This window comes from Ambystoma mexicanum, chromosome 1p (assembly GCF_040938575.1).
Source record: "Ambystoma mexicanum isolate Mex_15411 chromosome 1p, UKY_AmexF1_1, whole genome shotgun sequence".
NCBI lineage: Eukaryota > Metazoa > Chordata > Amphibia > Caudata > Ambystomatidae > Ambystoma > Ambystoma mexicanum.
This window is the reverse complement of record NC_090921.1, coordinates 1,175,254,363-1,176,407,795: the sequence shown is the minus strand read 5'-3', so window position 1 is coordinate 1,176,407,795 and position 1,153,433 is coordinate 1,175,254,363. Positions and strand designations below refer to the sequence as shown.

Below are 1,153,433 nucleotides of genomic sequence, written 5' to 3'. Positions count from 1 at the left end.
CCAGGTCCTGGAGAAGCAGACCCGTCTGGAGTCGAGAGGTGAGTGTACATGCATCCTGATTGTGAGCAGTGCGTGTGGTGATTATTCGGTATTGTGCAGGTTGCACATCTGTTTGTATGGGGTCGAGTATGGGTGGGGGTGTACATGGCCGTGGGGCTGACACATGCGAGGGCTGTAATGTGTGAGACATGGATGGTGCTTGTGTGTGTAGGCTTGCATGGCAAATGCAGTTGTGCGTGCACACATGTTTGTATGTATGTGTATGTAAGTAGACATGTCCGTGATGTCACACATGTATGTTGTATTGGGCTGCATGTATGAGCACTGTGTACATGTGCATGTGTGTGTATTTGACAAGGGTGCAACAGTGATGCAACATGGATGCATGTGACTGCGGTATGTGTAAGCCTGATTGGCAGATGTGACATGGATGCACGTCTGAACAGTGCAACACTTGGCAGAGGTGTAGACATGCATGCAAGTGTGGTGGTGTGTGTACATGTGTGGTGCACTTCTAGTGTTGCATGTGATGTCTGGGTCACCTTTGGCTGCTCATGCTGTTGTATGTGTATGGATGGTGGTGGCAGTTGCGATATGGCTGTGGTATGGCTCATGTGTGCGAGTTGCAATGACATGTGTGTTGGGGATTGTGATGACATGTCTGAGGTTTGCCAATGCCACTCATGTGCAACTGTCATGTGTGTATGTGTCCATTGTACAGTGCCCTGATGCCTGTGTTTTGTTTCTCCCTGTCTGCAGCGTCAACTGATGAAGAGGGCGGAGAAGGTGCTGTGGAGCACAGCGGCGGGGATCCGACCGCCAGCCGGAGACGCAAGGCCCGGCTCCCCTCCCGTGTTGTCATCTCGTCGGGGAGTGAGGAGTCCGGTGCCGCGTCCCAGGCCGCAGCTGCCGGGGGGAGGTCCAAGAGGCGGAGGTTGGAGTTGGACTCCTCGGCAGCAGAAGGGGCAGCTGGGACCCCACAGGGCCCAACAGGGGAAGATGGCACGGAGTCATCCAGGTTGGTGGGGGATCTGGTGGAGGAGGAGGCCGTGCAAGCACCAGAGACGGGGTCTGGAGGTGGGGATCCCACTGGTGCTAGTGGTGCAGTCCAGGACCAGGGACAGGAGGCAGCACAGGCCGCCGCGGAGGTGCCTGTGTGCAATCCTGTCCCCGATCCTGTCCCTGCATCATCTTGCACCAGCAGGGATGCCTACGTCCAGACCCGTTTCCAGGCAGGGGATGAGCTGACGTCAACTGGCCTTCCTCTGCCTGCGGACGTGGCTATCCAGGTCCGGGTTGAGCCTGTCCTGGCTGGTGTGGCGTTGCGTCAACGGGCCATGCGAGGTGACCTGCAGTCTTTTCATGGAGAGACTGCACGTCATCTCGAATGGCTCGTTGACCACGTCAGCCTGCTGGGACAGGTCACCCAGACCGGATTCCTCCGTCTGATGGGGCTTGTTCCGACCCCCTCCTCAACTGGACCCCCTACGCGCCAGTCGTCCTCTGTGCCATCTTCCCACCCATCAGTCACCTGGGTGCCCTGTGGAGCTGCCTCTGACAGTGCGGCCAGGCTGGTGGAGGAGGCATCCCTGCCACAGTCGGGAGTCGGACGTCCAGCAGGGGTGGCCACATCAACAACTGCACCCCAGCCGGCGGAGGATGTGCAGGCAGCAGGAGGCAGTGCACGGGCAGAGGCAGAGCAGCAGCAGCAACATGGTGGGAGCCATGAAGGCTCGGGGCCTTCGACATCGGAGGGGCAGGCATCGGCCGGAGGGCAGGAGGACCCAGGACAGAGAGTGTCTTCCGTGTGGCAGCGGTTGGGCCACGCCATAGGTGCGGAGCGGCGGCGGGCGGAAGAGGCGCGGCTCACAATGGTCAGGGCGGAGAACTCCATGCGGAGGGCCCTGAGGCGGGCCGAGTGCCTCGAGGCAATCCGCAGGGGGTTGGAGCAGGACACGGCGTCGTCCCTGCAGACCCTCGGGGCCATGGAACTGGACCGCCTCCGGGACATCGAACAGGAGTTCGATGATGCCCTGGCCCGGAACACCACGGAGTGAGCCGCTGGACTTGCCCGCCGCCTTTGTATATAGTTCTTTAGTTTTAGGTTTCCTTTGTTTTTTCTTATGATTTGGAGTCGACGGACACTGCTCCACCTTTTGTATATAGTTGATATTTAGGTAGGTTTTTTAGGAGGTTTCCTTAGTTCAGTTGTGATGATGGACCCGTGTTATTTTTGTACATAGTTCTTTGTTGCATGGAGAGTTTTTACATTTCACTTTGGACAAAATTTTATGGATTTGATTTTCTACTTTTGTGTTTTTATGCGGACATGCAGCTTATTTTTTCACATTTACATTGTAGTTATTTTTCTTTCTTTACCATTCGTATTTTTGTCCAATACATTTTTTTTTCCATTGTTCACTGTGTGGTTTCATCTCATTGGTTTCATGCATGTCATGTTGTGTGTTTTCCCATTCAATTAGAAAATCTGTGTGTGACGGACATGGGTTCATTTGCTTCATGAACATTGGGGGTGTAACATGTGTTTTCATTTCCATGTGGGTGAATGGGTTACTTGGTAGGGCTTTTTGGCTGTGGAGGCTGACCATTACGCACATGATTGGGGATTGTGAGGACCTGGTGGGGGCTGCACATGGTGGCAGGGGGGTGGGGGTGGTGGGAGACATGAGTGGGGGCCTGGTGGAGGGTGACCCTGCACTGCTGGGGGGTGGGGGTGCAGGGGGACATGAGTGGGGGCCTGGTGGAGGGTGACCCTGCACTGCTGGGGGGTGGGGGTGCAGGGGGACATGAGTGGGGGCCTGGTGGAGGTTGACCCTGCACTGCTGGGGGGTGGGGGTGGTGGGAGACATGAGTGGGGGCCTGGTGGGGGCTGCCCATGGTGGCAGGGGGATGGGGGTGGTGGGAGACATGAGTGGGGGCCTGGTGGAGGGTGACCCTGCACTGCTGGGGGGTGGGGGTGCAGGGGGACATGAGTGGGGGCCTGGTGGAGGTTGCCCCTGCACTGCTGGGGGGTGGGGGTGGTGGGAGACATGAGTGGGGGCCTGGTGGAGGGTGACCCTGCACTGCTGGGGGGTGGGGGTGCAGGGGGACATGAGTGGGGGCCTGGTGGAGGTTGACCCTGCACTGCTGGGGGGTGGGGGTGGTGGGAGACATGAGTGGGGGCCTGGTGGAGGGTGACCCTGCACTGCTGGGGGGTGGGGGCGGTGGGAGACATGAGTGGGGGCCTGGTGGAGGGTGACCCTGCACTGCTGGGGGGTGGGGGTGCAGGGGGACATGAGTGGGGGCCTGGTGGAGGGTGACCCTGCACTGCTGGGGGGTGGGGGTGCAGGGGGACATGAGTGGGGGCCTGGTGGAGGTTGACCCTGCACTGCTGGGGGGTGGGGTGGTGGGAGACATGAGTGGGGGCCTGGTGGAGGGTGACCCTGCACTGCTGGGGGGTGGGGGTGCAGGGGGACATGAGTGGGGGCCTGGTGGAGGTTGACCCTGCACTGCTGGGGGGTGGGGGTGGTGGGAGACATGAGTGGGGGCCTGGTGGGGGCTGCCCATGGTGGCAGGGGGGTGGGGGTGGTGGGAGACATGAGTGGGGGCCTGGTGGAGGGTGACCCTGCACTGCTGGGGGGTGGGGGTGCAGGGGGACATGAGTGGAGACCTGGTGGAGGTTGACCCTGCACTGCTGGGGGGTGGGGGTGGTGGGAGACATGAGTGGGGGCCTGGTGGAGGGTGACCCTGCACTGCTGGGAGGTGGGGGTGCAGGGGGACATGAGTGGGGGCCTGGTGGAGGTTGACCCTGCACTGCTGGGGGGTGGGGGTGGTGGAAGACATGAGTGGGGGCCTGGTGGAGGGTGACCCTGCACTGCTGGGGGGTGGGGGTGGTGGGAGACATGAGTGGGGGCCTGGTGGAGGGTGACCCTGCACTGCTGGGGGGTGGGGGTGCAGGGGGACATGAGTGGGGGCCTGGTGGAGGTTGACCCTGCACTGCTGGGGGGTGGGGGTGGTGGGAGACATGAGTGGGGGCCTGGTGGAGGGTGACCCTGCACTGCTGGGGGGTGGGGGTGCAGGGGGACATGAGTGGGGGCCTGGTGGTGGTTGACCCTGCACTGCTGGGGGGTGGGGGTGCAGGGGGACATGAGTGGGGGCCTGGTGGAGGGTGACCCTGCACTGCTGGGGGGTGGGGGTGCAGGGGGACATGAGTGGGGGCCTGGTGGAGGTTGACCCTGCACTGCTGGGGGGTGGGGGTGGTGGGAGACATGAGTGGGGGCCTGGTGGAGGGTGACCCTGCACTGCTGGGGGGTGGGGGTGGTGGGAGACATGAGTGGGGGCCTGGTGGGGGCTGCCCATGGTGGCAGGGGGGTAGGGGTGGTGGGAGACATGAGTGGGGGCCTGGTGGAGGGTGACCCTGCACTGCTGGGGGGTGGGGGTGGTGGGAGACATGAGTGGGGGCCTGGTGGGGGCTGCCCATGGTGGCAGGGGGTTGGGGGTGGTGGGAGACATGAGTGGGGGCCTGGTGGAGGGTGACCCTGCACTGCTGGGGGGTGGGGGTGCAGGGGGACATGAGTGGGGGCCTGGTGGAGGTTGACCCTGCACTGCTGGGGGGTGGGGGTGGTGGGAGACATGAGTGGGGGCCTGGTGGAGGGTGCCCCTGCACTGCTGGGGGGTGGGGGTGGTGGGAGACATGAGTGGGGGCCTGGTGGAGGGTGACCCTGCACTGCTGGGGGGTGGGGGTGGTGGGAGACATGAGTGGGGGCCTGGTGGGGGCTGCCCATGGTGGCAGGGGGGTGGGGGTGCAGGGGGACATGAGTGGGGGCCTGGTGGAGGGTGACCCTGCACTGCTGGGGGGTGGGGGTGGTGGGAGACATGAGTGGGGGCCTGGTGGAGGGTGACCCTGCACTGCTGGGGGGTGGGGGTGGTGGGAGACATGAGTGGGGGCCTGGTGGAGGGTGACCCTGCACTGCTGGGGGGTGGGGGTGCAGGGGGACATGAGTGGGGGCCTGGTGGAGGGTGACCCTGCACTGCTGGGGGGTGGGGGTGGTGGGAGACATGAGTGGGGGCCTGGTGGAGGGTGACCCTGCACTGCTGGGGGGTGGGAGACATGAGTGGGGGCCTGGTGGAGGGTGACCCTGCACTGCTGGGGGGTGGGGGTGGTGGGAGACATGAGTGGGGGCCTGGTGGAGGGTGCCCCTGCACTGCTGGGGGGTGGGGGTGGTGGGAGACATGAGTGGGGGCCTGGTGGAGGGTGACCCTGCACTGCTGGGGGGTGGGGGTGCAGGGGGACATGAGTGGGGGCCTGGTGGAGGTTGACCCTGCACTGCTGGGGGGTGGGGGTGGTGGGAGACATGAGTGGGGGCCTGGTGGGGGCTGCTCATGGTGGCAGGGGGGTGGGGGTGGTGGGAGACATGAGTGGGGGCCTGGTGGGGGCTGCCCATGGTGGCAGGGGGGTGGGGGTGGTGGGAGACATGAGTGGGGGCCTGGTGGAGGGTGCCCCTGCACTGCTGGGGGCTGGGGGTGCAGGGGGACATGAGCAGGTGTGCAGGGTAGTCCCCTGTTTTGTGGGCTGCCTGCTGGGGCCGTGGAGGGTGTACAGGGAACACCTGTGAGGACCCACCCAGCGTAATTGCGTGTGATAATTCCCGCACACCCCTGTAATACACGTACCTGGCCAAATCGCATGTGAGAATTCCCGCGCACCCCTGTAATACACGTACCCAGCCGAATCGCGTGTAGAACTTCCCGTGTACCCCTGTAATACACGTACCCAGCCAAATCGCGTGTGATAACTCCCACGTACCCCTGTAATACACGTACCCTGGCCAATCGCATGTAGAACTTCCCACGCACCCCTGTAATACACGTACCAAGCCAAATCGCGTCTGATCATTACCACGCACCCCTGTAATACACGTACCAAGCCAAATCGCATGTGATCATTCCCGCGCACCCCTGTAATACACGTACCCAGCCGATTCGCGTGTAGAACTTCCCGTGTACCCCTGTAACACACGTACCCAGCCAAATCGCGTGTGATAATTCCCACGTACCCCTGTATTACACGTGCCCTGGCTAATCGCATGTAAGACTTCCCGCGTACCCCTGTAATACACGTTCCGTGGACAATCGCGTATTGAACTTCCCGCGTACCCCTGTAATACACGTTCCCTGGACAATCGCTTGTTGAACTTCCCGCGTACCCCTGTAATACACGTTCCCTGGACTATCGCGTGTTGAACTTCCCGCGCACCCCGGAAATACACGTACCCTGGCAGCCTGGCTAATCGCGTGTATAACTTCACGCGTACCCCTGATATGCACGTTACCCGCTTTGCGTTCCTTGTTTGGCAGCCCTGTAAACTGGTCCAGGGTTAGCGCAGCCCTTTGCGATGATTTAGCAATTTTGATGGCTTTTCCTTGCGCCAGGGCGTTCTTGGGGGCGTTACTGGCGCTGCTGCAGGGTCGCTGCGATACTCTGCGCCACGGCTGGTTTGGGAGCCTAAAATCCATGAATACGCTGTGCGCGGAAATCGGTTTTAGCGCACGTGCCTGGCGCAGACAATCGCACGCGGACACTCACACTCTGCGCCAGCCGCTTGCGACACTTTTCTGCGAAATTCTATGAATTACCCTCATAGTCTGTTCCACAAAAAGTAACACATTGTAAAAGAAAACTAAATCAAACAGAAATGCAACAGGATGTCACTGCAAATCCTCCAAAGAGAGTAAAAGAAACTAAAACTTCATCAAGTACCACAAGCATAAAAGAACCAATTAGAGAAAGTAAACCAGGTACTCTGTCAAAGAAGGAAGACAAACTAACAAAAAATCAATCAGATACAGAACTACCTGGTCCATTTAAACTCTCAAATATAGTTGGAGTAAGTTGCTATGCAAATGTAGCAATGAATATTCTATTTCAATTACCACCAATTGTTGACAACATTTACTTACACAGTACAGACCAATTGTGTTTGCAAATGTTAGTACTTCACAGAAATGCAACAAACAATCCTGATAACACGTATAGTGTTTATGGAATAAGACAACAATTGGACTACTGTGCTGGAATGGTGAAATTCACTATAAACTCATAGGAAGATCCACAAGAATTTCTAATGTACTTACTACAAGTACTGGAAAATAAAAACATACCTATAAATGAAATCTTTCAGATTTCATACATGTGGAAACATACATGCACTCTCTGCAACAATGTGACACAAGAACAAATCCCCAATGAATGCTTCATATATATATATCAATACCTAATTGTGAATCCATTCCATTTCAGCAACTTGTACAAAATGCAAACCATGGTAGATTATGTACTACCTGCAATTCAGATAATCGCTCCACCTTACTAATACAAACACATAGTAAATACTTAATACTAATGCTTCTACGTTATAATGCATATGGTACCAAAAACAAATGCAAGCTGACTGGATTCACACATGGTCAAGTATCACTTGGTAAGAAAACCTTCACAACAATAGGTATAATCCACCAGGCAGGAGCCACAACCAATTCAGGTCACTACACTGCATATATAAAAAAGAAATGTGGATGGTTTGAATGTAATGATAGTACCAATACTCTAAAGCAGAGAATACCTGCAAATCTTACAAACGCTTATTTAATGTTCTTAAAACCAAAATGTATTAACTAAACTGTACTTAAACCTTAACTAAACTTGCAGTAAAAAAATATAAACTGTTACAATATTCCAACAAGTATCTAACTGTCCAAAGATTCTACAACAACTAATCAGATGAATGAATACTACTAAATTAGAGCAAAAAATAGATAGCTAGAATACACCAACTGGTATCTAACTAACCCACAATTTTACAATATCCAAACTGATAAATCAATACCACCAAAATATATAAAAGAATAGACAGTTAGAATACGCCAACATTTTACAATATCCAAACAGATAAATCAATACCACTAAATTAGATTAAAACATAGACAGTTAGAATACGCCAATTGGTATCTAACTGCTCCAAAATTTTACAATATCCAAACAAATAAATGATATCTAACTGCTCCAAAAATCTACAACAAGCAAATATATAGAGCATTAGCCAGAAACAACAAGTACAACCATCGCAGCATATCACACCCATATTTGCTTATAACTTTGTTCCTTATAAATTTGTTTTGGATCCCAAAGTTATAAGCCACTATGTATGCTGCGGTGGTTGTGGCCAGGGCATAGAGTCTTGGGAGCATGGCCATATGCCCTGGCCACAACCACTGCAGCATATCACACCCATAGAGTCAAACATTTTAACTATGCCTTATGGGTACTTTTAATGTCCGGGGACATGATGAGTGCTCTTAGAACACTTTCAACTTCCCAGCGAACAATACGGACAGAGTCCTCGGGACACCGCCATTTTCTTTATTTACGAAAATTTCAGGACACCGCGAGTGTTCTTAGAACAGTTTCAGCTTGCTTGCGAACAACACGGACAGCGTCCTCAGGAAACACCCTTTCGTTTATTTACAGACATTTCAGGACACCGCGTGTGTTCTTAGAACACTTTCAGCTTGCCAGCGAACAATACGGACAGCGTCCTCAGGACACTCCCATTTTGTTTATTTATGAACATTTAGGGGACACCTCGAGTGTTCTTAGAACACTTTCAACTTGCCAGCAAACAATACGGACAGCGTCCTCAGTACACCCCCATTTTGTTTATTTACGAACATTTCGGGACACCACAAGTGTTCTTAGAACACTTTCAACTTGCCAGCGAACAATACGGACAGCGTCCTTAGGACACCCCCATTTTGTTTATTTACGAACATTTAGGGGACACCCCGAGTGTTCGTAGAACACTTTCAACTTGCCAACGAACAATACGGACAGCGTCCTCAGGACACCCCCATTTTGTTTATTTACGAACATTTAGGGGACACCACAAACGTTCTTAGAACACTTTCAACTTGCCAGCAAACAAACTTGCCAACGAACAATACGGACAGCGTCCTCAGGACACCCCCATTTTGTTTATTTACGAACATTTCAGGACACCGCGAGTATTCGTAGAACACTTTTAACTTGCTAGCTAACAATACGGACAGCGTCCTCAGGACACCCCCATTTTGTTTATTTACGAACATTTCAGGACACCGCGAGTGTTCATAGAACACTTTCAACCTGCCAGCGAACAATACGGACAGCGTCCTCAGGACACCCCTATTTTGTTTATTTACGAACATTTCAGGACAACGTGAGTGTTCGTAGAACACTTTTAACTTGCCAGTGAACAATACGGACAGCGTCCTCAGGACACCCCCATTTTGTTTATTTACGAACATTTCAGGACACCGCGAGTGTTCTTAGAACACTTTCAACTTGCCAGCGAACAATACGGACAGCGTCCTCAGGACACCCCCATTTTGTTTATTGACGAACATCCCAGAACACATGATATATTCTTAGAACAGTTTCAACTTATCTGCGAACAAAACGGACAGGCATACCGTTCTCAGGACACCCCCATTTGATTTATTTACGAACATTTCAGGACACCGCGTTCTCAGGACACCCCCATTAGAACACTTTCAACTTACCAGCGAACAATACGGACAGCGTCCTCAGGACACCTCCAACTTGTTTATTTAAGGACATTTCAGGACACCGCAAGTGTTCCTAGAACAGTTTCAGCTTGCTTGCGAATAACACGGACACATATTGCATCCTCAGAACACCCCCATTTAGTTTATTTAGAACATTTCAGAACAGCCGTGTTGCCTGCAGACAAATCGAACACAACAAGAGGGTCTACCACATAAATAAATACAACATTTAACCCATCTCATACCCTCCCACCCTCCCCAAACACTCTTACACACCAACACATTCTACTAAGTACAATTTTTCAACCACGTTTCACCGCGCTGTCCGCAGACGTCCGCGAATCCAAGATGGCAGGCGCTACCGAAAATCTGACACGCTTCATGCTCTACGCCGTCCAATCAGCGAACACGTCGCATGTCCGCAGACATGACATAAGCCGATTGGCCAATCAAGACACTGTCCGCGGAGCGAACAGGGAAGTGTGTGCGCAGACCGAACACAGATATCACTAATTTATTGTGACCTACTTTTTGGTCATTTTAAAAAAAACACAGGACGGATTTTCACCAAATTTGCAAAAGCACGCTTTCGGGACCAAGCCGCTACTCCTGGTCCAAATTTTGTGAAAATCCGTCCAGTAGTTTGGGCTGTAGGCGTGAGCAAAGTTTTTTCCCCATTCAGTCTATGGGGAAAAAAAAAGGTTTTGGTACCCCTCTTATAACTTTGCCCCTCCTGGACCAATCCTCACCAAACTTTGCAAAGAAATTCAGAGTGGGCCATATACTTTTTTTGCAAAGTTTGGTGAGGATTCGTCCAGGAGGAGCGAAGTTATAAGCCGCCCACAAAGTGCTCTTCCTACGGAAACAGCAACTTATCCATAACTACATGGCCACTACCGTGGCCACGTAATATATGTATATATATATATAAAATTCTATGTAGCCAATCCCCCCAAGATTAAAGATGACGAACCACGATCGGTATATACTCCATTGGTCATCGAAGACATGAATGTATTACGAGATCTCATACATCTAGAAAACGAATGGCAAGAAAATGAAGACATAAGTGATCCCCAATGGGAACTTATGAATATCAGCACTGATTGGCCTTGTAAGAGTAATCTCAAACTCAAATCCCGCTTTAATCCCATGTTCAATCCTGGTGGCAATTTAGAGGCCTTGCAAGATCTGGTTATAAATGATCTCAAGAAGTTCAGGAAAACTAAGATCAACATTTCTAACAATTTAACACAACGAGAGCAGGAGGTCCTATCCAGCATGAGAACATTGGAAGATTATATCATTAAACCTTCGGACAAAGGCACAAACATTGTCATTATGAATAGGTCTGATTACATCATTGAAGCTAACAGACAGCTAAGGGACCACACGTGTTACAAATTGCTGGACATGGACCCAACAGTAGAAATGAATAATAAACTTTTTGAGCTATTGATGAAATGGAGGGAGAAAGGCTTATTGGAGGAAGAAATGTGTAAATATCTGCATCCTAGGTTTCCAATGATGCCCACAATTTACTTCTTGCCAAAAGTCCACAAAAACAAAACTAGACCACCGGGGAGACCTATTGTAACCCTATTTGGGGCACTATTAGAAAACGTGTCTAAACTAGTAGACGAAACATTGATAAAATTTGTCACAAGCCTGCCGTCATATTTACAAGATGCAAAGGATTTCCTGAATAAAATAGGCGGCATACCTTGGGAAAAGACATATCTACTAGCCTCACTAGACGTTGTATCTTTGTATACTTCAATCAAACACAAAGATGGACTACAGTCTTGCAAGTACTTCCTCAAAACCAGATCGTTGAACTACCTTGAGCATGGAAAAATGATTTTAGAAATGACCAACCTCTGCCTAACGTACAATAGTTTCTTATTTGATATCAGTTTTATATCCAGTTGCAAGGAACAGCCATGGGGACAATGTTTGCTCCTGCATATGCAAATTTAATGATGGGATGGTGGGAGAAGTTCGCAGTGTGGGTCCCCTAAAACAGCCACCAAACGGACAAAGTGGTCCTGTGGCTGCATTACATAGATGATCTATTTGTAATTTGGGATGGTCCCACCAACGAATGGTTGATTTTGTCAAGTCGCTAAACATAAATGAGTACAATCTCCAATTTACTGAGTGCCACAGTAAGACTAGTATTGTGTATCTAGACATACTTGTAACCGTGGCACAAGATAGTCTAGTGACTGAAATGTATTGGAAACCCACAAGTTCCAACACACCATTACATGCTAAAAGCAATCATCCCACGTCTTTAAAGTGGAGCATCCCCTATGGAGAATGTATCCGCATTAGACGGAACTGTTCCTTATTGGAAACTTTTGATAAGGAATCTAGACTTGTGGCCCTCAGGTTTCAACAAAGAGGCTATCCGAAAAAAGTATTGGAGAGAGCTTATCTTAAAGCTCGACAAAAGGATCGTTTGATGTTGCTGATGCCTAGGGTTCAAACAGAAAATGAAACAGAAGAAAAAGATACACGACTCATCTTGACATTTAGCAAGGCCTCACAGCACATTCGCCACATAATACACAAACATTGGCATGTACTTAAGCAGGATGAGCATTTGGGGCGTACCTTGGGGCAAACATCAACATCACCTACAGACGTTCCACCTCTCTGAAGGACAGCCTAGTGTCCAGTTAGAGTCCCACAACTACACCAATGGTCCGGAACTGGTTAGGTGCCAATCCTGAAGGTTTCCACAAATGTACCAAGTGTAAGGCTTGCAAATTTGCAAAAAATATCAAAAACTACCAACATCCGGTACTAAAAAATAATGTGACCATAAAGTCTAGGATCACATGTGAGACTGAGTATGTTGTGTATGTCCTTACCTGCCCGTGTAACCAGTGGTATGTTGGGAGTACGATCGGCAAACTAAAACTCAGAATACACATAAGAGCGATAAAAAATGTCGATCCAACATATCCGATGGCCCTACATTTCCAAGAGAAACACGGAGGGAAACTGGATGGTTTTGGGTACTTTGGAATACATGCCATTAAAAAACCAGCAAGAGGTGGAAACAGGGAACTTTTACTGAGACAAACGGAAACCAGATATATTCTGGATTATGAGACCAAGAAACCACAGGGCCACAATCTAGATGAAGAATTATATACATTTATAGGCAGCTGATTTTCTACAACAACATTTGAAATAAGTACAAGTATGAACTGCCTAAGTAAATCCCAGATACCAGCAAAGACTGTGTAGTTCCTGTCTCCTCGAATAACATGTGTTTTAATGATGTCTTTCACAATTAATTTTATCATTAGCCTTGTGCCAATGTAAATCCTAATACCTTTTGTTGATTATAAGTTTGTTTGAGTCCAGATAGAAAACTGGTTATCTATTAGTATAAACGTTAGAGGGTCTTTTAAATTAATTTCTTTCTATCAATGTAGGACTGAATATATTTTAGATCTTCCTTTCCCTTGTTATTGCTTTTCCTTTTTAATATATATTTTTTTCACTATTTTCTTCACTTCTTTCTCTTGTCAGGGCAAGCAACTCATTTTTTGTTGAAGTATTAATTAGCAGAGGTACACAATTTTTTGTATACATACATTGTTCCCTTCCTGTCTCTTTCCATCGTTGATCATAATTTTTGGGTTGGCAATATTATTTATGGTTTAATTTGCTACCAAGGCTTTCTTATATGCAGGCAATTGACTTGTGGACTGTTGAGAATGTATAATGGTTGCGGTAATTAATGACGTCTGTGTATTTTTATAGTACAAAATAACTGTTTATGCACTAAGCACTTTATTTTATTCTCATACAGATAATAATATTGTAAGGCTGCTAAATGCACATTGCACTTTACTTATTATGAGTTGTACTCGTGGCTGCTGATTGCACATAGCACTTTAACAACATTTTGTTGGATATGGCATATTTTGCACAGCAAGTCTAAACAGGTACTTGCATTAAAACAAGCAATTTTAATACACATGAGTCTTAAAGTAGTGCACTAGGCACTTAAATTTGAAATACCGTACCGCTTATTACATAGGAATTTTTTTAAATAAAATGTCTACTATTCTGTAATATGTCATTGCCGGCTTTTTAGAATGCTTTATTTCCAAAAAATCAAAAAAACAAATAAGCATGTTTTGTTTTTTGTTTTACAATTGCGTGTGGCTTAGCTTTTTAACCCAATCAAAGATGGCCGATTTGTGCAATATAATCAGAGGAAGTGTGTGTGACTCTCTCTACTATGATCATAGAGTGTAAATCTGTATAAATAGTCCTTCCTTTGAGTCTCTCACCCTTAACGTGAGCAAGCGGTTTGTTACCACGAAACGCGTCGTTTTTGTGCTGTTTTTTTCTTTCTGTCCTGGACATTTAATGTATTAAAGAAGACATTTTGGCTGATATAAATGGTCTGCTGCTTCTGTGTTTTTCCGTGATTTCTGCACGCAAGACCGCTTCCTGGAGTGCCTTCCAATTCCCCTGCACTCAGGTAAAGGGTCTACAACATATATATATATATATATATTCAATGAAAAAACTTTCTTAAAGGGACGTTATGGTTCCAAGTAAAACCAAAAAACCGCTGAAATTCTGCAGTTATGGTAAGCTAAGCAACCATAACTTGCGCTACCACAGTGCACTGCTAAGACTAACACCCAGGAATTCAAAGATGACATCACAAATGTTTCTTCCTACAGATGGCCACCATGCAAAAGGAAGGCAGGGGTTCCATACAGGGCCCCTCTTCGCTTTCCATGGAAACCTGCAGAAGGAAAAAAGAGAACCCTATGACCATATTACCACAAGCACATTTTTCTTCCCTTTCAAATCTATCCTAATTTCGAATAACTTTACCACAAAGCCAGTCCCAGGTGGACATGGCCATTTTAATCCTATGTTTTGTCCCTTGTGGTAATGGCCAGTAGCCAGATTGTCCAGATCATGACCTTATTCCATGACCCAGACAATCGGACCACTGCCCATGTCCACAGGCTACCCCTCAGTCTCTAAAGGTATACCAATATTTTTTGTAGCTACATTATGACACTTGTCAAAAAATAAAACACTGACACATTTCCAAAACCATGCTTGTAGGTACTTGCCAATGCTCCTTATGCAGGTTTGCTGGAAAGCCACCCAGGTTTTATTTTTTCAAAAGTGTCAAATGTATGCACATACAATTGTCATATAACCTAGCCCCCACTTGACAAAATCCATTCAGACTTTACGAAAACATCTATATCTAGATCTATAATCTTTTTGCAAACCTTTGTGTAGATTTGTCAGATGACACCACATTTCTAAGCCTTTACAATATTTCGGGACCCCCCTCTAATATTGCCCCATCTTGACAGAATCCAGCCAAACTTTATAGACTCATTCGGAATCAGGTCAGAAATATCCCATCCCATCCTCATCACCCCTCACCTCCCCAGAGATTATTTGATAAGTTTGACAAGTGCAATGCTCAGAAAATATTATTGTCCCGAGGGTTCGGACATGTGTTTTTATGCACCTTACCTTAGTTTTCCTCTTTTGTACGCATGCAAAATCTAGCAGCAGGGCTCGGCCATCTTGTGCTGATCTTATCCGCTGCTGCATCGCCCTAAGGTGAACTGCCCTGGTGGCACTAAATCATATGCCCCGCCCCTGAGCCTGACATCACCAAACCTAGTGATATTCTCTGCCTTTCTCAGTGACGTTACTGGGCAGTGTAGCCAAACACTCCCAGTCATCACCTACATGACGTGACGCAGAACCCCGAAATCAACACACATCTTCTCACAACACAGCACATCCCAATTCGGAATATGAAACCGTACTTTAAAAGGAAACAGCAAGACTGTGCAATTTGTAAAGTACTTTTATTTCACAATAAACGCTACGAGAACATCTGGCTATTGCCATATTCAATCAAATTGGAAATTTGTTTCTTCGCTCGCGATCCAAAAATGTTCATCGTGAGTCACACGTTGTTCCTTTTGGGTACACAAGGTGTTCGTTTTGGGTAAAAGAAGGGCTTGGGTCGCACAGTGAATTGCAGGGCTTGTGCATCAACTTGGGGCTGGACCACCGTAAAGGATGTTAGGTTGCTCCTAATCGCTAGTACAGCGTAAGGGCATATCGGCCCTTGGCTATCTTCCCAAAAAAGAGCGAAATATATCCAGTTGTTTACAAGTATCTGCAGCTGCCGGTTGAAGAAACCGTCAGTTGGCATCTGGAATCTATGAAAATCGCAGAATGGCAGGATGTATCTGTTTCGATAAAACATAATACAAATGTGTCTCAGTAGCCGATCTTTATTACAAATTATCTATTGACTTATTAATTTGGCATAGAGTTTAAACTAACGATTAGCACAGACATGAAACAATGTCAACAGAGAGAAAACAACATGGAAAGTACTACACAATTTGCTTCCGAGGATAGTGCTATGTAGTATGTTCAACTCTAAACGGGATACGGAAGCTGACGCTACAATTCGAGGTGCACATAGATGGCATTTTAATGAAATATTAGCGTTGAACATGGGAGAACCGATTAGTGCTCTACATGCATCTCAATGCTGGACTGCCCATGTGGGCAGTAGAAAGAACATTACACACAAAGGTTATACTTGCGTTTAATTGCAATATGCCACACAGAACAAACAAGTAGAATGTAGCCCAGCAATAATGGTCAGCTAATGATAAGTTGATGCTCGTTCGGGTATAAAATCGTCGAAAGTCAAACTTACATTATATTCGGCATTTCCATTCTCTTGGCATAACACAGAATTTACATGTTCCTTGGTCCAGTTTTGGAATACATAACCTTATCATATATTACATTATTACACCCTCCTTTCATTCAATTCCTTTCGGAATGGTCCCTTTCTCTCAAGATCAAGAAACAATTGAACCTTATACTGTGTGTCCGATGCGTGGGCTTCCTTAGCTCGCAAGCAAAAATTCAAAGCTGGTGACCTTCACTCAGAATGAACATACATCCTTAGTTTGCTACATCTTGGCTCACCGCATCCATGAGAACTGTAATTGTGATGCAAGGGCACAGGAGGAAAAATGTGGGGGCTGTCCATGCTCGATGATCGTGGCGCTGGTAGGGGAAACTTTGCAATGACAGAATGTGCCCTACTCCAAAATTGGAGTAGAGGGTAAACAAAAAGGAGTCACTTATGTTGCCTAGGTATCATCCCTTTTGTGGGATTGTAAGGCAATTGTAAAAACTGCAGTAGTTGAAAAAAAATTTTTACAAAGAGGATATATTTTAACAGATAAATTGGATGCTTTATTTGGACACTTCTTAATAAAAAATTTTAATAAAAAAAACAGATGGTAATCATTTGTACCCGGATTTTAACTGTTCCGCAAGTTCTGTTTTAGGTGGACAGGGCACGTTGGCAATGTTTTCTGACAGGGTATGTGTACTTGGAACAAAATCGCACGCAATTCCATGATTATACATCTCCAAAACATTAATAATAAGATCTTTCACAAAATCAAATTGCATTTCATCTTATACTGGTTTGACCACCCATTTTTTGCTTCTTTTTGTAAAGGCCATATTGTAGCAAAGCATCCCAAGGTTTCCCGCAGTCCTTGATTGGTCACGGCCTACATTCTCGTTATGCGCTAATACCGCTAGTAATATCCTATATTTCATCCCTTGAATGCCGAAATGCAATCTGTTTGGCTTGTACTTTTGGCACATATTGTGGAACACCTCCAAATCTACTGTGTTCCAGAATGCTGTGAGTCCCGTCAGATCTCTTGATAGAGTTTTATCAAACACAATCTTCTCAAGTGCTTTGTGTGGAGGCGAAGATGGAATCAACCACTTCTTCTTCCGTTCCTGCACAGGACTGTTCACAAACATCCAAACTGTTCGGACTTTTGCGGCAAAAAAACACCAGTTTTTTGCTTCTTGCAGCCATATCCCATCCCATCCTCATCACCCCTCACCTCCCCAGAGATTATTTGATAAGTTTGACAAGTGCAATGTTGTGTTTTTTAATATGTTTTTACTGCGATGTCCGCGGACATAAGACGCGAACCAAAGACGGCGGGCGTCTCCAAAAATCTGACGCACTTCACGCTTCACCCCAGCCAATCAGAGAGCACGTCACATGTCCGCAGACATGACATGAGCCGATTAACCAATCGGTGTATTGTCCGCCGAGCGAACAGAGAAGTGCATCCACGGATTGGACATAGATATCACACATTTTTTGTGAGCTACTTTTTGGTCGTTTTAGAAAAAACTACTGGATGGATTTTCACCAAATTTACAAAAGCACGCTTTCGGGACCAAGGCGCTGCTCCTGCAGCAAATTTGGTGAACATCCAGCGGTTTGGGCTGTAGGCGTGATCAAAGGTTTTTCCCCATTCAGTCTATGGGAAAAAAAGGAAATTTTGGGACCCCCCTATAATTTTGGCCCCCCTGGACTAAACCTCACAAACTTTGCAACAAAAATCAGAGTGGGCCATACAGTGGTGAGGATTTGTCCAGGGAGAGTGAAGTTATAAGCCACCCAAAAAGTGCTATTCCTATGGGATTAGCAACTTAACCATAACTACACAGCCACCTGTGTGGCTGTGTAATATATATATAAATAAATAAATAAATATATATATATATATATATATATATATATATATATATATATATATATATATATATATATATATTATTTTTGGTGTAAAATATGCACAGTAAAAAAAAATGTAAAACTTTTTTATATGATTTTTTTACTTATAAAAAAATGATTTATACCCTAAATACAAAGGCATTTTATAGACCACAACACTTCATTTGAATCTTGATGTCAAATTTTCTGCATTTTCACCTTTTTGGAGGATGACCCACATTAGCAATGGTCTTTGGTATAGAATAGACTGCCCCCTGGAAACATAATCTGTTGTCTGTTGGTGGATTTGCATGGCCAGCACAGTCACAGTCAAATCTTTCACAAAGTCAAATTGCACTGTTCTATTATTGGCTTAGCCACCCATTGCTTCTTTCTTTTGGTAAACGCCATGGTGTAATGAAGCATACCAAAAGCACGTGATGTTCTTCCTTGCTCCCTAAGAACATTCTCATCGTACGCAAGTACATCCAGCCTTGTTCTGGCCTCCACATCCTCTATGCTGAAATGCAACCTTTTAGGCCTGTACTTTGGGCACATAGTATGGAAAGCCTCAAAATCACCAGTGTGGCAACATTCAGTTAGGTCCTTCAAATCTTTGGTAAGCAATTTGTCACACACAATCATTTGAATGGCTATGTGAGTAGTGAAGCAGTGCACCAACCACTTTTTCTTATGATCCTGCCCTTCATTCAAAGGTAAAAATGCTTGGAATCCACCCATGAGTGTATGTTTGAACTATGATGGAGCATTGGACACCACTTTTCAACCAGAATCTGAACTGAACCCTCACAAGATTTTGGACACTACCATAGATGGTTGCTGATGGACTGTGACCATTTAAAAACAATTCAGACCCTTTTTTATTTATAACGTTTTATTAACAATTGTGCATTATATCCACCAGTCAAACAATGTGCAGGATAATACATGCCAATACCAGTGAACATTCCCTCCCTCTTAGCTACTGAGTCCCCTCCCTCCTCCTTTCCTTTCAACTACTGTCCAACCCTTTTTTGTACAGCGTAATCGGATAATGCATATTGCAGCTGCGTGGGCCATGTTCCCATTCCCCTTACCCTCTCCAATTGTTACCAAGCTACCATCAGTCCCAATCCCTCCAAATTCTGTCAAAGTTATGAGTGCAACCTCTACTTCTATGTACCAGTCGGTCTAATTTTTTAATGGTGTCCATCTGCCTGTTCACTTTTTTGATACATGGATCCTCTAGTGCCATCCATTTCTCAGCAATCCCTCTCTTTGCTAAAAGTAATGCAGTGTCAGAAAGATCTTTTGATATCTGGAGAGATCCTTTTTAGACCCCTTTCTTAGTAATGTCCCCCTGGGCTTGATGCCCACCGTCCTATCCATCACTGCTTCCATTTCTTGTTTCACACATCCCCATAGGGTAAAACGTGATTACCCCCTGCACACATTTAGGGCATCTATGGTTCTTTCCTCTGCCCATTTTTCTTAACTGGTATTTAGGGTAATAAACCCTGTGTAAGATCTTAAATTGTACCAATCTCAATTTGGCTGATATGGCTACTTCCCCGTGTTGCTGCAATGCATCCCTCCATTAATTTCCCTCTATTTCCCCAAGGTCAGTGTCCCACTTTAGTCTTAAAACTTCCAGTTGGCTGGTCAAGTGGAATGCTATAGCTTTATAGATGGTTGAGATCTGTTTTGTTTCTATCCCTCCATCTATAATATTCTGCTCCAGGAGGGAAGCTTGTGGTATCAGTTCTCCCCCCCCCGTAAGTGTTAATCCAAGGCGTGCCGTATCTGCAAATATGTATATTGGTCGCTGTTATTCAATCCCCATTCCTCCCTCAGTTCCTAGAAGGTTTGCATTAGCGTGCCGTTAAGCACCATCCCCACCTTCGAAATTCCCTTATTTTTCCATTCCATTACCCAATCCAGGTGTTGGTTTCCCTTTATCAGCCCATTGTCCCATATAGGCGACAGCAGCAACATTGATTGACAAAGAGTAGTCTGCTCAATAATCAGACATACTCTTGGAAAACACCCACATGCACCCAGGAAAGACCAGTCAGGTAACGCATCAAATCAAAGCATCATCCCAACATTTGCCCACCGAAATTACTAGGGTCGCCAGTTGAGCACCACTTCCCCAATTTATTATTATACCAACTGTGCACCCTTTCAGCACCCAACCGCACAGCAGGTCCAACCCAAACCACCATGACTAAATCTCGACTGAGTAACCTGGAACACACTAGATAGAACCAACCCTCTGCCCTCAAACCCGTAGGGGAGGTTAGCCTCGATGCTTGGAAAAAAGGCAGGATTGGCTGACGGACCACAACCAAGAACGTTAGATGGTACCATTGAGCAGCAACTGAAGACGCACATCAGAAGTTTTGTCAAACTAACCAATTTACTAACCAACTTCCCCCTTTCCTGCTTCTCCAACATAACCAATACATGACTAGGGGCTATCCACACTTTAGATAGGCACAGCAAGAACTGATCTACTGCTCGCACCCAACCAACTCTCTGAGACTCTGGAAATAGCATTAGAGGGAACACCCTCACACAAGTCCATAATTCCACTGACACTACACAAATGCACACCAACACAATACAATCAAACAACAAACAATTAATCCGCGACTCTGGGCACCTTATGGATACAACTAACCAGTGCACAAACCCCTCCCTACCAGCATATGACAGACACACCCACCACAAACACTAGCACACATATGAGGCACTGAGTCCGACCCATCTGGTTAAAACATGCTGGGCCTTCGATCCAATTCCCACATACAAGACAACACTCACAGATTACAGTACCCCCTGGTTCTGAACCTATCCTATCCTCACTAATACCCCGCCCTCTTCTCTTGCAGAGCCACATGAGCACCTGGAGACTGCCATTGGGTAGTAGCGGTGCGCTGTATAAATCAACATAACATAACATCCTAAATGTAAATGAGCTTGGTAAAGCCAGGCCCTGGCTACTGCTTTCGTAATCAGGGGTGGTTAGATACTTTGGGCTTGCTGTATAAAAGAGATTTCTACCCATGTGACCAGTCAAGTTGCATTTCCCTGACCACCTCGATATACATGCCCCTTTGGTATTTCCATCCATTTGCCATTGCCAATTGTGATGCCCAATAGTACCACTGAAGATTTGGTAATCCTATACTCCTTTCCAATTGTGAGTTATATAGGGTTTCTAGTATTACTCTTAGCACCTTATTTTGCTATAGAAACGTCCTTAGGAGCCTAGCAATGTTGTCAAAGAAACTCTGTGATACCCCCTTTTGAGCAGGCTGTACCACATACACCATTCTTGGGAGTGTGACCATCTTATAAACTGCTACCCTGCCTAATAGTGATAGGGGCAGTGAGCTCCAGTGCTGGATATGTGTCTCGAATCTCCTCTTTGCTGGTGTCAAGTTCCACTCCTCAAACTGGGATACTTTCTTTTGGACAAATATCCCCAAGGACCTAAATTCTGGCATTACCATTTCCACCTCAAGCAGGGGTCTAGTCGCCTCCCCATCCCACATCATTGGGTAATGATGGATTTTTCCCAGTTGATTTTTAACCCAGCATAACTTCCAAATTTCTCCAGGATGTTCATCATCCTGCGTATATATCCTTCCGGCTCTGTTAGGTATAAGAGGATGCCATCCACTTCTAGAGAGATTCTTTCCTCCATTCCTCATAACCCTGTTTATCCTTGCAGTTCCTGGTCTGTAGAATCTTTCTGCTAACGGCTCCAGCGCTATTGAAAACTGTAAGGGGACAGAGGGCATCACTGCCTTGTACCTCTCTCTAGGGGAAAATCATCCAAATCATCCAAAAGAGAGCCCTTCACCATTACCTTTCGTTCTTGGTTGAAAATAGAGTAAGAGTACCCACTTCATGAAACCCTCCCCAAATCCCATCTTGGCCAACAATATAAACAAGTAATTCCATTGAATAGAATCAAAAGCCTTGTGGGCTTCCAGGGATAGGACATGCACCTCCCTTTGGGACCGTTTGGTATCCGCCATGAAGAGATGAAGTCTCAAAATGTTTTTTTTTCTGGGCCTATTTGGGATAAATCGACATGAACTATGTCTGGTATGATGTCACATAGTCTATTCGCTAACACCTTGGCTAGGATTGTGCTTCCACATTAATACGCAACATGGGCCTATACGATCCACAATGGTTTGGCAGATCCCCTGGTTTTGTTATCACCACTAAAATTGCCTCCCATAGTTCCAATGGAAGGGCCCCTTCTATCTCTGCTCACTAGAAACATGTACTTCATGGCCTCAGTGGGTTCCTCCCTTAGGGTAGCCCATAGATTCAGCGGTCGTACATTAATCCCTGCCGCTTTCCTCTTTGAGAGTTGCCCTATTGCCAATCCAATTTGTTCCACCGTAATCTCCCCTTCCAAGGTGCCACAGTGATTGTCAGTTAACCGCTTTATAGGGAGGCCCTGCAAGAAGGACTGTATATCGCCCTCATTCGTACATGTCCTTGATGAGTACAGTTGTCTGTAGAAAGGAGAAAAAGCTTGTGCCACTTCTCTCGGCTCCCTAACTCCTGTCCCATCCTCACCTATTCGAATCTCGGCCAGTGTCCTCCCCTGATCTTCTCTCTGGGCCAACCATGCCAGCAATTACCCAGTCTTGTCCCCCCATTCATATATCTTTGCCCCTCTATGCCACCTACCCACCTTTGCTCTCTCCACTTCTCTGAGTTTAACTTCTGCCATTGCTCTCTTAAGTTCCTGCATTACCTCTTCAGTGCGCGATTCCCACCAACGTGCTTCCAACCTACAGGCCTCCTCTTCTGCTTCTTCATGACATCACCTATTCTCCTTCTCCTTTGCAGAGAATGCCACCATTAACCTACCCTTCATAACCGCTTTGCATGCTTCCCACATTGCTTATCTGGCTTTCCCTGATCCTTGATTAATCTGTATTACTTAGTTTCCTCCTTCAGTTCTGCCACTAGATTATCATCCATCATCATCATCTTGTTCCCTTCGTGTACCTGAGCATATCATACTACAATGGAGAGTGGTCAGAGGCCCCCTAGCTAGCTAGATACTCCACCCCTCCACCCTGTTCACCTAATGTCCCTCTAGCCTTGGACGTATCAAATGATCGAGTCATGAGAATGAGGCATGTGCGGCTGAGAAAAATGTGTCTTCTCTGCCCCCCCCCCGGATGTCACTCCCGCCATATGTCCGTAAAACCTATCACCCCAAAAACTTCCCTCAGTTGCAAGTATTCCCTTCTGCAATGCTCTCCCCTTCACCACCTATCTAATGCTGGGTTTACCACCACATTAAAATCCTCCCAGAAACAATGAGCTAACAGGAGTTTTTAATAATACTATTTTTAGCCATACCAGTGTCTCTGTCAAAAGTTTAGGTGGGGCATAAATGCTACTAAACATGTAAACGTCTACCCCCAACATACTCGAAATCCCCATCCATCTACCACTTGGGTCCCACGTCACTGTAGAGATCTATAGTTTGAATGAACGCTTTACCAGAATGTCTTCCCATATGGAATACCTGGAGACACCTGAATGTGGCACACATTTTTCCCTAGCAGGTTACATACCTCACCCATGAGGTGTGTCTCTTGAAGCATAAGTACATCAGGTGTATGACTCCTGATATTTTGGAAAACTGCCCCCCTTTTAATAGCGTAATTCAGACCGTTGATGTTCCATGATATACATTTGATCACTTGGTCACCCATAGCCATCTCTGAATATCCACCTCACCACCCTGTCCATGTTTCGGAAGGTACATCCCTGTCTACTTTGTGTTGTCCTGCATGCTGTATCATGTCCCCCTACACTACCTCCTGTAAACATTTGAAACCCCCAACACCCCTCCTTTCCCCTTCGCAACTTCCCCCAAACCCCCGCCCCATTCTTGACACCTCAACTTTGAAGTATCTGTTGCCCCACAAAGAACCCTTGAACATTTCCTTCTGCCTACCTTTCTCAAATCAGTACCCCATATTCTCTGGTAAGGCTCCTGACCCAGCCCATGTCGAGTGTGCTCAATATCGTTGTGTTTTCCCACACAATTAATACCCGATCCCCGTTGCACATCCTCCTCCCACTCAGTGGCTCAGTGAAACCACAGGCCCTGCCCACAACACTGCAGTCCCATTCCGTATCCCTTACAACTTGTCATCTCCTTCAAGACATCAAATGTCCAATTCCTCCATGTTGTAAGCTCAGGTCCAGTGTACCTTCAACCAGGTCTTTTGGCTTTTCAGTTCTATCAACTGGTCCTTCTGCTGTGACTGCTATTCTATAATCCTCTTGGGAATGACCAGTGAGTTCCCTGTTCTTCCAATTTTTCCGCCTGCTCACTTCCTGCCATCCTCCACTTTCTCCTCTACCCTTCTTAGATGTTCTGGAACTCATTCCATATGCCGCTTAAATGCCTTTACCTTTCATCCAATCCCAGACTTCTCCTGGATCTTGGAATATCTCGGCCTAATCAGCTTGAATGACCTTTCATTTGGCAGAATGAAGCAGCATATATTCTATTTTGTTAACGCAGGGTTGCCGTTTCACCTTCTCAAACGATCGTCTGAATCAATGTACTTGCATGGTGTAATCCGGGAATATTGTGACCTTTGTCTGATCCACTAGTATCGTGCCTCTATTCCTGGCAGCCTGCAGTATGTTGTCCCTATCTCTGTACATGAAAGGTTTTGCAATCACTGGCCTTGATGGTGCCCCCGCAGGGGACAGTCTACCTGGGACCCTATGTGCTCTTTCAATGGAAAAGAAAGTGGTTAGGCTCTTCAGACACAGGTCGTTGCTGATCCACATTTCAAGGAATAAGTCCATAGCTATTTCAGGGAGACCTATAATTCTGATGTTGGCTCTTCGGTTCTCCCTTCCACATCCTCAGCCTTGACCTCTAGCATGGCAGTTTTTCAATGAAGGTCCTGAATCTTAGTTTGAAGAGTGCACACTCCATCTTTCAACTGGCTTACCCTTTCTTCTGCTTCACCCACCTTCAAGCAGATAGCCCTCAAGTCCTGTTGGAGCAGAAAAACGTCTGCACCTACGTACCCAATCTTGTCCTCCAAGACTGTTCTTTACTCTTGCACACCCTTCACCACCACCACAAAGGAGTGTTCCCGTCAGTTCTTGGCCCAACCGTATCATCAATATTGGTAACTGCTCCCCACCTTGTAGCATTTTAATCTCTGTGTGGTCTTTTGTAAATGTGTCCATTTGGCTTTGGGGTGATTTTCCTCCTTATCTTTAACCATTTTATTGTGCATGAAGGCCTTCCGTGCAGTCACAGCCAGTAGTCACCAGGCCAATAGCCCCCAATGGAGTGTAATGGGGATCTAGCGCCGTCTCCTGCACCCGTCCGCTCTGGGCCCTATTGCTTCCATTTCTACTGAATAGATATAGTGGAGTCACAGAGCTCTTCTCCACAGCACACCAGTATTCAATGTTCCCAATGACTTGTTGCCCTCGATCAGTCAGTCTGCTCCACTCTTCGTGTCTGAGCTATAAGGGTCCGAAATGTGAGGCCGACAACATTGTAAGGAGTTTTCAAAATTGTCCATTTTTTTAAATCAAAAAGGTTGGATAAATGCCTCACTATCCAAACCCTAATGATAATTTCACTGCCTAAAGTAACGGAAACACTCAAACAAAGGATATCTGTCCCACACACTTATTCAACAAATCAATAAGGAAAAGAATTGCAGTTCAATGCAACAAAATTAATATCACAATTGGACTAATATAACCACACTCTTCGCTTATGATCTGGGTGAATTCCCCTCGCCCAGATTCAACCAGGGTTCTTGCTCCACAGTTCAAAATAAAATAAGAAAGTCCTGATTTGTAACAAAGTTCCCACAGTTCTTTGTAACCTCCACTGAACAATAGAAAGTTCCAACACTTCAAAGATATATCGAAGAAAATAGAATGTTCTTTCTCTTGTTTGCTTAATAATGAACCTCACAATTATCTTCTACACAAAGCAACAAGAATTGTCTTTGTCAGGATGTTTTGCCAGAACGTAATGCTTTGAAAGAAATGTAGGTCCTCCACAGCAGGATTGAATAGCTCTTCCTCCAGCACCATAAATGATATAAAAATGATTGTCAGGACCACAGATCCACACTTCATCAACTGTTACCTGGTCTACACCCATGCAAGGCCTGCTACTTCAAATGTTTGCCATTCAGTTATACTCCCCTGCCTAAACAGCTATCCACAAGCATAGTGTGCTTCAGTGGTAACCTTCAGCTTGAACAACTTTACAACTTCACAATGTTCCTTGTTATAGCAGCATTCAACTTTTATCAGCCTTTCATGGAAACAAGATTCACATTGGTGCTCTTTAAGGCTCCTCTGAAAATGATGCTCCTCTCCCACTGAATAAACTTTAGCATAAGGGCAGCCTCTTTGCCACTTTTGTTTCCTTACTACACAAGTAACCAACTATTGACAAGGATACCGTTTTGTTCTGCTTCTTTCTTGGCTTTGGCAATATGTGTTTATATGAGATGTTGTTATATAGTTCATTAAACATGAATAACAATGTTTGTGACCCATGGGTCTTCCATTACTCTCCTTCGCCTTTGGCAATATCTGTTGGACTTATATTGCTTAGTGTTCAGTTTCTCTTGGCTTGGGTAATGGTTGTAGGCATTGGCTTTTAACAATGTTGCCTCACCGGATTGCTGGATTTTCCATAAACTGACAAGCTTAGATTTACAGTCACTTTGTTTCTTAAAATACCCCTTTCACTGCTTTCTGATAGTTTGGTAGTCAAAAGTACTAACACTTATTTCACTCACATGCAAGTGAAAGTGCCTGCCTGGAACACAAAAGCAGTCTCAGAGCGTCTCGGAGTCACTTTCACTCTGTGAACTCACTGGGTAGGTTGCATGCTTCCGATCCTCTCTGCGTTTGCAGGGCTTCTGCTGCAGTGGCCCCCTGTGACCTGGCAAATAGTTTCTCTTGGTCTGCATTCACCCGCGCTACTCATTCTTTGCTCCTGAGAGTTCCTGGTGTACGCCAGTCAACTGAAATCTCTCGAGAGGGAAAACGTCCCTTGCTGCTTTTGCTTTCCACTGCGTAGTCTCTGTAAAATGAACCTTCAAAGGGCAAGTGTTCCCTCGGCATGCTTCATACTGCTTGACCACTGCACCTGGGACATCTGGAGACATAGACCCTCTCCGGACCAGCCACAGGCTTTGGCTTCCCAATGGTCTCAGCGTCTTCCTTCTCCAGTCCTGACCTCCACTCCATACAAAGTGTGCATGGCTCCTTCTGCTCACACTGTGTTCTTCCTTCTCCGTCTACTTTAGCCGCTGTCTCTGCTTCTTTTCTCTCTAATGCCTGCACCTGAGGGGGCCTTTTAAGCCTCTAAGTCTCCCTCAGGTGTGGGTCATTTACATGAATTAGTTGACGACTCCTGCATTGTTCCTCTTCAGCCCTCTTCCTCGTCCCAGTACTTAAGGAATGATGGGACTTGAAGTCCCTAGTAACAAGGTTAGTTTTTTTGATATTTGTAACATTTTCTAAAGTAGTATCATAAGGGTCAGTCATCAGGTTTGATTGATAAGAGGAATACAGTTCTTTACAATGTAGACGGTTATTATTCACACACTTCCTTTCACTATACTTTTGGGAGTTTGTGGAGCTTTAAGTTGTATGAGTTCCTCTGGTTTGAGAAGGGTTTTTATTTCTCTTTATGCCATAGGGTTGCAGACAATTTTTACCCACAGTAAGTTGTTCAACTTGTGGAATAGACAGATTATTACGACAACAAGCCTTTATATACTTTGGCATGTGTGATATATCATCCCTAGAGGAAGATAAATACTACGTCTGACCCCATAGATTCCTCTCACTCCTCTGGGCCTTTTCTCCCCCAGTTCATCCTCCTACAGAACACCATGCCCCCAGGTCAAGATCAGGAAGTGTCTGCCTTTCCTTGGCCACCTGCTTGCTAGCGCCCCAGCAACAATGACATTTTTGGCTATTGCTTTGGTCACGTGCCATACATCAAAGTGATGTGTTTTGTGCGGAAACTGCTCTCGATTGACATTTGCTATTCCCACATGCCTGTCCATGGCTATCTATTCTAGATTCCAGGCCTGACTAAAAGCTGGGAACAAGAACGGTCTCTGCAATTTGTATTATGCGGTTTTAGCAATGACCTTACATTGTCCTAACAATTTACACAAACTCAAGGTCTTACCAAACGTTGATCCACTGAACAACAGAGCTCAAGAACTAAGTACATTTCCAGATGGTACATTTCCAAGAATGGGTTGAGAGGTTCATGGAAATGTTGAATGATTGTGCACACAGCTCCCCTTAATCTTCAGGTTGGTGCCTTTGACTTCGAGTAACCTTGACCAATGGCTCTCCACAAATCATCCCACGTTTCCAATAGTTGCATATAATCAGTTTCATAATCTCAAGCAGGCATCTGTCAAAAAAATGTATTTTGGTTGCCTCAATAGCCAATCTTTCTGCGATATAGTGGTTTCAGATTCACTGGTGTTGGATAATTCCTCTGCACTACCCATGGTGTAGTGAGGGTCATGCCCACTTTCGTCGATTAATTCCAAATATGCCTCAGTGATTTCAATCTGTTATATTTTTAGATTTTCAGAATATATTGGAGAAACGGGGAAGGTGATGTTTTTCTTTGACAGAAGCAGATTGGGTGAGAGGATTGGCAACTAATGAAGAAGCATCTTCTGTGTTGTGCATCAGTGCCAGTGGATGTTCTGTGCTGTAACAATGATGCATTGTTACTTTCCATAGCTCGCTGGCGATATTCAATTCAAATTCTGGCCACTGCACATCAGTATCCCGATTTTGAAACTTGCAGGGAAATTTCAACCTCAAACAATAGTTGCTCCCAAGTGACATCAGCTCCCAAGTGACAAGCAACATCATTTGTTAGTGGTGTGGTCTGAGGTCCTCCTGTTCTTCTTCCTAGGCCTCGAATAGATTTAAAAAATAAGCATTATTGCTTTCCCACTTTAAAAATATGAATATCAACCTTACAATCTAATACCAATGAACACATTTCCAAAAAACTCCTTTGACATTTTTTAAAAGCCTTAATCGAATTTACCATAGTTTTCCTAGTGCATTTTGATATGGCGAATCTTGATGTGTTAAGTTCATCACCCATCTGTAACAGAACATTTACAATAAGTTATAAATAACGTAAATTGAATTGTTGGTACTTTTCCTCCTTATGTTGGTTGACAGTCTACTACAAGAGTGTTTAAATCCATTTGCATTCTAATGCATGAATGTATTTGTCATTGTATTAGTATTTCTCATATTTAATTGGAATATACTACTAGTGATCATTTGTTATGTTATGATGAAGATTGGGAATAATCCTGATCTATATATCATAGCTATGTACACAGACACCTCCATAATTTGCTGCTTATCCTTTTAATCAAGTGCATCAAGTCAATCCAAAAGATACAAGTTTATAACTCACTTTTATGAAAGTATAATTTATTAGCAAATACATTTACTATGCCGCTATTATATTACAAATACTAAACCACAATGAGGATCAGACAATGTTTTTCAGTAGAAAGGATATTTTCTGCTATACCTTGCAATACATTTACCTTTGGTTATACATTTACAAACCTGGTGACCTTTAGTAGTGTCATGGGTAATGGATGGAACAGATTCCAACAATGTCCCCTCCTGAGAATCATAAAATGAGATGAGTGGAACCCAAATAAGAAATCAAAACATACTAATTCTTAATTTTGCTTCATTCAATCAATACTTTAAAAAGTAATATCGTCAGTGGCAAGAAACAAATACAATGACAAGTACACTATTTCACTTTGATTAACACTTTACACAATGAAAGGGACATTATCAATCAAATGGATGATAAATGATGACTGTCACTATTATTTTTATAGCTGTGGTCCTTGTGTCTCTTCCGTGGCAAACACTTACAGTAGTAGACTCCTTGCACATAAAAACACATGCAATAAACATTGGATAAAAAATACAAAGCTTAATGTTAACTTGTTTGATAACATAAAATACATCCTGATAAGTGACATTGTATGCATGATGAATTTCAACAACATGTGATGCAAAGACAAGGTAATGATATTGAAAAAGATGCACATTTTTATAATTGAAATAAACATTTATGTTTTATAAAGAGAAAGTCAACCATTATAACTAATTAAAATGTTCAACAATAATTCATTATGAAATGTACCTGTGGAACTTCTCTGGTGTCACAGGGAATTGATGTTAGTGTTAGTCCAATACTGTCCTACTTTAAATAAAATGAAAATTAATTATTTACACCAAAAATATGTAGTATATTATCGACATTTTAATTTCTTGCTCTTTAGGTCTACTATATATAAATACATACATAGAGCATTTAGAGAATAAAAAAATCCATGAAATTGATCTACAATTCATACTTTAATGTTAGAATTACTGTCAATGTTGCATGTTGGAAGGTGCACGACTCCACATTGACGATTGCAAGTATTCATATTTTTTTAAAAAGTTATTCATTGTAAACAACATGTTGAGCTTTCAATTATTTCCACAATCCAAGATAACCATGATTAATTTCTCATACTGAAGATCCCACGCCCCAGATACCGTTTACAGGGGCGATATATGCCTTTTGAACTCTGGAACTCCTTGCCCCTAGACATTATCAGCATTGACCTCTTTGCGCTGTTTCGTAAGGCCTTAAAGACATATTTGTTTATGTAAAACAAAAAAGGTGATGTCTGGAAGGTTTAGAATTAATCTTAACCTCTGTCATTGCTCTGGGCAACCCTCCAGACCATCGTTCTTCACCTGCCAAGCCATTACAAAAGGGGAAAGACCATATGCAAATCAGACTTTGTCCCACCAAAATAGGGGCAGTCCAACCCAAACTTGTTGGTCACATCCCTTCTGCACGAGACCACAAGCATCCACAGGCATGTTTTGGCCTTGATGGACCATATCAGTGAGGTGTAGCTTGCCTCGCTAGGCCCAGGAGGCATGGGATCCACGTCTGGGCATGCCCATCCCACTCAGGGTGACTATAGCAAAACACAAGATTTGATGGCTGGAAGGTTTCAAATGAATCCTAACTTCTGGCATTGGTCTGGGCAAGCTTCCAGACTATTGTTCTTCACCTGCCAAGACATTACAAAAGGGAGAAGACCATATGCAAATCAGGTACTTGTTTATGTAATCAGCTCTGTTTGACTTCCAGCCATTAGTATGGTTGATCTTGGTGTGATTGAGCATCTTTTGAGCATCTGCGCTCGGATGCAGTTCATTCTGTCAGGTACGTGTTACAAATCACACATTTTATTATTATGAAATAAAATAATTCTGATTTGTCTGAATATCAATCAATAATGTATCACGTTTCATACCTCCTCTGCCTGACCAAATCCAAATGAAGAGTATGTTGCTGAATTACCCGCATCCTCCTGCATATACAATTTGGTTATTTACAATTATAATGTTTGAAGAGAAGTATCGCAATATACATTAAATTAAAAAGAAAATAAATACTGTCAAAACATTCTAAATTCAAAATATTGACAAAACGACAAATAATACTGATACATTTCTTAAAGGTTTAACTTGACCATAGACATCCATAGTATATTTGCATACACATTTTGAGGTGAAAAAAGATCACTTGAAAAGGAAGTGATCTTTCTGTTAATTCCAGAATAGTTGTCGATAATGAAGCTTGATCCTTTATTCAATTGATATATTCATGACAGTAGTCAATAGAAACAATATATTTCTAAAACAGACAATTTAATACACTATATAGCAGTTCCTGTGCATGTCAGTAGGGCCCACGGTTTGGTTATTGGAAGTGTCTTTCGTTTCTTCAGAGGTAACAGTCTGGAATTCCATCAGTGTGGGTTAAGTAATTACAAACATTTTCATCAATAAACTAGAAAATTAAGACAAAGTACAGATACTGCTATTAACCATGACAGAAAAGTGCAACTTTGCTCTTCCATGCATATCATCTGAGAAGTACATGCTAGAGACATGGAACCAATTGCCCCCCATGTCCTGCAACAGACCCTTGGCTCTGCTGTCAATCTCAGGTACTGGAAAGCCACAGTTGTGCAACGACATATCATTATGGATAATCTGCATCATTGTACCAAGAGTCTTATCATGGCTGATATTAGGGCAACCCAAAACAACACATGAAGGCATTGTTGATTGATCAGAAAGATCTATTAAAAAAAATTCAAAAAGAACATCATTATTAAAATATGACAGTGATTTATTCAACAATACATCCCTCTTAAACACAAAGCACTTTTAGAGTTTGATAACTGCCCTGTAATCAAGTCTTACATACCAGGCTAACCAACCGCTTATATGTCAATGGTCTTTCACACGAAGAAAAGTATTTTTGGTTCTTTGATCATCCATAATGCCACAAAAAGATAAAGAGCAATAAACAAAACATTAAATCTTCAAAAAAGACCCTATAATGTAATGCAAGTACTTCAAGATAGAATAGTACATTGACAGGTTGATAATGGGGGAGTAATTGAGATATATGAAAAGAAAATGTGGATTCAAATGGGCTTAAACACACTATCAGTGTGCAAAGTTGAAAACGAAAACACTGTAATAACCAATAGATCAATTACCTGTAGTTGGAAAAATCTATGAGGTGATTCAGAAATGAAGATAACAAGCTGTGCGATGATGATATCCGTAGTAGACTGCAGAGATGTTTTTCTTGCTGACTATTTGAGGTCCTTTATAAACACTTGGAAAAGTAAGTGTGTATTTGAATTTGTCGTGTGGAAGGACTGCTCAGAAATGTCTATGGCCTTTCTTTATGGGCATAATATATTGTATTGTATTTGTATTTATTATGTTTATATAGCGCTTTACTCCAATACGTTGTACATTTTAACAACTGGATACATATAACATTATAACAATAGAAGCAATTTACAATTATGAATCAAACCAACAAAACAGTAAGTAGAGCAATTAAACTGAGAGGGAAGAGGGAAGGGTGAGAAGGGGACGGAGGAGGGAAACAGAAGGGGTATAAGGGCGAGAATGGGGTGGGTGGAGGGAAGGGTCGATAGAGGATCGTAGGGAAGAGACAAAGGAAGGAGCGGGAGCAAGAAGTGGGGAGGGTACTATCAGGACATACCCGAATATGGCTATGTGTAAAGATTGAGGAAGCTGAAGGATTGATGATGGTCACATTTCATTAAATAACAGGGACACATACCAACAACCATTATGAGTGCATGGCCCAAGTGAGAACTGCCTTTTGATAAGGGTGGGGGTGGATAAGGATGAAGCAAGCAGAACAAGATATGCTTCTTGTCAAAGGACAAACAGATCTGTTGACTGCAGGGATGGGGTCTTCAAAGGGGAGTATAGAGACAACAGATCTGGGGTGGCCATGTGGCCAATCGTCGCCATGCAAAAGAACCCTTTGAGTTGGACATGGTATTCAGCACCTTGTTTGTTCCCATCCACCCACCCCCATTGAGAGGACATGGCCCAAGTAAGAACTGCCTTTTGATAAGGGCAGGGGTGGATAAGTAAGAAACAAGTGGAATTGGCCCGGCAGCTTGTCAAGTGGCAGTCAGATATGTGGATTGCAGTGACGGCGTCTTCAAAGGGTAGTATGGAAACAGCAGGTCTGGGGTGACCATGTGGCCATTGGTCCCTTGAGGCAAGACCCCTTTCAGTACTAAATGGTATTTGGCACATTGTGCATGCCCAGCCAACCACCCCTATTGAGAGCGCATGGCCCAAGTGAGAACTACCTTTTGATAGGGCGGGGTGGTGAAGGATGAAGCAAGTGGAATAGGCTTGACACCTTGTCAAAGGACATACAGATATGTTGATTGCATGGATGCAGTGTTCAAAGGTGAGTATTGAGACACCAGGTATGGGGTAGCCATGTGGCCATTGGTCCCTAGAGGTAAGACCCCTTTGAGTTGTACATGGTATTCGGCACCTTGTTTGTTCCTATCCATCCAGCCAGCCCCATTTGTGAGTGCATGGCCCAAATGAGAACTACCTTTGATAAGGGAGGGGAATCTATCTGGACATAGCAAGCAGAATCGGCCCAGTACCTTGTCAAAGGACATACAGATATGTTGATTGCAGGGATGGGGTCTTTAAAAGGGAGTATGGAGACACCGGATCTTAGGTGGACAAGTGTCGATATATGCTAAATCACGCTGAGTTGCACATTCATTTACGCTTTGATGTACCTGCAGGCCCAAAACCAGACAAAGTGATAACAGTGAATTGATAAGGGAGAAGTGTTTGGATAGATTAGATCTATTGTGATTCATATTGAAAACGTGTTCAGGGGCGTGCCAAAAAATGCTGTTTATCTTTTTATTGGTAGACTTGGCGGTGTTGGTGACTTGGACAAACACTTGTTTACTTGTCATCATATTACTTCATTGCTTTTATTTCCTATGACTGACAAAGTGCAAGGATTGTTAACATTTAACAAAAGACTTGTGTATTCCTAAATACAATTGAATGAAATTTAGAGTATTTCAAACAATGAAGTAACATAATAAATAATAAGAATAAGAAATGCAATCCCCCTTATAATGCAAGTAGTGAGCATTTGGCATTGTGACTTTAGGGTTTGTGCCTTGTTGCATGCTGTTTTGGAACATATGAGAAAAACCTAAAAGTTGTTAGGAAAACTAGAAATGTGAAGTTAAATACACTAACTTAAAATAATTAGAAACTAAACAATCCCAGGTTATTAATGACAAATTTACTATTGAAAGTAACATATTTTAATAAATACTGCAGTTTTGTACATTTATTTGAAGGTATATACAAACTTTAAATTATACTGATATGGTAGTGGTATTGTCTGTAAAAATCCAGTGCATCATCCAGAGGTACTGGGAAATTGTTCATGGATGGCGCGAACGGCACAGATGGTTATGACACATCAAATGTGGAGTCCTAGCCTTACATTAATTCACCAGGAAAACTCTTGATAGGCCACAAGCCTTTAGCATCTGTGTAAAAGATAACAAAATAATTTTGTTGAATAGATAGAATAATTGCATTTATCTTTTTTGGCCTATCTTCGAAAAGAGAAGGCATAGTTAGGAATTCAAAGGAGTAAAGGAGACACAGGCCAATATATTTGAAATAATGAGATTATAAAAAATATGCACACTTTGGATAAAAGAAATATAGGAAGATCATTTGGTCATAGCGTGTAACCCACAAAAAGTAATTTTGTTGACTCTCAAAATAGAAGATGGATTCATTTAGCCTGAACAAAGAACAGTACATTTTTAAATATAACAAAATGTATATTGTGATTGAACCCATCATAACACAGTGGCATTGCAGAACAATGTAAAAGGCTATGGTGCAAGGTTGGCACAGATAAAACGGATAGACAGAATACGTACTCCTTATTAGGAACCTGAGGGCGAACAGTTGCTACAAATGTGTGCCTCTGCACCATCAGCATTCTCAACATGGATCTTGTGAGGCAGGCTGCCCTGAAGTCTTGCTGCTGGGTCATGCTAAATGGTGGAGGTTCTTTTTTGGCTAAGTAGGCCAAGCAACCAGTGTTTTCTCAGCAACTACTGTTCTCCAGCAAAGTTGGCATTACCTCACAATGATGGCACGTGCAGCATGTGGAAACATCTTCCATACGACGAGGCTAAGGATCCTCTGAGCAATCATCACCACTTTCTCTCGATTCACCATCTTTTCAGTGATTTTCTGTCTCACGCATTTCCTTTTCAGTATACTCAGGCTAAGGTATGGCTGAATTGATGCCATAATTATTGAGGATTGAAGAAGTAGAAAATCCACTGTGGGAAAAACATTATTTAGTAATGTGGATAAAAGAATGCATTGATTTCTGATTTTAAAATGGCATGTGTAACAAAATTATGAGAAGACACAGACATGTTATGAAAGCCCATATTGCAAAAACAACAGATGTAAATATACAATTTAAATCTTCTTTAGCAAAGACATTTGTCAATTATATAATAATTATGGAAAGTCAAAGCATTTGTGGAGAAAGTCATTAGAGCTAGTCCAAGTACTTTTTTTGGTTCTATTCATCGTAGTTGTTAGGTAGCTAAACAGAGCAAAAAGGAGTAGTGGATGCAAGGAATTAAATAGATGGACACGAAGGCAGGAGAAACTCCAATGTTGTCTTATCAGAAAGGGTTTGTTGATATTTGTAGAGCAAAGAGGCATCTTGGATTTTCCATGGAGACACGTCAATAGATTGCCCACAGAGGGCGTTCGAATGAGACGTGCACTGCAGTAGTAACAAGGGGCGTAAGCTCAAAGTTAGCATCTGGTGATGTCAGCTTGAGGGGCTTGTGCTATGATTTACTGCACCAGGGACCTTGAACTTAGGGTGATTGATCACAGATATGATTATCACACAATGGCAGTGTCCAACCCATGCGGTTTGTGTGTATAAATGTGAGAAAACCGAAAGTAAGATGCACTGGAAATAAAATGTGATCCATCGATTTATGATCAAAAATACATGCCCTATCCATCGGGCCAATACAATTTCTGAAAGAACTTCTCCATTAATTCAAGGGGAAATTAGGATGTTGGAAGGGAGGAAGACTTAAGAGATTCGGTGCACTGCATGAGAAAGCTAGCCCTTTGATATTCAAGCAATTTAAACATACCGTCACTCTTTCAGAATTTAATTGCTTTTGATAAGACATCAAAACACAAGACGTCAATTATATATTGTACACCCAATCACAGAGCATCTTGGAGCGGATGAGTCCTCATCTATCACACTTCATGAAATCCTGGTATCAGGGGTACCCAGAAGATGGGGTAACATTCTTATATAGAGCCCAGAGGCAGGATTAGCCTGGACCAAACAAACAAATGTGCATAAATTGGGGTCCTGCAGGGTGAGATTCGTAGCAAAGTATCTGAGCCTGAGCCAAAACATCAGCATCGCCAAACCCATTTTAAAGAAGTGATAGATAGACTTTTTCCAGTGGTATCTGACACCGATGAGACTTCATGCTATTTTTCCGGATTCTTCAGATCCATGCTTATGGGACTGTGGGCACACCTTTAGCCCTGATTAAGTAAATAGCAGTGATAGTGCTACTCTATAGAGAGGATTATCCTTCTTGGGGACACAGGTAACAATGTAAGTTGGTTAGGCTCCCACGCAGTTACAGCAGGTTAACTTACCCTGGCATGTATATTATATTGTATTGGTGCTTTAGATCATGCTTAATGCTGGACTTCTGTGACTTCTTAGTGCCAGAAATGGAAATGGCGAGCAACCCCTCCCTTAACATTCTGATGGAGCAACTGTTGGCTCCTGTGTGTAATGGAGACAATTACAGCATCTGTGAATACTGAGTATCACACATTTCTAAATCTGTGGTCCCCCTTTTTAGATTTTACCAACTTATTTGATGTGGGACAATTGAAGAAGACTAAATATGTGAAACATTTCGATCCGTTGTAATATCTCTGAACATTACGACTGCCAGCTTTTATGGGGCTTTGTCCCAATATTCTGTGTGTTTCTTATATGCTCGACATGAATGAGTTGGGGATTCCCTCGAGGCATACACTTAATAAATGGTGATGAAGCATTGGATGGGTGTACTTGTGAAGCAAATTATTGTCATTGTGACTTAATCTACCCTGTAACTTTCAATCACCATGTGGACCAACCATAACGTAACCTGACCTAAGGCAGTTTCTATATATGGGGGTGTTAGGAAAGATTTTCTTTTTGAAACTTTTCCTCCATCATGTTCTATGAGACCACATTCTTTCTGCTTTGATTTTGATCCTGTCCTGACTTTTTGAAGGGAAGCATAGCCTTCAGATTCACTTTTGCTCATTGTTATGGGGAAACTGACTGTCAGTATTGAGAGACTTTGTTTCTCTTTTGAATTCGTGTATCTTTAAAAATTGCACACATCACCTTACAGTGCATTGCTATGGGGATACTTTGTATCCCCCTAACATTTTATATTCTGGGTTTTTGGTTACTTGTATATGTGCCTAAAGACAGGCTGGTGGCAGCAATGACATTTTCTGAAGGATTTTACTTGTGCACTTTCAAGATCACTGCAAAGGGCTACTAAAGGTGGTTAGAACCCTAAGAGGGCAGTGTCACAAGATGTTTTGCTTGTTCTTTAGCCATGTTGTAGTTTGGCCTTCTTTGTGCCCTCACAGGTCAGGAAATCTCATACTAGATCATGCACTTGTCCGGGAAAGCTGCTGCTTTCGTGGGCTAGTACGGCTTTGTGTGCGTTAACCTAAGGGAGAGGTCAGAGACTTTCGGATCCCAGTCCACATCCCTTAGTGATGTAAAACCAGTAGTTTTCCCAGATTGGACACTACTGGCTGTTTGAATGGGCAGCGAATATGGATAAGAGGAGGACTCCTTCAGCCATTCTTCAGATCTATTATAACAGTTTACCCCAGACAACAATGCACATGAAGAGGGTATATAATGCAACCAAGAAATATGTTTAATGTGAAGTCACAAACAAAGAAAAGTCAAAAATAATGTCCATGCAGGATCCTTCCACTGATGGAAGGATCACACTGGTCACACAGTCTCATGCATCATTAATAATATTTGTTTCTGTGCTATCATGTATCAAATGAGGCATTGAACTGATTGTTCTTCTCTTTTGCTTCCCTCTCCCCCTTGTTTTCTGCCCTATACCCATAGATGATATATTTGGGTACATGTTTTTCAATTTCGAATTTTCATTTGTTTGACTCACATACTGTGGTGCATTGTATTACTCGTATGCTCACAACATGACAAATATCATGTCTTTAAGTGAATTAACTTTTTGGGTTATGAATTCATAAATGATTGCTTTTGGGTTGATATTCTAAATGCAATATAGTTACACCCTTGATAAAGACCTGAAGGAAGGTCGAAACACGTGTCAGCTGTCCATTGTCATGCAAATGTGGTTTTATGCAGACAGCACCTACATAGACAATATTTATGACTGCTTTTTGATTGTGACTTCACATTAAACACATTTCTTGTTTACATTATGTACCCTCTCCACACACATTGTTGTCTTAGGTAAACCGTTATCGCAGTTTTACCATGTTGGATCATTAGGGCTTGGGTCCATTACCCTGACAAAGGCTGCGGGAGACATCACTTATACTCGGATTACTTATCAAGGACGTAAGGCAGGAAATTCTTCAGTTCTCAGCCCTCCTCCTTGTAATACATATTCTCCAGATCTGTGTTGGAGCCAAGAATCCTGCAATGACCTGCCCGGTGAAGCCCTTTTCCCCCTGCAAGATCTCAGAAGAGCCTTGTTGGTGCTCAGCCCTTGGACTAGTGGGACCAACAAGTCGCAATGCCTTCTTGAGGTTGCATGCCCAATGGACTCACCAGCACCTTCGTGATCTACCTCACAAAGATGTTGACATTCCAAGTTTAAGCTAAAAACATAGGTGGTTACCAGCTTGTGTCATAAGCCGCCTTCTGCTTCTACCGAAATTCTAGCTTCATAGCATCAATGGGACCTGTTCTGGAGCAGCTTCTGTACCACAACTGGAATGATGCCTTTCTTTGTCTGCAAAGAGTGATTGTCTCTGGAACTTGCATTCCTCCATTCCGTGAAGTGTCCTAGAAAGGTCTGCATTCTTCTTCACCTGGGCTTGCAGCTTGAAGTTGCACTGACTGGAAGAAACTCTCAAACCTGCATGCCACTCACCCAAACAAAGGATGAAAAATAGTGTCCCCAGTTACCCCCACACGATCCATCATGTGACCTGGGAAAATCGGAGAAAGGAGGGTAAGTAAGCAATCCTGCTACTGTTAAGCCCTTTGTCTGCTAACTCCTTCTTTACTTACCTTTAGTCGTTGAACCTGGGTCAAGTCTCCTACCCCTGGGCTAGCCTGGAAACTGGATAAGAGAGTACAACTCACCTGTCTTTGGGCACATGCTTATTACACTTTAAATAGTTTTGAACTGTTTGAAATCACCACCACAGCCTATTGCATCATTTTAGAGAACACCGACCATCCCTGCAGAAACCTGTGACGTTTGGGCGCTATGCCCCATAGATCTTAGGGCTGGACTTCTTAAGTACAGGAAATTGTGCTTGTGATTGGTTCTATGCATTATATCTTCATCTAAGTACTTACCTGGCTTACCTTGTTAATTATTTATTGATGCATTGCAAGTAAACCTACTGGTGAATGTATGTATTTGTGATATATGGCTTTGTGTGATAATACTACCTGCTAGTTTCATGTCTTAATGTGTTCTTAAAAGCCTACCAAATAACTGTATTTGTATACATACTGTTTAAGCAAAATTATTGTGCATTATTCTGTGGACTCATTGGAGCCCTAGACCACTCTTACGTACTCCTGAGACTAAGCCTTGACTGTTCTTCCACAAATCCTGATTGGGTTTTGACTAAACTTTCAAAGCTCCATATTTACCATACCTAAGGTGGCCTCCTAAAATCTTCCCGCCAGTGTTGTGTGATAAATCTGACAATGTCCTCACTTCTTTTCCAGAGGAAACCCCCTCCTATATGGCAAGGGGGCGGCAGCCTCTACCTGATCCTGACCCTGGAGGTGACTGAATGAGGGAGGACTTTCTGGGTGGATGTACACCTCAGAAGAATGACAAGACATTGTCAGAGAAAAATAAATACCCCCCTTTTCCCTTTAAGGATGTTTCCTTAGACCTCCATGCCATAATGACTTATTGTTACACTCATACCCCACTGACTAATAGATCTATTGTGACTAATCCGCAAAATTCCACTAGATGCTGTAGGCTGGTCCTCCCAGATAAGGGCGCCAGGGGGGCTGGATAGCCGATCATTGGCCGGGTCCGGCGAGTTCGTTGCGTGCAAGCGTTCTCGGAAATCCGTGGGAGGACCAGCCTACAGCATCTTGAAGCCCACCCCCTAACTCAATTGGCCTTGAAAAAGACTTAGGTTGAAACGCGCGTTGGCTGTGTAGCAATTTACCATGTCAAAAATTGTCATTCATTTCTACAATGATGTTTTCTTTGGTGCTAACTAACCAAAAATAAACAACCAAATTAATGACTAAGACTTGACTGGACCATATATTTGATTAATTCGCTCAACAGCGACCACTGGACCATCATACCCTACCAACGCCCAACTAATCCATAGTTTGTCATCCCCATAAATCTTCTAAATAAATGGGAACCCCAGAGTTGGTTCCCCGACAAACCAGGATCCAGGCTGCTGGTCTGATTCAGAAACAAGAAAAGAGGAGGTGCGCAGGAGAAAGGGAGCCCCGTCACTAATAACTCCACCATTGCTAAAACTACTTTTCAATGTCTAATCAAGACTCCTGTGTGACCTCCTTTTTGCCATGGGCATATATTTTGCAAATGATGCCGACGACACACAGATCGTCATTAGGCTATCTGGTGTGCACATTGATGATCTGGAGCTCATTAATCATATCTTCACTCAAATTCAAAACTGGATGGCATTGAACTCATTTAGCAACGCCAAGACAGAGTTTCTTATCCTGAATACTCAACAAAAACTCAAAAAGCTTGACCCCAGCTATGACACATTTATGATCACCCTGTCTCCAAGCTTGTTAAGACCTTGGGAGTTTTTTTATCCCCAACTGTCGTTTAATCGTCAGGTCAGCTACTTAAAATCATCCTGCTGCTACTTTACACTGTTACTCTGGCAGATGTGTCGCTTTCTGTCTACTGAAAATCTTGCTATGATAGCAGATGCTATCATAAATTGCAAGTTAGATTATTGTAATAGCCTCTTAATCGGCACTTCACAGGCCAATATAAAAAAAATACAAGTAATTCAGAATGATGCTGTAGGTGCTGTGTGGACTTAAACGCAATGCACATGTCACAGAAGCCAGAAGGAGCCTACACTGGCTGCCCTTTCAACAAAGATTACAGCACAAGGGCTTAGCTCCTGTGTTTAACTGCCTTCATGGTGAAGCTTCATCTTATCTCATCTCCAGGCTTAAAAAGAAATCAATTGGACGTATTTTCTGTCCCAATGACACCATTCGCCTGTATACAACCACGTTCCTCTTTGAAGAACATTGGTGGTGTCGGTTTCAATCTCTGGGCACCCTCCTTATGAAACACCTTGCTGACAGTGACTCAAAGGCTCTTTTCAAGATGTGTCTGAAAACGTGCTAGTTTGACGCTGGGCATGCATAATTGATCTCATTGTTTTCCACATCTACCCCATGAACATGCTTGTTCCATAATAACATCTTCTGCCAGTCTTGGCTTGTTCTGGGGTGGTGTTCTGATCTTGGTGATCCGCCGTGATGGTCGTGCAGCTATAAACTACCTCCGTCCCCAAGTACCGCTCGAGCAGGTAAAGAAAACTGCCCTAGCAATCTTTGAGGCCACAGGTGATGAGTGGCGTCGTCAATCAGATACCAGGAACACCGGAAGGACCCCTGAGTGCTGTAAAGCAAAGGTTAGGGTCAGGTATACTTTGAACAATAATGGCAGTGCAAGCAAACAAGGAAAAGCGACAAAGCTTACCCTGGGGATGATAGGACAGGTAGTAAACCTGAATAGACAACGAGGGAAGACCAACAGCAGGCTGGGATGTACAGCACTTCCTCCAACTCACACCGGTAGCCAGAGCGGGACCAGATAGCAAGTCCATCCAAGGTCCAGGTGGTGAACCCCAAATGACTCAGGAGACAAAACGTGATCGACAGGAATTGCGTGGGTAGAAGTTCGCCAAAACAGAAGGGTAATCCAGAGCAATTCCAGGGCCAGAAAAGGGGGGTCAAGAGTTCCAAGGGTCCAGAAGATGCGTTGAAACAAAAGGGAAATCCAAGACAAGTCCAAGTAACGGTCCGTGGTCGAGTTCCAAAGTGTATCAAGAAGAACGAGGGTAATGCCGAACAGGTCTCTGGTGGAAACAGCTGTGAAGCACTGAGTGTTTCCTCTCAGCTCTTTTTGAAGGAAAGTTAGATCACGTGACAGGGCACGTGACCGCACAGCAGCGTCACGTGATGGTCGGACGCCATCAGTGATTGGTGGTCGTCCGATGTGGACGCTAGCGTCGGCTACAGATGATCCCGTGACCAGTCACGTGATCGTCTGAGCGGGACGCGATCAGGTTGCCCCGTGCGCGGGAGCTGGAGCCGACGACGCTGGAGCCGTCGGGCATGGATGAGACGCCATGGCAAGCGCCAGCACGGAAATGGGCGGAAAGAGGTGGTTCTGCCCCCTCGGACATCCCGCCTGCCGTGTCTTCCCCGTTGGTGTGGGTGGTGGGTACGGGAACGGATGGTGCCTGGTGAGTGACGGGAGGAGGGCTGGACCGGGGACGTGACAGAGCCCCCCCCAAAGGCCCACGACCGCGTGGGCTCGAAGGATTGTCATGATGAAAACGGGCCAACAAACGGGGGGCATGAACATCCCGGGAAGCCACCCACGAACGATCCTCCGGGCCATAACCCAACCAGTCCACCAAGTACTGCAGGACACCCCGATGGACACGAGAACCCAATATAGCCCGGACCTCAAATACATCAGGAGAAGAGACAGAGATGGGAGCAGGAGGATAAACCAAGTGGGTAGGGCCAAGGCAAGGCTTAAGGAGAGAAACGTGGAAAACTGGGTGGATCCGCCAGGCGGGGGGAACCGCCAGACGCAACACCACCGGGTTCAGAACCTTGACTACTTTATAAGGACCCACAAAATGAGGCAACAGCTTGCGGCAGCCAGGGATATGTAGATGACGAGTGGACAGCCAAACCCTATCCCCCACCCCGTAAACGGGCGGAACAGCCCTCTTTTTGTCAGCAGCCACCTTCATAGAAGCCTGTGCCTCACGTAAGTGGACCAAGGTCTGCGCATGTACAGATACGATGTCTCGGGCACAAGCCGATGCAGCTGGGGTGTCGGAAGAGGAAAAGTCTGGAATGGGGAGGGCACGAGGATGCTGACCGTAGAGTGAAAAGAAAGGTGAGTAACCGGTAGCCGAGTGCAGAGCATTGTTGTAGGCAAACTCCGCAATTTGTAGCAGATTGAGCCATGTGTCCTGGTATTGTAGTGTCAGGCAGCGTAGATACTGTTCCATCGTTTGGTTGACCCTTTCAGTCTGACCGTCACTCTCCGGGTGATACGAAGAGGAAAACCGGGCATCTATGCCCAACAGAGCGGTTAGGGCCCACCAAAAGCGGGAAGTGAACTGGGAACCACGATCAGAGACCAACACATGGGGCAATCCGAAAAGGCAGAATACATGTTTGAAGAAATGTTTGGCCAAGATAGGGGCTGAAGGTATTCCCTTACAGGGTATAAAACGTGCAAACTTGGTATATGAGTCAACTATGAACCAAATAGAGTCAAACCCATGAGTGCGGGGGAGATCAGTGACCAAATCCATGGAGATCGTATGCCAGGGTCGTGGAGGGATTGGGAGAGGAAGGAGTAGACCCAAGGGCCGACCCCTGCGCGATTTGCCCTGGGCACACACCGCACAGGTATTGACATAGTCCCGTACGTCACGCTTCATCGTAGGCCACCAGCACCAACGCTTAAGGAGATCTAAGGTGCGAAGCTGTCCGGGGTGACCGTTGATGGCAGCGTCGTGGGACCAGGTCAGCGCTTGGTTCCGGGTTTCACTTGTGGGTAGAAGGAGTTTACCCCCCTGAACGAAAGGCAACCCATCTTGTATGACTGGGTCCCATTCCGCCAGTGATTGCAGATACTGAGAGGCCCATTGGCGGATAGTGGACAACAAGGAGGGAGTTGGCGTGCATAGACAGATTACATGATTCTTTCCCAACAGGGTGTCCGGAAAAAAGGGAAGGGTCTCCCCCCCAGGTGAACGGGACAGGGCATCGGCTTTACCGTGTCCAACACCGGGCCTGTGTTTGACCACAAAATCATAAGCGGCAAAGAAAAGATGCCACCTAACCTGGCGACTGTTTGTACACTTCAAGGAAGCAAGGTCCTGGAGATTTTTATGATCGGAGAACACTGTGGTTTGATGTTTGGCACCTAGAAGGTGGTGTCTCCAGACCTGTAGTGCATCCTTAATAGCCAGTAGTTCCTTTTCTGTAACCGTGTAGTGTAGTTCAGTAGTCGTGAACTTGCGGGAGTGGAATGCTACCGGATGCAAACGGTTGGTGGTAGGACAGGTCTGGGACAACACCGCACCTAATGCATAGGACGAGGCATCTGCTTCCAGAATATACGGAAGGTCGGGATCAGGGTGCTGTAATACCGGAGCGGTGGTGAACAGGGTTTTCAGTGTATCGAAAGCAGATTGCTGAGCCGTGGACCATACATAGGGGACAGAAGGGCTAGTGAGTGCCGTAAGTGGAGCCGCAACCGAAGAAAACCCTGATATGAATCTCCGATAGAAGTTCGCGAATCCTAGGAACGACTGCAGCTGCTTGAGATTGGTCGGAGTGGGCCATTCATCGATCGCCCGTACCTTGGATTGATTCATAGAGAGCCCCTTGGGCGTGATATGGAACCCCAGGAATTCGATTTGATTGACATGGAACGTACATTTCTCGGGTTTGGCGTAAAGGGCGTTGCTTTGTAGACGCGACAGTACTTCTCTGACATGTGTTATGTGTTCATCGAGGGAAGTGGAGAACACCAGAATGTCATCTAGATAAACAATTACATAAGTGTTCAGGATGTTGTTGAAAACGTCGTCCATAAAGTGTTGGAAGGTAGCCGGGGCGTTACATAGACCAAAAGGCATGACAGTGTACTCGAATAGGCCTTGTCGTGAGCAGAAGGCCGTTTTCCATTCATCACCGTCACGCATGCGAATAAGATTGTATGCCCCGCGGAGGTCAAGTTTGGTGTATATAGTGGCATGGGTGAGTTTGTCCAGCAAGGGAGTGATCAGAGGTATGGGGTAGCGGTTCTTCACTGTGACGGCGTTCAAGCGCCTATAATCGACACAGGGACGAAGGTCCCCTTCCTTCTTTGGAACGAAGAATATAGGGCTTGCAGCCGGAGAAGTTGATGGACGAATATGTCCTAGCCGTAAAGCCTGTTGGACATACTCCTGCAAGGTCCGCTCTTCCACCTGAGTAAGGGAGTAGATACGACCCTTCGGGCTAGATGCGCCAGGTATCAGGTCGATAGGACAGTCGTAAGGTCGATGCGGGGGTAGGCCTTCTGCCGAACCTTTGTCGAATACCGCCTGGAAATCGTGGTAAACAGCAGGTATCCCACCCGTGACAGCCCCTACTGTGTGCGTATCATGGTGGTCTGTATTGTCCCCTATAGCCATGGACGTGACGCTTCCCAGGATGCCCGCGGGACTGGAGAACTGAGGTGTTGCCAGTAGGCAGTAGTGTTGGCATGTTTCGGATTCGAATGAAACCTGACCCGTCCCCCAGTTAATGAGGGGATTGTGCAGCCTTAGCCAAGGAATGCCTAATATTACTCCGAACTGAGGGGTAGCAATGAGATCGAATGATATCGTCTCTTTGTGGTTTTCCTGAACAACCAGCTCTAAGGGAGCGGTCTGTTGCCGGATCGGGCCAGAGGCAAGAGATGTACCATCCACCGCCTGGACCGGTTCGGGACATTCCTTTGTGACCAAAGGCAGGTTCAGTGAACCGGCCAAGGCTATGTCGATGAAGCAGCCTGTAGCACCTGAGTCTATCACCATTGACACGGCGTGAGAACCAGTAGCATGGTTCAGAAAGGCCTGTACTATAATGGGTCGCACAGGACCAAAGGTAGGTTCAGAGGTATTCCGGATAGTACTCGCTCCCACCTCTGATCTTAGGGGCGAGCCTTCTGAAAACCCGGGTTCCTGTTTTTTGGACGGTGAGGACACTCTTTTATGAAATGTCCGTTAAGACCGCAGTAAAAACAGGCATTGTCCGTTCTCCTGCGCTCTCGTTCGACGTGAGAGATAGGGCTGCGGATCCCGCCTATCTGCATGGGTTCGGGGGTAGCAACGGCCGTGGATAGAAGTGGGAACGAGGAAGTACCTTCTCCGCGTCGCTCCGATCGTCTGGCATCGACTTGCAATGTTAAATCCACCAAGTCAGGATATACTGTGGGAAGTGTAGGCACTACGGATAAGGCGTCTTTCATGGCCCCAGATGTAGTGATAAGCTGCTAGGCGCTTGCATTAACCTGCATTTGCACTAACCCACTGAGCTATCTTGTGTGTATTAGAGCCTATTCGAAGCGTGGAGGAAAATGCTGACATCAACCAGGACTCTCAAACTGGGTGAGCCTGCATGCTTGCAAGGGGTTAATTGCAAAGGCCTTTTTTGAAGACATAAAACATCGTGCTTTAGCAAGAGGCTCCATGCAGTTCGTGGGAGCCAGGCATTGCTTTGCCCGTCTTCGCTCTGCAAGTCAGGTGCACTGATAAGACAAGAATGCAAAGAAACAGTGCCCGAAGCCTGGGAGCCAAGACTGGCTGTTTCCAGTCTTGTAACTTTCCAAGCAAAAAACATGTTTACTGCCAGGAGGGAAGAGCCTAGAAGCTTCTCGAAGAGCTGACACGTCATGATGATTGACGTGCAGCTCCTAATAAGAGAACTATACTTGGACCAGGGAGGGGGGACTCATCCTGGACTGTTGGAAAGACGTGCGTATCAAGGACAGTGCCTGGACGACCAGCTGTGCGCTATCAGGGCCGAGGCTCCTAACATCACATCCCTGCTCTGGTGTAGGACTGTGGGGGCTTGGCCAGTCCTCCCCTCCTCTGCTGAGGAGTGCCGGGCACCAGATAGCGGCGAGGGTCCTGGATGTGATCAGATCGTATCTTCATCTACATTTCATTAGGAGCGTAAGACCAAATAATTGCATATTCATCTGTGATTGATAATTGGCATTATATAGCTTGCACTCTCTATTTCCACATTATTATAAATTGCTGCTTAGTTTTCATTAGTCATTGTAGATAATAAATGCAAGCATCATATTCTGTGTGATTGGCTTTTTTCCAGACTGAGTTCATCGTGCTTCTTAAACCTTATTTGTGTGGGAAGGTAATTAGGAGTGATTTACTTTGCACAAAGGGCTGGATCCCAGGGAGGTGCGGGTACTGTTTATCACTACATTTGGCGCTGTGAGCAGGGTTTTCGAGCACGATGCCCTTCTGGAAAAGAAATACAAAAGATGAATGCAATGGGGAAGATAGTGCACTCTGTCACATTCCAGGATGGCCGGCATCAAATGCTTGGTCGGGTGTGGCAGATATTTTGCATCGGTACTCGGCACCGATGGCATGGGACATGCTTGAAAATGATGTTTCCCCGGCGGTAATTAGTAAGTGCTTGGAGAATTTACCGCTTGAGAAATGCAGAAAGGAGCTCAAGGCAGCAGGAAATATAGGCTGGTTATTCCTGCAGGCGCTCAGAAAGGTGCATGAGAATGAATTGCTTAAAGATGCTAAAATTAGTAAATTAACAGACGAGATATCCCTGCTCCAAGAGCAACAAATTATTATGAGAGAGACCCTTGAATCGTCCGTTAAACGGGCTGATCAGATGGAGGACAGGTGTGCCTCTTTAGCTGTGCGTGTAGCCACGCACAAGCGCAGACAGCAGCGGGGCAATCCATCAAAGATAAGGATTCGCGCGCTAATTAGGAAAGATAACTGGGACCCAAATTTATGGTCGGGTGAAGTCAGTGATAGTGAAACTGAGCAAGCACATGACTGGAATGAGTCTGTTGAGATTAGACTTGCTGAATTAAATTGGTCTGATGGAGAAGAGCTGGAATGTGTTCCAGAGAAATGTGTTTATCCAGCACGGCCATTAATCACTAACAAATCAAAGGGCCAAGCTGGCGGTGCAAATATTCAAAATACAAGGATTGTCCGTGATTATACACAGACAGAGCTTTTAGAGATTGCTAAGTTATTTAGACAGAAGCTAGGTGAAGCACTTTTGACTTGGTTCCTTCGCATCTGGGACACGGGTGCCGATAGTATCTTCTTAACCCCAGAGGAACTGTTAAAGATGGGTTCACTCACTACTAATGTGATGTTGGGACAGATAGTGCGCGGTGCGCTCGGACAGCAAGGTTCTCATTCCTTGTTTAATTGGCTTCAGACTGCCCTAATGAATCTGTATGGGAGTCCAATGGATATGGAAGAGAGTTGGGGCTGTTGGCAGTCACTAACTGAAGCAACAAACCAGCTTAGAGAGATGGGTTTGCAGTGTGCACTGTACAGTGCAAATTTTGCAGGGCCTGACATGGAGTTGTTTACAGCTGGCATGCGCGCACGTTTGTTAAGAAATGCACCGAGTCACATGAAGGGCGCATTGCTTTCATTGCTGGGTCCAGCGCAGGGCAAAGCCATTGGTGAAGTGGCACTTCTGTTAGGGCAACTAGAAGGGCTGGATGTACGCAAAGCAGCACGTCTAGTGGCTGCAAACAATGATTCAGAAAAAAAGCGTGGTAAAAATGTAAAGTATAAAGAGAAAGCTGATACTGTTGAGATCACACGCAAACAAATGTGGGTGGACCTGCTAAAGGCAGGAATTCCAAGAGATGAGATAGATGGTAAACCCACATCTGAGCTGCTTGAGAAATGGAAAAAAATTAAAAGACAGGGACGGGAAAAAACTAAGCCCTCTGCACCCTCTGAAGAGGAGGTGTTAAAGCCCAAAGTGCGAGCAAAGGGTTACCCTGATTTGGCAAAGAACAAGTGGGAGGTCCCAGACCCCATTTTTGATTGAAGGGCTGGCTCTGTCTTTGAGGTACGGTTAATAAAGAGAACTAGCCCCAGAGACAGACGCCCTTTTGTGCCACTTACCTTGTACTTGGATGAGAAAGTAAAACATGTTTTGGCTCTATTAGACACAGGAGCTGAGGTAACCATTCTGAATGGCAATCCCAGTAAATTGTCTGGTCCCAAAGTTTTGGTCAATGGTTATGGGGGAGCAGAAACTGTTGCAAAAGCCTTTAATGTAAAAATGTCAATTGGTGAGGGATTGCCTTTCACAGCAAATGTTTTGATTGCAGATATACCAGAGTACATCCTTGGCATGGATGTGTTGTTGGGCAAAAGTGTGACTACAGATTTAGGCGAATTTGTTTTTGGCAATCGGAAAATCCATGTGAGAGTTGTTAACCCTGTTGTGGTTGGGCATGCCAAATGGTCCCCCTTGCATTTACCTCCTCCTGCTGACCCAGTGTGTGTGAAACAGTACCGGTTGCCAGGAGGACATAAAGAGATTGGTGAAACTATTGAGTCATTGGTGAAAGCTGGCATAATGAGGCCGGCAGTCAGTCCATTCAACTCGCCGATCTGGCCTGTCCGCCGCCCGGATGGGGCATGGCGTCTGACAATTGATTACCGCATTTTGAACAAGAAGGTGCCGCCCTTAGCTACGGCGGTGCCAGACATCATTACTCTGATTGAAAACCTTACAAGAGAAGTGGGTGAATGGCATGTGGTCCTTGACCTGGCCAATGCATTTTTCTCCATTGATATTGACACTGAATCACAAGACCAATTTGCTATCACTTGGGGAGACAGACAGTTTACCTTTACTAAATTGCCCCAGGGGTATGTGCATAGTCCCACTCTGTGTCATGGATTGATTGCCAGGGACTTAAAGATGATGCAATTGGATGATGTATTTATTGCTCATTACATTGATGACATCATGCTGACCAGTGTTGAGAAAGAACATGTAGAAAATGCTGCTGAAAAGTTGATCACACACATGCAAAATCGGGGGTGGGCCATAAATCCCAAAAAGGTACAGGGGCCTGCTCAAGAGGTGAAATTTCTAGGTGCAATCTGGTCTGGGTCAGTTAAGAAAATTCCCGACCCGGTAATTGATATGGTTCAGCAGATGGCTCCACCAGCAGATAAAAAAGAGGCACAAAGATTCATTGGGTTAATGGGGTTTTGGAGAAATCACATACCTCATTTAAGCCTGATACTGAAACCCATTTACAAAGTCACCAGAAAGAAACATGACTTTACATGGGGCCTAGAGCAACAGACTTCCTTCCAACAGGCTAAAGATGCATTGCAAAATTACATCACGCTGGGGCCCCTGACAAAAACTGATCCTTTTGAATTGGAAATTCTTGTCTACAATGACGTGGCTGTGTGGAGCTTGTGGCAAAAGCAAGGACATAAAAGAGTGCCACAGGGGTTCTGGTCAAGGAAACTCACAGATCCTATGACAAGATACACTCCTCTTGAGAAACAAGTTGCTGCAGTGTACTGGGCTCTAGTTGAAACTGAAAGAATCACAGGCGAGCAACCAGTGACAATTTGCACAGAAATTCCAATCATGGGCTGGGTGCGTGACACTGCTGCAAATGGGAAAAGTGGCAGAGCACAAGACGCCACTCATGTCAAATGGAAATGGTATTTACAGCAACGTGCAAAAGCTGGCCGCACAGGGGTTTCCAGACTGCAAGAACAAATGCTGGAGGCAGTAGATCTGGATGCGATGCCTGAACCAAACACCCATGTGGCGTTGCCAGAATCTCCCTTCAAAGTCGCACCAGCCTATGATACATTGACAGAAGAAGAACAAAAGTCTGCATGGTTCACGGACGGCACGGCAAAGTATGATAAAGGGCAAAGACACTGGCAAGCTGTCGCATTCCAGCCCCATCGAGAAACACTGCTAATGAGAGAAGGTGTGGGAGGATCAAGTCAGTATGCTGAACTGCAAGCAGTGGCCTCCGTGATTGAACAGGTGAAGGAAACAGAGACTGCATACATATACACAGACAGTTGGGCCACATATCAAGGCCTGACACATTGGGCACCGGCATGGAGAAGAGATGGTTGGCAAATCAAGAACACGCCGATCTGGGGAGGGCCAGACATCTGGGAAGAGATGTGGTGCAAAGGTGAGAGGTGCAAAATCTGCATTGGGCATGTCGATGCACACATGCCCCCTGACACCTCACTGGCTGCCCTGTTCAACAATGAAGTGGATCAAATGGCAAAGATTCGCCCAGTGACAACACCGCAAGAAGCTGAGGTGCTGCAAGGGATGGCGGATTGGGCACACCAAACCTCAGGGCATCTAGGGCAAACAGGAACTTATCAATGGGCAAAAAAGAGACAATTGCCCATTACCATGGATCAAGCCAGACAAGCTGCCTCCCAATGTTCCGTGTGCAGTGAAGTGAAGCACTACCCTCTGGAGAGGAAGCCACAAGGCCCTTTGAGAAGAGGTGAAAGAGCTGCTAGCGTATGGCAAGTTGACTACATTGGCCCTTTACCGCCCGAGAATGGAAAGCATTATGTGTTGACCATGGTAGACACATACTCTGGACTGTTATTAGCTTATCCAGCCGCCCATGCAGATCAAAGGGCTACCTTGCAAGGCATGGAATACCTCATCAGACACTATGGCATCCCGGATGAAATCCAATCAGACCAAGGCAGCCATTTTGCTGGACACAATGTGCAAGACTGGGCACTAGAGCAAGGCATAAAGTGGACACTGCACATCAGCCGATACCCAGAATCCTCTGCTCTGGTGGAACGTAGCAATGGGCTGCTCAAGCAACAAATAAAGAAGCTGACTAAGACTCACACTCTCAAGGGGTGGTCCAAACATCTGGCAGATGCACTGTTTGAACTGAACAATCGTCCACTGGGAAATCGCCAGACACCCTTTGTGAGACTGACAAGTGAGAAAGTGGAATCTACAAAGACTCTTGTTGTGTGGAAAACTGACAAAGAAGCTAAGCTGCCTGTACAAGCCACTGCAGGCAGCATTGGACTTGATCTATCTACCTGTGAAGATGGTGTTATACCGGCGGGGCAAACCAAATCCATCTCGCTGGGTATTGGCATCAAATTGCCGGCTGGCACTTATGGACGCATTGCTGCACGATCCAGCCTGGCAAAACAAGGCATTGACATATTAGGAGGTGTGATTGATCCTGATTATAGAGGGACTGTTTCGGTACTTTTACATAATGCTGGTGCATCTGCAGTACCATTAACCAAATATGACCGAATTGCACAATTGATTTGTGAACAAGCAGTTGTCCCCCTAGTAGTAGAAAGCAAGCAATCTCCAGACACTACATTGAGGGGGGAAGGAGGCTTCGGTAGCACAGGAAAAAAGGTGTGGGTGCACCATCCTAACAAAAAGCCTGAGGCTGGGGAAGTGTTAAGTCAAGGTGTTGGAAGTACTTATGTTGTACTTTTGCATAATTCTGATGTGCCTGTTTATATTCCCGCTACTAGGCTCACACCACGAACGTAGAGCAGTATGAAGGGGATGGGACTTGCCTTGCTGTGGGTGCTCCTGGCCTGCCAAACCAACGCTTTCTCTGTAAAGAGTGGGTTATTGCAAGACACTACATGGACTCTGAGAATCGCATGCACTACACCTGATGCTCCAGTCCTGCGTGATAACTACAACCGCACCGTAACCTGTGAGAAAAGTGTTACAAATGAGTATCCACATGGAACTGCAAGAGTTCTAGATTGGCACATTGTTGGACACCTTTTATCACTAACTCATATGACTGGCGCCTACGAGATTTTAGGTCCAAAAGTTTCAGTGAATGGATCAAATAATTTGTTTGATGTTTCATGTTTCTTTTGTCCCAAGAACTGCAACGAGTGTACTCGCCAAGATTTTCTGGACTATAACTTAGCCACATGTTCTTCATATAATTGTACGTTGAAACAGCCTATACCAGATGGTAGTATGGTGTTTGTATCAAAAACCAATATTGTACTTGGTAGGCATCCCACTTGGAGGATGGTGTTTTTCAAATCTCACAAAGAGGAGTTGGTAAAACTGCTAGATTTTCCAATAGTAAGACAACATTTAAATTGCAGACATGTGATGCACGCTTCCATTATTTCAGAGGTACACTTAGACATAGACTTGTCACGGGGCAATGTCTCCTTAGTACTACCAAGCTGCTATAAATGGAGTCAATTTCTATGGCCCATCACCAAATTGCGCGTAGCTAGGGGTTTAGATTCCTTGATTGCGGGTGCAGCGGGAGTGGGAACGGGGGCTTTAAATGCTTTTGACATAGAAACTGTGCGCAACAAGTTAGCCACTATGGGTTCTGATGCCAGCGGCGCTATAAAACTTCTGGCTCAGTGGGGCCCATTGATAAGTCCTACCCTGCGCAACACTGCTACAAGTATTGGCAACCATTGGAAGTGGCAGAATTTCAGCTATGAAGACATTTTCTCTGCCATAGGACAGGTCAACAAAACTGCTAAAGACACACGATGTATTTTATGGCAAACTTTGCTAAATCAGCAGGTGTTAGCTTTCCGCTCCGAATGGGGGCGACTATCTTCAACCCACTGGCACACAGAGCTACAGTTACCAGCAGACATATGGATTAAGCCGCTTGCTTTTGATTGCATGAATAACACCTGCCATGCGTTAATGCAAGTGAGTAGGACCGCTTATGCTCTAGAAATATGGTGCCCTTTTATAGTACTGCCTATGAAAATCAATGGTTCCTGGTGGGTTCCGCAAATACGAGGGGAATGGTTAGACAGCCAAAACTACACCATCCACAGTCACACCTGCATGCCCTGGGATCAGGGGTGGGTGTGTCCCCTAACTGGGAGGGTTCCGGACCCATGTATACATCCCGTAGCAGGGGAGTGCACCTGGATGCAATACCACATAAATGGGACTGACATCTTTCAGATAGATCAGCATACAGCTTGCGTAGTTACTAATCATTCCTTGCTTATTAACAATTATAGGTTATTAGGGAATCCTCAAGTATTTTGTGTAGATCAAGTTGTGACTATCCTAGACATTGTTACTCATACCCTATATTCTCTAACCCAGTGGTCTCACACTACTCTGCATGCTGAGCTCACGCATTTGCTTAACTGGACTCTATCCTATGGAGTGATTACTGCCCGGCTTCAAGCTATTAGACAATTTGCTCAAACTGCTTGGAAAGATTTCCAGACGCTAGCTACCTCAGTTATTTCTGCAGAGTACAAGCTAATAATAGACAGAAACCAATTAATCAAAACTGCTGACCATCTGCAATCTGTTACTACTCACCACTGGTGGGATATATTCACTGGATGGTCTCCCTCCTCCACTAAACTGCTTAATATAATACTGCACCCATTGCTGTGGTTGCTGATTTCCCTAATATTCATACTTATCGTCTTCATTGGACTCTTGCGCAGAATGTCTTTCCTTTATACTAGAATGTCTGCGCTAGAGAAACGCTTAATTGGCCTACAGCACACTGTGCATGCTTCCAGATCATGGAACTGAGTCAGCATTTTCAGGCCTCACTTCGAAAGGGGTGGAATGTAGTGATAAGCTGCTAGGCGCTTGCAGTAACCTGCATTTGCACTAACCCACTGAGCTATCTTGTGTGTATTAGAGCCTATTCGAAGCGTGGAGGAAAATGCTGACATCAACCAGGACTCTCAAACTGGGTGAGCCTGCATGCTTGCAAGGGGTTAATTGCAAAGGCCTTTTTTGAAGACATAAAACATCGTGCTTTAGCAAGAGGCTCCATGCAGTTCGTGGGAGCCAGGCATTGCTTTGCCCGTCTTCGCTCTGCAAGTCAGGTGCACTGATAAGACAAGAATGCAAAGAAACAGTGCCCGAAGCCTGGGAGCCAAGACTGGCTGTTTCCAGTCTTGTAACTTTCCAAGCAAAAAACATGTTTACTGCCAGGAGGGAAGAGCCTAGAAGCTTCTCGAAGAGCTGACACGTCATGATGATTGACGTGCAGCTCCTAATAAGAGAACTATACTTGGACCAGGGAGGGGGGACTCATCCTGGACTGTTGGAAAGACGTGCGTATCAAGGACAGTGCCTGGACGACCAGCTGTGCGCTATCAGGGCCGAGGCTCCTAACATCACATCCCTGCTCTGGTGTAGGACTGTGGGGGCTTGGCCAGTCCTCCCCTCCTCTGCTGAGGAGTGCCGGGCACCAGATAGCGGCGAGGGTCCTGGATGTGATCAGATCGTATCTTCATCTACATTTCATTAGGAGCGTAAGACCAAATAATTGCATATTCATCTGTGATTGATAATTGGCATTATATAGCTTGCACTCTCTATTTCCACATTATTATAAATTGCTGCTTAGTTTTCATTAGTCATTGTAGATAATAAATGCAAGCATCATATTCTGTGTGATTGGCTTTTTTCCAGACTGAGTTCATCGTGCTTCTTAAACCTTATTTGTGTGGGAAGGTAATTAGGAGTGATTTACTTTGCACAAAGGGCTGGATCCCAGGGAGGTGCGGGTACTGTTTATCACTACACCAGATAAACCCCGGTAATACACCACAGCCTTTTTATTTTCTGGCCAGGAGGTCTCAGCAGACAACTGATTGAACCTGGTGATGTACTCTATGAGGGTTGAACGACCCTGTGTGAGATCTAGGAATTCCATGTCTCTAGACTGCGCTTTGTGCCTGGTGTCGAATACTTTTGCCATCTCTTGGGTCAGTAATTCGAAATCGTACAACGCAGGGTGGTTGTTTTCCAGCAATGGATTGGCCCATGTGGCGGCTACCCCAGATAGATGGGAGAGAAGAAAGGCTGCTTTTGATACGGAATCGGGGAAAGCCTGAGGGCGACACATGAAATGAAGTTTACAGTGATTGATGAAAGTACAGTATTTCTTTGGGTCGCCCTGGTATCTTTCGGGAGTAGCCAAGGGGAAAGGGCTTTGGATCACCACAGGGGCTTTGGATCACCACAGGAGCGGTCGGGAAGGAAGGGGGTATGACAGGAGGAGGGTTTTGGGGAGGAATGGTTTCATCAAATTCGGCTTCTGCAGGTAAGGGATAGCGTGCACTTAGTACCGTGTCGAGGCGGTGGTGTAATGCGGTGGTGGCGGCGGTCATATCAGCGCGTAGGGTTGCAGTAGCGGTTGCCATGTCGACCCTGAGTGCTGTCACTGCCTGCATTAAAGCCGTCACGGGGTCCCCGGCTGAGGTGTCCATAGCTCGACGACCAGTAGGCTTCACAGTCTGTTCTGATCTTGGTGATCCGCCTTGATGGTCGTGCAGCTATAAACTACCTCCGTCCCCAAGTACCGCTCGAGCAGGTAAAGAAAACTGCCCTAGCAATCTTTGAGGCCACAGGTGATGAGTGGCGTCGTCAATCAGATACCAGGAACACCGGAAGGACCCCTGAGTGCTGTAAGGCAAAGGTTAGGGTCAGGTATACTTTGAACAATAATGGCAGTGCAAGCAAACAAGGAAAAGCGACAAAGCTTACCCTGGGGATGATAGGACAGGTAGTAAACCTGAATAGACAACGAGGGAAGACCAACAGCAGGCTGGGATGTACAGCACTTCCTCCAACTCACACCGGTAGCCAGAGCGGGACCAGATAGCAAGTCCATCCAAGGTCCAGGTGGTGAACCCCAAATGACTCAGGAGACAAAACGTGATCGACAGGAATTGCGTGGGTAGAAGTTCGCCAAAACAGAAGGGTAATCCAGAGCAATTCCAGGGCCAGAAAAGGGGGGTCAAGAGTTCCAAGGGTCCAGAAGATGCGTTGAAATAAAAGGGAAATCCAAGACAAGTCCAAGTAACGGTCCGTGGTCGAGTTCCAAAGTGTATCAAGAAGAACGAGGGTAATGCCGAACAGGTCTCTGGTGGAAACAGCTGTGAAGCACTGAGTGTTTCCTCTCAGCTCTTTTTGAAGGAAAGTTAGATCACGTGACAGGGCACGTGACCGCACAGGAGCGTCACGTGATGGTCGGACGCCATCAGTGATTGGTGGTCGTCCGATGTGGACGCTAGCGTCGGCTACAGACGATCCCGTGACCAGTCACGTGATCGTCTGAGCGGGACGCGATCAGGTTCCCCCGTGCGCGGGAGCTGGAGCCGACGACGCCGGAGCCGTCGGGCATGGATGAGATGCCATGGCAAGCGCCAGCACGGAAATGGGCGGAAAGAGGTGGTTCTGCCCCCTCGGACATCCCGCCTGCCGTGTCTTCCCCGTTGGTGTGGGTGGTGGGTACGGGAACGGATGGTGCCTGGTGAGTGACGGGAGGAGGGCAGGACCGGGGACGTGACAGGTGGTCTTTTCTTTTATCTTTCTTTGTTGGTTCTTTTTCACTGTGTCTGAATGTGTTTCTCTTGTGAGTGGCCTGATGCCTATGGGTTAATGGTGCAATAGAAAAACATAGATAGATAGATAGATAGATAGATAGATAGATAGATAGATAGATAGATAGATAGATAGATAGATAGATAGATAGATAGATAGATAGATAGCCCGACGGACGGGGAGACGGACTAAGGCGGCTCCTTGTGCCATCGGGCGTGCCATGTCCTCGGTGTCTGTACCCTGCTCACATTTTACTTTTTCAATTGCTTGCGGTTGTTGCTGCCTTCTTACCATTTAACAGTTTGACGACTAAGGGACCATCGGACACTTTTGGGCACTGGGCATGGAGGATAAAATTCTTGTTTTCAAGCTTGCCTGGGGGGCTGTGAGAACCCTCTCCCCTCTGCAGCTGGATTGGTTGGCGGCTAGAGGATTTTATCTGCAGAACAATTTTGAGCTTGCTGCCGTTTTGTTCTGTTCTTGATTCTGTGGCTGGCCCTCTATTGTTGAGACTGAGTTTGCATCAAGACATCGAGACAGCCTACATCAAACAACCTAGTAGTCTGTACTTATTTACTTATAATTTAGTTGGTAGTCAGTCAGACAGCTAATTCTAGCTACTGCTAGTGTTTTGGTGGTGAATGTCGGCACTTGGGCCTGTTTAAATTTTGTGCTTTCGACAGTTTTATCATTTTTACATCCTTATAACCAAGGATTGCATCATCACTTCTTTTTATATTTTTACTTTTTCAAGCATATGCTAAACTTTGTACTTACATCATGTTTAATGGTTTTAAACTGCATGTATTTTACTCTGTATTTTATTTGAGAGGTATTAGGCCAAGTAGAGCTTTTATTGTGTGGTAACCGTCTGTCTGCACTTGCACTTTTTTAGTAGTTGGGTTATATTTACTGAGCACTATGTCTAAGCGTGAAGCCATGGATCTACCTCTGGGGGCGAATGCAACAAAACAAAGTAAGCCCAGCCAGGCAGTTGTTGGGTTGGATGGTATCTCAGTTGTAAGTAAACCTAAGAAAGGTAAAAATAGCCAGATGCCCCTAAACCAACCAACTTTAAACGATTATTTAAAACAGATGGCTGGTAAATTAGAAGAACGTAACCAGAACACGGAAAGGGCAATTGAGGTCGCCATATCTCACGACTGTGAAAACAATTTTGCGCCTTCCCTTCCCAAATAATAGCTCCCCTAGTATATCTCAATGTCTCAATGCAAGTTTTAATGCTAGTGATCAAGCATAGTGGGATCCTTCCCTGGTGCTGGGCAACTTGGGTTTGGAACCCCAATCTGAGGGGCAGAGACTGCTATTACAGAGTACGAGGGGCACAGGGTTAAATCCCCCAGTACCAAGCCCTGCTGATGATACCCTGGATTCAGCCTCTAGTGATTTTAAAATACTGGATGAGGTGCTAGATAGAAAGCTGGTTCCTGTCCTCTCTAGAATCACTTCCCTCAAATACTCTCTGAGCACGTCACTTTGTATTATTAATGACTTAATTAGGGGGTTAAAAAGTGATATCCAGGAACTTAATGGGATGGTGGAAACAAGAAATAGCTCAATGGTGATAGGGTCTGTTTTACCGGAAATAAATAACACCACTAATATACCCGAGAAGGGGAGTTGTGAAATGAAACAACCGGTGCCGCTGTTAGTCCCTGTTCACATTCACCAGAATGGGATTCCCTTAGAAGGTTCCACTCTGACAGGAGCTAATGGTTTAAAACTGGTCCCCACCCTGGGTTCACACTCAATCCGGAAATACATTAGTCAGGTTATAAAACAAGTAGTCATAGATCTCCCCCTGGAAGCCATACCTCTGGTGGGAGACATCACAGGTTTGCCCTGTTTAGATAATGGTATTACAGAATCAACAACTTCCCTCATAAATAAAACCTCCCATTGGATCAACTCTCAATTACAAGGGATGAAGATTAACCCTAGAGGTATATTAATGGCAAGAAGGGTTGGCAAGGTGAAAAAAAGGGTGGAGGGGGACTGTGTGTTAGTTTCAATGACTACCCTGGCTATGCTGGAATACTTGGTCTCTTCCCTCAACCCAGAGTGGTGGTCTAGGAAGCTCATTGCTCATAATAGTGAATGTTTTCCCTTAGTAGCTTTCTATCTGCCACAGATAGCCCCTTGTACAATTCAACAAGAGGGGGAGGATCTTAATTTACAAAGGGGAACAAGGGTTGCGTTAGGAAGGGGTTAGGACAAACCATGGGAAAGGAGGGGGGGATATTGTAACAGCAAACCGTTTTGAGGTTTTATCGGACATTGAGGAGTTGGATTGACCTGTCTCCCTGGGGGAGAGGGGGGGGGGGCTCGGACTCTGAAGGGTCTGTAAAAGACTGTTTGTGGCACCGCAATACTAGTGAACATGTGGTCTCCCCCCCACAGGGTTAGATTTGCCAGTTCTGTGCTGGAATATTGCTGGCGCAGGGAAACAATTACTGAATAAGGAAGCAGTGTCATTCCTGACGCCCTATGACATTATTCTTTGTCAGGAAACTTGGGCACTGACCTCAGTATGTTTAGCTGGTTATGTTTCAAAATGTATTGCAGCTAAGAAGGGTGGGAGAGACCATTGCTATGGGGGTATAGCAATCTTGCTTAAGTCTTCCCTAAATTATGGTGAATTTTTACAACAGCCCACATGTGCTTAACAAGGGGTGTCCAGGGGCGTTGAAGGAACTCTTCGAATCCAATTGTATACCACTGGGTATAAACACGATTGTGATTTTGGGTGGGGATTTTAATGCCAAATTAGGTAAGGAGATGTTTAGTGAATTGGTGGACCCAGGCGAAGATTTTGCCTACGGGATTCCAACACCCCAACTGACAAATGAGAGAATTTGTGCTAGGGGCCTTACTTTTTAACACATGGTTTTTGGACTGGGGTATCCGACCCCTAAATGGTTGTATGGGCTTAGATCTACCTCGGAAGCCCACATTTGCAGGCACCAAATGCACATCTATTATAGATTATTTTTGTATCCATTTAAAGCACTGGCCCCTAATTATGGACTTCCAAGTGTTACATAAACTGCATAGTGACCATTTTCCTTTGAGGTTAGTATAGAGGGTGGGTTATTCTGGGGTGCCATCCATTAATCACCCACATTTGAACCGTTGTGAAGTTAATCCCTTTTGCAAACGGTTACCCTGATCAAGGTGGTTCAATCAAACATGGAGCACATTGTTTCTATCTTTTCCCAGGATGAGGACATTAGGGGAATTATTCTGGCCTCACAAAAAATATGGAAATCCCTTACAGATCTTCCAGCATGATTTTAAACCTCGGAGGAATAATACTCAAAGCTGGTTTGATGAGTCATGTAGAGCAGCCCAGAACAACCTGAAGGGGCTATTGTGTCATAGTGCTAGTAGCATAGCAGAGATAATCAGTGCCCAGGCTCAGTACAAAACTGCTTTGGCTAAGAGGGAACGCTGTCTAGAAGAACAGGCATGGGAAGAACTGCTCCAGGCCATTTTGGCAAGGGACTCAACAAAATTATGGGAATCTGTAGCAGATGGTCCGGTTCATAAAAGAGTCAGAACTCATAGAAAGAACAATGTGAGTGTGAAGGCTTGGTCTGACCAATTTTGGTCTCTATTTAAAACACAAGCATTTAGTACGTATGATGGGGTGCGAGGAACTACACTTCACTTAACTGTGAAGGAAGTTCAAATGGATGTTAACTGACGACTGCATAACCGGGTGCCGGGCCCGGATGCAATTCCAGCAGATTTATTTAGGGAGGAATTAGAATTGTGGGCCTCTGTATTAACCAACTGTTTTAATGCTTATCTTGTACTTTTGGAATACCCATAGTCTTGGAGCAAAGCCATAATATACCCTATTTTTTAAAAGGGTGATCCGTGTTGCCTGTATCTTATAGGCCAATTTCTTTATTAGATACCTCTTTTAAGATCTTTGGACGTGCAGTCCTGGAAAGTCTGGAACGGTGGATTGCTGACAGTGAGGTCCTTGTGCCATTCAGTATGGCTTCCACCCAGGTCTGGGGACCCGAGATCAAGCACTTAACTGTACCTGGTGGGATCATCTTCTATTTTTCTGAGGGGTGAACCACTCTCCTTGGCGTTCATGGACCTGAGCACAGCATTCGATAAAGTGGACTGAGCAATGTTGTGGAGGGTGCTCAGGTCCATGGGGTGCCCAGAGGAGTTGGTAAAGCTGATACAAATCATCCATGAACATACCACTGCCTGTATGAGATTTGGTGAACAAGGACAATGTACAGGTTTTTTTAGGTGGATTTGGGAGTGTGCCAGGGGTGTGTGGTAGCTCCAGTGCTATTTGCCCTTTATATTAATGGCCTTTATCGGGCACTGGTGGAAACTAATGTTGATTTCCTCAGGCTGGGTGGATTCCTGCTCCCTGTGTTGGCCTATGCGAACGACACGGTGTTGATCGCCCACACCCCTATTGCCTAACAACATCTAGTAGATGCTTATACCACATTTATGTCAAACCTCAAGTTAGCAGTAAATTCTAAACAATCTGCAGTAATGGTTTGTTCAAGCCTAGATGGTAGATCGATAAAGTTAAAAAAAATGTGGAGTTGTGGCGAAATAATCCCTAGGGTAGATACATTTGATTATCTTGGAGTGACCTTCAGCGAAAACTAGTGGGGGATCTCACGTATAGAGAAGCAGTGCTCCAAAATGAGGCAAGCTCTGGGGCCTATCTCGTTTTAAGAATATGTGCTCAGGGCAACCGATCAAAATGATTTTGGATGTATATAGAGACCAAACGAGGGACGCAATAAATTATGGGATGGCTCTGTGGGGTATGGAGAAAGTCATCCCAATCAAAATAATAGAAAACACTTTCTTAAAAAAAACTGCTTGGTTTACCTAGTTCAACACCTAACTTTGCCGTACATATTGAACTTGGAATCCGCCATAATGATGATGAGTGGCAAATGGTTTCTTTCTTACATTAGTTGGCGGCTTGGTCTAATCCAAAAGCTACATTAACGCATATGATCATTAAAACTTTGACCACTAGTTTGGCAAGACGTAAAATACCATGGCTGACTTATATTTATAAGTGTACATCTCAGCTGAATCCTCAGAGTTTGCAACATCCACCTGCCCTTCTAATACATGCTACTGTGTACAAATATTAGCAATTGTTTTCTTCTATTATTGTGTCCAATAGAGAAACATCTGGGCTCCAAGTGGAGTCAAGTAGAAAACAAATGCTCGTTTCAGGTTTAGAGGCACTCAGCCATATCTTCTGCACAGCCACAAGCTCATAGACCATTGGGTATTGACCAGGGCATGTATTCATTCTTTATGGCTCAGGACGAGAATGAAAAACTGGCTTAGCATGGAACAGTCCACAGTTTGCCCGGGGTGTAACTGGCCAGAAGAAGATCTCCTACATTTTATTTTGTTTTGTTTTGTCCTGTCTACCAAGACATTAGAAAGAGGACTTTTGTACCTCTGCTCAAAGATGAAGGCTTTATTCAAGCCGGACTTGCCCTGATATTCTTTCTTGCTGCGTGCTGAAACTAGCCCAGTAGCCTGGGATTGTCTAGAATTCTTGAGAAAAGCCTGGTATCAGCAGAAGAAATTGTTTGACAGAAGAAATAGTACATGCATTTTATATCAATCCAATGTTTTTAACACATATGATGTATACATTGTGTTTGTACATGGTTTTCAAAATTGCTTTATGGATTTTATGGATTTTTGTATCCGAATAAACTTTATTGATGATGATGAAAGTCAGAAAAACTGCGATATTCCGAAACCTGACACCAAAAGTAACCAATGCACACATCGCTGCCAAAAGTCATTGAAGGGTCCCAGGGGTCTTACTCTCATATGCCAAGCCTTTGAGGAGGGCACAGCAAGTTTCATCTTCACAGGACTTCTGCAGTCAGAGAAATCATTGACCAAAGGATAGCAGTGTGAAGAGTAAAACTGCTGCACTTCAGAAAGACTTTGGTTCAATTTCTCTTCTTGGATTCAGCATCCCAGTGGCTCCTTCCTCCAAGAGTGGGCCATCCTCGGAGGGAATCGTCGAGTGAAAATGAGAAACTCTGCCACTTCGCCTGCCAAGGCACCAAATGTACTGTGATGAGGAAAAGCACCTTGTAGCCTCAGAAGTCATCTAGGGGTCCCAGGTTCGTCTTGGATTCTGTTCTCCTGTGCCCTCTCAGGTACTTTGGGGTGGTAGAACCTTTTAAAGAAAGAATAGGTTTTTTTAACATTATTGGACAGGGCTGTAAAAGACAAGATAAATGATTCCCTAATGTTTCCATTACAGGTTGCCCAGGTTGGGAAATGTTCACACAGAATTGTTTATCTAGTCTACAGAAAGCATTCTGCCATTGTTCAGAACTAACCTGCCTTTCTTCCCTATTATTTGCCGATACATCTCACTTAAGAACTCACATGCCTATTTAAAACTGTCTGCAGTTATTGCAACTATTACTGTATTTAAGTATTGTGTGGTACCACGAAGAGTGTATATATTTGCCATTATTTCCAAGTAGAAAGTGTTATTATTAAATTGAATATATATTCTTGAATCTTATTTTATATAAAGAAGCTGTGTTATATCCTAACATAGTGTGTGAACATTCCTTTGTGGGGGCTTTGGGAATTCACTGTACTTATGAGCCAGCCTGCATCAACCCCTGAAAGCTTAAGCCTGGCTACTCGTCCATTGCTAGCAAATTGAGAGCCAGGGATGGAGTGTTTTGTGCCTTTACCCTACCATATAGAGGGCAGAAGTACAGATACCCGCCTCCAGTCTTTACAGTTCTAAAGAACCTTATTTTTCTTCTGAACTTTGCTACATGTGTACTTTTCTAATACTGCTCCAATGTGATGTTATGACTGTTTTTTGTAGTTTCTATTTTTCGCATTGTAGTGGTCAGCATCCCGTTTTGATTATACCAACCATAAGATGTCATACAGACATTGGACAGCTCTTCTACTTCAAATTCCTTATTGAAAAGAACATTTGGCTTAGCCAACCCTTGCTTTTTGGTCAGATATCTTCTTCTTTGTCCTCTATCTTGTCTCAAAGGGAGTCTTGAGTGTATTTATGTATATGACTCAAGTTTATAAAGGGGGCATGCCCATACATATAGGCCGATTCATTTATTCATGGTGGCGGCCTTCTTCTTCCTTATCCTCAATCCAAGAGAGGCTGTTCTTGGAGCCCGCACTCTGTGTCGTGTACCCTTAATTCCTTTACTATATGTCCAGGTAAGAAATGTAGTGTTCACCTATAACAGAGGCGTGTACCTGGTTCTGATGGTACAGCTTGATTTTTACTCTACAATAAGCAGTTGTATTATTTCAACAGCCAACAATGTTTCTTCTGCTCTCATTCCAATAAGGGCTCGGTAGGGGGCACTTTTTCAATATTGGTATATGCCGATATTTTCCTACGAATATCCAATGGCCGAGCCACTGATACAAAACCCATAACTGTCTGCATACTTTTTGGGAATACTTTCTTCACTTGCTTGTTTGTGCATTGATCTATCAGCACATGTGGCAGAACACACAGGGCCTCATCACAAGTTGGGCAGTATCCCACTGATAATTGCACTGGGATACCAACCAGCGCAATTACCGTTACTCGGTCCGGTGCAATTTGTGCCAGATCACGAGTAGTGGTAAGGTGGTAAATCCCCATTTCCCATTGGGTCCACTGGACCCAATGGGGATGGCTGGCGGAATTACCGCTGGAACAAATACCACCGGTGGTAATAGCACCCAAAATGTCCATACTGCCGGCACATTCAGGTCCCGCTCAGATTGGGCGGAGCAGAAAATGCAGCGGTAAAATCATTACCACTGCATTTTCCCACTCGGCCCAACTCCTGATGAGGCCAACAGTCTCTAACGAGATGCTGCTATGATACTTCATGCCATAGTCAAGCTTCTCAGGTCATTAGTATAGCTCTTGTAGTTTAGCTAAGAAATTCAACTTTCTTTATGGCTGCTTGTTTACAATTGTGTTCACATAGCTTAATTTCTATATTTGCTTTCAGTATGCATAGTTTCTATGAGGGGTTTAAATACCAGATCCTTCTCCATTGAAAAGGGTGTTCACTGGGGATGTATCCTCGCCCCAACAATCCTTTCCATCTGTTTAGCTGGGTTTGTGTGGAAAGAGCAACATTAGAAGCCAATACACCCTTCTTTGGAGGAGGTAAAATAGGCACCTTGCTGTTTCCTGATTTTGACTTTTCGCATCCCTAGTAGATTGGTGAAACAAAGCGAGGTTTGTCCATCAATGGCACCACTAGCGTGGGGCAAAGAGGGGCCAGGGCCTCCCTTTATCAAAATGCCTCCTAGAGTTTTGACACCCCAAGATGTTCAGGCTACCCCTATGAAACATGTCTGCGGCCACCACTGTTGTCCATCTGGGCCACTACAAAGGTAGAGTATTAAACTGTTATCACATTGCACAGATTTGGATTTACAGAGCAGAGTGTTCACTGAAGCACCGGCAACGTTATTAACGGTACAAGTGTTTCCGTGGTCCCCACTCCCATGCAAATGGGAACTCACAATTAAGCGGCGCCTGACTTTTTCGGTTCACCAGGGTTGTAATCCCCTGGTGTTACCGGGAAGTCAGGCAGGCCTCTAGGTCTATGTTCTTCCAGTTTCTTTTCTTGCTGGCATGGAACAACTCCTTTCCGTCCAGTAGGCGGGTTTGGTGCTGAATCTATGTGACTTTGCTGAGTTCTTTTTTTCAGAGCCGATTCTTAAACCCATTTCACAGCATATTGATGCAGAGGGAAACCCCCCACGTCTCCCCATCTTCATTATAACCCCAGCCCATCCCCCATCTATTTTTCAGGCAAAATGCAGTAAAAGAAGTTCATTTAAATTGGCTGTGAAAAAAAGCTGCGCAATAGACTACCTTTACGCTTTAGCCAATGGGTTGCAGGCTGCCTCTCCCCTTTTTCTTCTTTTTTCTATTGCCATGTAATGTTAATTTTCTTTCATAATTCTGCACTAATTTGTCTTTATTTTGAGATAACTACCACTACTTGAGAATAACTTGTAACTAATGATGAATAATACCTGTTTGAGCCCTGAATGTGATTACATGACAACTGAGCTATACGAAGTTATCCTTTTATTTTATTGTTGTTTCCTGCCCTCTAGTGGACAAATATAATTTCTATACCTCTAAACCTATTTTGACTCTGCCTACAATTCACCTAAAACGTTTTTTAAGCTTCCATTCTTTATCATCTTTCGCAAAATTATTTCTTTCCTTTTTCTATCTACATTTGTATGGTTGTATGGTAGTTGTTTACAGAATACAAATCTTTCCTGTTGGAGATGCCTAAATGACAATGAAACACGTGTTGGGGAATATGTAACCTATGAGGTTGTTACACAAAATGGTTAAATCCAAAACAAGAAGAAAAAAACAAGAATTGAATGGTCACTTCTTAATAAGCATCTGGCACGTTACAATTAAATTCCATAATTTGAAGTTTGTTTCACATTTAAGCATGAAGGCTTCTTTGCTTTGCACACTGCGTATGTTCCAATTCTCTTCTTCCATACCCCTTCACTGAAATCGCTGACAAAGCTCACTACAGTCAACTCTTGAATGTTTCACCCTTATCACCCTAATCTTAGCCGTTACTTTGGCCAAACGAAAAATATAAAAGCATCGCACACAACAGTTCACTTTAAACGCCTTATGTCATAAGGACCATATACAGGGGCAAGAGGCAAACACTCCCTGCCTCATTCTGAGATACACAGAGAGCATGCTAGTAGCCATTTTAGATCAGATTGCTTTCAAAAGCAAAGTTATGTTTCATAGGAAAGTAGGCCTCCCCTGTGACTGCTCCACATGTGCCCAGGCTCTTACTCTGGGACTTCAGCCAATTCGTTTGCAGCCACTATGAATGGTCGCTGGATTATACCACAGATCTCCTAGCTGCAGTCTTCTAGTTAGGTCTTGTACATGGCTAAACCAGGGAAGCAGGGCACCTCCTTGGTTGCTCCCCACGTCCATCATGGTGTATCCATAGTTACTCAAGTGGGTGTTAGACGATATCCTCTCCCAGTGGAGTAAAGGTTTTAATGCTATGGAATCCCCCACAGTGAAAATCCCAAATTTTAGATACACCAATACATGTGGGTACTCCGTGCGAGTAGCAATAGCTTTGTGAGAAATGTGCTTTATGTATTGACCAATTTTGTTACATTACAATGCCCCCAAAGTTCGGCGCCATACAGATCTACAGCCACTGTTTGCATTCTATAAACCTTCCAAAAAGGGGCAAGTACATTTTTTTCCAAAAGAATTGGAAAAGAACAAAACAGTGCAAGACTGTCTTGTTAAGATCCTACCCTCTTTTTTCAATGTGTCTACCCCACTTCCCGTTGACACTCAGCCCTTTGCCCAAACAATCAAAGTATCCATTGTCCTCTATTGTTAACCCAATAATCTGCACGTTTGTCAGGGTACAGGACCTGAATCTCCTGTAAATCCAAATATGTGCAATGTGACAACAGTTTAATGCTCTACCTTTGCAGTGGCCCAGATGGACAAAAGTGGCATCCCCAGAAATTTTAGGGGTGGCCTGAAAATCTTGGGGTGGCAAAACTCTAAGAGGCAACTGGGCCAGTGGCGGTGGAGGGGGGGGCAGCGTTTTTAGTATGGTGGCCGTGGCCCCCCTTGGCCCCTGGCGGTGCCACTGATGGACAACCCTTGCTCCGTTTCACCAACCCACTTCGGATGCGAGAACTCAAAATCGCACTATCAGGAAACAGCAAGGTGGCTATTTTACCTCCTCCCACGAAGGGTGCATTGGCTTTTAATGTTGCTTTTTGACCCCAAACCCAGCTAAAAAGAGGGAAAAGAGTGTTGGGGCAAGGAAACATCCCCAGTGAACACCCTTTTCAATGGAGCAGCATGTGCTATTTACACCCCTCGCCACCCCCACCCACCCAGCCGTCCAGCCCCATCTCACTGAGATTATATTATATTGTTGCTCTCAAGTGGGATTTGGGTATATCTTTCTAAAGGAGAGTCTTCCGCACCTCACATCTTTGTATTCCATCAAATGCTGTTTATATGAGGATTTTTTAATGTTTATGTTGACGTTTAAAAATGTGTAATGTGCCTTAGGCCCAAAGGCAAACGGGCGCACAAACAACAAAAAACACAGACACATAAAAGCAGACAAAACAATAAAAAAAATACACAAAAGAAAAAGCACAAAAAATCCAGCGAAAACAGTAAAATCACAAAAATCAATCTACACATCAAATATGCAAAGCCATACAATCAGCAGGTTAAACGACGAGCCCAGGCCAAGCCAAAACACTTCAAGGAACAAAGAAGGTCTTCAAAGCTTTCTTTCTTAAAGCAAGAAAATTAATAATCCATTCTTAACGTTTAAGGGATGGAGATATAAAGTTAAAAGAGCATTTCCCCGCCCTCTCCAATTTCACCTGGGGCACCATCAACAGATTAATTTGATTAGATCTCAGCAATCGTATGGATTGCTTCTCTTGAATCCTCCTTTCAAAGTAAGCTAGACTTTGGCCAAAAATACATTTATGTGTAGTGGAAAGGATTCTAAAATTCTGTCGTTCCTTCGCAGGTAAGCCAATGTAATGCCCTTCGCGCAGGTGTAATGTGTGCTCTTCTGTTAAGGTTGGAAGCTATTCTTACCACACTATTCTGTAGCACTTGAATCGTAGTAATATTTTTCTGAACAGTACCAATTAGAAGACTGCCGCAGTAATCAATGTTAGCGCTAATTATGGACCGGGAAATAATATCATAGTTCTCCTAATGCGGCAGAGTAAGTTCAAGTAATAAGTTGATGATGAGATGACTGCGCTTACTTGATTCCAAAGTGGAATCTAAAAAAACACCAAGGGTTTTAACCTCAACTGAAGAACTGGAATACAACTACCAGCAATGAGAACATTCCTATCCAGATCAGAAAGCCTGGAAAGTCCTTGCTGGGAGCCCACCAGAAGGAGCTCAGTTTTAGCATCATTTAGGGCCGGGCAGTTATGAGCCGTCCAGCTTTCATCAAGTTGGTGTTCACTGTCGCAGAATCTGCGGAATAATCGCCTCTCAGCAGAATCAAAATGTGTGTGTCATCAGCGTAATTTGTATATAAAATATCCTCATCATCTAAAATGTCAAATAAGTGTTTCATAAAAAGATTAAAAAGAGGGGGTGACAGACAAGATCCCTGAGGGACACCACAGAGGAGCTCAACAGGGGGCTCCATACATGTTTTATTAAAAATTCTTGCTGATCTGCCCGATAAAAACTATAAAACCCAATTGGCTGCTTTTTCGGAAAAAGAAACGGTGGATTGAACTAGTTTTAAAATCTACAAGATTGAATGCAGCCGGTAAATCCAAAAGGACAATAAGAGACATCTGTCCCTTGTCCAATCTGCCTCTGGAGCTGGTTTTCACTGCATTTGGGACACTCACTTTCAAATGCAGAAGTGCGGATTCAGTCCCATGAGAGGGTCTGAATCCAGACTGTCTACATCGTAGCAGATCATGCTCTTCCAGGTGAGCCTGTATCTGTACAGATGCCAAGTGGTCTTCTATCTTTGGCATGAATGAGACACTTGTAATAGATCTGTCATTAGTAGGAATGTTTTGGTCAAGCACGTTTATGTCTTATCAGGGGCGAGACCCAGGTTTGTTTAATACAAGCAGGCATGGAGGCCCACAAAAAAGAGGAATTCATGAAATCAGCAATGATGGGTGCTAGAACAGTCACCCAAGCCTTCATAATCATGGAAGGACAATTCATAGGTTTTAGAGAGACTGTATCACTGTTTCTACCTCAGGCACAGCCATCTCGCTAGCATTGAAGGATAATGAAGACAAGCTAGAAGATGACAAGGGAACTGAAGGTAACTGCTCTACTTATGTTATATATTTGTTCATTAGAAGAGAAAGCCTGAAAGCTTGATCTACTGTGTGAACCCCTCTGAGAAGCCTGCTTGTTAATGACTAGTACTATTACAATTATCTTTCCAATCTTCTAGTTGGGCGATAGTTTGCTGAGCACAGCACTCGGCCAAGGTACCAGAACTGTGCCAAACGTATAAATCGTGTTATAGACCGTCCATAAATTTCGCTCATATTTAAATAGATCTGTTGGGATTATATTGGGATCTGGAGCCTTTCCCTCCTAGTTTGGTTCATGAATGCCTCCAGAGCCTTTTTTTAATGTGAGAACATAGGACTCACTTGTATCTGTTTCTATCAGTGCATTTAGCATTAACAGCAGAAACAAAATTCTATCTTCTATAATTTTGAGAAATTATGAAACCAGAGATCTTCAGTCATTGCTTGTTGTTAGCTGCTCCCTTCGACAATCGTCCCAGATTGGACATCATTACACGATGTAGCAGATATAAGGGCTTCGCATCTTTCCGCCACTTTGGCATGCTATATGTTTTATCAAAGCCTTATATATATTTTGTAGAATTGAATTTATTATTGATAGGTCATGTTGATTTTAAAGCCTTCAATAGGTCCTCTTTTTTCTCTTTCTAATTATAATGAAAGTAAGTAGTCTTTTTTATTTGTGTTTGGTGAAATATAATTCTGTGACCTTAACTGTTTTTGCTCCAGTGCCCCAGACTAGCTGAGGGTGTTTTTCTTTACATCCCGCAAGACAGACTGCAAAAAAGGCAAAGTGGCTAGGAACATTTGGGGGACTATGATGTCTAGGTCCAAGTCTGATCATTTAAACCACTTCTGCCATTAATGCTACTCTGTGATATACTCCTCTGCGTATTATCAGGGATACTGCACTATGGCCTCTTCTGATAGCTCATCTATTTTCCATTAGTTGTTTAAGAGTCCATTTTGGATCACGTCTGTCAACTGAAAAATTACAGAATAATACAAGGTTGGAGGACGAAGTTGGTGCATCAAGACACAACAATGAGCCTGGGGAATCAGGAGAGGACCCCAGTAGGCAGGGTTTGGGGCCAACGTGGAAGTGAACAGCACAAAGGCTGGGGCAATGGGTGGGGGAAAAATATTGAAATATTCTTTCCCCCAATACATATTGCTGCCAACTCATCCATCTGTGTCCGCAGTCCTGGGACATGCCAACAAGCTGGTGGAGCACAGGAACTAGAGGGGTGTGACTTGGCAAGAGAGGGGAGACGGAGGGGTAACGGATGTGGGTATGCTTAGCTGCTGTCCCTTGTCCAGCTGCTAAATCTGCCTCTGGAGCTGGTTTTCACTGCATGCAGCTGGGCTACTGTACCTCTATTAACCCCCAGTGATCAAGCAGCAGAAACCGCCAGAATGACATGTGTACTCACATATGGTAACAAAACACCACAGTTAAAATCTTTAGTAAAGAAATTCTGGCCTCTAATCCAAGCGGCATTGCCAAATGAGCCAAAACCTAGAATGGCCCTCAAGAGATACAAGAACCTAAGGGAGTATCTAACACACTAAGGGATTTAGACAGCAGTGTGCCTAGAGACCCTTGTGGACCCCAGTGCAGTAACTTTGCTAAAAATGTTGGGGGGGACATGACATCTGAAGGAAGAAAAGGTGCCCAAGCCAAATGAATGGGGACAATATGGTGTGCCATGAAAGTTGGGAGGGGGACAAACACCCCTGCCCCCCTAAAATGACACCCATGGTGGACCCTGAGACAGGTGATCGGCCACTACCCGTATGGATCATGCACGGTGTGCCGGTGCACGAGAAAAATTAAATTGTTTTCCATTGAAGGTAAAAGCTGGGAACTCAGACATTACTCTCATTGCAAGACACAAACGCAATTTACTGCATACAATGCCCATGTGGTAAGAGATACATGGGCCAAACCAGCAGTCCCCTGCACAAGAGGATCATTGAACACCGATCACGGATTAGGTGTCGCAACATGACAGCCTCATTGTTGGCACATTATGTGGAACAACACCACACCCAAGAGGGCATCATATGGTGGGTGGTGGACATAGGTAATACATCTTTGAATAGTGGCAATGCCCTCAACCACAAATAATCTTGGTGGATTTACAAACTTGGGACACATTGAAGGGGCCCCTGAGGGACCCTCGAATGTGGAAACAAGGCAAAGTCACCACACACGAATAGATACACCAAACACGAGGTTCCGTTCCCAAAATCTAGGATTTATTGCAATACAAAAATAGTCCCAATTGGCCAAGTGGTCTCATGCCCCGCGACGTGTGTCTAAACAGACCTCAGGGGATGCAAGCAAGCGAGAGACGTACATCAGTTACATATATACAAAAGGAGCACCTTACAATCAGCAATGACACAGTATGACACATTTGATGCTGCCCCAATTCATTTCCCTTTGAATTAGAGGCAATGATTGACCAGTGTGACAAATATGACACCTTAGACCACCATATTTAGTAACAGGTTGCAATCTCCAGTTTTACAGACACCATTCTTTGTTTGCGAGAACACAGCGTTTCTGTTTCTCATAGGCAAGCTGTGCGTAGGAGACTGGCGCATACCAGGTCTCCCAATCTCTAAGTTTCGATTCTCGCTCTGGAGGTCAGCCCGCTTTCCAGGGCCTCACTGGGCTTAGGAAGGGGGGCCGTAAAGAAGAACATAATTATAATCTTTAAATGATAGTTTCGTACATTGCTATTCTTTCAAGAGACTCGCTGGCATTCATGTACTGATTAAATGCCTTGCTCCCTGTCTTCAAGGGTACGTGAGGGAGGGAATCGGGCATTTCTGTCTGGCTCTCCAGTGTAATGTTTCAACATGTTTTCGTAGCCTTGCACCATTGAAACGAAATAATATCTACAGCAAAGCAGTTTTACATGAGGCAAAGAGGCAACGTTAAAGAGAACAGAGAGAAAACAAAATGGCGATTCTAGTCATCTTAAAATGGCCGCACTCGAGCTGGGCCAATAGCTAATAACTAATGAGCATGTATTCTTAACACTTTAAATGAGGCGGCTGGCCATCGGCCAACCAATTATCATGCATTTATTTCCACCCAGGGATGTCTAGATTTTCTGGACTGACAAACCCTCCTTTTGGCTGTATGCCAAACGCCTCATCCGTACATTATGTTTCACTTTTTGTTCCATTTCGCATAATCTAGGCTGCATAGAGAGGCATAGCATCAGAAATCAATAGCTGTCTTTCTATGTACTACGTTCAATTCTCTGTCAGCTTTGGTGCAGGAGGGGGCATTCATCGATTCCGACATTCTTCCCTCGTCCTTCTTCTTCGTTGTATTCGTCGCAAATATCTTTTGTTCTTCTGCTTCTCCGGATGTTAAAACAGTTCAATTAATGTTTACAATATTTTATGTCAGTTGCTACCTGCCTTGGTTGCTTTTTCATTTCGGCAAGGCCTCTGTGCATTTGCACATTGCTCTTGAGTTTCAGAGCAGTGAACTTTGGGCCACGTGCGCCCCGCTTGTTCGCTCGGGTTCCTGACACATGGACTTAACACCGAGGAGTTGCGTTTCGTGAGCTGTCTAACTTGCACAACTCTTACGCCACCCTCCTCTAAGCCTCCGGTTCCCACTTCATCCGAAAATAGGAAACAGAGGCAACAAAGAGATGAAAATGTGATCACTCCTTTCTGCTCCGCAGGTTGTACCGATTTGCTCCTGGTACCGTGTGATCAATGAACAGTGTGGATGCACTTCCATTTTCAAGCTTCGAGTCAGCCTGGGGCACAGTGGCAGATGATGATGGGTGCCCAGGCGACAATGCAGGCTGTGGCACAACAGGAGATGGTGGGTGCCACAGATGTATGCGCTCGATGTTCGCAAGCAGTGATGCGCAATCTGCTGGATAACGTTGCGGCACTCTTTGTCCTTCCGCTCTTATGGCAATCTCATCAGGCTCTGTGCTTCGATCAGGCAGCTTTCGTGGCACAGGACTGGCAATGGCATTTTTCGTTTCTGGAACCTTTGCTGTCTCTTTCTTGTCTTTGTCTTGATGAGTTGACGAGCCAAATGGCGATGGCACTTTCTTGGCGCCTTGCGTCCATCCACACGAAGTGCTGTGTGCGTAGTTAAGAGAACTTCGTAGGGCCCACGCCACCTAGCTTTAATGCATGTCCTGGGCCCATATCATACCGGTAATGCCTCCTGCATCTGCTGATGAATCAAACGTAGTTTTTTGACTAATAAATTACAATAAATGCTGAGTACAAGGTCTTTAACCTTTGTCTTTCTCCTTGACTGAGGTGCGTACCACACATTCATTTGTTTCCCCACTTTTTTTTTATTTTAATGAGTGGAAGAGACCCAGTGCTGGCCCATACTAACATTCACATGCCCTACCCTAACCTAATTTTCTAAATGCACTTCCCGCTGGAGTGACTATTTCTTTTCCCATATTGTGCTGTATTGACAATATCCTGTTCACCCAACTACTCGATTCTGCATAGCCCTAGGCCCATTCCTGTATTTCGTCGGGAGTGCCCCCACCTGTATTTCTTTAACCATCATAATTCTATCATTTATTATGCAGGTCACTTCCTCCGATCGTACTGTCAACATTTCTGTATTTAAATCAGTGGTAGTTTGTTTCAATGTCTGAAAATATGTTTCCTTTTCCCACATTACATGTCACTTTTTATGTGCCTCGCATTTCATTATTGCCACGTGATTTGGACACGTAAGTGCAGACAGTAATCGCACAATCATAGGGCCATGTTGTATTCTAGCCCCCATGCGATGTTAAGAACCCTCTCTCGGCCCATAATCGTTATGGACTACGCCAAAGGCATACTGGCTATCAGTATAAATATTTACACTTAAGTTCTCTGAACTTTCACAGGCTCTTGTTAAGGCAATTATCTCTGCTGCTTGGGTGGAATTCTATTACTCTCCACAACACTTTTTTAATGTGGTGACAGCGTATGCAGCAGTTGATATGCCGTCAGGTAATTTAAAACAGGAGCCATCACAAAACAGTTCCGCTTTTGATTCTTTTAGGGGTGTATTACTTAAATCAATTCTCCCCTTCGTTTCTTCCTCTGTAACCATCAAACAATCGTGGGGAGGCAATTCAGTCCCATAAATGTCTTCTCCGGGTATGGGCATTAGTTCTGCTGAATTCAAAAGCGCTACACCTCATTATTTGGATGTGGGGCGTGACTAAGACAATTTCATATCTAGTCAATCTGGCAGAGGTGAGGTGTTGCGTTTGTTTTTCTATTGAGTAGAACATCTACGGCATGTGGGACCATCAAAATTAAGGTGTGCCCCAATACCATTCCTTCTGTTTGTTTCACCGACGCAGCAGCCGCTGCCACAGCTCGCAAACGTCGGGGTAGTGCGCACGCTACAGGGTCCAGCGCAGAAGAAAAATAGCCGCACGGCCTATTTCTTCCACCTTGTTCCTGTGTTAAAACAGATAACGCGCAGCCTTCATTTCTCATGCATTAATAGCCTAAAAACCCTTCCATCATTCGGTGCGCTCAACACTAGAGCAGAACTCAAAATGGTTTTTAGCGAATGAAATGCTTTCTGACATTCTTCATTCCACTACTAAATCACCACTGCATCCTTCTTCGTTAATCTCACCATCGCTTCCATAGCTAAAACGAAAGTCACAATTCACTTTCAACCATATAAAGCCATGCCTATCATAGCTCTCACATCTTTCTGTATCATTGGAATAGGCATACCAGAAATGCTTTTTATTTTGACAATACACATGATTTCTTTATACTTACTTTATGGCCCTCTACAGCAGCTAGATGAGTTAGTAATAAAATAATACCTTTCGTCTGCCAACATTTTGTACTGCTCAATTTGCGGTAGCATTATTCCTCTTCTTTTGCATTATTTGTTTTCAAGCATTTTGCATCATTGATATTCGCGGCCCAAATATAAGTTGCCATTGTACTCAATTCTACTTTTCTTTTTACATGTTTTTAATCCTAAAATATTCTCTTTACAATACTCTGTTAATGGAAATAGACAATGTTCAGTAAAAGACCCTATTCTGCTTTACTGAAATGAACCCCTCGTTCCGACCCCTATTCTGGGCTGCTCTACTGGGGTTACAACTACAGTGGTAACAACCCATCATCTGATGTGTAATCACCACTGTTATTGCAGTATGCACCTGTCTGAGTACCAACAATGTTCCCCCTTCCTTCTCTGTTTCCCATTTGTGCACCCTGCTCATTTTCACTCCAAGTAGTTACATTGAACGCCTGGCCTCCATTTTGTACTTCATTCCCTTGATCATTCTGATGCTGCTGCATACAATTTCTGTTATGACCATTTGTTCCCCCGTGACCTCTATAAGGCCTTCTCTGACCATAACCGCCTCTATTTTGTAAGTGCGGGCATTGTGCCCGCCAGTGTCCTTCCTCCCTGCAATATTCACATTGGTTTAGTCCCAAAGGCCATCCATATGTATTTGAATTTCCCCTGTTCTCTGTATTTCCCCTTCCCCTGTTGTGTCCTGCTACCTGCTGAAGTAATACCCGCGTTTTCAAGTTTGATCTATCCTTTACTTCTCTTTCATTTTCAGTATTTACCCCGTTTTCATAATATTGAGCAATGTGTAATACTTCTCAGAGCGTTTTTGCTTGCAATGCACTTCCTGATGTCATTATCAAATTTTGAATTGGAAGTATTAATCTGCTCACATATTTATCCACAAACAACCTTTTCCCTGCTTCTGTACTCACATCCTGTCCACTAAAATCTGTAAATACTTCTTCAAATCTGTTAAAATAATCTGTGGCCACCTCATCTTTTCCTTGCACACACGTTGTCATCTTGTCCCATTGAATTCTTTTCTCCGGGACCAATTCTTTTAACTTATGTATTATTCGTGCCGGTAGTACTAACATATTTGCCCCCGGCTGTGCACCCACCGCTTTATTTCTATCCTCCAGTGTTAAATTCGCCCACGTGGCGCCATAGGCCGTCTCATCATCCACCTTTCTTATTTGTTTCCATATCTCTGCTGGCAAAATCACTGGGAATATTAAGTCTGTATCACTCATTGTGAGCAGCGCTGATTTCAATAAAGACTCTACTTCTTTATAAAAACCTGATGGATTTTTTCATATGTCAGGGATTGTCTGTTTTATATTATTCACTTCCTGTCTAGAGAAGGGACATGCACAAATTGAGCTGCGTAATGCGCTAGGATTACCACAGCCGGCGTTTCGCCTACTGTGGAAGTCTCTACCTTCGGTACAAAAGTAGGGGGCACTTCTCTCATGGGGAAGGCCTCACTCAAAAATCCTCCCCATTCCCTCTTATGTAACAATATTCCCAGGTCGAGGGATAAGGCTGTTTCTCCTGTCCCCCGTTCCACCACTCTCTTATACACCGCCAATACTTCGGGGGGCTCACCTTTTTATCGTTTCTATCTTTAGCTGTCAAATATTCTACCATTGTTTGTAACGCTCTCCTCTTCATTGCTAAAGTGTATTAATCAAATATTCCATGTATTTCCATTATGGGAATACTGGGATCTGAAATCCATTTTTGTGCCTCCCGCATGGACGCCTTCAGCTCCGCACTAGTTTGCGGTACTGGCGACGAGAATCGCTGCTGTCTACCCCTCTGAATATTCTTTCTCCTATTCCCCGGTGTGGCCAACATTTCAGAATATTCTTCATCCAATTCATTCTTTATCTCGAACAGTCGCTCTACATGTTCTTTTATTTCCTCATCTCTCCCTCTACCACGGGCTAATGCATTTAAATCCAACAATCGTTGCGGTGGTAGCTTTCCAATAAACTTTTTCCATTCTCCCAATAAATATTCCCCCATGTATTCCAACAATACCTGTCTTTCATTGTTCCCTCTGAAGTTGTGCAGCGACGCTAGCGTGGATGCCTCATCATTGTCATCTATATACATTTCCCCCTGTTCTTGCAGCTCGCGCTTTTTCTCCTTGCTGATCGTGCTGCGAGTTACTCTCATACATTCATTCTGCTCGATTCCGATCATGAGAGGGGCAGTTGGAATAGTGACACTCTCTGGATCAGGAGGTGCGAAGGGATACGCCCGCTGAGGCTGTGATAATCGCGAAACACTCAGGGCTTGCTGGCTAGTGGGTAGTGCAGTGCCTGATACAACCTGTGGTTGTGCTGGCGTTGGGAGGGGCTGAGCAACGGGAGGGGTTTGAGCGACAGCTACTGACGTATTCCGTTTGGTTCCACTCCTCAGACCCTGCTTTGTTTCAGTCAAAATTTTGTTTATTAATTCGTCTGACGTGTGTAGCTCTCTTTGTGGATATATTTTTTCTATGTTTAATTCATCGCGCCGTCTTGCCTTTTGCAAGCTATTACTCCACTCCTCCTCCTCCTTCTCCTCAGCTTTCTCCGTCTTTGCCTTATGCCTGCGCGCATTCTTCTCTCTTCTTCTAAATCTGAGCATCGCTTCCCTCCTCCAGTCCCTAAGGATGTCTGGTGCCCCAGGGGATGCTCTTTTACTTATCAACACCTTTTCCAGGTTATCTATATATCCCATCTCAAAACTCCCATGACTCGGCCACTGAAGGTCTGCCTGTTTTCTGGTTTGCTTATGCCAAGTCTCACACAACATTATCGCTCCCACGCCATACTTTATGTACATCTCATAAGCCGGCGTTCCTCCCGGGGGTGCTTTCTGGCCAGTTTCGAAAGATTGTTCACCGCAGCGGAAAAATCCTGCTAAGGTAGTCAATACCCCAGGCATGTTTTAACCTTACCCTTGGCTAATCAAACTTACTCTGGGTGTTTGATTTTGCAAAATCAACTCTCAGCCAATATCAGGATTACTTACTAATCGGGGCACGACTCACCTGATCGATCAATTTGTCTTCTTCAAGACACAATTCATCCGTATACTGACGCAACCAATGACGTTGTGTCTGTGTATCTCAGCTCTGCCTTGTTTTCGGGACCCTTACCTCCTTCTTCGCTGGCCAGGGGCGTCTATCAGAGATCAGCGGTGTGCAGATCTGCAAAGGAGTCTCTCACCGCTTTCGTAGGGGCGCCCCGTACACCTCTGGATCCCGGCTCGATCACTCCTGTCCTTGCTGTTCTTGTCCCCTTCCTTATGTCACAACGTACACGATGGAACAAGTGGGGTAGGGTCCCAATTCGGACGCCATCTTGAAGGGGCCCCTGAGGGACCCTCGAATGTGGAAACAAAGCAAAGTCACCACACACAAATAGATACGCCAAACACAAGGTTCCATTCCCAAAATCTAGGGTTTATTGCAATACAAAAATAGTCCCAATTGGCCAAGTGGTCTCACGCCCCGCGACGTGTGTCTAAACAGACCTCAGGGGACGCAAGCAAGCGAGAGACGTACATCAGTTACATATATACAAAAGGAGCACCTTACAATCAGCAATGACACAGTATGACACATTTGATGCCGCCCCCAATTCATTTCCCTTTGAATTAGAGGCGATGATTGACCAGTGTGACCCAATCTCTAAGTTTCGATTCTCGCTTTGGAGGTCAGCCCGCTCTCCAGAGCCTCACTGGGCTTAGGAAGGGGGGGCCGTAAAGAAGAACATAATTCTACTCTTTAAATGCTATTTTCGTACATTGGCTCAGCTGCCCCCCATTGGAGGCAGTCAATTCCATTACGTTACGATATTTATATAACATGGCTCGGATATCCTGTGGCGGTGTAGCCTTCATTTTCCCAGAGTGGATCCATGTGTTTATCATTCCAATGCAGAACTACTGAATGGCTGGTCTGCAGGCTCTCTATCTCTCCTGGCCTCTCTCTCAATATGGCCACTATCTACAGGCCGCCTGGCCAGGTTGCCCTCTTCCTCTCTGAGTGGGCTGAGTGGGCTGACCTCTCCTTCTTGCTCCTTGCCTCTACCTCTCAACCTCTCCTCCTCAGAGACTTGAACATCCACCTGGATGCATGGATGCTCCCAGCCCTTCTTCAGGACTCTTTCTGATCCTCTGAGATTCTCTCTCTGTCTCTCTCTATTCTTTTATCTCCTGACTCACTCTGCAGGGCACACCCAGGATGTTCTGATCTCCTCAGAAATCACTTCTCTAACACTCTCACCAATCATCTCTCTGAGTGATCACTTTCTCCTTTCTTCCCACTTCTCACCCTACCATCTCAGGCATCCGACCTATGAAGCGTGTGTCAGTTGAGGCTCTCACCACTACTTTCTCTCCTCCTCCTGCACCTTTGGCTGGCCCACACCCTGACACAGCCCTCTCTAACCTAACTCTCTCTATCTCTAACACTCCGGATGTCCTTGCACCTGCCATGAGGATCTGCTTGACACCCAAATCCAAGTGCAACTCTTGGTACGATTCCGACCTCGCCGCCCTTGAACGCAAGTGTAGGGCGGCAGAGAGGAAGTGGAGGACATCGGACACACCCCATGACTAACTCGCCTGCCGCCTGTTCCAAAGGCAATACAGAGACTCTGTCCTCTCTAAAAAGAGAGCCTACATGCAAGTCAGCATCTCTGCAACATTTAACAACTCAACCAAATTTTTCAAAATCTGCAAGGAGCTGGCCAATCCTGCTGCAGTCTCTAGCTCTCCTGTTCCCTCCCTGTCCCTCTGCACGCCCTTGGCCTCTCATTTCACTACTAAAACTCATGACATCCTGTCCACTGTCTCTTCCTCTACCCTTCTAAATCCTACTCTACCACTCCTAGCCCGTCTGAGGCTGTCTCTCCTGTTCCTTTCTCCTCCTTTCCCCTGTTCAGCCCTAATGATGTTTCTAGACAAGTCCGATCTATGAGAGTCTCGTCAAAGCAGTTTCTCCCCTGCTCATCCAGAACCATCAATGACCACATCAACACCCTTGATCCAGCCTTGGCCGATTTCTGCAATCACTCCTTTGCCACTGGAACTTCCCCTCCCACTTAAGCACTTGCTTGGCTGATCCTTCCTCTCTGGCTAATTATTGCCCGATCTCCATCACTCCTTTTCTATGCAAACTCTTGGAAAAGCTGGCCATCTCCCAGCTTAATCTACATACTGAATCTGTTGGTTCCCTCCATGACCACCAGTCTGGATTCAGAGCTGCCAGAAACTGCTCTCCTGAACACCTGTGAAGACTTGCTTTCCAATCTTGACTCTAATTTCCCTTCTGTCCTTATTCTCCTCAATCTATCCTCTGATTTTGACATGGTCAACCATGCCATCCTGCTCAATTGCCTCCGTGACAACCTTGGTATTACTGATTAGGCCCTGGCCTGGTTGACCTCCTTTCTCACTGACCCCCTAGTGTCCAACTGGGGTAGTTCCTCTCTTCTATCCCCCTCTATATTTGTGGTGTCACCCAGTGGCCTAACCTCTCCCCTGGCTCTTCAACAAGTACCTGGTACCACTTGCCCACTGCATCGCTACTTCCAGCTCCAATTTTCAATGTTATGCGGATGACAGTCAGCTCTCTTTCAGGCTCCTCTCAGCCACCTCTGCTTCTTCTCTCATACCATACTGTCTGGCTGCAATTCAGGAATGGTGTGCCACCAATGATCTCTTCCTTAATGGCAGTAAGACTGAGATCCTCCTCGTTGGCACACCCACTCCCTCCTTTCCTCTCTCTCTCTGGCTGCCCACTCTGGGCCCTCTTCCTGCTCCTTCCTGTGAGACTAGGAACCTTGGTGTCATCTTCAACTCCACCCATTCCTTCTCTCCTCACATCTCTGACATCTCTAAGAAGTCAAACTATCAGCTGCACCTCCCCAGAAGTATTCTTTCTTTTCTCACTTTTCCCCAGAAGCTCACTGTCTCCAGAGCTCTGGTTTTCTCTAGGCTGAACTATTGCAACAGCCTCTTTCTAAATGTTCCTGCCTCTACTATTTGACCTTTAGAACTTATCTAGAACAGGACTGGGAGACTTGTCCTTGGCCTCTGAAATCTCTTCACTGGCTCCCCATGCTGCAAGGATCAAGTTCAAGACCCTCTGCATCGTCCACAAGGCTTCAGGGGGCCTGGAAGCACTCTACCTCCAACTTTCTCTTCCAAAACATGTTCCTTCTTGAGCTCTCTGGTTATTCAAATCCAAATCTCTGAGGGTCTGACGCTTCTCCAGCAGAGAGTTGGGGGCAGATCTATCTCCTCAGCTGGTGCCTCCCCCCTGAACAACCTCCCTGCCTCTCTCAAAATTGAGCAGATCAACCTCTGGTTCCAAAAGCAACTCAAGACTTTCCTTTTTGCTTCCACTTTCTCTCTCCATTTCCCGTGCTGATGCACCTGACTGCTCCACGCACTGGTCACCCTCTGAACTCGGGCCCAGGCTCCTGCAAGTCCAGTTGCCCTCTCACTGCCTTCCCAGCACTTAAGGGCCTGTATTTGCAACCACACAGTCCCTTCTCTCTGCACCTATGAGCCCTCTGCTGGCTGCACTTGTGAGTTAACTGCATTTCCCCATTCCCCTCCCCCTGGCACTTCTCCCCTTCCCTCTTCCCCGCACTTGCACGATCTGAATGACACAAGGCCTAGTGAGATTGTTATTTTGTCCTCCCTTTATTTCCCCCTTCCTTGCCTCACCTACAAAGACTTGTGCACAGGCACGTTATAAATGCCACATCATATCATATCATATCGGGAGTCATGGCAATACAAAAGCAGTGCAACACATCAGAGTAATGGCGCACCACACCAGCTTTGAGCATTCACCTCCATATTTGTGACCCAGCCGCTATTCCATGAGATGGTGAGGTCACGCGCAACGAGAGATAGACATATATCCACTAGACTGCACATCCTACCAGCGTGGCTTTGCTCAACTAAAGATGCATTACTTTTCCATGCAGGAGATAGACAGCACGCAGACGAGACAGGCTAGAACAAAGTTCAGAGATGGTGGGATTTCTGGTTTTCTGGTTTACTTGGGCCCTGCTCATATAGTATTTGTGTTAATGAGGCTATGTTTCTTTGTCCTCAGGCACGCAGACACACTGGAGAATCCATTAAGACCTAATATGACCAACAGCCTCATCCAATGCTACCCCAGTTCGTAATGTGGCACAACAGCATGTTCTTCACTGTGCAGTCCTCTTTTTACACCTAGCCATTTTATTATTTCAAGCATCATATTGCAATACTTTTGCGAGCACCTGTTTGGACAGATGACATATTCTGCGCCATTTTACATAGTGAGGATCGACCTACTTTTGCCCATTCTTCAAGGCACAGGGTACACAATTAATCCAGAAGTATCCCATCACATGTGTCATTTCAGATCTTTCAGAACCGCAACAAATGAAATACATTTTTGCAGATTAGTTGAGTCAATGTATGGAATGAACCTACCCCTTAATGTCTCGTGGTAGAAAACCAGGCCTTTCACCAGTACCCCTGAAGGGAGCAATGCTGCTCACCGAAACCGTAGGACTCGTAGACGATGAGTTATTTCCACCAATGTACCTCTTGGTTGTTCAAATGTGACAATCCAAGGTGTCCATTGGTTGAAAGACTGGGGACCCAACCTCGCTTCCACTGGCTGCAAAGGAAAAGACACACAATTAATACTGTGATGAGAAGCCCCAAATCTGATTCCTATCTGCATAGACAATAGGCTAACCTTAGAGTCAAAGCATTATGCTTAGACCATACGTGAGACAGCTCAGGTTGATGGGACGAAGGAGAACGGCCAGGGCAGGTGTATGACCAGGAACCACTAACACACAGAAGGAAGGTCCCTTACCAGAAATAAGTCCAATGGTAATTCAATGGGAATCCAGGCAAAGAAGGAACAAGGAACAAAGATGGTCGGTGAAGATGCAATGCACCTACCCCGACAGCACGAGGATACCTATTAAGTATGTACCAAACAGTCTCTAGTCCATGTAGAAGAATTCGCAAAGTTCATAAATCCAGATGGAGGACAGAGTTCAACAAGGAGAGAAGCCAAGGGAGTCCGTGGAACAGGCAAAAAGGTTGGCGTTGTGCGAGCGGAGACTGTAATGAAACATAGAGAGTTACAGTTTGTAGAACAAGCAAAATGGTCTGGCAATGAGCGGGCATAGAGTTACAAAATCTTAAGTTCAAACAGAAATCCGTGTAACAGGTAGGGTTCAGTGTTAGTCCAGGGCGCGGTACAGAAGAGGGTTGAAGCATAATACAGTCCGTGAGCAGGAAAGGGTCGTAACTGAAGAAATCATGGTAAACAGTAAACCAAGAACGAACACTGCGACTTCATTCAGATGTACCGTTCATCTGAAAGGGGTGTGTTTTATGCCCAGCAAATCATAATACTCGGATACGCCGCATCTGCTTGCGCGAGCCACGTGTTATCTGACCTCCCTTCCCTAGTTTCCAGGGCAACAAATAGCGAGCAAGGAATGGAGCCCTTCGTGACCGCAGGGGGAGACGGAAACGGTTGAGAGAGGAGCCATTTCACATCAGGGAAGTGTTCCCATTGCCTTTCAAGGTACTCATGCTTGTATCATGGCTGATAGCTGAACGCCATGTACACACACATGGTTTAAGCACCTGTGATTGAGGCATACATGGAAACCGTGTCCTGACAGTCAGCAGTTGAATACTCGGAAGACCGACCCAGAGGAACAGATGTAAATGGTAAACTATCAGGATTAAGACAATGCTTAGCACCAGGTAGTACAGAACCAGGTAGATAGTATGGAATATGTAAATGGTAAATTTCTATGTTTGCACACAGGATCCACATGCGGTCATGAAGATGGCAGTGACTTAATAAAAACTGCCAAAATGTCAAACCATTTGGTTGGCAGACAGGGAAATAGTTGCATACATCATGCCACCACCAATGTAGACCCTGAATTTATGGGAACTGTTGGAGTGGTAGTTCCTGGCCCGACAAGGGGATTTCAGCATTTTTCCAGCACATAAACACTCTAGATTGCACTGATTACTTTAGAGCATGTCAGCGCTTTAGATAGTTGTATGTATTAAGGTTGCCAATATGCGGCATGTATTGCTGCTTTTTTGTTGTTTCATTATTGTTTATTTGTGGAAAGAAAATGATTATTATTTGTGAATGATGTACTATGTGTAAATATGTGTATTATTGCTTAATGAAAAAGAAAAAAATTATATAAAACAAAATATGTTATACATTCAAAGAACATTTGGATCACTACTTCCTGACAAGCATATATTGCATTCAATGCTAGAACATAATTACGTCATAAAGTGTCATAGGTTTGTCAGGAACACCCTTTGTGTCACAGGGTTACTTTACATCTAGCCAGGACTATGGATAGGCAAAATAAACTTGAATACTGCAAGACTAAGGCCCAGAGAATGTGGTGTATAGACAGAAAGTGCCTCTTAAAGCATATGTGTCATTGCCTCCTACCTGGTGAATCCTTCCTAAAATATATTTAGTATTTTTAGCTCTCAATAGTAGCTTTACACACCGAAGGCACTGATGTGACAAGCGTCAAGCTTTTAATGATGAATTTTCATTGGCACTGGAAGAAGTGAAGTCTTTTATTCTTGTTGCACTGAATACATTTACCAAAACCAGTGTTTGAATTTCAGCTGATGTGGATGGTTGAAATGCAGAAGTATATTTATGGGCATTCCTGGTCCCAGTTCTGTCCAGAGGCCTGTGTGGTTTTTCCCAGTAAAATTGAAGAGGCATGTGGAAAAGGGACCTACCTGTCACTACCAAAGGAAAAGCAGCATTTTAATTCACAAAAGAAGGAGGAATCAAAGATCCCTTTCACATGGAAAACAAGATTTTTAAACAGTGACACAAAAACAACTTGCGTAGGTGTGTGCAAGTAAAAGCAGTTTAAAAGTGAAACTCTATCACTGCTAACAGCAAAATGTCAGGGAAAAGACACGATGTGCGGGTTGACAAAAAACGATGTATATTATGTTTCACATACAAAATACCAGTGACATCTGAAAAGGCACTTTGATTTCATGGAAAAATGTCAGCCCAAGGCAAACTTCACAAGGAAATCTTCCAGTGCCAGTCTGGATGTTACATCTCCCATCTAATTACCAACTGCAATAAAGTGTCCTACTAAAGGTGTCAAAATAACAATGTTCCTTAAACTGGCTGGCTCTTAAGGCAGTAACTCCAGGACAAGTTCACCTTGGCGAAGGCATGACCATTATGTGTGGAAATGAGGGCAACAACTTCAAAGAGAAAGCTTCCAACACAAAGAGACTGATAAAAACATCTCTTGGTACAAGCTGATCCAGTGAAAACAAATGGCCTGACGGAAGGAAAATGGCCATTTGTCCCACATGAAGATTTGCAATTAATTTAAAAGATCATTTAGACCTTTTTCTCAGCAACCATAAGTAGTACTGATTTAATTTATATACCATTTTTAATGTATTTCCAGGTGATTGTAGTGATATAAAATTCCTCCCCCTCAAATCAAGGAACTATAATGGGCAGTTAAACCAGCTTTCTGGCTGATCTGAACCTGTTCCAAATGTGAGAGTTTGTGAACGGGTGGAGAATGAAATTGGGGATATGGGTAATTACTTACATATTCATAACTGTTGTGCCTTTTATGGAAATGGCAGAAAAGTGCCACACGGCCGTGCAACATGGAACAGACCTGGTGGTCGACTCATCTAATTCCCCTTGATTTGCGGAATCAGAAAATATGTATATTATGGCAGTTGCTAGTAAAATTATAAAGTTTTTATACATAAGTAGTTTTTGCCAGAAATATGAATGGAGAACAAATGGCGATTACAAATGGGAATTACTATATGTTGCTCGAGACCCCTAGGCCAATCCTAACTGGGAGGCTGGGTTTGGGAGGAGAGAGAAGGGTAACTGTCCAATCCTAGTTGCAAGAACTATGGCAGGGTTTTTCCCCAAGATTGTAAAATTGGTGGTGTTATTGCTGCTATATAAGGGGGACTGCACTAGGAGGAGGACACACACAGACAGAGCTGGTGGAATGTGCCATCAGCGGGGCTGCCAGCTGTAAAGAAACACCAGATGAGATTGCTGATAGTGCTTCTGGGTGGAGAGTGGCAGGCCATTTTTGAGAGTGGAGTGACCAGACCCCTTCCCTATCTTTCCAGAGTGTCCTGAGATGCAGCTGCCTTTCCTGAACTTTAAACAGAGGCTTTCTATGTATGTAGAACTGAGCAATGGCAAACCAAAAGGTGGGGGAGTCTGCTTGCCTTAAATCTCTTCCCTTTATAGTAGGCAGGGGGAAAAACTGTGTAGATCCTTAGCCTATTTAACTAAAAATATTAATTTAATTAATTTCCCATTTGTCAGAACATTTGGTTTGAGTTTTGTTAAAATTTGAAATTAACAAAGCTCACTTCCCAGTGCGCGCTGAAAACTATAGCCTATAATTTAATTGGGTAATCCGTTTTTGTCCTGCTGACCTCGACTTCTTTAAGGAAGAGGGGTGTCTTTGTTCTTAAATCAGTCCAACCTTTTTATTCAGCATCCCCAAGCACAGGCCTTTCAGTGGAGGGGAGTCTGAAATCCAGAAATCCCGAAATTATTCACATTTTTCTGTCTGACTTCCCCAACAAAGACCAATGTAGGGGGGGGGGGTCTGAAAAACAAACCGCTAAATCACCCTGTGTTTATTTTAAACCAAAAGTGTGGGGAACATCATAATTGCCATATGTATTTGTACCAAACTGAAATCCTACTGCTGGCCTTTTAAGCCAGCAGGAAAATCAAAATCGCACAACACTACATGATAATTATTTTGCTTATTGATCAGTTTAATTATTTTTTATTTAGTGAAATTTGTACAAAGTGAAGAATTGTGGTTACGTTCTTTTCAACTTTATTTATCCAGAGAGAAGTTGATTGTGTTGTACCACAGAAAAAGTGCTGTTTGACATTTTCATGCAAATTTCTATTCTGTTTAATTTAAATAAATACCAATATATTTCCAGTACACCGGCCTGGTTCTTGGCTCGTTGTTAGCTCAGGAGGAGGGATCCAAGGGACATGATATGTGTCTGAAGTAGGGCTGAATAAAAGAATCTGTTAAACAGTTTGTTGCTTCACACCTTAAGTGGGGAAGGAAGGAAATCCGTGTGTTGCGGATGGATTCTCAATAAACCGTTAAAAAGTATTGCCACTGTAAAGCATATGTTCATGATGCTTGTGTTCACTATACATGCCAGCACTGCCATGTAAAACACTGTCATGCTGCCTGTGCCAAATGTATGCATGTATTACCACTGTAAAACATTTAAGGGTGGTGCCTAGAATATACACCAATATGCAAATATAATTCCTATTCATGGTGTTGGTCCACACATTCATGGCGCTGGTGCTTCTCCCCTCAACACACATGTGCAAACAGGCATAAACAGACGCACACACACACACATTCAAACTCTCTTGCACACCCACACACGCACGCACGCACGCACACACACACACACACACTCTCTCTCTCTCTCTCTCTCTCTCTCTCTCTCTCTCTGAAATCACGGCTTGAAGTAAACAAACTACTTTTTTGCCCCTTTGCTAAATGCACCTGTTGGATGTGGTGAGCCAGTGTCTTTGTTCCCTCTACTCGAGGGACCAGCCAGTCCACACCAGTAAGACAGACAGTGGAGGAGGCTGTGACATGAGACCCCACGAGGTTTGGGGGGTGAAGGCGTATAAAAAAATAACAGCATCTACGCCATGTCCCGGTTTTGAGATACACATGTTATTGGGTATTTACAGAAAGTAAATGGATACACATAAATAAAGATGTAGCAATTCGGTGCACACGTTTCAACGTGCTGCCACTAATCACTGCTCGACTCTAGGATCCAACCCCAATAAAAGAGATTGGCAAAGGGAAGCAGCATATCACAAAGCTACACTGACCATGCCTGGGTTGCATGCACTGCAGTGTGCACTATCGCTTCGGACCTTCCTGCATATAATTGCAGACTTCAATGTCAAAGCAAGTCATGGGCTAAGCAGGTAGTAAGAGGTGCACGAGAAACATGGAAAGAGCTTTTCCCATTTGCTCGGCCACTGCTCCTCTGACAGGCTCTATATGTTCCCTATAAAAAGAGAAAAAAACACATCAAGAAGTACCTAAAGACTTCATGTTGCTTCTTCATGGTACATGTACAGCTGCATTGTTCCATAACCCCATATGCGCTTGAATGGGGCTTCTGTTGATGTGCCTTTGAGGTGTCAATGGGTCAACAGAAGGGAGATCTTAAGCAATTTACTACAAATTATAGGTCCTGAATTTGTGACTGGCATAGTATAACCTGAAATAGAACTATTTAACCTAACGTTGTTTAATATAACAATAACAGGGCATAGAAGCTGTAGAGATACTGATTTGCATGCATATTATCAAATAAATGCAGACTCCTTTGATGTTTCCAACGTCAAACTGATTCTCTGGTGTTATTAGCTAGCCTGCTAAGCAAGCTATGGCACAATAACGATTTCTCTAAATCAGTTTGTCTTCCACCCTAACCGGCAACCCATCACAACACATAACTCAAATACCAACAATACACAGGATACCACAATGGAATATACACCACTCCAAGATATGTTTGGATAATACATTTCTCTAACCAACACACTGACCAGCATATACACTTTTCTAAAATTAAGTTCAAAAGTGAGACACAATGTGTTTACACCTCATTTTACACATAACTTACAAATTCTGCTTTACAAAAGTTGGAAATTGCATCTAGAAAACTTAAATATAACATTGGTGTTCCCTTCCACGCAATTTATACCATTTACACAAAGTAGCTCAGAGATATTACATTATTTGCCAAGGATTACATCATTTAGTTAAGCAGAAAGATGGGATTTGAACCCACACTGAAATGTAAGCACTAGACCACATACCTTCTGTACTTTTGGTGGTACAAATCTTACACTTTTTGTGTTCAAGAATTGCACAACTACTGAGTTTTAGAGGCTGCTTGTAAAGTGTGCAAAACCGCAATCTGACAAAATGCAAGTCCTTCTATTAAGCAAAAAGATATGTTTTTATAAGATACATCAAGAATATGCACCAACCTTTTAAAAGCCCCTGTATTCACTAGTCCTGGAAGAAGGCATGGCATTTTTTAACTGGAGCTCTTCTGTGCTGCCTTTCAAATACAAATGCCCCATTGTCCTGGTATTTTGTTGATAACAGAAGGGTGTTGGCTAAGTATTTGCCAGGCACTTGTTAAGTGGCTGCTAGACACACTGCTTATCTTCATCCTTAAGCCATTATAAAAGCTGTGGAAGCTGCAAGGTCTGGCACTGCAGACAGTTTAACTTCATCTCCCACTGCGGCTATGAATAGGGTGCGTATTTGGGTTCTATGTTCATTCATCCCCAGTTTTTTTTCCTACTGCTTTTTTTAGTCCCCCCCAACACTCCCTAGCCTATTATGTATTCCCTATGCACCACCCTACCCCTTATATACCCTTCCCCCATATTGTTCAATGTTTTTTTTTTATCAGCAAAACATTTTCGTCTTAAAGTTCAGCTGAAAAAAAAAACGGGCGATGAATGAATGTTGTACCGTTATTTGGGGCCATAAAGTGCCCAAATTAAATGAAAGGTGCAACACGTGTTGCACCTGGAGTGACTCTACTCCATAGGAGTACCTATAACTCCACAGTATATTTGTTTTTATAGACCTAAAACTTGTTCTGCAACCCTAGAATAAATAGGGAATTTTCAGAAATGATGTTTTCAAGCTAGATATTTTTCCTAAGGGAAGTATGGAAGTGGGGCACTTCAGTTTGTGACTATAGAAGAAAAAGGTATCCTTTCGATAAACTTTATTGTGAAAATGGAATGCCATTTGAACATATATATATATATATATATATATATATATTTATTTCTTTCTTATCATGGTAGCCATGTTTGTTGACACAGAGAAGCAGCAAGGCCCATAATACATTAGAATGAAGAGGCAGGGCCCATATGGCGTTGCGAGGAGACAGTGTAGATAGTGGTGGATATAGAAAAAAAATGTAAAGGGAAATCACACAAGGGCCGGGCTGGGGGCAGAGTTTGGAGTAGCGGCCGGAGTTGCAAGGAGGCCGAATTCAGAAGGGCGGTGCTGGAAACTGAACTCCACTCAAAACGCTGGGTAGAAACATAATTCGAATTGTTCCTTGACGCTTCATTGATAGCTGCTCCTTTCAACCGATGTGGCTCAATTAGTTCGGATGGATGAATGACTCAGGTGGCATAATTAGAACCCGTGACTTCCAAGTCCTAGGGTTGTGTTCAGTAGACGCCCATTAATTTGATTTTTTTTGTCAGCACTGTGCTTTTCTTGCCATTGTTTATTAGTGTTGGAAGTGCCGGGCTGGGTTCTCTAAGTGTGCATCATCACACACACCCAGCTGGCCGGTTCACAACGACAATTCGTGATGATGGCAGCCAGGGGTTCCTCTGGAATCCACTAGAGGGAGCCAGACTCCACGGAGAGTTTTCTGGCCGCTGGTCGCGCAGCTTTTCAAGTGTGGCACAGAAACGGAGAATAAAGCCTTGTCTGGGCGGAGGTAGCCGGGTCGGAGATCCAGGGTGGCATATGATGACGGATCTCGGATCCGGCAAGAGCCGGCCCAGGGACCACTGCCGAGTGTGGAGTGATTTATAAACACGTAACGCAGTAGAGCAAGGATGTGTAAGGGGGGTTTCTCTCCCCAGGTAAGAGAAAAATGTGCAAAGTCAAGAGAACAAAAACACGTCTGCTTCAAGGGGGCCGGAAGGTATGGCAGGAGACTGCTTTCTGTGCAGGGGATTTTAAGCAGGGGATCCTGCGCCAAATTGTTTCCTTGCATTGCAATGCGTGCACTAAGCATGCACAGGCAACCAAAACCGACATCCCAAAACTGGTGCCTGCCCAATCTTATACAAAGAAGCACACATTCCAAAATAGACACTCAATCAAACCTTCATACAATCCTTTCCCTAAGAGTACACTGACATTAACTGGGTCACTCATCAACGCCAGATCCATGGTAGCCCATGCCACCGAAATTTCGGACATCCTATGCAATGGCAGCCTGGACATACTTGCCATAACAGAGACTTGGCTCCATGAGGCGGCAGGACCTACCCTGATGTTAGCTGTACATGACAGCTACCACATCCTCAGAGTAGATAGACCTAATGCTAAAGGCGGTGGCCTAGCCATCATCTCTAAAATTACCTTGCCCATTAGGCGTGCCACCTCACCTCCTTGCTCATCCTGTGAAATACTCACAGCTAAATTGTTGTTATCCAACAACCACACACTGGCCATCCATTTGATCTATAGGCCCCCAGGACCACTAGGAACCTTCGAAGACAATCTTACCACAGCCTAATAGCGAATAATACGCAAAAGCACTCCCAAACCTTGCTGATGGGCGATTTCAACATCGGCCTCAATGACCCAGACAACAAGCATGCCCACTCAATAACAGCCCTACTTAATGACCACGGGTTTACCCAAAAAGTCCTCTCACCTACCCACATCAAAGGCAGAACCCTTGACTGGGTATCCGAACTTAACTGCAACATTGCCATCACCGACATCGTCCCACAACCTTGGAAGGACCACTACTTAACCAACTTCACCGCCACACTCGATCTCCTCACCCCCAAAACTATCAGTATGATACCCCCCCCTACTTACTAGAAGTAAAAAAGATATAACTGCTGAAAAACTCATCCCACTCCTCCTCTCCGCCATCAATGGCCTGGAGATCAACACTGACCCAGACACCTTAGTGGAGACCTTCAACAAAGCTTTGACCATGGCACTGGATAGCATTGCTCCAACTAAACTGTGCAAAGGTAAACAGGAAGCACACTTGAATGCCTGGTTCACACCCCAACTTAATGATCTTAGAAAGCAGAAAAGAAAGCTGCAGGCTATCTGGCGCAACTCGCCTACCGACACCAATAAAGCCAAATTGGCCCAACTATCCAAACGCTATAAGAAAGAAATTAACACAAAAAAAAACCTTATTTGACGATAGAATCACAAAAGCCAAATCAAACACGAAGGAACTCTTTTCCTTCCTCCAGGAAATGGAATCCCCCTACAACCAATAGACACTGTCCCAAAGGACAAGATATGGTGTTCTAACATACAAAACGCCCCATCGAATAAAATCTCCTTCCTTCAAATCAAAATAACCAAAACAAAAGACTCTCTGCCCCTCTCTGATCAACAAACACCACCAACCACTGAGCATAATACTATTCCGCTTTTCAGTTTCAAAACCATCTCAAACATTGATACTGAAAAGGTTATTCTCTCGTTGAAACCTTCCAACTGCAAGGGTGACAGTTGCCCAGCTCAAATAATAAAGGATGCAGCCAGAGACTTAGCCCCTTTTATCTCAAAGCTCATAAACTCCTCCTTTAAATCAAACACAGTGCCCACCAACCTGAAAGAATCTTGGGTCCTCCCCTTACTCAAAAAACAAACCCTCGATCCTTCCATCCCCACTAACTATAGACCCATCACTACTGTACCTTTCCTACTTAAAATTATCGACAGAGTAGCCAATTTACAAATTCAAGACTACCTGGAAGCTAATCACCTGCTAGGCTCTCGACAATCGGGATTCCGCCCTCTCCATGGTACCGAAACAGCCTTGATAGACCTTAAAGGAATGGTTTGGTCAACATTTTTTATTGTCCCTACGGGTCGGCCATGTTTTTTTAAGCCTAAGTCGCACGATTTTAGAAAAATTTCTTATGGACCTTACCCGGGTTTTCGTCCATTAAACACACGCGAAAACAGGCACCAGGGCGCTGCCATTTTGTGATAATCCTATCACTTGCCCCATCGCCCTGGCTGACCTGCTTTTGCGGCACTAGATCATATCTTCCGCCCCTGAGCCTGTCATCAGCAGACGCGTACCACCCATTTCACAACGCCAAAGCACGTCTCGTGTCAACAATCGCTGCGCTTGAGCTAATGACGTGTCACCATGGAAACGGCAGGAAGCCTCTCTACTCAATAAGTATAAACAGACAGTTTCACAACACACAGCAGCAGATTTTCAATTCCATTCCTCTCTCTGTGTTACTTTCAGTATTCTGTGACTCGTTTCTGTGCTCTGGTCAGCTACCTTCGTTGCTTGTAGCCCGTGTGAACGGATACCAGTACCACCGCTATACATTAATTTCATTTGTTTACCCCACAATGGCTACAATAATGCCCTACATGTACGTGCCCGAGTATACCGAGGAGGAACTACTGCAAAAGGAAACATGCAAAAACGATGGTGCTTCGGAAGGCAGTTGGCAGGACGAATCAACGGATGAAGACACTGGACCTAGTCGCATGGACGGTGTTTCCACCTGGTGCACATGCAATCGGTGCGAGCTAATGCCAACCGAGGACGAGAACTGCTGCTGCTGTGAAAACTCGGGATGCGTGGCCTACATTTTGGAAGTCGAGCCACGGCCGCAATGCATCACCGAGCTGCCAGACTTCAGGGCACCTTGCCTCACACGGTCCGTGTTGAGGATAATGATGGTGCTTATGCACGAACTTCGCGCAACTGTTCGTCCTCGTAATCCGAGTAACGAGTAAGTATACTCTGCTTGTGATGCCACTCCTATTTCATGGTCTTCTACTATATCCAAATTTACATATACATATCATGTTGTTAACGCATGAAAGTCGTTCAATAGTGTGCAGTCTCTAGATAGCATTTGTCCAAGCAGAATGCCATTAGTTACAAGAATTGTCATTGACAACAAATGTTTAATAAACTTATCTTGTTCATTTAAAAACAGTTTGTATCATTCTTTTTCACAGGTGGTACCGGCTGGTGGCCTATCGTTCCTTTACATGGTGGCTTCACGGGAGGCTTGGACACCGCGTTCGAAGAGTAATACCCGCCTGTGCCGTTCGTGCCATAAGAGAAACTTTCCCGAGTGACAGCGGTCAGTACAGGGGATTTTCCCTCGCTGTGCTGCAACCTGACCTGTACAATGTGTAAAGTCTTGTATTTTTGTGCCATCAAAATAAGATACAAAATAAAACACCACATATATTTCAACAACGGTTGTTTCGATTTTTTTAAATCAATGAAGTGTGTCTCCATTCAAGGATGGACGTCAGACATCTGTGCTCCGAATGGGTGAAGGTCAGGTTGCTGTGAAGCGGGGTGGTCACTATCTAAGCTAACATAATATATTCTCAATAATGCATGCACTAAATAACACTTGTTCAAAGTCTTTCAGTAGGTTATGTCTCTATAAAGGTCACACATATATCTATACTATCAATTAACATTGGATTATACAGGCCTTAGGTTAAGGGTCTTGACCACTATAATACACTGGTTGAAGTGTGGGTCTGTGCTCACAAGAATCTCCGGTATGTCATTTGTTATTGATAGGCAATGATATACTGTGGTAGGGGTCTAATGTTAGTTGAGGATCTGCTAGGTGGGCATCATGGCGTGGTCAGTGGTCTGGCACATGAAGAGAATACCTTGCAGGGACACAGGGTCAGAATGGCAGTAAGTTTCCACTGGCGAGGGTGCGTGGTCAAGGACACGTTTGTGGAGATGAACGAGCTATGTGCTTAGTTCAGTCTGGTTCACATGCAGGACAGTGATCTCAGAGGAAGAGTGATGTGTTACATTTATTAGCTGTTGTAAATACCTCCGGAGTTTTCCAGTCAGAGTGGGAACGAGGGTGGGGGCCATGTGCTCTGCGTGCTTACTATCGCAGTGAGGCCTGGTCACCAAGATGGAGTCGAAAGGGGGTACAAAAATGGATGCCCCGTGTCCTGCTCAGTGGTCCCATCTACGCGAATGTCAACCAAAGTTAACATCACATGAGGGCAAGGGGCGAACCCACTACTGGAGGCACTTGGTCCGAGTTTCTACAGAGAAGTAAAGGATGAGAGGGGCCTGATGGCCCCTCGCTCCCACACACTTGCCTGTACGCCCACCGTCCCATCCCCCCCTATCAAAGGCATTTCGCACCCGTGGATGAGCGCTGCCATGGTGTGCTGTCAGGGGCGATAATGGCCAAGGTGCCAAACACCATGTACACTTCAAAAGGTATCCCATGCCCAGGGGCAATCGCTCACATGGCCTCCTCAGACCCCGTGTCTCCAGGCAGGCCTCCCTTGAGGCAGACTGCCCCCCTGCAATCCACATAAGTGTGTCTCCATTCAGCAGTCTTCCTGTGCCTTGTCTGCACGCCCACCGGCCCATCCATCCACCCCCCCCATCAAAGTCATTTCGCACCCGTGGATGAGCGCTGCCATGGTGTGCTGTCAGGGGCGATAACGGCCAAGGTGCCAAACACCATGTACACTTCATAAGGTATCCCACACCGAGGGGCAATCGCTCACATGGCCTCCTCAGACCCCGTGTCTCCAGGCAGGCCAAGCCTGACGCTGGCCGCCCCCCTGCAAACCACATAATACCACGACATACACACGTCATTCATTCACAAACACACCCCTGTTTCTAATACTTTATAAACCACTTGATATGTCTCATGAGAACATCTTTGTGCTTTGCAAGTCAACTCCTGAACGTTCTACCTGAGAAGCACTGAGAGCTATGCTAATCTGCTCGTCGTCTTGCCATCTGTGACCGCTTCGAGCAAACTCGTCAGTGTGCTACCTGTGGTCATCTACCTGTTCTCCTGCAACATACTGCTCGGCCTGCTGAATCCAACTGTTTGTTGGTCAAGGTAAGGCCATGTATCCTAGTCATATTTCGGTCATTTTTAAATTTCTATCTATTTGCGATTAGAGTACCCAATAGTGCTATGTCCATTTGGCTCATTGCTATTGACTTGAGTTTCAATTGTTATGCTATCGATAGATCTATTTATTTTCATCTGTGTCAATTGTCATCGAATTGCATCCTTCGGGGGTCCATTCTATAATGTAAGCATGTTTCCTTCTCGTGCAAGACAGAACATCCAAGGGACGAGTCACATGTTCAGAGTTTAGTCACATCATTTATACATTTCTGCAACTTATGCAAATACTGAGCCGCACATGATGAACTGGTATAGTTTCGGCGAGTAAAACAAACTTTGCATTGAACATTGTATGGTTCATTTACTTTTGTATCACATTTTTATTCATCAAGATTGTTTAATATTGTCGATATTTACTTTTCAGAATTGTCAACAATGCCTGCCTGTTCGATTAGCGGTTGCCCTTCGAAGACCCATGCTAAATCTGAAGGCACTACAATGCATGTACTCCCGAAAACTGTTGATCGAATAAGAGAATGGGTCAGACATTGCGGATATCCACTGGATGAGCTAGAAAGTAGAGTCCAAGAAGTCTTCCAGGACAAGAGGGGTGATCGATACCGCATCTGCAGCCGGCACTTTTCCTCGAACATGTACGCCACATCTTGGGTAACAAAGAAGAATAAACGGCGAACGACACGAAAATTGCTCGCAAACGATATTCCCACTCTATTCGTCCACATTCCGACACTGGTGAGTCAAATGTCTGTTTTTAGCTTTAGGCCTTGCGGTAGTGTGTAAGGTAGCCAAATGGATTAATTGATATTTTAGGTGTTGTTTCCAATTTGTAATACTTTCGACATTGATATGAGTGAGAGATATGTAGCTTTTCGAATAATGACATTTATCAATATATTATTTGTAGATTTAATAACCCACAAACAAAATCTATATATGGGCACAGGGAACTGTGCTATATTGCACATTTTCAATAGCATTACTCTCAAGTATTCTGTCTCCTTACATGGCATTTTTAAAAATTGGCATTTCATTATCAAACAATAATTTACCTTTACAACTGCTTGACTATCCCTTGAATCTGAAGCAAGGACAGTTATCAACCACTTCTAGCGCGTATCAGGTAATCTTACTTGGCTATTCCGCTACAGACTTGTTTTATGCATTTCAAGTAATAGTTTTTATGTATCGTGTGATTATTTTACCAATTGTTTGGTTAGTGCTTTCCAATTGATATACACCTTAGTTGTCATCCCCTGGTGTTTGTTTTCAGTTATAATTAGTGTTATCCATACTAATGCAAGTACTGTCTTTCAGGGAGATGCTGAAGCATCCACCACATTGACAACAGCCCTAGACGTTCTTCAGCAGCACGAGGTATGGATACTGACAGCTCCATCGACCGTGATCATCAGGACTGGAACACTTGTCGTTTGTTCTACACCATGTTTCATTCATGGTTAGCCATTGATATGTACCTGTGTGGTCGATCCCAAGTGTGTGTTATGTTTTCAATATTGTAATCCTTACTAATGCAAATACTATGTTTCAGGCAGTTGTTGAAGCGTCAACCCACACACTTGATGCGGAGCCAGACATTCAAGTAATTCCAGGGGAAGTGGAAGCGGGACCACGCGGATACGAATCGGCGCAACATCCTTAGATATTCTTCAGCAGCACGAGGTATGGATACTGACAGCTCCATCGAGCGTGATCATATAACGTGATTCCATTTGCTATACTTTCTTCCCTATTAACGCAAGTACTGTGTTTCAGGGAAACGATGGAGCTTGCACTAGAATCACAACATCCCATTTAGATGATGCAGATGTAAAGAAATCGGAGAAATAAGTCGATTAAATCTGATCATATTTAAATATTCCTTGATTCTTTTAGACAAAGCATCATTTGTGGTTATCTCTTAATATGTACCTGTGCCGTTGACCCCAAGTGTGTGCATGTTTACAATATTGAAAACCATACTAACGCAAGTACTGTGTTTCAGGGGAGTTGCTGATGCATCCTCTCCAATACAATCATTCATGGCAGTCCATGCAGAGCCAGAGGTATGGATACTGATAGTTCCATCGAACTAGGTCATAATAGCTCGAATACTTGTCGTTTGATTGTTCTACACAATGTTTAAATCGTGTTTAGCTATTGAGATGTACCTGTGTGTTCGTCCTCACGTATGTTTTATGCTAAGTACTGTGTTGCAGGGAGTCGATGGAGCTTCATTCCGTGCTGTCTATCCGGATACCGAAAATATAGTCGTTGCAGCGCAACAGGAAGGGAAGAGATGCGGAAACTAATCGGAGCTACAGCGTGCAGATGTTGAAGGTCGAGTCAAAAAAATTGCAAAGAAAAGAAACAAAAATAAGGTTAGTTACAAACAGTTCATAACTTTAGACATTTTTTTGTGCTGGGGACTATTTTATGTTTTTTCCAGTCAATTGAACTATACTTTATCTTGTGTTTAAACTGAACATCCCTTTTCAAATCTGTCCTCTAGTTACCCGTGGGTGTACAAACTTATACATATACAGACAGTGAAGCGAATGAGAGATGTTGCTTGCCAGACCATTTACACTATGGAGGAACTATTAATTCAGACGCTGCGTGTTGAGACTAGAGATGCTTATGTCCAATGGCCAGAACATGAAATGAATGTGTCCGGAGAATCCAGTAAAGTTGTAAAGGACCATTGCTACAGTGCGACTGCAACACCACAAGAAGATGATACTGAATGTATTGAAGATAGCTCTGAAGTAGTCACAGATCAATTCACACAATCTACACCCACCAAAAAATTGCCACCAAAAAAGCTGTCGACAGTGTTGTGTTCTCCCATCAATGTTGAAGTAACAGATGGTGAAATGACAGAGAATGAACCAGCAAGAGCATGCACCGACGCATCAGAACCTGATATCGGCGATATTTCTTTCAATTCTGCTGATATGTCCTCACCGGCACAGTCCGAAACAACTTTCACGACGGATGACAGTCTAATGAAAGAGGGCAAATACATAGTATTCGACAGTTGTTTCATGGATATTATAAGTAGGCTGAAATGTGGGCATTCTGTCAGAGGGAAAGTATGTGGGAAGCCATTGATTCATGTGACTCGTCAAAAACAAGTCAGTAAGGTCACAATACATGCCGCCTGTGGATTAAATCATACGTTCTCATGGTCTGCACAAACGATGCAGGGGAAACTGCCAGGAGGCTATCTACTGTGTGCAGCTGCATCACTGTTTTGTGGCTCCAGTTTTAGAAAGTTAGAGTCTTTCTTTCAGTTTGTGGGACTCCATTTCATTTCTAAAACGCAGTACTACAAATTCCAACATGATTACCTATTTCCGGCCATTAGTGATGCTTGGAAAATTGAACAATTGTCTCTAGCAAGTACATTCGAAGGCAAACGATTCAGGCTAGCCGGCGATGGAGAGTGCGACAGCCAAGGATTTTCTGCCAAGTACTGCACCTACCACTTTCAGGACATGGATAGTAAGAAAATTGTGAGTTCGGTGGTCGTGCAGGTGTCCCAATGTAAATCCTCACTGGCCATGGAGAAACTAGGATTTATAAAATCAGTGGAATATCTACAATCAAGGGGAATGCAGATTGACCTCATAGCCACGGACAGACACGTTTCAATTGCCAAGACAATGAGAGAGCAGTTCCCACATATTAAACATCAATTTGATGTATGGCATCTTGCTAAATCAATCAATAATAAATTCTCGGCTGCAGGGAAAAAAAAAGGTTTGGAAAATATTTCACATGGTCCCAGTCTATCAGCAACCATCTTTGGTGGAGATCCAAAACTTGTGAAGGGTCAGTTGAAATCCTACTTGAAAAATGGCAGTCACTGATGCACCACCAATGTTCACCGCTGGACAGAAAACCTACATTTCCACCAATGTGAACATGGCCCTTTGTCCCCAGAGGAGGCACGGAAGAAGAAGTGGTTGGTTCCATCTTCACCCACACACAAAGCCATTGAGAAGATTGTTTTCGATAAAACTCTATCAAGAGATTTGAGGGGGCTGACACATAGGAGGTTTGAAAGTGTTCCACAATATGTGCCTAAAGTACAGGCCAAAGCGCTTGCATTTCAGCATGCAGGGCATGAAACATAGGACTCTACTTGCGGTCTTGGCCCATAACGAGAATGTGTGCCATGAACTATCTAGAACTACAGGTAATGTAGAGATGCTTCGCTACACTACGGCCTTTGCAAAAAGAAGTAAGCAATGGGTGATCAAACCAGTCTATGAGGAAATGGAGTTCGACTTTGTTAAAGGCCTTATTGTTGCTGTACTCGAGAAGCACAGATATGGAATTTTGAGCGTTTCTGTGCAGAGCACTGATGCATTGCCACCAAACATTGCCACTCTGCCATGTGCAGCCAAAGAAGAACTTGTTGAGAAGTACAAATCCTGGTTTAAATCATTATAATCTGATTGTCTTTTGTAAAAAAAAATGTATTGTACAGTGTACATACAAAGTATGCAAACCCTAACCCCTACCTTCACCATCCTGGGAGGCGAACAACCTGGGTGTCATCTTTGACTTCTCTCTCTATTCACCTCATAATGCTGACCTTGTCAATATGTGTATGTATATATTTTTGTTGATGTAACTAAGTTTCGCAATCTCATATAAATGCTGCGCACTGTTAACCGAGGGGAGGCTTGCGTATTGCAAATAATAAAACAAACAAACAATAAATCTCACTTTCAACTCAACTCCTCGGGTACTTTATACTTTCCCTGACCTTCCCCCAAAAAGTCAATATCCCCATAGTTATGGTTCTCTAGGGCTGCAAAGCACGAGGACAAAATTGGGGGCCTTAGACCGCGCCAAGCGAGCCGTTGCAGATGGGAGAGAAGCCAGTTCGCATTTGCACATTGAGGCCCAGTACATAGATGGATTCGAAAATTCAAGTTCTCACAGATGGCTTTACTACGGGATGTTGCAAAGTAAGAATGTATGCTCATTTTGAGTGAAGGTCAGCGGCTTTGATTTTCAGCTCGCGGCCTGAAGAGGCCCACAACTCACACTGGCAGTATAAGGTTCTATTGTTTTTTGACCTTGAGAGACAGGGACCATGCCGAAAGGACTTCATTTAAAGGAGGGGTGCAATAACGTAAGAGACGATAAGGCAGAAAATTAGGAAACTAGACAGAGTTTCATGTTAGTTCAGTATACGAAAAATCGTTGTCACGAGCACAGTGGGATTTACGGACTGCATTACGCAGAGACACAATGGAAATTGCAAATATAATGTAAGTAACTCTTTAGAGGCTATTATACCGGAATGAAGAATTAATGAATGGATGAATGAATGAAGAGCAAGTAAAACGTTTGTGGGATCGTCTTTGTACCGGGGACATGGGAATGCAGGTCCACATTCCACACGCATGTAGACAAGCAGTCGTTTCTCATTGTGTGTTAACCTCGATTTATTTCGTTAGTTTTCGCATTGATTTTAGAGCCGAACATTCTCCATTGCACTATCCTTGCAAGCAAATAGTTTCTGATCGGCCGTAATAAATAAAATGAATAATGGTAATAAATATCGGCTGGCGAGACTATTTATAATTTTTATGTTTTCAAAACAGGTATATCCTACCCTACTGCTACTGCCACCAGTTTCAGACCCCGGCAGATGGTTTTTTCAACCGCCAGCTGCAGCTTCTCGTAAACAACTGCACCACTTTGACGATCTTATGGGACGATCGCCAATGGCCCATATGCCCTTACGCGGTACTAGCGGCTAGAAGCAACTTATCAACCTTTATGCTGGCCTAGTGCCTAGTTGATGGAACAGCCTTGCGGTTCACCGTGTGACCAAAGTGCTTCTTTTAACGAAAACCAACACCCTGTGTACCATAAAGGAACAGTGCGTGACTCACGATAAAATGGAACAGCATTTGCGGATAGAGCGAAAAGAAAACAAAAAATCACATTCCGATTTAATATGCCAATTGCTGAATATTCTATAAACATTTAATGTCAAATAGATGTACTTTATTGTGGCGCGCTGTGTTGTGAGTTGATGATCTGTGTTGGTTTCCGGGTTCTGTGTGAAGTCGCATAGAAGACGACTGGGCGCGTTTGCCTACACAGCTGTAACGCTCACCTGGTTCCCCCGGAGGTGCAGGTCTTGATCTGGCGAGGATACTGTCTTCAGTGTTAGGCGCAGGGTTCGTTTTGCTCCCGGACTGGGCCCCCTTCCCACCGACAGTTTAAGCTGAAGAGAGAGATGTCTGCAAGGGTAAACCAAGGTATTAGCGTTTGGAAGGTTCGGAAAGTTCCTAGCCCCTCTCGCCCTTTCTTTCCCCGTGGAACTGGGTTGATATTGCGCTTACCTTATATAGGTAAATGCCGGGCTCTCCATCCTGCGTCTTATGCAGGGGCGCTGGATCCAGTTGCTTCACTGGATGCGAGCTCTGCCTCTTGATAGCAGAGGATTTGCTGAGAGCGAAGACGCCGTTAATGCACGAGCGTGCCTTGTAAGTATTAAAGTTCCTTTTGCCTTGTTTTCTTCTCTTTCAAAAGTCTTAAGTCTGTAAAGTCTATGTCTTTCCCTTTTCAGATGCTGTGACGATGAAGATTATCCTTCTAATGGCACGTAAGTAGAAAGACTGCACTTGCGCTGGAGAATGCTCCGTAATGTCTCTTTTGTCTTTGCAGGTGCTGAGGTGCAGCGCGAACAGATTGAAAGCGAGTATAACACAGGTAAGCAGTCTTGTAACTAAGCGTTACTAACCGATGTATCTTGCCTTGCAGGTGCCGGAATGCAGCGCGAGCTGAGTTGGAACGGACGTAACACAGGTAAGCTGAACTTGTAGTTGAATATTACTGACCGATGTTCTCTCTCTTTGCAGATGTCGGATGCCGGAAGAGAAAGGCAGAAAAAGGCGCCTTGGATGCTGCCGTTGGATTAGGTAAGTAGATTCACTGCCTTTACTTTAGCCTAACCTGTGTCTTTGTTTTGCAGGAGCTGCAGAAGGCTGAAGAAGACTGAAGATTGGATTCCAGCAGGTTATTTCGTGTTCACAGGATCTGGAGCTGGAGGTTTCCTGGAGCTGACACGGTGAGCGTCCTGCTGCAGATGCAGAATAACGCGAAGCACGTGAAACCAATCGGGTGTGGTTTAAATAGCCTTCTGTAGTGCTTAGGCGTCTCCTTCCACGGCCCCACCCAGGTAAGAAAAGAGTTCCAGATTTCTAAAAGAGTTCCTGTGTTCTGCTTCCAGGGAGTGGCTCCTGCTCCACCCAGACAGAAAAAGTAGTTCCAGGCAGAGAAAGATCAGGAGACCAGTTAGCTGGTAAGTAAGCAGCATGGTCTGCTACAGGTAGGTCCACCAAGCACTCTTATCCAATATGAGCCCGGCGCTTCCTGTGCCGGGACCAGTCACCATCATGAGCCTGGCGCCACTGGCGCCAGGACAAGGTCCAGAGGGTCCCTATAGGGACTGGCTGGTTCCTGGGATCAGAGTCATAGGCCTGCTTCCAAGGTCGTGGGGCAAGTCCTGACCCCTTGGAAGCAGGGATCATGACAGCACCCCCCCTCAAGGCCCCTCCCAAGGTTGACTTCTCCGGAGGTCTTGGTTTGTTAGGAAATGTCCGATGAAATTTCTTGATTAGTCGGGGAGCGTGTACATGTTCTGCAGGTTCCCAAGATCTTTCTTGGGGGCCGTAGCCTTTCCAGTCAATCAGGTAGTGTAGTTTTGATTTGGAGATCTTGGAATCCAGGATATTTTTGATTTCAAACTCAAGTTCTCCGTCAACTAGGATAGATTCAGGAGATTTAGTCAATCGGGTTTCTGGTTGAACAGGTTTTAGTAGTGAAACATGGAAGACTGGGTGCATTTTCATGCGAGGGGGTAAATCCAACTTGACCGCTACTGGATTTATTATGGCAGTAACAGAGTAGGGTCCCAGGTATCTTGGGTTAAAGGTGCGTGGTCCCTTTAGGGGTAAATATTTAGTGGATAACCAGACTTGATCTCCTATTTGGTATTGAGGGGCTTCCTTTCGATGTTGATCTGCTCCTTTCTTGTATTGTTCCTTGGCCCTTTGAAGGTGGGTAGTAGCTTCCTTGAAGGCTTGGGTGATGGTTGAATGTAGGTGGTCAACTGCTGGTGTTCCAAGATCCTGAGGTGGATCCAGGTTTGAGGTTCGAGGATGATTACCATACAAAAGAAAAAACGGGGTCTTTCCGGTTCCAGAGTGGACTGAGTTATTGTAAGCGTACTCGGCTATCCAAAGGATGTCCTTCCAAATTCCTCCTGTCTGTTGCAGCATGCAGCGTAGGTACTGTTCCAAAGTCTGATTGGTCCTTTCGGTCTGACCATCGGTTTGTGGGTGGTGAGTGGTGGAAAGCCTCACATCAATTTCAGCTAACCGACAGCAACTCCGCCAGAAGTGAGAGATGAATTGACTTCCTCTGTCTGAGATTAAAACTGAAGGAAAGCCGTGCAACCGAACGATGTTTTCAAGAAATTCTCGAGCCAGGATTGCTGCTGACGGTAACCCCTTTAGTGGGATGAAATGTGCCATTTTTGAAAATAAGTCTACGATTACCAGGATTGTATTGTATCCGGAACAGGGAGGTAAGTCGGTGATAAAGTCCATGGAAAGGGTATGCCAGGGATGAGGTGGAATTTCAAGTGGTTGTAAGAGGCCTGCTGGTTTTTCCTTAGGACTCTTGTTCTGGGTGCACACTCCACAGGACATGACAAAGTTTCTGATGTTTTTTCTCCAAGATGGCCACCAAAAGTGACGCTTGACCTTTTCCGAGGTCTTGGCCATACCCGGGTGTCCTTCCATTAAGGAGTCGTGATAACAAGAGATGACTTGAGTTTGTAAACTGGTACAGGGTAGATAAAGTCGTTCCTTGAAGTATAATAAGTCGTTCTTTACTGTGAAGTCTTCCCCCCGAAGTTGCCATTTTTGTATGTCCGTTGGAGTTACAAGTTGTTTAACCTGGGTTTCAATTTCTTCAATGGATTGCATGCTAATCAAACCCAGGATTCTTTGGTCAGGAATAATAGGTACGAGCTCGGGGTTAACCATGTGTTCCTCTACTCCGATTCGAGAGAGGGCATCCGCTTTACCATTCTTATTGCCTGGTCGGTAGGTGATTATAAAATCAAATTCGGCAAAAAATAATGCCCAGCGAAGTTGTCTGGAGGATTGAGCTTTGGCTGATTTAAGATACTGTAGATTACGATGGTCAGTAATGACAGTGACTGTGTGTCGGGCTCCTAAGAGATAATGCCGCCAGGCCTTAAAGGCGGACTTAATAGCCAACAGTTCCTTATCGGTAATGGTGTAATTGATTTCTGGGGCTGATAATTTGCGAGACCAAGACGCCACGGGGTGCAACTGGTTGGTTTCTGGATCTCTTTGCGAAAGCACTGCTCCCATAGCAAGGCTGGAGGCATCGGTCTCGACGATGTAAGGTAGTTCCGGGCGGGGATGTTTTAAAATCGGGGCGGAGGTAAATTTAGTCTTTAGCTCCTGAAAGGCTTGTTCTGCCTCGGTAGACCATTCAAAACGTTTGTTTTTTCTGAGGAGAGCTGTAATGGGTTGGACTACCCGAGAAAAGTCTGGAATAAACCTGCGATAGAAGTTGGCGAAGCCCAACATACTTTGAACCCCTTTTACAGATGATGGTGAGGGCCACTTGATTATTGCATCTACTTTCCTCGAGTCCATGTGAACTCCGTTAGGTGACAAAATAAATCCCAGAAATTCGACCTCAGTAACATGAAAGACGCACTTCTCTAATTTTGCAAAAAGTTTGTGTTTGCGGAGCCTCTCCAGTACTGCGGTTACATGTTTTCGGTGTTCTGCCTCAGAGGATGAATAAACCAGAATGTCGTCAATGTATACAACTACACACACATCAATGAGTTCACGGAGCACGTCATTCATAAAGAACTGGAATGCGGCCGGTGCGTTACACAACCGGAAGGGCATCACTTGATACTCGAACAGTCCATACTTGGTACGAAAGGCCGTCTTCCATTCATCGCCCTCCTTTATTCGCACCAAATGGTAGGCTCCTCTGAGGTCTAACTTAGTATATATGCAGGCGTTTTTGACTTGGTCAAGTAGTTCTGGGATCAATGGCAATGGATACCTGTTCTTAATTGTAATCTGGTTCAGGGCACGGTAGTCTATACACGTTCTTAAGTCTCCTTCCTTTTTTGGCACGAAGAACAGAGCTGAGGAGGCCGGGGACTTCGAAGGACGGATGAATCCGTTAGCCAGGTACTGGTCCAAATATTGCCTTAGGTGGAGATTTTCAGGTTCAGTAAGGGCATAAATCCGACTGCACAGAGTGGATCCGGGAATCAGGTCTATCTGACAGTCGTATGATCTGTGGGGAGGCAAAGAATTAGCTTGGTCTTTCCGAAAGACATCTTGGAATTCCTGGTATTCAGGAGGCAGTTGCGGACTCTCCGAAACAGTTGCAGCTAGTTTGGTGGAGAGCTGAGGGTAGCAGGTAGCAGCGCATTCTGGAAACCGGATTGTCTTTGCTCGCCAATCAATTTGAGGATTGTGTTTCTCCAACCAAGGAACTCCCAAGATGACTTGAAACTGAGGGGCCTTGATCACATCAAACACGATCTTCTCTTGATGCCCATCTTGGCTTACTAACGTTACTTCCATGGTGGTGTGAGTTACGGGTCCGGAAGCTATTTCCGTCCCATCCACGGTGGTAATGACGTCTTTCACCGTCTTTGGACAAAGAGATAGATTCATCCTGGCGGCCAGCTCACAGTCCAAGTAATTCCCGATTGCGCCACTATCAATGTATGCTTTAATGGCATGCATACGATTAGGTTGTTCAGGACTCACGAGGACCATGGGCATGATGAAATGCGAGGTCAAAGAACTGGTTTTAACGCTCGGCAAGCGGACCTCTACACTTGCCGGGCGAGGTCGTTTCCCGGCTCAGAATTCTCGGTACCTTTATCAGACGCCCCTACTATCTTCTTCTTGGGCTTCACTGGACAATCTCGAAGAAAGTGCCCTGAGTTTCCGCAATAGAGGCATAATTGCAGTTGTCTCCTCCTTTCCCTCTCCTTTTGGGTTAAAGGTCCTTTTACACCCCCTATTTGCATGGGTTCCACGGAATCAGTTCCTTTCGTAGAACTTTGCGGCCTTGAAAAAAGTCGGGTTTCAAATCTGGATCGATCGGCTTTCCGATTCTGTAGTCGATGATCCAATTGCACTACCAGATCGATATATTCGGAACAGTCTTGTGGAGGATTTACCACTTGAGCCAGAACGTCTTTTAATTCCCCACGCAGACCTCTGTAAAACAGTGTGATCCTCTTATCCTCCGGCCATCCGGTTTCCACCACTAGTCTGTTAAATGATGCAAGATAAGTCAGAAGATCTTGATTGCCCTGTCGTAGTGAAAGAAGTTCATTGTCCAAGGCCTGTCCCTGATAGTGCCTTGCGAACAGTTTCTCCATACTGGCTTGGAAGTCCTGGAAGTTATGGAGAATGGGGTCATCTTGAGACACTAAAGGAACAGACCAATCTGCGGCACTGCCACTGAGATAAGAGAGCACGAAGGCCACTTTAGCCTGGTCCGTTGGAAAAGCGGCGGGTCTGCACAAAAAGTGCAAGCGACATTGATTGAAGAACACAGCAAACCTTTTTGAATCACCTGAAAAGCGTTCGGGCGGAGCCAAAAGGTATATTTCCTGGTAGATTGATTTGTACCGGATTCGAGGAAGCTGGAGGAGCGTGGCCCCCACTTGGGGTTAGTAGAGGAGTTTGTCCAGCTTGGGCTTGCAGCAATTGTCTAGCCAAATCGTCTGTTCGCTCTTTGGAGACCACTAACTCCCTCCTTAGGGCATTTGTTTCCTGACGTGCAGCGTGTACTTCCGCCCTCAACTCCCCGAGTAATTGGGCCAACTGGTCTGTGTCTGAGGTTTCCATTGCGCCTGGGCGGGAATTTTGTGGTAAGGCTTCGCGTTCTGTAACGCTCACCTGGTTCCCCCGGAGGCGCAGGTCTTGATCTGGCGAGGATACTGTCTTCAGTGTTAGGTGCAGGGTTCGTTTTGCTCCCGGACTGGGCCCCCTTCCCACCGACAGTTTAAGCTGAAGAGAGAGATGTCTGCAAGGGTAAACCAAGGTATTAGTGTTTGGAAGGTTTGGAAAGTTCCTAGCCCCTCTCGCCCTTTCTTTCCCCGTGGAACTGGGTTGATATTGCGCTTACCTTATATAGGCAAATGCCGGGCTCTCCATCCTGCGTCTTATGCAGGGGCGCTGGATCCAGTTGCTTCACTGGATGCGAGCTCTGCCTCTTGATAGCAGAGGATTTGCTGAGAGCGAAGACGCCGTTAATGCACGAGCGTGCCTTGTAAGTATTAAAGTTCCTTTTGCCTTGTTTTCTTCTCTTTCAAAAGTCTTAAGTCTGTAAAGTCTATGTCTTTCCCTTTTCAGATGCTGTGACGATGAAGATTATCCTTCTAATGGCACGTAAGTAGAAAGACTGCACTTGCGCTGGAGAATGCTCCGTAATGTCTCTTTTGTCTTTGCAGGTGCTGAGGTGCAGCGCGAACAGATTGAAAGCGAGTATAACACAGGTAAGCAGTCTTGTAACTAAGCGTTACTAACCGATGTATCTTGCCTTGCAGGTGCCGGAATGCAGCGCGAGCTGAGTTGGAACGGACGTAACACAGGTAAGCTGAACTTGTAGTTGAATATTACTGACCGATGTTCTCTCTCTTTGCAGATGTCGGATGCCGGAAGAGAAAGGCAGAAAAAGGCGCCTTGGATGCTGCCGTTGGATTAGGTAAGTAGATTCACTGCCTTTACTTTAGCCTAACCTGTGTCTTTGTTTTGCAGGAGCTGCAGAAGGCTGAAGAAGACTGAAGATTGGATTCCAGCAGGTTATTTCGTGTTCACAGGATCTGGAGCTGGAGGTTTCCTGGAGCTGACACGGTGAGCGTCCTGCTGCAGATGCAGAATAACGCGAAGCACGTGAAACCAATCGGGTGTGGTTTAAATAGCCTTCTGTAGTGCTTAGGCGTCTCCTTCCACGGCCCCACCCAGGTAAGAAAAGAGTTCCAGATTTCTAAAAGAGTTCCTGTGTTCTGCTTCCAGGGAGTGGCTCCTGCTCCACCCAGACAGAAAAAGTAGTTCCAGGCAGAGAAGGATCAGGAGACCAGTTAGCTGGTACGTAAGCAGCATGGTCTGCTACAGGTAGGTCCACCAAGCACTCTTATCCAATATGAGCCCGGCGCTTCCTGTGCCGGGACCAGTCACCATCATGAGCCTGGCGCCACTGGCGCCAGGACAAGGTCCAGAGGGTCCCTATAGGGACTGGCTGGTTCCTGGGATCAGAGTCATAGGCCTGCTTCCAAGGTCGTGGGGCAAGTCCTGACCCCTTGGAAGCAGGGATCATGACAGCACCCCCCCTCAAGGCCCCTCCCAAGGTTGACTTCTCCGGAGGTCTTGGTTTGTTAGGAAATGTCCGATGAAATTTCTTGATTAGTCGGGGAGCGTGTACATGTTCTGCAGGTTCCCAAGATCTTTCTTGGGGGCCGTAGCCTTTCCAGTCAATCAGGTAGTGTAGTTTTGATTTGGAGATCTTGGAATCCAGGATATTTTTGATTTCAAACTCAAGTTCTCCGTCAACTAGGATAGATTCAGGAGATTTAGTCAATCGGGTTTCTGGTTGAACAGGTTTTAGTAGTGAAACATGGAAGACTGGGTGCATTTTCATGCGAGGGGGTAAATCCAACTTGACCGCTACTGGATTTATTATGGCAGTAACAGAGTAGGGTCCCAGGTATCTTGGGTTAAAGGTGCGTGGTCCCTTTAGGGGTAAATATTTAGTGGATAACCAGACTTGATCTCCTATTTGGTATTGAGGGGCTTCCTTTCGATGTTGATCTGCTCCTTTCTTGTATTGTTCCTTGGCCCTTTGAAGGTGGGTAGTAGCTTCCTTGAAGGCTTGGGTGATGGTTGAATGTAGGTGGTCAACTGCTGGTGTTCCAAGATCCTGAGGTGGATCCAGGTTTGAGGTTCGAGGATGATTACCATACAAAAGAAAAAACGGGGTCTTTCCGGTTCCAGAGTGGACTGAGTTATTGTAAGCGTACTCGGCTATCCAAAGGATGTCCTTCCAAATTCCTCCTGTCTGTTGCAGCATGCAGCGTAGGTACTGTTCCAAAGTCTGATTGGTCCTTTCGGTCTGACCATCGGTTTGTGGGTGGTGAGTGGTGGAAAGCCTCACATCAATTTCAGCTAACCGACAGCAACTCCGCCAGAAGTGGGAGATGAATTGACTTCCTCTGTCTGAGATTAAAACTGAAGGAAAGCCGTGCAACCGAACGATGTTTTCAAGAAATTCTCAAGCCAGGATTGCTGCTGACGGTAACCCCTTTAGTGGGATGAAATGTGCCATTTTTGAAAATAAGTCTACGATTACCAGGATTGTATTGTATCCGGAACAGGGAGGTAAGTCGGTGATAAAGTCCATGGAAAGGGTATGCCAGGGATGAGGTGGAATTTCAAGTGGTTGTAAGAGGCCTGCTGGTTTTTCCTTAGGACTCTTGTTCTGGGTGCACACTCCACAGGACATGACAAAGTTTCTGATGTTTTTTCTCCAAGATGGCCACCAAAAGTGACGCTTGACCTTTTCCGAGGTCTTGGCCATACCCGGGTGTCCTTCCATTAAGGAGTCGTGATAACAAGAGATGACTTGAGTTTGTAAACTGGTACAGGGTAGATAAAGTCGTTCCTTGAAGTATAATAAGTCGTTCTTTACTGTGAAGTCTTCCCCCCGAAGTTGCCATTTTTGTATGTCCGTTGGAGTTACAAGTTGTTTAACCTGGGTTTCAATTTCTTCAATGGATTGCATGCTAATCAAACCCAGGATTCTTTGGTCAGGAATAATAGGTACGAGCTCGGGGTTAACCATGTGTTCCTCTACTCCGATTCGAGAGAGGGCATCCGCTTTACCATTCTTATTGCCTGGTCGGTAGGTGATTATAAAATCAAATTCGGCAAAAAATAATGCCCAGCGAAGTTGTCTGGAGGATTGAGCTTTGGCTGATTTAAGATACTGTAGATTACGATGGTCAGTAATGACAGTGACTGTGTGTCGGGCTCCTAAGAGATAATGCCGCCAGGCCTTAAAGGCGGACTTAATAGCCAACAGTTCCTTATCGGTAATGGTGTAATTGATTTCTGGGGCTGATAATTTGCGAGACCAAGACGCCACGGGGTGCAACTGGTTGGTTTCTGGATCTCTTTGCGAAAGCACTGCTCCCATAGCAAGGCTGGAGGCATCGGTCTCGACGATGTAAGGTAGTTCCGGGCGGGGATGTTTTAAAATCGGGGCGGAGGTAAATTTAGTCTTTAGCTCCTGAAAGGCTTGTTCTGCCTCGGTAGACCATTCAAAACGTTTGTTTTTTCTGAGGAGAGCTGTAATGGGTTGGACTACCCGAGAAAAGTCTGGAATAAACCTGCGATAGAAGTTGGCGAAGCCCAACATACTTTGAACCCCTTTTACAGATGATGGTGAGGGCCACTTGATTATTGCATCTACTTTCCTCGAGTCCATGTGAACTCCGTTAGGTGACAAAATAAATCCCAGAAATTCGACCTCAGTAACATGAAAGACGCACTTCTCTAATTTTGCAAAAAGTTTGTGTTTGCGGAGCCTCTCCAGTACTGCGGTTACATGTTTTCGGTGTTCTGCCTCAGAGGATGAATAAACCAGAATGTCGTCAATGTATACAACTACACACACATCAATGAGTTCACGGAGCACGTCATTCATAAAGAACTGGAATGCGGCCGGTGCGTTACACAACCGGAAGGGCATCACTTGATACTCGAACAGTCCATACTTGGTACGAAAGGCCGTCTTCCATTCATCGCCCTCCTTTATTCGCACCAAATGGTAGGCTCCTCTGAGGTCTAACTTAGTATATATGCAGGCGTTTTTGACTTGGTCAAGTAGTTCTGGGATCAATGGCAATGGATACCTGTTCTTAATTGTAATCTGGTTCAGGGCACGGTAGTCTATACACGTTCTTAAGTCTCCTTCCTTTTTTGGCACGAAGAACAGAGCTGAGGAGGCCGGGGACTTCGAAGGACGGATGAATCCGTTAGCCAGGTACTGGTCCAAATATTGCCTTAGGTGGAGATTTTCAGGTTCAGTAAGGGCATAAATCCGACTGCACAGAGGAGTGGATCCGGGAATCAGGTCTATCTGACAGTCGTATGATCTGTGGGGAGGCAAAGAATTAGCTTGGTCTTTCCGAAAGACATCTTGGAATTCCTGGTATTCAGGAGGCAGTTGCGGACTCTCCGAAACAGTTGCAGCTAGTTTGGTGGAGAGCTGAGGGTAGCAGGTAGCAGCGCATTCTGGAAACCGGATTGTCTTTGCTCGCCAATCAATTTGAGGATTGTGTTTCTCCAACCAAGGAACTCCCAAGATGACTTGAAACTGAGGGGCCTTGATCACATCAAACACGATCTTCTCTTGATGCCCATCTTGGCTTACTAACGTTACTTCCATGGTGGTGTGAGTTACGGGTCCGGAAGCTATTTCCGTCCCATCCACGGTGGTAATGACGTCTTTCACCGTCTTTGGACAAAGAGATAGATTCATCCTGGCGGCCAGCTCACAGTCCAAGTAATTCCCGATTGCGCCACTATCAATGTATGCTTTAATGGCATGCATACGATTAGGTTGTTCAGGACTCACGAGGACCATAGGCATGATGAAATGCGAGGTCAAAGAACTGGTTTTAACGCTCGGCAAGCGGACCTCTACACTTGCCGGGCGAGGTCGTTTCCCAGCTCAGAATTCTCGGTACCTTTATCAGACGCCCCTACTATCTTCTTCTTGGGCTTCACTGGACAATCTCGAAGAAAGTGCCCTGAGTTTCCGCAATAGAGGCATAATTGCAGTTGTCTCCTCCTTTCCCTCTCCTTTTGGGTTAAAGGTCCTTTTACACCCCCTATTTGCATGGGTTCCACGGAATCAGTTCCTTTCGTAGAACTTTGCGGCCTTGAAAAAAGTCGGGTTTCAAATCTGGATCGATCGGCTTTCCGATTCTGTAGTCGATGATCCAATTGCACTACCAGATCGATATATTCGGAACAGTCTTGTGGAGGATTTACCACTTGAGCCAGAACGTCTTTTAATTCCCCACGCAGACCTCTGTAAAACAGTGTGATCCTCTTATCCTCCGGCCATCCGGTTTCCACCACTAGTCTGTTAAATGATGCAAGATAAGTCAGAAGATCTTGATTGCCCTGTCGTAGTGAAAGAAGTTCATTGTCCAAGGCCTGTCCCTGATAGTGCCTTGCGAACAGTTTCTCCATACTGGCTTGGAAGTCCTGGAAGTTATGGAGAATGGGGTCATCTTGAGACACTAAAGGAACAGACCAATCTGCGGCACTGCCACTGAGATAAGAGAGCACGAAGGCCACTTTAGCCTGGTCCGTTGGAAAAGCGGCGGGTCTGCACAAAAAGTGCAAGCGACATTGATTGAAGAACACAGCAAACCTTTTTGAATCACCTGAAAAGCGTTCGGGCGGAGCCAAAAGGTATATTTCCTGGTAGATTGATTTGTACCGGATTCGAGGAAGCTGGAGGAGCGTGGCCCCCACTTGGGGTTAGTAGAGGAGTTTGTCCAGCTTGGGCTTGCAGCAATTGTCTAGCCAAATCGTCTGTTCGCTCTTTGGAGACCACTAACTCCCTCCTTAGGGCATTTGTTTCCTGACGTGCAGCGTGTACTTCCGCCCTCAACTCCCCGAGTAATTGGGCCAACTGGTCTGTGTCTGAGGTTTCCATTGCGCCTGGGCGGGAATTTTGTGGTAAGGCTTCGCGTTCTGTAACGCTCACCTGGTTCCCCCGGAGGCGCAGGTCTTGATCTGGCGAGGATACTGTCTTCAGTGTTAGGCGCAGGGTTCGTTTTGCTCCCGGACTGGGCCCCCTTCCCACCGACAGTTTAAGCTGAAGAGAGAGATGTCTGCAAGGGTAAACCAAGGTATTAGTGTTTGGAAGGTTCGGAAAGTTCCTAGCCCCTCTCGCCCTTTCTTTCCCCGTGGAACTGGGTTGATATTGCGCTTACCTTATATAGGCAAATGCTGGGCTCTCCATCCTGCGTCTTATGCAGGGGCGCTGGATCCAGTTGCTTCACTGGATGCGAGCTCTGCCTCTTGATAGCAGAGGATTTGCTGAGAGCGAAGACGCCGTTAATGCACGAGCGTGCCTTGTAAGTATTAAAGTTCCTTTTGCCTTGTTTTCTTCTCTTTCAAAAGTCTTAAGTCTGTAAAGTCTATGTCTTTCCCTTTTCAGATGCTGTGACGATGAAGATTATCCTTCTAATGGCACGTAAGTAGAAAGACTGCACTTGCGCTGGAGAATGCTCCGTAATGTCTCTTTTGTCTTTGCAGGTGCTGAGGTGCAGCGCGAACAGATTGAAAGCGAGTATAACACAGGTAAGCAGTCTTGTAACTAAGCGTTACTAACCGATGTATCTTGCCTTGCAGGTGCCGGAATGCAGCGCGAGCTGAGTTGGAACGGACGTAACACAGGTAAGCTGAACTTGTAGTTGAATATTACTGACCGATGTTCTCTCTCTTTGCAGATGTCGGATGCCGGAAGAGAAAGGCAGAAAAAGGCGCCTTGGATGCTGCCGTTGGATTAGGTAAGTAGATTCACTGCCTTTACTTTAGCCTAACCTGTGTCTTTGTTTTGCAGGAGCTGCAGAAGGCTGAAGAAGACTGAAGATTGGATTCCAGCAGGTTATTTCGTGTTCACAGGATCTGGAGCTGGAGGTTTCCTGGAGCTGACACGGTGAGCGTCCTGCTGCAGATGCAGAATAACGCGAAGCACGTGAAACCAATCGGGTGTGGTTTAAATAGCCTTCTGTAGTGCTTAGGCGTCTCCTTCCACGGCCCCACCCAGGTAAGAAAAGAGTTCCAGATTTCTAAAAGAGTTCCTGTGTTCTGCTTCCAGGGAGTGGCTCCTGCTCCACCCAGACAGAAAAAGTAGTTCCAGGCAGAGAAGGATCAGGAGACCAGTTAGCTGGTACGTAAGCAGCATGGTCTGCTACAGGTAGGTCCACCAAGCACTCTTATCCAATATGAGCCTGGCGCTTCCTGTGCCGGGACCAGTCACCATCATGAGCCTGGCGCCACTGGCGCCAGGACAAGGTCCAGAGGGTCCCTATAGGGACTGGCTGGTTCCTGGGATCAGAGTCATAGGCCTGCTTCCAAGGTCGTGGGGCAAGTCCTGACCCCTTGGAAGCAGGGATCATGACAGCAGCACAGTAACGTCACGGAGAGAGGCGGGGAATATGAATGTTTTGATAATGTCAGGCACAGGGGCGGGGGATATGATTTAGTGCCGCAAAAGCAGGTCAGCCAGGGCGATGGGGCAAGTGATAGGATTATCACAAAATGGCAGCGCCCTGGCGCCTGTTTTCGCATGCGTTTAATGGACGAAAACTCGGGTAAGGTCCATAGGAAATGTTTCTAAAATTGAGCAACTTAGGCTTAAAAAAACATGGCCGACACGTAGGGGCAATAAAAAATGTTGACCGAACCATTCCTTTAAGACTACAACTGAGGAGCTAAAGGATACTGGCAAAACAGCTTTGCTACTGCTACTGGACTTGTCAGCAGCATTTGACCTGGTGGACCATGCAGTTTTATGCAGCCACCCCAGGCTCACAGCCAATTTCACAGGAGATGCCATAGCCTGGGTCCAATCCTTTCTAAACAACCGGCGATGAGAGTTTTCTCTACTTCCACCTGTGCTGATCCTCTCCAAATAACATGCAGAATCCCACAGGGATCCTGTGTCTCACCCACCATGTACAACATTTTCACCAAGCCACTATTTGACAAGTTGGACAGACTGGGTGTCTGTATTGCTCTTCCCCAAAAAGTGCACGGAACAACCAAAAATCACCAATGCAATTATAGAGCAAATACTTTGAACCATAAACAGACAGACACAATAACTCACAGCCACGCACTCTTTAGAAGATAATCAGCTCTTAACGGCTATTTATTCAAAGATTACAAGTACTTAGAAATAACTCATAAAAATAATAAGGGCATAGATCACAGAAGAAGTAAAGAAGTCAAAAAGAAATACATCACCGTGAGCATAACAGGATTCCTCATCTCGTCCAGAAGCGGCTGGATGTCAAGAATCCTACTCATGTGCGAGTAGCTGGGGTATATACTGTTGTCAAACTGCCTAACAGACATAAATGCCTTTATTTCAGGGCCCTCCTGTGTCCAAAGTGCAGGCAAATGACTTGGGACCAGCCCTTCTGGCATAGAAGTCCTCAAACACTTGAAAACAAACAGAAGACTACATTTCCCAGAGGCCCCGCGCGACCACGAGCCTCTGGGAAGCTTTGGGACCACGCCCGCTCAATCGCGCATGCGCGCAGAACCCACACGGATCCCCGCTTGCGCTACAGACTCTCCGCCAGAGAAGACGTGTCTCCGCGGGCTCCTGCAGGCTGCTGTCAGCGGGGCCATTCCCCGCCTGCGAACACTGCAGGCCCCGCTGCTTGCTTGAGATAAGTGCTTTCACTCATTGGTTGGGAACGAGGGCGTGTGGGGAGTTTTTGTGCTACTAACCCACCCCGACTCGGGGCCTTGAAACACCGCGGATTGGGCTCCGGCACCGGCACCATTAACCCTTGGTTGGCAGACTTGCATGCCGGACTCCAATATAGTAGTGAACCGAGGCACCCAGCATCGTTAACCCTTGCTTGGCAGAGCTGCATGCTGGATTCTATGTTGTAGCGAACCGGCACCATTAACCCTTGATTCTTAAAGTTGCACGCCGCATGCTATGTCTAACGCTGTTAAGCACCAAGCTCATAGGTGTTTTATTTCTTGTAGTGGCAGAACGCCGACTACGCGGCCTCGTTAAGAGACATTGGAGTGATCGGTCCATGACAGAATCCCGTACTTCTGAAGCTAAGTGCTTAAACCTTTTGTGTGGTCAAAATGCTCTCGTGTTAATGTTTTGGGGGCATTTACCTGTGTATCTGAATCCATAGGAGCTCTCTGAGTAATGCGCCATGGTAAAATCTATGAATCTATGAATGTATGAATGTGATATGGTATTGTCTAATGCATCCAAGCCTAGAGAAGTAATCTGGGTGTTGGAATTGGTAAGCACGAGAAAGTGCAAGGTGCATGAGTCTGGCAGTATCTGAGAGTCCACGGATAGCCCAGGAGGGCTGAACATTATTTTCCCTGAACTTCCCCAACCCTATCCAAAACCTCTCCCTTTCCCTCAACCCGGTTTACCAAATACCCCCTACCCATCAAAACCAGCGGACCCTAACCCTCTTTCCCCGGCGGGTCGCGGATACCTGAGTGCTGAATATCTCAGGCGCCAAGACCCAACGGGGAGGCAGGTGTACGTGCTACCTCCGCGCAAGACAACGTTCCTGACACTGGAAGACCCCGGGAACAGCCAGGCCGAGAGCACCACAGCTCACAGGAAGGCCGGACGTAAGCGTCCTTCTCCGGCTGAAGTCTCACCTGACCACCTCTGGGTTTCCGCATATATACACACTCAACAAAGGGGAGTTAATTCTCGAACATTCTGGAAATTGCACTTGCGCTGTTGAGGAACAGCCGTTGGTTGCCAGCTGGGTCAATCGAGAGCTCCCCCCAAGAAGCGCAGTGCCTCCCTTCTCTAAAAACACGCTCCACAGAGAACAGTAGCAAGCCATAACAACGTTAGCTTTCCCAGCAGAAATGGCCTTGACCGCATACCAGGTTTGGAAAAGCATGTTTGTCTCAGCACTGTGAATCTAACACTCAGCAAAATGTGTGCAGCGTTTCACGGCGGTATGAAGTAAATATCCAACATGGCTCAGAGCGCTCCCAGAATGCATTGCGCACTCGTGCCATTTTGGATCAAGCATAACAATTCCACCCTTTGGATATTTATCTTCCATATCTCGGTGGCACAGGAACCGGTCTCTGAAACCTACGAAATGTTAAGACTAAATTGGGAATACACTGAATGCAACAACAACAAGCAATTATAATAGACAATATAATAAAAATCCAAGCAAAAATGTAACGTAGTGTACCCCCAATATCAGGTATTCATGAAAATAACCAATCCCACCAATTTCTATCACGATCTTGAGACACTAATGAAAGGGTTAATGCTAGAACCTCAGCTTCTGATGACAAATGTACATATGAATCAGTCAGGAGAGAGCCCTACAGATTTGAAAGTTGACCTTTTACCTCGAGTTATCGCTGAGTGTAAAGGAAACATCATTAGTCCTAATCGAGTTAAAGCACATGGACCTCCAGAAATGTTAGCTGGAATATAAGTATATGTAATGTTACCACATGAAAAGAGCCATCCTGTTGGAAGTTTCACATGATTCAAATGACTAGCAGTTACCACTGTATGATCGCTATTAGCAGGACATAGTGTTATTTACACTGGTGCATTTGCGTGACATTCGCGAACATAGTCGTCTCTCGAACATGGTGTTATTGTACTGATTGGTCAACTCTATTTGTCGGCATTTTGCCAATTTCTTGTGCTTTGCACGTCATAATGTAACACACATCACCTTGAGTTATATTGTAAGTAATAACACGTGTCAAATTTCTCCATTTTCTGTCAGTCTCTTGGCAGAACTGACAATACTCGTAAACTGAAAAAGGTTGTCTAATGTCTGAGTCTTGAACTAAAGAATCATTATGTGTGACGCCGAAGATATGCTTTAAAACTGGAACAGGCGTCGGCACCGCTACTAAACACGTAGTCAATAAAGTTTCAGCATTGGGCACATCAGTAAGACAAAAGTGTGATATGTTCAGTACTTGCTGTGCCAGATATATCCACATATTCTCTTCTTGGGTAATCATAGGAGAGTGTTTGTCTTCCTACAACCGACTCTTGCACGGCTGGCATCAAGGTTGTTTTCACTTGCTCCTGATGTGTTTGTCGCATTTCACAAATCCATGTCTTCGGTCTGGCGGGCTTTTCGGCACTGGCATAGGGCTGCTTGGGGACAACATTATTCATCACTATCAGTATCCCCTTGATCACGGGCACAGATGTGACATTTTTTGGTTGTAACAGCAGATTGTTTAATTCGCCCAAATGGAGTCCATTTAGTGCCACAGTTACACCAACCAGACCCAGGATCTAAAAAGCAAACCCAGAAAAGAGATATCAGTGTTGCACATCACTCTCTCAGGTAACATTTGTCTGTGGGTACATATTGCCATTTCTTTCTACCAGGCTCCATAACTAAAACAACTTGATCTTTGCCTGATGCAATGACATCTGCGGGTACTGGTGGGCCACTTGGCTTTTCCACCCACACCTTTGCACCCGGTACCATACTGTCTGAAGAGCCAAAACCGCAATCCCCACGGGTAGTTAACACAGTAGGAGGCTCCCCTTTCTTAATCATGGACAACTTAATAGGAATGACAATCAATTGGGCCACTCGATCACCCTTGTGGATTGACAACAATTGCTCCCCACTATTCATTAGGATGACTTTAATCTCGCCTTGGTAATCAGCATCAATTACCCCTCCCAACACTTGAACTCCCTTCAATGCTAGGCCAGATTTAAGGGCAATCCATCCCATATGCTCTGGGGGAATCTGTATTCCAATCCCTGTTTCAATTACAACTATTCCTCTTGGATCTAATCTTATTTCTTCATTAGAATGCAAGTCTACCCTGGCTGACTCTGGAGTTGCTCGATAGGGAGCTAAAGAACCTGGAGTAATTTTCCAGTATAATAATGTTTCTTTGACTGAATTGGGTTGAACCTGTAAAGTAGGAGTCATTAGTCTCATCAAAGGAGTTTCATGTTCATACACAGGCCTATTGTTTAACACTTGCACCGCATCAAACACACGATCACGCCAGCCTGCCAAACTGCCGTCTCCAGATTTGCGCAACTGTTCTTTCAGTAACCCATTCATTCGTTCAATTAGCCCTGCTGCAGCTGAATGGTAGGGCACGTGATAGATCCACTCAATGCTCTTTTCCTGACAAAATTCTTGGATTAATTTGCCTTTGAAATGTGACCCATTGTCACTTTGAATCTGCAAAGGCACTCCATAATGTAATATGATCTGATCTAACAACCTGATGGTGTTCAATTGGGTTGCACGTTTGCACGGCAAAACCATCAAATATCCCGAGTAGGTATCCACAATAGTGCATGCATACTGACAACCTCTGCTGATTGGCATAGGACCGATATAATCAATCTGCCAAATTTGACCTGGTAATTTTCCTCTTCTCAATGTGCCTCGAACAGTTTGAGGTATCGGTCTATGTAATTGGTGTTGGCACACAGGACATTGCAAAATAATGGTTTTCACTACTTCTAAAGGAAGACTGATGCCTCAAGCTTGTTCCCACCTGATAGTAGCCGTTTCTCCAAGGTGCCCACATTTCTGATTTCCCTGCGGGGAGCCCGAGAGCCCCAAATGGGAAAGCAGATTCAGGCAGAAACAACGCAGTTGTTTTGGAAAACGCTGCAGTTTTTCTTTCTGTGTTTCTCAGGCTCCTCCGAGCCAGAGGAGCCTGAGAAACTTGGAAAGAAAAACCGCAGCGTTTCCCAACACAATAACATTGTATTTATGTTTGCGGTCGCTTCAAAAGCAACCGCAAACATAAACACAACGTTTTTAAAGCTGCAGTTTCCTCCTCCAGCCCGGAAAACTTAGAAAAAAAACCCAGCTGGTGCTTATTTTTTAAAAAAAATAAATAGCACTTACCGAGATTCAGCTGCAGCTTTCCTTCTCTGGTCTCCGGTCCCCGTCCTCCGCGTACAGCACTAATGAAGGGAAAGCCACCCAGCGGTAGCTTTTGTTTACTACAGCTGGCTGGCTTTTCCTTCATTAGTGCCGCAAAAGCAATAGCCAGCACAGGAGGGCATCCATTTCACAAAATAGATGCGCCCATGTGCTTGCTTTTGCAAATTTGAGCTTGAATAGCTCAAAATTTTACATAGGAAGTTTTAAAAAAGAGAATGCTAGTATTTTTTTTTTTTATGTTGCCTATCTATTTTTTAAATCATTTTTTTTACTAGACCATGCTTTTAAATGTGTCTGTGCAAGACAATTATGCTAACTGGAGTGTGTGGCAGAAACAAGACAGGAAACGTGTGCCATTAGGGTTTTGGAGTCGTAAGTTGCCCGATGCTGGTAACTCATATACTCCGTTTGAGAAGCAATTGCTGGCATGTTATTGGGCTCTTGATACCGAGCAGATGACAGTGGGTCATGATGTATTTATGAGACCTGAAATACCAATCATGCAGTGGGTACTGAGCTCTCCTAAAACGCATCGTATAGGACATGCTCAAGAAGCCAGCATAATTAAGTGGAAATGGTATATTCAAGACAGAGCCAAATCAGGAAAGGGTGGAGTAGCAAAACTACATGAGCAAGTAGCCAACATATCGCCTTCAGATTACATACTACCGGAGATGCCTGAAAAACGTGAGTCTCCCGTGAAATGGGGAGTACCTTACAGCGATTTGACGGTGGAGCAAACAGAGCATGCTTGGTTCATGGATGGTTCAGCCCGATACGTGGGAACTGAGCGGTACTGGAAAGCAGTGTCGTACAATCGCAAAACAAAGAAGATGTTGACAACAACAGGGAAAGGGAAGAGCAGTCAGTTTGCAGAACTTTACACGGTTTACCAAGCGTTGAAACAAGAGACCCGTGGTCAATGTTATGTGTACACAGATTCATGGTCAGTGGCGAATGGATTGGCAGTGTGGTTGCCAACTTGGCAAAAGAATGGATGGAACATTCATTCAAAATAGTTGTGGGGAAAGGAACTGTAGCAGGATATTGCTGAAATGTTGTTACAAAGTGAAGTCACTGTATATCATGTGGACACGCATTGTGCCACAGATTCATTAGAACGTTGGTTTAATTCTGTTGCAGATGAACACACCAAGATTTCCTCAGTGGGTGCAGAGGCTCGGGAAGATGATATGGAGGGTTTGGCCAAATGGGCCCATCAGAAATGTGGGCACCTTGGAGAAAATGTGGGCACGGGGAGCCCGAGAGCCCCAAATGGGAAAGCAGATTCAGGCAGAAACAACGCACATTTAGCATTTCCCATTTGGGGCTTTGGGGCTCTCGGGCCCCCCGTGGGGAGCCCGACAGCCCCAAATGGGAAATCAGCTGTAGGCAGAAACACCGCGGCATGTAAACACAACCGTGTTGTGTTTCTGCCTGCCTTGTCTTTCACAAAGTGATAGCCACAGCAGGCAGAAACACAACGCGGTTGTGTTGGAAAACGCTGCGGTTTTTCTTTCCGAGTTTCTCAGGCTCCTCCGAGCCGGAGCAGCCTGAGAAACTTGGAAAGAAAAACCACAGCGTTTTCCAACACAATAACGTTGTATTTATGTTTGCGGTCGCTTTAAAAGTGACCGCAAACATAAATACAATGTTTTTAAAGCTGATGTTTTATTTCTAAGTTTTCCAGGCTCCTCCAGCCCGGAAAACTTAGAAAAAAAAACCCAGCTAGTGCTTATTTTTTTTTTAAATAAATAGCACTTACCGAGATTCAGCTGCAGCTTTCCTGCTCTGGTCTCCGGTCCCCATCCTCCGCGTTCAGCACTAATGAAGGGAAAGCCACCCAGCAGTAGCTTTTGTTTACTACAGCTGGCTGGCTTTTCCTTCATTAGTGCTGCAAAAGCAAAAGCCAGCACAGGAGGGCATCCATTTCACAAAATGGATGCGCCCATGTGCTTGCTTTTGCGAATTTTGAGCTTGAATAGCTCAAAATTTTACATAGGAAGTTTTAAAAAAGAGAATGCTAGTATTTTTCTTTTATGTTGCCTATCTATTTTTTAAATAAAAGTTTTTACTAGACCATGCCTTTAATTCCACTTCCCTTCCTTCAAGGGCCATAAATCAAGCACCTGTTGCACCGTGTCTTTCGCCATCTCAAAGGCTTTCTGCTGCTCTTCCCCCCACTGAAACTCATATTTATTTCGTGTCACTTTGTAGAGGGGGGCCAATATCTGCCCTAAATGCGGAATGTGCTGTCTCCAAAAGCCGAACAGTCCTATAAACTGCTGAGCTTGCTTTTTGTTCTTGGAGTGGTGAATTCAAGTATTTTCTGATGGGCTTTTGGCACCATTTCTCGATGCCCATGATGCCACTGAATCCCTAGAAATATCACTGTTTCAGCTGGACCTTGAATTTTACTCGGATTAATTTCCCACACTTCCTTTTTTAATCCTTCCATAAGGACATCTAGCTGACTTTGCACACTGTGTTCATCCTTGCCTTGGATCAAAATATCATCAATGTAATGAGAGATTTGTATGTCAGGTTTACACGGTATCTTGTCTAAGTGCTCTGCCACCAGCCAGTGATAGTTAGTCGGGCTGTGCATGTACCCCATGGGTAGTCTCGTGAAAGTGTACTGACGTCCACCCCACGTAAATGCAAACTGTTCTTGACACTCATCAGCAATTGGCACGGAGAAAAATGCATTAGCTAAATCGATCACTGCATACCAAGTCCCCTCAAACTTTTGGACATTTCCAATCAATGTAATAGCATCTGGGACTGCGGGCACTACGGGAGGAGTATGTTTATTCAACTCCCTGTAATCCACCGTCATCCTCCACGACCCATCTCCCTTTTTAATAGGCCAGAGCGGATTGTTCCATGAGGTGGTAATAGGGCGTAATACACCCACCTCCACGTACTCTTTAATGGTGTCTGAGATTTCCTTGTGCCCCCCAGGAATGCAGTATCGTTTCATTGCTACCCGCTTGGTTGCCACGGGCACTTGCACTGGGGGTATCTTCAATTTGCCTACGGTAATGGGTGTACAAATCAATGCACTCACCCCAAACTGTTACGTTTTACCGCCAAGTCCCAAGGTTAGCCCTTCCAAAATGTCAAAGCCAATTATATATTCAGGTATCGGGACAATCAACACTTGGTATTTCTGCCTCTTTAAATTGCCTATTTTCATTTCCACTCGAGTTTGCACTGCGGGGGTCTCCTTTCCCCCTAAACATGTAATCGTAAACTCTTTGCCTTTAAATCGTGTCGGATTACCATGAATCAAAGAGGCCTCCGCCCCGGTGTCTATCAATGCTCGCACCCCTTGTGTATTTCCTGGCCCCCAAAAAATCTTAACATCAACATGAGGCCGCCTATCCACTTTTATGCGGGCAGACGCTGCCGGAGCTTGGCCGAAGCCCTAGTCAAACTTCGAATGAGTGTGACTCGACTCTGCCTCTAGCATCGCACTCACCACCTTTCTCAAATCAGCGTATGTCGGCTGGTACGGGGAAGGTGTCCCCATAGACCCTTCGTCTTGTTCTTCCGCAGGGGGAGCAGAAGGTGAGGTGTCCCCCTGTGGCGTGGCGACTACTTGTTTCTTAACCTGTTTATAGCGCTCTTTGGCTGCAAGTCCTCATTTTTTGTATAATTCATACATTACTCTGGTTTCAATGCCATCAATTTCTTTGTGTGGCACGCCATCATTTAACAAAGCCAAGAACATGTCTTTTCGGGACACTCGGGAGTCTCTGCTATCTTGCTGCCTTCCTTCAGTTCTTCTCTCACTACGCCCCTCTCTCTCTCATGGCTTGTTATCGCTCTTATCCGACTCTCCCAAATCTGCAAGTTGCCGAATGGTATCTGCTACCTCATCAGTAGCCTTGCCCGTCATACCTACGAGCAAAGTCATAATGACACTTTTGTATGCGGGTGGCGGAGTTCTAATCACCATGTTTCAAGTTGAAACTGAGAGCGGCACGGCTCCCATGTGATCTGGCGCATCTATGTGAATCGCCTCTTTCATAGTATGCTCTCTGACTTTTTTAATTGCTTCTCTCAACGTATACCACTTCGTTTCTTCACTGGGCCAATCTGTGGTAATAGGGTATTTACGGTTACATGCTTGGGCTACCAGGTGCAACAAAGACGCCTGCGTATCTTGACCATTTGCGTCAGGGGGCGGTCCTGCTCTTAAGACCTCCTGTACATTGGTGTCAATTGACAGGGGTAAAAAACGCGGTGAATCAGTGGAATCTACCAACAACCCTGCACCACCCCCATCTAGTAATCTCACAATCCAGGTCAGGAAAGCTTCCCCTGATTTTTGCCTCAAACGGGTAATAATTTCCCCAACCTCCTGTTGTTTGTAATCCTCCAGCGTGGTTAAATCCACCATTCCACCAGCAGGATTCTGCGGGTGTGGTCCAGCTCGCCGTCTTCTAACAGGCTTTGCCGCCACGGTTTTCTGTTTCGTCTCTGTTTTGGGGTCAGACTCATCTGCGGAACTACTTTCTAGACTGGTCGAATCAAAAATATCACCATCCCACTTGTCCGGATCCCAGTCTATGCCAGCGGTAGCGATTACAGTTGCCACCTTTCTTTTGTTGACCCCTCCCCGTCTTTTCCTATACTTATACCGGGCTACTCGTACTGCTGCCCTCTCGGCCACCGCCCGATATGTGTCGGCCTTAGCTTTAAACAGTTTCATTTGAATCTGCTGCATTAACGCAGTCTGCCGTTCTGCAGCTAGCTCTCTCTCTAATCGAAAAACCTCATTTTTCATTTCCACCTTCATTTGATGTATTTTCCTATAAGCATGCAAAGGAACCCAACCTTGCCTACCTAATGCTGCACATTCTTTGCCACGTTCTACTGGAACTTGTTGCAAGCATGCAATTACATCAGTCGGATCGGCATCTCCCAATCCTTGAACCCAAGTTTCACTTACCCGGCACCACATGCCCATGCCTGAGCCAACTTATCATGTGGACTCTTAGTCCAACATGGGATAACAACATCAGAACAGTCACTGCCAGAGGTAAAGTTCTTCTTCTTGAACAAACTACTCATTATCGCAAACAAAGCAAAACCTTGTTGAACCTATATATTTTCTTCTCCACACTGCAATCACTCCCACAGGCACTCACACACTTACACAAGAGAGAAAAAAAAACTTCACTATTCAAAACTTCACTCACACGACAACCAAATCCTATCTACGTTTCAACAGATTCTTGGACACTCGGAACAACTCATCACGAGCATCCTGTTCGTGACGCCAAAAATGTATTGCTCTTCACCCGAAAAGTGCACGGAACAACCATAAATCACCAATACAATTATAGAGCAAATACTTTGAACCATAAACAGAGAGACACAATACCTCACAGCCACGCACTCTTTAGAAGATAATCAGCTCTTTACGGCTATTTATTTAAAGATTACAAGTACATAGAAATAACTCATAAAAATAATAAGGACATAGATCACAGAAGAAGTAAAGAAGTCAAAAAGAAATACATCACTGTGAGCGTAACAGGATTCCTCATCTCGTCCAGAAGCGGCTGGAAGACCCCGGGAACAGCCAGGCCGAGAGCACCACAGCTCACAGGAAGCATCCTTCTCCGGCTGAAGTCTCACCTGACCACCTCCGGGTTTCCGCATATATACACACTCCACAAAGGGGAGTTAATTCTCGAACATTCTGGAAATTGCACTTGCGCAGTTGAGGAACAGCCGTCGGTTGCCAGCTGGGTCAATCGAGAGCTCACCCCAAGAAGCGCAGTGCCTCCCTTCTCTAAAAACACGCTCCACAGAGAACAGTAGCAAGCCATAACAACGTTAGCTTTCCCAGCAGAAATGGCCTTGACCGCATACCAGGTTTGGAAAAGCATGTTTGTCTCAGCACTGTGAATCTAACACTCAGCAAAATGTGTGCAGCGTTTCACGGCGGTATGAAGTAAATATCCAGCATGGCTCCGAGCGCTCCCAGAATGCATTGCGCACCCGCGCCATTTTGGAACAAGCATAAATCAAGCATAACAGTGTCACCTAAACTAATTATGCAGATGACACCCAGATCCTCATACCCCTTTCGGGCAACTATGAAGCGGACCTGGCACTGGTGAATAAAGTATACATCCTCTTTCAGGCATGGATGGCGACCCACGGCCTCTGCCTGAATGATGATAAAACTGAGATTCTGCTCCTCGGATCCGACTCTAACCTAAAAAAATTGTACCCCAAACTACGCATCCTTCAATATTGACAACAATATCATCAAGGTTATGCCCGAGGTTAAAAACTCTAGGATTCTATCTGGACTCCTCTCTCACCCTGAAAAAGCAGGTGAATGCTCTCTCCTCCACAACAGCTTACACTTGTAAATTAATCTGAGCTGCCAGACCATTTGTCTCCTGTGCTAGCTGTATCACCCTGGCTAATGCTCTTATAATGTCTAGACTAGACTATTGCAACACCCTGTACTCAGGAGTCAACAAGTATGTCACCGACAAACTCCAAAGATTGCAAAACAACACCCTACGAGCAGCGTTAAACATCCCATATAGAGAGCACATCTCTAAATTCCACAACCCGACCTTTGAGATCTGCCAACACATTCTTGCTCGAAATCCCTAGATTTAAACTGACCACGGCTGGAGGAACTAGCTTCCCAGTCAAAGCCGCGCAAGTATGGAATACACTCCCTATAGATCTTAGACGTCCCCTACTCTACGCTAGATTCAGAATCAACGCTCTCAAATGGCTTTTCTCCAATGACCCATAACCACTGGATCCCCCCATTACCACTACACCCTGACAACCACCGCACCTAACATCACTACTGCGACCTACACACTGGACCTACTTGTCCATAGCCGTAGCCGTAGGCACTCACTAACTTACGTAATGTTAAGTCTGACCCTTGTTCCTATATCTGATCAGCTATACCATTCCATGTTCCACAAACACCAAATGTCTATATTGCTTCACTTACTGTACTGACATTGTATTCACCTGTAGCCACGAATGACAAATGTCTGTACTGTTTCATTTACTGTACTACATACTGTATTCACATGTATGCACTAGCCTGCAACAGGCACTGTAACTAAGCTTTGAGAATTCTTGTACTGCTGCGCCTGCTGCCCAAAGGCTTGGTGCGCATTATCAAATTAATAAACAAACAACAAACAAACAAACAAAATAAACTGGCGTTCTTCCTGCTGCAACACCTACATTGCAGAGTGCAGTTTGCTTGCTTCGACAGTTTGGTGTCATGCCCCAGATGACGATGCCTGGTTAAGGCTTAGCTCAGCTAAGGCAACAGCAATATTGCGCCCCACTTCTGGCTGAAACTTTGGGACCAAACCCGAGAAGTGAAAGACCTTTTGAGGTCTTCTGGGTGTATCAGAGAGGGGCTGATCCCAAGGTTGATGTATCTTTTGGGTTTACAACATTCCTGTATCTTACTAAGCAGCAAGGGTCAGATGCAGATTAGCTGGGAGCCGGGGTGTTCTGGCTCTTATACTGATAATAAGTCAGGTCATATATGAATATAGATCGATATATTATACTGCATCCCGATGACACGTGTTAGGGAGAATTCTCCAGAATGGCTAATTTCCCTTACCTACTGAGTCCCTCATCAGCTTTGCTGCATTTCTAGGATTTCTTTTTTCACCTGGTAAGAGTGTGAGCTTTTTTTCCCACTCTTGCATGTGTTTTGCTATGTGTTTTACATTTTTGTGTTCATAGACTGTGGAGCCTCACCTACTCCCTAGGCATCATCATTTTACTGTGTGTCACACAGCACCTTTAGTGCAGTGACACAGGTTGTCTTTTTCAGACTTCCCACTTTAAAACTCCATTTTCTGGGCCTGACTACTGTCTCCCAGAACATGTAAAGTTGCCATTAACTTAATTAGTCTTTTTAAATCCACAGACCCAGCACAAACTATCTTCTATATAGTACTGGAAAGGATTAATAGTTATCCCTTTTTGTCTGTTTCTCATGGAACATTATGTTGTTCCCCTTTGTTTAAGATTTGACTGGTGACAGTGGTATCTACCATATTTTTCCTACCACAGTCTATGAAAATAGCCTTGGTACTGTTTTAGGCTACGTTAGTAGCCTTGAACTTTAATCCGCTGGACCCTGTTTACTTTTATTTGGTTCTGGCTGGGTTTATTCACCATTTCTTTTTCTAAAGGTCTTTCTCGTGCTTTACACTGCGTGCCAAACCAGGTTTGGTTCCTTTGTTCACAGTCCTTTGGCGGGCTTCTGCACAGAAGCCCTCCTTAGGCGCCTGAATGTGTGAGGGGGACAGGATGTGAGGGAGGGGTTTGAGACTCCCTGCACAGGGTCTCCTTCGAGACCAATGTCACACTCTGTATGATTGGCTGTGGAGAATGACCCGCCAGGATAGCCACCCTGCTGTGTGATTGACAGCCAGGCTGTGTGAATGGGGGAAAACTGCATAAAAAGCAGGTCTCTGGGACTTGGAAGGCAGAGTCACCACTGGATTGAGAGAACCAAAGAGAAGCTGAAGGAAGAGGACCACTACCATGACTGAACTTCCCGGTGAAGCCATGCTGCGGGTCCGAATCTCCAAACTTTGACGACAGAGAACATCTACAAGGAATCTTCTTCCCTTGAGCTGGTTGGACCAACCAGTTTGCCGAACACCAAGCAAGGCCTCACTCCCCAGGTCGAATTTGCTGTGCACAACTGCAGCGCACCGGATAGCCAGGAGGACCGGACTCTGGGTTTTAAGGAGCGCACCTTTTATTCGTCGCTTTGCTCTGCTGCTGGTTTCTTCCCTGGGCAGTGCAGGACCTCCAGTCTTCCTTCTTCGTGTCGGTCCGACAGTCGCTTCAGGAACCGTTAGCCTGCAGAATCTGCCAGGAACTTCTGCCTCAGCTACAGCATTCTTCTGCTATAAAGGTATAGTTCAATCCCGATCGTTCGTTCCGTTCGACCGCAGTGAAAGAGTTTTAAATCTTTCGCCAATCCGAGGGCTTGTCCTTCTCTACTCTTTTAAATAACTTTTCTTCTGACCAACTTCCCTGGGCAGTGCAGGACCTCCAGTCTTCCTTCTTCGTGTCGGTCCGACAGTCGCTTCAGGAACCGTTAGCCTGCAGAATCTGCCAGGAACTTCTGCCTCAGCTACAGCATTCTTCTGCTATAAAGGTATAGTTCAATCCCGATCGTTCGTTCCGTCCGACCGCAGTGAAAGAGTTTTAAATCTTTCGCCAATCCGAGGGCTTGTCCTTCTCTACTCTTTTAAATAACTTTTCTTCTGACCAACTTCGTTTCGAACTCTTGGTAAAGACTTAACCGCAAACTACTCTGAAATGTGTGATCCTCTGCAAAGACTCTGAACCATTAACATTGGCCCAAGCCTATTGATTTGAATCCTCATTGTAGCAAGCCTTTTCTAGATTGCCCTGCCTACTTACTTGTTGGTGCTCCTTAATTTTGTATAACCTTGTCTTTCCCTCCCTTTTTAAATTGCTGGAGTGCCATTTTGCTCACACTTCATTTTGAGCTTAACTTGTCCAGAATTCATTGGATGTTGTGTAGTATATTAAGAGTGTGATTTTTCTGCTGCTTTACTTAGTGAACTGTTTTACAAATGAATGTGTAGATAAATGTATATTCTTTTACTCAGAAACCTTGAGTCAGTGTTTGTTTGAACCATAGTAATTGCTGTCCATTGTGTAACTTCTGATACTGCTCACTTTACTCTTGAGATAAGTCTGGCTGCTCAGCCATTGTTACCACTTTACTGTGTAGTACAGGCTTGCACCAAAGGTAAATTTGTAGTGTCACTTGTAGTCTTAATTGTGTGTGGTGTTCCCAAAGGGTACTGCATATGATTCTGCTTAAGACCGGGCAAAATGAGATAAGTAAATAAGGAAACCAGAAAGAAAGCCCAAACTAGAGATAGTGGGATACACCAGCAGAGTGCATTGGGATGTATAGGGGGATCAAGCTGCACCCAACCACAGCAAGGCCGTGCGTAGCATGTGAGAAGGTTCTAAAACCTTGCAACCCAGTATTAGAATGAAACCTTTCCCAGCTCCGGCCACAGTCTGCAGAGTTTGCCTTTGGTATGAATGAAAGTTTTTCCTTCCTTGGGCTGCATTCTTAGCACAGCTTTAATGTTGGCCGAGTGAGAAATGTGTCACTTCTACCAAAGTGCACTCCTTAACATTTTATGTAGTAGATTATAGTCCCACAACAAGCACATTTTTACATAAATGGAACTCCTTTACATTGAATAATAGATGTAGATAATTCCTGGTTGCAGGTACCTTCGATGTTAACTAATGAGTGCACTTAACAGTGAGCGCATGAATCCAAGCAATGTCAAATTTGTCCGGAACAATGGGCATGTTATCCTGATTTGCAGGAAGAAACCTTTAAAAAGACTTCACAAAAAGGTAGCCTAAAAGATTTCAATGATAAGTAATGTTCAAAAGTGAATATCATAATGCATATCTATGGACTGTCTGAATGTAAACACTGTCCTATAATGTAAACACCGAGTATTCCCCTCAGCTGCCTTTTGAAGTTAAGAGAGTGCTCCTCTGCTGGCTTGAACTGTTAAAGGAAAACTTGCTTTCCGTTTGACAGTTCTGTTCCCCAGCCTTGCATATCCAATGAGCCATGCAAATTCGGAGGTGTTTTGCTTTCCCAATTTTGCATGGCCCATTGGGGATGCTGGCTGAGGAACTGTATGTCTGTATGTGCGAAGCAGGTGCGCCTGGGCCTCCTTGCACATTCAAATGGAGCAGGCCACTTTATCATCAGTGCTCCAGAAACCCTGCGCGCATGTGCTTGAACCAGGAAGCTCTCTTTGCTTCCTGGTTCCTGTTCATGCTATGCAGGAGCTGGAGTGCTAGGAGGAAAGGTTTTTACTTTAAAAATGTTTATGTATGTGTGTATGCTTGTGTTGTGCGTAATGAGTGAGTGTATGATGATGGGTGTGCATGTGAATGAGCAAGTGCATGCTGTGTGTGAAGGTCATAGGCTCCCCACACTGACTCAAAAACCTAGACCCAACTTTTGCCTTTTTCTCCATTAATGGAAACATCATCCATGTATCGAGCTTCGTCAAAAGCCTCGGAGTCCACCTTGACTCTCAACTCACCATGCACAAGCATGATAAAGCCGTTCCTTCCTCCGCAGCATACACCACTAAACCTATTAACCACTCCAGAAAAGTCCTGTCCCGGGACAGCTGCCTTACACTGGTGAGGGCCTTTATCGGCAGCAAGCTGGACTATTGTAATGGCATCCTCGCAGGAATCTCTACCAAAAATTGAACTAAATTACAACTAATCCAAAAAACGCCCTTTGGGCTGTCTGGGGCCTATAAAGATCAGATCATATCTCTCTAGTGAGTCGGAAAGCTCACAGGTTGCACAATAAGGCTTGCATTGAGTTTCAAATCCTATCTATCAATCACTGCTGCATCCACAACACCGCTCCTACATACCTCATCAAGCGCATCTCCAAATAAAAAACAATCCCGGCAGCCTGCGCTCATCCACGCCCACCACCCTTGCAACACCCAGATTCACCAGACAGAGCAGGAGGAGCTAGCATGACCTTCATTGCTCCCTCTCTCTGGAATGCTCTCCTGACATGTATCCAAGAAGAACCATCCTACCTGATCTTCTGTAAAAAATTCAAAACTATTCTATTCAACAAATATGCCTAACGGCTGTCTTACTACTCTTACTGTATTATATGTACTACTATCTACTGCCAATTCTAACTACTGTCAATGCAATCCACTCTTACTGTATTGCATGTACCACAACGTAATGTAGGCCAGCAACTGTCTTCACCAACAGTTTTTCCTACCAATGTAACCTAGCACTGTGATACTTCTGGGTTTGGATGCTATCAACAAATTAAATAAATAAATAATATGTGTATGCGTGTGTTTGTACTGGAAACTTGGGTCTGATTTTGGCAGGAGGGGGGTTGTCCATCAGTCAAAATCGGCTCCCAGGGCGAGGCGCTGGGGAGGCTCAGGGGGGCAGTACAATATTTTTGTACAGGTCATCTATATTAGATGCCTATTAAAAAATACGATTCCTACTCTTTGGGCCCACGCAGCAGCTCCCATACACACATAATCACATTGTGTGCGTGCAAGCTGCTGGGGGGCCCAGAGGGCAGGCACGCCATTTTTTACTGGCCAGCTATGATAAAGCAAGTATGGTAAGTGTTATGTAGCTAGACTGATATGCAGCCAGTCTAACCATTTCTTACTGTGGCATGCCTTTTTGTATTGGGCATCTTTCATAAAGCAAGCATGATAAGTGTTATTACATGGCTAGACTGGCATGTTGGTGCAGCCGGTGTAGCCATTTCTTACTGTGACATGATATTTTGTATTGGTCATCTTTGATAAAAGCAAGCATGAAAAGTGTTATTTTATAGCTAAAATGGTATTTTAATGCGCCATTCTAACCACGATTTACTGTGGCATGCTATTTTGTAGTTGGCATCTTTGATAAAACAATCATGATAAGTGTTATTACATGGCTCAACTGGCATTTTGATGCAGCCAGTTTGGACATATTTTCATGCATTGGCAAGGCATTCTATGGTAAAGCCAACTGGAGTATCTTCTTACATGGGTATACTGCAATAATTTGGCAGAACAAGCGTGGACATCTTATAGTATCATTATTGGCATTATGCGAAAAGCAAACATGAATATGTGCTTATATGAGAATACTGGAATATATTGGTGCAGCCAGCATGGAAATGCATGGCCGTAGCCAGTGTGAAAATGTTTTTATACTGTCATGTATTGTGGACAAAGGCAACCAGAAAATGTTTTGCGAAATGCTCCCCCATACTGTTGGTCAATTGCAAACTGCTTTTGTGTATTTTTGTGCTGTAAAATGCACCATTTTAAGCCAGTATTTAAAAATATTGCCTTGGGGGTGGGGCCTCAACATCTCCTGATTAGTTCGAGCTCCCTCGCTACGCTGCGTTACACTGCCATATTTGGTGGAAATATTCACATCACTCCAATAAAAAAATCAACAGCCGCCACTTGGATGTACAGCCAAAAACGGACAACTGAACAATTCTATAGAACAAAGTGAAATTCCTGCCACCATTGCTAAAAAAACAAGGGAGGAAGGGAGCATTTGCCTCCTTTCCCCCTGTATTCTGCGTCTTTATGTGATGTTTAATCTGTTAAACTATTTTGAGGGGCCAGAAACGTGAGGCGGACAACTAGGTTTAAGTTTTATCACCAAATGCCATTTCATTATAAGATAAAGTTGGATGAGCGCCTCACTATCCCTACCCTGACGAGGATTTCCCTGCTTAAAATAAACTAAAGGAAACACTCTAATAAAGGATATTTGTCCCTCACACGTACACATACAGAAATAAACAAGGAAATGTATAGCAATTCTCAACAAACAATAATGATTGGATTTGAAATGTCACCACAGTCTCTCTTTGTAACTTGAGCAAATTCCTCTTCCCCAAGTTTAAATGAAATTCTGTTTCACAGTTCAAGAAATGAAATCAAGAAAATCCTGGTTTGCAATAATGTTCAACCACAGTTTGTTTCCACTTCACTTTGTCAATACTAAGTTCCAACTTAATTTCATTTAGTTCCACTTTGTCAATAGTTCCAACTCCACTTAGTATAACTTCAATTTGTCAACGGAAAGTTTCAAGTCAGTTTGGTGTAACTTCAACTTGTTAACTCATAAAATAGAAGGTTGCTTTCCTTCCTTGAGCAATTCTTTAGTTCATCAATAGCAACAATAAGTGTCTTGATCAGGATGAGTTTTGCACACAAATAATTGAAGGTTCCTGTCCTTCTGTGAACCCTTGTTCAGTTCATCAATTACAACAATAATTGTCTTGGTCAGGATGAATTTTGCCACTAATAATTTGACTCTCACCTTCAGCATAAATTGTATTCATCAGCACCCATTTTAAGACCACCTTCAATTTCCACCTAGTTTACTCTCCCACAAGGCCCACTTCTTCACCAGCTAGCAATTCAGGTATACTCCCCTGCCTGAACAGCAATTCACAACAGTGCTTTGGGGGGTAAATATTATTTGATGTATGTTATACCACAACTTCAAATTGTTCAACCAATTGTAGCTTCACAACTTCCAACAACTCTTAAGGGAAAACAAGATTTTTATTAGTGCTCTTTAACACTCTTCTCACAATAACATTCCTCTCCCTCTGGATCCCTTCCTCCCAGAAGGGCAGTCTTTGTGACTATCTTGTTTCCCCACTACACAAGTAACCAATAACAGATATGCAAATGGTCTTTTAATTATCTTCCTTTGACTTGGATAATACAAATTCATACCAATTTTCACCACAGGTTGTATAACATATGAGTCGCAATTGCCTTGGTCTATGAATCTTTCAATGGCCCTTTGCTGTTGTTGGCAATATCTGTTATTTTGTAAGGCACCTTGGTTTAGCTCTCTTGGCTTGGGCAATGCGTGTATGTGTTCTCATTTAACCATGTTGCCCTTTTACTTTGTTGGTGATTCCATAGACTCACATTCACAAGATTACAGTCTGTTGGCTTTTGTATAATATAGTTTTGCTGCTTTCTAGGTCTTTGGTATTCAAGAGTACTTTGTAAATCAATCTCGTTCACTCGCAAGTGCTGCTTCTGCTTTGGTTTAGTAGTACGAGTTTGAAAAGTGATTTTCCAGTCACATTCAGTCACACGCGAGTTTCTTTCACTCGCCCTACACTTTCCTTGCATACGTGAGCAGGTAAGGAAAGCTCCAAGGTCACACAGGTTGCAAACTCACCGGGTAAGACTTTCTCATCTCTTCCTCTCGCCACTTGCAGGATTCTTCTTCTTTTGGTTTCTCTTGATGCGGCAAACCTCTTCTTCTAGCTCGCCACCGCCCACGCTTCTTTGTGTTGGAGCCTTTATAGCTCAAGAGGGTCTCTGGTGCACGTCGGCCACCACAGACCTCAAGGTCCTCGGGTGCATGCCAACCACCTCAGACGGCCTCCGGGAAGGGAAAACTTCCTTTGTTTTCACTTTCCACTGTGTAGGCTCTGCAGTCCTCTCTGCCACGCAACGGTCCTGCTTGGTGTTGTCTCTTTCCTCCAGCAGTTTGGACAGTCTGCATACACCACGCTGCTTCTGCTACCTGCTGCTGCTTGTTCTTTTTCTCCCACCACAACTAACTGCCTGCAACTGAGGGGCTATTTTAAGCCTCACAGTCTCCCTCAGGTATGGGCAATCTACATTAATTGACTGACCACTCCTATAATGCTGCACCTCTTCAGTCATCTTCCTCGTCCCAGTACTTAGAGGATTATGGGACTTGAAGTACCTAATGACAAAATTAGGGTTCTTATTTCATTTTCACTTCCTTCTTTATAACAAGTTTTAAAGAAATACCATGAAGATTAGTAGATAAACCTGATTAAAAAGGAAAAGGCAATTCCTTTTAGGCTATTATCCATGAATTCCTTCTCACTATACCTTTGGGTGTAACAGAGGACTTGCATTTTCCACATCTCTTGGGTTTTTAAAAGGCCTTTGTTTCCTCTAAGGTCTAGGGTTTTGTGAGTGTTTTTACCTGTGTCTACATGTGGATTTTGTGGTACCACAAGATGGTTGTTACATCAAGCCATTACGCACTTTGACATTACATAGATATCCTCTTCAGGGGAAGACAAATACTGCATCTCATCCCACGGAATCCTCTCACTCCCCTGAGACTTTTCTCCTCCAAGATGATCCTCCTGCAGAACACCACCCAAAGGTCAGGATCAGGAAGCGTCTTCCTTTCCCTGGCCACCTGGGAGGAGACTTTAGGCAGAGAATTAGTGAGGGATCCGTAGAATTAATCAAACTATCCTTGACTATCATTTAAAAGTGAGGTATGAGTGATATCTCATCTGTTAAACTGACTATTCTTGACTGGCTATTATTTAAATATGAGCTGGAAGTGATATCTCTTCTTCTATATACCATCTCTAACTACACATTATTTGAAGATGTGATGGGAATTATGTCAGCCTGGCAACAGAGAAACAAGAGCTGTATATCCCTTCTCAGCAATTCCTCCTCATCATTGATGTATCGCAGATGTAAGAAGCGCTACTCACTCAGACAACTGTTCAGACCATACCCGGATGAAAGTATTTAAGCGATACAGCTGTCATCAATTGAACAAGTTGACTAACTGCAACCTCGAAGAACGCTGAAGATGTCACAACTGACATCATGACATAGATACATTAGACATGAAGTACATAGACATCCCTGCACAATGTTACGCAGACATGTAGCTTTATTGCTGATAGACACAAAGAATATGATTATGACTCACATAGCTAGAGGACTGACACACGTATACCTTTTTCTACAAGGAAACTGCAAGACGATAAGAATACATGTGAACTGCTTGCTGACGCCTAACCACAATTAACATGGATGGTCATGTGAATAAAGATGGAAGCCATAGGTATGTTGAAGTGAATAGAAAAAGCAGGACGAACTCCAGAACACAGAAAAAGGCTGACAGACTGATTGCCGTATCCAAAGGTTCATCAATAAAGAGTCAGGATCATTATGCTGATATAAAGATGTTTATTCTTCAAGAAGACCCCAACACCACTATGCACAGTGTGCTGAGGGAGGGCAGCAAACTGTCAATATTTAGAATGGCACCCAACTGTCAAAGATTAGAACGCTGGTGCGTGCACAATGACGCTCCAATGAGGGAGACCGGGGTGTCATTGCGCGCTCACCGCTATGACACAATAATGACAATATGCCTGTACAGCAAGATGCACACACAAGACAATACAGGTGCAGGATGGATATCACATATGCCCCGTCTTTCACATTGGCAGGTGAACATTTGTGCAAAACATTTAGTATGGGTAATGCAAATGTCACTATATATTCTATTGACACAAGATATTTGCCATCTCATAGTCAAACAATTTTCTTGGTACTCTTCTGGTCTGTGTCCACCTTGTACTTCCCACCTTCTCCTCTGTCTCTTCCTCCTCTTCTGCCCTTTCCCCTTGCCATTCTCTCTCATTCCCCTCCCTGTGTTGCGTGGGGTATCCTCTGACATAGTGTCCTCATTGTTTTGTACTTGATACCACTCAGTACCCACACTGTTTTCTGCTGGATAACAGCTTTCATCCTTATCAAGTGTCAAATCGTCTGCCCCACAATACAAAGCAACTCTGTCTAAACTCCATTGTTTTCCATCACTCGTTACAATGTTTTTTTCCCACCTTTATTACTCTTATGGGATCAAAGAAACACAAACATCCCTTAGGAACCTTGAATGGTTTTTTGATACATATTAGACCCCCAACACACACCTGACCTGTACATTTGTGTCTATCAGGAATGGAATTTTCCTCTACATGTAGCCACTGAGGAAACATCATACAATACGTCTTTCTTTCTCTCATTTTCTCAAAAGGTTATACACCGGTAAGTACATGAGGAGTGTCCCTATTCGCTGTCAATATTTCCAGTATAAAGTCTTTCCACTCCATGCCATTCACAAATGCTAGTTGGACTAACTCTTTAATTATGCCATTCACCCTCTCCACTAAACCATTCACTTTAGGGTTGTATAGTGCAGTACAATGGTTTTCTATAGGATGACTCTCTAAGTAATTACTCATTTCATGCGACACCAATTGTACCCCATCGTCCGAAACAATTATCTTTGGGTATCCCTTCCTTAAAAATACACTTTCCATGAATTCAATCACTGATTTAGAGGAGATTGCATTTACAAATGCAACATCAAACCATCTGGATGCATATTCTACTATTAAAATAGCAAATGTGTGTTCTGGGCCAAGAATACTCACAGGGCCCATGAAGTCAGTGCCCACCTTTTCCCATGCACATTCAGGAATTCCCACTTTACCTGGCTCTACTTTCTGGGTTTTAAGTGATTTATCGCTGGAAGAACATGGAACACAATGTCCAATTTCATTCTCAACCATTGAGTCCATGTCCTGCAGCCAACGTTTTGCTCATAACCTCCTTTTAGTTAAACACTTTCCCAGATGTTCTGTATGAGCTCGATTGACCATTTTGCTGCACAACGATAGGTGAGGAATCAATCTCTCCCCTCTCGTTACACCCCATTGTGAACTTCAAAATTCCTCTCTTATTATGTAAAAAGGCAATGTCATCACATCGCATTTATGTCAACCTCCTTCAGTTTTCTTTATGGCCTCCTTTAAAGTGTCATCTTCCTCAATTCCCTTCAACCAGAATTCCTTTGAAAATGCATCTTTTATCATGTCACCAATTTGAGCTACCCATTCCTCACTGATGTCATTGCTACCTTTTAACGCTTCGTTTGGAGATCTGGATAAGCAATCTGCGAAGGGATTGCACCTTCCTGGAATAAACTTACCACAAAATAGAACCATTGTAATGCAGATAACCAGCTTGCAATTCTGGGGGTGGCTAACCCCAAACCTCTTATAGTGAACAAATGTGCCAGTGGTTTATGATCACTTTTAATAATGTATGGCATGCACCAAACATATGTTTTGAAATAATTTGATGCCAAGTAACATGCTATGCTCTCCCTTTCTATAGTAGAGTACCCAACCGGGGATAAAGTCCTAGAAGCAAAAGCTACAGGTACTTCCACACCTAGCCTGTTCTGAAATAATACCACTCCAATTCCTCTTGAACAAGCATCTACTGTGATAGTGGTCTCATATGCTGGATCAAACTTATAAAGAGTAGGAGCATTTGCTAGTTCCCTTTTTTATCATATAGAAGGTATCCTCTTCCCTACTGCTCCATGCAAATTATTTCCAACCTCTCAATAAGTCTCTCAAAGGTTCACACTTTGAAGAAAAGTTCTCAACAAACTTAGAGTAAAACTCCACCACTCCCAGAAATTATCTTAACTCCTCTCTGCGCATAGGGGATTTGATTTTGAGATTGGCATCTACCATTTCCGAGGCGTGTCTCTACACCCTTTGTTACGCTCACCTGGTTCCCACAGGGGCGTCGATCGGACCCGGACAGCTGCGGTCTCCACCAATGTGATGCGTAGTGAAGAGATGACAGTCTGGACTAGCCCGCCTAATCTTGTCTGCTGGACTCGTAGAAGTATTCTCCTGCAAGTGGAGAAAGGGATTTAGCCACCCGTGGACTTTAGTGATGGCCCCCCCAACTGTTCTCGTTCTCCCCATTAATCACCTCTGATATCCCCTCTTGGTAACCTCACCTTATGTTTTTAAATGATGAGCTCTCCATCCTGTATGGCATGCAGGGGCGCGTAGATATCGGTTACTTCACTGGTTTGAAGGTACTGGAGGAGTTCCGGAGGAATATTGACTCCAGTGTCTACAAAGTTCAAAGAGTTCAATATGTCCGATGTTCACTCTTGTTCCATTCCCTCGTTAGGTTGCAGCTGGGTCCAAAAGAATATTGCCTGGAGGCAGCTGATGGTGTTCAGGTAAGAGTCTGTATTACCAAACACTGTCCGATAAAAGTTGCATGAGTTTAACTTGCTGTTTTCTCTCCCTTTATAGGTGCGGCATAGAAATATGCGGAAAATTAAAGTATAATACCTCCGGTGGTAAAGCAGGTAAGCCTATGGTGGCAAAGAGATTGTCTTTGTCGGTTTTCTCGGCTCACCTTGTTATTCCTTTTGTTTTCCCCCCAGGTGCTGGGATTCGACAAAGAAAATGATGGAGGCAGCGCCGAGTTGAAAGATGCGGTGGACTGGTGAGTATAACGCGGCGCTGCGGCTGGTGAAGCGACGCGTGCTGAAAAAATGTCCTTTCCAGGCTCGGAGATGTGCTGGGTCCGGAATCAGGTAAGGAATCAAATAATGTCCGTGAGCTAACCTCTTCTCCTTTCTTTTCCTTTTGTCTAGGAGCTCCCGATTCGAGGCAGGCGTGGCAGAAGACTGGATGCTGACTTGCAGACACGGTGAGCGTTACGCTGCTGGATGCAGAATAACACGAAGCATGAGCTGCTGTTCGGGCGTGGTTTAAATAGCCTGCAAAGTAGTCCCAGGTAAGAAGTTCCCCAGAACCACACCCGAGTAAAAAATAGTCCCTGTAATAAAATAGTCCCATCAGGCCTCACGTTGGCTTGGACTCATTTGCAGCATGGTCTGCATAAGGTAAGTAAAGTCTATGAGCCTGGCGCCTATGGCACCAGGACTGATTTCTTTGATGAGCCTGGCACCAGCCGGGGCTGTTGGGGTTTTAATGAGTATCCCGGGGCTGATGGACTCGATCCGGATGCCCGGGGGTAAGCATCATGACACCCTTGTGTATCAGAGATGTGTATCAGAGATGTGTTCCCACGATGGGGGGTCTGCTAGGTCCTGTGTTCAGACAACGGTCTTCACTTTGTAAACAGAACTTTTGAGCACATAAGAGCTCTGCTGGGGATTAAGCATATGTTCTCCTGTGCTTATCACCCGCAAGTGAATGGAATTTGTGAATGCCTCAATGGCTTGCTGAAAGAAAATATAGCCAAGATAAAAGCAAATTTAAAGAAGGGATGGTTGCATTGCCTGCCCTTAGCCATGTTTGCATTGTGCAAACAACCTGGATCCGACCACCATTTAACCCCTCATTAGGTGGTGACAGGATGATCCATGCAACTCCTGCTTGCTCCTCTCACTAGAGTGTTGACAGATGCCAAAAGTACAGCCACTGACCTAGGTGATGAAATACACACATTTCTCGCTTCAATGATGGCTAGTGCTTCTTTTATTTCTCGATAGCTTCAATCCTGGTGGGGGATGTCAAAGAAGGATGAGGAAGATAATGCACCAGTAACAGACTCTGAAATGCTTAAGCAACCACCTCTTTATCCGGGGATCAAGTGTAATTACGTATTATTATCAGGTTTTGGTACAAGCCCAGGTTCGAGGGCCCCTATTCTGTTAAACGAGCAACAAACAAGGCAGTCAAGCTCGTGGGAAAGAAGGCATGGAACTATCTTGGAGACGTCAACCCTGCAGAGGTGAGACCCGCTCCGGCCCAACACGTTGATGATTTGATGTAAGAAGAAGAACACTTTGGCAAATACAAACCCAGTCAAAGACTAGAGCTAGACAAGAACAAAATGAAAAGTTAGATTTGGCACACTGTTCTTTTCTTACCCCAGGGGCTCATTGTTAAAGTTTGGACTGATTTTGACTAATTAATCTATACGTGCACAAACTTTGAGAAGCACTTTTCCAAACGTGTAGCCACATCCAGACAAATGATACCACCTAAGGTGTTCTGTTATGCTTTTCTTCTTTATGTGGCACACACTTTTCCCATATTAACTAGAGGTGATTCCCCTGTCGTTTCCTTGCTTAGTATTACAAAGCTGTGGTTTGTCTGGGAGCTCTTGTTTATTGCTGCACTGTATTTCTACAGGAGAGCTTGACTAACAAAACAAAATAATAGTGATGCATTTCAAAGACTTTTTCAAATGGTCTCATGAACTCTATGTACAATATAAAAGACATCCGACATTACAGAACATGGAAGCTGTGGCGAGATCTACTGTGTTTATATTTTTTGCTGTCTGCTATCTTTATTTCTTTACCCTCTGTGACCTACAAAAGGTTGCACTGTCTCATGCACACAACCTCAATTCCTCCTCTTACTAAAGCCTTATTTGGGTAACAAGCTCTGCCGAGAAGTAAAAAGACTGATGAAGCGCAGATATAGATTTTGAACACGCAAACTCATACCTAGCTGAATCGGTCCACGTGTCTAACAATGTGTAGTATCAGCACATGATCAAGGTGTGCTCTCTCATCCCTTATGCCATGAGTACTTCCAGAACATTCATAGCAACATAAATTCCAACAGCCAGAGCACAATGCCTTATGCACCTGCCGCTCTGAACAACCAGAGGCCGATTCCAAGGAAGATGGGCCACACTAAGATGGATGTCACAAAAGACATTAACGTATGAAGATAGCTATGCAAGACTCAGGAAATGATAGATGACTACTGGAGCATGGACAAGACAACAGAGTATGTTCCTGAAAGCCCAAAAAAAGAGAGGCCAGAATAGTGACACAAATGTACTTGCAATGCCCAAAGAGAAATGGGGGGATGCCAGGATGCTGGGAAAGACCTCCGCTACTAATATACAGACAAATATTCACAGGAGAAGGATGGAAGGAAGGAATGGTAGGCTGTAAGGCACACACACTCCTGACAGTTCCAGTAGAAGTGGTGCAGAAGGAAATGACGATTGCCTCAAGGAGTGGGACGCATGTGCAAAACTGCGCACCTGGGTAGAGAATGAAGCAGGTCCCATGCCAATCATACCACTCAAGAATGCTTCCTTGTGTTTCCAATATGATGGTCCAATAAAGGTTGGAGAGAACATAGGGTGCAAACAAATGTCAAAAATACCAGGAAAGAGTGTCGGTACTGCAGTGCTAATGGATCACTACTGGGCCTGCAGATCCAAAGCATACATTAAATTACCGCCAAACTGGGGAGGGATATGCTCTCTGGTGCAACTGAACACACCAGCCTTGGTAGTGCCACGAAATTACATGCAAGTACATGGATTCCACAAAATGGATGCACACCAGAGGAAGAGAAGATCCATGGAGTTGACCAGAGAGAAGAGAGGAAATTATATTTTGACAAAGATGGAAGAAGCACTCGATGCAATTCCACCAGAGCACAGACTGTTCAGTAGAACTGAAATGTTTTTCTCTTTAGTTATCCCAGGGGTCCATACTAACATGAATGCCAAATGGCTCCAGATCAGAAGATGGGAACTGTTGCAGACAATCAATTCAATGGTTAAAAGGTTCAACGCTATCAAAAAGAATTATGAGCGGTCAGACTCATGACCCTTAAAAACAGATATGTCTTGGATCATCTCACCACTATGGAGGGGGGCGTGTGCACAAGGATCAGGCTGTCCTGTTGCACCTATGTGCTCACCATGGCAGATATAATGGAACCCTCACAGAAGCCACAATGCAGTTATCAGACCGGCATGCCGAGATGGAGGCAATAACGAGCCCAGAAGAGGAAGATGAAGATTGGCTGGCATGCATCTTCCCCTGGATACCATCTTGGATGGCCAATGGGCTGAAAGCACTTGCAGCAGCCTTAGTACTAGTACTACTCACCTTCTGTGTCATTAGAATTGTATATCTCTGTGCAGGAAGACCAACCAGAAGATAATAGGGATGAAAATATTGCTGGATGTAGAGACAAAGACAGGCGAGGGGACACAAACATTCAAAGTGCTACAGTCACACCTGAAGCAATGTCCCCTTTTCCCTCCAGGCACAAGGTTCATATTTCCCCCAGTGCCATGCATCTACATGGGCCCTTTGGTATGGTGCAAACCAGACTGAGATTGCTGACACGCTGATTTAGCAGAGAAGCACAGACCAGGCAGTCAGTGCAGCCAGCACACATGTTCTTGCCAAGGACACCCGGGGAGAGAAAAGTATCACAGAAGCAGAAGAGATAGGACACCTGCATGTGTCAAAGCTAAAAATCCTCAGAAATGTGAACAGGAAGATTAAGTTTGTGGTCGCTGCACACATGATCTGAACCTGGAAGACAATGCCTATTCATTTGAGCCAGAGAGAGCACTGTTCCCATCCAACTGAAGACCAGCGATAAAAAAGTAATACCAGATTAAAAGCTAAATGTTCTGTCTCAAGGCCTGGAGGATCGGAAATGGTAACTTAATTGGGTACAGACAGCATCTTTGGGCTGTTCCCACCACCTTATTTATTTATTTATTTTGGTATTTGTAGAGCACGTTAAACCCAGGGGCATCAAGGCGCTTTGATACAATCAATATCTCAGTTTGACATGAAAATAAATCATTGACAGATCTTGGGTGGTACAGGATACAGTCTTATGGGCTATGGTCTGAAATGCTTGAGGAAGAACATCACTGTGGGTCCTGTGAGAAAAGCAGGATTTTAAGTTGCTTACGAAATACCCAGTAAGAGTGTTCAAGTCTCAAGGAAGGTGGGAGATTGTTCCAGCTCTTAATGACGATGATCGGGAAACTGGCTCCCCCTGGTCTTTGGAGGCAGAATAAAGATGTGTTGAGTCGATTCGTGTAGGTTGAGCGAGTACGTCTGGAGTTTGAGGTTTAAGTGAACTTGGATGCGAGGTATCTTTAGCCAGAGTTTTGAATCGGATGCGCTCTTTGATGGCAAGCCAGTGTACATTTCTCCTAGCAGGTGAAATGTGCTCTTTTTAGCAATGTTCAAGGCAGCACTTAGAGCATTATTTTGCATGACTTGCAACTTGTTGATATTCCCAGCTGAGGTGCCTGCAAAAAGGGCATTGCAGTAATCCAACCTGGATCCTATCAGCGCCCTTGCGATGGTGAGGCAACTTTCTGAGGAGAGGAACGGACAAGTGCAGATACATTTTGTGATGTAAGCTTCTGACGAGGCGATGGCATTGACTTGCCTGGATAGTGTTAAGGTGGAGTCTAGATATACTCTGAGGGTTTTGACACTGCTGGCTACTTGGATAGTGATGCTGTCAATATCGAAGGATTTGTATGCTGGGTCGAGTCTGTTTAGGAGGGTTGGATAGGTGCTCATGTGCTGTAACTTTCCAAGGCGCCAATGCTGAGAAGATCCTCACAAACCAAACCCTACTCGGCGTTCAAGCTAGCTCACACTTTGTTGCACAATCCAATACTAATGTACCAACCTGACATGCCTGTAGTTGCAACATTTAGGAAGTTGTCAAAGAAGGTGCCACCAGTCATTGTTTATGCAATGAAATTAGTAACCGTATAGATCTTCCATATGTAGCCTACCATACTAACCAATCCCATCCCACGTTAGGTTGTTGCAATGCATCATTTGTTTGTGATGTCACTTTGTATTAAAATTCCACGAGAAGCCTGTAGCCAGCGAGAGAGTATTGGAAATCATGAGATGTCCATATCTTGCTCGGGAGGACAGCTCAGGGGCAACTTGCTTGTCTTGGAAGCAAGGCCCGCACTTAGAAACCTCTGGGTATTAAGCGCGTTAGAAATAACCAATCAATCATATCATCTTGATCCCTGTTTCGAAAGCTTTCAACAAACAGTGAGTTTTGTCACATTTTTTTACTTTTGGCTGCAGGGACTTTCCCCTGAACCAGTTCCACTTGCTGGTATTTGGGGAAATGAACAGCCACTGTTTTACTTCACATGTCTGAAGGGCAGCCACATGGGTCTGACCCAACACTTTCATAACACACTACAGACAATGCATGGGCTCTTTAGAGACCAATTTAAGGTCTGCTGTATTAGACTATGTAAAGAAATAATCTATTTTGTTTTGCTTCATGAATTATCAATTACACCACTTTGCAGAGCAGTTGCATCCCTCAACGTAGTAGCTGTGTTAGGAGGCCAGATGCCTCAATGAATGTGGACTGACAACGAAGAGTAGGACTTTTCTGTGGTCTATGTATTATTTTCATAGAATAACCAGATAAACACAAATGGTAAATTTAAATGCAAAACCTTATAAGATCCCAGATAAGTGACACATTTTTTTAGCCAGTTAACAACACACTCAGAGTGTATTCAACTGGGAAGGACAGGTCAGGAGCAATGCTCTGGTCTTGTAAACAAGACAACACTAAGCAGCATAGGTTCGGTACCCAGTTGCGGCATGAAGCGCAATATAAGAAACTGATTCAAGTTTGTATTCTTTAAGAAAACTTTAAACAGCGTGAAAGAGAGAATGAGAGAGAGAGGGAGAAAGAGAAAGAGAGCTAAAGAGAAAGTAAGAAGGATAACCTGGAAGAGGGTAGCAACATACAGAGAAGGCTGCTCTTTCCCACAGGCTCGTGTCTGCCATCTTCCATAAGAAGGGTAATATATATAGTGCAAGTCCAGAAGAAAGGATGAAATGGGAGAGGGTGGCCACACCTTGACAGATTAGAGATATAAGAAGTAAATGTAGAACATGAGGCAAATATCCGGAGACATGAGACTCCCAGTGACTGCTTGCCTATTGCAAGATACTCCTGGACAAGGTACTAAGGGTTTTGGGACGTTTGAGTCCTGCTTTCAATAGGCATTCATTGCATCTGATTCAAAAACATATTTGGGCCCGCCATTTGCTATAGTTTGTTACTTTACGCTTTCAAGCCATCAGCAGTCGTTTTGATGGCAGTGGTTGGCAGAATGTTCAGGATTTCCTTTATGGTGGGAATCTCTAGACAGTGGACTTCAAACTCTGGGGCTCGCCCCCCCCACCCTTCTCCAGTGGGGCCAAAGGATGTGGGATGTGACTTTGTATAAAGGGATAACAGGGACGGTTTTTAATAGAATATATTAAGCATTCACTAGAAAACATATGCAGTTATAGCTCACGGGGGAGCCCTGTAAAAATATTTTTACACAAGGGAGACTCAGTATAAAAAAAAGGTTGAATACCAATTGTCTAGATGAAGAGGCAGTGCATATCATCCTAAAATAGGTACAGTGGAGGAGAGATCAATTAGTATTTGATTTTTGGTCTGATCATAATCCAGACAGAACCGATGAATGGGCATTCGCATAGCATACGGGGAACTGTGGCCGCTTTGGTGTTTCAGTGCTAAGAAATGTGATGTTCTGAAAGTCTGTGTTCTTGCAGGCAATCAGGGGTCCAAAATGCCCTCTGACCAGTATTGTTGATTGTGTAATTGCAGCAGCCGAGGTACTCGAGGTATTAGATAGCCATATATGTCCCCAACCTGCTTGAGAGAAGTACATTTTAAAATGCCTGACCCACACATGCCCAGCTTTTGATGGCCAGATTTTTAGTTTTAATATTGTTTTGTTGAGAAAGGACAATCCACGTTTTGGCTTCTGGATGGAGGGAAGTGATAACACATTGTTCAGCATTAGTTGGTTTCAGGTTTTGTGCTTTTTAGATGTCGAAAGTCAGCACGTCTCTGCTAAAATTATGAAAATGTGCCTCATCAAAAAGACAACAGTGCAGCTGTGCTCTTCATTTTCACAGGACGAATTGAGCGACTACCAGGAACTGAGGCCCACTACTTTTACAATTCCATTATTTTTAATTACCCTTTTCGCCATTACAGAATGCTGCTTTTTTAAGTTAAAGCATACCTCTCGGTTCAGCACCCTAAAGCAGTTTCACCTAAAGTAAATATGGTTCAGCATAGTTTCGCGAAGCCTGCATGGACTCATAATATAGCCAGTGGTCGAAGTGAGCGTAGCTGTCGGGAGCGATGCTCCTCTACTTTTTTAAATGACCTTTTACGGCTCCTATATTTTTATTTTAAAAAGAAACTGTTCTAGAATGGTTTAGTTTTAAAATACATGTTTAGGAAGAAGTTGAAAATTGCACTTTCAGTGCACTGCACTGAACGTTCCCTTAAACAGCAGCTGCAACTAGAGCTCCATACTCTAACATGCTCACAGTATCCCTAATCAGGCGAGTCAGAGCGGCCCTGCAATGGAATGCCCTTCCACAGTCCCTAAAATCTGAAACCTCTCATATAGTCTTCCACAAAGCTATCAAGACACTGCTTTTCGCCTAATCCTGAATATTTGCCATCTGTATACTCTATATTGTGTAATCTGTATACAACGCTATCATTATGCCTGCCTATAATATTTGTATTAAGTTTGTAATTATGTTTAAATGTCATTCACATGCTTCTTGTAACCAAGCTCATCACATGTAAAAGCGCCTCGATGCCCAAGGGCTGTTTGCACGCTCTATACCTTTAAATAAATAACTTAAATAAATAAATAATTCAGAGCAAGAAATGAAAGTTATTTTCCTAGTGACAACCAGCTTGACAGGTTTACAATGGGTGGGCAAGCAATCCACCATGCCAACTGTTTACAAATGAGTGCAGTCTGGTCAAATTAAGGTTCTTTTCTCGGATTATGGAAGCTGTGAATTTCTTCGTGTGGATGCTGGGCATTTTGCTGTTGCATACGAACCTCCTAATTTGGCTATTATAGAAGCATGCAGGTTATTTTAAGGGGGCGAAGAAGCAGATACTATGGGTTTACTGGACTACCGGTGTGATCATTTTAGTTGTCTACATTCTCCATTACCAGGAAACAGTTTTCGGAGACCACTTATTTAAAAGAGTTTGAAAACTAGAATATTGGATCCACGAATAATTGAATCCACAAACATGTAGGGGAGGGTTCTTTTTTACAGGGAAGGCCAAAGCTCGCTACAGAGTGTGCCTAAGTGCAACGAGTAAGCAAACTAGTAATTGAATTGCCTTTATAACCAAGGCACGGGAGATGGCGCTATTTCCCCTTCAAGCGGGTGAAGTAGTTCGCCTGAATGTTTATAATCTAAACTCAACACACCTCTCTCTATTCGTTGCCACATTATCTTAAACACCTGGGGGGGGGCCTCTACTCCCCACCCGTCTGGGTGGCTGCAGCTTCCTGCAGGTGCTTCCTCCCCCAGTATGGGAGCGGAGGGGTACAGTGGTAGCGTGCTTTAATTTACGCTCGCCTCAGACAACCCTCAGTTCATGAGCTGGCAGCATGGGGGATATCCGCAGCTGACAGAAATAATAGCATTGCTGGTGTGGAGGGTTGCTACCCTTTAGAAAAAAGTAGCGGCCTTTTCTTCCTATTTTAATATTCTGCAAAAGGTGGGCATTGATACTTAGGAAAAAATTGCAAATTCCGTGCGTCATTTATCTTTGGGAAACTACAATACAAGGCGAACTGCTTACATTTGCACCCCCGGTCCCGTCCGTGCAATGTTCTTCCTATCCCATAGGAGCTCATAGAGTATCCAAGTCAGTGCTCCAGATAAGATTTGGAAGTGAGAGTATTTTACTCACTATTTTGTAAAGTTGGGAGTAAAACTATTTTTTGGGGAGTAAAAATGTAAAATCCAATCCCCAATGAGAGTATTTTATAAGCAAGTAAAAATATGTTTGAACTGAAAAACGGACATGTTTTTGTAATAGTTGTTTCTTTGCAATTATTCTTGCACAATAAAAGATGCACATTTACTTCTTCCAATCAGGCAGATAAGATAGTGGTTTCTACCTGTGGTACTGCATGCACTACTTGTCGAAACATATCCATGGAGCTGTGAGGATGAAAACCAAGTCACGAGATTCTACATGTCTTTTTCCTATTTTTTGTTGTATTTTGACTCCCTATTTTAATTTTTTTGAAAGTAATTGCCACTTTTTTGTAAAAGTGCCCAATACACCCTTTATCTGTAGGACTTGTGAGAAACCTTAAGGTGTCTCACCCGCTGGTCCCCGGGGATCTGTAATCCAGGTGGCCAGGACATGGCCATTCTTTTTGGATCAAGTTCCTGGGGGTGGACCAGTGGGGGAGGATCACCTGGGTAAAGGGTCTTCGGGGAGTGGAATTGGGACACTGGATGGCGAGTCGCAGTATCTCCTTCCCTGTAACACTGTGGCCCACCCTACAGGTAGGATACTTAGGAATTCAACCTCCACCCTTTTCCAACACTTTCTCACGGACAGCTCACTGTGGGAGAAAATAGACTAACACCCGAGTTGCATACCTGACATGTCCCAATACAATGGTCAGGCAGGGTCAGGCAATTACTGATCATTACACACACCTGACTTCCATCACACTTCCCCACACGGATAAAAGGCAGAGAACTAAAGCACACTCTGAGCAAGGCAAAGCACACGAGAAAGCAGCAGTTCCAAGATGGCAGTTTAATACAAGGGCATTGATAGCGTGCCGCTGAGCCAGTTCCTCCGATAGACGTAACATCTCGGAACCATCTGAACATACACAGCAATCTTCACTACTGCAATCTAAGTTCAAGGCAAGAGGCTATGACCCCACATTGATCGAGGGGATTAAGGAGAGAGTCAGCACCATAGAGAGAGAAACACTTCTTACACCCAAGAGTGGAAAATCCCTAGTCTATGTGACTACACACTCAACCCAGAGTGGGAGAATCAAGAGGATCATTCAGAAGAACTGGCCGCTGCTGCAAATGGACCCTCAATTACTACAACTGTTTCCTTAGACAACCACATTTGCATATAGAAAAAACAAAGTGTTACGCAACAGCTTGGTCAAAGCTGAAATACTGACACACCGACAACAAGAAAGAACATATTCAAGGGCACCACACCCTGCCAGAACTGCCAGCATTGTTCCAACATAATTAAGGGCAACGGCATCAGACACCCTCATTCAGGCAAACCCATCTGGTTGAAGCACTCTTGTACCCGCAATGGCATGAATGTTATTTATGGCCTGAAGTGTCCTTGCAGCTATTACTATGTAGCCATGACTACAAGGAAGGTTAAAACACGATGAACAGAGCACAAATCCAACATCCGCACCAACAGCCAGAAATCCCCTGTAGCCATGCACTTCTCTGAGGCAAGACATACTGCAGCACAATTGAAATGCGTTATACTTGAGCAAATCAAACTTGGGCCCTGGGGGTTGGGGGGGGGGCATACAAAGGATACTCCTACAAAGAGAGATCCTATGGATTGACTTGTTGGACTCGCTTAGCCCGAGAGGAATGAACTGCAAATTCAATCTGATGTGCTTTGTTTGATATGTGCGGTACTGCCCTGCAGAATTTGACCAATAATTGAACTTTGAGGTTAGCCTAACTCCTGTTGTGTCGTGTCTAACATGGGATACAGTGGGTGGGCTTCGCTTGACTGTTCATCCGGATAGTCCTCAAAATGTAATCTGGACAATACTGGGATATTGATGTATATATATATATGATGTGTTTTAGACTAAGATCCCACAAAACAAGTACATGCTATATAAATTAATGATTGTCCTTATGCTAAGGAGTTTAATCCGAATGTGAGCGGGGCAGTCCCGAGAGTTCTGATATATGGTGATCACTACTTGTGTTGGTCCTCATAAACCAGGTGTGTACAGACTTGTATTGAACTGACCATATGAATGCCATTGATACGGTTAACTCTCTTTTGATGTCTGGCCTTAGGAGCCGAATGTGAACGGGGAACGGCCCCGTGGTGTGTTTTTAAATATTAAGTGCACGGCATGTGAACACTTCTTGCACTGCTTACTCCTTCTCGGAATCTTGCAATAAGGAGTTTGATTAGAGTGTGAACGGGTCTGGTCCCGTGGGCCTTGTATACATGGCGACGGCTCGACTTTATGATACCCTTCTCTGAATGAGTTTAGCACGGGCTATCCTATTTTAAATTCTAGCAGACCTTTGGCACTTTGGGGTCCTCACCCTGTGCTACATGTCTGCTTTCTTGGTACTCCGAACTGGGCTGGCATGGGGGCTAGTGCAGATTTTTTATCTGCACTTCCCCTATGCCCGCCGATACACTATGGCTAGTTTGGCCTCCAACCTGAATGGGCTCCATTCAGCTCATCAACCATAATCGTTATAGGCAGCTCTGGCTCCTTACCAGCTTGACCCCATGGCTCATTTAGAATTACATTATTCTTTCCTTAAGGCACACACTTGAGGTCCCTTCCTTTAAGAAATGCCGTACACTAGAATAGCATTAACCTTTGAGGTAGGGGTGTGGCTTGGCAGCCATGGAGCAGGCTGTGTTTCCAGTGAGCTCCTGTATATCCTGCAGTGATCCTGATGCATGCGACGTGCACGAGTTGTGATCAGAAGCTAAACTTTGCCTGACAGTTGTAGGGAACATGCGGAGCACATGCTGAGCGCTCGTCGGCTCAAAAAGAGGCGAGTATACAGAAGATACGAGAACCCAAAATGTAGAATGGTCCCGCGGTGCTGAAACAAGATGGCGGACCCCTGAAGACAAAGGAGGACATTGCGAAGCAGATTGGGACCGTCACTAAGGCTGCAACACACTCCAGAGAAGAAGGAGCTGACTGATGGGACACCGCTGTGCCCACGGAGAGGAGGAGCAGACTGTCTCCAACGGACGAACCCGCTGAAAGCCCGGGGCAACACTTTGTTGCAGGCTGGGCATGCGGCTCGAAGTCAGGAACTGCTATGAGAGAGAGAATCAGCAGGGCATTCTTGCACGAAGCCTGGCCTGGTGCCGACGGGGTACAGAGGGCACAGGCACACTGAAGCCTTCAGCCTTTGAGGAGGAGCCAGCGGATGCCGAGGACGCGCCGTGGAGAGCACCCCCACTGGAATGAAATGGCAGTCCAACCAGACCCCGGTGCCCGCACGGCAAAAGAGAGACCTGAGGCGTAAGAGCACCGACCAGAGCTGCGGCCCATTAGCATTGGAAATAGGTGCCTAGAAACACTGATACGGGCTAATGACACGCATCAGCCACAAAAGCCAGGGCAGCGCAGTGATGGTGAGGCTAGCCGGACTGGCATTATTCGGCGAGGAGTGAGCAACGCTGCGGAGGGCTCTCCCCCAGAACATGCCCAGTGGGCTCTGGTGTGCATAAAAGGGGGGCCGCAGGGCAGCACAACTGAGGCCAGGCCTTGAGGCCTGTTATATCGCGATATGGAAACAACCAAGACATGGGGACCGAGGATCATGATACAGTAAGTGGGCCTGCAAGCCATGGACCAGGCAGAGGGCCCTGGGACGGCACGTCAGGCAAAGGAGCGCCCTGCAGGCCCAATCAGATGGCCGCTCTGGGCAGGCAGCACTGTGGGGACACACACATGTGCATTTGGAAGTGCCCAGGTGTAGCGCCCTATTGGTACCGTGGCAGTGGATAGGAATTGGCCGGGAGGGAGCAGGAGGCCCCTGCTTGTGAATACATGACAGCACGGACCAGCAGGCTGCTGGAGGAGTGACACAGATCCCCATACACAGTCGACCCCTCCTCCCCCTAGAGAAAAAACAAATAAGACACTGTGCCATTGAAAGTCCCACACGCCCGCTGCGTGTGGACTGAAGCCCAGCACAAGAACTTTACTGCAGTAGTGGCACGCGACTCAGAGCAAGCCGGCTGACGACGACTGGGGAAATGGCGCGCAAGGGTGGTAGGGTCAAAGGTAAACAGCCAATGATGGACATTTTTGCCAAACCACTGCAATCCCCAAACACAACCGCACAGGCGAAAACTAGCCCACAGGACACGTCGGCCTTGCCACGGGAAGACCATTTGATCCTAGACGCCATCACAGAGTTGAAATCCTTGTGGGTGACCACGCTAGCAGAACTGAAAGCAGCATTGGAATTCAAGATCGACGCGGGGGGTGTGGATTTCAACCTCCTGAGACAGGACGTGAGGGTGCTGGCGGAACGCTCAAGCGAACTGGTAAGCGCGGTGAAAACTAATGCTGAGGTCAGCACTACCAACGCCAAGGAGTTCCACATATTGAAACAACAAGTGCGTAACTTGGAAAACCGAGCGGAGGAGGCAGAAGGGCGAGCAAGATGCAACAACATCCGCGTGGTGGGGCTGCCTGAAGGGGAAGAGGGCACGGACCCTACAGATTCTGTGGAGAACATGCTGATTCAGGAAATACGGGCTGGTAAGCTCTCCCAGGGGTTTGCGATTGAATGGGCACATAGGGCTCTAACGAGGAGGCCGCAACCTGGGGCTCCCCCCCGTGCAATTATTGCAAAGATCTTAAACTACAGGGAAAGGGAGCCGATCCTGGAATACTTTCGGAAGGGTGGAACGATAACCCGAGCGTCGGCGACAGTCAGCGTGTACCCGGATTACACCATGTTGGTGCAGAGACAATGCTTTAGCTATGTGGCAATGAAGAGACGATTGAGAGCAGCAGGCTTCAAATATATGCTGTTGTATCCTGCAAAGCTAAAGGTCCTATACAAGGCACACATCTTCGAAGAGCCAAAGGAGAAGACAAACTGGTTGAACGCTCAAGACTGCCCCGAGGACTGGAGCGAGGCGGACAGGATGAGTGAACTAATGCTGCATTATTGACTGCTAAGATTAAGGGCGGCTGTAGTAGCGATATCTAGGGGAATTGCATGGGGCACGTCAGTAGGGTGCAGAGATTAGCGACATGGCACACTCAACATGTGGACTAGTTTGGACTGGAATATAAAGGTGTGCAACGTCAGTCAAGTATGGGAAATACACGGCATACCATAGCTTAATGGGAGAGACACAAGGGAGAGCACGACCTACCCTCAGTAGTTAAGAGTAGTTGAATCGCCAGTATGGCGATACCACCCGCTGTGTCCAGAGTACTGGCAACAGCCAAGAAAAGGGCTAGATGCAGGGCAGCCTGAGATCCAGGGAGTTGATAGTGGGGGAGTTTGAGTTTGAGGTGGGTAGGGCGGGGGTGGGAAGTTAAGTGTTATATGGTTTGGGCAGGAGTTAGAGAGGTTAAAAGGGGGTGGGAGAGCTTACACCGATACCGTACTGCGGATGGACAAGGAAGTGAAGGGCGGAACAGGATATGGATAAGATGGTGACATGGAATGTGAGGGGGCTCAACAGCTACCTAAAAAGGAATAAGATTATGATGTAACTGAAGAGACAGAGAATTGACATTGCCTTATTGCAAGAGACTCACTTAACTAAAGAGAAACAGGGGTTGGTGGAAAGGAAATGGAAGGGAATCACTGTTGAGTCAATGTACTCAGCGTATGCTAGAGGGGTTATCACGTGGGTGGTGCCGCATGTCCCCTTTAAACTGTTAAAGTCCACCATAGAGCCCGACGGGAGGACAGTCTTGATTAAGGGCTTACTGGAAAAAAGAGAATTGAGCATTGTCAATACCTACACCCCCAATCAAGATGCTACGGGTTACTTCAGGACCTTATACAACAGAATTGGTCCATATTTGGGGGAGCAGTCATATGGGAAGGAGATTTTAATTGTTCACTCGACACGAAGAACAACAAACCCACCCCAGCAGCCAGGAACTTGCTGTCCCTACTGAAAGACATCAATCTGGTTGATATGTGGAGGACACACTACCCACAAGACAGGCAGTACTCACATTATTCTGTCCCACATGATCTATACACAAGACTGGATTATATATTTGTTGCATCAGAGCTGATGGGGGAGGTGGCAGGGTCGGAATATAAAGCTAGAGTTCTCTCTGACCACTTCCCTCTCATTATCACGTGGCAATACACGCCGCCCAGAGCGCGGATCCCCACTTGGAAACTGAGGGCCGAGGCCCTGAAAGATACCATATTTAGGAAGGATATGGGGCATGAAATAGTGGAATATTTTGAACATATCACGGGTAGTGTGGACTCAGCAGGCACAGTATGGGAGGCGTTTAAGGTTGTGATGAGGGTGGCGGCAATATCTAGATCCAAAGACCTGCTAGGCGGAATAGTATAAAAGCTGCAAGACACAGAGAAGAAAATGTAGGCAGTCATGTGAAAGGGCGAGCACTCCCCCGAGGAGGCCAGGAAGGTTAGACAGTGGCAACAGGAATGCAGGAAACATTGGTTGAGATTATGTAACTTGAGCCATAAAAAATACGTAGAGAGACAACACACGGAAGGGGAAAACCTGGCAGGCTACTAGCCTGGCTCTATAAGAGGGAGGCACCTAAACAATCAATTTGGGCAATATAGGGAACGGAGGGACAAATGCTAGATACCCAGGAAGGGGTTAATAGGGGATTCCTAGAGTTCTACCGGCAACTATACAAGGACCTTGGGCAGGGGGGATGGAGAGGAGGTGATCAAAACGTTGGCAGATATTGGCCTTCCCAAGCTGGGGACTGCGGATGTCAGGATGCAGGCCCTGGGATTGTGTGCAATGAGGCTAGCTGGGGGCTTTAGACATAGCCCAGTAACAAACACCAAGAAAAAGAAGCACACACAGAAAGGAATCCAGCCTTATAAAAAGGCTTTTGTGTCCTTTTTGCAGGAAAAGGAGCCTACAGACTACCTCTCCCAGCAGTCACCGGGCCAAGAACTACAAAACTCCACCCACGTTGGGTGGGGCACGCACACACATGCGCGCACAAGCAGAAGCACAGGGCTTGTGCTCAGATGTCCGACTGAAGCAGACGTGTTTTCCGAAGCTTCGAGCAAGGGGAGCAGGATGAGGAGCCATGCCCCAGACAACCTTCCTTCAGGCCCCTCACATGCCTAAACTAAGTAGCGCCAGCGCTGGGGAGCCCAAACAAGCATTGGATAGAGACGTGTTTATTGCAGCAAAGCCGCATTGAGGAGCGAACGCTCAGGACGATTACCAAGCGGCCAGGGGCACACACAGTGGGCGTTGCCCATATTCTCTAGTCCCCCCCCTGCTCCGGAGAAGCTAAGTCACCCACGCAGTAGCATTCCTAGCAACAAATCAAAACCGCGCGAGGGGGCATCCCGGGGCGCAACAACTCCTATAGCAGTGCATGTTATTTGCATATATAATTAGCCACGTGTGTTGTTTAAAGGAAACCATGGTCGGCATTAGGCGACTCGTACAGAAGTCGCACCTCGCCACGTGCAGCTAAGCAGCAAGTCAATGACCCGTACTATCGTGTGATTTTTAACACAAGAGCCACTTTTTACAGCAGAGCCACCTGCGGCTTTATTTCCGCATAAACAGTATTTAAACCCATCACAGGTACATGCAAATTAATACGGACAAAACCTGAGACAAGTGGGGTTGCCTGGGGAGGTCACTAATTTGCTGCATGAGCATTGTTATGTGTGCGTAAGGAAACACCCGTAGGATAATAACTCACGCTCTCTTTGCGGCATTCAACTGCTCCTGATACCGGACCTGAGAGTGCACAGGCAGGAGGCCAGCACTCACCCCAGAGATAAGTCTCTCTTTGGCTCGCTTTTGAGCCGGTTGGACTATGTGCATGCATTGCATGGTTTTTCTGACTGAGTGTGTTTAACTGTGAATTGTTTTGTTTATCCTATGTTCCCTTGCCTATCCACCTCCCCTCTCCTGACCCTCTTTTCGGTTACCCTAAAATTCCAGTTCCTGTCCAACTAACGGTTCCCTAACCCTCTTTCCCCGCCGGGGTCTCGATGGCCTGTGTAAGCCTTGCCTTGCAGGCACCCAGACCGCAGAGGGAATGGTTGGTTTGTGCCACTCCTGCGCCTGGAGACCGGAGCTGTGACAGAAGCACAAGCCCAAGTGTAGCATGCGCCCAAGTGGTACAGGCCAGCCATGGAAGAACTTAGCAGGGTCCTACAGGACCTACAGGCTGAGCTTGCTGCCACTAGGTAAGATTATGCAGTTTTAGCAACCCAAGTGTGTAGTTTGACTGCCCAGGCATCCCCCCTCCCTAGGGAGACCTCACTCCCTACTCCTGTTCAAGTACAGGTAACCCCAGAACCCGTAGTGCATTAAGCCCCACCTGAAAGATATGCAGGCGACCCCCAGAAATACCAGACCTTCATGACCCAGTGTCAACTTCATTTTCTTACCAAACAGGCGGCGTTTAACACTACTCAAGCTAGAACAGCTTTTGTAATTTCTTACCTTACTAGGCAAACCCCTGGGTGCATAGAGATGACAGGGTGTTGTACGACTGGGAGGAATTCCAGTCGGCGTTTGGCAACATTTTCAACCGTAGAGTGGCAGCCATGTGCAAGGACAGAGAATTGTTGACTTTACACCAAGGCAGCGAAGAGTTAGTGACGTATTTCACTCAGTTCAATCGGCTGGTAGCAGAGTCCGAGTGGCCACGTGAGAAGAGGATGTCTCTGTTCTACCAAGGGTTACGAGATGACCTAAAGGACCTTATAGCCCAAGCAGACCCTCAACCTCAGGACTGTCCCACGATGATTGATCTGGCGTTAAGGTTAGATCATAGACAGGCTGAATGTCGAGGGGATAAGAGGCGTGGGGATTCACAGCCTATAGCCAGACTAGATCGCTTTGGGGCTTCCCGCCCCACTGGTTCTGCTGATAAATCGGCAGGAGAGGAGGGTCTGTTCGAGGTCCGCTTACTAGAGAAGAAAGGGAGCGCAGACGTAAAGAAGGGCTCTGCTTATACTGTGGCACCACGGGACACTTTGTGAAAGAGTGCCCTACCAAGCCTAAGTCGCAGGGAAACGCCTCGGCTCGGCAGTAGTAGGGGTGGTACAGTCGAGCCAGGTGGTGGAGATTACCCCAGCCGTTGGTTTCAATAACTATGCTTTGCATGTCACGTTGTCCGGACTATTAGGTTTTCTGGGTCAAGAAGTTAGAGTTACTCTACTCTTGGATTCTGGGGCCACGGGCAATTTCATAGATACCGCATATGCTACCAAGCTGGGAGTACCCTTGTGTAGAAAACTAACTCCAGAAACCATCAGGGCAGTTGATGGCACAATGCTATGTTCTGGACCAATCACATAGAGCACGCAAGTTGTAACGCTGCGCTGCCAGCGGAATCACCTGGAAGACATCCAGTTTGATTTGATAGCAGCACCGCAATTCGGGATTATTTTAGGTCTCCCTTGGTTTTATAAAACACAACCCTTATGTGGTATGGTCGGAAGGCAAGGTGTGTTTGTCATCAAAGAACTGCCTCGAACACTGTACAAGGTCTTAAGAGGAGTCTTGTGTTGCCATAGTGGAACCCTTAGATATCAACGCTCTGCCTTCTGAGTATGCTGATTACAAAGATTTATTCAGTAAACAGGCTGCAGACACCCTGCTGCCTCACCAACAGTTTGATTGACGGATAGATCTGGAGCCTGGTGCAGTACTACCCTGCAGTAGGGTGTATGCCCTTACTGAAGCTGAAACTGCACACCTAAAGGAATATATTGACAGTAATTTGCGGAGTCGTTTCATAAAACACTCTAATTCCCCTGTCTAATCGCCTCTCTTCTTCATACCAAAGAAGACTGGAGATTTAAGGACGTGTATCGATTACCGAGGGGTCAACCCAATCACAATCAAAAATCGGTACCCTCTGCCCCTGATCCCGGTACTATTGGACCAGGTGCGTAATGTAGCTATCTACACGAAATTAGATCTCCGAGGGGCATATCATCTGGTACGAGTATGGGCTGGGGACGAGTGGAAAACGGCATTTCTGACTAAATTCGGCCTGTACGAGTACCAGGTGATGCCATTTGGCCTGTGCAATGCTCCAGCTACCTTTCAGCACTTCTTAGATGAAGTGTTATGATATGATATGATATGATATGCATTTGTAACGCACCTATACACAAGTGTTTCAAGGCGCGACGAGGCAGGGAGGGGGGAACAAGGGGAAGACAGACAACAATCCTACTAGGCCAGGTGTCATTCAGAACGCGCAAGTGCAGGGGTAGGAGGAAGGGAAAAAGTGAAAGGGGAGGGGGGAAGTGCAGTACAAAGTAAGTAGAATAAAAATAAATAAATAGGGCCAGCTAGTGGCAAGTGCAAGGTAAGTGCAGACATGTGCTGGGAAGGGGGGGCTGTAGGGATACAGAGACAATCCCGCAGTGCAGGGGTTGCCAGGGAGGCAGTGCAAGTGGAGAGTGGCTGGGCCCAGGACCGAGGTCGGTGAGAGTGGCCCAGTTGCAGATTCAGTGCAGTTTCAGTGAAGAATTTAGCAGGGGAGAGGGAGAGAGAAAGCAGAAGCAAAGAGGAAGGTTTTGAGGTGCTTCCGGAACCGGAGATGGTTCTCCTCAAGTTTCAGGGAGGCAGGAAGGCTGTTCCAGAGGGAGGCCCCTGCCGCGGAGAGAGATCTACCCCCAGCTCGTTGCTTCCAGAAGCGGCTGACCCTGAGGGAGTTGGAGACGGATGAGCTAAGGGCTCGGGAAGGAAGATATTTAGGAAGAGAGAGTTGAAGGTATTTAGGCCCCAGGCCCCAGAAGGCCTTGTGGACAATGCAGAGGGTTTTGAACTTAATCCTCGCAGCCACTGGGAGCCAGTGTAGAGATTTCAGTCCTGGAGAGATACGGTCCCTGGGCTTGAGGCCAAGGACAAGTCTCGCAGTTCTGTTCTGGATGAGTTGCAGAGGGCGGAGAGTGGAGGCAGGCAGATTAAGATAGAGGCTGTTACAGTAGTCCAGCTTCGAGAGAACCAGGGCTCGGGAGACAGTGAGCTTCTGGGGGAAGGAGAGGAAGGGAAGAATACCGCTGAGGAGGTGCAGCTGGTAGTGTGACTTCTTAGAGACGTCAGATATATGAGGAGAGAAGGAGAGTGTGGAGTCGAAGATGACTCCGAGGTTTTTTGCCTTGCAGGTAAGCGCAGGAAGAGGGCCAAGAGAGGCTGGCCAGAGAGCTGCAGGGAAGGAGGGAGTGGGTGTGCCGATGAGTAGAATCTCAGTCTTACTGGCATTAAGGCAGAGGTCATTGGTGGCACACCATTCCTGGATAGCAGACAGACAGTCAGAGATGAGGGAAGGAGAGGAGGAGGCCGAGGGTAGCCTAAAAATGAGCTGGGTATCGTCCGCATTGCACTGAAAGTTGGGGCAGAGAGTGGCGATGCGGTGGGCAAGTAGTGCCAGATACTGGTTGAACAGCCAGGGAGAGAGATTAGATCCCTGGGGAACACCACAGGTGGAGAAAAACATGTCAGAGAGGGAGGACCCAAGTTGGACCTGGGAGGGTCGATTGGAAAGGAAAGAGGTCAGCCACGCCAGAGCCTGACCAGTGATACCCAGGTTATCACGGAGACGGTTGAGCAGGATGGCATGGTTGACAGTGTCAAAGGCAGAAGAGAGATCGAGCAGAATGAGAACACACAGAGTGTTGGAGTCAAGGTTCAAGAGCAGGTCCTCACAGATGTTCAGGAGAGCAGTGTCCGTGTTTCTGGCCGCTCTGAAGCCAGATTGATGGTCATGAAGACTACCAACAGTTTCAGCATGGAGGTTAAGCTGGGAGATGGCCAGTTCCTCCAGGAGCTTGCCCAGGAAGGGAGTGATGGAGATTGGGCGATAGTTAGCCAGGCAGGAGGGGTCGGAGGAGGGTTTCTTAAGAAGAGTGTGCACAAGGGAGTGCTTGAGGGGGGATGGGAAGACTCCAGAGACGAAGGAGTGGTTGCAAAAGTCAGCCAGGGCAGGAGCCAGGGAGTCAATGTGGTCCTTGATAGTTTTGGAGGAACAGGGGTGAACCTGTTTAGACTAGACTTTCATAGATCGGACTTGTCTGGAAACCTCTTCAGCAGAAAAAAGGGGAAAGGCAGAGAAGGAGGGAGGAGGGGTGGCTGCAGAAGGGCCAGAGGAAGAGCCAGGAAGAGAGGGAGGGAGGTGATAGGAGGAGAGTGAGGACAGGATGTCCTGAGTTTCAGAGTTGAAGTGAGAGGCCAGTGGAGTGCAGAGGGCCTGGGAGGGGACAGGAGAGGTAGAGACTGCAGCAGGGTTGGTAAGCTCCTTGCAGATTTTAAAGAGTTCAGCTGAGTTGTTAGATGCCGCAGAGATGCGGGCTTGGATAAGGGCTCTCTTCTTGGTGAGAACAGAGAGACGGTATTGCCTTTGGAGCAGGCGGCAGGCCAGTTTGTCAGAGGATGAACATGAAGCACGCCATTTCCTCTCTGCCACCCTGCACTTGCGTTTTAGGGTGACGAGATCCGAGACATACCAGGAGTTACATTTGGCTTTGGGCTTCAGGCGGATTCTCACGACAGGGGCAAGGATATCAAGAGTATCAGATATAGCAGAGTGGAGCATGGAGAGGGCTGTGTCAGGGTGTGAGTCAGCCGAAGGGGGAGGGGGGGCGAGAAGGTGGCAACGAAAGCCTCAACTGACATGCGCTTCATGGGTCGGATGACCGAGAAGGTGAGTGGCAATGATGAGGGTGGCTTTGCCTGTGGGGTACGGAGGGTGAGGTGGGAGGATAGGAGAAAGTGATCACTCCAGGAGAGAGGAGTGGAGAGAGGGACAGAGAGGGGAAGGTCAGAAGAGATCAGAGCATCAAGAGTGTGCCCTGCAGAATGAGTAGGCCCAGACGGGAGAATAGAGAGTGAGAGAGAGTCGCAGAGCTCATGAAAGAGTCCAGTGGGGAGACAGGAGGCATCCAGGTGGATGTTGAAGTCACCAAGAAAGAGGAGTTGAGTGGTTGAGGACAGGAGTGAGGAGGAGAGGTCAGCCCACTCAGAGAGGAAGGAGGAAATTTGACCAGGTGGCCGATAGATAGTAGCCACGGTAAGGGAATGGCTAGGAGAGAGAGAGAGAGTCGGCAGACAAGACATTCAAAAGAGGAGTAGGTCTGCGTAGGAGTGACAGTGGCAGGAATCCACTAAGGGAAGATAAGGGCAACACCCCCCCTGCACGGTTGGGCCTGGGCACGCAGAGGATCTTGTAACCGTCAGGTAGGAGTGTGTCAAAGCTGGTGACAGAGCTGGCTGTGAACCATGTTTCAGTGAGACCGAGGACGTCAAGGTCTAGTTCCTCAAGAAGGCGACAGATATCAGAGGAATGCTTGATGGCAGAGCGAGAGTTAGGAGTGGCAATGTGGAGAAGGTTGCCATCCTTGAAGGACTTCCGGGGAGGGGTGCAGATCAGAGGTATGCCCTGAAGAGGTGTGGAAGAAGGAGGTGAAGAAGGAGCACGAGAGGGGGCAGGGAGGGAGGGTAGAGGCAAGATAGCCGAGGAAAGAGGAGGGGGGACAGCAGGAGAGGAAAGGAAGTTGATGAGGCGTGGGAAGCGTCTATCAAAGTGTTGGGCAAGTATCTTGATATTTTCGTGGTCGTGTGCATCGACGATATCCTAATTTACTCTTGGGATATGCACGATCATGTCAAACACATTAAGGCAGTAATCCAGCGATTGCGAGAGCACAATTTATTTGCCAAATTAGAGAAATGTGAGTTTCACTGTACTACAGTGGAGGTTTTGGGGTACTTTCTGACCACATCTAGGGTACAGATGGACCAGCAAAAGGTGCAAGCAATTCTGGATTGGCCGGCGCCCAAGTCAGTGAAAGAAGTGCAATCCTTCTTGGGTTTTGCAAACTTTTACCGGCGATTTATTTAAAATTTATCAGAGTTGGTGACCCCTATCACTTCCTTACTCAAAAAGGGAAAAACATATCTATGGAATTAATGCGCCGAACAAGGTTTTCGACAGTTAAAGCAAGCCTTTACATGAGCTCCGGTGTTAAAACATCCTGATCTTGCTCTGCTCTTTGTGGTGGAAAAGGACGCCTCCAGTTATGCCTTAGGGGCAGTGCTTTCACAACGGGATTCAAAAACCGGATTACTCCATCCGGTAGCCTACTACTCGCGCAAATTTCACCCAGCACAGGCTAATGACACCATAGCTGATCGGGAGCTATTAGCGGTGAAAGCAGCATTTGAGGAATGGAGAAATTACCTTATGGGGGCTCGTCATACCGTAACCGTGATAACGGATCAGAGAAATGTACAGTTCATCAAAACGGCTAAGAAGCTCCGTCCACGCCAATTGTGTTGGGCAATATTCTTCGCCGATTATGATTTCCTTATTACCTACCGGCCAGGAACAGACAATAAGAAAGCAGATATTTTATCTCGGTACCCTGATTCTGACTGCAAGGAAGACATAGGGGCTCGAGCTATTATACCTCCACTGCAAGTAATAGGGGTAGTAGGGCGGCCTAACATATTTGAAGATGTACACAAGGCTATGTCAGTGCAAGAATTACAAGATTGGTGTTCTAGAGGATCACAACATTCCTTTGTGAATGGTCTTCCCTATTACATTAAGGCATTATATTTGCCCACAGTAACGCTTCAAAAGGAAGTCATGCAATGGTGTCATAATGCTGCTACCGCAGGTCATCTGGGTATAGCCAAAACCCAGCGAAATCTAGATCAGCATTTTTGATGGCCTACCTTGTTCCGTGATGTCAGAAAATATGTATCAGAGTGTAATGTTTGTGGGAGACAAAAGACCAGCCAATAAATACCAGCTAGATTATTACAACCCTTGCCTACTCCCCTTACTCCTTGTCACACAATCACCACGGACTTAATTGTGGACTTACCACCTGTTCAGAAATTCTCATCCATTCTGGTAGTGGTTGACTCACTTACAAAAATGGGTCATTTCATTCCATACAAGGGTGTACCTACAGCGGGGGAATTAACAGAATTATTTTTACAACATGTAGTACGGTTAGATGGACTCCCAACATGCCTATTCACAGATCGTGGGCCACTATTTACCTCTCGCTTCTGGCACGCTTTTTGCCAATTGATTGGTGTGGAGGTAAGCTTATCCTCGGGGTACGACCCAGAAACCGACAGACAAACCGAGAAGGTAAACCAAGGCTGGAACAGTATTTACGCTGCTACACTACTGACACTAAGACATCTTGGGTTCAGTATGTATGGTTAGCAGAGATTGCATATAATAATGCTTTACATAGCTCCACGAAACATACTGCGTTCTTTGGGGTCTATGGTTTCCATCCTAGGGTTTTGCCCACGGCCCCTAGTCCATCCCTGGAAGATCTACCCACCTTAAGGGGTCATCATGCTTATGCTCAGCAAGTCTTGTCTAGTATACAAAAGAATTTGGACATAGCAAAACAAATGTATAAACTTTACGCCGATAAGAAAAGGAAAAAAAATCCACCACACAAACAGGAAGACCACGTTTGGCTATCCACACGCAATATTAGGATGTCTGGTCCACGTAAACTACAGCCACGTTCTTTGGGTCCATTCACAATCTCTGCAGTAATTAATCCAGTGGCAGTGAGGCTGGCCTTACCCCAGCAAATGAAAATCCATCCCACTTTCCACTTGTCCTTACTTAAACCCGCGCCACCCTCTGTCCCTGCAGAAAAGCCGCCCCCCATATTGGTACAAGGACACCCAGAATATGAGGTGAAAGCAATTTTAAATTCCCAGCAACGCAAAAAAGGTTTGTACTATTTTATTGATTGGGTTGGATATGGTCCTGAAGACCGGTCATGGGAACCGACACAAAATGTACATGCACCCAGGTTAATTAAAGCATTCCATCAAAACTACCCGAACAAGCCTAAACCCAAGTCCTTCCGTGCGGGGGTGGGTGGAGTACTGTCAGGGTGCAGGCCCTGGGATTGTGTGTAAGGAGGCCAGCTGGGGCTTTAGACATAGCCCAGCAACAAACACCAGGAAAAAGTAGCACACACAGAAAGGAACCAAGCCTTATAAAAGGCTTTTATGTCCTTTCTGCAGGAAAAGGAGCCTACAGACTACCTCTCCCAGCAGTCACCGGGCCAAGAACTACAAAACTCAACCCATGTTGGGTAGGGCACGCAAGCGCATGCGCGCGCGCGCGCAAGCAGAAGCACTGGGCTTGTGCTCAGACGTCCGACTGAAGCAGATGTGTTTTCCGGAGCTCCGAGCAGGGGGAGCAGCACGAGGGGTCACACCCCAGACAACCTTCCTTCAGGCCCCTTGCACACCTAAGCTAAGTAGCGCCAGCGCTGGGGAGCCCAAGCAAGCGTTGGGAGAGATGCGTTTATTGCAGCAAAGCCGCAATGAGGAGCGAACGCTCAGGAAGCCTACCAAGCGGCCAGGGGCACACGCAGAGGGTGTCGCCCATATTCTGTAGTCCCCCCTGCTCCAGAGAAGCTAAGTCACCCATGCAGTAGCGATCCTAGCAACAAATCAAAACCGCGCGAGGGGGTATCCCAGAGTACAACTCCTAGAACAGTGCATGTTATTTGCATATATAATTAGCCACGTGTGTTGAATAAAGGAAACCGTGGTCGGCATTAGGCGACTCGTACAGAAGTCGCACCTCGCCATGTGCGACTAGCAGCACGTCAATGACATGTACTATTATGTGTGATTTTTAACACAAGAGTCATTTTTTTACCGCGGAGCCACGGGCGGCTATATTTCCACATAAATAGTGTTTTAACCCATCACGGGTGCATGCAAACTAATACGAACAAAACCTGAGACAAGTGGGCTTGCATGGGGAGGTGTCACTAAGTCGCTGCATGAGCATTGTTGTGTGTGTGTGTGAGGAAACACCCGCAGGATAATAACTCACGCTCTCTTTGCAGCATTGAACTGCTCCTGATACCAGACCTGAGAGTGCGCAGGCAGGAGGCCAGCACTCACCCCAGAGATAAGTCTCTCTTTGGCTCGCTGTTGAGCCTGGTTGTACTATGTGCAAGCAGTGCATGGTTTTTCTGACTGAGTGTGTTTAACTGTGAATTGTTTTGTTTATCCTATGTTCCCTTGCCTATCCACCACCCCTCTCTTGACCCTCTTTCCGGTTACCCTAAAATACCAGTTCATGTCCAACCAACGGTTCCCGGGCCTAACCCTCTTTCCCCGCTGGGGTCTCGGAGGACTGTGTAAGCCTTGCCTTGCAGGCACCCAGACCGCGGAAGGGGGTGGTTGGTTCATGCCACTCCTGCACCTGGAGACCAGAGCTGTGACAGCGGAGAAGGAGGCCCTGGAGACTCTGATCATGGAGGAGGAACTAGAAGCAGTGATTAAGCTGTTGCCCACTAGTAAGGCACCAGGCGCGGATGGTCTCCCGAGTGAGTTCTACAAAACATACAGAGTGGAAGTGATCCCCCCACTGTTGGTAATGCTTAATGAAGCCTTAGACAGGGGTACACTGCCGGAATCTCCGAGGGAAGCAATTATCGTTCCACTGCTCAAGCCCAAAAAAACCTTGCAGACTGTGGGTCATACCGACCCCTATCCCTGTTAAATCAAGATAGCAAGATACTCACGGCAGTGTTGGGGAACAGATTGAAACAGGTAATTGGTAAACTCATTTACTCTAATCAGACCGGCTATGTACCACATAGGAACGTATCGGATAATCTGAGGAGAATACACCATGTTATAGACCAGACACAGAAAGACCCACAGGAGGTTTCTATTGTCTCGCTAGATGCAGTTAAGGCCTTTGACTCGGTCAGGTGGCCCTGGCTGCTGGCCGCCTTGAGGAAATATGGGGTTGGGCCCACGTACTTGAGATGGGCACAGCTGTTATACAGTGCGCCCGTGGCCCGGGTCAAGACGGGAGCGACGATCTCAGAGCGATGGCAGCTTTGAAGGGGCACTAGGCAGGGCTTCCTGTGGTCCCCAATGCTGATTATTTTGGCTTTGGAGCCTCTGGAGATATACCCAAGACAGCAATATGGAGAGGTAGGGATCAGCACAAAGGAAGGGCAGCATCTGATATCACTGTATGCTGATGATAAGCTGCTATACCTAAGATACCCGGAGTAGAACTTACAATACATACTAGAAGTGATGGAAAGGTATGCAGCGCTATCAAGCATAACGGTGAACCCTAGAAAGTCAAGTATATTTCCAATAGGCGGATACAGAGGGATACATAGGGAGAAGCTGCCGGTACTACAGATACAATGGGAGACCAGAACCTTCAGGTACCTGGGGATTGATGTATATCATACAGTGGAATCTGAATATAAGCATAACACTGAGAAAGCACTGGCTAACAGAGAATAGTATGAGGTTTTGGGCTAAGCTCCCCCTGGCAATGATGGGGAGAGTAGCGTTGCTGAAGATGGTAGTTTTGCCCAGATTGTTGCATTTTTTTGGGAACATACCATACATGATAACGAGTCGTTTCTTCATCAAGCTTGAAAGCATGTGCAGAGGGTTTATATGGCACAACACTAGAAACAGGATAGCCTTGTGGAAGCTTCAGGACACATACGACCAAGGTGGCATTACATTTCCCAACTTCGGGGTTTAGAATCTGGCCAGTAAGTTGCAATACGTGGTCAGATGGTTATCGGAAGACTCCACAGCGGACTCCAGACTACTGCGAACTGAGTGTGGCCTGTACTTTTTGAAAGAATGGATATGGGTGTCGAAGCCACAGCAGGGCAGAGAGGTGAGACTATTAGATCTGGGATGGAAGATTTGGCAAAGGGCAGGTCGTGTCATGGGGAACCAGGTCCGGTGCTCCCCACAGGTGCCATTAGTGGCCTTGAAAGGAGTTGACAAGCAACTGAGAACGGTGGTGGTGCGCAAACTGTGGGAACCGCTCGGGATAGCAATGCTAGGGACATCTGGCATGAGGGTAAGGCAGTGGGATTTGATGCACTAATAGCAGACACTGGCCTACATCAGGGATAATACATCGCCTATACTAGGTGTCACAGTACTTGTCCCCAGACAGGGGAAGCAGACCAAACTTCCCCAGGTACCAAAGACTATGGGGACCTTTAAGGCCCCAAAGGACTACCAGAGGGCTTCCTGGTCTCAGTACTGGTTCTGTTGGCACCAGGCTCATACTGCCCTCTCAGGCAAAACAGTCTGCAGGAAAAGAGGGACAATGTGCAGCCTAGTCTGAGGCATACTGGAGGGACTACTTTACCTGGAACACCTTTGCAAGGGTGTGGTTAGAGGGACTACTTTTTAGGCTATTTAAAACACACCCTTGGAATAGAACACGCTTCGCGTTATTCTGCACTGCTGCAGCGTAACGCTCACCGTGTCTGCAAGCTCCAGTCCTGTCCTCAGCCACACCCATCCTGGTCACCGCGATCCATGCCTGCAAAGGAAGAGAGAGTAGAGAATAGAACAAGACCCTTACCTGATCCTCCATCTCGATCGTCCGGGAGTCTCCCCATCTGCAGAAAAGGAACACCAGGTCAATGATGGATTGTGGATGAGGGTTCAGAGGTACCACAAGAAAGTATCTAGAAACACACAGCTGCAACAAATCCAGCTATACATCACACATAGGGCGTACTTGACCCCCCCAAAGCATTGCCATGTTTAAGAATGCTGGAATACAAACCTGCCACAAATGCGGGAAGGCAGATGCAGGAATGATACACATGTTCTGGGCGTGTCCTGAAATAAGGAAATTCTGGGGGGAGGCAGCCCACCTCTTGTATGAGAAAGGGATTGAATTAGATGTGGAATCAGTGTGGGCATGCATGCTGGGGGGTTTCGCTAGACCACGTAAACTGGCACATGTCAGCAATCTCAAGGACCTGGTCTACATACTGGCCAAGTGCAGAATCACTATGGGGTGGAAAGCAACCATTAGACCGAGAGTGGACGTATGGTGGCAGGAACTTTGGAAATGGGCAGATGCGGAAACAGTGGTATGGAGTGAGGTGGCCAATAGGGGAGGGGGATGAAGAAGTGGATGGGTAACAGTGGTAAACATGGTATGATACATATTAAGAATGGAATTCACTGTTTGGTTTGTTTTGGTTGTTGTGTTTGTTTAAAATCAATAAAAAATATTTTAATAATAAAGAAGAAAAAACCTTTGAGGTACTTAACTTCTTGTGGATCAGGATTCGGAATGCTTTCTGTCAGCAGCTCCTTATCCGATCTACACTTAAAGGATAGTTCTGGGACTTTTTTTTTATTGTTCCTACGGTTCGCCCATGTGTTTTTAAGCATAAATCGGTAGATCGTAGAAAACTTTCCTATGGACCTTACCTGACTTTTCGTCCATTAACGCACTCGAAATCAGCCGCCATTTTGTGATAATCCTATAATTTCCCCCCATCGACCTGGCTCACCTGCGTTTGCGGCACTAAATCATATCCCCCGCCCCTGAGCCTGACATCAGCAGACGCGTACCGCCCATTTCCCAACGCCAAAGCACGTTTCGTGTCAACAATCGCTGCGCCTCAGCTAATGAAGTGTCGCCATGGAAATGGCAGGACGCCTCTTTCCTCAATAAGTATAAACACACCGTTTCACAACACACAGCAGCAGATTTTCGATTCCATTACTCTCTCTGTGTTACTTTGAGTATTCTGTGACTCGTTTCTGTGCTCTGGTCAGCTACCTTCGCCGCTTCTAGGCCTTGTGAACACCTCTACCATCTCTGTAAATTATTTTACTTTCTTTACCACACAATGGCTACAATAATGCCGTATATGTACGAGCCCGAGTACATCGAGGAGGAACTACTGGAAAGGCAAGCACGCGAAAACGATGGGGATTCGGACGGCAGTTGGGAGGACCAGTCAACGGATGAAGAGCCTGGACCATGTCGCACGGACGGCGTCTCCACCTGGTGCACGTGCAATCGGTGCGAGCTAATGCCAACTGAGGAGGAGAACTGCTGCTGCCGTGAAAATTCCGGGTGCTTGGCCTACATTTCGGAAGGCGAGCCAAGTCCGCAATGCATCACCGAGCTGCCAGAGTTCAGGGAAGCCTGCCTCTCACGGACCGTGTTGAGGATGATGATGGTGCTTACGCACGAACTTCGCGGCACTGTTCGTCCGCGTAATCCGAGTAACGAGTAAGTATACTCTGGTTGTGATGTCAGTGATGCCACTACTATTTCATGGTCGTCTCCCACATATAAAATTACATCTACATATCATTCGAACGCATGTAAACTGGTTCCATATTGTGCATTTTCTAGATAGAATTTTTTTCAAAGCAGAATGACATTTTTTACCTTCATCGACATTGATAAGAAAGTTTTGTCATTTTAATACCGTTTGCATCTTTCTTTTTCACCGGTGGTACAGGCTGGTGGCCTATCGTTGCTTCACTTGGTGGCTTCACGGGAGGCTCGGACACCGCGTTCGGAGAGTAATACCTGCCTGTGCGGTACTTGCCATTAGACAAAATTTCCCCAGCGACAGTGGACAATACCGCGGATTTTCCATGGATGTGCTGCAACCGGAACTTTACAATGTGTAATGTTTATTATTTATGATCAATTGAAATTAAGATCTAAAATAAAACCCAACATATATTTTAACAATGGTTGTTTTGATTTTTTAAATGAATCTAGTGTGTCTCCATTGAATAGTCTTCCTGTGCCTTGTCTTGTCACACCACATGTCTCCGGCCAGCATCCTCCCTCACGCTGGCCGCCCACCTTCAATCCACATAACCGTTGAACCCATATGCAGCAGACATACATATGTTATTTTGCAGGTTGGCATCAAGCCTCCCGGCCTTGCCTCCTCCCCCAAAAATACTTACCACACCACTTTGTTCAAGCGTTGGCAATAAAAGGCCGTTGGATTTTATTGATACAAAACATGGTTATAGGTAAATAATCAATATGGTTGATCATAATAAATCATCCTTTTGGGCACCGGGTAGAGAGATGACCCCCTCTGGCCCGTGCCGCCTTGCCACCACAGGCCAGCCTGCTGCTGACTAACTGCCTAGGCATCCAGGGTCTCCAGGGTGAACTGCACCCATATATTCTCCTGGGAGGGTGAGGTATTTATAAACTCACCCCCCTGCCTTCCATGTACTAGATCCTGCAGCCTGCCTCTTACATGCAGTTAGATGGCCTCTCCTTGGTGAGGCCCTGCGGCAAACGAGTCTTGTCTGCACGACCACCGCCCCAATCCACCCCCCGCCCTATCAAAGGCAGTTCGCACCGGGGTACTTGCGCTGGCAAGTGGAGCTGTCAGGGAGCGATAAAGGCCAAGAGGTGCCAAAGACCATGTACACTTCAAAGTGGTCTATAGAGCATGGGTTGTTGTTCCCATGTCTACCTCCAGACCCCGTGTCTCCTGCCAAGCATCCCCCCTCACGCTGGACGCCCCCCTGCAATCCACATAAGTGTGTCTCCATTCACGAGTCTTCCTGTGTCTTGTCTGCACGACCACCGCCCCAATCCACCCCCCCGCCCTATCAAAGGCAGTTCGCACCGGGGTACTTGCGCTGGCAAGTGGAGCTGTCAGGGAGCGATAAAGGCCAAGAGGTGCCAAAGACCATGTACACTTCAAAGTGGTCTATAGAGCATGGGTTGTTGTTCCCATGTCTACCTCCAAACCCTGTGTCTCCTGCCAAGCATCCCCCCTCACGCTGGACGCCCCCCTGCAAACCGCATAATGCCACGACATATTCACGTCATTCATTCACAAACACACCCCTGTTTCGAATTCTTTATAACCCACTTCATATTTCTAATGAGAACTTCTTTGCGCTTTGCTAGTCAACCCGTGAAGGTGCTGGTTATCTGCTCTTCGTCTCTGTGAACTTCCGTGACCACTTCGTGCAAACTCGTCAGTTTGCAACCTGTGAACTGCTCCCTGTTCTACGACAAGAAACTACTCTGATCCCTGCATCTAACTGTTTGTTCGTCAAGGTAAGGCCATGTACCATAATCATTTTGCGTCCATTTTTTTAATTTATATCTATTTGCTAGTAGTCATCAAATTGCATCCATGTTTTCTTTTCGTTCAAGACAGTACATGCAAGGAACTAGTCACATGTTCTGAGTTTAGTCAAATTATTTTTCTATTTTTTTAAAGTTATTCAAATACTTATCCGCATGTGAATAACGTGTATAGTTCCAAGAACCAAAACGAACCTTGCATTGAACCTTTTATGTGTCATTTAATTTTTTAACACATTGGTATTCATAGAGAATTGTTGATCTTTACTTTTCAGAACTTTCCACAATGCCTGCCTGTTCCATTGGCGGTTGCCCTTCGAAGACCCATAAAAAATCTGAAGGTACTATAATGCATGTTTTCCCTAAGACAATAGATCAGATAAGAGAATGGGTCCGATATTGCGGATATCCACCGTCTGAGCTTGAAAGTAGAGTCCTAGAAGTCTTTCCGGACAAGAGGGGTGATCGATACCGCATCTGCAGCAGGCACTTTAGCTCAGACATGTACTCCACATCATTGCTAATAAAGAAGAACACACCGCGAGCGAAGCGAAAATTGCTCTCAACTGCTATTCCCACTCTATTCGTCCACATCCCTCCACTGGTGAGTCAAGTTTACGGATTTAGCTCTCGGCCTTGCGGTAGTGTGTAGCATTAGCTAACAATAATTTCCCCATTTATGTATCCACTCAATATGAAGGCGGAAGATTCTCCATCCGTGTCGTTATTGCAATCATCAGCCACTTCAAGCGCCTATCGGGAAATCTTACTTAGCTATTCTGCCACTGACTTGTTTTAGGCATGTAAATCAATAGTTTTAATTTATCGTGTAATTATTTTACCTAATGGTACACCCTAGTACTCGTCCTCTAGTCTTTGTTTTCAGTTATAATTATTGTTATCCAAAATAATGCAAGTACTGTCTTTCAGGGAGATGCTGAGGAGTCCAACGCATTGACGACAACCGTTGATGTCACTCAGATGCTCGAGGTACGTTTCCGGACAGTTCCATCGATGGAGATCATCAGATCTTGCATTCTTGTAGCGTGATTGTTACACACAATGTTTCTTTCGTTTTTAGCCATTGATATGTCCTTCTGTCGTTGCCCTCCTATGTGTTCTCTTTTTTCAATATTGTGTTCATTACTAATGAAAGTCCTATATTTCAGGGAGTCGATGGAGCATTAGTCCAAGAAGAAGGGGGAGCATGCAGTTACGGGTCGGCGCAATGTTCTACAAGAACATCACCCCTAGTAGTTGATGCAGATCTCTGGGTGGTGACACTTCCAACGATCGAGCAAATCGAATCATATTTAGATGTCCATTACTTATTTTAGACAACTGATCATTTGTGCAGGTCTATTTAGATGAGCCGTTGACGCCTGCACAAAGTTTATGTTCTTTTTAACAAAATAGAAAACCATACTTATGCAATTACTGTGTTTCAGGGAGTTGCTGAAGCGTCATCTTCAATAATATCATCAATGGAAGTCTATGCGGAGCCCGAGGTATGGATCTTGACAGTTCCATCTAACTAGATCAACAATGCGTGAATAATTGTCGTTTGAATGTTCTACACAATGCGTTCATTCGTGTTTTGCTATTGAGATGTACGTGGGTATTGGTCCCCAAGTACATTTTGTGTTTTCAATATTATTATACATACTAATGAAAGTTCTATGTTTCAGGGAGTCGATGAAGCGTCAGTGCGTGATGGATGTGCTTATCATGAAAATATAGTCGTTGCAGCGCAAGAGGAAGTGGAGACATGCACACACGAGTCGGAGCAACAGCGTCCTGATGTTGAAGTTCGAGGCAAGAAAGTTTCAAAGAAAAGAAAGCAAAAGAAGGTTAGTGTCCTGGTCACTATATTATGTTGTTTTTCACTGTTAATAGTTCAATACTGTAAGTTGTGTTTAAACTGAACATCCCTTTTCCAATCTGTCCTCTAGTTGCGAGTGGGTGTACGAACTAGATCTACACAGACAGTGAAGCGAACGAGAGATGTTGCTTGTCAAACCTTTTGGCAGGGACTTGAGACTGGAGATGCATCGTGCCAATGGGAAGAATATGAAGTGATTGACAACGGAGCTATACCACCACCAGCCATTGATAGTGAATGTCCTCCTGGTAGTTAGGATGCAGTCGGAGATCAATTCACAGAATCCACACCCGCAAAAACTAAGACCGCGAGAAAGTTGAAGAAATTGTTTTATTCACCCATCGCCGGAGAAGGAACAGATGTTGCAATGGAAGAGAATGAAGTGGACGACAATGAAACACCATCAATATCACTGAACATAGCGGAAGACGATATCAGAGATTCTACCTTTCATGTGAGTGACATGTCCTCAACGTTACAGGCCGAACCAGCTGGGATGCAGAGTGACAGTATAAGGAAAGAGGCCAAATTCATTGTATTCGATAGTTGTTTGATTGATATTATTATTAGGATGAAATGTGGGCATTCGGTTGGTGGGGAAGTATGTGGGGAGCCATTGATTAATGTGACTCGTGCAATTCGAGGCACTAACCTTAAAATACATGCCACCTGTACAAAATATCATCCTTTCTCATGGTCTGCACAACCCATGCTGGGGCAACTGCCAGCAGGCAATCTACTTTGTGCAGCGGCCGCACTTTTTAGTGGTTCAAGTTTTAAAAAGTTAGAGTATTTCTTTCAGTTTGTGGGAATCCATTTCATTGCGAAAACTCAGTTCTACAAATACCAAATCGATTATCTATTTCCAGCCATTAGCGAAGCTTGGAGAATGGAAAAAATGTCTATTGATAGTACATTCGCGGGCAAACGGTTCAGGCTAGCCGGTGATGGACAGTGCGACAGCCCAGGATTTTCAGCCAAGTACTGCACCTACCACTTTCAGGACATGGAAAGTAAGAAAATTGTGAGTTCGGTGGTCGTGCAGGTGTCACAAAGTACATCCTCAGTGGCCATGGAGAAAGTTGGCTTTGTAGCATCATTGCAAGAACTACAATCGCGGGGAATGGTGATCGACCTGATAGCCACGGACAGACACGTTTCAATTGCCAAGACAATGAGAGAAGAGTACAAAAATATAAATCTCCAATTTGACGTATGGCATCTTGCAAAAACAATCAATAAAAAAATGTCGGCTGCAGGTAAAAAAAAAGATATGCAAGGTATTTCACAGTGGTCCAAGTCAATCAGCAACCATCTTTGGTGGAGCTCAAAAACATGTGGAGGGTCATTGGAAATTCTACTGGCAAAATGGCGGTCAGTAATGCTACACTGTAGCAACGTTCACCGCTGGACCACAAACCAACATTTCCACAATTGTGAACATGGCCATTTGTCCACAGAGGAGGCACGGAAGAAGAAGTGGTTGATTCCTTCATCACCCACTCACAAAGCCATTGAAAAGATTGTATTTGATAAAACTATAACAAGAGATTTGAGGGGACTCACGGAATTCTGCCACACAGGAGATTTGGAGGTGTTCCACAATATGTGCCTAAAGTACAGGCCAAAACGATTGCATTTTGGCATGGAGGGCATGATAAATCGGACTCTTCTAGCGGTCTTGGCACATAACCATAATGTTGGCCGTCAACAAAGTAGGACGACCGGAACTTTAGTGACGCTTCGCTACAATAAGGCCTTCACTAAAAGAAGTAAACAATGGGTGATCAAACCAGTGTTTCAGGATATGCAATATGAGTTTATTGAGAGACTTATTTTTGATGTCCTAGAGAGGCACATACATGGAGTTGTGAACGAACCTGTGCAGGGGACAACTGCATTGCCACCCAACATTGCCTCTGTTCCATGTCCACCTAAAGCAGAGCTCATTGAGAAATACACATCACGGTTTAAATGATTGTAATTTGATTGTCTGTTCTCTCGAGTCTCCTCATGTTGCAGGCCCATTGAATATGTGTATCCATGTAATGTGTAAATAAAAGTGATTGCTCAGTGTACATGCAATGTGTCTCTCCACCGTTGCCCCTCCCTTCACCGTGCAGTTGTGCGAACCACCCGGGTGTCACCTGTGACTTTGCTCTGGAGTCTCCTCATGTCGCAGGCCCATTGAATATGTGTAGCTATGTATTGTGTAAATAAAAGTGATTGCTCAATGTACATGCAATGTGTCTATCCAACCTTGTTCATTTGCGCATTAAATTAAACCAAACAGTAATATAAATCATTTTTCAAAAAATATAGAATGTCTCCGTATTTATGGTTTTCTGGGGCTGCAAATGCACGCAGACAAAATGCATGGATAGAGTGTAAATTTCAAGTCCTGTGAGATGGCCTTACACTGAATGTAGCTAACTAGGAATGTGTGCTCGTTCAAAGTGAAGGGTGGGGGTGTGGTGCAATAACGTAAACGATAATGAATATAATTTCAGAAACGAAAGCCATTTAATGTTCGTTCATTAGAAGAAATAACGTCGGCATAGAAGGAGTGGTATTTCGGGGCTGCCCTACGCACAGACACAATGGAAAATGCAAATATAATGTAAGTAACTCTTTATATGAGTTTATATCGCAATTTAATTACTATAAAAAAGCTTTAAAGACGGGTTAAGTTGTACTTGTTCGTTCTATGTGGCATATTGTTTTGTACCGCGCACTATCTTGAGGAGAACCATCTCCTTTTACGGAAGCACCTCAAAACCTTCCTCTTTGCTTCTGCTTTCTCTCTCCCTCTCCCCTGCTACAACTGGTCCACTGTCTGCGACCTCGGTCCTGGGCCCTTCCACTCTCCACCTGCACTGCCTCCCTGTCAACCCCTGCACTGGGGGACTGTCTCAGTATCCTACAGCCCCCCCTTCCCAGCACTTGTTCTGCACTTACCTTGCACTCGCCACCAGTTGGCCTTATGTATTTATTATTTTATGCTACTTACCTTGTACTCCACTTCCCCCCTCCCCTTCCCCTTGCACTTTTACCTTCCCCCTACCCCTGCACTTGCGCGATCTGAATGACACCTGGCCTAGTAGGATCGTTGTCTGTCTTCTCCTTGTTCCCCCCCCTCCCTGCCTCGCCACACCTTGAAACACTTGTGTATAGGCGCGTTGCAAATGCCATATTATATCATATCAGTGACGAAGTGGTCCACTGGCGCTCAGGCGGCTCTGAAAAAGGCAGAGGAGAGGGGGTGGGTTACTGGAAATGACGTATAATACCCAGTTGCACTGTCCTAGCTATGAAATAATTTCCCGACCTAATATATAAAATGAATAATTTTAATAAAGATCTGATGGTGAGACTAATTTCATTTTTTATGTTTTTAAAACAGGTACATCCTTCATTATTGTATGTGTCACGAGTACCAGACACCGGCGGATGGCTTTCACAACCGCCAGTTGCTTCTCCGCGTGAACAACGTTATGTCACGCCCCTTCGGAGACGCTGGGCTTTGTGGCATCGATGGACCATAGGACGGCGGGTGTCAGCCATTTCTACTACCAAGATGGCCGCCGTAACTGGAGTTGCGAGTCTAGCCTCAGCACACCTTGATTTCCCGGAAGTACTGCCTCCCTACCCGAGGGTGGGTATATCAGTCCCGGAGATCAACACGGCATTGCGTTGCTACTCCTCATTAACAACGCTACGTAAGTTCGTTCCTAGGTCTTAGAATTTGACTTGCGAAATACTGTCTTCAGCTTCTAAACTTCCTGTTTTCAAATTCTAGCGTCTCTCCAACTACCTCTTTGTTTTCCGAGTTCGCGGTCTCCTCCTCTTCATCAACCAAGTTTGCCATCCGGTCCCATTCCGGACCGTGGTAAGCCTCATCCCAATCCCATATAACCAATTACCTCCAATCCCGCTTATTCTAACATTCACAACTCACTATTATCCTCTTCTTCGCTTAGTAACAGGCACATCACGCACCGGCATTTCAAACACACTGGCAAGACTCTGCACCATCAAAACAGATCTTAGCTCCGCCTCGATTGCTTCTCAGAGGTTTTCGGAAGATTCTGACTACCATCATCTTCCCCCTATTGTTCCGGTTTAAGGGTAATCCACATTCCTCTTACCTTACATTCTATCCCTCTGTTACACTCTGATACTTACCAGTCTCTTTCTTCTTCTCAAAGACGAACGCCCTCCTGACTTCGCCGAAATCCCCGACTGCAACGGAGGACAACACACCGCTACCTTCGGAACAGGGTTTTCTTCCCCAGAGGGTTTCCCTGGGACTTCTTCTTCTACCTGGTTTATCCGGGAGGGGGAAGAGGTACTTGGGAGGCTTTCATTATCTTCTCTCCATTTGGAACAAGAAGAGCCTTCCACTACCGAAAGGGGGTCTGTCGGAGGAAGAGGTAACGGTGAGTCCTTGGGATAACCTGCCAATTGATTGATTGGATATGCATATAACTTGTCTCATTTATTAATATATGACAGTTAGCAACGCCCAAAAATATAAAGTATATCTGAGCAGGTTGTCTCAGGGATTCAGGGTTACTAAGAAACATGGACGCCTCACAACAACAGCAATTAGTCACTGCAGTACAGGCTCTGACAGATGAAGTGCATTCTTTAAAACAAGAGAATGCTTACCTCCGACAACAGGCAGGCAGAGTCCCTAGCTGGTCCGAAGTGCCTCCTGGCCCTATCCCAGGAGGTTTATACGATGGTAATCCTCATAAACTCAAGACTTTTATCGAGGCTTGTACCGTTCAGTTCTCTTTCAAGACAGCCTTTTTTCAAAGCGACCGTGATAAGGTAGGACACATGATTGCAAACTTGACGGGGTCCGCGTTAGCATGGGCCACGCCTCTTGTTACTACCAATAATGTCTTATTAGATTCTTATCCTGCCTTTTTGAATAGTCTTCGAGCCATGTTCAGCCGTCAGGAGATCACGATTTCAGCCCAAGAGCAGTTATTAGATTACAAACAAGGATCTCAAGATCTATTGTCTTATATCACCAATTTCAAGCAGTTAGCAGCTGGTACGTCATGGGCGGACGATGCTCTAATCACAATATTCCGCAGAGGATTAAACGAAGAGCTAAAGGATGAGATCTCCCGAGTACCCAGACCTCCGAATTTGGCAGAGATGATCACCATGGTTATGCAGATGGATTACCGACTGCAAGAAAGAGTGAAGGAACGTCGTCGTGGCCGCTCCATGAGACCACCTATGACATACCCTCCTAGTGTAGGAAGATCACAAACAGATGAACCTATGCAGATAGGGACTACCAGAGGTCGCCTTACTCCAGAGGAGCGTCATAGACGTCGAGTCAAGGGCCTGTGTATGTATTGTGGTTCCAAAGAACACGCAATTCGAGATTGTCCTCTCATCCCAGCCAAAAGTCAGGGAAACGCCATCTCCCAACCGCCAGGGGAACCGCGGCTAGGGAGTCAGTAAACGGTTCCTCATCTTATCTGATACCTTCCCAAGTTACGGAGATCCCCGATCTTACTATGTTGGCCTTACATGTCCAGATCAAATGGGGAGATACAGACCCCATTCCGGTCACGGCCTTAATAGATTGTGGGGCCGCAGGGAACTTTGTTGATACCCTCTGGAAGACCGCTCATAATATACCATGTTCAGTCAAGACAATGGCAATCCCAGTTGAGTCCGTGGATGGTAGTCCGTTAACATCAGGTCCCATAAAGGAACAAACTATACCTTTGCGGATGAATATCTCCTCCCATCAAGAATCCATTATCTTTGATGTAATCCGTACAGCCCACTATCCAGTTATTCTAGGACTACCCTGGCTTCGTGCTCATAACCCATACATCAATTGGAAGGCGGGCACGGTTTTTCTGGGATCTGAACATTGTTTGACGCACTGTCTTTCGGACGGTGCGGTTGGGTTTCGTCCCACTATCTCCATGTTGGAAAATCCGGGTTCCATCTCTGTATTGAACCATATCCAGGAATTACCCATTGAATACAAACAGTATCAGACAGTGTTCTCCGAATCTCAATATGCTGAACTACCCCCACATCGGAGAGACGACTGCGCCCTGGAACTAGTTCCAGATGCACCGATTCCTTTCGGTCGCATGTATGTCCTATCTGGACGGGAACGTGAAGTTCTTAAAGAATATCTTCAAAAGAATCTTTGCAATGGACTTATTCAAGAATCCACCTCACCAGCGGGGGCTTCTTTGTTCTTCATCCCAAAGAAAGACTCTACGGAACTCAGACCGTGTATAGATTACCGAGGCTTAAATAAGATCACCATCCCGGATCGCTATCCTATGCCTCTCATCCCAGATATACTAGAAGCCGTTAAAGGAGCTACCATCTTTACAAAACTGGACCTCCGCGGGGCTTATCATCTCATTCGTATACGAGCTGGCGATGAATGGAAGACAGCTTTCCGTACTCCTTTGGGACACTATGAATATAAAGTAATGCCTTTCGGCCTATCCAACGCCCCCGCAGTCTTCCAACGCTTTATGGACCACCTCTTTTCAGACATTCTTCTTCACACAGTTATTGTCTATTTAGATGATATTCTGGTCTTTTCTTCATCACCATCAGAACACTGTCAGCACGTGAAAGAAGTACTACGGAGACTATTCAACAACCACCTTTATTGCAAACTAGAGAAATGTGAGTTTCACAGAAACCAGGTTGCCTACCTAGGGTACATAATCTCTGCAAATGGGGTATCCATGGACCCTAAAAAAGTATCAGCTATTACAGATTGGCCTATACCATTCTGCATTAAGGTTCTGCAGAGATTTCTGGGGTTCTCCAATTTCTACAGACGTTTCATCCCACACTATTCGCAAGAGATACTTCCACTGACGACACTTCTTAAAAAGAATGTAAAATTCCTTTGGTCCGGGGAGGCACACATTGCCTTTGAGAACCTGAAGAAACATTTTCTCACAGGACCCATACTGATTACTCCAGATCAAACCAAGAAGTTCATTGTGGAATCGGATGCGTCTCATCAGGCCCTTGGGGCCGTTTTGCTTCAAGAAAATGATCAAGGAATAGAATGTCCTATAGCTTACCTTTCTAAAACACTGTCTCCCTCTGAAATCAATTATTCAGTGCTAGAAAAAGAACTATTAGCTATAAAAAAGGCATTCGAAGAGTGGAGACATCTTCTCCTGGGGGCAAGACACCCAGTTGAGGTCAGGACTGATCACAGTAATTTACGCGTCCTACAGTATGCTCAGACCCGAAATAGCAGGCAGGCACGTTGGGCACACTTCTTTTCACCGTATGAGATTGTTTTCACCTTCATTCCCGGGAGAGTCAATCTCAAGGCTGATGCATTGTCCAGAAAGGATTATACCTCTTCTACGCCTTTTCGATCGGAACCTCTGTTTCCCAGAGCCACATTCGTGCAAGTAGTTACCACGTTTTTACAGAACGTGGCTAACTCCACTTTGCAATTTATTCAGTTGAATCCACAGTTACTGGCGACCTGGAAACTCAACTTGGTCCAAGGATGTGCTTATAAGGACAAGAAGCTCTTCCTCCCTTCGAGTGAACTGCAAAAGACAGTTCTAAATCTCTGTCACGACTCATACCTAGCGGGTCACCGAGGTGTGGCTAATACTAAAGAGTTGATCCAACGTAACTTCTGGTGGCCGAAAATGACTCAAGACATCATAGACTATGTGTCCGCTTGTGCTATCTGTTTGCAGTCAAAATGCCCTCGAAACGCCCCTTCAGGACTCCTCTCAGTAATGCCGATCCCGGACCGTCCTTGGCAAATGATTTCCACTGATTTCATAGTTGATTTGCCACCATCAGACGGTTGTACAGTAATCATGGTCACAATCGATTACTTCACAAAATTGGCACATTTCGTTCCGCTTCCGCGGATTCCCACCGCAGCTCAGATGGCAAGAGTTTTTCTTTCACGGATTTTTTCCCTTCATGGATTACCTGAGACCATTGTTTCTGATCGAGGTTCACAATATACATCTCGCTATTGGCAGCAAGTCTGCAAGAGTTTGCATATCTCCCGGGCATTGAGTTCAGGTTTCCATCCGCAGACAAATGGTCAGACGGAACGCCTAAATCAGACCCTTGAGGGATATTTGCGTTGTTACATCTCCTCCTCACAAGATAACTGGTGTTCCTTGTTGCCTTTGGCTGAATTCGCGTATAATAACTCTCGACATTCAGCCTTGGGATTCAGCCCTTTTTTTTGCTCCTACGGATACCATCCTCAGTGTTTTCCCAGCGGACCGGTCTCCACTTCAAAATTTCCCGATGTGGATCTTCTCGTTGATGCCATCCAGTTGGGACATCGAACAGCCAAGACCTCTCTTCGGGAGGCCCAGATCCGGGTCAAACGCTCTGCTGACAGACATCGTACTCCGGCTCCGCGGTTGGTACCAGGAGACTTGGTTTGGTTGGCATCTCGATTTCTGCCTCGTCATCTGGTACCATCCAAATTGTCCCCGAAATATTTCGGCCCTTTCTGCGTTTTGAAGCGTATAGGGTCATCAGCTTTCAAGCTCAATCTCCCTTCATCCTGGTCCAGGATTCATCCTGTGTTTCATGTCTCGCAGTTGAAGAAAGACGTGGCGGATCGTTTCTCCCGTGCACGGAAAGGATTACCCTCTCCTGTCATCACCCCGACAGGTCCCGAGTATGAAGTGGCGGGGATTTGCGATTCACGCATTTTCCGGGGTCGTCTACAGTTCTTGATTGACTGGAAGGGTTATTCTCCGGCGGATCGCTCTTGGGAACCGGCATCGGCGGTTCATGCTCCTACTTTGGTCCGCCGGTTCTTTTTGTCCCATCCGTCCAAACCGGGAGGCCCGGGGCATTTGAGGGGGCATACTGTCACGCCCCTTCGGAGACGCTGGGCTTTGTGGCATCGATGGACCATAGGACGGCGGGTGTCAGCCATTTCTACTACCAAGATGGCCGCCGTAACTGGAGTTGCGAGTCTAGCCTCAGCACACCTTGATTTCCCGGAAGTACTGCCTCCCTACCCGAGGGTGGGTATATCAGTCCCGGAGATCAACACGGCATTGCGTTGCTACTCCTCATTAACAACGCTACGTAAGTTCGTTCCTAGGTCTTAGAATTTGACTTGCGAAATACTGTCTTCAGCTTCTAAACTTCCTGTTTTCAAATTCTAGCGTCTCTCCAACTACCTCTTTGTTTTCCGAGTTCGCGGTCTCCTCCTCTTCATCAACCAAGTTTGCCATCCGGTCCCATTCCGGACCGTGGTAAGCCTCATCCCAATCCCATATAACCAATTACCTCCAATCCCGCTTATTCTAACATTCACAACTCACTATTATCCTCTTCTTCGCTTAGTAACAGGCACATCACGCACCGGCATTTCAAACACACTGGCAAGACTCTGCACCATCAAAACAGATCTTAGCTCCGCCTCGATTGCTTCTCAGAGGTTTTCGGAAGATTCTGACTACCATCATCTTCCCCCTATTGTTCCGGTTTAAGGGTAATCCACATTCCTCTTACCTTACATTCTATCCCTCTGTTACACTCTGATACTTACCAGTCTCTTTCTTCTTCTCAAAGACGAACGCCCTCCTGACTTCGCCGAAATCCCCGACTGCAACGGAGGACAACACACCGCTACCTTCGGAACAGGGTTTTCTTCCCCAGAGGGTTTCCCTGGGACTTCTTCTTCTACCTGGTTTATCCGGGAGGGGGAAGAGGTACTTGGGAGGCTTTCATTATCTTCTCTCCATTTGGAACAAGAAGAGCCTTCCACTACCGAAAGGGGGTCTGTCGGAGGAAGAGGTAACGGTGAGTCCTTGGGATAACCTGCCAATTGATTGATTGGATATGCATATAACTTGTCTCATTTATTAATATATGACACGTTACCACCCTGACCATTTTATGGGACGATCGCCAAGTACAAGTATGCCCTAACGCGGTACTAATGGCTAGATGCAACATACATACCGTTGTGGTGGCCTAGTGCCTCGTTGTTGGAACAGCCATGCGATTATCAGTGCGACCGAAGAGCTTATTTTATCGTAAACCAACACCCTGTGTACTGCACACGAACATCGCTTGCCTCAAGACGAACTATTTTGGATCGAGAGCAAAGAAAAATGCAAATCGCTGAATATTCTCTGAACATTTGATGTCAAATAAATGTACTTTACCAAATTTACAATCTTGCGGTTTGATTTAAAAGTACAGTTTCATATTCCGAATCGTGGCGCGCTGTGTTGTGAGCTGATCTGTGTTGGTTTCCGGGTTCTGTGTAGAGTCGCGTAGAAGACGCCTGGGCGCGTTTGCCTACGCAGCACAGTCACGTCACGGATAGAGGCGGGGAATATGAATGTTTTGATAAAGTCTGTTTCAGGGGCGGGGGATATGATTTAGTGCCGCAAACGCAGGTGAGCCAGGTCGATGGGGGGAAATGATAGGATTATCACAAAATGGCGGCTGATTTCGAGTGCGTTAATGGACGAAAAGTCGGGTAAGGTCCATAGGAAAGTTTTCTACGATCTACCGATTTATGCTTAAAAACACATGGCCGAATCGTAGGGACAATAAAAAAAAAGTCCCGGAACTATCCTTTAATGTTGTTTATCTTATACGGACCCCTCGTGGGTCCACATAGCGATGCAGGAATCAGGTTCCCACACCAGATTCCCACAACAAGATGGTCGGACCCCGACCGGGCACCAGAGCCAATGAGCGTGGTTGCCATGGTTACGGATAGAACAACCTAGACACAGCCGCACACGTTCGCGTCAGATGTCTGTCTCTTTCCCCGAACTTCTTTGTGGTAAGCATCGACTTATGGGTGTAATCTCAACACGCGGATGAACTTTAAACTGTTAATATTCTTACAGCTATCTCCCTGATATGGGTCACGTTATCTACTTTGACATAGCGCATTTTATATTTCGCCCACGGCAATGCGTCTTCAGTTGCTGTGTGCGCTGATTCTTCTATCAGATCCTTTGCCGGAGGCATTACCATGTCCTGGCATTAGGCTTTTTCCATACGCCAACACTGTAATTACCCAAGTTGCAGGCTCACAGCATTTGTATGCTGTTGACCTGATGTTTGATGCTTGAACTAGAAGTATATGCCCCGTATTCTTCATTAGTATTTTATATGTGTACGATTTCGATTACAGTTAAGTCCTCTCTCCCCTGCTTTTTAGGTAACACATCATTTATGAAAACCGCCTATAATGTTTCTCTATCCTGCTGCAGTGGGATACTTCACTCCAGCATGGTGAGTACTAATCTACACTGGAATACCCAATGACTTACTAGCTAATTAAGATGTGTTCATGATGACAGTTATAAGGATTTTGAGTTTACATGAGATTTATTCTCATTTTACAGGTTTGACCCTGTGTATGGGCCTGAAGGTCAGTAATTCAGTTCCTCAGCAGCTGCAGTTGAATAGCTATGTTCTTATATTGACCCCTTGGTAACAATCTCCTTTATAACTTTCTAGGTATCCACATAATGAACACTATGAGTAAATAGAACAAATAGCTACCGCAGCACCGATGATGGATTATTAGGAATCAGAAACACGTTGGCAATACACCAACTCTTAAGGAACTATTTTGGATTATTTGTACAAATCTACAGTGTGTTCTGACCGACTTTGTGTGAATGTTGTCAACACAAGTCGACACATCTTTGTAATATATATTCCTTGTTGAATTTTTCGTTGAAATCTCTCTTCAATTTGATTTATTTTTTCCAAGTTGAATTGATGAACACTGGTATAAGGGTTCTACCTATGTCTTCCATGATATGAATATGATGCATTTGAACATGCTTCTTATTTTAATTACGTTTGATGCGATAAAGGTTTGACTCCTTATCTACCTATATAGTGTTTGAAGTAACTCTTCTCGATTGGCTTAACCCGCATGATTAACATGATGGTATACTGAATATGAGTGGACATATGTATTAAAATTCTTGATTATTTGATCTACTCAATGTTGAAGTTCGTACTCCTGGGCGCACCTCGTTTATGAGACAACCAGGAATATAGACTACCCTATTATACCTGGGACATATTGTCCCCCGAGGAGTGCATCTAAGGGCTACCGTGTGGCAACATACGGGTACGTTCTGCTTAGCTCTGTGCTGTCCCGAGCGGCCTCGTCACATTTGCCCTTTTGCACCTGAAATTATGTTTTAAAACTGGAATTAACATCATCATTACTTTGCTTTGTAAAAACTAGAATAGTTAGTGCCTCCCACTCCCTTTCTATCTTTGAGTTTAATACAAAGCGACAGATGGCAAGACCGAAGAGGATTGCAAAGAGGGAAGAGCCCTTGACCTTTTCAACAAAAGACTGTTACTTTCATGAACCTTCGAGAATAGGAAACATAGGACCAGGAATCAAAGCTGAAGCATCCTGCCTTGTGTATTAGAGGTACCTGGGGCTCTCCTGCGTCGATAGTCAAGGCGGGAGAATCGTTAGCCGCTGTGGTACTGTCCTTGGCTCTGACAACAAAGCAGCGCCGGTGAAGTCAGCACAGCTGGTGAGTTTGGGAGACTGATACCAGACCGGTATGTGTTGAAGCCAAGGTTGCAAGCAGTAACATTATACAGTGAAAACTGAAGAGAACAGTGTATGAAACTTATGTGGCAAGTGAAGTGAACATAATTAAACAGCAGATAAGTGATTGAACTTTGAAGCCAAGATAAGATACCGTAGACAGAGTGGTCCCGTACCACGTGTGTGCTCATTCAAAAGTCTGTTAGGTATCCAGCTGAAAGGTGGCAAATGTGAAAAGTGATAAAGAATTGTGAAATTAAAGTGGTCCTGCAACGGGTCAAGCAAAACCCCACGCACATTTGAAAGTCTTTGATAATTGATGAAAAAGTATATGAAGTTGATCTGAGCCCGACTGAGGGGGATCCGAGATCTAAGGCCGGCTGATGGGAATCTGGGATCTGAGCCCGGCTGAGGGGGATCTGAGGTGGACAGAGGCACCCGAGATTGAAATCATTCTTATAAGAGAAGCATCTGAGCCCGGATGAGAACGATTTTTCCCAAATCTGGCTAATAATGCCAGCTTCACTGATTCAAAATCCTTTCTCTCCATGGCACCCAACTCCATTACAGCATCACAGCCATTCAGAGGGAGCCTAGACACAAGACAAGGTATTAAATCATTCCCACTGATTCCTTGAAGGACATAGGTGTATTCAAAAGTACTCAGTCAATCCAATACATCAAGATTTGCATCATAAATACTCACTGCTTTTTTGGGCAGGCAAACCCTCTTGGGTCTGGAAGACCTAGAGGACCCTGGGAGGAAAGCAGATTCAAGAGACAATCTTTTCACATCAATTTCATGTTGCATTTGCAACTTCCTGAATTTGATGTCTTGGTGTTTGGCTTCAGCTTGAGCTTTCAACCTTTTGAACTACAACTCTAATCTCATTGTCTCAAGAGAAACATATTCTGGGCTTAATGTTGGACCTTTTGGGGTCCCAATGGAAACAGGCTGAGGCAGAAGGGCAGGCTGTGGTGAAGAGAGGCCCTCTTCCATGGACTCCTCTACTTCTTCAAACCCTATACTGTCATCCTCATCACTACTTTCCACATTACTTGGGATAGTAGGTGTTACAGGCCTACTACCCAAACTTTGGTGATTCAGAAACCTTGTAATCAATTCATTTTTCTTTCCCTGACTTTACACATTTCTTTCAGTCGATCTACTGTGAGAATGATCAGGGCTTCCTGACTGAAGTTATCCATATCTGGCATGTTACAATTGCTTTTTACTTCCTGATGGAGCTTAGCCTTGTGGGGGTTTAGTTGAACACCAGCACAGCAAAATACTCAATGTAACAACTCTACACAAATCCCCACCGCCTGCCACCAGTGTTAGGCAAGATTGTATGTAGTAACCCTGCGGGTGACTACACCAGCCTTGTTCTCTTGGCAATAGCTAACCCAACTATTGGTATAGGTCTGTACTACACAAGTTGGTAGAGTGACTGAGAAGCCAGACGTATCTCAAGAGGGGTAAATGTGAGCTGTAGGGATGTTACATAGAGATTCTCAGTTACAAGTATTCAAATAACACTTATGCTGAAGGTTTTCTATTAAAATAATAATTTATTTAACAGTCAGTTTTAAATAAGCCTTCTTTAGAAAGGGGCAGTATGCAACAATAAAAAAATACACTTCAAAAACACTTCCACAGATTTAAGTTAAGCAAGTAGATACCTTTTGGCATGTCACACACACACCTCCTACACCCTGAGGTGACTTCAATTGCTAGCACACTGTGGACATTTATATATCACTTTTGACACTTAATGCAATACTGAGGTTGTGGAAACGGAAAAGTGAATACTTTGCATTCTTCCCAAGGTAGTGTAGGTTAACTCTTTCCCTGCAATACAAGTAACTTATGCACCACCTATGAGGGACAGTTAAACACAGAGTCAATGGGTCAGAAGAGTCTGCAGGGAGCCAGGACAGTCAAAGTCAATTGGGACAATATCTAGGGAGCTGAGGCACTTCTTCAGATAGGACAAAAGTCTTTCACAATGTTATCAAAAGAGTTTGTAGAAATAGAATCACTGTAGGGCCACAAGCTGTAAGGCTTGTGAAGGCAAAGCTGCAAGCAACTGCTGCAAGTCTCCAGTGAGACAAACAAGCTACAGACCAAAAATGTTAAGTACCCCTTTAGTCAAGACAGTACCTTAGGTTGGAAGAAGAGATCCAGCAGGCTTCTCTTCAGTTTGCAGTCCTGCAGTTCCTAGGCCTCAGTTGTGGGGACAAGAGGGAGGACTGCAGTTTGAAGGTCGGCAGCGACAATGGGCCCTTTCCAAATCAGCAGCACTTTGCGGTTTCAGCTACCGGTCAATGGCACCACGTGGTTCTTGGACATCTTGTGGGCTCCCCTTTCTTCTGGGGTCCAGCACTCTGTTGCAGTGGCTCGGGCTAGTGTCGTCCTGCTTCGGGAGGGTCCTCAAGATCTTCCTGGAGCTCGTGTCTGGCTTAAAGATGATGCACTCGATTCTGGTGTTCCTGACCGCTGGCATTCGGTTCCAGCAGCAGCAAGGACGTACAGCCAGCAGAGAAAGGGTTTCCAGGCAAGTTCGTCTTGGGGGTCGATTGGTCCCACCAACCCAATGGGAGAAGTTGTCAGTTCCGGGCTTCTGTAGTTGATATGAAGTTGGGGCTTCAGCACTGCAGCAGGGCTTCACCGGACAACGGTCCAGGGGTGTACAGCAAACGTCTCACAGTTTCTTTCTTCAGATTCTTCGTCCAGTGGTCGACTCTGTCTTCTGCTCAAGAGACCTCGCCTTTTATGCAGGTTTCTCCCATTCAGGCAAAGCCTAGCTGTCACTCTCACAGCAGGGTGGCTGTCCTACAAGGACAGCCAGCCAGCCAGCCAATCTCCTTTGGGTGCATTCAGGTAACCAAGGAGACTAAGGGCATGGAGTTTCAGGAACCTCCCTCACTTCCTGCCCTGCCAGACACACTGGAGTTGGAGGCGGGTTTCAGCAGTGAAGCCCGCCAAAGGCTAAATGAACAAAGGGGTTACACCTGGTTTAGCGTGCAGAGTAAAACCCAAGAAAGGCCTTACAAGCAAGAAATGGCAAAAAAAGAAGACCGGCCCATTTTGACAAAATGGACACCCATAGGTGCAATACTGCAGCTGAGGATTCAGCCAGCGGTAAAAACTAACAATGGTAGGGAAATTAAACCACTGCCAACAGCCAATACATGTAGTGAGGGTAACAAAACAAATGTTTCAAGAGAAAGTAGGTAAAGGTGAAACTAAGTAACCCCTCAGTACTTCCACATAAGATGGGGGGTACTGGACCTACGTAGGAAAAACAGGTAAGTAAATCACATTTCACTTTACTACTCTTGGGAATAATAGTTTACCCAAGAGAAGGTATATAAACCTTAAAGAGACATCCAAAGGACATCTCTGTGACACTGCACTGAGTGTGCTAGGTGTCACACTGCAAAAGGTAGATGCCCATGGAGTTTGTTAGACTCCGAAACCAAAAGAAACACAGAGTCCAAATCAGATCAAAAATACATGGGAGAGTGAGAAAAAGATCTCACTCACTCCATCGTAGAAATAAAAAGTCCTAAAGTCCAGCAAACGAGCGTGGGGTCTCTAAGGTTGAAGGGAATTAGAAAAGAAATGAGAACTCTCCCTAACAGCCCTTACCCAAGCTTTATTCACATTCTTTAGGGGTTGCCTTCCCCTAACTTATTTCATGTTTCCGGCCTCCCTCAGCTGGGCTCGGGCCTTTCACTGATGTCGAAGACTTTCAAATGTGCAAGGCTTTTACCATAGACCTCTGCAGGACCACTTCGACTTTCACTTCAGCTTTCCCTTAATGTTATTTGCTGCAATGTCTCTTGGTATTGATAGTTCTATACCTCAATCAGAAATGTTCAAAGAAATCTTCCTCTTCAAGCAATCGCCTTTTAACTTCCCCGTTTGTCGGGGTTAATCTTGACCATTGTGCATTTCAGAGTTTGTTAACTTTTGCCACTTTATAAAAAGACAAACATTTTGCAGAGACTTTCAAATGGGCTATTTACTTTTGCCGGACCACTCGGCTACTCTGTATCACTGGCTTCACAGTTACCGGTAACTTACAAGTTCATTACTTTGCTTTCTTTCGCGTCTCATCAGCATGTGTGCAACCTTCAATCATGAGATACACTGTTGCGGCTTTAATCTTTTCTTGACACCAACTGTTCTTTCATTTCTTTCACTAACTCACTGGTTGTGTGCATTCCTTTCTTGTCTTTGAAGCTGGAGATTCCTACAAAATAGGATGGGGTATGGGCACGGGAAAGGGGGGATACCCCGTCTCACCATCAGTTGCCTCACCCCCACTACCTGAAGATCCCCCACCCAGGTGACCCTCCCTCACTGGTCCACCCCCAGGGTCTGGATCCAAAGGCGATAGCCATGTCCTGGCCACCCAATAGAGAGTTCCCCAGGGACTAGCAGGTGAGACACCCTTTGGTTTCTCACAGTGCCCAAAGGCAAGAGCTGTGGGAAGGCAGAAGGCTAAAGGCGATTGGGTGGAAGGCCAGGACCCAGAAGGACACAGGCTACCAATCTCAATGACTGTGGGGTTTAGCAAGGGAGGGAGAGGGGGGAAGGAGGTGAAGAGGAAAGTCTTGAGGAGCTTCAAGAATTTGAGGAGCTCTGGCTCAAGATGGTGAGGAAGGGGGAGGCTGTTCCAGAGGAGGGAGCCAGCCAAGGAAAGAGATTGGCCACCAGCTCGCATCTTAGAGAAGCGCTTGACCAGCAGAGAGTTGAAGCCAGAGGAGCATAAAGATCTGGAGAGTATTTGGTGAGAGCAAGTTGTACATAGTATGCTCCCGGGCCCCAGACAGCCTTATGGATGATTTGAATTTGATCCTTGCAGCAACCTGGAGCCAGTGGAGAGATTTTAGGTCTGGAGAGATACAGTCCCTGGGCTTGAGGACAAGAATAAGTCATGGAGCTCTATTCTGGATAAGCTGGAGGGGGCGGAGAGAGGAAGAGGGTAGATTAAAGAAGAAGCAGTTGCAGTAGTCCAGCCAAGAGAGTACCAGTGCTCTAGAACATTGAGCTTCTGGGGAAAAGTGAGGAAAGGAATCATACCTCTGAGGAGGTGGAGTTCAAAACGGGCCTTCTTTGCAAGGTCCAGGGTGTGAGGGAGGAAAGAGAGGGGGGAGTTGAAGAGGACTCCGAGGTTTCTGGCTTCAGATGAAGGAGACTGGGAAGAGCCCATAGAGGGTGGCTAGAGTGAAGGGAGGAAAGAGGGAGCAGGAGTCCCAATAGGAAGGATCTCAGTCTTGCTGGCATTGAGGCAGAGATCATTAGAGGCACATCAGGACTGTATAACAAATGGGCAGTCAGGAACAGGAGAAGGGGTAAGGAGAGGACCAGAGGGAAGTTTGAATAAGAGTTGTGTGTCATCTGCGTAACACTGGAAGTGAGGCAAGAAAGTAGAAATAAGATGAGAAAGCAGAGTCAGGGTGAAAGGTTGGAGTCCTGAGGGACGCCACAGATAGAGGTGGGAGAGGAAAAAGAGCCCACGATAACCGGGGAGGGACGGTCAGTGAGGAAGGAGGTCAGTCAGTCCAGTGCCCGCTCCGAGATACCAAGGGTACTGTCATGCCTGCTCCTGTCCCAAGCTCTGTGTCCACTTCCGCTAACACCAAAGTTAAGTTGTCTGCCTCACGTGAGTGCAGGCAGTATGCTCAGAGAACAGCAGCCAGCCATTCTATTCACGTTGGCGACTTGTGGGAAGGTTGCCATGGAGACGTGCGTTTTGGTGAGGCCGTTACGTTATTGAAACGTCTCGATACAGTGGTTTAGGGCTTCTGATTGATTTCCTCCCAAAGCTCTGTCCATTTGTGCTGCACTTTGTTTCATCTCTGCTCTTCGTCCCTGGACCTCCTTGACTATTCTGCTTTAAAGTCTTCGTCCACAGACCTGTGCTGTTTTGATAACTGAACGGTGTCTGCTTTAAGGACAGCCTTGTTCCACGTGTTCCCTATTTTCCCAGTGTTCCTACCTGGCCAGCTACATGGAATACTCTTGACTCCGCAACCTGCTAACTTTCCAATATTCCGATTTCAGTCAACTACACGTTTGCAATTGTCTCCGCCCACTTCATACTTCAGGGTCTGTGAGATGAACCGTTTGCAGTCACAGCCTTCTGCCCTGTGATAATCATGGCAGGTTTTTTCTTTTGTCTGGGTTTAGACCACGGAAAGGGCACATAATCCTACTTTACCGTGGTCATATGATTTACATGTCTGCCCAGTTCGCCAGCTACACATGTTATGACTTTGGGTGTTTATTTTGCACACAAGCAATTTTTGAATCCAGAGAGTTCTGTTTTCTTGATGTCTTCCACACACTAAGGAATCTCCAAGAGATTATTTGTTTCCCTTCGTTAAAGACACGTGCACAGGTAACTTTAGACGCTATCCGTAACAACAACGTACACCAACCCGACACTAGTGCGTCCCTCATGCCGTTCGGGTGTCAGCTCCCTTACTAACCTCCCCGTCCTCAATTGGTTACGTTTTACTTGTTCCTTTGGATATTAATTGAACTGTCCCGGACTTCCTGTGAAAAGAAGATAGTGTATCCTAGCCACCCAGACTTCTGGAGTGTTACGCTCAGGTTAGTCTTGTTATTTGTGGGTTGTGGCCAAGGGTTGGCGCTTTTGGGAACTGTGGATCTCTGTGCTATTGTTGAGATTGCTCTCGTGCTTGTATGGACTTCCTCTGTTGTTAGTCTGCCACCTGTATGGGGATCTGAGAAGGACACAGCTCCTGCTGTCCCAGTGTTAATGAATACTTGTTTTGCTAACTGAGATCCAAAAGTCATACTTGGGCGCTGATGAAGTGATACTTGATATTTAATAAGTTTTAATTTCCACACTTGGTAAGAGTTTGCAATAAATATCATGTGCTTCATACAATGGTTGCCATTCTTGTGACATACATTCTACTGATCTTTTTTGTATGAATATGTACGCCATGGTCTCGCTTCCTGCACTATTTCGTGTAAACAATTTGTCACCTCAACTTTATCTAACACTTGGCACAATGTCACCCATATCACCATTATGCAGCCTTGAGAAAAACCTTAAGGTTGAAACACGTCTCAGCACTAGTGAAACCCAAGTAATTGCTTTTTTGGTATACTATGGAAGTCTTGACAAACTAGAATGTATGTCACAAGAATGACAAACATTGTATGAAGCACATAACAAACAATAAATCAATATTTATTGCAAACACTTACCAAGTGTGGAAATTAAAACTTATTAAATATCAAGTATCACTTGGTCAGCGCTCAAGTATGACTTTTGGATCTCAGTTACCAAAACAAGTATTGCTATTTGTGGGGTTTACAACATCCTGGTTTTGTTAGAGGTATATTGATTAGTTTTTTTTGTTTTCTCAGCCTGGTGAATTCCTGTTATTGTGTGTTTGTGCCCTTTCCAGTGATTCACTCCTCTAGCTTGATATTTTATCAGCTAGCGTGGTACATCATTAGGAAGGTCTTTTTTCTACAGCAGTATCAAGAACGGTCAGCCAGGAGCATCAAAGTAATTCTGTATCCTTTTTTCAGCACCTTGGTGAGTTGTTACATATATACATTCGCCTCAGTGATAAACCTGACAGGTATCATGGAGCCGTTTTATGAAGATGGTGTCATGATGCCTGCCCCCGGGAAGCCAGACCAGGCCCAGCAACCCCGGAAGCAGGCATCCTGCCATTTGGAGCATGCCCAAAAACCCCAGTTGGGGACTGTTTGGGTGCAGTCCTGGCGCCTGTGGCGCCAGGCTCATTTCAGAAAACTTACCTAATGCAGACCATGCTGCATACTCACCTGGTGCAGACCATGCTGCACAAAGCCACAAGCCAAATGGGGCTTAGGAGGGACTACTTTACCTAAGAGACTACTTTTTTCTCGGGTGGGGGCTGTGGAAGAATACTTACCTGGGACTTCTTCCTAGGCTATTTAAACCACGCCCGGACAGCCACACGTGCTTCGCGTTATTCTGCATTCAGCAGCGTAACGCTCACCGTGCCTCCAGCATCTTCCAGTCTTCAGCCACTCCCGCTTCAGTCCTGGACCACCTGGAAACGAAAAGAAAGAAGGAGAAGAGGTTCAAACTTGAAACCTTACCTGAATTCTTGATCCATCGCGCCGTCGATCTTGAAGAAGGAGTCATTGCACGCGCATCGTCACGCACCTCGCAGCGCCGCGCTGTACTCACCATCCAGTGCAGCTTTTCCTCACTCCATCGCAGACTCTGCTTTTCCAAACCGCTCTCCGATATCTAAGGGGACAAGAAAAGTCAGGTGAGCATGGGAATGCAAAAGGGCAATACAAGCTACCCCCAAAGATTTACCGGATTACCACGGGGGGTACTCACCTCATCTCGGGTCGGCGCAGTTAACTCTGCATCACCGCCGCACCCCGGCCTCTAAGGGGAAACCACTGGACATTACAAGCTACCCCCCAAAGACTTACCGGATTACCACGGGGGGTACTCACCTCATCTCGGGTCGGCGCAGTTAACTCTGCATCATCGCCGTACCCCGGCCCCTAAGGGGAAAACCACTATAGACTTACCTGACTCTCATCAACTGCCCTTTGGACTCTTCTTGGTGGTTAAGTTGGCAACCTACAAGGAATCGGAAAGAGTGAAGATCAGACATTTGAACTCTTACAAACTATTGGATCCTAGAGTCAATACTGGAACTCACCAATTCCTCCACGCCAGTGAAGTAACTGGTCATCTACGCGCCTCTGTGCTCGATGCAGGATGGAGAGCTCACCTTTCTAAACCATCAGAAAGATATTCATACGAGCCGACAAACGAAGTAAGTGGGGGTGTCCAGTCAGTCATCTCGGCTCTACGTGGCACCAGGCCGGTCCAGATCGACGTCCCCGTGGGAACCAGGTGAGCGTAACAGATGGAGTGGTTGACCATATAAAATGCAGAAGAGAGATCAAGTAGAATGAGAACAGCGGGAGAGTTAGAGTTAAGAGATGTGAGCAGTTCTTCACGGGTGTCCAGAAGAGCAGTTTCCATGCCTCTGGATGCTCGGAATCCAGATTAATGGTCATTTAGGCAACCAATGATCTCAGTATGCTGTGTCAGTTGGGGGGAAGACGAGCTTCTCTAGGAGTTTCCCAAGGAAAGGAGTGATAGAGATGGGGTGGTAGTTAGCAGGCCACAAGGGGGTCGGCAGAAGACTTTTTAAGTAGGGGCGCACAACAGTGCGCCCCTACTTAAAAAGTGCTTGAAGGAAGAGGGGAAAGACCTGAGAGTGATTGCAGAAATTAGCAAGTACAGGGGCAAGGGAGCCAATGTTGTCCTTGATAGTTCTAGAAGAACAGGGGGAGACATGTCTGGAGGAGACCTTCATAGATGGACAACTCTAGTGACCTCGTCTGATGTGATAGGAGAGAAAGTGGTGAGAAAGGCTATGGTAGGGTTGGCAGGGTAGGGTATACATGAAGTACATATGCATCCATTCATGAAGTTACACAAACGTGCACTAGTTTATTGCATATAGGCACAAAGCAAATACTTGTTACCCACGTAGGCAGAGGACAGATACACACACATCTCTATATATTCATTTCTTTCAGTAAAGCTGAAACCGCAAGATGCCAACTATTTATATATTTAGCTTGCACATGCTTGACTGTCACTAACATGGAGAAGCCATAAGGAACAATATGGAAGGTATAGGTCTCTGAAATGAATGACAAAGGAGAGACAGGCTTTGGGTACATGGACAGGCTGACATGATCTCTGCAGCCAGAGGCATGCCGAAATGATGCACACAGCCAAGGGCAAGTGGCGACAGGAAATTTCCAGTTACCAAGACAATGATCCACCTGCAGAAAATCCTCATAATTACAAGCAGGACAGCTTAATTTCACTGTCTCAACACACGTGACCCAGCTGAACAGGACAATGCCCATTCAGGCAAGGTAGACGGAGAAGGCTGTTCCCAACAAACCAATGGAGAATAGTTACAAGTATTGTCTGCAAACTGCCAACTGAAAGCACTTTCTCAGGCTTAGGTGATCAGAGATAGCAACATTAGAGAATGCATCGCACCTCCATGCTCATTCCCATTGCCTTGAAAAAGTACAGATGGGGCCTCATCACGAGTTGGGCGGAGCAGTAAAATGTGGTGCTAACGCTATTACCGCCACATTTACTGCTCCGCCCAGTCATGAGTTTGGCCCTGGTATAGCTCATTCACTTCCAGCTCCGAGCTGGTGGTAATAGCGCCGAAAAGCCCCATAGAATCCTATGGCCTCTTAAGGACTCTAAAAGAATTGCCACTAACAGCGCCACCACAACTTGTGATATGGTGCAAATTGCACAGGACCGAGTGCAGTAATCCTATTAGTGTTGGGCAGTATCCCAGTGGTATTACCACCGGGATACCACCCAACTCGTGATGAGGCCCACACTCTGGTAACTGTCCAGGGTCCCAGGGATGGGGAGGGACACATTCTACCCAATCCAGAGTCACCTTTCACGTGGAGATATCATTTGTTGCAAGGCCAATGGTCTCTCTGCAACCCTGCAACATTGTAGATTGATACTAGCAGAGGTGGTTCCGGGGGGAGCCAACAGATATGGCTATCCAATAGTAGAACTAACCCTTATAGCTCCTATATGTAGCTCACCCAAACTGACCAATGTGAATATCGGATGGGTTTCTGGGATGGAATCTGAATTTGAAACGTCAAAACGAGATAAAATCAGGTCACACATGCTTAGAAGCTGAGAGCTCCGGAGGATACTTTTCTGGTGTGATCCCTGTCATTTTGTTTGCTAATAAAAGACAGTAACCTCACCCCATGGCGGAATCTACCGCTCTTGTGGTAGAGAGTCTTTGATGAGCCCAAGCGGTCTCTGCTTAAAAGAGGGGTGACTGCTAGAGAGTCCTGACCACGCATATACTCCTATACAGTTGGCAGTCTAAGGGGATGTCTCAACAATCACGAAGGTGTTACCTTGGGCATGTGCACATATCAAACCCTTGTTGTGGCACCTTTTGTGCCACTGGTCCCCCTCTTCACTCCAATTCGACCATCCAGTCCCTTGGTCATCTCCTCTCAGGAAACAGATGGGGTGGTAGTTACGGCAGAAGAATTTACGCAAGGGGGTTCTGCTGGCTACGCCATCTCCATGCGTTCTGAAAATTGATGCCAGCTGTTTCAGTTGGGGGTGACTCTTGTCTGACTTCTCTCTGGTACTTTAGGGGAGGAGAGATTTGATTCACATCGACAAACAGGTCACCAAGTCGTACCTGGACCATCATGGGAGGAACTCATTGTCCATCCCTGGGGTTGTTTGCAGAGCAGATATTTAGGCTGGCAGGTGGGACCCTGGAATCTGTCCACACCGTTATCTTCCAGGGAGGGAGAATACACTTGCTGATTGGCTGAGCAGGCAGCTCCCTTCCTTGGTGCAGTACACTCCCAGCAGGGCAACCTTTTGCGTTCTCGGTCACTAGTTTGGAACTCCTGCAATAGACTTGTTCACATCAGACCTCGATCACCAGGTCTGATTTTTGTGCCAGCGGTACGTTCCACTCTGGCATGGAGGGTGGACACATTCTCATTCCAGTGGCCTCTGTATGCCTTCCCCCAATCCCATTAATCTCAAGGTACCTGGTGTAGAAAAGCTGGGACACAACCTCAGTCTTGGTGGTTCCCCCACTTTGCCCTCGCCAGCCTTGGTACCCCTTTATGCTACAGTTTACAGTGGAAGCCCCTTGTGCTCTGCCTCTAATCCCTTCTCCCCTCTCCTACCCCCACCTGCCCCTGCAGACACTACTGAATCTTCATCTATCAGTTTGGTGGTTGAGAGATTAGCGTTACAACCCCTTGGTTGTTCGAAAGGGGTGGCCTTGTGTATACAAGAGGCTAGGAGTCCATCCACTGGCAGGGCTTATCAGCGCCAATGGCAATCTTTTTCCTCTTGGTGTGCCAAGAAGGGTTTTTCCCCAGTCAACACTTCCTTTCAGATCCTCGATTTCTTACAGGATCGGTTCTTGTTGGGTCTTTCTCTTTCCTCTCGTTCCTCACTCCTGTGTAAGTGGGTGGCGACAGCGTGGCCCACTTCAACTGGGTGTGTTTGCAACTGGTGGCGTGTTAGGCAGAAACCTGTGCAGTTCCCTTGGGGAACACTGCAAAAGATTTAAGACTACAGGTATAGCAGTAAACCCACTTGGTAGCAGTCTGCACCACCCAGGTTTACCTGGTAGCTGTGGCTGAGCAGTCAGACTTCCCTCAAGAAGAGTTAGGCAGTATGCAAAGTATACACAATATGTACTCAGACACAATAGCACAAACAAACACTGACCAGAGCTTGGTTTCAAAAGTATATAGTTATTTATTTTCAAGAACACATAAGTTGAAGACACTCTAGCAAAGTATGGTAAAAACACTTCAAACACAGTTATAATGAAAGCAGTTTCAACCCTTACTCCTATCTAGACAACTCTAGGTTAACACCACATAATTAAAACAGAGGTGAGCGCTTAACGTTAGATGACACTCTAGTAGGTTCAAGAAAGGGGTAAAAAGAAACAGAAATGGGTTAAACACACCACTCTAAGGTCCAGGACACTTGCAATAGACTCAAAGAAGCACAAAGTCACAGGTGAGCAAAAGTCACTAGGCAGGGCCCACTCTTAGAGTAGCCGGAGCGAAAATGTGCCCAAGATCACACTGTTATTAGGGATTCAAAGTCTTGCAAAGAGTTAGAAAGAGTTTAGAGTGGCTTAGAAAGTTTAGCCAGGGTGTTCCAGGCACTCCCAGGTTCGAAGGCCGGGGGCTAAATCTACCCCGTACAGTCGGTGGCAAGGGAAGCCAGGCGGAACACGGTACCTTAAGCGGAAAGGGTCCTCCAGCGGTGGCAGTTGTTCCAGGCAGTGGCAGCAAGGCTCGACGTCGGTCAGGGGAGAAGAAGTTCTCGCTGAAGAGCAGAAGAAGAAGGTCGTTGCACTGCCCGGGAAGAAACCAGCCGCGGAGTCCTCCGGTTAAAGGGTTGTACCGACTTTCGTGGTTGGGGTAAAAGTGGTGGGGTTCCGGTTGCCGGGGTGCTTGGCACTGGCAAGGCGGCCACGAGATACCTCGAGAAGCGAAAAGAAGGCGAAAAACTGGTTGTCCCCACCAGTCACGGGAAGGAGCCACTCCGTTAAGAGTTCTCCTCGGTCGTCGGGAAAAGTGGTGAGACGGTTCAGCAGGGCTCCACCGGGTGGTGTCGTCGAAGCAGGTCGGCTCAGCTCTTCCCTCGTCGGATTCTTGGTCCTGTGGCGACTTCTGAAGTTCCAGTCCCCAAAGCCCTGCTTTTATGCAGCAAACCCCCATTCACCCAGCCTAGCTGTCACTCAAACATGCTAAGTGGTGAGCCGGCCGGCTCACCACTTGGGCCAATCAGGACGGAGTGCGACTTGAGTTACCAAGGTAACTCAGTCCAGGGTGCCTAAATCCCCCTCCACCCCTCCTAAGTACCCCAGACAGAGTGGCACCACTTTGGAGGGCTTCTGTCGAGAAGCCCGCCAAAAGTGGAACAAAGGGCTCCACTTTGGGTCAGAGTTACAGAGGCGAACGCCAACGCCATTTTAGAATCAAGTTTTGGCAAAAAGTCCCAACCGGAGTTATAATAATAAATATATAAACCGGCGGTATGTTTAAGGCTACCGTAAATAAATAATTAAATGTGTTAGCCTAAAACAATGGGAAATCCCATAGGGAAATATTCGCGGTCGAATATAAAAAGTAGTTTCCACTGCCACCAGCCAAAACTCGATCAGGGGGGACGGAGACGTGCCCCCTCGACTAACAGACCCTGGGGCAATCGAATTGCCCCAGCCAGTACGTCCACAATATGATGGTTTGTACTGGTTCTGTTCAGGATTCAAGACTAGCAAAGTCTTTGGTGACTTTACATGCCCTGGGAGACAGTAGTCAGTCCCAGGGTACGGAGTCTATGTTGGGGAGTCCCTAGGACACCCCTGGGTCATGGCACAGAGGGTGCTGTGTAACCCACATCACAAAAATACATGAGGCCCTATGGAGTAAAAGACCCCATAGCCCATTCAACACAAGGTTTAACCAAGAAAACACACTTCAACATGTCCAAGAGTGAGGGTAAAAGAGTCTCACTCTTGGCAGGGGAGAAAAAATAAACCCAGAAATCCAGCAAAGCTGCTGGGGGACTCACTAGGTAGGGAAATTCAGCCTAAACAGAGAATTCTCCCTAACACTCGCCCCCCCCAGACTAAGGGACAGGAGGATTTAATCCACTCCTGGATGAACCTCATACCTCTAGTCGATGATATACATCCTAGAGAGTCCATCAGCATTTTGATGGTGACACCCTGACCTGTGCTCAATGGTGAAATCAAACCCTTGCAGGCAGATTGACCATCTCAATAGTTTTGGATTTTCCCCTTTCATTTGCATTAACCATCTCAAGGGTTGGTGGTCAGTCTGAATAACAAAAGTAGAACCATACAAGTATGGCCTAAACTTCTTCAGTGCCCACACAATAGCAAAGCAATCTCTTTCGATAGTTGCCCACCTTGTCTCAGGATCCTTCAGTTTCCTACTGATGAAGCAAATGGGGTGCTCCCTACCCTTCTCATCCAGTTGGCTTAGAACTGCACCTATACCTACATTGGAAGCATCAGTTTGTACAATGAAAGGTTGGTGGTAGTCAGGAGCTCTCAATACTGGAGCTTGGCAAAGAGCTCTCTTCAGTTTTTCAAAGGCCTGATTGCACTCCTCATTCCATTTTACCTTTTTAGGGAATTTGGGAGAAGAGATTACATTCAGTGGAGAAGCTATGGTCCCATAGTTCTCAATGAAATTCCTGTAATATCCAGTGAGGCCTAGAAAAGCTCTCACTTGGGTTTGAGTAGTTGGTGTTGTCCAATTTTGCACAGCTTCAATCTTGCTGGGCAAAGGCCTTATTTCTCCACCTCCTACCTCATGTCCAAGGTAGACCACTTTACTTTGACCAATCTGGCACTTACTGGCTTTGATTGTCAAATGGGCCTGTTCCAGAGCCTGCAACACATGTCCTAGGTGGTTCACATGTTCTTCCCAGGAGTGGCTGAAGACTGCAATGTCATCCAAGTATGCCATGCAGAAATCTTCCATCCCAGCCAGAACTTGGTTCACCATCCTTTGGAATGTGGCAGGTGCATTTTTTAGTCCAAAAGGCATGACCTTAAACTGGTACAAGCCAACTGGGGTTGAAAATGCAGTTTTCTCCTTGGCATGGTCTGTCAGGGCTATTTGCCAATAGCCTGACGTCAGGTCAAATGTGCTGAGGTACTTGGCTGCACCAAGTTTGTCCACCAACTCATCTGTCCTGGGCAAAGGGTGGGCATCAGTCTTGGTGACTGCATTTAGAGCTCTATAGTCCACACAGAATCTCAAGTCTTTGGATCCTGCCTTTGGTACTAACACAACTGGGCTAGACCATGGACTAGTAGAGGGCTCTATTACCCCGAGATCAAGCATCTTCTTGACCTCTCCTTTGATGTGGGTTCTGACATGTTCTGACATTCTGTATCCTCTGCTTTTGACTGGCAGACAGTCACCAGTGAGTATCTCATGCTGACCCCAAGGGGTCAAGCCTGGTGACAGTGAGAACAGGGAGGCAAACTGATTTAACATAGATTTGCACTCCTCTTGTTGTTCAGGTGTCAGGTCTGAAGAGAGATTGACTCCTTCAACTTTTTCATCTAAAGGCACACCTCTGAGGAGATCAGGGAGAGATTCACTCTCTTCTTCCTCTGCAGCTGAAGCTAGAAGCAAGGCTCCTACATCAGGTCTGGAGATGTATGCTTTTAGTCGGTTGGTGTGGAAGACTCTAGGAGCTTCCCTGGGTCTGCCCAGATCCACCAGATAGTTGACCTCTCCAAGTTTTCCCACAATCTTGAAGGGTCCCATCCATTTGTCTTGCAAGGCCCTCTGCCTTGTTGGGAGCATAACTAGAACTAGCTGGTCTTGAGTAAACTCAACCATGTTAGCCTTCTGGTCGTGCCAATGTTTGACCAGAGCTTGACCAGCTTTCAAGTTGTCACTTGCTTCTGCCATCATGTGTGACATTCTCCTCCGGAGACCTATCACATAGTCAGTCACTCTGACTGGCTTGAGGGGAGGAGTACCTTCCAATCCCTCCTTAATCAGGGCCAAGGGACCTCTGACTGGATGGCCATAGAGAAGCTCAAAGGGAGAATAACCTACTCCCTCCTGAGGGACTTCTCTATAAGCAAAGAGAAGGCATGGCAGTAGAAGGTCCCACTTTTTCTTAAGGGGTTCTTCTAAAGCACCTATCATGCTCTTCATGGTTCTGTTAAACCTTTCAACCAACCCGTTTGTCTGAGGGTGGTATGCGGTTGAGAACTTGTAGGTAACTCCACAGGTTTTCCACATGGCTTTCATGTAGTGGGACATAAAGTTTGACCCCCTGTCAGAGATTACCTCCTTAGGAAACCCAACCCTGGTAAAAATACCAAGGAGGGCCTTAGCCACAGCCGGAGCTGTAACAGTCCTCATAGGAATTGCCTCAGGGTACCTAGTAGCATGGTCTACTACAACAAGGATAAACCTGTTGCCTGAGGAGGTTGGGGGATCAAGGGGACCAACAATGTCAATCCCTACCCTCTCAAATGGGACTCCCACAACTGGGAGAGGCACTAAAGGTGCCACATTCTTGGAACCAACCTTACCAGAAGTCTGGCAGGTGTGGCAGCTCTTACAATATCTGTCTACTTCAGCCCCCATCTTTGGCCAATAAAAGTAGAGTGAGAGCCTTTCCTTGGTCTTCTTGAAACTCAAGTGACCAGCCAAAGGTATCTCATGGGCTAGTTGTAAGAACTGTTGTCTGTTCTCTTGTGGGACTACAAGACGTTTGTAGTCTCCGGGTTCAGACTCAGTGGGTTCACTGTAGAAGAGGCCATCTTCCCAGTGCAACCTATACTTCCCAGGCTCTTGCCCATCAGCCTGAGAAGCTGCCTGGTGGCGGAGACCTTCCAGAGTTGGACATTCTCTTTGTCCCTTACGAAAAGCTGCCCTGCTAGGCCCACCTTCTGCCAGTAAAGACTGCAGCTCAGGATGGTCCTCAGGGTCCAAATCTCCAATAAGGTTGGGGCCTCCTTCTAGCTCTTCCTCAGAGTCTAGCTCAACCACACAGGGTTGTACCTCCCTCTCAGCCTCAGCTGGAGGTGGAGTTACAGGTGTAACTTTGGACAACCTAGGGGAAGTCCTTGTTGGAAGCACTGGAGTGCTGGCTGCTGGCTTTTTCCTGGGAGTCTTGGGTTGCCCTTTTGCTCCTGATCTGGTAGTTACTGCAGTAAGTTGCTCCAGTGGGAGAGGAGTGATTTCTGTCATCATCTCCTGAGATAACCCTCTCAGGGTTTTCTCTCTTGCAGGTTTTGTGAGTTCCTGGAACCTTTTGCTAGGGGGTCTGGGGGTATGAGATACAACTCCAAGAGCTTTGAGGTCATTACCCAACAGAACCCTACCTGGCACTTCACATTGTACACTGACAGGTATTTTTACAGCCATATCATTACATTGGATGAGAACTGGTAACTGGGGACACATCTGCACAGGCCCACCAGCTAACTTGGTGAGGCATTTGGGTGCCTTAGCAACATCCTCTGCCTTGAAAAATGATTCATCCACCACAGTTATGCTGGCTCCAGTGTCCCTAATGGCAGGAGTCTCCTGACCATTCACCTGGACACTGTCCTTATAATACTCTTTAGTATTATCTGGGATAGAGTTATAGACATCTAAATTCTGTTGTTCCCACAACCCCAGAGAGACTAAAGAAACACTAGCTGAGACTCCAGTGGGTTCATCAGCTAGTAATAGAAAGTTTCCACTTGCCATATGTACTTCCTCTTCTGGAGCGAAGGCTAAGGAGGCAAGCTGGACCCCTGAAGGTTTACCCTTACATCTGGGATCTCCTTTCACATGGTCAGTAGCCTTACAAACAAAGCATGAGCCAAAGGCTCGCTGGAATGGAGGCTTGTTCTGACCTCCTTCTGATCTGGGACCAGGAGGTACACTAGCCTGATTTGGTTTCCCTTGTGGCTTACCCTTATAGTTTTGTTTGGGGCCCTCTTTGGAATTTGTAGTATTAGAATTCTCTTTGGAGTCCTTTTTAGGCTGTTTCTCCCCATCCTTCTTCTGAGTGACCCCAGAATCCTTGTGAGTGGCCCTGTTGGCAACCCACAAGTCAGCAGCCTTAGCTAGTTTCCGGGAATCTAATTCCCTGGAATCAGCCAAGTGTTGTCTGAGCTCAGGAGAGCAGGCATCATAAATAGTCTCCAACATAAACAAATTCTTCATACCTTCATAAGTGTTCACCTTGTAACCCTTAATCCATCCCTCTAAGTTTTTCAAACATTCATTCACCCAGGTAGCCCAAGGGGTACCATCATGCTTTTTGAGGCTCCTAAACCTCTTAAGATACTGGGAAGGGGTCTTCCCAAACCTAGCTATCAAAGCTAGTTTCACACATTCATAGTCCTTCCTATCCTCCTCCCCCATCTCCATTACCACATCAGTTGCAACAGGGGGAAGCCTAGAGAACAACCAGGTGAGTAAGTCATTTCCTGTGATGTTCTGGAGCCCATGATTATATTCAAACAGAGACAACCAATCCAACACATCCAACTTAGGCTCATACATACCAACCAATTCTTTAGGCATCCGGGGTCTTTTAGGACTGGAACTTCTAGAGGAGCCAGAGAGAGAAGCATTCTCAACAGATAATTTCTTCATTTCTAAGTCATACTTGAGCTCCATTTCCCTTAGCCTTAGTTCTTTGTCAGTTTGAGCATTAAGTTTCTTATACTCCAATTCTAGTTTCATTTTCTCCAGTTCAAAGTACTGAGGACTAAATGTGGGACCTGGTAAAGGTCCAGTAGGTACAGCAGGTAGAGCAGGCAGAGGCCTAGGGGGGACAGTCATAACAGCCTCACCCTCCTCTTCTGACTCTTCCTCAGAATCATCAACATTTTGCTCCATGTTAACTTCAATACTGTCATCTACAGTTGCTGGAGTGGTAGGTTCCTCTGAACCATCACCCAGACTTTGGTTAGCTAACAATCTTTCAATCAGCTCCATTTTCTTGCCCTTAGTCAGGAGATCCTTATGTTTACAGAGCACTCTTAGACAATCAGCAGTTTTGGCTGCAAGGGACTCTTGACTATAGCTTTCTATAACTGACATGTTAGAGGATTACTTTTACAGTGCTAAGCTTTGTGGTTAGTTGCACTAAGGTATCTAAAGCACAATAAAATGTATACTCAATACAAATCCCACCGCTGTACACCAGTGTTAGGCAGAAACCTGTGCAGTTCCCTTGGGGAACACTGCAAAAGATTTAAGACTACAGGTATAGCAGTAAACCCACTTGGTAGCAGTCTGCACCACCCAGGTTTACCTGGTAGCTGTGGCTGAGCAGTCAGACTTCCCTCAAGAAGAGTTAGGCAGTATGCAAAGTATACACAATATGTACTCAGACACAATAGCACAAACAAACACTGACCAGAGCTTGGTTTCAAAAGTATATAGTTATTTATTTTCAAGAACACATAAGTTGAAGACACTCTAGCAAAGTATGGTAAAAACACTTCAAACACAGTTATAATGAAAGCAGTTTCAACCCTTACTCCTATGTAGACAACTCTAGGTTAACACCACATAATTAAAACAGAGGTGAGCGCTTAACGTTAGATGACACTCTAGTAGGTTCAAGAAAGGGGTAAAAAGAAACAGAAATGGGTTAAACACACCACTCTAAGGTCCAGGACACTTGCAATAGACTCAAAGAAGCACAAAGTCACAGGTGAGCAAAAGTCACTAGGCAGGGCCCACTCTTAGAGTAGCCGGAGCGAAAATGTGCCCAAGATCACACTGTTATTAGGGATTCAAAGTCTTGCAAAGAGTTAGAAAGAGTTTAGAGTGGCTTAGAAGGTTTAGCCAGGGTGTTCCAGGCACTCCCAGGTTCGAAAGCCGGGGGCTAAATCTACCCCGTACAGTCGGTGGCAAGGGAAGCCAGGCGGAACACGGTACCTTAAGCGGAAAGGGTCCTCCAGCGGTGGCAGTTGTTCCAGGCAGTGGCAGCAAGGCTCGACGTCGGTCAGGGGAGAAGAAGTTCTCGCTGAAGAGCAGAAGAAGAAGGTCGTTGCACTGCCCGGGAAGAAACCAGCCGCGGAGTCCTCCGGTTAAAGGGTTGTACCGACTTTCGTGGTTGGGGTAAAAGTGGTGGGGTTCCGGTTGCCGGGGTGCTTGGCACTGGCAAGGCGGCCACGAGATACCTCGAGAAGCGAAAAGAAGGCGAAAAACTGGTTGTCCCCACCAGTCACGGGAAGGAGCCACTCCGTTAAGAGTTCTCCTCGGTCGTCGGGAAAAGTGGTGAGACGGTTCAGCAGGGCTCCACCGGGTGGTGTCGTCGAAGCAGGTCGGCTCAGCTCTTCCCTCGTCGGATTCTTGGTCCTGTGGCGACTTCTGAAGTTCCAGTCCCCAAAGCCCTGCTTTTATGCAGCAAACCCCCATTCACCCAGCCTAGCTGTCACTCAAACATGCTAAGTGGTGAGCCGGCCGGCTCACCACTTGGGCCAATCAGGACGGAGTGCGACTTGAGTTACCAAGGTAACTCAGTCCAGGGTGCCTAAATCCCCCTCCACCCCTCCTAAGTACCCCAGACAGAGTGGCACCACTTTGGAGGGCTTCTGTCGAGAAGCCCGCCAAAAGTGGAACAAAGGGCTCCACTTTGGGTCAGAGTTACAGAGGCGAACGCCAACGCCATTTTAGAATCAAGTTTTGGCAAAAAGTCCCAACCGGAGTTATAATAATAAATATATAAACCGGCGGTATGTTTAAGGCTACCGTAAATAAATAATTAAATGTGTTAGCCTAAAACAATGGGAAATCCCATAGGGAAATATTCGCGGTCGAATATAAAAAGTAGTTTCCACTGCCACCAGCCAAAACTCGATCAGGGGGGACGGAGACGTGCCCCCTCGACTAACAGACCCTGGGGCAATCGAATTGCCCCAGCCAGTACGTCCACAATATGATGGTTTGTACTGGTTCTGTTCAGGATTCAAGACTAGCAAAGTCTTTGGTGACTTTACATGCCCTGGGAGACAGTAGTCAGTCCCAGGGTACGGAGTCTATGTTGGGGAGTCCCTAGGACACCCCTGGGTCACGGCACAGAGGGTGCTGTGTAACCCACATCACAAAAATACATGAGGCCCTATGGAGTAAAAGACCCCATAGCCCATTCAACACAAGGTTTAACCAAGAAAACACACTTCAACATGTCCAAGAGTGAGAGTAAAAGAGTCTCACTCTTGGCAGGGGAGAAAAAATAAACCCAGAAATCCAGCAAAGCTGCTGGGGGACTCACTTGGTAGGGAAATTCAGCCTAAACAGAGAATTCTCCCTAACATGGCGATATTAATCCCAAAGCGGTTTCAGAGTTTCCAGAATATACACCCTTAGGTCAGGTCACTGATTCCGCCCTGGGACTTGCCGTTCGTGCTCAGGGCAGTTTTGCTTGAGCCCTTGAAAACTGCCATCTTAGATTCATTTCGGCTAAGGTTCTGTTTCTGGTGGTGATCACATCTGGCAGGAGGATTGAGGAGCTGGGTGTCTCCTGTGTCATGCATGCGCTGTATGTGGTTTTCTCTGCTGATAAGGTAGTCCTGTGTTTCCTTTCCTCTCTACAGCTGAAGGTGGCTTCCCTCTTCCCCAGGATCTCATCCTTCTGGTCCTGCGGTACGTGTAGGGGGATCTGGATTCTCTGGATTTAGCTAGGGCACTTACGATCTATCTGGCTCATACATCTTCCTTCCACCAGGTGGATGTCCTTTTTGTTGCACATCTAAACAGGGGATTAAGCCCTCTCCTTGCATGCTTGGTAAATGGATAATATTGGCAATCTCCGCAGCATGTACGGCAGCAGGGCTGGCTCTGCCGGAGTTGATCCAAGGAAGTCCACTTGGGGTTTTGTGGCATCCTGGGCAGAGCTGCAGGAGTGCTTCTATTGAGATCTGCAGGGCAGCTACTTGGGCAACTCCCTCTGCATTCATCAGACATTATGAAGTTTTGGTGGTTTCATTCCCGGATTCTAATTTTGGTTTGGCAGTTCTGACTGCAGTCTCACATTGAGGGGATGAATTCTCGTAAAATGTAATAAAATGTTTTCCTTTTCACGGTCTGATCTGGCTGTGTCTGGTGGCGTTTTCTACGCGTGATGAATGGAGTGTGCCTCAGTGTACGCTTGGTATCTCCTCAATGAAGTAAGGACTGTGATGAGGAAGCTGGACGATGGGGTAATGTACCGATTACTTACTAGTGATCTTCATTACTCAGAGTCTGGATCTTCCAGTCAGGATTCCCTCCCCCTCTACTCGTTTTTTCCGGAGAGCTTGGCTAAAACCAGACCGAAGGTAGGGGTGGTAGGGACCTTATAGAAATAACTAAATGAAAGCACCAAACATGCATAAACATGCAGGTAGGGCTAAAGAACTCCTGAGAATCATCCATGTTTGTAAAGACTGGAGAGGGGTTTCTGTACTCCTGCCCTCTATATGGCACAGTAGCAGAACAGAGCACCCCAGCGAAGATTCTCTATAGAGTAGCTACGGATGAGCAATCAAGGCTTAAGCTCTCAGGAGGTGATGCGGGCTAGTTCTTAAGTACTGTGTAGTCCCCAAGCACCCACAAAGGAATGTCCGTACACTATGTTAGTGAAAACACACAGCTCTTTATATAAATAAGGTTCAAGTTATACACACACACTTGGGCCCTACTTCCAGGGAGCCTTGGTGAAGATTAGCTGGCGCACGATGGTCCCTCGTAGCTCGGGAAGAGGTCTCCTAGCCAGGTCCTCCCTTGGATCAGTTCCTTGACAGTCACGCAGCTTTCAGATTAATGAAGGATAGCAGCATCAATTCTTCTTCTTCCAGCGGGCCTCAAGGTTAAGCATCAAGTTTCGACTTCAGCATCGATTTCAGAATCTGAACGATTTACTTCAGTGAGAGGTCTCCAGATATACTGTTGGTCTCACATTCACTCTGCTGGGTCACACTCAGGTGACCAATCACACTATGTTAGTGAAAACACACCTCTTTATATAAATAAGGTTCCAGCTATGCACATACAATAACACACTTTGTGCTCAGGCAATTCTAGAATGATAAATATACTGTGGTACCACAATTCAGTCTTGACTCCTTTAAATATTACGAACTGGCGACAGTTGCAATAACATACAAGTCTAATAGTAATGCAAACCAACACCGGACATAAGAGAGAAACAAGTAGTCAATCAGTTGGCAGAATACGGGGTCGCTACCACCCGACACCATTCTGTGTGAGGATCCCCCCCACCTGGGCAACCTGCAAATAAGATATACTGACAAGCCCAGTCTATATATTGTTTGGCAGAGTCTTGTTCCCTTCTAAATGTTCTACTACCCCAATGTACCTGGTGTAGCAGAGTTTGTCGATGTGTCGTCGACAGATCCTTCTTGAGTGAACTCCCTTTAAGGCAGGAGCCATGGATCATCGGGAATTCGTGAAGAAGGGTGAACACTGTCATTGAGGTAGCAGCTTCGGTCCTTGTGGTGCTCGTTGATTATCGGTCGAAAACTTCCTGCAACAGAGGAGGTGTGCGGTGCACCTCGATGACAGGTAATCAGTGCCACAAAGGGAAGCAAATGAAGAACTGTATGCCCAGCAAGGGCGTCAGGTCACTGGCGACCTGGCGTCAGCGATCGGGACTCGACCACGGTGGCTCCTGGATTTTCCTTGGCATCTTTGAGGTCTTTGGGTGGAAACCCACTGGCGGATTCTCCTCGGTTGCCAGTGGCCTCTACTTTCTCCGGCAGGACAAAAGCGGTCGACAGTGATGAACAAGGGAGTCCTTGATTCAAAGTGTTCTTAGGCAATGGAGCGTTGCAGCTCCAGTCGACTAGATTACAAATATACCTCGGTCGACTTTAGTGTCCGGGCGCTTCACTTCAGTCTCCTAGGCGGTCCCCGTCTCCGGGCGGCTGCCTTTCGAGGGTCTAACTTCCAGGGAGCCTTAGTGAAGATTAGCTGGTGCACGATGGTCCCTCGTAGCTCAGGAAGAGGTCTCCTAGCCAGGTCCTCCCTTAGATCAGTTCCTTGACAGTCAAGCAGCTTTCAGATTAATGAAGGACAGCAGCATCAATTCTTCTTCTTCCAGCGGGCCTCAAGGTGCCATCTTGTTTCCCATAAGGAATCCACTGATTCCAATGACAGGGCCTGGGTATCCCAAAATGGAGGATACGCAAGGCACCTTTCAAATCAGTACGGAGCTGCCACCAGCCCATATCCTGCTCTGTGGGCCACACACAGGTGCCCAAAAAGATACACTAGGAGTACAGGGTTGTACTCCCACCCATGGGTGCCACAAGGGTATCCCAAGGGTTTGTTCACCAAACCAAAAATAGGAAGAGCCGCACAGCCAGAAGTCTCACATGAACTCCTGCATGGAAAACAAGACAGAACATACATGATAAAAGCATAAAGGACAAGGATACAGAGGCCCTGTCCCTCTGATGCATTTCCAGCATCACAGTCACCCCACCCGCAGACTGAGGCTCGGGTGGTCTAATCTCCCACGAGATTGACACCCTCCTCCAGACAGACAGTCAACATACCTTCTGGAAAGGCCATCTGCATTATCATCATTCTTCTCTGGTCTATGCTCAATGGTGAAGTCTAGCCCTTGCAGGCCAATGGACCACCTGAGCAGTTTCGGGTTTTCACCTTTCATCTGCATAAGCCATTTTAAGGGCTTATAGTCTGTTTGGACCTTGAAGGTGGACCCCGTAAGGTAGGGTCTAAAATGCCTAAGGCTCCAAACTATACTAAAACATTCCTTTTCAACAGTAGCCCACCTACGTTCTCTATCATTGAGTTGTCTACTGATGAATATGATCGGATGTTCTCTTCCTTTGACATCTAACTGGGACAATTCAGCTCCAATTCCGGTGTCGCCGCCATCAGTTTGCACGATAAAGGGCTTCCTTAATCAGGCGCACAACACAAGTGCCCTACACAAACTTTCCTTCAAGCCAGTAAAGGCCTTCTGACAGTCTTCCATCCAATTTACCTTCCTCGGTTATTTGGGCGAAGTCAGGGCTGTCAGAGGGGCAGCTATGGTTCCATAGTCCGCCATGATGTTGCAATAATATCCAGTGAGGCCCAAAAAAGCTCTCACCTGGGTTTGAGTAGTTGGAATCTCCCAGTCATGTACATCCTATACCTTACTGGGGAGAGGTTGGATTCGACCCCCTCCTACCTCACGACCAAGATACGTGACTTTCCCCTGAGCTATCTGTCACTTGTTGGCCTTGATAGTGAGGTTAGCCCTTTTCAAGGCCTGCAACACCTTATCCAAATGAGTCAAATACTCCTCCGAGGTGGAACTGTATGCCACACAAAAGGCCTCCAGCCCACTGAGCGCATGGTTGACTAATCTTTGGAAGGTGGCAGGTGTGTTGTTCAACCGAAAAGGCATAACTCTAAACTGGTAGAGTCCCTCCGGCATTGAGAACGCTGTATTTTCCTTGGCATGGTCCGTCAGAGCTATTTGCCAATAGCCTGGGGGAAGGTCAAATGTGCTCACAAATTTGGCAACACCTATGGTGTCCATGAGCTCATCAGCCCTGGGAAAAGGGTGCGCATCAGTTTTGGTGACAGCATTGACTCCTCTGTAGTCCACACAGAACAATCCTTGGTACCTGCCTGGGAACTTGCCTTGGGGACAAGGACCACTGGACTGGACCAGGGGCTGATTGAGGGTTCAATAACACCCAGATCTAACCTCTTGGCGACCTCAGCCTGGATTTGGTTCTTAACCGTGTCTGACATAAGGTAGCACCTGCTTTTGATACGTACGCTGTCACCAGTGTCAATTTTGTGCCTGAACCACAGGGTGAGGCCTCGTGTCAGCGAGAACAGAGGAGCATACTGCCGGAGCAAAGCCCTGCAGGCCCTCTGCTGCTCTGTCTTCAGATCTGGAGAGAGATGCACTCCCTCCACAGAACCATCCTGAGGGTTGCTATTCAGCAAATCAGGAAAGGGCTCACTCTCATCCTCTTCTTGCTCTGAAGCTAGCAAGAGACATGAGACTTCTGCTCGCCTGTGGAAAGGCTTGAGCCTGTTGACGTGGAACACCTGAGGGGCTACCCCAGGGACTCCCATGTCAACCAGATAATTGACTTGACCCATCTTGGAGATTATCTTGAAGGGTCCAGTCCATTTGTCTGCCATAGCGCAGGGCTTGGTAGGCTCCATCACAAGGATCTCCTGTCCTGGAGTCCAATCCACTTGTGATGCATTAAGGTCATGCCAGTACTTATTCAATTCCTGGCTTGCCTTAAGATTTGCTGTTGTCTGGCCCATCATCTGTGCCATCCTACGTCTGAGGCCTAGCACATAGTCCCCCACTTGCTTGGAACACCCTGGATGGGTGGCTTCCAAATATTCTCTGATTAAGGCAAGGGGCCCCCTCACGGGATGTCCAAAGAGCAACTCAAAGGGGCTGAAACCAACACCCTCTTGAGGTACTTCTCTTTTAAGCTAACAGCAGGCATGGCAGGAGGAGATCCCATTTCCTCCTTAGGGGCTCTCTCAAAGCACTCAGCATGCCTTTGAGAGTTTTGTTAAATCTCTCAACCGTCCCATTGGTCTGGGGATAGTAAGAGGTGGAGAACTTGTAGGTTACTCTGCACTCTTTCCATCGCTTTCAAGTAACTCAACATGAAGTTGGTTCCTCTGTCGCAGACAACCTCTTTAGGGAATCCAACTCTGGTGAAAATGCCCAGGAGAGCCCTGGCAACCACCTTGGCTGTAACCGTCGGAAGGGGTATAGCCTCAGGGTACCTGGTGGCATGATCTACCAAGACCAGGGTGAAACGATGTCCACCAGAAGTGGAGGGTCAAGGGGACCAACAATGTTGAGGCCCACCCGCTCAAATGGTGTGCCAACCACTGGCAACGGCTACAGTGGGGCAATGACACTGCCTCCAGTCTTGGAAAGGGCCTGTAAACCTGGGGTACCACCAACCTTTTGAGGGCACCAGGTTCAGGCTTAGTGGGCTCACTACAAAGGAGCTCACTCTCCCAATAAAATATGGGAGGTCCTAGGCACTTCTCCTTATGCCTGTGCCCGTTTCCTCAGACCCTCAAGAGAGTGGCAGTCTCTATGTCCCTTACAGATGTCACCCCCAGAGGGCCCCCTTCAGCCAGTAGGCATTGAAGGTCAGGGTGATCTTCCAGGTTGAGCACCTCTCCCTCAGGAGGGTCATCTAGCACTTCTCCCACATGAGTTGAGTTCGGGGTTACCACTGGACCCAGCCCATCTGGAGCATGAATCACAGTTGGTGCTGCTGAAGCAGCAGGAAGAGAAGGAGCCCCCTTCGCCGAGTTGGCCTTCTTACTCTTCCTTCTTCGTGCCTTGGGTCTCCCCGTCGGATTGGGTACTTGACTCACAGTCAGACCCGGTGTTACCTGTGACCTAGTGACTGCAGCAGGAGTAAGGGGGAAACCGTCCGAGATCAACCCCAACGCCACTAGATCATTGCCTACCAAAATTTAGGCAGGTACTTTGTCCTGAACCAGGACAGGAAGCTTAACTGTCTTGTCTCCAATCATGATTTTGACTAAGGCTACAGGTGATCATTTGGGAGGTCGACTAACGCTCACCTTGTTTCTGTGGGAGCGCTGATCCGTCAGGAGGGCTACTTCTGCTGAGGCATCTGGAATTCCCTGCTACTATTGTTCCCCTAGCAGAGGAAGTTGTACCTGCAATGAGAGGGTTCCTGATCAGTTCAAGCCACTGCTGTAACCTTGGGCCCGCCTCCCTTGTGCCCTTGTATGTGACTTTATTGCTCGAAATACTCTTCTTACCTTCTTAAGAGTGAAGGCGAGCTCTCCATCCTGCTTAATTCAACAAGGGTGCTGTTTGTCCAGTTACATCACTGGCGCTTCGTGCCGTGTAAGGTGCCCAGACCTGCTGTGACTCCTCTCAGGTATTCGTTTTTTGAGCTTGTAAAGTCTTTCTTGTATTGTCTTTCTCACTTCCACGTTCCTCTCACGTGTTGTGTTTTATGAGTCTTTTCTCTGCCAGTCTTTATTGTACTAATATCTTTCTCCTTTCCTTTGACAGTTGTTACTGTGGGACCGACACGTATGACTGCTGCTGCTGTGATGCTATATCGGGAGACACTGGGAAGTTGATCCAGATTGTGAAGTTGTTGCGGTCGTGCAGCGGAGTTCCTGATCAAGACAAGCTGGTCTGGGTTGGTGACGAGATGATGGTCGTTGCAGCGGGCGTTCACGATCAAGGTATGCTGGTCCGGAGTTGCTGAATCTTGGATGCTGAGTGGCGGTGAGCGTGTGCTGCTGTTTGGAACCAGAACAACGCAAAGCACGGATTGCTGGAAGCGTGTGGCTTATATAGACGGCCCCGCCCAAGGATGCAGCCACACCCTGAACACTGGACCGCATGAAGGAATTTATGCAACTCACTACCTGCCATGTTGGATCACCAAGTGGGTAGTGCTGAAACACCTGAGCATTTTGTATGAGCCTGTCGCCAAAGGCGCCAGGACTGGGTCCAGGTGGGCCCTTTTCCATTCCTAAAGCGGCTTATACCGTGGCCATATTCCTGATCTCATGCCATGACCCCTAGTGTTGTCTTGGGGCAGCACTGAGTCGTGACACCCACCAGCTAACCTGGTAGTTCTCAGAGGAGCACCTACATAGTCCTCTGGTCTGAGCAGGGTCCTGTCCACCACTGTCATGCTTGCCCCAGTGTCTCTGAAACCAGTAGAAGGCTGGCCATTCAAGAGGACACTTCTCAAAACCCTACGGGTGTTCTGTGGGATTGTAGCCAGTACTTCTGAGTACTGGTCCCAAGCCCCAAGGGATACTAGAGAAATCTCTACAGGAGCACTGAATGCGATTTCTGTAGAGGAGGGGAGGACGGTGGCCTCCACCTCAGGTAAGGAATAAGGGTAGGTCAAGCTGACAGCCTGGACTCCAAGTGCCTTACCTTTACACTTGGGGTCGCCCTTCTTGAGGGCCAGAGCCCCACAGTCGCAACAAGTGCCAGGAATGCAGGGTACGGTACTGGAGCCACTGAGACCCTGCTTTACAGTAGGCGGACCACTATTCTTACTCCCACCCACATAGGATTTATCCCCACTAGATTTTTGGGTCTTGGGAGAGGAAGGTTTTGATTTACTTTACTGTGACTGCTTTTGGGACTCCTCTGACTTCTGAGAGGCCCCCTTTTCTTTGTCCTTCCTACTGGGCTCCTTAGGGGACACCCGGTGGGAGACCCACTTGTCCGCCAGCCTGGCCAGCTTAAAGGGATCTAAAATGTTCTGGCCAGCAACATACTGACGCAGCTCTGGTGAACAGGCCTCCGAAAAATGCTCAAAAAACAAAAAGGTGTGACAATTCAACAAATGTTTTCACTTTGTAACCATCAATCAACCCCATCATGTTCATGTGCGCAGCACTCACCCAGTCAATCCAAGACACATTCCCTCGTTTCTTAAATTCCTTGAACCTTTTAAGGTATTTGGGTCGGTGTCTTGCCAAACTTGGCAATCAAAGCGGATTTCATGCAATCGCATTGACCCCTTTATTCCACACTCAGTTTCAGAATACAGTCATAACCAGTCTGAGGCACTCTGCTTAACAAACACTTAGCTCAATCTCTCTCGTCAACATCATGGATTCCACAAGCCATTTCAAATGCTTCAATCCATTGGATATCCGAACCCTCCGCATACACATGAACCAAATCTTTCATAAACTTGGTGGCAGGGGACCGGCCATTCTGAACTGGTTAAGGTGAAGTCTACACTCTAGCTTTCTCTAGTTGGATTTTCTGACATTCAGTGTCCTTGTCTTTGAGTTCAAGATCCCTATTCTTGAGTATCACTTGTCTTTGAGTTCAAGATCCCTATTCTTGAGTATCACTTGCTGTGCCAACTCCTCTTTCTTAAGTTCAGCTTCAGTTTCAGTTCATCCTCAATAAATCAAGTTCCAAGGCATTCCCTGAAGAAACATTGCTGGGTTTTGGAATAGAGGCTGCAGGAATGGTGACACTCCCATAAAGAGATTCAGTAACAACCCCAGGGGCAGGGTCCTCATTGGTTGCACCCCCCCCATCTTCAAGAGTTTTACATTCGGTCAGGTAGTCCACCAGGGCAGCTATCAGCTCAGCCCTAGACGTATCCTCAAAGTCTAACTCCCTGGCTTCACAGGGACTCTGGAGAGCCTCTAAGCTCATCCGAGTCAATTTACCATTCGCAATAGGTTCCATTGCTTGTTATGTCGTTATCTAGTACACAACTAAAAACCTCAAATTCACAAAAATGTGGATATTTTGTAAGTGCCAAGGTTAAACACTGATTCCTAAAACTATTAGCATCCACCCTACCACCAGTGTAAAGACCGGAGGGGGGTTTCTGTACTCCTGCCCTCTATATGGCAGAGTGGAAGCATAGAGCACCCCAGCCAAGATTCTCTATAGGGTAGCTATGGATGAGCAATCAAGGCTTAAGCTCTCAGGAGGTTATGCAGCCTGGTTCTTAAGTACAGTGTAGTCCCCAAGCACCCACAAAGGAATGTCCATACACTATGTTAGTGAAAACATAGCTCTTTATATAAATAAGGTTCAAGTTATACACACACAATAACACACTTTGTGCTGCTCAGGCAATTCTATAATGATAAATATATACAATATCCATGTGGTACCATAATTCACACTTCACTCCTTTAAAATGTAAGAACTGGCAGAAGTTGTGATAACATACAATCTAATAGCAATGCTAACCAACACCAGACATAAGAGACACAAGTAGTCAAACAGTTCGCAGAATATGGAGTCGCTACCCACCCAACACCATTCTGTGTGAGGATCCCCCCACCTGGGCAACCTGCAAATATGATACACTGACAAGCCCAGTCCATATATTGTTTGGCAGAGTCTTTTTCCCTTCTAAATGTTCTACTACCCCAATGTACCTGGTTTAGCAGAGTTCTTCGATGAGTCATCGACGGATCCTTCTTGAGTGAACTCCTTTTAAGGCAGGAGCCACGGATCGTCGGGATTTTGTGAAGAAGGGTGAACACTGTCATTGAGGCAGCAGCTTTGGTCCTTGCGGTGCTCGTTGATTATCGGTCGAAAACGTCCTGCAACAGACATGGCTTGCGGTGCACCTCGATGCTGCAAAGGGAAGCAAATGAAGAACTGTATGCCCAGCTAGGGCGATGAGTCATCTGTGTCTGGCGTCGGCGATCAAGACTCAACCACGCTGGCTTCTGGATCTTTCTTGGTGTCTTTGAGGTCTTCGGGTGGAGGGAAACCCACCAGCGGATTCTCCTCGGTCGTCGGCGGCCTTGACTTTCTCCGGCAGGATGAAAGCGGTCAACAGTGATGAGCAAGGGAGTCCCTGATTTAAAGTGTTCTTAGGCAATGGAGCGTTGCGGCACTGGTCGACGAGATTACAACGATACCTCGGTCGACGGTGGACTTCAAGGTCTGGGCACTTCACTTCAGTCTCCTAGGCGGTCCCCGTCTCTGGTCGGCAGCCTTTGGAGGGTCTAACTTCCAAGGAGCCTTGGTGAAGATTAGCTGGTGCACAATGGTCCCTCGTAACTCGGGAAGAGGTCTCCTAGCCAGGTCCTGCCTTGGATCAGTTCCTTGACAGTCACGCAGCTTTCAGATTAATGAAGGACAGCAGCATCAATTCTTCTTCTTCCAGCGGGCCCCAAGGTTAGGTATCAAGTTTCAACTTCAACATCTGAACAATTTCCATCAGTGAGAGGTCCCCAGATATACTGTTGGTGTCGCATTCACTCTGCTGGGTAACACTCAGGTGACCAATCACTCAGAAGGGCATTCAGGCAGGTTGCCAATCAGGCTTGTAGTGCATTCAGGCCATTCTTCTCCATCCAGACACTCACAACACAGAATGTGGATTCGGACAAGCACCCAGCCATTCAGCACTCCACACTGCAGGGCTGTCTCAGTCTTTGCGTCATACACCAGGTCTGGTGTATGACGCAAAGACTGAGACTGAGCAAAGACTAAGACTGTCCCATAACATGAAATGCATATTCGTCATACACTCCATTCACCCAGGTCCCACCCCACGGTCGCACCCACAACATTCAGTCATTGGGAAGGCTCCAGCCAATCTGGCCTGGACTTCCCCACAACACCATATACAGAACTTCCACCCAACAGCCAGTCAGGGGAAGGGACAGAGTCAGGGCTTCTCGGGACTTCGGGAAAACAAGGTAACAGGCGCTGAAGGCAAGATGCCACGGGTGCCATCTTGTCTCCCATCAGGAATCCACCGATTCCAATGACAGGGCCTGGGTATCCCAAAATGGAGGATACTCAGGGCACCTGTCAATTCAGCACAGAGCTGCCACCAACCCATACCCTGCTCTGTGGGCCACACAAAGGTGCCCAAAAACATACACTAGGAGTACAGGGTTGTACTCCCACCCATGGGTGCCACAAGGGTATCCCATGGGTTTGTTCACCAAACCAAAAAGAGGAAGATCTGCATGGCCAGGAGTCCCACATTAACTTGTGCATGGAAAACAAGACAGAACATACATGATAAAAGCATAAAGGACAAGCATACAGAGGTGAAAGCACCAAACATGAATAAACATGCAGGTAGGGCTAAATAACTCCTGAGAATCATCGATGTTGATGTGGGAAAGGGTGGTTTGGAGAGTGTGTCTGGAGAGGCGACGCCTCAATGAAGTAAGGACTGTGACTTTCCAATTTCCGTCCTATCTTACTTCTCTCATTTTCTATGAAGCTCCTTGAATCTTTGGTCTCTCCTCTTCTTGGCTCCTTTCTAGAATCTTCTCTTTTCTTTAACACTTTCAGTCTGGTTTTTCGCCCTGGCAGGGGCACTGAATCAGTTATTTTCTTAGTGATGGACAACCTTTTATGTCTTGCGGGCCAGGGTGGGGTAGGAGCGCTTATTTTATTAGAACTCTGCTCCATTTGACACTATGGACCACCTGACCCTGGTCACCCGACGTTCACTTGCAGGTCTGTCTGGCTAGGTGCTTACCTGGTTCCTCTCATTTCTGTCAGGTCGTGCACAATCTAATTTTCTTTCTACTTTTTCCTCTCAACCAGTTTCTCTGTCCTGCAGAGTCCCTCAAGGCTCTGTCAGCCACCTTGTTCAACATTTAGATCCAGCCACTCCTTGGTCTCATCCATTCCTACGGCTTTCTGTGCTATTTCTATGCCGACAATACACAGATCATTTTGTGGCTTGATCTGTCTTAGCATGAGATGGCTGCTTGGCTTAGGGACTGCTTGGAGGCCGTAGGTGGATGAATGACCAAGAACTGGCTTAAGTTGAATGTGAAAAGACAGAGGTACTGGTGGTAGCCTCTACTCATCCTTCATCCTTCTGGATGTCTGATTTCTGCCCCCACCCCGCCCCGTCTTGGCCCCTTGCCGTCACCTGAAATTGTCGTGAAAGAACTGGGCATTCAAATCTCGGCCTCGCTGTCACTGTCTGATCAAGTGGCTTCTGTTTCTCAAACTGGTCATTTCAAGTTAAGGACCCCTTGCTATGTTCTACCCTTTATTCCTTCTAATTTCCGTGACCCTGTTGTGTCTTCTTTGGTGATGAGCGGTATTGATTACTGCAATGCACTTTATCTGGCTCCACCGGGTCATCTGACCCATCAGCTCCAACTCTTGCAGAAAATGGCTGCACAAGCGGTTCTTCATTCTCCTTATGGTGCTCACATGAGTCCATCCTAGGTCAGCTACACTGGCTCCCTTTTGAGAAACATGTGCTGTTTAAATCCTTGTGCATTGTACACAAAGTTTTTTATAAGCTGGGCGCTGAATTTATTCGGACAAAATTTTGCCCTTACGTTCCTCCGAGAGCACTCCGCTCCTAATCCTCACTAACCACTCAGATCCCTTGCATACGTTATTCTCGTTTTGGTGGATGGTCTTTTTCAGTGGCTGCTGCAAAGGCTTGAAATTCTCTCCCTTTCACCCTCCGTGGAACGGATAATCATGTGTCCTGCCGTCACACCCTGAAGACTCTTTTACTCTGCTTTCTCCACATGTTACCTCTGGTTCCTAGCACCTTGATGCCTTCGGGTGGCTGTTGCGCTTTACAAGTTCTGTTAACATAACATAACAAGGAAGATACAGACTCGGAGTAATGAAGATTACTGGTAAGAAATCAGGACATTTTCACTGTCATGACAATGCGCTGGTCGTCTCATCTCGGTTCCGCACCTTGCATGCTGGCTTGAGCCGACAGGGTGCCTATTGTATTAGCTCCATGGTTTGCTTGCAGCCATTTTCTGTACAGATAAAACTTGGCAATATTCACTCTTGTGTCATTGCCCGTATGCATGAACGAAACATTTCTTTGCTCTGCTAAAGGGAGGCGAAGGCAGATCAGGGGGATATAAAGTGGGCCATCTTTCGTGTGCATTAAAATAATTACTGTAAATATGCAGATCACTGCATTTATTTCATCTTACATCGCACATGTTATGAAGTAACTCCTTGTGCACTTGTGTTTTGCAGTGAAATGCAAGTGTACAAAGCACTTTATCCTTTAAATCCCACTAGACAGCCATATCTACACAGTGCATTTTGGTTATCCTGGCAGAAGTAGAACATCATGGAATGTTCGCTTTGAAGGTGTAATAGTGCTCCATTTGCTTGGCAATATATTCGTATATACATGTCAGTTCTGGCTGGGAGGGGAGACATGGGTTCCTTGGGCCTGCAAGAAGTGGCCACGGTTTGCTCTCCTTAAAGCCTGCACTTGGCGAGCTGTAAGGATTCAGCCATGTCTGTTTTTTTGTGCTCTAATGTGGCCTATGCAATGTCTATTACATGGAGGAAGCGACACACACACACACTGTTATTGGAGTATTGCCCCTGTATCGGGGATCTCTGGACACACAGTGAGCAAGGAGATAACAGGCACGGTGTGTCTCTCTCTCTCCCACACGCCTACATCTTAGATTGTTTTGGAGAGGTCAATGATAAGCAGTCTCATTACTGAGCATTAGTAGCCGGCATGCCATATTATCTCCCACATCTAAGCACCAATTGGTGCATTTCCAAGTCTTACCGATCAGTAATCCCACTTGCATATTTGCATCACCGGCACGCTGGTCCCCAGCATTCCTTCCCATTTCTTATGAACTCGCTCAGGCTGCCATGGAAAGGCAGAACGGACTACACATAGTCCCTTTTCCCTTTCCATGGTGGACATTTTCTTTGTTTACTATAGCTGACACGGAAAGGGAGAATGGACTAAGTTTCCCAGTCCGCTGCTGCTATTTTTATTTTTGCGTAGCATATCACAACCGGAAAATAAACACCATTAGTAACCCTGTCCAACGGGCCGGGGTACTAATGGTAAGAAGTCCCAAGCTGGAGGGTATTACCGCATTAGGTAAGGCTCCCGGGGCCTTCATTAAGGCCCTCACTACACTTGGGCCTGTAACTATGGGCCCCAGGGGCATTACTTGACACAGTAATGTCCCCCCAGCTCGGAGCATATTGCCTAAATAATTGGTGGTGTCAGGCATATTAATTATTCCCGATAGCTGTGCTGCATTAAAGAGCATCAAGCATCTCAGTATACTTGCATAGTCATGTTTTCTCTTATTTAGAGTCTGTTTCTTCATTTTCTGAGCACATGGGCCACGATCAAGGAAATGTGTGTCTAATTCAAGGCCACCATCAACACGTTAAGATTATTGGGATTTATACCATGCCCCACTGTCATTTCTGTGGTCTCCGGGTGCTCTGGCAGACCTGAATGAGAAAGGAGTGGGTTAGCTTAATGGGGCGAGAGATAAAATGCAAGAACAGTTTGCTGTTATGTTGACACATGCTGACAAGCGACCTCTGCGTGCAGGTCAGTTCCTAGGTGTCATGTAACAAGAGGATGTAACGATTTTTGCATGAGCGCAGCCTTGCATGCCCCTGGTACTAGAAAGCATTGGCCGGGACTGTGATGTGTGAGTGGATTGCAGAGGTGCAGCCTCTCGTCTGATGTCAGTTGGAAGGCTTATCCTAGCACCTTAAAATGACTGGGTATGCGTGCTGTTTTTGAGTGTAGAGGTTGAGAAAGTTAGTGCAAGCAGGTTAGTGGAATGCTCAGCGGGCAACTCAGAGCATCAATCCGCTATGCCCATGGCCCTGGGGTGATGTCTCGGCAGTGGTGGCATTCAGGTAAGGTACTTGTGAGATTATGTTCTGAGGCAACCTTGAGAGGGCTGGGATCTCTGACAGTAGACAGTGGCTGGCTCTGGATGAGAGGGGGAGGAGCATAAAACATAGGGAACATGCAGCGCTGGGTACCAAGCAGAGTGAGGGTGAGAATAGCTTCAGAGTCAAGTTCAGAGGTATCCCTACATGTTATCCCCACCAAAAATATTGCTGTATATATGGTCGTGTGGAACGCCATAGGCAATATTTTTGGGGGGGATAATTTGTGGGAGCGGGAGTGTCCCCCGCACATTTAAAAATAATGCAGGGGTTGCGGAGGTGTCCCCCACAGGGTCCATGCCTCAATATCGCCGCAAAATTATGGCAATATTTTTGTGGGGATATTAACACATGGAACCAGTTCAGAGTAGGTATTCTAAATAGCAAAGAGTCTTGCTGAGGTCCCTAGGTAGAACTAAGTATGCTATGAGGTCAAAGTGCGATATCTCGGAGCCAATCACTCGAATTACATTGGGCAGAGAGCAAAAACATGGCAGGCACAAATGCATTGGGCACCGAGGACCCAACCAGTGGGAGACCAGGAAAGAAATCCCAGCAGGCAGAATCACAGTGGGATATCTGGGAGCCGTATAATATAAGGGAGGAAGTAGTAGGTTGAGCAGGACAGCAAGGGGAACAAACACTCATGTCACAAATAGCAAGGCATAACATGTCCTAGCAAGGTGTGATAAAGGCATGACAAGGAACAACAAATCAGTAGAAGTCCAGGCAAAGCACATAAAGGCTTAGCATTCCCAAGTACCCCGGTCTGCTCCCCTACGCTCCTGTGTCTATGACTCAATCTCTCTTGCTCCCTATATCCCCACCGCTCTCTAATAATCTGGGAAATGGCAGATGAGGGGAGGGGGCAGTTTGCTGACTTACTCTTTACCGTAAGAAGTGTGATAAGGGCTATGGGAGGCACAGAACGGGCTTATGTGCATCCAAGGATGGCCAGAGAATCTGCTGATCTGGAGGCTCTTTGGAGGTTGGGGCGCAAATTTGAGAGAATGATCCCTGCGGGTGAAAGTTTAGATGGTTTTCTGTAGACGGTCATGCAGTATGTCCCCATCTGGCGATCCCCTGTATGCCCTTAGGTGAAGTTCAGTCTTCAGGCCATATCCTGGACTTACAAAAGCTCTGTACTTGGACTGTCTTGGCAGCCAGGTGGAATGGGAGCAGGGCACTCGTCCGATATTTGAAGTTGCAGCTGGTGTCCCAGTTTTCCATCTCTCGCCAAGAAATAGGGGTCTGACGCATGAGTCCCCCAGACCATCTTCCAGCGAGCAGGTTACCAGCCTTAGATCCTCGAGTCACAGATCAAACAGTTTGGGTGGTGATTTTACAGGGGTGCAGGCACACCATGTAGTTCTGACAGCAGAACACGGAGCTCCCTCGCTATCGTGGGCCTTGTCCACGAGGTTGTGGCTTTGTGATCACTGAATGTAGACGGGACTATGGATGCGGGGAGCTCTTGGCCTCCTGGGTCTGGAAGAAGTTAGGAACTGGGTTTGCTTCCTCTGGCATCGTTTTCTTCTCTGCTTTACGCTGTTCGCCCCACTAGGTATTCTGTTACCTAGGGTGGTCTGGATGTTATCCCTCTGCAGTGGTGTTTGGGTTGGTAGTTTTCAGCCCTCACCTGGCTTCCCTTCCTCCCCCTAACCCCGGTGGCTCCTTCAAGGCGTTGGCACAGTTCTTTGCGCTGCTGGCTATTTCGTTTGTTTCCGGGACGATCTTTAGTCTTTGCCACACTTCCTAAGTACTGGGAAGAGGGACATGGTGGTAATGCTCTGATTACTTATGGGAAACTTCATTATTCTTAGTTCTACTCTTCGACATGGCAGTACTGCAGCTGTGCACTCACTCCCCAGTTGCAACATTCTCCAAGTCCTTTTGGCAAGGGCAGGGACCAGTCAGGTGTTTGATACACATGCTAAGAGGTAGAAGAATTCAAAAACAAGGGCAAATATATCGCATTTTGGGGAAAGGGTTCTGTTGGAAGACAGATCACCTCCATCAAGAAGTACTGTGACAAGGACGAGTAGTATGCATGTAGATTACAGCTAAGGAATCAGAGCATTCACTTTTACTTTGCATTTGTTTCTCACTATGATTCACTGTACAGTAGCAGTCTCACTCTGGCAGTGTGGCATAGTGCAGACAGTTAGTGTCCCCGTCCCTGGTTACTCCCTAAACCGCAGGGTGCGTCTTCTTTCTCTTCTCTATAGAACAGTGCCTGCGCCGATGCCTCTCTGGGGCTCAGTGAACACGTCTCTGCCAGCGGCGAGGCGGTTCCGTGCTTGCTGTGACAGCAGCTCTCCCCGAGGGGTGGAGCCAATCAGTTCCTCTCTTGATAAGCTCAGGGATCCCCTCAGCTGTTTCTAGAGAACGCCTGAGAGCAGCCAGTCCGCGTCACAACCTCAGCATCCTCCAAGAAGCACCCCGGTACCCACGGGCGTCCAAGGATACCAGCAGCTGTGGAGGGTGGCGGAGCAGGACAGGGCATCCCAATGCCTAAAGGTGAGCTGACAGGTGTCCTCTAGCCCCGGCTGGAGAATAATGAATACCCCATGCTGCTCGGGGGGCGGAGGGAGAAGGGGGGAGTGGGGGGGAAGGCATTAGGAGGCAGTATCATAGGTGCGGATGATCCGAAGATGGGGGCCTTATATTTGAGGAATTCGATGCACCTGTAAACTCTGATGGAGTATTTGCGGAGGTAGGTGTGCAAGTTGGAGAGAGCGGGGAATAACGTGTGCGCTTGAGAAACCAGCCATCATTTTACCGCATAGTGGAAGCAGGGCCTGCCAGTCAGTTTGCTAGAGGCGGCTAAGCTAGGCAAAATTGACAAATCAAACATAAACGAATAGAAGCACCTCCAGAATACAGCATCTCTGCCTCGCATAACTTTTGAGGTGTCGCGACCTTAAATTTCACCTCGGAGAAGGCCAAGTGGAAATGTCCTGCTACAGCCAGATGGCGGTGAGAAGGAAGGACAGAAAGCAAAGACTCCATCTCCCATTGCCATATGTGCGGTTATGATTGGAGTGGGTATTGTGGGAGGTACTGGGGAATTTTACCCTGAGGCAGCAACAACTCTAGGGGGCGCGTTACGTGTTTGGCACCGCTAGTAAAAACAGGGAGTAATATTGTTACTGCCTTTTTTTTACCACTCTTCCAGGTTATGGGTTAAGCAAAAAAATGCCTGCTTGTGAGTCAAAATGGAAGTAATAGTGCCACTCCGCAATGAATTTGTAAGATCTCATTGAGTGTTTTAAGGCTCTGCCCAACTATGGTTATGTAACCCAAACCGCCTGTTTTCACATGGCGGTAATACCTCCATGAAAAGCAGCGGTATCTGTCCAGGCAAAAAGTGATAATTCCACCTAACCCCAACGAAGTCATACGGGACTCCATAATAGGGAAAATCACAAACCCTTAACGTGGCAGAAAAATATTGATACCACTTGTGGTATTGGCACATCATTTTAGCAGTATTAGAAAAACTAATACCGCCAAACTCATAATCCAGCCACTACTGATCTTCAGAATAGGAAGTCGCCAAAACTGCCGTGAAGCTGTGGATTGTCATTTCCACTGGCGGTAACAGTAATCCAGTGCGATGGCACTTGCTGGCAATGCAGCCTGGGCTGGAACTCCCATGGAATGAAGGACTGATTCTATACTAGCCTTTAGAAATGAAGGGGCATCTACTCTGTAAAAATGCGCACGGATAAAGGGCATATTTAAAAAGAGACCACTGCATTAGTATATGTGATTTCTTGCACCGTAGCAGCGGGTGGGGTGCGCCTTACCAACTCTACGGTGCAGCACTACAACCCCCTTCCCAATATACGAGTAGGTTTAAGATTCAGCGCCCATTATTTCACACAAATCCTTCTGGAATAATCAGCCGATCACCCATAGATATTCTTCGGGAATAACGAGGAACAGCGCCATCTTCTGGAACTGTATTTTGTGGGGATTTCACGGAAGCAAACATTCGCGAGCGAGTCTTCAGTAATTGAACATTCTTTTGGCCAGGCAGAGTACACTGAGCCCTTGAAGAATAATAGCACGGATGCCCAATTCGAGTAAACCGACCAACCAGCAACAAAGACTATGCATGTATGAGGACAAGACCCTGTATCACTACAGAGCTATCCAACCAATACACAGGAGTTCGTGGGAACACCGAGGTCCTCTCCCAACAGGTGGGCAGGGAGGTCTCCTCCCCAGTGGCTTAGATCCTTCAGGCGCAGAGCACCTATTCCCCCATACCCAGAGTGTACACTGTGACGCAGTACTGCGGGTTTTTGGCCTTCGGCCCCTGCGCCGCCGTGTTCTGCAGAAGAGGAAGGGGGGCAGAGCCCGGCGTGGGCGGTAGCACCGCAGCACATCTCGGACTTAACGCCGTGGGAGGATGTCCCCCGGGTGACGCCAGGGATTTCCCAGGCGTCGAGACTGGCACTGGGGATTCCGCCGCATGTAAAAAAGGTCCTTCCTCGTTCGTGACGAGCCGGAGCCTCCCCACCGTTCACAGGCGGAAGCCCAGGGCTGCCCTCCCATCTGCCCGCGCTATCACACGTAACTTCGCTGCGCACTTTCTGCTACCCCTCTGCCTTCTTCCCTCGCCCCCCTACAGCTCACCTCTTGCATTATACCTAATCTCTAATATGCGTACAACTTTCTTTCCCGCCCGACCTCAACTCTGCACCCACACGGCACTCGCAGCACCGTGCTTTCTTCCTCCCCCCTCCCGAATCTGCATTCGCTGTACTCTCTCGCCTCTGCACTGCCTCCGTTATCTACTTTCCGCCGTCGATACCTTCACCACGCAAACACCCCTTCATTCTGCGTGACTTATCCAGGTACAGAGATTCTGGGAAAGTGGGGGGCGGGGGCTCTAACAAGACAGGGCGCAAACACCTGATTCATTACGGATGTGTCACTGCCAGAGCGAAGCCCCCATGCCTGCGTAGTCCCCCATACCCCTCCCAGGAATTATAACTACTCTCAGACAATGACGCATCGGCTGCCTTCCATTCTCTTCACACCCTTGGTCTTTGGAGGGTTATGTGTGAGTTTACCGAAGTAAAATTCCCAGTGGTAAATTTCGCCGAGGAACAAAATACCGATGTTCTTAATTTTAACCCCTTACCCCACTTTTCGGTATTTTCTACCTCGGTGAAACTTGTCACTAAATTGTTTTAGGGAGGATGTGAAAGTACTGCCCCCTTGTGGCTGGGATATATATTCTGTATAAGGCACGGGCGGTGTTCAGACAAGCCCGTGCCATTCAGGAGAGGCTCACGTTAGCCTGGTTTTTCCTTTGCATTGCAAGGGTTGTATTTTTGCGCTTTCAATTACTAATCCAGGATTACAAAACGCACAATGCAAATTGAGGAGTGCTTTGAATTTGGCGGTTCCTCCTGGTCCTCAGGACCTGCCCTTCACATTTTTGAGGACCTTAACTTCTCCAAGCTGATAGACAGTACCAGTACCCAAGTATATAGTGATGAGTACGATGCCAACCAGGTGAGTTGCTAGGTCTTGAAAAGACCCCGGGCTAAGCTGATGTTGGAACTGTTGGGACTGGGGGCTAGCTAGTCTTTTGGGTGTAGCTCCTGAGATTCTATCCGGGCTATCACCAAACGATCAGTGGCCCCTTGCCCCACCCCTAGCAACGCCCCTGATGCCAACACTTTATGCAAACGTACAAGAATGCAGGAAAAGGCGCATGCAGCCTGCTGGACTCTGCTCGCTCGCTTCTTTCCGTCTCGACCAAACGGCGTCCCATCCTGCACCCCAGCCACCACTGCCCAATAAAAAGGGAGAACAGCCTGACCTGCACCTTTACAGCCAATGCGTGAGTACCTAACGGCCCACCAGAAGGCCCCTTATTGCACACCTACTTTGAATGAAGAGGGCGGGACGCGGGAGCGAGGCTTCTACAGCATTTGCCTCAAAGTATTTCTATGATTATCTCCCCAGCTGCTGGTTCCAATGAGCAGGATTACAGCCGCATTATAACCTTTTTTTTTTCAGCGCGCCGCCTCATGCAGCTATCTTGCGATTATTATTATTTTTTTAGTGTGCTGTACTCAACCTTGGATAACCAGAAGGAATAGCGCAGAGAGATAAACAATGGCTTGGAACAGAATTGAGGAAGTGAGAGAGAGAAAGCGAGGGTTGATGTCAGGGGCGTAGCTTCGTCGGTATTATATGGGGGTGATTCTGGGACTTCCCAACAAACAGAGCATTGTACCCAACTAAATATTGTGCACAAGGGTGCATTGCTTGGAGTATTTGGGAAAATGAGTACATGGAGCATTGTTGACACCATCAAGACAAATTGTCCCGACGTGGCCCAGAGACCATCTTATTTTGAAGTCTCTGTCACCCGCTGCACCAAATGCAGCTCTGCAACAATAACCCACACAGTGTGCTCCCTCCGACCTACTAAAGCTGGATGCCCCGTGTGGCATATCAACTATTTCATTGAAGTTACCCACAATCACAACTAGGCCCATTAACTCTGACACTGACCAGCATTCTGTCTGCAAGATGTTGGGTTTCCTACCACTGACCATCATCGTCTACTACTACATGTCTGCCACTGCCTGCTTCTCATGCTGCTTGCACGCTCGCCCATGCCTCTGAAGCCAGTATTGTGCCTGCGCCTGTACCCATTAGTGCGCCTATGCCATTACCGGCTTGTGATGCTGATATCATGCCTACTATACCTGCGCCTATTGCTCAGCCTATGCCACTACTTGCCTGTGATACTAAGAATGTGCCCACTGTACCTATGCTTATTCCCATTAGTGCACCCATGCCCTTACCTCGTGTCCCCTTACACATGTAAAGGGGACATCTGTCCATCGACAATCATCAAAGAATGCGCAGACTCACTCATCCCTATCATCACAGCATACATTAATGCCTCATTCTCTTCATGAGTCGTACCACAATGCCTAAAAGAAGCCTAGGTTTGCCCACTCTTAAAGAAACCCTCCCTAGACCCCACCTGCCCCAACAACTATCACCCCATTACCACTGTCCCCTTCCTCCTCAAAATCCTAGACAATGCCGCCCATAACCAAATCCAACACTATCTGGAAACTAATGTCATCTTGGGCAGAAGACAATCAGGCTTCCGCAAGGCCCATGGCACAGAAACCACCCTCTTAGACTTAAAGAATCAAATCACCAAAATAATGGACAATGGCAAACCTGCCCGGCTGCTCCTCCTCAATCTCTCCACCATGTTTCATTTGGTTGACAATGACATCCTCACCTCCCACCTATTCAACGCAGCACACTTCTCCCACTTGGATAACCTCCTTCTTAGAAGGAAGGACCATGAAAGTGTACTCAGACCAGGCCAATGCAGCCCCTACCACTGTCAACTGTGGAGTCCCCCAGGGGTGATGCACGGCACCCACCCTCGATAACCTGTTCACCAAATCTCTCTGACATGTTGGACGCGCTCGGTATAGCATACACAAACTATGCCGACGATACCCAAGTCCTCCTCCCTCTCACCGGAGACTATGACTAAGACACAGAAGCTCTCCTCTAGATTTATGCCACCATCCAAACCTGGATTGCTATTAATCTTTGTATTAACAGTTATAAAACCGAGATCATCATCCTAGCCCCCAAAGAAATTCTATCCAAACTCGGCCCTAACCACACTCATGTCACCATCGGCAATACTAACATGTCTCCACTTCCGTGAAGACACTAGGAGTCGACACTCTCAATGACAAGACAGGTGAGCGCCATCTCCTTCGCCTCTGCACTCACCACAACTTATATATGCCATAAAACCCTTCCTAACCTCTCAAAACTGCCTCTCCATTGCCAGAGCCACGATAGGAGCTAGACTCGACTGCTGCAACGCCCTCCTGGCAGGCACCTCAACTAAAAACATGAACAGGCTTCAAATAGTGCAAAACAATGCGCTCTGCGCTGCCCTTCACATCCCCAAAACTGACCATGTATCTCAGGCCAGACGTAAAGCCCACTGGCTCCCAGTCAAGGAAAGAATTCACTTCAAAATCCTCACCCTCACACACAAATGCATTAATCTCGCCGCACCTTCCTACTTATCTGAAACCATAACCAAGAACTCCTCCGACCGCCCCAAAAGAAGCCACCATGCGAACCAACTCAGCATACCCATCATGAAAAGAGACAAAACCGGCGGCATTGACTTCCCCGACATAGCACCTAAGCTTTGGAACGCTCAACTCACTCAGAGCGGAACCCTCCCTGTACTCCTTTTGCTAATCCCTCAAAACCACAATATTCACATAACCTTACCACACCCACCCTGCACCCTAGCTCCTCTCTTCACTTTCAACTTTAAGCTGTATTATAATGCAACCTGTCTGTAATGCAATTTCTTTGTAACCGAAATATGATCTTCAAATGCAAGTTTACATTGTAACTACTAAGCCTTCCTCTGTAACCAGCAATGTATTTCTGTAACAGCAGCACTATGCCCAAAGGCTGCTGTGCGCTTTAAAAATATAAATAAATGAATAAATACCCACGTATGATGCTGTTACTATGCCTACTGTATTGGCGCCTATGCCATTACCTGCTTGTGATGCTGATATGCCTACTATGCCTACACCTGTACCAATTGCTCAGCCTATGCCACTGCGTGCCTGTGATATTGAAATTATGCCTGCGGCACCTGCACCTGTGGCTGCGCATATGCCACTATCTGCCGGTGATGTTGATATCTCACACCCTGACCGACCACCACACTCAATTGTGCACTGATCAACGCCCGATTGCTACCAGCCCATGCCCTAGATGTTCATGACCTAATTATTAAGGATAACATTGACCTCCTGATAATTACAGAAACTTGGCTTAATGATGCTTCAGGCCCTGCCCTCTCACTTGCCATCCCAGCTGGGTATACAAACTTTAGACAGGACCGCACTCACCAGAGAGGTGGTGGAGTAGCCCTTATTGCCAGATAAATCTTCGCTATTAGGGAGGTCGCAGGAGAGCACGGTCACAACTATGACTACCTCCTACTCAAAATCAACTTCTCCCACAACTGCACCATGACCGTACATATTGTCTACCGACCACCGGGTCCCATCGCTGAATTCCACGAGACCCTCATCCTCTCCCTGTCTGACAACCTGAAAAAGAACTCTCGTCCTGCTTCTGGGTGATCTTAATCTAGGCCTTAATGACCCGAAGGATCACCAGGCCACTACCCTAAACAAAGCCCTATCCACTTTAGGGTTCTCTCAAATCATTTCAGAACATACTCGCATCAAAGGACGTATCTTGGATTGGATTAGTCATCACAACTGTGCTGTTCGAATCACTGCTAACACTCCTATTCCATGGTCTGATCACCACTATATTCAATTTGACCTTAACACTAAAAGTGCCCACTATGCCCACCCCCTTGGTAGTGCTTTTAAACTCACTATCACCCAAGCTGTAGACACCATCGCCCCTCTCACCCTAAAGAAAGCAAAAAAAGTTAAACATTCCAATGCATGGTTCTCCCAGGAGCTGCTTGAACTACGTACCAAGAAGAGGCTTCCACTCTCAGCCTGGAAAATGAACCCCTCTGATGCCACCAGGAGGGCCTTTAAAGCGATCTCTAAAGATTACAAAGACAACATAATCTAGGCTAAAGCCACCTCATTAAATTCAAGGATTGACGATGCTAAATCTGTGTCCAGAGAAATCTTTGCCGTCTTTAGGGAGTTGGAAAAACCGTTCACCCCCCCCCACTCTACTAAAGGACGAAAAGTGGTGCAACAGCATTCAATCTGCCATGCTACACAAGCTGAACACCCTACAAACAAAAATCCTAGGCCATCAAAAGGCGTTGACGCACCTCATAGCCAACTTGCCTATGGCCACCAAGCCAAATCCTTCTACGCCTTTCAACTTCAAAGATATGAGTGAAGAAGTCATTGCCTTGCTCAAATCAATTAAACTCTCCAACTGCAAAGGCAATGCCTGGCCAGCCCAACTTATCAAAACTCGGCCCCATCCTTGCCCCCTTCCTAACAGCATTTATCAATGCCTCCTTCCAGTCTGGCCATGTCCCAACTGGACTTAAGGAAGCTTGGCTACGCCCGCTCCTTAAAAAACCATCCCATGACCCAACGGTTCCGGGGAACTACATGCCCATTACACTGTCCCATTTCGACAAAAAATTCTGGACAAAGCAGCCTACCTGCCTGTCCAAAAATTCCTAAAAGACAATAGTCTCCTCAGCCTTCAGCAGTCTGGTTTCCGACCATGACATGGCACTGAAACAGCTCTCCTAGACCTTAAAAACCAAATGGACGACATCAGATGCAGGCAAACTAGCGCTCCTCGACTTATCCGCAGCATTTGACCTGGTGGATCACAACACTCTTTGCCACCATCTCTCTATTGCGGCTAACTTCTCCCCTAATACATGTGCCTGGATCACATACTTTCTTCAAGAGAGGGCCATGAAAGTCTTCTCCGACTCTGCATGTGCCACGCCAAGCCACATCAAATGGAGTTCCTCAGGGCTCCTGCATTGCACCCACTCTCTATAATCTGTTCACAGGGCACCTGTTCAGCATTCTTGATGCCCTGTGTATCTTATACCGAATACGCGGATGACACACAGGTGCTCATTCCGCTCACGGGTCACTACAATGCAGACATGAACACCCTCACTACTATTTACTCCACAATCCAGTCCTGGATGGCAGATAACTTGCTATGCCTTAACAGTGAGAAAACCAAACTACTGTTAATCGGATCACCCACTACACTGGGCAATCTGGACAAGCAATACATGTCCGTCACCATTGACAATATACCTATCACAGTATTCCATAATGTCAAGACCCTGGGAGTCTACTTTGACTCTAATCTGACTATACATAGACAGGTCAATGCTATTACCTCCTCATCGGCTTATTACTCCAAAGTACTCCATGCAGCAGACCCTTCTTATCTCGACAGAACTGCCTCACCGTTGCTAGGGCAATTATCGGATCAAGACTTGACTACTGCAATGCCTTCCTCATAGGGACATCATGTAAAAACTTGGCTAAACTCAACTTGTTCAGAACAATGCCCTCAGGGTGGCCACAGGAACTTCAAGAAAAGACCACATCTCTGAAGTAAGAAGGCAGGGGCATGGCTCCCTGTCGAAGAGAGAATTGTTTTTAAAACCCCATCCCTCACGCATAAATGCCTCCATGATCTGGCACCCCCATGCATTGTCCAATGAATTGCCAAGAATACTTCCTCTAGGCCTCTGAGAAAAGACTACACCAACCTGATCACCATGCCCAAGACACAAAGAATCCGTGCTGGGGGCACTAGCTTCCCCGCTATGGCCGCTTCACACTGGAATGCTCTTCCCACTCACCTACGGATGATTGAATCCCACTTAGCATTCCGAAAAGCTATCAAAATTAAGCACTTTGTTTAATGGTGTACTTTGTACTCTCTACATCTAGCCGTTCTGTGCCCGGATGCTAGCCCCTTTTCTGAACGCCTTCATGCATGAGTGTAATGTTGCCTTATCTGTATGCTATCTTGTAACGCCTCTTCAATAATGTGACTAATGTATGTGCATTCAAGAGACCACCCGTATCTTATGCAGCCACTAAATCAAACTTACTTACAATTACCATGTAACAGTGCCTCTGAGCTGCAAGAGCACTATACAAATGCAAATAAATAAAAATAAGATCTCTGCACCACCATCAAGTGGGTGGCATCTCCACCAAAACTGGATTTCTTGTCATCATTCACTTATTATATGGTTTTCTCTGTTTCACTCCTATATGCTGTCCTCTCCTTGTTTACAAATAAGCTACCTGTAGGGCTCACAGTGATTGTCTTTCAAGTACGCACATATTTATCGTAAGTAATTGCAGTTGTGTGGTGGCTTTCAGTTAGACACGTCTCTTTCACTGTTCAATTGGCTAAATATTAATGCATACGAAAAGCACAGCTGTTAACAATGAAACATGTTACCAGGGGAGTATCCAGCATTGCAAGAGTGGAGGGGCAGCCACGAAGAAAAGGTCCTGCTATTCTCCCACCTACCCCGTGGTGTCACCCCTCCAGGAAGCATGGTATCTCGCAGGGCTCGTGCTGTCTGTGACCATGTGACCAAACTAATACAAGTAATGAGTGGATTCCCGCTTGTTAGTCTTGGAACTAGCCGACTTCGGTGTGGTTTGTCTTTTATTACCAGCGCCATGCTGGCACTGCGTAGTTGGCTGAGGGCCTGCCCTGCAGGGCCTTTGACCAGGACAGTGCCCCTGCCGGGCAACGCTGTCCACGAATGTCTCCCCACCCCATGCCAGTAGAGCCCCTGCCTGACAACCCTACTGGTATGGGCCTGCAGAGCCCCTGCTGGGCAACTGTGCATGTGGACACCGGTGGCCCTGAGGGCAACACCAGAGCTGTCCTTGGTGCTGGCCTGGGTGCCCCGCCCAGACCATGGAGGAGCTTGTCTGCTCACAGGCTAACCGGGTGCTCACAGTCCTGAGATGTTCGCTAGGTGCCCCAGCCTTGATGCCATATCAGGTGATCGTGACATAAGTGGGGGGACCCCTTTCTGGAATCGGACTGCGTGACCGCAGTCTCTGTCTGCTGGTTGCCCCCAGCCTTGGTCTGCCTGGCCTGCATGACCACAGGCCAGGACATTACAATGGTGATGAGGAGTGAGGGGAGCCCCCATGACCCCTGCTGTGCAGTTGCGTGTTCGCCACGAGGGAAGGCGGAGGCACCCACCTGACCGCCGTGGCTGTCTGGCGCCTGTTTGCTGGCCCTGTTAGGGTAATGTGTGGTGCTTTTGTACCTCCCTGAGGAATTACAATGCTAAGCGAAGAAGGTGGGTGTGCAGCCCGATCCGGTGGCCACATGGAGAGCGGCATGTTTGGCTGTGCGGCAGCGTGTCTGCCTGGAGAGGAGAAAAGGAAGATGCTCCCTCGCTCTGTGACTGAGCGGACTACGCCAGTGAATCCCACCCCACAAGAGGCAGTGCAGGCCTGAATGTGGCCACCTCGCCGAAGCTCCGGTATGTTCCCGGGCTAGGCGGGCGGCGAATGAGGGAGTGTTCCGAGTCAGAGCGTTGAAAGAAAGAACCCGGGTCCCTCCAGCGGTGAGAGAAAGGAAGCACTGAGCGTGGCGCAATGTAAATGAAAGATATGGGCCACTTTTCAGATCCTGGGCCCAATTTGCGGTGATGTGTGCAGTGCTGCATGGTAGAGCAAATGGAAATGAGTGCTCCGATGCTGGGAGTTAAGAAATGAGAGGCCCCAATCCCTAATAAAGATCCTGGGCTCATAGGCAGAGAAGTTGAGTAGTGACAAAGTACATGGCTAAAAGAACAAAAAAATGCCACTGCCGCATCGGCAGTGTAGATGGAACCAATCTGTGTGGGCAATTAGCCTCAAGGCCTGTTGAAATTTCCGGTCCCAGTGTTGGTGACTAGCAGAGAAAAAAAAGGAAGAATGAAAAGGAAAGGGGGGACAGCATGGGAGGGTTGTAGTTCTCATGATTGCTTGTGCACCCTCCGAGGCCTATGGCCCAGACACCCTGCCACTAGTGTCTCCCTGGCAGCCGCCCCTAAGTGGAAAGGGAAGTGTAAGGGGTGGCCGATCATCCCTCCACCAGTGCCCTGCCACGTACACCCCCCAAATGCAATGCGTGTAATTCCATACTGTCAAATTCGCGCCCTCAAATCGCCCACCCATGCCCAAACCTACTTTTTTGGTAACATTAGTGGCAGATGGCATTTTAACATAAAAATGTAGAATCATTACAGATGCAGGAAACTGATCTATTAGAGCTCCGTCTAGGCCCTCTGGTGGCAAAATACATTCAAACCTCTTAATTTGCATATCGATTGCACCAACAGAAATGACTTCACAGAAAAGGACATTGCAAGGAGCATCATCAGTCTTTGATACTTGGAGGCACCATGGAAGTGACTTTAGAATAAGTTGCAATGAGTAAGCTAAGTGGCAAATAACTTTGTGGTGCAAAATACATAAATTGCACTATTATTATATATGGAGCAACTTTATAGTCATTAGGCTTTAAAAAAACCAGCATGATATATTAACATAAACTATGAAGTGAATCATTTACAGCGCTGCAGATAAGACAGTGTGTGATTAAATAATTTGCCCAGGATCATACACTTTGGTTACATGGTGAAACCAGGATGTGGACAATTTAAGCAACTGAGCACAGTTCCCAAAGTTTAGTTGATAGAGATATTAAGGTTTTGCTTTGCTTTTCTGTCCTTAAATACTTTATAGCAATGCCTTGGAAGCATGCCACATTATCTAATAAACTAGCCTTTCTTAGTAAACTAACTATACACTACATACATAGTCTAGAAATATGTTGAGCAATAAGAGTATGGCTTTAGTTGTATTCTCCCCATCCTGAATGCAAAGTCAGAATACCATCATGCAGATTAATCAGAGCTGAACAAATCCCCCTTGGGATTTAAAGCAATAGTCCTTATTGCATAAAGCATGCAGCATTATGCACCCTTCTCACTTCTGAGCATTCCCTCCATTTCCATTTCAAAGGGGACAAAAGTCCCTGCTAATAGTCACCCCCCCACACCCACCTCCCATCAGTCGCTAATGGCTCACAATGAAATGCTCTGTTGACACAGAGCAACGTGAGATCCCCTCTGCTGCCAGGACCTCTTTGGGACATTTGTCCTGGGACTTGGAAATCTCTCCCGTTCAGAAAGGGTAAAAAGGGTAAGGTGTCCTGAGCGTGCTGCGCAGGAATTGCTCAGCACTCATTGTCCTGCCAGCTGGACACCTTTACCATTGGGCACCCCCATTGAGGTGCCGAACGAGAGAGGTGTCCTTCTGACAAATGTCCTGTTGAGACTCTCAAAAGAGCCTCTGGGGGCCCTCTCACTCAGTACGCCACTGCGTGTTACATAAGTACTGTCCAGGCCTTTGTTAACAGTGCAGCCCCAGCCACCTTTTATCACCCGTCTCCCTGCTCACAAAGGCACTGAAGGTGAGAGAGGTCCAGCCTGCAATATCCCAGAATTTCAGGGGTTTGGGGCAGGACCCCCATTAGCCCAATGGTAGTTGCCCGTCTGGTGCATGCACACACTCAGTTAGGCTCTTGGGATTATTAATTAGTAGCAAGTTGTTCACATTGCAATTCCTTCGAGGATTAAAGACCTGCTCGATTTGGCACAGGTGTTGGAATTGGCTGAGAAGATGCATTGCATTAGGCTCCAGTGAGGGGAGTGGGCAGTGAGGGAAGCTCAAACTCACTGACTTTGAGGTTTGCTGATGTAGAAGATAGGCTCTGGTGTACAGTATGGGCAGTGAGGGAATCACCCTCCCATTGAGGTTTGTTTTAGCAGACACACTGCATTAGGCTCTGGTAAAGAACATGGATCGAGAAACTCCCTACCTTTTTAAAGTTGGCAGACACACTGCATTAGAGCTGGGGGGTCAAAACATAAGGCTGGCGCGCTGCATCCGGGCACTTCGGACCCTCCATCAAACCCAACATCCTCAATGAATATTGCAGAGGAATGTGCTCTGGCAGAAGAGAACAAAGGCAAGGCTCTTCGACTCAGAAGCTTCAGGTTCCTTAACATGAGAGAACCCCGCCCCCATTGACCAGTAAACGATTCTCGGCAGAGCAATCGGCATGAAAAGCAGCACAGTAGTGAAGCAAAACAGCCTAAGAAAATTATATTGAAGAAAGGTAAACAGTGCAATGACAAGCACAAATGAAACCAATGTAAGAACCGCATAGAAATGGACAGCCTCCTTCCTGTCAATTGTGGTTTTCTTATAGGCATGCTCGGAATGACATTTTTCTGCAGCCAACATAAAAGACTTTGGGATTATGCATAAAGAAGAATGCAATTACTGTGTGCTCAATAAAGTACACAAACGCCTATAAAGCAACACTCGTGCCTGGAACATCTATTACCAGAACGCCATGCATTACTTTGTTCATTATTTATAAACAAAGTTTTATCTATAATTAAACTGCCAGCTCATGTTCATTCAGGAGTCTCCCTTAATGTCACTGAGCAGCATAATGTTGCCACCTGTGACGAACCAACTTCCAGGGCACCAATGGTCCAGGGATGTATAAAGGTTTCTAAACCATCAATCAGCCCCACACCTCTAGTACACCAGAAAGGATCTGAACAGATTGGAAACACAAGCAAATTATAAACATCCTTGTCCAATTTGGTAACGTTTATGGAACGGCAGGCTTATCTCCGCTAGGTCGTGGATCGTTGGTTAGTTGCAACAGAGAGAAAACAGAGTGATTACGCAATGATAAAAGGGCCTGTCCAGTCAAGGTTGTATACAAATATCTACTTTATTTTTATCACAACAGGCAGTTCTAGCAAGCTACAAAATACAACCCACCCTGTAAAGGAATGCAGAGGACAGACATTTTCAAGAAGGAAAAGGGATGCACTCTTAATACTGACAGGAGGGTAGCCAGTAAAGCAATTAATCGCAATAGTTCAAGGATACTTGGTTTCAGCACAAAAGGAGCAATGGGTCGTAAAATGTCACTAGGGACCTTTGGAGAAGGACCAGAGGGACAGAACCACAATGTACTTTGTGCTTGTAGAAGTTCTTGGTGCTCGACAGCGTTGAGTCTGTTTCAGGGTGCTTTGCAGATTCTGCGACAAGAGTTCAAGATGGGGGCAACTGCGGGTATTAGGGGACAGGCAGTTTGGCGAGCGAGGCTGGACAGATGGCTGTAGGCTGGCCTACACGGCGGCTCAGGGTAAGCAGTCGTTGTTTCAGTGTAGGTCGGCATTTCTGAAGCTCTGGTCGAGGCATCTCAGATGACGTTAGTGACTGTGGCATTACAACAGTCAGCAGTGTAGTCAGTTGCAGCTCGAGGGGCTCGACTGTCCTTTAAGGCGGAAGCTGGTTGCTGCTTGTCAAGGCACTCCTAGCTTCTTCACTGGGCTTGTCGTTCTTTAAGGCGGATGGCCCAATGCTGAGGAGTGTTGCAGACACTGGCCTTGTCCTTAGTTTGGTTGAGACTCTCTGGCACTTCCCACCTAGAAAGCTTGCCTGCAGAGCCTAGCAGAGCACAATGTGTGCTCGTTGGGCACCAGTTCTGGAGCTGCTGGAGGGTCCTCTGGATTCAGTATCTCCCTTTGTTCCCTGGGAGATGTTTAGGGACGGGATCTTGCTTCCCTCTTGAAAATCCTGGCTTTCCTTCACTAGTGGAAGCTGTAAGGCAGGCTCTACCTTCAGCCAGGGTCCAAATGAGTTCTTCTGGTTACTCCTTGCAAAGTCTTTAGATAATCTGCAGAAGGGGGGCTCAACCCTCTTTTAAAACCAAATCTGCCCCAGTTATTGGTTCATTAAGGTAGACTAAACCTACACCAATCCTGGGCCCCCACCAATAATCTTCTGTTATGCGTGAGTTCATAACCAGAGTGCTTTGCAACAGGAAAAGTAAAGGGGTGAATACATGTACTACTAAGTTCCACCCATCTTCATGTCTGTTGTGGATCAAAGGGTCTCTCTGGTTAATTGAGCTCTGTAGTTCCTGATTAAAGGCAGGTCTCCCTTGAAGTTTCTGTCTCCATCAAACACCATACACCTACCCTCTGAATGGGGTCTCCCGGTGGGGGTTGCCTACTGTAAACAGCTGTCACAGGCATGACCTTTCATTGCCCTTGGTACTAAGAGGCAGGAGTTGGCTTTAGGATGACACAAATGCATATCAAAGGTGTTGGGGTTTCCGGTCTCATTTGTCAGTTCTGCAACCAGGCTTCCCATGGGCCTGCTTGAATTAACGGTTTAGTATGCAAGGCTGCCACCAGCAGCACTGGCAATGGACAGGGCAGATGCATGGAGCCTTTGATAGCTAATTAGGCTGGCCATGGCAGGAGGAAGGCTTTTTCCTCCCCCTTCTGAGAGACAAGGTGGAATCCTGACTTGTATCCCAACTAAATATGAAAGGGGGACCGCGCATATAGGCTTTGTCCACCCAGATTATGTCGTGCAGTGAGCATTGCAAAATGTGTGCAGATTAGCCCCACACATTTTCCTGGTGGATGATCTACCATTATTCAATTTCATTTCAAATCTAAAAAAGCACAGGCAAATGCACACCCACTGTGTGGATGGTCGAATTCCTCATGCCACTATTTTTATCCTGCAGTTTTCATAAGTCTGCAGGTGAACACGACATATGTAGATGTAACCAGCTCTCTGTTCACACTGAATGAAAGAGGAAGGTGCTGCAGAAAGTCTCGCAGCCCTTTAGTTATGCTAACCTGTTTAATTGTTTTATCTCATTGAGGAAGTCCTATGCTTGAAAGGGGAGCGTGAGGGGTGTGATCAAATGCAGGCAGGAAACCCTAAACCATCAAGGGAGCAGTCCAGAGTCTTTGATGCTGCTGCCAACTGGGCAACCACCTGGACTGTTCATTTGACAGTCCGCCCCTAGCTCTCGTCGAGATAATGGACAGAGAGAGAAGCTCACTGCCTTTGAAGTTTGCAGACAAATTGCATTAGGTCCAGGTAAAGTGAACGTACCTGGACAATACATAGGTAATGGATTTAGTTAATCAAGTAGCGCTTGTTCAGCTCTGTGGATTGTACCTTGGAGACCCGGAGGCTGTAATCGCAGATTTCTTTTTTACTTGGTTGGAGATTGGGATGCCATCTATATCAATAGAGGTCTAGTCTTGGGGCAACTTTTTTTAGTTGAGCTGGTGGACCCACAATAAGAATCTCTGTCTTTTCACCATTCAAACAGAGGCTATATAGTTGTCATCCAGTTCTGGACGAGGGAGCAGATGTTTATGATAATGGGGTCATTATCTTTATTCCCTGTGATTGGGATAAATATTTGCGTGTCGTCTGCAAAATTGGTGTATATTACTCCCATGGCGTCCAAAACTGCTAAGAGCAGCTTAGTGTAAGCATTGTATAATGTAGGGGAGAGGCAGGATCCTTGTGGTACGCCCAAAGGGACATGTATAGAGTCAGCTATCTCATCACCTATAGCTACCCTGGAGGTTTGTTCTGATAGGAACAATTTGATCCAGGTGGTTGCCTTTTGTGAAAAGTGAAAGTTGTTGGAAAGGGCTAGGCATAGTTTGTCGTAGTCCACCAAGTTAAATGCAGCGGAGAGGTCGAGTAATAACAAAATGCAGAGTTTGCCTGAGTCTCTAAGAACAGCCATCCGATTTTTTTTTTTTTTTTAAATCGAGGAGAGTTGTCTCAGTGCTATGTTTAGGCCTAAATCCGGATTGTCTGTCACTTTCGAGGTGGGATTGTACTTGGGTGGATGCTATATTATCTATTATTTTTAAGGAGAAAGGGAACTGTTGTGAGGGGTCTATAGTTGGTGGGAATGGTGGGGTATAGGGAGTTTTTTTAATGTTTGTTTTAGTAGTGGCGTTACCCAGACTTTTTTAATAACTGATGGGACCGAGTTGGTGCTGAAAGAGGCATTCATAAAATTGGTGATAACTGGGACTAAAGTAGGGGAACACATTTTGACTAATTTGGCCGGAAAGCTGTCACCTTTGCAATATGAAGGTTTGAGTGCAGCGATAATATTAGATACTTGGTCCTGAGTGACAATAGTGAAGTTGAATTGGGATATTAAGGTTAAGGTTGTCAGTGGGACGATAGGGTTGATGAGATTTGTCACAGGAAGTGGTTGGAAAAGCCTTTCCTTTCTGGTGTTATCCATGAACGCATGGTAAACATCAACAAGGCAGTTTCCCCCTAGATATAACATTCATCTTGTATCAATCTGATAAAGCAATCAATGTAAAGCAATATGTATGTGACCTCATATTTAAATTTCTACTTTCTTCTTAAGTTGTATGTTTCTTTTTATTTTTTTTTTTATTTATTTTTTTGGATGCATCACCAATATGTCTGAATTAGATCATGGAATATGCACTTCATTGTGATCAATTCTATATGCATGTACAACAGCCTTGTTGATGTTTACCTAGTTTGGCCCCAGTTTCCCCTAACGTAGGGGCTTTCTTTCTCTTATGTATTAGCTATGCTGAAGGAGCCACCTATGGTCAGTATTATGTTACTCTATTAAATCGCGGTTTTATATAGCACAAAAACCATATCCCAAAAGACAGCATATTCAGGATGCTTAAAACTCCAAAGTAAGGATTTTTTGTGTTAGCACTGAGAATATTTGAGTCCAAATGCGACGAAAGCCGCTTCTAAGATGAGCATGGGGGTGCAGATGTTCGAAAAGGCACACAGAGGAGGAAGAATCCTCTGAAAGGGACAGTTATGCCATAAAAGAGCCTGTCCTGTGATCATACCGATAGAGAAAAGGAGTGTCGCAAAGATGTCTGCCCAGTTAGGGGGAGGGACGTGGGAGGGTATGGGTTAAGGAACAGACTTGAATATAGCAACGATTTATTGAATGATGAGAATCCAATGCTGTTCCTCAAATGAAAAACATATGCTAACAGTGATGTAACAAGTGAAATACTTCAACTGCTCTTTCTTTTTTTTCCGTTTTGTTTTTGTTGTTGTTTCAAAACCAATAAAACCAAATTTAAAAAAAAAAAAAAAAGAGCCTGTCCTGTCTAAAGAAGGGCACTTAGTAAATCCAACAATGTGGTTTGACACTTGTGACGGAGAGTGAGGTAACTGGTGATATGCTTGGCAGCTGATATTGACATCGTCATGGCTAGCGAGTGAACCTCTATTGGAGAGACGTGTCCTCATTTTACCTTTTTGGAAATTCCAGCCAAACAGTTATAAATGGTATTTACCTGAGCCAAATGGCATGTGGGTTTTGGTCTTTTACGCTACTATGGAGATTCAAAGAATTGATCCATTTCCCCTATGAACTGATTATTGGTGTAAAATTATTGATTGACATGTCTATGCAAATGGTAGACTGTCCCGCGATAATTGCCTTGGTCACGGATTTGTATTTTATTTGCAGTAAGAACTCCATGGAGCGCATTCTATCTCTTGTTAGTGGTGTGGTGCTGACGCTGGGCCAGAGAAAAAATGTGTTTGGGGCCTTACCAAATTGTTGTGCCTGGGTCTCACTGACTCCAACAACGGCCCTGATCATGTGGACACTGCACAACTAGGCTAGATATGTGCTTTATCAGGGACGTCATTTGGGGGTCGCCGGTTTCTCTTGCTACGAAAATTCTTTTTTTATTTTACTTTTTTTAATAATTTCTTTTAAAAAAAAATCTCCTGGGCTGTGGCCAGTGTCATGTGGCTCTTTATTTTTGGAGTGGTTGACCTTCTTGTTCAGACCTCTTAAAAAAAAAATGGGATTCCACAGGTGTATCACTTTGAGCAGTGGCGCTAAATAAGAAAGACTAGGATTAACACATAAGGTGTCTTTCTGGAATGCTATCCAATAATTGCTAGACACATAAAGGTTTATTTCCAGGCACACTTCAGGGGGTGAGGTCCCTGATTTAGCCTGTTCTTAAACACCTCAACTCAGCCTTTCACACTTCTGAGGTCAATAAATGAGTATCAACACAGGTTGGGTGATATTGTATGTATATTTGATCTATATAAAGTGCTTAAAGTGCTACATAATAACATATCATTATCATTGGGACTTGGACGTTTGCTAGCATTCACAGTAATTTGGTAATATTGTCCTATACACACTGATATTAACGATACATATGTGGATCCATTCTTGTATGAAATGTATATAACATTATAGTGATATCGCAACCATATTTTTTGTATTGTATTTAGGAACAATATGTGATGTCCCTTCCTGTTTTGTCAAGGGGTAAAAGGTCGTGTTCCATTGCTTCCCCTGATGTCACTTCGAGGTGTCGGGTCACATGACATCACTTCCTGTGGTGTCATCAGAGGTCAAAGGTCATGCGGTGTCACTTCCGCTACCCCTGACATTTTGGTGAAATGACGTCCCTGTGCTTTATGCGCCTGTAATTCAAAAATGTTCTGTGCATACATGCCAACATTATCCTTTCGGGACACACTAGTCCAGTCCTGGTCTTAACTTTGCATTCTGGGAATTGGGGTCCTGTCGATATAATGGGGAAATTGAGGACTACAAGTACCAGAAAACTTGGTCTGCAATCGTCTCCTCTATGGATGTTGGACTGTACGTGCATGGTGGGTTAATTTTGGCTGATGGGGTAAATAGTCAATACCTCAGGCGTACATATGAAGCAATTTTCGCACCCTGGCATTATGAGTGAACTGGATGTGAACCTGTTCTGAGAAACTGACATTTTCTGCTTCTCGGCAAAAACATTAACTCCCCACTTTGTTAGTACCTGCACTCTGTTTTCCATTTAAAGAACTGAGAGAAGCACACCATCTGTGTAAGAGCATATGCTAAGTTGAATCGCCAGAGGTGTCTACGAGAAACCACGACTTGCTGTTGGAGTTCCTGCGCCACAAAAGAAACGCTGACATGAGGGCGATGCAGCCCTCGCCGCGGTTTAACAGGTTCGTGTTCAACGCTGCGCCTCTTCCGATTTTGAAGGTGGCGTTACAGCGACTTTGCCACCGCTGTGACGCTGTCACGTTGGCCTTTACATTAATGACGTACCTCAACCAACCTACGTTTTACGTTCCTATGCGTATGACGTTTTCCACAACACTGCTAGGCCCCCACCGTGGCCATACGTGGAGCTCGTTCGTGCTGTTTTGTTTGATGCGTTTCCGACCATACTGCTTCCTTTACCGCACGTTAACCTTTTCCACTATTCTTTTGTGACCAGGCGAGTCTGCAATGGAACAGTCGGAGGGAGGCTGCTTCCCCCGAGTTTCTTATTGTGGGTAAAGGACCCTTGACCAACGCCGCCGCTCCCGAGAGTGTGGCGGTGTGCTCCTTATTACTGTGTGCCGTCAGAGATGTCTATTGTACTACTGTACTCAGTGAAGACCGACTCCTTGGGGAGGGCAGGGGGGTGCTGGTAGATGAGAGGAAAATCAGCCACCACCCCAGAACTATTGCACACTTTTATTCCGGCTCGTATTGCATTTTTGTGTCGTATGCTTTGCTCGCTGGGGGGGGGGGGGGGGGGTAATTGTTTATTTCAGCCCCTGCAACAAATGCTGGGGAAAGTAGAGCTGTTACCAGTGGGTTGGTATTAGCAGTGCATAAAGCACCTACTCCAGCCCACATTTCTACTGAAGACATCTTTTAGAAAGGTAGATGATCACGGATGTCATTTCACTAAAATGCCAGGGGTAGCAGAAGTGAACATCACACAACCCTTGACCTCTGACATCCTAGAATAGGGGAGCAGTACTGCCCATGTTGCTCTGGGATGATCGAGGGAACAGGCTTGCTTCTTTCTTGGAAGTATTTGTCTTCACGTCTATAGAAGCAGACTTTGGGTCAGATTCCCCCAACAAAGTTCCAGGTGAAATCCTTCTATAGTCCAAAGATGATGCAACAAAGGGGGGCAGTCTCGCCTTTTTAAGCAATCTGCTGCAGCAGATTGGTCCCCTTCTAGCCTTCTGTAAAGGGCCCAATCCTGGCTGCTTTAGAGTCCTTTGCCTGATGATATAATTCCAAGAGTGCTTTGTCTACAGGAAGTGGGGAGAGGACACGGGAAGTGTGAGTCCTGAGGGAATCTGAGATAGTGGGACTGTTCTGTGAACTGGCACCTTCTGACTAATCTAACTCTGTGCCGCTACCTTGTCTGCATTGCCTCAAAGAGTCTCTGACCAGCCTAGTGTGAGCTCTCCATTGTCCTGATATTGCTTGCCTTAGAACCAGTTGTTCCCTCATAACCCCCTGAGGAGGGCACCTGTTCTCTTGTGAAGGTGACCATCCCTTACAGAGAGAGATCAAAAAAGGCTTTCTTGGGCTAGGCCCAAATGGCCGCTTTGGGTGAAACCCCATCCTAAGCGCTCATACACAAGGCCTTGTCAGAGAAACGAGTCACTAGCAACCAAGCTGACAATAATGTGACAGCAAAAGGTTTTGACCAGTATCATTTTATATTCCCAGAGGCCCTCTTGTCAAAAGTAGGCATGGATTTATTTGGAGTTTAGGCTGCCACCAGACACTGGTCGGCCACAATTCTAGAATAGGGGAGCAGTACTGCCCATGGCTAAATGCATTCTTGGCTGCTGGAACTATCGGTTCCATCAGGCTGTTGCCAGGAATGCACATGTCACTGCATGTTGCCAAACTAAAAGGCAGTTGCTTGGAGTTGTTAGTAGATGGGCTCAGCAAAGTTACATATTTGCACTATACTTTTCAGCATTGAGCATTTTGTTAGTGGAGTCTGATTAGTAGAACTCATGTTCAGAGACCTATTTACTTACGTCATTTTCTAATAAAAATGAACTCTGGCTAGTCCTCCCTCACAAATGGCATCGTCTCACACTAACAATTCCAACCTATTGGAAAAATCAACTCTGTTGCAAACTACAACTTTTTTTTCTTAAACTGAAAACCATTTGCATTTCCATAGTTTACAGTATTTTTTAGCTTTTTTGGGGAAATGCAACTTGAATTCACATCATGAGTAACAAAAACATGCATTACTGTATAAAACAACTTAATAGCAGCTGACTATTGCATGTGCATAGCCAGAGGGTGTAAAGACCTCTCATGCCCATGTCAAGTTATGTAACTTTTTATTTTTTATACTGTGCCAAATCCCCATTGTAGTGGTTTTACAACAAATTGCGCAATACTCCACCAGTCTTGGTGTTTAGGCCCCCATCACATTACATTCTGGTACTTCTTGATCAGTATTCTAGTGGTACGTGTTAGGAAGAATTCTCATAAATGTGTTAACTTCCTTCACCTTAGGGACCCCCAGCAACTTTGCTGGATTTTGGGGACTTGTTTTTTTTTACCTGGAGAGAGTGTGAGCCTTTTTTTTCCCACCCTCTCATATATTTTGAATGTGTTTTACTCTTGTGCTTTCTTTGGTTATGGAGTTTTAGACCACTCATAGGCATCATTTTACAGGGAAACCTTTCCAGGATTTCCCAAGGTTTAAATACCTTCTCTGGGATAAACTACCTTTTCCCAGAGAAAGTAAAGTGAAATGGATTTTTACTAGTCTTTCCAAATTCCTAGATTCAGCACACCTTATCTTACTATAGAGTGCTGGAGGGGTTACCTAGTATCCCATGTTTCTAGATACTCCTGTAGCAGTCAAATGCTACCCTTTCCTCCCGAAATGGCTTGTGTCAGTGGTTTTACAACATACTACCATGATGTTTCCCGACCGCGAACACTGCTAGCGTTAAACCGCGGGAGCCATGTTTTTCAAGAGGGTGTCTGAGCCCCCTTTGTTTAAACAGGTCCCGGTCTTCTTTTTTCACCATTTCTTTTTGGAAAGGTTCTTCTAGAGTTTGTCTCTGTGCGCCAAACCCAGTTTGGTCCCTTTGTTCCATCGCCTTTGGCGGGCTTCAGGACTGAAGACCACCTCTGGCGTTCGAGTGTCTGGGGTGGGCAGGAAGTGAGGGAGGTGCCCGAAACTCCCTGTGCTTAGTCTCTTAGGAGACCCAAATGCACTCTGGCCTGATCCCGCAAGGACAGCCACCCTGCTGGGTGAGTGACAGCTAGGCTGGAATGAATGGGAGGAAACTGGATAAAAGATGAGTCTCTTGGCTTGGAAGGCAAAGTCGACCAATGGAACGCAAGAACCGAAGACGAGCTTGAAGAAGCCGGCTGCTGGAACTCCTGGACCATTGGTTTGCCCGGTGAAGCCCTGCTGCAGGTCCGAATCACCAAGTTCATGTCGACAGAGAAGCCCTGCAAGGACGACGTCTCCCTTTGAGTTGTTGGGACCAATCAAATCGAAACCACCTGGATACCATTCTCGGAGCTGGTTGTATTTTCCTCAGAGTGCTGCAGAAAACTGAATAACCAGGGAGACAGACACCAGTTTGTGTGCCTGACTACAGCTACCGGAATTGAGGATTTGCCATTTTCCAGCTTTGTGACCAGCCCCAGTGCAAGAGTCCCCCGATATCCTCCCTCTTGTCCCCACGACTGAGGCTCAGGAACAGCGAGATCTGCAGGAACTGCTAGGAACAGAAGTCTTCAGCTGCATCTGTTTCTTCATTGTAAGGTACTGTGAAAACCCGACAGAGAACTTACCTCTCACTGCGAAAGTGCTTGGAACTTTTCAGCAGGCCTAGTCAGCTTGTGACCCAACATTGAATCTTTCTTTTACGAACTACTTGTGAGAACTTTGGCAAAGACATTTCCGTTTAATTACCAGAAATGCTTTATCCTATACAAGACTTTAGCCCATTGAGTTTGGCCTAAACTTTTGCATTGGCTCCTCTGGCAAACTCAAACTATTTGCACTGTCTAAGAGTAACTGTAATATTCTTTTTATTAACCTATGCCTTTTTGCTCCTACTTCAAAGTTCTCTGACATTTTGCTCCCCTTCAAAGTAGTTTAAATGCCTCTGACCGTCTAAAGTACTAAGTATATTTTTGTGTGGTATAGATTGCCTCCTTCTATTGAACATTTTATTACTGACTGTGAAATAAATTGTTTTACCAAGAAACCTAGAGTGTAAGAGTCTATTTGAATGTTTGTGATTGTAGACCTCTGTGTAACATCATTACAGCTGACGTCTCTTGAGATAAGCCTGGATGCTGAGCAACGCTACCAAAACTGTGTAGCACAGACGTATACCAAAGGTTGGTTTTGCTTACACCTGTAGTTCTAGTTGTGCGTAGTGGTCCCAAAGGGTACTGCATACAAACTTTGCCTAACAGGGCAGATCAGGGTTTCCTGTGATGTTACTTCGGCTCAGTGAAAGGTTGTGCTTTCTTCATCCAGCATGGGCAGTCTAAATGTTGGTATATGAGCATTGAGTACTAGTTATCTCCTGCCCAGGCAACCAGGCAGACATTTCTTGTTGGGGCACATGTAAAGATGCATAGGAAGAATTTGTAATCAGAAGCCAACAAAATTGCAAACTGCATCTACAACGTGTATATAGCCAGACTTACATCCCCGCACAAACCCCCCACAATTGTCCAAACCTTGTGTTTTTTAGCCGAATCGGTCTAATCAAATGGTTATTTTCTGTGACTGTCACAATTGGATTGCCCAAAACACATCATTCCTACATGATTTAGTAGCCCTAGCAGCCTACATTATTTGTTCAATGTGTAATAATATTGATAATTTTATATAGTATACATCACATTCTGACTTTTGCTTTAGCTTCCTTTATTGCTTGTGCACTATCGCTTGTGAGCCATGGTTTTCTCTAAATGGAAAGCATCAAGGAAGCTCCACAGCCTTTGCTGCCTGCAACTGTAAGCTGAACTTTCTCCCACTGCTTCTGCTGCTGGCCCCTCTCAGGTGTGACGTTACAAGCTTTCCTTCACAAATTGCTCTTCCTTAGGGCCTTCTCAAGCCAACCTCCATCCTTGGAAGCCAAATCCTATGCTGAGGATGACGATGGAACTCTCCATTGCTGCATACCTCCAACCACAGCTTCTTTGCTTTTCAGCTACTCTGCCTCAAACTCTCGACCCAGGAAACCGGGCGCCATCAATATTTGTCCTTAACAAGCTTATTTGTGCCCCTCCTGCACCAGTGTGTCCCTGCTGGAACCCAAGGTGGTCACCAAACGTGCAGAGTGACCACCCTTGGAAACCCCAAGCCTCCTCGGGCAGAACTGATTTGTCAGACCCAGGGCATTGCTCTCCCAACTCTGGTGCTGCTGGCCAGACTTGTCTGTGCTTTAATCTTCTTCTGTGGCTGCCCTCTTCATCGCCAAGGGCCCTCTATTGCTTCAAATCCACTGGGACTCCAGAAGCTGCTCTTTTATGCAGGAGGTATCTCTTTCCCAACGAAGAATGCCGCAGTCCGTAAGAATGGTCCTCTTTGGACTCTGCACAAAGTATCTGTCCTAGAGAGGAACAGTATTTTTAATTACCTGCGATTGCATTTTCATTCTAGGAATGCTTCTTTATTGAACACCCCAGAACTCTTTTACTTACTGTTTTTTACAAGGTTTTGCTTACCTATTACTGTAGCGTTTTATCACTTGCCTTTTCATATACATAAAGATTATATTTTTATATAGAATAAAGTGTGTATTGTACAAGTTTACCACGCTACATCCTGAGAGTTAGGCCTGGGCTCCTCTGTCACGCTACTACTTGGAGAGCCTGAGTTTGAGGGCATTGCTGGTACAAGTCAGGAAGATATACCCGAAGACACTAACCACATGGTTTAAGAGAAAACTCCCTAATATGCCTCTCTGCGCTTGCAATGTTCCACTCCATGAGGAACATTAAGCACATCTGGCATAGTGGACCCACCAGCAAGGTGGACTTTGCTGGACTTAAAAAGCCAATAAAAACGAGCCTGTAAATCTGATTAGCAGTCTTGTGTTGGCGGTCCAGTGTGACACGAGTGTGGTATGCTGTGGGCAGGCACACAATATAACAATGTGTGCACTATCAAATGCATGACACGGGCTATATGTATCAATACCAAAGAATATGCACCCATCCCTGTCTATTTACCACCACCCAAAGGAACCAAAACCAAAGAGTTCAATGTCTCCCATTAGTCCTCGTCCAACACTCTAGCCTTGTCTGCAGACTCTGGCCCTGTGCACCTGCAGTGTAAAATCTCGTGCCTGCACCGCAGTGGATTGATTATAGCTCCACCACACACACACACAATTTCTCACATTGCATCAAAATACCCTGAGAGTTAGTGGCCCAAATGCACAGGTGTTTAGAAACCGAAAACCTGTAGGGACTGTTATGTCAAAGTTTCTGCGTAACATAGTGCACGATTTGGAGGTTTAAACAGAGCTCTGAAAGTGAAAACCTTTCGCAATCACTTGATTAACCATAGTGCAACTGAATCCATTCAGATGTGAACATTTTGTCAGAGTGTGAAAGCAAAGCAGGCAAAGTGTGTGGGGTGGGACAGGCCCTGAATGCGACTCATTGAAAAATCCAAGCTTTCATTTTCGTTTTGAATGACTTTCTGTTGTGAGTAAGGTTTATTCTGTGATAGTGTAAAACGTCATAATTCCCAGTTGAGTAGCCAAGCGTAACGAGGGGGGTCAAACTGGATGTTTAATGCCAGACTTCAGATATAAGGCTAATTGACTGAACCAAAAACCCAGCAATTATTCTCTTTTAAAGGCACCGCAGTACTTGATTTAGTTAACCTGCCCTTCATGGATTTGAACTCCTGTTCAGCCAGGCAAGATGGCCATCTGCATTTGTAAAGGAAATGGGTTGAATCTGTTAGTTAACGCCATTGGCATTTTTGTTGTGGTTGAGGGTATGCACAGAGCATAAGAAACGGGTAAAAAAATAAATTCTACGAATGTATTACAAGTACCTTGTAATTGGTTATTTATAAGGCGCTTAATACCCAGAGGTTTCTAAGCACGGACCCGGGTATCAAACCTATGTTGGTGTGCATCATCTTGCTTCCAAGGCGAGCACGTTGCCCCTGAGCTATCCTCCCGAGACAAACCTTGCAAATTACATGGATTTGTGTTATGGTGTGATGGATGCACCGGAATGACTGATTCTGCCGTACCCATCTGCTCTATCAGACAAATCCTAGAGCACCTCTGCCTGTTTTTGATTTGCGATTGGATACTTGGGACGCCTCTAGAATCCGTATGCCTTTTACACCTGTGTAAAGCAGGCGAATTCCATAGAAATCCACGTAAATTCCTCCTGCCATGCATGGACATGGTGGGTGGCATTTGCCATTGCTTTCGTGTTTAGGTGTACATTTGTATGGGAAACCATGATCCCAAGGCCCAGTTTCATTAAAGGGAAGCCCACATTACAGCATTTCAGGGACAATGACGTGGGCAGGCAGATATTCACTAAAGAGCAGTACTAATCCCTGCTACAAGACCGCCACTCGAGTGCCCTCTCTCACCTTTCCTGGCAGAGATGCAAAGCGCTCAAGCTCAGGTTTCAAAATAAAATCCACAGGCCATGTCTCCTGGAATTCTAGGCTATCACGTCCGCCGATATATGGGTTAGCCTTCGTAGGTCATCCAGTCTACCTTCAAACCCAGCTATATTCCAGGAAGGTAATTCGCTATCTGAGGAGCAATAGTACATGGTTCCAAAGAGCCAGCAGGATTAGAAGGCAGAGTGGGCTTGTGTTGTCAATAAAATTGGCGGAGATCCCAGTGCATGGGGTTCCTATGACTCGGGACCCCCTTACTTTATTGGCGGAAGAAAAGAATTGGAGACATTTTCAATGGATGTAGACGATGCAGGTGCCTTTTTTGAATACCTGAAACCGAAGCAAAAAACAAGCAACAGCTACGAATTGAGGATTGACATCATTTGGTATGTCTGATCCAATCAATACCTAAGCAATATTACCTGAGATGGGCACCATTTCCGGGCCATTAGTTAGCAAGGGTTTTAATGATAGCCCGAGCATTACCTGCCCCAGTAATTCCAGTCCCCCCTGCAAGGGTAATATTGCTTTTAGATCCCAGCACGTTGCACCGGGGAACTAATAGTGTTTTTTTTTTTTTTTTTTAAATTGAGAAACATGTTCGCAATTTCTCAACTTAAAATAAAACTACAAAATAAGATGGCCACCATGGATCGGGGTGAAGGGAACTACACGTAGTCCCTTTCCTCTTTCCATGGTGACTAGTCACGCTTCGGCATCTCGCCGGGAACACAACTGTTCCCAACGCTTGAGAGTAAGTGGCGCAGGATTGGGGGGGTAAACATGTGGAGGAGGGGGCACAGGGGAGCACTTATGTGTTAGCCGGCGGGGGTGGATAGTTACCATGTGGTAAACCCCCGTTCTGAGCCTCCTCATTGGCTGGGAGTCCGAACACACGCCCCAGCTGGGTACTAGTTTTAACAAGACCTCATAATCTGTGACCCCTTAGAACGTTTAGCACCCCCTTAAGATAAGTGACAGTCCTCCCCATCCGTTTCCTGTGTCCCACTGTTTCCCATTTGAGTAACAGTGGAAACCACAGGTAATATCAACATCCCCCATTTCATCAGTACGTTTGGCTTCCTGACTAATAGCCCTAGACAATGTAGCTCTAATGGCTGGCTCATTTTGAGATGGTGAGTGGCATGCTGTGCGTTGTGCTATTACATTCAGCAGATTGCCTTGCACCACGTTTGAGCTACTGAGGATGGGAGTATGCAAGGATAAGGTGGGTTGGACCCTTAGTATTCAGACTACAGTTACCCCAAGATAAAGAACTTGAATAATTATTAGCTATTTATTTCAGGGGGTGGTCTTTAGGCTGCTTCAGGTTGATATTAGTTCTCTTAGGAGCAAGAGAACAGTAGACCCATTTAGTTACTAACTTAAAACCAAGTCAAGCTTGCACGTATGACAGGCAGCGTGTAATTGTAAACGTGCCTGCCGTGTGAACATGTCGGGCATCACATACAATGAATCCCTATGAAGTCTGCCTGCTTTATGCTGGAGAATAAAGATGGTGGGCTCCATAGGGATCCCCAGCGTTTGCACTGGCATTAAAAAGCTGTAAGGAATAAGAGGGGAAGGGAGGCGTCTCTCTGCCATGCAAATAGATGTAAATGAGCTGTGACATTAATGCATGGCATTAAAAAAAAAAAGCCTTACGCAAGACTTCTACGTCATACATTTACATGATGGTTCATTTGAAAATGAGCTCTTGAATGCACCTGTTCTGTTTCTGAAGCTGAAATGTTTTTGCTTAGACATCCGCTCAGAATTTTAAGATGGCCGGGCATTTAAAAAAAAAAAAACTTTTTCGAGGTGCCTCGCTGCTATGGTGTGGGGGTGGCTGGATATATATACATGCCTGCACACTTGTTTCAACAGCTTTACACAGACACTTTTTTTACCCTCTCTAGTCCCCTTTGTTTATGATGTCTATGCGCGGTCGCTTTTTATCAATTCTTTGGTACCGTCGTCTTAACCTTGGTGAGGGATCTGGCAGCAGCTTTGCTTGATTTCTTTAATGCAGGCACCATTATCCCATGTGACCATGTGTTGGATGTTCATACTTGGGACGTAACCTCTTTCACTGCAAGTGATGGACCCTTGAAATATTACTAGTCTATCCCTAGCCCTCCCTTTACTCTTGCTCTTTCTTGCTACAAGTGGTAGAAGCTGACCCTCGTGAAGTTTATTCATCAGCTTGCGTTGATTGAGAAGTGTCTGGGATGCTTGCAAAGGCAGTCTGTCCCATAGGAAAATCTGGAGATTTGGTACCCGCTGAGTACCTCGGACGGGCATGTGACCATTTTCTGTCCCAGTCTAACAGACCTTTAGAGGCACTGGGTAGAATTGCTTTCTCGCAATGTCCCTAGTGTCAGCCTGCCTTGATAGTATGAGGATGATCATGGGTCAGCACTTGTATTTGTCTAGATCATCCATTAGATGCTTAGGGCAAGTAACTGCCTGCAGGCAATTGACGGGAAAGGTCCTGCAGTGTCCTGTACAATCATACAGTGAATGATCTTCTATGACCTTCTAACGGATACTAGAAATCCCACTCTGCTTAGATTTTACAGTACTGGTACTTTTCTTGTAAGAATACATCCGGCTACAAAAGGTTTTTATATGCAGCGGAATAATTCCAGATAGTACAAGCACATGAGGCAATGTTGGTTTCTCTATGCAACCACTTTTCAATGCATTGCCCATGCCTACTCTGTAGGGATTTTGATTTGTATTGCACTGTTTTGTTGAGTAGATAGGACAAAGGATAGGGCCATTTACACCACCCCTTCTCTAAAACTTATACAAAGCTTCTAGAAGATATTTTAGGTTTTATTGTGTTCCTGTTGTAAGACCACGGGCCAAGGCACAAAGGCACACTGCCACAAGGCTGTAGATCGAGTGCACGAGATTAGTAATGTCAGAATTTGACGTAGCACCTGTTGCAATATTGAGAACTGCCAGTGTGCCGCCCCCCACCCCCCACCACAGCCACCCCCAAACACTCTGTCAGCATGATTCACTGGGTACTCATCTGAACCATGAAGCTACTGACTCAACCTTGTTGAGTCACTGAATGAAGGGGGCTGGTGAGACATGTTTGCTGGTAGTGGTACCCCAGGAGGCCCTGGGCTCATCTTAGGCTTCACATCAATAATTGTGTGTAAGTTCTGTGGGTTTGAAGCCTTGGATTAATCTACAGATCCATTAGAGTGCAACACACGTATTTGGTCTTATTTTGGGGGCAGTGACTAGAACAGGTTGGCTCCTATCCTACTTAATCACATGTGCCATAACGTTTTGGAGAGGCTCTTTAATGAACCGCGTAGTTAAATAATTATTGAACCGTATTATCACGAGCCCCACATGATGAGTGCTGCCTTGCCTCCCTCCAGGCTTCAACAGATGCAGCAATCTCCTGTTTCCTAAATCAACATTCAAATGACATACACGATTGTGTATCGTCTATGATTAACCTTTTGAGTGTTCACTTACAACTGTTGAATAGGGTATATTATTGGCTCCTTGAGACGTTGGCTGTGCAGTGATAATAGTTCAGTGAAAACTTTGGTTAAAGGCAGTGGCCGAGTTATGGTTGCTTTTAGTGTTGGTGCCACAGATATGGCTGCTTAAGAATCCATAACTTGATTTCTTCTGGGGTTTTGTTTTGTGTTGCTAACATAATGTCCCATTCAGAAAAGTCTTTCACTGACTTTTTTTAAGGGAAACCTAGCCATAACTTCCATTTAGCCAAAGAGGTTTCACCGTTTTTTGTTGCTTTTTTAAATAACATAATTATACTTAGCATGGCGGTGTGTTCATGAACAATAGTCGGACCATGCCAGTCGGTACATTTGGAGACATACTGTATCCCTCAACGCTAACAGGGCTACCTTTCATATTATTTTACTGCACATGGGCTTATTGGACCCCATTAGAAGTCTGTGGTGGCCCCTTCAATAATGTTACCTCCCTGGCAACAAGCCAGAATGTCTCCTTTGTAAGAACTAGTATGTTTACCTCTTGCTGTGTCCAGAGGCCCAGTTCCCTGCCCACGAGAGAGCCCATTTATACGTAATTGGGTTTTAACACAATTTAGGCAGATTTTAAAGAAAACACTGTATGGGTTTGCAACATATTTGTGAATGCATGCGTTCGGGGCTAAATGCATGCTTCAAATGGTGGAAGCATTATCGATCTATAAGGTTGGTAGTTGGCAAGATTGCTTTAGGAACCATAACTTGTGAATTTCTAGGCTCCTTTTTGTACTGCAAACGTAACGCCACTTTAATAAAAGGATTATTCACTAAATGTTTTTTTTAAGGTAAACCTAACCATACCAACCACTTGCAACTAGTTTTGTCTTTGTCCACTAATATATATAATAGCTATACCACAATTGGGTATTTTCCCTATTTTTGTTTTGGGGGGGATCAAGTTCCCAAACGAGAAACAGTTCAAAAATATACATAGAAAGGTGGAGAAATTGATTACCCCTCTCTCCGTTGATATCACATAGATTGGTGATGCTTTTACAACAACATTAATGTACATATTTGATTCATATAGAGAGGAACTTCTCACCACGAAGCCACACATATATATTAAGAAAAAGATTTTAAATTGTTCACAGTGAATAAAAAATTGTAAACTAGACAACCTGACTTCTTTTTTTGTCATAGTTAACAATTACTAAAAACATTACAATTTCAACAAACACAAAATGCATAAAAACCAATTCGATGGGTGTTGATAACAAATGTCATAGAAAAATCATTTATATTCGAAGACTTCTGTTATTTGCAGTCTTACTGATCGTTGACATGTTTCGGCCTCAATTTAAATGACACTATCTCTAGTGTCCTTTTCAGAACAAGTATAGGGGCCTTCTTCAGGACAAAGTATTTCTTCTACTGAATGATTAAAGCTTGTGTACCCCATTTTTTGATGGTCGGCAAAGATTGCAATGTGATATAAATGTGAGAACATCTACTTCCAACCCTGTAAATCGGGGATTCACATTTCTTTGAACAGGGCACCCGTAAATGTTGGCAATGACTCTTTTGCTTCAAAACTGTCAGTTTTTCAAAGAAGAGACTTATCTTTTCTCTTTAGACGAGATGATTACTTCAGAATGCGTGTTTAATTCACACCAGGGCGGCTTATTGTCACTTTTAATACCAGCCGTGCCCCACCGGGTCGCGTAAACATTTCTCCTCAGAAAGGCAATTTTTTTCAGGATTCGTGTTGGTTCTTCAAACGCAGTGGAACAATCCCCTCGTTGTAAGGGAGGCCAAATAGTTGGCTTCCTTTTTCGTGCCGCCACTATCGCAACCGCCAGGTGGCACGAAAAAGGAAGCTAACTATTTGGCCTCCCTTAACACGAATCCTGAAATGATTGCCTTTCTGAGGAGAAATGTTTACGCAACACAGTGAGTCAATTGTATTTCTAATTATATACCACTCCGGCTAATGTTCACGATTTCATCTATAAGTGTGGGACATGCTAACCTCTATACATTCCAGCAAAGTGTGGCACTTGCTACCGTTAACAATTCCATCTCAGAGTTAGGCATGCTGCCAATTCACAATTCTGTGAGGGACATGCTAACATTCACAGTTCTATCTCCGTGCTCTATTCCCCATCCATGCCACACTTACTTGGGTGGTTGATGCTGGTTGACTGCTGGTACCTGGCTTCATGTAGACACTGCCAGGAGCCGCCTCAGTATGGGCCATCCTTTGCCTTGGGTCCTTAGCCGCAGGGGCAGCACGGGCAGAGGGCTGCCCTGGCGTGGTTTGTGATGGTTTAGGGGCGAGCCAATCACGGGAGCAGGGCACATATTCCAAGGCTCAAGGGGGGCAGGTACCCACGAGCTTACCTGGAATGGTGCAGGGAGAAACGGGCCAGGCTCGAACAATGCCGCTGCCTAGGTCTTACGTGGGATTTAGCTTCAGCTAATCGCGGGTAGCGAGGAGCCCGATACCAGGAAGGGAGAGGGGAGATTGCTGCGCTGCACGTGGGGTCAGTGGGCCCAAGTATAAAATATCAGGCACATATTCCAAGGCCCAAGGGGGTCAAGGACCCACAAGCTTACCTGGAATGGCGCAGGGAGAAACCGGTCGGGCTCGAATAGTGCTGCTACCTAGGCCCTAGGTGGGATTTAGCTCCAGCCAATCACGGGAACAGGGAGGCCCAGGAGGTGGGAGGAGGGAGGCCAGAAGCCCGATACCAGGAAGGGAGAGGGGAGAGTGCCGTGCTGCACGTGGGGTCAGTGGGCCCAAGTACAAAATATCAGGCACATATTCCAAGGCCCAAGGGGGGCGGGACGCCATGAGCTTACCTGGAATCTGCTTGGGCTAAGCCAATGTGCTGCTCCTTAGAGCCCACTCTCATCTCCTGCGTGTTCAGAACACAGCAGCAAGACTGCTCCTACAACTAGGACTGAGGGAATCGCATCTCACCTGCACTCCACGTACTACACTGACTCCCAATTGCTCGGCATGTTACTGTCAAAGCCATGTGCATTACTCATCACACCTTACACCGTAAAGGTCCTGAATACTTGCAAAAGAAGATCTCTCGATACCTGCCCACCAGACCCCTCAGATCAGCCTTTGCATCTCTACTTGTCATTCCTGTGGCAAAATATGAACGAATTGGCAGCTCCTCCTTCTCAGTTCAAGCACCTACAATCTGGAACTCACTCCAACTAAACATCTGCAGCATAGAGAACCATCTCCTCTTCAGGACATTTCTGAATGCCTGGTTGTTCCTGCCATCCCTTAGAGCCATACCTTTCTCACCCCTAACTTGGATCTGCCCCATCATCTACCTTGGCAATTCACATAAGCTCCGATTCTCGCCTACCTCTCTAAGCCTCCTGTTCTGCCCCTCTTTCATCCCTCCCTTAGTGAACACATACCTGCCCCCACCCAGATTGCCCCTCATTCCTTCCACACTTTCAAGGCCTACTGCACTGATTTCCTAAATGCTTTCACCAATGTCATTCCATGACCGCCTGCACACACAGTCATTGACAAACTACCAATCCCCACCTCCAAGCATACTGTCAACTCTTCACCTCACAATTTTTCATCACGTTGGATCTGTACGTGACCTTGATTCTCATTCCACATTAATCTCTCCTACATCTTTTTCTTGAGACCTGATAGCCCACTCATATGATAAATCTAACCAAGATGACCTAGGATTTTTCCTGAGCCAACATCTCACTGTTAACACTCCCCCCCCCTCCTTAAAATGTGCTCCACTTCAGTAATCACCTCTATGTACAACGTCAACCAGACCAACCCTTTAACCACCCCCTCCTCTTCTGGAAGGATCCTAGTTAATCGGAGACTACCTCTGACCTCGCTCACCCTACAACTTCTATGGCTGAACTCCTCTCAACTCCAAATCTTACTTGCCACTTTGACAGCGATGTCATTATATGACCACCAGGAACGGCAGGTCAGACGAGTTAACTAATTTGTTCCATTGAATGCCACACCTCAAGAAATCAGTGATATATTGTATGACCTCCCTTCTTGAATTCAGTGGCAAAATAACCGGTGCAAGGAACACTGCTCCTTTGGCTCGACTTACACATCGCTGTTGCTGTTTCTTTCTCCTGTGCTGCGTCCCATAGAATACAGCTGAGTCCCACAATAAATTCGGTTCATCTGTCCACATATTTCTTTAAGTTCTTCGGTCTTCTTTCTTCTCCCCTTTTCAGCCTTTCGGTCTTTCCTTCCTTCTCCGGGCTCCTTTTACTCTTCTATTTATCCTCCTACCCAATTAGAAATGTACACAATGTTTGGCTATCCTCTACTGTCACAAGCTCCCTCCTGTTGGGGGTCTCTGGGTGCCCCCAATGCGTGCCCGCGAGCCCCTCCACCCACAGACTCCACACGGACACGTCTGTGTGCTTCGGGCTCCCCGGTCGCTCTAACGCGGCCGGGAACGCCCCGTTTATTTAAGGCGCACGCGGCGACGTGCAACGTCACGCCGCCACGTGCGTATCCCCTCACGGGGCAACGCCACACTCCTCCTTTTTCCGGGAGGAACAATAACAAACAGACACGTCAAAACATAGCACTGCACACAATGTCACTTGCGAACTTACAAGGCCCATGCCCCCTTTTATTATCAGCCTCCCAGGTCCCCTTCACTCCGGAACACAGTCAATCGGCCCCAGCACGTAGTCTCCGAGGTAGGCAGGTCTCCCTCGCCCAGCCCTCTGGGGGTACCTCCCACCTACCTCAGCCGCCGGACTCCCCGCTGCTCCAGTGCCTCGTTCTGGTGACCCCACGAGTTCCCCCCGGGGGGTATCTTCATCCGGGAGGACAGTCTCATCCGGGTCAGGCGGGAGTTCAGTTCGAGAGTCCCCCAGTTTCTTGAAGAAACTCACATTTCGAGTGACGGCCGACTTCCCGTCCGAGGCCGTTACCATCGATCCCTTTACTGCCACTACGTCCAGCGGCTCGGGTTCATATGGGAGCGAGAGCTTTCCGTGGGGATGCCGATTCCTGATCAGCACTTCGTCGCCCGGTTCCAGCCGCTGCGGACGAAGACCCCGCCGTATGTTTTCTTGATGTGTCCTTGCCTGTCGCTCCGCTTCCACCCGTTGGTCATCTATTACGCCGGGTACCTTTTCCTGTACCTCCGGGAGGAGACCTCGGGGGCACCTTCGGAATAGTGCTTCAGCCGGGGCTACCCCAGTCGAGGCGTGTGGGGTGGTGCGGTACACTCTTAGAAACTGGTATAGCGCCCGCTGGAGAGGCTGGCCTTGTCCCTGGGCTATCCGGAACGTTTTGTTTAATGTCCTCATCAGCCTCTCGGCATCCCCGTTCGCGCGGGGCCACAGCGGGGACACCTTCCGGTGGGCCACTCCACAGCTCTCGAGAAACTCCGAGAACCTCGCGCTCTGGAATGGGGACCCATTATCCGAGCACAGGGTCACGGGAAACCCATGGGTGGCAAAGATTTTCTCCACAGCGCCGACCACGTGCTCAAATGCCACCGACTCGACGAATTCCACCTCCGGGTATCGCGAGTATTCATCGACGATGGCTAGGAAGTGAGTACCCACGGCCGTGGATCCGAAGTCCGCATGTACGACCTCCCACGGGCGGGTCCCCCGTGGCATTACTTCAATTTCAGGCTCCCGCTGTACTGGGGAGGCCGCCTGGCACCATACACAGGCCGCTACAAAGTCGTCCACTTTTCTTTCCAGCTCGGGAAACCACACCTTCAGCCTCAATCTCGCCTTCGTTTTGGCGGCCCCTTGGTGTCCCTGGTGTGCCAGGTTGATGACTTTGTGGACCTTGGAGCCCGGCACCACCAGGCGATCGCCCCGCAGCAGCAGGCCCGACTCCGTGAAGGACAGTTCGTCCTTCACCTTCCAGAGTTGCTCGAGGGTCACTTTAGCCTCTTGAGTGCGCCCTGCCACCAACTCCAGCACGGCCTTCCAAGACCCCGACTGCATCGAGCTCCTCAGGATGCGGAAGCATTCGTCGTTGGCCGCAGCACTCTCCAGCTCGGGTAGCGGCATTGCATTGGGGGTGGCGCTCTCGACCACCATGCTGACGTGATCATCGGCTTCCTCCGCACACGACTCTTGTGCGGGTCCGCCCCTGCCCACCGGATGCCTGGACAGGTAGTCAGCCGCATTGTTGGCCCCCGGCCGGTAGATTAGGGTGACGCCATATTCCAGGAGGGCCAGCATCCATCGCTCGATCCTGGCTGGTGGTTTGGAAGAGGATCCGGCCATAATCGGAATCAGTGGTTTATGGTCTGTTACCACTGTCACGGGTCTCCCCAGCACATAGAGCCGAAAATGCCGACAGCCCCACAGAACCGCCAGGGCCTCCCGTTCAATCTGTGAGTATCTCTGTTCGGTCTCGGAGAGGGCCTTGCTCGCGTATGCCACGGGCCTCATTCCCCCATCTTTGCCCACCTGGGTGAGGACCGCCCCGAGGCCAAACGGGCTGGCGTCCACAACAATCTCCGACTCCAGGGCGGGGTCAAAGAAAGCCACTGTGTCATCTGCTGTCAGGGCACCCTTGATGTCCTCGAATGCCGACTGTTCTAACGGGCCCCACTGCCAGATGGTATCCTTTTTCGTCAGGGCCCTCAGAGGTTCCGACCTCGAGGCGAGATTCTTGATGAAACGCCCACAGTACGTCACCATTCCCAGGAAGCTCCGCACCTCTGATGCCGACTCAGGGGGGCGTGCCGTCTTGATGTCTTGGACCTTCTTGGGGTCAGGAGATACCCCGCCCTCCTTGAAGATGAAACCAAAGAACTCAATGGTCGGGCGGAGGAACTCACACTTGTCCTTGTGGAGGGTGAGCCCCAGCGACTGCAGCCTTTCGAGGGTCTTGGCTAGGCGTTTCAAATGGTCAGGTTCAGTCCTAGCAAAGACCAGAATGTCGTCGCTAATGTTTAGGACGCCCTCCAGGTCTGCGAGAGCGCCACGGATTAAGTTCTGAAACACCTCGGCTGCAGACGACACTCCGAAGCTCAGCCGCTTGTATCTATAGAGTCCCCTGTGGGTGGTAAAAGTCATGATGTAACGGGACTCTGGGTGAAGAACAACTTGGTGATACCCAGCTCGTAAGTCCAACTTCGAGAAAAACCGGGCCCCTTGCACTTCAGCAATGATGTCATCGATCGTCGGGGTCAGGTGTCGTTCTCTCCTGATGGCCTTATTGGGCAGCCGCATGTCCACACAGATTCGGACGGAGTCCGGTTGTTTAGGTTTCCTCGCCACTACGATGGGGGATACCCATGGTGTGGGGCCCTCCACCTTTTCAATTACGTCCAAGTTCACCAGGTTATCGAGTTCCCTGTCCACCTGGTCCCTTAGATGAAATGGGATCCGCCTGTGCTTCAGGGCTATGGGCTGTACCGACTCGTCAATGTGGAGCCTCACGGGGTCACCGTTCATCCTCCCAATCCCTTTGAAGATGTCAGCATACTTGTCCAGCAGGTCGTTGATGTCCTCCAAGTATACTGAATAGGCGAAGCTGACTATGCCAAGGGCCTCCGCTGCCACACAGCTAAGCAGGGTGTTGCTGCTCACCGGAGTCACATAGAAACGGGCCCTGATCTTCGACCCGTCATGTTCCACCTTGGCGACAAACGCCCCGTCAAGTGGCAGGGGCTCACGCCCACCAAATGCGAAGATGCGGGCTCTTGGCGTCGCCAGCCTCGGGGGTGGGTTGAGCGCAGCATAGTGTCCTCTCGCCATTACATTGACAGAGGCCCCCGTGTCGACTAACACCGGGACCGGCGAGCAGTTTACCTCTACGACACTTCTCGGCTGTCTTCTGCTCCTCCCCTTGAGGACCTCCATGCTGGAGACGAAGAAGATGTTCTCCTCATCCTCCTCCTCCACTTCTTCCGCCAGCGCCTCCTCGGGTTCCGCTTGTTCCACCTGAGCTACATTCGGCGGGCGGTATTGCCGCGGGGCCCATAGACGAGGCTGTCCTCTCGGAATGAGTACAGGCAGGGTCGCCCTGCACACCCTCGAGAAGTGGTCAGGCACCCCACAGCGTCCACAGATCTTTCCTTTTGCCATGCACTCCGATGAGTGGGGGAGGTCATAGCCGCACTTCTGGCACGACTCCACCGGCTTCCCCGCTCTGTCTCTGGGAGGTACACCGGGTTTTCGCACCCCTCTGCCGCCCCGCCAGACAGCGCACACCTCCTCCGGTCTCGCCGCGCGGGATCCGGCCTCCATCTTGTTGGCACGAGCCTCCGCCACCTCATGGCACCTCCCGAGCTCCAGGATTCTGGGCAGAGTGAGTCCGGGCTCTCTTAGAACTTGTCGCCTCAGCTTGCCAGATGAGCATGCCTGGATCAGCATGGTCCTTATCATGTCCTCCGCATCCCCCCACGCACACCCTTGTGACAGGCGGCGCAGGCGGCCATAGAAGGTGTCAAGCGTCTCATCCTCCTTCTGTTTGGCCGACAGCATGACGAACCTTTCAAAGTCCACGTTGGCAAGGGGGATGAAATGCGCGAGGAGGGCGGCTTTGGCTTGATCATAGGAGTTATCCGTTGGAGTTAATGATTCAAAGATCTCCTGCATGGTCGCTCCTGCGGAATACAGCATCGTGGCCACCCTGCTGTCATTGTCCGTGACCTGGGCGGCCCGAAAGTACATGTCTAGCCGTCCGATCCATCTCCTCCATCGGGGCCCCAGGCTGGATGGGTGGCCCGTAGCATCAAACTCCGGAATAGGCTGTAGGGCCGCTTGCGCCCTGGCTTGGGCCATGGCCAGGGGTGGTGGTTGAATCGGAGGGGGAGCGGCACCAACCGGGCGCGCAGGCAGTCCAGACGTCGTAGGACGCGGGGTTAGCTGTGGGGGGTCCTGCTGAAACAGGTCTGCTAGGCCTTCATCCTGCGAATCTTCCGAGGCTGTGGCAGTCGCACCCTCCAGGGCACCGGGATCACTCATAGGCGCAAGCGCACAGGCACCCTCGTTCCAATCCTGAGGGCCGCAACTTGCACTTCTCCCCACACTGCCACCACCCACGTGATGATGAAAGGGTTAAAGGAGAGTACCTCGAGGCGCCTTGTGTCCACGTGGGCCGCAGAAGCGGGAGCGTCATCCCCCCGTGATGATGATGAGGGGGTTGAAGAGGGTCCTGAAGAGGATCCGTGGATAAATGTTCCCAAAAATTGAGCTTTGAAAAGGAATGGGCTGCGAAGGCCCAGCCACCTCAGTCCATCTTCCAGCTACAGCACGACGTCATCGTCTGAAAAATGGCCAAAATATCAAAATTCTGGCATGGGCCTGCGGGTTGTACTGCCCGCAGTCAGTAAATCCAACAATTAGGCTTGGATGGCCTTCCTACTCCAAACCGGAGCTTTCGGAAGATCCTCCACCTCGTGCGCAAGATGGCCGCCAGCCGCGTGTGGTCCGCGGCCTCAGCGTGATGCGAAACATCCGCGGATGTTTCCTTCGTTGAAGAAAAAATTGTCCGGGATCGCGCTCACCGCCGGGCCCGGGCATCCGACACTCGTCGCCACTGTTGGGGGTCTCTGGGTGCCCCCAATGCGTGCCCGCGAGCCCCTCCACCCACAGACTCCACACGGACACGTCTGTGTGCTTCGGGCTCCCCGGTCGCTCTAACGCGGCCGGGAACGCCCCGTTTATTTAAGGCGCACGCGGCGACGTGCAACGTCACGCCGCCGCGTGCGTATCCCCTCACGGGGCAACGCCACACCTCCCACTCCTTCGCTTACCTCTGGGACACACACCGCGCTTCAACGCCATGAATTATGGCACAAGGCGCTATACAAATGCAAGTTGACATAACGTGAATATTGTCTTTAAAGGCTCGACTCCTCCTTTTTTTCTTTAATATTATTTGAACGTGTACAAATTCTGTAATAAGTAAATCATGTTGTATTTGCAACAACTTTTTTGGAAAGGTGAAAAACGTAGGTTAAATGGGTTGCAAGTTTCCTTCAATAATGACCCAATTTGCATTTGGGGAAAATTCGCTCATCTCTAATTCCCATAAATTGTTCCCTTATACCGGGGTTCTGCAGCACGTGGCTCTCCAGATGTTTCGGACTAGAACGCGCAGGATTCCGCACCATGACCATGCTGATGGGAGGTGCAGTCCAGAATATATGGAGACCCCTGACTTATACAATCAAGTGAAAACTAAACAAAAAATGACAAATGCAATTACATATTTCTGTTCATAAACACAAACCTTATTTCACCATTCAGCAATCTGTTTTTCACCTTGTTGTGAGGATATTTCTGAATGATAGCATTGTTTGCACCGTGATTACTTCTGCTGCCTAAACCGGTTTCAACAGGTTGTTTACAAAACTCCTCCTTTATTGAATGCCATTTTCACCGCCACGTATCCTTTTTCCTTTATAACTCAACCCTCGTTCCAGAGTTACACCAACATATGTGCTTCCACTTATTTCTTTAGCATTACTTACTCCCTCCTTAATATTCACCACTTGACCACATTTCAATGTTCTTCTCTATTAAATTACCTAAACCCACAGTCTTTCCTTTGCAAGGGTCAGCAAATACTGACAACCTTTTGGCCATCAAGGTGCTGTTCTTTATCTTGATACAATCACCTGGTCTCACCTCCACATTATTTCTTCTACCAAATTCTTGCCTTTACTTATTCTGATTTACCTCAACTCTGCTGACTTCAGATTAGCCCCAGGTTTCATACATTGCATCGTTCTAAAAGGTGCACAGCTAGCAACCTCATTAGGTGCCATATAGTTAGTCCATGCCATGACCTCACACTCCTTCATGCCACTTCTGATTGTTGATCAATTGAAACTTCTTGCTAGTTCACTGCCATTGTTCAACTGATCAATTCACAAATTCATCCTATTGGCTGGCCTGAGGATCCTTCAATGAGATAAGTCTGTGCCTTAATAGCGATCACTTGTGAAACAACTTCACATTCAGTGACCCAAACTGGTGACCTTTGTCCGTAAGCTATGCCTTAGGTGTGCCATCAAACTTTAAAACATTCTCCACAAATGTAATGACCACATTTCGTGGTAATCGCAGTCATTCACAAACTCATCGTGAAAGCACATGTTGTTAGAGGTTACAAAACCAACATATGAGCCGTTCATCTTTCAACCATGAAATTCAGGGGGCGTGGCCAGCGGGCGTAAAATGAGGACGTGATCCCTCGCCGCTCCCGGCCGCCAGCCCAATCCTTCACTCATCCTGCTCGTAAAATACTACTGCGGAGTCCCAAAACTATTGCAGAGACGTCCGAAACTTTGCTGCTTCGATCCAGAACATCCCGGATCAGAATCGGTGTGAGCTGTGAGAGATATAACCTGCGGAGATCACAGTCAACGGACCGTGGTGGGTGACCAAGATGGCCGCCTGAGGACACGAGAGGCGGAGACCACGAGGCCTGGAGCTGCATCAGGCCCAGGAGAGAACGAGCGACGCGCAATCACCCACCCATCGGCTCCGGAAAGGGAATCAACTGCTTCGAGCCGGCGGTCGCCCGCCTCCCCAGCTGCCGGACTACACCGACTATCTGAGGCGGTGTCGGGCACTCCCGCGCGCACAACTGCGAGGGGAGACCCTCCCGCCGCACCTAGACAGCAACGGACCCAGGCGGCTGCCGGCGGACGTGCGGAACACACAGCCTGGTGCCCATCACGTCGGAAGGAGCCTGAGGTGAATCGAGCTGTCACCCTATCGGGCACGCGGGAAAGCGCCGGAGAGCCCCCCCCCCCCATCCCCACTTCCCCGGAGGGGGCCAACGCGAGGCAGAATCCGGCCCCTGTGCTGCGGATGCAGGTGCTCCGCTCCTCGTAGAGCGCCCGCACGTCCTCCCCGACTGCCTTGCTGCGGACAACCCTATGCCGGTAAGGAGAGGGGAGGGAAGGAGAACTGATCCATGTCCCGTAGCGGGTGGCATTGGACCAACGCGGCTCGAGGCCGACCCCGATGTTCCCCACATAGGCCGCAGGAATCCCATCGCCACGAGACACGTGGAGAGTTCAGCACGGCAGTGAAGCTGCAAAACAACGCGGGTGCTCCGTGCCGCTGGGAGCACCCCAACAGCTCCTACGCCAACTCCTGCCCATCTCGCCGTCGTCCCTGGTGGCGCTGAGAGCTTCGAGGACGTGAGATAGAACCCGGTCATCCTGTGTGACACTGCCCAGACGTACATGAACAAAGACCACGTTCTGAATGGCACTAACCCAGCTCACAGCCCCAAAAAGTTACCAATGTAGCGCGTATTGCCAGCAAGCAGCGGCGAGAAAGTCCAAGCTATCTTGACTATACATCAGAAGGCGTTCAACAAAACAACCACGCTATTGCTGCGGGGCCCTGAGCGACGGCCACCCCTGTGCCTCCTCAGCTTGGACAGCACCGTTTTTCCCACCCGATAAGCGCAACTGTGGGAAACTAAGCACCATTGTCCTCCCTGTGCGCACTCATAGGGCTCCCATTCACCATTGTGAGAGGCACTGGAAGCAACTCCCACGGAATCGCAGTGCGTAAAATTGTCCCCGACACGCACACAGGAACTGTAAACATCCCTACTGCATAGAGTTGAAAGAGTGGACCTACCATACCGGAATCTCCCTCCCATTCAGAAATACTTGTCTCCCTGCCCTACAGCGGGCCCCCTCTTCCAGGTAGGTCTTGGACCTGCACAGCCACTTCACCTGCAATGGGGAAAGATAAGCCCAGAAAGACCATCACACAAAGCAGGATTGAACAATATGCAACTACACCAATGTCTCGTTCCCCAGAGAGACCACTACAACAAGACTCGGATAGCATGGAAGAGAATATCTCCCTCAGAGACATCATGGGTGCCATTGCCAGCTCTAGAACTTCCTTGGAGAAAAAGATGGACAGTATAGGTGCAGACCTATCCTTGCTAAGACATGACCTCCAGAAGCTAACATCACGCACCGGGGAGGCGGAGATGCGGATCTCCGAAACTGAAGACAACCTCCGTGGAGTTAACCGTCAGATGGCTGGCATGATGGCAAGAATAAAGCTCCTGGAAGCAAGAGCAGATGATACTGAGGGCAGTTCAAGGCGCAACAATGTCCGTATTCTCTGCCTTCCAGAAAAGGCAGAGGGAGACTGTATGGAGCTCTTCCTGGAGAGGTGGCTCTCGGACATATATGACGCACAGTCCTTCTCCAAGTTCTTTTCCATTGAGCGTGCCCATCGTATTCCCACCGGCAAGATCACACCGGGAGCACCGCCTCGTACAATTATAGCAAGGTTCCTAAACTATAGAGATACAGTACTGCAGCTGGCAAGGTCTAAAGGAACTATCACGTACAATGGATCAAGAATTGCCTTTTTCCCTGACTTCACCAGGGAAGTTCAGAAAGCGCGTCAATCCTTTGACCCCCTCAAAAAACGCCTCCAAGCAATGGGAGTTAAATATGGGCTCGTATTCCCCACCCAACTTAAGATTTTTCACAAAAATACAACAGTACACTTCACTGATCCAAGGGAGGCGTGGAGCTGGGCTGAAGGGCATATAGAAGGCGACTGGAGTGCCGACGAGAGATGGAGAGGAGAACAGAATAGGCCTCGTCCTGAGTGACCACCTGAACATATACCGCAACAACAACAGCAGATAGGAATCCCACAACAGGTGGAGGATTAGTAAACATCGCCAATATCCTGGACGTCCACATCACTACAAATATACCGCAAAATGCTGCATCGCACACTGCAAGAGTGTCGACGTCGGCAACCCCGGCTGGCGGCCACCCACACGGCGGTCCCCCCCCCACCGGCCATAAAGTAAACTCGGAGCGCCCATAGCGGAGCTCCACTGCCCTGCCCTGTGTTGCTCTCAGTGACAACACCTGGCACACCTGTTCTCTAGACTCGGACTGTCACAGGGCAGATTGATGTAGTTTACAGTTAAGTTGTTTAAAAGTTAAACAATGGATCGACAGATGCTTCAGTTGTGGGTGGAGTATGGGGAGGGGGGAGTTGGATTTATTATATGTATTCAATGTTCAGCATACAGAGGCAAGAGGGATATGATATGTAGACTAAGCGGGATGGGTATGCGACCGAAGAGATCCACCTGTGAAAACAAATCCCAGAACAACAATGGCAGCTGAGAACACTCCAAACCAAAGAAAACTCAAACTCCTGGTATGGAATGTGAACGGATTAGGTAATAGCATCAAAAGACGCCTGGTCCTCCAGCATCTAAACAGACACTCCCCAGATATAGCCATGTTGACCGAAATGCACCTACCCGGAAACATATGCAAATTCTTCCAAAGATCAAACTACCGCACCGCGGTACATGCTGGCTTCTCTATGGGTGCGAGAGGGGTCCTTATACTAATTCACAAGAAGCTCCCTCTGGCAATCACGAACACATTGCAAGACACAGGAGGCCGATATGTGTACATTCAAGCAACACTATGGAATCAAACACTGGCACTCATGGCAGTATACTCCCCGCCAGCTCTCCTTAGTGACCTGCTAAACGAAATTACCCCCATCGTGGCAACGGGATTTGCAGACACAATGGTGATTGGGGGTGACTTCAATGAGGTCATGGATTATACCCTGGACCGTACACACCTGAGGGCCAGGAACCCGGCCACCACGACTAGATTGGCTTCCTTTGTGTCAGCAATGGGCATATGTGATGCGTGGAGAGCCCTTCATGCTCAGACACGACAGTACTCCTTCGGGGGCCCATGCCTCGATGTCTAGGATAGATTACTTCTTCCTCCCACATCAATCTATCCACAAACTAAGCAGTGCATACTTCCTCCCGCGTGGAATCTCCGACCATTCCCCACTCCTGCTTGAATTGGAATCGGCAAGACCACGACCGCCACCCTCATGGCGGTTGAACTCCTACTACCTAAAATTCTCAGAATTTCAGGAGATGACGGAGACAACTACCTCCGATTATTTTGAACTTAATGCAGATTCGGTGGATAATCCCAATACATTGTGGGAGGCGTATAAACCGGTTCTCCGCGGAGAAATTATATCATGGACATCCCATTAAAAAAAAGAAGCACCGTGAAAAACTCATCGAGGCGGAGAGTGTGGTCGTATCCAAAGAGATGGAACACATAGCCAGTGTGACGAATAGGGCCCTATTGTTGGCACGGAAAAAGCTGCACAATCTGTCTCTGGACTGTGCTAGGAAAGCACATGCTGCAAGGAAGGCACGTGTATATGAGACAGGAGACAAGGCAGGCAAAATGCTTGCGTGGCTCGAAAAGCGAGACGAAGGACAACAGAAGGTGAACCATATTAGAACTTTAGACGCAAACTTAGTTTACACTGATGTAGAGATTGCAGAACGCTTTGCCGAGTTCTATGAAGACCTATACAAACCCCCCACCATTGCCATAGATACTACTATACTACCCAATATTGCCCTCCCAACACTCACCACTGATCAAATCTCCGCTCTAGACAGCAAAATCACTACTACTGAAATATCAACTGCCATCGGGCAACTCCAAGCAGGCAAGACCCCTGGCCCGAACGGGTTTCCGGTGGACATCTGGAAAAAGCTAAACCATCTAGATATACCCGCTCACCTGCTCAATGTGTTTGAATACTCCCTAAAACATGGCGAGCTCCCAACAGATCTCCGCAAGGCCAGCATCATAGTAATTTCCAAAAAGGATAAGCCCCCAGAAGAATGCACCTCCTATCGGCCCATATCCCTCATTAATAGTGAAGCTAAAATACTAGCTAAAATACTAGCTAATAGATTACAAGTAGTCATTACATCTCTGATCCATCCGGACCAATGTGGCTTCATGCCCCAGAGGTCGACCAGAATGAACATTCGTAGATTGCATCTCGCACTAGAGAGAGCACCGGCCCTACAACAATCCCTGGCTCTGTTGGCCATAGACTTTGAAAAAGCATTCGATTCTGTTCATTGGGAGGCACTATGGGCCATAATGCGCAAGATGCAATTCGGGGAACCGTTCAACTCCTGTATAATAACCCACTGGCCGAAGTTAGAGTAAATGGGTGGCCGTCGCGCATCATCCGATTAGGCAAGGGAACCAGACAAGGTTGCCCACTTTCAGCAATGCTATTTGCACTAATAATAGAACCATTAGCAGCCCTCCTGCGAGACACCAACACGTGGACTGGCTTCAGATGGGCCCCGAATTGGGAAGATAGAGTATCCCTCTATGCAGACGATCTCCTAATATACTTGGGCGACCCAGCGGCCTCCTGCTCTGTGGTCACACAACTCCTAATAGATTATGGAACCGTCAGCGGACTCAAAGTAAATTGGTCTAAATCTGTGCTGTTCCCAGTTAAAGGGGTAGACTGTATACCGACATCTGGCTCCCCATATAAGGTTGAAACCAATCAGTTCCGATACTTGGGTATTTTAATAACCAACGGGCTGGATAGCTACATAAAACAAAACTTACATCCAGTTATCAGAAGATATGAGCAAGACGTAGTCCACTGGCAGGCGCTACCACTGACACTGTTAGGAAGGGCGGCACTCTTCAAGATGTTGACCCTACCCCGCTTCTTATACATTCTCCAGAACGCCCCCCTACATGTTCCCACTGCGGAATTCCACAGAATAGATACCACAACACGTACACTCCTGTGGGGTGGGAAACGCCCGAGAATTGCCCTCTCAACTCTCCAGCGCTCGATATGGGAGGGGGGAATCGGACTCCCGAATATCCAGATCTATTATTGGGCGACTCAGATGGCAACAGTCAATGACATACTACACGGAGACCCGACCATCCCACACATAAGAGCAGAACTAGCGGCGAGACACTGTATGTCCCCACTTGAAAGCCTCTACTGTAAACAAACCCGCCCGCCCGAATGCACAATAGAAGTACAGACAGCCTTGGTATGGAAAGAAGTGCATAAACATTTAGGTTGGGACAACAAAATTACCCCAGTCCAACCCATATGGAACAATGCTAGGCTCCCAAACCTTGTTGATCTCCCGAAATGGCCAAACTGGGCCGCAGCTGATGTACAGACAATCCAACAGATAATCGTGACCAACTAATACAGTTCCCTGAGCTCGCTACTGCATATGGCCTCCCAGAGACTGAACAATATAACTATGGGCAATTGCAGCATGCACTAGCTTTGCACAGGACCCAACTTGTGGACATGCCAGAATGCACGCCAATAGAAAGAAATATAGTTGTTGACAGTGTGAGTAACAAAATTACATCTACCATGTACAATGCCATTTCTTCATTTGCCACAAAGGAACTGCTGAATCTGAAGGCGAAATGGGAAATTGATATTGGCCCTATATTACCTGAAGACTGGATTGAAATCCTGATGTACCCTAGAGAATGCGCAATCTCAGCACGCATTAGGTTAGTACAACCTAAGATACTCCACAGAATACACTATCCTCAAATAGCTCTGTTCAATTGGGGCAGAACATCCGATCCCAATTGCCTACGGTGCAAACAAACAGAAGGATCCTTCTATCATATCCTCTGGCAATGCGCACGCATACAACGGTTCTGGCACAAATGCAGCGCGAGACTCTCCAGGGCCATATGCCGCCCGATTCCAACGGAGCCCAAACTCCTTCTATTGGGCATCGCTGATACAGTAGAATTGTCACGATTTGGAAAACTACTTGTTTCAACAGCCACAGGAATTGCTAAAAGGAACATCGCACAATTTTGGGGCTCAGAAAACACCCCAAAATATGGACACTGGATAACGGACGTGGATTCAGTCATCCTGATGGAACGCCGAGTCTACCAAGCTAGAGGCTGCCCGGGCAAAGCAGATAAGATCTGGGGAAAATGGGAACAGACTATGTAACTCTGCTATAATGTCGTCAAATTGTATTGTTGTGAAAGTGTATAAGGCCTACACCCGCTAATACCATCCTCTCAGAAGTCTTGAACAGTACCAGGACGCACAAACTGCCAGCTATCTTACCGTCCAATGTATTTACACTACTGGTATCTCTGCGATTGCTTATATCTAAATGTATTTATCCGTGCTACTCTTGTCACTTGTATGCGAAGTCTTCCAATTAAGGTTTGGTATGATGTTGTTTCATTGCATAAAATACAATAAAATGTGTTATCAAAAAAAAAAAAACATGAAATTCAGATTCTGAATTTCTAATGCAACAATTTCCAACACACAGAGTGGTACCTGCAGTGGTGCCTTCTGGGATTAAAACAAGTTATAGCTCAGATCAGCGGCAACACCTCCCTTGACTAGTACCTCCACATCCCTCTATATTGCAGTCCACAAGTATACACTTGTCCTTGTGGAAAACCTTCTTCATTAAACAATTTGGTTATCCTTCTCCTCAAGCCCCTTAGTGGACCTACACATTCAACTGTCCATATGCCTAGTGGTCCAACAGACCACTCCTCCTTGATCAGTCATTATAATTCTGCTTCTGTATAGCTTGTTTGCCAAACATGTACTAGCAGTCCATCAAGACTATTAAGCTAACTGGTCTTTCCATTCACTAGCACTAATGGTCACATCTGTAACCCTAAATATGATGAAGCCACCCCAAACGTTTCATGCCTGCGATGCCTTTACCACCCTAAAGCACAGAGAAGAACCCTACGTACATTGCACCATTTCTCATACTATAATAAAATCAAGGATCTCTGTCCTTAAGTGCTCCTCCAGCATGTGCATTAATTAACTCCTCACAATTCTGTCCTAATTTGCACCCCCAACCCCAAATTAGCACATGTATAGTCACTGAATCCACCAACATTTCCTAATCCTCTCACACACATGCTTTCTACAACTAACACCAATGTTATGTACCCACTCTGCATGTTCCTCCCACAGTGAATTGTCCAACCACAGTTTCTTCACACACTGCAGTGCTGCGCACTCTCATTGACCACATGCCCTTAAGCAGCATACATTCGTTTTAAATCACTTTTACACATTCTCACTCTTTTACTTATGGTATTCATGTCTGCATCACTGTCAGGGGCATGCAGGCAGAGACATGGCCACAAAGCCGAGGGAAGAAAAGTGCACAAGAGACAGGAAAGGATAGGCAATAACTTCAGACAAGCAACGAAGGCAGTGAACCAAAGGGGCAGGGATACAGGTAAGACAAACACGTTAGGTTCCCACTTGAGGTGTACACAGAATGGGTGAAGAGTTTCCCACGATGTAAGGAGCAAACTCTAGCCTTCTGAGCTGGATACTACAGGGCCCCACTCTGCATGTTCATGGAAAGAAGCAGCTAGATTGGCTGTCTGTGTCTGGACCCTAAGGCAAGAACAAGGAAACCGTACTCGCAAGACTGAAGCCTGTACAAATCCAGCAGGATTTGAACTGACTGCCTCCCGAAACAGGAATCAGCACACTGTTTGCATGGTACAATACTGAAACACAATGAAGGAAGGGGCAGAGATTGCTTGCTGGGAACCACAGCAGCCAAACTCCGAAAAAAGGAATTAAAGCACAACTCAGGACAAGAATAGTAACATACATTTCCAGGGAAAGAATAGGAAGTCAAAGTGAGCAAGGTTCAGGACAGAGAACCAGAAGAAAAAGGAAAAGCAAGAAGACCAGAATCTTAGTGCAAGGGTACGGGAGAATGGAACTGCAGACTAGAAACTAAGGACCGAAATCAAGGAACAGCGGACTGAACTATAGACCAGGAACAAGAGAACTCGGGACCGAAACTCTGGACTTGTATACCAAGGACTGAACTGCAGACTGATAACAAAGAATTCAAGGAACTGCAACTCTGGACTGGAATAACAAGGGCAGGACTGCAGACAGATAACAATGAAACTCAGGACTGGAATCTAGGACGTTAAAGCCTGGTACCATGGACTATGAGCACAGGGCAAGGAACTACAGGGAGGGTACAAAATAATTGGTGGTAGAGAGAAAAGGGCTGAAGACACGAACAGAGGACTGCAATCTGGGAATCAGGGCTGCAATACAGGATTCACAGAGAGAAGGGCAGAAGACAGGGGAATTAAGGCAGAGTAGCAGTACCGGCTGCAAGGCAAGGAGTACAGTTCACTGGAACAGGAGCAGGGTCTGGAAGCAACAGGACACCACAGAAATCCACGAATCAAGGCACAAGGGACCGGGAGAAACTCCATGCAAGAGCCTTGTTCAATCAGACAGCTACTTAAATGGTGACCTGACCTGGAGCATCACACTTGAAGATATCTGCCTCTCCTGTCTCTCGTCCTGGGAAAGTGAAAGGACCACTGATGACAAAGGCTTCTGGGGATTGAAGTGCTAAGACAGCTGCATAGAAATAACCAGGAAATGAGAACTGCCACAAGATGCTTTATGCGATATGTAGTTTGTGAAATTAAATAAGGAAGTTCCCAAATTTTGCAAACAGAAAGTAAAGACAAAAATATGAACAGGTATTGTCCAGGGAGGATTATGGAGATGTCCCAAATAGCCCACGATGGGTGCCAATTGGTGCTCCAATGGCACAGTTGTGACAATCACTGACTGTACAGCTCTACTCAACTAAATTCCCTTACCATTGACATAAGGTACACACTTTGAAGTCATGGCTCCCCTTCAGACAGTTATTTTGGCTTCTTGCTGCATTTTTATTTTGCTTACTATGGTTTCTTGCACCTTCGGGGATAATCCTTTTTTATTCTGCCTCATTCTCATTCTGCACAACCCATTAATCAAAACAAACAGCAACTGGTGCACACACTTGGGTTCCTGTTTGAATCTATGGGAACCCATGTTGGATTTACTCAGAGCTCCCATTTGTTTGCCTTCCCGCCTTATGAGTTCAAATTGAGTTATTTTAAAAATTATTTTCCAATCCTGTCCAGGCAGAATTTCGTTTTTGGGAGAACTATACTCCTTTTTTAGAGAAACTTAACTTTTTTGCTTCCCCCCCCCCCTCTTGTTTCTGAAAACCGTTTTTGGCCGTTTGTGAGTATGTAGTCCCCTGTGAGCTCCTGGTACAGGGGTGCTTTCCTAGCCCCACACTGCAGCCTTAGGGTGGTTATATTGGTTTTACAGCGTAGGCTGGTGGCAGCTATAATTTAGTTTGAGCTTCACCAAAAGTGCAAGTCGAATTATCACATTGGTAGCTCCATATACATTTTTGGTAACCATTAGGGTACCAATGCATTTTTTGTTCTGCTCCTGGCCATTTTGTTTTAGTGGCCTTTGGCTTGTCTAAGAAAACCACAAGGCAGGCCTAAAATGTCCGTTGTGCAGCATGGGCTCTTTGTGAGCCCAGAAAAGCACCATCTATGGATGTTTGAACTGGCCAAGATTAGTAACTTACCCTGGGCCGGCCATTTCAGATTCTGTGTGGGTTGTCTGGGGTGATTGGTTTCAACCAGTTTGGCTGGCCACTGTACCATTTTTTTATTTTATTTAACCCCTTAGTGTGATTTGTAGGCTGTCTACATCCAGGGATTCTGCAAGTAGGCTCTGGAGCACTGGACATTACAGTGTCTGAGAATATTAAACTCAGAGGATTGGTTCCACCTGTTATCAGAAATTGGTTTTATATATCAAAACGAATCCCATCAGTAGCAAAGGCAAATGCACTAATACCCACCTTGTTAGCCCTGCCTCTTCCTTCCTGCTCTTAACACTTAGATCAAGGGCATCTCTCACCCAGGCATCCGAAGGGCAGACAAAGGGCAATTTCCGTTTGGACCTGTTAAGACCAAGAGGATCCAAGCCCCAACCCCCTGCTCAAACAGCAGATAAGCATGCACCAACATGTGTTTACTCCCTCTGTCCCCACAGGCCATCCCCACCCCCTGTAGTCCCCCCCCCCGTGATGTTGCCTTGTGCACACAGGTGTTGTCTGTTTTGCTTGATTCTTCTACCTTGCTCCCCCTCCTCCAGCCTACTTCTGCAGGAGTCTGTCCTGATACATTCTGGTTTCACCATCACCGTTTTGTGGCCAATGCTGGATTTGACTTTTATGGACTTTATTGATTCACTGTGCGTCACCCTTTTTCAACTCTCATGCTGGACTTCCTTTACATCTTGTACTCATGGTGGCCCTGAATCATGCTGTTCCCATCTTCATCTTGTATGCTGGCTTGCAACATTATGTGTTACTACTGACTTCTGCAATTGTATTTGCTCTCCCCTCTTGCTTCTCCACTCTTTTTGACTGCTTACTCTGTTCTCTCCTCTCTTTCTCCCTTTTCCTATCTCCTCCCCTTACTTTCTTCTATGCACTTACTCTACCCCACCCCCTCCAGCACTATCTGAAATGTCATCAGGCCTAGTACGATAGTCGCTTGTTTCGTTCCTCCCCTCCCTTTCTGCACCCCTCTCCCTCACCTTTTTGTTTTCTCCGGCTCTACCAGAAATGTCGTCCGGACTAGTTCGGTAGTTGCCTGTCTGTTTCCATTTCCTTCCCACTCTCCCCCTCCCATTCTTATCTATGTCTTAGCTCTTACACTATCTGAAATGTTGTCAGGCCGAGTACGATAGTTAATTTCACATCCTTACTGTTCATGGCCTGTAAGAATGTAATTGTATTTTCCCTTGTTCCCTCCCTTGCCTTGAAGTGCTTTGAAGCACATGTGTATAGGCGCTATATAAATAAACTTTCATATCATATTTGCCAGAGTTAGGCAACTGGTTAAGGAGGCCCAGGATAGGAACCCATGCTTCTCACCTCAACACATCCTTGCAATCGTTCCCATTTTAGACCATGGTTCAACTTGTTCTCCCAATTACATGGCTCCACCAATTGCCTCAGCGGGTGCAAACTCTTCACAGGGAGAAATGGTTCCAACGCATTCTTCTATAATGCATGTATATTTTAAAAAACAATATTTGATCTTGCTAGCATATTCTATCAACACCCTTTACTCACTACATGCCAGTCAAGCGCCCAGCTCCTCCTGCCGATGGTCTTACCTAGAGCTGCTGGATTCTTGATCAGGTACGGGTTAAGGAGTGTGCAGTCACGCCTGCGCCCAGCTCCTCCTGCTGATGGTCTTACCTGGAGCTATACGCTGGCCTCATGAGCAAGTGCCTCCTCTGCCCTAGTCTTCTGATGAAGTCCCCATGCAGTGCTACCCACTCTTTGCGCCTTGGCAGGACTGCTAGCTCCTTCTCGGTGGAGCTTCTCATCCGGGACCAGCTCGCCCACCCTGTCTTGGAAGTCTGACCACCAGTCTCGAGCTCCATTTAAACAGGTGAGTGTCACTGTATGTGTGTCTGTTAAGCTCACTTTAAGATGCAGCAAGAAAGCGGGGGTAGGCGCTGAAGGTCTCGGAATAGAGGGCATAGAAAATCCAGGAGTAGGGATCCCTCTTAGAGGAGGCACCATTCTCCCCCAGCTCATAGAGTGGTGCCTAGAGATCCTCGCTCTACTGTAGCTCCTGCTTCTCCAGCTGTGTCCATCAATCTCTTGGCGGTAGAGTTGAATGGTTCTATGTTATTTGATCAAATTTAATTACTTTGTTTTACTTAATTTCAAAGAAATTACTTGGCGCCTTTTTTATATAATTAGGGTTACACCCTTCCGTACACAATTCCCACCCATCCTCTACCCTTCCCACACCCAATGTCCCCATAACCTCAAACATACCTATCGAAATTACTTCACCATGAAGTAATTGCAGTGAAGTGAATTTACTTTGATGAAACAATGGTATACAAGTTGGAGGCCCTCATTAGAAAGAATGTTAATGCTGCTATTGATGCTCGGCTAATCCTACTTTGTCCGGACTCTGCAACAGGTCTGGATCCCAAACAAATGGGGCCTCCAGAGAGACTGGGTGGTGCAGAGAATGCAGAGTCTGGATGGGACATGACTGGTACATTCCTGAGAGAACATTTGAAGGAGGTCACTGCTCACCTCTCACAGAACCTGGACCTCCGAGATGAGAATGCTCCTCAGATGCAGGAGGTAGCACAGGACGCTTGCAGCTGTTACTTTATGATCCCTCATTGGGTTGCCCTTTCTTCAGAGCATGAGACCCATCCAGGGGAGCTGGATAAGGCAACTATCCCCAGAAGTTGGGCCTGGCTCTCTCATTCATGGTTCTGGCACTGAATTCCCTGATACATTCAACATTGTTTGTCTTAATCCTTGTTTTGCAGGACACACATGTCTGTAGCCACTCAGGGTGCTGCCCCTTCTGATGACACCTACAAGAAGGTTCAGTGTACCCTTGATCATATGAGGCCTCTAATTTCACTCTCGGATCCTTCACATACTTGATGTGCTTCTCAGTCCTTGTCTAGTATTCCCTCTTCTAGTTGCCCTCTTAGAGGAAGGGACTGAAAAAGGAAATTGTTTTCTTCAGACATGTGTCATGAGCCATCACCCTCCTACATGTGTGTCGGAGATCATGGCTAGGAGACAATTTTGTTTTTTGAACATGAAAGGGTGAGTCATCTCAGGCAGTCATTTTCATTCTGTTGCCCTTTCTGGAACAACTCCTGTTTTGCCCACAGTTAGGGAACTGGGTAAGGAGGCCCATGATAGGAACACACTTTGTACCTCCGTCAGGTCTAAAACCTTGATTTTCCCCCTCTGACCACCCCAGGGGCGGTAACACATACCAGTCTGGGGGAATATTCCAGTATACCAGAGGCCCACTGAGGAGTCTGAAGTATCTTTACGCCTATCTTCCCCAGAGCCAAGCCAACTCCTGCTCCGCATCTTTTTTGAGAGTCATCAGGTTGCAGATTCCCTTCTCCCACATTTGTCAGAGAAGGGGGGGTTGCTTGTGGGAATTCAACCATATCTGGGAAAGCGCGATCTCCGGCGCTAGGGAATGGGACATTGTTTGAGTGAGCTACTGCATGGAGTTACATTTCGTTCCAAACCCCCGGACTCCGGGTTGGCAGTCACTCCTTAGCCCCAGAGCCTTGTGGAAAGCGGGGTGCTACTGGAGGGTATCCAAGACCTCCTCAAAAAGGGGGGAGTGATTTCACTCTCGCAGAAAGAAGAACATGGGGTCTTTTCCATCTTATTCCTTGGGCAGAAACCGTGAGGGGCTTGGAGACGATGAAAAACCTCAAGAGAGTGAATGGATTAACTAAGAATATTCCTTTCTGGTTGGAGACCCTTCAGTCTATTATTCCCTTGGAAACCCCAGGAGAATTTCTGACTTCCTTAGATCTGGAAGATGCCTATTTTCATGTTCGCCATCATGTGGTGCACCAATGTTTTTCCACTTTATCGTGGGGTGAGCACAACTCCAGTTTCATGTTCTTCCCGGTTAAAGTTAGGATCGTCACCACAGGTGTTCTCCAAGTCCTGGACCCTCTTGCCTGTCTCATCTGGATGATTGTCTGATCCATGCCTCCTCCCTGTATACAGGATGCAAAGTTGATCTGCACCACTCTGGCTTACTTTGGGTGGCTTCTGAAACCCAAGAAGCTGCCAACCCAGACCTGGAGTTTGAGAGTGGCCTGTTAAACATATTGAAGGTTACGGTTTCGCTCCTGCCGGCCAGAGCCATCAAGCTACAGAAAGATTATCGGCTATCCTGGCCTCCAGGGGGGCTTTCTTTAAATGGCTGACCATTCAGGGGTACCTGGTGGTGATGGTGTTCGTCGTCCCATCCACGCACCTCTGAAGGGTTATCCTTTGGACCATTGTCGTGCTTCCTCACAGGATTTCAGGATTACAGCATTTTGGTTCCCATGACAATGGAATTGGAGAGGAAGATGTAATTGTGGCTTTCGACTCCTGTCAGGTTATCTTCTCTCCTCCTCTGCCAGCCCTTCTCACAATGGATGCAAGTCAAATGGTCTGGGAAGCCACCTGCATGTAGCTGACTTCCCAGGTCCTCCAATTGTAGGTAGCTCTCAGTGATTTGAGTCACTTCTCCCTGGTCCAACACCTCCAGGGGAAAACTGTCCTGATTTGGACGGACCATCAGGTCGCCATGACCTACATCGATAGACGGGAGGTGGGTGGAGGCAGCCCCATTCTTTTCAGGAAGCGTAATGCCTGTTCATGGACTGGGCAGAGACAGATGTCTTCATAAAGGCAGCATTTCTTCTATGCATCCTAAACACCAGGGTATAGGCACTCTTTCTCGGTCCAGATCTTCCAGCTCGTCTGCATCCAGGTGTGATTCCCCTCTGTGTATCCTTTTGCCTATCACACAGATGGTGTCCTTTCTCTGTTCTTCTCCCTGGTATGGGATGCAAGAGCTATGAGGGTGGGTGCTATGAGCTGGCATCGGGCTCATCTCCATGCCTTCCCTCTCCTCCAGAGGCTTTCTGCACATTGGGTGGAAAAGGCTGTAGAATATTCTCATAGCACCCTAATGTCAGAGGAAGATGTGGTTCCCCTCCTTTAGCTATCATTGGCCGGTTTTTCCCACCCTCTCAGCCCACATCACCTGAGGTTGCCCATTCTTCCCCTTCCAAGAATCTGGCATCTTCACCTGAGGGCCTGGCTCTTGAAAGATTAGAGCTTGAAAAAAAGGGACTCTCCTCAGACCTTGCAGTTGTTGTCGAGGGGTCCAAGAGGTACTCCACTCTGACTTTCTGTGTTCGACACTGGAGATCCTTCAACAGGTATCTACAGGCTCAGCTTGACCCTCTATCTTGTGACCCCCATCCCTGTTCCTAAATTCCTTAAACAGGGTTTCACTTGGGTTGGCCATCTCATGAGTGCAGCCGGTGGCCATCTGTAAGGTGCACAAAATCCTCATCGACATAAAGGCCTTGACGAGGGGTTTGAGATCGCCCCTTCCCATGTCAGGTCTCCCTTTCCCAACTGGGACCTCCTACTGGTGCTTAGGTCCCTCTTGTGTGACCTCTTCAAGCCTCTGGAATTGATCACCATTGCCCTACTTTCCAACGGTATCCGTATACAATTACAAGAAAAAAAAACAAACGTAAGAAAATGCTGAATGCGGTATAGAAAAAAAAACGAATCCTGAAAATGTAGATCAAGGGGAGCGAGGGATGCGGAAGTATCCCCTACTCCCCTTGATCGACATTCTGGTGTCCCCCGCATCCATAAAAATGAAAGTCGGGGACAAGCTAAGGTATTTTCTTTTTTAAAAGGAAAGGACCCTGTGATGCCGGTTACCTTCCATGTGCATAAAGGAACCAACGTCAGAGGGATGGCGAGGCAGCGGCTGTGTGCCGCCAGAAGGTAAGTAAGGGTGTGGGGAGAGCAAATTGTCTGAAATGACAGCGGGAGGAAAAAAACGAAAGTTATTTTCAAAAAAATTACTTTCGGTTATTTCTCCCTCAGTCATTTCGGATTCAATCGTATCATGTTAATCCCTGTCCTACACGTGTCCCTTTTTGGTGGTCATTGCTTCTGCGATGTCGCTATGTGAATTGTGGGCCTGCATCTGTATGTAGAACTCCCTTCCTTAGGTTTGTACCTGAAGGGTTTATTCCGTAGCCCTCTCCTCTATTTCACCCTAGGGTTGTCTGACATTCGCCTACACAAGGATCTGATCCTTTCCACCTTAGTCTCGTTTTTTCCACCGGCCCTTCTCCACACCAAAAGGTTGAGTCCAGGTTTGCATTGATCAAACTTCAGATTTTATAAAGTAGGATCATCTCTTTGTCTGTTTTGGCCCCAGCCATGTGGAAAAACATTTTTACTGCTGCCCTAAGTAGATGGATCAGAAGTATCATCCAGCTTGCCTACCAAGGAGTTGAGGGTTTCGTGTCAGGCAGAGTGTTCGGGTGCTCGGCGAGAACTACGACTGCATCCTGGGCAGTCTTCAAGGGGGTTTCCATCCCTTTTCTTAGAGCAGTGTTGTCTTGCATGAATTATTAATTTGGCTCTATAACAAAGGTGCTTTTGCAGTCCTCCCTGTTTAAAGTTTTATTTGGGAAATATCCGATGTACTGCTTTTAAGCTCTCATTAGGTTAGGACTGGGACAAGCTAGAGGGATAGAGGTAATTCATAGATTGATTACCATTAATCCCATTAAATTGTGTGTTCTCTCTCGTCACGGTCCTGCAATCCACTCTCCCTACCCAGGATGGATATTCAGTGATTACTGCTTGGAATGACAGGAGGGACTGAGGGTACTGCCTACTGTTATGCCCCATCCCATGGAGGTGGGGCCAGTACGTCCTGTTTTTTGTTTTGTTTGCCGTTAGTGTTCCTGTCCCTGAGGCGGGACCGGGACGAGGAATAGAAGGACTCTTTGTAATGGGATTACCAGTAAGTAATCTAGACATTTCTCTGGTTTAAGTATACTTTTCATGGGGGGGGGCGGTCCAGCTTGCCAAAGTTTACTGGTGCAACATGAGTCATTGATGTCTGATCCCTCGTCCAGGCTCACTATCCATTCAAGATATTCCTTACCCTTTTAAAGAGCTCCTCATGCCCTCCGCTCCTGGTCATACCTAAGCCTTCAAATTGGTGTCTTGATATAGCATAACCAGGCGGTGGGAAGGGGCGGCAGGTTTGTAAGTAATGGGACAAGGACAAGTTGGTGTAATGGAGATTAAAATACGTAATCCAATCATTCTTCAGTGTGGCTGATCCTTGTCCCTTTACTTGTATAAGCTACACCAAAGCAGTGAGTAATATGCTGTATTAGGGACCACAATTTACCACAAAGTGGTGCAAAAAATAACCAATGTATTCAGTACACAAACATTCAAGTACTTCATGGGAGGATGGACCTCAAAGAACACTCCCCAATGAAGTGCCTGGCTCTACCGCAACTCTCAATTTATGAGTGATGAAAGATTTGAGAAAGGCCCAAGACGCTGCTCTTTACTCATTCTGCAATGGTGTCCTTTTCAAAACATCCCAGGCGTTACCCACACCCCTTTTACACCCCACTGAATCGAAGCTGGTTAAATGACGTTAACAGTCTTTTAAGCTTTCAGGATTGCAAATTTGAGCCACCTATTCGGAGGTTAAGAAAGGCAGAAAGCACACATGTCTGTGGTCGCAAAAGTCACAAAAACAAAATCCTATTTTCTGGCCTCAAACTTTGCACCTACCACATGCTATTGGCTACTGCTAATTGACTCTTCAAGTTAGAAATTGTGCGCAGTGCATGTGGCAAATTGAGGGGCGAATGACATTTTTGACTGCAAGTAGCTTTCAATTTGACATTTTTGCCCATGCTATTTGCATAATGGAGTGATCCTACTCTAAGTCAAATCAGCCAAGCATGTGTGTAGCACATGAAAGCTATCTTCCATGGTGACACTGAAGATGTGGGCATCGTTTCAGTAAGAACTGTTGAGTATTATGTGACGCTGTTAAAACTGAACTTGAGCTCCTGAGCATTTCTTGCGGCCCAGTTTGCCATGCCATTTATACCTCAGCAAACGCCATTCCCAATCAGCCTAGATTTGACAGAACATTTTCAGCAGATCCTCTGCCTTATTTACATTAGGGTGTGCGTCTTGCGGCTTATCCGCATAATCTAATTGGTGTTGGGTTTGCAGAGTCTGAGAGCAGCCATAGCTGCCTTGTAGTTCAGCCGAACTACATTACCCAGCACTGACCGGGCATTAAAGAAAGGTCTCTGCCCCGTTTGTCAGGCCGGTTTGTGTTGGATAGTTCTCAATACATTTTTGCCAGTCTGTTACCTGCTTCCCTGTCTTCTCCTAAAGCTACATGTAAGGTAAGCTACATCGCCTTCTACACCATTATGCTGCTGTCCTTGGTCATTCCGTTAGCATATCTGCAATGCTCAAAACTCTGTACAAGTACAAACGCACTGAAATCCTGGTCAAATATACTGCACTAGGACTTCGCCCTGTTGGAATCACGAGAAATTGGGATCACCCGACATTCAAGTCTGACTTCTGCTTCACCCAATGTCAGTAATATTGACAGGGACGAAGCAGCACATCGTCTACTCCAAATTTGACTTCTCATACTCCGCAAATTATCCAAGGTGATGACGAGCTTATTTTAGCTACCGGAGAGGGCAATAACTCACAGCCTTGTCCCACACCTAATATTGACAACTTTCATGGTACTCCCCCCTGCTGGGAAAGACGTTAAAATCCAACCATCCACTACTTGCACCCCTCCTCCCCAGATGCGCCAGAGTTTGCACAGTAACATAAAACTGCATCCAGAAGGAAATTCATTGACAATTTCATTTCTTAACACACGCTCTTTAGTGCATCATGGAACAGAGGTTGCAGACAATGTTGCCATGCACACCCCAGACCTGGTCGCAATTGCAGAAACATCGCCCAGTCATCTGCAGACGACTCAGTTGCAATTGGATACAAAATGTATCATACAGACCGCCACAGGCAACGAGGAGGTGGAGTTGCTCTCATGGCGAAAGATTGTCTTGATTGCCACACCATAAATTCACAGCCTATTGCTGGTTCTGAAACGTTACATGTAAAACTAAAAATCAATGCTAATGTCTCTCTGTCCATGCTCACTTTGTACAAACCTTCTCATAAACTACCCTTGTTTGAAGAACAGCTAATTTAATTACTAAATGGTGTGACAAAATCCAACTCACCAATGGTTGCGGTAGGAGACTAACCTCTGGGCGGAAGACCCTTCCGATCTACAAACCACATCAATATTATCCTCACTGGAGGCTATCTGTTTTACACAAATGATACAGCACCCCACCCATCAAGGGGGACACACCTTGGATTGGATCCTGACCCACAACGTACACAGCACGGCCATATATATCCAACTTTGTCCTTGATCAGACCAACGTTGCGTGAACATGACTATATGGTTACCCGTCGTCCCACTTAGACTCAATTCAAGCGTCGGGACTGAGACAAAATGCGGGGATGTTAAAAATGTCTCGGCACTTCTCCACCTTACTGTCCTCTAAGTTGAACAACACCACAACAATTGATAATTAATCTGAACTAGTGTCATACCTTTCGCAATCAAAGCTTCTATTGATAGACTAGCTCCTGAAAGAATAAAAATGATTAAAACAGAAACTAAAAAGAAATGTTGGTTCAGTGATAACTTTATCAAGGCTATAAAATTAAAAAGCTCACTTAAACGACTATAGAGAATAAACCCTTGCCCCTCTACATTGATTAAAAAGACTCAGTTCACGCCTTCAAAAAAATGATCATCAAACCAAAAATGGAAAAATACAACACTCATATTGACAATGCCAGATCTAGTCCTAATGAATTGTTTACAATTATTAATTTGAGATTCATACCTCTACCTTCCCACCCAGCGTTAAAGATTTGTCCTGGTGTCAGACTATAGAAAATTAGTCATCACTACAACCACAGGGAACGCCGATCTTTCTATCTCCAAATTTGAATTCCTTTACTGTTCAGAGGCAGAAGTTCTTGACATTCTTACCAAACGTAAATCAGTTTCTGATGTTTGTTAATCTGCTTAGAATCACATGCTGTGCATAGGTCCGACATCCAGTGGTCACTGCGGAGTATTGCATTTTGTTTTTCGTAGTCGAAAAGGGGACGTCGACAAGGCATGTCTGTAACACTATCCCTATAGTGACGTGCGTTGTACCCACAATCCCTCACGCGTCGAGGTCCCTCAGATTGTTTTTTTCCGCCCAGCTTATGGTCGCCTTACGCGGAGCTCCTAGAGAGACATTGCTAAACAAGTACTACGGACCTCGGTCCTTAATATATACTTACTGTTTAAAGATCCCTCCCCTCGACGTTAGCTGTGAAGCTGTTTCTCCGCCGAGCAAGTTTTCGACGGAGAGGAAGAGACGGAGGAGATCCTTCGGTGCTGCCGAACACGTGGCCAGGCCTCGCCGGCCAACATACAGTAGGGAGAGTGGGGGTTCAAACTTTTCTCTTCTCGTCGAGAATGTCTTTCTTTCTCCCCTATCTTTCCCTTGGGGTTGTTATCACCAGTTTTTATTGCCTCCGCTATGGAGAGGACACCTTTTAAGTTTTGCCCACGCTGTAGGGGCAAATGCACTTGGAAGGACAAACACAAGCTCTGTAATCGTTGCTTGCCCCTCGATCATAAAGAGGACAGCTGTGCGGCCTGTAAGCTCTTAAAACCAAGAACCCTTAAAGAACGGAAAGTTAAGAGGTGGGCGGACTACGCTATGTCTAAGTCAGTTTCCTCACCCGCCACTGCTGTTACAGAAAGTGACGAGGAGGGTGATAACTCGACGTCCGTTACGGAAGTCATTAACCCCCAGAAGGAGCGCTCGCGCTCCTCGACGTCCGTCCCCGGCCCCGACGGGCTCGGCTCACGCCCTGCTTATGGGGATGAACACCCCGGCGACAAGGACGCACACAGACCCCATAGGCCTAAGCACACAACCCACGGCTCTTCTTCGTCGAGGACGAAGGATCCACCAGCGCCGAAGGGGACGCAGGGCACTCCGGCGTCGACCTTAGACCGTAAGGGTCATAAGCCCCACCCGCAAACGCAGCCGCGACCAGCGATTGGGCTTTCATCTAACACGGGCGCTACCTCAAAGACACCCGACGTAACGCTCCATAGAGCGGCCGTCGAAAAACAGCGCGTAACGCAGACAACGCCGACTCCAGAACCCTCTACCGACGAACTCGTCGTCGGGAGCCTGGCGAGAATTGTTTCCGAGGACAAACGCAAGCGGACGACGAAACAGACGTCGAATACCGCACCCAAGGAAATACAAACGCCGAAAAAGCACAAAAGTAGCCAGGAACTGCCCCATTCATCTAAAGGCACTTCTGAACTACCGGAGGGCTTTTCTGAGGGCGACGGAAACCTTTCGTCGACGTTGTGGGAGCGTTCGAAGCGTTTTGAAGGTGACAACACTGATTTCCCCCCTCTAGACTATTCAGGGGTTCCCCATGAGACCATGGAAAGACTCCATTCTTGTATGGAAAAGATGGAGAGGTTTTTGGGTAGCCAAAACCCACCCACACCCAAAAGACCAAGAGAATGGACCCAGGATGACCCTAGGGTCAAGATTCCTAGGCTGTTTCCCCCTTCTACAGATGCATATGACCTCACGGAAGAGGAGCAATACCTCCAGGAAGATGAGGAGTGTTTAGGTGGAGAAGAAGAACATGAGGAGGAGAGGTTTGAGGAAGACCCTTACACTAGCACAGGAGCTTTTGAGGAAGATACAGCTACCTCACAGCCCTGGCACTCCCCATCAGTGCAGCCTTGGCAATCCCCATCAGTGCACTCAGACCCTGATGTCTTTCACCCTTCTCCTCCCAAGGACTCACCTATTGGCAACACCTCCCCCATAGATGACCAGCCCTCACTTAATGCACTATTGCGCAAGGCAGCAGCGCATTTTGAAATAGACACAGGGGAGACTCTCCCGGACATAGACTTTGTAGAAAAAGTTATTAAAGAAAAAGCCCCGGTCAGTCAGTCCATTCTGCTCCTGGCTTCTATAAAGAGAAGAATAACTCCTTCCCTTTCCAATCCGGCCTTAGTCAGAGGGGTCAACCCTCGGATAGAAAAGCTCTTCAGCCCTTCGTCTTCTGACCCTTTGTACATCAGGGGACATTCTATTCCGGACTCTCTGGTAGTTACTAACGCAAGGAAGAGAGCGGGGGTACCACTATCTACTAGTGAGGCACCACCTGACAAAGAGGGCAAGAAGCTCTATGCACTTGGGAAGAGAATCACAACCTCCGCCGCCTTCTCAACTAGGATTGCGAATAACAATTCCCTATTAGCTAGCTACGCAGATGCACAGTGGAGCAAGCTGCGCAGCGAAGCAGAGGACGCACCAGAACCCCTGCGTTCACGCCTGTTGGCTACTATATCAGAGGGAACTCTTGTAAACCAGGGCATCGTAAAGAACTCCCTGGATGCGGCAGAGACAGCTGGACATTCCCTGGTTCAGGGAATACTTCTCAAAAGCCATGTCTGGCTGCGCAATTCGGGATTTAAGCCAGAAACCCAGGCTTCCCTAATAAATAAGCCCATAGAGCAAACACATCTGTTTGGGAAAGCAGTTGATGAGGCCCTAGAACATGCGAAGAAGGAGTTTGATACCATCAAAACTCTTGACCAAATTTCTAGGCCACCTAACAGACGCAGCTATGGCAATAGACGCTCCTTTCGTGGCCAACGCCAGCAGCAAAGCCAACAACAATTTTACTCTGCTACCAACTGGCCCTCTAACCAAAGCACCCAGTTCAGTCAAAGAGGCCAACGTCGTGGCAAAGGAAGAGGGCGCGGCTCCAGTCCAAAAGGCCCCACGCCCAATACCAACAAATGACCCAAAGATTCGGGTCCCCTCCCATGCATCACCGGTCGGGGGCGGCTAACATCGTTCCTTTCAGCATGGGAGGGAATAACGTCAGACCGCTGGGTATTATCCACTATAGCCCACGGATACTGCATCGAATTCAACGGTTCCCCAAAATACAGACCCCCACGGAACCGGCGCATGACACCGGAACACCTCACTATTCTTCTTCAAGAAGTAGAAGAGCTACTGAAAAAAGAAGCTATAGAGGCTGTCCCCCTATCGCAGGTAACAGAAGGTATTTATTCAGTGTACTTCCTTGTACCCAAAAAGGATTTAACCATGCGCCCTGTATTAGATCTGCGTCCAGCAAACAATTTTGTCAAACCCCAAAAGTTTCGTATGGTAACCTTGCAGGATGTAATCCCACTGTTATCACAGGGGGATTACATGACAACACTAGACATGAAAGATGCATACTTTCATATTTTAATGTTGCCAGCGCACAGAAAATACCTCAGGTTCAAGATAGGGAACAAACACTACCAGTTCAGAGTACTACCCTTCGGGATAGCATCTGCACCAAGGGTATTTACGAAAGTACTGGCAGTGGCAGCGGCCCACCTGCGCAGATTATCCATCCCGGTTTACCCGTACCTCGACGACTGGCTCATAACAGGGGATTCTTACGAAACATGCTTCTCCAATACCCAAAAGACCGTAGACCTTTTGTCCCGACTGGGCTTCTCCATCAACGAAAAGAAGTCCAGCTTAGACCCCAGCCAAATCAAACAATTCCTAGGGGCTCTAATTCGAACAAAGGACGGCCTCGTCTTCCCCTCCAACGAGAGGGTCCAAAACATGCTGTTTCAGATCCCCCATTATGTGGCAGGTCGAGAGGTGACGGTACGCAAAGCAATGCGTTTGCTAGGGATGATGGCGTCATGTATTTATTTGGTACCTCACGCGCGCCTGCGCATGCGCCCAATGCAAGAGTGGCTCTACAGCCAGTGGTGTCAGGCCAGCGGACAATGGGACGACCTAGTGGTGGTCTCGCAGGCCTTGGTTCTCTCGCTACGGTGGTGGACAAAGGAAAACCTGTTATTAGGGAAAACTTTTGCCACACCCGCAGTGGAAGCCACTCTAACCACAGACGCATCCCTTGCAGGATGGGGGGCTCACCTATCCCATCAGACTGCTCACGGAGTGTGGACTCCGAGCTTAGCTTCCAAACATATAAACCTGCTGGAACTATTAGCAGTGTTCAAAGCACTGAAAGCCTTTCAGGAACACTTACAAGGAAAGACCGTGATGGTCCTCACAGACAGCACCACAGCCATGTACTATCTCAACAAGCAAGGGGGCACTCACTCTCCAGGACTGTCCAAGCTGTCCCAGAATATATGGAAGTGGGCTCTCAAACACAACATGTTCCTACTATCACAACATGTACCAGGGGAACTCAATCTACTAGCAGACAAACTCAGCAGAGACTTCCCCCTACCCAAAGAGTACGAATGGCAATTGCAAGAAGACATCGTCTTAAACGTCTTCACGCAATGGGGTTTCCCGGAAATAGACCTGTTCGCAACCCTGGAGAACTCACAATGCCAAAGTTACGCCTCCAGGTACCCCCAGAACCAGTCCAAGGGGAACGGTCTGTTGATTCAATGGTCAGGGAAATTTGTTTACGCCTTTCCCCCGACTCCCCTCCTCAACAAGGTGGTGCACAAGATGCACCAAGAGCAGGTGACCATGATACTAGTGGCCCCAATGTGGGCCCGGCAGCCATGGTTCGCTCACTTGATGGAGATGTCCCTATCTCCCCCAATCAAACTTCCTTGCCCGTACAACATGCTGTCACAAGACAAGGGCAGGACACTGCATCCATGCCCTCAGACCATGAACTTAGCAGCCTGGCTCCTGAGATCATAGAATTTGGACATTTACATCTCCCTCAGAGATGTATGGACATCCTCAGGGAAGCCAGAAAACCTAATACTCGCCACTGCTATTCTAGCAAGTGGAAAAGATTTGTCATCTGGTGTAGAAGTAAGAACATCAACCCGGTTGACTGCTCTGCCACTAACATTATTCTGTACTTGACCCATTTACTGGATTCAGGTCTAGTGTTTAATTCCATTAAAGTCCACCTAGCGGCACTTTCTGCATACACCACTTCCCAACTTAAAGTGTTGTGGTAGAAGATACCAGTTATAAAGGCCTTCATGGAAGGGGTAAAGAGAATACACCCCCCAATAGCTAGCCCAGCTCCCGGATGGGACTTAAACGTGGTACTTTCTAGACTCATGGGCACTCCTTTCGAACCCATGCACAAGGCAACTCTTAAATACCTCACTCTTAAGACTGCTTTCCTAATAGCTATCACCTCCATTAGGAGAGTAAGTGAACTACAGGCTCTTTCTGTATTAGACCCCTTCGTATCAGTTCACAAGGATAAGGTGGTTCTTCGCACACACCCAAGGTTTGCACCAAAATTCATCTCTAAATTTCATGTAAACCAATCTATAGAACTACCAACGTTCTTTCAAAACCCTTCCAACTTGGGAGAAAAAAGTCTGCATACACTAGATGTACGCAGAGCTGTCATGTTCTACATGGAAAGAACCAGATCACTGAGAAAAACTAATCAGTTCTTTGTCTCGGTGGCAGCAGGAAGAGAAGGAGATGCAGTCTCTAAGTCCACTATATCTAGATGGATTGTACAATGCATCACTCTCTGTTACACTCTTGCTAAGAGAGAACTACCCTTCAAGCCAAGAGCACATTCCACTCGAGGCACTGGGGCATCCATAGCATTCATTGCAAATGTTCCCCTTGAGTCCATCTGCAAAGCGGCTACCTGGAGTTCTGTGCACACCTTTACAAAACACTACTGTCTAGATCCACACTCAAGATCTGACTCCCAGGTGGGACAGGCAGTATTAAGACATCTTTTCTCTACTGTTCCTTCTCATAACCCACCGCCAACTCCGGGTACTGCTCGCTAGTCTATGCACAGCATGTGATTCTAAGCAGATTAACAAACATCAGAAGACAATGCATTACTTACCGTAAAAGCATTTCTGATGGTTGTATCTGCTTAGATTCACATGCGCCCACCCTTCCTCCCCGCTCGGATGGAAGGAACATAGACTTCCTTTTATATCTCTCTTTTCTGTACTCACTCACGTCTAGAAGGCTCCCTCAGGGCAGAAAAATACAAACAGAGGGACCTCGACGCGTGAGGGATTGTGGGTACTACGCACGTCACTATAGGGATAGTGTTACAGACACGCCTTGTCGACGTCCCCTTTTCGACTATGAAAAACAAAATGCAATACTCCGCAGTGACCACTGGATGTCGGACCTATGCACAACATGTGAATCTGAGCAGATACAACCATCAGAAATGCTTTTACGGTAAATAATGCATTGTCATCATGTTAAGGTGATTCATATCCTCCGGATATCTTGAGTCCCTGAGCCTCCTAACCCCCTGGTTCACCAGGATGATCAACATGTCCTTTACGGAAGGCATTGTGCCAGCCTCTTTAAAAGACACTTCAATAACTCCCTTGCTAAAGACAGCCACCCTGGACCCAGCACTTGCCAAGAACTATCGGCCAATAACTAATGTCACGTTTCTTTTACAAATCATCGATAAAGTGGCCTACTTACAGCTTCAGAAGTACATTGAAGAAAATAAAGTCTTAGGTACCCATCAGTCTGGGTTTAGAGCCCAACACAGAAACGAGACTGGACTACAAGATCTCAAGTCCAACATTTCAGTGATCATAGAACAAGGGCCACACTGCATTGCTACTGCTGTTGGATCTCTCCGCAGCATTTGACCTCATCAACCATAAAATGCTGCAAGAAAGACTAATGAACATCAACAATTGCTTTGAAATGGCCACGCAATGGATTACATTTTTTTTTGGGCCCTAGAACATCTAAAGTGGCTGTTAAGAATGCCCAGGCACGAGCTGTCCTCTCAACATGCAGAGTACCACAGGGACCATGTTTATTGACACTCTTATTAATATCTATGTAAAGCCTCTTCTCGACCTCCTGGACACGCTGAGCGTCAAATACCCCAACTACGCAGATGATACCCATTTATTCATAAATTCAGAGCTGGATTAACTCCCTGGCCCTGAACAACGAGAAGATGCCATTTCCTCCAGCCCTTGTCTGAAAAAGCTTAACCAGCTATATTCCCACTTCTCCATTGCAGGCCTTCAAATCCCAGTTAGCAAATCTGTACAAAACTTAGGTTTTCATCCTTGATCAACCATTTGTCCATGAAACAACACGTCTTACATACCCGCTCTTCATGTGGCTAAGTTGTGAAATTACTTCATCAGATCTTCTCTTTCTCTAAGGAACAGATCCTTAGTGGCTACGGCACTCGCCAACTCTCAGCTAGATTACTGAAATAGCTTGCTTTCGGGCACTTCACTAGCGTACCTGCAATGACTGGAAACCACCCAGAATGGCGCTATTCAGGCCATTTCTGGTCTTGGAAAATGGGATCACATCTCTTCTTTCAGAAGGAAACTTCACTGGCTGCCCATTCAGCAAAGAATGACACATACAATTCTTTCACTTACTTACAAATGTAAGAACCAGGGCGCCCGGTCCCCGAGTACTTAATTGACAGACTCTCCTGTAAACAACCTGCTCGGATCTTGTGTTCCAACACGAACCATGCCTTAGTTCACCCATGCTTTCGGCTAGAAGAATTTGGCAATACAACCTTTGAAATTCAAGCCCTCTGGAAGTGGAATGCCTTACCTTCCAATGTATAAAGGATAACTTCTCTGAGAACCTTTAAAATGACAATAAAAACCCTTCTCTTTTCAGTAGAATGGTCTTGCTCTAGCTTTCTCTTCTTGATCCCATTCTCCTTCCATGCGCTCTGAGGCCCATGGGCGTGCAGCACTTTATACAAATTAAAATAAATAAATACTTTCTAGCAAAGTAATTTCCTGTCGGACACGAAATACAGATACAACTTTCAGGAGAACAGAAGGCTCAAGCCACAACACAAAGATGACCTCACTTCCCCAATCGACAGGCAGAAGTAATAACTATCAAGAAGACACACATATCCAACATTCTCTCTTGCAGATTTGACGAAAGGAAGATGGAAGACAACAGGAGAGACCATGGTATCCTCCTATCTCACGGCCCCGAACTAAATTTAGGGCACCATGCAAAAGGTTGCTAAATAAGACTTTTAAAGAGCTGATCACTGCTTACGTTGAAGCACATCAGAAAAGAGTAAGTGCCATGCATGAGAAGAGAACACCCGGCTTTCTATTAAGGGTCTCTTCAATTACCTAATGCTTGTCATAGTCTTGTTAAAATACTCAACAGAGAATGGAGATACTAATAGTTACGCCACTCGCATCACATTTTATGTAGGCCAGGGGTCTGCAACCTGCAGCTCTACAGATGTGTTGAACTATGACTCCTATGATTCCTCACCGTTGACACTGTTGCCTAGGTCTGATGTGAGTTATTCAAAACATCTAGATAACCAAAGTTTCGGATCAATGCTGTCGTCATAGATGAAGTCAGAGACTGCCTTCTACAGGAGGACTCCTTTGGGGAAACTCCTAAGGGGACACTGGCTACTACTGAAACAGCCATCTGCTGAGGAGCACCGCTCCTGCATTGTGTGCTGTGTGGTTTATAGTGACTATTTTGAATGCCATTTTGTCGAACCCAAAATGCTGGGGGAAAAAAAGCACATTTTCTTTTGTTAAATGGGGGCGGGAGGGGGGTTCCCCCTCAACCTCCCGTTTTTTATTTACACTTTTTTTTACTACCTAAACAAAAAAAACATAAAATAAAAAAAATACATTCGAATTCTTTTTTTTTTTTGACGAAATGGCATTCGAAAAAAAGTTTTCCACAATTTAACTGGATACCGTGCTGTGTAGCCCACTACAGCAAGTTTGTACTTGGCAGAAAGAGATGGTTCCCGGAGAAAGCCTCTGACCATCTGAACCCTCTGAAATGGCACTCCTTTGACCAGAAATGTTACTAGAGATGCTCTGTTGTGCATCTTTGTTTCATGGATGCTGCAGATTTTCTGCACTGCTACGCCCATCAGAGTCAAACAGAAGTGGGGAATGGCTGTCCACTGTCTTCTTCAGGCCACTGAAGCAGGGAGTTTCTTTGACATTGGGACACCACCTGCCATCGTGTTTACTGTTTTGTAAACCAGCCCATCTTCCCAGTAAAAGTCTTGGCAACTCAGGGGCATATCCCTTGCCTAATGGGCCAATGTTCTATACTTTCCATAGTGGCACAGTAAAGCTGTCGCAAGAAAATATCTCCTTGTTATGATCTCTGGAAGGTAGCAGTCGCAAAGCTTGCCATGTTAATTGATACAGTTTTAATGGAACTCGCACAAATTAAGTACCCTATTTCCTACAACGGAGTTTACGTATTATCAGCATTCCACTAGCATTTTTTTCTATTGATAGTATGAATTCATATCTTTTTCCAGACTTGGTTCCCCTGCTGCAGTTGGTTCCCCTAGTCAGAGTCTATGTGAGTTGCTGAGAACTTGTAATCTTTTGATCGAGAACCTTTATGTGTCAAAACCTCCATGGAATGGTCTGCGGACTAAAAATCCTGTTCCATGGACATATTCTGTTGATCTGGTTTGATGTGCCTGCATTGTTTTGCCTGTTACGTTTCATCCTAGTTATGTTCAGTTTGTTGTGGAATGTGACATCAACTGTGTGGCTCTTGGTATCAGTTCTACGTGAACATTTCTCCAGGAAATGGTGCCATGTGAAAAAGTGCCAGCAAAAAGTTGTTGGCGCAATGCAAAGTGTGAAAAGGTTGCCAGTAATAAGGCTGCCAAAAAAGCTTTTTTTAAATCACAAAGGTACAAGGCTCGAACCTCAACAATTACACAAACCTGTAACACCTCCACAATCACCTTAACTCCATTCCTATCCCATACTCCATCTCTAATTTTAAACACTTTTTCCTCCCTGAACACTTACCGTGCTCTAAACCATTATGTTTGCATGTGGCTCAATACAAAACACCAAATGAATAGAAAATGACCAGTGAGCATAATTCTAACCCCATCATCAGCTCTCCACAAATTCCAAGTCCTTGCCCTTCCCCAAACACTTGCTCTAGTCCTAGCCTTACCCTAACCGCAATTCTAACACTTACCCTAATGCTTACTCTAGCCTAACCCCTATGTTTACGCCTGTCCTATGCCAACACCAGCAGGCCTCTCCATATCCCTTTCTTTAGCATTTAGCCAAACCATTACTCTATTACCCCTATTCTTTAATCCCTACTCCAACACTTACCCTAACACTTAATCTACCCTAACCACACCCCAACATCCCTCCCACAACCACCCTTACGGTACCCCTTACCCTAATTCTAACTAAACGCATTTTACTCTAAGCCTAATCCCTATCCTTACCCTAAACCCTATCGTAACCCTAAACCAGGCAATCCCAAGCAAACTAAACCCTCCTTAACCCTAACACCGTAGCAGCACTGCCTTTTTAGCAACTTTGCAGGGTACATTGTTTAACTATTTTTTTGCTTGGTGACTTTCACTGTGGAGCTATTTTCACCATGATCTTTTCACTGACTACATCTTTGCCAGCAACATTTTCACTGGACTCCTTCATTTCCAGTTGGGGAATAGGAAGACCCAGGCATAAGGGACCCGATTATCTAACATTTGCATCTTTGTAAAAAGATGGAGAAAGGGGTGTTGGCCCCGGTTTTGCATTTTAGGTCATACAGAATGAAGTACACAGATTTTGCTCCACTCCAGATCACCTAAAGATTTTTCCACTGGGTTACAAAATTAAGCAGTCCGATGTGTGTACTATTATTACTGCATGAAACAAAAAGAAACGGATTTTGTCTCAAAGTCAATATTTCACAGTAGGAAAAGTGGAGGAGAATGTGTTATTCTCTTTTGCAGAAACAAAATGTTGTGCTCCGTTTTCATGGTGTGATTCCAGAAGCTACTGAATTGGATGCCAGCAAAATTTGGAGCGAGCCATATGTTCTATTCCCTGTCACAATGGCAGAAAATAATGAGCAAAAACTATTTCTCTATTGCAAAAATATTTGTATTGGGGCAAAACCTGCGAGCTCTATTCTGTATAAAATCAGCCTCAGCATTGGTGCTAAGTGTGGCAGCAAAGTCCCCTACTTGACTGTGGGAAGATCTAGCGTTGCCATGGGAGCCAGGTGCCTCGCTGAGCTAGTGTATGCTTGATATGGACATCTATGGTCACATCCACTTAGTCGCTGTCATTCGATAGGGGACTATCACTTTTGTCATCCTGTCCTGTTCTCCAGCGGGATCCCCTTGATCAAACCCAAAGCTCTCGCCCAAAACCATCTTGGCTGTGGCACATAACCTAAACAGACCCCGACCCAGGATGGGCGAAGAACGAAACCCCCAGAAGTAATGACATCTTCTAAATTGTTAAAGTTTTGTATGAAACTAAATACAATTTAAAACAAATCTTAAAATTACATACTTCCCCTTTGTCCAAAGGACATTCATTTGGGTTGTCTGGAGGTTGGGGACTCCCTAGCCATGCACCCCTTAAGAAGGAATACCCTGTTCATTTGAGAAACTAGAAGAACTGGGATATAGTCCAAGGAAACTCTCCACAGTCCCAAGGAGAAGTAAGGAGTCTGGTTCTGGGGCACTGATCTCAGCAAGCACTTTCCCTTTAGGGTCTCAAACACTGCAAGTGAAGGAACAAGCAGAATGAAGTAAATACATATCTGCAGCAACAAGATGAAATACACATTACATGTTTCCCTGATGCTCCCATTGCCAGTCCGTTCAGGAAGAGGCACTCGCCGTGCCCATGCCAAGCATTCCTGGATGACGCCAAGCATATCAAAAGCTTAGCCTAGGTTATAGTCACAAAATTCCCTCGGCTGAACTAATCGTGGAACCCAATCAGATCTTCTGACCCATTTCCATCCTCCGGTGCAGATCCTCAGAGGAAGGCCAGTCTTTGCTGGGAAGAGACAGGGCTATGGGTTGCAGTCACTGAGTGAGTGTTTGTTTGGAGGAGAAGATGGTAGAATGAGTACAAGAGTACCAGGATGTGGGTGGCAGTGTGTTGATGTTCCTGGCCTTGAATTTAGTCTGCTGACCACAAGCCAAGTGACTCAGGAAGTCGTGTACCAATCCAAGCTAATTAGAGAAAATTACATTTCCCATAATACCCCTCAAGCAAACCCCAGACCAGATCTGGGAAGCAGAATTGGGGTCCAATCGGAGGGTAAACTTGGAACAAAAACCCAATCGGGTCACTTAAGCCAGGGAGGACATCGGGAAACGTGTATCGGGGCATAAACAGCAATATTTTCCGAGGAAACCATACTAGATGGTCAACATTGCCCACAATGCCCTTCTCTCCCACCTGGAATCACCGGAATGGATCAGTTAAATGAAATGATCCCTTCGAGGACAGGAAGACACTGGGGAAACCTGAACACCAATATAATGCCCCTAGCACACTTACATTCCCAACAGCAGTGCAGCAAGAGCTCCTCCACACAAGCACCGTGTTCAACCTCTACATGCAAACCGTTTCAAAATGCCCATCAGAACTTGACAAAAGTCTGACCTTTCAGCTTCGTCGAGGTTTAAGTCCAGTCCGATGACACACACCTTTTCAAAGATAACTTGTTTGCTCTGCTATTCAGTGTACCTCCCTACCAAGTTTCCCAGTTCGACACCTCAAGCCAGTCCTGTTTTTTACTTCCAACTGCATGCTGGAACTTGTAGTTTCGTTTTTCCCATCCAAGGGTGGGCCTACAAGTCCCAGCATGCAGTGCAGAATAAAACCCACACGACTGGCTCAAAGATTCTGCATGGAACTGGGAAACTTGGCAGCTACGAGTGTACAGTATTTGCTTGGCATTGTGTGTGGTTGATAATGTTCGCTGTTTTTGAGGTTCGTGAGTCAGAGGGGTGCAGGCTGGTCAGGGGAGGCGGGTATAAACATGGGTAGACACGAGCCCAGGCAGAGGACCTTTTATTGCAGGATGTCATTGATGAGTCTGTGTGTGAACTCTCAGCAGAGGCTGGTGGCAGTTTTCCGCGTATTCGTAGAAAGCAGGAGCGGAAACTGTGAGCAAAGAAAGCCGCACGTGGCAAAGGGTAGAACAGGATGGAGGGTGTCGCTCCTTCAAAAGTGCCATGGCGTACGCACCCTCCTCCTGCCGCAGATTGTCCTCCGCCAGCCACATTTCACTAACCACAGCCGCATTCTTTTGCTCCAGGCACTTGAAAGACTTTCCACCACAGCCGTGAGACTAAAAGGAGTAGGTGCTACCTTCCCCACTCAGGGTAGGTGCCAAGACAAAGGCTGCTTTCTAACGGGGAAAGGACTGGGCAGTGACATTTGAGACCTGTCAGACTCGGAATTTTCCTTGACTTTATTTAACAGAGCCTGTCGTAACATTCCATTAAGGTAGCTCATTAGAATAGCATTCGTCTATTACATTTCCGTTAGCAAAATAGTAATGGAAATGGCAGCAGAGCCTACTAAACTCTTCATACATCAGAGGTACATCAAATTCCTCAATAAAATACCACGTACAAATAAAGCGCTAAGAAGCCGATTGAATTTGGGATTAGCTGGTGGAGCACTCTATCAAACGTCATATATTAGTATAATCAGTAACTATCATGAGAAAGCTTTACTAACAGGAACTTCCATGGCTATCCACGACACTAAAATATGCTTATTTCCAACAAAAAAAAGGCTCCTACAGAGCCTGCCATAAGAGCATTCAACCAGCTGAGTCTGTCTCGGGTACATTTCACTTGCAGAGGTTATCGCAAACATTCCACGGTCGTCGCCTGTTGGAGAAAATTCCATCTGTCATAGATTCTCATCAACGGAGCCAGCTACAAGAACATTCCACTTTCAGAGGCTACCTGTGGCGAAATGACTACTGCTCTGCAGCGATACAGGGATGAGTAGTGCCTGAAGCACCTTCTCAGGCTCACACTAACAAACCAGCAATGATCCCAATCATAAAGGTGAAAGAGGCACAGGCCGAAAGGTAGTCTCCTTCGCATTCTGTGGTAGCGCAGGCCGAGGACGTGCTAAATCTTCAGGAGGGGTGTGAGCTGATAACAACCCAAATAACTTAAGGGCAAGGATTTCAAAAAATAAAAAATGTCCAGTCAAGATTCTATAAAACAGACTTTTAATAAAATACAAACAACTAATCTAAAAACAGTAGAAAAAACTACCTCTGTACCAGAAACAGACTTTTTGGATGGTGCACTCTGGGTAGATGAACAGGGGTGTTCAGGCAATAGATGGTCAACAATGTCAATGTTCAAGGATATATCTTTTGAAGAACAAGGTAGAGAAAGTGGGATTAAAAGTCAATATGGTACCAAAAGTGAAGCAGGGGGCCTGGGCCTCTTCACAGAATCCTTTGTCTTGTCTTTGGTGCGCGACAGCATTGAGGCAATCTTTTCAGCATCGTACCAGAAGTTTGAGCACTTTCTGCACTAGGCTAGTGTCTAGTCGGGGAGCATAATATCAACAAATGAATGAGCAAGGTCAGGTCGATCTCTGCTGAAGAGTAACCACTGCTACACCCTGAGTGGGTAACCCCTTGTGTGGGTGGTCACAGAATTCTCATGAAACTGTTCTTCTGCACAAAAGGGTTTTATTTTGAAGTGCTGTGGTGTAGTAATACACTGGTATTTTTCAAAAACGTAGGACATTCACATTTGAGGACATACAAAGTGTAGAACCTAGTATGAATGATCAAGTAGTCAATATTTGAGACATCTACTTGTACAGTTTGTTCATTCTCTATAGGTTCCTTGGGAAGGAAGCTTAGAGAATTCAGTGGAATCATAGACGGGTAGAGGGCCCATAGAGTGTTGGCACAATTAAGAGTTGAACAACAACATATAATGCATGTCAACATGACAGTGTTTCGGCCATTTTGTGTGGAGCTAGGTGAGCTCTAATGGTGTAGGGCTTCATCAGGACAGTGTCTTTAGGAGTGGAGGGTCCTATGTGGTCGAATCCGAGGAGCTTGGTGGCTCAGATTAAGAGGTGGAAGGATCCACTTCTTTGGGATGCAGTCGTCATCTTGTCAACGGGCACGGTCACGCCTATTGCCAGTGCATTCACCTGCCAGGATCATTGAAGCAGCAGTGTGTCGTCTCGGATGTCGAGGATGCAAGTGTGGGGGGTTCAATGATGCACTGCTGTTCAGCAGCAACAGCAGCTTTTAGGTTGAACATGCTAGGGACAGCAGGCAATGTTGGGTCAATGGTGCTGGAACACTTGGTAGTTTCAGGTGCAGAGAAGTAAAGACTGGCCTTTGCCAGTGAACAGGCTCTGCTGGCTCAACACGGCATTGAGGTGCTGAATCGTGTTGGCTTGAAGCTTGAAGCAGCGGTGTTGTGTTGGGACACTAGAATACTTGGCTGGTGTGAGAAACGTGAAGGTGTCTCCCAGACTAGTCCCCAGGGATCGATTTCCCCCAGGTGGCTAGGGCACGGCCATCGCTATTGGATCCAGTTCCTGGGGGTGAGGGAGGATCACCTGGATGGGGATCCCTCAGTGAGGGGAAGTGGGACACCGACAGGTGAGATGCGGTATCCCCCTTCTTGTAACACCCTGTCCCCTCCTACCATGTAGGATACGCAAACACTCTACCCCCCACACATCCTCTTTTCCAACAGGAACACTTTTGTACATCAGGAAAGACGACAGACAAACACCAGAGCCATTTACCTGACATGTCCCAACACAAGGGTCAGGCAAAGTCAAGCAACTGACCAGAATCACACCCACCTGACGGCCCTTTCCCATCCCCACAGGGATAAAAGGTGGAGTACGACAGAACAATTGGAGAAAGACAGATCGCACAATGAGATGGTTAACCCAGCACGGTAGTTCAAGAGGAGAAAGTTGGCGAGAACCAAAAGGGTGACAAGGAGAGAAGTGTCCTTAGCTTTGCAACCCAGACCCGCGAAACCTCCAGAGAAGGAATCGGAAGACTGCAAACAATAGCCAGCATATGTTAACAGTACACAGGGCCCTCCTCTGCTGATAAACAAGCCAGGCAGTGATGCTTGCCACCGTGGTACCGTCCTTGACTCCAGAGACAAGAAAGCCAAGTGGTTCATCACAACCAGTGAGTCGGGGGGAGAGCCGATAAGAAACCAAACTGTTTTGAACAAAAGTACCGAATGGTATATTGAAGAAAGTACTAAGAACTGTTAATTCGTGAATGGAAAAGCAGCTACAGAGGAGTCCAGCACCACGTGGGTGCTCTCTCGAGAAACTCTGGCCGATTACCCTATGGTTACTACCATTACTAGAAGGCCTTGGGGAAAGGTGCGCAAAAGGTGTCAAAGTGGTCATACAGGGGTCTATCAAAATCCTCTGTACAGTCGAAAGTCTTTGACTGGTAGATTGCATCGTAGGAAAGTAGAAGGAATTGTGTGAATGGCAAAAGTTGCCAAGAGTAAACCTGATGGAGGAGTGCCGAAGGAAAGGGGCAAAGCCTAAAGTCCCAATGGCTCTGGCGGTCCCTTGCAGCAGCTTGGATAGTATTGAAGGTGCCCTAACCGCTGCTATCATTTGGAGATGTAGGCTGAGCCAGGGGTCACTTCCTTGGTTCTGCAGCTACTGCGAGTCCTAATCAAGTGGCTTCTGGACAGGATGAGCTTTCTTGTACTGCACTACATCTACAGGGAGCTTGTCTGGCACCTACAGGGGATCATTGACCTCCAGTGACCAGTGTTGTGGTTCCAGTGAGGTCTTGTGTTGACAAAGGTGAACCGATGGAGGGATGTCCACAGTGAACTGTTTAAAAAGACATTAAGATTTGTGAAAGCCATAAGTGAAATGACAAAGGCCATAGTAAACTCGATGGAGGGAGGCAGACTTTTGAGAAAGATCTGAGCCCGGAAGTGGGAGATCCAGGGGTGAAAAGCAATCACTCACTGGAAAAAACTGTAGTGAACCAGGCGGAGGTAGGCAAATATGCGAGAAGGGTCTGAGCACAGAAGAACATCACCACACCGACAGTTGAATGCAACTGAAGAAATCTTTTGAATACAAGTCAGAGTGAACCTGACGGAGGGAGGCTGATATTCGAGAGGGGTCTGAGCCCGGAAGAGGGGGAACCAGGGGTGAAGAATCATCATCCAACGTACAAGCAGGAAGGAACTTTGGTTTATTATTTTGAGACATATTAGGTCCTTGGAGGCAAGTGACTTTTTGTACAAAAGAGACTTAACCACCAAAGGTCCTGATACCTGAAAAGCGTAACTGTCGTCTCTTGCTGGAGAAGCTCGAGCGTGTGCACTGCTCAAGAGTGCCTACCTTGTCCTGTGCTCAAAACGTGGGGAAGGGAGACCCCCGGCTACCACATCCTGATTTATCATTTGTGAACACATCTTTCTTTCTTGTGAATATTATCCCACGCTCTTTTGTATTTAGTTGTAAAGACTGGCAATAGGTTTGTTCTTAGTATAGGCCCTTTTATTTGACAAGACGCCACTAGGACTGCCCTATTATTATTTGATGGTCGTAGCATGCTCCCATCTTAGATTTGTATTTAGATTTGGGGTTTTTCCAACCTGCATATACAGGTTGAGCTGTGATCATTTGTTTCTGTCTTTACTGTTGCCACCATGAGTTCCTTACGCTGGTCAGATGGTCTTAAGTTATACAATCATTTAATAACAAACAATTGGAAAAAAAGACTGATTAGAAAGACCGCTCTGTGCCTGCACAGAGCGGTCTTTCTAACTCAAACTGTCACGCCTCTGCTGCACAAGAGTGCACGCAGGCGCTGACTAGGACCCTGAAGCAGTGTTGGGGGAGAATGTATGTGGGTGCATGCATTTGTGTGTGTTGTGTGTCTGTGTGTGATTTTTGTTTAGGGGGAGTCTTGGGTGGGAAGGAAGGGGTGGGGCTGAGGGAGGAGGCTTGGGGGGGGTGAAACCCCCCCAATTTTGCACAAATCCTGCCAGTGCAGGTGACGGCTAGTGTGGGGGAGCCAAGGCAACGTTCTCTTTTTGTAGGCAGCCTAAATTTGCCCAAAAAAGTGGTCTTTTTGTTAGGCAACCTACAAAAATGAAGACATAGAACTGGTCAGATATGTGGAGATGGTGGTGCATCACCATTGGCACAGAGTAAGATGGGAGATGCAGAGGCTTTTGGGTATTGGGTCAAGGATGGCTCTGGCGGTCCCTTGCAGCAGCTTCGATAGTATTGAAGGTGCCCTAACCGCTGCTATGGTTTGGAGATGTAGGCTGAGCCAGGGGTCACTTCCTTGGTTCTGCAGCTGCTGTGAGTCCCAATCCAGTGGCTTCTGGACAGGATGAGCTTTCTTGTACTGCACTTCAACTCCAGGGAGCTTGGCTGGCACCTCCAGGGATCACTGACGTCCAGTGACCAGTGTTGCGGCTCCAATGCAGCCAGCAGTGATGTCTTGGTCCAAGAGCAGTCACCCCCACTGTTACCCTGGGATGTTTAGGGGACAGAGCGTGCCTATTCCTTGGATGCCTTCAGTCTTCCCCTCCATGGCAGAGGAATAAGTAGACAGTACTTCCAACAGAGGTCCAGGGAATCCTTGTCCTTTAAGTGTCCAAAGATTAATTAAAGGGGGAGAGGAATTCCTGTCCTTATAAAAACAAAATGACACAGGGGATTGTTCCAAAGCAAGCCTACTGTAAGTGGTCACATCCAGGCTTTCGTAACATGGGCCCTTTAACATATGACATCACAAATAGAGTGCCTTGCCTGCAGGAAATGGGGCAGGGAAGAGGTAGAGAGCTAAGAAAGAAACCAAGAGTGATGCAACCTCTCTCAGACCACCTTCCCTTCCTGGCCACTCTAACTTGACCCCCCCCTTCCACATAACTGCTGATTTCAAGGGGATTCAATTTGTCAGCACCCTGACATAGAGTGGCTTCTGAAATGCCAGTGCTGCCTTTGAAACACTGGCTCCCAGAAGTCCTCCTAGGGGAAGTGTATGTGCCCTGAAGGAAGTTGTTGCCCTTCCTCTATGGAATCAATGTGAAAGACACATAACAGTATTATGCCACCCACTCCCTCAGGATCTTCCATTCAAGTGGTCGGGGAAGGGCCATTGCTTTTGGATCCCGACACTGGGGGTGGAAAAGCGAGGGAGGATCACCCGGATGGAGGGTTACGGGCGATTAGGAGGAGGATACCCGACAGTGAGACATGGTATTTTCCCAATCCTTAAAACACCTTAACCTACTTTCCCTCCGCTTTTGTCGGGTGTTTACAATCTCACCTCATCTCCCCCTACCCATTTCCTATAAATACTGAGACGAGAAGGCTGCTGGGATCAGTAGAGCTTACCCATAGCAATAAAATGGGGAAAGTAAGGAAAAACTACTTTAGGAAAGAAATGACTGTCCCACTAATAAAGTCAGGCATTGGTAGGTAACCATTCACACCTGACTCCACTTGACTGTGTATTCAGCTATGAAAGTTGTGGTCAGTCACAGAGACATGAACGAGATGGGGATGTAGTCCAGACTGGTGGAGCCCAGGAGTTGCAGGCACGAGGAAGACGGCATGCAGAGACGCTGGCCCTGTGTGTGTGGGCTGCAGTGTGGTGAGGGAGCCATGCCTCCAGGAAGCTAGAAAAGCACTGCCTGCATTCTGCAGGCTTGGTCCAGCGGAGTGCTTGTGGCCAGTGCTGATCCCTAGGGTGGGTGAGGAGCATGTGGTGGGACCCTGACCTCAACCCCACATTGTCTAGAGGAACCGTCTCTCCACGCGATTCTGCCCAGTGAGTTTCATCAGGGACGTAAGAGAAACTCGGGAGCGTGCTTTTAAATGAGGGCAGAGCGGGAGAAGGGCACGAACAGGAAGTGTGAAAGTTAAAAGTGAAAGCAAAGCGAAAAGGCCGAAAGTGCAGTGCAGAGACAGAGCAAGAGAAGAGCAGTGAGAAAAGCAGATCGGAGCGAAAGGCGGGTAAGCGAGAGTAAGTGGAAAGAAGCAACGAGTGACCGAAGAGAGAAAGGGGCATGAGAAAGGCAAAGAAAAGTGCCTGGGGCACACAGAAAAGGGTGCAAGTGTACACGGAAAGGAAAACAGCAGAAAAGGGGTGCAGGAAGAACCTGAAGGGGGGGAAAAAAAGGTAACAGAAGAACGTGAGCAAAAGAGGGTAGGAGTGGTCACGCCTTGGAAAAGCAAACAGCCTGGCGTTTTTGTAAGCATCTGATTCTACCCCATGAAAGAATGGTTTATGAATTCAAGAAAGACTAAATCATGTGTTGTGTTTGAAAGCTGGAAGAGGCCTAGAGCTTAGGGAGAGAGCCCCTGAGAGGCCTATTTAAGAAATTACATCCCGATAAAGAACTGATTTTGTGTTTTTTAAGTTGAAAGGGGCCTGAGCTGGGGCAGGGAACACTAAGAGGCCTAACCAAGTTAGACTTATTAGTTTTTGTTGAACTGGTGAGAGGATTGAAGCATGGGGAAGGGAACCCCGAGATGCTTACAAAAGGAACTGTTACCATTTTCCATGGTGTTTTGAAACTTGATGAAGCTGAAGCTTGGGGGAAGGGAACCCCCAAATGGCTTAAAGACACTGAAGATATTTAGAATAACTACAAGGGACCTGTGGAGAAGGTCTAACAGCTATGTGGATTGAACTTATTTGTGTGACATTGACGCAGCAGCACCTGGTAAGAAGACCACCTGTAACTAATCCAGTTTTCCATTTTGGTTAAACCACTATTCTTATTTCTGAAAAGACTTCCTATCACATTTTTGTATAGAGTGAGGCCAAGCATAGGCTTAGATACAGCCAGACCTTTATTTTGGACTCTTAGACAATGACGGGCATTAGGAACATCAGTTGAGGGAATTATCCCTACAGTTGGGGTCAGTCAGGTATTACACCAACCCAGGAACCTTAGTAAATAAAGGTTTTCAAAGGGACCCATTTGAGTCTGTGTATCTCATGATGCCATGCCTGTCTCACAAGAGAGACCATCCTAGCCATTGTTCCCCTTGTCAGTACTGGAGACGGGCAGATCAGACGCCAATTTTCATCAGTCCTGTCATAGGGGCCTCTGCTCACAGAACTGACACTAATGTGACATTAAATTGATGTGGCTGTTTGATTGTGTGCTCTTATCATTCATCACGCCATAACTAAGCATGATTTACTAAAGATGTATGTCACCAGACTGACTAAGTTATGTCTTCGGTGTAAATATCTTACCACATTGTGCATAGTTCATCTTACTCTTGCAGGTGGAATTCTGCCATCAATCTTTGAGGTCATAGAATGTTAAGTGGGTGGAATGTTATGCTATGAACCAGAAGCAGTTAGAGGCTGGCAGAGGATGGAGGGAGACTGCAGCCCTTTACATGTTTAGCCTAATAAAACCTTTACCGGGTATGAGGTCTTATGTTCTTCATTATATAATGCAATTATTATAATTTAAATTAGAGGTGCAGAAGATTAAAAAAACACTTTTGCCTGCAGAAACCTTGTGTTCCAGCAGCTGTCGGGGATGCACAGGTGACCTTTGAACCTGTAATGTGCCATGACCGAGCTGGGGCTGTGGGTACCTGTAGTTGCATTTGCAGGTACAACATTTTGTTTCACACTAGAAACGTTTTTGCTATTTATATATTTGCATTGCTTACACACTACATAGGAATTACTGAAAGAGGGGAACAGAAGTATTTGTTCCACAACATTGAACGTATAATGTTGGATGCAATTAACGTGCAGCGGATTCATGCAAGCCTGTTTCCTTCCAGGACAAAGTACAAAGGAATACCTAAAATAAAATGGCAAATGTGCCAACCGCTTAGTTGACCTTAGTAAATTGTGGGCAATTTCTGGAGGTTTAGCACCTGAGAGTTTTCAGAAAATTGCATCCCTAACTCTAGACAGGCCTACTCTGATCTCGCAGCTGTCTTGTGCCCTACAATATTTCATAAACCAAACACAATCGACAAGCTTAACAATCGCCTTGATAATTGCCAGCTGTGTGGTCAACCATGATTAAGAAATGCATGATTTCATCGGGGACCATAGTATTTAAGTGCTCCTCATCACAGAATTCTTTTTTAAAGACAGTTCTACCCCTATTCCGGATTTACATGCTCCCCATTTCAAAATTATTACAGCAAACCGAGCACTTGGATGAGGTGGAATTCTTACAGTGATTCACTCTGCGCCAATAACAGCTACACCGCTTCCATAAACAGCACTAAGTTAATGCGAACATTTATTAATTTCAAGTGCTCCTAATCCCTAAAAGCAGGATACCGTTTTCGTATCTCTCATCGTCTGAAACCGAACAACACACTTTCCCTGTAATATCTACCAGATTTAACTCCAGAACTCTTAGCAAACTCTAAAAATCTTCCGGTCCTGAACAACTTCAACATTAAGGCCGGCTTGATTTCCAACAATATTTTAGCGAACCTTGGAGATCTAGATCTTATCTACAGAGTTCAGTAGTGAGAAAGGCCACACATTAGATCAAATATTCAGTGAAAATGGCTGCTTGGATTCTTTATCCACAGTTGCCTTTTGCCTGGTCAGAGCACATGGAAATGATATAGTCATAACTAGTGGTACCAAGTTCTGTAGCTGACATGCACATGGGGGTCTGCTATAGAATTTTTGATTTTCGCTTTGCATCAGATGGATCCTTTCCAAGTGATTTTCGTTTTTTGTGCTGCATGTTTCAGTCACTCAATGGCTTCAGCACATTTGAGAAAATGTCCAAGAAAGATTGATTGTGCTCTCTTCTCGTGAATGAACTTAAGTAAACTGTAACCTTGCCACTTCCCATATTTGGAGTTATGTGATAAAATATTTTATTTTAATTCCCTTCAAAAATGCTTTAATAAACACTATCGAACTGTATACAGTAGTAATACATTTTCACAGGAATAACCAACACATCGAACATTTTAGTTCAGACACTTTTGCAAATGTTACCTCCTTCTAGTACCTACTGTAGTGAATGGGGGTGAGCATCAGTAAATGAGGGTGTCTATGGAGTGAATCTTTTGCATCCAAACATAAACTACAATCTTGCCCCAGACAAATGAGGAATCCATGCAAAATATGGTAGACATGGGTTCAACAGTGTGGATTTGTATAGCCGGACAAAAATACACACACATACATTCAGCTTTATATATTAGATAAATGCATGTAGCAACAGATCAGATGAATGTCTCAAAACAAGTTAGATTAGGGCAGAAGTACAAAGTTCCTAGAAAAGCAGTCAGAGATGGAAACCAGCAAAGATAACACAGATAATATAGATGTGCTGTTTCTAGCTTTTAACAGTCGGGTGAATGCTTGCTTGGATAGGCATGTACCTCTGATGTAAGAGACGTAGTAAACCACAGACTAAAGGGTTTCAGTGCATTGGAAGGAGTTAACGGTCACAAACAGATATTAGGATGTAAATGGAGAAAGCCTTATAATATAGAAGACTCTTTGACACACTTTTGGGACTAACGAACTGAAACCTGTCCAGCGACGGCCATTGTTATACTGCAATGGCATAAACCCTTGGCACTATATTGAGTAACTAAACTCCATGTGATCTGATATTGGTTTACAGACCAGTCTACCTTATTCAGGTTATATTAAAACCAGCTAGTCCTAACTTTGTTAGTACGAGAGTCACTAAAGCACTTTATTTACATGTTGTTTATGTCTGCAGTTTATTTCTATAACCTTTGAACAGTTGGAATTCTGGAAGTCTCTGTGATTGTGTATATATGCCTGTGTGTTATATGTATTTAACCACATAGTGTTTTTTAAAATATTTATTGATTAAATATTTTCTTAATTTCTAACTTCTCTACTTCTTGCACCTTTTTCCCCCTTTTGGGGGGCATTAGGCAACCATTCTTGCATTTCTCCATGACTGCCGATACGGAGTTCCCTCCTTACAAGCAAACTATCCACCATGCTAAAAGGATGCCATTACTTAGAACGGTTAGTTCAATCTCCCTCAGTTGAAAGGTCACTTTTTCGCATTCTGGATGAATTCCACAACCCAAGCGCCCTGAAGATCAATATAGCGCCCTCCAAGAGCTTTTGCAACACCATTGCAACTTATTTAACAACAAAATTCAAGCCATCCAAGATGAAATTAGATCTAAAACTTCTTCTGTGTGGCACTGTCTGTTGCAGGTATTAGCATCCTGCCAAAGCAAGCTATTAACTATCCCAAACTCACTTGCCCAATAGCAATGCTTCCGCACTAGCTGCAAGTAGCCTACTTCCAGGGTCTCCAGAAGGCTGTTCTCTATTTAAAAAATAAAGAAATCTCCACACAGGTTATTTTCGATGTTTCGTTCCTCATTTGTACTTTATTTGTACAGTTTTCCTTGTCGCTTTCCTGGAATTATTTTATGCATGTTGTGTGTGTGGGAGCATAGGGGGTTGGCAGGTGGTGGCCGGCAAAAAGAACCTCCCTGTTTAATAATACAAAACTGCACAAATAAAGAGCAAACCAGGAAAGTGACATTGAAAATAACACATAGAACCAAAAAATGAGCCTGCTTAGAACCAGTTGCAAAGCAGCTAAAACCTCATCAACCACTTTTGTACCTCATGCAATGTCCCAGAAGCTTTCACTTTAGCTTATGTGACCCCCCATGCAGATAGAAATGGACAAACGTATACGACTTATCCTATTGAAGAGTGGTTTCTAAATCCCCTGCATTTCCAGTGAAACTATTTGAAAAACCACAACACTTGCAGAATTAGGTTACCTACTACTTGATATAGCTCAAGCAGGCTTCCAACCCTACATATCACTGAGGCAGTGGTATTTTGTGTCAATAGTGTTGGAATATCCTTAGCAATTTCATTGTGATTGCTGTTCCCAAGGTAATCTTGTCAACTACTTCTAGGTCCAGCACTGATTGCAAAACACTTTAAACACTTTAAACACTTTAAACTGGTTTATGACCAGAATCTAATACATTCCGATCTCTTTTCTTTGTTTCTGGCAAATGCAGTAGCTCCTTTGTGCAATCCATTATGAATAGCAGAGGTTAAGGTTAGTCTCATCTGTAAGGAACTCATGGTGGCAACAGTAAAGACAGAAGGAAGTGATAACAGCTCAAGGGTGATTATTGAACTTTATAATGGGTGAGATAAATGCCTCATCTAAACCTAAATCTAAGATGGGAGCAAGCTACGACCATCAAATAGTAATAAGGCAGTCCTAGTGGCGTCTTGTCAAATACAAAAAAGGGCCTATACTGAAACATCCTTTGCCAATCCTTACCACTAAGTTACAAAAAGAGTGTGGGAGTATGTTCACCAGAAAAGAAAGAAGTGTTTGCAAAATAAGTCAGGATGGTATGGCTGGGTGTCCCGTCCCCACGTTTTTAGCACAGGAAAAGGCAGGACTTCTGAGCCGGGCACACTCCTGGGCCTCCTGAGCACGAGGTTCACAATTCCAATTCAACGATACCAGAACCTTCAGCAGTCAAGTCTGTTATACAAAGTATCTTGCCTTGGAATGCCTGGTCAATCAAAACAGAGTTCCTTCTGTAATCTTGCACCTTGGGCGATTGCTCTTCGCCTCTTGGATCGCCCTCCGGCAGGCTCGGATCCTTCTTGCAACTTGGGCCTCCTTCCTTTGGGTTCAATCCGGCCTTGCAAATGCAGCTTGCAACTTTCTACTGCGGACAACCCTCAACCGGATTCACTCTGGTTTACACTGTGTTCACGAGTGTATTACTCTTCACCCCAACCCCTAGGCATCCCTCAAATTGGATTCAAGTTTGCCACATATACAGTTCACTATCTTCTCAGAAAGTGGGTTTCCCTTCCCCTAGCTTTCTCTCAACCATGAGCCAGAGGCCTTCGATTGTACAAAGGATTTGATGTGACCTTTGTAGGACCACTCAGATCACGTCACCCTTTCCTAGGGCCTTCTGGTACTTGCAGTTTTCAGCACTCAAGGGGCCAGCGAGAGTCCTTTGACTGAGCACTCATATGGCCCTTCTCGGGGCTTTCACAAAAGTTTGCATATACACAACTTCTTTGTTTCATGTTCCTGCTTACATCAAATGTTGCCACTTGCAACCTTGGGCTCAACACACGTCGGTTTGGTATCGGCTTCCTCCGACTCACTGGCTGTGTTGAACCCATTGCCTGGTCTTGCCTCTGAACTCAATGATGGTACCAGGGTAGCCAGCACGTCACCCCGCCTGTGCTATCAATACAGGGGGCCCCCATGTACCATTAACATCTGCTCCTCCACACGCAAGCTGTCACTCCCGGTCATCTGATTTCCTTTTCGGAGGCTTCGCGGGTCTGAGTTGAAAAGGGCAAGGGTATTTCTACCCTTCGTCATCCTTCCAGGTCTTGCCGCCTTTCTTCTCCGTTTGAACTGCCGGTTCGGTGTAGCTGTTTCCTCGTGTGTTCGTCCTTTCTCTGAGTCTGCTCCCGTGCTCCACCTTTTTTCCCTGTGAGTAAAGTAAAGGGCCGTCAAGTGAGTGAGATTGTCAGTTGCTTGACTCTTATGTTGGATATGCCAGGTAAACGACTCTGGTGTCCGTTCATTTTATGTTATGGTGTAAAGTGTTGGAAAAGGTGTGGTGGGAGGGGTAGAGCTTCAAAATATTCTAAAGGGTAGGAAGGGGAAAAGGTGTTAGAAGGAAAGGGATACCGCATCTCACCTGTCGGTCTCGCACTCCCTGAGGACCCCCCTCTCCAGGAGATCCTCCCGCACTAGTCCACCCCCAATAGCGATGGCTGTGTCCTGGCCACCTGGATGACAGATCCTCAGGGAATAGTTAGGGAGACACCTTCATGTTTCTCACACTTCGAATCGTGAAGAGATCAGAAGAGATCAGAATTAGATAGAATAACTGAGGCTATTGATATTGAATTTAGTTTTTTTTTTTAAATCATGAACTGCTCGTGTATGAGTGGTGTCACACACAAAGGGACAAACCTCATTGACCTCACCATTTGTAGGTTTAAAAAAACAAAAGTACATAAAAATACATTTTTAAATTGATACAAAAAGTAAGCAATTTTCCAGAAACACACACACAACAGTAAAAATGTTGTGGGTGCATTGAATAATAAGCAAACATTATTTTTTCGATTTTGTAAAAATGACCTCAAAACAATTCTCTACACATTTGTAGATCTTTTTGCTTCTTCAGGATGTGACTAATGTATGAAGAATTCTTATTTGTAAATGTTAAAAATGTTTCTAATAAAACTTCCATAATGTTGGGTACTAACCTGGGTTTTGAATGTTGCAAAAATGTTAGCCCTCTATTATGAGGGGAAATATTTCAAAGGTTTTGTACCAATGCTTCCATAAGAAATGACAAGACATTTAACAAAAACATCAAGGGAATGGTATCATCTTAGATTTGTCCTCAATAAGTTATTTTGCAAATGTAACATTAATCTGTGTATTTACCTGAAAGAGGAACATTCTTATAGAGATTATTAGTGTTAACAAATTAATTCCTAGTTTTTGTGTTTGGGTTGACCTCAAACTGATTGTATTTTGTTTTCTCAAATTTCTCTGCCACCAAAAGGTAGATGGTGGGTAAGGGTCTGGTAATATTGGTTGGGTTCGGCCTGGGGTATGAGGAAGGTTGTGGTTGGATCATGGTCCTCACCCCTCACATCTTGTGGTAAAAAACATTCAAAAGAAATTTACTTACTTACAATTTGATTAAAACATACGGAACTGAAATTCCACTAGAGATTTTGGACTTGACAGGGGACACATTTTCTTTTTTAGTCCTATTAATTACTAGTGATTTAAATATAATGTAAAGGGTCTGAATAGTTAATAGATGTATTATAAGCATTACTCCAGTTCATTTATTAATTTGGTTGTCGTGTTCTGTGTGCCTCTTCAAGAAAAGAGTAGAGGTTAAGCAGGTGCGAAACCAGACATGTTGATTAGTGCAGACCGTAAGTGCCTGAGTCCAGGGCATTAGTATGGTTGTGTTTTGTTTGCAGTGAACCTGGATATGTTTTTTTCCTGAAGGGGAAAGACCTAGATTTGATTAAATTGCAGAGTTTCGAGACTGCTCCTTGTGGGGAGAGTATGCGAGAGCTTTGACATAGCAATGTCAAGTTAAGGTGGTTTTGGTTGGCTGAAATCGCATAGGGCGAGGTGGTCTTAGTGTGTATTGTAAGATGGTATGTGAGTTGGTGGCATTTAGGATTAGTGAGGACTACTGTTGAGTCTTAGTACTACATTGAACCGTTAGAGTTCTAGTCTGTTGACCTGTGAGTGGGTTTTTAGTCCTGCTGTTCTCCATCCGTGGGCAGGCTTCTTCTTTTTCCTGGTTCCATTTCTGGCAAGCGCATGAGGCAGACCTGACTGAGTCTGATATACTAAGTTGCATTGATTGCAGCATTGTGTGAAGGTGTAGGACATATCTTGACAAGACTAACTCAAAGGGATCCATGATCAGTGGTGCTGTTCTTTGCCAGGATTGTTGTGCCATTTGTTTATTTCCTCTGGGGGCATATGGCAGAGAGTGATGGCCAACCCTTTTGTCATTCACATTATTAACCCTCAAAATTCCTGCCTGAATGGATGGAGTAGTTAATCTAAATATTAGAAATGTCCCTGCTTCGTCATGAAATACTTATTTGTGTGGGCCAGTTGGAGTTGACAGTTCTTGTCTCTCTCTGTGATTTGTATACATATATCTGCAAAACCCTTTGCGAATGGTCTGCAGGTTTTGACACCATCACAGCAGGAGGGATATACCAGGTGTGGTATTAGGGAAGATGAGATGTTGAAACCAAGTGACAGCCTGGAATGCATATCAGAATAAAAAGGCTGACTGAAGAATGGATTTGTATATAAATCTATTACAATCGGTTCAGTAAGTGTTCATAAATGACTTTGGCATTGCTGTTATGAGGAACTGGAAGCCAAACCTAGGACTGCTTTAAGAGAAATGAGGGACTGAATTGAAAAGATGGTTCTATCTTAAAATAAATGTGGGGTGAGGGTACCACACACTGAAAAAATGAAGAAATAAAAATATCAATTTTACATTGTAATTGAAATTGGTCTTATATTTTTTGTTTGTGCCTTTAGTTTATATTCTGTTAAGAACAAACTTTTGTACGTTTAATATACAAAAAAATACCAAATCGCATTTATAAATATAAATAATTAAAATAGGTCATCAATCATCACAATAATAAGCATACAAATGAAATGTTCTTATATTTAAAACATGTGATCCTGTGTCTGTCTATCAAGAGTTGCCAATTTCCAAATGCTATAGGCCGTTGCGTTGACCACAATGGAGTCGCCGCTTATTAAGGCTGCCCATAATTGGTCCCTGCTAATATATGATCTATTATAATAGATGATCTATTAAGCCGACAAATAACCTATATCGTTTGCTATACAGTACGTTCAAAGCTGGGCAAGATGTCAATAAGTGTCTGCTGGTCTTCACTTCCCTAGCACAATGCCTGCACATGTCACCTTGTTCAACTTTGGGCCACTTGTTCTTCTAATCCTTTGTCTCAAGTATGTTGAACCTGAGTTGCATTGTAAATCTTCAGAGGGCAGGGTTGGACAGTTTTGATAAATAGCTTCGAATTTGACCCTTCTTGAAGACCTGCTGAGAATTTTCTCTGTATCTACTGAGACTGCTCAGTCTGTCTATTGCCTTAACCATGTCTGACTCAGACATTTTCCTTTTTATAATGATAAACAGTCTGGTCGCTCATGTATTATGTCCATGGTAAGGCCTAGTTCAGATAACCAGTCTTCCGCAAAGGTATCAAGGTCTTTAATAAAGGTGTTAGGACAGTTTTTGGTCAAATCTTTGCCCAGAAATTGAAGTAGGTGGTTTGTACCCAATGCCATCTTGTATTTTTAATATTAAAATGTTAAAGTACAATATTCCATTTGAGCCAAGTTCACACATTCCACAGAGTCACCTAGTAACCATCACTGGAAGTTCACCTCCATTTTAGAACCACATCAGCAAGGTATTGTGGGTATGCAAATTACCTCAAATGCAAGCCTTTTGTTCCAGAACATTGTCTTTGTCTTACAGGGCAGTGTTACTTTATACATAGCTTAATCAACCTAAGACAGACATTTCTCAAGATTGCAGGCAACTATACACTTAGTTTCACCCTTATTAGGGATAATCAGTGTAGTATAGTCTAGCAGCCTTGTGGTTGGAGTGTTGGGGCATGTTTAACACCAGTAAAAGTTTTGGTGGGTTTCAAAAGGCTTGAAAAAAACCCTTCCACCCAAAATCCAGTTGTGCCAAATCACACATGCCACAATGACGCCTAGTAACCATTGATGGAGGTGCACCTCAAGTTCAGCACTGCATCAGCAAGGCATTGTGGGTATGAACATTAGCACAACTGGTGACCTTCCAGCTATCGTTGCTAGGTGGCATTGTGACACATGTGATTTGGCTCAAATTGAATATTCTAAACTTGACATTTCAGATGGAAGGGTTTTTTCAAGCCTTTTAAACCCACCATAATTTTATTAATTGAAATATTTATGTGCAAATCATTGTAAAGTTTTTCTTTAAAGAAATGCAAATATCCATTCAAAATTGACATATTAAAACAGGTGCCAGCAATTCCATGTGTTCCCAGCATAATAAAGCTGTGTTAGACAACTCATTATCAAATAATATATGTTTACTTGGAAAATATGGGTAACATTCCCTTAGCCCACAAAACTCTGTTACGTTAGCATTAGATAATGGACTGCCCCAGGTTTGTCAATTTTTTAAGTTGCACTCTATGCACTTCTTTGCTCCCTTTCTCCTCTAAAGAGCTAAGTAAACTGACAACTGTACTCTCCAGACTAATTGTGGCTTCTTTTATGACCCTTACAAATGTTCAAATGGTAAATGATGTCACAAGGTGACACAAATCAAGAAGCATGTCGACAAACTTTCACAAATCTATATAATCTATATATTTAGTAAAAGTGTTTCGTGAAAGTATGTTTGTATGTTCTGGGATGGCTCAGCCCCATAACAGTTTTGGCCCAAAGTCGGCATGCCAGTCTGGGGTGTACTGGAGATGGTGAAAACTGACCAACCCCACTCGTTTGCCCTGCACATGGCAGGGGCTGGCCCAGTGCTATCAGTATAGGCCATTTCAATAGGTTGGTGATTTTGCGACTTTTTCAAAAATAGGAAGTTATGAAACAAAACATACACCAGGTTATAGCAGACCCCCGCGTGCATTTCAGCTACAGACCCATGCAATGCTGGGTGGTACTGCTAGTTGGGTAATCAACTTAAAAAGGGGCCAACATAATAAAACGGATGACTCTCAGTCCCTGAAGTTTTGGTTCGGGCTTTTGTCCCACAGTCCTGCTAGATGAGGGCCAAGTTGCTTTGGGAAATTAATGGGACTCTTCCCAGTCCTGGGTTTGCTAGAGAAAGGGGATTCTTGCCCTTTTTGTCCAGTGCACATTTGAGAAGGTTTTTTTCCCCTCCAATGTTGATTCTCAAACCCTTTTTTTTTCTCTTTGTCTTTCACTTTTTATGAAGGGCTTTCTGATTCCTGCTGTCTCAAGATCATGACCTCTACAGGCGTCTCCCTTTTTGTAATTTCCCACCGCCTTTGTGTAGATGGCTACCATGACAGGCAGACCTACGAAGGAGGATCACCATTCCTTCTAGGCTTGTTTTCTGGAAGTGCCTATCTTTCCTCCCCATGGTTTAGGTCCTGCGCCAGCTCTAATTCGTCTATGCACTTGGCAGGCTCCCTGCTGGGTGCTCGACCCTCCTCCCACATCTGTCACCTGCCTAGGGTCAACCTGGCCTCCTAGAACCTTCCTTGGCTTTCTGCTGGTAGAGGTTCTTCCCAACAACCGATTTTTCTGTTTTCAACCTCCTCCTCCTGCTGTTGTACCACCACCACCACCACCTCCTGGTGTTACTACACCTACTTTCTTCTCCAACCACCCCCTGATCTCACCATTATCTCTTTTCTTAATTGGCCCACCTTCTCAGTTTTCTCCAAACCCCTTAGTGCACAATCTTTCTTCTCCAACTCTTCTTACCGGCTTTTTTTTTCAAAACCTCCACACCAACAGATCTATATATATTTTATTAATGTGTTTATTGGTGATATTGTTCCAGCTTCATCACATAGTAAAATAGTAATTAACAACGTGATAGACGGCTTCAATGTACGGTGGTGCATTCGGCAATTCAATCAATGTATTTAAACTAGACATTTCTAACAAATACGCAGTGCTTGTATGTCTAAGACAAATAATATTGGTCATTGAGTGTCATGACAGAACTAGTGTATACCAAGTGGGTATTTCGCATGGTTGCATCTATGGAGAAGTCCAGGATCTATGTACTCCTTGTATTTAATAGTGAGAGGTAAAACAGGAAGTATGTAAAAGCCACTGTAAAGCATTAGGGGTGGTTTATCATCAGATGCATAAAAATAAAGAATCAATTGGGGCTTAGGTTCGCAGCCATATCTTCATCCTGCACCTGTACCACACTGATCCATGCTTTTGTTTCGGCCTCACACCAAGATGCAAGTTCCCTGAACTATACATCAAATTGTAGGCCCTTTTTACATTTCCATGACATTGCTGAACATCTTTACGCTAGTATACATGCTAAATCTCTGAATTTAGTAACATGTTTGTGCTTACGCAATCTAGATTATATACCCAAGAGGGCATACAAGCGGGGTCCAGTGGTACCTGTCAATTCCTGCATCTTCGCAGGTCTGTTTGATTCTAGACCAGAAGTGCTGTACCACCGTGCATGTCCATAGCATATGCATAAAATGGGCCTCGTCTTGGTGGCACCAGGGGCAGGTGGAAGGTGCACCCTGTTTAAACTTGGCACCTTGGCAACTCTAGAGGCGGGGGGGGGGGTCATGTAAGTACAATGGAGCACATAGATTTGTATTAGCCTGAATCTGGCGTTAGAGGACACATTCTTAACAAAGCTTCACGCCAATTCCCATTGCGTGTCCGTGATTTCGGAACCAAAATCTGTCTCAGTGTGCTTTCAGTTTAATGAGTTTAACACTACCCGCATCCAGTGAACGCTAAACGCTTATATAATCTAGATACAGGCCTCCAGCCATCTTCTAGTGCATACATTCGAACTAGGAAAGCGTTTCCTTGCGGCTCCAGAGACCATTCACACCAATTGCGCCTGGCAGCCTTATCCACCATCATATATCTCAAGAATTGTCCGCTAGGTAATCCTTCCTGTTGCATAAGGCTGGTCATCTCTCTGAAAAACCCATGTTCATACCTATCACCAGAGGTAGTTATATCTGCCCGTTACCAGCATCGAATATCCTTTATCTCGTCTGGATTAACACCTGTACCAACAAGAATCTGGACATTAGGGGAGTAAGGGTATTGAAGTTGCAGTAGCTTTAGTGCCCTAGTCCAAATCTGTCTACCCGCTTGCAGTGCCAAAGATTGAGGGTCTATGTGATTTAACGGCAGCTACAAGACCACCAGTGCATTGAGTAGCTCATGTTCAGATGTAAATTCGTCTGACAGCCATTTTGCAATAAAACTTAATTGAGCAGCCAGATAGTAAAATTCCAGGCGAGGTGAATTGTGCCCCTCCCTCACTACAAGTCAGGGATAAGACATTAAGTGCCAACCTGTGTCTTTTCAGGCCCCACACAAAATCCCAGAGTATCCCTTCAAGATTATAAAAAAGGCAACTTCTATGTAAAAGTGTACATTGGTAAAACCATATAAAAGCCTGGGAAGGATAATCATTTTGGTGATAGCCACCCAACCCATAAGTTAGAGAGGTAGCTGAGACCAGAATGTTTTTGACTTCTTGACACCCTCCATTATCCTTTGTCTGAATACGTGCATGTCTCTGGGGTTATGTGCTATTTGTATTCCTAGATACTTGAAGGAGTGTGCTTCACGTTTGAATTCCCAATCCTGTAGTGCTGCTATGTCCTCACTGTGTAGTCCTGCCAGAGAGAAAAGGCATGATTTTTGCTTATTGAAGGACATCTCTGGAAACCTGGTGAAGTCATCTAGGACATTTAATACTATTGATAGGTTGTGCTATGGTTCACATAAATAAAGCAGCACATCATCTGCATATAGGCAGATAAGGTGTATAGATCCATTCATTTTAATGCCTGCCTCCAAATATTCCTGCCTCAAATACACAGCCAGTGGTTCTAAAGCTGGTATATATAGAGCATGGGTGAAGTGGGCATCCTTGCCGCAGTTCCCCTTTGTATAGTCCATTGCCCTGATATCTGTCTACCAGACCATGCCCTGGCTGTTGGGGAAGTGTATAACAGTTTAACCCAACAAATGAAGTTCCTCCAGAACCCAAAACCCTGTAGTATTGCAATTATCCAGTCCCAGAATACTGAGTCAAAAGTTTTAAGAGCATTTAACAACGCCACTACATAGTGTTCAGTGTATGAATTGGTTTGATCAATGACATGCTGCAACCTATGCAGATTCAGAATGGTATTGCGTCCAGGCACAAACCCACTTTGATCGATGTTTATCAGGTTAGAGTTGCATTTACGTAGACATAGGTAGCATTGTGGTGAGTAATTTCACATCATAATTCAGCAGGCTTTCCAGGTTTAAGGATAGGTATTACCGACGTTTACCTCATGGTGGCCAGAAATATACCTTTGTCAAAGGCCTCTTCGTATACCTTTAATAATGTATGGGCCAAGATGAGTTGGGAAGTTTTATAAAATTCTGCCGGGAGGCCGTCGCTTCCCGCTGTTTTACCTGTGGAAAGGGAAGCCATTGCTACTACCCAGCTCTTCCAGAGTGAAGGGTTGATCTGGAAGGTCTTCATGGCTGATAGTACGTTTCAGAAGTCGGTTCATTGCAAAGACCTTGGCTATTTCTTCAGGAGGTATTTGTGACTCATGTCTGTATAATTTGGCATAATAATCGGTAAATATGCCATTTATTATCCCCTGGGCCCACCATGGAGCCCCACACTCGTCATATAATAATGTAGTTAGAGGTCTTGTCTGCACAGCCAGGCTAATCATTTGCCAGATGTGTCTCCTTCAGTATGTGCCCGAGACGTTCAGGTAGCATAATCAAACCTTGACAATCTTTCCCACTCAATTAGACATTAGGACCTGGTCTCTTAGCTCTCTTTCAACTGGCTGCTGGCCAGGGAGCAATGTTTCAAATACCTATCTTACCCTCCAAGGTCTCCAATTCCTCTCTCAGCTGCCTTTGAATGCCTGCAGCACTGGCAATGATTTGTCCATGGGTTACTACTTTCATTGTCTCCCAAACAGTCCCCCAACTGTCTACATTACCAATGTTGTCTTCCAGAAAATAGACCACTGTAGAGCAGAGTTGCTTTTTTAAAAAGGGGACCAAAAAGGGCTTCTGTGGGCATTCGCCACGCAGAGATAGGGGTTCTGGATGTCCCATTGTCCCATGCAACCATCAAGGGGGAGTGGTCAGACACTGCGTGGCCCATGTATTCTCCATTGACAATTTCGGCCAGCTGTCTCACCCGCCACAAAAATAAAATCTATTCTGGTGTGTATCTTATGTGGGGGTGAATAAAAAGAATACCCTCTAATCCATGGATTTAATGCCTTCCAAACATCCACTAAGTCAAAATTAGTGATTGCATTATTCAGGGGATTTGTGGCTGAGGACGGGTAACCCCGAGGGGACACAGATCTGTCCAGCGTCACATCTAGTAGATAATAAAAATCAATCCCATATAAAAAAGCGTCTTTTTGAAACAATGCGAGTGCACAGTACTCAAATATGGGATGGTACCATATATGGTTCGAGAAGCAGGAGTTTACAATGGATATTACTTTATTACCCAGATAGCCCCTAAGGATTATGTATCGGCCTTCTGTAACCCTATCTAGATCCAATAGTTGCAATAGCAGGTAATCCGCTATCCATACAAGTACTCCCCTAGCGAATTTAGAGTATGTAGCCCCATAGGCAGTTCCACCCCCAACAGTTTGTGACAGCCTCCTGATCTTCTGCAGTCAAATGGGTTTCCTGAAGGAGACCCATAGATATCTTTTTACGGTGTAGATAAGATTTCACCCTGTTCCAAGACCCCTCACATTCCAAGTCCATAATTTAATTTGTCATACCTAATTATGTTCATCGCTATACACCCATAATACAAGACACCGTAGATGCAATTTACTATCCATTAGCATACTTGTGGCACCCACCCATGCGTAACCAGCCCGCATGACACTACCACATTTGTAAGGACAAGGTGTTTCTTCCATCTCAGGGTCCCACTGTGATCTATAATGTACAATACAAGCATCTTGTCTCAGAGTGGGTATTTTGAACAAATAAAATAACAACAAACCCCTGAACACGGGGTACAAACAGTGCCCAACAGAATTATTCCATTCAGGCACACTGGTACCTACCAAGTATGGCAACATCATTAGGTACCAGTGCAATGAGCCGGCAGCGATTTGGTGCCAACAGTCCATTTGGACCGGGGCTGTCCAGACGTCACTCAGTGGACTAAAATGCTGCTCCCACTGGAAGACAAAATATCCCTGCAGAACTAGCAATGTCATCGCAGATCCATACCCTAATATCCAGGCTTGTAATGTTAATGCATTCAGGTGTCTCTCAGAATTAGCTATGCAGCATAACTGATCAGCTCACAGTCCATTCTAATAATGGTCAGGTTCGTAACAGGATCTAGTAATCAACCATCGATCTGTCTCCGGGCCGGTCGAGATCCCATTTCCTTTAGTTTCCAAGTTATGATGTTCCAGCCACATGTTCACTGCTTCTGGACTTACAAAGAAAAGTGTCTTCCCATTACTTAATACCTTCAATTGTGCTGGATACGTGAGTGTGTATTTGAGTCCTATTTGCTGGAGCCTTGCTTTGATTGGTACAAACCTATTCCTCTGTTGTACCAAGAGAGTGTAGACCGGATACATAGCAACATTAGAACTGTCTTGCTGTATTTTACCTCCTTTTCACGAGAATTGGAGAATATCCTCCCGGTCTCTGAAATTTAGTATACTTGCTATGATTGGCCATGGGTGTGATCTGGGTGGGGACCTCTTTTGGAGCGTTTGGTGGGCTCGCTTGACCGCAAAACCCTGTGACAGTTTCCCAGGGCCCAGTTCCTGTAGGAATAGGTTCTCAACGTAGGTTGTTGCATCCCAGGCCTCTGCGCTTTCCAGAATACCCAGCACCCATACGTTGTTTCTACGGGAACATCCCTCTGAGTGCTCGGCTCTCCGCTGCAACTTGGCATTCCTTGACTCCAATGTGTTCATCTGGGTGGCCAGATCCTGGGTGGTAGCAGCAGTGTCCTTTAATAATGTTTCCATAGTTGTTACTCTCTCTGCAAGTGAACACACATCCTGACAAAGAAGTTGCACGTCAACCTTCACCTCCTCTATCTTATCCTCCAGAAATGACTGCAGAGCCGCTATGGCCGCATGCACTTTGTCCTCCTGTGAGTCAGGTTGCGCTGTTGACTCCCCTGCTTGTATTGTTTCTCTGCTTGGATCTGGAATTCATGGTTTCCACTGGCTAACAAAGGATTCCAGGATTGAGCCCTTACGTTTATTCTTGGAGGGAGACCTCTCCAGGGTCATGTGTTCAGGCTCGTGCCACTCCAGTTGGTGCTGTTTGTCAATCGGTCCAAGGTAAACAGTTCTGGTAGCTTCAGTGGTGTACAGTGCACATACGGTCTCCCGTTCACAGGGAATGCAATGGCTGGTCCACATAAAAGGCCCCCCACTAAATGCACCTATGTCTGCCTAGTTGACCTTGGCACATGTGTTAAGGTGTCAGAGTGAGCTCAAGAGGGGTGACTTTGCAATTGGCCCCAAGCGGGATCCAAGTGTGTGCAAGTAAGGACCAGCACCAGCAGTATTCAGGTGCGTGCGAGCACCACTCAGGACAACTCCCAAAACGCCTCTGGCCTGTAGGCGAATAAACAAGGCTATTATGCCTTATTTACAAGATGCAATAGAATAATTAGCTGGCTTCGGATTTTAGTGAATGCATCTGAATGCCACAAATCTCTCTAACATCATGTAAATACGACCATTCCATGGTGCAGCTACTCCAGGGTCTCCTCATTAACGTTATACTGTACGTTGTGAATTGTTACGTCAGCGCTCGTGGAATCAACACGTTCAGTTATGCCTATCAACACCTATGATGAAGGCGCCGCTCCCAGCATATGTCGCTCAAAGTTTATAGTGCACATCTCTGCGTGTGTGGTGGGGGTCCTCCACATCCATCCCTGCTATAGTGTAAATCCATTGCGGCACGCTTAACTTGGTGAATCCCAATCCGGATTCACAGCTGTGCCACGGTAGGCGCTGTCCTGCTTCCGCCGGCTGCTGTGAGGCACAGTCACGCCAACTCCCAGTCTCAGCGGTTCCTGCTGCAAAGCACTGTGCGGGCTTTGCCGCAAGTTAGGCAAGCAGTCTATGCCCCCAGCACACTTATGAGTCGCTTGCAGTCACGCCAGCCATCCGTATACCTCCGGTCACCAGTGTGCCTCACCTCACAGGTGCGAACCGGAACAAACTTCCAGTTCAACGTTGCTGGGACAATTCAGCCGCCATCTTGGAGCCCACACTCTGAGCCCGATATGACTTTGGGGGTGAACGGGAACCAAATTTCACCAGGCAAAAGGCACAAATGTTATGTCAGCTGTGCCCCTCAAGGAGGGATCTGCAATAGCGTTGATTTCATTCCTAAAACACTGCATAAAGGATCATGTAGAAGGATCTCAGTGGGAGCTAAAGCAGACCACATCCTCACTGCATGAGCCCATGCCACGCCCCCCTCCACACCAACAGATATAACCTGTGGGATTGTATAGCCTTGTACCCCTCCCCCCCTGTGCTGGGCTGGGCTGATATTCTGCACCGATGCCCTATATTTATTAAAGGGCTGGGATTGGTTCCCTCCCCCCGGCCCCCTCCCTCACCAGCTCGCCTAAACTTACTTTCAGCATCAGGAGTTTGATCAAGCCTTCATTTGGCCTGTCTGCCAGATTTCAACCCACTTCCACTTTGTTGTTACTGCAACATGCTGTTCAGGAGGGATGCCCCATTGGCTTCCCCAGCGGATGACACTGATCTTGATAATTGCTTTGATCTTTGAAACCCACTGAAATTGAAAGGAAGGTTTGTCCAGGATAAAAGTGAAAGTTTTAATCTCTTCCAAAGGAAGACTCTTGTCTGTAAACAAGGAACTAGTACTTTTGTATTGTTCATAGGTAGCAAGGCTACCAGAAAACCATTGAACTGTAAACATAGTCATTGTGTCCTGAGTGGGAAATCAAGGGCTGGTGAGAATCTCTCTGGGCATTTGGAGTGTGTCATTCTCTGTCATAGGATGTTTCTTATAAGTACCAGTGTGAGTTTCTGGATTACACTGCTTACAAAGATGTCTGTCAATGAATTGGTGAATTATTTCCCTTGGGGATTTTGGGGCTGGCTGTTGGGAGCTTTTTTTTCTCTTAGCTGGAGAAGGGGTCTATAGGAATTTCTCCTGTGACAGTCCCATGACACACGACGGTCCCAAGGGAGGGTGACCAGGGGGTCTCCCCTGCCCCCAATACTGCCCGCATGTCGTCATCCTCTGACTTGGGGGTGCACCCAGTCCCTGAGTCACCCTCTTGTTGTTCCCCCAGAGCCAGTCTGGAAACGTGTCACAGACCTTTAGAATTATTTGTTTACTTCGTTCAAGTAGTATCATGTTAAAACTGCATTATCCGCTTTACTGACTGCTTTAAATAAACGTTATTGTCCGTGTGTTATTTTTCTGTGGGTTATTTGACCTCTTAGTTTATAACTGCTTGACTAGTAAAGAAAGAGGTAAACAACAGTAAAAGATTCATTCTGGCTCCTTATTCATAACCCTGGAACTTTAGTAAATAGAACTCTTCGGTTTCTGCAATCTACTATCGTTTATATAAAATTATCTAAGAATATTTTCCCCATTGTTTTATTATTATAAATTATGTGGGCACACAGTCTTAGACATTTTTTTAAATAAATCTTAGAAAATGTCTGTGCAAGTAGGATAACTTTTTGAACAATTTATGGGTGCAACTACTTCAGGACTTCATCGTGTTCCCTAAATAATAACTCGTACTGTGGTCACTACAGACACACTATCATGACAACCCTCTAATGACTGGAGCAGATAGTACTTTCATCCCTCACTATCCCAGGGTGGCGCTAGACTTCCCACCAGATGAACCAGCACGGTCCAGCAACTCCCAAAGGATGCATCACTTGGATATTAACAACATAATAGCCATCACAAATGTGGACACACAGATTGATCCGAGCAGCACCCCTGCAAACACTACAAAATAAAAACGGACCCATTTGGGTCAGGCTTACTGACATCTGCAATACGCCTGTTCACAACACTTAAATCAAGAATGCCTTGGAGATTGACACCCAATCAAGTCAGTCTCCCCAATTTATTGTCTCCATCACTCATAAGACACTGACACCACCCCACAAACATCATAACATGGAACCCAGAACAGTAAAATACTTAATCTAGATGGATAGGACTAATATTTGAACTCTTCCACTTTAGTATAACCCTGCAATCATAAAAGGGCTCATCAGGAACCCCAAACCACCTCCTACAAACCCAACTTTTCCATCTACACACAAGGACTATAATACACAAAGCAGATGTATGCCTGTTAGCACTGACCAGACACCTTGGGGAGCAGCTCAGAGTTCATCACACTGCCTGCCACATCTTTAGTTCTTTCACATACTGGGCCCTGCCGGGGGCTCCTCCTGAGTCCCAGTGCTGTCATCTACTCGATCTTGATGTGTTCTCTTTAGGAAGAACAAACACCCAAGGGCCAATGACACAAACCACAAAGAACCATAGCAGCACTCGGGACTCTTGTAGCTGCAGCCTTCACCCAAGGCTGTCTGTTAAGTACCTGCCTCTCCCTTGGAACCACCCCTCTGTTTTGGCACAGCCACACATCACAACACCACGAAACATTTCAGAGATGTGCTATACAAGATTACTTTACTACATTACCATTCATTTGGGTAATAACACTTATTGCAGTACTTGGAGGAGGGAGATGTCCGCCATGAAATGCTAAATAAAAGTGTGATATTTTTATTATTATTGTTAAACTTGAAATAATGCGCCAGGTTTAGATGCAACCTTTTTTCTGGTGTAGCTGATTAAAACACTGAGTGGACACTTTAAGGAAGATAGTTGAGCTGTCGTGTTGCAGTTGTAATGAGTACATGTGATGGGGTGAGATCCAGGGTGCTGTGGGTTGGGCCTCGCAGGCACTTGATGAAGGTGAAGAGTGGAGGATGATTGCAGACTGTTATTTATTTTATAGTTTTTAAAAAATGATTTACAAGTGAGAGCAACAAATGATAATAAAATGTGTTCAATGAAATATACCCAGAAAAAACATTTCTAACACTAAAACGTTTTTTTAGGTACTTTTTGCAACTATTAAACAAGAGTTTTAACTTTTTAGGGTGTATATCAACTTGAGTGTCTTAAACCTTCTATGAATTCACATAATGTCACTTTTTTAACCAGCTTGGTAAATATGTTTACTTAAATCATTTTGGCCTGCTGACCCTTTTTTATGTGCCACTCCCCACCCTCTTTTGCTCCTCCCCTGCTATGCCCCCCCCAAATTGTTTTCTAGTGATGCGACTGCTAATACATGCCGCCCTTCTCAAATAATCCACCTGCTTGAAGCGTTCAATCCTTGTACATTTTGTCGAAATGGAATGAAAATGGAAAGCTATTTTTAGTTTTTTACATTCATTTGGTTGAAAATGATTCTGTTCATAATAGCATTTTTTTAAATGGTGGATGCTGCTGGGAAGCGTCCAAAATCGGTGGTTTCTTTACTCGGTCGTGTTGCTGGGAGAGTACAATCAATGAGTGTGTGTGTGAGAATGAAAAGGGTTGTGGAAGCATGTGCCTTTCCCTTGTCTGTGTGTGCTGGAACACCCGGCACAGCGAAGCAAACAGTAGTTCAAGTAATGCGTGATTTAAAAAAAAAGATTTGATATTAATCTGCATCGTTCCAGGCGAGTACTTTTTCAATGAGTCCTTTTAAACGTGAAACCTTTTTATGAAACGTCAAAAGCTTTTAAAAATTCTCAGCTGTGGTTGTTTTATTCTGAAAGGTAATATTGAAAGTGGTTGAAGAAGCGCATACCTGGCCTCGTCCACATTTATATTTGGGGCCTCATCAGGAGTTGGGCGTTAAGCCTTAAAAGTGACCTTCACGGAATTAGCTCCGGCAATAACACTTCGCCGGATAATGAGCTGGTGCAAATACCGCTGGCGCTATTACAGCCGGCGGGCTCTGTGCTCATACCATGGAACGCAATCACTGCTGCATCACAAGTATGGCAGTATTTGCGCTGGAAACCAGTGCTAATACCACCAAACACACAGCGCAATTAGCCCCAGCCTCCAGGTGGAGGTAAATGAACACAGATGGCAGAAATTAAGCCACAGTTGATGTCAATCCACCCCTGGAGGGCTACATAAGGCACACACCTTCCCCAAATACAGTTACAAACACCATGCTGCCACTTTTGTTTGTGAGATGGAACATGCAGCTACTCATGCTGCACCTGGAATTCAGAGGCAGGGCAACCAGCCCCGGGCACAGGGAGTACAGGGGAGGAGAAGAGGCCAAGCAAGTTGTGCACCAAGCCCGAGGGTCAGCCCTCACCCTTACTGACAGCCAATTGGTCACTCTGTACCGCCTCAACAGGGAGACTTTGAGCTGCTCACCACAATCCAGGGGAACATAGGGAGCAGGATTAACATCCAGACAGCTGTGCCCCCACTGCTAAAGCTAGTGTCTGTCCTACAATTCGTCGGAACCGTCAACTGGTGGCCATGATGCACAGCATGAAACAGCCTACATTTTGTGAAGTGTGTGCCCAGGTGCTGGATGATCTCATACGGCATATTCCACACCGCATCTCACAGTGCCCCACCCCAGCAAAGGTTCACGCCATGAAGGCACAGTTCTATGCCGTTGCTCTAATGTCATGGCAGTGTTGAACTGTACCTATGTTGTGTTGGTGTCCCCCCGGGCCCACAAAGCAGTTTATCGCAACAGGAATCACTACCACTTTCTGTGCAGGTGACCTGTGACCCCAACCTGTGCATCACCCACTGCTGTGTCCGCTACTCTGGTTCCACACATGATGCCATGGTCCTACGGAACAGTACATTGCCTGGACACATGGAGAGGCACAGAGGACAACAAACGTGGATAGTGGGTGAGTAAAACTGTCAGCACACTGGCACTGCAAGGAATTCAAAAGTTGGACCTACCCACCACCCGCACCAACGTCACAGTAGCCCAGGCAACATGCACATGTTGGACATAACTGGACGGAGAAGCTGATGAACAAATAGAGTAGCAACTCCAAACACGCACTTGAATACAGGTACCAAAATGCAACTTGCATCATTTGAACCAATGTCAAAGTGCCACACTGCATCACACATCAACCCTGCCAGTACCAAAGCCATGTACCTGTTTACACCCGGCCCGCAATGCTGACCTGCTGCTCCGAGAAGCCTAGGAAGGGCAGATGAGAAACCCATCAGGCCACATGCACGAGAGTAATACACTGCCACAAGATAGCCACCATGTCAGCTTGGCATGGCACCGTCAGACATATAAAGTAACATATGCTGCAAAGGAACAGCGTGCATGTTAAGCAAATACATTGCATGATATAAGTGAGGCAACATTCACAAACATCGCAAAGACACAAGCCATGCAATGAAGCCCCATATGGTTGCACATGATGTCCAATGCCTTGATGCCATAAAATGTCCCTCCCCCACAATACACTGTGAGTCATGGCTGTGCCTCTCTCCATGCAGGTGACTCTGAATACCTGCAGCTGCCTTAGCTCATGACACCTGTGCGTGATCCACAAATACCACAGGATATTGCCCACAACCACACTCCCAGCAAGACCCCTGTGTGCATAGAGCGAACCTTTGGCCTCCCATGGGCAAAATAGTGCTTGTGTGTACCATTCTGGACAATATCTGCCTCAAGCGGAATGTCCCTCTACCCCCTGATGTGGATATGACACCGCCAGAGGATGAGTATGCAGTGCCTGTGGCAGAGGGGTCTGCACGCATTGCCAGAGACGATGCCATGGATGGTCAACTGGCTTGCCAGGGACTGATGGATAATTTATTTTGAGGCGTTCACATGACACATACCACTAACACTCGCGTCAATTGATAAACACAACCATGACACACTGAGGAATATCCTTGCATTGATGGAGTTCAACTATTCTAATGACATTAAGTGCACTAACTAACCCCCTAGCCCCTCCCACTACCAACACCCCAGCACACTATCCCCATACCCCTCCCCCACCACTAACACCCCACCACGCCCACTGTGGGCAACAGGTGCCACTGTCACTTTCGTGCCCTCTTCCCCCTCAGGGCTTCCACTAGTGATTTTGGCCTCAAATGGTGCTCAGACCGGTGTCTGGGTGCGCTGGGCTGTGACCCCTAAGGTGGGGGCGGCCAAACTTGAGGGTATTTACCCTGGATGTCCTGCAGAGTGAGTTATATGCTTTGTCACATCGGCTCTACAAAGTTCCAAATCCCCTCTTCACCTCCCTGACCCGCTGCCCATACATGGTCAAAGCGGCAGTACTAGCAGCCGCCTGCGCCCAGTTCCTCCCCATTGTCCTCACGATCCTGTGGATGGCCCCTTGCAAGCAATCACATATGGCCTGGAGGTCTCCATTCCCTGTTGCCGCCTTTCCATTTCGTCCAGCCTCTGGAGTATGGATTGGCTCGGTGGTGTGTGGTGAATGGGAGGCGGGCTCTGAAGAGTGTCAGGGCTGAATGCCGGTGAGCCATATGATGGGGTTTACACATCTGGCTCGGGTGTCTGGGCTCGCTGATGGCAGGGAAGGCTTTCAGGGGTGTGTGACCCTTCATCACTGTATGGCACCTGGCTTGTGTCCACAGAGGCCCTGCCAGCAGGTGTGCTCTCCATGTCGGCAACTGCAGCTTTCCGAGTGGGTGCAGTGGGTGTGGAGTTTGTCCTGGTGTCATGGTCGGTTGGCACAGGGCCTGTGCTGCCACCTGCATGCTTGGACTTGCCAGGTCCAGATGTAGCATGTTGGCCCTTGCGCCTTGGTGTGGCATGTGGCCGTCCTTGAGGGCTTGGAGGTGTCACATCCTGACGGGCTTGCCCCCTCATCCTCCTCAGATGCTTCCAGAGATGCGCGAGTGCCGGTAGGGATCATGTGAAATGTAATCAGGTATGGTTCTTTCAAGTGTGTTGCCATGCAAGACACATATGCTATGGTACAGAGTGGCACCCCACACATTTGGCCAGATGGGCATGGCTGCTCAGGGGACATTGCATTTGTGCACAGCATTGTGGGAATGGTTGCAGCCATGTGTGTGTGTGACACATGGCCAGGTGACCTTTGGCCTGTTTGCTGTAAAGGCAGGATATCCATGCAGGGGGAGCAGAGGTATCACATGCATGCTTGTGGTCCTGCAGAGTCACCCATGTTGTGGCATGCTCTCATGGTCAGGTGATGGCATACAGGCACAACCTTGGTTATGGCTGACATGGGAAGGTTGTATGTATTCATGCCCCACATCCCCTCCTCGGGTGATGCACGCCTTATGGGAGTGGGTGTGGTGGCTTTGTCTATGGCACTGCCATGGCTCTATGGGATGCTGCTGTGCAGCCAGCAGCGTTGCACTGTTGTGTTTGGCTAAACTGCACCCATGTCAGTGTTTGGGGACATGTACTTCCATGGGAGGAGTCTGCCATGCCAACATGGGGCAGGCCAACTGGGCCCAGAACATTTTGCTGTGACTGCTGCGTGGTGTTGTGGTTACTCACATACCACAATCCTGCTGGCACAGAGTGCACCAGCAGGGGTGTGGTGTGCATTGCACTTCGATTGGTCACTGGCCACCCCTTCACACTGCAGTGCCACGCAGGAGTGCACTTGGTGCCCTGCACTCTGGCTGATGTGGCACCCTGTCACTTCACCCTGATTGGCAAGCCCAGCTGCTCAGTCTGCTGGCATGTCCCTGTCCACTACGGCGTCTTGTACTATGCTGACATTTATGCATGGTGTTTGCTGCGTGTAGAGGTTGGGTTAACTCGCCTCCTGGCTGCAGGCACCCCCCTCCGCTCGACCGACTCCCTCTGTGCCCTCCATTTCGAGGATGGTGCTGAATTTCTCCTCCCATGGCGGAGGGATTAGTGGCTCGATGGTACCGCCCCCAGTTGCCAAGGACTCCTTTGGGTGTTGGGGGAGCAGTCCCCGCACCCTGACCCTGAGGTCCTTCCACCTCTTCCAGCAGTCCTCTGCATCACAAGGGATGCTGCCCATCAGTCACTTTCTGGCTGATGGCAAGTCAGATGGCAGCCTTGCGCTGGCCTGTTGTCTGCTGCCATACAGCTTATCACAGTGGGCCACTACCTAATCAGTGAGGACTACCAACCGTCCAACACTGAATTTGGGTGTTCTCAGCTGTTTCTTCGGCACCTTCCCTCGGGTCTGCTTTTGAGACATGCTGCCAGTGTGTTTCGGGTTCAGATGGCTGCAGGAAGTGGGTGAGTCAGATTGGATTGAGTTTTTAAAGATGGCCGCTGCCATGCTTCGTGTTCTGGAGATTTCAATATTTTTGCTGGTGCTAACTGCGTCCTGGGATGCAACGGTAGCGCTATTGGTGCCGATATTTCGGCAGAATGCCTTGTTTCGGTGCAATTTCCACCGGGCGGCATTAGCGTTAACACCAGAGTGTGGCACGCGTTCATGCCAGGTCGTGATTCGGTGCTAATACCACCGCTCTTCCCGGTGGTCATGCTAATTCTGCTCAGCAGAAAGTGCGCTGGAATTCCGCCCAACTCTTGATGAGACCCTCGGTTTCTTAGATACACATGTTCAATGTCTCTTTGAATTTATCTGTGTGTTCCTATGAAATATCGATATTAGAATTATTTCAAGACAGAGGGCTGTGGTGAACTTCAGGATTACCATCACGATGGCTCAATGTAGGGGCTTGGCACCCATTCAGTCATAGGCTGCACTACAGTTATTTTGATGTGCTATACTAATTGTGCAGTGCTCGTGCAATGGATTATTAAATGCTTCCAAGCACGTGTTGCTAAGTAGAGAGGGGTAAGACGAATAGGCAAAGGGAGGACATCCAGAGGGGAGAGAGTGAGACAAATAAGTAAAATCGGGGACTTGGTACTTGAAAGCTTGCTTGAAGAGATTTGCCACCACTGCCTTTTGTGCAAACCATAGATTTCTTCCTTAGTGAGCCATTAATACCTACCTCCATTCCTTGTACTGTTAAGTGGTCTGCTCTCAAGTACTTAATTTCAAATGTATATTATGATAGTATTTGTTTCAAGCATTCTGATGTACTATTTGTATTATATTTATAGCGCAAATCTAGCTCGGAAGCAACAGAGCAATGTACAGGCCATGAAGAAACACATTGGTAGTGAGAATTTAGCACTGAAGTAGCTTAGCATGGTAATGCTGCACTGCTGGAGCTGCTCTGTCTGTGTTGTGTGGAGCTGCAGGCGGAGTATGACCTGAGCATTGGAGCAGAGTGGCGCAAGGGATTGCTAGTACATTGTTGATATAGGGAGTCGATTGTAGCGGTGACCAGTTGCAGTGGAGTAGGGGGATGCCTGTGAGCCAGCAGCAGGAGCACATGTGGAGGAACCGGGTTTTGTTCCTCCACATTGTTTTTCTTTTTTTCACTGTGGGAGCAGCTGTGGGTGCGTAAGTTTGCAAGTCTGACACCCTGTCAGCCACCACCTGAAGCATTCAGAGGTAGTACGATCCATAGACCTGCACAGAAGCACCAACCAATTCAGGTAAGTCATGTAAGGCTAAAAACCTTGGGGTCATCTTCGACTCCTCACTCTCCTTCTGTCCTCACATCTCGGACATCTCTAAGAAGTCCCACTACCAGCTGCACCTCCTCAGAAGTATTATTCCCTTCCTCTCCTTCCCCCCAGAAGCTCACTGTCTCCAGAGCTCTGGTTCTCTCTAGGCTGGACTATTGCAACAGCCTCCTTCTAAATCTGCCTGCTTCTACTCTCCACCCTCTGCAACTTATCCAAAACAGGACCGCAAGACTTGTCCTTGGCCTCAAGCCCGGGGATCGTATCTCTCCAGGACTGAAATCTCTGCACTGGCTCCCAGTGGCTGCGAGGATTAAGTTCAAAACTCTCTGCATCATCCATAAGGCCTTCTGGGGCCTGGGTCCTCAATACCTTCAACTCTCTCTTCCTTCTCGAGCTCTTAGCTCATCCTCCACCAACTTCCTCACGGCCAGCCGCTTCTCCAAGCAACGAGTTGGTGGTAGATATCTTTCTCCGGCTGGTGGCTCCCTCTGGAACAGCCTCCCCCCCCCCCTTAAACTTGAGAACCATCTCTGGTTCCGGAAGCACCTCAAAACCTTTCTCTCTGCTTCTGCCTTTTCTCCTCCGCTGACCTCCCGGCTGAAACCTAAACTACACTGGCTACCTGGACACCCTCTGATCTCAAGCCCAGGTCCCTCCCCTGCCAGCATCTCACACCTGCACTGCCCCCCCTGGTGACGCCCAGACTTGGGGACTGTTTCTGTATCCCTACAGTCCCCCTACCAGCCCCTGACGTCCGCACTTAGCCTTGCACTTGTCTCTTGCTGGCTGCTACTTACCTATTATCTTCTTGTATTGCACTGTCCCCCCCTTCCCACGCACTTGCGCAATATGAATGACACCTGGCCTAGTAGGATCGTTGTCTGTCCTCCCTTTGTTCCCCTCCCTTGCCTCGTCAAGCCTTGAAGCACTTGTGCATAGGCGCGTTATATGTGCCATATCGTATGGAGGTAGCACAGGTGACCGGTGAGCCCTCCCAATGAGGGTTTGTTGAGATGTTGGTGTACCCTTCATGGAAAAGCCGCCGGCACTGGTGTTTGGAGTGGTTTGGAAAGTGTAGCACCCCCCACTGAATGTTAAGAGTCTGTCTATCTAGCAACATCTAGTTATTCCAACCTGGCCTTCCTTCTCAGTGACCCTTGCCTTTTAGAACCTTTTGGACTTGGCCTCCCAACTTTTTTTTTTCTTCTAATTTGATATGGTGCCATGTGGCTTGACTTTGTCCAGCAATGTTCGTACTATTGCTGGGCCTTCGCCATGATCTGTTCTCCTAATTTGTGAGATAATATTCTTGCTGTTTCGTTTCTTTGCTCTTTGTTCTGGCATCTCCAGTCCTCTTCTGTGTATTGTTTGTCATCATTGCTATGTACCTTTTTTCAGGCACGTTGGCACACAGCTCTACAAAAGACAAACAAATCATCAACTAAATATTAATAATAATTCTTAACTTTATTCTCGCTCCATAAAAGTTTACAACATAAACAAAATGCAACATATGGTCATTTAAAATACGAATTCTATAGTGTGAATATAGCAACAAATCATTCGAAAGAATGCAAAAAGGCTATACAAATTCCACATATAAACAGATAAGATACATATACAAAATATAACCACAGCCGTGGTTGTAACAATGAGATACAAGTTCAGAGGCTACCCCAAAATATTATCAACTTGGCAACAACTCTTTATGCAGCTTTTAGACATGTAATAAGACTGAAATCAACTAAACATGGGAACCGATACAATTAGAACACTCAAATAACGATACAAATTTTTAAAATGTGCTTTACAAAAAGTAAAACTGTGAGGAATTCGACCATCCGCATTGTGGGTGTGCACTCACCTTGGCTTTTTTAAGCTTTTAAATGAAATTGAATGATAGATCAATCTCCGGAAGTTGTGTGGGGCTAATCTGCACACATTTTTCCTATGCTCACTGCACGACATACATACTGACCAATGTATTCTGGGTGGACACAGCCTACAGGCGCTGTCCCTCCTGTCATATTTAGTTGGAATATGACAGCCAAGAGTACATCAAGGCATCTCAGAAGGGGGAAGGCAAATCCCTCCTCCTGCCATGACCAGCCCAATAAACTAACAAAGGGTCCATGGATCTACCTTTCCTTTGTTTGCTGCTGGTGGAAGCCTCACATATTCAAACAGGCCCACGGGAGGCCTGGTTGCAGGGCTATCAAAGGACAGGAAAACCCCAGCAACCTTTCATATGCACTGTGTCAACCTGAAGCCATCTCCCACCTCTCGGTATCAAGGACAGTGACCTGTCATGTCTTGAACTATGTATTTACAGTAGTCATCCCCGTAGGGGGACCCCATTCAGAAGGTATGAGTATGTGGTTTGGCGGAGACCAAAAGTCTGGTCCCATCGCAGCTTCAAGGGAAACCTGCAGCTTTAATCGGGAACCACAGAGAGCTCAATCAACCAGAGGAGACCCTTTGATCCACAAAGGACAGGAAGATGGGTGCGACTTACATGTTTTCACCCCTTTACCTTTTCTTTTGCAAAGCACTCCAGTTATGACCTCACGCATACAGGAGATTGTTGGTCGGGACCCAGGATTGGTTCATTAAGGTAGGTATAACCTACACCAATAACTGTGGCCCATTTGGCTTTAAAAGAGGGTTGAGCTCCTCTTTTGGCAGATCATCTGAAGACTTTGGAAGGACGAATAACTCATTTGGACCCTGGCTGAAGGTACAGTCTGCCCTACAGCTTCTGCCAGTGAAGTAAGGCCAGGATTTCCAAAGAGGGAGGCAAGATCCATCCCCTAAACATCTTTCAGGAAACAGAGTGAGATACTGAATCCAGAGGACCCTCCAGCAGCTCCAGAACCGGTACCAAGCCAGCACACAGCGTGCCCTGATAGACTCTGAAAGCAAGCTTCTTGGGTGGGAAGTGAGAGCCTCTAAACCAAGCCAAGGACAAGGTATTGCCTGCAACACTCCTCAGCTTTGGGCCGTCTGCCTTAAAGGACGACACAAGTTCAGTTAAGAAGCTAGGAGTGCATCGACAAGCATCAACCACCACCAGCCTTAAAGGACATTTTTGAGCCAGTCGAGCCTCTCCAGCACCAACCGACTGCACTGCTAAATATTATTATGATGCAGTCGCCAATGACATCAGAACTGGCGACCAGCAGTGAGACGATTCCTGACCCTGAGCCGCCGTGTAGGCCAGCCTTCAGCCATCCATCAATCCTCGCTCGCTGAACTGCCTTCCGCCTGATACCTGTAAGCTGTCTCCCATCTTGAACTCTGTCGCAGGAGCTGCAAAGCACCCTAAAACCGACTCGACCCTATCGAGCAACAACAACTTCTGCAAGCACACGATACATTGTGATTCTGACCTCCTGGGAAGGCCCCTAGTGACATTTCATGACCCATTGCTCCCTTTGTGCTGAAACCAAGCATCCGTTAAATATTGTGATTAATTACTTTACTGACTACCCTCCTGTCAGTATCCTGAGTGCATCCTTTTTCTTTCTTGAAACTGTCTGTCCTCTGCTTTCCTTTACACGGTGGTTTGTATTTTGTAGTGTGCTAGAACTGTCCATTGAATAATGATAAAGTAAATATTTTCGCTGTCTTACAACTAACCAACAATCCATGACCTTTAGGAGATAAGCCTGCGTTTCTGTCCATGTTACCGAAATTGGACAAGGAGGTTTATAATTGACTTGAGTTTCCAATCTGTTCAGATCTCTTCTGGTGTACTAGAGGTGTGGGGCTGATTGCTGGTTTAGAAACTGATTTTCGTCCCTGGACCACCTGTACCGTGGCAGTTGATTAGTCACAAAAACAAATAAGAAACCATTACTGATACAGGAATTTAGTCAATACAGATGTGTTGCCTATTGCCACTTTCCTAATAAAGATAGCCCGCCTTAAAAAGCTTTAAAAAAAACAGGTACCATATGGGTGCTCTTCAAAAAGAAGGAAAAAATAGAGCTCGTCGGCTTTGAGTAAAGTTGCTTAGAACAGGAAGGATTGTGACTTGTCTAACCTGATGATATGCTTAATAATAATTGTCACAGAACAGTAAACAGATGGGTTTGTGTACTAGATGTATGATTGACTTGAATACCATGCCATGCGCCTTTATTTGATGCTGTACAGGGCCTTCAGTGATGTTAGTTGTGGTATTTTGGCTGCCTATAGTCGATGAGCTGGGCTGTTTGGTTTTGAGGGTGTCGTAGTTTTGTATACTGCTCCTTCCCTCGATGTTGTACTTAGCTTCTTTCTCCTCTCTTGCCCCCCCTTTCACGTGTAGTTTTCAAGCAGGAGCGGTCGAGCTGCTACCCCCCTCAGACGGTGAAGAAGCTGCTGGAACAGAAACGAAGGCGAGAGACTGGGAATGGACAAGCGACGACCTCTGAGGTGAGGAATGACCGTCCGTTTCATTGGCAATGCCTTGCACATTCACACACAGACTCTGAGCCCCCCCACCCCCACCCACACACATGCAGCTTGAAGCTACAATACACGTTGGCCTTAAAAACATATGCAAACCACACTACAACACAAGAGAAAGAACGGAACAACACAATGTAGCAGATATAATGGATCAGTAAGCAATGTGTGCCTGGTGTCCAGAGTTTATAGTTCCAAGTTGATGACATGACCGCATCTGCCACAGCTCCGTCCATTAAATATAAAAGCAAAAAGTACACCTGGCTGTGGTCGGGGGCTGGAGGGAGCCCCGTAATGGCGTGCCAGGGTTTCCCATGTCCGGTTGTATTGATGATGCGAAGGAAATAAGAGGAAAAGCACCATACTGCTGCCTGTTTCCAAGCAGTTTCAGTCGCTTTTTGCTCATCCTGAGATGTACCTTTTCTCAGATGAGCCCGGCTAGATAGCCAGATTTCCCAGGATGCACAGTGTTTCTTGCTAGTGAAAGCAAAGAAGCTGTGTGCAATTTTATTTTATTTATGATTTTATGCCACAGAATAAAAAGCTCCTGCCTTAGCCTGCGACAATCAGCAAGCTGGGATAGTTAGCTGGGAGTGATTGTTCGATCTTAGGCTATATTTACTCGTCTTTAGCATTAGCTCTTCATTAAGGTAGCTAGGACCCGAGTTTTGCATGCAATTAAATTAAATAGACAAGAGCCGGAAGAGAATTCTTTCTTTAATAGGGAGCCAATGTAGCTCCCTTCTAGCCTTAGATATGTGATCTGATCTCTTCCAGTCCATAACAGCCCTGACAGAGTTGTTTTGCACCACTTGCAATCTATTCAATTCACAATTGGGAAGATCGATCAAAGAGGCTACTGCAGTAATCTATCCTTGAATTTATCAGTGCTCTCACTAGGGTTTCCCTACTTGTTTGTGAGAGAAAGGGACAAGCATGAGATAGCAATTTAATATAGTAAGCAGACGAGGGCACAAGGCTGTTGACTTGTGCCTTCATATTGAGATTTCAGTCAAGATATATCCCTAGCGTCTTAACCTTTTTCTTGACTTTTAAAGAGCAGTCGTCAATCAGGAGTTGGGAGTACTGATCTTCCAGTTTGTGTATTTTAGGATCCGTACCAACAAGCGTGAGTTCAGCCTTACTTGTGTTAAGGGCCAGTCCATTGAAACACATCCATCTTTGGATGAGATTGTAGATCCTATTGATGTTTATTTCATCTTCCAGGAAGACACCCGTAATAGGGATAACACAATGGGTGTCATCACCATAGTTTGCAAATTCTATGTTATTGATATCCAGGAAGTCCAGGAAAGGCACCATAAAGATGTTAGAAAGACAGACTCCTTGTGGGAATCCCTAGGTCAACTCCTTGGTGTTTGCATCTGCAAGATTACTACTCGCACTCCATTGGCGATCTTTCAAGATAGAGGTGACCCAGTTGGCTGCCGATGCTGAGAAACCTGCCACCTCCCTCAACCTGGAGACCAACGCTGTATGGTCCACCAGGTCCAAGGCGGCAGACAGGTCCAACAGCATCAACATGCTGGAGTCACCTTGATCCATATGACGAAGGAGCCTGGATTTTAAATTTAGCGAAGCAGACTCAGTACCGTGCTTTTCCCGGAAGCCGGATTGTCTCTTATTCAAGAGTGTTAGTATTTCTAAGAAGAGCCAATAGTTGAGTGTATGCAACTCTATCAAGTATCTTCAGTAAAAATTGAGAATTAGAGATTGGGCGGTAATTAAGCGGGTCATCAGGGGAGAGGCTGGGTTTTTTCAATGATGGGGTCCCCCATGAGTGTTTGATGCAGCTAGGTACAGAGCAGTCTCTGAAAGAAGCATTAACAAATTTACAAAGGGTAGAAATGAGCGAGGTGGCACAAGCTTTATAGTTAGAGTGGGGCAGACATCTCCCTTACGGTTAGATGGTTTAAGATTTTGTATTATCACTGTGAGGTCTGCCTCCGAGATAGGTTTAAAGGAAAGAAGTTGATCTTCTTTCCAGCATTTGGATGGTACAGTAGTGTGATTATGAGCCTTGTGCTATAGGGTTGCTCTAGCTTCTAAGATACCTTTTATTAAGTTTAGCATCCATAGCCTCTTGTACTTGATAACACCATTTGGTGTCTCTGATGATGGTGTCCTGAGTAATATTCTTTTTTGTTTCTAATTCTTTAAATACTTTAAATAGATCCTTGGGTTTTAACTGGGCTGTGGCTATCCGGTCGTCAATGAAAATTCTTTTTGCCGTAATAACAGCTTTTTTGTAGATACTGACTTGTCTTTTGTAAGTTTTTATTTTTTTTTTTGTCAACGTCAGATAGGGACTTTTTCCAGGTGTAGAGAGCCTTGGTTTTAACTTTTGCAAATCACAGATAAACCAACAATTGGCTTCTCTTTTTGTTTGAAATAGGGGCTAAGGTGTTAACTGCCTTTTGGAGAGTGACTTGGTAAGCAGTAGTAATATCCTCTACTGAGTTGTCATCATTAATCAAGCTTTTCGTAGCGGAATTCCATGGATCAAGGGTTGCTGGGGGTCAGCTTTTTAAAGTTTCTACAGCGTGTAATACCAAGAGGGAGTTTCTTGTTGTGGACAACTTTTTCAGATATAATCTTGAAGTGAATGAAAAAGTGGATCGACCATGGGCAGGGACTCATCTATGCTAGTTGGTATGGTGTGGAGGCAACCAAGCCAGTCAATGGAATGTCCCTTCTCATGCGTTGGTACGTCAATAAATTGGGAAAAGCCTAAGTTTGTGACTTGGCTTGAGGGTCATCATTGTCCCCTAACCAATAATTAAGATCACCCAATAGTAAAACGTTAGATAAGGGTTTTAAAAATGTTAATAGCAAGTCAGATAGCTGAGCGCTAAAGTCCTTCATAAGAACTGGTGGCCGCTAGATAAGAATGATGTTCAGAGTGTTTTCTGAATGCATTCTAATTTTAGCATGGAGGATATCAGTTAACTATATTGAGTATATCAACTTTCCAAACATCCAGAGAGTCTTTAAAAATCGGTGCCACTCCACCCCCTATTCTTTCTTTTCTGTCTTGGCAGAAGATATTATATCCAAGGCTAGGGAGGGGCCTGATGCTGGATGGTTCCAGGTCTCTGTAATAGCACATATATCTGTGTTGTGGTAAGAGATATATATATGTATATATATATATGACACCTCTAACGCGTGTTTTAACAGAGAGTGGGTATTAAGGAGTAAGCATTGGTGTACTTTTACAGTTGGCATTAGTCTCGTATAGAATAAGGTCGAGCCGTGAGGTATAGAAATGTTATCCTGCACCGTGTTATTTTGTTCAGTTAGACTGGAGACAATGAGGTCAACGCTCGTTGCGGTCAGAGAGCTATTAATGTTAGCATCTATGGCTGAATTCTGAGTTACATTTACTGGCGCACCTCCGCTCTTCAGAGGTGCATCAGCTAAATTAGCAGGCGGGTGGAGTGTCAGTGATTGTTTTGCCTGAACATGCGGGTTAGTGGCAGTACTGGCAGACATCATATTAAGAAAGCAGACAGACCTCAGTTTTGAGTCCGTTCTTTCTTTAGCAATAATGGCAACAACATCTGAGAGGCCCATAGTGCTTAACTTAGTAAAAGGTTGTCAGCAGAGCGTCCCCTCAGCCCCGCAGCGCCACAGCGCGCCGAGATGGGAAATAAGTAGGCTGACAAACTACGACGGATGCTGGGTAATGTAGTTTACTTTACCCATGAAGGCGTGCAGAAACGCACCGTTTCTGTTTTTAAACGCTTTCGTGCACCTTCTATGTAGCAAATGAAACTGTGCAGATCAGAAGGCACGAGGGATAAAATAACAGTGCCAAGTAGCCCCTGGAATAATTAAAAACAGATAAACTAAAAACACAAAGCTACAGTGAAATCACAAAGCGGCTGTAAATGAGTGGGTGGGCAGAAAAGACAGTGAAGTATTCTTTTATAGCCAGCACAGACCGGCTAAACCCGTTCGTTCGCGCCGAGATGGGAAATAAGTAAGCTAACAGAAACACTGCGATGGCAGTGTTCATATAAAAGTACGGGTAAGTGATTAATTAAATTGTTGTTGCACACATTTGAAATGTTGTACCATGAAATGGGTTGTACTTGTTTTCAAAGTTTTTTTTTAAATTAAACATTTTATCTTTGGGTCTCCTTGGGGGGGGGGGGTTGTTTCCCTTGTGCATTCTCGCTGTATAATGAAGCACAGCATAGGTCAAGTGTCAAGTCCAGGACACCGGCCTTGTCGAGAGAGGGCGAGAGCCCATCTCAGTTAAGGGTAGCAAGTGTAGGGGGAGGTCCATATCCAGTCCTTCCCACAAGGTGGACGGTATCGGCAAACAGGGACCCAATTTCCATGCCGACTACCGCCCCCCCCCACTTCAGTCTGCAAAAAAACACGAAACTTGCCAGTCTTTTTCCATTTTGCGTAGAACTCCTGCATCAAAAGGCCAGAATATGGCACCAATAAAGGCAATACCAGTACTGTCGTTGGGAGAAGACCGACGTCAACCATTGGCGAACAGCAGGCCGCCAAGGGGAGATGAAAGAGCAACGCAAACCAACAAAACATGATAGAGGCATTGATGATGCAGGAGAAAGAGAGAGCAGCCACGTTTCTGCATGGCAGAGAGGAAGGCCTCACAGGGCTCTAAAAGTGAGCCAGCAAGCTTGCACTTGAACCAAAAGGCTCACCTAGACGACCAGGGACCAACTAAGGAGAAGTACCCACCCTCCCTTGATGAACTTACCCAGAGACCCCATGGAGCGGGGCACATAAAACACAAATATAAGCACTGGTCCTCCTAGGTTGTCATCCGCCATACTCGGCAAGCCCGCGCAGAGAAAGGTGTGGGGTGGGCTTAGCCCTCTTCTTACGCATCTTCATTACAGATACACACACCAAGTGGGGAAGACATGGCCAGCGAGAGTTATCCAATCCTTACAGGAGGAGTAGAATTTAAGAAGGAGGTAAGAAGTATTTTTTTTTTTTTTGGGTTAGGCAGAGGAGCAGGACGACCCAAAGAACAGCAGGAGGAAGGACTGAGCAACAGGTGAGCTATTGGCTAAGGAGTGGAAGCGATTCTGCAGTGTGTGTGTGTGTGTGTGTGTGTATGTGTGACGAGTAAGAGAGGTTAGTGTAAGGCTAGTTAATGTGAATTGAATGGTGCTGGGTGAAACGAGGGTGTTTGAATAATTGAGAAGAGGAGAGTAGTAGTGGGAGGGGGATCCGAGTAGTAGGAGGAGAGTAGTAGTGTGGAGTAAGGAAGTAGTAGTGGAGGAGAAGGAGGAGGACGAGTGGAGTGAGAGGAGAAATGACATCAACCAGTGTGAGGCATGATCAGGAGGAGTAAAGCATTGCAGGGAGGTCAGAAAGGAGGAATAAGTGTGCAGGAAGTTGTTTGAGAAGAGAGGGAAAGGTGAGGGTGGACGTGCGAGGATAGCCTGACTCAAAGCAGAGTAAGTGAAAGGCAATATCAAATTTCCTGTTGGAACACTTACCCTTGAATAGATTAGGGATAGTTAAGAAGTCTCTGAGGGAGGTTAGACAGCAAGTGTCTTAGTTTAGCATCTGTAGCATAGGACAGCTTATATACAGTAGGGGGTCAACATTCACTAGCAGTAAACAGTGATGGCGGATTCCTGGTTTAGGGAGGAGGGTCAATTACAGATGAAACGGAGGCATGGCCCTATGCCAACTAAAGAAAAGAAAAACCCTTGAACTGTACCTGTCACTCATAGGGATGTCTGTGCCATCTGTGACAGTCAAACATTTTGATGAACTTGGCCTGTGTTTAAATAGGTACAAGATTTGGAGATTGTCTAGCTCGAGTTAAGGACCCACTTACACAGAATATATTACCTGTCTAAAGCATTTTAATCACATGTATGAATATGTACACTTACTCTGCTAGTTGGAGCTTAGAAGGCAAATTATAGGTCATCGGCCTTAGCTGGGGGCAGCGTTGCTGGGATCTATATACAAGGCTACGTTAAAGGTCAGAGAGAAGTACTCTTACAGGTCACTACTCTCCTTACCGCAATCCACTTCAGCTGTCACTTGGCGGCATCAATTGAAGGTAGCATCAATTGATCACTTGGCCAGACTGAGATCTCTCTTATTGGGTTCCCCCTTGGAACAACTTCCATGGTATATAGGATTAGAGTATCATAACTTTTAACAATTTCTTTCAGCGACTGCCTACCATGGTTTACCCATATTGTGCTGTGTCTTACTCGGGTGTGGCAGCCACCCCAAAGACCCTGCAAGAATCTGATTTGTGAAATCTGTAATTGGGACTGGATGTGGAACTAAAACCTTAGGGCCCCTGATGCGTGCGGGATAAGTGCACACACGTAACAGCTTTCATTTATCACATTTCTTCCTGCAATGCGCATATCGGAGTACCAGCTGTTCATTATTTCTAAATGCTGGATGTCAGAAATGGTGTCAAACCCCAACCCCTTACATAAATCCTACTTCATTCGTACTTCACGTTTCATTCGTCTAAGAAAACTTGTAGTGGTGGTCGGCAAAAAGTAAGACATTTAGTAATTCTTTTTTATAGACATTTTCACACTAGAATTATTTTCCAACTGTCCACCCCCCCCTTTATATGGCCACCCCATATAACAGACATACCTTCATCCACTCCAACAACCACGACCAGTGTCATGCAAAACAACATAATACTAAAAAGATATACTGCATAATTTCTGGAACAGATGATATTTATCTTAACTTTATCCCTACATAACAGAGAGGTTTGAATATGTTGGTCAGGCATCCCTGCTTATTCCTGGAGACGAGAAAAAAGGTTATCAAGACAGACACAGGCAGAGACACAGGCAGAGACACAGGCAGACGCAGAGTGAGAGAGAAAGACCCTTTTGCAACCAGAGCCGACCGGGATCTGGACCTTCAAATAATTGAAAAACGATAAAAGAACAATAAAAAATGAAAAAAGAAAAATCAGGGGTATGCCACTGCACACCACCCTGGCATGGATCCCTTTTTTAAAAAAATGTGTTCTTATTGAGCTTTGCCTTTTCTCAGGTGCTCTTCCGACATCAGAGAGATGCACCCAATATTTTAACTCCTTCACACGGACGGCAAGAGGATTACAGAACACCACCTTATAAGGACCTTTGAAACGTGGGGCTGATCAGTTCCCCAGTTAATAATGGTCCAGTTGTAATATGGGCAATGCTGTGTATGGAACTGTGCTCTCGCTTTCTACGGGGGTGGTCACTCCACACCCTTTACTGCATGCCATTACCATCCCTGTGTGCCTCTGTCCCGTCTCCTGGTCAATTATTGATGACCCATCAACATATATTATGTCTCCTTCCGTCAATGCATGAGCCGTTCATCAGAGTGGAAAAATAAATAAAACTCCTGTGTATTATCCATAGTTGCTAAAACAGGGGCTGTCCAAATGGCTTATTTTAAGTCCTCAAATTGTCTATTCATTTCATCAGTCCATTCCAATTTACTTTTAAGTCTTCTGTCTTTCCCTGAGAATTTGTGTATACTGCATAGTTTAGGATCCATGCCCTACAATAATTACAAAAGCCCAAAAAACTACTGCATTTCCGCATTACCTTCATAGTACTGGGCCTAGGGGTGGCGCGTACTGCCGCTGCTCTATCTGGTAATGTTTCTTTTTTTCCTATTTGCTGAAATGAGTAGCTCCTGTTGGCAGTATGGTAGCTTCTTTTTATCTGCCGTGTACCCTTTGTGAGCCAGCAATTGCAATAATGCAACAGAATCCCTCCTGCACTGTTGTTCATTTTCATTACATACTAGCAGATCATCCACATGGATGATTGTGCTAGGCACCTGACTTCAATGTAATCTGTACTGGGGTCACATCTCTCAGTAATCCAACATGTGGATTAACAGTCCATAATTGTGCTGGCACATATCGCATATCCTCTTAACAAAATAAAGACTGAGTCACCACTGCCATCAGGGGGCACTGTACCTTCCTATACTGCATACTATATCACAGGGGATGCAGATTTCCAAAATCTCCCCATTTTGCTCACTGTCCTCCAATAACTTCTCATCAGTCATTTCCTTGACTGTCAGAGCTATACATAATACTGTGCTCCACTCTCACCCGTCCTGGTCTGTTCCAATCAGGACTACTATTTTGTCTGACACTAATAATCCTTGAAAATATGGTTCCTGCCTCCATCTCGGGTGGCACCATGGGTCCGAAAACAAAATTTGTGGGCACTCGCCAACATTTTGTCACAATTTGAGGCACTGCTTTTACTAATACCTTGATACCATACACTAATATGTCTGGGACCACACGAACCCCACGGACTACAGCCTCCCTTGCCATTGCATTGATTATTACCATTGCTCGAGCTACACACTTCCCTGGAGTGGAACACACTACTCCTTGATCTGTGAATGATATAGTTACCTTTAGTTTACTGAGCAGATCCCTACCCAACAAGTTAACAGGAGAATTCTCTGAATATAACGAGGGGGCTCGTACTACCTTTTCTCCCACTTTTATATCCAGCTCCTCAGTGTATGGAAAGAACTGCCTCCTGCCCCCAAAATGGGGCATCTGTTCTCTCTGCCATCCTGTTGAACTGTGTTCCCTCACCCTGCTGTGGTTGTTGCTCACGTTGCCCTTGCATGTAAGCCTCATAAGGGAACTGATTTTAACCCCTCGCTCAAACTGCTGTTGTACCATTCCTTGAAAACCTTGGAATCCCTGCCCTGGAGGTGATGGCTCATAATTAAATCCCATCCCAGGCCTCTTCCTGCATTCCCATTCCCTTGCGAAATGCCCCATCTCCTGCAATACCAGCACTGTGATGTTCCCAATCCTCCTCCCTGAGGTCCTATCCCCCAAAGCCTCCTGCTCTTGCTCCTCGAAATCCTCCTCTTCCCCTTGGTGCTCCTTCATACTACCATTGTGGGTTGGTGTACTGTCCTCCCCACCCCACTGTCCCCGTTTTCCTTCACTCCATAGTGCTGCAATTGTGTCCTTCCTCCCCCACCCTCCCTGAGTGCTTGGATGACAACCTTATTTAGTTTCTTTTCCACTAGTTTTGCCTCGTCCGTTTGCCGCTTCTGGGCTGTCTCCCTGTCCCGCTCCTTGATTCTCTTACAATGGCGGACTATTATACTTTGTATCTCTGCCCACCCTTTGGCTTCATTTCCCACAATTTTATCTAGTATGTTCTGGACCTCTGTTGGTAACCCCCTCTTTAAAATAGAATAATGGTACTGAGTGGTCCCATTGGCCACCTGTCTGAACCCTCCACATTTCCTGGTACTTAAGAATAAACCTATCTGGGTCCTCATCACCCATTGTGCACTGCATTAAAAGAATGTAAGTCAGGAGTATCTGGGTACATCCTTTGTAGGGCAGCCCTTACCTCATTAAAGGCTGCTCCATCATGTTCATTATCTGCAAGACTTAACCCAGGGTACCCAGCCCTTGCCCATATGTCCCCAACTAACTATGCAGATGATACCCAGATCCTCCTTCCGCTTTCTGGAGATTATGGAAAGGATTTGGCCTTGGTGAATAAGGTTTACATCATCATCCAGGCATGGATGGCCACTCATGGTCTATGCCTGAATGATGATAAAACTGAACTCATCACCTTGGGCACCACTGCCAGCCTAAAGAAATTAAGCCCAGCCTACTCATCCTTCATAATTGATGGCAATACTATCAGAGTGGGACACGAAGTCAAAACATTGGGCTTCTACCTGGATTCCAATTTCACCTTTAACAGACTGGTGAACTCACTAGTCTCCTCCACGGCTTCACGTGTAAATTGACCCGTACAGCCAAACCTTTTCTATCCGACACCAGCTGCCTGACCCTGGCCAGAGCCCTCATACTATCCCGCTTAGACTACTGCAACGCCCTTTATCTTGGGTCCTCCAAAGCCACTACTAGCAAGTTACAAACTCTCCAGAACAAAGCACTCGGAGTGGCCTTGGGCATCTCAAGAAGAGACCACATTACAACACATAGCCAGCAGAACAATTGGACCCCCATTATAGATAAAATCTCCCTAAAAACTGCCTCACTTACCCACAAGTCCCTTAATAACGCGGCCCCCATTGACCTGATCAACAGATTTCACAGACTGACATCCTTGAGACCGACAAGGACAGCTTACAGAGACTGCCTCTCTATCCCTAACTACAAACGCTGTACCATAGGAGGTAATAGCTTCCCAGTGAAAGCAGCTAAACTGTGGAACCCCCTACCACCCACTCTTAGAATGGACTTACCCTACCAAAACTTCTGTTCCAAGATGATGTCTTTGCTGAAGACAGCCATTGTCTAAACATACTGTGCCAGGTTTCCGCGTCTCCCACTTGTCACTTGGACACACTGGATACACAACTGTTAGCTGTATATATGTATATATTCCTGCTTACTTTCATTATTATTGTGTTCATGCCTTGTATATATTTTATTGTCTGTAACTAAGTTTTGCATATTCCTGTATCTGCTGCCCCCTGTTACCCTAGGGTATTTCGGCACATTACAAACAAACAAACTATGGCCCCAAACTATGGCGACCAGTACACTCTTAAGGCCTCCTAGTGCTAAGACTACTGCTGTTTGTTTTTCAAATTCAGAGATTCATTTACTAGCTCTGGCTATAAGATGGGGGGGAGCTTTAAACACATTATTTATGTCCATTTGAGGCCATGGCACATGCTGTGTTATCCCTACTCCTTTATGTATTAGAGGCATCTGCATATCTATTTTGTTTTCTACCCCTTTAGTATTCTTCTGATTTTGTACTACCACCATTAAATCTGATCTATTTCTTAGTCTATCCCTCCTCACTGCCTCTTGTGGCTGGGACTGGTTTCTCACCGCCTTCTCTCCTCGATTTCTTTCTTTCTTGCCCTGCCACTTTATTATTTCTACCACCTTGATCTTCTTCTTTATTTTCCCTTGCTTGTTCTACTTCATGCCCCAGGACCATCCATACCCTCTCTCCAACATCTTTTTGAACACAAACATTTCTTACTGCCCCAGGGTTGAATCTAAACAAAAAATCTCCTGCTTCCAATCCCCTTTTCTGCACCGGTACCCTTATTTCTAGTGATACTTCTTCAGGTTCTTGTAACCTGACTAACCTTTCCCGCAATGCTCATAACTGGTTTTCTATATCTACTTGTGGACCCTCTAGATATACTGATTCTACGGGCATGTCAGTGCTTGTGGATGGATTAGTACCCCCCCCCCCCACCCCTAGTTGCTAATCCTGATACTCCTGTTGTTGGCACTCTCTCTGCCACTGGAGGCTTATAAACTGGGTTTGTACACCTTACTGTAGGTTTAGGCATTACAGGGTATACAGCCTTACATTGGATCTCTTTTTCACCTTCCTGATCTTCCATATCTTCAAATAATTGCCAGAGATTTAAAATCTCGTCTTTTTTGGAATTGTTTCCCTTTATATTTTGCTGCTAAAAAGATGGACGTTTTTTTTTGTTTAGCATGTTTCTTTTATGGGAGCCCTGCTCTGGCCAGGAGCAGGACATCCCCCCCACTGTTTGTGGTACTTATTTATTCTGTCACAATACAATGGCAGAACCCTCTGCATGTGTTTTGTTTGGGTTTCTTCCCCCATAATGTTGCGCGCATCCCTAATGCTTTACTTAGACCTTACTTTTATGCTGCACACGCTGCTGCGCGTTACACAAAAATACAGATCAACCCACTTTTTCCCCCACCCCCTTAATTCTTTTTGGATTTCTCACATACACACTCATCCACCTTCTTTCCCTTTTCCCACAAAAGGCAGCAAGAGAAAATATACAAAAATAATTTGATAAAATCCAAGCCCATTCCTTATACCAAGCCACTACTTTTTTCTTATATCCTTTGTAATACCACATTCCCATCTTAACATGCTGAGGATCCCATTGCTTTTATCGTCATAAAAGAATGTGTGGTACTTCCTTCTCAACCTATTATGGCTGAGGATCCCTTACTTCCCAGTCCTTATACGCTGAGGCTCCCTTTTTCCATTATAAAAAGTAGAAAAACAGAAATTTGCGACAATTTTAATACATAAGCAACCTCTTATCCAATCTACTCCTTAACACATCACCTGAAATCCTATCCAATCTACTCCATAATACATCACCAAAAGTCCTATTCCATTGACCTTGTACATCATCCACATCACCATACTATCTTTCACATCACCATACTATCATACATTCATTCATACATGTTCCCCCGTTGTTATCACTTGCAAGAGTATACTCACATGGGCGTTCGTTTTTCACTTGAGTTTCCTCTGTTACAAAGCTGACCTGTCTTTCTCTCTGGAGCCATGCCCTGCTTCAGTGAGCGGAGAGGATTTCTTTTAAAATGGCTTCTACTAAAAACGCTTAGGGTACATGTGTTTTTTTGATTTGCGGGACCGGTCTCTGTAGATGGGCGTGACTCCTGGTGACTGGCCTAGAGCTTCGCAAAGTACAGGGGTGAAACTGAGATCACGTCCGGGTCACCACTGTAAGCGGAGCCCAATTTAGCGGGCTCCCATTAAATACGCTCACACCCGAATAAATGCACCCCTCTAGGGAAGCAAGGCCAAGAGTCTTATCTTGCTAGGATAACCAGTTTAATGTTTACAGAAATGAGGATGGGGCAAAGAACTCTGCTCCTGAACGGTCTATTCTGTCCCATAACCATTCCAAGCTCCTCCAGACTGGTGCCAGGCAGGAGTTTATATAATGTTAACTTGCTGTAGTGGCATCTCTGGATATGGGCATGGCTCAATCCAAAACGGTCCTTCCCTACAAGGGGTGCTGCAGTCTTCCTTCCTTTATGGCCGGTGATGTCTGTTTTAGGACATGCCACTTTATATATTGCTAGCCTATGCAAAAATACATTGTAGCTTAATTTTTCATCATTTTGCTACCCATGAACATTTATATATAAACACATTGTCCCGTCATGCTCTCCATACTTCACTCATTATACTCATATTTGTATCTGATCCAGTAATTCCCCTCAAAACCTTGTTTTTCCACAATTCTGCATGTCGTGCATTGAGCATGTACAATCCCATTTTCATATACATGGGTTTTTGACGAACAGCCGACAACTGGTGAGCCACTTTGTGTGCTCTGCTAGAGCTTAGCCTCAGTGACGCAACACTGCATGTTCTGCGATCCATTTTTAGCACAGGCTGCATTCTTTCAGGGAAGTGAGGGGGAAGTATTTTTGATTCCTACCGCACACGATTGGACATTTACAAATGTATTACGCTAATAGTTATTTGCACCTTATTAATTAAATAACTGCCTTCCCTTAGTGCCCGCCCATGTCTGTGTGTGAGATTGTTTGCATGAAAAAGATTTCTCAGTGCTCTAGTGCCTAGAAACAGTCAAAAGAATTCTTGCCTAATTCTAGTGCTTGGGGATGAAGGAAGGCTCTAGCTCTTTCGCAATATAGTGCTGCCATCCTCCCATTTCTATGTGCTGTAATAACAGCTGTTACTCCTCCATTGTAAAGTTTCTCAGTGAACCAACCTCGCAAGGATGCAGCAGTGGTGGGAATTGAACCTTTCACTACAGGTTACACACAGATTACTGAAGTAAACAAACTCTGCACACACACACACACACACTCCCCTCTTCTCTCCTCTCCCCCTCGCCCATGGTACTCTGGAAAATCCCAACTCTACTGCAACATCTAAATCTCCCTCTGCCCTCTCCCTCTTCAGATTACCACGTAGCATATAGACACATGCCAGCATCACTGCAATTTACTTTGTTGACTTCTTTCTGTTCCATCATCTGTCAGGGATGCAGATGTGACCTTTGACCCTGCAGAGTTGAGACTGTGTACGTCAGGAGGCTGCTTACAGCAAAGGCTCATGTGTACTATCATTTTGTCCTGGAGCATTTATGAAGTGGAGGGTGTGATTAGCAGACCTACCTCTCTGAAACGGAATTACCCACATCATTTCATGTTAACAAAACTAAAAAAAGCTCAGGCTATTGCGCGCTTGCGAACAGTAATTTGTCACAAGGTGTTGCTCGTTTTTCAATTGCCTTTTTTGCCTATGACACATGCATTGTTTCTCCTTGCTTTCCCTCACACACTCCACACTTGTGTCTCCAACTGCCTCTTAACCAATTATAGTTGGTTAAATGATGCTTCACCCAAACCTACCAAATCCAAGATTTACTTCTCCTTTTGTGCTGTACCCAATTGCAACCCATCTGCATAGTACTCGGATACATTCTCCTTTCCACTACAGAACAGAACCCGTGGGTTCTTTTCAATAAACGTTTTGACTTTTTACCACTATCTGGGCATACATGTCCTCTGCCCCATAACTACGCTCATGTTCACTTTTCACTCTGATCAATGCACATGCTCATCATGACAAACTGCTATATCAGCCTCCTGCTCCGTCTCCCTCACAATCCCTTAAGAAGGTGCCTTGGTCAGTCGCAACACCATAGTCCTCTTTCCCAGAGTCAATCCATCCATGCCTTCTCACCTATTACCTTGGGCTGTCATTCTCCTTGTACACCCCCAATGACACCCTGCTCACCCCTAGACCCACTTGCACCTCCTTGGGATTTACATAATTGTTCCTTTTGTGACTGACGCCTCAGCTGGAACACCCTCCCCTATAACGTAGGCTCTGCCACTCCCTGAGCACCTTCAAACCACCTACAGATCCCACTTGCTTCAACTTAAGGACCCACCAGTGATGTAACTTGCACTTTTTACACAATAATGTTAATGGCAGCTGCTGAAATGACCTTCTAGTATCTTACTTTACAGCCAGATTTTAGTTGGGAAGAATATCATGCAAACCAACCTGGATTAAGTACGATCAACGCCTTACACTTGTTTCACTCTAGGTAGGGCTCATAAGAGAAGTTGGATCAGACACTGGAGGTCTGCCCTGTATCAATTAAACCATACCACTCTTAATCATGGACTTGCATTAGGTTAGATAGCAAATGGAACTCTGGCTAAGTTCTCATCATTCCTAGTAAACTCATCAGACACCCCAATGCATATGTGGTCTGCAGGCCATGAAGCCAGGAACCCGATGCAGAAAAGGTTGCATACTGAAGAGGAACATGTAATACTTGGGGCTTCCAGGATACACGGGTGGCAGTCCATGAATGGTGAAAGATTGCATCGCAACATGGAGGTTGCAGGGTGAGGGAGACGGTAGGCGGGACTGTGAAACCGAAATGAGGTGCAGTGATTTTCCCTGAAATAGACCAGGAACACAAGACCGTTCCTACGATGGCAGCATTCATGGGCTACATTCTGCAAAGTCCTTCTTTTGTTCTTGGTATTCAGACTCCGAACTCCACATCAGACTCTAGATTTTGCCTCCTCATATGCTTGCATTCTGTTAAAGTCTTTAATCATTGGATACTAACCACACTTACCCATATATGTACACCAAACACACAGACCTATACCAAGCATGTGGCACACAAATGCAGAACACTCGCTCATTTACCCATGGTCTCCACATGTGTACTTGGACACTGTCTCAACCATAGCATACAGGACCAAATAAACATTCATACAGATGTGATGAATTCAATGGTGTCATCAATCCTTTCCTGGTGGTAACCTCTCCCCATGTGGCCAGGGGATGGTAGCTGCTACCCGATCCTGACCCGGCGGCCAGCTATATGAGGGAGGATCCCATGAGGGGTGGCAGCCCTCAGGGGAGTGACTCAACATCATCGGATGAGACATGGTATTCACCCCTTTTCCTTCTAGGGAATACCCCTTCCATTCCCCGTGCCTTGATGGCATATTGTCATGACTTCCTTCACCCAACCCCCCCCTGAAAGCTACTGAGAATACCTTCCCATAGTCTGTAAATTGGAAGCCACAGAAGGGAGTCAGCAAATCCAGGAAGAAGGAACTGGATGCTGAAGAGCCGCTGCATGCTTACGGTGGAAGAACTAATGCACGCCAGAGAGAGCCAGTGAGTCCACCCAAGGGAAGCTGGGACACCAGGGCATGTCAGCAACCCTACCAAAGGCAAATAAGAGTAAATTAAGCATATGAGGGGGGAATGAGACACTTGATAATTTCTAAAGAGACAGAACAGAATGAATACAAAAAATATTGTCATTTGCAAGTGTGCCCAGTGAAACATGTAAGAAAGTACAAGTTGCAAGAAAGCCCAGGCAGCAGAGTATACCATGCTTATTCAAGTTGCAAGTGTGTGAATTGAAGCACAGAAAAAAGTCCTGGTGGGAGAGTATACCAGGCAGATTCAAGTTGTTTGTGTTAAGTGGCACACAGGTTAGTGTACCAGGCAGATTCCAATTTGCAAGTATATTGAATGAAACATATGAGAAAGCCTTGGCAAGAGAGTATACTGGGAAAAGTCAAGTTGGACAATGTGTAAAGTAAATCACATGAGGGAGTCTGATAAGGATGCATACGGTATAGCCAAAGACTGTGTTGAAATTATACAAAAGGAAAGAAACCTGACAGGAGAGTACAGCAGGTATCCAACCAAAATTAAGACTAACAGCCAAGTTGCTTTGCATGCAAGTTGTTTTGCTGACCAAAAGAAGCCCCAGGAAATCTCATATCCTTAAAAGTGTAAGGTGCAGTGAATAGAAATCCAGGGGAAGGGAATTGTCCTCTGAAACTGTGAATTTTATCCATCTGGAACCTTTGTGTTGGATTTACACCTGCTTTTTTAAAAAACATTTGTGTACTTGTCAAGGCCAAAGACATACCCCTTTTCATTTAGAGTTAATTTATAGAGTGTGAGGGCCAGGATAGTATTTCAGACAAAGGACATTTTGCCTTGGACATCTTGACATTGAACAGATCCTTAGTTTTGCTTTAGGCAGTGAAATACATTCTAGAATCGAGATAGTGAGGTATTTTACAACCCCTTTTTGTTGCGACAAATGTTTATAGCCAGACAATATAACTCTGTGCCTGTGTTTCATTCCTGGCTGCTCACGCAGAACACACAGCCATACACCACTATGACTCAAGATTATCACACACAAATGTGTATATGTTACAAACACATATGTATACAACAAAAAAGAATCAACACCATCCAGACATGTGTTGTACACAAACGCACAACCACACCATGTAGACACACCTGTACTCGACAGCATTAACACCACACAAACACATATATTCATCAGTATCACAAACATTAATATAAACTTGCCAGATCATGAGCAGGCAGTTTTAAAGGGCTTCTACAAAACCCCCAAAATACACTCCAGTAAAATGCACATACACAAAGCGCTGGAAAAGTGTGCATGTACTCGTGGTCTTGCAGGCTTCCGTAGAAATGTAGAGAGCTATAGAAAACAGTGCATGTGCCCTCTGTCATACACCTCCTGAGAATTGCATGTGCTCACACTCAGCTTTGTCACATTTGTGCATACATATTTAGGTACTCACTGCATCAGCCCCTTTGTTGTTAAACAGCCGCTGAGAGAAACACAGCCCACCTTCTCCCACAGTATAGACAAGGAATCCATTCAACTAAAAGTATGTTCTTTTTTTTTTTTCTTTTCTCATTCAAGGTTGAAACCCCCCTCATGGAAGTCAACCAATCAGGTGCGTGGAATGACAACTCATGTCTCCATTTTGACTTCTGAGATGTCTCTCTAAAGTGTACCAGGTTTCTGCTTGATTCCTATATTGTTTACCTCTTTCTCCTGACCTGCAATGTGTTCCTTCCTTCCTTTCCTGATTTGTTTAATGTATAACCATCAACTGTCCCCACTGCACTTCTTCCCTTTTGTCCCTTGCTCTCTACCCCCTTTTGTAAGAGACATTGGGCCTCATTAGGAGTTTGGAGGTAACCATGGTGCTATTAGCGTCATGGCTGCCTCCAAATCCTTACCGACTCCGCCCTGGTGAATGGAGCTATTACCACCATATTCCAAGGTTGGCGGGGGCAGTAATTCCCATTCACCAGGGCCCTTCCCCATTCCCATTTGAGCCCCCATAGGGCTCAATGGGAATGGGGAAGCGCTAATAACGGTAACGCAAATTGCGGTACAGTTATTAGCACCAAAGTCCCTTTGCGGGTCCGTCCTTAACGCCTGGTAAAACCAGGCATTAAGGGAGGACCCGCAAAGGGAACTCGTAATAGGGCGGTATGGGATTACCGCTACTGGTGCCCTTACCGGTAATCCTTTACCGCGCACCTCGTAATGAGGCCCATTATCTGGAGTTTCTACCGCAGTTCTATAATGGGGAAACTGTTTATATAAATGGGTGTGTTTTCCTCTCTCTGCAAGGCAATCCGTGTACATATTTCCTCTATTTACATATCTTCACTTTCTCCTGTTTTTCTCTATTTCACTCGCCTTCTCTTCTGCCTTAATCTGCCTCCTTTGCAAGCTTCATTTCTCTTCCATTCTTTTTCCATATATTACCTCCTATTCAATCCTTTCTTTTCTTCTCATATCTCTCACGTGCTGTCCTTCTGTCCCATATATATTATTGTAATGCCACTTTCCTTTTCTTCTCTTTCCCTGCCTTTCAAATTTCTCCTTTGTCTTGGTACCTGTTTCTATTTGTTCCATCCTCTTGTTCCCTTTCTCTCTTACCGTGTATTGTTCCTCTCTCTCTCTATCTCTCCTCTTTCAATCTCCTTTTTTTGTTCCATCTCACATCTGCCCCTTTTCATCATCTCACTTATTTTCTTGCTTCTTTTTCTCATGTTTGAGCATCTCGCGTATGAGGAAACGTTGCTCTGTGGTCCCAAATCACCTTTTTTGAGGTCTCGGGGATCTGAACTTTCAGTTGCCCCAGAAATTGAGGAAGGAAGTACGTAGGTCGTGGCAGACTTTGTTCTGTTTTCCAAGACACACGCTCTTCCTTGGACAGTATGAGACATAAAGAAATGACCAGGTGGACGTTTGAGCTTGACACAAAAGAAAAGGTGTTTTTATTACTTAATGAAACCCATCACCATGGGCACTGTGATAGGTGGCATGTGATTGGCAAAGACTTTTATTAATAACATAAACAAGGGGGGAGGATTGGAGGAAATCCTAACTAACCCAAACTATAAGAGGGGTTACCCTGCCTCAACAAAACTAGCTATTGAAACGGTCTGTGTCCGAATGTCCGTAAAGTTTGCTGTCTGTCTCCAAATCCTAATCTATCCCTCACGTGCTAAACTCAGCATGAGGTGAAAAGAATGTCTCTTGGCTGTCCACCTGCAGGTCAGCTTTGTAGTTCAAAACAAAAGTTCCAAAAAGGTGTAGAAAAGCAAGTAAACGTTCCACAAGACTCCAGGGGTGATTCCCTCTACCCGCAGTCTTTCCAACTTTATCCTGAATTGTTTCTGTGTCTTTAATGGTCAAGATAGGCCGACGAGGAAGAATAGCCTGGTTCTCTCTCCCAAGCTCTGTTGCGGGTCCCTGACCCTTTCTAAGCAGACCCGGCTCTCAGGTACAGTGATGAGGAAGAATAGCCTGTCTCTCTCTGCCAAGCTGTGCTGGTCTTCCTCTCAATTGTAGTGGATCCCAGACCCTGTTCTATGTAGCCCCTCCTTGGTCCAACTTCCTGCCAAGTAGGGTACTCAACGTTCTCATTCTCACCATTCTCTCTTTCTGTCTTCACTTTCACTGTCAGTCTTGGTTTACTCTCTAAGTGTCACTCATACTTGTAAGCTTTGTATTCCTCTTTATTACTAATCTGGGTGCATTTCCCCCAACATGGGTCCCAGGCCCCCTTCATTTGATTGCTCTCAGTTCTCCTGATCTGATCTCTCTTCAAGCCACAGCCTTGGTTTACTCCCTGCCAAGGTCTATGAGTTTCACTTATATATTCAAAGTTGGTATCTTTATTTGGTCTCTCTCCAAGCCACAGCCTTAGTTTATTAACCTGGCAAGGTCTGTGAGTACTACATGCAAAGTTCCTGTTTATCTTTGTTAATGTTTGGGATATGCTTTCCCAATAAGGGTCCTAGACCCCTTTCACTTGGTGTCTCTGCCCTGTGAAGATTATTTCAGTGCTTCACTTTGGGACTTCCACACCCTCTGGCTCTTCCCACCCCTGGGATTAGCAACCCTAATACCTGCAAGGTTTTGACCATCACCTTCTGGTTGTTCGCGGCTCTCCTAGCAGCTTTGGCCACCTTTCTGGCTCAACAGGGCCTTCCCCGGTCATCTGTGCGTCTTCTCTGCAGTTCTGCTGTGGCTTCTTTGCGCTGCTCCGGCCTCTGTCACCAGTCGGTGGGTATCCTTTCCCTACCCCGGTCTGCCTTCTGATTCGTGGGCCTTCTCAAAGTGCGCCACTTCCTCGGACACCATCTGCTTCTCTGCTCTGCTGGTCTGCGCTTCCATTGCCAGACTTCCTGCCCGGGCCGAAAACAGACGCCATTGTTCTCTTCCATCTCTTCTTTTGAATGACAACTGACCAATAGAATCATCAAAAGACTAGATTGTGTGTGTTCGTTCTAGTCAGTGATCTTCATAACTTGTGGCCTCCTCCTCATCCCAGTAGTTCTTACCTGGGATATGCTACAAAAACACATGGGGGCATTATGTACTGTGGAATTGGAGGATTTTTGAGGGAAGGTGGGGAATGTGGGGAGGGTCAAAGGGATAATGTGTTCTCCTGGAATGGTCACTACTCTTAATGGGTCCTCTCTCACCAAGAGATCCTCCCGCTGAGTCCCACCCCCTTGGGGACTATCGGGTAGTGAGCAACCTCACCTCCCTGGCCTCTTGAGGAGTGGCTTGCCCATCTAAAGCAGTGACGATACCTGGGGATTCATCACATCAGCTAGGGATATGAGAGGTAGAAAGACATATGAATTGTAGAGCTTGCTTCTCTCAGTAGCAATGCCTCACCACTATAAAGGCACGGGGCAATGTCACGGTCTGTGTATACAGTACACATACCTGGAAGGAAAGCAATTATGAATTGATCGAGAAGATGCTGTAGCGTTTGGTAGAAACATGGCTTTATTTGCCGTAATGTCCACTGTGTTGGAAATTCCTTGTTTTGGTGCTTTTAGCAACATGCCCCATAGGCCTTTAGATTCCCACTAGCACCCCCAGAGATATTCTACATCCATTAACTGTGCGTACATTTTAATCTTCATCAAATCCAAGAGATAGAGTTTGGGGAGGGAGAAGAAGAATTTGAAGGTCTGAAAAAAGCTAATCGGTTGTTTCTTGGGAGGAACATGACAGCATTGATAAAAGACCCTATCTCCCCAAAGTTTTGGAGCCAGAACCTAGAGCGGGGAGTCAATGCCTCTTTGCCATGAAACCATCTCCATTTCTTGTCCTCTTTCTTGTCTGTCCTGATCTCACCCTTGGTCTGCTTACCACCAAGGTGCCTGATTCTGCCACTTGCCTCCATCCGAGCCCTTTGCAGCAGATTAACAGCTCTCTACTAGCCTATAGAAATGTGGCCACCGTTGGGTTTCACCTGTGAACTTCCCTTCCTTTATGTCGACCTCTGTCCAGATTAACCTTACCTCTCTCCCATGTTCTGTGGTCAGCAGGCCCAGTCTTGCAATAGTGTGGCTTGCCAGATGAGTTTAATGTTGCATTGGCCTACACACTACAACCATTGCAAGGGGTTGTGGTCACAGCCCAATTAAAAATTGCAGTCGTTTTTGACAGTTCCCTCGTTGCTAATATGTGTACTCTCCGCCAGAATAATAATGTTTTTGCCAAATACCTTTCTTGAAATATACAGAATGGGTGTTCCTTCCCAATGCGCTCCACTTGTGACCGACGGCTTCACACCCAACATCTGCTGTACCCTTTTGTCTGATGTCGAGCTTGGGGTCATGTCTGAGATGGGCAGGTTGCTTGTCCGTTAAAATGGCTCTGACACTGAAGCCTTCATTTTTCTGGCTGTTACCTTTATTTAATATCAGATATCAGGGTAGCCTTACAACAGAACAGGAGCATGAACCTTCTGTAACAGCAAGCTGTACCCGGGAAGCACCTGACCTGCAGTACTTGCTGGGAACGCTCATAATTGGCCACGCGGAACTGGGTGTGGGTTCCAAATGATGACCACTTGTTCTGTGTAGGGAACTCCTCCAAGAAATCTATATGATGTCACAAACCAAGTTTCTGAGAAATTGTGCAGAGCAAATCTAACTAGGGCACCATAGAATCCTCTGATCCGTGATTTAGATTATTCAGCCAACATTTGGCAGGTTGCTCAGTCATGTTCTGAGGTTAAATGTCTGTACTTTCCGAAAACCTTTCTAAAAACAATTCTTTCTCCATAAAATCTTCATAATTTGTACTCCTTTTTTGAAGTTCTGTTTTTTTTTTCTTCTCATTTGCCCTTTACAAGGTGTGTACCATTCCCCACCTCCACCTGTACCTTCCCCTCTGTTCACAATGTTTTGGGGGGTCGACATTAAGAGCATGCTCCTGATAAATCTTGACTGTAAACTCAAGCAGTCCCTTTGGCACACTGACCCCTGTTGGGACATACATCCTTCAGAAAGGGTCACCAGCTGCAATTCTTTTGCTGAATCAATGGCACTCTCCGTTAGTAAGCGACTCCTTGTCGCCCCAGTGTGCCACCTGTCCTACGAACGGGATGCCAAGGCAATATAATAATTAGATTTAGTGGGCGGAAATCAAAACTGAACTGAAACACGTGATCTGTCTGAGGGATCAAAACTAGACTCAATGCAGAGGAGTTACGTAGCTTTTGAGCGCTCACTTTTTTCTTTAGTTCCCTCCCCTTTTGTCTCTTTTATAGCAGCCCTTTTCTCTATGTTCTTCCTGTTGCTCTACCTCACAGGCTTTAACGACTCACTGTTAATGCATATGTGCCTTCGTCCATCTTGTTATATCTGCACATGTCTGTCACAGCTTCTGCTTCTCTAAGATTCTTTGTCTTAAGTACATAACCTCTCACTGCTAAACCACTACTAAATGTCTCTTCCTTTCACAGGCAGGAACCCGTTCTTGCAGACCACGGGGGCCACTGCAATGCCGGTGCACCCTGGCCCTTTCCTCAGCTGGCCCCCTTCAGCCTCCAGCGGACCCTCATGCTCAGATTACCGCTACCGCTATTCGCCATCAGATGACTTCGGCCACTCGCTGATTCCCTACAACACCCCACCGGCTTTTGAGAGTTTAACAGCAGCTGGGCACCCATCGTCCATGACACTACAATCCCAGTACAACCACAACCAGGGTGCCGCCAGCCAGTTCATGGTGAGCAGCCTCCTTTGTTATGCTTTGCGTTATGGGCTCAAAGAACTGGCACTGGGCTATATCTCCTCTTGGGATTGACAAAGAGTCACAGAACTTGTCATTTTGAGAACTGGTTTGGCTCATTGGATTGTTACATGGCCAGAGCTTTTCGCATCAATGATTGGTTTCCCACCCATTTACATAGTAGAACTCCGACTTTCACCTGTCGGAATGGGCTGCCTTGCAGAAGTGGCCAATTAATTCAGACCCTTTTGCCTCGAATAGCCAAACTACAAAGGCCTCCATTACATTCTTGAGGAAAAATGATGATGGGGATAAAGATTTAACAAAAATGTATTTACTTGAATTGGAAGTTGGTGAGGGCAGGCTTAATTGTTTTTTTCTGGGAATTTGCCTTTACTCGCACAGCAGCTCATGGTTGGATTGTTTTGTTCTCAGTTTGTGGTAGAAATCTGTGCTCAGTCTCTCGACACTGCCATTTTTAGGAAGAAGATCCAAGCATTGCGATTTAAATAGGTTACAGTCCTCTCGTTTTTTTTCTGGTTTTCGATTATCTTGGCATGCTTATGGTCACTGCACCTTGGCCTTAAATTCTATGTGTCTTGTCTAGTTTTTTGTTATATGTAGTGCCTATAGGCCACCGGCTCCTTGGTGCATCATATAAATGAATAAAAGTAAAGGTATTCTGTGTTGGTCTTTCTCAGGACGAGTGGTGGGTCTTGATTTAATGTGCCTTCCACCCCCCAAACAGATTTTCTGTTGTGAATGGTTTGTTAGTGGTGGGCAGCTGGACTCAATGTCCCAACATGCAATAGCTTCCTGTCCAATTATCCTATCAATTTTCTCTGAAGGACAGGCCTCTCCTGTTCCTCTGCACGGCCTTGGCTTCTCATTTCATCACTAAAACTTAGGACATCCTGTCCGCCCTCTCCATCTTCTTCCTCCTCCTTTCCTGGCCCTCCTGTGGCTGCCTCTTCCTTCCCTTTGTTCACCCCTGATGATATTTCTAGACAAGTCCGATCTATGAAAGTCTCATCAAAGCAGGTTCTACCCTGTTCATCCAAAACCATCAAGGAACACATTGACCCCCTTGCTCCAGCCTTGGCCAACTGCTGATCCCTCCTGTCTGGCTAACTATCGCCCGATCTCCATTACTCCTTTCCTGAGCAAACTCTTGGAAAAGCTGGCCATCTCCCGACTTAACTTTCACACTAAATCTGTTGGTTGTCTCCACGACCATCAGTCTGGCTTTAGAGCGGCCAGAAGCATGGAAACTGCTCTCCTGAGCATCCGTGAAGACCTGCTCTGAAACCTCGATTCTAGCCTTCCTCCTGTCATCATTCTCCTTGATCTTTCTTCTGCTTTTGACATGCTCAACATGTCATCCTGCTCAACTGGCTCTGTGATAACCTGGGTATCACTGATCAGACCCTGACCTGGCTGACCTCCTTTCTCACTGATCAACCCTGCCGGGTCTAACTGGGGTCCTCCCTCTCTTCTACCTCTCTCTCCCTAGCTGTGGTGTTCCCCAGGGGTCTGATCTTTCTCCCTGGCTGTTCAACCAGTAACTAGCACCCCTTGCCCACCACATAGCTACTCTCTGCTCCAACTTTCATTGTTATGCGGATGACACTCGGCTCTCTTTCAGGCTCCCCTCAGCCGCATCTACGCCCTCTCTCATTCCTGACTGTCTGCAAATCAGGAGTGGTGCGCCACCAAGGATCTCCTTCTTATTGCCAGTAAGACTGAGATCCTCCTCATCCGAACATCAGCTCCCTCCTTTCCTCTCACTCTCTGGCCACCCACCCTGGGCCCTCTTCCTGCTACTACCTATGAGGTTATAAACCTTGGGGTCATCTTTGACTCCACACTCTCCTCCTCTCCTCACATTTCTAACATCTCTAAGAAGTCAAACTACCAGCTGTACCTCCTCAGAGGTATTCTTCCTTTCTTCACTTTCCCCCAGAAGCTCACTGTCTCCAGAGCTCTGGTACTTTCTAGGCTGGACTGCTGCAACAGCCTCTTTCTAAATCTTCCTACCTCTACTCTCCGTCCTTAACTACTTATCCAGAACAGGACTGCGAGACTTGTCCTTGGCCTCAAGCCCAGGGATAGTATCTCTCCAGCTCTAAAATCTCTTCACTGGCTCCCAGTGGCGGCAATGATCAAGTTCAAGACCCTCTGCATTGTCCACACGGATTTCTGGGGCCTTAGTCCGCACTACCTCCAACTCTCTGTTCCTAAATATCGGCCTTCTAGAGCTCTCTGCTCCTCCACCTCTCTGAGTCAGTCACTTTTCCAAGCAAAGATTTGGGGGCATATCTTTCTTCGGCTGTGGCCTCCCTCTAGAACAGCCTCCCTTCCTCTCTCAAACTTGAACAGAACCATTTTCGGTTCCGGAAGCAACTCAACACCTTCCTCTTTGTTTCTTGCTTCTCTCTTCCTCTCCCCTGCTAATCACCTGCCTGATCCACACACTGGTAACCTGGCCACCCTCTAAACTTGGGCCCAGCTGCAACCCGCAACGCCTCTTGGCTCTCCTGCACTTGTGATCTGTATCTGCAACCCTACAGTCCCCTCTCTTGCACTTATTAGCCACTCGTTGGCTGAGCTTCTGAGCACTCGCACTTGCAACCCGCTGGCTGCACTCCTGTTACCTCTGTCCTTCACTTCTCCTTCCACCCCCTTCCCTCCACACTTCGCCCCTCCCCCTTCCCTTGCGCAATCTGAATGACAAAAGGCCTAGTAAGATCGTTGTTTTGTCCTCCCTTTGTTTTCCGCCTCCTTGTCCTTTCGCGCCTAGAAACACTTGCGTACAGGTGTGTTATAAATGCCATATCATATCGTAATCGGCAGTGGTTTCTGCAGAAGGTTGTCTTTCTGTCCTCTTTGCACTTCTGGCTCAATGCCAGAGCATGCAGGCGTCTCTCCACAGGATTGTAATTTAGTTGGTTTTGGGAACTTGGACTCAATATTGCAGCTTCTCTGCATGCAATTTATTTCTTTTACTGCAGGAATGTGGACCCCGTGAGGCAGAATACAATAGATTCTCATTGTATGGTGTCTTCTGTTTTCTCTGGGATCTTGGATTCAGTTTGACACTATAAAGTTGGTCCTCAAAGTGTAGTTTTCTTAGTGTGCTTTGGCATCTCAGCTGCATTCGTCTAGCATGTAGAGATATCTTGGTGTGTGGTTTCTTTAGTTTGTTCTTGGATCTTGGGTGCATTCATCTAGTATGATGATAGTTCTTGACCTTCAGTTTCTTTTGTTTGCCCTTGTGTCTTGGCTACATTCCTCGGGTATGCAGAGAGTTCTCTGCATGTAGTTTCTTTAGTTTTCTCTGGTGTCTTGGCTGCATTCTTCTAGAATGCAGAGTTCCCAACATGTATCTTTACATTTTAAATTGCTTTGGGATGTTGGCCATATCTTCTAGTATGCAGAGTTCTCGGTGTGTAGTTTCTTTAGTTTGATCCGTGATCCTGGCTGCATTCTTCTAGTATACATAGAGTTCTTGACCTACAGATCCTGCCGTGTGCGCTGGGATCTTAGACGCATTCTTTGGGTTTAGAGAGAGTTTTTAGCATGTAGATTTTTAATTTGCTCTGTGATCTCTTGACATCTTCTTCTAGTATGCAGAGAGTTCTCAGCATGTGGCCTATTTACTTGGCATTGAGAACTTGGACTCAGTGTCTCCGTGTGCTGAGAGAGCTTGGCATGCAATTTCTTTACACAAATGAGGTTATCTAGCTTTGACTTCTGGCAACATATCACTCTTGACCAACAGCTTTACTCCTTGGATGGCTTGTCTTTGTAGACTGCAGTTATGGCTCCACTCCTAAGTGGCTGTGTGCGTTCCTGTGGATTTTCTGCCTCTTTACTCGTTTGCAGGTGGTGCACACAGCCTGCTTGGTCCACTCCCTCTCTGCTCACAGCATACCACTGCTTAAAGCCAGCACTACCGGCATTTGTCACCTATTCTCCCTGATCCCTCTATCGCTTGTCAGCTCATCCCGGGATTGTTGATGACTGGTCAGCTGGTCTCAGTTTTCTCCTCATCTCGGCCACAGTCACCACTATGCACCCAAAGCGCCGCACACAGCCCTAAAGATAAGCATTATAACTGGCACTATTTTTTTGTTTAAATAGGCACTGTTGGGGGCGGGATGGCCCCAATAAAGACACGGACACCAGCGTGTGGAAGTATGTCTTTCTTTATTACTATACAAACTGCAAGTGCCGTTCCCCCGGCACCCTCCTCCTCTCGCCGCGTCACCTCCTGTGGTGATGTCTCGCCATCTGACGCGGGCTGCCTTAAAGGGGCAGCCACTCATAACAACACCCCCGGACAAATGTCCTTATAAGTAACTTTGAAATTGTCCAACTGGAAACTTCATTAACACTCCTTCACTAACCTGGGAGGTCTCCTGATGCTCCTCTGGGGTCTTCCTCGTGGCTCTAGACTTGGGCCACCACCAGCGTCTTCCTCAGGGTTGACCTGACGTTGAACCTGTGGTCCGAGGGGTACCCACGCTTCATCGTGAGCGTCGATATGTTCAAACTCATGATCTTCGGGAGGTGGCCTGTCTTCTGTTCCTCTCACGACGTGCTTAAACCTCGAGCTGTTGCGAGTCACCTTGCGCTCTCCATTCGCGGCTGTGACCATTGTTTCTTTTACCGCTATCACTTGAAGTGCCTCGGGTGCGAACTGTGAGTCTTTCTTTCTTGTTGCAGCCCTTTGGACCCACACTTCATCTCCCAATTGAAATTCCTTGGACTGAGCTCTCATATTCTGTCAGTCTGCTCCCGAGTTTTCTCTTTGGTTTCTTCATCCCTTTTGATGACTTCTTGGTCTGCTTCAGGCCGCCTTGCTGGATTGGTGACGATTCTGGTCCTGACCTGGTATTTCATCATGAGCTCTGCTGGAGTTCTATTGGTGGCTTTGTGAGGTGTGTTGCGATAGTCTCTCAACATAGTGCTGGGTGAGGGTCCACCCCCTCTAGACGTGCTCTTTGTATAGTCTTTTTGATGGATGCCATGAACCTTTCTGCCATTCCGTTCACTTGCGGCCACCTTGGTGTTACTCTCTGTTGGAAACCCATGTGTTTTACAAATACCCCAAATTCATGACCACTGAAAGGCACTCCATTGTCTGACTTCAGTGTGTCCGTTATTCCCCATTCGCTGAAGACTTCATCGAATGTTGCAGCGACATGGGCAAATGCCGTTGACTTGACCCATTTCACAATAGGGAATCTGGAGTGTTCATCGATGAACAGTAGTAGGTAGTCGCCTTCCTCCCGTGGTCCGTAAAAGTCAACCGCGACTCTTTCCCATGGATGTTCCGGGATTGTGGTTATTCTGAGCGGTACTGGGGGTTCAGGTTTTGCAGTGCACTGACATGCTGCGCAGTTCTTAACCCATCGGTCGACCATATCGTCCATGAAGGGGAACCAGACATTGCATCTTAATTGTTTCTTTGTGTTCTCTGCTCCGCGATGTCCCTCATGCGCCGTCTTGATGACTTCCGAGCGCAGAGTCGTGGGGATTACTATTCTGCACCCTCGTAATAGGATAGACTCATCCTGGACTGCTAATTCCGTGTGCACTCTCGCCAGTCTCTCGATCTCATCGCGGCACGCGGCTGGGTGGTTTTGGACCACTCTGCGAAAGTCTTTCCATTTGCTTTTTACAGTTAAGCTGATAGCTAGCGCCATTGATGGGTCTGCGGCCGACGCAACAGCAATTGTTTCGATGGATATGGCGGGTTGTAATGCGTGGGCAGTGCCATAACTAATGTATTCCAAGTCACCCTGCCGTGGTGTGTGGTTGTCAACCGGATGTCTAGAGAGGTAGTCCGCTGGGTTGTTCTCCCCTCCTGGTTTGTGTATGATGTCCATATCATAATCTTGCAGACGGATACCCCACCTCTCGATCCTGGGGGGCATTTTCGTACGTGGGTTGCCAAAAAGGGACAGTAAGGCTTGATGGTCTGTGATTAAGGTGAACCTCTTCCCAATGATGAAATTATGGAAGTGTTTGCACGGCCAGACAGCTGCCAGGCTTTCCTTCTCTGCCTGGGAGTAGGCGGATTCAGGTGGGGCTAGAGCTCTGCTGGCATACGCCACTATGTGCCTCGGGTGCGTGTCCTGACCACTGGTTTGTGCTAAAATGGCACCTAGGCCCACCGGACTGGTGTCCACCACTATCTCCGTGTGCCACTCGGGGTCGAAATATGCTAACTTCCTCACCTCTGTGAGGGCCTGTTTAATAGTGACGAAAGCTGTTTGGCATTCCTCAGACCATGCAAACGTGACGTCTTTCTGCAAACGTAAACGCCCCTCGGGTTCAGTGATGGAAGCAAAATGTGGAATGTATCGAGCGCAGTACCTGGCCATCCCTAGGAATGATCTGATGTCGGCCACCTGGGTAGGTTTGTCCAGCTGAAAGATGGTCGGCACTTTATCGGGGTCAGGGGTCATTCCATCCGCTGAGAAAATGTGGCCAGAGAACTTGAGTTTGGCCTTGCTGAACCGACATTTTTCAATGTTGAGGGTTAGTCCAGCGCCCTGCACTGCCTGGCATGCTTTCCCGAGAGCGTCATCATGTTCGCTGCAAGACTTTCCGAAGACCAGGATGTCATCACTGTAATTAAGGGTCCCTTTTACAGGACATATGATCTATCTCAACCACACAGGAGATCCCAAAATTGAGCCACTTGTAGTGGAATAGTCCATCATGGGATGCGAATATGGTGATGGGTCGTGAATCAGGATGAAGTACCAACTGATGGTACCCTTGGTTTAGGTCTAACTTCGAGAAGAGGACAGCTTTGTTTAGCTGAACTATCATGTCCTCAATCTTGGGTCCCGGGTGTCGCTCGCTGAATGGCAGTGTTGGCTACTCTCATGTCCACACATAGTCTTAGGCGACCACCCTCTTTTGGGACAATTACGAGAGGTGAAACCCATGGTGTCGGTCCCGTGGCCCTTTCAATGATGTCGTTGCATAGCAGTTGGTCTAGCTCTTTTGAGACTGCTTCCTGTAGGTGGAATCCTACCCGACGCGGGTGTTGTGGGACTGGTTGAATGGCTGTGTCTATGTGTAGCTTGATTGGTGGGCCTTTCGTTTTACCAAGACCATGACACAGTTGTGGGAATTCTTTGATGTCATCTTTAGTGATGACAGAGTTGTCATGAAATCCCATTGTACGTATTTGTCCTTGCTTGTTGGCATGTGACTCTGAAGATCCGACCACATCTCCCTCTCGGACTGGTATATTGATTAGACCCAGACATGATGCCGTCTTGTAGCTCAGCAAACAGCGCCCTTTGGTGGGGCTTCTTATGACGTGAATGACAGTGTTAGTGGATTTGTCGGCAAAAGTGAGTTTCTTTTTGAATGACCCTATGCATTTCAGGGGTGCATCTGCTCCCCATTGGTATATTTTCGAGGTTGATGGGTGCAACGCCGGTTTGTTGTGAAGTGATTGAAATTCTTTTTCTCCCATGGCGTTCACCGTCGCTCCTGAGTCAATCACAAAACAGAAGCAATTGTCACAAATGTCTATTGGTATTCTGGGCGCTTCCTGGGCTTCCTGTTCATCCATTATGAGATTGACAAACTCATCATGGGCATGTGGGTCAAATGCACTATCGTAGTCGTAGTCCCTTTGAGATTCGATGAACTGCTCGCGTCGTGCCAATGGTGGTTCATCATATTCATCCATGACTTGCATGGTTTGTCCTTGCGCCACATATTCTTGTCCGTCTTCTTCAGGATATACTTCCTCCACCACTCGTACATATCGCCTCGGTCCGTGTTGATAGAACCGCGCCTGATGAGGCTGGGTTGGGAACATTCTTTGGATCGCACTGACCTGTGAGCTCACACCCAAGCGTGGTGTGGGGAAATGGTTTATCTTCCCTGCATACAGAGTGAAAGTGTCCTTCCCTGCCACAGTTGACACATTTTTGGGAGAGCACCGGGCAGGAACCTGCATGCGGAAATGCCATCCCACATCTGTAACATTGTCTTTGCATGCGTGGGGTCGATGTGCCGCTTGGGTTGCTGCTTCTGGCGTAGCTTCTGAAATTTCCAGCATTGATTGCCACTATGATGTCACTCTTGTCATGTTTTGTGGAGGTATTGCTGGCCATGTATGAGGCTTGTTTTTCTACTCTCTCAAGTATGCATGCCATTTCGCTCACTTCTTCAATTGTAACAGGTTTCTTTAGAAGCTGCTTCTGTAGCGTCGCTGACATGCATCCCTCTATTACCCTGAGCCGAAGTGCTTCATCCAGTGAAAACGCGTCAAACTGGCAATGCGCTCCTTTGACGCGAAGTCTTGTGAGGAATTCATCAACCGTCTCGCTGCGCTGCGAACATTGGTTGAAAACATATCTTTCATAATCCCTGTTGGGGACGATGACGAGGCGTTTGTTCAAAGCGGCTATGAGGCCGTCAAAGTCAGTAGTTTCTGTTGGTGGAATGGTTTTAATCAGCGTTTTTATCTCTGTACCCGCCGTGTTAATGAACATACTGCGTAGACGTGGGGAGGTTTATTCCTCTGCAGCGTCAATAAAGTTATTGAAGTCTTCCAGCCATTCCACCCACCTTGCTCCTTTTGTCAGCTTGAGGTGTCATGGAGAACGGGGGCGGCATGCGCCATGCCGTGGTGGTGGACCTCGTGGCAGCAGGTGGTTGCTGCGAGCTGGATGTAGCCTGATCTGCTGCGGTACTCATGGTGAGGCGGTTGCTGGTCCTCACGGGCAGCGTGCCCTTCAAGCGATGACACTGTAAACAGGGATGACCGTGTTGTGGTGATCTGCAGCGCCAACTTCAGTTGGGGGCACTCCTGGAGCGTTTAGCTGTGGTTGTGCAGCAAGAGAAATGCTTAGTGATATATTTTTTTTATCTTTGCCCACGTGCCACATACTGTGGCGAGGAAGAGGGTTGCAGCAGGATGAGGAGTAGTACACAATTGAGAATTTTTATTTTTGTTTTTTTTTTCTTTTCTAGAAATGGTTGCCACGTCTTGACAAACCCAGTGAAATGCCTTAAGGGCCTTATCTGTTGCCCACAGCTCTGGCAGCAGCCTTAATCCTGCTGTCCAATGTAACGATGTGTGCAGTGTGATCACTTGCATGTATGAAGAGTCTGACTGCAGGCGGAAGAGAGGCGGAGTCCAGTAATAGTGCTCGCCTTGGTGCGATGCACGTAGCAAAAGCGGGTTCCGCTGGCCGGTGGGATCACCGGAATAGTAGGAGGAACACACACAGCGGGATCTCCGGCGTGGGTAGGAGGAGGACCGCTGGCAGGAGGTTTCCTCGTCGCCAATTGTTGGGGGCGGGATGGCCCCAATAAAGACACGGACACCAGCGGGTGGAAGTATGTCTTTCTTTATTCCTATACAAACTGCAAGTGCCGTTCCCCGGCACCCTCCTCCTCTCTCCACGTCACCTCCTGTGGTGACGTCTCGCCATCTGACACAGGCTGCCTTAAAGGGGCAGCCACTCATAACAGGCACATACTCCCAACAAACAAAGCGGGGAGTAAACGTACTCCCAACGTAGAATAGGAAACAAGTGCCACATTGGAGCTCCCCCTGCTTCCATCAGTGATGCCAGCAGAGCAGTGCCAAAGAAAGAAAGCACTACTGTTATTACTGCCTGGACTAATGCAGAAGTTCAGGGTAATAATGCAATTTTTGATTTAATAAAAAGTTTGGATTACACCAGAGATTGCTTTTGAGACGTTTATATCAGGCCGACCACCACCCATGTTTTTGCGTATTTTTCCAAAGGCTAGTTTAAGCAGCTTGTTGAGTTGCGTTGACTGTTTGACTAGTTGAAGCGACAGCATTGCCTCGCAAAGAGCACAGTGACTCCGAAGTGGGCATAGAATTGTTTGTAAAGACGTTCCTTTGGATGTCTTCCAGATAATCGTCCTCCTTTGTAGCCATAAGCACTGGATACTTGAAGATTCCAGAGTTGCCTAGAGCTTGATGCTCAAACTTGTGTGAGACCGTCTCCAGCTGAACTTTGTGATTCTTGGTCTACCTGCAGATTACCTATAAACATTTATCAATGAATCTTGGGGGGGATTTGCTGAGGTGCATCTCATATTCCTCATGCAGAATATGGCTAGAATTTTACAGTGACGGGGGGGGGATTTCAGCAAACTGAGTCTTCCAACCGGGACTACAGGGGTTGTGTGCCATTTGGGGTTGAATTCCATGGGTTGTAGTGAGTAATTGCAGGATTCCCAGTTTTCTGCTAACAGACATGTTGGAAATCCTGGGGAAGTACATCAGAAAGGCATTCAGCTCTACAAAGGATTACCTTAAGGACTCCCCACCCCCCCCCCTCCCTCACCCCCCCCAACAACGTTGAGGGTGCGTGCCAGTCATAGGATGGAGTTTGGATACAGACATATCGGTAAGCAGGAGCTTGCTTAACATTGCTTGCTAACTCTTGCTCAGAGGGATATTCAGAGCTGTACCGCTTTTACAGTCGATGGTTATACCTTGGTTGGCTGCCCTGGCATTTGTACCTTTGCTAAAGCTTGTGGTCACAGATGCTTGCCAATGTCATTTTGGATGAATGATGATTTGCCCAACACTTTGTGCTTTTATAACCATACCTGCATAAAACATGTGCATTTTCTGATGTGGTCCACAACTACATTGCATGCTTAGCAAAATATAACTCCATCATCAGCATAAATGATCTTCTCCAGCATGGGGTCTGGCATGGATTCACATGCTCATGAATATTTCTCGTAGTCAAGCTGGGAATCCTCGTTAAGAAAAGAAAAGCAGTATTGCTTTAAAAACTTGAATACTGACTTTCACCTATCACCCACTCGCTGAAGACCGGGTCATACTGCACCCATCCAATGACGGTATTCTCCCGGAGTGACGAACCCGGCGGCCATCTTCAGTGCAAGGAGTTTTGCTCTCTGAGATTTTTTCAATAGAATTCAATTTATTCGATGGAAATTCTGTTTGTATTTTTGGTAAAATTTCAAAGACTGCTGATGACTATTCAGCTCCGGTAATGGGCAATGTTGCCGCTTAAGTTTCTAAGACTACACAGCGTGTCAAGTGGAAAGGACATGTTGGAGGAAGGCAGCAGAAGTCTTCGGGCACTGCTCCCGGTGTAGCTTGTGAAACATCTATGTGGAGGACACACACTAGATGTCTCTATTGTCTGCATCCTGACCTTGAAGAGGACCATTGCGACATCTGCTGAAGATTTCCAGCCAAAACAAAGGGGGATCGCTGCAGACGGTTGGTGGCGTGGTTGAAAGAGGACGGAGGCCCTGGCATGGTCTTCAGGCAAAGCTCAGATCGGGCCGAACTCCAGAGCGCTTTCCACCTGGTAAGAGATCCATATCGGCCGAGGGGGTACCCCGGGAGGTCTCCAGTAAAGCCAAGCGCCAGGCAGTTGGTTTGACTAGAGACGCCGGTGATGCAGGTTCTAGTACAGGGCACACACACACACACTCTCCGCCACCTTGCCCATCTACGATGAGCTTGCCGGTGGCCAGCACAAAGTCCTCGAAGCATAGTGGTTTGTCACAGGGGAAAATGAAGAAGCACTCGCAAAAGGAACCCTCTTCAAAACCCTTGGCGATTCCCACTCTTACGGCTTCGTCAACAACTACAAGACTGTCTATGGCCATGACTACATTGACCAGACCATCGTCGATGGTTACTTCATCGGCTGCATTGGGCTCATCCTCAAAGGCGTCAACGGCCACCATTGTCGGCAACCACTTCATCGACGACCAACTCGTTGACGAGTAATGAAAAGCCTCGGACAAAATCTGCAGTAAGGGTTTCGCTACCGCCAAGACCCACGGCTACTGCTTCATTGACCACCATTACCCAGTCAGTAAAGGCGCTGGTCATTTCTATAACCCAGAGGGAAGTGGCTAGACCAGGAGACCAGTACGCAGAGAGCGCAGTTTGTCCTTTGGCCATTTAACTAGCTCCAACGAGGACATACGTCACAGCCCTACATGTGTGGATTTGTCAAGGCATACACGCCTATTGAGGCACACCAGCATTCCTCGGGCAGGCCCAGGGGCCCCTCCGCAAGTTCCAAGAGATGTGTCCAAGGACATCCTCACAGTGCGTGGCCCTTTGGTCTGAGATGCAGCAGCTATGACCATTAGCGGGCCCTTCAGGGAGCGTCCCTAGGTACAGCCCTCCAAGGCCTCCACACGGGCATCACTTGGCTACTCCGAGGTGACCACCATCACCACACTTGTTCCAACACCACCAGGCAAGGCGCCTCACACTGATACGGCAACGATCACGGACGCATTAGATGACTTTGTCGCAGCTGATGGGGAGCCAGCAGGTGTGGATGATACAACCAGAGCTTCACCGCCAGATGAAGTCGGGGCATTCCATTCCATGATGGCGAGGGCATCCGCCCTATTTAATCTGGTACCAGAGGAGAAGAGGAAGGAAGGTTTCCACTACCAGAGACGTACCTCAAACAGGAAGATGATGATCTGTCCGATTCCTGGATGAGGTATGGGAAGAGGACCTGGCCTTTACGAAGTCCCTGAGCTCCGCACCAGCGAAGCAGGACCGGCTGGAGGAAAAAATACAGGGTGCTGGACTCAGCCCCCAAATGTCTCCACTCACAGCCATCCCCAGACTCAGTGGTTTCGGCCACAGCGAGCAAACGGTAGGCAAATCTATCCTCCAAATCTTTGATCCAGATGGACCAAGAGCAAAAGAAGCTGAATGCGTCAGGAGAGCACATCATATACACTGCTGCGTCGACCATCAAGGATGCCAATGCTCTAGCCATCCAGGCCCGGTTTGATGGGGAGTTGTGGTTTAAACTATGCCCACTCCTGGAATGTGTGCCAGATGACCGGAGGACAAACTGTGGAACTATTTCAAGAGGGGGAGGTGGCCTCCGATAATGCCATCACTGTGTGGCTATGGATGTCGCGGATTCTGGCTTCCGCCAAATAGGGAATGGTGTAGCGCTCGGGGAACAAATGTTGGCTTAAGGCTACCTGTTTGAGGCCAGATATTCAGGCCATGGTGGTGCATATGCCTTTAAACGATGATAATCTCTCCGGAAAGGCTTGAATGAAATACTGCAGGCCATCAAGATAGACACAGACGGCAAGGTCCCTAGGAACCCTGCAGTAATGCGCTATTCTTCCTTTCAGTCCTCTAGGAGTAAGCTTGGAAGATCTTCAAAGGGATGCTCCTCCACTTCCTACCATCGGCCCTCCCACTCCATGGCGCAGGAGTCGTGCAGAGGCTTTTGGTGGGGGCTCACAGTTCCATCACCGCCTGCAGGGAAAGCCGCAAACAACCAGGCAGGCCTGACTTGTCCCAGGCCCGCACTTCCTCATACCAGTGGGAGACCATCTGTCAAATTTCATGAAACACTTGGAAAAAGATCACCACAGATGAATGAGTGATGAACATTCTGCAAAAGGGGCACATGCTGGAATTCGAACGCACATTTCCTTGTATTCCACCTATGGCGAGGAAGGAACAACACACTGCCCAGCTGCTGTGGGAAGTGCTTTCCATGCTAGCAATGGGTGCAATAGAACCTGCCCCACTGCGACTCTGGTGCTCCAGAGCGTACTCCAGATACTTTCTGGTACCTGCTCTCATTGGCCAAGTCTGGGTTGGCCCATGCCTCCAAGGTGCATCTGGCAGCTATTTCACGGTACACCAGTTCAACTACAAAGCCATCGTTATGGTCCCACAGACTGGTCAAATAATTCATGAAAGGTCTTTTTAGGTCTTCCCTCCAGTGAAAGCTCTGGCCCCTGCGTGAGATCTTAACCTTGTACTCGCCAAGCTCATGGGACCTCCATTTGAGCCTTTACATCGCGCTGCTCTCAAGTTTCTTTCATGGAAGGCTGCGTTCCTAGTAGTGATCACTTCAGCCAGGTGGATCGGGGAAATTCAGGCTCTTTCCTGCAAAGCCCCTTACTTATTCTTACAACCTACTAGGGTGGTGCTCTGCACTCACCCCTCCTTCATGCCGAAAGTCCCATCTGGGTTCCACCTCAATGAACCTTTTGGCACTTTCAGTATTCTTCCCGAATCTGGTTTTGGCTGCTTAATGGTCACTGCATATGCTGGACATTGCTTGTGCCTTGAAGTTCTATGTGGGCTGTCTGAAAGATTTCCGGAAGACTTCTCAGCTCTTTGTGAACTTTGGTCCTGTGAATCAGGACAAGGCCCTGTCCAAGGCCTCCCCATCCAGGTGGCTGTCCGGCCATCCAGGTGGCTGTCCGGCTGCATCATGCACTGTCATCGTCTGGCTGACAGACCCCTTCCAGGCCAGCCGAGAACCCACTCCCCCAGAGCTAGTGCTGCTAAAATGGCATTTCTCTATGGGGTTCCCCTGCTGGACATTGAAGGTCGACACACACCTTTGCGATTTTTCTACTGTGCCGAGAGGGATTCCAGGGAGGAGTCCAGAGTCGGCCTGACAGTGCTGCGCAACCTGTCTGCTTGAGGTGAGTCGGTTCCAGGGGTAAGTGTTGCACTTCAGTTGAGCCTTGCCACCTCCCGTGGTTGTGTATGTGTTACTGCTGTATAATCATATTCATGAGCATGTTGAATCTATGCCAGATCCAATGCTGGACAAGGAACAAGTTACTTACTTGTAACTGTTGGTCTCCAGCATGGGTCTGGTATGGATTCACATGCAAACCCTCCCTCCGTCCCTGCAGTGGTTCTTCTGGTTTCATACTGGCACCTCGCATGCTTCTAAACTGAAGATGGCCACCGGGAGCGGGACTCAGGGAGACAACCGGGAGCGGGACTCAGATGGACAACCCCCATCCATCTACTGTGCAATATGACCCGGTCTTCAGTGACTGGCTAATAGGTGAAAGTATTCAAGCTTTTAAAACAATACTGCTTTTCTTTCTTACTGAGGATTCCCAGCCTGACGATGGGGAATATTCATGAAAATGTGACTACATGCCAGACCCATGCTGGAGAACACCAGTTACAGGTAAGCAACTTGTTCCTTATGTGAACTTTGGCCCTGTCCACTTTAGTTATCTTGATGGACAAATAAGAGCAGTATTTTGAATGAGAGTGTTTTACAGGGCAGTGCTGACATATATTGTAGGCACAGACGTCATGGCGAGGTGTTTTACAGCAGCAGTGCTGTCATGAATTGTGGGTACCATCATGACAGCAGCAATACTGTCACATGTGGGCACAGGCAGCATGAAAAGGTTTTCCAGGGCATGGTTGGCATGCATCATAAAATCGGCATCATGAATATATGATGTACAGTGGCAGTGCGGACATGTGTTGTGGGCACCATTATGAAAGTGTATTACAGTGGCAATGCTGGCATAGATTGAGGGCACAGGCATCGGGAACATGTTTACAATAAGCATGTGTACTGTGAGTGACCTTACATTTATTCAATTATATATTTTTATGTTTTGCTACAGCAGGCCCCAAAATGTGCACTCTCCGGTATCCATTGGCTAGTGAAAATTAACTCTTGGCGAGTAGGACATGTTTTGCTGTGTGTATGTGGAGAACTGAGGTGATGAGAGACATTTTTCATGCCTAGCGAGTAGCTTGAAATGTTTACCCCTTCCCTACACAATCAATTATAAATGTTATGGTTTTTACAGATTTTTTTTTTCTTCCAAAAATGACTGTGTTAAATGCACTATTTCAACCCAATATTGTAAACATTTTCTATAGCCCCTGCACTCGATCCACTCAACATTGTTTCGGGTTCTCTTGCTATGCTGGATCACACTAACTAATTAGGGTGAAACATTAACACACTTTAAATGAAAAAAAGAACAGCCACCACTGACCAGAAATAATTAATTACAGAGATACCTCCTCAGTATCCCCGCAACTAGGAGTGCAGCGATACCTACTTTTCAGGTGGTGGAGCTAACTTGTTATGGGCGGGGCCACGTTAGGAATGGGGCAGGGAATACTTAGTGGCTCCGCCCCCTCTGTTCTACCCCAAGGGTTGTCTAATGGGGCGCCTATATATCCTGTCCCCGTACACCTCCTTACCTCCCACCCTCTAGCCGCCAGAATCAGCTCGATGGTCCAGCATTACACATAAGCAAACACATATATTACACAGACGGCGATAGCAGCTGTGTAGTTATGGTTAAGTTGCTCAACTCATACGAAGGGCACTTTTTGGGATATACATATATATAATATACACTCACAATTACACATTCACTCACTTAAACATCCGGTTGACTAAACACTCGCTCATTTACATGCGCACCCAGCCTCCCATACATCATACACTCCTTCACATTCACACACACACATTCATACACACTCCTTGCATAGTTATATATTTTGAGCTAACATGCACTACCCTTTTACACTGCTAGTTTCCGAAAAGGCTTCCCTCGCCTCTCTGCCTAACAAAAAGCATGTGTGCACATCAGCCCCCCTCCCCTTGGATGTGAAAGCGCACATAACGTTGTTATATGTTCGCTTGCATCCATGGGGAGTGGGCTGATGTGTGCGTTTCATTTTTGTAAGGCAGTGCAGTGATGGAAGCCTTTCCTGAAACTAGCAGCTTTAAAGTGTGGCTTAATTTGTGCAAATAAATGTTTCTGCAGGAACACAGTAACATTTGAAAGCTGCCGGCACTCGTATGACCGCTCTCGCCAGACACGTTTTGGGACTTTCGTTTCCACTGTTATGAAATTAACTGTGACTAATCGTAACACTTTTTGCCCCCAGAACCCAGCTTTGGCCACTGGCCCTCTCGTGCATGCCATGCTTGGAGATCCTGGAGCATCTGTTCCCTTATGGCAGGATCATGGCTCTAGTGGCTCCTGTTCAGGACAGGGGCCTGGGACTTTCCTAACTCTGCCTGGGCCCCTCATCCCGGAGATGAATCCTGTAGCCTTGGAGCAAGCGAGGGCTGAGATCCGAATCCTGGAGGTGACGCAACTTCTGCACCAAGATGAGGACGGTGACACGTGAGTCCACATGACTGAGTGCGCGAGTGAGGCATATGCTTTAGGAATTTTTTCAGGCGCCCGGTGCACACTTAAGTGAGTTTGTGCTCCATCAGGCGATCTCAGGGGGGAGTACAGTGTTTGTTGAAGTAAACCTCAAAGAGCAGTGGAGTATGAAAGTACCATGGAAGCACACAATTCAGACAGGGTCATTCCCTTGTACCAGAGGCGCTTGGGCAGGGGGAATGGTGTTGTACCAGATGCGCTCACACAGCCGAGCTCAGAAAGGGGGTATCGGCTCAGTCATAACAGAGGAACAGTCAGTGGGCATTAGCTTTTATCAGAACAGCGCACACTGGGGCATGGGGGGTGTGGAGGGCATTCCCTTATACCAGGGGCATGGGACTGTATCAGACGACCCGAGACTGGGATCACGTGACTGCACTGGGCGCAGGAGGCTCCGAGGACAGTGGAGTGGGGCTGTACTAGAGCAACTCTCAGTAGGAGCTCATGCCCAGTGTCAGGGCAGCCAAGAGCTGGGGCACCTGTGCTGCTGGAGTTAAGAGATGACGGAATGGAACTGTAAAAGGGGGGTTTGTGGAATGGGAATGGGTTTAAACTGGGAGATTTAAGAACAGATTATTTTCCTGTATCAAAGGGTGGGGTGCAATGCATCTGTATCTGGCAACTCGCACTCGCCCTATTGTTTATAACCTAATCAGGGTTCACTGATTGGGGAAAGTATTGTATTACCACTCACAAAACAGTAATGTATATCGCAAAGCATGCACTTTATTACAATGTATAAAAAATGGATTGTTGGCGTAGTAATGTGGGTGAGCCGTCAAAATGGGCCAGCGATGCGAAATGAGGGCATCATATGGAACTAGAGGGCACAGGCTCATAAGCGGGGGCTGCAGGGACACATTAGGCGGGTACAGCGGCCAAGAAGCTGTACAATATTAGCAAAAGCACAATAGGTGCAAAACACAACCACGCCTGTCACCCCCTTCCCGCCAAACTCCCTTCTCACCTGCCTTCCCCCTCTTTTCCTCAGCCACGCTACAAAGGGAGAACCATTTGAGGAGCGAAAGGGCAAGGTAGGATCTCACAGCATGGATTTAAAAGGGCCCATGTGTGAATAGCCAGGAACAAGAAAGAAAAGGAAGCTGGGCCTCCATGGGAAGAGGTGACACACACACATATGCGGAATTTGTCGGCGCCAGCCAGCCGACAGGGCTGCAAGCCCACCACCAAACGAATGGCCTGAGACCCCAAAAAGCGAATAAGAGGAGACCCTGTCAGCAAGGGTCTCGAATTCGCACAGCACTCCGAACGGAGCGTAAAGGAGCTATTCTGCGAATGCAGAAGACTCATGGTTTTTCACCCAACCCACCCACCCGGAAAAAGGAGGAGAAGGAATGGTAGACAGGCACAAAAGAAGGACAGGGCAACACACGTTGTCTCAGTCGTGGGATATGAAGGTGGCACGGGCCAGGGGGACACCCACTGGCCATCGTGCCCAAAAGCACTTTTTTCATGTTCTTTATGCTAATTTTATGAATACAATATGTTATATATATTAATATGTTATTATTATATATGTAATAGTGCAATAAAAACCACTGCCTTTTATTGCCAACACTAATTACAATGTGTCAGTAGTCTTTGGACAACATAAGGGCCTTAGCGGCCATCACTGCTCCACAGTTTATGCCACTGTGTCTAAATCCCGGAGCTTTAGGGTCTATCCCTGCTGCGATGTGAGATGGGGAGTTGGGTGAGGCACTCTTCACTGTTCTGCCATACGTGGTGGGTTATGTGAGTGGACCAGCATAATGTTCAGACTGTGCTTGCCACTGTACCAGTAGAGAAGATGATGGGCTATCTGAACCAGGGAGGTTAAACAAAGGAATAAAACTGTGCCAAGGGGGATTAGAGTGGAGGAACAGTGCTGTATCAGAGGTGCTGTGCGTGAAACCTCATGGCTGCCCCAGGGATGCACATGGATTTGTGCGGTGGTAAATGATCAGTGGCAGGAAGTAGAACTGCCTGAAAGACGTCTGATAAATGGGATGCTTCCATGAAAGATTAGAAGACGTCTGACACTGCACCAGGCAAGGATAGCTCGCGGGTTGACTGGGTGAGAGTGTTTGGAAATGAAAATTAGACTACCCCAGTCAAGCTTACAAAGAGGGCACGGGGTGCTATGGGGTTGGATGCTCTGGATCGGAGTGTTTTTTCCAGGATCACCCACAGTCCGGCTCACACTGGCCTATTGGGCAAAAAAGGCATTGTCTGAAGTGCAGGCTGAAAATGCTCAGGCCAAATTTGTGGGTAAAAGTATGCAATTTTGTGTGGCCAAAATGGGCTAGCTTGTCTGGCTACCTCACTGTGCAGTTGGTAGTTTTGGCCTGTTTTGCAAAACAAATATTCTTTAAAATACACTGTTTGCAACACATTGTGCCAACCACTCCCTCTTGGGTACTCCCCCAAATAGTCTATTATCAAAGGAACAAATTGTCATCTGTGACCGTGGAGCATTTTGTATAGGTGCCTGACCCAATTTGTGTCCCCGCCCAAAGTTCATTAAAGTTAATATTGATGTTAATTTGATGACGGACGTGCATGTCTGTTGAATTGTGTTTAGTGACTATCTCTCACTAGGCACCTTCGGTCGGCCAAACCACATGCAACCTATAACAAATGTTCAGGCTGGTAAGACATATGGCATCTCCTTTGGTGCACAAGACCTCAGGCTCTGGAACACTCTTACTGCCCTGTGTGCAGATCCCGACCACTGGCTCTTCAGGAAACCTGAGAAAATGGATTTGCTTACAGAACCCCTAGCCTAACTGCAGGCTTTATTGCCAGATCACCTTAACAGGGGCTGAGAGCAATATTCTTTGCCCCAACATTATCCAGCAAGCTTTTCCAATACCTCAACCCAGCTAAGAAAGAAAGACTGACAAACAGGGGTGTTGCCAGTTCTGGAAAAGATCCGGGGCTACGCTAATGTCGGGACTCGGGGTTGGCCAGCCTTTTGGTTGCAGCCCCTGAGCTTCTATCCAGGGCTACAACCAGAAGACCCAGGGGTATAGCTCCTGCAGCCCCCTCAAATACCCCATAGCAATGCCTCTGCAGAAAAAGAACCAATCTGGCATCCTGGCCTAACTCTTTACTGTAGCCAAGTCCTGGACACACCCTGGCACTGCAGCTCATTTTTCCTGAAGAAAGCCAAACCAAGAAGCCACCGGTGTCCGCTTTGGACTCTGGCTGCCCTCCTCTTGCCACATCCGTCCTACTCCCTCCTTATACTAGTCGCCTTCTTACTATCCCACCATCTTCACAGTTTCCCTGATGCCCTAAAGGAGATTAACCAGGCGCCACCAGCACAGTCTATTAACCTGTGCCTAAGTATGCAATGCTAACGCAGCACACAAGCTCTCCAAAGCCAGGGAGTCTACTGGATTGGCCTCCAGGCGTATTATTAGCACGTTTAATAAATCATAAGTAAATAATGGGTGTATGTCACATATATTCATGGTGGTTAACGTTTTTGGGGGTTGTGCTGACACCTGTACTTAGTACGCTGAGGCCAAACCCAGTGACCTCAGCTGTAGCAATCCCTCCCTCACTCAGAGCGGTGCTAGTCCAATCGCAGGCCAGGCAGAAGGAATCTCCCTGAAAAATCAAGAGGTGCCTTGCCTTCAGGCCAGCCAAGGACACAATCCCTCCCCGACCGTGTTCCCCTTAATCATGTTTAGCAGCGCAGGGAACATTGCAGGTGGGTTAGTGGGATGTGCTGCCACTCACTGTGTAAAGCCATTGAAATCAGGTTATACGTGTGCAGCTGAGATCAGTGGTCAATGCCATTTAGCAATAGCATGAAGTTCCCGGTGGAAGAGTTGCCATTGTTCTGCTCTCTCTGTGTGTAAGGATCGTTCAATAGCAGTATAGAATTGGTGATTCATGCGATGACTGGTGGAATTGTGTTGGGAGAACACGCTGACTCTTGGGGAAGTAATCTGGTTCTGGGCAAGGATGGGGTTGGCTGACTTGACTATGCTAGGACAAGGAAAGAGTGCTAGGAATGGGGACCCGTTAGTTGACTGGGGGGGCGCATTCTGTATGTGGGTCAGCTTGCTGGGGTGGAGAGAAGCTTGGTCGTCAGTTTGCATCTCAGCACCAGTGTCCCTCTAATGATTAGTATTTTCTCAATTTCCCCAAACGATCCACCTTTTTCCATGTCTTTGAATCCTCAGGCTCCTCCACCTGTACGCAGCGAAGGGACTGAGGTGCCATGCCTACGTGTTGGCTGAGCACTTTCGGGATTTCGGCCAGCTGGACGTCAAGGAGCACAAGGGCAAGGTAAGTGCTTCTTGGAGAGCCAGACGAGGCTCAAGTTGGCTTGGATGGAAACCCAGGCTCTAGCTCGCCCTGAGTTTAGAGCCAGAGGTTGCCCAACACACGGGCCTTTACGGTATGTGTTCGGGGATTCCACAAAACAAGGGCCGGGGTGGGGGAGAAGTTTAGGGGGGCAATGCCCGAGGGGGCATGGTCTAGAGGGAGCGGGGCTCGTAGTGGACCTGCAGCAATGCTGGAATACTTTAAAGAAAAAAACGAAAAAAAACAAAGCGCCTGCAATGGCAGCATTGCATTTTACCGCCGGCTTTGGCACTGGTGTGTAATGCACAATGCTCGCTACATGTACAACTGAAGGGCATCGTTCAACACCAGTATAGAATTTGTGAGCGATGACTGGTGGAATTGTGTTGGGAGAACACGTTGACACTTGGTGCTTTTTTTCTTTTTTTTTTTTTCTTGTTTTGTTTATGTATTCCAGCGTGGTTCATGGGCTTGGGCGGCTGACTCTGGCCTGATCCCGAGATCCGGCTCCATATCTGGTGCCAGATCTCGGATCCGCCGAGAGCCGGCCCAATGATCAGCATTGCGCTATACCCGATACCATTGCCTGCTGAAAAGAAAGAAGGGGAAAAAAGCTATGCTGCATGGTAAAAAAAGATTCAAGCGTAGATGGCATTGCTCTGTGCTTTGGGTGCCTCTCTCCCCCAGGGCAAAGAGTGGGAAAGGCTCGCTACAGCAAGAGTCTTTCACTTTTGAGAGCAGAGTGTTTACATTTAAAAATCTTGAACAAGTAGCAATAACAAAGCATACAGTAGTAGAGGACAGAAGACTGCCCTGTGCATATCAGTACACCCCAATGACAAAGGCAAATATTTAACTGACCTGCTTAGCTATTAGTGGCTGACACCTCACAATGAGTATCATCGCTCCATGAAGCAAAACATCCTCTGAATTGGGGTGAAAGATCGATCTAATGTGCCAAAGGCAACATGGAAATTCAGTCCTTGCCCTCAGAGCAAGGAGGATCGACAGCCCAATGGGTTAATGCATCTACTGCAGCCTCCTATGTGTAGCCAGTAGGCGACACATTCAGTTGCTGGTGAGATGCTGATACAGGTTTGCTTGCTATGCAGTGGCTGAGGGTCACCTCACAGCGCCTCGAGAAGGTGTCCTGTTTGAGTCCCTGTGCAAATATCTTATCAACCATGACCCGTAGGTTACACTTTTTCCCCTCATTTTTTCCAGTCAGTTGGGGCCAAAGAGGCAAGCTTTTCTATGGGCGTTACCAAGGCCAGAGTGCAGAAAACAAAGGCACAATTGTTAGTAGGAATGCAGGTATTGAAGGGGCATTAGCTGTTTCTCTGATCGCACAGGGCAATTCATACCCATTTTGAAAAGAAAACAAAAATGTTTAAAAAAAAAAACATGCCCAGCAGATTCCAGACATTGGATTAGAACTCAGGTCTCCAACATCCCAAGACCAAGCACTTACCACTTGAGCCACTGGTGGCTGTGCTTCTAAGTGTTGCTTTTGGGTGTATACATCTTTCTTCTGCATGCCCCTGTGAGCATACCCATTTGCATTGTGAAACATGTTCACTGAAGAAAATGAGGATAGAACTTCTGGCCCCCCAACTCCACCAAATACCAGCTAACTGCAGTAGCCTAGAGGTTAAGTGCTTGTGTTACAGCGCTGGGGGCCTGGGTTTGAGTCCTGCTTTCGGCACTTAAACGGAATAGTGGGGTAATCTCCTTGTAGAGTTGCTGTGGAACATAGTAGAGAAGTGGAAGTAAGGGAGTGCAGGCTAAAGGAAGAGGTGGGGCACGCTAAAGGAGGAGGTAGAGCAGGCTAAAGGGAGAGGTAGGGGCAGACAGATGCAGGGGTCCTTGTGGAGAGGAGGTGGTGCTGGCTGAGTCGGGGTAGGTCTAGAAGGGCATGGCGTAGGTTCCCTGGTAAAGGAAGGGAGGAAGAAAGCATTGAGGAGGCCAGGAAGTGCAGGGTATAAAGGAGGAGGCAGATTAGGCTAAAGGGTAGTGCTGGATGAGGAAAATAAATGTCAGCAATCGTGGGGTCCATTCCATCCTCCACTGGGTACCCTTTTTCTCCCCTCCTTTACTTTACACACACCCCCCCCCCCCCTCCACTATTTAGGGCCCTATTCTCCCCCTCACACAGTACCCAGGGCCCACTTTATCTTACATCCCCATGCTTCTCTCGTCCTGCCCCCCCCCCCACTCACCCAGCCCCCTCCTCTCCACAGGGACCCCTTCATCCAGCCCTGCCCCACCTCCTCCTTTATTTACTCCCTCTCCCCACCTCCACAGTCCTGCCTCTCTGCTTTCTTCCACCCTCCCTTTACCAGGGAACTCATTACATAACCAGTGAATCTTTTAAAAGGAGTGTGGGTCCCCGCAACTGATTACCCAACTATTCCGTTTCTGTGCCGAAAGCAGGACTCAAACTCAGGCCCCTGGCACTGTAATGCAAGCACTTAACCTCTAGGCCACTGGAGTTAGCTGGTGTTTGGTGGAGCAGGGGGCCAGATGTTCTATCCTCCGTGGCTCCAGTGAACATGTTTCACAACTGAAATGGGTATGCTCACAGGGGCATGCAGGAGAAAGATATATACGGCCAAAAGCTACTCTCAGAAGCACAGCCACCAGTGGCTCAAGTGGTAAGTGCTTGGTCTTGGAATGCTGGAGACCTGAGTTATAATCCAATGTCTGCAATCTCATGGGCATGTTCTTTTTAATTAAAAAAAGATTTTTTTAAATTGAAAATGGGTATGCATTGCCCTTCTCGATCAGCCAACAGCTAATGCCCCTTCAATACCTGCATTCCTACTAACAGTTGTTCCTTTGTTTTCTGCACTCTGGCCTGGGTAACACCCATACAAAAGGTTGTCTCTCTGGCTCCAATTGACTGGAAAAAAACGAGGGGAAGAGGTGTAATCTACGGGTCATGGTTGATACAATAATTGCCCTGGGACTCAAACAGGACACCTTCTCGAGGTGCTGTGAGGTGACCACCGGCCCCTGCATAGCAAGCAAACATGTATCAGGATCTCACCAGCAACTGAATGTGTCGCCTGCAGGCAACACATAGGAGGCTTCAGTAGGTGCATTAACCCATTGGGCTGTCGACCCTCCTTCCTCTGAGAGCAGGAAACTGAATTTCCATGTTGCCTTCCTTTGGCACATTAGATCTATCTTTCAACTCAATTAAGAGGATGTTTTGCTTCACGGAGAGATGATAGTCATTGTGAGGTGTCAACCACTAATAGCTAAGCAGGTCAGTTAAATCTTTGACTTTGTCATTGGGGTGTACTGATATGCGCCGGGAACTCTTCTGTCCTCTGCTACTCTATGCTTTCTTATTGCCGCTTGTTCATGATTCCTAAAAGTAAACACTCAGCTCTCAAAAGTAAAAGATTTGAAAGACTCTTGATGCAACGAGCATTTCCCACTCTTCCCCCTGGGGGTGAGAGAACTGCTTTCTGCCTTTAACACCCTCAATTTTGGAGTGGCTGGCTCCACCACTGAGAATGAGGGCCTAATCCTGGTCGGAAACGGGCAGAGGTCTGCGCCCTGCGTCCTCCACGCATCCCTAATGCTCCCAAACGCGACCACAGCCCTTACGGGCACAGCCCTATGCCCAGTGCAGCCTCTATGGTGCAGCCACCCAGGTAGCTTAGGATATGTGCTCTTCAACATAAGCCTGGCCAACCAGGCCCCGGAGAGTGTCACAGCATGCCCTGTAATCCCCTAGTGATGGTTGCCTTGTTGACGATGATCTTGCTGGAATACTGATGCCTTTTTTCCTCCCAGAAGCCTAGTGAAATGAAGGGGTGTGCACCTCTCACTGGGCTCTGTTTACCCTCTGGCTAACTGAAATTAGTTCTGGGCTCTCCTGGCAAATGTATCCATTCGGGAGAGAGCTAGGAATAGGAAGGCTCTTTCTGCAGGCACAGTGGGGAAGAGTCCGAGAGCTACATGCCTGAGGCATCTTTCCTCCTCCTTCGCTCATTGTGTTCCCTAACTTCTAACTCTTGGCCAGGCCAGGCCCTGTTTCTTTTATTGCCAACCCCCCTGACCTCTCGTCTTCCACCTACTTCCCACACTATTATGCCTTCTCCTTTTTTGCTCTCTTCTATGGCCCTTTGAAAATGAATGCAGTCCTAGCTAAGCCTCATGAAGGAAATCTACCAACAAAAGATGCATTCCTCGCTTATGGGAGGTGCTGTGAGACGAGTAAGAAGGGCTGAAGAGGTGATTGGGTTGTTGAGTCGGGAAGCACCAGAGGCATAGCCAGGATTGTCTAGCAAATGGGGCCTGATGCTAATGTAGTTGGGCCCACTGCACTGACAAAAATATCTGTAAATTCCCACACAGCACTGCTGAGTGGGCATTTACACATTTTGGGTGGGCCTTGCCCCTCAGGCCCTACCCTGCCTACACCTCTGTGCCTTTCTACCAAGGATGCACCATGCAAACTCTGATATTCAAGATACACAATGTTATCAGGCTTCGACGTTGCATATGACAGAAAGCATGTTACTGCCCGATGTGAAGGGAAGCCTCCTGCGGTGAACGCCGCTGATCGGGGGTGGAAAAGTGGGCAACGGCCTAAAGCTGTCCCCACGATGTGTGTTCAATGATGTCAAACTACGGCATACATCAACTTTGGCTGACATGCAGGGGCGCACTAGCGGATCTCCAAGTGCAACGCCTGCAACATGTGTTGCACCTTTTATTTTGGGCATCATATGGGCCAATGAGAGACGTTCCAGCCCAGATTTGCATGGCACGCGTGCTGCATGAAAATGAAACCAAACACACGAATAAGCTTACACTGGCAACAGTGCTGTGGGAGCCCTTTCTGCTTCCCCAAAGCTGAGTCCAGAAACCCAATTGGGCTTTAGCCACCCTCTACACGCCTCACCCCCAATTCCCACCAATCTGGGCCTCGCTGTTCTCAGAATTTTCAAAAAGGACCCTGCTCTGCTGCCCGCACCCTGTCACCGGATTGGCAATTACCTAGTTAAATGTGCCAGCATAGCCTTTCTGGTGTGCAAATCTTCTGATGGATGAAACCGTGATGGGGCATTTCCAGTTCAATGGCCACAGAAGAGCATCAGTTGTGCAGCAAGTTTGTGGCTCTCCAAGGCAATTAATGTTTATCAAATTAAAATACCTTCTGGTAAACTAGATGTATATCCAGGATGTCTGCCAGTCTGCCACACACAAAAAGAGTATTTTTTTCTCCTGAATCTTCACATTTTCTCAGCACTCTGCATAAGAACAAGCTGGAGGTGTGTGTTAAACAATAACTATTTGCAGTTACATTGTGTGTCTAAGTGAAAACGTATAGTGGCGTAGAACCACATATGCCAACATAATACATTAAAGGGATACTAGTCAAGTCCTGGTTGTTACTTTGCATTCTGGGTCACGTAGTCCTGTGTTTATAATGGAACTCAAAAGCTACAAGTACCAGAATGTAAAGTTAAGACCAGGATTGAACTACCATCTCCCGACTAGCACGGGGCAGGGAAGTTTCTAGCCAACTTGGTGCACAGGGCGAAACACCCGAATGCACCCCCGCTGCCCTCGACTGGCACACGTCACTTCCAAACTACACCGATGTGTCGTGCGACAAAACCCCTCCTCAATATGAATAATTAATTGCTATATAATTGAAGCTGGTTTCATTACATTGCAATGCAAGTACTTTACAGAAGAATTCTAATGTGAAAGCACAGATGTTTGTGTCCAAGTAAATGGTGTTACTGTCACTTGCTCTTAGGGAAGACCTTGCCTGAATACAGTTTCAAAATGTCCATACTGGCACGCTGTGGTGGGACCAGCCTACCCGGGTCTGAGGGCCCACTGGCCCTGTATTGCAGGTGCTCTGTTAGTACCACCTGACTTGTAATTCCTAGGGAGCAATACTAGACTAACCATATGAGTCATTTTCTGATCGAAGGTTATCATTCGAAGGTGGACCGTCTGGTACACTCTTACTCTACTCTTTCAAAATACCTTTATGGAAAGGGGACAAATAGCAAACAAAAATAATTTTAAAATTAAAACACCTTTGATGCTGAGCGCATGCATTATGCCATGTCCCAAAGCAGCCACTAGAATACTTGAGCAAGAAAATGACAGTTAACCTTCCCAGGGATGCGCCATATGCAACTAAAAAGTAATATACAAAAACAAACAAAAAATGTTTTGGTGTCTCAAATAAAGAGACCTGAACAGAAAGAAAATAGTTTACAACTTTTTCTGTATGGCATTTTAATTCTCTTGGAAGAATACATAGGTTTGGTCAGCTAACTGATACTTGTGCTGGCCAAGTGAATTAAAATGCCCCATGTTCAGTTCTTAAAACTGAAATGTTAAGCGCATACTATGTAAAGACAATGGCGTTTTGTCTCGGTTTATTATGCGGTCACACTCGACTGAGGGAGTTCCTTTCCCCCAATCAAGGTGGCGCACAACAAAGCAATGTTATTTTGTTAAAGTTCAATTTGGTAAAGCCTCCAACCCGTCTCACACCCAATCCCAACAAATACTCAGCGCCACAATGGACTAGGAACAAGGCCGGTGTGTAGTAAGAATATAGATTTATTAATTTATTTGAACCAATTTTGACAAACAGACTAACATCAACCACCAATGCTGTGGCAACACAAGAACAAAAACGACTTCCGTAATGGCGCCAATACCGAGAAAATATTAAGATATGCAGCCAAAATTTCCTGCAGTTTTCTTTTCAAATCACCCACCAATACAGAAAAAGAACAATCCAAGGCACACAGTGATTGCTGATTTGGTTATAATGCCTTTTCTAACAGCAGCACCCACCCTCCAAACATCAATTGGACGTGACCCCTCTGAGTTGAAGGCAAGTGGCAGAGAGTGGGAACACAATGGGAACGTCGTTTTGGGTTCTGATAGAAAAATGTACTCTTTAGAACAGAGATTCAAGAGAAAAAAATTGTTTTGCACTTATGACTACTGATGGAATATGAGGGAAAGAGAAACAATGGAAACATCGTTTTGCCACACCTAAAAAGAACAGGCAGGGTTTTGTGGTTTGGGTCAGAGCACAATGGGAACAAAGGGGCAATTTCTTTTTTCCCACCACACATGCAAAGGAAATACAAGGCTTCATACTTCTGATTTAAAATGATGGGGATCAATGGGGAATTACATTTGGAACCTACACACTTACTTGGAACCAGGGTTTTGGGATTAATTATTTTGGATTCAGGATCCCCCTTTCTGTACTGAGGTCAGGGGTTTTCTTAGTCAATCAAATCTTTGTCTATACCAGCTCGAAACACACTGGGAGTAGCCTGCTAGTTTCGAATGCTAACAAAACACATCCCGTGATTTCTATAGGGTAATTAATTGATTGACTTTCATTAAATATGCTAAGGATCTACACAGACAAAAAGGGTATTTTGTTTTGGGAAATTAACTAGAACAATACTTGAAAATGCAGGGCCTACATGGTCTATGGCTTTGGGATAGTTTTATTTACAGGAGAGGCCTTGTAGTGAGCACCAGGGAACATCATGGCACCCCTGGGACAGCAATGGTGTCAGTCAAGGATAGTCCCCTCTCGCTTCTCCAATGGGTCCCAGTCAGCTTTTATGTCTCCTTGTTCTTGTCACCAGTGCAAGATTTGGGGCCTCTCTGCTTGGGAGGTTCTCGCAAGAGTCCAGCAGCAGGTTACCTCCTGGCATAACGTGAAAAAGCCCCATTCTGATGCAAACTGGTCTACTTATAGGGCAAAATACATCAAAAACTTGTCATGATTCCTGCAGAATGGATTGGTTGGTTCTCTCCACCCACCTCCCCCTTTTGTGCTAATAGGTTAAGAATTTGAGGGTTGTGAGTTAGGAAAGCTGAGTGAGGAGAATGCTTTGTCATCCCAAACTGACATGTGGGGTTGGCATGTTTAAACTCTGAAAATCTATCAACACGGCAAGTACCCTCATTTTCAAATATTTACATGTATGGAGATATTTTTAAGAACTATATTTTAAAGCAAATCAGATTATGCTAATCTGAAGCCGGCACACCCTTCCTGTGCAGGGATACAATTAATTTTGTCCTTCACCCTCACGCCAACTTTCAAATCTCTCGGAATCACGTGAAGGCCCAAATCAACTTTTCCTTAATAACTTCTGTTCTGTTTATCACACAAACATCATTTTGGCATGGTTCAAAGGGGATTACTGTCACCTTTTTAATAAAAGTCTGCAATGAGCGTTTTGGCATAGGTGCTGCCCTTTTTATGCAATAAAATGTATTTTTCTATTAATCAAACCCCAGCTTCACAGGCCTTGCTCACTCTAGCCCCCCACCTATGTTGTTGCATACTAGGTTTGTCTTTATGCTCCAGTGTATATATTGTTCTTCAATCCGATGTTCTCTCCCTGTTGCCATGTGGGCGCTGTGAAAAACAATTTGCGTGTTGTATCAGCGCCTAACAAATGCACAATAAATAAATAAAAATAGTATGGACACAGGTTCTGCTTCATTTTCGACCCATGTTAATAATTTTGAATATTTGGCTCATCCCTTTAGGCTTTCATCATTCACTATTTGCATGCAGTGCACACCTACTGATGATGTCACCAGTAAAAAATAGTGCAAACATTCCTTCTTCCCATCCTGTACTGGTGGCAACTGGTCCATATACTGACATCTGAGGTCTCTCCCAGCATCCTTGCAATCCTAGTGTTTCCCATGTGTCTGCAAAGCCCAGTCTCCTTTGTTCAACAGTCCTTATCTGTCCCCCAGTCATACCACGGAATGAGTATAGAAGCATTTGCTTTTCCAACCTGGGTCTTTTTCCATATTCTGCATTTTTATGCAAGCATCGTCATATGGGAATGTTCTTTTTGACATCCATCGTATGGTTGCCCATCTTCCTTCAAATTGTCCTCTTGTGGTGCATGCTGCTACATGGCTGAGACACTTTGCGTCATGGATAGGTAGTTCTCTTGCAATGAATGTTCTGGTGGTGCTCATGGCATAAGGGATAAGAGAACACCTATAGCAGCTCTCATCTGATTCCTCCTCCCCACTTCCTTCATGTGCTGTTACCGCATGTTGTTCTTTAAATTGGCCGAATGATCAAGATATGAATTTATATCCTCATGATCTTCCCCAGCATCCCTCTTAAGTCGGATAATTTGTTTGGAAATATCAGGAAAAATTTCACTTGTGCTTTTGTTGGGGATAGAAATAGATGTCTCATTGTTAAACACTCCATCTATATTATAGAACATCATTTGTCGAAATTCTATAATAAGGAAATACAAACTGCGCATTGTACAAAATATTGCCTCAGAAAAGATTGCAAACAAGTTCATTCATCTTACTGCATTCTGCGTATGAACTTGTCTTCTTGGTCTTCTTGCTAGCAATGTGTCTTTTATCAACTGGAAAATTCCCATCCTGTAATTTCTGTCACTTTTATAACAGGATATGTAATAATATTGCAATGATGATCCTGCAAATGATCTGAGTGTTTTTAGGATTTCCCAAAAATGTGACAACATCAACATGTCGTCTCACTAGAACTGGATAAGATCGAAGTATGTATATAAAAACAGCATACAGAAATGTGTGTAATTTTACAGGCAGCATAAAGTGCCATGTGGAATCTTCGTGTTCTTTGTTGGTCAACGCAATGTCTCTTTTAACCTAACTGGAATGTCTGTGAATGCTGCCGAGTTTTGTTGATCTCCCTTCAAACTTGGGAGTAGTTGGCTGTTTAAATTATTTTTATTTCATCTGTTTTTTGTTTTGACTCTTGGTAGCCGATCTTGTCTGCATTCGCAGATCTTCCCTTGCTTCACTGTCAGCGGGTTCAGGAGGGATAAGGGTCTCTCCTTTGTAAAGCTTTACATCATTCGAGTGCAGCCAAGCTCTTCTTCATTCGCATTTCACAGCTGTGGGAGTGACCCCCTCGTATAGGTATGGTTGCTCAAAGTGGGTCTTATTCCAAGTGAATGCAAATCTCTTTACAAGCTCTTGGTCCCCTAGATACAAAGTAGGTTGCTTTAGCTAGTATATAGGATCAATTGTTTGGCTGTCTTCATCAATCTTCTTTGACCCTTCCCTCCAATTTATGATCTGTTGAGAAATGAAAGAAACATGAGTGGTCATGTTTGTCAAATAATCATCTCACCTCCTAATGATTTTTCGCTACACAATGGGCATCCATTTTTATTCAAGTGGGAGTAGCATGGGGCACTCTCATGCATGATCCAGTCACCAACTCACGAGGAGTCGTGTGGTGATCTTAGCCAGGCTTGTTCCTCAGTGTGCACAATGCTAGGGGTGGGCAATGTAGCCATCCCTTCTTCAAAGTTATTTTAATCTTGGCTATCTTTTCTTTAAGGAGTCTGTTTTAGTCTCTCACAAATACCATTGACCTGTGGGCAATAGGCAGATGTAAATGTGTGCTTTATGCCTAATAGAACAGTTATCTGTTCGAACATCTCATTTACAAAATGGCAGCCCATTATCAGACCGCAGGACTTTGCACACACCCCATCCATCTAGGAAACACCTCACATAGGAGAAATTTGGCAGCATATGTCTCATCGGGGTGCGTGCATGGACCTGCCTCAATCCATCTGGAAAAGGGACATACTACCACTAACATGTATCTATAGCCATTGACGCCGTCAATGAATAGAATTCTCCCCCCCTCAAAAAGCATGTTCTCTAACATGGAGAATATTGTCAAAGAACTCTGTTGTGTATGTTGCGCAGTCATGTACATAGTCTTCCTTCCCTACTGGTTCTGCAATAAATGTTGCTGGATTCACCACTCTACATGTAACAGTTTTGATTGCTGGGTTCAAAATAATCACTTCTTTCCCTAACACTATTTGTGTAGTCAATGTGCTTTCCAGAACCGTTCCAATGATGAAGTGGAGGATACTGTTCAGCAAGCTGAGCTAATGCACATTGGATACATCAGCGAGCCTAGAGAGCGCAAACAATCACAATTGTCTTCTTATTATCCAATTGTAGAAAATATAAAAAAAAGTGGCTGATGCAACAAATGTGGTTATCCTCCAAAAAGACATTGACAAAAGCACCTTGCAATCGATACCACTTTCCCAACCAACAGCAACTTTAACTGTTGACCTAACTGAACAAAATTTAACAGTTACTATCCCTCTTGAACGCAATGACCCTTGTATCTCAGCTGAGAATGCTAGGACAAAGCCTTCCCCAATCTCTGACTTAGAATTCAGCTCTGACACTGTTAATCTTCTAGGATGGATGAGCGACACAGCCATTAATGGTAGGAAGTGCCTGAATCGCCCCTTTATCCGTAAAATGTTCCTGTATCACACCCTTAAGAATCCTCCGTTCAGAGGATATTAGATGGATACAGCTGAATAATACTAACAATAACAGAATGATGTGCGATGTACAATCAATAATAACTAAAACGATACTGGAACATAAAGCCGACGGTGAACAACTAGGTCTAGGAGAAGAAATATCCCAAACATATCAGTAATTGTCCTGGCCTGGGGCAGTCCAGCACTGAAATGCTAGGCAATTCTCCTCTGAACAAGAGTACCTACAGCAACTCCAGACACGTGTTTCGTTCTGGTTGGACCTCATCAGTAGGGTGGAGCTGTGCCTCTCCAAGAATAGTGAGCAAGGGGTCCATGTCTTGATTTCCCTAGTAACTTAGGGTGAGACCCAAAGTTACTTAAATATGCAATAATTATGTGTCAGGAATCTATGCAGCGCCAACAGATTTTTTTTTAACGGCTTCACGTCTTTTAGTGTTTAAGCAAGAGGTGGCTTATTTGGAAGACTCTTTGGTGGAGTTTCCATCTTCATTAACAACAACTGGGGCATATCCTCCAGGGTTCTAGCAGAACTAGAAAATATTTTGACAATAGAACTAATTGTTAAGGATGCTGAAATGGATCCATATTTAACGATTTCTTTGTACTCTAATCCCGTTCAGAAACCCCTAATTGAAATGCCTGATCAATTAAATAGCATTTTTCAAACTGCATTTTCTATTAACCCTCGCCATAATATCTTAAAAGGGGGTGACTTCAATGCATGCTACCTGCCACACACCTCAAACAGGACCCATGCCACAGTACCTATTCATGACCTAAGATCTCTAAACCAGGGTAAAAAATAGAGAGAGAGAATTCTTCAAGCAATGGGACATCTTTTTCTTAGAATTTGGTTCATTAGCCTCACCCTTTGCATGGAAATGGGGAAGGAAATCTTTGCGTATCGATTATTTTGCAGTATCGCAGGGGAGTTGCTAGGTCTGGAAAAGACCCGGGGCTACGCTGATGTCAGAACTGTTGGGACTGGGGGCTAGCTAGTCTTTTGGCTGTAGCTCCTGAGATTCTATCCGGGGCTACGACCAAAAGATCAGCGGCTATGGCCCTCTTAGCCCCCCCCCCCTAGCAACGCCCCTGGTATCAAGGCACCTCTTACCGGAATACACTTTGGTAAATGTGACTGACCCAAAGTTAGGTGATCATTTAGTAATCTCCTTTTAAACTTGACTTTGAGGGCCTCCAGTTTAGGAAAGAACGCAATCTTTGATTTATAGAAATAGACCGTCCTTTGTAAATTCGATGGTCGACTTTCCTATGCAAAAAACAAATCGATATGCTTTCCAAAGCAATCGCGGAACACAACTTTAGCACTTTGTCTGTTTTGCTAAATCAACAACAAGAAGCGTGGTGTAGTAAAATCATAGCAGACATGATAACAAAACTTGGGAAGAACCAAACACAAAAAACTCCTATCAAATAATAACCATCAAATTGGTACATAAAATGCAAGAACAAAGCAGTGCAAGACTTGAGGAAGCTTCACTACCCGTTCGAGAAATTCTTAACTAATAAGAAAGCAATTTGCAATTCACACAAAAATAAATATTGAATCATTAAATACAAGTAGCATCTGGCAGACATCATAAGATCATCGCCAACCTTTGTGCAAACAGAGGGTCGATGTGGCCCACTTTAAGACTGGTTTTGGATAGCTGCTCTAATTGGCTAACCTCTTACATTGGAGCTGACAAATGGTCTAGGTTCTTTCGGGATAAATACAAGCTTCCCATCAGATTTGTCAATGTAACGGTGCTGGAGTCTATTTCTCCTAAACTTATGCAATCTCCTTGGACCACATCTGACATCGAATGGGCTATATCACGTTTAAATTACTCTAAGGCTCCTGGGCCAGATGGCATCCTTGCTTGCGTAATAAAACACAATCCCAAATTTTGGGCTCCGAGCCTCAAAATAAAACTTCATAGCATCTACATTTCTAACAGTATCCCTTCCTCTTGGCACAAATCGATGATAGTACCCATATTTAAAAAGAGCGACCCCGCACAACCTATAAATTATCGCGCATTAGCATTGCTCGATGTTTCCGAAAAAATATTTTCCATTCTAATCCTTAAAGAAATAGAATCCTATATACCACAAAATAATGCTCTTTTGCGGTTCCAAGTGGGCTTTCGGAGTCAAATGGGCATGCCAGTTAATGCTACAATCCTAGCACATCTCTTGGAAAGAAATAAAATTCCTGATACAGGACTCATTTATATGGCGTCCCTTGATTTAACAGCCGCTTTTGATTGTGTAATCTGTAACATTCTTTGGAATAAAATGGCTCAAATGGGTTTTCATTCTCAGATGAGTACACTACTAGCCATGCTACATGAATCCACCGCATTTCAAGTGCGAACTACTCACCTGGGTGCATTGACAGAATCAATCCCTACCCAAATAGGAGTGAAAAAAGGGTGCAATTTGGCAGCAACACTTTTTAATTTGTATCTCTCTGATATAGACCCCATATTGTCAAGCAACCAAATCTTCTTGGTTAGGCTTGGCAGATTCAAAATTAATTGGCTAGCCTTTGCCGATGATATTTTGCTCTTCGACCACGTTCGGACTAACGCCCAAATTAGAACTATTTGCTAAATGTGCTTATGATCATAACCTGCAATCGAATGCCATGAAATCCCACATTATCTTTAACAACCCAAAACAATAAAGAATAGTGGCATTCAATGGTCAATTGATGGCCTTAAAATCAAACTAATTTCATCAGTAAAATATCTTGGCTACATCCTTTTGTAACAATTCTTCTGCTACTATGTGGAAACAATCCATTAATGAGAAACTAAACCCCCTCCTTTCACAAATGAAAATTATTTACAGCAGATACTGCACATTTTTTTTGTCCCCCCTTATAGAATACTACACCCTGAAAGAAGAGGCAATTCTGCTGTATAGCCTGGATATGTGCCTGATAAACTCAGAAGCCATTCTTAATCAGGCACAAGGAAAACTGTGGAAATCAACTCGGAGGCTCTCGAACGCCCTCCCGAATTCATTACTTTGTCATGAATTGGGATTAACATCTTTAGCCGCAAGACACAATTGGCGCTTGGTAAACAACTTTGCCCAAATGCAGTCCCCTCCTAGCAACTCTCTGTATGAGGATATGCCCACTATGTTAACAGAACAAAATCCATTGCCTCTTAAGGTTTATCTCTACACAGTGGCGTAACACAAAATGTGGGGGCCCCCCTGCGAGCCATGCTGAGGGGGCCCCCCAACTCGGCAACAAATCACGGGTTGCGCCACACTCTGGGCCGGCCTAGACTGTCACGCTTGCACAATACGCATGAACGTGCTGCTGAAGGGGTATGCTGCACACTGCACTAGGAAAAAGATATAAATATGTGTTTTAATGCAATATACAGCACACTTTCTGAGATAAATTGGATATAAAGCCAGAGTGTTTGCAATTGTTTTGTAGGGTAACACAATCCAATACATGCAAGTCACCAACAGTGCACAGGAACATTAATGCTTCCAACTGGCTGCACAATGTAGACCAGTGTAAACACGTAATAACATTATAGTACAGAATGCCAGGCCACATTTAGACAAACCTAGACTGTTTTCAGCAAAATGCCAGTCAAAGCAATAACACTTATCAAGAAGAGAGCACACAATAAAGCATGTGTCTCCATGGCCTCGAACAACATGGCCAAACTCTTTAAAATCTGCAAGGAACTGGTCAATCCTGTTGTGGTCTATACCTCTTCTGTTCCCTCCCATGCCCTCTGTACAGCTCTGGCCTCTCATTTCTCTGCTAAATCTCAGGACATCCTGTCCTCTATGTCCTCTTCCTCTCTCGGCCCATTTTGGCCATCTCTTCTCTCCTCCTCCTTTTTCCTCTTTCTCTCTGACAACACCTGACAAGGTTTCTAGACAAGTCCGATCTATGAAAGTGTCGTCCAAACAGGTGCTCCGCTGCTCCTCCAGAACCATCAAAGCCCATATTGACACCCTCGCTCCAGCCTTGGCCGATTTCTGTAATCACTCTTTCGCCACTGCAATGTTCCCCTCTCCCTTTGAGCACTCCCTTGTGCACCCACTCCTCAAGAAGCAGTCTGCTGATCCTACCTGCTGGAAAACGATCGCTCAATCTCCACCTTTCCTGAGCTTACTCTTGGAAAAACTTGCCATCTCCCAGCTTACTCTCCACACTGAATCTGTTGGTTGTCTCCATGACCATCAGTCTGGCTTCAGAGCTGCCAGAGGCATGGAAACCGCTCTCCTTAACACCTGTGCTGCTCTCTAACCTTGATTCCAGCATTCCTTCTATTCTCATCCTTCATCTTTCCTCTGCTTTCGACAGGGTCAACATCGCCATCCTGATCAATCGACTCTGTGAGAACCTGGGCATCACAGATCAGACCCTAGAGTGACTGACCTACTTCCACTTGGACCGCCACTCCGCTTCCAGGTCGATCGTGGTCCCATTCTCTCCGCCACCTCTCTCTACCTGTGGCATTCCCCAGGGCTCTATCCTCTCACGCTGGTTTTTCAACCTCTACTTGGCCACTTTGGCCTCCCTGATCTCTACCTTATCCTCTAACTTTCAGTGTTGTGCAGATGACTCAGCTTTCCTTCAGGCTCCCCTCATCCTCCTCTCCTCTCTTGCTCATTCCTGACTGTCTATCCACGATTCAGGATTGGTGCGCCTCCAACAATCTCTACCTTAATGCCAGTAAGACAGAGATCCTTCTCATTGGGACCCTTGCCACTGTGTTTCCTCTCTCACTATAGCAGACCACCTTGGGCCCTCTTCCTTCGCCTTCCTGCGAGGCAGAAAACCTTGGTGTCATCTTCAACTCCACACTCTCTTTCTCTCCTAACATCTCGGACATCACCAAGAAGTCCCACTACCAGCTGCTCCTCCTCAAAGGGACTCTTCCCTTTCTCACTCTCCACCAGAAGCTCACTGTCTCTAAGATGGACTACTGCAACAGCCACTTTCTCAATCTGTCTTCCTCTAGTCTCCTTCATCTGCAAATAATCCAGAACAGGACTGCAAGACTTAGCCTTGGCCTCAAGCCCTGGGATTGTATTTCTCCAGCCCTGAAATCTCTCCACTGGCTGCAAGGATCAAGTTCAAGAACCTTTGCATTGCCCACAAGGCTTTCTGGGGCCAGTGCCAACACTAAATCCAATGCTCTCTTCCAAAATACCTTCTTTCTCTAACCCTTCACTCAGCTACCTCCAACTCTCTAAGGCTTAGACATTTCTCCAGGCAGAAAGTGGGGGTAGACCTCTCTCCTCTGCTGGTGCCTCCAACTGGAATGGCCTCCCTGCCCCTCTCAAACTTGAGGCGGACAACCTGAAGTTTCGGAAGCAGCTAAAAGCTTTCCTCTTCTCTGCTGCTTTCTCTCTTTCTCCCCCCTGCTGACCTACCTGACCTACATGTCTGCTGTACTGACTGGCTGCTTGGCTACCCTCAGAGTCTCTCTGAGTCCAGGCTCTTTCTTGATTGGTCACCCTTGCACTGCCTCCGGGCCTACCATGCACTCAGAGGCTGTAACTGTAACCCTGCAGTCCATTGTTCTCCTTGCACAACCAATAGCTGCTCTGCCCTGGCTGCACTTACTGAGAGCATTGCCGCCCTGTTTTCCCCTCCCCTCTCACTTGCACTTCCCTGCTCCCTTTTCCCTTGCACTTCTCGTTCTCACAATGACACAAGGCCTAGTGAGATCGTTTGTCTTGTCCTCCCTCTATCATCCCTCCCTTGTGTACACTTGTGTACAGGCGCATTATAAATGACTTGAATCACATCATATCATTTTATCACAGATGCCCAGAAAAATATACAATGCCGCAGTAAGAAATGGCTAGACTGGCAGCACCCAAATGCCAATCTAGCCAGGTAATTAAAGTTAGCAGGACTACTTTATCAGAAATGTCCAGTTAAAAGAAAGTCATACCAAACTGAGGAATGACTAGACTGGCTAAATCAAAATGCCTCTCTAGCCACTAATACCACATATCATGCCTGCTTAGCCTGGACATGGACAACCATTATGATTTATCACACAATCCTGCCCCCCCACACATCCACTCTCCCTCCCACCCACCACCCCAACCTCCACAATCAGCTCCTTGGCCCAGAATTACCTCTGCGTCCCTCTTCCTTGTCCCAGAGCTTTCGTATGAGGCTCCTTGCCTCATAGGTAAGTACTGGGATGAGGAACTGCGGGACTAGGAGTGATGAAGATTACAGGTAGCTAAATCAGGCATTACCTCCATGTACCTCTACCTCTTCCCAGTACTTTTGTATGAGGCAGAGTGCCTCAAACACACGTACTGCCTCGTATATAAGTACTGGGACGAGGAAGAATAGGGCTAGAAGTAAGCAAGGCATTAAACACAAGTAGTAGCGCAACACCATTGAGTTGACTGGGCTTCAGCACTACCCCCCCTGACATTTTGGGCTATATTGACTCAACTTGGCTAACCTTTAGAGCAGTTGCCAGACCGAACAGGACACAGATTTTAAACGGCACCTGGTTTTTGCTGTTAACAAGAACACAGCAATTACCAACGTAAAGCATTTCACTGTTAGTACCTGCATTCAAATTCCACATTGTTTAGGCGATTAAAATCGTGATGTGGGTTTAGTACTTGCATGCCAGGGGAGTGATTGGAAGGGTAGAGAGGGAACAGGAGACTTATAGGAGAGAGCTAACTGCTTGTAACATTGAATCTGCACTAGAATAGTCTCATTAAAATGCGTAAATAATTTGGATGCGCCCACACAAATAAGTTTCCCCCTCCCCACTGCATGTGAAGTTGGCGCCTCTCCCAACATTTGAAGGGTTAGCCCCCCGAAATGAAGGTTTTCTTGTGCCCCTGTACACAAGCACACACACCATTCACCTTATACACACCCAGTCATCCACACATTTAAGTGTGCACCCTTTCACCATACACTCACACAGGTAGCCACCTATACATTTATGTGTGCACCCTTTCACCATGCAGGCACACCCCCACAGCCACCCATACATTTAAGTGTGCACCCTTTCACCATACACACACAGGCAGCCGGCTATACATTTGAGTGTGCACCCTTTCACCATAGACTCATACACGCACACCTCATGGAGTTGAGGGGGGGCCCTATTACTTAAAAAAGAAATTGGGGCTCATTACGGGTCCAGCGGTAACCGTGCCGGTGCTACCGGCGGGTTGCCGTCAGACCCATAAAAAATTACTATGGCCTGACTTCCCGGTGCCACCGTGCTATTTCAAGTCCGGCGGCTGGGAAATCAGGTGCCGGTAATTTCGTTAAACCCCAGACTCCACGGGAATGGGGACACAGAAGCACCTGCACCATTGTTAACGGTGCCGGTGCTTCTGTGACAGGTCTGCCTACCGTGGCTGCTGTGCCTGGCAGGGTCAGACCTGTCGGGCACGGCAGCCCCACCAGGCAGACCTGTAATATGCCGGTCCGGAAACAACAGTGCCTGTAAGCTTACCAGCACCGTTGTTTCCGGACCGGCATGGTCAGAATGAGCCCCATTGTTTCTTTTTTAAGTCACTATAACTTCATTAAGAAATTATTTCAGTTAAGGACCGAACCATAATCAAAATAATTTCTTTATGATGGCGGAGTGGCTTCAAAAACAAACAATTTCTTTTTGAAGGCATAGGGTTCCCCCGACCCCCACCCCATGACATGGAGGCCTCCAGCCTAGGGTCTTCCATGTCATGGGCTACGGGGGCCCTCAGACTTCAAAAAGAAAGTTTCTTTTTGTAGTCACTCTGCCTTCATAAAGAAATTATTTCTGTTACAGAAATGTTCTTTATGAATGCAGAGTGAATTTCAAAAGAAACTTTTTTTTTTTTTAGAAAAAAAAATATTATTATTTTTTTTTTTTTACTGGGGCCCCCTCCCAGCCATGTGCTGGTGGGGCCCCCCAAACACCGCGGGCCCCCCCGCACCGCGGGGGCTGCGGGGGCCCCTGTTACGCCAGTGTCTCTACAAGATGTTAACACTGCTATCGACCTTAAAGTTAAAACCAGAGGACCTACGAGAACGACCATCTTATGTGAAAAAAAAAGGTTATTTGAAAATGATTGGTATGCGACTGTAGATTCTTTATTCAAATAAAAATTGTACAAAGAAATTGCTTACTTCCCTACTAAAAAAAATACCTCACGAATCATGCTTAATCCGATTTCCTTGCAATAAGGCATGGGACAGTTATCTCTCTTTCAAATTGAATCAATTTCAAACCAAAGGTAAACACGGGATTGGAGAGGTATAGTCTCGGATGAGAATAAAAAAAAACATGCAGATTCTGTGGAGACACAATACAGATTGAAACCCCTAAACACATAACCATGTACTGCCCGTACTTTGAGGCAAAAAGAATCAACATCTTTGGCACCGACAACCTGGGTATCTGTACAAGTAGTAGAGCCTGGTTATGGACACGTTGCATTTGGGGGTCGTGCACTACTTTAGTATTATCCTTAACACAGCTTTTAGATCTAATCAATGATGAGATAGAGATGACAATTAAAACATGAAGAACAAGATCTAACTCTCAATTCATTTGTAAACCTTAGCTTTAGCTTTTATACTAAACAGTCAGTAATTATACTGATGAATCCAAATCAACTCGCGTGTAAGCCTGACGATACTGACTTTTTGATACTAAATTATGCGATGATTTAGCAATTTATAACACACCGATGAAATTAAATGTGAAGATGTTGACAACCACATACAAAATCTAATGGTCTGGAAAATGATGATGAAATTTTTATCATTTTAAATGTTGCCTTATACATGAATTTATATGCAATTTAATAATGCTAAAATTGTAATATGTCAAAGATTTATGTAAATATTTGTAACCTGACTGCTTAAATATCTTGTACATGCCAAAATGGCAAATAAGGAAAGATTGATGAATAATGGCATGGAACACCCCATTGTATAATTTGGCTAGAAAATGATAATTTGCATCCACATCATGCTGCGCTGATGCAACTCTTAGACAATCATGATCTGGAGCTTATTACTAGGGAACCCTCCCACAAGAAGGGACACTTCCTAGACCTTCAAGAAGAAATGAAGCTAGCAGGTAATCAGGCAAAAGCCCTGTTCAATGTAGTGGCAAGGCTCAGGAACCCAGAATGCATGGCAGTACCGACTGCCGACTCTAAGGAACAGGCAAATAAGTTCAATTATTTTTTTTGAAAAAAAAAACATTGATATTCAGAAAAGCATCACTGAATTGATAACTGCGGAAGAATGGGGAGAATCTGGAGAAGAGGGAGAAGTAGTAGAAAGCCAGGAAACCGAGGAGAACTTTCGCTTCCAACCTATTGAGAAGGAAGATATAGAAGCTTTAATACTCAAGTTAAAACCCACTAAGGACTTGGCTTTTCCTATACCAGCATGTAAATAAATCCCTATCAGAGGGCTATGTTCCTTGCTCACTTAAGCGAGCGGTGGTAAAACCGCTATTAAAAAAGCCCAAGTTGGACCCCATGATACTAAAAAATTACCGTCCTGTGGCTAATCTATGCTGGCCTACTAAAATTCTTGAAAAAATTGTTTGTAACCAATTCCAGCAGTCGTCAACAATAGAGACATCTTGGACGAACACCAATCAGGATTTTGCCCTAATCATGGGACAGAGACTGCCTTACTGGCAGTCCAGGATGACCTACTAGAAGTTGCGGACAGAGGAAGCAACACAATACTGTTGATGCCCGATCTGTCGGCAGCATTCGACACAATCAACCACAAAATTATACTCCAACGGATTGGAAGTATAGGCAGAGCAGCTAAAGTTGTAGTGGATTGGTTTGATTCCTTCCCACAAGACCGAACTCAACAGGTGGCCCTGGGAGCCTTCCTCTCAGAGTTAATACAACTGAGATGTGGAGTCCCCCAAGTCCCCCAAGGCTCAGCGCTTTCACCTCTGATTTTCAACCTATATATTCGACCACTGTTTGACATCCTGAGGAAACACGGTCTACGTTTCCACTCTTACGCCGACAAAATGCAGATCTATGTGGAGACAGATAATCTGCCAGCGGTATTTGAAAGGATAGACCGGTGTATGCAAGATGTCAAAAAATGGATGGCTTGTAACCAGTTACAGCTCAATGCAGCCAATACAGAGGTAATCCTGTTCAGATCAGAGAACAAAAACAGAGAGGAAGGAACCCACATAACTCCACAGATCTTAGGTGAAAACATCCCGTTCTCTAGGAAAGTTAAAAAATCTTGGTTCCATCTGGCAAGAAAACTTGGCCAGTGAAGCACAAGTTGGGGCAAAAATAAAAGCAGTATATTACGCCCTGCGCTTGCTTAGGAACATACTTCCTTTTTTAACACCCAAGATCAGCCAGTGGTGGTGGGAGCCTTGGTAAATGCCCATCTTGACTATTGTAACAGTCTCATGACAGGGATTCCTATGAAACAAATGTCAAGACTACAAAAGGCCCAGAATGCGGCAGTGAGGTTAACTGCCCACCTGGGCAAAAGAGATCATGTTTCTACATCTCAGAAAGCATTCCACTGGCTGATGGTAGAGGACCGTATTAAATTCAAGGTGGCGTGTCTGGTTTATAAATGTTACCACAAACTCGCACCCAGATACCTGAACACGAGAATCCACCAGTATTACCCTACCAGAGACCTCCATTAAAGGAGACAAACTCCTGCTATGTGTCCCTCGGACAAAATACACCTCTAAAGGAGACAGGAGGTTCTCCGTGTTCGGCCCCAAGCTGTGGAATAAGCTGCCTTTTGGCATTCATTCATGCACTACACTGGCAACGTTCAGAAAGGAATTAAAAACCTTCCTATTCAAATGAACTTAAGTAACCATGGTGACCCTAAGCCTCCACAGCTAAACATATAACATATAGTTAACATATGCGCCCGAATGCAATTGCTTGCTTGGTGCGCGTTAGAAATGAATCAAAATCAAAAGGTAGCAGCAGCTAACAATTGTTCGCAAGGATAATGTCCTTTCATTACTGGGTCTAAAATGTCCTAATGTTGTCTTCTGTGTGAGGATTGCTGTCATCACTTCCCCATTTGAATGTGAGAATAAATAAAACTCCTCATTATAATCCGGAATCCCTAATGGTCTGTACAAACCATCTACTTTAATTCTTCAAATACTTCAGTCATCTCATCTGTCCATGCTATTTTACTTTTACCTATCTGTGCTTACATGAGTCCTTTTAAAAGTGGTCGAATATATGTACTGTAATTGAAAAGCCAGGCCCTGCAATAATTACATAGGCCTAAAAACTGTTGAATTTACCTGTCTCAGGTGTTGGAGTTTTCATTAATGGTTCTGCTCTCTCAGGCGTCACCTTTCTCCCCTCTTGAGAGAATAATTGTCCTATGTACAGGACCTCTTCCTGGCAATGTTGTAATTTCTTTGTCCAGTTTGTATCCTTTCTCTGCTAGTATTGTCATTAGTCGAACTGAATCTTCCCTGCGCCTTTCCTCTGTCTCACTGTACACTAATATGTCATCTACATACTGAATTATTGTGCTCTCGAGTTTTACATTACCTAGGTCCATCTGAAGAACTCTATTAAAGATCAATGGGTACTCACAGTACCCCTGAGGTAATCTTGTATGTTTCCAGCTCTGATTTCTATATGAAGATAAAGTTACTTCTTGTGAGTCTTCATGATGTGGAATTGAAAATAACACGTTCTTTTTTTTAAATCTGTGACTGTGAAATATTTGGCTTTAACTGGGATGTTACATAATATTGTAGCTGATTCAGAACCAGCAGAAACTCTGCTTTAACAATACTGTTTATAGGGCATAGATCCAGAACAAATCTCCACGACCCCCCTGTTGCTTTCTTCAGCCGTGTTACATGGGGATTCTGATGGCACTAATATTCTCTGTTGTATTAAAGTGGAAATGGTTTCAAATAAGCCTTCATTTGCTTCTCTGGAAATGGGCAACTGTTTTGCTCATGGCAAAATTGCTCCTGGTTTTATTTTAACTGCTATTGTTCCACTCAATAGACCCATGTGATATGGACTACTGGTCCATAAGATGCTTGGCACATTTTCTAAATCTTCCTGGAAAAATGACTTCTTTTTCACAAGTGCCATTCTCTGTGGTATCTACCTATTTCCAGCTTTAATCGAATAAGTGAGACTTAGGAAAAATACTAATTCATCATCTGAATAATCCTCTCCAAACAATTCTTCATCTGTCAAATCTGTTAGCCTGTATCCTTCGCCAAAAGCTATTACTGCTCTCCATCCTCTTCCCTCATCTGTCCCATGAACAACCACCCTTTCCTCTTACCACTGCGGATTATAGATCTAAGGGGATAACCTGTCCTTCCTCGTCATCCATAGGTATTTCTGGCCTAAATGGTATTCTCAACAATTTACGTACCAGTCTATGAAGCCATGTTAACAAAATGTTTACACCATATGAAAATACTTCTGGGTCTAGAGGAACCCCTCGTAATGCCTTTTGGCCTGCAAATGCTAATATGAATTCTTGTACATTTATATAGTGTATTCATGGAGTGGAACACACTATCCCTTGATTGTCGCGTTAAGTTTTGTAATCAAGTCCCATACTAATATATTGACCTGTGTCTGTCACGAATATAATAGTTGCATAGAAACGTCATGTTCTCCTATTGAAATTGGTAATTGGTCAGTAAAAGGAACCAAACTCATAGCCCCAGAGAATCCCTGCCCATTTATGGAAATGCCAGGCATTGGGTACTCTAAGGAAAAGCTTGGAATCATTAATGAAGTACGACACAAATGAGACACATTTCAAGGGTGTTTATTGAACTTCAATGGGTTGGTTGAATGTCTATGTAAACCTAGATCTAAGGATGGGAGCAAGCTATGACCATCAAATAATATACCAGTGCTAGTGGAGTCTTTGTCAAAATAAAAAGGGCCTATACTTAAAAAAAAAAAAAACTATTGCCAATCCTTACCTCTAAATAACAAAAGGTGTTGGAAAATGATATATGCAAAGAAAAAAAGTGTTCAAGAAACAATATGTCAAGATAACTTGAGTAGTTAACTTCCCTTCCCCACATTTTCAGCACGGGACAAGGTGGCACACTCGATTTTCGCACATACCCTGGCTTCTCTAGCATGAGGATGCAGTTCAGAACACAAGTACCAGGCTTTCTGCGCTAAAGTCTTTTTTCCTATAAAAGTATCTTATTCACAGCAAGCCTGCAGTAGCAAACAAATACCAAGTTCCTTTCTTGTCAAGATGTTCACATTTACAAAGTCTTTGGGGATCTGACACTCACCCCGGGTCTTGTTCAGTCCAGTTTGGACCCCTTTTCATCAGTTCACAAGGATCACCCTCAATCTGGCTCTGACCCCTTTTTCAGCAGTTCACGACGGGTCTCCCTCAGTCGGGCTCGGACCTCTTTGCACCAGTTCACTGGGGGAGGACTTTCGAATGTGCAAAGCTTTAGCTCAGCATCACCACCTCTAACATAACTGTTAAATGTAGATTTCCCTCTGTTTGGGTCTGAATCCAGATTGTCTAAGACCTAGTAAATTATTGGATTCAGGATATTGCTGTATCTGCAGATAGGCTGCTTGGTCCAAGATTTTTAACAGGAATGGTACCATTGTGATGGGTCTGTAGTTGTTCTGGTCTAATTAAGTTTTTTAGAAGCGGTAACACCCAGGTGTCTTTCAAGTTGTTGGGTAGTATACTGGATTGAAATGAGGCATTAATGACCGAAGTGATGAAGGGAGCTAGTTCCTTCGCTGCCTCCTTGATAAGGGGTGCGGGACATGAATCTCCCTGGATGGTTTAAGCTTTAAGAGGATGACAGAGGTGTGAAATTAAATTGGGGGCAGCACATTCCTAGTAAGGGAGGGTGGGTATTGAGGAGGATCTACATTATTAATAAGTGTTTTTTAGTTTCTATTTTATTTTGAAGCATAGCGATTTTGTCTTGAAGTGCGTTCTGGTTGTTGGTGCACCACAAAGTATCTTTGATGCAGATGTCAGGAGGTGGGGATGGTAGTTCTAGCTCCTTCAGTATATTGAAGAGCTCCTTTGTGTTGGACTTAGCCTTGGATATACGATTGTTATAGTCCTTTTTTTTTTTTTAGTTTGGACAATAGGGGCCTTGTAGTTGAGTGAAGCTGCAGTAAAGTTATCTTTGTTAGCTAGGGATGGGGTACTCTTCCATGAAGCCTCTATCTTTTCAGTTTCCTGAGCACTTTGAGATGTGGGGTGTACCACGTGTTGAGGTGTGCTCGAGGTTTGGGTTTACGTAATTTTGAGTGGCACCAAGGTGTTGATCGCCTTAAGGATGTTGTGATTGTACAGGTCGACAAGAGTCGTGGGGTCTGATAGGGTTTTGGAAGGTTGTGGAGGGTTGATGATCGGTTGGAGAAGTGACAGAAGTTTCTCAGTGGTCAGGTTACATTTATTTCTAGTCATCATAGCTGGTGCTAGGTTTTGCACATTAAGAGATGGCGAGTTTTTGATGGTGAATGTGATTAGATGATGGTCAGTCCATGCACATGGGGTGTTGGAGAGGATATCAACGTTGCAGTTTAAGTCGGCTAACCAATCCAAGGTTCTACCTTTCATTATGGGTAGATGTGGATATTCAATGTGCAAAGCCTAGTTCATTGATGGTGTCCTTCAGGGCCCAGGCTTTGGAGTCTTTGGTATCTTGGAATCCTAACTTAAAGTCTCCTAGAATAATGACTTGTGAGTTGTTTTTAGTATTATTTGACAACAGGTGAGGGATCATTTTCAAAGGTGGTGATTGTTCCTGGCAGGCGGTAGATAAGGTGGGTAGTGATAGTAGATGTTGATCTAGAGCCAAACCAATATTCCTTGTTCTTGCACACATTTGTATTTTAGTGCCTATCTGTTCTGCAGCTTTGATCTCTCTTCTTGGGGCTTTTAGCTTACTATTATACAAACACAACGTCCATCTTCCGAAATGGCTGCTTTACCCGCATTATGTTTTCTACGTTTAGCAAGCTTGTATATATCTCATCTACCTTGCATTCTGTGTACCTAAATCTACGGCATCTCTTCTCATTTATCTTCTTAGTATGTATGATTTCTTTGCATTCACATATTCGTTTACTTTGTTACTTCAGTCAAAATCTTATTTTTTAAGTATTCATATACCGTTTCAGTGTATCCTCGTCTATTCTCTTCATGACATCACTTTACACCTGTCAGACATTACTTATAGTTATATGTCAACTGGTGTCAAAATACTTGCATCTACCACATCAGTTTGAGGGTCCCTTTCTGTACGGTTGTCTGAGTGCAAAACATCTTTCATATCTTTGATGCAGTATTGGGGTGATACCTGGTGTCATGCAAAGTGCTTTCTTGCTGTTCTTCCAATATGACGGAGGTGAGGGGGTGAGTTCCATGAGTGACGTGTACATCTGCTTCTCTACAGTTCCCATGTGAGTATGTGCATGAATGGGATAATTAATGCTCTATGATTGTGTGCAGGTGCCTCTGGCTGGGGTAAAGGTTGGTGGATCTCTAGGTCCCACCTGCAAAGCTTTAAAGCCCTAGACTTTTTTTAAATGTTCATTTCATAGACTGATGCAGGTAATTCTGGTTCTGCTAATCAGACACCCCTTTCATATTGCTCCAAGCCAATATTCTAGTGCACACGTTTCTTTGCTGCAACAGTCTGCTGTGAGAACCAGCCCTGCAGTGGCACAGGGAAGGTTCAAAGTGCACATGTGCATTCCTGACAGTTGCTGGAATAAAAGGGGACAACAGGCAGAAGTGAAGTTTTAATCTTCTGCACCTCTGTTTCCAAACTTAATAGTTGTATTTAGTCAGTCTGGTGACACATGCATCTTTTAATTTAAGCTATGCCTGGTGTCTGCATGGTGAATACTGAGGGCAAAAAATGATACAGCCATAACAATTTCATATCATGCTAGTGTCGGCTCTGAGAGCAGGGCCCAGCTGTGACAGGACTGATGTGTATTAGTGTCTTGTCTGTCTGTCTCCACAGCTGCCCTCTTGATTAAAAGCCAGGCATATGCCTTTTGATCCTCCTGCTGGAAGGTCAACACCTTCCTCTCAGGACACAGGAAACCTCACCAAGAGAGCTCCTGGTAATGGGTGCATCAAAGGCAGCCCTGATATACCAAAGCATCACTCACATATGGGTTCTGACCACTGGAGTCTCTTTGAAGTTAGCAAAAATGGCAACGGGCAGAATTAGGGTATCTAGAATGGAGACATAGAATGAGAGAGGGGTTTCTTCATCTTGATTTCTGTTAGGGCTCTCTACTACTTCTGTCCCACCATTTCTTATTGCACAAGGAACTATGGTTATGATGTTTGGAGTCAAGGGTCATTGGTTATAACAACAGACTGGACACCAAAATCAGGCTTGCTTTGGACCAATCCCCTGTGACAGTTTGCCTTTATAAGAAGGAGGCACCTCCTTATTTGATTCATCTTTGGATTCTTACAAAGACAAGGATTCAACTGGACATCTGTTGGGAGTACAGCCGGCTCTAAAATCCTCTTCCTTAGAAGTGAAGACAGATGATATCCAAGGCCGAGGAGAGCTTTGTCATCTAACCATCCCATGGAATATTATGTGTGAACTGCTATGGACAAGGCCCCACTACCGGCTCACTAGAACCAGGACCCTGTCCCCTGCAGGTCAAGAACCCTGTTTCATTGTATTGAGATGTCTAGATGGCTGAGAGACAGTTCTTCCATGTTCAACACACTTCGAGTCACAATATGACCCATGATGCTGCTTTTGGCCCCCTACAAACATTCAAACTGCTTTCAATTTTTTTAGCTATCCTGATGCTAGCTTGCCTCATTGAGGTGGGCCGACTGCCCTTGACCCAATGACTGGCTCGACATTCTGGGAGCAAATGACCCAAGCCGTTTCAAATGCTGAAAGCCATCGACTTGCTCATCTCGAACATTGACTTGACCTCGAAGAACCATCATCTCGCCACCGACTTGACTGCTACCATCGCCTCGCCCTCTTGGATGCTGACTTGACCCAGCTGGACACTGCACCTTGAAACCGACTCAATGCCGACTGTCAGTAAGATTGTATCAAATGGAATGTATCAATGACATCTCAACCGTGGAAAAAGTGCTTAGATGCTCAGCTCCCTGGTTTTAAGTGTCAAAGACAAGAATAAAGGTACTGTGAAGAAGCCTTGTCCCCCAGTAAAACCTTTGTGACTTTTAAGCCCCAATTCTGTACCTTTTTCTCAAAGACACACACTTGAATAGACATTGCTGCCAGTCTATTGCCTGAACAACCCTGCTCATCTACCAAGAATGCCATTTTGCAAAAGTCTATATTTTCTGTGTTTTTTTGTGTTGGGGGTTTTCTAGGGTTTTCTAATGAGTTGATTGCATATTATTGTTCGAGTTAAAGTTTATATGTCTATAGAACCTTGGTTGGACATTCTTTTACTTTGGAAAAAGTGTACTTAGGTTGGTGGGGTTGCTACTGCTAACAGCTCACAATGCACCTGAAGATTTACCCTGCTGTGACAAATCGGGGGAATTAATCTCTTCTCCCCAAGGGGGAGCCCCTTCCTGTGAGGCTAGGGACATGGGCCTGCTCTGCAATACCCTCCATGGGGGTAGAGGCAAGGGGATCTTGCCGGGAGAGATTCCCCCTTTTGTGGACAAGGACTCCTGTTACAGTGAAGAACTCCCTAGAGATAACAACCTTATCGCCTACGGGGCCCACAAAGATGTTTAACAACTGGGACGAAGAGACACTGAATAGATGCCAGAATCATACTGACAAAAAACATGTCCCTTTAATTCTTAAGGTCCCATGCAATTGGACGAGTAGGTTAAATAATGGACGTCCGGCATACAGAGACACGAAGAAGGTGGAAGAAGGTAGAATCAACACAAGCCGACAATCCTGAATGTTTGAATCTTGCTTGAAGCAGGAACACGAGAGAGAGAGGCGGACAGAAGAGAGAGCCTAGAATGCCAGACCTAGGGTGCCAGCCGAGCACGAGAAGCCCGGAGAGGGGAAACCAGGAGAGCGAGATGCTGGAATGCCATACCCAAGGTGCCTGCCAAGCAAGAGAAATCCTGAGATGGGAACCGTAGGGAGAGGGAGAGGGAGAGGGAGAGAGAGAGAGGGAGGGAGAGAGACACTCAAAGCCAGGTGGCCAACTGAGCAAGAGACAGCAGTGGGACAGGATCCCAACATTAGGTTGTGGTTGAGACCATGGGAACCCTGTGGTGGACAGTCTGTATCTGCAATGTCGCTGAAACTGCCAAGCAGCAACAGACATGGGGTGTCTTGACGCCTTTTTGTATGGACAAGGACATCGCCAAGAGATGAGAAAACTGAAGGAGAAGTTGAGCGCTGATGTACAGGCTACAACAAGAAATAAGCCATATGTTAAATCGGCTCAGTATAAATTATGGCCTAAAAGTCACTTTTAAGGAAATGACTGTAAACTATGGGGAGAAAAGAGGAACTAATATAAGAGAAACAAATAACACCCAGAGAAGCCAATTGTGGATAGCAATACCCTGGAGAACTGGTAGAGAGCTAAACCAAGATATAAAAATGAAGAGAAAATAAATAGGAATAATTATAGTGAACCTGAATGTAGAGAAATCAGACAACAGACGTTAAACAAGAGACCAACAGACCAAAGTAATACAAATCTTTATTGGCCAAGAGTACGGCTATTCCAGCATAAGAACCAAAATAGCGAACTCTGAGGTTAAGGGCAAACTACAAGTCGCCTTGAAGAGTTACAAAGACTGATGCAAGATATCCAAAATAGAATATGTAATGAATTCTTTCTACTGAAAGGATGCTACAGACTGGTAGTAGTAATACCCTAAGGAGAAGGGAGTAATTCTCCATTTATGGTAGGGTCAATTAGGGTAGTTCTGAACAGCTGACTTTTTCCTTTTGGACTTTCACGACAGACTGAGAAGCACATTTGTTAGTAAAGTAGGGAGGGGCCACCCATAGTCATAGAGAAAGTTAGGCCTTCTATCTTCTTTTGGATAAATACAAATACATCATGCCCTCTAAAAGTCAGTGTCCTCCTTCTGATTCGACACACAGCCCTCAGCCCACATTACCAAAAGAGGTGAAGGCTGGATACGCTTCAGGCAGAGGCTCTGTCACTTTTATTATTGGGATTACTGCTCGTTTAGTAGAAGTGTGGGGCTGAGTAGGGAGTTTAGCCTCTACTCTTCCCAGTAATCCTGCAGAGCACTAGTTATTTTCTTACAGCATGTTTCCTAACATCAGCATATCCTTTATACTGGTTTATGGGCGAAGTAAACCCAAAGGACAGCATCAGAAGCCCGAGGCCTGCCCATATCCATCTCCCCCACCACCCTCATGATGCAAGCAAAGGCTTAACTGTTCCATCCATAGTTTTTAGGTGGCTCATCCCTCCTAAAATGTTGCATTTCTTAGTGAAAAGTATAGAAACTTCCTTACCACTGTGGCACCACCTTGACCAAAGTGTGATAATTACTCCAGAGACATTTGTCTGCCCGTATGGTGCAGTCAGGGGGTCGGGGAGTGGGTGGAGGCTGAGAGGAGGATAACAATAATTTTGCCTTTGTTGCTGGCATAAACAAAGGAGCCAAAGACCACCTGTTGGGAAAGGACAGATACTGTATACGAATGCAAACTGGCATGTGCTGAAGGAAGCTATGGCTGAATAATATGAATTGTAACTATTCTACAAGCGGTTCATCACTATCTGCTTCTCTCTAGTGATATTAAATGGGAAAAGTGGGCAGTGAATTGTGGGCATTACTCGTTTTTGTGGACTTGTATGCCTACCAGTTATGCTTTGCTACTTGACATGCAGATTAATGTTGTTGAGCAAAGCATGGGCATATTAAGGTGTCGCTGGCACATATGGTTGTACATGGGAATGTGGGACGTTAGTAAATGAGAGTATTTAACGAAAACGTTAAACTGATGCATGTGGCCGCTCCAAAGGCCAATCGGTAATCACTCAATATGCCCTTTTAAGTTGTCCTCTATGCCCCCACCAAACAATGGGTGCTAGCCCTGCCCCTATCTTTCATCCGTTTACGACTTAGAATTCTGAGATATGCAAAATATTCCTTGCAAGATGTTTTTCTATGAACGCCAGGCCATAGCCCCTGGCTCGGCTCTGGCTCAGCCTTATCCATGCATTTCTGTCTCCCACACATCTTAAGGTGAGAGACATCGGAAGGCCACTCACTTATGACACTGCAGTTGGTGACAAGGCGGCCGAAACACCCTGTGTCAACCTTCCTATACAGCGACCAGCAGCACTACCTTAACTAGGACAGGCCCTATATAACAAAGAAAATGAACTGGAAATAAGCGACTGTAAATATCAGTGTGCAGATTAACGGGCCGATTCATGGAATAATTAGCGCGGCGCAAGTGGGCAAAAACGTGCGAATCGCAGTGGAATAGCGAAAATCGCAGTGCAAGTGCGAAAATCGCATGAAAAGCAGCGCACGTCGATTCATGGAAGTCCGTGCGCGAGAAAACCAGCGGATGTGCGATAAAAAAGTGCGCCGCGCACGTTGGCGCACAGGCCATCTAACAGCGTGCGCCAGGTCACAGCGAAAATCGCACAGGCCACAGCGAAATTCGCACATAGCGCGGCGCACGCAACAAAAGTAGGCGGAACACGGGCGTAACACTCGGAATGGGGAACAACTTACAAAAACGTGGGCGTCACGGGGGAAGTACAGGGTACAAGTGCGCGGAACGCCCACACGCTCGCCTACAACACGTATTCATGGAATAGAATAGGGCAAAAAAGCGCACGCTCAAGCCAGCGCACAGGCACAAACACGACCGCCACAAGAAAGCAGGCGGTAGCGTCTCTGCGGCTGTAAGAAATGTGCGCCAAAAGGTGCGCCAACAAATAGCACCTATATACTCCCATGATGAATGTCCTATACTGTGGCCCTCCAGGACAAATGACGTGCAAAGGGGTACCCACAAACACGGACACCCGCTGACAAAAAATACGTGTGCGTGTATACCGGGGTGCGCGGGAAGTCTCACACGCGATTTCAGCAGGGTACATGTATGAAGTTTTTCACGCGATCGGGCCTGGGGGAGCGGGCTACGTGTATTACAGGGGTTCGCGTGAAGTTTTCCACGCGATCGGGCCTGGGGGAGCGGGCTACGTGTATTTCAGGGGTTCGCGTGAAGTTTTTCACGCGATAGGGCCTGGGGGAGTGGGCTACGTGTATTTCAGGGGTTCGCGTGAAGTTTTTCACGCGATTAGCCAGGGTACGTGTATTTCAGGGGTGCGCGGGAAGTTCCACACTCGAATAGCCTGGGCGCGTGTATTTCAGGGGTGCGTGGGAAGTTCCACACGCGAATAGCCTGGGCTACGTGTATTTCAGGGGTTCGCGTGAAGTTATTCACGCGATTAGCCAGGGTACGTGTATTTCAGGGGTGCGCGGGAAGTTCCACACGCGAATAGCCTGGGCGCGTGTATTTCAGGGGTGCGCGGGAAGTTCCACACGCGAATAGCCTGGGCGCGTGTATTTCAGGGGTGCGCGGGAAGTTCCACACGCGATTAGGCTGGGTGGGTCACAGGTGTTCCCTGTACACCCTCGACGGCCCCTGCAGGCAGCCCACAAAACAGGGGACTACCCTGCACACCTGCTCATGTCCCCCTGCACCCCCACCCCCCAGCAGTGCAGGGGCAGCCTCCACCAGGCCCCCACCCATGTCTCCCACCACCCCCACCCCCCAGCAGTGCAGGGGCACACTCCACCAGGCCCCCACTCATGTCTCCCACCACCCCCACCCCCCAGCATCCAGGGGCACCCTCCACCAGGCCCCCACTCATGTCTCCCACCACCCCCACCCCCCAGCAGTGCAGGGGCACCCTCCACCAGTCCCCCACCCATGTCTCCCACCACCCCCACCCCCCAGCCACCAGGGGCAGCCTCCACCAGGCCCCCACTCATGTCTCCCACCACCCCCACCCCCCACCATCCAGGGGCACCCTCCACCAGGCCCCCACTCATGTCTCCCACCACCCCCACCCCCCAGCATCCAGGGGCACTCTCCACCAGGCCCCCACTCATGTCTCCCACCACCCCCACCCCCCAGCAGTGCAGGGGCACCCTCCACCAGGCCCCCACCCATGTCTCCCACCACCCCCACCCCCCAGCCACCAGGGGCAGCCTCCACCAGGCCCCCACTCATGTCTCCCACCACCCCCACCCCCCACCATCCAGGGGCACCCTCCACCAGGCCCCCACTCATGTCTCCCACCACCCCCACCCCCCAGCATCCAGGGGCACTCTCCACCAGGCCCCCACTCATGTCTCCCACCACCCCCACCCCTTAACAGTGCAGGGGCACCCTCCACCAGGCCCCCACCCATGTCTCCCACCACCCCCACCCCCCAGCCACCAGGGGCACCCTCCACCAGGCCCCGACTCATGTCTCCCAGCGTGCTACGTGTATTTCAGGGGTGCGCGGGAAGTTCCACACGCGAATAGCCTGGGCGCGTGTATTTCAGGGGTTCGTGGGAAGTTCCACACGCGAATAGCCTGGGCGCGTGTATATCAGGGGCGCGCGGGAAGCTTTACACGCGATTTCAGCAGGGTACGTGTATTTCAGGGGTGCGCGGGAAGTTCCACACGCGAATAGCCTGGGCGCGTGTATTTCAGGGGTGCGCGGGAAGTTCCACACGCGAATAGCCTGGGCGCGTGTATTTCAGGGGTTCGCGTGAAGTTATTCACGCGATCGGGCCTGGGGGAGCGGGGTACCACTCACCGTCTCCTTGCGTGTAGAAGAACGCGTAGCCAACACCCGCTGTGAAGTAATAGCGTGTGAACCCCAACGGATGGAAAACACACGCACCGCACGAAAAGCACGTACAGAACAAAAAGGCACGCGGGATCACCAAGCCCTGCCAGGGCAACGCCCGTGCGCAAAACGTCACGGACGCGCTTACGCTGTAAGGGCCTTTGGTCCAATGAAATCGCGTACGGGCAACGCCCGTGCGCAAAACGTCACAGACGCGCTTACGCTGTAAGGGCCTTTGGTCCAATGAAATCACGTACGCGTGCTGACGCGCTTACGCGCTAAGGGCCTTTCTTCGTTTTTCACGCTGACGTGCAGGATTTTCACGTGCCAAATCACTCCGTATCAAGCTGGCCACGCAAAAACACACGGAAGACCATGCTCCTGCCCAGAAGGCCGAATTACTGCCCCCCAGTGCCCCGAGCAGCCTCCCACGTGCCATCTGCTGCTGCCTGCCTGCCTGCTGCCACCGTGCCCTGCCATTTGGTGCCTGCACATCAGCCATCTGCAGGTGTCCAGTTGCAGTGTCCACCCCTGCTGGAACAGAAGACTCCCGACTCGGATAACATCGCTCCACAGCCCAGCCCCAGGACCCAGTTGCCCACCCACTCCTGCCCCTGGGGTTGCCATGTCGGGCACATCAACATCTGGCACCAGTGGCAACCCCCAGCCAGAGGGGCAGAGGGGCACCAGCTTCACTGCCACCGAAGTTGGTGTCCTGGTGGAGCAAGTCCTGGGGCAGTATGATGCCCTCTTCGGATCGTCCCGCGCCAACAAGGAAGGACGGGACAGGATCTGGGCCGACTGTGTGGTTGCCATCAACGCGGAGGGGGTGGCAACCCGCACCATCCAGAAGGTCAAGAAGCGCTGGGAAGACTTGAGGCCCAGGACCCTCATGAAGGCCCGGCGCCTCGTGGAGGGGGGCCAGGGCCGCATGAGTTCCATCCAGTTGAGGGTCCTGGAACGCGCACACCCAGCGCTCCACGCCCAGGTCCTTGAGAGGGAGACCCGTCTGGAGTTGAGCGGTAAGTGGCCAAGCATTGCTGTGTGAGACAGGGCATGATGCAGTGTGCTGGTTGTCTGATACTTGCCTGCATGTGTGACATAGGCCATGTACGCATGTATGTGTGCAGGGACATCATGGGAATGCATGTGCGACCTGTAATGTGTGAACCGCACGGTTGTTGCATGTGTTTGAATGCGACATGGGGAGCCCTGTGCAGATTGCACACATGAGAGCATGGCAGTCTCTGTTCCTGGACATGGGTAGGGGCGAGGGATGGGTGCTGATGCCAGATACATATGTGGTATCCATGTCTGTGTGCCTGACCTGCGTGTCTGTGACTTGTGAGTGCCATGGATGCATGACACATGTCTGTGACAATGTACAGATTCACTGATGCAGCCTAGTCATCCTTGTATGCACTGTGATTGGGGTGTACGGGGCCAGATGGATGTGACTGAGGTGAAGTGTGTGCATGTGATAGGCATGACCCATGATGCATGTGAGTCACATTACATTGTATGATTCGAGAGTCCATTGGACATGCATTGAAATGTCCATGGCACGCACCATGACTGTCACTGTGTGTGTTTTGCCTGGACTGACACATGTGTTGTGGTGTGACATGATGGAAGTGTACTTTGACAGTGGCACTCATCTGCTATTGCTTCCTGTCTAGGGGACCATTGTACAGTACCCTGATGCTTGTGTTCTATGTCTCCCTCTACGCAGCGGCTAGTGAAGGAGAAGGCGGAGACGGCGCTGTGGAGCAAGGCGGCGGGGATGCCCCCACGGCTGCAGCGGAAGTGGTGGGTAAGCCCCCACAGGGGCCTGCTACGGCAGTAGACGGCGAGGAGCCATCCAGGTTGGTGGTTTCCACAGAGGAGGAGGAGGCCGCCACTGAGGCGCACATGGGGCCTGGTGGGGGCATCCCTGCTGGTGCAAGTGGTGCAGTCCAGGGGCAGGAGGCAGCACAGGTCACCGTGGAGGGGCCTGTGCATGTCGCTGTCCCTGAACCTGTGGGTGCACCACCTTGCACCAGCAGGGATGCCCCGTCCCAGGCCCGTCCGCAGGTAGAGGGGATGTCCATGTCATCTGACTCCCCTCCACCTGCGGACGAGGGGACCCCTGGCCGTGTGGAGAAGGTCCTGATTGGGGTCGCGAAGCGCACGGCTGTGATTCGTGATGCTGTGCGTGCTTCCCAGGAGGAGCACGCACGTCATCACGAAGAGCACCGTGCCGACGTGGCCCAATTGGGATCGGCCATGTTCGGGGGTTTCCTGCATGTGTCGGCCAATCTGGCGGCCCTCTCCTCCTCTGTGGAGACTATACGCCAGTCGTTCTCCTTGCCGTCTTCCGGCCCAGATGCCACCAGGGCCCCCTGTGGAGCTGCCCTGACCAATGCAGCCAGCTCGGTGGGGATCCCATCCCTGCCACAGTCGGGAGTCAGAGGTCCAGCAGGGGTGGACAACACAGCAACTGGACCCCAGCAGATGGAGGATGTGACGGCATCATCGGGCAGGGCACGTGCACGACGGCGTCGGTGGTTTCCATCATCCTGGATGCCGTCGTGCTGGCAGAGGCAGTGGCGTCGGAGGCAGCAGCAGGCTCGAGGTGGGAGGCATCATGGCTCGGGGCCATCAAGATCAGAGGGGCAGGCATCGGCCGGAGGGCAGGAGAACCCAGGGATGGTAGTGTCTTCCGTGTGGGAGCAGTTGGTCCAGCGGATAGGTGCGGAGCGGCAGCGGGCGGAAGAGGAGCGGCTCACCATGGTCAGGGCGGAGTTCTCCATGCGTCGGGCGTTGAGGCGGGCTGAGTGCCTCGAGGAAGCTCGCAGGGAGTTTGAGGTCAACATGGGGTTATCCCTGCGAGACCTCGGGGCCAGGACAGAGTCCCGCCTCCAGGACATCGACATGGAGTTCGATGATGCCCTGGCCGGCAACATCACAGAGTGAGCCGCAGGACTTGCCCGCTGCCATTGTATATAGTTATATAGTTAGTGGTAGGTTTCCTCTAAATTTTTTTTTTTTTATTTGGTTGCGATTGGACAATGCACCACTTTTTTTGTATATAGTTCAGTTTTTAGTTAGTTGACATAGTTAGGTTTCATTTGGTTGGGCTCATGGACCCGGGATTGTCTTGTAAATAGTTATTCTATGGATTTTTTGATTTCTTGGATTTTTTTCATGGACATTCATCTTCTTTCTGTTGTTTTGCTTTGTGGTTTTTCTAATTTCATTTCCATTCAAGTTGATTTTCAATACATTTTTATTTTCATCCTTCAATGTGTCGTATCATCTCATTGCTTTCATGCATGTCATGTTGGGTGTTTTAACATTCACTTGCAGCCATTGTGTGTGACAGACGTGTTCATTTGCATTATTTACATTGGGTGTGTAACATGTAATTGCCTTTGATATGTGGGTGGATGTGATAGTTGGTTGGGCCTTTTGGCAGGGGAGGATGGCCATTACGGACATGATTGGGGATTGTTGGGACCCAGGTGCAGGGGGGCATGGATGGGACATGGGCGAGGGCCTGCTGGCAGGTGCCCCACAGTGCTGGGGGGTGGGGGTGGTGGGGGACATGAGTTGGACATGGGCGGGGGCCTGCTGGCAGGTGCCCCACAGTGCTGGGGGGTGGGGGTGGTGGGGGACATGAGTTGGACATGGGCGGGGGCCTGCTGGCAGGTGCCCCACAGTGCTGGGGGGTGGGGGTGGTGGGGGATATGAGTTGGACATGGGCGAGGGCCTGCTGGCAGGTGCCCCACAGTGCTGGGGGGTGGGGGTGGTGGGAGACATGAGTGGGGGCCTGGTGGGGGCTGCCCATGGTGGCAGGGGGGTGGGGGTGGTGGGAGACATGAGTGGGGGCCTGGTGGAGGCTGCCCCTGGTGGCTGGGGGGTGGGGGTGGTGGGAGACATGGGTGGGGGCCTGGTGGAGGGTGCCCCTGCACTGCTGGGGGGTGGGGGTGGTGGGAGACATGAGTGGGGGCCTGGTGGAGGGTGCCCCTGGATGGTGGGGGGTGGGGGTGGTGGGAGACATGAGTGGGGGCCTGGTGGAGGGTGCCCCTGGATGGTGGGGGGTGGGGGTGGTGGGAGACATGAGTGGGGGCCTGGTGGGGGCTGCCCATGGTGGCAGGGGGGTGGGGGTGGTGGGAGACATGAGTGGGGGCCTGGTGGAGGGTGCCATTGCACTGCTGTGGGGTGGGGGTGGTGGGAGACATGGGTGGGGGCCTGGTGGAGGCTGCCCCTGCACTGCTGGGGGGTGGGGGTGGTGGGAGACATGAGTGGGGGCCTGGTGGAGGGTGCCCCTGGATGGTGGGGGGTGGGGGTGGTGGGAGACATGAGTGGGGGCCTGGTGGAGGGTGCCCCTGGATGGTGGGGGGTGGGGGTGGTGGGAGACATGAGTGGGGGCCTGGTGGAGGCTGCCCCTGGTGGCTGGGGCGTGGGGGTGGTGGGAGACATGAGTGGGGGCCTGGTGAAGGGTGCCCCTGGATGGTGGGGGGTGGGGGTGGTGGGAGACATGAGTGGGGGCCTGGTGGGGGCTGCCCATGGTGGCAGGGGGGTGGGGGTGGTGGGAGACATGAGTGGGGGCCTGGTGGAGGGTGCCCCTGCACTGCTGGGGGGTGGGGGTGGTGGGAGACATGGGTGGGGGCCTGGTGGAGGCTGCCCCTGCACTGCTGGGGGGTGGGGGTGCAGGGGGACATGAGCAGGTGTGCAGGGTAGTCCCCTGTTTTGTGGGCTGCCTGCAGGGGCCGTCGAGGGTGTACAGGGAACACCTGTGAGGACCCACCCAGGCTATTCGCGTGTGGAACTTCCCGCGCACCCCTGAAATACACGTACCCTGCTGAAATCGCGTGTAAAACTTCCCGCGCACCCCTGAAATACACGCGCCCAGGCTTTTCGCGTGTGGAACTTCCCGCGCACCCCTGAAATACACGTACCCTGCTGAAATCGCGTGTAAAACTTCCCACGCACCCCTGAAATACAAGCGCCCAGGCTATTTGCGTGTGGAACTTCCCGCGCACCCCTGAAATACACGTACCCTGCTGAAATCGCGTGTAAAACTTCCCGCGCACCCCTGAAATACACGCGCCCAGGCTATTCGCGTGTGGAACTTCCCGCGCACCCCTGAAATACACGTACCCTGCTGAAATCGCGTGTAAAACTTCCCGCGCACCCCTGAAATACACGCGCCCAGGCTATTCGCGTGTGGAACTTCCCGCGCACCCCTGAAATACACGTAGCACGCTGGGAGACATGAGTGGGGGCCTGGTGGAGGGTGCCCCTGGATGGTGGGGGGTGGGGGTGGTGGGAGACATGAGTGGGGGCCTGGTGGAGGGTGCCCCTGGATGGTGGGGGGTGGGGGTGGTGGGAGACATGAGTGGGGGCCTGGTGGAGGCTGCCCCTGGTGGCTGGGGGTGGGGGTGGTGGGAGACATGGGTGGGGGCCTGGTGAAGGGTGCCCCTGCACTGCTGGGGGGTGGGGGAGGTGGGAGACATGAGTGGGGGCCTGGTGGAGAGTGCCCCTGAATGCTGGGGGGTGGGGGTGGTGGGAGACATGAGTGGGGCCTGGTGGAGGGTGCCCCTGCACTGCTGGGGGGTGGGGGTGGTGGGAGACATGGGTGGGGGCCTGGTGGAGGCTGCCCCTGCACTGCTGGGGGGTGGGGGTGCAGGGGGACATGAGCAGGTGTGCAGGGTAGTCCCCTGTTTTGTGGGCTGCCTGCAGGGGCCGTCGAGGGTGTACAGGGAACACCTGAGAGGACCCACCCAGCCTAATCGCGTGTGGAACTTCCCGCGCACCCCTGAAATACACGTACCCTGCTGAAATCGCCTGTAAAACTTCCCGCGCACCCCTGAAATACACGCGCCCAGGCTATTCGCGTGTCGCACTTCCCGCGCACCCCTGAAATACACGTACCCTGCTGAAATCGCGTGTAAAACTTCCCGCGCACCCCTGAAATACACGCGCCCAGGCTATTCGCGTGTGGAACTTCCCGCGCACCCCTGAAATACACGTACCCTGGCTAATCGCGTGTATAACTTCACGCGTACCCCTGATATGCACGTTACCCGCTTTGCGTTCCTTGTTTGGCAGCCCTGTAAACTGGTCCAGGGTTAGCGCAGCCCTTTGCGATGATTTAGCGATTTTGATGGCTTTTCCTTGCGCGAGGGCGTTCTTGGGGGCGTTACTGGCGCTGCTGCAGGGTCGCTGCGATACTCTGCGCCACGGCTGGTTTGGGAGCCTAAAATCCATGAATACGCTGTGCGCGAAAATCGGTTTTAGCGCACGTGCCTGGCGCAGACAATCGCACGCGGACACTCTGCGCCAGCCGCTTGCGACACTTTTCTGCGAAATTCTATGAATTACCCTGTATGTGTCTAAAAAAAGCTATATGTAGGTATTAGTGTATAAAATACTGTGTGGATGCCTTTTTTGTCTGGCCAAATGAATGTGTACAAATGAATTGTTTAGAAATGTATTCTTTGTAAAGATAGATTTATACAGGGCTTGTTGGTACCATAGATGTTTTTATGAAAAATTAAACATTGTTATTGTACTGGCTATAAACAAACTAAAAAAGAGGGGAGTGTGACACAATACATCCTTGACGATTTGCGTTTTGTTTATCTATATTATCCCTGGGCGTTCAAGGCTTACCAGGAACCCTTATATAAGATATCTTAAAGTTAACGTGACATAATTCTGATAAGAAGGCAAGTTTGTCAGCAAGGATGTGCACTGCTTTTGATCCCCGAGAACATTTTACAAAATGTTAAAAACCGATTGTGCTCTTGCTTGGCTGATTTTATGGTGTGGCTGTGGCCTAAAGTACACCCTCTGGGCCTCATTACGACCCAGGCGGTAAGTTACCGCCTGGGTCGTACCTTTACCACCATGGCGTAAACTACGTTTACGCCATGGTGGTTGGCGGACTTACCGCCCCATTCCGAGGTGAGTGGGGCGGTAAGACCCCATTAACCCATTTACCCTTCCCCATTCCCATTTTTGCCCCATAGGGCATAATGGGAGTGGGGAAGGCGTTAATTACGCCACCGTAAATTACGGTGGCGTAATTAACAACAAGGTCCCTTAGCGCCATGGATTTTAACACCTGCTAAAAGCAGGTGTTAAAAGCTCCATGGCGCTAAGGGACCTCGGAATCAGGCGGTAAGGGTCGGCGCTGTTTACGCCGCCGTAAACCCCTTACCGCCTGGGTCCTAATGAGGCCCTCTGTCTAGGTCCTGAAGAAGAGGGTGCAACTAAAATGAATTAGTACATGGAGATCCTTATTGACTTCCTTTCTGGAGCCAATCAAAATGTTCAGACTGCAGTCAATAACTACTGGTATTGACTGTGTTGTGTTCAAAAGAAGACAGGGAAACAATAATGCAATTTCCAGGCAAGATTTATTTAAACATAACACTTTCTATCTGGGTGGACCTTTTTTTCTCTCGCTACAACATCTTACTTAACACACCAAAGAGCATTCTAAAACATGGGGAAAATGTGTTCACTTTCTTATACAGCAACCATTTACTTTTACATGACAATTCATGCATTTTCATGTTAAAATTACTCCAGCTTAAGCAAATTTGCATTAAAAATGCTGTTGTTTAAATACCACAAAATAGAACCACATTTAGTTTACGAACTCAGTTTTCCTATTTACTTTACTCATTATTAAAGTAATGTTTTGTTTTACTTAGCCAGTAATACTCCAAAACGTGCGTTGCTCCTACCATCATGTGCTTATAGCCGTATAGACGTCGAGAGGGGTCATCATTATCGCTTGGGATAAGGCCCCTTCCCCCTCTTAGGACCCTCAGCCTTGGTGGCAGGTCATTATCCCGTGATAATGACACCTCCATCAGTCCATAAGGATACATTTTTGAGGTAGAATCTCTGAGGTTAGTGGCATCATGTGGGGAAAAGTCATTGGTCTTCTTTCAGCTGTTAGAATATATTAAAGAAAAAACCATGGTCATTATGAGTTCTTCTGTATTTTCTAAAGAAATACAGAATGTGGTAGTTATTTTTAGAGCATGCTGTATTCTATGCAGGCCACTCTCAATATGACTTTCCTGCCACTAAGGTGACATTGTCAGCAATGTTTCCAAAAGACCCAAATATCTCATATATCTCAAATTACATTTTTGGTAACACCAATGCACTTTCACCCTGGATTAAGTGATGGGAATGTCTAGTACACTAGTGGTTCACAAAAGGGTCAGTATGTATCTTTCTTTGCATTGTGCATCTTCCTGCACCAAAGGGGGTGAGGACGAGAGCATCCCTAATGCTCATCCTTTATACCCCTCATCTTTTTGTACCATAAATGGAAGGTGAAAGGCATATCTCCTCACTTACTGGACAAAACGTTTAATCAAGCATGGACAGGAAAACCTTTTTAACATCTACCTTTTAAATGTAGGTAAAAACTGGTATTTTGTGTTTGCATTTCAACTAGTAATCATTTAGTATTTATCCCATAGGGTATTTCTAAAATAGCACCCGAGGTAAATACCTCAGTATTCATAATAGCATGGGCTGGAAAAATCAGACCATATTTCTGAAATCCTGACTGTTTTTACAGTTACCACCATACTCCAATATGCCCAAAGGAAGATACATAAGCCAAAAAGGTGAAGCAATTCGAGGGAACGAGGCAAACCCCTCCACAGTGAAATTGGGAGATTTATGATTAAAATAGGTGAGGATCAGACACAGGTAAGGCTCACATGCTGGAAAGTCTCAAAATGTCCCTGATTGTTTCCCCTTCCTATCAGCAGTATTTATGTATGCTATTGGTGAGTTATATCCTGCTGAATGCTGCACATACCAGCTTTCAAGCGCTGGACTAGAGATTGAACCCAATGTTGCATAGCATCATCTCATTCCCAAGGGGGGTGCATTGCCCTTGAGCTACTCTCCCAACCAATTGGGAAATTGCCCAATTCCTCTGGAGGCCTCTCGGGCCAGTCTCCTTCTGATTACACTTCTGTAAACTAGAATACCCGAAAGAGAAACCCGACAAGCAGAGTCACATGGTGCGTGGGTATTTGTCCCAATGAAGAGGCCAAGCATACCAGTGAGAAGGAGCGAGGGAAGGATTTAGTAAATGAAGCAGGAGAATAAAGGTGGGAAAAGTTCCTAAAGAAGGAATAATCGAATGAAGGATAGATGAATCTGATGGCAGAAGGGAGAGTAAGAGGGAGAGACAGAGTATGGGCAGCAAAGAGAAATCACAAAGGTGAAGTGTATGTGGAAAGACAATTAGTGATCTGACTTCAGTGAGCCAACAAAGAGGGAAAAGAGGAAGAGTCCCTGCTTCAGGGAACTCAGGAGGTAAGAGGGACACCGCGCGGGGAAGACAAATATCCACTGATCAATATATTTCTAAATTCTATAGAGTGCTTACTCACCAAATTTCAGATGGGGAAGGGGGGAAGATTTGTAAGTTTACTAGAGAGTCAGAGATTGGTGCCACATGGTTACAGCAAATAGATGAGTCTGCATTACGCTCTTGATGAATTTCAAGGTTATAGACATGTGAAACTTCCCTTTATTAGATGACATCTTTCTTCTTGTTTTTTCCCCCCAGACTCCTCTGTTGGTTGCTACAACGGCTAATCAGCCTGAGATCGTCCATGACCTCATCACCCTTGGTGCCGACGTTAATGCAGCAGATCAGAAAGGGCAGACAGCACTGCACTTGGCAGCGACCTATGGGTTTCCCAACATTATAAAGGTGATCATTACACTTATTCATTGTGAGGTCGAGAACAAAGCAGAGTCTCTCCAAAAATACCAAATATCAATACGCTTCCTACACATGTGATGCCCAGCATACATTTGTATTCCTGGACTATTCCATCAATCCCTTACATTGCCAGTTCAGTTAACAATATCAAAATGATAGGTCCTAAATGTACCCAAATTCTATCTGTCCCCATGATCATCAAAATCCTCCAAGACCCCCCCAAATTCATACACCGCAGAAGAATTGCTCTTATGCTTTCCAACGTTGGTCTATGTTGAGGGCAGCTGTAGGGTTGACCAAACATTAGACCATGATGGAGGGCAGCTCAAGTGTCTGCTGACATGGGACCATGAATAGCCTCAAAGCATGAAAAAAAAACTTTACACTCGCTTTCCATTGCTCATATATTAATCTGGCCTCACGAAAATGAGACCAGGGTAGCATTCAATTAACGTTCGGAGTGTCTCCAGTACTGAGTTCGTTTTGGATTTTGGTGGCTATAACTGTGAATCCTGATAAACATTTCTATATTCTGCTGTATGACTGACTTACTTATCCAGGGGCCTAACCTAGTTTGAAAGAGCGACCATTTTAGAATTATCAATAGCAAGTTATCTTCTTTCTGGAGACCTAATTACTAACACTGTGTTTTAATTTTTTTAATTTTCTTGGTTAAGGTCATTATATCACGAAGGGCACTGGATGTCAACATAGAAGCCCGGAACTTTGAAGGTGATGATATTACTAATAATATTACTTCAAATCAAGAAATTCTCTCAATGGGCAGGGTCCCAAACAGGAATTGAAAAGTGGTGTTTGGTTGATGGGAGGTGGGGTGTAAGGTTTCACATGTACCTCTTCCAGTGTGACTGACGGGTACTCCGGGTGAGCTGGAGCTCTGTGCTGCTCGTGCCAATGGGTGAGCCAGAGGACAGGGACAGGGCTTCTGGATGAACCGTGTTCAGTGAGCCTTCCGAGTATAAGGGCCCGCTCCCCCATTATGGGCTGAGAGGTGCATGGAGGCTGTACCTGCTGCTTCTAGAAGGAGGTATTGCGTTCAGTGTTAGTAGATGGAGGGGTTTGTGGAATGTTCAAACGTGTTTCTTCAGTGTGAGTGACAAAACAATTTTGAAAGGTTGATGTTTGTGCAGAGGTTGCAGCTGCTCCTTTAATTTTGAAGGGCAGTACAAGGTATTGGCGGGTTTTGTGTTGTGGGTTCTGGATGGGGTGGAGGGTCCTGTAGTACAAATGACATAAGGAAATATTGGGGGACTACTCAGGTTTCCATTTGGCCCAGAGGGCAATGCCCAAAGTGCCAGCATGTGATTCTAGTATGGGTCAGATTTTTTGGCCAGAATGGACCACTTCAACTCTAGTTGTAACCAATATTACTGAGCAGATAGGTTTTCACATGAACTATTTGCAATATATATATTAACACAACACTCCCTTTGGATAGGAATGAGTTGTAATGTGCAATTGTGGGCCATGTTTTCATTAGCATCCTGCTTGGGGGAGCCAGTAAATCAGGTGGCTAGGTACGCAGGCTGAAACCAGTGATCTCAGTCCACGTTCCAAGCTGCCTGATGGCTGCCGCCCCTGCCTGCCCTCTTTCCCCCCACCCGACCCATGTTTAAAACATCCCCCCTCCCCACTTGCCTCATTGTGGCAGCGGTGGTGAGTGCCGCCAGCTGCTGCTTCCTTCCTTTTCTGCTGCGTGTGGCTGCCATGAAAAGGGAAGAGGGGCTCTGCCACGAGGCACCCCATTCACGGATTGAAAATACTTTCAATTAGCTAATGGCATTAAGCACCCGTTCCAAGGGCTGAAAGGGGTGGTAATGGCCCGAGGACCTTGGCAAAAGCCCTTGCTTAGCTCGGGCCTTTAGTTTGGGCTGCCAGGCCGTTACTACCCATTCCAGCCCTTGGAACGGGTGCTTCACACTACATTGATGCCTGGACTGATTTTATGCCCCAGTCCCAATCTAGGGCTCCTCTGAAAAGGCAAGGGCTCTGAACTCCATTCCTGCCCCTTTCATTGTTTGGTTCTTGAATCCTGAAAAGTGGTGCTTGTTGGGGGGCGTCATGAAATGAACAGTCCTTACCCCTTCTTGGATGAGGGAAAGAAGGGAAGTGAAAAGATAAGATGGCTGTGGGAGTGTTAACAGGTCTTACTATCGGGTCGGACTGGGGCATAACATTGTCGCAGGCACCAATGAAAATGTGGCCCACAGTTGCAAATGGCAATTCGTTCCTTTTGTGACAACCCATTTGAGTAGTACCTAACAGGTAGTTTTTTGCTCAAATTGTGCAATTTAAAAAGAATATTAATTCAGTAACACTGGTCAAAACTACTGGCTGCATGGTGAATTAACTTAACAAACTGGCCCACAATGGTTACAAAAGTGTCCCACTTTGACCAAAAAAATTGGCCCACGCTAGCATTTTCCGTTTTTGGTTTGGGCATTGCCCTATTTCCTTGTAGGCTAGTCAGGCCCTGCTTACAATACCCGCCCCTTCCTCCCTTTTGCCCAGTGTGGACTGCTAGGAGGTTCCCCATATGAGTGAGTGACACAGTAATTGGTGCCCACACAGCCTCTCGAGCACTGGGTAGTAATTTTTAAGGAGACAATCCCTCACCTGTTTCAGAGTTTTCCAGCCCAGTGCTATTCTGTTCATTACAGGTGCAGTTTCTCCAAGATGAGGTATACACATCAGTATTCAGAAAAGATGTGTGTTTGACGTTCTGTGGTGAATGACCTCTAAAATAAATTTAATAACAATAACCAATGTATGTAAGAAACACTCAAGGTCGATTCAAATTCCTTGCCTAGATCTATTTTTATCCAACTAGCACCAGCAGTCCAGGAAGGTCTGCTATATTTAAAGGTCGTTCTACCAGGGATAACCCTCCTGCTGCGTTATCAAACCTCCTGGGGTCCCCCATAGTATGTTATTGTGTCCCATACGTAACCTACAGGAATGATCGAGAACAGAAACGCAATGCATAGCGAGCAATGCTTATTGTTTTCTGGAGTGCAGAATGATCATTGCATTTTGGAATCGGGAGATCGCACAGGTCTATATTCTATCATTAGGCAAAGGAGGCACTGATGGAAGGGTGTAGGGTGTGGAATGTCGCTGCGTTTTCAGCCCAAGCTCTTTTGAGGCGGGCCAACTTGAAGACACCTTAGTCTAGCCTGCAGAGTAGAGTCTGCAGAGGGAGGTAAAGAAGTAGTAGTATGTAAACATTGATTTTGCTGTTGGTTTGGTTGGGGGCAGGGGTGGGGGGGGGGGGGTAATGGCATCTCCTTGCTGTGATGAATTGACCTTATTGGCGAGTTGTGTGATATCAGAAGCCTGACTCACCTTCTGTGATTTGATCCACTCTCAGGCTTCACCCCTTTGCTTTGCGCCATCATCTCACAGAATGCCACCTTCAACGAGCTGTTGGACACGTGCCCAGCCACAGGTCCAGTTCAGCTCCGCAACGAGGAAACGCTGACCTGCATCCAGCTCTTGCTGCTCCTGGGGGCCAACTATGCCAGCCAGGTATGCATCAACCTGCCTTTTTATGGTCCCCTGTCCTTGACCATGAACTGTCTTCAGGTGACCCATGTGTTCATCGTGCCAGTGTGCCACCGACCTTTTTTGAAAGTGTGATATTTTTCACCATACTTATCTTCACTTTGCTCAGCAGCCCTATGTGAACGCCTTGAAAGTGAAAAGATGGAATGCCTACATCTTGAATGAAATAGAGTGGCTGACAAATGATAGAATTGCTGTCTATCTCTTTATAATTACAATAACAGAAACATGTAAACTTGAATTGCTTAAAGCAGCCAAACTGAACGGTCATGTAATTAATCTTTTAAACAAACAATGATATGACATGACATTTATAACGCACCTGTACACAAGTGTTTCTGGGCGTGACAAGGCAAGGGAGGGAAGACGAGACAAGCGATCTTATTAGGCCTTGATTCATTCAGACCGCGCAAGTGCGACACTTTAAGGTGCGGGGCGGCAAGTGCAAGGGTGAGGGAAGGGGCAGTGCAATCAGAGCAGCAGTGCTCTGGGTAAGTGCCAAGAAGCAGGGGACCGTAGATGTTACAGCCCCTAAGTGTGTGCTAGGCCCTGAAGCAGTGCAGGGGAGACTGATCATGCAGGACTCATAACCTGTGAGATTTGGGGTAGTCCAGCGACTAGTTGGGGCAGCAGGCAGGTCAGCGGGGGAGCGTGAGAGAGAAAGCAGAAGAGAAAAGGAAGCTCTTGAGCTGCTTCCGGAACTTCAGGTGATCCGGCTTAAGTTTGAGAGGGGCAGGGAGACCATTCCAGAGGGAGGCACCTGCAAAGGAGATAGATCTACCCCCACTCTCTGCCTGTGGAAGTGTCTGACCCTCAGATAGTTGGAGGTAGCTGAGCAAAGGGCTTGAGAAGGAAGATATTTTGGAAGAGAGCGTTCCGGGAGGGTAGCTCAGTGGCAACGTGCTCACCTTGGAAGCAAGACGACACGAAGCAACACAGGTTCGATCCCCAGGTCCGCGCTTAGAATCCTCTGGGTGTTTAAGCGCATTATAAAAACGCAACTAAGACAAAAAAAAAAACAATCACGCAATGAAATACAAACAATTCCTGGAACAGTGCCTCGATGCCCACGGGCTGTGGGCGCTTTAAAAATGCAAAATAAATAAAGCGTTGGATGTAGTGTGGGCCTGGCCTCAGAAAGCCTAGTGGACAATGCAAAGGGTCTTAAACCTGATCCTTGCCGCCACCGGGAGCCAGTGGAGAGATTACAGGGCTGTAGATATACGGGCCCTGGGCTTGAGGCCAAGGATAAGCTTCACAGTCCTGTTCTGGATTAGTTGCAGAGGGTGGAGAGTGGAAGAGGGCAGGTTGAGAAAGAGGCTGTGCAGTATTCCAGCCTATAGAGAACCAGAGCTCTGGAGACAGTGAGCATCTGGGGGAAAGTAAGAAAAGGAAGAATACCTCGGAGGAGCAGCTGGTAGTGGGACTTCTTGGCAACATCTGTGATGTGAGGAGAGTAGGAGAGTGTAAAGTCGAAGATGACACCTAGGATTTTTGCCTCACAGGAAAGCAAAGGAAGAGTACCCAAGGAGGGTCAGAGCGAGAGAGTTAAGGCAGAGATCATTGGAGGCGCACCAATCCTGAATCGTGGATAGACAGTCGGGAATGAGCAAGGGAGAAGATGAGTCTGAGGGGAGCCTGAAAGAGAGCAGAGTGTCATCCGCATAACACAAAGTTAGAGTAGAAGGTAGAGATAAGGTGGGCCAAAGGGGCCAGGTAGACATTGAAGCGTGAGAGGTTAGAGCCCTGGGGAATAACACATGTGGAGAGAAAGGATCCGAGTGGGACTTGGGAAGGTCGATCCAGGAGGAAGGAGGTCAGCCATGCCAGGGCCTGATCTGTGATGCCCAGGTTCTCACACAGTCGGTTGATCAGGATGGCGTGATTGACTGTGCCAAGTGCAGAGGAGAGGTCAAGGAGGATGAGGACAGAAGGAAGGCTGGAGGAAAGATTAGAGAGCAGGTCTTCACGGGTGGTCCACCTGACCTCGGGCATATGCAACCCTTTACTCTCCAGATGTTTTGGACTGCAACTCTCAAAAGCCTTAGCCGGCATAGTCTATGATGAGGGATAGTGGGAGTCATAGCCCAAAACATCTGGCGATCCTCTGGTTGCAGACCTCGGATTATAACCCCTACCCTGCTTACCTCTACTAATACGACCCATCTACATCCTACCAAAGTCCATTCAACTAACGTTGACTAAATCCAAGCCACATACAAAGCACAAACCAATTACAACCTAGCAGTTGTCTCCCACCCACAAATGGCAAACGTCACCCGTTCATAGCCTATCAACGCCTTCCTGCCTACAAATATCCAGCCTATAATGTAAGGCAATAGAAAGAATATTTGTGTAGTCCATTTACTGGTAATGAACCCTCTTAGATCTTTGGTGAAGGAGAGAAAGAGAGGCTGAACGTTACCATAAGTGAGCAAGCACACTTTGCAGAGATTTCAGGACCTCGCAGAGGCCTGAACACAGGAGTTGCTCTACCCCACCATGAACAACTAAAAGTAAAGAACCATCATACAGTCGTGACAAAAGGATCTTAAAGGCTGTTTGACTGTACATCAATGCAGCTACTGACGTAGGTATGCAAAGCCAATTCCAGGTAGGCCTTTGAGCAGCAGAGAGCCCCCTTTAAACAAGTGTCTTTCTTGGATCAGCAATCCATGCAGATCTCTCTGGGACAGAAAAGATTGAAGATTGACTGTTCTCAACCGGCCCACCACTCGCACAAATTCGCTTTCTACCCAACCCTGCCTACCATCTACACCCTACGATTAGTCTTTAAATCCCAACCATCTTCGACCCACTAAATGTTTGCCGTCCCAGCTTTTGGGGTATCCAGAAACTATGGGGGAGGAGCCTGTTAAGCTTGTTGTGCTTTACCATGGGATGTCACCTTTTAATGTGCCCGCTTTAATCTGTTCTTTTCCATTGTTTTTGCACCAGGACATCAAAAGCAACAAGACTGTGCTTCATTTTGCCGTGCAAGATGGAAATCTGCCAATGATCGCATTCTTCCTGGAGCTGCCCAAGCAGGACCGGCACAGCTTTGTGAACATGAAGGTGAGTACTTTGCGATGAAATGAAAACAAAAAGAGTGGCCTGATTCTGCCCCCGCCATGCCGGCATTCCAGAGAGACTGACCTGCTTGGCTGATCTATTATCCATAGATCAGCCAGTCAGCCGAGTGGCTGAGGCAGGTATTCCTTTTTGGCAAACGTAGGCAAGGTTCTGGCAACACGTCAATGCCCTTAATCGTGTGCTTGTTTGGCAAGCCATGTTAACATGCATCAGGTCCTCTTGGGATCGACTCCTGAACCCTTATTCCCATTGTAACCTATTCTTTTTCCATCCATCATTGCTGCCAAACTCTTTGGGTGTGGCCTTCTGTTTTGCACAGCTCCCTTCCTTCTTTCTATTCCCAATCCCCTTTCCTACTCCCAGAATTTCCCTCCTCACGTGGCCGCTGGCCTCTGTTCTTCTTTGCACAAACATCCGGATGCAGACTTGTGCCTCGCAAGCAGCTTTCCATTTCTTACTAATGTGTTAAGAAAATAGAGGCGGAACTCTAACGATAGACCTGCAGTGCCTAGGAGATTGCAAAGTTGCTACTAGAGTACCCGAATCGGGCAATTTGAAGTATCGGCTCCTTTATTCACCAAGGTCATACCGTGATATGTACCGACCCTGTCGGGAAAGCCGACGGCTGGGTTAGACCTACTTGGTCAATGGAAATGTCACACCTGCCAATGTTAGCCGACACTCTAGGAAATCATGTGCTGAGAATTGGCCAAAGCTAAAGCCACTTGTTCTGTGGTCTTAAACCCAATCTGGAGAATCTCCATCACATTTTAGCTCTCGAGTCCCTTCCAGAGGAGACTAGCTATTGTGCCACGCTAATCCCCTATGAGGAAGAGTACTAGCAGCAAGCCTAGACACCGGTAATTATTTCTACCTTTTTGGGCATCATCGGGAAGCGGCAATCCAGATAGTTTTCTAAGGTTAACCACCCAAATGATTGAAAAATATCCAACACTGTGTGAGATCCACTACTGACAAAAAAAAATGCTGACCTAACTTGCTCTTTTGGCTGTGAGCCCTCCCCAATAGGACATTTGTACCGGTTTTATATCCTGCCAATATATTCTCTGCCATTGGTCATCTTTTTCTCAAAATCCCCATCTACCATCACGTTCGTCTCCTATCCACTGTGTCTATGCTTTCTTTCTTCTTTCCCCAGCGCCATTTATTACTCTTTCGCCCATTCTCTCCATTCTTTAATCTTTTTTTGCTGTAGTGCCCAACTCTTTTTCCTAGAGTCTGTCTTCCCGCCTTCACCTTGTCTCCTCTCTCATTCTGCCATCTCCTCATTACACTATATTCACACAAGTCCTCTGCACTACCTTCTCAGACTTCTCTGCCTGCGTTTCTTGGTCTCTTCTCTGTTTCTCCTTCCGTCAACCTCTGCCACGGCCGCCTCCCCATCGTCGTCTCTCCCCACTATAAATTCTGCTTCGTGATTGGAGAAAACCCATTTTCCATTTCTTGGCAGGCTCATGGCAACACCGCCCTGCACATGGCTGCAGGCCTGAATGGACACCCATTTCAGGAGAGGATCATTCGTCTACTGCTGGACCATGGGGCTGATGCCAGCATCCGCAACCTGGAGAATGAACAGGCTATTCATCTGCTGCCCCCTGGAGATGCAGCGGAGCAGGTAAACTGAAAAGACCATTTCATGCAATCTCCACCTATTCATCTCTCAGGTTCCCTCAAGTGCCAGGGACGAGTTATCTCGTCCTTGGGATTACCTGCCTGTTGCCAAGGGCGAGATAGCTCGTCCCTCACTTAAGGGGTTAATGAAAGAGAAAATGTTAGAAGGTATTATATGGCGATATACCAAAATCACCAAAAAAGGCCTTAGCACTGGGGGGGCGGGGGGGGAATGCCAGTAAGTGTTAACAATCCAGAGAACATTTCCCACACGTTTGCTGTTCCCCCATCATCAGTCATGCACTAGTTAATGGGCTGAAGGGTCCTAACCCCTGCACGATTTAAGGCAGTGCTGAAGTAGTGAGGTAGTACTCGTCCGACCCAGCCTTATGCAGCCATGGTGAAATTAGTCATTTGTTTATTTATTTACGTAGCACCAAAGCCTGGCTAGCCTGTGGGCATCAGAGCGCTCACAACAACAAACGACCTATAAACCTAAATTAGTACAAAAACTACATTGGCCCAATCAAGGCCATTAAAGGACATTAAAATGCAGCTGAAATGTACTGACCGAGTGGGATCTGCATTTTCATGGGATGGATCTGCTCTTGGCCATTGTCCAATTAAAATTCCGCTCACACTTTGACGGCAGGTGTAAGCTGCCTTATCTTAGGCTGCATGGCTCTTGACTATCTGGAGCTGTGAGTGGCAGGCTTGGCAACTGCCCATGCAGGCTTCCCACTAGTAAATAAGCCCAGTGAGGCTGCCCACCAGAGACTGCATCTCATTCCTGGGCCGTGATCCTTCAGAAGTATAAAGTTATGAAAAGAATGTAATAAAAATGTGCTGAAACTTCCTGTTCTAAAAAGTGGATTTCATGATCTAGTTTCGAAAGTGAACCAAACCATACATGGGGCCAATAATGGAAAGGTTTACTAAGAGTTGGAGCGAGAGGCCAAGGGGGTGTGATTAGAAAGGGGAGGAGTAGAATACAAGGAAAATGTGAGAAAGCCAAGTTTGAATAAACTTGTGCCTTAGCTGCTCTTGCATTCCACCTAAATGCCTCTTCAGTGTGTACCAGAGGCTGGTCTTTCCCTGTGGCTGCTGAGTAGCTCAGTCTCGGAACCTCAGGCAAGGGCTGGACTGCAGCAATCTGCCTGCCCCCTGTGCTCTATGAGAAGGTAGAGCTCACCAGCATTGCAGTGCCATGACCATGTCCACAAGGTGGCTGGGCCCCATTAGTCATGCCACTTATACTTGTGCCGGCCGCTGCCAGCAACCTGAACTAGCAGAGCCCTGGAGCCACTGCAACTTCATCTGTTTGCCAGTGCGCGTGGGGAAAAAGGGAGAACTTCAGCTGGGCTGAGCGAGATAGATTGCGCTTAACAAGAGTGTGCCTCAAATAACCTGTTCTATGGAATTTCCTTCACTCAGGAGGGTTTACAACCACGTTTACCATGTTAGTTCCCACTCGAGGAGCTCCCACAAGTTTGTTTAGATTGTGATTTGTGTTGGAATCTTTGCATGCCCGAATGGGAACAAGGGGGAGAAGATGGGTCTTTACGCCATGCCCAATCGTGAATCACAAATTGGCTCCGAGCTGTTCCAGTCACTGTCAAACGGGCATCAGTAGATAGTTTACTCCCTTCTGTTGTGAGTGAAAAGGATGTGGCTCCTTTAAGGGAGGGAGCACGCCAGGGCGGGAGGAGGGTGGAAGGGGATGGACGGGGGAAGAGGTTGGGCAGTTACGTGATGTAGAAATAAAGAATGGTTGACTTGCTACATGGCTCCTGTCCTCCTTAGGCCGTACTGCATATGTATGTCTGAGACGTATGAGTGAGCCCAACAACTGGCGACGGAGCCGCCGTCCCAGGGGTGCAGCAGGAGGGGCTCATTAACCCAGCAGGACAGCGAAGCATCCTCCGTAATTTCGGCAGCAAGGTAGCGATGCGGTCATCCGACCGCAGCAGAGGTGGCCCGCCGCCCACAGCACCAGGCCCAACAGTGTGGGGGGACACCACAGGAGCAAGACCCCTGCAGAAGCAGCGGAACATCGCTAGAGCAGACATCCAGCAGCAGAAGAGAAGCGCCACAGGACCGCAAGCCCAGCAGCAGGAGAGAGACGTTGCCAGACCTTCACCTTAGGTGGCATTTGCCAAGGGCATGCTATACTCCCCAGAGAGCTGGGCCAGCATAGGAAGTGTCCAGCCAATCATAATACAGTCAATTCTAAGTAAAAGGGATGTCCAAGTATATCTAAATAAATATTGCATTCTTCACTAAAAACACAAGCTACGCCCACATGGAAAAGACCTAGAAGAGACTACCTGGATGGAAACAAATCGGCAAGCTGGATAACTGGCAATTGCAATGCAGGGTGGCCTTTGAAGTAATATATGGAACGTACAAAAATACTTTATGCAACTTGTCATCTTGGGTTCTAAGGACTAAGCTGTCTAAGACCAAAGGTCAGGCCATAGTTTGCCTGGTATTGGCCCCTAGTCCACAGACTCTGTTTGTGGTGTGATTTGACAGCATCACGGGAGGCTCTTTTACTAGGATAGACCTCACAGCTGCAGTACTGCAAAGAGAGGGTTGTGACAGTGAAGTCTTTTGCGAAGGCAAGCTTGCGACTCCAGGGCAAGATGTGCAGGAACCCAGGAGTCTGGAGGCAAGGCTGGTTCCTGCTGGATCCGGGCTTGATTCAAATGAAGTCTTCCTTTGTCTGAAACCAGAGGTGGGACCTCATGGTTCAGGTACAATTCTAAAAATGTTCCCTTACAGATTTTTCAAAGCTGAAGCGGTCTTCTGCTCTTGGGGCTCTGGCAACCCCAGGCACATTCACTGTGCCCTTGTCTTCTGGTCCTAAAGAGCATGCAAGCTTCACTTCTTCCAGCAGGCCATGCATAGTATTCCTCAGGGACGTAAGGTAAGGGACTCTCTATTTTTTTCGTTCTAACTGTCTCTCTCCATTTGAAGGAGGCTTTGAGGCTTTGAGTCTTTGCGATCTCATACAGGTCAACAACCAACGTGAGTTTGTCTTGTGCCATTTACACGCAAATGCTACAGGGGATTGTTAGATTGCAAGTACCCCATTGGGTACAGTGGGTTCACTTCCAATTTACGGTGTCCTGATCATTTTGCAGCAATCCAAGGGTGCCTTACTCATGGCAGAGGCGCTGGGTGGCAACCGCTGAGCATGCTGGGATATTGACAATGTTAGAAGTCATCCTTGCTGACTCTGAGTTTCCAGCCAGCCAGCCCTAACTGCTACCCATGCCTCCCCTAGAACAGAGACCATAGTCACCATTTCTAAATCCCTTGCCTCAATCGCTGTCTCCTCTACTGGCTCCAAGAGTAGCCCACTCCTTCAGAATTCACTTGTTGTGCACACCTCAATGAAGTGTGACATTCGCCCTGCTTAGCAAAGTGCCTTCCTAGGAGGGACTGTATACAGTTGGTATCCCTTTTTGTGTGAGGGGGGCTGCCGAATACTTGATTCCAATAGTTCGACCTGGGTCTCAAATTACACACTTCCCCAGCTCCACCACAGGCTGGTACGTTGTTATCCCTTTTTCATATTACACTGTAATTGTAATTCTGTCCACGCCACAGAATATGCCTTTGGCAGTTTGCTGCTTTACGGTTAGGGTGCTAGCCTTCCACGTTGCGAGGTTATAGTGCAAAGCCACCAGATTTGGCTGAATACGTAAGAATGCCAGTAGAGTTTTAACATGGGGTTTCATTTTCAAAATAAACCCCATTCTGCCTAGACATGCTTATGGGCTTGGCAGTCATGTTGGTTAATTGTATACTTTCTTTGAATAATACCTTTTGTTCTGATGTGCCAAATGGCAACTGTAAAATGACCCCCCTTTCCAGTGTCAAGCGGCATTTAAAGAAATGTCCAAAGAAGCAGATATCCAGATGTCCATGCACACAACTTTGTTTCTGCAGGATGGCCATCTTGCCTCACAGTTTCTGCTTTGTCATTAGACTGTGCACAGAAAGTTGTTTGCCTGTATGTCACTAAATTGATGTTCGTGCTTCAGATGCTCACCCCATGGGCCTGAAAGCCCATCCGGGTTGACACCAGTGACACCACATTTTATGCACGGATAGTACCATGAAGGTGATCCTGTTTGGCAGATCTTACTTGCACGCAGAATTCATTTTTCTAGTGAATTCCAAAGTATGAAAAAATGCTTGCGGGTTCTGTGAGGAATTCGACCACCTGTACAGGCAGAGTGCGCTCAGAGACTCAGAAATGAGTGAGGCCATTCCGCACCCATTTCATCTGCTCCCTGCACCAAACACATAGTCACCTGTACTCTGGGAAGACACAGCCTTCAGGCGCTGTGTTCCCCTGTCATATTCACATGAACTGTGACATCCCTGGGTATAGCAAAGCATTCCAAGAAGGGGGAAGGCACACCTTCCACTAGCCATGAGCAGCCTAATTAAAATATCATAGGCTCCATGGATCTGCATCCCTTTGTCCTCTGGCTGGTGGCAGTGCATACTAATGAGAGATAATTGAGGGAAGCCTGCTGAGTGGGTTTGGTTGCCGGAGAGACAACAGGAAGACAGGACTAACTCCCATTTGGTGTGCAATGTGTCAACTTGAAGCTAGTTCCCACCCTCTGTATGAAAAGCAGTGAAATGCATGTCTGGGTCCACTACCATAGGCAAAACCCTGCAGAGTTGACCCCTTTCAGAGGGGAGAAGTATGTGGTTTGGAGGAGACAGGAAGTCTGCTCCCGGAACATACTTCAAGAGAAAACCTGCACTTTAATTAAGTCACAGAGGGCTTAGTTAACCAGAGAGACGCTTTGCTCTACAATATACAGGAAGATGGGTGGGACTTAGGTATATGTTGTCACCTCCTTGTCTGTCCTGTTGCAGAGCACTCTGGTCCTGACCTCATGCATAACAGAAGATTGTTGGTGGGGACCCAGGTTTGGTTCATTAAGGTAGGCTTAGCCTACACCAATCACTGGGGCCCATTTGGCTTTAAAAGAGGGCTTAACTCCTCCCTTAACAGATCATCTGAAGACTTTTCAAGGAGTAAGAAGGATTCCTTTGGACCCGAGCTGAAGGTACAGTCTACCTTACATCTTCCGCCAGTGAAGGAAGGCATTCCAAGAGGGAAGCAAGATCCCTCCCCTAAACATCTCCCAGGGAACAGAGGGAGATACTGGACTCAGAGCAGCCATCCAGCAGCTCCAGAAATGGTACCCAGCCAGCACACAGCGTGCCCTGCTCTGTTCTGACAGCAAGCTTCCTAGGTGGGAAGTGCCAGAGAGTCTCTGGACCAAGGACGAGGCTGTTGCTTGCTAACACCCTCCTGAGCTTTGGGCCGTCCACCTTGAATGGACATGAGCCCTGCGAAGAAGCTAAGAGGAGTGCCACACAAGCATCATCCAGCATCCGTCTTTTTAAGGACAATTTCGAGACATTCGAGTCTTCCAACCGCATCCGGCTGCATCGCAGACTGTTGTCACGCTGCAGTCACCAGAGCCGTCTGAGATGCCTCGACCAGCATTCTAGATTCCAACCAGCACAGAGACAACGATTAATGTCCGAGCCGCCATGCCAGACAGCCTGCAGACGTCCGTCTAGCCTCGCTTGCCGAACTGCCTGCCGCCTGGTACCTGCAGCTATCTCCCGCCAGTAACTTTGTCTCACGGGCTGCAAAGCGCCCTGTAACAGCTTCAATGCTGGCAAGCACCAAGATCTTCTTCAGCACCAGGTACTCTCCGAAGGCTCCTGGAGACAGTTACGACCCTTTGACCCTTTGGTGTTGGAACCAAATGATCTTGAACTATAAGACTGATTACTTTACCAACTACCCTCCTGTCAGTATCCAGAGTGTATCCCTTTCCTTTGTGAAACTGTCTGTCCTCTGTGTTCCTTTGCAGTGTGGGTTGTAAATGTAGTGTGCTAGATCTGTCTGTTGTAGTAATAATAAAGTAGGTATTGTTATACAACCTTGACTGGACAGTCCCTTTTATCATTGGGTTACAATTGTATTTTCGCTGTGTTGCAACAAACCAACGATTCACGACCTTGTGGAGATAAGCCTGCCGTTCTGTCCACGCTACCAAAATTGGACAAGGAGGTCTTATAAATTTACCTGTAGTCCAATTCGTTCGGATCCCTTCTAGTGTACTAGAGGTGTGGGGCTGATTGATGGATTAAAAACTGATATTCATCCCTGAATCACTGTTGCCCAGGAAGTTGATCCATCGCATTTTCTCCTAGCCACAGGTAATCTGTCAACGTTTTAAGCCCCCTCAGAGATGGAACACAACACTTCCAGTTAGAGATGGGTAAGCCCCATCACCCGTTTAAGTTTTAGGAAATTCTAGAAACCGGGCCTCTTGACGGGGGCTTTATTGTGTAGTGAGATGGGGAAACTGCTTCAGCCATATCTCTTAATTTCATAACTCCTCAATACACCAATGCATTGACTGGCCATGAAGTGCCTTCTCCCCCCGCCAAAAGCCAGTGGTTGAGCTATGCCCTTTCATGATGGTTTTGAGTCTCAAATCAAAGAAAATGCGTTTTAAAAAAAAAATAAAATAGGTGCTAGGGAGTAAAAGTCTTCCATAGATTTCACTGTGTTTAAAATATAAATTCCAGGTGTGGAGCCTAAGAGGTATACTTCAGCATCATGACTGTATTTTAATGTTCCTTCTACATCCCCCAGAGTTCCTTCGACTCCCTGCAGCCAGATTGGGACCTTGACAATTGTTACTGTGGCTTCTGTTTTGTTATGCGGCTTGAAAAAAAAAAAGCAGGCAGTACAATGTTACCTGTTGTGTTACCCATATGTCCAATTCCATTCTCCACATGGAAATTTGCACATTCCTCTGCCAAAAAAGTGATTTCAAATAGTTGAATTAAGTATCTTGTAGCTGTCAATGTGCTGAATCCTTTAAACTTCAGTCCCCTCTTCATTACCCACAGCTTGCCCCCCTCCCCGCCCCTTTTCTGGGAATGTACTCGGGGCTTCTTTCTTAATTGCTGCCAATCCGTTCTGCTATTGATGTCCCAATGGTCCTGAAAGGGACAGTGCCTCCCGCATCACTATTCTGTCCTGGGACTCAAGACATGGCTTCCTTCCCATTGCTGCCAGTCTCACCTGCATCCCTTCCCTGCTAGTAAAAAAGGGCAGCAGAAAGAGGTGAGGCTCCTGTGATCAGAACAGTTGCGCACATCACCCAATGCTGTCCTACCTGTATAGCCAATATCAGAAGGGTCCTGTCCCTAATGCTGTCAGTACCCTTTGCCATCGCCCTCCTCCTCTTGGTGGATTGGGATGGATGTAGCCTTTCATCTCCATTGATGATGTCAGTCCTGCTTGCCTTTTTTTCAACTTTTCTCCACTGCTAACGTTTATTTACTGACTTTATTTTGTTTTCTTTTTGGCAGATGCGGCAAGTGTTAAAGAGAAGTCGTGCAATGTCAACCTCCCGACACCGGTCTATGTCCTTGTAGGACCACAACAGACCTGGACTACTTTTCTAGTCCCAGTTTAGCCTTCCCAAAGGTGGAAGGATATTGTATCTCTTTGGAGGAAGATGGCCTTTTTTTGCTCTGTTCTTCAAGTCTGTATTTTCCAGATACATTGTAGGAACCACATATTTTATTGCCCTCAGAGACTGTTTGTTTGAATCAAATGAACTTGGATGTGTGCAAGTAAACAAAGGGACAATGGCTCAGCTTGGAAATGCTGTATGGTCGCCTGACTTCCCTGGGTGCCCCAAACGGCCTTTATTGAAAGACCTTCAGCTCTGTTCCATAGGTTGAAAGTACTTAAGTGTCGCTTTAAGAAATCCCATGCTGCAGTTGTCTAAAATTATGTATACGTTGGGATGGGCGTCTCACCAGACCAACCCTTGTTGGTGCCAAACTATACCATCAGTCTCCACAGTCCACCCAATGCATTGCTATTCTCACAATGATTGCTTCGAAATTACCGGAGCTAAATCAGAGAGACGGATTGAGAATAGAAAATGTAGCACCCCCTTCAAAAAATGGGACTAAATTGACACCTCATCATTGCACCTTTCTTTCGGCCAAACAGAACCATGACAGCAGCGGCATGATTTTATTTATATATATATATATATATATATATATATATACATTTATTCATGCCCATAATCTTACTTTATGGTAATGATTGATATATGTCATGTACAGTGATGAAATTGACATCGGTGTCCGTTGTGCATTGGTTTCTTTTCATAACATCTAACCAATGGAAAACAGCATACCATTGGGCCATGCAATGTACCATCTCACCATGAGCTCTGATATTGAGTTCCCCTGTCCTTCTGTGAGGTGTACCGTTTCTTAAGGAACCCTGGGCATCATTCCAAGCGGAGCCATTGTCCCCTCTAGGTACTTGCACAATGAACCTTTATGATTTCTGTGAAATCGTTTCTTGCTGGTGCAGCCCGACCGGCTGCGACCTGTCGTCATTTCTGTGAAATGCAAGCATGTGCCATCTTGTTTCTTTTTTAAATATTGACAATGCAAGTAAGGAAATTGTCTGGTTGTGTCATGAAATGGACCCTGCACCCGATGTGGAATACCCTTACTTGAGGCGTCACTCATGGATGGCTGGGCTAGAGGGGTGTCCCTCGACAGTTTGGCCTACTCCGATTTGGTCCAAACCAGTACTTTTGATTGGTCACTCGTTTCTTCTGGACTATCCCACCCTGCTTGCAGGCTCACAGTGGCCTGCCTCGGCACTCCATTTGCTCAGATATATGATATTATAGGTTATTTATAACGCGCTTAATACCCAGAGGTTTCTAAGCACGGACCCGGGGTTCGAACCTGTGTTGCTCCGTCCAGCACGCCAATCACTCAAAATTACTGTTGTTTACACTTGTATACGATTATTTCTTTGTTTTATCTTTTTCCCCCTCTCTCTTACTCACCGTTTTCTATCACCATTTTGTCTGTCTACCTCTCTTCCTCTTGCTTTCTCTCCATTCACTTCTATGCATGTTTCATTCCTCAATCCCGCTATGCTTTCTCTTGCTTTCCCAGTCCTGCTTTCGAGATGTCTCTCTACATCCATGGCTATTATTATAGTCAAGGCAAAGATTACACCTTACCCATACCGGCTATCATACATGTTTTCTTTTTGTTGTTTTTTTGTAAGGGGAACCTCACAATTTAATTCTCTAAAGCATGCTGCATTAACAGGTCTCTGTTATTTTTGATATCTGAGTTCCAGAGCATTTCAGGTCCACCGTGAAGAAATCCCCGAATTTCTCTCTGAATGCCACCATCTTTTAAGGTGCACAGTAGTGAAACGCATTAATGCGACATCAGAGTAGCATTCCAGCCCATCAACACCTCCAGTGCAACTATGGTTCAACATTGGATTAGCGTTGCCCATAAATCCTACCATCCACCATGGTTGCAGTGGCCACCGTAGGATTTGGAGGTTTCTCTAAAGAGTCTTTCAAACCTCTCTGGCACCTCAAATAACACCTAAACAATCCACATTGAGACATTATCGACGTCAGGGCTGGATCCTCTTTCTATTGCAGTGATAACCCAGAAATAGTTTACATTAAGTTTAGCAGATAACGATTGCCAAGGTTTATAACATTGAGGATTCTTTGCTGTAATGATAGAGACACACAATGGGCCTCATTACGAGGTTGGAGGTAGCCTTGGCGGTTTTACCGGCAAGGCTACCTCCAAACTTGCATCCGGGTCCGGCACCCGCAAATGGGCATTACCGGGCTATTCTGGCCCAGCCGGACCCGGTAATTGCCCTTTCGCGGGTGCCGGGCCTGGTACATCCCCATTCCCATTTTAGCCCCGTAGGGCTCAAATGGGAATGGGGAGGGTGGTAGCACTGGTACCGTTACTAACGGTACCAGTGCTACCATCATGTTCTGCTCGCGGGTGCAGGTACGGCCACCAGGTCAGACATGCTGGCTGCAAGGGCACCCCCGAGCAGAACTCCTAGTATGGCGGTACAGTAGCAATGGTGCCGGTAGCGATACCGGCGCCGTTGTTGCCTTGCCGCCATACTTGTAATGAGGCCCAATATCTTATTTCCCCATCTTGAGTCCTTTATGTTCCTAATTTCAGTTCCTTTTCCATCGCTGAAGTTCAGCACTTTTCTCACCATGGCCTTCTGCTGCCCTGAAGTCATAGTCAGTAGACCCGCTCCCCCTACTGCACGTTTGTTCTGATGCTCCCTACTCCTCCGAGCCCACAGAATTTTTCCCTCTCCCCACATCCCGCTGTGCAATTTCACTCCATTCTCCATCCCGCTGTTCAGTTCCTTGCCACTAGTTCAACCCTCCCCTCTAGTTTTGTAGTAAGCCTGTCCAGCAGTGCAAACTTCCTCCCACCTCACGCTGCGTTATTCTGCCCATTTCCCGTGTGGTCCCACTCCCACTCCCTGTCCCACTTTGTTTCACCACTCTATTGCCTTTTGTAGCCTGGCTCGCACCTTCTGTTTTCCAGCGTCTCACACATATATCAAGACCAGCTGCCATGGAGGTCACCCCAGGCACCCAGGTGATTTAGTACTGCCAGCTGCCCACCAATTTATATATCCTCTCCCCTTCCAGGAGAGGAAGAATAATTCACATGCTGTATTTTAGGCTGTGTGACCAATCTGCCCCCGCTCTCAAGTCCACCATAACTTGTATGAAGGTGTTGTAGTTGCGCCATTGGCTATATGTGCTGCCTGCTATTTAACCTTTGCACGCACTCTCTCGTTTTCCCTTCCCTCCATCCCTCTCTACTTCCACTGTCTCCATCCCTCCCTACTTCTCCATCTCTGGCTCTTTTGCTCTCTAAATATCTATCTGTAGCCAACTCGCCATTCTCACTTTGCGCCCTCACCAACATTCGCCATCCTCCACCAATGGGCTAGCTGAGAATCTCGCAGAGCCTCTCCCTCTTCTCCCGAGTTTGCGCGCATGCTCACATGTCACTATTGTTCTGCTGGATTCTACAAATAATGCACCTTGAAAATGTTATTTATTTTTATATTTATTGAAGTGCACATTTTGATTTCTCTGACCCCACATGGGAAAAATTGTGTCATAAGGCTCAGTGTGTGTTGTCTGTGTTTCTGTCACTTTACACTTGACCAGTTACTGTACTTTTTTCGTTGAATGTTGACGCTCTGATGTCATGAGAACGACACTTGGAAGTGGGCGAAATGGTCTCTAACCGATAATAAAGTAGTTCTCTGCAATGATCATATGACTGCAATATTTTGTTCTGTGTCCAAAAGAGCATAATGTGCCGAAGGCCACCCAATCAGATGATTGAAGACATCGTGGCCAGAAGCCTTTGCCAGAGGAATATACAGGTAATGCAATAGTGTATAAGGCAGACGAACAACAAATCCGTCCAGCGTTTTAAACATTTTGAGCCACTTCCCTCTCAGAAAAATCTTGTACAGCTGTGTTTTCCCTTTCTATACATACAATATTGACTTTATTGCTCCATATACACATGCATATTTCATTAGAAACCGAATCAAATGTCACAGGATGCGTTTATTCAGCCACTTTTATTGGGGACTGAAGTAAAGTAAAGATGGAGTCTAGGGGATGGGTGTGGGAAAACATGGTGGCAATGCTTGACACCATGCTCTATAACATTTGGGAGATGTTCAACCAGTCCCAGTTCTTTCTTTGCATCATGGGACTTGTAGTCCTGATTTTGTAGCTCAAAAATGGAAAGGGAAACTACAAATACCAGAATACAAAGAACACCAGATCTAGATTGCCTGTAACTTGCAAAGATTTCAAGCAAGAGCACCAGTGATTCTTTTGATGTTTGAGCAGATGGCAGTCAAAAATAAGGCTTTAGTGCTGCTGCTTTAGCTTCTGGAAACTGAAGAAGGATGACCTAACTCCTTTAGGCTTTCTAAGGACGTAAATTGACAAGGGGGGTCCTGGGAGTCTCTCTGCCAGACATTAGTCCTGGTTGTGAGAGACTTACCCAGAGTCTTTAGCTCACTATCTTTCACAGAGAAGAAATATCCCAAACATATCAGTCTTTGTCCTGCCCTGGGGAAGTCCAGCACCGAAATGCTAGGCAATTCTCCTCTGAACAACAGTACCAACAGCATCCCCAGACACGTGTTTCGGTCTGGTTGGACCTCATCAGTAGGGAGGAGCTGTGCCTCTCTAAGAATAGTGAGCAAGGGGTCCATGTCTGGATTCCCCTAGTAACTTAGGGTGAGACCCAAAGTTACTTGAATATGTAAATTAACAAGGGGGGTCCTGGGAGTCTCTCTGCCAGACATTAGTCCTGGTTATGAGAGACTTACCCAGAGTCTTTAGCTCACTATCTTTCACAGAGAAGAAATATCCCAAACATATCAGTCTTTGTCCTGCCCTGGGGCAGTCCAGCACCGAAATGCTAGGCAATTCTCCTCTGAACAAGAGTACCAACAACATTATAAGGACGTAAGCATTCTGGGAAGTCAGGCGAGGTCCCTTCCCTGACTCTGGGAACGTCTAGTGGCATGGCTAAGAGTACCAAGTGCCTACCCATTTGAGAGAGTGATAAAATGATCACTGCTATTGGTAGGATCCTTTCTCATGCCCACTTATAGTCCCCAGCCCAAGGCAGAAGAGCGTCACATGATGCAAAGCGATAGAGATGTACCGTGCACAGTAGTTCCCTGCACAAAGGCTATAAAGAAGGTTGAAGTTACGCTGATGTCCATGTGTATTTCTTTCTGAGCTCGTGTACACCCAGGCACCCTCTCAACTCTTCAATATTTCCTCCTGTCCGCTTCATGAAAATGGCGATGAGGATAAGATTACTGCTATAACCCCGTTCAGGCCATACATCCAGGCCAGCGCAAAGGCTGTACTGCGTCTGTACCTGACGACTGTGTCCAATTCGCTTAGGGGCACATTCAAGAACAAATTAAAGAAGATGCGCCCAACACCGCTGCTTTCCTTGCAGCCTACAATGAGCGTGCACTCGACAAGTCGCTAGGAGATTGCTGGTATACTTAGTGGGTGAGGAAGTCAAGGATCTCATCCCCACTTTCCCGTCAGATGAGGTTGACTCATACACGAGACTCGGGAAAGCACTAAGTGCATACTATGACCCCCCAGAGCAACATTGATCATGAGCGACTGACGTTTAACAAAACGTGCCAGATAGCAGGTGAATCCCTGGACGCCTTAGCAATCCGTCTAGGCAAACTAGTAGCACACTGCTACTTCCACAAGTTTTACAAATGAAGAAGCCATCAGACTTAGAATCATTGAAGGGTGCCCGTCTTTGTCATTTTGAAAGAAACTACTCTGAGAACCACGCTCTCTTGTGACAATACTACTGATGGCACGAACCGAAGCCAGAGCAGACATCCAAGAAGCAAAAAATAGAGACTAGCAAAGGATCCATGAAGGAATAGATATACCAGATTACACCAGGAGGAAAGAAGAAATACCCCAGCAACAATCCACCTGAAGAGGTAACAATCATCAGGACGATGTTATCGATGCAGCCTACCTTTCCCTCACGAGGAAGGAGTGAGGTGCCCTGCGTTTCGACAAAAATGCACACATTGTGGTAAAGAGAACAACCTGGTGGCAGTCAGCAATTCTGTACCCAGTTCACCACAGGGAAATAGCTTCACATCAATCAGGCAAGACATTAATGTGCGTAGCTCCACACCGAGAAGGGACATGAATGCAAGAAGAGATCTTGTAAATCACGTGCGAGAAGTGACCGGCAGATCTCATTCACCCCGGCTGTCCAGAGAGAGAGAGAGATGAGTTACGCATGCATGATGAATGGCCTAGCGACATTACCTGAAAGTGACAACATGCTCATAGAGGAACATCAACCAAATGTATCATTGACACGGGTGCCACCCTGAACATCATGTTTGTATCAGAGTTTTGGAAAATAATTCTACCATCATGGTGAACAGTCGGAATGGAAAGTTATCCAATTGGCCGCGAAGGGCTCAGTACGAAATCGCTGACATTTTCCACGCCGCCAAGCTATAAAGGCAGATATACGCTTGCCGAGATTCATGTCCTTCAGGGAGAAGTCCCTGGAAGCAACCGGCTGGCGCACCCCACAGCCATCGAGATGAACATTGCAGCAGTAACGTATACCATGCAGCAGAATACACCAGTAATGCAAACACTTCCAGCTCTATTCAAAAGCATAGAATGCGGACAAGGAGACCCAGTAACTCTTCACATTGACGAGTCAATAACAATGGTGACAAGATCTCTGCAGAGAATACCAATTCACCTCCAATCTTAGGTTGAGAAGGAAATGTGATGTCTGTAAGCGGATGATGTCATCAAACCAACCACTGGTCCAATACCATAGGTATCCCATATTGTAGCAGTACCAAACAAGGGAACAACTGATAAAATATGCATATGCGTAGATATGAGGCAAGCCAACAAGGCAATTGGACGTAAGAGACACCATGGGGTGCACCTGGATGACATGATCAGTCTACGAAATGATGCCAAAGTATTCTCAAAATTCGATTTGAACAAAGGATACAACCAGATCAAATTATAAGAGCACTTCAAGTACATCACCACGTTTGCCAAACATATATGGGTGTTTAGTTAAGAGGCTTAGTTTTGGCATATGCTCAGCAGCGGAGATCTTTTAAGAGAGTATCCAGAAGGTCATTTGTCACTTGAGGAACTGTTTCAATTATAGTGACGACATCTTAATATTTGGTGGCACCAGTGAACATTAATCAAAGGCTGCAGCAAGTCTGTCGTACTTTACTGTAAGCAGGGCTGACTTTGAACATGCGTATTTCACAAGACGCATCTCACATTCTTCAGACACATTTACTCATACAGGGGGGATGAGTCCAGACCTAGGAAAAGTGGCTGCCATTTCAGAAATCTTTTCCCCCATAAGACATCAGCAACATCAAATCATTCCTAGGGATGGGCAGTTACTGTAGCAGATGTCTCGGGGATTTCATCACCACCAGTGCCCCACTCAGAACTAGCCAAGCAAGGGATAATCTTTCAATGGTCTCATGAGTGCGTTCACCCAGATCAAGAAAGAAATCTCATTGGTGGGCCATATGGGATACTTCGACCTGGCCATGTTCACAGACCTGGCGGTAGATGCCAGTCCGGTTGGGTTGGGAGTGATTACGGCTCACCATCAACCAGGACAAGAAACTCCAAGAACAGTAATAGCGTATGACATCAAACGTTTGCCGTATGTCGAAAAACGCTACTCTCAACCTGAAAAGGAAGGGCTAGTGGTCAAATGGGCCGGGGAACATTTTCAGAAGATTCTCCTTGGGGAAACTGTTTCCCATAGTTACCAACCTTCAGTCTTTGGTGACCATATATGGAACTCCCCAGTGCAATATGCCACCACACATAGAGAGATGAGGTCAACGCCTCCAGGCTTTCAATTTTACAATCATACACAAACCAGGAAAAGAATATAATACAGCAGATGTCATGTCACCGCATCCACTCCCAGATCCATAAACCAACGTCTCCATAGCTGAGGAATAGGTCCACTTTCTTGCCCAATGTGGGCCGCCAGCCCAATAACGCTGACAGTTATCAAAGAACACAACCTATGCGATAACACATTGAGGACAATTCTGGAGCTGATCAAATTCCAGAGGTGCAGAGAAATATTTCCTGAAGGCATCAGGATGGACAAATGTTCATGCAGCTCCTACAGGAGCCACTCCAGATTGTGTCTGCTGGTGTCAGCGGGGGAAGCAAGAAGCCTGCAGCCATCAACCTGCTTTGCCTGCTAAAGTAGGTGCAGTGGGCAGGAATCACTGCACCCCACTAAATAGACGCACCCATTTAATTACTCTTATTTCTCTCTTCACCCCACCCATAAGCATCTCTGTGTACTGTATTGTTTAGCCTTCTCTCACATCTCTCTAGGAAAGTCACATTTTGTTTTGTTGCATTCCTGCCGTGTTAAAAACTTGGCCTTTTATCCCCTCTTCTTAGGAAAGTCAAATCTGGGTATTTTTGCATTGAAGCTGTGTTAAAAACGAGGCCTTTTCCCCTCTTTTTAGGAAAGTTGAATCTGGGAGGTTTGCATTGCTGCTGTGTTTAAAAACTATGCGTTTTTCCCCTCTTCTGTGAGGGTTGAATCTGGGTGTTCTCGCAGTGGATTTCCCCCCCCCAATCTTCCTTCCATGCTGTTCCTGCATTCCCCTGTGGTGTTACCTTCTTGTGCCACCTCCTATGTGAACCCTCCCCCTCCGATGCTTCCTGTGGTGAATGGCTCTGGGCTGTGCTTCTTTTCCTCCCTCGCTGTCCCTTCTTGCCTCCTCACACCCTCTATGGTACTCTAAATCTCTCCCATTTTCTCAAACTGCTACTATATCTCCTATCCTATCCCTCTCACTAAGTCTGGAAGGAAAATGTTCAAGAGGGATATCCTGGTCTCCAACCCAGGCCGGCCTCCCTATCGCTGATACCCACATCAGCACTTCCTCTAGACAGACTCTCACCGGTATCCTCTTTGTCAGCCCTGTGATGCTTGAAATGCATCGGAGGAACAGGGCCTGCGTATCCTTGTCCTTTACTGCTTTTTATCGTGTGTTCTGTCGTGTTTCCCGCGCAGGAGTTCATGTGGCGGTGCAGCTCTCTTTTGGTTTGGTGAACAGACCCATGGGATACCCTTATGGCACCCATGGGTGGGGGGTACAACCCTGTGCCCCTAATGTATGTTTTTGGGCACATGTGTGTGACCCACAGAGCAGGGTACGGGCTGGTGGCAGCTCTGTGTTGAAATGATTGGTGCCCTCAGCGTCCTCCATTTTGGGATGCCTAGGCCCTGTCATTGGAATCAGTAGATTCCTGATGGAGACAAGATGGCCCCCGTGGCCTCTTGCCTTCCATTGCCTGTTACCTTGATCTTCCCGAAGTCCCGGGAAGCCCTGACTCTGTCCCTTCCCCCTGACTGGCTGTTGGGTGGAAGTTCCATATATGGTAGGGTGGGGAAGTGCCGACCAGACTGGCTGGAGCCTTCTCAACGACTGTGTGTTGTGGGTACGCCTGTGGGTGGGACCTGGGTGAATGGAGTGTGTGATGAAAACACATTCTATGTTGTGGGTATCTAGTATCTGGTGTTTGACACAATGACTGAGACAGCCCTGCCTGAAACCGGTATGAATGCAGTATGGAGTGTTGAATGGCTCTGTACTTGTCCCAATACACATAACTTGTTGTGAGTGTCCGGAGAGAAGTGAATGGCCTGAATGCAGTGTGTGCCTGATTGGCTGCCTGCCTGCATGAATGCCCTTAGTCGTGATTGGATGCTTGAGTGTGACCCAGCGGAATTAATGGGAGATCAACAGTATATCTGGGACCTCTCACTGCTAGGAATCGTGTTGAAAAGCTGAAGTCCACTACGACGAGTAACTGGAGTAACTGAAGCTTGACCTTGAAGCCCTGCTGGGCGAGAAGAATTGCTGTTGCTCTCCTTCACAATCTGAAAGCTGCTGTGCCTCCAAGGACTGACCCAGAGAGGACCTGGTAAGGTGCCCTCTTCCCGAGCTACGAGGGACCATCGTGCACCAGCTGACCTTTGCCAAAGCTCCCTGGTAGACAGACCTTCGACAGGCTGCCTACCCGAGACGGGGACTGGGGCGGAACTCCAAGGAGAAGCGCCCGGACTGTTGTCCGCCACTGTCGATGACCGCGGTCGCCGACCGGAGCCGACGTGCTCCCATTTTGCTTAAGAACTTCATTTGATCCAGGGACACTCTCGTCCGCATCGTCGCCGCTGTATCCTGCTGGAGAAGGCCTGACCGTCGACGCGCCGAGGAGCATCCACTGGTGGGTTTCCCGCCACCTAAAGACCACAGAGACGCTGACGACTCAACGCCCTTGCTGGCCCACAGTTCTTCAAACTCTTTGCAGTCCAGAATTATCGACACCGAGGTGCCCCGCACGCCTCTTCCTTGCAGGATTTTTACGCTTCCCCGTCAACGAGCACCGCTAGGAACGAGGCTGCCACTTCACCGTCGTAGCTCGACCTGTTCTCCGTCGGACGTTCAATGACCTGTGACTCCTGATTTAAAGGGAGGACACTCAAGAAGGGCCGTCGATTCCCTGACGTGGAACGCTACAATGCCAGGTACTTTGGGGTTGCAGAACTATTGGGAAGTCTAGTGTGAACAATATAAGGACTGGGCTTGTATCTTTCTTCTTCAGGTTGCCCAGGTGGGGGGATCTCCACACAGAGCTCTGTTTAACGGTAGCGACCAGTATTCTGCCAATTGTTCAAACATCTTGCTTTCCTACCTCTCTCTGCTGCTGGTTTCCTCTTTTATTTGATCTGTGTGTCATTCTGACCGTATGCACTTTAATGAGATCTGATAACGTTTGTGGTACCACTTTAGAACTGTATATATTTAACATTGTTGATTCCTGAGCACAAAGTGAGTTATTGTGATAGTGTACATGACCTTGAATATTAATTGTATAAAGACTGTGTTTTAACCAATACCGTGTGCGGACATTCCTTTGTGGGTGCTTGGGAACTACACTGTACTTAAGAACCAGCCTGCATCACCTCCTGAGAAGCTAGGCCTTGTTTGCTCGACCACGTACCAATAATAGAGAATCTTGGCTGGGGTCCTCTGTGCCTCTCCTCTAACATATAGAGAGCGGAAGTACAGACACCCCCCTCCGGTCTTTACAGGCCCCTCTCCAGACTTGGAGCCCTCATATGGTCTCTGTTCTCTCTCCTTTCTGCTCCTCTCCCTTTAATGGTGGCACCCAGTGGGAGGTCCTCTTGGCCTCCTTCCAATCCTCCAAGACCATCATCAATGTCTATCTAAATGGTACTGTCATGGTCCAGGGCTCTCAGCCCAATCTCCTCCTTCTTGATAGGCGTCTCCTGTGTCTTATCAATTTCCTCCCTTCTCCTGCCACTCCTTCTAACACCTCTTAGGCAGCAGAGGAAGGAGGTGGCATAGGAGCCACAGCTCTGGCCCCTATGCCAACTCAGACTACTGCCTCTGCACATTCTTGTGTGCTCCTACCACCTCTGCTGGATGTACCTCACTCCTGCATGCCACCAGGAAGTCTTTCAAATGTGGCAACCTTCTCGACTTAGCTACGCTCAACTCTCACTATGTTGTCGAACACCCCTCTGACATCTGCCACCTCCTCAAGGACCTTGAACTGGATGTGCTTGCTCTCATTGAGACATGGTTCTCAGCCAGCCCTGTCACAAGTTTTGAGACTCTCCTCCCTGAGGGCTACAAGATCCTGTCAGAGCCCAGAACTAACAGGCCCAGAGGTGGAGTGGCCCTGATTTTTCCAGAGTGGGTGCCTGATTCTATCATTCCTACACAGGCCTACTCCTCCTCTGAATGCCTAGTCTGCAGGCTCACGGTCTCTCCTGGCCTCTCTCTGACTGTGGCGACCATCTGCAGGTGACCTGGCAAGATCACCCTCTTCTGCTCAGAATGGACTGACCTCTCTTCTCCACTCCTTGCTTTGACTGCTCACTTTCCCCTCCTCAGAGACCTCAACATCCACCTGGATGCTTCTAATCCCTCCTATTGTCTGTTCTGCAACCTTTGCTACTCTCTCTTCCTTTCCATTTGACCCTCTGGTCTGACGCACTTTGCCAGACACACCTTGGGTGTACTCATCTCCTCAGACATCCCGCTCTCTAACACTCTCACCACTTCTCTCTCTTGGACTGACCACTTTCTGCTCTCCTCTCACCTGAAACTTCTTGACCTGAAGCAAAGCCTACCCCAGCACTGCCACCTTCCTTCTCAGTCATTCAGCCCATTAAGCGAGTGTCCATGGACGCCTTTGCCTTTACTTTCTCTGCTCCTCCTACTCCTGCGGCTGACTCCCACTCTGACAGTCCTCTATCAACCGTTCCCTGCCCGTATTTTAGAGATTATTTTGGACAACCCCTTTGGTTGTAGGGCGTATTTAGCCACTAACACTTAATGGATAGCGTTAATATTGTCAGTTTTTCTGACAACCTCTATAAAAAACTGTTAGATACTCCATCACTCTTAGGTGTAACAACAACACCGGTTGGACCAGATAAAAACCCTGGCCCTAATGATCTAGATATCCTGTTACAAAAAAAGAAAAAACTAATTCGAACAGAGTCCCATGGCCAACTAATGCTCGAATATTTAAAGGCTGGTGTGATACCAGAGGGCTTACAAGTACGCAATATACCACGTGTCTTCCTCGATAACCCTAGGTTTATGAAGAAATTCAGCGGCGTTGGAAACAAATGTTCACGCGACTGGATTATCCTAGTTATTGAGACAGCTGAGGAAGAAACAAAAAGCCAAAAAAGAACTGAAAACTCTCGAAGAAAAAATCAAAACAGATTGCGTAATTTCAGAAATTAAGACCCACCTGGAGAAAATAGAAGAAGAAATAATTAAGTTCAAGAAATTCACAATCGATAAAAAACTTTGGAAATTACAAAATGATATAAAAAACTACAAAGAAGACAAGACTTATCCTTATCTAGTAGCTGGCTTTTACGATCAACAAAACCAAGCTACATCAAACAACAGACAAAATCCAAGAAGGAACAAGAAATTTGTAACTTTCTCGAATAGGTCTCACAACAGTGATTCAGATTCCACAACCAGTTGACAGGCTGGTGCGAACCAACAACAGGTTTTTCAAGGGCGCGGAAAACGCGGCAGGCTGAGATATCAAGGGCCCCATCAAATGCGAACCCGCCAATGGATACCGCCAGCACAGACATGGTAATTCCAATTTTCAATTTGAGCGACCACATCCTATCCTCTGACGAAATTGACATCCTCAGCAAGGGACTAACCTTTATACCAAATACACAACCTGATAGATTCCACACAGAGGTAGAATTAAGAAAATTCTTCCGCACCATTCGCCTTTGCTATTTCTTAAGAGATAGCCCAGAAAAAGATGCTCCACATTCAACAGGGTTAAAACCTCCATCAGTCTTTACACCCCTATCATCTATGGTATGCCCCGAGATTCTCGCTTTCGAAAACCGAATCTTGCTAGAAATGCAAAAAATGTTCAAAGCCAACAAAACCCATTACAACGATAACCTTACCAAACAACAACGCTTGGCCCTAAAATCACTGGAAGGTGATCAAAACTTTTTGATCAAACCAGCAGATAAAGGCGGTGGGATTGTCCTCTGGAGTCGCCTCTTATACAACAAAGAAGTAACCAAACAACTGTCCAACATCAAGTTTTACAGGCAGATACCAGCCAACCCAACTGATAGATTGCTGTCTGAAATCGAAAGCCTGATGTGTCATGCTTGGCAAGAGGGTTGGATAGACGATGACGAAAAACTCTTCCTAGTCAATCATCATCCAATAATTCCAGCATTCTACCTACTTCCAAAAGTACATAAAAACATGGCGACCCTCCCAGGGCGACCCATAGTCGCCGGTATCGGCTCAGTACTAGAACCTTTATCAATCTATATCGATCATTTCCTGAGACCCTTTATCAGCCACATGACTTCCTACATACAAGACACCACTGCAATGATCAAGAAGTTAAGAACTATCACAGTGAATGAAAATGATCTATTAGTGACCCTCGATGTAGAGTCACTTTATACTAGTATTCCGCAAATGGAATGCATACAGGTTCTATCCACTTATCTAGACAAAAGACTATGGGCCTCATCACAACTTGGGCGGTAACGGTAACGCTATTAGCGCGGGCGGTATTAGCCCTACCGCTGAACTCCCCGGCGCTAATAGCGCCAGATCACGAGTTCGGCGGTAATGTAAGTCCCTATTTCCCACTGAGCCCATTCGGGAATGCCCCATTCCCCATTGGGCTCAATGGGGAATCTTCGCGCTAATACCGCCGGCAGATTTCCCGCCGGCGGTAATAGCGCGAATTTTCGGCGGATTTCCCCCCACGTCAGAGCTGGGGCAAAATTCGCCGAAGCCCTGATTCGGCGGACCCTTAAATCCGGCGGTAATAGCGCTACTGCCGGATTTAAGGGTTACCGCCGAAGTTCTGATGAGGCCCTTTGTCTCGAACCACCGACTTCGTTCCTGTTAGAATGCATACGGATAGCATTAACAGAAAACTACTTCATTTATGAAGAGACTTTCTTCCAACAGTGTCATGGCACTAGTATGGGGGCAACTTTCGCCCCTGACGTCGCGAACCTTTTTATGGACTCTTTCGAACAGCAATCCATCTATCACACCTCCAACCCATTTAAAGACTCCATCAAATGCTGGTGTAGATACATCGATGACGTCTTCATGATCTGGAAGGGCACCATTGAACAACTCCACTTTTTCAAAGACTGGCTAAACAATCGGAATCCATGCCTTCAATTTACGATCGATCATGACCTCAACAAGATACCTTTTTTAGATCTCTACATCTACAAAGGCTCTACTAACTGCCTGGCCACTACCCTTTACAGAAAACCCACATCTAAAAACACCCTTCTAGATTACAGCAGCTTCCATCCTACTGGTATGAAGATGAATTTACCATTCGGACAGTTCCTCAGATTGAGAAGAAACTGCAGCACAAAAGCAGAATACGAGACCATGAGCAATGATCTGAGCCTGCGACTCAAACAAAGAGGCTACTCCAGCCATATCATACGGCAAGCACGCAGAAGAGCCAAACACACAGATAGAGAACAGTATCTGACACCAATAGCAAAAGAACCACACACAACAAGGATGACATGTGTGACTACCTTTACTTCTCTCAGTAATTCAATCAGAAAGACCATTCTCAAACACTGGGATCAACTCCACACAGAGGTCTTCAAACCCGAGAAACCTAGGTTTGCATTTAAGCGCAATAGGAATCTGAAAGATCGCCTAGTACACACGTATGAAGACAAAACTAAAGAGAAGACAGGCTAGTCCACATTGTGGAATCTCCCCCCTGTCAAAGGCAATTTCAGATGCGGGAACTACTCAGTGTGTTGCCTAACCGACGACCATCAAATTCATTGACCTAAAAGACAACAGATGGACCTTTCCCAACTCAAGCAATTGCAAGACGAAATGGTCAGTTTATGCCATAAAGTGTCCTTGTAACCTGATCTACATTGGCAAATGCAAAAGAGAGATCAAACAACGGATCTGCGAACACCGCTCGTGTGTCAAAAATGTGGTCGATGACAAACCTTTAGTAGCACATTTCAAGCAAAATCAACACAGCCATACTGACATCTTCTGGGTTATCCTACAAACTGTCAGCAACCCCTTTCGAGGGGGTAACCGAGTGCTGGCACTCCGTAAACTTGAACAGAAGTGGATACACCGCCTTGACTCGGTAAAAAACGGCCTCAATATATCGATTGAATGGAATCTCTTTTTTTAACAAGTAACCGGCCTTCCAACAGCTAGAGCCATAACATTACGACCTCTCTTTTTCTATATATATATATATACAAAGCCTCTGAGATACTCTCTCCTGTGAACTGTCACTGTATTGTATACTTGAGGTCCAGCTCTACACTTTTTAGATGGCAATACAACCGTAATATGCCCATAGAATTAAGTCTCTGGCTAGAATACTTTTATTCTGCTTTTTTTCACCTAAGTTGCCTAAAGCTTTTTCTTTGCCACATGGTACTAACAATATGTATGTTACAAAGTCTTTCAGTATGTACAGAAATTACTATTCCTGATTATGTCAAATTGCTATGGCTTTTTTGGTCTATCAACACACGTGCTTGTTCCTGCACACCTTTAAATGTACTTGTTGCAAGTCATAGATGACCATGACTCCCGATACTCCTGTAAAACAGCCTGGTGCTTTTCATCCCGTTTTTAGGCTCAAGTTATCATGAACCACACATGCGCACCTTTTTTCTAAATATATTGTCTACACTGCCATGTACAAATGAAATTTATATGTACAGAAATTGACGTTTTTCAACTATGTCTAAATGCTGTGCTTCCCTTGTTCAACTATTAATTCTTATGAATATGTAAACAAGTGATACAATTTATTTGCATAACACTCTGAGTAAAAGAAAGTTTTTTCTATGCCACACATTGCCAGCATGTCCCCTTCGATTTATGTTCATCCACTGCAGGTCCTGTGTGTAAAAATGTATAAAAAACGTTTTACACGTGATAATCCAATAAACACGAACGCGCCGGCACTGTGTTTACAGACACTATTCCTTGAACTCATGCGCCCAAAGCAAGCCTCGCTGACTCTAAATTAGAGTGGGCATTGCTGCTTGGGGCGCATGCGTCAGTAACAGACAACACTTAGAGTCTGCTACAGCTCCCTTGAAGAGGTAAGCCACCCGTCAACATCGCTTTCCTTTGTGAATCTCCGTTCATTTACTGCTTACATGGCTTCTTTCTGTTCGTCTACTTCACTTGACGACATAAGCCTTTATTGCACGGTTTTTTTGATGTTTTTTTTGTTTTTTTTTTAAAAACGACACCTTCGTTCAACCGTGCATGACTTGTTTTTTCTGCCTAGAACCACCTAAATAATGCACAAGATGTCTCTGCACCCGTTTTTCTCTTTTCTTAGGCATGCAGACCTCTCACACTTCTTTTTTTCAACCTGGCATGATTTTTCCTCTGACTAGTAACATCTAAGTTGCAGACCTCTCATTTTTTAACCTTGCATGATCCTTCCTCTAAGTTTTGCACAAGATTCCTTCGAACCCGATCACCCTGGCCCCAGTCATGCAGATTTATCACATTTTACTCACACTTAGCAGCCCATTTAGCCCGCAGTAAGGCACTAGAACGCTAATGCACTGGCACCCCGGTTTTTCTTTTAGCTATACAGCCCTTTCTTTGAATAAAATCCATTTTTTAGTCATTCTTTCTCTACAGCACGTTTCTTTTGGCTTTTTTCCGGATAGAGTACTCCTCTACCTTTCGATCTTACCTGGAATCGGCTTCAGCCATACCAGGTACTAACAACTGATTTCTTACTTTTTGTCAGCCATGTTCTGGTATACATAACTTACTTTGGATCTCTTTAAAATTGCTACAGAGACCCACAGTCCATCCTAAGGACCACAATCATCCGCCAGAGATACATTCTACAACTGGTTCTTAAAACAACATACAGCCATGATGCTCCCACTACCTTATGTATGTCTTCCTAACGCAGTGTTTGTTTTGGGAATACATTTTGCATTTTTATTTATCTAACCTTCGCCCCCCCTCCACCCCCTCTTGTTTTGCCACCTATAGGTGCCTGGCACTCTTAGCGCCACCACGCTCTAAGTTTTCCCAGTCCTGAAGAAAGTCCGGTGCGAATACCAGCAGTCTGCTATTTGTTCAACCGCTGGCATTTCAAACCTCTCACCAGACTAGAAACACCTGACTTGTGTGTGTCGACAATGTTTACGTGTTGTTTCATTTCTTGACAACATATGAAATCACAATCACTTCAGATGTACTAACACACCTATATGCATAATCACTCGAGATGTGTAAAAAATGTCTTTTCCTGTGCCTGAGATGACAAAAGTTGTTGTTTTAAACATTTGTTTTTTTGAGAAATTAATACATTGTATTTTTATGTTTTGAAAACAATTCAATTCCCCTTTATTCTTTGAAAGAGCTAATTAACATATCTTTCTTTAGCTCCACTGCCCACCATAGGAGACTATCAGAGCATTAATGACAAGGGTAGCTTTTGACTCCACATTCCTTCCTACAATTTAGTCCTCTATAACCTGCATCTTTCTATCTCCAACACTCTGGACACCCTTGCCCCTGTCATGAGAATCCATCTGAAGCCTAACACCAATTCCAACTCTTGGTATGACTCCGACCTTGCCGCCCTGAAATGCAAGTGCAGGGTGGCTGAGAGGAAATGGAGGGCTTTGGGTGCATCCTCTGACAAACTAGCCTGCTGCCTGCTCCAAAGGCAATACAGACTGTCTCCTCCAAGAAGAAGGTCCATTTCCAAGCCCGCGTCTCAGCGGCCTTGAACAACATGGCCAAACTCTTTAAAATCTGCAAGGAGCTGGCCAATCCTACTGCAGTCTCCACCTCTCTTGTTCACTCCCAAGCCCTTTGTATGGCTCTGGCTTCTCATTTCACCATGAAAAGACAGGACATACTGTTCTCACTCAGGCCCCCTTTGGCCGCCTCTCCCTCTCCTCTTCCTTTTTCCTCCTTCTCTCTGACAACACCTGACGATGTCTCTAGACAATTCCGATCTATGAAAATGTCATCCAAACAGGTGCTCCTCTGCCCTTCCAGAACCATCAAGGACCACATTGCCACCCTCACTCCTACCTTGGTAGATTTCTGCAATCACTCTTTTGCCACTGGATCTTTCCCCTCTCTCCTCAAGCACTCCCTTGTGCACCACTCCTAAAAAAGCCTTCTGCCGATCCTACATGTCTGGCAAAATATCGCCCGATTTCTATCACTCTTTCCTGAGCAAACTCCTGCAAAAGCGGACCATCTCCCAGCTTACTCTCCACACTAAATCTGTTGGTTGTCTCCATGACCATCAGTCTAGCTTCAAAGCAGCCAGAGGCATGGAAACTGCTCTCCTGAACACATGTGATGGTTTGCTCTCCAATCTCGACTCCAGCTCTCCCTCTATCCTCATCCTCCTTGACTCTTCCTCTGCTGTTGACCCGTTCAATCATGCCACCCTGATCAATCAACTCTGTGTGAACCTGGGCATCACGGATCAGGGTCTGGTGTGGCTGACCATCTTCCTCCTGGACCAGTCCTCCCAGGTCCAACTTGGGTCCTTTCTCTCCTCCACCTCTCTCCCCCATTTGTTGTCCGCCAGGGCTCTATCCTCTCACCCTGGCTCTTCAGTCTTTATCTGGCCCCTTTGGCCCACCTGATCACCACCTTCTAACATTCAGTGTTATGTGGATGACACTCAGCTCTCTTTCAGGCTTCCTTCAGCCTCCTCTCCTACCTCGCTCATTCCTGTCTATCCACGATTCAGGATTGGTGGCCTCCAACAATTTTGCATTATTGTCATTAAGATGGAGATCCTTCTCATTAGGACTCCTGCTCCCGCTTTCCCTCTCTCACTCTGGCCTCCCTCTTTTGGGCCCTCTATCCTCGCCTTCTTGTGTAGCAAAAAACCTTGGTACCATCTTCGACTCCACTCTCTCCTTCTCGCCTTACATCAGCCCTTGTCAAAAAGGCCCACTTCCAGCTGCACCTCCTCAGAGGTATTCTAGCTTTTCTCACTTTCCCCCAGATGCTCAATGTCTCCAGAACCCTTGTTCTCTCCAGGCTGGACAAGTGCAACAGCCTTTTTCTCAATCTGCCCAGCTCTACTCTTTGCCCCTTGCAACTAATCCAGAAGAGGACTGCAAGACTTATCCTTGGCCTCAAGCCCAGGGACTGTATCTCTCCAGCTGTGAAATATTTCCACTGGCTTGCGGTGACTGCATGGATCAAGTTCAAGACCCTCTGCATTGTCCACAAGGCTTTCTGGGGCCGGGGCCTGCACTATATCCAACTCTCTCTTCCGAAATACATTCCTTCTAGAGCCCTTTGCTCAGCAACCTCCAACTCTCTGAGGATTAGACGCTTCTCCAAGCGGAGAGTGGGGGGTAGATCTCTCTCCTCTGCAGGTGCCTCCCTCTGGAACGGCCTCCCTGTCCCTCTGACTTTAGCCGTACCACCTGAAGTTCAGGAAGCAGCTCAAGACCCTCCTTTTCTCCTCTGCCTTCTCTCTCTCGCTGCCTTGGTAACTTAATTGTCTGCTGTGCTGACTGGTTCCCTCAGAGTCTCACTGGGTACCAGGCTCTTCCATGACCAGTCAAAAAGGCCCTGAGTACACTGAGTACTCAGTGCCTATGTTAGAGGACTCCATAAATATGTTTTTGGGGCATATACCGTAACATTTGAATTACCATCTGCTTCCTTCGTTGTTAATTCATGCAATCCACTGGGAAAACGCTCTTCCTGGCTAACTTGGTCATTAGCACTGCTTTTGGAATCGGCCACAACAAATACACTAGCCAGACATTTAAAGACAGCAGTGCCATATTAATGCTTCCAATCTTTACTATTTAATGTAGTGCTTCAGCTGTGTGCTGTAGCTGTTTCCTTGCACACTGCCTGGTGTGCTTTGCAGGTCCATGGCTGTGGGCTTCTTGTGCAGTTTATTTCAGACACCAAGCCCCAGAGAGAGCTTCTGACCTTTTGTCATCAATCAACCAGTGATCCTGCCTTGTGGTTTTAAAGGGAGGGTTGATGGAAGTGTAAATCGCCTTTCAATTCAGGGTCAGCCGCACACATCGCAGGCCGATTGGCAGTTATGCTCAGAGTAGATTTTTTAATTGCACTGTCAGAGGACTCGGTTTCTGAAGGAACTTTGAATGGAGTTGGCCGTGGAGCTTCAAATAGAACAGTAAGAAGTGTTTGTATTGCATCGGCAAATAAACCAGTCATCGATCATAATTAAGGGCGGAAGACACGGCAAGTCACTGATAAATTAGTTCACATTTGTCTTTTTTTCATCACTGGATCGACCAATCAACCATAGCAATTCAGGGATAAAACATGAGATACAGCCAATAAACAAATAAGTGCCAGCAAGGGCTAGCCTTTTGGTTGTAGCCCCTGAGCTTCTATCTGGCGGCTACAAACAAAAGACCCGCAGCTATAGCTGCCCAGCCCACCTAGCGACAGCTCTGTCCACATCCTTCGTTCACCATCTTCTAAAAGGAGGCGTCCCTGTAGTCTCAAGTCAGGCTTAAGGGTTTACCATACCCTTCTCTTTATGATTCTCAGGGTTTCCTCAGCCCCAAGTCTCCTGTTTAAAGGGATATTCTGCATCCCCTTCTTCTCTGGTCTTCCCACCTCTCTTTGTTTCGGCTCCCATCAGGGCCTCCTCCTGTGGTCTTCTAATCTGCTGCGGGCCAAACACAATACTGCCTCCCTTTAATTCTCACAGGGCCGGTCCTTAGGAGGGTGTCTGTCAACTTCATACCTTAGGATCCTGGCTCCTACCCTCTTCATCACCTTCTGCTTTAGTGCGTTTCCTTGCTCTCTCTCACCACCTGCTTGCTCCTCCTCCCACTGTGGGGTTGACAACTTCAGATCTGGGTCTTACCCCTACCATCTGCCTTCTGCTCTCTTAAAGGAACCTCGTGCTCATGTTCTTACCAAACATGTGCTCTGTTAAACCAAACTCTTCATGCTCTTGCTGTCTTGCACCAACCTCCTCCATAAATTACCAACCAACGTCCTGCTCTCTTGCCAAACTCCCTCCCCCACCCAAATGACTTATTTCTCCTGCATTCTCCACTGCTCTCCTTTAACCTTCTCCAAACTCCTTCCATGCTTACCAACCTCCAGACTCCTGTCACTGGCTCCTACTCCAAACAGACACCCTGCCTGACAGTGTCTGGGTTTATGAGCCCCTCTCCTGGGGTTACTGTTTCTACGAGGGTCTGCACCTAAGTGGACAAATGTGTAACTGGTAGAGATTGGTTGACTAGGTAACCCGGGTGTAATGTGAACTGGGAGGGTGGACAAACCTTTTTTAACATGTTGAAAACAGGCAAGAAATAAAACGACTTAACTTATTAAATTCTTGTTACTGCTCTCTTTAGTGCTGAAACATACTGCACCCCTAGCACGGGAAGGAACTTAATCTTGAAGGAATAACCAATAAGGGACTAATTTCAATCAAATAACTTATATGCTAAGAAATATTAAAAGCATGCAAATAAAATACCCATGTAGACGATGTCTTAACAGTGAAACAAGTTTCGAGGACTTTAGTTTCTCAATGTACAAAAAAAAACATGATGATGGAAATGCTTAATGATGAGTACACGTAGGCAACGGGGGCAAGAGTGAACCATTCTGGGCTTTCAGGCTCCTCTCATGTTGCATTGTCTTACTTGTAGTCAGGCATGTGTGTGTGCACATGACTGTGGCGCTGCCCCTTTGAGGGTGCGCGAACGCGATGGAGTGACATTTCACTCTGTCGCGTGCCATATAAATAAACGGGGCATTCCCGACGGCCACAGAGCGACCGGGGAGCCCGCATCAGCAACACCATTTCCTTGTGTGTGTGTACGGAGGTGGGAGGGTCACGGGCCACCTGGAGAGTGGCAACAGTGGCGACGAGTCGGGAGTTTGACCCGGGCACGGTAGTGACTTTCGGCGGTGAGCTCTTTCATGTACCTCACATACATCTCACCGTTCAAAACAATGCAGCGGAGAGGGGCATAAACCATGCGGTTGGCAGCCATTTTCCAATCCGGGCCTTGGAAGGTTGCGGCTTCTTCATGAAGTGACGGTGAGCCATTCAGGCCTAATTTTTGGAAATTCTTGTGGCAGAGAGCCAAAAGCCATATCTTGCACAGGATGTGCTTTGTGAGGTGACTTTCAAGCATTTACACTGATTTTCGTTGAATGTTGGGTGTGGAGCCTGGGGATGCCTGCTGCTGTGTGTGTTCCCTGGGCCCACACTGCTCAATTTTTGCGGCCTTTAACGTGGACTGCATCTGCTCCCCATTGGCTTGGGGCATTGTGACTGTTGGGGCCTCTACAGCAATGGTTGCCCTTTTGAAACATCTGTGGTGGTGAAACATCTGTGGCCTGCCTGTGTCCATTGGAGGGGAAAAGAAAGGTGGCCCACGCTGCAAGATGAGGTGGTGTGAGTTGCGGCCCCATCCATTCTATCAGGGGTGCCTGTGCGCTCGCCACCATGAATGACGGCCAAGCTGCAAACCAACAGCAAGCTCCTGCAGCGGTAGTTCAACAGGCACTACCAGCACTACCACTGAGACCACCGGGGGCATCCAATGCCTGAGTTTGATATCTGAGGTTCACCTTCCAGTCTGGGGCCCAGGTGGAAAATGTGGATGGACAGATTAGAAATGTATTTCAGGTCCACCATGGAGACCAACTACAGCAAGATGGCTACCCTTTTGTACTGTGCTGGGCCTGCGGTACATGAGGTGTTTCTGTCCCTCCAACCTCAGGATGGCTCATAAACTGCGGCAAGGGACGCTGTCCACAACTATTTTCTCCCCATGGCAAATGCCGACTAAGGATGTTTTCTCATGGACGTGGCGCGACAAAAAGACAATGAGACTCGACACATTTTATGGGAGGCTTTGCAGGCTCGCAGTGCCCTGTGCCTGGAATGACCCTGAAACGATGATAAGGAACCAGCTCATTCAGGAGTGCGTCTCTGGCAAGCTGTGCCGTCAGATCTTGAGGGAACCCGGCATTACCTTCCCTTGCATCCTAGAGCTGGGAAGGTGCCATGAGGTGTCTGAGCTACGGGTGTCCCGCATGGAGGCTGGAGTGCGCCCCAACAAGGCTGAGGACATCTGTGCTGTTGGCAGAGGTAGAGGAGCCAGACGCCCGGCAGGCAATCAACGTGAGAGGGGACAGGCACCAGTCAACTTGTGCATGAAGTGCAGGTTTGACTTCCACATCCTGCGGAATGCCCAGCCATCGGAAAGTCATGTGGCCGATGTGGTGTTGCTGATCATTATGCCCGCATGTGCAAGACCCCAACACCAACGATCGTTCCAAGAGGCCCAGTTCGGGCTGGCTTCTTCTGCCAACAGAGCTCGTCAAATGTGGCCCAGGTGGACCAAGAAGACGACAGCAATGGCCTGGAAGGTGAGGAAGAAGAAAATGTGTTCTTTGTGTCGAGTGTGGGTGTCTTGCGCAGCAGCCCCGATGCAACGTACTGCTCAACGAGGACTCTGTTCTGATGCTTGTGGACACTGGCGCATGTGCTAAATGTGACAGACATTGACTTTAGTTCACATTTTGTGCATATGTTTTATAAGCAAGAGTGTGAATGAAGTAGTGATCTTAGGCGAGGAAAGTGGGGAGTGGTTTGATCACACTACTAGATTTGGTGGGCTTTAGCATTCATGTAGCCACGTATATTACTGTTGTGTGGTTGAAGGGAAAACATGTACCTTTCCTAATCAAACAGTTTTATTCCATGTGGCCAGGCACTCATATATTTAGATCTCCAGAGATCACTGTGCAACCAGTATGTATATGTTAGAATTCTGGCAGGACTATCTATCTCTGCGCTTTCTTGATAGTAACCCCTACTGGTCTACAAAACACTTTATCTGTATGCACCTATGAACACTGAAAATAAATCCTATGCTTAAGGTAACTAATTTAAGGTGTTTACAACGTAATGTTGCAATTCCTGATATTTTTGCAACATTAGAGTAATACATTTGATATGTATACAATTTAGAAACAACATGTTTCCCCCATAGCAAAATCAAAAGTTGGTTGAAAGAATGTCACGCCGTTCACAGGCCAGCGTGGAGCCCATCCTAGACACTGGCTACTCAGAATTACACCATCATTATAGATTCAAAGCTAATATGACTTAAGAAGCTGGCCTTTGAGCAGCTTGGTGATCAACCACAAGCCTGGGTGAACATATTAGGCAATATTCTTAATCATGCACATTTTGCCGAATATGGCTTAACTGAAGTCCTCCCAACTTTTTTAGGGGTTCAGACAAAGTAGTAGGATAAGTTCAGCCTTCAAGATTAGATAAGGCATGATCAGTCTGTAGGCAGAAGCAGGGTGTTTGGTATAGTTCTGGGAGAATGAGAACATTGAAATAGTATTTATTTGAGGGAGAGTGTGGGGAACAGGAATGCTGCGGGTGCCACAGGGCATCATCAATAGCTTCAGCTGGAGAAAGGGAAACAGCATGCCGCGACAGCACAGCAGAAGGACGCCACATACTGCAGCTGCAAGAGCAGCCGCAGCGGGAAAAAGAGAAACAGCTGAAGTAGCCATTTCAGCACCCGCTGTAGCAGGGAGAGGAGCTTACAGCGGGTACGTAACCCGAAAGCTACCTGGACACTTCTGCTCGGAATGCAGAAGCAATGCTCTCCCGGTTGGGAGCTACTCGCAGTTTTTCGAGAATCGGTGACACCAGCCTCGTGCAGAAGCACAGCGAGTGGAAGGGAGACAATTTATTACAGAGGCCAAGCCTTTGTTGACCCCCATGGACAACCCACTGCCAACCAGTTGGGGAAAAAGAGAAACCTTATCTTGATGGCTGGATGATGGAAATCCAGAACGCCAGGGATGCGCACTCCCAAGAAAGGACTGCAGAGTATGCAGCAGGAGGACATTAGCTAAGAACAGTGGACATGGCAGGGGGCGTGGCTTATAGGGAAGACAAGGGATTGGTGGCCTCCACAAAGAAGGACTTACATTGGCTACAGCAGGCAGATGGGGCTATAAAAGGAAAGAACTTCTGTAACATTGTTGGCCTTTCTGCCTATTAGGACGTTTGCTGCTCGAGAAAGACTTGGAGAACTGTTGGGCCAATCAGGAGCCTTAGAAGGACGGAGATATGATATGATAGGTTATTTATAACGCGCTTAATACCCAGAGGTTTCTAAGCGTGGACCCGGATATCGAACCTGTGTGGCTGCGTGTCGTCTTGCTTCCAAGGCGAGCATGTTGCAGCTAGGCTATCCTCCCGAGACAAGCCCTTATGCTGATTATTTAACCAGGAAAACCGCTGCTGATCGGGGAAAGGGGAGAATTAATCCTCCACCCTTGTCAATATCACAGAGAGGTAGAACAAAAAAATTGAATTTAGTTTAGGGAAAGGCAGAATTGTCTGAGAGAGTTAGAACATTGATTTATTTACATTTGTATTATTATTACATTTAGTATATTATCAACCTTTTGCATTCTATCATATCTAGTCATCATTACAAATCTTAAAATAATTCACATTATACAACTTCCACATACACTCACAGTTTGAAAATGTTTTTATGGTTCCTCTTTTTCCTTTACTCTTTCAAATACATTTTTTTAAAAGCTGATCAACGGAATTGTCGATGAAGTATCCTGCCCAGCACAAACCACTTTCCACCACTCTTCTGCTGTCATTGCAGGGAACTTTGACAAAGACCGCTCAAAATATAATGTCCTCAAATTAGTTAGACCTATACATGATAAAAATGTGTTATGGCATTTCCTTCAGATCAATACTCTTACAAAACCTACCTATATCGGCTTATCCATGAGCCATCATGCGAGTTGTCAAATTTACTTGTGTCAGATACAGATTGAAAGGTAAACTTAAAAAGCTATTTCTAAAATTTGAGTGAGAGAATTTCATTAAATAGTGAGCTAAAGCATTAAAAGCTTTTTCTTCATGCATAAAATGATAAAAATGTAAAACCTCTGGCTTCTTCACGGGTCTGAATCTAGTAATTTAACCACAATTTCTCTTTTATCAACTCTGGGTTTGTGACCAACAAGTCGACACAAAGTCCCAAGACCTCTAATATTTCTAAAGAGACAGCTTTCCACTTTACCAATGTTCAATCTCAATCTTTCTTCAATACTTTATACAATATTTGACACAATGAGGGAGAATCTTCCAATAAGCATTTACGGAAGAGAGATCGCTTTTTTCCAACCTAACATTGTACCGACTGATAGAAGACCACATTCATATCTTATCAATTGTATAGGTACATCGTTAGCGACTGGTAACATCTTCTTCCAGAACACACCCTCTACTACACCCCACATCCTATCTGAAATACATAAAGAGGTTTCAGCCCCATATGTTAATATTGGGACGGTTCTAAGTGATCTGACCGCAGCTGATTTTGCTGCAGCCGGAATGTTCGCATGAGAAAGGTGCGAACTACCAAAAGTTTGCACCTTTCTCATGCGAACACACTTAGTACGGGGGCTGCAGGGGTGTCCCCTGCTCACTATACTGTAAAGTGAGCGGGGTGTTGCGGGGGACACCCCTGCAGCCCCCGTTTTTTTTTTTTTGCGGGTGTGCTGCGGGGGTGTCCCCCGCAACACCCCGCTCACTATGCCACACCGTATAGTGCGGGTGTGCTGCGGGGGTGTCCCCCGCAACACCCCGCTCACTATGCCACACAGTATAGTGAGCGGAGTGTTTCAGGGGACACCCCCACAGTCTTTTATTTATTTTTTACTTACCTGCAATGCTACCACCAAAGGTTCGAACTTTTGGTGTTCGAACCTTTGATGGTATCATTTTTTGGTCGTTTTGTACGGTCTGACCTTTGTTTTCGGTCCGATCGTACAAAACCATTGGGACAACCTTTGCCTTATAGTATTTAACTATTGGTATAAGTGAGAATTGGCAGCATCGATTGAGTGATAACACACTTTGGGCTGCCAAGCTCTTTGCCCTCATTTTTAAAAGCTCAACACCTGGAGCATCCACACTACTAGAATATATGCAGATTCCCAAGTATGAGAAAGATGGCACTTTTCTCAAGGGTTCCCCACTTATACTCCAAGAGAAGTTCTTTATCTTCCTTCTTCCACCAGATTGTAGCACCAGTACGGTCAGCTTCGCAAGCATTCACTACTAACTCATTGGGCCTCATTACGAGTCCGGCGGTAACCGAGCCGTAAAAACCAGCAGGTTACCGCCAGACTCGTATTACCATTCCGCCTCCGTGATTCCCGGAATCACTGGTGCATTACAACCCCGGTGACCCAGTAATTCCGGAGGTGGAATTTGGTAAATCCCCATTCCCATGGACTACATGTAATGTAATGGTGCTGGTGTTTCCACGTCCGCCTACAGGCGGGTAGTGTTAAACCCGCCAGGTTAGACCTGGCGGGAGTGACACCTCCCGCCTGCAGAACTCGAGATCAGCCAGTTCGGAAAGAACGGTGGAGGCGTATTTACCACCAACGTTCTTTCCGGACCGGCTGACTCGTAATGAGGCCCATTGGCTTGCACATAGGTTTGTAGCCTATCCAGCTGTCACTGGAAGCCGATCGCCGTCTGGTCCAGCTGGGCTAGGTCATTGACGTATAACATCCAGCTCACAGGCGACCCATCAAATCGAGGCAAGTAAAACTTAGCCTCCTTCAACCAATCGCCCAGCAGGTTGAAGAGCACAGGCGCTAGTGGATAGTCTTGCTTTAAACTTGTAAATGTTTATATTTCATTTGGCAGCAGACCCTTTTTCTCTTTTTCTTTAATTGTACTTTCAGGGATGTATTAGAATACAATGCCCTGATTATTGCCAATAAATATCTAGGGCAACCCCACTGGGACATTTTAGACCATAGCCGTGCAAAGTCAATTAAGGCCAAAAAGACAGTTGATTTATCCACTAACACTCGACTCTTGAATAGATTTATAATAAATAATGACTCAGTTGACTTGGCAAATAATCTTTCAAAGTGAGTGACCCGCCTGTCCTCTGATCCCGCATTTATTTGCAAGGCTATTTGTTGGGTGCCCTCATGTTTCCGGAGTCGCCACATTTCATCAGTCTGTTTTTTTTGTAATTGCCATAAGCATTTCCTCTACGTCCCGTTGTTTTAACATAGCCTTATGGGAGCAGAGCTAGTTCTTACATTCCTGCAACCTCGTTTTCCATTGGATGTGGTATTCATCTATAGAGAGAAGTTTAAACCCTCTAATATCCACCCTCATCTCTCTCTTTTTCAGTATCACTTCTCTATCGTAAACGTGTGTATGCTTATTTCTGTTGTTTCCATGACCCTGGTGTCCTGTTATAAAATTACAAAGCACTGGTATATCATCTTTTCTTTCATCTTTTCTTTTTTCCCCTGCTCCGGGCCTACTCCAATAGAAGCCTTATATTGGCCCATAAATTCAGCAACCAAATCTGGCCTATTTCTCAACCTGCTTCTTCATTGGGAGATTTCAACTTTAAAGTTATAATTTTTCATTCCTTTACTCATTGTGTGGTCAACCTCACTTTCAGAATTGCATGATCACTTGAGGGTGAGCGTGTCACCTGTAGGATAGAGACAAATGGGGCAATGTTTCCAGAAACAAACACATAATCTAAAATAGCAAATTGTGAGTCTCTAAATAATGTTGCCTGTGCTGGTATGTCCCCCAATGTTGGCCCATTAAGGACATGTAGATCTCGTAGTTCAAGAATCTTTATCAGTTTCCATCCACGGATCCTTGCGGGTGAAGACTCCACCCCCAACTCATCAATTCTTCCACTCTTACCACTCACACATAATGGATTTAGGTCACCTCCCAGAATTATTGTTGAAAACGCCACTGCGTTAAGGCAGGTATCTAAGGAATTTACCAATACCTCTAAAAAGGCTTCATCCGTTATAACCCTCGGATTCCAATAAACATTGCAAACAATGATATTATTCCGGCCAGAAAACCTATCGGTATCCCATTGCAGTTTGGCAACCTTTTTTTAGCGATTTGGATTCCCAATCTGCAGTAACTCCCATCCCAGACAATCTTTGACTACAATTTACAACCCCGAAGAAGGCCTTCCCCTCAGGCCCTTCAGGGCAGGGTTAAGCAACGTCATGAAACCATCCAGGATCAGCTGTTTACATAACCAAGTTCCTTGCATCAATACCACATCGTATTCTTCAGAACTGGACAATCCCTTATTAAATAGGTGCACAAAACTCCTTGTGTTCCAAGATCCAATGGTTAAAATTATGGTCCTAGGAGTGTCAGGCAGCTAATTTTTACTCAGCACCAAATCTTAGGATAACCAGGACCACGACTCCTCTTTTGCGGCTGAACCTTTATTCACTAAATACACTACTTTTCTCACCACGGTATCTTTAGTTACTGCACACAGCACCTGCAGAGGATAATTCCTTCTTTCATCCTGGCTCTCCCTCTTCCCAACTGGTTGGGAACACCTGCATCCGCAGGTGGGCTGGAAAAAGCTGGCTGTAAAAGATAGCTGTCACTTGAAATTGAAGGCTTAGGGCCTGCCACATGCGTGTGTCAGTCCACGTGCCAGGCCCACACTTTACCCTTACGTCACCAACGCTCCACACCAGTTCCTATTTTTCCGCCTAATGGGTGGGTCAGAATTTTGCTGCGCTGTGGCTCCCTCCTTTTGGGGCATTACTTTTTGCTGTCCATCCCTTTTTTCTTAGCGATTGGTCATTCATTTTTATTTCAATTCATGGTGCCTCCCTCTCTGCATGCCGTATGCGACAGGATTCAAGCAGTGCATCTGTTGTTTGAAGCAGTTCTCGGCAGCCGATCCCTATCATGCCTGCATCCAGTGTTTGGGTATACATCACCCGGTGAGTACCTGTGTCTTTTGCTGTGGGATTCAACCGAGGTCTCTGCAGACTTCTCTTCTCTCCATGTCACACCTGGGACTGGTAACAAAGATGACCAAAGACTTCGTATGCAAAAGGAGGGAGGCAGACATTGTTGAGAAGGGGACAGTACTTTCAGGTGAGGTACGTGTTTCAGAACCGGCCTTCGGAAGACTGCCTGGGAAGACCACCTCCTCAGTTCTGTAGTCTTTACGGGACCGTTCAGGGGGAAAACCTGGGCGTGTTCACCTGAGAGTACCTCTGGGTGGGAAAATGCTACTACTTCCAGGTGGGAACATGTTAGTACCTCCAGGTGGGAAAGGGTCTGAAAAGATCCACCTGGTACCAGAAGAATTGTTTACACCAGACAAAAGTATTACGGTACGAGGGAAACCCTCTAAGGCCTTGCTAAACTGAACAGGCAAGGGCTCCTTCAAATAGTTGCATGCCTCCGGGGTTGACTCATTTCCTTCCGACTCCCCTGTATCTGCTACAGCAAAGAAGGCTTCTGAATGTAAGCCTTCCAGTACTTGGTACCAAAAGACATCTTATCCTTGGTAACTGCAAGTAAGTCCTCAAGCTCCGTGGTACCAAAGAAGTCACATAAGTCCTCTCACAAGAGGCATAAACATTCCTACTCGAGATACTGTCCATTACCGACTTCTCCAAGAAACACAAGCAGAATCAATCACCTGTTCCTTCTATCTCTGATTCTGTACCGGAGTGTCAAACAGATATTTCCATTCTAGTTTCTGACTCAGAGGACTTTGATGCTTCAACATTTTTTACTGTTCCTCCGGAACAATTATTCAGTACTCCTGTGAGAGTGAATTCTCCTCAAATTTTGCCACAATTTTCTACTCAGTGTGAGGACAATTTGGCTCAACCAACTCGGCTTTCAGCATCTCAATCGGGACCACAGCTGGTTTTAACTAATATTCAAGTGCCTAGGCCTGTGGTTTTCAACATTTATACCAAACCATCAGTCTACCAAGGTTGAGTCTTCTACCTCACCATTTAGGTTACAAGAGCTCCAACCTAATCTTTCTCAAATGGCAAATGACATAACTAATATAGTACTGGAAACCATGCTTTATGTGCAATTCTTAGATATTCTGGCTCAACGCATTGAAGACAAAATGTTGCCTATTATACCTCCTCGGGGATCAGTGCTCACCAATCCTATTCCTGAGCCAATCACTGTGTCAGTTGACAACGAGGATTCAGCTCCTCCGTCCAAGAAACAAAACCTTTCCAAAGACTCTGACATAGATACAGATGAAGAAACCGCTCCATCACCATCTAAGGTGTTTCATGAGATTGTTGCAAAAGCCATGCAGGCTTTGGAAATCATTCCTAAGGATAAGCCTGAAATGGCTGGTGTTTTTGGGAAACTGCCAACTCAGCAGTCTAAAATTCCACTTCCTATATAAATATCTGTTCTAGAGCAAGAAGCGCATTTGGGAAACCCTCATTCAGATCCTCACATCTACAACATTTTCGACACCAAGTATAAGGTGCCTAAGTTTGAGCCTTTCTTGCTCATGGGAAATCTTCATGCACAATCTGCGGTAGTTTTAGCTGCCCTAGGCATGAAGGGAAAAGATCCTTCTCCATCTCCAGCTTCAGTTCTAGATAGCAATGCAAAAGCCTGGGAGTGTCAAGGTAAAAGGTCCTACAAATCAGGCAAGTAAAGACTGCTACTTTTTTTTTTTTATTACGTGTATTTGGTTTATTATAAACCTTTCACAATCAGCGAAAAGAATTTTGTTTCACAAAGAAATCTATCATAACGAAATCAACATCAGGAAAGTACAAAAACAGAGGTCAAATGCAGGGAAAAACCAGAAAATCCTTAATAGGCTAAATCTAATTTAAAAACCGTTTTAATTAGCAATGGAATACTTAAAACAAGTTTTTGTTTTTAAACAATAATAATAAGTTTAGACCAAACTAGACAGTGAAAAATAAACACTAAGCACTAAAACAACGCATCCTTTTAACCATATCAATTCACTATTTACAATGCATTTTCTTCATCGATATGGTCTAGCCTTTTAAGGGTTTTTTCTAGAAATTTGACCGTTACAAAATTTATTTTTTGAATTTGGTAAGCATAAATTAGACTCCACCATTTCTCCGCGTCTAGGCCACATAGGTCAGCAATGTTGCTGGTTAAATACAAATTTCGAAGATCTCTTAGTTTTGTGCAGAATAACACTAAGTGATTTAGTGATTCTTCACTTCTTTTACACAATCTGCACTTTGTGGATATCTTTTCTTGGGTGTATCTTGCCTTTGTTGTTTTGTTTTGAAGGCTATTCAATCTGAATCGCAGTAGCAGATCTCTTTGTTTGCAATTTGGGAATTTTCTCAGATAGTCCGGTATGATGGACATCACACCACAATTGGTTTTCAAGAGTGTATACGTTTTTGACAGAGCTCTTTTCATTTCGGTGTTCGACCAGTCCTCGGCCCAAAGCACTCTTTTTACAGCTATTGAATTTTCTGCTAATGTTTGGGTTTTGAGGGCAGATTCTGTCAGAGTTTGTTAATTTTCTCTTTTCCAGTCTTCTACTACTTTTTCTTCGAAGTTATTATTTTTACAAAATATTTCAAATTGGGGAGGCGTCAGGTTGCTCATTGTTTTTCTGTACAACATCAGCTTATTGTAGTGGATGTGTACGTATAGAGCTGTCAAACCAAGTTCATGTCGAATTATCGTCATTGGTGTTGCTTTCGGTATCGGTAAGATGTTTTTCCAGAAGAGTCCTTGCAAAGTGTTCCAGAACTTCTCTGAGATATTCATACAAGTCTCTGCTCCGTATGTTAGTGTTGGTATTACTTTGAGCCTGTAGAATGTTATCACCGGTCGGAGGGAGAATTTTCCATATCTTTTGTTGATGATGTTAGCTTGGGCTGTTAGTTGTTTTGTTTTTGTCTTTAGCAACCTTTTCCAGGGCTCTTCATTTTTTATTCCACTTACTTGGATGCCCAGATATCTCATTTCGTCGCATGTTTTATCCACGTTTTGTTAACTTTCCATTCTTCGTTTTTGCTTTTTTTCCATCTTTTGTCACCGAATATTAGCATTTCGGTTTTATCTACATTTATTTCTAGATCATTTTTTTCTATGTATTTTTCAACCTGTTTTAAGGCTCTTTGTAGACCAATTTGTGAGTGATCTGATATTATCAGGTCATCGGCATAAAGCAGATGGTTGACAGGTCTTCCATTTAATCTAGGTGGAAAGGTCCTGCTGTTTTCCAGGCAGTATTGCAAGTCTTCAATGTAGAAGCAGAACAAAGTGGCTGCTAACGGGCATCCTTGTTTGAGGCCTTGTGTTGTTTTTATATCCTTTGATAGGTTGCCGCCTTGATCTAATTTGACTCTTATCGAAGTTTTTGGCGTACAGTTCCTATAGTTCCTACACTTTTAGAAGGATTTAATATCCTTAATTGGGAGAACCTGGAGCGCTTTATTGACTTGCTCCCTGAGGAAGCCGCTGATGAGTTTTCCTTTGGGATTTCAGAAGGTAGAGAGGCGGCTATCCAACAGCTTCAAATGGTTAAGGACCTCCCTGACACAACAGCACGAGCAGTCACTAATGCAGTCTGCATGTGTAGACACGCATACTTATCAGCCTCTTTTCTTCACCAGGATATTCAAGAGAAAGTTGTCAACCTTCCTTTTGACAGCAAAACACTTTTTGATCCCTCTACTGCTGAGGTCCTTCAAAAATGTAAAGCCAGTGTTGCTGCTGCTAAAACCCTTAGCTCAATTTCGGTGAAACAATCATATCACCAAAACCTTAAGTAATTCAAACCACATCCTCAAGGTAATAGTGGTCCCGCCACAGTCACAAAATCGTATTACTCTTCTAAGAAGAGAAGATAGGAATTGTATGATCGGACCGAAAAAAAAGGTCCTACCGTACAAAAACTCCAAAAAATGCTTCCACCAAAGGTTTGAACACCAAAAGTTCGAACCTTTGGTGGTAGCATTGTAGATAAGTATATAAAAAAAGACTGCAGGGGCTGTGGCGGTGTCCCCCGCAACACCCCACTCACTATAACCACAGCACACATGAAAAAAATAAATAAAAAATAAAAATCAGGGGCTGTGGGGGTGTATCCCGCAACACTCCGCTCATAATACTGTGTGGTATAGTGATCAGGGGTCGCGGGGGACACCCCTGCAGCTTCCAAAAAAAATAATTAAAAAAAGAAAAGAAAAGGACCCTGCGCCGCCGGTTCCCGATCACGAAGTGAAAGGGAACTGGCGCTGCAGGGACTCGGCATGTAAAAAAGGTAAGTAGGGTTTGTTTATGTTGGGGGTTTGGGTGGCGGAGTGTTGTGGGTATGTTGTGGGTGTGGGTGGTGGTGTGGTTAGGTTGGGGTTTTGAATGCGCGTTCACATGGGAAATATGCAAACCTTTTGTGGTTCACACATTTCTCATGCAAATTTTTCCATCGCTGAATTTTCCACGATTGAAAAATCACACAGATCCTAGAAGATATAGGCCTAAATCAAAGCTGCGGCTTTCCCCTTTTTCAGATTCTTCACAAGAACAAAAAAAGTCTATTTGACTTCCTCCCGCAGATGTACATACCTTCTGCTCCAGCTATTCTCAAGGAGCATACATCATGGTAGCAGGAAGGGTGTCCAACTTTCTCCCTCATTGGGAAAGCATTACTCAAGAGGAATGGATTTTGAATATTATTCGACATGGTTACCATGTTGCCCTTCCGGCTGTTCTCCCATCCTCTCCCTCGAAGCTCCAAAAATCATCCTGAAGCTCCTCTAAGATATCCAAAAACTCCTTTCCTTAGGAGCGATAGATTGGTTCCTCAAGAGGAATTAGGTCAGGGGTTTTATCCCCGTTACTTTCTGATCCCAAAGAAAACCAGCGGGATACAGCCAATTCTAGACCCCTCGGATCTCAACCAGTTTCTGTTAACCGAAACCTTCCATATGGTTGACATTCCTCAGATTCTAGCCCCTCTTCATTTGAAATATTGGATGGCATCTATAGATCTACAGGATGCCTATTTTCACATTCCCATCTTCAAAGATCATCATTTGTTCCTGAGGTTCCCCATAGAAAGGTCTCATTACCAGTTCACTTGTCTGCCCTTCGGACTCAAATCTGCTCCCAGGGTATTCACAAAAATTCTGGGAACAGTGGCAGCTTACCTTCGGTTAAGGACAGTACATCTACTGGCTCCTCAAGGCTCTTTCTTCTGAGGAATTGCTTCAAAAGATGCAATGTACATGCCACACTCTTATCAACCGAGGTTTTTCCATAAATGTGGCAAAATCCAAACTCATCCCTTCGCAAAGGATCCAATTTCTAGGAGCAGTAATAGATACTACTCTACAGAGAGCCTTCCCTCCCCTGGAAAGGGTGGGAGCAATTCAACAAGTCATCTTGAAGGTCCAAACACATCTGGTTCTAACAGCTTGGTGGTTTCAAAGACTCTTGGGGCTAATGGCCTCTTGTATAAACCTAGTTCCCTTTGCATGGCTCCATATGAGAACAGTTCAGTGGCATCTTGCCTGCAACGGTAACCAACTGTTGCATTCTCAGGAAATTCAAATTCAAATTCCAAAGCAAGTTCAGGACTCACTAATCTGGTGGAACTCCCCAGAGAATCTATTAATCAGGTCTCCTTTTCAGCCTCCTCTTCCCCAAATAGTTATTACAACAGACTCATCCAAGTATGGTTGGGGAGCCCATTGTCTAAGTCTAACTGCACATGGCCGTCTCAAGAAAAAAGGGACATCACAAATGTCTTGGAACTTAGAGCCATATTTTTCACTCTAAAATCATTTCTTCCCTCACTTCAAGGAAAGGTGGCGAAGATTCTCACTGACAATACCACTGTAATGTTCTATATCAACAAGCAAGAGGGTACTTGTTCCCTTCCCCTGTGTCTCCTTGCAGAGAAGATTTGGTATTGGGCCGTTCACGATCACATTTTCTTGTTGCATCTCATCGGGAGGGCAAGAAGAATGTCCTAGATGACAAACTGTGCAGGCTTAAGTCTGCTGCACATGAGTGGGAACTGAAACCGTCAGCAGCAAAGAAAATATTTCCGATGTGGGGCCATACATCAGTCAACCTCTTTGCCAAATAGCACAACACTCGATGTCCTCAGTTTGCCTCAAGCCAAGGTCGGGGTCTTCAGCCCTTTGGAGATGCCCTAAACCTGAATTGGTTGAACCTAGCACTTTACGCTTTTCCACCTCTCCCATTGATAGACAAAAATTGCTCAAATTCAAAATGTCACAGAATCTAACAATGATTCCTGTTCCTTCATTCTGGCCTCGCCAGATGTGGTTTCCAGACCTCCTAGAGTTAGCCGGGGCTTCCAAATTAGATCTCCCATTATTGAGGGATCTGTTGACTCAACAGAAAGGGCAGGTTCTTTATCCCTCCCCTCAATTGCTGAAACTGAAGGGCTGGGTCCAGAAAAACTAGCCTTCTTCCACTTACAATTGTCAGAACAAAATCTACATACAGCATCACAGGCAACCAGGGGGAGGAGGGGCACACAGCATCACAGGCGACCAAGGGGAGGGGGCACACAGCATTACAGACGACCAAGGGGAGGGGGTGGGGGGCACACAGCATCACAGGCGACCAAGGGGAGGGGGGCACACAGCATCACAGGCAACCAGGGGAGGAGGGGCACACAGCATCACAGGCGACCAAGGGGAGGGGGCACACAGCATTACAGACGACCAAGGGGATGGGGTGGGGGGCACACAGCATCACAGGCGACCAGGGGGCAGGGGGCGGGGGGCACACAGCATCACAGGAAATCAGTGGGAAGGGGGTGGGGGGCACCCAGCATCACAGGCAACCAAGGGGAGGGGGGCACACAGCATTGCAGGCAAGGGGGTGGGGGGCAGACAGCATCACAGGCAACCAAGGGGAGGGGGCACACAGCATTACAGACGACCAAGGGGAGGGGTTGGGAGGCACACAGCATCACAGGCGGCCAGCATCACAGGCAACCAAGGGGAGGGGGCACACAGCATCACAGGCAAGGGGGTGGGGGGCACACAGCATCACAGGCGACCAGGGGGAGGGGGGGAACACAGCATCACAGGCGACCAAGGGAAGGGGTGGAGGGCACACAGCATCACAGGCGACCAGGGGGAGAGCGGCACACATCATCACAGGTGACCAAGGGGAGTGGTGGGGGGCACACAGCATCACAGGCGACCAAGGGGAGGGGGTGGGGGGCACACAGCATCACAGGCGACCAGGGGGAGGGGGGCACAAAGCATCACAGGCGACCAACGGGCGGGGGAGGGGGGCACACAGCATCAAAGGCGACCAGGGGGAGCGGGTGGGGGGCACACAGCATCACAGGCAACCATGGGGTGGGAGTGGGGGCAGGTTTCACTGGCTAATTTTGGCATGTCGGAGCAAAATGGCATATTTGGCGGAAAGTCACATAGCAGAGAGCAAAAGTCCATAGTGGTAGTGGCTGATAGTATATCATACACAGATGGAGGAGGGGTTTGTTGCTTACCCTACAGTAGGAGTAGTCACTCGATGTGGGTTGTATGAACAGCATGTGAGGCCCCTCAGCCCCGTTGCGGGCCAGACAGGCCCAGACAGGATGTGGCCTTGGGCTATGGACCTTCGGCGTAGGGCCGGCTTCCGCCCTCCGGCACCTCAATTAGCCTATGAGGGCTTCCGTGAGAGGTTGCTAGACGACCAAATGCAAACGCTCTTTCGGCAGCCATTTTACGACTCCTGCTGCAAGACAGGTGCTGCCTGTGCACATGTGGGGTGTTGCAGGGTATGGTGGTGGTGGGTTGTTGGGGCCACGGCCACCCAGTGAGGGTAACCCCTTTTGATAGGAGAATACCTTCCGGATCTTGCAGATGAGAATCCAAGTGTCATGGAGGATCTGAGGTCTAGCTGCTCCTGCAGCTAGTGCGTGCGGTTCGACGGCAAGGAAGAACAGCCTCTCCAGCTGGGAGATGGTCAGGGCTGTATCTCCATGGCTTATGATATGAAGAGGCTTGCGACTCAGCAGAGACTTCTGGCTCATTTCACAAGAGCGAAGGCAGCATCTGTAGCCTTTACTAGGCATGTTCCCACTGTTGTAATCTGTAGAGCTGTTACCTGGGCTACCCCTCTTGCTTTTTGCAAGCAATATGTTATGGACACATCCTCTAGAAATTATGCAAAATTCGGCCAAGCGGTGCTTCACAACTTGTTTGCCTGAATTCCGTACATGTTGTCTCCTCCACCCTTACTTTTTCTAAGGCTTTAGTCTAGACCTAACCAGTGGGGAAGGAGGGAGAGCCAGGATGAAAGAGAAATGAAAAATACCTTCATGGTGATTCAGATTCTTAGTCCAGGCTCTCCCTCCTTCACAACACCCACCCATTCCCTATAGTAAGCATATACTTAAATTCTACTGCCAATGGCGGATCCACGGGAACTGGGTATGGAATGTTGGTGACATAGGGGTAGGGTGTGGGCATGGCACATGGAGGGACGCACGTGTGACGTAGGTCCCTACACTTTCAATTTCCTTAAAGTGACAGCTATCTTTTGCAGCCACCTTTTTCAGGCCCGCCTGCGGATGCAGACTTTCCCAACCAGTTGTGAAGGAGGGAGAGCCTGGACTAAGAGAACCTGAGTCCCCGTGAAGGTAATTGTTCATATTTTTCAATCCTCGAAACTCAATCATTTTCTCCTTGCAGATTATTAGATACCATTAAATCTATACTCTTTTCTTTACTAACCGCACTGAAAATTGAAACAGAATAGGCCATCTTTTTGTGACTAGTAAGGATGCCACCTTGAATGGCATATTGGCATCTGACATTTCTGGTCAGTGAGGTAGGAGAAAATCCCAGAATTGGTTGGAGGCAGGGAGAAGATTACATTTGGTGATGGTAACTCAGCGTGACATTTATTTTTGCGACAAGAGAGCACACTAGCAAAGAAAAAATTATAGGATTGTCTGAAGGCAGAACATTACATTCGGTGGCTGCAAGTGAGTGTGTAACAAAGAAAGTGTGCGCTTTATCATATGGCACCTTATTAACCAGAAAGGTCTATTAACCACCATCTCCTATTTCCGGTAATAAATTGTTATGGTTCAACAAATACAAGATGATAACGCAGGCAGGTAACCAAGCATATGGAGAGAGTACTAGAAAACAGAGAAAAAGATCAGAAAACTATGTTAGCCAACCTTTTTGGTCTGTTTTCTGCGTATACGTCACCCTGATAACTGATATTTGGTTATCTGGCATGTATGCTTCTCCGACATTCCGTTCCCAATGGTGCAGAATAACAAAGCTTTCACTGTACCAGAGAGGGAGAGAATCCCATTGATGAATTTGCATGGCATACATGTCTGTCACTGTTCTGGTGAGTGACTAGAAGGGATTAGAAAAGTCCAAAATTGTTTGGCAGTAGACAGGCATTTATATTCAGTACTCTAAGGGCCTCATTACACGGTAGGCGGTAAGGGTTTACCGGTACCAGTATTTTACCGGTACCGGTAAATCCTTACCGCCTTACTACGAGGTCCCTATGTGGGTTGGGGAATTTAACGCCTGCTTTTTGCAGGTGTTAAAAACCAACCCGCAAAGGGACCCAGGGAGCTAATTACAGTACCGCAGTTTGCAGTGCCGTAATTAGCGCCTTCCCCATTCCCATTATGCCCTATGGGGCAAAAATGGGAATGGGGAAGGGCAATGGTGGAAGGGGGAATTACTGCCCTGCCAACCTTGGAATGGGGCGGTAATTCCCCTTTCCACCAAGGCGGTGCCGGTATTTTACCTGCATGAACCATGGCGCTAGTAGCGCCATGGTTCTCCACCTACCGTGTAATGAGGCCCTAAGTTTGACCATTTTTGTGACAAGACAGAATGCTAGTGAAGAGACAAATCAGAGAATTGTTTGGTGGTAGAAGATTCTATTCAGTGTACGGAGCTGACTGTAAAATAAATGAGCCTTTTTCTTGTGGCTGCTACACATACTAGTAAATGGAGAGAATCCTACTGACCTACCTTGCGTGACATAATCAGTGGTATGAGAAAAAAACCTGTTAAGTGCAACATGTCTGGCGAGCAAAGGGTGGGTGTCACACTCAGGTTTTCACAAGGGTTTCTATAAAGGGTTTCTCTAGAAGGATGTAGGCTACAACTAATGGCTTTGAAAGAAAAAGAGAAATGGGTTGTCTCACAAATGTTTTCTCACGTGTTTCTAACAAAGAGTTCCTAGTTTTCTTTTTTGCTTTTCAAGGTGGACAGAAGAAAGATAAAGAAAAGCTGTTAAAAACATCATAAACGTTTTACAAAGTATTTCACTAAGGAGTTTACAAAGGTGTTTCTTTTTTGTTTTCTTTTATTTGAGTTGAAGAAGCACATGTATCTGTGTAAAATTGAGAAAGTAAAAGAAAATATAAAAAAACAAGCAATCACAGATTTTTCAAAATATGTTTCGCAAAAGGGAAGTAAGAATATAAGGAACTGCTCAAAACAAAAACAATAGGTGATGAACACAAATAGGGAATAATAGGTAAAAGAGAGGCAAAATACGCTCTGAATGGCTACTGCCCAAGCTTTCCTGATCTTGCGGCGTGCAATCAGTTCAGGTGAGACTTTAGCATTCCACCGAATCACTCAAGAGTGCGCATGTGCATCAAATCCCAAATACATGAGTCATGTCGACATACAAGTTTGAAGGGTGGGATGTTTGCCCAGCACTTGCTACCAGAGTCCAGGCAACACGCATAGATAAGCCGGAGAACTGAGAGCATTAGTATAATCTGCGGAAATCATCAGGAAGAGCAAACAAGCAGGAAGCTGCCATTGAAAGACAAGTCCCAGTATGGGTCAGTATCATAGATGGAGGCACTCACTTTAGAAAGGTGGAACCAGGCAAACCAAAAACCAGTCACTCCCTCATCTGCCACATCAAGTACAAGGACCTGGCCTGTCCAGGGGAACAGAAAGCACCTGCGCTCACTGCTAGTCTGTGAATCAGATTGTTGGAAGCCAGTTGATAAAGTGCAGAAGTGATATCAGTCTCTCAACATGAGTGGGAAGAGGAACCAGAGATCCAATCCCAGACACCATAAAGTATACATTATTATATTTGCACTGTGCAATAATCCGACCAGTCATATACTGATAAGGTTAGGTTTATGCACTCACATAATGGTTTAGTAAGGGAGTACCTAACCAATAGGAGTTTCTTGGTGTAGGGAAGGCATGGTATCAAAATCATGACACTGACAAAATGGGTACAATTTGTAAAACCTTTATTGAAAATGTTGGGTTTGGAGAAACTCCTGGTTTGCCCTATAACTAAGATGGGAGTAGTCTCGACCATCAAATAAAAAATAACGCAGTCCTAGTGGAGTCTTTCAAATCAAAAAGGCCTATGATAACAAAGCCTAATACCTGCCCCTATCTCTTGTACAAAAAAGTGTAAACAGGAGAAATGTATGCAAAAGTAAAAATCAGTGTTCAAATAAATACGTGTGGTTGAACCAGCTCTCCTCCTCACTTTAGACCTCACGGAGTAAGGCTGTCCCTTTAGGCAGGATGATACGCTGTGTCTCGGCTTCCAATACAATAAACAGTTCCAGAACGTAGATCGAGGCCTGTCTGGCCTTCCAGGTGTAAGTCTCTTTTCTCTATTTCCAAAATAATGTTTCAGCCAGAAAGTTCACAAAAGGCCCCTTTCTGTCGGGCTCAGACCTTTCAGTACACAGTTCTTGTACGTCTGCTGGGCTCACTATAAAGTTCAACACAAACTTGCAAGGGGGTGCCCTTCCCCAAGCTTATTTCAATTCAGGTCTCCCTCTGTCGGGCTTGAACCACTTTGGAATGTGTGTGGTTTACTTTTCAGACCACTTCGACTCAAAGTTTACAGTTAAATTTTTACTTTCCCCTTCAAATAAATTACTTTTCACAGAGACTTTCGAGTGGGCTACTTTCTTTCACTGGACCACTGTGCTACTTAGTATCACTCTCTTCTCAACTGGACTCGAGTCCCACAGGGCCTTGCTCTTGCCGCTTTATCTTTGGTGCTTTTCACCAACCGGACTCTTGTTTCATTCACTCACTCACTGGTAGTGTTCAGGCTTTCCACTTCTTCCATCGGGATTGCGGGCAAGGCCTTTAGCATCAGCCTCTCTGCTCCTCTCCAACACTCTTGTTTGCCCAAGAGGAAAAAGACCCATTTCTTGACACAAAAAGGGATGCTTTTTTCCGCTCCTTGGCTCCACGTCACAAACCCTTCTCGGCTTTCGTAAGCATGGTTCTCGCTCATGGTCCTTTTGCTGTCCTTTGCAGCTGGACAGTCCTTCGGCCTTCCGTGCTTCACTGCTTGTTCTTGTCATCCCTTGCTGAGCAGCTCCTTCTCGTGTCAAGCCTTGCCCCTTGAGTGCTTGGGTTTTGCATAGGGATCCTCTGCCAGACTCAGCCTTGCAACTTCCTTCCTCTCTTCCCAAGAGCAACTGCCTTCCCCTCCCATGCAGGCTCCTTTTAAGCACCTGTGAGAGGTTAATGTGCTGCAGGTTGTGGTCCGTGTTGGGCCTGCCTGACCTTGCCTGTCCTCATTAACAGGACAGCCTGTTGTCAAAATGGGAGAGTCTGCCCTCTGTGTCTTAGTGTCTGGTTTGTCAGTACTCTTTATCCTCTCAATCCCTCTCTTCCTCGTCTTAGTGTTGAAAAGGGGGGAATACCGTGTCTCACCATTTGGTGTTCCACGCCCACTTTCCGAGGACCCCTCACCCAGGTGATCCTCCAAAACTGGTCCACCCCCAGGGACATAGGGAATAGACGATGAGACACCCTGTGGTTTCTCACACTGGTCACTATAGCAGTTGTAAGCCATTGTCCAGATGATGATACTCATGTTTTCTCAATAGGTGGATAGATGCCTGTAAGAGAATGACTGACAAAAGAATGAAATCATTCTAGCTTTGACTGGGTCATAAAGCTAGACATGTATGTTTTTTTTTGTGAATCTGCCCTTGAAGCTAAGCCTTAAAGGAGTAACAAAAAAAACTACACCATGTTGAGACTCTTTACAATCTCGTTTTTGCCCAGGAACTAGGACAGAGCCAGCTTTTTTGGCAATATGGGATGACATTTTCAATTTAGAATCTACAGATTATTTTGACAAAAGAAATAACCTCCAAGCAGATAATAACTACGGTTATGAAGTGCTGCTCATTACAAAATGAGAAGGGAACCTTTAATTTACCCCCACAACACATCCTTGATTGGAGGGGTGAGCAGGCCGGGTGCGGCAATAGCAGGGTATCTTATAGCAGAATTTTGCAAAGGTAACTCAGCAGGTTTAGGAGACTGTTGTGAGATGTTATGTTAATACCTTCCTGTAAACCATATGGCTTTTTTCCTATTCCTGCTACAACATGTGTTGTCAAATGTGTTGTTTTGACTTGAGGGATCAGTATAGCCCCCTAGCTTCACTCATTGTGGCAGTATACATTTTCCCATAAGATGCATATGATTGCTCACGGCTGTGTCTGGCTGGGAAGGTCCTGGATGTGGATCCAGTGATCCTGATTCTTCTGGCCCATGAAATAATGAAGGAAATTGTTTTGGGTGCTTTCAGCAAGCGAGTATAAACTGCTGGATATCCTCTGCCTGCTCTATCACACCATTGATATGCCAGACGAAGCAGCCCTATAAGGCATCCTGGTGGATATGGACGTCCAGAGTGGGCGATCCTACCACTCAGTGTGTATGCTGGACAATGCAAACACTGGGCCCAGAGGTGGAAGTCCCTACTGCTACATGTCCACCCCATGCTAGTGAAGCAGATTGATAGAGATCACAGCATGGCAGCCAGGGACATCCTCTTCAACGAAGATCACATCTAGAGGATTGGAAAATACAAACCTCAAGAGGGATTTTGAACAAGCGGGGAATATAGGGTTCATTTGTACCTACACAATGCGGATCTGGCCATTGAATATGGTCAACAACCTTCATTGGATTTCTGTTGGCCATGGGGCTCTTCCCTTTGCATCACATGTGTTGTTTCTGTGCATGCTATGGAGGTGGTAGGGGCCAATCAGCACTCAAGACTGAGTAAGACTAGTTAGTTTTTCCCCAACACATCCCGATCTGCCAGTAGCATGGCGCTTTCATTTTTATTCTATTGGTAACACCCTCCATGATTCGGAGGTCTTGCTCCCTCAAAGTGATTTTAACTGAAGTGAAGTGCCAAAGGGACACATCAAAAGCCCTGATTTTAGACATTTGCTAGAAGGAAACCAGACACAGCACAGAAGTGAGCTTCCAGGTAAAAGGGTTGGTTGTACAGGGTATCATTCCTGGCCAGACAACAACGAGATGATGTAACCAGATCAACATCCCATCAACCAACAGAAAGGCCCTTAACCAGCTCATGCTAGGCTGAAATGGCAGAGCGGTACCAGTTCACAGTATAGCTTTTCGACTCACAGCACCTGGAAAAAGTGCCTTCTAGCGAAGTAAGGAAAAAACAAGACTAAGAAGCCAGGTAGGGAATGGAAAAATTGAGCTCCACTTATTCAGATTTGCAAGTCAACATAGGGACAGCATCCCACCGAGCCAACCGAAATCTCCCTTCAACTCACCTGGCCTGTATTAGCCACATAGTTGGACCTCCTTCAGAACAAGTCACTACTGTTTGACCTATATATAAAACAATACACATTTTGCATCCCACCCAAGTCTTTCCACCCTGCTCAGCTACTGATGACAAATCCCATGAAGTTGTCCTTCCAGGTCACCCGCCTCGATAGGACGATATCCGGGGTCCACCTCCTCAGGCGAGGGGTATCAAGCCACTGCCTCTTGATGTACCTCCTGTGGGGAATAAGGCTCCATTGTTTTAGCCAGTACAGAGTGGCTTAATCTAAAGATTGCGGCTGGGTGGCTTCACCCAGTGCACACTAGAGCCTCCTAAAATTCTGCTTCAGCAGTCCTTCAGCGCATGCTCCTCAGAGAGCCCTCAAGTGCAAGCATTGTCCAAAGTCATTCCATAGGTGGGGATTATCCCAACAATGTCTGCTAAAATAAAAACAAAAATACTAAACACTTGATCTTATATAATGCTTTACAAATGTTTCTGGTATTCGATGTAAGGTGCAACAGTCCATAATTTAACAAGACTCTCCCTGCCAACATCATCATTTCCCCATATTTAACTGCACATTATATGGTGTCTTCATGAGACTACCATGACACGGATCCCTCTCTCAGGGTTTGCAAATGTTAGCACTTCCAATTTGTTGAAATGGCCCCGCCAATGAATGTGGCTTCATGGATTTCATTAAGGAACTTAATAAATGCCCCACTAACCCTGCTTTCAGTGTCTATTGTATGGGCCAGGAACATGAACACTGCTCCCCATTGGTCCCCACTTTTGGGCCACGCTAGACTGTATATCTTGGAAATCTTGTATACCCTGAAATTGACCAAACGAGGGGAGGGCACATCACACTACCAGCTTGACACTCCCTCTCATCGCAAGAGCACTGCTGCAAGCCCCACCGCCAGCACTGTTCCCTTCCATGAACAGGTCGCTCCTGGCAGATGCGTCCCAGGCACTTCCACATCTCTGCTCCACCCCTGCTCCTTACACCCAACTGTGGTCTCTCCTAGCATATGCAACCTGGGCCGCTGCACTGATTCTTTACCAGGCTGGACCCGGCATATACAGTCCAGCCTTGACTCTGCACACGTCTTCTGCACTGTTTCTTAGCTGGACTGCACCTTGCAGATGCTGCAATACACAGTATTTTAAGTCACGCCTCTCTCTGGCCCTTCATTTACATTGCTAAATGGTCTCAGGCAGCCCAGCCAAATCTCACAACCACCTCAGGCAGATTTCTCAGTTTAAAAACAAAATCCCCAAACGCAGAACTGTAGCTTAATAGACCCCTGCCTATGCCCATACACAGAGTTATTATCCCGTAAATCTGGTTAACTGCTCTCGCATTGCTTGGGCTGTTAACCCAGTCTTCAGGGCCCATAAGTCCAGATACAGCCCTTAGGCTGGATCTATACATTTTAGATAGTTGAGTCTATCACTCTCGAGCAAATGAACATCTGCTTCACAGTCTAGGAAGTCCTTAATTTCCCTGTGTCTAGAAATATCTTCTTACTTGGTATCCCCATGCTTCCCACTTCTGTCCAACACACAAAGCACTTCTCTGCCATTCCATAGAAAAAGTAGGTTTGGGAACAAGGCTGTTAATGGGGAAGACAAAGATGTCCACCCTCCTTCCTTATTGGTCCTGTCGCTCAAATCCACGGTGTTTCATTATGAGATTATGCTCCATTAACCTAGGTCTATCCCACTGCCTCCATACAAGCCAGCTCACTGCTACTTGTTCTCTGTATAACGAATGGAGTTCACTGCCCAATTGTGGCCAGTCGACAATCGCCTTTTGTACATAAATAATTTGTGTTCATTGAGGCATCCCTCTCTCATGAGCTTGTATGCCATCATAAAAACCACTATGTCCTCCTTCCTATTACATATTAACATGAGAAAGTGATGCTGGAGCTGGGAGAGTTTGAACACCATCAGGGGGGATTTACCTTTAAACCAGAGAGCTTGAAAAGGAATGTATCCCTTATAAAATAATCAGGAGTGAGGAAATCTTATTAATCACATTCAGAATGATGATCTCCACCAACAGACATATTTCTTGTGTGGCTGCAAAGGGCTCTATCACAAATGTAACTGAAAGAAAGAAAATTGACAGCCACGTGTTGTGCCTCTAGTTAAACCTAGTTAAAAGGAATAGATTCTCCCCCGCACACAAGAGCATCAGGGGTCTGGTAATGTCAGACAGTGATGCATTAGGCATCCTGCCTCCGTTAAGCAATATGGGGGCTATAAGGACCCAGGGAATCCACACACTAAGTAATGAGACCTTTGAAGGTGCCGACCAAAATGCTAGCTTAGTCCTAAATCATACTGAAAACATCCACTACAAATTTCCAGGGAAAAGGACAGTAGGCAGGCCAGAGATTTGAAATTCTCCAGTCTTAAAACCCTGTCCCTGCTAAGAAGGAAGCAAAGACACGAGAGGTAGGAAATGGCTGCTTACAACACATCATAAAAACATGGCTTGAATTCAGAGTTCTTGGTAACTCTGAATATTACATCCCTTTATACAAATATCCCAAAGTAAGAAATGCTCTTTGTCGTACAAAACATCTGGGGAGAACGACAAACCACTCTAGAAATTCCTACCTATTTCGTTATTCAACTTGCTTAACTGGTACTAACCAGAAATTATTTTATCATTGAAGACCAATTTTATGAACAGACATCAGGCACAGCTATGGGAGCGACATTCGCTCCTAGTCTAGCCAATATATATGGAAGAGTTTGAAAAGATGTACATTTATTCGAGAGACAATCTGTTCCATAATAACATCCTAACATGGGTACACTACATAGATGATGTTTTTGCCATTTTCCAAGGGGAAGAATTCCAGCAGTTTCAGTTTTGTAAATGGTTAAACTGACGGAATAGACACCTTAATGCACCCATAATTTCAGCAAAACACAGGTACAGTTTTTAGATCTGACAATAAAAGAAGAAACGGCAGAATCCACACAACTGTATTTCAAAAACCTATGGATAGGAATGAATTGTTATCATACAAAGGCTATCATGCCCAACATCTTCAAGATAATTCACAGTTTGGACAGTAATTGAGAAACAGACATAACGGGTCCAGTGTTGAGGGATATGAGAATATGAGACACAAGCTAAAAGCCTGACAATGCGGTTATCCTCATGTAGTCGCCTGAACAAACCTTTGAGGCAGGCTTATAAAAGAGCAAAATAAGATACCATGAGAAATAATGTTACAATATCTTCAAGGTACAAATAACCCCAATTAAATGATTACAGCATTACTGAGGTATTCGCCTTTGACAAGTCATTTAAAAAAAATATGGACCATTCTCAATGTGGGTAGTGTCCAGTTTCATGTAACTATATTCACCATAAAACAGAGAAAAAACCTGAGAGACATGTTAGTGCATTTGTATCAAGGAAGGTCTACAAGAACAGATAACCAATTGAGACTTTGGTCTTTACCAGAGGTGCATGGACATAGCCCTTGTGGTTCATGCTAGGTCTGTGTACAAACATGTCATATTAAATATAATGATATAGGCTTGCACACACCATGGGTACAAAAAAAGTCACAAACTGCATTTCTAAAAATGTTATTTATCTCATTACGTGCCCATGTACAGAACGACTTCACATGAACAGTTTTGCAAAAGATCATGAAACCACCCAGTGGGTGGAGCGGTAGGCGCGCCGGGTGTGGTGTGGTAGGAGTCTTTTTCAAACCCCCCCCTTTTCATTAAACACATGGAAAAAGAATACGTTTTTCAGGTGTACCAGTGTTTATTTGTATTTCAAACGTACATTTTGTACTACACATTTTCCATTGTTATCATTTATTTGTATTTAGTTATTGCATATTGTCTGTTTAATTAAAGTATATTGTATTGACCCTTGATTGGACATTCTGTTATTTTGGACTGCTATACTTGGCTGTTTGGGTTGGCCAAGAGGAGTATGGCCTTCGTTGAGTCAGGTTTCCACAAAAAGCAAAGGATGTGCATCTCCTAATTGTGCCTGTTTTAGTTATTATTGGGTTCACTCTTGGAGTGCGACACTATGCCCCATGTCCGCCACGCCCCAACCAAACACTGTCCCCCGTGGCCCCCACCCCAAAACCATGCCCCGGGTCCCCAACCCCTAACCAAACACTGTGCCCCATGGCCCCCAGCCCCCAACTAAACACTATGCCCCATGTCCCCCAACCAAACACTGTGCTCCAGGGCCCCCACCCCTCAACCAAACACTGTTACCCATGGCCCCCAGCACCCCCCCCAACACACACACACACACACACACCCCTCTCCCAAATAGGTACTTATCGCGGACGTGCTGCAACACTGGCAAGGTCTCTGCTACTACGGCTGGCGTGGCAAGGCGGAAATGCCTTCAGGCATCAAGCCTTATCGACCACGCCAGCCGTAGTGCTGGCACTCTATTGGTGCAGCACACGTGCACTACGTGACTCATAGCAGCCACGCGGTGCGTGTGCACTGAGCCAATGAGGGTCAGTGTTTTGACCGGCCCGGAAGAGTACCAAAGACTTTTCCTAATGGAGGGCGGCCGATGCTGCTTGCGGGCCGCCCTCCATTAGGAAAGTCTTTGTTTCTGGCGGGCTGGACAAAACAGCGTGGCGGGTCGCAACTGGCCTGCAGGCCGTAAGTTGCGCACCCATGATCTAAATGGACTAAATAAAGGGTATCCCATGGCAACAACTAGCTACTTTATAAAGAATATATTACAAACCCCTAATCCAATTTCAGTATTGGATTCCACACATTGACTCCATGATGGTCAGAAAATACATTTTTCCATTTGCAAAAATTGTAAGTCAAGCTTGGATTTCATAATGGTCAAGAGAATGAATAAAGTGATTGGTCGAATAACATGACAGACAATCGCTTACACATTACTTGATCACACCACCACTTGTGTGATGGATACCGTTTTATTGGTCAAATATGCTGTAAAAAATAACTGTGTTCTTTAATGCTTATACATTCTAGTGCACTTGTCCAAAATCAATTGAACTACATATGCATCTCTACATAGTATTTTGGATAACTTATTAGGAAGTCAACAGCTAATGTGACAAAATCAAGAGAAAGCATAACATGAAACACAATCTCTTATGCACTACTTGATCGCCATCACTTATGGAATGGACACAGGCAATTTTGTCAAACATGCTTTCAAAAATAATTGTGGTCTCTATGACACAACAACGTGACAGTGATGATATTTTAAGATGAGACAAGTTGGCACGCTGAGAAATCACAAGATGACATCCATGGCAAAGAACAATACTTCAGGTAATTAAGATTAGTTTACAGGTCGATTTATTAAGAGTATTGTCTCTTCATTGTGTCTTACAACAGCGAATGGGATGTCAAAACCTTTTCCCTAACGATATAGACAGCATAATCCGCAAAAGGCGGGTACGTGCTTTCGGCACCTGCCCTTTTTTTTTAGTATAATTGATAATATAATCAAAAAAGCTGTAAGAAGTGTTTCTGAAAGAATAGTCACAGAGAAAAAAAAATCTCTCTGCTTTGTGTCTTCCCCTATAGACAATAAGATGCCTAAACGAGAGTGACTCCAGTAATTAGGCATAGACTGACAGACCCACAAATGTTAACAGAGAAGCTTCTGAAATCGAGGGAGCATAAGGCCCAGAAGTAAACAAATACATAGCTCAATGTCGCTGAAACCGGTCAACATGATAGGGCTATCCAATATTGACCAGTGATACCCAAAAAAAAGGAATCTTTTTAATATACAAAAACAATGTTGACTAACAGAAAAAATGGGAAGGGCAAATAAAGGTATACAAGTTCACACACACACACACACGCACGCACGCACGCACGCACACACACACACACACACACACACACACACACACACACACCACCCCACCCCCCCCCCCCACACACACCCCCCCCCCCCCCCCCCGCCATTCTATCATTTTCTAGATAATCAGCGTTTACTAGGATTAAGCTTTACACTGGAGGGATAGGTTAGCACCTTTCTATAGGCCTAAGAGTTAGTGATGTATAGCACCAGACATTCTAAGTCATTCTTTCATCAATGTGATAAAAATGACAAATTAGGCTGATGAAAGAATCTGAGCACCCGAGTGGGCTCATTTTGTTATGTTGAATTCAAAACAGTCAGCAGCCTTTTTTTAATCCCCCCTCAGAGTTCTGATCTACAAAACCTCACTCCCAATCAGATTACTGCAGATAACCAACTGAACACCACAGGTAATCAGGGAATTGACTAAATGTGGGCGGGCACTCCAGAATCTTGTAAACGTTCCTACATAAACAAACTTTGAAAATGAATGTTTAGGGTGCAAATCCCTCATAAGGCGCTTCACAACAGACATTTTGAACACATAAAATAGGCCCGAGCTCACTGCTCATAGTAACGACTGCACTATCCTTAATGACAACACTGTCATGAAATAGCAACTCACAATATGCACATTTTCTCAAAAATAATCAAAATTAGAACAATCTTCTAGTTAGTTTATTGAAAAATTATGTTTTTATTCAACAAAGGTGCTACATAAATGACTTATACAATACAATTCACATATGCAGGCAGGTGATGATTGGACAATGTGTTTTGGAACCCTAGGGTCCTTCTTCAGGGCAAGATCTAGACAGGTAATACACAAAAGAAAATAATGAATACAAAATAAGAGAACATTAGTCAATAAAGTAACTCAGATAGTCATAAAAATAATGAATAATGAAAGAGGCATGGAGAAGAATTGTAATAATACTGAACCTAGCCTGCATCGCAACTAAATAAGACAAAGTGAATACACCAGAAAAAACCTTTGGAAACCTGAGGAAACAAAATGTGTTAAAAAGGACATTACCATTCCAAGTTAAAACAAGTGAAATTAACTCTTTTATACCCACAAGAAATAACTTAAATTGATAGCTTTAAAGATCCTGGTAGCCTAGCACAGTGTGTGTAATCTCACAATTCTGACAGCAACAGGTTTCCATAGTAACTACCAGCTCTCTCCGTACCTCGGTTCTGGAAAACATATTCTGCATAATCCCTCTCAGATAGACTCATGAACATGCTATCCCACAAAGTGCTCTAAGTCAGCAGCAAAATCCTACAGGCGATATCAGTGTGTCTCATCGTAATCATCCAGATTCGCAAGGACTTACACTGAAACCTCATTTAAAACTGGACATAGGGCCTCATTACATGGTAGGCGGAGAACCATGGCGCTATTAGCGCCATGGTTCATGCCGGTAAAATACCGGCACCGCCTTGGTGGAAAGGGGAATTACCGCCCCATTCCAAGGTTGGCGGGGCGGTAATTCCCCCTTCCACCATTGCCCTTCCCCATTCCCATTTTTGCCCCATAGGTCATAATGGGAATGGGGAAGGCGCTAATTACGGCACCGCAAATTGCGGTACCGTAATTAGCTCCCTGGGTCCCTTTGCGGGTTGGTTTTTAACGCCTGCAAAAAGCAGGCGTTAAATTCCCCAACCCGCAAGGGGACCTCGTAGTAAGGCGGTAAGGATTTACCGGTACCAGTAAAATACCGGTACCGGTAAAATACCGGTACCGGTAAACCCTTACCGCCTACCGTGTAATGAGTCCCATAGTGTCACTATACAACTGCGTCATCACTTAACAAATGTCATGACGTCACTGTATTTGCATAGTACTATTGTGGGAATCAATGTATTTCTGATACTGATCAAACAATTCTTTTTAAATTATGTATACAGAAAAATAGCACTTACAAAAATGAAAATAGACGCAATGAAATAGTAATCCTTCTCCCATACTGTGAATATAGTGTGGCAACCCGATATTGTAATACACGTAACAAACCCTACTCATACTACGTAATTGGAAAATGCCATGACATCTCTATGTTTACATTGTACATTGTGAGAAGACATGTCCTCATAACAATTATAAAGCGATTCTACTGAAATCATGTTAACAGTGAAATGACGTTTTAGCTAACAATAAACAAGATGAAATGATAATCACTCTCCCGTACTGCACATATTGTGCAGCCACGTGGCATGGCCGTTCATGTGACGGAACCTCCTGCTCACTATCCTTATTTATGTATGCATTAATTCAATCGAGAAACCCCTCATGTGTTGGTTCCTGAAAATATCACCAGCCCCTCCCAAAAATGAGGTAAATTCTCCAAGTTTCTCAGCTCATAAGCAAACAAAAAAATCTAAACATACAGCCCAAACAACAAAATATTATACGCACAAGCCAAAAGTAAAAAATATACACTAAAATTAAAACAAATACATACACAAATGTATACTCAAAAAATGTGAGCACCATGCATTCATTAAAATGTGTGTGACCTAGTACTGCAAAGAGAACATAACAAGAAAAGTAAATTCCTTTATGCAGATCAAGTTCCACGTTTACCAGTCATGGAAAGCTAAAACCTAGAGCTCCCTGCACAATTTGTATGAAGACATGGAGCTAAGAATGAGACAACAAGACCATTCCAATATGATTCTTCTCATAAGAAACAATGCAAGTTAAATTACTCAATCATGCCTCCCGTCCAATCGATGGCCCTAAAATTCCTCTCTCTACTCCAATCTTCTATGCATGTCTGTTTTTAGAGAGTTGACACCTGTTAGTCAATTAGAAAAGGGCCTCTCTTTCCTCATTCATGGGAGAAGGGGAGTAGAATTGCTAACGACCATGATAGAGGTGTGAAATTAGAGCTAGGAGAATGGACAGGAGAATGGCCAGGAGAGCAGAGAAGAGTTACAGGGACCAGGGAGCTGGAGAGAATGCAGATACCAAGGCATACTAGACCTCATTCAGTTAGAAGGGTACACTATCATTTGCAGAGTGAGAGAATTGAAAGAGACAGCCTTTGGAGTGGGGTGGGGTGAACCAGACCCTGGGACTGAACACATCTCACAGAGAGGGACAGTCCTTGATAGATAGGGAAAAGGTGACAGAGGATGAGAAATGGAACCCCAGGCAGCACCATACCCTGAGAGGGAAGCAGAGGAAGAGACACAGATCCACAGAGTTGAACCTAAAAACCTGCTGGCCGCTGCATCTCAGACACTGGTGGTGAACAATTTTCTACCAGTATTCTGAGGTTCATATATATATGACCCTAGCAGGGGCCAGAGACCGCCATTTTTGCCTCCATTATCTGAAACTAGGAGGGTGGCACACAGCCAGAGGGTGAGAATATCTGGACTAAGAGGAATACCAAAACCAAAATGGAGACACCAAAAAGGCTGGTTTGTGCTAGAATCCTGAGATAGAGAAGTCAAAAATCAAGCTGGCACTATAATCCTGAGACTGTGAATTTATTGGCTTGGGTCTTCAAGGCAAGGATACAGAGTCTTATATATAAGACCTGTTGTCTGAGTAATTCTCTTTTCAGTACACCCGTCCCTTTTTTTTTAGCTGCAACAGACATCCATTGGTCGTTCATCTCATCCAGTACCGAACAAGAAACTGGGGCAAAAGAAGCAGCTATGACGTATTCAAAGTTTTTAATTTTTCCCCTGTGAGAAGCAAGGACACCCAGGACAAAGAACAAACCCCACACATTATTATTTACGCCCATCCTAACCACAGTTTGTCAACCCAACTCAAACAGGCCATCCTGTTTTGTTTGCAGAGAATTCCCTTATCCTAATAGGTATATATCCAACCCCAACCAACTGACTTGGTCAGATAAAGGAGGTGTACTTTGCTTTGTTGTTGTGAGCATTCTTTTGATCCTATATCCACATGGCTTCCATGATCATCCTCATCACGGTAGTCAAAAGGGCAACATGTTCAAGTACCAGAAGCATTAATGCCCAATTTACATGGTGAGACTCCTTCTTGCATAAAAGGTGAAAGGGTTTGCTTGAGGTCATGTACTGGGGACATTCTATGATGAGCAGAAGCCTTCTAATATGTATCAAACACATTCCTATACAATAGAACCTGATTGCTCTGGGTTTAACGACTGGTGGCTGAGCAGGAGGGATGAGTACTAAAGAGTCGAGTGGTGACTGATGCAGGAGTTCTGAAGAGGAGCATTAAGGTGTGAGGATGACAACTGATGGCTGGGCGAAGGCATGAATACTGAAGGGGACTTGTGATGACTGATGCATGAGTTTGGACGAGGATGATTAAAGTGTGAGGTGGGAGGATGACAACTGTTGAAGGCGGGGGAATGAGCAATAAGTATCGCGTGTTAGGAGTCAGGATGAATGAGAAGTGGCAGTGAATGAGGAGGAGTGAAAAGGGACGACTGGTGAGTGAGGAGGAGGAGGAATGTGAAGGAAAGGTGAGGAGGAATGACAAGTAGGAGTGAATGAGGTGGAGGAGCTAAAAGTGAACGCTGATGAGTGAGGATGATGACTGTGAATGAGAAGGACACCGAGGAGTAAGGAGTAGATGTGATGGGGACTGAAAATGTACTACAATGGATGCTTCAAAAGGTATAACTAAAGCAGAGGGGTTTGTTTTCCTGTATCTCATAGGAAGTGTTTTTTTTTTATCAATTTTTGTGTGGTTTTTTTTATGAAAAAGGAAAAAGGCTTGGATAATTTAGATGTGTATGGTAAACTATTACCCAAAGTGGATGTTCTCCGTTTTATGCAACCCATGTTTGTATTATGCCAGGCCTAAACTAATGTATGCCGGGGGTACTGCTCACTAAAGGGTGTTACCTGGCCTGGATGGGTTTGACTGTGTCCAAAACGTGCTAGGGTACTACATACATGTACCAGGGTAATCTCTACGTACGTTAAGCTGCTACCTAAATGTGTCATAGTGCCGCTCAAATGCACCAGTGTGCTTCCTTACCACGTGGTAATGGCAAAAATATCATGGCTCTGCACAATATGCTGTGTGTGCTGCTAAGCAGTGTTCCAGAGTGATGCTGGGTGTTGTCCAAATGCCGCTCAGCTGTGGCAGTGCACTACTAAAATGTGTGGAGGATTCTTCTTAATGTGCCACGGTTCTGCTCTAATGCACCATCTCCCTCTCGCCCCCCGCCTCTTGCCCATTGCTTTAGGAATCTAGCTATGGTGTGTGATTATTGGTTTGTGACTCAACCAATGGTGTCTCTTCATTCAGGAAGGGAGGTGGGGCTTTTTGGGAGATGTGCAGTCTCCCACTGTGTCTGGGGTGTCACACAGACTGACTAAGCATACCCTTTGCCTTCTGCATTTCATACTCGCCCCCTTGCCACTCTGCCACTCTATTACCTGTTTGGCCCCCACTTCAGTGGCCAATTGCTAGCATTACATGCGGGACTGCACTGAGTGACACACTTTAGGCTTCAATACATCCAATGGTGGGCTGCACATAGTCCTGGGAGTGAGGGGAAAACCCCAAACGGCATACACTGCGAGCAGGAGATTTTTGGAGTGTTTGGATTCTGACGTTGAAGCTGCATGTTGTAGCTGTCAACTCCTGCTCGCCACCGTTTCAAAGTAGCATTGAACGTCAGTAAATCCTACCATTGGAAAGCCACCCATCTTAAATTTAAACGTATGCTCGCATGTATATCACAGGTCACTGGATCCTCCATTGCCCCCTTTCCATAGCTAATTGCCTACGGAAAGACTCAATCTGGGGGACATTATCCAATATCCTAGTAGTATATTTTCCCTCTAACCATTAGAACCCAAGGCACAACTCCCCTGTCATAAACACACAAGGAAACAACTGTTCCCCACTGCTCAACCCTCACTCTAAAGAGAGCGACCAACAGCCTTCATTGACAAGACTGTTCATCGAGATCTTGGACTTGTTCTCGGTTTTGAACATGTACAACCACTTCATTACTGCCTTTTGCTATGTACTTTATGGGTACTTGTTTGCAACGTTCGATGACCCGATTGGAGCTGGGGTTTGTTTTCCACATCTTTCTTCCATGGAGAGCATCTTCCACTGAGACATGTTGGTAGTTTCAGCTGTAGCCGGGGACTTTCTGGGTATGGCATCTGTTCTACACCCTACATTTCTCTAGCTCCCTCTGGAGCAGGGGTGCAGAGTTATGGATTTGCAAAGGCCTATGGGCTTGCAAAGAAGAACAAAACCATTGCCTTCCCCACAGTACTCTCCTTCAAATCTGCACTGAGCTACATTTATGCACATACTTCGACAAAGAATGTACATAAAAAGATGACAAAAGAACAAACGAGTCAGGACATTGTTGGGAAAACCGGTTTTATTACAGGAATGAAGACAACCACCAAACAGACAAGAGAACTAGTATGTACAGCACAGGGATAAGGAAGGGGAAGCAGGGAAAGAAAAGGAGAGGCATGAAAAACTAGAAAGAGTACAAGGACTAAGAGGACTACGTAGGAGTAGGGGTGCTGGGATATAGGTATGAAAGCCATGGGCACGAGCAGTAAGAATCAAGAATAAGAAACTGAAGAAAGACCAACGCGGGGAAAGAATAGAGTCATGAAACAGAAAAAAGAATCAAGACTAAGAGATACAGAATGAGGGAACGTGAGGAAACCGGACATGAAGCCATGTTTGGCTTGAACGAGGAAGTACTTTGAAAACAGTAATGGAAATTGAGAGAAAGAAAAATGGAAATAAGAATAAAAGTGAAAGGACAGAGTTGAGAAGCAACAATAAGAACCTAGCAGAAGATGACCAGGGAGAAAGCCAATCACACTGGTAAGATCTGAAGAGTTGTACTCTATCTCCTTCCCTCTCATCACCCCTCAGTCCCGCTGCCGCACCAGCAGCATTTTGACAGGAATCCTCTTCAGAGATGAGGTTACTTTAAATAATGTTCACAGTTTACACAATGCCTGTCTCACTCCGGCTTCCCTGACCCATTCTCATCCACCCCCCTAAGGAATAGAAAAAGATTTAAATATGTTCATGTCAACCATCTTTGTTTCTTGTGCCCCACAGACATCACACCAGTTGGCCTCTGATCTCATAGGGAACAGCATCGTATTCTGGTCCCGTGGGAAGAAACTCTGCCACGTGATCATCATAGCTTCTCGTTGGCCCTTTGTGTTCATCCATTGGCGGCCCTCTCCTGTGATACACTCCCTGTCAGAATACAACAAAGCAGGGGAGGGAAAAAGTTATTAAGGTGGGCTATTTACATGTGGAGCAAGTCTCACTCAATAGGTCTGAGATTCACTTCTAGTCAAGATGGTAGTTGATAGTTAGGAGTTCCTTGTTCCTCTATCTCCTTATCTGCCATATAAAACCATGTGCTTCCTTCCAGGTGGGAGGGGGATTATGGGGACTAATGGCTGCAATCCTCACTGTAGAGTGCACTGTCAGTCATAGAAAAGACCAACAATAGAGAATCTCTTTCCATTTCAGGAGCTCCTGCCCAGGCTCTTGTCATCTTGATGGTACAGCAGTCAGAGGGGAACTTGTATGTTGCGAAACGGTGAAGATTTCCCATCTGAGGGCTACCTCTAAAAATCCATAAGAACTGGGGCAGGCTGATCTTACATGCCATACAAAGTCTAAAATGTGAGTGACTCTTCAATAGCCTGCCACCCCTTCAGAGGCAGCGGTCTGGAAGCCTTCAGTTTTAAGGCCTACTCACCTCCAATGGTTCCACAGTTTACAGGCTATGTATAACATAGCAACTTCAGTCTACAGAAGAAACTGGGTCATGTGATTTGGTTAGGCAAGTAGGGTGCCTTTGATAGGATTGTCAATTCATTGTTTCTATTTGAAGAGGATTGTTGTTTCTGGCGACATTTCGAACAGCATCAGTGAAAGTTGGTGAGTTTGTATGTTAAGAAAGGTTTAGTGACATTAAGAGTTCAAGTCTTAAGGTGACAACTCAATGAATGCTTAAAATAATAGTTTGTCAGGGGGGAACCAGCTTCACGGTCATCACCCCCCCACTCTATGGAACTCCCTGCCCTCATCCAAAAAGAGCCCTCCTATCTAAACTTCAGAAAAAACTAAAAGCCTGGCTATTCAACAAATACGACTAACTTGTCATTGAGTGACCTCCACTATCTCTACCCTCCCTGACAGACCTTGCACTATCATGTTGATTTGCACTGTGTTACTTGTTTTTTCTTTGTTCTTACTGCGTTCATTTCTTTTCCCTGTTCACTAAGTTGTACCTGCACCGTGATACTTACGGGTTTAGTGGCCGTCAATAAATGCAACCAATAAATAATTAAATAAATAAATCGTGAATAAAGGGGCATGCAGGTATTCTTGAAAAACAACAGGTGTATGGTTGTTTTTATGTTTTTCGTTGAGCATGATAAGTTATGTTAATGTTATGTTAATGTGCTTTTCTACCGCACCAAATCACCACAGTAGTAGTTGTAGAGCAGCTCGGCTTGCCCGTGGAGTACTGTGCCCCCGCCACAGGTATCCAGACTTTGGTCTGCTCAAAGAAAGATAATGATAAGAGAATGGGAAATCGGGATATAGATGCTACAAGCACAGGGAGAGAGTGATGCAGCAGGGAGAGGTAGTTTGTGATAGCATGTGTGCACGCCAGTCCTGTTAGGTGGGCCATGGATTTGCAAAAGAGAGGTGGAGGCAGTGTCATTAAATGCCGGGATAATTGGGTTGCGTTGCTAAGGCAGATTTGTAGAATTAGTAAACCATATAATGTTGGATGCACGAGGAGCTCATCAAACGTGTTTGGGCAAGCCTAGAAGTTTGGTGACTCATCTCTCTAGTTTCAAATCTTTTGTGGCAGGATTTGGCAATATAGTTATACTTTTTCCATGTATTATTCCAGCTGTGGTGCTCATTTTTGCCTGCCCTTCCCGGTGCTATAGAACATAGTACAGTCTTCTTTGAATTGGGCGACTTATAAGCATGTTTCTGGGGTTCCTGTGATGCATCTGGGTTTCTTTGTGCAGAGGGACTCACATGTTTCATTGTTTTTTGATGGCAGCTACAACATTGTTCAGATCATTTGATGGATGAAAGGCTAGAGTGTTTAACTTTATTTAGATAGTGTGTGTGAACATATTGGGAATCTATGATGAATAGAACATGTTATTTTCGGATTATCAATCTGTATAACAGTAGACGTTGTTGTTCCTCTCAAAGGGAAATTCTAAGATATCCACATTTTCTTTCAGAGAGACTGATTGACTCTCCCTTGGACAGTTTCGGAGTGGAGCCGGGTATATTACTGACGGTAAAGGGTGGGCAGCTCGCATAGAGAATGTTCTCACCATGTAATCCTCATTCCGCCGGTCCCTTCTGTCAGCATAGGCAGGTGCACGGGATTGTGGATAAACCCCTCCGACTTCCTCATAAAGGCTCTGACCTCTCACTTCTTCATACTCGTGCAGGTCAGGTGGCTCAAACCAGGGTGTCCGGAATCTGCTGTCTAAGATAAAAGTGTAAAGCAAATGATGACTACAAGCGTCTGCACGTGCCACTTACTCCCAGTGAAAAGGTCTATGGCGCTTTGGGCACTCCAAAGCGTTTTACTAAAGCTCCTTGCATGTACAAAAAAGCACCTTAACATGTTTCTATACCCGTATAGGTATCTGCCTTTGACTGCATGGTCACAGGTTCGCATCCCGGCAGATATACTGAGCCCATCCTCCTTGCAAATTTAACAAAACGTGTAATATTTCCTCATGTGGCTATATGCACCAGTTATGTGTCTTTAAAAAAAGAAGGAAGCGCACACACACCACGGCTGTGACTGTGATTTCCACAATCCCACCTGTTCTGTTGTGTTCCTCGTGGATGAGCTTCCACATGCCTTCAGTCTCCTCAAACCATGTGGAAAACAACCTATTGTTTTAACCACTTTCACCTGCAGCTCTGGAATGATGGGCCATGCTATATACAATATGCAGAAAGGGCAGGTGACACTTAGCATCATTCACAAAGGAAGGCCGCCGAGTTTGACGTAACAGACGGGGCCCGAAAGACATACCTCCAATACCAAAGGTGCAAGTGAAGGTCAAGAGAAGAGCCTGTTCTTTCTGAAGGAGACTTTCCCCAATTTGCTCAGGACATTCCCATAGGGAATCAGGGAATGCACTTAACACCAACACATGTCCCAGTACAAAACATACTTCGCTGTAATGATCCCTTGCCCGAGGAGGCATACAAAGTCTGCCATCTGTACGATGAAGGCATGTTGGGGCAGGCTAAGGAGAGTCAGCACCCTTATGGTGGTGGGTGAAAAGAGAGAGGCCCAGTGCCCACCTGAACACTTACCTGAATGCCACTCACTGAGATGCTAGTGGAGTGTCCTGGGATAACAGTTTGGAATGTGTTACAGTCCACCACCTCACTCTCAAGGAATGGGCTGAGGACTCCCGTACACATGGAGCCCATCTCCCTTAAAAAGCCAATGAAAGGGTTCTTCGAGACCGCTTAATAATTGTTCAGGATGATATGGGCACTTTACAGAACAGATGAAAACTAGAAATGTGTGGTTGCTCTGCAGACAGCTGTGCTAAGTAGAACATAGCATGCAACTGTTTAATGCACAGTGAGCATAAGGGGATTACACTTGACTCCTCAGATTGAGGCGAGATACAGTATTTGCAATATGAGCCAAGTGCCTCCTAAGGACCCCCAAATCCAACACAGAGAGGAATATGTGTTTTTTTAATAGACTTCAAATCTAAAACAAGAAGATTATGTTTCTTATTAAAACGACAGATTTTAACTATGCAACGAAGCTCTGCAACTAACCCTCAGAAGATGAGCAAGCGTTTCCCAGCACCATTGAATCTACCCCAACCATTACGTTTCCTAAACACTTCCAAATAGTCATACATTTCTTGGGATTCTCCAACTGCAACCCTAAATGATTGTCTTTCAAACTCTCATTCCAACCCTCAAAGGAAGAGGGTGTGCATCCTAAAGACTTCCAAATCCTTTCTGAAAAAATGCATATTTCCTAATAACCACTCAGTATACACCTAAAAATGTCCTAATGACCTCTGAGCCAAGCTATGAGAATTCAAAGTTTCTTAAACATCTACTATTCCAACCATGTGAAGATTATCATGTTTTTCCTAGGTTCCTCTCCAAATTCAACACTGAAAAAATGATTGTGTTTCCTAAGTAACTCCAAACCCAACCACAAAAAAACATGATTGTGTGTCTCCTGAGTGCCTCACATCCAACAATGACAGGAATTTTTGTTGCAAATCTCACCAAGCCTCAATAAGAAAATGGGCTCCTAATAGCCTATTACGATCAAACATGGGGAAATTATCATATGTTCCCTAAACACATCCAACCACAAGAAACATGTACGTTTTGCAAACACTTCTAACTGCAACCATGAACAAGTCTTCGTGTTTTTATAAACATTTCTCTTACCAAACACAAAAATATGAGAAGCCTCCAAAATAAAGTAAATGCAGCCCCCTGGATGGGGTTGCTAGTCAGTCAGGGAGCTTGGAACACAGGCTGTATCCTCTGGTATAAGCCCTCGTTCTGTGCTCCCCCACAGATGGATACCCCTCGCCTGTGCCTCACCTTCTTCCTCCACATCCCCCATGCAGCCTTTAGCACCCGTGAGTAACCACACGCGGGGCTAAAGGCTTAGACATTTAAAAAAAAAGGAAAAAAGTACCTTTCTCCTGCCAGGGCGACGCTGCATCTCATACATGAGTCCACTTTCAGTGTTGATTATGCCATCATAATCAACACAGAAAATTGGCTCCTGTACGAGACGTGATGTCGCTTGACAGGAGAAAGGTACGTTTTTCCTTTTTTAAAATGTACTTAGCCATTCACACCCACGTGTGGTTACTCAAGGGTCCTAATGGCGCTATAACCCTCAGCGGCGTGCCGAAACTGTGTAACAGCGTCACCACCCGCTTTAAGGGACCCTTGCTTCACTCAGGCCCATAAGTTGGGCGGAGGAATGTTACTGACAGGTTTGGCCTGCTCCCAAGAATCAGATCGTCCCTTTATAACCTTAACAGGATCACGCATTTCCCAAAAACGTCAACATTCAATCAGAATATAATTCTGTGGTTTGTAAACACCCTCTTCCCCAACACAGACAAGTCCAGGTACTTCCTAAACATGTCTGTCTCCGTTCCTGAGAACAATGTTATGTAGTTCCCAAATATCTCCAAATTCCGTTAGGGGTTGAATATGTATAAAATCCAATTAGCACATAGAATTGATTCTTGATTGTCTCTGAGCCAATCAGAATGTTTAGACTGCAGTCAATAACTGCAGTTTGTGGTTGCATTCCAATAGTTCTAATTTCAGAGGAAGACAGGGAAGCAGCAGAGAGCCTTTCTTTTCATTCAAGAAAGAAGCACGTGATTCCCCATCAAACATTCTTTCAACAAGACACTCCCTCTTTGCGGCTCTTCTTTTCACTGCACTTTCAATTTGACAGATAACAGCATCAAACTGATATCTAAAACATGGGAAACAATCACTTTGTATACAAAAAGCTTTACTTTTATATTGCACCCAATGCATGTTAATGTTAAAACTGCTCCCATCCTACCAAACTTACATTTAAAATGCTTACCATATAAAGACAAGCTTTTATTTAAATTCTACAACATAAAACTACATTTAATTTAGATTTACTTAACTCACAAAAGGTAATTAACTCCCAAACCTATATTGCTATTACCACTATGAACTATTAACCTTATAGACCACAGAAAGGCACATCATCACTTAAGTTAATGACCCTTCCCCAACTTATAGACCTCAACCTTGTTTCAGGGCATATCTTGGAGGCGGGTCATTATCCCATGAAAATGACTCCTCCGTTGGTTTACAAAAGCTATAATATTACCACCTGTCCACATAGAAACAAGATTCTAAGATTCCAAAACCCTTAATGTTTCAAGTTCAAGAGAAAGAGCTTAAAGCTAAATTATATTAAGAATTTAACAACGCACTAGCATGCCCCCTTTCAGACATTTTGGGGTGTTTTTTTAAAAAAGGAAAATGTTTCCACCTGTTTGTAGCTCTTACAAATTGTTAACTTGTCAACAATCAACTCTTTGGAGAACATCCTTTGATTTCCATGAACCCTGCAATCCTGCCACAGGAAGTAGAGTCAGTATTTCCTAAACTTCTCCAGTCCTCCAAAAGTGAGCCGATCTGTGGTCCCCCAGTGTTGCCCTGCACAGAATATCTACGGCCCTTTTGTCATCCCATTCTGTTCGTTTTTGGAAGTTTACCAAGCCCACACTTGGGTAAGACCTAGGAGTTCATCTTTACGTATTTGTTTTAAATTGACGGTTTATTCTTCAAACGCTTATGTTTAGACCACATGACACCGGAGACCATGAAGGTTGTCCATTCCTCATTAAGCAGAGGTGCATTAGACCATTCTATCTAATGGGTTATGTGGTTACTGTTAGGAATCACATATGACAACATGAAACTTCCTTTTCGCCTTTTACACAAATATTTTATATGAATTTGGTACAAAATATATTTAGGTTCATTTACTGTTGAATTATATTAATTTCTAGATATAGGTGATTAATCCTTTTTATTAGGATTTCAACCATGTTGTTTTTAGCTTAAGAATACTCGAAAATTTCTAGTACTTTAATTTCATAATTTTCAAGTGGCAACGATCCAACAATCACTCCCTATGGTAATTCATGTTGATTGCTTAAATCGTTATATAGTATGCTCAATATCTGATACTATCGTTGTTTAATTCTCTTTGTAGAGTTCTTATATGAAGCCCCTGATGAAGAGTGTCTTTACTCCAAACGCGTTGGGCAATCCCTTACATTCAAATTGGATCAATCCATGGACTATTGAATGTTTCTGCTTACTGAAGATGTATGAATTCATTTGATTAACTGTTTGTCATTATGTTCTTACTAACTGATTTTACGTATCTTTAATTAAGAGTAGCATAGGGTGTTCAGGAATTCATTACTGAATTTCTTTGGAGACCTGAGGCTACAGTTTCTCAACTATTTGCCTAACCTTAGGCCATAGGAAAGTGTGCAGGGGACGTAAATTCCCACATTGGGAACTTTTCCCTTTCATTTTATAGTTACAGCCTAGATGCCAGGGTTGTCTTTTTCTCCCCTGCACCTGAAACTCATCAAACATCTGATTCCTAATCCTAACATAACTAAATTTGATTTGATTTTTCAAAATCTTTACAAATCAATTTGGAACTTTCAGGTGTGCATGTTGTCAGTTTGGAGGGCTCAGGTCATGCACCAGAAGTGATAAATCCAGTGAAATCTCCCATTGGAGTTTGCATTAGGAAACATTGTTATTATAATCGAGGCACCGCACGGCTGCCTCAGACGAGTTTCGCAACTATAGGCAAGATGGGCCCCCAAACATTATTTTGAAATGGGCCCCCAAACAACCCGAGCATCATCAGCCAGCCCTGTGAACAACAGCCAACCCATAACCACAAAAAGAACATCCCAATGGAAGCATGAAAGGAAGGCCTGTGAGAAAGGACGCCCATCTACTGGCTTGTTGATTTATGTATTTACAGGAAGCAAGTCAGTGAAACAACACAGCTTGCATTACAATAGGTAATTACATCCTGTGGAAGAAATCTGAATGAGTAACTCTAATTTCTAAAAACATGCCTAACTTGAACATCATTAAATGGCATGACATTTCTGCATTTGTATGTTAAAACAGGGGGGCGGCATGACCATTTCAAACCTCATCTACATGTATTATTCCCAATGAAGGTTTGAGTGCACAGCTTTAGGGAATAAAGAAGAAGTGTGCAGACATTAATTAGGGCATGTGTCGTCCAAAACACTGTTTCTGATACACAAAACCAATGAGACCTCTACAGTTTATGAAAGAATAGACACACTGCCTGCAGTGCTCTTACTCGGGTTAGAGCCTTACCTCAGTGCCTTTTGGAGGTGAACATTTATGTTCAGGATTTGCAGAGAAAAATACCACACAGAGTAAATGCCTTCTTTCCCTGTCTATGGACGCCCCCAAAATCAAACGAGTGTGAATGGGTGATCAGGCACTCTGGTTTGTTTATAGCCCCTCCCCTGGAATCCCTGCCACCCCACCTACCTATGGCACCCCGTCTGCTTCTCAGAAAGGCTGACTCCACAGCCCTACCTCATCCCAGCTTAAAACTCTCATCATCAGACCAACAGGTAAGCGCCATTCACTAAACTTAACTAGCTCCAGGAAGCTAAAATTATAGTGTCCATGCGCTCAACAAAATGCCCTAAAGTAACATAACCGTAGACATGATAATTAAACAGAGTGCAACCTTCTTGCAATCTTGTATGCAAGCTCCTATTCTAAGTTTACAGTTTGATCCTTGATACTTTCTGTGGCTGCAAGGTAATATGTTCATTGAGGTTGCCCAATGATTGAAAAATTGAGGGTATGGAAAAGGTACCTTTGGGTAGCACCTACAGGTTCTTGGTAATGTATATGTCAAACAAGTAGACAGGGTATCGTTCATTGCCATTTATTGTTTACAGTATATTGGTGACATACATATTAGTTCAGATAGTCTTGATCATCTTGAATTCAGTTTAATTTTTTAGTTGTTGGCCCTTAATATTGCTTCATATTAAGATGACTGTATTGGTAATTGTCCCTTGGTAATCTGAAGCAATATTAAGGACTAACAACCAAAAATCTAAACTTAATTCAAGAGTACCAAGACTATTTGAACTAATATGTATGTCACCAATATGCTGTAAACAATAAATGTCAACTAGAGATACCCTGTCTACTTGTTTGACATATACATTAACAATAACCCTAGACATGGTAGACCCTTGTGTTCTTCTAGTAAAGGGGAACCTATAGGTTCTAAGGAAGGAAAGGCGATGTAATAGCTATTTGGTTGTAGTGTGGTATGGCAGTGATATTTTGTATATTTTTTATTTATCCATTTTTTCAATACATTCTGAATAATCAGTATCCAACAATACATGGTTTTGGTACATTAAACGTTAAACATATAATGAACAATTGATATATTTAGAGGACCTGAACAAAAAAACAAAAAAAGCACCATATTAGAAGATCCAGAGTCACATTTGGATAGACGTGTAACAGTAGTAAACGACAGGGGAGGGGAGACAAGGCAAACACAGAGCGAGCTAGAAGCGGTTGGAAAGAAGGTATGGACAATAATTCAAGCCGAGTCAACATTTTTCAATTTGTAGAATAACAGCAAATAATAAATACTTAACGCTAACTAAGTTGTTTTCATCCATCATGTGTCCCCTCTGAAAGATACCTTCCCCCTGGCTGATAAGATCCCCATATTTTGTAGGCAGCCCTGATGGTTGGGTCTTTCAGCATTAAGATCTGTTTTTTTGGCACCAGTAAAGCCTTATATATATATCCATGCTCTAATACCAAAATATAGCTTTGGAGTTGGAGGTATGCACCCCAATATACAGCACAGTGCAGTTTGTGGTAGTGTAGTTTGAGCGACCATCTCTATCGGACTAAGAACTTCCTAATATTGGCTGAGTTTCTCACAACTCCAAAACATATGGGAATATGTACCAACCGCCTTCCCACAAGTCCAACATATATCAGATTGCAAAAGCTTACATTTTGTCATTATCCATGGCGACCAATGAAAACAATGAATACTCTTCTGTGAATCTCAAGTCCATATCCAATCTAAATAGCTCTGATATTTTTCTATTGTAAACATGTGTAAATGCAAAAGTGAGACGCTTTTGCTCCATGACATGAAAAGGGCAATGCATTAGCTACAGTTCCACTGTTAAGTCAGTTTCATAATGGCTAAGTAAATGTATGTAAGGAATTATGCCACTCTCAATTCTACAATGATAGATAATTGTAATGTGTTCGTTTCTTAATACAGACGATATAGACCACGTGAGATGGCCTGTTTGCTATTGTAATAATAAGTGGCGTGATCTGTCTCTTTCCAGAAGGATTATTATTAACCGTTTCTCAATTGTTTTCCAGGTGCATCTGAGTTGGGACTCTTTTTAAGATCGAGTACTGCTGCCAGGTGGTTAAATATAGAGGATTGTTAGAGCCAGCTCTGGGTGCATCTCTGCAGGAATAATGTTGGCATGGCCCAAGAATGAAGGCCCAGAAGAAAGGCCAAATCCTGTCTGTGCAGGAAAACAGATCTCACCAACTCTGGCTCCCATTCTACCCACGGACATCCCGCTCCACGCTAAGAGCAAGGGCTACCACTGTGGGTCTTACACTACAATGAAGGAGGCGGTGATCCTTACAAAGATGGCCCCCGCCATCCACCCACCTCAGCAGACTACCGATGGCCCTCCCGAAGCCCTGCCCACACATGGTTCGGCTGGTTGGCAGACAACCCCAGGAGGCAACACTGTGCCGGCATGGCCCTGGAATGAAGTTCCAGAAGAAAGGCCAAATCCTGTGTGTGCTTGTCCATGCTTGACCGATAATCAGGCAAGCCCCTACCCTCAGTTCTCCTCTATGCGCCAACTCCATGGCTCCCCTGCTTCCTCTCGCCAAAACAAATGGCCCACTCCCCACCTGCAGATATTACACCCACTGCCATAAACAGTGAATCACCAGCCACCGACACCCATTCCAAGATGGCTGCTGCCTCACCTGAGGTACCTTACGGCGCAAGAGCCCCCCGCCCTCCCCCACTGAAGATCTACCACTGCTAGAAGTCTTCAACTGCCTACACAAAGGTAAGCCACTACTCAGGCCCCCTGTCTGTACGTTGGCATCACCTTACATTGTTATCAATAATAGGAAGCTGTTAGTCTCTCACTTGCGAAAACCTACTCTGTTCTTACCCACGCTCTGCCACAATCCCATTATTAGTACCAGCTCCCTACCTCTATCAAATGGAAACCTTATGTCTCAGTGTGCACTGCAGCCCACTACGTTCCTACATGTGCTCCAATTACCCATCTCTAGCAGCCCACCCCACCGAACCTCCCACCCGCCTATCGCACAAGGAGCCTGGTATGTCGCGGCTGGCAGCAGTAAACTGCTACGCTCTTCATGAAGCAGTTACCATGTCTCCCCACGCCCTTTGCCCAGCAGGTCACCCCGCCTGTGATGCACCTACCATTGTGCCGTGCCTAAGCCTGGACCGCCTTTTCCACATCATAGCGTGTACTCACACTAAAGCCACCCCTGCAGGGGCCTTCCTCCCTGGTGTCCTAACACTTAACCCCTGTGGAAGCATCATGAAGCAAGGCACAGATACCAGATTCAAAGTTCAAACACAAATGGTTTATTAATTTAAATGTCAGGATGGTTGAAGGCCTAACTTGCCCTATGCTAAGGTGGGATTTCCCGACCTAAAGAAACTAAGGATAGTCTGAATCAGTACGTTCAACTAAAATGTCTGTCTGTGTCCAAAACCTATACGTGCCCTCACAACTAAAGCTAAACAATGTGTAGGGACGCCAGCAATAAAAGAAATAGTGTTCCAAATAAAGTGCTGAGCTTCTTCCAGCTCCTGGTTTACTTAACCTCTCCCCTTCTCTGAGTTCAAGACAGTTCCACAAAGTCTCTGGGTTTCCTTCCCAAAGTAGACAACAGAGTTCCAAATAAGGTTCTTGAGGTTCCCTTCCTCAAGACAACAACAAAGTTCATAAGGTCTTAGGTTTCCCTTCCCCAAGACTTCAGTTTGTTCAGCTTGCCAACTTGTACTGAGTTTCACTCTTTCAAGATTCACAACCAGTTCCAGATCCACTTTACACTCCTTCTGATTCCTTGCCAGTTTATGCACATTGCTTTCCTCTGCTTCCCTTTAGCAATCTCTTTCATACATTCGGCTTTGCTTTCTGTAGATTTCCTTGACTTTCACAGATATGGTATCCCCGCTCTAGGTGCAGTTACACGGTCCACCCATTACAGGTAACTAAACTGGTAGCCCTTTGCTTTCTTGCCCACACAGGATCTTTTGTCACTGCACCTGTGTTCTGATTCACATTCACCTGGCTTTATCCCTGCCAGCCTTTTGGCTTTGCAACAATGTATTTTCCTCTTTGCCAGTATCTTGATTTTGCCACATGCTGTTCTTGCATACGGTTCACTGTGTGGTGCTCTCTTTCCTTCACCACATTGCGTTCACACTTTTCATGGCTTACTTTTCATTGTATTTCACAAGATATGTTTTTAATATATATATTATGTGTGTTTCACACAAGCTCGCCTTCCATTCACAGGCTTATCAAAAGCTTTCCCTAAGTTCGGTTTTCAATAGTTCACAATTCTTACTCTTTCACTCACAGTTCATCTTGTTCGTTTTGATCACAACCCTGCACTTTAGGTTTCTTTCATCTCGCATATATAACTTATTTTGGCCTGCAACTGCTTTTGCCCCTTAAATAGCCCCCAGGAGCACCCAGTACAAGTGTACCCTTTTTTACTCACCATTCCCTGGCAGCTCCTCCGCGCGGCTGCTTACCTCTTCTTTTGCTCCGCATACACGTCTTCATTGTTTTGCGAGCCCCGATCGCATTTCAGTCTTCTTTCTGTGAGTTGTCAGCAGCTCCACTCACCTCTTGCAGACGCTGCCGGTAGCTTGCAGCAACTCGATTTCTTCTGTACCCCACAGCTCCTGCTGTGGGCACCCGATGAGGGAGGCTCATAACACTGTGACCCTCCCACAGCCAACCCGGGCCTCGGCGCCACAATCTCTCCTGGGGACTTGTAGTCGTCCTGACCTCCAGGAGAAGTTTGGAATGAACCGGCAGTAGTAAACGACTAACCCCAAAAAGGCCTGCATATCTTCCTTAGTTTTTGGCATGGGGGTATCAAGAACAGCTCTAACCTTCTCCTGCTGTGGTTGGACATTACCATTACCCACAAACAATCCTCAGTACTTAACCACAGATTGAGCTATTTTGCATTTGCTGGGGTTAGCAGTCAGGCCAGCTTTTCTTAGCACTCTCATGACTGTGTAAAGGTGGTACCAATGATCTTCCCATGTCTTGCTATGTATCAGAATGTGGTCTAGATAGGCTCCGCAAAAATTCAAGTATGGTTGTAAGATTTATCTATCAACCTCTGAAATGTTGTGGGAGTGCCATGTAAAGTAAATGGCAGAACCTTAAACTGAAACAGTCCTATGGGAGTAGCAAAGGCAGTTTTCTCTTTGTCTCCATGCAGCGGAACCTACCAATACCCTTTCATGAGATCTATTGTTGAAAGGTAGACAGCATTACCCAGCTGGTCAATAAGATCGTCAATACATGGCATTGGGTAAGCATCAAAGGCAGATATGGCATTCATCTTTCTAAAGTCTATACAAAACCTCCGACTTCCACCGGGTTTTGCCACCAAGACCCTCTTCGCCAGATCCCTCCTCCACAGGATTTCTATTCCCTGAGGCCTGAAATGCTTGGCCCGGCTTCACGCCTGCTGGTCTCTCTATCCTGCTTGTTGGCCCCACCTTTTATGCACATGCAGTCATTTAACAGGTTGCAGGTGTGATTCCTCAGGCCCAATTGCCTGACCATAGTTAGTGGAGTACTCTGGACATGCCTCACCCTTAAAACAGGCTGCTGGCCTCTTCCTCATCTCAGTACTAGAGTGGTAAAATGACAGGTTAGTGTGTACTACTTCTAGTGGCCTCTACCTTGTCTCAGTACTATAGGGGTATGAATGAGGGGAAATAATTTACAACAGCCTATAAAGGCAGGGGGAGGTTGGTTCTCAAAAGGGAAAGGGGATACCATGAGTCGTCTGCGGACATCCTCTTCCCCATTCCCCAAGGACCCTCCACCCAGGTGATCCTCCCTAACATCTCCACCCCAAGAGTCAGGATCCAAAAGCGATGGGCTTTCCCTCGCCACCTGAGAAGAGGATCCAATGGGAGTAGGTGTGAGGATACCCTCAGGTTTCTCACACACCTTCTTGTGTCACTGTACCCAAGCCCTCAGCCCAGCACAAAAGCCTATGCTCAATTGCACCATACGTAACATAGAGCTGAGCAGTCCACCACCACGCTCTTCATTTGTATGCCCCTTGATTAACTCTAGGACCATTGAAGACCATGCACTCAACATCTAGGATCTTATAACTGCTAACAATGTCTACATCCTGCCTATCACTGAAACATGGCTCAACCCATCTGCTGGTCCTGCCCTATCTATCGCAGTTCCCTCTGGCAACGCCATACTTAGAGAAGATAGGACCTCCAGCAAGGGTGGTGGTGTCACTTTTATCTACAAGGACCCTCTCCCATTTCGACTGACTGCTTTTACCCCTACCCAGCATTGTGAATCCATCTCCACCAAACTCAACTGCTCACCTAACTCCTCCATCTCACCCCACCTTCTCTACCGAACTGCAGGACGCCTTGCCACCTTCAAAGACCACCTGATTCAAGTCATCGCCACCAACCCAAACCTAGCGCTCAGCTCATTATCCTAGGAGACTTTAATCTGGCCTTCAACGGCCCTCTAGATATTGATGCCTCAGCCCTCACCAAAGCTATCTCTGCTCTTGGCTCCACCCACTTTCACAAGGTTGCACCCTAGATTGGCTCCTGGACCACAATTGCAATATATCCATACTCTCCAATATGTCGAACCATTGGCCCGACCACCATTGCATAACCTTCACCATCTGTCATTCCAAATAAGCGTATTAACACCCCCACCCTCTTACCCTTCACATTAGCATGCAGCACCCATAACCTACCCAGGGATCATCTACTCCCACTGATGTTGTCTCTCTGATGGAGCACTACAATTTCTTGCTTTCCAAAGCTATTAACTCCCTGGCCCCTCTCAAGCCAAGTAAATCAAACAACACCAAATGCAAAAATACTTCGTTCAACGCAGAGCTCCATGCACTACAAGCAGAAAATCGAGCAGCAGAAGGTCCCACCACAGCCAACAAAGCCCTCTTCCTAGACCATTCTCTGAGGTACAAACAAGCCATGCACACAATGAAAGCAGCGTCATACAATAGCAGGATAGTGGGGGCCTCTTCGAGCTTCAGAGAATTATTCACCATCCTTCGTGAACTAGAATCTCCCATTGCACCCCCTTGGACTGTCACAAAAGGCATAGCAACATCCAAGATGCCCTTACTGGCAAATCACACAACTCCAATGAAAAATCAAAGCTAAATCAGTCACCCTGTCCAACGGTCCACCACACAACACCCTTAACATCTCATCCACCTTCACACACCTCTTCAACTTCAAAACTATCTCTGTGCCCAACCTGGCCACCATCATGAAGGGAGTCAAACGTACACGCTGCAGAGGCGATATCGGTCCAGTCACCTTTGTTAAACAATGCATAGAACCACTTCCCCCACTAATCACTGCCATCATCAATGCCTCCGTCACCGCCGGCACTGTCTTAAAGAGTCCTTGATTACCCCCTCGCTTAAGAAACCCTCACTTGACCCAATCATCTACAATCACTACTGTCCCATTACTCCTGAAAATCCTCTACGGTGTGGCCTACATCCAAATCCAAGAATTCCTGAAAGCATAGCTCATCCTCACACCCGGCCAGTCTGGTTTCCACCCCAGACATGTAACAGGAAAAGCCTAAAGAACCAACTTGAAAACACCAATGATTCATGAAAGCTTTCTCTCTTGTTGCTACTTGACCTATCAGCACGATCAATCTTGTTGATCATAAGACCTTATGCCACCATCTGAACTCGGTAGCACGCTTCTCTCTGGAATCTGCCAGCTGGATCTCCTCCTTCCTTGACAACAGAACATCCCTCTGCCCCCAAAGCTTGTGGGGTCCTGCAGCAAGGCTCCTGTGTTTCCCCCACACTCTATAATCTATATACAAAATCGCTATTTGACCACTGCGATTCACTGCGCATCACCTTCACAAACTAAGAAGACACCCAAATTCTCATCCCCCTAATAGGTGTCCATGCACAGGACTGCAACAATGTGAATAGTGTTTACGAAATAATCCAAACCTGGATGGCACAGCACAGTCCCTATCTGAATGATGAAATACAGAGCTCCTTCTAGTTGGCACGCCAGCCCGCCTTGCGAACCTTGACCCTGTGTACAGCTTCTTCAAAATCGAGATTCCTGTCTCCTCCTTTATGAAAACATTGAACATCTATCTCAACACCTTGCTCAGCATGTCTCGGCCAATTATCCACATTACTTCCACAGCTGCCTGTGCTATGAAACTCATACGTGCAAGCAAACCATTCCTCTCCACTGACAATTGCCTCACTGTGGCCCGTGACATTGTCAGATCCTAGCTGGACTATTCTAATGCCCTGCTCTGCAGCAATTCTCTGGAGAAAAAAAAACGGAATAGGCTCCAAGTTCCCCAAAACAATGCTCTTCATGCAGTGCTGGACCTGAGTATGTTTGACGATATCTCCGAAGCTAGGAGATCTGTTCACTAGCTCCTGGTCCGGGAAAAATCAAATTCAAATTCCTATCAATTGCCCATCACTGCCTGTCTAACAACGCCTCCTACCTGGCACAGAGACTCAAATAACACACACCTGCCAGACAGCTTAGATCCTACCACAGTCACTGCATCTTCATCCCGAGATTCAGATGCAAAAAGAGCCGGGGGGTCCAGCTTCCCAGTGGTGGCAGCCAACCTCTGCAATACCCTTCCACAGCACTTACGATCCAAACCCGCCAACCAGCTGTTTAGAAAAAAGCTAAAGACACACTTGTTCAATTAACCCTTGACACTGTATGTACTTACTGCTCTCAGCATGTCTGTAACCAGCGCCTAGATGCCCAAGGGCTTTGCGCGCTTCTACAAATGGAAAAATAAATAAATAGAGTCTGGAGTTCGGAGATACTATTGGCTGGAGAGTGTTTGGGGTGGCAGAATACTATTGACTACAGAGCATCTGCGGTGGTGGTATACCATTGGTTGGAGAGCATGTCGGGTGGCAGAATGCTATTGGCTGGGGAGCATCTGGGGTGGTGGAATACCATTTGTTGGAGAGCATCTGGGGTTGTGGGATACTATTGGCAGGAGAGCGTTTAGGGTGCTGGAATACCATTGGCTGGAGAGCATCTGGGGTTGGGGATACTATTAGCTGGAGAGTGTCTGGGGTGGTGGAATACCATTTTATTTCAATATTTATTTATTTATATGGCATAAGGAGCAATGTTCTTTTGATCACAAAAGACTGTACAATAGATAAGAAATCAGATTTGATGGAAAACAGCGAGCTTCTTACAATTGGGTGAGTTTATTTGACTTTCTGAGCAGGTTGTGGAGGGGAGTAAATGGAACAGTCACCAGGGGCAATACATGGATGGACTAACAAAGATTAAGGACAATCAACATTAGACAATTTTATGTTCAGGTAGGTGGCATGGCCAGCTGTGGTAGGGACATGGCCCTGCTGAATGAAGTGTTAGAGTCCGGGCAGAGCAAGTGAGGGACAGAGGTAATTTAGAGGCAAGGGAAAATGTTAGCTGGAAGGCAAATCAGAGGCAGGTGAAGAGGGTAATTCAGAGGCTAGGAGGCAGGGTTTTTGATGGTTTCGAACAAATCGGTGTGCACTGTTTCTCAGATACTAGTGGCTGGAGAGCATTTGGGATGGCGGAATACCATTGGCTGGAGAGCGTCTGGGATGGTAGAACACTATTGGCTGGAGAACATCTGGGGTTGTGGAATGCTATTGGCTGCATAGCAACAGGAGTAGTGGAATGCCATTGGCAGGAGAGTGTCTTGGGTAGTGACATACTATTGGTTGGAGAACATCTGAGGTGGTGGAATACTATTGGCTGGAGAGCACCTAGGCTGATGGGATACTACTGGCTGGAGAGCATCAGGAGTGGGGGAATACTATTGGTTTGAGAGCGTCTGGGGAGAGTGGATACTATTGGCTGGAGAGCATCTGGGGTGGGGGATACTATGGGCTGGAGTGCATCTGGGGTGGTGAAAGACAGGGTTTTGGATTGGGGCTTATCTTTTCTTTGTGTTGACCAGAGCCTGGGCACTTCTGCATAGATTGGGTCACATTCTCCCATTTCTCTCTGAGCGGAATCACTTACCTGCAATGCTCGGTGTGCCATCTGTTTCCCCCTCAGTAGTCTCGTAGTGAGGGGAGAGGGAAGGTCTGTAGTCTCTGACAGGGTAGTAATGGAGTCCTGCATCTGAGGAGCTGTCCTGTGGAAGGGATACAGAGAACATTAAGAGGACCACCACAATATGTGCACACCATGCTGGTGAATGTTAAACACACAGACAGAGAGGTACGTGGCCATCAGTTATAGACATAGGTATATGAATACCCCATACAGGCATGGATGCATGACAGTCAGGCCCACGCATAACCATGACCAGCACCCAATGAAGGCATGACCTTCATGTAAAAAAATGAATGAATGTCCATCACACCTAAACATATCCACAAATTTGTTACACTATCATCACCTACTTCTAGAAATACCAAGGCACCATATGGATAGATATATACATACATGACCACCACATATACACATAGATACATGGCTGCCATTTACACACACACATGGATACATGACCACGATATTATGACAGATATGTCGATCACACACAAATTAAATACCCAACCATCACATATAAACAGATACAGGATCAGTACATAATGACATGACATAAACACATTGGTAAATAGAAGAGCATCACCCCCATTTTAAATGGTAACTAACACAGAGTGACAGTGATTCACGCTACCACACAGACATACATCAATACTAGCATATATGAATAAAGACATGTGGCCATACAATTTAGAAAAAAGCCATTACAGTCACACACGTAGTGCTATTATTACTCTCCTATTACGCCTTTCCTCTCTGGGCCTTACCACATTTTTGGGGTTCGGCAGTCTCATTTTATGGAACCCCTACTCTTTTTGCTTCTTCTATCTTTATTTTTGGGGGGTTTTAATTTACTTTGGTTGTCAGAGTGACTTCTGCTGAAGTGCCCTGCCACTACCATCCCTTTTTTCTATACTTCAGTATACAGCATTGGGTTGCATATAATGTGTCCAGTCATAGGGGTGTCTCTCAGGCACCCCATTTCAGCCCTAGGGTGATTTTATCACCCTACATTGGTTTTAGGGGTTAGGTTGGTGGCTGCTAATATTTAGTTTTGCTACACCAGGGTGCAAGCTGAATTACTGCATTAGTAGCCTGATGTGCCTTTATGATGGCCAATGGAGTACTAATCAGTCTTTTTAAGTCCTACTCTCTGTCATTCTATTTAGGGGATTCCTTTGTTCAGGGAAACCATGAGGCAGGCCTTAAAATTGCCAAATGGGCTCTTGGTTAGCCCAAGATGACAGCCTCCCTTGCGGTTTGGACTAGTTTAGACCAGTTCCTGATCCTGGGCGGCCACTACATTTCCTGTGGGGGTGGGCTTGAGTGTTTGGCAGTTTCTGGGGCCAACCTGATTGGCTAGCCACCAAAACCTTTGTTTTTAATCCCCTAATGGAATAGAGGAAACCCTGTTCCTGGGCCCACAGAGCTGCTGGATTTTTGGAAGATGAGCTGGTCTATGTACCTGCTTGATGATTTTCAGCTGTTTACCGCCATTGCTGCATGTTTAGGCCCTCTTCTGGCCATACTGGCTGGAAGCAGCGGCCTGCGCATAACTCTGGTTTGGATCCTTGGCTGCTGGGCATCCTTCCTGAGATTGCCTTATCCTGATTTTGGCCCTGCTCATCTGATGGGGTCAGGTCCTCCATCCAAGGCCTGTTTTCTGGGCTGTTTTACCACATTGTATTGCAGTTTCCTGTCAAGGCATAGCTCCTTGATTTTGGAAGCTGCCGCAACCTGGAAAGGTGTTGGGACTCCCAAAATCTTCTTGTCTCGGTCATCTCTCGTCGCCATCACCATTGTGCTGGTGCTTGGGGCGTTGTTATTAATGTGCTGACCATGTTTGCCTGCTGAGTCACTATGGTCTGCCATGTGCAGGATCCTCCGTCCTCCTCGTGCCATGTCCTTTGTGGTTTTCATTTCTGGGGGGTGGGCCCTACTCCACTGAAGGATGATTATTCTTTTTTTAGGCCATTAGGGTCATCGTTGGCTCGGGGTGCCAATGCCTGGGTGACCAGAACCTTTATTTCGCCATTTAAAAAGCTGCTATTTATCGCATTGTTTCTCCTTCTGGGAACCGAATTTCTGGAGGCAATCACTGTAAGTACTTAGCTATGTACCCTGGGTTGGTGGGTTAATCCAGATACTCCTTCTCAGGGGTCCCTGTGGTCTGTGGTTGTTGGGTTCTGCAGGTCCCCTTCAACTGCATTTCTCCATTGTATTATATTGGGATATGAATCCTGCTCTGCTTTTCTGCTCCTGGGTCTCAACACCCTACATTGGATCTCTTCTTCTGGGTCTCCACTGAGGCCCATGTGGTTGATTGCTGTTTCCTTAGTACAGGTGGAAGGAAAAAGACTTACCTGGTGTTTTCCTTTTGTTTCCTATGCAGCGCTTTATACAACAGTGGGATGGTAGGTAGAAGCCTCAGGCTGCAGCGACCTGGATTTCATTTATTTTGTTTTATTTTTTGTTTAGTTTTGCGCTCTGGGTGTGTGTTCTCCCCTTCCCCTACTCTCTCCCCCTTCCTTCTTCCATACTTCCCGATCTGTGATTGGCGACTGGGCCGCCCTGAAGACCTGTGAGGGACTAGACCTCCGGACCTGCCTCCCAACCACTTGCTTTTTTTCAGTGGGGTGGCAGGTAGAAGCCTCAGGTTGCAGCAACCTTAATTTAATTTATTTTGTTTTTTTTGTTTTGTTTTGTGCTCTGCGCATGTGTTCTCCCTTTCCCCCAATCCCCCCTTCCTTCTTCCACACTTCCCGGCCTCCCCTCTGGCCCCCGACCTGTGATTGGCGACTGGGCCCCCTCAGACCTGCCTCTCAGCCACTTGCTTTTTTTCAGTGGGCTGGTAGGTAGCAGCCTCAGGCTGTAGCGACCTGGATTTCTTTATTTTGTTTTATTTTCCATTAAGCTTTGTGCTCTGTGCGTGTGTTCTCCCCTTCGCCCACTCCGCCCTTTCCTTCTTGCACGTTTCCCGACCTGTGGATTCATGACTAGGCTGCCCTAAAGACCTGTAAGGGACTAGGCCCTCGGACCTGCCTCTCAGCCACTTGCTTTTTGTCAGTGGGCTGATAGGTAGCAGCCTCGGGCTGCAGTGACCTGGATTTAATTTATTTTGTTTTATTTTTCATTTTGTTTTGTGCTGTTTGGTCTGTTCTCCCCTTCCCCCAACACCCCCTTCCTTCTTCCACACTTCCTGACCCCTCCCTCCCCCGGCCCTGACCTGTGATTGGCGACTAGGCCACCCTGAAGACCTGTGAGGGACTAGGCCCTCGGACCTGCCTCCCAGCCACTTGCTTTTTTCAGTCGGCTGGTAGGTAGCCCCAGGCTGCAGCAACCTGGATTTACTTGCTTTTGTTTTATTTTTCATTTAGTTTGACGCTCTGCATGCAGGTTCTCCCCTTCGTCCACCCCCCCTTCCTTCTTCCACTCTTCCCAACCTGTGATTGGCGACTAGGGCACACTGAAGACCTGTGAGGGACTAGGCACTCGGACCTGCCTCCCAGCCACTTGCTTTTTTCAGTCGGCTGGTAGGTGGTAGCCTCGGCTTCAGCGCCCTAGATTTAGTTCAATTTATTTTATTTTTCATTTTGTTCTGCACTGTCCGTGTATTACCCCCTTTCCCCAATCCCCCCTTCCTTCTTCCACCTCCTCTCTGGCCCCTGACCTGTAATTGGTGACAAGACCTTTCCTCGTGACCTGGAGGACCTTTTCTGCAATGTTCGCAGGCAGCCTTGTCCGGGCAGCCACTTCGCTAAGGGCCAGATGCAAAGGGCAGCTCCTGAAGAAGCAGCTACACTCCGTATTTGGCTGTGTTCGGCTGGGAAGCCTTCCACCATCTACCAGCAGCGACTGACAAGGTAAGTGTGGTGTGGGCGGTGAGTACAGCCATTACTGTACTCTATTAAAACCCCACCACTCTTATTACCCATTATAAATATAGCCTATTTGTCTAATGTATCCATATTTAGCATTTATCCTAATTGTGTAGGGTAGCCTCATCTCGCTTATAGCCCATTTGTATTAGTCAGCCATATCTCGCAGTAAGTTTATCAACTAATATCATATGCCTACATGCAGTTAGCCCAATTGGGCCAGCTAGCCAAATTCTGCTTTTAGCCCAACTGTACCATGTAGCAATTCTCTGCTGTTAGCCGAATAATGTCATGTAACAATAGTCTACTTTCAGCCTAATGGTGCCAGGTAGCAAGTCTCTGTGGTTAGCCCAATTCTGTCATTTAGACACACTCTGCATTTAGCAATTGCAAGGACCACAAATGCGCCTCTCTTAGATAGATTGTGAAGCTTAGCCACGCGTCACATTTAGATAGATCTGTGAAGATTAGCCATGCAGCACATGCAGATACAATTGTGAAGATTATCCACACGTCACATTTAGATGGATCTGTGAAGATTAGCCATGCAGCACATGCATATACAATTGCGAAGAAGATTAGGCACGTGCCACACTTAGATAGATCTGTGAAGATTAGTCATGCAGCATATGTTGATAGAGTTATGAAGATGAGCCATGCATCACATTAATATACATCTGTGAAGATTAGCCATGCAGCATATGTAGATAAAATTGTGAAGATTAGCCACGTGTCACACTTAGATAGATCTGTGAAGATTGGCCATACAGCACATGTAGATAGAATTGTGAAGATTAGTCACACGTCAAATTTAGATAGATCTGTGAAGATTAGCCATGCAGCAAATGTAAATACAATTGTGAAGGTTAGCCAGGGGAGTTGCTAGGTCTGGAAAAGACCCGGGGCTACGCTGATGTCGGAACTGTTGGGACTGGGGGCTAGCTAGTCTTTTGGCTGTAGCTCCTGAGATTCTATCCGGGGCTGCAACCAAAAGATCAGGGGCTATAGCCCCCCTAGCAACGCCCCTGAGGTTAGCCATGCATCACACTTAGATAGTTTGATGAAGACTAGCCATGCAGCACTTTAGATATATTTGGCAAAGATTAGCCACATGTCACACTTAGATAGACTGTGAAATTGACGATGCGTATCACCATATAGAATTGTGTACATTCGCCACATAGAATAACTTAGAGAGTAGCCAATGTACTAACCACCCCGCTCCTGCTTCCTCCAACACACCACCAAACACTATACACGGCCACTGGGCTAGCCAACCTATACACAAACACACACCCAACACAAGTAACACAAGCTTACTACAAAAATCCTGATCACTGCACCCATACAGATACAACATGCCAGTGTGCACAACCTGAAATACCATCCAATCTATACATAAAACACACAGAGCCAATGCCTATTTAACAAACAGTAACATAGAAACAAACCAGGCATTGAACCTTGCCGGTACTTATACAATAACCCAGTGCATGCAACCAACCATCTGCAAACCAACACACACAGATGCCAGTTTCTCTTGGTTCTGGACCTATCCTATCACTCTTCCCTCACTAACCAACCCAGCCCTCCTCTCCTGCAGAGCCACGTGAGCACCTGGAGACTGCCCTTTGGTGGTAGCTGTGTGCAGTATAAATCAACATAACATACCATAACACTGGAACTCTTAAAGGAGACACTGCAAGGTACTCACCTGTATTATGACATTTTCGTAAGGTCCTCCTAAGGTCCCTGGAGTTCCCCACCAATCTCTGGATCTTTAGAGACTTCCCCTGGTATACTAGGGACTTTTAAATCTGTGCATTACACTAATTCACAGGCTTTGGGCCTCATCACGAGTTGGGCGGTAAGGCTGGCGCTATTAGCGCTGGCGCTAATAGCCCTACCGCCAAACCCCCCGGCGCTATTAGCGCCGGATCACGGGTTTTGCGGAAGGGTTATTGCCCATTCCCCATTGGGCCCATTCGGGAATTCCTCATTCCCCATTGGGCCCAATGGGGAAAATTCACGCTATTACCGCCGGCGGATTTCCCACCGGCGGTAATAGCACCGAAAATCAGCAATTTTGCCGCGGATTTCCCCCCAGCTCAAAGCTGGGGGGAAATCCGCCAAGGCCATGATCTGGTGGACCCTTAAATGCGGCGGTAATAGCGCTACTGCCGCATTTAAGGGTTACCGCCAGACTCGTGATGAGGCCCCTTGTGTGTTTATGCTGTTTCCCTCCTTGATGTGTAATATGCTCTTCTGGGCATATGGACGGTCTATCTAAAGGATATCCTGGTCATTGGTAGCCCTCCTGGCTGTGTTGGACACTGTGTTCCCTTGTACTCAATATCTAAATGCTATACTGTGTTATTTGCATATGTGTTAAGTATAATACTTCATGTAGAATGTAATGGGAAGGCTGCACCAAGTTCTGTTTTGTACTTTTGGATTCTGAACCCTATGAGCATTACTGTGTGTAATATTGTCTATGGGTATTTCGCTTAACTTCCATTTGTAAGCTTATATGTGTGGGGTTTACCACCAGGTATGGGGCCTACACTTTAGTTTAAGGATTGAGTTAGGCCTTACCCACCATTTACAGTTTGTTTACCTATACTATGCTCTGCTATGTTTTTTGTGTAACACAAGTACTTATTTTCTTCTTTCATACATATTTACTTTTGGGTGACACACTGCCCTCACCAGAGGATTGTCCAGAAATATCCCTAACAACCACCAGGGCCTGTTCTACAGAAAATCAACTCTGGGTGGCTCATGACATGCAACCAGCATAGGGCACTAGAGGGTGCCATAGTTGCCCAATAAGCAGCAGATCTGATCCCAATCAGCGAGGGAAGGTGGGCTCCAGAAAGGTCCTTCAGCTCAAGTGGCATAAATCCAAGCACTGACCATACTTACCATAGTGAACTAAGGTACAGGTGGAATGTTGTTGTGGGGAATATTATAAACCGGGTAGATTATTTCCTGGTTTCCAACTGTTTAATGAACCGAGTTCCTGAACTAGCAATTGGGGACATTGTCGTGTCAGATCATGCACCAATCTCACTATTCATCAGAACCCCTTCCCCTTCCCCTTGCCCACACAGTATAACTGGCACCCAAATCCAGCGATACCAAGTAGAATGAAAGTCAAAATGGAAATCTCTAAGAGACATTGCTGATTTTCTGTTGAAAATGAATAACTATTTCAAGGACTTCAAAAATGTTTGGCTTTCGTTGAACATCTCTTTAAGAGCATTAGTCTTATCTCTGAAACCCTCTTTCAAGAAAGACCATCTGAAGAAGCTTGGAAAAATAGGGAGAGGCCTGAAATAATGGAGACAAGATCTGGACAAGACCAAGGCCTTGACCTAATTCCTAGGCTACAAACAATAGAATATAAGGGCAACAATTTTCAAAAGGCAATAGATCAATTTACACTGTTCCACCTCCAACTGGCATATTTCCATTCTGGAGAAACATCTGTAAAAGCTGTATCCAGCAGATGCAAAAACAGTACATGCCTCTGGGCTAATTCACTAAATAAATAGGTCAGGCAGCACGTTAACTACCCAGGGCACTGACATCTGTATCAGATATAAATCTTCTTTCCATTCCCTAAATGGGAAACAGCAAGTGGACACACAGCAAGTTTACTACAGTCTTCACAAGCGTAATCTGTTAAACGTTACTCCCCACCATTCGCAAGCTGCCAAAATACACCTACAAAAGTGCAATGAGGGTTCTCTTGCCCAAAGACTTTGGGCCTCATTACGACCCTGGCGGAACAGGTTAACGGGCTCCGCAAAAGGAGGCGGACCCGTTAAACCCGTTCCGCCACATTACGAGGTCCCCTCGCGGGACCCAGTAAGGACGTCTGGTAAAACCAGGCGTCCTTACCGGGTCCCGCGAGGGGAAGAGGGAGCAAACAACGGGCCACTCGTAATCGGCCCGTTGTTTGCTCCCTCTCCCATTCCCATTCAGCCCTATAGGGGCTGAAATGGGAATGGGGAAGGTCCAGGCCCAGGTTCCTGGAGGGAGGAATTACCGGGCCCTCCAAACTCGGAATGGCCCGGTAATTCCCCTTTCTGGGAACCCGGATGCGATTTCGGCGGCAGCCATGCCGCCAATAGCGGCATGGATACCGCTGAGGTCGTAATGAGGCCCTTTGAGTGTGGGGAGAGAGCCGGAGATCCTAAACTGGAAAGATATGGGAGACATTTCTAGTTTATGGACTTTGTATTTCATTGTGGTTATCCCATTGCTTCTACAACAGCTCGGATTTCTTAGGTAAAAACAAGAGATGCTTGCATAACCCACCAACCAAATCTCACAAACCGTATGGGTGGGGAATGGAGAAAGGTTGGTTTAGGAGATCCGGGAGATAAAAAGAAGGATTACTTTTCTTTTAAGTTTGAGTTCAAGTTATGTGCCTGGCCTTAAATCAAGAATAGTACATGAGAGAGAAAGCTGTCTGTCCTCGTCTTGCTTCCATGTTTACTTCATGACATAAGGTGCTAGTGGAAAGAGAGCTTGAAGACTATGGAGATGTAGGAGCAGGAGAGGAGTCTGACATCCTTGTTTACAATCCAAAGGGATCTACAGGAGCACAGGTTGAATTGGCCGCCCATAGAATGTTCACCGTCCACCCATCATTCTTTACGGTATTGCTCCTTGCTGTCTCTCTCAATTTGAAGTGTGAATGGTTCTCTTTTTCTTCCATTCTTCTTTCTCATCTTATTTTTCATATTGCGTCTCCCCCCTTTGGTCTTCAAATCGCGGGCCCTGCCTGCCACAGCTTCTGCCTTTATCTCACAGAGCTGTAGCTGCCACTGAGTTAAACAGAGCCCTGGTCAGGACAGTTCACAGCTACAAGAATTGATAAACCAAACCGCACCACTGGTAAAAACATATTTTTTTGTAAATGAATAATGAACAGATCAATAAATATTTGCATAAATCAGTCTCCTAATTATGCTCTCAAATTGAATGGATCAGAAAACACACAAAAACATCACCTATCAATCACTGCAAACCTATATGACTGTATTCAAACCCCCGTCCAACCAATCACTACCTAGGGACCCACTATTACAGGGATCGATCTGAAGACCCATTGTTACCGTGTGCTGCTGCCTCCCTTCACCGCTCGAAGGCCTTGGCAAACAGAGCAAACGAGTCAAAGTACCTGAGATATACCCTGCCCCTGTTACACTCGGGAGACCATCCCTCGTTCCCTATGTAAGTTCACCTGCAAAGAAGTACCAATCCCTCCATATGTACTGGGAACAATCAGGCTATGCATAGAACGTGGAGTAGAGTTTAAGACTCGTTGGTGCGAGCCCCCACCCCAATGAAATATCTGTGCCCCCCCCTTCTGTGGTAGTCCTGGGGAGTAGGGTGGGTACACTGAGGCTAGTGGTTCCACCATCAAGGAGTACGCTCGTTATGATCATTCCACCCCTTCCTGACCGGCATCCATTTTATGACTCCAGAGTCAGATGAAACTAACCCTAACATGGATGCCGCCCACATGTGCCACAGTAAATTAACCCAAGCACATCATTTGTATTTGCGGATTTGCTGAGCATGGGAACTCTAGCAAGTGGTATCTTGGCACTGTTATGCATTAACGGCAATGATTGTGTCAAGTTCTAGGGTTTCATTCAAGGCTGTAAACACCTGTGTCTTCTGAATTGTTCTAAAAACAAAATGGTTGCGTTATTGTTTGTTGAGGCAGGTAAATGTTTTTCTTCTTTGTTGCCAATGAAGAGAAACGTGTCCCTCTCACACTTTCTCTTTTGCACTGGGGATAGATAGGCTGCAGTAACCTCAGGGGCTTAGAGCTCTGGAAAGATTGCAAATAAAATAGCTGTTTGTCAGTGAAGTGGTTTTGGTTTTAAAGAGGGCCTTGTGGACCAAACACATAGGGCCTCATTACGACTTCGACGGCAGAGCTTCCGCCGAAATCGGGTCCGCTTCCCAGAAAGGGCATTCCTACATCTAGAAGACACTCTGGGGGATCCCTGGTGGCCCCTTATCACAAGTGCCCCTGAGGAACGTGCTGTGTACACTCTGTAAAGCACACACTCATTCCTCGGCCTAAGTGCCGAGAGGGGTCCCTGACCCCGGAACCAATTCCCTCACGTTGCGGCGGCACCTCGGGCAGAGTAAGCCTGGCATAGGCAAGGAATATAAAGAAGAGAGAGAGCTCAGTGTGGTGCCAACATTTCCATTCAGACCTTTCTCACAGGCGCTGGCACGCCCCTTCTTAACTTCCTCTTTCCACTCACCTCTGGTGCACCTCTGACAGCCGCCTGGGTGCTCGCTTTTTTTTAATATCCCCCTGCTCTCACTTCCTCTTTCCGCCTGTCCCTTTCTGCTTCTCCTCTCTGGCTCCTCTACACTCTGCCTTGGCAGCCAGTGTAAGCAGCAGTACCTGGTCCTTTCGCCGTATTCCCTCTAGTGTGCTTGCGATTACTCGTCACCTCGGTGGTGATTACGTTGTTGTTGGGTCACTACTGCCGATCATTCCTCTCTCGCACGCCCCTCCCTCGATCCCTGTGCCCTCCTTTTCTCTACCTCGCCTCTTGTACACCTCTCACCTCTTCCTCCTTTCACCCCGGTTTCTGCCTTGCAGAGGCTTCAGCTGCACTGCCCTTAAATCAGACCTTCTTCACCCTCTAGAAATTGAGCCATTTGACATCTCCCTCTTTGGATTCTCAGTAGGTTGAGAGCTGGATCTACTGATGTTCTTGTAGACGAGGGTTCCTTTCCTTCCTGGTATATGTATTTAATGCTTGGTTTTTTTGTTGCAATGTGCCTTGAAGAAACAAGTCGCTTCAGCGCGTAGAATGAGGTTAGGGGGAGGGGAGGAGTGGGGCAATGCCAATCAAGGGGGCAACACAGGACATAGTTAGCAGTTAGGAGTGTGTAGGCCCAGTCACAGGTGGAGCGGAGGTCACATTCCCAGGGAAACATTGCTTTTATTCACTCCATGCAATAATGTGTAGCAAACACATTAAGGTGTCGATTCATGGAATTAATGTGCGCCGAAAATTCCCGCGCAGCGGTGCCAAAACGTGCGATTCGCAGTAAAAGTGCGAAAATCGAAGGGAAACCAGCGCACATCGATTCATGGAAGGCCGTGCGCGAAAAAAATATCGGATGTGCGCTAAAAAAGTGCGCGGCGCACGCCGGTGCACAGGATATCTAACGGCGTGCGCCACGGCCACAGCGAAATCGCACATAGCGCGGCGCACACAACAAAAGTAGGCGTAACACGGGGCGTAACACTCGGAATGGGGAACAACTCGTCAAAATGTGGGCGTCAAGGGGGAAGTACAGGAGGCAAGTGCGCGGAACGCCCACACGCTCGCCTACAACACGTATTCATGGAATCCAATAGGGCAAACCAGCGCACGGTCAAACCAGCGCACAGGCCCAAACACGTCCGCCACAAGAAAGCAGGCGGTAGTGTCCCTGCCCCTGAAATAAATGTGTGCCAAAATGTGCGCCAACAAAAAGCACCTATATACAGCTATGATGAATGTCACATACTGTGGCCCTCTAAGACAAATGACGTGCAAAGGGGTACGCGAAAAATACAGACACCAGCTGTGTGAAAAATAGCGTGTGCGTGTATTCTGTGCTGCGTAGAAAGTCCCACACGCAATTTGCCTGTGTACGTGTATTCTGGGGTGCGCGGAAAGTCCCACACGCGATCTGCCTGGGTATGTGTATTCCGGGGTACACGGGAAGTCCCACACGCGATTGGCTGGGTACGTGTATTCCGGGGTGCGCGGGAAATTCCACACACGAATTGCCTGGGTCCGTGTGTTCCGGGGTGCGCGGGAAGTCCCACATGCGAATTGCCTGGGTCCGTGTATTCCAGGGTGCGCGGGAAGTCCCACACGCGATTGGCCTGGGTACGTGTATTACGGGGTGCGCGGGACGTTCCACACGCTAATTCTGCAGGGTATGTGTATTCCGGGGTGCGCGGGAAGTTCCACACGCTAATTCTGCAGGGCACGTGGATTCCGGGGTGCGCGGAAAGTTCCACACGCTAATCCTGCAGGGTACGTGTATTCCGGGGTGCGCGGGAAGTTCCACACGCGATTTCAGCAGGGCACGTGTATTTCGGGGGTGCCGGGTAGTACTACACGTGAATTGACCGTGTGGGTCCTCCCAGGTGTTCCCTCTACACCCTCCACCGCCCCTGCAGGCAGCCCACACCACAGGGGACTACCCTGCACCCCTGCTCATGTCCCGCAGGCAGCCCATCCACCATGGCCATGCCCCCAGCCAACTCACATGTCACCTTGCACTACTGATCACCAACGCATGTCCCCCTGCACCCCCACCCCCCAGCATCCAGGAGCACCCTCCACCAGGCCCCCACTCATGTCCAACTCATGTCTCCTAGCACCCACACCCACCAGCAGCCAGGGGCACCCTCCACCAGGCCCCCACACATGTCTCCCACCACCCCCACCCCCCAGCAGTCAGGGGCACCCTCCACCAGGCCCCCACACATGTCTCCCTGCACCCCCACCCCCCAGCAGTCAGGGGCACCCTCCACCAGGCCCCCACACGTCTCCCTGCACCCCCACCCCCCAGCAGCCAGGGGCAGCCTCCACCAGGACCCCACTCATGTCTCCCTGCGCCCCCACCCCCCCCAGCAGTCAGGGGCAGCCTCCACCAGGCCCCCACTCATGACCAACTCATGTCCCCCTGCACCCGCACCCCCCAGCAGTCAGGGGTACCCTCCACCAGGCCCCCACTCATGCCCCCCTGCACCCCCACCCACCAACAGCCAGGGGCACACTCCACCAGGCCCCCACTCATGTCCCCCTGCACCCCCACCCCCCAGCAGTCAGGGCCCCCCTCCACCAGGCCCCCACTCATGTCCAACTCATGTCCCCCTGCACCCCCGCCCCCCAGCAGTCAGGGGCACCCTCCACCAGGCCCCCACTCATGTCCCCCTGCACCCCCACCCCCCAGCTGCCAGGGGCACCCTCCACCAGGCCCCACTCATGTCCCCCTGCACCCCCACCCCCCAGCTGCCAGGGGCACCCTCCACCAGGCCCCCACTCATGTCCCCCTGCCCCCCCACCCACCAGCAGCCAGGGGCACACTCCACCAGGCCCCCACTCATGTCCCCCTGCACCCCCACCCACCAGCAGTCAGGGGCACCCTCCACCAGGCCCCAACTCATGTCCCCCTGCACACCCACCCACCAGCATCCAGGGGCACCCTCCACCAGGCCCCCACACATGTCTCCCACCACCCCTGCCCCCCAGCAGTCAGGGGCACCCTCCACCAGGCCCCCACTCATGTCCAACTCATGTCCCCCTGAATCCCCACCCCCCAGCAGTCAGGGGCACCCTCCACCAGGCCCCCACTCATGTCCCCCTGCACCCCCACCCCCCAGCAGCCAGGGGCACCCTCCACCAGGCCCCCACTCATGTCCAACTCATGTCCCCCTGCACCCCCACCCACCAGCATCCAGGGGCACCCTCCACCAGGCCCCCACACATGTCTCCCACCACTCCCACCCCCCCAGGAGTCAGGGGCACCCTCCACCAGGCCCCCACACATGTCTCCCACCACCCCCACCCCCCAGCAGTCAGGGGCACCCTCCACCAGGCCCCCACTCATGTCCAACTCATGTCCCCCTGCATCCCCCACCCCCCCCAGCAGTCAGGGGCACCCTCCACCAGGCCCCCACACATGTCTCCCTGCACCCCCACGCCCCAGCAGTGCAGGGCACCCTCTGCCAGGCCCCCACTCAAGTCTCCCAGCACCCCCACCATCCAGCATCCAGGGGCACCCTCCACCAGGCCCCCACTCATGTCCCCCAGCCAACACGTCATCACAATCCAGATCCCAGGCTCCTATGCCCACCCAAATCCCACCCCACGCCACCCCAGTCCAAACACCTAACCAAGCTTTACAACCATTCAAAATGGAAATACCCATTACATGATAGATAACAAATAAGCAGTATGCGCATGAGTACAAGTCCGTCAGACCCACACAATGGCAACACATGACTGTGAAAACCCACATTCTGACAGGCATGAAACCAATGAGAGAAGTCCACACATTGAAGTAAGAAACAAAAAATGTATTACAGTGTAAATGAAGTGAATGAAATATAAACAAACAATAATGGCAACAAATATCAAAAAGCAGCATGTCCACAAAAATAATAAATAACGAAAATGGGACTCCAAAATAACCATAAAGAAATTGTGTCCAAAGTCACTGTCCAACAAAGAAAATCCAAAGGGAAAGTAAAGTGAAAATCCATTGCTCCATGGTGAAAAAAATAATAAAAGATGAAGGTCACAAATCCACTGTCAAACTATGTACAAAGAGCAAATCCAGGGTCCATGATCCCAGCGATGTAAATGAAACCTACAATAAAACCTACCTAACTAATAACTATATACAAAAAAGTGGGGCATAGTCCAAGCGCCCCAAATTAAAAAAAAGAAATAAAACCTAACATTAATTAACTATGTACAAAGGCGGCCGGCTAGTCCAGCGGCTCACTCCGTGGTGTCCCGGGCCAGGGCATCATCGAACTCCTGTTCGATGTCCCGGAGGCGGTCCTGTTCCATGGCCCCGAGGGTCCGCAGGGACGCCGACATGTCCTCCTCCAACTCCCTGCGGATTCCCTCGAGGCACTCGGCCCGCCTCAGGGCCCTCCGCATGGAGTTCTCCGCCCTGACCATTGTGAGCCGCGCCTCTTCTGCCCGCTGCCGCTCCGCACCTATCTGCTGGCCCAACCACTGCCACACGGAAGACACTTCCCGTCCTGGGTCCTCTTGCCCTCCGGCCGATGCCTGCCCCTCCGATGTAGATTGCCCCGAGCCATGATGCCTCCCACGTTGACTCCGCTGCTGCCTCCGACGCAACTGCCTCTGCCAGCACGACGGCATCCAGGCTGATGGAATCTACTGACGCCGTCGTGCATGTGCCCTGCCCAATCATGCCGGCACATCCTCCATCTGCTGGGGTCCAGTTGCTGTGGTGTCCACCCCTGCTAGACCTCCGACTCCCGACTGTGGCAGGGATGGGATCCCCACCAAACTGGCTGCGTTGGTCAGGGCAGGTCCACAGGGGGCCCTGGTGGCATCTGGGCCGGAAGACGGCATGGAGAACGACTGGCGTATAGTTTCCACATAGGAGGAGAGGGCCGCCAGATTGGTCGACACATGTATGAAACCCCCGACCACGGCCGATCCCAACTGGGCCACGTTGGCACGGTGCTCTTCGTGATGACGTGCAAGCTCCTCCCGGGAAGCATGCACGTCATCACGAATGACACTGTGCGCAACGCGACACCAATCAGGACCTTTTCCATACGGCCACGGGTCCCCTCGTCCGCAGGTGGAGGGGAGTCAGATGACATGGACATCCCCCCTACCTGCGGACGGGCCTGGGATGGGGCATCCCTGCTGGTGCATGGTGGTGCAGTCACAGTGTCAGGGACAGTGACATGCACAGGCCCCTCCACGGTGACCTGTGCTGCCTCCTGCCCCTGCCCCTGGACTGCACCACTTGCACCAGCAGGGATGCCCACACCAGGCCCCATGTGCGCCTCGGTAGCGGCCTCTTCCTCCTAAGTGGAAACCACCAACCTGGATGGCTCCACATCGTCTTCTGCCGTTGCAAGCCCCTTTGGGGGCTCACCCACCCCTTCCGCTGAAGCCGTGGGGGCATCCCCGTCGCTCTGCTCCACAGCGCCGTCTCCGCCCTCTTCACTTGCCGCTGTGTAGAGGGAGACATCGAACACAAGCATCAGGGTACTGTACAATGGTCCCCTAGACAGGAAGCAATAGCAGATGAGTGGCACTGTCAAAGATCACTTCCATCATGTCCCTCCACAACACATGGGTCAGTGCAGGCAAAACACAAGCAGTAACAGGCATGGCACATGCTATGGACATTTGCATACATGTCCAAGGGACTCTCCAAACATACAATGTTGTTATGGAACTCACATGCATCATGGGTCATGCCTATCACATGCACACACATCAACGTAATTTCATCCATCTGGCCTTGTACACCCCAGACACAGTGGATACAAGGATAACTAGGCAGCATCTGTGAATCTGTACATTGTCACAGACATGTGTCATGCATCCATGGCATTCACAAGTCACAGACACGCAGGTCAGACACACAGACATGGATACCATACATGTACATGGCATCAGCATCCATCCCTCACCCCCACCCATGTCCAGGAACAGAGACTGGCATGCTCTCATGTGTCCAATCCGCATAGGGCTCCCCATGATGCATTTAAACACATGCACCAACCGTGTGGTTCACACATTACTGGTCTCACATGCATGACCATGATGTCCCTGCACACATACATGTGTACATGGCCTATGTCACACATACAGGCAAGCATCAGTCAACCAGCACACTGCAACATGCCCTGTCTCACACAGCAATGCTTGCCCACTTACCGCTCAACTCCAGACGGGTCTGCCTCGCAAGGATCTGGGCGTGGAGCGCTGGGTCTACACGTTCCAGGACCCTCACCTGGATGGTACTCATGCAGCCCCGGCCCCCCTCCACGAGGCGCCGGGCCTTCAAGAGGGTCCTGGACCTGAAGTCCTCCCAGCGCTTCTTGACTTTCTGGATGTTGCGGGTTGCCACCCCCTCCGCGTTGATGGCAACCACCAGTCGTCCCAGATCCTGTCCCGTCCTTCCTTGTTGGCGTGTGACGATCCGAAGAGGGCATCATACTGCCCCAGGACTTGCTCCACCAGGACACCAACTTCGGTGGCAGTGAAGCTGGTGCCCCTCTGCCTCTCTGGCTGGGGGTTGCCACTGGTGCCAGATGTTGCAGTGCCCGACATGGCAACCCCAGAGGCAGGAGTGGGTGGGCAACTGGGTCCTGGGGCTGGGCTGTGGAGTGATGGTATACCAGTTGGGAGTCTTCTGTTCCAGCAGGGGTGGACACAGCAACTGGACCCCTGCAGATGGCAGATGTGCAGGCACAAAATGGCGGGGCACAGTGGCAGCAGGCAGGCAGCAGCAGATGGCTCGTGGGAGGATGCTCGGGGCTATGGGGGGCAGTAATTCAGCCTTCTGGGCAGGAGCGTGGTCTTCCGTGTGCTTACGCGTGGCCAGCTTGATACGGAGTGAATTGGCACGTGAAAATCCTGCACGTCAACGTGAAATTCGAGGAAAGGGCCTTAGCGCGTAAGCGCGTCAGCACGCATATACGATTCCATTGGACCAAAGGCCCTCAGCGCGTCTGTGACGTGACGCGCGCGGGTGTTTCCCTCATAGCACGTGATGACAGAGCACACGTGGAAACACTGCACGTCAGAGTATCATTGCGTGTAATTGGATGAAAGTGCGCGTACACGCAATTGGCCTGGGTACGTGTATTGCAGGGGTTCGCGGGAATTCTCACACGCGATTTGCTTGGGTACATGTATTACAAGGGTGCGCGGGAATTCTCACACGCGATTTGCTTGAGTACGTGTATTACAGGGGTGTGCGGGAATTCTCACAGGCGATTTGCTTGGGTACGTGTATTACAGGGGTGCGCGGGAATTCTCACACGCAATTTGCTTGGGTACGTGTATTACAGGGGTGTGCGGGAATTCTCACACGCGATTTGCTTGGGTCCGTGTATTACAGGGGTGCGCGGGAAGTTTTACACGCTCGCCAACAACACGTATCCATGGAATTGAACGGGGCTAAGGCATGCGCACAAAAAAACATGCTAATCCGGAAACACGTACGCCAGCAGGAAGCAGGCGTACTTCGACCCGCGCAGCATAAAAGTGCGCGCAAACAAACAACAAGCTCAGACGCCAGGATGAATATACCGTTCCTAGCAGCAGTGGCTGTGGGTTACCAAAGGAGGAGGAGGAGGTGGATAGTGGGGGCCCGAATTTTCACACCCAGAACCAGCCTTTTTGGGATGCCTGATGACCAGGTGTATGGGAGGTACAGGTTTCCACCTCCACATAATACTGGACCTGGTGAGTGAGTGGGAGGAGGACCTCACATCACCCACCCTGTGCTCCCAAGCACTCAGCCCCCTTGAGAAGGTCCTTAATGTACTGCACTTCTTGGCCACTGGATCATTTCAGCGGACAAGTGCCATAGTGGGTGGGGTGTCACAGGCCACGCAGTCATGCTGCCTACACCAGGTCTTGAACATCATCGCTGCACACCCATCAGTCCGCAGGCACATATACCTTCCCAGGAAACCTGCATAAAGGCAGGCTGCCACCCTGGATTTCTACGTGTGGCACAATTCCCCAAAGTGCTAGGTGCCATTGACTGCACCCATGTGGCACTACGTCCCCCCAGGGCATCTGAGCACATCTATAGGAACCGCAAGCACTGGCATTCCATCAACGTGCAGGTAGTATGTAATGCCAAGGGAATCATCACCTCAGTATATGCCAACTATCCAGGGTCCACCCATGACAGCTTCATTTACCAAATGTCTACCCTAAACCGGGACCTAGAAGCTGGGCGGCATGGCGATACATGGCTGCTTGGTGAATATGAATGCCACTGCACATGCATGCATGTCAGATGCAGAGTCATGTCACTACCCCACTAATGATACCCATCACCTCCTCACCAGGGGACAGTGCCTACCCTCTGAGCACCCACATGATGACGCCAATTCGGAACCCCATCACGCCTCCCGAGGTAAGATACAACACAGCCCATATTGCAACCCGGGGCATAGTGGAGCGCACATTCGGAGTGCTCAAGTCACGCTTTCGCTCCCTTGACCGTTCTGGCAGGCAGCTGTTATATGCGCCCCCAGTAGTGTGCAGGATCATAGTGGCAGCATGTGTCCTGCACAATGTTGCAACACGCTGGGGCCTGGCTGTGGACATGGTGGTGCCCCCACATCCCCAACCACATGCACGCCCGCTGCGCATGGGAGGGGAAAGGGCACAGGGTGAGGCAGCCCGTACGCAGCTGGTGGCTAATTACTTCACATAGAAATCACACCCCTGTGGAGGGCACACAGCCCTGGCACATACCATCTGATAATCAATGATGACTCGACCTGACAATTATGACGAACAAAGGGACAGTCAACTGTCAAAACCATAGCAGCCTGAGATTGTTCATGTGGAAGTGTCACAATGTGTGCATCCCTACCTACACAAACACCACCAATGCAGTGTCATCAAAAGACACTTCCATGCAGCAGAAATGAATACCCACTTGTAAAATACTACATGAGAACAGTGCCATGTCACCCAACCCCTCCCCGGCACGGCCACACAACACACCATGGCATGTCATGCAATGTGAGAGCAAACAAATTAATCACCACAACATGCCCCAAGTGTCACCAACTACAGTGTCCCTAATAGAAACTGGCCACGCATGAAATGTTCACTGTAATGCAGGACCTACAACAAACATTACCAAATACTTACCAAGAATACCAATCACCTACACAACCTCCAACCTACCTTAAACATGACAGTACAGACTTAAAGAATTGGTAGCCTCACTACGTGATAATGCCAGCACTTCGAACACTTCCAAGTAGACAGTGTTAGCGCCACGCAAAAGTGTAGGTGCACTGCTTACAACATGGTCTCGAGTTCCAAAGTAGACCGCCTTGTGAAGACATGAGAAATGGACCTGCAAATTAGGAGGATGAGATGTATGCAGAGGCACATATCAATACATCATGCAGTGTACAATACAACAACAATATGCACTAGGAATGTATACACAGTATTGACTACAGACTGCCCACACATCAAATGGGAGTCCAACGTCACCGTGTACGTCAATGTCACTTGGGCACACCCTTTGCAAGCCCATGGAAACGGGAAGCAGGAGGGGTGTGTGTCACACAAACCCAATCATCTTACCCAAATTCATGACAAGCCTGCATGTGCCCAGCCACAATACAGCGTATGCCCACGGTAGCCACACAAGGCAACACACTGTCCAAAAAATCAAAAGTTAAAAAAAAAAAAAAAATGGCCATTTATGGGCCCAGAGGGGTGGGGGAGGCCACCCAGGAGGTCCGAGGACAGGGTGCACACCAAAACCCACCTGTGTGGATCTTGCGGAAAAAAAACACCTCCATGGGCTCATGGCCTGAACGGCTACCCTATTGTGGGAGAATTGCTACTGTCGCTCTCCTCACCCTCTGCAGCTGCCTCAGGAGGTGGTGGCACTATGGGAGGCAGCCCACGCAAAGCCCTAGTCTGGTCCTCCATGGCAGCAAGCATGCAGGTCTGGAAGGTCTGGTTCTGGAGGATAATCGTGCGGAGGTCCCCATGCAATAACTCACGGGATGACCGGACCTCCTCACGAGTTGCCTGCATCTCAGCTGAGAGCATATGTGTGAGACGCTCCAGCTGCTGTTCTGTCCTTGTGTTTGTTGAAGCCTCAAGCTCAACAAGAGTCGTCCTGAGGTGACGGAGTTCCACCCTCAGGGCTTCCCTGTGGCCCTGGGACTCTATGGAAATGGCTTCCCGCAGAGTCGCCAGTGCCACCCACCTGTCCCTGTCGGACGCCAACATGTCCTCCCTGTGTGACTGGCAGATGGAGTCTGTTGCCTGCTGTAGTCGTTCCATCAGCCTTTCTGGGGGGACAATGGAAGTGGCCACCCTATCCATGGCCTGAGCCATCATCTCTGATGATGCGGCCTGTTGGGTTGCCATACCGTATATGGATTGCTCCCAAGCGGTATTGCCAGGTGGCGGACGGCCACCACGTCGGCGGGCACCACACATGTCTGGGGAAAGGCGAACTGCGCCTTGCTGTGCCGGCACTGCCTGAGGCTGCAGAACTGCATTCCCCCTCTGATCTGCTGGCCCAGGAACAGGATCAGATGTTGCAGAGTGTGACCCTGCATCCGTACCTGCCAACACTGACATCCCCATTGAGGGTTCTAACCCTGGTGCAGGTGGGTCGGACAGAACAGAATCCCTCCCAGGAACACTCCCCTGCGACGGCACATAGGTCTCATCATCCGAATCGACACCTGAATACAGCTCGGGGGAGGTGCACCCAGAGACACCCCTTGAGAGCACGATCTGCAGCAGTTGTGGGTTCTCACCCACCACCACACCACGTCCCTCACTGGTGGTCGGTCGGCACTGAGACCCCTCCTGGGTCTGCACCATCTCCACAACCCCAGCAGTATCAAGTGCGTAATCCCCTGCAAAGACATAAAAGAAAAGAAATGGAAACACGCATTAGCACTATGGCACACAATTAGGGCTGAGAAGCAACAGAAACACTACTTGATTGACACATGTCCCACATGACTAAAACCCTCCCATGCATGCACCATCACTGCGTGTGAAGGGGAGGCAGATGGCACACATTGATGACACCAAGATGGAAGATGAACACATTTGCTGCATGCAGCCTAGCAGTGGCATCACACATTGGCCTGTGATTGGCAGGTCAAATACACATGCCATCACACAGATGGCATGTACCCTAGCCGTGAAGAGGGAGAGGAGGGCACCAATTGTTCATTCAGTCTAGTTTGCTATTGAAATTGATTTTTTCATTGAAATGGTTCAAATGTTTAACCTGGAGCTGCCAGTCCAAAATGGTCCTATCGCACAGGGACATGTCTAAACAAATGATATCCAGGAAACACAGTCAGTCCACTGTACCACATGTGACAATAGGACTGAGAAATGCCTAGTAAAAGTGGTGGAATGCAAACAATCTGCCTGAATAAACAGAGAAAAATAAGCAACAATGTTGTGGCAAGATGACACTTCAAGGGCAACTGGTGTGGTGTTGGGCTAGATGTCTACTGTTGGCAGAAGGGATACTGCTATACCCAAATGCTGGTGCGCAGAATGTATTGGATGAGGCACATGGGTGACCCAAACCATTCAGGCACACACACCCTCACCTGGCACCCAAACAGAAGCCCTCACACACACACCATGCACATGGATGACACACACATGCATGTGCACTCACCGGACAATGCTGCCTCGTAATCTGCCAGTTCTCCCACGCCTTGGATCTGTTCCTCTGTGACGTAGGTCCCAGCAACATGCTCTTGTGGAGTGAGTTCTATGTCCTCTGCTGGAGACGCACCTCCAGTCACTAGAGTAGCGGCATGACTTGAGGCCCGCTTATTCTTTGCCCTGCGCTTCAGGTCATTCCATCGCTTGTAGCATTCAGTAGCTGTGCGCCTCACAATTCCAAGGGCACTTATGATGTCCGCGATGGTCTGCCAGTGTGCCAGACGTTGTGCAGGTGTGGTCTTGGATCCTGCAACAATCACCATTTTAGCGGTCATGTGCGGACACATACTCTACAAGTGCATTCAGTTCGGCCTCATTGAAGCTGGGCTTCCTTGACGGGCCGGACTGTGTAGCCGTGTCTGGGGCATCAGCCTCTACTGGACGAGCACTCTTCCTCTTCCGCTTGGAAGGTGTTGGGGATCCTGAGTGTCCTACGCCGCTCTGGACACTAGGGGCAGGAGCCCCGGTGGACTCTGTACTAGGAGTGTGGGATTGCACACTCAGAATGGGAGTTGGTGCAGGCATTAGCTCAAGTGTGATGGTGTCAGGGGGAATGTCAGCAGGATGGACTAGGACTGACACTGTCCTGGCTGGGTGTGTGAGAGGTGGGGTGGATGGAGCCGCAGCTGCCCCTGCAGCCTCCCCAGCCTGCCTACGCGGGGCAGCAGATGACCTAGCTGCCCCTGATCCACGTGGCCTGATGACACCAACGTGCACCGGCGCACGTGGCCTAGACCTGCTGACCTGGAAGTCAGCCATGGAGTCACCCTGTGCCAGGTCTGGTTCCACAGTGGGCTGGTCCAACAAGGGCTGAGCATGAATGGTGTCAGCCACGTTACCCTCAACCGGGGGGGGGGCATGGGTGTCCCTGACTGGTCCTCCACACATGGTGGGCTAGGGGCACCCTGCAAGTCACGGCCACGTCCCCTACCGGTTCCACCACGGCCACCACTTGGGGCTCGGCCACCTTTGCCACCCTTACGGCTTGTTCGCCTCCCAGCCATGGCACTGATGTTATTGTGCGTATGGGAGTCGCTGTGAACTATTGTCCTGGGCAATTGGGGGTCAAAGGGGTTGGGTACCAGATGGTAATCGTACCCTAGTGCTCTAGCAAGGCTGTATGTCACCCCTGGGGAAAGATGATGGGTCACGCAACGCACAGGCACCCCAAAAAAGGGAAGTAAGGTGCACGCAACCCCTCCTAGACCACGTGTGTGGAAAAAAAAACCTGCACTACGCTATGGCACCCAGAAACACAAGAATGAACGTATGCGTGTCACACGCAGCCTAGAATGACCTCTGAAGGGGTACGCAACACACGAGGCAAGCACAGATGTTGAATACGTGCGCGACTCACCGTCTGCCAGGAAAAAAAGCGTGAAAAAGATGCGCGTGTGCGCATTGGCAACACCCCCACCAAAAGAAGAATTGTACGTTGTCTGAGGAGACAGGACAACAGTAGAAGGGAACGCTGTTTGAGGAAACAGGCCCAGGAAAAAGAGGAAAAGAGAAAAAGCTGTCAGAGGTAACAGGGAGTACGAACTTGAAACGCCGTGAAGTAAATCGTGTGTGAACCGACAAGAAGTACAGATTTCACCCACTCGCTCTCCACGAAAAGCACGTACAAGGAAATGGTGTTCTACACGTACCTTTTATACACACGTCACAGACGCGCATACGCGCTGAGGCCATTTCCACCAATTACACGCTTTGACACTCGGACGCATATTTTTTTTTTTTTACACGCGCCATTCTCTACAGCCATGCGCGTGACGTCATAGACACGCCTGGTGGCCTTCGGGCCAATGAATTAACATACGTGTGCTGACGCGCTTACGCGCTAAGGGCCTTTCCTCGAATTACACGCAGACGTGCTGGATTTTCACGTGCCAAATCACTCCGTATCAAGCTGGCCACGCCTAAGCACAACGAAGACCACGCTCCTGCCCAGAAGGCTGAATTACTGCCCCCCAGAGCCCCGAGCATGCTCCCACCTGCCATCTGCTGCTGCCTGACTGCCTGCTGCCCACGTGTCCTGCCATTTGCTGCCTGCACATCAGCCAGGGGTGCTGTTGCTGTGACCACCCCTGCTGGAACCGAAGACTCTCGACTGGGATACCATTGCTCCACAGCCCAGCCCCAGGGCCCAGTTGCCCACCCACTCCTGCCTCTGGGGTTGCCATGTCGGGCACTGCAACATCTGGCACCAGTGGCAACCCCCGGCCAGCGAGGCAGAGAGGCACCAGCTTCACTGCCACCGAAGTTGGTGTCCTGGTGGAGCATGTCCTGGGGCAGTATGATGCCCTCTTTGGAAGGTTGCGCACTGACAAAGAAGGACAGACTCGGATCTGGACGGACATCGTGACTGCCATCAACGTGGAGGGGGTGGCAGTCCGACTATTCCATCATGTGAAGAAGCGCTGGGAGGACTTCAGGTCCAGGACCCTCAAGAAGGCCCGGCGCCTCCTGAAAGCAGAGGATGCTAAGGGGCACCGGGGCCACTTGTCGGAAGATCAGATGAGGGTCCTGGAACGCATATGCCCAGCGCTCCACGTCCAGGTCCTTGAGAGGCAGACCTGTCTGGAGTTGAGCGGTAAGTGTACATGCATACTGATTGTAAGCTGTGCGTGTGGTGGTGTGGCAGGAGTGTGCAGGTTGCACATGTGGTTTTATGTGGCCAAGTATGGGGTGGGTACAGGGCCGTGAGGCTGACACCTGCAAGGGCTCTCATGTGTGACACATGGATGGTGCTTGTGTGTGTAGGCTTGCATGGCAAAGGATGTGGAAGAATGATTGGCAGGTGTGACATGGATGCTGATCTGAACACTGCGACAGTTGGCGGAGGTGTACACATGCATGCAAGTGTGGTGGTGTGTATGCATGTGTAGTGCACTCCCTGTGTCACATGTGATGTCTGGCTCACCTTTGCCTGCTCATGCTGTTGTATGTGTATGGATGGTGCTGGCTGTTGCGATATGGCTGTGGTATAGCTCATGTGTGCAAGTTGAAATGACATGTGTGTTGGGGATTGTGATGGCATGTCTGAGGTTTGCCAATGCCACTCATGTACAACTGTCATGTGTTTATGAGTCCATTATACAGTGCCCTGATGCCTGTGTTTTATTTCTCCCTGTCTGCAGCGTCAACTGATGAAGAGGGCGGAGAAGGTGCTGTGGAGCACAGCGGCAGGGGTCGCACCACCAGCCGGAGACGCAAGGTCCGGCTCCCCTCCCAGGTTGTGATCTCGTCAGGGAGTGAGGAGTCCGGTGCCGCGTCCGAGGCCGCAGCTGCCGAGGGGAGGTCCAGGAGGCGGAGGTTGGAGTTGGACTCCTCGGCAGCAGAAGGGGCAGCTGGGACCCCACAGGGCCCAACGGAGGAAGATGGCACGGAGTCATCCAGGTTGGTGGGGGGTTTGGTGGAGGAGGAGGCTGTGCAAGCAACAGAGACGGGGTCTGGAGGTGGGGATTCCACTGGTGCTAGTGGTGCAGTGCAGAACCAGGGACAGGTGGCAGCACAGGCTGCCGCGGAGGTGCCTGTGTGCAATCCTGTCCCTGCTCCTGTCACTGCATCATCTTGCACCAGAAGGGATGCCTACCTCCAGACCCGTTCTCAGGGAGGGGATTGGCTTACACCAACTGGCCTTCCTCTCCCTGCGGATGTGGCTATCCTGCAACAGGTTGAGCCTGTCCAGGGTGGGGTGGCGTTGCGTCAACGGGCCATGCGAGCTGACCTGCAGTCTTTCCATGATGAGACTGCACGTCTTCTCGCATTGCTCGTTGACTGCGTTGACCCACTGGGACAGCTCACCATGGCCGGATTCCTCCGTTTCCTGGACCTTGTTCCGACCCCCTCCTCAATGGAACCCCCTATTCCCCAGTCGTCCTCCATGCCATCCTCCCACCCATGTATCACCTGGGTGCCCTGTGGAGCTGGCTCTGACCGTGCGGCCAGGCTGGTGGACAACAGATCCCTGCCACAGTCGAGAGTCGGACGTCCAGCAGGGGTGGCCACATCAACAACTGCACCCCAGCTGGAGGAGGATGTGCAGGCACCATCGGACAGGGCACATGGACAGCAGCAGCAGCAGCAGGAGGCTGTAGGTGGGAGCCACGATGGCTCGGGGCCTTCGACATCGGAGGGGCAGGCATCAGCCGCAGGGCAGGAGGACCCAGGACGGGAAGTGTCTTCCATGTGGCAGCGGTTGGGCCACGCCATAGATGCGGAGCGGCAGCGGGCAGAAGAGGCACGGCTCACGATGGTCAGGGCGGAGAACTCCATGCGGAGGGCCCTCAGGCGGGCCGAGTGCCTCGAGGCAATCCGCAGGGAGTTGGAGGAGAACATGTTGTCGTCCCTGCGGACCCTCGGGGCCATGGAACAGGACCGCCTCCGGGACATTGAGCAGGAGTTCGATGATGCCCTGCCCCGCAACATCCAGAAGTGAGCCATTGGACTAGCCCGCTGCCATTGTATATAGTTAATTAGTGTTAGGTTTTAATTTTTTTTTTTTTAATTTGGGGCACTTGGACTATGCCCCACTTTTTTGTATATAGTTATTAGTTGGGTGGGTTTTATTGTAGGTTTCATTTCCATAGTTGGGATCATGGACCCTGGATTTGCTCTTTGTACATAGTTTGACAGTGGATTTGTGGCCTTCATCTTTTATTATTTTTTCACCATGGAGCAATGGATTTTCACTTTATTTTCCCTTTGGATTTGCTTTGTTGGACGGTGACTTTGGACACAATTTCATTGCGGTTATTTTGGATTCCCATTTTCATTATTTATTATTTTGGTGGACATGCAGCATTTTGATTTTTGTTGCCATTATTGTTTCTTTTCATTTCATTCACTTCATTTACACTGTAATACATTTTTGTTTCTTACTTCAATGTGTGGACTTCTCTCATTGGTTTCATGCCTGCCACAATGTGGGTTTTCACAGTCATGTGTTGCCATTGTGTGGGTCTGACGGACTGCTCATTTGTTATCTATCATGTAATGGGTATTTCAATTTTGAATGGATGGAAAACTTGGTTGGGTGTTTGGACTGAGGTGGTGTGGGGTGTGATTTGGGTGGGCAAAGGAGCCTGGGATCTGGATTGTGATGACGTGTTGGCGGGGGGACACGTGGGGACTGGGGGGTGGGGGTGATGGGAGACATGAGTGGGGGCCTGGTGGAGGGTGGCCTGCACTGCTGGGGGGTGGGGGTGATGGGGACATGAGTGGGGGCCTGGTGGAGGGTGCCCCTGGATGCTAGGGGGTGGGGGTGCAGGGGGACATGAGTGGGGGCCTGGTGGAGGGTGCCCTGCACTGCTGGGGGGTGGGAGTGCAGGGGGACATGAGTGGGGGCCTGGTGGAGGGTGCCCTGCACTGCTGGGGGGGTGGGGGTGCTGGGAGACATGAGTTGGACATGAGTGGGGGCCTGGTGGAGGGTGCCCCTGGATGATGGGGGTGGGGGTGCTGGGAGACATGAGTGGGGGCCTGGTGGAGGGTGCCCTGCACTGCTGGGGGGTGGGGGTGCTGGGAGACATGAGTTGGACATGAGTGGGGGCCTGGTGGAGGGTGCCCCTGGATGCTGGGTGGTGGGGGTGCTGGGAGACATGAGTTGGACATGAGTGGGGGCCTGGTGGAGGGTGCCCAGCACTGCTGGGGGGTGGTAGTGCAGGGGGGCGTGAGTGGGGGCCTGGTGGAGGGTGCCCTGCACTGCTGGGGGTGGGAGTGCAGGGGGACATGAGTGGGGGCCTGGTGGAGGGTGCCCCTGGATGCTGGGGGGTGGGGGTGCAGGGGGACATGAATGGGGGCCTGGTGGAGGGTGCCCTGCACTGCTGGGGGTGGGAGTGCAGGGGGACATGAGTGGGGGCCTGGTGGAGGGTGCCCCTGGATGCTGGGGGGTGGGGGTGCAGGGGGACATGAATGGGGGCCTGGTGGAGGGTGCCCCTGGATGATGGGGGGTGGGGGTGCTGGGAGACATGAGTGGGGGCCTGGTGGAGACTGCCCTGCACTGCTGGGGGGTGGGGGTGATGGGAGACATGAGTGGGGGCCTGGGGGAGGGTGCCCTGCACTGCTGGGGGGTGGGGGTGATGGGAGACATGAGTGGGGGCCTGGTGAAGGGTGCCCTGCACTGCTGGGGGGTGATGGGGGACATGAGTGGGGGCCTGGTGGAGGGTGCCCCTGGATGCTGGGGGTTGGGGGTGCTGGGAACATGAGTTGGACATGAGTGGGGGCCTGGTGGAGGGTGCCCCTGGATGCTGGGTGGTGGGGGTGCTGGGAGACATGAGTTGGACATGAGTGGGGGCCTGGTGGAGGGTGCCCCTGGATGCTGTGGGGTGGGGGTGCTGGGAGACATGAGTGGGGGCCTGGTGGAGGGTGCCCTGCACTGCTGGGGGGTGGGGGTGATGGGAGACATGTGTGGGGGCCTGGTGGAGGGTGCCCTGCACTGCTGGGGGGTGGGGATGATGGGGGACATGAGTGGGGGCCTGGTGGAGGGTGCCCCTGGATGCTGGGGGGTGGGAGTGCAGAGGGACATGCGTTGGTGGGCAGTGGTGCAAGGTGACATGTGGGTTGGCTGGGGGGCATGGGCATGGTGGATGGGCTGCCTGCGGGACATGTGCAGGGTAGTCCCCTGTGGTGTGGGCCGCCTGCAGGGGCCATGGAGGGTGTAGAGGGAACACCTGGGAGGACCCACACGGGCAATTCACGTGTGGTGCTCCCTGCGCACCCCTGGAATACACGTACCCTGATGGAATAGCGTGTGATACTTCCTGCGCACCCCTGAAATACACGTACCCTGCTGCTTTTGCGTGTGATACTTCCCGCGCACCCCTGGAATACACGTGCCCTGATGGAATCGCGTGTGTTACTTCCCGCGCACCCCTGATGTACACGTACCCAGGACAATCGCGTGTGAAACTTCCCGAGAACGACTGAAATACACATTCCCTACTTGGCGTTTGCTGTTTGGCAGCCCTGTGAACTGGTCCAGGGTTAGCGCAGCCCTTTGCGATGATTTGGGAATTTTGAAGGCTTTTCCTTGCACGAGGGCGTTCTTGGGGGCGTAACTGGCGCTGCTGCAGGGTCGCTGCGCCACTCTGCACCATGGCTGGTTTTGGAGGCTAAAATCCATGAATACGCTGTGTGATGAAAAGGATTTTTTCGCACGCGGCTGGCACAGTGTATCGCACGGGGACACTGTGCGCCAGCCGCGTGCGCCACTTTTGTGCGAATTTCTATGAATTACCCTCTTAGTAACACTATGTGCAAAGCAGCCAGAAGAGAGTGAAGCTGGCCATGAGCCAGACACTGTGCCAGGAAGCCAACATCTATATAGTTCAAGGGTCTTACTTGTACAAACAAAAATCTAAGGGATTCCGTTTGAGTAAGGTAACTTTGTTGAAAAGGAAAATAATTAAACAATTAAGGCTTCTCTATAGCACTATGTCCCTCAATCCTTCCCTCTCTACCTTTGACTCCTTCCCAGCAGGTGAAAAGCCGTTCACAGCTTTTGCGATTCCCTGCGCTTCTTTCTTGGCTGTTGTATCTCCTGCTTGTTTTGTTGTTGTTGTTATCAGGATGTCACACTTCTTCTTTACTAAGCATTAGCGGCACCACATGTGGTGACTTTCGTTGCCTAGACAAGGAGTAGGCGCAAGACTCTTTAAGACTCTGCTGGATTGCGATGCGATCTGTTTTTTTTAGGGGTAACCCCTTGACCTTGGTAAGAAGCCTCCTTGGGTACTACTTCTCCACCAAGCTAGGACTCTCTATTAGAGCTCAGGTCCCGGCCATCCCTCTCTCCAGGTGCTGGTCTCCATGTGCACTTCTGCCTCATTATTACTACTCCTTTCACTCTGTTGGACCTTCACATCCTCTTTTTCCCTTTGACTCTCTATCCAACTCTCTTCTTAGATGACCCGTCACGTTCTTCTCTGCTCCTCCTACACCATTCCCTTTTCCTCTCTTTTCTTCGTATCCTCCCTTGTAATGGTTGGCTTCTCCTCCTTTCCCATCTTCTGGTTGCTCCTCCACATTCTCTTTCACCTTCTCCTCTCCTCCTCTGTACTGCTATTCTTCAGTGACGTCATCTACTGCCCATTCTGCTCTTATCCCCTTTATTGCTGGTCTTCCCCCTCCTCTGTGCCCCTTATCTCCCACTCTGTTGACTCCAATCCTTTCCCTTTTACTGAGGATTGTCTCCACGTCCTCCTTACTCTGCTTTCTTGAATCATTTACTTCCACTCTCCCACCTTCATTTATGTCCCTCCTCCTCCCCCTTACTGCTCCATTGTCTCTCCTCTGTCACCTTCATTCTCCCCTACGATCTGTTCTTTTCCTTCTCTATTCTTAACCTATGCTCCTCCTCCCCCCAACTCCCCCACACCATATCTTCCACCATCTGCCTTCAACTCCTGCCTTCCACACGACTCCCACCCCTCCTTTTCTACAGTAGAGGGCCTGTGGGTTTCTTACAAGTTTCATTGATTCGACCTGTTTGTTGCCATGGAGTAGAATGTTCCATTGACCCTTTTGTTAGGGGACTGCAGTTTCCCAGTTGTTTCTGCTTGGTGGGTTGGCCTGTGTGCAGGTGTGCAAGTCTGTTCTTACTTTATTGTGGTCCGGCTTCTTGCATCTGCATTCCTACACACTGTCGCAGCGGGCATCCAAAAAGTATTCAACCTCTTCAGTTCATGTGTTCAAGTCGCAAGTTTTTTTCCTCGTGCCTGGGCTGTTGAGCTCCTTCTGTTCAGGGCCCTGTGAGCACCGGTGGGGCGGAGTTTGGCAGAATTCTGCCACTGAAGCCAGTCATCAATTACAATATCCTGGGCTCGGGGGACAACCTCCAACGTGGACTTGTGATTACAGGGGATCAATTTGCCAGATTCCGGTTGCGAGATACTTAGACCATTTTCAACAGCACATTTCATGGGCCTTGCGACATCAACTTCATTCCTGGCAAGTTCACCCCGATTAGGACACTCCTGAGTATGGTAGACCACTGGTTACCCTTGACATGTATAAGGGAGTCTTTGGACTGGTGGCAAATTAGCTGGTGAAGAGGCTCCACACAAAGGTCTGGGAGTCCTTTATATGCCTCTTGGGTGGCCAACCGAGTGTGTACCCCAGACCCCATCGTCTCCACAGTCCACATCCCTAGAGTAAGCCATGGGACGGCGTAACATGTGTGTCTGAGTTGGGAAATGCTTGTTTAAAGAGAGCATTGAACGTTGTCCTGAACTAGATGAGGCTTGCGATCCTCATCTTCTCACTACGTTTTAATGATTTGGACAGTGGAGAAAATACGTTTTCCCACTGCATGACCTTGTGGTTGTTATTTAAGCTGCATCTCTCTCTTTTCACCCACATCCCCTTTCTTATTGACTCCACATAGTTGCCACCTGTTGTAGGAGTTGAATTGCTTCTTCATCCCCTCATATGCTCTTCTATCCTTGTCCTTATCCACTCTCGCCTCTTTATAGCTCGCATGGATTCAGGGCCTTTACCATTTCGTTCTTTCTTTTCCTTTATTTTTCTTCCCATACTATTTCCCCTTACCTCCTGGTAGCTCCCATAGGTGACGGAGCTGATCTCGGAGCCACTGTCGATGAGCAGTGTTTTTTTCGCTCCAATATTGATGAGTTCACCATACTCGTTCAGGGCGGTTCTCTGGTCGCTGAAGAAAAAGGGGGAGAATAATCTGTGGTTAGGACTGTGAAGACCATAGCGGACAAACCTGCACATAGCAGGGCAGAGGGTGACGGGGCATTGCCGATTCAGCCAGAGTCTCATTTCCATTCACCCGCAATGGGAGCCATCTTCATCATCATCATCTGACAAGTATTGTCTTGATATATCATAGAACTACAATAGCTTGCACATGAAAATCAACATTCACACTAAAGGCGAAGGCCATACACACTACAAACAAACCGCACACACACCCTAACACTAAACACAAAACACACACACTAAAATCAAACACACACACTAAAAACAACACACACACTGAAAAGACAATGCATACACACACTAAAAACAACACACACTACAAATAAAACACACACACACAATAAAAACAACACACACACTAAAAATAAAACCAACCAACCACCTGAACTGTAGCCCTTCATCACCTAATCCTTCGGCCTCAGCGTGCCCAGTTGTCCTGTTGATACAACAATCGACTGGTGCAAATCGGTACATGCAGGCATGCCGCTGACCTACCAAACACTTACAGATAATCCCTGCCATGCTTGATTCCAAAATACTCCCGCCCCAACACTCACTTGACTCTATACCCGTCAGGCCAACCACCAAAGGTTTGCTGCCATGGCTCCCAATACTGTCAATCACTCATCTAACAGAACCACCCCAAACCTTTTACTGTTCTAAGAAACACTTATTTCACTCCTACCCCGGCAACAAATGATCTTACCCGTGCCTCATTTAGGCATTCCACCCCAACTGGGTCATTATTCCACCCATTGGTTTTTCAGTAATTATCCTAACATGACATTTAGGCATTCCACCCCAACCGGGTCATTATTCCACCCATTGGTTTTTCAGTAATTATCCTAACATGACATTATTCGATCCAAGTAACCCATAACTCCTGAGCCTGCAGTACTATTGCTGCAAGCGGCCATGCCAACTCTGCCTATGACATTGTTCAACACATTGCTGCTGCCACAATAGGTTTAAATCAGCCACTGACCTAGATTGCTGACCGTAACACCCTAACTCTTCCTCTTGTCCCTGCACACTCAACTATCCAACTCTACGTTCATGTAATCTGCAACCCTATCTAACATTAACTCATCTTCATCAATCAGGGCATTAACATTCCATCCAACCCTACCGTGACCTCGCCAAACCCATGACCTCGCCTTGTCTCGCTCTGCTGCCACTCTACCCAAACCCGCCACTGCCTTACACACCACACCTTACCATTGCCCTGATCCACACCTGCCTCACTGCTCCAACCTTCACGACCACTGCACCACCTCTTTTAACTCTAATAACGTGCCCCAGCCTACCTTGTGCAAAAGTATGCCATAGTTCACCAACCGCAGCTTGCAAAATTCTGCTGTTGACTTAAACCATCAAACCCATAACTTACACTACTCACTGCTCTACACCAACCATGTACGCTGGCTTCCTATATGTACGTTTGTTGACCACCACAATATTAAAGTGACCCCGTCCTTCCACAGTACCATCTCAGCCAACTCGCTACTTCTACTGCATTCAATGATAAATCCATACACATGGCTACCAAAGTCAATAGGACCACACATGCACAAAGAACCAGGTGTACCCCTACCCATTACACGCCAAAGGGCCCTGGACATCTTTGCACGCTTTGAGCCTAGGAACAATGTAACACTAAGACAGCCTCCCTGCTCCTATGTTGGAGATCTTGCCTAAGTGCCCCCAAACTCCTATACATCCCTTAGAACTGAAAGAATCAGCTTGTATTCTAGATGCACATATAATCCATGGATATGGGTTGTTTAACCTAAAAAACTTGGCCTACTGTCCATTTGACGGAATTCTTTTTGACCTACTGCAGAGGTAGACCCCCTGCAATCCCTCCTGATGTGGGGGAGACTCCTCGCAACCCCCCACCCGACTTCCACCACCTCAACCTATTCCCTTACCCCAGCCCACAACTATTTCTTTATTAAAGTGTACCATTTGACCTACCGAATTAGGTCAAAAAGATGCAGTCAAATGGGAGTAGGTCAAATTGGCATTAGGTCAAATTGGACAATACCTAATCCACAGTCTCAAACTGAACTCAAAGCAAGGCAGCAGGTGTTTTGGAATGTTCTGTGATCCAGCCCACTTGGTCACTGATAACGTTCAAAACTGCACACAGGCCTCCATTCCTCATTCCATGCTAAGGAATGCATGCAACGTCGCTAAGGACTAGCAGCATGTCACTTTGTAATATCATGAATTTAAACTGAAGCTGATGTGCATAGATGACACGTCCCACAATCATCCTTTAAAAAAGGAAAGGCGTGATCGATATAGAATCCCGCCTCTTGCCATCACGTCACCCTCCGCATGACACCACCATTCTCTCACCTGTCTCCTTTCTTCACTTTGTCACCTACAGAAGAAAAGACATGTAAGCGACTATCAGAGCATCTGAATTTCAGTGAATGTACAATGTATTATTGAAAGTGTACACAATGAAGAGCTTCACAGTGCACACGAAGAAAAAATAACCATTTAAACATGGAAGTAGAAGAAAGAGAAAGAACAATTGAACAACATTCCACATCGTTTCTTTTATTTTTTTTAAAAACTGGGTTAGAAAAATAAATTTGGAAAAAAAATTAGCAATGAGCCACTATGACAATGGAATGGTAAAAAAAGAATGTGGTAAAAATAAGTTTGGTGATCTAACTTGTATACCTATTACATTTGAATTGGCCAACATGCACAATTCCACTCGCAAACCTCCAACCGCTTTGCTAACCTTTCATGGGTGCCATTTTTCTTTCTTTCTTGTGTAGGTAGGAGCGAGGTGACATTCAAAGAAACCCCTCTCTTTTCCATCCTAAAACCATTTCACTTTTTCGGCTCCCTTTAGCTTTTAACAAATATCTCTGGGGTTCTGGAGGTCATAACTTTTTTAATGACTTTATAATGCTGTTTTATTTTATTTATTTGATTGTTTAAAGCGTGGACCTAGCTGGAGACCAGCTGAGGGCTGTGCACGGTCTGGGTAACCACCAACTTTTAACAGTAACCTAGTGCTGCGAGGTGAGGTCTGTGCGCTGTTCTCTGTATGCATTGGGATTAACCATTGGTCAGGTGCTGTTGAAAAAACCACGTTGTGGGAGATTTGTGAAATTGGAGAATTGTGGGGGTTTTAAACAACACAAATATGTTTTTGATCAAGGGATTTTTACTATTGGTATTTTTTGCTAAAAGTATTCCTTTTATCGAATCTATTCATCAGATAACATGAAAAATACACGAACATTGCTTGCATTAACTAAACAAATAAACGCACAGTCCCCTGTGTACCAAAACGAACACCCAGCAGAAGCTCTCATTTTAGTTTTGATGCAACCCACTTCAAGACACATATTGTCAGGAATGTCGTTCTAGCTCCCAATTTTCAGTCACACCTGGGACGAGAAGGGTGGATATGGGGTTGGAAAAGTCACTGATGCGAACAGTCAAGTCAGAGGTCTCTCAGATTATCTGATCAGCCCTCACCCCAGGCATTCATGCCAACCTAGCGCAGAATAGAATTTCATACCACACAAAACGTTGGCTTTCATATTATTCCAGCTCATGCCACATTACCACTCTCACCACCCTCATCATTTTTCGTGCTATCTAGGGATGTCCTCAACAGCCCTACTGGAGGAAAACAAAATACTGCCCCATTATTCAGAACCCCAAGTTTAGAAACCACAGCAGGACCTGTGAATTTGGCTGGGAATACTCCTCTTTTCATAATATGAATTTCTTTCCTCTTCAAATGGATTTGCCTATAGCAATCACGAAATACAGATATTGAAATCTGCCAAAATTGAAACGACCTTACTTTCTCCAACTCCACCAGAATCAGCTCTTTATTCCAAGGACTCCTCTCTCGGATAACCCCCTGTTGGGAAACCTCAAAACCTTCTGGGTGCCCACCAGTTTGGAGCGCCCACCAGACAGCACACCTGACAGCAGAAACATCTGGATTGCTTCTCTCAAAGTGTACTCTCCTTCTAAGAGAGTCTCAGCGGGTAAGTCATTGACTATTTCTGCAGGTTCTCCATCTTGGACTCCATCTAAAAAGGGAGGTGAATGTACACTTGTGGAACTCCAGCCAGGACACCAGACCCTCTGCTATCTTCCTCACAGTTATCACCTTTTTGCCAGCCAAACATCTAACAGCATTGACTTCACTTCCAGTGCTGGGAATGTTCACCTGCTCTGCATCCAGCTTGCTTGCACGTGCACAGCTTTTAATGTACAATGCGACTGCTGCCCGGTATCCCGGTACAGATGCAGGCTGGTGAAACCTCAGTCTGAACAACATGACCATCTAGATTTCAGAACTCGAAAGCACATAGGTTTCACAGGATGACGCATCCCAATAAATGCAAACATTGTGGCCCTTTGATATTATATGAAATTTTATTTACATCGCGCTCGTACACAAGTGTTTCAGTGGCAAGGGAGAGGAACAAGGGAGAACAACAAAAAAAGGATCTTACTAGGCCCAGTGACATTGAGAACGTGCAAGTGCATGGGAGGAGGAAAGGGGAAAAGTGCATGGACGGGGGGAGAAGTGGAAAGTGTGGGGCCAAGAAAAACAGATAAATAATAAAATAAATAAATAATAAAGAAAACAAAAACAATGGTAGTGCAGCCAGCAAGTGGTAAGTGCTGGGTTAAGGCAGCATATAAGATATGTCTGATTAGTGCAGGAAAAAAGGGTGTGGGGGGATGTATAGTTACAGATACAGACCCCAGTGCAAGGATTGCCCGGAGGCAGTGCGGGTGGGTGGCAGGGTGATCAGGTACCTTGGCCCGGAAGACAGAGGGTAGGCTAAGTCCACAGTGCAGAGAGAGAAAAGATCAGCAGGGGAGAGGAGAGGTGAAGGCAGAAGCAACGAGGAAGGTCTTGAGGTGCTTCCGGAACCGGAGATGGTTCTCCTCAAGTTTCATAGTGGCAGGGAGGCTGTTCCAGAGGGAGGCCCCAGCCGAAGACAGAGATCTACCCCCAGCTTTGTCAACATCACTGAAAGAAAATGAAATGCTCACCCCCTATCTGCTACTGTGGGCGCCAATGGCAGATGCCAACGAATCTGGGACGAAATAAGTGCTATGCTCCCACTGAGCGACAAGAGAGTCAGCCATTAGCAAGACCTATATTTCTGAGGGACAGGGGAACTGTGAAGGATATCTGAGGGCCAATGTGATTGGTGGAAGTACCGTGAGTGACAGGAGCATTCTCAGTGATCGGCGATGAACATCCCAGAGGGGACCATGAATGGAAGGGCTCACTACAAGACATAGGGGTCTCTTTAACAGAGATTCAGCAGGGGTCTTTGAGGAACAATGGTGAAAGGACACTGTGAAGGCTTGGGACATGTTTAGAGACAGGGCAGAGCTCTGTAGCGGACAGAGAGCACTGCGGGGGGAAGGGGGTTTGAACAGGGAGCAATGTAAGGTGAGAAATATGAGGCACAGTGAGGGCATCAAGCACTGTGACCACAGTTAGCAAATCGTGTCTAGTTGCCATCATGTCCAGTTACTACTGGCAGAATCCCTTATTCCCAGTTAGCATGTCTGGTTGACATAACGACCATTTTACACAGCCAGAGCAGATTCCACTGCAATGGCATATTACATCCTAGCCTCTTTCCATTGGGGGAGAATCCATTATCTTCAATTAGCACAGAATTGCACTGGTTGTCATTACCCAGCAGCTGTTACCTTCTGCTATCAGGATAAGAGTGCTTTTTTGCCTACACGATGGGGCAGAACAGGTGCACCCCCAGTCTCTTTTCCTGCCTGTGGCACAGCCGGGCCAAAAACTGCAAGTATCGCCAGGCACAGTCTACTGGCTAACCTTGCACCTCACTCTGAAACAGCCATACATAGTGAAGGCTCCATCCCATAACTGCGGAGGGTAATTCCAGTATCTGGAAGTACGGTCTTTCGTGGGGTCTGGGCAGGCTGCGGAACAGACTGTGACTCACTTCTAAGCAAGGCACTATTCAGAAGCAGCTTGGCTTTGGCATTCTGCCCCTAACAGTGGACTTTAGGTGGCGCAGTTGTGCACTGACCTGCCCCACAAGCCCTAGCTTCATTCCATGTGGGTGGGGAATTCCTATACGTCTGTTGTTGAGCATCCGGGACTGCCTATGTCTGTGCATGTTTTCAGCTTTCCTGCTCTGATTGTGCTGTTCATACTTTCACTATCCTTTATTGGTGGACTGCATTGTCGATCATGTGGCTGTCTCGTTACATTGGCCTAGGCCCTAGAAGAGGCATACAGTTCATGCTTCCGTGGTTTAGCTGGTGGGAGTAGTTCCCCGCGGTCATTCCTGGGGAACACAGCTGCGCTTTCTGGGGATGGCAACCAGGAACGTCAAGTGTCTGACATTTGCAATGGTTGGCTGCCTTTTGGTCACTGGAAAGAGTACCATGTTAATGACAGCAGAAATAGCTCCTTTTGTGATTTGTCCATTGGGAGTTTTCTTATGGTTGATTTAATGTCCAGCCCAGGTTCACTATGCACGTGTCAGGAAGGAGTGTCATGGCTGCTTCCTGAGTCAGTGCGCTGCCTGGCAATGTCATGGTGAACTGGATCTCCCGAGCCAGAACTCCTCCTGTCAAGTTTGGGTGACACCACCTTTCAGAGCTGCTTGTAGAGGTGTCTGGTAGCCGTAAGTGTTTGCGAGCCAGCTTGAACAGTCGCTCCTTGTGATTTCCTGTAAGGCCAAAAGATGAGCTTTTGGTGCAGGATCGTGGCCCAGGCATGGGTTTGCCGAGAAGACATGTGTTGAGCTAGGACTGTGTGCAAGGAACAACAAGCAGAGTCAAAGGCCTTCAGGGAATCCCTCGTTCACTCCTCGGCTACTTGCAATCTTCCTTGGGCCTAGAAATATTGGTTCCCCTGCACGCATTCCTATATCCTCTACACATGGCCCTAGGAGGCACCTTTCTTTTTACGGGTGTTGAGGGTCTTTATCTGGCATGGAGGACCCTTACTGTCAGCTAAGGGGGTGGGGGCTGTGGGAGATCTAGGGGATCCCCTATCTATCATCTTCAGGGTCCCATCACCGAGCATGTGCCCTCCTCCCTCACTCCCCATTGCCCCAGTGTTCCCCATTCTCCCTTTTCTGTTTGTGCACTAGGCGTCTTCCACTGACTAGTTTCTCCACGGCCTTGCGGTCACGTGGTACTGTGACAGTGCCATGGTAATAGCTCCCCCTCTTTACACTCAATACTGATGTGAATCTGCAATGATTTGCATTAATCAACTGCCATGTATCAGCAAGCAAGGGATATTATTCTACGCTTGCGAAAAGGTTTACCCGCTGCTTCTACCAAGATTGGTGATGAGAGACAAGGAGGCATATTCAACAAACCCCTGACAAGGTGATATTCCATCTGCTGACGTAACTCAGTTTACCCGGGCGCTTTTTCCTGGAGTATAAGTTGCACAGTGAAACTTCGATGGCTATCTAAGCTTACTTCCAGTATACATCAGCACCAACCAAAAAGCAAGTGCAAAGCACATCTGATGGAATAAATGGGCCCCGCTACACTGAAAATTCCCACGGCAACGGCAAACCATTTGTGGCCACTTTTTGCGATTCTTCGTACTCTGTGTTGCAATCTGCAATAGCAAAGGGAACACGAGATTGTTTATGGTGTCAGCAGTCAGCCCATTGAATGTTAATGACCCTTTTGCACTGCGTGCGTGGTACAGTGCTATTGTGTTGCTTCACTGGGAACTCTGGCTTCACACAAAGGAAATCTGTAGTGGGTTCATCCACCACATAAGACACTGGACCCAGGCCTCAATCTAAGTAGTTTTAATGCCCATTGGAGTACAAGAAGATAAGTTACATAAGGGTTCGTAGGTACCTGGACAGGTTGTACACAAATTGTTCGAGTCACAATTGCTCGAATGACAATTGACCGTTTCACAATTGACCGAATTGTGAAGGTCAATTGTTACATATATGCGGGGAAACCCCCCGCAACCCTCCATCCAACGCAAAACCCCCACCAAAACCACTTATATATATATATATATATATATACATATATACATATAACCGATATACATATATATATTCGGTCAATTGTGAAAAGGTCAATTCAGACCGTTGAAATGAGGTCAATTGTTCATTCGAACAATTGTGTTTGAACAATTTGGGTAATACCCCTGGACGTAAACCCATAGATAGACACACTGGCCATGCACACCCAAACAGCACCCAGATCCAACAGCCACTCTCAAAACACTCGTACAGCCACACATACCACATTCCACCCTGACCTCACAACTTTCTAATGCCTCAGTCAGGTATCAAGACAACCTGAGGTCATGACACCTCTAACTCCAGCATACAATCAATTCATCCATCCATTCCAAATCTAATGAAACTACACAAAATAGGACTTCCTTCCACAGCTGGCATATGGCCACTACGTACACTGATTAAAGGAAACCAAAAGACAAGAAAATAACCCAAGGTGAACCCAACACTGCATGCAGTCAGAACCCCACTCATAATGGTAGATAAAAACCACATGAGCTCAGCTGGAGACAAAACAAAACACAGACTAAAACTATTGAGCAAAATGTGGAACATATCAACTGCGTTAAAGATGCCAACCAAACAACAAATGTTTGCAGATAGCACCCACGTGGCACCTCATCACTCCACTCCGCTCTCACACACAGGGGAATTATATGAAGAACACTGTCAACATGCCCTTTCCTGCAGCAAGCTCTGCACCCGATGACTGCAAAATATCGGCAGTAAAACCAGAACATGTAGACCACAACCACTCGCAACACCTTACTGCATCCACCAAACCAATAATCAACAGAACCCAACTGGCCATTCTGAAATAACTAAAAATCACGACCTACAATCCACTCAAAATCCAACCAACCATTCTGAAACCTGAATAACCACCATTAAATCCCCAAATGAACAACATACCTGATCCAACATACTACAACAAACTTCCAGAACTAAACATACCATTCAAGGAAAACCCCCTACAAACCACCCCCAAAACAAACGAGAAACAAAACAGACGGATAGACATTTTCGAATAAATTACATCTTCTAAAATAGATGGCAATGCACCACCCAACACTCCCAAATCAAATCAAATAAAAGAACAAAAACAAAATCAGAATCCCAGAAAAACGCCCTGCTACCACATGTCCAAAACCAATAAAGAAAACATATGCCGGAGAATGATGATGGAGACTTCCCCACATCCTCATGTCCCAAATTCCTCAAAATGAACAGAATGTAACAAAACAATCCAATGCATCCTATCCTGAAGTCCCACAATACATGTCCATGTCCACTTTAGTTTGAAATCCCGTGCACTATCGCAGCCCCATTACAGACCATTTGTACACCACTCTGCACCCCCAGCCCTGAAGGTACACCTAACCCAACATTGGCCCTACACTTTGTCCCACTCAACCCACTTAAATAAACCACCCTTGTTTCCCTTAACCCAGAGGCCACTACACAAACACAAACAGCATTAATAACGCCGGCCTCCCTCAACAAAATTAAATCTATTTGCTATTCATCCTACTCAACACTGAGGTTCTTTACGTCCTGAAACAGAACCCACAACTCTGGCTCCAACTCCTGCAAGTTGTCGAAGAATATGTCGCAACTAGCACATACATAGCGTGCTGCTAAACCACCTTGGCTAAACAAAGGCCCGAACCCACTGAGCTCCCATAGACCCCCACCCATGTCCTGGACACTTGCATTTGGTCTGCTGCCCCTCCTCCTCTGGATTGATCGCCACCTTACCCCTTTTCGCTAGCTGGAGATCCGATGTAGCTCTCCTCACTCCCTTGACACTCATAACCACCAGATCCTAACCATGATGCCTCTTACCGCGAACAGAAAAATGGCCATCCAATAACTCGGGCTCCGGCCCACCCATACACATTGGAAAGACAAAGGCCCCCAACCCAATGAGGGAAAATCTATTTCCTCTCCTTCCATCTGTGCATCATGTGCAACCGCCATCGCCTGTATGGCTGATGTCATCAGTGTGCCGGTGGTACCGCACAGAGCAGAGCTTCTGGCTCAGACACAACTTCCCATCCATCCAAAGCACTTTCGCCTGCCTCCCTTTGCCGCTGCACAATCACACCCTCTGGCCGTTGGTCTCGCTCTAGACTTTCTCAGAAAAATATAAACAGTTGTGATCCACATGCTGCACCAAAGGACCGTTCAGGAAAAGCACAGCACCCTTCGTCCATGCCCAACATGCACCAGCTCCTTTCAGGATGGACACTGCACTCTCCGGCCATGTCCCGCCTGCACCGGCTCCCTTCACATACTGGATTGCGACTTTGTGACTCCCAGGTCCATGACTTTCTTCCTGCTGGCCACGCCCCACTTCGAGCTCATAATGTAACTCGCACCACCTGACCTGCGAGCCCTGCGACCACAACCTACTCCTTCCTGGCCTCTTCCAGCTGGTAATGTAACTGTCACTGCCGGGCCTACGAACCTTGGACCCACGGTGCTGGCCTGCCTGGTCCCCCCATTCCTGACAGCACTATTTTGGGGTGTGGATGGGTCCTTGGAGGGCAGTGGTCGTCGCTTTGCTGCTCCCTCCACCATAGCACTCCTGGTATCTGCACCTTGTACTCCTGCAATCCGAAGAAGCCCACCTCATCGCCAAAATAGGGTGGTTTTGTTCGTCACATAAGACACTAGAACCAGGCCTCATTGTAAGTCTCTATAATGTCTGTTAGAGTGAAAGAAGGTAAGTTCCAAACAGGTAAGTAGGTACATGGACATAAACCCATAGACAGACACACCGACCATCCACACCCAACCAGCTGCCAGATCTTACTGCCTCTCTCAGAACACTCATACAGCCTTTACCACGTTCCACCCTGACCTCACAACTTTCTAATACCTCAGTCAGGCATCCAGACAACCTGAGATCATAGCACGGGTATCCGGTCATATTTTTGAAAACGTATTTTCGAATGACCATTATGTGGCAAACATTTTGCCGAAAATTTATTTTTCAAATGTTTTTTTTTTAATTTTATTTGTTTTTTTGGGTTTCGTTAGTGAATAAAAAGTGTAAATAAACAAAAAACGGGAGTTTGGGGGGAACTCCCCCATTTTAAAAATCAAACAAAAAAAAACATTCAAAAAAATATTTTCCGGCAAATTTGGTGTCGAGAAAATGGCATTCGAAAATATGGGTTTCGAAAATATCACTATAAACCCATAGCACGTACGGCTTACACAGTTCTACGATCAGGTTAACATTCGGGTTCAATTCCCTCCCGCACAAGCTATCTGCTCCTCCTACCAGTACCATCCACCAGGATCAGGCATCAACCACGGCCCACTCAAAAATACAACCAATAACACAAAGTTGAAAAGTTATGCATTTCAGTAGCAGTGGGAGTTGCTTTATGACCACAGCAGTGCGCATGTCCTCCCAGGATTGTCCTTCCCGTGCTATAGTACTCCTACACTCTGAGCGTTCTCAAGGCGGAGCCTTTTAGAGCTATAGAAGCCCTTCAGTGTGAGATACCTCTCTACAGTGCCCTGTCTGTGCTTTAGGACCCTGGAGTCTGGGCTTCCTCAAGCAGTACCTCGTCAGAGCTACAGGACCCCTTCAGTGTGAGATGCCGCTCTGAAGTGCCCTGTCTGTGCTATAGGACAGCCACAGTTATCGGTCATTAGTGAAAGACCCCAACTTGGTGAACTTCACCCCCCACACCTCCCAGCAGTGACCTGTCAGGTCTAGGAACTGTTGCAGAGAAAGGGTCCTGTTGACAATGGAAGGTTAGTATTTCCAGCAAGGCTAAGTGCCTGTTCCGTTGACTTAGCTAGGTTTAAGGCATACAGTCACATCTGTTACCTGCAAGTGAGCGGGCTCGCCTCTTCCGTATAAAACAGCCAATGAAAGTAGCATTCGATATGAGGATGACGGCCCCCATAGCTGCGAGAGTGGCGATGAGATACAGAGGGAGCTCAAAGGTTTCTGGTGGAGAAAAACATTGTTTAGAAAAGAGTGGATGTAGATGGCATGGCCCACTATACCACCTGCCCATCAGTGATGACAATGTGCCTGCGAAGGAAGCCCACCCAGCACGGTTCTTTGTGCCGCCATATTTTCCGTCGGCCTCGGTGCATGACTTCATGTTCATAGTTGAGAAATGCCCCTAGAAATAAGCCAACCGAGGACCCCAGGTTCTCCCTCATATGTTATCTTACATGACTGGTGGATGCAAGCGAATTGCACTGGGGAACAGAGATTCAGGAAATGCAGTCCAGCACTGTCGCTGACATCAGGTGTAACAAATACGCGAGGTGTAGTCTACCTAATCTCTGACGTTTGGTCTTGAGCACCAGTGATGGGTGGAGGCTTACGCTCAGCTCTGAGCCCAGGCCACTAGTATCAGAGGTGGCCGGGTTCTGACCTGGTAATATCCATCACGTTATGACCTGGGTGTGAGGGGTGCATGAGGTGTGGACTACCATCACCTCTGAATGCTGGTCTCTGTGAGCAGTGATATGTGCTACATGACCTACCATGATCTCTAAAGTCAGATTCTGAGTTACAGAGGCCCGGAGAGGGGGTTGGTCTGCTATCAACTATGATGTCATGTCCCGCATTCCAGTGCTGGGTGGGGGTGACCCACCATCATCTCTCAAGTGAGGGTCTAGGTACCACAGAAAGGGAGGCGGGCAGCCTATCAAAATCTATGATGCTGGTTCCTGGGATACTTGCTAAGAGTATTGGAATTTTCAGGGCTTACTAACATCTGTCAAAGCAAGACACATTTCGATGACGGGCTAGACACTCCGTATCCTCAACTCTCAATCTAGAGTTCAGGTGCGTCAGCTAATGTTACCTCTCAAATCAGGTCCCCAGTGCTTAGCTGGGGCATGGCCTACAATAATATCTAATGGAAGGTACTAAGAAAGGCCGTGTCCAGTCAAAGGATCGAATGAAAAGGATCGAATGACAAAAGGTTCGAGTCAAAAGGACCGAAAAACAAAAAGGTTGAATGCCTTTTTTAATGTATATATTTTTTTTTGGCTTCCGTAAAGGTAAAAAACGTGTTTTTTACACCAAAAACGGGGGTTTGGCAGACAGACCCTCCCAAAAAAAACAAAAAAAAAAATCAACCCTTTTTTTCCATCCTTTGGACTCGAACCTTTTGTCATTCAATCCTTTTCATTCGATCCTTTAACCTATACCCAGAAAGGCAATGAGAAGGGAGTGCAGCCTAACATTGCCTCTGACAATGGGTCCCGGATATCAGGGATGGGCTGGTCTCGCCCTAACACGAGTATCCTTCGTAGGCGAGATGCGAATTACAAATCACCAGCTTATGCATGCCTACATCTCTGATGGCAGTTCCCGAATACTGTGGGCGAGTGGAGTGTGGGCTACATTTATCTTTCAACTCGGGTCCCAGTAACAAGTGTTGGGTGGTTCCTGGTCTTCTGCCATTGCTGTAAAATGTCTTTTACTGGAGATGTGTGGGACATAACCTTCTGTCATTTCTGAAACCAGTTCATTGTGCTCAGTTATGGGTTGGGCAATCATTATCATCATCTTATCCTTAACCCCATTGCCCCTACTCCTTCCCATCCGCCCGCCCCCCTCAACTCCCACCCTGCCCCGGACCTCCACACCTACCACACACATGGCCTCCTTCTACTCCACTGATACAACACAGCCAGGTCTCTCCCACCTCTCTGCCTTCACTCCTCCCTCAGTCTCTGGCCCATATATCTTCTGTGCCACTTATTTCCCCATTTCTCTTATACCAATCATCCCTGCCCCTGGCACCCACATCTATGCATCCTATGCTTCCCTCTCCCCCCCGTCCCCACTCTTCACTGCCTGTATTCTGGATCTCCACCCCCCCCACCACCCAGTGATCTATGCCCCCTGACTTCCTCACCCCACCTCATGCCAACTTCTACCACACACTGCGAATGGCTGTGCTCCATCTCGAATGATCTCACCTGGTGGAGGAGGCAAGGGGATTGTGGGCCCATCAGTGCCTGGGTGGACCTCTTCTTTTGCTGCCAGAGAAAAGGAAAGGAATCATGTGAGGGTGACATTCACAAAGGCCCATCACTTGAAAAGGCATGCATGGTAACTCTGCGTTGGGCAGTACCTCATCACTAACACCGGCCTGGACCATAGCACCTCTCGCAGAGCTATGAAAATGACAACATTGAATTGCACCTGCCCACACGTCAGCCAACTGATTGGACTATGATGATGGCTGGCGCACGCACGCACGCACGCACGCACGCACGCACGCACACACACACACACACACACACACACACACACACACACACACTTTATGTAGAGAGAGAGAGAGAGAGAGAGAGAGAGAGAGAGAGAGAGGTTAACTAGCCACACCACTTCATTGTCTCCTACCAAGCAGCGCTGAAATGGATGATAGCTTGGAGCACTTTCACGTGTAACTTCTTAGTCTCACTGTGTCGGAGGAGTTAGGTAAGATGGGTTGGAACGACATTTGGCATAGCAGGTTGCAATGCACGAGGTGGCCGAATACAGTGACTTTGGAAGGGACGCGGGGCTGAGCTGGCAGGGGAATCAGAGAATGGAGATCAACCGGATTGTTTCAGTGGTGTGGCTTACTGCCACCTCACAAATTACTCCACAGTGCTACAGGTGATGCTCTCTCCAGCATGATATGATATGATTGGTTATTTATAACTTATAACGCGCTTAATACCCAGAGGTTTCTAAGCGCGGACCTGGGAATCGAACCTGTGTTGCTCCGTGTCGTCTTGCTTCCAAGGTGAGCAAGTTGCCCCTGGGCTATCCTCCCGAGACATGGATGCGTTTAACTTAGATGGGCTGTCAGCACTATCTCGCCTCATACATACACACACACACCCGCGCGTGCATACACACGCAATGTCCTCATGGTCCCCACCTTCTGGTTACTTTCTGTAGTGACAGTCTGCATGCACCCTCAGCCTTGAAATCTGGTGTCAACAGTTCTCAGCCAATGCTGGAAATTACCTTCGGTGGTTACAGTCAACACAGCCCCTCCATCGGCGTAGTCACTCTCTCCCAAGGAATTGATTGAGTTGATTGAGAAGTTGTAGGCCGTGCCCGATGTCAAGCCGGTGATGGTGAAGGTGTCCGCCTGGGGTGGGAAGACATCAACGTACATGAAGCTGGCAGCCTCCATCCAATGGTACCTGGGGAAGGACCGCCGCCATGGATAGAGCCAAAGAGGTTAAGAGATGGCACCTCAAGGAGACCAACACTGCAGCAAGATACCACTGCGAGACAACTGTCATGTAGGTATGACTGTACCTCTGATGTGAATCCTAGCAGTCCACCTAAGTAACCGTCCAACTCCAGTCATTTAGCCCCAAGCTCATAACCCACCTACCCCCAATCTTCCATTTTTAGCACTAGCCTAATGGAGCTTTAGATTTCGGATGATTGTGGCCTATAAGAAAAAGAACATTAACTACCCAGCGGATCAGCCATTTCCAAACATGGAGTGTGTGCCTGCCACACAAAAGAGTGCATGATTTAGTGGCAGGGTTTGAAATAGAAAGTCATCAATACAAAGATTGCTGACAGCTTCGAGGTGGTGGACAGCGTGTGCCTGCAAGAGTTTGTCGGTTGATAGCTACTGAAATTGATTTGCAAAGTAACTGTGCCAGAATGTTTATAAAAAGGAAATTATATATAGGACGTGCATTTTTACAACGTCATTGAAGGTAGATAAGGACAACCAAGCACATCATGAATCCTGCTCATTTTCAACCCTGCACTGTTCTCAACACTACCATATACCTGCTGTGGCTACATTTGAGAATCAGGACCATACTTCGAATTGTTGACATGGCTACAAACAAGACATCTGCCACTGTCCTCTCGGTGTTACAACCCAAGCCTCCTTATCAATCCTGTCCTTTACAAATGACTCTCTTGCACTGTCATAATCAGTGCTTAATTTGTAAATAAATAAGTGCCAGGGTGTCGTGGACAGAAGACACAAACACGAGGTAAGGTGTACGTGGGTTTATTGGGGGTCCGCAACAGGAGCTTTCTTCTCTCAACACTCCCTCAACTATCTCTCTGGAATCCCCCAGGTGTTCCAGAGCCGCTATGAGTAGAGCTCTGGAACGTATTCACAACACAGGCCCCACATATTTCCTAGCACACCTGTGTCACATTGGGGCGGGCAGATCCCTGCCGATTGTTGCCACCACCCACAGATCTTCCACACAATAACATATTTGTGGTGAAGGCTTCAACTCCCATTGGCTATGTGAGGGTGAAAGAAGCACTGACCATGGCAGGTGTCGATTTACAGATCAAATCAATTTATCAATTTAATATGAAATAACACTGCATACTGGCTGTTCAGTTGCGTATTGAAATGAGAAATGTCTATGTGCTTGTTAAATACATCATCATTAACAGTTTGCTCTGATTCTAGAGGTGGCAAGTGAAACATGATGCTATCTAGCCACAGGATCAAGAGCAAACTTGCTCTCCATCCATGGCAAATTGCTAGACAACTGGAAGGAAACTCATAACTGAACTGAAGAACTTGCCAGTGAAACACTCCAGCAAGATCTTCTTGTATTGGTTGGCACTCATGAAAGTCAATCCTTTTGAGCAAGTTGCCTTTTTCCAGCCTTGCTGCTGGCTGGTGACTGTTCTGCTGTTTCAACCCACCCTACTGTGGCAGCGCTGCTGGTTATTACAGCTGAGCCACATCAATGCCATGCAGGCTGACTGGAGCAGTGTGTGGGAATGATCACCTCGCGTGCCCAGAATTGACATCTTAAAAATCATAGCTTTCCATGAAAATGGAAAACTAGCAGTACCCTGCCTCCCTAGGCCATCAGGTTCATGAGTAACAATAAGCTGGCCCACGACTGGCAGCAATACATAAAGTTTCCAAAACACCACATCATAATCAGAGTCTGAGACAATATGTGCCGGGGGTCCGAAATAAGTGCCAAGACTGAGCCCCGGCAAACTCCCCCTCAAATTAAGCACTTGATAACGTAACTCAAATAAAATATCTCTTGTGTGCTCAACACAAATAAAGGTTTTCACTATAAACCGTAAATCTAATACAGGCTTCTTGACGTTATCATGGCGTGTTCAACACGTTTCTGTCAGCCGCCATGTTCTCTTTGTGCCTTCTTGCACCGAGGTCTGATTTCCGTTTTAGTTGCAAGCTACCTGCCTTCACTCTAGCCTTCATCCCGTGCAGTCCCATTACAACCGAGGTGCCTGCTTGCCATGCCCTCGACACTTACCTCACTCGGAATTTCTGCTCCAGCCCGCCGTCAAAGCCGGCGCTCCAAGACAGCGTCGCAGAGTTGTGGGTGAAACTCACCACCTGCAGGTTGGTCGGTGGGTCTGGGCGACCTGTGCAAGATTAGAGAGAGAGAGAGAGGCAATGAGCGTGTCCCATTCGTGGTGGTGAGGGGCTGTCAAAATAAACTCTGGCGTGGCCTCTCTCTGTTGAAGGACATTTCAAAGCTTCAAATGTATGCAGGGCTTAGTAACAGGGAGTATCTGCCCTTCCCCAATATGGCTGCAGGACAGCATGCACCAGCACTTTCCAGTATGGCTGTGGGGCCATAATTTGCTGCAAGTCTCCTCGCAGCCCTTCCATGAATTATCCGTTTTCTCTACACGACAAATGGACCCCAACCATGTTCTTTCATCTCACTGTAACCTTCTGTCTCCTGACATGTCCGGTTCCACGCCTTAAGCTCTCTGGTCCCTTCCACGACCTCATCTTCCCCCCTACTCCCTGTGTTCTCATAGGGGTGGGTCCCCTTTTATGCTCCCCCCCTGCCCAGACTGCCACTACTGTCCTCCTACATAGCCTACAATCTCTCACTAAGGCCCCTTCGCCCCCCTTTTCACGTCCTTCACCCTGATCATTGTCATCTGCCAAGGCTGACCCTTCGCCACATGAGACGGGTGCTCCCTTCCATGCCCCCCCTATCCCAGGCATCCTGTCTATGTCCTGCCCACGCCAACTCTTCTCCCTTCCCTATTAAACCTCATTGCCCAACTGCGTACCCATCCCATTTGTCTTGAGCCCCCAGTGTACATTTCCATGTCACCTCTAGTCTGCCACCCTCCTGGTCCCCTTCCATAACACCTTATTTTGCTCTAAACTCCACTGCCTCCTATATATCCCTATTTCCTCGATATCCTATTGTCCTCTCCCCCACAATTGCCCCCTTATGTGCCTGTACCCACTTCCTCTAAGCCCCACCGTCCCGCCAATAGCGTTCTCTACGCTTCTAGCCCCCACCCCGCCCCCAAGACCATGGACTCACTGGTGCTGACGAGTTGAATGTCGAAGCTGTCCACTCCCAGGGGATTAGTGGCCGTGCAGGTGAAGAGCGCATAGTCCAGCACTGCGCTCACGTTCACAATGATCAGAGTACTGGTGTGGACGGAGCCCTCGTGCAGGGTCTTCTCTGAATACCTAAGGGGGAGGCCGCGTGGGCAGCAGGGGTCAGGGGAGGAAGGTAAAGTAGAGGAAGTAAGAGCAAGTAATCTCATTTCTATCAATGTGATTACAAATTATTGTTTAGTAGTAGGTCTAGTAGTGACCGAAGCAATAATAGTAATAACAAGAAAAAACTATTTTTCTCTTGAGGTCAGCATCAATCTTCTCCTCAGACCCCCTCCCCCATAGACCCGCCTACATTTCAGGATGAAGCTGTTACTCCAAGAAGAGAAAAAGAGAGAGCAAGGGAGACATAAAGAGAGAGAGAGAAAGAGACAGAGCGAGTGGGAGACATACAGAGGGGGAGGAAGGATGATCGAGGAGGGAGAGCGAGAGAGGGAGATGGAGGGAATGAGAGCGAGAGGGATAGAGAGAGAGAGAGAGACAGAGAGGGAGGGAGGAAGAGCGAGCGGGAGAGAGAGAGCAACAGATACACACACACACAGATACACAGAGCCAGACAGACACACAGAGAGAAAGCGAGTGTGTGCGTGTGCCAACTGCACAGGGCTTCTTGTAATTCCCAAAGGTCTTGGAGCCCCAACACCACTTTCTGAATGTTGCAATTTGTTTGCTTAGGGATGCCTTTAATTCTTTGCGCTTTGAAACAACTACGGTGTTGAGCAGGCACAGTACAAACACATCTAAAAATGATAGTATTAGTAATATTCACGTTGGCCGCAATGCTTGCATTTTGCTTGGCATTGTCAATGTTCCGCTTGGCCTCTAATTTCTTTCGCTCCTCAGTCTGCAGAATGAGACACACTCATTGCTGAAATGCAGCAGGACGGAGGAGATGGAGGGGTCTCTCTTGAGGGCCAGAGCTGAACACAACCTATGCCACCCACAAGAAGTGCCTCATGGGGGGCCCGCGTCCCCAGAAAAGGATCCTACTCTAGACTGTGTAAAGAAGGCCTCCCTCCACTGGGCACTTTTTCTGAAAAACTCTGAACCCCCAGCATGCCAGGGATGCAGAGTCTCGGATCCTCCTAATTTGGTGAGCAGCTAATGGACATCCTCACCCTTGCCCAGGGTTCTGCTCTACCACATTTGAACTAAGGAAATTGAGCGTGGTTATTTGTTTGCCATTAACTACCTACACTACGGTTGTATTATACATGATTTTCCAGGCTGAATTTCACCGTAGGTCCTTAATAAACAATCCTAGGATTGAAAGGCCATTAGCCTGCTCAATGAGCAGGTAAAGGCTAGCATGCCCTTTTTAGCAGCATGAGTCAAGCAAGCAGAGACCTCTTGTTTAGGGTGTCTTACTTTCTAGGGTGTCTCTGATTGTGGATCAGTGGACCTTCACGTGTTTGTGTCCACATGTTGGTCACATTAGCTGTGAATCAATTACAGTGAATTTCAGTGGCAGGTAAGTCATTAGGGACACTGATTAGGGAGCCATTTTACCTAATGGAACTTCCCACTCTAAGTACAGGGCCTTAGACTCTAGCAGCCGCCAGGCTGTAGCAAACCCTAAAGGTGCTGCGATTCCCATTGATCCCAGTGGAGAGAAAAGATGGAAGCCTTGGAATGGGGAGATGCAGGGAGGAGGTGGGAGGAGAAATTATGCCAAAAAGCTTTAGGAAGTTGATCAGAATCTCCTAACTGAAAAAATGGCATAGAACCAGATAGGGAGCAGCTCATCAGGAACTATCCAGCCAGGTCCAGAGATGGGCTCTAGGCCCTAGTCCCTGTCCTAAGTCCAGCGAAGGACAAGGTGCTCCGCTCACTGTACATGTTAGTCTTACCTGAGTACTGTTCAGACCGAGCATGACTGTTACCTGGGGCTGCTGGGGTCCAGAGAAACCCCCTTCTTGGCCCAGCTGAACTGAACGTTGGGGATCCCCTCAGCTTTGCAGACTAGGGCGGCAGCATGGGTCCCAGCCCCCGAGGCAGCCACCTTGCTCAGGTGCACTCCCTTCTGGATCTCTGGCTTAACTGCGTGGAACAGCGGAGGAGAGAATTAATTGCTGGTTGGTGAAAGTCACAATACAGCGGATGCATTCACAGGCCCAAATACTAACTCAGTCACCCACAATCTCTGCCGAACCCCCACCAGAGGTGGATTGCTCTATAGGGAACTGCGCCATTACTGGACAGGCTAGTGACAATGGGGAGCAGTTAGTCACATTTCAGACTCGCTCAAACGTCTCACTCTGAGTTGATGTGATTTGCTGACTTGTCGTCCCCAATCTTAGGAGACCAACTCAACTCCTCCTTGCAGGGTGGTGGCCGGTTCTATTTCATGCACCTCAGCCTTCCACTCTGAGGGCATCTGCCACCCACAACGTCTATGGTCTTCTGTACCCCTTTTAAAGTCATAGGCGATCTACTCTGCTGACCTGTCACTTGTAAATTCATCAGCTTCCCTATATCCCTGTCAGTGCTTGAAGTCTGTGGTTATTTTTCTCGAGTGCAAGGACATAACGTAATTTTCTACATGTGTATAGCACTCCTCTTACGTTGGCAACCCCGTAGTTTAATGTTACCTTTGTAAGTCACCCATTTCTTATATGTTTTTGTTGGTTTTTTTCTCCCTTGGCTACGCCCCACTTTGGTCACACCCTCATAAAATGACTGACGACTTGTTTTCTTCTTTGTGCTATTGTACGGGCAGTCTTCCAGGGAATGCCTCGGCGGCCTTTAATTATGTTATTGTAATGTATTTCTGATCGAAATTGGCATACCTATTTTGCAAAACATAAAAATGCAACCATCTATGTGCTACTCTTCCGTCTAATGTCTACACTCCTTTCCACCGCAAGGGCCGGGAGGCTAGTTTGCCACCATCATCTTTTAATGGAAGCTTGATGGTGTGGCTGTTGAGTTTTTTACCCATCCCTACCCTTGTAACTGTCAAAGCATTGACTACCTGTGTAGATCTGAGAGATGAACTTGTGATTAAGAAAACAACAGAAATGGAAATCTGAAGCACTACCCTGGGAAAAGCAATCAGAAGGTACATGGATCTCCTGTTTTTTATCAAGGCAACTCCCAGATACAATACACAGACAGCGCAGAGCAATGACATGATACGTACATCGCACAATAAGCCTGGCATCACTCTTCACAGGAGGTGCAATCCCATTGTCCACAAAGCACTCGTACCGCCCTGCGTCGGACCGCTTGGCGTCCTGCACGACCAGTTTCCCTGTGGCTCCACTCACGATCTTTTCGAACGATGCCAAGTCCCGCTCGTCTTCACCCTGACAATAGGAGGACAAAATCAAGAGGTCAGAAGATGACATGTCAATTCCTATGTGGTTCCCATGTTCCAACTGAAACATTTGGCAACTTCCAGGTCTTATTTAGCATTTCAGGGGAGGGATACCATCGCTGAGTCGGTGTAAACGGTGTTAGAATCCCCCTCATCCATATGGCTAGTGGGACAGCCAAAGCAAGAAGTGGTCCGCGGTGAGTAGCCCCTCTCCGCTCTGGTCTAATGCCTGTCCTGTGGAACACATGGTCTCTATGCGGAGGATGCGTGATGTTTTGTATGTGGGAAGAATGGAAATTGTCCACCTATTATTCTTTGATATGTGCCTGTGACCTGTGCAGAGTGAAACAAGATACATTCAACTTCCGATCATCCCCTAAGTGCTTGCGCTCAATTAGTTTCTTAAATACTTTTCAAAGTCCCCCTATTTCCTAGGGATTTTCCCCCAACTTATAACACATAATGGTTGAAAGTGTTGTCTAGTTGCAAAGATTTCAACTGTAGAACAAGGAGACTGCTATTCCAGTCTCAGCTACCCCGTGTGACCAAACTGAGTTCTCCAACCCTTGGAAAATAGCTGTATTTCGAAGTGCCGCAGATCCGTAATCCGCCACTTACAAACAAAATGGCGTTATGACCAGCTGGCTGGCCCTGCGAAGAATAGGCAAGCAAGGTATTTGTTTCGAGTTGCATGGTCTAGGGGAGGCAGGCATGCACGCATTAGTTTGCACAGGAAGTGAAGTATACAGTCGGCAAGCTTGCAGATGCTTTTGAAGCCACGCTCCTAACCCTGGGGAGAAGCTGGCAAAAGGGAGCGTAATGTCTCATAACAGAGTCTTGGCTGCATGATACATCAGGTCGCATTCTCGTCCAAGGCATGCCATCAGACTGGTATCTTACGTGTTGACAGGAATTCCACTCACCTGGGCGGAGGTTTAGCAGCGATCTTCTGAACAACAATATCCTGTGCCTTACTAACACTACAACACAACATCCAAATGGAGGCCTTCTTTTTACGTGTTACCTTTTCACACACCCAAACAGTGTACATGCTTCTGGTGTACCATCCACCTACGCACAATGGGAATTCTTGCTCCACATTCTTAGATCTTGCTGCTGACTTTAGACAACGGCATACCGATTTGGTCGTTTTAGGGGATTTTAATCTGCCATCTTTACAATCCACACCAGACAGGATTGCCGATTTTCTACAGTCCATGAATGATCTAGATCTTCTGCAACAAATTCTAGGCCCCACTCATACACAGGGCAACAGGCTGGATTTGGTGTTTTCAGCCCCTGGGCTGATCACTACTTCCTTTCCGTATAAGGAATTAACCCACTACGTGCCAGTCTTCGTGAACACACAAACAGTCTTTGCGAACACACCAACTGCCCATACTGCACACACTCCTGGCTCCATGTTAACTTGATCATCGCCCATGATTGTAATGTGTGTGAACTACTATGCCTGCAATTGTAAATATGCAACTGTAATTTAATTTGTAACGGTAATTTTCTTGCACTGTCATATGTTCCCAAAGAAATGTGCCCAGTTGCCTCAGGGCTCGGTGTGCTATATAAATAAATAAATCCAAATACAAGGTTTTGTGGACAGATCACTTTGTGGTACCATTTATTATGAATTTTTCAGGTCCCTCTGTATTGACATCTCAACCTTTATCATTTAGGCGCAGATGGACACTGGTTAGCCCTTCTGTTATCTCAACCAAAGTCATTACACTTTGTGATGGGGAAAATACTAATTTATCCCAGCTGTTATCAGCTTTAAATACCGCGGCTGATTTATTAGCCACACTAAAGCTTTTAAAAATGTGGGCATGTCCCTCTGAGTCATGGTTTTCCCCACAATTGGCAGATCTCTGCCTTCTGCGCAGGCAAGTGGAGAGAAAGTGGCAGCTGACTATCCTGTTCCTACCAGACTTAATCTTCACAAGGCGACATGTACTACATACAAGCAGGCCATCAAAGAAGCTAAACAATCGTATTTTTCTGGCCAAATCACTAATGCCCTTAATCAATCTAAAGAACTTTTCAGAATTGTCAGCTCCCTATCAGCTGCTCCTTCTGCACCTAGTAGCACCCCTCCCACTCAGCGTTTGTGTGGTGGACTATCTGACTTCTTTATTGATCAAATCAATCGCATTCGTCAAACTAAATCAACAACGGTGCCTAATCTATATGCAGGCAGTCCGGCCTTAATAGCAGCATCAACTAACTAACTCTTCATCTTGGCCCACTTTTTCGGTGGTGGACACAGATGTTATAATCAAAGCTACTGGGAAGCTTAAATCCACTTCGCCTTTGCACCCTAATCTTCTTAGTGTCTTAAAGCAAATAATACTGAACATTGCACCTCTGTTTGCCATGGCTGTTAACAATTCCTTTTCTTCAGGCTCGATTCTGACCTCACTTAAGAATGCCATGGTGATTTCACTTCTTAAAAAAGTTGTGCTTGATCTCTTGCTTCTATCCAATTATCCTTCTATTTCCTTATTTTCCTATCCTATGAAGTTGCTGGAGTTTGTAGTTACTCCTATGCTTAGTTCTTTCTTGGAAAGCTCCTCCTTTTTCAATCCATTCCAGTCAGGCTTTGGGCCTGGCCAGGCACTGAATCAGTGCTGGTATCAGTTACGGATGATTTGGTGAGGCTAGCATATCGGGGTGGGGGAGGGCGTCCTGATATTACTGGATTTGTCTGCTGCCTTCCACATCATAGACCATACTACCCTGCTTCATAGGTTGTCAATGGCCGGCATCTACGGAATCATGCGTGACTGGTTCAGGTCCTTCTTGGCTGACTGTTTTCAAACTCTGTCATTGTGGCCATTTATGTCGTCTCCCCAGGTATTGTCATGTGGTGTTCCTCAGGGGTCTGTGCACTCCCCTATTCTTTTTGATATGTATGTTCAGCCCCTTGCTCATTTTATCCAGTCCTATGGTCTGTGCTGCCATATGTATGCTGATGACACTCAGATCATAGTCCCGCTTAGTTTGGATAATCCGCCCGGAGCTGCCAATTTTAGGACTTGTCTAAAAATGGTGGGGGGCTGGATGGGCCTAAATTGACTTAAACTGAATGGCGAAAAAACGACGGTGCTCATTGTCGGACTGTCTTCAGCCATCCACTCCTGGACACCTGACTATTAGCCCCCATCCCTAGGCCCTTTCCCACAACCTGTGGCAAAGTCAAAGAATTTAGGTGTTAGGATACTGGCTTCCCTCTCTGTGGAGGCACAGGTCAGCACAGTTTGCCAAATAGGCCATTTCAAACTTTGAGTTTTGCGTAAAATACTTCTGTTCCTTCCTGCTGTCTTGCGGGCCCTTTTGGTGGCCTCAGTGATTCCCAGTGCACTGGATTACTGCAATGCCTTTGGCTCAACCAGTCTATCTTTTGGATCCATTGCAGACATTGCAAAACACTGCAGTTTGGGCAGTTCTTGGCCTCTCCTCCCACTATCGTGTCTCGACAGGAAGGCGCATCCTTCATTGGCTCCCGCTGGCCCGAGTTGAGTTTAAGGCATTGTGCCTAGTCCATCGTGCCCTCAATGGCCAAGGGCCTGACTATTTGCAGAAAAAATTCTGCCGGCATGTGCCGGGACACCCACTTTGCTCTTCCATGGATTTCCGGGTATCAGTGCCAAGAATCTGCCGAGCTAGGTTAGGTGGCAGAGCTTTCTCTGTCACCTCCATTCATTTATGGAATAGGCTTCCTTTGGAACTTCGAAGTATGTCAGACAATCTGACTTTTCATCATCACCTAAAAACCATTCTATTCCAGTAACTGTGTATTATTCTGTCCTTGACTGTGTCTCATTGCATCTCTTTAGTACCATGATGCCTGCGGGTACGTGCGCTTTACAAGACCGACTAACATGACAAACATAATATCCCTGGCATGATATCCTGCCCTCCCACCCAAACAGATTGTCATTTCTTTTGCAATTGTAGAGGAGCAGCTGCATGCCTCTGCAGGAAACCCTGCCCCCTACTTCCCATATGTTGGAGACCTAAGATCGTGCCATGTTTGATACCTGAAGTTGTGCCAATACTGCAGCGTGTGTTCGAGAAAAGATACCCTATTGAGACACCCCTACCGAATGAATCCACAAAGGGATGACAGCTTAAGGGAGGAAGTCACTGAAGGAATATGAGAAGGAGCAGAGAAAAGAAGCCAGTGATGTCACAAAATAGTATCTACAATGTTCCGAGATACTGGCTGAAGAAGATGTATAGATCCTGAAGAGACAAATGACGAAGTAAAGAATCAAGTAAACTTTTAAATACAAAAAAGGAGATTACATGTGCACGAAATGCTGCAGAAAATCAACTATTCAATAATTGTACAGATGCTGAAATGCAAGGTAGACTAAGTCATCATAGAAGCTGGCTATATGTAGTAAATAGGGCATAGGCGAATGCGCCATTGTATTGAAACTGGACATCGGTATCATGAGTTTGGTAAGCCAAGATCCATGAAGCGGGAAGGGAAAACTGTGCCACAGCAAGAATAAGCAGAATCGTGGAGCTGCATGGCGAGGTTGTCTGGCCTGGAGTCAAAACTAAAGCAACCAAGGTCAGCTATCTATTCTGGAAAGTAGCGAACGTGCGTAGAATGCAAGATCCCTTGTTAAGGTGCAAAAAAAGAACACCAGGAGTGCTAAATTTAATTAATTTAAAGCATTCGAAACCTCCAAAATGGACCAAATCGTGGTCTCCTGTCCCGTGGGCCAAGGATGAAAATAGAGTTTGATCTTGGAGTCCCAGAACAGGATAGTGAGTGCTCTCACTCCCATATATTCTGAAAACAAGGATACTTTTGCAAGGCCAAGTTCAAAGACAATCTTCATGGCAGAAGGCATGGGCAATGAGAGATGCTGGGCTAATTGGGTGGGGAGGTAGTGTCATGCCCCATCTTTTTGCACCTGGGTCTGTGCTTACGTGCTGCTAAGTGAATCGAATGTTCCAGACCTGTCACAAGCGTGCCAACCAATTGAAGTGGCCTGTATAACAAAGGACCTTATAGTTTGAAAACCAATGAGAAACTGTGTATCTAATGTTTCTGAAGATTACATGTTTTAGAGAATAGAAACATGGTTGGCTCTAGAATTGGAGTTGACCTTTGCTAAGCTCTATTGTTCCTTGTGCATTCGGATAGAAGTCGTATGTTGCAAGATCACATGAGCTGTAGGGGTTTAGCCAAAACCCCAATTGTTGAGTAGAAAAGGAGGGTGTTCTCCTGGCTATCTTGCTTATGTGGTTCATGACTAGGAGCGAACTGTGGACCAGCCATCAGGGCCCAACAGGAGCCACGGTCTCTACAGGACAGCAACCCATAACTATGTCCCAGGACCCCACAGGGGGCACCAGACTGCACACAATAGACTTGATAAAGACCCACGGGTCGAAACACGTGTCGGCTGACAACCAGGGGATGTAACTACACGCATACCAACAAAATGTAGAACAACCCATCACTTGCACAAATAAAAGTGAGACTGTTTGCAACAACCAGTGTGTAATTACATGTTTTAGAGGTAGGCATATGTTGTCCACCTGATAGTGGGCAGCCAATCACAATCCTAGTTCCTATAGAAAATATACTTAGATGTTCCCCTTAAGCCAATCCCAACCCTTAGTAGGTTTTTCATTATTGTCACATAGTATGACATCACCTCTGACGTATTTTTGATATAAAAGCTATGATTTGTGTGAAGATCGCTGAGAGAACTTGAGCGTACATCCATTGATGTTTGTTGTAAACTCTCTGTTTTAGATAAGGAACAAGTTACTTACCTGTAACTGTTGTTCTCCAGCATGGGTCTGGCATGGATTCACATGCTCATGAATATTCCCCGTCGTCAGGCTGGGAATCCTCAGTAAAGAAAAAATCAGTATCAGTTTCGTTTCTGATCTGTCTTTCTTAGTAGTAACCAATCATTGATCTCTGGGTCATACTTCCCCCAGCCAATGACTGTCCTCTCCCTAAGCCCCTCCCCTGGCAGCCATCCTCAGATTTGGTAGCACGTAAAGTGGCAGTATGACCAAGTGAAGAGCCACAGAAGGGAAGGAGGGAGGGTTCGCATGTGAATCCATGCCAGACCGATGCTGGAGAACAACAGTTACAGCTAAATAACTTGTTCCTCATCCAGCATGGGGTCTGGCATGGATTCACATGCTCATGAATATAAGAATACATAGCAGTATACACATGCACAACCACGGGAAGTGGCAACAGGCTCAACATTAAGCAATACAACAACTCAACATTAAGCATCTCTTACCTCCTCACCAGGCTCACCTTAAGCGAACAGGTTGCGCAGCACTGCTTGGCCGACCCTGGACTCCTCCCTGGAGTCCTGATCGATGCAGTAGAATCTTGTGAAGGTGTGCGTCGACCTCCACGTAGCAGCCCTGCAGATGTCCAGCAGGGGCACACCAGACAGGAACGCCGTGGTAGCAGCGATCGCTCTGGTCGAATGGGCTCTCGGACGGCCAGGCAGCGGTCGGTTTGCCAACCGGTGACAGTGCATGATGCAGCCGGAGAGCCATCTGGAAATGGAAGCCTTCGAGAGAGCCTTCCCTTGATTCACAGGTCCAAAGTTCACAAACAGATGTGATGTCTTCCAAAAACTCTTCGTGCGGTCCACGTAGAACTTCAGAGCTCTAGCCACATCCAGCGAGTGCAAAGTCCTCTTGGACGAAGGCGACGGGAAGAAAACTGCCAACATCAAGGGCTCGTTGAGGTGGAAGTCCGACGGCACCTTGGGCATAAAGGAGGTGTGCGTCCTCAGCACCTCCCTCGTGTCGTGAAAAGTCAAGTATGGAGGCTTGCAAGATAGGGCCTGGATCTCTCCCACTCGTCGTGCGGAGGTGATGGTCACGAGAAATGCTGTCTTCCACAACAGGAACTTCAACGGCACCGAATGCATAGGCTCGAATGGGGCCCCCATGAGCCTGGTCAGCACCACGTTGAGCTCCCACACCGGGGCAGGGGCCTTCACTGGCGGGAACGATCGGAATAGTCCCTTCATAAATTCCTTCACCAGGTGATGAGACCACAAGGATGCCCGTCCTGTAGTTCTGGTGTATCGGGAGATGGCCGCCAGATGTATCTTGATGGAGGCGTGAGCCAGTCCAGCTTTGGCCAGCGACAGTAGTTACGGCAATACTTGAGGGGCCGTAATCCGCAGAGGGTTAATCTTCTGTGCACGGCACCAGACAGAGGACCTCTTCCACTTATGTTCATAGCATTTGAGAGTTGAGGATGCCCTGGCTTTGGCAAGAACCTCTCTGCAGTCAGCCGGGATATCGTATCCTCCAAACTCTAGTGCTGCAGGAGCCAAGCCTGCAAGTTCAGCGACTCCAGGTCGTGATGAAGAATGGCGCCTCCTTCTCTGGAGAGAAGATCCGCGTCCGTCACCAGCTTGATAGGTGGGGACGCTGACAAGTCCAGAAGGTCTGGGAACCAGATCTGTCTCGGCCACGCCGGTGCGAGGAGGATCATCCTGCACCTGGACCTCTTGAGCTGGTTGATGAGACGGAGCAGCAATGGCAACGGAGGGAACACGTCCAGGAACAGGCCGTCCCAAGGGAACGAGAAAGCATCTCCCATGCTCCTCGGCTGTGCGAACCTGCTGGCGAACCTCTGGCACTTGGAGTTCGTCGCCATCGCGAACAGGTCGATCTGGGGTTTGCCCCATCATTGAAAGAGCCGATCCACCTGGTCCTAGCATAGTTCCCACTCGTGGCACGAACGCAGCTCTCTGCTGAGTGAGTCGGCGATGGTGTTTTTTATTCCTGCCAGGTGGAAGGGAACCAGCACGTCCCCTGGGCTACGGCCCAGTGCCACAGATCCTGGGCCTCCTTGGATAGGGCTGGGGATCTGGTACCTCCCTGCTTCCGGATGTAGAACATTGTGGTGGTGTTGTCGGTGAAGATCCTCACCACTTTGTCCTTGAGGGACAGAAGGAACGATTTGAGCGCCCAGAACACGGCTTGTAGCTCCAGGATGTTGATGTGGAGATGCCTCTCCTCCGGGAGCCAGAGGCCTCTTGCGTGGAGATCTCCGGTGTGGGCCCCCCATCCCTTCAGGGAGGCGTCCGTCGTTACCGTCTCCTGATATGCCGGGGTCTGAAAGTCCATGCCTGCCGTGAGGTGCGCACGGGCACCCCACCATAGAATCGCCCGACGGAACTCCTCGTCGAGCGGGATCCTGTCTTCGAAGCTGCCCGCCGCTTGAATCCAGCGGGCGTCGAGGAACTTTTGTAGCGGATGCATCCGAAGTCTACAAAGGGGCACAAGGTAGATGCATGAGGACATCATCCCGAGGGAGGACTTGATGGACCTCACTCTGGCCACATCCGTGGCTAACAGGCGCTGCACCTTGCCCAAAGTGGCCTTCGTCCTTTCTTCCGACAGAGATGCCAATCGCTTCACTGTATCGAGCTTTTCTCCCAGAAACAGTGCCACCTGCGACAGGACCAGATGGGATTTGGGGTAGTTGATGGCGAATCCCAGCTCTGTGAGCAGGCGGACGGTACTCGCTGTGTGTTCGACGGCGAGTTCTCTTGACCTTGCACGGATTAGCCAGTCGTCCAGGTAGGGGTAGACGTGGATCCCTTGCAGGCGCAGCCACGCCGCCACACGTGCGAGGAAATTGGTGAATACCCTGGGTGCCGACTTTAATCCGAACGGCAGGGCTCTGAATTGGTAGTGACGCCCCTGGACTACGAATCTGAGGAACCTTCTGTGTCCTTTTAGAATGGGGATGTGGCAGTAAGCATCCTCCAGATACAGTGACGATAGGAAGTCGCCCTCCTCCAGCTGTCCCAGCACGTGCTGGAGGGTGACCATCCTGAATTTCTGTGCCTTGATGTACTTGTTCAACCGACACAGGTCCAGGATGGGGCGCCAACCGCCTGTCTTCTTTCTGACGAGGAAGTATCTTGAGTATACTCCGGAGCCCCGGAGCCTCTTGGGGACGAGCTCGATGGCACCTTTCTTGAGCATCGCCCTTACCTCCAACAGCAGTTGAGGGACGTGATTCTCCTTCCTGGCCACAGGAGGAATGCGAGGACACTTCTTTTGAAATTCTAGCGAGTGTCCGTGGGCCAGGGTGTCCAGCACCCAACGGTCGGTGGAGAGGGACTCCCATACGCTGATGAACTTCGTCAGCCGGCCTCCCACCGGGGTGCTTTGGTGGGGACCCGACGCTACGGCCGGTTCAGTCATGCTTGGAAGAGGCCTTGCCGCCTTGGCCTTCTTGCCGACGGCGGCGAGACCCTCCTTGCTTGCCGTGGCCTCTGTAGGCCTTCTGGGACGAGGAGCGGGCCGCCTGGTGGTAAGTAGAAGAGCCACTGCTAGATCCCTTGGAGGCTCCCTGTCTGCCTCCGGAGCTCCGAAAGGGCCGCCGTTGCTGAAGGACTCCTAGGGCTTGGGCTGTTTCCGTGTCTGTCTTGATGGCCTGGAGGGACTCATCCACCGTCTTTCCAAACAGGTTGTTGCCGTCGAACGGCATGTCCAACACTCTGGTCTGGACGTCCTGGCGAAAGTCTGTCGCCTTGAGCCATCCTCGTCGTCGGAGGCAAACCCCGTTGCCCAGTTGGCGAAATCCGGTATCAGCAATGTCCGTTGCCACCGTTATGGCATGATCCGACGCCACCTCGCCTTCCTGCACAATCTGTAGGGCCTCCGCCCTCTTGTCGTCCGGTAGGAAGTCTAGCAGAGGAGCTATCTTGAACCAAAGCTCCCTGTCGTAACGGGCCACAATCGCTAAGGCATTGGCCGCCTTAATCATCGTCGCCGCCGACGAGATGACTCGTCGTCCCATGGAGTCCAACTTCTTGCCCTCGCTGTCCGGCGGGGAAGTGAAAGTTGAAGCCGCCGTACCCGCTGCTTTCTTCTTGGCCGCTGCCGAGACGACAGAGTCTGGCGTGGGCTGGGCCCTGAGGCACAAGGGGGCGGCATTGGGGACCCGGTACTTCTTCTCGTACCTGTCCCTTTTGGCAGGTGTCGTGGAAGGGTTCTTCAGGATAGCCAGCCCTTTTCCCAGATGTCATCGAGCAACGGCAGCACGAGAACCATCTTTCTCTTGGCCTCTCGTCGTTGGTAAAGAAAACCTTTCCATTTTCTGCTCCTCAGGGCAGAGCTGGAAGAGCTCCGATGCCCTGGCTATCATGGCATGAAAAGAGCCAATTTCGTTGGCGGAGAGGCCCGAGGGGGGGGGTGATGAGGGGATGTCCGTTGTATCATCGCCACCGTCGCCGTCCGTCCCCGTCACTGTATCCATCGCCTTATCCTCCCGAGGGTCCGGCGAGGGGGATGAGTGGTCCACAGGCCTCGCGGGCACAAAGGGCGGCACGGGGTGGACTCTCCTCCACTTGTTCGGAGGGCTTCCCGGCGGTCCTGGTTCTGGATCCTCCGTCGGGGTCCATGGTAACCTCGTCCTTATCTCAGTACATAAGGATTGGATCACCAACAAAATGGCCGCCAAGCTATCCTGGGGCTCGGGTAATGGCTGCGACGGACGGGATGGCTGCTCCACTGGGCCCTCGTCGTCGCCATCATTGCTATCTTCGATCACATCAACGGGAACCTTCCCCTGGGATCGAACCTTCTCGAACCTCTCGTTGAAGCCTACGAACCTCTCGTTGAGGCTTTTCACGGTATCCACCGGATCCTCCTCGGAGGCTGAATCCGAGTCTATAATGGCCACTGCCCCCCCCCTCTTTTTCCACCGGGGTCTTCACGGGGGTCTTAACGATGGTCTGGAAAGAGGATTCCCTCCGCGGTGGCAGGGAAACTCTGGGCCCCGAGGCCGCCTCCACTGGCGTAGCCCCTGCCGGCTTCGCCTGGGCCGCTGCAACAACCTCAATAGAGGCCTTTGCCGATTGGATCAAGGCCCTCACCACCTTAGGTGCATCCTGGGCCTTCGCTTTGGGGGGAGGGTCATCGCCTCACTCCCCCTCGGCTCCCTTCGAGATCGACCGGGGCCTCTCCAGAAGCTTACCCGGGTTCTCGGACTTCCTCTTCCCCAAACCAGAGCGCTGGCTCGTGGTTGATCGTGCCGGGGAAGTCGCGCCCTGCCTGGCAGCCAAGGAGCTAACCTTTCGGTGCTTCCGGTGCCCGCGGACTCGCGGTGCTTGGCCTTCTGTTGGTCCCCCGTCGCCGAGGCACCCTCCCAGGACTTAGAAGACCGCTCAGACTTTTTCTTCGCCTTCTCACCTGCTGTGCCCTTCTCCAGCCAGGCGGTGAGGCGGGAACGACGATCTTGCTTGGTCCGTTCAGACAGGTTCTTGCAGAACGCACAGTCCTTCTCCACGTGCGTCTTGTCCTCATGAAGACAGTAGAGACATCTCGAATGCTCGTCCTCCTTGAAAACATTTTGCAATCCGCATCCTGGGCAGCTCCTGAACAGCTTGGATCCGGGCGCCGAGCTTCCCTTGTCCTGGGCAATGTCGGTTGAGGTAGGCCACAGATCTTCTGGAATCCTCCAAGAAGCGTAACTCGATGAAAACTTCACCCTTGAGGGGCGTAGAATAATTCCGAAACGGGTCCCCGTTATCGGAAGAAGAAACGGTGGAGCTTGAGGTTCGATAAAACCGAAAAAATGAGAAAATTCTCCTGAAAAAGCGTGAAAACGCAGTAAAAGCTTGAGAGCTAAAGCACAAGGACTCCCAACACTTGAACGTGCGTTAAAAATCTGAGGATGGCTGCCAGGGGAGGGGCTTAGGGAGAGGGCAGTCATTGGCTGGGGGCAGTATGACCCAGAGATCAGTGATTGGTTACTACTAAGAAAGACAGATCAGAAACAAAACTGATACTGATTTTTTCTTTACCGAGGATTCCCAGCCTGACGACGGGGAATATTCATGAGCATGTGAATCCATGCCAGACCCCATGCTGGAGAATTGTTATTAAAATAGTACTTTGCCATCTTCCTGAGTTCGTTTGGTCATTTGGATTTGGAGTTATTCTGTGTGATCCCATCCATTACATATGCACGTCCCTAAAGGGCCCTAAGATCACAATTATACAAACTGAAATTGCAGAACATGCAATGTAGTCGTGACATAGAGTTGGGCCGAGCATTAGGACACAGACTGAGTAACAGCTCTGGCATGCCACAGAAGCATGTTCTTCTCTGCAAACGCCCCTTTAGTCTGACATACTCATCTAAGGCCCATACTCCTGCTTAATAATGCCTTGCTTGGGGCCCCAAACCATCTTGATTCTGGGGAGGAAACAGGGAGCCTCTCCGTGTTACCTCCCCGTGCAGCCACCTTCTCCCCCACCCCCAAAGACATCCTGCCATCTCAAAATAGAAACAATTCTTTAGAATAATTTTTTAGATTTAAATCAAATGTATAATTTACATTTTTTAAAGAGATACAAAGAAAAGACGTAAGTAAAGTGAGATAAGAAAAGCATTTTTGAGAGTAGAATTCCTAGTCAATTAGAAGGTAGACTGCGATTCACACAGAGACAAGTGCACATTTGAGAAACTCTGTTTTTATTACACAGTGCACCAATTCTAGAGATAGAAAGAGCAATTATAACATGTTGGTTCTAAATTCCAAAACCTACATCATAGGCACACAAAGAGAGGCCTATATTTCATTTTTTGATTGAGACCAGTACACTAAGCATGATTCAGGTTAGATCTACATGTTCAGTGTGGAAACATTACATGGCTGAACAATTTTGTGCAACACTACATTTTTATATACATTGTGTGCAATGTGGTAAAACAGACATAGAAGACGGACAAGAGGACATTGTTGAACAAGTTACTTAAGTAACCAATTTCAAGAAAACATACTCTAGACCCTATTCCTACGATTAATTCCCTATTCTTGAAAACAAGAAACGGGTCTTCATCAGGGCATCTTACAAAAATAAACTCTGTCCCCTGTAAAAAAAAACCTCTGTCCATTCCTGATCCAGGCTTCATAGACTGGCCACAAAGAAATCCAGTTAAAGAAAAGATATGTCTCAGCTCTGGGCTGACTCAATGCATTGGGCCTCATTACACGGATGGCGGTAAGGAATTACCGGTACCAGTAAAATACCGGTACCGGTAAATCCTTACCGCCTTACTACGAGGTCCCTTTGCGGGTTGGGGGATTTAACGCCTGCTTTTTGCAGGCGTTAAAAACCAACCCGCAAAGGGACCCAGGGAGCTAATTACGGTACCGCAATTTGCGGTACCGTAATTAGCGCCTTCCCCATTCCCATTGAGCCCTATGGGGCAAAAATGGGAATGGGGAAGGGCAATGGTGGAAGGGGGAATTACCGCCCCACCAACCTTGGAATGGGGCGGTAATTCCCCTTTCCGCCAAGGCGGTGCCGGTATTTTACCGCCATGAACCATGGCGCTAATAGCGCCATGGTTCTCCGCCATCCGTGTAATGAGGCCCAATGTCTTTGTCGGATATTGCAAAAGTGTCCTACTTATACCTCCTTCTGGGATGTAGTCTCCTCACTTGGGTAGATAAATGTTCACAACAAAGTTTGCTCTCTGTCATTCTGGTGTTGTTCAAAACTGTATGATCAGGTAGACTGTGGGCTTGCCCTACCTTTCCTGCTTTATCTCATCTCTCGCCCCCTAATGGGGTTTCTAACCTCTCAGCCCCTCGTGGGCTATGGGCTTGTTCAACTCTGCTCCGTACGATTCATTCACCCCTTTGCTGAGTCTTCTGTTTCTCAGCCCCAGGTGGACTACTGCTTTTTCAGCCTGCTTAATATGTTTTTTCATGTCCTTGTGAGGTGTTTGGTTTCTCAGCCTCAGGTTGGCTTTGGGCCATGCTTAGTATCCTTCTTTCAATCTCTTGCGGGGTCATCCTGCAACGTTGAAGCTGCTCGCTTTGGTGTAAATGAAAGTGTTCATATACACCTGTGCGATGTATATGAACACTTTCATGTACACCAAAGCAAGCAGCTTCAACGTTGCAGCAACGTTGAATCTGCTTACTTTGGTGTACATGAAAGTGTCCATATACAACACGGGTGTATGGACACCTCCATTTACACCAAACAAGGCTTCTTCTGGCACTCCTCCAGTTTAACGGCACCAAAAGGGTACCGTAAATGTGCGCTAGTTTAGCGCACATATTAAACTGGAGGAGTGCCACAAGAATAGGCTTCCAAAAAGCCTGTTTACGAATGTGGCGGTTGCTAGGTTGGTTTCCAACCCATTCAGCAACCGCCACATATATTCCAAAATTGGCGCATTCCTTCCGACTTCGGAGGAATGCGCCAACTTCAGAATAGGTTTTAAGTACCGAAAAGGTTGAGGAGGGGGTTGAGCCATTCTTATGTTTGCGTATTTGGGGACAATGTACAGAGCTTGGAAGAATAAATCATGGGGTAGCAAGAAAAAGCCTGGATGACAGAATGCATTGAAACTCTTCTTCTAGTGGAGATGTGCCCATGCTGTAATAGGCTTTTGATGGAAGGTTGGCGTTACTGACTCATGCAGTATGTATTCAGTAAGCATGGGATTTGTGCACTCTTTGGGTTATACATGGCCTGCAGAATGCAAAAGGTGCTTACAATATCTTTCTAATCTTGACACTCTGTATGTTACCTTTATTATTATTATAATTGATTATTTATAATGCGCTTAATAGTCAGAGGTTTCTAAGCTCGGACCCTGGGATCAAACCTGTGATGCTCTCCTTCGTCTTGCTTCCAAGGTGAGCGCTTTGCCCCTGAGCTATCCTCCCAAGCACTGACCTTAAATCTGCTCATGATCGAGTAGTCAGAGGCCTACTTTGGAGTAAACTGCAGGAGTGGGACATAGATGTGGATCAATGGCAACTCATAAAGACCTTGCATAATAAGACCCATGTAAGAGTAAGGCTTGATACATTAGGCACACACTCGGAGAAGATTATGGTTGCAAGAGGACGGAAACAGGGGTATGCCAGAGCACCCCTGAGATTCAATCTGTACATGGTCGATATTAAAGAGTTATTAAATCAGGCCCTCACATTCCCTCCAAAAAATAAGTGCAACTCATTGTTCATTTGCTTGGTTACACCTATGCTTTGGTGCCATTTGACCACACCCAGTTGGACTACAGATAAGCATCAAGGTGCTGTGGCAATATTCTTCGGAGAATGAGTTGGAGATCATCATAATTAAAACTAAGGTGATGATCTTCACCATTAAAACAATTGGATTAAATGTATTTGGAAGATGGGTGGCGAAGAAATGGAAGTGGTCAATGAATATTTATACTTGGGCAGCTATTTCACCAATAAAGAAACTACATTATCCTCCATAATGCACATATTACTAAAGGGCATTTATTGGGAGGCATGGCAGGTTTTAGTTGAGACCAACAATAACTACCTTTAAGAAGAGATAACCCTGATAGCTTTGTATGTGTTGGAAGCATGGTTAAATGTTACTCTTTTTTGGATTGAAACTATCAAATCTCGATAGTGGTAGAACATGTTAAGTTTACCCCAGGGCTGCCCGAGGGTGTTTGTGAGAGTAGAGTCAGGACTTTTCTCATTGTTGACAATATGGAAGATCAAAGACGCCACATTCATTGGCTCCCAGTTTAAGACAGAATCAAATTCAAAGTCCTCTCGCTTACCCACCAATGCCTCTCAAACAATGCCCCAGCATACCTTAGCAATCAAATTTCCAAAACCCAATCTGCCAGACATCCCCGAGCCTCCTACTCCAACCTAATCTCTACACCGAGATTTAAGAGACAGAAAGCTGGTGGATCCAGCTTCCCAGTGATTGCTGCCAAACTGTGGAACACCCTGCCTTTAACACTGAGGAATGACACATCCTTGTGGTCATTCCGTAAAGGATTAAAAACTCTCCTGTTCAATCAAGATTCCCATTAATTGTCACCAAGCTTAGTCCAGAAGCCCATATCTAACATAGGTTTCCACTAGCAGAAATAAGCAACTCCTGTAGATCATGCAACAAATTAGGGCCTGTACATTTGTGTAGATTAGTGTAAATCTCTTTAAAGTCTTTAAATAATGTATGATAATGTTTTTGCTTGATATGACTATAAGATATGACTGTAACCCCACTTATATACTGTACCATATGATATGCCTGTAAACCAACCACAGATGTATAAGTTGAATTATATGTCTGTAACCAACTTCTTAAGATCAAGAGCCTAGATACCTCTGGGTTTTGCCCGCTATATAAATGTTCAAATAAATAAAATAAATAAATAAAGAGCAAGCCTCTTTCGAAAACCTATGTTGGCTAAAAGAGGGTAAGTTATTCTTCCTGACTAGTGCAATGTGGGAATCGGGACACTCAGTAGCTTGTAGATTTTAAAATTTCAAATGAATTCTTCAAGGAAATTGGCGTAGTACATTACTTGATATAAATAAACTAGCTTACCCTGATGGTATGGCCTTTAATATAAGGGAAATTAAAAAGAAAGGAACATGCTGACATCAAAGCCAAAATGTGTTTCACTTAGAAAAGAAAGGAACTGGCCAAGGAAAACTTAAAATCATTACCAGTACTCAGACAAACGTTGCCTTATGCCTGTGAATACCTTTCCAGATGCATATCCACGCATAACCTATATGAAATTCCTGTTTAACTAGTTAGAAACGAAGCAGGTGGAGGGTCCCCAATATCAACACACTGAAGGTGAAAATGGATGTAGATTCTACAAGTTGGAACAAGAGGTGGAACATATGAAGCATTGGGTCATTCAGTGTCCAGAGTTAAATTATGATTAGTACACTACTATTATGTCTTAATAGATCATTAAAAAAAATTGTCATTAGCACATGGAGATCATTATTGACCTCCTCTCAGCCAATCTGAATGTTTAAAGTGAAGTCAATAAATAATGGTATTGACGGCAATCTGACAATTCTCTCTTTAAGGGCAGACAGGGAAACAACAGTGCAATTTTCAGGCAAGATTTCTTTTAACAGGGCACTTCCTCTCTGCGGGGGTCTTTTCTTTAGTTTCAACATCCTATTTAACTCAGGAAAGAGATAGATACATAGGAGAAAAGGCTTTCAACTTCTTATAGAAAACGGTTTACTTTTACATGACACCTAATGCATGCACAGGCGAAACCTGTTTCAGTTTTGCAATTAAAAGGCTTAACTTATGAAAACAGCCATGTTATTTAAATACTACAAAATAAAACATGTATTTACTAACTCGATTTATCTATTAACTTTGCCCACTATTAAAGTTTATTTTTTCCTACTACAATACCAAAACTCAAAAACATTGATTGCTACAACCACTATGTGCTAATAGACTTATACACCTTGGATGCAGTCATTATCTGCTGTGATAATGACCCTTCCCCAATTTATAGCCCTCGGCTTTGCCTTGGGCAATAACTTGGTGGCAGGTCATTATCTCATGACAATGACCTCTCCCTCCGTCTTTATTCCGCCTTGAATGGTAATGATTTTTGGGCCCGTTGTATGATGGGCAGGCAAATCTCTCTGAAATTAATTAGCACTTGTTCGTTTTTTAAATAAAAAATAACAGAGAAAGTTGTTACAAGGATACACTGAACTAGAAAATGGTATGGAAACCGATAATGTGTTTTATATGATTAGACTGTGACTCGTAGAATTGTATACTTAAGTTGATTTGTGGATTTTAGCATTGAATAGAAAATTGATTGTATAAGGCATTGGACATATGTACATTCTAATGCTTTCTAAATGACTGTATATTAGTCGTTATATGAAATGGGCTTATAGGGTTTACTGCACACCAAATAACACCATCATAGAACGGCCACGTGGGGACACTTGCACCGCCGGTGTACCTTTTCCCCACGTGATGGAGACACTTGCACCGCCCTTGCCTAGGGTGTACCTTTTCCCCACGTGATGGAGACACTTGCACCGCCCTTGCCTAGGGTGTACCTTTTCCCCACGTGATGGAGACACTTGCACCGCCCTTGCCTCGGGTGTACCTTTTCCCCACGTGGTGGAGACACTTGCACCGCCCTTGCCTCGGGTGTACCTTTTCCCCACGTGGTGGAGACACTTGCACCGCCCTTGCCTAGGGTGTACCTTTTCCCCACGTGATGGAGACACTTGCACCGCCCTTGCCTAGGGTGTACCTTTTCCCCACGTGATGGAGACACTTGCACCGCCCTTGCCTAGGGTGTACCTTTTCCCCACGTGATGGAGACACTTGCACCGCCCTTGCCTAGGGTGTACCTTTTCCCCACGTGATGGAGACACTTGCACCGCCCTTGCCTAGGGTGTACCTTTTCCCCACGTGATGGAGACACTTGCACCGCCCTTGCCTAGGGTGTACCTTTTCCCCACGTGATGGAGACACTTGCACCGCCCTTGCCTAGGGTGTACCTTTTCCCCAAGTGATGGAGACACTTGCACCGCCCTTGCCTAGGGTGTACCTTTTCCCCAAGTGATGGAGACACTTGCACCGCCCTTGCCTCGGGTGTACCTTTTCCCCAAGTGATGGAGACACTTGCACCGCCCTTGCCTCGGGTGTACCTTTTCCCCAAGTGATGGAGACACTTGGACCGCCCTTGCCTCGGGTGTACCTTTTCCCCAAGTGATGGAGACACTTGCACCGCCCTTGCCTAGGGTGTACCTTTTCCCCAAGTGATGGAGACACTTGGACCGCCCTTGCCTAGGGTGTACCTTTTCCCCACGTGATGGAAGTTTGCAGCGGATTCGCCAAACTCCCCTTAAAAGCTGGATTTGGAACCTAGAAAAAGTGTTAAAATAAAATGCAGATGGATTTCTGCTTTCTTGTACCAAACTCCTGAACATGCAAACATAAATGTCTCATTAACATTCTTTGGCTGAATTATCTGGGAAATACACGTCAGAAAAAAAGGCTTCTGCGAAGTTGGTCTAAAGTTAAATTAGGTGTTTAAGTACCAACTAATTCTCATCTGTAGTAAGTCATTTGAGTTGGACAGTGCTGTCATTTTCGTATTATTGGCGAGTAGCCCTGTAACAGCTAGACTGCAATAAGAACATTATGTGAATGATCTTCATACAGCTATTGCAAGAGTCTATGGTCCTCATTACACGGATGGAGGTAAGGATTTACCGGTACCGGTAAAATACCGGTACCGGTAAATCCTTACCGCCTTACTACGAGGTCCCTTTGCGGGTTGGGGGATTTAACGCCTGCTTTTTGCAGGCGTTAAAAACCAACCCGCAAAGGGACCCAGGGAGCTAATTACGGTACCGCAATTTGCGGTACCGCAATTAGCGCCTTCCCCATTCCCATTATGCCCTATGGGGCAAAAATGGGAATGGGGAAGGGCAATGCTGGAAGGGGGAATTACCGCCCTGCCAACCTTGGAATGGGGCGGTAATTCCCCTTTCCGCCAAGGCGGTGCCGGTATTTTACCGGCATGAACCATGGCGCTAATAGCGTGTAATGAGGCCCTATATATTATTATTATTATGCATGCATTATTACTATTACTAATAATGTGTTGCAAAGTAGATATCACCTAGTGTGAGCCGAGCTACAAAGCTGAACAATACTGTAATTTTCGGAGGAGAACTCTGCTCCTTTACCTTGAAATGCTGCCTTTTAATTTAGGTTTTTATGCACAATTAATGAACACTTCACCAATAGGAAAATACCACTGCGGCTGAGACAATTTCTAATTATCAAGTGTGCAACATAAAGATTTTTTTTAAATTGTTATCACTCTTCACCATGGGTTTCCTAATAATCTCCCTCACCCTATCTGCAATCCTTCAGTTTCAGTATGTGTGTTTCTCCAATCAAAAACATCCATGCAGTATTGCAATGCTTGTAAAAGATGTTTTTAAGACTACAATGTTCTCTCTCCTGGTTGGTTGTTCTAGTTGCCGTTCAACATATTTAAAACAAATCTTTCATCTGTACAACATGTTTCAGCTTGCACCAAGTAAGGAGTTTTCTTCAGGGAATCGAATTCCAATGTCAGAGTTAAGCAGCTGCCTCTGCTAAACAGGTGCAAACTATGGGCTTCCAAATAGGGGTCCTGTTCATCACCTCAGCTCTCTCTGTGTGGGGTTGACCCCCAGGATTGTTTACGTCTTATCCAAATCCCCATTCTTCTGCCTGTGCCTTGTGTTGAACATAGGTGGTGGTGTGTTGTTGTCATCACAGCCCCTTGTCATCTTATATCTTCTTTCCTGCAGCTCTCCAGATGACACACAGGGTGGTTCCCAAAGCAACCATCGAAGGATTTGCAAAGAGGACCAGCCCTCCTCCAGCTCTGTGGTCCTCATCATGATAGACAGCTATTTTCTAGAAAAGGACATAAAAAATGAGAAGTCTGGTAGATTGTAAAAACCTAAGAACTCAAGCACTGCTGGTGTACCCCTTTCCTGTCACTGATGAGGCTTGCACTGTTTTATCACTCCTCGCTCTGTTGGTTAACATGTAAAGCAGAACAATGCTTGTTTTCTAAATATAAAAACAACCTATTGCACTCATCCTTTCCATTGTAGGTTTGTGACTTGAAATGTACATTTTTGACATTCTTGGAGTATTCCTGTGGGGCAGAAATGAAAACGTTTTCCTACCTTTCCTTTACTCAACGCTAGCCCTCATTTACACCTTGACAGAGTGTCTAAATGAGAGATGCACATGGGTGCTTGTATAGCAGTGGATCCAGGTGCTGTAGAACTCAATTAATTGTCAATTAGCGAATGTTAGACTGGAAGTGGTGTGAACCACTTTGGAGAGCAATCTTGAGGTGTGAGACTATTTCATACAGGTAAGCTGGTCACACATGTTTCCAATTCTGGTGTGTTGCATGAACTTCCCATCCTAATGTGTGGGGGAAGCAAGCCACCTGGTTCTGGGCTAGGCCGGCCACTCCCCAATGTGCCTCGCAGAGAGTGAATGAGGATGGATCCTGGTGGCTCACTGTGCACCCAGAGACGTGCTCTCTTAGTCCCAGGTATGACCCTCTGTATAAACCCCATTTAAGGCCTCAATTCCAGAAATCACTGCCAGAAGATCCAGCTGTCTCCAAACTTAAATATATGAGCTCACGGAGCACTGAATGCACCCCGCGTTACTCCTGAGCCCTGTTAGGTGGGGGCCACTGCGGTAACTGGGAAAATAGATGCAAAGAACGGATTACAGATCCCACAAAACAATACAACAGGCATGAAGCAGGTGAGACCACTGAAAATACCAAAAGATGAAGCCACATTCTGCGGACACTTTTAAACCTAGCACACACCCTAATTGGCACAAATAGAACTCATCAAACAATGACACAATACCAGACCTTTACCAATAATTACCTAATGAGGGTAGGTGAGAGAAAAAAGGGATGACTAATCCCCAGCAGAATACAAAATCAAAAGGGGAATATCAGAGAGAAGCTTAGATAGACCTTCCCCAGTCTGGGGTGTATAAAAGAGCCTGGGAAAACCAAATGAAGGCGAGAACCCTGCAGAATGCAAAGGTGCCTGTTCTTGCTCTATTGAAATAAGCGGCAAGCTCTACAGGAAGAGAGGACATTGCTGCCTGGTGGAAGGTGGTGCCAGAGAGCAGTACTGGGAAGCAAACCGCATGGAAGAAGGTATGAGAAGCCTGCAGGATGTGGAAGATGACACTTTAAAGCCCTGTGGAAAGTGTCTGATTAGAGAGGTCCAGAGGGACCTCTCTAATCGTTGGGAAAATCATTGTGCCAGAGCCTGAGGCTTTCCATCTACAACCCCTGGGAAGAGACGGAGAGAAACCTGGCCTGTCTCAAGAGGGTGACAGAGTAGCATCTGTTCGACAAGGATGCAGAATGAGGGGGAATAAATACCCGTTATTCCTGAAATGAATCCTGAGAAACCTAAGGTCTATGTGGGACCTGAAGTGAATCCTGAGAAATCCAAGGTCTATGAGGGACCTGAAATGAAGCCTGATAAATGCAAGGTCTCAGAAAGATCTATAGTGAAAACTGAGAACCCAAGGTCTAGTTAAGACTGGAAGTCAATACAGAAAGATAACCTGTTTGGGGAGAACCCTGGAGCAAAGGTTGAGAGAGGGACCGAAACAGCGCTGATAGACCTAAAGGCCCAAATTGACGCACTTAAAGGCAATGGAAAAACTGCATTGCTACTCCTACTTGATCTTTCGGATGCTTTCGATTTGGTGGACCACAAAGTCCTCTGTAACCATTTGGACTCAGCCGCACACTTCTCTCAGGAGGCCATAGGCTGGATACAATCATTCCTGAATAATAGGACTATGCAAGTCTTCTCGCCATCACTTGCGGGGTGCCACAGGGCTCATGTGTCTCACCCACAATGTATAACATATTCAGCAAGCCCCTGTTTGATGATCTAGATGGTCTTGGTATCACCTACACTGATTATGCAGATGATACCCAGCTCCTCTTAACACTTACGGGAGATTATGACATGGATTTAGCCTTGGTGAATAGAATCTACCTCATCATCCAGGCTTGGATGGCTGACCACGGTTTATGCCTGAATGATGATAAAACTGAGCTCATCATCCTTGGCACTACCCCAAATCTCAATAAACATGGACACAATTATTCCACTTTTAACATCGATGGCAACACCATCAAAGTTGTTAAAGAGGTAAAAACATTAGGATTTTACTTAGACGCCTACCTTACCTTTACCAAACAGGTAAACTCTATGGCCTCCGCTACTGCTTATGCTTGCAAGCTAATTAGAGCTGCTAAGCCATTCCTTTCCACAAACAGTTGCACAATTTTGGCCAGAGCTCTAATTCTGTCCTAATTGGACTATTGCAACTCATTATACTTGGGAGTTAATACGCATATCACCAACTCACTCTCTTACCTTGGCTGGCTTCCCTTCCAATCCCAACTTAAATTTCACTTCCTCTGTCTTGTCTTTAAATCTCTTCATGACCTTGCCCCCCCATACCTCTCCTCTCTTCTTTCATTCTACACCCCCTCCCGCTCACTCTGATCTGCCGATCTCTTCCTACTTTCTGTTCCCCCACCACCATGTGTCTCGTCTCGTTTCCGCTCCTTTCAGATCCTTGCCCCCCTACAATGGAACTCCCTACCTCTTTCTATCCGCTCCCATCCCCACCTATTCCTCCTTCCGTGCCTCCTTGAAATCACTCCTTCTCCACTCCCCACCCTGACACTCTTATCTCCTCCTCCCCTTTCTCTCTCCTCCCTCTAGTGCCCCCTTCATACTTCCCTTTACCTGCCCCTTTCTCTCCTATGTCCTCCCTTCCTCTTGCTTCCTCACTCTATTCCCCTTCTCTCTCCTTCCTCATTTCCTTCCCCTCCCCCTCCTTTTTACCTCAAAGGCTTATTGTTCTACATACTGTTTTACCGCTTTGATTCGTATTTTGTAAATTGCTTCTACTGTTATGTTCTATGTATTCATGTTGTTAACTGCAAAGCGCTTTGGAGTAAAGCGCTATATAAGAATAATAAATACAAATAAATATATATCATCAACAAAATTCAGATCCTCCAAAATAACGCCCTTAGAGCAGCGTTAGGTATTAAAAAAAAAGAACATATATCAGAGATAAGGAGACAGAATAACTGGTTTACCACCAACGATAAAATCTTACTAAAAACTGCCTCTTTAACACATAAGTGCCTGAACAACACCGCCCCACACTACCTCTCAGAAAGATTCAACATAAAATTATCCAACTGGCCAACAAGAATGGCCAACTCTAATTGCCTGATGGTTGCTAGGTTTAAACTCACCAAAGTGGGAGGGTGCAGCTTCCCATTTAAAGCTGCTTAGCTATGGAACTCCCTGACCCACTCCCTGAGAGCAGACCAAACCTACCTGCACTTTAGACACAAAGACTCCGGCGCTAAACCATGGTGCTATTAGCACCATGCTCGATGCCGGAGTCCGCCATGGTGGAATGGGGAATTACCACCCCATTCCAAGGTTGGCGGGGCGGTAATTCCCCATGCCACCATGGACCTTCCCCATTCCCATTTTTGCCCCATAGGGCTCGATGGGAATGGGGAGGCGGCAATTACGGTACCGCTAAATAGGTCGAGCATCAGCAGTATTGAATTGCTTCCCCTATCTGCTGCTTCCAGTAGGTCATCCTGGACTGCTAGCAAAGCCGACTCTGTCCCATGATTGAGGCGGAATCCTGATTGGTGTTCATCCAGTATGTCCTTACTATCCACAAACTGTTGGAATTGGTTACAGACTATTTTCTCCAGGATTTTAGTGGGCCAGCATAGATTCGCTACCGGGCGGTAGTTTTTAAGTACCTTGGGATCTAGGTTAGGTTTTTTTAATAAGGGTTTTACCAGTGCACTCTTGAGTGCACAAGGAACATAGCCTTCTGTAAGTGATTTGTTCACAAAAGTTGTTATGAATCGGGTAAGATTAGAAGCTAGACTGATAGCAGTACAAGCTGGCATAGGAAATGCTGAATCTTTGGTCGGTTTTAATTGGAGTATTAGATCCTGAATGGTTTTTTGTTCAATAAGTTGGAAGCTAAAGATCTCTCTCTTTTCTGATTTTGCTATATCTGGTGTCTCTTCTCCTACTTCCCCCCCATTTTTCTGCCTCCAGTACTTCATTGATATTACTCTGAATATCCACAATTTTTTGTTCAAAAAAGTTATTGAACTTATTGGCCTGTTCCTGAGAATTAGCTGTCGGTATTGACATGCATTTAGGATTCCTAAACCTAGATACTACATCAAATAAAGCCTTCGACTGATTATCTGCTGCGTTGATTTCTTCATGGAGAAAATATTTTTTCGCCGTAAAAATTGCGTTTTTATATTGTCTTAGGCGAATCCTCGCCATCTCTGCATCTGCCTCTAGTTTAGAGGCCCTCCAGATTTGATTGGCCTGGCGCACTTGTTTCCGCATTAGGCTCAATGCTGGATTGAACCACGTTTTGGAATTTTTAACTGATTTAAGTTTGAGCGGTGCATATTTATCACAAATGTCCTTAATCAGGTCTATCCCTTTACTAAAAAATTCCTCACAGGTCAGATTGATGTCTATATCTGCCAGTCTATTTTCAACTTCTTCCCCAGGGATTTTTCCTAAGTCAGCCGCTTTACGGCTCCACACAGGTTTGCTTTCCCGTCCTCTCCCCCTCTGGTGTCCTATATCCATAAGTACTACCTGTTGTAAGTAGTGGTCTGACCACAACAACGGGACAGTCTTGGCCATTTGGACAATTCCCCCTCTTGCAGCAAGGAGATCTAGACAATGTCCTCTCTTATGGGACGGTTCCCTGGTGATGAGCTCCAGGTCATGATTGTCTAAAAGTTCCGTCAACGCCGTATAGTAGGGGTGCAGATTATCTTTTTCTAGCCAGATATTCCAATCTCCAGTATGTTATTGTGTTTACTCCCCAACAATGTAAGGTGAGCATCCAGTTTGTCCAGAAAGTCTAATAAGGGTCCTGGTGGCCTATAGCCCAACAACACTTTAATGGCTTGGGTAGGGGACATCAGAATAGAGAATTCTCCAAACTGGATATTGTCATTCCAGTCTAGTTTCTCCATATGTGATATAGTTAAACATGACTTATAGCGTTCCTCCCTCCTCTCCTCTCCTCTCTATTTATAAATTGAATGGTGTACTTCTCTGGAACCAGTTCATGAAACATTGTTTGTGACCCTTCGGTGAACCATGTCTCAGTTAGGCACAAAAGTTCCAAGTCTAATTCCAAAATAAGCTCTCCCACCTCTACAGCCTGGGCTACTGCTGAACATGCATTCAGAGAAGCCACTTTTAAGGTGAGGGTCTCCATTTGCCCTGATGGCTGGGTATTCTTTAATAATCCTAATTGCCGAATTTTATTTAGGCATCTAACATGTACATGGCCCTGTCCAACATTCCATGATGTCATTTGGCTAACAGAGTAACTTACATTGGGCCTCATTACGACCCTGGCGGAGTGGGTTTACGCCAGCGGTATTCGCGGCGGACCCGTCCGCCCTACTACGAGTTCCCGTAGCGCCATGGAGCGTTTTCCGCCTGGTTTTTCCGGGCGGAGAAATCCATGGCGCTACGGGACCTTGTTGTTAATTACGCCACCGTATTTTACGGTGGCGTAATTAACGCCTTCCCCACTCCCATTATACCCTATGGGGCAAAAATGGGAATGGGGAAGGGTAAAATGGGGAATGGGGATTTACCGCCCCGCCAAGGTCGGAATGGGGCGGCAAATCCGCCAACCCCCATGGCGCTATCGGCAGCTTTCCGCCGTGCTCCATGGTGCATTTTGCGCCACGATTTCCGCCAGGGTCGTAATGAGGCCCATTGCCTTTTAGAGTCTCCATAGTCATATCAATGTCTTCCCAGCTTGATGTAAAAAACAAAATGCACTGGGTCCAGCAGCGTTCCACGCCGCTCGCCGCTCCAGGCCGCAAACAGGCCTAAACAGGGGCCAGTTAAGGGCTGTATCACGTGACACGCGTCACATGTCCCGCCGCGTGAGGCGCGCGCAGCAGCAAACCCTCGGGTATCTGGGAAACGGAGTCCGTGTAGGCTAAACGGTACTCATGTCTTTCCCGGCACACGATACGAGAGAAAGTAAATAATATTGCACATATGGTGCTTTTAAAACAATGAAAACAATGAAACCAGGGACTCGCTCCCTCAGAATGAGGATTAGCGGTTCAGTTTCAATTCGATTTCAAATCCCCTAATTGAGAGTCTAACAGTTTAAAAGTTGCACATAAAAAGTAAACAGTGAAGCAATACCACGGTCTATCTGCCTAGGGCTCGAGGCCACTTCCCGCTTCCCCCAGCTAAAAGAACTAAGGTGGCCTCACGCTGACGCGGGCCAGTTAAGCGCTGTATCACGTGACACGCGTCACGTGTCCCGCCGCGTGAGGCGCGCGCAGCAGCAAACCCTCGGGTATCTGGGAAACGGAGTCCGTGTAGGCTAAACGGTACTCACGTCTTTTCCGGCACACGATACGAGAGAAAGTACATAATATTGCACATACGGTGCTTTTAAAACAATGAAAAAAATGAAACCAGGGACTCGCTCCCTCAGAATGAAGAAATGGTAGTGGTGTATGTACTGCCCTTCTGCCAAGGGACATCTAGCATTTGAACATGTAGGTCTGGCAGAATTCCCTCAAGGAACAACTAAAAAGCACATAATGAAAATATGCACAATTCATAATCTATGAAAATCACCTTCTGTCCATATGATAAATCATGGAAACACATTAGACCTTATTGTTTCATCAGATAATAGAATCAAATTAAAAAGATTCCCTGTAAAACCAGGCCAGTCAGTTGACTGGGACATTCTACCTGAATGAACATTCCTTAAAAGACACCACTAAGTTAAAGAAAAACTAAAAACACCCTATGAAGACATTTAAAACACTTAGGGCCTCATTACGACCCAGGCGGTAAGGGGTTTACGGCAGCGTAAACAGCGCCGACCCTTACCGCCTGATTCCGAGGTCCCTTAGCGCCATGGAGGATTTAACACCTGCTTTTAGCAGGTGTTAAAATCCATGGCGCTAAGGGACCATGTTGTTAATTACGCCACCGTAATTTACGGTGGCGTAATTAACGCCTTCCCCACTCCCATTATGCCCTATGGGGCAAAAATGGGAATGGGGAAGGGTAAATGGGGATTGGGGACTTACCGCTCCGCCAACCTCGGAATGGGGCGGTAAGTCCGCCAACCACCATGGCGTAAACGTAGTTTACGCCATGGTGGTAAAGGTACGACCCAGGCGGTAACTTACCGCCTGGGTCGTAATGAGGCCCTTAATACCAGAATTAACATTCCTTCTACCACTCACTATAATTTATACACTGCCGATGAGATCAACAACTTCTACAATTTACAAATCTCTGTATATTCTCAAAAATCTCGCTTCAGTGACACTCACAGCAATTCACCAAAAACCAACTGATCGCTGTGACAAGTAAAAAGTGTGACAAGGCTAGTAGCCAATCCTTGTCAAGATGTGACAGCGATTCCTATCAGCTGGGGGAAGGAGACCGAGGCCTACCAGGGAGCCACTAAGAGCCAGTTCCACTCTTGGGGTGGATGGTAGCAGCAGATAGGGCCCCCTTCCTGTCCTCCCCTTGTGCCAGAATACTTGCATGCAGACCCTTAACTCCTGCCATTATCTAACAAACCACTTGACAGTGTTTCGCTTATTCTTTCACATCTGCAGTTATGGAAGATGTTCAGCCTGACCCCCACTTGAGAGCAGAAGCAGCAGGGAGACTGACAGCACCTTCAGAAAACCTCCAGCGCTATCAAGTGTCCCACATACCACGGAGAGACAGCGTAGAGCTGTCCCAATAACAAGACAGAGTAAGAGAGCTGCGGGTGGAAGCCGCCGGCATACGCAGCAATTACAGAGGTGGTGCGGTCCCACCTGAAAACAGTAACGGGAGACTGTGCACAAATAATCGTCCACTAAACAACAAGAGACAGTTAAAATGGCTTACCGACACTATAAGGGAGACAGGCTCCCAAAACAAGGAACATAACCATGAACTTGGTACACCACTACTACTCAGCGAACACCCGCAGAACCAGCAGGCAGGGCTTGAGCCCCTTTTCAAAGCTTCCCATACACATGCATGTCCCAGGGCAGAGAGAAGAGCCAAGATGTGACAATGAAAGAGAACCAACACTTAGGAAAGGAGGGATCTTTAAAGGAGGAACTGGAAGTAGGATGTGTGGGTCTACCGGGTGGTCAGAGGTAGAGGATGACCAAGAGACCAGCAGGCGGAAGGAAGGACCAGTGGCTTGTGCAGGAGATTGTTGGATCAGGTGAGGTATTCTTTTAGGAGTGAAAGTGGTTCTGAAGTTTGATTGTGTTTGTGTGGGGGGAGTGTGAGTAGAATAAGTAGTGTAAGGAGTGAGTGTGAAGTGACTGATAATATGTGAAAAAAGGGTGCCAGTGTATGTTAAAGGGAGAATTGTAGTAGTCGGAGGAGTGCAGTATGGGGAGGAGTGGTGCAGAAGTGTGAGGTGTGGTACATTAGTGGGAGAAGGAGTCTACTAGTGGGAAGAGGGGTGCACTTAGGAGAAGGAGTGTACTAGTGGGAAGAGGGGTGCACTTAGAAGAAGGAGTGTAAGTGTAGTAGTAGAAGGAGGAGTGTAGTAGTGGGAGGAGTGGTAGTAATGCAGTGGGTGGAATAGTAGCATGAGAGGTAGAGTATTAAAAGAGTGGGAGTGGAAGTAGTGTGGGAGGAGAAATAGTAGTATCAAAGGAGGGGCGAGTGGTAGTTGCAGGGAAATAGATAACATGAAAATGAAGAGGCAGGAGAGAGGAGGAGTGAAACACCAAAGTGTGAGAAGATTGGGTGAGGAGTGTAGGGAGAAGCAAGACGCAGAACAGAAGAGGACATTGAGAGTGGGCGTGATTGATCTTAGGCAGATGAAAAAACAACTATACTGTTGCAGGAACAAATGATGATGGAATTCCCACAGGCGATGAGAGAAAGAGGGACAGCCTTTGGGACCACAAAACATAATAAAAACCCTTGAACTGCCTTTGAGACTCGGAGTGTTTTGTCAACAGTCAATTAAATCAAAAGAACCATGAGAACACTACAAAAATAACATCATAAACCACAGAATACCTGCGAGCCTCAGGTTACAAAGAAAGGCTCACAGGACTCACATCATCAAGTCAAAACAACTCTCGAGCCAAATAAACTCCCTGCCAAATCACCCAAGAACTCTTCTCTGCACAGTCGAGCTATATCTGACCCTGAAATGAAGCCTCCCCTCCCCACCTTTGAAGGCATTATCAACAACATTATGGTGATATTCTACAACAAAATAGAATACAAAAAGGAATTGACAAGAAAGGCAAAAACATTGTACTATCCACCCCACCACACACAAAACCAACCCCAAATGGTGATCCGTTCTGAAAATCAATATCCTGACCATAATGCATATTTCTCCACAAAACCATCCTCTTACACTTATAACGTCCTTCTGGAGAACATAATCATATACTCTGACCAACACTTAGTTATCCCTTTCTAAAAATCATCAACACATCCTTATTACAAGGCATTTCCCCATCTTCGCTGACAACCTATTTAGTCCTGTCTCTTTCTAAAAATATCAAATGTGCAATCTTGTGAACTCCACATCCTTGAACCAGTCTACAAACTTCTCTTCTGCTGCAAACTTTTCAAAAAGCTGTAGCTACCTGGCTTCTTTCCCACATCTTTGCTAATCACCAACAACTTTCACAACAATCAGAATTCAGGACCAAATGCACTACTTAAAAAACTACTATGTAAGCGATCGCCGCCACTCTCCACAGCTTGCACAAAGGCAATGTTATGTTCTTGATGTGCAGTTGTATCGCTTTGCTGCCTTCAATACAATTCACTGTAATGCATTTCTTAACTCTCGATTGCTGTATGACCTGCACCTGTAGGGTACTCCACGGATTCACAATATTCTTGGAAGGTAGTTTCCAATTTCTGTCAATAGGATACTTTGGAGTCTTTTTACCAATGCTATTAGTTTTATACAGTGAACCCCCTAGGACAGTCTTAGGTACTCACCAAATTTTACTAATAATCTGGCAACACAGAAATATTTCTGAAAGCTTCTCATGTGATCACATCGCAAATCTGAAAACCTTCCTGGAAAGTCTCAAATCACACCTATCCAGCTTTGTCATGCAACCGATCCCATCCAAAAGGGAGTCCATTTTCCTTTGTTCTAATGCTTCCACCCTGCTAGTAAATCTTGGTTTAAAATTTCTCAACGATTTCCAAATCCATTAAAATACTGCAAAACACTCAAAACACTTCCACAGGATGACATCAGCAGTTCATTTCAAGTTCTTGTCCTTTCATCCATCGGAAGTGGCAATGCTATCCTTGCCGGAATACTCTCTGGATCCTATCAAAGCAGTCCAACAATCGGCTGCACAGCTGGTGTGTGGGGCCAATAAATCCGATATCATTAACCCAATCCTCAAAGGTCTGCAATGGCTTCTCTTGAATTCATGAATTGCCTTTGAGATTTGATGCATTAATAAGAAACCTATTCACAGACAACAACACTCCAACCTCTATCACATCAATTAAGAAGGTGAAACCCGCAAAATCAAAAGCAAAACCGGATTCATTCCTGAAATCCCACAGGTCAAGAAATTTAGAAATTAGATCATTAAGCTTTTTCCTGCTTGGCCAGGAGAATAGAGAACTATCCGCCAAAGAAATGATATGATATAATAGGTTATTTATAACGCGCTGAATACCCAGAGGTTTTTAAGCGTGGCCCCGGGGATCGAACCTGTGGTGCTCTGTGTCATCTTGCTTCCAAGGCGTGCATGTTGCCCCTGAGTAATCCTCCCGGTGTGCAAGCCACACCCATCCTTCTCGACAGCTGTCGAGTTCTAAAGAAATCACTGCTTCCCACCCTATCTACTCAGATCTAAACCTTCACCACGTGACCTTCCCTCCTTCATCACCTTTCCTCAGCAGACCTCCTGCCTGCTCACTAGCCCTCCTCAATGTTATTCCCATGTTATTTGGAAAGCACCCTGTTGCCAGGTGGCAAAACACATACTCGAAATGAAAAAAACAAATAAATATTGCCTATAACTTTTGACAGTTCGTTATTGCATTTTTGGGAGCTTATTTATTAGAAAATGTGCTAACATTTAGCTTTGTTTGATTTGAGGAGCTTTGACAGCAGTTGTTATCTTAAGTGACAAAACGACATATGACAACCTAACTTTCCTAGGCTAAGTTCAAATATCATCATATAGGTCTTGATAAAACTCCACAAATAGGCTTCTTCTGTGTTCATCAGGCCAGAGCTGGGTGTACAAATCACTTGTGAGCCTGTGCCCACTTCTTTACTGGGTTCTGCGGCGGAGAATGGCTAAAGTGGCCAATGCAGGATGCCTTCAGAACAAATGTATGGCATGGATCGAACCAGTGCCATCCCATGGCAGAGAAATGTTCTTGGAGATCGACCCAGCCTACACCTGGACAGATTCAGATTTATTCGATCAAAAGCAAGTCCAAAAAATTGAAAATGCAATATTACCAGTCGATGGTTCAAAGGAATGTTCTCAGTATTAGTGGCCCTGCATGGCCCTCCACTATTTCCAATGGAGGAGCCTGGCAGAAAGACAAATAGATCTTGATCCCTTCGAATGATAACACTTGCATGATTCCATTTGAAATTCCAAAACGAACAGTTCAAGTAGCAAATCCTTCCGTGAAATGGAACACAACACAGACTTAACATGGCAGATTTATTTGCAAACTGGGTGAAGCTGTAATTCATCTCTTATTACCTGCCTGCCAGTTTAAATCTGCTGTAGGCAATGCATACCAACCCGTGGTCAAGCACTGATGGTAGGCGGTGCCACGCTTCACTGCATTATTGGTGAGTGCAGGGGTGTACAGGCCTATCAAGAACTCCAGACATTTCCTGGTAGGCCTCTGCACCCTGCGCCTCTTTTGTTTGATAACTTACATCCACATGTTTTCATAGGAAAAGGATTGGGCTTGCTGTGAATGTGTAATATGGGGCCACTTTGAACATTATTTCCAGGGCCTCTTTTGGGTTCCAGTCCACCCCTGGGTAGGTGGCACATTAAAAACGCCCCTTTATGGCAAGACTACTCACTGGCATATTGCACTCTTCCATTCTGCTCATTCAGCCTGCAGTTGAACTCAGCAAGTAGAGACATGCAAGCAACCTAGTATCTGAAAAAGGTTAGCAAAAGACTGGTCACCGTGGAGGCTGAACTAGGCTGAACTATGGATCGCTAGATCGGGGTCCTTTCATTGCAGAGCGCCATTTCACAGCACATATTTCCGTGGTCTCCGTCCTCGTCATTCCTTCCGTGGCTCTCTCCCTGCAGACTTCTCTCCCTCTGGCGCACATACTCGTTCCAACGCAATTCTCTGCACACTTACCTGTCGCCCTTTTTTCTGTTCTTATCTTGATTCTGGCTTCCAGATAGCTGGCTGTGAGACCAAACCATTCCATACGTCGCCTAGGGGGAGTTCATTGGCCATCCTATTTTCTCACCTCTCTCTCCTGAGTACACGGAACAGCCCCACTGCCCCCATGTTTAAAATCTTTCTTCGGGGGCACTCTTGTTATCCATAGGTTCATGTTCAAATCCCACGTTCATCCTAGTTTCTTGCTGCCCAATGCCACTCACCACATAGACCTGTCCCTCCCCTACAAATGCATGGGGCCAAAGTAAGATGGTCCATGAAATCAATTGCTAGTGCTTCGTTTGCCGGTGTGTTTGGCAGGCCTCAGTGCAGGGACCTGTTTCTGATCACTAGCACATATTTCCACGGACTTAGTTTCATTAGGATGTAGTGTTTTGGCAACTTTAATATTTTAACTGTCATTCATACTCACATATTAAGCAACAAGAGTTCAAACAGACCACATGCCTGTTTATCCTGGCAGGGTTTGAAACTGAGGGCAGCCGAGAGCTATTTAGAAGCCTATTTATTTTAGCCTAGAAGAGCCTGGCTAGCTTCGAACCAACAGCTATCAGGAGCTACCTTTGGCTCCCCAAGCCGACTGATACCGAACAAACACAACTATGTGAATTTAACTCATTTGGGACAATCTATAAATAAACATTGGGACACATCTATGTGACATTTAAAGCCCAATGGGTCATAAATAATGGACATTTTATATTTTTGTATCCTGTGTGGAAGTTGGATTTGCGTAACACTATGGGCCACATTACACGGTAGGAGGTAACCATGGCGCTATTAGCACCATGGTTGCCGCCAGTATTTTACTGTGTCCGCCTTGGTGGATGGCGGAATTACTGCCCTACTCCAAGGTGAGCGGGGGGCGGTAATTCCCCATTCACCAAGGCCCTTCCCCATTCCCATTTTTGCCCCCATAGGGCGTAATGGGAATGGGGAAGGCGCTAATTACGGTACCGCAAATTGCGGTACCGTAATTAGCACCAAGGTCCCATTGCGGGTTCGTTTTTTAACGCCTGCTAAAAGCAGGCGTTAAAGTACCAACCCGCAAAGGGACCTCGTAATAAGGCGGTAAGGGTTAACGGTCACCGGTAGTATTACTGGTGACCGTTAACCCTTACCGCCTTCCGTGTAATGAGGCCCTATGTACTAGCTCCTCGTTCCCCATTGGTAGCTCCTGGACACCCAGGAGCTGCTTGTAGCTCATGCTTATCCAATCTTAATTTCGAGCCTGATCCTGAGCCGGCTCATTGCTCATCATGAACCCGATGAGCGACTGTTTTAGTTCTCCATTTTGAAAATTAAGAACGAGCCAGAAGGTACCAGTGCTCGGTGCTCATGCTGGATAACCCGCATGCTGCACCAGTTAGTCTGCATGACGTTGGTGTCGCATTGCTCCTCTGATAACCAGCAGAAGTGCCATAGCAGGGTGGGTGGCTCTGGCATGTGGTGTAAGTAGCATCTATGTGATATTGGGGAAGCTAACTAGATCAGCAGATAGGCTCGCACATGCCTGTGCCAGAGCTCTCAAGATTTCCCCTCCCTACGTGTGAATGTCATGCAGTCCTGATGTTATTGTTTTCATTCTGGGACTGCAGTTTAATTCCATTTTAAATTCAGCGCATTTGCAGTTGAGGGTATTCAGTGGACAAATGCCAGGCTTTGTTCAGCTGGGCATTGCCCTTTGTCTTCCGGCATGCAGCCAGCATGCGTTGCTCCCTTATGCAAGCAAATGCAAGTGAGTCGACTCACTGAATATTAAACACAAGCTGGCATCTGATGCCCTTTCCAATCCCCTTTTTACATTTGTACAAATAAGAGGGTGTTTCCGCGCATTTCAATGTGCACCCCAAATTCCCAAAGAGATGCGCTTTGACTTGCACCGAAATTAAATGCATTTCCCTGTAAATGTTGGGAACAGGATGCAGAAAAAACACAACAGGTTATTTCTGATCTTGTAATGCATTTTCTTAAAAAGTGTGACATCAACGGTTTTAAACAGATACTATTACACTTGCATTGTTATCGCTCAAACAGGGAGAGAAATGCGTTTTTGTGTACATTTCACAATGACGGGCACCATGTACTGTGAAATTTGCTCCCATTACCCACAGGACTGCTGGGAGACTAATACATTAGTGCTGGCAGCCTCTCCCGACACTACAAGGAGCGTGCCAGTGCATTTTTTGTGTACTGCCCCCCAAGAAATGTGCTGGTCACCAATAAGGTGATCTGTGCATTTCTTATAGTGACACAGTAAAAAAGCATCTCTTCTGCACTTCTCTTACTTTCTCCACTGTATGAGATTCTGCTCCTTGGTTTCTCATTTCAAGACCCAGCTAGAATGTTATGTTATTTCATATTATTGGTATTGATTGGTAATAGTAAATTGCACATCTCCCTTGGGTAGTGGATCCGTCACAGTACCGGATTAACAAATAGGCAAAGTAGGCACAGGTCTATGGGCCTAACTCCTTTTAGGGGCTCCACGACAACGGACCAAAATAATATTGATTTGATATTGAAAGAAAATTACAATCAAGCTTTCTTAAACTTTTTCCAAAAGATAGAAAAAAATAACGAAAACTTTACATTAGAGCAAAAATACCATGTTGGTGTAATGCACCCATTAACAACTTAAAGTGCATAAACCAGAGACATCAGAATCACATAACAGTTTGTCTCTTAAAAGCTCATCTTTTGGCAGCTGTCAGTTTTCAAAAGAAATTGGTGTAATGTACAGTAGTGATGGTCATCTCCATCTAGCAGCCGACAGGCACACTACTTAGTTTAAGTCCTCCCACTAGAGCGCGCGCACGAGAAACCCCCAGAAACAAAGCTTTCTGTGAGTTAGTGTATTGGGAGTTCCCGCCGACTCCAGACCCTAGTAGAATATTACCGAGTAGAAGCTTCGAGAACACTGATGAGTATATATACCCGACGTCTGCGTTACTAAGTAAGTTAGCTTTTTGGAGTTAGAATGAAGTCTGATTAACTTCCCAGTCTACCGCAATAGAACAATCTATCTTGCTCAGGCACTTTTACTCATTTTTGGCTGAGAATTATTTTACAAAACATAAGTATTGTTTGTCGTTGCTCTTTTGTAGAACCATAATGTCAGCGCCCGAAAATAACAGGTACCAGGAGATAATTTACGAGGTGGGCCCCCGGAATTTCGACTGCCTAGGGGCCTCCACAGGGTTTAATCCAGCACTGACCCATCATTGCCATTGAGCTGCGCTAACTATGTTGACCCTGTGAGGTACAGCAGTAGATAGTGTCGGCAGTGTACCAGCGATCTGCCGTCCTGATATGACAAAAGAGTGCTAGAAAATATTGGAGCCTTAAGACTTACAAATTAAGCACTGAATCGCGTGTAGGAAAAATGACCCACTCTTTCTTCACCAAGTTCGCCAAAAAGGCCCATTCCTTAGGCCTTCTAGCCGCTATCTTTGCAGTCCTCAGGCTAGCTTACCGTCAGTGATGCTAATCAAATGAAAAATAAAAAAGTAATGGCGTCTGAAGCTGGAATGACCCAGCCATGATAGCGTTTTGACTGCATCTGATCTTCCCGACCCTGCGCGTTCGGGCCCTTGTGTTTCCCTTTCTCTTGTCCCCCTCTCTCTCCTCCTCCCTCCATTCCCCTCTCTGTACTGCCATATTCTAAAGCATCGTTTGCAAGTGTCCCACTATGAAAACATCAAATACATACGTAAATGGACTGATTGCATTCAGCTGAAGGAGTAGAGCACCCCGCTGGTTCACCACACCCTCTAACAATGGCAAGGTGGCTTGAAAATAAGTTGGCCACAGTAAACGAGCAGTTTAAAAAGAAGTACAATTTCATGTTCCTCTTTCTCTGGAACAAAAGTGGCATCCAAGAAGAATATTGGGATATAACAATTCACGGCAATACTGCATAAACCCTCTAGTAAATATCACTCTAGCATCACAGATGATGATTCATTTGTATTGTGTCAGACACAAGGTCCTGCAGGCTTTGGCTCTCCAGATGTGTTGGACTACAACTCCCATCAACCCTAGCCAGCATTGTCAATGGTAACGGCCCATCGAGTGGTAGACTCTTAGTACAAAACATCCGGGGAGCCGCAATTGGCTGGAAAGATGATGACTGCCCTGCTTCTTCATAGATAACAGCAGTAACACTTTTCCAACATGGATATTTGTAGTTACATGGACAACCAACACTTCTCAACGCTGTTACCTGGAAAACTTGACTTTCTCACACCTTTGTCCCCTACATGCACACTACTCCCACATAGCGCTGCTGCAACAGGGCTGCCGGCTGATGCACCTCTCCATCTCGAGGTCTAGTCAATTTGGGGACAAGAGAATGTCTAAGTAAAGTTATTTGGCAGAGAAGAAGTTGTGACCAAGGTAAGGAGGGCTGCGAGTAGATCCATTTGTTCTTGCAAAAGACAAGATCATGAGTCGTATAAACATGACCTGGAATCGCCTCTTGCTCCCCCTTTTTATTCATGTCCCTTTCACCTTCTTGCCCTTCACTTCACTGTTTCCAAGCTAGACTTCCTTAAGAAAACCAAAATACAAAAATACATTAAGTATGCTTCCTGCACTGATATACACTGCCTTCTTCCCTCAAAGTCTTCCACTAGGCCGGAACGGCATCAGGGCCTTTCAACCTTTTCGATTGGCCCAGAGGAGGTGCCACATGTTGGCAATCTTATACCACTGAAACATAGTCATTTAATACCCGTAACATGTTGCTTTACTGAAGTCCTCAGACAGTCACCTGCCACTTAGAGAGTATAACAACGTTTTTATCAGCTCATTTCCATTTTACTCAAAACTCCCCATCTTCAGCACCATCCTGTCAAACAGCGATTAGCAGCTTTCAGGGGACATTTGGTGTTTCAGCTCCCTGATGGCAGTCTGTCCAGTGATAATCTGCTGCGATTCGCCACCTCGCTGCTTTCTTTTGACAGACTGTTTTTCACTTGTTTAAAGCAAAGGCGGGGGGGGGGGCATCTTGTTGAAATGGGCCCCCACCAACTCTGACAGATCTCCAGCCAGCTCAGCGATGTGTACCAATCGGGCATGGCTGATCCCGGGTCTTGGCAGGGGTGGCCCCACTCACCTTCAGCCAGCTCTGCTGCTAGGTCTTCCGAAGGCACCATCGGGTGCAAATGTCACATTGTCTGATGCCAATGGGGGACAGAAGTGACATTGTAAAGAAGATGGAATAGATATTTCAAAACACCACAGCTGTTCACAATGCGGGTGCTTTTTGTATTCCCCAACGTCTATCTATCCTCCTCCTGAGGTCAGCCCTTACCACGTGCGTAGAAGTGCTCGTCCAACAGGCCTTTAAGAATGAAGTTGGTCCTCACTCAATACCCTTAAAGTGTCTCTGTTGTATGATCACTTCCTGTTTCCTCTGCCTGTCCCATAAACGTTTCTGTCCCGGAACAATGGGTACTTTTAACATATTATTTTAATGTTTTGACGTTTAGGATACGTTTTCTTTTTGTTCCTCTGAATACTTCCTGTCTCACACAGCTAGGACACCACTGCAAGCAGGTCTTTTCCATGTTTTAATATCCTTCCCCACTCACCCCTTTGGCCAGTGACCTCATTGCAAACCCCATTCCTGAGGGTCAGGAGTGAGGATGCCGTTGCAGTTCCCCAACAATGTGTTTGGGGCATTAGCCATATCCTCACGGGGAGTGAAGCTGCCGGTTGCCTAGCAATAACGCTGTATCTTAGAAGATCCATCCAGGATCCTGGCTTTAAAGGATGCTCCATGGAACTCGGCTCTCACAGACTATTCATAACAAGCAAGATGCTTAGTCAAGTCGTCGCTCAAATGCATAGAGGAGCAGCCACAGTCACTGATCCCTAGGCCAGTGTCTCAATAGATTCTGTTTCCACACACCATTGTGACTGAAGGCTGCATAATGCCCTTAAGAGGGATTGTGGAGGCTGTTACCTAGGGGCTGTCGATCCAGCCCAATCCCTTCCGTTTGATTTCCAAGCCCTGGGAACGTCCAATCAGCATGCCAATGAATGGGCTTCGTTAATAGCAGAAACAAGGTTCATCTTTGTCAGATGCCCCAAGCGACCTCCTTACAGTCTCTTTCTATCTGTCAGCGGCAATTGCTGCTCACCATCTATGGCCCAGACAGCAGTGGGAGACCAGATATCCGGCCTAGTACAACTACTGCTTTGGGAGAATGTGTTGGCACAGTAAAGACGTGCTTTGAAGTGGGAGAGACGATTCACACTGCAGATTAGAGGCTGGTGCAGGTGATACCCTTGTCCTTTGGCCCTGTCGGAGGCGATCACCACTAGGCAACTCTATCCTGTCTACTTGCCTCTGCAGCATAGGTATTAGTGGCACAGCAATGGGTTGAGTCAGGTTCTTTCGCCCCCTGGTGACCTTTTCCCAGGCGACTTCAATCCCTGGATACCCCTTTCACTCTCCTCTGGGACCTTCACTCCTGTTATAAGGTAGCTGCAGTCATACTCCTAACAAAAACTATGTCTGACCCCCAATCAATTTCATAACATGCCCCGCCTAGTGTGCTGGATTGGTTTGGATTGCTTCTACCTTCCCGGCCCCACTGAACTGGGCACAACTGAAAGCAGCCCCCAACTCCACCAACCTCCAGGGGGCATCTTCTATATTGCATATGCCCAGTCCAGCTCGGGTGCAGAATGTGGTAGACAAGATGGCTCTGAACGACGCCCCTCCACTCTCTCCTTTCAGAGGTTGCCTGACTGCATACAGTTCAGCAGGATTCAGAAAAAGGCAGGTGAAGGAAGGCACTCCTCATCTGAGGCGTGTGCCTGGGCTGCTCAGTGAATTATCAACAGAGCCAACTCGGTCACTTCAGTGAAAGTCCAGTCTTGCAAGTAAGTGTCAGGTCCTGACACTAGCCGTGACATTTGCGATAGAGTGAGATAAGCTCAGAGTGGCCTGAGAAGTTCCTGACCAGCTCAACAATCTGCTAAGACGTCCTCCAGGCCCAGGGCTTTGCAATGCCTGAACGTGAACTCATGCGCCTGGTAAATATGGCCTATCCTGTGCATCAAGTGCCCGGCTTAACCCGCTCACCCCTATGATAAATGTGTGCCGGGGGGCCCCATCAGGGCTCACTCTCCCCACTTTCCCAGGTGCTGTCAACTTCTGCTGCAGTGCCACTCCCTGCTTTATAAAATGTGCAGCACAGCAACCCTCTATAGGACCGAGCTAAGCATTTCTTAGTCTTTTGTTGATCTCACGAAAGAGGCTCTACAGTCCCTATAGTGTACCATGGCCCACTCTCCTCCCAAGCCTCTGCACCTTTCTGTTCTCCAGTTGCACATGCTAAGATCATAGCCCCCTCATTACCAAGCCAAGGGTCATCTGTGTATCTACTGCCAAGATCCCCACCACCAGCAAGATTCCCCTGGCAAGACACTATCCTCCCACCAGCAAAGATTCATAAGATCCCCCACCAGCAAAGATCCATAAGATCCCCCACCAGCAAGATTCCCCTGCCAAGACACTATCCTCCCACCAGCAAAGATCCATAAGATCCCCCACCAGCAAGATTCCCCTGCCAATCACTATCCTCCCACCAGCAAAGATCCACAAGATCCCCCCACCAGCAAGATTCCCCTGCCAAGACACTATCCTCCCACCAGCAAGATTCCACTGCCAAGACAGTATCCTCCAGCCAGCAAAGATCCACAAGATCCCCACCACCAGCAAGATTCCCCTGCCAAGACACTATACACCCGCCAGCAAAGATCCACAAGATCCCCCCCACCTGCAAGATTTGCCTGCCAAGACACTATACTCCTGCCATCAAAGATCCACAAGATCCCCCTCCAGCAAGATTCCCCTGCCAAGACACTATCCTCCCGCTAGCAAAGATCCACAAGATCCTCCCACCTGCAAGATTCCCCGGCCAAGACACTATCCTTCCGCCAGCAAAGATCCATAAGATCCCCAACCAGCAAGATGCCCCTGCCAAGACACTATCCTCCCACCAGCAAAGATCCATAAGATCCCCCCACCAGCAAGATTCCCCTGCCAAGACACTATCCTCCCACCAGCAAAGATCCATAAGATCCCCCCACCAGCAAGATTCCCCTGCCAAGACACTATCCTCCCACCAGCAAAGATCCATAAGATCCCCCCACCAGCAAGATTCCCCTGCCAAGACACTATCCTCCTGTCAGCAAAGATCCACAAAATCCCCCACCAACAAGATTCCCCTGCCAAGACACTATCCACCCACCAGTAAAGAGCCACAAGATCCCCCCACCAGCAGGATTCCCCTGCCAAGACACTATACACCCGCCAGCAAAGATCCACAAGATCCCCCCACCAGCAATATTCCCCTACCAGGACACTATATTCCTGCCAGCAAAGATCCACAAGATCCAGCACCAGCAAAATTCCCCTGCCAAGACACTATCCCCTGCCAGCAAGATTCCCCTGCCAAGACACTATCCTCCCACCAGCAAAGATCCACAAGATCTCCACCACCAGCAAGATTCCACTGCCAATCACTATCCTCCCACCAGAAAAGATCCACAAGATCCCCCCACCAGCAAGATTGCCCTGCCAAGACACTATCCTCCCACCAGCAAGATTCCCCTGCCAAACACTATCCACCCGTCAGCAAAGATCCACAAGATCTCCACCACCAGCAAGATTCCACTGCCAAGACACTATCCTCCAGCCAGCAAAGATCCACAAGATCCCCACCACCAGCAGGATTGCCCTGCGAAGACACTATACACCTGCCAGCCAAGATCCACAAGATCCCCCCACCAGCAAGATTCGCCTGCCAAGACACTATACTCCTGCCAGCAAAGATCCACAGGATCCCCCACCAGCAAGATTCCCCTGCCAAGACACTAACCTCCCGCTAGCAAAGATCCACAAGATTCTCCCTCCAACAAGATTCCCCTGCCAAGACACTATCCTCCCACCAGCAAAGATCCATAAGATCCCCCCACCAGCAAGATTCCCCTGCCAAGACACTATACTCCTACCAGCAAAGATCCACAAGATCCCCCACCAGCAAGATTCCCCTGCCAAGACACTATCCTCCCGCTAGCAAAGATCCCCAAGATCCTCCCTCCAGCAAGATTCCCCTGCCAAGACACTATCCTCCCACTAGCAAAGATCCATAAGATCCCCCCACCAGCAAAATTCCCCTGCCAAGACACTATCCTCCCACCAGCAAAGATCCATAAGATCCCCCCACCAGCTAGATTCCCCAGCCAAGACACTATCCTCCCGCCAGCAAAGATCCACAAGATCCCCCCACCAGCAAGATTCCTCCTGTGACAAAACACTATCCTCCCATCAGCAAAGATCCACAAGATCCCCCACCAGCAAGATTCCCCTGCCAAGACACTATCCCCCCACCAGTAAAGAGCCACAAGATCCCCCCACCAGCAGGATTCCCCTGCCAAGACACTATACACCCGCCAGCAAAGATCCACAAGATCCCCCCACCAGCAATATTCCCCTACCTGGACACTATATTCCTGCCAGCAAAGATCCACAAGATCCAGCACCAGCAAAATTCACCTGCCAAGACACTATCCTCCCTCCGGCAAAGATCCACAAGATCCCCCCACCAGCAAGATTCCCCTGCCAAGACACTATGCCCCACCAGCAAGATTCCCCTACCAAGACACTATCCTCCCGCCAGCAAAGATCCACAAGATCTCCACCACCAGCAAGATTCCACTGCCAATCACTATCCTCCCACCAGCAAAGACCCACAAGATCCCCCCACCAGCAAGATTCCCCTGCCAAGACACTATACTCCTGCCAGCAAAGATCCACAAGATCCCCCACCAGCAAGATTCCCCTGCCAAGACACTATCCTCCCACCAATAAGATTCCCCTGCCAAACACTATCCACCTGCCAGCAAAGATCCACAAGATCTCCACCACCAGCAAGATTCCACTGCCAAGACACTATCCGTCAGCCAGCAAAGATCCACAAGATCCCCACCACCAGCAAGATTCCCCTGCCAAGACACTATACACCCACCAGCAAAGATCCACAAGATCCCCCCACCAGCAAGATTTGCCTGCCAAGACACTATACTCCTGCCAGCAAAGATCCAGAAGATCCCCCACCAGCAAGATTCCCCTGCCAAGACACTATCCTCCTGCTAGCAAAGATCCACAAGATCTTCCCTCCAGCAAGATTCCCCTGTCAAGACACTATCCTCCCACCAGCAAAGATCCATAAGATCCCCCCACCAGCAAGATTCGCCTGCCAAGACACTATACACCCGCCAGCAAAGATCCACAAGATCCCCCCACCAGGAAGATTCGCCTGCCAAGACACTATACTCCTGCCAGCAAAGATCCACAAGATCCCCCCACCAGCAAGATTCCCCTGCCAAGACACTATCCTCCCACCAGCAAAGATCCATAAGATCCCCCCACCAGCAAGATGCCCCTGCCAAGACACTATCCTCCCACCAGCAAAGATCCATAAGATCCCCCCACCAGCAACATTCCCCTCCCAAGACACTATCCTCCCGCCAGCAAAGATCTACAAGATCCCCCCACCAGCAAGATTCCCCTGCCAAAACACTATCCTCCCATCAGCAAAGATCCACAAGATCCCCCACCAGCAAGGTTCCCCTGCCAAGACACTATCCACCCACCAGTAAAGAGCCACAAGATCCCCCACCAACAGGATTCCCCTGCCAAGACACTATACACCCACCAGGAAAGATCCACAAGATCCCCCCACCAGTAATATTCCCCTACCAGGACACTATATTCCTGCTAGCTAGCAAAGATCCACAAGATCCAGCACCAGCAAAATTCCCCTGCCAAGACACTATCCTAACTCCAGCAAAGATCCACAAGATCCCCCCACCAGCAAGATTCCCCTGTCAAGACACTATCCCCCGCCAGCAAGATTCCCCTGCCAAGACACTATCCACCCGCCAGCAAAGATCCACAAGATCTCCACCACCAGCAAGATTCCACTGCCAAGACACTATCCTCCAGCCAGCAAAGATCCACAAGATCCCCACCACCAGCAATTTTCCCCTGCCAAGACACTATCCACCACCAGCAAAGATCCAGTCCCTAACCCAATATTTAACATCAAAGCTGACATCCAACTGTAGCTGTAACCTTAAAGATGACTTTCCAAGACATACAGTAGACTTCCACGTTAAAGGGCAATAACATAATTCTAACAGCACGGCGTTCCCCATGAGCGATCCTATCTAGGACCTCCATGCATGATACCAGAATTATGCTACACCACAAGAGCACTGCTTCAAGACCGCAAGGATGACCTAGAGGCCCGTGGGAGGGATGCGACTTAGACTCCAACAACAAATAGCAGCACCAAGAGATGCTGGATTCCACAAAAATGATCTCCCATTGCAAGGGGGCAACAGTAGACTTGCATGAGAGATGCTGTAAACTGACAGATTGATGCAAGGCTACCCATGGTGAATGAAGCCAATTGCTAGTCATTTATGTTGTGGCTGAGCCATTATCCAGGAAGACACTGAAGGCACTAGACCTCGAGTGCGATGTTAGACCCTAAACTATGATTCTAGACCCCGAATGGTGATGCCACACCTAAGGGTGATCATAATCCCCATGTGGAAATTCAAGAGCACAATGTGTTAGCAGATGGGAATGGAGCCTGAAAGTGAAGGATGGATGACTTGCTTTCCTCAGCACATCAAACTTAAGTTGTAGATGAAGGCATGGAGCACACACAAACATACAGACATAGAGGAACTTCCTACCAGCCACTTCCATTGGAACATGCTGTCTGTGATTGGATTGGCATCCACAGTGCAAATGATCTCTGCCGTTTCTCCCAGGTCGACTTCTGTGGGATCTCCAATGCTCTTAATGGACGGCGAGTCTGCAAGCGGAGATATGTTGACATCAGCACATGAAGTGATATCAGCACAGAGAGTTGGGTACATAGCCTGAATGTTGAGAAACGACCATAAACTATGTGGAGTATGAATGCAGGGAGACCAGAAGGGAGTGCGAGCACGGCTATTGACTAGCATATATCCTGTATGTAGATCCTGTCTGCTGCACTGCACTCACAAAGTGTCAATCATCAGATGCAGAAATAGGGTTATAGTTTGAACATTTAGCAGATGGGGGTCTCAGACCTATGTGTGCATACCGGACAGGCAGACAGGCTCTTCCCTTGGACCATCACCACATAGGCCTCCCATGAAAAAGGCCAGCTGTGCACAATCAGCACACACACACACTCAGCATGAGTAACTCAAAGGGGTCCCACTCAAACTTTAATCTGGAGTGTCTTCCAACATGTTAACACAAAGTAAACATTAAGTAAATCAGGGGTTTACTTTTCCCTCAAGGACAAAATGATTAATCCAACTCTCAAATATCAGCCTTACATACTCAAATGAAGCATTATTAATGGGAGGACCCTATTACACTTTGAGGAGTTTTGTTACCCGTGTGGGGCCATATGTGGGTGGTCACAATTGTGTTTTCACGAGGCGCCATATGGTTGGCCAGTGAGGTGACCTTCATTTAAGCCATTTCTCCAGGAGGGCGGGGGGAGGCGTCTGGGGGGTGATTTTACACAGGAGACCATTTCCCCAGTTGAGTCATTGGTGTGTTCCAGCAGGGAAGCGCTACAATTCCCTTGTGACTTACACTGGACATCCAGTTTGATGCTGGTCTCGTTTTGGCCCTCTACGTTTTTGCAGTGAATCTTGTAGTCTCCGGCGTCCGCTCGTGTCAGGTTCCAGATCTCCAGTGTCCCTCCATCACGTAGGTGGTGTCGGGGAGCCCCCTCTGGAAGAGAAACATGCCATGTCCACCATTAGCAATCAGGCCAGCCCCTTGTTTGAGCAATGATATGCTATGATATGATAAGTCATTTATAACGTGCCTGTACACAAGTATTTCTAAGCGCGACAAGACAAGGGAGGGAAGACAGAGGGAGGACAAGAAAAAAACCACCCAAGGAATATGCTACGCACAGAAGCTAATGCATACAGCACTGGTGCATGCTTTCACAATGAGGTGTAAGCCATGGGTATGCTTTAGGGAGGCCCATGTGAAACAACTTCCCGTCCAAGCTCATTATGCAGTCTTTAAACATTTCATAATGTCATACACGCCTGTCCACTATGCGCACACACACACTCTCAAGAATTGTTTTTTTGATGGTGCATGTACCCCATGCTTGTACAAAGACACACTTCTCAATAGTAATGTGGGATGTCATAGTTATGGTTGGTACTACATTATGTGATTAATTAATATCCTTATGCATAATGCCTGCACCCTTGATGTGTACTAATCAAGCACTATTTGCTTAAGGAGGGTATCTGCACCCAGGTGCTATTCCTAGCTACCCAAAAATAACAATAGAGCTTTAGTTGATCTGATCTAATTAATTAATCTTTTATAACACACTCCACACTGGGGACCTGTGCTACAAAACCATTATATTAAAAAAAGACAGTCACAAGGGACATGGCAGGACCATACTCTGCAGGTCCGGGGTTCGAATCAGTCACAAGTCACATGGCAGGACCATACTCTGCAGGTCCGGGGTTCGAATCTGTGTTGTTCTGTGTTGCCTTGTTACCAAGATGAGCACATTGCCCCCGAACTATCCTCCCGGCCGCAGTTCTGCAAGGCTCTTAATGAGTATTCATTATGGATATTTATCTATCTCCAAATAGCTACAGAAGGTATTCACTGACAATGTCGCCAGTGAAAATGTCATCAGGAGTCGTCGGTGTTTCAACCCGGCCCCTTGATTGCTATCAAGCACTTTCACCAAAAGGACTGGAGCTTAGAAAAGTAAATAACACCAGTCCTAGAAAGCCTTGGGAAGGCATTTGGGAGTCAGGGTGAAAACATACATACACTGGCAATGTTTTTGATGCAGGACCTTAGAGATACAGAGCTAATATTGGTTCATTATCACGCATTTGTGGTATTCTTCTATCGGTGATCCGTGGAACCTTTCAAGTGCACAAGCGTTGAACAGACGCAGACAACTGAACTAACTTGCTTATTTACACAATAGAGTGTAACATGTAAAAAGGATTTCCAAATCTGTACTAGCCCGGCAGTTTGGGAATGTCAAATGCTTCGGAATTGGAGGGCCTGTGCAAGTGCACGAGGACTGTAACTGCGTCATGGTGGGTTCATTTAAAGTTGATCAGATAGCTAAATTGATATCTCTCCCACGTTTAAAAGCTCATTTCGGTGCCAACAGGAACCTCCCAAGGCAAGCAAGCCCTTCGCGGTATAATGCAACGTTAGCAAGGGAACCTCTTGACTCATCTCCATGAAACATACGGGGCTTCCATTTTAGATAAGTGCATTCTCTGCTCAGGAGCCCCACGTGACGCCTTGAGTTCTCACAGAATACCCCCAAGGCCGCTCTGATCCAAACACAAGCATGGCATTTCTATGCTGATTCAACATGAAGAAAACATCTTCATGCAGCAGACAAAGCATAATTCAAGGGCTTACTGGCTGGATTCCAAACAAAATGCTTCCCAGAAATAGGAAATGACATACGAGAATGAAACCATTTCCGCAGGCACTACCACTTCCTCTTTCAGTCCTTCATTGCAAAACCCATCGATTGGGTGCCACTAGTGGAGCTGCAACACTGCCCATGAGACCAACAATGCTAGCAATGGCAACTCCATATACACCTGAGCCCAATGTGCAACTTGAATCATCCACAGAGAGCCCATCTTACCGGTTGCCAAAGGATTTAGTGGAAGACACCGCGGATGCCCTGGGAAACCTCTAGTGTCACTGATTCCTCATTACATCCCACTACAGCAAGGCTCATTAAAGTTCACATCCAGTATTTGTCAAACAAAGCTTCTAGGTGCTTGACAGCATCAAGGCGGTTGCAGGGTACTTCAAAGCCTGTGAGACAGAGTTAGTGGCCAGTGGCGTAACACAAAATGTGGGGGCCCCCCTGCGAGCCATGCATGCTGAGGGCCCCCCCCAAACTCAGCAACAAATCAAGGGTCGCACCACACTCTGTGCCTGCCTAGATTATCACACTTGCGCAAAACGCACAAACATGCTGCTGAAGGGATATGCCGCACACTGCACTAGGAGAAAGATATACATATGTGTTTTAATATAATATACAGCACGCTTTCTGAGAAAATTTGGCTAAAAAGCCAGAGTGTTTGCAATTGTTTTGTAGGGTAACACCAATACAATAGATGCAAGTCACCAACAGTGCACAGGAACATTAATGCTTTGCTATTAAAAATGCCATGCCACAATGAAAACATGTCCAACTGGCTGCACAATGTAGACCACTGTAGACACGTAATAACAATATGTAAAGCTTGACAGACCACATTTAGACATATCTAGACTGGTTACACCAAAATACCAGTCAAAGCAATAACACTCAAGAAGAGAACACACATTCAAGCTCGTTTCTCTGTGGCCTCTAACAACACGGCCAAACTCTTTCAAATCTGAAAGGAACTTGTCAATCCTGTTGCGGTCTTTACCTCTCCTGTTCCCTCCCAGGCACTCTGTATGGCTCTGTAATCTCACTTCTGCGCTAAAACTCAGGACATCCTGTCCCCCATCTCCTCTTTCTCTCCCTCTTCCTCTTTCGGTCCCCCTTTGGCCATCTCTACCTCTCTTCCTCCTTTCTCCTCTTTCTCTCTGACAACACCTGACAAGGTTTCTAGATACAGGAGAGAACAGGTGCTCTCCTGCTCCACCAGAACCGTCAAGAACCATATTGACACCCTTGCTCCAGCCTTGACTGATTTCTGTAATCACTCTTTCGCCACTGGATCGTTCCCCTCTCCCGTTAAGCACTCCCTTATGCACCCACTCCTCAAGAAGCCGTCTGCTGATCCTGCCTGCCCGGCAAACTATCGCCCAATCTCCATAACCCCTTTCCTGGGCAAACTGTCGGAAAAGCTGGCCATCTCCCAGCTTACTCTCCACACGGAATCTGTTGGTTGTCTCCATGACCATCAATCTGCCTTCCTCTACACTCCAGCCTCTGCAACTAATCCAGAACAGGACTGCAAGACTTATCCTTGGCTTCAAGCCCAGGGATCATATCTCTCCAGCCCTGAAATCTCTCCACTGGCTCCCAGTTGCTGCAAGTATCAAGTTCAAGACCCTTTGCATTGTCCACAAGGCTTTGTAGGCCCGGGACCCGCACTACATCCAACGCTCTCTTCCAAAATATCTTCCTTCTCAAGTCCTTTGCTCAGCTACCTACAACTCTCTAAGGGTTAGACACTTCTCCAGGTAGAGAGTGGGGGGTAGACCTCTCTCTTCTGCAGGTGCCTCCCTCTGCAATAGCCTCCCTGCCTCTCTCAAACTTGAGCCGGACCACCCGAAGTTCTGGAAGCAGCTCAAATCTTTCCTCTTCTCCTCTGCTTTCTCTCTCTCCCTCCCTTGCTGGCCTACCTGACCTACCTGTCTGCTATACCGACTGGTTGCTTGGCTACCCTCAGTGTCTCACTGAGTCCAGACTCTTTCTTGATCAGTCACCCTTGCACTGCCTCTCGCCCCACCATGCACTAAGTGGCTGCAACTGTAACCCTACAGGCCCTACCCAGAGCCGCGCTGCCCTGGCTGCACTTACTCACAGCATTGTTGCCCTGTTTTTCCCTACCCTCTCCCTTGCACTTCCCCCCTCCCTTTCCCCTTGCACTTCTCGTTCTCGCACTTGCACAATCTGAATGACACAAGGCTTAGTAAGATCGTTTGTCTTGTCCTCCCTCTATCTTCCCTCCTTTGTCTTGTCGCGCCTAGAAACACTTGTGTGCAGGCGCATTATAAATGACTTATATCATATCATTTGATCATATATGCCCAGAAAAATATACAATGCCGCAGTAAGAAACGGCTAGACTGGCAGCACCCAAATGGCAGTCTAGCCAGGCAATTCACTTAGCAGGACTACTTTATCAGAACTACCCAGTTAAAAAAAAAAGTCATACCACACTGAGGAATGACTAGACTGGCTGTACCAAAATGCCTCTCTAGCCACTAATACCACATATCATGCCTGCTTAGCCTGGGCATGGACAGCCATTATGATTTGTCGTACACTCCTGCCCCCCCACACATTCCCTTTACCTCCCACCCCAACCTCCAAAAATCAGCTCCTTGGACCAGAATTGCTTCCATGTCCCTCTTCCTTGTCACAGAGCTTACGGTTGAGGCTCCTTGCCTCATAGGTAAGTACTGGGATGAGGAAGAGTGGGACTAGGAGTAATGAAGATTGCAGGTAGATAAGTCAGGCATTACCTCCATGTACCTCTACCTCATCCCAGTTCTTGTGTATGAATGCTTTATACACAAGTACTGTCTCATACACATTGGGACGAGGAAGAATAGGGATAGGAATACCAATAAGTAATACAGGCATTAAACACAAGAATTGGTGCAGCACCATTGAGTTGACTGGGATTCAGCACTCCCCCCCTGAAATGTTGGGCTATGTTGACTCGACCTGGCTGACCTTCAGAGCAGTTGCCAGACAGAACAGGACACAGATGGTAAACGGCACCTGGGTCTCGCTGTTAACAAGAACCCAGCAATTACTAACAAAGCATTTCACTGTTAGTACCTGCATTGAAATGCCAAATTTTTTAGGCAATTGAAATCATGATGTGGATTTAATACTTGAATGCCAGGGGAGTGATTGGAAGGGTAGACAGGGAACAGGAGACCACTCATTCTCGCAGCAGTCCATAAGTGGGTGCTTTAAACCTTAAAGGAGAGAGTTAACTGCTTGTAACATTGAAGCTGTACTAGAATAGTCTCATTAAAATGCGTAAAGAAATTAGATGCCCCAAACAAATAAGTGTGCCCCTCCCCCACCTCCTATGAAGTTAGCGCCTCTCCCAACATTTGAAGGGTTAGCTTCCAAAATGTAGGTTTTGTTGCGCCCCTGAACGCAAGCACACACACCATTCACCATATAGACACATGCACACCCAGCCATCCATACATTTAACTGTGCATTCTTTCAACATACTGGCACACTCAGGCATCCATCCATACATTTAATTGTGCACCCTTTCACCATACAGGCACACCCAGTCAGCCACCCGTAGATTTACATGTGCACCCTTTCACAATACAGGCACACAGACCCAGCCACCCACACATACATTACCAGCACTGTTGTTTCCGGGCCGGCATATTACAGCTCTGCTGGCAGTTGCCGTCCTGCCCGGCAGGTCACACCTGCCGGGCAGAACGGCACCCACCCGCATAGTTTTCACTGAAGCACTGGCACCGTTATTAACAGTGCTCGTGCTTTTGTGGTCCCCATTCCCATAGAGTCTGATAGGACTTTATGGAAATGGGGACTTACCAGTTGCCAGCACCTGACTTCCCAGGCCGCCGGGGTTTTAATCTGGCGCCGGTAAATTATTACGGGTCCAGCGCACCCTGCTTTTAGCACCGGCACGGTTACCGCCAAACCCGCAATGAGGCCCATCGTTTCTTTTAGAAGTCACTCTGACTTCATAAAGAAATTATTTCCATTAAGGACGGAACCATAACAGAAATAATTTCTTTGTGAAGGTAGAGTGACTTCAAAAATAAAAAAATTATTTTTGAAGTCATAGGGCGCCCCCCACCACATGACATGGAGGCCTCCAGCGTAGTGTCTTCCATGCCATTTGGAGGGCGCAGCCCTCAGACTTCAAAAAGAAAGTTTCTTTTTGTAGTCACTCTGCCTTCATAAAGACATTATTTCTGTTAGAGAAATAATTTCTTCATGAATGCAGAGGGAATTAAAAAAGAAAAAAAAAATATTAGCGAAAAAAAAAGAAATCTTTTTTTTTCTACAAGTGGGGCCCCCTCCCAGGACATTTGCTGGCGGGCCCCCCGCACCGCGGGGGTTACGGGGGCCCCTGTTACACCAGTGTTAGTGGTGGGAGACAGCTGCGGGTACCAGGCAGCAGGCAGTTTGGCAAGCGAGGCAGGGGGTTCTCCGCCATCTTCAAAGCATGGGCATGTCCTTATGGGTCTCATGCTTGAGCCAGCTTGGGATGTGTCTATGCTCAACTGACGCCAAGTGAGTGAGGCAGAGGAACACAGAGGATGAAAGAACATAGTGGGGCCAGTCTGGACAGGTAAAGAAATCCAGCTCGACAGTCAACGACTCCTGTGGTTAACCTTCCTGCAAAGGAAGGATAACTCTGCATCTCACACAGTAGAGTAAGGACATGAAAGCATATGCTCTTTCAAATGGAAGTCCCGATTGGCACATTCATTGTAAAACACATGCTCATTGGTGTACATGGCGAAAGGTCAAAATCATATAGCGAATTGTGCTTTTTCCATGACATGTCACAGCTTTTGAAGTTACCATGTCAACCAGATATTTTGCTTCTCATACATCCTTCTCTCTTTTCTGAGAGCAATGTTTTTATCGGATAAGTGGCGTTAGCGCCACTGAATTTGACATAACTAAATAGTGCCTCTTTTAAGTGCAGTTGAGTAATAACTCCAGCTGATAGCGACCACTACTTTGTCCAATGCTCTCACCCATTCTTGCTCTGAATTATTCCCATCTCTCCATCACACATGTTATCTATACATACACTACTATACGTTTTCTTCCTTGTTGTATATTTTTCATATTTTGTATTCCTATACTTCTTTTGTTGTTTCAGTTCCTTCAATTGCACTTTTTCTTTTTCTCGTAATTCCTTTTCAGCATCCCTTCATATCGATTTCCTTCCCTTTCATATCTGTCATCTTAATTCCTGCTTCCATATGTCCCCTTTTCGGGCTCCCTGTCTCTCTGTATCCTGTGCTGTAAGGATATCCCACTTTCATCGCTGATCTGCTGTCCTCAACTCCACCTGTAGGGGCCGCACTCCTGCCCACCTACGATCAAGCGGGCACAGGCACATTTCACTGTTTCTCTCGTCTAAGCTTCCAATTTTAGCTCCATTTAAAATGATCTCTTTTGTCACCTCTGACCTTGGCAAGATATGAGACCTTTACCCATCCTCAACTGTGGCTTTGAGATGCCATTTCTAACCAATGCAGACACATCACACAGATTTGATCAAATCTACTGTGCCCAAGAACAGTGTTTGAACCTTATCAAATATGTGCAGGCTGTTAGCCCATGAATTACAAGCTGGAGTCAGAGTAGCTAACCTTTACACCAGTGCTAAACATTAAGCAAATGCTTATAGCACCAATCTTTCCACATAGGCAATGCAGAGTGGGAGAAGCTGGTTTTGTGCCGGTCCATATTGTTTAAAAGCGTTCACACTGGTGTAAAAATGAACCAGATTGTTTTGTTTTTGCTTTAGTAGAAACACCTTCAGATAAAATGGATTGGGGCAAACACTGTCCACTCTGCTCCCTATTATCCGAGTAGTAGGATTAGTGGTAAATTGATTTTCTACATGTTTGACAGAAGGGCAAAGTTCCAATAATCTGGATACGGGTTTCCTTTTAATGAGAGCAACTATAACAGATTCCTATTTGCTAGGGAGAATCTGCCAGTTGTTTTATTTTTTTATTTTAGGAGCTCGAGTAAATGGATTCTACCATGAAACTTAGATCTGCTTAACAGTCTCGCTTTCAGATAGCACACTGTGATTTAAAAACTGGTGTTGGTGGGATTGTACTCAATTGTGCCTGCCAGCCTTCGGGTGTTTAACTGAATGCATCAACAACCACATATTAGACAGCTATGTATACTTGATGCTGGGCAGAAGTAATTGGCATTCCAGCAACATGTTGCTAGCAATGCATTAGAAAGTGCTCCACCTGTTCACTAAACAATGAAATGTTAAGCCCATGTGTGGTTGCCAAATCTGCAACAAAACCGATAGAAGTCTATACATGACAGAGAGAATTCATGTGGAATATCAACCCCCATTGACCCCAGGAAAAGTCTTGCTAGCATGTCCCAAACCAAAATCATTGACCTTTTAAAAAAAAAAAATACAGGAATTCCCCATTGAAGGTAACAAAGAGGTTTCCATTTATATGCCCAATGCTTGGTGCCAGTTTGCTTAAATAATTATAAAGATATATCTGGATGGAGATAATGGGATAGGAAGAGGTACATTTAAACCTGCCAAAATCCATCTGATATTTTTATTGTCACTATCCTTTGGTTAGTCTACACTAAGTATGTGTGTTTAGTTTATTGCTGCATAGTGTAGACGTTATTGCAGCTCCCGACAAAGAGATTAAGGTATCTACAGTAGTTCTGTCTTCCTGGCCTTTTTTCTATGGGCACTAGTGACAATTAAGACCCCACTCTTTAACTTTTTTAAAGACAGACACTTAAAACGCGAACATTTCTGTAAAAGGCAATTACTGGCGTATCCCTGCCTTCATACCCAGACTGCCTCTTTCAACCAAAAGCATGCATATTCTGTGTATGAGAGGATGGAATGCCAATGTTTGTATTAGTGTTTTCTGTCTTTATAATGTGATTGTAGTCTTGTATTTGTATAGGACCTTCATGTGACATTTATTTTAGTTTGGAACCACAGTACTGTTGTTATTTAGGATGCTCCCTTGCTGGCTGACACCCTTCTGAAGATTATAGACTGCCATCAGCTCATGCTAGCTCAAACATGCAAAGTATGTGCAATTTCCCAGATCTCTCCCCACTGGCTTACAGAGAATATGTTATCAGGTTTAAGTCAATGTGTTTGATGTAAAATGCTCCGCATGAAGCGCACCCACAATATACATACCAGAAGTTATATTTTCCAGAACTTTATTAACCAGAAAGTTGTATTAACCAACTTCCCTCATTGGCAGGAATCAAATCTCTCTTGTTAAATAAAGGTTAATTTATTAAGTAAAGTTTCAACGGGAGTTGGAATTTATTGTCGGGACAACCTGCGCACCATTTCTTGGTGGTTGTGGTTTTGCCTGCAGCCTAGCACATGGCGTGTCTGGAAACCAACTCCAAAGGTTCCTGAGTGATTTGATGCTTGGGGGGGATGACAAGACCTTGTTCGGTGTGGGTGCTGGCAGGATTAGTAGTCCATAATTTGCAAACAATTGCCAATTCTGACAATCTAGTGAAAGCCCAATCTTGAATGTTAATACGATCTAGTGATAGTCCAGTCTTGAGTTGTGTTGCATGGTGTTTTAATTAGTGTTGAGATACAATTAGTGTTCAGATACAACATGATCCATGTGGCATCTTGTGCCAGGAAAAAGTGAAACACAAAGCTGACGCGCGTTTCGACCAAAGTCTTTTTCAAAGGCAAGGTAGGAGTGGTAGCAGGCCCGTAGTAGAGGTGGTGGGCTCGTAGTGGAGCTTGTAGATAATAGGTCTAGTTGCGGGTGCTTAAGGGAAGCTTGTTGGCCTCATCTGATGCCTGGGGCGATGTGGACTATGCTGGGTTCAGCCTGGAAATGGAGCTTAATGTATTAAGTATTCAGGTAATTTAACTGAGTGGCCAGGTGCTAGTGAGCTGGTAAATAAAGCAAAATGAAGATAAGCTTTGTTTTAGGGCTGTTCTTCTCAGATTTCCGGCTCCCTGCCACCCAGATGACCTATCTACATTTGATTATCTCAGATTTGCTTGTATGGCATCAGTGGGGTGCAGCCGGAAAACACTGGTTCTTTCATGTATATATACTAAACATTCCTTTGACACACCCCCTGCCAGAACACGTAGATCAGAGAATCGCCTCTTTAACTTCAGCCGGGATTCACATCAAACCAGATTCCAACACTTTCGAGGAGGAAAAGGTGCTTCTCTTTCCTACCTTCGAAACACTTGCAGTCCAAGATTGCGATGAGCCATAACCATCAGAGATTTACAAAAATACAGAAGATGCTCCTCTCTCATGGTAATGGCTAAAGTGGCTAACATCTAATCATTCAAACATCAGTACACTTGAGGATTGGTGCCTAGAGTAACTTTGTTATGGAGAGAGCACTTTAAAAGCATGCTCTACTCTCACTTAATACTTGTTAACTCACTCACTTCCCCTCTCACCTCTGATCAGATTCTCCCCTCTGAAGCTCCAGGTGTAATTGATCTTGGGGGGGTTTGCAGAAACTATGAGTGGCAGCTGCACTGCACCGTGCTCCACCGCTGTCACTACCTTGAGCTGTGCCACTGAAAACTCTGGTGGGTCTGCAGGAAAAGAGGTGAGAGTTAAGAGAGGGAACTAGGGTAACAAATGTTGATATAAAGACATGTCCTTGGCATGGCCTCCTGCTCAGCACACTGTGGAGGTAAGACATTGGATTTCAAAGAATTGATTGATTTGATGATTGATTGGTTCGTTCGTTCGTTCGTTCGTTCGTTCGTTCGTTCGTTCATTAAAACAATGTAGTTCATCAATATCTTTACAGGGGAGACTGTATGCTGGTCACCAAACTGCCTAGTGGGAAAGGATTTTCATATATCACATAGCAGGTTTTTCCAAATTGTTGGTACCTGGATCCCTGAAATGCCACCCTTTTTAGATGACAATTTGAAGACAAAGGACATAGAAGAGAGTGTTTCAAACTTCCGAGGGTGCAAGAGGGGACACACCATGTTATCGTATACATAAGGTAGTTCATGCCAAGCAGCACAACATTTGAAGGCAAGGCGGGCTAGTTTGAATCTACAACAGAGCAGCAGTCCTTAGATGAGTCTGAGACTGAGACTGTAAAGGATTTGGACATTTTGAATTAACTAGATATAGATCCTAAACACGTCACCAATATAGAAATGAGAGACAAATCAAGATGTACACCCTTCTTTGGAACAGAAAACGCTGTTGAATTCTTTCACAGAGCAGTTACCCTTGACATTCCTAAAATCATAGACAATGACAGGTGTACAATCAATTAGATATGACAACCTATCTAAGGGAGAGACAAGCATTGGTATTTTTAAGGAGTGATTACCTAATTGTGATGAAGCCAGCTGTTAAGGGGGCCAATGTAGTAGTATTGGACAGAAATGATCAGATAAGTATGGCAGAGACACATCTCAATGTACCTGGCTGTTATGAAATCCAATCCGATTAGGGAAATTATGCAAGAGGCAAACACACTGGTAGATAAATGGGCAAGGACAGGACTTCTCACTGATGAAGACAAAACTTACCTGACAATAAGCAGTCCGAAATTACCCACAATATACTTTTTACCTAAAATACACAAAAAGCTTTGATAACCTACCAGAACAGCAGCCAATAGTTAACGGTATGGGCTGAATAACTGAGAAATACTCGAAATACATAGACACTATAATAGATAAGGAGGTTCCCAGGTTACAAGCATACCTGAGAGATACAATGGATCTATTACAACTATTGGAACAATTTGATTGGGAAGAAGATCTTTCCCTTGCCACATTAGATGTAAAGGCTTTATAGACATCCATTGAGCATAAACTGGCACTAAGGACCACAGATGACACCGTTACTAAAAGAGCAGCATCTTACTTTCTACATATTGCAATGCTGAAAAAATTGGTTAATTTTCCCACACGTAAAATAATGTCCAATTTAATAGAACTATGTATAGGCAAACTCGAGGGGTGGCCATGGCGGCAAATTATGCACCTCCATTGGCTAATCTCTTCATGGGGTATTTTGAAGACACATATGTATATTTAGAACATGCCTACACACCAGGGTCGGGTACATCAATGACGTTTTTCTTATTTGGCAAGGTAATGAATCCAATATAATGGAGTTTGTGGACTACCTAAATGATAATGAATTTGGTATTCAACTTACAGGTAATGTACACTTTACATACCTTTATTTCCTGGATGTACACTTATACGTGAAAGATGGTATGATTATGTCCAAAACATTCAGGAAACATACAGAGGTAAAATCAGGTAAACTCAGTTTTGTTGGCTAACAGCTGTCATAAACCAAGTGTGATTAGGAAATTCCCACTTGGTGTATACATCAGGGCAGGAAGGAACTGTAGAGAATCGTTTGAGTTTGAAAGAGAATGTAATGTGTTGGATGGGAGACTCAGAGAATGAGGGTACACAAGAGAAATACTTACAGTGACCAAAAAGAAGAGTGTTGGTTTCAATGGGAAAGATTTACTTCATCCCAAATTAGAGAAACCTTCAGACCATTAAACGGTTAGAATGATTACCCAGTGCTCTGCTGGGAACAGCAAACTATATCAAATATTTCATAAACACTGGCACATTCTTACCCATGATCCAGATTTGCAATCTTACATAAAAGAGGGACCAGACTTTGTATACACTAGAGCACCTACATTCCTAGAACCAGATAAGACACCAAGGAGTTGGTTGCACCAAAACCTTAAGGGTTTTTATAAATGTGGAACGTGCAACATGTGCCAATACACACAGGAATGTAAGAGCATTAAGATAAATATTAAAGAAGAATTGAGGATCTCTGAGGTTATACATTGTAGAACCAAATATGTTGTGTATACTATAGTATGTGTTTCTTGATTAAACTATATCACAATTTGAGAGTTTAGGATGAGCATAAGGGAACATTTGAGCACCCTGAATAAAGAGTTATCTGTTCATTGGCAGGAACATCATCAAATGGACAATAATGCGGTATACGGTTCATTAGACAAAAATCCATAAAAAAACCCTAGAGGGGCAGATAGGTAAAAAGCAATGAGAAAGACTGAAGCAAAAACTATCTGTAAATATCGGACTGTATTAAAAGGCCTCAACTCATATCACGCGATGGGGGTCTTTGTATGATAATGTTCAACCATAGGGAACTTGACTATGGGATAACCATATACTGTTATTGTCTGGTGAGCTATTGCCTCTGTTCAGGTCATGTTTTGCTATATAGGCCCTCATTACGACCCTGGCGGTAAGTATCGGCCATTACCAGCATGGCGCAAATAACGTGTCCGTGCTGGCCAGAGACCGCTAAAAGTGGCACATTATGAGTTCTCGGGCACGAGCATTGCGCCATGCCGGTAATGGAATCACCGCCATGCCGCTAAAGAGTGTCAAATCCCACTTACCGGCATCGTATGCCGTGCAAATAGCACCTCCGCCACCCTAGCCATCCACATTAGCGGTCACCGCTAATAGCGGTAACCGCAATTAGCGGGAATCGCTATTAGCGGTGACCGTAAATAAGTGGATCCGGAAGTAGCGTCAACGCACAGGAACGGGAAAGAGCATGGCGGCCATCTTTAAAAACACAATCCATTGCCATCCTCTGTTACCAGAAGACACCTGACCCCCACAACTTCCACAAACCTCCTACACCACCCCTTTGACATCACCATGCTTAAAGTTTTGAAAAACAGCGGAGATCGGCTGCGCCAGGAGCGCTTTTCAAGGGAGGAGCTAACAATGTTAGCCGAAACACTCCAAGAGCATGCTGATGTTGTGTTCTCCACGGAGATGACCAGACCGGCGCTGCAGAGAAAAAAGGCAATATGGGCCATGGTCGCCCAGAGGGTCAGTGCCGTTTGGCACAACACCCCGCACTGCCAAACAATGCCGCAAGCGGTGGGACGATCTACGTCTCCGCGTCAGAAGCATACTGGCGGCAAATCGGAATCTCAGCATGGCGACTGGTGGAGGTGCTGTGTCGCCTCTAAAACTACAGCCGTGGGAGGAGATTTGTGCCACCACCATAGGCACGGAGAGCACTGAAGGAGTTGGGGACATGGAGAGAGGAGCCCCTACATCAGGCGATGCAGATAGGTGCCTCAAGTCCAACTATGCCAATCTCACCACGATGATGTCCAGATGATTGGGAAGTGCAATGATGCATACCAGGGTCCACCGGACACATTAGCACAAGACTGCCTACAGGCAGTGCTGACCTCCACCTTGTACACATGCATAATGCTCCCCGTTTCTGTAGCTACCCACATGCCTCCATGCATCAAACACCTAAGAGTGAGACTACCTGTATGTCACTGCCTCCAATGTGAACCATCCAGCAATCAAAATGAATGCAGCCATCACAATGCCTGCTCAATGCCCGTAGACCCATCACTAACCCTTTCCCTCCTTTGGTCCACCACAGGCTCACATTCGGACAGCGCCGATGATGACACAGGTGCAACCATTGTCAAGTGGGCCAGGGCCGAAGAGGCACAACACCGTCCCTCCACCTCAGGGGGAACAAGGAAACCCCAACAACAGGAAATGTCCCACAGCACAGCACAGGCCACGGCACCGATGGCTACCAAGTCCACCACTTCGGTGCCACCGACATCCACAATCTGCCCAGTGTTGTCCGCCGAAGGCACTGGATCCGCAGAAAGACTCACCATCAGTGAAACTGCTGCCACCGCAGCGATCTTCGACAACGAGGAAGGGGATGTTGATAATGTTGTGAGTCCCCCCACTGGCCCCCTGCATTCCCCCTACCTGTCCCCGTGCAGCCAGCATGACAACATCATACAGGGGCTATCTCCTGGAAACTCTTTGCCGGTTACTCCCATCCCAACCGCACATGTGCAGGAGGGCAGCAGTATAATGGACACGCCACAACCATCAGCCACAGGCCACAACACCCAAGAGGCAATGCAGGAAATCATTACGCGCCAACAGCAACTTACAGCCCTGTTGACACAGCATGTCACAGAATGCACAAGCACTAGGGAGGAAATGCGTGATTGTGCTGCTACTCTTAGGTCTGCTATCGAGTCCAGTTCTAAGGACATATGTGCTGACCAGTTCAACCAGGACCAGCCCCGTGCGCAGATCGGGCAGGAACCTGGGGCATTCCGACAGGGGTGCACCGGGTGCTGGGAGCGGGGGATGCCAATAGGTGCAGTCTTGTGAACTGGTGCCACATGATGCACATGTGCACAGTCATCCACACCATGTTTTGGGGAGTGGAGGGGGGAGGGGGGAGTGGGTGTGTTGGGGAGTAGAAGGGGTGTGTTGGGGAGTAGAGGGGGAGGGGGGACTGGGGGTGTTGGGGAGTAGAGGGGGGTGGGGGGAGTGGGTGTGTTGGGGAGTAGAGGGGGAGTGGGTGTGTTGGGGAGTAGAGGGGGGAGGGGGTGCGTTGGGGAGTAGAGGGGGGAGTGGGTGTGTGGGGTGGTGGGTGTTTTCACTTAGATTTACCTTTTCAATACACTTTTTGGTTATGCAGAAATCACATATGTGGACATTGCTTATTGCGTAAGTGTGCTTTATTGGTTAACAGTCTACAGTGTTCATGTCCCTGACACACCCAGTGCCCCAAGTGCCATCTCCATGTGACACCCCCCATCCATGTGTGCTAGAAGATTCTGTTGATCAGCGTCCGACGCATGTCACGTCCCTCCTGTGCATCGCTTCCTCCCTGAGGTGCTGCCCCATCCCCACCCTCCTCATCCTCTTCGTCAGGTGGTTGCTGTTCTGCGTAAGGGGGCAGGGGCACATTCCGTCTGATGCACATATTGTGTAGCATGACACATGCCATGAGGATCTTTGCCACCTTCCCATGGCGGTACAGGACTGCCCCACCAGACCTGCTGAGGCAGCGAAACCGTGCCTTCAAGAGGCCAAATGTCTGCTCAATCACCACACAGGTTCGTGTAAGGGCATGATTATAGTCCTCCTCGTGCCTGTTCTGTGGGTTCCGGACTGGGGTAAGGAGCCACTGCTTCAAGGGATAGCCTGCATCACCTGCATGTGGGCAACAATGTATGTGTAAGTCAACTCATCATGTTTGACCTCATTAAGTGACACCATGGCATGCATTTATTTCTTCATCTCAACCCCATTTCCATGCATCAATGGAGTCACACGATGTGACTGCTATGTGTGTATTCCTCTAATGGACTGTTTTGCATGCCATCGATTAGAAGGAGGGGATATTTGTGATCTCATCTTTGATGTCCTGGGTGTTAGTCTTAGCAATGCACGTAGATGGTGCGAGATATGGTTGCTTAACTTACTATAATGGGGGAATGTGCAGTGGTGTTTGGTTGCACTGTGAAGTGTAACATTCCCTTAGGGATTTTTTTTTTACTGAATGCACATATATATGTATGGCAGGGAAGGAAAAGAAAGGGGCTAAACAAGTGATGTCGTCATTGATGTCAGCATTCACATTTGAGATGACATCTTTCATGGTCTGGGTGTTAGTGTTAGCAGTGCACATGGGTGGTGGCAGGGTTGGGGGCTTACTTTACCATAACTGGTGAATTTCAGAGGTTTTTTGGTTTTAATTTGGAGCAGAAAGAGGAGGAGTAAAGTTTTTTTTAGTGAAGTGTACAGGTTTTTGTTAGGGCAACTTAACCATAACGTCCCCTAAACAAAGTTTTTTTTTGTAGTGAATTTCACTGGTTTTTGGGAGTGCAACTTAACCATAACGTCCCCTCAACAAAGATTTTTTTGTAGTGAATTTCATTGGTTTTTGGGAGGGCAACTTAACCATAACGTCCCTGTAAGAAAGTTTCTTTTGTAGGGAATTGTATAGGTTTTTGGAAGGTAGAACTTAAGCATGAAATTGTGGCAATGAAGTCATTGAGCAGAATATACATTGTAATCATGTCATTTTGAGAGATATGTAGTATAACATGACATACATTTAACATAGAACATACAGAACCCCCTCCCTATTGATATTGGAAAGGGACGGACTGAGCGCCTGTTTGCGGACGGGGTTGGACAGGATCAACATTACCCAAAGAGGCGGGGGATAGCTGAAAATGTACTACTGTCTTACACAAAACGTAGAAGAAGGACATAAAGATATTATAACTAGTAATAAGTAAATATGGAAACCTGAAGTTGGGAAAAGAAATCAACACATTTTATAATCATGTAGAATAAAGTGGAGGGTACCATAAAAAAGAAAGGATGCCTCCAGCGTAATCACTTCACAGAAACCCGGCAGCCTGGAACGACAGTGGACGGACACAGTAGGACGAAGGGACATTACAGGAAAAGAGTGAGTGCGGGTCATTTTTTTATATGGGTGATGTTTTTTTGTGGTATGTGGTGCAGAAATAATCATTTCTTTCTGTTGTTTTGACTCAGAAATGGCTAGTACTTTGGAGTAGCTGGAGGAGTATTTCCCGCTTGGGGAAATGTCAGAAGACAATAATGGTACACATTGCTCTGCATATGCAAAATGGTGACCAGTATTTTAGAGGCATTCAACTTATGTATTTTTTTTTAACAGACCAGGAAAGACAAAAAGAAAGGGCAACAAACGAGACAGAAGAAGACAGGCTAAAAAGGACAGAGCAGAAAATGGACACATTAACAATAATTTTCAAAGTTTACGGGAGTTTTTGGAGGACTGTGTGAGAAGAAAAGTTTGTTATCATTGCCCTACCTGCACCTTCCCTGCTTTCTCCATTCCCTAGTGAACCATCCCCAAACCGTGAACTGGAAAATAGACGTTTTGACGAAATATCCATCCCTTCTTCCCCTCACAAATCTTCTCCTAATAACCAGCCCGTGTTGAATCCTAATTCCCCCAGATTTGTTTCAGTTTCCGCTTCCCCCGCTATCTCTTCAGATTGATGTGTTGTGTGTGTGTGTGTTTGAAATGTTTTTGTACAATAGTTGTAGAGAAAGAGTTTGTGTGTAGAACTTTTTTAAAAAAGACATAAAATGTTCACGAACAGCGCGCCTGTTCGACCTATCCGCAAGCAATGGAATGTGGGTGTTGTCTAATGTCAAGTAAGACGGATGTGATGTGTGACTGCACCATCTGTTGAAAATGTGCGTACATAAACAGAAAGGGCTGTCCAAAGGATATGCTACCTCGGCGTACCGCATGGAAATGAGATAATATATGTTCGTAGAACACACAAGATATCCGGAATGGGTGTAAATGAGTAAAATGGGAGTGTGTTAAGGACAGTATAGCGATCCGTATCGGGCGCAGTCAAAATGGTGCCGTCCATAGAACAGGCACGGTGGCCGGCAAGTTCGTAGGCAAACAAAATGGAGTTGTCCTAAGGATACTGGAACTGTCTATACAGTGATCATAGCATGCGTGCACATGCGCAGTACAAACGTAAGTATTGCGAACATCGCGCCTGTTCCCAACTGTCCGTCTCAATAAAAATGAACTTGTAGACACAAGGCAAATTATTGTAGAGTGTAAAAATGTAATTTCACACATCCCAAACAATAGGCCACCTCAGGAGTTGCTGTGTAAATTTTGTGTACCACTTTGTAGGGATGAAGACGGTCATGAGGCACACCCCTGCATCCCTACAAAAGGCCACACCCCCGAGCGCATCTTCATTGTCCTTCTAGTTATAGCAGATTGAGGTGTGTTGCCTTTACTGCTCTAGTGACCAAAAGGAAACTAATCCGTATGGCTTCCATGGCTGCTGTTGGGTCATTCGCCTCTGCACCACCCCCAAACTCGCCACCACCACCTAACCAAGGGCCTGCAGAGAGATATATGGGTGAGGATGTAGAGATTGAGGAAGAAGAGGAGGAAGAGAATGAAGTGGAGGAACTCCGCACTAGGAGCACTTGGCGGGAGTCATGGGTGTGGCGGTTGTTTTCCGTTTATGGGAATGAACCAATAGCATGTGCGAACCTGGTGAAGTGTAACCTGTGCGAGGTAATGTTGAGTCGCGGGAGATTTGGAGCGTACAGTTTTGGTACAACAACCATGAAGCGACACCTCACTTCGTTCCACACTGCGGACATTCGCAAGGTGGTGCCATGTGAAGAGCGTAGTCGTTTGAGTTCCTCCACAGCATCCTTGGTATCCGATCCTCCCACCACAAGAGACACTCCTGTGGGGGAGCGCCTCCCTCAGGCTGCCTCACAAGCCATTCGCAATGCTGTTGACCCTTACCTTTCAAAGGTGACAGTAGTGTGCAAGTATTGTGATGCAGTACTCTGCAGGGGGGAGAGTTTTCAAAGTGCTTTTGAGGCTGCAGTCACCGAGCACCAGAAGATCTGCTCCTTACCTAAATAAAGCTCACCCTAAATATTTCTCTGTTCAGTTGCCCTTTCTTATCCCCGTGGATGGTGTCTCTTCCTTACCCTCCTTTCGCCTCTTATCCTAATGTGTCGTGTGCTGTTAAGCAATGAACATAAAAACAACAAAAATTACAGAAAGGCTCTTTTCAGAGCCGTCTTTCTCAGTATAACAATAGAACTATGAAGTGACAGCCGTAGACCCCTGCGGAGTTCTTCAAAAATTCCCGGACAGTTGTAGAGGAAAAAAGGGAGGGTGCAAGTGGAGAAAACGCAATAAAGTGTATGTTGGGAGTAAGTGGCGGCTCTGAAAAGAGCCTTTTGGTGGTGTATTGTGTGAGTCAAAAACAGTGGATTGGGGAAAACGGATTGTCAGATAGGTTACTGTGATTGCAAAAGAGGTTGCAATGCATTTTGTAAATTGCGAAGAAAAATCTGATTGCCAGCATATGTGAGGTGGACCCCATCTCTACAGAAAATGAAAGTGCTGCGAAACAAAATGTTTTCATTGTGGAAAGAGGACATGCCAACATCTCTTAAAAAGGCACACACAGCCTTATTCACATTGCGTCTCGCTTTCTCCATTTGTGGACCAAATGCAGAAGAACGCAGCCATATTTGTCTTTGGGCAATACGGGATAAAAGTATTTGACAATTTGGAAACATGTCCATGAGCTTCGCGAGTCCTTCCTTCATTGCAAATTGCAAAGAATTCCAGATACATGGCCTAAACTGTTTCCTCCACAATGAATGATCAGTATATCTGGAGGACGCTCTGTCTGTAAAGTAACACAAAGAGGTACCAAGTCCAGCCATCTCATGCCACACACGCCATGCCAGTGCACTTCCGCATGTGGAAATCCGAGATTTGTAGATAAATTGCAGCTTTCTGCATGCACCTTCAACCAATGTATCCATAAGTCTCCCACAATCCAGATAATCTGTTTTCGAGTATGGAAAGCCATGGCTGTGTGGTGTCCTTTGAGGGAGAAGACGGTCTTACTAAAGTACATCGGTCAGAACACACCTACTGAACTTTATGGATCAATCCCTAGCTCCGCTCATTCTCATTTACATGTGGTTCCACCCTTGAATCCCCGGTGGTGATATGTGCTGGCTGCTAACTACCGCCATGTTCGCTGACATGTACAGGATAGAGCGTGACGACGGTACATTTAAGTACTATTCCCCTTTTTCCCCTTTAAGTTAGGCTCTGAAAAGAGCCGGGTTTTAAAACAATTTTGGCCAGATACCGTACAGACATCTGGTATTTTATGTATTTTTTTGGTATTTTTGTCCTTGCTTTACTCTTGTAAACTTTACAGAACCTTCTCTAAAGCAAGCCTTATGTTCCAAAAGAACATCGCATTTCCCAAAGAAGATAGCGCAACACCATCTTCTTCAAAGTAATGCGCATTGCTTGGAGCAATGTTATTGTGGCTACAAAAAAACATACCAACGCGTAGCAGGAATGCACGCATGCCGCGATTGATGATACACCTCCCGATGCTTTGATCTGGACAGAAAACAGAAGTGTTGTTCCATTGTACTCTCGGGAGTAAAGCAGAAAAAATTACTGTCGTTGTTGGGAAGATGGTCATGAGTGCTTCAACCAACTGTGCCAAACCTGCCAACAAAGTACGTGAAGTCAGGTATTCCAAGTGGCAAGCACCGTAGTGCAAAATTACCACATGAGGAGTGGTCATTCTACGCATGTCTCTACAAACTTGCAGAATTGCCGCAGCATTGGCATCAGTGTCAGTGCTCCAAACCACCTCCACTCCTCGCACATCGAAATGGTGTGCCACATGCCTACTCTCGGCATAGTGTTGTAAGCCTTGCACAAAAATGTCTCCAAGCATCAAAACCCTGATCCTCTCCACCTCTGCCATTTTCAGTGTGCGCACCATCTTTCGACACAAAAGAGTAATGTGAACATCTGATTGGCTGATGCCTACAGTCGCCTTTCCATGCAGGATTTGTTGTAGCAACCCGTATGTGACACACCCTACCAGTGGACAAGCATTGCCTACGTGCGGCATGTAACTCTTACCCAGTCCTTCCACCCTTTCTACAGCGGTACCAAAGCGAGTCCCTCATTGGACACAACTAAGAGGTCGCACAATCATCCACCAATCACATAGAACATCGTGAATTTTAACTCCATCATCAACATTGCGCACTTCAAAATTACTGTCGATGATTCTTAACGGAAATTGCATACCATTGCAAAGCACCTACTTCACAAGCTACTGTGCAAGGATTGCAAATTTATACGTACAGCCCAATACATGTCCAGATGCATCAGTATAGAGTACAGGTATGTATATTTTAATCAGAGTACATGTGGAAGCCTTATAATTTAAAATAGACAAAATAATGCCGCTAAATGTCCATAGGGAACGCATAACAATGCTCCCCCTTTAAAGTGCAAGAAAGCTGATTTGTCATTCACAAATCGCATGACTGCTTACTGTCTTCCGCATAACCTGTACATACGTTTCAAACATGCCTATTTAGGCACAGCTCTCAACCTTTTTTGTCTTAAAGGCGGGTGAAATCAACCGATTTTGTTTTTGGGCGGGTGAGACGCCCATTGGAATGAATGGGCATGCAGGAGGCTTGGCGGGTGAGTCTGCCCTCTACAAGGCGGGTGACACCCACCAAAAGCGTGAGTTGAGAATTATGATTTAGGGCACACCTCAATTTTGTATGTGAAAATGTCGGATTTCTGTACCCTGTACTGCCTACAGTAATGCTACTTCCAATGTGATCGTATGAGAACAGTAAGCACTCCTGATTGTAGTGCTGACATGTCCTTCTGAGGGTCTCCCGATTTTTCGACATCGTGCTTTTCATTAACAAGTACAAAATGTTTCCCCATCTAATACTTTGCCCTATCGCTTACAAACCTCTCTCCTATGCATAGTACACTTTGTAAAGAACAAGGCATTTCCAAACCCTTAACACATTTAGTTATTTTGAAGGACTTTCAAGTACCATATTGAAAGTACTATGCAAAGACTGCACAGAGTGAAGTAAAATGTGCACGTGCACTGGGTTGAAATATGAAAGTTCAATCCTCTGACAATAGAAGCACAAGTAATGTCTGCAGTATCATCACTGCTGCAAACACACAAAGTAATTGATATTGTTTATTTAATTCACAGAGAAGACTACTCTCCTGAGAATCAACAGCATCTACACTGTAGACAACATATCCGAAGAAACCTGGTCATCTTGCACAAAAAAGTAAGTACAGTACAACCTTTATCTTGTAACTACTCCTTAAAGAGGCTGCGTGGGTTATTGGTTTATTTTGGGCACCAAAGCAAGCATTGATTTGTAAACCATTCTACCTACAAATATCCATTTATTGAACAAAGAATAACAGGCAGAATGGCTCACAAATCCCTCTGTGTTTGGTACTGAAATAACATAGGTAATCCTTAAAAGGTTAGATTGTGAAAAGAAGTTGCTGTGGCAAGTTTGCGGCATTTCGGTTATTAATAATGGTTCTCGTCATAAGTAGGCCACTTTGAACTCTTATCTGAAGCACATTGTAGTAGTATACAAACAGTAAAGTAGCCTTACCAAATGATAGTTAGAGGTCACTGTATGTTGACACACCATGCCAAAGAGCTTCCCCATCAAACTTATACACACATGCACACTGCAGACATACATTGGACAACAGACCAAAGTATATATTTTTTTCTCAAGTGACACCAAAGAATGCCTACCAAAAAGCAACTCAGTAGAAAGGAACGCAGAATTAGAGCAAATAAAAATAAAGGTGCCCAATGTAAGCATCCACCTGTTGTAGAGTTAGTAGAGAATCTTGGTACAAACCAGCTAATGCAGTTGGGTAACATAATAAAGGAAGTCTCAACTACCGAAACAGTACTTCCTCCATCAAAAAGTGTAACAAAACACAGACATGTTGTCAAAAAAATGGCTGCCAGTACAGCTAAAAATGTTCCTAATAATCCTGATAGTGTAAGAAGAACCCATAGTACAAAAAGTATTTTAGCAAAAATGTTTTGTCACAGAGTCCTTCAGAATCTACTAAGAAGAGGACCAAAATCACCCTCACCCCTTAAAACATACCGTCGAAAGTTAATTCTACAAGCACTCGTGGACAGTGCAATCCTTCTCAAAAGGAAGTTGTTCATATTAGTGTTAAATAGGATGAAAGCAATAACAAAACTAAGTACCAAACTACAAAAGAAACTCAGCAATAAACGGAATGTGAACAAAAATAATTTCTTGCATGTTTGTGGTGGTGAATGGAGTCACACAACAACCACAGAGCCATATTTTAATGAAGAAGCATACAAACAAAATCAAGCAAACACAATTGCCATCCATAGCAGTGGACGAGGGTATGAGAAAATCAATACTACCATCATGGAACAAGAAACACTGCTTACAAAACTATCTCCTCAAAACTCAGAATTACCTCTCGATTCAGCAGAACCACACCGTCCAGGAAACAAATGGCTGTGCACATCAATGTGTGCCATTCCAAACAAAGCTTTCAAATCTTTACATCAGTTCCTCAATCAATATGTGAAAGGAAAAGACAAAAGTAAAATGAAAGTGCTGCAAAATAAGGATATTTGTGCAGTGCGGAAAGACACAGGACTAAAAGGACATTTATTAGCCTGCATTTCTGGGCCTATTTGCAAAAGTACCTTCCATGATATCAAAAGAATATCAGTACATCATTCCAAAGTAAGAAATTTAGTGTATAAACTATACTATGCAAAAAGTCCAGCTTCAGAATTAGGCAATTTAAATACCACTCTTCTGCATGGTACACCCAAATACTTACAAGAAGAAATGGACCGTATTCAGAAAAAGTATTTTGGAAGTGAGAGCCACGTAGAAAATGCAACAGTTTTAGAACATAGTACCGACAATTCTGCACATAGTAACCTTCTATTACACACATACAGAAAAGAAATACTAAAATTTACAAGGTCATTGGCTGAAGTACCCACCCATGTGTGTGTATGTTGCCGCAGAATGTTTTACAAAAGGAACACAAAAAATGTGGACATAGCATACAAAATAGAAAACAATGAAGACTCTAAATGGTCTGAGTTAGCTTTGTACCTTTTAGCTGAAAGCAAATATGAAATAACTGAACGTCTAATATGTTGCAGTTACTGTACTGCAAAATTAGACAACAACCACACTCCTTCACATGCAATTACAAATAATTTGGAATTGTTTCCATTACCAAAAATCCTGCAACAGCTCAATTTGTATGAGAGCATAATAATTCAAACAGTTCACCCATTTCAAGCAATTATACGCCTACCTCCAAAAACAGCAAAATTACCTTCCTCTGAATTGGTGAAAGGCATTCGTGGCAAAGTAGTTTACTTGCCATTAGATCTAACGGAAAATGTACACACTCTAGGAGTGGAACGTTCAATAGAGCATTCTGTAATAGTCTTGGTAAATGGAGTACCAACAAAGGACAAAACAATTTGGTAACAATTAGTGGACTTACACAAAGTTAGACAATCATTGCAATATCTAAAACACAATAATGAGTACTACAAGGAAATAAATATTGATGAAAGCTTAAGGCAAACAACTGAAATAATTCAAGAGCCATCAGAAACTGGATAATTCGAACTTCTGGATCCAGCTACAGTATCCACTCTTTTAGACCATTACATAATTCATCAATTGCATTCCAATGAAAGCATAGATGATGCACTAGAAACTTACCAAATGCGACAAACAAAACGGTCACCAATGAGTATTTGGGAAAAAAGTATAGAAGCACGTGTCATGCCTGCGCCATGGGCGCACACATTGGCAACCATCATGGACTATTTGCTATTCATTTATCTTCAGAATACTCTTGGAACAACCCCTATTCACACGTTGGTATTTAATTCCCATTTGCGTGACTTTGGTGCCTTCTTATATCACTCAACTAACTACATGTACCACAATGCACCTTGCTACAGCTATCAATTCCTGGCCATTCCCATTCGTCAGCATTGGGACCACAATCCCCAGAAGCCCTAGGGATCAGTGCTGCTTCCACCATCTCAGGACCAGAGAGGGAGGAGGCAGATTGTATTCAGGTGTGCTGCTCCAGGTGCTGCCAATTAGCCTGCCTCCGTACAGGGCAGGGCGGTATTTAAGCAGCTGCCTGCAGGAGCTCAGTCTCTTGCATCAAGAGTCCTCCCAGCCACTTTTTGCCTTTTGTCTCGAATTTGTATGCTGTTCCTGCCTTGCAGCCTACTATACCCTGCTGCCTACAGCCCTAGCCTTTTGAGCTCCCTGCCTCACAGCCCTGCTCCTCTGGGCTTCCTGCCTTGCAGCCTGCTACACCCTGCTGCCTACAGCCCTAGCCTTTTGGGCTCCCTGCCTCACAGCCCTGCTCCTCTGGGCTTCTTGCCTTGCAGCCTGTTACACTCTGCTGCCTACAGCCATAGCCTTCCGGGCTCCCTGCCTTGCTGCTTTGCTCCTGTCAGCTCGCTCCTTGCTGCTCTGCTCCTCTGAGCTCGCTCCTTGCTGCTCTGCTCCTCTGAGCTCCCTGCCTTGCAGCCTGCTACTCTCTTCTGCTTTCAGCCCTGACCCTCGGGTCTCTCTACCTCTACGCCCTGTTCCATTGGTTTCACTCCTTGCTGCCCTACTCCTCTGGGCTCTCTGTCTGCCGCCTACTCCAGCTCTCAGTCCTGCTCCTCTGGACTCTCTGCCTAGCAGCCTACTACAGTCCTCTGCAATCCACTACAGTTTTTCTGTACCTTGTACCATTTGGTATTGCAGCCCTGCTTCTTTGTTTGCAGCCCCCCTCTTTCCTGGCTGCTGCTCCCTTGCTCTCTTCCTTGTTTGCAACCCCTTGTTCTTGATCCTCATCCTTCTCTTCCTTGACTCCTCTGTCCTCCCCTTTAGTTTACCCATTTCTATTGTACTGTTTCTACCTTCATTCCCTTCTGCTAGATTTCTCTTAGCCTGCCTTGTCCCTGGTTATTTCTGTTCTTGTCTCTCTTGTGTCTTATGTTGATCCTTTGTACAGAGCTTGACTGTTGGTTTCCGGCAGGCAACCTCTGCCCCTTCCCTTTTCGCGTTTTCTGTTTAACAGACACCCCCAGCTGTTTGTTCCCAGCCATGAGCAGACAGAGTGGGCCTCTGTAATAGTAATCCGCGCAGAAGGCTGGAGTTTCCAAAGGTCCGTGGAACACTCTTTTTCCATATCTGCATACACTCCAAGAGGGAATCCAGTTTGTTTGTATCTTTGTATTTCCTGCCCCTTTATGTTCACAACTACAGTTGCCTACTTTTCTCTCTTGATGAGTTTCCTGCTGTGTGTGTACTTATCTGTCACCTTACATCAACACAGCCACCCAAACCCTACCTGGGGGCCCTGTGCCACTCTTGACAGAGTGCCATCCTTGACAGCACGTGCTTTTCCACTGCTATTTCCTACTGGTAAAGGTGGAAGATATGATGATAGACCCACTCAGATTGGGGCATCAGAATACCGCTCATTATGTATGTATTCGCAAGATCCCAGATTTCGACAAAAATGTTGAATACATATTACACCTACTCTACTCTATGAAAGTGAATTAGCAACACTATGTTATGGAGTTGCACACATTCTGAAATCTGGAACGCACTTTCAAAGTATGTCAGCTACGCAGTTAATACAAAAAGTACCAAAAAAAATGAGGTGTTAGAATCAAGTATAACAAATTTGTTTTCAAACATGCCTGGTACAAAGGAATACTGGTTCAGACGGCACGGAGACGTGCGTTGCATGATCAGAAACCTTGGACCACCAACTTCGTTTGTTACGCTAAGTTGTGCAGAATACGCATGGGAAGATTTACATGAGTTCCTACGCATAGCAAACAGCAACAAAAACAACATAGATATATTAACACCTGGAGAACTTTCTTCTCAAGATCCAGTTAATGTCGCAAGATATTTCCATCATCGTTTCATTGCAATGCTACACTTTATTTGCAATAAAACTGTTCCTCCCCTTGGAGAAGTGCAACACTTCTTTTGGAGAAAAGAATATCAAGCGAGAGGAGCACCACATATGCACATGCTGTTATGGATCAAAGGTGCACCGAAATTTGGGCATGACAGTGATAGCACTGTTTTGCAGTTATCCAAAAATATGTCACATGTGAAATCCCTTCACAGCATACACATAGTGAGCTGCATGGGCAGATTTTACAATTTCAAAGACACAAATGTGGCAAATATTGTCGCAGCAAATACAAAAACAAAGATAAATACTACACCAAATGCTGCTTTGGTTTCCCTAGACCAGATACAGAAACAGGTGAAGTAAACAACTTCATGTCTTCAGTTCGACCTAGTGTTAAAGGTAAATCACTTAAAAAACCCGTATTATATAAAAAGAAGGGACAAATCAAAATATATCAATGATTACAATGCAATCATTGCCCTATTATGGAATGCATACATAGATGTGCAGTACATTGCAGACAATTCAACTGCTGTTGCATGATATGTTACAGCCTACTTAACAAAAGCAGAAAAAACAGAGCTTCAAGCCCTCTGGGATGACCTAGCATCATACAAAACATTATCACAGAAATTGTACAGCATAGGCATAAAAATGCTCTCTCATAGAGAATGTGGGGCCTATGAAGCATCAGATCGTTTAACCGGCACTGCTTTGTATGGAAAATCAGACAAAATAATATGGCTCAGTCTTGGTCCTGCAAAATCTAGAAAAAGAGTGCTAAAATCATATGAGGACATAGAAACAATTGCCAAAAATGATCCCAACAGCCAAGACATTCTAAAAAACAATTTACTGGACACATACTATCCGAACAGGAGTACCACTCTGGAAAGCATGTGTCTATACCACATAGCTCAAAACTTTGCATACAAAAAGAATGTAAAACCTGATGAAAGCAAACGTAGATATAGAGTGACCGATTGTGAAGGGAGCTTAGTGAAACTTAACAAACAAAGCTTAATTAATCATGTGAAATTGTCATTAAAAACTCCTCAACAAAAAGAACTATATTACATGTCTCTACAACTTTTCAAACCATGGAGAAAAGAGGAAGACATAATAGATAATTATGAGTGCTATGAAGATGCTTTCAAAGCAAATGAAAGCACTATCACCGATGTGAACTTTACGCAGTACAAAACAATGTTACATAAGAGCAACAACAGGAAGAAGACTTCAGGCCCAACTAGATAAAGACTCTTCCGACAGTAGTCAACCTTCTGTAACAGGAAGTCAAGAAGCATTAGGACAACCACTAATAGCAAATGAGGCTGAAGTAGCTATGGCAGAAGTAGAAAACACCATGTGTTTACTGCAATACCTGGACTTACTTTAGGCAAGGCAAACGTTTTTCTCTTCGTGCTTTCCTGCATTGCGAGCCGTCACGAGGCTCTTGCAGGAGTCTGAACGCTGCCTAAGGAGGCGGGGCTAGCGCCAGACAAGTGAACCATCACGTCACAATCTTCAACAATAAAGCACCGAGTGATCCACCCTTGCAGCGTTAAGCCAGGTGGGGTAAAGGGTGCCGATTGTTGTGCAGCTGTTTGGCGCTGGGGCGCCCTGTCCCTAGTCTGAGGAGGGTATGGAGGAAGATCCTGAACAATGCCGGCTCAGGAATCGCACAATAAAAAACCCTGTGATGCCTAAACAAGGTTCTAATGTGAGTGTGCAAGGGATTACACATGTGATCAAGCCGGGAGCAAATACGACATCTGTTCCCTCGGTGCTCCCGGCCACAACACTATGCAGGCGAAAATCACAAGAAACAAAAGAAAAGTCATCATTACATCCAATTTCCGTAAAACAGAACCCCCTTCACTTACCTGCGACAGGCTCTGACCCAAGCCCACGGCGCTGGTGTCCCCACTGGTGCGGTCTCCCTCGCAGTTTCATCGGGAGGGCCCAGCAGGAGAAGTGGGAGGGTTCTACACGACATCGGCTCCCGCTCTGGAGCAGCTTCCCCATGGTACTGATACCTACGTTAGCGCCGATCCCCCTTCTACCACCTTGGTGAGTGGCCGTATGTTTGAGTGGGTCAGAGGACCCCTCGCAGAGGGCCTTGGAGGCAAGGCGCAGGCAGAGGAATGCGATGGAGTCCAGTCAGAGATGACAGACACCGCACGATGCGGCACAATTTCAAACAAGCAACTTTTGATTCGGATGCTGCCCGCTGTGGGTGAGGACCATCTGACGCAACCTATGGCGGGGGTGAATAACCAGGAGACATACCAACCACAACCACAGGGGGGCACATCTCCGAAGCTCAGCATAAGAGCTATTGTACATGTGCATGCAGTGGAGCCCCCCCTTTTGAAATCGAAGAGACCCCAAAGGACCAACCTCCAGAGAAATCGCCAGAGACGCCAGGCTCTTCCAGCCGGCCCCGGCTGACATCAGGAGAAATCACAACCCAGCCTCAAAATCACCTGCAAGACTCACAGTTGGAAGAGAACCCTACTGACACCCAGGAGCCAACTACGGGGCAACCTAATCAGACCGCCCAGGACATAGCTGATCCAGCTGTGGACTGTAATGAGCAATCGATCCTGGCGGGCAAGGCCAAATCAAAGCCCAAATCTTCAGCAAATGGGATAAGAATTCCGTATCAAAAAAGAGGAAGGGCAAAGCCCAAACTTGCAACAACACAAGAAAACAACGCAAAGGCAAGTACCCAAAACAAAATCACAATGCCTGCAAAGGAGAATGGAGAAATAAAAAACACTGATGCACAATTAACTAGTAAAAAGCGGGCCGTGGCGAAAAAGTCTCTACTGACGCCCTTACTCTCAAATGCCCTGTGGAATTTCTTTAAAACACAAGGCAAAAGAAAACAATCTTCCGACACTGAACCTTCGGACGTCGAAATTCTTGAAGCACTTGAAGAAATCCTTCTACAACCTAAACTCAGGAGAACAATAACAAAGCAATCCGAGGAGGTGGCAATCAAAACAATCAGTCATAGAGAAAAACATGGAAATACTAATGATACAAGGACTCCCTGTCCTGCTGCTGCACAAACAACAGAGAATTCAAATAAAACTCTGCTATGAGAATCGTACGCACAGCCCCAGGGGATTTCGGAGATACTTGACCTACTTCAACTAAAAATGTACCCACTACAAAGAGAAATGAGCCCTCAACCATGAGCTAAAACTCATCTGAGTACCCGAAATCCCCAACAAGCATGCCCGGAAACTACAACAGAGGTACCCCCTCGTGGTCACACTGATACGGGCCGCTGGAGTTCCTTACCCAGGCCCTCGAAACCAGTGGATTTGGATCGGACCAGAAAAACAACTTTGAACCGACAATCTGTAGAGTTTATAGATACTCCAGTAAAAAACAGGAGGCTTAGTGAACTACCAACAGATATGCAAAAAGAATGACCAAACAACAAAAGAGACATGACAACAATCATGTCTGCAATAGCAATTGCAATGGCACCCTTCTGCAAACTGTATGAGAGCATAAGTGATGCAGCAAAGGACAACACAACTACCCTAGCGCTCATACAGTTGAAATTAACATTTCTGGAAGGTTTTATCACTGCAATAGATCTGAAATATGACATATCTCAAAGGAAGTGAGACAGGATGGACGAGGAACCTGAGAATATTTCAGCTTCTATCGGAGAAGAACCTGGAGCAAGTTGATTATGGGAACAAAAATCAACACTGTCGATCTGGGATAAAGGCGGCAAAGAAACAATTGCGCCGCTGTTCAGCAAAGCCAAACCAGTCACAAAAACGAATTCAACACTACCGAAGTATAATGCACGACCTTCGCAGGCTGCTGACCTGCCAATTAAAAACGGTACAGGAAAGAAAACTTTATTATTAGCAGAAAAAGATTAAATAGGAAAACAAAGGCAGCCTAAGAGCCTGATACTTGACCGGAAAATTCTTGAGGGTCAATCAACCAAAAGAGGAACGGTCTCTATTGCAACAGTGACCACTCCAGTGGTGCCAATTGACTTGACCAAGTCACCAAAACCAACGACAGAATCCACGGACCCTAGTCTTAAAAATGGGTCAGTACAAAGGCAAAGAGACCAAGGTAAAGATATCCAGATACAGCCTGAAGATGACAGTGCCACAAATAAGGAACTCCAGAAAGTATCCATAACCACAAGACAACGATCTCATCCACGGATGCTGACCAGGATATAACTGAAACATGCCAGAATTCAAAGCTTGATAACCCCAATAAGCCGAAAAAAGCCGACGTTATTAACAGACCCAGAAACAGAACCGGATTCCTGTCGAGAACCATCCATTAGGGAACACCACTATTCAACCTCGACTAGCCATCACCAGCCGATTAACAGAAGATCAAAAAAATCAGAGACACATGCAAAAACCAAGAAAAGAATCCGACTCTTTAAGCTAGAACAAGCCTCAAGTAAAGACAACTATATGGTTCTGAATCGCAGAGCTGTGCTAAAAATAGCAGCAAGCACCACAGCTTCAAAAGGGTTAAAAACCGAAGACTTTAAATTGATCGAGCCATATCACAGGGAAGGCAAGGCAAAAGCTTATTTTCACATCAGAGAAGCTGCAATTCAAGATTTAACTTGGGATGCTGCAAAAGACCTAAAGCTAGCAGGTTTCACTCTATTGAAAATAAAAACTGCAAATAAGCGACAAAAAAAGACAGTTGAGATGAAAAGAGCATATATAAATCGACATGTGCCGCCAGCCGTACAGATCGCCATAGTAACTGAAGAGCAGAGCTGAAGGCTCATTTCGAGGAATACACACACAAGTCAAAACGGAAATACTCGACAGACTCAAGGGAGGTATTCCATGATCAGGATTACAATGAAAGAAACAGAACAAGTTCAACCTACCCAAATACGGGCAGGCAAGATGGTCATCAAAGAAGACAGAGTGCAAGAGACCGATCCCCACGTCGTAGCAGAATCTATAGCCAGAGGAATTATAGACAGGAATCACTGTCAAGGAAAGTACACATGACACCTGCCAACTCAAAGAAAGAAGCAACGTTAGCTAGACCATGGAATTGGTTGAAAGGGGCTTTGACTTCGAGCCACAGGAAATAGCAATCATCGAAGTAAGTTAGTAAAATCTACTTCCAAATGGCTATGACTCTAGCCTCGTGGAATACGAGAGGCCATGCACATTTAACCAACCACAACAATGAGGACCTAGGACGTTTCGACATTTTATGTCTCCAAGAGACATGGCTGCTTGAGGAACCGACAATGGACGGTTTTGAAATTGAAACCTCACCAGCAACGAAAGGCCTATTTGGACAGCCATTTCAGGGTTACTCATTGCAGTGAGAATAGGGCAAGACCTGAAGATCATCAAGACTATCACAAGATCCTAAGGGTTCCTGGCCGTCCTCATACAATGGAATCACTTCTCTAACACTGAAGGAGCATGGACTACGTCACATCTTGCTTTGATCACTGCGTATTGGAATCCCCAAAGAACCTCAACTACAGACTTCTGTCAAACATTGGCCGATGTCATCGATGCAATTGTTATTGAGTGGAATATTATGTCCATAATAATCTGTGGAGACTTCAATGCCAACTGTTTGTATCCGAAAGAGCAATCTATACCTACGATCAATGCGTCACAAGCAGATGTTAGAGGCCGAGCATGGATGAACATACAAATCCCGACTTGGGAAAGGGGAACATCCATGGACACCTTGGACTATATCTTCATTTCTAACGCTATGCTGTTAGAAATCAACAACTACCAGGTCAATAAAACACAGGCAAGTGATCACAACATGGGCGGCCAATTGCACCGAACCGAAGTATACTCAGCGCCGGTCGAGTCTAACAGCCAACAAACTCATCTGCGTCTTTCAGCAGCAAAGGTCCGAATTATTACGCAAGAATATGCAACAACAGCTGTCGATCTTCAAACAACAGACGCTACATCCAGAAAGATGCGACAGCTATTCCAGTCAACCATAGTCATGCATATGACAAAGTATTAGCAGGGAAAAAAACTGCATTGAGAAAATTAAAACGGAAGGCAAAAGCCGAAAACATCGAAGCAACGTGGGAGCAGTATGTAAAAGAAAAAAAAATATACACGTCATGGTTGAGAACGCGCAGAGCCATCTTATATCAAAACGATGCAGAAACCATGTTAAGAGCACTCTCAACGAAAAGGTCAGCAGACTTCTGGGCCCTAATTAATGCCACTAGAGGCAATCTCGGAGTCAACATGGCAAATTCAGTTACTGAATCTGCATGGGATGATTTCTTCACAGAGCTCTTTGCAACACCATCGATTAACGATAATCAACATCTGGAGACTAGCTGCCATCCATGGATAGATTTGTCATCAAAACCTGATGTAAGGCTAGTTATTCAAAACCTGAAAACTTCGAGAGCTCCGGGCCCAGATGGCCTGACCAATATCGATTTAAAAACCTACATTGATGAATGGACAGAGTTCATCAGTCTTCTATTCAATCAGTGAAGAATCAACAGACAGATCTCGGAGTCATGGACTAAAGCAACAATAGTCCCGATCTTTAAGAAAGGCTCCAGAGAAGACCTGGCAAATTACCGCCCTATAGCCCTTCTGGAAATTCTAGGGAAACTGTTTGCAACTCTTCTCTCACAGCATTTCCGATTATGGGCGAAAATGGCTCCCTGCAACTACCATCTGCAAACGGGTTTTCAGAAAAATGGCAGTACATCAGTAAATATCTTCCTTCTGAACATCCTGAAGGCCAAAATAAAACAGGGCACTCCAAATGTCTATGCCGCATTTATAGACCTATCTCAGGCATTTGATAAAGTCGATAGAGCCCTCCTATGGGGTAAACTAAAACTTTGGAAATGCCCAGAAGATATCTTGAATCTGATAATAGCATTGCATACAGAGACTTCTCTCCATGTCCACCTGAGCAGGCAAGGCACACTGTCCAGAACAATTTAAGTAGAGAGAGGTGTGAAGCAAGGTTGTCCCCTGGCGCCGGCCTTATTTGTGGCTTTCCTAGGAGACTTTAAGGAATCCGAAGAGGATGTCCGCTCTTTTTCACCAAAAGTAGGCAACATCAAGGTATCGCGCATTTTACATGCAGACGACATGATCCCCTTGGACCAGACGCCAGTAGGTCTCCAACGACAGCTTGACAACCTTGCCAGATATATGGAAACCAATAATCTCTCAATCAACAATACTAAGACCAAAATCATGATTTTTGCCAAAAGCCAACAACTACACAAACCTTCTAAAACTTGGTCAGTCAACAGGATTAAAATTGAAGTAGTGGATCATTTCAAATACTTGGGAGTCATTATTGAGGGCTCGCCTAAAAGAGACCAAAATGCAGCAATTTCTCTGGGAGAAAACAAAAAACCTGACCTCACAAATGAAGGTGATTGACCGAAAATTTGGAACATTTTCGTTGATACCAGCTATCAATTTTTACAAAGGTAAAATTGTTCCATCTCTCACGTACGGCATGGATGCAACCATCTCCATGCCGACCGCGATCTGGCAGAAACTGGAGGGCTACATTTGGAAAACAGCTTTGGGTTTGCCTAACTCAATACCAATATCAGCATTAAGAAGAGACTTAGGACTTTTGTCTCTGGAAGCAACTGTAAGCATTGCATCCATCTTATTGTACAGGAAAACCCTCCTACAAGATGACCTCCCTATGTTTAGCTTCATCGGGGACGAGCTAAAAGCTTCAAAATGCAAAGCTATCCGTCTCTGGACTGACCAGCAAAAAAAACAATTGCACACTGTTGCCTGCACAGAAGAAGATCTGTTGACAAATCCTCAAAGAGTTATCCAGAAACTTAAAAACAAAGATTGGATAACCACAACGGAAAAAGCAGTGGCTATTAAATTCTTGAAAGACTTACCCCCAACTTAAAACAAGCTAAAAATCCCCTTGGCATACTGTAAAAAGTTCCCTGATAAAAACACCTCAGCAAAACATTCTTAAGAGTGTGTTTCAATCTTTTGCATACAAGAGAAATCTTAGCGATAAGAAGCCAAGCGAAGATGACAACCTGCAGACTCTGTAAAATTTCAGAAAATCAAGAAATGGTGCGCCACCTCTTGCTAAATTGTCCAGCCCTAAATAGAGACCGTACAGCCTTTCTAGCCCCGCTGTGGGTCAACTCAATACTGGTAGAAGAAGACACATAGTGGTCATGGCTGATCTCTGGTGAAAAAGTAAGATGGGCGATGGCAACAGCTAAAGTGATGGAAGCCGCATTTGAAAAAATAAATTCTTGTAAATTAGCTGAATAAACTCTTAGCTCGAAAACTCCCCAGCGATGCCAGAGCGATGCGATTGATGGACTGATTAGACCTAAGCAAAAGCCGATTGCAAGCGGCACTGGTTCGCTTTCATTAGAAGAACATACCGTTGTCGATATTTACTTGATTGTAGCTATTAGACTCTACCTGAGGAACATTTCATCTGAGATCTGATCTTTTTGTAAAAAAAATCTTTTTTGATTACACACAAATAAAAAAAAGAAAAAAAGAAAACACCATGTATCAGTATCAAGAAGATACAGAAGACTTAACTGTACAACAAGCAAAACTTAACAACGATCAACGCACCATTTTTGAAGAGGTAAAAAAACAAATTGTACATGGTGCACAACACAAAAATAAAGAATGTACCTGCCAAAATTACAAACCTATACTGCTGTATGTCAGTGGTGAAGCTGGATCAGGGAAAACATTCTTAATCAAAATCATCAGCAAGTTCCTTCAACAATGGACAAACAACAAACTGTCAGCTGTTGTAACAGCCCCCACAGGTTTAGCTGCCTACAACATAGGTGGTGTGACTTTACACCGATTACTACTGCTTCCAGTAGAGCATCAAAATAAATTAGACTACTACAAACTTTCTGCAGAAGCTGCAATGGAATTACGTAGAGTATTGAAACAAATGAAAATGCTACTAATAGATGAAGTGAGCATGGTCTCCAACCTAATGTTGGCTTTGATTCATGTCAGATTGCAAGAAGTACTTAAAAATAATAATGAAGGTGAACCGATTTTTTTTTTTTTTTTTACAACTTTTTATTAAGGTCTCAGCAGTTACATTGGCACTCAATCAATACATCACATGGTCTTACATACAACAATGGGCCTCATTACAAGTACTCCGGTCCGGAATTAACACTGCCGGTAAAACCATACCGGCACCATTTCCATGTCCGCGCAATCATGACCCGCGGCCCCGGTAATAGCACCACCCTAAACCGCCACCGCGGAAATAGGGTTCCCGTTAAGTCCGTCTGCACAGAAACCCCTCCGTTACCGTCAACACGAAACACCGTGAGCATCACAACTAGCACGGACACGGAAATACCGGCAAAAAAATGGCGTAAATACCGTGATCACGGTGGCGGAACCGCCGCCACCGCGAACATGGCGTTATACACTGCCTGCTGAACTGAATCAGGGCACAGGTGCACCAAATCAGCCCAGCTGGACCTAGCAGGCCACTGGGAGCCTAAAAAAGGGCCACACCCAGCCCAACACAACACAGAACCATGCAGGCAGCAGGTCTAGTAGCACTGGGACTGGGCCTACTCAACCAACAGGCAGCACTGCACATGGTGGCAGTAATGGCGCAGAGGAGGAGGCGTAGGCGGAGGAGGCGCAGGCGGCAACCAGCCAACCCTGCAGCTATGGCAAACCCCATTGCCCAGCCAGCCCGACCCCGCCGCCAGCCACCAATACCACGCATCAGGGCCTCACCCTGAAACCTCACCCCAGGACAGATCCACACCCTATACCGGCTGGACCGTGCAACAATCCTGCACATCACCGCCATGATTGTGGCAACATCAGCAGCCTAATTGACACCCCCACCGCCATCCCCCCCCCCTCTTGAAGGTTGTCTCAGTTCTGCATTTCCTTGGCACTGGCACCTATCAACACACGGTTGGTGAGCTGCACGGCATATCACAACCGTGTTTCTCAAAAATCCTGGTACAGGTACTGGATGCCCTGTTGCGCCATGTGTCGGAACACATAGCCCTACCCCGCACCCTCCCCGAGGTCATTGCCACCAAGTTGGCCTTCCATGCCATAGCAGGCATGCCAAATTGCATAGGCGCAGTTGACTGCACCCACGTCGAGCTGACAGTACCACATGCAATTGAGGCGGTGTTCCGCAATAGGAAACAGTATCACTCTTTGAATGTCCAGATGGTTTGTGATGCCATGCAACTGACTACACACTGCTGCGCACGTTTCCCAGGCTCATCACATGACTCAATGGTACTGCGGAATTCCACGTTGCCACGGTACATGGAACGCTATGCCGGACAAAGCACATGGCTATTGGGTGAGTACAGCTGACGATGCTACAACCCTGTCGGAGTGGTGTGTGTGTGTCCAGGCCAATGAGCATTGTGAGTGTGCCGCTGTGACCGCACATGCATCACCCCCCTTCCATCTACCAAATACACAGCGGATGCCAAACATCATGAAGGAAGACATGACAGGGCACCACAATGTGCCCGTGCACACGCTGCCACAGCCAATCCCCTCACTGTCCCATGAACCCTGTGCCACTGCAGACACCCACCCTCAATTGAAACACTGCCCCAAAAAGCATGAGAGGCGTGTAAATGAGACGACGTGTATTTACTACTTCCGTACAGTGGAGTCACTCTGCCATGTGTGGACAGCACTGCACCCTGACATGCACACAATCAAATGTCACCCGCAGGGCACAGTAAACATGCAAGTTAATGTGTAGGCCCATATGCAGTCAGCGACATACCTCGTGATGCCCAAGACATACCTCCATACACTGCATGGTACATATGCATGAATGAATGATGATACACGAATGCACAGCAGCAGATGAGGACATGATGCCACAAACACTGACATGTTCCCCCATCTACATCCCATGTAGGTGATGCGGGATATGCACTCACGCCATGGATGATGACACCTGTACGGAGACCAAGGAACAGGCATGAAGAGGCATACAATAGGGCACATATCCGCACACGTGGAATGATTGAGAGGACATTTGGACTGCTGAAGGCCCGTTTCCGCTGTCTGAGCAGATCTGGCGGATCACTGCTGTACAGCCCAGTGAAGACGGGCAAAATCACGCTCGTATGTGCCATGCTGCACAATATATGCCTGCGCAGGAACATCCCAATGCCACCAGACGCAGATGAGGAAGATGGGGATGGGGATGGAGATGGGGATGGGATGGCACCGCCTCCCCCTGGGGGTCCACATGATGGCCAGAGAGCACGGGATGCCCTGATTCGCATTTACCTTTGAGTCACAGCACATTCACAGAAATGCACAAACATGGTGACGACAATGAATTAATAGTTGCACTGCAAAATAAATGATCAATGTCCACACATGTATGTCTTGATTTGAAATGGTGATGTATTGATGTGATAACAACAGGGAAGAAGGTGCATTGGTTAGGGAAGCTGTACACCCGGGGCCACCCACCACCCAAACGTGCCCACCCCCACCCAGAGCCCATTGTCCAAACCCCCAAAACTACCTACCCCACCACCCAAACGTGCCCACCCCTCTCACACCCTTGTAGTCCACATGTGTCCTGCACTGCCCCACACACATGCCATCACTTCCGCGTGCGCTTCTGTGCCTGTGCAACCTTGCCCGAAGGACCCGTTAGCCTACTCGAGCGCCTCCTTGGACTGGCAGTAGTGGAGCTGGATGGGGTGGTAGTGTTTGATGGGCCAGAATCTGGGATTGAGGGCATCCGTGCCAGATTTGCCTGTTGGCCAACCAACATGGCCTCTACAAGCCTGGAGGTGTGGTCGTTGCCCTCCCGCACATGGCGTGCAAGGGTCACTATGGTGCTCGCAAAGCGTCCAATGGACCTCGACAGGCGACGCACTGAGGCGCTGTAGCTCTCCCTCTGCAGCCTGGATTCCTCTAGCTGCCTCTCCACCAGCTGGGTGAGGGTAGCCTGCTGGTCATCCATCCACTGCATGCGGGCATTCAGTTCGGCCATGGATGGGGTGGACGACCTCATGGGACTCCCCAGTGAAGTGGGGCTGAACCCCAGCTCATGAAAGGAGCCCAGGTCTTCCAATGTGGGCATCTCCCCCTGTGGCCCCGTTTCCGTGTGCTCTTGCGGGGCACTGTTATCACTGCAGGCCGCCCCCTCTGCAGTGCTGCTGCCTTCGGTGTTGTGTTGGGTGTCCATGATAGGTTCCCGTGGCACCTGTCTAGACTCAGCCAGTGTGGAGACGGTGGGGATGTCGGTGGTGGTGGTGTGCCGCACATCTGTAGTGGCTGGTAATGTGGCCAGAGGTGCAGAACTGCCGGCAGCATCCTCCTGTGTGGTGGCGGTGGCTAGTGTACTTGCCGATGCAGATTGGCTGGCCTGTTGTGCAGTATCACTGTCACTTGAAACGGCTGTGGGGACACAAAGGGCATGCAATTAGTGGTGTTGTGGTGGCAGATGGGTGCATCACATGCGTCATTAAGATTGTACATTGAATAGTGTTAGTCACATGCATCTGATTGCTGGTGTCTGCATTCAGTGATATTGGTTGCCATACAGATCATGATGGGTCCTTTGGCCCACACATGCACTGCCTGGGGGGGGGGGGTTGTTAATGGGTCATTTGGCCCACACAGGCACTGCCTGGGGGGGGGGTTGTTAATGGGTCCTTTGGCCCACACATGCACTGCCTGGGGGGGGGGTTGTTAATGAGTCCTTTGGCCCACACACGCACTGCCGGGGGGGTTGTTAATGGGTCCTTTGGCCCACACATGCACTGCCTGGGGGGGGGGTTGTTAATGGGTCCTTTGGCCCACACACGCACTGCCTGGGGGGGGTTGTTAATGGGTCCTTTGCCCCACACACGCACTGCCTGGGGGGGGTTGTTAATGGGTCCTTTGGCCCAGTACTCACAACTGCATATTTACATGTGGCATTCATGTTTGGGCACTTACTGGCATCTGCAGGTGGGCTCACTCCTGCCTCAGCCTGCCCGATCCCATGGATTCCCTCTAGGTGGAGGACGCTGCTGCAACGCTCCTCCCATGCTTGCAGCCTCAGTGGGGAAGGGGGTCCTCCGCCTGTCCCACTGCTGCGTTGGCGGTGCGTGGAAATGAGGTTGCGTACCCTCAGCCTCAGGTCGTCCAAACGCTTGTGGCAGTCCTTCACGCTCCTCACTGCCACGCCCACGGCGGTGCACTTGCGTGCAGCTTCGGCCCACACCTCCTTCCTCCGCTGCTGTGTGGCACGCCGTTGGTCGGCGCTGAACAGCATCTCAGCATTGTCCACAATGTGCTCCACCAAGATGGTTAGCTCCGCCTCGCTGAAGCGCTGTTTGCGCTGCCTCTGAGCAGGAATCCTGGCAGACATGCTGGTGGTCCCTTTTGGCTTCTCAGAGTTAGGATTGTGCTTGTGCTGGCTCTGGATGGCAATGGATTGTGCTTTTATATGATGGCCGCCTCTCTGTTTCCTGTTTTGGCGATCATGGTATTTCCGGTTCCGTGTCCGTGGTGGCGGAGGCGGAAACGGGTTTTGCGCCACTTGTGGCTTCGTTATTTCCATTTCCGTGGGGTTTTCCGTGACGCGGTAACAACGTTTCCGAGTCCGTGTGGTGCGCGCGACCGACAGCGTGTAATCGGATGGTTTTTCCGCAACCTTGCGGACACGGAAACGTTTTTACCGCCGTCACGGATTTTGCACGGTCCCGGACTGGCAGGTTGTAATGAGGCCCAATGTCTTCATAAAAAATTCAATAATTTACAGTCTACATAGCTGTTTCGTCATCCGAGGGCAGGTCACATACATACGCCCTGAAGGGGCTCCAGATGTCCTTTGGTCGGCTCATGCTCGGTTGGGTTAGCACATATTGTTCCTCGCATTCATTTATATAAGTTAATTTGCGTAAAAAGTTATTCATGGTCGGGGAATTCGGGCTTTTCCATGATTGCAGTATGCATTTTTTGGCGATAGCACATGACACATTAAACAGCCTTCTAATTTTTTTTCGGAGCATTTCCCAATATCCCCGAACAAGTATTTTTGGGGGGACAAATACAGGGGGGTTTCTGTAAATTCTGTCAGCGTAGCTGCAACCTTCTCCCAGAATCGAGCCACAACCGGGCACTCCCAGTACATATGATAGGATCCCGCTTGCGAGGACTTACATTTGGGGCAGTCACCTGTATCACCTGGCGTAAATTTAGCCATTCTGGCCGGGGTATAGTGCAGTCTGTTAAGGATTTTAAATTGTATTTGGCTCAATCCCACATTGAGGGATACCCTTCTTGTAAGCATACAGTACCTTACCCATTTCTCTTCAGGAATAAGCATTTTCATATCAGCTTCCCATTTCTCTTTCACTCGGTTGATTGTAGGAGTGTGGGTCTGTATCGTCGTATACAACTTGGAGATTCCCAGCCCCCCTTGTGTTGTAACCAGTTGTGTGCACGGGTGAGAGGGGGGTTCATCAGGGAAAGATGGCCAGTGTGCTTGAGATGCGGACCTCATCCGATAGTACTGTAATGTTTTGAGGGATCCTCCTCCCACACCCCTCAAGAATGCTGCAAGGGTCACGAACTTCCTGTCTATGTACATATCTCCCACCTTCATCTCTGTATCGGGGTCCCAGGCTTCCTGGATGCTGATGTCGAATGTGGGGGGAATATTTGGGTATTTCCATAACGGGGCCTCGGGGTTATAGGGGATCTCAATGTCCAGTTTCTTGTATATGGTCCCCCAGGCTCTCACTGTGCAGCTAACAGGGTCAAATTCACATGAGTCCTTGTGTCTTGTATGAAAGATAACTGATCTAACTTCTGTGGGTGTAGTAGTGTACTCTTCTATCCACGTGTGGGGTGAATTGTCTGCTTCATCATACCAATGTTTTGCGAACTGCGCCTGTGCCGCCATGTAATACAGCTCAAAATCTGGTGCTGCTATTCCCCCTTTTTCATATGGTTCTATCATCTTTTCCCACCCAATCCTGGCCACCTTCCCATTCCAAAGGAATGACACTGCCATGGAACGAAGTTTAGAAAAGAATTCCTTACCCGGCCATATAGGTATGTTCACAAACAGATATAGCAATTTTGGGAGCACAATCATTTTAAGAATGGCAATTCTACCGTGTAGTGAGATTGGGAGGTGTCTCCAGGTCTGTAATTTGGTATGGAGTGTTTGTAGCGCCTGGTCATGGTTGTCAGCATATAGGGTCTGTCTATTACCTGAAACCAGGGCTCTGTAACGCTCACCTGGTTCCCACGGGGGCGCTGGTCTAGTCTGGATTGCTGTGGCCTCTTCTAGCGTGATGCGCAGGACACGGAACACCGATTGGACAGGACCTCCAAATCGTGCTTGCCTGGCCCGTAGGAATATCCTTCTGCAGATGAGAAAGGGGATTGTGCTAGCTCCCCCCTTTCCTCCTTCGTTCCTCTCTAACTTCCTCCAAACCCCGGTTTAAGCTCACCTTATGGTTTGGAAGGATGAACTCTCCATCCTGCTTCTGGTGCAGGGGCGCGCGTTCGTCCGGTTACTTCACTGGTTTTCAGAATGGCGCTGGCAAAATCCACTTGACTTTCCTGAGCGATGCACCGTAAGTATGAAAGTTCAAAGTTCAAGTGAGGCCCCCTTTATGTTGTCTTTCTAACCTGTGATCTGTCCTTTATTTCAGGTGCAGAATGAAGGCGATGTGTTGAGGGGTTAAACTGCCGAGGTGAGTAGTGATGAGGGCGATCCCTCTAAATGTCCTTATCATTCCCCAGAAATGTCTCTTGTCCTTTCCCCATAGGGGCCGGAGTACGGTACCTGCCAACGGGCGGCGCCGACCCGAATTGTGGAAGAAAAGCCGGTAAGTATTATGGCTGTTAATCAGGCTTTCCTTCTGTGTTCCTTCTACTCACCTTTTGTTTCTTCCTCTCTCCCCTAGGTGCAGAGATGTGGCGTCCAATGCTGACAGCCGCGATGGAGCAGGGAGATGTCTCGAGGACAGGTGAGTGAAGCGTGGCGCTGCAGCGAGCAACGCAATGCTTTTAAATGGAAGTCTTTCTTCAGGGATGCTGGCGAGAAGATTCCGAATGCAGGTAAGAAGTTTGAAATAGTCCTTGGTTTTCACCTTTCTCTTCTCTTCCTTCCTTGCAGGTCTTCCAGGTTTGAGGCGGGCGTGGCTGGAGTCCAGGAGCAGGAGCAGACACAGTGAGCTTTAAGCTGCAGGAAGCAGAACAACGCAAAGCATGAGCTGCTGTCTGGGCGTGGCTTAAATAGCCTCCAAAGAAGTCCCAGGTATGTATCCTTCCCCAACTAAGTATGTATCCTTCCCTGGCCACGCCCGAGTGAAAAAATAGTCCCTATGAAAAAATAGTCCCTTTCAGGTCTCAGGGAAGCCTGAAGCGTGCAGCACGGTCTGCATCAGGTAAGTGCACAAAACACCTCCCTTTATGAGCCTGGCGCCTCGCCAGGACTGAGTCCAAAGAGCCCCTATAAGGGGCCGCTCGGCTTTTACCCGAGGGCATGATGCCTGCTTCCGGGGGTGCTGGGCCTGGCCTGGTGCTCCGGGGGTAGGCATCATGACAGCACTCCCCCCACCAAGGACCCTCCCAAGGTCGTTCCTTCTGGAGGTTTCGGTTTGTTTGGGAAATTCCGATGGAACCTTTTTACCAGCCGAGGTGCATGTACGTGATCACTGGGTTCCCAAGACCTTTCCTGAGGCCCGTACCCTTTCCAATCAATTAGATAGAAAAGTTTTGATTTTGAGATCTTAGAATCCAAAATGTTCTTCACCTCGAATTCAGGCTCCCCATCTATCTGAATCGGTTCTGGTGGCTTTGTAAATCTGGTTCCTGGGTGCACTGGTTTCAAAAGTGACACATGAAAAACGGGGTGAATCCGCATGTTAGCTGGTAGATCGAGCTTGACTACCACTGGGTTGATTATAGCTTTGATCGAGTAAGGGCCTAAATACCTTGGATTAAAAGTTCGAGGCCCCTTGAGTGATAGGTGTTTGGTAGCCAACCATACTTGATCCCCTATTTGGTATGGAGGCGCCTCTCTTCGATGCAGATCCGCATTCTTTTTGTACTTCCCTTTCGCATGTTGCCAATGTGCAGTTGCATCCTTGAAGGCTTGAGTAATCGTAGAATGCAAATGGTCCACTGCGGGCATTTCAAGGCTCAGAGGTGAGTCCAAGACCGAAGTACGAGGGTGATGTCCATATAGGGTATAAAAGGGGCTCTGACCAGTTCCAGAGTGTATCGAGTTATTGTATGCATATTCAGCCACCCATAAAATGTCCTTCCAATTACCCTCCGATTGGTGCAACATACATCGTAGATATTGTTCAAGGGTCTGGTTCGTTCTCTCCGTCTGACCATCGGTCTGTGGGTGGTGGCTGGTCGAGAGTCTTACGTCGATTTGTGCCAGTTGACAACACTTTTTCCAATAATGAGAAATAAACTGGCTTCCCCGATCGGAGACTAGTATGGACGGGAATCCATGCAAACGGATGATATTTTCGAGGAATTCCTTGGCAAGAACAAAGGCTGAAGGTAATCCTTTCAACGGAATAAAGTGGGCCATTTTGGAAAATAAATCCACCACGACCAGAATAGTATTGTAACCATTACAAGAGGGCAGGTCCGTGATAAAATCTAGTGACAGGGTGTGCCAAGGTGCTGGTGGAATGTCTAAGGGCTGAAGAAGACCGGCGGGTCTTGTCTTTTGACCTTTGTTTTGGGCACAAACTCTACAGGACATCACGAAAGATTTAATATCCTTTCGCCAGGAAGGCCACCAGAATTGTCGTTTAACCTTTTCCTCTGTTTTGGCAATGCCAGGATGTCCTTCCATCAGGGTATCATGATGACGGGAAATAACCAGTTCTTGCAATTCCTTTTCTGGCAAAAATAAGCGTCCTTGGAAGTAAGGTAAGCCATCCTTGACTGAAAAGTTAGACCCCCTTTTGATCCAATCCTGCAAGGCTGAAGAGTCCAGGAATTGTTTCACTCGTGCTTGAATGTCTTCAAGGGTTTGTAAAGTGGTTATCCCCAAAATTCTTTGTTCGGGAATTATCGGCACAGGTTCTGAGTTTGTGTCCATTTCTTCCATTCCAATTCGGGGTAGAGGGTCCGCCTTACCATTCTTATAGCCGGGGCGGTAGGTGATTACAAAATCGAACTCAGCAAAGAACAAAGCCCATCGGAGCTGTCGAGACGATTGAGCCTTGGCAGTTTTTAAATATTGTAAATTTCGGTGATCAGTGATCACGGTGATGGTATGCCGGGCGCCGAGGAGATAATGCCGCCAAGCCTTAAAGGCGGACTTAGTGGCTAATAGTTCCTTATCGGTGATCGCATAATTTATCTCCGGCGGCGAGAACTTTCTGGACCAAAATGCTACGGGGTGCAGTTGGTTGGTTTCATGGTCTCTCTGAGACAGGACAGCTCCCATGGCTAAGCTGGACGCGTCGGTTTCGACTATATATGGGAGATCGGGACGCGGGTGCTTCAAAATAGGTGCGGACGTGAACTTAGCTTTCAACTCCTGAAAGGCCTGTACGGCTTCCTCGGTCCATTCAAAACGTTTATTTTTTCGCAAGAGTGCAGTGATGGGTTGCACCACACGTGCAAACTCCGGGATAAACCTACGATAAAAGTTGGCAAAACCAAGCATGCTTTGGACACCTTTCACCGAACTAGGTGATGGCCATTTGAGGATGGCATCCACTTTCCTTGAATCCATTCGGACCCCTTTAGGTGTCAGGATGAATCCGAGAAACTCAACCTCGGTGGTATGGAAAACACATTTTTCCAGCTTGGCAAACAGTTTGTGCTGGCGCAGTTTCTCTAGGACGGCCCTGACATGCTTTCTGTGATCAGATTCCGAAGAGGAGTACACAAGAATGTCACCGATATACACGACAACACAGACATCGATGAGTTCCCGAAGGACATCGTTCATGAAGAATTGGAAGGCTGCAGGCGCGTTGCACAACCCGAAAGGCATCACCTGGTATTCGAATAGTCCATATTTTGTACGGAAGGCCGTTTTCCATTCGTCGCCTTCTTTTACTCGTACCAGATGATAAGCCCCCCGGAGATCTAACTTGGTGCATACGCAAGCGTCCTTCACCTGGTCAAGGAGTTCAGGGATCAGAGGCAGAGGGTAACGATTTTTAACAGTTATCTGGTTCAATGTGCGGTAATCGATACAAGTTCTAAGGTCGCCTTCTTTTTTAGGCACGAAGAACAAAGCTGAGGATGCCGGGGACTTTGACGGGCGAATGAAACCATTGGCGAGGTATTGATCTAAATATTGGGGGTCATTACAACCCAGGCGCTAATTGCGCCAACTTTACCACCATGGTGTAAACTAAGTTTACACCATGGTGGATGGCGGATTTACCGCCCCATTCCAAGGTGAGTGGGGCGGTAAATCCCCATTTCCCATTTTCCCTTCCCCATTCCCATTTTTGCCCCATAGGGCATAATGGGAGTGGGGAAGGCGGTAATTACGCCACCGTAAATTACGGTGGCGTAATTAGCATCATGGCAGGTTAGCGCCATGGATTTTAACGGCTGCTAAAAGCAGCCGTTAAAATCAGAATAGGCGTTAAGGGTTAACGACGGCGTTAACCCTTAACGCCTGGGTCGTAATGAGGCCCATTGTCTCAAATGCAGATTCTCTGGTTCAGTAAGGGCGTAAATCCTGCTACAAGGGGGTTGTGCACCGGGCACCAGATCGATTTGGCAATCTTACGATCTGTGGGGAGGTAACGTGTTGGCCTGTTCCTTTTGGAAGACGTCCTGAAAGTCTTGGTACTCTGGAGGTAGTTGCACGGGGAGAGAGGTTACTGATGCTAGATTAATCTTTGGATTTTCTGGGTAGCAGGTTTGTGCACAATCCGGGAAGGTTATTCTCTTCACTCGCCAATCAATTCGAGGATTATGTGTCTCTAACCAAGGGATTCCGAGAATAAGCTGAAACTGTAGAGCCTTGATTACATCAAACACAACTGCCTCCCGATGGCCATCCGGACCTACAAGTGTCACCTCAGCTGTGGAATGTGTTACCGGTCCAGAGGCAATTTCGGTTCCATCTACTGTGGTGATGACATCTTTGTTGGTTTTAGGATGCAGAGGGAGGTTTATCCTAGAGACCAATTCTCGATCCACATAGTTTCCTATAGCCCCGCTATCGATGTATGCCTTTATAGCATGCAACCGTTTAGGCTGTTCCGGATCTACGAGGACCATTGGCACAATGAAATGCGAGGTCTGAGAGTTAGTTTTCAAGCTCGGCAAGCGGACCCCTACGCTTGCCGGGCGTGGTCGTTTCCCGATACAGAGTTTCCATGGATTTTATCAGCGGCTCCTACCACCTTCTTGGGCGGCTTAACCGGGCAATCTCGTAGAAAGTGTCCAGAGGACCCACAATAAAGGCATAATTGCATCTGTCGTCTTCTTTCCCCTTCTTTTTGAGTTAGGGGTCCTTTAACCCCTCCGATTTGCATAGGCTCCGAGCCATCAGCCCCCTTGGGGTTAGCGTGGGTCTTGGCCAACACCCGGGTTTCAAACTTGGACTGATCTGCTTTTCTGTTTTGCAGCCTGTGATCCAATTGGACCACTAAGTCTATATATTCAGTGCATTCTTGGGGCGGATTTACAACTTGTGCCAAGACATCTTTAAGTTCTCCGCGTAGACCTCGATAGAATAACGTGATTCTTTTATCCTGTGGCCAACCAGTTTCCACAATTAGTCTATTGAAGGTTGCAATGTAGCATAGAAGGTCTTGATTGCCCTGTCGCAGAGATAGAAGTTCGTCATCCAGAGCCTGTCCCTGGGAGTGTCGAGCAAATAACCTTTCTATGCTTGTTTGAAATTCTTGAAAATCACGAAGAATCGGGTCATCTTGAGTTACCAGTGGGACTGACCAATCGGCAGCACAGCCGCTGAGATATGACAACACAAAGGCTACCTTGGTCTGATCATTAGGGAAGGCCCCAGGTCTGCATAGGAAGTGCAAACGACACTGATTCATGAATACGGCGAATCGTTTGGGGTCCCCAGCAAAGCGTTCAGGTGGGGCCAGCGGCATGTTTCCAGGAAGATTAATCTGCACCGGGTTACTGGAAACCACAGGAGCGGGGTTCCCCCCGGAACCGGGTAAAGGAGTTTGTCCAGCTTGACCTTGCAAAAGCTGTCTAGCCAGGTCATCAGCTCTATCCTTTATTACAATCACTTCCCTCCTGAGGGCACTAGTCTCTTGACGAGCGGCGTGTACTTTGGCCCGTAATTCCCCCAGTAATTGGGCCAACTGGTCAGTTTCGGAAGTTTCCATAGCGCCTGGGTGGGAATTTGTAGGAAGTCTTCGCGTTCTGTAACGCTCACCTGGTTCCCACGGGGGCGCTGGTCTAGTCTGGATTGCTGTGGCCTCTTCTAGCGTGATGCGCAGGACCCGGAACACCGATTGGACAGGACCTCCAAATTGTGCTTGCCTGGCCCGTAGGAATATCCTTCTGCAGATGAGAAAGGGGATTAACAGTCTGCAGAATAGTGTGCTAGCTCCCCCCTTTCCCCCTTCGTTCCTCTCTAACTTCCTCCAAACCCTGGTTTAAGCTCACCTTATGGTTTGGAAGGATGAACTCTCCATCCTGCTTCTGGTGCAGGGGCGCGCGTTCGTCCAGTTACTTCACTGGTTTTCAGAATCGCGCTGGCAAAATCCACTTGACTTTCCTGAGCGATGCGCCGTAAGTATGAAAGTTCAAAGTTCAAGTGAGGCCCCCTTTATGTTGTCTTTCTAACCTGTGATCTGTCCTTTATTTCAGGTGCAGAATGAAGGCGATGCGTCGAGGGGTTAAACTGCCGAGGTGAGTAGTGATGAGGGCGATCCCTCTAAATGTCCTTATCATTCCCCAGAAATGTCTCTTGTCCTTTCCCCATAGGGGCCGGGGTACGGTACCTGCCAACGGGCGGCGCCGACCCGAAATGTGGAAGAAAAGCCGGTAAGTATTATGGCTGTTAATCAGGCTTTCCTTCTGTGTTCCTTCTACTCACCTTTTGTTTCTTCCTCTCTCCCCTAGGTGCAGAGATGTGGCGTCCGATGCTGACAGCCGCGATGGAGCCGGGAGATGTCTCGAGGACAGGTGAGTGAAGCGTGGCGCTGCAGCGAGCAACGCGATGCTTTTAAATGGAAGTCTTTCTTCAGGGATGCTGGCGAGAAGATTCCGGATGCAGGTAAGAAGTTTGAAATAGTCCTTGGTTTTCACCTTTCTCTTCTCTTCCTTCCTTGCAGGTCTTTCAGGTTCGAGGCGGGCGTGGCTGGAGTCCAGGAGCAGGAGCAGACACGGTGAGCGTTAAGCTGCAGGAAGCAGAACAAAGCGAAGCATGAGCTGCTGTCTGGGCGTGGCTTAAATAGCCTCCAAAGAAGTCCCAGGTATGTATCCTTCCCCAACTAGGTATGTATCCTTCCCTGGCCACGCCCGAGTGAAAAAATAGTCCCTATGAAAAAATAGTCCCTTTCAGGTCTCAGGGAGGCCTGAAGCGTGCAGCATGGTCTGCATCAGGTAAGTGCACAAAACACCTCCCTTTATGAGCCTGGCGCCTATGGCGCCAGGACTGAGTCCAAAGAGCTCCTATAAGGGGCCGCTCGGCTTTTACCCGAGGGCATGACGCCTGCTTCCGGGGGTGCTGGGCCTGACCTGGTGCTCCGGGGTAGGCATCATGACAGACTCCCAGGTATCTGATGTGTCGCTCCGACCACTTAAGGCCGCATATCCGAGCCGGGCAGTTTGTGGATGGGGTGAGCGGGAACATTTCTGATTTAGCACTGTTCACCCAGAGTACTCCGCGAATTCGTTGATCTCTGCCATAAAAGGGGCGATGTTTTTGTCTGGTTCGCGGACGTACAGCAAGGTATCGTCCGTGTATAGGGATATAATTTGAGTGGCACCTTTCAATGGTACACCCTTGTTAATATGTCTCAGACATACCGCAGCCGCCATGGGCTCTACTGTCAACGCGAATAGGATAGGGGAGAAGGGGCACCCCTGTCTGGTGCCACGTCCCAGCTCAAACAGCTCGGATATAGTTCTATTTGTGCACACCCTTGCACCCGGGGCCGTGTACAGCAGCCTAATGTACTTGATATATTTGGGGCCCACCCCGAACGCCTCCAGCACCAGAAAGAGGTACTCCCAGGAGACCGAGTCAAATGCCTTCTCGGCGTCAAGGGACACTGCAACTGCTTGTCTGCTCGGGTTGATTTGTGACATTATGCCGAATAGCCTATGCAAATTTAGGGCAGTGGACCTATGGGGAATAAACCCACTTTGATCTGCATGAACCAGCGTAGGTGTTATGGGTAACATGCGATTTGCCAGCACCTTCGTGAAATTTTTGGCATCTACATTTATCAGGGACAGGGGCCTATAGGATGACATGTCTTGTGGTGGGCGTCTGGGTTTGGCCAGCACTGTAATGATGGCCTCACGCATTGTCAGGGGTAGCATTTGTCTTCCCAGAGCCTCTCCCCAAATCTCTAACAGCACAGGCACCAATTCTTCCCGGAATTCTTTATAGAATTCAGCACCGAGCCCATCCGAGCCGGGTGCCTTTCCAGACGTGAGCCCCTTTATCGCCTCAGTAAGCTCCTCGGCAGTGATAGGTTGTTCGAGTGCTAGTTTGCTTTCTTCTGGGATTGTGGGGAGATCCAGCATAGCAAGATATCTTTTAATCTCATCGGGGGATTTCCTATCTCTATTCTTATACAAATTTTTGTAAAATTGAGCAAACTCATCATTTATTCCCTGTTCACTTGTTATTATCTCGTTTTGTGCCGTTTGGATCGCTGTAATCGGAGTCATGTGTTTTTTGTATTTAACCAAGTTGGCCAACATTCTCCCTGCTTTATTTCCTTCTCCATATCTGCGAGCCCTGGTGGGGGCCGCTGTATATTGTACTTCCCTTATTGCCAGTCGGTCAAAATCTCTAAGTAACTTATGTATTGCAGCCAGGGTGTCTCCACCCTGCTTGCGGCTGTAGATTTCTTCTAGTGTGTTCAACTCTTTCTCCACCCCCTCCAGCCCACGGAGCACTTCCCTCAAAAGACCAGTGGTCTTAGATATTAGGGCCCCCCTCGCCCAGACTTTGAAAGCCTCCCATACTGACGATATGTGTTCTACAGAACCAATGTTGTCTGTAAAAAAGTTAGCAATATCAATGTGTAGGGTCTCAACAACATTCAGGTCTTTTAGTATGTCTCTTGGCATTCTCCACCTCCAAGTTGGTCTGGGGGCATCTTTCAAAATGATCTCCAACATCACCGGGGAGTGGTCCGATAGTGTACGAGGAAGGATTTCGCAATTCTCTAGAGTATGCGCTATGTTTGTGGATATAAACCAGTAATCTATACGTGACTCACTATCATGGACAGAAGAGTAGAACGTGTACCCTCTGCTGGCTGGATGGAGCACTCTCCAGGCGTCCACTAGAGATAGTTTCGGGATAATTTGCTTCAGAACTAGTGCCGCCTTGGTGGGTGCCCTGGTTACCTTAGTAGATCTATCCAGGGTCTGGTCTAATATCACATTAAAGTCCCCTCCCCATAGTACCGTAGTCGCGTCATGTTTGGCAAGGATCTCGAGCATATGTAGGTAAAAATCAGGATCGTCCAGATTGGGACCATAGGTGTTCAATAAGGTCATTTGTTTCCCTGCTATTTCCCCCCAAACCAGAACATATCTACCCATCGAGTCCACCAAGTGGCCTTTGGCAACAAAGCTAAGAGAATTATGTATGAGGGTGCAGACCCCTCTGGACTGCGATGAATAGTTCGTGTAGTAGCGTAATTTGCCCCATTTTGCCAGTATTTTCTCGTTAACCGAGCCCTGTGCATGCGTCTCCTGTAACATTAGAATGTGAGGCCCGTGTCTAGTGACATAATTGCCAACCTTTCTGACCTTCATCGGATTGTTCAGGCCCCGAACATTCCATGACATTATTCTTATTTTCAGCCCGTCACCCTTTTTTTGCATTTTTACATTGACCAAGCAGTAATGACCATCAAAGCTCAAGTGATTAACTTTAGAGTAGCACCCGCGCCTGCGAGACCATGTTTTAATTAACCTACAACTTCCAACAGTGCATTCTCCCTCTCCAGACTCCACCACATCCCAGTTCCCTAACATGCCCTGGCAGCAATAACATTCTGTAACTTCCCGATTTCCCCAACCCCACCCTCCACCCACATCATCCACCCCAACTTGACGATGTACCCTTAAACCTTTTAGGAACTTTCCTGTGGGTGCCACGTTGTCGCCACGGGCAACCAGAGTGGGCTCACGACCCGCTTCGAAGATTACTCAGAGCCCCCCAGCGGGAGCAGAAGTCCGTTACACATCACTAAAGCAGCAACAGAGGATATGTGCGCAACCGGGTTCAGTCAGCAGGGCCCCTGTCTCCACCTCCCGGAGCTGATCTTCCGTTCTGGTCCGGTCCATGGCCTCTAGGTGGTAGGGGTATAGTTGCTTCCACATACGCCAGTGCGGCGGCCGGGGTCTCAAAAAAGTGTGTTCTTCCTCCATACTGGATTCGCGTTTTGGCCGGGAATATTAGCGCATATGGGATCTGTCGTGCCCTCAGTAGCCGCTTGACCGGCTCGTATGATCGCCTGCTAGCCTGTACTCCCGCAGCAAAGTCCGGATAAACATGTAAGCGGTTCTCCTCATATTGTAGTGTCCCAATTTCTCTAGCCTTTCTGAGAATTGTATCTCTGTCTCTGTAATTCAACAGCCTGGCAATGATGGTGCGCGGCGGGGCTCTGGGTTTTGGCATGGAGGCCAGAGTGTGGTGTGCTCGCTCAACCAGGAATTGGCTCGAAAAGGATTCTGTCCTGAAAAGAGTCTTAAGAAGGTTTTCCACTTGTTGTTCCATTGCGCCTTTCCCGAACTTTTCAGAGACCCCAACAATCCGAATATTGTTCCTTCGGGATCTGGATTCTAGGTTCTCGCATTTACTTTGCAGCGCGTTCATGCCTGCCTTAAATTGCGCTATGTCGCGAACGTGTCGCGCAATGGTGTCTTTGTTTGTACCAATTCTATCTTCAGCCTCAGTGATTCTGAGGCTCTCCTTGTCGACTCTGGTTTTCAATGCTCCTATGGTATTAACAATGTCATCTAGCTTCACATTTAGGGATAGGAAGCCATTCTGAACTATCGTGGTAAGGCGATCAACCCTGTCACCGCTGTTCACGCCAGGTTCAGCCATTGATGTTGTCGCCAGGTCTGGTTCTTGGGCGGCTGCGTGGCTACTGGTGAACGAGTCCATCGGGCCTTTCTTTTTCCCGGTCATCCACTCTGCTGCTTTTTCCTGTTTCCTCGCATACGGGACCCAGGGGGCGATCAGCAGCGCACACGGGCAAGCTCCACGACCACGGCACAGCAGCCCCACCTCTCTGTGCCCCTCTGGCCAGAGCGTCAGCGGCGCGTGGCGCCGATCAGCCGGACGTCCCACGCGGCACACTCCCAGGCCTTCTCCCGCTCAACCCGCCAAGGCCGATATCTCCGTGAGTTTTGGCCCGCCGCTCTCAGGATTTCAGTCGGGTGTGGACCGGGTCAAGGTGCACCCTCTGCTCGACTTCGCTGTCCACTGGTGGCTCCGGAACAGGATTCAAATATAACTCGGATTTCTGTCGGGCCGGAGCTCTCGCTTCAGGCGGCCATCTTGGTCGTGCGCAACAGCGCCCCCCCAGGTGAACCGATTTTTAAAACCTTAGGCCACAAACTCTGCCGGAAAACTGTTGGTAGCATAGGAAATGTTAACCTTTGGCAACATTTCCAATACAGAGAATTAACTGAGAACATGCGCCAATCTGCAGATCTCACTTATGCCAACATCTTAAAAAGTATTAGAGTTGGTGTATTATCGCAAGAAGCACAAGCTGTATTGTAAAACCGGCATATACATGCACTTTATGGTGATAATCCATGTGCAACTGATGTTATGGAACAAATAGCGCACAAAAATGTCAATTGTATGGCCTTAATGCCAACTCTTGCAAGCTGATTCAAATTCAATTAAACAATGTTAAAGAAAGAAATGCAAGCAATAATAGAAATTAGCGGCACAGACAAACTAGACGTACATGGTATGACAGTACCCATGTGTGAGTAAGCCACAACAAGACTAAATGGTTTAGAAAATTCAATCTCCAAAACAGCTGGGTTGGAAAAAATATTGAAATTATCATTAAATTGGAGAATAATGCTTAAACGTAACCTTGACGTAGAGCAAGGGCTAGTTAACGGAGCACTGGTCCAGGTTGTTGGCTTTCAATCATACCCACGTGATAGCAACAATCAGTTTGTAAATACTCGCTTTGAAGTTTCAGAAGTGAAAAGGATAGGGCGCTCAATTGCTCGATTCCTTCTCTTCAAAGACATGTATGTACGTAGAGAGCAATTTTCTCTAACTCTTGCATATGCAGTTACCATTCATAAATCCCAAGGTCTTACCCTAGAGAAAGCATTAATAGATATAGGAAACACAGTGTTTAAGGAAGGCATGAGCTACGTTGCATTATCACGCTTACGTACACTTGACGGTCTATTACTAATAAACTTTGATTCAAGTAAAGTCAAAGCTGATATTCCTTGCATTCTAGAATACAATAGATTGCGCTCACTGTACATCCCTCATCTGAAACAATACCCTGCTCCAGATAAAGTGAAACGTGGCAAAAGAAAAGTAAATGAAACAGAAATGCAACAGAATGCAATAGCAAATTCCGCAAAGAAAAGAAGCTACATTTTCATCAATTGCCGCAAACATAGAAGAACCTATTAGGGAATGTAAACCCAGCACGTCGCAAAGAAGCAACAGAAAAAGCGAAAAATGCACTCAGATACAGAACTTGCTGGCCCATTCAAATTTACAAATGAAAGTGGGGTAAGTTGCTATGCAAATGTAGCAATCAATATTCTATTTCAATTGCCACCAATTGTTAACAATATTTACCTGCACAGTACAGACCAGTTGTGTTTGCAAATGTTAGTGCTGCATAGAAATGCAACAAGCAAACCTGACAACACATACGCAGGGTAATTCATAGAAATTCACACAAAAGTGGCGCACGCAGCTGGCGCACAGTGTTCCCGTGCGAATGTCTGCGCCAACCGCGTGCACTAAAATCGATTTCCGCACACAGCGTATTCATGGATTTTAGCCTCCAAAAGCAGCCGTGGCGCAGAGTGGCGCAGCGACCCTGCAGCAGCGCCAGTTACGCCCCCAAGAACGCCCTCGCGCAAGGAAAAACCATAAAAATCCCCAATCCAGCGCAAAGGGCTGCGCCAACCCTGGACCAGTTTACCAGACTGCCAAACAGCAAACGCCAAGCGGGGAACGTGTATTACGGGTTTTGCTGTAACTCCCACACGCGAAAGGGCCTGTGCGAGTGGGGTACGTGTATAACTGTTGTTCGCATGAATTATTACACGCGATTGGCCTGGGTACGTGTATTCCAGGGGTGCGCGGGAAGTTTCACACGCGATCGGGCCTGGGGGAGCGGGGTACGTGTATTTCAGGGGAGCGCAGGAAGTTTCACACGCCTGGGGCAGCGGGGTACGTGTATTTCAGGGGAGCGCGGCAAGTTTCACACGCGATTGGCCTGGGTACGTGTATTTCAGGGGCTCGCGGGTAGTTTCCCACGCGATTGGGCCTGGGGAAGCGGGGTACGCGTATTTCAGGGGTGCGCGTATCGTTTCACATGTGATTGGCCTGGGTACGTGTATTTCAGGGGTGCGTGGGAAGTTTCACACGCGATTGGCCTGGGTATGTGTATTTCAGGGGTGCGCGGGAAGTTTCACACGTGATTGGCCTGGGTGCGTGTATTTCAAGGGTGCGCGGGAAGTTTCACACGCGATTGGCCTGGGTATGTGTATTTCAGGGGTGCGCGGGAAGTTTCACACGTGATTGGCCTGGGTACGTGTATTTCAGGGGTGCGCGGGAAGTTTTACACGCGATTGGCCTGGGTACGTGTATTTCAGGGGTGCACGGGAAGTTTTACATGCGATTGGCCTGGTTACGTGTATTTCAGGGGTGCACAGGAAGTTTTACACGCGATTGGCCTGGGTACGTGTATTTCAGGGGTGTGCAGGAAGTTTCACACGAGATTGGCCTGGGTACGTGTATTTCAGGGGTGCGCGGGAAGTTTCACACGCGATTGGCCTGGGTACGTGTATTTCAGGGGTGCGCGGGAAGTTTTACACGCGATTGGCCTGGGTACGTGTATTCCAGGGGTGCGCGGGATGTTTCACATGTGATCGGGCCTGGGGGATCGGGGTACGTGTATTTCAGGGGAGCGCGGCAAGTTTCACACGCGATTGGCTTGGGTACGTGTATTCCAGGGGTGCGCGGGAAGTTTCACACGCGATTGGCCTGGGTACGTGTATTTCAGGGGCTCGCGGGTAGTTTCCCACACGATTGGGCCTGGGGGAGCGGGGTACGCGTATTTCAGGGGTGCGCGGGAAGTTTCACATGTGATTGGCCTGGGTACGTGTATTTCAGTGGTGCGCGGGAAGTTTCACACGCGATTGGCCTGGGTAGGTGAATTTCAGGGGTGCGTGGGAAGTTTCACACACGATTGGCCTGGGTGCGTGTATTTCAGGGGTGCGCGGGAAGTTTCACACGCGATTGGCCTGGGTACGTGTATTTCAGGGGTGCGCGGGAAGTTTTACACGCGATTGGCCTGGGTACGTGTATTTCAGGGGTGCGTGGGATGTTTCACACGCGATTGGCTTGGGTATGTGTATTTCAGGGGTGCGCAGGAAGTTTTACACGCGATTGGCCTGGGTATGTGTATTTCAGGGGTGCGCGGGAAGTTTCACACGCGATTGGCCTGGGTACTTGTATTTCAGGGGTGCGCAGGAAGTTTTACATCCGATTGGCCTGGGTACGTGTATTTCAGGGGTGCGCGGGAAGTTTCACACGCGATTGGGCCTGGGGGAGCGGGGTACCTGTATTTCAGGGGTGCGCGGGTAGTTTCACACGCAATTGGCCTGGGTACGTGTATTTCAGGGGTGCGCAGGAAGTTTTACACGTGAATGGGTCTGGGGGAGCGGGGTACGTGTATTTCAGGGGTGCGCGGGTAGTTTCACATGCGATTGGCTTGGGTACGTGTATTTCAGGGGTGCGCGGGAAGTTTTACACGTGAATGGGCCTGGGGGAGCGGGGTACGTGTATTTCAGGAGTGCGCGAGTAGTTTCACACGCGATTGGCCTGGGTACGTGTATTTCAGGGGTGCGAGGGAAGTTTTACACGTGAATTGGCAGTGTGGGTCCTCCCAGGTGTCCCCTCTACCCCTTCCACGGCCCCTGCAGGCAGCCCACACCACAGGGGACTACCCTGGACCCCTGGTCATGTCCCGCAGGCAGCCCATCCACCTTGGGCATGCCCCTCAGCCAAGCCACATGTCACGTTGCAATATGATCAACTCATGTCTCCCAGCACCCCCACCCCCCAGCAGTCAGGGGCACCTGCCAGCAGGCCCCCACTCATGTCTCCCAGCACCCCCACCCCCAGCAGTCAGGGGCACCTGCCAGCAGTCCCCCACACATGTCCCCCAGCACCCCACCCCCCAGCAGTCAGGGGCACCTGCCAGCAGGCCCCCACTCATGTCCCACTCATGTCCCCCCCAACATGTCAACATGACCCACAATCATGGCCCTCATGTCCACCAAAATCCCACGGCACGCCACCCCTGCCCAAATAACCAACCAAGCATAACATACACCCCACATAGAAATGCCCATTACATGGAACAACCTAAATGGCATGTATGTACATGAGCACATGTCCGTCACACACACACAATGGGTGCCAGTGAATGTGAACACCCACATCGTGACATGCATGAAACCAATGAGAGAATACCACACATTGAAGTACGGGAACAAATGTATTGAACAAAACATGTGGTGAAAGAAAATCAAATACCAAACAATGGACATAAGGAAAACAATGCAGAATGTCACATAATGATAAAAAAAGGAAATCAGAATCCAAAATATATGTAATCAAAAATGTCTCCAAAGTCTCCTTCCAACAAAGCAAATCCAAACCAAAATGAAAAAAGTAAAATCCATTGCTCCATGGAAAAATCAAAGAAGAAAAGGCCGACAAATGCACACTCCAACTATTTACAAGGATGAAATCCTGGGTCCATGAGCCCAACTGTCCAAAGGAAACCTACAAAAAAGCCTACAGAATAAACAACTATATACAAAAATGTGGGGCATAGTCCATGCGCCCCAAAGGGAAGAAAAAAAGAAAGGAAACTTAACACTAATGAACTATATACAATGGCGGCGGGCAAGTCCAACGGCTCACTGGTTGATGTCATGGGAAAGGGCATCATCGAACTCCTGTTCAATGGCTTGGAGGCAGGCATGTTCACTGGCCCCGAGGTCTCGCAGGGATAATGCGGTGTCCAGCTCCAACTCCCTGTGAATACCCTCGAGGCACTCAGCTCGCCTCTGCGCCCTGCGCATGGAGTTCTCCGCCCTGACCATTGTGAGCCGTTCCTCCTCCGCTCCGCACCTATCTGCTGGCCCAACCGCTGCCACACGGAAGAAACTCCCATTCCAGGGTTCTCCTGCCCTCCGGCCGATGCCTGTCCCTCTGATGTAGATGACCCCGAGCCATGATGCCTCCCACGTCGAGCCTGCCGCTGCCTCCGACGCAACTGCCTCTGCCAGCACAATGGCATCCAGGCTGATGGAATCCACCGATGCCGTCGTGCACGTGCCCTGCCCGATGATGCCAGCACATCCCCATATTCTGGGGTCCAGTTGCTGGTGTGTCCACCCCTGCTGGACCTCCAACTCCCGACTGTGGCAGGGATGGGAGCCCCACCGAGCTGGCTGCGTTGGTCGGGGCAGGTCCACAGGGGGCCCTGGTGGCATCTGGGCCGGAAGACGGCATGGAGAACGACTGGCGCATAGCCTCCACAGAGGAGGAGAGGGTCGCCAGAGTGGCCGACACGTGTACGAAACCCCGACCATGGTCGCTCCCAACTGGGCCACGTAAGGCACGCTGCTCTTCGTGATGACGTGCGTGCTCCCCCCGAAAAGCACGCACGTCATCACGAATGTCACGCGTGCGAAACGCAACACCAATCAGGACCTTCTCCATACGGCCAGGGGTCCCCTCGTCCGCAGGTAGAGGAGTGTCAGATGACATGGACATCCCCCCTACCTGCGGACGGGCCTGGGATGGGGCATCCCTGCTGGTGCATGGTGGTGCAGTCACAGTGTCAGGGACAGTGACATGCACAGGCCCCTCCACGGCGACCTGTGCTGCCTCCTGGCCCTGCCCCAGGAATGCACCACTTGCACCAGTGGTACCACCCCCGCCAGGCCCCATGTGCAGCTCAGTAGCGGCCTCCTCCTCCTCTGTCGAAACCACCAACCTGGATGGCTCCACATCCGTCTTCCGCCGTTGCAAGCCCCTGTGGGGGCTCACCCACCCCTTCCGCTGCAGCCGTGGGGGCATCCCCGCCGCTTTGCTCCACAGCGCCGTCTCCGCCCTCTTCATCACTTGCCGCTGTGTAGAAGGAGACATACAACACAAGCATCAGGGTACTGTACAATGGTCCCCTAGACAGGAAGCAATGGCAGATGAGTGGCACTGTCAAACATCACTTCCATCATGTCCCTCCACAACACATGGGTCAGTGCAGGCAAAACACATGCAGTAACAGGCATGGCGCATGCTATGGACATTAGCATACATGTCCAAGTGACTCTTGAAACATACAATGTTGGTTTGAAACTCACATGCATCATGGGTCATGCCTATCACATGCACACACTTCACCGTAGTTTCATCCATCTGGCCTCGTACACCCCAGACACAGTGGATACAAGGATGACTAGGCTACATCAGTGAATCTGAACATTGTCACAGACATGTGTCATGCATCCATGGCATTCACAAGTCACAGACACGCAGGTCAGACACACAGACAGGGACACCATACATGTACATGGCAGCAGCACCCATCCCTCACCCCCACCCATGTCCAGGAACAGAGACTGGCATGCTCTCATGTGTCCATTCCGCATAGAGCTCCCCATGTTGCATTTAAACACATGCACCAACCATGTGGTTCACACATTACTGGTCTCACATGCATGACCATGATGTCCCTGCACACACACATACGTACATGGCCTATGTCACACATACAGGCAAGTATCAGACAACCAGCACACTGCAACATGCCCGGTCTCACACAGCAATGCTTGGCCACTTACCGCTCAACTCCAGACGTGTCTGCCTCTCAAGGATCTGGGCGTGGAGCGCTGGGCGTACGTGTTCCAGGACCCTCAGCTGGATGGTACTCAAGCGGCCCCGGCCCCCCTCCACGAGGCGCCGGGCCTTTAAGAGGGTCCTGGACCTGAAGTCCCCCCAGCGCTTCTTGACTTGCTTGATGTTGCGGGTTGCCACCCCCTCCGCGTTGATGGCAACCACAAAGTCGTCCCAGATCCTGTCCCGTCCCTCCTTGTTGGCGCGTGATGATCCGAAGAGGGCATCATAATGCCCCAGGACAAGCTCCACCAGGACACCAACTTCCTTCTGACTGAAGCTGGTGGCCCTCTGCCCCTCTGGCTGGGGGTCGCCAGTGGTCTCATGTGGTGTTTGCCCCGACATGGCGACCCCCGAGGCAGGCGTGGGTGGGCAACTGGGTCCTGGGGCTGGGCTGTGGAGCGATGGTATACCAGTCGGGAGTCTTCTGTTCCAGCAGGGGTGGATACAGCAACTGGACCCCTGCAGATGGCAGATGTGCAGGCACAAAATGGCAGGGCACGATGGCAGCAGGCAGGCAGGCAGCAGCAGATGGCTCATGGGAGGCTGGTTGGGGCTCTGGGGGGCAGTAATTCTGCCTTTTGGGCAGGAGCGTGGTCTTCCGTGTGTTTTCGCGTGGCCAGCTTGATACGGAGTGATTTGGCACGTGAAATTCTTGCACGTCAGCGTGTAATTCGAGGAAAGTCCCTTAGCGCGTAGGCGCGTCAGCACGCAGACGCGATTTCTGTGGACCAAAGGCCCTCAGCGCTTAAGCGCATCTGTGACGTATCACGCACGGGCCTGTACGTGCTTTTCGTGGGGTGCGGTGCGTGTGTTTTCCAGGCGTTGGGGTTCACACGCTATTACTTCACAGCGGGTGGGTGCTGGTTACGCATTCTTCTACACGCAAGGCAGACGGTGAGTGGTACCCCGCTCGCCCAGGCACAATCGCGTGTGAAACTTCCATGCGCACCCCTGAAATACACGTACCCAGGCCAATCGCGTGTGAATCTTCACGCGCACCCCTGAAATACACGTACCCAGGCCAATAGCACACGTTATTTTTCACACAGCGGGTGTCCGTGTTTGTCGCGTACCCCTTTGCACGTCATTTGTCATAGAGGCCCACAGTATGAGACATTCTACATAGCTATATATACCTGCTTTTTGTGGGTGCACATTTTGGTGCACATGTTTTTCATGCGAAGGGACGCGATCGCCTGCCTTCGTGTGGCGGACGTGTTTAGGCCTGTGTGCGTCTTTGCCCGTGCGCTGTTTTGCCCTATTCGATTCCATGAATACGTGTTGTAGGCGAGCGTGTGGGCGTTCCGCGCACTTGCCTCCTGTACTTCCCCCGTGACGGCCACATTTTCACAAGTTGTTCCCCATTCCGCGTGTCACGCCCCGTGTTCCACCTACTTTTCTTATGTGCGCCGCGCTATGTGCGCTTTCGCTGTGGCCTTAGTGCACGCCGTTAGATGACCTGTGCGCCGGCGTGCGCCGCGCACTTTTTCAGCGCACATCCCAGATTATACTCGCGCACAGACTTCCATTAATAGATGTGCGCTGGTTTCCCTGCGATATTCGCACTTGCACTGCGATTTTCGCTCTTACACTGCGAATCACATGTTTTCGCACGCTTGCGCCGATATTTTCAGCGCACATTAATTCCATGAATCGGCCTGACAGTGTTCATGGAGTAAGGCAACAATTGGACGACTGTGCTGGAATGGTGAGATTCACTGTGAACTCACAAGAAAACCACAAGAATTTCTAATGTACATACAACTAGTATTGGAAAACAAAAGCATACCTGTAAATTAAATCTTCCAAATATCGTACATGTGGAAACATACATGCACTCTCTGTAGCAGAGTGATACAGGAACAAATCCCAAATGAGCGATTTGTGTATGTTTCCATACCAAATAGTGAGAGCATTCCATTTCAGCAACTGGTACAAAAAGCAAACCATGGCAGATTATGTAGTATTTGTAATTCAGACAATCGCTCCACCTTACTGATACAATCACATAGTGCCTACATAATACTTATGTTTCTACGTTATAATGCAGATGGCACCAAAAACAACTGCAAACTGACTGGATTCACACACAGTCAAGTGTCACTTGGAAAGAAAACCTTTACAACAGTAGGAATAATCTACCATGCAGGAGCTACAACCAATGCAGGTCACTACACTGCATATATTAAAAAGAATTCTGGATGGTTTGAATGTAATGATAGCACCATTACTCTAAAGCAGAGGTTGCCAGCTAACCTAACAAATGCGTATTTAATGTTCTTGAAGCTGAAATTTATGAAATAATGTGTACTTCAAGATTGTCAAGAAAGTATGTGAAAGACTACAAACAGTTTGAATACGCCCACAGGTATCTAACTACCCAACAGGATGGAAGAATGACACAAATAAATGATTATCACAGATCGTTGGAAACAAATGCACAGGTAGAATACGCCTATAGGTATCTAACTGTTGTTAAAAATTGGCAGGAAGGCAACAAAGAAAACATTAATGGGAAAGATGAAGGAAACAGGATATAACAACGACACAAAGGAATGAGTATCACAAATCTGTAGGAACAAATGCACAGTTAGAATACGCCTAGAGGTATCTAACTGTTGTTAAAAATGGGCTGGAAGGCAACAAACATAACATGGATCAGAAAAATGAAGAAAACACTGAAAGGAAAAAATGAAGTACTTAGTAGCATAAGAAATTAAGTGTTTTTTAATCCGACAAGGATTTTTTTCCCCAGACCCAAGGATTAGAAAAGCAAACACAGAAACTGAGCGCAATGCACAGTACACTGGTTTGTAAACTAAATATGAGGGTCCAAAAAAAAAATAAGTTAACCGTTTATTATGCAATGTAGTAAATTTGAAAAAAATGCAAACACTAACACACCTTTTTCTTTCATCACAGAAATGGAAAAAGTGATACTTCCGCCAAGTACGATAACCAATTTAAAAAAGTATGTGGATTCTGAACAAAGTAAGGAGTAAGTATATTGGCAGGCATTTTGTACACATGGGAATCTACTCATCTAATCTATGGTACTAATATGTTGCAGTGCCTGTACGCTGCCCTTCCATCTTCGGTGAGTAACCTACCACCTACGCCTTACAACCAAGGTACAAGGAGTATACACCCACAACCATCACTGCATATGTAAACCATGGTCCTTGTAAATTAGATGCTTATAAATTTAGTTTTCGGATCATCGTCTGCAGCCATGAAGTTAAGACACAAGGGCAGCAACACAACTACCACATTCCACCACACCCATATTCACTTGTAACTCCACTGCTTATGACTTCAGTCTTGCGTGCATGGGCTTTAGCCACGCACCCAAGAGTGGAGGGTCTCCCCACAAACACCTTGGTGATGTGTGGTAGTGGGGGTTATTCTATAGGTGTGTTATCCTTCAGTACCTCTGCGCAGAGGCTTCCCTCCTAGGTGTATGTCTGTAGATCTTACATGGGATGGATGTGCAGTGTCTTCCAAGTCTAGTACTTACCACTTTGTTCTTGGTTGCATGGCCTTCGGAGCACGCACTCCCCACAACTTGCCAATCAAAACGCAGCACTACGGGTGTATGCATGGGTGGCACATGTGTGGCACATGTGGCGGTGGTTGTCGCCAGGTCCTACAGTCTTGGAAGCAAAGCCTTCAATGTTTCCTAACACCACACGTGTCTTTACAAATCTAACAACTCCCCCGTGCACTGCACGGGCTCAAATACTGGCCTTATTGGACGCCTCATTAAGTGTAATATTGGGTGAATGGCCTTCGGCCCTGCACCCAAGAGTGCAGGATCTCCCCACAACCACCTCAGTGATGTGTGTTAGTGGGGGTTATTCTGTAGGAGTGTTATCCTCCAGTGCGTCTGCCCAGAGGCTTCACTTCTAGCTGTATGTCTGTGGATCTTACATGGGATGGGTGTGCAGTGTCTTCCACGTCTAATACTTACCACTTTGTTCTTGGGTGCATGCCCAACACTGCACGCACTCCCCACAACTTGCCAATCAAAATGCAACACTAAGGGTGTATCCATGGGTGGCACATGTGGCAGTGGTTGTGGCCTGGGCCTAGAGTCTTGGAAGTAAGGCCTTCGGCCTTCGGCCGACGGCCATGCATCCAAGACTCTAGGCCCTGGCCACAACCACCGTAGCATGTGCAACCCATGGCAGCGTACTAATGAATAAAATAATAGCCATTGCAAAAAATAATGCATTCACGGCATGTTGTCAATTTCAATGTTCCCTAACACCACACGTGTCCTTACAAATGTAGCAACTCCCCACTGCACGGGCTCAAATACTGGCCTTATTGGACCGCTCATTTTCTGTGCGTACAAGGAGGCCATAGAACATGCGTCATTAAGTAGGTATAAGTGTAATGTGCGTACAAGATGTCCATAGACATTACATCATGACGAGCGACCCCCAGAACAAATGCATTGATCACCCATATCTTAAGACTCTAGCCCCTGGCCACAACCACCGTAGCATGTGCCACCCATGGTGGCGTACTAATGAATATAATAATAGCCATTAGAAAAAATAATGCATTCACAGCATGTTGTCACTTTCAATGTTGCCTACCTATACACGTGTGCTTTCAACAGTTACAAATTTCCTGTCCACTACATGGACTGAAGTGTTACAGATTTCCTGCACACTACATGGACTGAAGTGCTATTGTTATTACCCCCCACATTTACTGTATGTACAAGGTGTCCATATAAATTACATCATGACGACCGAAGAACAAATATATAGATCACCCATTTCTTACTGTTTGAACCTTTCCCAATGCTCTGTGACACAGCAAAATAGGTTAATGAAAAAAGCATGTGTACGCTGGTTGTTGCTCCGCTTTCCGCGGATCCAAGATGTCGAGCACATCCAAACCATCTGACGCACAACACGTCTCGCAGCAGCCAATGGGCAGAGACGTTGCGTGTACGCGGACATGACACCAGCCCCTTAGCCAATCGGTATTGTGTTCGTCGACCGAACAGGGACGTGTGACCGCGGAGCAAACATAGATATTACTAATTATTTCAGACCTACTTTTTGATAATTATAAAGAAACATACTGCACGTATGGTGACCACATTTACAAAAGCATGCTTTCTGGACCAAGCCCCTGTACCTGCGCAAAGTTTTTCCCTCATTCAGTCTATGGGAAAAAAAGACGTTTTGGGACCCCCCCCTATAACTCTGCTTCCCTGGACGAATCCTCACCAAACTTTATAGTTATAAGCCGCCCAAAAAGTGCTCTTCCTATGGAAACAGCAACTTAACCATAACTACATGGCCACCAATGCTAATGTGGCCATGTAATATATATATATATATATATATATATATATATAGAATATTGGATTTTGAAACAGTGTTTACTATGTGATACACTAGTGTCAGTTGAAAGTAGGTCTTTCATGATTTAAAGGGGAACATTCTATGTATATAATGGTTGATGGTTAAAATGTCAGTGTTTGATGCAATTCCTCCAAATACAATTAAAATACTTGTAGGTAGATCTTGTACAATGTCTAGGGGAACATCATAGCTATATAATGTTTATAATGTTATCATATCTATAACACAGTGTGTCATCCTGCTGACAGGATCGCACATCTTGGACGAAAACTGTATTAACAGCATTTATGATATCATACATAATTGGATGGCTCAAAATGGTCTCGCGCTCAACAGTGAAAAAACCAAACTCATGGTGGTCGGATCAGAAAATAAATTAGCCAAGCTAAGCCACATTTTTAGCAGCTTCACCATAGCTAATCACAAGCTAGACGTTCAGAAAAAAAGTAAAACCATTAGGAATAACATTGGATCAAAACCTAAATATGAAAGCACAAGTCAGTAGCTTTGTCTCGGCATCAACATATTACATAACATTGCTTGCACACCTCCGCCCGTTTTTACACAAGACATTACAGAGATGATACCTAGAGCTATAACAGGCTCAAAAATCAACTACTGCTGTAGCCTCCTAATTGGCATTTCCCAATCCGAGATCAAACGTCTGCAGGTCATACAAAATCGTGCAGTCAGGGTGATTAAGAATCTGAAATGGAGGGACCATATATCAGAGGCTAGGGGTAGTCTACTTTGGCTACCAGTGAAAGCAATAATCACTTTCTGAATGTCGCTGATTACCCATAAATGTTTGCTATGCTTAATGACAGCATATTTGAAGGATTGCATTGTTGAGAAGCAGAATCAGAGACAGCTCAGATCCAGCAACACAGCACAGCTAAAAACTTGTCACTGCAAAACCAACAAAACTCTTAAGGGAGCTTTCATTAGGGCCGCTCCTTTGGCTTGGAATAAACTTCCTTTGGACATTAGAGACACACAATCGATAAACACGTTAAAAAAGAAACTGAAAACACTCCTGTTCTGCTAGATCAAGAAAATCAGCACACCAATCAGTGTAGCCTATTAACAATAACCCTTCCGCTCTAACCTGTTATGTTCTATGTTGCGCCCTTAAACCCACGGATAATCGGATGTGCGGTACAAATGCGAAAGTAAAGTAAACTATGATGGCTAAAATGTTAGCGTGTGATGAAATGCATCCTAAACTAATGTTAATACTTTGTGGAAAGCAGACACCACTACAGATACAACTTATATGGGACAGAGGTTAGTGGGTCCGTAGGGGACTACTCATAATCAAAATGAATGTACTAGACTTGGTTTGTGCACAGTAATACTGCACGCAGTACATTCATAAGGGATGTGCTTGCCTAAATATGACTAATGGGGGCATCTCTGTACCGAGATATAACTAACATCAGTACAAGGATTTGCCTTACAATTTGAATTCATTAAACCAGAGTGTGTAACTACTTTTACTTGGAACAGAGGGTGTAGTGCGCAACATTTCCTTTTTTAGAATCCCTTGAATCGCTATTGTCATAGAAATGATCGCGAGTGTGACTTCTGGAATATTTTGAAAATTCCTGATTGACATAATTTACAGAAAGTGCTGCATTACAGGCCCTGGCACTTTGAGTGACTGCTAACATGCATGCACTTGATGCTGGAATGAGATATGGTTTTGTATTTGAAATATGGAAACTAGGGCGAGCCAATGACTGTGACGACCATTGTCATTATATTCAAATCGCATGTGACGTAAGATGCTCGGCGTTTGTTATGACATCACCACGAATAGAAATAATGCCCTGAATTCAAAATGGCTTGCTATTTTACATGCGGAACGCTGCGTTTTTCTGAATGCATTTTTGGGAAGGTGGACTGAAAGAGATCCATCTACAAGTAAGTCAATACTGGTCATGTTTTAGCAACTTGATCATCATTGTATGGGTTTATTGGCTGACATTAAGCATCACATTTAAAGAGTGAACAAGGTTTTTTCCCCCTATTATTATTTTTAGAGTTAAAATTACCATGCAACTCAAATATCCTTTGGATGGATTTAGTGTTTGAACAATGCGTTTCACTTATAAGAGTGAATAAGGAATTGTCCTTATATATTTTTTGAAGAGTAAAAGTTCTATCAGATTAATTGCTATAGAGTATAACAATCAAACTTTGACCTTACTTTGGAATAAAGAGTTAATGCTCTTATTCACCATGCTGGGTGTATTGGTGATTGTTAGTTTCTAACTGGTTAGGACCTACTGCATTAAGAGTCATTAGATGTTCAGGAGTCTGTCCTGATACATTCTGGTTTCACCATCACCATCTTGTGGCCAATGCTGGAGTTGACTTTTATGGACTTCATTGATTCACAGTGTGTCACCCTTTCTCAGCTCTTATGCTGGACTTCCATTGCATCTTGTACTCATGGTGGTCCTGAATCATGCTGTTCCCATCTTCGTCTTGTATTCTGGCTTGCAACACCATGTGTGACTACTGATATCTGCATTGTATTCGCTCTCCCCGCATGCTTTTCCACACTTTTTATTTTTTTTCAAATTCAATTTTATTAATTTTAACATCAGAAGTGAACAGCTGGGTGGGTTAATAATCAATCATACATGATTACTACTCAGGACCCCTGCATCTCACCTTGACAACATTTTAACAATAAAATACACGTCACTTTCTGATGGACGAACAGTATAATTCCCTTTCCCCACCACCCCCCTCTTGTCCTTGCCCGTATAACTTCCAGGTTGCGGCGTTCTTTGTAGCAAACTAAAGTGGACGGTGTAAAGTAGCTCGATGATCATTGTTGGTGCCTTGAGTTACAGGCGTAGTTTGTGACAGGCATGGTTAATTTGCGGTCTGATGTTCAGTATTGAATTCCTGATTGGTCAGGGTGGTTGGCACTTTCAGTGTCGTGGTGAGTCGTTTGCGACTGGACCTGTGATGTAATGGCTCACAAAGTTACTCTAGGCTTCTTCGTGTCGTGCGGCTTTGTCTTGGAGGGCCGCAGTTATTTTCTCCATTGTGTATATGTTCATGGCAATTTTCAGCCAGTCCTTTTCGTCGGGTAGTTTTGGGGATTTCCATTTGATAACTAGGCCTGCTCTTGCTGCCAGTAGCAAGGGGGACACCAGTCCTTTCACCCGCACCAATTCGTCGTCTATTTCTTCAAGACCAAATAGCATCAAAAGGGGGGATGGCTCTCTTTCTATGCCGTCTATTTGCTTAATCCATCCCAGGACCTCTTGCCAGTAAATGCGCACTTTAGGGCACTTCCACCACATGTGCCAATAATCGGCAACCATACCACATTGCCGCCAGCATCTCGGGTTAGAGGTTTGGAACATCCTAGATAACCTGTGGGGATCGTACTGCCAACGATGGAGTAATTTCACAGCATGCAATTTGTACTGGGTGGTGATTGATCTTTTGGCTGGCGTTTCGCAGATCTTGTCCCAGGCTTTTTGATCAAAGTCTCTGTTAAAGTCTCTTTCCCATTTTTCTTTGATGCGGAGGCTCGGAATTTGGTCTTTAGTGATTAAGGCCTTGTACATGTGGGTTATTAGGCCTTTGGTCGTGTTGGTTGTGTCCAAAATTGTCTCGAAGGGCGTAAGCTCTCTGCATGTGGTGGCCTTCCATTCTCCTCTCAATAGCATACCCTTCAATCGTAGGTACAGGAAGATCGGAATCAGGTGAATTTGGAGGGCTTCTTCTAGTTCCGATATTGAGATGAATCTCCCTTTCCTCCACAGTTGGCCAACTCACTCCAGTCCAGCATCGAACCAGGTTTGATATCTGGCATGTTCAGAGATTTCTTCTTGAATCCCGGGGGACCGGAGATGGCTTAGTGGGGAGGGCCACGTCGTGACTCCAGTCATCTCTTTCACTTTCCTCCAGATATTCCACATGGCACCCAGTATTGGGTAGTCGCGTAAGCGTCTCGTAAGCTTCGATCTGGGGACTCATAGCCACTCTGCGAGGGTTATGTGGACCAAATTATCGTTATCCACCCATTGAAGGTCTTTTCTATCGCGCAGGTGTGGGATCAGGATTCTCAGTTGGGTTGTCTGGTAATATCGTTTTATGTCCGGAAGGCCTACTCCTCCCAGTTCTTTCGGGAGTATCAGGGTATCATACGGTAGTCGGGGTTTCTTTCCCTCCCATAGGAATTCCAACATGACCTTCTTGACCTGTTTAAAAAATTGTTCCGGGATTGGTATAGGCAAGACCTGGAAGGGATATAGGAAGCGTGGAAGGCTCACCATCTTGATCGCGTTTAGGCGCCCCATCCAGGAAATTGTGAGAGATTTCCATTTTGAAAGATCAGCTTTGAGGGCGTGTAGGAGTTGTGGGAAATTTGCCTCGTAGAGCTGTGTTAGGTCTCTTGTTATGTTGATTCCTAGGTATCTCAATGTGGGGCCCCCAATAGTGAGGCCAAGGTGCTCAAGCTCTGCCTCCTGTTCTGAGAAAGGTTCACTGGAGTGGGAAGAGGATAGATTTGGTCTTGTTGATTTTGAAACCAGAGAGTGTCCCGTATTCCTCTATGAGGCGTATCGCCAGTGGGATTGATGACAGTGGGTTCAATACATGGAGCAGGATGTCGTCTGCATACAGGGCCAGTTTATATTCTCTATCATTTACTCGCATTCCTTGCACGGCGCTGTCTGCTCGGAGGGCTCGGGCGAGTGATTCTAGGGACATTGCAAAGAGTATTGCCGAATGGGGGCAGCCTTGTCTCGCTCCTCTACTGAGCGGGAACCAGCATGAGAACTGCGAGTTCACCATTACAGAGGCTTTTGGGGTCGTATAAACAGCTTTGATTTCTCGTCGAAGGGTAGGGCCCAGGCCTATTTGCTTCAATGTAGCCTCCAGGAAGCGCCATTCGACTCTATCAAATGCCTTCTCGGCATCAATCGAAAACAGTGCTGGCATGCTTGGTGATGTTCTGGACTCATGTATTAGGTGGAGGGTCTTGCGAGTGGAGTCTGCGCCCTGCCTGCCTAGGATGAAGCCTACTTGGTCATTATGGATTATTGCAGGCATGTGTGACTCTAGGCGTGCAGTGAGAACTCTTGTGTAAGTTTTGGCGTCAATGTTCAGGAGGGATATTGGGCGGTAGGAGGCACACTGCTGAGGGTCCTTTCCCTCTTTGGGGATGACTGTTATTAGCGCCTCTGAGAAGGATTCGGGTGCCATCCCAGATTGGAGGATGTTGTTGAAGAGGTCAACCATGAAAGGGAGTAGGGCGTTCTGGAAGGTCTTGTAGAAGCCTGCTGTGTATCCGTCGTTCCCGGGAGCCTTCCCAGCTGGAAGTCTTTTGATAGCATCTTCGATTTCCTCTGCTGTGATGGGGGCGTCCATGGCTTGTGCAACTTCCAACGGGAGGGTTGGCATGGATACTTTAGACAAATAGTGTCCTGACTTGATGGTCGTGTAGATAAATAATACCTCTGTCCCCACACGAGTAAGAGCAAAAACACTACTCGAGCAATCTTTGAGGCCACAGGTGTAGAGTGTCGTCAGCCTGGAACCAGGAATGCCGGAAGAACCCCCCGACCACTATAAGGCAATGAAGGGTTATGTTAAGCAGTGATAATTGGCAACAATGATAGAGACAGTAGGGACAATGCAGCAGCAGCTTACCTGTAGTGGGCAGATGGGAAGCTGTAGGCGTAGACAGGTAGTAATGCTGACAGCAGCAGCAGGCTGAGGTGTTCTGAAGGCACTCCGGGAGACACCTGAGTTCAGTAGGGAACAAGAACATAATCCATGATCAATCCAAAACACAATCTGAGGTCAGGAGCCAAAAAGTCAGAACTGGAGACAGGGAAATCCAAGTACCAAGTCCAGTATCCAAGCCAGTGGTCAATAATCCAGGTAATCAGAGAGCGCGCCAAAATCCAGGTAGGGAAAATCCAGAAGACAGTCCAAGCAAACGTTCCGTGATCGAGGCAGTGCAAAATAACAAGAGTAACCAAAACGGCAAGTAGTTCTCCGTGAAGAAGCTGTGAAGCAATGTTTCCGCATTTGCCCCCCCTTTTTCAAATACAAGCGTAGTCATGTGACGCGGTCACGTGACCGCAGCTGCGTGTCACGTGGAACGCAACGCAGACAGGGATTGGTGTTGCAGGCGTCTTCTGGGCATGTGACGCGTGGGTTTCCATACGCCCTTGTTTTGCCGCAGAGCATGAAGGAGTCGCCATGGCAACTGCCACTGTGGAAAGGGGCGCAAAGACACTGGTCCACCAGTCGGGAAACCCCTCCGACTGTGCTGCTGCCACTGTCGCTGCCGTTTGGAGTGCATGTGGGAACGGGGAACAGTAGCAGGTGAATGTGTGGGAGAACAAGGAACAGGAGTAGGTGAGTGGTTGGACATGACAGAGCCCCTCCCCAAAGGCGGAAGGATGGTCACGGTGAAAGTGGGAAAGCAACCGAGGGGCGTGGACATCCCAGGAGGGACCCCATGAGTGGTCCTCGGGACCGTAGCCCACCCAGTCCACCAGGTATTGCAGGCCCCCCTGAAGACACGCGAACCCAGTATGGCGCGCACCTCAAACACATCAGGAGAGGAGACAGAGACTGGAGCGGGAGGAGCAAGCAGTCAGGTGGGACCCAAACAATTCTTGATCAATGAGGTATGGAAGACTAGATGGATCCGCCAGGAGGAGGGAACCGCCAGGCGTAGGGCCACCGGGTTCAGGATCTTGGAAACCCGATAAGGACCCACAAAACGAGGGAGCAACTTACGACAACCAGGGATATGCAAGTGGCGAGAGGAAAGCCAAACCCGATCCCCCACCCGGTAGCTAGGGGCATCCACCCGTTTTCTGTCGGCCGCTGTTTTCATGGACGCCTGTGCCTCGTGCAGATGGACTAGCGTCTGGGCATGGACTGAAACCAGATCACGGGCACAAGCCGTGGCCGCAGGGGTATCGGAGGAAGAATAATCTGGAAAAGGAAGGGTACGGGGATGTTGACCATAGAGGGCGAAGAAGGGAGAAAAACCAGTGGAGGAGTATAGCGTGTTATTGTATGCGAATTCAGCAAGGTGCAACAGATTGAGCTAGGTGTCTTGGAATTGGAGGGACAGACAGCGTAGATACTGCTCTAATGCCTGGTTAACCCTTTCTGTCTGTCCATCACTCTCTGGGTGGTAGGCGGAGGAAAATCGAGCATCGATGCCAAATAGTCTGGTGAGGGCCCACCAGAATCGGGACGTGAATTGCGTTCCACGATCGGATACCAAGACATGGGGTAACCCAAAAAGGCAAAACACGGACTTGAAGAATACCTTGGCCAACATTGGAGCTGAGGGTATCCCTTTACATGGTATAAAGCGTGCCACCTTCGTGTAGGAGTCAACCACCACCCAGATGGTGTCATAACCCTGAATATGGGGTAGGTCGGTGATCAGGTCCATTGAAACAGTATGCCAGGGTCTTGGGGGAATGGGGAGAGGTTGAAGAAGACCTAAAGGGCGACCCCTACGTGATTTACCCTGGGCGCAAACAGAACAGGTGTTTACATAGTTCTCAACATCACGTTTCATGGTTGGCCACCAGCACCAACGTTTGAGGAGGTCTAGGGTACGTTGTTGTCCGGGATGACCGTTAATGGCAGCATCATGGGACCAGTCTAGTACCTGATTTCGTGTCTCAGCCGTGGGTAAATAGAGCTTCCCTTGTACGAAAGGTAGCCCGTCTTGCATAACCGGATCCCAGTCTGCTACCGTGTGCGGATATTGAGAGACCCATTGACGTATGGTGGACAACATGGAACGCGATGGTGTGCAGGCGCAAACAACATGCCCCTTTCCCAGTAGGGTATCAGGAAAAGACGGGAGGTCCCCCCCCCAGGGGAGCGAGACAGGGCATCCGCCTTTCCGTGAACCTCTCCGGGTCTATGCTTAATCACGAAATCTAATGCAGCAAAGATGCCAACGCACTTGTCGACTGTTCGTGCACTGGAGGGAGGCAAGATCTTGTAGGTCTTTGTGATCCGAGAACACCACAGTCTGGTGTTTCGCGCCCAGAATGTGGTGCCTCCAGACCTGTAATGCATCTTTGATGGCTAAAAGCTCCTTCTCTGTGACTGTGTAGTGCAGTTTGGTTGACGTGAACTTCCGTGAGTGGTATGCCACGGGGTGCAATCGGCCTGTAGTTGGACAAGGTTGTGAGAGCACAGCACCCAATGCGTACGAAGAGGCATCTGCTTCCAAGACAAATGGGAGCTCTGGGTCAGGGTGTTGAAGCACTGGTGCTGTAGTGAACATTGCTTTAAGGGAATCGAAAGCAGTTTGCTGTTCTGCGGACCAGGAATAAGGGACTAGGGAGCTGGTCAGGGCAGTGAGAGGGGCAACAATAGAAGAAAAACCAGCAATGAATCGCCGATAAAAATTGGCGAACCCCAAAAATTATTGCAATTGTTTCAGGTTCGCTGGAACCGGCCAATCGCTGATCGCTCGGACTTTGGATTTGTTCATGGACAGCCCCCCAGGTGATATGTGAAACCCCAAGAACCCGACCTGACTGGTGTGGAAAAGGCATTTTTCGGGTTTGGCAAACAACGCGTTTTTTTTGGAGCCGGGACAGCACTTCCTTGACATGTATAATGTGTTCCTCCAAAGAAGAGGAAAAGATTAATATGTCATCTAAATAGAACACCACGTAGACGTTCAGGATGTCACTGAAAATGTCATCCATGAAACGTTGAAACATGGCTGGGGCGTTGCAGAGGTCAAATGACATCACTGTATATTCAAACAATCCCTGTCGAGAGCAAAAGGCCGTTTTCCACTCATCCCCACTAAGCATGCGAATCAGGTTATACGACCCCCGGAGGTCTAGTTTAGTGTAAATAGAAGCATGGATGAGTTTATATAGCAGCGTGGAGATGAGAGGGATGGGGTAACGGTTTTTGAACCGCCTGTAGTCCACACAGGGACGGAGGTCCCCCTCTTTCTTCGGGACGAAGAAGATTGGACTCGTCGCTGGCGAAGTCGAAGGGCGGATGTGGCCCAAACGTAAAGCCTGCTGAATGTATTCCTGTAGGGCTTATTCTTCTGCCTGTGTTAAAGAGTAGATCCAGCCTTTTGGAACCGGGGCCTCGGGGACCAGATCAATGGGGCAGTCGTATGGTCTATGTGGAGGAAGGCCTTCCACGGAACCCTTGTCGAACATAGCCTGAAAATCATGGTACATCGTGGGGATTCCTGCCATGACTGCTCCTACCACATGCGGGCCCAAAGACACGGATCATCCTCGAGGACCAAAGAAGCTACTGCCCCAAGAGCATTCGCTCGGTTGGAGATCAGAGGGGACTATATTAGACAATAGTGCTGGCATATCTCAGACTCAAAGAAAACCTGGTCTGTGCCCCAGTTGATTAAAGGATTGTGCTTCTTTAACCATGGGATGCCTAGGATAATCCTAAACTGGGGAGTGTAGCAATGAGGTCAAAAGACAGAGTTTCCTTGTGAACTTCTTGGATTACGACCTCAAGCGGGGCTGTTTGTTGCATAATCGGACCTGAAGCGAGAGACGTCCCATCAACTGCCTTAACCAGCTCCGGATGTCTTTTGGATATCAGTGGTAGATTTAGCGAGTTGGCTAGTGCAATGTCTATGAAGCATACAGTAGCCCCTGAATCATTCACTATGTGCACTGGATGCGTGTTGCCTGTGGTAGGATTCAATGAAGCCTGGACCACCACGGGCCGGACAGGACCAAAGGCAGGGTCAGAAGGGTTTTGTGAAGGACTCGTCCCAACCCCTGATCTCAAGGGCGAGTCTTCTGAAAACCCGGAGTCTTATTTTTTGGGTGACGGGGACACTCCTTAACGAAATGACCATTGAGACCGCAGTAGAAACAGGCATTGTCTGTTCTCCTACGTTCTCGTTCGGCCTGGGTGATGGGACTACGTATCCCACCTCTCTGCATGGGTTCACAAGTAGGGTCCGGTGTGGGTGGTGGTGGGAGGTGGGACAACCCTGTTTCCGCCCTGCGTTCGATCCGTCTCGCGTCCAACTGTAATGACAAGTCAACCAGGTCGGCATAGATGGCGGGGAAAGATGGTACAACTGACAATGCGTCTTTCATGGTGTTACACAGACCCCGATAAAACACTACTGCCTTTTTGTTTTCGGGCCAAGAGGTTTCAGCCGAGAGTTGGTTAAACCGAGTAATGTATTCTATAAGCGACTGTCTGCCCTGAGTGAGATCCAACAATTCCATATCCGGGACTACGCCCTGTACCTAGTATCGAAAACCTTGGCCATTTCACTGACTAACAGATCAAAATCGTAAAGGGCAGGGTGATCACTTTCTAACAGAGGGTTAGCCCAGGTGGCTGCCACACCTGATAAGTGGGAAAGCAGAAAAGCAGCCTTCGTTACTGAGTCAGGGAATGCCTGAGGTCGACACAAAAAGTGGAGCTTACATTGGTTTAGAAAAGTGCGTTACTTTCTGGGGTCTCCCTGGTATCTTTCGGGGCTGCAAGAGGAAAGGGCGTTGGAATAACCACAGGGGCAGCTGATGTAGGGGGTGGAGTGGCAGGAATTCGGTTCAGAGACGGGGAAGGATCCCCAAATTCAGAATCTGCAGGCAGAGGATGACGGGAGCTTTGTAGGGTGTCAAGGCAGTTATGTATAGCAGTACTAGCGGCGGCCATGTCAGTCCTGAATGCAGTGGTGGCGGCGGCCATGTCAGTTCTGAGTGTTGTAACTGCTTGCATTAGAGCAGTCACAGGGTCCCCGGCTGAGGTATCCATTATCTGGACGACCACAAGCCTTCACAGGCTGTCCTGACTTGATGGTCGTGTAGATAAATAATACCTCCGTCCCCAAGTACCACACGAGTAAGAGCAAAAACACTACTCGAGCAATCTTTGAGGCCGCAGGTGTAGCGTGTCATCAGCCTGGAACCGGGAACGCCGGAAGAACCCCCTGACCACTGTAAGGCAATGAAGGGTTATGTTAAGCAATGATAATTGCCAACAATGTTAGAGACATTATTGACAATGCAGCAGCAGCTTACCTATAGTGGGCAGATGGGAAGCTGTAGGCGTAGGCAGGTACTAATGTTGACAGCAGCAGCAGGCTGAGGTGTTCTGAAGGCACTCCGGGAGACACCTGAGTTCAGTAGGGAACAAGAACGTAATCCGTGATCAATCCAAAACACAATCCGAGGTCAGGAGCCAAAAAGTCAGAACTGGAGACAAGGAAATCCAAGTACCAAGTCCAGTATCCAAGCCAGTGGTCAATAATCCATGTAATCAGAGAGCGCGCCAAAATCCAGGTAGGGAAAATCCAGAAGACAGTCTAAGCAAACGTTCAGTGATCGAGGCAGTACAAAATAACAAGAGTAACCAAAACGCCAAGCAGTTCTCCGTGAAGAAGCTGTGAAGCAATGTTTCCGCGTTTGCTCGTCCTTGTTCAAATACAAGCGTGGTCATGTGACGCGGTCACGTGACCGCAGCTGCGTGTCACTTGGAACGCAACGCAGACAGGGATTGGTGTTGCAGGCGTCTTCCGGGCATGTGACACATGGGTTTCCATACGCCCTTCTTTTTCGCCGCGGAGCGTGAAGGAGTCGCCATGGCAACCGCCACCGTGGAAAGGGGTGCAAAGACACTGGTCCACCAGCCGGGAAACCCCTCCGACTCTGCTGCTGCCACTGTCGCTGCCGTTGGGAGTGCATGTGGGAATGGGGAACAGTAGCAGGTGAATGTGTGAGAGAACAACGAACAGGAATAGGTGAGTGGTTGGACAAGACAAATAGTTTGTAATCGCCTCTGCATGCGGTGCGGTCTGCATGGTGTACAATTTCTCGTAAAAGTTGGCAAAGGCTTCGAGGATATTGGGGGGGCTATAATCGAGGGGCGTTCCTATGTTGTGGACCGTAGCCACCCATCGCTCTCGTCGTTGGCCGCGGAGTCTCGCTGCAAGTAAGGCCCCGGCCTTGTTCCCATGTTCATAGTGTTTTTGTTTCAAGTATCGGAGTTTGTGCACAATGTCCCCTGTTTCAAGTTGCCGTAATTCTTCCCTTTTGACGTTGGCTTGTTTGATCCTGTGTAATCTGTCGAGACCCGGAGTTTGGGCCATGAGGTCAAGTTGGGTGATTTCATTTCGAAGTATACTTTCTATGAGTTGACGCTCTCTTTTCTTCGCCACTCCCTCCCTGATGAGAACTCCCCTCCAAGTGGCCTTGCCTGATTCCCATACAATGTTCGTAGAGACGTCACCGGTGTAGTTTTGCTCAAAATAGTGGGTGATGTCTTGTTCTAATTGTTCCCGGAAGATTAGATCCTTGAAGAGCGTCTCATTGCATCACCATTTGGAGCTCTTCTGGGGTAGAGTCATCTGGTCGAGGGTGACCGTGACCATATCATGATCCGACCACGTAACAGGTGATATGCTAGATTCCATTGTTGCCACAGTGAGTGCCGGGGTTAAGTATACATAGTCAATTCTAGAATATGTGGCATGTGGAGTAGAATATAAGGTGAACCCTGTTTGGTTCAGATTTATGTGTCTCCATGCGTCCGTAAGATTGTAGGTGTCCATCATGTCTGCAATCCGTGCCTGTCCAACGCCCGATGGGAGGGGCATGGACAGGTTGCCTGCTTGCCTCTCTACATCTGGGTCCATCCATGTATTGAGATCTCCTCCTAGGATCACTTCCCCTTCCGCCTCATTCATTACCTTGGGGATTGTTTGTTGGAGAAACCGGGACTGTCCTGTGTTGGGTGCATAAACGGATGCGAGTGTAATGATGGTGTCCTGTATCTTGCCAATCAATACAAGTGCCCTGCCGCTCACGTCTGACCACGACCTCAGGAGCTCAAATCGTATTGATTTGTTGACCAGAATGCCTACTCCAGCTTTCTTTAGGGGGCCAGAGCCCCAGTATTGCGTGCCGAGTCTGGCATACAGCACCTTCCGTTCCTCGCCTTTGCTGTATCGAGTTTCTTGTAAGAAGAGTACATCCAGATTCGCTCTCTTAAATTCCCGGGATACTAGCAACCTTTGGTGGGGGAATTGAGCCCCTTGACGTTGAGGGTGCCAATTTTAAGAGTGCCATGCCTGTCACCTGGTTTGTCATGACCGTTGATCAGAAGTAAGTTCTGTGCATTCGCTGAACACGTCACATCGTCTTTCGTCGAGAGTCACTGCCATGGAAGGATTCAAATGAGTGTTTCGAGGCATGCAAGGCCTCAGGATTTTGTATACCCCATTTCCCTCCCCCCTTTTTTGGGTAGTAAGAATACCCATTGTTCTCAGTTCTGGGTTTTTGCCCACCATTTTCCTCATGAGGAACTGAGTCTTGCTTTGATGGCGTCTGAGTTGGACCAGGTGCGCGCCGCTGGTCTACAGTCGGACCGCCCGTGAGGGTCGTAGCCACTCGACTCCATTCACATGTATCATCAAGTTAACATTTTGAGCCCCCTCCCCCCAATTCTTAAGAAGCAACTTAAATTACATCTTAACAAGCAACAACAACTGTTATTATGAAATGATGGAAATTGTAACGATACATGCGGTTTCCAGTTTCACTGTTCGCCTACCTGCCATGTGTTACCCCTCTGTGGTCAGCTCGTCGTGGGCCAGGCCCGGCGGATGTGTAGTGCCGTACTCCCGCTAACTGCAGAGTCTCGACACCGTAAGTCCTGGGTGGAGATCTCCAGGATGGTGAATCTGTGTGCACCACCTCATTTAATACTGTCCGGGGTATCGTTAGGTCATCTGTATTTCCTGGCTCCTCTGACTTTTTCCTTTTCGGGCCCTGGGGTCCCCATCTTTCTATGTCCTGTGTTGGTTCACTTTGTGATCCTTCTCTTGGGGCAGTGCCAAGGAGATCTGCAATACAATCTCGTATTTTGTCTTCAGAGTGGAGAATTATCTTCCTGCTTCTGTGCTCAAACGTGAGGGAGAAGGGGTATCCCCATCTGTATCTTGTACCTTGATCTTTGAGCCATTTTGTTAGGGGGCTGCAGAGACATTGCAGGGCCAGGGTGAGTGAGGATAAGATGGTTATTTGGGCTCCCCCAATAGTAAGGGTGTCAGCTGACCTGGCCTTCGCGAGAACCCTTGCTCTATCTTGGTATCGGTGAAATCTGGCCAGGACCGATCTCGGACCTCCTGGCGGACCCCCAGCTCTGTGTATCCTTTCTATTGTGGGTTTGTCAATGTTTTCATCTGCGACTAGGATCCTGATGATGTCATATATAGTTTGCTTGAGGCTCTCTTCAGTTTCGCCCTCTCGTTCTGGGATTCCGAAAAATCGCAGGTTGTTACGTCTTTCTCTATTTTCTAAATCATCAATCTTCAAATGGATATCTTCTTCCCTTTTCTCTATAGTGCGCATTCTGAGGTCCAGTTGGGTTTCTAGTGTGTCTATCGAGGCTTGATTATTCTCGACGCCCTCTAATCTCTCATCGATATTATCCACCCTCTGGGTCATTTTGTCCATTTTGCCACCAAAATTAGCCCCCATATTCCTGATTTCACTCAGGAGGGCGGCTATGTCTCCCTTGGTGGCTGCCGCTCCCGTCTCCGAGGGCTCCATCGACATTTTGGACTTAATGACTGGATCGTAATGCAGTGGGGTGTAGGCATATTTAGCAAGCTTGCTTCGGGTCCTCATGCGTTGCGTGGGTGCGTGGAGGCACACGCCCCTGGAATGGGGGCCCTAGCCTCTGTACCGGTGCTTGAAACTAGTCTCGAAGTGGGTTGAGGAGCAGTGTCCGCGGTGCCCCGAGGATCAGGGACGTTATGCTAGGAGGAGGCACACACCCTGGGATCAGGGGCCCTACCCTCCGTTTAGGGCACCCTCTAGTTGCGTCGACTCCAGTCCTTGGTTCTGCTGCGGTGTCCGGGGCGTGCCAATGCTATTGCAGGTTGATGTGTAGACCTTGATAGAGGTGCGTGAGAGCAGGCTCAGGGGTGAAGGGCTTGGGTCCTGGCAGAGGCTCAGGGGGTGCCTACAGAGGAGGGCACACGCCCCGTCAGTGGGGGCCCACCCCTCTGTGCTGGTTCCGATGTGGGAGTGAGTTGTCTGCCCCGGTTGCTAGAGGATTCGACCAGGGTGATATATGTGGTGCCCCCAGTGTGGATGATGTGCCCAGTGGTGGCAGATATGACACACTTAGTCGGGGGGCGAAGTACGTACCCCACCTATCAAATGCAGCACGGCCTTATGAGACAGTGTAGTGCCTTGGGGGATGAGTCAGTGGATCCTCCTCAGGAGTTTGTGGGGTCACCCCCGTGGGCAGATGGGTGGTGTTCTCAGATTCAGTCTGATCCTTGTTATCTCCACCAACCCCCTCCTCACCTGAAGTCTTTAAGGCTGAGGTACCGTCTGAATCAGAGTCCCAGGATTCATCTGTTGGTATCTCCTTTCTTCTCTGTCTCCAAAAGTCGCTGGGCTTCTTGTGCGTCCTTACCCCTGGTTGGTGCGATGGGTATGGGCTCCACTAGAGGCCACTTTGCCTGAGATGCAATTTGCCTGGCAATGGGGACCCCAGGAAGCCCACCCCAGACCAGGGAAAAAGCCTTGCCGAAAAAAACCCTGGCAGGTTGTGATATCTTGCTGGAACTACTGATCCCAGAATGCACTGAGAAACTGAAGGAGTAGACAATGTTCACAATAGCTCCAAATAAATACTCAAGAGAGCAGCAGCTGGATGCAGGGAATCCAGACGGGCTAGGTTGCAGAAGAGTAGCAGGTACCTCGCAAGAACTGCGAGCAAAGAAAGAGGGAGTTTCCAAGAAGGTAAGCCAGTAGAGCATACAGAGGAACAGCCGTCCGAGAACGGCAGAAACGGAAAGGGGAAGCCGTTCGAAGAGCGGCCAAGAGGAAAAAAGGAAAAATACACGCGAGTGCTGGGAAACACTTTCCAAAGTACTGGAAGTTGCAACGCGAGTGCGTTAGCAACTTCCGGGAATATAAGGTCAAAAGACTAGAATGCGCACAGCGAGTCCGGGGAAGGAGTCCTTCTTCTACCTCCTTTTCAGTCTCCATCTTAGGTATAGTCTCCACGGCAGGCGAGCTGTGACAGTATGACCCCTTCTCAGGCCTCCACCCCCTGGTTTTCCGGGATGAAGGCGATGGAATCTCCGTAGTAGAGGAGGAGCAGAAATGTTCTTAACAGGTTCCTATGTGCATTCAGACTGTGGGTATCCTTTCCAAAAAACCAGGTATTGCAGTACACCTCTATCAGGAATCCATAATGTCGGAAACTTCATATTCCTCAGTGGTCTTTGCGGTCTTTTGAGGGGATTTTTTCGTCTTTCGGGAATGAGGGTCCTCAATATATGGTTTAAGGAGTGAGGTATGAAAGACAGGATGAATTCTTTTGAGAATCGGGGGAAGGTCCAGTCTATAAGCCACAGGATTGATCTTGGCTGAGATACGAAAGGGCCCAAGATACCTGGGTGCAAACTTTCCTGGATGAACCCATCTGGGTAAATACTTGGTGGATAACCACACCTGCCTTCCTACTTCCCACTGAGGGTTTGGGCTTCTCTTTTGATCTGCCCATCTTTTACAGTCTTGTCGAGTTTTTGCGAGATTGGATTCTGATACTCGGTGCATCCTCTGTATGGTATCCAGTAGATGATCCACTGAGGGTGTGTTTCTAGGAGGGATACCAGAGAGAGGTATATGCTTTGGGTCATAACCATAGGTGCCCTTGAAAGGACTCATACCTAGGGAGGTATGTCTTGTGTTGTTATAAGAGAACTCGGCCATGGGCAGAAGATGGAACCAGTCGTCTTGTTCTTGGTTACAAAAACACTGTATGTACTGTTCGAGAGTGGCGTTCAAACGTTCAGTTTGCCCATTGCTTTCCGGGTGGAACCCTGAGGAAAGAGATTTTCTGATTCCTAATGTTCTGCACAGAACGGTCCAGAATTTGGACGTGAATTGAGCGCCTCTATCTGAGACTATATTGGTGGGAATCCCATGAAGCCTGACTATGTCCTTCAGAAAGACTTCTGCAGTCGTGCTGGCAGTAGGGAGTCCTTTAAGAGGAGAAAAGTGAGCCAGTTTACTAAAGGAATCGATTGTGACCATTATGGCGGTGTGTCCACAGGATTCCGGCAGCTCCACTATGAAATCCGTGGATATCTGCTGCCAAGGTCCTTCGGGCTGTTTTTCTTGTTGTAGGAGTCCTAGTGGTTTGTGGTAATCGCACTTGTTTTGAGCACACACAGGGCAGGCCTTTACATACTCCTTCACATCCTTAGCCAGGGAAGACCACCAAAATTGACGGGATGTTAACTCTAGTGTTGCTCTTTGGCCTTTTGTCCAGCAGAAGGAATATCATGACACCAGGACATTGCTTGTACTTAGAGTTCTCGGGTTGGTACATACAAGGCTTCCTTTCTAAAGAGAAAGTTGCCCTTCCCTTTCAAATCCATTTCTGAACTCCTATTGTTCTGTTGTTCCGCCTTAACCCGTCGCAAAAATGTGTTTATGGTGGCGATGAATGTCTTTCCTGCTAACATGAGTTCCTGTTCTGGTAGATCTCCTGATTATTCACCCATACTTCGAGAAAGGGCATCGTCCAGAGTGTTGTCCTTTCCTGGGAGATAGGTGATCACAAAGTCAAATTGTGAGAAGAAATACGCCCACCTGGCATGTCGTGAGTTGCGGCATTCCATCTTTTGAAGGACTTTAAGGTTTTTATGATCCGTACGGACCAAAAACGGAACTACAGAGCCTTGTAGAAGATGTCTCCATTCCTCGCACGCTTGTCGGATGGCCAGGAGTTCCTTTTCTAACACGAAATAGTTGCGTTCACTAGTGGTCAACGTGCGTGAAAAATAAGAGACAGGATGTTCTAAGCCGTCTTCCTCCTTCTGTAGTAATGCTGCCCCGATAGCACCGAGGGAAGCATCTGTTTCCACTATGAACGGGCGTGTTTGATCTGGTTGTCTGAGGATCGGAGCTGTTACAAATGATCTTTTCAGAAGTTGGAAGGCTTGTTCAGTGTCGGAATCCCAGAGGAATCTCACCCCTTTTTTCAGAAGATTGGTGATAGGAAGAATAATCTCAGAGAAATTGGGGATAAACTTTCTATAGAAGTTCGCTAGTCCTAAGAATCGTTGGATTCCTTTGACATTAGAGGGTACAGGCCAATTTGTAATGGCATCCGTCTTGGCTGGATCCATCTGTATGTTATCTGCAGATAATATAAAACCCAAATATGGTACTGTGGATGCCTCAAATATGCATTTTTCGGGTTTAGCTAGTAGACTATTTCTCCTTAAACGTTGTAAGACTTCTGTTACCAAGACATGATGTTCAGCCAGAGTGGCGGAAAAGACAAGAATGTCGTCTAGGTAAACGACCATTGAGGAGTAGAGCATATCTGAAAACACATTGTCCATGAATCGTTGGAATTGTGCCGGTGCATTGACCAGTCCAAAAGGCATTACTCTATATTTGTAATGTCCTAGAGGTGTCCGGAAAGCCGTCTTCCACTCATCCCCTTTGCGGAGTCTTAAAAGGTGATAAGCTCCTCTCAAGTCCAGCTTGGTGAAGACCCGGGCACCCTGGACGGCTTCAATGATGTCCTTCATCAATGGCATAGGGTATCTATCTCGCACCGTAAGACTATTCAGACCTTTGTAATCTATACAAGGATGTAGTTCTTTTGTTCCTTTTTTGGGAATACAAAAGAGAGAAGCTCCTGCTGAGGAAGATGACTCTCTAATGAGGCCGTTCTCTAGGTTGGTGGCAAGGTACTCTTTCAGAGCTTCCTTTTCAGGTAGTGACAACGGAAACATTCTCCCGAAAGGCACAACTGCTTCCGGTGTCAGATTGATCTTGCAATCTTCTCTGCGATGTGGTGGCAGAAGACGGGGCTGTGTGTCTGTGAACACATCTATGAATTCCTGATATGGGGCTGGTATCATGTTGACACTGAAGGAAGGATGCAGTGTTGCTTGAATGACCGGGGTGATTTCTGTTGTTAAGCAATGTTGATCGCAGTACTGTGATTTGAAGTCTACTCTGTTCAAACTCCAATCAATGTGGGGATTGTGCTTTCTCAACCAGGGAATTCCCAGTATTACCGGAAAATGTGCCGCCCTGATCAGATCGAATGAGAGGTATTCCTGATGATTAGCCATCTTTATCTTCAACTCCTGTGTTTCGTGGCTAATGGGGCCTGATGTTAGTGGGGTACCATCGACTCCTTCCACCGGTATAGATCTGATGTTCGGGCGTCTGGGTAGGAGATGTTCCTTGGCCCACTTGTCGTCCACAAAGTTGCCAGCCGCTCCACAGTCTAAAATGTCTATGCACTCCACGGAACCTGTCGGTTCCCATTCTATTTGTACCTTGATCACCATAAGACTGCAACAGTCCAAAGCCGAAGGCTGTGCTAAGTGACAGGGATTTATGGTGTTCACCCCTTCCCTTTCCCTGTTTAAGGTTGGGGTCCTTCATTTCCCTGTCTTCTGGGGGGTACTTCAGGGCAATCTCTTAATAGATGGCTGTTTGACCAACAATACATACACAAGCCGAGGTCCTTTCTTCTCTTGCGTTCGCCGGTAGATAGAGGTCCTCGTGTGGTTCCAATTTGCATAGGTTCTTCCGTGGATCTCTTTTCAGGTATCAAAGAGGGGTTTGGTGCTGATACAAAAGTGCGTGGTCTTCTTCTTTCTGCCTTCCTTTCTGCCATACGGAACTCTACTTGTAAGACTAAGGAGACCAGGTCTTGGAAAGAATTAGGTCTGGCAACTCCCGCCAGTTCGTCTTTAATGTCTTCGTGGAGTCCTCTTCGGAATATAGTCTGTTGGGCAGTTTCGGGCCATCCTGCTTCTGCAGCTATCTTTTGAAATCTCACAAGGTACGTTTGGACATCAGATGACCCGTGTCGTATGTCGAGTAGATTTTCAAAGGCGGAATACAAGACCTCCGGTCTCTCGAACCTTTCTTTTAGTCGTTGTGTAAATAGGCCGTAATCGATGAGAACCGGATCTGAAGTAGTAACAAAAGGCGTAGCCCATGCCAGAGCGTTGCCTGCCAGATTGGATATTAAGAACCCAACCTTGGTTCTGTCTAACTCGTAGGTTCTGGGACGAAAGGTGAATTGGATTGTGCAGGCATCCAAGAATTATTTTAATTACTTTGGGTCTCCATCATATTTCCCACAAGACAAGGGAAGAGGAGGTAGTTCTCCTCTGTTATCATCCCGTTGAGGTACCTGTTGTCCCACCTGTTGAACCTGTTGCTGTAATGCTGTATTGTCAGCTCTTAGAGACTGTACTTCAGCCGTCAGGGCCTGGATGGCATTTACCATTTCTTGGTATTGTTCTAGGGAGGCCATTATCTCTGGGCGTTGCAATCTCTCAGATTCAGTCTGATCCTTGTTATCTCCACCAACCCCCTCCTCACCTGAAGTCTTTAAGGCTTAGGTACCGTCTGAATCAGAGTCCCAGGATTCATCCGTTGGTATCTCCTTTCTTCTCTGTCTCCAAAAGTCGCTGGGCTTCTTGTGCGTCCTTACCCCTGGTTTGGTGCGATGGGTATGGGCTCCACTAGAGGCCACTTTGCCTGAGATGCAATTTGCCTGGCAGTGGGGACCCCAGGGAACCCACCCCAGACCAGGGAAAAATCCTTGCCGAAAAAACCCTGGCAGGTTGTGATATCTTGCTGGAACTACTGATCCCAGAATGCACTGAGAAACTGAAGGAGTAGACAATGTTCACAATAGCTCCAAATAAATACTCCAGAGAGCAGCAGCTGGATGCAGGGAGTCCGGAGGGGCTAGGTTGCAGAAGAGTAGCAGGTACCTCGCAAGAACTGCGAGCAAGGAAAGAGGGAGTTTCCAAGAAGGTAAGCCAGTAGAGAGCATACAGAGGAACTGCCGTCCGAGAACGGCAGAAACGGAAAGGGGAAGCCGTTCGAAAAGCGGCCAAGAGGAAAAAAGGAAAAATACACGCGAGCGCTGGGAAACACTTTCCAAAGTACTGGAAGTTGCAACGCGAGTGCGTTAGCAACTTCCGGGAATATAAGGTCAAAAGACTAGAATGCGCACAGCGAGTCCGGCGAAGGAGTCCTTCTTCTACCTCCTTTTCAGTCTCCATCTTAGGTATAGTCTCCACGGCAGGCGAGCTGTGACAGGTGTTGCCCAAGGTGGGCTGGCGGAGGCCAGGAATTAATGGGAGCATGAGAGTCTTCAGGCGCGGAGGTGCCAAGGGGGTGGGCCTGGGGTGCCGCAATGTACATGTGCGGTGGAGATCCATGTATGCGGCCGTTTGATGCTGTGCCCACCTCGTGGACTGCGAGACTATGGCAGCGGGGGTCCACAGGGGCCTCTTGGTGGAGGAGGAAGGCAAGGTAGCGTGGGGGTGCGCAGCAGGCCGCTGGGCGCCAGGCCCACGCAATCCGCGTCGTCTACCGGCTAAAGCGGGGGAGGGCGGGGGAAGAGAGTCCCACTATCGCGGGCGGACTAGTGCTGCTCGGGCCGAATTCAGGGTCAGGAGCGCCTCCGAACCACAGAGCACAGGGTATAAGGGAGAGCGGAGGGCACTCACCCGCTTAGTTGGTGTTTTCTGGTCCTCGCCGTGTATGGGGCTGCCGCCGCGTATGTCCCGGCGCGGAGAGAGCAGACACCGCCTCGTGCTCCGGGTCCTCTTGATCCGTGGGGGCCACGGGATACAGTGGGGGTGCAGCTGTCAGCGGGGGGAACCGTAGCGTGGTATGATGGCATCGTGGGGGGATAGTAGGCGGGGCCAGCAGTCACAGGGTTCCGCCGGCCGCGGCCTCAGTCGAGGTACTGTTCTGAGAGCCTGGGGGGGGAGGCACGAGTCAGCATACTTTTCTGGGGGTAGACTCGTCCAATCTTCTCTGGGTTTTCGCCCGATAGGTGGGGGCCAGGTTCGCACAGCTCAGGCTGTCGTTGTTGCGCAGGTGGGGGGGTCAAAAGTGGGGGCTCAGGGCACTTTTGAGGTCCGTGGATCGGAGCTCACACGGAGAGGATCCACATCCGTGCGCCCCCTGGCGGCCAGTTTTTCCCACACTTTTTTGACTGCTTACTCTCCGTTCTCTCCTCCTCTCCCTTTCTCCCTTTTCCTATCTCCTCCCCTCTTCCCCTTTCTTTCTTCTATGCACTTACTCTATCAGAATTGTGTCTGGACCTAGTATGATAGCAGCCTCGTATGTCTCCTCCCCCTCCCCCATCCTCTTAGTTGTTTCCACCCCCCCCCCCCAAGCACTATCTGAAATGTCGTCAGGACTAGTACGATAGTCGCTTGTTTTTGTTCCTCTCCTCCCTTTCTGCACCTCTCTCCCTCACCTTTTGTTTTCTCCGGCTCTACCAGAAATATTGTCAGGCCTAGTACGGTAGTCGCCTGTCTGTTTCCATTTCTTTCCCACTCTCCCCCTCCCTTCCTTATCTATGTCTTAGCTCTTGCACTATCTGAAATGTCGTCAGGCCGAGTATGATAGTTAATTTCACATCCTTACTGTTCATGGCCAGTAAGAATCTCATTGTATTTTCCCTTGTTCCCTCCCTTGCCTTGAAGCGCTTTGAAACACATTGTGTTTAGGCATTATACAAATAGACTATCATATCATATCATGTTTTTTGGTTGAATCGCAAGTCACATATTATTTGGATTGGACAAAATAATTATGTTTCATGGGACAAATTTGAGCTTTTCAACCGTCATTGTGAGCACTTGGGCTGTCTAATACAGGTAACAAAAATATGATTATAGCATGAAACTCACAATGGTTAGACACACCATTTGAATATTAGAGAACTGCATAATCTAAAAAATGTCTTTGGTAAACATTGCTACAGGGTACTTGGGAAGACATATTCCCAATTGATGATTGATGCTATTGCAAGCGGCTAACGGAGAGTGGAAATCTGGTTGTGTGCAATTGCACACCATTCATTTGAGTAAGGTAATTCTTATTCATACCTTTCACGCCACAATTTTGGGATATTTTTGGACACACTAAGGTAGCAACAGGGGTTTGGAGTTTGCGTAAACCTGTGTATAATATGGATTCCATTGCAGTCTATAACAACTGATGGCGAGTATTCTTAGCGTTTTTCTGAATAGTTACCTGTGTAAATTTACCTGATACTGGAGGAATCGAGAATGAATGGCAGCCGCTCAAAGCTGCAAAAATGAGTCAACAGTGACTCAGGCCAACACATTTTTCAGCTTGTAACCACAGAACAGCCTCTGTGGATAAGTTGCCTAATTGTTTTACTAATTTAACTGTTCACCACTTCCACTGTATTTCCCAATTGTACAAGTTTGGCCACTTCTGAAGGTATTCTCATTGCATCAGTACCTTGGGCTGCATGCTATGTGGGACAGCGCAGAGGCATGTGTACTCTGTGGATGTCTTCTAACCAATATGCAGTGATTTCGTTGACCACATTCCCCTTGTACCAAGCTATTTGAACTCTTCTTGGTCTACTTTTTTAATTTATGCCTGTGGTTTGAGGAGTTTTTGTACACTGTGGTCTACTTAGTGTTGTCTCCTTAGTGTGTTGTAGATTTCCCCCTGATAAAAAAAAGCTCTGCCCTTAGACTGTCAAGGGTGTGAAGCGTGTGGTCCTTTGCAAGGTGGACGGATGTGGCAAGGGGGTCAAGCATTGGCAGCAAAGCAAGGGCCGCATCCTGGATATTTGCCACTGACACCAAGAGATTTACAGGGTGAATGAATCCCCTGCCACCACTGGACCCAGGGTTCGACTGGCCCATAGGAAACTCTGTAGATTATCCGGTAGAACTCTGCACCCTGGGATTATTTTGTGTGGTTCACTATTTATTTTCTCATAGCAAAAGGGCTGGGCTTGCTGAAAATGTACAATATGGGGCCACTTTTAAAAATGATTTCCAGGGAATCTTGTGGTTCCCAGTTCACCGCTGACTGAACCCACCAGTGGACGGCCACCACTGGCAACACAGGTGCTAGTAGCTTCCAGGGGCAGTGTGTAGCAGGTTGTTGGGCATTCTGTTCCAAGGAGCAGGTAATAACGTAGCCACACTATGGGCCCCACTACGACTACCGGTAAAACTGGCACGGCTGCCGCCAGAGTTCTGATATTACCGGCACCCGGCAATGGGAAATTACCGGGCCATTCCAGCCCCGGCGGACCCGGTAATTGCCCATTGCCAGGTGACAGTAATCATTGCTCCCCATTTCGATTTGAGCCCCATAGCTCAATGGGAATGGGGAGGACGGTAGCACTATAACAATGCCGGTGCTACCATGTAGGTCTGCGAGCGGGTGCCGGTCCGCCCGCCATGTTAGACCTGGCGGGCTGTAAAACACCCGCTCGCAGACCTCATAGTTTGCCGGTCCAGAAACAACGGTACCGGCACGCTTACCGGTACCATTGATTTTGGACCGTCAAACTTGTAATGAGGCCCTATGTATTACCTTTAAGTAGAGCCTGAAAACCTTTGACAAGTGGTGGTTGTGATCATGACAATAGTAGGACTAAGAATCTGAGCTGGCACAAAGGGTAAAGGCAAGTCAGCAATCAGCCAGAGCATCTCATCCACTCCTACAGCTATCTGTTTTCCAACCATGCCCACACCCTCGACGAGACAACCCACTCCACTTTTTTTATGTCAGACATGTACTAGGTAACAAATAATTGTTATCATGTGAGCTGGTGTGTTGGCTCTGGCTATGGGTCATTCGTAGTCTTACGTAATTAAATGACTGTGCATTTTTTATAAATGTCAATTTCTCAGCATGCAGCACTGCAAGGCTTATCCCAGTAAGAGGCAATAGCCCGGCCCAAACAAAACCTCCCTCTGACTGCACACTGGTGGAGGCGGGTCAGCTTAGAAATTCAATAGCCACTCAGACAAGTGCTCCTGGCCAGGTGGACTACTTGCTGTACTAGTACTTTGCGGGATCATCTCTTCCAACAGGTGAAGTGTCCAGTAGATAGGCATCAATCATTTGAGCAGCTGATGCTCCCTCTAGTGGATGTCCCACAGCATCTCAATTCCACAGACTGATCAAATGCTACTCACAGTGCTATAATACCCACTGATCAATCATCAATTTAGAGCTTGAGATTCCTGGTGTAGTTGGCAACATTTGGGGTGATCAATGTTCTTCCCGCTGCCTGCTTTCTTTCAACAATTGATTTTGAGAGTATTGCAGCAAAGAATCCCAGCACATTTGCATTGCATATTTCACTTGTGATGTTTGTTGTGAGTAGTCCCGGACACATAGGAATGACAAGTGGCCTTACTTTGAACTGTGGGGACATACAAAATGCCAGCAGCTACGCAATGTAATCCATGGTTCACCATGCAAGGTTAAAAGCAGGCCCCTCACCAGCCATGTTGCACCCACATCACCATCTCAAGCAGGTTCAGAATTAAGAGAACTCACTGAGGCACCCATTGTGATGGCTAATCCACTTGCTGCACTCCTCAAAAGGTCGCAGAGCAGACATTAGACAGCAGCTGCCTCTAGTACAGTGTACAGAATGTGCCATGTACAACTCTGATCAAGACAGTTGCAGTACTCTGTAATAGCACCGCACTGCTCGTGTAGCCTGTCCAACATATGCAAGGGAAAGCTCCAAGGGAAAGCTGCAGTAGTCTTCAGGTTGTGCATTGGCAACGTGTGGCACCCCTGTAATGGTTACAGGTCATAGCAAGGTAAGCCCAGCTAAAAGTTGAGGTGACGTTCTGGGCCACAAGGCCAAATGAAATGTACAAGGCCATAATCATTGTGCCTGCACTGCCACATGTCAATTGCAAAGTGAATTTACTGGCCCATGGACTCCTGTAGTACATGCCCCACCATGAACATAACCTTGATGTGCAATTTTGGAACTGATTTACAGTAGAAAAGACAGCAGCTGAGAATTGTCCAGCGGTTATCAGCTTTTCGCATAAGCCACTGAAATCCTGGGTGTTCCACAGAATAGTAGGGAAGAGGTATATTGTCAACGTTAGTGTCAATCAGACGCTGTCTGTGATGTCACATGTGATATTTGTGTGCATGCACAGATTATCCCATATGACTGACCGGATGCAATGAGTGGTCCCTTCTATACATCGCTGTACTATTCGGGTTGGATCACGGTGTCCCAAGCAAAGACATAGCACAGTATTTTCAGTGGGAATTGTTCAGACTAGTGGTGGTATGCTACTAACTGATGCTCTGAGGAGGGTTGTCCTTCAGAACTTCCCAATCCTTCTGATGTCTGTACATGCCGTCGCAGCTTATGAGACCACATAACTCTGGTACTCAAGTACTGGTGGAGTGTCCAAGTGGCAAAAACAGCTTCTGTTTATTTTTTGGAAAGTTCACCCACACCTTTGACTTTCTCCCAGGACTAACCAACTGGCTATGCATATGCATGGGCATGATCATTCTGGTGGTGGCGGGGTTCTATATGCCATATAATGATGTGTTGTACTTTCTTGTTTTAATTTATTGAACTTGGTTTGTTGCCAAAATATTCATACAACAATCATATACAAATGTCAAAGAAATCACAAAATGTGTTTTTGAGTATCAATATCTAGACCCTTGTGTACAACATTATTGCCACTATAATTAGAGAGGTTTCGTTTCCATTTAAAATTCTTAACCAGAAATATTTCTGTTGAAGATAATTCATTATGAACAAAGTGTTTAAAAAATGTAGTCACACTCACTATAAAACTGTCCAATCATTAAACAAATGAGCCAGGTTTTCAACCTCCCCACAGCAACATCTGCATAGTCTTTTCTCTCTGGCCACCTTCTGCCTACAGTCAATAATCTCCGTGGTTAGGTATCAGTTTAACTTAAACTGTAAAAATAAGCAAGCAACCATTTCCTATTTGGAAACTTCCTTAACTATTTAGGTAGTGTTTTCCATGCTCTTTCGCTGGCCACAATATATATAAATAGTCCCAGATGGAGGACAAAGCGATGGTAGCATTTTGTATTATCCAAATTCTGCAAGCCATTTTTCTTCTGCTAACTGGTTGACATATGAATATGATTTATAGCTGTGAAGTCTTCTTTCTATAGGTGTCCTCGGCCTGTTTAGGTATTCTGGCCATATGCGTGGTGGACAGCCGTTTGGGGGGTATACGTTACATTACTCTAAGTGCACTGAAATGTATTGAATGAATAATTTATTTCAAGTATGTTTTAATTTTCTTCCTTATTTGCATTTAATTTTTATGTTTATTTTTAACAGTTTAATGATATCCCCTTCAGATGTTGTTTCTGTTGAAATGAAATGATAGTCAAATTTAAATGGAATAATAGAATATTTGAATGAATTTATTATTCTGTTTATATTTAGTACATTTTATTATGTGTAAAGTTTTATGCTAAAACGATATCACATTAAACAAATAAAATAAATATAAATAATTTGTGAATACAGGCATCAGTGTAAGTTTGTGACCCATCTAGAAGCTGTAATTTCCTCTTGACCCCAATAAGATTCACAAAAAGGTCAGATGCAGATGTGTTTACAGTCTCTAAGATAGTTACACATTCTTATACCCAGAAATCAAGCATAATAGAAGTCCTAGATTGCATAAAACTGAATTTCTTCCAGTTTTATTTATACATTTGATAGAGGAAACGCAGACTTCATATCTAAGGACTACCATAAGGACAGCATTGGGGAGATTGTACTATTTTCCAAAAAAGAGTTTCTACTTTGACCCAATCAATTTTGAGATTGGAAGGATGCACTTAAGCACCATAAGCAATTTTGGGTGGTATTTATTTATTTGCATTTTTAAAGTGCTCACACAGCCTGGGGGCGGCAAGGCGCTGCTACAGGAATATATTTTAGTTGCATATTTATAACGTGCTTAGTACCCGGGGGTTTCTAAGCGGGGATCCGGGGATCGAACCTTTGTTACTTTGTGTCATCTTGTGTCCAAGGCGAGCACGTTGCCGCTGAGCTATCCTCCCGGGGTACTTGTAGATTGTAAAACCTTACCGTAGGGATAATAGAGAATCTGACGAATTTACCATACATTTTCCTCATCTGTGCTATTTGTGCGGGCTCATGCTGTCCTTTAGGTTTATTGATCCGTAGATAGTGTAGCCCAGGTATTTTCATTGCTCTACCCTTGCCATAGCGACTCCATTTAGAAACCATTCATAGCAAAATCGTTTCTTACGCTTTTGCATGTTCATAATCTTTGATTTGGCTGTATTTCGATCTGATCTATTCAATTTCATGTAGATTCCAGGGCAGTCAAGCTATGCTATAAGCCTATGGGAGTTTGATCCACATTTACCAGATCCTCTGCATATGCCAAACACTGAGAATGAAAACCTACTAAACGGGCCGGAAATGCATTTGAATGCAGCAAGGTGAAGCATAGATCGGGACTGTAGATGTTGAATAGTGCCACAGCCAATAAACAACCTTGCCGCAGCCCCCTGTAGGTGAGGATGATGGCTTTCATGCCTGCTCAGGAGGGAGGACATGGCTTGTAATGGCCAGCCAGCCTAGGATAAGGATGCCGAAGCGTAGCTTTACATACAACCATTGCATTCAAATACTTTCTTAGACAAGGTTAAACAAATGACCTTACAGTGCTGCAGAAGCATTGGGATTCACGAATGTGTGCCTTGTGTGTCTTCTTTTACTATGATAGGATCTGTCTCAGTTCACCTCTGCACATGAACATGCATTGTGTATTGCTACAGAGGTTCAGAGGTTTACGCCTGCAAATAGTCGCTGTTACTTTTGGAAAATATGTGGAGACCTGTTCACATGTATTTTGTTTTTTTAAGAAAGGTGTTCGCTTAAGTGTTGACCATTATTTTCTTGGTTCCATGTTTACAATTATAGGTGTGCCGTGTGTTCATACAGTCTCAAGCGAACGATAATGTGTGACTGACTGTACACACTTTTTGGGAACACTTTATGAAAAATATATTATACTTTGTTGGAATAGTAGATATTTGACATTTCTGTTTCATGTTTTCCCATATTCTGTTTGTAAATTGGTTTACCCATATTTTAAAATATTTGCAAAAATCAAATCGGATTCAAGTGTGAAATTAAATAGAAACCCCACTATAACCTTTTACCCAAAACATCTGCTAAATTCCCTTTCCAAAACTAATATAAATTCAAAAGGTAGCAAAAGCATTATGGATATGCAAATTAGCCCGGTTTAACTCCAGAAAATGGTCCTTATCTTACAGGGCAGTGCTGTTTTGCACAGCATCTTCAACCCCAGACATACAGTCGGTTCTCATAGCTGCAGGCAACTGCATACCAGTTGACCCTTATTAGGAATCATTATTGACATGTAATCTGAGTGACTTGTGGTTGGAGCAGTGGCAGATGTGTAGCAAACACCAGCAGAGTAATGGTGGTTTTAAAAAGGCTTAAAAAACACTTACACCTGAAATGTGAAAGTAGAATAAGCTACGTGAACCTATCACACGTGCCACAGCACCACCCAGTAGCAACCACGGTTCAAAGCCATTTGGTGTAGTTGGAGCACTGGGACATATGTAGCAAGCACTAGCAAACTAATACAAATTTTCAAAAAAAGCGTTTGCCAAGTTTGCATATTTGTGTCCACATGAAATCAGTGCAAGCCTCGCCCACTTCGGCGCTCAGGAGGTTAGCTTTTGATGCCGCTATTCCAACGTTAGTGGTTCAGTCCCAGAATGTCTTTCTCTCCAGCGGGGATTTGTAATACGTATCCCACCCTCATCGCCAGCCCAGGTTTGAGTACTTACAGAGGATGTTGAGCTGGTAGAAGGTGAGGACCGCCTCGTTCAGCACAGCACTGTAGGCCTGGCATGTCACCCGTCTGCCATTATCCGCTGACGATGCAATGATTGTCACTCGGCCAGAGGTCGACATTCCCCCAAACTCGGCATTCCTTTTGCCCAGATCCAGTCCTTTGAGTCTGCAAGGTCAGTACAGGAAGACGTCAGATGTCACCATATCACAAATGGGGAGAATTAGAGCTCTCATGCACTGATGTTGTAAATCTCTGAGCAAGCTATGTAAACTGCTCAGATTGCTGTTACAGATAATACAATGGGGCTCACTACGAGTATGGTGGTGCGGGAAAAAAGTGCTGGTAACGGAATTACCTCTGCGCCATACTACGAGTTTGGCCCTGGAGTGGGGGATTTACCTCCAGCATGATGCTGCAGGTAAATCCTTCAACTTACCGCTGAGAAATTGGCAAAATCAGCAAAAATACCGCCAGCAGAATAACTGCTGCTTTAATTCCACTGAAATCCCCCAAGAAGTACTAAGGACTCCAAATTAATGGGGACTACTACTGCCACCACCACTGCGGTGGTAACAGTCAGTATTTATTTATTTATTTAGTTTATTTGTAAAGCGCAGCCAGGCCCGTAGGCATCCGGGCGCATAATCTTGCATGCACAGTTACAGTACAGTACATTACAGATCAATGGCAAGAAACTCAAGCTCCTCCGGTTTACAAGATGATACAGGGGAGAACTGAAGTCTCAAAATGGAATCATTAATACAATACAATACAGAAATATACAATAAAAAATGTACAGAAAAATATTCAAAAATATACAATAAAGCAGAACGACCCTGGACATTCGGGGACAGACCCTGCATAGGTGCATCATATATTCTGCGTGAAGCGCCAAGATTTGGTTTTATTCTTGAAAGCTTGAAAAGAAGGCTCAGTTCTGATGGGGACAGGAAGGGAGTTCCAGAGCTTCGAGCCAAACACAGGGAAGCTCACACCTCTGGCTTTTTGGAGTTTAAATCTGGGCAATTTGAGGCTGTGAATTTGTGCAGTTCTAATAGGTTGTGTGGACGTATGGAGAGTGAGACGGTTGGAAAGGTAGGATGGGGCCTTGTTGGTCATGCATTTGTGCGTCAAGGCTAAAGTTTTCAAGGCAATTCTATGTTTTACTGAGAGCCAGCGTAGATCTGATCTGATGTTGGAAATATGGGAGTGCCTGGGGATATCGAGAGCCGCTCTGATGGCATTATTCTGGGTAGTTTGCAGTTTGTTGAGGTTAGACTGGCTGGTCCCCAGGTAGAGGGCACTGCAATAGTCGATCTTAGACATAATGAGTGTTCTTGCTAAGGTAATGCAGTTAGGGGTGTTAAGAAAAGGTCTGCAGGCAGTGATGAGTTTACAAGTATAGGCCGAGGCCGGCCTTACTGCATTGGTTTGTCTATTCAATGAAAGAGCAGAGTCCAGATAGACGCCTAGAGTTTTAGTGTCCTTGGAGACCTTAATGACATTGCCATCAATGGTCAAAGACTTAAAGGCCTGGTCTAGTTTATTAAGACATTGAGTTGAACCTAATATAAGGAGCTCAGTCTTGTTATCATTGAGGCAGAGTTCATGTTGTGCCATCCAGGCCTGAAAAACCAGGTAGACGTCATTCAGGGATTTGGTGTCGGCTGTGTGATCTCCTGTGATAGGGATGAGTATCTGGGTGTCATCCGCATAGTTAGTATAGGAGACACCCAGATAATCAAGCACATCAAAGAGAGGTTTGGTGAACACGTTATAGAGTGTCGGCGACACACAGGACCTTGTGGGATGCCGCAGTGAATAGGAGACGGGTCCGCGGATGCTGTAGGAAAGAAGACCCGCATGGATCTGTTGCTTAGAAAAGAGTTGATCCAAGCATTGGCAGAGTCAGAGAAGTAGGCCACGGATTTGAGATGTTGGCAAAGAATTTGGTGATTGACCAGATCGAATTAGGCGGAAAGATCGAGAAGTAAGAGCAGCGCTAATTTCCCATTATCTTTTAGTACCTCAATTTGAGTTTTAAGATCGATGAAGGCTGTTTCAGTTCTGTGTCTCGGGCGGAAGCCAGATTGTCTCAGCCCAAGGAGATTGTTAGTTTCAAGATATTCTTGGATCTGCAGATAGGCTGCACGATCAAGAATTTTGAGATAGAAAGGGACCGAAGTGATAGGTCTAAAATCTGTCAGTATATTTGGGTCAAGGGATGGTTTTTTGAGCAGAGGGATCACCCAAGCCTCCTTGAGGTTGTCAGGGACTATACCAGTTTTGAAAGAGGCGTTTATGAAGGCCGTGATGAAAGGGGCTAGGTTGTGAGAGGCTTCCTTGATGATAGAAGCCGGGTATGGGTCACCTTGACAATTGGAAGGTTTAAGTTTGTTCATAATTCCTTCTACTTCAGAAATAGTAAGAGGGCAGAAGGTGAACGATTTACAATTCAAGTTGGCCTGGCAAGTTCCAGTCTTAGGAATGGTCTGAGGATTGTCCGACTGTAGAGAGTTTTGTTTACCTCTAATTTTGGTTTGGAGGGGTGCAATTTTGTCCAGACGTGCTGTCTGTATATTAGTGTACCAATTGCTGTCCTTAGTGCAAGAGTCTGGGGGTAATGCGGGAGACTCAAGTTCCTTAAGAATTTTTAATAATTCTTTAGTATTAGATTGTGCTGACAAGATGCGATTATTGTAGGACTCTTTTTTAGCCTGGAGTATGGCTTCTGTGTAGTTAAGAGTAGCTAGGAAGAGTCCGTCCTTGTGGGCATCAGATAGGTGACTTTTCCATTGAGTTTCCGCGCTGCGTTTCGCTTTGCGAACCACTCTTAAACGTGGCGTGAACCACAAATTGAGGTGAGCGTGTGGTTTAGTATTCCGGCAGATTTATCACCGGACTACAGCCCAACTCGTAATGAGGCCCAATAAAAAAAAAATGGACTTTCTTATCATCAGCTCTTGTAGTAGGAAGCATTCACCATTATACTGAGTTCATTTGTCAATTTCAGGTAGTGGCGGGTAGGTGGGTGTTAGTAAGAAGTCACACCAGTGTTGAACACATGTTGTCAGTCAGTGCATGTGGCGGCAGATACAGTGCTACCAGTATGGATTCCTACCAGTGCCTATATTTGTCAAGACAGTGAGGTGACCTAAAGATGCTGGCTGTAGAGAAGAGAAGTTAGCTGTCACTGCATGCTGTGGGAGATACAGTGAGGTAAAGAATCACTGACAGCTTTGGCGAAGACAGTGCTGGTAGCTACCGAACATGCTGTTGGGCACACAGTGAGGTCAGGTATCCCTAAGCGCGGTAGCGATGACAGTGAGGTCAGCTACGCTTGCCAGCTTTGGTGAGATCAGCTATGTTAGCTATTAGTGCATGCTGTGTACATAAAATGGAGTCATCTACAGCTGAGAGCTATAGTGAAGACTCTGAAGTCAGCTGCCAGTGCATGCTGTGGTGAATACAGTAAGGTTAGCAAACACAGCCAGCTGTGGTGAGGTTAACTATTAGTGCCTGATGCAGAGAATACTCTTACTGCCAGCTGTTGGAAAGACGGTGCTCCTAGCTATCAATGCATAATGTATCGGATAAGGTGAGGTTAGTTATGGCTGCGAGTGTGGTGAAGGCAGTGAGGTTAGCTATCAGTGCATGTTACGGTGGATAGCGTGGGATTAGCTATCTATGCACACGGTGGCGCACACAGCGAGCTCGGTTATCAGCGGAAGCTGTAGGCAGATGCTAGGTCTTGCAGACACCTTACGTTTCCCCGTCCTTCAGCCAGGATAGTGTGGAGAAAGGGTTACTGCTGCCTGAGGCACAGTTCAGTGTGATGGTCTGGCCCCTCCTGACATCCTTTGCTGTTGTAGTGATCTTCACGTCAATGGCCGGGACTGCAAGGAGATAAACACAGTTAGGATATGGCAGTAGCCTGGTGCACTAGGCACCCATGCATAATGTCTCACCATGGCTGGAGGATGCTGGACACATTATTAGAGGAAGACGTTCCTTACAGGCATTTCAGGAGATAGGGTCAAGCTGGCACCCCTTAGGGGCTGGCAGCACACAGGCAACTCTTTCACATGCCGGGCATGCCCAACATAGCAGTAACCAGATTTCCAAAATCAAAAACTGGCACAGGTCATCAACATAGAGTTGGGGCTATGACTTTGTAGTGACCATTGACATGACAGTACTCATCAAAACTAAAGAAGGACTTTAATGTACTATTAGCTCATACCAGAGCCATTCTTAAGAGCAAAACCAAGGGTGGGGAAAAAAAGTCACAGGAGCATAGGGCCAGGGGCAGGTTGAAAATGGAGGGGGTTGAACTTCTGGGGATTGTATTTCGGGAGTGAAGACCCTTCGTGAAAGCACTCCTGGCAGTAGATCAATCGCAGCACCTCGTTCCTGTTGCCTTTTCTCTACTAGAATGCCATTGTTACTGTCTGCCAGTCCTAGCTGTGTCCATAGCCTCTTGGTCAGAAATCACAACTACCCTTTTCTCTGTGACCTTTTGTCTGGCTCCATTTAAGCTCTCATTTCCACACCTCCTCTACTAGCCATTCTTTAGGTCAGATGCTGGTACGACACCTTCATAAACCACTGCAGTGACAGAAGAACTGACATCAGGGGAACAACTCTAAATGTTCGCCCACGCTCCCCAAAGCTATACCCAAAACTGGGACAGGTTTATAAAAGAGAAATAACTCGATAAGGCTCAAACTGGCCTAGAGGGCACAAATCCAACATGTAGGCAAGTTTGTATGGTCAAACTAGGCCCGTGTATTGCCAAGGTGGGCCAGACGTTACTTCATTGTGCAGGTAACTGATTTGCCCACGGTTACTGAAGAAATATTCTTTAAAATGCACAAAATGCAACCCAGTTTACCAAAAAGGTCCCCTTTGGGTACTATTCAACCACTCTGTCACAAAAGGAATACATTGTCACATTCGATTTTGGGCCACATTTTCATTGGTGCATGTGCCAATTTGTATGTTCCAGTCCGACCCTGCTCTCGGTATGCCCTCGGTCAAACCTGGCAAAACCGGGGAATCTGCTCCCCCTATACTGCGACTTGTCCTGTAGACCCTTGGCCTCCTCATTGCTGTGGCAGGGTGGCTTTGTATGTTTGGCACTTTGTGTGAGTGAATGTGTTCAGGAAATAACCTTTTCACTTTTCACTAACTAAGTCTCTGCGCACAGCTATATCTACTGTTCTCCAACTGGAAAGATCTTTGTGTGCTTCTCCGACACAGACCTCTGTGCATGTTTTTCTGAGCATCCTTCTGTGTGTGTGTGCTTTCTCTGTAAGGTTGGCCTTATATACAGACCAGTTGCCTAGAGAATTGTCAGTAATGCTATAGGAATGTGGGAATGTAGCGTGAAATGAACAGTGCTACATTTGTCAAATTGAGGAAGCACCTCCACTAAGAACGAACACGGCCAAATACCTTGTTTACTCGGCATGGTGCCCACTCAGAAGGGTCTACTTCCAAGTTTTAGCTCACTGTACTTTCATAGAGGAGAAGTACCCATTTGCATATCAGTATTGGTCCTTCCCACTAGGGTAGTCTAGAACAAAATGCTAGGCAATTCTCCTCGAACATGAACACCAACATGCAACCCCAGACAATGTACCTCTGACATCTTGGCCATCCTCGGTGAAATGTGACTGCGGTGTGGCGTCCTGTGCCTTGCTGCCCAAGCCCCTGGGACTAATGGGGGGATGGACATGGGGGTGGCAGGTATGCTGTATATCACTTGCTGTCTCCACAATATCCGTGCCCATCCCAAGAATGTACAACTCTTTGAACATACGGGCCACAAGAGTGCAAGAAATATATGCCTAAATGTCACTGAATGTGCCCGATCACCTCAAGCCAGCTGTAAAATGCAGAAGGTTGTCGGAAGACATGGAGCACGGGGGCGTCATGCATTAGCACCCTCCCTCTTCCCCACTCGCTCCTGGAGCTGCCATTAAAGAATGCAGGAGATAGGAAGCGGGGGAGACCAGGCGAGTGTGCACTCCTCTCCTACGCGTGCGCTGCACCGGTCAAAAAAGACCGCCTTCCTGATCCCGTTGATGGGATCTGGGAGACAACCTGCGCAGCAAAACCAAAATTGCTGGCTTTGCCAGTGCTTGTGTAATCATCCGATGGAGGACATTATGTATGCCTATTCGCCAACCGTATATCTGTTAAACATGCAAACAGCTTTCAGGAGACTGTGACAAGGAAGATCTGAAAAGCTTGGCTCATGGCAAACTGTAGCCTGTGTTCTTTTTGACAAGACTGTGACAAAACAATCTGTTACAATTCTAGATCAAAGGCCAAGCACATAGTCCACATTATGCCCTCCCTTCCCTCTTTCACAAGACTGAGGGGAACTCGTACAAGGTGTCCAAACAGAAGCTCAAAAGGTCTAACCCCTACTCCGTTCTGTGGCACCTCCCTGTAGGCGAACAGACGGCATGGCAGGAGAGTATCCCATTTTCTTCCCAGGTGCTCTTCCAAGTCACCCATCATGCCTTTCAGGGTCTTGCTGAACTCTCAACAAGCCCGTTTGTAGATGGAGGGATGTAGAGAACCGGTAGGTATACACATATTCGAAATAAAGTTGAGAATTATTGTGAACTGGGATCTTTTCTGGAGACCAAGTACTGTTCCCACTCCGGGTAACAAACCCAAATATGGCCACTCCTTCGCCTAGTGGGAAGTCCTCTCTAGGAGGCCCACACTAATGATGGCCTCTTCCATGAGTCCAACTTTCACTATGGCTTGCTTGGGTAAGCCCTTGCAAACAGTATCCCCTTTCCTATGGCCTAGCTCCATACACACAAAGCAACCTTTGGGAGGTGAGAACGTAGGTGTCCCAGTATTAGGGGTGCCTGGGCTCTTATTTTTAGTGTGTGCAGCTGAACTAATGTTTTGGGATTTCCCTTCATTCTTTTGGCGACCTGACTTCGAAGAGGATTGGCCAGGCCTTTGTCCTTCCCATCCTTGTTTACTTTTGTGTCTCAAGATTTCTCTTCCAGTTTAGGTGTGCTCGCCCGAGCCTTTTTCTGGACTTGAGTACTCACAATCCTGTCGGCAGCCTTTGGAAGCTCCCTAGGGTCTGTGATAGTCTTGTCCACAAGATGCTGGTGTAGGTCAACCTCACAATTCTTCAATACGTGCTCACATGCAATCGAATTGTACATCCCTTTATATGTGTCAACTTTGTTAGCAAGCATCACCTGCTCAGATATTTCAACCACAAGTGTGTGAACGCTTCAAATGTCTGCCCACTTTTCTTTCCGAGCTCTCTGAAGGTCTTGAGATACTGTTCTGGGGTTTTACAGAACTTCCTGAAGATGGTCGCAATCATGCTTTCATAAATGGGCCTTTCCTCAGGAGCTAACTGAAAAATTGCATAAGTCCCTGGTGTCGGTAAGTGATGCATCAGGGCTGCACCCCACAGTAGCTCGTCCACCTCCTCTAGCTGAAAAGCAAGTACTAGAGCTTCAAAGCAGTCAAAAATATCCTTCCCAACTCCATACACCTGCACTAAGTATTGAGGGATGTGTGTTAGGACACGTACCTGGGGGATGAGTCAGAGGGGTCCTTTGGGATGGGGTTGAGCCTGGCAGTTGTATCCTGATTTTCGGATGGGGAAGGGATGCATCTTTGCGAGTCCACCGTCCCCTGGAATGCCGTCTCGCTTGGAGAAACCAGGCACACGGGCATCGCGGACGTGGGTTCGCCGGAGAGCTGGCTTGTGTTCCAAGCCTCGTTCTCGCTGTGATTCCACTTCCGTGTGTGCGTGGGCTGGGATTGCGGTCCAAGCCTCACTCCCATGTCGGGCAGCAATATAAGCAAGCCGGTTCCGGTACTCGCGCGTCTCAACGCGGTTTGGTTCCGCCTTCCTGCTTTGCGCCCTGTATTGACTGTCCTGGTCAACTCTTCTGCCTTGCTCTGCCAGTACCTGGTTCCTGCTCCTTACCCGTACATTTTGGCTTCCTCTGCTCCAGTAAAGTAAATGAGGGCACCTGGCTATGCCCTGAAAAACCCAGTTGGGTGTAGTTGAACCAACAAAACAAGATTTCAGGGTGTGAGGTCACACCAAAACAAATAGTTTCACATAGAAGTGTGAAGAAAATCAAAACCTGCACATGTCTTGATTTAATACATTTTAATTGGCAACAAAATGACACAATGTGGGGATAGAGTACCCAAGGGTATGTAAAAAACACAATACAGGTAGGTATAATCCAGTGTAATGAACTGGATTCAAATGGATGACATACAAGTTCTGCTAATATTAAAAACCTTATTGGGTTGTGCAGGTACAAAGTGTACAAAAAAACAAATTTCGATGAACATATAACAATAAACAAAACAATGCTTGAGTTCCTCTGCTCCAGTCCAGCCCTGCTAGGCTCTTGTCTCCTGTTCCCTGCCTTTGGATCCTTCATGGTCCCTGGGTTCCCTTTACCTTTTAGTTCCTAGCTTCCCCTTGCCTACCTGCCCAGCCTGCCTTCCTTCTACCTGCCATCTTGACTTCTACCAGCGTCCTGTGGCTTGGATTCTTCGCACCCAGTTCTGCAACTCTTCTACTTCCTCCATACTCACCATAGAGTGGCAGTCCGGATTACCACGCACTAAAATCTACGAAGCTACTTGACCTTCCCTGCCAGTGCTTGCACTGTTCTAGCATCACGTTAATACAGGGAAGAGTCCATCCGTGGTGTCAGGAGCTGGTGCCCTTTCCATCCTGTGTCTTCAGGACGGAACTGGGGCTGGTTCTTTGCATCGCCTTTCATCTTCCTGTTACCAACTCAACGATCTGGCTGCTCCGGTGCGCAAGTCCCCTGGATCTTCAGGTACGCTGCATCCTAGGGACACACGCACATCTTGACAATTTGCTGCTGGGGCTTATACAGGGCACTCTGGTTTGAGCCACTACAGCTGTTTTCGCTTCAGGTGAATCTGTTAGCCTCCTTCTTCTCTTCAAGCTCCAGCTTGTGCAGCTCTTTGGTGACCTGGTCCCACTTTTTCTGTTCCTCTAGCGCTAGTCTCCTCTCCTGTAGCACAAGCTTTCTAGGCGCTACCTCATTAACAGTCGGACAATTACATGGCCACTTAGAGACCTTGCCGAGGCTGGGGACCTACAGGATGTCGCACTAGCCCCTGACCTCACTGACACTCTAGAGTGTTGAAAAACCGCATTTGGCCCCGGCGGGATGGTTGCCGAGAAACACTGCTCATGCTGTCTTCCTCGTCATCTTCCACTATGCCTCCCGGAAGGTCTTCTTCATTTGGGTACATAGGGCCTAGCCTGTCACCTGAGGTCTTCTCCCCAACCGCCTTTGCTTCTACCGAAGCTTGGAGGCTTGTCAGCAGGACATGCTTGGTCATGCCTTTTACTTTCTCTATGTCAAGACCCATGATTATTTTACAATATCTAGCAGTGTCTAATCGTTGTCTGCAACAGAACTTTTATTGTTGGGTGACTAAGATTTGCGCAAGGCTCCAACTCAATCCGACTGCTTGCCAACAATGTGACAAATCAATTTTGGGACACTAGTGGTCCAGAGACGAATATCGGTTTCTAAATGATCAATCTGCCCCACACCTCCATTACGCCAGAAGGGATTCGAACAGATTAGAAACACAAGTCAAATATAAACCTCCTTGTCCAATTTTGGTAAGGTGGACGAACGGCAGGCTTATCTCTGCAAAGTTGTGGATCGTTGGTTAGTTGCAACACAGCGAAAATACAATTATTACGCAATGATGAAAGGGACTGTCCAGTCGAAGTTGCATACAAATATCTACTTTATTATCACCAGACAGTTCTAGCACACTACAAAATACAACCACCCTGTAAAGGAATGTAGAGGACAGACAGTTTCAAATAAGGAAAAGGGATGCACTCTCGATACTGACATGTTTTGTTATGTTATGTTATTTTGCATTTATATAGCGCCTTATATACTATTGGTACATGAAGGTAGTCGGAACACAAAAGGAGCAATGGGACATACAGAACGACAAGGGGCACAGAACCACAATGTACCTTGGTTATGTTAACCGATGCCATTCTGCATGGCTCAACAAAAGGACAGGGCAGATCCATGGAGCCTTTGATAGTTAATTATGCTGGCCACGGCAGGAGGAACGTTTTTCCCTCCCTCTTCTGAGAGGAAATGGTGTACTCTTGGCTGCCATATCACAACTAGAATGACAGCAGAGTAGCACCGGTAGAATGTGTCCATCCAGAGTGCACAGGTCTTTGTGTATGTCATGCAGTGAGCATAGGAAAATGTGTTCCAGATTAGCCCATTTTCCAGGGACTGATCTACATCATTCAATTTCATAGAAAATTTCAAAAAAGCCAGGCGAGCGCACACCCACTGCAGATGGTCGAATTTCTCACACAGAAAGATTGTGTAGTTCAGGTGAGTGACGATGCACAACCATAATTATTACATAGCTCAGGGGCAACATGCTCCCCTTGAAAGCAAGCAAGATGACACGGAGCACCACAGGTTCGATCCCCGGGTCTACGCTTAGAAACCCCTGGGTATTAAGAGCATTATAAATAACCAATCATATCATATCAATCTAAACTAGGGAGAGATCCCCATAGAATGTTTCTTAAACAAAACTAAAACCAAGGACAGTATGGTGCTGAAATTTCTGGGGAGCCACCTAAAAGAAAGTCTATCGGGGGTAGCCTTGGCAGAGGCTCTGTTAGACCTTTGGCAATCAGGAGAGACACGTGACCCAGGGACTGGTCAGATGAAAGTAGTTTTAAACCATTGGCCCTGTTAGTCCCCGATTTTAGGATTCAGGCCACCCTCGTTCAAACAAATAAGGAAAAAAATGAGGGAGCAGGTGCAGTGAATATTAAGTCCCCCAGAGAATGGGGCTGAGCCTCTTCTCCATGTTGCTTCCTAATCTGTTTTAACCTCACACTGATGTCCACGTGCGTCTGGTCTGCCTCTCCTGACCTGAGGGATATATACTGTGACAAAGAAACCATCCTCTGGGTGGAACATTTATCCTTTTCCCTACGGAGTGGCTTGGAACTCAATGGGCCTCATTACGAGTCTAGCAGTAGCCGTGCCGGAAAAACCAGTAGGCTGCAGCCGGACCGGTAATACCATTCCGCCTCTGTCATTGCTGGAATCACCGGGGCATTACATCCCCGGTGACCCAGTAATTCCGGTGGTGGAATTCTGTAAATCACCATTCCCATGGAGTCCTTTAGGACTCCATGGGAATGGGGACCATGGAAACACTGGTTCCGTCTATGACAGAGCCAGTGTTTCCATGTCCGCCTGCAGGTGGGTGGTGTTACTTCAGCCAGGTCAGACCTGGCGGGAGTGACACCTCCCGCCTGCAGGACTCGGAATTAGCTGGTCCGGAAGCAACGGTGGCGGCAGATTTACCGCCATTGTTTCCGGACCGGCTGACTCATAATGAGGCCCAATATGGTCTCCACTCAAGGTTACGAGTGAAGTGGGATATGGAGGAACTGTGGTTGTCTGTCCAGTAATAGAGAACAGTGAGTTGTCCCTACAAATCAAGACGTACAGGCAACACTTCTCTTTGTATTGTGGTTCCTGAGTGAGTGTCCCTTTCCTTTATTTTGTGCGCTGCTTATTTGTTGTCATACGCCTGCACATTATGGTTCCTACAAATTCTTTTTAAACGGGGGGCTCATCAAACTAGGAATCACCTTAAGGGTCCCGACCTTCACAATGGCACAGGTAGAGGCACTATAATGCATAGAAGATCAAGCCAAGTACAGTGATGGACATGCACACCAGGCTGGTGATTAACGGTTAAAGATACTGGGAAGGGCTTTACCCCCATGACATGTTCTTGGTATATGATATGATATGGCATTTATAACGCGCCAATACACAAGTGTTTCAAGGCGCGACGAGGCAAGGGAGGGGGAACAGAGGGAAGACAAAGACAACGATCTTACTAGGCCAGGTTACATTGAGATTGCGCAAGTGCAGGGGAGGGGGGGGAGAGGGAAAGTGCGGGGGGAGACGGAGGGAGCAGTGCAGTACGAAAGAAAGAAAGAAAGAAAGAAAGAAAGAAAGAAAGAAAGAAAGAAAGAAAGAAAGAAAGAAAGAAAGAAAGAAAAAAGGTGAAAGTGCGGCCACCTTGTGACAATTGCAGGGGTAAGTGCAGACATCAAGTGTCAAGAGCAGGTGGGGGCTGTAGGGGTACAGAAACAGCCCCCAAGTGCAGGAATTTCCTGGGAGGCAGTGCAGGTGTGCAGCTGGCGGGGAATGGAGCCTGGGCCCGAGATCAGAGGGTAGCCAGGTGACCAGTGCCATTTCAGTTATGTAACTCACAGGTAGCGCTTAGACCATCGGGAAACAAGAGTTGTGCTTGTTTTTGATGCTCTTGACTGATCTGTGAAGTAGGAGAAGTAGAACATGAACAAGAAGAAGTCAGTGACATAGAGTGTGTCCCAGCGCGTGTCAGTGGTGCCCCCATTGCCCTGCTAGAGGGAATGAGATGGATTGCTAGAAGACTGTCCTAGCCGAGGCCTGTGATACCTGCATTAGCCAGGGGCCATGCAGTGCTTAATTTGAGTCTCTCAGCCCTGGCACTCATTTTTGAGCACCGGCACTTATTCTCGCAGATTCACTTTAATTATGAAGCTGTGATAGTCAGTGCATCCATCAACCACAAGGTGCAGGTGTGAGCTGTAGTGAAACCCCAAATATCTCAACGCTGTGGGGTGCAGTTATGAGTGGGGGTAGCAGCGGTACCCACCCACAGTGTCACATGAGTGTTAGAAAATGTATAGGCCAAGGCACTTCTTTCTTTACAAATGAAGCACTGCGGCCATGTGCGGCATCAGAGCTGCAGCTAGCTCTGCCACTGAGCCTTTGGTAGAGCGATTATGGTAAGGAAATCAGGCTAGTTGTGGTTGGGGTGAACCAAACATTCTAAATCGTGGGTATGTACCACAAATACTATGATTTCCCCAGGCCTCGTGCCCACCAACCAGCGCAGAAGACAGAGCAGCAGCAGGGAGAAGTTACAGCAATGTTTCGTTGTGGACAGAGGGCAAGGAGCTCTCAACTCAGGCCTGAAACAAGCTCTGTAGGAGAGCTGGGTTTGAAGGTGATCGGAGTGCTGAGGTTGGCAGCAGTAATACCCCCAGCAAAGGTACAGTTGTAACAAGGATACCCAAGACAGCGATGGTCTGACCTTAGGCAAGGGGTTTGGATTCTCTGCTCTGGCAGCTCTGGGCGGATGGGCACTAATGTCTCTGGAGAGGGTAGGGGTTCAGGAGCAGTGCTTCCCTCACAGAGGTAGGGGGTGAGGTCAGTGGCACATATGACTATGGGGCAGAGGTGCCATCTTTGAATGGTCTGTGGCCAAGATGCCTGTGATCCTGATGTCCTCCTCTCATAGGACCGCCCTGGGTGTATTGTTTTGTGCTGGCTCCCATGACATTACTATCTCTATTTGGTTGAATCCCAGCCCCTGCCCTCAGAGCTTTCTCTGCACCGTGCTGTAAGTACCCATAATTGCATAACTAGATTGTCCCTACTTCCCTTTTTCATGAACACTCACACTGCACGTGCAGTTTCGTGTGTGCAGTCAGGGGCGGGATCTTGCCGTCGTTGCTTGCATTGCAGCGGTAGGTGGCGAGGTTGTCGTTGGGTGCCGTGGTAATTACAATTTCCTTGGACACGATCTTTCCAGAGGTGATCTGGGTGCCATCCTTCAGCGGCTTGTTGTCCTGTGGAGGAAGGAGTAAAGATATGGGTTAAAGAAGGCAAGCGGAAGCCGACGTGAGAGACACAGGAATGGATGAGCGCAGTGCGTGGCAAACGCAGCCTTTCTCCTGTAAACACAGCGGCGCAAGGTCACGTGGCCCTGTGTGCACAACAGGTGCCAGGCGTGGCCCTTTAATATAAAGGGTGGACCTTCCCCGACACAGGGCAGAGCCTGGCTCCATTTAGACTGCGTTTACTTTCTGTGTGGGAATAAGATGAGGAAGCAGTGGCCTGGGAATGCGGTGCAATGCAGAATAGTAATAGACTGCTGCACATTGTGGAAATTATTCAAATGAATGCGTGTCTTTGGTAATTATGGCGAACCTCCTTGTCTGGTTTTGACTAGTTGTTGACATTTTTTTGATGCTTGTGGGGGCTCCTTCCGAACTGGCATAAGCTGTAAAATCGCACGCTAGTGAATGCTTGCGTGTTGGTTTCTATAAACACGTGTATTCAGTTTGATTGTTATTTTATGCTCACATGCTTTTTTAGACATCGCCAAATCGCCACAGTGTTAGTCTCAGCGCGACTAGGCTTGTCCGGTGGCGTTCTATGCCCCACCAGGGGTATCCAGACCTCGGCTTAGTCTGTGCGAAGTTAAAGGTGATGGGAAAAGCCATGAACACAGGGCGAGAGAGGGAGGCCTGCCACAGAGGGGGACGAATGTGTTGTCTTATGATGGATGCATGTCAGTCCTGTTGAATCGACATTATTTCTGAAACAGAAAGAGAAGGCGGCTATGTCCTAAAGTGTTGTGATAATTCTATCAATCATTGGTGTCAGCTGTATATATAATAGGTTATTGCTAGTGATCTGTGTGTTAGGCAGTTCCCACCTGGACACGTTTATATGGTGTTTTGTTCCCTGATTTCACATGGGTTAAAGTGGTTTCCCTATTAATATACACACGTGGTTCTGTATGCACAAAATGCGCTGGCTAGGGGCGTAACGAAACCTACATTACTGGGGAGGGGGAGGCTAACTGGTGATGGGAGGGGCCACTTAAAAAACGGGGTGGTTTTATCTTGGAGGCTCCACCCCCGCTGTTCTACCCCCGAGGGTCCTCTGGTGTAGAGATCAAGTATCAAATGCTATATTTTAAAGCGCAATATGCCAGTAAGAATGAAAATGTTATTGGATTTAAATACAACATACACATTTTGCTGCCTTGATCATTTGTATATGCTATGGACAGCAACTTTTGAAAAATATTCTTGAGGGGAAAAAAATAAGATTGTGCACCATAACACTTGTACATATAAGGTCACGCCACAGTAATAAAAGACTAAGCAGGCTGCAACAAAATGCCAGTGTATCCATGTAATAACAGATGCCAGGCCTGCTTTATTAGAGATGCCCATTAAAAAAAAAAAAAAAAAAAATATATAAGGTCATGCCTCAGTAATAAGTGACTAGACTGACTGTACCAAAATGCTAATCCATAAAAAGCAAGTGTGCACATATGCCCCTATCCTCGTATATGAAAGTACACATAATATGTGGTTATAAGCTGGCTCGCATCTGTGGGGAGGGGGCTGATATGAGCATTTGATTTTGCTGAGGCAGAGGAGCGATGGAAGTCTTGAAAGTCTTGAAAGTAGCAGCTTTAAAGTTTTACTGCATTTGTGCAAGTACATTTTTCTGCATCTGCACAAACACAGTAAAATTTATATGCCACCAGTTTCAGGGGGGAAGAGGGGACTAAGCCTTCAAAGGTTGGTAGAGGTGCTAACTTCAGAGAATGTGGGGGAGGAGCAAACTTGCGTGGGGAACATGTAACTTATTTACGCATTTTAATGAGACTATTCTGGTTGGTGACACCTCAATGTTACATGTAGTTAACTTTGCCCTTTACCTCTGAAAGCACCCACTTCAGGACTGCTGTGAGAATGAGCGGTCTCCTATACCCCCTACCCTTCCAGTCACTGCCCTGGCATGCAAGCACTAACCCCACATCACGATTTCAATTGCCTAAAAATGTATACATATGAATGCAGGTGCTAACAGTGAAATGCTTTAGGTTAGCAGGGCCGTTTAACGTCTGTTGCCTGTTCTGTCCGGTTACGGCTCTGTAGGTCAGCCAGCTCGAGTCAACATAGCCCAGAATTTCAAGGTGGTGGGGGGGTCTAGAGCCAGTTCAGCTCAATGGTGCTGCACCTCTGTTACTGGCTTAGTTTGATGTTTTCGAAGCACGGGCAGAGCGCTAGTTTGAGGGACACTCAGTACTGCATGGACCTCTACCCAGAGCAGGCAACCCTTTGGGACAGGTTCTATGTAGCAGCATTAGTCCGTATTGTGAAGCTGCACACAATTCTGTATTTTTATTTTTTATTTTTTTAAGGGGAAACAACTTTAGTTGCGGGGACGTTAACGTGAAAATGTAATGCAGCAAAACCCCAGAAATTCGGCAGACAATTCAGGCAACGCCACCTTAACTTTGCATCCCATGTTGCACAGCGTATGACCACAATGATGACAGAGATTACATCACTGATGATATCATTAAAGACAGCACTGGTAACATCACTAATTACACCATATATGACATCACTGATGGCATCACTTATTACATCACTGGTGACATCACCTATTAAATAATTTATTACATCACTGATTACATCACTGATGGCATCAGACATAACATCATATATGACAGCTAATAAAAGCTTTGATTATATAAATTCAAATATGAAATTGTTGGACTATTTTGCTTAACATTAAATACCTATACATTTTTTTCAAAGTACATTATTTTATGCAGTAATTATAAGGTATATTTTATTAATCTGTACATTATTTAAATGTACTATATAGTCTACAGTTTGAAGTACGTACAAGAATGGATATACTAAACATAGGACACTAAAGATTCTCCATTTGCAGGTTATCTGTTTTAGTTTAATTTTAAATCATAAGTAATTTAGAGAAGAAATAACTAAAAGCAATATAAATCGAATTGCATGTTTACAAGTAAATATTGACCTTCTAAACTTCATTTCTTTTGCACATATATAACACATTTTTTAGAATACTCATGATTAAAATTCTTATAATATATCCCAATATGTACATGTTCTTTGTTTTTTATGTGTCATTATATCTATTCTCATCTCATTTATAAAACAATATGTGTTCACACTATTTTTTATAAAAAGCATAATCAAACATTTATAGCTATACATTTACCTTGTATCAAAGGATCAGGTTTTAACATTTTTCTATTTCTATTCACATGGGTTACTACTGTATATACATATATTATATACACGTGTAATAATGCCATATTACACTTGGGGGAAGACCCCACAATAAAGCCTGGCACAGAGGAAATGTTCCCCAATTAAGGGGCAGTCACAGACGTTTTTGTGATCTTTGCATCTTACGGAGGCAGCAGCAACATCTGAAAAAAATAAGCCTATTTCTACTGCTCCGAATGCAGAGTGCATACAAGCAACTAAGTCGGACCAAACCTAACCAACGGGCGCGTATAAAAGCACAGCTATATCTTGCCTGAAAGCTTTAACCTCCTGTACGAAAGATTGCATGTGGGTAGAAAAATAGACACAACCCCTAAACCTGGGGCTAAGCTCAGGTCCTATACTAGCATAAGAAGAAGGAGCTCAGTGTTGTAACACAAAGTATGCCCTGCGAAAGCAGGCATTACATACAACTGCCGTAACTGTTCATAATATTTTATGATCTGATGCCACCAGGCAAAGTGGCGATACAATCATTAGCACTGGGATTAGCTTGGAAAAAGCTGCAATGGCCTCCCTAAAAACGAATTCGACCATTGAGGGGAGGAAATCTTTCATAGAAATTTTGGCTGGAGGTGACTTCTCCCCCTACATTGTTTTAGAATGTATGTTGAGCCGAAAGAACATGTGCTATTGAATTGCTCAAACATTCTCATACTATGCAATGAAATTCCAAGTTCAAGGCTAATCTCTACTGAGGACATTGAGTCTGTCAAATGTTGTGATGATGCATGCACAGATATTGTGGTTGTTAAAGTACCATTTAGAGCAGTTTATTTTGTGCTTATAGAAAAGGGATTACAACATTCACCCTAGCAACATGAAAACTGTACACCATGGTAATATGAACGATTTAAGAAATAACCCACAAAATAAATGGATGGGGCAGTACCTGCATGCGGGGGATTTGAGAATCCCATGTTTTATTAATGGTCATTTACGAAGGGTGCACTTGGCTTCTCCGCAAAAGCAGCAGCCTGGAGTCCTGGAGGATTGCACTTGGCTCCCTGCTCTATCTGAAGATAATGATGCAAAGGTGATGGGAAGATTTGGTCTGTAGCAATGCCCAACCTACTGAAAATAGAATTTCAAAACTTTCCTTCCTGTCTTGGAAAATTAAAGGGCCTGTTAAATTAATATGTAACTAAAATTGGTGACAGTTATGATGCAGCATGCCCTTTTATTTCTTCAGGAAACATGTACAGATAAGCAGAAATTGTGGGGCGGTTTTCAAATATCTCAACAGCCTGCTACACATTTACAAGGTGGGAGATTATATTGATTGAATTGATATGAATTATGTCTTTGATTGCATTATGCCACTGGCTATGTCAAACAATTAATTTGTTACCAAACACCTATTGCCCCCTGCCCACTACACATAGGCACTGCAGATGTTAAACCTTTTTTTTTCTTCTAACTCTTTAGTCCCACGATAATGTCACAGTAATCATTTCCAATCACAGACATTTCTACGGTAGCGTTTCTCTGATTTCTGCAATAAACAAAATAATTGCCCAGAATTAACAAGACTTTCATGTCCTCACAGCAACTCAACAAGTTTCCTTCTTTTTTCCTGTTCCTCTCCCTCCACTCAATTGGTTTTTCTCTCCCATTTTCCCTCATGACTCATTGCTTTGTGTGATGCATATTTCTTTTCTGAGCGCTGGCGCATCCAACTGTAGGAAGGAAAATCCTTTTCCAAGATGGCCACCATGAAAAGGGAAGGCGGGGCTCCGTACAGAGCCCCTCTTCCCTTTCCATGGCAGCCTGAAGAAGACAAAGAGAGAACCCTATTACCATATTATCACGAGCACCATTATTTTCCCTTTCAAATCTATCCCACTTTCAAATAACTTTACCACATAGTCGGTCCCAGGTGGACATGGCCACTTTAACTACATGGCCAGTAGCCAGATTATCTGGGTCATGACATTATGCCATGACCCGGACAATCTGGCTACTGCCCATGGCCACAGGCTATACCACAGTCACCGAAAGTATATCTCTATTTTTGTGCCGACATTATGACAATTGTCAAAAAATAAAACACGGGCACATTGGCAAAATCATGCTTTAAGGTCCTTTCCAATGCTCCTTACATGAGTTTGCTGGAAATCCGCCCATGTTTTATTTTTTTCAATTGTGTCAAGATGTATGTGCATACAATAGTCATATAACTTAGCCCCCACTTGACAAAACCCATTCAGACTTTACACAAACATTCAAGGTTTGGCCTATAATCTTTCTGGAAACTTTTGTCCACATTTGTCAAACGGCAGCAAAGCTATATGCCATTTAAAAATGTTGAGACCCCCCCTCTAATTTAACCCCTTCTTAACAAAATCCCACCACACTTTACAAACACATTTATATCTAGATCTAAAATGTTTTTGCAAATATTTGTGTAGATTTGTCAAATGGCGCCACATTTATAAGCCTTTACATAATTTTGGGACCACCCTCTAATTTTGCCCCCTCATGACCGAATCCAATCAAACTTTGCAAAACCATTCAGAATCAGGTGTAGCATAGAATTCCAAAAGTCCATTGAGTGGTGCCAAAGTTATAAGCCATCCAAAAACTGCTTTTCACCAACCCTGTAATGAAGAAATAGGCATAGATGTTCTCGAACATCTAAAGTGTTCACGAACATCACAGGACTGTACCCGAACATCCGGACTGTTTGCGGACTTCGTGGATGAAATACACCATTTTCTTGGCTTCTTACAGCCATATCCCATCCCATCCTCCTGACTCCTCACCTCCCCATAAGTTTGACAAGTGCAATGTTGAGTTTTTCAATCTTTTTTTTACTGCAATGTCCGTGGACACCAGAGACTATCTGCAAATCCAACATGGCGGGCGTTTCCAAAAATCTGCTGAACTTCACGCTTTTCACCATCCTATCAGTGGACGCGTCCTATGTCTGCGGACATCACGTCGCCCTCTAGGCCAATCGAATGCCGGTCTGAACAGGGAAGTGGGTCCGCGGACCGAACCCAGATATCACACATTTTTTTTACCTGCTTTTAGCCTGTTTTAAAGAAAACTACTGAATGGATTTATACCAAATTTTCAAAAGCACGCTTTCAGGACCGAGCCACCGCTCCTGCCCCAAATTTGTTGAAAATCCGTCCAGCGGTTTCAGCTGTAGGCATGGGCAATTTTTTTTCCATTGCGTATATGGAAAAAATAACAATTGCCCCCCTTGACGAAACCTCATCAAACTTACCAAGATAATTCTGAGCGGGTCATATACTTTTTTTTGCAAAGTTTGGTAAGGATTTGTCCAGGGGGAGCGAAATTATAAGCCGCCCAAAAAGTGTTCTTTCTATGAGTTGAGCAACGGAACCATAACTACATGGCCTCTACAGCAGGCCGTGTAATTATATATTTTCACTGAAAAAACTTTGTGAAAGGGACGTTATGGTTAAGTTGGACTAATAAAAACCTATGAAATTCAAAGAAAAAACATTGTTAAACGGGCGCATGTTTCAAAGTAAAACCGAAAAACCCCTGAAATTCACCAGTTATGGTAAACTAAGCAACCATAACTTGCGGCACCACCGTGCACTGCTAAGATTAACACCCAGGACATCAAAGATGACATCACAAATGTCATTGATGACATCACTGATGACATCACATATCTGGGCCACTTGTTTTTGTTCCTTTACATATATAGGCCAGATGGTTTTGTTCACTGGCAGTCAGAATAATAAAATTAAAAAAGGTGCTATATATCTAGATGTTAACCTTGTCATGTGTTCTTTAAGTACTTTCCTTAGGGTTTGGTCTCAGCTCATGGTGCACATGCATGGGGCAATAGCAGGCCTCAAACACACAATTAATTTGTATACATGAAGATAAACTTTAATATCATTAACATTTTCTGATGATGCAGTTTCTTTCTTCCCTACTTTAGTTTCCCTGTATGTGCCTCTGATTTGTATGCATTGTGGTGCTTCATATGTATTGTTTGTTCCAGCACAAGTGCTATAAGTCTTGAATTGTTAGCCAGTTATTACATGTTTAACATTACTCAAAACTCAAGGTAGCATTCATTATTGTACTATCCAAAATTACAATATTATAAATAGTGTACTTCTATGGTGCATGCTGCAGTCAATGCCTATGTTTATATATGATTAGGTTTCTGTATTAACAACAACACTCCAATACAATGATATTAGATGAGTACATTATTTAATAGATTAAGTAGTTCATGATCGGTCGTCCGATCACCCCTGACATCTTATTATCAACAATATATACACACAACTCCTTGTAGAGACTTTTCATCAAAATGTATTTCACGTGTGATGTCATCAATGACATTTGTGATGTCATCTTTGATGTCCCGGGTGTTAGTCTTAGCAGTGCACGGTGGTGGCGCGAGTTATGGTTGCTTAGCTTACCATAACTGGCGAATTTCAGGGGGTTTTTGGTTTTACTTTGAACCATAACGTCCGTTTAACAAAGTTTTTTCTTTGAATTTCATAGGTTTTTATTAGTCCAACTTAACCATAACATCCCTTTTAACAAAGTTTTTTCATTGAATTTCATAGGTTTTTACCAGTGCATGCTATTTTCCTACAACTTACTAATATCATACTTACCCAATATAGCAATATTTGTATCCAATTTCCAAAGTTTCACCTTAAAACTCTGCCATTTCCCACCATCTGGAATAATTTTTAACACTTCTATACACTACTTGCAACTATTTCAACTAGTTTTGCATCCGTAGACACCTACGAACGTTTGACTTCATAGCGGACCTTCCGGACAGTGCCACATGACCATACGCTGGCACGCGGCATGATGACGTGTCTGAAAACCCGTCTGCACTTCACGATAAGGTCTCTGCTTGGCGGACAGTTCGGAATTGCATTTTCTACTGATCTAGGAACTTCCAACTTCAGAATTTCCCTTGCACAGCTCCAACACCTATTCCTACTCATTACCCATTAACAATCTAGTACACAGTACATACATTTAGCAAAACTGCCATTTATCTTAAAATGGCATCAGCTAATGCCATCCCTCCTCCCCAAGAGCCACCACCACTGCTGTAATCAAGGAGCATGAGAAACAGTGCCCCCTAACTTAGAAATAACACACGCGCAACATTTTCCCTTGTCCACCTACCCCTCCATATTAGTGTTTGGTTGCTCTTCCCTCATTTCCCTCCCCACCCTTCGTTCTCAGCTCTCCTGCCAAAAAAAATACATCCAAAAACAAACGACATATTGCTTTAGGAATCACCTTTCACGGTTAAAAAATAGAACTAAAAAAGAAAATGTATAGACTCCATCTACTTTATATTTCTCAGTAAAGTACTTAGACTAAATAAGATTTTCCAACATTTCCATTTGCATTTTGTGTTATGCTAATGGGAATATTGTGGCGTTCATCCTCTGTTCCAGGGACTGGAACGGTGGACACCGGCCCAGCAGCCCAAGTTATCAGCCCAAGCAAAGCGAGGGTGGATAACGAGGTCTCTGGACCATTATCCCCCATTCCAGCCCCTGAAATGGGGGATGAAGGCCATTAGCAGACTAGGTTCCCAAAGCGGGAACCCGGGTGCTAAAAAATAGGATTTTACTTCCAACACCGGGACGCCTGTGGGGTCCCGGTGTAGGAAGGAAAATCCTTTTCCAGGATGGCCACCATGGAAAGGGAAGGTGACGGTTCCATACAGGGCCCCTCTTCGCTTTCCATAGCAGCCTGCAGAAGCGAAAAAGAGAACCCTATGACCATATTACCACAAGCACATTTTTCTTCCCTTTCAAATCTATCCTAATTTCAAATAACTTTACCACAAAGCCAGTCCCAAGTGGACATGGTCACTTTAATCCTATGTTTTGTCTCTTGTGGTCATGGCCAGTAGCCAGATTGTCCGGATCATGACCTTATTCCATGACCTGGACAATCTGGCCACTGCCCATAGCCACAGGCTACCCCTCAGTCACTAAAGGTATACCGCTATTTTATGTAGCTACATTATGACACTTGTCAAATAATAAATCACTGGCACATTTGCAAAACCATGTTTGTAGGTCCTTGCCAATGCTCCTTACGCAAGTTTGCTGGAAATCCATCCATGTTTATTTTTTCAAAAGTGTCAAATGTGTGTACATACAATCGTCATATAACCTAGCCCCCACTTGACAAAACCCATTCAGACTTTACGAAAACATCTAAATTTAGATTTATAATGTTTTTGCAAACCTTTGTGTAGATTTGTCAAATGGCACCACATTTATAAGCCTTTACAATATTTTGGGACCCCCCCCTCTAATTTTGCCCTCTCCACAAAATCCTACCAATCTTCGGAATCACAGTCATATCTAAATGTATTATCAGTTTCCTAAATTAAGTGAGGATTCGTCAAATGGCACCTCATTTATAATCCTTTACATTATTTTGGGACCCTCCTCCAAAACTTTGCATACTCACTCAGTATCAGCCCAGGAATATACATGCAAAAGTTCATGCAGTTCGATTAAGTGGCGCCAAAGTTATAAGGCATCCAAGAACTGCATTTCACCAACCTTGTAATGCTAAGGTGTTTGCAAACTTTCACAGGACTGTTCGCGAACATCCGAACTGCTTGGGCACCTTCGCAGCAAAAAACACCTATTTTTTTTTGCTTCTTGCAGCCATATCCCATCCCATCCTCATCACCCCTCACCTCCCCAGGGATTATTTGATAAGTTTGACAAGTGGAATGCTGTGTTTTTTCATATGTTTTTACCGCAATGCCTGCAGACATTGGCCTCTGTCCTCGAATCCAAGATGGTGGGCATTTCCAAAAATCGGACGCACTTCACGCTCCTCACCATCCAATCAGCGAACACGTCGCATTTCCGCAGATATGACGCAAGCCGATTAGCCAATCAGGACACTGTCTGCGTAGTGAACAGGGAAGTGTGTCTGCGGACCGGACATAGATAGCACTAATTTTTTGTGACCTACTTTTTGGTCATTTTTTTAAAAACTACTGGACGGATTTTCACCAAATTTACAAAAGCACGCTTTCGGGACCAAGCCGCTGCTCCTGCTGCAAATTTGGTGAAAATAGGCCCAGCGGTTTGGGCTGTAGGCGTGAGCAAAGTTTTTTCCCCATTCAGTCTATGGGAAAAAAAACATTTTGAGACCCCCCCTATAACTTTGCCCCCCCCCGGACCAAACCTCACCAAACTTTGCAAAAGAATTCAGAGTGGGCCATATACTTTTTTGCAGTTTGATGAGGATTCGTCCAGGGAGAGCGAAGTTAAAAGCCACACAAAAAGTAATCTTCCTATGGGATTAGCAACTTAACCGTAACTACATATACCGTGGTCGTGTAATATATATATATATATATATGTATATATATATAAAATCGAAAAGATAAAGAGGAAAGGGGAACCGCACTCTCCGCGGACACAATAAAAGCAGCAAAGTGGAGAAAAAATTGCGCAGCTCACAACGTAGGAATGGTCATAAATTTAATAGGTAATACAAAATTAGGTAAAAACACGGCCGGAAAAGCAGCAGCAAAGACAGAGGCAGGACGCCCGGAGGCACGACCCGCACACAAGGCGTTTCACGCTCAACTGAGCGCTTGATCACGTGAAGGAAAGAAGGACCAGAGCATACTCATATCTGAAGGATGTAGTCCTATTGCTCTGTCAGTGGAACTGTGAACGTGCATGGAGGGATGGAAAGGGTGGCAGCCATGTTGGAATGGGGGCGGCGTTGGCCGACAATGGGAACCAAGGCGAATCCCAATAAAAAGGGGGCGGTGGATTGGAGTGTCCATGCAGTGCATAGTGCACAAAAAGGACAGTGGCATAAGAATGGTCAGAGACCCAAAATTTTATGGTCTGTACCACAAATATGCAAAGCAAAAATAGCAGCATACACATGTGCAAAGTTGCAAAGTACATTTCTAACCATAAAATGCACAGTAGCTGGAAATAACACTAGTCGTGATCCTAACAAAAGTTAGGGGGGGATGGAATGCAAATAAAGGGAGAAATGGTTGCCTCTAAATGACCAAATATGCAAACCAAGAATGGCTTAACTGGAAAGCAACAGAGGAGCAAACTCGAATTAAGAGAGCAAAGGACTTCAAAGACATAATCAAAAAAGATAATAGAGGGCTTGTTTCCCACAGAATCGTGACTGCAGCAGCACAGAAATTAGACAAAATAAGTCTAAAAACAGAAAATACAGGATCACCGATGAAATAAGGTGAATAATAATAAAAATAATACAAGCAGGCCAAGGATAAAGTGAGCGGAAATAAATGCCAAGAGGAAACAACTAAACCAGAAAAGACTCAAAAAGCATCAGAGAAAAAGGAAACAACATAGATGTATGTAGATCAAGCTTAAGTGCCCAAGAACGTATATAGCTCCTCATCTAAGTTGTGACCATTGGGAGACTTGGTGTCGAAGTCCAAAAAGAATCTGGTCTCCTATGGTCTTAGCTTTAACACACAGTCACCACCCCTGGGATGAATGGGAATGTGTGCCATTGCAAAAAATGTAAGTAGATTCAGGTCATTCTCATGTTCCTGCCAGAAGTTCTTGGCCATGGGGTACGCGGGATCAGAGTTTTTAATTGCCCTGAGATGCTGCAAGATCCTTAGTTTGAGCTTTCATGTGGTGCTCCCGACGTACCACTTCATGCAGGGACACTAGAGGACGTAGACAACAAAAGTAGTGTCACAATTCATAGGATACTTCATAGTCTGATTACATTTGGTGACTGGATGTATGAAAGATTTGCAAGATTTGCAAGCAGTGGCATGAGCACAGGCTTTACATTTAGAGCATTTGGTAAAGCCAATGGGGGAGACCGCCAACCAATTGGAAAGAGGAGGACTTCTGTCAATGGGTTGCAGAAAGCTGGAAATAAGCTTGTCTCTGAGCGATGGAACTCTTTTATACGTGATGGTAGGACGTTTGGAAAGTAAGGGGCATAGGTCTTTGTCTAAGATCAAAACACACCAATGCCGTTCAATGATCCTGCGGACATGGTTTGAGGCATTATCAAAAGAGACGATGAGTCTCGGTTCATCATGAATAGCGATCTTATCGGACTTGATGCCATACAATAGTTTATCCCTACAAAGTCCACGAGCCTTCATATAGGCAATTTCTATAGTACGTTTTTCTTAGCCTTATTGCAAGAAATCGATGGCCGCTTCGGCACAGTGATAATCAAACAATGCCAGGTCAGTACAGTTCCTACGGTAGCGAATAAATTCGCCGTAGGGAATGCTTCTTTTGCATGACATGGGGTGACAACTAGTGGCATGCAGGAGTAGACCGGTATTGGAGGGTTTTTTATGCAATACTGTGTGAAAACCAGATCTTTCAAGGGTCACAACCACATCAAGATAAATAACTTCGGTGGTGCTATGGCATTCTGTAAACCGTAGAGTGGCCACGTTGGTATTAATGCTTTTAACAAACAGTTGCCAATCAGTTTCCGTACCCTTCCAGATTACAAACACATTGTCGATATAACACCACCAGGCGATAATTTGAGTAGAAAAACTGGAGGCAAGCAAGTCACACAGAAAAGTAGCCCCCCACCATCCCATCGTCAAATTTGCGTACGATGGGGCAAAAGTACTGCCCATAGCAGTACCCCTTACTTGCCGATAAAAGGCACCATCAAACAGGAAAACATTGTTCATCAAACAAAAAGATAACATCTCCAAAATCATATATATATACTCTCTTGGATTGGTTAAGCTATGTATAAAATAACACTGCTGTCTTAGACAAAGACCATTTCCTGGAAAAAGGGTTTGCATTTGGGCTAATTATGCCTGGCTGTTGTGGCTCAGAACTGGAGGTGAACTTTCAATGATGTCTACTAGAGGCGCTGTTGTGTGTGTTACCCTGACTGTTGAGTGTGTGACTCAGCTCAAATGGATTTTCTTTCTTTCACATTTCAGGTGAAAGGGTTTTTTCAAACCTTTTTAAATCCACCATAACTTTCTTAGTGATATACATGTATAGGTTTTATAGTCAATGAAATTAAGTATTCATTGAAATTAAGTCAATGCTTTGTGCCCAAATATTTTCTTATTTGCTCCAAATCTGCCTGTGGGGAGGACGGGGGGGGCAGGGGGGGAAGGAGGGCCTTGACAAACCTTAGCTTTCGAAAATTTCATCCAAAACCATCCAGCAAGTCAAAAGTTATTAGCCTCTTTCAACCTCTCTCCTGCAAAGTACCAAGACTAATATACAGGTTTTAGGGCACAGGGGTCATCCTGTTCTCTGTTGAATATTTTATAAACTACTGGCTGGATCTACCCCATACCAGTCAAGGAATTTAAGTTAATGATTCATGCCAAATTGTTCCTTATTTGGTCCAAATCTGCCAAGTGGTTTTGAAGCTATGGCTGTTCAAAACCTGCACCTTTCTTTATGGGAAAATGAATACGAGTAGGCTGAAAACAGCATGTTTATGATTTCTTAATAACTTTTTCAGTTTCTAACAAATTGTTCCGAACATTTCCATTTTAGTGGGGCTCCTGACAAACTTTCTCTTTTGAAAATCTCATCCAAATTCATCCAGCAAGTCAAACATTATTAGCCTCACTCAGCCTCTCAGCTGTAAAAAGCAGAAAGGCTGACATAAAGGTTGTATTGAGCAGTAGACACTCCATTCTCTGTCGAATATTTTAAAAGACTATTGGATGGATTTACCCCACACCAGTAAGTTCATGCTTTGTGCTCAAGTTGTTTCTTATTTGATTCAAATCTGCCCAGCGGTTTTTACGCTGCAGTTATTCAAAAACTGCACTTTTTCTCTATGGAAAGATGAATAGTCTGAAAACTGTGGTGTTTTGTTTTCTTAATAACCTTTTAATTTTATAACATTTTGTTTCATTCAAATCCATCCTGCAAGTCAAAAGTTATTACCAATTGAATTTTGGGAGAAAATGGCTGCTTTTTTCATTTCTGAAATGCTGTTTAGCCTCTATGCTGCAAAGGGAATCGCTATAATTTGTGGGAGAAGGGGGCACCCCCTTCTCTGTAAAATATTTTAAAAAGTACTGGATGCACTAACCCCAGACCCCCAAAGGATTGCAAGTCGACGCATTGTGCCAAAGTTTTTTCGTATCCGGTCTAATTCCATCCAGAAGTTTTCGCTGTGCACTCAAGCAAAAATGTACCTTTTTTGTCTATGGGAAAATGAATCCGGACTAGGCAGCAAATGCGTTTTTAGTTTTTTTAATAACTTATTCATTTTTTGTGTGTACAAAAAATGTCAGCCAATTTCGCCACACAAGTCAAAAGTTATTAGCAATTCATTTTTTTGATTTCCTATGGTACTCACGATGCACCTTAATTATATTGCAGCAATAATATATATATCTATATCTATATATATAGATAGATATAGATATATATATATAAGTAGGAAAGTTCATTTGAGCTAAGTCACACATTTCACAAAACCACCTATTAGACATTTCTGGAAGTTCGCCTCCAGTTCTGAGCCCCAACAGCAAGGCATTGTGGGAATGCAAATTACTCAAATGCAAACCTTTTTCTCCAGGAAATCTATGAGGGCAGTGCTATTTTATAGATAGCTTTACCAACCCAAGACAGACATTTTGCAAGGATTTCAGGGCACCTACATACCTGGTTTCACCCTTTTTAGGGATCATCGGTGCAGTATAGTCCTGACAGCCTTGTGATTGGAGCATTTGGCCATGTTTCCACAACGCCAAGAAAGTTATGGTGGGTTTAGAAAGGTTTGGGGAAAAAACCCTTTCACCTGAAATGTGAAAGTAGGAAAGCTCATTTGAGCCAAGGCACACATTCCACAACGCCATCAAGTAGCCATCACTGGAAGTTCACCTGCAATTCTGAGCCACAACAGCAAGGCATTGTGGGTATGCAAATGAGCTCAAATGAAAACCTTTTTCTCCAGGAAATTGTCTTTGTCTATAAGGGCAGTGTATTTTATAGAAAGCTTTATCAAACCAAGACCGACATTTTGCAAGGATGTCGGGAGAACTACATACCCGGTTTCACCCTTATTAGGGATCATCAGTGCAGTATAGTCCTGACAGCCAGTGTTGCCAGGTCGAAAGGAAAAAATAAGCTCAATGCCCTTCCAAAACAAGCCCAAAACAAGCTGACTCCCATCCAAATAAGCTGAAAAAACAAGTGTGCACCTAAAAAGTTGTGGAAAAGTCTCAAAAGTAAGAAACATAACACAACAAGAAAAACATACATAGACAGAACACGGACATAGTGTGTTAGAACAATATTTTATAGCATTGTGACTAGAAGTCCCAGATTGCAAAATAATACGGGCCTGAAATACATTGTATTTGTATTTATTGTTTTATATAGCACCTTAATCCAAGGCGCTATATAATATTGTAACATGGCCAATTGGAAGCTGAAAAGAAACAAAGCCTTCCTGAATACATCTCTCTGAGAAAATGTTGTATATAGATTACAATAATCCTCTAACACAGTCTCGCAAAAAAAGTTTTTTAAAAATAAATAAATAAAGGATTTTAGTGGATAATGCGTCAGCCCTAGGGATATCACCAAGATAATATTGCTATAGATTGACACTTGCTAAACTAAAACAGCCCCCTTCTTTAAATGTCAGTGTGTCTGTCTGCATGACAAAACCTTTAAAGTGCGCTTTCATTTTGCATATGTTTAGGCATTTGGCATTGATGGGCCACCTGGTGGGCAAGTAACGATCCCATCAGTGCCAAACACCTAAGCATATGCAAAATACAGGGCGCACCCAGAGCAAGACAAAGCAGAAATTGCCGTCAAATGCTGCCAGCAGCCCAGTGCAGGACGCTCTGTGGGACGTGTAATGGGCTTAACTGCAATATAAACAAGCCCAATTCTACGTTCACAGACGGTCCAACAAGCGGTCAAAAACCACGACAAGCGACCTCCAAATATTATAAGCGACTTTGGGCAAAAACAAGCCCAAAGTCGCTTATAATAAGCGGACCTGGCAACACTGCTAACAGCCTTGTGGTTGGATCATTTGGCCATGTTTTCACAACAGCAAGAAAGTTATGGTGGGTTTAAAAAGGTTTGGGAAAAACCCTTTCACCTGAAATGGGAAAGTAGGAAAGCTCATTTGAGCCAAGTCACACATTCCACAATGCTACCTAGTAGCCATTGCTGGAAGTTCACCTGCAGTTCTAAGCCAAAACGTCAAGACATTGTGGGTCTGCAAATTAACTGAAATGCATACCTTTGTCTCCAGGAAATTGTCTTTGTCTGTAAGGGCAGTGTATTTTATAGATAGCTTTATCAAGCCAAAACAGACTTTTTGCAAGGATGTCAGGACAACTACATACCTGGTTTCACGCTTATTAGGGATCATCACTGCAGTATATATATAAATCATGATCATGAAGTTCATTCGGACTTGGATATAAAAACAATCCATAAAACCATTACAAAATACATACAATTAGATCACAATAAAAACATGCTATAAAAAACACAGAAAGGATGAAAAACGAAGGGGAGAGAAAAGAAAATTACGAGTTCAGTTCATTAATCATACATAGAAACGCATTATCAGGGTAATGTATCCAACAGTCGTTTCCTCTGGCAAAGGGCTAAATTAATCAAAAGGAGCAGAGATAGACTGCAGGAGCAGTTGGTTTTGGAGGAAGGAGTTGGAGACCAAAGTAAAGGACAAAGGAAGGCATAATATGAGGAGGAATTTGCATTCATTTATTGTCTTTTAGCAGGTGACTAGGCTCATTTTCTTGTATAAGGGATATTTTACAGAAATGAAATGAGCGACTCTATATCATCTAAACACTGCTCGGTTCTCTTTGGAAAATCGTTGTTTTCTAGTTCAGACTGTAGAGTACGACTCCCAAAATGCAGTGATCTGTTCCACAAAAAGCCAGGACTGAAAACACTTGTTAATGTGACATGGAGTCATGTTGCCATGACTATGCTCTTTACAGGGAGGTAATGAGTTTGAGTAAGTAGGGAAAAACATTATTGTTAACCATTATCTTTGTTGCCGCCTTTTAGGTTTTCGGATAGGGCTCAGTAGTTTGAAAAATGTATGTGTGGAGGCTGAGGGGATGGCTTCCTTTGTTTGGTGTGTGTGTGTGTGTGTTTCATTTGCTGTGAACTCATGTATGTGGAAAGACAGAAAACAATTATTGTAGCAACGATAAATGCAAAGCAAACACCATTGATGTGTGCAGTGAAAGGCTTTTCTTTCCTGCAGGCATTGAGATCACGTGCTCAGGCACATTCACGAGATGCCTCGCGTTACCATTGCATATCCTAGTTAGCATCATTTCATAGGTGTTGTCAGGGCATGTTAACATACAATATATTACAGGTATTATCATCATAGAGTTAGGCACGAACAGGCTTTCACACAAACGGGAAGCGTTTTGCCATTGAACCACGACATCAGTTACCACAATTTATAAGGCTTTTTTTTTGTCATTTCAATATGTTGCCTTTGTACTTGCCATTGTAATTTTGATTTGTGATTTGTATAGAACTTCATTGAGATGGACCACTTCCACGCTCTGTATTAATCAGTGTTCTTTTTACACACAGATGGTACCCGATTCATCGTCCGCAGAATGTAGAAGGGCGTAGTCGGTGCCACCAGGGTTTCAGACTGGTGGCACGGCAGTGTCCTATTCCCAGAACCAGGATGTTGCACATGAGCCACTCATCTGGCATGTCAACATTAGATGCCTTGGCTATCACACCATTCAGCAACTATTACCATCACGTGCCTAAGCATTCATGTAATGTACTAGATATTGCAATGCCATACTCAGGTACTCTCACTATATGCTAGGTTTTCTCATAGAGATGCTCATGTACACACAACATTTGGCAAGTACAGTGATCATTTGTCCAGGTGTGTAGGCCATATGGCAACATGACTGCTTCATCTCATAGTCTCCACTCTACTCTGTTCTTCCCCTATAGCACTTTGAAGTAGTTTCAAGGCATTCTTCATAACCTAACCCTACTTAAAATAGTTAGGCACCGCCTTCTTTTTCACCATCGTCTAACTCTCCCTGTATTTCAAACCCATGTTCCTGGCGGAGCATTGAGAACGCCGTCTGAGCGCTGTATTCACCAACTGAAGGGAGCTGTTGGCTCTTGCTACACTTCAACTGAGAGCGAAAGTGCAGAAAAAGTCAGTATAATTAAAACATGTATCAAAGTATACATTTATTGATTATTGATATTTAATTTCTATCGCGCTCGTACAAAAGTGTTTCAGAGCGTGACAAGGCAAAGGAGGGGAAGAGGGGAGAACAAAACGGTGACATTGAGAACGCGCAAGTGCATGGGAGAGGGGGAGGGGAAAAGTGTATGGAAGGGGAAGAAGTGGAAAGTGCGAAGCAGAGGAGAAACAGGTAAATAACAATAAATAAATAATAAAGGCAACAAACAGTGGTAAACCAGCAATCTGCAAGTACTGGGTTTAAGGCAGCAGACAGGGTAGGTCTGATAAGTGCAGGTAGAAAAAGGGGGGTGCTGTATCGGTACAGATACAGACCCCCAGTGCAAGGGGTGGCCCGGAAGCAGTGCAGGAGGGTGGCAAAGTGAGCAGGTACCTGGGCCCGAGGACAGAGGGCGGCCAGGTGCACGGTGCCAAGAGAGAACAGATCAGTAGGGGAGAGGGGGAGCGAAGGCAGAAGAAAAGAGGAAGGTCTTGAGGTGCTTCCGGAACCGGAGATGGTTCTCCTCAAGTACATTCATTATATTAGGTTTTATTGTTTTCATATTAATTGACTTAATGCATATTATCGTATCATATATATATATATATCAATCGAGTTCTATATTATATATAAAATCAATTACATCAACACTACCATAATAATAAATATACAAAATATAATCAATCACTATACCAGCTATAGATAAATATTTGTAATTTTTTTTATAAATACACATAATCACATATGTGTATATATAATTGTATTCTTCTCATTTATTATATGAATGAATGTATATTTTCTCATATTAAATATATATAAAACAATGCATATCTATGTTATCGATTTCAGCAATAGCAGATGTACGATTCTTGTGTACGTTACACAATGATTGTGTGCTCCTTCATTTATAATGGATCACCAATCCCTATACAGCTGTTGCATATTGGTGTGTGTCCATTTCACCTTTTGCATATTTAGTGGGGGGGTAACTGACACCCTGTGGTGCTGTGACAACCCCAATTATCAAGGCCCCAAAATGGGCTGAAGTCATGTCTATGTCTTTAGGCAGTGGGACTATATGTGGCCCACTCCTGGCATCTTGCATGTCACGACACAGGTATTTAGTGCTTATGAGGGCATAGATGGCAGAAGAGAGGTATGCATTCTGAAGTCCTTGCTGTCCTCTTTTTTAAAGACAGGGCATGGGTGTGTGTGTGTCCACGGACTATGAGCATCATGGTCAACGTTTCAACCTCAACAACCAATAAATACAAGTCAAGTGGGATGGGACAGGGCCATCTGCCGCAAGATGCTCTGCCAGTAGACCTTGGTTCTCTGCTGGCTGCGTCTGATCCTTCATTGCATCCAGTGGTAGGCCATTTGGCCAAGTTAGGCAGTGGGGCTAGACGTCCACCTCAACTGTTTCATACTACAGGCGACAGTCGTACCAGCCCATGCCAGGGCCACTGTGCAGATCCACTGGTATGCACAATATCTTCCTCTTTGCATTTTAATTACCCAACCACTTCACCACCGCGCTTCCTTCTTGGATAATGTCAATCATTATAGCCAAGTCTGAATACACGTGGTAGCAGAGATCGGTTTATTTTCCCTTCTCCTAGTATGTATATCTAAGGTAAATGTGGTTGTTGGTATTAGGTGTATGTATATTCAATGGCCCACAAGCTGCATGTTTGTGCCAGGCGGGGATCCCGCGCTCGCACTGCATTGCTCACTAGCTTGGATTGTTGCAGGGTCTTGGCACTCCTGGAGTCATAAAAGAATGTCCATTCAAGTTTGCAATGTAAGACATTCCTGCACAAATGTATCCCAACCAGATGTCAACCATATAGCTGGTTCAACTGCCTTTGATTAGGGTTCTTGTGTCATCCAACTCCAGGTTGTACGTCTCTATAAACCATAGTAAAAGCAATCAACATTTTGCCCTTGACAATAGCTTAATTTTGGCTTCTTCTGGTGATCTCGGGTAGTTGGCCTCCTGGGTGATATTATGGGTATCCAGGAGTACTTCTCCGGGTCTTTCGTTCCCCTGGATCCACACGTAGACTTCTTCAGCCAGGTTTGACTATTTTCAGGATTAGTTCTTCTGCCTCCATTTTACGCTGTGTTCTGCCCAAGGCTGTTGCCACCTGTCTTGCTGCTCGTGAATGGAGCTGCCAATGTCATCTCATGCACCATGACAATCTGAAGCAAATTGTGCGATACACGGACACACACGTGCGTATGCACACACTCACACACATTCCATGAGCAACTCAACCTGTCTTTGGTCTTAATCTGCTGCAGACACTGTCCTTATGTGCTAGTGTTTTTCCAGTCAGATTTGTTACCTGTTATAGCTTTTCTCCCTTTTACCACACCTCAAGGGATGATTGTTAGAAATGTTATTCAGATGCCAGCAACCTACCAACATTTAGAAAATACATTGCCACATTCTTTCTTACATATATTTCTTACACATGCTTCTAAAAAGCGGGCCCAAATGTACTTCTCGGGCCAAGATTAAAGGAATACACTTGAGGTGCTCTCCACTTTTCTAATATCGACTCTTGTGTTCATGCCTCCCACCTGCTCCTGATCTGGCCCACTCACATGCCTGCTCAGATCAGAAACCCTCCATGCTGCTGCCCAGATCTGCCAGGGAGCTGTCTTAGTTTGCGGTGTAAGACACATCCTTCTGTCAGGTTTCTCCCCTTTTTCCCATTCCATACCTTGATCCAGGTTAGGCGTGGAGTGGGATTCCCGCCGCTACAGAAGCAGGTCATTTTCACTGGCGTGCCTGCCCGGAACCGGCGCTCTGCCGGAGGAGCCTCGACCCACACCTTCTGAGGAGGATCTGGAGAGGAAATAAGGGGGTAAAAGTTAATAGTTTCAAAATCAGGTTAGCCCAAACCCTCTTTACTCACCCTCCACTCTTCTCCTAATGTCACTTTCTCTCTCACACTATTTCTCTTCACCTTACAGTCTTTCTCACAGTTTTTATTGTACTCTCTCGATTCCTCACTTTGTCACTCTGTTCTTATCTTTGATATTTTATCTCCCTTGCAAGCTCCCTCATATTTTCTAAATCACTATTCTGTCCTTTGTCTTCTTTGCACTCCCTCAATCTTTTACCGGCTCTCTTTGCAAATGTTCCCCACATGTTTTTCTTCTTATTCCCATGTTTCACACCTACTCTGCTTTTTTCCTCTTGCCAATTCCTTCCTTCTACCTAATCCCCTATAGAACCTCTCTACGCCCTCATTTGTATTGCTACTTCTTCACATACTCTGCTTCTTGCTTCTCTCTTTCTCTCTCTCCTTGCCTCTCTTTCTCTCTCGCCCTTCTGTCTCACCCCGAGCCCCTCTACCGCACCACCATGACCAATGTGTAGTGTCTCCTGTTTATGTTAGTTATCGCCAGAGAAGGACCCAGTCCTCTCTTCATGTCGAGCGTTCATGCTCCTGTTGGTAGGTGGGTGTTACCGCCAAATGCGGGCAGTTTAATTTTAAGATTAAAGGAGTTCAGACCTACGCAACCTGTCTATGTGCTTTATGTGTGTCCGATACATTTGCCTCTTCATCTCGCTTTAATATAACAATGGCGACGGAGATCTAGAAGCCGCGCGTGCTGAGGGCGAATACACTAAGAAGCACGCTGTCTTCCAGCAAATGTTTCCAGACACCTCGCCGCATAGCTGTACCCAGTTTTCCGCACCAAAATCAGCACGTCTGCTGTGAGAAGGGAGAGTGATCCGCATATGATGTTCTACAGCTGCCACGTGTCTCCCAGTTGCAACATTTTCACCACAAGTAAGGACAGTTATACATGTGTGATCCCAGCCGTGGCTTGCAATTACCAAGCACATTGGGCCTCATTACGACCCTGGCGGTACGGAGTGAATGGCGCCGTAAAAGGTGCCAGCGCCGTTCACCCCGTACCGCCGCATTACGATTTCCCCTCGCGGGACATGGTAAGCACACCTGGGAAAACCAGGTGTGCTTACCGGGTCCCGCGAGGGGAAGAGGGAGCTAACAACGGGCCATCTCATAATGGCCCGTTGTTTGCTCCCTCTCCCATTCCCATTCAGCCCTATGGGGGCTGAAATGGGAATGGGGAAGGTCCGTGTCTGGGTCCTTGGAGGGAGGAATTACCAGGCCTTCCGAACTCGGAATGGCCCGGTAAGTCCTCATTCCGAGGACCCGGACCCCGACGCGATTTCGGCGGCAATAGCGGCATTGTTAATGCCAAACTCGTAATGAGGGCCATTGTGTCCAGCCTGCCACATTTTGGATTTACACGTGCTCTACCACGTGTCACGTGCCCTGAATCACATTGACAGTCCACTCCAGATTACTGCATAGACGGTGCAGCAGGTGGACAAATATTTTATTTACGAGCCCAGACTTTGCACCCAGTGTGCCATCATCATGTTGGAGGATGAGGCTGTTGGCAGCTCGTCCACAGAGGCCTCTCCACCCCCTGTCCCTGCATCTATGGACAGGACAGAACAGAGCACTGAATCCCTGCAATTACAGGCGGCCCCGCCTTTTGATATCCCAGTCACCAGCAGTTTGGCTCCACGGTGCAACCGGTGGCTCCAAGAACTTAAAATCTACATTGATGCAACTTGGGTGTGGGAAGAGCGCCGCCTTAGAGGTATACTAATTCACATGCTGGGTCTAATAGTGAGTGACATTGTTTTTGAAATGCCAGAAAATACTGCCGCCACATTTCAAGGTATCATCGACTCTGAAAAATTACTTTGCGCTGCTACGAAATGTAGACTATGAATGCCACATCTTCCACAAATCCACACAAGAGAAGGGAGAAACGCTAGACAATTTAGTCATGAGACTTCGTAAAAGAGTGAAATATTACGATTTGGAACACTACTCAACTGAAGAGACACTCAAATCGCAAACCATTGCAGGGTGTGAGTCAGCTGAGTTCCGCAAGAAATTATTACAGAGAACCAGATCACTAGAAGAAATATTACAGCTAGCCAGGGCAGACATAGCACTCTCAATGCAGCCCGAATCCATGGGACACATCAAAATCACGCAGACACCTTCCACCGTGCCTTTATGACAAGTCTGAGTATCAGACCGGGAGAATAAAAAAGATCAGATGAAGTGCTACATGTGTGGCTACAACTTCCCTCACATTGGACCATGCCCAGCAGTCAGTCATACCTGTGACAAATGTTGGGGCGAGAACCACTTTTAGTCCGTTTGCAAGAAAATCAAATATTTACAAAAGCCCACAAACTACAATGAGCAAAGCAGGATGTGAGACTGTTTCCTTTGTAGGCAGCCAAGATCCTCTACCAGCAGAAGTCAGAGGTCACCAAGTAGAAGGAGAGAATCTCCACACAGATCCTATCAAATGAGAGACAGAAAGGAAGAGTCTCGACACAGACACTCGCTCGAGGACATGAGAAGATCCACAAGACACAAGGTGCGAAATATAGAAGTCTCGCCAAGACTCCATAATGCCTCAGATTCATTGTCATCCAGCGGTGACCGCAAACGAGGATATGTGCATGCAATAGGCAACAAGATAGCGACTGAATATAGCCCGATATTATTGCTATAGCTAAATGGCAGCCCCCAAAAGTTCATGTTCGACACAGGGGCAACTGTAAACGTGGTCAACGAGGAAACATATCAAGGACTCAAGCATAAAAGAGCTCTACAACCAGCTGACATTGGCATCTATACGTATGGAGCGAACACGTCTCTGAAGTGCAACGGAATGTTCAAGGCCTTATGCACATATAAGGATAAAACCGCGAAAATAATGATATATGTAGTGCAAGGGGAAGTGCCAGGCAGCAGCATCCTCATTCTCAATTCTGCCATGCAAATGGAACTAGTACATATAATATACCAAATTATGATGGCATACACGGCGAGCACAAAGGACATGATGATAAAACTGTCCCCAGCTCTTTTCAAAGGACTAGGCCAACTTAGAAAAAAACAAGTCAAGCTGCATATCAACCAGGACATCAAACCCATCGCACAACACTACAGAGGAATACCACAAAACATACAGAAGCAATTGGAGGACGAGTTACAAGCATTCCTTGAGCAAGACATCATAGAGCATGCACCTGGGCCTACACCGTGGGTATCTCCCATCGTCCCAATCCCGAGAAAAGAAAATGGGAAAAGCATCTACATATGCATAGACATGAGGGCCCCCAACACAGCCATTGAGAGGGAGACACGTATCACTGAGAATGAAGGACATGATGCAGCTGTTGCATGGAGCGAGATTCTTCTTAAAATTAGATCTTAACAAAGGCTACCACTAACTTGAATTACACCCAGACTATCGCTATATAACCACATTCTCCATGCATTTAAGTCTATTTTGCTACAAGTGACTCAGCTTTGGGGTGTCTTCCGCCGTGGAAACTTTCCAAAACGAGCAACACCAAGTAATCAAATACGTCCCACCATGTCTCAATTATAGCGACGACATCCTAGTGTTTGGTGAAACTCAAGAAATCCATGATGATGCACTGCATTGTGTATGTATGGCACTTTAAGAAGCCAACCTGTCTTTAAATGTTGACAAATGTAAACTCAGCAAGACAACGCTGAAATTCCTCAGGCACATTTTCTTGCAAGAAGGCCTTCAGCTAGATCCTGAAAAAGTTCAAGCACTCGTAGATGCACCTGCGCCCCAGTCAACGTCACCCGTCCATTAATTTATAGGAATGGCCAGTTACTGTACCCGATATGTACAGGACTTGCATCTGTTGGCACACCACTGAGACATCTCACAGGAAAAGGACAAGACTTTGTGTGGCAAATGACTGCGAAAAGGCCTTCCAAGAGATTAAATGAAGAATTGCATCAGCCTCATGCATGGCCTATTACGACCCGGATCTTGAAACAGAACTCACAGTAGATGTGAGCCAAGTGGGACTAGGAACAATCTTTGCCCAATTCAAACCCGGCTCCCCCTCATTGGCATCACGCCGTATCCTAGATTACGCAAGGCGCGGTCTGTCTCCTGAGTAATGTACATACTCACAACCAGAAAAAGAGAGCCTAGCGGTAGTGTGGGCATGTGAGCACTACCACCTGTTCCTGTATGCACAAAATGTCACCATCATTACAGACCATCAGGCTCTCACAACCATTCACGGCAAGTCGATTGTGAAAATGCCTCCCCGCATTTCGAAGTAGGGACGTTGCCTACAAGAATATTCATTCAAAATACTGCATCACCGCGGAAAAGACAACAACCCAGCTGACTTCCTATCAAGATATCCCATTCCTGCAAAGGATGAATCTCAATCTCGCAAAGTGGATCAATATGTCAACTATATCATCAGCAATGTGCTACACAAGTCGCTCACCATATATGAGCTGCACCGCTCTGTGGGTCAAGACCCCATGCTCCTGAAAGTCAAGGAGAGACTATCTTGTGGTAGATGCCATGACTCAAAATGGGAAAAGAGTATTGTATCTGACGTGCAACAGAAACAACTCCAAAACTTTCCTCTTCTAAAACACACTCTATCCCTATATCCAGAAGGTTTGCTGCTAAAAGAAGATCGAATAGTAATTCCAGAAGCACTGTAGGACAAAGTGATCACCAAGGCACACACCGGACACAGAGGAATCGTATCCACCAAACGACAACTGCGAACAAAGGTATGGTTTCCTCAAATGGATGCAAAAGTTGAAAAGATTCTAGGAAGTTGCACGATATGCAAGGCTATTGCCCCACGCACATTACCAAAACCCCTCAAAATGACAGAGATGCCACCCCAAGAATGCAATGAGGTAGCGGTCGACATGTTTTGCCCCCTGTCCAGCGGCAAATATGTCCTTTTAATCATGGACGAAATGTCAAGATTCCTAGAGATACACTTAATACGCTCCACAGCAGTGCATGCTGTCATCCCAGCGCTAGACAAGGCATTTGCAGATTACGGCATTCCAACCATCATAAAGTCTGATAATGGATAACCGTTCAGTGGAAATTACTTCAGAATGTTTGCCAAACATCTAGGTGTGCAGCACTGGAAAATTACCCTGCTATGGCCAGAGGCCAATGGCACAGTAGAGCGTTTCATGGCAAACCTAAAGCGCACCCTACAAGTGTGCTCCATTACAAGAGGATTGTTCATGAAAGCAATCTGAACCCTACTTAGAGACTATTGAAACACCCCTCATAGCTCCACAGGAGTGTGCCCATTAGAACTAATGTTTGGCAGAATTGTAAGAACCAACATCCCACACTTGCTCACTAATGAAGTGATTGCGGACACAGATTTAAAAGCGAGAGAAAATGGCAAGGAAAGCAAAGAAATAATGAAAGCATATGCTGATGCAAAAAGAAAGGCAAAGGAGCCACAGGTGCAAATATTGGACCAAGTGCTAGTGTGTCAAACACAAGGATAAAAAGAGACACCTGCCTTCAATCCACAGCCTCTGATAGTCACCCATGTTAAAGGATCCACGGTAACAGCAGCAGGTCCAAATGGCACCATCACCCGAAATTCCTCTTTCTTCAAACGGGTAGGAAAAGAGACAACACCGCAGAGCAACGAGAGTGCCTCCTCTGAGGACTGCTGAGACAGCTGTTCAAATTTCATGGATGCTGATGTGGAAACAGACAACAGCAAAAGAGGGACAATTGTAATCCAGTCATCCGTAGCCCGTCCAAAAGAACCATACAAAGACCCACGAGGTGGATTGAAGAAATTGGCTAAACAAGTACGTTATTGTTAAGTAAGGGGAATGTAGTGTCCCCTGTTTATGTTAGTTATCACCAGAGAAGAACCCAGTCCTCTCTTTATGTCGAGCATTGATGCTCGTGTTGGTAGGCGGGGTTACCACCAAATGCGGGCAGTTGAATTGTAAGATTAAAGGAGTTCAGACCTATGCAACCTGTCTATGTGCTTTATTTGTGTCGGATACATTTGCCTCTTCATCTCGCTTTAATATAACACCATATAGCTCACTCTTGTTCTTAGACCACTGTCTATTCTAAGCCGCATAAGCCTTTTCTGGTCTCTTTCCTTCTCTCTGTCTCTCTCTCTCTGTCTGTCTGTCTCTCTCAGCACTATGCCATTGGGTAAGCTATGTTATGATACTGGCATTTATACCGCACATGGCTGCCATTTACATGGTCCCCAGGCATGCTGGCAGATCTGATAGGGTCGGGTGGGTTAGGTCAGTGAAGAGTGAGGGAAATGCAAGCTACCTCTGCTGTTGTATGGATGTGTGCAGTTTGGAAGTAGTCTACATGCTCTCTCTCTCTTTCACTCTTTCCCTCGCTCCAATCCTCTCTGCCTTCCTTCACTAATTTCATTTGTGCCTTCTGAACAGGGACAGATAGGCGATGACTGCATAGATATCCATAAAATATGAATTTTATAAAGACCAGGACACATACACTACTAACTGCTCCTGCTCCTTTCCATTTCTATTCTTCAAACGGGGGTAGAAATGTATTCATTCTATTGTCATGCATTGCATGATAGGCTGCCCCCTATGGGCCTGTCGCTGTGAAATGCTCTGCTTGCACCCAAGCAGTCCTGGCAGTCTAGAAATACGTTGGTGCTACTAACAGATCCTTTCGACGCTGGTCCACAGCCCAGGTGACATGTGCAGTATGTCACTTTGTGAATACTTTGATGAGCGCATTTCAGAGAATGAAGCGCCTGGAAAAGTACATCCTCGCCGCTATTTTTAGATACTCTGTTCTTTGTGAATTGCGCCCATTGCTTTTGTTTCTTGTGTGGAAGGAAGGCTCGGACAAGCCTACAGGGCAATAAGCCCATGGCCGAACCAAAAATGCAAAATGCTGGTGTGTGCCAGCTTGTTTTGTCCAAGTGGACCATTTTTTAGGAAATTGTGGGCCAGTTTGATGAGTTACTTCACTATGCGCTAGTAGTTTTGATCAGTGTTGCTGAATACATATTCTTTAAAATGCACAATTTGCATCACATTCTATCCCAAAAGAAACTCTTTGGTACTATTCAAACAGTGTCACAAAAGGAATGAATCGCCATGTGCAACAGTGGGCCACTTTTTCATTGGTGCCCGAGATAATTTTATGGCCCATTCCGCCCGCTGGTGGAAGAGAATATGCATGCACAGCCACAAAAGCTTCCTTTTTATTTCTTGCTGCGTAGGTTTGCACATGTCTTGATTTCACAAACTCTGAACCACGGTGGCTGCTTTACAGCATTCTCCAAGCTTTCAATTCAAGGGTGAAATTGTAACACATGGAGTAATCTAACAAGTACAGTAAATCTCAGATTATTTTCATACATCATTCCACAAGGGTCTGATTTCTTAAAATGAGAATAACTTGTTAAACCTGTAAATATAAACCAGAGCAGCTGTTGTTGCCACTCTATGGTTTAGGGAGCAGTGGGGCATAGGTTGCCTTGTGGCCGATGTTTGTGGACAGCAGGCCTTATCTCACCCGTGCATCCTTTCTTCATCCTCAAACTCTCCTCCTCCTTATCTTTTCTAGTCATGTAAATCCACCCCCACCTTTCCTTGCACTCGCTTTGCTGTGGGCAAGATTTTCCACTGTCCTCCCTCAAGTCTCCATACCCCTCATGGCAACTACATCAGTCAATCAGTCAGCCCCCGGGGTTCTTTAACACCTAGCATTGCAATGAATGCCTGAATTGCATGGCCCATCTTTGGGCCATATGCCTACAAAACCCTGCATACTCCTTAAGTGACTAGAGCTGCAGCACCCAGCAATAACTACATGGGGCTTCCTCTCCCAAAGAAACCATGGTTAAAATCTCAACCCCGGTTAAATGAGCCCATATTTCCTTCCAGCTTTCCCATCTATAGAACCTGCCCGTTTGTGCCCGTTCGGAGCTCATGGGAGCTTTGCATGCTGTGCTTACTTAGGCATGGTTTCTACATGCCTTGGCTGACCATGACACTTGGAAGGCTCAGAGGTCTGAGCACGGATAAGCTATAGACAGGCTGGGTGTTCTTAAGCACTTTGCACAGGTTTTTGGTAACCATGGTATAGATAAAAGGAGGAAAGTACAAAGTGTGAGGCTTTTTTGCTCGCTTTTCAGGGAGAGGTTGCAAAATAGGCAAATTTGGATTTCATGAAATATAACCCCTGCCAAATGTTGAGGGCCCAAGAGAAGTAAGTCGAAGGGTTTTGCTGCTTGTGTTTTTATGGCCATGGCTTCAATATGCCCCAGCTCACCCCACAGTGAGTACATTTCAGATATACCCCCTGGTGGAGTGAACACCTCTTGTACAGCTATCTGTTCTTTCACCGTTGCGCCCCATAGAATAATGTTGGGTCCCATGATAAATGTGTTCCATCTTTTCCTTCTCATGCCTTCCTGAGCACTTTATCCCTCACCCTCATCCCAACTATCTACTCATCTTTTCTTCTTCCTTCCACTAATGAATGTCCTATCATACTCCTCCTTTGGATTTCATGCAAGCAAACGTGTTTTGAAACCATGAACTATGGCAGTAGGCGCTATACAAATGCAAGATAACATATCAAATAAAGCAAAAATAGACTGAGAGTGGCCCAGCCCATATTTGTGCCAGACAACCACACCTGGATTTTTTGTGAACACATCGACAAACATGTCAAGAGCTAACCCATGACAATTTAAGAAGACTAATTCATCTGATAGAAAAAACACACACCCCAGCAATTTTGCTCTCACTAGATGCCGAAAAGGCATTCGACCGGGTTGAGTGGTCCATACTTTTTAAAACACTAAAGCACATGGGATTTGGAGATCACTACATAAACATGGTCAAAGCCAACTACAACTCCCCATCAATAAGAATAGCGATAAACGGGGAAGTCACTGACAGGGTAAAGATAACCAGGGGAACCAAACAGGGATGCCCTTTGTATCCCCCCTTCTATATGCCATCTTCCTGGAGCCACTACTAATTAGAATCAGGGAATCTACCCTGGTAAGGGGGATTGAGATGGCAGGTAGACAGCACAAAGTAATCGCCCATGCAGATGATAAGCTGTTGGCCCTGGAGGACCCGGAAGGACCTTACCGCAAACCTTAAAATAATTGGAGACTTTTGGGGAGATCTCTGGCCTAAAAATAAATAGGAAAAAATCAGAGATACTGCATTTAGCAGGGGACAGAGTGGAACTGGAGAGGGAGGCTGGATTGTTAGGTCTAAAACTTGCTGAGGAGGACATCAAGTACCTGGGTATAATACTCACACACAAGGTGGACATACTATATAAGGGTAACTTTCCCCCGCTCCTAGCTCGAGTAAAGAGGGATTTAGAACGATGGTGTCCGCTAATGGTCTCATGGTGTGGCAGAATTCAATTGGTGAAAATGAACATACTCCCCCGATTGTTGTGCTACTTCCATGCCCTCCCTATAACAGTTCCAAATTCATTCTTTAAGGCACTGTCAAGGGCAGTCACGTCATATATCTAGAACAGGAAGCCCCCCAGGGTCGCTAGAGCCATCCTCACGGCACATATCAGAGCGGGGGGAATGTCACTCCCACACTTTAGGAAATATTATCAAGCGGCGCAATTGTGGGTGCTGAAAGAATGGCTGGGGGAGGATCAACAAACAATATGGGCAACCCAAGATAGGGCAGTCGCCAGAACTCCTTTGGAGGACCTTCTATGGAAGCATAAGCAACACAGACACCGAAACCTCCGCATCAGCGAGATTATGAAATCCACACTGGATACCTGGGACGAACAAACTCGTAAGGGTATCATGACCACACCAATGGCCCCTTTTACGCCCATCTGTCGGAACCCTCAATTCCCACCAGAACTAGAACATGGGGCCTTCGAGAAATGGGAGGCCGCAGGGTGCAAAAAAATTGGGGAAAGGTTCCAAGACAAAGAGATAAGATAATTTAATGAATGTAAAAGTATGTGGAACCTGACCGAGATGGACAGGTATAAATATGAGTAGCTCAGACATTGGCTAGCAACTCCAGAGGTCAGCCAACAGGCCACAATGGAGCTGACCCCATTTGAAAAATACCTAATAACTAATACTGGACCCAGGAAACTGGTCTCCTCCATCTACAACTTCATCAACACACAAAGTGAAGAAATCAAATGGACATACATGAAAAGATGGGAAAGAACGCTTGGGGAAGAAATTCCAAAACAGCAATGGATGGAGCTGTGGGCCGGTGTCCCAAACTCACCCGAGCAGTGCAAACCAGGGAAATATGGCTAAAAATAATTACCCAATGGCACTACACACCAGAGAGGCTCAACACTATGTATCCGGGAACATCCGATCGCTGTTGGAGGGGGTGCCTAGAACCTGACACGTGGAAGCACATATGGTGGGACTGTCAAGGGGTCAAAGGATTCTGGTCAGAAGTGAAAAAGGAAATTAATAAGATGTTTCCAGAGGTGAACCAGCTGGGGGAAAAAGTGTGGCTATGCGGAATGAAAGATCAACAGGCCAAAAGCTTAAATAAAGCACGTTGGAGGAGTTTTATGGGCCTGGTCATCGCGGCATGGGCAACAATCGCCCAAAACTGGAAAAAGCAAGACCCACCTCTGGTATACACATGGCTGCAGAAGATCTGGTCACAAATGACCATGGAAAAGATTACACACAGTCTACAGGGCACGAACGAATCCTTCATGAAGGAATGGGGGTGGTTTGGAATACTTACAGTCAGACTATATGGAACAATCGTGCCAGCACAATAGTAAAATAACAGACATATTCTGCTCATAGACTTTCCCGAGAACTAACGGAACACTGATTCAGGTCTTCCGGTGGGGTGAGGGAGGGGGGGGGGGTTTATTCGAGAGAAGTTTGTTAAAAGGCACATGGTTAATATGTGGAAAACAATAAAAATATGTTATTACAAAAAAGCCTAATGTATATATAAAACACATATACAAACCACCAATCAGCAGTGGTATTGCACCAATCAGCAGTGGTGCAATACTTGCTGTGGCTTCTAAGCCCCTGTTAGGTTTTTTGTGGGCATTCCGTGACCCTCACCTGAAGAACCATACATGCATTGCTACAGCCTGACCTCCGTGAATGCAGAGGAGGCAGAGCCACAAAATAAACGAATACCAATTCACATTTAAACAATGTACATGAAGAAGAGATAGGTAGATTAAAACAGTGACAAAGTGAAGCAAGGCTCACAATATAAAAAGAGATGAAATCCTGTTGCTCATATGGAATACTGGTAGATACAAATACACAGTGACAAATAGATGAAAGGTCAAACCGAGAAGACCATTGTCATAACGCGCCCGAACCCAGTGCAGCAGATCGCTGAGAGCCTTGCTGTATGTGCGTCAGAAATCACGATGTGCCACGACGCGTACCGCTGGAGTGAATGCTGCAGCCCGCTTCGCCTGCTCCTCGCAGCTGATCAGAAGTGCCGATGTTCACCACACGACGGATGTCTGGTGAGTGGGAGAGAGTGCCCAAACAGAGAATTCAGTAGGCTTAAACACAGCTGTTTACTGAGTGTTTACTGAGGCTGTGGCTTCGCTGTGGAATGCTTGTGCACCTCAGGGGGCCTATCTACACCAGCACCCAAAAGTCTTAGTCATGCTTGGAGTGGCTGGGAAGGTTGCAGCTCCGTTTTGGAGTGTGTGTGTGACTAGTAGGCCCACTCCACTCTGGGTGGATGCAAGTGCTGCTTCCTGGTGGCTGGGGGGCTGTGAACGGCAAATGGCCTGGACATTTCCAATAGTGCCACTCTCCCTTTAAGCAGCACCCAGGTCTGACTCTTCAGGTTTGGTGGCACAGCAACCTTGCCACTGAAGGGCATGTTCATCACTGAGATAAGGCATGAAAGAGAGAACATCAAAGCTAGATTGGTCATGACTAAAGTAAGTGGGGACACCCTACTTGGCTGTGCTGTGGCCAAAGCACTCAAAATTGTTAATTTTGTCTTCATATTATAGGCCAAAGATGTACAGCCGCTCATTGAGAGATTCACAGAAGTCTTCTCAGGCATTGGGAGAGTGAAATATGAGTTTAATAGCTGGCACATTGACAAGGCTGTGCAGCCTGTTGCCCTGAAGCTTAGGTGCATTCAGTTCCACCTGATATACCAGGTAGAGCAAGAACTGGAAAGGTTAGTGCAGATGGATATTACAGAACCAGTAGAGGATCCCACACCATGGGTCTCCCCAATTGTGGTCACTAGGAAACCAAATCAGCCTGCTTCTGTAAGGATCTGTGTGGACATGCACCTCCCCAAAAAGGAGATTAAGAGAGATGGGCACATTATGCCTACCATTGATGATATAGTAGCAGATATGTAAGGTGCAGTATTCTTTTCGAAGTTTGGTTTCAGAGCAGGATACCATCAGGTGGTCCTACACCCAGAATCTCGCTATATTATGACTTTCTCCATGCACAAAGGTGTTTACCGGTGCAAGCAGTTGAGATTTGTGGTCTCAGCTGCCGAGGTATTCCAGAACTATGTGAGAGGCTCACTGACTGTCATTCTCAGTGCCCTTAAAATAAGTGACAATATCTTGGTTTTTACACATTTTGAAGTGGAACATCTGGAAAAGCTGAGGAAAGTGCTAGAGGGAATTTGATCGCTGGGTCTAACAATGCATTGGAAAAAATGTCAATTTATGCAATGCAGAGTTGAATTGTTTAGATTTGTTTTCCAAGGGTGTGGCATCTCAGCCGACCCAGCCAAAGTACAGGAAATTAAAAATGCCAAGCTGCATGAAAATGTGTCTGAAGTGCATAGTTTCGTAGGCATTGTGGCGTACTGTGGGAGGTTCATTAAGGATCATGCCACAATCTCAGGGCCTCTTCGCAATCTGATGAAGAAGGAGTGAGTTTGGCGATGGACAACACTGGAGCAGTAAGCATTTGATTAGATCAAGGGTGCACTCACGGCTGAGAGCACAATGGCATTTTTTGATCTGGACAAGGACTCTGCATTGATTATGATGCAAGCCCGTTTGGACTGGGGGCTGTGCTCACACAGTCCAGCAAGTGGGGAGAAGTGAAACCTGTTGCATACGCGAGTAGAGACCTGTCTGCAGCTGAGCAATGCTATTTACAAATTGAGCGTGAGCCGCTGGCAGTATTCTGGGGGTCTAGACATTTCCATCTATGCATCTATGGTAAGCCAGGGGCGGTGAACACAGATCACAAGCCTCTCATTCTGATCCAGGTGGGATCCTAATCTAAGCCACCTGCCAGAAAAGAAAAGTGGATGTTGGCCCTCCTAGAATATGATGTCAGTTTGGTATATTGACCTGGAAGTGATAGCATAGTGGGCTATTTATCCAGATACCCCTGCACCTCATATCTCTGGCTTGATACAGGAGGAATGTAAAACTGAACTTTTTGTATTCTTGCTCACGGAGGGTGCCAAAGCAAATACAATGTCGATAGAGGAACTCAGGGTAGCATCAGAAAACAATTAATATTTCCAGATAATGGGAACTTGCGCGAGTGGTTATTGGAAATGTGTGCTGGCGAGTTTGGATAAGCATACTAACATTGCGAGATTGGCACTGGAGCAGTTATGGTGGATCCAAAATGAACTGTCATTCACAGATGATGGCTTGTTGCTGGGGGGGGGGTCGAGGGTGGTGCCTCTGTTCAAACTCATCCTGAAAGTGATCGAACTAGGGGACACACAAACAAAGTAGCACCTGAGGATGAAGGCGTGGAGAAATGTGGAAAGGCTTGTGTATGGTGTCAGGCTGTGGCTCCGGTACAGAAGGACACATGCATCGAGTGGATGCCACAAAGCTGCATGCCATAGGAGGTAGTACAAATTAACTTCGGATCTACCAGCATGGACACCCATTTTCTGGTGATGATTAATCAGTGGTCGATGTATCCCGAGATGGAGTTTGTCACCTCGGCGGCTCTGTCTGATATACTACCAGCAATGGAGAAGATATTTGCATACCATAGTCTGCCGGTGATATGTTCAGAATTGGAACACTCTTTCAAGGTGAGTGATTCCCAGCATTCACACAAAGGCACAGCATGTATCACCGAAAAATGTCCCTGTCCCAACAGGGAGGCTGAAAGGTTTATGAGGGTGCTGAATAAGGTCTTTAGAAATGCCCATAGCCAAGGGACATGCCTCCAAACAGCTCTGTAACAGTTCCTGCGAGAATACCGCACACCGCGTCATTACTCCACAGGGGCGCCTCCTGCCGAGGCTCTGTTTAACAGATGTCCCCAAGGTCTTATACCAGACCCTGAACATCGAATACCTGGTGAGATCGACGATCAGACAGTAAGGGAAGGGAGGAAAAGGGCCAGTGAAGATGAGAATGCCAGGAGTAGAATAAGGAACTATACTTTAGCTTTAGGGGATGCAGTGCTGGTGAGAATCTGGAATCCAACCGGGAAATTATCCTTGACATAAGAACTTCTTCTACCTTTTGAAGTGGTGGGCGTGAAGGGGACGTTGGTCACAGCGTCCAATGGATGTGACACAGTGATGAGAAATTCCTGTTTCTTTAAGACATTTGATGGACCGGATCTGCCGACAGGGAGAGAATAAGATGACCCTTCTGGAGTGGGGACTGATGACGAGGTGGAAGGTGAAGAGCCCCCACTGGCTGAGGAAGCCTGGTATCCTGATGGGTGGAGAGGGGAAGAGCAGATGTCCAAAAAATTTCCGAATCCGGGAAAAGAATGAAGATACCAAATGAGAGAAAACAGAGGCTGTCCAGTGTATCTTCAGGATTATTTCTTTTATTTTTTGTTCACTTTTTAGACCCCAATACAGCAAGTAAATACCGTTTCAAAGCACCCACAGTGCAAAGGGAGGGGAACAAGGGAATGAAACACATTATTTATTTTAAAAAAACGCTAAATATTAAAAACAGTGGGGGGGGGGAACGAACCTACTATGCCTAATATTCAGAACGCACAAGTGCAGCAAGGAGGAGGCAAAGGGGGAAGTGCTGGAGTGTCCGGGCTCGTGGGTGAGCCACAGATAAGTGCATGGTGCAAGTGCATGGTGAGGAGAGTGTTACACGGCCTGGGGCCGCGATGGCGCGGGCCTCCAAGGAGGAGGCAGTACAAGGAAAGTGCTGCGGGTAGACAGGAGCTGGGACGATTGGGTGTGGGAGGTCAAGGGCCCCAAGGATGCATGAGGGCCTAGGACACCAGTTACAGCAACTGTGCCAATGAGCAGAGGAGAGAAGAAGAGAAGGAGGAGTTAAAGAGGTAATTATGTGATGGATAGTCGAATGTTGTAGCATTTGCATGCAGGGAGTGTTGTGTGGTCTCTTTAGGAGGCCGTGTCATGCATACGTACACCGGGCAAATAAAAGGGTGCCACGCAAGGCATGGAGTTCAGTGCACGAGCAGAGCTCATGAGCATCAGTCTGGCCTCTGTGCATTTAATATATGCCCGAGGCCTGTGAGGGATTGAATGCTGTAGGGGCCCAACTGGACTTCCAACACTAAGGGTAAAGACAAATAAGTCTTACAGAAATCACACAAAAGAAAGACTGGCAGTGACACATAGAACAAAGACTTAAAGACTAATTAGCAAACTCACTCAGAATAGAGAAAAGAAAGTCTTGCCGAAATAACAGAAGAAAGACTGGTGATAGAAAAAAGAAATACCCATAGGACCATGCACAGATGTACGGCATAGCAAAATTGACTTTCAGGTTATCAGACTTAGAACTGACCCACGGAACTATTTACAGGAGCAAGAATGTACAACATGCTCTCACAGATAAATGATTTGTAGGTGTTCTTCACTATAACTATAACACATATGATGGTCGTTCTAGAGCATTCCCCTTACCATCCTTAATGCTGAGCCACTCCCACCCACGTTTCATAACTCTCTGAAGTCTTTTTACCCCCTGTTTTGGACCATCGCCAGCATGGCAGAGCCGACTGACCCCCCATGACCACCTCATCAGGTCAGTGTTAACCTGCAATTAAATTGCAGCAATGCTATGACAAAGCTCATTAAAAGAATCTTTAAAACATTCACTCTAACTTAAAATGTGGAGACTTAGATTGCAGATCACTTTCACTGGCCAGACCTCCGCAAAATCAAAGCCGGCCGCACCTTAATGGTACTCTATTCCAGCGACCGGTTCAAAGTCTTTCTAATCGCCTGGCCATCAGCAGCTATGAGCTGCTTAAGTTTCACCGTCCACCTTCACCTCAATGGCCACAGTCACAGCCTGATGGCACTCAACAGCAGCTTTGAGCACGTCAAGCGCCAGCATCTAAGCATCTATGGAATTCACCGATCACCACCACTTTGTACACCTCATTAGCGCCTACATTAATCGCTTCAAATACCTACTAGCACCAGGTCACTTCCTTGCAGGCACATGCCCCAGTAAGGTTGGATCCACGCAACCATAGACCTCTGTGCACCCCAGCTTCCCACTCCACTGGCAGCCAGTGGACCACCATGCCCAATCTCCTCCAGTTACTCTCGTCATCACTGACATGTCACGGATACCCATTCCAAATACCAAAGGTATGGCTGAAAATGACCTCTTAAGAAGCTCACTCGAATCAAGCTCACTCAAATGAGCACCATTCAACTTAGCTCAAAGCCAACCGTCAAAACCCAACAACAACATTTCCATTAGAAATACGGTGGGGGGGGTTTGGCATGTGAGGAGTCCCAATGCTGATCGGCTCTCCTTTGACCTCAGAAATCACTGGACCACTCTTGGGTTCCTTTGTGCATGGAGTGGCACAGTACACTACAAGTTATGCTTCCTCCTTCATGCCGTTGATGCTATACCAGCAGCCCAGCAGATGGTTGTCCTCCCTATGGACATTAAGGACCTCACTCCACTGTCCAGAAGCATCTACTTGCTAGGCAACGTTAACGTATTTGCAGGCAACCCTTCCATTGGATATCCAAAGGGGGTCAATGAGAATATTGCCTGACTGGGATTCACAAAAACACACAGGAAGGACCGCCGTGTCTCCGGATGATGACTCAATATGACAACCCAAGTTCTCACCTAGAAATGTATCATCCAAAAGCATAATCCAGAGAGGCTCCCTTCTGCGTTTGAGAACCAATCTTCACAAAGGTAAAAAAAAAAGAACACTTTAACTTTTCAATCAAATTCCTATCACAAAAGATCAACTAACAAACATTTGACAATTATTCACTGTATTGTGCCATCCTCAAAGATAATACTATCCATTGTGATATAAATGTATCATTGTACATGCCATCAGACCTTTTTCAGAAAAAAACAAAAACCAGTAACAAAATCATGCGAAGGACCACCCGATCGTTGGTGGTCCCAGCACACCATCTGATCAACACGCAATATAAAAGAAACGCCCGACATTTGTCTTTCCTTTAAGCAACTGAAGGAACGTCTTTAAGGTGAACCCCCGCTACGCATTCATTTCAGTTCCGGGGTCACAATCCTCCCAAAACACGAAGGCCTCATACTGGCTTTTCATCCACCCGAATTTAATCATTCCCGCTTTGGCCTGATCTCCATATACCCAATGGAGATAGTTCTCATTTAAATTCAGCACGAGTGCCTCATTCGAGCTGCTCTCATTGTTTGACTCTAACATGATTTCCTAACTTGTATTTTCTGTATTTATCAAGTCTTCTGGCACAATCCGTCTGAAGGGGCAGTATAAAGTACATTTTTTGCTCTGCTTGTTTTTAAACTGCAAAAATGTTGGTCCTGAGTATGAGCGTGAGCGGAATGACTGCACTGGCTTTTTGTGTGTAGGCAACAGAGCTATTAAAACAAGGTTAAAAATAATGCCACCATTTCAGAATAGGCGGAGAGGAAAAGACGCGTAATACTGCCTAGTCTCGAGCCAGCACAGTACCCTTCCCTCTTGCCAAATGGTGTCCATCCCTTCCTCATCTTGTTCATTCACTCCTCTCCAGCTGCACTCAGCAGGTGAGGGTGTGTCCTTGTGGATCCGCCACCAGGGGAATCAGAAGCAGAGCTTCCCAGGGACTCAACTGGTGCGAGACACTATCTAACGTGCGCCTGGCCCCACTGATCCTCAGCAAACAGATCAATGACTATGTGTACCCCAAAGACCCTGTCCTACAGCTTGAAGTAAGTGATCCTTTAGATGGGAGTCCGTGGGCTGTGGAGTGCACCCTACACATGGATGAAACATCTCTGATTGTGTCTCAACACATTTAATGTCATGTGGATCCTTGCATCCTGCCACTCAAGTGGTCACCTGCACTGGGTCCAAAGACCACACCCATACTTGAAGCTTGCAATTTAGGATTGACCTTTAATACCAACCTACCATTCTTTTTGCATGTTACCAGAGTCCCAAAGTTAGATTTCTGCCACCTATGGCTTCAGAGAAAGAACCAGCAACTACTACTCGCTGTTAAAAAAAACCTGCCTATCCTCGAGGTCCTCTTCTCGATTGCTGCCTAAGATCTATGTAGGCTGCCTGGCAAAAAGCCTGCACGAAAAGCCTCATCGTCGACTTGACGCACTTTGACCACATTGTTCCTTTCATAAAGGCCCTCCACTGACTGCATGTGAATCACTGTGTTGACTTCAAGGGAATATTCCTGACTGAAAGGCCTACCAGCCAGCCAGGAGCCTGACCATCCCTCACCAATGAGGAGAGAACAGTGCATTCTCAAGACTCTTTGCGGGACTCCCTCCCACTCCATCGATGCCTCTAAACGGACCAGGTGATGTTCAGGCGAGCCCTAAAATGACACTGTAACAGTCAGCTGATAGCTCCCAAAGTGCATGCATCCTGATCACGCATTTTCTCTCTCACACTCTATCCTTCCCGCTTTACCACAGTGGAATGAGTGTTCTACAATAATATCTGATACAGTCAAACAACAGCATCTTTAGACACTGTCTTCTCAAACTCTGGTGTTGGTGACCCTGCTCTTGGGTTGTCCTGTGCTGTGTGATGTTCCTCTATGCCTGCATGCTGCTGGATTGACTCACACTGCATAGATAAACTCACACTGTACGTTGAGGTTGACTGAGTTGACCTTGGTGTACAGGATGGCTTCGTTAAAGGCCTCACAGGTGAGCTGTACTCCATTCTCCTCACGCAACGCTGTGTGGGTCAGGTTGGACATAGTCACTTTTCCTCCATTGGCCGCCTGTGGGAAGAGCAGATGTTAGGGTACAAGGTCAGAGAGTAAAGAGAAGCAGGGATGGAACAATCTATGGCCAGGGGGAGAAAAAGAGGCAGCACTCAATTAGCCGGGGTTTCAAAAGGGCGTTGCCACCATGTGTCTACGATGACTGCTCCTATTTGCTTCCCGACAAAGAGTTTGGAATGTTTCTGTCTGGTATGAAGGGAAATCCCAGGATCCCTTTTATGTACGATGCCTCCAATCCCCCATGTATGCCTTCACCTGCTTGGGTGAAATCACACAAAGTTGTCTGTAACCATTAAGTCTTGGTGCCACAAAATGTTGAAGGTGGCTTTTGAATTCATGAAAGGATGCCATTAACCTCTCTGCCCCCATGTTGCCCTCGATAGATCACACTCCACCACCATATCAATCTGTGTGCTGTCCACTGAGGCCTTTGGTTAACCTTTTGCCACCATCTACGTTTGTTCTGGTCTTGCACACTGTCCACATGGAATCAGTGAAATTCCACTATTAGGAGGTAACATAATGGTTGTATAGGGAGCACTTCCATCAGGGGGTGAAGCCTTGAAGGAACCGTGTGGGTGCTAGAGACCCTGATGCTCTTGAGTATTGGCCTTGTCTGTCCAGTGGTGCTTGCAGAGGGCACCTACCACAGTAATTGCGTCCTGGGTTTGCATGAACCCAAGGACTCCTTGCCCAAGGCTTGTGTAATGGATATGTATGCCAGTGATGCTGACCTCACTGACAATGTATACTTACCCTGTCTACCCAGTAGCGTTTAGGGATCACTTACATCAGTGATGGTGACCTCGGTAGTCATAAGTTCCTTCCAGCCAAGCCACCAGCGGATCTGCACCGGAGGGTTACTGGCAGCCGTGAAGCACGACAAGTAGAGCTGCTTGTTCTCCTGAATGCTGTACGAGCCCAGGATGCTGACTTCTGTGGGAAGGACTGGGGGGTGAGTTAAAGGATAGTGAGGGAGGCAGAGAAGAAGGCGGGAAGCACAATCCAAAGGGGGAAGCAAGGGGACAAGGAGGGAAGCAGCGGAAAAGGAGGGAAGGCGAGGAGAAGAATGAAAGGAGAGCATATGGCGGCAAGAAGAGGGGAGGGAGGCAAGAAGAAGGGTGGAAGGAAAGCCAAAGAAAGAGTGGCCAGCAGAAAAGAAGGTCAGAAGGGAAGCAGAGGAGAGGGAAGAAAATAGAGGAGAAAGGCAAAAAGAGATGAGGGGGTAAGCAGAAGAGAGGGTGTCCATTCGGAGAGAGGGAAGCCATCAGAGTAGAGGGAGAGAAGCAGAGGAGAGGGAAGTCATCAAAAGCCGGATAGTAGAGGATAGGGAGGCACGCAGAGGAGAGGAAAGGAAGTAGAGGAGAGGGAGGGGTAACGAAAATAGTAGTGCAAAGAGAGAAAGGGGAGGAGGCTCGGATGGAGGAAAGGATGAAAAGCGTAAAGAGAAAGAAAAAAGGTGGGGAAGTTTGGTAGAGAGAAAATCAAATGTTTTAGTATGAATGCATGTGAGCCATGACTTGCATAATGAGCAAACTGTAGGCAATGGGGTATGATTGCTGGCTGTTGGGGCTTTGGAAAGGAGACTGGGTCTATGGACTGATACAAGAACACTGGCTAATGTGGGTGGGATGAGACTGCGAGATGATGTTGGAACTTTGGGTGAGGAAATTAGTGCAGCGTTAATGGCTGTGGAGGATGATCTAGGGCTGGTTGCTATGTGGAATCATCTAGAACTGCAATCTTTCTTAATTTTGACTGTTCAATTTATTTATTTATTTACAGTTTTTATAAAGCGCTACTTGCCCATAGGCTTTAAAGTGCACAGAAAAACAAAACAAAACATACAACACAAATTATCAGTACGGGGTACAGAGGAACCTGGTTTGGGCTATTATGATCAGTTGTCTTGGGACCTAATCTGGATCAAGATTGAACAAATGGTTTTATGGCTTATCTGAAACTCAAGGCAGGAGTTAGATTGCCTGAGTTCAAGCGGGAGTTTGTGCCAGGATAAAGGATCCTGAACATCAAAAGTAGAGCCACTGAAGGTTTTGAGGTTATACCTCGGCTGGATAAATTTTAGGGGGTCATAAGACCACAGATTACGACCTAATGGGAGGGTAGTAAGGCGATTCATTAAGTATTGAGGAGCTTCATTGTGATATCATTTATAGGTTAAGGAAAGTAGCTTGTCCATGACACGTGGTTTGACAGGGAGCCAGTGGAGAATGCGTCTGGCACTTGTGACATGTTCCCTTCGAGACAGCCCATGAATGGCTCTGACTGCTCCATTCTGTGTGACTCGCAAGGCCTGAAGATTGGTCTTGGATGTCCCAACCAATAAGCTTTTGCAATAATCAAGGCGTGAATTGATTTGAGCGGTGGCTAAAATAGATCTGTTTTTTAATGAAATATATGGACGAATATGATTCCGTAGTATTGGTGTAGAGGGTGTAACTACACGGCCAATGCTGAAGGAACACTGGCTGTGACATATGCAGTGGTGTAATATCAACAAACACATTGGGATAGAGTGGGAGTGATGCCACACTCCCTTTGCCCTCCCGATGACATCTCAGCAACAAACATCACTTCACCTTTGACCAAATGACATCACAGGAAGTGGCATCAGAAAGTTATTTCACCAAAATGGAAGCGCGGGAAGTGTTTAACAACACCTACAGTGAGTGAACAACTAGTAAAAATAAAGGTCACACTTGTGGCTGTTGGTAAACCCTAAAATACTTATCAGTTAATGGTGCCCCAGTCTGCGTGTCTATTCGTTCCTGACAGGATTCTGGGGTACTGGGTGCAAAACTGTCTGCATCTCTTTCCCCTTGGCTGCTTGAAACCAGTTAAGTTCCACAATCGCAGGAGTTGTTAGTGAAAGGATAGGGGTTTTAATTGTAACCCCTGGGCACCACTATGTGATTCACATGGGCATATCATGGACAAGCACTACAAGTGCTGGTTGGTGGGGTAGTACTGGCTGGATGCGCCCGAGTGGGTATTTGGTGCCAAGTCGAACATTAAAATTTCAAACAAAAACGTTAGAAAATATACGTTTGAAAAGGGTACTGAAGAATTATGCACTTGAACATTCTGATTTGGTCACAAGCTGGGAGCATGGCATGACCAGCAGCCTGGGGGTCTAGACGTCCTGCTCTGTAGCTCCTGGGCTACCCGTTAAATATCCTGTAAATGATCCGGTTTCACAGACCCAGAAGGCGGATTACTATAATACCGGAGGTTCCTGGTCCTCAGGGAGTGCTTGGAGGAGTACAGTGGTTGCAGCGCACGACTGAGAACATCCAAATAATTAGTTCCTCAGAGGGCCACAGGGCAACATTTAGCACCAGAGGTACCCTTCTTGATAACGACCCAGACGCTCGGAGGCATTGGGGAGGCACCACAGGCGACTTCCACTAACACCACCATGGACCTGTGATCCTGCCGGCACCCGTGTCGTAAGGTCCTGTGAGCGGGGAGCGTGTCTGCTCACCTGGGTCGGCCAGTGCGCAGACGGTGATGTTTTGATAAGCCAATCTGACATAGGTGAATTTCTCTTAGGAGATGAGCGCGGAGCAGCCTTGGCATGTCCGCGGGCACATCATGAGAGTACCCCACTTGGGGACTTTTTAATGGCACAGAAGCAGTGGAGAAGCGCTCATGGTGACCCACAACCAACTTCCCTGGTGGACTGAGGAAGAAGCGGCTGGCAGGCGGGAGGCGGTGATCCCACATCGCCATGTGAGGCAGCGCAGCACGGCCACGGATCGGCCTGTTGGCGTGGCATCACGGCGGCCGACACATAACAGAGTGGTTAGGCAGGAGTGGCGGGGAGTGAGGAGGCACTGAACTGCCGGCAGCAGCACATGTGACAGGTACATGGACCTGGAAGAGTCAAGCAGCGAGTGGGGGTCTGTGGTGAGACCCCGTCTTGTGACTTTCAGCCTGTGGGACATAGCTGGCACCATTTAGCCATCTTGGATGTTTTGCTGAGGCTGGTGATCTCATCCCTGATCCATGTTGCTGCTCTGCTTTGAAGAGCTGTGTATTTATCTCACTCTGACCCTATGGTGATGTCCTTCTTCCCTCCCTCTCTTGTGTACGGACCGGCAGGAGTGGGGATTGCCTTGGGACGGCACCCCTGTGGGACTGAAGGCTGCATTTCAATTCCTCTTCCCACACTGACAACTGTAACAGCAATGTGGATAGAGCTTCCACCTGGATTTGGCGGCAGTGAAGAGAGCGCTCCTCAGCGTACCTCAGTACAGAGAGGTGCAGTGTAGTTGTGGCCATACACGTTTATTGCGGGAGGAGCCACGAGGCACATGTCTTTACTGGGCCTTCATTATTTGCATTATCCCGGCAGTGCTACGACACAGAGATGTTCCACACCATCTGGGCTCGGAGCAGGAGGGACAAGTGTGCCCTCAAGTGTTCATACATAAGGGGCTGTGGGGCCTTAGTAGCCATAGATGATTACTGTCAGCGGAATTGTGGTGCACTATCCCACAGCACGACACCTTGGAGGGCACTGCCATGGTGAGGGGGCAGCCGAAGACGGAACACTACGTGGGAACGAAGGCCAGACAGAGTCACCCGGTGGCAGGAGCATCAGTGGGGGATGGAGGGACCGCAGCTGTGGAGGTGGGGAGAGTCACCATTCAGAGTCTACTGATGGCGATACAGGATCTCGATCGTCACTGGAAGGCAAGATAAAGACGAAGGGATCGATGTGTCTCTGCTGAGAGCAGACTTGCGCCTCTGCTGGGTTCCATGGAATAATAGCCCCGCAAAAATGTCTCCTGACGAAAAAGTTGTATTTTTTTGCGGAGGCATTATTACATTGAACATGCGGGGGACACCCCAGCAACCCCCACATTTTTGGGGCAGGGGACATCCATGCAGCCCATCCCCATACATAATGTCACCATATATAATGTCGCCAATGGCTTTTCTCTGCGACATTATATATGGGGACATAATGCATGGGGACATCATTACCTGATCCCTGTGAGAGGGTGATGGAGATCGAGCAGAGAGTGAGCACAGTGGAAGGCGAGTTGTCGTGCTACAGAGCCAGGTGAAGAGATCGGTGGGGGCGGCAAGAACATTGGAATCATGAGCGGAAGATGCAGAGGGCCGTTTACACAGATGTAACATCCAACTGGATGGTGTTTCCGAGGGAGAGGAAGGCCTGAGTGCAGAATTATACGTAGAAAAGTTGCTGGTGGACACATAAAAGAGCCAAGGCCTCTCTACGCTCTTTACAATAGAGAGAGTGCATAGCGTGCCGGGTGGGTCTCCACCCCCGGGAGACTATCCAAGGGCCATGGTTGCCAAATTGCTCCATTTTCGGGACCGTGATGCAATCCTACAAGAAGCACGCAAGGCGGGTCGGTTTGAAGTATAGAAGCAAAGGCAGTCTTTCAAGGCAGTCCATCGTCGCTTGCGAGAGGCGAATCTGAAATATGTGATGATTTTCCCAGCAAAGCTGAGAGTGTTGGATGCAGGGACGTCGCTTTTTTTTCTAACCCTGCAGGATGCAGGGAAATTGTTGGACTGAAGACTAACTCACACTGAGTTAGGGAAGACACAAGATTCAAATAGATGGTGGGACATGAGATGCAGCCTCTGGGTGGGGGCGGGAGAACTACCTCCGACAAAGGTCACTGGAGGAGCTGGACGGGTCAGCTGCAGAAGGCACAGACTGGCCCCCTCCTGGTGACCTTGGATTGCCAGGCAGCTGGGGGTATCAGGTAATAATGTCCCCATACATAATGTTGTTGGGAAAAGCCATTGGCGACATTATATATGGTGACAGTATGTATGGGGATGGGTTGCAGGGATGTCCACTGCTCCGCTTGTAAAAAAAAAAAATCCGGGGTTGCTGGGGTGTCCCGCACATGTTCAATGTAATAATGTCTGAGCAAAAAACTGCAGCTTTTTTGTCAGGAGACATTTTTGCGGGGACATTATTACATGGAACCCAGCAGAGGAGGGTTGAGAACCTGCAGGTTAGGAATGTTGGGAGATGGGCAGTTTATGGGGGGGAAGGGTAAGGTAGTGGGAAGGTGAATTTGAGGAGTGAGTGGGGTAGGGTCAGGAAGAGTAAGGGGTTGGTTATGGTGCAAAGGTGGTGGGTGGGAAGGGTCTGGAGGGGTTTCAGAGTTTTTGTTCTGTTGTAGTTTTCATGTCCAGTCAAGAGTGTATGCATTATGTGCTTCATTGTGGGGGTGCTTTTGGGAGGGAAATGAAGCAAACGGTGTCACTTGAGGGGGTCGATCGGTGAACATACTTTGTAGATGTGTACCTTGAATGTGAGGCTTGGGGAAGGGGGGAAAGGGCCCAGATGGGTCAATTTTTGAAACGCCATTGGATTCAACTAGCAAGAGAATCATCTAAAAAAGGCAGATGTGAGAGTTTGGAGGCACGGTGGGGTGGGAGAGTGTATGGGTCTTTGTACTCCTCCTTCCCCAGGGGTTTTTGATCTAGGTGGCTTCAGGGGTGCCTTTCCAGGTGACGGGCGCCATTGGGGGTTCTGAGGGAAGAGTGATGGCACTATTGGGCACCCTAGAGGGGGTGGATGTTTATGTGGTTGACGAGTATGCCCCTAACGTGTGTGTTAAAAGCGTCTACCCCTTGGTGAAATGATAAGTAGGCCAATGCAGGTCAGGTATATTTTTTTGGGTGGGATTTTAATTGTTTTTTGGATCACGAGCTGGATCGTAAGGGGATACTGGGTTTGGTGAAGCCTCAGGCATCTGCCTCGCTGCGTCAGATCTTGGCTGAGCTAAATTTGGTAAATTATGGAGGGAAACAAACAGGCAGGAGAGGGGGTACTCATGTCACTTCCTATTCTCATCTGGATGATCTATTTGTGGGGCGAGAGCATTTTCACTGGTTCACGGATGTTGCATATCCTGAGAGGATTCTATCAGATCATTCCTCAGTGACGGGGACGTTCGTGAGGCCATTCCGGAGGCCTGCGATCTGGCTCTGGCAATTTAGAGATGGGGCATTGGAGGACATTGCCTATCCTACTAGGCTGAGGGAGGGAAGTATTGCTTTTTGTTTAGGTAAATGATGGATCAGTGTCAGATTATGGGGAAGCAATGGGAAGCGTTTAAGATGGCACTGAGGGGATTATGTATCTTGTCGATAACAGGTGTCCGGAAAAAAATATGGGACTCCCTCACTAGGTTGGAGTGATCTATTCGGCACTTGCAGGGGTAATTAGCGAAAGGATTCCTGGTAGGGCGGACACTTGGCTGAGTAGCTGAATGCCCATCACACTACACAGAATTCTTTATCGAAATTTGAATATGCGCAATAAACTGTTAAAATACATTGGGAAGGAGATAAAGCAGGTCACCTATTAGCCTGGATCATATGACAAGAAGATCCAAAATCGATAATTACCCAGGTTAAGGGATCAGAATGGCAAGCTAGTAGTTTCACAACAGAAAATATATTAAGTGTTTTGCTTGTACTATGAACGCTTGCACACTAGTGAGGGTACCTACACGGAGCAGGTGGCCGAGGATCTGGTAGCCCTGGTAAGATTTCCTGACTGGCTGATGATCTCAGGGAAGAGATGGAGGCCCAGTTGAAGAGGAAGAGAAACCCATGCAGTGTAATAAAGCACCAAGCGAAGATGGGTTTTCAGTGGAATTTTATCAGACGTTTGCAGATCTCTTAAGTGCCCCAACCAAAGAAGTTTTGTGACAACGCGTTCCATGCAGGTTCTCTGCTGGAAACTATGTGAGCGGCGGTCATTGTGGTTTTACTTAACGGAGATATGATCTGAAGGAATGTGCATCGTATAGGCCCAGCTCGCTTTTGAATGTCTGCACTAAAATCCTGGCGACAATACTAGCGGTTAGATTGGCTAGGGTAGTACCGGGTCTGGTAAATTCAGATCTGTGTGTTTTTATAGAGGGGAGAAACAAGACCATGAACCTGCGTTGTTTGCATCATGTCATGGATCAGGTCAGAGAGTCGGGACATGAATTAGGTACTGCATCATTAAACGCGTTCAAGGCTTTTGATTCTGTGGAGTGGGCGTGGTTATTTAAAATATTGGAGGCCTTTGGCTTCAAGGCACGAATACAGGGTGATTGGAACTGCTATATACTGATCCTATGGCGCAGGTCAGAACTGGTGACTGGGTGTCATCCTGATGGGGATTAGAGGCACGTGACAGGGTTGTCCGGTATCGGCCATTTTGTTTTCATTGGCATGAGAACCTCTGGCTAGGTATTTTCGGATTTGCTTCAGGCAAACGGGGATACAGGTAGGAGGGGTGCTGTATAATAAATCTTTATATGTGGATGAAATATTATTGCACCTTAATAGCCCTTGGGACAAGGTCCTGATTGCATTAGAGGACCTAGACAATTTTGGGAAGCAGTCAGGCTTTCGAGTTAACAGGGATAAATCATTGCTTTTCCCCTTGGTAGCAGTGTGCAGGGGCCAGACAAGCAGCTTGCCGGATTGGGGTTTCAAAAGGAAAGGGGAGTAGTTTAAATATGTGGGGGTTCAAATATTCCATATGGTGGTAGACACTTTTGTTTATAACACAGGAAGGGCGTTATCAGGTTTAGGTGATTCCATCCATTTCTGGAAGACACTACCTATTTCTCTGAAAGGAAGAGTATCGCTGTGCAAGATGGTGGTGCTCCCCAGACTACTGTACTCCTTCACAAATGTTCTATGCCTGATTAAGAAAGTATTCTAAAAAATGTTAGAAGAGAAAATAGGCGAACTGTTGTGGAACACAGGGAGGCGCAGGATGGCCTGGAAGATGCTATGACCCCAATGTGAAGATGCGGAATGGAATTTGCCCGATTTCGAATTGTACTTCATGTGGACCCAGTTGAAATCCAGGGCCAGATGGGACTCCTCCCCGAAAGGAGAAGTCAAGGTTTATTAGGGGTGGGGTTATAACAGTACCTGCAAGGCATTGAATTGTCCGATGGGGGATTGGGGAACCTCCATCGTTTTTGCAGTGAAGCGAGAGCTATGGAGGAATTTGCTGAATCAGCTGAAGGCGGCAGGGCTCTACAGCACTGATTTGACTATAGGGTTTGATACACAGTTGGCGTTATCCTGGAAGTCTGCAGGGTGGGCCGCTCTTGATAGAGGTCATTGTAGAGTTTTGGGAGACCTCTTCAATGGCGAGCAGCTGATGGCTTTTGCACAATGGAAATCGACGTATCGCATATTACCAGGCCACTTTCTAGTATATGCAAGGATATGTAGGAGATTAGCCCCACTATGCGAAAATATCCCAGAGGAACCAGAGGCAAGTTTACTGATGCAGACCCTATTAACACTGGGGCAGAGGATTACTAGATTATTTACTGCCCTACAGGCGACTCAACCGAGAGGGGAATTAGCTGTTAAGAGTAAATGGGGGAAGGACGTAGGTCACTCCATGACAGAGAGAAAGTGGTCCCAGATCTGGGATCGGGTAAAAAAGGTCTCTTGGAATGCACGTTTCCACTTAAAGGGCAGCTTTCCTACTCTGGTCTCCGGTCCCCGTCCTCCGCGTACAGCACCAATGAAGGAAAAGCCACCCAGCGGTAGCTTTTGTTTACTACAGCTGGCTGGCTTTTCCTTCCTTAGTGCCGCAAAAGCAAAAGCCAGCACAGGCGGGCATCCATTTCACAAAATGGATGCGCCCATGTGCTTGCTTTTGCGAATTTTGAGCTTGAATAGCTCAAAATTTTACATAGGAAGTTAAAAAAAAAAGTGCTAGTATTTTTTTTTAATGTTGCCCATCTATTTGTTAAATAAAATGTTTTACTGGTATATCCCTTTAATCCACTTTCATTATCTGCACTGGGTATATATGACGCCGACCAGATTACATAACATCAATCCATGAGTATCTACGATGTAGCTCTGCGTCTGCTGATTTTTGGCACATGGTTTGGGAGTGCCACAGAAAATGCTGGAAGGGGTAATGGACCATCTAAATTCCTTATTAAACAGCACTTACGACTGTTCCCCAATGATTTGCGATTTGTCTGTTGGGGTTGATACACAGGAACAAATCCCAAAAGACAAGACATAGGATGGCTCGGTTCTTGATGGTTCTGGCTAAACGCAGGCCATCAATGGCCTGGAAGAAGGAATTGGGTCCGAGCATTGGACAGTGGCTTCACGATGTGCAGAGGTGGGGAATGGTGGAGATGGACGGTTTGCAGAGAAATACATCGCCAGAAGATGAGGGGACAGAGATAGATTGGGGTCAGCTGCTAAATTAACTGGCCTCCAGGGACATCATTTGGCGGTCGCCATGGGTCGCAACTACGACCCCTGAGGTCTCCCTTGCTACCCCTGTGGTCTCCCTTGTTACCCCTACAAACAAAATGTTTTTTTGTTTTTGGGTGTAAGCTCCTGGGCTGTGGCCAGCACTATGTGACTATTTGTTTCTGGAGTGTCTGGATATCGTGTTCAGGCCTCTAAACAAAGAGGGGGTTCCTCAAGTGTAATATTTTCAGTAGTGACCCTAAATAAGAAAGAATAGGAATAACAAATAATTTGTCTTTCTTAAATTCTATAAGATAATTGCTAGACACATTAAAGGTTTATTTCAGGCACACTTCATGGAGTAAGTCACTGATTTAGTCTGTTCTTAAACACCTCGACTGAGCCTTTAATCCTTCTGAGTTTGATAAATGAGTACCAACACAGGTTGGGTGATATTGTATGCATGTTTGTTCTATATAAAGCGCTTAAGCTTAAGTGCAACATAATAACACATAATTATCAGTTGGCCATGGGCATCTGCTTGCATTCACAGTAATTTGGTAATATGGGCCTATACACACTGATATTAACGATACATATGGTGATCCATTCTTGTATGAAATGTATGTCACATTATAGTGATATCGTAACCATATTTTTCGGACTGTACTTGGGAACAATGCTATGTGATGCCACTTTCTATTTTGTCAAGGGGTGAAAGGTCGTGTTTCATTGCTTCCCATGATGTCACTTCGGGGTGGGGTCAAATTATATCACTTCCTGTGATGTCATCAGAGGTCAAGGATCATGAGATGTCGCTTCCGCGACCCCTGGCATTTTGGTGAAATGACGTCCCTGTGGCCTCCACCCCAGTTTGCCCTCATGAGTTAGATGTGGGAAGTGGGGAAACCAACAACAACTGAACAGTATAAATCTAGGGGCTGGTACAAGGGTTGTCATGCTGGAGAGGTGTTTCTGTTGATACCACTTGGGGTAAATCAATGAAGGAGGGAGGGCTCAAGGGAAGGTGTGGCGGTGATGGATTACAGGGATGTTGTATATGGGTGTACTATTGCAATGGAATGAGGTTATAGGGGGAGGGTGGTTTATGCGACTGTTATTGGCGATGATGACTGGCTGTGACATATTTACATGTTTCATTCTATATGTAAAACCGAATAAAGACAAGTTTAAAAAAAAGAAATTGGTCACAAGCTGATAAATGTCTATTTTTGTTTTTTTAAAGCACCTATTTCCTCTAAGCAATTCCGATCGAAGGGGGGGCAGGCATCTTCTGATTTTAACGTCACATTGTGTTCATATCATTTGTATTTTGATACTTTCTTTTGGAGTGCAAAGGGGGTAATTAAGTTTAAAAGTTCAAGTGCTTAAATTTGTCATTTTTAACTGAGCCTCGATTTAGTCATGTTCTACCTTTGATTTTGGAGTCTTTGGTTAGTGTAATGAAAAGTGTTTATTGTGCGACTTTTTCAGGAACATATTTTTGAGAGTTTACCAGAATACTTTGTTTTCGAACCTTGATGTTCAAACCTATAACGTTTGGATGCAGGAGCGGTCTCCCTGGAGGAGTGTGCATGCATGGCTGGGAATGTGCATGCATGGCTGGGAGTGTGTATGCATGGCTGTGATGGAAGCACTGGCTCCTGTATTCTGGGGTTACTCACAGACCACTCTGAGCGTTAGGCTGGTCCTGAGCGGCATTGGCGTGACCTGGTTGAGCGCTTCACAACTCAGGGTCGCCATGTTGTCCTCCGGTTTGATATTCAGGGAGATCTTACTCCGGGCACACCTTGCCGAGTCGTCTGTCTCCCAACTGGTGGAAACCACAGCCTCGTTCTGCAGGAAAGAAGAGGTCACGTTCAAGCTTTTTGGATTGTTCCTGCCATGTGCCCCAACACGCACACTGCTTCTGCCACAATGGCTCACGCAAAACTTACCAAGCCCATGAAAGACCCTGGACCAGCCTCCTTCGTCTCTTTACGCACTGGTTCCAGCTATCCTCTTACTTCTGCAAACACGCCTGAGCTAATGCCCTGGATTCTCTTAACATTGATTCCAATGTCAAGCTCCCTAACTTCTGTTAACACTTTTTTAGGCTCTGTGCATTCTGTAATCATATTGGTTTTAGTGTCTAGGCCTTTGGAAAAATGTGGTTCTAGTCCACGGGATTCATTAAACGCTGCTTCTATCGCCATAGTACTGTAAGCATTGGCTCCTGCTCACTTAAATAAGCACTTTGGTTCTAACTCACCTGGATACTGTTAAGACAGTTTCTAGCTCTCTGCCACCGGGAAACACCTGGTTCCCTCACTTCTCTTGGATATGGTTCTACCTACCAAGGCTGTTTAAGCTTCAAAGCTTTCCTAAGCACTGATCCAAACTCACTGGCTTCTGTAAGCAAACTGATTCTAGCCCCCAGCATCTGTAAACTCTGATTCTAGCCGTGTGGACTTTCTGAGCACTGCATGTAATGCTCGGACTCAGAGACGGCTACACGTGAGGGCAAAAGGAGCACTTGCCCCGGGCCCCTACCTTAGAGGTGCCCCACAAAGCTGCCTCGAAGTTAGTGCCCATTGTGTCTCTAACTTAAACAGCAAGTCAGGTTATTTTAATTTGTGCTGCTGAGGAGCTAATTCTAATGCATATCTGTTGATGACAAGAATATTCTATTCTGATGAGTTCATCCTGTATTGTTTTCCGTGTACACACTGCTATACATAGTTTGCGCGTTCACTACGACAACTCCTGCAGCATTCTCACCTTTCTGAAATTATATTGATCATGTGCAATAGACAAAGTTGAAATGCATATTGATACATTTGAGTGCTGCACTGGTTCAGAAGATGGTTAAGTGTATTAAGCACTCATTACATCTGTGTTCACATGCAAGATTACAATACCACATTCCAGCAAGGACGAATTAGCCTTTCCTATGTCTGAAGTGGATAAACCGGTGTGTCTATGTGCTTTGTTTTCTAGCACAACAGGCGCTTTTATCAGCAATGTACCTGCACCAGATACTGGTTGCTATAGAAACCAGCATAGCATCAGTATGGTGAAAGCCTAGAAATCAGTCTGTTCAGATTGGGATTTGTAAAACCTAGGCAGCCAGCTCCAATAATGAGCATAAAGTGCTAGTTAGAGAGGTGATTTGGTATCCAAATGCAAGACTGTGGAACCAAGCGTTCATGCTTCTGCGATCCTGGACAACTCCTCTTATGTCACGGACATTACTGTGCTGTTTTCTGTGAAAGGTGTTGCCTTCTCACATGCTGGTGGCATTGTTGAGCCCATCCCCGATCTTTCTTTTTATGAAGGCCATTAGGGTGGAAGAGGTTCTAGACACAAAAGAGTGGGATAAATATTGTAGGCGCCTCTGGGACACATATTTTTAGGGGTACCCACTTGACACAAAATACAGTTTGCTTTTTTCTGCAACTCAAATGTTTTTCTGCATGTTTATAATTTCACAAGCCTGTGTTTTGGGCATATTTAAAAATTTAAAATAACAAAGAGAAACCCAAATGACCTTTTTTGTGATCCCATCAATTAGTATTCTGGTACTTACATACTTCCCTTGATGAAATAGGCAATTAAGCTAGAATCATTCCCATTTTCTACAATAACGCTGCCATAACATTTTGTTTTAAAAAAGTGTCATATTGTGTTATGTAATTTGTCTACTTTCCAAGTCAGTTCTATAATATCGTATTATTTTAGTTTAGTTTATTCTAAGCGACAGAAATGAAAGTGGTAGAGCGCAGAAATTGCAGAGGTGGTGCAAATCCCAGCTTCAACTCTTAATGTGTGATCAATGGCAGCTCATTTAATCTTGTATTCCCTAACCTGTACAAATTGCCAGCCTCAAAACCTTTCACAATTGTCTCCCTTCACAGTGATTTCGTTCTCGGGTATAATCTTCCAAAAATTGCCCATTTATGCTTTCACTGGCTATAGTGTTGCTTAGCCTATAATAATAGTGGGCAATGATATATTGCACACCACAGCCACTTGTTTCTTTGCTCACTCATGGAAACACTACTTGAAAATCATGTCCCTCTTTGATTCTCAGTCTTTCTGGATACAGACACCTTCCTGGTAGCTTCTAATCTTCACCCACTATCTATGCTGTGCTTTGTGTAGCATTCACCTGGATTCCAATCGGTCTCCTGTACGTTTGCATTCTAGGAAGCATCTAATCGGAGTCCTCGTCTATTCTGGACTATGTGCACCTTTTTTATACAATCTCTGTTCTGCAGTTATATTACGGCCGATATACCCTGTTGATGAAAAGTGTCCTGCACCTATGCTAGCCCTTAAGTCCCTTGTCGTGGACTGCTAATGGTGGCCTTGAAATGTGTTTTTATCATTCTGAGTAGAGCAAGAATGAAGAGGAGAAGGGGACTGAAAGGGAGTACCGATGCTTATTTTGATCGCTGCGAGGCAGCATATCAATCTATGGGTTGTGATCGCCATGAGGAATTCATAACCAGGTATTCTGGATCCCTTAATTCCTTTTTTTCGGTGGAGCCCCCTCCCCCCCCAAAGGTGCTTAAGATGGCCCCACCCAGGCTTCCTTACTTATTCTTTGAAAACTGCATTACACATAGCCAATACCCCACATGGTGAAGGCTTGCAGGTGCATAGGTTATAGTGAATAGCTCAGCACTTCTCACAAGAGTGTTCATCCCATCTCAGAACCAGTCCAAATGAGTTTCAAGAACCCAGCATTCACAACATGAAAAGGTGTGCTGCCTCACTCAACCAGCAGAATCTCCACCTTTGAAAGTTCACCCAGAATCATTTCAAAGAATTTAAAACCATCTTCTCTTATACCCAAACATGTTGGTGTAGGGAGATCAAAAGAGCCCGGAGGATTACTCATGGTCCTTTTATAGCAGCGAAGCTGATGTAAGGGCTAACAACGTAGATCCAAAGGTAACCCATATAGGCGGAATCCGTGTCTACGGTTTAAGGCAGCCGTGCTAGAGGGGGGCTTTATCAAGTGAAGGGATATTGGCAGTGGACAGGAAAAATACATTCTTTTGATGTCAGAGGGGGAGGGGAATGAGCTGCATTTATCTTAAGGCCGAGGTACTGCAGAACCTACCAGCATGTCCAAGGAAATAAAAGGTTTATTGGTAAATGAGTGAACATTATCTCACTATGACAGGGACCCCGAAAGCTCAACAAAGGTCTAATTAAGATTCCCTGTCTGTGATCAAATGAAACCTGTTTTTGCCATAGGCCCTGCAAACACATTGTTTGCAGTGCTTTGTAAACCTGCTTGTTCTATTATTTTATACACATTAATGCTTGAGTTTTGCCATACCGAGATTTGTAGTGAGTGTGCTTCTAATAACCCCTGCTTTTTTAACATGGGCTTTCTTATAACAAGTGCTCAATGATCTGTGACTTGTAAGATTAGTGGGTCGAAGAGTCCGGCTCTAACGACACAGTGCAGGCCTAGCTCGCGTTCGGTCTGTATCTGCTACTGGCCCACTTGCAGTGTTCTTGAGAAGAGTTAAGGTTTTGTCTGAGCCAAGTAACATAAAATGTCCTCCATTGGGGCTCGTAGTCCAGCACCAAGAAGTTAAAGATTGAACTATACGGCTCCTTACCTTGGACCATTGGAGTGTGGCCAGTGGGTTCCCACTGCTGGAAGTGCAGGTCAGCTTGAGGGTGTCGCCGGCTTTGACCTCTGGCTGGTTGTATCCTTCGATGACGGGAGGCTGTGGGGGGACTTAGAAGGAAGAGTGGTGTCGTTACATAAGACAAGGAGATTACCAAAGTCTGAAGAGAAATATCTCATCGCAGGCTAGCGCTGGCCAGGGTTTTACATGCTTCTTACTACTAGTGCAACATCCCCTGCTTGCAGGCCATATTACCAAAAGGGAGTCCTCCCCTTTCCAAAAGGAAAGTTCCCAGTAGTGAGTTCAAATCCTTTAAAATGAGTCACTACTCTCTTAAATTGTTATTCCCAATTGCGAGTCTTCTCTCCTACAGTATAATGGCATCAGTCCAACAGTGAGCCCTCCTGTGAAGAGTGGATCTCAATAGGGAGTGCAAATGTTGCTTCAAGACAATAGCCTTCATTGTGAGTTCTTCGTCTCTAAAAAGAGGCTTTCACGTGTGTCCTACATTTCCTGAAATCATGACTACCCGAGTGTGGGACACTCCCCCATTCCCCTGATACTGATCCTCCTTCACACTTAGATGAGAGCCTCTCCAATGTTGGGCCACCCCAACGATGAACCAAGCACCGCTGATTACAATGGGAGCCCACAGTTCATCAGTCCTTAAAACGTGTGACCATTTCCCCAAATTCTATCTTTATTATTCAACAGAAGAGGACTAATGAATTGTCTTATTTCGTAATAAAATGATCAGTTAATCTACAGCCAAGTATGGCCAACTTCCAGGCAGGGGCTAAGCAGGTAGGCGGCACGCCACTTGAATCCTCTGGGCTTTTCGCCAAGGCATCGATAGCAAGTAGGCTGAGCAAGGTCAGGGTTCTGACTGCTTGGCTTGAATTAGAAATATCAGAGCTCCGAGTGCCCACCCCCCCAAAAAAACAAATTAACAAACACAAGATGTGATATGAATAATTTCAACAGGGCCATCAAGAAGCGGCTAAAACTGCTTCGAGTGGTGCCAGCTAACAGCGGCCACCCAGTGTTGATGATGGCAACCCAATATATACCTCTATCCTCAACGCTTTAGATCCTCACACAACGTCCTCCTTTTGCATCATGTAGACAGGATGTGGGCGATTGGTGAAATGAACACTTCCACAGAGTAACTTACACAACACATTCATGATAAAGCCGGCTGCAGTGGGCGTAGTCAAGGCATCGTTCCGGGCGCCGCACACCAGTCTGTTCCCATTGTCGGAGCTCTGTGGGGTCACCCTGCAAAGGCACGAGAGGGAAAGCTTGAATAAAAGGAGGGGGAAGCAGAAGAAGGGCCCGAGGGACAGCTCACGATTTACATTGCTGGGTGCCGACGGAAGTAAACAAGTGGTAGGTGCACATTGCACAGCCTGCTGCAAAAAGTATGGAGATGCTGAGAGGGGGAATATAGACACTGCACCACTCGTGACAGGTCAGGGCTGATGATGGGGGGGTAAAACGAGGCAGGGGTTAGGAGTCAGGAGTGTAATGAGGAATGAAGGAGGCCAGGGGGGCGGGTCTGTGGGTATAATGTGAATGGACGGGTAGTAGGTGTTGTAGAGTGAGGGGGGGGGCAAAGGCAAAGAGCTAAGAGAAGTTGGGGTGATGCCAGGTTGAGTGAAGAGAGACTCAGGTGATATTCTAGGGGCGGGGACGGGGGGGGGGTGGAGGGCATCAGTCAAGTGGGGCTGAAAGTATTACAGCAAGTGATGATATGGAGCAACGGATGGGAGAGGTGAAAGGACAGTATGGTGATAGGGAGGGAAGGATGGCAGAGATGGAGAGCTGTTTAGTGGTGATGTGGTCTGAAGGTTGCTAGAACTGAGTAACAGTGACTTGTAGCAAGAGATGTCAGAGACGAAGAAAAAAGGGTGGTGACATTGAGCAAAGGATGCTAGAATTTAGGGATGAGGGATTGTGATTTGTATTATTATTATCATCATCATTATTATTATTATTATTATTATTATCATCATCATCATCATTGGGGGATTTATTGAGCCCAGCCATATAGTCAGAAAGCAACGGAGCTCTTTACAATTCATGGGGGGAGTACCAGGTGAGAGGAAAGTAGATCAGAAGGGATCCATGCATTTGCGATTTTTGCAAGGTGCACAGTGGATGAAGAGAACATTAAGTAAAAGAAAAAATGGTTCGTTCATTTTCTGTTTCCGTACTGATTTAGTTATCTCCTGTTCTTCAGTTCAAAAGACTTGATCATTAAAATATTTGTGGCCTTTCTTCCTTACTCATTTTGCAGTACTTGCCGCCAACAGCACATCACTGCTGTCTTGCACTTTTCCTGCTTCCTCCCACTAACTCAACCTCCCCTCCTCTTTCAGAGCCGCCAGAGCGCCAGGCGACCACTCCGGTGGTGATAGTGCGCGGTACAAATGTCCTTTAACATTAACATTAACATACTTGTTTCATAATTCTCGCCGTCGATGTTGCCCATGAAGTCTTACCTCCACTCATCAGACGTGACACTAGAAGTCCTCCTCAAAGGTAAATGACGTAGCAAGAAGGTTGTTCAAGTATGGACCTCTGATGTTTTGAGTACCAGGGCAAGACAGCAGGAGATGCCTTATGGTTTCAATCTTGTCTTGATTCTCGCAGAATCTGCACTTATTTGAGTTTGATAGCCCTCTAATCGCCAAGATTTCATTTGTTTCGAGAAGATTCAGACGAGCATATAACTTCAGGGGAAGGGGAGGGTGGGCAATATGGCAGCAAGGGATGTACAAGAATCCAGGGGAAGAACCAGGGGTGGGGGGCAGATCGCTGAGTCTCAGCAGTGAAGGGTGTGTGGACCACAGTGTTAAATGGGAGCCATTAATTGAAGTGAAGGGTCTGTAGCTCCTTCCGGAAATGCAAAACTGAGGGGAGAGCCCGGTGTTGACTGAGAGGTGGATCCATAGTCCTGGGGCATAGACAGAGAAGGCCTGTCTTCTGGTTCTTTCCTTCATGCACCAGAGAAGTTCAAGTCTGCAAGTGGGTTGGCTTCTGGTGGATTGTTGGCCTCCAGAAACGCTGAGCTTCTCAGTGGCATAGCTTGGGGACTTTAGGGTGATGGCCCTGTACATTGTCAAAGCAGACAGAGGTGAAGGGACAGGTGGTAATGTTTAGTGAAGTAGCCAGAGGGGATTACTGGGGAGGCTTATGTGGAGGGAAGGCTTCAGGAATGGAAGAAAGGTTTAGGTTTGTGATGATGAGTGAAGGGCACCAGAAATACCGTGGTGGTGATGGCAACGTGTTAAGAAGGAGGTGAGAGGTGAAGGCATGGATGCAGTGATATGATGCAAAGGATACCAAAGGTGAGTGTATGGGGTAGTGATTCATGGTGGCAGAGGTAATGAATGAGGGCCTATAAAGGTGATCCCGATGAGTGAATGGTGACAGAGCTGAGGGTCAGTGTGGTGATATGGGGTAAATGATACTTGGGTGGTTGATGATGGTGGTGTGGCATGAAGCATACTGGAACAGAGGAATTTGTGGGTGATGTGGCACAAAAAGGGCAACATTGATGATTTAGGGTTGTGATGTGAAGTGAAAGACACCGGACGATTAAGGGTTGTTGATATGGAGTGAGGATAAGGGACAGGTGTGAACAGTTTGGGCTCGCCTGTTGATGTTTGCCCAGTGCAATGAGGATTCGCCATGGACTGGTGCCTGTTGTTGATGTACTTTTGATCTGTCAACATATGTTTCTTTGAAGGGTAACATATAGCCTAATGTCAAGGATCCGCCCCCTACTGCTTAATGTACAGCTTTGATTTGATATAATATAATGCATTATTATATATTGCCACAATATTTAAAATTCTTACATTAACAGGGAGCATGGGCTGGGGTATTTCTGTTTGAAATATTTGCAACTGAAAAATCTGGGACCACATAAAAGTAAGTGATTAGAAGGAGGCGTGTGCACTGACGCCCACCTGTTACTGTCCTGTCATTGGAACATGCCCCTATCATGCACGTGAGAGACAATGACATCTGTTACAACGATTGTACATAGCGATTCCAGATGAGAAATCAAAATGGAGTGCGTCATTACTCATCAGTAATACCAAACCAATGAACTCTGGACAATGCTTGTTAGATTAAATAGCGGTCACACATTGACCTCTGTTCTTTAACCTGTAAACGCCACCCGCCCGTCCTTGACAGCATCAACAGATCACATAGCTTCCAATACTGAAAATATGTGGGCAACACCAATATTCACCCCAGAATGGGTTAGGACCAAAGGGACCACCTCAACCGCGTCAACGTCTTAAACGGCTTATCTCAGATACAGCACCAGGTGTATTAGAGCTACCCACCATGTGCCTACATGGGCCATACGGTGCAGGATAATTACTAGTGTCCTCAGTCATGATGGGCGGTCGGATATCAGGCCATGTTGAAGCACCAGAGCTAAGCTTCTTGAAATGAGAGAAGACATATTTGACTCCTCGGAAGCAAACCAACCAGTTGCCCTATTATGTTGGCCTCTTTCTGCAGCATATGACACTTTAGTAGCCACTATCTCACTGTCTTGCATGCAGCACCAACTGGTCACTCTAGATGGTGCTCTTCATTGGCTACCCTCCTTCCTCAGAGATCTTTCTATTCAGATGAACTTTGGAAACTTTATGACCCGACCACTGGCTCAATATGTCCCTTAGGCAGGGGTGGACTGGGAACCAAAAGAAGCCCTGGAAATAATGTTCAAAGTTGCCCCATGTTGCACATTTTCACCAAGCCCAACCCTTTTCCTAGGAGAAAATTTGGAAATGAAATAGGTTACCACACAGAAGAGGCCCAGAGTGCAGAGGTCTACCGGGAAATCTCCAGAGTTCCCTACAGGCCAACACAGCCTTGCCCTTAAGGCTCTTGCCTCTAATCTTCACTCTTCTGTGCATTCATTAGACCCCTGGTCATGTTAATGTAGACTGGTAGCATCTCATTTCACTTGTTCGCCACCGATGATGATTTGCTGTGGACTGTCAAACTGCCTTTATCCAGAATTGGATAAGCTGCCAATACCATTACTTTAATGGGTTAAAACATGGATCATACTCTGCAGCAGACCTCTCGGCACTATTAACCATTTCATTTGGACACTCTCTTTGTGAACCATCTAACTTCTGTCAAAAGAGCAAACAACCTAGGTATAATCATGGATACCAACTTGACACATGCAATACTAACCAAAGCTTTAAACATAATACAACCTTCCACTTCAGTTCCTAAAGACAATACTTTCATTCTTCCATCTCATTCTAAATCTGTCTGCCTCTACTCTCTGTCCTCTGCAACTCATCCACAACAGGACTGCGGCCTCAAGCCCAGGGATCGCATCTCTCCAGGACTGAAATCGATGCACTGGCTCCCAGTGGCTGCGAGGATTAAGTTCAAACAACTCTGCATTGTCCACAAAGCCTTCTGGGGTCTGGTGCCTCTATACCTTCAACTCTCCCTTCGTAAATATCTTCATTCTAGAGGTCTTCGCTCCTCCAACTCCAACTCCCTCAGGGTCAGTCGCTTCTCCAAGCAATGAGTTTGTGGTAGATCTCTTTCTTAGTTGAGGCCTCCCTCTGGAACAGCCTTCCTGCCTCTCTGAAACTTGAGGAGGGCCATCTCCGGTTCCGGAAGCACCTCAAGACCTTCCTCTTTGCTTCTGCTTTCTCTCTTCCTCCCCCCTGCTGAACTCCTGGCTGAAACAGAAACTGCACTGGTCACCTGGCTACCCTCTGATCTCAGTCCCAGGTCCCCTCCCTACCAGTTGCACTCCTGCACTGCCCCCCTGGCAACGCTTGCACTTGGGGGCTGTTTTCTGTATTCCTACAGTCCCTTGCCAGCACTTGACGCTTGATGTCTGCACTTACTCTTACACTTGCTAGCCATACTTTTTATTTATTGGTTTTTATTTATATTTACTGTTGATCTCATTTACTGCACTGCCCCCTCCCTCTTCCCCTTGCACGTTTCCATTCCCCCACCCTTGCAATTGCACAATCTCAATGTCACCTTGCCTAGTAAGATCGTTGTCTCGGTCTTCCCTCAGTTCCCCCTCCATTGCCTCGTCGCACATTGAAACACTTGTGCGTGTTATGAATGCCATATCATATCATATATCATCCACAGGACGGAATTCAGGCGTTGTGACAGTCACATCGGACAGCCTTCTGTTGGACCGTAGATGAGTTCTGGGAACCAGGAATGGCCCCCGGGTGTGTGAATAGCAACGCGGATGACGTATATGATCTTAAGTATTGACTTGTGTAGGTTCTGTTGGTCCTTCATCACAGAATGCCCTAAACCTATCACAACTAGACTACTGCACCAGCATCTATCCGTGTCTATGGAAAAGAGATTGAACTATTACAACAAAATCAGAATTGAGCTGGCCCCTCTGAGGGAACACAAAAACCTCCTGGCCTTCATGGATCACTGTCGGCCCTTCGTCGCTGTCAACAGTGCCCCACTTGAGTCAATCCTCAATAATATACCATATGGCCTACTAAAATGCATTAGGGTCCTCCACAAAAGCAATAATGCCTGGGCAAGCCTTTAAAAAACAGCTTAGGGTAACCAAGTCTTTCCTGTCATTTGCCACTGAGAATGTTAGATTTCTGATTTTTTTAAATACATTTTAGCAGATTTTCCCTTGTGCAATATAAATGTCAAAAACAGGATAGGATAATAGGTTAAAAACGGCAACAAAAACCACAATTAAAAATAACTCCTCATTTAACACCATTGGGCAGTCCTTTTTCCCATTACAATCAATTAAAGGCTCCAACCAGTTCAAAGGTCCTGCACAAACCACAAGAATGCATAGTGCAATCCATTGATATACCCCAGGCCTCTCTGTGATCTCCTAACGGCATCTAATGTTCACTTTGGTAATTACTTGGACGATACTCAACACCTTCTGGAGCTAAGTAGAAATCACGCCCGCGACGCCACCAGGCTCTCCTTCATCTACGATCTTGTTGAAAGCTGGATGGACCAAAATTGGCTGGTTTTAAACCCTGCCGAAAACTGAGCTGATGATCTTTGGCTCTACACATGCAAGAACTAAATTATACTCAGATTATTTCACCTGATCATTGAGAATGATCAGATGAAAATCCTAACGAAGGTCAAAACTCTGGGCGTATACATGGGTGCCTCGTTAAGCTCACATGCCCAAGTGGACAGCATCATACATAGCGCTCAATACCATCTGAAAGTGCTGAGGCATGTCAAACCTTTTCTGTCCAAAATCAACCGCCCCTCCCTGGTAAGGGCAATTTGTATGCCATGCATTGACTACTGTAATGCTCTCCCAGTTGGTGCAAATAGCAATAGCCTAAGGTAACTTCAAATACTACAGATCGACGCTGTGCATGTCATTTGTGATACTCCCATAAGAGAACACGTCACACAGGCCAGAAAGGGAGTACACTGGATGAGCGTAGCAGCCATAATCTACTTTAAGGCACTATCAGTGGCACATAAATGTGTGTTCGGTAAGGTTCCTGTATTCCTGAAGGAGAATTTGAAACTGTACTCCGCTCAGGATCAGGTGGCTTGCTGTCCGTGTCCGAAAACTAAAGAGCAAGAGGCCTTGGGCGTTCTTTTATCATTCTGACCTCCCTACACTGGAACTCACTTCCAGTAAAGATACGCTTGGAAACAAACTACCAAAAGTTAAGGAACCAATTGAAAACCTTCCTGTTTGAATAATCTCTGTACCACGCTCCCCTGGCTGCTATCTTTTCTTTCCTGCAGTTGTCTCGTCTTTTTTTCTTGTTGTCCCATGTGGCTTTGTAGCGCCCTGTTGCCTGCAGGCTTTCGGTGCTTAACAAATAAACAAATAAATAAATGGTTCAACCCTTTAGTCCTCCATATTCATACAGTTATTGCTACCTAGTTGTGTTTCCCCTGCCTGTAGTTTGAGCTGCTGATACTACAGGTTATTCTCAAATAAATGACCACTTTTGTTGTTACCATGTCAATCTGATCATACAAGAGGAAAATTGACACCTGCATGTAATCCCTGATGTGCGATTCTCGCCTGATTCTTAGGTTAAATCTTCTGTGTGGGTACGGATTCTTGGCTATTCTTCCTGCATCGCCACAAACCATTGCCAGCCATCCTTTTGGTAACACTGGTTTATTAAGCTCAAGAGCTTTCGTGTAGAGGAGGTGAAGAGCTGCCTCGGATTGGTGATTGTATGAAGGTAGGGTTGCTGGTGCAGTGGGCACATGAAAATATCCTTCGATGATAAATATTTGAGCTCCTCCATTCTTAATGCCAGGTCTTTAGTGACTTAAATATTCTCATGGATTGAATGAGTGACACTTTCCTCAGAGAAATATTTTGAGCCAATATCAGAGCTTTTTTTAGACCATTTTTGTTGACTTTCATCATTACTTGGGTCTTCAAGAGCTTTGTGTTGGAAGGCGCTATACATTCTTCCCAGCGCCTGAGGAGATTTTTTTGTTATTGGTTCCCACTTAAAGATGCTCATCTATGGATCATGGTCACATTCCAAGCACCATATAACTTGGAAGGTGGGGGCTCTACGGAATTAGAAAGCCACTTAATTATGGGTGTTTCCTGCTGGGGTTCCAAAACGCTTCTGCCATTTAAAGTCAATGGGCCGCATTACGAGTATGGACGTAGCCATGCCGTAAAAAGCGGCATGGCTGCCTCCATACCGGGTTGCAGGTCTGGGTCCCGCAAAAGGGGACTTATCAGGCCATTCCTACCTTGGAGGCCCTGGTAAATCCCTTTCGCGGGACCCGGAACTGGTAAATCCCAATTCCCATTTGAGCCTGCATAGGGCTCAATGGGAATGGGGGGGATGCTAACAATGGGCCTGTTAATGATAGGCCCGTTGTTAGCATCCTGGACTGCTTGCGGGACCCGTTAAGGATGCATGGTCTGACCAGGAGTTTCTTAGCGGGTCCCGCAGCAGTCCTCGTAATAGGGTAGCCCGTAATGAACGGTGCCGGTCCCGTGAAAGGGATTTACCGGCACCGTTCATTACGGGACTGCCGGGGTCCTAATGAGGCCCAATATGTATGGATGATGTTCTGATGTGTAGCCCCCTCCTTATCCTGACGTGTGAAATTAGATGGCATTTTAGGAACACCCCAGCCTTCTTCCTCCACTGCGTGTTGCTCACTTTCAGCACTATTACACTCTAGCTTTACATTAAACTCTGCCGTGACCTAAACATGCAAATACATATGGACGAAAGGTTATGATACTTGTTGCTCTTCAAGGACTCACACTAATAGACTGAATTCAGTATTGTTTGGCCGGGAACATAGCTCAGTAGCTCAGGGGCAGCGCGTTTATCTAGCAAACAAAACAACGCAGAGCAACACACTTACAGGATTAAGAGCATTGTAAAAGATTAATTAATTAATTGTTCCCACAATACGTCTTTTTGTGTTGTGACTCAAAGAAATGTGTAACCACATAGTCCTGGGAAATGGGACATGTTCCCCAGATAAATTGGATTTGAGTCTGTATAGATTTCAACAAGTTTCCATGCCAAGATGGTCAATATCTACATCAACAAAACTCCCATATTTGTTTGTCAGACAAGTCAAGTTTGTCGAGAATGTAATCTTTACATTAAATCCATTGTGTCGTTTCTTCATCATTCGTTAGCCGATTTCAGACAATAAAGCTAGATATTGCCTACCTACGATGGTCACCTTGAAGTTTTGGCAAAACAGAGGTTTTGTACCCAGAGGAGTCTGCAACCTGTAGCTCTCCAGATGTGTTGCAGAATAACTCCCATCAGTGATAAGCAGCATAGTCAATGGTGAAGGATCATGGGAGGCATAGTTCAAAACATCTGGAGAGCTGAAGGTTGTAAACTTCTCTGCAAAACCTCAGTCTGGTCACTATAGGTAGGTAATATCCAGTCTTGTGTCAGCTCTGCTAAAAACAAAATGGCTACAGTTACAAGAGTATAATGGATTTATTGGCTCTGAAGTTGTAATTGGCATTTAACACTAACGTGTAAATTGTACTTGCTGTGCTTTTCTCTGATATTATTCTGAGAAACTCTCCCGCAGCAAACTAAGAAACAAAGGCAGGCAAACGTAATGTTGAGCAGGTAAGGCTGTGTAGCCGTGGAAGATGAAAGGGACGCAAAGAAAGAAATGGCTGGCAATTTGCATGCTGTGAGTGTCTCTCCACACTCAAGCTCCCAGAGGTTAGTGGAAATTACAGAGGCAATCCTTGATACAGGGATGGAGGGTTCCATGTAATATTGTCGCCACAAAAATATCGGCATGCAAAAATATCGCCGAAAAATTGTCGTTTTTTTGTGGCGACATTATTGCATGGAACATGCGGGGGACACCCCCGCAACCCCCATTTTTTTTTAAAAAAATGTTGCCCCTATCGCCACATATATGGTCACCCAAATAATATCGCCACAACATTTTCCCGGCGATATTATTTACGGCGACCATATATGTGGCGATATTAATACCTGATACCGGATGGAGCCATTGCAAATACTGATTCTCCCAAAAGAACAAATTAACCGATAAGCAGGCTCAGACTGGCCTAGAGGGAAATAGGGCAATGCCCGAAGCCAATGTGGGCCAGGTTGATAAGTTACTTGACCATGAGGCTTGTAGTTTTAAACACTGTTACTGAATAAATATTCCTTAAAGTGCACAATTTTCATCACATTTTATCCAAAAAAAACTCCCCCTTTCATACTACAGTTACCCGATCACCTTGGTGGAGAGGGCAGGAGCCCCCACTGCAACCGCAGAAGTCTCTGCACCCAACTGCGACTGCGACCAGCACACTCACAGAAGCTACCCATGCAGCGTGCTCACTGGATGCCTACCTTCACAGCACAATTCAGCCTCAGCGCTGAGATCATCGGTATTTGAAGGTCCAGCACCTCGCCTACTTCACCGACCGTGCCACAGCCTTGATTTACTCCGTGATTCGATCTACGTCTGATTTCCTGGTTGCAGCCTCGCTTGCTCCTAAAATGGCAGGCGCAACACGGGATGGAAGTGAGGCTAGTCTCATGTTGCCTAGCAACTGAGAAGCTTCATTAACCAATCCCGTCTGCTGGAAGGCGGAAGTGCTGGCGGCCTCTAAGAAAGCCTGAAAAAGGCCCTGTTTGCCCCTGATTACCCTGGTGAGCCACCTCCTGCCTTATTGGGGTAAGTGCTCTTACGATTCATCACTGCCTGTGATCTACATCGTGATACACACGCTTGATCCCCTTAGAACGCAGACTCTTTAACAGCACACTGCTACCTACATGCCGAGTCTAAACTGGACCCCCTATAACTATCTGTATCCACCAGCCTACCCTATTACATTAAACCTCACTGCAAGCTGCCGAACTAGACTGATACATATCTAGAAGCAGCCTATAATTGCAACGTAATGCATATTTGAAATAGCCTATCATTGAAACATGATGCACATTTGAAATAGCCTATTATTGCAACGTGAAATAGCCTATTACACCACCTCTATCTATACACAACATAAAGTAGACAACTCAGTAGACTGCAATATGACCTGAATTAACCCAATTGTATAACTCAAATTAGCCTTCTGCTATCTGACTTTTTGCAACATACGCCACCCCAGGCTAACTACCCAGCACCAATCATGGCCGCACTTAGAATAGTGACTCTTACTATGGCCACTACCGTCCCTCTATTCCACAACACACCACCCTCTAACGTTCCTCCTAACACGTGGGACAAACACACCTTACTATACCTACCATAGTCACGCACTACCATCAGCCACCACTGTCACCAACAGAATGGATCATGAAATTCACCACCCCACCCACACCTCTTATCCCATGCCCCACCCATTTGGGAAACATTAAACCTGGCTCCCGCTTCAATATGCCCAATACTGTAAGTCTAGACCTCGCATGCCCTGTGTTCCTATGAAATACTAGACTATGATCCTGCACCAACCTCAAGCACTGGCTTTTGAGGACGCCGTCCTTAGGGGACCGCATACCGGATACTCTGCTCCACGAGCATCTCACACCTATATAGCTAATGACCACAGCCTTCCCTCTCCAGACGACCTCCTACCTCACGATTCAGTGGCTCCTGCCACTACTACAATTGAAAGTGCCCTCATTAATGCACGATCATTAGTAGCCCACTCTCCTGACATAGCAGATGTGCTCACTTCCAATAACCTGGACTTCCTTGCAGTAACGGAAACCTGGTAACATGCGACTGCCGGAACATCTCTCTCAATTGCCATTCCAGAGAACTACTCTATTATTAGAGGTGACAGAACAACCGGGATAGGTGGTGGGGTTGCTGTTATTGTAAAATCTAACCTGAAAATCCAAGAAGTCACCAAATTAGACATATCATCAGCCGAACTCCTATCCTTTAAACTCCCACTTTCCAGCTCCAGAACTATACTTTTTCACCTCATCTACAGACCTCCAGGAGCAATTACATCGTTTGAGGAAGATATCTCCCACCTCTTGACAGCAAATACAAAACTAGGCTCCCAAATCCTACTATTGGGAGACTTTAACCTTGGCCTCCAGGACCACAACGACAAAAATGCTTCTGTGATTAATGACACCATCACACAATCAGGCCTGATGCAACGCATCAACAAACCTACACATGGCTGGCCGACGTCAACTGCGACATCTCCTCGACCAACATCACACTGTGCGCCTGGTCAGACCACCATTTTATCACTTTCTCCATACCTAATACTCCACAAAAAAGTGAACCACCCACTGCCCCTCAGCAATCTCTAGCAAGGAACAAAAGTAATACCACCATTGAGAATCTCAAACCACTGCTACACCCTATCACATCAGCTGCCCTTACTACACCCATTCCTAGTCAAACTTTACAATGACACACTGGAACTAGCCCTAAATCAGATAGCACCACTAAAGCTAAGAAAGATCAAACCAACTGCCCATGTGAACAAATGGTTCTCGGCAGAACTAAAAGCACTACACAACTTCAAGAGAACAGCTGAATCTAGCTGGAGGAAAGCCCCGTCCATCTCTACTAAGGAAAAATTCTCTTTGACAGCAGCCACATACAAAGCGGCTATAACAAACGCAAAAAAAGAGATCTTCAACACCAGAATCCACAACTCCAAATCTGGCATGAAAGAGTTATTCTCCATCCTAAGAGAATTGGAATCGCTTTTGCCCCCCACCGATGACTGCATCAAGGATAACAACTGGTGCAACAACATCCAACAAACACTCTCTAATAAAATAGCCCTCTTGCAAACCAAGATAGCTTCCAAAAAAGCCAATCTCGCTTCTAAAGACTATGTGAACGATACACACAACACCCCCCAGCCTAACTGCCCTCTCTTCCACTTCTCACCAGTCACAGCGAATTAAGTAATTAACATGATTGCCAGCTTAGAACCTTCCAATTGCCTAGGTGACCTATATCCGGCATCAGTCATCAAGGAGGGAGCCAAAGATCTTGCCCCCTTCATCACCACACTGATCAACTCTTCATTTATAAACTCGGCAGTCCCAAAAAACCTCAAAGAGGCCTGGATCCTACCACTACTCAAAAAACCCAACCTCAACCCCAATATACCCACAAACTATAGGCTCATTACGACTGTCCCCTTTCTATTAAAAATAATAGACAGAGTAGCATACCTCCAAATACAACAACATTTGGAAGACAATAACCTTCTTGGTCTATGACAATCTGGCTTTAGACCCAGGCATGGGATGGAAACAGCCCTCCTAGACCTAAAAATCCAAATGGGTGAAGCTAAATACAAGGGCAATTTGGCCATCCTGCTCTTGTTAGATCTGTCTGCCACTTTCGATTTAGTTGACCACCAAATACTTACCGAACATCTTTCCTTGGCTGCTGCATTCTCCCAGGATGCCACAAATTGGATTCATTCCTTCCTCTCGGACAAAACAACGAGGGTCTTAGCCCCGTCAGGTGGCGTGGCAGCTGACCCTGTCTCTATCCAATGTGGTGTCCCCCAAGGTTCCTGCATCTCCCCTACACTTTACAACGTCTTCACCAAGCTCCTCTTCAACCACCTTGACGACTTGGGAGTCACATATACAAACTATGCTGACGATACCCAGGTCCTCATCGCACTTAGAGGGAGCTATGATGATGACATTGCAAAACTGAACGAGATCTACCTTGAAATCCAAGCATGGATGGCTACACATAGCCTCTGCTTAAACAACAACAAGACAGACTGCTGATAGTCAGCTCACAGGCCAGTCTTAATAAACTTGACCCCAGATACCAATCCTTCATTATTGACGGCAACATTATAAAAGTATCAGAAGAAGTCAAAACTCTGGGTGTGTATCTTAACTCTATCCTCTCCCTCAAAAAACAAATCAATGCCACCATCTCATCCACAGCATATACCAACAAACTTATCAATGCCTGCAAACCCTTCTTATCTACAAAGAGCTGCCTCACATTGGCCAGGGCCCTCATATTGTCCAAACTGGACTACTGTAACACTCTCTTCCTCGGCTCCACGAACCACAACCTGAACAGATTACAGATACTACAAAATAACGCCCTTAGATGTGCCTTGAATCTCCCGTGCAAGGCCTACATCTCTGCAGCCAGGAAAGAATATTACTGGCACCCTATCCGTGAGAGAATTAAGCTTAGAGCATTGGTTATCACACACAAATGCCTCTACCGGACGGCGCCACGCTATCTATCAGGCAAATTTACGAGACAGAACTCCACCAGACCCACTAGATCTCATTACCTACACCAACTCAACATCCCAAGGTTCAACCTAAAATCAGCAGAGGGAGCTAGCTTTCCTGTGTTAGCAGCCAAAGCTTGGAATGCACTACCTATGACTATCAGAGCTGATAGCTCGTTCTGATCATTCCGAGCCAAGGTAAAGGAACTACTCTCATCTTAGCAATAGATTGACAGCTAGCCTAAACGGGCTCTGGTTTCATTTGCATCGAATGCGTCCTTGTATCAAAGATGTGACGCATGTACTCTTTATCTAATCTATGCCTCGTCAAGGACCACCTTGTAACCCGGTCCCTCACACTATCCGTTGTATTGGTTCATCTGCCTTCACATTGTATGTGCAACCTTCTGTAACCACTGTTGACCCTAATGATAAAGCGGCAGTGACCCCAGGGTTCGGCTGCGCTATACAAACAAACTAAACTAAACTAAACTACTCAAATGGTCTGTCACAAAAGAAATGAATTGTCATATGCAACCGTAAGCCACTTTTTCACTGGTGCCCGAGACTATTTTTTACCCCAGCCTGACCCTGCTGATGGGAAAGCAGAATCCTATTTAAGGTACCTCCCTGGTGCCAGACTTTAGAACACATTGCACAATCATTGCTAAAGAGAGAGACTTGCGTCGATCTAATAAAGAACGAGACTCAAGGAAACTTGGGTATAGGGAAGGGAAAACTTGTGTATAGGCGCGTTATAAATGCCATATCATAGCATATCATATTCAGGTCTATTGAACTAGAAATAAGATTGGGTCAGAGATACAAGAGTGAGAGTTCTGATTGTTGGACTTGACACCATAGGAATACACATGGACCCATCTCAGGTTAAAACCTTGTAGATAAGGTCCTATACAATAATGAACGAAGAAGCAAGAATGAAAAGATAAGACAGATTGAGGCCAGTTTCAATGAGCAGATTCAGAGGCGTAGCCAGGATTGTCTAGCAAATGGGGCCTGAAGCTAATGTAGTTGGGCCCACTGCACTGACAAAAATATCTGTAAATGCCCACACAGCGCTGCTGATTGGGCATTTACAGATTTTGGGTGGGCCTTGCCCTCAGGCCCTACCATGCCTACGCCTCTGAGCAGATTACTCCACAAAGGATATAAAGGGATAGATGAAGCTGCAATCCCAGCAGGGATAGGAATAACCGACCCCTTAAATGTAGGCACGTATTGTCTACAAATGCAAAAAGACAGGAGGGCCAGAAAACGCATTTCAGCACAACGGAAGCAGATCAGATGTAAAAGAGAGCAACTACGACTGGACGAGAGAGCGGAAATCAAACATTGAGAAGGGGTCATTCTGTGAGCAGTTCATTATAAACCAGTACTTGGCAGAATGTGACCATATAATTAATTTATGAAACCCGCCAACACATTTCATGCAGGAGGAGCTTAATCAGTAACAAAAGCGTGTGGCTTCCAGAGGGGAGTCATCCTGATCATCCACCCTTGTTAAGGGAGAACTTGATCGAGTTTAAGGTTATGATGGGGATCTTGCGTGGGCCTCCAGTACAACAGGCAGTTCTGCAAATAGTCGATCTACCTTTAACGTTCCCTACGATGAAACCAAAATGAAACGAGATGAGCAAGCTGTTGGATCCTTGATCAGCAGACAGGAAGACAGGCAAGAAAGCTCACATAGCCATGTTTGAAGTATTGAGCTTTCGTTTGTCTTATGACAGTATGCTGTGCTCCTTCGCAGATTGCACAGTTCTGTGCGTTTCCCAAGTGGGCTTTTCCCTTATAGCATCCTTGCTCCGTCTGTATCCCTCCTGGTGAGTTAACAACAGTGAGAAAGGACAACTCACCACATAAGCTAAGCAAGATGTTAAACAAGCACTGACAAAGCCAGCAGTTTGGGCTTTTGGGTAGCAAAGGATAGGCATTTGCTATGCACTGATATACAGGTACTGCCTGGCCATAAGACATAGGAGTGATTACCTGGGCATATGATGTCAGTACCTGGCAAATGCTTACCTAAAACTTCAAACCAAAACTGTTGGCTTGTTTGTTGCTTCTTTTCAAAAGGATTTCAGTGAAAGGAAGAGATATACATCAATTGACTAAAGGTACACTTGGTTAAGACATTTTTATTGCAGCACTAACCTTTTACAGCTACAATTAGGGAGCCGCAGGTAGTGGGTGGGAATGGCCATAGGAATTAGAATGGCAATGGACCATCAATAGTTGGGTAAATAACTAAACAACACTCACAGGCTGTGTGTTCCTCGTCACATGTCATCTCTCCCCTACCTGTACTCCAATGTAATATTTTCGACTTATAGATGGCGCTTAACCACCACCTAATAGGCCAAACGAAAAATTGTCAAGGGCAAAATAAATGAAGATTGACTGGGAGGGAGCGCTAGAGAAATGGAATTTACCATTTTTGTCCAACTCCCCACTTGACAAAACCCTGGCATTTGACTGGTGCTAGGAGAAAGCCGCGCTATGTGCAGGGATAGTACCCGGATCTTGATGGAGCATCCTTAGTTTTTACTGTGATTTTCTTGTATAGGAGGGGGCACCATGCAGTCAAGGTAAATAGGGGGGATAAGATGGTTGCAGGCAGGGGCATGAGGGGAGTCTGGGGCTCCCCCATTGAGCTAAAGCATTCTGTAGAGGGAGGTAATGCAGAGCGAATGGGAGTCCTCGAATGTTCGAAGAGAGTGGGAGATTTCCAGGTCACCACAAACAATCGACTAGGGGAGTCAATATGGGCAGCTAGATTCAGCCATTGAGAGTCACAATGAGAACCTGGCACGGTCGAAGTCTGCTTTTGCAGATTGCTGCATAATTACGAACAGACTATTAAGCAATAAGAAGCAAATCCTATAAAGAAGATAAGTTGGCTCTTTCCAACAGACTATCAATTCTGGACTTCCAGGTGATCTTGCATCTATATGCATATTTTGACACATTAATTTACTTCATATATAGAAACCCAAGAGAAACAGTGTATAGTAGTGTTTAATTTACTTTTTATATAATGTAGGAAAGTGGAAGCTAGAAGACTGATCCGAACCTCTGAAATTGATTAATTTTGCTCCTGATGAAGGGAACTTGTCTCACGGAATGCGTCAAGCTCTTTTTTAATTTAATTGTGTATTATTTATCTCACTAAACTATACATATGCTAAAACGTATTTATTGTGAACAAAGAATTGACAGAATGTTAGTCACAATCCCTACAGTGCTGAACTTTATCAATTGTTGACTGACATTATTGTCGGTATATGATGTGTGCAGGGGCATGGGAGGGCCCACCAATTGAAGACACTTTATTTTGTGTTGGTTCATTATCCGGCCAAACTTGACTGTAGCTCCTAGTATTCCAGAAAATATCCCCTCTATTGGCAGAGGCCCCTAGACCCTTTATCTTCACTTCTCATGCCTCTTTCTCTCCCGTGTGTCGGTCCCAGACCCCTTTGTCTCGGATCTCCCTGAATTCCTGTGGGTCCCAGACCCTGGCGTGTTGCTCTTGCATGGCTTCCTAGACTCTGTAAGAGTCCCAGACGTTGGTGTGCTGCTCTTGCATGGCTTCCCAGACTCTGTAAGAGTCCCAGACGTTGGTGTGCTGCTCTTGCAGGGCTTCCCTGACTCTGTATGAGTCCCAGACATTGGTGTGCTGCTCTTGCAGGGCTTCCCTGATTCTGTATGGGTCCCAGACCCTGGCGTTCTGCTCTTGCGGGGCTTCCCCAACTCTGTATGAGTCCCAGACATTGGTGTGCTGCTCTTGCAGGGCTTCCCTGGCTCTGTATGGGTCCCAGACCCTGGTGTGCTGCTCTTGCAGAGCGTCCCCGACTCTGTGTGGTCCCCAGACCCTGGTGTTCTGCTCTTGTAGGGCTTCCCTGTCTCTGTGTAGGTCCCAGACCCTTCTCTCAGGTTTATCACATGTTGTACTAAGGCCTAGTTCACTAACCTGCCATGGCACTTGTTCTCATATGTCCAATTCTTGTACTGGTACGAGGGAGATGGGGGTCTTCAGATTTTCCCAACCGCCTTCTTTATTCTCCATTATCTCTACCATTTGCTACGGTAACCAAGGTACCTTTTGTGGAGTTACCAGCTTGCTCGAGCAGCTTCACTGAACTCCTTCTTTCCGCTATGGGCTTCCGTATGCCTTCAAGCAGTCTCTGGAACTCCTTGCAGTGTTATCAGGTCTGGTCCCTCTCGGTGTGCCCCTCTCGGTCCACACATGCAATTTGACTCTCAGTTGCTCACTGACCTCAGATTCTCCAGCCTGGACAACTTGGAACACCACATGTGTTCACTGAGATTCCGTCAGCCTTTCCAGCTCTCCGTGGCGAGCCTCTAGCAGGCTCTCCATTCCTTTTTGGAGGATCTGACTTTCCTTCTGCCAGTGAAGGATTTGGTAGCCTTCTCCAGTTTACCTTCCCTTGCCGGTTGGCAAAGGTTCCCTGTCGGTTTGGTAGGCTTACCGGCCCACAGCCCTCCTCAGCACCTCCCAGCTTCCCTGCTCCTGGCTCCTCGAGGGAAGGCTTGACCATACTTCCTGGTTTCCCCCTTCTATTTCTACTCCCCCTTAGCCAATAAGGATATGGCAACCACTAGACAGTTCAATTTGGTTCACCTTAGTGCTCTCTATGCATCCACACCTCTTCCTCGTCCCAGTGGTTGTCATTAGTATATCTTTCAACTCCTCCATATTCCTCCTCATCTCAGTATTTCTACCCTTGATCTCCCTTAGGTCGGTTGTCCTCTTCATAGTTCCAGTACTTTCTAGGGAAATGGTAGGGTGACTATAATTCATGACCCTATTAGGGAAGGGGTTGTTAAGGTTGTAGGAAGGGGCCTAGAGACAGGTGATTGCCGGGGACCTTGTGTTCTCCCAATATGGTCATCACTTGTCCCACATTGGGTTTCCCCTCCCATGAGATCGACCTGCTGAGTACCACCCCCAGAGGGACTATCAGACCTCACCAGCCTGGCCTCATGGGAAGGGGATCCCCCTATGGAAGCACTTATGATACCCTGGGATTCGTCACACGAGATAGTAAATCATATAGTATGGATCTCTTGCGAATGTATGTAGCTGCTAGAGCAGAAGGTGAGTTGACTAAACCAATGAAAAGAATGCATGAAGTTATCTCTAGTCTTGCAGGCCCTCAGCTCTATCTTCTGTGGTCACCTTATTCTAAACATTGTGTGGTAATTACTTAATTGAAGTTCAATTGTCTGGGTCTGAATCGTGCTATTTTGTCATGGACAGGCAATGAGTCCAGGACGAATACATTTCCTTTTGATCCAAATGAAGATGAGCCTGTTATGCATTTTCTGTGTGTGTTTTATTCTGATCATTAGAGTGTGAGAACTTTGTAATTCCTGTTCTTCGGAATCTTGATACTAGGCAATGTCAGCCAGCCCAAGGGCTTTTGCTAAATGCCTGTGATCCACTGTGTACGTGGTCTTTACATGGAAAGCATGTGCTAAAATAGATAATAGACTTTTTCAATCTTAGAACTGCCCTATTTTTAACTATTTGAAACGTATGGATGGCTAATTCTGCACTTCTTTTTGCCCTTGAATGTATTCTCAGTAATTTCAACATTTATATCACATTGTCTGATATGGTTTGGTTGTATTTAATTTTTATGGTTGATGTGTTCTGACCGTAACGGCAGTAATGCTGAGATAAACCTTCTTGATGATGAAGATGAATTTCGCCACCATCTCGGCTTAGTAGGAACCTCAGCACAAACATAGTTCCATGAAAAACAGAAAATCCTTGCAGAACAGAGAACTAGATAAGGCTTGAGCCAGATAGGGGAAAGGAGGCCTGGAGTAAAAGCATCTCACACATTATATAAGATATACATTCAGAACAACCACTCCATGATCTAGAAAATAACTCAGGAAAGAATAAAGGTGTCAATTAATCTAAAACTGCTTCTATTGTTAAACAAGCTGACATTTTAGAGCCTAGAACACTGGAAAAAAACAAACTGATTGAGCAGACAAGAAGATGAATTGGCTGCAAAAGAAAGTGCTATTACCTGGGCAGCAAATACACCCTGGAAAAGTGGAAACAAAGCAACGACTCATCCTTGGGGCACAAGAGACGTTTGTACACGGGACAGCTTGAAAAGTTGGTTAATAAACTATTGGAATAAATTCTCCTGATGTATGGGCATTGGTTGGATGTAAACCCCTAAACTCAAAGGTCCCCGAGGGATCAATCATGGTAACTGCTGTTATGGAGACATTGGATTGAATGTTCTGTCAGTGAGGTGTAAAGAGTGCATATTGGAAATTGGCATTGTGACAGGGCCAGAAATCCATCCCTGTCTGTTGGGTTTGGGGACTCCTCTCATCCTGGGGTGGAAGTCGGTGTTTGCCAGAGCCAGTCCCACTACAGAGGCCGGGTGCGACAGTTGGGAGGGCCCCATTCTCTGTCCCTTCCTCCTGTGCCAGGTTGCTTGACAGAAGTACCACTACCTATGACCTCATGTTTTCACAGCATTTTTCTGGCCAGTGTTTTTCTCTTTGTCTTGTAGGATATCCAATATCAGCGGCCTTAATGGGACAGCCAGCAAGCCACTAGAAAGAGAGACAAAGCCCTGGCAAGCAAAATGCAAAGCAAACCATGCCATAACCAGGATGAAGCAAGCCACTCCACAGACTGCCTCAGCTCAGAGATCAGAGTGACTCAGAGAGTGGAGAACTCCAACCAAATTTGCACGCTCTTAGACAGCGAGCCACACTAGCACAATGCCAGTATGAGGCAGGGTACGGATCACCCTCCGGGGCTCACACACTAATGGATGTTACACCCACCAGCAGAGGGGCCGCAGAGTGGCAACCTCACCAAACTGACATCCTTGACTCGCCGGGAAGTCCTCACATTGACTGGAACATTGACTGTTGTGGCCACCATTGCCGTAGACCGGTGGCCCTGCATATGATAAAACGGTGTGGCTTAAGACCCATTTTGAATGTTTTCACTATTGTAAAACTTCCCCTGGGGAAAGGACAGACAGCAGTTGGCCTGGCGAACCAGGTATGGGAGAGCGCCAATGGAGAAGGAAGGGGGTGGACAAAAGGGGGCACAGGAAGCTGGAAGGCATGGGTTGTTTGGGTGAGGTCAAGAGAGGAGCAGGAGGATCAGGAGACCAGGTATAGGAAGGACGAAGCACAGGGGCATGGTGTAGACTTGTTGATGGAGCGTATGAAGGGTGGATGAGTGACATTGATAAAGGGGGTATGGAGTGAAAGAAAATGTGATGGAGAAGTGAAAGGAGGATGACTGACAGAAAATGTGTGGGTGGAGTGAGAGTAGTAGTATGGCAAGCGGAGTAGTAGCAGTGTGGAGAGGGGAGCAGTCAGAGAGGAGAGGAGAGAATGTAGGTAGTGTGAATGAGAGAAGGAGAGTAGCAGGGAGTTATATTGGATGGTCGAGGTAAATAATGGAGAGAGGAAAATTGGAGAGAGAGTGGAGCAATTGTCAGGGAAAGAGAGAGACAGAGAGAGAGAGAGAGAGAGAGAGAGAGGAGAGAGACAGTGCATTGAGTAGAAGTTAGGAGAGTAGGAGGAGGTAAAGGAGAGTGAACGCTAGTCACAGTGAGAGGGATAGTGTGGTGTGTAAGGGTAAGACCAAGTGGGGCATGTGTGCCTGAGAGTCACAAATCCACAACCTACATCCCTTTGGGGACTTTAGAACAGGGACAACCTAGATAGTTCCCTCTGGGAGTCTTAGGTAGATAAGGTGCTTTGCCTTTAGATCTTCACATTTTGCTACACATCTTTTTAGATAGTAGGGGTTACCAATCTCTAGTGACCATCCCGTGGCTGAGGGACACCTGGCTTCGGGAGGGCAAGCTCATCTCTTGACGAGATTAAGAGGGACGGGCCTTGGAGAGCCCCTCAACAACAAAAACAACAAAATCCCTTGCACAGTCTGCCAGAGTTGGTGTGTTCTTGAGGCCATCTGTGACAGTATTTATACCCTGGCAGCCCAAATATGGTGTACTAAGATATGTGTTGGAGGAAGGATGTATACGTCTTACTAGTTCCACTAGGATAGACTTACTAGTTCCACTAGGATGTTTGTGCGAACCAGCAGTCCCCACCACCCTTCGGAGGAGCAGGAGCTCCAGATCGAGTCCCTGCAGGAGCAGTGGACACACGGAGTCAGCCACCTTATTTACTATACCCATCAGCGGATAATGGTAAACGCTGCTGCCCCTGCGCTTCACTTTTTTGTAAAAAGCGCTATTGCAGCCTGTGCACTGCATATTTGTAATCCTGCACCGAAATGCCCACTTCTCCATGAGGATCACCAGAAAGCTTCAGGAAGCCCCTGCCACCATTAAGGTACAGGAGGTACCTGATAATTCCAAGATAGCCGCCCGATTGATGCCCGAAGCCCCTCTGCCTAACTGAGCCTTCTGCAGCCATCTGATTGGCCACCGGGCCCATCTTTTCCCCCACTGGCTGCCAGCAGGCGAAGCCGGCCCACTCACTCTGAGGCCCACGGGAGGTAAGGCCAACACCTGTTTGTGCCTGTTTCTTGCCGATTCTGCCTCTGCCAGTCCCCCTGGCCCACACAGGAGAGCACCAGCATGGAGGACCCGCTGCCCCAGGACCACTCACTACTGCCTTCCAGCGCCTGAGGTCAATGGGTAAGCCTACTATCAGTATAATATGCGCACCCACTGATCCCCAAGTTGGCTATCCTTCACCCTCAGGCGCCAAACCTTACCACCTGGCTGTCACCCTACCTGACTTACCTACCACCACTGGCCCATTCCACTTTGTTCACGGCAGCCGCCCAACCTTTACGTGACAATTGTACTGTATTCGAGCACTGCCTCTTAATCACTGATTGCCCGCATATGTACCTACCTAGCCAGCCATATTCGAGCATTGCCTTTGAGTTATTGCCTCTGAGCCACTATGTACCTACCTAGCCAGCCATATTTTAGTATTGCCTCTGAGTCATTGATTGCCTGCATATGTACCTACCTAGTCAGCCATATTTGAGCATTGCCTCTGAGTCACTGATTGCCTGCATATGTACCCACCTAGCCAGCCATATTTGAGTATTGCCTCTGAGTCATTGATTGCCCGCATATGTACCTACCTAGTCAGCCATATTCGAGCATTGCCTTTGAGTCACTGATTGCCTGCATATGTACCTACCTAGTCAGCCATATTCGAGCATTGCCTTTGAGTCACTGATTGCCTGCATATGTACCCACCTAGCCAGCCATATTTGAGTATTGCCTCTGAGTCACTGATTGCCTGCATATGTACCTACTTAGCCAGCCACATTCAAGCATTGTCTTTGAGTCACTGATTGCCTGCATATGTACCTACCTAGCCAGCCATATTCGAGCATTGCCTTTGAGTTATTGCCTCTGAGTAACTGATTGCCTGCATATGTACCTACCTAGCCAGCCATATTTGAGTATTGCCTCTGAGTCATTGATTGCCCGCATATGTACCTACCTAGTCAGCCATATTCGAGCATTGCCTTTGAGTCACTGATTGCCTGCATATGTACCTACCTAGCCAGCCATATTCGAGCATTGTCTTTGAGTCACTGATTGCCTGCATATGTACCTACCTAGCCAGCCATATTCGAGCATTGCCTTTGAGTTATTGCCTCTGAGTAACTGATTGCCTGCATATGTACCTACCTAGTCAGCCATATTTGAGCATTGCCTCTGAGTCACTGACTGCCTGCATATGTACCTACCTAGCCAGCCATATTTGAGTATTGCCTCTGAGTCATTGATTGCCCGCACATGTACTTACCTAGCTGCCCGTATTCGAGCAATTGCCTTTGGGTCATTGACTTCCTGCACACGTACCAGTCACTAACGTGGTATTCTAGATGGGCCACCACTATACAATTATGTATCTACCAGCCATTTACACAATTCTACTGAGGACTATCCTACACCTACTCATCATGCCAGATGTTAACGTACCTAACTCCTTGCCACCATTGACGTCTGTAGTACACCTGAACGATAACTCTCCTGACCAATATTTACGCCCGAGTTATGAACCCCTTGAGACAGTTACCGCGATATCTCACCCATGCGATACACCTAGCAGAAACCTCAGACTCCGTGCTAGACTATCTAAACTGCATGAACCCCTACGCAGATCTCTGCCTTCTACCAACATTAAAACTAGCCTCAAGCAGGTCTGTAAACCTCGCCATACTAGACAACCTTCACAACTTAATTCCTATACTTGCCCAACTTAGAACAACAAGTCAAAAACACCCATTATGTCCACTACTCTACATCCTCAAGCCTTAGAGGTCATTAAGACCCCTATTATTGTTGGAGCACTCCTTCATTTGAGATGCCTTGTCGCCCATGCCCTAGACATTGCCGACATAATTACAGAAGGCAACCTTGACTTTCTTGCTATCACAGAGATCTGGCTACACAATGCAGCAGGACCTTCGCTCATGCTAGCTATCCCGGATGGCTACACAATAGTCAGACACGACCGAGAAGGTGCTAGAGGTGGCGGCATAGCCATAATCTCTAAAACAAGCCTTTCACTCAGATTAGCACCCACCCAATCGATTCAATCTTGTGAGACCCTATCTGCCAAACTCCAACTAAATAATAATCAAACACTTACCATTCACCTCTTATACAGACCCCCTGGCCCTCTAGGCACCTTTGATGAGGATCTCCATAACCTACTCACAAATAACCTCAAACCTTGTTCTCAATCAATCCTTCTTGGGGACTTTAATTTAGGTCTCCATGACACCACAGATACCAATGCCACATTGGTAGCCACACTATTCACGCACTTGGCCTAACTCAAAGAGATGATAAGCCTACGCACCTGAAGGGAAGAACATTAGACTGGATAGCTGACTGCAACTGTACAGCCACTATTTCATCTATAATGCCCCTACCTTGGACAGACCATTCCCTGGTGTCCTTTAACCTAGCTACCGCCAGACCTAACCCGACGGCCCTTCCACTAGCGCCACCTTGCTTAGCCAGAAATAAAAAATGTATCACTGTAGAGAAAGTGATCCCAGCGATATTACCGACCCTTAACGCTCTATCAGCTAATCTAAACCCTAGTATCCTAGTGCAAGAATTTAATACCATCATGCTCACTACCCTTGATAAAGTGGCTCCTCTCAAACTTAGACCAAGTAAACCAAAAGCTCATCTAAATAAATGGTTTGCTCCACTGCTAAGAGATTTACGCATTCTGAAAAGAAAGAGTGAAACCACCTGGAGGCTCTGCCCATCAGTCAATAACAAAGCTAAATTATCCACTCTCTCCTCACTTTACAAAAAAGAAGTTTGCCAGGCAAAACGTAACTCATATGTTGACCGTATAGCTAAATCTAACTCTAGCATGAAAGAGCTTTTTGCCATTCTAAAGGAACTTGAGTCTCCCATCGCCATTCTGGACACCTGTACCAAGGACAAACCTCGGTGCATGGATATCCAGCAAGCCTTAGCAAATAAAATTATCACTCTCCAAAATAAAATCCATCAAAAAAAGAAGTACTCAAAATTCAGGATTTGACCAAAATGCCTCACACCAATATCCTACTGGCACACACTAATACCTTCCACTTCTCCAAAATGACCGCCTTGGAAATAGAAAAAGTGATCCTTTCGCTTAAACCATCAAATTGTAAAGGTGACATTTGCCCAGCACAGTTAATAAAAGACGCTGCCAGAGAATTATCTCCCTTTATCGCTAAATTGATCAACGCCTCCTTTGCCTCAGGCACTATCCCTGCCAACCTTAAACAGTCCTGGGTACTCCCCCTCCTTAAAAAGCAGAAATTAGATCCCCTCATCCCTACTAATTACCGCCCAATTACTACAGTACCGTTTCTTCTTAAGATTCTGGACAAAGCCGCATATAACCAAATTCAAAGCACCTAGAACTACATAACCTATTAGGAGAAAGACAATCGGGCTTCCGTCCCCTGCACGGAACTGAAACTGCCCTCATTGACTTGAAGTCTCAAATTGATGAGCTGAGAGACAAAGGGAGAACAGTACTCTTACTACTCCTGGACCTCTCAGCTGCCTTTGATTTGGTGGATCACAAAGTCCTCTGTAGTCACCTGGACTCCGCCTCCCATTTATCTTCGGAAGCCATTGGATGGATCAAGTCATTCCTGAGCGAGAGAACGATAAGAGTCTTCTCCCCTTCAGCAGTGGCAGATCATACCCCTATCTCATGTGGTGTTCCCCAGGGCTCTTGTGTATCCCCAACCCTATACAATATCTTCACCAAGCCCTTGTTTGATGATCTGGACCATCTTGGTATCACCTACACTAATTATGCAGATGATACACAGATCCTCCTCCCGCTTTCTGGGGATCATGCCAAAGACACGGAATTGGTGAACAAAGTATACCTTATCATCCAGGCATGGATGGCCACTCACGGCCTTTGCCTAAACGATGATAAAACAGAGTTGACTATCCTGGGTACCCAAGCCAATATCAAAAAACTAAGTCAGGAATTCTCCTCTTTCAACATAGATGGGAACATCATCCAAGTATCCAAGGATGTAAAAACCTTGGGATTCTATCTTGATTCTACCCTATCACTTGATAAACAGCTAAAATCCCTTGCATCCTCTACGGCCTACACGTGCAAACTGATAAGAGCAGGTAAACCATTCCTTTCCAATAAGATCTACCTAATCTTGGCTAGAGCCTTAATTCTCTCCAGAATTGATTATTGTAGTGCTCTATACTCTGGAGCTAATAAAAAAATAACCCAAAGGCTACAAACATTACAAAATAATGCCTTGAGAGCATCACTAGGCATTAATAAAAGGTCCCATATCTCTTCCACCAGTCGATATCATAACTGGTTGACCACAGAGAACAAAATAAAACTTAAGATGCTATCACTGACCCACAAAGCCCTTAATAACTCTGCCCCTAGTTACCTGTCTGACAAATTCCACAGGAGAACATCTCTTAGACCAACTAGAGTTGGCAACACCAATTGCTTGACAATACCGAACTTTAGACTCACTACTATTGGAGGAAATAGTTTCCTGGTTAAGGCGGCTAAAACCTGGAACTCACTACCACAAGACCTCAGAGCTGACCTGCCCTACCTTTGTTTCAGGAAAAAAGTCATTCAATTCCTTACCTCGACTGACCTCAGTTGACCGGTGTTACCTAGCTCCTACTGATATTTATCACTAGACCTTCATTCCATATAGCTGGAATTCTGATTGACCTACTTGAACTTGTATATTTTGTAATTATTTGTGTGACCCTAATGTAATTTCTAATGTACACTGTGCTATGATGCAACCTTGTGACCCTACTGTAATTTCTAATGTACACTGTGCTATGATGTAACCTTGTAAGTCTCGCATTTTCTTGTCACTGCGCCCTGCTACCCTTGGGTCGGGGGCGCACAAAAAATGAATAAAACAAACAAACAAACAAACAATAGGTGTATGCTGAGGCCAAACCATAATAACACCAATTATCCACAATGGTGGCGGCAGCAGGCCCCAAACCCTCCACGTTGTTTTTGAAACCAAATACAGTAAAATGAATTATGCTAATGCCATATTTCTTTTTTAAATTTTATTGTTTTTCTTTTAATACACGCTTAATACCTCAGTTGGGTTTCTAAGCGTGCCTCCGGGATTCAACTTAATGCCCATGTGCGTTTCTTGGCACATACCCCTGATGCCTATGGATCCCCGATTCCCATGTTTGTGATTGCACCCATCCCATGTACCGAAAGGGTGCACTTTTTTCTCACCTCACCATGGCCACAGTATGTGATAGCTTCTCCTTGGAGCCTGCGCGGACCTCAGATGTAGAACCGGAGAGCTCAAAGCCACCTGCAAAAGGAGACTTCAGTCAGTGAGATTAGCAGAGGGCTGTGTTTCCACACCATGCTGCACCCCGTCCCTGAGCTGTGACATTCCTCTCCTGCTGTGCTCTGCACCTAGTTACGCCCCTATGCTAGAGCTGTGCCCATATCCTTCTCCGGCCGCTCTCCCTGCTTGGTTCCCTCTCCGCTCAGTCATTGTCCTCTTCCCCTTCTATTATACTCCTCCCTTGCTTATTCTCCTCATGTTGATAAGTGACCTTTCTCCCCCTTCCACATGGACACAGCCGCCACAGCTAGATAAGGGTAGGACGCACGGAGCCTGACATTGAAAATCAAGAATAATTCACTCAGATGAGCAACCCAAGATTATCCAGGTTCTTAAGTGTGCAGGAGCTTGCCTATGAGTATTCTATCAAGGCCACCCTATTATAGGTATCTATGATAATCGGAGGGCTTTGGGCGACCAAGTGAGGCCATGAAGGACAGAGGTGGGTAGGCTAAATGTATTCAGAAAAGTGGAGCTAGGTTTACACATGATGACTTGCTAATGGGACGGTAACAATCAGGGGCTTACATTTCCCGGAAGGCCACAGGAACCATATTGAATGTGGCTGTGCTGTAAACTCCAGATATTCTCAGCTTCTCACTATTGACAATTCTTAATGAAGCACTATCCAGGGCTTTCCACTTTTTCTTCCAGCACTTCAGTGGCACTAAAAGTTCAGAACATTCTAGATTGTTTTGTTTTCTTAAAGGGAGCACGTTTGTGCTGACAAGTTGTAAGGCACAATAAAAATGCGAAGGAGGAGTCTAATATGGCATTAAGCCCCCATCCCATGGCTGGAATGGGGGGTAATGGCCCGGCAGCCCAAGTTATCGGCCCAAGCAAAGCGACGCCAGATAACGAGGGCACCGGGCTGTTATCCCTGTTCCAGCCCCTGGAATGGGGGATTAAGGCTATTAGCACCCCACATTGCCAAAGCGATAACCCGAGGTGCTAAGAAAAGAGTATTTTCCTTCATTCTATGGGAAGCCGTGCGCGTCCCTCTGAATGAAGGAAAATACTATGCCAAGATGGCCACCATGGAAAGGGAAGGCAGGGCCCCTTTTCCCTTTCCAATGCGGCTTCTGGGAGCCAGGAGGAAGGAGCGGATGAGGCTGCAGTGAGTGCCGCAGCCGGAATTAGGTGAGTGGGGGGTGGGAAAGGGAACAAAACAGGAATGGAGGGTGGGAGGAAGATGGCGGCAGGGGGGATCTGGCCATCGGGCAGCATGGAACGCGGCTGAGATCGCCGGTTTCAGCCTGCATTCCTTGCCATCTGATTGTCTGGCTCCTCCCACCAGGGTGATAATTACTTTTTGTGCCCTTGGGTGACACACATTCAATGAAGTGCATCGTGGACAGTTATTCTTGCCTGGACAGAGTGTGTACATCATTGCTTCAGGCTTCGTCATTCAGCAGCATGCAAGAAAGCACTTCAGAAGCTAGGCTTTCACACGATTATTTGTGGAGCTCTAATTTCTTTTGAATTTCACAGAAAAACTTGAAAGACAATTTGAGCTAATATTATCCCTTATGTATTTGCTTTTGCTGCTGTGTAATAAGCTCCTCTGTTTTTGACAATAGCTACACCTGCATCCCACAAAAACAGTCTGGCTGTTGTTGGGAAGAAGTATGTGCATTATCGTAGCCACGCAAATTGATGTAATGTTATGGCCAGATTCTGGAACGTGTAAGCGTTTCTGAGAATCCAGAAAACCTAATTTACCCCCATCCTGTAGCGATCCAGCAACAGGTTTATTTAGACTACGAGCCTCATTATAACTTGTGCGGTTGGGTTGAACGGCGCCGGTAATAGTGCCGGCGCCATTAAACCCATTCTGCACAATTACGAGGACCCCTCGTGGGACCCGCTCTGGACGTCTGGTTTTTCCAGACGTCCATAGCGGGTCCCGCGAGGGGACCAGGGAGCTAACAACGGGCCCGTTTGTAATGGGCCCATTGTTAGCTCCCTCCCCATTCCCATTGAGCCCTATGAGAGCTCGAATGGGAATGGGGAAGTACCGGGCTTGGGTTCCCTGAAGGAGGAAATGCTGGGCCCTCCATACTCGGAATGGCCCAGTATTTCCCCATTCAGGGAACCCGGACCCGGACACGATTTTGGAGGCAGCCATGCCCTTATTATAGCTACCTCCAAAGTCGTAATGAGGCCCTACGTCCCCCTTTTCCTCCCTAACATGTGACCCCTTCCTGTAGCCCTCTGTATCCCCCCAGACGTCCATGTTCACCCTTGATGGCCTCTTCTTCTAAAGTTGCCCATAATATTGCCCCCTGTCATCGTATCCTCTTGCTGTTCTGCACTGCCTTGGTTGGTGCTGTGTAAATCCCAGCCCAGCCCACGCAAGTCACAAAGTGCTGTTTACGAATATGACTGTGTTCGTTTTTTTTTGTCACAGACTTACGGGTTCATTCCAGGTTTGTAGGGGCGGTAAAAATCACTGCCACTTTGGAAGCAAAGTGGAGGAAAAACCTTCAGCACATGGCTCGAGGTATTTTTGCCAGTTTACTTTAAAACAATGGCAGAATTACTGCCGGCGGAATTGCACTGGCATTTTCAGGCAAACCCCAATGGAGTCCTGTGGGTCTCCAAAATGGGAATAACACCCCTTCGGAACATGGAGGATTTACTTCCAGTTCCGAAGTGCTACCACAGCGGTAACAGTAATTCCATTTGGCAGATTTACCACCGTTAAATCCGCCAACCTCGGAATGCACCTGTTAGTCCAACTCCATACTGTCCTCTGTTAGTCCTACTCCATACTGTCCTCTGTTAGTCCTACTCTATACTGTCCTGTGTTAGTCCTACTCTATACTGTTCTCTGTTTGTCCTACTCCATACTGTCCTCTGTTAGTCCTACTCTATACTGTCCTCTGTTAGTCCTACTCCATACTGTCCTCTGTTAGTCCTACTCTATACTGTCCTGTGTTAGTCCTACTCTATACTGTCCTCTGTTTGTCCTACTCTATACTGTCCTCTGTTAGTCCTACTCTATACTGTCCTCTGTTTGTCCTACTCCATACTGTCCTCTGTTAGTCCTACTCCATACTGTCCTTCATCCATTCCTTTTTTCCTGCCAAGATGTACATGTGGTCCTGATTTTGAACACGGCAGTACTGGGGGTATTTGCTACACTGATTTTTTCTTATATGATGAAAGTTTTTCTGTCCTATTTTCTGATCACATAGTTGTTTTTTCTTTAACATTTAATTTACAATGTTGGAAGCAGTTGGTTAAGCCACTTCTGACGGGACCATTCAGCTTTGAGCGATTTTGACATGCCAGCAAAAAACACAAAATGCACACCTCTCAACTCGCGCTTTTGGCGGATGTCCAGTGCCAGAGAATCAGTTCACTCACCCACCAAGCCCCTTATCTGTCCATTCGCCAAAAACAAAATTGTGTGTTATCAGTTGAACTGGAAAGGTCGAGCGATATGCAAAATGTGCAATTATCAAATATGCAGCAATGCTCATGAAATAGCCCTAAAAGGCACACAATTTGGTATTTAACAATCTGGCAGTCATTTTAATTGCAGCAAAACATAATAGGTGATGGCTGGAAGGTTTAGGATTAAGCTTAACATCTGGCATTGTTCTGGGCAACCATCCTGACCATCCTTCTTTGCCTGCCAAGCCAATACAAAAAGGGAAAGACCATATGCAATTCAGGCTTGGTCCCACCCCAAAAGGAGCAGTCCAGGCCAAACTGCTTCGTCACATCCCTGCTGCACGAGACCACAAGCATTCCCAGACATGGTTTGGCCTTGTTGGGCCTTAAAGAGGAGAAGGTTGGGTCTCTAGGGCCAGCAGGAAGGGGGCCCATGTCTGGGCATACCCGCCCCACTCACAGTGACTTGGGCAATGCTGTTTCAATCGTTGCAACCTCTTCTGCTTAGTGAGGTGCTTTTTACATGGATTTGTGATCACGCCCTTCTTCATAACAAATCTGTGCTCCACCCGGCAGAGGTTGTCAGCACTAGCTTCAATGTCAGCTAAATGCCAAGGACACTCACAAAGAGGGATGAAGAAAGCACCTTCACACCTCTCCTCTAAGCAACGATCAAGTAATAACCAACTGCTCAATTGAGGCTCAATAATGGATGCAGGTTAAGTAGCTCCTTCTGGAAAGGGAGTTGTGATTAGCCACAATCATTTGGCCCACAGCACTCATCAGACATGGTTGCAAAATGCCCTTGGATCTGTGTGGGTGAGAGACGTTCAGCCAAACGTCAAATTCACTGCATTGAAAAGGTCTTCCATCTTCACCTATGCCACTTGAGAAAACCAGCACCTGACCTCAATAAGCCTTGCAGCACCTCCTTGACTCCATCACTAATACTATCTTGCTTGGACAATGCCAATGCTACCTACCTTGGCAACCAACCAATGACACTACTAAAGCAGCACCACAAGGTTCGGAGCCTGGTCCTGTTGGTAGTCTTCAGTATTTTAGGGGAACATCTCTGGGAGTAAGAGGTCACAGTTTATGGTTTTCTTTTCCAGTACCTCTTAATCAATCAGCAGATCATGTACCTTTAGGACAATTTCTATAAACTGTCACCCTGCCATTGTGAATGGAGGATAGCACAGGGGCAACGTGCTGGTTTTGGAAGCAAGATCACGCAGAGAAACAGAGGTTTGAATCCTCGATCTGAGCTTAGAAACCAAAAACTATTAAATAAATAAGGGGTGGAAGATGCCTTGCCTGGTATGTCTACTCACCCCTTTTGGGTTCTGTGAGTGGTGCATGGCCCACATTTAGTCCCTCCTGTGACTCTTTGTGCTCTGGGCATTGAATGCAGGAGTGTGCTGTGTTGTGTGTGGGCTGGTGCTGGGCTCCCAGACTATGCATGACAAACATACCCAGGGCTGCACCAGAAATGTCATCACTGGCCAATAATGTTCTCCCAGTCCTGCAAAGCTTGCAGCCATTTTTACCAGCACTCCTCAACAGATCGGATTCTCTATTGTGGCGTGCCATTGTTTGGATCTACCTTCCTGGTTTCCTGACTCTGCTTTGTCTCTGGCCTTGTGTTCTCTGCTGCCGGCCTGACCCTGGCTGTTTGCAGTTGCACCTGGATTTTTTCACATTGTCGTTGTCAGCTTAGGTACTTCTGGTTATCTTCCCGTTTATGGTGCCCCCCCCCCCTTGCTCTGTCCATTTCCGCTGCCATTTTACTTAGTTTATTGTCTAATTGTTCCCTTCCTCATTGTATCTGTTCTTTTGGACCTTCGGTTCTGTATCTTTATTTCCCCTTTTGTTATCCCTCAGTTAGTCTTAGTTGAATATGAGGCTTTTCAGGTGTCTATTGTGTCCTGGTTCCTATTGGATGGGACTTGCTGCGCCCGCATCCCTATGGAACTCTGGATTGTTGTGCCCAGGTGCTGCAGGCATCTGGACATAGGGCGCCTGCGTTCCTACCGGGGGTGGGACTTGCAGCATTCTCACTCTCTCCTACGCCCGGGTTCTTCTGCTGCATTCCTTCACGTGGCATCCACATGTTGTTGGGCACCTTGCCAACCTGAGGACTTGGACTCATCAGGAAGTGCCCAAACCTCCCCTCCAGGAGGTATTTGACATGTCTCTTCTGGGATGACTGCACACACTGAGACATCATTGGGTACTTACATTACTGTTGCGTATCATTCTCCAACTGAAATACTAAAGACACTAACTGAAACCCATTCTGTTTCCTTAAATCTTGAGGCGGTTCTTTTTCCCCCTACCTTTTTGGCTCCCCACCTCAGCGTGGATGGTGCCACCCCCCAACCCCACACGCTGGCTGTTGGGGTTGTGAGGTCCATGGTGGTTCACCCCCCCCCCCCATGGCCATCGATTGGGGCACTGCTGACATCAATAGACTGCTTCATCAAAGGTCTCCTCAATTTCTGGCACCAGTGTGAGCCATCTCACCTATAGGCATCTCATCTATAGGCATCGGACCCTCACCTTCGACAACGTATGGCTTGAAGCATCGTCAGCTGCATTAAGTGAAGCAAAGCACATTTCTACATTCATACTAAGGCTCCTGATGCCCAACTCGTACTTGTCCCATCTACATTCTTCCACAGTTGCTTCTCTAACTGCCCTTCCGACTCCCTTTCCTGTTCCAGCCCCTTTCAATTCAAGTCACTCCTTTTCAACCCCTCTTCAATTTTACCCTTGGTCCCTCCTAATCCCTTTTGTTTGCAGGTCAGGACCTTTTTGCCGCCGTTTGTGCCTCCAGCGTATTCCACTTTCCTCCTGCTACTATCCTTTTATTACTCAGACCCCTCACAGTTCAAGCCCCTTGCTACCACTTTCTGCTCCCAGCCTCCCCTCTTCCTGGCCCCAACCACTTTCCGTCCCAGGTGGGATCCTATAATCAATCACTTTTGGTGAAGGCGATCTCGGCTGCAGGTTTGGCATCCATGGCCTCACAGGTCACTGTGTATTCCAGTCCAGCGACCCAGGTGACAATGCTGTCCGCCTGATACTCCTTCAGGACGGGCTTCTTAGGTGGGACTGCAAAAGAGAAAGGGGGAATATGTAATGCACTCTCAAATGTATCACTCATCCATTTAACACCCCCTGCTTCTAACGGGAACTTGGAAAGAAAAAGAAAGAGTGGGACTAGAAATGCAAAAGAATGGCAAAAGATGGAAAGAATTGAGCTGGCAAAAGAGGGTGTAAGCGAGGAGGGCAAAAGATGGCACATGGCAATGAAAATGAGAGAAATAGAGGGTATGAAAGAGAAAAGTAGAGATTCGTGATGGCCATCGAGGTGCAATGAAGAGGTTATGACCACACTTAAAGATGAATTTAAATTTGTGAGTATGAGAGTGCATCAGTATAGGAGCTGGAGGATGGGTGAGACTACGGAGGGTGGGCACACAGTACTTACTGAGGACATCCAGCAGAGCCGTGCGAGAGATAATCCCATAGCTTGTCTCGGAACGCCCAACCTGGCACTCGTAGGCAGCGTCATCCTGCAGTTCACAGCCCGTGATACGCAGATGGTGCTCTCCTGGTGATCACACAGAGGGAAAAGGTTGGCATCCTGCTGGCTAGCAACACCCACTCTATCGTTAAAGTGTTTCCCTTACTTTAAAAAGTAGGAGATGTTGTTTTTACCTTTATCAGGGTCTCCGATCATGGAGTAGCGAGTAAACCCAACAATACTCCTCTCTGGGCCCAGCAAGAGTCCATTCTTCACCCACTGGACCACACCCGATGGGTTCTCCACCTCACATTGCAAGATGGCTACACCCCCTTCCAACACAGTGGCGTTGTTCGGCTGGATTCGGAAGGCTTGCTGCTGGCACCAGGAACCTGTTGACGTTACCGTGCGGTGTAAATTTAAAACAATGACATGCCTTTTGAAGAAATCTACACATTTGGATTTGGGTTTTTGATGACAGATTTATCAGTAGGACACAGATTCAAAGAATCTCATGTGTGGCGATGGTTAAGGGGAAGGCAGCTCAGTCCAACAAACAGAAAGGTAGATGGCAGACACTGATGGGCAGACTGGTATTCGTGAATGTCTGAGTGGTTATTCACATTTTGAGAAAGATGAAAATAAAATGAAGCGTGGTTACAGAGATGAAACAATGATTAAATGAGTGAATAGGCGTAGTTTCTTATACAATCTTAAAGGTTATTTGAGCTGCTTTGAGTGCGCTCGCATCTCACTCATTTGAGATTGAGGCAGACTGTGGAGGATGGAGGGTTGTATGGGTGGAGGGAACGGAGGAAGATGTTGTGTAGAAGACTTCGATTTGTGCTAGAGATGAAAAAAAGTGTTGGATTAAATATATGAGTGGCTGGATAAAGTGTAGAACAGGATCCTATGAAACAGGTACATGTTTGGCTATATATGGGGAGCATGCATGATAAAGAGGTTCATATGAGGATGAAGATGAGAATGTTGTTGGTTGGAAGCTCTGGATGAGTAAATAAAGCTTATAAATGCTGACGCTTTATTGCTGCAAGAGGAGTCTGTTAAGCTGGAAATGGTGATACCTGGGCTGGTTTTGTGACTCGATGAAGTGGGGATTGTTTTTAGAGGAAGTTGAAGTATTTGTAAAGTTGAGAAGGGTTTTGAATAGAATGGTCGGGGGGCAGAACATGGATGAGGAGTGTACTGAATAAAAGCTTTAAATGATTGTATGGTGCTAGGGGGAGTTGGTCTAAATGGGTGGATCAGTGATTGTCGAAGAGCTCCAGTGGAAAGGCTTAGATGAGTGAGTGGAGCTGAGAATAATGTTGAATGTACAAACTGGAAGAGTGGATTGAGATATACGATTCCTTATTGGATCTGATGCATGATTGCATACACTTAGGCCTACTGTTGGGTGGAGTACGTGACCGAGTTCATTTAAAATGATGTAGGATGGAAAGGATATATGATGGAGTTCGTGGAGCAGAGATCATTGTTACGTTGAAGGGTTGGGTGACTGGACAGAGGTTAAAAGAATATCAATTGGACGAGATGGATGATTGGGTGAGGCAGACCTATTTTTTCAATGGCAAAGTCTATTTAGAGGATACACCCAATAATGTCGTAGGCTGGAGAGGAATGGCCTAAGAATGGTGTTGGGTAGAAGAGTTAGATAAATGTATAGCGATGTGAAATGGCTCCGAAAAGATCTCGGGAGCGTGATATGCAAAAGAAATCAGCGAGTGGATGGCTCTTAAAAGAATATTTGATGGATCCTTTCCCTGGGTGTACTGTTCTTTTAAGGCGGTTGTCTTGAAGTGTGCAATGGGCTATTGAGCTGAAAAGAGTTTTTCGTTAAATTGTTGGATTAGTGGAAAGAGGTAAAGGTTGTTGTGGCAAGATTTTTAAGGAGTGAATGATTTAAGGGAATTTTATGACAAGGTGCACTTGGCCAGTGGAGCTCAGAAAAGGGCTTGGCTGAAGACTTGAGTGAGTGAATGCAACTAAGAAGGGTTCTGAATGGAAGAGGGAATGAGTGCATGGAACTTTCATGGCTTTTTAATAAAAGGGTTGCATCATTGGAAAGAGCTGAGAAGATCGTTCCACAGGAGGGCTGTATGGTTCCTGGAGCCAAGAAGAGTGTTATCCATAACAATATATTCAATGGTTAAAACTGATAATGGTGTTGATGAGGTTCCGATAAGCGGATGGCTCCATAATAGGCATTGCCAAGAATGGGTCAAAGAGTAGCCAAATCCAATAAGTGTGTTGAATACAATGTTAGTGCATAAGATAAACCGATGTTGGCTATAACGTTTTGATGGATCAATACATCTGAGCCTAGCTTTTTGGTGGAAGGTGGCATTGCCTGAATGGAACTGAGAATGATGTTGGATATAAATGATTGATGAATAGATTGACCTGGGAAAGGCTTGAATATATGTGATGAATGTACAGATGGAGCTTGGAGGATACAGGATAGAGGATGATAGTTTGTCAAAGACGTGGGAAGTGGTGTTGAGCAGAATGGTTAGGTGAGGGAACAGAGAAGAGAAAGATGTTTGATTAAAGTGTTGGATGACTGTATGACGTTTAGGAGTGTATCCGAGGCGACAGAGGTGCAGAAAGATTTGGGAAGAGTGTTGGAGGGATTAATAAAAATAAGTGGCAATGGTGTTGAATAGAAGTCATTTATGCATGGAGCTATGAACATGAGTGGGTGGAGCTGCACGTAGACGAGGATACAAGTGATGGTTGTATATGGAGAGAGCTGGGAAAAGCATTGTGTAGAAGTGATGGAGCGATAAATGAACAGAGCCGAAAAGACTCTACGATGAAAGGGTTGGAATAGTGGAATTTAGCTGAAATTGATAGTGGGTCGATGGGTTACATTTTAGGATGAAAAAGACGTATGTTTTTGTTAGTGAAAGAACAGTTGCCTGTGGTTAAATACTCAAATGTTAATATTGAGAATAAGAGGACGAATAATGAAATCATGATTGCGTGAGTCATTACAAAAACATTACATAGTGCCACATATGATTAATATAAATGCTGGAAGTGCAGGATTATGGGACTGTGACATGAAACTCCATTATTTAGCAATACCACTTTTCAGGACGTTTCACCTTTGAGCCAGGAACAAAGCAGTGTCACAACGAGAGGCACATATTCCCGCTTCAAGACCCGTTGAAGCTCAAAGACCATTCTCCAACCTGCAAACACAATACAAGGTAGTATTTAAAAAGAGCTTCAGACCCTGAAGTTCAGTGACTGTTTTCTTCCTCCCATAACACAGTTTGCAATATGGCAAGAATGTTCCTTACAACACGCTCATCCATTCATTAGACTAAGGTGGAACTGAATTAGAATTTACATAAGGCAATTTTTGCAAGGTTTGTACCTTAAGCAGCAATTATATTATACACAAATAACAGAGCATAGGTGTAGAGGGGCAGGTGGACGCACTTTCCCTAACTCTCGCACCCTCACCGCCCTCATACCGGAAAAGTAGGAGAAGAGCCCTCTATGGGACTCTGTGTGTTATGCTTACACCGCATTGAGTGCAGGAAAGATGATATGCACTCAGACAATCGTATCAAATGTATCCTCACACTGAGAGAGTGGAAGGATATTGTGTGGATGGATGTCAGCATGAACCATTGGAAATCATGTAGTGCTGGGTGAAATCTGACAAGGGCTGAGGATGTCATGAAGAAGATGTATGCAGACATACTGAAACGATCTGAGAATACTTAAAAATGTTGATGTAACTGAAGTGACAAGATAAACACGTACAAAATGATAAAGTAATCATATGTAAAAGAAAATAAAGTAACTTGCTGGCCAATAAGTGTAAATACGCAGCAACGCAAGGTAGATGAGAGATATAGAAGCTTGCTATAGAGGAAAATATAACGTGGCAAGGACGGCCATAATAGGAAAATGGATGTCGACTTGTGTAAAGATTCAATCCAGCTACCACAGAAACAGACCAGGGGTGCAGCGTCAAGAGACGTTGGAGAATTAGCTTTGGGTGCTAAATTAAGAGGAGTCTATTTTGGCCTGGGATCAATGAAGCTATTTGACTAATAGCTGCAAAGCACAAAGGGAGACAGACGGATAAATCATGGACGTGAGACATATTTCCCCTAGATTAAAGAAGAAGAAAACATTTGCAAGAGCCAAGTATTGGACAATTAACAATGGATAAGGCTCCTACAAGATGGAGTGAGCAAGTCTCCAGAGGCTGAGAGGAGCTATGACACCCAGCATAATTTAATCAAATAGCAGTAAGTAAGAGGTCGAAATGGACACATTTGTGGCCTCTTCACACATGATTCAGAAGTTGAAAACAAGGGCTATACATTAAGCTGTGGATGAAGATAGCAATGTGCCTACACTCCCTTGAATGTCACAGAACAGAGAGCTAGCTAGAAAGGTCAACTACAGATGGGAAACTTTGGCTCATGGTCAGACTGATGAGAGATGATGGACTAATTTGTATTTATTATTATTATTATTATTATTATTATTATTATTATTATTAATTGGGAACGTGGGTAGTAATCTGACTTGACTCAAGCACCTGGGATTTGTTTTGCTTATGTGCTGCTAGTCGAGCCGAAAGTCCAAGGATGAGTAGGAATGCTAACCAATCAGTGGGTCTATGGGGCAACCTCCTATACAATTTTGCATAGACCAATCCGCTGCCATTTTGTCTGCTATAATCAGTATTATATGTATTTAGAGGTAGTTTGAGGCGTGCCTTACAGATAAGAGGTAGCCAATGGTGTACTAACCCATATGTGTACTCTAAGTAGATAAGTTCCCCTAACCAATACCTCCCATCAATAGGTTTTACAGTTTGCCACCTTTAATGACATCATAGATTATGCAAATTGAGGTATAAAACCTCTACATAATCAAGTTTGTGTGTTGTGTGTGAGTGTGCAAGAATCAGTCCAATATCTGCCAGTTTGCCCTGCTTTATTAAATTGAGAATAAAATAGTATTTTGCCATATTCTTTGGGTCTGTCCGATTATTTGCTCTGCGATTGTTATTGGTAATTCCATCTAGCACAAGAGACTCTTCAAGGTGCTAGAGCACAAAAGTATGTTTTATTATTACTATGCTTCATTTGGTTTGGTTAAAAATATTTCAACGTTTTCAAAACAATGATATCATTTGATTATAAATACACACATTCACTACATTCTAGTTGCAATCAGTAAGGTGTTAAAAACCATTAAAACTTTTTTTAGAACAATTAAACCTATGTTAAGATTCTAAAAAGTTTCATCATTTTCAGTATATTACATTTTACATTCACAAAGGTTTAAAGTTATTTAAAAATGATACAGCAGCTATATTCAGTGCTATGTGTTCTCCGCTAAATATCCTAGCCACAGTTCAGCTTGCGATAGTAATTTAAAAATTCCTAAAAAATGTATAAAAACTATCCAGGTGCTCTAGAGTTTCACTCACCAAGACATCACTACAAAAGCAGCATGTGTTATTTTGTTCATGGTCCTTTGACCTTATTTCCAGGACTGTTTTAGTGGCCCATAAATTAAAGTGAATTCGTAAAAATGCATTCCGATAGTTGGGATCAGGGAACATTAATAGATATTTTGGAACCTGTTTCCTCTCTTTAAGAGTAAAGCAGCCAATTTTAATTATTCTATATTTTTGGGATGTCTCCCATAGATTAATCCATTCTGATTGGTATAGTTGCCGCTTTGCGCCATCTGGATTCTCTAAGAGATGTGTTTCCTCAATATCAGATTTAGACGTTACACAGTGATCTTTCCAGAGGGCAAAATAGTTATCCTGGCAAGAAGATATGGCACTTGCTATTATTGGGATAAGAGTCTTTTTTGTGATCTGCTTGTAGAAGGCATGTTGTATATAAAGACAACATCTGCCAATCTACCACTATTTGTAGTAATGTTAGGCCAAGTTCATACCTAATCACCTGAATTGGTGTGCTCCCTGGTAAACCCAGGACATATTACCAGGGTTTTCCCTCAAGATAATCCCATTTTGGTTGATCGGATGGCTTTTTAGAGTGAGCACTGTAGCTGACCACCGGTGTTACTTTTTGCACATAGAAGATCAGCATCGGTTTGCATGAGAATTCACAGTATTCCCGAGATAGGACTTTTGCTTGAGATGTTAAGGTCAGCATTTTGGTTATCACATCGTTTATATATGGAGTTTCTCCCAAACTGGTGTTAATATTTACTCCAAGGTATTTATATTCTTGAATAACTTCCAACCTGTCATTTCCCACCCACCATTTATGCTTTACTGATAGTGATTTCTTTGAGTTTGGGAGTACTAGATGTTTCATTTAGTGGTATTGATTGAAAGTTGATTTTTCGCTGCATAATTTCCTAGGGCTTGCAGCTGCCTCTGCAACCATATTGGTATTTGACTCTGCAGCCCTATTGGTGTTTGGTCCATAACCACTAGGTCATCAGCGAAGAGTGAGCGTGGTGATTCTAGTGCTTTACCTATATCATGAATATAGAAATTAAAAAGTATCACTGCAAGCGCACAGCCTTGTTTCAGGCCCCCAGAAGTTGGTATCTCTTCTGTTAACATCCCCTCCTGGTTGAGTCTGACTCTAACTGAGGTCTTAGTATGTAACTGTTGGACCACCAGGTATAAAGTGGCTGGAGGACGATTTGCATTATTCAGCTTCTGCCACAGTACATTTGTAATGGGAACCCTTGATGGGCTTAGTCACTTAATTAGTGTTATAATGTCATTATGGGTAAAGATGATTGTATTCAGGTTTACATCATCCTTTGACAACAAGGCAACATCCTCATTGTTTTTTGTGAACACCCTCAAAAAATGCGGTATCCAGATAGTTTCATTGATGGAGTTCAGGATTTTAGAGGCAGTGGCATTGGAGCGAGATGATTTAGAGATTAGAGCCTTCAGCATTTTTTCACCTGCTACTTGTTTTAATCAGTCTTTATGGTGGCGCAGATGGTTCTTGTACCAAGTGCATAGGTTAATTAGTAGCTCAATCATATTATCAGTCCTTGAATGCTTAATCTTTCTTGCAGCTCTTAATTTTTTTTTTTTTTAAATTCTGAACATTTGGATCATATCGAGATTTATGTATTATATGGACTCAGCCACCCTTTCTTTGAATTTGCTCAAATACCTGCAGAGCATGAGTATAGGTTTGCTATAGGTTTGCTGTTGATTTTGAACAGGGCTCTGCATATCGTCAGTCATGAGTTCATCCAACTTCGTCAAATTGAAAGAAGACCATCTGACTCTATTCCTCCCCTGAGGTTCTATAGAATAGTTGTAAGACGTACTCTTTTTGTTAAAAACTGTTGACCATGAAATCTCTAGCATATCATGGTCACTAGCTGTAGTGGGGAGAATTACAAAGTCTTTCACTCTGAGTAGCGCTTGATCCGATACAAAAGCGTAATCAAGGATTGCTCTCGAAGTTTCTCTTGACCATGTGGGTCTTGGTGGAGTGTCACTTTCTGACGAACCATTTAACATTTTAAATCCTCTTATCTTCATTAAGTCTAACCATGATTTTGCCCTGGTTGATAACCTGGAATTTATAACTCTGATGCATTACAGATTTAGATATCCTACAATCAAGGACATGCCTACATCATTATCCTGAGCTATCAAGTCAAGCACATCTATGGTTAGCTGCGAGAAGTGTATATCCGATACCATTGCTGTATTCCAGTATCAGTTTAGAATTGCTATTTGAGATGTTAGAGTATTTTCTTGGTCTCTAAATGCTAGTCTTGATAATTGCAGACATGGATGAGGCGAGGCCCAAGCTTTCAGCTGGCCATTCATATCTAGCTTAATCAGTGTCATTAGTCCTGCTGGGGGTCTTTCCTTTCCATTATGAACAGCTGGGACCCATATTAGTTCATATCCCGGCAAAGCTGGTTCTGTCAGCAGCCAGGTTTCTTGAAGGACAATTATTTCAACATTTTCAAAGGGACTTGTATTAGAAGGATCAAGCAAATGCTTATGGCCTCAAGTATTCCAACTCACCAATTTAATAGTATGTACATGGTCCTGCTTTTGACATTAATTTTGTATTGTGAATGCTTGTTTCATGGATTGCCTTCGCTAACCATGTCCAATCGGATTGGTTTTCTAGCTGATTATCTAACTCAAAGTATACGGTTCTAGCCAACTTGCCTGAGTTACCTCTACAATTTATGTATACGTCATCTCTGTTATGATAACTATGCTCAATGTTTGGTTTGTCGATCTCTTTCTTGGCCATTGGTAGTTGTTTTACCTATAGCTGAAATCCTGCTTCTCCTAGGCTTTGCCTTTCCTTCCATGTTAGGTCATGGATGGAACCTTTAAAATAACTGTATCCATAGCACCATTAGTTTGGAAGCGCAAAGTTTCAATGTCGCAAGATCTAATTAGCTGCAGCTTTGGAAAGGTTTTAAATACGGTCATCAGAGTGGTTCAGTTTGGGAAGGGATCTCTTCTATGGCGGTTGCTCATTGTTACATTCAAGAGATCCGAAGGTCTCAAGTGAGCAGTTCTTGAGGTTTTTTGATGTGCAAATTAGGCATCTGAATTACCGTTTCTAACGTGAGAAACTGGGATTCGTCATAGTCACTCAGGGTATTAATCCTAAAGTCGTCAAGCGCATAGTTATTAGTTTCTATAATGTCACCTTCAATAAGTACCTCCTTTTCATCAATTTGTAGTGGATAAGATGAGTGGGAGCATGTCAATAAATTCATTAAGGCCTCCTCATTTAATGTAACACTCACAATGTTTTGCATATCAGTTTTGTTACTTTTTAAGTCCAGCGCTGTCTCGTGTTTGACGAGGTTCTGCCCTTTCTTGGTTTTACATTTAGTTTTTTTTTTTTTTTTGGAGTTGTACAGGAGTTGTCATTTGGTCTATAAATTGTTTGTCATTATTGGATCTATTTTGTTTAGTTATTTGTTGTTTTCTGGGGGGGTTTTGTGGGATTCGGGCCTCGGGCACTTTGAGTTTCCTCCTGTGTCTTTTTTACGCATTCTAAAAACTTCATACAGGGGTTCTTCTCCTTGCTTGGTAACTGGCACAATTATATCACTTGTGTCTGGTATGATCTCTTCAGATTCAAGTAATAGTTGCTGAGTGGTTGAGTTTTTATTTGATTCCAGTGTCAAATCATCTGCCATAGATATATGGGGAATGGTCAGAGCTTCCGCCAACATCCATGCTGCATCGGTTTGAAGATCCACCTCGTTTGAACATTTCCAATGATGTTCTATTGGTCGAGTGTTGTTTAATGGATTTTTCGAATTTGATTTTATAGGTTTTCTATCCTGCTTCTTTTCAGGCACTATCCAGTCAATCTTCGAACACAATAGTCTGCAAGTGTCTTCTTTTCCCGACATTTTACAGACAAATGTTTCATATAATTTTGTTACTGCAAACAAGCCATTGTTTTTGGCACTCAGGGTGACCTCTTGAGATAGTAAGGTAGGGGGCCTTAGCCCAAAAGATGGTCTTGGTGTGGGTTTTGCAAAAGATTCCGGTGAGGATATCGATGTGTCTATTGATGTATTTCTCTGGTTTGGATAAAGGATTGGGGAGTGTGAGAGATGTAATTCATTCCTCATCGGCTGCATTTCAATATCAGTTTCAAATATTATGCTTGTTTAATTTCCTTGGCTGGTGTCTTGATACGCATGATTTATATTTTCATTTTGATCACTAGGTGGATGTTTATCACTAGGCACTGCCACATTCATTTGGTTATGGTTATGATTTTGGGATACTGCCTGTGAGTACAACATGGGGCAATCTGAGGTGTCGGCGGCATCAAACAGAACCTTTGTTAAGGAGGGAGTTTGAATTGTCTCGGATTCCATAATCGTACACTTTGCATGTGCTGTTTGTGCCTTCTGAACTGTTAAACAATTATCACACTCGTCTACCATTATAGAAACATTATTTGGCCCACCTTGAGTACTCACAGCCAGTAAATCAGCATCAGAAATTGTGCCATGCACTACATCGACACAAACATTTGCAGCCTTTCCACCATGATTATTCACAGAATTCAATGTGGATTCATATCCAGTTACGGCGTTGTGATTTAATTGTTGCTGTTTTAGAGTGGCATTTGCACTCCGTAGTTGTCTAACGTCCATCGTTAGGGTTTTTGAGCATTTCAGTTTTTGCTTCAAGTCGCTCTCTCTGCAATTGATTGATGTTTTGTTTGTCCAAATCATTTAGCTCACTTTCCATAGGTCTCGTTAATTTCGCTGCATGCTGCGGCATGGTAGTCGTTAGTTCGTATGTTGCCATTCAGTCACCACACGACTGCACTGGAGGAAACTCAAGGCGCAGCCTCTCTATCCACAGGATAGATAAATAATGTCAAGCGTGCCCCAACCGTCATGCTTGACTAAGGCAGAGTGTGTACAATGAGAGGTTATGCCGTTGGTTGTGTGCTGTGCCGTGCCACCAAGTCCCTAAACAGCCAACAGCCCTCCTCGAGAGCACTCATTCAATTGCACTCATTCAATTGCACGCAATTGCGCATGCGTGCTTGTTGAAATTGGCATGCTACAAAGGGGGCGTGGGCTACTTAGTTCTGTGAAAAAAAACAGTGGAAAAATAATGTTAATGCGCTTACAAGCGTTCTTTAGAGGGTATTTATCCAATCCAGTGCAGTTCACACATACCAAGGCTTGATTTGAAGAGTCGCGGTGTGTATTTCGCACATGTAGCAGTTCAGGAAGAAAGTCGATAGTTCAGCAGAGTAATGTGCCGGAGCAGGAGCATGCAGCCAACAGCACTCCTCGAGAATACTCACTCGATTGCGCGCGCTCAATTGCGCGTGCGTGCCTGTTGAAGTAGGCACGCTACAAAGGGGGCATGGCCTACGTGGTTCAAGGCTTGACTTGAAAAATCCTTGTGTGCCTTTTGCACACATAGCGGTTCAGGAGGAAAGTCAATAGTTCAGCAGAGTAACGTGCTGAGCAGGCAGCCAACAGCACTCCTCGAGAGCTCTCTCGATTGCGCGCACATAAGTATGAAATGCAAAGTTGTCCAATTTGTAAAAAATGACGCACTATTTACAAAATCTGCAGTGTGCTTTTGTCACCTTGGTGCTCTGATTACACATCACCAAACAATGCCATTGGTGTGCCTTTAATTCGTATTGCAGATGTTCAAAATCTGGACATTTTATCCTTTTTAATGAATTAATCTTTTATAACACGCTTAATACTAGGGACCAGTCTCTAAGTGTTTTGTATTGTATTGTATTGTTTATTTATATAGCGCACCTAACCCTCAGGTATTTGGGCGCATTGCATAGGTTACATTTGTACAAGGTTACAGTAGCAGGTTACAGCAAGATACAAAGATAATGATATGGGGTTATGAACAGGCAAAGGGATTATAGGAGTAGATACATCATATAAAGGTGGTAATATAAGCATATATACATTGCAGGTACAGGCAAATAGGAAGGAGATTAGCAGATAAATACGTAAAGCAAGAGGTAGCAGGCATTTATCTAGTCTCCTGAGTGGACAGACAATTCTTGACATTTGTCCTGGATCGGGGGAATGATGGTTCTGCTCTTAGAGCTATAGGTAGGGAGTTGCACAGTTTTGATTCTAGGACAGGGAATCTGCTGCCTCCTGATTTCTGTAGATTAAATCTAGGGACTCCGAGACAATGTAGTTGTGTGGATTTGGTAGGTCGTTCTGATTGACTTTTGGAGAATTTACATGGCAGGTATTTAGGTGCTGATTTGGACAGGCACTTGTGGGTGTGACCCATAGTTTTGAATGATATTCTGTTCTTGACTGATAGCCAACGGGAATTGCGTCTGGTTTCAGATATGTGATGGGATCTCGGTATGTTGAGGGTGGATCTGAGCACATTATTTTGCAGTACTTGTAGTTTATTTAAGTTTCGCTTGTTGGTTCCTAAGTAATGCGTGTTGCAATAATCCAATTTAAATAGAATGAGCACCCTAGCTAACGTGTAGCATCTTGCTGTTGAAAGGAAAGGTCTGCAGGTGTTTATTAGTTTGCAAGTATAAGCTGTGACAGAGGCTGTCACATTCACTTTTTTGGTCACGGTTAAGGATGAATCAAGATAGAACCCAAGTGTTTTGACTTCCTTGGAGACCAGGATGCCGTCTATGTTAAATTAATTATATCTAGTGTCAAGTTTATTTAGTTTGGCTAGGGAGCAGTGAGAAGTAAATCGGTCTTCTCATCTTTGAGGCCGAGGCCATGTGTGGCCATCCATGCCTGAATGATGAGGTACATTTTGTTCAATAGTTTTAAATCAAGGTCATATTTCCCAGAGATAGGGATGAGGACTTGGGTGTCATCTTCATAGTTAGCGTAGGTGACACCCAAGAGGTCAAGATCATCGAACAAAGGCTTGGTAAAAATATTGTACAGCGTCGGTGAAACGCAGGACCCTTGTGGTACTCCGCTTGTCACTGGTGCTAGATCAGCCGGTGCAGTAGGTGAGAATACTCTCAATGTTCTATTGCCAAGGAAGGCTTGTATCCAGGCCGTAGCCTTGACAGAGAAATGAGCTGATAAAGTAAGGTGGTTGCACAAGACTTCATGACTGACAAAGTCGAAGGCAGCTGATAAATCTAGCAGCAGAAGTAGGGTTATGTTACCTTTGTCTTTTTGGTCGTCTATTTGAGTTTTCAGGTCTATAGAGGCAGTTTTGGTGCCATGTCTAGGGTATCCAGATTGCCGCAGGCCCAGAAGATTGTTTGTTTCTAGTACTGCCTGAATTTGAAGTTGGGCGGCCCTGTCAAGAATTTTCAGCAAAAATGGCACTGGGGTGATGTGTCTGTAATTAGTAGGAATGTCCGGGTCAAGGTTAGGTTTTCTTAACAGTGGAAGGGTGCAAGCGTCCTTCAGATTAGTTGGGACCATGCTAGTTTCAAATGAGATATTTATGAATGTGGTGATGGAATGTGTGAGTTCTCTCGCTGCCTCTTTGATGATGTTTGCAGGCCATATGTCGCCCTGACCTCTTTATGGTTTGAGGCTAGATATTATATTTTCAACTTCCACAGAGGAAAGAGGAGTGCATTTGAATAGGCTGCATGGTTTAACACTTGAAAGCTGGGACTTAGGTAAGACTGGTTCAGAGGCAAAAGTGAGTTTTTTCTTTTCAATTTTAGTTTGGAGCATCAATATTTTATCAAGTAGAGCTGCTTGTATCTTAGTACACTATGTCTTGTCTTTAGAGCAGGTTTCAGTAGGGGGTGTGGGCGACTCAAGCTCTCTGAGGATAGTTAATAGCTCCCTAAAGCCGGATTTAGCGTTAGTGATTCTGTTATTGTAAGTGTCACTTTTTGTTTGGAGGATGGCTGACTTATAGCAGTTGGCAGCTTTTAAAAATATGTCTTTATTGGAAGCTGAAGGGTGGTTTTACCATGCTGTTTTGGTACTTCTTTTGTTGTTACGTAAAGTTTTGAGGCTAGGGGTGAACCACTAGTTAAGGTGGGCTTGAGGCTTAGCTTTACGCAGTTTCAATGGAGCTATTGTGTCGATCCCTTGGCGGAATGTTAGATTGTAGTGATCTACAAATGTCGAGGGGTCAGTATTAGTAGTAGGGTATTTAAGGATAGGCTGTAGGAGGGGCAATAGGTTCTGTGTTGTAATATTCTTGTTATTTCTGCTTAAAGCCGGTGGTGCCATGTGAATGGGAAGGTTAAGTTGAGTACTAGACTCTAAGGTGAACGGGACAAAGTGGTGGTCTGCCCATGTGCATGGTGGATTAGAAAGAATGTTAGTTTCGCAATTACGGTCTGGAATCTGGTCCAGGATTCTTCCTTTATTGTGTGTGGGCTAAGTGATACGATGAGAGAATCCTAGTTCTGTGATTGAGTTGGCTATAGTAGTAGCTGAACCATTGTTTTCGTCTAGGAAGCCTAAATTAAAAACACCAAGTAGCAAGATTTGCGAACCCGGTTTAGTGTCGGTTGAGAGGAGTTGTAAAATATCTTCCTCAAAGATGGATATTGGCCTAGGTGGTCTGCCCACAAGGTGAATTTTTAGTCTGTGTGAGGCTGAAAGCAGGAGCTTCATAGATAGGAGTTCAGCTGATGGAAATGGAAGGTAAGGCGGGGCTATTAGGCTGAATTGGGTCTTGGAAATAACAGTGACCCCACCCCCTTTAGAGGACTCTCTATCAAGTCTTGTGATAGAGTAGTTATCTGGAATGGCTAGAGATAGTTTTTGGCCTGCTGCAGTATGTAGCCAGGTCTCTGTTATGGCCAGGAAATCTAGCTGATTGGAAATAATAAGGTCAGCAATGTCTAAAACGTGTGCTATCAATGACCTGGCATTGATACTGTGGTATTGGTTGAATGGATAGTGCCATTTTTGGCAGTGTTATTGTGAGACTTCAAGGTCTTTTTCCTAATGGTTGTGCTCTTGGTGTTGATTAAGGATTTACAGTTAAGAGTTAGTCGGTAGGTCTGTTTGAGTCTAGATTCTAGTCTAAGTTTCTGGATTATCGTGGTGCATGGTTGGTTGGGGACCGGTTGGGATGCATAGCGTTGGATCCATTGGATAGGTGTGAGAGTGTTGGTATTCTTTACTGTTGTGGCAGTGGAGTAGCATTTGAGACGCTGTGATGGCCAAGAGGCAAGAAATTGGTGGGAGCTATGGAGTTGTGGTAGGGTGATGAGGTAGACATAGAGATGGAGATACTGCTCTTACTAGGTCATGGGTAGGTTTCTGGTTTGCATACTTCTCGTTACTAGCTGTAGTGACTGAGGCGAGTAGTATCAGTGTAGTCAATGTGGCAGAAGTGGCAGTTGTCAAAGCTGGACAGTTAAGGGTAGGTATAAGGTAGTGCATAGGCATGAAAAGCAGGTTATAAACTAGTTTAGGTTAAGGCACTGCACAAATATTTACTAGTATGATAAAGGGGGTAGCTGCTTGTAATAATTATGGGACTGGTTCAGGTACTTCCTACCGAATAGCTTAGCAGTTCAATCGTAGAGAGCAGCAGTAGTATGTTTCAAATGTATAAATGGCACACTGTCAAGTTGGCCAATTGGCATTTTCACAAGCCGGGTAGTTTGGGCGGCACATGGCGTAGTTTGGGAGCAAATAAGGGAGTCCAGCGATTGGCTGTAAGCCGCACTATTGGCTTAGTGTTGAGCACTTAGGGTGCCGCATTTAAGTGGGAATGGGTGTTATCCATGCAAGTTAACAGTTTAAACCAGCAGCTTATATATTCGATAATGCAGTGAATACCATGTGGTTAATGGTGCTGTGTATACGGGATAGGAAGCAATTACAGGCAATGCCGGTGTTCAAGTTAGCAAATGAGTGGCGCGTACATATGAGCAGAATGCATCACAGGTGAAATAGGATGCCATAACAAATAGTAACAGTGATCAGAGATAGATAATGTGTGGCACATGCACAAGATTAGGAGTATGTTGCGAGTGTGAACAGGCACATTAGCGAGCGGTGCCAGGTCAGGATGGGTAATCGGGTGGCACAATGGCATAGGCAACTAGGCACTCAGGAAAGGTAGTGAGTGGCCAAGCTCAGGGTGCATTGGGAACACAGGTGGTAGGTGATGGGGACTAGGGAAGGTCACAGTGAGTTAGGGAGAGAGCTAGTAGTCTAGTTTGCAGTTAGCTATGATGCATTACGCACAATTAATAACATTTGGCGGTGAGGGCAGATGCAGCCAGTGCTAAGTAGATACATAATGTAACTAAGCGAGTGGCTGGATAAGAATACAATGGCTGGACGCTTACCCAGGTTACAGTCCTTGTGAGTTCTTGCTTGTTTTGTGGTTTGCCGAAAGAAGAGGATAAGTCCTGGTCCACGGTCCTCCCGGCTCCGACAGGCTCGGGACAGGGCCTTTTACTCTGGGTCTTCGATGAGGGCTGGCTTCTGCCAGCCAGCAGGCACCTATTGGCTAAAATAAGGCGGCGTCATGACTGGTTGCTTAGCAACTATGTACACAGTTGCAGCGGAGGGAGTGGGGAACGCTGAGTACGGCGGCCATCTTATTTGGGGAAAAATGCAAACAATGATGTTGAAAAAGGTAGGTGCTCCACGGAGTCAGTGCTCCACGTGGCAGATAAGGCACAAGTTGGCTAATACAGCACAAAGTGGTGAGAAAGGCTGATTCAGGCGCAGGAAGGGCCGGGATGCAAAGGGTTCCAGTGGAGGTTCCACGGTTATCGAGGGAGGTTTCTTTGCCTCGTTTCAATGCAGGGATGTCAACCTCAGCAGGGACTGCTCTGGCGGCTGCACGGCAGTTGGGGCTCCATCCCTTTCAGTAGTGAGCAGGATTTGAACGTCAAATCGAATTTATTTGATATCATAGCTCATTTCAAACTTTACAAACATAAACTTTTAAAGACAATCTTATATTGCCTCCGATTATTTTTAAACTGCACAGTTATTATTAAAAAGAATGCAAGAATTAGTTCAGAATTCACAAATATTAACATGAACGGTTCAAGCAAGGCTTCAGTTTAGTGCCCTTTCTAGATTTACAGTATGAAAAATCAGCTTCAGTTATGCTACTTTTTTGACAAACTGTAATTTTGTCCTGAAATGTCCAGAAATGGTTGAACTGGCTGAAAAACTAAAACACATACTAAACGTCGGGCTAAAAGCAGGGGTGTGTTTTGGCACCCCTACTTTGCAACCTTTACATGACTGACATGGCTTTGGCATTTGATAATTCTAGCAATTTCGCACCCAGAATTGGTCCTCACCCAGTTTCCTGGTTCGGCTATGCAGCTATGACATTGTCAAGCAGTACGTTTACCTGGGAACATTAGTTAGTAATAAACGTCTAAGTATGCCTATGCACAACTTTTAGTCTCCCAAAATGTATACAAAATTCAGGCTTATAAGAAACTTTGTCACTTATTCTGGTGGTTACTCCATAGAAGGCCTGATTAAGATCCATAAAAATAAGCATTATCCCAGCCACACTTTATGGCCCTGAATCGTTACCAGAACATCGTACCTGTGGCTTAAAGCTTTGGAGGGAAAGCTGTGGAAAACAGCGTTGGCATTACCTACAGCCCTGCCTACAGACGTGTTATGATTAAATTGGGTCTGGTGTTGCTGGGACACTTTTGCAAATTAGACATTCGGCCTCATTATAACTGTGCCGGTACGTTAACAATGGTGCCGGTAAGCCTACCAGCACCGTTGTTACCGGACTGGCACAGAAAAACTCTGTGGGCTGGTCACGTCCCGCCCGTCACGGTCAGACCTGGCAGGCGGAACGGCACCCACCCACAGAGTTTCATGGAAGCAGAGTTATTAACGGTATCGGTGCTTCTGTGGTCCCCATTCCCATTGAATCCTGTCGTAAATTACCAGCGTCTGACTTCCCGGCCTCCGGGGTTGTAATGCCCTGGTGTTATCGGGAAGTCAGGCGCCAGTAATGTTTTTTCGGGTCCGGTGGCAAGCCGCCGGTATCACCAGCAGGCTTACTGCCAGACCCGAAATGAGTCCCATTATTGTCTTCTTTATAATAAAATCTTGACTGGGGAATCTCCTTCTTTGATTACTTTATACGTCCATCTCCTTAAATCTAGTTTGCAAAACAAGGTCTTGACTAGGTACGTGGTGTTAGGCAGAATCCTGTGCAGTTCCCTTAGGGAGCACTACAGAAGATTAAGTCTACAGGTGAGAGCAATAAATCCCCTTTGTTGTCAGTCTGTACCACAAAGATTTAGTTGGTAGCCGTGGTTGAGCAGTCAGATTTATCTCAAGAGGGAGTTGAGCAGTATTCATGGTTACACAATAGGCCTACAGTACTAAGGTACAAGGAAACACTGACCAAAGCTTTGTATTAAAAAGTATATATATATTTATTTTATACACTTCTAATAAAACACATGTATCACAGTCATCAAGCAAGTTAAATTAAGTCAAAGGTAAAATATCCACACTCCCAAGTTAAATTGTAGACCAAGTGAACCAGAGTGAAAACTGAGCAAAACCGCACAGTGAAAACCACACACAAGGGATCCTCTATCATTTTCTCACAAGGGAGGGAAAGCACAAGTTATAAAGAAATAGTTTCTTACACACCCTAGCAACACTTCCCATAGGTTTGTGAACCAGTTTAAGCAAGACATTGCATCAGTATAGGCAATACTTAAATGAAAACTGAGCAAAATGGCATTTCACAAGGTTTAGAAAGGGTAAGAAAAGGGTAGTTATAAGAAGTAGGTGCACCAACATAGTTCTAGTTGAGAGTGAATCTAAAGAAGACAGGTCTAACAAATGTAGCCAGAGTCAGTAGGCCTGTGCCAGAGTTATTGGTACAGGGCAGGGGCCCAAGAGCAAAATGTTCTTGTAGCTGCAGTCAAGTGTTTGGTTAACGATTTTGAAAAGGTGGATGCAGAAGTTGAGAAGACAATGTTAAGAGAAAGGGGCGGCCAACCCAACAGGTAGGTAAAGGATTTAAAACACCTTTAGTGCTACTGCGAAGAAAGGGCGGCCTGGCGGAACAATGTACCTTTAAATGAAGAAGTGTCTCCTGCGGTGGCGGTTGTTCCTGGTAGTTCCTGCAGTTCGGTTGATCCAGCAGAGCAAGAGAGGCTCTCGTCATGGAGGAAGGTTCGAGTTACTGCACTACCCAGGGATGAAACCAGCCGCGGTGCTGCCCGACGAATAAAAGGTACGCTCCTTTAAATCGCGGTCCGGGTGGACTGGTGCCTGGCTATCCGGCCTCCAAGTACAGGGTAAGCGAGATTCGACCAAGGCCGGTCCGGGAAGGTGATTGGCAAACTGGTTGGCCCCACCAGCTCAAGGGAAGAAGGCTCTTGCAGATGAAGATCTTCTCTCGTCGTGTGGAGAAAAGTGGTTAGACGCTGCAGCAGGGCTTAACCAGTGGTTCAGTCGTTGCAGATGTCTTTGGCTTCTCTCCTCTTCGGCTTCTTAGTTCCAGTGGTGACGTCTTGCTCTTCCAGTCCTCAGGACCCTGCTTTTATGCAAAAAGTTCCCCATTCATACAGCCTAGCTGTCACTCACACAGTGGAGGGGTCATCCTGGCGGGAGACCCTCCAGCCTATCAGGATAGATTGCGACATGGGTTGCTGAGGCAACCCTGTCCAGGGGTCCTACTCCCCTTCCCACACAATGGACCCACCCCAGACTCAGTGGCGCCGAAAGGAGGGCTTCTCGGCAGAACCCTGCCAAAAGGATGAACAAAGGATTCCCGACCTGGATTAGGAGTTTAGAGAAAGACACAAGAAAGAAGTTATATTAAAGTTCTGGCAAATAAAACCTACCAGAGACAAGGTAATATTAAAATGCACCGGCGGTATGTTAGAGGCTGTCAGAAAAAGTGGTATCCTCGAACAATGGGAAAATCCCATAGGGAAATATTTGCAGTCGAATATTTATGGTAGTAACCACTGCCACCAGCCAGAACCTTTTGAGAGAGAGAAAAAAAATAAACAAACCCTGCAAATCCAGCAAAGCTGCGCTGCTGGGGGACTCTATAGGTAAGGGAAATTAGGCATAGAATGAGAATTCTCCCTAACACGTGGCTGACTGCAGGAAATTCCATTGTACCACAGGCCTATGCATATGACATTGAACTACACAATTATGAAGAAGGAGCTGAAGGCCAAAGCTTTGTTATGGGATCATGCAGCTAATGTATCACATGTATGTGGTTAGAAACCCCTACTCGGATACAGTCAACAAGGGTGTCATTTCTTCTCACCATTAAACTACATAACACATCCTGCAGATCCACAGCCCCTTAGAGTTATTATGTCACTTAAGCTCAATCTGTTGCCCTCGGCCCCAGCTTCAACCCACAAACAACGGCTGTGTAAGCGGTTTTCCACTGAAATTGAATGGACATGCCACCTTTCGACTCAATATGATCTTTTAGGAGACAAGTAGAGTCTTTTTTAAGGAAAATGTAAACACTCGCCGCAAAGGATTGTTACCGACCAGTTCTGGTCAGCTATTTATTCGACTAATTCTATGGTTATTTTAAATGCGGCTTTTGGTCTTTGGATGTTGATTCACATATTTTTACAGAGAGGAAACCAATATATGACGTTTTACTGCATTTATGGGAAACACTTAATGGTAATCTCAGGTGATTTGTAGGATGACCATTTTCTGAATTGTTACATATCTGTTTTTTTACTTATTTGATTGATGTACTTGTAATAATGAATTATTTATTGAATCAATACAGTAATTTGTATGTCTTGCTTGAGTCCGCGTGTTGTTTCTATTTGCATATTCTTCACATGTATTTCTAGTGCTAAAGCTTGTAATAGACTAATACACTTAATATATATATATATATACAAATATATATATATATATATATAGCCTCACATCATTTTAAAATGCACAGTTATTAAAAATCAAGCAAGAATTTGTTCAGGAGTCACACATATTTACATGAACGATTCACGCAAGTGTTTAGTGCCATTTCTAGACTTGCAGTAAGCAGAATCAACTTCAGTTATGCTACTTTTTTTGACAAACTGATTTATTTTCCTGAAATGTCCAGAGTGGCACGAACTGGCTGAAAAAGGAAAACACATTCCAAATTAGAAAAACTGCCAAAGAAAGAGTTAACATAGGAACTTTCTTTAAAAAGATGTTTAATATATGTTTAAAGGAATAGTGTGCTCAAAAATAATAGTGTCTTAAAAGATTGATAATTATCAAAAAACATATATTAAACATCTTTTTAAAGAAAGTTCCTATGTAAACTTTTGAGCAAACGAGGCTCAAAGTGTTTACATGGGGGCATCCATTTCGTGAATTGAAGCAGCCTCCTCTGTGCATGTTAACCTCTGCTCTTGCAGCACTAATCAAGCAGCAAAAGCCCCCTGCTGGGAGCTTTTGCTTACTCCAGCCAGAGCAGAGCTGAACATGGAGCGGAGGCTTCCTTCACTTTCATTTTACGTTTTCGGTGCTCCCTAAGCCCAGGGAAGCACAGAAAACATAAAATGATATACATAGCAATTATAAATACTTCGCTGGCTGCCGACGGAGTTTTCAAAATTGCTGCCACTTTCTTCTCTAGTTTCCCCTGCATCTGTATTCATAATTGCCTGGACTTGCCTACAAGCAAAGGCGCATCAATTATAAACACAACGTTGTTGCATTTGTGATTGTCGTGGTTGGAATCAACAACATTGTATTTGAGATTGCGGTGGCTTCAGCTTTGAGTCTCCCGGGCTCGGCACAATACAACTCTGCGGGCTGGTGACGTCCCGCCCGCCACGGTCAGACCTGCCGGGCGGAACGGCACCCACCTGCAGAGTTTCACTGACAATTTTCGTTGGGTCCTAGTGTTAATGAATGTAATGCTCTGAGGTCTCGATCAATAATGCTGATAAATCACATGGCATGGCTTCCTTCTGTATATTGAACCAACCTTCTTCCCATATGTAGAGACATACAACAAACTCAGCCTGAACGCTAAGAAAATCTTTATGCCACAGATGTCGGTTCTAAGAGGTATCTTTAATTCGCGTTTATCCAGTCTCAATCACCAAAGTGTTGGTACCCACTCAATGATTGTGGAGCTACGCGATTGGATCATTTACTCTATTCTCTATTTGCCAAGCTCAGATCTTTTAGGAAATTGGGCCATACATTGTGCCTGATTAGTTGAAAGACTTTGAGGGGCTAAGCATCCTTAAAGTCCCAACTCAAGAAGGGTGCATTAGAATTACCTTTTAGTTCAGAATGTTCCCTGGTGGATAGAGGACCACATGTTAAGAAAAGAATAAAGGTTCAGCTGCCAATATGTTAGCAGAAATAGAAATGTGCCAACTCTAATATAATCACATGATTAGGATTGTGTTCTTGGGAAGACCACATCTCTGTCCCATATAACACCATAGGGGCGAGTTTGGCCACATGTCTAAATGTTTGCTACTGGTAAAGCACCTACTTTTCCCAATAACAGCCGTAGGGCTCCACAGCTAGCATTCACTTTCATTGCAACCCTCTTCCGATTGGCAAGTCATTAACACTAACTTTCTTTAGTTGGTTTTGTCCACTGTGATGAAGTCCCCGGGCTCTGTCTTTTGGGGAGAGAGTGGGTGACTACAGGGGCGGGCTGCTGTAACTCGCTAGGTGATGCTGGGCCAGGGAGGTGTGCGGATCCCCTAGCCTGGCCCACCAGGCCCCACACTTGTGGCTGGTGACCAACACATGGGGCCTACAATGCACTCTTCCCCTTTAAGGAGCTTTGCTGTTGCTAGAATCAGAACCTGTCCGGCTGCACCCTTGCAGTGCACATTCATCCTGAATTAGAACTCAGACTTGTCAGATCAATTTACAGGAATTCTGAGACAAGATATAGTCATCCAAAAGGCCTTCCATGGTCACAGGAGAAGAGGGAGAGCCTGTGCGAGGGCTGTCCACCTCATGCTGAAAGAACAGAATACTGCAAATTCATGATGGCAGCTAAGCTCATTCAGAGAAACCACATTCTGTGGCAGCATTATTGTAGAGGTCAAGGACTGACACTGTGAGTAGGTAAGAGAAGTGCCAAGTAGTTTATTAGGTGAATGCAGAGAGCAGTCAGCACTGTCCACAATGGCAACCAAGCTCCCTCATTCTAACGAACACTCGTTCCAGAACATGTATGTGTTCTGGAACACAACTTGTTGGGATTCTTTTAGTTCTCTCACTCACAACACCCAGCAAATGTTGCTTCTCCCAAACTATCACTAGTCACCACTCTTCGATCACCCTCACTGACCACCACTACATTGTCACACTCCCTGGAAGGAACCGACTTCTCCTTGCATAATGCCCACCTACCATTAGACCATACTTCTCCAGCCACCAGCAAAACACTTTTCCTTACTGCTGCAATCCTTTTGGGTCCCAAAATTGTGCTCTCTAAACATTTGGGCCCATACCTATCGTGCTCTGAAACACCTGTGTATGAGCGTGATAGAAATAAAATATCAATTCAATTCAATACCTGGGATTCTTGATCAAAACTCAATCTCCAACAAGCCACTCACGCTCTTTAACACTGACATTGTCATCAAACACACTTTTATAGTGACGTTGTGCTTCTTCCACCATCCTTATCACCTCTTCATGATCCACATTCATAGTGCATGCCCACCCCATCCATCCTGGACACAATTTCGTCCCTGGTTGTCGTCCTTTCAACAAGACAAAGGGGGACACCTTGGTACCTGTGTGAGGTGTGATGCAGTAACTCTATTCCATTTCTTTCAAGACCATACTCCACAACAACTTTGTACCCATGGCTAACTGAATGCCACCCTTATGGAACCTACTGGCATGCTCCACCAGACCATTTGCCTTGAGGTGGTACAAGGCTGTGCGTGTGTGCTTAATTACAAACTGCAGCAACCAGTTCCTCATTACTTCCGAGCAAAACTGAACACCATTATGATATGATAAGATATTTTATTTGTATTGCGCTCATACACAAGTGTTTCAGAGTGCGACGAGGCAAGGTAGGGGAACAGGGAAGGACAAAAATAACGATCTTACTAGGCCCAGTGATATTGAGAATGCGTAAGTGCAGGGGAGAGGAAAGGGGAAAAAGTGCAACGCAGAGGGGAGAAGTGGAAAGTGCTGAGCATGGGATAAAACACAAAAGTTAGTGCAGCCAGCAAGGTGGTGAGTGCAGGTTCTGAGCGCAGACAGGGGTGTCTGGAAAGTGCAGGCAAGGGGATTGTAGGGTAACATATACAGACCCAAGGCAAGGGTTGCCAGGGGCAGTGAGGGTGAGTGGCTGTGTGGGCATGGGACTGGGCCAGCAATCAGAGGGTAACCTGGTGCACTGTGCCGAAGCAGAACAGATCAGCAGGGGAGAGGGAGAGCTAAGGCAGAAGCCAAGAGGAAGGTCTTGAGGTGCTTCCGGAAACAAGGATGGTTCTCCTCAAGTTTCAGAGTGGCAGAGATGTTGTTCCAGAGGGAGGCCCTGCTGAGAAAAGCGATCTACCACCAACTCATTGCGTGGAGAAGCGACTGACCCTGAGGCAGTTGGAGGTGAAGGAGTGAAGAGTTTGAGTAGGAAGATATTTACAGAGGGAAAGTTGAAGGTATTTTGGACCCGGGCCCCAGAAAGCCCTGTGGATAATGCAAAGGGTCTTGAATTTAATCCTTGCAGCCATTGGGAGCCAATGAAGAGATTTCAGTGCTGCAGAGATACGATCCCAGGGCTTGAAGCCAAGGACAAGTCTGTCAGTCCTGTTCTGGATGAGTTGCAGAGGGCGGAGAGTAGAAGCAGGCAGATTTAGAAAGAGGCTGTTGCAGTAGTCCCGCCTGGAGAGAACCAGAGCTTTAGAAACAGTAAGCTTCTGGGGTCAGAAGAGGAAAGGAAGAATACCTCTCAGGAGGTGCAGTTGGTAGTTTGACTTCTTAGAGTCATCATAGGTGTTAGGAGAAAAGGAGAGTGTGTAGTCGAAGTTGACCCTGAGGTTCTTAGCTTCACAGGAGAGCTCCGGAAGTGGGCCAAGGGAACCTGGCCAGAGAGTGACAGGGAAGGAGGGTGCAGGTGTGCCAATGAGGAGATTCTCCATCTTACTAGCATAAAGGCAGCGAACATTGGAGGAACACCATTCCTGGATAGCAGAAAGACAGTCTGAGATAAGAGAAGGAGAAGAGGTGGCAGAGGGAAGCCTGAAAACGAGCTTAGTGTCATCCGCATAGCACTGAAAGTTGGAGCAGAGAGCGGCAATGCGGTGGCCAAGGTGTGCCAGGTACTGGTTGATCAGCCAGGGAGAAAGGTTAGACCCCTAGGGAACACCTCAGGTAGAAAGTGAGATAGAGGAAAGGATGGAACCAAGTTCAACCTGGGAGGGTCGATCAGAGAGGAAAGAGGTCAGCCAAGCCAGGGCCTGACCGGTGATACCCACGTTATCACAGAGACAGTTCAGAAGGATTTCATGTTTGACCGTGTCAAAGGTAGAAGAGAGATCGCGTAGGATGAGGACAGAAGGGATGTTAGAATCAAGGTTGGAGAGCAGGTCTTCACAGATGCTCAGGAGAGCAGTTTCCGTGCTTCTGGCAGCTCTAAAACCAGACTGATGGTCATGGAGACAACCAACAGAGTCAATGTGAAGATTAAGCTGGGAGAGGGCCAGCTTTTCTAGGAGTTTGCCAAGGAAAGGAGTGATGAAGATCAGGCAATAGTTAGCCGGGCCTAGATCGCACTTGTCTAGAAACCTTGTCAAGGGAGAACAGAGATAAGGAAAAGAAGAGGGAGGATTATCACTCACTAATTCCATAGCAAACCCCTCACCATAAAAACATTCTAACAAATTACACTAGTCCTAACAAAATAACACTAGTTCTGCAGTAGTTGCCTTCCACTCTATCCATATCGAATGGTAATCCACCGTGACAAAAAGGAACTTGAACCCTTCACCCAAACCTTGAATGGGTCCCATTATATCCACTGCCACTTTTTGCCAAGGCTCCCTGGGCAACCACAATGGGAGAAGTGGCGTCTCACACACCACTTTACTCTTGTCACTTATCAAACACTCATTGCAATTCCTTATTTCTTTTTCTACACCACTATCCATTACTGGGCAACAGTAACTCTGCCTCAGCATCCTCTTGGTGCTATTGGCACAAAAATGCCCTTGATGGGCAATTTCTATACGTTTCCCTCTGATGCCCTCAGGGGGAATCACTTTGTAGCCCCTCCTGAGTTTTCCTCCAACTAGCGCCAGCTCATCTTTTACTTCATAAAATCGTTAACATTTTCTTTCAATATTGTTCCTGCTGGGCCATCCTACCACTGTCCACTTTGCCACTTCGCCGAAAATGACATCATCTCTCTCTGCTGCTCTCCATTCTTCTTCCCTCAAGCATCTTGCTCAATGCTGGCAACAATAATTTACTCTTCCCTATCTTCCACCTTTTCCCCATTGTCTCCACACTCCACTGGAAGGCGAAAAGACAATCTGCAACCACATTCTTCTTACCAGGTAGACAGCAAATCTGAAAGTCATATTTCTGCAACCCTAATATCAATTTAGACGCCTTGGGTGAGCCCTTATACCAGTTGCGACAAGCTAACATTTGTACCAGAGGTCTGTGATCAGTTTTCACGATAAACCGCTGGCCCCACAGGAATAATTTAAAATGCATAATGGCCCAAAACACAGCCAAAGCCTCTCTTTCAATCACTGAGTAGTTTTTCTCAGCGCCCCTTAGTGGCCTAGACACACATGTTACTACATGTTTCTTCTTCCCACTGTCTTTTTGCGACAATGATGCTCCCAGACTCAATAAGCTGGCACCCACAGTCAGCAATGTTTTCTGCCCACTCACAAAACCACCTAAAGAAGGTGCATCAGCCTTCATACATTCATCTGACAATGTAAATGGAACCCCTTTCTTGCGCAATGCCCTCCAGGCAGCTGAGATAAGAGCAAAGCTGTGTACAAATTTGTGATAAAACTATACCATGCCCATAAATGAGCTCAACTGATCTTTATCTTGTGGCGCCGGGGTTTTACTGATTGCTTCTACCAGATTGTATTTCAGAGATATTCCCTGGCTGAGATCTTGTGTCCAAGATACTCTACCACACGCACACCAATCTAACATTTTCTGCGCTGCACTGTTATATCGGCCTCACACAACCTCTCCAGCACACTTCTCAACACTCTGTCGTGTTTCTCGATAAAATCAGTGTAAATGAGAACATCATCTTGAAAAACAATCACATTTTTGACACGCTCCAAAACTGTCGCCATAATGCGTTGAAAGACAGACGCGGCCGAAGCTAACCCAAAAGGCATTCTGATAAACTTAAATGTCCCTTCTGTGGTGATGAACGCTGTTACTTTTGGACATTCTTGCGACAATGACATTTGATGGTAAGCCGCAGACAGGTCCATAACAGTAGACCAGATTGATTCGCCAAGTACAGCCAGAACCTCCGATATGACCGGTAAAGGATGTCTCTCCACTAACATTTTCTTGTTCTGGTCTCTCAAATCAATGTACAAGCAAATCTTCCCATTGTTCTTTGACACTACGACCACTGGGGATAACCAATCCGTCCCATGTACTCGTTCTATCACTCCTCTTCGCAATAGTCCATCAAGTTCTCCAGGAAATTGCTCCTTCATGTGATGAGGGACGGGCCGCACCTTACGTACTACTGGTTGTGCCTTTGGCTTCATCTTAATGCAATGCTCAAAGTCCCTAAATCGCCCTAGTTTCTTTGAAAACACAGTGGAAAATTCCAAGGCCCATTTATTCTCTACCTCTGCTACCGTCACTGGGTCAGAAGCACTTGCTTGGATGCGAATCCCTAAGTTTCTTTGTTCCACCCATCCCATTAAGGATGATCCCACCCTTGCTACAAACATGTCTGCTGTGCTTTCTCTTCCTTTGTAGCCAATGTTTGCCTGAAATGTGCCCACAAGTTCAATCTCTGTCTTGCCATATCCACACAGCTGAATGTGGGGAGATTCCAACTCCTGCACTTTCCCTGACAAAGATCTTCTGAACGTATCTTTAGAAATAATAGTCCAAGGGGATCTACCTTCATCGAATGATCTGAGCCATTTACGCAAAATATATCGGTTCCATGTGTTTTATATCGCCACAAAAACATTTACATACAAGAATGGCGCTGTATTTTTGTTGTGATATTAACCCATTGAACCTGCAGGGGACACCTCGCAACCGCCATATTATTTTACAGGGAGCGGGGACACCCCCACAACCCCTGCTCCCATTTACCCCCAATATTATCCCCACTAATACTATCGCCTATGGCTGTTCCAGATGACCATATATATGGTGCTATTATTGGTGGGGACAATATTACCTGATACCAATATATCTACGGGCCCTCCCTTTCCTCCACTCAATGCTGAAATTTCAAACACGTGGCAAGGTCTCCCTTCACCATTCTGAGGTAGCTGTGCTATTTCTTGCTCCGAATGAGGGTATCTATGTTCCACTACATTGATGGTGTTCTCCTTGCAAAGGCGTGCAAAGTGACCCTTGCGCTTGCACTTGATGCAGTCTGCATTTCTGGCTAGACAAAATATGCTGGCCGCTTCATGTCTCGGGTTTCCACATCTGAAACCTTCCAGTTCCTTTCTTCCCTCACTGTTCCTACTCTGCTTCAATGCGCACACTTCCTGGTTGTTTTTTTTTTTTTCATTTTCAACTGATATCTGACCAAGGAGTTGGTCAATGCACCAAATTCACAGGTGTGGCTCTGTGTCCTCAACACAGCTACGTACCCTTCCACGAGCTCCATTGGTTCTTGTAGTCTCTGAAAAAACACATGTCTCTCAAAAGTCACATTTTTGGGGGTTTGAAATGGTCTTGAATCTTCTTGATTGCAAGAGTGAAGTCATCTAGGTCCCCTGTCCCTTCACCTTGTAGTTCTGGTAGGCTATCGAATACATGGCGGCCTTCTGGGCCAAATTATATAACAATAATGTCTGTTTCCTGGAAGGGTAAAATGTGTCCCCGCCTATGCCCACTACATAGGTCTCTAACATTTTCTTCCACCTCTCCCATCTTATTGGAGGTGTTCCAGGTTCAGATAGAAACGGGGGTGGGGGAGGTATTGCAGCTGTTGCCATCATTACATTTTTCTATGGCCGTCTTCAGCAAATAAAATGTTGAGAGCCGTCACTAAACAATTGCACTTGAAACAGTGAACACTGTGGCTGCCTTTGGTAGCACTTGTTTTTCCTAGGCTGCCACGGCAATGCTGCAGCAATGATCGATGTGGTGCAGGAGGAGACATTGTTCAACGCAGTGTCGAATGTGAGAAGGTCCACTTCTCTAATGTGAGCGGGAGCTAGCTGCGTCACCCTTCAGCCCCTGGCCTCCTTCCCGAATCCTCTGTCCCCCCTCTGAGCGCCGGTTTTCAGGGGGGGCCCTCCTTCCTCACCTGGTTTGTGGGGTGCATCAATGGGGGTGCTGCCAGGTTGCCATGCCGCTGTAAGGAGGGGCCTCTGCGCTCACTTGCTGCCCCCTAGTGCAGTTTCCCAGACCTCGTTGCCAGTCTAGAGGTCAAGAAATGATGCTGTGGGTAGGTAAGAGAAGTGCCAAGTAGTTTATTAGGCGAATGCGGAGAGCAGCCGGCACATCCACACAGGCAACCAAGCTCCCTCACACTAACGAACACCCGTTCCAGAACATATACATGTTCTGGAACACAAGTAAAACATAACAATTACCTTACTCTGAGCAGAATCCCACAAAGCAATTGCATCACACCAATCGCACACAAAACATAATAACTGCTGACAGGTGATCCTTATAGGAAGGAAGGCAGCCAAAGGGGAGAGAACAGGCCACCATCTCAGAGAATGGCTATTCAGTCATGATAAGGGAGTTCAGAGTTGTCAAGCGAGAGGAGGACAGAGATAGAGTTCAGTGGCATGCAAGGCAGAGAAGGGAGACTGGAGTGAGGTGGCTGGAGAGAGCAAGAGAGAAGGGAAGAAGGAGAATGCAGAAATAGGAGACAGGAGATATGTGACGGGAGAGAGGAGAAAATGGAGGTTGGATACAACACCATGGAGGAGGTAGAGGAGCACAATCAGGAGGATGTTTGAGATAACATCGGGGGATAGATGAGGTACACAGTATTAAGAAGTTTGGAAGTGATTGGAGAGGAAGAAGAGGATATTTAAGAAGTTCACGTAACATCAGGGGAGATGCCAATGAGCATACCAAAGATATGGAAGATGATAAGAAGGAGGAGGTTAGAAGAGAAGCTCACGAGTCGGGAAGAGAGGATAATGCAGCTGAAGAATGAAGCACTAGCGAGCCATTACGGAAGTAGTAAGGAGGTGAGGGGGTGAGGTGAGTCAAGCGGGCAGGTCACAGCCTGTGAGGAGTGGATGTGAGGTGGCAGTACATACAGGTGGCATGGCATCAAGGAGGCACAAGAAGAGAGAAAGAGAGAGAGAATGACGAAGGTGGGGAAAAGGAGCTACATGAGGGAGCCCCCAACATGAGATCATTGCTTGTCATCAAGCGGGCGCCTAATGCTGGGGTATTGGGAATTAGAACCAGGACCCTTAACCAAGAGCAGCATAAGGGAACTCCAGTCGACCTAACCATGGAACTGTGGCTGCCAACCTCTCTCTTAGTGGCCAGCACTGGAGGTCTTCTCCACGTTATCTGAGCCTCAGAGCCTGCCTTTCTCCATTCCTACCTGCAGGTAAACATGGACCACCTGAGATCCAAGAGAGGGGTCTCTCGAAAGACCACGACGATAGCCAAGATCATGAAACTACAGACAAGAGACCAAGGACCTACATTTAGGAGCACTGGAAGACAAGGGAGATGTGGAGGGGACCACTTTAATCCCCAAGATTTTGAATGACTGAGAGACACTGAGACAGCCTGTGAGAAGACCATGGAATACAACTTTCAAAAACACAGAGACTGTGTGACTTACATAAGGATCATTTGCTGTTGCCCTTTGAAGAAGCAGCCCACTTCAGCCTTTCCTCTTCTTGTTTGCTAAGTTTCTTATAAACATTGTACATTGAGAAACCCCTTTAATAAAATCCAGATACAATCTGAACCAGATTAATATGTGTTCATTGTCATTCCAGCGCCGTTTTATATTTTTAGCAGCATTTTTAGCAGCAGATTTTTTGCATCAATAACTCATCGAATTACCCCCCAAAACTCCCCTTCCCAGCTATTTAGAACCTAGTCCCCACACCCCTATCCATTATATACCTTTACCCCCCCCCCGCCACTCCAGCCCCCATATTTTTCAATGAGTTATTGCAGCAAGAAAATCGGTGGCGAAGAATAAATGGGCGAAGAATGAACGTTGTACCATTAGTTTGATGTTGACCTTTCTTGTCTTCGGTACACCACTCATCAGGGAACATTTTAAACCCCTTTGCTGACACATGACCCTTGACATATTGCAGTTAATTCTGAGATCATTTCTTAAACATGGAACATGATGTTATCGATAAAATGGTGCAGAGCCATGTGTGTTTGCTATAGTGGTACTGCGCCATCAGCAAACTTCCATACATGTATATGATAATGATCTACTCTTGGCGGAGACCCCTTCACATGTATCAAGTGGAGGGAGAGGTCTGCAGCATACAGGTTAACCAAACAAGGACCCATGCACCCTTTCTGTTTCAACCCCTCGGAGCATTCACTGTTCGTATCACGACTGATCTTAACACTTGTATTGGAGTACAATGCAATGATGATCTTTAGTGAATTACTTTTCGATTGATGACTGAACCAGTGTTTCCAAAATGATCAGACAGGAAGTGATTTTGCAGTGGTGCTTAGCCAGCCGAGGACTTCAACCACAGCCATAATCGCATGTTAAGGGCCCCAAATCAGAGTTTGCTAACCATCTAGATGTTACTCCAGTTGCTGCTAAGTCTCCATCTGCCTCCCAAATATCTCTCCCCCCAGCTCCTTAAAGACCAACCTACTCCTCCACGTCTCCAACTCTTTACACCACCTTTATTCTGCCCGACATTGCCCCCGGGACACTCCGCACCCTGCGCCCAGACATCACATACTAGGCTTCCACCACCACCTCCCATAGCACTTAGTCAGGAAATCAGATCTCCTGCCTGCCCACCTTGCTCCACAGAAAGAAAGGAGGGACTAGTAGTAGTTCCCTTCTCCAGGCCCTTGTCTGCCATTGTCTCTTGTAGTTAACTTGAAAAACATCTGCCACCTCATTTCTCTACTTAAAAAGAAGGCCCTTAGCACCTCCAACAACATGCCTGTGTGCGAATAACTGTATATCCATGCAGTGGGGCAGTGCAGGGGAAACAGTCCTGAAACATGTTAAATGCCCGTGCTTCGCTTCAGAATCATGGGTGGTGGAAGAAAGCTTTCTGAAGCCCTGCTGAGTCCAAGGGATGTTTTGTTTTCGTTTATTGTAGTTTTGTTTTATAAAATGCGACATTGCAGACAAAATCTCCAGGGATATTCACAGCTGGACTGGAGGACGCATTGCAGATCCTGACTGAGGCCAGGGACTGAGAGGAGGAAGGAAGTTGACAACACAAGAAGGGAAAGGGTCAGTGGGCCTTGACTGCTAGGCCAGGTGCTGCATTCTAGATCCTGAGGGGAGACAGAGAGGGTGCAAGAAAGGGAAGACAGACAGAAGTGAGGGGACATTTACAGATGGGGCCTGAAGGATGCATTTCAGACTCTTACTGCCGGGCATATAATAAGGCAATTCCAGGAAGTTGTGTTGGGCACCACTAGCAAAGGGGCATAGTGGGGAGGAGTATGTTGGCCATAAACAATCAAACGTGTGTCCTTTGCAATGATAGGAGCAGCAAATCACAAAGAGGTGTCGGAAAAGGGATGACGGAGATGGGAAGAGCAGGAGGGCATTCACTCATAAGTCGGAAGGCTGGTCTCCATTTCCTGACCAAAAGGGGGAAAGAGCGGAAGGAAGAAAGGGAATACAGGGAGAAGGGAAAGGACCAGGGGAAATTCAACAGCTCAGCCCCAAAACAGCATTCCATATTGTGTCCGTGGGAGGCGCATGGTGAGAAAGGGACTCATGTACAATGCTGATAGGGAGCAGAGGGGGTTCGTCCTAAGACAGCTTTACCAAAACATTATAAGAGGAGTGTTGATAGGCAACCTCAGGGTCAATTAGGAAAAGATTGACGCGTAGCAATCTGAATTCAAGCAAAACAATGGAGAACAGTCAGAACACAGGTCAGTGTGAGCAGCAACAGTTGTAGTAAGATTGCAAGTGGGCAGTGTCAAGTGGCGATCCAGGAGCAGTAACATATTCGAATGATATTCTTTCATTCCCAGAGATAAGGTTAGAGGTCAGTGATTGCAGGAGAAGTATGCAATTGGCAGTAGTTGGGATGGAACTCACTCTGAGACTGCAGCTGCCATGAATAGTTACCTGCTCAGCTCTAGGTGTAAGTCGAGGAAAGGGCAAGCTGGCAAAAATGATTTGGGCAATGCTGGGTTGGTTGGCCTACTCCCACTGTCTTCCCAGTGACTACAGCCTATCAAAGTTCCTCAAGTTTACCAAGTTCAACACAAAACAAAGTCTCAAGTTCCAGGAAAAACAAAATGGCCAAAGTTTCTTGGATGAAGGAATATTTCCCTGGTCTCTCTTCACCACTGGTGTGGCTCTCTCCCAGCTAGATTCCACTTTTGGGTGCCTTCGGGCTCCCCTTGTGTCTGTTCTAGGCTTTCTTGTTTGGTCCTCTCTGGCTCCCTTTGGTTTCTTTGTCCCAATACGCTGTAACCTCTCTCTTCTGCTTGGTTATCACAGCTCTTGTGGATTTTTGTGACCCTTGTGTTCTTCAGCTTCTGTTTTGGGTCTCTCTGGCTCTCTTGGATTTATTTGTCCCAATACGTCACTTGACTCTCTGGGATATCTGTAACCCCTCTCTTCTGCTTGTGGGTATCACAGCTCTTGTGGATTTGTGTGACCCTTCTGTTCTTCATCTTCTTTTTTGGGTCTCTCTGGCTCTCTTGGATGTATTTGTCCCAACACTGGCTCTCTGACGTATCTGTAACCCCTCTATTCTACTTGTATTTTTCTCAGCTCTTGTGGCTTATATGACCCATCTAGAGGTTTATCCCCCTCGAGTTTCTTGGACTCTTGTAACCCTACTCTTTCTCTCGGGTCCTCTGTGACCCTGTGTTTCACTTAGCTCTCTCTGTTTGCCTTCAGCCTTGGCAAACTGTGTACCATAGGCGTTGCAGGGTCGGCTTCAGTGAGGGTGTGTCTCTTCGGCAGCAGCAGCGCTCTTTGCCGCCTGTCATTCATCTGGACTGAATACAAGCAGTCTTCAGACTTTGCTCATTGTGGCGTTTTCTAGCCCTCCTGCTTTCTCATCCATAGCAGATGATTCACTCCCCCCTTGGTTCCTTATTTCAGCATTCGTTCTAGGAACCGGGCCAACCACGTCCTTGGTGTAGTCACGACTCCAGGTAGGCTTTGCTTTGTTTGGTCTTGGCTTCTCAGCCCCAGTATGCCTCTGTATCGGGATGGTGGCCTTTCCCTTTGGCGTTCAACTGTCTGCCTTCGGGGTTCACCTTGCTCTGTGCCACAGCCAGCGTCGCTGTGCAGCATGGCTCTGTCCCACACCAACATATTCACTCCCGAGCCTTGCCTCTGTGTGTGGTCTCTCCTTCTCTACTCATTGGTCATCAGCCCTTCATCCTTGCGTCTGTGATAAAAGAGAGTGTATCGTTCACCATAGGTTGTCAAACAGGTGTAAAGTTCATGTGTGCGTGTGTGAGGAGCTGGGAGGCCCAGGGGACAGGCATGGCATTTTTTTACTGGACATCTAAGATAGATGTCTGGCAAAAAATACCATGCCTGCCCCCTAAGCCTCCTAGCGCCTTGCATACACATATAATGACTTTGATTGTGTGCGTGTGTTTGGCACCGTGGAGCCCAGGGGACAGGGAAGGCATCTTTTTACTGGACATCTATCATAGAGTGCCAGGGGACCACTCCAGTGGTGACAGTGCGCAGTATAAATATCCTTTAACATAACATGACATAACATAGAGGTCTAGTCAAGGATATGAATGTAAATCACCCTTAGCACTTCAGACAAAGCTCATTCATCTGTTAGAGTTAAATGGGAATCATACTAGGCACCTTAAACTTGCCAGTACCACTGTGTTAATTCTCTGGGGAAGCAATCAGACTCCAGATGATTGTACATATAAATAAAGGAGGCAGTCATCAAGGGGAATATGAGGGGCAACAATGGTCAGGCCCCCAGTATGCTTGGGTTAATTGTGAGGAAATGAAGGCTTGGGAACTATCGCACCTTCGGACAAGACTCTAGTAGGGAACTGCAGTTAACCCAGGGTAGGTGTGCGCAAGAGAGGTGCAAAGTCTGCAGAGCATGGGGTTGGTCCTCGGTCACATCTGGTAATGTGGGACGCTAGAAGTCTCTTCCGCTCTGCTGGGTAGTGCTCTAGTGTTGGGCTACTCACTACGGGGCTCCTATATCCTCCCATGCTCCGCGATAACACTGGTGGGCCCATGGCAGCTCAATTAAAGCAATACGCTCTGACCACCGAGAAGAAACACATGGGAAATCACTTTTAGTGCTTCAAATATAGATCATTCATGTGCATCCTCTGCCATATAAACAATGAACAACTAACAGCAGTGGGTGTCAATGTATAATAGAAGTCAATGTAAGAATGTAAGAAATGCACGTTGAAGTACCTTGCTCTTTAAGTACTGTATATAAGTAACGTCATTTAACTGCTTTCCCCCAGAAGTCAATTTCTCTTTTTCAGATAGCCATACCAACTAAGAAACGTATACTCTTGACTGCCTCCTTCTGATCTTAACTAAGGATTCAGTACCCATCAGGCACCTTGACAAAGTGTATTTAGGCAAGATGATGGAGTTGGAGATTGCCTGTAGAGTTTTGAAGCTTTGTGTGACAGCAAGGCAGGCATATGTGAAGGATGACAGATAGCTGGTCCCTCTCCACTGACTTCTGCAAGTGTCCATGTTCCACTCCCTCAACATGATTCATCAAATGTCTACCCTCACTTAAATCTTTGTTCTTCAACACCCAGAACATTACACCAAAAAGTAACCTTGCTTTTTTGGGTTGTTTTAGTTTTTCATGTTTTTAAATGTTGATGTGTTTAAGTGTTCTTTTTTAAATGGAAGTAACGGAAGGAGAAAAAGAAAACATAAATGGTCCGCCTGCACAAACAAAATCAAATGTATTGGAAGTTGCCACAACAACACCCTCAACATGTTCAAATGTGGGCAGGGTGGTGCTTCAGAAAATGGTGTATCCGACTGCTTCCTTGCCAACATATCCCATTCCAATCTGTAGGTGCTTATGCAGTCCTGGTTTATTTCTTTGTATTCTGGGACTTGTAGTTCCACTTTTCCCATTATAAAACTCGGACTACAAGTCCCAGGATGCAAAGAAAAAACCAGGAGTGGATAAGCACCAATATATTGGAACAGGTTATGTTTGCAAGTATGCCACTAGACAATCTCACCTGGTCCAATCAATTTCCCTGGCTAGAAGCATACCTAAACACTAAGCAGCATGACCATAGCTGCCAGCATTGGTGTTCTTGTAACTGCTCTCCAGGACACCAACTCTAGAAATCAGGACAGGCTCCCTGAAACATACTTTTCCTCACAATGGTGACGTTGTTCACCAGTGACCTGTTGGTGCTCACATTCCCCCTCACTTGTTTGCAGTAGGTAGGGGTGAAATGTGTCACACACTTCCATGTTCAAGTACAGTAGGTAGTTAAGGCATCCGGTGAATGGGTAGCTAAGAACTCTCCCTGCAGGGCTGGACTGGCTCATCAGACATTAGGGCTTCGGGCCGATTGAAATTCAACTTGGTGATTGCTGAATTTACAAGCATGCAAGTGGGCTGAATTTGAAAAACCCTATTAACCAAACACGCTCTTTAATGATGTCAGTGGGGTGCATGCATGCGTTGGAACGTTTCCCTTCTCTTTGGTTGTGTGCTGAGCTCTCTCATGTTTTGCTTTGTTTAATAGTTACATTCACTTCGAACAGGCCAGGCCCCTTGCGATCTTCTGTGCTGCCGCCTGCCACTATGACACCATCAGATCATCCAGCCCAGGCATTCTCAGGTCAATGGAAACTATGTTTATTTCAATTCACACGACCACACGTGATGTGAATTGCCCGATGCTCATTCACTCTCGTCTTGGTGTGCATGGTAGCATATCTAGCTAGAGAAGGAAAGGGACGCCTACCTTTTAGGGACATTATGTGAGGAAGCAGGGCTCAGGTTGAGAGCATGACTGTGTCGGCCTACTACTTCTTCCAAATAATTCCTTATCAGCATTAATCCCTGTGACTAGAAGTGTGCTATTGACTAGAATACAGCGGAAGAGCAGAGGGGAAGAATAGATGGCCTCAGGTGGGGTACGCTGCAAGCCTGAGCTGAGCTCCTCGAACTTTTGAAGAAAGACGAATGAACGGTCAACAAAACTTAGAATTTTCGATGATCATTTGTCTATCTTGTCTGACTGTGTCAGGGATAACTCAGCGGTAGGCGAGGGGAAGGGCCTCAGGCGAACTCTGAGGTGGAGTATGGTGGAGACTCGAGCTGGATCCCTGGGTGTCTGGCCCTGCCCGTGCTTTGGCGGTGGCTGCTGCTATCCGCTGGCTCACTGCTGCGAGTGGAACACTTTGAGTGAGGGAGGGAAGTTAGCGCTGTGAAACAGTGACGCTTTGTTGGGGCTCATGATCTGTCATGTGTGGCTGTGGCAGAGAAGACAGACTTTTAATATATTGTCTGTTTTCTTTGTGTGGCATGATGTAACCTGGTGATCTCTCTCGCTCGTGTTGACGAGGCCCACTTCCCAGCTCTCCTCAGGTTTCGCCAATGAGAGATCTCTGGAGCCTATGTGCCACTCAGCAGCAGGCCTCTTCCTCAGAAAGCACCTGCATGGCCTCCTAAAACAGGCATCCAATCACTGATCATGTGACTTTTTTCCAAGAAGAGAAGAGCAGGGGCATAGGAGACACATAATATCTGGGGGGCACAGGGGACACCTTGGGGACTTTGCTTTTTTCTTTTATTTATTGTGTTTTAGTCAAAGAACTCGACTTTTGATGTATTAAATTACATATATCATCACTGTATAAAACAAGAGAAAAGAAGAAAAGAAAAGCAGTTCACAGTATGAAATCATTCAATTTGGCGTCTCACTTCAGAAGGCTCAGTTCACGTAAAAATGTTACCACTTCCCAGGCATAAAACACAGGAGGACAGCGCTGTACCTCCCCAAAGTAATAGAGGGTGGAAAGTGTTAATCGCTGCCTGATGGATGAGGTGCAAATGGCGAGTCCAAGTGATGTGGACAAGAAGGAGGCCATCCATGAAAGAGTGAGTGATTGCACCAATGTCCACACAAGGTCATGGGAGTCTGGGATTGATGGTTGCTGGGAGATGAGGCTGAGGCTTTCCATGCCGGGGCTTTTTGATGTATACGGTGTGGAACCTTCAGAAGTGGTCAAAGTGCATGTGAGAAATCCTTCAAATATGTGTACGAAGAGGAGGTGTGCGTTTTTGTCATTGCTTGAGCTCATATGGCTCCCTCATTCCAAGTCCTTCCTAGAAGGGTGTCAAATGCAGAATCCCGAATTATAGGGTATTCTATGTCCACAAAATAACAAAAGGCTGTGCTGCCTTATAAAAATAAAAGTTCCCTTCCTCTTTGAGGTGCCTGAGCACCACCTGTAAAGGGTTTTGACCCATGTTGAATTATTAGACGGGGCAGATGTGGGGATGAGCTGTCGCCGCCCATCATTCTATCCCAGAACAAAACTAAATCAATAGACTGGGTGGATGTGGGGATGAGCTGTCGCCGCCCATCATTCCATCCTAGAACCAGGAAAACCATGCGGTTGTGCGCACACCAAAATGGTTGTCTAACCTGCCACCCACCAGTGCCAGCATGATGGACCGGAAGCGCCAGGGTTGAAAGGTGGTGTCAAAGGAAAAATAACAGTGTTGTTAGACCAAAAGCACCTTAAAATCACCTTTGTTTTCCTGAATGCAAGCTCAAAGTGCCTATTTCGAACATTGCAGGATATTCAAAAATCTTACTGAACACCAGCAGACATCTGGCAGAATGAAGTCTTGTGTGCATACAAAATCTGGGAAGATCAAGAGCCCAAAACAATGTTTATAACAAAACTTGCTGAGCTGTGGATGTCACCAGCTTAATTGAAATTGGATTTAAAACCACTAAAATCGAAATGTTTAAATTAAATGAGTGACCTACTTTTGAGTGTCACATAGTTGCAACTGTTAAATGTCATGGTTTTGCCTGTGAGAGCAAACTGAGCTTGGGGGAAGTGGATAAACCAGTTATTCCACCATGTGATGTGGGAAGCCACACCCCTTTTTGACCAGGGCATAATTTTAAAAAGATAGATAACTCATAGTGCGGACTGGTCAAAATTATGTAAGTAATATCATTATTCTTGTGATTTTTCTGTGCACGTTTTAAGAGGTGTTAGGACCTTGTGGTGTATTCTGGGGGGTTGCTAGCAGAAAATAGGGTCTTACTCCAAATGTCTGCATGTTAAAAATCTGACACTTCATCAATTAATGTCCATATTCCTTGCGCACATTTGTGTAATTTTTGGTAAATGTCTGATATTGGTAAACCGACCAAAAAGCGCAAAATGTTGTCATTTCTGAATCCCAGCTCGCAGGAACATTGGGCTTGAACAGAGACCTGTCTTAATTCATCTGTAATATGTACATGTAATGTCAACCACTTGTGTATCTGGGAAATATGTATTTAAATCAAATATAGATTTGTGGGCAAATTGACCAGGGGAGGATCCTCTGACCCATAAACAGACCTCATCATGATGACAATCCATTTCCTTCTCCCAATCATGGGAGAGGGGAGAATTGGGCCAATGACAAGTAGAGAGGGGCAGGCTCAGTTATGCCACGCACACACCCACTTTCTCAACACATAAAAGCAGACAGTGCAGGACAGGTGGGGACATTCACTTTCCACTTTCTTGCGGGACGCTTTCCCGGGAGACTTCAGACTTCACATCCAGAGATCCAGACTTCAAATCCATCAATCTCCAGAACCTGTAGCAGAAATTAACTCCAGAATTTGTAGCAGAGAGGCTTTAATCTACAAGCTGAATCCTCTTCAGCAGGCCTCAAAACCAACCAAACTATTCAACAGCCGGGCGAGCTGTTTGAATTTTTTGCCAAGAACTTTTGCGAGAACCTGTAGCAGTATCCAGAAAGCAGTGCTGTATCCAGAACCAGAGAGAACCACAAACCAGACCGTTGTGAGCAGAACCGGTGCTTGACAGACCCAGCGAGCAGAGCTGACCCAGATAGCCGGGACTTCAGAACCACCCGCCGGAAGTCCCGTCCAACCTGACCAGACCTTGACGGCTTATTTCAAAAATATAGTGTGAGTACTCACTGTGCCAAAACCAATCTCTTAGTTTAAAACAATCTAATCCAAACTATTTTAGCCTATTAGAACTGCCTCCTAGAATCGTGTCATTCTGTCATCTTTAAAACTGAAAACTGTCATCTGTCATTCTGAGCTTTAAAATTTAAAATCCGAAAAACTACCTTGACTAAATCGGCCGTATCTCCGGAACCGTTTGTGCTAGGAGCAAAATTTAACTTGTATCTTAAAGCTAAGATTCTAGGTGTTCCAACGAACTGACTTGCTACTCCTTATAGCTCCTATAAGCTCATTGCTTTCCTTTGCTTTCCTTTGCTTTCCTTTGCTAAAATTCGTTTTAACCTGCTAGTTACTCATAGAGCATTGCTAAAGTGAGCCTGAACTAATATAAACTAGATATCACTCACCCTGAACCTCCTACAGGGAATTAAAATCAATTTTAGCATCATTTCACTTAATTGCCACCACATTCAAAGCATTTTGGGCCTGTGTTTTAAAATCATACCTGTTTTTCTCTGAGCTTGCTAGGGGGGAACTGCATTTTGTATTGCATTTTGTTGGGATTCTTGAAGACTGTGTGCTCTCCTTCCATTTCTTACATTGCAAAGGGGGGGGGGATGAATTGCCAGAGAAAAAGTGATTATATTATCTTTTGCTAAATCATATCAAGTTATTTCTGTACTGCATTTTATTCATCATTGCATTGTCCTTGAAGCCATAAAAGCATTCTCAGCTACTTCATCCTCTCTATATCACTTCTAAGCCATCAAAAAGAGTGTACCACCGTAACATTATCCATTGTTGATCACTATCATCCTCACAAGTGTGCTATCAAATATTAATTTACTATAGAAGTGTGATATATATATATTGCTTAATTTTTCAAATAAAACCTTTTAATTTGCGAAACAAACCTACTTCTTGGCTCAGTGGGGTCAGGGGGATTCTAAGAGAGGGGTGTGATATAAGGGTTGTCATCCAGAGTACATGAACTGGACATAAAAATATATCAATAAGTGTTTCCATCAGCATCCCAGACTAGGCATTGACTCAGCTGTAGTGTTGAATTGAATCCGCGTACACACCAAACCGCAGCTGATTTCAATCTCGGCTCCTGTGCTAGCCGGCTCAATCCAACCAAAACACATCGTCCAGGATAATGCAATTTCCGACACTTCAGGCCTCTTGTTGCCCACACCCGTGAGCAGAATGCACCAGCCCACTCCTTAGCCAAAACCTGCATAAGCATCACGTAAACTAGGGATGCAAGGGCTCCCCATATACAGAAACGCCCTGTTCAGCCTCAGGTTTCCCTATCAGTGGGGCTGCAGGGGATGCTTAGGAGAGATCTGCCTAGAAGCAGAGTGCCCAAAAGCATAGACATGGGCTGAGCATCAAGCATGTTATGTATTATAAAATCAAGTACATGTCCAGTGACTTTACTGAGATTATAGCGATTCTGTATCCTGCTTATATTCCAAATATTATTTCATCCTGGCAATATTCACATTATAAGAATACAAGACTACTCTTTGGATATTAAAACATCTATTATATTCGTTTTGAGACTTCCCACAATATATAAAGCTTCTTTTATTATAAGGACCTTTTTGCAGATGTTTATTCTACTGTCAATATCTTATTTGTGAAGTCTCCCTTCTAAGTGGTTGGATCTTACTTTCACAATTAAGTACATGTACTCACACAATATCTTCTTCTATTGATTTTATCCTAATTGATTTGAAAAAGAACAAGCATTGGCAATGCCAACAGTTTGAGCTTTTGTGTCGTCAAAGTCACTTATGTGTGAGTAATAGTGCATCTAACATCAGTGCTTGGCAAATGCCTAATACTTGTACACAAGCCAAAACTGCTGGCTTTGCCAATGTTTTTTTTTACCAGGACTTCAGTGGAGGACACACATAGTGCTTATAAATCGAGTGGCTGAGCATGAACCTGGTTACGACATTTTGATTACACCAATGGAGCATTGACAGCCGCAACATCTATTTCTCAGCTCTGTGCCTACAATCTGTGGGAGCTGGCATAGGCTGGTGTAGGCAAGCGTGTTTCGTCAGCATTCTGAGACATGCTATGGCCGAATGGGACAGAACTTCAACTGAGTAAGCAGTGATTAAAGGACTTAAAGACCATGGGTTCCGGACTGGTGAGTCTCCATGAGGTTGAGTGGAATTTATAATTAAGGTCACTTTGGATACTTCTCTAGTTCTAGCCTAACTGGTTGCCCAACCACGTGCATGTGCAGTTACTTCAGTAAGATATTTTAAGAGAAGGAATCAGGATATGTAATGTGAATAGGGGTCAGGAGCTACTGACTTATTATCTCACTGACGTCTGACAGACAGCAGCTTCTAGCTGCTGCTATATTGTTAACATTCCGTCCCTGCCGGATTCCTAACTCCTTTGCATTCGGTTTCGCTGCACCTGAGGTACCTGTTATGGCCGGGGGGCTGCCTCATCGCCACGGGCCGGCCTGATGGGGCTGTGGGCATGCAGGGCTGTGGGCACGCAGCATACAGTTGTGTTGGTGTTACCGTGATTTATTACATGGCAGGAACCCGGTCCCACTCCTATGGCATGGCATTAAAGGTTTGCTACTGCATCAAAGTGTTTGGAGCACAGACAGGCGCGGGCAGTGGGCCCTATAGGGGTAATATAACATCGCTTACATTTGAGGATCCAAAGGAACCTGACGTCTGGTTCCCCCTCATGACATCACACACTGTCACGCCGCCCCCCCTCCTCCAGTCACACACACACACACGCACGCACGCGCACACACACACACACACACACACACACACACACACACACACACCCATAGTACTCACTTACCTTAGCTCAAGTCGAGTCTCTCTCTCCCTTGATAATCAAATGCTGTTGAGCGGAGGCCTCCTCAGTCTCAGTCAGCACGCGTTGCTGCCTGGCTGCTCCATTTCACTTTCACGATGAGTCTGGACAAACGCAGGCTACGCAGCAGTGCACTGTGCAGGGGCATATGCAGTTTGTCCCCGGCACCAGCACATACAAAATGTGCAGGCACGCGGTACGCAGTGAGCATAATACTTTTAGCCTGCAGTCTGCAGAACCTGTACTTTTACACACTGACGGCTTTAGCCTGTAGAAGTATTTTTACATGCTGCATGCAACTGCAGATAGTGGCAGAGACACAGTGCATTGTGCAAAACACAATCATATTCTGGGGGATACATGCCATGATATCTCCCCACTTAAAATTGTGGGGGGGAGTTGTCCCCATGTCCCTCTCATGTCCTACGACCATGAGGAAGAGGCTGTGGCACTGAGCTCAAGCTGGCTCAAGCTCCCCAGGTCATGGACAATTTTTCTCCTGTTGTCGAGGCACTGGTTCCATATAGCTGGGCGTGGGCGGGAACTGCACTTTCAGCATGGTGTGAAAACGATCTCCTCTTGAAATTAAGTTGTTAATGGGACTTTAACTGAACAGGGAACAAATGCTGGAAAGGGCTTCCAGCTCTTACATTCCAAACTACAAAATAGACTGAGCAAATAGGCTACTTTAGTAAATATAAGAGCACATTCATGTCCTACTCTCTTGCTTAAATCCACAAACAAACACCATTTTCCTGGGCCTCTGTCATGCATGCTGGACATATTACCTCTGGACCTGGAATGACATCTTCACGCAGAACGAGTTATGCTCGTAGAACTGCTAGACCATTCTATTCTAAATGGAGATTGTTTGATGCACTGCTGGGAAAACGACATCTGCAGTATTCACGTCGTTAAAATTCATGTGATTCAGTTAAGTCACGTGTGTTATGGCAGTACGTTCATAAGCAGCATGGATACGTCGCTCGCTGCTTCTGATTGAACCAATATGGCGTTTGGTAGCTGAAACTCTTGATCTGCGTCCTCGCATTCTCTTCAGTTACTTCCTTGGCTTCTTCGCCGTGTTTTTCTTCCACATGTGAATTCCTGGAGCTGCTGTCTGGAAGTCACAGGTTGGCCGCACTGTGTGCGTGCTCTTCAGTCGTGTGTATTCTGACACGCCGGTTCCTAATTTCTTTGCTTGCTGCTTTCCTGACTACGTGAAGTTGGTCGCGTGTAAATCCCACGCGGACTCTGTTTCCAAGCGCGGCTGTCCTGGGCTGCGTGTACTTTGTTTGCGGGTAATGCACACGCAGACTCTGGAATTCTTCAGGTAGAGCTGCTCTGACTGCGTGCACTTCTGCTTGCGTATCGCACACGGTCTACTCTTTACACGCTGTGGTCCTAGTTGCGTGTCCTTGTGTTGTGTGTGAATCCTCACGCTTGCAAAGGCGGCTGTCCCGGCTGTGTGAACTCTTTCTCATGTAAATCTGCACGCAGATTTTTTCCTCCCGCTTGCAAGCGCGGCTGTCCTGGGCTGCGTGTACTTTGTTTGCGGGTAATACACACGCGGACTCTGGAATTCTTCAGGTAGAGCTCCTCTGACTGCATGCACTTCTGTTTGCGTATCGCACACGGTCTACTCTTTACACGCTGTGGTCCTAGTTGCGTGTCCTTGTGTTGTGTGTGAATCCTCACGCTTGCAAGGGCGGCTGTCCCAGCTGCGTGAACTCTTTCTCGTGTAAATCTGCACGCAGATTTTTTCCTCCCGCTTGCAAGAGCGGCTGTCCCGGCTGCGTGAACTCTGTCGTGTGTAAACCTGCACGCAGACTTTTGAACTCTGTTGAAACGTGTAATTCCACACGCATACTGTTCTTTGCTTTGGAGTGAATCCCTGGCACCTGTGATGAGATAACAGGTGGACTCATTTAATCATATTTCTGTTTCTACATGGGAAAGGAAGTATTTCTTTTGAAGGTGATTGTGCACAGTACTTTGGACGCTATCCTGTGGTGCACCAACCGGTATCTAGCGTGAGCCTCGTGCCGTTCGGGATAAGTCTCCCTTACTAACCTTCCCCTCCTTTTTGTTGTGTCAACTCCTGGATTTCTTCAGAGATTTTGGTGGAGACTTCAGTTCTAAGCCCACAGGTCAGTGTTGTTAATTAGTGATATTGCTGTTCTATAGTTAGTTGATTTGGGACAGTTTCTCATGATACTTCATTTATACTAGGCTGACTTCCTTTAAAGCTCCCACGCCCTTTCCAGTGATCCCTCTCTCTGCCTGTTTCATCGGTTAGAGAGTGGTATCATTTGGAAGGTCTAATTTGACTTCATTACTATCAAGTGGTGTGAATAAGGATCCGGAAGAGCCCTACCAATTGTATCCTTTTTGGTTACCGTATCCTTTCAGAAGATACCTTGGTGATTTATGACAGAACAGAAGCCATGGAGGGTACGGATCCTTTAACTGTCTTGACTCAGTTAATCACCGATTTGAGAAACTAAATGATTACGGCACAGGACATATTACGGCATCGCATGGATGTTATGCAAGACGCCATTCATGCCAGTCCTCAGGGAGCACAGGCTCCAGTGGCAACTGGATCTGGGACATCGGCACCACCACAAGAGACCCTTAAAGTAGTTATGCCAACACAGTTTCCTTTGGCCCCCCCGGAAAGGTTCACAGGTGATCCTAAAACCTATAGAACCTTTGTCAATCAGTGCTGACTCCATTTCCTGTGCAGGCCTAACTCGTTTCCCGATTTAACTACAAAAGCAGCATTTGTGCTTTTTCATTTGGGGGGTACAGCTGCTGCTTGGGCTAATCCTTTATTGGAATCAAACAGTCCCTTGCTGTACGATTTTGATGATCTTCTGGCTGCTATGAGTAAGGTCTTTGATATGTGTTACGCCACTCAAGCCACAGATCTGGAGTTGCTAAGTCTACAACAAGGTAGTCAAGCTCTGTTGGCTTACATAGCCAGATTCAATCAATTAACAGCCGAAACCCAATGGCCTGAAGACAAGAAAACAGCAGTTTTCTACAAGGGTCTTTCAGAAGAGCTAAAAGACGCCTTGTCTACGGTCCCTGTGGTCCCTACAGGGTTCACAGAATTTCTCGATTTGATTCTACAAATCGATGCTCGAAGAAATGCTCGCAAAGGAGAGAAAAAACCTGCACCGGCAGCTTCCTCGAATGACCCTGAACCAATGCAGATTGGTGCCATGAGAGGCCGGTTATCTAATGCAGAGTGAGAGAACCGAAAACAATTTATGCATGTATTGCAGTTCATCTGAGCATTTACTGGTGGCATGTCCCAAGAAACCAGTTAAGCGTTCGGGAAACGCCAAAACTCGACAGTAGCAGGAGTCCCTGTGTCGAGTGCTACATCGGACTCCCATACCATTCCAGCGTACGCACCTACAGTTGTTGAGGTGACGTTACGTTTTGCTGACCAAGAATTAGTTTTCAGGGCTATGGTTGATTCCGGAGCCACAAAAAATTACATTGATATCACGTATGCTAAGAAATGTTCTATACCCCTTGTAAACAAGAACAAACCTGAAACAGTTAATACTGTAGATGGGTCAGTCTTGATTTCAGGTATGGTAACCCAGGAGACTGTACCTATTCGGATGACTTTATCAAATGGTCTTTCAGAGGACATGATTTTTGATGTCATTGCGGCTCCTCAGTACAAACTATTGCTTGGTCTTGCTTGGTTGATTCTTCATAATCCAACCATTGACTGGATTACGGGATTGATCCAATATCCTTCTGTTTGTTGCAATGAACACTGCTTTGCCAGTCAGGAGGTGTCAACCAAATCACATATTTTGGCCTCTATGGAGGTAGGTTCCACTATCAGTGTGGTACATAAGATTGGTACACATATACCATGTGAATATACGGAATATGCTGATGTTTTTGACAAAGGCCATCCCAATCACCTGCTGCCTCCCCATTATTCTTTGTTACAAATAAAGAGGGAGATCTAAGACCCTGTATTGATTACAGAGCTCTTAATGACATCACCATAAAGACCCAGTACCCTTTACCATTGATAAATGTTTTGTTAGATCAGCTAGGTACTTCCATGTATTTTTCTAAATTGGATTTACTAGGAGCATACAATCTGGTTCGCATTCGTGAGGGCGACGAATGGAAGACCACTTTCAAGACGTGGTACGGCCTTTATGAATATCTAGTGATGCCCTTTGGCCTTTGTAACGCTCCCGCCACATTTCAGTTTTTCATGAACGACATCTTCAGAGACATGATGGACCAATTTGTGGTGATCTACTTGGATGACATATTGATATATTCATCATCTTTCCCAGAATATGTTAAACATGTGTCTGCTGTCCTACAAAGGCTCAGAGAGAACAAACTCTTTGTTAAAGATGAGAAATGTGTCTTTCATACACAAGAAGTTGAATTCCTGGGTTACGACATTACCAATCATGGTGTTCGAATGAGCCGTTCCAAAGTGAAGGCCATATTGAATTGGGCCATTCCACATAATGTCATGTCACTAAAGTCATTCCTAGGTTTTGCGAATTTTTATCGCAGATTTATTCATTCCTTCTCCAAAAAAGTGGCCCATTGACAGCTTTAACTAGTTCCAAAGTATCATTCTGTTGCAACCAGAACGCCCAAGCCTCTTTTGAGATGTTAAAGGAAGCATTTACCACTGCTCCTTTACTTCAACATCCTGATTGTCAGTTTATCGTTGAAGAGGATGCTTCCAGTGTCGCTATAGGAGCTGTACTATCGCAAGTTTATGCAGAAACCAAGGAGGAGCATCCAGTTGATTTTTTCTCTCGTAAGCTAACTTCATACGAACAGAACTATACTGTTACTGAGTGGGAATTGCTTGCGATCAAGGATGCTTTCCGAGAATGGCAACATCATCTTCTTGGGGCCAAACATCAGGTGTTGGTGTACTCTGATCATCGGAATCTTCAGGCATTCAAAACTATGAAATGTCTTATGGCTTGATAGGCCAGATGGCATGTGTTTTTTGCTCAATACAATTTCCAGATTACTTATCGCCCTGCCAGACAACATGTCAAATCGGATGCTTTATGCCGCATCGGTGAGGAGTTGAAGGAAGAACCACCGGTGCAAAATACGTTGTTGGCAGACCACGTGATATGTAGTTGTTCTGCACAACCTTCCCTAAAATGTGAATTACAGGAATGGGTGAAACAAAATCCCTGATTGGTTCAGGAACTGAATCTAGACATACACAATGGTTTGCCTTTCACACAAGGGGTGCTTTATCTACCACTCGGAACAAGGCTCTCAGTTGGGGACACGATTCCTTGATGGCAGCCCATCCTGGACAGAAGAAGACTGTAGAGCTGCTCAAAAGATGGTGTTGGTGGCCTTCCATAACACGAGATGTTATAGATTATGTTTCAACATGTTCGGTATGCATCCAATGCAAGAACACTCCTGGCAAACCAGTGGGTTTAATCCAATCCTTACCCATTCCTCACAAACCATGGGAGATGATATGGATGGATTTTGTGGTAGAACTCCCAAGAAATAATGGTTACAATACCATATAGGTGGTGGTGGACTACTTTATGAAATTGGCTCTTTTTGTTCCCTGTATTGGGTTACCAACAGCTGCTGTCCTAGCTGACATATTCATCTGGCATATATTCCGTTTTTTTGGTCTACCTTCAGTGATAATTACCGACAGGGGCTCTCAATTTGCGTCACGTTTTTGGAGAGCACTAACCTCGGCATTACTAATTGATGACAGGATGTCTAGTGCTTATCACCCCCAAACGGACGGACAGACTGAGAGGGTCAATAGCACTATGGAACAATACCTGCGGTGTTTGTGTCTGCAGTTCCAGTCAGACTGGGTCAATGTCCTGCCGGCAGCGGAATTTGGCTACAATAATTCCTACCATTGTTACATAGGTACTTCACCTTTCTATGCGCTGTATGGGCAACACCCCCGATCCATTCCTTTGGATTCCGGTTTGTCTATGGATACTCCTGCAGCAGTTCGTAATGTCAGAGATCTAAAGAGTCTACAGACGAAGGTCAAACAGCAATTGGAGCAGGCTAAAAAACGAGATAAGACCTATGCTGATGCTCATCAAGTCCCTGCACCATTTTACAAAGCAGGCATGAAAGTATGGATGTCTACTAAGAACTTGAGGATACCTTGTAAAAAGAAGCTGTTGCCTAAGTACATTTGGCCATATGAAGTGATCAACGTGGTTAACCCGGCTGCTGTCTGTCTGGCATTGCCAAAACGATGGCGAGTGCATCCAGTATTTCACGTGTCACTCATCAAGCCATGCTCCGATGCTACTAGATTGCCTATACGGCCTGTTGCTGTTTCTGTGAAAGGTTCGGATGAATTCGAGGTACAAGAAATATTGGATATGAGACTACGTTCTGGTAGGCCGTATTATCTGGTGGACTAGAAAGGCTATGGTCCCGAAAATAGGTCCTGGGAACCTCTTTCCAATATCCATGCTCCCGCTTTATTAAGAAAATTCCATTTGAAAAGGGGAGAGGCTGCTCCTTTGGGGGGTGGCACTGTCATGCATGCTGGATATATTTCCTCTGGACCTGGAACAACATCTTCACGCAGTTATGCTCATAGAACTGCTAGACCATTCTATTCTAAATGGAGATTTTTTGATGCACTGACGGGAAAACGACATCTGCATTATTAATGTCATAAAATTCACGTGATTCAGGTTAGTCACGTATGTTATGGCAGTACGTTCATAAGCAGCGTGGATACGTCGCTCGCTGCTTCTGATTGAACCAATATGGCGTTTGGTAGCTGAAACTCTTGATCTGCGTCCTCGCATTCTCTTCAGTTACTTCCTTGGCTTCTTCGGCGTGTTTTTCTTCCACATGTGAATTCCTGGAGCTGCTGTCTGGAAGTCACAGGTTGGCCGCACTGTCTGCATGCTCTTCAGTCGCGTGTAATCTGACACGCGGGTTCCTGATTTCTTTGCATGCTGCTTTCCTGACTACGTGAGGTTGGTCGCGTGTAAATTCCACGCGGACGCTGTTTCCAAGTGCGGCTGTCCTGGGCTGCGTGTACTTTGTTCGCGGGTAAAACACGCGGACTCTGGAACTCTTCAGGTACGGCTGCTCTGACTGCGTGCACTTCTGCTTGCGTATCGCACGCGGTCTACTCTTTACAAGCTGCGGTCATAATTGCGTGTCTTTGTGTTGCGTGTGAATCCTCACGCTTGCAAGAGCAGCTGTCCCGGCTGCGTGAACTCTGTCTCGTGTAAATCTACACGCAGATTTTTTCCTCATGCTTGCAAGAGCGGCTGTCCCAGCTGCGTGAACTCTGTCGTGTGTAAACCTGCACGCAGACTTTTGAACTCTGTTGAAACGTGTAATTCTTTGCTTTGGAGCGAATCCTTGGCACCTGTGACGAGATAACAGGTGGACTCATTTCATCATATTTCTGTTTCTACATGGGAAAGGAAGTATTTCTTTTGAAGGTGATTGTGCACAGTACTTTGGACGCTATCCTGTGGTGCACCAACCCGGTAGCTAGCGTGAGCCTCGTGCCGTTCGGGATAAGTCTCCCTTACTAACCTTCCCCTCCTTTTCGTTGTGTCAACTCCTGGATTTCTTCAGAGACTTTGGTGGAGACTTCAGTTCTAAGCCCACAGGTCAGTGTTGTTAATTAGTGATATTGCTGTTCTATAGTTAGTTGATTTGGGACAGTTTATCATGATACTTCATTTATACTAGGCTGACTTCCTATAAAGTTCCCACGCCCTTTCCAGTGATCCCTCTCTGCCTGTTTCATCGGTCAGAGAGTGGTATCATTTGGAAGGTCTAATTTGACTTCACTACTATCAAGTCGTGTGAATAAGGATCTGGAAGAGCCCTACCAATTGTATCCTTTTTGGTTACCGTATCCTTTCAGAAGATACCTTGGTGATTTATGACAGCCTCACCCACATCAGGGCCGTGTCAGCAGTCAGAGGACAGCAGACCACATTACTTTTTCATATGGAGCACCCACGGTGCAAATCTTATATCATGGCCAGCCTCATCGGCCCAGTGGGAGCCCGGATCAACGACAAAACATGCGCATCGTGGTGCTGCATGCACCAGATTGGCTGGGCCATGCATCTTACCCAGCTGACCCAGGGAGCCGGCAGGCGAACGCCGGCCCCTTATGGGAGTCGCCCTTTAAAGGCCCTTTCTTCCCCTATTGGGGTCTCTTCACCATTTTCCTGGGCCTCACCCACATCAGGGTCATTGGGCCTCATTCCCAGATTGGAGGTAGTCATGGCACTATTTGCGCCTTGACTGCCTCCAATAACGGTACCGGCACCGGTCTCATTCAATGGGGACTTACCGGTCTAGTCCGACCTTTGCGGGACCGGTAAGTCCCTATTGAAAAAACCATTCCCCATTCCCATTTGAGCCCCCAGAGGGCTCAATGGGAATGGGGAAGTAGCTAATAACGGTACTGCAAATTGCGGTACCATTATTAGCTCTAAAGTCCCTAAACGGGTCCCGTCCTTAACACCTGGTCAGACCAGGTGTTAAGGAAGGCACCCACTAAGGGAACTCGTAGTAGGGCGCAACGGGTTTACCCGCACTAGTGTCCTTACCGGTGCCGGTAATCCCTTTGTGCCCAACTCGGAATGAGGCCCATTGTCTGCTATCAGAGGACTGCAGACCACATTGCTTTTTCAGAAGGAGCACCCACAGTGCAAATCTTCTATCATGGCCACCCTAATCGGCCCGGATCACTGTCAAAGAACGCTACCTGTTGCTGCATGCACTTGATTGGCTGGAACCTCCATCTTACCAAGCAAACCCAGGGAGCCAGCAGGCGAACGCCAGACCCCTCCAGGGGTCACACTTTAAAGGCCCTTTCTTCCCTTGTTGTGGTCTCTTCACCATTTTCCTGGGCCTCACCCACATCAGGGTCATTGTCTGCAGTTAGAGCACTGCAGACCACATTGCTTTTCCATACGGAGCACCCACGGTGCAGATCTTCTATCATGGCCACCCTAATTGGCCCGGATCACCGACAAAGAGCACTTCCTGATGGTGCATGCACCTGCTTGTCTGGGTGTCCATCTTACCAGAAGACCCGGGAAGCCAGCAGGCGAACGCCGACCCCCTCAAAGGGCCGCCACTAAGGGTTGTGTCCTGCCCTGCTCTGAGCTTGTCCGGGTCCTGCAGTTGGGCTGACCGTGATGCGGTAGCGTTTGAGTCTGTGGCTACTGAGGCAATAATAGGTGAGTGTATACTGGCCTTTGTTGAGGTTACGCGGCAGATACTTGTGAGATTATGTATGAAATCCTTACAGAATAGTTCTTCATGCCCATATCTCAATGGTCACTTTTGTGTTCTGCTGATAAAGAGGTTGCAATCAGTGTAGTGGCCGAGCACATGTATTTATTTCACTGCCCAGGAGGAATGAAACATCTAGTTAAAGGCTACTCAGAGCTAGCCTGACCTCCAGTGGGGTAGAGTGTAACAGGCATTATTTACATTGGCGAGTACGTGATTTGAAGTAAGTCCATTAGTGTATGACGAGTATACATCACTAATTAGTGTTGTTTGTCCCTTGCTGGACTGAGGATGTTTATCAGTCAGTATAATTAACATTGCATGGATTCAAGTAGTTGAGCATATGTCATTACAGCTGAACATTGGAAGACCCTAATTGATTTTTCGTGGAACGTGAACTTTTTTGTCTTAATCAAGACCTACTGCGGTGAAGCAGGTGGCAGCTGTTAAACCGTAGAAGTAAATGTTGTACACGTACACCAGCACTAATGTAATAGTGCTATTGTCATCTTTTCCTTCATAGCTAGTTGATTGTAGATCACCAACCAGGAATATTGGGTTTATGTTTTCGCAGGGTTTGTTTATGAAGAATTAAACTCGTCAGAGTTTACCAGACATATTTTGAAAACAGTCTGAGGTAAGCATCCACAGTAGACCGTTTTATATTGAATTTAAGGTCTATGTGTATATCACATTTGCGATTCATTAACAGCATCATTAATAGCTGTTTATTGTGTGTTTTTGTGTTACAGGGAGCATCACTTTGCACAATCAACATTGTTTTCTTGGAACCAGTGGGCATTGAAGATGTGCAATTAGTTGAGAGTCGCCATCTACATATTTAATGCTAACCCACGGTTAGAGGGCTATTTACCCCTGAAGAATTTCCTGAAATAAAATAATATTGTTTTTAGGATTGAAACATGTTTGTTTTTTATTTTTAACTCTTACACCTATTGGGTAGAAGTATGTCAGTAGTAGTTAGGTGTGTGTTTAAAGTTGTGCAGAACACTTGATAATACTTAGCACGGCTTTTGTTTTATTTTTGTATGTTATAGCCCTGCCTATGCATTGTCGTTTAACGAATTGGATGTATTAGTTTTTGATGAAAGATTGTAGTAGTTTATTGAATTTGTGTATATTGTAAGGAGGACATGTCACTTTTTATGCTACATTTTATGTGTTGTACTTTACACTTACTCAGAGTTTTCGAGTAAGATTTTAGGCAATATTGAATATGTGAATAAATTGAGTTTATAATAGAATTTGTTAAGTAGATCATTGTATGTTTTGTCCTGGTTAAAACATTGCTATTCCCTTATATGACAAAGATTGAACTACGCACATATTCTCAAGGTCTGTTGAGTTAGAGTTGGTTTATTGTGTACCAGGAATCACCTTGTAGCCTTATATCCTGGTGTCCCTTATCATTATATTATAGGGCCCTGAGGGACCCCATCCTTGCTACCTGTCGCTTCTGACACGCTGGATCTTCCAGCACTTCTTAGCTGGTAAGCCTCTGTACTCTCTGCACCACATGTGAGCTCCCTACTTTGGCCTCCACCTCCTGCACATTAACCCATTGCCTGGACACTCCTGGGAGCTTTGACTGCCTTGCTATTTATCTTCTGGTTCACTTAAATTCTTTTGTTTGTTTTTTTCAGATTGATTCAGCTCTAATGTTCCCTGCACTCGGCTTTTTGGGGATGCCATTTCCACTGCTTCCTGTGATTCTCTAGCCTATGCACTTTGCTCTGCCGCATTTTTATTTATTTTATTTGCATTTTTTAAAGCACTCACACAGCCCGCAGGCAACGAGGCACTGTTACAGAAATTGTTTGTTTTAATCGCTTAGTTGTCTTAGTTGCGTATTTATGACACGCTTAAATACCCAGCGATTTCTAAGGCGGACCTGGGGATCGAACCTGTGTTGCTTTGTGTCTTCTTGCTTCCAAGGGAGCACGTTGCCGCTGATCCACCCTCCCAGGATGTTCTAGTGAAAACTGTGTTCCCAACAACTGCCTAGCTTATAAATCATAGGCAACAGTCAACTGGTGCATGTTCAAATTTAGGCCGTTGTTCTTATTAATGGATGCATTTGGCTATAATAATAATAATAATAATAATAATAATAATAAGTAGTTGGGCGTTCTTATGCGCAGAATGGGATTACCATAATAAATGATCTCAGGCCCAAATAACTGGACAGACTCAAAGACTATACCAAAACACTACTTTATTATCAGTTCAATAAAGTAGGGAAACTTAGTGAAAAACAAATCATAGTCCACACACTCTCAATTACATTTCATTTACACAAAGGCTTTATACCCCAATGTGTGTCAGCTATGACATACGACGTGGCATATAATACAACTTATTGGGTGGAGGGATTGGTTAGGGGAACATATCTACTTATAGGCCCTGATTTGTGGAATTATTTGTGTGTAAAACGGGGATTTGCATGCCATTCTGTCTGCAAATCCCTGTTTGATGAATGGGGATTTGCGGACAGAATGGCACGCAAATCCCCGTTTTATACGCAAATAATTCCATGAATCAAGGCCATAGTTTCTACAAGTGTTAGTAACATAATTGGCTGCCCTTGATCTGGCAGGTATGCCTTGAACCTCCTTCTAACTATGTATAATACAGATTGTAGAATCATAACAACAGCAGATTGGCCCCGGCAACATTGTATGCTCCCATTGCATAGGCCCTCTGATTTTATGGCATTCTTTCCCAACCTAGAACATTCGGCTCGTTAGCAGCACGTAAGCTAAATGAAACCCATGTACAGCGACAACGTCAGACTACTGCCTGCTTGCTCAATTAGTCTACTATCTCTCATCAGCCAAGCCTTCAGCCAAGTCTTCTCCTTTGTACTTGGCCTTGCTAGATGTTCTCTTCTCTGTAACTTTAAGAGGAGAGAAGGTACATCATTATCTTCGTCTGCAGCTTGTGAATAAGCCTTTTTTTCTGGTCTTACACCACATGTGAGGCAACCATGATTTTGTCCATCTCGCATTTCTATTTAATGCTATTTGATTCAATTATCCTGGGTGTCATGAATGTCTTCGGCCTCTTGAGACTTGGTTGCTCTGTATTATATATGCTTTCTGCATCTTTAATTGTTCAATTCTTGGCATTCACAAATGTTCACGCCTTTTCTTAATCTAAGAGAAATATGTCCTGTGTTTATTGCTTATCCTCGTTGACTCCCTTTGTGCTCTACAATTGCTTCTTGCTGTGGCATCCTTCATCTCTGGCCAACAGCTATTCTTTGTTCATGCACAAATTTACTTCCAGCGTCTGTCAGCTCTGCAGCCCTGGTCTCTCTCCTTCGAGCTTCTTGTTTACTATTATTCAGAGTCGACGTCCATCTTTTCAACATTACCGCTTTACCCATGTTATATTTTCTACTGCAGCAAGCTTCTGTGTGACGCATCTACCTTGAATTTCTGCATATGTACATTTGCTACTCATCTGATTACTTGTCTTTTGTATATGTATGGTTTCTTCTCACTTGTATGTAGGCTTACTCTTGTTTCTTTAGTTCTATCTTCATTCTTTAAGTATCCTCATATCGTTTCAGTGCCTCATTGTATCTTCTCCTTATGACTTCACTTTGCACCTGTCGGATTTTCTTAACAGCGCTTCAATGTTCAGTGGTGTCTGCAAATCTCCTGCTACCGCTTCAGTTTGAGGGTACATTTGGTACGGTTGTCTAAGTGCATAGCATCTCTCATACACCTGATGCAGTATTGGAATACAACCTGGTTCCATACAAAGGGCCTCATTACGACCCAGGCGGACTTCGCGGTGCTAAATGCACCGCGAAGCATGGCGGAAAGCCGCCGATAGCGCCATGGGGGTTGGCGGATTTACCGCCCCATTCCGACCTCGGCGGAGCGGTAAATCCCCAATCCCCATTCTGCCCTTCCCCATTCCCATTTTCGCCCCATAGGGTATAATGGGAGTGGGGAAGGAGTTAATTACGCCACCGTAAAATACGGTGGCGTAATTAACAACGAGGTCCCGTAGCGCCATGGTTTTCTCCGGCTGGTAAAACCAGGCGGAGAAAACCTCCATGGCGCTACGGGAACTCGTAGTATGGCGGAGAGGTACGCCATGCACTACGCTGGCGTAATACCCTCTCCGCCAGGGTCCTAATGAGGCCCAAAGTGTCTTCTTGTTCTTCATCCAGTATGTCAGAGGTGAGGGAGTGGGTTATATCAATGATGTACATGTCTGCTTCTCTACAACTTTATTTTACTTTCTGGGTAGTTTTCACTTGTATACTAATTCTTGGTGTGTTTTACATGTACTTTGGAACCTCAGATCTGTGTGTGTTTTACATGTACTTTTGAATCTCAGATCTAGTTGTGTTTTACATGTACTTTTGAATCTCAAATCTAGGTGTGTTTTACATGTACTTTTGAATCTCAAATCTAGGTGTGTTTTACATGTAGATTTGTAGCCTGAATCTAAGTGTTTTTAACTGCATTATGTAAAAATCGATTCTAGCTGTCTCTCTTACTTGCCGGCTCTGCTTTAAAGGTGTTTTTAACTGGATGTCTTACTCAAAGTTGCATTTGGATGATATTTTGGATATAGGGCTGTTTAACTTTCTGCTTCCCAATTGAAACATTGCCACTTCCCTGTACATTATGTTTTTCATGTGTATTTAAAATTTAAAATTGAAGCCTCCACTCAAATGTCCTTATTCATCTATCTGTTGGCTGCTAGGCCGCCTGGTGCATTCATCCTGCCCAGTTCAGTCCCTCTTCCTGACCCACCCACCCCCTTTACTCATGGTCCTCTCTGTCTCCCCTATCTACACTAACTGCTACTCTATCACTTACCCTTCCTCTCTCACGAAGTCTGGAAGGAAAAGGTTTAAGAAAGCACACATGGGCTCCAACCCAGGCCTACCCATTGCTGATAACTACAATAATGCTTCCTCCAGACAGACTATCACTGACATCCTCTTCACTGTCCCTTCTCCTGACCTATGGACTCCCCATATGGTCTCTCTCCTATCCCCTTTTTCCTCCTCGCCCATTAATGGTGGAACCAGATGGGAAGTTCTCTTGGCATACTCCTCACAATCTAGGTGCATCATTAATGTCTACCAAAATGGCATTATCATGGCCCAGGGCTCGTGGCCCAACCCCCTCCTGCTTCACACGCGTCACCCTTCTGTCTTTAACTTCCTTCCTTCTCATGCCACCCCCTACTGCCACCCCTCTGGCCTCTCTGCCCCCAACAATGAGGTTACCACATCCCTGTACCCTACCTCGGATAACCTTTAAAGGTGGCAGCCAGCTTCACTTAGCTACCCTCGATTCTCGCTCTGCTGTTAAACACTACTCTGACATCTGTCACCTCCTTGAAGACTTTGACCTCGACGTCCTGGCTCTCAGTGAGACAGGGTTCAATGCCAGCTCTGTCACTGCTTTTGACAGTCTCCTTCCTGAAGACTACAAGATCCTCTCCAAACCCAGGACTAATTGTTCTGGACGTGGAGTTGCCCTAGTCTTCCACGATTGAATTCCTGCTGCTATCATTCCCACTCAATCTTACCCTTCCTTTGAATGCCTTGTCTGTATCCTGGGTGTCTCTCCTGCCCTCTCCCTCACTTTTGCTTCTATCTATGGGCCCTCTGGACCTACCTCCCTTTCCCACTCTGATTGGGCTGACTTCTCCTCTTCTATCCTGACCTCCTCCCCCAAACCTGTCTTCCTTAGGGACTTTAATATTTATCGAGACTCTTCCAATGTGGCCTCTTTTCCTTTTGCGCTACCTCTGTCACTCTCTCCCTAACAGTTCTTTCCTCTGGCCTGACCCACTCTGCTAATCACACCTTGGATGTGCTGATCTCAGCAGACATCTCCATCTCCAACACTGTAACTACCCCTCTATCCTGATCTGACCACTCTCTCTCCTCTCCTGCCATCTGAATCTCTCTGGCCCTCTTGCGATGCCTCTGCCCACACTGCCAGTCTTGCCCTCCATCATTCCACCAATGAAGCATGTGTCAGTTGTTACATTTACTGCCACCTTCATTCCTCCTCCCACCCCTGCTGTTGACTCTCATTCCAACTTAGCGCTTGCTAACCTCCATCTCTCCATCTCCAACACTCTGGACATCCTTGCCCCAGTCATGAGGATCTGCATGAAGCCTGCCTGCAAGTGCAACTCTTGGTATGACTCCGACTTGGCAGCTCTGAAACACAAGTGCAGAGCTGCTGAGCAGAAGTGGCAGTCCTCAGGCACATCCTCTGAAAAACTGGCCTGCTGCCTGCTCCAAAGGCAATATTGTCTCTCCATCCACTCCAAGAAGAGGGCTCATGTCCAAGCCCGTATTTATGGGGCCAATAATAACACGGCTGAACTTTTCAAAATCTGCAAGGAACTTCCCAATCCTTCTGCAATCTTCCCTTCCCCATAGAGCCTCTGCACCGCAATGGCTTCCCACTTCTCCACCAAAACTCAGGACATCCTGTCCTCTCTTCCATCACCCCCCCCCTCTGTTCATGCCTCCTTTGCCCCCCCCCCCATTCTCTCCTCCTTCCCTCCCAAAGCACCGAATAGTCCACTCTTTGAAAGACTCCTCCAAACAGGTGCTCCCCTGCTCTTCCAAGATCATCAAGGACAATATCTCCTCTCTCGCTCCTGCCTTTGCTGATTTCTGCAACCATTCCATTGCCACTGGCTCTTTCCCACAACCACTTAGCACTCCCTTGTGCACCTCATCCTAAAAAAGCCATCTGCGGACCCTTCCTGCCTGGCTAACTATCGCCTCATCTCCATCACCCCTTTCTTAAGCAAACTTCTGGAGAAGCTGGTCATCACATCACATCACCCACCACACCGAATCTGCTAGCTGTCTCCACGACCAAGAGTCGGGATTCAGAGCATCCAGAGGCATGGAAACTGCTCTCCTGAACACCCGTGAAGATCTGCTCTCTAATCTTGATTCCAACTCTGCCTCCATTCTGATCCTTCTCAATCTTTCCTCTTCCTTAGACACAATCAATCATGCCATGCTCATTAATCGTCTTCATGTTGCCATTGGCATCACGGATTGGGCAATTGCCTCACTAACCTCCTTCCTTTCTAACCAACCTTCCCAAGTGCAACTGGACCCTTTGCTCTCCTCCACCTCAATCTCTACCTGCGGCTTTCATCAAGGATCTAACCTATCACTGTGGCTTTTCAACATTTACCTTCCCGCCTGGCCCACTTGATCTCCACCTTCTTTTCTCACTTCCAATGCTATGTTGAGGACACACAGCGCTCCTTTAAGTTTCCCTCCTCTACATGGGCGTAGGACATGGGGTGGACAGGGGGGACAAATCCCCCCCCCACAATTTTAAGTGGGGGGGGTTTAATGTCATTTATCCCCCCCAGAATATGTGTTTGGTGTGTCATGCAGGGATCTGTTTTTGAAGTCGGGGAGGGGCTGCATACTATGTAAGCTGCCCTCTCCCCCTGGCCCCCAAAGCATGGGGGTAATACCCTGGGGCAGATGGCTGATCATCTGCCCCTAGGGAAGGGGAGCAAATAAAAAAAAGATTATTTTTTATAAAACGTAGTTTTGGGTGGGGTGGGTGCGGGTGGGACCACTAGCCACCAGGAATTTTGCAAGGGGGGCGGCCCTCTCCCCCCCACCCTAAGTGGATGGGGGGCACCTTATGGAGCCCTCCCTGGGGCAGATTTCTGAGCCTAGGAAGGGGTACAGGAGATGCCCTCCATCCATTTAGGGTGGGAGGGAGAGGCCACTGCAAATGTTGGCAGAGCCACCCCTCCCAAGCCTCGGGCAGTATGTTTTGACCACTCTCCCAACCCCCCGGGGACAGATGGCCACACACATGTGCCCATCTGCCTCTAGGGAAGGGCAAAACAAAAATATATATTTTATAACTTGTTTTGGGTGGGGGGAGGGGCCACTAGACCACCAGGATTTTTTGTTTGAAATGGGGGTGGCCCTCCCCCCACCCTAAGTGGATGAGGGGACACCTTATGTAGCCCACCCTGTCGGCAGATTTCTGCACCTAGGAAGGGGTACATGAGATCCCCCATCCATTTGGGGTGAGGGGAGAGGCCACTGAAAATATTGGCAGAGCCACCCCGCCCCCCAAACCTATGGCAGTACGTTTTGCTACCTCCCTGGGGGCAGATGGTCACACACATGTGCCCCTCTGCCCCTACGGAAGGGCAAAACAAATATATATATATATTATAACTTGTCTTGGGTGGGGTGGGGGGCCCACTAGACCACCAGGATGTTTTGTGTTTAAAAGGTGGGGTGGCCCTCTCCCTCCAACCTAAGTGGACGGGGGCACCTTATGTAGCCTTCCCTGGGGGCAGATTTCTGCCCCTAGGAAGGGGTACATGAGATGCCCCCATCCATTTGGGGTGGGGGAGGCCACTGCAAATATTGGCAGAGCCACCCCCAAGCCTGGGGCAGTACGTTTTGCCCCCTCTGGGGGGCAGATAGCCACACCCATGTGCCCATCCTCCCCTAGGAAAGGGGCAAAACAAAAACAAAACAAATTATAACTTGTTTTGGGTGGGTGTGGGGGACCTCTGAACCAGAATGGATATTTTTAGTGGAAAGGGGGGTGTCCCCCCCACCCCAGATGGATGGGGGCATCTCATGTAGCCCTCCCTGCGGGCAGATTGCTAGCACAATCTGCCCCTAGGAAAGAGGCAAAACAAAAACAAAAATTAAACTATGATAACTTGTTTTGGGTGGGTGTGGGGGTCACTAAACCACCATAGATGTTTTTAGTGGAAAGGGGGGTGCCCACGGGTGTCTTTTTTTTGGAAATGCATGGGGTTCTCTGTTTTCCTTGGTCGCTTCGACACCCTAGGCACAAATCATGCATTTCCAATCAGAGGACCCCCGGGGGAATCCACAGAGGTCTGACTTGCGCAAATCGCCCCCAGAATGTTTTACCCACAATCCCTGGCAAAGTCTGAAATTTGGTGAAAAAACTACAATTTTCAAACATTTCCCTCTTGCCACCAACCGAAACACACCGCCAACAGCACATGTCCTACCTTCCAGCATTCCCACAGGTGTCCCGACGTAAACGGTACATCACATGTGTGGGTGCACCTACCTGGTCGCAAAGGGAAAAGGCTAAACCACTGGTAACCCTCAAAGGGTTTGGGGAGACAGCCTACAGATTTGGGCCTAAGGTGTCGAAGCCACGAAGGAAAACAGGGAACCCCATGCATTTTCGAAAAGAAGACACCCGTGGCAATCCACAGAGGGCTGACTTGTGCGAATCGCCCCAGAATTTATTACCCACAATCCCAGACAAAGTGAAAATTGTGTTTTTTCCACCATATTTCAGACTTTGTCAGGGATTGTGGGTGATAAATTATGGGGCGATTCGCGCAAGTCAGACCTCTGTGGATTCCGACGGGTGTTTTCTTTTCGGAAATGCATGGGGTTCCCTGTTTTCCTTCGTGGCTTCTACACCCTAGACCCAAATCTGTAGGTTGTCCACATGAGCAAAATTCCTGAAAATCTACTGTGCGAAAAGACTTGGGGTTACCAGTGTTTTAGGCTTTTCCCTTTGCACCCAGGTAGGTGCACCCACACATGTGAGGTACCGTTTTTGTCGGGAAACCTGTGGAAACGCAGGAAGGTAGGCCATGTGTTGTTGGCTGCGTGTTTCGGTGGGTTACCAGAAATGTGCTGAAATTGCGCTTTTATTTCTGTCATTTTCCAGATTTCCCCCCAAACTATGGAATCTTTCCCTACATAGTTGTTGCCTCACCTGTGCAAATCACCCCTTCCTAAACTTGGAATATTGTCTTCTTTTCAGAAATGTATGTCTTTCTGGCTTCCCATTCAGCTTTCCTACTCTTTTCTTCCATTCCGTCCACGCATGTCCTATTGGATAAAAAACGCCAAAATCGCCTACCTCTCACAAAACGGCTGATTAGCATATCAAAATATGTTATTTTGGTTTCCACTCAATCTGTTCTTGAAAGCCTGGAAAATGACCAATCCAGCACAGCAAACCATTTGTTCCTAGCTCTTACAAGGAACACACCACAGCCTTCTTTGTACAACATTTCTCCTTTTAGTTTATTTTCTCTCACCACGCTAAAGCAAACTAGGATTTCTGGGTGGCGTTATGACCGCCTACATGTGGGAAAAAAGGGGCCAACTTTGGCCGAGATATCTCATGTAACAAAGAAGTTACAAGGGATTGAATGGTGACATACCGAAATCACCAAAAAAGGCCTTGGCACTGGGGGGAAATACCCATGGCAGTTAAGGGGTTAAGACGGTAAAGCCCCAGAGGAGAAAACATTTGTAAGGTAGCTCAGTTAGTTAATGCTCCAAATGTAAATTGTACACAGGAATAAGTAACACCTGTATTCAGCACCTGGTTTAATCTTCCGGTGGGATAAAAGGCAGCATGAATGCATTCAGCTTCCGATGCAACACAGCATTTTCCAGGTCAATTGGTTCAGAAAAAGTGGTGGAAAACACTATTACTGTCGCTTTTTCTAATTGGAAAGATTTTCGTGCATTTTCTGGGTGGAGTTTGGGAGCTGAGTGGCCATACCAGGACCCCTGTATTTTCCGCTCCACCACACAAATGCGGCCTTACTGCCAGCATGGGTTCTCATGCTGGAAATAAGTAAAGGGATTCCTCTGGGATCTGCTTGGAAATGAAACCTGATAAAAGTGAGCAGAGTCCATAGGGAGTCATTGTCAATTCCGCCAGCAATCGCTAATTGCGCGAAGTATTTACACTCTTCCAAAGTGGAAAAGCAATGTGATTTCACCTGCCTTTTACGCTAAAATCTTCCATTTTGTGGCGGAAAAGTAAAAACGTGCGCCAATGGAAGTGGTCCACTCCATGCAGTTTACTTTGCGCCTTGATGCTTGGGGGTTTTGTGTGATGCTACACATGTAATAAATAAATAAATACATTTAACATGACCCCAGATAAACGGCAATTCGTGATCAGAATGAGTGAGCATGGCATGTCGCTGGTAAGAGGGTGTCCTGTACTTCTTGAGTGCATTCACAAATGCCCTTAATTGCCATCCCGCATTAAGCAGGTGCTTAAACCCATCAGTGTGGATTGCTCAATAATAAGTCGACAGAGGTATTTCAAATGGCCAATTTCGCTCTTTGGGTGACATTGTCAAAGTGGGAGAATGTTGCCCAGCATGTGCCACTTTCTCCGCGGAGTGAATTGTGCCCACCCGAGGAAGAAGTGTGAAAAACCCACAAAGGCACTGTGCCCTGCTCTTTCTGTGTGTGTCTTCCCTACAGGGTGACAGATGCCGACTCCGACATGGGTAAGTCTCAGGTGGCAAGCCTGTACCCTAGTTGATGTGGCAAAGGATTCCAGACGTCTGAGGGTGATAACATTAGTAGCATTGAGTTACATGCCACCTGACAGGTATGTGTGATAAAGTTGCAAAGCAGAGCTGTTAGTGGGCTAAAGCAGGAGGCAATGTCTGCCCACCCTCAAAGGGTACTTCCAACCAAAAGTAATAGGCCCCTTCCCCCATCATGGCTGTAGGGGCCAGGCTCCAAACCAGGGCAAGAATGCCCTTCCAATCATCCATGCCCACGAGTAGGGTACCCTCGTGCTCCAGGAACCCTGTTGAGCAAACTCTGTGCTTTCCAGGTGATACTAACTTTATTTAAGGCCAGAAGTCTTAATTGCAGCTGGAAATTAGCTCCTGGTGTGATCAAAATGTCTTAACCAAGTGTGACATCATCCCCATCATTTATAAGCAATATGTATGTTCTCACATTTCTTCATCCACTGAATTACTGTTAAAAACAAAGGCAAGAGTTGTGTCTCTTGTGTAGGCATTAAGAAGGCAGTTGCCAGCCACTGGCATAATATGTCCATGTTCTTCCAATATTGGCTAGCTGTTGCCCTCTTATGGCCAGGTAGAACCATCATGGCAGTGACTGGCAAAAGCCTTTCCCCTGCAGACAGAAAAGCGGAAATAAGAGGCCAATTCAAGACATGGAACAAATAGAAGTTCAGGCAGACTGCAGCTGCCATTGCTGTGTTAGGGAGAATATGCTGAGTGTTCAAGCAAGGAGGTATGTATTAAGCAAGCAAGCAGTGAGACAAGGGAAAGGCAAAGAAAGGCCAGAGGGGCTCTTTGAATAATGTAACAGGGCAGAGGACCCATGCTCTGCCGTCCTAGTAACATATGAGAGAATCAAATAGATCAGGCTTTGCAGCAAATGTTAAACGAGAAAGGAACAGAGTCCAGCTCTGCATTCAGAATAACAAAGCCAAAGAAAGGCTAGGCTCTGACACCAGCATGATATGGAATAAGAGGGACCAGACTCATCGTGAGAGGCTGGCCTGGCCCTCACAGGGTCGCTAGAAGGGCAGCCCACATATCGGGCTGCCCCTCTGGCCACCCCCTGGGTCCAAATACACCCCACCTATTAGGCCACCCCCGGGGTCCGACACATCGGGCCGCGGACCTGGGGAGTGCTTCTAAGGGGGTGGGCTTGCGATTGCTCATCCTCCTTGTTTGCTGTAACCACCCCCCCCAAAGGACAGTCAAAGCAGCAACATCACACACCTGGTCCCTCTACTCCCATAACAGGGCTTACTCAGAGGTACAAACAAGATTTCCTCTTTCCTTGAAACCCCCATCCTTCCATTCCAAGAGACACACACGTCTCCTTGCACCACACAAAAAAAGTAACAACTTGCAGTTGGTAGAAAACGCTTCAACTCCTTTATTTGGCAGGAGTCCACTTACAGGTGATCTGCTTCTTAACAAGCTGGCGTCCTAGCTGTGGCCCACTGGAAGTAATTGTTATTTCCTCTCTCTTACCATGAGCTCATAGTCAGATGAAAAATCCAGAAATGTAACATACAAAGACATGTTCTTTGCTGCTGCATCCTTTCATTTTCTTCTGTTTTCTTTTCTTCTTTTCTCTTGTTTTATACAGTGATATTTGTAATTTAATACATACTGCTATTTTAATTCTAATTTTGTGAAAAGTTGGGGACTTTGACTAAAACACAATAAATAAATCAAACAAAGTCCCCAAGATGTCCCCAGATTTTATGTCTCCTACGCCCCTGCTCCTCTACATCCTCCTCTTCCTCTCTCATACCGACTGCCTGACTGCTATTCAGGCATGGTGTTCTGCTAATGATCTCTGCCTTAATGCCAGTAAGACTGAGATCCTTCTCATTGGGAATCCTGCTTCTTGCTTCCCTCACGCTCTCTGGTCACCCTCCTTGGGCCTCCTCTGCTTACCCACTTGTGAGGAGGCAAACAATCTTGGCGTCCTCTTTGACTCCTGTCTCTCCTTCTCCCCTCACGGACCTTGCCAAGACGTGCAACTTTATGCTCCACCTCCTCAGAGGCATTCTCCCTTTCCCCAGAAGCTCAATGTATCCAGAACCCTGGTTCTCTCTAGGCTGGACTACTGCAACACCCTCTTGCACAATCTGCCTCTTTCCTCCCTTTAGCCTCTGCAACTACTCCAAAATAGGGCAGCAAGATTTATCTTTGGCCTCAAGCCCAGGGACTGCATCTCTCCAGCCCTAAAACCTCTCCACTGGCTCCCGGTGGTTGAAAGGATCAAATTCAAGAACCTTTTCATCACCCACAAGGCTTCTGGGGCCTGGGACCCAACTACATCCAACTGTCTCTCCCTAAATACCTCTCTGGTAGAGTCCTTCGGTCCTCCAGCTCCAACTCTCTGCAGATCAGACGCTTCTCCAGGCAGAGAGTGGGATAGACCCCTTTCTTTGGCAGGAGCCTCTCTCCAGAATAGCCTTCCTGCTCCTCTCAGAAATTAGCAATATTTCCTTAAATTCCCGGAAAATTATCAAGCCTTCCATTTTCATCTCCTCCTTCCCTCTTCCCTTCTGTTGTGGGGTGCTTACCCCTGAATAATACACGGACCACAATTGTGCGTCTCAACTCTCCCTTTATTCAACTGTAACTGCCGCCTGTAACTTTCCCGCTTTCCCTCCTCCACCCGCCCCGCCCCTCTCCCGCTTTCCCTTTTGTTTTCTCCCAAAGGGCCCATGTCCTTATTTGATCCATAACATCCCGCCCTTACTTATCGATTGAGTCCGTGGTCACATTTCTTCAGTGAGCCGGGTGGGCCTCCTGGCCAGCCTGTGGGGGCGTCCGACTTGCTCGTCCCTGTCATCATCCTGGCCTGTCGGCAAGGTCACCTCAGGCGGGTCTGGTGGAGTCTCTGGGTCCATGGGATCTTCTTCCTGTAGAGGCATGTCCTCGGTCTCGTCTTCTTGGAACATTCGCCTGAAGTATGACGCGTTTCGGGCTATTTCACCTTGGTCCCCTAACGCAGTGGCCATGAGTCCTTTTACTTCCGTCATCATCGTAGGCTCGGCCGGATGCCTCGAGACTGTTTTCCGGCATTGGGTGTGCCTGACCAGCACGGCTTCTCCTACTGGGATCAGGGGTTCCTTGGCTTTCCGCTTCCTGTCGGCTCATTCTTTGGCTTTTTGTCTTTCTCCGCTTCTCACTGCCATATCTCGTTGTCCTCTTCTGGCGTGTAGTCTTCGATCCGTGGAAGTCGGGTTCGTGGCTTGTACTTGATCATGAGGTCAGCTGGGGCGTGGCCAGTCACCTCATGTGGGGTATGCCGATAACTTCGTAGAATTTGTGAGATGGCTTGCGGCATTGAGGCTTCGTCTGTCTCCGCTTTCTGGCGCATGCGTTTGATATTCGCCATAAATCTTTCCGCCATCCCATTGGCCTGAGGCAATAGTGGTGTGATCTTTTGGTGGTGAAATCCAAGGTGTGCCGCAAATTTCTTGAACTTTTGTCCTTGAAATGGGGATCCATTGTCCGTTTTCACTACATTGGTGATGCCCCACTTGCTGAATAGCTCGTCTATTGTGCTTACCGAGTGGTGGAAGGCTGTGGAATGTACGTGCTTTACTAATGGGAATCCGGAGTACTCGTCTATGGCCACTAGCAGGTGACCTCCTTCTTCCAGTGGTCATTGAAGTCAAGTGCTACATGTTGCCAAGGTCCATCGGGAAGTGGGAATCTTGTGCAGGGGGGCAGGGTGGTGAGCTGGCTGCATTTACTTGGCACGGGTTGCAGTGTCTTAGTATGTCGTCTACAATGGTGTCCATATGGGGGAACCACACCTGGTTCCGCAATATCTTTTTTGTGTTGGCCACGCCTCGATGGCCTTCGTGTGTAATCATGACTAGTGGCTTCCTTAGGCTTTTGAGTGCTACCAGGCGGTTCCCTCTGAGTAGTGTGCCTTGGCTTGTCATGGCCAGTTCATTGTGTATTCTCTCCATTCTGGCTAGATCTCTTCTGTCGACTTCCCCCCCTCCCCTGGCTCAAAGTGTTTGTTGGCCGCCTGTCACCACTTGTTTATGTTGGTAGGGTAAACTGCTGCCCTGATGGTGAGGTCAGTCCTGCTCCTTTCTGCAAACAGTTGAGCCGTGATAGCTGGGGGAAGGGCGTACTGTGACAGATATGCAATGCATCCGTCGGCTTCGCCCTGCATTGTGGCGTCGGACGCTCCATCCGGGTGTCGTGACAGATAGTCAGCAGGGTTCGCATTGCACCCAGGTTTGTGGATGATGGTATAGTGATATTCCTGGAGGCGTATGCCCCATTGTTCAATGCGCGGAGGCATTTTGATTCTTCTATTGCCAAAGAGGGCCAGCAGGGCCTGGTGGTCTGTTATGAGGGTGAAGGTTTGTCCAATGACAAAATGGTGGAATTTCTCACAGGCCCATACGGCAGCCAGGCTCTCGCGCTCTGCCTGCGAGTATGCTTGTTCGATGGTATTGAGCACATGGCTGGCGTATGCTACAATGTGGGTTTTGGTGTTGTCTTGTGGATCGGTTTGGGCTAGAATTGCACCCAGCCCCACAGGACTGACGTCTACAGTGATTTCGGTCTGCCATTGCGGATTGAAGTACAGCAGTTGTCGATTGGCCGCCAGTTCCTGCTTTATGGTGAAGAATGCTTGTTGGCATTGGTCCGTTCACAGGAATGGTTGGTCTTTTTTCAATAGGTGATGTAGTGGGCACGTGAGTGAGGCGTATTGTGGGAAGTAGCGAGCGCAGTAACCTGCCATGCCCTGGAAGGAGCAGAGTTCAGATACGTCCTTTGGGTAAGGCAAGTTTGTTAAGGCGCAGATCTTGTACGGATCAGCCTTGATGTCTTGGACCAAAAAAATGTGGCCCAAAGAAGCATAGAGTGTGTGTGTTGACTTCACACTTCTGGCTGTTGAGCGTGAGTCTGGCATCTTGGAGGATGCGGCATACCTGCTGTAGGGCTGTGTCGTGTTGGTCTTGGGTGACTCCGAATATAAGGATGTCGTCACTGTAATTGAACGCGTTGGTGACTGGGCTGATTAGTCTGTGGATGGTCTCCTGGAAGATTTCGGCAGCAGACAAGATACCGAAATTAAGTCGCTAGTAGCGGAATAGACCCTCGTGGGTGATGAATGTGGTGATGGGTCTTGATGCGGGTTCGATGACAAGTTGGTGGCATCCCTGGTTGAGATCAAGTTTTGAGAATTTGGTGGCTTGGTTGAGTCTTATCAACATGTCCTCGATGTTAGGGCCAGGGTGTCTCACCCGTTGGATGGCTGTATTGGGGATCTTAATGTCCACCCAGAGGCGGAAGCGTCCGTCTGCTTTCGGGACAATTATGAGCGGGGACACCCATGGTGTGGGTCCAGTCGCTCTTTCTATGACATCGTTGTGCAGTAATGTCTGTAGGTCGTGGGTTACTTTTGCTTGCAGGTGAAACCCTACTCGCATGGGGTGTTGTGGTACTGGCTGTATCTGCGGGTCAATGTGTAGCTTGATGACGTTGTTCTTTAGCATGCCCACTCCTTCGAACAGGGTTGGATAGATGGATTTTAGGACTTCGATGGTTAGGGCTTCGTGGTGGATGGCCCGTATGAGTTGGGAGTCAGGCGGTATTCCTTGAATCACTTCTGTCTCGTCGTAGTGGATGTCAATGAGACCTAGGGTGAGAGCGGTCTTGTGGCTAAGGAGGCATCTTCCCGTTGCCGGACTGTGGATGACATGTATCGTTGTCTGCATTCTTTTGTCCCTGTGGATGAGGTCACATGCAAATTGTCCTTTTGATATCAACAGCAGTTTTGTGCCCCATTGGAATATTTGGGCGTGTGACGGTTGCAGAGGAAACTTGTCTGCTAGGTGTTCATATGTCAGGTGGCTCATGACATTGACTGTGGCGCTCGTGTCTACCAGGAATGGTGTGACTCTTCCTCCTAAGTGTACCGTCACCCTGGGTGCGTGCTATCGTCTGAGATGAGATAAACATATTGCCTACTGTATCGGTTGTATTCTGCGTATTGTGCCTGTTCCGTTGGATGTTCTTCGATTGGTGGGTTTTCGCAGGGGTCGCTGAGGACGCCCTCCCTTTGGGTTTCTTCTTCAGGATATCCTTGCATGTGGTACAATTGTTCTTGGTTGGCGTACGTCCCTTCTGCCTGTCCACCTGTAGGTTCTCTACTGCTCTAATAAACCTGGCATTGCTTGCAGGCCTGAGGTTGGTGGTGGGTTTGGTGTACTCTCTTTGCGAGTATGGTCTTGGGTTGAAGGGCCTCGGCGCTTCGAATCTCCTTGCGGTTGCTTGTTGGTTGGGTGGTCGGTATGCCGGTAGTAGGGGTGTCTTCTCCCGGCACATGCTCTTAAAGTGGTCCTCTTGGCCACACCTCATGCACATTTGCCCTATTGCAGGGTCTTGGCCCTTGTGTGAGAATTCAAACTCGCACCGGTAGCATTGTCTTTCTGGTGGCGGGCGTCTTGTGTTGTTCCACTGGTCTTGCCTGTATGTGTTGTTGTATTGGCGGCTTGTTTGGCTGGTGGTGATGGCTTCGGATTTTCTATGTGGGCGGCTTGGACGTCCACTCTTTCATACACTCTGGCCAGTTCAGCTATCTCTTTCAAAGGTAATGGTTTCTTCAGTAAGTGTTTGCGGAATATTGATGACAGGCATCCTTCTATGACTCTCAGGCGGATGGCATCGTCGTCGTTAAAGTTAGCGAAGTCGCAATATGTGATCTTTCTTTGCAGGCGTAATATGAACTGGCCAACTGTTTCCTGGGGTAGTTGGGTGCACTGAGTGAGGATGTAGAGCTCATAGTCTCTGTTCTGGACGACTACTAGGCAACTGTTGATGGCTTCAATGAGTTTTGGGTACGTATTTCTTTCTGCTGTTGGGATGGTCTTGATGACACTCTTTATGTCTTTCTCCACCAGATTTGTGAATATGTCCAGTTTGTTTGGGGCATCTTGGTTTCCTACTCATGAATTCTTCAAGCTTGTCCATCCACTCTTGCCATCTCTGTCCCTGATTTTCGTGAGGTTCTAGAGAGAACGGGTTTGGGCAGCGTAGGAAGGAGACTGGGTTGGTGGGCGTCACACCAGGAATGTCGGGCGCTGTGGTGTCTACTGCTGCACTCCCAGACTGTGACATGATCACTGATGGTCGTTTTCACATTGCTTGTAGGTGGCGTTGACTTGTTCCTGTGATTCTTCGCTTGCGTGTGGGATGGCACTGATGTGCGCGTGTGATTCCTCACTTTCAAGTGGTTTGGCACTGGTGTGTGCCTGTGACTGTTCACTTCCAAGTAATTTGTGTTTTGTTGTAGTGTGTGCGTGTGATTCCTCGCTTTTGACTGGCTTGACACGGGTGTACACATATGACTCCTCGCTTTCAAGTGGCCTGGCACCGGTTTGTGCATGTGACTCCTCACTTTCAAGTGGCCTGGCACTGGTGTGTGCCAATGATTCCTCTCTTTCAAGTGGCTTGTGGCTGGCACTACTGTGTGTCTATGATTCCTCCCTTTCAAGTGGCTTATGGCTGGCACTGGCGTGTGCATATGACTCGCTCCCCTGGAGCGTATGAGGTGCGGGCGATTGTTTTCCCCTTCCTTTGTTCGGTACCTGCATGTGCACGCGGCACTTCCAGTTCTCCTGGGGGTGCTGCTCCGCGACTCGCTGGGGGCTCCTCCTTGCCTCCGGTGTTGGTGCGCGTCCTCTGTCCTTTCCTCTGTGGCCTGCTGGGGCTCCTCCTTGCCTCCGGCGTAGGCGCATGTCCTATGTCCTTTCCTCCGGGTCCTGCTGGGGCACGTCCTCGCCTCCAGCATTGGCACGTGTCCTCTGTCCTCTCCTTCATGGCCTGCTGGGGCTCCTCCTCACCTCCAGCGTTGGCGCGTGTCCTCTGTCCTCTCCTTCACGGCCTGGTGGGGCTCCTCCTCGCCACCGGCGTCAGCGCTGCTGTCTGCTCGCGTCGCTGGATCCTCCTCATGCACTGCTGTTTGTGCCGGGTCCCTCCGTGACTTCGGCTGCTCTCAACGGCGCGGGGTCCATCTGGGCTCATCGCCAGTTGTTGTGGGGTGCTTACCCCTGAATAATACGCGACCACAATTGTGCGTCTCAACCCTCCCTTTATTCAACTGTAACTGCCACCCGTAACTTTCCCGCTTTCCTTCCTCCACCCGCCCCGCCCCTCTCCCGATTTCCCTTTCGTTTTCTCTTAAAGGGCCCATGTCCTTATTTGCTCCATAACACCTTCCCTTGCTAAACTGCCCCCCTGCCGCTGTGACTGGTGCTTGGACCCTTATGCACCTTACTGGGGCCAGGCCCTCCTCATCCATTCTCCCCCAGTTCTGGTTCCTGCATTTGCCCACAGGTACCCTGCCCTAACTAGCTTGATTCTGGTCCACCCCTCCCCCGCACTATCTTCCCCTGTTCCCGTGGCTCCCCCTGCCACTTGCCTTCCTGGGCCCCCCTCAGCATTTGCCCAGCCTTGAGTCTCTTGCCTTCCTGCACTTCTCCCTCCTCCCTTCCCCTCGACCCAGCCCTTCTTCCCTGACCAGCACCATCCCAACTGCACTTATTGTCACTGCACTTGCACGATCCGAATGTCACAAGGCCTAGTAGGACTGTTCCTTACTGTTATTGTTTTTCCGCTGTCCCTCCCGCCCCACTTTGTCTTGTGGCACCTGGAAACAGTTGTATATGATATATGATATGGCATTTATAACGCGCCTATACACAAGTGCTTCGTGTAGGCGCCATGCAAATGTCCAATTAATAAATAAATACAAATAAAATAAATAAATACAAAAAGCTCAGGTTCTGAGCACACTGGAGAGTTCTAACTGTTTTCCTTTGTTTTGCAAATTTGTTGACGCATAGATCGCAATGCCGTTTTTTTCTTTGTAAAACCTATTGTGACATTTTGGTTAAGTGCAGCCTTGTCACACTTGAAAATAAAGGAAGCTTGAACTACCTGCCGTATACAGTTTGTTTATCACAGTGATGAAGCTTGCTCATCTGCAGGACGCGTTCTGTCCTGGGAAAGCTACCAAAACTTGAATTGCTGGGCAGCCTGAGGCTTGCGCTGACCTAAGGGCATCATCTCGAGTTGGGCAGTATCCCGGCGTTATTCCTGCCAGAATTCCGGCCACACTAATAGCGCTAACGCCACCCTGTTAGCACCGGATTATGGGTTTGGCTGCATTTAAGGGTTACCGCCCAACTCGTGATGATCCTGTTGCAATTATCAAATGCCTTTGCTATCACGGCTCCTGTGCTGTGCAAATCACATGCAGCTTCCCCTGCACACTGCCAGCATTACGCTTACACCCCTATCACTGAAATGATAACGCTTCCAGTAGCCCACCTCCACCAGTGAATGTAGCGGTAGTGTTTAGGACGGTAGAGGAATGTCTTCCTTTCAGAGACACCAAACAGCTGGGAGACCTTCTGATTCGATCACATTGTTATTGTGTGTGCAACTCTTGCTTAGGAGTAAAACGTTATTTAGAAGTCATATTGAGTGTATTCAGGAGGAAATACTCGAATATTGCTGCCAAAGGGAGGTATAACACGCAAGAGCTTCCCAAATGGGCACCACCCTGCAGAAGTTACAACTGGCACCGACGATAGCCATTGTTGCGCATATCACAAACTTCCAATCTCCAAGGGACGACAGTGGCAAAGCATACACCTCCCCACGGTGGCAGCCCAGAATCCCAGGGCCGACCGACTGCGGATGGTGTGGAGGAGTGTGACATGGGAGAAGAAACTGCCCTGCACAAGGAACCACATGTGGAGCATGTGGCAGAAAGGACCACTACGCACGCATTTGCAGATCCTTGGGCCAGCCCCAACTCATGCAACAGCAACTGCTAAAACCCCTTGCCAGGAAAAAAAGCAAGCAGACACGCGCCTGGTTGTAACCAGAGACAACTCATTGATGGATGAATCCGGGGATGATTAAGAGGAAGAAGCAATGGTGGTGAAAGCAGGGCAAACGAGAAGGAAAGGAAAAATCCACCTAGTATGCGCACTGGAGCAGGAAGGCACAAACCCAACAAACAACTTAAGTGTCTCGTGAACATACAAGGCCAAGAAACCCCAATGACAATCGATACAGGAGCATCAGTGAACGTCATGTCAACAAATGTGTTCTGAAAATTAAAGCGCCAGCCAGAGCTCGAACACACACAGACCCTACTATTTGCTTAAAGCAGCAAGATGCCGCTTCCAGTGTTTGGGCGATTCAGAACCGTACTGATTAGAGGAGAAAAGACTATCAATTTGGAAATCTACGTATTCATTGCAGGCATCGAGCGCCTACTCAATTGGTAATCAGCAGAGGAACTGGGCCTCATAAGCTTCATCTGCATGATCACTGACTCTACAGATGTCACAAACCTACTTGCCCAGCACCCAAGCATCCTTTGAGGCATCCTCCAGGGCATTGGATGCCTCAAAGGAAAGCTAATAAAGCTACATATCTACCCTATAGTTCAACCCCGAGCAGTACGCCACAGGAGGACTCCATTTCATATGAGGGACCTGGTGGCAAAGGAACTTGTCACGACCCTCACCCCCAGACCCCACTGGCAAGCCCACTTGCCAGGTGGAAACAGGGCTCGGGTCTCCATCAGGGCCTTGAAGGCCTGGCATCCACTCACAAGGCTCTCTTGGGGCCAGTCCTGGCGCTTATGGCACCAGGCTCATGCACCTTGAAGAACATGTGTGCAGGGAACTACTTTTTTTCATTTGGGGCCTTCAGCCAACATGGAGGCATCCACATAGCTTGGCTCCTAGGAATCAAGCTATGCGGTATAGTGTTTTGGGTGTGGTGGCCTAGGGACTACTTTACCTGGACTACTTTGTTGAGGCTATTTAAACCACACCCGAACAGGAAAGCACGCTTCGCGTTACTTTGCAGTCTGCAATGTGATGCTCACCGTGTCCTATGATACCCACGAGCCTCGGAGAAGCAAACCTGCAAGGAGACCAAAGGAACATCGCTAGCAGCAGCTTACCTGCAATCTCCATCTTATTATCTGCTCTCAGCTCCAGTGAACGGCTTCCTCTGGATCCGAATGCCACCCGGACCGAAAGACCTGAAAGAGGAAGGGAAAGGACAATATTAAAGAAGGCATATTAGACATAGCAAAACCACGAACTGCACAAGAAGCTTACCTGGCTGGTTACCTCCCGGCCGGCATCATTCCGGAATTCCACACACGCTGGGAAAACACCACGACCTGCAAGAAAGGAAGAAAACAGGTCAGCAAAGGCAAGATAATGCAACGCTGCGCATATCGCTTATTTACCACATCGTAGCGCACATCACGCACCATCATTTACCAGCGAGGCCCAACTCAGCGAGTTCGCCACGCTGAAGCTCTTCACACCTAAGGGAGAAAAAAATACATTATTCAAACAAAGAAGGGCATGCAAGAATAACAACGCTATACAGAAGCTGCAGTAAGACCTACCTGAGAGACACCAAACGGGCCCGCGCCAGTGAAGTAACTTGGCCACATACACCCATACAGACAACGTGCCCCTGCCAAGAAGGCAGGAGAGAGAGCATGCCTAATTCCACAACAAGGGGAGGAGAGGGCGCTGAGGGGTTGAAGTCACACGGGGTGGTGGGAGGATATTTACCTCAGTCGGCCAGTCTTGAACACAGTCCTCCTGTATTTTCAGGTGGAATCTTCCCCGCAGGCCATACCTGGGAAAAAACTAGGAAGAGGATACCAGCAACCAATCCGGCTGAGTGGCATCCCCGTGGATACCAGGTGAGCATAACAGAACGCAAAGCCTACCATAACTAATCCACCTGGGCGCCATGGAGACATCGGAAATCAGCCAATTGGCTCAATGTTGGGACAACTTCGTGCCGAGGTTCATTCTGCCTGGCAAGAGACTAATGCTCTCTGGAGAGACCTAGTAGTGACCAAGGATCGCACTGAAGAGATCGGTAGGCAGTTATTGCAATCACAGGCAGGACACAGACTCCTCTGCCCGGGAACAATCCATTGGTACAAGACCCGACTTTACCATCCATTACCCCCACTCCAGTACAAATTACGCTACCTGGGACAGTTCCCCTGGCACTACCAGAACGGTTCTCAGGTGACCCAAGGAAGTATGCAGCATTCATAAATCAGTGTCGCCTTCACTTTCTTTGTAGGCCTGCAGCATTTCCAAACGACCAAGCTCGGGTATCTTTTGTTTTGTCATACCTGAGTGGAAGCGCAGAGGACTGGTCGGTGCCGTTGGTGACCCATGATGATCCTCTGTTACATGACTTTGGGGGGTTCCAGAGAGAAATGGAAAAACGTTTTACTCACCATACCCAAGAAAAAGCAGTAGACAACAAACTCTTTATCCCTCCGACAGGGGAATCAGAACTTGTAACGTATATTGCCACCTTCAATAGACTGGTTGCTGAAGTTAGGTGGCCAGAAAACAAAAGAACCACGCTATTTCATCAAGGCTTACAAAATTAAAGGACATCCTAGCCCAGGTGGTTGATCCCCCCCAGAGACTGCACCGAATTCATACATTTGGTCATGCAAATGGACCACCGGTTGCAGGATCGAAAAGCAGATCAGTCTAAAACGGACACTCAGGCTGTGTATGTTCAACCAAGGGACAATGCATCACGTGTGCCAGAAAACAATGTAGAACCCATGCAACTGGGAGGGATACGACCTCCATTAACAAAACAAGAATGGGATAAAAGAAGACAACAACAACTTTGTTTGTATTGTGGAAAACCAGGACATTTCCTTAAGGACTGCCCTGTGAAACCCCCAAGGAGAACAGTCGGGGCCACTGAGAAGGATGAGGTTAAGGAGTCGTAAAACTACCAATCTCTGAAAACGTAGAGGTCAGTTTGTCGAGTGATAAGAAAGAGTCAATGACCTCACACTTTGCAATACCAGTGATCTGAATTAACCACCAACAGTCGTCTAGGATGCATGCCGTTGAGGCATACATAGACAGTGGAGCAGTTGGGAATTATATTGATCAAGAACTGGCAGCAGAGATGGGGCTTCCTTTATGTTCCAAGCCAATCACGGACAAGGTAACCACCATGGATGGGACAGAAATCGCTTCCGGACCAGTAACCCAGTGCACAGCCGGGGTAACCTTGTTATGTAAGGATGGACACCGGGAGTCCATTTCATTCGATCTCATCAAGGAACCTCAGTTCCGGCTAATATTAGGGATGGCTGCCTTAGTTAGTTGCTCACAATCCTTTGATAGACTGGTGGGCACGGAAATTAACCTTCCCCAGCAACTGCTCCCCTGCCTGCTATTACCAAGAGCAGAAACCTGACTTCTGTAGCCCCATGGCTCCTAGAGCGACAGTATCAACTCTGGGAGTAACTAATACCTTACTAAGTGAATACCACGATTCCCAGGATGTGTTCCGAAAAGACCAAGCAAACACATTAGCGCCGCACAGACCCTATGACTGCCAGATCGACCTTGTTCCAGGTGCACAAATCCCTTGTGGCAGGATCTATGCACTCACAGAACCAGAATACCTCCACCTGAAATCCTATCTAGACCAGTACCTTTCAAACGGATTTATCCGCCCGTCTAAGTCCCCAGCAGCCAGTCCTTTGTTCTTCATACCGAAGAAAGAAGGAGACTTTAGGACCTGTATTGACTACTGCGCATTAAATCAGATCACAGTGAAGAACTGCTACCCCTTGCCACTCATCCCTCAAATGCTAGACCAAGTCAAAGATGCCCAGATTTATACCAAATTGGACCTTCAAGGAGCGTACCACCTGGTCCAAGTTAGAAGCGGAGATGAGTGGAAAACCGCTTTCCGTACCAAATACGGCTTGTATGAATATCAAGTCATGCCCTTTGGGCTATGCAACGCTCCCACGGCATTCCAATATTTCATGAATGACGTCTTGAGAGAATTAATTGATGTTTGCGCCTTGGTTTACATATATGACATCTTAGTGTACTCAGCCACGAAGCAGGACCATATCAAGCACGTTCGTTCTGTTCTCACCAAGCTCCGTCAAAATCGTTTATTTGCAAAGCTTGAGAAATGCTTTTTTCACGTCACCCAAGTGGAGTTCTTTGGTGTTATCCTCACTCCAGGAGGCATCAGAATGGACATGCACAAGGTAGATGCCATATTGAAATGGCCATCACCGACGTCTCTAAAAGGGGTTCAAAGCATGCTGGGTTTTACGAACTTCTACCGCCGGCTCATCCCAGACTTCTCTCACATTGTACACCCGATCACAGTACTATTACGAAAAAACAATAAAAAGTTTGCTTGGACCGAAGAAGCAGAAAAAGCTTTTCAAGAACTTAACAAAGGTTCACCTCTGCTCCGATCCTCCGTCACCCTCGTCCAGACCTCCCTTATGTTGTAGAAACCGATGCTTCAAGTATGGCTACGGGGGTAGTCCTTTCACTTAGAGACCCAGAAACTGGCCAGCTACATCCTGTGGCCTTCTGGTTGAAAAAGTTCTCACCTCTGGAGATTAATTATGCCATCACCGACAAAGAACTCCTGGCTATCAAATCCGCCTTTAAGGCCTGGCGACACTACCTCCTGGGGGCCAGACACACTATTACAGTTATCACAGACCACCGAAACCTGCAATATCTCAAAACAGCCAAGGCCCAGTCCTCACGCCAACTACGGTGGACCCTTTTCTTCGCCGAATACGACTATGTAATCACGTTTCGACCAGGAGTCCGGAATGGAAAGGCTGATGCCTTATCTCGTATGGGCATTGATGAAATGGTATATACAACTCCAGACCCAGAACCCATTATACCTAAAGACAAACTCTTGGGTCTCACGGCCGCCTTAACGCAAACAGAACTCCGAAACGAAATTCAACAGGCAATGAACCCTGATGCTTTACTTGCATGGCATACTCAGGGAGAACAATACTCCATCAAGGACCGCTTACTCTTTTTAGGGACCGTCTATATGTACCTAAGAAAGAACTACAACAACATATTATTTCAGATTATCATGATTCACTGATTGAAGGGCACTCTGGAATCGCCAAAATCATTGCCAAGGTGAAACAGAATGTTTGGTGGCCTACCAGGCGTAAGTAATAAGAAAAGGAGTAAACCTGCAATTTTAATCCCTGGTCCTTCAGGTAAAGTATATTATATTGAAACAAAGTGGACCAGTAGAATGGGATGACGCATAGTCTTTTCTCAAATATACATTTTTAATATTTAATAACTACAAATTGCACATAATTCATGTATGTATGATGTAAAACCATAAAATCAAATAATTCCTTCCATCACTTGGGCATTCATATCTTAAGCAATCACACTTAATCCCATACTTTCACTTTCAAACCATCAACATTGCGTACGAGAGTAGAAACGTGCCGCTGGATTGTTTTCCGAACGCCACGAACCTGTGCCGTGGTGGAAGACCCTGGTGAGGTCTGTGAATTGGTCCATATGTGAACCATCCGGATACAACAATTGGAATATATCAGTTGATTACGCTGAAGGCGTGTGAATGAATTTTTATTGCATGGATCAACAGAGATTGATGTCTAGAATACTATAGAGTCCTGTGGAGGATTGATTCCAATGTTCTACTTACCTACCCCAGAAGTTGGGTCTTGGGGAATGACAGTGGCCTACATGCTTTTGAAAAGGGCAGAGTTTCTTTGTGCCCTACGTCCTGAAGAAGGTCTTTTGAGACCGAAACACGTGTCGATGACTTGCAGACGACTTGCAGTGTGCATCTGGATTTAAAAAACACCAGATCTCTGACACCTGATACTTTGGACCGGGTCATCAGTATAGGCAAAAACTAAGGAAGATTATACTCAGAGCAGTAGTTGACACTGCCTTGATATGTCAAATTGGTTTTATTGTTGATGGTTTGAAAGTGAAAGTGTGGGATTAAGTGTGATTGCTTAAGATATGAATGCCCAAGTGATGGAATGAATTATTTGATTTTATGGTTTTAATTCATACATACATGAATTATGTGCAATTCGAAGTTATTAAATATTAAAAATGTATACGTAAAGTATACTGGTCCACTTTGTTTCAATATAATCTACCTGGGAGAAGGACATCATCCAGTACATTCAGTCCTGCGATGTCTGCGCACAAAATAAATCACAGAAACCAGCTGGTCTCCTACAAACTTTGGACATTCCTCCTGCTCCATGGCACACCCTTTCCCTTGACTTCATCACCGACCTGCCTCCCAGTCAAGGGTTCAACACCATCCTAGTAGTCGTGGACTTGTTCTCGAAGATGGCACACTTCATTCCTCTCAAGGGTCTCCCAAATGCATCCAGTTTAGCAAAAGTTTTCCTGGAAGGCATTGTTAAACTACATGGCTTCCCATCAGTTCTGGTCTCTGATCGAGGCAGCCAGTTTGTGTCCAACTTCTGGAGGAAGTGTTGTGCAATGGCGCAAATCGACGTCCAGCTATCCACCAGTCACCATCACCAAACGGACGGCCAAACCGAGAGGACCAATCAAACTCTCGAGCAATATTTACGGTGCATGCTGCACCACGAAGAAAGGAATTGGAAGGACTTACTATGGATAGCAGAATATGCATATAACAATTCCTTGCATTCTAGCACCGGAAAAACGCCCTTCTACACCCTTTATGGCAGACACGCACGTACTTCCAAGCTAGACCTTCCAGCCAGCTTGGAAATGCCAGCAGTGAAGACTCTTCACACAACCATCTCCCAGGCTTTTAAAAGGGCGAAAGAACATCTCATTCACGCCAAGGACAGACGAAAGAAATTCGCCGATCAACACCGAAGAAAAGCTCCTGACTATCAAGTAGGAGACAAGGTTTGGTTAGCCGCTAGGTTTGAACCCCTCAAGGGAAGCCGGACCTTTCATCCCAGATATTTAGGACCATATACCATCAAGGCAATTATCAATCCAGCAGCCGTCAAACCCAATCTGCAAATCCACCCGGTATTCCATGTGTCCCTCTTGAAACTGATGCAACCCGGTACACGGGTTATGACACCACCAATACCCATACTTATTGATGGAGAACCAGAATTCAAAGTCAAAGATATCCTGGACTCTAAGTACACTAGGTCCAAATTTTACTATATCGTCGATTGTAAGGGATATGGACCCCAAGATAGGTCCTAGGAGCCCAGTGAGAACATCCATGCACCACATCTGATCAAGACGTTTCATCAGAACTTCCCAAATAAACCTGGGCCGGACAGAAGCAACACCATGGGAGGAGCCTTGTGGGGGAGTGTTGTCACGACCCTCACCCCAGACCCCCACTGGCAAGACCACTTGCCAGTTGGAATCAGGGCTCGGGTCTCCATCAGGGCCTTGAAGGCCTGGCATCCACTCACAAGGCTCTCTTGGGGCTAGTCCTGGCGCCTATGGCACCAGGCTCATGCACCTTGAAGAACATGTGTGCGGGGAACTACTTTTTTCATTTGAGGCCTTCAGCCAACATGGAGGCATCCACATAGCTTGGCTCCTAGGAACCAAGCTATGCGGTATAGTGTGTTGGGTGTCATGACCCACGTTTGGACTATTATGCTGCAACATTTGGTGCTGTGGGTTTAGGAAATCCAAGAGGGCGGAAAAGCCCACATTTGCGCCAGAATCCTGGAGAACCGCGCAGTCTTTGCGCACAACAAAATGGTCACCTGGCTGCCACCCACCAGTGTGAGCGTGAGGGACCGGAAGCGCCATGGGTAAAAGGTGGTGCCCAATGAAAAACAGCAGGGCCTTTTGGCTCAAAAAGCGCTTTGAAATCACCTTTGTTTCTCTGAAATGCAAGCTAAAAATGCCTAGGTTAAAAATTGCAAGATATTCAAAAATGTCACTGAACACCAACATTTGGCAGAATGTATTCTTGTGTGCATACTAAATCTGGAAAGAGAAAGAGCCCAAAACAATGTTTATAACAAAACTGGCTGAGCTGTGGATGTCAGCAGCTGAAGTGAAATTGGACTGAAAGACACTAAAATCTAAATGTTTAAAATAAATGAGTGACCTACTGTTGAGTGTCACATAGTTTGCAACTGTTAAATGTCATAATTTTGAACTTCGAATCAGCGTTCTAGCTGCATGTGTAAAAATTGTAAGTTTGATTTGGATGAAGAAAAACTGGGAACCAAAGTGACATTTAGCTGAAGCCTGGCTTAAGAGAGTGAATTCTGCCCGGCAACTACCCCCGACAGGAGTTGAAACTTGATCAGCAGCTGTGTTCCCAGGTCTGGCTGCGTTCTGCTGCCCCTGCCAAAAGGAGATGACACCTCTCTGATTGAATTAGGGGAGTGGCACCTGGGGACTACGGGAAACTAAACAAAGCACTGTCCTTGGCCCAGGTAAATGTTAAATTAGGGGGGTCGTAAATGGCTTCCTCTTGGAAGGAAACGGGGAGGGGCACTGCATCTGTGAGCAAGCTGAGCTTGGGGGAAGTGGACAAACCAGAAATTCCACCATGTGCTTTGGAAAGCCACACCCCTTTGGGGCCAGAGCATAATTTTAAAAAGATGGATAATTCATAGTGCGTACTTGTAAAAATTATATAAATAATATCATCATTCTTGTGATTTTTCTGTGCACATTTTAAGAGGTGTTTGGACTCTGTGGTATGTTCTTGGGGATAGTAGCGGAAAAAAGGTTGTTACTCCAAATGTATGCATGTTAAAAATCTGACACTTTATCATCTGAAACCCATATCCCTGGTGCACATTTGTGTAAAATCTGGAAAGGTTTAGAGGTCGTTATCTGGATGAAAAGGGGAGAATTCTGTCATAAGTGGACATGACATTTTACAAAGACAGGGATCGGATGGTTTGGTGCTACAGAAAATATGTTAACTGGACATATAATATTAGAAAAATGGTGCATAGATAAATATGTATTTGGATCAGAAATAGATTGGTGTGCAATTTGACAAGGGGAGGATCCTCTGACCATAAACCTACCTCATCACTCTGACTCACAACCCAGTTCCCCCAATCAAGGGAGAGAGGAGGAACTGGCCAATGATAAGTTGAGAGGGTTGGGCATGCAGAATGAGCCGACCCACCCACTTTCTAAACACATAAAAGGAGACTGTGCAGGACAGGTAGGGACATTCACTTTCCACTTTCTTGCGGGACGCTTTGCCGGGAGACTCCAGACTTCAAATCCATCAATCTCCAGAGACCATAGATCCAGAGAGACCAGAGATCCAGAGAGACCAGATCGCTGAGAGCTGACCCAAATCGCTGTGCGCAGAACCAGTACCCAGTGGCGAGAGAACCACAGCCAAACCTGACCCGATCCGTGACGAAGTCGCATTCCTGTCCAAATATAGTGTGAGTACTCAGCCAGAACTGTGCAAAACCAATCTCTTATTTTAAAATAATCTAATTCAAACTATTTTAACCTATCTAGAACTACACCATAGCATTGTGTGTCCTTCTGTGACTTTAAAGCTGCAAAACTGTCATCTGTCATTCTGAAACTTTAAAATTTAATTTCTGAAAATCTACCTCCACAGAATCGTCTGTATCTCTTGAACCGTTTGTGATAGAAGCGAGACTTAACTTTCATTTTATAGCTAAGATTCTGGGCTTTCCAACGAATCCTGAACTGACTTTCTATTCATTATACTTTTTCCGTAATCGCGCTTGACGCACTCGGAAAAAGTGTCGCGATTTGCGATTTGGCGCAAATTTCTTCACGTGTCAAAATAGCAGCTCCTTGCTTTCCTTTGCTGAAATTCGTTTGCAACCTGTCAATTATTCATAGAGCATTGCTAAAGTGATCCTGAACTAATTTAAAGTAGCTATCACTCACCCTGAACCTCTAGAGGGAATTAAAATAATTTTTAGCATATTTTTCCCTTCTTTGCATACCACCTTTAAAGTACTTTGCCTGTGTTTAAAATTATCCCTGTTTTCTCTAAGCTTGCTAGGGGGGAACTGAATTCGTATTGTACTGTGATTGTATTCCTGAAGACTGTGTGTTACTTCCACCTCCTTACATTGCATAGAGGGGGGGGGTGAATTGCCAAAAGGGGAAAAGTGATTCTATTACCTTTTGCTGAAATCATATCAAGTTTATTCATGTGTTGCTTCTTTTCCACCTTGCATTTCCTTGTACCATATAAAGCATTCTCAGCTACCTTATCCTCTATACTACTCCTAAGTAATTAAACCAGTGTGCTAGTATCACATCATCCATTGTTGATCACTCACTGTCATATGTCTAAGTGTGATATCAAATATTAATTTATTATAAAAGTGTGATATATATCCATTGTTTAATTTTTCAAATAAATCTTTTAATTTCTCAGTGGGGTCAGGGGGGATTCTAAGAGAGGGGCGTTATACAAGGGTTCATCATCCAGATTATAACTTGCCATAAAAATATATAAATAAGGGCTTCCTTTGGGCATCCCAGACAAGGCACTGACTTAGTGGGATTGCTTGATTGGAGTCATTAACAAGTGTTTTGGGTGTGGTGTCCTAGGGACTACTTTCCCTGGACTACTTTGTTGAGGCTATTTAAACCACACCCGAACAGGAAAGCACACTTTGCGTTATTTTGCAGTCTGCAACGTGACGCTCACCGTGTCCTGTGATACCCACGAGCCTCAGAGAAGCAAACCTGCAAGGAGACAAAGGAACATCGTTAGCAGCATCTTACCTGCAATCTCCATCTTATTATCCGCTTGCAGCTCCAGTGAACGTCTTCCTCTGGATCCGCATGCCACCCAGACCGAAAGACCTGAAAGAGGAAGGGAAAGGACAATATTAAAGAAGGCATATTAGACATTGCAAAACCACGAACTGCACAAGAAGCTTAATTGGCTGGTCGCCTCCCGGCCAGCATCGTTCCGGAATTCCACACACGCTGGGAAAACACTGCGACCTGCAAGAAAGGAAGAAAACAGATCAGCAAAGGCAAGATAATGCAACGCTGAGCATATAGCTTATTTACCACATTGTAGCACACATCACGCACCATCATTTACCGGCGAGGCCCAACTCAGTGAGTTCGCCACGCTGAAGCTCTGCACACCTAAGGGAGAAAAAAAGACATTATTCAAACAAAGGAGGGCATGCAAGAATAACAACGCTATACAAAAGCTGCCGTAAGCCCTACCTGAGAGACACCAAACGGGCCCGCGCCAGTGAAGTAACTTGGCCGCACACGCCCATACAGACAACGTGCCCCTGCCAAGAAGGCAGGACGGAGAACACGCCTAATTCCACAACAAGGTGAGGAGTGGGCCCTGAGGGGTTGAAGTCACACGGGGTGGTGGGAGGATATTTACCTCAGTCGGCCAGTCTTTAACACAGTCCTCCTGCATTTTCAAGCAGAATCTTCCCTGCAGGCCATACCTGGGAAAAAACTGAGAAGAGGATACCGGCAACTGAGTGGCGTCCTTGTGGATACCAGGTGAGCGCAACAGAACTACAGGAACTTGAAAAAGCGGGTATAATCGAACAAGTGTTAGGGCCAACACCATGGGTGTCTCCGATGGTCGTCACAAAAAAAACCGAAGCAACCAGGGAAGGTTCAAATCTGTATAGACATGCACCTGCCCAAAGCAGGGAACGATAGATCAACCCCACCCTGGACGTAATAATTACAGACCTCACAGGGTCGAAAATATTCTCTAAACTTGACCCCAACGCTGGCTACCATCAACTGAAGCTGCACCGCTATTCGAGGTACATAACAACCTTCTCAACTCACCTGGGCCTAAGGTGATGCAATAGACTCAGTGGGCCTCATTCTGAGTTGGGCGGTAGCCATGGCGCTATTAACGCCATGGCTGCCTCCCATAACGGGTCCGGTCTAGTGGAATGGGGATTTACTGGGACATTCCCACCTAGGCAGACCTGGTAAGTCCCCATTCCAAATGCCATTCCCCATTCCCATTTGAGCCCCCATAGGGCTCAATTGAAGGGAGAAGGCGCTAATAACAGGCCCGCTAATTGCGGGCCCATTATTAGCTCCAAGGGCTCTTAACGGGTCCTGTAAAGAACGTGTGGTCAGACCACACGTCCTTTACGGTTCCCGCTAAGGGACCTCAGAATTGGGCGGTAAGGGATTACCGGCACCGGTCTCCTTAACGGTGCCCGGTATCCCTTACTGCCCAACTCGGAATGAGGCCCAGTGTCAGATTTTCATCGACAGCAGAGGTCTTTCAGCAAGCGATCCAAGAGGTGATCTAGGGTATTCCAGGGGTACTAACTGTCAGCGACGCAATACTCATTCACGCCAGCGACAGAAAGGAACACATGTGCCGCCTCGAGATGGTCATTAACAGACTGGAAACAGCAGGTCTCACAATAAACCATGAAAAGTGTGAGTTCCTAAAGGATGAAATAAACATTTTTGGATACATCTTCAACAAAGAAGAAGTACCCGCTGACCACCAGAAAGTGGCAGACATAAAAGAAGCCTCCCCACCAACTACCCCCACTGAGTTATGTAGCTTCTTGGGCATGGTCACCTACTGTGTCAGGATCATCCCCAACCTTGCAAGCATGTCAGAACCACTTAGAGAACTCACCAGAGTGAATGTCAAATGAGACTGGAGCCCCAAGTGTGCGGATGCTTTCGAATAGATCAAAGCATCACTGTCATTGGACACAACCATGGCATACTATGACCCAGCCCTTACAAAAGAACTCTATGTAGATGCAAGCCCTGTGGGACTTGGGGCAATCCAAGTCCAGCAATCATGGATGGGTGAGACCAGACCCATTGCATATGCCTCCTGTGCCCTTACTCTGACCAAACAATGGTACTCGCACATCGAGAAAGAGGCCACGCAGTTCTGTGGGGTTGCAGACAGTTTCATATATATATATATATATATATATATATCTATGGTCGAAAATTCAAAACCTACACCGACCACAAGTCCCTGATTCCAATCTTCACTGGGTCTTCAGCACACCCTCCGGCCAGAATCGGCAAGTGGCTACTACACCTCCAGCAATATGACTTCCACCTGGGATACCAGGCAGGGACAGACAACCGAGCAGACTTCCTATCCAGGAATCCAAGAGCCGCAACCGAAGTGGATGAATCAGAGGAAACGGAAGAACACATCTGCCATATTTTCAATACCATAAAGCCCAGGGCTGTGAGCATTGCCGAGATCGTGGAGGCTACACAGAGCGACCCATGCTGTGACATTGTGAAAAACACAATATTGGCAGGAGATTGGAAGTCATTCCTCTGTCACGTGGACAACCGCACGCCTGCAGTCAAGGACTTGCTCACTGGAATTTTCCCAGTGACGCAGGAGCTGTCCGTTACCAGCGAGGGATTGATCTTGATGGGGGCATGCATAGTACTTTCCATCGGCCTACAAGACAGGATCATAACACTTGCCCACAACGGACATCAAGGAATGGTCCAAACCAAGGCCAGAATAAGACACTGGGTTTCCCCACATAGACGCCAAAGTGGAGAAGAGAATCACATCTGGCCACCCATGTCAAATAACAGGAGCACCACCAAACCCGGAATCAATCCGGTCAGCGGAGCGTGGATCATCAATATGGGAAGCCATCAGCATTGACTTTTGCACAGTACAGGAGGGAATTTACCGGCTGTTGGCTATCGATGACTATTCGCAATGCCCAGAGGTAGAGATAATACCATCAACAGAGGCAGAAACTGTAATCCCAGCACTCGGGAAAATGTTCGCCACACACAGACTGGCCAAGTACATTAAGAGCGACAACGGACCACCACTCGAGGGGACGGACATAAGGAGATATTTGGACGACCTACACATCCCATACAACCACATCACATGCGGGTGGCCGCAAGCAAATGGAGACGTAGAAAGATTCATGAGGACACTCAACAAAGTATTATGAATCTCCAGAGCTCAAAACAGCCTTTGGAGAGTCGACCTGTACCGGTTCCTGCAGAACTACAGAGTAATGCCTTACAGCTCCACAAATGTGCCCCATGCAGACCTCATGTATGGGACAATGGTAAACTCATTGATACCACATCACCCCGACAGGAGTGTAGATGACCTAGACAGCGAGCGCACACAAGCCAAGAGGGTAGCAGCAAACAGACACATGAGCCACAGAAGGAACGCAAAAGAATCCAAGCACAAGGTGGGTGACCAAGTGCTGGTGCTACGAAACCACACAAAGACAAAGCTAGAAACCCGCTATTCCCACAAACCGTGGAGTACCATCCGGACGGAAGGAACAATGGTGACAGCAAGCAGAGGACATGAGACAATCGCCAGAAATGCCTCCTGGTTCAAAAGAATCCTAGAGGAGATGTGGACAGACGGGGAAAGACAGAAGAGAGAAGCTGATCGACTCAATGGTTCGCCCCAAGGTAGAGAGCAGAGGAGGACGTGACCCAAAGCAATGACAGAGGTGAGCCGTTGGAGAGGATCATTAGTTAGTTGCAACAAAGCGAAAATACAATTATTACCCAATGGTAAAAGGGACTGTCCAGTCAAGGTTGTATCAAAAATATCTACTTTATTATTATCACAACAGTTTGAGCACACTGCGAACTAAAGCCTATCCTGTAAAAGAATGCAGAGGACAGACAGATTCAAAAAAGGACAAGGGATGCACTCTGGATACCCACAGGAGGGTAGTTGGTATGGTAAATAATCGCAACAGTTCAAGGTTACTCAGCTTCAACACAAAGGGAGCAATGGGTCAGAAAATGTCACTAGGGGGCTTCGGAAGAAGGTCCAGGGGGACAGAACCACAATATACCTTGTGCGTTAGGTGTTCTTGGTGCTCGGCAGGGTCGAGACAGTTTCAGGGCACTTTGCAGCTTCTGTGACAGAGTTCAAGACATGTATACAGCTGCATGTATCAGGCTGCACACAGTTCGGCGAGCGAAGCTGGACGGACGGCTGCAGGAGGGCCTACACGGCAGCTCTGGGTCAGGAATCCTCTCAGTGCAGGTCGGCGGTTCTGAAGCACTGTTCTTGACATCTCAGATGGCTTTAAGCGACTGTGGCACAACAACAGTCAGTGTTGCAGTTGATTGCAGCCCCAGAGACTCGACCTTTAAGGTGGACATCGGTAAATGTACATTAAGGCCCTTCTCCTAGCCTCTTCACTGGGCTTGTGTCATCCTTTAAGGCAGACGGACCAACGCTGAGGAGTGTGTTTCAGGCAGCTGCCTTGTCCTTGGTTTAGGGTTCAGAGAATCTCTGGCACTTACCACCTAGTAAGCTTACTGCAGAGCCTAGCAGGGTATGCTGTGTACTGGCTGGGTACTGGTTCTGGAGCTGCTGGAAGGTCCTCTGGATTCGGTATCTCCATCTGTTCCCTGGGAAACGTTTAGGGATGGATATTGCTTCCCTCTTAGAGGGCTTGGCCTTCCTTCACTGGCAGAAGATGTAAGGCAGACTGTACTTTCAGCCAGGGTCCAATGAGGAGTTCTTCCTTCTGGTGGAGTTTTCAGAATATCTGCCAAAAGAGGGCCTAGGCCTTCTCTTAAAGCCAAATAGACCACCGGGGTTGCTGCAGGGTACTCCCACCTTAATGAACCAATTCTGGGTCCCCACCAACAATCTCCTGTATGCGTGAGATCATAACCAGAGAGTTTTGCAACGGAAATGGTAAAGGGGTGAAAACATGTAATACTAAATCCTACCCATCTCCCAGTCTGTTGTGGATCAAAGAGTCTCTCTGGTAAATGGAGCTCTCTATGGTTCCTGATTAAAGAGCCATGTCTCCCTTGAAGCTGTGGTGCTAGACCAGACTCTCTGGCTCCTGCAAATCACATTCTCATACCCTTTGCATGGGGTCCCTCTGTGGGGTGGACTACTGCAAACACTCAGTCCCTGACATGACAGCTCACTGTCAATCGATGCTGAGGGCAGGAGCTGGCTTCAGGATGACACAGTGCATATGAAATGTTGTTGGATTTTCCTGTCTCCTTTGTCCACATCTGCAGCCGTGCTCCATGTGGGCCTGTTTGAATTACTCTATGAATAATATGCAAATTGCTGCCCCCAACTGCATGGCCAAACAAAAGGACAGGGCGGATTCATGGAGCCTTTGTTAGTTAATTAGACTGGCCATGATAGGGGGAACGTTTGTTTCTCCCCCTTCTGGAGATGCATCATGTACTCCTCTTGTCATATCCCAACTCAATATGATAGGGGGACTGTGCCTGTAGACTGTGTCCACCCAGAGTACATGGGTCTATGTGTATGTTGTGCGGTGAGCGTAGGGAAGTGTGTGCGGATTAGCGGTTGATCTACCATAATTCAATTTGATTTAAAATTTCAAAAAAGCACAGGCAAGTGCACACCCACTGTGCCGATGGTGGAATTCTAAACACTCACATTGTTGGCTGTTTATGTATTCCTTCTTCATTGTGCATGCTTTTGTGTGGTTGTGCTTGCCTATGTGCCTCTTTCTTTCAGACTGTGCACCTCTTGACACGTCTCTGCTGGTACGCATGTCTGTAGGTGAAACTAGCATAGTGTTCTGAATATAACATACACATTTTCTTGAGGATGGCCAAAACATATGCATTACTACAACAGGCATTGGCAATGCCCACAGTTTGGGCTTTTGTGTAGGCATGGGAACGACATTTGCCAGGCACTTCCGCAGTGGAATTAACTGGCCAAATGGTAGCAGGCGCACAATGGTGCAAGTACCTGGGCACCTTATAGCAGTGCTTGGCACATGTCTAATACTTATACACAAGCCAAAACTGGTGGTTTTGCCAATGCTTGTTTTTAACAGGACTTCAGCGAAGGACATCCATAGTGCTTATAAATCGAGTAGACCTGGTTAAGACATTTTTACTACAGAACAGTGGGTTTACTACTCCAACTAAGTCATTAACTCTGAGAAGACTGCTTTGGCAGACACTTCGAGTGCAAAGTTTGATGGTAAGGCTTGTTTAAATCGAACTCAAAGAGTTCCCATGAGGAGGTGTTTTGGGTGGGAGAGGCAAGAAATAGGTGGGAATAGCCATAGGGATTAGCATGGCAATGGGCAGTCAATGGGTGGGCAAACACCAAACAACGAATACATGCTATGTGTCCCTCCTCATATGCCATTTCTCCCTATCTGTACTCTAATACAATAGTTTCGGATTATAGGTGTCACAAGCGACACCTAATAGCCCAAACTAAAAATTGTGACATCGGGAAATACATGCACAACACTTAACTATTACGGACATAGAGCAAATATTTGTATTAAAAAGAATGTATGTATTACTGTGGCATTGCTGGCAACATGCAAATATGTGCATTACCAGTTGACTGCACTTGTCCCACCTTCTCCTCCATTGAACACACCGGAACAACCAGCTCTGCCCTGCTTCCTGGGTTCCCATTCATGCTCCTCCTGCCCTGTCCATTGGTCCTAATGCCCACTTGGATCCCCGGGCCAATCACTAGCCTTTTCTTTCCCTGGGGTAAGTCTGTACATGTGTGAGGCTTTAAAAGGCCCCTTAAGCTCCGCCCCAAGCTGAAACGCTGGTCCGCAACAAAAAATCCAATGGCTGCTGGTGATAAACACAGCCACTTTCAGAGTTTGTAGGTGTGTAATCTCTAAATCCAGGCCTGCCAGAGTTCTGAAAATTGCAGCCCGTACAAGCTATAGTGTCTTTGAAAGTTCTCAGTTGTGTGATCTTCAACCGCGGGTCTGCCAGAGTATTGCAAGGGCAGCCCGTGGCAACAGCATTGAATATCTAAGCTCTCAGGTGTATAGCGTGGACAGTGTGGACCTTTCCGAATTGGTGGGTTGCAATGTGGATTATTTCACGGTCTGGCTGGTCATTGATGGGTCTCTCAAGGTTGGTTTTCTCACTCCGGTCTCCACCGCTAGGGCTTCTGGGAATTGTAGCCCTATGGGAGAAAAGACTGGCCAGCATTGTGCATAACAGGTATGGGGTGATTGACGGTGGTACTTGACGTTTGTAGCCAGGCATAGGTAGAAGGGACAGTGACTGGGGCCTTCTTAACTCCCACACCCCACCTTTGGGGCAGGACTAACCCTAGAAAAGACTCTGGTAGGCCTTTGGCCCCTGGGTAAGAGGGGGTCCTCATCCCCCTCTTGAGAGGGCCAGATTTCTGGCCCCACCACACTCATTAGACCTAACATATTATATAGCTGTACCTCCCTCTCTTCAGATTCGAGGTAGGAAGTGAACAATTTCACATCACAGGTGCACCTGCATCAAGCTCTCTGTTCTCACTGAGGGACAGCACTGAGTGTTCGTCCGTCCAACCTACCATTTTCTTCAACAACAAAAAAAAAAACACAATGAAAAGTTCCCCCAAGCAAAACAAAAAAATGGCTTACAAAAGAAAAGGGGCTTCCCAAAACGTTTTGGCTTCAGAAAACAAAATGGCATCCAAAACTACGAATAAACATTAGGATTTCCATACAAAAATAGAAAAGGTTTAACACAACACACAATCCTCCTCCATAGCAAGAAAACAAGTTGATGCCTCATCTTTAGAACCTGGCCACTCGTGGCTGTTTGTGGCTTAGGGGAGTCAGTCCAGGGTCTTTTCACGCAGTGTTTTCTTGGCAGTGCTGGACTGGCCCAGCGGGACACCGGGACTTTCCCCGGTAGGCCGTGGGAGGATAGGCCGCTTTTCTTGCTTGGGGTCGAATGCTACATAAATAATTATTTTCAGAACTAACGAACATGCAGGCCAGCCTGGATAGTTCGCTACCATGTGGCTGCTGTCGTGCTGCATTTCTTTTCTGCCGGCGGCTTGCGCTTGCGCATTTGAGAGGCAACACCTGTGGCTGGGCCTGTGCAGCAACCGCACGTCTCGGGTACATCCTGTGCCTGCATCACATGTGCAGACGTGGAGCGGAAGCAGCCCAGGCCGCCCGTGTCTTTGTTTCGAGTTGTCGACCTGCGGCCCAGTGCTGGCTCTGAGTGCTCTGACATCGAACGAGCAGAGCAGGGAGCAGCGTTGTGCTTTCATTTCAGGTGCGAATCATGCGATTATGAGAAATATGTTTTTTATTTGGGATTTGGTCTAATCTTCATTCAGAGCTGTAGCCTGTATCCTGCGGCCACGGCAAGGTTGATTTCCTTTAAATGCGTTGCCTTGTTGGGCGGCATCTATTTGTGTGCTCAATATCTGTTTATGTGCTTCCCATGCCTGCTTACATCTACATATGTATGTATGTATGTAAAGTGTTTTGCCCATTGAGGTTGTGCACTTGTATGTGTGCCACCCCTATGTGTGCAGGGTATGCCTGTGTTTGTGCTGCAACTGCATCTGTGTGCAAGTTTGAATGGACCTTGTGTATGCCGCACCGAGCAAGGAGGTGTATTAATAGGTTTTAGTGCTTGTCCCATGAGCCCTGTGGTAATTGGCACTCCGGATGCACAATGTGTAGTGACACGGCTATTATGGGCTTTGGGCTGCTGCGGAACACTATGCCGTGAGGAAGTGGGAGAGGAGTCCGCATGCACCTCACGCCCAATGACAACATTGCGGTCAAGGACTTTCTGCTCACACTCAGCCCTGCAACTTCAATGAAGGTGGGGGCTAGTCGTGTTTTGTTGCACACTAAGAGGGTAAGGCCTCACTGGCTCTGCAGTGTGACAAGCTGAGGGCTCCATCACCATTCTCTAGCACGTGCTGAGGGGGTAATGGCTTTCATCTTTGGTGGGGTGGTTAATCGGGTGTTTTTCCATACATCTTGCATGAGGATGAAAAAGGTGCCCCTGGGTGGGGGCAAATTGTGGGCACACACTGAGAACAGCATAGCTACATATAAACCAAGGGATGAGGGCAAACCATGTTCTGCTGGTGACATTAGGGCTAGCCATATTCTGATACAATCCATTGCTTACTGAAAGTGAGGCTTAAACAGCAGTAAAGGCTGACAGCTCTGTGCTGATGGATAGTGAGGTTTGAGGCCAAACCCTTCTCTGATACTCACACACATTTTCGCAATTTCCACCTTTCACTTGCTCCTGCTTTTCCTTCATTTCCCCACATTCTACAATGTTTCTCTTTCTGTCATCCTTTCTCTTGCTACTCTTTTTGCTCTTCTCCGTTTCTTAATATCTTTACAAGTCTGATGCTTAGACTTTTTCTCTCCAAGTCCTTCTTAAATTCTAAGATAATCCTTAAATACGCAAATAATTTCATCAGTGTTTTGGATGGGGTGGCTTCTGGTGTATCATTTGTTTGAGTGCAGTTTGAGTCACTATTAGAGCCCCTATTTGAGAACGACTGCGAATGCAGGGATGTGGTAGTCAGAGCGCATGGTGCAGTGTGTGCACCCATTGCTGTCTTCGCAGCTTTTTTGGAGTTATGGGGCCTCATTACGACCCTGGCGGTAAGGGGTTTACGCCAGCGTTAGCTGCGCCGACCCCTTACCGCCAATTACGAGGTCCCCTAGCGCCATGGTGCTTTTAACACCTGCTTTTAGCAGGTGTTAAAATCCATGGCGCTAAGGGACCATGGAGTTAATTACGCCACCGTAATTTACGGTGGCGTAATTAACGCCTTCCCCACTCCCATTATGCCCTATGGGGCAAAAATGGGAATGGGGAAGGGTAAATGGGGATTGGGGACTTACCGCCCCGCCTAGGTCGGAATGGGGCGGTAAGTCCGCCAACCACCATGGCGTAAACGTAGTTTACGCCATGGTGGTAAAGTCACGGCCCAGGCGGTAACTTACCGCCTGGGTCGTAATGAGGCCCATGGTGTATTAGCGTTATGCTGCAGGTGGACTCGAACTCTGTGCGGGAGGAGATGCTGTTGTTGTGCACTGATTTGTGAAGTATGTGTATGTGTGTCAGATGAGCGAGACCGCACATAAAGCAGAACCCACTCCTCCTTCATGCAGCACCAGGTTGAATTTGAAAAATAAATGGAACAAACTCTTGCATTATTAAATCCTGGTAAAAAAAAAACAGTGCATGCTTGTCACTTTGTATAGTGCTGTAAAAGAAAGTGATGTTTCAGGGAGTTCAAAATGCCTACATTAAGATGATGGAAATTCTGAGGAGCTTTTCTGGAGAGAACTAGCAGAAAGCCATTTTTTTGGAGAAGGCTTCTTTGAGAACATGGATTAAAATGTTCAGTCAAAATGTGAGCTGACTTAGAGCTTGACAAGAGGGAGTCACATCCAGATTCGCCCCTTGGCACAGAGAAGAGTCTGTCTCGCTTAGTGAGCCCAAGAGAGGCGAGTTCTCGAGGATGGGGTCCAGGTCCAGAGCCAAGTCGTAAATTGCTAGGAGGTGTAAAAATAGATTTGGAACTGCCCTCATTTTGTCAAATAGCAGTAAGCAAAAGGAAGCCACTTTAAGCACAAAAAGGTAGAGTAATGTAAATATGATGGTCACATAAACACTTTGCTTCATGAAATGTTGGGGGAGCAGGGCATCAGCCTGGATGAAGCCTCTACCTGCTGCTGCAGACGGTGGGGCGTAGCAGACTACATGAGGCTAGTGCTGGTTTTCGCCTCGGTGAGCGGGGAGACCCACCAGGGTTTTCATACTGCGACTTCAAAAGCTTCCACACCTTTCTCGTTCTAGAGCTTTGTAGATGTTCCCCAAAGTCAATGGTAAGATCAAGACGGCACTAATACATTGAGTTGGGCTGGTGGGGAATGGGAAGATGGCAGCCCACATCTGTTAATATTCAAGCTTGTTTACCTAGAGGTTTGGTCACGAGATTGCATCTTGATTGGCCCGGACTCAGCCTTTAACCCTCAGCGCTTTTGTTGACCATTTATTAACGTGTCATAAAGCACAAAACAAAATATCAAATATTGCTAGGTGCCATGCTTTTCATAATATATAATTTTATTATAAGTCCACTAGTGCAATAGGAACTCCATTAAAATAAACGGTATCTTCTGAAGTCCTGTTCCATTCAGGGTATGTATTATTGGAAAGATGTCACACCCCGATACCCCAGTACAAATTAGCCCTAGGAGGGCAAACTTGCAGTGTCAATTTAGCACACTCCTTCGACCTCCATGCTGCCGTTCCTCCTTGGGTTGCATGTACCACCCAAAGTGGGATTCCTCTTATCAGACTTCATCCACTGAGCCCCACCCAACACCCCTGGAAAAATATGTCCGGCACCAGTTTGTTTAGGTGGAATAAGTGCACATAAGACATCCCAAAGTAAGCTCTTTCTCTTTCAGAAATATCATTTTTTCATATTCAAAAAGAATATGGGAATAGGGCATACGACATAGGGCTGCAAACAATTTTAAGAGAAAGCAAGCAGTAATTGATGGATGGAAGGGAATACTTGCCCATTTATAGTAAAATGATTACTGTGCGAAAACTCGGGCACTTTATCTGTGTTTATGCACTCACTTTCAATACAGTTGTGAGATCTTATAGGCGTGTTGTAAACCGTAATGGTTTTTGCATTCTATTCTACTATATAATGTACTCCGACCTGGAAAGTAAGATGAGCTGAACACTTTTTCAGTAACATGATATACTAGTTTGACAAAGGGGGAAAGCGTGCTAGATCAGTTTTTCATTTTTATATTAAAGACCTGTTCGAACGGCCCTTCCAAAACCAATGATTGCTTTCAGGCATTCGGGCAAGCACTATGGTTTTTGGCCTGGAAAGAGACAATGAATTATTTCATAGTTCGTAGGTGGCCAAGTCCTTATTGGAAAATAGTCTTGATTTCAGGTATGTGTTATTGAGATTTACATTGTGGACTGCATGTTTGCCCATTGTCTACGTGTACAGACGTGCAGTCTACGGACCATAGCATCTCATATATTTCACATTATTGTACTCACCTCTAAATTTTATTCACAGATCCTGTCTGGCCGATCTTCTCGCCCTCCCAACATGAACTCCCAGAATTCTTCTGCCCACTTTCTGACCCGTTTGTGCCCTTTGGGACACAAAGCTTGTACATATTGTTTGGTTATTTACCCACCCATTGGCTGCTCATGGCCATGCTAATCCCTACGACCATTTCCACCCTCTTTCTGACCCTCTCCACCCAAAACACATAATCCTGGTATGTTTTGGGGCTAGCTTTAGCAATCCTTACTATCAAACTCTGTGCATGAAGTGAATGCAATTGTTTTCGCAAAGCAGTCTTCTGAGAGTTCATTACTTTAACTGTAAAAGTGCTACTGGTGAAATGAAAATATCTACCAGATCTTCCCTCAGCCACTCTATAAGCAGTATGCCTGACCTTCAATGAAGTCCTGTTAAAAACAAGCATTGCCAAAGCCAACAGTTTAAGCTTGTGTATCAATATTAGGCATTCACCAAGCAGTGCTACTATATGCCCAGGTACTCTCACCACTTTGCCGCTGCTACCATCAATGGACAGTTAATACCACTACGGCAGCGCCTGGAAAATGCCTTTATCATCTCTACACAAAAGTCAAAACTGTTGGTATTGCCAATGCTCATTTAAGAATGCCTTTTATTTGTTTACCCTTCCTTGCACGAGAGCAGGATTAAATGGATTAGGGATACATGTTGTCTGAGAACCTTTAATACCGGATTAATTTGTTTTTCTCATCTTCAAAATGTGTAACGTCCCAGGTCCCTCTATCATCGAAGATTTACTTTGAGAGATCATTAACGTATTTAAAACATGACTTTTCAATACATATATTTTTACAAACATGCTTTAAATGCACTCATTTTGACACAATTTAGTCAACATTTTCTTAGGGGGTACACCCAATACCGTCATAGGTGGTTTGGGCTCACGCGCTATGCTCACTCATTCGGCAAAATATGGGGCCACTTTGAAAAAAAATTCCAGGGCCACTTTTGGTTCCCAGTCCGGCCCTGTTTCTTGGCCATGATTTCTGCATGCCTTAACGCACCATGGCACTGTGGAAAGCTCAAAAGTCTGGCATAGTCAGCCTTTGTGTCCTTGGGCATTTTACACACAAGCCTAGGCTTTTGGTAACCATGACATAAATGACGAAACCAAAAAAGGTCAGCTTTTCTAGAAGCTTTTTCAAATTCAGATTTCTGACATACATCCCCTCCCAAATGTTGTTGGGTGCTTAGCGGAAGAGCTTTGCCATCTGTGTTTTCTTGGGCATGGCTTCATCATGTCCAGGCTCACCATGCAGCAAGGAAATTCCAGACATTCCAACCCCTGGCGCAGTGAAAACCTTCTCTCCAGCCATCTCTCCTCTTGGCGCAGCGGCCCCATGCAATACAGTTGAGTCCCACTATAACTTTGGTCCAATTGTACACACATCTCCTCCTCCTTTTCCTTCCCTGGCCTTCCTGTGCATCGTATCTATCCCTTGCCTTCATCCCAACTATCTACCAGACTTTGCTCCTCGCTACCATTACTCAATGCTCTAACATACTCTTCCTTTGCTTCTCTGACAAAGTGCTTTGACGACATAAACTGTAACAGGAGGTGGTATACAAATGCAAGATAGCATAGCATCTCCCTCCAAATTTTCTCCAAAATCTAATGTGGTGTTGGTCAGCCCTCTTCCACCTTCCTGAAACCAAACCCAGTCCACAAGGAAACATGAATTTGCTGGTTTCCTCTTTAGGGGTTCGGACTTGCTTTCCACCTAATAACTCTACCAAATCTTTGAGAGAGTACCTGAATCCCCTGTGAACATCACAATATCAGCCGATTCCTTGCACGAATACTTGTTTAGTTCGGAATTCATGTTCTCACCAGCCTCACCAGAAAAGTTCCGAAATCATGATTCTCCCGTGGGCTCCCATGAATTGACCGGAATCCAATGATTGAGCCGGCATGGATTTGTGGGTGGGTTTTCGGCAGATTTGCCAAGTTTAATGAGAACACTGGAGCAATCCACAGACCACCCTAGCAACTCGATCACACTGCCATACAGTGCTCAGACCCTGAAGCACACATGCTGATATTCATGACCACCTCTACATGACACCAGGTGGGGAGCCTGATGGGTTGAGTGATATTTCTTAGGCAAATCCCAGGACCAATAGTGTGGGCATCCACATGATGGTAAATGGTGACTACAGAAATGAAGAGAGTGAAGGCAGTAGGCTTAGCACAGGGAAGTGGAAGGGTGTAGGCTGTCCACCGTAAGCAGGGCTTCCACCATTGAGATGGTGGTGTGATGGGCCTTAGGAAGGGGGAGCGTGATGCACAGGAAGGAGGAGATTAACCACATCAAGGAGGGGGACGATAGAGTCTGAAAGGTGAAAAGACAAATGGTTCCTGCTGAAAGGAGGGACAGGTCATCACATGAAGGGGCTGATGTGTTGCACCTAAAAACCCATTAAAGGATCCATGTGACATTTTCGCACTTTTCAATGCACTTATATGCGGGGGAGAGCCCCTGAAGCCCCTCCCCATACAATATTTGTTTCCCTAACCCACCCCCCACATATAAATGCGTTGAAATGCACATTTTGAAATTCTGCGTTTTCGGCCGTGATATTTTGGGGGTGATAATACCGCCATCAAAAGCACAAATACAATAGGGATATGTATGCAGGTCCCAGCAAGGCAAGCATGCATCGCTGACAATGGGCAAGTACGAAGTTACACCCTTCTCTCACCTTTTACTCACTGGGGAGTCTCCAGCGGCTGTTACTGGGCTCCACAAAACCAATCCTTGGAGCCATGAAAAAAGGCCACATTATTTTGAGCTGGTGCTTGCGTCAAGCCCAACTTTCCCTAACTCCATGCCCTGCCTCTTACACCTTTTCATTGGCTGAGGGGAGCAGGGCATGGAGTCTCAGTTATCCTTAAAGAGACAGAAGGCCTTTTCCCATCAGCTCTTTTAGGCTGATGGAATCCGGTGATTCTGGGCTGTCAAGCCGGCACTGAAGATTAGACAAATCCAACAGTTGGACGTGTTAAGATGACTGTTGTTGGTAAACGAGGGAAAAGAAAGGAGTCTGATGAATCCGTAATGTCGGCCTAGTAGGGTAGAATTGTACTTTATGAGAAGACTGATGCTGTGATGCGATGAAGCCTAGGACTGAGCATCCTAAGTTATTTCTGTATTATTGGCCAGTGAGAATGGAATTAGAGGCCCCTTTATGAATAACACTATTTCTATTGGGGTGAATGGCTCTATAGCCTAATAATGGGATATGATTGGTAGAGTAAGCATGCAAACTAGGTTGTTGAACAGGCGTTACGGCCTAAAGAAACTTTGCATCGTGCTGTTGACGGGTGACTTTTAAGGCCATGCGCATTACACACCGCGCCCTCCACAAGACAGCCTCTGAATTCCTCTAACACAAGTTTACACGCTAACAACCAATCAAAAACCTTAGATCTGCCTCTGCACTCCTCCTTTCAATTAAACCAGAGTTGGAGGATCCTCCTTCTCCGTCCAAGATCCTTCCTCTGGACCTCCCTTCCACTCAGCATCCGTCGTGATGAGGACTTCCTCTCCTTCAGGAAGGGCCTCAAAAACAGGTTATTCCCTCCAGCAACCTGACAAACTTTCCCTATTTCATGCTTACCGTCATGACACCTAGGCCTTGACCCTTTCATTGCCTCCCCAGTTTATTCTCCAGAGCAAGGTATGGTATAATTTCAGAGCAGACCGGAAGATCGCATTACACAGCTATATCAAAAGCAAAGATCCAACTGAGGCTCAAGTTGCAGTTACGCACCACTTCGCTGGACAGCAGCCGCAGGCACGGCTGCCCACTGGAGTCGGACCTGTCGGACATAGCAGCCCTGGCAAGCAGACTCATAGTGTGCTTACCGGCACCCTCGTTTCCGGACCACCACACTTGTAATGACGCCCTATGTATACTTATAAAGGAGAAGTGAAGACCCAAAAGGAATGTTCTTATTTTATTATATTTTCCAGTATAGGCTATGATGTGATAGGAGCTACTGGAGTGATTATTATTCAAATTCTTAGGTGGTTAACTGCCATCCACTCATGGATCCTGAGTACATTTTCAGTGATGTTAGTGTTTGGGCGTTTTAAAATTAGTTGAGCGCCGTTGGTATAGTTGCAAAAAGTTAGGGTGAGTGATCTCAAGAAAGCAGACATGGGTTTTAGGTAACTATTGAACAGAAGACAGTAGAGCAAGACTCCTTGGGGCACCCCGAAAAAGGCACGCTCAGGGCTTTGAGAAAAATACGTCCTTAATCACCTGTTGTGAATGTCCGTCTGTAGAGGAAGGACAGGAGTCACTCTAGGGCTGGTTCTCTAGTGCTTACAGCTTCTGGGGGGTAGAGTGGTCCACAGGGTCGAATGTTGCTGAGATGATACGTGAAGCCATGATGTCCTGTGATCCATATCCCAAATAGACAGAAGGAGAGTTCAGTGCTGTGCCTGGTCCTATAATCTGCTTGTGCAGGGTCAATCACGTGGCCCTCTTCTGTGAACGGCATCAGCTGCCGGCACTCCATGCCATCTATGAGTTTGCCCATAAAGCTGCCTTTGGAAATGACCGCACACTTGTGAGCGTCGACATTTCATGAGAGGTTTGCAGATGGCTAATTTGCACTTGTTTGGCACTATCCCATCTGATAACGATCAATTGACAGTGGGTCTTGCTGCTTCAGTTGCGGGTGGGGGGAGCAATTTGTAGTCCCTCATGAAAAAGACAGGAGGGGACCGGGTCAGCTTGAGAGGCAACTGTTGAGTTCTTCCACTGATATGTGGCGAAAGGAAGGTATAGTCCCTTTTGAGGGAGAGAAGGTTGGGATGCTCTTGTGAGCTTGTTTGTTGTTCATCTGTTGCAACTATCAAGTGTTTTAATGTCTGATGAAGAAATGGTCTGATAATGACTCACATAATCAGCATTGTGAAGGTGTGATGACAATGGCGATGGGTATAGGATTGTGGAATTCTGCAATTATTTTGTATATTTATTTCTGGGGTTGCAGGTATTTAATACTCTGTAGGAATAATCAATTATTTTTTACTTTTTAAATGGGGGGGGGGTGGTAGCAGATTCTATGCTGCAGATATCTGTGTTTGATTACATTGTTTTTGTTCTTTCTCCGTTTGGTTTTCAGAATTCTATAGGTTCATTGTAACAGTTTTAATTCCTCATTGAACCATGGATTTTAATCTTTGACTTCTGTTATTTTTATATGTTTTTAGGGGAGCAATGTCATTTTGGTGTCTGTAATCCAGGCATTGAATATTTCAACTTCTCCAGGAGGGTCAGAGAGCTGTGGGCGCTGATTCACCTGGTCTATTCCTAGTCTAATCCTAGCCAACCGAGAAGTCAGACTACTAGGAATGTCGACATGTTTGCACATCCCATAAGGTTTGTTGTCATTATTGAGGAGTGTGGAAGCCAGAGTCAAGACAGTGGCTGAAGAGTGCAGAATGATTGGCCCGTGGCAAGCAAATTAGAGAAAGGATTGGGATGAAAGTAGAGGGTGATAAACAGCACCCAACAATAGTCCCATAGTATGAGTAGCTTCATTCGTTATCCGATGAAGGTAATGAACTCAAGATTAGAGAAAAGGTGTTTTGAAAAGATATGCATAGCTCTGCAAACCCTATATTAAAAATCTCAAAGATCAGAGGTTAGGTTGGGGTGAAAGCTCATCTGCTTCAAAGCCTTACACCTTTTCTCGGAATCCTGAGTCATAACTTAGTGTTCTATAAATCAAGAGAAAGAAGATGGAAGAGTGGTGAAATATTTGATGAAATATTCATTGATTGACATGGAAGGGTAATATCCTTAGGGTAGAAGGTCATTGTGAAGGCTTCTTTGTGAACAAGTGATATCTCCTACTTGTTCTTCCCTGCTCTTTAGAAGAACTCTGCACCCAGCAGCTATGGATTGCTGAATGATGGGAAGGAAGTCATCCTTAATCGAAGTTTATATGAGGACTACAGAAGAGTGCTCATAGTCCAAGATGCGGTCAAACATATCGACCTTGTGCTTCGATAATGATCTCACATTTAGAAGCGCACATGGCGACTTGCGGGATGGGATGGCTCAGCCGATAGCCTCTATCTCAGGGAGGTTATTTGGTTCTTCAGCTGTCTAGGTGACCTTCCTCTTTCCAGGCTGCATGGGAAGGGATGAAATAGAACCCTGGAATTCTTTCCGGGAATGGTACTCCTCGTTTATGCTTCTGATATAGTGGCCCGGAGCAGAGAAATGTCAGCGACATTAGGGGAGAGGTTGTAGGAGCGCTCACTGAGAGGAAACTGTCGTCAATGTGTGATAATACATAGACGTCAATGAAACTCCATGGGTAGTGGTAAATAAATTTCAGTAGGGGAAGAAAAGCCAAAGATGATAACCTTGATTTCTGGTGCATCTACGGAAAGGTGTTTGGGGTTGGTGTTCCTCAGTATTCACTATGAATATGATGGCTGTTGTGAAAAGGATGAGGCAAGAAGGAAACTGCCAGGCTATGGAATCCAGTGGAAAGATCATACATAGAGTTGCGGTAAGGAATTCGACCATCCGCATGGTGGACATGCGCTCACCTTTTTGAAATTTGTAATTAAATGGAATGATGGTAGACCAACCTCAGGAACATGTTTGGGGCTAATCCACACACATTTTCCTATGCTCACACAACAAAAGCATAGACCTGTGTACTCTGGGCTGGACACATCTCCATGCACTGTCCACCCCTGTCATATTTAATTGGAATGTGAGAGCCAAGGAGGGCACGATGTCATCCAAGGAAGAGAGAGGACCAACCTTCCCCCTTCCATGGTCAGCCTGATTAACTGACAAAGGCTCCATGGAAATGCCCTGCTCTTTTGTTCGGCCCTGCAGCTTGTGGCAGCAATTATCATACCAACAGGGGGTATTTCAAAGAGGCCCACACATGGCCTGGTTGCAGAGGATAACAAAGGAGACAGGAAACCCAACAACCTTTCATATGTAACTGTGTCAACATGAAGTCAGCTGCCTCTCAGTATCGATGGCAGTGAACTGTCATGTGCAGGTCTGTTTACAGTAGGTCACTCTGCTAGGGGGGACCCCATTTATAAGGTACAAGAATGTGGTTTGCAGGAGCCAGAGAGTCTGGTCTCTCAGCAGCTTCAAGGGAGACCTGCCGCTTTAAAGGAACCACACAGGGAGGACCCTAAACCAGAGGGACACTTTGAACACAACAGACAGGAAGATGTGAGGCACTTAGTAGCACAATGGAGTGAACCCACAGATCTTTCTGTTGAGAGAGGGGTTCTGCCATATTAGTTCTGAGGCACATCTTGTTCCTGTTATAACACCTTTACCTTTCCTGTTGCAAAGCACTCGCGTTATGACCTCACAACTATAGAAGATTGTTGCCAGGGACCCCAGGATTGATTCAATAAGATAGGGTTAACCTACACCAATCACTGTGGCCAAGTTGGTTGGAACCCCTCTTTTGGCAGATCATCTGAAGATTTCACAAGAAGTAAGAAAGAAGAACTCAACCTTGGACCCTGACTGAAGCTACAATCTGCCTTATATCTTCCACCAGTGAAGGAAGGCCATGATATCCAAATAGGGAAGCAATATCCCAATCCTAAACCTCTCTCAGGCAACAGAGGGAGAAGCATAACTCAGATGACCATCCAGCTGCTCCAGAACTGGTCCCAGTCAGCACACAGCATGCCCGGCTAGACTCTGCAGTAGGCTTCCTGGATATGGAGTGCCAGAAGGTCTCTGAACATAAAACCAAGGACAAAACAACTGCCTGCAACACACTCCACAGCTGTGGGCCATCTGCCTTAAAGGACAAAACAAGCCCATTCACAAAGCTGGAAAAAGTGATTCAATGAGTATCTGCCACCGTCTGCCCTAAAGGACATTTTCAAGCAAGTCGATTTCCTCGATCCAAAACCAGCGGCAACGCTGACCATTGTCAGGCCACCGTCACTTAAAGACATCCATTGGGTAATCATTGTATTTTCAAAGTGTTTCAAATAACCAATGATCCACACCCATAGGGGATAAGCCTGTCCTTCCATCCATATTACCAAAATTGGACAAGGAGGCTTATAATGTGCTTGTTATTCCAATGTGTTAGGCTCCCTTCTGGTGTGTTAGCGGTGTGGGGCTAATTGATGGTTTAGAAACCGATATGCCTGCACTCATGGTACTCCAGAAGTTGGTTTGTCACAGTCACTGATATGACGCATGCAAGGCCTTCATTTGTGGGAGGAGGAAGGCTTGAATAGGTTGTGCAGTGTTGAATCTCTAAGTTTTGAGCAATGTGTGTCCCTATTAGATCACTCTTCCAGGCCACTGATATGAGGTAATCCGTCCATTCAGGATGTTTGGAGAAGCTGCCTTTGACTGGGCAAAAGAGACAGTATCACCCCGAATGATAGAGAAGGTGGGTAAGGTATGCGGGATAATGTCTGTAGACCTGGAACAGATGATGAGTGCCAGCGTTGGAGCTGCAGGTGCAGCCAGTCCTGGAGAATGGGAGTCCTGGTGAGCTAGTGTTTCTTCATGGCTGTGAGGGCATTCCTGTGTGAATACGCCGTCTGGCTCGTTCTCTTGTAGCTCATTTGTATTTCGTTTCTGCTAGGGGTTGGCATCTTATAGGCACATATTGAGCTTATTGTAATGGTGACTGGTGGTGGAGTGATACTACTTTTTGGCCAGTAACAACCAAATACATCCAATGCCACTTGCAGGTCTCCTCAGCCCAGTGCTTCTGGAGTCAATGAGTTCTTAAGGAATGGGCCTATGGGGCCCAGGGCTTTACCTTTAGGGGGGGGTCACATGGTCTCCCCTTTGGGGGGAGTACATGACTTCTGGACTGGCTGGCTGCAGCGTGTTGCTGATTTGTTTTCGTTTGCAGTAGTGCAGGTATTAAGATGTGAGGCTGGTGAGCATTTTGGGCGCTTTCTAAGTGCATTCGATGTAGCCACTGCCAGATTGAAAGTTGAACTTTTGGCCCAGACAAGTGGCAGAGGCAACTGCTGCTTCAGTCCCGAGCAAGAGGCATAAAAAGGGAATTACACTCAGACGTCCCAGCCACAGAATCACTGGTGCAACAACAGTATAGGGCAGGGGATGTTGTCGAGTATGCCAACAATCCTGTCCAGTGCTTTTATGTGCTGGGCCCCACAATTATGTGACGTCAAGTCTTGCACAATGATGTTGTTTACAAAATGTTCATTGGCTGCAGAGCTGCTGTAGATCAGATTGGCTGCTGTGCCCTGTGTGACCAAAGTTGAAATCCAGTTTGAGTGCCATGATAGCTCGGGTCAGTGTGTTAAGCGCTTCCTGCTGAGATCTGCGTATAGATGAGAAGTTCATAGTACCAGATTTTGTGTGGATATACTTTGGTGGGAGTAACACTTACTGTGCTACTACAAAGTATGCGAACAGGATGGCGCTAGTTATAAACGGTTACATAGTATCAATATAGTGCAGGCCCAGAGTTCTGTTGCCCCAAGGAAAGTTTATCAAGCTGGCCAGCTTTGACCAATGAGGAGCATAAATTGTTAGTCGGGAACAGTAATTACGCAGCCAAATTCTGGATTGAATATGCAAAGAGATGAGGACCATACCCTGGCTTTGCCACATGATGATATTGTAATCCTGGAAACATATTCTTATCTAACTGTATAGTACTGTGCTGTCTTCTGTGAAAAGGTCTTCTAAGAAATATGGTAGTAAAACCCAGATCAGATTGTGTATGCTCACATCAGAACTTGTATTCTTCCCTGGATGATGGTGTAGGGTGATGATAGCCGCCTTATAGTTAAGGTGAAACCTGTATACATAGACTCTTCCCAGAATTCTATGGCCAAGAAAAAATAAATAAATAAATAATATAAAAAGAACCTTTCACTCACTGGATGTATTTGGATGACATTTTTTCCCAAATAGTTTGTCCTGGGGCTGCCCGAAGTGGACATCTTAGGTAAAATTTGTCAAAAGATTAAGAAGTTAAGAAAACAAAAAACACTGTTTACGGCCTACTCCCGTTCATTTTACCATGGAGAAAAAATACATTGTTTTAAGAGCTGTAGCACGACAACCACTAGAAAGATTTTGATCAAACAAGAAACAACTTGGCACAAAGTGCTGCAGTAATTTCCTTTTCTTGTTTGTGTTAAATCTGTCCAGTAGTTTTTGAAATATTCAACAGAGAACAGGATGCCCCTAGTCCCAAAAAGGTTTATATATCTCCCATGGTGCTTTGCAGCAGAGAGGCTCAGAGACTTTACAGAAATGAAAATCTGCCATTTTGTTTTACTAGATATGATCGATTCCCAGGATAGTACCCGGGGAAGCAAAAAGTGCTCAAAATGCTATTTGGAGGAGGAAAAGGGATGCAATTGCATCAGGCTAGAGGCACGGGGAAACAGGACACCATATAAAGTTGGTGAGTGGGGGTTAGTCTGAGGAGCCAGTAATGGGTAGAACATGTTTGGCAATCAAGTGAATACCAAGGCAATCTTGCTAGATTACCAGGGCAACACTGCAAGACACGTTTGGAAAAGAAACTGCGTCATACGAGCCAGAGAGTGATAGGGAGTAATGGGAGACAGCAAGAGAGCGGAAAAGCAATTTGGGGGAAGGGGTTTAAGTGGTGTGTACCTGTGAGGACGGGGAATTGTTTTTAATAATTAAGAGTTATCTGTGGAATACCGTGGGAATCAGCATAATCGGAATTGATTTGCTGAAAATTATTGTGGAAATATTGAGCAAAAGTACATATTTTACACCTGCAGTGATCACACATATTAGGCAGGGGACAAGGGTCTTTATGAAAAATATTATTGGTTTAACAAGTACAGTGGCCATGGCCAAAGGCTGGGGCTGGTCGACTCCAAAGAAATGTATTGGTGCAACATGTACAGTGGTCATGGACGAAGGCCATGGGTCGTGTGCCCCAAAGAAAGCTTGAGGCAGGCTTTAGCGTCTTTCAATCATGTCATGCAACATTTTCATACATTTGTATATCGGAGAGGAGGGGCAGAACGCAACTTGCGTTTCTGCTGCTTCCATTCCTCCCTGACATACAAATGCTTCAGAATTGTCACTGGCATTGATTTTCATGCTGGCACGGATGCTGGCGATCCCTGTGTGATCCACTAGCTTTATGCACCAGCAACATAAAGGCACGTTATTCTCTTCCATTGCCTCCAACCTCTGGAACAAACTACCAGATCACATCTCACAAGAACCCACATTTGAAACCTTCAAAACACTATCCAAAGACTTGTACACTGCCAACCTTCAATCACAAACCTATCAACCCCCAGGTTTCAAACGTTATGCACCTAACACTTCACCTGCATGACATCAGTCCCTCCTTCATCCGGACACTCCCTTTTCCATCTATAAGAACTTAAGCACCGCAGACACTGTCCCTACTACTCCCTCTTTCCACCTTGGTTAACAGTTTCCCTCCACCCCCTTCTCTCCTTCCTTCTCCCTTTAACACAATAGCACTTTCCTGATATGCACGTTTTCCTATAGCACTGTTTCCTATTCAGTAAACTGCACTTACTTTCCTCTCAACCTTACCCTCCCTTCATCGCTTCTCTCCCCATCCACCCATTCCCCCTCTATGTAGCTTGGTCTGTACAAGCTTTTAGATCCTGGCTGTGACCAGGTGATTTTGGCGCCATTAAGCACTCGTGCAATCTGGCACCTCTATATAAAACACCAACAAAATAAGGTTAAAGAGATATGTCATGAATTCATTTCAGTCCAGGAGTATTTAAAGGTGAACATGAAAACATGTATCATGAATTTGGTAAGGTAAAAGTGTTATTCCAATTGCTGTGTGGGGGGGAAAGCCCATATTTCATGAATAAAACTAGCACATGCATTCCCAATTTAACCACTAGATGGTGCTCCTGCTTAACGCATGTGATTTAAAGGTTGGTATAGGCTACTTTCCGATGCTTTAAATGCTCAGGTCTCACTTTAGCCAGACCATAGGGAAAGTACCCCTGCGTACATGGGCAGCCTGTGGATGACAAATAGCAAAATCATGCTCCGGGTTACAAATGGCCGTGTTCAAGATAAAAAAAAATGTACCTGAATTAGGAAGGTGCACAAAGGCAAAGGGCAGCACCCTTATGGGCAGCACCCCCCACCCCCGTTTGCCCCTGTTTGACCCATGGTCGCCTGACCGAACATCCTTCAGCGACAACTCATGTAAGGCGGGGAGCACAGGCATGACTGCGCTCTGGTAAAACCCTGCCACTCCGCATTACTGTTGATTGCGCCTAACCTGATGTAGACAATGGGCCCCATTACGAGTTCGGCGGTAGCCGTGCCTGCATTACAGGTATGGCTACCGCCAAACTCGCATCCAGCACTGCCACCCGTGAATGGGCACTTTCCTGCCCATTACGAGTTGAATGGGCCGGTAATTGCCCATTTGCGGGTGGTGTTAATGCCGGGTTCCTCATCCCCATTCCGCCCCATAGGGCAGAGTGTGGATGAAGAGCATGGATGCACCAGCACCGTTTATAAAGGTGCCGGTGCATCCCTGTGTTTCCCTCGCGGGTGCCACACAGCCCGCCGGGTCAGACCTGGCGGGCTGTCAGGGACCTGCGATGGAAACTCGGAATAAGGCGGTACGGTATGGATGGTGCCGGTGCCACCGTCCACACCGTACCACCAGAGTAATGAGGCCCAATGTATTAAACTTATAATGATCCCAAGGTAGGCTGTGTTTGGCACCTGAAACTACTGTGAGGTTTAGCCATGATGTGAAACTAGAACCTCTGTGAAAGAGGCCAGGTTATTGAACTCAGAGGAGTCGTGTGGGTGGACAGTGTCTCGTTCAGAGGAGGAACTTTGAGGGTGGGCAATGTGTTGCACTTAAATGGATGTCTCAAGGTGGGCAACGTGTTGCACTTTACAAGGGCACTATATGTGTTGCTCTTTACAGAGCCTGTCTGTGCCAGAGCACAGACCTACACTGCTCCTGCTGCCTGCTTCCCCACGACACCCCGCTCCCTCTACTGAGCGAAGGCTTCATCTGTGGATCCATGCAGCACAGGAAGGAGACCTTGCTCCTCACAAAGATGGCTGCTGCCATCCACCTTCCATTGCCTGGCCCTGACGGCCCTCCTGAAGCCCTGCATGCTGCACCGGATTGGCCGCTGTGCAATGATATGCACGCATCATCAGAGTGCTGGGAGGCTCTGCCGGCAACGCTCACTGCTAAAGGCCCACCAGAAAGGGCTGAGCCTGTCTGTGCCAGAACACAGACCTACACTGCTCCTGCTGCCTGCTTCTCCACGGGCACCCTGCCCCCTCTACTGAGCGAGGACTCCCCCTGTGGATCCATTCAGCACAGGAAGGAGACCTTGCTCCTTGCAAAGATGGACGCCGCCATCCACCTTCCTTTGCTTGGCCCTGACGGCCCTCCTGCAGCCCTGCATGCTGCACTGGATTGGCTACTGTGCAATGATATGCACGCATCGCAGAGAGCCGGAAGGCTCTGCCGACAAGGCCCACTGCTAAAGTCCCACTAGAAAGGCCAGAGACTGTCTGTGCCTGATCAGGCCGAGAAGGTCGCCAATTGACCAGCCACTAAAGTATGCGCCCACACCTTAATCTGCTTACGCTGTAGATCCCTTTTTACCCTCACTGCTACCTGAAAAATCATACTGGACTGTCTGCAAGCACTTGATAACCCTTCTCTTTACCCAGGGGCTCCCTCTGGGAATTCATATCCACGACTATCCTCCAATGTCCCTAGATTGCCCGTCTTGTAACAGTTCTCGTAACACTATACTTTTCCGAACTTAGCCTCCCATGCCTCGCACAGCTGATGTAGCCCCCAGCCCTAATAGGTGCAGCTTTGCCGGTGAGCGACTTGCGATCCACTATATTACTGTTCCCCATATATGCTTTGCTGTGATCCTGCATGCCCACTGTGCTTCAATATGGGGCATGTCTCAAAGATATATCCTGCCGACTCTAATCTCAATGTTGAGTACTTCACTGTAGCTGTCTTGCAACTGTGTCACTTGTAATCGTCTTGCAACTAGCATCTAGATGCCTCAGGCAGTGGTCGAAGTGTATGAAAAGAAGTAGTGGAACTATGTTCCCTGCTGGCCTGCCCCGATCCCCACAAACACCATCGCTACGCCCCCTTCTACGCACAATCCAAACCCCCAAACAAATGTGCCTGCTGATTAAGGGAACATTTAGTGCAATGCACTGAAGTGCAAGTTTCAACTTCTTCCTACACTTTTATTTGAAAACAAAACCATTCCAGAATGATTTCTTTTTAAAATAAAAGTATAGGAACAGTAAAACGTAATTTAAAAAAAGTAGAGGAGTACTGCTTCCAACCCTCCCGTCCACTTCAGCCACTGGCCTCAGGGCTTTGTGCGCCGCTATAAATGCACAAATAAATAAAATTAAATAAATAAGGATAGCCGGTCTGTGACACTAGAATCTTTTAGGGATAGCCTGTTTATTATGCTTAGAAATATATGAGGGTAGCCTATCTATTTCACTTAGAAGATTTATGAGTTTGCCAAGGAAATGCACATAGAAGACATATGCAGGTAGCCCTCTATTACATTTAGAAGACGTCTGATGGTAGCCTGTCTACAGCAACTAGAAATATATAAGGACTCCTGTCTATTGGGCATAGAAGGTATTGAGGACAGACTGTACATAGCACTTGACGATTTGTGAGGACAGCCTGTCTTTTGTGCATAGAAGATGTATTAGGATAGCCTGCCTTTGTGCACTTAGCCTTGAGATTGCACCTAGAAAATCCATGATGTTAGCCTGTCCATTGTGCTTAAGATTTATGAGGACAGCCAATGAACTGCACGTAGAAGATATATGCGGGCAGCCTTGATATTGCACCTGGAATTATCTGTGTTGGTAGCCTTCCTATTGCGCTTTGAAAACTTTATGAGGGTAGTCTGTCAATTGCCCTTACAGGATATTTATGAGGATATCCTGTCTATTAGACAGACGATCTGATCACACAGCTCATCAAAGACAAAGCTACATCTGAGCCTTAAGGTATGTATTCACGCACCATCTCAGTGGACATTTACCACAGGCACGGCTACCCTCCCCCATACATCAGAATCCAGCAACGACGTATGACAAAATCCGGTCTAGCTGGACACAATGTTTCGCCTCCATAGACCAGACTACAGCACAACACCTCCGCCATCAGAATGCAGCAACTACCTAGGACAACATTTCTGTCTAGCCGTACACATAACAAGCCTCTTGCACTCGCTGACTCTCCTGACCACATCAGCACCCATCCATATGCCTGAGCTTCGTGGGTTGATACCAGAGCTCGGCCCGCCCACCTAACTCCCTAATCTCGGCCAAATGCACACACGCATTCGGATCCTCTGACAATTTTCCCATACCTTGGACTTCAGACCCCCGAAGGCGTTCCCACCACAAGCGTGTTGAGGCCATATTAATGGGATAAAGGCGCTATATAAATGAGAAGCTACTACTTATGTGATTAAAGGAGGACAGGCGTAATTTGAGATCCTCTAGATTATGTAGATGCAGGTCGCATACTGGGAGGTCCAGTCCACTTAACCAAACAGAAAAGCAGAAAGTGTGCATATAATAAAACAACTCCTCCAACATGTTTGGTTATTTCCAATGAATTAGTGACATTATTATATTTCTGTTCTGTTAAATCAATGATCGCCTGTGTTTTATGCGTCCGTGTGGTATTAAAGGGTCATAAGAAATAAGCGGAATCAGATCGGCAACTGGTAGACACGACTGGCGTGTACTATAAGTGGACAGAAGCTCCCTGCGGTGATTGTATCTATGTTCCAAACAAAGGCGCCCCACTCCCGACAAGCCCCTTAGGGGATGCTTACCCAGCCGGGACAGACTGCTGAGGACGTCAGATATAAAATGACTGCTGCTGAGTTTGCAGGCTCACTCACATTCGATAAAGCTAGAATAAATACCAGTGTTCATTGAAAGGGAAGATATGTGGTGATACAGGAGACGTGGGGGGCAAACTATACGTAAAGTCCTGGGTTTTTTGTTCTCCCAATGTAAGATCAAAGAAGGTCGCAAGACCTAACCAGCCATCTTCATGGGCCTCCATGCTCCACTAGGGTTGCAGCTGGTGAATTTGTAAAATGGAGTGGTGTACATGATTTCCCTGAAGTCATCTAGTAAGGTTTGGGCCCTTGCTGCCATTAGACATTTATTTTTAAGAATGGGTTGAAATCCTGCATTTCACAACAAAATTCTTTTAATTGAGTAACAATGCAGAGTGTACATTCGGCTCTGCAGAGCAACACAAGAAGCAACACAAGAAGCAACACAAGAAGCAGTCCAAGAGATGCCAGGTCATCATCAGTGCACAGGAGCATGCTGTGAGCGGTCTTGGTGCTAGCTGTCCTCAAAGAAGAAACACGCGGTTCAATATATGCCTGCTCTGTAGCCCTTTCCAGCATTTACTTGGCCACCCTCATCGTGAGGTCTACCCCCTTTCAGGCTTTTTGTACTCAATGAAAGTAATGAGGCTGATCTCACCATTTTCTATTAATGTGATATAGCATTAATGCCTTTCACATAGCTATGTAATGCCAACATATAATGATCATTATATCATTAAAAACAATACTGAAGCCCCTTTTAAAACACATAATATCTACTAATATATAAAATTATATACAGTACAGCAATCAATCTCAATTAATTATGTGCAACATTATCTAATAGATGCGACTTTAGCAGAAATCATTAATAGTGCCTCTGCTATTTCCAACAGGTCCATAAGGGCAATAATCAAAGACACAGAGCTAGCAAGCACACATCTACCCTAAAAAGCAGGAGATTGCAGGGTTTGGATGTTATGAATAAAAGAGCCAATGCTCTTGATACGTTTCTCTTCTAGTCTAGAGCATTGTGCAAGAATATACGCTTCAAGTTTGCTGTTCTCCGAGCGCACGTGACATACTCTTTTGCTCCTCGGTATATTCATACAAGCGTTCATTACAGACAGACAAGGGAGCTGATTAAACATGGCCACCATAAAGAACCTTCTAACTGCAATCCAAGACACTTGAGTAAATAAGGTTGCAGTTTGCTCAGCATGTATGTTTGGGAAACATTCTCTAGGATAGAGTGATACCCTTGCAGTCAGGGACGTCATTTGGGGGGGTCGCCAACTAAAACATTTAAAAACTGGCTGCCGGTGGTCCTCGGGCCCTTGGCTATCCAAAGGGATTGCGCCATTGTACCACGCCACTCTTTTCATGGGTTACACTGTGCTTGCTCTCCCCCACTTTAAGATGGCTGCTCCATTGTGTGCATTCTCTTCATGTGAGAGACCCCTGTTAGTGGTCATGGACCTCTTTTATGTCAGAGCGGGGCTGTGCCACGGAAACCCACTCCTTCTGTGGGCTGCACAGGTGACCACTGTATACCTCGAGGATGCTATCAGTTAGGGGCAAAGCTTGCTGTTGCCTCTGTGATGTGGTGATTTGGAGCAACTTGACGGGCCTGGTGGAGAAGCTAGAATGGTTGCTGCCCTTGTCCTTGGAGTAGGTATGCTCCGGTATCTGCAAGACTTCAGATTTCTACATTTTTAATAAATAATGAATGCCACAGAGACGAGGATGTTTGGATGGACGGTGTAATAGGGCCCACGTTGGCTTTGCACCATAGCGAACAGTGTAAGGAAAGGCTTGGTATCATCAATGAAGACTGACACAAATAAGACACAGTTCAAGGGCGTTTATAAAATTTTTAAGGGTTAGTTAAATGCCCATCTAAACCTAAATCTAAGGGTGCGAGCAACCTACAACCATCAAATAATAATAACGGAGCCTTAGTCAAGTCTGTCAAAATAAAATATCCTATGCTGCAACAGTAGTGTATGCAAAAAAGGAAAAGTATTCAGGAACAATATGTCAGGACATTTGAGCAGTCGGCTTCCCTTCCCCACGCTTTCAGCACGGGACAACGCAGCACGCTCGAGCCTTGTGCACACTCGCAGAAACAGTTCAATGGTTCAGTTGATCTCACACCACTCTGGCAAAGTCTTTAAGAAACAAAAAAGATTCTCAAAAGAAACATCTCTTGTCAAAACACAGGCTTTCTCAGCCTTGAAACAAAGTTCACTTTGCTTGTCAAATGCAGACTTTCTTTGTCAGAATACAGGCTTCCTCCGCCTTGAAACAGAAGTTCACTTTACTTGTCAAAACACATAATATTACCTTCTTTCTCAGTGACTGCTGGTACTTGTAGTTCCTTTTGTTACTCATACAGTTCAATATCTCTGTATCAGGAACTTCTGTGCCAAAGTAGCTTTGCCCTGCAAAGTCTCTTACTGCAGAGGGTCTGATGTAGCAAAAATAAAACCAAAAGTTCCTTTCCTTTGTCAAGATTCTCACATTCATAAGTTCACGATTGGTCTCCCTCCGTTGGGCTCGGACCACAGGTCCGCCTCGTCTGGGTTCAGACCCCTTTTCTACAATGTTCACAATTGACAATTTAGTCTCCCTCATCTGGGCTCGGACCATGGATCCCCTCGTCCGGGCTCAGATCCCTTTTCACACAATGTTCACAATTTGGTCTCCCCCATCCGGGTTCGAACCATGGATCCACCTCTTCGAGGCTCAGATCACTTTTGACACCAGAATCAAAAACTTTCAACTGTTTGCAGGATTTTGCTTGACCCGTCGCAGGAACACTTGGATTTACAATTCTTTACAACTCATTAACATTCACTTCTGCCACTTCTCGGCGGGATACCTTACAGAGACCTTCAATTGGGCACACACACGGTGCCGGACCACTCTCACTCACAGCTTTTGTTCTTATGGACTACAAGTCCCAGAATGCACATTTGAGGTTTGGTTCCCACTTCATCAGTTAAATCCACTTTTCGGATTTACACAAAGTTCTTGACACAACAGGTTATCCCACCTTAGCTTCCCTCAACTCACAGGGTATCCATCTATTACCATCAGTGATGAAGTGTTAGTGGGTCCTCAATGGGGATTCACTTGAGGTCAGGGTCCCAGCACTTGCCCCTCAAATACCTGGTTATCTGGAACTCACCCAGGGAGCAAGCACTGATTTCAACAAAAAAAGTGTAGCTGGAGTTTTGGTTCCCTGGGGCACGGCTCTGATGCCACACTGTAGCCCCCTTTGTACTCACAGGCTTCAGTGTCTTGGCAGTCCATCCCTCATTCTGGCTTCCCAAAGTTCTCCCAGCTGCTGACTTCTCCTTCTTTTCTTCACAGTTCCTTCAGCATCCCCAGCTCACTCAGAGCGTGCCTGGGTGGCTGACCTTTTATACTCTTTGAAAGAGTTGATTGGAGTCAGGTGTGAGTAGTTGTCCCTCGCTGCCTGACTCTGCCTGACCTCATTATCGGGACAACATGGAGGCTGCCTATACAAATCCATTGCCCATTGATTCCTATTGGTAATCCTCATGACTCCGATATGCATCTTCTTCGTCCCAGTAGTTGGACTAGAATGAAGAGGGATTGTGGGACTTGTATGTTTTCCTGGAGATCAGGAAATACCCACGTAGGCTTTGTCAGGATGAAGGGGGTAAATGTATTATGATGGGTTAATGGATTTTATATTGGGTTTTAATTTCCCTGGTCGTTTTCTCCTTTTTCTTACAGAAAGGCATTGAGTTATGATGGGACTCTGCTGACAATATCCCATGACAAATGAGGAGATGTCGGGTAGGGCTGTATCAGAGCGGGAGGAATGCAATGTCTCGCCAGAGGGCGTGTCTCCTATAATCCCAGAGGAAGCTCTGCCCATATGATCCTCCCTCGCTCGCCTGCCCCTATGGTTGGGATCCAAGAGCGATGGCCCTCCCCTGGCCCCCTGAACAAAGGATCCCCGGGAATAGCCTGGGAGAAGCGCCAATGAGATTTAGGGCAGTGCTTGATCGCAGGCGAGGTGGGTCTGTTGTCCTGTTGATCAAGGGTTAAAGTGGGTCATCGACACCCGTTATTAGAACGCTTAAGTGGAAATAGTATCAAATGCAGCGCTATGTATTTATACACAGGAACAGCCCAGTCGTCACAGATGGCTGTTATGTTCTTTCAGCACGCAGTGATGTGGGAATGAGCGTTATATTATGGCTAGTTGCAGAATATATCAAGTGAAGATTGATGTTGTGTGGATAAAAAAGAAAGGGGCCCAAGGTTATGTCGTGTTACAATAGGACATGTTCTTTCTGAGCATGGGGGGGGGGGGGTGGGCGAGAATTGGTTAACACCAACATGAACACAGAGGGAATGGCCCCTGTGTAAATATGCTCTCAGGGGTGGCATGAATTAGGGTGGAGTGGACACCTATCACCAGGAAAAGTTCAAAGCCTCTTAAATGAGGGGTTAACAGCGACGTAATAGAGACTGGATTGCTCCACGTGAGGGAATGTAAGGGTTCCAGTTGTGCCATGTTAGGCTTCAGCATAGAGTGAACGTGGCACTGTTGTTTTTAAGGCGTGTGTAGGTAGGCATGTCACTTTAGAACTGCGTGTGTAGACTGAAGCCTTTATTGGGTATTTGAAAAGATGTGTTCCTATGCATTTTGTCCGTCGCAGAGCTCGCCACGCACGGAGGATGTACTGTCAACACTGTCATTATGCAGCATGGTAGCAGGATGTAGACTTCTGGAAGATGTTCATAGAATGCTGAATGGTGGCAGGATGGACTGAGGTGGGAATGCAGCCAGCAGGGACGTAGTAGGGCAGGGGTACTCGCAAGGGGGTGGCTAGGTACTTTTAGGACCCGGAACTGACTCAGTGAAATATACACCTACTTGCGAATATTTAAAAGACAGAGAAAGGGGAAAAGGAAATAAACAGTTTACTTGGGACTATTAGGCGTTTGCCAGGCACTGCTATTAGGTGTGTACGTATGCGCACCAGTTTGCACCTTCTACCATCAATGGAAAGTTAATACCACTAGGCCTGTGCCTGGCAACTGCCGTTCCCATGCATACACAGAAGCCCAAACTGTTGGCATTGCCAAAGCGTGTTAAATTCTTAGCTCTTGCAGGAAGCGTCAAAACCTGAAAGTTTGATATAGTGTACCTCATGATGAAGGGGCTCACGACTGGCAAAAGTTCGTAGTTTGGGACTCCCACATTGAACGCAAGTGTCGCTTTTTTCAAAACAGGGGCACCCGCTGAGAACAAATAAAAAAATAAAACAAGTAAGTATTGCTCACCTGCATTTTTTATGAGCTGCATCGCCCCCTGGATGCAATAAGGCACAGCTGTGTGTTTCCCCTCTATACCCCAGCATCTTATGTTTGCAAGCAATGCTCTGGCCGTTTGGGTCGCTGCTTCGGCACATACTCTCCAGTATACCGTGCATGGCATCACTTGAGAGTCACCTATGGGCCAATGCGCTATCTACACTGCCTCAGGCCGCCAGATGGCAGCAAAGATCATCTTTAACATACTCGTAGATATTGCTGCATTGGGTTAGCAGCCATCCTGCCCACGCCTGGTGTCCTTGAGTGGAGGGGCACCGGTGCTGAGCCAGCAAATGGAACCCCTATATTAGAAGGCGGGGGGTCCCCATTACAGAGGCTTCAGGGGATCGGAAAGTGCAGGAACTCTCCATGCTGTTTTAGGTTATTTTACGTTGCGTGTCACAGTACCTGCTCTCCGTGGCATCGCCCCTCCTTGCGCCTGTCCTACCTTCCTCACGTGTTCACTGGCTCTCACTCACTCACTCACTCACTCACTCACTCACTCAAGTAGACCTTTTAACCAAAAATGGAAATGGCTGCAAACAAAAATGTATGACTTTTGTATTGCATACGTTCTAATTGACCTCCGTTCTTTGTGCGTTTGCTTCTTTACCGAGTGGCAGTGCGAGGTACGGTGTGGTTTTAAATCGGGAAATAAACAGGAAAAAGGAAACGTACATTCAGGGCCCGATTCACAGAGCATTCTTCAATGGGATTGCGCCATTATAAAAGGCTTCTGGGAATCAGGCCCCACATCTTTCGGTAATCAGTGATGACCTGATAGAATGGCGGACATCACCCACTGGATCTGATGCAAAATCTATAAGCACTCCAAGTGATGGGACTGATTTATAAGAGCCATTCCTATGGAGGCAGTAAGCAGGGGCTGACATTCAGCTTTGGGATTCTGTTATAAATACGTGCACTCCCTACGAGCAGGTCTTCATATCTCACAATAATGCGCAGCTGCAGCAGGGCGGGCTCATCAAACCGCAGGCAGTCGGACAAGAATCCCAGGTGTCTGGGAAATTCTGTGATGAGGCCAAACGGATGCATATCCACTCATTGCCCCTCAAACGTTTTACTTTTACATTTATAATTTTCATTAGGGTCACCAGACGTTCAATGGGCAGTTTCCGGTGCTTTGCAAGGGGCTGTATCCCAATGAACTTGGGAGGCACTTATCACGGCCACCACAAAGCTTGAAGGTGCTGCTTGGTTATTTGGACACCCATTGACTGCCCATGGCCATACTAATCCCTAAGGCTATTTCCACCCTGTTCCCGCCCCTCCTAACCCAAAACACTGCAATAATCAAAGACAAATGGGTGAGTAAAACCGTCTCCTTGTGCGCACTAGTCCCGACAGGTAGCTTGGTGAGCCGTGCCACCGGACCCTTGAGGTTCTACTCTCAACCTCCAACAGATACTGAACACTAGCAGGTTGGCTCTGGTTGGCTGCGTTAACCCTGGTAATAAATAAGTTTGCATTGATCATATCGATTGGTCAACAGAAAGGCTTGATTTATTGTTGTACAGTGGGTGGAGTGGTTCAGCCAACACGTGTTTCGACACTGGGTCTTTGTCAATGCAATGAAGGCGTAATGAAGTGACCTTGTGGGGCGTGGAGGGGCTTCGGGTTGAACTGGTAGGTAGGTGAAATATAGCACTGCTTAAATGGAAGCTATGGAATTACAGTGGTACAGCAAAGGAGCCTTGTGTCTCACCACAGTGGTAGTTCTCTGTTATATGTTCCTATTAGAAGGGTTTATCCTGTAAGGAATTAGCCCTTGCGTCCCGAGATTCTGTATTAACCAAGCCATACCCTCATACTTTGCGTTCGAAGTGCCTGCCAGTGTTTTTTTCAAAGCAGTCTTCAGAGAGTTAGTGACTTAATTGGAGTTGTACGTTGCTGAGGCTTTTAATCCATTAATGAAAAATACATAGGCCAAGGAAATGAACAATCTGCAATAACCCCCACACCTCCCCTTAACCCGATACTTTCAAGTTCACCTCCCACAGCACCGTATTTATACCTCCACCACACTTATGCAACAACTTTAACGTAACATGAGAGTTTAGCCATCTTCCTTACAATGCCCACTCAGCGTTTTGAAGCAACATTCGGGTATACAAATATCCCATGTGTCCGCCAAACCCTTGTCTATTATTACATGTTTAACAGTAAGGAAACCTTAAAGGCAGCTACCTCCCTCTTCTGAGCACAGCTTAGGCACACACACAGAATCGTTAACATTGTGCCCTGCTATAGGTTATCATGCTGGTGCGCCAAGAAAGTACATACTGGACATTGGACATTGTTGACATTGTTAAATACTGTGTGCCATTGGTTACATGTGCACTACATTATTGGTGTTTAATTTGAGGTTGTTTGCAAAGGAGTTAGAATGTAACTCTTGTTCTTGTGTGGTGATGATTGTGTCGGAGTTTGTAGCAGTTGTCTCCGTCTTGTGATTAATAACCACAGGTCCGTGGTTTTTTGGCTTGTTTAACACATCAATGTCACAGATGACCATCACTTCTGTGTCCATTGATCTATAGATGTTTCAAACAGTAGCTGTAGCCTGCGTTAGAGATTTTGGTTACACTGTTACAAGTACTGCATTAAATATAGTCCCCACGTCGAATCTGGAAAATGACATTCCCCAAATGTGTGATTGCGGGCGGATCGCGCCTCCCTCTGTGCTTCGGTTCATATATCTGGCTGAGAGCGCCTCGAAACACGGGTGCTAGACGCATCTGAAACATCTGAAGGACGTGTGCCATCACTTCCCATGATGTCACTGGGTGGCGAGGTGAAATTACATCACTTCCTGTGATGTCATTAGATGTCAAGTGTCGTTTGATGTCACTTCCACCACCCCTGGCATTTTGGTGAAATCCCAGGCTTCCAGGCCATATAAAATAGTGGGTACCACACTTTGCTTATAAATAATGATCAGCCCACTAGGATCCATGATACGTCTGAATAAACCTCATGATACAGCCCAGTTTTCTTAGTGCTTTCACTCCATTAGTTCTCTGTCAGATTATTTACAAGAAATTAAGGCCCACATGTTTACTTAAATTGGTGCAAGCTCGATTTCAATGTTGTTTACCTGGAGAACTGTAATGAGAGAACACTTTTTAGGGCCGAAACACATCATGCAAGTTTTCTTGGGATTTATTAATCATTTATTATCTCAACAATACATGCAAGCATTTCCTCGTAAAACACATTTACATGCTGCTAGTGCCCCAAAAGAAGGCCTGCCTCAACAATATATGCCCACACTACCCAGCTTTTATGCTGTTAATGCCCACATTAGATTCATGCCTAATACCCTCCCTGTACAAAGTTGTAGTAAACCTACTAGCGTGCCCTAATTAATCTTATTAGTATAACTAACAGTATAGCTGTGTAATGTAAAATCTAAAACGGTGAATAATAAACGAATACCCCCTCTATTCAAATTGAATCTAGAGGTAGACCTAATATCTTCTCTGTATACAGGCGAACTTAGAAGTGTACCTAAGAGTACCTAATAGACTAATATCATCTCTGTCTACAATAGAATCTAGAAACGCACCAAATAGTCCAGTATCGTCTCTGAGCAATTTGAACCTGGAAGTGTGCCTAAAAGCGTGCCACCTCTGAACTTAGAACTACAATCAGAAAGCCCTCCTAAATCCACCTAAAAGCTCGCACCAAACATGAGTGCCCCCACTCCACCAGAGTCTGTCAGAAACGACCCCCGTGGACTGCCCCCAATCTCCGATCTGCCGACCCTCCCTTCCCCCCTTCCTAAACCACCCCACCCTCCTTCGCACTCCCCGCCATTCCCCTCTCCAAACACCAAGCCAGGGGGGCACGATGGCGAGTCAATCACCCTAAGACCACTCCACCCCTGAACCCCACGTTAACCATACCCGCTCCCCTCACTATCATATCTGGCACACCCCGCCCTACAATCACCCACCCCCCGCCTTGCCCTCAAACCTCTGCCACCTTCCTCCCCCGACCGCACCCTTTCCCCTCGCTAAAAACTGCACGCCTAACCCTAGCAAGAACCGAAGCTGCTTACCTCTCCCCCTCGGAACCTCCTACCCTCTCTCACACACCAATCGTAACAAAGAAACTAAAGAGGAAACGTACCTGGTCCCCCTCAATCTCTCAGCACTCTTCGCCTCCCCTGTCTCGACCCACCACCTCATTCCCGCAATCACCTCCTTCCCCCGTGGCTTCACCCTTCCTGAAACCCCTCTCCCTCGATTTCTCATCAACTGCAACTGAAACTCCTAACCGCCCACACCCCACCTTCAAATCCCCCAAACCAAACCCAATCATCTTATCACACGCAACCACCCACCCCCACCCGAAGCCTGCCAAATTTTCTGCTCGCCCACTATTCCCATCTAGCATCACCCACCCTACCCCTCTCCCTCCACTCTCTCCGCCACCGCCCCCTCACGCTCCGAGATCAACCTCGCCTGCCGATGTGAACTGCATCCTATTTAACGCCCGATCCGTAGCAAAAAACAGACATTGCATCTATGACCTCCTCGCCTCTGTCAAACCAGACCTAGTTTTCATCACTGAAACCTGGTACTTTGACGACTTTGCCCCAATCACTAATGAAGCCTTTCCCCCTGACTACTCACTCATCCCACTGAACCGTCCGTCCAGAGGAGGGGGGGTAGCATTCATCTTCAAGTCTCTCTTCCGTGCCTCAATCATCAACAACCAACCCTCAATTCCGTCTTGCGAATCTCTCCTCGTTAAACTATCCCTCTCCCCGTCGCTCTCACACAGCTTCCTAATAATCTAAAGGCCCCCTGGCTATGATAGACAATTCGCAAACAACCTCTGCGACTCTATTGCCACCCTCCAACTAAACCATCCCAACCTCACCCTTCTTGGAGACTTCAACATATGGCTCGACATTCCCACCAACCCTATGACACACTCCCTGGTTGATGGTTTAGACGCAATTAATCTCCAACCCCACATAAACGGCCCGACTCACTATAAAGGACACACTCTTGATGCCATTTTTAGCTCCAACAGCCTCATTCATTTAAACCCCCCCCACCCCTATCATCTGGTCCGATCACTTCATTCTCTCGTTCACCATTCACTCACCCGGCCCCCTTCCCGTACTCGTATCTGAACCTCAGAATCTACGCAAATGCTGGAAAAAACGAATAATCGCCCCAGACCTAGCCGAGGCTCTCCTACAGTCTCCACCACCTACCTGCCGTCTCAACAACCAACTAACCCCTGAGGCCTTTGATTCATGACTCAACGCATCTCTGATGCGGCTCACACCCCCTTGCAATACATCAACCCGCCATGGCCATTTCCCCAGATGGTTCACTCCTGAGTTAAAAACCACTAAACAACAATACAAATATCTAGAACGCAAATGGCAGAAAGACAAAACCCAAGAGAGCAGGGCCACCTTGGCCCGACACCTGTACCAGTACAAGGCCGAAATCCGGAAAGCAAAAAAAGCCCACTACAATACCCAAATCCTAAACTGCAAAAACCCAAGCAAAGAACTCCACAAAATCATCTCCGAATTCACCAATCCAGCTTGTACCACGACCGTCCCGACCCCGACACAATCACTGTGCAACTCACTCTCCCTCCACTTTTACACCACGGCTATTGAAAGGACAAAAACTCTAACCACCAAACTAGCTCTCTTACATCCACCAGGCAATGCGCCCCCATACCAGCCAGCCCATCAGCTGCGTCCTCCTCGCAACCAGCGTTTGAATCCTTTAGTCCAATATCACCGGAGCAATTTCTCAAACTTCTTTCTGCCCGCAAACCATCTGGATCGCCGCTGGACCCTTGCCCAGCCACAACTCTTAAAGAAATTTTTGCTTCCACCTGCGCAGGAGAACACGCAAGATCTATCATAAATGGCTCCCTGTCCTCTGGTATCTTTCCCGACGCATTCAAAACGGTTCACGTCAAACCTCTAATTAAAAAAACCTTTGCTCGACCCTCTCGAGCCCAAAAACTACCACCCCATCTCAAACACCAGGTTTCTTGCTAAACTCATCGACCGAACCGCCTACTCCCAACTAAATGCCTTTGTCGAAGCCAACAATCTCCTAGACCCCACCCAATCAGGTTTCAGAGCACGTCACGGAACTGAAACCACCCTATCCTCGATCTGGGACGACCTTAACATGACGGCCGACTCCGCGGGATGCGCCGCTCTAATCCTTCTCGACCTATCTGCCGCCTTTGACACGATAAATCACTCAATCCTCCTAGACCGCCTCCACTCCCTAGGAATTTGTGGAACCGCTCTTAAATGGATAGCCTCTTTCCTCAAAGATAGATACCAAATAATGATACTCTCCAGCTATACCTCCCAAGCCCGACCAGTCGACATGGGAGTCCCAAAAGGAGCATGCCTATCTGCCCTCCTGTTCAATCTCTACCTGATCACCCTCCCACCAATAATTCGCTCACACAACATCCTGTGCTACAACTACGCCGACGACACCCAACTAATTCTAAAACTCCTTAACTCAAAACCCAACTCCCAACCTGACCTGGCCTCATGCCTCCTTGACATAGAACTCTGGATGACCCAAAGCCACCTCCTGTTAAACCCCTCTAAAACGGAAATCATGATATGTGGCAACACAGAACTTCTTCCGCACCCACTACCGTGGCCACCCACCATGGGCAACTCACCGACTGCCGCCAAATCAGTGAAAAATCTTGGATGCACCCTAGACTCTGACCTAACACTCTCTCGTCAAGTCAACAACATCTCAAAGTCCTGCCACTACCACCTTAAAACCCTTAGGCGCATCTTTCCGTATTTTTCCTTTCCCAACAGACTCGCCGCGGTCCAATCAATCGTTATATCAAGACTAGACTACGCAAACCCCCTATACCTCGGAGTCCACGCGTACCAACTGAATAAACTCCAAAGAGCACAAAATGCGGCAGCCAAATTGCTACTTGCGCTTGGCCCGAGAGACCACGTCTCCCCGGCCCTTAAGATGCTGCACTGGCTCCCGGTAGCCCGGAGGGTGACCTTCAAAACCTTATGCATCTCCCATAGAGCATTGCATAAAACCGGACCTCAATATCTTCAAGACAAATTAAAATCCTACAACCCCCCACGAACCCTAAGATCGAGCGCAGCCGGCCTCCTAGTCATACCGAAGACAAACTCTGTCAGATTAGGTGGATCATCATTCTCAGCCTTGGCCCCCACGCTATGGAATTCACTCCCACCCCACATCTGCCTAACTGAGGACCTAACGTCTTTCCGCAAACTGCTGAAAACCTGGCTCTTCCCATAAAACCAACCGTACCATACTAACCAGACAGTCTAACAACAACTCAATGACACCAATCCAACAAACTACCTGATCCAAGAAATTGACAGCTAATAACCCCTAATATAAACTAGAAGGACAAACAGAACTAAATGAATAAAGTAGATCAAAGCAGTAAAAGGGCCAATAAGAATTAAACAAATAAAGTAGATCAAAGCAGTAAAAGGGCCAATAAAAATAAATCATACGGAAACAGTACAGAGAGTTAAACTGCTGAAATCGACGGAATGCATAAGGAGCGAACGAAATGAATGGCACAGATGAGATCATTAGAATTGATGAAGCAGGTGGAACTGAAGAACGCGCAGAGTGGAAGAATGCATGAATGGAAGAACAGATAACTACATAGTTCAAATGAGTGTGGAAATCGAATGAATAAGTAAATTGGATAAGTGTGTAGAATGGATGAGCATCTCGAACGGATGAGTGTGTATAGCAGATGAATATGTGGAGCGGATGAGTATGTAGAGCATGTGACAGCTCCAGGTCTCATCTGCAGATATCTGCAAGAGAAGCAAGTAATGCGCATGAGTGTGGATAGCTGATGAATTCGGATGTGCGGAGAATATGTAGATCGCTGGAGAAGATGAATGCATAGAATGAATGAATGTATAGAATGGATGAATGTACAGAGCAGATAACTGTATAGAGCGGACGAGTGCATAGAGCGGACGAGTGCATAGAGCGGACGAGTGCGTAGAGTGGATGAGTGCGTAGAGTGGACGTATGCGTAGAGCGGGGTGAGTGCGTAGAGGGGGTGAGTGCGTAGAGGGGGTGAGTGCGTTGAGGGGGCGAGAACGTTCAAGGGGTGAGTGCATAATACTTATGAGGGCATAAAGCGGATTAGTGCCTGGAGCAAACGAGCGCATAGAATTGCGTATATAGATGTATATAGTATGGTTTGGAATGCAGAGAACGTTAAAAAAAAAGCATATTACTCATCATATCTCACCACCACACTTACTCTCTCCTTTACATCACCACTCAACTAGAACACAGAGATACTATGACACCATTCGGTATAACTGTTCTCATACCAACATCTGCCGCTCACTCCACATCATTCTAAGTAAACACTGCTGGTTACACACCCCCAGCCAGGCGTTCTTCTCATGCCTAATGCAGCCACATCCGGTTTGGATAAACCCTGCTGGAGCGAACACATACTCCTGATCTCTCAACCACCTCACCTACAGCTAAGAAGCAGCTATCACACGAATACCGCACGAGCTGCACACATACCCGATGCTCACACGCACCTTTTGACTCCCTCTACTCTCTCTACTGATCTGAACTTCGGTTCCCAAGGGCGTTCAACCTACCAGCGCCTTCAGATCATACCAATGGTATATAAGGTGCTATATAAATGCAAAATAACATAACATAACATAACATGAAATCCGGCAATTGTCTCAATATGTGCCTGTGCCTCAGCAGATATGCATCATGTCACAATGTGTGCCCACAAACTGAGTGTTTGCCCCAAACACATGCATGCACTCAAGCATGCAAGCATACACATATGCACACCAAACACATTCATACAAACATGCAAGCATACTAACTTTTTTTAAAGATGAGAACAGTACATTATTTCTCAACTAATATTTGGAAACATGACATCTTTTTCAACTATCCTGCATGTTTTAAGTTCAAGATGTAGACACACTTTGTGATAAACCCATCTGCTTGTAGTCATCGTTTGACAAAGATATGCATTGTGTGAGAAACATTTGCACATCAAACAATCATCTGTAACATCTGAAAAGCAACTACCTAGAAACCTCAGGGGCTTAAGGGGGGATACTGACACTTCATATGGTGGGTGGGGCTCCCTACACAGACTTTGTGGACAGTGTAAAGCAAATTGGGCAAGTGACATTGCCATGAAACAAGATAGAAAGTAAGACAAAATGCACATTTAAACGGACCTGCCAACATGGTAGTGTGGTGGTTGTGATGTGGTGGACTTGGTCAGTTGCTAGGTCATTGTGCATGTCCATCTGCATTTACCATAATCCCATGTTAAAATGAGTGACTCTACAGTGAGTGAATGAATTTATATGCAATGGAAACTGTTATAAACTAACCAGAGGAACAACAGTGGGAGCTCAAGATGTGTCCCAATTTCCCAACATATGCATGGGATTTTATGAACTCACAATGTCTATAAAAGTCAATTAATGATTCTTGTAATCAATTGGATGAGGTATAGTGATGATATATTGATTATTTGAAACATAAATAACAACATTGTCAATTAACTAGTGAAAAGGGAAAATGGGACGATCCCTTCTGCCGATTCCCGTCCAGACCATGGCCTATGACGTCACGACCTAAGCACCCACTGCGGAATGAGTTCACCCCTCTGACTGCTGCCCCGGACGTCAAGATCCACTTTGGCCACGCACCGCACAAACAGGCAAGCTGCGCATTACCCAAGGCACCTGGTGGGACTTCGGGTGGAGCTGAGGCCGACCAAATGGGCCAACTCGATTAGAGTTCACACACCAGTATCACCATCATTAGAGATGAAATGACGACATAGCCAACGGACAAGAACACACGTGCCACCAAGCACCTGGATCAGACACACACCAACCCACACACAGAACATACTCAGTGCTATGACATAGAGGACCGCTCACACTCACACACATGCATTGTTGTTATTTTTCACATAGGTTAACTACTGCAACGCAGAAACGCAAGATGCCAGAAGAGCTTGTGTATATGCTTGCAGACGCTTTTTGCTACTAAAACCATGAAGATGTTACCCTGTAGATGGACTAATGTATAATGACCCAAGGCGCCCCTTGCGACCCCGTGTTATGGACTGTATGCCGCCACTCATAGACTAGGCCAAGATAGGCCGCAAACCAGAGTCCCCCAGGCCCGGAGCAGCTCAGACGGAGCTGCAAGGTACTGGTCATGTAGAACAAACCCTGACGGGAGCCTCACAGACATGGCCACAAAGTTGCAATCTACACGCCGTGCTCCCAGCGCCAAGGTTACACCTGCCACTGCTAAACACTCCTCGGAGACGAAATACAAATCAAATACCCATAATTCTGCTTCACCCACTGTCTCCCAACACGTGACCAGGCTGACCTGATACGATGCCAAGCTCCAAGGACCACAGAAGCTCTGGGGTCCCACGTCTGAGACCCGGACTGCAACAACGAAGTTACAAGTTGGACACCGGTGGCGATGGGAAGGGAGCACCCAATAGCCAGTAGTAAGACCTGTCCATTGTCCGCCACTGACACACAGTCATACATTGTTGCCAATGTCAGGTACATTGCGCGCTGAGAACGGCAATGGTCCCAGGCTTCGGGGCTCGCAGATGTACCAATCAGAATATGAGGGTCTAACCACTGACGACACTATAATTCACCAATTACTAACTTTCCCCATGTAACTATTTTCATGTAGCAATTCTTAGGGAAGACCCAAGCGTACCACCTGACCCCTTCTGACCCCTTCTCTACCAATAACATTTCCTTCTATACGGGTCTATACTGACCCTACCACTCGGGCAGGGGAGCCAACCCGAGATAGTGTTAGGATTAGGGGCTAGTTTTCCCAGGTGCCGCACGTAGTAGCATCATCCGGTTAGAAAAAGGGCCTGCGAGCCCATCACCAATGAGATGTTCCTTGGGTACCTATGCTCCGAGAACCGGTCCCTGTCTGTTTTGTGCAATAAACAGCAGTAACTCTTTGCTCTTGTGTGTGCCTGATACTCTTTTGGGACGCGGGAGGAGTTGGGGCCTCCCCAACCCCAGAGGTCCGCGGACAGCCCTGCCTACTCCCGGGAAATTACCGGACAAGTTGGAGGCACTGCTGAGATGGTGAGATAGACCACAGTGAGACAGTTTGCGTCAAGGTGGCCCGGCAACACGGCCCCCTTTGCTGTTGCCCCTTTTGGAGGACTGCAGGACCATCGCGGAACTGCAAGACAACCGGACAGCGCAATCCGGAGATTGGCCGTCAGGAGCCGATGTCAGAAATTGGTTGGTGAGTGTCCAGACATGGTCCAGACGAGGGGAGGCGGCAAGCTGATTGGGAGGGATGCCCGCAGCCAAGCAGCACCGGCAGGCGAGAGCCCGATGTGAGTATGGCACATGCAACCAGCAGTGTAATGTTGTGCGGGTGGTGGGAGGAATTGTGAACAGGGTGGCGGATGGTTTTGCAGTGTGTTAAGAAAACATTTTGGTAATTCAGCGGTGATCGATGTATAAGGTGTAGGGGGGAACGGAGCGAAAGCCGTCCCTTCAGGTGTTACGGAGTGTGCTGGGTGTGGCACTGAGCTCCCACGTGTTGACTGGCGGATCGCGCTGATTAGTCTAGATCGCAGACACCTGTACAGGGGGTGTGGCATTCCTATGAGTTGGCGTTGTAGGTCGATGAATAGATGAAACTTCCTATTCATTAAGTGTTTTAGCTCGGTGAATAGATGACATATTCCTGCAAGAGGTAGCTAGATTGTTTCTCAGTGCGGAAGATAGTTGGCTGTTTATGGCCCCCTAGGGAGGGGGATATCACACGCAAGACGACGGAGTGGGTGCAGCACAATTATAATAACAAAAGTGATTCAGGAATACTCCACTCCGGGTTCAGTGGGAAGGCAACTGTGGAGACTGTGGGAAAATAACATTGTCAAAATTGGCGCGCATTGTATGTTGCAACTGTACGTACCAGTAACACATAGTACTAGATGGTGATATCATCCATAGGGCTTGCATAGGACACTGCGGTCTTCTTCAGCGTAATTGGAGCAACGGCACGTGGTTAAGGAGGGTTGAAGAGGGACAGGCGGCCGCGCACAGAGAACGCCAGCATGTCCTCGACCAAAGGGGTCACGCTGAGCAGCGGTGCAATCAGTGGGAGGGGGAAGAGACGGCATACACTGCGCAGGCAGTGGGGACAGAGAGAAAGGAGGAGGGGTTAGAAGAATACTGCAGGCCTGCCGAGTAGTGGCCATGCAGAGATGGCGGAGCGGCTAAAAAACACGCTGCACTGGGCATGAGGATTCAAGGGGCCTCACGCGCCACAGGTCGAAGGGGGCCCTATCTCCGAAAGGAGGGATGTCAAGGGGGCAATAGCATTGTGAAGAACAGGAGAGTGGTGGTGGCCAGCACGAAAGTACTGTAATAACAATATTGCTTTTCATTACAGCGGAAAGTCGGAAGTCCACAAATTACGGGGCCAGGTAACAGTGGTATATACATCTGCATATTTGGAAATGTCCTCGTATTATGGGTTAGGAGCCGACAATGGGATCCACACATTAACAACAGCACTCCAGCACATCTGCCCAAAACAACCTCCGCACAGAGACACACAGTAAAATACAGTATTGAATGGACCAAAGGGACGGACGAGAAGATAAGGATGCCGTGGCCACCCAACGGTAGTTTTAGAATGGAAGCACAACATTGACTGTTAGCGTATCTACACAACACATACAAGGGGAAGAAATTGGCAAGCCACTTAGAAGTTTTCGACCACTGGAGGATGTTTCAGGAGTATAGCCCGGGGATGATGAGCATGCAGGAGGTAAAGAAAGAGGAGGTGTGCGAAGGGGAAGGGTGTAGTGCGCCAATGGCTCCTCCTCCTCCTCCCAGCGACACAGCACAGAGGAGAGCGAGGAGGAGGCAGAGGGGTCATACCCAATAAAAGAGGTAAAGAAAGAGACCAAGGGTTTGTACCCAATGAGAGAATTGAGAGAAGCAGCACAACCACAGTTAACAGCCGCTGAGGGATACTGAAACGCTGCATAGAGCCCACCAGCGTACGTGCCAGAAGACCACTACCAAAAGGGACTGGGTATAGGGAGTACAGTAGACACTAAACAGACACAGGTAAGCTCTTGTAGCATAAAAAAGACCCAAATAAATTTGGCGAGTATAGGACCAGACGAATGGATAGCAGCAAAGGTGTTACTGAAGCTTCGGGGGACGGTAACAGGAGAAGAGGAGGAAGTGATAAAAAAGGTAGATAAGGAAGAGGTAGGACACACTCAGAAAGGGAGCGAGGTAAGTACCAGGGAAGAGGGAAACATGATGAAGGAAGAGGAGGCGGTGTTGGAGGCGAAACTAGCAAAGCTGAGGGAGGTGCGAAGCATATTGCTAAGACAGCTCGAGCAAAAAGAGCGGGAGAGGAAGGTGAAGAAGCAAGAAGGAAAGAGGGTGTGAGCGGGATTAAACCAGCAAGAGGAAGAGAGAAGGAAAAGGGAAGAGGACCGCATAAGGGGGATTGCAGAAAGAGTAGCACATATGGAGCAACGGGAGATCAGGAGGAAAGAAGAGTAACGGGGAGAGAACGACAAGGAGATGACACTATGGAAGAAGAAGATTATATCAGAGAGTGCACGGAAGTACGAGGAAGGGAGAATAATGGAGAGTAGACTGGCAAAAGAAGGCGGGACATGGAACGACAAGGACAGAGACGCAAGGGTGCTAGGACAGGTAAGTGACGCCATACGGGGAAACACGAGGGTGCTAAAACAGGTACGTGACGGATAATGAACGAACTTCACAGGGCGTGAACGGTTCCATGTGATATTTTGGCCGCAGAAATATCGCCATACAAAAATATTGCCATATTTTTGCGGCAAAAATAACACATGGACCCTGCGGGGGACACCCCCGCAACTCCCGCATCATTTTTTTATGTGCGGGGGACACCCTCGCAACCCCCGCACCTAATATTTTCGACACCAAAAATATCGCCTATGGCCGTTCCCGACGACCTTATGTACGGCGATATTTTTGGTGGCGAAAATATTACCTGATACCGCGAGAACGGTGTTAGAGAATGAAGGAGACCAACAAAGCAATAAAGGGCTAAGAGGAACAAGCCAAGCACCCAGGAGTAAGATCAATGTATGTAGTAGTAAAGAGGTAGCGATGCCACAAGTACCGGGAGACACGGAGGAGACAGGTGAGTACACAGATATAGATTTGGAAACTGTAACAGTGGGAGGAGAACGTCCACGCACAAAATTGACATTCTTAGATGGCTTTTGTAGTGAGGAGGAGGAGGGATCCTGCGGAGGTCAGAATGACGGGAGTAGAGAAGGGCTAAGTAAACTATATATCACACACACAGGCTGCGGGTCATCATGGGAATCTGGGACACAAGAAGGAGAAACAACAGGACGGGAGGGCAAAAACTCACAAAGGGCGAGGGCACTACATACAATGACGCCACCAGCACAGCAAACACCATATGTCAACAGGCTTAGAGACCTCCCAGGGCGCAGAATGGAGGGATCAGAAACCACACACAACAAGGACCAAGCAGGTCAACGGAGAGGCCATAAGGGCGCAGGGGGCACACGGCTTGTACAACACTTATCGAAGAATGTTCTCACATGGAAAAAGAGAGTGAACACACAAATACATCACCGCACAGATGCACGCCAGAGGAAATAACAGAATACACACAGATGTCATTATTAGAGAGGGGGGGGCAAGACTACAATACGTCACATAGAAGCATGCAGACAAGGAGAATATTAAATGCAGACTACACCACATACTGATACAGGGGCTCCCCGAACCAGTACAGAGGCAGTTAAAAAAAATGGTAGGGATGGAAGCAATAGCATGGCCACAAATATAGTTAACAATAGTACACCCTTGTAGGGTATGGCAAGAAAAGATGAAACAGAAAGAGGAAGATAGGAAGGCAGATGAGGCAAAACGGGTCCAGAAGAAACTGTCAAAATATGCCATGGAAGGTGCACTGATAACAAGCCCCTCCCCACCGACACCAGCCGCTGCACAGCAGTCACAACCACCAGCAACACTGTCACAGCAAGTACCAATTACAATGCAGCAATTGCCACCACCACCCCCACCCCCATGCCCAACACAACACATATAAACACCACTGATGGGGGGTGGATACACGTCAATGGGCAATGGCTACACCACCAACTAAAGAGGGAGGGGTGGGGTAACAAGAGGGAGCAGATTAGGTCCAACGGGACAAATGCCAGCGGGAGGGTTCCGAGGGTATAAACAATACGGACAGCAGGGGTATTTAGAAAACATTGGAGGATACCCATGGCAAGCACGAGAGCCGCCAACATGCTGGATTTGTGGACTAGTAGGACACGTATCATGCACATGCAGGGCAAGGCCGACACAAGCAGGATGGGCAACAGGGTTACAACGGGTGACAAAATTACTACCAACAACCACAGCTACAACAAATGGGCGAAACACACATGCAACAGCAAGAGGGACTGGCACAACAAGTGCCACAACAACCACAGCAGCAAACATACGTGACGCCCACTGCACAACAAATACAGCACCAACCAGCCCAACACCAAGCACAACAACAAATGACGACGGTACAACAACACACATCCAAACGGTACAACAGCTCACACAAATACATGACAGTACACAACTAACTACGGACACGCCAATACCACAGACGCAAATGGGGAAAGTGACAATACTGGGTCACAACCCATACATAGGGAACGGACAATCACTATACCCCAAAGACGTCCTAGTTGTGCCCCATCCTGTCGGTAACACCTAACCCTGCGGAGGAACCACGCATAATGGTGGCGATAGGTGACAAAACATTTTCTTTCCTAGTTGACACAGGGGCCACTAGATCCTGTATTAGGGAAGGGAAGTTTAACTTGTCAGGCGATGCCATGCACACTCAAGGATTCTCGGGGGCTCGAGGGATGGTTCCTTTTACTGATAACATCTCCTTATCTGTCAGAGATCACGACCTATCTCTGCCACTGCTATACTCAAAACAATCACCAGTAAATATACTAGGGAGAGACATCATGAGCAGATTGAACATGACTATACCCTTCACTGACAAGGCAATAGTATGCTCAACACCAGGCATACACATGCTCACCGCACGACACACACTTCAGGATTACTGTGGCAAGACAGTGGAAAGGGTAGAACCAGTGGACGGGGGCTGGGGATTGAGCGCAAGGTGTGGAGGAGGCCGGAGGAAGAAGGGGCAATAATAACAGTGGACATCGAGAGTATTGTTGCAACCAAAGACTACATTGCAGTTCACGCTCAGGATGGGGAAGGGAAAGCATGGAGGGAAGTATTAGCAGTGGCTGAAGGATGCAGACTGACGCAAGTGTCAGACAAGGAACTGTTCTCAGACGAAGTAGGAGATAGGGAGATGGTGTTCCAGATGAACGTCTACATTTGGTTGAGAGTGACATACAAGGTAGCACAGAAAATGGCAATGGCACTAGAGGCGCCCGTCCCCACACAATCAGATTTGTACAAGGAAGACCTAGCAGCTGTGCCCGCATCACTATGGACTACTAGTCCCTATGATGTGGGATTCATATAAAGCATTGGAGGGGTACAAATAAAGCTGAAAAAGGAAGCAATGCTGCCCAGGGTCAAGCAGTACCCACTGTCCAAAGAAGCTGATGAAGGGATTTATGAAACAATAAGTGCCCTAGTGGAAAGAGGAATATTGGTACCATCAGAATCACCATGCAACACCGCAGTATACCCAGTGCGAAAGACAAAGGGAGGGTCTTGGCATTTCATTAAAGATTTAAGACCTCTTAACCACATTGTGGAGGCAGAGTACCCGATAGCAGCTAACCCATGATACTGTGCGGAATACCAGCAGAGGCATCACGGTTCACCGTGATAGGCCTCAAAAATGCATTCTTGTCAATACCACTGCACCCTGACTCACAAGACTTAACAAGTTTCACATACCGCAACACAAAATGGAAACACACTAGGATACCCGAAGGATATTGCGAGTCACCATCCATCTTTAACATAGTGATACAAATGGACCTAGCGAACATTGACCTGGAGAGCATGGTGCTACAGTATGTGGATGATATCATCTGCAGTACCATTGAGGAAAAGTGCAGGAGGGACTCTGTAAAAATGCTCACAGTGCTGGCTGAGAAAGGATACAAGGTTGACAAGGAGAAACTGCAGTACTGTCAGGAGCAAGTACTATACATCGGGCAGATCATTTCACAAAAGGGCACAAGCAATAAAGAACAGACCACAGCCACAAACGATAAGGGAACTGCAACAATTTCTTGGCCTATGCAACTATTGCAGAGCATGGGTTTTCGACTACAGCACATACATAGGACCCCTATTAGAGGCTCTCAAATAGGCACAGAGGGGGGCGAGAAAGATGGGATGGACAAGAGAGATGACTGATGCATTTAATGAACTCAAAGAGGCCATTTCAACGGCACCATTTCTGGGTACCCCTAACTATGATAATGAGTTCTACATATTCTCTCATTGCGATGGTGCAGTAATGAAAGCAGTGCTAACACAAAAAACAAGCATGGGACACAAACCAGTAGCATTTTACAGCGGCCATTTGGATCCAGTAATGATGGGACACTTTCCGTGTGAACAACACTTAGCATCAGCACCTTTTGCAGTAGAAAAATCATCATCCATTACTATGGGGTGCTCCACCACACTATTTGTGGAACACGCCCTCTTCGTGATATTAAACAAACCAAAATCCACACTGACTACTCAGAGAGCAACAGGGTATGAGATTATTCTCTCTAGACCTGAATTGAAAATGGTAAGGTGTAGCAATGTCAACACAGCGCAGTTCATAGCAGAGGAAGTGGCCAAAGGAGAATATGTACATGACTGTACACAAGGAATTGAATTTTTCTCATCCACTAGAAAGGTCGAAGAAAATGCCCTAGAGGGGGATGAGGTGTTATACAATGATGGGTCATCAACAATGGACCAAAGTGATGGTGTGAGGAGAACTGGAGCTGCTGCAGTACGATTGAGGGAGGATTGGACATACGTTCCGGTCAAATGTGTTAGATTGCCCCAACAATACTCAGCACAAGCAGCAGAGTTGGTGGCACTGCTCATAGCTTTAGAAGAAAGCAACAGGAAAAGAGTAACAATATACTCTGATAGCGCATATGTCACCTCAACAGTACATTTAGGATTAATAAAATGGCAAAGAAGAGGATTTAGGAGAGCAGATGGTACTCCGGTGCAACATGCTATCCTCCTGGGTGAACTAATAGAAGTAATAACATACTCAGCAGAGGTAGCCCTGGTGAAGTGTCAGGCACACACGAATGGAGACGATCCAATATCAAGAGATAATGAAACAGCAGATGCATATGCAAAATATGCTGCATACTTTGGCGAGACATGGGACCTCCAAGAAAAACAAAACGATGAGGGGAGGGTAAGACAGATGATAATGAAGGATGGGTACACACACATCCCAGAGACACAGATTATGGAACTTCAGGCGGCAGCCCCAAAGGCAGAAAAGGAACTGTGGGTTAAAAGAGGATGCACCATGTCCCCCATTGATGCACTAAGGTGACAGAATAATACAGGGAAAGATGTGATGCCCCTTGCCCTACTGAAAACAGCTCTGGCCCAACTACACCACCCCACTCATACAGGGAAAGAAGTAATTGCAGCACGAAGAAAAGAATCATGGTTCTGCCCCGAGCTAAACTCACACGTTGCAAATTTCATTAGCAGTTGCCTCACATGTCAACAATTCACGGCCGGTCACACGCTGCAAGTAATCAAAGGTACAACACCCCAGCCTGAAGGACCCTTTTTGCACCTACACATTGACTACGTCGACATGATCAACGTATGCCAAGGATACAGATACATGATTGTAGTAGTATGCCCATTTTTAAGGTGGATTGAGGCCGGCCCGTGCTCTCATACAGATGCATTTAGAGCAGCTAAATTTTTAGTAAGGGAGGTCTTCCTGAGGTGGGGAGTTTGCGAAGTATTGAGGTGAGACAACGGTCCCCACTTTGCCAATGAATTATTTCAGCACGTAACTGCCCTTCTGGGGATCAAGCATACATTTGCCTGTGCATATCACCCACAAGCCAATGATGTCTGTGAACACCTCAACGGCCTCCTAAAAGAAGCAATAGCAAAAACCCAACAAACAACCAAAAAGAGCTGGCTCTTATGCCTTCCTCTGGCTTTGTTTGAATTGAGGAATAAACCAGGTTCAGACCACCACCTCACACCACATGAGGTGATGACCGGACACCAAATACACCTTCCTCTCACACCACCGTCAAGGGCAATGAGTGACTGTCATGGAGCAAGTACTGTTTTTGGTGAAGAAGTACATGAGTATGTCTCTTCCCTGGTTACTAGTGCCGCTTTTATCTCTCAACAGATTCAATGAATGCAGAGCGGGTCAGAGAAAAACAAACAGGAAACAGCAACCAACGAGGAACAGGAGCTGACTGGACAGTGGACAGTGAAAGAAGGAAACAAAGTACTCCTTAAAAACTATCGGAGAAAGTGGAACGCCCCTAGATTTACAGGGCCCAGAAAGTGGTCCCTAGGGCCGTCAAATTGTCTGATAAGGACGTTTGGACACACATTCACAACCTCAAGCCCTAAAAAGCACAGACCTGCCCTCATCGCTAGAGCGACAGGGCCAACGCTTCAGCAACGACAACTAACAACAACACAGCCCAAGTGCCAGGTACTCCAAAAGACACAAACGACCAACCCCCCATAACCCACCCCATGGTCACAAGGTCACAGACCAAATACGCCCCCACACCAGAACAATAAAATTATTTTAATTAGGAAACTGCCAATAGAACTGGAAGAATAAGTTTAACTAAAAAGCACCCGCCAACAGAAGAACATTGTCAAAGAGATCTGTAATATACACCACACTGTGTAAACACGAGCATGCTCTCTTCTCTTTTTTGTCTCACACATGCAAGTATCGTGCATTGTTATTATTGTATGCAAATATCTCATAACAAACATACGCCACTGCCCCGGGGCAAATGCTACCCACAGACGATATCCCAGAAGACTGTCACACCAATTTGTATACATTATGAAAAGGCCAAAGTACTTAAGGCCCAGGAGAATATGCACCTATTATAACGTGTTTCTCATGCTAATAGTACGATCATTTCCACACCTCCACGCAGCATTACCTGCCTTGAGAGATAGGACGGTGACAAAGGCGTGGGAGGAGATTTTTTGCCTGGGCATTGAACGACCACTTGATACGAAGGGCTTGAATAACAAACACTAACAGAAACAACGCAACTTTTTAGAGATTTTCAGGCGGCCACCTATATCATCTAAAGTAAAGTAGCTGAAGGACGGCAGCACAGGTAAGATAAAAATGCTGGTGGTAATAGCAACTGTAATAAAGATGTTGGGGATATTTTTCACCACTGGCCTGATAACTGCCTGTATCTGGCAGGCCTACTATGCTTTCCATGTGACTGCAACTCCCAATATTAACATTTCCCCTACCACGGCTGCAAGGAGAACTGTGTCAGGTGGTACAAGGAACACGGGACCCAACGTAAAAAGAGGTAAATGTAGTGTTTCTATAGATATACATGGGGTGGACACATATCTTACAGAATCCGCACACGTCTCCAACAACATGTGGTATAAACACATGTTCAAAATAGGTAAGAACACGACAAGGACAACTGCTATGTGTGCTCACTGATCCCATACCCCATGTGCCCCTCAAGAACATCCGTGGCTACTGAAGTACCAGCCGCAACAGCAGAATGCCTTTTATATTTAGCATTATTTCAAACACAAGGGCGATTTCAAGGTAAACAGGCAACAGTAAGATGGAAGTCAAGGTCAACATACCCCTACGAAGACAACTTCATCAAGACACTACCAATGTATGACAATTCTTGTTAGCTGACTGAGGGACTTCAATACATAACCGACCGATCAGACAAAGGAGACACAAAAGAGGTCACATTGAACTACCTGCCATGCAAACGGAATGCATGTTACAAGGAGTGGACAAAGAGTGCAGCGCTGCTAACTTGGTTGGACAAAGAAGAGGAACCAATAACGATAATACCCGTTGCAGCACCTACACTATGTTACCAGCACGATGGTGAGGTACATGTCGGAGTAAATGAAGGATGTAAAAGAACAATAAAGATTCCTGAGGGGGAGCAGGGACGGCCATACTGATGAACCACTATTGGGCATGTGGAAAAAAAGCTTATAACAGCTAACCACAGTCATAGAATGAAGTATGTACCATGGTACATGTCAACGTACCATTCCTGGTAGTACCGCAAAAACATATCAACCTGGACAATTTCCATAAAATGGACGAAGGAAACAAAAAGAAGAGACGGTCCCTGGATAAAGCAGGAAACGCCGCAAGGAGTGACATTGCTACAGAAAAGAAAGTATCAAGAGTAAAAAGACAAGGAGAACCATTGACTGGAAATTACCTGTGGGGAAGGTCGGAAACAGCACTGAGTGAGATTCCACCAGCACACAGACTATTTAGCAGAGTGGCAATGTTCTTTTCCTCTGTGATACATCCAGGAGTGCAGGCGTATGCAAATGCAAAATGGCTACAGATAACAAGATGGGAGCTAATGATGACGATGAACTCCACCGTTAACGGATTCAACGCAAAAAAAGAGGAACTGAGGGCAATAAGGATGGAGGCCCTACATAATAGGTATGTGCTAGACCTTCTAACAGCAATAGAAGGAGGTATTTGTGCAAAGATTGGAAGTTCATGCTACACGTTCATTCCTGCAAACAACGAGGACAACGGCACCCTATCTCCAGCAGTATCCCAGATGGCCAAGATGCATGCCAAGATGAAAGAAGAAGCAAAGGGAGTAAAGAAGGATGGTAGCTGGTTTTTGTATATCTGGTCCTGGATGCCATCATGGCTGTCGGATGGCCTCAAGGTTGTGGCAGGATGGATGATCCTGGGAATGACTTCACTGATGGGGATAAAGTTATGGATGGCTAGGTCAAGGTGTGCTGCCAAGGAAATGATAGGCATGTACATGCTAATGCCCACTGAAGATGACAAACACGCAGATATAATCATCTACGAAAGCGAGAGACTGTGGCAACAGATTGTGGAAGCAGACTTGTACCCGCCATCGATAAAAGTTGAGAATACATGAAACCCGAAGAGCAATGTTGGAAAATGGGCTTATTGCAAGCCCGGTGGTGGATGCGTCTACATGTACTGGTCCTTTGAAGATCACGTGGACCGATACGGATACTTGGCAGGAATAACGAAGGTATGGCGAGTAAGAGGAGATAAAAGAGTGGATAATTTTGTGCTCAACAAGTCGACCAGAGGGCGGACTGAAGAGGGAAAATGGGATGAGCCCTTCCCCCGATACCCGTCCAGACCATGGCCTATGACGTCACGACCTAAGCACCCACCGCAGGATGAGTTCAGCCCTCTGACTGCTGCCCCGAGAGGTCAAGATCCACCGTGGCCACGCACTGCACAACCAGGCCAGCTGCGCATTACCCAAGGCACCTGGTGGGAACTTGGGTGGAGCTGAGGCCGGCCATATGGACCAACTCGATTAGACGCCACCCACCAGTATTACCATCATTAGAGATGACATGATGACATATCCAACAGACAAGAACACACATGCTACCAAGCACATGGATCAGACACACACCAACCCACACGAAGAACATATTCAGTGCAATGACGTAGAAGACCGCTCACACTCACACACTTGCATCGTTGTTTTTTTTCACATAGGCTAACTACTGCACCGCAGAAACGCAAGATGCCAGAAGAGCTTGTGTATATGCTTACAGACGCTTTTTGCTACTAAAACCATGAAGATGTCACCCTGAAGATGGACTAATGTATAAGGACCCAAGTCGCCCCTTGCGACCCCTGTGTTATGGACTGTAGGCCGCCAACCATAGACTAGGCCAAGGTAGGCCACAAACCAGAGTCCCCCAGGCCCGGAGCAGCTCAGGTGGAGCTGCAAGGTGCTGATCATACAGAACAAACCCTGAAAGGCCACAAAGTTGCAATCTACACGCGCACTCCCAGCGCCAAGGTTACACCTGCCACTGCTAAACACTCATCAGAGCCAAAATACAAATAAAATACCTGTAATTCTGCTTCAGCCACGGTCTCCCAAAACGTGACCAGGCTGACCTGATAAGGACCAGAGAAGCTCTGGGGTCCCATGTCTGGGACCCGGACTGCAACAACAAAGTTACAAGTTGGATACCAGCGGCGATGGGAAGGGAGCACCCAATAGCCAGTAGTAAGACCTGTCCATTGTCCGCCAATGACACATAGTCATACATTGTTGCCAATCGCGAGCTGGGAACGGCGATGGTTCCAGGCTGGGGGGATCGCGGATGTACCAATCAGAATATGAGGGGCTAACCACTGACAACACTATAATTCAACCAATCACTAACTTTCCCCATGTAACTATTTGAATATAGCAATTCTTAGGGACGACCCAAGCGTACCACCTGACCCCTTCTCGACCAATAACATTTCCTTCTATATGGGTCTGTACTGACCCTACCACTCGGGGAGCCAACCAAGATAGCATTGGGTTTAGGGGCTAGTTTTCCCAGGTGACACACGTAGTAACGTCATCCGGTTAGGAAAGGGGCATGTGAGCCCATCACCACTGAAATGTTCCTTAGGTACCTATGCTCCAAGAACCGGTCCCTGTCTGTTTTGTGAAATAAACAGCAGTAACTCTTTGCTCTTGTGTGTGCCTCATACTCCTTTGGGACGTGGGAGGAGTTGGGGCCTCCCTAACCCCAGAGGTCCACAGACAGCCCTGCTGACCCCTGGGAAATTACCCCGACACTAGAGTTCATTGAAATATTCCTGCCCATGGAAGGGTGGCTACAGTGGCTAGAAACCCGTGCGAGAGGACACAGTGTAACAGCCATGTTTTCCCAGCCACCCAAGGCACCCCTCCCTGTTGCCTCCCCATTCCCCCACAATCCCCCTCACCTCACCTCCCAAGACATATTGCACCCTTCCCTAACTCCATCCTTCTCCACCTGATGGACCAGAGCTATCTGTTCTGGTCCCGACGATCCCTCCTAGTCCTCGCTTCGCTCAGGCCTGCCTAGGCTTAGGTTGGCAGGACACTGTCAGCCAAGTATACCCCTGTGGGGTGATCCCTACATTTGTACCCGGGAAGGGAACTCCGCCGGTTGGCTGGAAACACAGGTAAGACAACATATTGTACTACCCGCATTTCTCCAGGTGGACAAGATTGATTTTACCCAATCCCTCTGGCATCCCTGACCACCCACAAGTCATCCCCTGCACCCTAACCCTCCACTACCCATAATCCCACCCCACTTACCTTCTTGCTCTGCTGGCACCACAATCTTTTTTTCCCACTGAAGATTGCACTCACACAATGTGTAATGAGCCTGTCTCCAGTAACAAAAGTAAAATAACTATTTGCACCCCGGACGAGCCCTCGGTTGTGAATAGGCTCCTTGGTTCACTGGCACATGGCTAGGCTTGGGCAGGTGAGTCGTTACTGGCCCTGTACATCCCACTTAGTGGGGTGATTGCTACATTATGGATTACAACAAGGACATGTACAGATTTCAAAGAATTATTTGAAAACTTTGGTATTTTTTAAAAGTATCTAAAGTCTTAACTGAAGAACTAGCTCTTGATAACAGACAATAAGGCACCATTAACAAGAAATAACCTATGTCTTCAAATCAATCAAGTAAAATACTTTCACTTGAATACTGTTACTTCCAACAAACTTTTTCAAGCCTGGCACATGTTAAACGCGTCTCTTTGCCATAAATTAGACAATTACGACCCCTTTCCCAAAAACGAACACTATCAAATTGATTCCTTCATCAACTGCAGAGCAACATATTTAAAAAATGCCATAATAAGACTTCATCAGCAAACATACCAGAGGTGTGAACAATATGGGTTTACATTTTCCATGGGGAAACTTTGGCTAAATGAAAACTCTGATAGGGAAAGTTATTCAGTCGGATTTGTGTTGGGTTTAAAATTATTCAAGGCCCACCGAGAGCGGGAGACAATGAAAACATGTTAAGAAGATCTAACTGTGAATGGATCAGTATTATGAGATGCACTGATACGGGCTTCAATTCAGAGTCAGAGATGAGATAAGATCAAGTTCTTTCAACATGAAATTACATGACATTCAACTTTGACATTCCCCTTAACAGATGATTTCAACTATAGCACTTGGGACTACACTAAATGTAGTGAAATTCACAGTCCCCCAATCGGATCACCTCTGCAAGGCATAATTTTAGATTTTTAAAATGCAAAAATGTTGTCTTATTTTATTAGCTATGAAGTTTTGCAAAATAGAATGCACATCACAGTGCTCATGAGGTCCCTTCTGCAAAGACTGGTTCAAAGTGTGTAATCCGCCATTACATGAACATGTATAGAATCACAAAGTAGCATAGTAGTAGCCCAAAGGTCACTTCAGTTTGCATGTTCTCAGTTCCTGTTAGCAACAAAACAGAGGACTGAGAAATAGAAAGTTCAACCAGCCAGGCTTGTGTTTGGTGTGGAGGAGCACAGTGGCAGTTGGATACTCCAGTTGAGCACAGTATTAGATAGAGGACTGTGTATATTATACCATTCAATTCAATTCAAATTACATCCATCTGTGAGCATGGCAGATATTTAAAAAAAAATCTCCACATGTTTCTGTAGTTTTTAGCCAACAAATTGTTGTTGTTGTTGTTGTTATATTTGTAAGAAAAACTACACATTACACATATAGGATGCAGAAAAGTTTAGAAGTGATGTAGTGATTTATCCATTTTTTAGAATTTGTTGTACAACTTTTGCTAAACAATTATATTAATTATATGCAAACTATTTGATTTTGATTCACAGATAGTGTCATTGGGACATATAAATTTGCCTCGACAAAGGACCTGGATGGCTTGAAACACGAGCTAGCACTCAAATTGCTTTTGAGAACACATATAAAAAGATTTTGGAACTGAAGAAAATGTGTTGATTCTGTTTTTAAATTAATTAGTTGATATACCGGCATTGCCTGGGCTTTCATTCCCTCATAGGTACAGGCAACTGTGCAAATGTTGGTGCAGATTGGTGAAACGGTGTGGAATTGTATAAGGAACAAAGCTTCGCCATGCCACAAACCCATTAGCAAATGTCGATGTTTGCTGAAACCCGGAGAAAGGAGTGGGGTGTCCAAATGTCATGTAGCCAGTAATGTCCGGAGGGTCCTAACAAGCGACTGTGCAAAATGTATGTACTTATTTATGTAACACATGTACTGGCCGAGAGCAGTATTGGCAATCGTCATCTTTTATTTGATTTTATCATGAGCAAATCAGGTGGGGAAATTAAATAAGGGAGCTAGGTCAGGTTCCCTGCTCAATTTCATTTTTTGGACCCTGTCTAGGCTGAGCGCGTGTAGTGCAACCCACTTTTAGCTCTTCCACTCCCCTAAGCCCACCCTGTCATGATTTTCTGACTATAAAAGTGTAGCATATTATTTTGCATATTGCCTACTACCTGTCCTCTCAGAGCTCTGGTACTTTCATTTCTTTGTTTCCCATCCATCAGAGAGTAATTAAATCAGAGGAAGTCCTGGGACTTCTGGGGTTCCTGACGGGTTTGGGGTGTTTCCAGTGCCAGAGCTGCAGATCAGGTTCACACACTTGTTTGTAGGTGGGCTTGTGCAGCCCTGTGCTAGGTTGCCACTGGTCACTGCATAGCACAGACAGAAGCAAGAAAGATCCTCCATGCCTTTTCCAATTGACGATTAGCGCCATTAGTAGTGAATTGTTCCTTAATCGTAGTGTTCTCGCGGAAGCTAGTGTGTGAATTTTCTTGCAACGGATTCTGGGCCTCTGCCATGGAAGGTGTGGTGAGCGATGCATTGCATTTTGAAGCGAGTACTCCTTTTGATCTGGAGACAGTGGTGAGTGCGGAATTCTGGGGTGATGTGTTCATATCTTTTCAGCCTTAAGAGCAATCTGGCTGCCGCATTTTGGACTATTTTTAGTCTGTCTAGTACATATTCCGGGACTTCAAGGTATAGGCTATTAGCATAATCTAATCTTGATAATACCAATACATGTGATAACTGGCATTGTTCTGTGCGCAGAGGTCACGTGGTGCAATGATGCATCGGATAGTGCATAGTTGAAAGAGACTACTCTTTACATTGGCTGTATTCTAGTGTAAGATCTCATTTTATTATGCTTCCAAAGTTCCCCACAGTTGAAATATATGATATGATATGATAGGTTACTTATAACGTGCTTAATACCCAGAGGTTTGTAAGATCAGACCCGGGGATTGAACCTGTGTTGCTCCGTGTCGTCTTGCTTCCAAGGCGAGCATGTTGCCCCTGAGCTATCCTCCCGAGAAGCGGACAGTGGGCAGGGTCCCTTGCATTTGGGAAGTGGATCGGGGTAGGGTTTGGTGGTGTTGAAAAGCAGATCATACGCTCTGTTTTTGTTGGATGGAGCTTAAATCTGTCTGTTTGCACCCAGGAGACGATGTGAGCAAGTCGTGCCGAGTCCCGGTGTGTTCATTGTTGTTGTTTTTTTTTTAGTTTCTAAATGATTTGTGCATCTGCTGCGTAGTTTAAGCATGAGGCTTGAGTTGTTAATACGATCTAGTACCGAGGTCATGTATATTTTGAATAGAACCTGTGAGAGGCTGGATCTTTGGTCTGTTCCGTAAGCCAAATTGCAAGGGTTGAACCTGAAAAGAGCCGTGAGTGTTGTCTATGTTCTCTCGTTGAGGAATGAGTTGATCCAGCACAGGGTGATTCCCTTTTTTCCAATTTTTATAGTTTTATTATTAAGATCTAATGACTGATGGTGTCAAAGGCAGATGGAATCTTCAGTAGGCCAGGAGTCCTGCCAGAGTCAGTGTCTGCGCTGTCCTTTAGGATGTCACATACACAGCATAGTGTGGATTCTGTTCATCTCATTGGTTTTAATCGGTGTGGTAATTCAATGAGGAGGCTGTTGTTGCCAACATATTCTGTAGCTGTTGGTAGATTAATTTCTCTTGGATTTGGGGGATGAAAGGTGTGATGGAGCTTGAGGATAGGTTCACTGGTTCTTTTAGGTCAGCCATGGGTTTTTAAGAAGAGGTTTGGCAAAGGAGTTGACCATGAAGAGGAACTTCATTGTGGTGAATGGATGAAAGATTGTTAATGTGTGGCAAAGCTGTTCCATAGGCAGCATTACACTAGTTGTGTATGTTGCGTGTGGTCTTATCTCGTCTAGGTGGTCTTCGATTTGAATGATTGTGTTTTAAAGTGTGCTGTGATTGAGTCACAGAGTTTTTCCATAGGTGTTGGGCTGTTTTTTTTTAAAATTCTTGGATGATTTTGAAGACTTTGTTATGCCTGTGTTTCACTGATTCAATTATGTGTGAATAATGCACGTTTTTTGTTTTGATAGTTTCCACTCTATATGACTGTTGCTCCTGGTGGGGGACCAATTTGCGTTTAGGAAGGTCGTTTCTTCCCCAGATTGTCTCAAGCTTTCACTTTTCTTTTTTTATGCAATTGAGTTTGGGGTACACCAGTTGGTAACTCGTTTCTTTTTTGAAGGTTTGAATGGCCTTTTTGCTCCAATTCTGTCCATGGCGGTGTTGATCCGGTGGTAGACGGCATTGAGTTGCTCACCCAATGTTCTAGCCTGGGTTTCAGCTGTGTGATGCAGTTTGGATGCTTTGAGTTTTCACAGGAGGATGGATAGTTGTATCTCTTTCCATCGTCTGCATATTGTTGGGGGTGCTTTGGTTAATTTTGTGAGCGCTGGTGCTTGGGTGGAGATGGGGATTGGCATGATTAGGTGGTCTCCTGTCAAGAACGGTTGAGCGCTGGCACGTACCTGGTTTTGAAGGTTGAACAGGCAGCACCACAATGTTCCTTGGTACCAAAGCTATGTATGTTTGGCACAGACGAAAGCTACTGCTTTCGCCTACCAAGAGTATATAACCTTAGAGGCAGGAAACAGATTAACGTGATGCAGAGACAGTGCAAAGCACTGACTGGGGTGCCATTGCAGATGGAAGGTTAGCAACTGAAGTGCAGGCACGCGAATTGGATAAAGAACAAAGAAAGGTGGCAGTGAAGAATTGGGTCAGACAAATGTCAAAGTGGGCAATGAATACAGAGAGGGCACAGTAACCAGACAAAAGGGCAGAGTGACAAAGAGTACAGGGTAGAAACATTCAGGGAGACTGGACAGAGAAAGGGGGCGTGGCAACAAGGAAGTTGAGACGCACAGAATTAGCGTTACTGCCTGCTTTTAAAGCCATAACAGGGATGTTGCATGGTTGCTAAGCAACACTGGTCAAGAGTCATGCACACAAGCGCCAAGCCAGGAGGTGATGGGGCCGTGACAGCATTCCAATATGACAGCATCCAGCCCCGCGATACCCTTAGGGACCAAATGGTAAAGCCCTGGGATGCAGGTGCCAAGGACAACGTGGCGGCATAGCCGGAGGCTGAAGTGACCCAGGAACGCCGGTTGGTAGGCAGCACGGGACACCACACATGCTGCCGAGGCAAGTGCCACTGGGGGTACAGCTGCCATGCACTCTGTCCGTGGGCAAAAGCAGATGAGGGATGGAGCTGTGGTCATGTTCCTGTTGCAAAAACACAATCTCGGGCGTGTCTGGATTGGTGAGTGGATCTTTGTACCCGTTTTTAGAGGTGTATCACACCAAGGATTGTGGCGCGTGACTTTATAGTCATGCTGTGCAACTTCTCAAGCCAGACTTTGAAGTCCCCCGATGTGGTGAGGTGTTGGTGACATAGTGAAAGGTTAGCAACCGAAAGAACCAGATTGTCTGTGATGAAGGGATTTAGGGTGGTGGTCTGTAGATAAAAGGGAAGATTTCTTTGTAAGTGTGTGAGGTTGAGCAGATTAAGATGAGCGATTCACAGTCCACAGTGTTGCCAAAGAGTGCTGAGTGGTGTTTGAGCTTTGATGGAGTCTCTGCGAACAAGTTCAATTCCTCCTCCTCTCTTGGTTGTTCTGTTGGCAGACTTGATCTTGTAGCCTGTGGGCGTGGCTTTGAGTATAATTGCTGAATGATTCTACCCTGCCCCAGAAATGATCACCTGTGATGTTTAGTGCAAGTGCAAAAGAGAAGCTGGGCAGGTGGAGATAAGGCGATGATTAGAGGCAAGGCCGTAGGGGTACCGGCCCCATCTTCCTCAAAGAAAGTATGGATTGGATGGAATAAAGGTATGGAATAAGAGTAAAATAATAAAGGCTGGGAAAAACGATATTTTTCCTGTTGTTTTGCTTCCATGATATTCACATTTGCATCATTAAATGGTGCTCTATCAGCTGCGCTCCAATGAACTGCTGAGGGAAAGTCCTAATTTGATAGAGGTTAACAAGTTTGCTTTTCGTTTAGGGGAGTCAATATTTGATGCTATTTAGCAACGATTTCAAAAAGCAAAAAAGGGAACGATATTTTATGGACCAATGTTGGATGACAGATGTTATATTTGCACTGTGATTTTGCATTGATGCAAACAAATGCAACTGCAGTTTACGGCCCGGGTGAAGCTAGGGCGCTTAACCCGGGCCGAGGGACTATATAACACGCTCCTACAGACCGTAGCTGTAGGATGCAGGGCAATTGGCACCCAGTGATAGTCGCCACAGGGGCAACATTTACCCAGATATGCACTCCTGTGAAAATCAAGCACTTTCCCCAAATGTTCTAGGACTGGAGCTAGAATAGAAATTGTTACCCGTCCTAGAATATGTGGGGGACGGCTTTTAGGGGTGCAGGGAAAAAAGTCACCTACCTATTGACCTTTTCCTAGGGGACTTTTTCACATAGAACCAGGCAATTGGCACCTGGGCCCTCTGCCCGGGTGCTAATCTGGAAGGCAAACTTTGTAACAGCAAAAAAGACAAGCATTGTCAAAAACAACAGTGTGCGGGTGTCGCCATATGAGTGGTTATACGATCCGCATGACGGCATTGTTTACCGGATGTAACGTATACACTCATATGAGGCTGTGATGCTAGCACATGTCAAGTGGATCCACAAATCCCAAAATGATGCCATGACATGGCTGCTAGTTCACCCTGTGTAAGGTTGCAATGTAACTCGGCTGCAGGTGAAGCAACGCCCCAATTCTGATATCATATGTCAGGTAAGTCGCCATTTGTCATCAGCACATGTCAAGTGCAGCTCGTATGCTGGTTAAGTCATCATATATAATACCGTCGTAGGCACCATCATCAGAACCTCTAAAATGATTTAGCGCCTTCTGCAGGAGGGTGAAAGACCAGGGGGCTCTATATGTTTTTAAGGGCCCTCTCATGCGGTTTTAAACAATCTTGTTTCTATTTTATGGGGAAGTCCTAAAAAACTGAAAAGATTGGCGGCAGCTTCACTCCTCGTGCGGTGGCACAAAATCCTTTTTAGGCGTGCAGAGTCAGATTGATTTTGAATTTCACATGTGTTCATTGATAAAGGAAAAAATGAAGCCAGATATTCAACATTTCTAAAATGTATTTCAGTCTCCCAGAGGCTAGGGACTCTGCAGGGTTTGTCTTTTCTTAAAGGAGGTCCCAAGTGCTGTCAGACATGGTATTTTTTCTGTGTCTACCGACGCCAGTGCCATCCTTTAAAAAGAGTGGTAAAATGGCCCCCCACGAGGAATGAAGAAGATGGTGAAGTGGAGGCAAGGACTGCATTACATAAGGTAAGACTTACCTGACTGGTGGTGCATGATGCCAGGAAGACCAATCGTGGGCCAATATCATATGATATGATGTGGCATTTATAGCGCGCCTGTACACAGGTGTTTCTAGGCGCGACAAGACAAGGGAGAGGGAACAAGGGAGGACAAAACAACGATCCAACTAGGCCAGTGGGTGGCTCACAAGTGCAGAGAGAAGGGGAAATAGGAGTACAAAACTGACCCGTGGCGAAATGGGGCAAACACATGACATGAGAGGTAGCTGTGTGGGGGTGGACAAGTGATGCAAAGGGGGGGAGACATGCCAAGAGAGATGGGAGACTTGACATAGTTGTCATGCACGATCTCCAGACACTTAGGTAAGTCTTCAAGGCAAGTTCTTTATTCAGCTACATCTGCAGTTACAGCTTAAGACAGTGCATAAGGAGCAGGACCCACCGCTGCTCACCACCCAGGGTTCATGTTTCCACCAATTGCCTTGGGTGGAACACCAGGGTTAGAAAATTCTACATACATTCCACTGCACACCGACGACATCACACTCCGCACTGGCTGGAATGGTGAAGCACACACTGCACACCTCGCTTTTTTACCCCTCACACAGCAACACTAAACCAGCTCAAATACATGTATGATCCTTGCTCTGAGCCCCCATGAGACTACGCCTCACGGTGAGCAACAATACTGGTCACACTTTTTTCGTCGCGGTGCCACCACTCACGGCCCACAACCGCTCCTGTCGTGCCTCTATAACTGTATGCTATCCACTCAAAATATGTTATACCGGGCATGCACATTTACGAGATACCTCACTGACAATGCAGCCATAACTACACATCCATAGGTGTTCACCAGCATGCACCACATTGTGATGCCATAATGATAACCATGACCAAATAATAACCACACTGGCCTGTGATCCCATCCCACAGTGCTCCAGTAGAACGGCCTACTCTCCTTCTTGAAGACCACCTGGTTGCTGGAACTTTTTCTGGGGGGCAGTGGGCCCTATGATGGCTGCTCCACCCGCCCCCTCACCACAGCTTCAGTCCAGCATGCGTAAGCCCAAGCACTCCTGCAGACCACTCGTCTCCAATGTTGTGATTCATGTTCTCCGGTTAATCAGGTAAGTCTTCAAGGTAAGTTGCTTTATTCATCAGCACCTTCAGTTACATCATTAGACAGTGGCCACCACCCAGGCTACATCTTTCCAACTGCCTTGGGATCAGGGTAAGAATGTCATACCTTAATTCCACTCCACAACGATGACATCACACCTCTCACTGGCAAGGATGGGGAAGCATGTGCAACACTGATGAACTCACACTGACCTAGTTGGCAGGGGTGCTGCTGCTGCTACAGCACCCCTGTGAAGGCCGATCAGAAAGGTCCACCCCCCCTTCCCGCTGGCCAATCACAATGCCCTTGTTCTGCCCTGCATCCTCGCATATATCCACCTTTCTTGAGATGGGGGCTGGAAGACTGAGTTGGTGCGGTACTCACAAACGCGCAGTTCTAAGACAAAGATATAGTTAGACCAGCACACACCATGCGCGGTGAAGACCTCCAGGAGCCATCGCAGCACCCACTGGCAGATCTTCAAAATGTGCGAGGACGCCATCTTTTCTATAGTGTGATGAGGGGGTGTAATCTCAAGCTCAGTGACTGTCAGATGCCAGAGGAGGCAAGGTTCAACACAAGACACACGAACTGAGCGCACTGCTTCTGTGCCGAACAGAGGGGTGGGGTCAGTTACATTATGCTGCACGAACCCGAGTACTGCATCTGAGTCAGGAGGAAGCACAGGCAGTTCATGCAATGGTTTAGCAGAGCTGCCTTTTAGTCCCAGAAATAGCGCATTTATCAATAAACAAGGTCTTTTGATTTATAAGAGGGAATTAGCAAACTTTCTTTCCCGCAAATGTATGATTTAATGTATCTTATAGGGTGTTTTAAGGTGCACTGCTGCCATCCAGGGTCATGGTCACTTGGCATTTGAGACCTGCAGGAACATGGAATGGGTTTGGTAATAGGAGCAGAGGAAGCGCTGCAAGATGGCTTTGCTGTTGTGTTGGCGCGTGCAGATTGTAAGGAGCAGAGCTCCGTGTGAGAGGTCACAAAATCTGTTGGACATAGTCTAGCTGTGCCCTGATGTGGACATGCTAGTAGGGGTTCACACATTTATTTCTGCCAGCATAATTGTGCGAGGTTCCTGACTTTGCAAGTACGCAAAGCTGCAAAGATTTTTGCCTGCATCATTCCTTCACCAGATCAAATGTTCTGCCAGTTCTCACCATGGCGGGTACATGTGTGTGGTGTAGCGGAGTGGAGTGCTTCTCCTGCCAGTAATGGCAGGAACAGAATTATGCAGAGCCTGTGAGGAATTCGACCATCCGCACAAGGAGAGTGCGCTTGCTTGGGCTTTTTTGATTTTTTGATAAATGAAAATGAATGATGGGAGACCAACCGCAGAGAAATGAGTGCAGCCATTCCGCAACCATTTCATCTGCTTCCCGCACCAAACACATAGTGTACTCTGGGAAGCCACGGCCTACAAGCACCTTCTGCCCCTGTCATATTCACATGGAATGTGAAAGCCCTGGGTACATCAAAGAATTCCAAGAAGGGGGAAGGCACACCTTCCTCCAGCCATGTGCAGCCTAATTAAAATATCAAAGGCTCCATGGATCTGTATTCCTTTGTTCTCCGACTGACGGCAGTGCATACTAATGAGAGATAATTGAGGCAAGCCTGCCGAGTGGGTTTGGTTGCCGGAGAGACAACAGGAAGGCGGGACTAACGCCCCTTTGGTGTGCAATGTGTAAACTTGAGCTAGTTGCCACCCCTCTTTATGAAAGGCAGTGAAATGCATGTATGGGTCCACTATTTACCGTAGGCAAAATCCTGAAGAGCTGACCCCTTTCAGAGGGGAGTAGTATGTGGTTTGGGGGAGACAAGAAGTCTGCTCCCAACACATACATCAAGGGAAAACTTGTGCTTTAATCAAGAGTCACAGAGGGCTCAGTTAACCAGAGAGACACTTTGATCTTCAACAGACAGGAAGATGGGTGGGACGTAGGTATATGTTGTCACCCCCTTGTCTGTCGAGTTGCAGAGAACTCTGGTCCTGACCTCATGCAAAACAGAAGAATGCTGGTGGGGACCCAGGATTGGTTTATTAATGTAGGCTTAGCCTACACCAATCACTGGGGCCCATTTGGCTTTAAAGGAGGGCTGCACCCCTCACTTAGCAGATCATCTGAAGACTTTGCAAGGAGTAAGAAGAATTAATCATTTCGACCCGAGCTGAAGGTACAGTCTACCATATATCTTCTTCCAGTGAAGGAAGGCCAGGAGTTCCAAGAGGGAAGCAAGATCCCTCCCCTAAACATGTCCCAGGGAACAGAGTGAGATAACGGACTCAGAGGACCCGTCCAGCAGCTCCAGAACTGGTACCTGCCAGCACACAGCGTGCCTTGCTAGGTTCAGAGAGCAAGCTTCCTGGGTGGGAATTGCCAGAGAGTCTCTGGACAAAGGACAGGGCTGTTGCCTGCTAACACCCTCCTGAGCTTTGGGATGTCTGACTTGAAAGGACACAAGCCCTGCGAAGAAGTTAGGAGGAGTGCCACACAAGCATCATCCAGCGTACATCTTTTTAAGGACAATTTCGAGACAGTCGAGTCCTCGAGCCGCATCCGGCTGCACCGTTGACTGCTGTCATGCCGCATTCACGAGAGCCGTCTGGGACGCCTTGACCAGCATTCCAGATCTGCCAACCAGCACAGAGACAACGATTCTTGGCCCCGGCCACCGCGACGGATAGCCTGCAGACGCCAGTCCAGCCTCACTTGTCGAACTGACTGCCACCTGGTACCCACAGCTGTCTCTGGAGGGTGATACCCTGTGGTGAGATCCAGCTTTGAGAAGACGTGTGCCCCATTGAGCAGACTTACTATATGGTGCAGATGCATTCCTGGATGTCTTTCTCGCCTCAATGCCTTGTTCGCCTGCATCATGTCCATGCAGACGGGTATATCACTGACCATACTTTACTTTGGGATGGCTAAGATGTGAGAAACCCATGGAGTGGGACCCACTAACGGTTGAATTATGTCATTAACCAGTAAACAGTTGATTTCTTTCTCAAATCGTGATTGTATTTGTTGCGGATGCTGGGCCATTGGCATCACGGATTTGTCAAGGTGTAGCAGCACTGGATCACACTTGAGATGCCCCAGCACTTACAAGAGTGAAGGAAATTCCTGTACGATTGTAAGTGAACTACTCCCTTGTGCATGTGCTGTGTCGTTCCGTCATGGTACATGGGGTGCGCAGCGTCAGCACGGCTGACTCAGGGTTAACCCTGATGATGCCAGGATGACTTCATGTGTGTGAAGTTCAGAAAAAACGGTTGTTTGCAGGAACATATGCCCATTTGCTAAGTTTATTACTAACAAAAGGACATTTAGGAAAATATTAATCATGCATGACCACATTTGCTGAAGGTTAATACTGCTAACGTCTGTTTAGCAGAAAAGAAAAACATGCTTAGCAATATTTTCTTCCCATTTGCGGTTTTCGTTCCATGCCAGAAAATTTAAATAAAGCTCATCCAAAATTAAGTAATTTGTTTTCATAACTGTAATTTATAAATAAATACCTGTGTTTTAGCATGAAAAAATGTGATGATCACACAGCATACTAATATCTGCGTCCATATTCTGCCAGTGATGAGATCCCATCACACATGACATGATATGTTGCACAATGTGTTTCAAAGCGCTTCACGGCAAGGGAGGGAACAAGGGAAAATACAATGACGTTCTTACAGGCCATGAACAGTAAGGATGTGAAATTAACTATCGTACTCGGCCTGACGACATGTCAGATAGTGCAAGAGCTAAAACACATCATTCCCAGGGCACTCAGGGGAGAAAACCATAAAGTGCATGTGGTGTACTGTGTAACATGCTGCCAAGGTGCATGGCAAGCTCATGACTCTCATTCTTTTTTTTCCTGGGAGTAATTGGTTGGCGAGAAAACATGTTAGTAGTGTTTTGCAGGAATTTTTCTCCTCGCCAACTTACTTGCTTCAATGGGCATGAGTTAGTGCAATTTGATTTTCCATTACAGCTGCTTGCGGAGGTTAAAAAAAGCAACATTGATCATGCTAGTAATCGCATGTGCATAGTTAAATGCATGTAAAGTCTAATTTGGGGGCATTTAATGGTGTCTGCGTAAAACTTTGTAACTTTGTGAAGTTTGCAAAGTTTTGAGGTAAACTTTGCGAACCTCGCACAGCCCTACATGCATTTTAAGTGTATTGTTCATTGCGGCTACAGTAAGTTTTAGTGTTACGGTTGTATGTGATGTCTGTGAGTTTGTTGCTTTGTGTGTTGGCCCACATCAGTGTGTACATGCTGGGCCGTTGCTTTGTTTTGCTTCTGGTCATCGCATTTTCATGTTTGGTATCGGGCGTTAAGTCGTGTGGGGACTCGCCGGAGAGATATTATTTCTGTTACGGTGTGATACTTCGAATAGCACGGTTAAAAAATGAGGGTGATTTGGTTGCGAATAGTGGGACTTTGTGGATAATGATTTTTACAAGCCCTTAGAAATATAGCATAGGCTTTTCTCGTTCAGCTCTGAATCAGTAGCTAAAAGCTGGGCCACACCCTACTCATTCACTCTTGCGTCCTGCACCAGTCATGGTCACTGCTCCATTTGAGCTGAGATGGAACACGGCGAACGACCTGGCCCCTTTATATCTGTCAAACAAAATTGGCAGGTATCCTTGACAATGCGTCGCTGCCGAAAGGCCAGATCCAAATTATCGGCAATTGCCAAGAACTAGAGTGATGGAAAACCTCTAAATATTTCTAGATGAGCAACAGCCTTTGAAAAGCTATCCAAGGACAAAAGAGCGCCTAAGCCTCAAAAGAAGAGCGGTGGCTCGAAACACGTGTTAGGCTGACCTTCAAATAAATTACATGCAATGAGGCATGCAACAAATTGAGATTAGCGCAGTGTGAATGTATTTGCTTTCTGCAAGTTTCTTATATTGTGGAGTATTAGGCAATATACCCACACCATGCACTCACTTGCAGCTATCCCTTTACCATTAATTGTACAACGCGCTTGGGTCTCTAGTCTTCTCTTGGCCACAGTGTTGACCCATTGAAAGCAATACCCTGGAAGATGGCTGAACACTTGATGATGGTTGAGGCTTAGATGTTGAAGGGGGGACATCCCAAGAACAGGTGAAACCAGGAGAGCAACACCACTGCAAGATGGCCGCAATGTTTACAGAGGTGCAACTGCTAGCCCACACAGAATGTAAGAAAGCAACAGCAATGTGGGTTGTGCAGGGAGTAGTGTGGCAATGTTCAGAGGTTTTAGCACAGCCATGGGTGAGTTCATAACCAAAGGACACCTGCAGGCTGTATCCCTCCTCGTATGCCAGTGCCATTGTCTGCTTAGCACTCCATTGCCAATTTTTCTTTTCAGAGGTGGTGCTTAAGTACCACCTACTAGACATAACCTAAAAATAGACCTTGTGATGTTTCCTCTCCTCCTTGAGGATTAGCAGTAATAGCCAATGATCAGGTGATGCTGCTCTTGGTTGCATGTGTAAAAACTGATGGCAGGAAAGCAGGCTCGTACTGGCCTGTATGGCAATTAGTCAGTCATCGAAGTACTGGCCAACATGCTAGTGTGAGCCATTTGTTTGACCAAAGTGGGCCAGTTTGTTGAATTACCTCACTGTGCAGCTGGTACTTTCGACCACTATTAAGGAAAAATAGTCTTTAAAATGAACTGGTTGAAACGTTTTACCAAAAAAACGTTGGGTACTGCTTAAGTACTGCTAGTTAGGTACTAAACAGTTGTTGTGGCCTGACAAGGCCATGAATAATCACACAGGACACAATATACGTCCTCACTCCTTCATTCCCTAATACAGACTAACTTCCCTCTCCTTCCCGTCTCCCCTCTCCCACCCCTCCCTTTCCCACTTCCACTTTTGCTTTCCCCTTAAAAGGGGTGGTCGTCCTTTTTCCCTCACAACACCCCCCCTTACTTATCAAGTAAGTTCAGTGGCTACATTTCCTCAATGAGACGGTTGGGTCTTCTTGCGACTCTTTGGGGCCGGCTGGCCGGGTCACGTCTTCCATCTTCCTGGTCTGTTGATATGGGAGCCTCCGGTGGCTCAGGAGGCGTCCCTTGTCCTTCGGGCTCATCTTCTTCGAGGGGCATGTCCTCGTCCGTGCCTTCGTGGAACATTCTGTGGAAGAATGACGCGTTCCTTGTTATTTCATCGTGGTCTTCCATGGTGGTGATCATTGGTCCTTTGACTTCAGTCACTACCAGGGGCTCGGGCCGGTATCTTGAGTCAGTCTTCCTGGACTGGGCCTGCCGGACTAGCACTCTCCCCGACCAGAATTTGCGTCTCTCTGTTTCCTGTCAGCCCACTTTTTGGCTTTTCCCGGCTTCTTGCCGTCTTATTTCGTCACCCTCCGCTGGGGGGTAGTCTTCCAGTTGTGGAAGTCAGGATCGTGTTTTGTATTTGATCATGAGTTCTGCCGGAGTCCGGCCGGTTGCCTCATGGGGAGTGTGTCGATAGCTTCTTAGCATTTGTGAGATGGGTTGTGGCATGGAGGTCTTGTCCGTTGATGCTTTTTGGCGTGTGCGCTTGATGCTTGCCATGAAGCGTTCCACCATGCCGTTGGCCTGTGGCCAAAGTGGAGTGATTCTTTGCTGGTGGAATCCAAGGTGTGCTGCGAATTTCTTGAATTCTTGGCCCTGGAATGGGGACCCATTATCGGTTTTCAGTGTGTTCGGGATGCCCCATTTGCTGAACAGTTCATCTATTGTGGCTACTACGTGATAGAATGCCGTAGACTGCACATGTTTTACCTGCGGGATTCGGGAGTATTCATCGATTGCCAGTAGGAGGTGGCCTCCTTCTTCCAGTGGGCCGTAGAAGTCAAGTGCTACGCATTGCCAGGGTCCGTCTGGGAGGGGGACTGTCTGCAGTGGGCATGGCGGTGGTCTGGCTGTGTTTATTTGGCATGGGCTGCAGTGTCTCAATATGTCGTCGACAATGGTTTCCATGTGGGGGAACCAGACCTGGTTGCGTAATATCTTTTTCGTGTTGGCTATGCCGCGGTGTCCCTCGTGTGCGATCATGACGAGGGGTTCCCTGAGACTCTTGGGGGCCACTAATCAGTTTCCTCTGAGTAGTGTTCCTTGGCTTGTTGTGGCTAGTTCGTTGTGTATTTTCTCCATTCTCGCCAGGTCGCTCCAGTCCACTCCCCCCCCCCCAGGTCAAAGTGTTCCTTGGCTGCCTATCGCCACTTGTTTGTGTTGGTGAGTTGGACGGCTGCCCTAATGGTGGGGTCCTCTCTGCTCCTTTCTGCGAACAGTTGCGCCGTGATTGCTGGGTTGAGGGCGTTCAGTGACAGGTACGCTATGTATTCATCTGCTTCTCCTTGCATTCCGGTGTCTGGGGCTTTGTCCGGGTGCCTCGACAGGTAATCAGCAGGGTTGGCTCCCCCCCACAGGTTTGTGGGTGTAGTCGTACTCCTGGAGGCGGATACCCCATCGTTCGATGCGTGGCGGCATCTTTATCCTGGGGTTTCCAAACAGGGCTAGTAGGGCCTGATGGTCGGTAATCAGTGTGAAGGTCCGTCCGATGATGAAATGGGGACATTTTTCACACGCCCAGACAGCGGCCAGGCTCTCACGTTCAGCTTGTGAGTAGGCTTGCTCGGTGGTATTCAGTTTGCGGCTGGCGTATGCAACTATGTGGGTTTCAGTGTCTTGTTGCGGGTTGGTTTGGGACAGAATCGCTCCCAGCCCTACTGGGCTGACGTCCACGGTTATTTCTGTGTTCCATCATGGGTTGAAATATTCCAGTTGTCGGTTGGTCGCAAGTTCTCGTTTGATTGTGGAGAACGCTTGTTGGCACTGGTCTGTCCAGGTGAAAGGTTGATCCTTCTTCAGCAGTTGCCGTAGTGGCCTGGTGAGTGTCGCGTAATGGGGAGGTATCGTGCACAATACCCTGCCATGCCCAGGAATGAGCGTAGTTCGGATACATCTTTTGGGCTTGTCAGGTTCACAATGGCACTTATTTTGTCTGGATCAGCTTTGATGCCTTGGTCCGAGAAGATGTGACCAAAGAAGCATAGGCTGTGAGTGTTGACTTCGCACTTCAGGCCATTGAGCGTGAGGCCTGCGTCTTGGAGGATGCGACAGACCTGGTGTAGGGCATCATAGTGTTGATCTTGTGTCACTCTGAAGACTAGGATATCATCACTGTAGTTGAATGCATTGGTCACTGGACTGATCAGCCTGCGGATTGTTTCCTGGAAAATTTCGGCTGCTGATGATATGCTAAAGTTCAGCCATTTGTAGCGGAACAGTCCTTCGTGTGTAGTGAAGGTTGTTATTGGTCTTGACTCAGGATCAATGACTAGCTGGTGGTAGACTGGGTTCAAGTCCAGTTTTGAGAATTGTGTTGTTTGTTTGAGTCTTACCAGCATGTCTTCTATGTTTGGTCCCGGGTGCCTTTCCCGTAGAATGGCTGTGTTGGGGATCCTCATGTCAACACAGAGGCGGAGGCTTCCATCTGCTTTGGGGAAGACTACAAGAGGGGGCACCCATGGTTTGGGCCCTTCTGCTCTCTCTATGATGTCATTGTTGAGTAGCAGCTGCAGTTCATGTGTCACCTTGGCTTGCAGGTGGAACCCGATTTTTCTGGGGTGTTGTGGCACGGGTCGCACTGATGAGTCAATGTGCAGTTTAATGACATTGTCTTTCAGCATTCCGACGCCTTTGAACAGGTTGGGAAATACCACTTTCAATGTCTCGATGTCTAAAGGCCTTTGGCTGACGGCTTGTATGGACTGGGCGTTGGGTGGGAGTCCTTGCATTGCTTCCGACTGATCGTAGTGGATGTCTATTAGGTGTAGAGCGACAGCTGTTTTGTGGCTCAAGAGGCATCTCCCTGTTGCTGGGCTGTGAATGACGTGGATTGCCGTCCGAACTCTCTTCCCTCTGTGTATCAGGTCACACATGAATTGGCCTTTTGATGTCAAGGGTAGGGTTGCACCCCATTGAAAGATGTGGGCTTGCGAAGGCTGTAGGGGGAATTTTCCAGTCAAGTTTTCACATGTCTGATGGTTCATGACGTTGACGGTGGCACCTGTTTACAACCAGGAAGTGTATGTTGACCCCCTCCTAGGTGGACTGTCACATTAGGGCGCTGTAATGTCATTGGAAGAGTCGGAGATGAACTGGACATATTCCCTGCTGTACCGATTGTATTCTGCGCATTGTTCTGACTCTATTGGCTGTTCTTCGATGGGAGGGTTTTCATATGGAACTCGGGTGTTAACTTCTCTTTTGAGGTCTTCGTCCGGGTAGGTTTGCATGTGGTAAATTTGCTCTTGTAGATTTTGTTATTCGGTTCTACTTGCAGGTTTTCTACAGCTCTGATGAACCCGGGATTGGCGGAGTTCCTGGGGCTGCTGTTTCTGGTGTTCTCCCTCTCGAGGTATGGTCGCGGGTTGAAAGGTCTTGGTGGTTCATATCGCCTGGCTTGTGTTGGTTGGTTTAGGGCCGATATGCTGGTAGTTGTGGTGTCTTCTCTCGGCACATGCTCTGGAAGTGATTTTCCTGGCTGCACCTCATGCACATTTGGCCAACTGCGTGGCACTGACCTTTGTGGGGAAATTCGAATCCACAGCAGTAACATTGTCTTTCTGGTGGTGTTCGCCATGTCGGGTTCCACGAGTCTTCTCTATATGTGTTGCCATGCTTGCGTCCTTGTCCCTGGTGGTTGGTGGTGATGGCTGCTATGGTATCTGCCTTCTTCGGGTTCTCGATGTTGGCTGCTTGGACGTCCACTCTCTCGTATACTCTAGCTAGTTCTGCTATCTCCTGCAGGGGTAGAAGTTTCTTTAGTAAGTGTTTCTGAAATTGTGATGACAAACATCCTTCGATGACTCTCAGACGGATGGCTTCGTCGTCATTGAAGTTCGCAAAATCGCAGTACGTTATCTTACTCTGGAGGCGTAGTATGAACTGCCCGACTGTGTCCTGGGGTGTCTGGGTGCATTTGTTGAAATTGTAATGTTCATAGTCCCTGTTTGGAACAACAACTATGCGGCTGTTGATGGCGTCAATGAGTCTTTGGTATGTTGTCCTCTCTGTGGGCGGGATGGTTTTAATACGCTTTTGATGTCTTTCCCGACGAGGTTGGTGAAGATATCCAGCTTGTTTGGTGCGTCTTGATTTCTTACTGCCCTCATAAATTCTTCGAATTCGTCCATCCATTCCTGCCACCTCTATCCTTGGTTTTCTTGAGGTTCTCGTGGGAACGGGTTTGGGCGATGTAGGAATAATATTGGGTTGGTGGGAGTTATCCCAGGTGTGGGTGGTGCACGGCGGCGTTCCCCGATTGCGACATCTCTGGTTGTATCTGCTACGTTGTTTATTTGCTGATTATAGGTCGTGGTTGGTGGCGGGTCTCCGTTCTTTGGCACAGGCGTGGCACAGGTGTGCCTGTTGTGTTCTCCTCCTGTGTGAGGACTACTTCTTTCCCAGGTGTCCTTGGCTGATTGGCCCTCTTTTGGGTGCTGTCCTCCTCTTTTCCTTTTCTTTTATTTATTTATCGCAGGCTCCAAGCTGCCCTTTGTGGCACTATTCCTCGTGTTCAAGTAGTTTTATTACAGTTCTGTGCTCTTTGTGCATCTGGGTTGGTGACCTTCCGTGTCACCTCCAGTGCGTGCAGTTCCTCGCTTTCTAGTGGTTTATTAGTGATGACAGTTCTGTGCCCTTCGTGCATCTGGGCTGGTGACACTCCATGTCACCTCCAGCGCAGTTCCTCGCTTTTAAGTGGACTGTTCCCTCACTAGTCGGCCCGCATGCTTTTCTCGCACGTGCCGGGCCCTCCACGTGTCTCCATACCTGCAGCAGCTAAGGGATGCTGCTCGCTTGTCTTTCGCGCCTCCCCAACACGCTTCCTCCTGTTCGTGGGCGGCGCTTCCTGGGTCCCGCAGCTCCGGCGACACCGTTGGTTTTCTTCTGCCCTCCTGGGCGGGTGGGTTCTTCGCAGGACTCCTCCTTTTCAGCCTGCTTTGCTGGTGTGCCAGACCTCCTCACCGGTAACGCGCTGGATCTCTGTTGTTTCTCTGACCTCCTGGGCGGGCGGGCTACCTTGCTGGGCTCCTCCTTTCCGGCCTGCTTTGCAGGCACTGACATGCCGGACTTCCTCACCGGCTGTGCTGGTCCTCTTCCACCCGACGGCGCTGTGTACCTCCTCTGTCGCAGCAACGCTCTGGTGCTCCATGCTCCTCCTTCACCTTCCATGGTGGCGCGGGGTTCTCCTCCACTTCATCGCCAGTTGTTGTGGCCTGACAAGGCCCTGAATAATCACACAGGACACAATATACGTCCTCACTCCTTTATTCCCTAATACAGACTTCCCTCTCCTTCCGCCTCCCCTCCTCACGCCCCTCCCTCTCCCGTTTCCACTTTCGCTTTCCCCTTAAAGGGGTGGTCGTCCTATTTCCCTCACAACAACAGACTGTCATGAAAGGAACGAACTGCCATGTGCAACTGTTCTACGCTTTTATATTGGTGCCTCAACCAATTTAATTCCCTAGTTCTACCCCGCAGGAAAGGTCTGTCAGATTTTCCCAGTCTGCACATTCCCCTTGTTGCTAGCCACATCGGGACGCGGAAGCGGGCATCTATTCGCCAAAAAGAAAAACAAAGCAGAGCTTGCGTGGGAGCATTTCACAGCAGGAGCGCCATCTGTTGACAGCAAAACAGAACTTTTTGGACAGAAACAAAAACACGCATTAACAATGCCACTAGTTTTTTTTAATGTAAATGTGTAGTGTATTAATAATTACGTTGTGATCCTGAGATGTATAGGTGGGAAGATGGGTAGTATTGCGTTTGTTCTGTGCTATCTTATTGTTCTTTATAATCTAAAAAGTTGTAAATTGTGAAAAGCATATCAATAGGATGGTTGTGTAGGAGAACAATAATAATTGGCTATTTATTGCATGCTTATTACCCAAAGGTTTCTAAGCACAGATACGGGGATCGAACCTGTGTTGCTCTTTTTCATCTTGCTTCAAAGACAAGCACGTTGCCCCTGGGCTATCCTCCCAAGACTGAAAGTTGCTTGCTAGCATCAATTGAATAGAATGTGTCCTGATTGCACCTGGAGCTCGATATCTGCCCAGTAAGAGAGCTAGTCTCCCGTAAACCAGCCCTGTACTTGGTAAGGTTATGGTGCACAGAGGGCCTTGAAATGTATTGGGAGGCGCTGAGACATCTACTGAATCTGGAAGGTGGAAACACTGTATTGTGGGTTGCCCATGTAAAGGAAGTGCTGACTGCCCTAAATGAGGCTGGGCTGTGGGAGAGCCCACAGGACGCAGACACGTCAGCCTTACTTGGGATTAAGAGAGCAGCAACTGCAAGAGGTAGAGGGAACCTGAGCGAGGCAGACAAAAGGCTCAAGCTGGGCCAGGGCTACTTATCGTGGAAAGTAGGGCTTGGCCCGCAAGATTATATGACTGCCATTACCCCACCATTTGAGAGATCTTTGTATGTTCCCTTTAGGATGGGAACTCTGCCATTAGCTTCTTTCTCCAAATCTTGGAGACCTAGCGGGACTAGTGCTTGCTCTCTATGCGGTGCTGGTAAGGAAACTGTAACTCATTTTTTGCTTATTTGTGAAGCGATGCACCCATTAAGATGCCGGTATTTAAGACCGGTTTTTAGAGAACACAGGTCTTCGATTAACCTCCGATTAACCGCAGACACGTTGACATTTTGTAAAAGCTCCACAGAGCAGTATGTTGTGTCTGCAGTTGGCCGTGTTACACATAGGTCTATGCCGGTAAAATAGCTCAGCGGGTTGAGCATTTGCTGTTTCGAACTGAATGTGATCTCTGCAGGTCACAGGTTCAAATCCCGGCAACGCCAACTCAGCCTTTCATTCTTCCGAACTTGATAAATGAGTACCAACTTTGGTTGGGTGATATTGTATGTAAAAGTGCTCCGTAAAGCACTATATAAATACACACATCAGTATCATAGGGCTGTAAACTTGCTCTCCTCTTATAAACTTGAATCCTTTTTTATCAATATTTAATGCAATGTTTTTCAGGCTATTGTGTATATGTACTTTTTTTATTGCTGTGTACTTGATGTTTTTTTATGCCGAGTAAAGTAATGATATGATTGATTATTTATAACGCACTCAAACACAGACCCCCGCAGGGGCGTTGCTAGGGGGGGCTAAGGGGGCTATAGCCCCTGGTCTTTTGGTTGTAGCCCCGGATAGAATCTCAGGAGCTACAGCCAAAAGACTAGCTATCCCCCAGTCCCAACAGTTCCGACATCAGCTTAGCCCTGGGTCTTTTCCAGACCTATCAACTCCCCTGGACCCCCGTGTTGCTCCGTGTCCTCTTGCTTTCAAGGCGAGCACGTTGCCCCTGAGCTATCCTCCGCGACTCAATGATGGATTGATTAAAGTGTAAACATGCAAGACATACATTGTATGAATGATAATGGTGTAAGAAGACACTTGCAGCAGGTACATTGAGGACCAACTACCAGAGCCAACCTAACGCTGGTGGTCACTGCAGATCTGCTGGCAGTGCTGGGAGTCTAGGTGAATGCATGGACGGGAGCAGCAGAGATGCCCAGCCCCCCGGGCACCTGGACTGTCCAGTGCAATGGACCAGCAAGTGTAGCCACCATCGTATCGATCAGATGAGGGGCTGGTGATGACCGGTGGGCTGAGCTCTGTGACCTGGCAGAAGTGGAATGCAAAGACACATTGAGGGAGGGTTCACCCCATGCCCATAGAATATATTCCCCACTGCAAAAGGCAGGGGTGTGTGCGCGCGTGTGCGTGTTATGTTGAGCAGAGGTGTGGTGGGTAGCTAGCTAGTAGCTGCTAAAGTCCCAGCAGCCGTTGCGGCCTGCAGGCCAGACCTGAGCCTGCGGTGCCACCTGGCCGTCTGAGCCGGATGCTTCCCCTGCCTGCCTCTATGACTCTATGAAGCCTTCTGTGAGCAGCGAGTGAGTGCCCTGTGCTTCCCACACTTCAAGCTCCACCCCCTGTATGAGCCGCTCGCCACAGCCCCCTCCTGAAGCTTTCTGGGGTCTTTCACAGGGTGGATGCGAGGGCAAAAGAAGAGAGGCAGGAAGGGAGGAGGGCAGAGTGAGGGATACATAGTGAGGCACAATTGATGGAGGAAAGAGGGGCAGAGGTTAATGGTAGCGAGTGCGGGCAAACAGCAAAGTGTAGGGGGATGGGATAGGGCAGGGAGAACAAACAGTGAGGGCACAGAACGGGTCAAGGAACTAGTTGAGCAAAGAAAGGTTCCCTGAGTGGGGGGAGCAGTGTGCCAACACTCCTGCATTCAACTCAGGTGAGTTCCGGATGAGAGCCAGGGGCTCTACTCTGACATGTCCTTTTGCCTACTAACTCCACAAAGTGCCTGTGTGTTCACTCCCTAGTCCGAAAAAACAGACTTTCAAGATGTTAGGCATGGAATTTGTATGACTTCCTCACCCGAAAACTTAAGAAGCCTTGATAGAACACGGGGGACCTTCATGACACGGGGCTGCTATACCACCATAATACATTGTGGAACGGTAAAGCCATATCCCTTTACTTGACCCTAAAGCCACACCCCTTCATATAACCCCCGCCCCCTTCAGTATTCCACGCTCTCTGCCCCTCTCCCTAGAACCCCCCAAGCTACACCCCTTACACATGAACTTTTCCAACTTTGTCTTGTTGTTTTTTTGTGCGCTCTTAGGCCCTCTGGTGAGTTGGCGTGTTACCAAAAATGTAAATAAATAAATAAATGAGGCCACGCAGTTCCTAGGTGATGTCACTTCCATTTGCTTTTATCCTGAGTGTTGTTGTCAGTAAGTTAATTCCCAAACTATGACGCCAGGAATGCCCCTGGTCAAAAACCAAAGACCTGCCTTCTCACACTTCTGGCTTGCATCCCCTCCTGAGCACCCCTCTCCTGGTCCTTCTCCCTGGGATCCTGACCATCTGACACCCCCTTTCTCCTGAACCTGCCCTGCATTATTGCTCACCCCTTCTGTACAATACCCCAAGGCGCACTCACTTCACATTAGACGCACTCGTTTCCCCAGCTATTCCTCACCTTGTCCTCCTCCCCTGTGTCCTGATTGCTGCCACGCTGCTGTAGTTCTCAATGTTGCAAATCACCAGAGACGTCTAGCCGGGTGCAAACTAAAGCCTGCAGCCAAGGACAGTAATCCAGCCCCCAGTGCCCAGAGGCCTGGCTTCATCACACAGTTTAAATCATTGCCCTCCCCACACTCCAGTGCAACAGCTGGGGATGGAGGTAACGCTGTGACGGGGAAAGGTTTCAGCAGGGAGGCCCTGTATTGGTGAGCAAGTCAATTTCTTTGGCAGTAAGACAAGAAGCTGGTGTTCAGCTGTTGGTGTGCTCGCAGTGCATCTATAAATGGCAAGACAATAGGACAAGGGGAGCTGTTGCAGTGTACAAGGCCAGCTGCAGGGAGTCAGCACTCATGTGAAATGACAAAAACAGCTTGCTTGCAACTGTGGCACACTATCATTCCTTATTGCCCTCATGCTCATTCCATTCAAATGTGTGTCTGTTGCTCCACAATCACCCTTCCCTTAATTAACTTATTGGGCTAGATTCTCATGTGCCACAAATGCGCCAGAAATAGACGCGCCTCATTCACAGAAGTGCACATTTCAGAGAAATGCCACTTCAAAAAAGGAGCACAAAAGATGTGCAAAGTGAGTGGAAAGTCTGCAAATAAACCAAATTAAGCATGCAAAGCGGGAGTGATGGCAGAAAGTGAGCAAAGATGCACCAAACTCTTGATTCACAAAACCTGAATTTGCTCAAGAAAATGCACATTTGCTCCGTTCTCATTGTGGAGAAAGTGGCCCAGAAACAAACACAACTGATTTTTCGAACCAAAGAAGCATACAGTGCACTCCAGTTACAACGGAATCATACTCAAATGTCGACCTGGGAATCGCGACGGCCGAAAATACTCACTTTTTTTTTAACCCCCCCTTACACCACATATATATGTGGGGGGTTTAGAGTATATTATTAATATGGGGAGGGGGCGCTGCAGGGGTCTCCCCCCGCATATATATATGTGGTGTAAAGGGTTAAAAAAAAGTCGCTATTTTCGGCCGTCGCAATAATCACATAGATCCGTCACAACCAACAACAATACAAAAGCCCAGCACAGAGAGACAGGCCCACATTCCACCAATGGCCAACCCAGCAGGCATTATACTGCTACACCGACTGATAAAGAGGGCAATGACGTATAGGAGGAGGGTCACCGTATTTCAACTGGTTGATGAAGAGGTCACCGGGAGCTACCGCTTCCCACCGCATACCATGCTGGAGATAGTGAGTCAGTGAGAGGGCGCCCCTACCACAGCCACAATACGAGCCCATGCCATACCACCACTAGCCAAGGTACTGTTAGCCCTATGTTTCGCTGCCAAAGGCTCCCTCCCGATCACCAAATGAGCCATACACCTGCCAGGGTATATACAGGCATGTGTCAGGGCTGGATTAGGGAGGCCACTTTACGCCACAGCTAGGCAGGAAGCGTTTGCGATGCCATTGATTGCACCCATGTAGCCCTCATACCCCTGCGGCCATAGAAGACCTGCACAGCAGTGAGAGGACATTAGGAAGTAGAACACTTTCCACATGGCTGTCTAGCAATCACACTGCCAGTTTTTTTACACAATTGTGTGACTTAAATGCATAATCCTACTGTACATCAACACAATCATAGACTTTGCTCTAAGACATTCTTGAATGACATGACAAATCTACCACCCGAGACAATTAAATGATATACACTTGCTGACAGGGGAAGTGAGCTACTTTACAAAGGAAACTCACCACAGAGCTGAAGGTAACACAAATATGCCTTAGTGTCTTATTCTGAGACGTATTATCTACCTAAGACAAAAAGAGAATGGGCCTCATTACGACCCACGCGGAGGACCATGGTGCTATTAGCACCATGGTCCATGTCGGAGTCCGCCATGGTGGAATGGGGAATTAACACCCCATTCCGAGTTTGGCGGGGCGGTAATTCCCCATGCCACCATGGCTCTTCCCCATTCCCATTTTTGCCCCATGGGGCTCAATGGGAATGGGGAAGGCGCTAAGTACGCAATTTGCGGAACCGTAATTAGCACCAAGGTCCCTTTGCGGGTCCTTACTTTAACGGCTGGTCTACACCAGCCGTTAAGGTCGGCTCCTGCAAAGGGACCTCGTAATTAGGCGCTAATAGCTTAACGGCGCCGCAGCCTTTTACGGCGGCGTTAACCCATTAGCGACTGGGTCGTAATGAGGCCCAATGTCTGAAATACTTTGCTTGTGTTTTTTTTTTTTAGAGAAGATGCATTCATTTGTGGGGCATCTGATGCATTGCACATGTTTTTGGTGCAAAGTGATGCTCGTGTCAGCATTTGCACATAATAAGTGTGCATCTGACAGATGCACCAGAAACATGTGCACCACATCAGATGCACCATTAAGTGCCCGCATATGTGCACCTCTTTTGCTCCACAATTTGTTCACTCTTTCTCATTGGGCATTTTTTGGTGTGTTCTTTGTGAATTTGCCATCTTCACTGGGATGGGCAATGGCACAGGTGCATCTTTGTGCCATTGCACGTCTCATTAAGGTGCGCATATTTTGGAGAATCTGCCCCATTGTGTCACGTGGCAAAGTACTACTGGACAAGGGCAGCTCATGCAGTGATGACATATTATAGTATTGTCACATAAGGGCGTGCTGGTGCAACACCCTCGATGTATTGCAAAGTGATGTACCCGCTACTGCGATTGGCACAGTACGGTTATGCCCAGGCAGCACGTTCAATACGGTTGCCCAGGGCATCGAGGACATCATGTGAAGGTGGAGTGCCCTATCAGCATGGCAGCCTGGGGCTCTGCCGCTGCTCAGTGCTGGGTCATTGGGACCAGCATGGCATTCGGCCAGTGATAAATGACAGGTGCTTTGACTCTGGTCTGCTGTACTCCTTGCCAGCTTATTCCAGATCTTTGGCTGCACTGAACTCCAAGTGGGTTCCTTTCAAGCTCCTGTGAGAAAAGTTCAGCTCAAGTGGGAAAGCAAACCAAAGGATGGTGGTTCATGGAGCCTGCTAACAGACGGGTGGTATTGATAGTCAGATCAAAGGAAGCGGTAAGAGGGAGAGGGGGAGTCTGACTACCACAGCGAGGGGGCAAATGTGGGGATATTTAGGCATGATTTGAAACACCCTTAGATTTGGCGGCAAATGATTGGCTCCTAGTAAAACACCGGTGCCACTCAGCTGGAGCAGGCCAGTGAACGAACCCTCCATAATTGAAAGCACTCTGATAAATATGTAGTGACTTGGAAATGTGACATTCATAGCTACAGCTATAGTGAAATATGTCCTAACTGGTTCATAAAGTAGCAAAGGAGTAGTGTAGGCCTGTATACAATAATATTCCACTGGCAAGTGATCATTGACTCTGGACGGGTAAGAAATATTGCGCTGCGGCGTAGTGAGTGGTCAAGGGGCTATTTATACCTGGTTAGTAGTGTGCTGCTCGATTCTTTTTACCTGATTCATCTGTTTTGTGAAGTGCTGTGGATGACCAGAAGACAATAGACCTCAACATTGGGACGAAATTCCTAGCCCTTAACGCCAGCTCCTGGGAGTCCAAAGTAGGTTGGGGCGCAGGGATACTGACCAAAGGGAAGGGATGAAGGATGCTGAGCACAGGGACAGCCAGTTTGGTCTAGGCCAAGGGAGTGGGAAACTGGTGACTTAGAGGAATGTGGGTGGATACTGAGCAATGCATAGAGGTAGAGAAAGTCTGACCACAGAAATAAAAGGGAAAGTGACCATGGGCAGGAGGATGTCAACAGGAAGAAGAGGTGAATGGCAACGAGAAGCAAGGAGTGGGATGTGACCAGAGGAAGGGAAGAAGAGTCTGACAATAGGGAGATGGGGGGACTCTCACTATCAGGAGAGGCAAACATGACAATGGGAAGGAGTGAGGTTTCGATCAAGAAGGAGGACCTGTACAGTCACACGATGACTGTTTGAAGGAAACCAAAACAGCTGAGGCTGATCAGAAGAATGATGGGGAAGCCTAAACATGGATTTGAGAGAGGGTCTGAACACTGGCCGGATGAAATAGTAGAAGCAGTGAAAGCTGGTAAGTGGGCCTAGGAGTGGTGTAAGTGTGTGCAAGATTTGTAATTGTGACTAAGTGGGCCAAGTGTATTTGTGGAACTAAAAATGTGTGACTAAAAGTGTGACTAAGTGTGTGTGTGTGTGTGTGTGTGTGCGCGCGCGTGTGTGTGTTTGTGTGTGGGTGTGCGCATGTGTGTGCGTGTGTGTGTGTGCACTACGCTCAGACCTATTAAATCAGGCCCTGTTCCTTTAACACCCAGTACAGTCTGTGAAACAGGTCATTATTGAAAAAAGTGCACCCACAAGAGTGGCACCAGCCAATCAGGAGGCTCGGAACGCAGGCTATATCAATTAGGAGGAGCCTACATTCTATGCCTGCCTCATACGCCATTCCTGATATCTGCCATTTCTTTTCCCAGCTGAAATTCCTGTCTCTGCCCTCCTCCCTCCAAATTGCACACCGACTGCATCCCATGCCACAAACTCCCTTTACCTATTTTGGATCTGCAATGCTCCTCATCCCGGCTGTCCACGTCCCAAACCAGTCAAATGATTAGCGCTCTTTACTGTTCCTAACGCCAGCCATCCTGGTTTGTAACGATTTGTTTTAAGGAAATTGGGCATGTTTGATATAAGCTGACCCAATTTCCTTAAAAAAAATATTAGCACCCCGAAGGAAAGCCGGGGTGCTCAGGGGGTTAAATATTGCTTTACGGGGAGGCCTCGTTGTTAACAGCCTTAAGTCGTCAATGAGACCCTCAATTCATTCAGGGATATCATGGCTCAGGCTGGGAAACTGTTACCAGTCAAGCCCACCCCACTATGTGGTACTTTACATTATATTGCAAGAAAGGTCTGAATCTGTCACTCCATAAAGCTCATGAGAGGTCTCTAGGTGGACTGATCTTCTTTTCATCTGAATTTCAAAGGGGTCAGAAAAGATCATGCAGTAATAAAGAACCCCACTTTTGCCAGCCCAACATGGTCCAAAGAACTTTTTGGTGAACATCAGTGGCGTAAAAGGAAATGTGGTCCTCCCCGTCAGAGCCATGCTGAGGACCCTCCAAGTTCCTCAACAAAGCTGGGTCCGTACCACACTCCAGGCTGGCCTAAACCACCACGCATGCGAAATGCCCATAATGATCATGCTGCTGCAGGGGCACTCTGCACACTCCACTAAGTCAAAGATGTAAGTGTGTTTGTTAATCAAAGCTTAAATCTTTCACAGGGGTCGTGAATAATTGGTTAAAATGGTGCATTATACAGCACACTTTCTGGGAAAAATTGAGTAAAAAGCCAGACCATTTGCAATCGGCTTCATAGAGTAACTCATGAAAAAATCCAGTAGATACAAGTCACCAACACAGCATAGGAACATTTCCTAGCACATTTTCATGATGCCTTTCTCCCTAATATATTTTAGTGTAAAACCCATTTTCACACTGGCTGCGCCCATACATTTCCATGCTGGCTGCAACAATATATGCCGGTTCTTCCATATAAGAACATACTCATGTTTGCTTTGGGCACAATACCAGTAACAATACTATAAGAAAACATGTCCATGCTGGCTCTTCCAGTATATGTGAGTACCCCCACATAAGAAGATACTCCTGTTGACTTTGCCATTACAAATGCCATGCCACAATAGGAGAACATGTCCATACTGGCTGCACCAATGTAGACCAGTTTAGACACATAATAACACTTATCATGCTTGCTTTATCATAGATTCCCAGTAAAAAAAAGATCCATATCACAGTGAGATATTAGAGCTGGACTGGCTGCACCAAAATGCCATTTTAGCCATGTGATAATGCTTATCATGCTTGCTTGATCATAGATGCCCAGTAAAGAATGTCATCCCACAGTAAGAAATGGCTAGACTGGCTGCACCAAAATGTTATTCTAGCCACGTAATAACACTTATAATGCTTGCTTTATCATAGATGTGTGTGTGTAAGCTGTTGAGCGCCAGGTGGCAGGCATGGTATTCGGCACCCGCCTCCAGAGTTTTCACGGGATCACCGGCACCGTTGTTAACAGTGCGGGCATGGGCGTAATTCTAAGGGGGGGCAGGGGTGTTTGTCCCCCTCAACTTTCATGGCACACCATTTTGTCCCCATTCATTTAGCTGGGGCACCTTTTCTTCAGATGTCATGTCCCCCCCCCCAACATTTTCAGCAAAGTTACTCCACTGAGTGCCGGTCTTCGCGTGTCCCCATTCCCATGGAGTCCTCTGGGACTCCATGGGTATGGGGACTAACAAAATTACTGGTGCCTGACTTCCCGGCCACCAGACTTGGAATAGCCAGGTGGCACCGGGAAGTCAGGTGCTGGTAATTGTTTACGGGTCCGGTGGCAACCCGCCGGTCCCGTAATGAGGACCATAATCACATTTATACCCATTCAAGCACCAGCCCCTCTCCCATACTTTCTCTCCCATTCACACAAATGTGCAGCACACCCAGAACATTCACAATGAATTCTACAGACACAGAGCATTCACACACCATGCGCACTCTCACCCATACATACATACACACCATTGACATGCACTCATGCATATATTCATTCATACATTCCACACATACACATCCGAAATGCACAAGAGCATGATACATGCATACAGACGTACAAAATAAAAAAAAGGCTTTCTTGCCTGTTTCTCAGCGGACTTGATGCTCTGTTTCCACTCCACCCGACCAGCTCCTGCACTCCACACAGACAGGAACCAGAAAGCACCACAAGCCACCACTGCAGTCGGACCCAGCCGTAACCCTAACTTTTGTCAGAGTGAGGACTGAGGTGGGTCCCCCCTGGACATGGGGTGGCAGGGACCCCCACACCTCTAGGGCTGTTTGGGCCCCTGGTACACCAGTGGTGGATGCACCATTAAAGACCCCGCAAATGGGTCACAGAAGCCTCTGATGGAGTAAATATTCCGTGCCACACCACAAAGAGGTTATTATGACTCTGTGGTGAGTACACCGTCAAGTGCCCTCTTCCAAAGGGGAAATTGGGCCCATGGCTGCACGGAATACCCATCCATGGGTGGAATGGGGATCCTGGGATCCTACCCCAAGGAACCCAGCAGAGCCCGTGTATAAATAGACAATCCTACTGGTACCACCCAGCGAGGCCTTAAGGGCATGCAAGTCAGGCCAAGGCGAGTGTACCATCAAAGAAGCCGTTCAGGCCCCGCTGTGGAGAGATGCTCCTGGTGTGTGTGACAACACGAGCATTATTGAGGGTAATGAGTGGGTTGAGGGTCTTGGCGTTCCACCACAAGAATGCCATCATGGCCCTCAGTAAATAGATGATTCATGTTGGTCATTAGAGCCCATGGATGCAAGAGTGAAACTAATGTACAATCCATGGGGAGAGATGGCGGCCCGCTGTGCTCTACAACAAGAATGCTGCCCGGGCACCTGAATGGGTGAACACCGAAGCTTGCCATTATGCCCCGAAGGGGATAGGCCGTCCCGGCATACCATCCCAAGGACAAATGTAGATTACTTTAGCAGATGTAGGAACCGTTGCCCCATCCCAAAGAATGGATTTTCCAGCGCCCCATCACGAGGGAATGATGAGGCTCATGAGTGAAGAGACGATCCCAATGTCCGAACTCAAAGTGTCTAGAGGATCTAGGCGAGGCGTGCGCTTCACCCAGGCAGGGGTGGACTTCGAACCAAAAGCGGTCCTGGAAATAATATCTGGCCCCATATTACACATTTCAGCAAGCCCAACCCTTTTCCTGTGAGAAAATAGGGAAATAAAATAGGTCACCCCACAAAAGAGGCCCAGGGTGCAGAGGCCTACTGGGAAATCTCCAGAGTTCCCTCCAGGCCAGTCCACCCCTACAACCAGGGAAGTCATTAGAGACCCTGTGTTTTGGGATTATTCCAGAGCCCCACCCAAATGAACGAGAACAGTGTCCTACTGGATTATTCCAGAGCCCCTCTGTGTTCTTTGACGGTCTTAGAGTCCAGTGGAAGTTAATTAAGGCCCCTGCGTGGACCGACGATCCCTGCGTCCCACCTCAAGTAGTTATTGGGATCACTGGGTTAATAGACAGCTTAGAGACCTCTCCCCAAGGCAGACATGGACTTGGACGACCAAACGACTCCATGTCACTGGGCCCCAGTACTCCACTCCTGGCTTTCCTTTACAAACATGTGCATCCGGTGCATCAGTCCAATTTGTTCAGATAGGGTAACCAAGAGCACGCTTCCCAGAATGCATTATTTTCTTAGACGAAAGAGCAAAACTTCAAAAGCCCCAGTACAGTGCCATGGGGTCTTCGTGTTACCTTACTTATAATATATGGTCAATTCCAATATGCCACCCTTGGGGGTCACTTGCGAACTCCATTGATGAGGTGGGCGGTGGTTCCCATTCCTTTCTGTGCCAAGGCCTGCCAGTGAATAGAAACGCCACAGCCTCCCCACCCCCGCGGTACTTGGTAGGGTACCCCAGCACCTACCTGCCCCGCAGGTTTTCAGGCCAGGCGCCTCCTTCACAGCCCGTCAGGAGTGCAGTCTTCGGCCTTCCTTGCTGTTCAGCTGGCACTGGCAGCGCTCTCTGGGGTGCAGTCTTTCCGGGGAACCTCCCGTCCACGGCGTGTGAAAGGATTAGACCTCAGAGTGGCCGGGAAGGCCCTCCTTCCACGCCGAAACCACCCCCTCACGGGCCAGCTGGACACAGCTGTGAAAGCAGAGGGGGAGGAACGTCTCCTAATTATCTGTCATTTTTTCAAATTACCCTTTTGTTTTGTTTAACTAGTTGTAGCCCGGTCTCCTAACTCCCACATTTAATTATAGGGGCGCCAGAGTTCATTACGACAGCGGCAGAAATGTGTGTGCAGCCCACACCAGGGTGCTTTGTGGTCACGCTGGGTTGCAATCGAAGCTAAAACGTGATGTCACGAGCAGCAAAAGGGTCGGTTGGTGTTCAGGAGGCACGTTCAGCGATGCCTTCCCATGAGTCCATGACTTGGTTTGATTGGCGAGTACCCGAAGCACCAAACTAACTTCTAGACATCTATGGTAGGAGAGATCATAAAATAATGGCGTTACTACATATAATATGGCGTGTATCTATAACTGGTAACATTTCAAGGATGGGGGCATCCTTGTAGCCTTGGTAACATTTCAAGGATTCCGTCTTGAAATGTCATAGATATCGCAACAGTCAGGGAAAACTCTCTGGTATTGCGACAGTCAGAGAGGCCAAACCGAACTGATATGGTGACAGCCGGGTCAATGTTACAGATAGGGAGACCACCACACTCTATATATACGTTTTCAAATTGGAGTTTATAAATCACATAAGGCTGCCAAGCGCCCACTTCTAAGCACTGGCATCCTTTGACATCCCACTTTTAAATCCAGGTAGGTTATGTCGGAATGTTAGAGGGCAGCTAATGCTTTATTAATTTATTTTCGTTTGTAGAGCGCACAAAACCCGGAGCCATCGAGGCGCTGTTGCAGAAACCCGATACATGTGACCAATTGTCAAATGGTGCTTACATTCCGAGAAGAAAACAAAAAATAGCACAAGGGTTGGCAAGAGGAGAGCAGACAGGAAATCAGATGCTCGGCCATAGCACATTGGGAAAATCCAGCAGGGCCGGTGTGTCATGACTAGGTAAACAGCCAGGTTGTAAGTGCCCTATGGAAGGCCCAGTAGGATTCTTCTGCTCTCAGCGCAGGAGGAAAGGAATTCCATTGCTTGGCTGCAATGGATAGAAAGCGGGAGCCTCCCGCTTTGGAGCGTTTGAATTTTGGCTGGACCAGCCGATGTGAGTAAGGTGTTCTGGTGGGCCTAGAAGAGGAGGTCTTAGACATTTTCCGGGAAAGGTGGATGTGGCAATTCTAGAGATACACCTGTGAGTGATGGAGAGTGTCTTCAACAAGATCCTTTCTCGGATTGGAAGCCAGTGAACAGCTCTCCGGGCAGCCGAGATGTGGTCCATTTTAGGAATGTTTAGCGCAGCTCGAAGAGCATTGTTTTTATTAATTTATTTGTTTGTGAGGCGCTGAAAGCCTGCCGGCATTGGGACGCCAAAAAATGTACACAATAGGAACGACCATCAAGTGACAGGACAGAGGAAAAGAGGGGCGGATGTAGAGGAGGGTGAGTTAGTCTAAGAGGAAGACTTTTAGGGATTTAATGAAAGTTCTTAGATGGGGTTCCATTCTCAGAGTATTGGGAAGTGAATGCCAGAAGGTGGCTGCTTTTACTGGAAAAGATCTTCCAACTCCCTTTGCGTGTTTGTGATCTTCACAAGTAAACTGCCTTTTGTTTGTAGAGCGCAGTATTCTGGGCGGACGATATTATGGAATTGATGTTTTTAAATAAGCAGGGGCTTGCCCAAAAATACATTTGTGAACCATAGTGTAACGCTCACTTGGTATCCACGGGGACGTCACTCAGCCTGTTCTGACCTCTTACGACCTCAAACCCTTCCCTGGAGGCTATTCGACTGGAGACTGGGCCTGAAACACAGGTTTGGTAGTTTAACTCCCTATTGTCTCTGTGTGCTTGAACCCCTTCTTCCCCGGGTTCCAAGCCTTCCCTTTGATCCACAGCTCACCTTGTTTTCTTGGATAGTGTGCTCTCCGTCCTGCCTTCAGCGCAGGGGCGCGTTGATTGATGCGGGCTTGTTGCTGCCTAGTTACTTCACTGGCAAGAGTCCAACAGGTAAGTATAATGAGTCTTTTGAACAGATCTCTAACTTCGTTCCTTTCCTTCCTTAGATGATGGCCGGCGTCCGGGGATGGCGGCGTGCTGCTGCGATGAGTAGCGCTGAAGGTGAGTGAGAGCGCGATGTGTGATGCACCCCTTTCATATTTGCATTGAACTGAGTTCTTTTTCTGTGTCTTTTAGGTGCCGCGACGTTTTCAGCATGGATGCCGGTTATGAAGAACAAATGCGGTGGTGGGTAAGCGCGGTATGCGGCGCCTCTAGATGTTTCCACGCTAACCTGGAGTGTCTTTTCCCTCTTGCAGATGGATGAAAAGTTCCGGAGACAGAGTTCCCCCAGAGCGGCTGGGATTCAGGTAAGCATTTGAAGCTCGTACAGTATTTAAAAATAAGCGAAGATTTGCAGAATGCTTACTAATGCCTTTTTTCTGTTCTTTTCCTTAGGAAGTGGCGTGCCGGGATGGGAATGACACTGCCGAAGATGCCCGCAGAACAGAAGGAGCGATGACTGATAGGCAGAAGCGCTGCAAGGTAAGGCTGTTCCTAACAGTGTTCTTGCAGGAGCTGAGCGCAGAAGAAAGATGCAGGCCTACTGGAGACCGATCCGAACACGGTGAGTGTCACGCTGCAGGTGCAGAAAACGCAAAGCATGTTTCTCATCCTGGGTGTGGCTTAAATAGTCTCTGGGTATCCCAGGTGCCTCTGGTCTGAAACACACCCAAAAGACTGGACCGCACATGCAGTTCTGGGAACCGAAATATGTGGGGGCATCCATCTTGTCCCCATCAATGCACTACAAGCCCAATTCCCAATGTTATCCTATGGGAGTGAGTGAGTCTGGTGCCACAAGCGCCAAGTCTGACTCCAAGTGGGTCTTTGGAGGGACGGAGAGGCCCTTGAGGGCCATGTAGGTGATCGTGGCCTGGCTCCAGCCTGACATCTTGGAGGGCTGGGGACATGAGGGGCAGGAATCATGACACATAGTTCCTGCTTTAAAATTGATTCTGTCCTTAATGGGGAGCCAGTGAAGGTTTTGTCTGCGCTTTGAGATATTTACACATCTTGAGACATTTTTAACGATGCATACTGCATCATTTTGTAATACTTGCCATGTGTTTAGGCTGTAACTTGAAGCTCCAAGCAGTAGAGAATTGCATAGACGAGCATTGAGATAATAGTAGCTGGAGCTATAGTGGCACTGTGTCCCTAGGAGTTAAGAGAGGCCTCCAACTGGACACCCAGTGTTTTCACCTTGGTTTGGACAGGGATGATGTTGTTTCCAATTCTAAAGCTCAGAAGCATTAGCCAAGGATAGGTGGAGCGAGGGTTTAGCTGGAGCAGTGCATTCATTGGTGTTAGTCACATATATTTGGCGTATGAGGCTGTTATCAGTAATGTCAAGACTAGGTACCTTGAAGATGGAGGCAGTGGAGGTGGGATCTGTAACAGGAGGCACGGTGCAGATTATCTCCCTGTCTCGCGCTGGGATAGACAGCCATTGGGCCAGAGGCGAAAGTGGGAGGGCAATAGGCAGTATTTGTGATGCGCTCAGCATTGCGGTTGTCATCATGGACCTTTACTACAGTATTGCTCGAAGCACAGAAAGCAGTGGCATGCGGTGTAGCATTGTTGGCTCTAGGGCACTTAATAGTCTGAACCACATAGTTCAGAGGGGCAGGGCAAACATTCACCTTAACAGCATTATTGTTAGTAATGCAGAGGGCAGCGACATGGGCATCAGTACAGTTAGTGTCATTACGATTGGCTGCAGGGTAAACATTCACCTTAGCGTCATTGCTGTTCGAGAAGAGGCAGGCAGTGATCTTAGTATCAGTGCAGTTGGCATCAATACGGTTGGCTTCAAGACAGGCATAGTAGAGACACATTATTAGAAAAATTGTCAGGAGCCAAGCAGGAGGTGGCATGGGACGCAGTGATGCTATGTGCAAGGCCGGTAGCCATATCAAAGGCTGTCTTCTTAAGTATCAGGTGGGCAGTACAAATCGTGGCAGTGGCTGTGGGGCGGAGGGTTACTCTTCCTGCACTGCTGTTAGGTGCAGGTACAAGTGGGGCAGTGACAATAGCAGCCGGGTGGAGGTGAGAAGCGTGGGTCTTTGCTTTGTAAGCTCAGCTTAACGCCTTAAAGGTATTCCGCAGGATAGTGAGCCGATCTGGGCCGGCGGATGCGAGGGGTGCATTTTCTGTGAAATCCAGTGTAGAGCTTTCCGAATAGAATGTAGCAGAGGTCAGGTTAGATACAGTGAGAGACAAATGTGGCCTGCTGGATCGACGCTTAGCCACCTGTGAGCCTTCGAAGTGCAGACATGACCTATTGCGTTGCTGCAACTCTGCATAGTACTTTCAGTTAGTCCAAGAAAAGGTATCAAAACCTGCATCTTGTGCTACTGTAGGGAAAGTCTGGGTGATGTAATACATATCAAAGTCAGGTAAATGATAACATTGCATTGTAAACAGAATATTTGGGAAACAGTGAGAGTCGGGGCATAGCTGGCAGGGTGGCAGCGAGGGAGACCAAGCAAGGCGCCAACAGAAATGTCAGTAATGTGATTAAGTACAGTGCATTTAAAGAGATTAGTACATATGTGTCACTATTGTTGGCATATATTACCCCCGCAATGATCTGGGGAAGAAACGGACACAGAGACGTGTTCTCTCTTTTACTTTCACTTTATTAATACTGCCTTCCTCCCTCACAACTCCTCCTCTTCCTCCTTGGACGTGTCCTTAAAGGCCACAAACCAATTACCACAATCCCCTCACAACAGCCTCCCACACATATATCCTTATGTCCATCTCATATCTCTTCAATGAGCCTTGGTGGCAGTGACCATTGTCCCTTTCACTTCTGTCACCTGTGATTGTGTGCTCTTGTACCTTGAATCATTCTTTCTTTGCATCCTCTATTTCACCAGGACTTCATCTACTTCACCAGAAACCTTCACTTCCACCCGTCTCTTCCAATCGGTGCATTCCTTGGCTAGCTCTTTCTCTATGGTATCTCTCACTCGTTCATCTCCTTCCATAACTTCCACCTCTACAGCCTGTGCCTCATTCTCTCTGTTGGCCGGGGTAGCCTCGTCTTTGCCCTGTAGGCTCTCATCAGGTCACCGGGCAGCACTCCCGCCGCGGTGTGAGGGGAGTTCCTGTACTGTTGCAGAATCTGGCACAGGGCCTGTTGGCCCAGGCATCCCTTCAATCATGGCCTTCTGTATCGTCCCCTTTATGGACAAAATGAAGCTCTCTGCCATGCCATTGGCCTGGGGCCATAACAGTGTTATCTTCTGGTGTGTGAAGCCTAGGTGTTTTGCAAATTCATGGAACTCATGGCCATACATTGACAAAGGAAGAATTTCCTGACCGCCTGCTCCACCATGTTATCCATGAATGGGAACCATACAGTCTGCCAGAGCATCTTCTTGGTCGCCTCTACACCCCAGTGTCCCTTGTGTGCCAGCAACACCAGGCTCCATTGAAAGGAAGATGCTATGACTAGGCAACATCTTCTCAGTAGTATCTCATCTTCAGATATGGCCAACTACATGAAAACCTTTGCCATCCATTCCATCTCCTGCTTATCAGCACCCCTGTGGCATAGTAGCTGCCGCTTATAGTCCTTCCATGTTTTGGTGCTGGTTAGGTCCATGCCCAGGACAATGGACGGATCATTATCTGATGCCAGTGCCGGCTCTTCCATCTCCAGTGCCGGTGGCCTGGCTTGCTCAGTACTGTAACAGAGATACCCTGCATCCACTTCTCTTGGTGGCTGCTGCCTCGAACTCGGGTTCCGTGAGATGTAATCAGCTGGGTTCTTGTCCCCCATTGCCGGTGGATAATATTATTGTATTCTTGCAGACGGATGGCCAACCTCTCTATCCTGGGTGGCATCTTTGTCCCCGGGTTGCCAAACAGCAACAAAAGGGCTTGGTGGTCAGTTACAAGAGTGAAGCTTTTCCCTATCACAAAGTGATGGAAGTTCTTGCATGCCCAAACTGCTGCCAGGCTTTCTTTCTCTGCCTGTGAGTATGCACTCTGGCTACAACAAAATTGGCAGGTTCTTCGGGTTGAACCTGTTGGGCAAGAATGGCTCCCAGTCCCAGACGGCTGGCATCAACCACAATCTCTGTGTGCCAAGTGGGGTTCAAATAAACTAAATGTGTTGCACTTGCCAACTCCATCTTGATGTTGTCAAACGCCTACTGGCATTCCTGCAATCAGGGGAATGGCTTATCTTTCCGCAATAGTCTCCACAGTGGTTCAGTGGTAATAGCGTATCTTGGGAGGTACCTGGCACAGTAACCTGCCATCCCTAAAAATGACCTGACATCAACCATTTGTGTTGGTGATGGGAGTTTGCTGATGGTGCACACTTTCTTCAGGTCTGGTTCCATCCCTTGGCTGGAGAATATGTGGCCATAAAATCGTAATTTGTCCTTGTTGATGTTGCACTTCTCATAGTTTAGTGTAAGCCCAGCTCTACTCAGGATGTCACGCATAGCCATGAGTGCTTGATTGTGCTCCTCCTGGGATGTCTCATACACCAAAATGTCATTGGAGTAGTTAAATGCCAACCTTACAGGACTTGGCAGCAACCTGATGGCCTCCAGAAATATGTCTGCGGCCGATGATATCATGAAAAGGAGGTGTTTATAGTGAAACAGTCCTTTATGGGTGGAGAAAGTCGTGATAACCCTCGACTCGGGTGTAACTACAACTGGTGATACCCCTGTTTGAGGTCAAGTTTGGACAACTTGTTGGCACAATTTAGTTGGACAATCATATCTTCTATTTTGAGACCTGGGTGTCCCTCTCTTTCTACCGCAGTGTTAGCCACCCTCATGTCAATCTGGTTCTATGTCCTTTCATCGCCAGGCATTTCTATGCCTGCATTTTAAACGTGTATAAAATAATTAAATGTTCATTGAATTTCTTTTTTTGGGGAGTCCTCCACCTATTTTTAACTATACCCAACCCCCAACCCCTTATGTGCCGTTTTCCATCCCCCCAAAAATTTCGATGAACTTTCTCATTATTTTGTACACATTTAAAATGCAGGTGTAGAAATGGCTGGCGATTAAAGGACGCTGTACCGTCGATACATCGTCTTATTTTATTTCTTCCTATGGCACTATGACCAGGGGTGAGATCCACGGTGTGGGACCTGTCGCCCTCTCAATTATATCAGTGTCCATCAACTGTTGTAGTTCCTGGGAAACTGTCTCCTGCATGTGAAACCCTATCCTCCTGGGGTGCTGCGGGACAGACCTGATGTTTTCGTCAATGTGTAGACATACCACAGTGTCCTTCTTCTTTCCCAGCCTTGAAATAGCTCCGTAAATGCATGTTTAATCATCTCTTTCCCCATCATCACTCCGCTCATGTGAGCGATACTTTGGTTTCCGACTGGGTTCACAGTATACTGAACCACTTAACTGTCCCGATAGTGGACATCTATCAACCCAAGCGCCTTCGCTGTCCAGTAGCTGAATAGACACTCCCCACTAACAGGGCTCCTGAAGTACATGGATGGTGGGGTCGGTCATCTTTCCATTGTGCGTTAGCACCCTCTGAAACTGTCCAAGTGATGGCAGCGGCATGTTAGCTCCCCACTGGAAGATACACACCTTCGACTGGGTCAGATCTCCTGTCCGCCATTTGTAAGAATTCCTGCTCTCCCATTATGTTGACGGTGGTGCCTGTGTCTATCAGGAAACAGTGTGTTGCCTCACCCATCTTAACCATTACCTTTGGGGTGTCTGCTCCTTCTTGCTTGTCATGCATTAGATTGACAAACTCGTCTGTATATTCAGGGTATGGCTCCTGTGCATATTCATCGTATTCATAATATGCATCACCTGGGTATTCATACTGCCCCGCCTGTGGCAGCTGTTCTTTGCCCAGGGGCTCTCCATATTCCTGGCCCTGATCCATGGCCCTTATCATCCTTCTCTGCAACTCTGGGTAGATTGGTCGTGATCTCCACTGCTGTTGTGGGTGGGTAGATTGGTTGTGATCTCCACTGATGTTGTGGGTGGGTTTGGTCTGGCGGGTGGGCGCCAGCCATAGGCATCGCTTGCAGTTGTCAGGCAGCCTGGAATGGTCTCCCTTCTTGACAGTGTGGAAGTGGCCTGCCATATTTTCATCTTTGGCTGATGGCTGGGCACATTTCAATATGTGGAAACGCCTGGCCACAGTGATAACATAGTCTCTCTGGGTGGGGACCCATCTGTACCTGCATATATCCATCCATCTGTGGACCTCTTCATGTGATCGGGTTGTGGTCAGATCCTCTTTCAAGATCCCTGGTCGCTACGAATGCTGCTACTGTCTTCTTGTCACCTTTCTTCCTGGGCGTCTCGATGGCAGTCACCTGAATTTCAACCCTTTTGTGGACTCTCGCCATCTCTATGACCTCGACAATTGTTAGTGACATCTTCAGAAGCTGCTTCTGTAGTACGGACGACACACAGCCCTCTGTGACGCGAAGTTGAACCACCTCATCATCAGAAAAGTCTGAGAACTGGCAGCGGACCTGCTTCTGCCTCAGTCGATTGATGAATTTGTTCCATGGTCTATTGCAGGGACTGTTGACATCAATTGAATACATATCTCTCATAGTCTCTAATAGGTTGCATCATTAGCTTCCTGCTCAGTGCTGCCAAAAGCTCATCATAGGGGGTACTCTCTCCTGCTGGGATCGTCTTGATGATTCCTTTTATCTCCTTCCCTACAGGGTTCCTTTACTATGTCCTTGAGGACCAGCGATTTCTCTTCCCCAGCGGCCCATAATGAAATAATAAAAGTCCTTGACCTATTCAGTCCACCGGGGTCCTTTCTCATGTTCAGGCTGCGGAGTCAATGGGCACGGCTTCCTCAGAAATGTCACTTTTGTGTTGCTCTGCTATGGGGCCCCCTGATCCTCAGGCTGATCCACCATGGTGGTCTCTTATGAACTAATGGACACATGGACCCCAGGCATGCTGTCTACGTGTCTCGCAAAATAAAGAACTTCTTTTGAGTTATACCATAGTCGTCCAGAAGATTCAATATATGAAATGTTTGAAAAATTGGAATGAATTGTTAGAATATATGAATTTAATTTATAGAAATATTACGAGGTCCTTCCAACTTCCTAGGACTTCATACCTATGACCCACTTGTCCATTAGTATTGCCATACCTCACTGTGCATGTGAGGCTTGTTGGCAACCGGACCACAGACCTACTTTAGATAATTTAGATGAAAAACACAAACTTTACACTAATTAGAGGTGCCGATAAACCAAATCCCGTACTCATAAATAGACCTCTTAGGAACTACCCAGGCCATTGGGTGTTCCCTTTCCTCCTTAAAGCAGTGTTTCAGGCGCCGGCCACTCCTGTCAGCATGTGTGAAAGGTGGTGTTGACTGGTACTATGCTGTGTGTAGAGACCCAGGCAGTGGTGGGCAGTTGCCTTTGGGCCTTTACAGTATCTGGCAGTATTTTAGTACAGTTTATCGTCTGGTGCGGTATGTGAACTCTCCTCTATCCCCTATGACATCAATTCTATAGATATGCTGGGAGTTTAGTGCACCTCGGAACAGCAGTGCATCATGTACCTTGGAGTGGCAGTATAGCTGAGTATTAGATAGGTGGTCTCCTTCCACGTCTGAGAATGGCAGTCACAAAAATGACCAAGAACTCACAGCAGCGAGGAAATGTTGCTCTGCGCGGCACTCTACTACCAGCTGCCGTGACTGAGGTTATAGGCCTCTTGATGTGCGCACCCGGGCATGCGCGCAGCCTTGGAGCGAGAGCGCTGTGCGCCGGCCAGCTCTACTGTGCGGCTCTTACAGGGAAGTGCGCTCCAGGCTGCATTGTTACAGGGGCACCACCCTCAGCAAGCAGCTCTCGGACACAGCGCTGTGCATGCTTCGCAGATGCAGGACGCTGGAACAGCTCCAGCCGGATGCATCAACGGACGCAGGATATTGATAGCTACCCACGTAGCTTTACAGGATGCTGCAGCAGTCACAGCTGCAAGCGGGCAACGGCTCGTTTCTCCTCGTCGCCATTTTTTACCCCTGCAAGGATCTGGGGAAAGAACGGACACTAAGACGTGTTCTACTTTCACTTTATTACTACTGGCGTCCTTCCTCTCAACTCCTCCTCCTCTTCCTCGGAAGTGTCCTTAAAGGGCACGCAGCAATTACCACGATACCCTCACAACAGGCTACATGTAAAAACATTTACAAATTGATCCAGGAGTGCACTTGATTACAGGAAAAAAATATGCTAATCAAACCAACACAAGTTTGACAAAAATCCACTCAGGGAACATTCAAATTGAGACCCAAGAGACAAGAGTTGTTTCTAAGCAATGGGGGGCCCTCAGTGTGGAAATGAGGTGTTAGTCTCCCAAGTCCATTTATTGCCTTGGGGTGGATTCCAGGGCCTCCTTACAACTACATCCCACAAGGGGCCACCCGGGGCACAAAGTTTACTGCTGCAGCTTTTCCTACAATGCAGCAGTGGAATCTGGTTTAATTATCCAGGGGGATCGGGTTTGGAGTCCCATTTTGTGTTTATATTGAGGGGTTCAGTTCGGTATGGGGGGTTTGTTTTCAGTTTTTTCTTTTCTTTTTCTCCTTTTCTCTTTGTTCTGTATATCTATGAAAGTTATTGATACTGCTTGTTTCCATGTCTTGTAAATCTTTATAAAAAGCTGCGCTCTTTATAAAAAGCTGCGCCACTGTGAGTGGTCCCTCTCTTCCCTCCTTACAGTACAGCTTGTGTCACGGCATTTACAAGGACATACAAAGAGGTTTCGGAACCCCTCTACCAAGAATAAACACGACCAAATAACCTGTTCTCTGGAAAGGTGCCCACTCGGGAGGGTGTACAGCCATGGTTTAGCTCACTGTACATTCAGAGGAGAAATATCCATTTGCCTATCAGTCTGGTCCCACCCACTTGGGCAGTCCAGCACCGAAATGCATGCCAATTCTCCTCTGAACAAGAGTACCAAATGCTGGTTATAGGTGAAAGGGTCGAATCAAAAGGACCGAAATACAATTGGTTTGAGTCAAAAGGACCTAAAACAAAAAAATCAAATGTACATATTTTTTTTTTTTTTTGGGTGTTCACCTCTAAGCCCCTGTTTTTTGGCCAAAAACAGCACAACAAATGTTATCTATACCAAGCAAAAAAAAAAAGAAATACATTTTAAAAAAAGCATTAGATTTTTTTGTTTTAGGTCCTTTTGACTCGAACCAATTGTATTTCGGTCCTTTTCATTCGACCCTTTGACTGGACACCCCAAATGCTACCCCAGACATGTGTTTCGGCCTAGCTGGGCCTCATCAATGAGGTGAAGCGTTGTCTCTATAAGAACAGTGAGCAAGGGGTCCATGCCTGGATTACCATGGGTAATTTAGGATGAAACCCCAAGTTCCTACAAATCCACACAAAGAGGTCTGGGAGCCCCTCTAACGAGAACAAACACGGCCAAACAACCTGTTCTATGGGAAGGCGTTTTAGCTCACTGTACCTTTCACAGAGGAGAAAATCAATTTGCATATCAGTCTGGTCCCATGCACTTGGGCTGTCCAGCACTGCAAATACAAAGAGGTCTGGGAGCCCCTCTACCGAGAACGAACACGGACAAATAACCTGTTCTCTGGGAAGGTTCCCACTCAGGAGGGTCTACAACCATGTTTTAGCTCACTCTACATTTCACAGACGAGAAATAACCATTTGCATATCAGTCTGGTCCCAGCCACTTGGGCAGTCCAGCACCGAAAAGCTAGGCAATTCTCACAAGAGTGACCACTGCAATCTGTGCCTCAATATACACCCAGGGCAACATCGGAACACAAGCACAACCACACACAAACACACCCTCATGAATAGCTGCAGACCTGCATTAACGACATCAACAAGTTAGACAGCGATGCAATGTGTGTTATGATTAGTCCCGGGAGAACTTATTTGATAAACTCACGAGCAACTCGAATTTCCGTACTTTCGAACATATCAAAGTTTCCTGGACTACCTACAGGATGAAAGGCGAGTTTAAACCCTTATGATGTATAATGTACTCCTGGTTGGACGTTGTGATCTGTCTTGTATGGCAATGGATTTCATTTGAGTTACTGCGGGTTGGTTGAGGGAGAGAACAGAAACTGAAGAAGGATAGGTTGGTTATATATATTTTTCCCATAGTTGAAGGTAGGAGTAGATGTAACTGAGTGGGGAAACGTGCATGTCATTGTTTTGAGGAGTGGATCCCAGTGACCACCTTGCATGACATGCACACACGTGACATCTCCTGTGGGGCAGAAAATCTCAGTTTATTGGTGTCAGGAGATTCCATTCAGTAGCTGCGAACAGTAACATCTCCAAGAATTTTATTTAGGGGGGCACATAGAGGACCACAGGACAATGTAGGGGGGGCACCTATGACCGGCATTAGCATGGACACATGTGTGTTTGTGTTTCTAGACTTAGGGCGTAACAATGTGTTTGGGGTAGTGGTAAAACATCTGGTATTTTTGAACGCTCAATGTTCTCCCTACTCTGCCAACCAGGAAACTCATCTTCTACACCTGCTTTTGCATGGAGGTATTAGCCACCACACATAAGCGTTACTGCATGCAGTACTTACCGCATACAGTAATCAAAAATCCCCTTGGAGACAATTGGGATCTCGAATTTGCAATTGTAATCGTCATTTATATAGCTCACTTTTCCCATTTGTGTGGCTTCAATGCACTTTGTGGTTGGAAGACCCAAGTGGACCGAAGTCCATGTATGGGAGATGCTAAGAGTTAAGTTTAAAATGAGTGTGTGCATTCTTCCAGGTTAGAATCTGGGAGTGTTGGCTGGGCCTGAGTAAGCAGCCCCGAGGTCAGACACATGGGTGGGTGTTGTTGGCGGATTATGATATATAGCTAGTGCAGGAGATGTGATGTATGCCCAAATAGACCAGATTTTTTCCATAGGTTGTTTCTGCATACAAGTGGCAGAGGTGCTGAGGTACGTGAGCTGCTAGACCAGATTTAAATAGCCATACCTGCATTCTAGAGCGCATGGATGGGGAGCCGTGCCTGCGGCATGTGTCCAGAGACGTGGTGCGAGTTATACATACCTTAGATGACAGAACGGTTGTTCGAGGGCATCTTTTGTAGTGTTGGCATACTACCTTGTGGAGGATCTGGCTGGTGCCTTTCATTGAGTATAATAGGAAATAAATTAAATAGATCTTGCCACCTATAGCTGAGACCAATTGTATTATTCTAATGAACCATCTACGTGCTTCTTAGTGTGTCTCTGTTCCTACCCCCACAGCTATTAAAGTGCATTCCGTGCACAATAGCACCGATTAAACTGTTTCATTTCCTCACTAGCTCCAATGCGACCAATGGGTTTAGCGTTCTGTCTGCTCGGGTAAGTCTTTTGATAATTAGGTAGGGACCGCCAGCTGAGTGCACCAATCATAGCTCTTCCCTGTTCAAACTGATCACCCTACCGTTGCTATCTTTAGTGGTCCTTCTGAACGATTATTCTGTCCCTGCTTCTTTAAGATGCCACATCCAAGGTGTGTTAGATTTAACAGTGCTGTTTAGTGACTTGATTGAACCGGTTATAGAGTTGCCAGTTCAGGCAGGGGCGAGGGAGGGCTCAGAGGGACGGGTGAAGTATGATCGTATGTGGGCTGCTACGAATGCTGCAGGCATCTGTGGTGGTTAGGAGGCGTACGTGTTAAGTTGGGTCTGGGCCAGTACCTGTGTGCGTGGGGCAGGAAGAGAGTGCAAGTTTCTCATGGTGTGCCGCTGCGAAGGCTGCCGGCACCTGCAGTGGTTTGGACAGTAAGGGCCCATTACGACCCTGGCGGTACGGAATGAACGGCGCTGTAAAAGGTGCTGGCGCCGTTCACTCCGTACAGCCGCATTACGAGTTCCCCTCGCGGGACACGGTAAGCACGCCTGGGAAAACCAGGTGTGCTTACCGGGTCCCATGAGGGGAAGAGGGAGCAAACAACGGGCCATCTCGTAATGGCCCTTCGTTTGCTCCCTCTCCCATTCCCATTCAGCCCTATGGGGGCAGAAATGGGAATGGGGAAGGACCGCATCCGGGTCCTTGGAGGGAGGAATTACCGGGCCTTCTGAACTCAGAATGGCCCGGTAAGTCCTCATTCTGAGGACCCGGACCCTGACGCGATTTTGGCGGCAGCCATGCCGCCAATAGCGGCATGGTTACCGCCAAACTCGTAATGAGGGCCAAAGTGTTTAATTTGGTCTCAGCCTGTACTTCTGTGATCGGGCAATCACAGTATAGAGTGCGTGGCCAGGGGATACGTTGGGGAAGGAGCGTGGGTTTTCCACGGACAAAGATTTCTGTTTTCCCAGGATTGAGGATAAGGTGGTTGGTCTTCATCCAGTGGTCAATATCCATGAGGCATTATGACAGATTTGGACGTGGGGAGCCTGGGGATTTGGGTACTTTAAGAATGATCTGGGTATCGTCGGCATAGTTGTAGCAGATGAGACTGTGAGAGTGGATGAGTTCTGGAAGTGGGCTCAGATAGATATTGAAGAGGAAAGGAGACAATGGAAGCTCCCCCTGGAGCCCCTTTCAGCACTGTGCGGGGTACAGATATGAAAGGGTGGAGGAGCATGATTTGCAAGCAATTAAGGATGAAAGAAGAGATCCAGGTAAGGGCAGTGTCTTTGATCCCTAAAGAGTGTTGCCTGTCTAGGAGAATGGTGTGGTCAATGGTTTCGAAGGCTGCAGAGTGGTCAAGGAGAATGAGTACATCGCATCCTTCCACATCAGCTGTTCTTTTTTGATCATCCCAAGTGGACACTAGGTGAGGAATCAGTTCCTCAGAGGAGTCTGAAGCCAGATTGTGCTTGGTCAAGGAAGTTGTTGGCTACAGTGAAGTGACTGAGTTTCTTGTATGATGTGTGGTCCACGGGTTTGGCCATGAAGGGGGCGTTGGAAATTGGCCAGTTGGTCTGAGGAAGGAGTGGGTTGGGCATAGGTGTTTTGAGGAGGGGTTTGATGTAGGAGGTTCTTAAGGCTTCCGGGAAGTTTCCCGATGTAAGGGATTGGTTAAGGATTGAGCCTGCAATACTGCCTGCACAGGTTGAGGTTAGGATGTGGGTGGTCAAGCGTCCTCAGGTTTGTGCTAGGAGTGGGAGGAACTCCTGGTGTGAGACCAAGGAGAAAGAGGGGAAGATTTGCATGGGGAGGGAGGTGGGACAGGAGATAGGAGGTGGTCGGGCAACAGACAGGGGCATCATTTGTATTTTAGAGATGATGGCCTAATGTCTTTCGATAGCGATGTTGTTAAAATGTTCTGATAAGGAATTGCATAGGGATTGGGAGTTTGGTGGAGGAGGGGTTGAGCAATCTGGCAATTCGAATTCAGAGATGATTCTATGCAGTTCCTTTCTTGGGTTGCGAGAGTTAAAGATTATGTTCCCATAGAATGTATTTTTGGTTTTTATGATTTCTGATCTGTAGACCCCTGTTTGTCTTACCTGGGGGAATTTGTTTTGAGGGTTGGGTTGGTGCACAATCTCTGTTCCAGAAAGTGCTTTCAGGATTTTAGAGATTTGAGGTGGGTGGTGTACCACCTAGGGGTGGAGCCTGTTCTCTGAGAGGTCTGTTTTGTTGGGGTGAGGGGGCTGAGGGCACAGTAGAGCCATTAGTTGTAGAGTTTTATCGGGATGGGGGAGCCTTCCTGGAGGGAGAGTGCTGGGAGTGAGTTGAGGAGGGAGTTGGCAAGATCAGGGGTGATAACAACCTTATTCCATAGTGGGGTGAGAGGTGCGGAGGTTGGTGGTGGCTGGGCGTGGCCTTGGGAGGGAACCGGTGATGAACATGGTAAGGAGAAGAACATTGCTGAGAGGTCAGTCCATGCTAGGGAGTGTGGGGGCAGAGTGGATACAATGTTTGTGGCACTAAAGACCACATTGAGGGTGTGGCCTGCAGTGTGGGTGGGTAGTGAAATTTGTTGTGTCAGTGTCAGGTTGAAGGCTTCTAGTTTCTCTGTGAGAGAGTGGGTCATGGTGTTTGAGGCAGAGTCAAACCAGATATTGAAGTCACCTAAAATGGTGGGTGCGGGATCTAGGTTGAGGGTAGTTGACAGAGTTTCGCTAAGTGTGTCTGCAAAGTTTTTGTTGTAGCCAGGGGGTCTATAGATGAGTAGGAAGTTGTGGGAGGTGAATGGTGAGAGTTGGAATTTTACAAGAAGAGATTCATAGTCTGTGGTGTTGGCTAAAGTATCCTTGATCAGTAGAGGAAATCAGTGCTTGTGTAGGATTGCTAGTCCCCCTCCTCTTCTTGATCTATTCTGATCAGTCAGGTTGTAGCCGGAGGGATGGGTTTGTAGTCATCAGCAAATTAAGTCTCTGTGATTAAACAAATTAGGTCTCTGTGATGAAAAGGATGTCTGGCTTTTTGTCCGAGATAAGGTCAAAGATGTTACATTTGTTTTTAGAGACAGGCCTGGCGTTGTTGAGAATCCAAGAGATTTGGTGGAATTTGGTGGGTTGAGCTGGACGGTATATGTTTTCTCGGGTCATGGTAGGGATTGTTGAACGAGTGAGAATGGTGGGGGGAGTGGTGGCAGTGGGGTGAGGGATGGGGAGGCCAGTGGGGGGAGTCATCATGGGTGGCAGTTGACAGCAGAGGAGGCGGGAGGAGGGGAATAGTGATAAGACGTGTTGGGAGCCGCAGCTGAAGTTTGGGCACTATAGCGAGCAGGCAAGTGTTGGGAACTGGTGTGGAGCATGGGTGATGGTAAGTGGGACCTGAGGTGGCCGAGGCCTGAGCTTTTTCATGTTTTTCATGTGGCCAATGGGGTGTGGGTGAGGGTGGGGGGCTGTTCAGATTGGGGTTTTGGCCAGGGCTACCCTTGCTGCACTAAGAAAAGGTAAGTGGTAGTAGGGGGTGGGGGGGCATGTCGTTCGGGAGAGGTGGGATGTGAAGGTGCAGATGAGGTGGCCATGGTGGGGTTGGAGTAGGAGAGTTGATAGGACTGGCCAGTTGAATGGAGCGGGATGCTCAGGGGGTCAATGCTTTCACCTCTAGCCCTCCAGTGTGCTGCTGTGGCTTGGGCGGAGCAAGATCTACATGGAGGTTGGAGCAGGGGTGAAGAGGGGGACGTTGACAAGGGTGGAGTTTATACCTCAGAGTTTTGGAGGGAGACTAGGGGCTGCATTACGTGGAGGAGTCTTGGGAGTTGCGGCTGTGCATGGAAGGGGATTGGGGTTGGGTGGGGTGGCCATCGTTAGGCATATTGGCATAACAGCATGCAGCATGCAAGATAGCAAGGTGTCTATCTTGTGGCCAGGAGGCACCCTTAATAGAGAGCCTGCACACGTATGGCTGGTACAGCTGGAATAGTGAAAGAGCTCGGGAAGGGGCCTGATTACGAAGCCGCAACTGGATCAAGTTCTGAAAACAAGGAAATAATATGAGGCAGGGTAACCAAAAAGGAAACACACCAAACACAGGTTACAAAGGAACATACAAAGCACTTTATTTTATACTGAATCCAGTTACAAAAGAACAGAACAAAATTCAGATAGCTATCAACCCTCAGTACAACACAGCGAACTCCGGCGTGGTTCAGTGTGCTCAGTGAGTGCAAATATTCATTGAAACAGTCAGGCTTGTATACATTTCAAGCCTGCTGTTCAGCCCTCCTTTGGGTTAACCATTCCATAAATAAGTTACTGCTCTAGGGTCCCTTGCCAGGTCAAATCTAGTTCATCTTAGGTTTATACATTAACAAGAAGAAATGGTAATAATGTATGCTCTAGGCCTAACATTACAATGCAGGACTTCGTTTATACAATGTAGTTAAGCAGGTGTTCTCATTCAATTATAGATCAGTTTCGGTGATACAGGTAATCCATTGCACACAGGTCAGCAGAAGGACAAGGTCTCAGCTCATGACCCTAACAAGTGGCCTGCAGGCAAGTTATACATTGGCTGTACAGAGGTCATGACAATCGAGTTCTGTTCTGAATAACATAGGCTACCATTTTAGCTCACATGGTGACTTTATAGAGCAAGAAAACCTAAAATGGCGGCTTGACCCAAAATGACAGTTTACATGGTTTCTAAGGTCAGGACCTTGCAATTTGAGTTTATTCACATGTATTTTATAAGCAGCTTGTTAGCAGCTTGGCGTAGGCCAATATACATATATTCATAGCAATAGGAGGCACAATATAATTTCTAGTTTGACAAACCCTCTTTTTGGCCTATGCCAAGTGCTAAACTACTTCTGATCTCCCTGCAAATAACTCCATGTGTCATCGTCCATACACCCTGAATAGCTGTCAGAAGTATCTATCGCCATTAGATCTTTTACTAAGATCTCTTTCAGTACATACTCCTTAGAGGTTTTATCCGGGGCATACACTTTATGTCCTATTGTACCTATCGCCTGAGCGCAACATCCCCCTAGCATTGAACATATACTTGGTAGACATTGGATACAACAACAAAGAAATAGCAGAATTCCCAAAATAATGAGCAAGACTGAAAGCACTTTCCAACCCCAAGACCGCAAGAAGTCCCAGAATCAAGCGCTAAGATCCCAATTTCCCTCGGGAACATGCACTTCTGAACTAAGAATGTGCAGATTCTGTATTGCCTTAAAAATAGTTGGGGAGGACCCCACTAGTTTACATACTCCACCACGTTCAGCCAGAATGACATCTAATGCCATCCGGTTCTGAAGCGCTAGCAATCTGATCGCTTTCTGCTCTAAAGTCATATTATAGAGTATATCTGTGGTCCGGTTGATGGTTCTCTCCAGTACTCTCGCTAGTTTCCTGATATCCTCGGAATTCGCTATCTGCCCAAAGAATGGAAGGAATGATTTTGCTACATCTCCTAAAACCTGTGCTGGAGTGTCGCCATTCTCGTCCCGCCGTGGACGAGCCTTCGAAACCTCTACAGTACTTGCTATAAACACCCCAGGTAACAGGATTCCTAGATAACAAGTTCCCTGCCAATCCCTGGGCAACCATGGAAATGCTACATTACCGCAAACAAAATAGATAGGTTCGCCTACATACAGAGGTCTGTCTTCCCCAGTCAAATTTGCAACGTTGGCACAACCTTTAAAATCTCCCATTGACTGGGTGCCATTCCTCTGGATGCAGAAAGAAACTGAATTGGGGCTATGGTTAACAGTATAAGAAGGAGGCACGGCATCCTTATTGCCTATCGGAGCCATTTTAAAGGAAATCAAAGATTGGAAAGGACGAGACAGTCTATCAGAAGGCCTAATAGAAGCAATATTGAGCTTACTCCTATTTGCGAAAAGTGAGCATCCCAGGGGAGTCAGAACACGTTTCTCAAAACTATTCAAATTAGTGCCATCAAAGTTCCCCGAGATGCTATCGTTCCATCGGCCAAAGAACAGTGCTCTAAGTGAAGCATAACAAGCAGTTGTCAAAGGTAAAGGGTGAATATACCAACCTAGCCCCTTATCCCCATGTTGCGGTAAATGTGAGCAGATCCAACAATTGGTTCTGTTAAAGATTGCATGGGTAGCATTCATAATTAGAAGTAGAGTGTTATTTTGATAATTCTGTCTATGCAAAAGATCTCTAGGTGACAAGGTATGTAGTTGCACAGAAGGAGTGGGAACAATAGTTATATTTTCAACAGGTAGGAAATCATTCAAAGGGTACATTCTCTCCAAATACCAAAAGCCACAACCAACAGTTACTAAAAGTCCTGTGATGATCACCAGTAGACAACAAAACGTTTTCGGGGCCCCCATACATATCTGCTCATTGTCTCTCCTAGTCACATTTTTGTCCAAAAGTTCAGTACGAACGGTAGCGGATGCGGGCATTGTCGTCTTCAATCGAGAAACACCAATTGTTCGTTTGCTGGCGACTCCGGTCGCGCGTCTTCTTAATGTCTTTTCCCACAACCCTTAGCCGCAGAACCCTTTATGCAATTGGGCCAAAAAAAGGCAAGCCCTCAAATTCTTTCAATTGTACAGCAAGAGCCGTATTGCAAACCTATCTCCTTGGGCTGAGATTATACTTCACAGTTTCCGGTGCAAAAGAATCAGCAGCCAGGATGTCGTCACTTCCCACAGGAGGTGGCGAGTGAACGGAAGTTGGATCAGAAGATGGATGATCCACAAACGATGCAGTGGGAGATCAAGGAGGCAAGATGGCCGTTTTGTTGGGCCTTACAACTTCCGGAACGGCCTCCGATACTCTCATTCCACCGTCTGCCGTTTCGGGTACGTTGGTTTCAATGTCAGAAAGGGGTTCTGCGTCTTCTGTATCGTATGGCACTGGGTGTGGGATCCGTTTGGTGTGGCTGCCGTGGATCCAGTGGCGACGTCCTCCTACCCGCACCGCAGTCTGAGTGACCAGGAGCACCTGGTAGGGGCCCCTCCAACGTGGTGCGAGGCAAGACGCTCTATCGAAGGATTTAACGAGGATCCAATCCCCTGGTCGTAGACTGTGACCGGGGCCCTCGTACCTCACTGGCAATGCCTCTCGCACCTGGTGATAAATTGAAAACAGGTTTTTAGTCAATTGGTTACAATAGTCGGAGAGAAGTACATTTTCTACATCGCGCAATGCGCAGCTTTTAGGCAAACCCCAAATATTAGCAGGTCTCCCCATTACCACCTCAAAGGGAGAGAGCCCAGTCTTAGTTTGAGGGGTTGTCCGCATTGAAAGTAACACGATCGGTAAGGCGTCCGGCCATTTTAGTTTGGTGCCGGCACACGTCTTAGCAAGCTTGTTTTTTATGATACCATTGTGTCTTTCCACTAATCCGGCGCTCTGAGCATGTCTGGCCGAATGGAATCACTTGTCAATTTGCAATGCCGTACATATCTGTAGAATTACAGCAGCGATAAAATGCGGACCATTATCTGACCAGATAACTCTCGGCAAACCGAACCGTGGGAAGAATTCCTTTAGCATGGTCTTTGCAGTGGTCATGGCTGTAGCGTCTTTAACAGGGAAAGCCTCGACCCACTTACTAAAGGCGCAAATGACCACAAGGACATATTTTAGATTGTTACATCGCTCCATTTCAATAAAGTCAAAGTGAATCACTTCAAACGGGACAGAAGGAGGCCCAAAGCTACCTCTTGGAGTTGCTGTCCCCTTTCCCACATTGTGTTGTAGGCAAATCATGCAATTTTGGACATAATGCTGGGCAATTTTTGAACTCTTATCATTTACCCAGACTTTCTCTAACATTCTCATGATCTGTTGAGCGCACGCATGTGTGGGACCGTGTGCCATGGTACCCATCATTACTATATAGGCATTAGGAAGCAACCATTTCCCTTCAACCATGTCCACCCAACACCCATCATCATCGAGTTTCCCCAAGCCCTCAGCCCACCTCTTGGATTCTTCTAATGTGGCATCGGCTTGGATATCCCGTACAGACCCGACACCCTCATCCATTGCATAGGCATCTACAGTCGCCCTTGAAACATACATCTCCATGAAGAGATCAGAGGCAGTTTGTCTAGCTATTTGATCAGCGAAAGCATTCCCTTTCCCTTCATCATCTATAATCTTGCGATGTGCTGCGCACTTAATGATTGCTAACTGACTAGGGAGCGCAAGCGCTGAAAGAAATTGTACTATCAGGGAGCCATGTTGGATCTTGGTGCCATGTGAAGTTAAAAACCCTCTCTCTGACCAAAGTCTCCCAAAGTTGTGAGCCACCCCAAAGGCATACTGGCTATCAGTATATATGTTTACTGTTAGCCCTTCGGAAAGCTCACAAGCTCGAGTCAATGCTATAATCTCTGCGGCCTGCGCAGAGTTATGCGTAATTCTCTTGGTCTCCACAACCGTACTCAATGTAGTGACTGCATAAGCAGCTGTGGATGTACCATCCAGTAGTTTGAAGCAGGAGCCATCACAAAACAGCTCCCCTTGTGGGTTATCCAAAGGAGTGTCCCTCAAATCAACTCTGCCTTTTGTATCTTGTTCAGTAGTATACGGGCAGTCATGTGACTCTTCGTCACCGCAAACAGTATTTTGCGGGAAATGTAGGAGTTCAGCCGGATTAAGAACGCAGCACCTCCTAATTTGAATGTGGGGAGCAAACAAGATTAATTCATAACTTGTCAGTCGTGCGGAAGTGAGGTGTTGCGTTTGGGTTTTGTTCAATAGAATATCTACAGAGTGAGGCACCATCAGGGTTAAATCATGGCCTAGGACCAGTCCCTCACTCTGTTTTACAGACGCAGCAGCAGCAGCGACAGCGCGCAAACATCTTGGCAAAGCGCATGCAACAGGATCAAGGGCGGAAGAGTAGTAACCGCATGGCCTATTCTTCCCTCCATGTTCCTGCGTTAATACAGCCAAAGCACATCCATCACTTTCATGCACAAACAACACAAAGGCCTTCTCATAGTTCGGTGTGCCCAAAACTGGCGCCGAACATAATGCAGTCTTGAGCAACTCGAATGAATGTTGATGCTCCGTATTCCATGGCAATGGCGAAGAAATACCCTTCTTCGTCAAGGCCAACATCGGTTTTATCACTAGTGAGAAGTTTGGGATCCATAACCTACAGTAAGAAGCCATACCTATCAATGCTCTAACTTCCTTTTGTGTATTTGGGACAGACATGCCAGAAATGTGTTTTATTCTTTCAGGTGTCAATCTTCTTCCCTCCTTTGACAGGAGATAGCCTAAATAGGCGACCTCCTGGCAACAATATTGAAACTTTTTAAGTAAAGCTTTGTGACCATGCTTAGCTAGATGGATGAGCAACAACACAGTGCCCTCTTTACAAGAGCTCTCAGAGTCAGCGGCTAAAAGCAAATCATCAACATATTGAAGCAACGTACAAGTAGGGGGCAATCCAAGGGTATCAAGCTGCTCTTTCAAAACCCTACTATAAATACTAGGACTCTCAGTATAACCTTGGGGTGCACGAGTAAATGTGAATGAGCGTCCCCCTAAGGTGAACGCGAACAAGTATCTACTATCCTCATGTATAGGAATACTGAAGAAAGCATTCTTTAGGTCCACAACACTGAAGTGAGTAGCCGTAGCTGGAATCATGGTTAATATTGTCGTCACATCAGGCACAATTGGAAATTGCGGAGCGACGACTTTATTAATGGCACGTAAATCAATTATAAAACGAAATGGAATTGCATTATCACCTTTTTTGTACACGGGTAAAATCGGACTATTGCACAAACTTCCTGCAATCTCCTCAATCACCCCACGATGCACAAAATCGGAAACAATGCTCTTCAAAGCTCGCTCGCCTTCAACTGAGATCTTATACTGTGGAATACGGGGCAGCTTAATTCCATGTTTCAAAACTATTTTATCAGGCTCAATCTGCAAAACACCGACATCATTGTCATCAACTGCCCACAAACTAAGGTCTAGACAAGAATTGCGAAACAGAACATTGCTGTGGTGAAATCGTCAAACGCACTCCATCAGAAGAACAATGAATTACCGCATTTAATTCCTTCAACAGATTCAACCCCAGCAAATTCTCTCCACAATTCGAAGTCAAGAGAAATGGACAGTGGTCCGTAAAGGGACCCAAAGAAATAGGTACCAGTGAAGAAACCGGACAAACAACTGGTGTGCCAGAAAACCCTACAGAAACATTGGTTTGCCCTGACAGTGTAATGTTTGGAACCCGAGAATGATCAATGGAGCACTTCTGTGCTCCAGTGTCTATCAAAAATTGATGTTTCCTATTTCCCACTACCATTTCAACGTACGGACCTTTCTGATTAACGGGAATAGGTGTAGGTTCCAAACCCTGCTTCGGGCAATCCTAACGAAACAAAATATCATCAAAAGGAAGCTCTTCAGATAGATATGAAGCAGAAGGATGATCAAATATGTTTCTAGTATCCACACTCGAAGTCTGATTATCCTGTGAAAAAGGTTGTTGGGGATCCTGCGAAAACTGGCCTCTACCAGGGTCCCCTACGCCCGGGCGACCTCTGGATCGTCTACCCATATTTCCAAATGTGTTATTCGACCTCTGTCGAAGGACGGGGCATTGTGCACGCCAATGACCCTCCTGGCGACAATAGGCACACTGGTTAATATTCAAGGGACCCAAGGGCACATTCCCTTGTGGAACATACTGACCTCTAATCTGCGAACTACCCCCTCTGGGGCCTCTAACAATTTGCTGTAACAATACTTTAGTCTTCAAATCACCTTTTCTCTCCTCGACTCTATCTTTTTCATTATTGACACGGTTCTCGTACTACTGAGCCATGTGCAGTACTTCTGATTGGGATTTCGCCTGCCAAGCGCTCTCAGAAGACATAATTTGTGACTGGATGTCAGGCAGCAATCCACGTACAAATTTGTCCACAAATAATCTTTTCCCAGACACTGTGCCTAAGTCTTGTCCACTGAAATCCGAGAATACCTGTTCTAACCGATTAAAGAACTCGGTAGCACCCTCAGGTTTTCCTTGGACACAGGCCGTAAGCTTGTCCCAAATAATTCTCTTTTCGGGGATTATAGTTTTCAGTTTTGCAATGATTCTGTCAGGCAAAGTTAGTATCACCTGAGGTGGTCTCTCACCAGCTGGCCTTTCCCCATCAAGCCTAACTATGTTAGCCCATGTATCTCCCAACCCTGGTACATCGTCTATAGTTCTAACTTGTTTCCACAAATCTACAGGCAGGAGTACAGGGAATAGCAAATCAATGTCGCCTAGGGTAAACACTGAGGACTGCAAAACGGACTCTATCTCTTTATAGAAACCTGTCGGATTTTTCCTAATGTCAGGAATAGTTTGTCTAATAGTATTCACTTCCTGTCGTGAAAACGGGACGTGAACAAACTGCGATACATAATGTGCAGGAATGTCCACAGCAGGTGTACCTGCTGCAGCATTAGCAGGAATCTCAACCTTTGGGACAAATGTCGGAGGAACCTCTCTCATAGGCAACTGAGATGTAGGCAACTCCGAACGCTTACTAAGCAACAGAGCTAAGTTAAGCGCTAAAGCAGTTGAAGAAGTGTCAAGTGAAAAAGCTCTCTTATAAATGCTCAATAACTCTGTGGGACAACTAACCTTTCTCTTTAAACATTCATCCTGCAGGTACTCTACCATTACCTGTATCACTTTCCTCTGCATTTCTAGCGTATATTGACTGTATGTGTCATATACCTCAACTGGAGTTATCGATATGTCTGAAATCCATCTAATCGCATCTTTTGTACAAATTTGCGCCTCCTCAGATGTCGATTTACGACACGGAAGAAATCGTTTCTGTACATACATACTTTCTTCTTCGTCATCCTCATTCCGTAACCTTTCCAACTCCTTTCTATACTCAAATATCCTCTCAACATGCTCATGTACCTTCTCCACAGTGTCTCTTGAAAACGCTAAAGTATTCAGGTCCCTCAACCCTTGTGGGAGATCTGCATTATTTAATTTACCCCACATTACACATAAATGAATCCCTAAACCTTCAATGAAAACATTTTTCTCAGGAAAATTATCCATATTAGAAAGTGTGGCAAGAACATTAGCTCGATCATGTCTCTCCATACAATGCTTAGCCCATGCAAACAAATCCTGTTTCTTTTCTGTAGGAACAGTATTACGAGTAACAATCCTCGACCCTGCACCCTGATCAACTACAAGCGGTACAGAACTACTTGGGAGTGAGGGTGCAGGCAAATTCAATGGAGGTACTATTACCGGTGCAATGGGAAGAGGCAGAGGAGCAGGTGGAGGAACAACAACCGGAGGAATAGGAACAACAGGTTGAGCAGGAAGAGCAGGAACAACAGCAGGAAGAGGTACAGCAGGAGGAAGAGGAACATACGGAGGTGGTGCAGAGGCACCAGGCCTTCGTTCATTTAACAATTTGCGATAAACTCATCAGAAACATGAAGATCTTTAGAAGGATAGATTTTCTAAATACCGAGTGAGAAAGCCCTGTCCATATTCCTAACCGACTCAGACTGTTTGTCCTGATCATATAACAACGCCTTTTCAGCATTTGTTTTATGAGGGCGCACATGTTTTTCCCTACTTTTAAGCTGCTGCAACGCTTCTCTTTTCCAATTTTGCAAAACATCAAATGCTGCAGGTCTGGCCTTCTTTTTTAACAAGACTGACTCTAAATATTCAATACGAGGGATCTCAAAACTACCATTGACTGGCCACTGAAGTTCGGAGGCATGTCTGGTTTGTCTGTGCCAAATTTTATTAAATACTACACTTCCAATGCCATGCTTACAGTACATAGTACATGCCGGTGACCCCTCCTGTGGTGCCGGACGGCTAAATTCCAAAGATTGTCTATCGTTGCGGAATAATGCCCTAAAGCAGCCAGACAATTTCCCAGGCATTTTTCAAATACTCGGTGTTACCTGGTCAATAATTGTGTCTGCAGATACAATGCGCCAAATTCAAATTGTCAGGGTTGAATTAAGAGTCGGGTAACGACTCACCTGACCAAACCTAAGGAGGACCGATCGGTTTACAAAGGACTTACCTAACGAATTTTACCTTGTGTATGGTGATTTCGGCAAATCTGCCCGCCTCAAAAAATTGACCCTCGTCAAGATGCCGTCTCAGACCACACGGCTATCGTCCAGGGAACGGATCGTGCAGCGCTGTTGAGGTGTCGCGTCACGTTCAGTCGGGCCCGTTATGTCACACCGTCCGATCCCGGTCCGATAGCGTGCGTCAACCTTCAATAATCCGGCATCAATCTTGAGGGTCCCTATTCCGGGCGCCAACTGTGAAAACAAGGAAATAATATGAGGCAGGGTAACCAAAAAGGAAACACACCAAACACAGGTTACAAAGGAACATACAAAGCACTTTACTTTATACTGAATCCAGTTACAAAAGAACAGAACAAAATTCAGATAGCTATCGACCCTCAGTACAACACAGCGAACTCCGGCGTGGTTCAGTGTGCTCAGTGAGTGCAAATATTCATTGAAACAGTCAGGCTTTTATACATTTCAAGCCTGCTGTTCAGCCCTCCTTTGGGTTAACCATTCCATAAATAAGTTACTGCTCTAGGGTCCCTTGCCAGGTCAAATCTAGTTCATCTTAGGTTTATACATTAACAAGAAGAAATGTTAATAATGTAGGCCTAACATTTACAATGCAGGACTTAGTTTATACAATGTATTTAAGCAGGTGTTCTCATTCAATTATAGATCAGTTTCGGTGATACAGGTAATCCATTGCACACAGGTCAGCAGAAGGACAAGGTCTCAGCTCATGACCCTAACAAGTGGCCTGCAGGCAAGTTATACATTGGCTGTACAGAGGTCATGACAATCGAGTTCTGTTCTGAATAACATAGGCTACCATTTTAGCTCACATGGTGACTTTATAGAGCAAGAAAACCTAAAATGGCGGCTTGACCCAAAATGACAGTTTACATGGTTACTAAGGTCAGGACCTTGCAATGCGAGTTTATTCACATGTATTTTATAAGCAGCTTGTTAGCAGCTTGGCGTAGGCCAATATACATATATTCATAGCAATAGGAGGCACAATATAATTTCTAGTTTGACAAAGTACCTGGAGTTTAGAGGGTTAATGGGGTGGGGGTACAGCTGGGTTTAATTAGGAAAAGTCTAAAATTGGAACATAGTTGCAGGTAGACGTACCCAGGGTTAAGACACCCGGCAGGTGGGAGAACCCCCTATAATCTGAGACACAGCAGTAACCAGAACCCCCCAGACCTGAGACACCTGGTGGGTGCAAGAAACACCCACATCAGAGACACAGGAGCAATAGAAACACCCAAATCTGAGACACCTGGATAGAGGGTGAAATGCCTGAGATCGGGACACAACAGTAAATGCAGAAATGCCTGGATTTAGAGTACCTGGATAGATGGAGATACGCCTACCATGGGGACACAACAGTAAAAACAGAAACACCTATATATGGGATACACAGATAGAGGGCACAATGTCTACAGTGGGGACACAACAGTAAATGCAGAACCACCTAGATTTGGGATACCTGGCTAGAGGGAGAACAGCCTACAATGGGGATGCAACAGTAAATGCAGAAACACCTAGATTTGCGATACCTCGATAGAGGGAGAAACGCCCACAATGGGAACATAATGCTAAATGCAGAAACACCTGGATTTGGAATGCCTGATAGAGGAAGAAACACCTAAAAATGGAGACACAACAACTAAATTAAATGATTGGTGTTCAGCAGCGATAGGACTACAACTTAGTCGCTGGATAACCTTGGTGTGCTAAGTTATATAGATGAGAGGAGTGGTAGGGCTTTTGAATACAGTAATTGCTGCACTCCCCACCCAGACCACACTTACCTGGTTAGTCGCTGCTGGTTGATGGCTGGCCGGCTTCCCAGGTAAACACAGTCTAGAGCTGCTTCTTCGGAAGCTGCCTTTTGCCTTGGGGCCCTTAGCTGAGGGGCTGCCTCAGCAGGGAGGCTGCCCTGGGTGATGGGACTGAAGTAGGCCAGCAAAGCACACTCACTGAGCTCTGGGGGCAGGAGGGAAGCAGGAACATGGACAAGGCTGCAGGGAAGGAGGCTGCTGGACAAAGTGTGCTTGCTGGTGTTAAATTGAGGACAAAAGGGACAAAACCACTTTAAAAAAGTTGAAAATGGGTCGCTGACAGAGATCTTATCTCTGCCTCAAACTGGGATCTAAAGTTGACTCGGAGGCAGGCAGGGGGAGAGAGACGCTCACTGGGATGCCGCAGGCTGCAAGGATCAATCACAGAGCTTGGGTGTGAGGGAGGCGGGAACATGGAAGAGGCTGGAAAGAAGGGGGCTCCTGGAGAATGGGTAGTACCTTTTGTGTCTGCATGACTTGTAATCATGCAGACCCGGAAAGTGATTGCATGCTTACGCATGCAGTAACAATATTAACATTTTGCATTTTTACTGCAAAACATGTAATCGGGACCTTAGTTTATGCAAACCATTTATGGTTATGAATGTGATATTCATATATATCTCATGGAAACAAAGTCAGTCCTTCAGATATGATTTGTATAATGGCATGTCCAAAACTGGTTAAAGTTATGAATGGACTGGCAGTGGGATGATAGAGCCATCACGCAACCGGCTGGGAAACTGCATGCAGGAATGGTGTGTACATGCGAGAAACCTTTGTATTGAGGGCTTTAATTAATCCATAGCAACATGTCATAGTGATACTGGACTGATTACGAAACTAGCAAAAGCCAAGACAAGATGACCGGTTCAAACATTTCACGGGAGAAATTGAGAGCACTGCAATGCAAATTGTTCGATTTAATTTAAAAAGCAACCCGAAATGCGAATTATAAAAATGCTTATGTTCCATTTGGAGTTTGTTCACGTATTTGGTAATTTGTAAATACTGTTTTAAACTAATCATGTTTCCTGTTGATAATATTCTTTCATGTTGACTTATTACAGTGCAAAGAAAGCCTTCTCTTGGTGGGCAGCACTTCAATATGCAAACTTCATATCCCCAGAGGATCTCTCCAGCCTTTTCATAAATATGTGAGTGCTGCTGGCATTGCATCACTGCAGCAGACCGGGGGCCTTGCATTTCAAAGGCTGTAGCCAGGCCTGGCAGAAGGGGGGCTGGTGCCCATTTCACAATTATTCATAAGGACCCAGTGCCCAAACCTGAGATGCCCAGTACACGTGCATGCTCTTCCTCACATGCCATCCATGCTGGTGCATACCTAGTCAACTAACTACACTTAGGCATATAAAGTACTTTCACATTTTCATTTTTCTCACCTTAACATGAGCACATTTGTTAATGAAGGATGAGAAATTTAATGGTATGAGATATTGCAATATTTCAGCTACCAAGTGTGGCAGTGAAACTGCTGAGCAGGGTATACAAAGGCAATCCTGGTGTAGCCGGACATCAGGGCTGCTTGCAGACAAATGCTGGCATAGGGTACCAGTGCCAAGTAGCACCATATGTGTCCATTTGTAAATGTTCATACATTTAGAACACGTTTGGCATTAACCATTGTCATATAGTTGCCACACTAGTACGGAATTCTGAACGTTAGCTGGCGTCGCATCTAGATAGAAATGTGATTCTTAGCATGCACCACACTTAGAATTGTGAACCTAGCTTGCGTTGAATCTAGATAGAAATGTGACTGTTAGCATGTACCGCACCTAGATGGAATCCCACAATTGCAAGGACAGCAATGCCAACTAACCAACCAACTAACAATTCCATCCCTCTGCATACACCTCTCATACTATAACCAAACACAACCACGAGCCTAAAACGCAGCAATCAGCACAAACTTCACAACAATGCAACAACAAAACAAACCACACATAGACTTGCACAACAGCACACGACGACTACAGAACATAAAACACCCCAAGCCCAGCCAACGGACCCACCGGGCTGAGGCTGCCAACAGCACATCACTGCTCTCTTGCACCTTTCCAGCTTATTCCCGCTAAGCCACCCTCTCTCCTCCCCGTTTTCAGAGCCGCCAGAGCACCAGGGGACCACTTCGGTGGTGATAGTGCGCGGTACAAATGTCCTTTAACATTAACATTAACATATAATATTTGATTAACTTTCTTTGTGAGAGAACCATAACTCAAAGTGATCCTGCCATGAGTGAGCAGAGACAATTCAACTGTGTTCACTGCATAAGTGGTTCATATTATGAACAGAGTAATACTTTAATCAAAAGCACCAACCCACACAATGAACGAAGCTGATAATATATAATCGCACAAGTATTAGGTTTGCTAAAACAAGTCATTTTTCAGAAAAAGGAAAGAGATTTAGTGAGCGCGGAAATTATTAAACAGCTGCAGTGGTATAGAGGTTACCGGCAGATCTCAGCAACAGTCAAACAACTTGCTGAGCTACCTGCTATTCAAACACAAGGGGAACTCACACTGTAAGAGCAGATGTGTGCACAGCAATAGCTTTCAGGTTGACTCCTGGATGAGGCAGCCACACTGTGCAGGCAGTGTTTCAGTGTCCAGCCATGCAGCAAGGCTATGCTCCACTCTTCCTGAAGGTCCAAGTTGACCTACTGGTAAAATGTATGCCCTCATAGACTTCTGTGCCCCTAATGCCTACAAATTCAAATCCAACGACTGGGCTCTCTGGACTCAAAAAAGGGCAAGGGATGTGTGATAAGGATTTGTTTGATGCATTAGCGTGCCGTGTTGACATATACATACATAGAGAATGGATTGCTAGCCACTGGCACCCACGGCTCACTGGTTTGTGGGGGCAGAGACAGGCAAGACATCCTGAAGATGAGGTCAGTTCCCTATTTGGCACTACCCTGGAGGCACCACTGCCTGTGAATGAGTGTCCATCTTTCTGGACTACTAAGCAGGAGAGAATCCCATTGACACATAACCTTGCGTGATATACATGCACAAGGCCGCTCTATAAGACCACATTGAATTGCATTAGTTGTCAGTGACCACTAGGCAGAAGAAACTCCCAGGGGTGGTTGCAGGGATGGGGGATTGGAGTCAGTGTCTGTTACTGAGTTTAAAGCACACATGCCATCTTGTAACAAGTGAAGAGAAGTAACCATCTGGACTATTAACATGTGCCAGGTACACAACATTGAATGGGAGAGCATTGAGCTAGAGGGTGTTATACAACAGCCTTGGCAGCTGCTGTGTGCCATGGGGATGCCACAATTATAAGTGTAAGCATCTATCTCAAATGCATCCCATTCAGTCACACATCGTTTTGGTGTGCAAGATCCAGTACTACATGCTCACGTGTTGCAGTCAGGGGAGGAGGAGCTCCACCAGATGTATATAGGGCAAACATATTAAGAGAGTAGACTGGGTATTTTGAAGAGCTCGGAGAAACAATACAGAGTCATAGCTGCCAGGTGGGCCCATGCTATTCTTGAAAACTTAAATCAGCCCTGAATGTTCCTGTTGCATGCTGGGACTTGCAGCTTTGGTTTTCACATTGTAAGTATAGGCCCACAAGTCCCAGCATGCAAAGCGAATAGCCAGTTCATGCTCAAGGTGTCATGCATGACATGGGGCCACTTGGCAGCTATGCACATTGTTGAGGAACAGGATATGGGAAGTTCTTTGTCTTTGTCACTGAGAGTATATATTGTGATGAGGTTCTTCTCCTTCAATGGCTTAATAAACAATAGAAGACAGACTAAGACAGTCAACGCAGCTCACACGCAGCATGGAATTCTCAGTATTTAGATGGGTGCAGAATCTGGAATTTTTGTCCCTTCTTCCCTAGATGAGCCCACTTAGTGAATCCCTCCCTAGGGGTTTGGGAAAGTAGGACTACACTAGGAGTGCTCACCTCAAGGGGGTAAGGACTCCCATTCCCATGGGGAACACACCATACCTAAGGGAGTATCTGCATATATGGGAAGCCAAGAAACTGAAGTTACATTCAGCTTTTGGACTCATAATAACATTGAAAGTGCCTTTGGATATTTGGCTCAAGACAATGCTGGTCTCTCATGGTCTTGACCACTGAACATAAACAACACACCCCTTTTTGGTAATGGAGCGAGAATAAAGGTGTGATTACCCTTGATTGGAGGAGAAGAAGCAATACGCAGAGGCAAGACTCTGACATGAGCACATCATGGAGAAGGAGAGAGAAACCACTGACCCATTACAGAGCCATGATGAGTCAGCGAGGCATAAAACGAGTAGAACTGGCCTTACCTGGAGGCATGACCATGCAGAGGACATTGTGGGCCTGGTGCACGAGAAATGGAGCTGAACCCAGAACATGAGGAATGAATACTGTGCTCACAACGTGAGAGCCAAGGTGCTGAGAATGAACATACAACTTGCTTATGTCTGGACAAAAACGCTAGAAAGCCGTGGAGAACACCACTGCTACCGAGCAGACCCCACCTCAATGGAGCAAACCCTGCGGCATTGAAGGTACTTGGTTGCTCATAGTGGAGATGATTACCCTAACCCCATACCAGTGACATAAAGACCCAGAGAGAGAGAAAGAAACAGGTAACAATAAGGGTTAGAGTAGCCCTGGAAATCTGAATTTTGTAATCCGCCAAATGGCACATAGTAACTGCCGAGAACTAAGAGAGGCATATGCAAAGAGGGGTTACCGATAACACTGGAAAATAAGTGGAACATTGGGCCAGAGAGACCCAATAAGACAACTGAAGAACCAAGGCAAGGGGAATGCAGAGACAACCAAGACATAAACCTAATGGGGAGAAACCCAGCTAATTGGCGGAGAGGGATTAGGGAGGTATCCCTCCACCTATAACAATTTGGACAGTTGATCTTTACAGGAACTTGAGACTTTATTTTGTAGACTTGATAAACTTTGACAGAAGGCCAAGAACTGTTGTATTCTATGGATAAGCATTTGGATCTGAAACCAGGAGGGATTCCTGGAAGATGTGAAAGAGCTCTTGGTGAACAACTCTGACATCAGGACACTCTTCCTACTTTTTCCTTTATATTTATTCTAATTGGTAGAGCCAGTTTAGAGGATAGATTTAGACAGGGGACCATTTTTGTTATTTTTACTATTTCTTATGGCCTTAGTGTAGTTTGTTAGGAAGGGAACTCCCCTTTTTTGCAATAGGGCTAGAAAAGCATTTTTCTTTTAAATTAAAGAAAATCCCATGATAATATGTCCTCTCGTCGGAGTCCTTCTTCTGGCGTGTCACTGACATCAGTGCATATGTGAAGGATTCGCCCAATGAGAACTGTTGGACATGTACTGCAATGTTATTTGTTGTAAACTCACCATCTATGCAATATTAATAAGAACATGTATGTTGAACCTTTGAAATGTAGACATGTAGAATGCATGTGCATAGCTATTTCAGATTACAATCCCTGAAGAAGGATCTTATGATTCTAAAAGCCTTGCCATTTTATGTTGTTTCCCAAAGACATTGCAATTGGAATTAAAATCAAGAATATTTTATACAAAGTATGCATGAGTTAGAAAGTGTTTAATTTCTAAAGTGACGTGACATTACTTTAAATTAAGTTTGTCTTTGGTAGTTCTTTATCTCACTCCACCCGCACCCACAATGCCGATGAAGAAGATCAAGATGTTGACCCATTGAAAGTCTAAGCTGCAGCACTTGCTTCTGGAAAGCACTGATGCTGATGAGTAGAAGTAAACACACACAGATACAGGGACAAGGGGCACGGGGGAGACAAAGCTACTCCTCTGCCTGTGCACTGTGTCTTCCAAATACATCCCAGCAGATCAGCTAGTGGCAGCCAAACTACCACAATCTGTTTAGCCAGATTTCGTAGTTCAACACAAAAATTAAATGTGGGAAACTTCTTCATAGAGTGCAAGGTATGACAGCATATTGCTATGTGCATTTTGTGCAAGAAAACTGTGTGGCCTGAGAAGTTTTAGACCAAATTTAGTACCAGATCCTTGAGGTCCCATATGATGTAGCACCATGCACAGGACTGTGATGGACTTAGAAAACCTCATCTGCAGCCCTCACAATGCCAGTAGCCAAAGGTTATACCAACCATTGCCCGAAACATCACCCCAGATAATATTTTTGCAGTGCCATTGTATGGGGCACAGGCCCTCATCCCCACTTCGCTAGCAGTGCATGGGGCATGCCGGTTTAGCTGTAACCCCCCTTCGGGCAAGTCAGTGTGACAGATGTATTTTAGCATAAGCACAAATAACCCATATCGCATGACAGACTGTGCTTGCTCACCTCTTGTCTGGTGGTAACAACGTTTAAGGACCGTTTGCAATAGTGCTTTGCACAGAAATGTAGTTTCCAATGGCTTGCAGGGATAGTCCTTCACTGCTGGGAATCAGGTGCTGTTCACATTGGGTCCAAGCATTAACTCAGTCTGAAGGCCATATCTTCACCCTGGACATGTGGCTCACAGTGCTAGACCATCCTTTATGGGCAAAAGATCCCAGCCCTCCCATTATGGCCATCAGTGCATGCTGATATGTTCATCGTGCCCCATCAGTAAACCTGACAGGATGTGTTCTGCATGGAAGTGACTCCTTGTCCCTGCTGAACCCTGCAGGGCCTTTATTTTATTTTTATTTCATATGAATATTTGTTTAGCGCTGGCCCTGCCCAGTGGGTCTTGGACCGCCTTACATGGTTAAAGTTTTGAAAAGGTGAGAGTACGAAAAGGGCTACGAAATGTTTTCAGGAAAGGATATGAATGTTAGGCTAGACAAGTGATAGCAGGGCAGAGTTATGTGTGAGGAAACAGGTATGTTTCGAGGCTCTTTCTGAAAGTGGTGATGTAGCGTGCATTTTTCCCTTCTTAAGCTAGGGGGTGCAAGGGATCCTGGCCTTTAGGTACATGCCATGAGGGTGTCTATTTAGATGCTGTCCTTATGCCATCCTATGGGCAATGCAGAGGCAGTATTAGGGGAATGGAAACGTGTATGACGTCCCTCCCTGCTTCCATGGGATCTGTGTGATCACTGTGCCGCTGGAAATGTCATTAAAAAGATGCATATTACAAAAACGGTGAGGCGCATTGATCACATAGGTCACTTTTGCCCACATCCCCATACCCCATACCCCGTCCCCTGTCCCTCCCTACTTACCTTTCAGGGGCACACTTCTGTGTGTGCCGCCGACTACCTCTATCCCTGCAGCGTCAGTTCCCTTCCACTAACGTGTGTCCTTTTGTCTTTTCTTCTATATTTTTTGTTTTACTTTGTTGTCCCCCGCTATCCATGTAATAGAATCGGACACCTCTGTAACCTCTGAGCTCATTACACGGAACAAGAGGAGCGGGGGACACGCCCGTAACAACTGCTCGCCTTGTTCAGTGTAATGGGAGTCAGTATTTTGCAAACAGCCAAATGTGCAGTAAAGGAGCATTCATCATTTCTTTGCAGATACCCGTCCATGCAAGGTTCTTCCTGCAAGGAAGAGGAGTCCCAAGGAGAGGGCAAGGCTGGGGTACCAGGCATTTGCCCTCTGTAGGAAGGCACAGTATCAAACAGTAAGGCAGACACAAGTGATCACAGTTCAAGGGTGTTTATTGTCAAGGCGTGTTCCAGTCCAGCGCCGAAGCAGCACAAACTCCTTCCTCCCCTTGGTGGTCTTGGTGCCTGGATTATGCAAGTGCAGGACACCGCGACCCCCACAGGGAAAGAGGGTTAGGGTCCACAGATTGGATAGGTTGGGGGTAGTAGGAAAACCGGATTGAGGTTATGGAAAGGCACTGGATAGGTAAAGGGATTTTAGTAAGGGCATGCTCCTCGGTTCTTGGGTAGTGAGCCTACTCAAAAGTTGCGCTGGTATGCTACTTGGGTCAACTCCAGCAGATTGTGCGTTTTCATGCATTCATTGCACCACACTCCTTCATTAATTCCCCCCTATTGGGGTGTAGCACTCAGTTATTAAACATGCACTGAGGTTTCCCCATGTTCTCCTGGTGAGGATGAAGCCCCCAGGCTCTTACAGCGTAGCACTTCCTGGCTACACCTTATGCACAACAAATGCACAAACAAAAAGAATTGCATGTACCAATGTGCCTAATCTGAAATGTACACTAGGAATGATGCACCATGCAGTGCTTACACATGTAAACCTGAACAACAAAATCTCCGTTGCTGAGGCAACGAAACATTTAGCTTCAAAAGAGTAAGAAACACTTAGCTTTGGCTTCTCGCCACGTCCGTCCTCAGAGAATTGCCTGTAGTTCGTGGCCCTGCGATCCCAGGACTCGTGGGCGGTGGACGCCTGACAAGAAGGAGAGATAATTATCATGCGCTCCTATCGCATCTCAGTATGCATTCACTTTAGTTCAAGATTAGGGGTGTGCCCGCAACTGTGCGAGCGCACACTGCATGCTGTTAGTGTTAGTTCCGTAATTAGAGCGTTGTTCCAAAAACACTTTTATTCCCCATGCGTTCCGCGACTCTTCCTAGGCAGCTGACAACTGGAACCCCACCTGTGTAGATCAGCAGGTAAGTGATAATAAAGGCGCTCCATTCAAGAGGAGCATATAAGCACTTATCTTAAGGGGCGCAGGGCCCTGAGGTTAGTTTTCAGGTGAGGATTGGCCCCGCTCTGGAGCTCTTCAGGATGCGTTCGCTCGGTAAGGAAGTTGAGCACGAGCAATGGTGTGAGGTGCGCGCATGCACAGATGCTCTTCCGCGCATGCGCGGTAGTCCGGGCGTTGGCTTGGGTGTTGTACTGCTAGTTTGTAGGCTCATTATGCCTATTTGGGTTGGTAGTGGATTCCGAGCAGCTGGGGTTGTAGTCCTTGGCCCCAGGCTTGCTGGGAAATGTAGTTTTTCCCTGGGTTTGTCCATTCTGGGTTTTCTGCCACACCTAAGACACCTGCAAAAAGGACAGAGATGGCATGTACCTTGTGATACAGCCCCCACAATGTGTTTACCTGTTTTCCCCTTGTGTTTTCTTCTGGGATTCATGACAGTACATCCCCTCCCCGCTGAAGGGCCTGGTTTAAAGGGGTGGTTGTGGTGAAACAATCGCAAGAGTCAAGGAGGATGTACGTTGGTGGCGGGTTCCCAGGATTGGTCTTCAGGCCCAAACCCTACCCAGTCAATGAAGTAGTATAACTGACCTCCCCTTACTCGTGAATTGAGGACTGCTTTATGGCCACAGGATTAATGATTTGTGCAATACGAAATGGGCCAAGAAAACACGGTTTTAATTTGCGGGAACCGGGCAATTGTAGGTGACTTGTTGAGAGCCAGACTTATCCCCTACTTTGTAATCTGGACTGGCGCGGCACTTCTTATCTGCGTACCTATTACTGGTGATTTTGCCGATTACCAGATTTTGATGTGCTTTTTTCCAGGTTTGTGTTAGCAATTCCACTCTTGCCTGTACTGAGGGTACTTTTTCCGTGATGTGGAATTTTGAGGGCTGTATGTGAGGGTCGTAACCATATGTTGTGTAGAAATGGGGAGTATTCTGTTGAAGCATGATGGGAGTTGTTGTATGCTAACTCAGCAAGCCAAAGGGTCTCTACCCAAGCACCCTCAGCGCTGTGCGTAAAACAACATAGATATTATTCAAGTGTTTGGTTCAGTCTTTCCGTTTGCCCATCTGTTTCGGGATGGTAACTAATAGACATGTACAGCTCTATACCAATCTTCTTGCAGAACAGGTGCCAAAACCTTGATGTGAATTGGGACCCACGATCCGAGATGATGTGCTGTGGAATATCGTGCAAACGAACTACGTGCTGCAGGAACAGATCCACAAACTCACTAGCTGTCAGCAGACCTTTGCTAGGAACAAAATGAGCCATTTTGGAGAGGGACTCTATTATTACTAATATTGTGCTGTAACCTTGATCTGGGGGTAACTCTACAATGAAGTCCAGAGACACAGTATGCCAAGGTTGCATGGGTGTGGGCAAGGGCCGGAGGAGCCCCATTGGTTTTTTATGGTATGTTTTATTTCAGGCACATACTTCACAATCTTTTACGTATTGTTGGATTTCCTTGTGGAGGTTAGGCCACAAATAATGTCGTCGGATTAATTCTTGAGTCTTGTTTACACCCGGATGTCCAGCTAGAGGTGAGTCGTGACACCATTGCAGATCTTAGGTCCGCAACTCCTTGGTGAGCAAATACACAGCAGTCCCTTGATACGGCAATCCGTTACACAATTGGCATCCCAACTTCGGATCCTCCCATTTGAGTAGCCTTGCGTGGTCATTGCATCCCCTATCTGCTCGAACAAAGTGTTGGTTACACTATTTATGAATTGCGTTGGTAACACGATAGGTTTAACTTCATCCGGCTCGGCACGGACCAGTGGTTCTGGGTATCTGGACATGATATCTGCTTTTTTGTTCTCTTGTCCTAGACGATAAGTGACTACGAAATCAAAATCTGCAAAGTACATAGCCCAGCATAATTGGCGTGGCGTGAGAGCACATGCTGATTTTAAAAGCTGGAGGTCACGATGGTCCGTCAGTACTGTTATAGTATGGCATGCTCCCAGCAAGTAATGTCGCCATTCGGAGAAGGCAGCCTTGATAGCAAGTAATTCACAATCTGCTGTGGTGTAATCTTGTTCTGTTGGATTTAATTTCCTGGACTAATACGCCACTGGATGCAAATGGCCTAACTGATCCCACCATGACAGAATTGCACCCAGCGCGTAACTGGAGGCATCTGTCTCTACTAGAAACGGTTGCATTGGGTCCGGATGTAAGAGGACTGGCGCAGAGGTAAAAGCTTCTTTCAGTTGGTTGAAACTACGTTCTGCTTCGGTATCCGATACAAAAGGCCTTCCTTTTCTGAGGAGTCGTGTAATGGCTAGGCTTTTCTGAGCAAACCCTTGGATAAATTGCTGATAAAAGTTTGCAAAACCTAGTACTGGTTGCACCTCCTTAATATTCTTAGGGGCAGGCCAGTGTAGGATCACTTGCACCTTATGGGTATCCATTCTAACTCCATCTGGTGACAGAATAAATCCAAAAAGCTCCACCGTAGAGCAATGTAACATACATTTTTCCAGTTTAGCATACAAATGATGTTCTCGCAAGCGCTGTAGAATGGATCTCACGTGTTGTATGTGTTCTTCATTACCGTGGGAATAAATCAGGATATCGTCGAGGAAGACCATGACGAAGATGTCTAAATACCCTCGAAGGACTTCATCCAGAAAATGCTGGAAGGCGGCGGGTGCGTTGCAGAGACCAAATGGCATGACTTGATATTCATATAGTCTAAATTTCGTCCTGAAGGCAGCCTTCCATTCGTCTCCTTCACGCACCCGCACCAGATGGTATGCTCCTCGTAGGTCTAATTTGGTATCTATAGTGGCTCCTCGGACCTGATCCAACAAAACTGGTATAAGTGGAAGCGCGTAACGGTTCTTAATCGTGATTCGGTCTACTGCACGATAATTAATACAGGTCCTGAGGTCACCAGATTTCTTCGGAATGAAGAATAGTGGAGATGAAACAGGTGAGGTGGAATGGTGAATGAATCCATTTTGCAGATTGGTGTCAATATATTCTTTAAGGTGTTGGTTCTCTATTTCCGTTAACGCGTAGATACGACTGCATTGCAACATTGCCCTGGGTTCCAAGTCTATTCTACAGTCAAATGACAGGTGTGGAGGCAATGTTTCTGCAGCTGATTTACTGAACACATCACGGTAGTCTGTGCTTTTGGGGGGCAGGCCTTGCATGCTTTCACCTGTCGTAGCTTGTGTGAGAAACCAGAACCTGCGCTATACAGCTCTTATCCTTAGTGCAGTGACTGCTGCAGTAGTCTGAAGAGAAGCGCACCGTGCCACATGTCCAGTGGATAACCAGATTGTGGCGTGCCAGCCAAGGGAGACCAAGTATAAATCCAAACTGAGGAGCTGCTATAATGTCAAACTGGATAAGTTCCTGATGTCCTTGGATGTCCAACATCATCTCCCTCGTACGTTGTGTCACTGGTTCAGACTTCAATGGGGATCCGTCCATGCAGCAGACCGCATCAATGCTTTCCTTGGGAATTATGGGTGAACCCAACTTCTGTGCATGGTCTATGTCCACGAAATTCCCTGTGGCTACTGAGTTTAACATGAGAGTTACTGACTGGTTGCTTTGGCGCGTCTGCAGGAAACCTGTGATGGTTACATGGGTCTTATGTACGTGAGTCACATTGGCTAACCTGTGCACAGGGGTGTTGTGATGATCTTGGCTCGGCAGCTCCACCCCACTTACTGGTGAGCGTTGGCGTTTCCCAACGACAAAGTCCCTTTGGATTTCGCTCCACACTTCTTCACAAAGTGTCCGGACTTGCCGCAGTACATGCACAGCTTCTCCCATCTCTGCTTGTCTCTCTGTCCTTGGATAGTGGCCCTCAAACTATTCCGATCTGCATGGGTTCTGCTTCCGGGGTCTTTTCACTCTTACCAGAGCCATTTGGGGATCGCTGATAATCTGATCTTGCTGGGTTCTGCCTGCCCACTTCCTTCTGTCTTGTCTTCTCTCACCCTGGCGATGATCTAAGTACAAGGCGAGGTGGATCATTCCTGTGCAAGTGGTTGGCTGGGGGTCAATCTGTGCTGTGAGGTATTTTAGTTCTTCCCTAAGACTTTGGTAGAAGAGGGCTATCGTCTTCTCGTGTGGCCATTCTGCCTCTTCATCATTTACGATTGAATGCGGTCACATAGGAGATCAAGTCTTTGTTGCCCTGCCGTAACATGAGTAGCTCTCGGTCCCGTATCAACGAAGCTGCTCTCCGATTGAATATCTTTCCAAATTCCTCTTGAAAGCTTCTCCAGTCGTATAAAACGGCGTCATCTTTCTGCACTAAGGGTGTGGCCCAAGCGGCATGTGTGCATGACTGGTCTTATCGGAAGATGGTTTGTGTTGTTAAAAAATGTAGCAGGCATTGTGTGATGAAGATAGAGTATTTCTATGGATCCCCCGTACCTCTCCGGGGCGGCTAGTGGCATGGGCGGTTCCGTAGTTACTTGAATGTGAACTGGACTCCTAGGGGTCCCCTCTGGAAGCGGGCTCCCCTGGGCTGTGAGCACTTGGACCCGAGTGGCTAATGTAGCGTAGTCCTGCCTAGTGGCCTCCAAGTCGGACTTCAACTCATGTAGGACGCAAGCCAATTTCTCCATGGCGGGCGGAGTCGTGCTACTTGGGCGCTTAGAAATACGTGGGTTTGCGCTACTGTCAAGGCGTGTTCCAGTTCAGTGCGGAAGCAGCACAAACTCCTTCCTCCCCTTGGTGGTCTTGACACCTGGACTATGCATGCGCAGGACATCACGACCCCCACAGGGAAAGAGGGTTGGGGTCCACGGATTGGATAGGTTGGGGGTAGTAGGAAAACCGGATTGTGGTTACGGAAAGGCAATGGATAGGTAAAGGGATTTTAGGAAGGGCATGCTCCTCGGCTCTTGGGTAATGAGCCTATTCAAAAGTTCCACTGGTATGCTACTTAGGTCAACTCCAGCAGATTGTGCGGTTTCATGCATTCATTGCACCACACTCATTCATTAATTCCCCCCTATTGGGATGTAGCACTCAGTTATTAAACAGGCACTGAGTTTTCCCCATGTTCTCCTGGTGAGGATGAAGCCCCCAGGCTCTTATAACATAGCACTTCCTGGCTACACCTTATGCACAACAAATGCACAAACAAAAAGAATCGCATGCACCAATGTGCCTAATCTGAAATGTACACTAGGAATGATGCACCATGCTGTAAGTGATTTCAATCCGGCACTTCACCTAAATCAATGCCTAGCGTGTGATGCACAGCTGAAACCCTTAATTAATTATTTGTGTCTATAAGTTCTTTTATTTCTGAATGATGTACCACTTATATCACGCCCCTCTCTTTTAACCCCCCCGGTCACACTGAACCAGGAATCAGGCTGGTTTGCAAAGTTAAAAATATTTATTTATGTATTTCACAATATATATCACACTATTTTTAATGGGTATACAGTAATCACCAATGGGGTGATGTCACACTAAATCTCTTTAATCACAAGGAGTAATGATGGGAAAAATAATGCAGCACAAAAATAATACTTTGGGTATGTGCAAATCAATGGCAATGTGATTACTATTTCCCCCTACGCCCACCACCTTTAGGTTTTGTCACCTATGTGTACTAGTGAACTGGGCGGCCACGGGGAACCCAGCAGACTTTGATCTGCATCTCCCCTTTTGCCCGCCTTTAGGTTTGCGTAACCTATGTGTACCTCATATATCCTTGGGGTCAATTATGAGCATGTGATGATTTAATGCCACCCCGGAATACATATGATTCTCTCCTTCATCTTGTCAGCAATGTGGCGTCTTGAGGCCTTTGCGATCCAGGTGCCTTTGGACATCTGCCGCATCGCCTGGAACGTATACTTCCTGGATTAGGACTCGCTAATGCCCACTCGAAGATGGCGGCCAGTGACACTTGCACGCATGCGCGATATCGCCATGGCAACCTATAAACATAAGATACAGACAGCCCTGCTCTTATGCGTCGGACGGCTGGTTTCTCGGATACACCGCGGATATACAGCGAGGTGAGTGCTCGCACGAACGCTTCCCTTTGTTGTGAAGCAGGTATATGAGTTTGGAACTCATATCGAGGTTCGAGTGTCATGGGACGCTCGTATTGTTTAGAAGCATAGGTGCCTAACGTTGTTATGTCGAGTCATGCATCCTTACGCTAAACGTTTGTGTTGAGTTATGTTTCTTCACGCTAACGTTTATGTTTGTATTATGCCACAATGCCTTAGTCTGTAATGCGGCCTTGACCGCTCACTTGGGGGGCCTGACCCTCTGAATTAGGAGCCCCTTTTTGGGTTTGATTGAGTAGCACAGTATGCCCTCAAGGGTTGTTTTATGTTGTGCTCTGAGTAGCTCTGAGTCCTAAATGGTGTGCCAATTGCATATGAGATTGACTGTGAGGCCCTAGTGGCCTCATGTTACTTGACAGTGAGGTTTCCCCTTTTTAATGTATACACACCTTCTTTCCACCCCCCATAGGGTATCTGATTTCCTGGAGTCCTACACCTACCTGCTACCGGACCCAGGGGTGCACTGTGGTCCCGCAAAGTCTGGTTCTACTATCTGACAACAACTACTGTTGATGGACTACGAGGTTTGTGGTCCTCCCTATATTATTAGTGATTTAGTTGTGGTAAAACATCCAAACTCTTAATGATTGTGTTCTCTGTTATTTTCTAAAGATTTGAATTGTGAAATATTTTGAAGAATTGGAACGAATAGTCACCATAGCCCTGAGGATGGATTCTGTAGTAATCCGAAACGCGTTGGCATTTGATTGAACTCAATGGTGCTGTTTGAAATGGGTCTTATGGGCTTTGATGAATTCTCAAAAATGTTCTAGTGTGAATGTTGGAAACACTAGTCATCTGCAATTTATTTGAAAATGCTTTTTGGACTTTTTTTGAAATATTGTTATACTTCTTTGTGTTTTTCGTTTTATCAATAAAAACCTGTGTGTATATTCCTTTTGGAAAGTAATTTGAGTTACAATACTGGCCAAACTGTCAGTTATTTAGTTCTGTTACGGAATCAGACTCACTCTCCCCTTGGGAGTTATATGTACTAACTGTTTGTGAAATACTTGATCGCTAAAATAAATTGATTAGGTCTATATCCATACTCCCCTGTATATCCCACCCTTGGGGTCACAGGGCAAATAGACCTTTGAGTGTTATCAGGGATATCATCCCATTTGGAGTGCATGTGGGGCTACCGTGTGGTAACACACGGTTTTGTTTTTCTACTATTTCCCCCTGCACACTCTTCAATCCCCCCAATAGGCAATATGAAGAAATAGGAAGAGAGAGAACAGGTTTCAGGAATGCAGAACTCAAGCAAATATATCAATCCCAATTTCCCCCACCAAACACAAGAGAGAAACAGGAATGATTGCAAACTTGTCAAAAAATGGTACTTTGTATGGTTTCAGACAAACACTAGAAATGATTTGAGAGTAAGAAGCAAGTTGAAAACTTAATTTCGAGGTCGGGTACAATGAAAATCTATTTTACACGTTATAGATTTTGGCCAAATGAAAAATTTGCGGCAAACTTTTCCGCACGCGGTAAGTGTGATTGTGGAAAAACTATAAGGAGAGATGCGGTTATGGGTTTTCTAGAAAGCTTAGGATGTAAGCTACAAGTAGACATTTAAAGTTTGTTTCTAGCATAAAGTATGAAGAAGTTATGAACGTTTTCGTGGAGGTCGTTTTTTTGAGAAAGTGGCAAAATTTTAAAACAAGGATGCGCTTTTAAAATACAAACAATGGGCCTCATTACGACTCAGGCGGTAACGGGTTTACGGCGGCGTAAACAGCACCGACCCTTACCGCCTGATTCCGAGGTCCCTTAGCGCCATGGAGGTTTTAACACCTGCTTTTAGCAAGTATTAAAATCCATGGCGCTAAGGGACCTTGATGTTAATTACGCCACCGTAATTTATGGTGGCGTAATTAACGCCTTCCCCACTCCCATTATGCCCTATGGGGCAAAAATGGGAATGGGGAAGGGTAAATGGGGATTGGGGACTTACCGCCCCGCCAACCTCGGAATGGGGCGGTAAGTCCGCCAACCACCATGGCGTAAACATAGTTTACGCCATGGTGGTAAAGGTACGACCCAGGCGGTAACTTACCGCCTGGGTCGTAATGAGGCCCAATGTTTCTTTACACTAGGGATGGACCATCAAGAAACAATCTGCATGGATGCTCAGCCACTTGATCAAGGCCACTGCCAGCCGAGATGCTTGCCTTCTTCAGATGCAATATATCAGCGCAATGATTTTAACAATATTATTACAAAAGGACTATAGGATAAGAGAGAGAGTTCAGGCAAGACAAAAAGGATTTCGAAGAATACAGTTCTGGATCTAATATAGATTTGATTTGAATAGGGATGACTATGGACAGTACATAGGCTAGTGACAATCCTATACTATGGATACTCACTACCAATGTTTTGAATGGAACCGTCAGGGATTCTGCTTCTGGTCAGGGATACTTTCTGGGACAGACTGCTGGGCACACCAGACTGGTCTGGTTCAGCGATCAGCAAGGCACTCTGGACACTGCACGGCAGGACTGGACAGCAAGGCGCTCTGGTCTACACTGCACAGCACGACTGGACTGGATCTGCAATGACTCTCTGGTCTGCACAGCACGGCACAGCACCAGATTGGGGTTTAATCTGCCCTTCTGGTTATGAAGATAATTATTTGGCAGGCAAGAAGTTACAGCACAGCCAGGCTGCTTCTTTGGTTTCCCCTTTAAGTTGAGGGATGGGTTCTGGAAGTTAGGCCCAGCTGAAAGTGGTTCAGCTATGCTCTGAGCCTTTCTGCTTGCAAAGTTTTTGGAGTCTGGAACAAAGAGTATGGATGGATCTCCTTCAAAGTGCTTCACCAAATTCGGGATGGTGGGTGGATCATTGTCTGTTTCTGAGTCCTCAGCTGTCTCTATTTATGTGTTTGGTAAAGGGGTGGGTAATCGGAATTATCCTAAGCGCACCCCCTAGGTAGTCTATTGGCTAAAGTCTGCTCTCTCCCTTGATTGGAGGAGAAAACAGAGTGTCATCATGATGATGTGGTTTATGAGGCAAAACATCCTCCCTTTGCCTTTTGCACATAAAATCTATTTTTGATATAATAGATCTTTACATGTGTACAATCTTTATACCAATTACATATATAGATCACATATTTTGTGGAGCACACCCTCTTCCAAGCCTTGTTGCGGTGAGATCTTGGGTCTGGATTTGGCAAAATTTCACACTTTTTGTCCGGGACACAATATCTTATTTGTCCACAATTTTGTACATGTGTGCGCATGATATTTGGGCATAATCGTATGAAGTTTCATGCTCTGACATAAATACAATTGCTAAAAAAACAGAATTTTCACTGCGCCTTCTCAGAACATTGCACAGCTTTCTGGCACCTCTTAAAATGTGCACATAAAAATCACATTAATGCTGCTACTAATTCTATAATTTCTACAAATTCGCACAGTCCTTTATCTGTCTTTTTAGAAATATGCTTTCTGTGCTTTGTGATTCAACAAAAATATCTCCTCTTCCATCTCTATCTTGCAGCTCAAGAACAATCTCCGCCCTCTTCCTCTGGCAGAGGCCCCTGTTGACACTTTACAATCTGCATATCCTTTCAGTCAAGCAAGGTTCATTGTCTCTTCCTGGAGCAGCCCAAAATCTCCTCCCCTCTTAATCAACACCTGAATGTGAGTTCCTGGTAGAGAGAGCAGAAGGGAAGTGCCTTGCCCAGTGGGGTAAGTTGCTTTGTAGTTTTGGCTTGCATCAGGCTTACTTTAAAAGTCACTGTGTAAAATGTTTCTTTGTTGAAAATAAAACTTGCAATTTTTAAACAAGCAACTAGAACTCTAATTGCAGTCTCTAAACCATGCAGATTAAATAGTTGCAACCTATATTACTTTTGATAACAGGTCACTTAATTTATAGACATTTGATTTCAATTGCACAAGTTTAAGCTTCTGATGCAATTAATGACAACTATCATACAGGCGGCCGATGGTACTGCGCCAATATTTTGACAGATTTACACAGGCAAGCACACTTTTTACTGTGGATATTTTCATGACAGATTCCGCTTTTCCTGACATTGTGTGTTCATATTGATACCTTAAATGAAGTGGCGGGTACACCCAGCAAAGATATTGGATGTTTTGTGGTGTCTTGGACCGGTATTTTGTATTTTCAGCAACCAAGAAAAAGGGGATTTAAGAGCAATTTCCAGGTTTCTTGCAATAAAGCACTGCCTTTCCTGCAGTTTCCATTTTTCCTTGGTAGGCAGCCCAGTGTCATGTTTCAGCAGTGTGGTCTCCTTCCACCACTGACAACAGGCAAAGTAGATTTGGCAGCCATCTTTTTGTGCTTGGTGGAGCACAATTTCCTTAGGTTTTGGTGCGCATGGGGTGTTCGCAGCCATTTTGCTGATTCTGGTGCCACCAGCACACAGTGATGCCGCAGGGCAGAGCCTAGTGGATTAAAACATCCCACAATGCTTACACATGTAAACCTGAACAACAAAAGCTCTGGTGCTGAGGCAACGAAACATTTAGCTTCAAAAGAGAAAGAAACACATAGCTTTGGCTTCTCGCCCGTCTGTCCTCCGAGAATTGCCTGTAGTTCGCGGCCCTGCGATCCCACGGCTCGTGGGCAGTGGACGCCTGACAAGAAGGGGAGATAATTAGCATGCACTCTTATCACGTCTCAGTATGCATTCACTTTAGTTTAACATTGGGGGTGTGCCCACAACTGTGCGAGCGCACACCGTATGCTGTTAGTGTTAGTTCCGTAATTAGAGCGTTGTTCCAAAAACACTTTAATTCCCCATGCGTTCCGCGACTCTTCCTAGGCAGTTGACAACTGGAACCCCACCGATGTAGATCAGCAGGTAAGTAATAATAAAGGTGCTCCGTTCAAGAGGAGCATATAAGCACTTATCTTAAGGGGCGCGGGGCCCTGAGGTTGGTTTTCAGGTGAGGATTAGCCCCGAATAGGCATCGGTGCTGGAGGTCTCCAGGATGCGTCCTCTCGGTAAGGAAGTCGAGCGGGAACAAGGGTGTGAGATGCACGCATGAACAGATGCTCTTCTGCGCATACGCAGTAGTCCGGGTGTTGGCTTGGGCGTTGTCCTGCTAGTTTGTAGGCCCTGTGTGCCTAATTGGGTTGGTAGTGGAATCCGAGCAGCTGGGGTTGTAGTCCTTGGCCCCAGGCTCACTGGGAAATGTAGTTTTTCCCTGGTTTTGTCCATTCTGGGTTTTCTGCCACACCTAAGACACTTGCAAAAAGGACAGAGATGGAATCTACCTTGTGATACAGCCCCCACAATGTGTTTACCTGTTTTCCCCTTGTGTTTTCTTCTGGGATTCATGACATTTATTGAACTTCAATTGGGTTTGAGGGGAGCAAGCTACGACCATCAAATGATAATACTGCAGTCCTAGTCGAGTCTGTCAAAATAAAAGGGCCTATACTAATAAACCTATTGCCAATTCTTACTTCTAAATACAAATATTGTGGAAAACAATGTTATGCAAAGGAAAAGTGTTCAAGAAATGAAATGTCAGAATATTCAAGCAGTTGGCTTCCCTTGCCCATATTTTCAGCATGGGACAAGTTGGCACACTCGAGCTTAGCACACTCTCTGGCTTCTCTAGCACGATGATGCAAAACCTCAACATCAGGGCCTTCTGTGCCAAAGTCTCTTTGCCATTCAACGTCTCTTATTTCAGAGGGCATGATGCAACACAACAAAAATTAAAGCTCCTCTCTTCTTAGGATTTCACATGTACACCTTCTCAGGTGTTTTTCTGTTCACCTCGGGTCCCCCCAATTGGGCTCTGACCGACTTTAACACAAAACCTTCGATGGGTCTCTCTCTGCCAGGCTCGGACCAAATTGATCTACTTTTTCCAAATTTCCTTATTCATCAAAATCGAAAACCTTCGACTCTGCATGGGATTTTGCTTGACCTGTTGTGGGACCACTTCGATTCACAATTACTAATTTTCTTCTTTAGATAAACTTTTCTCACTTTCACTTGTAGCCACTTCTCAGCTGGATACATTGCAGAGAGCTTCGTTTGAGCACCCACGGTTTGCCAAACCACTCTGTCAAAGGTATTAAATCTTGCTTTGAAAGTTCAATCACTCATCAGCAGTTCACTTTACCTGCGTCTCTTATCACACACGTTTTAACAATGTTCGTTCCAGCACTCGCCATACAATGTTGCTGCTTGTAACATTAGCTTCAACACAGACCAGTCTTGTATTGGTCTCCCCAACTCACCGGCTGTGATGATTCCATGGACGCTTCTTTGTTCTTGGAGCCAAGGTCGGCACCAATGCGACTGGCGCTTCTCCCCAGCATGATTATTGACACAAGAGGGCCAGGGGTATCTCTGACACACAATGCAGGATTCTTCAGCCTGGTTTACTGGTTTTATGCTTTCTATTCTCAAGGTTTCAATAAAGTAACGATTCCTTGTCGAAAAGCACCAGAGGGTCAAGGGAACTTCCCTCCTTGTGATCCCCTTCTGTTTTGCTGTCTTTCGTCTCTCGTTCAGCTGCCGTCTCGGAACTGCTGTTTCCTCTGGTGCTTTGCCTCGCTCAGAGTGTGCTCTTGTGCTCTGCCTTTTATCCGTGTGGGGTAACTTAATGGAATTTAGGTGCTGACCATTGTATTGGGAAACGTCAGGTATACAGCTTGGGTGTTAGTCTGTTTTCTTTCATATCGGTCTGTCTGTGTGAAAGTGTTTGTGTTGTAGAAGGGGGAGGGGTAGTGTTCCTAGGATGGGGTAAAGGTGTTACAGTGAAGGGGATACCACATCTCACCATATGGTGTCCCACTCCCACTGCCTGTAGACCCCTCTCCCAATTGATCCCCCCGCACTGGTCCACCCGAGGAACTGGATCCAAAAGTGATGGCCATGTCCTGGCCACTTGGATAACCGATCCTGTGGACTATTGGGTGAGACACCTGGTTTCTCACACCTCCTTCCCCAGTTGTTAAATCCCCACTCCCTTGTTTCTCTGCTCCCTAACCTTATTCTTCCCCCTATCATTTTAAAGTGCTCCGTTGCTTCTCGAAGCTAGGTCTGCGCTCCATAAATACCCTACTTCCCTACTGATTAAAACAAACAAGTGTTTTAATGTGTGTGTGCATGTGTGTGTGTGTGTGTGTGTTTCTCGGGGCATGAGAGGGATGTCAGAGCAGCACGTGTACATGGAGCATGATATGGGACCAAGAGCAATGCAGGAAGGAACATGGGCAACAAGCTGCAATAAATGTGTTCACTGAAGCAGTCCTGTCATACCGTGTTGTGAGAGGCTCCAACAGCATGGAAGTGATTTGCAGAGCAACGCGGATATATTTTGTTGGCCACTTCCAGCATGAAAACATGTTTTATAGAGCAATGCTGCAATGTCGTTGGGCACTTTTAACTCACACGTTAGACTTGCTACTGTGCAAAAAATCTAGTGAGCCAATGGCAGGTGTGTTGCGGCACATGTAGAACACAGCAATTGCTGCCCACGCGAGGATTTAACAGTTGGATACGGGACAATTACACCCTCCCGCCCAGCTCTCTCTCTCTCAATTCAAAGACAAGCAGGCAGCGGGGCTGCATGGCCTCGCAGTGAAAATCTTACCTTTTCAAAACCTCCCAGCAGCATACCATTTACAAGGGATTAGTGATGGGAAGAGCTAACTGGCAGTGACTACTAATGTGGCACTTTCTGTGTCTTAGAATTATGTGATGGTTTAATAAGCTAATTAAGTATGAATGTCGGATGCTTAGAAATTATGGGGATGAAAAAACAAGGCGCAAGCGGTGTCAAACAATGACCATGTCATGCATGTTGTTTTGCTTTGTGTCTGTAAGAGCTTTGTTTAGGGTTATCCTTAATGTACGTGCTGGAACTGGTAGGCTTCCATTCACTCTGGGGGAATAACGCTGTAATCATAGTCGGCCATTTTCCAAATCCTGTGGTGTTACAAAAGTGGTGGAAAACCGTTTACTGCTACTTGTTATGCTCTTCAGGATTTTGTATAAATTGGAATGCGGAGTTGGGGAGGAGAGCAAGCTTAGCAAGTTAACATGCTCTTCAAGGTCTTCCTGCCAAGCCCACCTGTTTTCCCACTATCGTTTATTTTTATGCTGGCCGAAAAACAATGGATTCCTATGGAACCCAACTTACTTCAAAATGAATCCATTGTAGAAGCTTCCCACAATCGTTACTTGGGGGGACATTTTCAGTTTTCCAGCCACAGAGTGGAAAAGTGAAAAGTAAAGGCAATTTTGCGCTTGTTTTACTACTTACTTTTGTACTATGTGTTACAAACAAAACACATTCACAGAGGGACCCTTTCGCACAAAAGGGCACATAGAAGTTGTCCCCTCCGTACAATTTAGGGGTCAAACAAAATGAAGGCAATACACATTTTGATCATTTATTTGTATTTATTTATTTATTAGCATTTAAAAAGCGCGCATCAGCCCTGAGGCATCGTGGCGCTGTTACAAGGATGATGGCTGGTTCCACAAAAAACATACTTAGTTACAGGAAACACAGTTACAGGAAACACAATGGCAAGCAGATAGGAGAAAACAAGATGAGAGGAGCTGGGGGGGGGGTAGGAGAGGAAGGAAGGGAAAGAGTTAGTTGAACAGTGTAGTTTTGAGGGTTTTGCGGAAGGCTGTGAGGGAGGTTTCAGCTCTGTGAGCATTGGGTAGGGCATTCCATAGAGAGCATTGGGTAGGGCATTCCATAGTTTAGGTGTTATATGAGGAAAGCCGATACCTCCTTCATTTGCTCTTTTGATGGCGGTATGCTTAGTTGGTTGGTGTAATGGCTTCTTCTTGGACGCAGGAAAGTGTCCCTAGTGATAATTTCAGATAGGTGGGGGGGCAGTGAGGCAGAGGCACTTGTGTGTCAGAGTGAGGGTCTTAAAGCTAACTGGGAGCCAGTGGGCGTCCCGCCTAGCCTGTGTGACGTGGCCTCTCTTAGGGATACTAAGGGCTGCTCGGAACACGTTGTTTTGGACAACTTGGAGCCTGTTTAGGTTTTTGGCTGAGGTACCTGCAAGGAGAGCATTGCAATAGTCCAGTTTAGCTCCAGTGGTGGCTTGTGCGATGGAAAGGCAGTTTTGGCTAGTTAGAAAGGGTTTTATTGCATTTATAAGTTTAGTGGTGTGGGCGGATGAGGAGGCAATGACATTGACCTGCCGCGTCATTGAGAGGGTGGAGTCAAGGTACAAGCGTATGCGTAGAGTTTGAGTTTTTTTTTAGTAGCGGGTTAGTGACATGGGCACATCATCATGTTTCTACAGTGATATATACATTGAAAGGTTGGTTTATCATGTGACTTGATCTCATTAACGGGTAAAAATACCAATTAGGGAAGCTACATGGTCAAGTATCTAAATTTCAGACTAGGCTCAAATTCAGGCTTCACCACTTAAGCAAAGGATTTGATACTAGGCAATCCATTTAATGTCACTTTGTTTTATCTGCCAAAATTCAGTGTCCCTAGAGGTATTCAATTTGCCATGTGCATATTCCGAATAAGCTTCATTCGTGCCTTCATAGATTGGTGCTGCTCCAAATATAATATTAGCACCCTCAGCGGTTGTGTCAGCCAATCAGGTTGCTGCAAACCCTGGCTGAACCTAACGGTCCAAGAATGGGTTTGGAGTAACCCGACTGCTCAGCACACCTGCGCTCTCCCTGACAACGCCTGTCCATGCTCCTCTCGTGAATCCCACTCCAGCCCCTAAACAGCCCCCACCCCTTCTCCTCACCTTAATGCGGCCATCATATCCAGAGTAGATGACGCCAACAGCCTATACCTTGGAATGCCGGAATAATCACTAAAAAAACTCCAACGCATCCAAAACACAGCAGCCAGACTCCTGCTGAAAATACCACAAAGAGAACACATTACACCAGCACTAAAATTGCTATACTGGCTACCAATTAAACAGCAGATAAAGTTCAAAGCAATGTGCACAGAGCAATCCATGGCCATGGAGCTGAGTTCATAAAAAAGAAAATAAACATCTACCACCCAACAAGACCACTCAGATCAAGCAACAACATTCGCTTAGAACCAAAACCATACAAAAAACGTTTGGAGGATTGTCCTTCTCACAGCTAGCACCGAAAACCTGGAATGATTTACCGAAAAAGATATGCAACACAGGAGACTACCTTTAGTTCAGAAAATTACTCAAAACTTGGCTCTTTACCCCAGAACCAGAATAAAATCACCAAACTACTAAAAAGGAAACAACAATTCCCGAAAGGAAACCCAACCCCAGGCATCATATCTTACATTTCCCCCCTGAAGACCGGGACTGGGATACGCTTAGCGCATACCACAGCACCATAGAGGAAATGCAGGCAGGGCAGGACCAAGGAAACAAAGAGGCCCTATGAGGGGAGAAGAAAAAAAGACAAGAAGAAGCAAAACTAAGAGATAAGAAAACCAATCAAAAATCGAACAAAAACCAACTAACCCGTTACTAACGAAAACCTCAAACTCTACACATACGTTTCTCATACAAAACCCACACAACCACCTCTGCGCACAGAAAATTGCATGTACTTCACCACACTGCAACAACAGCACATAACTGGCACCAACGCACGGTGAAAACTGAACTGAAGCTGCCAACAGGACACCACAGCTCTCACTATCCTACTCCCTCTTCACCCTGCTAACCACCCACCCCTCCTCTTTCCTCAGTGGTGACGGTGCGTGGTACAAATACCTTTAACATAGCATAACATAACTTCATAATGACCATACAAAGGAGCAGATGTTGTTTCTAAATGTGTATGTGTCCCTCAGGATATTGGTTAGGTCTCTGATTGCAGTTACACCCTGTCTGCTCTCTCTCCTGCATACTATCCCTCCTTTGTATCCTTAACTCAATAAAAGATGCACCGGAAAATGCAGAAAAAAATATAATAGTGTGTTTTAAAAAATCCTTCTCTAGTTGCAAAATGTCCAATTTCATGCTGCAGTGATCTGGGGCGGGTCTGTCTCTCACAGCATGTTGCCAGGACCCAAGTTCCCTCCTCCATGGCCTGCTCGGAGTAGTAACAGCATTCAGAGAGTTATTGCTGCAGCGTGCTGAAGTTGGGATGGAATAAGGTCTGTGGTCATTGTTGCTCAGCCCTTGCAGGCTAAAGGAGGCATCATCCTCAGTTCTACCGAGCCATGCCAAGAAAACATGGTGGGGATGAATGAACTGTGTGAGAGTGTTCGCAAATAGGAACGTTAGTAAGGGGGTTTGGATGGGTGGTGAAAAGTGATGGGGGCGTGGATGAAATTGAAAGGGGAGAGCAGATGCACAGGGAAGATCAGTTGATTGATGTTGCCAAAGTATTTTTCTTATTTCTCTTTTGCTTTGGGTGTTGTGGTGAATCCGGAGAAGGAGTCGGACAAGTTATTGACATGTTCAGTGGGTTTAACTGAAATTAAAAGAAAAATGCTTAACTAGCCCTATCGCTATGAGGGAAGTTCCCTACCTAGCAAATCAAAACCTAAGGGTGCACGTCAAGTCCAAAGTAACCTAAACCGAAACCTAATCAATAACTCGTCCTACCACTTTGAAAATACCGAACTAAAGGAAAAAGGGAGGTTAGCACAATAGCCTCGATGTGGATGGCTGCATGGTCCATACTCTCAAAGTTCTTCAGTGTGCCAATAGTATTTTTCTCTTCAGAGTCCTCACAATCTTTAGATAGTCTCTTAGTAGAAATTATAATTATCTTTTGTAATGGGTTTCACGTTTCCCCTTGGTAAAGAAAAAACTGTTTCTTCTGATATTGTTGTCTGGCTTATTTCCCTTCAGGGTCGCTGGACAAAACAACTCTGCCACCTTCGGGTATTGGGATTCTCCCACACTGCTGTGGTCCTTGTGTGGATGCCTTTATTTCACAATTGCAATAGTCACTAGCCTGATCGGCTATGCCAAACTTGGCATACAATGTTCAGTCTCTTTCACTCGGTTTTCAGGGACCCCTTATGCCCAATACACTTTTTTAAACTGTCCCACTCTTTGTGGCTCCTCCAGCCATAACTTGCAATGTTTGTAATGTTTACCACTGTTTTCTTGGGGCTGTGTGCCTGGTAAACTTGCTTAAGCTCTTATACTTTTGGGGGCTCTCGCAGCTGTGACATGCAATATTCGTAACATGTTCCCACTTCTTTCCGTACCTGCCTTGGTTTCAGTACTCTGTGAAACCAATAGTTTTAGGACTCCCTGGAGTCCCTACTTCGACAGCAGCTGTGTTCCAGATGGTGCTGCTTTCAACAGAACAGCCGCTTGTTGGGTGGAGATCAGTGATCCTGACTCCTCACCAGTCTCTGGTCTCACCATACTATGCACAGCCCCAGGCCCACCACTGTTCATCAGTGATCACACCACCAGAGAAGACGTTTGTCTTCAAGTCGAGTCTTGTTTCCAGACCGGAGCCTCTCACTTGGTCAAGGCACCCACCGCCCAGCCTCTAGCTAGGGTATCCAGTCATTTTTACGAAGCCCAAAGTTTCGAATGTAAATGCTGAGAATACATCTTTTCGAAAGGCCATTTTTTTGAAAAGGCATTCTTCTGAAATAAATTTGAATATGGTATCTAAATGAAGGTAAGTATTAGTGCAGGGCTGGGGCCGGGGTTAGGGTTGGGGCTTGGGTTAGGATTTGGGGTAGAGTTGGGGCTAGGATTAGTTTAAGTGTTAAAATAGGGTTGGGGTTGGCTTGGGTTAGGTCAGGGGTTAAATTTGGGTTAGGGTTGGGGCTAAGGTTAGAGCTTAGGGTTAGGGTTAGGGTTACGGTTGGGGTTGGGGTTGGGGTTAGGGTTGGGGTTGGGGCTAGGGTTAGTTTAAGTGTTAAAATAGGGTCAGGGTTGGGGTTTGGGTTAGTTTAAGGGTTACATTGGGATTAGGGTTAGGGTTAGGGCCAGGACTAGGGTTTAGGGTTAGCGTTAGGGTTGGGAGTCGGAGGGGGGGTGTGGGGGTTGGTGGGGAACCCCCCACAATATACACAAAAACTTTAAAATGTAACAAGGGGCTGGCCAGTGCTGAAATTTCAGCACTGGACAGCTCCATGTAACGTTTTAAAGTTACAAAAAAATAATTGAAATGCTACTATTAACATGTAAAAGTGCATTGCTATTGAAACCAGTCCATGTCTATTGTCGACGGATTGGTTTCGATAGAAATGCACTTTTGCATGTTAAATGTAGCTTGTCAAAGCTTTTGTTTTCAAAACTTTTGTTTCGAGGCTTTAGTGATTCAAAACTTTTCTTTCAAAACAATCACTATAAACCTCCAGCTAGTGGGTCTGTCTCCACACATGCCACCACTGGCTCTTTGACTCGACGTGGCTCTGCCTTTCCAGGATGACATTGCTACAGAGGCTCACCTCTGTGCAGCGGTTGTTCTCCTCCCTCCATAGGAGTCTCTCCTCCTCCATTCACAATTCGCTCTCTCTTTATACAAGTCATTGTAACAACAATAATTGTGCCTGTCTTCGTTGGTGATGGTATTCAGGTGGTATTTAGCATTACCTGAAGCTAAAAGAGACAAGAAGGATCTTTGTTCAATATAGTCTTTACAGGAGAGGCCAAAGTATTTCCAATATCCATATAAGCAGACAGAGTGGTTTGGACTGGGAGCTCCATTGTGAAATGTGAGTCGTTTTCCCCAAAAGGGGAGTCACTCTCAGGGAGGTCTCACTTGCCCAGACCCTTAACAAGGGTCATGCTTGGCGGGCTAGCCTCCCTAGCCTCAAAGGGGGTGGCATTTCTCTGGGGAAAAGGTACGAATTGTCCAAATTCGTCAAGTATCCCTCCCGTTAACTGAGAGGCTCCCTCTTGAATAGGAAGTGGGAAACAACTTAAAAAGTCTACCTTGCCTTGTTCTCATTTGATTAAAAAAAACAAGGGGGGTCCTGGGAGTCTCTCTTCAAGACATTAGCCCTGGTTGCGAGAGCCTTACCCAGATTCTTTAGCTCACTATCTTTCACAGAGAAGAAATATCCCGAACATATCAGTCTTTGTCCTGCCCAGGGGCAGTCCAGCACCGAAATGCTAGGCAATTCCCCTCGGAACAAGAGTACCAACAGCAACCCCAGAAACTTGTTTCGGTCTGGTTGGACCTCATCAGTAGGGTGGAGCTGTGCCTCTCTAAGAATAGTGAGCAAGTGAGCAAGGGGTCCACGTCTGGATTCCCTTAGTAACTTAGGATGAGACCCAAAGTTACTTAAATATGCAAAAACAAGGGAGGTCCTGGGAGTCTCTCTGCCAGACAATAGTCCTGGTTGTGAGAGCCTTACCCAGATTCTTTAGCTCACTATCTTTCACAGAGAAGAAATATCCCAAAAATATCAGTCTTTGTCCTGCCCAAGGGCAGTCCAGCACCGAAATGCTAGGCAATTCTCCTCTGAACAAGAGTAGCAACAGCAACCCCAGACACGTGTTTCAGTCTAATTGGACCTCATCAGTAGGGTGGAGCTGTGTCTCTCTAAGAATAGTGAGCAAGGGGTCCATGTCTGGATTCCCCTAGTGACTTAGGGTGAGACCCAAAGTTACTTAAATATGCAAAAACAAGAGGGGTCCTGGGAGTCTCTCTGCCAGACATTAGTCCTTTGATGGCTAGGGCTTCAAGTTCCACTGTGGCATATGATTGTTCTCTAGGGAACAATTTCCGGCTTGTGTATCAGATGGGATGTTCCAAGCCATCATGTTCTTGTGACAACACAGCTCTGAGACCGATTTTAGAAGCATATGTGTGAAGAATACATTTTCGATTGAAGTCAGACATCTGTAGGACAGGCTCCTGGCATAGGATTGTTTGAGGCCTTCAAAGATACCTTGGTCTTCCCTCTCCCAGACAAGCTTTTGAGGATGTGAGCTCTTGAGCTTGTTGGTAAGATTGCGGCCAAGGTAGAATAATTTCGTATACATCTACTGTAATTTCATTTCAATCCAAGGAAAGCGGGAAGCTCTCTTTTTGTTTCTGGTACTGGTGTTGGTCGAACTGCTTGGACTTTTTCTGTCTGTGGTTTAATCAGTCTGTTTCACACAAAATAGCCTAGGTATTTTACAGTCGACTGGGCCAGGTGACATTTTTTTGGTTGGCTGTTAAACCTGCTGTCCGGAGGGCTCTTGCAATCACATAAAGAGGGTACACGTTTGGGCCAGGTCTTGCTATGTATTAAGATGTTGTCTAAATAGGGTGAGGAGAAGATAGAATACGGTTTTAGGATTTTATCCAGCAACCGCTGGAATGTGGCACAGGGTAATCCAAAAGACAATATTGTAAATTGTCAATGTGCGGTGGAAAAGGATGTTTTCTCTCTATCGGTGGGGCTTAGGGGCAGCCACCAAAAACCTTTGGTTAGGTCCAGAGTGGTTATGAATTTGGACAATCCAAGCTTCTTTACTCAGTGAGCTTATCAATCCTGGGCAAAGGATAGTTATCAAAAGTGTAAATGGAATTTAATTTCTGAAATCTATACAAAATCTCCAGAACGTATCTGCGGTGGCTACCAGCACAATGGGGGATGGCCACGGATTCTCTGAGGGCTCAATGATGTTGGCCTTGAGCATCTCATAGAGCTCATATTCAATAATGTTCCTCCTATTTTTTCGGGATCCCATAGGGTTTAAGATTCACTGTTTGCCCGGCTGTGGTAAGGATATAGTGAAACAAATGTTGTACTCTACCTTGTTGCTCAGAAAAGACCTCTGGAAATTGGTCTAGAAGATCTCAAAGGTGTTCTTGTTTGGAAAGATGTAGATGCGGAGGGATTAGCTGTTGGTCGAGGTTGGGGTCTGCAACAAAGGTGGCCATAGTCACTGTAGTCTCCTCCACAGGGTCGAACTTCCACTCTTTCAACAGGTTTATATGATAAATCTGGGTTTTCTGTCATCTGTCTGATAGGGCCACTACATAGTTCAATCAACCTTTTTTGAAAGAATTTTGTACGGGCTGTTCCACTTTGACATCATCGTGTTCTCTGAGGTGGGAAGGAAAACTAGTACAGATTCCCAAATGGGAAAAGACCAGGCTACTGCTTGTTGGTCATGTCAGGACTTTTGATGTTCTTGTGCCCTACCAAGGTGGCGTTTGACAATTTCCATTACATCAGCCATATATGGTTTTAGCTTCTGGGCTGTTGAGAAATGGGTAAGATAGCTTCCTCTCTCTCCTTCGAGGTCTCCTTGAACATATCTAGTATGTTTTGTGGTTCTCGTCCATATAGTAGATCAAACAGTGAATACTATAGAGATGCATGAGGGGGTTTTCTAACTGCAAAGAGAGCCCATTGCATCATAGTATCCCAATTCCTCCCATTTACCTCTACCAACTTGTGGGGGATTCTTTTTAGGGTTTGATTAAACCCCTCTACAAGGCCCTCTGTTTGGCGTTGATATAAAGAGGTTCTGAGCCTTTTTATCTTTAGTATCTCTTTTTATGTCATTCATAATTTTTGACATATAAGTAGCACACTGATGGGGAACACTACTTTTGAAATTAGAGGAGGTGTTTTAAGATCTATTGATTAGTATTATTTTGTAGAGTAAGGGCCTATAAGTAGTGGGTAGCTTATTCAAAGATCACCAGGATGTATTTGGTCCCCACATTTGATGTTTTTAGTAGGCCAATGATGTCCACTGCTCTTCTGGAAAAGGGCACTTCGATAATAGGAAGTGGTTGTAACAGGGCGAGGTAAACTGGAGTGGTTGTTTTTTTTGCGCAGATTTCCCAACTGGATTTGGGTCTTCCCTATTCTTTGGTGGGTGACCATGAGATGGGAGTAGGCCAGCTCCAACACTACCCTTAGGTGGCTGCGGGTAATCACTAGTTCTGCCCGGTGCACTCAATCCCTGCCCACATCTCCTCGATATAGTAATCCCTTTTTCAGGAAGAAAAATGGACCAGCTTGGGCCTAACCCTACTCTTTCCGGGGTTACTCTCGCAAAGGCGACCAATAGGTCATGATTGTTCCTTTTGGCAAAGGCAAGATCGGGTAGAGGGACAATCTCTTGCACCTTTATCATCTCAGGTTCCTATACTAATAAACCTATTGCTAATCCTTACTTCTAATTACAAATAGTGTGGGAAACAATGTTATGCAAAAGAAAAGTGTTGAAATCATAATTCAAGATATTCAAGCCGTTGGCTTCCCTTCCCCACATTTTCGGCATGGTACAAGGCAGCACACTCAAGCTTAGCATACTTTCTGGCTTCTCTAGCATGAGGATGCAGTTCAAAACTTTCACATCAGGGCCTTCTTTGCCAAAGTCTCTTTGCCATTCAAGGTCTCTTATTTCAGAGGGCCTGATGTGACACGACAAACCTTTAAAGTTCCTTTCTTCTATGGATTTTCACTTACACAACTTCTCAGGTGATTAACTGTTCACCCTGGGTCCCCCTGTGCCAGACTCAGATCCACTTTGACACAAATCCTTCAATTGGTCTGCCTCTGCCAGTCTCGGACCAGATTCATGTACTTTTCAAAACTTTCTCTCGAGACTTTCGACTATGCGCAGGATTTTGCTTGACCTGTCACGGGACCACTTCTATTCAAATATATTAGTTATTTATCAATTGGTATCCCTCCACTGGGCTCGGATAAAATTGATCTACTTTTGTCACTTCTCAGCTGGATACCTTACAGAGACCTTCGATTGAGCATCCATGCAGTGCCGTACCACTCTATAAAAGGTATTGTAGCTTGCTTTAAAGCTCAATCGCTCATCAGCGGTTCAACTTCACTTGCGTCTCTTATCTCACGCGTATTAACAATGTTCATTCCAGTGCTCAACATACAACATACAATGTTGATGCTTCCAACCTTGGCTTCAACACAGACCGGGATCGTATCAGTCTCCCAAACTCACCAGCTGTGTTGCTTTCACTGAAGCTGCTTTGTTCTTGGAGCCAAGGACTGTACCACACTGGCTGGTGATTTTCCCCACCTTGATTATTGATGCGGGGACCGTGGGTATCTCTGACGCACAATGCAGGATTCTTCAGCCTTGTTTCCTCGTCTTACGCTTTCTATTCTCGAGGTCTCTGGAAAGGACGGGTTCCTTGTCAAAAAGGCCAAGGAAATTTCCCTCCTTGCGATCCCCTTCAGTTTTGCCGTCTTTCCTCTCTTGCTCAGCTACCGTCTCAAAATTGCTGTTTCCTCATATGCTTTGCCTGGCTCCGAGTGCGCTCTCATGCTCCGCCTTTTATTCGTGTGGGGAAGTGTAATGGAAATTAGGTGTGTGTGATGATCAGTAGTTGCCTGACCTCGTCTGACAATTGTATTGGGACCCGTCAGGTATACTGCTCTGGTGTTAGTCTGTTAGTCTGTTTTCTCTCATAGCGGGCTGTGCATAAGAAAGTGTTTGTGTTGTAAAGGGAGGAGAAGAGTTCCTAAATATCCTACCTGATAGGTTTGGGTAAAGGTGTTACAAGGAAGGGGATACTGCGTCTCCCCATCTGGTGTCCCACTCCCACTCCCTAAAGACCCCTCACCCAGGTGATCCTTTCACACTGGTCTACCCCCAGGAACTGGATCCAAAAGCAATGGCTGTGTCCTGGCCACCTGGATGACAGATCCCCGGGGACTAGCGGTTGAGACACCTTCTGGTTTCTCACAGTGATTCAGGTGTGCATGTTGTCAGATGTGTACTCCTCATTTTGTCTATACATGGGACATAGTAGCCGAGGGGCTTGTGGCTGGGACACAACGATCACCTCTTGTGCATCCAGGGGCAGGGACAATTTGCATGGTTGCATGGTGGCTATGTTGACTGTGCATGGGTGTCATGTAAGGGGGGGTTCTGTGGTCACTGGTTGCTGTCAATGGGGCTTGGAGAATCACATGGATGGTGATTGCTTTCTGGGTGTCACGTTGCTTGCTTGCATGTCAGTGTGGGTGTCCGAACATGTCTGCAAGGTTATGCAGTGTCATTGTTGCTTGTGTCACGGTGGTACTCACCATATTTAGCTTGGCTGCTGGCTCCTAGCTCTGCCGTGCCCATGCCCCCGATCCCTACCATGTGCAGTTCCCCACTGACCATCTCCCTCCTCAGTGTCAGTAGCAGGAATTCTACGGTGTCAGTAGCAGAGGTTCTACTGTGCCACCTCCAGTGGCAGTGGTTTCCCGCCAGTGATTGGAGATGAGGGTCCTGACCCTGGCCTTGAGGTCATTCCACCTCTTCTTCATGTCCTCTACTTCATACTGGATGTGCCCTACAGCCACCACCTTGTCCCTAATTTTAGCCCATATGTTGTTCTTGCACTGTTGGCTGATCTTCCTGTGTGATGCCCCATATAGCTCATCAGAGTTGGCAACCACTTGCTTTGCCAACACTATGAGCTCCTTCTCGCTGAATTTTGGCTTCTGCTGCCTCATATCAGGCACCTTGCCTTTGCCCTTTCCCGTGGACATGTTTGGCCGTTGCTGGGTATCTGGATGGCACTCCTATCTCGAGATATTGGATGGATTGTGTTTATCAAAATGGCCACCTGGAGATTTGTTTTATCGCGATGATGAATTTCCGCCCACAGAATTACAGCAGGCGGAATTTCCACGGACCGCCATGGCGATAACATTAATTCTGCCATTTCTTGAAAGATTTTCTTTGTACTGCAGCGTTTTAAGACTACGCAGAATTACCGTTATAGTCATTGGTGTGTGCGCATGCCTGTCAGGTTGTAATTCGGTGGTGAATCCGCGGATACATGGCAGTAACGCTTCATCATCCGAATTACCACCTAACTCATAATGAGGCCCAATGTTTGCTATAGAAAGTGGTGTAAAGCAAAGTCCAGTATTTGCCACGGGATGTCACGACATAGGATTTCAACAATCTTGGAAATACAAGTGAATCGTTCTCTAGGTGAAAGATTATTTGCCTTACTCCTCGACCGAATAGTGTTGCTGTAAAAAAATAGATTCTTTGAATTCTGCTCGGTTTCTTTTCTCTCAGCCAGTGCACCCTGTGCTGACTTTCACGAAAATCGTCAGTCAGATCTTAGTATTACTAGAATCTGACTGAGGCCCTGGAGGTTTAAAGATCACAAAGGTAGCGCACAGTCGTATTCCCCTGCACTGTACAAACATTTCAAAAAAGAATGATTTTCAGTTTTTTCTTTTGCATTTTTCTGTTTAATTTTTGTCATTGAAATTAAGCATAATGATGAAAGCAGAATGGTTGCTTCCTTGTGCGTGCCACTCCGACCTCAGGTCTACTTCACACTGCTGCTCAGGCAGGTGCACAGAGCAGAGAAGCCACAGAACCACAAATATAGACTGGGATGCCGACCCCACTCTCCTCAATTCTCTTTTGAATATGTGTTTTCCCAGTACTTTGCTGATCCCAAATCTTAACTGGATGCTTTCCTATATTGTTAGTGGAATATTGTGGAATATTATTAGGAAATAAAATGAGCAGGAATCACCCATACCATCTTGAGAATGCTTTACTAAAAGCATGTGAATTATTTAACTCTTCAAAGATCTTTTGGAATAAATCAGGTTCTATAACTTCGTTTTTTTTTATTCTGTACGACTGCAGATATGTAAACATTATAAAATGACATGACATTTCAAAATGAAGTTCTTTTAACATTTCAAATCTGATGTTGAGAAGACACATTCTTCCCTTACCCTGATGTTGAAATCTTCCTTGTGCTCTACATAAAACATGTTGAAAAGTGCTCAGGAACCCTGGTAGGGATAAGGAGAAATAATATGGTCCCTTATGTGGTGTCACAGATGGCACAGAAACACGCCAAGACAGCCCAGGGATTTTAATTACAAATATCATGAAAGGTATCGACTTTTCTTTATAGTAGTGATGAGTGAAAGGCAATTCATTTGATCAGTGGCACCGGCTGTAAAAAGGGGCTTGGAAAATGGTGCTAAGGCTGTCCCTCTCTGTCAAACTGAAAATGCTCTACCTTTGGCCTAGCCCCACATGTGGGCGATCACTTGTTAGTTTCCAAAAGAACCTCAGGGGGGTGTGCCTCTCTGGCACCCCCTGCAAATGTATCTAAGCGCAATTGTGCACTGTGTTACTGCCAAATTGCTATGCTATGGATAAACAAACATACCCTCTAATGCTAAGAATAGACACAAGATACAACATGCACGACAAACCAAACACTAAGAAATGACATGCGAAATAAGATAACAATGGACACAAATGAAAACACACAAAACAGTCTCAATTATAACAATGGAATACATTTATTCATGTACAGCAAGGCATGATAAGCACTTCTAGCAAAACATACTCTCTTCTATGCAAGCAATCTAACATCAGTTATCCAGTCCTGCTGGATCTATAAAGCAAATGCAGCCTAATAACAACAAATTCAGCCTAATAACAATTCGCAAGTGTTAGCATTCAGTATTCCTCTCCAATCCACACCACACTTCACTCTCTCTCGCTAAGACAATCCCTGTCTGATTTCCCCTTCTATCAAACCAAAAGTTCTGTGTGAGTGTCTGTCCTAATTCCCCACTGGCACGTGCATTGTTCAGATCAATTAGGCCTCATACTCAATCAATCAGCAATACTCCCCTCTGCATGTGCAAGCTTCCCAATCTCTGTTGTGTGTCCCATCTCTTTCCTCTCCAGCTCCCTTGTAGCCAGCCAGTCAGGGGCTCTCTCTCTCTCTTGGCCCCTCAGCAGTCTGCATCTGCTGCCAAAGCTCCCTGCTAGATCGATCTCATCCACTCTCCCAGAATGCTTCCCCAAGCTGCATGTCAGCCAAGGCCATCTGATTCTGTTGCACCCAAAAACACTTCTCCAAAGCCTCCAAAACACCTCTGCCTTTATGCCTCCCAAATGCCTCTCTCGCTCTCATCCCAACTTCAGGCTTCCAGTTATAGGTTCAAATGATGTACTCTTTCTCCATGGTTACATGTCTAAACTGTCTTCTATCAAACCAGCATTTCTCTAACCAAGCGCCTGATCTGTTCTATTCCAGTGTGTTCTGTCATTGTGACATTGTACATCATACCTTGTCTGTGTTCTATGGCCTTCTCATGTCTGCGTTACAAAACATCATCCTCCCATTTCTTTCCTTCACTGTCAGCTCTTAGCAAGCTAAAATCCCTCTCTCCTTGCCTCTCATCTGCTCAAAACACTCACTCCCTGCATGCCCCCATCTTCTTGTCTGTCTGCGAGCAACCCAGGGCCTGCTGATAAAGCCTCCTTCTCCGTTTTCTACTCGGGCAAGCATCACTGTCTTATCTCTGTCTGCCAAGAAACTGTTTACACATTCCATTCTTTCAAAGTGTAACTCAAAACAATCTTTGCAGAACCATGGTGCTGCTCTTCTGTGTCTCTTCAGAATGGCTTAGCCACAGGCGTCATGCATTCTAGTATTTACTCATTCTCTCGCAAACCAAGCGCTATACCATAACTCAATGCATACTAAGTGCACACTAATGCGTGTCTCTACAATGCATACATAATACATAATAACATATGTGTTTCTAAACATGTCTCTACAAGGCACTTAATATAACAGGCCTCTTTCTCTAGCAAACCAAATGGCTGGATAATATGGATGACTAATGAATAACTAATCAGAATGAAATGATGGATAAATGAATCCCTAAATGAGTAATGAATGTCTAATGATAACATACCAAGCCTCTTCATCTAATATCTGGCTTTACATCTCTCTCTCGTCTACCTTGGGATGTTAACCCCAGCCCAGGCTATCCTAAACCCTGGTATTGCTACCGACCAGTAACCCCTACTGTCTATGCCTTCTTCTACTGATGGTCTAAGTGCAGGCTATATTACCTCCTTCAGGGACTTCCTATACATGTCCCTACTATAACCAGATGTTAGTGTTCTATTGGGAAATTCATGGATGATGCCTTGCAGTCACTCGATAAGATTCACTTGGTTCCACTCACATCCATGGCTACCTTGTCCTTGCACTCTACCTGCCTATACTCCTCCCCATCAACCTTCTGTCCCTCCAGTGTGTCATTCTGCCTGCTTTCTGCCTCCATCCTTTGATGTTAAATCTTCTCTTCCCCCTCCTCTCTACTAATCCTGCTCCTCCTCCCACACTACTACTATTACTCTTCTACTCCTCATTTTACATGACTATACTTCTCCTACACTACTACACCTCCTCCTACACTACTCTCACACACACTACTGCTACATTCCTCCCACTACCACTGCTCTCCTGACACTGCCACTATTCCACCCAGTACCATACAATTTGGATTCACTCCTTACACTCACTTCTATTCACCTGCCACACAGACATGCACATAATAACACTGCAGTACCCTTGTACTCACTAAGCCAATACCTCATCTTTTTCCAATAAATGCTTCCACACTCCAGCACTCCTTTCTTTCTCTTGCTGGTCTCTTGGTGCACCTCCACCTCGACCGCTGACCTAACCTGGAAAACCCACACTTCCTGTTTCCTGTCCCCTGCTTTAACTACCTAACTCTGCCCTTATTGGCCAGATTTCCCTAGTCAATCCTGTTCCATTTTACCCTCCTGGGAGGAGTATGTGCAAGGGAAATCTTTACAATGGAGTGAAGCCCCTCTGTTAACATGTTACAGTTGAAAAAGGCATTAAATAGAGGGATAACTCCCATGCCTTTGTCCACACAAGCTCAAGGCGTAACAAAGGTAAGGGCAGCCAGGTATGGGCAACATTCAAGTTTGTGCCGTGGGGCCTTGTTCCCACAGCCCCACAGGTACGTTCTGGTGTGATGAGAGCTTTAATCCCTCTGATTAGTTTCTGGTGGTCTAGGATTGAACACAAGTGTCTGGTGGAGCACCCATCAGGGTGCTGAAGCCAGCCTCTAATTGGTGCAAAGGATAAAAAGACAGTGGTGAGCATCTTGTGGTTGAGGCCTGGTGTGAGACAATGGTCTGCACATAAGCATCCTGTTGCAAGGGTGCAGGACAGGAAGTGGGGTTCCCTCTGTTGTGACTTCCTCCCTCAGCACCAGAACGGCTCTGGATTACTTTTTGGCAGGCCTCCCCCTCCCACTCTGGACAAGGGTACTGGCCTTGTCCCAGTGTTCTAATGGCTCACTATGAATAGGAGCACGCCCTTTTTAATAAACATGTCATGTTTTATTTTCACAGATTTTATCCAACCTTTTAAAAATAATAAGAATGCAAAAATGAAAGCAGAAATGTGAAATGTATAAGGAGTGTCCCTTGAATTATATATTTCACAAATATTATTACATGTCCACTCTCTTGCTTTATTCAACGGTGTCAGTCAAAGACCTATCCGCATTTAGCTTAGAAAGTGTGCCAACCTCTTTTCAATCTTCAATAAGAGAACAAGGGAGGCTTGTGCCTTGTTAGGACATTGTTGCTAGAGTAAAACCGTTGCCACATTTACAGTTTAACAACCTGACTTTTAAGAGGCAGTCTCTACTACTAAATGCCAGGCTTATAAGATACACCCTTTAAACTGGTAGTAAACGGCAAGCTTCTATGTATTCAAAGTGTGCTTGTTTCTTCTGAATTTGATGCATGTAGACTTAGATCATGAACAAGAAAGGAACGCTTCAAATACAGATTCTGTCACTGAATTGGATGGATCCCTTCACTTATTCATATTGATTATGGCTCTGATTCTATACACGGATCAATAAGACACTGTCAGGAAGCTAGCCAGAGTGCGTCAGCAATGCAGTTCCCCAGTGAGTGCCTTTATTTGCAAAGAACCCTGTGTGTAAATGAATGCTGTGCCATTCACTCAGCCAACTTCATGCCAGGCTGGTAGCTGGTGGGGGTTGTGTAGAGTTGAGAGTGCAGAGATTTCACCACAAAACAATTGTTAGTTTTACAGTTGGTATTCAATCTACATAGGTGCACAATCCATATAAATGTGGTCCTTGCACAGGAAAAACTGTTTTTGTTGTTCTGCCCAAAGCAGATTGAACTCTAGAGGCCATGCTCTGGTGATTGGTGTTGCTGGAGAAGATTCTGTGATGTACCAGCAGTGGCGCAGCTAGAGAGAGCAGAGAGGACTTATGTCATACTGTGATTCCCACTTCATGCGCTGTGCGTCCCCAAAGGCCTCCAGGCTAAATGTGTTGGTCATTGTTATCTTAGTGATGCTATGTCATACTAGTGCCAGACTTCTGGCTGCAGCAAGTCGTATTGGGATGCTAAAAAACCACACTAATATGTATGCCCAGGTGCTTCAACTGTTACATCTTTCTGGCATTGCATTAGTGAAGAGGAATCCTGCTACCCAGCTCTGATGCACAAAGATAAACCGAAGCAGCAGAAAGATAACTTTAAAAGTGGGTACAAGGGTGTGTGTTTCTAGTGGTATACAATTTGTGTGGTTTTGTGGGTGTGCAAGAGTTTGAATGAGTGTGTGTTTGTGAGTATGCATGTATATGTTTCTGTGAGAGTGGGTGTGTTAGTGTGTTCATGTGCAAACGTATTTATGTGTTTATGTCTGTGGGTGTGTGTGCATGTGTGTGCATAGCTTCATGATAGTGATTTACAAGACCAATGCTTGCATATATTGTGGGCACAGCATCATGACAGTGATTTACAGAGGGAATGCTGGCATATATTGTGCATGCAGATTAATGAAAGGGATTTACATATGGAATACAGGCATATATTGAGGACGCAATATCATGAAAGTGATTTACAGAGGGCATACTGACACATATTGTGGGTACAGATTGATGAAAGTGATTTACAGATGGAATGTTGGCATATATTGTGACAAAGTATCATGAAAGGGTTTTTACAGAAGGACTGCTGCCATATATTATGGATCTAGCATTCTGAAAGTGATTTACAGAAGCAACACATGTATTTATAGGAAGTGAGTCACCATGCAGGCGATTTCTAGAAGGAATGCTGGCATCTAGTCTGGACTCTGCATCATATAAGTTATTTACAAGGGAAATGCAGTGACATAGTGTTGGCCTAGCTTCATGACAGTGATCTACAGAGGGAACATCATCATATATTCTGGGTGCAGTATCATGAAAGTAATTTACAAACGGAGCACTGGCATCTATTGTGGATGTAGCATCAGGAAAATGATTTACAGAGAGAATGATGCCATATATTGTTGATTTATCTTCATGAAAGGGTTTTACCCTGACAATGCTGGCATATATAATAGGCATAACTTAATTAAAATTAATTACAGTGATAATGCTGCCATAGGTTGTGGATGAATCATCATGAAAGTGATCTACCCTGGAAATACTGCCATATTATTGTGAAAGAGATTTACACTGGAAATGACAGGATATGTTGTAGGTGCAGCATCATGATAATGTAGTATAATTCTCAGCTTTACTGTTGACAGCCTGGAATCTAGTGGATCTTTTCATGTGTTACCGTAAAGAATCAGCTGTACATTTCATGGCTTTTACCACATGTTTCTCAAACATTGGTCTGTAAATTGTCGTTTGATGCACCTATAAGCCAAAACTATTACATTAGAGTAAAGTTAGGGAGGAATGGCATATGAGGACAGACTCACAGCCTGTAGGTGTTTTTTTGGTTATATGCCCCCCATTGACTGCCAATGGCCATGCTAATCTCTATGGTCATTTCCATCCAGTTCTTGCCCCTCCCAACCCAAAGCACCCCCTCATGGGAACTCTTTCAGCCCACTTTAATCAAGCCTTATCATCAAACCATGTGCTCAAGTGCCTGTTAGTGATTTTCAAAGCAGTCTTCTGAGAGTTTATGACTTATTTGGAGATGTTAACCTGCTACTGGTGTAATAAAAATGTCTTAACTGGGTCTTCCTACAGCCACTCGATTTGTAAGCACTCTGGGTGCCCTTCACTGAATTCCTATTAAAAACAAGCAATGGCAAATCCAACAGGTTTGGCTTGTCTATATCTATTAGGCATTTTCCAGGCACTGCCATTAGATGCCAAGGTACTCTCACCATTTTGCACCTGCTACCATCAATGGCTAATTAATACCATGATGGCTGTGATTGGCAATTGCTTTTAACATACCTACACCAAAGATCAAACTGTTGGCATTGCCAAAGCTTGTTTTATGCAGAGGAGACCTAAATGTGAAATGTGACGGGAAATATGATGTTCTGCAAATGGCTAATAATTCCTTTGATCAAATACCTGAGTCTACGATGCTGCAAACAGGGTTGGACTGGGAAGGGGTTAAGGGAACAATTGCCCCATAGGTTGGTGAGGCTGGGCCAGAGCTGCAAAAGTGCTGAAAGGACTGCTTGGCTTCTCTCTGAATGGAGTGTCAGTCCTCTTGAGTTCAACAATGTTGCGGGTCCCCCTCGGTGGCCTCCACATGTGGGCCTCCACAGTGAGAGGGAAAAGAGCCTAGGCCAGGGGCGCATGTTCATACTACTGAGTGTCAAAGTAGACATTTAAATGACGTAGTCTTTGACCCTGGATGGAACTGTTGGCCGCCACTGTGGCTCATAAACCTTTAGTCTGTTGAAATCATCAGCATGGCTCCTACTTGCCTAGGAAGGCAGTGTTCATATCTCATATAGTTTGTCCTCAGCTTGATTCTTTAAGACTGCTTCCCCTCTGTTCTGAATTTCTTGATCGCTTTTGAGTGAACCCCTCCAAGACTGAATTCCTACTGCTGACCAACAACGCCGAACACCCTGGAATCCAGACCTTGCTCTCTGCTGTGAACCCCAAGGGCTTCATACGGCTATTAAATGAAGAAAATGTGGTGCATGAAAAAAGTATGAAAAGATTTGGCCAATTTTTTAATTTTTGTGAAATATATCTTTCCTTTGTTTGATACAACACATTTTCTTCATTTCATAGGGCTATTAAATGAAGGAAATGTGGTGCATGAAATAAAGTAAACATATATTTTACAAACATTTTAAAACTGGCTTGAGTTTTGCAGGCAAAGAAATTCCTATAAACAATCAACTAACATCCTGAAAATATTAACTAAGGAGGATTCACAAACCTTTTGGAGAGGTATTAATAATATCCTGCAAGACAAAACTAAAAGGACTTTAATGCCTATTAGGGAGGATGAATGGGATTCCTATATTAAGGCAGAATGGGATTGTATATTAAAACCCGAAGGCATGATTTTCAAAGAGTACACTATTGAAAAGAATGTTTTCAGTGTGAGGTACTATTTGCTCTAAAATTATTCAAGAAATCTAGAGCACCGGGGCCAGATGCTTTGGCCAACAATGGGATTCTTCAAAATTCAAAAGGTTCTGGCAAACTTTGCATGGCTTCTACTAAATGAAATCATGGCAAAGGGGATGATTCAATGTCTTGGGAAGACAAGGTGCAAATATCCATTTATATGAAAGGAAACAGATCCAGCTTCCTATAGGACGATTGCACTCTTTGATTCTCTTAGCAAAGCTTCTGTTTATTGCTATTAAGGAAAATTAAGTGGCCGTTAGAAAAGAAAATGTTACACTGGTTTCAAATTGGATTTAGAGAAGGTTGCTCTAAAATCCAAAGCCTAATGGCCTTGGCGAAAACAACCAGGATAAAAGAATGCATTGCCTCTATTTGTGGCCTACATTGACTTTTCTAGTGTATTCGACACAGTTTATAGAAGATGTCGTATTACTAAGCTTAACAGAACAGGATTTTACCCATTATCGGGCAGATGTGCGGATATCTCATGTTCTGACAATACAGCATGTATAAGGCTTGATGAGAGGGATAGCTTCACTCATAACTTAAAAATCTACAAAGATCTTAAACAGGGATGTGTGATTGCTCCGTTCCTGTTTAACATCCATCTCTCTAACCTGCATTCATCCCTTCAAATGGATAATTCTGTACCACCTGTGCTGGGCAATACATATATTTGCAGGTGCTATCCCATTATCGGTCACAGTCTGTAATCATATGCAAAGAAAAATCGCTTTAATATCAACATGGAGGAAACCAAAATTATGTCCTTCTCCAATAAGGGTCAATGGTGTCACACAAGGGGGCGCTGTTGTGCACAGAAGAAAATGACGGCTCCTGTGTAAGCTCCGGCAGTGTCCAGTGCCGTATGCCGAGATAACTGCATGATTTCTCTCTGATTCCTTACGAAACTAGCGTGGGACGTGCAATAGTGTCCACAAAAGACCCACACGAATTTTGAAGTCGGACGGTGGAGGGATCGCTGAGATACGAGCCCAGCTAGACTCTGCGGCCAGGATGGGCGCGGCGGCCGTGGATCGTGGGGAGGAGCCCGGCGCTGGGCCAACGCAAGCGGTTAGGAGGAAGAACAGACGATCCGGATTCGTAGGGAGGGGGCCGTGGGCGCTCTGAACATCGTAGAGCGCCTGTGGACCCTCCCGCAGACATCCTCACGGTGGCGGGAGAGGTGCGGACTCCCGGCCCTGCTTCGATCCGGCACGGGGAAGGTAAGATGGGCCTGCCCTCCCTGCCGACACGCACGCCCACCTCTGCCGCACAACAGGCGAGCTACGCGGCATCCTAAGAGCCGTGGAGAGAATGAAACCGCCACTCCTAAGCACCGGGGAAGTGCGCACTTAAACCCAGCAGGCCTGGGGTGCAGCGCCCCCCCATCCTATATGCGGCTTCCGAGCGGAGAGAGCAGCATACTCCACTCAACCTGGCTGGGCCCCTGGATGTACTGACGCCCGCCGCACTGAGCGTACTAACTACGGCCCAAGCTCCCCCCCACCCCTGGGCTGCATGGTGACTACCAATACCGGGAAAGACCGTAAGCCTTGAAGTAGTGGCCTAGTGTGACACTGGCAACATAAGTGGCCCCCAACTACACAAACCTGGCGGTGAACAAGGCGTCTGCTAGATCTTCAGTCTTGGGGCACAGCATAACCACAACCAGGAGTGGGGGTAACACGGGAGACAATGGACTAGGGAGGAAGGGTCATCTTCCCCCTCTCCCAACGGAACTACAGCAAGTATCAGCAGACGGGGCAACAGCTGGATACAATCCCAGTGACTGCGGAATACCTCCTTAGCAGCTGCAATAACAACTGTATACCACGCCAAGACGATAATGTGGTATCCATAACCACCAACCACCCCTACAACGCACCACCATGTGCTGGGCTTGGATCCTCAACTGAGTCCGACGACACTGCAGGACACACAGAAGTCTGACCATCAGATAGGCCGAAGCAACAAGTACCCAATCCCACGACAGCCTCGACATCCTCTTCAAAAGACAGTCGGTAGGGGCACCATCGCAGTAACTTCAGCAGATGACTCATTTGAATAGTGACGATGCCCAAGAACTTTGGCTCCAAAAAGAACAGAGGCATTATGGACAAATTCAAAACCACAATGCAGAAAGACATGGCACATGAGGTCGAAGAGGAAATGTCCGCAGGAAAATCAAACCCCTCCAGCATCAATGATGGACCCCCAGGCGGTCTTCATGGCCATGCAGCAGGATTTCGCAGCACTCACAGATAAACTAGATGGAATCACAGCGAGTGTAGCCTCCATAAAAACACAACTCGACAAGACCACCTCCCGCATGACTGAGGCTGAAACAAGTGTATCGGGCACTGAAGACGGCTTGGAAACTCTGAAGAACACAGGCCCTCATTGCAAAACCGCATCCGTGTCCGTGTCCTCGGAATGAGGACCATAATTCCCCAGTCAAGGACACGGACACGGTTCATCCCCATTCCCATTTCAGCCCCCATAGGGCTGAATGGGAATGGGAGAGGGAGTAAACAACGGGCCATTACGAGATGGCCCGTTGTTTGCTCCCTCTTCCCCTCGCGGGACCTGGTATGCACGTCTGGTTTTCCCAGGCGTGCTTAACGTGTCCCGCGAGGGGAACTTGTAATGTGGCGGAACGGGTTGAACGGCGCCGCAGCCTTTTACGGCGCCGTTTAACATGTTCCGCCAGGGTCGTAATGAGGCCCACAGTCTCTACTATGGCCATTGAACTGGGAACCGTGAAATCCAAATGTGAGGGCTTGGAAGTGAGGTCCCGTAGGAACAATATTCGCATTATCGGAGTCCCGGAAGATGCAATGAAAGCATCGATGGAGAGGGTGGTCGAAGACCTTTTGCGCACGCTACTATGTGATACGGGTTGGTCACCGACGTTCATAGTGGAGAGAGCACAAAGGTCACTGGCCCCGAAACCAAAGCCAGGGGCATACTCTAGGCCAATCATTGCACGCATATTTAATTACAGAGACAGGGACCTGATCTTAAGAACCTCCAGAGAGAAACAGGAGTTAAGATGGGAGGCTAATGTCATACGCATCTACCCAGACTTCACACTAGCGGTCCAACAGGAAAGAAAGCTCTTTACTGGGGTCAAGAAGATGTCCGAGACCGGCAAGTGCAGTGTGCAATGCTCTATCCCACCAGACTTAAAATCCAACACCAGAATAAGTCATATTTCTTCACGTTCCCTGAGGAGGCGGCAAACTTTGTAGAAACACATATCCCCCAAACAATAGACAATCCTAAATGAAGGCTATCAAAGTAAGTCATGGGCAACATCACTGCCAGCAAGTTAAAAAAGTAAGATAAAGAGCAACGGGATGGGCTCCCTATGGAATCCCACGTCTGGGAGCAACGAAACACAATCTTCAAACACTAGGGCACCAACAACCCTACACATTATAATGAGTGAGAGCAACGAGATTGAATCGGAAAAGACACTTTGACTTGTTATCGGCACGTGCACTGGAAACGCCGCAGCCCCCCCTGTAGCAGGTGCTTAAGACATCGATGGGAGTGGAGGGATGGACATTTAACTGCACGGTTGAAGTTTGGGGAACTGTGAGGGAGGGGGGAGGGAAGACACAGGGAATGCTGGGTGTTTGTTATGTAAAGGAGGTTGGTAAAATAAAAAGCACACAGGTGGTAAGCACGAAGGCACTAAAGCATACAACGGACGATTATTGGTACACAAACATTAGCAACCACTTCATGGACAATGGGTAAAATAAGTTGTGACGACATCAATGTGTTAAGCTGGAATGTAAGGGGCCTCGGTTCTAAGATAAAGAAAAGGAAGTTTATGGCATATCTCAACAGGCAAACAGCCAAGATTATCTTCCTGCAAGAGACGCATATTGGACCTAGACAGGCCGAACAATTGATACCCAATTGGGGGGCTTATCAATATTTCACAACATACTCCAGACGCGCTAGAGGTGTCGCAATATTGTTTCATAAAACATTACCATTCCAATTTATAAAAGTTGAGTGTGATCCGGATGGGAGATATGTACTGCTACATGGTAATCTCTATGATAAAGAAATAGTCTCCCTGAATATATATGGCCCAAATACTGATCAACCAGATTTCTACTCCTCAGTTTTTTAGAAATTAGTGAGTTTCCCAACGGCTCAAGTGATTTGCGGGGGGGGGCTTCAATACTATTTTAAATGTACAACTCATTAACCAAAGCAGCGCAGTCAATACTCTCACATATGTCGGACCTGAATCTGAGGGATGCCTGGAGAACATTACACCGGAAATGAGAGAATACACATATTATTCCTCGGTTCACGACATGCCCTCCAGAATAGACCTGTGGCTAATAGATATGGGTAGCATGGCATGGGTCACAGACTCCCGCATTCACCCTAGGACATACTCAGACCACTCCCCGATACAATTAACACTGAGAATCCCTGATAAGCCTAATGACCGTCCACCATGGAGATTCAAGCCGGCAGCAGTAAGAGACTTGGTTTATAAAAATTCAATGGAACAACACATACGAGAATATTTTGATATAAACGAAAACTCGGTCTCAACCCAGGCTACTTTATGGCAGGCGTTTAAAGTATGCATCAGAGGTCAGTCGATATCCATGGAAGGAGGAATCCTGAAAGATATTAGGGGTATACTAACCCGACTAGAGACACAAATATCAGCCCTGCAATCCCAATATGCGCTTACTTCGTCACCCCAACACAGCTCAGAAATCAAGACCAAGCTTGATGAATACATGGAAGCAGCAGACCAAGAGGTCAGATACTTCATACTTTGATAGACCTGTTGCGGCGCGTAGATACGGGGAGGGGGAACGACCTGGGAGGCTATTGGCCAGAACCATGCGTGGTGAAAGGGCCCCACGACCATACCCTGCATAGTTACGGCGGATGGTACAGTAACCACTGACCTGGTGAAACTGAAAGACACATTTTATGCATTTTACAAAGACTTATACTCCCCACAGAGCACTGTCACAGAACCCGAAATAGAACATTATCTCTCCCGAGTACCCACAACCCTTATAGCAGAGGCCACTAGAGAATCGTTGGAGGAACCCATCACTGAAGCTGAAATACTTGATGCAATAAAAGCACTCCCCAATGGGAAATCGCCGGGCACGGATGGGTTGGGAGCTGAGTTCTACAAAGAATTCAGTCATTTAATGGCACCCAGACTACATGCCGTGTGGAGTGAGGCAATACAAAAAGGGGAGCTACCTGAAACCACAAGAGAGGCAATAATTACACTCCTGCTCAAGTCAGAGAAACCCCCCGAAGATTGCGGGTCCTATCGACCGTTATCCTTAATAAACACAGATGCTAAGATCCTAGCGAAGATACTAGCTATTAGGCTCACACCGTTGATGCCATATATGGTACATGAGGATCAAGCAGGGTTTATAACGGGCAGGTCCACAGCTACTAATATTAGACAATGCTACCAGATCATTGCCACAATACCTCCTGAGACCCAAGGGATAGCGGTCTCCCTTGATATGCAGAAGGCATTCGACACAGTTCCTTGGCCCTTTCTCTTTGGGATGCTGCGGAATTATGGTTTCGGCCCACAATTCAGAAAAATGGATAAAAATACTATACACACGACCCCAGGCGAGGATTAGAATCAACGGATCCCTCACAGACCAACTAGAACTGTTAGGAGGTACAAGGCAGGGCTGCCCACTATCCCCGCTCCTCTTTGCTTTAGTCATAGAACCACTTGCAGACATTCTTAGGTCACACAATAGTACATTTGGGATCCGGATCGAAGGTAAACTGCACGTCATAACGCTGTATGCTGACGACATCCTATTATACTTAAAAAATCCTGTTCACACACTCAGTAAGGTCTTAACAGAGGTGGAAAAGTTTGGCGAATACTCGGGCCTACGCCTTAACCCCAACAAGTCTGAGATATTTCCGCTAAATGACAACACAACTCAACCCCGAAACCTGCATTCTCTCTTATGGAGCCCGGTCGACATCATATATCTGGGTGCTTGCATAGCTAGGACGGCCCAATTGTCCCGCGCTTTGAATTACAATACTCTGGCAGAAGCACTATGCATCAAAATGAAGCGATGGAGCGTCCTACCCATATCATTGATGGGGAGGATAGCGCTGATTAAAATGATTATACTTCCGAAACTCTTTTACCTTTTCAGCACAGTTCCAGTCTGGCTTGGCCGAGCTCTGTTTTCCAAAATCAATAGTGCCTGCATAGCGTTCGTATGGGGTGGACATCCTAGATTAAGCTGGAGGGTCCTGTCTGATACGTATCCCAGGGGTGGGCTGATGGCGCCTGACATGGAAATATAGTACCTTGCGGAGCAGGTGCACTACGCTGTGGGCTGGGCCACAACCTTCATCAACCCAGGCCCCCCACCCCGCTCCACAGGGGAGCGAAAAGTGGTGTTGGCATTACAAAGGCAGACTAGGCCTACTCCCAAGCACTACAACAAGATAATCCCAACTAAGGTCACGCTCACAGCATGATCCAAAATCACCGACATATTTGAAGGTAGTAAATTATACCATCCAAGCATGCCAATCTGGGGCGACCCACATACATCCCTATCCATTGAGGGTGAAGTGGCAATGCAATGGAGCGCTAAAGGTGTCACACAATGGTGGCAGCTATTCCCGGAAAAACAATTTATACTCTGGGAAGACATCAAAGACATAGTGGGAAACACGAATGGGTATAAACAACAATATGACCGAGTGGCCGACATTACACGCCATATGTTTCCATCATACCCGAACAAACCTGAAATCAACATGGCATTAGGTTACATATACACAGGGGGGACTCAGAAAAGAACGACCTCTGCTTTGTATAAAATTATAATACAGACACGACCAAGGGAGATCCACGCAGCCAAGGGCAGGTGGGAGCAAGACCTGGGGCAACTAATAGAAGATCAAGAATGGTCGCAGGTATGTTCACTAACCAAGCAGATATCATGCAATTCAAGATTTAAGCTGATACATTATAAGATAACACACAGGACACATTACTCCCCAGCAAAGCTTAAGAGAATATACCCCTCCATGCCCGGCACCTGCCCAAGATGCAACAGTGAAAATGCCAACATATTTCATATGTTATGGGACTCTAGAGAACTGAAGCAATATTGGTCAGAGGTCTGCGGAGCACTGGACATGATGATAGATCAACCGATGGAATGGTCTCCGCGAATATGCATGCTAGGGGAGGTGGGGAAAATGAACCCAACGTGGCGCAGATTGTTAAATTTGAGTCTGTTGGTAGCCAAAAGGGCCATATTGATGAGGTGGAAGAATGTTCAACCACCGACCAAAGAAGACTGGAACAAACACATGATTTGGGCTAACGATACCGAGGAACTATACATTGACTCAGTGTTGCCCTCCTCCAAACCCAGAAATATATGGGCGAGGTATAAGTAATATTTGACAGAGTTAACAGAACGGGAATGCCCAACCACTGAAGAAAGCTAACTGGTTTAAGTTGTATGACCACTAAATGACTGTTACAAATGTATGTGCATAACCTGTGTGCAAATATAAATAAAGTTATTAAAAAAAATAAATAAAAATAAAATAAAAATGGTGTCACACAAAACAATACTCAGAGTGTATGGCAAATCAAAAACTAGAATCCATAAAAGAAAAGAAAATACTTGGGTTTGGAAATCAGTGGCGCGTTTAATGAAAAAAATGTTATAGACAGACGCGTAGGCAGGGTAGGGCCTGAGGGGTAAGGCCCACCCAAAATCTGTAAATGCCCACTCACCAGCGCTGTGTGGGTATTTACAGATATTTTTGTCAGTGCAGTGGGCCCAACTACATTAGCATCAGGCCCCATTTGCTAGACAATCCTGGCTACGCCTCTGGTGCTTCCCAACTCAACAACCCAATCACCCCTTCAGCCCTTCTTATTTGTCTCACAGCACCTCCCATAAGCGAGGAATGCATCTTTTGTTGGTAGATTTCCTTCATGAGGCTTAGGTAGGCCTGCATTCCTTTTCGAAGGTCCATAGAAGAGAGCAAAAAAGGAGAAGGCATAATAGAGCGGGACGTAGGTGGAAGATGAGAGGTCAGGGGGTTGGCAGTAAAAGAAACAGGGCCTGGTCTGGCAGAGAGTTAGAAGTTAGGGAACATAATGAGCGAGGGAGGAGGAAAGATGCCTCAGGCATGTAGCTCTCTGACTCTTCCCCACCGTTCCAGCAGAAAGAGCCTTCCTATTCCTAGCTCTCTCCCGAATGGATGCATTTGCCTGGAGAGCCCAGAACTAATTTCAGTTAGACAGAGGGTAAACAGAGGCCAGTGAGAGGTGCACGCCCCTTCATTTCACTAGGCTTCTGTGGTTTCTGGGAGGAAAAAAGGCATCAGTATTCCAGCAAGATCATCGTCACCAAGCCCACCATCACTAGGGGATTAAAGAGCATGCTGTGACACTCTCCGGGGCCTGGTTGGGCAGGCTTATATTGAAGAGCACATATCCTAACCCTAAGCTACCTGGGTGGCTGCACCATAGAGGCTGCACTGGACATAGGGCTGTGATCGCGTTTGGGAGCGTTAGGGACGCGTGGAGGACACAGGGTGAAGACCTCTGCCTGTTTCCCTCCAGGATTAGGCCCTGATTCTCAGTGGTGGAGCCAACCACTCCAAAATTGACGGTGTTGAAGGCAGAAAGCAGCCCTCTCACCCCCAGGGCAAAGAGTGGGAAAGGCTTGTTACATCAAGAGTCTTTCAAATCTTTCACTTTTGAGAGCACAGTGTTTATATTTAGGAATCATGAACATGGAGCAATAATAAAGCATACAGTAGCAGAGGACAGAAGACTGCCCCGTGCATATCAGTACACCCCAATGACAAAGTCAACGATTTAACTGACCAGCTTACCTATTAGTGGCTGACACCTCACAATGATTATCATGTCTCCGTGAAGCAAAACATCCTCTGAATTTGGTTGAAGGATACATCTAATGTGCCAAAGGAAGGCAACATGGAAATTCAGTTTCCTGCTCTCAGAGGAAGGAGGGTCTTCAACCCAATGGGTTAATGCACCTTCTACAGCCTCCTATGTGTAGCCTGCAGGCGACACATTCAGTTGCTGGTGAGATGCTGATACAGGTTTGCTTGCTATGCAGGGGCCGGTGGTCACCTCACAGCACCTCAAGAAGGTGTCCTGTTTGAGTCCCAGGGCAATTATTGTATCAACCATGACCCGTAGAATACACCTTTTCCCCTTGCTTTTTTCCAGTCAATTGGGGCCAGGGAGACAAGCTTTTGTATGGGCGTTGCCTAGGCCAGAGTGCAGAAAACAAAGGCACAACTGTTAGTAGGAATGCAGGTATTGAAGGGGTATTAGCTGTTGCCTGATCTGATTACACAGGTCAATTCATACCCATTTCAATTAAAAAAACATGCCCAGGAGATTCTGGACATTGGACTAGAACTCAGGTCGCCAGCCTTCCAAGACCAAGCACTTACCACTTAAGCCACTGGTGGCTATGCTTCTGAGAGTAGCTTTTGGGCGTATATATCTTTCTCCTGCATGCCCCTGTGAGCATACCCATTTAAGTTGTGAAAGATGTTCACTGGAGCCAACGAGGATAGAACATCTGTCCCCCCGCCGCCCCTCCCGCTCCACCAAATACCAGCTACATGAAGTGGCCTAGAGATTAAGTGCTCGCGGTACAGCGCTGGGGGCCTGAGTTAGAGTCCTGCTTTCGGCACATAAATGGAATAGTTGGGTAATCAGTTGCGGGTACCCACACTCCTTCTAAAAGGTTCAGTGGTTATGTAATGAGTTCCCTGGTAAAGGGAGGGTGTAAGAAAGCAGAGAGGCAGGACGGTGGAGGTGGAGGTGGGGGAGAGGAAGTGCAGGGAAAATAAAGGAGGAGGCGGGGCAGGCAAAAGAGGGAGGTAGGGCCCGATGAAGGGGTCCCTGTGGAGAAGAGGAGGGGCTGGGTCGGACGAGAGGGGCATGGGGATGTAAGATAAAGTGGGCCCTGGGGACAGTGTGAGGGGGGAATCAGCCCTGAATTGTGGGGGAGGGAGTGTAAAGGAGGGTCCTAATGTGGGAAAAGAGGCCATTGAGGAGGGGGGAATGGAGGACCTCACAATGAGCTGACATTTTTTTTCCTCATCCAGCACTACCCTTCAGCCTAACCTGCCTCCTCCTTTATACCCTACACTTCCTGGCCTCCTCTATGCTTTCTTCCTCCCTTCCTTTACCAGGGAACCTACGCCATGCCCTTCTAGACCTACCCCCACTCAGCCAGCCCCACCGCCTCTCCACAGGGACCCCTGCATCTGCCCCTACCTCTCCCTTTACCCTGCCCTACCTCTCCCTTTAGCGTGCCCCACCTCCTCCTTTAGCCGGCACTCCCTCAATTTGACAGTCCCGCTTCTCTGCTATGTTCCACAGCAACTGTACAAGGAGATTACCCCACTATTCTGTTTATGTGCTGAAAGCAGGACTCAAACCCAGGCCCCCAGCGCTGTAACACAAGTACTTAACCTCTAGGCCACTGCAGTTAGCTGGTATTTGGTTGAGCGAGAGGGGCAGGGGGGTAGGAGGGGCAGATGTTCTATCCTCATTTTCTTCAGTGAACATGTTTCACAATGCAAATGGGTATGCTCATAGGGGCATGCAGAAGAAAGATGTATATGCCCAAAAGCTGCTATCAGAAGCACAGCCACCAGTGGCTCAAGTGGTAAGTGCTTGGTGTTGGAATGCTGGAGACCTGAGTTCTAATCCAATGTCTGGAATCTGCTGGGCATGTTTCTTTTTTTTAAAAATCCTTTTTTTTTCTTTTCAAAATGGGTATTCATTGCCCTGTGTGATTAGCCAACAGCTAATGCCCCTTCAATACCTGCTTTCCTACTTACAGTTGTGCCTTTGTTTTCTGCATTCTGGCCTAGGTAACGCCCATAGAAAAGCTTGTCTCTCTGGCCCCAACTGACTGGAAAAAATGAGGGGAAAAAGTGTAACCTACGGGTCATGGTTGATAAGATATTTGCCCTGGGACTCAAACAGGACACCTTCTCGGGCACTGCAAGGTGACCCCCGGCCCCTGCATAGCAACCAAACCTGCATCAGCATCTCACCAGCAACTGAATGTGTCACCTGCAGGCTACACATAGGAGGCTGCAGTAGGTGCATTAACCCATTGGGCTGTCAACCCTCCTTCCTCTGAGAGCAGGAAACTGAATTTCCATGTTGCCTTCCTTTGGCACATTAGATCTACCTTTCACCCCAATTCAGAGGATGTTTTGCTTCATGGAGAGATGATACTCATTGTGAGGTGTCAGCCACTAATAGCTAAGTAGGTCAGTTAAATCTTTGCCTTTGTTATTGGGGTGTACTGATATGCGCAGGGCAGTCTTCTGTCCTCTGGTACTGTATGCTTTGGTATTGCTGCTTGTTCATGATTCCTAAATGTAAACACTCTGCTCTCAAAAGTGAAAGATTTGAAAGACTCTTGCTGTAGCGAAACTTTCCCACTCTTTGCCCTGGGGGAGAGAGCAGAGGCATAGGCAGGGTAGGGCCTAAGGGGCAAGGCCCACCCAAAATCTGTAAATGCCCACTCAGCAGATATTTTTGTTAGTGCATTGGGCCCAAATACATTAGCATCGGCCCCATTTGCTAGACAATCCTGGCTACGCCTCTGGTTACAGAAAAAAGGACACAAGTGACTGTTCTAGGAGCGATGTTTAGAATGGTGAATTGTAAAGTGGGTGTTGATTCAATCATTCTCAATTGAATGTTATATCTACAGAAGTTTGTACCCTCGATTACATGCGGCCTGGACATTTCTTCAGAGGAGATGGATGAAGAAATATATAAAATTGAGGTATACATTCTGATGTTCCTATCTGGGAGGATCTAAAATTTGTCTAGTAGCACTGGTAAGTGTTGAATTGGTTTAGCAAATCTATAGATGCAGGTTGACAGGTCAAGCACGCCCTATTCCACTACCCAGCTCATACCTGACATTAATACCAGAAGGTTCCAAGACACACCTACCTTTTTCTTTATTGCCGCCATAGTAATCCGGTATGGTACGTAAATGTACGGGTGGTGGTTGTTTTCCTTGTTTTCAATCTTAGAAATGATGAAAAAAATGTGTTATTGGTATTACAGCCTGCGTGTCATGTGGTCTAGACCGTTAGCAGTGCTTGCACTCTCTACATGCTTTCTGCCTGTAAATAAGGCCGGATTGCGGATGGGCGGGGCCTCTGGTGACATATTCTTCTCCTGGGTCTCACCTGAGTCTTACATGGATGGAGAGAGTATCTAGGCTTGACCGGTGGTCTCTATCGAACAACAAGGCTCTGGGCTTAGCAATCAACTGAACTGCTCCTCAATGGAAACAAGGCTTCTCAGGTGTTCAGCCGAAGCCCATTGATTATAGTGATATTGCTAAGTACAGTAAATAGGCTATGGGTTCTATCTGACAAGTGCACACTCTCTATAGACCCCCTCTGATTTGGACGCAGTTCTCTTGCGATATATTTGTTCTGCATATATATATATATATATATATATATATATATATATTTATATATATATATATATTTGTTCTTCAGTGTTTTAAAAACGAAGGTTTGAATCAGCACTGGGAAGCAAAATAGGAGCACTTTAACCACAAAATGTTGGCAATATTACCAAATGGAACCGGCGGGGGGCACCCCTGCCATCCCCATATTTTGTTAAAGGGAGCAGGGCACTCCCCCGCATCCCCCGCTCCAACTTACCCCATAACTTATCCCCATAAATAATGTCACCTATGCCGTTTCCCAGTGACTATATGTATGGCGACATTATTTATGGGGATATTCCCTGATACCCTTTAATGTAGGCAACTAAGCAGTGACATAGGCAATGCACCTAGATTGCATGTGAACATTCTATACTGTTTCGAGATATACGTCCAGGCTGTGCTGTTCTGCACCACGGTATGGCCGCTATTAGATTTTATAAATCTGTGTGCGGGTCATCTTTCCACAGCTTAGAACTGAGGGAGAGCGGAGGCGTCACATCCAACTCTGGCTGATTTCAGTAGAGAGGTGCATGGCATCCTTGCTTACTCTGCCTCAGAGATCCCACCCACAGCATTCCACGCTGTTTGGACCCATTGCCAAAGCTTTACTTTGCATGGAGGAGAATACGCGCGGCATGGAATGGAAAAATGACCCCCTCAGCCCTCAACACTGGGACACTGGGCAGCCAGGGCCATTTTAATAGTTTCTGGGGACCGGGCCACAGGCGGCCTTGCTCCCCCTCCCCCTGATGCCCATGTCCTCCCCCCACCTAATATGATATGATGTGGCATTTTTAGCACACCTGTACACAAGTGTTTCGAGGCTTTGACAAGACAAGGAAGGGGGGAATCAAAGGGAGGACAAAATGACGATCTTACTAGGCCTTGTGTCGTTCAGACCGTGCAAGCACCTCTCCCTGTGAAACACATCTCCCCCACCGCCTAAACCCATACCCCTTCCCAATCCGCAGAAATGAAGGCATTACATACGTTAAATTCAACATCGTCTAGGCTTTAAATGGATTGTCTATTTGTTAATAAAATATAAACATTACACATCCCTGTGACATGTTTCCCCAAGATGGTGCTAAATTGAAGACATTTTCACTTTGTTTTTCGAATAATATATTAATTTTGAAAGAAAATAAAGCAACGTTATTTTTAAGCAATTATTTATTTAATAAAATGATAACCTAACAATTCAACCTGACCATTGTTTTCTGTATGAATGTGTCCAAAATACACACCCTTAGAAAAACATGACATGACTAGGCAGCAGAGAAAATAAAAAGGCATGTAACAAATATCAAAATTCACTAAGCATGTTAGCTCATGGCCACACAGCAGACACATTCAAGTAATTATAGAGAGAATGACATTAGAAGCACCCAGTGAGGATATGCTTTCTACTGCCCAAGGCTGATGTCCCTGAAACATTGCCAAGATTAAACTATATATTTCCATCTAGATTTGCATATTGCAAGATCAATAATTATGTCAGAAAATTCTATCCCTTGAACCATTCCAGATTCAATGTTTAACGAAGACAAATAATTCAATGTGGCTTCAATCGTAACAGTAAAACGGGGACAGTTAAGAGATACACCTCGTTTGCCTTTTGTGGTAACGTGGCCTGAGAATAGACTATGCTCTTAAGAAGGGTTTGAAGGTGAACCAGTACTGACCCAAACAACACAGGATCACAGTCCAAAATAAAGGGAATGTCCAATCAAGGGTCTATAAAAATATATATACTTTAATTAAATGCACCACCTGTAATAGAACACATAGAAAATACTGTACAAAATCCCACCCGAAGGAAGAACAGAGAAGATGTAAGAAGAAACTAGAACCCTGAATGTGGTTCCAGGGGGTAGGAGAATCACTAGCTACAAAAAGGATATGTCAATGTTGAAAACCAGGGCGATTGTGACCTAACCAGTCTCTATGGCCCAAGTGGACTGATGGAGCACCTTAGGGTCAACAGTATTCAGTTCTTGGTGGACACTGAGGAGAGGTGAATATGGTCACTCGGTGCAGCAGAAGGGTTGCTCCAATGACGCAGGCCAGAGTGGTCCCAGGATTGCTTTGCAGTTTAGCCAGGCCGAGTCGAGCTTTAGCCGCTGGTGCTCCAGCAGATCAAGTCGTCAGGCAACGGCCGTCGAAGTGGGGACTTTGGGGGCATCGATGTGCAGGTCAATAAGTTGGCTATTCAATGGCTACCTTAGCTGAGGCATGGTTGTAACCCCTGGTCAGAGTTGTTGTGAGACTCATCAGTGATTTGGATCAAGTCCCAGCATTGCACAGTCGATTCAGGCCAAGTAGGTGACAGGCTTAGATAGGGCATGAGGCAGCATCAAGATGGTTTGAAGTGCTAGCAATTGTTCGACTTGGTGGAGGAGCGCAAAAGCCAGTTGCGGCACCTCCCCCCTCATTCATGGTGCAATAAACACGGAGCGACCGGTTCGGTAAAACAGAGAGCTTCATCTGGTCTGGCCCTCTAGCTGCGGTGAAGCCCACTCAGGGGGACACGAGGACAGGATGGTTCCTTTCAGGGACTGCTCTCCTAGCTTCCAAAGTTTCTGGCATAGAGTGGTAGGTCCTGGTCCACCACAACGGTCACAGTCTATGTGGCCTTGGAGTAGGTAGGGGCAGACCTTTCTTTCGCCTTGGACGGCTCCTTCTTCACTTCAGGCGGAGGGCTTTGGAATGCAAACCTTTCCAAACGAAGTCCAGTGAGTTCTTCTCAGGTGAATCACCGTGTCTTGAGAGGATCTGACAGGAACTGAGAGAATCTAAAGAAGGGGTGGGAGATCCCTTCTTTTAAAGCGAAAAGTCCCCAGGTGATTTGTCTAAAGCCAGCTTGGCTTAGTCGTCCAATTCCTGTTCTTGAACTCAGTGGACTTTGCCCTTCTGATGCCACACCCAAAGTGCTTTGCTCCAGAGGAAGTGACAGGAAAAAGAAAGCGATACAGAGCTAAACAAGATGGTGGATGTCTCCTTCCATTGACCAAAACCTCCTGTCTATTCTAATCCTGCTCCCTTCCCTTACCACTTAAAACAGAGTCCCTTAGAGATGCAGCACCCTGGTGTCAGTCTACTCCTTTTGAATGGGGGCGCTCCTTTGATGACTGGGCCCAGGACAACTGCCTCTGGCGTAGGGTGTTACCTGCCCTCATAAAGAGATCAAAGAAGAGACCCGGGTCTCCAGGTTCCTGTCCTGCCATTTGGCAGTCTCCACATGGCTGGCCAGAATACACATCACCTTCTACGGCATAGCTGACTCACAGTAGCTGACACGTGTGCAATATCAATTGGAATGTGGTGACCATGATCATATGTAGTACCATGCACCATTCCTATAGTCAGGCATGGCTTCACTTAGAGTTTAACCCGCCACCAGCATGGGTTACATGTGATCATCGTTTTGGTACGGGTGTATATCTTAGATGCTGTCCCTGCATGGCAGAAACTTGGCTGTCGATGCAGCTGTCGAGTGGGCATCTTCTGACTTTAAAATCTGCTCTACGCCATGGGCAGAGCAGTCTACTGATGCAACAAGTCACAAATACACTATGGTTTTGGCATGAAGTTGACGAAAAGGGGAATCTGGTTGGCAGATTACCCTTTTGAAAATTGAATTACCCCATAACAAAAATCAAAAAAGCCAGGGCTTTGCACTCTTGACAGATGGCAAATCTTCACACTGTGTACATTCTAAAATGCGTCATACGTCATGCTCAGGAATTGATTTTAAAAAACAGTACCCATAATATGAAAGATCGTTCAAAAGAAAGCACTAATTAAAGTAAAGAAGAGATGAATAGGGCAATTATAAGGGGGCCTTGAGAAACACTAACAGCACTTCCAATTGCACATTTTGCATAAACCAGTAGATGGATGACACCGAGAAATGTAGCTGCTATCATTTATCTTGCAAGGCTGTTCTTGCTATGAAAAATATTGGTGTGAGGAAAGACACGCACCACTACTAACTAGACCAGCACCATAATGACACTATTTTAGTTTACATATCTAGTTCTTTTTATTGTAGATATGTTGTTTAGTAACACATTAAGTGCTCCTATAACCCACCCCCCTCCCCGCACTAGAGGAGGCATTTGTAGTAAAGGCACATTGTTTAACGAATATGACCCTGTTTATGTTTGCTTAATAGGGCAGGACACAGAGTACTGTAATATAGGCAGAAGAGAGAGTTGAATTTTTGTCCGTGAGGACCACGGAGAGTAACACTACATTCGAGGTCCAGGCGCATGGGCGGGACCCCGCGAGGTAGTGTTCATTACGCGCGCAGACGCGATAGATTAACGCACGTTCTAGATACACGGAATCAGTCCGAATTCTATTGTTTTACCCAAAATAAGAAGAGAGTTATTCAGATATGAGGATACCTATTGAGTAGGTTATCCCGATGTGTTTTACAGAGAAAAGAGGAGTTCGAGCCATCGAGTAAGACACAGCGCGCATGCGCGTAAGTGATTAGTGTATAAGAACGCTATCACAGACAGTGGCAGCTCTTTTTGAGCAGCCAGCACGTCTGGACAGCAGCAACCTACGACAGGTAAGAATGACAACTCTAAGGGAGACGAAATGATGTGACTTTTAAGAAAAGAGATTAGATTCTAAGGGGAGTTAAATAAGGTTATTTATTTACTGAATAGGAGCTGCTTAGAAGTGCTGTTCAGAAATCCATACAGCAGAGGTGAAGATACTCTGTAGGAGGTAGAAGACCTACAGGTAGAGACCTATACAATCATGTGATTAACATATGCACAGTGCTTTATTAACAACACTGCTCTATAATGAATCTCCGTTTTGTTCTGTTTTTTGTATCTTTTCGTGGTATTTCATTTTGGATTAAAACTACAATTGGGTATGTGATCATACTTTAATTTGCTACGGATTTCACTGAATGGTGGATAATTGGGAATGTATCACACTGGTGGGATTGTCACTGATTTATTTATTATGAATAGTGTTAACAGCCCTGATGATGGACGGAAGTCCGAAATGCATAGCCTATAATTTTGAAACACTGACTGGTCAGGAATAAATAAGGAGATTGAAAAATCAAAGAAGGAAATGTGGATTAATGATTTCAAATATAACTACACAAGAAAGAACTAACTATTCTTTACATTGATTGAAACCCGATCAGGGGAGTGCGAGTGAGCTCATCCAGGGATGGAAGCTGTCCATTCCTTTTTTGTGGATATTTTAAACTAACCTGGCACCTAAGTAAAGAGGGGTTACAGTACTCAGCTAAACAGTACTAATTGTATCTGCCTCTGAAAGGATGAAAGACTGAGTCTGCCCTGATGGGGTTCAGAAATGTTTGCCTGCAGGTTACAGAGCTCAGTGCCCCATTTCCTTTTCCTTTAATTTTGTGTATATTTTTTGTTCTCTGAGCAGGTAATTACAAATCCAACATAATCCAACAAAGGTGAACTGTTACTGCCCCTCTCCATTATTGTGCCGGATAAAAGCTGATATTTGAGATAGATGGGGGCAGGGCCCCCTCAAACATGTGCTACCGCACGATTAACAATCTGGCCTTCGGGCTGTGGAGGCCAAATCCTAGAAGTGATGGGACGATATGGCAGCACAGCAGCTGTCAGCTACAGTTTCACATCATAATCCACATAATTGCTCTGTTAGAAATAGGCAGATGCAGAGCTAGGTCCAGAATAACTCTGTGCTGATCAAGTACTGAACCTAGGATTTAAATCATAGTTTCTGCATGCTAAACTCAATAATGTGGACACTAGACCACACATCCCAATTCGTCATCACTGGGACATAGCCGCAGCCGCCAGAAGTGCTATGCAAATAATAGCCTACAACACAACACATGAGGAACCCCCACCCGGCGAGGCTGCCTCGCCCTGCGAGGTCCGTGCAGTTATCCCCTCCGACTGCCACTCCCCTTGTGTTGGCCCTGCATGGATGATTAATTAATGTGCCTTCCGAATTTGATGACCATTCGTCTTCCTTGCCTCAAGCTTCAAAGAGGAGTGACTTGAAGAAGAGCTCCTGAGACTCCTGACTGGCTGTCAGGTTGTAGGCAGCAAAGTGAAAGTGCTGATCGTGGAGGGCACACAAACAGCAACGGTGGTGGTGACCTGCTACACCACGCACCAAAGGAGAGCAGAGGTAGAGCAGCCGCCTCAGGCAAGCTGCTGCAGTGTTCCACCCATACAGGAGGAGGGAAAGCATCTGATCCAGGGAAGGCAGGAATCAGGGCAGAAGCCAGCTCCTGCTGCCTCTCCAAACGTGGGCCCTCATGCAGCTTGGTTCTGAGGCTCACGTAGGTGCGCTCACTCGCTTTCGCACCCATGACCACACCCAGCATTCTGGGAACTGTAATTAATCATGTGGAGTAATCACTAATTCCCAGCCTGAGATCTCCTCCCATGTGGCCAGATGACGGCAGCCGCTACCTGATCCTGACCCTGGGAGTGGTATTGTGAAGGAGGATCACATGGGCGGAGATGGCTGTTGGGGAGATGTGGTGAATTACTCAGGAGGGATGCTGTATTCTTTTCTCTCATGTTATGAAGACACTATAATTCCAAAATACCTGATGACTTATTGTCATTATACACATCCCTCCAATTGTAAAATCCCAAAACCTCTTCTTGTCAAATACCCTAGAAAGGATATAATTTATACCTCGCAAGTACCTAAAACAAAAATCACATCTCCTATTCATGATGATATTGTGTTAGGGAAGAATCCCAAACAGAATCTCCTTAAATACTCTGTTAATCATATGTACTCCAACTCCCATAGTGCATCAGCCACTAAGACAAAGAAGAAGGACAAGGAGTTTCTGTGGATTGAGAGAAGCCCTAAGCACAACGTGCGGACTAGTTATTGTAGGATGAATCAGCTGCATGGGACATTTAATAACCACTTTCACCAGCAATTAGAAGTTTTTGTGTGTGGAGTCAGAGAGAGAAGGCACAGTCTGGTTGAGGAGAAGGACAGATCACAAGGAAAGGGCAGACCTGCTGGAGCAGACAGCACTGAATCAGGCAGACCCAGAGGAGCGTGGCAGGCTCCAGGGAGAAGCCGCAAGGAAACCGGCAGCAGTGGGGAAGCTGTACCTGGCGTGATGAAAGATGGAAGCAGCCGTGTTACCCCAAGTGTACGCAAGACCTAGAGAAAAGCTGGAAACACATCTGCCAAGTGGGGATGCCGTTCTTGCAATGAGACTTTGTTGCAGCAGCGTGTAGGAGGTCGGAGACGCAATGAAACACCAGTGAGTTGGCCGAAAGATAGTGGGAACCCAGGGATGTACTGACAAGCACACAAATATTTAAAGTTGCCATTTGAATACCGACCAAGTACATTTAAAAGACTGAATTTGCACAATTCCTCATACCTGAAATGTCAATATGGGGAACTCTGGAGCAAATGTGATTATAAGCAAATGAATTTTAAAGAAGTAGCTGAAAGACAAGATGTGCACAAGTCTCCATGCATGAGAAGTTGAGCAAGCAGTGTCGTAAACAAATAAGTGTTGATGAAGAAGTTGAGAGGTGGAACTTGATCAAGTTTTCATATGTGAGAGTTCCATGTGGGGGAGCTTGAGGCAAGTGAAATCCATAGTCAAGGGAGTATAGAGAGTATAATAGTATTTACGCTATGCTAGAAGATAAAAGAGACTCTGCCATCTTTAAAGCAGTTGTATGAAAGAAAGACGTTGCCATATTTAATGCAGTTGTATAAAAGAGACTCTTTACCCTTTCTGAAGCAGTTTTATGCATGAGAAACATGGGCCGTCTTTGAAACAGTTATGGGAAAGAGACCTTTTAACTAACTTTGAGGAAACATTCATTGTGCCATCCTTCCTGAGTTAATCCAGGGAAGGGAACCGCCCTCTGGATTTAAGGACTTGTCTGTTGGAGAAATCATGTTTGTTAGATCTACTTATGTGTTTTCACTGTTGAACATGTTGAGTAAACTCAAGTATGGCACACTTTTCCTTAAACCTTTTAGCTGTGCATTTTAGTGTGAGGGCCAGATATGTTTTGGACACAAGGACAGTTGTTAACATTTTAATGACAAGCCACAGACTGGTCTTTAGTTTTTGTTTCCTAGGCATGGAAACTCTTGTTAGGATAGGGACAAAGAGGCCTTTATCCAACCCACTTTCTTTCATGAAAATGGCTGATGTTGAAAATATTACTACTTTGTGTCCGCCTCTCTTTTCTGACCCCTCACAGAAGGCATAGAGAACAGTGACAAATGATTGGCTCACTGCAAGGAGGGGTGCAGCCATCTGACAACACGAGCACCTCCATGTCAATCATCATTACAGTTTTTTAGTTTGGGCTATTAGGTGGCACTTTAGCACCACCTATAAACCGAAACTATTGCCTTAGAGTAGAGAGAGGGAGAAATGGCATATGAGGAGGAATACAAAGCTTGTAGGAGTTGTGTGGTTATTTGCCCACCAATTGACTGCCCATGGTCATGCAAAGCCCTATGGCCATTCCCACCCAGTTCTTACCCCTACCAGTGTTTTCCCAAAGCAGTCTTCTGAGATGTAATGACTTAATTGGAGTAATAAACACGCTACTGGTGTAATGAAAATGTCTTAGCCAGCTTTGCCTTCAGCGCTCGATTTATAAGCACTACGTGTGTCCTTCACTGAAGGCCTGATAAAAACAAGCATTGACAAAGCAAACAGTGTTGTCTTGTGCATATGTATTAGGCATTTGTAGGCATTGCTATTACATGTTATCTCATTAGTTTGGGCTATTAGGTGGCACAGCCACCTACAAGCCAAAACTATTGCATTAGATTACAGATAGGGACAAATGGCATCTGAGGAGGGACACAACGCTTGAAGGTGTTGTTTGGCTAATTGCCACCCATTAACTGCCCATGGCCATGCTAATCCCTATGACCATTCCCTCCCAGTTCCTGCCCCTCCGCACCCAAAACACCTCCTCATTGGAACTCTTTCAGCTCGCTTTAATCAAGACTTACTATCAAACGTTGCTTCCAAAGTGCCTGCCAGTGTTTTTTCAAAGCAGTCTTCTGAAAGTTGATTTAATTTGAGCTGTAAACATGCTACTGGTGTAATAGAAATGTCAACCAGGTCTGCCTTCAGCCACTCGATTTAGTAGCACTATGCATGTCCTTGACTGAAGACCTGTTAAACAAGCATTGGCATAGCCAACAGCTTTGGCTTCTGTGTAGGTATTAGGCATTTGCCAAGCGCTGCTATTAGGTATTAAGTACCCGCACCATTTTGCACCTGCTACCATCAATGGCCAGTTAATACCACTATAGCAGTGCCTGGCAAGTGCCTTTCCCCTGCCTACACAAAGCCAAAATTGTTGGCATGGCCAGTGCCTTGTGCAATGCATGCACGCACAAAGGATACGTTCTTTTCAGTGTCTAAATGATGATGTATATGCGAAAGAAATGATGATCGCAAAATGTTTTCTGGCCACGTGACTTGGCCACACACCATGAAGTGCCGAACCCCGCCCCCTAAGCAGTGCCAACACAGACCTACCCCAAGTTCGTGCAGCCGGTGCTAACCCTTCAAGGGTGGGGCCCCAGGGCACGTGCCCTCTTTGCCCACCCACGGAATTGTCTCTGGACCAAACTGATCCCTCTGCCACTAATCAGCCAGACCCAAAAAGCATGTTATAAAGTCATGGTCCTGGGATTATCTGGTTACAAGTTTTGAAGCTCCACATTTTGGGACTAAAGATATTCAAAGGACTGCTGATCTGCTGATTTGCCGAGCAAAGTTCATGGACTAGTGGAGGGCCTTGTCACAAGAGGGGATTCTAATATCTGGTATATCTCGACTATAGGTTTAAGCGAACAATAACTGTATACATTGTAATCATCAAATATGTATCTGCAGGTGTCAACCACAATTCGACATTCGAACGGTAAAGAAAAACATGAAAAATGCACTCTCAATGAGGAGACATTTTAGTACACCTGTACAGCAGTCAACAGAGAAGCTATCCTCTGGTGTCACAACCACATTTTAATCCATATACTCTGCATGCAAACTGGTCAAATAGCTGAGACATGTGTGCAGAGATGTGAGAAGGAACACTACACTGCTGAGCTCCCAGACTTTTTGTACACTTTCTCGCTGGTTGTGAACCTAATGCAAAAGGGACAAGGAGTTAAAGTGATTTGTACAGGATCACACACTGTGGTCTACTAGGAAAGTCAGAACTAGATTCCGAATAGGTGCCATGGTGCCAGCTACCGAACCAGGATGTTAAAATCGGCAGAGTAAAGGTTGGGGCAAAGCTGAAGGCGGAAGAGCAGTAAAAGAGATGTGAAGAATGAAAAGAAGGACTAGGATGGAAGGAGGAAAGAGATAGCTGGCAGGGTGAGAAAGGGGAGAGACTGAGGAACATAGGAGGCCCGGGGAGGTTGGAGGAACTGACAGATGGGGCAGGGGCCGCAGTAGTCGGGATGAGGGAGACGGGCACAGCGAGGAGAATACGCGTGATGCCTGGCGATAGAAGGAGAGGGATATTGTGAAGGCGGTGGTGAGGGGCAGAGGTGGCATCAGGAGGATGAAGTAGAAGGAAGCAGGAAAGCATAAGGTGCGAGCAAACAAACAGACCGAGGAGAGCACTGGGCAGGGGGTTGGGAGAAACATTAGGAGAGAGGAGGAGGGCGATAAGGCAGAGGTTGGAGAGGAAATCAGGAGGAATGCCTAAAAGGAGAAGTTAGTGAAGACTTTGAGGAGGTAGGTGGTCAGAACGTTAAGCGGGAGGAGAAGAGGTATGCCAGAGAGAGGACTGGAGGAGACTTAAGTGAAGTATTGCATGCTATGAGTGTGAGAAAAGTATGTTGAGAAGAGTTGGGGAACGAGAATGTGGCAACGGGTCGATGAGATTCCAAATGTAGAGAAGGTGCACAGGAACGAAAGGCGGAGGTAGAAGAAAATAGGGATCACCCCCTTTAGGACTAAAACCCTTAAGAACTGGAAGGCAATGTTTGGGTTTCACGGGCAGATCCGGGACCCTGGGGAAGAGATATGCAAGGAGACACTAGGCTAGCAATCCAGTGGTGGATTTTTGGGGATTCTTACCTGTGCCCCCAATCCGTTGCCGACCTAGCATGCAAGTGCGTTTGAGACTAGAGATCCTGGCAAGGGTCCTTCTGTCATGTCAAGGACAACAAGTAGATGACAAAACCTAACCAAATGAGGAGCCATGCAAGATGTGTTGTGGACACTCATAAACCCCAGTGCCGCAGGGTCTGTAAAGGGATCCTGGAGTTAGACTTGCTGAAGCATAAACCAATGATCCTTGCTAAAGAATGAGCTCTAGGGTTAATTTGGGGTACCAAGGAAACCTGATTGAGGTAAATGAGGGGTGAATTCATTCTGCCATTACTATAAAGGATGTGTTTTTTCGTTCCATTTCATTTTCGAAGTTGTCCCAGCCTTGTAAATCTCCCTGTTAAAGGTTCTATTAACTCTTTTTCCACACCCAGCTCATGTTGGTCCCTTTAGGCATCGGGACACTGCACAGCGACCTATGAGCCCAGCCCATCCAGGCATGTTGCTAGCCACATTAAGTCACATAAAACTCAAAGTGCTTGCCGACCTAGGAAAACAGTCATGGGAGGGGGGTCTGTGAGAAGCAGAAATGGCCCTATGACAAGGGCACACGAGCTCTGCATCCATTCACACTGAGTCAGTGGTGCAACACCATTGAGGGGACCTGGCTTCCGCCACCCCCCCCCAAAAACCCTGAAATGTTGGGCTATGTTGACTCGACCAGGCTGAGCTACAGCGCCGTGGCAGGACAGAACAGGATACAGACGTTAGCCAAAGCCTGGGCTCCGCTGTTAACAAAGGCAGAGAATTACTAACGTAAAGCACTTAATTGTTTATGAATTTCTGGTATCAGACTATTGTGCGCATTCTCTTTTTTAACAATAACTATTGTTTCTTTTACATGCGTGTGTGTGTGTAAAGTTTTAATCTTGAAACTAAATCATACAATTCAATAATTTTAAAACAAGCATTTCATTGTTAACTCAATGCATTCATTTTTTAGGCAATTGCAATCGGGATGTAGGTTTATTACTTGCATATCAACACAAGCAATAAAATAATCCTTCTTTCTCATATAAGGTGCTCAACCCAAGTCACTGGGTTTCCACTTCCGGTATTACTGGGATATTACGGGCGTCGGAGGAAAGGCGCCTTCCCAATCCCATGGAGTCCCATAGGATTCCAGTGAAGCACCGCCAACCGTTGTTAACGATGGATGCTGGTGCTTCAGTGAATTACCTGCCAGTAAGAGCCTGAACTACCGGCAGACTCGGAGGTTGCAGCAGAAAGAACTCGCCCTGGCTCATTTTGCTTGTTCACAGATTTTGTTTACAAGTCAAGCACCTTGGTTGCTTTTATTTAAAAATTAAACATGCATTCAGTGTAAACCTGATATCGAAGGTGAGTCTGGAAAGCTTTATCCTTGGCTCAACTGGGACCAAACATAAAAGAGGAATTTACCTATATCTATTTATCCCAGATGAACCTTGCACACTCCCCTTGGTAATGTGTTCAAACAATACTCCATCTTGGGCAGTGGTTGTGTGTTTCATTAGGGTAATAAATATGAATGTTATTCCCCTTCAAAAAGGTTGACCGGTTTCAGTGGAACTAGATGACTAAGCCGCCTTCCTCAGGACTGGAAAAACCTGCTCATTTGGTGCTTCTCAGATATGGAGTGTCACAAGACATGCGCTATATTTGCTGCAGCAATCTGAGAGAGACAGGAAAAAAGAGACACATATAGTTCTCAACACATTTACTAATAGGAGCATGGAAGACAGACAACTTGTCAAGGCTCTTTTTTGTTAAAAGTAGAAAGAGTAGAACGAAAGTATTAATAAACAGAGCTCACCCTACGGTTGCTTCGTGTGCTGTAGTTCTTCAGAATGTAACTGGTATCCAATACCTCTTTTGACCTGTAGATATAAATGTAAGTATGAGCGCTAATGTATATGGCACTCCACTTCAGGTAAAAAAAGACATATCGTCACCATTGTGGAAATCTTAAGAATTGCTTCAGATCTTATTTGAAATTACCACCTTCTTGATACATGGAAGTAACTATACAAACTCATACGAAAGCGATCTTTGTAAGTACGCTTAGATAAAGTTAGTGAATATCACTGGCTATGTGTGTGTTGGAACCGTTCCCTGCGGACCCTATTTTCTCAGCGATTAGACGATTCAAGATTATAGATCCCGCTTACTATTCTTCACTTACGCCGGCTTCCTTACTCGCGCACTTGCATCTCCCATTCGGTTTCTTCAAATACGGACAGAAGAGTCTGTTGCAACGTCTATCGTAAACTGAATTTCGAATCACGTCTTACATCAGGGCGTGATCACGTCCTCCAGTACCCTCATGTAGCGTTTTGTGGTGCTGCTGACTAGCATGACACTTGTGACAATGGGTGTCAATGCATAAAAAGTTATGTTCATTCTCAATCATAGTTCATTGAATAGGCATGGTCGAAGCGTCACAGCATGATCTTTCTACAGACTCCTTATGTTACAACTAATCATGCTATGTTTGTTTTTCATCCAAAGACGCCACATATTCTGTGTGTCCATATGCTCTTTGCTTAGTTTGTCAATAATTAAGTTATTTATTACAGGCCTCCTTTGTGCATATCGCAATAGCATGCAAATTTGAAGATTTTTGCGAGGATTTCCGAAAGAAGCCAAGAAGTTGTAACGGACATGGCTTCACCTAGAATTTCATAAACACTCTGAATTGTCTCAGGATCGAATTCCTGCCTTTTGTCATAGGTATGGTGAACAAAGATTAGTCTCATACCTATTGCTAGTCACTACAACTCAATGCGTGGGATAAGCAGCCTATCCTGTGATTGTGACTGTATTGATTGTAGTTGCTCACTAGTCACACCAGCCTATCCTGTGATTGTGACTGTATTGATTGTAGATGCTCACTAATCGCACCAGCCTATCCTGTAATTGTGGCTGTATTGATTGTAGTTGCTCACTAGTCGCGCCAGCCACCTTATGAAATAGCTAGATAATTGAATGCTGCCAACCTTATTCACATTATGTGGATATTCCTAGCTACCATCATGTTCCCTTTCTGTATAATACCCCACTCTACACCATGTTCAAAAGGACACTTCATCAAGATCGATGAAGGATTAGCCAGACTGGGATGTCAGTGCCACTAACCTATCCCTTGCCCTACCCCATTCCTTCCTACACTAGCCCCATTTCCCAGACATACTGCACCCATCAAGAGTACTTCCTCTAATGCCACTAATAAAATAGTTCTAACCATCCCGAGCATTAGACACATTTCTCCCAAATACAACCAACCGAACGAGACTAACATCAAAACCACACCCACCCTGGCTATTGACAGGCTTAACAGACTCAGGACCAGAACCAAAGCCAGCCACCGAGCATCCATACTCACCAAATCTACCAATACATCCACCAAGCTAGACCCCTTCACTACTAACTGCCAACTTAAAGACCTCCCTAAGAAATGCACAAAATACCAAAATAACTCCAAAACCTCAATTAACACTACTAACCCAGGTACTACACCAGGCAATACACTGTTGCATGCCCCTATATCCACACTCAAAGGTGCCCTCATCAATGCGTGCGCCCTCAGAGCTCATACCATAGAAATCCACAACCTCATTGTGCACCAACAACTTGATATCTTGGTAGTTACCGAAACATGGCTACACTCTGCTGCAGGCCCACTCCTTGCTCTTGCCATACCTCAAGGATTCAGCATCCTCAGGACAGATAGGACCGACAATCAAGGAGGTGGAGTCGCCATGATAGCAAGAACCACACTGTAAATCAGAGCCTGTCCAATGGAACCTATATAGGGCTATGAGCTACTACTAGTAAAGCTTACATCCAACCCCAAAACCACCACCAATTTCCTGGTAGTGTATAGATTACTGAATATAAACACTCACCCCAACCTGGACATCCCACTACTATTAACTCCCATTATAAAGCCCAACACCAAATGTATCACCCTAGGAGACATTGGGCCTCATTACGAGTATGGAGGCAGCCATGCCCTTAATAATAAGGGCATGGCTGCCTCCATACCGGGTTCCAGTACCGGGTTCTGTGAATGAGGAATTACCGGGTCATTCTGACCTTGGAGGACCCGGTAATTCCTCATGCACAAAACCATTCCCCATTCCCATGGGGAATGGGGATGGAGCTAAGCTCCTTGGTCCCCTCGCGGGACCTGGAAAGGACCTCTGGTTTTACCAGATGTCTGTTCCGGGTCCTGCTAGGGGACCTCGTAATCAGGCATCCCGTAATGAACAGTGCCGGTCCCGTACCGGCACCCTTCATTACGGGAGCGCCTGCCTCGTAATGAGACCCATTAACTTAGGTTTCAGTGATCCCTTAGATCTTGACGCATCAGCATTCCACACAGCCATGTTAGATATGAACTTCGCACAGCTGATAAATGAACCCACCCATTCCAAAGTAGAACTTTGGACTGGCTCCTCACTCTTAACTCACAAGTCACTATTGACTCCATCCTCCCCGTAGAGTGGTCAGACCACTTTGTCATCTTCTTTACACTAAACAATAACTTCATCGACCATACTATCCCCAAAAAACCTAATACCTTTGAAACCAGAAATATCAAAAAGCTCTCAACAGACAACCTCTCCCCCACACTGAATACAGTGCTAGCCAATACGACCCCAGACACTAATAATCCTGATTACCTAACAGAACGCTACCAACAAAGCCTTACCCAAACTATTGACCTACTCGCTCCCATCATCACCAAAACCCGCAGGCCCGAAAAACGATCCTGTTTCTGGTTCAATGAAGAACTACTGTCCCTGAGATGCATAAAAAGATCACTCGAGCACCTCCACAGGAAAAACAACAACCCAGAATCAGCTAAAGCCTACGATGAAGCCAATAAAAAATACAAATCAGCCATAACTGCCCAAAAAGCAAATGCCTTTAACTTTCACATTACCAATGCCTCCTCAGACAGCAAATAACTGTTCTCTATCCTCAGAGAGCTAGAAAATCCTTGCCCAGTTCTAGCATCCACTAATGCTAGTAAAGACTGGTGTACCACAATACAAGATGCATTAGCAGCCAAAATCCTATTACTTCAAAAGAAAATTGATTGCAAAAAAACAGACTAGTGGAAAACATCCACCCACCATCACAGTGAATCTATCTAACACCACCCCAACACTCCATTTTATTTCACTCCTGTCTCACACAAAGAATTGTCAGACACCACGGCCAAACTCAAAGCCTCCAACTGCAAAGAAGACCAATTCCCCTCCCACTTAGTTAAACTCTGTGCCCCCACCCTAACACCCGTTATCACTGAATTTGTTAATGCTTCCTTCCTCACCAACTCAGTCCCCCACGAGCATTAAAAAAATAACTTTGCATCCATCGATCCCTACAAACTACCGACCCATTACAACAGTCCCGTTTCTCCTGAAAATAATTGATAAAATAGCCTACTCCCAAATACAAAACCACCTAGAGCATCATCAGCTACTGGGGACTGACAGTCAGGATTCCGCCCCAATCATAGCACAGAGACAGCCCTTCTCGATCTGAAGATCCAAATGGATGCCACCAGAGAATCAGGAAAACTATGCTTACTAATGCTTTTGGACCTCTGGGTGGCATTCGATTTGGTCGACCATGACAAACTCTGTTACACTCTAGCCAACAACGTCTACTTGTCTAAGGATGCCACTGACTGGAGCAAATCCTTCTTAGCAGACAGGACATAAAGAGTGTCCATCGACAAAGAAGCAGATGACCCTATACCAGTTCCCGGAGGCGTCCCACAAGGCTCCTGCCTATCACGCGCATTGTACAATGCCTATACCAAGTTTCTCTTTGCAGCCCTGGATGCCATGGGTGTCATCTACACCAATTTTGCAGATGACACCCAGATCCTTATCCCACTAACAGGCAACCACGAGCAAGACTCACTGCTCATCAACCAAATCTACGCCCTCATCCAAAAATGGATGGCCAACAATAGCCTTTGCCTCAATGATGACAAACCAGAGCTACTTATATTAGGTTCATTCATCATTGATGGCACCACGATCCCAGTTCTTAAACAAGTTAAGACACTTGGTGTCTACTTATACTCCACCTTAACCATGTCAAAACAAGTAAACACCCTAGCCTCCTCCACCTCCTATACCTCCAAACTCATTTCCCTTAGTCGTAAATTCCTATCACCTGATAACTGCGTTACATTAGCAAGAGCACATACACTTTCCAAGCTCGACTATTGTAACATCCTCTTCCTTGGCACATCCAAAACCAACACAGCCAAACTCCAACTTATGCAGAATAAAGCCATTAGAGCTGGCCTAGGCATATAAAAATCTGATCACATCTCCAATATCAGGAGAGACAACCACTGGCTCCCCATCCAAGCCAGAATCCTATTTAAAACCCTAAGCATTACTCATGAATGCATTGCCAACAAAGCTCCTAAATATCTCATCAACACAGTCATGAAAAAATCTCAGACCAGACTTCTCAGATCCAATAACAATTCACATCTTGAAATTCCATGATACAAAAAAGAGAAAGCGGGGCAGCAGCTTTAAAGTCCTTGCTCCCAGACACTGGAACTCCTTACCCACCAATATCAAGAACGAAACATCCTACCCACAATTCAAAAAATCATTGAAAACTTGCTTATTCAACCAATATTAACTAAACCATGATCACCAACCCTTCCCGACTTGACCCCCCCTCTAACCAAGTGTTCTTCCATGGGGCATTCATTTTTTTCATTCGGATAAATGGCCTGTGTTCAATAATCCTTTTCCTCACAGGTCTTGCATCATGCCTATGTAGCGCAACCTGCATTTGCAAGGGATTGTGTGATAATTTAGACCAAGACAAATAAATATGCATTCAGCTATTTTGGACCTAAAAAGTGCTGAACCTGGGAAATATACAGTGAGCTGAGAGACAAAAATGCAACATTTCATTTTAAACTGCCACATCAGAATGCTGTTTCCAAAAAACTGACAATCAAAGGCCCACCCTTCATTACCTTGTGAAAAAGAATTAAAGGCAATATTTTGCTTACATCTGCCTAAAATTATGATGCTATGTTCAAATAAAGAGAATTACACTTATTCAAAGAGATCTGCCTTTCATTGATAAAGTCCAAAACTAAAGGACTACTGTTTGGTTATAAGTGACTGAGGGATCAAAATGCATGTTTCCCACGAGAAAGATGTCATGCAGAAAGATGTGCATTTTGCATTATGGAACAAGGTAGGCATTCTACAGTTTGGAAGGAAAGGAACTGTTTACCACTGAAACTCCTTGGCCTGAATCACTTAAATATCTATTGTTAGGTAAAGGGGATATTGGTGTCATGGTGTGAGATATTCAAAGGCCTCATGCGTGATATAAATGGAATATTTAAAGTACAAGTTTTGTGCTTTGACAAGTGCTTTGTGCATAGCCCATAATGTAATTTCTCATGAGATTCGAAGGCCCAGACAAAGCTAACTTCCTCCATTACATGCTCTGCTCTGCTGTCTATCTGAAAGACAATTTCTTTGAAGTTTCAGGGCCGGAAAGAAGAGCTGCCTTCATGCATGACAGAGGAATGTATTGGTGTGGCTGGGTCAACAATGGCCACCCTTCATGGGTTGAACTCTTAATAATATATTATTTTATTTAATTTGCGGTGTGGCGTAGGATTGGAATGACAACTCACAAAATAACAGAACTGCCTCACGATGTTGAGATCGCAAAGGTGAAACATATTGCCTAACAAGATAAAATCACTCCAGCAGATCTCTGACTTTGCAGGACTGGGTAATGATTTCTTTGCAGGTCAAAACCAACAATGGTGCAGATAGGCCTGGAACACATGTTTCAGGAGAAATTAAACCTAGGGGACAAAGGAACTGAAACATATGCATATAATTAAAAGATGACAAATGAGTGTATACAGAATCAAACTTTAGGGATTTTCTCAGCAACTATGAATACTACAGAGGTCATTTGGGTGTCATTTTAAAGCTTATTACAGGGCAGTTTGTTGATTTAATTCTCATTAGAATTATGACTTGGGAACTCAAGCTACAATCTAAAATGTATTTCTAGCTCCCCAGACAATGTGGTGAAGTCAAAACTCGGGGAGGTGTTAGCTGGGTGACTCATGTAGCTGTCTATAAAATGTGTTGATGCTGACTTTTATTATTTGTGTTTAAACTACAAAAAATTACTATTTACACCTGCAACCTCGTGCAGAGACCGGACATAGTTCATCAAGTGTGGCATGATTAGAGGAACTCAAAAATATATGCGTTGTTAGGTTTATATGTACAATAAAGAATGTTGCCTTGTAGGACTTATTGAGTGCAAAATTAGCATGTTTAAAAAAATAAAACCCCATTGGGTGGACTCATCCCTCCTCTGATTTAAGTTTCATAACTCCAAGAGCATATCGATAGAGTTGGGGGTGGAGGAACCATAGAGGACCAACCAAAATTCAGGGCTAATAAGCTATCGCCTCCTAATTCTAATATTTTGGAGGTATGGTTTTGAGTTTAAAAGGTGTTTGTACAATGGGAGAGGGGGACAGCTTCCTGACGTCCTCTGGGTGGAACTATTAACATTACCTGTGAGACAGCTCGACACTACGTGGGTTTGGAAATACTATTGAGATTACTGAAGGAAACCAGGGAAACAGAGACAGGTGATGGGATCTTTGCAAGGAGAGCCAAATAGAGGGTCCAGAAATGCTGAGGTCTTTCCTGAGCATCATGCTCAGAGATATTCAATGTAAGTAGCTTGTCGAGCAGAACCAAGATACGGAGGATCTGTGTGGTGTAATACCTTCCCCTTAATTTGTGGTGGGGGGCTATGGAAGTAGACCCTTAGCCTATTTTGATAAATAATAATTAGTTAATCCCCATATTGCTGACTAACACAGGGTAATTGTGTTGGAGTATGAAACCAACAGCATTTCTCCCAGTCTGAATATAAATATAGTCATTTATAGTGTGTGGATAGAGCTAATGTCATTGTCATTCCCAACCCCAGCACTCCCTAAAGGGAAGGGGTGTCCTTCTCTAACAATGAAATTCCTAACTGTCATTTTTCCTCAGAACTTGCCTTTAAGCAGAGGGTTGCTACATGTAAACTGAATGTCTGAGTTTTTGTGTTGGGGCAGAGAAGTGTTTGGCTACATTAAACAAATTGAAGTCCCTAATTGAAAGGCTCACTCCCTCCAGAGAGGGAGCGAGTGACTCCTGATAGAGAGAGATTCTGCATTGCATGGGGGCAAAGGAAGAAATGTTCCATCTGTGCTAAATGTGTTGTTTTTCAAAGTCTGTTGTGCTGTCAAATTGCGAGTTTTGACATGCGTGTCGGGAGATGAATAAAGAGTGCTCCGTATGGGAAATTGTTTTACATGCAGAAACATGTGCATGTTATTCAAATCCAACTTCATCATGATTTTGTAATGTTCCCTGGTATTGTTAATTTTTACATAAAGGTGTTTGTGGGACAGGAGGTTTGAACTGTTTATTCATGAGACCCAAAATTAAATCCCAAGAAGTGATTTTTTGTATTAAAGGCTTGTTTTGTGCCACAGAGAATTTGGCGTGTCATATGAAGTAGTGTAAATATCATATTTTTCATTAAAAAATGAATACAAATGTATTCTTTCAGACTGTACACTGGCCTGATTTTGGCTTAATATTGCTAAATGGTGAAAAATTCACTGGCTCTAGATGAGTCATAGACAGGGCTGGATAGAATATCAAGGTCTATTTGTGTGACACTCTTGATTAGGGGGGAAAGTACTCCCCACATTACCTGTGGTCCCATAAATATATGTCACATGTTGAGCTATATTACATTATATTACATTGCTTGAATTTCAGTATTGCATGCCAGGGGAGTGATTGGAAGGGTACAGGAGGGACAGGACACAGTTAATTCTCACAGCAGTCCATCAGTGGGTGCTTTCAGACATAAAGGAGAGGGTTAACTGCGTGCAACATTGAATATGCACTAGAATAGTATCATTACACTGTGTGAAGAAGTTTGAGGTTACACACAGATAAGTTTGCAACTCGCCCACTTCTGAAGTTAGCACCTCTCCCAACATTTGAAGCGTTAGCCCGCACCCTGAAATGTAGGTTTTGGTGCGCAGACTCCGCATATATGTCAGGGACTGTCTGCCTGGGAAGTAGTGGCCTGTCAGGGTAGTGGCTAACGGTATTTATCAATGTTTTACATTATATAGACGCTGAGGAAAGACATTGAAAAATTACTGAAAACATCTGCAAGATTCCAGATCGGAAGAAGATGCTGATGTCTCCAGGTGCGATTTCATTCGATTTTCCACCAGAGGGCGCCAATGCAAAAGAAACTAGAGAAAGAACTTTGACAGTGCGGAGATGGAGATCGTGAGGACGTATTGGGCCATACGCGCACACACAAGCCAAATCGCTGCGTAATGTTTACAAATCTTTGCATCTCACAAAGAGTGCTTCCTTAAGGACCATGTACAGTAAACAAAGCATGAAAGAATTTCAGATTGGAAATAGTCCGTGTGCAAACTGAAGGAATCGCTTGTAAGGATTTGCAATAAAACGGGTTACTCCTGGGTCTGGAGCGCTATATAAATAAACAAACATACGAGCATATCACACACTGCATATCGCCAGTCGTCCTTGACTGGTAACCTCCTCCCCCTTCCTGCATTTGCAAACAGAGATATGACATGTACCAATGTGCAGTGCAGTCTACCATGTATGGTTAAACCTGTCCAAAGAACAATGAAGGGTCTTTTACCAGAATAAAGAATGCTTGAGCACATAACAAGGGCAAACCCCATTGCCATGAAAAGTTACTGGAGCTGAAATGTATTTATCTTTAAGTGCCCTCGATTGCGAACACCCTTATACATGACATATCAACCAGTAAGCTGCAGGCCAGAGTCACTGAGTGATAAGAGCCCTCAGCTTGACCAACAGCTGAAACCAAATGACAGCAGCAAAGGAATTGGGGCGAAAATGCAAAAGCACAATGTATCGATCTGAAAAGGTGACAACAGCTGTTCTTGACAAATGCCTACGAGGTCACGGACACCCCATGCAATCTGTCATTAATGAAAGCTTTCGTGGGGGTCTTTCTGCCCGGTGCACCCCTCATCACCAGGCATATGGTTGGGGTAAGGTTCCACCGCACTGATTTGCAAATTGTGCATTTTTGAACATCTTCTTTGCTAATCTCTAATTGCGATGTCTTCACTTGGAGCTGCACTTTCTTTCATTGGTTCAGAGTACAATCAAACTTTGCCATTTCTCAATCAGGGTTCTTTCTAAATTGCAAGCTTGTTTTTGCACATTTGCAATGGGCTTTGCACCAAATCGCATATTCTCAGAGACTTCGAACATCTAGCATAGCATTTAAACACCATCGTGTTGTAAAGAGTCATTACGGCGGTAAATCGACCATACATCCACTGATTTATTGCCAAAACTGCATGCTGTTACCGCCACTCAGTCCTTCAGGCTTACCACTGGATTACGAGTGATCGCCTGGTGGTGTTAGTCCCATTTGTGTAGTTCATGGGACTCCATGGGGATTTTTTGAAGATTTACCACCAGCGGAAATGACGCATGGTAAATTCGTCTATTTTTGTCAGTGAGGTGGAAGAGTTATCTCTTTTTGCTCGAGATAAATCTTCCCCCTTACCACCAAAACTCATAGTACCGCAGCGCAGTAAGGTGGCAGTAAAGTTGCGATAACAGAATTACCACCACTTTACTGCCACTTTTTATAGGGTGACCAGATTGTTTGTTTTTTTTAAACGGGACAGGCCATGGACTTAGAAGTATGACTAAAGTACACAAATAAAACGGTAGTCCTACTTCTATGTCACTAGCCTGTTGTGGGGGTGGGGATGGGGTGTGCTCACAGGCGCACTCCTCTCATTGGAGGAGAACGGCCAGGGAGGAGAGGTTGGAGGAAATTGGGGCGTGAAAAGCATTCACGCCCCCATTCGCGCAGGAAGAGTCGCACCCAGCCCGATTTCGGGATTTCGAAATTGGGCCCTGGCAAAAACCAGGACTGTAGCCACCCACCCTTCCAATCCCGGGACAGGGTTTACAAAATGGATGGAGGGAAATCTCCCGAGACTGTCCCGGTAAAACCGGGACGTCTGGCCACTCTAACTTTTTACCACACCGCTGTACTCATAATGATGCCATTTATTTTGAACTGTGGACTAAGTTGGTGGCAAAGATTGGCCTCCTCGAGTAGGTCATGTAATGCTGTCCTTTATCCTTGACATCTGATCTTTCTGATTTGTTTTAGGGGTATGCAAGGGTTATTGGGTTTCTTAAAACGGCAATGTGGCATTAAGCTTGTTCAATATCTTTTGGTACGTATGCAGGCATCATGCTAGCCAGAATGATGGTAGCCAGTCGCGAGTCAACACTTCTGGCGTAAAGGGTGACCACTTTAAAACGGGTGCCGTCGGTCTTCCCCCACCCATGGCTTTTGTGTAGTTCTTTGTATGTGATGAATACAGCAGCTACACTGAGCAGAGAGGCTAACATAGGCGAGCAGTAGTTAAGGGGCAGCAAAAGAAGAAACTTCTAAGGCCCAAGAGAAGCTTTAGCAGCACCCAATCCTAAACATTAATTGGGGGGACTAATGAACATAGGCAATGTGCAACACCAGACCCGTGGGCGTGAAGTAACAGCCATGCTGCCCTTCGCCCATTTAGCATATGTGTTGGGAGGCGAGGGACCTCCTGGGACACGCCAACATTCACACGGGCACACACACGCACGGACTAAGGACCCACACGGGACGCGTGTTGCTTGCTCGGGTCCCGGCGGCAACTGCTGGTCGGGACCGTCTTTATTTAACATAGCGCATGTGCGGGCCTCGTTATGGGCTTCGCATGCGTAGAAGGCATAATCACTACGCAACATCCCTCCTTTTTCCCCAAACAATGACCAACTATAACATTAGCACACAACAAAGCCATCCTTGGGACTTAACAGCCAGTTCTCACCCTGTTACGGGGCAGAGTCCATGATGAAGTCCTGGAACCTCGGCGGCGGCTACCGCCCCACACGGCTCGGATACCTTCTGGACTCCTCTCGAGGTGTCTCTGGGGCCTCGAGAGCTTCTGGCAGCCCTTGGCCCATTGGTGGTGATCCTTCCCCAGGTCCGGGCGCCTCAGGCATCGCTGGATGGAGCACGGTCTCAATCCGCTTGAAGTATGACACATTCCGCGTAACGGTGCCCTTGGCATTGGCCGCGGTGCTCATGGACCCCTGACATGTGTAACGCCCAGTGGCTGGGCTTCATACGGGAGAGATAGCTTGCCTTCCGGCCTCCAATTGCGGACCAGCATTGTGTCCCCTACTGCAATTCCCTTCTCCGGCAAGTTCCGGCAGGTGCTCTCCCGCTCATTTTGGATGGCCCTCTCCACGCGTACTGTGTTGTTGTCAATTACTCCAGGACTGTGTCCTTCTACTTCAGGGATAAGTCCTCTGGGGACCCGCCTGAAGAGAGCCACTGCTGGCGCGACCCCGGTGGACTGATGGGGGGGTTGTGCGATACTCACGCAGAAATTCGAAAAGTTTGCGGCAGAGCTCCTCTCCCCCATTCATCGAGATTCGAAAGACCTTATTGAGTTTCATCATAAAACGCTCCACCTCCACATTTGCCCTGGGCCAGAGTGGGGTAACCCTCCGGTGCTTGATCCCCCTTTCCTCACAGTACTGGGCGAACTGCTGCTCCTGGAATGGTGAGCCGTTGTCTGAAAAAATCTCAGTGGGGAATCCGTGGGTGGCGAACATTTTCTCCAGGGCCAGAATGGTGTGGTCACTGGCCGTAGATTCCACCAGTTCCACCGCGGGATAACGGGACCACTGGTCGACAACTGCGAGAAAGTACATTCCTCTGCCCGTGGACCCGAAGTCGGCGTGCACTGTCCCCCAGAGCTGCTCACTCCTTTCCATGGCCTGGATGGGCAGCCCTCTTTCTGCGGGACAAGCCGTCTGGCACGGTATGCATGCATGCACAAAGTCGTCCACCCTGCTCTCCAGGTCCGGAACCACACCTTCAGCCTTAGGCGTGCTTTAGTTTTTGCTGTCCCCTGGTGACCTTTATGGCCGAGCTTCAGCACTTTCCCCACCAGTGATCGCGGGATGACGATTTGGCACCCCCGCAGCAGAAGGCCGTAGTCTGACAGCTCATTGTGGACCTTCCACAGAGGTTGGAGATCTTTACGTGCCCCACTCTCCCTTCTGGCATTGTTTGCGAGCACTTCCTGCCACTCACCACTGTCCATGGCTTCCTTGATGACCAGGAACACCTCATCCACATTCGACGCTTCCGCGATTTCTTGGCGTGCCAGGGCCACCGGCAAGGCTGCTTCCACCACGTGCTGAACCATTTCAATGCAGTCCACCACTTCGGCAGAGTCTCGAGGGTGCCCTGCCCCCGGGTGACAGGACAGATAGTCTGCAGGGTTATGAGTGCCCAGGCGATACTGTAGCTTGACCCCATACTCCATGAGTGACAGCATCCATCTCTCGATGCGCGGTGAGGGCTTGGATGAAGCCCCGGCCATGTTCGGAATCAGAGCTTATGGTCAGTTATCACAACCACGGGCTTCCCTGGGATGTAGATCCGGAAGTGTTTGCATCCCCATAGGATGGCCAGGGCCTTGCGCTCAATTTGCGAGTAGCGCTTCTCCGTCAGTGCCTTGCTCGCATAGGCAATGGGACGCATGGTCCCCTGTGGATCTGCCTGAATGAGCACCGCTCCCAGGCCTACCGGGCTGGCGTCCACCACTATTTCTGATTCCCTGTCTGGATTGAAATACGCCATGGTCTCCTGATGTATGTCGGCAAACGCCCTCTGTTCTTTTGCTGTCCAGGCCCACGCCATGTCATTCCTTGTCAGGGCCCGCAGTGGTTCCGACAGAGACGCCAGATCTCGAATAAAGCATCCACAATAGTTGACCATGCCGAGGAAGCTCCGTATCTCGGCTGGTGACTCTGGCGGAGCCGCCTCACAAATGTCTCTTACTTTCTCTGGGTCCGACGAGATGCCTCCTGCGTAGAACATGAACCCAAAGAATTCTATTTGGTCCCTCAGAAACCCACATTTTTTCCGATGCAGGGTTAGGCCCAGGCTTTTGAGTCTCTCCAGTGCACGCTCCAGACGCTTCAGGTATTCCACCTCCGACTGTGCGAACACCGGCATGCCATCAGACATATTGATCACCCCTTTCAGTCCCGCCAGGGCCCCCCGGATGGCATTTTGGAAAACTTCTGCCGCCGACGAGACACCGAAGCTGAGCCTCTTAAACTGGTACAGCCCCTCGTGAGTCATGAAGGTGGTAATATATCTCGACTCCGGGTGAAGTTCCAGTTGATGGTAGCCAGACCTCAGGTCCAGCATGGAGAAGACTTTCGCTCCCTGCAGCTCGCCAACGATGTCATCCAGCGTGGGCGTGAGGTGACGCTCCCTTTTGATGGCAATAATGGGCAGTCTCATGTCCACGCAGATGTGGACTGCTCCTGGCTGTTTGGGTTTGGGGGCAACAACAATTGGGGAGACCCATGGGGTTGGGCCCTCAACCCTCTCAATAATGTCCAAGTCTATGAGCGATTGAAGTTCCTTCTCCACTTGTGCCCTCAGGTGGAAGGGTATTCTACGGTGTTTGAGGGCTGTCGGCCTCACAGAACCATCAATGTGGAGCCTGATGGGGTCCCCCTTCAGTTTTCCTACCCCCTGAAATATGCTTTCAAAACGTTGCAGGAGGTGGTCAATATCTGTATGATAGACAGCCAGTGTGAAATGTACAATGTCAAGGGCTTCAGAAGCAGCACAGCTCAAGAGGGAGTGCGGGCTCACGCTTGTCACAAAAAATCTCGCCTTGATCTTGTTCGGCCCATGTGACACCGACACCACGAACACTCCTTGAATTGGTAGCAGTGTATTTCCACCGAAAGAATATATCTGGGCCTTGGACTCTGTCAGCTTGGGAGGGCCTGGGAGAGCTTCATAGTGTTCTGCCACTGGCACGCAGACTGACACACCAGTGTCTATTAGAACGGGGTAGGCACCTCCCCAATGTATACGGTGCATGTCGGTTGCCTATAGCCTCTGGAGACGGCAGCAATGCTAGAGATGAAGATCTCATCCTCCTCCTCTTCCTCCTCAGCAATATCCAAGTCCTGCATGCCTTGCTCCACCGGCGACATGCCCCGCACTCTCCGGGGATTGCTCCCACCAACTCTTATTGGCCCCCTCGACGCCGCCACTGGGGTGGAGGCCCTGTACACCCTTGAATAGTGTCCTGGCATGCCACACCGGCCACAGACTCTCGTCTTCGCCGGGCAATCGCCCACATGCGCAGGTCATACCCACAATATGGATATGACTGCGGAGAACCAGCCGCAGAGGGACTGTCCATCTTCCTTGGTGTCCATCGCACCCTTCCTGGGCAGCACGGCCGATGGCAAAAGCGTTCTCGCCCTTCCCAGGGTGCATGGCAGCGTCCATTTTCACCCCCCTGGACTCTGCTAGCTCATAAACTCTTCCTGTGCCGAGGATCTATTGCAGCGTCAGGCCTGGCTCCCGTAGCACTTTCCTTCTCAGCTTTCCCAAGCTACACCCTTGCAGCAGCTGGTTTCGCACCATCTCCTCCTCATTCACCCACCTGCAGGTACTTGCAAGGTGTCTCAGCCGTGCACAGAACTGGTCCAGAGACTCTTCTCCTTGCTACTTTTCTACGCATATAACAAACCTGTCGAAGGCAACATTCGCCATGGGGAGAAAATGATCTTGGAGTGACCACTTGAAGATTGAGATAGTCATAGATCCTGTGGACCTCTGTGCTTGCTGAGTATACCACGGTGGAAACTTTGGTATCATCACCCGTCTCCCCTGATGCCCTGAAAAACATTTCCAACTTCTTAACCCATAGGAGCCACTTCGGCCCCAGCTTGGATGGTGGGCCAGTGGTGTCAAATTCAGGCATGTGTGCGAGGGTGCTGTGCACTCTGCGTGGAACTGGCGCAGGGGCTCCCTCTCCTTCTCTCTCCTCACCCATGGTGGCAATGGGAGTGGGTACTCACAGTCAGGTAGCTCTTGGACACTAGCGCAGGCACTCCAGCCTCAGGATGGGTGTTCAGGTATCCCAGCACCGGATGATGAACAAATGGGCCCACAGCAATGGATGGTGCTACTACCAGCCGTAACCACTGGCTTCCTGGGTTTTCCCTTTTTTTTTTTTAAATCCACGGCCCCTTAGGTCAAAAGGGCCATGGAGTGTCCAAAAATGATTTGTTTTGCTTAAGGATCGCAGCCGGCGCACGAGCACCCTCCTGGCCGCAACCGCTGCGATCCGCAATGCAGACAACATGGCCTCTGGCCATGTATGTGGGTCCGTGACGGCACGGAGGAAAGACACTCTCACTGACTCAATCGGAGCAATGCCCTGTATCTCCGCCGCTCCTCGTCGCCAGTGTTGGGAGGGGAAGGACCTCTTGGGTCCCAGCTGACATTCACAAGGGCACACACACACACGGACTAAGGACCCACACGGGACGCGTGTTGCTTGCTCCGGTCCCGGCGGCAACTGCTGGCCGGGACCGTCTTTATTTAACATAGCGCATGCGCGGGCCTCGTTATGGGCAGCGCATGCGTAGAAGGCGTAATCACTACACAGCATCATGGAGTATACCTGACCCCCGCACATAAATTCTCTTGATAGGTATTAGAACGTGTTTTCCCATCTGCCACATGATAGTATTGATGTCTGGACAGTAACTGCTGAGGAGGAAATTAAGAATTCCAAGAAATCCAGTAATGTTGACAAATTGGTGCCGACTTCTGAACTCATGTCTTCATCAATCACACTCATTGTTTAAAAAAAAATGTTTTGGAGTCCGCTAGTGATGGCTCAGGAGTCCTGGTTTTAGCTCATTTAATTTTAAATGACTATGATGTATGTGTGGTGCCCCTTTTGGGCTTACTGCACAAAAACCCAGACTCGCTTAAGAGTGGAAAAGGTCGGTTTAATGTGACAGGCCAAAGCTCACAACATAAACGCTAACCCGGCCCTTGGCCTTACAGACTAAAATTAACCGCTTTAACAGTTTTCCAAACATTAAATAAATAATTAACTCTTTAAGTCACCAACAATTAAATGAATAACCCCAACTTCCTCCCTACCAATCTCCAGGTCCTTACCATCCCCTTATCATCTTCTCCAGCCTTCATCCCCGCTTTCTGCCATCCTCTCCCCGGGGCCATGCCCCTCCATCTTCCAGACCTGCTCCCCAGGGTAGCCCATTCGTGCAAACATCCTTACCCACGCTATCCCCCCCATTGCATGCCTCCTCCCTCATCCAAAGGGGCCATGCCCCCCGGCAACCTTAAATCCTGAACCCCCCAACTCCCCTCAACACCAATCTCCTCCTTCCTCTGACCTGCAGCCAGGCCGACCTGTCACATCAGCAACAAAACAAACCTCTTAACATGCCTCCAAACTAACGCCCCGACCTGTCACACCAAAACTACCATCAACCCCCTGACCTTATGTCCTAAACACATGATACCGGAAAACCAAAATCTGGGCGGAAATTGAAAATCGACTGCCCGCTCACAAATCATCCACCCCTACCTTACCCCAATGGACCTCAGAAAAAACGGGGGGAGGGGTGGGGACAAAGACTCGCCCTCAACAGTCGCCTGCTCTCGAACCTTCCCTGCCCCTTGAATACCCCCCCCAGCGCCGCGCTATACGCAGGCCAGCTCGCTGGCCTGTGCAGCGCCCAAAACCACCCTGGGGGAAACGCTATGCGTTCCCCCCGGGCCCCACCTTTGGGTTTACTGAACAAAAACCCAGACTCGCTTAAGAGTGGAAAAGGTCGCTTTAATGTGTCAGGCCAAAGGTCACAACATAAACGCTAACCCGGCCCTTGGCCTTACAGACTAAAATTAACCGCTTTAACAGTTTGCCAAACATTAAATAAATAATTAACTCTTTAAGCCCCCAACAATTAAATGAATAACCCCAACTTCCTCCCTACCAATCTCCAGGTCCTTACCATCCCCTTACCATCTTCTCCAGCCTTCATCCCCGCTTTCTGCCATCCTCTCCCTGGGGCCATGCCCATCCATCTTCCAGACCTGCTCCCCTCTCTGCACCCCGGGGTAGCCCAAGTAGTGCAAACAGCACCACCCCCATCCTTAACCGCACTATCCCCCCCATTGCTTGCCTCCCCCCTCATCCAAAGGGGCCATGCCCCCCGGCACCAGAAAAAACCCTCCCCTGAGGTGTTCTTTTCTGCCCCACCACTTCGTTGCTTAACATTTCCTACTCTTCACCATACCCTCCACTAGCAACGTCAAATCCAGCAGATAGTAGCTATTACCATAAACCGACAAATGAACTGCATCTTCCCTAAAAACCTCGAAGTTCTCATATATAATCTCCTTGTGCTCAAGAACTCTCACTGCTGCCAAGCCAAAAAACTTTATCATCTCCCTGTTTATCTTTTTTCTTGTTCGCTCTACCGCACCTTCACTTACTGCACCCCTCCACACTCTCCTCGGTAACAACTTAGTCCATACCACACTCACCTTAGGCCATATTTCCCTAAGTCATGCCAGTTCCCTCTTCATTTTCTTCAACAAAGCTACTCCTGTATCCCGCACCAGATCATTCTCCCCAGCATGTATGATCAACCCGTCCGGGACCCCAAAACGCTCCTTCATCCCCGCCAGCATGGGCAGCAGTTGATCCCAGCTAAGCCCCCCAAGACCCGACCACCTCACAATCCCTTTTTCATAACTGCAGCCCAATTGCATGCCAAAAATCCTCTTTTCTGCCTCTCTGCCCGCCCACTTCACAATTGAATGCCCGACAATCCATATCTGCCGAATCTGCCCCGGCCTCCTCGCCGTCTCTGAAAAAGAAATCACAATGTCAATTTTGAACCTCCACCCCCAAAGAACCCCCCTACCCGACCACGCCGTCTCTTCTCAACCCGACCCTTTCCCGAGCTCCCTGATATATCCCTTATACTTCCCATACCTCCACCTGCCCAAACTCTTGACCTTATCCTCGGACAACCCCAAGCGGTTACCCTCAGCCGCCGCACCCATCCTAAATGAATGCGTACCAAAATCCTCAGGCCACTACCACCAAGGCTTTCCTCAGAACCCCCAGCACCTGCACTGCTGACACCACTGACCCATCCGCATGGTGAAAACCATCCCTGACACTCCTGACGATAATTCCTTCCATGCCAGACCCGCCCTCACCGGGCACAGCTCCTTACTTCCCCACCGCAGCGGCACCCAGCAGCCCTTCCCCTTCTGGTCCGTTTTTGACCTTCCAATCCAAATATACACCCCCAAGTCCGAGAAATGCACATCCTCCCACTGTAACCCACCCACTCCCCCTTTCGCCCCCACCAGCTCCAACACTCTGAATGCCCCAAAAAACAACCACGTAAAACAAGCTTCAAAGATAACTCCCTACCAAGCTGACCAGCAAACTACTTCCAAAGCCCGGCATAATCTAACCAACAGGGTTGCTGATATCGGTCTTCTGCTATCCTTCTCCCCACCCTTTTCCCTCGCCCAGCCCTCTAACATCCTGCTCGCCAACTCCCCACCATTAGGTGGAAAGTCCCAAAACCATTTGCCGTAGAAGGCTATTCCCGCCAATCCTGTAAGCTGCCCTAGACGACGATGCCAGAGAGCCCTCCACTAGCGACAGAGCTATCAGCTTCTTAGCTTCCACAGCTCCTCCGGGATCCGCTGCCCAATCTGGTCTGCTCCAGGTGCCAATCCACGGAATCTCTGCCATTGAAAACGAGATAATGCATCAGCGATGCCATTATCTTTACCCGGCACGTGCGTAGCCCTGAACAGCACATTCCATTCAAGGCATCAGAACACAAAATCCCTCAATAGCCTTGCCACCCTCTGGTCCCTCGCTGACTGCCTATTGACGACATTGACCACGCACTCATTGTCCACATTGAAATTCACCTTCTTATCTGATAACTCCCTGCCCCATAGTTCCAATGCCACCAACTAAGGAAAGAACTCAAGGAATGCAATGCTTCTCCCCTCTTGCAGCCATCCCGATGGCCACCTCTGCGCGCACCATCTACCTTGCCGGAAAACTCTGAAACCCCCCGCACCGGCTGCATCCGAAAATATCTGCACCTCCCAAACTACTGGATCCGCTTGTAGCCACATGGACACCCCGTTAAATCCCTGCAAGAAACGCAGCCAAATCCTGCAATCCTCCCGCACCGCCCCCGATACCCTCACCCGATGATGTGGGCATTTAGCTCCCGCCATGGCCCTCGACAAGTTCCTACAAAAGGTACGGCCCGGGGCCACCACCTTACATGCAAAATTTAAATGCCCAACCAACTGCTGCATCTCAAGTAACGTCATCTTCCTCGCCACCACCACCTTCTCCAGCAAACCCACCAAACGACTCACCTTGTCGTGCGGCAAGTGCGGTGTCATTGTCCTGGAGTCCAGCTCAATCCCCAAAAATGTCAAAACCACTGCTGGCCCTTTCCGTTTTATGCTCAGCCAAAGGCACCCCCAAATCCTGCATCAATGCCTGAAAAGTCCTCAGCATGTTCCTGCACTCAGATTCATCCTCCGCCCCACCGATAAACAAAAAATCATCCAGGTAGTGCAAAACCCCTTCCGCTCCTGAACTATAAGTAAAAACCCACTGCAAGAATGAACTAAAACGTTCAAACAAAGCGCAAGAAATTGCACATCCCATCGGTAGAGCCTTGTCCAGATAGATGCGATCTTCAAATTGCATCCCCAGCAACCAAAAATCCTTTGGGTGCACCGGCAGCAACCTGAACGCTGCCTTGATATCACACTTGGCCAAAAATGCTCCGCGACCCACCTTCCTTATCAATTCCACTGCCTGGTCCACGCTCGCATATGACACCTCATAATCTTCCGGGGCAATAAAATCGTTGACTGACAAGCCCTCCGGCCATGATAAATATTGTATTTAGTTTAGTTTAGTTTATTATTTGTATAGCGCCACCTGGCCCTGGGGCATCCAGGCGCTTGACAAGGTTACATAGTTAATGCAGTGAGGTAAGCATAGTTAAGAGCAGCAATCAATACAATACAATACGGAAAGGGTTAATACAAAGCATCACAGTTCAGGTCGTAGAGATCTATGTACAGCAGGTGAAAACATAGAAAATTATCGAGGGTTAATATGTACAGGGAGTGGGAAATGAGTACTCCTAGTTGCCTATTGAGTATGGCTGTTGTCTTTCATTGGCAAGAAGCCATGCTTTGACTCCGCTTCTGAAGCGGTAAAAGGAGGGTTCCGCTCTGAGCGTGGTGGGGAGGGAGTTCCAAAGCTTAGATGCGAGTACGGTGAAGCTGGTGCCACCTGCTTTTTGTAGCTTGAACCTAGGGATGATTAAGGTTTGTGTTGAGACTGATCTGGTTAGGCGAGATGGAGTGTGGATCAAGAAGTTGTCTGATAGGTATCTGGGTGCTTGGTTGTGTAGACACGTGTGTAAGGGAGAGTGTTTTGTAATTGATTCTTTGAGGTATGATAACCATTGATTAGTGTCTGATATTTGATATGTGGTCATATTTAGGGAGGTTCAATGCTGATCTAAGTGCATTGTTTTGGATTATTTGAAGTTTGTTGATGTTCTTAATGCTTGTGCCCAGATATAGGGTGTTGCAGTAGTCGACTTTCGAAAGTACAAGTGCTCTGGCAAGCGTAATGCAGTTAGGGGTCGAGAGGTAGGGTCTGCACGCATTGATAAGCTTACAAGTGTAAGCAGTGGCGGATGAGGTGGCGTTGATTTGTCTGATCAGTGTGAGGCAGGAGTCGAGATAAATTCCTAAGGTTTTGACGTTGTTGGAGGTTGAGATGTTGTTGCCGTCAATAGTGAAAGATTGGTATGATATGTTGAGGTTGTTGAGTCTGGTTTCTGATCCTAGGAGGAGCAGTTCAGTTTTGTCCTTGTTGAGGCATAAACCGTGGTTAGCCATCCATTTTTGTATGATGGAGTATATGTTATTGAGTACGGCGTTGTCAGTGGCCTAGTCTCCAGTTAGTGGTAAGAGTATTTGTGTGTCGTCTGCGTAATTGGTATATATGACGCCTAGTTGGTCCAGTATGTCGAATAAGGGTTTCGTGAAGACATTGTAGAGTGTGAGGGAGACACATGAGCCCTGGGGGATGCCGCATGTGACGGGGGCTGGGTGAGCAGCTGCTGTAGGAGCGAAGACCCTCATGGATCGGTTATTCAGGAATGACTGGATCCATGCGTTTGCTTTGTCCGAGAAGTTGGCTGCTGAGGTTAGGTGTTGGCATAGTATGTTGTGATTTACCAGGTCGAAGGCGGCAGAAAGGTCAAGAAGTAGAAGGAGGGCTGGTTTGCCTTTGTCTTTGAGATTTTCCATTTGGGTCTTGAGGTCGATAAGGGCTGTCTCTGTGCCATGTTTGGATCGGAAACCTGATTGCCTGAGTCCTAATAGGTTGTTTTTTTCAAGATGGTCCTGAATCTGCAAGTAAGCCACTCTGTCAAGGATTTTTAGTAGGAAGGGGACGGTAATGATGGGTCTGTAGTTTGTGGGAATGTTGGGGTCTAGACTAGGTTTCTTGAGGAGAGGTAGTACCCACAAGTCCTTTAGGTTGTTGGGAACTATGCTGGAAGTGAAGGAGGAATTGATGAGCGAGGTGATGAACGGGGCAAGATTTTTGGCCGCCTCTTTAATGATAGGGGCTTGGCAAATGTCTCCTTGGCATTTAGACGGTTTGAGTGAATTTATTATGTCTTCAACCTCCTTGATAGTGATGGTTGAGAATTCAAATGGGTTGTTCTTGGCTTGGCAGGTAGAATTAGTAGGTGATGTGAGGTTGTTTATGAGGGGGAGGCTTGCTTTTTTAGACTCAATTTTGGATTGTAACAAGGCGATTTTGCCCAGGAGGGCTTCTTGTATTGTGGTGCACCAGGCAGTATCTTTGGTGCAGGTGTCGGGTATGGGAGACGGGGACTCAAGATCTCGGAGAATATTAAAGAGCTCTTTGGTGTTTGATTTGTCTTTGCTAATTCTGTCGTTATACGTGTTTTTTTTTGTTTGTATAATGGATGACTTGTAGGTGATGGAGGCAATTGAGTAGGCGGTTTTGTTGTTGATGGAGGGAGATTTTTTCCAGGTTAGTTTGGCTAGCCTTTTATTTTTGCGGAGAATTTTCAATTCACGTGTGAACCATGAATTAAGGTGTGCTTGTGGTTTGGGTTTGCGTAATTTAAGGGGAGCTATGGTATTGATGGCCTTCGTGATAGTTGAATTGTATAGATCGACTAGGTCAGTGGGATTAGTGAGGGTGAGCGTGAAGTCGATAATGGGTTGGAGTAGAGGGATGAGTTTCTCAACTGTGATGTTTTTGCTGTTTCTTGTGAAAGTGGGTGGTGCAATGGGCGGCAGTGTTGGAATTTGTTTGGCTTTGTTAATGGTGAAGGTGATGAGATGGTGATCGGTCCATGCACATGGTGTATTAGCAAGGATAAGAGTGTTGCAATTCAAGTCTGCGATCCAGTCAAGTGTATGGCCTTTGTTGTGTGTAGGCTGGGTGACCTGATGGGTAAATCCTAGTTCAGAAATGGTATTTGTTACCAAGCTGGCTTTATCATCTTTCTCATCGTTGAGGCCTAGGCTGAAATCACCAAGAATAAGTATCTGTGTGTTTGGTTTGACATTCGTAGAAAGTAGGAGCGCTATGTCTTCATTGAATGAGGAGATGGGGCCTGGAGGTCTGTATATGAGGTGGATGGTGAGGATGCTAGAGTGAGTGGCAGATAGTTTAATGGTGAGTAGTTCAGCAGACGGTAGGGTTTGGTTTGAAATATGTCTAATGTTGATCGAGCTTCTAGCTATGATTGCTACACCTCCGCCTTTGGCAGATTGTCTGTCCGAGCGGTAGATGGTTCAGTCATTAGGGATGGCTAGGGCTAGTGCAGGGCCTGCAGCTGCATGGAGCCAAGTCTCAGTGATGGCTAAGAAGTCTAGATCGTTGAGCGAAATGATGTCAGCGATGTCTAAGGCATGGCCGACTGAGGATCTTGTGTTAATTAAAGAGCCTTTGAGCGTATCAGTATTGGGTTGGCAGGTTTTTCTGGTGGAGGAATGAGTGAGGACAGCAGTGGGGTGGGAAGTGGTTTATTGCTTTTCTATGTGGAGTGTCGGGGGTAGTTTTGCATTTCCTTGCGCTCAGTATTGTGTTAGGTGTGTGCAAAGTGATGTGTGTCCTGGTTCTGAGGCGATTGCGTCTCGGAATGCCTGTGCAGGGATGCAAGTTCGATATGGGATTGTTGTTTTGGGTGGGCAAGGGGTCGAGTGTAGATTCGATGGGGGTGTCTGAGTTGGTGCTATAGGTAATTTGATTGTGTCTGGTTGGGAATGGGAAGAGGTTGGGTAGGAAGGGTGTGGGACATGGGATGGGGTGGTGCCTGTGGCAGAATGGCCTGCTGAGCCCGTTGGGGTGTGACAGGAAGTGTGCTCCTGTGCATGGCAAGTCAATTGGTACCAGGCAGAGGGGAAACATAATGACGATGAACCAGACATGGCATGATTTAGCGCCAAGGTGTTTGGGTGTGCTGGATCTGGATGCAGGTTTGACTGCAAGGGTGGGCAATACAAGCTCTGACGCTTGTGCGTAGCAAGAAGGGAGAGACCTAGATGCAGTTTTCAGAATGTAGTAAGGTCACCTAGATACAAATCTCCAGGTATGGCCAGTAAATGAAAGCTAAAAACAGTTTTGAAAACAATGGAATAAGGTCACCTAGATACAAATTTCCAGATATGGCCAGTGAATGCAAGCTAAAAGCACTTTTGAGAACAATGGAATAAGGTCACCTAGATACAGATTTCCAGATATGGCCAGTGAATGCAAGCTAAAAACAGTTTTGAAAACAATGGAATAAGGTCAACTAGATACAAATTTCCAGATATGGCCAGTGAATGCAAGCTAAAACAGTTTTGAAAACAATGGAATAAGGTCACCTAGATACAAATTTCCAGATATGGCCAGTGAATGCAAGCTAAAACAGTTTAGAAAACAATGGAATAAGGTCACCTAGATACAGATTTCCAGATATGGCCAGTGAATGCAAGCTAAAACAGTTTTGAAAACAATGGAATAAGGTCACCTAGATACAAATTTCCAGATATGGCCAGTGAATGCAAGCTAAAACAGTTTTGAAAACAATGGAATAAGGTCACCAACAGTTTTGAAAACAAAGGAATAAGGTTGCCTGGAAGCAGTTTTCAGAGTATGGGCCGTATATGCAGGCTAACATACTTTGGAGAACAGTTGGGTAAGTTGGGTGAATCAGTCTGAATTCTCCCGGCACCTTCTTGGGCACCACCCGCCATATATGGGCGATATCACCAAATTGCCCGGTAAATCCACAAATGGACCAACCACCCACCCGGCTGCCACTTCCTTGCGCAACTTCTCCTTAACCACGTCCCCTTTTTCCTTGGCTGATTTCAGATTTTCCGCCCATCTACGCACCCTCGGAACCTGGTACCCTAGCCTGAAACCTTCCCTAAACCATCCCCCAGGATCTTCGCCCCCTCCCTGTCTGGAAAAAAAACGGAGCCACCTCTCCAGAACTTCTACCTTAACCGGAGTAGAAGCCTTTTCCCACAATCCCTCATCCCGCTCCTCGCCCCCACCCTCGGTCCCCTTGCTGAAAGCACTGTGTAACCGGGTGCCGACCTGTACATCTGGTGCACTCATGTCTGAACCTGCATGCTGTCCACGTACAGCCATCCCTATTGAAACCCCAACACACTGCTGACTGCTGACCCCTGCCTCCTACCCCCACCCCCTCGGGAGCAGGGCGACCAAGAAAGGGCCGGTAAGGCACGGGTAAGCCACTCGCCATGTGCACCGTCGGCGCAGGCCTTTTCGGCGCCATCCATTGCAGCCAGAGGTCCATATCTATCTCCCCCCAAACCGCCTGACTATCCTCCGCCAATCTTGCCCTAAATTCCTCGTCATATCTCACCCATACAAAACCTCCAAAGCTCGTGAAAGCCTTCCTAATGACATCCATATACTTCCAAAGTGCTACACACCTCTCTGGGAATTTCTCACAGTAAACACTAGCGTATATGATCAATGCTGATGTCCAATTCTCTATAGTCACCGGAACTTTCGGACGCAATGCTAACTCCCTCTCCTCTTCCTTCGACCCCTCTTTGGCTCTGACCTCCCTGTGTAACAGCTTGAAACGTCCACAAATTCACCGGCCCAAATCTTATCCTTTGTAGATGCCATCAAGTGCGCTCCCAATGATTTAGTGATGCCCATATATGGCAGCTTCTTATCTTTCCCTTTACCTTCTGTCTCCTTATCTTTCGTTGCCTGCACCTCAGTTGCCCCGGGCTCCATCGCCCTGACCGTCTGGACCTCCACTGACGACACCTTTCTCTCCCCACCAAAAGCCCCCGCAACCTGCATCCCCGCATCTCTCATCACCCCTTGCACCCTCGCCCCCTCCCCATTTACCCCCGACCTCGTGTCTCCCCTCTGCCATGCAGCTGACCACTCTCTACCCTGCTCACCTCGCTCTGCCCTGCCATCGCCCGACTGCAGCCTCGCCTCAACTCCAACACTCCTCGTCTCCTTCCTCAATGGGCTCCTGCTGCGCGAAGAAAACATATCAGAAGTCTCACCTAAACAAATAATCCCCTGGCTCCTCAGCTGCCAACCTCCATACCTTTCCACATCCCCTTCCCATCTTAACCCCTCACTCCCTCTCCCCCTCCTCCTAGCCACCCCATAACACTCATCGCCCCATTGCCCCGCATATTCCTCCACCCCATCATCAACCCCAATGCCATACCAGGGCTGTTGCGAGCACATGCTCGTCCCGGGCAGGTCCTCATCAGCTGAACTCAGGGCGTCCGCCCCACCGCTCCGTCTCCTTCTTCTAGGCTTGACTGTAAAAACCCATGCCTCCTCTTCTCTTCTTGGGCGAGGGGTCCTCACCTCCACCCGGTGCTCCTCCTCGCTAGGGGCTGTGCTGCGCCCTCTAGGCTGCATACCGGTATCCTGTAGAGGGGCCGTTCTCAAACCCTCCCTTGGCTGCTCCTGACGAACTGTGGGGGCCGCCCTGAACCCTCCACCCGATGCCCCCCTAAGCGTGGAGGTCGTACTGCACCTCTCCCTCTCCTCACTGCTCCCCGATGACCGCTCCCTCCTTCTCCCCCTCACACTCTTCTGTAGATACTTACCTCCCTTAACTCTCTGCTCTAGCACCCCCTTCTGCACCCCCACCTCCCCTCTCTCCTCCTCTGCCCGCCCCGCACCCCCATGCCCATTCCTCTCCTCAACCTCTCCGCCTGCATCCCCCACCTCCGAAATCCCCTTTTATCTATTACCGCCCCCCCAACCCTAATTGATGCTCTCCTGGGAGTTTCCCTCCTGGACCTCCTGACCCCCCCCTCCCAGGCTCCCCCTTTCCCGGCCGCAGGGCTTCATGCTATTACTGCTGCCAGCGCTCCGTCTGCCGCAGCTCGCCTCCCTTCCCCCGTAACCTCTGACACCGCCCCCTCAAGCTGCACTTTGGAAGCCCTGCTAATGATTGCCACGGCCTCCCTCAGTGCCTTGGCTTCAATGAGCCCATCCTTGTTTGCCTTTTGGCCCACGATCTTCCTCTGACCACTTCACGGCCTGAAAACCAACCAGCGACACCACTGCCCCTAGCACACCCAAAACCACTAGCACTCCCCCATGTTCACTGCCCCCAGAAGAAAACTGAAACCGAGCCAGATACGATATCTTGGATCCAGGAAAAAAAACAGACGCCCCAGCTTAGCCTCCGAAAAAGTTAGCTCGCTGCGCCCCAGCACCCAGCCTGGTGCCACAGAGTACTTGCCCCCGGCGCAAACACTGACAGGCCCCACCCCAGCTGAATGACGTAACGTCCTCCAAGAACCCCTAAGACCCCAAACCCTCCGGCAAATGCCAAACCACAAAGGCTATGCCTTGGCTGTAGCACGGCTTACCGGCCTCTGCAGGCCCCCAAAAGAGAAAGAGGGGGGAAATAAAGTCTGTCCCCCCAACAACCTGTATATCCCCACAAAAGTAGAATATGCCAACCTAGCAGAACGTCCTAATATATGCCCAAATGCCAGACTACTCTATTCTGTTTCCTATTTCTTTTTTTATTTTTCTATATCCCCCCACCTGCCCAAACTCCCCCGAAAAAGGCCCTACCACCCCACAGCCAGCCATGCCGGCGCTGCAGTGCCTTAAACAGCAGCAGCTGCTAGACAAGGCCCCTCCCAGCCGCAAAGACTCGCTCTCAACGGTTGCCTGCTCTCGAACCTTCCCTGCCCCTTAAATAACCCCCCCAGCGCTGCGCTATACGCAGGCCAGCTTGCTGGCCTGTGCAGCGCCCAAAACCACCCAGGGGGGAAACACTACGCGTTCCCCCCAGGGCCCCCCTTATAAATGTGGGACTGCAAACACAAGAATGTAAAGGGGTGTGGGCTGTGTAGCTGTTCTATCTGTGAATATTACCCAAGTGAATGAGTGATGTTGCGAGCGGTGTGTGGAATGTAGCGACCCAGGTGTTCCACCCAAGGATTCCAGTACTGTCAGTTGGAAGGGTGTGCCAAGGGCGGTGGGTGTGGTGTTGTGGGGGTCACACGGGCCTCCTGTGGCCCACACACGCGCTCAAACATGCACTCACGCACACATGCATGCAAGGAGACACGGGACGCGCTGTTGCTGCTTGCGCGTCCCGGCGGCAACTGCCGTCGTACGCAGTTTATTCAACCTGTGCATGCGCGGGCCCGAAACGAGGCTCGCGCATGCGCGAACAACTTACCTGGGACGTCACATCCCTTTTTTTCTTCAACGAGAAACAGTATAACACTAGGGGTGCCTGGGCTCCCCAGAACAGGTAAACATGAACACTTTTGCTCACCACTCGGGAGCGGCCTCTCTTGCTGCCGGCTCAGTCCCCTGAGTCCAAGAAGTAGTCCTTGATGTGAACATGTGGCTTGCGATCACGTCGGACCGGATACCGGGGCAGGACCGTCGGCAGGGGTCGGTCACCCTCTCCAGCGGGAGTGCTCTCACTCGCTGGCACGTCCTCATGCACTCAGGGATTCCTTTCGGGGCCTCCAGTCTCACCCGGGGTCTGTGCTCCCTCCGGCATGTCCACTTTCTTAAAGAAAGACCGGTTGCGGGTGACGGTGCCCCGCTCACAGGCTGCCGTCACCATGGTCCCTTTTACATGCGTTACCTTGCAGGGGCGAGGTTCAAAGGGTAGAGACAACTTGCCTTCCGGGTGCCGATTATGAACCAGCACCGAATCACCAACTTGCATTTCCATTTCTTGCAGACCCCTCCTCTCGCTTTCCTTCTGGTTGCGCAACTCTCGTTCCTCCTGCACTTTCACGTCGTCGATGACCCCGGGTCCTCTGCCCTCCATTTCTGGCAACATTCCCCTCGGGCACCGCCCAAACAGCGCCTCTGCGGGAGCAACCCCCGTGGACTGGTGGGGCGTTGCTCGATACTCCCTCAAAAATTCCACGAGCTTCGTCCGCAGATTTTCACCCCCACTGGCTGAAATCCTCAGCACCTTGTTGAGTGTCCGCATCATTCTTTCGGCCTCTCCATTGGCTCGTGGCCATAGCGGAGACACGCGGCGGTGATGTATCCCCCTTTCTCGGAGAAAATGAGCAAACTGGCTCCCATTAAATGGGGGTCCATTATCAGAACACAGTATGTCCGGGAAGCCGTGCGTCGCAAACATTTTGTCCATCGCTCTGGTGGTGAATTCCGTGGCCGTCGACTCCACCACCTCGACCTCAGGGTACCTCGACCACTGGTCTACGGCCACCAGAAAGTACATGCCTCGACCCGTCGAGCCAAAGTCCACATGCACCGTCCCTCAAGGCTTCGTGCTGCGCTCCATGGAGCGTATTGGCGGTGCCTTGTCTCCCGGGGTTGCCACCTGGCAGGCCAGGCATCTTCTCACAAACTCTTCCACCTCACCGTCCAACTCTGGAAACCAGACCTTGGGCCTCAACCTCGCCTTGGTTTTGACGACCCCCTGATGACCAATGTGCGCCAGTTCCAACACCCTTTTTCTTAGCGCCTGTGGTATGACAATTTGTTGCCCTCTGAGGAGGAGTCCATCATCAGAGATAGATGGCTCGTCTCTCACTCGCCAGAGCGCTTGTAGGTCCCTCCGGGCCTCCTCGTGGCGCTGTGAGTTGTTGCGCAGCACTTCCCTCCAATCTCTGCTCCTCACCGCGGCTTTGATGATGGCGAAGACCTCATCCTTGGAGGATTCCGTCGCTATGGCCAGTCTCGAGAGAGCCATTGGCAGTGCCCCCTCCACCACCTGACAGAGCAAATCTTGGCAATCCTCTTCACCGCTCTCTGCTTCCGTATTCTCCTTGTTGGGATGTCGCGACAGATAGTCCACCGGGTTGTTGGTCCCTGGTCTGTACATTAGCCGTACCCCATACTCCATGAGGGCCAACATCCACCTCTCTATTCTCGGCGGTGGTTTTGATGACACTTCCGCCAAAATAGGCAATAGCGGTTTGTGGTCTGTCACTACCACGACGGGCTTGCCCAAAATGTAGAGGCGGAAATGCCGGCAGCCCCACAGGATGGCCAGGGCCTCCCTCTAAATCTGCGAGTACCTCATCTCGGTACTGGAAAGGGCCTTACTTGCGTATGCAATCGGTCACATGTCCCCTCTCTCATCAGGCTGTAGCAACACCGCCCCCACACCTACAGGGCTGGCATCCACCACGATCTCGGATTCCACCGATGGATTGAAGTACGCAATCGTGTCTTCATCGGACAGGGCATTTTTGAGGGCTTGAAATGCCTCCTGTTCACGAGCTTCCCACTTCCATACTACATCATTCCTCGTCAGAGCCCTGAGCGGTTCCACCAGCGAGGCCAAGCTCTTAATAAAATGCCCGCAGTACGTCACCATACCCAGGAAGCTCCTCACCTCCGTAGGAGACTGTGGCACGGCCGCTTCACGAATATCTCTGATCTTCGCCAGGTCAGGCGACACGCCGGCGGCGTGAAAGATGAATCCGAAAAACCCAATTCGGTCTTTAAAGAATTCGCACTTCTGACGGTGTAGAGTGTGACCCAGATCGTGCAGTCTTTTGAGTGTGTCCTCTAGCCTTTTCATGTGTTCAGCTTCAGAGCTGGCGAACACCAAAATATCGTCACTCATATTCAACACACCTTTTAGGCCTGCCACAGCTCCCCGGATGGTGTTTTGGAACACCTCGGCGGCCGATGAAATGCCAAAACTCAGGCGTTTGAACTGGTAGAGACCCTCGTGTGTCGTAAAAGTGGTGATGAACCTCGAGTCTGGATGGAGCTCAAGCTGGTGGTAGCCAGCCCGCAGATCCAACTTAGAGAACACTTTCGCCCCCTGGAACTCCCCTACAATGTCATCCAGGGTGGGCATCAAATGCCTCTCCCTTTTGATTGCGGCGTTAGGGAGGCGCATATCTACACATATCCTCACCGCGCCGGGCTGTTTCGGCTTGTGTGCAACCACTATAGGTGACACCCAGGGCGTAGGCCCCTCCACCCTCTCGATGATGTCCATATTGACGAGCGACCGCAGCTCTTCCTCCACCTTCTCCCTTAGATGGAAAGGGATCCACCTATGCTTCAGGGCTGTTGGCCGGATTGACTCGTCAATGTGCAGACGCACAGGGGGTGCCTTCAACTTTCCGACCCCTTCGAAAATGCCCCCAAACTTGACAAGCAGTGAGTCAATGTCCATCAAATACACCTCGTATGCAAAATGTACCAGGTTCAGTGCTTCGGATGCTGCACAGCTGAGTAGGGAATGGGGACTCACGTCCGTGACAAAAAATCTTGCCCTGATAGTTTTTTCCCCCTTGGATACCAGGGTTACGAACACGCCCTTGATTGGCAGCGGAGTTTCCCCGCCGAACGTGAATATTTTCGCTGTCGACCTGTCCAGTGCGGGAGGGCCTGGAATTTTCTGATAGTGCTCTTCCGCCAGTACGCAGACCGATGCTCCGGTGTCAATTAGCACTTGTGTCGGCACTCCTTGAATGTCCACTACACACTTGGGCTGCCTCTTTCTCTTAGTTCCAGAGGCAATGTTTGAAATGAAGAACACTTCGTCCTCCTCTTCCTCCTCGGCCCACTGTAGTCTCTGCATCTCCTGCTCCAGGGCCGCGATGCTCCGTTGTCGTCTTGACCCACTCCCCCGAGCTCTAGCCGGGCCTCTCTGCACCGGGACGGGAGCAGGGGCCCGACACATTCTCGCATAGTGCCCCGGTCCATTGCACCTGCCACACGATCTTGATTTTGCTGGACACTCCTCCGAATGAGGCAAATCATACCCACATTCTTGACAAATCACCTTAGACCCATATGGTGTTTGGGTCCCTTCCTTTCTCGGACCCCACTTGTCTTTTCGATCCAGCCCGCTTGCTGATGGCAAAGGCATCCTCAGATGCGCCCGGTCGCACTGCCGCATCCATCCTGGCACCTCTTGCTTCCGCAAGCTCATACGTTCTGCCGCTGTCAAGTATTTGTTGTAAGGTCCATCCTGGCTCTCTCAGAATTTGTCTCCGTAATTTCCCGGATCGACACCCTTGGATGACCTGATTACGTATCATCAAATCCTCATTGTCCCATCGGCACGTGGTGGCCATCAGCCGCAATCTGGCACAAAATCGATCTAGGGATTCCTCTTCCTTCTGTTTTTCCCCGCAGAATAGGAATCTCTCGAAATCAACATTGGAAAGTGGTCTGAAGTGATTCTCCAATGCTGCTTTGACGGCATCATATGTGGTAACTTGCAGGTTGAGAGATTCATATATGCGAATTACGTCCAGACCTGCGGAATACAACAGAGTCGCCCTTTTTGCGTCGTCATCAGTTATCCCAGTTGCCGTGACATACATGTCAAGTTTCTTAATCCATAGCAACCACTTTGGACCTAACTTTGACGGGGGACCTGATACATCAAATTCTTGCATTGGTAGCAATGATCCTTGTTGTGCTCTCGTCGCTACTGCCGCAGTTCCTCCTTCATCCTCGCTTTCAGCCATGGTCACAGGTCGCACAGGCACCTCTTAATGTCTCAGAGGCCGCAAACCTGACTGGAGTTGATTACGCACGTGCCTCAGATTGCTGCTGGCCAATCCACCGCCTTGTCTTGTCTTGCAGCACTCCTTGACGGGGTGTCTGTGTCGAGAAGATCGTCCTCAGGGCTCTGGGGTGACCAAAAGTTCCAAAATGTGTTCGGTGGCATTTACACAGCAGCGTACGAGCACCCTTTCAGGCCGCTACTGCTGTGTGCTTGCCCTTTGTAATTGCCGTGAATGTGAGGCCAGCACTACGGCGGTCTCCCGCCTCGTCGCCAGTTGTGGTGTTGTGGTGTTGTGGGGGTCACACGGGCCTCCTGTGGCCCACACACACGCTCAAACATGCACTCACGCGCACATGCATGCAAGGAGACACGGGACGTGCTGTTGCTGCTTGCGCGTCCCGGTGGCAACTGCCGTCGTATGCAGTTTATTGAACCTGCGCATGCGCGGGCCCGAAACGAGGCTCGCGCATGCGCGAACAACCTACCTGGGACGTCACAGTGGGCCCAAGTGGGTCCTGCTCCACTGTAACTTACCAAGATGTGTATGAAAGGGCGACTGACATGGAAACTTACCTGACGAAGAGTCATCGACCTCAGTAGCCGGGGCTAGCTGAAAAAATTAAGACCTGAAAGAGAGGACTTGAGACCTGTGTGAACTCTCCTAATGCTTTAGAGGCTTAACCCCTTAAGTGCCAAGGACGAGCATTTTGCACAGACTTGCATACTAGCCTGGCAGTTAAAGAAACACTTAAGGGGCCTGGGTGACAGCCCTGCTTTCTGACGTTGTTTGACGCAAGCTTGCAGCTTGCTATTATACAAGATTAAATCTGCAGTTCTGTAGAACGAATGCATGTGTTCACATGTCAAACAAGCAGTCATCATAGCAATGGAAAACATTGTTTTGAACAACATATTATTTCTATGTAACCTTTGTTTCATTGAACGCAGGCAAAAATTAGTATGCATTTGTGGGCAGTGTGGGATTTTTGTCTTTCATAAACGGTCAGCTCCTCCCTTTGCTGGCTTCAGGAGGACTCTCTAAAAATAGCACGGGGGCTCGGTCAGTCACGTGTGCATTCCACGTGTGCCCTGGCCTTCTAAGGACACTAACTGCTAAGGAGGGAAAAAGGCCTTGGTGCGGGAATGGAAACAGGAAGCAGGAACTGCAGATAGGATTTCCTTTCAATCTCAGTTCCTGCTCTTCGAAGAAAGGATACCATGTTTAGGGAAGTGAACAAAGGCCATGAAAGGATTGTTTAAAGGCGTGGTCGTCACTGAGTGATTTTGCTGCCTGGCCTTACTCTTGCTCGCCCCACGGCGTATGCTGTCATAAATAACTACCGCAAGAAGGCGCCGAAGCACGATTTTACCTCAACATAAGCAACTGAAGTAGGCGGTTCTGCACAGTTTGTGTAGATTGGCGTAGGATGAAGATAGTATTCTTTCTGGTACTAATGGCGCAGATTATTGTGTGTATGGTGTAATGTGTGTGTGTATGAGGTGCACCAGATTCACACATGAGGCGTTGGCAGTCCTGCTTCTGGCATTAAGGGCGCAGAGGTTGGTGAGTTGGCATTCATGCTTCTTACACTAAAGGTGTAGAAGTTGGTGAAGCGCATCTGAGCAGAAACAAAGACGACGTTCTTATGCACAGTTTGTGTAGGTTGGAGTGAGATTGGAGTAGATTATGTAGATGTGATGGGTCACAAAAAAGAGATTTAGCAGTGTTTGGTGTGCATAGCAAGAGAAAATGGTTTATTCCATTATTACTTCTTCTTCGTGTGTATTTTTAGGCAAATTAGATGGATTTTCACTAATTACTCCTTGTTTGTGTGAAGGAAAACTGGCTGTTCTCTGACTGGCATGTTGTGTTTTGTGTGCTCTCTTTGTGGCTTTCCTATGCTTTTCTTTTCTTTGGAATGTTTCTTTTGGGAGATGTCATTGTTGAATTTGAAAAAGAATGTTAGTTTGGGAGTCCGTATAAAAAACTTCAACAATACGTATAAAAATAATTAAAAAAAAAAAAACAACAATGGTATGTTTGATCGAATTTCAGCTGAACGAAAACTTCGAACAGCCGAAGATTTCGAACAGCGGAAAATGTCGATCAAATCTAGCATTCGATGCGATTATAGTGAACAAGGGGAGCAGGGGTTGCGGGGTTGTCCCTCACACCCATGTCCATTAAAATCGCATGGGGTTTGCTGGGGTGTCCACTGCGACGCAAATAATTAAGTTGCGAAAGAAATAAAAAAAGGACCCTTTGGTGCCGGTTCCCATGCACGTAAGTGAAGGGAACCAGTGTCACAGAGGGATGGCGGAGTCGGCGGCACACAGCAAAGTGTTCCACCAGAAGGTAAGCAAGGTGATCGGGTTAGCGGGGTTGCAAGAAATATCAGCGGGAGACAAAACCAAAAGTTATTTTCGGTAAAACACTTTTTTGTTTTTTTCTCCCTCTGACATTTCGAAATCGAACAAATCATGGTAAACCAGCAGTTTGCAATAGCAGAGCATGAAACCAAATATTTTGTGTAAGGTAGTTTGGAATTGTTGATGCGGTAAGCCTGTGGTGAGCCAATTGTACCTGACCACAGGTTGGCGCTCATAGATGGCAGCTGTGAGACTGGGTGTGGCAGATACATTGAAAAAGTCATTGGGCTTCATTACGAGTTTGCAGGTCCGGAAACAAGGGTGTGGTAAGCTTACTGGCACTCTTGGTTCCGGATCGGCAAACTCTGAATCTGCCTGCCTTGGCCACTGTGCCCGACAGGTCTGACCCTGCCGGGCGCAGCAGCCACGGTAGGCAGACCCATCACAGAAGCACTGCACCATTAGCAATGGGGCCGGTGCTTCCTTGTCCCCACTCCCATAGAGTCCAACAGGACTCTATGGGAATGGGGACTTACAATTTGCCAGCGCCTGACTTCCCGCGCCACCGGACTCGTAATTAGCCGGTGGCACCGGGAAGTCAGGCGCCAGTAAAATATTACGGGTCTGGTGGCAATCTGCTGGTCGTACCGGCAGGGTTACTGCCGGACCCGTAATGAGGCCCATTGTTTCTTTGTGTTGGTTGAAAAGGTTGTGTGGTTGTCTCTAGAGGGAATGATAGTGCTTGAGCGTTGCAGGCTCGAGATTCGACATTGGCAGTGGCAGAAAAAAGATGTTCAATAAATTGTTATTGGTTGAGATTGTTGTGTTGGGTTGTGCTGGTGTAAGTTATTTGAGTTGTTAGTTGTGGTATGCACATTTTCTGTGTGTGTTTTGTTTTGCATAGAAGGGAGGGGTGTAGTATCCTGATGGTATGAATTATTGCTATGATAGGTTCTGTCTGTGTGTTGTTGTTGCAAAGAATTGAGGTGTTTAGTATCCTGTGATATCACATATCAGAAGGTGCATTGGAAAGTAGAATCTGGGAAATCCCAGATTCCTGTAAAGTCCCTTGGACAGGACTTGAGGTTAGGAGCTGGAACTGAATACATGTAATACCTATGCTCTCCTGCCTGACCCCTTAGTTTACCTCTGTAATAGAAATGAAGATGTTTCTTTTTATACAAGGCCTTCTGGGGCCTGGGTCCAAAATATCTTCAGCTATCACTGCGTAAATACCTCCCCTCTCGAGCTCTTCGCTCCTCCTCCTCTAACTCCCTCAGGGTCAATCGTTTTTCAAAGAAACGAGCTGGGGGTAGATCTCTGTCTTCGGCAGGGGCCTCCCTCTGGAACAGCCTCCGTGCCACTCTAAAGCTTGAGGAAAACCATCTCAGGTTCCGGAAGCACCTGAAGACCTTCCCCTTTGCTTCTGCCTTCGCCCCCCTCTCTCCTGCTGATCTGCTCTCTTGGCACCTTGCACTGGGAAACCTTCTGTCTCTGGTCCCAGGTTCCTGCTCATCCTGCCACCCTACCGCACTGCCTCAGGGCCACCCCTGGCACTGGGTTTTGTATCTGTACCAATACAGCCCCCCCTTTTTCCCCACCTGCACTTATCAGACCCACCTGATCTGCTGCCTCAAACCTAACACTTGCCACTTGGCTGCACTACCACTTTGTGCTGATTTTATTATTTATATATTTATTTTTGTTAGGATTATCTATCCTGTTTCTCCTTTGCTCTGCACTTTCCACTTTCTCCCTCCCCTCCATGCACTTTTCCCCTCCCCCTCTCCCATGCACTTGCACATTCTCAATGTCACTGGGCCTAGTAAAATCGTTTGTTTCGTTCTCCCCTGTTCCCCTCCCTTGCCTTGTCGCGCTGTGAAACTCCTGTGTATGAGCGCGATATAAATAAAATATCATATCATATCATCCTCACTGTGTATCCTGGCATTCATGCTGCAGGTTTCACCTACCTGAAGTCCCAGGATCCATCTTTGAATATTTCAAGGGGCCTACATGTGAACTCCTTTGCACGTAGATTTTGAGTTTGAAAAAGATTTCGCTCTGGAATTAAACAATTTAAGTCAGGGCCAACTAAGGAAAAGAAGGTTGAAAAAATTAAGAGTGCTACTTGGAAAACAAAGGACGTTCTCTCCCTTGTCAGGTCTAAAAGTCAAATGTGCAGTTCACTCTTTCAAAGAGACTCCCACACCAATAGTCCGACACTTAAAAACTGGAAAGCAGAAGAACTATTCATTTTCAAACCTATATCCTAAGCAGAGCTTACGGTGATCATGGAGAAGCTTTAACTGTCAAATTGCAAGGGGGACATATGCCCTGCTATGGCTATTAAAGCATGTTCTGCTGCTCCGATTACTGCTTTATGTAGATATGTGAATGCTTCTTTTAGAAATTGTTGTGTGCCGGTATGCATTCAAAACTCATGGGTTAAACCTCTCTTGAAAAAAACAGGTCTTGCACTATGTGATCCTTTGAACTATCGTCCGATTTCGAATTCCCCTTTTCTTTAACATTTTTTGAAAGAGTGGCATATACGCAAGTGCTTGCCCATTTGAGATCCTATAACATATTGAACCAGAAGCAATCAGGATTCAGAGAATGGCACGGGACAGAGACAGCGTTGCTGGACTTAAAGTCCAAATTTCTCCAACATATCGATCAGGGAGATACTAGTATTCTGATGCTTCTGGACCTGTCTGCCGCCTTCGACCTGGTGGATCATGAAGTTTTGGTCACCAGGTTGAAGGATGTAGCGGGTTTCTCCACAGCGGCAGCCCAATGAGTCAAATAGTTGTTGGGGGGGACGTCACTGGAGAGTAAGTAGCACCCTGGCTGATGCTGATACTAAGGAGCTAATCCAAGGAGTACCTCAAGGAGCTTGTTTATCCTCTATATTTTATAATATTTTTACTGCACAGTTTTTCGACTTCCTGCATAACAATGACATCGAATTTGCTAACTATGCCGATGACACTCAACGTGTCATCCCTCTTACTGGTGTCTTTGCGGAAGATGAAGCAGATATTAATAGGATTTATGGCCTTAACCAAAATTGGATGTGCTCTAATGGTCTCTCACTTAACACAAGCAAGACAGAGATGATGCTTGTAGGAACCGAAGCCAATACACGTAAAGTGGAGGAACGGTACGTCCAACTACAGATTGACAAGTGTACTATTAAGATGAAAAAGAAGGTCAAAAGACTGGGGGACTATCTGGACTGCAACCTGAACATGAAAGCTCAGGTTGGTAGTTTAGTTGCCTCAGCAGCAGATATTAAATTATTAAACGTATGTCACATGCTCAGCCCTTTCTCCCCAGCGCAAGCAGGGAAACCTTAGCGCGTGCTCTTGTAGGATCACAATAGACTACTGCAGCAGCCTATGTACGGGTCTACCCAACTACAAGGTTAACAGAGTGCAGGTGATGCAGAATATTGCAGTTAGAGTTATTACAGACAGAAGAAAAAGGGACCACATTTCAGATGCTAGAAGGGACCTACATAAGTCATTACAGTAAAGTAAAGTTGTTAAATTGATGCTAGTCTTAGGAACGTAATTGGCTGCCTCTAAGCATACCAGGGCCAGCCAGCCTGCCTCTGCTCGAGGTTTGGACACAACAAGGCCTCCAGAGTTACACTTGTAATAAAGGCAGTTGTACTTTGCTCTATGGCTGGGCCTTCTGTTCTCAGGACCCAGTTCCTCTTGCCTGTACATCGGGAGACTGCTAATAGTCCCCTAGTCGATTTTACAGGTGGTAGCAGAGGATGGTTGCTAAGACCACCTTGACCCGCTGCGTGCCAGAAGAGCTGCGTCACGACCCGTGAGGACCAGACCAAAAGACCACATGTTGAATATTGAAAAAGCAAATTAACAAGGGGGGTCCTGGGAATCCCTCTGCCAGACATTAGTCCTGGTTACAAGAGACCTATCCAGAGTCTTTTGCTCACTATCTTTCACAGAGAAGAAATATCCCAAACATATCAGTCTTTGTCCTGCCCTGGGGCAGTCCAGCACCGAAATGCTAGGCAATTCTCCTCTGAACAAGAGTACCAACAGCAACCCCAGACACGTGTTTCGGTCTGGCTGGACCTCATCAGTAGGGTGGAGCTGTGCCTCTCTAAAAATAGTGAGCAAGGGGTCCACGTCTGGATTCCCCTAGTAACTCAGGGTGAGACCCTAAGTTACTTAAATATGCAAATTAACAAGGTGGGTCCTGGGAGTCCCTCTGCCAGACATTAGTCCCGGTTACGAGAGACTTACCCAGAGTCTTTAGCTCACTATCTGAAAAATATTGAAAAAGGTCATCAGACGCAGCCTTGGAGAAATTCATGCCCACTCCCAGTGGGACGCCAAGCCGACCGGATGGCAGAGTGGCAGATTAGAGGGAAAGGCAGTGTCCGAGGACTTCAGCAGATCAACAGAGTTTAAGTATAGACATACAGTAAGCATTGGGAAGGGAAAGGTTTTGTTGTTTGATGATTGTTTTGTGTTATTGTGAAGAAAACCTGTTTCCAGGTGTTTAGTTTAAGGTTACAGATAAAAAAGAGAAATGAAGAAAAGAGAAGAGACACCTGTATTCTAGGCGCTAACTTGGTTTATGGATGAAAAACAAGAAAAGACAAAAAAGAATACCTGTCTAGGCAGATAGCATAGTTATGAAAGACATATGTCGAAATCCTGTGTGTAGGTGGTAGCATAGTTCCCTTAGGCCATGGAAGGTGCTTTCTTAGTTTATCTCAGTGAGATGCTATCCTATGCAACGGTATAGAAGAAGAGACACATATGTTGTAAATCCCTAGTTGAAGGCAGGAAGACAGCCATATATATATTTTATGTTGTTTGTATTGTTGTGTTTTGAAGTATTGTGACTTTTGGGGGGTGCATTTGAAGTATCAAAACCTTTCCTTTAGATCTGTAATGTCACAATAGGGTTCATAAATAGGGCACAGAGTTTTGTTGTGGAAGTAAAGACACATAGTGGGACATAGATGTGGCGATGGTAGAGTTTAAAAGCAAAAGATGATGGTTTTAACATGGCGAGATGATGCTCGAGTTGTCATAGAGGATTGTACCCTTTTGGGTGAGGCTCAATGAGCACATGAAAGAATTGTAGGTTTGCCTTTAAGGGCAGAGAGCACAGTGTGGGCAGTGAGCAGAGCATGCTCGAATTGATCGTGGTGAGCCGGAGAAGAAGTTGAAAGTTTTGTGGACATTCCTTGTGGCTTTAAGAGAGACGATTGAACATTGATGACAATGGAGAAATATACAAATTGTTAATGTGTTAACCTGTGTAAAAAAATAAATTCTTGCTTGAGGTCAAGTGAGTATCAGCAGTCAGAAAGTGACGTGCTGCCATGGGGGACACACCCCTTCAACATTTGTGCAAGATCCTTCCTGTGATATCAAAACAAAATACGCAAGTATAACGCAGAATGGACTTGTGATTCAGAGTGCAAAATGGCAAAGCCATGGCCCCAAGAGGTCAGTCTTTCCAAATGTATGTTGCAATATTTGACCACGTATTTACATGCTGCATGTAAAGGGAAAACATTGAGTAAGGGGTTAGCCATATTGGAGCTTTGGAAAATGTTTGAGGACAGGGAAGAGGACCCACCGCAGAAGGAGTGGTTGCTGAGCCAGTGCGATGCAGGTGGCAAAGCACCCACATATCCTCCTCCTCCTCCTCCTCAAACCGTAGACCCCACAACAGAACGAATGGGATTTTACCCTTTGAAAGAACGAAAAGCAGTGCCAGGGTATACCAATCCCATTTATGCACCAGCAGGGTATAGCAGCGAGTTCACGCTTAGCGGCGTGAAGCAAACGGGCAAGGGAACAGACACTATAGGTGACGAGTGAAAGGAGCGCAGAAAACTGCAAATGAAATTGATGAAGAGCGATAGAGGGGAATCTGAAAACAGTGGGGATAGCGAAGTGATTGTGACTTCAAATAAGTGTATAGGAGGACAGATATTGCTCAAATTTGATGGAAAGAACACAAGCAAGCATACAAAGATTCCTCTAAATGGTAGCAGGCATTATGACAGGACCAGCAGAATTGAAAGACGAAGAAGAGGAGATACAGAGGAGAATAGGGATACTGTATAGGAGCAGGTGGGATAGCCCCAATGCCCCAAAGCTAAGCAGAAGCATAGCAGGGCCTCAATCCAGCGGGGACAACAGCTCAGTAGACAGAGTAACCAAGAAATGACAGGAGAAACATCTGCTAAGGAGACTTAATTTTGAAAATGAAGGAGAAGAGGACAGCAACGATAGTGGGGGAACCATGGGATCAGATGAGGACATAGGGGCAAGTGACGATGACGAAGGGAGAAGGCCATGTGGCCTATCCAGGGAGATGAGCACTGAGCGGGAGACACTATGGGGTGGAGAGGAAAACACCGGGAAGAATAAGATAGGACCTGATGGGCGCCTTGAGTGTCCCAAAGATCGATTGCATAGTGCAGACAAATTTACTCCTTATGCGCAAAAGCTGAGAGGCATGTCCGGATGGAGAAAGTCTAATATGACAAGAGCACTTACTGCCGCCAAAGGCGTGGAGAAGCACGACAGGGGAGTCGAACTGACAGGGTGACGGATAAGCACAATATATACTGTGACAATACATGGATAAGGATAATTTGAGGTGCTAGCTACCTTCCTTGACTGCAGGAGTGGGAACATGGATATACAAGTTAGGAAGGCTGGCATCAGGGACAACACTAGCAGTGGGTGACATTAATAGCTTACTCTCAGCCATTCTTGGGGAGGTAGCTGACAATGTGTGGAAACTGGCAGGGTATCCTGGAGTGATGGCACAGAATACAGTGCATGACAGTGCACCATTTAACAACTGCAGAGCAGCCGTATGGCAGGCTCTGAGAGTACAGCAGCCAGTGTCATGATCTCTGCTTCCAAAAGGTCAGGGTTTTCCCAACTCCCTTGGAAGCAGATCCATAACCCAGGTTCCGAGTGTCAACCAGTCCCAATTGGGACCTTTTGGACCCAGTCCTGGGGCCAGTGGCACCAGGCTCATAAATATGCCCAGTCCCAGCGCTGGAAGCGCCGGGCTCATAATGCTTGGGTGGACTTACCTGCAGCAGACCATGCTGCTTACTTGCCTGCCAGTTGAGTCTCTGATCCTCTTCTGTTTGGAACTACTTTTCCTGTTGGGTGGGGCAGGAGCCACTCCCTAGATTCAGAACACTGGAACTCTTCTGGAAAGCAGGAACTCTTTTCTTAGGCGTGGCTGTGGAAGGAGACACCTAAGCACTACAGGAGGCTATTTAAACCACACCCGATGGATGAATCTTGCTTTGCGTTATTCTGCATCCTCAGCAGCAGAACGCTCATCGTGTCTTCTGCATCTGATCCTGGGCCTAAGGAAAAAGGCTTACCATTCTGAATCCAGTCTTCAGCAACACCTATAAAGACAAGAAAGAACAGGTTAGCATTACGGTCTTCAGTGACAGCTCTTCACTTACCTGGTCAATCGGCTGTCACCAACGCCTCGCGCTGCATTCCGGCATCTGAAAGACAAAGGCTTACCTACTCTTCGTGCGCTCCGGAGGTCTTCACACTGCATTCCGGCATCTGAAAGACAAAAGCTTACCAACTCTTCGCACGCTCCGGAGGCCTTCGGCGCTGCATCCCGCATCTGAAAGACAAAACAAGGTGCGTTTAAAGACATTGGGGAACTTTAATACTCACGTGCCATTACTCCTTTCCACATCTAACCCAGTGGGTATTCCGGCACCCTGCAGCCGCCCCGAACTTGTACCTGCAAAATAAAAAGACAGTTAGAGCGCATCGTGAAGCAGGCAACAAGCGCTTACTTACGTGCTTCCAGGCGCTTCTATTCATCACACGGGCTCCATCTTCAACTCACTTCAGCCCGCCATCCGCCATCGCCGGAACCCTGCAAAACAAGAGACATCATTACTAAAGACTTTAAAGACATTAGAATTACTCGAAACTTACCGTTCGTGCAGTAAACGACGGACAGCAGTCCTCTGAAGTCAAGAGGCCTGCTCCCCTTATCCAGTGAAGAAACTGGTTACAGCACCCTGCCTCGAGGCAGATGGAGAGCACGGCGTTCACTTACCTAAGGTGAGAGCGTTAACCTTTGGGGTTCTACAGGAGAAGAGAAAGGGAAGAAGAGAGAGACATTCAATAACCCAGTTCATTAATCCCACATTTTCTATCTGCAGACATCTTACCCTTCAAGCCAGACATACAGTGCACAGAGGTCCAGCCCAAAGAGCCAGCCGTGTGTTACACATCACCTTTGAAGATACGGTATACGCCCAGTCAAGACCGGCGCCTCTACGGGAATCAGGTGAGCGTTACAGAACGCAAAGCCTACCACAAAACTCCCGTCCAGGCGCTATGGAAACCTCGGATACCGACCAGCTAGCCCAGTTACTTGGGGAACTAAGGGCAGAAGTGCATGCAGCCCGTCAGGAAACGAACGCTCTAAGAAGGGAACTGATTATTTCCAAGGAGCGAACAGATGATCTCGCTAGACAATTGCTACAGTCACAAGCCGGACAGACCCCGTTACCCGCATCTGGGGGAAATCTTCCTTCTACATCCTCTATGAATCCAGTGCAGATCAACCTACCTGGGAATGTACCTCTGGCTCCGCCTGAACGATTTTCTGGTGACCCAAAGAGGTTTGCAGTATTTATCAATCAGTGCCGGTTGCATTTCTTATGCCGGCCAGCAGCCTTTCCAACTGATCAAGCTAAAGTAGCTTTCGTGCTTTCGTACCTTAGTGGCAATGCGGCAGACTGGTCGATCCCTCTAGTAAATCAAGATGATCCGGTCCTCCATGATTTTCAAGCTTTTAAGCTCAGTATGGAAAAACTGTTCGCAAGACATTCACAGGGGCAGGCCTTGGACAATGAGCTTCTTTCGTTGCGACAAGGTAATCAAGACCTTTTGGCTTATATTGCGTCTTTCAACAGACTGATAGTGGAAACTCACTGGCCTGAGGACAAAAGGATTACGCTGTTTTATAGAGGTCTACGCGGAGAGCTCAAAGATGTGTTAGCCCAAGTAGTGAATCCCCCACAAGATTGTTCGGACTACATAGACTTAGTTGTTCAAATAGATCACAGACTGCAGAACAGGAAGGCCGATCGTTCCAAGTTTGATGCTCGAGTATTTTCCAAACCGCCAACTCCTTCCAAAGGAGTAGACTCCGGGGAACCCATGCAAAAAGGGGGTCTGAAAGGTCCTCTAACACAAAAGGAGCGGGAAAGGAGAAAACAGTTGCAATTATGCCTCTATTGCGGAAACCCAGGGCACATTCTTCGAGACTGTCCGGTGAAACCTGCCAAGAAGGCAGTAGGAGCTGCAGTTACCAAAGTTACAAACTCTGAGCAGGGAAACGACCTCGCCCGACAAGAATAGAGGTCCTCTTGCCGAGCGTGAAAACCAGGTCCGTGACCTCGCATTTCGTGATACCTATGGTCCTCATTAGCCCTGATAATCCGGATCGATTACATGCAATTGAAGCTTACGTCGACAGCGGTGCCATCGGCAATTATGTGGATCATGAAATGGTTTTGAGGATGAATCTAACTCTTTGTCCCAAGGCTGTAAAGGACGTCATTACTACAGTGGATGGTACGGAGATAGCCTCCGGGCCAGTAACGCATACCACTCAAGAAGTGACGCTAGTAAGTCAAGATGGACACCATGAGAAGATCGTGTTCGATGTGATCAAGGCCCCTCAGTTTCAGATTATTCTAGGAATACCTTGGTTAGAGAAACACAATCCTCTGATCGATTGGCGAGCAAGAACGGTCCAGTTTCCAGAATGTGTCTCTACTTGTCACCCTCCACCTGGTGTTGCACTGGCAGCAATTTCTTCAGAGACTCCCCAGTTACCTCCCGAATACCTAGAATACCAAGATGTTTTCCGGAAGGATCAGGCTAACTCTCTACCTCCTCATAGGTCTTATGACTGCCAGATCGACCTGATACCTGGATCTACTCCTCCTTGTAGTAGAATTTATGCCCTCACCGAGCCTGAGAACCTTCACCTTCGACAATACCCGGATCAATACCTGGCAAATGGGTTTATTCATCCTTCCAAGTCCCCTGCTTCTTCAGCTTTGTTCTTCGTTCCAAAAAAGGAAGGAGACCTTCGAACTTGTATAGATTATCGCTCCCTGAACCAGATCACCGTTAAGAATAGATATCCGTTACCTTTGATCCCTGAACTCCTGGACCAAGTCAGAAAAGCATGCATATATACAAAGCTGGATCTTAGAGGAGCTTACCACTTGGTACGAGTAAAAGAGGACGATGAATGGAAGACGGCCTTCCGCACCAAGTATGGGCTATTTGAATATCAGGTCATGCCCTTCGGACTTTGTAATCCCCCGGCCGCCTTTCAATATTTTATGAACGATGTCCTCAGAGAGCTCATAGATGTGTGTGTTGTTGTTTACATTGACGACATCCTCGTTTATTCTTCATCGGAATCTGAACATCGGAAACACGTGAAAATGGTCCTCGAAAGATTGCGTCAACACAAACTTTTCGCTAAGTTGGAAAAATGTGTTTTCAACGTGACTGAAGTTGAATTCTTGGGATTCATATTATCACCTGGCGGAGTGCGTATGGATTCAAAGAAGGTCGATGCAGTTCTCAAATGGCCATCACCATCCTCCATAAAAGGTGTGCAAAGCATGTTAGGCTTCGCTAACTTTTACCGCAGGTTTATCCCCGAATTCTCTCGAATAGTCCAGCCCATCACTGCCTTGTTAAAGAAAAACAAACGTTTTGAATGGTCTACCGAGGCGGAACAAGCTTTCCAGGATTTGAAGACTAAATTTATCTCTGCACCAATCTTAAAACACCCTCGCCCCGAACTCCCCTACATCGTGCAAACTGATGCTTCAAGCCTTGCCATGGGGGCAGTTCTATCACAAAAGGACCCGGTAACCAATCAGTTGCATCCCGTGGCATTTTGGTCCCGCAAATTCTCGCCTCCTGAAATCAATTACACGATTACTGACAAGGAACTTCTGGCTATCAAGTCTGCCTTTAAGGCTTGGCGGCATTATCTGCTGGGGGCCCGACACACCGTTACTGTGATTACGGATCACCGAAACCTGCAATATTTGAAAACCGCAAAAGCCCAATCCTCTAGACAACTCCGTTGGGCATTATTCTTTGCCGAGTTTGACTTCATAATTACCTATCGACCTGGTACAAAAAACGGTAAAGCTGATGCCCTTTCTCGGATGGGAGTGGAAGAACACTTGATCAACCCTAAACCTGTACCAATCATTCCCGAACAAAGAATTCTGGGTGTAATCGCCACAGAATCCATAGAGGAAGTTAAGGATAAAGCCAGGCAACTTGTAACTCCAGCAGACATACAGAATTGGCATCTGCAGGGAAAGGACTTTGCAGTAAGGGACAACTTATTGTATTTCCAAGAACGATTATATCTACCCAGCACAGATTTACAGAAAAAAGTAATCTCTTGTTATCACGATTCTTTAATGGAAGGACATCCCGGTATAGCCAAGACCTCAGAAAAGATCAAGCGCTACTTCTGGTGGCCGTCTTGGAAAAAAGATATCAGAGACTTTATAATGTCCTGTGGAGTATGCGCCCAAAACAAGAGTCAAAAGGAAAGACCAGCAGGCCTCTTACGCCCTATTGACATCCCACCTCGCCCTTGGCATACGCTTTCTTTGGACTTCATCACCGATCTACCTCCATGCTCCGGATACAATACGATTCTAGTAATCGTGGACTTATTCTCCAAGATGGCGCATTTCATTCCGCTCCAAGGCTTGCCAACAGCAGCAACTCTGGCCCGAGAATTTCTCGAAAACATCGTCCGACTGCACGGTTTTCCTTCAGTTCTAATTTCGGATCGAGGTAGTCAATTTATTTCTCATTTTTGGCGAAGTTGCTGTCGGTCGGCTCAAATTGATGTGAGACTATCGACCAGTCACCACCCTCAGACCGACGGACAAACCGAGAGGACCAATCAAACTCTGGAACAGTATTTACGCTGCATGCTGCAACAAACTGAAAAAACTTGGAAAGACATCCTTTGGATAGCCGAATATGCCTACAATAACTCTGTCCATTCGGGAACTGGGAAAACCCCGTTTTTTCTTTTGTACGGCAGTCACCCTCGAACCTCGGAGTTGGATCCCCTCCAAGATCTTGAAACACCAGCAGTAGACTACCTGCATTCTACAATCACCCAAGCCTTTAAGGAAGCTGTTTCTCACCTTCAAAGGGCTAAAGAACAATACAAGAAAGGAGCAGATCAACATCGGAAGGAAGCCCCTCAATATCAAGTAGGGGATCAAGTCTGGTTATCCACCAAATATCTACCTCTAAAAGGGCCACGCACATTCAACCCAAGATACCTTGGTCCCTATTCCATCACTACCATAGTAAACCCAGTAGCGGTCAAGTTGGACTTGCCCCCGCACATGAAGATACATCCGGTCTTCCACGTCTCTCTATTAAAACCCGTGCAACCTCAAACCCGACTAACCAAATCTCCAAAACCTATCCTAGTTGATGGAGAACTCGAGTTTGAAGTCAAAAGCATTCTGGACTCCAAGATCTCCAAATCTAAACTATTCTACCTAATTGACTGGAAAGGCTACGGCCCCCAAGAGAGATCCTGGGAACCTGCTGAATATGTCCACGCTCCTCGCCTAATCAAAAGATTTCACTGAACATTTCCTGACAAGCCAAAACCCCCGGATAAGCCCGGTTTGGGAGGGGCCTTGAGGGGGGGTACTGTCATGATCTCTGCTTCCAAAAGGTCAGGGTTTTCCCAACTCCCTTGGAAGCAGATCCATAACCCAGGTTCCGAGTGTCAACCAGTCCCAATTGGGACCTTTTGGACCCAGTCCTGGCGCCAGTGGCACCAGGCTCATAAATATGCCCAGTCCCAGCGCTGGAAGCGCCGGGCTCATAATGCTTGGGTGGATTTACCTGCAGCAGACCATGCTGCTTACTTGCCTGCCAGTTGAGTCTCTGATCCTCTTCTGTTTGGAACTACTTTTCCTGTTGGGTGGGGCAGGAGCCACTCCCTAGATTCAGAACACTGGAACTCTTCTGGAAAGCAGGAACTCTTTTCTTAGGCGTGGCTGTGGAAGGAGACACCTAAGCACTACAGGAGGCTATTTAAACCACACCCGATGGATGAATCTTGCTTTGCGTTATTCTGCATCCTCAGCAGCAGAACGCTCATCGTGTCTTCTGCATCTGATCCTGGGCCTAAGGAAAAAGGCTTACCATTCTGAATCCAGTCTTCAGCAACACCTATAAAGACAAGAAAGAACAGGTTAGCATTACGGTCTTCAGTGACAGCTCTTCACTTACCTGGTCCATCGGCTGTCACCAACGCCTCGCGCTGCATTCCGGCATCTGAAAGACAAAGGCTTTCCTACTCTTCGTGCGCTCCGGAGGTCTTCACACTGCATTCCGGCATCTGAAAGACAAAAGCTTACCAACTCTTCGCACGCTCCGGAGGCCTTCGGCGCTGCATCCCGCATCTGAAAGACAAAACAAGGTGCGTTTAAAGACATTGGGGAACTTTAATACTCACGTGCCATTACTCCTTTCCACATCTAACCCAGTGGGTATTCCGGCACCCTGCAGCCGCCCCGAACTTGTACCTGCAAAATAAAAAGACAGTTAGAGCGCATCGTGAAGCAGGCAACAAGCGCTTACTTACGTGCTTCCAGGCGCTTCTATTCATCACACAGGCTCCATCTTCAACTCACTTCAGCCCGCCATCCGCCATCGCCGGAACCCTGCAAAACAAGAGACATCATTACTAAAGACTTTAAAGACATTAGAATTACTCGAAACTTACCGTTCGTGCAGTAAACGACGGACAGCAGTCCTCTGAAGTCAAGAGGCCTGCTCCCCTTATCCAGTGAAGAAACTGGTTACAGCACCCTGCCTCGAGGCAGATGGAGAGCACGGCGTTCACTTACCTAAGGTGAGAGCGTTAACCTTTGGGGTTCTACAGGAGAAGAGAAAGGGAAGAAGAGAGAGACATTCAATAACCCAGTTCATTAATCCCACATTTTCTATCTGCAGACATCTTACCCTTCAAGCCAGACATACAGTGCACAGAGGTCCAGCCCAAAGAGCCAGCCGTGTGTTACACATCACCTTTGAAGATACGGTATACGCCCAGTCAAGACCGGCGCCTCTACGGGAATCAGGTGAGCGTTACAGCCAGACACATCTGACGTAAGTGCGATTATTGCACGCAAATACGTGAGTAAGAAGATCCACTTTAGAATATTAAGGAGATACAAGACCGTTGGCATCTTGAGATGAGGGAACTGTGGGTCAAAACAGTGGGGTTATTTTATCACATATTAAGCTAAGCGCTACAAGAGCAGGTACAGAAACAATTGAAGAAGTTAGTGGGAATGGTAGCGAAGCTATGGTCAGAAATTCAGTTGACTATAGTACATTATTGCCGACTAATGCAGGAGAATGTGAGAAAGAAGTGCAAGGAAAGGAAACAAGAAGAGGCAAAATTTGTGCAAAAAAAGCTATCGAAAATACACCATGGAAGGGGCTATGTTGATGAGTGGAGAGGCAGTAGTTTTGCAAAATACACAGAACCGACCACAGATGGCAGTAGGATGTTTTTCAGGAAGGGGAGATATCAGTCACAGGGTAGAGGGATGTCCTGGGGAAGAGGGTTTGGATATCCAATGCAGTAGGGTGGAAACAGATTTAATGGAGGACAGCCGAGACCTATGGGGGTGCACCAAATTGCTGGAAGTGCGGTAGAGTACGTCACATAGCCAGACAGTGCAGGACTAGAGGCGGAATACAGCAGAATGGAGGGGCGACATACCAATGGACATACCAGGCTGAACAGTCTGACTATAATGCCCAAGATAATATGTGACGCAAATGGCACCAGCACAGCAACCACCGAGACAGCAACAAAAGCAGACACACACTGCAGAGCCAGGGATGCACACAGCCATTCCAGACAACTCAGCAGGCACCGGTACAGCAGAATGCCATAGTCATGAGATCCAAAAAACCCACACTGCAGACTCCAGTAAGGAAACTGGGGGCTGGGGGGTGACTGCGATAGAAGGCAACCCTTTACTGGGAATGGGGATGACCATGTACCCACAATAGGACAGCCCACAGACAGACCTGATGTGTTCAATCCTATCCATTATACCCAACCCGAACAAGGAACCATGTGTAGGTGTTCCCATAGGTGACAAGACATTCTCCTTTCTCGTCGATACAGGGGTGACTCTATCCTCTATTAGGGAGGGGAGATACCCAATGTCAGGCGTTGCCATGAATGCACAGGGATTATCTAGGGCTACAGACTTCGTTCCTTTCACCAACAAAATCCCAATTTCTATAGGAGAACATTACCTTACCATGCCACTGTTATATTCCTAACAGACACCAGTTAAAATAATGGGGAGAGACATGATGAGCCAACTCAACATGACCGTTTCATTAACAGAACAGGGGATAGTGTGCTCAACCTCTAGAATTTACTACATAAACACACAAGAATGTATTCAAGCCTTTTGCTAGCAGACTGTGCAGAGGAGGGTGCCAGTGAACCTAGAGTTATTTCAATATGGAGTGGAAGTACTACTAGCATGTTTTCCAGGGATACAAAGTAAATGACTTTGCATACCTAACGAGTTTCTATTCAGTCCAGAAATCCCCTTTGATGAGAAGGAAGGCCAGGTGCAATATTTCCAATGGCAAAACAATATCCTTTGTCCAGGGAGGCAGACAAAGGCATGTTTTAGATGAAGGTAGGTGGTAGAGCGCTAGAAAAAACATATCACTGCACTGATCGTGGTAGTTGGGAGAGGATCTTGCTGCCGGGGAAGGATTCTTAGGAGACAGTCCTCTTCCATCTCAGTGAGTTACATATTGGTTTGTTCGTATGAACCACATTCCCCTGGGCTCTGGAGCCCTACCTAATAATGTAGTTTGTACGATCAGCTTGAGTATATCAAGTAATAAATGAGATGTTTTGTCACTTGGGTTTGGAGTTTAAGAGTGATTTATTATACAAAAGCTGACACTTGTTTTGACCTGACAGGGGTCTTTATCAAGGCTGTGGTGATATAAACATGGTGAGGCATGCATTATTGTATTTTGAGCGATTACCTTTGAGGAGGCCGGGTGAGTAGTGACCCATGTGCCAATATGAGGGAAGAGTGTGATGTGTTGGTATGCCAGTTATGGGTGACATATTGTTATTGGCATGGCATGCATGGTGAATGTGGTGACAACAATTGGCATAGTATACATATTTTGTTGGGTCAAAACGGTTGTGCGTTGTGTGACATTTGGATAGTGGAACGACAATGCGAGGCATATTGGTTGATGCAAGTAGGCATTGTTATTTCAGTGATAATGTTATTGCATAGCATATATGGTATTTATGATGACAGTAGTTGGTGAACAAGGTGTATACACGTTGGGGTTGAGTGAGTGAAATATGTGATCATTTTGCAGTTTATACAAGTATGCTTGTTGACATGGTTTGACGCATGGAATCATCACAAAGTGAACATGTATTATGTCATTGGAGGAAGTTGAACCAAGGGAAGGACGGAGAAAGAAAGATGTTAGTTGTGTTAGAGCGGGAAGCATTTATTTTTACCTGGGTAAAAGGGGTATTGGTGGCGCCCCGCTGACCAGGCTGGTCTGGGGCGGGGTGAAATGATGGGCTACAGATGCGTGGTGCTCTGTGTCTGGTTATTGTGGGGGCACAGGTGGTGTACAGCGAGAAGGGGCCAGAGTCCTGGTGTTGTGTAGAATTAACATGGCAGCGTCAGGAGAGCCCTGCCATGATGTGTCGAAATGGTCAAGGGACTGTAGTGCAGTAGTGTCAGCGTGTTTATAGCATTGATGCATGTGGAGAGGAAGAGCAAATGGCAAACCAAAGTGCCAATGAGGAGAGGCATGGGGGGTAATAAAAGTGGAGGGAGTGTCTGAGACTATCCAGCACCTGGGTAAGTGTGACGATATGGACCGCAATGGGCATGATAAGAGGGGGGTGGGAAGCACCGATTGAAGCACACTTACCTGACAGTTCAGCGAGGCCGCTGCAACAAGATGAGCGGTCACATCGATCTTTCGATGCTAGCCACCTTCTTGGAGTGCATTATATATAGTCTGTGTCGTCTCACGTGATAGGCCAAATAGGAGCTCAATGCTGATTGGCTGGAGAAAGTGGTGTGGCCAGGGGCATTGTGTGGATCTATTGTATTGAGACTGAAGAGTCAGAAGAGGGGCAATGATGTTGGTTGCCCATTTGGTGGGGAGGAGAAAGGTCTTAGAGGGCATGTAATGTGAGGAAGGCATTTGTGAGCGCACATATGGCAATTAACTGTGCATAGGAAGAGTGTTATGAGTGCTGGTCGGGGTACCGTGGAATGGGATTGAGAAAGTGTGGGATCACAATTGCCCTTGCATTGGTGCAGTAAACAGGTGGGTAGTGCGACAGGGATTGGTGTGTGCAACTGTAGGCCTATGCCTGTGTCTTAGCAGGGATGCTGATTGTGTACCCTTGGGGGCATAGTATACAGGAGAAACATTAGTTAGTGGCCGGGCCAGTATCCCAAGTTGGGTGGGCCCAAAGCGGGCACCATGTTGCATTAGGCTATTTCAAGTATTGGGGAGGGGCGCAGCAGCAGTCAGCGGGTGCATAGGTCTGGTGCATGACAGTTGGGGTGTCACTCTACAGGCCAGGAGGGTACAGAGGTTGAGGGGGCCAACCCATGCACCCTGGTGTTGGGGCAGTGCTGAGAAGGTATTGATCTCTGTGTTTGTCATGAGGGTTCAGGAGTTCTGGTCATGTGGTAATGAAGGTGAAAGAGGAAGAGATGGAGGTGGGACTGGCGTGTTCCTGATGCAGGGGGGAGAAAAGGAGCCATGGGATGGGTGCGTAGATGGTAAGATTAGTGTGAAAAAGGCATAGGCTTAGTTGTATCAGAGGAAATCATTAAGTTCATATTCAGTTTTAAGACCCTGGTTGACACATCTGTATTTGCAAATGAGTTTAGCTTCTCTTTGTCGAATTCTGAGCTCACAGTCCCCTCCTCTTGTGTCGCGTTTTACAATTTCGAGCCCGATAAATTGGATGTCCTTCTTGTTGTTCAGTTGGTGGTTCTCTTGCCAGTGAGATGCCAGAAGATATCTTGCATCCTGGGAGTTAAGGAGGCTTAAGTGTTCTTGTATTCTTGTTCTGAGTTCCAAGAATGTACTCCCAATATATTTGAGTTTGCACACACAACTGATCACATAGACAATGAATTTGGATTTGCAGTTAATGAATTGGTTGATACGGTGACAGTGGGTGTCATTGAAGTTGACAGACTTGACATTTAGTGCTTGCGGTCACATGGAGCAGGTTCCATATTTGTTGAAACCGGATACCTTTCAGGCAGTGAGACAGTTTTGACTTGATGGCTCTGTTCGTGCCATGTACGATGGGCTGAGCATTGTTCTTAAGGTGGGTGCTTTTGTGAACGAGAATTGGGCTCTTGCTGGTATCAATTTTTGGATATCTGCATCTATGGCGAGTAAATGCCAATGTTTATTCAGGATTTCTGTAGTTTGTAACTGTCTTGGTGGAAATGGTAGCTTATCTTATTGTTTCGTCTTTGGGTTTCGCCTTCACTTTGGGAGTAAGGAGTGAGACCCAGGTGGTTGACATTGCCATTTTTATCACTGTTTTAATTGTCTTCTATTGGTATCCTCTGTTGATAAATCTTGCTCTCAGAGAATGACACTCAGCTTGGTATGCTGGGTCGTTGCTGCAATTTATTTTTGCCTGAATGAACTCCCGCTTGGGGATGTTTTGTATGACAAACTTCCTGTGGCAGCTTGTGGCGAAAAGCACAGAGTTTACCTCTGTTGGTTTTCTATATGTGGTGGTGTGTAGGCCCATGCTGTTGATTGTAATTCTGATGTCAAGGAAGACAATGGTGTTGTTGCTCTGGTTACCTGTTAGTTCAACGCGCAATGAGTTGGTGTTAAGATATTCCTTGAAGGCGGCGAGCTGGTCCAATGTTCCTGACCAGATAATTAGTACAACATCTATGTACCTGTGCCATTAATATATGCTTCAGTTAAATTCTGGGTTTGCAAATGCATAAGCCTGCTCATAATGGTCCATGAAAAGGTTAGCCATTGCTGGGGCATATGTTGCACCCATAGCAATGCCTTTGATGTGTTGGTAATATGTCCAGTTGAAAAGGAACACATTGTTTGTAAGGAAAATTCCAAGAATTCTTTCATCATTCCGAGATGTGAATAGAAGGAGGTTGAGGCCTTGGCGTAGGTATGGTCAATGGCTTAAAGAGCTAATGTGTGGTTAATGGAGGCCTTCACTTCCAGTGTCACCGGTAGGTATCCCGATTTCCATGTGATGTTCTGTAAGATTAGTCGGGCATGCATTGTGTCCCAGAGGTAAGTTGGGTCTTTGGTACTTCTCTGTCTATGACATTGTTAATGTATTTTGCAATGGGTTAACTTACCCATCAAATGCCGCTCAGGATTGGCCTGCCCTCTGGGATGAGCGTGAAGTATTTGTGTACCTTTGGTAAAGATTAAATCATCAGCATTTGTGGGTGATCAGTCCTTAGGCATTTCTGTTCGTCATCCCTTAGGAGATCCTGTTTATGACATTTGGTGATAAGGTCTTTGGTTTGTGTTAAAATTGTAGTGGTTGGGGTTGATGGTAGAGTTTCATAGCAACCTGGGGTTTCCAATTATGTCATTGCCATTTTAATATAATCAAGCCTGTCTAATATGACTATGTTGCCGTCTTTGTCAGCTTCTTTGATGATGATGTTGGTGTTCAATTTCAGTGGGTTCAGGGCTCGTAGTTCATTGATGTTGAGATTGTTGGGTCTTCTGTTCATAGTTTGTCTTGTAGTGTCCTCGGGTTTTTGTAGGTCACGTGTGACTGCTCTATGAAAGATATCGATTGCATTGTCTGCCTGTAGATTTGGTGTGAATCTGGACTTCTTTTTCAATTCCAGTACGCTTAGGGTTTGCTCATCAATATCAATGTCCTATAAAATGTCTCTTCAGAAATGACCAGCAACTTTATTTTTCGTTTTCTAAATTCACGAGAAAATGTGTGTATTCTATGTTTTTAGGCTGATATTGTTGATTGTCAGTGTTTCCATTCTTGTCCCTTTCCACGTTACATTTTGGCGAAGAATTTCTTAAATTTGAGTTTTCTGGTATACTTGAACAAGTCGATATGAGCTTCAGTTATTAGCATACCTGGCCCCAGCCTCTCCTTGGGCACTACTAACTTAACGATGCTCCTCCCTGTGGATATAAATTGCCAAACTACTAAGCGCTAGCCAACCTTCGTCACCCCCTAAACCCACCCTAACGCCAACAGTCACACCATCCCATCCATTGGGACCCATCAAGTCAACTAGGCCATAGGCTACTCACTTTTGTAGCCCAGCACATGTGGACCATTCGGATACCCTACCAACCACCGCATATGTTTCACCCCACAGATTGCTACTCAGCAGAGCCACCACGCCAGACCTCAGCATTCTACATGGACAGCTACTTGCTCCCGAAAACACAGTAAAACACCACATCGAACTTCCAATACTACGCCTTGGCTCCATCCAGCCCAGTATCAAACCCCCCTGCATACCACAGCTAACATCTTTCTTTCTCATTCCTTCTCTTGGTGCAACTTCCTCCAATGACATGATATATGTTCACTTTGTGATGATTCCATGCTTCAAACCATGTCAACGAACATACTTATAAACTGAAAAATAATCACATATTTTACTCACTCAACCCCAACCTGTGTACACCTTTTTCACCAACTACTGTCATCATAAATAACATGTATGCTATGCAATAACATTGTCACTGAAATAATAATGCTCACTATGCAACAACCAATAAGCCTCACATCATCGTACACCTATCCAAATGTCACACAATGCACAACCGTTTTGTCACAACAAATATGTATACTATCCCAATTGTTGTCACCACATTCACTGTGCATGCCATGCCGGTCACAATATGTTGCTTGTAACTGGCATATGACCACATCATGATCTTCGCTCACATTGGCACATGGGTCACTACTCATCCGGCCTCCTCAAGAGTAAATCACTCATGATACAACAATGTATACCCAACATGTTTAAATCACCACAGCCTTGATAAATACCCCTGTCGGGTCAAAAGATGTGTCAGCGTATTTATTGCTTGATATGCTAGAGCTGATTCTACAAACTAAATTTTAGGGCTCCAGCGCCCGGGTGAACATGGTTGTTTCAAACGAACCACTATATAGCATTTTTGAGATGGTCTCTGAATTAGTAAAGCAAGGAATCATGGTACCATCTGAATCACAGTGTAGCACAGCAGTGTACCCGGTGAAAAAGGCAACAGGGGGATCATGGCGTTTCATTCAGGATTTGCGCCCTTTGAACAATATTGTCTACGCAGAATTTCTGCTAGTTCCCAACCCAGCAACAATATTATGTAGCATTCCTTCGGAAGCTACTCACTTCACGGTGATAGATTTTAAGAATGCGTTCTTTTCTATCCCTCTTCATGAAGAGTCACATGACTTGACAACGTTTATATAGGAACACCAAGTGGAAACACACAAACCTTCACAAGGGTACTGTGAATCACCCTCCATATTCAACAGGGTGCTTCAGATGGACCTATGGAACATACAGATGGACAGCACGATCATCCAGTACGTAGATGACATCTTGATTTGTAACAAAATTGAAGAGCATTGCAGGGAAGACCCCATACGATTGCTGACTGTGTTTGCAGAAAGGGTTACAAGGTAGACAAGGCAAAACTGCAGTATTTTCAGAGCGAAGTGTTGTACATCGGACATGAAGGCAGATGGGTATCCCCTAGAAAGAGCGGAGGTAATCTTCAGAACGCAACCGACTGTAAGGGAAATGCAGCAATATTTAAATCTTTGTAACTACTGCAGAGCTTGGGTGTTTGACTACAGCACATACACAAGACCCCTTTTAAGCAGGCTCCAGTATGCTCAGAGGGGGAACAGTAACCTGACATGGACACAAGAGATGACTGAACTATTTGAGGAACTAAAGGGGCAATATGTACAGCCCAAGCGTTGGGGATTCTCTATTATCGCGAGGAGTTCTATTAGTTCTCACACTCCAATGGAGCGGTGATGACTGTGGTGCTCACACAGAAAACAACCCCAGGGCACAAACCAATAGCTTATTTCAGCGGGCAATTAGACCCAGTGATGAGAAAACAATATCCTTGTGAACAAGCACTGGCTTGGGTTGCAGTACTATGTTATATGTGGAGCATGCCCTTTTCACCATTCTTGAAAAGCCCAAGAGTACACTGACCACGCAGAGAGTGTCAG

General features: G+C 46.5%; 2 protein-coding genes across 3 annotated transcripts; one reads left to right on the top strand and one right to left on the bottom strand.

The window, feature by feature from the left end:
* Window positions 1-381,162: 381,162 nt before the first annotated feature.
* On the top strand, window positions 381,163-447,426 carry NFKBID (NFKB inhibitor delta). Its single transcript, XM_069641077.1, has 9 exons — window positions 381,163-381,225; window positions 382,968-383,209; window positions 387,454-387,559; window positions 431,455-431,601; window positions 432,291-432,345; window positions 435,005-435,162; window positions 438,157-438,273; window positions 439,763-439,927; window positions 447,361-447,426. The coding sequence occupies exons 1-9, from the start codon at window positions 381,163-381,165 to the stop codon at window positions 447,424-447,426; spliced, it is 1,119 nt and encodes a 372-aa protein (XP_069497178.1).
* A 57,472-nt stretch (window positions 447,427-504,898) lies between these two features.
* NPHS1 (NPHS1 adhesion molecule, nephrin) lies at window positions 504,899-999,258 on the bottom strand. Of its 2 annotated transcripts, XM_069604883.1 has the most exons (31): window positions 999,129-999,258; window positions 840,482-840,645; window positions 827,798-827,884; window positions 824,861-825,058; window positions 824,631-824,753; window positions 824,120-824,251; window positions 817,612-817,693; window positions 790,174-790,277; window positions 788,988-789,109; window positions 785,031-785,202; window positions 773,867-774,024; window positions 772,932-773,073; window positions 753,691-753,815; window positions 732,252-732,420; window positions 722,416-722,545; window positions 718,642-718,814; window positions 633,182-633,322; window positions 622,842-622,982; window positions 621,938-622,059; window positions 576,993-577,158; window positions 575,734-575,890; window positions 573,771-573,922; window positions 572,730-572,841; window positions 570,454-570,635; window positions 569,412-569,471; window positions 567,289-567,411; window positions 557,728-557,752; window positions 555,190-555,307; window positions 523,677-523,791; window positions 507,931-508,088; window positions 504,899-505,801 (listed from the first exon to the last, which is right to left on the bottom strand). In XM_069604883.1, exons 3-31 carry the CDS (start codon window positions 827,874-827,876, stop codon window positions 505,661-505,663), a joined length of 3,822 nt encoding a protein of 1,273 aa, XP_069460984.1. In that variant the 5' UTR covers window positions 827,877-827,884; window positions 840,482-840,645; window positions 999,129-999,258; the 3' UTR covers window positions 504,899-505,660. The 2 variants fall into 2 exon arrangements, with proteins under 2 accessions (XP_069460984.1, XP_069460983.1); XM_069604882.1 differs by lacking the exon at window positions 840,482-840,645 and having other exon boundaries at window positions 999,129-999,257.
* Window positions 999,259-1,153,433: the final 154,175 nt, after the last annotated feature.

Excerpts from the sequence above, each read along its gene's own strand:
- NFKBID (XM_069641077.1), top strand. The coding sequence starts at position 381,163 with ATGGGGAATATTCATGAAAATGTGACTACATGCCAGACCCATGCTGGA. Across the intron at positions 383,210-387,453 it reads CAAGATGAGGACGGTGACAC|GCTCCTCCACCTGTACGCAG; the intron begins GTGAGTCCACAT and ends TTGAATCCTCAG. Across the intron at positions 432,346-435,004 it reads AGAAGCCCGGAACTTTGAAG|GCTTCACCCCTTTGCTTTGC; the intron begins GTGATGATATTA and ends ATCCACTCTCAG.
- NPHS1 (XM_069604883.1), bottom strand. The coding sequence starts at position 827,876 with ATGGTCTTTGAGCTTCAACGGGTCTTGAAGCGGGAATATGTGCCTCTC. Across the intron at positions 785,203-788,987 it reads CCACACTCCAATGGTCCAAG|AACGAGGCTGTGGTTTCCAC; the intron begins GTAAGGAGCCGT and ends TCTTTCCTGCAG. Across the intron at positions 523,792-555,189 it reads CCTATGGGAGCTACCAGGAG|GACAGCTCCTCAGATGCAGG; the intron begins GTAAGGGGAAAT and ends TCCCTTCCACAG.